Source organism: Aquarana catesbeiana, linkage group LG05 (genome assembly GCF_042186555.1).
Source record: "Aquarana catesbeiana isolate 2022-GZ linkage group LG05, ASM4218655v1, whole genome shotgun sequence".
Classification (NCBI taxonomy): Eukaryota; Metazoa; Chordata; class Amphibia; order Anura; family Ranidae; genus Aquarana; species Aquarana catesbeiana.
Window position 1 is genome coordinate 238,942,981 of NC_133328.1, and position 1,153,433 is coordinate 240,096,413.

At 42.4% G+C, this 1,153,433-nt stretch overlaps 3 protein-coding genes and 1 long non-coding RNA gene across 5 annotated transcripts in view; 2 read left to right on the forward strand and 2 right to left on the reverse strand.

The window, feature by feature from the left end:
* Window positions 1–311,135: 311,135 nt before the first annotated feature.
* On the reverse strand, window positions 311,136–396,588 carry LOC141144697 (uncharacterized). Its single transcript, XR_012244442.1, has 3 exons — window positions 395,860–396,588; window positions 320,496–320,694; window positions 311,136–311,932 (listed from the first exon to the last, which is right to left on the reverse strand). It is a non-coding gene; the product is annotated as an uncharacterized lncRNA (long non-coding RNA).
* ADCY1 (adenylate cyclase 1) lies at window positions 395,424–920,828 on the forward strand. Of its 2 annotated transcripts, XM_073630633.1 has the most exons (21): window positions 395,424–396,555; window positions 486,524–486,673; window positions 557,286–557,404; window positions 577,531–577,642; window positions 617,186–617,313; window positions 684,088–684,117; window positions 739,262–739,420; window positions 749,599–749,740; window positions 787,800–787,955; window positions 793,569–793,763; window positions 805,026–805,123; window positions 809,884–809,968; window positions 846,088–846,177; window positions 848,090–848,346; window positions 855,870–855,996; window positions 860,025–860,141; window positions 890,706–890,852; window positions 895,826–895,924; window positions 901,536–901,650; window positions 908,281–908,405; window positions 910,773–920,828. In XM_073630633.1, the coding sequence occupies exons 1-21, from the start codon at window positions 395,947–395,949 to the stop codon at window positions 911,106–911,108; spliced, it is 3,396 nt and encodes a 1,131-aa protein (XP_073486734.1). In that variant the 5' UTR covers window positions 395,424–395,946; the 3' UTR covers window positions 911,109–920,828. The 2 variants fall into 2 exon arrangements, with proteins under 2 accessions (XP_073486734.1, XP_073486735.1); XM_073630634.1 differs by lacking the exon at window positions 684,088–684,117.
* Window positions 920,829–989,216: 68,388 nt separating this feature from the next.
* Window positions 989,217–997,860, reverse strand: IGFBP1 (insulin like growth factor binding protein 1). Its single transcript, XM_073630635.1, has 4 exons — window positions 997,053–997,860; window positions 993,980–994,170; window positions 992,926–993,054; window positions 989,217–992,052 (listed from the first exon to the last, which is right to left on the reverse strand). The coding sequence occupies exons 1-4, from the start codon at window positions 997,411–997,413 to the stop codon at window positions 991,921–991,923; spliced, it is 813 nt and encodes a 270-aa protein (XP_073486736.1). The 5' UTR covers window positions 997,414–997,860; the 3' UTR covers window positions 989,217–991,920.
* Window positions 997,861–1,149,488: 151,628 nt separating this feature from the next.
* Window positions 1,149,489–1,153,433, forward strand: part of LOC141145988 (uncharacterized) — a 17,593-nt gene continuing 13,648 nt past the window's right edge. The window contains exon 1 of the mRNA XM_073632773.1: window positions 1,149,489–1,149,651. Coding sequence (XP_073488874.1) covers window positions 1,149,489–1,149,651 — 163 coding nt within the window. The remainder of the gene's footprint in view (window positions 1,149,652–1,153,433) is intronic.

Consider the following 1,153,433-nt stretch of genomic DNA (forward strand, 5'->3'; position numbering starts at 1 on the left):
CAGTGCGTCCTGCTCACAGTGTTCAGCTAGATCCGTTCCTGTTTTCTTCCTACTGACAGGCAGGCTTGTCTTGTTACAGTATATAAAGCTACCTGAAGAAAATTACTGGTGTTCTTTTGATCCTATTAGTACCACAGTCAGGCAGCTAGACTATTTACATTTAGTGCAGTGCGTCCTGCTCACAGTGTTTTGCTAAACCTACAAGTTAGTGGGGTGCGTCCTGCTCACAGTGTTCAGCTAAACCTACAAGTTAATGGGGTGCGTCCACCTCACAGTGTTCAGCTAAACCTACAAGCTAGTGGGGTGCGTCCTGCTCACAGTGTTCAGCTAGATCCGTTTCTGTTATCTTCTTACTGACAGGCAGGCTTGTCTTGTTACAGTAAATACAGCTACCTGAAGAAAATTGCTGGTGTTCTTTTGATCCTATTAGTACCACAGTCAGCAGCTAGACTATTTACAGTTAGTGCAGTGCGTCCAGCTCACAGTGTTCTGCTAAACCTACAAGTTAGTGGGGTGCGTCCTGCTCACAGTGTTCAGCTAAACCTACAAGTTAGTGGGGTGCGTCCACCTCACAGTGTTCAGCTAAACCTACAAGCTAGTGGGGTGCGTCCTGCTCACAGTGTTCAGCTAGATCCGTTTCTGTTATCTTCTTACTGACAGGCAGGCTTGTCTTGTTACAGTAAATACAGCTATCTGAAGAAAATTGCTGGTGTTCTTTTGATCCTATTAGTACCACAGTCAGGCAGCTAGACTATTTACAGTTAGTGCAGTGCGTCCTGCTCACAGTGTTCAGCTAAACCTACAAGTTAGTGGGGTGCGTCCTGCTCACAGTGTTCAGCTAAAGCTACCTGTAGAAGGTTGGTGGTGTTCTCATACTACAGGCAGGCAGTTGATTTTGCTAGCTGCAGTATCAGTACATATATATATATATATATATATATATATATATATCCCAGCTTAGTGCAGCTACAGGCCATTAGTATGTCTGGAAGGCCAAGAAGGAGAGGCAGACAGTCACAAGCCAATAAGAGAGGGCAAGCAGGCTCTGTGTCTAGTGCTGGTCGTGGAGACGGTGCATCCTCATCAGCACGTGGCCATGGGACACGATTGGCCTTTTTTTCGGCAGCTGGCCATGTTGAGCCGCAACATGCGGAAGACTTGGTCGAGTGGATGACCAAGCCGTCCTCATCCTCCTCATCCTCTCTCACCCATGCCCAGGGTACTTTGTCTGGCAAAGCAGCGGCCTCTTCCCTCGGCTCAATGTCATCAGTGACTCCTTCCCTAGCCCCACCATGTCCTCCTGAGGAGTCCCTCGAACTGTTTGACCACAGTGTTGGGTACATGCTCCAGGAGGATGCCCAGCGTTTGGAAGGCTCTGATGATGATACTGAGCTCGATGAAGGCAGTAACATGAGCACGGAGAGAGGGGGTGCCCAAGAAGGACAGCAATCTGGCAGTCATGCTCCCTCTGCTGCAGCATACTGCCAGGTTTGCTCCAGTGTTTAGGAGGGAGGGGATGATGAGGTCACTGACTCAACGTGGGTGCCTGATAGGAGAGAGGAGGAGGAGGAGGAGGAGGAGGCGGCACATCACCAACGAGGCAGGATGCCCTCCAGGGGCCAGCCTAAGGGCAGCACATTGACTGCATCACACCCCAAAGCTCCACATGTGCAGGGCACTGCAGTCTCTGCGCGTTATTCAAAAAGTTCTTTGGTGTGGGCCTTTTTTGAGACAAGTGCATCAGATCGCACCACTGCTATTTGCAACATATGTCTCAAGCGTATCTCACGTGGCCAAAACATCTCCAGCTTGGGTACCACATGCTTGACCAGACATATGTTGACCTGCCATGCAGTTCGTTGGCAAGCGTATCTAAAAGACCCACACCAAAGAACAAAGAGGACCTCTCCTTGCTCCTCATCAGCTGAGATTTCCAACCCCACTAGACCTTCAGTCCTCTCTGAGACCTGCACTGAGAGGAATGAAGGTGTAGAATTAGGTGTGTCACAGCCAAGTATTTGTGGGAAATCTGCTTTTGGTACACCGACGTCAGATTGTACCAGGCAAATTTCCCTGCCCCAGCTGCTGCACCGCCAAAAGAAGTTTGCTCCCAGCCATCCACATGCCCAGCGGTTGAATGCTAGCTTGGCAAAATTGCTAGCACTTCAACTGCTGCCTTTTCAGTTGGTAGACTCTGCCCCCTTCCGTGAGTTTGTGGAATGTGCGGTTCCTCAGTGGCAGGTACCCAAACGCCACTTTTTCTCACGGAAGGCGATTCCGGCTCTCTACCAGCATGTGGAAGGCAATGTCCATGCCTCGCTGGACAGGGCGGTCAGCGGTAAGGTGCATATTACCGCTGACTCATGGTCCAGCAGGCATGGACAGGGACGTTACCTAAGTTTCACGGCGCATTGGGTGACTCTGCTGGCAGCTGGGAAGGATGCAGGACAAGGTGCAGTAGTGTTGGAGGTTGTTCCGCCACCACGCCTCCAAAATGCTAATGATTGTGACACACCTCTCTCCTCCACCCCCTCCTCTTCTTCTTCCTCCGTGGCCTCTTCCTCGGAACCAGCGGTGCTCCGTAGTCATTCAAGGGGCTACGCAGGTACGCAGGCCAAAAGATGCCATGCGGTGCTTGAGCTGGTGTGCTTGGGGGACAGGAGCCACACTGGGGCAGAGGTTCTGTCAGCTCTGCAGGGGCAGGTTCAGAGGTGGTTGACGCCACGCCAACTTAAGGCAGGAATGGTGGTTTGCGACAATGGCACCAACCTCCTCTCTGCCCTCCGACAGGGACAAATGACCCATGTGCCCTGTTTGGCTTATGTCCTTAACTTGGTGGTGCAGCGGTTCTTGGGCAGGTACCCGGGCTTACAGGATGTCCTGAGGCAGGCCAGGAAAGTCTGTGTGCATTTCCGCCGGTCATATAATGCCAGTGCTCGGCTGACGGACCTCCAAAAGGAGTTTAACCTGCCCAAGAACCGCCTAATCTGTGACATGCCCACCAGGTGGAACTCAACGTTGGCTATGCTGCAGCGGCTGCACACGCAGCAGAGGGCCATCAATGAGTACCTGTGCGACTATGGCACCAGGACAGGGTCAGGGGAGCTTGGTTTTTTTTCCCCACGCCAGTGGGCCATGATCAGGGATGCATGCACTGTCCTGTCACCATTTGAGGAGGCCACGAGGATGGTGAGCAGTGACAGTGCATGTATCAGTGACACTGTCCCCCTTGTCCACCTGTTGGAGCACACGCTGCGTGGAAAAATGGACAGGGCACTTGAGGCAGAACAGAGGCAGGAAGAGGAGGACTTCCTTAGCTCTCAAGGCCCCCTTTATCCAGACAGTGTTCCTGCGTGCCCGCCGATCACACAGGAAGAGGACGAGGAGGAGGAGGAGGAGGAAGATTGTGTCAGTATGGAGGTGGAGCCTGGCACTCAGCATCAGCAGCAGTCTTTAAGGGATCAGTCCCAAGAAACACATGGACTTGCACGTGGCTGGGAGGAGGTGGCTGCGGACCATGTCGTCCTTAGTGACCCAGAGGACTCCGGACCGAATGCCTCAGCAAACCTACGCTGCATGGCCTCCCTGATCCTGCAAAGCCTGCGTAAGGATCCTCGTATTTGTGGTATCAAGGAGAAGGACCAATACTGGCTGGCAACCCTCCTTGATCCACGTTACAAGGGTAAGGTTGCGGACCTTATCTTGCCATCGCAGAGGGAGCAGAGGATGAAACATCTTCGGGAGGCCTTGCAGAAAGGTCTGTGCAACGCGTTCCCAGAGACTGGGAGGTTACAAACTCCTGTTTCTGGACAACGTGTTGCTGAGGCTTCGGTCAGTCAAAGAAGGAGCGGTGGAGAAGGTGGCCGTCTGACCGATGCGTTCAGACAATTTTTTGGTCCGCAGCCCCAAGGTATGATCGGTTCCAGCAACCATCGCCAGCGTCTGTTTTACATGGTGCAGGAATACCTAGGGGCAAGATCAGACTTGGACACCTTTCCCACCGAAAATCCTCTGGGTTACTGGGTCTTGAGGATGGATCACTGGCCAGAGCTTGCACAGTATGCAATTGAGCTACTGGCCTGTCCTGCATCCAGCGTTCTTTCGGAATGCACATTCAGTGCTGCTGGAGGCGTGGTAACCGATCACAGGGTGCGTCTGTCCACTGACTCGGTCGATCGACTGACCTTCATAAAAATGAATCAGTCTTGGATCACCACCAGCTACCAAGCACCTGATGCTGATGTAACCGAATAATTTTTTTTGAAATCTCAGATCCCTTCAAAGACTGCCTATGCTGATGCTGAGTGACTATCCCTGAGTAATTATCCTCTTCCTCCTCAATCATCACGCTGATAGCTTGTAAGAACATTTTTGGTTCTGGGCGCCACCACCAGTGCCTAAGGCACAATTTTTCAGCCCCTGTTTAACAGGGGCGTGTAATTACAATTTTTGATGTAATACTTTGCAGCAGGGCTCGTTCCTGCGTTCCAACTAGAGTGTCTGTGAGGGGTTGCAGTGTTGTGGCACCAGCACCAGTGCCTAAGGCCCAATTTTTCAGCCCTTGTTTAACAGGGGCGTGTAATTACAATTTTTGATGCAATACTTTGCAGCAGGGCTCGTTCCTGCGTTCCAACTAGAGTGTCTGTGAGGGGTTGCAGTGTTGTGGCACCAGCACCAGTGCCTAAGGCCTAATTTTTCAGCTCCTGTTCAACAGGGGCATGTAATTACAATTCTTGATCTAATATTTCACAGCAGGGCCCTGTGAGGGCTTACAGTGTTGTGGCCACAGCAACACCTAAGGCCCAAATTTCTGCTGAGTATATAGGGCAGGACCCTACTTTCAAACAACTAACTTACAAACGACTCCTACTTGCAAACGGAAGGAGACAACAGGAAGTGAGATGAAATCTACCCCTAGGAAGGGAAATTCTCTCCTGTAAGAGTTAATATGGGAAAAACATTTCTCCTTTCCACTGATGCTTTCCAATCCTTGTTCCACAAAAAAACCCAAATTTTCAAAAAACATTTTTCATTGGGACAAAAAGTGAGGTGAAATCTTCTGAAGAGGAGGAAAGACAGCAAAACAAATGTCACAGGGGTGATAACCCTTCCCTATGTTTTCCAAAAAGCTTAAAAAAGATTTTTTGGCTGGAGCTAAACACGTTAAAAATGTACCCGTTCAAAATTACAAAAAGATTCTACTTAACAACAAACCTACAGTCCCTGTCTTGTTTGCACCGCCTGTATACTGCTGTTCAGAGTATATAGGGCCTGGTGGCCCCACACCTTTCCTTATTTTAATTTGGGTGCGGGGTTCCCCTTAATATCCATACAAGACCCAAAGGGCCTGGTAATGGACTGGGGGCATAGGCGTGCGCACAGGGTGTGCCAGGTGTGCCTGGGCACACCCTAATCACCCTGTGCTGATTTCCTCTGCTGCTTGGCTGCAGAGAAAGGGAATTTCTCAAAAGTGAGAATTCAGGGGTCTGTTTAGACCCCTGATATTTCACCAAAGTCCCCCCAATGGGGCTAAAAACAATAATAATTATTGTAAAAAAAAATACAATTGTAAAAAGTAATAATAAAAAAAAAATAATAATAAAAATACTGACACCAATCTCTGCCCTACTGACATTGTCCATTGCTCTACCGACACTGTCCATTGCCCTACTGTTATATATATACACACGCATGTGTTTGAGCTTTGGGGTGCACACCCTAATACAGTAGGCTGCGCACACCTATGACTGGGGGGTACCCATGCCGTTTGTCTCACTGATTTTCATCCATATTGCCAGGACCCGACATTACATTAAACCCGCAAGCAGTTTTAAATGAGATTTTTCCTTTAAAAATGACATTTGGTGCAGGGACTGTTCTAAACACGGGAAACACGCGTCACTTTACAGGCATACTATAGACACCCCTCAGGTACGATATTTAAAGGAATATTTTACTTTTTTTTTTTTTTTTTTTTACTTTAAGCATCATTAAAATCACTGCTCCCGAAAAAACAGCCGTTTTTAAAAGTTTTTTTTGCATTGATACATGTCCCCTGGGGTAGGACCCGGGTCCCCAAACCCTTTTTAGGACAATACCATGCAAATTAGCCTTTAAAATGAGCACTTTTGATTTCGAACGTTCGAGTCCCATAGACGTCAATGGGGTTCTCGCGTTCGTGCGAACTTTCGGTCCGTTCGCAGGTTCTGGTGCGAACCGAACCGGGGGGTGTTCGGCTCATCCCTACTCACTGCTAATGATCTCTTATCTTTGTGTATGTAATAATGCTATTGTTACAGCTCTGGTTTGTCTTCATGTTGCACAGCACTGTAGATATTGTATCTATATAAACCAAGAATAACAATTAAAACATCTATATTTTGTTACATAGAGTTTATTTGGCCAACATAATATATTATTCTTGTTAAGCTTTATTGATTTCTTTTAAACATTGAACACAAAAAACACAACCATGACCTACAGAAATGTCAAACAGTAGAATGGCTGACTTTGGATAAAAATATGAATGTTCAAACAAATAGGGAGGCAATGTGTTTTTTAAACCTAATACAGGATTTAAACTTTCATTTCTGAGAATATAAAACATATCATCCTTTTGTATCTACATTTAATGCATTATGTCTCTGCAATGTTCCCTAAGGGACTTTTCAGCAGTGAATATAAATAAAAGTTCAGTTGAACAAATAAAGCTTGCCCATTTAAGTAATGGATTTTTTGTAGGAGTGAGAACAAATGGCTTGTTGAAAGAAGACCCACTAACAATCTTCAAATACATTTTTCTAAAAGCAGATTTTAAAAAAAAATGTGGTCGCCACAGTAGGATATTTTAGTAACCAGTAAAGAAAAAGAAAAAATGAACAAGATTAAAATGTCTTTGTAGCTTTGTATCTCACAGAAATCTATTTAAAGCCATTTTTGTGCTGCTGTACTATATTTAAAACACAAAAGTATGTGGCTGCTATATATATTTATACAGGGGTGTCTTTAAAAGAAATAAGTTTTTAATCTAAATACTTATCTAAGAATCCATGTAACAAAAGTAACTATTATCTTATTGCACAAAAACATAGAAGAATGACAGCAGAAAAAGACCAAGTGGTCAATTGAGTTTTATCTATCTATCTATCTATCTATCTATCTATCTATCTATCTATCTATCTATCTATCTATCTATCTATCTATCTATCTATCTATCTATCTATCTATCTATCTATCTATCCATACATATATTGTTTATATTTTTTTTCACTTTGTCTGAGTATAGATCTATGTTTATCCCAAGCATGTTTGAACCCTCTGAGGCCTAATTCACGCTTATGGATGTTTAAGTTTGCATATTTCATGGTGCATTTTGCGTTTTTTGATATGCATCTTTAAATTATTGACGTCTATGGAATCATACACCAGAAAAAAAACCCTGGCCCTTTCCATAAAATGCTCAGATGTGAACTACATCCATAGGAAACAATGTTAAATGGACTGTAGTGTGTTTATGCAAAACTGAAAATGCACTAAAAATGCATAGGTGTGAACCAGGCCTTACTGTTGACTGACTCACTACCTCTGCTGGATGTCTATTCCAAGTATCAACCACTCCTTTGGTAAAATAATGCTTTTGTATTTCATAATACTAGATGTAATTTAAACTTTCTTCTTACTAGTTTGAGTTCATGTCCATGTGGTCTTGATTCTAGCTTTATATGAGAATACTGCCCTCCTGAACCATGCTAATATTGATCTACCTGTATCATAGTTAGAGCCAACACAATGGGAAGGCATTAGGGAACAAGCCCCCCACTAGACCATGCAGCTATCATGTTGCTTATTATTGTCCTAAAACCATACAATCACAAGTCTCATGTATGGTATTAAGTGGGAAGGTAACTGCCTCAAGGGCACCGAGACATGCATTACAATTATAGTATGCCAGCTGCAAAGACTACAGAAAGAAAGAGCGTCTTTCCTTATCTCTTGATTATAGTAAGCCAGCAAGCTGTATCACCAATGCTCCTTTTGCATAAAGAGCACACAGTCTGTGAAATTTGAACCTACATCTGTTAGCCTCTGATTGCTAGTTAACAGTAATTTTAGCAGCACAATCCAATAGAAGCCCACATCATTACTATTTTCTAGATTCAGTCATATGGTAAAAGGGTCACTGGTATTAGAGTCTACCAAGAAAGAGCAAACAATAAAAACCTGGCTTAGATCTGGCTTAGACTCAGTTCCACTATCAAAGAGGATAAAAGGAAGGGTAAAATATGCTAAATTATCCTTGCCAAATGTTAATATCCAAAATATACATATATTGTTTTATTTAATGTCAGAAATTGCGTACAACATATGCATTTAAAAAGCACTTGGCCAAATTAAATAAAAACACTTACAAACTGGCACCCGCCTTATAACAATAAGTGCCTAATAAATATTGTGAGTTGCAAGAAAGTATAATTGCCCCCTTATATTTCATCATAATGGGTTAGAGCCCCTGCAAATCAAAAATCAAGCCAGGTTTTTATTGTTTGATTAATCTTAGTGTCACCACTCAAAGGCATGCAGCGGCTTCAAAAGAAAAAAAAATCATTTGATATTTAAAAAGGGAGATAAAACACCCAAGTCTATATACAGTATAATATAATATTGACCATGAAAAACATGGCTATTAATTTACTTTGAATAGTTTTCAGTTCAGCTTGTTTACTGTTCTTAATAAATAAATGTTCCAGATATATTCAATCCCGCTCATTTAACTCTGATCCTCTGATCAATTGATGCCTGGCCCAGTTAAAGCTGAACTTAAGGCAAGCTGCTAAATACACAGATGGAATATATAAATGGGAGGTGTTTTGCCTGCCAAACATTTTTTTATATCTGTCTATCCAGTCCTGAAATTCACATATCAGCAGCAGTTCAAGTAACAAATATAGGTCTCCTACCTACTTCCTACCCACTGTCAATGTGTGAATGTTCAGCGAAAGGAGAAAAAAAATAATTCTATAATTCTATCAGCATGCTGCTTGCACTGCAGCACTACTAATTAGCTCCATGTCCCACTTCTCTTTCCCCCAATCTGATCTCTGCTGTACAGTGGGCAATTGCAAAGCCAATACCAGCTACATATGTTCACTGCTTGCAAATACATTTAAGGATCCATCAATAAATAATTAGATGCATTAATTTGTGTCTAATATTCTGGAGTTCAGATTTCTTCAACAGCTACCAGATACCAATATGCTAATGCCCACAGAGCAACCCCTACTCCTGAATTCTGACACTCAATATATTTTTCCTGAATATGTCTACCCAATAATAGGTTTGTTGAATTTCTAGCTACTAACTAGTATCTAGCTAGCATCTAGCTACTACATTCAGGTTGGCACTTCCTGTCTCTCTCGCCTTTTCAGCTGGTAGACTGTGCTCCCTTTCGTGAATTTGTGGAATGTGCTGTACCACAGTGGCAGGTTCCAAAACAACATTTTTTTTTCATGTAAGGCCATTCAAGCTCTCTACATTCATGTGGAAGGCAATGTTTTGGCCTCGTTGGATAGGGCAGTCAGCAGCAAGGTTCATATTACCGCTGACTCCAGCAGACATGGGCAGGGATGTTACCCTTCCTTCACGGTGCACTGGGTAACTCTGCTGGCAGCTGGGAAGGATGCAGGACAGGGTTCAGTGTTGGAGCCTGTTCTGCCACCACGCCTCCAAAAAGCTGGTGGTGATTCTGCCACAACATCTGTATGCTCCCTTTCCTCCTCTTCCTCTATGGACTCTTCTGCAGAATTGTCCTCTGAACCAGCAGTGCTCCATAAGTGCTTAAGGGGCTACACAAGCAGTCAGGCTAAAAGATGCCTGTCAGGTCTCTCACTTACCAGACCGGTGAGTCTGCTTGGGCAGAGGGTAGGCTCCCTTACATATCCGACTCGTGGCCCCTGATAGAGCAGACAGGGAACCCACGAGTGCGGAGTGGTATGAGAGCCTGGTTCAGGAGTCCGGATGCCGGAAGAGAGGTGGTCCTCCAACAGCAGGTAGTAATCAGAAGCACAGGCAACAGATGCTGAGCAGGAGCTGTAGACTGGTCACACACAGGCAGAGTTTGGCAACAGGCGGGCAGCAGAAGTACAAGAGGAGTAGGCAGGAGCGAGGTCAAACAAGCCGGGGTCAGGTGCAGGCAGAAGTCAGGAAAGTCCAACAAGCAAGCCGGGTTGTCAACAGATCAGAACTCAGGAACACAATAACACGGAGAAGGTAATGGGAACTTAGGTACAGGAGTTGTTGATTAGGCAGCACTGAGCAGAGAGTGCAGCAAGCCTAAATAGGCTGATTGGCGCCAAACGCCACGCACGTGTGTGCACCATTACGCACACACGCCCGAGCGCACCCCCGGACACCGGCGTGCACACCAGCACCACCAGGCACACGCCTACCAGCGCCCATAGGCGGACATCGCGCATACCACGGCCAGCCAGATCATCCACACCAGTGCCCACAGAAGCACGCACCCCAGCACACACAGGAATGCACGCACCGACGCCCAACCAGGTAACCTCTCTGACAGTGCCCCCTCCTCAAGGGCAGACTCCGGATGCCCAGTTGGGCTAACTTGGAGGCATGCAAATTTTTGAATGCTTGCAAGAGTTCTCTGGCATGCAAGTTGCTTTCTGGCTCCCATGAGTTGTCTTCAGGGCCATACCCTTTCCACTTTATGAGGTATTGGGTTTGATTGCGCCTCTGTCTGCAATCTAGAATTGCTTCCACTTCGAACTCCTCCTCGCTGTTAACTAGGATAGGTTTGGGTGGGCCAACACTATGGCCAACAAAAGGATTGGGGGTAACCAATCTCAAGAGAGACACGTGGAAGACCGCGTGCACCTTCAGGGAATTAGGCAGGTCAAGTTCGTAGGCGACGTTGTTAATCTTTCTCTTAACCAAGAAGGGACCCAAGAACTTAGGGCCTAGTTTCTTAGATGGACAGACCAATTTCAGATTGACAGTAGATAACCATACTGGGTTGCCTGGTTCCAAAACAAGTTCTCCACGCCTTTTCCTATTGAATATCTTCTTGTAATATTCTTGGGCCTTGACCAAGGTATCCTGTAATAATTTGTTGTTTACAGAAAAGAAATCCAAGGTTTCGGATACTGCAGGGACGGAGCACTCGGGTATTGACCCAGGCAGAAAGGACGGATGGAAGCCATAGTTGGCGTAGAATGGTGTTTGATTGGTAGCTGAATGTAAGGAATTGTTGTATGAAAACTCAGCGATAGGGAGCAAGGAGGCCCAATCGTCCTGGGAAAAAGCAGAAAAACAGCGGAGATATTGCTCCAGAGTTTGATTTGTCCTTTCAGTTTGCCCATTTGACTGGGGGTGATAGGCTGAGGAAAATGCCAATTCGATTTCCAATGAGCTACAGAGGGCTTTCCAGAATCTGGAGGTGAACTGGAGACCTCGGTCAGAAACTATGTTCGTCGGGACTCCATGCAACCTAATAATTTCTTTAATGAAGATACTAGCTGTCTCCATAGCCGAAGGGGTACCTTTCATGGGAAGGAAATGGGCCATCTTGGACAGCCTATCTACCACAACAAAGATGGAGGAAAAGCCTTCTGATGGGGGGAGTTCAACGATAAAGTCCATTGAAATTATACTCCACGTTCTCCCTGGGACCGGTAAAGGTTTAAATAGGCCCCAAGCTCTTGCTCGGCTGTTCTTGCTTCTGGCTCAAGTATTACAAGAGTCAACATACTCCTTACAATCCTTAATAAGGTGAGGCCACCAAAAGGTACGTTGTACCAAGTCAATTGTTTTTCGTGCGCCAAAATGAACGGCCAACTTATGGTCATGGCAAAGTTCCAACACCTGTACCCTTAGCTCCTCAGGGACCACAATTTTGTTTTCACGCCAAAACGGGCCATCCTTGGCACACGCCTCAGCAGGTAGGGTCATCCCCATAGAGGCCCATCTAATTTTAGAGACAAGATCTTCTTGAAGAAGCAGGAAATTCCCCGAAGGGAGGATGGTGTCTGGAGGTAGGGCTTTTTCTGAGTCGTGGAACATACGAGAGAGTGCGTCAGACTTGACATTCTTGGATCCGGGTCTGTAGGTAATGTGGAACTGGAATCGGGGAAAAAAAGTGCCCATCTGGCCTGCCGAGGTTTTAGCCTCTTAGCCGTTCTCAGGTACTCTAAGTTCTTATGGTCTGTATAGACCAGAATGGGATGAGCAGCACCCTCCAGAAGATAACGCCATTCCTCTAAAGCTGCTTTAATGGCCAGAAGTTCCCGATCCCCCACATCGTAATTCCTCTCTGATGATGAAAGTTTACGTGAGAAAAACCCCACAGGGTACAGGAGGGCTTTGGCGGCTTGCACCTACCGCAATTTCAGATGTGTCAACTTCTAACACGAAAGGTAGAGCTGGATTGAGATGCTTAAGAATGGTGGCTGAGGTAAACAGAGCTTTAAGTTCTTCAAAGGCCAGCTGTTCCTTAGGAATCCAGCAGAACTGGGTTCCTTGTCTGATGAGCTCAGTGATGGGGGCGATTATCGAGGAGAACCCTTTGATGAACTTCCTATAGAAATTGGCAAAACCAATAAAACGTTGTACCCCTTTCTTATCCGCAGGAGCAGGCCAGTCCAGGATAGCAGAAACTTTTTGGAGGGTCCATCTTGATACCCTCGGGAGAGATGACCAGGCCCAGGAACTGAACACATTGGAGCTCAAACTCGCATTTTTCGAGTTGGTGTAGAGCCCATGTTGCCTGAGTCAGGCAAGGACATTTCGTACGTGCCTACGGTGGTCGGTCAGGGAAGTGGAGAATATCAGAATACCGTCCAAATAGACTATGACATACAGGTCCAGAAAGTCACGGAAGACGTCATTAACGAAGTGCTGGAAGGTCGCTGGCACGTTACACAGGCCAAAGGGCATAACGAGGTACTCGAATGAACCCCTTTTTCAAGTTTTCGTCAATATAGACCTTCAAGGTGTCCAGCTCCTGCTCAGTTAATGGAAAAATCCTCCCGAAGGGAACCTCGGTTCCGGGTAAGAGTTCTATTGGGCAATCGTAAGGCCTGTGTACCGGGAGAGTCTCCGCCCCCTTCTTGCTGAATACATCCAGGAAATCTTGGTAGGGTTCGGGAAGGGATTGGCATAGCTTGGTGTCAGAGTCCAAGCAAAGACACTGGGATGGTGTAACGGGTGTTCCATGTAAGCAGTGCTGCCTGCAGTAATCGGAGAGAAATCAAATCTTTCCCATAGACCAGTCAATGCTGGGGTTGTGTGCCTGCAGCCAGGGCATTCCTAGGATGATTGGAAAGAGGGGAGAGGAGATGACATCCAAGCGTAAGAGTTCCTGGTGCTCCGGGCCTATGGTGGCCAGTAAAGGAGCGGTCTCCTGGGTGACTGGACCGGAGCTGAGGGTGGAGCCGTCTGCTAGAAATACTGCAAGTCCCTGGGCCTTGGGCAGGAGAGGAATGCCATGGTTGTTAACGAAGGTCTGATCAATGAAGCCACTGCATGCTCCAGAATGAATAATGACCGACACTGGGATGTTCCTTCCGGGAAGCTGCAACATAACAGAGAGTGTCAGATGGTTACCAGATTTGGGCAAGACAGGTGCACATAAAGAAGAGGATGGCAGGCACTTACGTATCTTGTTGGGGCAGGCCCTCACAAAATGTCCTTGTTCTCCGCAGTACAGACATAAATTGCGGGTACGTCTGCGCATCTTTTCTTCCGGGGTAAGGGATGAATGGAGCAGACCAAGTTGCATGGGTTCTGGAACTTCCGCGACTGGAGCAGAGGAAGCAGGAGGAAGTTGGCTGGGGGAACTGGGAACCCTGGGAAGCATCCAAATAGGGCGAGGGTGACTAGTGGACCTCTCGGAATGTCAGAGAAGGTCTCGGAAGGGATCTGCTATTGGGCACTCTGGTGTGCGCTGGTTCGCGCCGGTCCCCGTTGTGCGGGCGCGTGCAGGTGCGCGTGGGCGCGCGCCTGGGCGGGCTCACGCACGGTGCTTGGCGCCAATCGCCCTATTTAACTTGCTGGATCCTGCTGCTCGGTGCTGTCCGATCTGCAGCTCCCAGTTCCTGAGTTCCTGTTTCCTGTTTGCTTCCTGTTTGCTTGTCTGATCTCCTTGTGACCCCGGCCTGTCTTTGGACTCCTCTCTGTCATCTACCTGCACCTGACCCCGGCTTCCCTTGACCACGAATCGGCCTGCTCCTTTGTACCACGTTGCCTGCCTGTTGCCAACCCTGCCTGTGACCCGGACTTTGAGCCTTTTGAGTCACCCGCCAGGCTCTCTTACCACTCTGCACTCCTGTGCCTTCTGTTTACACTACCAGGGGCCTGGGAACCAGATACCTACAGGAGGCCTTCCCCTGCTATATCGGGTTCGTCAGTCAAGTACCTGCAAGTCTGACAGTATCGGACAGCCATGTCCAAGCCCGAGCAGGGATCCTCTCCCATGGAGGAACTATGCAGACACCTGGCGGGTCTCACTCAAGCTGTAAAGAGCCTTCAGGAAGGCTACACTAGGCTGGAAGAACGAGTCCAGGTGCTGTCCTCACCTGCTAACCCTCAAGCTGCTTCTGCTGCCGGACTATCATCTCCTCCCTCCGTGGTTATGCTTCCTCCTGAGCCAAGGGTTCCTACACCCGACAGATTTTCCGGTGAGCGTAGCAAGTACCGATCCTTCCGCAATGCCCGTGGACTTTACTTTGCTCTGCTACCACGAACCTTCTCCTTGGAAGCGACTAAGGTGGGCTTCGTGATTTCTCTTCTGTCCGGTGAACCACAGACCTGGGCCCACCGTCTCCTGGAACAAAAGTCAGCATCTCTAGACAACCTGGATGCATTCTTTGCCACCATGTCCAAACTATATGAAGACCCCCAGTTGAAAGCCACCGCTGAGTCCGCCTTGCACGCCCTACAACAAGGGCATAGACCCACAGAAGATTATGTCCTGGAATTCAGGCGTTGGAGTTCGGACACGGATTGGAACGACGCGGCCCTGCGTTACCAATTTCGCATGGGTCTTTCCGATTCGCCGGGGCCGGCGTTTTCTTCGTGGAGAAGAAGGACCACTCTCTTCGGCCTTGTATCGACTATAGAAAACTGAATAAAATAACTATCAAGAATCGCTATCCCTTATCTCTTGTACCCGAACTCTTCCAAAGACTAGGTTCTGCAACGATTTTCACTAAACTCAATCTCCGTGGGGCCTATAACCTAATCCGCATCAGAGAGGGAGATGAATGGAAAACTGCCTTCTGTACCCGGTTTGAGCACTTTGAATATCTTGTCATGCCCTTTGGTCTGTGCAATGCGCCTGCAACGTTTCAACACTTCATTAACGATATTTTCTGTGACCTCCTGGACTTATACGTTATAGTATATCTAGACGACATTTTGATCTTCTCCTCCTCAGTCATTGAACATCGCAGGCATGTCCAAAATGTACTAACCCGGCTCAGGTAGTACGGACTTTATGCCAAATTAGAAAATGTGAATTTGAACGCCAATGCATCCAGTTCCTCGGCCTAATCATTGCTAGTGATGGCATTAAAATGGATCCTCAAAAAGTGGCAGCTATCCTTGACTGGCCCGCTCCCTCCGATAAAAAAGAGGTCCAACGCTTCATTAGCTTCTCCAACTTTTACCGCAAATTCATTAAGGGCTTTTCTGCAATTATTACGCCAATCACTGAACTAACCAAGCAAGGGAACCGATTTTGTTGGTCTACCGAGGTGCAATCTGCTTTTGACAAACTTAAAGAGTTATTTACCTCCGCTTCCATCCTGAAACATCCAATCCCTGCCTTGCCTTTCGTCCTTGAAGTGGACGCTTCAGAGGTTGCAGTAGGGGCAGTACTCTCTCAGCGGCAGGGTGCCAAGTCCCTACTCTATCCAGTGGCCTTTTTCTCTCTGAAACTTTCCACTGCTGAAAAGAACTATGATGTTGGAGATAGAGACCTTCTTGCCATTAAGGCCGCATTGGAAGAGTGGCGTTATCTTTTAGAGGGTGCTGCACATCCCATTTTGGTCTATACCGACCACAAAAACCTTGAGTACTTGAGAACAGCCAAGAGACTGAGACCTCGGCAGGCAAGATGGGCTCTGTTCTTCTCTAGATTCCAGTTTCACATCACGTACAGGCCTGGCTCCAAGAGTATTAAATCGGACGCATTATCTCGCATGTTCCAGGATTCCGAGGAACCTTTACCTTCAGACACCATCCTTCCTGCTGGAAATTTTCTGCTGCTACAGGGGGATATCATATCCCAAATTAAACAAGCCTCCAGGAATCTGTCCCCACCTACGGGAGTCGACATAAGTTTGAAAAATGGTTTGTTCCGGTACAAAGACAAGATCATGGTCCCAGAGAGTCTAATAGGGCGTACACACGGTCGGACTTTGTTCGGACATTCCGACAACAAAATCCTAGGATTTTTGCCGACGGATGTTGGCTCAAACTTGTTTTGCCTACACACGGTCGCACAAAGTTGTCGGAATTTCCGATCGACAACCACGCGGTCACGTACACCACGTACGACGAGACTAGAAAAGGCCGGTTCAGAACCAAGCGCGGCACCCTTTGGGCTCCTTTTGCTAATCTCGTGTTAGTAAAAGTTTGGTGAGAGACGATTCGCGCTTTTTCAGACTCGTGGCTTTCAGATCGTTTTCTGCCGTTCAGTTTGTGCTTGTGGGTTTGTATCTGCTCTTCAGTGCGTGCAGCAAGTTCCGCGTGACTTTAGGTAGTCATTGTATTCTTGTTTGTTCGTTACTGGTTTTCAGGTCGCTCTTCACAGGCCTTGCTGTTCTTCAGTGCGTTCTGTTACTTCGTTCTGAGCAGCCGACCTTTTTCTAGCCATGTTTCGTATGCGTACTCCTCATAGAGTTCGTGCTGTGCGGGGGCTTGGTGTTGGGGTCCTGACCTTGACACAAGTCCAGTCCATGAACAGGGTGGGGAGGAGTTCATGGACCAAGAATTGGTTGCTTCAGCGTGACCAGTTCTGTCATATGCCTTTGCTAAGTGAGATCCGTGAGAATAATCCTGGTGATTTCAGGAACTTTCTCAGGATGACGGACCCGTATTTCACAGTTTGTTGGCTTCGCTGACCCCCTATATCAGCAGGCAGGATACCTGCATGAGGCAAGCCATCACTCCGGAGCAGAGGTTGGTCGCTACCTTGCGGTATTTGGCCACAGGGAGAAGCCTGCAGGACCTCAAGTTCTCGACAGGCATCTCCCCCCAGGCTCTTCTTTGTGGACATTTACTGCTTGTGTTTGTTTTAGCTGACCCTGACAGAAATGCGTGGAGTCCAGAAAATGTCGTGATTGTGTAACCTTATTATACAAAGCACTGTTAGCTGTTATTTACTAAATGCAAAGACACTTTTCACTACAAGTGCACTTGCAACTGCACTGAAACTGCACTTGTTGTGCAAAGTGGATTTGCCCTTAGGAAATTACCCCCATTTTCTCATAAAACAACAATTACATCACCCCAAAAGTGTTGTAGCGTTGAGACAATAATCCACACATTCTTGATGAACAATCTTTTTAATACCTGCACAATCAGATGTGCATTTACCAAAGGTTTTTCTGACAAACCAACATGTTTGTTGTATAACAATTTTTGTGGTGTCATTATCCAAAATCAAAATGTGCATTTTATAGAAAACAGGCCTGTGTAAAACCCACAAGAAAGACACAAATCTTGATCTTACAAAGTTCACATTTGATAGAACTGGAAGGCAATATCAGACATGAGTATTTAGGAACTGTGTTTGATATTGCGTTCAGATGGGGGGAAATCACCCCAGGAAAAGCCAAATTTGGAAGATGCACACAAATTTCACAATGTCAACATGTGCTAGCTGCCATCATGGGGGATGAAGGGATGTGTTTTGGGGGAGAAAGCCCTTCCTCACCGCTACTTTATTATTGAAGAAGGGGTTGCACCCCCAAAACGCGTCCATTGATCTCCCGTGATGGCAGATAGCACATGTTGACACACTGTGTGCATCCTCCAAATTTGGCTTTGGGAAAAATCACAAAAACATTTTGCACATTGTAGCAGACAAAAGAAGAAAGTGATTTGGAGGGGTTTTAAACTCGCCCCAAAACATCAATGATGTTTTTATATTTTGGAATAACATCATTGATGTTTTGCTTGATGATTTCCAATTGTAAATTACACCCCATGATCTCCCCGATCAGGATCTGGGCACTTTCGGATGTGAAAGGATCTTCATCCACAACCTCACGATCACCTAAAAAGAGAGGAACCCCAAAATAAATTAGGTTTCCAAAAAAATGCCGCCATCCATCTCTTATCTGAGCCTGTGGTTGCAGACACTCACCTGTTGTGGTGACTAGTTCCACCACGTCTTCTTCCTCCTGCTCATCTTGTGTTGGTGGGATTTCCCCTTCTTCCAGAGGGGGGGGGGGGGCTCTGGTCTCCTCGGATGAGGGGTGTCCTCCGAGTCTTTTCTCCCCTATGTAAAACAAAAATAGTATAATTAGCACACAGATATTTAATGTCAGAACTATAGAGATGAAACATTGCTTGGAAGTGGGGTACAATTATCTATTTTAGCCGAGTTCCAAGATGTAGCTTTTTTAGTGTCCTTTGTCAAGCTGCAATACTTTACCTGTTTGGTACAAGCTTCACAGATGGAGACCCCCCTATAGTATACACTGGAGCACCTGTGTGGCCCCCCCTAATAAAAATGGTGTTCTGGTGTCCCACACTAGTGCTCCAGTGTCCAGATGTGAAAACAGCTGCTGAGTGTCCTCTCCTTACACACAATCTAGTTTGCATTTCATTCTAGTAACAAAGCCATCTACACAACCCAATTCTTTGAAGCCAAGTATAGGGCGTCAAAATGGTGGCCAAATGCATATGGCCTAAACAATGGTATTTTATAGTCCGAAATAAAAATGTGTGATCCGAACGAATAATGTGCCCATGAACATGAAAGTTGCCATTTTAAACAACAGTACAACAGTTCCTAAAAGCACATGGAGCAGCACGAACGTAATAAACACAAAAAGAATAGGAACACAGCACAAATACTTACTTTTTTGCAGCACTCTCCGGATCTTTCTGTACTGCTCATGTTCTCATAATTTCAGGTCCGACCACCGCTTCCTGAGCTGATCTTTCGATCGTTGTACCCCGAATTTCCGGTGCAGACTCCTGACCACTTTCGCCATGATCTTGGCCTTTCGGACATTGGGGTTGGGGTAAGGCCCATACTTTCCATCATAGTCGGCCTTCTTCAGGATGTCCACCATCTCCAACATCTCCCCAAAGGACATATTTGAGTCCTTTAATCTCCTTCTGGATCGGGACGTTTCAGGCTCCGGCCTTTCCTCCTCCTCCTCGTTGCTACAATTAGCACGATCCTGCTGTCTATCCGCCATGTGCTCTTCCCCCACTGCGCCGAACGAAAAGGGGCGGGGAATAGACTAGAAAGAACGTCAGGGGCGGGCGGAGTTATACGCATGCACAGTGTGTATAAATCGTAACACGCGCGCGCGTCTTTCGTACGATCTGTGAGCGGAGGAAGGAGCATCGGAGACGCCGATCGTGCTAACGAAGGTAGGATCTAAACTTTGGCCTATACTGCTTCGAAATGGAAGCCTATATTGTAACAAGATTAGGGGAGTTTGGCCTGACATTAGGGTTTGTCTTGTGTTGTGTCTTGCAGAGAAAATGGATGGGTTCAACGACCACAATTTCCTGCCCCTGTTTATTGACAAGTACAGAGAGCTGCCCTGTCTGTGGCAGGTGAGACACCCCCACTATAATCACAAACAGAAGAGGCAGGCAGCGCTGGAGAAACTGCTGGAGTTGGTGAAGCCGGTGGTCCCCACAGCAACCATCCCTTATTTAAAAGCTAAAATTGGTGGCCTGAGGAGCACGTATCTTAGGGAGCGCAAGAAGGTCACAGATTCCCAGAGGTCCGGAGCTGCAGCAGATGACGTTTATGTCCCCAGGCTGTGGTACTATGAGAGACTGCGATTTCTGTCAGACCACACTGAAGTCAGGGAATCCCTCTCCACCCTTCCTTCCACGCTTCCTTCCATACCAGCTGAGGCTTCCGATGTCCAACCTGGGCCTTCCAGCCAGGAAGAAGTGGAGGAGCCCAGCTGGAGTCAGGTATAGCATTCTTCGACAGATTTCTGGGCAATAAATAAATGATGTTTACTAGATGTTATTATTGATCATTAATTGCTGATTAAAAAAACATATCAATAGACAGTAGTGGGCACCCAAAATTGGGACAAGAATGCAAAATGCTGGGCTCAGAATGATATCTGTTATATTTGTTAACATTCAATTTGCAGCAGTCAGGAGGTGAAAATTGTGTGTGATTGATGTAAAAAATACTAAAACTATGTCCCTTTTTCATACACAGGAAGACCTCAGCCAGGAGAAGGCTGTGGAATATGGCAGCCAGGAGGAGGCGGGGATTAGTGGCAGCCAGGAGGAGGCGGGGATTAGTGTCAGACAGGAGGAGGCGGGGCTAAGTGTCAGCCAAGAGAAGCCTGGGGCAAGTCGCAGCCTTGTCATGGCTGCCACCAAATTGCAGGGCATGCAGGAGGGCCAACGCAAGCTCTCTGAGGACCTGATTTATAAAGTCCTACGTAAGGGGGAGAGTGGGGAACTGACACCCAAGACGGATGTCATTGAGATCGACGATCCTCCTCCTCCTCCTCCTCCTGCTGCCACAACTCCACCACCACAGCCAAAGCCTGTAAGGAAGCGTGGAAGGAAGACCAAAGAGTGATTGCCCTGGGTTCAGTCTGGTCTGACAAAAGCTGCAGTCTCTCGTATGACCACAGCCTGGGGACACAGATGTCATCTGCTGCTTTCCGGATCTCTGGGACTTCTGGACCACACTGCCCTCCCTTAGATATGGACTCCTCAGGCCACCAATTTTGCTTTTAAATAATTGATGTCTGCCCTGGGAGTCTAAGGCTTTGCCCACTTCTGCAGTTTCTCCAGCGTTGCCTCCCTCTTTGTTTTTTTATAGTTGTGACCCCTTAATAACATTTTTTTAGGTAAATTCTACTCTCCTGTGTGTGTTTTCATCCAAAAAGGACAGTTTGTTGGTGACGATTCAGGTACATTTCTAACATAAAATGTGAAATTAACAAGGGACAACAACACCAAACAATCTCCTACAGATTAAATAGAACAACATATCAATGGTGTTGTGGGAACTTGTCACAAAAAACACACAAACATTTTCGGGAGTACAAATCAAAATCACCAAAAAAAAAAAAAAAAGAGAAACACAAAAAAAGATTCTACATTAAAGGCAAAAAAAAAAATTAAAATATACAAAAATATGTTGTCAGATGTGAGAAATCAAAATATATTGAGGGAATCCCGATAAATAGTAACGAAAGAAGTTTGTGAGAAGTGTGTGTGAATATGAGCAGCAAAACTACTTAATTCTTGTCACATTATAAAGAAGAAGAGAGTGCGCTGTATTAAACCATTTTTAACATTGCAGCGTGACGAAAGTGCTGTATCCATTGCGAACGCTAAGTTTACCAGAACGAGCTGTCCCGTCTCGGAATTTCTTCTGAGCATGCGTGGCACTTTGTGCGTCGGAACAGGCCACACACGGTCGGAATTGACGCGATCGGATTTTGTTGTCGGAAAATTTTATCTCCTGCTCTCCAACTTTGTGTGTCGGAAAATCCAATGGAAAATGTCCGATGGCGCCCACACACGGTCGGAATTTCCGACAACACGCTCCGATCGGACATTGTCCATCGGAAAATCCGACCATGTGTACGGGGCATAAGAGTGGCAGTACTGGAACTCTGCCATGACCATAAATTGGCTGGGCATTTTGGCATACTGAAGACGACAGAGCTGGTGCAACGTACATTTTGGTGGCCTCAATTGGTAAAAGATTGCAAAAGCTATGTGGAGTCCTGCACCATCTGTGCTCGGAACAAGAATAGTCGGACAAGGGCCTGCGGTCTACTAAAACCCTTATCCGTCCCAGAAAGACCCTGGAAGATGATTGCGATGGACTTCATCGTAGAACTCCCTCTGGCAGAAGGTTTTTCCACCATCTTCGTCATTGTGGATAGGTTGTCTAAGATGGCTCATTTTCTACCCATGAAAGGCACGCCTTCTGCCGTAGAAACTGCAAAAATTTTTGTCAAAGAAATCATGAGACTACATGGAGTACCATCAAGTATAGTATCCGACAGAGGTGTGCAGTTCACTTTCAGGTTCTGGAAGGCTCTCTGTGGCTCACTTGAAATTGAATTGGCGTTCTCATCTTCCTACCACCCCCAGACAAATGGGCAGACAGAGAGAACTAATCAAACTCTGGAGCAATACCTCCGATGCTTTTCCACCTTCTCACAGGACGATTGGGTCTCTCTTCTGCCTATTGCTGAGTTTGCATATAACAACTCTGTGCACTCAGCAATCAAACAGACACCATTCTTCGCCAATTATGGCTTTCACCCGTCATTCCTGCCTGAATCCTTACCTGAGTGCTCTATTCCCGCAGCTTCTGAAACAATGGACTTCTTCTTCACCAACAATAAAAACTACTATGTGAAACCATGGCTAAAACCCAAGAATATAATAAAAGAATGTTTGATAGGAAGAAGCGTGGAGAACTCATTCTGGTGCCTGGCAACCAGGTTTGGCTGTCTACCCTTAACTTAAAGATGACCTGTCCCTCAAAGAAGTTGGGTCCCAAATTCATGGGTCCCTTTCCAATCAAGAGGAAGATTAATGATGTGACCTATGAGCTGGACTTACCCAATACATTAAAGGTTCACCCAGTCTTCCACGTATCCTTGCTGAAACCCGTTATTCCTAATTCCTTTTCGGGTCGTAATACCGGCCCACCTGAACCTGTAATCATGGACAATGAGACAGAATTTGAGGTGGAAGCAATCCTGGACTGCAGGAAGAGACACAATCAAGTCCAATACTTGATCAAATGGAGGGGGTATGGACCAGAAGATAATTCCTGGGAACCAGAAGCAATCTGCACACTAAGGAACTTTTAAGAGATTTCTGGAGTACCCACGCTGATAAACTGGCCCAGATGGGCATCCGGAGGTTGCCCTTTAGGAGGGGGCACTGTCAGAGAAGGTCTCGGAAGGGATCTGCTATTGGGCACTCTGGTCTGCGCCGGTCCGCGCTGGCGCGCGCCCGTTCGCGCCGCTCTCCGGGCGCGTCGGCGCGGGCGTGCGCACGGCGCTTGGCGCCAATCACCCTATTTAACTTGCTGGATCCTGCTGCTCGGTGCTGTCCGATCTGCATCTCCCAGTTCCTGAGTTCCTGTTTCCTGTTTGCTTCCTGTTTGCTTGTCTGATCTCCTTGTGACCCCGGCCTGTCTTTGGACTCCTCTCTGTCATCTGCCTGCACCTGACCCCAGCTTTCCTTGACCACGAATCGGCCTGCTCCTTTGTACCACGTTGCCTGCCTGTTGCCAACCCTGCCTGTGACCCGGACTTTGAGCCTGCCTGTTCCTCTGTACCTTGCTGACCGTTTGTTGCCAACTCTGCCTGTGACCAGATCTGCCCTCTCTGCTCCTGCTCTGCACCGGCTGCCTAGGCCCCTGCCTTCTAAGAACTTCCAGACCATTTGCATCAGGATCCTGGGCCTTACCTCCGCAAGTCACCCGCCAGGCTCTCTTACCACTCTGCGCTCCTGTGCCTTCTGTTTACACTACCAGGGGCCGGGAAACCAGATACGTACTGGAGGCCTTCCCCTGCTATATCGAGTTCATCAGTCAGGTAAGTGCAAGTCTGACACGGAACGTCTCTCTCTCAGGCGGCGGTCAATCTGAATTGACAAGTTGATGAGTTCATCCAGAGTCTGGGGTATCACAACACGTGCCAACTCATCTTTAAGAGGGTCTGATAACCCCATCCAAAATTGCTGACGCAGGGCAGCATCGTTCCACTCTGTATCAGAGCACCAGCATCTGAACTCCACTGCGTAATCTTCGGCTGCTCTGTGACCTTGCTGCAGGGAGTGCAAGGCGGCCTCAGCAGTAGCCGTTAGTTGAGGGTCCTCATATAACTGTGACATTGCAAGGAAGAAGGCATCCAGGGTATCCAGGGACCTGGATATCTGCTCCAGTAGACGGTGAGCCCAAGTTTGCAGCTCGCCGGTTGGTAGTGATATGACAAAACCCACTTTTGTGGCATCCAGGGAAAACATGCGGGGTTGTAAAGCAAAATAGAGCTCACAAGCATTGCGGAACGCACGGTATTTGCAACGTTCTCCCGTGAACTTTTTGGGTGTGGGTACCCTGGGCTCAGGAGGGAGCATTACTACGGAGGGTGCTGAGGAAAGCCAGGCAGATGATGCTCCCTGCGGGTGGGGAGATGCTGAGAGAGCTTGGACCTGTCCCTCTAATCTGGTGTAGCCTTCTTGTAGGCTTTTAACTGCTTGGGTACGCACAGGCGCCCACGCACCTGCCCGAGTGCGCCCCCGGACACCGGCGCGCACACCAGCACCACCAGGCACACGCCTATCAGCGCCCATAGGCGGACGCACACACCAGGGCACCACCATGCACACCACGGCCAGCCGGATCATCCACACCAGTGCCCACAGAAGCACACACCCCAGCACACACAGGAACGCGCGCACTGACGCCCAAAGAGGTAACCTCTCTGAAAATGCCATTTGGTGCTTCAGTTGGTCTGCCTAGGCGACATGAGTCGCAACTGGCGCAGAGATTCTGTCAGATCTGCAGGGGCAGGCTCAGAGGTGGTTAATGCCATGGCAGCTTGAGCCAGGAATGGTTGTTTGTGACAATGCACTAACCTTCTCTCTGCCCTCTGACACTTGACCCATGTTCCATGCTTGGCACACATCCTGAATTTGGTGGTGCAGAATGTTTTTGACCAGGTACCCAGGCTTACAAGATCTCCTGAGCCAGACCAGAAAAGTCTGTGGTCATTTCCGGTGGTCATCCAATGCCAGTGCTCGGCAGGCTGACATTCAAAGGGAATTTAACCTGCCCACCAACCGCCTCATTTGTGACATGCCCACCAGGTGGAACTCAACATTGGCAATGCTGCAGTGGCTGCACACACAGCAGAGGGCCATCAATAATTACCTGTGTGAATATGGCACCAGGACAGGGTCAGGGGAGCTTGGCTTCTTTTCGCCATGCCAGTGGCTACTGATCAAGGATGATTGCAGTGTCCTGTCACCATTTGAGGAGGCCACAAGGATGGTGAGCAGCGACAATGCATGCATTAGTGACACTGTCCCTCTAGTCTTCCTGCTGAAGCACATGCTTCGTGGAATCATGGAGAGCGCACTTGAGTCAGAACAGTGGAAGGAAGAGGAGGAATTCCTTTCCTCTCAAGGCCCCCTTTATGCAGATAGCATTCCTGCAGGGCCGCCAAACACGCAGGAAGGGGAGGACGATTGTGTCATCATGGATGTAGAGGATAACACACAGCAGCCTTCAAGGGGTGGTTTTCAGTCCCCAGAAACCCAAGGAGCTGTACGTGACTGGGAGGAGGTAGTTCCTGATAGTGTCATCCTTAGTGACCCAGAGGACTCAGAATCGAATGCCTCTGTAAACTTACGCTGCATGGCCTCCCTGATTCTGCAAAGCCTGCGAAAAGACCCTAGGATTCGTGGTATCAAGGAAAGGGATCATTACTGGCTGGCAACCCTTCTTGTTCCATGTTTCAAGGGTAAAGTTGCAGAACTCGTCCTGCCTTTGCAGAGGGAGCAGAGGATGAAACATCTCCAAGAGGCCTTGAAGAAACATTTGTGTAAGGCCTTTCCAGACCCTGGGAGGTTACCATTTCTTGGTGCTGAACAACATGTTTCTGAGGCTTTGTTAGGTCAGAGGAAGAGCGGTGGAGAAGGTGGCCGGTTGACCAATGCCTTTAAACAATTTTTCAGTCCTCACCGCCAAGGTCAGGTTCAAGCAACCATTGTCAGTGTCTGCATTATATGGTGCAGGAATATCTAGGGGCAAGAGCAGACTTGATGACCTTTCTAAAAGAGCATCCACTGCGTTAGTGGGTCATGAGGATGGACCACTGGCCAGAACTTGCTCTGTATGCAATTGAGCTAATGGCCTGTCCTGCATCCAGCGTGCTTTCTGAACGCACATTCAGTGCTGCTGGAGGGTTTGTAATGGATGAAAGAGTGCGCCTGTCCACAGACTCAATTGATAGGCTCACATTTAAAAAAATGAATCAGTCCTGGATCAGCAGCTATCAGAGGCGTGCTCCCCCCGTTTGTCCCCATGCCAATGCGGGTGCCTGGCGTTCTCGATCACCAATGGGCTCCCGCGATCACTCGGGGAACACGGAGAACAGGGATCTGTGTGTGTAAACACACAGTTTCCGGTTCTCTGAGGGGAGAACTGACAGGTCGTCTGTTCATACATAGTATGAACAGACGATCTGTTAGTTTCCCTGCACAGTCCACATCCCCCTTCAGTTAGAACACTTCCTAGGACATACATTAAACCCTTCACTGCCCCCTAGTGTTAACCCCTTCACTGTGAGTGACATTTTTACAGTAATCAGTGCATTTTTAATCGCACCGATTGCTGTATTAATGCCAATGGTCCAAAAATGTGTCAAAATTGTCTGACGTGTCCACCATAATGTCGCAGTCACAATAAAAATCGCTGATCGCCGCCATTGCCAGTAAAAAAAAATTATAAATAAAAATGCCATAAAACTATCCCCTATTTTGTAGACGCTATAACTTTTGCGCAAACCAATCAATAAACGCTTATTGCGATTTTTTTTACTAAACATATGTAGAAGAATATGTATCAGCGTAAACTGAGGAAAAAAATGTTTTTTTATATATTTTTTGGGGATATTTATTATAGCAAAAAGTAAAAATTATGCGTTTTTTTTTCAAAATTGTCGCTCTTTTTTTGTTTATAGCGCACAAAATAAAAACTGCAGAGGTGATCAAATACCACCAAAAGAAAGCTCTATTTGTGGGGAAAAAAGGAAAACAAAAAAATTTTGTTTGGGAGCCACGTCGCACGACCGTGCAATTGTCAGTTAAAGCAACGCAGTGCCGAATCGCAAAAAGTGCTGTGGTCTTTGGTTAACAGGGGCCTGTAATTACAATTTTTTAAATATTTAACAGCAGGGCCCGTTCCTGCGCCCAACAAGAGTAACTGTGAGAGGTTACAGTGTTCTGGCACCACCAACACCTAAGGCCCAATTTTTCTGCAGAGTATATAGTGCAGTCTGTATGGTATATATACTGCAGTTCAGAGTATTTAGTGAAGTCCGGATAGGATATATACTGCAGTTCAGAGTATATAGTGCACTCCGTATAGTATATATACTCCAGTTTAGAGTATATAGTGCAGTCAGTGTAGTATATATAATACAGTGCAGGGCATATAGTGAAGTGTACAGTATATAATGTAGTGTATTGCAGTGGTTAAGGGGAACCCTATGACAGAATTAAGAAAAAAAGCGGCATGGGTTCACCCCTAAAATCCATACCAGGCCCTTTGGGTCTGGCATAGATTTTAAGGGGAACTCCACACCAAAATTGAAAAAAAAAAATAGCGTGGGGTCCCCCCCAAAAAACCATACCAGGCCATTTGGTTCCAGCATAGATTTTAAGGGAAACTCCACGTCAAAATTAATTATTTTTTTAATCCATACCAGACCCTTATCCGAGCAAGCAGCCTATCAGGCCAGGATAGGGGTGGGACGAGTGAGCGCCCTCCCTGAACCATACCAGCCCGCTTGCCCTCAACATGGGGAGGGTGCTTTGGGGTCCCCCCAAAGCACCTTGTCCCCATGTTGATGGGGACAAGGGCCTCATCCCCACAACCCTGGCCCGGTGGTTGTGGCAGTCTGTGGGCGGGGGCTTATCGGAATCTGGAAGCCCCAGTTAACAAGGGGACCCCCAGATTCCGCCCCCCATATGTGAATGAGTATGAGGTACATTGTACCCCTACCCATTAATCAAAGTAAGTGTCAAATAGTAAAAACCACAATACACAGTTTTTGACAATTCCTTTATTTAAAAAAAATCCTGCGTTGTCCATCCATTTTCAATCACACCACCTGACGGACCCGAAAAATAGAAAAAAAAAACACTCCACCTCTATGGGAGGCGTCCAGCCGACTGCTGTCTCTTGGCTGTGACAGCTGTTATATAGGCAAGGGCGGGGCCACCCGGTGACGTAACTGAGTGACCCCTTCTGACATCATGTGCCATCAGAGGGTGCGGGGTCATCCGCTTACCTCAGCGAGTGGCCCGCCCTTGCCTATATAAGAGCTGTCACAGTGAAAAGAAAGCAGTCGGCAGGACGCCTCCCATGGAGGCAGAGTATTTTCTGTTTTTTTTTCTATTTTTCCGGTCTGTCGAGCGGCGTGATTGATGATGGATGTACATCGCAGGACATTGTCAAAAACTGTGTATTGTGGTTTTTACTTTTTTGACACTTTTTTTGGTGAATGGGTAGGGGTACAATGTATCCCCTACCCATTCACATAGGAGGTGCCTGGATCTGGGGGCCCCCTTGTTAAAGGGGGCTTCAAAATTCTGACAAGCCCCCCGCCTACAGACCCCCATAACCAATGGCCAGGGTTGTGGGGACAAGGCCCTTGTCCCTATAAAAATGGGGACAAGGTGCTTTGGGGGGACACAAAAGCACCCTCTCCATGTTGAGGGCAAGCGGTCTGGTATGGTTCACAAGGGGGGGGGCGCTCGCTCGCCCATTCTTTCCTGGCCTGCCAGGCTGTTTTCTCAGATAAAGGTCTGCTATGGATTTGGGGGGGGCCCCATTCTGGGTTTTTTTTGTAATTTTGGCATGGAGTTCCCCTTAATGTCCATACCAGACCCAAAGGGCCTGGTATGGACTGGGGGGGGGGGGTGACGCTGATTTTTTCATAGATTTTTATCTATATTGCCAGGAGACAGCAATACGTTACAGCCGCAAGCAATTTGAAATGACATTTTTTCCTTTAGAAATTTAATTTTTCTGTGGCACAGTAAAACACATCAGACAGATCATTTTTATTGTTTCACTTTAAGCATTTTTAAAATCACTGCTCCTGAAAAAACTGTCATTTTAAAAACTTTTTTTGGATTGATACATGACCCCTGGGGCAGTTCCCGGGGTCCTCAAACATTTTTCATGGCAATAACTTGCATATAAGCCATTAAAATAAACACTTTTGATTTTTCACATTCGTGTCCCATATATTTCAATGGTGTTGGCATGTTCGCATAATTTTTTTGCCTGTTCGCGGTGCTCTGGTACTAACCGAACCGGGGGGTGTTTGGCTCATCCCAGCAAATGAGTACTTCCAATTTAGATTTGCTCTGATGGAGATAGTAGAGTAATATTTACTGATCTGACTGCTCCTTTAAGCCACCACAACTGATCTCAGGAAATGTAAAAACAGAAGCTGTTGGCAGGGGCTTTAGCACTGCTGTGAGGGAATGTAGAAAATGTTAGTGATGGAGGTGATCACATCCATGTGATACATTCCCAGTAAGTGGCATGGGGGAGCTGTGTAAATGTTATGACTGAATGTTATCAATGGCTATCAGATTCATTTATAATTGTGATGGTCATGGACATCACCTGGCTTTAGGTTTCTCTTCCCTCAAGCAACTGTCATTTTACAGCCTCTGAATCTACCTTGGATGTAAGAGTTACTGAGCTGGCGAGCTGCAAGCAGTTCTGTTCTGAGGTATCCTTACTTACATGACAGTAAATAGGTTAAAAGAAGTTATTTCTGACCTCTCTATTTGCTTGTACTGTAAACAATTAATTTCAAATACTTTCAAAGATCACAACAAAGACTCTAAAGTTGAATTTCAGTCAGTTTCTAACAGCTTACAAACAGCTGCTGTGTGTTTACTTCAGGATAGCATCCTGGCAAGATCCTGTTACAATAGAAAGTTATAGTAAAAAAAAAATTAAGATTTCAGTGTCTCGTTTTGATCATTTTGAAGATGAACGTCTCCACAGTGCCTATAGTTACAGAGGTGAAAGTGACTTATTTTAAAGTGCTTTTACTGCTTGTTCAAAATATGTAAAACTTTAGTGTGTGTAGTCTGGGTACGGTTTATTTTTTAGGCAGAACCAATAGGCAAATGATTTCTAAGAAGATCTAATTAGCTGATGATTGTTCAAAGAAAAAAAATGTTTTTAACGCCAATTTAGAATAAGTAATAATTTGTAATTGTAAAGAAACTTTGGTTTTTAAATAATAACAATATGTTGTCAATATATTGTCATAACTGTGTCTTGTTACAGTTGCAAGATATTTGTTTTGGAAGTGAACCTTGCAAACTAAAAAAGAAAATGTAATATATTTGACAAAACAGGTCTTTCTCTTCAAAGAAATGTATGTTAGTTTTATATATATATATATATATATATATATATATATATTTATGGTCGTGGCCCTAAGACCGATACAAATGTGGATCACATAAACACGCGACAAGACTCACAACATAAATAGACCTGAGGTGTGGCTTTTGGTCGTCTGGTAGGTATGGCAAGAAAAGGGGCCAAAAATAACCAGGTAGGGAAGTATCTTTATTGCCTCTAACCTCATTGAGTGAGCTTGGAGAAAGGGCCATCTTGAGGGTTTGGAATATATATCTGGTAAAGCAGGCAGACTTTCACCTGCCTAGCTTCTTGGTCACATAGTCTGGTACTCCGTGCTGAGATGTGGCTGAGGCTGCACCGATCCAAAGGAATGTCCAGAATACCGCCTGGGGTCTAGGCCTAAGTTGACCAGTAGGACCCCAACATGTTTAATAAACTGACTGCCACTCGGGGGTTGACCGGAAAAGGCAGTAACGGGCTGGAGAATGGCTGGCTGGGTAGGTGAAAGAGCAGACAGTCAAAAGATCGTTGCTGGGCACCAGGCGTTGCTGGCTTGAAAGAAGTTGATATCCACTCTGGGTCCGGTTTGTTGCGTTTTGGAGACTGTAAGATGAAGGACATAGTGTCTTGGATACCGGCCAGGTACAGCCTGATAGTGATATGAGGGAGAGCCAGCTGATATGAGGGAGAGCCAGCTGTGTGTGGCAATAAGATATAAAGGCTAGGACATGAGTGACGTCATCTGCTGTGGTTCCAGGACAAGTGGCAAGTAGGGATGAGCTTCGAGTTCGAGTCGAACTCATGTTCGACTCGAACATTGGCTGTTCGCAAGTTCGCCAAACAGCGAACAATTTGGGTGTTCGCGGCAAATTCGAATGCCGCAGAACACCCTTTAAAAGTCTATGGGAGAAATCAAAAGTGCTAATTTTAAAGGCCAATATGCAAGTTATTGTCATAAAAAGTGTTTGGGGACCCAGGTCCTGCCCCAGGGGACATGGATCAATGCAAAAAAAAGTTTTAAAAACGGCCGTTTTTTCAGGAGCAGTGATTTTAATAATGCTTAAAGTCAAACAATAAAAGTGTAATATCCCTTTAAATTTCGTACCTGGGGGGTGTCTATAGTATGCCTGTAAAGGGGCGCATGTTTCCTGTGTTTAGAACAGTCTGACAGCAAAATGACATTTTGAAGGAAAAAACTCATTTAAAACTACCCGCGGCTATTGCATTGCCGACAATACACATAGAAGTTCATTGATAAAAACGGCATGGGAATTCCCCAAAGGGGAACCCCGAACCAAAATTTAAAAAAAAAAATGACGTGGGAGTCCCCCTAAATTCCATACCAGGCCCTTCAGGTCTGATATGGATATTAAGGGGAACCCCGGCCAAAATAAAAAAAAAAAAAATGACGTGGGGTTCCCCCTAAATTCCATACCAGACCCTTCAGGTCTGGTATGGATTTTAAGGGGAACCCCGCGCCAAAAAAAAAAAAAAAACGGCGTGGGGTCCCCCCAAAAATCCATACCAGACCCTTATCCGAGCACGCAACCTGGCAGGCCGCAGGAAAAGAGGGGGGGGACGAGAGTGCGGCCCCCCCTCCTGAACCGTACCAGGCCACATGCCCTCAACATTGGGAGGGTGCTTTGGGGTAGCCCCCCAAAACACCTTGTCCCCATGTTGATGAGGACAAGGGCCTCATCCCCACAACCCTGGCCGGTGGTTGTGGGGGTCTGCGGGCGGGGGCTTATCGGAATCTGGAAGCCCCCTTTAACAAGGGGACCCCCAGATCCCGCCCCCCCTGTGTGAAATGGTAAGGGGGTAGGAGGGAGGCTCCCGCTGTGTGACGGCGCTCCTCGTCTGACAGTTCTTAAATAACGGGGGGCGGGGCCACCCGGTGACCCCGCCCCCCTCTGACGCACGGTGACCTCCCTGTGACGTCACGGGGAATGCCACAGGGAAGTCCCGTCATGTCCCGTGCGTCAGAGGGGGGCGGGATCACCGGGTGGCCCCGCCCCCCCCGTTATTTAAGAACTGTCAGACGAGGAGCGCCGTCACACAGCGGGAGCCTACCTCCATGCCAGCATGGGTGCGGAGCGGGCCGGAGAAGAAAATGAAGAAGAGAAGAAGAGAAGAAGAGAAGAAAAGAAGAAGATGAAGAGAAGAGCGGGAGCCTCCCCCCCATGCCATGGGTGCGGAGCGGCCCGAGGAGAAGAAGATAGAAGACGCCGCGGAGGAGATGCTGGACGAGAACGCCGGAGGAAGAACCAGAAGAGCCAGAAGAACCAGAAGAACCAGAAGATGAAGGAAGATAGAAGAAAGAAGAAGTATTTAAATAAAGGAATTGTCAAAAACTGTCTCTTGTCATTTTTAACATTTTTGACAGTTTTTTAGTAAAATGGTAGGGGTACTTTTGTACCCCCTTACCATTTCACACAGGGGGGGGCCGGGATCTGGGGGTCCCCTTGTTAAAGGGGGCTTCCAGATTCCGATAAGCCCCCCGCCCGCAGACCCCCACAACCACCGGCCAGGTTTGTGGGGATGAGGCCCTTGTCCTCATCAACATGGGGACAAGGTGTTTTGGGGGGCTACCCCAAAGCACCCTCCCAATGTTGAGGGCATGTGGCCTGGTACGGTTCAGGAGGGGGGGGCGCACTCTCATCCCCCCCCTTTTCCTGCGGCCTGCCAGGTTGCGTGCTCGGATAAGGGTCTGGTATGGATTTTTGGGGGGACCCCACGCCGTTTTTTTTTTTTTTTGGCGTGGGGTTCCCCTTAATATCCATACCAGACCTGAAGGGCCTGGTATGGAATTTAGGGGGACTCCCACGTCATTTTTTTTTTTTTAATTTTGGTTCGGGGTTCCCCTTTGGGGAATTCCCATGCCGTTTTTATCAATGAACTTCTATGTGTATTGTCGGCAATGCAATAGCCGCGGGTAGTTTTAAATGAGTTTTTTCCTTCAAAATGTCATTTTGCTGTCAGACTGTTCTAAACACAGGAAACATGCGCCCCTTTACAGGCATACTATAGACACCCCCCAGGTACGAAATTTAAAGGGATATTACACTTTTATTGTTTGACTTTAAGCATTATTAAAATCACTGCTCCTGAAAAAACGGCCGTTTTTAAAACTTTTTTTTGCATTGATTCATGTCCCCTGGGGCAGGACCTGGGTCCCCAAACACTTTTTATGACAATAACTTGCATATTAGCCTTTAAAATTAGCACTTTTGATTATTCATGTTCGTGTCCCATAGACTTTAACGGTGTTCGCGTGTTCGAACAAACTTTTTTCCTGTTCGCATGTTCTGGTGCGAACAGAACAGGGGAGTGTTCGGCTCATCCCTAGTGGCAAGGAACCTACGGCAGGTATTTCAGGCCGTGCAATAAGCCTTTAGTGTGTTGCTAGAAAGTGAGTGGTTGATGAGCCGGGTTGCATTGGCAATGTGTGGCTTCAATCCATTGTTAGTTGAGACCAAGGTGGGATAGGAGTGGATGATGGGTCGGCTCTGGGTTCCTGCTGGATGAATGAGATAAAATTGAAGTGGGACAGTTCATTGGCTGCGGCATTGCACTTGCCAGGGATATGCTCACAGTAACTGTTAAATTTGGTGATGTAGTGATAATTGCAGCAGCCTGCGCAGGAAGGACATGATGGGGAGCGACTTGGGTCTACCCTTATTAATTATGTCAGCTGTTGTCTGTGGTGAAGAGCTCTGTCTGACCTGTCCACGTGTGGCCCCAGACTTGGGCTGCTGCCATGATGGGGTACAGCTCGAACAATGATGAAGATCGAGGGAAACCAGGAATCAGGCAGATTTCCGGGGGCCAAGGTCTGGCGAACCAGTGATGGCCAAAAATTGCAGCAAAGCCGGTGGAGGCTGCAGCATCTGTGACTACCTGGGGCAACTGAGCTGATACTGAGGGAAAAACATTGATATGCCGTTCCAGTTGAAGAGGAACTCGTCCCACATAGCCAAGTCTGCTATTGCTGCTGGGTCTAGTCTGAGGACTTGGTCGGGTCCTGCACTCGGACGAGAAAGACTAAGAGCCGTGAGATGAACGACCGCCCCTGAGGAATAGTTCTCATAGCGAAATTGAGCATCCCTATCAAGGACTGCAGCTGTCTTTTAGTACACTTCTGTGACCGGGTAAACTCCTGAATGACTGACCTAACAGGAGCTAATTTGTCAGAAGGCAGGCTAGGCTGCATAGCGTGCGTATCCAGGACGATGACTGAGAAACTTATGAAATGTGTTGGCCTTCCACTATGTGTTCATTGAGATTGTTGAAGACCTCTCTTAGCTTGTCTAGATCTACCGGGGGGTATCTCCAGGTGTTCGATGAGCAGAAAATCGTCCAGATAATAGATAACCCTGTGACACTGGGCCTGGTGTGACAGGTTCAAGTGAGGGACTGAGTGAAAACGTCAGTTTTGTGGGCGAAGTGGTGACAAAAAGTTCCGTGTCTGTGAGGCTCCAGTCAGCGCTGATCTGAAACTGGGCAAGTCTCGCTGCTGCTTTGGCTGAAAACGACCGATGGTAGTCGTAGAAGGCAAAACCTCCATATTTTTAAGCAAGATCTGTCACTGCATGATGGTATAAGTCCAGCTCCTCCCTCCTGCTGAGGGTGGCTGAACAAAGTATGTCTCTGAACATCCCGAAGGCCAAGGCGAACTCAGTGGTTGACAGCTTACGACTGAGGTCTCAACTTGACAACCACTGAGACATCCCCCCAGGTGTATGATTTGTTGTCAGCTAAGTCATGGACTGAGATGAGCAGGGAAGCCAATTAACATCTTTGCCCTCCAATATATCCTCCCTGACGCTGGTCGGGACAAGATGAGCGGGGAGGATGATAGGTGCAGGGCCTGGTGTACCTGCAGAAGGAGAAGCTGTCATCGGGACCATGACCAGGTCAGGGAGGGCGAACTTTCAAAGGTGTGACTCTGGTCTGGACATCCAAACTGTTGCGGCTAAGGGGGAGACCAAAGAGTGCAGCTGGGCCCCGTGGATGGATTGTAGGGATGCCTGTTGTTGCCGCTGAAGGCGGGAAGAGGAGCCTGAAAAGCTCTGCCTTCCTGGCCGTAGCAGGAAAGGGAATATCCCTACGACTCAGCTCAGGTATGAGTTTGGGGATGTTCCGTCCCCTGAAAGACTGCAGGCAGTCGCGCTCTGAGCCCGCTAGGGGGGGTAACGGAGGGGCGGGTGTGAAGTCCTCGCTGCCAGCCTGTGACCTAGCTCCGGCCAGAAGACAAAAGGGGGTGGGGTGCTCATATTTAAGAGGAGTCATAGCCATAGGATAGAGAGCGGAGTGGTAAAGAGAAAACTCAGAGAGGAGGAAAAAAGGGAGAAGTACAGAAAAAGGAATGATAGGCATAGACAGGAGCTGACAGAGTTCTGTTGTGCAGAACTTATGTTGAGTGGGAATTTAGAAAACTCAGAAGAGTGCGTGGCGACCGAGGTGGGCCAGGAGGTGACTGGCCAGATAACCGATAGCTCAGGTGTCTGTCTGTGGCGAGCACAAACCTGAAGACCAGAACCCTAGGGCGTACTGGGCCTACGTAGGAATGTTGCGGTCTGTAGGGGGTGACGTGTGCTCGGCCTGCTAACACTTGCACTGCCAGCAAGCCTACTGTTAAGCGACCTTTTCTGTGAGGTGAAGGGGTGCCCTTCGAAAACAGAGTGTCATGTATAGACATATGTGACAGAACACCTGGAGATCACGTCCAATGACGTATGTGAAGTAATGGTATAGTGAAAGGGTGCTGCGATAGAAAAGCCCATGAACTAGGCCCTGACTGACGCTCTAGTAGCGAGGTCCTGGTTAGGATCGAAACTCGGTCGACCGGGAACACCTGCAATTGGGGTGACATTAGTGCAACAAGATTTCTTTACTCTTTTTCTTTCTTTTAATTTATTTATTTATTTTTATGTGTCCCCCTTGTATGAGACTGGCCCTGGTGAAGATGCATACATACTCGACTGACCTGAGGGAGAAAAGACAGATGAAAACGATGAGTGGCTCGTATGAATGCCACTGGACACGAGTAACCGATTAAGTGCCACTAAAAAAAATGAAGTGGGCTGTATGAGCACCACTGAGTGTGCTTGCAGTGATTGCAAGTAGTATATGTTGAGATGCATGTTTGCAGCGATTGCAATTGTGTATATGCTGAGATGCGCGTTTTTGCAGCTATTGCATGGAGTATATACTGAGATGCATGTTTTGCAGTGATTGCAAACGGGTAAATGGTAAGATGCGTGTATTTGTAGCAATTGCAAGGAGTTTGTACTGAGATGCATGTTTTGCAGAGATTGGAAAATGGGTATATGCTGAGTTGCGTGTTTTTTGCAGCAAATGCAAGGAGTTATGATGAGATGCGTGTCTTGCAGAGATTGCAAGGAGTTATGGTGAGATGCGTGTCTTGCAGCGATTGCAAGGAGTTATGATGAGATGCGTGTCTTGCAGTGATTGCAAGAGGTTATGATGAGATGTGTGTCTTGCAGCGATTGCAAGGAGTTATGATGAGATGCGTGTCTTGCAGCGATTGCAAGGAATTATGATGCGATGCGTGCCTTGCAGCGATTGCAAGGAGTTATGATGCGATGCGTATCTTGCAGCGATTGCAAGGAGTTATGATGAGATGTGTATCTTGCAGCGATTGCAAGAAAAGGTCACCTACTGATAGGCGAAAAAGAAAAAGGATAGTAGAAATTGTATATGTAGGAATGAACTGCGAAGTAGCATACCTAACGAAGCTTAGATTTGTGATAGGGACTGTTATGAATTGGTGTGTGGGATACTGGTGATGCGAATCGTTGTGCCGCCGATGCGACTAGGTTTGAATTGGATTGTGATGTGTACAAATGTAAATGTGACACGAATCGGTTAGTAGAAATGACATAAGTAAGGAATCGTAGGTTTATATAGGAACTGCTATGAATTGGTGTGCGGGATACCCGTAATGTGAACCGTTGAGCCGCCGGAGCGACTAGGTTTGGAATGGACTGCGATGCATGTAGCTGCCGCTGCAATCCGATTCGCTCAGTAGAAATAATATGAATAACGAATTGTAGGGTATGGTAAGAACCACTACTAATCAATGTTTGGGACACGACCGATGCGAACTGTTGTGCCGCCGAAGCGACTAGGTTCGAATTGGAGTGATGCGCATGGCATGAAAGTGATATGAATCTGTGAGTAGCATGACATAACAACAAATCGTTTGTAGGGTACAAGAGTGAGTGGTATGAATCAGTGCGGGATGTATCTGATGCAAACCATTGTGCCGCTGACGCGACTAGGTACAAATCAGACTGTGGTAGGTAATGCAACGTATCTGATATGAATCGGTAGTAGGGTAAAAGAAATTGGTTGAAAAGTATGAAGTGTATCCGTTATGAATCGGTTGCAGAGTGTATGCCACCCCTTACTCTAAAACCAAAACCATACCAACCACCCAGCCCCCCATGCTAATCAGGTGCAGAGGAGGCACCAGGTGGGTCTAATTACCACCTCAATCAGCCACAGAACCTGTGAAAACAATACATGCTCATCTCCAAATGGATGAGATGGCAACCCCATAGACTGTGAATCTTATGAGCAATGAAGCCTGTAACGAGTGAAATCGGACAACGATTAACAGTGGCTTGGAGGCTTGGATCTACAAATGAAACGTATGTTTGTGGGAGGGATGACAAGCGAGGCTGAGGGAGCATGTGAATCTACTACACCTGTGCCGAATGATGACAGGACGTGACCGACAACAACTCAGAGGCAGCTAAGAGCGAAAAGTATGCAGGATAGGAAACATAACAAATCGCAACATTGCGTATGAACGAAAAAGTTCGAACCCTACCTGCAACAGCAAATGAGAACCGCAGATGAAGACCACGCACGGAGAAGCTGCAAGACATGTGTAATCGAACGAACTGACTCATGAACACGAGGTGAGCTGGGAAGAGTCAGCCCAGCGACGTGTAGTATCGTGCACTGGAACTGACAAAGAGGAAGGGGAAGTGGTCAGCTTAAATACCCTCCGGGCTCCTCCCATAAATTCAGGCCAGCATACTGGCCTTCTAATATATATATATATATATATATATATATATATGTATATATATATTCTCTTTTTGTTTTGCAGATTTTTTTTTTATTTTACACTTATTATGGTCTGGGAAAGGCTGTAAGTTTTGCAATTGGGGATCAAAATAGAGATTCCAAAAACAGTATACTATTAACCATCAGTAAGTCGTTATCCCTTTACGCACAGAGGAAGACTGTCTAGTGATTTTCATGCACAGGAAATCTGAGGCTGGTTTTGAAAAGTTAGCCCTTATGAGATTATCATGTTAGCCTGGTATGTTCTTTTTGCTTAACCTCCTGCAGCCCTGTCCCCATTGTGATGTCTATGTTTTCTCCCTAGTGTCTTACCTAAATTATGGCCTTTTATTATCTTTACAACTATGCCCCCTGCAAGTCTGATTCTGAAGTGGAAATTGTATCCTGCTAAGTAGCCATCCTTTCTTAACTCCTGATTAGTAAATTGGTATGCACCATCCCCAAACATTTATGGGGAAGGCACATTTGTAGGGGGGGCACATTCGCTGCTGGTGTTCTTTATATTAGTGGGGGTATTTATTTAAGTGGGAGCACTTCAGACTCTGCACTTCAGCGAATGCAGGAAGCGAAAGTACACAGGAAAATACTTTGAAATACCGCACACAGCACGCAGGTGCCTTGCTTATCCCATCAGCTCTCTTTCCACTCAACATGCACGCTCTACAACTCCTTCTGACACCAGTGTCCTTTATCCTTAAACTTTCTTTCCTTCACCCCCTCTTCTCCACCCCATAGCCTAAATATCACTCCCTCGCTTCTGTTCTCCCCATATTACTGCACTCACCAAATCTTGCTAATTCTTAATCCACACGCTAATAAAACCTCAATGACACTTGGGCATGTCCCTTCATATAAATCACACTTCCACATTACCTTCCTCACCCTTCTTCTCCTAACCTCTGGTGATATATCCTCAAACCCTGGGCCTCCATCGCTTAACTGTATCCAATGCCCCCATCACCCTGCACCCTCTGGCAGCAGCCAAAATCCACACAATTTAGTTTATATTCCTCTTCTTCCCAAGACCAGACTCCCCTTCTCTTGTGCCCTTTGGAATTCCCGCTCTGTCTGTAAGAAACTCACTTCTTTCCACGACCTTCTCTGGACTCACTCCCCCAGACCTAGTGGACAGAAGGGAGAGGGAGTGGGAATCCTTCTAGCACTACATAGCACTTTTCAGGTGTTTCACCCACCTGGCTCTGTCACTCTACTCATTTGAGGCACATTACATTTGTCTTTTCTCTCCAGTTTGTCTAAGGATCGCATTTATCTACCAGTGCCCTGGATCAGTGTCAGCCTTTCTTGATGGCTTCTCTGCCTGGCTACCCTACTTTCTCTCTTCTGAAATCCCCACAATCATTCTCAGTGACTTCAACATTTCTTTTAATACTAACACTCCTGCTACTTCTTCTAACCTCCTCCTTTGACCTGAAGCAATGGATACATGCTTCTATTCACTCTGACGGTAACACCCTTGACAATGTTTTCTCCCTCCTATGCACTCCATGTAACCTCTCCAACAATTCTTTCCCTTTGACCACTAGCTTATAAGTTTCACTCTCTCCCTCTCTTCCACCTCTTCTCCCTCCAACTGCCTAACAGTTACCCGTAGAAACCTTTGCCACCTCAGCCCTTCTCTTCTCTGCTACTGACTAGCTCTATGAAAAAATCTCATCCCTGTTCACCCCCAACTTAGCCACTTCTGTCTACAACACTTCACTGTCATCCTCCCTGGACACACTGGCCCCCCTCACTACATACAGAATTAGGCCCCGACCCCTACAACCTTGGCAAACAGATGACACCAGAAGTCTGAAAAAACATAGCCGTGCTCTTGAGTGCCTGTGGTGTAAGACTAAGTCTCAAAAAGATTTCAACCAATATAAATCTGCCCTCCAAAAGTACAATTTCTGCCTCCTTGCTGCCAAGCAGACCTATTTTATCACTCTCATTAACAACTTATGATCCCTCCCTGTCAAATCTTCTCTACCTTCAAATCTCTACTCCGTCCTCCACTGCCTCCACCCACTAACTCGCTCACTACCTAGGAGATCGCCAATCACTTCAAACATAAGATTAATAAAATTTGTGAGGAGATCTCCACTGTACAGGTACCATTTCCACACTACATGTCCACAGGTACAATCACACTTCCCTCATTCAACTCTGCTAGTGTTAATGAGGTTGCTAAACTTTCCTCGAACACCCATCTAATCACCTGCCCCCTGGATGCTGATCACCATCTGGCTCTCTCCTACAATTTCTAACTCACATCTTCAATCTCTCCCTCTTTTCTGGCATTCTCCTCAACTCTCTATAACATGCATTACTCACCCCCATACTTAAAAAGCCCTCAATAGACCCCACCAGTCTTAACAACCTATGCTCCCCTTTTTATCCAAATTCCTTGAATGTCTGGTCTACAACCAAGTGTGCAACCACCTCGCTGAGAATAACTTGCTTTATCCCTTTCAGCCTGGATTCCGCCCTCGACACTCCATGGAAACTGCTCTCCTAAAACTCACAAACTATCTGCTAACAGCTAAATCCAATGAACACTATTCTGTACTCCTACTCCTGGACCCCTCTGCTGCCTTTGACACAGTGGACCACCCCCCTCCTCAAAAAACTCCATGGCTTTGGTCTTCATGACTGTACTCTTTGCTGGTTTTCATCCTATTTAGCCAATTGCACCTTTAGTGTTACTTATAATTCTACTTCCTCCTCTCCTCCCCCTTTCTCTCTTGGGGTCCCCCAAGGTTCAGTTCTTGGACCTCTTTCTACACCTCCTTCCTGGGTCAGGTAATAGCCTCCCATGGCTTCCAATACCATCTCTACTCTGATGACATCCAAATCTATCTCTCTACCCCTCAGCTCACTCCTTCAGTCTCCTCACGCATCACTAATTTATTAACAGACATATCAGCCTGCATGTTACACTACTTCCTCAAATTCAATCTATCCAAAACTGAGCTCATGATTTTCCCTCCCCCCACGTGTCTCTTCCCCTGATTTCTCTGTCAAGATCGATAACACTACTATCAGCCCATCCCCACAAACCAAACTTTTAGGAGTAATCCTTGACTCTGAACTATCCTTTCAGCCCCACATCAAATCACTGTTCAAATCTTGAGGCCTCAACCTTCGTAACACCTCAAGAATACGCCCCTTCTTAACCAATGACACCACAAATCTCTTAGTTCACTCCCTGGTCATCTCCCGCCTCGGCTTCTGCAACTCCCTCCTTATGGAATTGCCTTTGCATAGGCTATCCCCCTTCAGTCCATCATGAATGCTGCTGCCAGGCTCATCCACCTTACCAATTGTTCAGTGTTTGCTACTCTTCTCTGTCAATCCCTCCACTGGCTTTCACTCACCCAACAAATTAGATTCAAAACAACTTGCAAAGCCATCCACAACTCAGCCCCCAGCTACATCACTAACCTAGTCTCAAAATACCAACCTACTCATTCTCTTTGTTCCTCCCAAGACCTCCTACTCTCTAGTTCCCTTGTCACCTCCTCCCATGCTCGTCTCCAAAACTTTTCCCTAGCCTCTCCTATTCTATGGAACTCCCTACCCCAATCTGTCCAACTATCTCCTACTCTGTTTGCTTTTAGATGATCCCTGAAAACCCTTCTCTTCAGAGGAGCCTATTCTGCCCCTACCTATCAACTGTACTTTTATTTTTTCCATCAGATCATCCCCCACAGTTATTACCTTGTGTATCACTTGACCCTCCCTCCTAGTTTGTAAGCTTTAACAAGCAGGGCCCTCTGATTCCTCCTTTATTGAATTGTATTGCACCTGTACTGTCTGCCCTCATGTGGTAAAGCGCTGCACAAACAGTTGGCACTATATAAAGCCTGTATAATAATAATAATAATAATAAATAATAATAATAATATTGGTAGACCTGCTTGACTTCAGCTGCTGCTAAAGGGAAAGTTACTCTTGCCACTATTTACCTGACTGAAATGTCAGCATTCATACCTTACACTACTGTCTTCCACCCTGGCTCCACTGGTGACATTCTACAGTCAGAATTTTAAGTCCTCTGCGCAACCTATTACCAATAGGCTTGCTTGCCTTAAGGGAAGAGGAGCTGCTAAAGGTAAAATTACTTTCACTACTATTTACTCTGTATGGTGTGTCATCATCCAGAACTTGCAAGCTGATCTTAAACACTAGCTTACACTTCAAACTACCTTAGTAAACGTTAATAAGCTGAGTACTGTAAATAGCTATCCTTTGTGTGAAACAGGCTATAGCGACATTGTCACCTTGTCCATCCAGAAAAAAGTAACAGTGCCTCTGAGAATGGATCCCCCTGCTTCCTTATGCTCACCTTGCTTATATTTCTTTCCCACTCTTTCGACTGTCTCAGCTGGGCCTGAGTTGTCAACCACCTGAAAGAGCAGTGATCACTCCCATGTTCATGTGACAGTGCTGGACCTAATAATTGGCAGGGGTCAGTTCATGTACTCCACTATGCACAGAAATGCTGGCTGCAATAGAGAAAGGAGTGGCGAGGGAGAAATGGTTAGTATAAGGTGGCTGGCACGCCTGCATAGGCAAGATAGTCAAGATTTAAATAGGTTGGACTTGGTGTCTTTTTTCAACCTCACCTACTATGTAACTTTGTAAGATGATAGGATTTCTTTAAAGTAAATCTGTCAACATATTATACTCCATGTACTTAATCCTCATCATAGAGATGATAGACCAATTAATGAACAATCCCCTAAGGATAGATATTATCATTTAAGACTACATTGTAGTGCTATAACAATAATATTCCTTCAGCTAAAGTTACATGTATAATGTTCACCAGAACACACAGCAGCTGTGCTTAAATTAGTATGCTTAGTCAGTTTACATTAAGTTGACTTCTGTTTAATCCACTGCAGCAACATTTTCCATCTAGCAGGGTCTGTAAGACTATAGTAGGAGTGTACAACATACTACAAGACCATCTAGTAAGGTCAGTAAGACCATAGTAGAAGTGTACACCATCAGGGCCGGTACAAGGGGTGGGCGGAAGGGGCGGATGCCCTGGGCGGATCAATTTATTGCATGAAGGGGGGCGCAGCAGTGGCGTACGAACTAGGGGGGGGGGGGGTGTCAGGCGGCTTCCTCATCCTCCCCTGTATGAAACAGTGTGACATGCTGACAGCGCTTGGAGAGCTCAGGTGGACTGACCCATTGTCACAATGCTGTGCTTCTCACTCTCTGTTAAACTCTAATAGCCCAGTGAGTACAACTCCCCCCCCTCCACAGAGATGGAAGAGGCTGCATCGGCTCTGCCCCCTCCCTCCCTCCCCTCTGTTTCTGTGTCCAGTCCATGCTCCGTGCAGCCCGTGTGCTGCCTCTGAAAGGAATGTGGGGGCGGGAACATTTAAACAAGTAGCCTCCGTCGGAACTAGTGTGAGCAACCTGGGAAGTGAGTTATCAGCACTGTCACTGTCACTGTGTCCAGAATCTGCTCTCTCTCTCTCTCTCTCCCAATCTTTCACTTCCCCTCTTTCCTCTGTTGTCCAGTAGCAGAGTCTTTCATTAACTCTATGCTAATAGTTGGCCCCATCATGTTCCTTTAGCCAGGGTTTTCACTAGTGTGATCAGAGACATTGCATGTGATTTGCACCGCATTGCTGTACAAATCACATGCGATGTCTGTGCAATGTGAATTCAGCCATACAAACTGTATGGCTGAAAGCGCATTTGCACCGAAACTGTGCAGGACCCTTTTTTTTGGTCTGCACTGGAATCGGATTGGATGGGTGTTTACACCTATGCAATCCGATTCCTGCACCATTTTACAGTTCTCACTGCAATCTGCAAACTGATCTGGGGGTGTCAATAATTTTACATTGACACCCGTAGCAGTTTGCAAAGGGCAACATGAACGGCCCGACAAGCGACATGCAGTGCAGGAATCCGCACTGGAATCGCTCCGATTTCTGCATCACATATATGTGAAACCAGGACTAAGGATGATCTCCGTCGTGTTCGCATGCCGCCAGGAAGTCGGCAATGCGCTGCGCTAATCACAGGCAGTGAGACATTTCCTGATCTCTGCAGCCGCACATCGGGAAATGTCTCACTGCTTGTGATTAGCGCTGTGCAGTGCCGACTTCTTGGCGGGCTCTGCGCGTGCAGCATGCAAACACGCCGGAGCTCATCCTTAACCAGGACTCAAGTGGGTTCACACTAATGCCCTGTGGTTCCGTTGCAGTGCTGGTGTATACACAGTTTTCCTCGCATTACCTCAATTTTTACTACAGTCCCACAGACTTCTATTAGGTTACACATTTTTGCAACATTTTCTGAAAGCGCACCAAATGTCCTCTATACTGAATCTTTGGTGTGCTTTCAGAAAACACAGTAAAATTACACAAGCTAATAGAATTCTGTGGGACTGCAGCTAAAAATGGGGGATAAAATGCTAAAAAAATGCATATACGCCAGCACTGCGACAAACTCCAGGACACCAGTGTGACCCAAAGGCTTCAGGGTACTGTGTAATGTAAAGGAGTCCAGAGGTGCAGGGTGCTGTGTAATGTAAAGGGGGTCCAGAGGTGCAGGGTGCTGTGTAATGTAAAGGGTTCTAGAGGTGCAGGGTGCTGTGTAATGTAAAGGGGTCCAGAGGTTCAGGGTGCTGTACAATGTAAAGGGGTCCAGAGGTGCAGGGTGCTGTGTAATGTAAATGGGTCCAGGGTGCTGTGTAATGTAAAGGGGTCCAGAGGTGCAGGGTGCTGTGTAATGTAAAGGGGGTCCAGAGGTGCAGGGTGCTGTGTAATGTAAAGGGGTCCAGAGGTGCAGGGTGCTGTACAATGTAAAGGGGTCCAGAGGTGCAGGGTGCTGTGTAATGTAAATGGGTCCAGGGTGCTGTGTAATGTAAAGGGGTCCAGAGGTGCAGGGTGCTGTGTAATATAAAGGGGTGCAGGGTGCTGTGTAATGTAAATGGGTCCAGAGGTGCAGGGTGCTGTGTAATGTAAAGGGGTGCAGAATTGCAGGGAGTTGTGTAATGTAAAGGGGTCCAGAGGTGCAGGGAGTTGTGTAATGTAAAGGGGTCCAGAGGTGCATGGAGTTGTGTAATGTAAAGGGGTCCAGAGGTGCAGGGAGTTGTGTAATGTAAAGGAGTCCAGAGGTGCAGGGTGCTGTGTAATGTAAAGGAGTCCAGAGGTGCAGGGTGCTGTGTAATGTAAAGGGGTCCAGAGGTGCGGTGGCAGAGGCTGCAGCTACAGTATTGTATTGTTGTATTGTTTTAAGTGTTTTCTGGTTTTGAAAGGACACTGACTCTTTCTTTATACCTTGGGGGGGGGGGGGGCGCAATTTGCCATCTTCGCCCTGGGCACCAGATGGCCTTGTACCAGCACTGTACACCATACTACAAGATCATCTATCAGGGTCAGTAAGAGGACAGTACGACTGTACATGTTTAAGCTTCAGGTCTGAATCTGATTAGTGACTGCAAGTAACATCATAGTATTTACATTTTTTGTACATCAGACTTTCTGTACGAAAGAATGTGTGTTGGTATCTCACGCAAGTCCTTTCCAGGATCATCAGATGAACAACACGGTACATTAATACCTAGATGGAAAACAAAGTCCAGAACAGGTATCTCACCTATATGTATCTTATGGCCTAATTTTTACTTTTTTTACTGCAGTGTGCTCCTAATATATATTTTATGTACAGCATATTGTATTCCTATCTTTCCATAACAGCATTTTCACAAATATTTCTTTCCTATTAGAGACATATTTTGCTTACTGTCAACTTACACTGTTAAGCTTTGAATAATATACCACCAATTCTGTAAATAAAAAATGGTGAAGACTGCAGGGAATCTTTCAGCATAAAAATATCACAGCTGCTGTTGCTGAATTCAGTTTTAAGGTTCAAGCCCTGGGACTGTTATGAGTATCCTTTATTCACTACTTAATAAGTTACTGAACCAAAAAAGCATGAAGTAATTAGGTTGCTTATTTCCACTATAGTCATGTGGTTAACACATTATGCAGACCATTACAGATTACAAATACAGAGTAAAGAGTCAATGCTTCAGGTGACTCGCATAGTAAAGAGAAACACCTATGGAGCATGCATCTTCTAAAACAAATTTAGCAAGATCAACATTATTATTTCTCTCCTAACAGTTTCCAATTAACTCGTTCCTCATAAATAAATTCCATTTTAGAAAAGTTCAATAACATTAAAAAATGATTTATTAACCACTTCAGCCCCGGAGGATTTGGCTGCTCAATAACCAGGGCACTTTTTACAATTTGGCACCGCGCTGCTTTAACTGGTAATTGCGCGGTCATGCAATGAATGCTGTACCCAAACGTAATTTGCATCCTTTTTTCCGACAAATAGAGATTTCTTTTGATAGTATTTGATTTCCTCTGTGATTTTTATTTTTTGCGATATAAACAGAAAAAGACCGAATTTTTTTTTTTTTAAATTATATTTTCTACATTTTGTTATAAAAAAAATCCAATAAACTCAATTTTAGTCATACATTTAGGCCAAAATGTATTCAGCCATGTGTCTTTGGTAAAAAAAAATGTCAATAAGCGTATATTTATTGGTTTGCGCAAAAGTTATAGCGTCTACAAATTAGGGTACATTTTCTGGAATTTACGCAGCTTTTAGTTTATGACTGCCTATCTCATTTCTTGAGGTGCTAAAATGGCAAGGCAGTACAACCCCCCCCCCCCCAAAGACCCTATTTTGTAAAGTAGAAACCCCAAGGAAATTGCTGAGAGGCATGTTGAGCCCATTGAATATTTAATTTTTTTGTCACAAATGATAAAAATGACAAAAAAAAAAAATTACACAAAGTTGTCACCAAATGATATATTGCTCACACGTGCCATGTTTATATGTGGAATTACACCCCAAAATACATTCTACTGCTTCTCCTGAGTATGGGGATACCTCATGTGTGAGACTTTTTTCGGAGCCTAGCCGTGTACAGGACCCCGAAAACCAAGCTCTGCCTTCAGGCTTTCTAAGGGCATACATTTTTGATTTCACTCCTCACTATCTATCACAGTTTTGAAGGCCATAAAATGCCAAGATAGCACAAACCCCCTCCCCAAATGACCACATTTTGGAAAGAAGACACCCCAAGCTATGTCTATGTTGAGTCCATGGAATATTTTATATTTTGCCACAAGTTGTGGGAAAATGACAAACCTTTTTTTTTTTTTTTTTGCACAAAGTTGTCATTAAATGATACAGTATCTTACATAAGTGAGTACACCCCTCTCTTCTAAAGATGATGCTTAAGAAAGCCCACAAACAGTTTGCTGAAGACAAGCAGACTAAGGACATGATTACTGGAACCATGTCCTGTGGTCTGATGAGACCAAGATAAACTTATTTGGTTCAGATGGTGTCAAGCGTGTGTGACAGCAACCAGGTGAGGAGTACAAAGACAAGTGTGTCCTGCTTACAGTCAAGCATGGTGGTGGGAATGTCATGGTCTGGGGCTGCATAAGTGCTGGGGAGCTACAGTTCATTGAAGGAACCATGAATGCCAACATGTACTGTGACATACTGAAGTAGAGCATAATCCCCTCCCTTTGGAGACAGGGCAGTATTCCAACATGATAATGGCCAAGACGACCACTGCCTTGCTAAAGAAGCTGAGGGTAAAGGTGATGGACTGGCCAAGCACGTCTCCAGACCTATACCCTATTGAACATCTGTGGTGCATCCTCAAACGGAAGGTGCAGGAGCGCAAGGCCTCTAACATCCACCAGCTCCATGATGTCGTCATGGAGGAGTGGAAGAGGACTCCAGTGGCAACCTGTGAAGCCCTGGTGAACTCCATGCCCAAGAGGGTTAAGGCAGTGCTGAAAAATAATGGTGGCCACACCAAATATTAACACTTTTGACCCAATTTGGACATTTTCACTTATGGGTATACTCACTTTTGTTGCCAGCAGTTTAGACATTAAAGGCTATGTGTTTAGGTATTTTGAGGCGACAGCAAATTTACACTGTTATACAAGCTGTATACTTACTACTTTACATTGCAGCAAAGTATAATTTCTTCAGTATTGTCACATGAAAAGATATAATAAAATATTTACAAAAATGTGAGGGGTGTACTCACTTTTGTGAGATACTGTATATTGCTCAAACATGCCATGGGCATATGTGAAATTACACCCCAAAATACATTCTGCTGTTTCTCCTGAGTACGGGGATACCACATGTGTGAGACTTTTTGGGAGCCTAGCTGTGTACAGGACCCCGAAAACCAATCACTGCCTTCAGGCTTTCTAAGGACGTAAAATAGTGATTACACTTCCTCACTACATATCACAGTTTCAGAGGCCATGAAATGTCAAAATAGCACAAAACCCCCCCAAATGACTCCATTTTGGAAAGAAGACACTTCAAGCTATTTGCTAAAAGGCATGTTGAGTCCATGGAATATTGTATATTTTGCCACAAGTTTCGAGAAAATTAAATATTTATTTATTTTTTTACACAAAAGTGTCACTAAATGATATTTTGTTCAAACGTGGCATGGTTATATGTGGAATTACACCCCACTTTTTGGCAGTCTAACCGCGTACAGGACCCCGAAAACCATTCACTGCCTTCAGGCTTTCTAAGGGCGTACATTTTTTATTTCACTCCTCACTGCCTGTCACAGTTTTGGAGGCCATGAACTGCCCACATAGCACAACCCCCCCCCCCCATGACCAATTTTGGAAAGTAGAGGCATATTGAGTTTTTTGTAGATTTCCCTTTTTTGTCACAAAGTTTTGAAAATTGAAAAAAGAAAAAAAATATATTTTCTTTATTTAAAAAAAAAACGAGAGCTGCAAAATACTCAATATGCCTCTTAGCAAATACCTTGGGGTGTCTACTTTCCAAAATTAGGTAATTTGAGGGGGGGTTTGTGCTATCTGGACATTTCATGGCCTCCATAACTGTGATAGGTAGTGAGGCGTAAAATCACAATTTTACGCCTTTAGAAAGTCCGAAGGCGGTGCTTGGTTTTTGGGGTCCTGTATGCGTCTAGGCTTCCAAAAAGTCTCACACATGTGGTATACCCATACTCAGGAGAAGCAGCAGAATGAATTTTTGGGTGTAATTCCACATATAACCATGCCATGTTTGGCATGGTTATATGTGGAATTATGAGACACGTGATACTGCAGTGCTGGATGTACGACCAGGATGTACTAGGCTGCTGGTGCTTGCCAGTTCACCAGAAGGATGAGCGGCACTACTACTGGCTCTCTGCTCTGAACGAGTGTCCTGCGGTTCTTGCACCTCAACGACAGCAGAAGAACGGGGTCGGGTATGCCTGACCTTGACAGGGACCACTACTCCGCTGTCAGCAGGGTGCCGCTGCTGTCTACGGGTTTGTATTCTGAGCCTGAATCTGACAGATGGGTGAGTTCCTCTTCACTCTCATCTTTCATGCTCAGAAACGTGTAGGCCTCTTCACTAGTGTACCTTCGACTGGACAGTTTGGCCTCTAAAATTACTGGTACACTAGTGAGACTCACAGGAAAAAAGAGCACTGACTGTCAGCAACTGCTTCCAACGCTACCAAAAAAACTGTTAGCGTTCGCAGGGATCAGGCCTGACTCTGCGAATGCTGCAGTTAAGTGTTTAGTGTTTTGTAAGTGACAGTGATCGATTGATACTGCACTTGGGTGGGCTTGGCTGGGCTGGGCGGAGGGGCTAAACACAGGTGTAAGCAGGTATCTGGGCTGATGCCGCTAACACTGCATTTTTGGCAACCCTAAACTACTGAGGACGCTAGTATAGATGTGATCAGATCAGATATTGATCTGTTTAGACACTATACTACTAAAGGGAGGTGTATGGTGCGTGTTTGGGTGTTAGCGCTACTGGCACTAATCTGACGCTGCCTGGGGCAACGCAGACCCTAACTGACACTAAAACCTAAATGATATCACCCTTGGGTGATCAGGGGGTTAAACCTCTAATTAGGTAATATATATACGGTGGGTGCCCTGACGCTATAAAAAAATAACTAACTGACCAGCGTCACTGTGACACTAATAAGGCGATCACTGGTGACAGGGGATGATCAAGGGGTTAAACCCTTATTGGGGGGTTAGGGGGGTCCCTAGACCTATATGGGGCTACTACCAAGTACCCTAACGCTGATTAGTGTCACAAATGACACCAGTGCAGTGATCAAAGAAAAATATGAACACTGCACTGGGTGACTGTCAGAAACCATTAAATCAGACTGAGACAGAAGTACAGTTAAATCACACTTGTTTAATAATAAAAGTAAAAAAAACAAACGTAGTCAAAACATAGCCAAAATTCAGTAACCGGAATGGATAGTCAGCCAAGCCAGAAATCAGGTATCAAAGTAGTGGAACAGCAAGCAGGATCCAGAGCCAGAAGGCATGTCAGCAAAGCCAGTCTTTAAACAGGAATGCAGGAGATGTTTCTTGTGATGTTGACCACGCCTGGCCGTTTGCACAGTAGGGACTGTGACAGTGACACAGTGACAGGGAGTGAAGGGGTTAACTGGGGGGGGCGATCGGGAGTGATCGGAGTGAAATATGTGCCTATGTGTTGGAAGGCAACATAGTCTAATGTCATATCATTGGAGTTTCTACATATCTGTTTCCTACTCCCAAAGATCAGCCATGCTGATACTTGCAGTTCCATGGCTTTAAAGGGTAAAGGTTTGAGTTTCTTTCTGGTTGATAGAACCAAGCATTTGCTTTCCTGGGGGTGGTCTGGAATGTCTGTTCTCAGCTCCTGGACCCAGATCGTCTGTTGCTATAACGCAAACTTGAAAGGGACCATAGCTGACAAGATGATTGATGAATGTCCTGCTACAGAAGATTAAAAGGCATTGAAGATTGACATGGACAATGCTGCCCCTAGAGGTCAAAATACAGCAGGATAGTAATATAATACTGCCCCATAAATACTGATTCATCAAAAGTCTAAATGGGATGGCAATGGGGTTGGGTTTGGATGGTGTATGATTGAAGTATAAAAGACTGAACGAGTTAGAAAGCTACATCTCTGTCTCTATCCTTATCGCTCTTGGCTTGTGCCTGGGCCGCATGGCTCTATCCACAATTTTGAGCCACATGGCTCTCTCTTTTTTGCCATCTGAGCCCAGCCCGATGATACAAAGCTTTGAGGAAAGCATTGTGATAAGTATCTTTGATATTCTTTTATTATATAAACCGAATTCACCAAAGAAAAATTATAGATGAAATAGTGGCGCTTATCCCCAGGTGGGGAGATGCCAGACACTCTTATCCAGCCAGTGAGCTGAATACAGACGTGACTAAAGAAAAAGTGAATAAACATACGTTGCTAAATATCCCAAAAAGTAAAAATTGATAATAAATAAAATAAATTATTCAATAAATTCAATATGAGCTAATATAAATTATAACACTCAGTGAAAGTGATATACAAATATATAAATCCAAGAAAAAAAATATATATATAATGAAAATCGAACACAGTAAATATCTATAAAGTCCAGCAACCAATCAATCGTGAAAAATAATCGTGAAAATATTTGAAGAAAGTCCAAAAAAAGAGTGAGGGTGACTCCAAAACAGCTCAGCTGTGTTTTCAAACATCCACCACACCTCTGTGACGTGAATCCACTCCCTGCTGAAATTCAAACTCACCAGCTGTTAAGGCCTCTCACTTTCGTGTTTGGCCTGACAGAGCCTCTAACCCACTTACATGGGGGTTAACATGCGAGCATACACCTCCACTGCTCCATAGGAACACCGCTTTTCTCAGGTTGGTAGTATGACATAAAAATAAAAGAAGCTCCAATAGTGTAATCTTGTTTAAAAGATTTAATCACATATAAAACAACTTGTAATGAACTCACATTTAAACTAAAATAACAGGCAAGTCACTTCACGGAAAATGGAGAACTCCCACAGCACAGCAAGCAATAGCAACTGAAATAACAACAGGCAGGCCACGGCGGACCCAGGAGGTGTGTGTGCTCACGTTCGTCTCACCCGTCCGCAGCACTCGTCCCTTCACTGGAGCTCCGCTCTGTCCCCCTTCACTCCCTCCTCTAGTACTCGTGTGAGATCGCTGTGTAGCTACGCCCCTTCTTTTATTATGTGTTCTATTGGTATATGTTTGTAATATCTTGCCTTAGTATTTTATGTTAGCGTTTTCCTATTTTCTTGGGAAATAAATAAGACTTTGTTTTATTAAGCCATGTGCTTGGTCTCATAGTTAACCTTGTATTATTGTGATATCAATGGTAACATGTGATCAGAGTTTTAAAAAAATAGCTAACTAGGGGAATAGAAAAGTTAATAGGTGCAATAGATATAGAGAATAATCACCCCCGAATAATATTTATTGTAACAATTACTTAATTTGGCACCCCAGAAGGCGTATGGAATTTATTTCTGCACAGAATCCAAACCCTAATGTATTTTTGTCTTGAGTCCCTATAAGCTAAGGAATCAACTACACCTAGAACTGAAAGCCTTCTCTACGGTGGACAAGATTTGCGCTGGTTCGTGAATTTTGAAGCCCTACGTGAGTGGTCCTGAAAGTTCTATGAAATATTTCATCAGTGAGCAGACGCGCAAAATCTGGTGAGATTTTATCAGATATATGTATATATTAACGTTTATAATATTGTTAGTGCAAATTGTAGCCGGTCAAGAGGACTGGTGAGTGAGGGATTGATCACCCCTGGTTATCTGATGTAGCCTTCAAATTGACAGGATAAACCACATCTTTGAGGAGAAAGTGGGAGAAATATAGATTTTTTTTTGTTTATTATTTTTTTTTTACATTTTTGTAATGTTTTTTAATTTTTTTTTTTTCCCCACGTAAGTGTGAAATAGCTCTCTGTTCCAATAGAAGTTCAATGTGGCCTGCCATCTAAGGGGGCTAAAAATCAGTGGTAATAAGGAGATAGTGTGCATGTCTCCTGGTTGTGGAACTACAAGTCAGTGTTGGCTTTAACCAGTTGCCGACCGCCACACGACGATGTACGTCGGCAGAATGGCACGGGCAGGCAAAAGGACTTACAGGTACGTCCTTGCCTGCCCGCGGGTGGGGGGTCCGACCCCCCCGGTGCCTGCGGCGGTTGGCAAATCCTCCCCGGCAATCGGTGGTGAGGGGGAGGCCATCCATTCGCGCCCCCCCCCTCGCAATCGCTCCTGGCCAATCAAATCATACCCCTGCCTCTGTATTGTACACAGAGGCAGAGGAAATGATGTCATCTCTCCTCGGCTTGGCATTTTCCGTTCCGGGGCCGAGGAGAGAAGACTGTAATGTGAGTGCACAAACACTACACACACAGTAGAACATGTCAGGCATACATTACACCCCCGATCCCCCCCCCGATTACCCCCCGATCACCCCCCCCCCCGTCACACTGACACAAAGCAGTTTTTTTTTTTCTGATTACTGCATGGTGTCAGTTTGTGACAGTTAGTGTGTTAGGGCAGTTAGGGTTAGCCCACTTTAGGTCTAGGGTACCCCCCTAACCCCCCCAATAAAGTTTTAACCCCTTGATCACCCCCCCCCGTCACCAGTGTCGCTAAGCGATCATTTTTCTGATCACTGTATTAGTGTCGCTGGTGACGCTAGTTAGGGAGCTAAATATTTAGGTTCGCCGTCAGCGTTTTAAAGCGCCAGGGACCCCCATATACTACCTAATAAAGGTTTTAACCCCTTGATTGCCCCCTAGTTAACCCTTTCACCACTGATCACCGTATAACCGTTACGGGTGACGTTGGTTAGTTCGTTTATTTTTTATAGTGTCAGGGCACCCGCCGTTTATTACCTAATAAAGGTTTAGCCCCCTGATCGCCCGGCGGTGATATGCGTCACCCCAGGCAGCGGCAGGTTAGCGCCAGTACTGCTAACACGCACGCACGCAGCATACGCCTCCCTTAGTGGTATAGTATCTGATCGGATCAATATCTGATCCGATCAGATCTGTACTAGCGTCCCCAGCAGTTTAGGGTTCCCAAAAATGCATTGTTAGCGGGATCAGCCCAGATACATGCTAGCACCTGCGTTTTGCCCCTCCGCCCGGCCCAGCCCACCCAAGTGCAGTATCGATCGATCACTGTCACTTACAAAACATTAAATGCATAACTGCAGCATTCGCAGAGTCAGGCCTGATCCCTGCGATCGCTAACAGTTTTTTTGGTAGCATGTTGGTGAACTGGTAAGCACCAGCAGCCTAGTACACCCCGGTCGTAGTCAAACCAGCATTGCAGTAACACTTGGTGACGTGGCGAGTCCCATAAGTGCAGTTCAAGCTGGTGAGGTGGCAAGCACAAGTAGTTTCCCGCTGCCACCAAGAAGAAGACAAACACAGGCCCGTCGTGCCCATAGTGCCTTTCCTGCAGCATTCGCCAATCCTAATTGGGAACCCAACACATCTGCAGCGCCCGTACTTCCCCCATTCACATCCCCAACCAAATGCAGTCGGCTGCATGAGAGGCATTTTCTTCATGTCCTCCCGAGTACCCCTACCCACCTAACCCCCCCAAAAAAGATGTTGTGTCTGCAGCAAGCGCGGATATAGGCATGACACCCGCTATTATTGTCCCTCCTGTCCTGACAATCCTGGTCTTTGCATTGGTGAATGTTTTGAACGCTACCATGCACTAGTTGAGTATTAGCGTAGGGTACAGCATTGCACAGACTAGGCACACTTTCACAGGGTCTCCCAAGATGCCATCGCATTTTGAGAGACCCGAACCTGGAACCGGTTACAGTTATAAAAGTTACAGTTACAAAAAAAAGTGTAAAAAAAAAAAATATATATATAAGATAAAAAAAATAGTTGTCGTTTTATTGTTCTCTCTCTCTCTATTCTCTCTCTATTGTTCTGCTCTTTTTTACTGTATTCTATTCTGCAATGTTTTATTGTTATTATGTTTTATCATGTTTGCTTTTCAGGTATGCAATTTTTTATACTTTACCGTTTACTGTGTTTTATTGTTAACCATTTTTATGTCTTCAGGTACGCCATTCACGACTTTGAGTGGTTATACCAGAATGATGCCTGCAGGTTTAGGTATCATCTTGGTATCATTTTTTTCAGCCAGCAGTCGGCTTTCATGTAAAAGCAATCCTAGCAGCTAATTAGCCTCTAGACTGCTTTTACAAGCAGTGGGAGGGAATGCCCCCCCCCACCGTCTTCCATGTTTTTCTCTGGCTCTCCTGTCTCAACAGGGAACCTGAGAATGCAGCCAGTGATTCAGCCAGCTGACCATAGAGCTGATCAGAGACCAGAGTGGCTCCAAACATCTCTATGGCCTAAGAAACCGGAAGTTACGAGCATTTCATGACTTAGATTTCGCCGGATGTAAACAGCACCATTGGGAAATTGGGAAAGCATTTTATCACACCGATCTTGGTGTGGTCAGATGCTTTGAGGGCAGAGGAGAGATCTAAGGTCTAATAGACCCCAATTTTTTCAAAAAAGAGTACCCGTCACTACCTATTGCTATCATAGGGGATATTTACATTCCCTGAGATAACAATAAAAATGATTAAAAAAAAATGAAAGGAACAGTTTAAAAATAAGATAAAAAAGCAAATAAATAATAAAGAAAAAAAAAAAAAAGCACCCCTGCCCCCCCCCCCGCTCTTGCGCTTAGGCGAATGCAAGTGTTGGTTTGGCGTCAAATGTAAACAGCAATTGCACCATGCATGTGAGGTATCACCACGAAGGTCAGATCGACGGCAGTCATTTTAGCAGTAGACCTCCTCTGTAAATCTAAAGTGGTAACCTGTAAAGGCTTTTAAAGACTTTTTAAAATGTATTTATTTTGTTGCCACTGCACGTTTTAAAGCATGTCATGTTTGGTATCCATGTACTCAGCCTAAGATCATCTTTTTTATTTCATCAAACATTTGGGCAATATAGTGTGTTTTAGTGCATTAAAATTTTAAAAAGTGTGTTTTTTCCCCAAAAATGTGTTTGAAAAATCGCTGCGCAAATACTGTGTGAAAAAAAAAAATGAAACACCCACCATTTTAATCTGTAGGGCATTTGCTTTAACAAAATATATAATGTTTGGGGGTTCAAAGTAATTTTCTTGCAAAAAAAAATAATTTTTTCATGTAAACAAAAAGTGTCAGAAAGGGCTTTGTCTTCAAGTGGTTAGAAGATTGGGTGATGTGTGACATAAGCTTCTAAATGTTGTGCATAAAATGCCAGGACAGTTCAAACCCCCCCAAATGACCCCATTTTGGAAAGTAGACACCCCAAGCTATTTGCTGAGAGGCATGTCGAGTCCATGGAATATTTTATATTGTGACACAAGTTGCGGGAAAGAGACAAATTTTTTTTTTTATTGCACAAAGTTGTCACTAAATGATATATTGCTCAAACATGCCATGGGAATATGTGAAATTACACCCCAAAATACATGCTGTTGCTTCTCCTGAGTACGGGGATACCACATGTGTGAGACTTCTTGGGAGCCTAGCCGCGTACGAGACCCCGAAAACCAAGAACCGCCTTCAGGCTTTCTAAGGGTGTAAATTTTTGATTTCACTCTTCACTGCCTATCACAGTTTCGGAGGCAATGGAATGCCCAGGTGGCACAAACCCCCCCAAATGACCCTATTTTGGAAAGTAGACACCCCAAGCTATTTGCTGAGAGGTATAGTGAGTATTTTGCAAACCTCACTTTTTGTCACAAAGTTTTGAAAATTGAAAAAAGGAAAAAAAAATGTTTTTTCTTGTCTTTCTTCATTTTCAAAAACAAATGAGAGCCGCAAAATACTCACCATGCCTCTCAACAAATAGCTTGGGGTGTCTACTTACCAAAATGGGGTCATTTGGGGGGGGGGGGTTGTGCCACCTGGGCATTCCATGGCCTCTGAAACTGTGATAGGCAGTGAAGAGTGAAATCAAAAATTTACACCCTTAGAAATCCTGAAGGCAGAGATTGGTTTCGGGGCCCCGTACGCGGCTAGGCTCCCAAAAAGTCCCACACATGTTGTATCCCCATACTCAGGAGAAGCAGCTAAATGTATTTTGGGGTGCAATTCCACATATGCCCATGGCCTGTGTGAGCAATATATCATTTAGTGACAACTTTGTGCAAAAAAAAAAAAATTGTCACTTTCCCGCAACTTGTGTCAAAATATAAAATATTCCATGGACTCAACATGCCTCTCAGCAAATAGCTTGGGGTGTCTACTTTCCAAAATGGGGTCATTTGGGGGGGTTGTGCCATCTGGGCATTTTATGGCCTTCAAAACTGTGATAGGTAGTGAGGAGTGAAATCAAAAATTTACGCCCTTAGAAATCCTGAAGGCGGTGATTGGTTTTCGGGGCCACGTATGCGGCTAGGCTCCCAAAAAGTCCCACACATGTGGTATCCCCGTACTCAGGAGAAGCAGCTGAATGTATTTTGGGGTGCAATTCCACATATGCCCATGGCCTGTGTGAGCAATATATCATTTAGTGACAACTTTTTGTAATTTTTTATTTTTTTGTCATTATTCAATCACTTGGGACAAAAAAATTAATATTCAATGAGCTCAACATGCCTCTCATCAATTTCCTTGGGGTGTCTACTTTCCAAAATGGGGTCATTTGGGGAGGTTTTGTACTGCCCTGCCATTTTAGCACCTCAAGAAATGACATAGGCAGTCATAAACTAAAAGCTGTGTAAATTCCAGAAAATGTACCCTAGCTTGTAGACGCTATAACTTTTGCGCAAACCAATAAATATACACTTATTGACATTTTTTTTACCAAAGACATGTGGCCGAATACATTTTGGCCTAAATGTATGACTAAAATTGAGTTTATTGGATTTTTTTTATAACAAAAAGTAGAAAATATCATTTTTTTCAAAATTTTCGGTCTTTTTCCGTTTATAGCGCAAAAAATAAAAACGGCAGAGGTGATCAAATACCATCAAAAGATAGCTCTATTTGTGGGAAGAAAAGGACTCAAATTTTGGTTGGGTACAGCATTGCATGACTGCGCAATTAGCAGTTAAAGCGACGCAGTGCAAAATTGTAAAAAGTGCTCTGGTCAGGAAGGGGGTAAATCCTTCCGGGGCTGAAGTGGTTAAACAGCTTTATCTGTGCATCTGTGTCTCTGTGTGTCTTGTGTCTGTAGCTGCTGTGTATAGACTGGTTAAACAAGATTCAGTGTAGACAAATTAGCATATCAGTGGAAGTCATTGAAGGTTTTATTAAGAAGCATGGCTGTGTTAAATTCAATACTATGCCTAAGATTGCTTTAACACATCAATTCAATGACCTTTTGAAGCAATGGACCTGAACCTGCGAACGGACCGAAAATTTGCACGAATGTTAGCACCCCATTGACGTCTATGGGACTCGAACGTTAAAAATCAAAAGTGCTCATTTTAAAGGCTAATTTGCATGGTATTGTCCTAAAAAGGGTGTGGGGACCCGGGTCCTGCCCCAGGGGACATGTATCAATGCAAACAAAAACTTTTAAAAACGGCCGTTTTTTCGGGAGCAGTGATTTTAATGATGTAAAAAAAAAAGTGAAATATTCCTTTAAATATCGTACCTGGGGGGTGTCTATAGTATGCCTGTAAAGTGGCGCGTGTTTCCCGTGCTTAGAAAAGTCCCTGCATAAAATGTCATTTTTAAAGGAAAAAAAGTCATTTAAAACTGCTTGCGGCTTTAATGTAATGTCAGGTCCTGGCAATATGGATGAAAATCAGTGAGACAAACGGCATGGGTACCCCCCAGTCCATTACCAGGCCCTTTGGGTCTTGTATGGATATTAAGGGGAACTCCGCACCCAAATTAAAAAAAGGAAACAGCAGTATACAGGCTCTGTACTCTGAACAGCAGTATACAGGCGGTGCAAACAAGACAGGGACTGTAGGTTTGTTGTTAAGTAGAATCTGTTTGTAATTTTGAACTGGTACATTTTTAATGTGTTTAGCTCCAGCCAAAAAATCTATTTTAAGCTTTTTGGAAAACATAGGGAAGGGTTATCACCCCTGTGACATTTGTTTTGCTGTCTGTGCTCCTCTTCAGAAGATTTCACCTCACTTTTTGTCCCAATGACAAATGTTTTTTGAAAATGTGGGATTTTTTGTGAAACAAGGATTGGTGATAAAGCATCAATGGAAAGGAGAAATGTTTTTCCCATATTAACTTACTTACAGGAGAGAATTTCCCTTCCTAGGGGTAGATTTCATCTCACTTCCTGTTGTCTCCTTCCGTTTGCAAGTAGGAGTAGTTTGTAAGTTGGATTTTTGAAAGTAGGGGCCTGCCCTATATACTCAGCAGAAATCTGGGCCTTAGGTGTTGTTGTGGCCACAACACTGTAAGCCCTCTCAGGGCCCTGCTGTGAAATATTAGATCAAGAATTGTAATCACATGCCCCTGTTGAACAGGGGCTGAAAAACTGGGCCTTAGGCACTGGTGCCACAACACTGCAACCCCTCACAGATACTCTAGTTGGAATGCAGGAACGAGCCCTGCTGCAAAGTATTGCATCAAAAATTGTAATTATACGCCCCTGTTAAACAGGGGCTGAAAAATTGGGCCTTAGGCACTGGTGCTGGTGCTGGTGCTACAACACTGCAACCCCTCACAGATACTCTAGTTGGAACGCAGGAACGAGCCCTGCTGCAAAGTATTGCATCAAAAATTGTAATTACATGCTCTGTTAAACAGGGGCAGAAAAATTGGGCCTTTGGTGGTGGTGCTGGTGCCACAACACTGTAAGTTCTCACTCGCTCTTGGTGGGCACAGAAATGGGCCCTGCTGTGAAATATTAGATCAAGGATTGTAATTACATGCCCCTGTTGAACAGGGGCTGAAAAATTGGGCCTTAGGCACTGGTGCTGGTGCCACAACATTGCAACCCCTCACAGATACTCTAGTTGGAACGCAGGAACGAGCCCTGCTGCAAAGTATTGCATCAAAAATCGTAATTACACGCCCCTGTTAAACAGGGGCTGAAAAATTGGGCCTTAGGCACTGGTGGCGGCGCCCAGAACCAAAAATGTTCTTACAAGCTATCAGCGAGATCATTGAGGAGGAAGAGGATAATTACTCAGGATAGTCACTCAGCATCAGCATAGGCAGTCTTTGAAGGGATCTGAGATTTCAAAAAAAATTATTCGGTTACATCAGCATCAGGTGCTTGGTAGCTGTTGGTGATCCAAGACTGATTCATTTTTATGAAGGTCAGTCGATCGACCGAGTCGGTGGACAGACGCACCCTGTGATCGGTTACAAAGCCTCCAGCAGCACTGAATGTGCGTTTCGAAAGAACGCTGGATGCAGGACAGGCCAGTAGCTCAATTGCATACTGTGCAAGCTCTGGCCAGTGATCCATCCTCAAGACCCAGTAACCCAGTGAATTTTCGGTGGGAAAGGTCTCCAAGTCTGATCTTGCCTCAAGGTATTCCTGCACCATGTAAATCAGATACTGGCGATGGTTGCTGGAACTGATCATACCTTGGGGCTGCAGACTAAAAAATTGTCTTAACGCATCGTTCAAATGGCCACCTTCTCCACCGCTCCTTCTTTGACCGACCGAAGCCTCAGCAACATGTTGTCCAAAAACAGGAGTTTGTAACCTCCCAGTCTCTGGGAACGCGTTGCACAGACCTTTCTGCAAGGCCTCCCGAAGATGTTTCATCCTCTGCTCCCTCTGCGATGGCAAGATAAGGTCCGCAACCTTACCCTTGTAACGTGGATCAAGGAGGGTTGCCAGCCCGTATTGGTCCTTCTCCTTGATACCACGAATAAGAGGATCCTTATGCAGGCTTTTGCAGGATCAGAGAGGCCATGCAGTGTAGGTTTGCTGAGGCATTCGGTCCGGCATCCTCTGGGTCACTAAGGACGACATGGTCTGCAGCCACCTCCTCCCAGCCACATACAAGTCCATGTGTTTCTTGGGACTTATCCCTTAAAAACTGCTGCTGATGCTGAGTGCCAGGCTCCATCTCCATACTGACACAATCCTCCTCTTCCTCCTCTTCCTGTGTGATCAGCGGGCACGTAGGAACACTGTCTGGATAAAGGGGGCATTGAGAGCTAAGGAAGTCCTCCTCTTTCTGCCTCTGTTCTGCCTCAAGTGCCCTGTCCATTATTCCACACAGCGTGTGCTCCAACAGGTGAACAAGGGGGACAGTGTCACTGATGCATGCACTGTCACTGCTCACCATCCTCGTGGCCTCCTCAAAAGGTGACAGGACAGTGCATGCATCCCTGATCATGGCCCACTGGCGTGGGGAAAAAAAACAAGCTCCCCTGACCCTGTCCTGGTGCCATAGTCGCACAGGTACTCATTGATGGCCCTCTGCTGCATGTGCAGCCACTGCAGCATGGCCAATGTTGAGTTCCATCTGGTGGGCATGTCACAGATTAGGCGGTTCTTGGGCAGGTTAAACTCCTTTTGGAGGTCTTCCAGCCGAGCACTGGCATTATATGACCGGCGGAAATGCACACAGACTTTCCTGGCCTGCCTCAGGACATCCTGTAAGCCCGGGTACCTGCCCAAGAACCGCTGCACCACCAAGTTAAGGACGTGAGCCAAACAGGGCACATGGGTCATTTATCTCTGTCGGAGGGCAGAGAGGAGGTTGGTGCCATTGTCACAAACCACCATTCCTGGCTTAAGTTGGCGTGGCGTCAACCACCTCTGAACCTGCCCCTGCAGAGCTGACAGAACCTCTGCCCTAGTGTGGCTCCTGTCCCCCAAGCACACCAGCTCAAGCACCGCATGGCATCTTTTGGCCTGCATACTTGTGTAGCCCCTTGAATGGCTACGGAGCACCGCTGGTTCCGAGGACCAAGCACAGAAAGAGGCCATGGAGAAAGAAGAGGAAGAAGAAGAGGAAGGGGTGGAGGAGAGAATTGTGTCACAATCATTAGTAGTGGCATTTTGGAGGCGTGGTGGTGGAACAACCTCCAACACTACTGCACCTTGTCCTGCATCCTTCCCAGCTGCCAGCAGAGTCACCCAATGCGCGGTGAAACTTAGGTAACGTCCCTGTCCATGCCTGCTGGACCATGAGTCAGCGGTAATATGCACCTTACCACTGACCGCCCTGTCCAGCGAGGCATTGACATTGCCTTCCACATGCCAGTAGAGAGCCGGAATCGCCTTCCGTGAGAAAAAGTGGCGTTTGGGTACCTGCCACTGAAGAACTGCACATTCCACAAACTCACGGAAGGGGGCAGAGTCCAACTGAAAAGGCAGCAGTTGAAGTGCTAGCAATTTTGCCAAGCTAGCATTCAACCGTTGGGCATGTGGATGGCTGGGAGCGAACTTCTTTCGGCGGTGCAGCAGCTGGGGCAGGGAAATTTGCCTGGTACAATCTGACGTCGGTGTACCGAAAGCAGATTGCCCACAAGCACTTGGCTGTGACACACCTAATTCTACACCTTCATTCCTCTCAGTGCAGGTCTCAGAGAGGACTGAAGGTATAGTGGGGTTGGAGATCTCAGCTGATGAGGAGCAAGGAGAGGTCCTCTTTGTTCTTTGGTGTGGGTCTTTTAGATACGCTTGCCAACGAACTGCATGGCAGGTCAACATATGTCTGGTCAAGCATGTGGTGCCCAAGCGGGAGATGTTTTGGCCACGCGAGATACACTTGAGACATATGTTGCAAATAGCAGCGGTGTGATCTGATGCACTCGTCTCAAAAAAGGCCCACACCAAAGAACTTTTGGAATAATGTGCAGAGACAGCAGCGCCCTGCACATGCAGAGCTTTGGGGTGTGATGCAGTCAGTGTACTGCCCTTAGGCTGGCCCCTGGAGGGCATCCTGCCTCGTTGGTGATGTGCCTCCTCCTCCTCATCCTCTATCCTATCAGGCACCCGTGTTGAGGCAGTGACCTCATCATCCCCTCCCTCCTCTTCACTGGAGCAAACCTGGCAGTATGCTGCAGCAGGGGGAGCATGACTGCCAGATTGCTGTCCTTCTTGGGCACCCCCTCTGTCCGTGCTCACGTTACTGCCTTCATCTAGCTCAGTATCATCATCAGAGTCTTCTAAACGCTGGGCATCCTCCTGGAGCATGTACCCAACACTGTGGTCAAACAGTTCGAGGGACTCCTCAGAAGGACATGGTGGAGCTAGTGAAGGAGTCACTGATGCCATTGAGCCAAGGGAAGAGGCCGTGTTGGCAGCTGCTTTGCCAGACAAAGTACCCTGAGCATGGGTGAGAGAGGATGAGGAGGATGAGGATGGCTTGGTCATCCACTCGACCAAGTCTTCCGCATGTTGCGGCTCAACACGGCCAGCTGCCGAAAAAAAGGCCAAGCGTGTCCAACAGCCACATGCTGATGAGGATGCACCGTGTCCACGACCAGCACTGTTGCCTCTAGACACAGAGCCTGCTTGCCCTCTTTTATTTGCTTGTGACTGTCTGCCTCTCCTTGTTGGCCTTCCAGACATACTAATGGCCTGTAGCTGCACTAAGCTGATATATATATATATATATATATATATATATATATATATATATATATATATACTGATACTGCAGCTAGCAAAATCAACTGCCTGCCTGTAGTATGAGAACACCACCAACCTTCTACAGGTAGCTTTAGCTGAACACTGTGCAGAGCTCGCAAAAAAATAACTTGTAGCTTATTTAGCTTCCTGTGGTAGTGATAGGATCAGGAAAATACCACCAACCTTCTACAGGTAGCTTTAGGTGAACACTGTGCAGAGCTCGCAAAAAAATAACTTGTAGCTTATTTAGCTGCCTGCAGTAGTGATAGGATCAGGAAAACACCACCAGCTTTCTACAGGTAGCTTTAGGTGAACACTGTGTAGAGCTCACAAAAAAATAACTTGTAGCTTATTTAGCTGCCTGCAGTAGTGATAGGATCAGGAAAACACCACCAACCTTCTACAGGTAGCTTTAGGTGAACACTGTGCAGAGCTCGCAAAAAAATAACTTGTAGCTTATTTAGCTGCCTGCAGTAGTGATAGGATCAGGAAAACACCATCAGCCTTCTACAGGTAGCTTTAGGTGAACACTGTATAGAGCTCACAAAAAAATAACTTGTAGCTTATTTAGCTGCCTGCGGTAGTGATAGGATCAGGAGAACACCACCAGCCTTCTACAGGTAGCTTAGCTGAACACTGTGCAGAGCTCGCAAAAAACTAACTTGTAGCTTATTTAGCTGCCTGCGGTAGTGATAGGATCAGGAAAACACCACCAACCTTCTACAGGTAGCTTTAGCTGAACACTGTGCAGAGCTCGCAAAAAACTAACTTGTAGCTTATTTAGCTGCCTGCGGTAGTGATAGGATAAGGAAAACACCAACAACCTTCTACAGGTAGCTTTAGCTGAACACTGTGCAGAGGTCACACTACACTAACTAGTAGTTTTAGCTGAGCACTGTGAGGAGGATGCACTACACTAACTTGTAGCTTTAGCTGAACACTGTTCAGAGGACGCACTACACTAACTTGTAGCTTTAGCTGAACACTGTGCAGAGGTCACACTACACTAACTTGTAGCTTTAGCTGAACACTGTGAGGAGGACGCACTACACTAACTTGTAGCTTATTTAGCTGCCTGCAGTAGTGATAGGATCAGGAAAACACCACCAACCTTCTACAGGTAGCTTTAGGTGAACACTGTGAAGAGCTCGCAAAAAAATAACTTGTAGCTTATTTAGCTGCCTGACGTAGTGATAGGATCAGGAAAACACCACCAACCTTCTACAGGTAGCTTTAGGTGAACACTGTGCAGAGCTCACAAAAACAAACTTGTAGCTTATTTAGCTGCCTGCGGTAGTGATAGGATCAGGAAAACACCACCAACCTTCTACAGGTAGCTTTAGGTGAACACTGTGCATAGCTCACAAAAACAAACTTGTAGCTTATTTAGCTGCCTGCGGTAGTGATAGGATCAGGAAAACACCACCAACCTTCTACAGGTAGCTTTAGCTGAACACTGTGCAGAGCTCGCAAAAAACTAACTTGTAGCTTATTTAGCTGCCTGCGGTAGTGATAGGATCAGGAAAACACCACCAACCTTCTACAGGTAGCTTTAGCTGAACACTGTGCAGAGCTCACAAAAAACTAACTTGTAGTTTTAGCTGAACACTGTTCAGAGGACGCACTACACTAACTTGTAGCTTTAGCTGAACACTGTGCAGAGGACGCACTACACTAGCTTGTAGTTTTAGCTGAACACTGTTCAGAGGACGCACTACACTAACTTGTAGCTTTAGCTGAACACTGTGCAGAGGTCACACTGCACTAACTTGTAGTTTTAGCTGAACACTGTGAGGAGGACGCACTACACTAACTTGTAGCTTTAGCTGAACACTGTGCAGAGGTTTCACTACACTAACTTGTAGTTTTAGCTGAACACTGTTCAGAGGACGTATTACACTAACTCGTAGCTTTAGCTGAACACTATGCAGAGGTCGCACTACACTAACTTGTAGTTTTAGCTGAACACTGTGAGGAGGACGCACTACACTAACTTGTAGCTTTAGCTGAACACTGTGAGGAGGACGCACTACCCAAACTTGTAGCTTTAGCTGAACACTGTGCACTACACTAACTTGTAGTTTTAGCTGAACACTGTGAGGAGGACGCACTACACTAACTTGTAGCTTATTTAGCTGCCTGCGGTAGTGATAGGATCAGGAAAACACCACCAACCTTCTACAGGTAGCTTTAGGTGAACACTGTGCAGAACTCGCAAAAAACTAACTTGTAGCTTATTTAGCTGCCTGCGGTAGCGATAGTATCAGGAAAACACCACCAACCTTCCACAGGTAGCTTTAGCTGAACACTTTGCAGAGGTCACACTACACTAATTTGTAGTTTTAGCTGAACACTGTGAGGAGGACGCACTACACTAACTTGTAGCTTTAGCTGAACACTGTGAGGAGGACGCACTACCCAAACTTGTAGCTTTAGCTGAACACTGTGCACTACACTAACTTGTAGTTTTAGCTGAACACTGTGAGGAGGACACACTACACTAACTTGTAGCTTATTTAGCTGCCTGCAGTAGTGATAGGATCAGGAAAACACCACCAACCTTCTACAGGTAGCTTTAGGTGAACACTATGAAGAGCTCGCAAAAAAATAACTTGTAGCTTATTTAGCTGCCTGCGGTAGTGATAGGATCAGGAAAACACCACCAACCTTCTACAGGTAGCTTTAGGTGAACACTGTGCAGAGCTCACAAAAACAAACTTGTAGCTTATTTAGCTGCCTGCGGTAGTGATAGGATCAGGAAAACACCACCAACCTTCTACAGGTAGCTTTAGGTGAACACTGTGCAGAGCTCACAAAAACAAACTTGTAGCTTATTTAGCTGCCTGCGGTAGTGATAGGATCAGGAAAACACCACCAACCTTCTACAGGTAGCTTTAGCTGAACACTGTGCAGAGCTCGCAAAAAACTAACTTGTAGCTTATTTAGCTGCCTGCGGTAGTGATAGGATCAGGAAAACACCACCAACCTTCTACAGGTAGCTTTAGCTGAACACTGTGCAGAGCTCACAAAAAACTAACTTGTAGTTTTAGCTGAACACTGTTCAGAGGACGCACTACACTAACTTGTAGCTTTAGCTGAACACTGTGCAGAGGACGCACTACACTAACTTGTAGCTTTAGCTGAACACTGTGCAGAGGTCGCACTACACTAACTTGTAGTTTTAGCTGAACACTGTTCAGAGGACGCACTACACTAACTTGTAGCTTTAGCTGAACACTGTGCAGAGGTCGCACTGCACTAACTTATAGTTTTAGCTGAGCACTGTGAGGAGGACGCACTACACTAACTTGTAGCTTTAGCTGAACACTGTGCAGAGGTTGCACTACACTAACTTGTAGTTTTAGCTGAACACTGTTCAGAGGACGCATTACACTAACTCGTAGCTTTAGCTGAACACTATGCAGAGGTCGCACTACACTAACTTGTAGTTTTAGCTGAACACTGTGAGGAGGACGCACTACACTAACTTGTAGCTTTAGCTGAACACTGTGAGGAGGACGCACTACCCAAACTTGTAGCTTTAGCTGAACACTGTGCACTACACTAACTTGTAGTTTTAGCTGAACACTGTGAGGAGGACGCACTACACTAACTTGTAGCTTATTTAGCTGCCTGCGGTAGTGATAGGATCAGGAAAACACCACCAACCTTCTACAGGTAGCTTTAGGTGAACACTGTGCAGAACTCGCAAAAAACTAACTTGTAGCTTATTTAGCTGCCTGCGGTAGCGATAGTATCAGGAAAACACCACCAACCTTCTACAGGTAGCTTTAACTGAACACTGTGCAGAGGTCACACTACACTAATTTGTAGTTTTAGCTGAACACTGTGAGGAGGATGCACTACACTAACTTGTAGCATTAGCTGAACACTGTGAGGAGGACGCACTATCCTAACTTGTAGCTTTAGCTGAACACTGTGCAGAGGTCGCACTACACTAACTTGTAGTTTTAGCTGAACACTGTGAGGAGGACGCACTACCCTAACTTGTAGCTTTAGCTGAACACTGTTCACTACACTAACTTGTAGCTTTAGCTGAACACTGTGCAGAGCTCGCAAAAAACTAACTTGTAGTTTTATCTGAACACTGTTTAGAGGACGCACTACACTAACTTGTAGCTTTAGCTGAACACTGTGCAGAGGTCGCACTACACTAACTTGTAGTTTTAGCTGAACACTGTTCAGAGGATGCACTACACTAACTCGTAGATTTAGCTGAACACTGTACAGAGGTCGCACTACACTAACTTGTAGTTTTAGCTGAACACTGTGAGGAGGACGCACTACACTAACTTGTAGCTTTAGCTGAACACTGTGAGGAGGACGCACTACCCAAACTTGTAGCTTTAGCTGAACACTGTGCACTACACTAACTTGTAGTTTTAGCTGAACACTGTGAGGAGGACGCACTACACTAACTTGTAGCTTATTTAGCTGCCTGCGGTAGTGATAGGATCAGGAAAACACCACCAACCTTCTCCAGGTAGCTTTAGGTGAACACTGTGCAGAACTCGCAAAAAACTAACTTGTAGCTTATTTAGCTGCCTGCGGTAGCGATAGTATCAGGAAAACACCACCAACCTTCTACAGGTAGCTTTAGCTGAACACTGTGCAGAGGTCACACTACACTAATTTGTAGTTTTAGCTGAACACTGTGAGGAGGATGCACTACACTAACTTGTAGCGTTAGCTGAACACTGTGAGGAGGACGCACTATCCTAACTTGTAGCTTTAGCTGAACACTGTGCAGAGGTCGCACTACACTAACTTGTAGTTTTAGCTGAACACTGTGCACTACACTAACTTGTAGCTTTAGCTGAACACTGTGCAGAGCTCGCAAAAAACTAACTTGTAGTTTTATCTGAACACTGTTCAGAGGACGCACTACACTAACTTGTAGCTTTAGCTGAACACTGTGCAGAGGTCGCACTACACTAACTTGTAGTTTTAGCTGAACACTGTTCAGAGGATGCACTACACTAACTCGTAGCTTTAGCTGAACACTGTGCAGAGGTCGCACTACACTAACCTGTAGTTTTAGCTGAACACTATGAGGAGGATGCACTACACTAACTTGTAGCTTTAGCTGAACACTGTGCAGAGGTCGCACTGCACTAACTTGTAGTTTTAGCTGAACACTATGAGGAGGACGCACTACACTAACTCGTAGCTTTAGCTGAACACTGTGCAGAGGTCGCACTACACTAACTTGTAGTTTTAGCTGAACACTATGAGGAGGACGCACTACACTAACTTGTAGCTTTAGCTGAACACTGTGCACTACACTAACTTGTAGTTTTAGCTGAACACTGTGCAGAGGACGCACTACACTAACTTGTAGCTTTAGCTGAACACTGTGCAGAGGTCGCACTACACTAACTTGTAGCTTTAGGTGTACACTGTGCAGAGCTCACAAAAACAAACTTGTAGCTTATTTAGCTGCCTGCGGTAGTGATAGGATCAGGAAAACACCACCAACCTTCTACAGGTAGCTTTAGCTGAACACTGTGCAGAGCTCGCAAAAAACTAACTTGTAGCTTATTTAGCTGCCTGCGGTAGTGATAGGATCAGGAAAACACCACCAACCTTCTACAGGTAGCTTTAGCTGAACACTGTGCAGAGCTCACAAAAAACTAACTTGTAGTTTTAGCTGAACACTGTTCAGAGGACGCACTACACTAACTTGTAGCTTTAGCTGAACACTGTGCAGAGGACGCACTACACTAACTTGTAGCTTTAGCTGAACACTGTGCAGAGGTCGCACTACACTAACTTGTAGTTTTAGCTGAACACTGTTCAGAGGACGCACTACACTAACTTGTAGCTTTAGCTGAACACTGTGCAGAGGTCGCACTGCACTAACTTGTAGTTTTAGCTGAACACTGTGAGGAGGACGCACTACACTAACTTGTAGCTTTAGCTGAACACTGTGTGTGCAGAGGTTGCACTACACTAACTTGTAGTTTTAGCTGAACACTGTTCAGAGGACGCATTACACTAACTCGTAGCTTTAGCTGAACACTATGCAGAGGTCGCACTACACTAACTTGTAGTTTTAGTTGAACACTGTGAGGAGGACGCACTACACTAACTTGTAGCTTTAGCTGAACACTGTGAGGAGGACGCACTACCCAAACTTGTAGCTTTAGCTGAACACTGTGCACTACACTAACTTGTAGTTTTAGCTGAACACTGTGAGGAGGACGCACTACACTAACTTGTAGCTTATTTAGCTGCCTGCGGTAGTGATAGGATCAGGAAAACACCACCAACCTTCTACAGGTAGCTTTAGGTGAACACTGTGCAGAACTCGCAAAAAACTAACTTGTAGCTTATTTAGCTGCCTGCGGTAGCGATAGTATCAGGAAAACACCACCAACCTTCCACAGGTAGCTTTAGCTGAACACTGTGAGGAGGATGCACTACACTAACTTGTAGCGTTAGCTGAACACTGTGAGGAGGACGCACTATCCTAACTTGTAGCTTTAGCTGAACACTGTGCAGAGGTCGCACTACACTAACTTGTAGTTTTAGCTGAACACTGTGAGGAGGACGCACTACCCTAACTTGTAGCTTTAGCTGAACACTGTTCACTACACTAACTTGTAGCTTTAGCTGAACACTGTGCAGAGCTCGCAAAAAACTAACTTGTAGTTTTATCTGAACACTGTTTAGAGGACGCACTACACTAACTTGTAGCTTTAGCTGAACACTGTGCAGAGGTCGCACTACACTAACTTGTAGTTTTAGCTGAACACTGTTCAGAGGATGCACTACACTAACTCGTAGATTTAGCTGAACACTGTACAGAGGTCGCACTACACTAACTTTTAGTTTTAGATGAACACTGTGAGGAGCACGCACTACACTAACTTGTAGCTTTAGCTGAACACTGTGCAGAGGTCGCACTACACTAACTTGTAGTTTTAGCTGAACACTGTTCAGAGGATGCACTACACTAACTCGTAGCTTTAGCTGAACACTGTGCAGAGGTCGCACTACACTAACCTGTAGTTTTAGCTGAACACTATGAGGAGGATGCACTACACTAACTTGTAGCTTTAGCTGAACACTGTGCAGAGGTCGCACTGCACTAACTTGTAGTTTTAGCTGAACACTATGAGGAGGACGCACTACACTAACTCGTAGCTTTAGCTGAACACTGTGCAGAGGTCGCACTACACTAACTTGTAGTTTTAGCTGAACACTATGAGGAGGACGCACTACACTAACTTGTAGCTTTAGCTGAACACTGTGCACTACACTAACTTGTAGTTTTAGCTGAACACTGTGAGTAGGACGCACTACACTAACTTGTAGCTTATTTAGCTGCCTGCGGTAGTGATAGGATCAGGAAAACACCACCAACCTTCTACAGGTAGCTTTAGGTGAACACTGTGCAGAGCTCACAAAAAACGAACTTGTAGCTTATTTAGCTGCCTGCGGTAGTAATAGGATCAGGAAAACACCACCAACCTTCTACAGGTAGCTTTAGCTGAACACTGTGCAGAGGTCACACTACGCTAACTTGTAGTTTTAGCTGGACACTGTGAGGAGGACGCACTACACTAACTTGTAGCGTTAGCTGAAGACTGTGAGGAGGACGCACTACCCTAACTTGTAGCTTTAGCTGAACACTGTGCAGAGGTTACACTAAACTAACTTGTAGTTTTAGCTGAACACTGTGAGGACGACGCACTACACTAACTTGTAGCTTTAGCTGAACACTGTGCAGAGGTCGCACTGCACTAACTTGTAGTTTTAGCTGAACACTGTGAGGACGACGCACTACACTAACTTGTAGCTTTAGCTGAACACTGTGCAGAGGTCACACTACACTAACTTGTAGTTTTAGCTGAACACTATGGGGAGGTCGCACTGCACTAACTTGTAGTTTTAGCTGAACACTGTGAGGATGACGCACTACACTAACTTGTAGCTTTAGCTGAACACTGTGCAGAGGTCACACTACACTAACTTGTAGCTTTAGCTGAACACTATGCAGAGGTCGCACTACACTAACTTGTAGTTTTAGCTGAACACTGTGAGGAGGACGCACTACACTAACTTGTAGCTTTAGCTGAACACTGTGAGGAGGACGCACTACCCAAACTTGTAGCTTTAGCTGAACACTGTGCACTACACTAACTTGTAGTTTTAGCTGAACACTGTGAGGAGGACACACTACACTAACTTGTAGCTTATTTAGCTGCCTGCAGTAGTGATAGGATCAGGAAAACACCACCAACCTTCTACAGGTAGCTTTAGGTGAACACTGTGAAGAGCTCGCAAAAAAATAACTTGTAGCTTATTTAGCTGCCTGCGGTAGTGATAGGATCAGGAAAACACCACCAACCTTCTACAGGTAGCTTTAGGTGAACACTGTGCAGAGCTCACAAAAACAAACTTGTAGCTTATTTAGCTGCCTGCGGTAGTGATAGGATCAGGAAAACACCACCAACCTTCTACAGGTAGCTTTAGGTGTACACTGTGCAGAGCTCACAAAAACAAACTTGTAGCTTATTTAGCTGCCTGCGGTAGTGATAGGATCAGGAAAACACCACCAACCTTCTACAGGTAGCTTTAGCTGAACACTGTGCAGAGCTCGCAAAAAACTAACTTGTAGCTTATTTAGCTGCCTGCGGTAGTGATAGGATCAGGAAAACACCACCAACCTTCTACAGGTAGCTTTAGCTGAACACTGTGCAGAGCTCACAAAAAACTAACTTGTAGTTTTAGCTGAACACTGTTCAGAGGACGCACTACACTAACTTGTAGCTTTAGCTGAACACTGTGCAGAGGACGCACTACACTAACTTGTAGCTTTAGCTGAACACTGTGCAGAGGTCGCACTACACTAACTTGTAGTTTTAGCTGAACACTGTTCAGAGGACGCACTACACTAACTTGTAGCTTTAGCTGAACACTGTGCAGAGGTCGCACTGCACTAACTTGTAGTTTTAGCTGAACACTGTGAGGAGGACGCACTACACTAACTTGTAGCTTTAGCTGAACACTGTGTGTGCAGAGGTTGCACTACACTAACTTGTAGTTTTAGCTGAACACTGTTCAGAGGACGCATTACACTAACTCGTAGCTTTAGCTGAACACTATGCAGAGGTCGCACTACACTAACTTGTAGTTTTAGCTGAACACTGTGAGGAGGACGCACTACACTAACTTGTAGCTTTAGCTGAACACTGTGAGGAGGACGCACTACCCAAACTTGTAGCTTTAGCTGAACACTGTGCACTACACTAACTTGTAGTTTTAGCTGAACACTGTGAGGAGGACGCACTACACTAACTTGTAGCTTATTTAGCTGCCTGCGGTAGTGATAGGATCAGGAAAACACCACCAACCTTCTACAGGTAGCTTTAGGTGAACACTGTGCAGAACTCGCAAAAAACTAACTTGTAGCTTATTTAGCTGCCTGCGGTAGCGATAGTATCAGGAAAACACCACCAACCTTCCACAGGTAGCTTTAGCTGAACACTTTGCAGAGGTCACACTACACTAATTTGTAGTTTTAGCTGAACACTGTGAGGAGGATGCACTACACTAACTTGTAGCGTTAGCTGAACACTGTGAGGAGGACGCACTATCCTAACTTGTAGCTTTAGCTGAACACTGTGCAGAGGTCGCACTACACTAACTTGTAGTTTTAGCTGAACACTGTGAGGAGGACGCACTACCCTAACTTGTAGCTTTAGCTGAACACTGTTCACTACACTAACTTGTAGCTTTAGCTGAACACTGTGCAGAGCTCGCAAAAAACTAACTTGTAGTTTTATCTGAACACTGTTTAGAGGACGCACTACACTAACTTGTAGCTTTAGCTGAACACTGTGCAGAGGTCGCACTACACTAACTTGTAGTTTTAGCTGAACACTGTTCAGAGGATGCACTACACTAACTCGTAGATTTAGCTGAACACTGTACAGAGGTCGCACTACACTAACTTTTAGTTTTAGATGAACACTGTGAGGAGCACGCACTACACTAACTTGTAGCTTTAGCTGAACACTGTGCAGAGGTCGCACTACACTAACTTGTAGTTTTAGCTGAACACTGTTCAGAGGATGCACTACACTAACTCGTAGCTTTAGCTGAACACTGTGCAGAGGTCGCACTACACTAACCTGTAGTTTTAGCTGAACACTATGAGGAGGATGCACTACACTAACTTGTAGCTTTAGCTGAACACTGTGCAGAGGTCGCACTGCACTAACTTGTAGTTTTAGCTGAACACTATGAGGAGGACGCACTACACTAACTCGTAGCTTTAGCTGAACACTGTGCAGAGGTCGCACTACACTAACTTGTAGTTTTAGCTGAACACTATGAGGAGGACGCACTACACTAACTTGTAGCTTTAGCTGAACACTGTGCACTACACTAACTTGTAGTTTTAGCTGAACACTGTGAGTAGGACGCACTACACTAACTTGTAGCTTATTTAGCTGCCTGCGGTAGTGATAGGATCAGGAAAACACCACCAACCTTCTACAGGTAGCTTTAGGTGAACACTGTGCAGAGCTCACAAAAAACGAACTTGTAGCTTATTTAGCTGCCTGCGGTAGTAATAGGATCAGGAAAACACCACCAACCTTCTACAGGTAGCTTTAGCTGAACACTGTGCAGAGGTCACACTACGCTAACTTGTAGTTTTAGCTGGACACTGTGAGGAGGACGCACTACACTAACTTGTAGCGTTAGCTGAACACTGTGAGGAGGACGCACTACCCTAACTTGTAGCTTTAGCTGAACACTGTGCAGAGGTTACACTAAACTAACTTGTAGTTTTAGCTGAACACTGTGAGGACGACGCACTACACTAACTTGTAGCTTTAGCTGAACACTGTGCAGAGGTCACACTACACTAACTTGTAGTTTTAGCTGAACACTATGAGGAGGACGCACTACACTAACTTGTAGCTTTAGCTGAACACTGTGAGGAGGACGCACTACACTAACTGTAAATAGTCTAGCTGCCTGACTGTGGTACTAATAGGATCAAAAGAACACCAGCAATTTTCTTCAGGTAGCTGTAAATACTGTAACAAGACAAGCCTGCCTGTCAGTAGGAAGATAACAGGAACGGATCTAGCTAAACTGAATACAGTGTGTATATATATATATATATATATATATATATATATATATATATACAACACCTGGGATGCATAGATATACACAAAACACTGTAAGTGCAGCTAACTCACTGACTGTCCTGCCTAGTCTATCTAACTTAAATCAAATGACACTGTCTCTCTGTCTATCTCTTTCAACGCCGAAACACACACTACACAGGACTGCCCTGCAGGCAGCCTTATATAGTGTGGGGCGTGTGCTAAATCCCCTGAGCCATAATTGGCCAAAGCCTCGTTGGCTTTGGCCAATTATGGCTCTCTGTTCAGACGGCGCTGTGATTGGCCAAGCATGCGGGTCATAGTGCATGCTTGGCCAATCATCAACCAGCAATGCACTGCGATGCCGCAGTGAATTATGGGCCGTGACGCGCCACATGAATTTGGCGCGAACAGCCCATATCGTTCGCAATTCAGCGAACAGACGATGTTCGAGTCGAAGATGGGTTCGTCTTGAACACGAAGCTCATCCCTATTATTTACTAAAGGCAAATCCACTTTGCACTACAAGTGCACTGCAAGTGCACTTGTAAGTGCAGTCACTGTAGATCTGAGGGGGACATGCAAGGAAAATAAAAAACAGCATTTTTGCTTGTACATGATTGGATGATAAAATCAGCAGCACTTCCCCTCATTTCAGATCTTCCCCTCAGATCGAAAGCGACTGCACTTCCAAGTGCACTTGTAGTGCAAAGTGGATTTGCCTTTTGTAAATTAACCCCAATGTAATGCTCATAATGATCAGATAAAACATAAAAAGTCTTCAAAAAAAGCCAGGAAAGCCAGTATGGCCAATGTTGTATGCATGTTATTGAAAATGAAAGACTTTTGCGTTAGCTAAAGAAGTCCAATGGTGTGCTGAGAGAAAGCAATTCTTGGAGCAGGTACAAAGTGTAACTGAGAATATAGTAGCAATCGTTTGCAAAGGTAGATGCAAATGTTGCTGATCACATTGAACAATTAGTGACTGAGAAATGTGTATTGGAACAGAGATTGGATGAGTTGGAGGAAACATGTATGTTAAAGGAATAATGTATTGCATCTATAGGACAGAGAGAGGCTGGGAATGAAACTGCAATAGAAATACTTAAGAGAGAATTACAGGTGGTGCTGTTCTGCAGGGTGCTGTTGGCTCACTCCGTTGTGATCTCAGCTGAGAGAAGCAGCAAAGCCTGGGGCCTCTAATGCAGGCTTTTCCCAGGCAAGCATGGACCATATTGGGGAAGACGAAGGTGGAGGTTCTCCAGAGTCACTGAGGCCTACTACATGTGCTCAAGCTGCAATGGATCCTGGGCCTGTCCCTATGCAAGAGGAGTCCTTACCAGTCCTCCAGGATAAAGTGGTGAACAGACTTTGCCGCATTGCTAAAGAGGAACAGAAACTTTCTGTCATGACAGAGAAGCTCAGAAAAGAGAAATCTCTGCAAAGTAAGTCTGAAAACAGTAAGAGGGAAGTATCCAAGCTGAAGTCTCTAGAGAAGGCATTAAAAAAGCAGGAGAAGTTGGTTGCTTCTCTGAAGGAGAGCACCAGTGTGTTAAGAGAAAAGTGTGAGAATGAGGAGAGATTCCAACAGATGAAGGAGAGTGCCTGTGCCAGTACCAGCCAGAGGGTGGATGCCGCAGTAATGGCGAAAGTATGGATGGGGGGTAAGGAAGTGGCTTCACATAGTGGCCCCAGTACTACCCCTGTCTCAGAATCTGTTGCAGCTGAGTCAGTATCTGCCCCCATCTCTCTCCAGCAGCCTGGGTCATCTCAGGAGGAGGTTGAGGAAAATGGCGGATTGCTGCAGACCATTATAGAAATGGAATCTCCGTTGAGTAGCACCAACCCATTAGATGAAGATCATAGGAATGCAGGCATGTATCCAGACAGAGAAGTTTCTGCTGGCTGTGAGGAGTACCACATGGACATTAACAGTGCAGAGCAGGAATGTCGCATGGACATTGAAAATGCAGAGCAGGAATGTCACATGACAAACCAGATTTCAGAGGTTCCTATGCAGCCAGTTAATGTGTCATCTGTCCCAGTTATGAACTATGCTAAGGCTGTGATTAAAAATAACAAAGGAAGTTATTTGGGACTTTATAGGAGGATAGTGGGGCGTTCCAGACCCCTCCTCCATCCCGATTCAATATTGAGGGAAAAAGGGAGAACAGAAGTCAGGACTTTAAATGGGGCACATGGGAGCAGAAATGTAAATTGGATAAAACAGCCATTTTAATGAATTCATTTTAACATTCATATATTTTTACATAATTATGCACATAGCTATAAATTTGTATTTTGTATTTCATTAAAAAAAGCATTCCAACAAGGACTTCTTTTTTAACAAACATAGGAGGATTAGGACATATGAAAAATGTATATAAAGGAATAATGTATTGATGTGTGACATATTGAAATGTCACATGGAAAAGACAAGTAAATCAACAGAGTGGAACATCTATACATGAGTACTGATTGTGTGTCCCGTTTCGGGACCTTAAAGCCGCTCATCAGGAGCAAACATTAGTGACCACCTATGAATAGGGAGAACAACAATATTTTCACTGGTCTGGAAAACAAGTGGACAAATGTAAAACATGAAACCCCACATAAGTACATTTAATCCACGGACTTACAAAAATATCTGCGCTGTGGTGGTGTAGCCATAAAAGTCTAGCCGGCCAAAAGTGCCATACCCGGAGCTGAGGGAGCGCGTCCGGGCGACGAAAGCCCGCCAAAGACAAACCTGGGTGAGTCAGGTGGGAACAAGGCACAAAGGTGAGTGAGAACACAGAGAAGTGGCCTAGAGTGAGCAAAGCACTAAGGAACAGAAAGAGATCAATAAGTGAATGAATAAGTGAAAAATTAAAAAGTAAATAAAGAGTGAAAAGGTAAAGAAGAGAAGAGCAAATGTAGAGTAAAGAACAGGGGGAAAAAAGGGAAAAACAAGAGAAAAGGGAGGAAAAGAAAAGGAGTGAGGAAAAGGAATGAATTGGAAAGAAGGAGCCTATATGAAAGGCCAAAAGTATGTGGCGCTAGTCTAAGTGTACCACTCATATAAATCAAAATCTCAAAATACCATAAACTCAATACTTCCTGAATAGACAATCTTCAATACTTCCTTAATGGGCAATACTAACTTCTCCCATTAGGGGGCAGCCAAACCAACTGAATAGTTAAATGCTGGTTATCATTCCTAATAAGATTACCATAAATCATCCAATGAATATAGTGTTCTTCAACCAAACTATGTGGAAATTGTGACCAAAGGTGATTTTAAAACTTAATGATAATAATAAGATAAAATATTTAAGAATGAACCACAATTCCTCAAAGTGTATCATACAATGTGCATAATTTTCCTCAACATAATAAGTGGATAAAGTCACGTGCTGTGACGCAACGCGTCAGGGTAGGAGGAGCCAGGTGCCGACGCTTCCCGGGGACGGCCGTACCCGGAAGCCCTATTATCTCTGCTGTACTCTTGCTGACAGTTCCGGTTTTTAATGTAAGTTACTACCTTTTAATAATAAACCTGTATTGAAATACTTCACTATGGAAGCCTCTGCTTCTTCCTTAATATCATGCTGAGGTCTGTGTGAGCGCTGGTGATCAAGAGAAAAAGTTTGACACACGCACACCCTTTGGAAGAGGGGGACAGCTATTGGATCATCATCCCTTACAGAGAAATAGTAATCATCTGCTTGATTTGGCCCATTGGGGGCAGCTGATTAAGGTGAGAGGCTGGGGGAAACACTTGTGTGCTGCACCAGTTTTTCAAGAAAAAGAATCCAGCACAAAGTCACTTCACTGGCACGTCATGATTAATTATCTGTATGGACATTATGAATCGCATTGCATGAAGCAATAGTTTTTTGGACTTGATCACATTTATGTCACAGATTTTTCAACTTTATAAGTAATATTTCTAGGTGGGAGAGACTTTTTGGGGGTCCATTTCAGAGTCGCAATTTTATATATATGCGCATGGTTTTGCACATATGTCACTGTTTTTTGCACTTGATCACGTTTGTTTACATATGTGATATAGAGTTGAATTTTTTATTGCACTACAGTTGCTTTGGCAGCAATCTAGTCACCAACATTATTTATTTTGTGTAGTATTTAAATATTTTTTATTTTGATTCCACTTATTATGTTGAGGAAAATTATGCACATTGTATGATACACTTTGAGGAATTGTGGTTCATTCTTAAATATTTTATCTTATTATTATCATTAAGTTTTAAAATCACCTTTGGTCACAATTTCCACATAGTTTGGTTGAAGAACACTATATTCATTGGATGATTTATGGTAATCTTATTAGGAATGATAACCAGCATTTAACTATTCAGTTGGTTTGGCTGCCCCCTAATGGGAGAAGTTAGTATTGCCCATTAAGGAAGTATTGAAGATTGTTTATTCAGGAAGTATTGAGTTTATGGTATTTTGAGATTTTGATTTATATGAGTGGTACACTTAGACTAGCGCCACATACTTTTGACTATCATCACGTTACTTTTTAGGGTGGGTGAGGCCACCTCATATGTTGGCAGCTTCTCTATTTTTGTCCCATTGCCTAGGATCCTCTGAAAGTGTGGCTGTGCGCATTAGTTCTCTATTATTTTATATGAAAGGCCGTGGCAGTGAAAGAAATGGCAAGGAGAGTGAAACAGTGGGAAAGAAGTGAATGTAACAAAAGTGAAAAGGGAAAATTACCTGATGGTGGGTGATGAGGGGCATAAATGCCAAAGCTGAGTGTGAAAACAGAATGATACATATGATAAAGGACTGGGGTGAAAGACCCTGCACCAGGAGAGACTCAAGCGGACAGCGCCGCCACGGAAACACCCCCAACATCATGCACCAGCAAACCAGGGGGGGGGGCAGTGGGCGCCACAACGCCACCAGTCCAACATCCAAACCGGCCAGCCCAAAGCTTCACACCGGACTCCCCAAACACTGGAGATGGTAAACTGTGCAGCCGGTATAAGTGTGCCAAAAGGACGCCGATCATCCGACGCAGAAGGCATGACGTCGATGCGCAGTGTGGGAGAACCCGCCCACCCTACGTCAGAACAGGGCGGAGGGGAAATCCCCAGTGCACATCGCAGCTCCGGGACATGACAGAAAGGCACGGTCCAGGACGAATAACGGCCACTAACCCAAATGCGCACATATAATGTGGGAAAACCAAATAACAAAGAAAAAATAAAATGACATCCTGTTAGAAATTATGCATGGGGACACACAGTACCTAATGGGAGATTAATATTGAAGAAATATATAATAAAAGAAAATGGTATTGAAAAAACAAATTATTAATGCGACCATGTGCCTCCATCCCTAATTGTTTGATTAAAAATAACAAAGGAAGTTATTTGGGACTTTATATGAGGATAGTGGGGCGTTCCAGACCCCTCCTCCATCCCGATTCAATATTGAGGGAAAAAGGGAGAACAGAAGGCGGGACTTTAAATGAGGCACATGGGAGCAGAAATGTAAATTGTAGATTGGATAAAACAGCCATTTTAATTAATTCATTTTAACATTCATATATTTTTACATATTTATGCACATAGCTATTAATTAAATATGTAAAAATATATGAATGTTAAAATGAATTCATTAAAATGGCTGTTTTATCCAATTTACATTTCTGCTCCCAGATGTAAAAACACCATGAAGTCTTCTGCTGGAGGCATGGCAGTCCACACCTGCTTTTAACCAATACTATTGTTTGGGTCCTCTGATGACATCAAGGAAACAGTTTAGAAATTGTTCTGGAGAACAGCTTAATTTCTTTAAGGTGGTTTGTAGATGGGGTCATTAGGTTGCACCTTTTAGAAGGATACTGCTTTAAAATCCTCCCAGGAAGGGAATGATTTAATTTCCTTCCTGGCAGGATCCTATATAAGCTTGGGGTGGAATTTAACTTGGGGCAGACGCTGGCTGATGGAAGGAGGAGTGCCAAGGAGGAAAGCAATGATCTACAAGAGAAAACCTCTGATCTCTGCAACCCCTGGAATGGGCACACCTGCTACTGGGCACACAAAGGTACATTACCATACCGAGATGAACTGTTGAAACAGGATGGGTGACCGTACACTGGTGCATAAGAAACTCAAAAAATTCCAAAAATATCAATATCACAGCACCTCAAGGCAGGAGAAAATGTTAATGCATTTCACGCTAAAGGCCTTCAGCATGAAACGCATAAACATTTTCTGCCTTGAGGTGCTGTAATGTTGATATTTTTGGACTTTTACAATAAACATTTTGGAGTTTCTTATGCACCAGTGTGCTATCATCCATCCTGTTTCTGAAGCTTCTACAGTGACAAGCCGGACCAGCACCTGCTGCATGGTTTGGGGACTACCTACATTTCCTTCCTGGCAAGATCTTATGTAAGCTTGGGGTGGAGTTTAACTTGGGGCAGAAGATGGCTGATGGGAATAGCAGTGCCTAGGGAAGAAAGCCAAAAGCTAGGAGCCAAAACCTCTATTCTTGGCAACCCTTGGGATTGGCCTACCTGCTACTGGGCACACAAATTTAGGTTGCCACACCAGTTGCAACTGTTGATTGGCAGAGGAAGAGATGATGATTTGATGGACCTGTGATGAGAACTGTTAAAATAAAATTGAGTTAAAGCAGGCCTATGGCTGCTTCATGTGTCTGAAGTGGATCCATAGCAACTTTGCTGCTGTGAAGTGATATTGTGCCTGTTAAGTTTAAGGTAGATTGTGCATCTCATAAGATACCCACATTGAGAAGAGGTATCCCTGTGTAGCCAACTGCAAAATAAATATTCTTTTTAGAAGACCACTGTCAAAAAAAAATCTGATAAAAGATATACATTCTGCCTTAAGGTGATAAAAACTGCACTATTTAGAAATACTCTTATGTCACCTTATGACACATGAAGCTTTATTATGCTACTGCTGCAAAAAAAAAAAAAAAATGCAAAACAAAAAAACATTAATTTAACAAATAAGTACCAAGCCAATTCAAGGGGATGTGTACCATGTAATCACTGTGATTAGTCATCAGTGGATCACAACTAAAGCTGCAGATTCATTCTGTTTCACTGACACAGGGGTCCTTTTTTTTGTTAATCATTTCATGTCCCCTCCTCTCCTACACATACTATCTCATGATTTCTCTAGTGTCCTGTAAATTTACCTTTCACCTACCTTATACTGCACATCTGAACATTAACCCTATTCATCTCCATCCTGCTACACAGTACATTAATCCCATTCACTTCCTCCTTCCTCTAAGTATGACCTGTACTTTTAGGCTGGGTTCACTATTCACACTATTGCGAACTTCTCCGCATCCAATTCGCATAGCAGGAGATTGTGACCGGCTCTCTATGGAGCCAGTTCACACATCTCCGCAGCGGCTTCAGTGCGAATTGCACAGGAGTCCTATGCGTCTTTTGGTTTATTTCAGGTCCGAATTCAGCCATAAATTGGGGCTGAAATCAGACCTGAAACAGTGAATGGAGACGCGCCGGACTCCTGCTGTGAGCCTCTGCATTCTCCAGTGTGAACCCAGCCTTAATGTATCCAGTGCACCATTCCCAAGCTCTTTGTTTAAGTGCCTCAGTACCAGCATACACTGCAATTTCTAAAAAATTGTTCCAAATATTAGATCACCCTGCGAAGTCTGCTTTCCATAAAAAGGATAATTTTGGGATTTTTTTTTTTTGTACTGGTCTGCCATTTTTATTTTAAGAGAAATTAAGGTATTTTTGCTGTTTTAAGTATATTATATTTGTTTTTATTATAAAATAAAAACATTGTTTATTAAATAATACCAAAAGAAAGCTCAATCTGTCTAAAAAAGAGATATAACATTAATTTGGGTACAGTGTTGCATGACAGAGTAATTGTCAAACTATCATATCACTGAAAACTGATGGCCTGGTAAAGAAGAGGTATTACAGGCTGGTACTCAAGTGGCTAAATTTCCCTCACTGACCACAGATTTACTCTTGTTGGGTACACAGATAACACATATTAAAAACTATACAAAAAATAATTTATGATCCAAAATATTTTGTTATTTACAGTATGACTACCATTTGCTATGGTTGTTTGTAATTGTGCCGATGCACAAGTTTAACCATGCATGCATGTATGCATCTGTGTATTTGTGTCTTAATGTTGTACTAAAATACAAAAGAAAACCCTGTATAAAGCTATTCCTAAAGAACGGTATGTAATGCAAAAACTTTGTGCTTGTGAGGTTCCTGAAAAATTTAAATACTCACCTTTTTGAAAGCTTTATCTAAATCTTTAATGAAACGTACTTAAAATTCACATTAGTAATTTAACAAAATTGCAGTATTTCCCACTGACCTCAGTCTTGTGGGAATGGGTTTCTGGAGCAAGCCAACACACAATGTCATTATGATCACTTTGTCAGTTTTAACTGAATACTCAAAATGACAGCTAGCAATAGCATAGAATGTAGTTCACATTTAAATAAATAAGTGGAAATGTAAAAATGAAAAATGCCAGTGCATTTCTTTGGAGAATCGCTCATGGATGGGCTTCCGCAAAAATTGGAATGTCCAGCTTTAAATTATTGTAAATGTGTAGGCATAATTATGATCTATAGCAGTGTTTCCCAACCTTTTTTCCGTCAAGACACCCTTTAAAATTATGGACAATCTCGTGGCACCCTCTAAAATTATGGACAGTTTCAAGGCACCCTTTAAAATCATGGACAGTCCAGACAGACAGTCCAGTGCTGATGGAATGGGGCTGGGTCAAACAAGGATGCTGTGCAGGCAACTGTCATCCTCTTTATTAACTGATGATGTTGTTGGTTGTTAGGACGCCAGCGGCTAGAAGGTCGTAATGGTGCGCAATCAAAATCTGTGGCTTTTTGTAACTTAAAGGCAGGGTTGTTCCACTCGCTGGGTTGTATACAATTTTTGGGCATTTTGCCAAGGCACACCTGAAGATACCTCAAGGTGCCCCAGGGTGCCTGGGTACCCTGGCTGTAAAAGGCCGATCTATAGTTACAGCATATACTTTAATTTTACAACATCAGCATTTTATTAGCAATAAAATAATTGTTTGTTTTTTTGACAATCCAATATAAGCTAACTTTAACCACTTGCTGCCCGCCATATAGCAAAATGATGGTGGCAAAGTGGTTGTGTTATCCTGACCGGATGTCAAATGACGTGACCAGGATAACAGGCAGCTGCACGCCCCCAGGGGTGCGAATTGCAGTGATCGTTGTTGCAGCGTGTCACTCTGACACACCATAACTCCGATCTAGAGTCTCTGACGGAGTGTCTAAGCTCTATTTGTGGAAACAAAATGAGAAAAATTTTGTTTTGGTACAGTGTAGCCTGACCGCGCAATTGTCATTTAAACAGTGACAGCGCTGAAAGCTGAAAATTGGCTTGGGCAGGAAGGGGGTTTCGCCTATCAGTGCCACCTATGAGTGCCCATCTGTGCCGCCTATGAGTGCCCATCAGTGCTGCATATCAGTGCCACCTATTAGTGTCCATCAGTGCCACCTATCAGTGTCACATATCAGGGTCACATATCAGTGTCCATCATTAGTGCCCATCAGTGCCACCTCATTGGTGCCACCTCATCTGCGCTCATCAATGCCACCTTATTAGTGCCCGTCAGTGCAGCCTAATCAGTGCCCATCAGTGAAAGAGAAAACTTACTTATTTACAAAATGTTATAACAGAAACAAAGAAAAACTATTTTTTTTCAAAATTTTTGGTCTTTTTTTATTTGTTTAGCAGAAAATAAAAACGCAGAGGTGATCAAATACCACCAAAAGAAAGCTCTATTTGTGGGAACAAAATGAGAAAAAATTTTGTTTGGGTACAGTTGAGCTGGATGGACTTGTGTCTTTTTTCAACCTGACTAACTATGTAACTATGTAACAGTGTAGCAAGACCGTACAATTGTCATTTAAACAGTGACAGCGCTGAGAGCTGAAAATTGGCTTGGGCAGGAATGTGGGAAAGTGCCCTGCATTGAAGTGGTTAAAAATTAGTTTTCATGTTGTGAGTGCTGCTTATCTGATGGCCATCTCTTTCCACAACTTCTTGGATTCCTGCATGTTTTGCAGCTTCTCTTTTGCTGCTTACTTTCAGTTCCTAAGGACTGCATATCTCATTGTATCTTGCTGCCTGCAAGCAGTGTTTCCTCCACTGACTCCTGAAACTTCTCCTCTCAGCTCCCTTGTAGTTTAGAAGGTAGGCTCTGAAAAATGTATGACACAACAGACACAGGGCAGAGTGAATATGTATCAAAGAATTCAAGAATGTAAATGTGTGAGAATCTTCACAAAGTAAGTTTAAAAACATCAGGATTATTCAGATTTTTAGGAGTTGGCTGGAAACAATTGGAACTAAATGTGTGAACCTATTTTTGGTCACTTTTTTGTATTTTCTTGCTCTATGTCTGCTTTTTGAGCGTTAGAGTCATAGGAAAGTATTTGCTCAAGGTGTGATATAGTTGCTGCCTTGTCAACTTCCTGACCTCATGCTGAAACACATGTTGCACCCTAACTCTTGAGTGTGCATACAGTATTAAATAACAAAGTGCCTTAGATAAGGTGGACCTGCTATGAAAAAACAGAATTCCAAACAGGCATGCCTGTAAAAGAAAGGAATACTTACCTTTTCAGCTTCTAGTACCACCAGAATGCTAACCCATCCAAGAGAAACTGCCAGCTGAAGTCTGCTAGAAAGCCAACACTTTATGCGAACGCGAAACATTCTGGATCTATACCCTTGACACGCTTGCCCCTAATGGACTCAACGAGGAACTTGAAATTAATACCATCCTCTAAATGCTCTGAATGATTTTTCCAGTGTTTATTCTTTGTTTATGTTGCCCGTTAAAATTGGTGAAGTAGTAATGTTTATCAATATCCCTATTTACGCACCTTTGTGATACTACTTGTGTGCATGCGATTATGGTTGCATGCATACGTCGCATTTCCTGCAGAATCCGTACATATCATATACGTCCCGTACTAACTACCAGCGATACCATTTATGTGCATGATATCTGGTATATTGTGCACATTATGTATAGCGTTTTTGACCTTTAATTACGTGCATATGCGTTTTTTTTTTTTTTTTTTTCATTTTGTCATTCGATCTTATTATTATCATTAATATCCTTAAATTCTGCTATGTTGGTCATTTACCATCCTTTTTCTATAATATACTATCATAATAGTGTATTTATGGTAACAATTATGTTTTTAGTCATTAATTTTAAATAATTTAAATTTTTGTTTTTGGTAGCCTCTTTAGGGTTTCCTTCATAGAATTATCTGAATTTTTAGTATAACACGTATTTTTAGAGAACATATATACACATACATATAGTTTTTAATACAATTTTTGTATGTCACATACATATTGCTTTTATATACTTAGAGTTTCCTGATTACACATTATGGTCTAGGTTACACCCACCGCTGGTTAATCCATCAGCTGTGAGTGTGTCTCAGTCAGCAGATGCCTGCTATAAATAGCTCCTTGCTTCTCCCCTACCTTACACTTGAAAAAGGAGCGTGCATGTGCCGTACGGACCTTGCGCAAGCTCGGAAACGCGTTGTGTTCTTCCCCACCACTATACATCACCAGCCGCTTCCTGGGTTGCTGCTCCGCTCCTCTGCGCAGACAGACTGTGTTCCGTCCTGGCTTCCCGTCAGATCGCGGCATAGGCTTGGGGCGTCCCTGGGAATCGATGATTGTCCTCTTACCTTCCCACTTTGGAATGTACCCTCTTGCCGCACATACATGTAAGTGGATACTTTTATTTGTCAATTGTTAATAAATCAACCTACTTAGCGGTGCTCCTCTCCTTTTGTTTTTTGTCTTTGATGGATCTGAGCTGACTTCACTCCAGAGAAGAGCTGCCCTTCGTGAACTTTGGATACAGTGTCCCACAAGATAAATTTCATATCCGGTGTCTTCCACATACTATTTATTCCTTATGGTTTTTTTCCCTGAACTATGGACTGCTTCCCAGCACCTGTCAATGTCGAGTAACACCTTTTATGCTACACCGGTATTGTTTCAGCATATGACTTTTTTATGACTTTTTAATTATATTTTTTTTATTTTAATTGCTTCACTGCCTCTGAGCGCCAGTTTATTTTGTTTTTAGAAAGCCAACACTTGAGTGTTGATTTTCTTGGTCCACAAACCTCATTACAGGATTCAGAATTGAAATTGGTATGATTGTGTTGCGCATAATACTGGATAGAGACACATCTCAGATCTCATATGCGGCACTGAGGCGTCTCAAGAGAAACCTACATGCTTTCCACTTGATAGACGTGTGGCGGGTCCTCCACCCTAACCATAGGGACTACACATTCTATTCACATCCCCATGATTCTTACACGAGAATCGATATGTTCATGATACCACAGTCCCTCTTATCCAGGGTCACTTCGGCCTCAATTGGCTCTATTACGTTTTCAGACCATGCACCAGTCTTCATGGAGTTGGACTTGATTCAACCTACCATGAAACAATGGACATGGAGAATCAATGACTTGCTGATACAGACCCCAGAGATAATTGCGGAAGTATCAAAAGAATTGGAACAATATTTCTCCCCCAATGTAAACCCTGAGGTACACCCAACGATTGTTTGGGAAGCCCACAAAAGCTATATAAGAGGTCTCCTGATCAAAATAGGATCCCGTGTAAAGAAAGAAAGAGCTACACAAATAGTGGACCTTCTGAGAAAAATCAGAACCCTAGAGAGTACCCATAAGCAATCGCTGGCGTCCCAAGCCCTAGCAGAACTGACAATCCTGCGAAATCAGCTTCGAGCCTTGACACTAGTTAAGGCTAAGGAGATGATCTCTAAATGGCGCCGTTCGTTCTATGAACACGGCAATAAATGTGGAAAGACTCTGGCAAGAACGCTGAGAGTCCAGAAAGCACGCACATTTATCCCTGAAATGCTGAATAAAACACAAAATAAGGTTCATACTACAGAGGAAATAGCAGCTCTTTTCCAGGAATATTATAAAGACTTATATAACCTCCCATCCCCACAATCGGATAAAGATAAAGCCACCGGAAAAAAAGCAATTCAGATATATCTTCGCAACTCAGGCCTATCGCAAATTCCAGAAGATGACTTGAGCGAACTGGAAAAGCCGATCTCCGCAGCTGAAGTGCATACGGCAATGGCACAAATGCAGCTGGGTAAGGCTCCGGGCCCAGACGGGTACTCCCTACTGTATTATAGGACTTTTGGAGGCCTGCTGACTCCGCACTTTATGTCGGCCTATAATGCAATGGGGGAAGGAAGGATCCTTCCTAGAGACACACTGAGAGCCCACATTTCAGTTATTCCTAAAGAAGGAAAAGACCCACTACATTGCCAAAACTACAGACCAATATCCCTATTGAATGTAGACTTAAAAATTTTCACTAAAATCCTCTCCATGCGCATGATTAACCTAATCCCATTATTAATCCACTCTGACCAAGTAGGATTCATCCCAACAAGAGAGGCGCGTGATAACACGACAAAGGCAATTAACTTGGTCCAAGCAGCTAGAATAAGGAAAATCCCTATGTTGCTTCTCTCAACGGACGCCGAAAAGGCGTTCGACCGAGTAAGTTGGCCTTTTCTATTCGAAACACTAATGCCCCGTACACACGGTCGGATTTTCCGATGGACAATGTCCGATCGGAGCGTGTTGTCGGAAATTCCGACCGTGTGTGGGCGCCATCGGACATTTTCCATCGGATTTTCCGACACACAAAGTTGGACAGCAGGAGATAAAATTTTCCGACAACAAAATCCGATCGCGTCAATTCCGACCGTGTGTGGCCTGTTCCGACGCACAAAGTGCCACGCATGCTCAGAAGAAATTCCGACACGGGACAGCTCGTTCTGGTAAACTTAGCGTTCGTAATGGATAAAGCACTTTCGTCACGCTGCAATGTTCAAAATGGTTTAATACAGCGCACTCTCTTCTTTATAATGTGACAAGAATTAAGTCGTTTTGATGCTCATATTCACACACACTTCTCACAAAGTTTTTTCGTTACTATTTATCGGGATTCCCTCAATATATTTTGATTTCTCACATCTGACAACATATTTTTTTTTTTTTGTTTTTTTACTTTAATGTAGAATCTTTTTTTGTGTTTCTCTTTTTATTTTTTTTTTTTTGGTGATTTTGATTTGTACTCCCGAAAATGTTTGTGTGTTTTTTGTGACAAGTTCCCACAACACCATTGATATGTTGTTCTATTTAATCTGTAGGAGGAGATTGTTTGGTGTTGTTGTCCCTTGTTAATTTCACATTGTACTTTAGAAATGTACCTGAATACTCACCAACAAACTGTCCTTTTTGGATGAAAACACACACAGGAGAGTAGAATTTACCTAAAAATATTTTATTAAGGGGTCACAACTATAAACAAAGAGGGAGGCAACGCTGGAGAAACTGCAGAAGTGGGCGAAGCCTTGGACTCCCAGGGCAGACATCAATTATTTAAAAGCAAAATTGGTGGCCTGAGGAGTCCATATCTAAGGGAGTGCAGTCTGGTCCAGAAGTCCCAGAGATCTGGAAAGCAGCAGATGACATCTGTGTCCCCAGGCTGTGGTCATACGAGAGACTGCAGCTTCTGTCAGACCAGACTGAACCCAGGGTCATCACTCTTTGGTCTTCCTTCCACGTTTCCTTCCAGCCTTTGGCTGTGGTGGTGGAGTTGTGGCAGCAGGAGGAGGAGGAGGAGGAGGAGGAGGAGGATGATGGTCCATCTCAATGACATCCGTCTTGGGTGTCAGTTCCCCACTCTCCCCCTTACGAAGGACTTTATAAATCAGGTCCTCAGAAATCTTGCGTTGGCCCTCCTGCATGCCCTGCAATTTGGTGGCAGCCATGCAGGCAAAGGCCTCTTCAGGACTGGGGAAGGCTCTGAGGGACGCCGAAGCCTCCTGGATCAGCCTGTACGCTGAATCCTGCACAGGACTGGGAGTGGCCTTCCTGGCCCTTTTATATGGCAGGCGGAGGGGAGGGACCTGAGACTCAGTCAGGCTGCGACTTGTCCCTGGCTTCTCTTGGCTGACACTTAGCCCCGCCTCCTCCTGGCTGCCACTAATCCACGCCTCCTCCTGGCTGACACTAATAATCCCCGCCTCCTCCTGACTGCCACATTCCACAGCCTCCTCCTGGCTGAGGTCTTCCTGTGTATGAAAAAGGGACATAGTTTTAGTATTGTTTTCATCAATCACACACAATTTTCACCTCCTGACTGCTGCAAATTCAATGTTAACAAATATAACAGACTATCCTTCTGAGCCCAGCATTTTGCATTCTTGTCCCAATTTTGGGTGCCCACTACTGTCTATTGATATGTAAAACACTTTCAAGCAGCAATTAGTGATCAATAATAACATCTAGTAAACATCATTTATTTATTGACCAGAAATCTGTAGAAGAATGCTATACCTGACTCAAGCTGGGCTCCTCCACTTCTTCCTGGCTGGAAGGCCCAGGTTGGACATCAGAAGCCTCAGCTGGGATGGAAGGAAGCGTGGAAGGAAGAGTAGAGAGGGATTCCCTGACTTCAGTGTGGTCTGACAGAAATCGCAGTCTCTCATAGTACCACAGCCTGGGGACATAAATGTCATCTGCTGCAGCTCCGGACCTCTGGGAATCTGTGACCTTCTTGCGCTCCCTAAGATATGTGCTCCTCAGGCCACCAATTTTAGCTTTTAAATAAGGGATGGTTGCTGTGGGGACCACCGGCTTCACCAACTCCAGCAGTTTCTCCAGCGCTGCCTGCCTCTTCTGTTTGTGATTATAGTGGGGGTGTCTGACCTGCCACAGACAGGGCAGCTCTCTGTACTTGTCAATAAACAGGGGCAGGAAATTGTGGTCATTGAACCCATCCATTTTCTCTGCAAGACACAACACAAGACAAACCCTAATGTCAGGCCAAACTCCCCTAATCTTGTTACAATATAGGCTTCAATTTCGAAGCAGTATAGGCCCAAGTTTAGATCCTACCTTCGTTAGCACGATCGGCGTCTCCGATGCTCCTTCCTCCACTCACAGATCGTACGTAAGACGCACGCGTTACGATTTATACATACTGCGCATGCGTATAACTCCGCCCGCCCCTGACGTTCTTTCTATTCTATTCCCCGCCCCTTTTTGTTCGGCGCAGTGGAGGAAGAGCACATGGCGGATAGACAGCAGGATCGTGCTAAGTACAGCAACGAGGAGGAGGGGGAGGAAAGGCCGGAGCCTGAAACGTCTTGATCCAGAAAGAGATTGAAGGACTCAAATGTGTCCTTTGGGGAGATGTTGGAAATGGTGGACATCCTGAAGAAGGCCGACTATGATGGAAAGTATGGGCCTTACCCCAACCCCAATGTCCGAAAGGCCAAGATCATGGCGAAAGTGGTCAGGAGTCTGCACCGGAAATTCGGGGTACGACGATCGAAAGATCAGCTCAAGAAGCGGTGGTCGGACCTGAAATTACGAGAACACGAGCAGTACAGAAAGATCCGGAGAGTGCTGCAAAAAAGTAAGTAGTTGTGCTGTGTTCCTATTGTTCTTGTGTTTATTACGTTCGTGCTGCTCCACGTGCTTTTAGGAACTGTTGTACAGTTTAAAATGGCAACTTTCATGTTCATGGGCACATTATTCGTTCGGATCACACATTTTTTTTCCGGACTATAAAATACCATTGTTTAGCCCATATGCATTTGGCCACCATTTTGACGCCCTATACTTGTCTTCAAAGAATTGGGTTGTGTAGATGGCTTTGTTACTAGAATGAAATGCAAACTAGATTGTGTGTAAGGAGAGGACACTCAGCAGCTGTTTTCACATCTGGACACTGGAGCACTAGTGTGGGACCCCAGAACACCATTTTTATTAGGGGGGCCACACAGGTGCTCCAGTGTATACTATAGGGGGGTCTCCATCTGTGAAGCTTGTACCAAACAGGTAAAGTATTGCTGCTTGACAAAGGACACTAAAAAAGCTACATCTTGGAACTCGGCTAAAATAGATAATTGTACCCCACTTCCAAGCAATGTTTCATCTCTATAGTTCTGACATTAAATATCTGTGTGCTAATTATACTATTTTTGTTTTACATAGGGGAGAAAAGACTCGGAGGACACCCCTCATCCGAGGAGACCAGAGCCCCCCCCCCCCCTCTGGAAGAAGGGGAAATCCCACCAACACAAGATGAGCAGGAGGAAGAAGACGTGGTGGAACTAGTCACCACAACAGGTGAGTGTCTGCAACCACAGGCTCAGATAAGAGATGGATGGCGGCATTTTTTTGGAAACCTAATTTATTTTGGGGTTCCTCTCTTTTTAGGTGATCGTGAGGTTGTGGATGAAGATCCTTTCACATCCGAAAGTGCCCAGATCGTGATCGGGGAGATCATGGGGTGTAATTTACAATTGGAAAACATCCAGCAAAACATCAATGATGTTATTCCAAAATATAAAAACATCATTGATGTTTTGGGGCGAGTTTAAAGCCCCTCCAAATCACTTTCTTCTTTTGTCTGCTACAATGTGCGAAATGTTTTTGTGATTTTTCCCAAAGCCAAATTTGGAGGATGCACACAGTGTGTCAACATGTGCTATCTGCCATCACGGGAGATCAATGGACGCGTTTTGGGGGTGCAACCCCTTCCTCAATAATAAAGTAGCGGTGAGGAAGGGCTTTCTCCCCCAAAACACGTCCCTTGATCCCCCGTGATGGCAGATAGCACATGTTGACATTGGGAAATTTGTGTGCATCTTCCAAATTTGGCTTTTCCTGGGGTGATTTCCCCCCATCTGAACGCAATATCAAACACAGTTCCTAAATACTCATGTCTGATATTGCCTTCCAGTTCTACCAAATGTGAACTTTGTAAGATCAAGATTTGTGTCTTTCTTGTGGGTTTTACACAGGCCTGTTTTCTATAAAATGCACATTTTGATTTTGGATAATGACACCACAAAAATTGTTATACAACAAACATGTTGGTTTGTCAGAAAAACCTTTGGTAAATGCACATGTGATTGTGCAGGTATTAAAAAGATTGCTCATCAAGAATGTGTGGATTATTGTCTCAACGCTACAACACTTTTGGGGTGATGTAATTGTTGTTTTATGAGAAAATATGGGTTATTTCCTAAGGGGAAATCCACTTTGCACTACAAGTGCAGTTTCAGTGCAGTTGCAAGTGCACTTGTAGTGAAAAGTGTCTTTGCATTTAGTAAATAACAGCCAACAGTGCTTTGTATAAGGTTACACAATCACGACATTTTCTGGACTCCACACATTTCTGTCAGGGTCAGCTAAAACAAACACAAGCAGTAAATGTCCACAAAGAAGAGCCTGGGGGGAGATGCCTGTCGAGAACTTGAGGTCCTGCAGACTTCTCCCTGTGGCCAAATTCCACAGGGTAGCGACCAACCTCTGCTCCGGAGTGATGGCTTGCCTCATGTAGGTAACCTGCCTGCTGATATAGGGGGTCAGCGAAGCCAACAAACGGTGAAATACGGGGTCCGTCATCCGGAGAAAGTTCCTGAAATCATCAGGATTATTCTCACGGATCTCACGGAGCAAAGGCATATGACAGAACTGGTCACGCTGAAGCAACCAATTCTTGGTCCATGAACTCCTCCTCGCCCTGTTCATGGACTGGACTTGTGTCAAGGTCAGGACCCCAACACCAAGCCCCCGCACAGCACGAACTGTACGAGGAGTACGCATACGAAACATGGCTAGAAAACGGTCGGCTGCTCAGAACGAAGTAACAGAACGCACTGAAGAACAGCAAGGCCTGTGAAGAGCGACCTGAAAAACAGCAACGAGCGGACAAGATCGCACAGAAAACTCCGATACGAACTGACTGCACGCACTGAAGAGCAAATACAAACCCACAAGCACAAACTGAACGTCAGAAAACGATCTGAAAGCCACGAGTCTGAAAAAGCGTGAATCGTCTCTCACCAAACTTTTACTAACACGAGATTAGCAAAAGGAGCCCAAAGGGTGCCGCGCTTGGTTCTGAACCGGCCTTTTCTAGTCTCGTCGTACGTGGTGTACGTGACCGCGTGGTTGTCGATCGGAAATTCCGACAACTTTGTGCGACCGTGTGTAGGCAAAACAAGTTTGAGCCAACATCCATCGGAAAAAATCCAAGGATTTTGTTGTCGGAATGTCCGAACAAAGTCCGACCGTGTGTACGGGGCATAAGATACATTGGACTGAGGGATAGAATGATGAATTGGATTCGTGCTATCTATTCATGTCCATCAGCCCAGGTTAAAGTCAATGGACACCTATCTTCCACTTTTAACATATCAAATGGGACGAGACAGGGGTGTCCTCTATCACCTCTGATTTTCGTACTCACCCTCGAACCTTTCCTGCGAACCATCCGGAACAACCCAGATATTAAAGGCATTAGCCTAGACACCACCCTATCCCCGAAAGTAGCAGCCTTCGCCGACGATCTTCTATTCTTCCTGACTAAACCTTTGCTGTCCATTCCAAACCTACTCAAGGAACTAAAGACATACGAGGGTCTAGCACATTATCGTATTAACTATCAGAAATCGGAAGCACTAGATGTGAACCTACCAACCTCCCTAACTTCCCTACTCAGATCGGATTTCCCCTTTAAATGGGTCAATTCTCATATTAAATACTTAGGAATACTATTACCTAGCAAGACGGAGGACATTTTTCGTCTCAATTTCCCCCCGCTCTTGACAGAGATTAAAAAAGATTCGCAGGAATGGCACCGTGGCCTCTTTACCTGGTTTGGACGCTGCAGCATAATCAAAATGAATATTATGCCCAGACTCTTATACTACTTACAGGCACTCCCGATACAAATTCCTATGGCCTTTTTGAAAACGGTCAATAGAGTGATAACGCAATTCGTCTGGGCCAGTAAACCTCCTCAATTGGCACAAACAATACTCCGACTCCCAAAAATGAAGGGTGGCATTGCCCTCCCAGACGCAATCTTATATCACACAGCGTGCCATTTGACCCGAATACTAGATTGGAGCAGACATGAGACCTTGAAACAGTGGGTAAAAATAGAAAACTCCTTGACGGGGGTTCAGTTAGACCAAATACCCTGGTGCCAGCAACCTCTACCAAAGCAGATTTTGTCCCACCCCACGGTGGGAGTGACGATCCGGGCTGCGTGGAGGGTTTTTAGAGACTTACTTCTCGCTCCTCTCCCATCCCCGATCACCCCTGTAATAGGCAACCCGGCTTTCACTCCGAGACTTAGAGATCCTAGATTCCGAGAACTAAAGGGAACAGAGAAATCGCAAGCCAGACATTTTCTCATAGACGGCCATTGGCAAAGTAGACAACAAATTATAGAGGATCCAGCTCTGCAGGGGCTCTCTTTCTGGAAAAGAGTTCAGCTCTCCCACTTCATTAGCTCATTACCACCACCGTCCGCATTCAGGAGGCAACTAACTCCCTTTGAAATGCTATGTTTAGACCGGACTCCACTGAAACACGTGATTTCCATAACATACCAGCTATTGGTGTCCCCGCAACCAGGAGTAAAACCTAAATACATAGACAAATGGGAGCGAGACTTAGGACTAAAATTTACGGATAAACAGATTGACCGTATAATCCTTTTCTCCTATAAGACTTCCATCTGTGCAAGACACTTAGAAGCAGGATACAAAGTGTTGTCCCGCTGGTATTGCACGCCAGATAAGATACACAAAATGTTCCTCCGGTCCTTGGACCGGTGCTGGAGGTGTGGGGAGGAAGTTGGAACATTCCTACACGTTTTTTGGTCTTGCAGGATGATACGGCCCTTTTGGACAGAGGTACACAGGATCGTCCAGAGATTCACGGATCGGGACTTGCCGACTCCCCTGAGTTCTTCCTTCTGCATCATCATAAGATCCCAACTAAGAGCTACAAGAAATCAATACTACCATTTTTGCTCACCGCAGCAAAAAGTTGCATCCCACTCTATTGGAAGCAGACCCAACCACCGACGGTAGCTGTATGGCTGAACAGAGTAGCTGACATACATGCAATGGAGGACTTGGTGGCCACGGAAAAAGGCCTAAGTGAAAAATTCTCCAAAAAATGGTACTTCTGACACGAATTTATCTATTCTGAGGAATACGGACAGCTAGTAAATCGTTCCCCATGAAGGGGAATAAGTGCAAAATGTCCCCGATGATGTGTTTGTGGCTGGCCGGAGGTGTTTGCTCCCTCCTCTCCCCCCCTAGTTGAGAAACTAAGCTCCCACCTGGTCTTCTTTCATCTTCTTCCCCTCATCCTAACCTCCCACTTTCTATTTTTCAACATTTCCCTTTTCTATTTCTTGTACTACCCGATGTTTTTAAAAATTACAAGGGTCATGCGGGATACGGAGGCCTCCTCTCTGCTAGGCATACACCCAGCCTCTATTCAGATGGGAAAACATTTTTTGTAACAAAACCTTAGGTATATACATAATGGAGCTACTGGGATGTATATCAGATATTGTCTTTGTAACATACTTTGTGGAGTGTTCTGTATTACCGCGTGATAAACCCTGATAAATAAAGAATTTACAAAAAAAAAATACTGGATAGAGGATACCAGCTGCAAATCCAGTTCTTAGTCCCCAAGACACTTTTCCTTGAAGCAGCATACAATTACATTATTTAGAATTTTGAAACATGTAGTGTTTAGCGTATTCTACTAATTCTCTGATACAGTCCCCAAGGGAAGTGTATTTTAACTAAGACTGATAGTGTCACCTTATACTTTCCACATACACATCTATCTCTAAGCTTAAAATAACTCCTTGCAAAATATTATTGAAATCCAGAAGTTGGTTACATGAGAAACATATTTAATATACCGAAAAATATACATACAGTATATATGCTGTGTATATACAGTGTCTAACAAAAGTGAGTACAACCCTCGCATTTTTTGTAAATATTTTATTATATCTTTTCATGTGACAACACTGAAGAAATGACACTTTGCTATAATATAAAGTAGTGAGTGTACAGCTTGTAAAACAGTGTAAATTTTCTATCAAAATAACTCAACACACAACCATTAATGTCTAAACCGCTGGCAACAAAACTAAGTACACCCCTAAGTGAAATGTCCAAATTGGGCCCAAAGTGTCAAATATTTTGTGTGGCCACCATTATTTTCCAGCACTGCCTTAACCCTCTTGGGCATGGGGTTCCCCGGAGCTTCACAGGTTGCCAATGGAGTCCTCTTCCACTCCTCCATGATGACATCACGGAGCTGGTGGATGTTAGAGACCTTGAGCTCCTCCACCTTCCGTTTGAGGATGCCCCAGAGATGCTCAATAGGGTTTAGGTCTGAAATGTTTGGCCAGTCTATCACCTTTACCCTTAGCTTCTTTAGTGCCCTGCGGCCCAGTCTCCGAAGGGAGGGGATCATGCTCTGCTTCTGTATAGTACAGTACATGTTGGTATTCATGGTTCCCTCAATGAACTGTAGCTCCCCAGTGTCGACAGCAATCATGCAGCCCCAGACCATGACATGCTTGACTGTAGGCAAGACACACTTGTCTTTGTACTCCTCACCTGGTTGACGCCACACACACTTGACACCATCTGAACGAAATAAGTTTATCTTGGTCTCATTAGACCACAGGACATGGTGCCAGTAATCCATGTCCTTAGTCTGCTTGTCTTAAGAAAACTGTTTGTGGGCTTTCTTGGGCATCATCAGTAGAAGAGGCTACCTTCTGGGACGACAGCCATGCACCAATTTGATGCAGTGTGCGGCATATGGTCTGAGCACTGACAGGCTGACCCCCCACTCCTTCAACCTCTGCAGCAATGCCGACAGCACTCATATGTCTATTTCCCAAAGACAACCTCTGGATATGACGCTGAGCATGTGCACTCAACTTGCTTGGTCGACCATGGCGAGACCTGTTCTGAGTGGAACCTGTCCTGTTAAGCTGGTGTATGGTCTTGGCCACCATGCTTCAGCTCAGTTTGAGGGTCCTGGCAATCTTCTTATAACCTAGGCCATCTTTATGTAGAGCAACAATTATTTTTTTCAGATCCTCAGAGTTCTTTGCCATGAGGTACCATGTTGAACTTCCGGTGACCAGTATGAGAGAGTAAGATTGATAACAACAAATTTAACACACCTGCTCCCCATTCACACCTGAGACCTTGTAACACTAACGAGGCACATGGCAGTGGGGAGGGGAAATGGCTAATTGGGCCCAATTTGGACATTTTCACTTAGGGGTGTACTCACTTTTGTTGCCAGCAGTTTAGACATTAATGGCTGTGTGTTGAGTTATTTTGAGGGGACAGCAAATTTACACTGTTATACAAGCTGTACAGTCACTACTTTACATTGTAGCAAAGTGTAATTTCTTCAGTGTTGTCACATGAAAAGATATAATAAAATATTTACAAAAAATATGAGGGGTGTACTCACTTTTGTGAGATACTGTGTTTGTGTGTGTGTGTGTGTATATATATCTATATATCTATATATATATATATATATATATATATATATATATATATATACCATGGCTACAGATTTATTATATATATATATATATATATATATCTGTAGCCATGGGTCCACAAAATTAGTATTATACAAAATATACTTTATAGGTCTTCACAGAAAATCCCTTTTAAACTAATACTTGTCAATTTCAAAAATATCTTTCAGTAACCGTAAACCCTTTTCATGGGGTCAGATTGCATATAATAGTTGCCCATTGCTAGCACACAAATAAAATGTTCAGAGTGCACCATACCAAAAGAAAACAGCAAGCACCGACTTTATTGCACATAAAAGTAATACAACACCTCTGCGATGACGTCAGAGCGTCAACCTCCCGACGTACGTTTCGTCCTGTCACTGACGTCGTCTGGGGAACCGTTCCCCAGACGACATCAGTGACAGGACAAAACATACATCGGGAGGTTGACGCTCTGAACGGTTCCCCAGACGACATCAGTGACAGGACGAAATGTACGTCGGGAGGTTGACGCTCTGACGTCATCGCACTCATTTCTGAACGGGCACTCGCTTGCCGGCTTGGCGAATGCTCTTTTTAACTGCAGCTTTGTAAGTTTTTTACCTTGTTTTAAATAAAACATCTTTTCGGATTTACACTATGGCTGCCTCTCTTCTACCCTTATGTGGCTAATTCGGGGTATGGTGTGATTGGAGCTACGCTTACGGAGGGAGATCGTATGCTGGTTATTCAGGATCCATGTTTACAGGCTCTACATCCGTAGCATCATCTAGTAAAGATTTGCACCCCTGACCTGAGTATCATTCAGAGACGTGCCTTATTGTGCCTTCCATCTGGTAAGCACATATGTTTGGTGGTGGAGGATCATCTTACAGGGTGTGTTTGTCATTCCACTCTTTTTCCTGACCCTCACGGATAACTACCAGAGGATTCTTCTCATCTTTCTTGCACTTATGGACTTTATATCACTATTATTACGATTGGATGTGGTTTAGATACACTTTGTGGGTTTATTGTGTATATTAATTCATTGCACTTAAGTAATTTTTTGTTATTTCACGTATAGCGCAGTTCTTTCTTTTTGTTTTTCTTTGTTGTGCTATATCCACAGTTGAACTGCAGCTACTCTTTGGGGTTTTTTTTGATAGCGCCGTGGTTTTTCTGTTTTACAGGTTTGTAGTTGTGCCATACTCTTTCTATTTTTGGATGATGGATTGAACAGTGCTCTGTGACATGTTCAAAGCTTGGGATATTTTTTATAACCTAACCCCGCTTTAAACTTCTCCACACCTTTATCCCTGACCTGTCTGGTGTGTTCCTTGGTCTTCTTGATGCTGTTTGTTCACTAAGGTTCTCTAGCAATCCTCGGAGGGCTTCACAGAACAGCTGTATTTATACTGAGATTAAATTACACACAGGTGGACTCTATTTACTAATTAGGTGACTTCTGAAGGCAATTGGTTCCACTAGATTTTAGTTAGTGGTATCAGAGTAAAGGGGGCTGAATACAAATGCACGCTACACTTTTCAAAGAAATTTGTAAAAATAATTGAAAAACATTTATAGTTTTCCTTCCACTTCACAATTATGTGCCGCTTTGTGTTGGTCTATCACATAAAATTCCAATAAAATACATTTTTACATTTTTTGGTTGTAACATGACAAAATGTGGAAACATTCAAGTGGTATGAATACTTTTTCAAGGCAATGTATATACTATATACTATATATATATATATATATATATATATATATATATATATATATATATATATATATAGTAATATTGGGGGTTATTTAGCTTCAGTGTAGAGCTTACCAGTGAGCTGAGTCTACGCCATATATGCAGTTTAAGGGCTTTTTTGGCCCATGTTTATTGAAGTAAAAGAAAAAACAGTCCATTCAGGAATTCCATGCAGGGGTTTCAACTTCAAAGCAATAATAAAATAGCGAATGGGAAATACCAAGTCACCTAGCTCTCTGGTCAGCACTTCTGTTCAGGCGTTGGTCCTCTTGACTCTGTAGCTGTGTCCTTGTTTGGTACCCAGTCTGTACCTCTGGTGACTCTCTTACAGCTTCCTGGCTGCTACAGCCCACCGGCTAAGGGCCTCCGTCTGCTCTGTCAGACTGTCTTATGCCAACAGGCACATTTCTCCCATGTACGCCTGAACTCCTAGGGAGGATGGAACCCAGAACCCTGGTCATGGCTCTGCTATAAACCCAGGACCCACCTGTACAATCAACAAGCCAGACTCCTGGCTCTCTATGAAATCTCCAGGCTCTAGGTCCCCAACTGGATTTTACCAACCACAGAGGAAACTGATAAAACAGTTTCCACCAAATTAAAGAATCCTCCTGGAGCCTCTGAACCTGCCTATTTGAGAATCCTGGGCGACAACCACTAGGACAGGGAACCGTACTGTCACATATCTCCCACCCTTGTTTCAAACCAGAGGGAGAAACACACAAATTTAGTTTGGCACCTCTATGCCAGCTACCATTTACAGGAGTCCAATCCTGTCTGACCATACTTTTTTCCTAAAGGGGAACTCTACCCAATGCCTCCTTTGGTGTCTCCCTCTAAGCCTCACTGTCACTCAGCTACAGGCTCTAATGAGTCCTTCCAAACCTTTTTTCCAGGTCCTTTTCCAAAAGCACTTTCTCTCCTAAAATTTTAATGGGGTCCTCTTCCAAAAGCACTTTCTCTCCTGAAATTTTACTATGCCTCCTGGCCCTTGGATCAAACATTCTATCTCCACGTTTCAGGTTCCCAGGTTTACCTGTACCTTTGGACCCCACATTATCATGTACTATTAACACATTACTCAGTTCATCATAAACAGATATGTTCACACCGACATTACACCATTCCATGTTGCAAATGTCATCAACTATTTTCCCAGGGTTTGTTAGGTCAGTGGCTGCAGAAGGCACACACACCAGAGGGCGACCATCACCTATGGGAACCTCACCAGATTCCACCTCCCAGGTGTCACCCACTCTGCAGGCAGCTGTCCTACCATCTGACCTTTTCCAACACAACCTGGGTTTCTATCCACATTTTGAACAGACAAGCCCTCGTCTGATCCACATACAACTTTTACCGCACTTCTTATCCATTCCCCTGTCTCAGGGACATTATTAGGTTTGTCACATAAACATATTATTGGACTGGGGACCCAAGTCTCTTTAACCACCTCTGTCTGAGCCCCGATCAGGATTCCTGCCATTTTCTGGTCCATGCTCGGCCCTTCCATCTCATGTGGTTTGTCCACTGGTACAGAATATGCACCCTTCTCTGACTCCGACAACTGACCAGCACCACCCTGGACCATAGCAGTAGAAATGCTTTCCACCTGGCTGTTAGGAGGTGAAACCTCAGACATTTTTGACTCACTTTCCATTTCTCTATGCCTCTCTCATATGCCACTTTTGCAGGCAGTAATCCAGCAGTATACCCAGTGGCAAATTTTAACAAAAGTAATAAATTCAGAAATAAACCATTTCTATCTTGATCTCCTTTGTTCTGTACTGCCTGCCATTCAGTGCTCCACCTAGTGGTACTCTGCAGTACCAGACCATCCGAATGTGGAGGAGACACCCCAATATAGATTGGCTATACATCCCAAAGTTCAAGCATCTTCTTTAATACTTTGTTATGAACCAGACCGTTGTTTCCAGACCCAAGTCCTTCCTGGGGACTTTCATGACACTGGGAATGCAGAGAGACTCACTTACTGAAACTTGAGAAGTTGCAGCGTTTAACGGCGTTTCTCCCAGCTGGAGACAACCACAGCCTGGTGCTCTACCAGAGCGCTGCCAGGTGCTTGACTCATAGCCAACTTCTCAGGCTCAGCATCAATAAACTGCTCCAGATCATTACCAGTGACAACGTCACTTTGACACTCCATGTCAACATCACTTGTGTGGGTCACGGACAAAGGCTGTGCACTCACCCTTAACTGGTCCTTCTTTCTCTCGAGGGTTAACCCCTGCATCAGCCAGCCAGCCTTCAGCTACAGGCTGTTATGCAGTCCCTCCTGCTGGCACAGCAGAAACAGTGTCCACCTTGTTTTTGTGCATAAAAGCCTCATCTATCATGGAGATTAGATTATATAGACTATCCCAATCCATTGTATGTGCGCTCCATTCTCTGGTACTCCTCAGCACCGATCCATCCACCCAAGGAGACACATAAGAACAGATGGGCTTAGTTGCAGACTCATTACACAAGTCATTGTGAATCATGTCAGACTTTGGTAATACATGTTCTTACACAACAGGTTGCAATACACCACATTCACCACCTTGCTCGGGTGGCGTTTCATAAACCTCACACGCCTTTGCATTTTCCACAGGTTGTATTAACCCACTATTTACTTGCACACTTTCAGCATTATCAGATTGCACTAACACATTTCCATTAAAAGGTCTAGTTCCACTCTGCCTCACCAGAGTGACATTGCCGTTGTCCAGGGCAACCTCCTCCAATACATGAAGTTCCCTGGAGATTTCTCGGGACAACTGTGCTGTCTAACCACCAGCTGCTATGGGCAATGGCCCATTTTTAACCACAGCTTTTGCTTTGCAAGAACCTGGGGTTTTCCCAACAGCAAACTTTTCATGATCAACATTTACAGCATTTTGAGCTCTTGCAGGCTGTTCTAGCCCACTACCAACTTGAGACTGGCAGACATTAGATACATCCCATTTAGTCATCAACACAGGTGCAATTTGGACTTTAACCCCTGCCTCCCCACTGTACAGGGTAAAGTCACTCTCAAAAGCACATTCAGTGGCTCCACTATCTGGGGTTACTCTCACATCATCATGGACAGTCTCATAACCAGTCCTTTTAAACATAAACTCAGCGGTTCCAGCCATCATTTCATTAAAGACAGTCTTACCCACCGCAGTAGTAGGGGTCACCATCTTCATTTGAGTATGATGTCTCATGAACCAGTCCCCAACTACACTTTTACTGGCCCACTCTCCCTGGTGGCCACAGGATGAATTTACAGCAGGCATCTCCAACTGTTTAGCACCCCCTGCAGACAAAACAGGAAACTCCTCATTGCCAGGGGTGACTGCAAACATATTTGCACAGGAACCTGGGCCTGGAGATAAAGACGTTTGCTCAGGAATACTATCTACAGCGGTATCCCATAACCTAGGGCAAAAAAACAAGTCGTGCCCCCGATGTCCACATTCCAGGCATGGTACTGGACGATTTTTTTTCCGGTAACCTCCCTCCTGGTAATTTTGAAATGCATACGCATCTTTAGGTGGATGCTGAGCCATATATCCCCTGTAGCTCCTCCTTTCCTTTGGCAATCTTTCTCCCATCGCCTTGGGAGACCGCACTCTCCCAACAAAGCTTTGCTGATTCTCCCAAACTCTTTGATGCATTGTGGCTTCCAACTTGCCATGACCCTTTGCAGGCAATACTTTTCTCACGTGGTCTGCAGACTTGACATCATTGCTACGGGCAGCCACATACCTCTCCAATGTCAATAAAAGATTCACTTGATAAGTTTCCCAGGAAATCCTGCATGAATAAATTTATAAATGTCAGGACTTAAGCTGGCTTTACACTAATAGATTCTTTTGCATATTCATATGCATATTCATACAAAAATTCTTTATACAATTGAATAAATTAATGCAGTTCAAATTAACTTCAAAATTCCATTTGCTTTTTTAGAAAAATTTGGAATGAATATAATTTCCCCAAACGAAATTTCCATCTTGCTCCTTCAAATTTTCTCTGCACTGTGGACAAAAGTGAATGTCAATGTGAGTCCCACTAACAATTAGAAAATTAAATGAACGTTCCTAAAGTGAAACATTTCAAACAAATTTCTACTAGTGTATGGCCAGCTTAACTTAAAACTTGTTCAACATAAGCATTGTTAAACAAAACATCACCAACTCAGCTGACAAATTTATTAGAATAAAAATTCCTCTTGCTCAGATATTATTAGTATTTACTACTATTTCTGCAAATGCATCAGAGTTTGGAAAATTTTAGCCATGTCTCATTACCTTGCAGAAGGGAAATTACAGTACATCCTTTTGTAGTTTTTAACTAAATGCAACTAATTTCATACTCATTGGGGGACCCCACGTCTTTTTTTTTTCTACTTTTTTCATTGCCGGCATTTTCTTTTTTACATTCAGCTGAACCCTGCTGAAAGCTGATGACTCATCGGTTGTTAAGGACACAGTGGCTGCTTGCTCCTTAACCACATGCCGACCAGTGCACGATGTCGGCACAATAGCACGGCTGGGCAAATGGGTGTACAGGTACGTCCCCTTTAAATGGTGGCATTGTGGGCGCGCATGCTGCTGGCGGGGTACGCGCGCACCCGCCGCGTACTCCATGGCCCTGCCCGCGGGTCCTGCAGACTCAATGTCCACTGGGGGCCCATGATCGTGTCACGGAGCGGCAGAAGGGAGAGATGCCTATGTAAACAAGGCATTTCCCTGTTCTGCCTTGCAACATGACAGAGATCTACTGCGTCATCGGAAGCAGTGATCTCTTTCATGTTCTAGTGAGGCAATCCCCCCCACAATTAGAATCACTCCCTAGGACACACTTAACCCCTTGATCGCCCTCTAGTGTTTAACCCCTTCCCTGCCAGTGTCATTTACACAGTAATCAGTGCATTTTTATAGTACTGATCGCTGTATAAATGATAATGGTCCCAAAATAGTGTCAGAAGTGTCCAATGTGTCCGCTATAATGTCGCAGTCACAATAAAAAAATCGCAGATTGCTGCCATTACTAATAAAAAAATTAATAATAAGATGCCATAAATCTATCCCCTATTTCAGGGATATGCAATTAGCGGACCTCCAGCTGTTTCAAAACTACAAGTCCCATCATGCCTCTGTCTCTGGGTGTCATGCTTGTGGCTGTCAGAGTCTTGCTATGCCTCATGGGACTTGTAGTTCTGCAACAGCTGGAGGTCCGCTAATTGCATATCCCTGCCCTATTTTGTAGACGTTATAACTTTTCCACAAACCAAACAATATACGCTTATTGCAGTTTTTTTTACCAAAAATATGTAGAAGAATACATATTGGCCTAAACTGAGAAATAAATTAGTTTTTTTACATATTTTTTGGGGATATTTATTATAGCAAAACATAAAAAATATTGCTTTTTTTTCAAAATCGTCGCTCTTTTTTTGCTTAAAGCGCAAAAAATAAAAACCGCAGAGGTGATGAAATACCACCAAAAGAAAGCTCCATTTGTGGGAAAAAAAGGATGTCAATTTTATTTGGGTACAATGTTGCGTATCCCAAAAAGTGCTCTGGTCAGGAAGAGGGTAAATCGTTCCGGGGCTGAAGTGGTTAACAAACAGATATTTACAGCCTATTTACCGCATGCTTTCACTATAAAATACAGCATGACTTTATAAAATATTTCATGCGGTATTTTAGTAGCTTTCTTAGTGAATGGCAAAAAACTTTTTGAAAATCGCTGTGCTCGGATGCGGTAGGATACAGCTTTGTGAATGGAGCCCATTGTTTTGTAAGTTTTTGTTATGCCTATCTTTGGTGTGATCATAAGCTTTGATTAGTTTTAATTTCCATCAGTCCACTGCTTGCTGCTGCCCTTGGCTGTCATGTTGGGGTGCCAAGAGCCCTACCTACAGTTCCTGGGCAGATGTCCTTTGATGGTTATCTAGAAGTGCTATAATAAATGTTAAACTATTTTCTAAGCTGATCTGTAAGTATTGGATCCAATTCCTAGGGGTTGGAGTATATACTCATCCTCTTTAAAGGATAAATTTTGTATAATTATTTCAAATTTTTTAAATGTTTTTTTTCTAGAATGTGAGTAGCATCTACTCCTTAGGAAGTGAATGAGTATTCACAAAACATATAAAGATTTATGACATACTTTATTCCTGTATTCAGGTACTGTATAGAGTCTCAAGACAGGTTTTTATTAAAAATAAAATAAATATGTATGGCAGCATGGTGGTTAAGTGGTTAGCACTTCTGCCTAGCAGTACTAGGGTCATCAGTTAGAATTACTACCACAGCACTACCTGCCTGGAGATTGCATGTTCTCTCTGTGCCTGCTTGGGTTTTCTCCCCCACTCCAAAGACATGCTGGTAGGTTAATTGTCTCCTGTCTAAATTGACCCTAGTATGTAGATGTACGAATGTGAGTTAGAGACCTTAGATTGTAAGCTCCTTAAGGACAGGTACTGATGTAAATGTACAATATATATGTAAAGTGCTGAGTAAATTGAAGTTGCTATATAAGAACCTGTAATAAATAAATACACCAATTTTCTACAGTAAATCAGCTTGTTGTTTTTGCATGAAAAACAATTAAATTGTTTACGAATTACTATTTAAGACATTATGTGTGAGAGAAGAGAGAGCAGCAGCAGAGAGAGCAGTGTGCTTGTACGTAGCTGTCCTATTTTTTGTGTTTTCACTATGGATCCCATCATGAGCATGTGTGAGAAAATGATCCCAATGTTGCTGTTGCTGAGGCTCTGAAGACATAGAAAATTGAGTGAGAGGACCAGAGTTCATCGCTACTGGGCTCAATCATTGATTCAAGCAACAGTAGGTGGTGAAATTTGTGTTTTTTCAACATTTTTATATGTTCAAAAATAATCAGAGTCATATCTCTATAACATGTGATATCTCTGTAACTGATCCAGTTGTGACAAGTTAGCTGTCACTTACAGTCTTAGTAGAATTAGCAGACAGTGACTCGATCCAAATGTTTTGCAAATTGCTCAATATGTTTCCCAAATTGCCTTTTCGGGAGTAGAGTACTGAAAATATGTAAATCATATGCTATAATTTGGGGTTTCCCCATCCCCACAATCCTGAGCAATATCACATGATTATGTTGTTATACATGTGTTTATATTGATGTATTTTATATTATTATTGTAAAGTTCTAATCCTTTTCATAGAAACTGATTGCTCCCTATACTCCTGAAGAAGCAGTGCCCGCATGTTCCTGTTTATTTCCCTTCTAGATAATTGTGTTATACTGCAATATGGGTCATTTATGATAACCATAGAACAGCGGTGTAGTCTGCTGGGAGCCTTTGTTTGCAATATGATTTTTTCAAGTATTTGACACTGTTATTGTTGAATTACTTTTTTTAATTATATTCTCTTGAAATAAATATTTTTATACTTTAGTATGTGATGTTCATGATGGTACCCTGAAAGTCCATATTACTCAAATACGTTTTTCCAATACCATAGTATAGGCACTTATAATTATTATCGCTATTAAATCTAGGGGTGATATTTTATGCTAATTTAACCTTTGATTGGCATGTACGAAATGTTACCGGAACATCTTTTTTCCATTTGAGAAACATTGCTCGGCTGCGTTCTATGCTACCATAAACTGTAGCTGAAAAGCTGATCTATACATGTGTGTTCTTCCGACTTGACTACTGCAATGCTCTACTCGCTGGTGTACCTAAATCCACTATTAATCAACTTCAATATGTTCAAAATTCCGCAGCCAGAATCCTAACTGGAAATTCTGGATGGACCCTCTGCACACTGCTGCACCCTGTTCCAGCAAACTATGCAATGAAAAACAGGGATATTTAATTCACATCCTGACTAGGTCTGGTACAAGTGATTATATTACCCCTATCCTTGAGTCCTTGCACTAGCTACAGTGCCCTGAAAAAGTATTCATACCCCTTGAAGTTTTCCACATTTTGTCATGTTACAATTAAAAGCGTAAATGTATTAGGATTTTATGTGATAGACCAACACAAAGTGGCACATAATTGTAAAATGGAAGGAAAATGATAAATGGTTTTTACAATTTTTTACAGATAAATATCTGAAAATTGTGGCGTTCAATTGTATTTAGCCCCCCCCCCCCCGAGTCAATACTGGAACTGCCTTTCTCTGCTGGTATGTCTCTACCAGCTTTGCACATCTAGAGAGTGACATTTTTGCCCATTCTTCTTTGCAAAATAGCTCAAGATCTGTCGATTGGATGGAGAGAGTCTGTGAACAGCAATTTCCAAGTCTTGCCACAGATTCTCAATTGGATTTAGGTCTGAACTTTGACTGGGCCATTCTAACACATGAATATGCTTTGATCTAAACTATTCCATTGTAGCTCTGGCTGTATGTTTAGAGTCGTTGTCCTGCTGGAAGGTGAACCTTCACCCCAGTCTCAAGTCTTTTGGAGACTCTAATGCCCCGTACACATGATCAGATTTTCCGACAACAAATGTTGGATGTGAGCTTGTTGGCTGAAAGTCCGACCGTGTGTATGTTACATCGAACATTTGTTGTCGGACTTTCTGCCAACAAATGTTGGCTAGCAGGTTCTCAATTTTTTTTATGCCAACAAAACTTTGTTGTCAGAATATTCGACCGTGTGTACACAAGTCCGACGCACAAAAGTTCACGCATGCTTGGAATCAAGCAGAAGGAGCCGCACTGGTTATTTAACTTCCTTTTTCTCGGCTCGTTGTACGTCTTGTATGTCACCACATTCCCACATTCGTAAGTGTTGGCCAACATATGTGTGATCCTGTGTATGCAAGACAAGTTGGAGCCAACATCCTTCCAACAAAAATCCACGGTTTTGTTGTCGGAAAGTCCGATTGTGTGTACGGGGCATAAGGGCTCATGTACACAGGGCAGTTGAAAACCTCTTCTGAAAGCTGGAAACCGACAGTGAAAAATGTCAGTTTTATGCCCCGTACACACGGTCGGATTTTCCGATGAAAAATGTCTGATCGGAGCGTGTTGTCGGAAATTCCGACCGTGTGTGGGCTCCATCGGACATTTTCCATCTGATTTTCCGACACACAAAGTTTGAGAGCAGGCTATAAAATTTTCCGACAACAAAATCCGATCGCGTCAATTCCGACCGTGTGTGGCCAGTTCCGACGCACAAAGTGCCACACATGCTCAGAAGAAATTCCGAGACGGAACCGCTCGGTCTGGTAAAATTAGCGTTCGCAAAGGATACAACACTTTCGTCACGGTGCAATGTTAAAAATGGTTTAATACAGCGCACTCTCTTCTTCTTTATAATGTGAGAAGAATGAAGTAGTTTTGCTGCTCAGATTCACACAGACTTCTCACAAACTTCTTTCTTTATTATTTATCAGGATTCCCTCAATATATTTTGATTTGTCACATCTGACAAAATTATGTTTGTGTTGTATTTTTTTTTTATATTATTTTAAGGCATAATTTGTTTTTTTTTTTTTTGGTTTGTATTTTTTTAAAGGCTGATCTTTGTTTTATTTTATTTTTACTTTTACTCCAGAATATTTTTGTTTGTGTTTTGTGTGTCAAGTTACCACAACGCCATTATTATCTTGTCTTATTTAATCTCATGGAGATTGCTTGGTGTTGGTGTCCCTTGTTAATTTCACATTGTACTTTAGAAATGTACCTGAATCCTCACAAACAAACTGTCCTTTTTGAAGTAAAACAAACAGGCGAGTATAATTGAAACAAAAGTTCAAAAATTCCTTTATTAAGGGCTCAGAACCAAACAAAGAGGGAGGCAACGCTGGAGAAACAGCAGAAATTAGCCTTGGACCCCCAGGGCAGACATCAATTCTTTACCAGCAAAATTGGTGGCCTGAGGAGTCCATATGTAAGGGAGTGCAGTCTGGTCCAGAAGTCCCCGAGATCCGGAAAGCAGCAGATGACACAGATCTGTGTCCCCAGGCTGTGGTACTACAACAGGCTGCATCTTTTGCCAGACCAGACTGAACCCAGGGCCATCACTCTCTGGTCTTCTTTCTACGCTTCCTTCCTGGCTGTGGCTCTGCTGTTGGAGATGTGGCAGGAGAAGGAGTAGGACCTGGAGGAGGAGGAGGAGGAGTAGTAGTAGGACCTGGAGGAGGAGGACTATGTGTGAGGTCACAAATGTGGGTAGCAGATGTTATTTGGCCCCTCAACCCCTTATTGAGAGCTTCCAACATTAAGGACTCACACATGAGTTGTTGGCCCTCCTCCATCCGCTGCATTTTGCAGGCAATTATGCCAGCAAAGTCCTCCTCCACAGTGTGGGGAGCTGTCAGGGCCTCTATAGTCTTCCAAAAGAGGCCTATGGCAGCCTCCTCCAGGGTACTCCTCTTCCTGTGTCAGGGAATCAACAGCAGGAGAAGGGCTCTAGGACCCAGCATCTCTACCAGCACTTATGGCAGGAGAAGGACTTTAGGACCCAGCATCTCTGACAGGAGAAGGACTTTAGGACCCAGTATCTCTACCAGCAGGTCACATGGGCCTATATAAGGAAGTCTGCTAGTGTCTGCAATTGCTGGTTTGTCTTCAGCTCCCCCTGTGTTCCTGTGCCCTGTATTATCTGCTGATCTGATCTCCTGTGTACCAACCCGGCTTGTTTTGACCTGCTCTTCCTGATCCTCTGGCTTGACCCTTTGGCTTGCACCTGGCTTCCTCCTTCCTGCTCCCAGCATCTGACCCCGGCCTGGCTTTTGGACTCTGCTTATCTTGTTCCCTGTACTAAGACGCAGCTGATCTTAGGTCATTCTGATCCTGGACTGTCTCTCTGTGAATGACCCCTGGCCTGACTCCCGGCTCTGCTATTCAGTTATTCCACTGGACTTTGTCTCCTGGACCTTTCAAGCACGCCTGTCTCCAGCAACCCGGCACCCGTGCTTCTGTGGGCACCACACCTGCTGTTCCACCTTCAGTGGTGTTCTGCGCTCGGCCGCAAGGGGAGCCCTCCCAGCATCTCAGCCTCCTACCAAGTTACTGACATCCTGCCACTTTCTCTTTGCAGGTGGCTGGGAGGGACCTGGATATCAGGCAGCCTGCTTGGCCCAGCCACCTCCTGGCTGAGACTTCCCTGTGTATGAAAAAGGGACACGGTTTTACTTTTTGCATCATCAATCACAATCATAAATTAGTACTCCAAACTAACATCTAGTTAACATCATTGATTGGACAAGCAGAAATATTTAGAGGAATGCTATACCTGGCTCAAACTGGGCTCCTCCACATGTTGCTGCCTGGAAGGCCCAGGTTGGGCGTCTGAAGCCTCAGCTGGGGGGAAAGGAAGCGTGGAAGGAAGACTGGAGAGTGATGACCTGGGTTCAGTCTGACCTGCCAGAAAATGCAGCCTGTCATAGTACCACATCCTGGGGACATAGATGTCATCTGCAGCTCCTGATCTCTGGGAATCCTGGTACGTTGATCGAAAGATCAGCTCAGGAAGCGGTGGTCAGACCTGAAATTAAGAGAGCCTGAGCAGTACAGAAAGATCCGGAGAGTGCTGCAAAAAAGTAAGTAGTTGTGCTGTGTTCCTATTCTTTTTGTCTTTCTTACGTTCGTGCTGCTCCATGTGCTTTTCTTAAGTGTTGTACAGTTTAAAATGGCAACTTTCATGTTCATGGGCACATTATTCATTCGTATCAAACATTTTTCTTTAGGCCTATAAAACACCATTGTTTTGGCCATATGCATTTGCCCACATTTTTTAGGGCCTACTTGTATGCAACAAATTTGGTTGTGTAGATGGGTTTGTTACTAGAATGAAATGAAAACTAGATTCTGTGTAAGGAGAGGACACTCAGCAGCTGGTTTCACATCTGGACGCTGGAGCACTAGTGTGGGATACAAGAACACCCTTTTTATTAGGGGGTCCCATACAGGTGCTCCAGTGGATACTATAGGGGTGTCTCCATCTGTGAAGCTTGTACCAAACAGGTAAAGTATTGAAGCTTGACAAAGGACACTCAAAATTCTACATCTTGGAACTCTGCCAAAATAGACAATTGTACTCCACTTCTAAGCATTGTTTCATATTTATAGTTCTGCCATTAAATATCTGTGTGCTAAGTATACCATTTTTGTTTTACATAGGGGAGAAAAGACTCAGAGGACACCCCTCATCCGAGGAGACCAGAGACCCCCCACCTCGGGAAGAAGGGGAAATACCCCCAACACAAGAAGAGCAGGAGGAGGAAGACGTGGTGGAAATTGGCACCACAACAGGTGAGTGTCTGCGACCACAGACTCAGGTAAGAGATGGATGCCGGCATATTTATAATATCTGGGTTTTTTTTTGGTTTCTATCTTTTTAGGTGATCGTGATGTTGTGGATCCAGGGCATTTCACCTCGGAAAGTGCACAGATCCTGATCGGGGAGATCATGGGGTGTAATTTAGCACTGGAAAACCTCAAGAAAAACATCAATGATGTTATTCAAAAAAATAATAACATCATTGATGTTTTGAGGAGAGTTTAAAACCCCTCCAAATCCCTTTGTTTTTTTGTGTGCTACAATGTTAAAAATGTATTTGCGATTTTGAGAAAAGCCAAATTTTGAGGATACACACAGTGTGTCAATATGTGCTATCTACCATCACGGGAGATCAATGGACGCGTTTTGGGGGTGCAACCCCTTCCTCAATAATAAAGTAGCTGAGAGGAAGGAGTTGCTCCCCCAAAACACGTCCCTTGTTCCCCCATGATGGCAGCTAGCACATGTTGACATTCCTAAATTGGTGTGCATCTTCAAAATTTGGCTTTTCCTGGGGTGACTTCACCCCATCTGAACTCAATATCAAACACAGTTCCTAAATACTCATGTCTGATATTGCCTTCAAGTTCTACCTAATGTGAACTTTGTAAGTTCAAGATATGTGTCTTTCTTGTTGTTTTGAAACATGCCTGTTTTATCTTAAATGGACATTTCTATTTTTGATAATGCCACCACAAAAAATGTTATACAACAAACATGTTGGTTTGTTTTAAAAACCTTTTCTAAATGCACATGTGATTGTGCAGGTATTAAAAAGATTGTTAATCAAGAATGTGTGGATTATTGTCTCAACGCTACAACACTTTTGTGGTGATGTAATTGCTGCTTTCTGTGACAATGGGTGTTATTTCCTAAGGGCAAATCCACTTTGCACTACAAGTGCAGTTTCAGTGCATTTTAAAGTGCACTTGTAATGCAAAGTGTCTTTGCCTTTAGTAAATAACACCCAACAGTGCTTTGTAAGGTTACTCAATCACGCCATTTTCAGGACTCACCACATTTCTGTCAGGGTCAGCTAAAACAAACACAAGCAGTAAATGTCACCAAAGATTTGCTTAATTTTTTGTTTTTATTTGATCAAGGTTTCACAAATTGTCTGGCATATTGATGGCCCCCCTACCCGCAAAGAACTCAAGGTATCTTAGCCGGACATCACGGACACTCAGGGAGGGCAAGCCAGGACGGCCACTTTCAAGCGCCGTCAGGGTTGGTTCATTTATAATTCCGGCCTCAGGCCCAACTGAGCCAGCATAGTTGGCAGAATGTTGCCGTAAAAAGTTATGTAGAACACAGCACGCCAGGATTATATGATTCAGTTTATACTCCGCCATATGGATGGGTGTAAGAAATAGGCTGAACCAGCTGGCCATGATTCCAAATGTGTTCTCCACCACTCTTCTGGCTCTGGCCAGCCGGTAATTAAAAACCCTCTGGTCCGGGGTGAGGGTCCTCATCGGGAATGGCTGCATAAGGTGGTCCCTACAGCGCAAAGGCTTCATCCGTAATGAACGCATTGTCTTCTGGAGGTGGCAAGTCCAAGCTGCCATTCTGGAGACGCCTGTAAAACTCCGTCTGGGCGATGACTCCACCATCGGACATCCGGCCATTCTTCCCCATGTCCACATACAGGAACTCATAATTAGCCGACACCACCGCCAACATCACAATACTATTGAACCCTTTATAATTATAATAGTATGACCGCGAGTTGGGTGGTGGGATGATGTAGGCGTGTTGCCCATCAATTGCCCCTGCGCAGTTAGGAAAGTCCCACTGCTGGGCAAAGTGGGAGGCCACAGTCTGCCATTCCTGTGGCGTGGAAGGAAATGGTGGAGGAAAAAAAAAATTAGTCTTTTTGCACATTAAAACATGGAAAGCAGATTAGACACAAACATTCTTGGCCAACATCAAGATAACATTTATTAATGGGAATTTTTAAACACCAAAGTATAAGGTACACCTATCAGATTCCCCCTCCCCCAACCCCTCTCATGGGCCATTTCTAACATTATAGGGGGGGGAGCTCTTGGACAGGTAACACTCTCCACTTCATTGAGAGATGAATGCCTAAATAATGGGTATTACTTTGAACAGCCCCTCCTTAGTTACACTATTGGCAGCCCACTGGACAGGTAAGAAGTGTCATAATACAAAGATATAAATACACACTGTACACATTTGAGCACATTTGGAAATTCTGCTATTACCTATCAAGATAATAATAGGATACAAAAACTTGAAACAGTACCATTTGATAGTATACAGGCAGGCCCTTGCACTGCATGCTTTGGGGAATTCATCCATAAATCTGACCAACAAAGAGGTGGGTATAGTGTGTATGGGTTTGGCAAAGTCAGCAGATAGATGATTGAGGATAGATAGAGAATTGGTATCAGCTGACTTAGCAGTTGGGGGGAGGGAGGGTTAAAAATGATTTGGGGACCACCCAAAAAAAAGCCTCTGGCACCCTGCCTGAATTTAAAGCATCAATCACATTTTGAAACATTTTAGGGGGTGTTTGGGGTAAAGCACTACTATGGAGCTGACAAAATACATTGTTAAGTGACTACATGAGGTGAATATAGGGCCAGGAGAGCATGCTGGGGAGGTAAGTGAAGGCAAATATGTATGAAGGAGCAAAATAATAATTACATAAAAATCCAGCATGCATGAGGACAAAGGGGACATTCACAGCATATTCCAATCATGGTAATTAGGGAATGAGGAAAGAAATACAATATATTATCAAACAATAAATACAATAAAATGTGATATTAAAGGATAAAAATCTTACCTTAATATACTCCTTCTGCAGGACCTGTATGATGGCAGAACAGGTCTCTGGGGTAATGATCCCCAGAGCCTGGGGGGAGATGCCTGTTGAGAACTTCAAGTCCTGCAGGCTTCTCCCCGTTGCCAAGTACCGCAGGGTGGCGACGAGCCTCTGCTCCGGAGTGATGGCTTGCCTCATGCAGGTATCCTGCCTGCTAATATAAGGGGTCAGCGAAGCCAACAAACGGTGAAATACGGGGTCCGTCATCCTGAGAAAGTTCCTGAAATCATCAGGATTATTCTCAGGGATCTCGCGGAGCAAAGGCATATGACAGAACTGGTCACGCTGAAGCAACCAATTCTTGGTCCATGAACTCCTCCCCACCCTGTTCATGGACTGGACTTGTGTCAAGGTCAGAACCCCAACACCAAGCCCCCACACAGCACAAACTCTACGAGGAGTACGTATATGCAACATGGCTAGAAAACGGTCGGCTGCTCAGAACGAAGTAACAGAATGCACTGAAGAACAGCAAGGCCTGTGAAGAGTGACCTGAAAAACAGTAACGAACGAACAAGAACACAATGACAAGTCACGCGCAGCTTTCTTGCACGCACTGAAGAGCAGATACAAACCCACAAGCACAAACTGAACAGCAGAAAACAATCTGAAAACCACGAGTCTGAAAAAGCGCGAAAAAAAGCGTCTCTCACCAAACTTTTACTAACACGAGATTAGCAAAAGGAGCCCAAAGGATGCCGCGCCTGGTTCTGAACTGGCCTTTTCTAGTCTCGTCGTACGTGGTTTACGCCACCGTGTTCTTGGCGATCGGAAATTCCGAAAACTTTGTGCGACCGTGTGTACGCAAAACAAGTTTGAGCCAACATCCGTCGGAAAAAATCCTAGGATTTTGTTGTCGGAATGTCCGATCAATGTCCGACCGTGTGTACGGGGCATTACAGCTTTTACATACTGAGCTTATGCTAGTCTAGCATCAGTTATGAGCATTTGAGGTTAGAAGCGTTTTACAAGATAACCTTAGGAGAGCCTCCCAAATGTCCACAATGCATGATAAACAAGTAAATTGTTTAGTATTTAAGACATTCTGTGAGAAAAGAGAGAGCAGCAGCAGAGAGAGCAGTGTGCTTGTAAGTAGCTGTTTTATTTTTTGTGTTTTCACTATGGATCCCACCATGAGCATGTGTGAGGAAATGGTCCTAATGTTGCTGTTGCTGAGGCTCTGAAGACATAGAAAATTTAGTGAGAGGACCAGAGTTCATCGCTACTGGGCTCATTCATTGATGCAAGCAACAGTAGGTGATGAAATTTGTGTTTTTTCAACATTTTTTTTTTGAATCTTTTATTTAGTCAAAGGGAAAGGTCCATGGACTCATGACACATGATAAACATAGTATCAATATGTACAGAGTTAGTACAAAAAATAAGGTAAGACAGTAAATTGTCAGGCTCCAAAGGAATTACATTGTTCAGTATGGTAAACCCATGTGACCGTCCGTTATCATTTTAACGTTATAACAAATAAACATTTTCAACTGTGAATACACAGAGCAAAAAAAAAAAAAAAAAGGGAGAAAGGAAAGATATTCTAGAAAAGCTGAGAGAACAGAAAGTAGAGTAGATATAGAAAGAGGTGGCGGCCAGGATTCAGGGGGAGGGGTGGGTATGAAGGAGAGGGTGGTGGAAGGAGGGGAAAATGTGAAATCACAAACTCTTGCGTCCAAATTCCAACTAATTGCATATATAATACTGGGGGGGGGGGGGGTCTCAGTTCCTCATAACATTAGTGTCATTCTACTGCTATTTTAGTCTGCAGCCGTGCTTCCAGAGTCCGACCTTCTTCCGAATAGACAAACATGTTCCAAAGTGACCACGCCTTGGAATAACGTTCTTGTTGGTACCGTGCTGTTAGAATTAGGTCTTTAAATTTATTGTAGTAAATAAGTGATATTGCGCTAACTGCATATAGAGTAAATTAAATTATGTAAGCGACACAGATGATACGTGACCGTCAGCAGCTCTCACAACAATATACACTTCATAACAAAAATTAAATTCAAAAACGTGTAGTGCTGTCAAACCATGACCTTAATGATCAAAGTGCAAAAAAACATCTAATATAATGCAATAAAGATGAAAAATGGAAAAAAAAATATTATTAGTAGGGATGAGCCGAACACCCCCCTGTTCGGTTCGCACCAGAACATGCGAACAGGAAAAAAGTTCGTTCGAACATGCGAACACCGTTAAAGTCTATGGGACACGAACATGAATAATCAAAAGTGCTAATTTTAAAGGCTTATATGAAAGTTATTGTCATAAAAAGTGTTTGGGGACCTGGGTCCTGCCCCAGGGGACATGGATCAATGCAAAAAAAAGTTTTAAAAACGGCCGTTTTTTCAGGAGCAGTGATTTTAATAATGCTTAAAGTCAAACAATAAAAGTGTAATATCCCTTTAAATTTCGTACCTGGGGGGTGTCTATAGTATGCCTGTAAAGGGGCGCATGTTTCCTGTGTTTAGAACAGTCTGACAGCAAAATGACATTTTGAAGGAAAAAACTCATTTAAAACTACTCGCGGCTATTGCATTGCCGACAATACACATAGAAGTTCATTGATAAAAACGGCATGGGAATTCCCCAAAGGGGAACCCCGAACCAAAATTAAAAAAAAAAAATGACGTGGGAGTCCTCCTAAATTCCATACCAGGCCCTTCAGGTCTGGTATGGATATTAAGGGGAACCCCGGCCAAAATTAAAAAAAAAAAAATGACGTGGGGTTCCCCCTAAATTCCATACCAGACCCTTCAGGTCTGGTATGGATTTTAAGGGGAACCCCGCGCCAAAAAAAAAAAAAAAAACGGCGTGGGGTCCCCCCAAAAATCCATACCAGACCCTTATCCGAGCACGCAACCTGGCAGGCCGCAGGAAAAGAGGGGGGGACGAGAGTGCGGCCCCCCCTCCCTCCTGAACCGTACCAGGCCACATGCCCTCAACATTGGGAGGGTGCTTTGGGGTAGCCCCCCAAAACACCTTGTCCCCATGTTGATGAGGACAAGGGCCTCATCCCCACAACCCTGGCCGGTGGTTGTGGGGGTCTGCGGGCGGGGGGCTTATCGGAATCTGGAAGCCCCCTTTAACAAGGTGACCCCCAGATCCCGGCCCCCCCCTGTGTGAAATGGTAAGGGGGTACATAAGTACCCCTACCATTTCACGAAGAAAGTGTCAAAAATGTTAAAAATGACAAGAGACAGTTTTTGACAATTCCTTTATTTAAATGCTTCTTCTTTCTTCTTTCTTCTATCTTCCTTCATCTTCTGGTTCTTCTGGTTCTTCTGGCTCTTCTGGTTCTTCCTCCGGCGTTCTCGTCCAGCATCTCCTCCGCGGCGTCTTCTGTCTTCTTCTCCTCGGGCCGCTCCGCACCCATGGCATGGGGGGGAGGCTCCCGCTCTTCTCTTCTTCTTTTCTTCTCTTCTTCTCTTCTTCATTTTCTTCTCCGGGCCGCTCCGCAATCCATGCTGGCATGGAGGGAGGCTCCCGCTGTGTGACGGCGCTCCTCGTCTGACAGTTCTTAAATAACGGGGGGCGGGGCCACCCGGTGACCCCGCCCCCTCTGACGCACGGTGACTTGACGGGACTTCCCTGTGGCATTCCCCGTGACGTCACAGGGAAGTCCCGTCAAGTCACCGTGCGTCAGAGGGGGGCGGGGTCACCGGGTGGCCCCGCCCCCCCCGTTATTTAAGAACTGTCAGACGAGGAGCGCCGTCACACAGCGGGAGCCTCCCTCCATGCCAGCATGGATTGCGGAGCGGCCCGGAGAAGAAAAGAAGAAAAGAAGAAGAGAAGAAGAGAAGAAAAGAAGAAGAGAAGAGCGGGAGCCTCCCCCCCATGCCATGGGTGCGGAGCGGCCCGAGGAGAAGAAGATAGAAGACGCCGCATAGGAGATGCTGGACGAGAATGCCGGAGGAAGAACCAGAAGAGCCAGAAGAACCAGAAGAACCAGAAGATGAAGGAAGATAGAAGAAAGAAGAAGCATTTAAATAAAGGAATTGTCAAAAACTGTCTCTTGTCATTTTTAACATTTTTGACACTTTTTTCGTGAAATGGTAGGGGTACTTATGTACCCCCTTACCATTTCACACGGGGGGGGGCCGGGATCTGGGGGTCACCTTGTTAAAGGGGGCTTCCAGATTCCGATAAGCCCTCCGCCCGCAGACCCCCACAACCACCGGCCAGGGTTGTGGGGATGAGGCCCTTGTCCTCATCAACATGGGGACAAGGTGTTTTGGGGGGCTACCCCAAAGCACCCTCCCAATGTTGAGGGCATGTGGCCTGGTACGGTTCAGGAGGGAGGGGGGGCCGCACTCTCGTCCCCCCCTCTTTTCCTGCGGCCTGCCAGGTTGCGTGCTCGGATAAGGGTCTGGTATGGATTTTTGGGGGGACCCCACGCCGTTTTTTTTTTTTTTTTGGCGCGGGGTTCCCCTTAAAATCCATACCAGACCTGAAGGGTCTGGTATGGAATTTAGGGGGAACCCCACATCATTTTTTTTTTTTAATTTTGGCCGGGGTTCCCCTTAATATCCATACCAGACCTGAAGGGCCTGGTATGGAATTTAGGGGGACTCCCACGTCATTTTTTTTTTTTAATTTTGGTTCGGGGTTCCCCTTTGGGGAATTCCCATGCCGTTTTTATCAATGAACTTCTATGTGTATTGTCGGCAATGCAATAGCCGCGAGTAGTTTTAAATGAGTTTTTTCCTTCAAAATGTCATTTTGCTGTCAGACTGTTCTAAACACAGGAAACATGCGCCCCTTTACAGGCACACTATAGACACCCCCCAGGTACGAAATTTAAAGGGATATTACACTTTTATTGATTGACTTTAAGCATTATTAAAATCACTGCTCCTGAAAAAACGGCCGTTTTTAAAACTTTTTTTTGCATTGATCCATGTCCCCTGGGGCAGGACCCAGGTCCCCAAACACTTTTTATGACAATAACTTTCATATTAGCCTTTAAAATTAGCACTTTTGATTTCTCCCATAGACTTTTAAAGGGTGTTCCGCGGCATTCGAATTTGCCGCGAACACCCCAAATTGTTCGCTGTTCGGTGAACTTGCGAACAGCCAATGTTCGAGTCGAACATGAGTTCGACTCGAACTCGAAGCTCATCCCTAATTATTAATAATAGTCCAAATGTCCCAATTCCACATCCATAAAGTGAACTCAAAATGTGTGTTGCTCCAATGTTCAATTGGTGAAGACACCCAGTGCTCCCCACAGGATAGACAGGGTAAGTATATCTGCTTACCAGATTTTTAGACCCTCCAGGGTCTATCTGCGTATTAGTGAACTTTCACCTCTCACTATGGGCTCAACCGCATCCACTACTCAGCCTGCTAAATTGGATTCCACAGGTGTATATTCCACAGCTATCATCAGTTAAGGAAACTCCAGAGTTCGGTCACACATTCAGCATATGAAAGAGGACAATAAACTCATTGCGCAACATTCTTTTAAAAGCACACAGGAGTTTATTAAAAGTTGTACTTTTGTACTTACTAGTTGTACTTACTGCCTCACAGAAGAAGTCCCATTGGACGAAACATATGTCAGGCTAGGCACGGAGCAGCGGTGACATCCGAACACTCGTGGAGGGTGCTGGACAAACGAATGTTTCCATTTTGAGACTAATTTTATCATTTTTATTGTAAGTACAACTTTTAATAAACTCCTGTGTGCTTTTAAAAGAATGTTGCGCAATGAGTTTATCTTCCTCTTTCATATGCTGAATGTGTGACATGACTCTGGAGTTTCCTTAACTGATGATAGCTGTGGAATATACACATGTGGAATCCAATTAAGCAGGCTGGGTAGTGGATGCGGTTGAGCCCATAGTGAGGGGTGAAAACTCACTAATGCGCAGATAGACCCTGGAGGGTCTACAAATCTGGTAAGCAGATATACTTACCCTGTCTATCCTGTGGGGAGCACTGGGTGTCTTCACCAATTGAACATTGGAGCAGCACACATTTTGAGTTCACTTTATGGATGTGGAATTGGGACATTTGGACTATTATTAATAATAATTTTTTTTTCCATTTTTCATCTTTATTGCATTATATTAGATTTTTTTTGCACTTTGATCATTAAGGTCATGGTTTGACAGCGCTACACGTTTTTTAATTTGACTTCAAATTTATTGATTTGTTCTACCCTTCTGAGCCACATCCCAATAGTCGGAGATTGTGGGGTTTTCCACTTCAGTGGGATGCATGATTTGGCAGCGTCAAGGAGGTGACGCATAATCGATTTTTTGTAGGACTTCACCGTGGCAGCCAAGACGTGGAGGAGGAAGAAGGCAGGATCATCTGGTATTTGCCGGTCTGTGAATTTCTGGGCAACATTTTTTACCTCTGGCCAGAATTGTGCTATGGTAGGGCATTTCCAAAAGATGTGGAGTAATGTACCTCATTCCTCCTGACATCTCCAGCATCTATCCGAAGTTGTGGGGAAAATTTTATTTAACATTGCAGGTGTTCTGTACCACCTGGTTAAGATTTCAAAATTGGTTTCTTGTGTTTTCGTGCAGATGGACGATTTGTATGTAAAATTAAGGATGCGTTGTTTCTGTTGTGGACTAAATGTACAGTTCAAGTCTTGTTCCCAGTCAGCAATGCAGCTTAGGGAATAGGAGTCTGGGGGAGTGATCAGTAATTTATACATGATCGAGAGCGTGTGTGGTAATGCCCCTTCTGTTGAAAATATTTCCTCTAAGGTTGTGAAAGGTTGATCGAAATTGCTCGGGGGGAGGGCCCTAAAGGAGTGAGTGGGTTGGAAAGCGTTCCAAAACTTCAGGCGGAATGACCCCAATGGGTTCATGAGATCTTGTAACGAGGGCCATTTTTTCTGTGTTAGGAAGTGTGAGGCCTGCATACAACCTGATAATAGTAGGTGTTTAAAGGGTTCATCTTGATAGCCCGGTGTAAAATGTGGGTTCCCCAAAATCGGGAAGAGTGGCAAAGTCATGTAGGAGAGAGACCCTTTTTTGAACAAAAGAAAGCACACCTTCGCAGTCTGGCCGAGTAGCGGGTGGGATTTTACCCTATTAGGTAAGGAATCGTAGCACCATGGTGCTCTATTCAAAGGGATAGAGCACTGAACCTGTTCTAGCTGAGTCCACAACTTAAGGGACCCATGCCTACACCAATCAACCAGTCTACCGAGGTGAACCGCTTGGTAATACTTGTGTACGTCTGGTACTGCCATTCCCCCCATGTTGCTTTGGCAATGTGAGCTGTGATCTCTTCAATCTGGGGTGCTTGTGAGCCCATATAAATTCAAAAACCACCTTCCGTATTTGCTGGAAATAATTGGAGGGAATGTAGACGGGTAAAGCCTGAAGGAGGTATAGGAATTTAGGAAGGATACTCATTTTGAGAATATTGCAGCGGCCAAACCACAAGTGTAAGCTGGAATTCCATTTGTTTAGAAGCGTCCGGACCCTTGTAAGCAGCGGGGGGAAATTTAGGTCAAACACCTTTGATATGTGGGATGGGATTATTGTGCCCAAATATGTCAATGCTGTGCTGTTCCACTTCAACTTAAAGTTCAACTGGAGTTGGACCTTAAGTGACAGTGAGAGATTAATGCCCATCGCTTCTGATTTTAAAAAATTTGGAGAGAGATCCGTATTTATCAAATTTCCTAAAAAGGTTTGGGAGGGATATCACAGGGATCGTAAGGGAAAACAACATGTCGTCGGCATATGCCGATACTTTATGTTGAGAGTTTTCCACCTTTATGCCGTTAATATCTGGGTTTCTATGCACTGTGCAGAGAAAGGGTTTCAGTGACAGGGCGAAGAGGAGGGGTGACAATGGGCACCCCTGACGCGTCCCATTGGAGATTTGCAAGGGATCTGATAAGACTCCGATAGCTTGTACTCGGGCTGTGAGTCTTAATTATATTGATGAGATCCAATGGGACATATTGGCGCCAAATCCGACATATTGAAGTACTGCGTGCATAAAGGTCCAGTTCCCCCTGTCAAAGGCCTTCTCTGCATCCGTGCCCAAAAACACACATGGGGTTTGGGATTTATTCGCCATGTGTAGTAGGTTAAGCACCTTGGTGGTGTTGTCCCTTGCTTCTCTAGTGGGCACAAACCCTACTTGATCTAAGTGAATTAGGTGAGGTAGATGTTGTTGAATTCTATACGCAAGTTTCTTGGTAAACAGCTTAATGTCGATGTTGAGCAGGGAGATCGGCCTATAGTTTCCGCAGGAGATTGGGTCTTTACCTTCCTTTGGAATAACCGCAATGTGAGCCTGCAATGATTCTACTGCAAAAGGTGATTCGGGGCCTACCGCGTTAAATAGTTTAACCATATATGTGCTCAGAGACGGCATAAGGGCTTTATAGTAGGGGATGGTAAGTCCATCTGGGCCAGAGGCTTTCCCAGGTTTAGTTGCCGCTATCGCTCCCTGAATGTTGTATAAGGATGTGTAAAATTTCTGAAATTCTCGGGCAATTTCGTGAGGTTTGGAAACTTTGGTTCCTTTTGGAGGTCATATGTGAGGTATGTATGTCGCTAGTCTCTGATCCCGAAGGGATCATGCTAGCATTTTGCCGCATTTGTTGCCCGATTCATTGGAAATTTTCCTACAGATCTGCAATGACGCTTTGGCCTTGAACTGTAACAAGTCATTAATTTGTGAACGTCGGGTAAGGAGGTCGGTCTCTAAGGGGGGGATGGTGACTGTTGGATGACTTACGACAGTTGGAAGCACGTCATAAACAGTGAGTTCAGCTGTTGGGTACGTTGTATTTTAAGTCTCGAGCCATGCTTAATAAGCACGCCTCTGATGACAGCTTTGTGTGCTTCCCAGACAAACCGCCGCATCATTGGTGCTGAAGTAGAACTGAAGTTCCCTACTAACCTCTGAAAGTACATCTTTGTCTTGTAGGAGACTTTCATTCAGCCTCCAACATTTAGTTCTTGAGGTAAGGGAGTCAGTAAGGGCATATGATTGGGGATGAGGAAGATTGACGTGTGGTCAGACCATGTAATGGATCCTATGGCGGAGGTTCTGACTGCATGCAATTGTGTATGTGGCACTAGGAAATAGTCGATGCGGGAGTACACCTTGTGGGGTGTTGAGTAAAAGGTATAATCCCTTACTGTAGGATGGAGGATACGCCATACGTCTACTAGTTGGGCTTTATGTAGGGCTTGGTCAATGCGCTTATGGGAGCCAGGAGGGACAGCAGAACGTCTTCAGGAGGTATCTTCCGAAGGGATCATGGGGATTGTGATTACCCCCCTCAATCAGCTGCCCTTCAGAAAAGCTCAGTAGCTTTTTGATAGTCCTTCCAAGAAAAACATCCTGATGACTGTTAGGGGCATACAGATTTGCAAAAGTCACCCTGACACCTCCAATCATGCCTTTCAGAAATAAAAAACGACCTGCTGGGTCCAACACAGTGTCCAGGCAGGTCCACGGCACCTTACTGGAGATCAATATAGATACTCCCTTTGACTTCTCAGCCACATTAGTCGAGTGATAAGCTACTGGGAAAGCTCAATTCTTAAGAATGGGCAATTTGTCATCCCTAAAGTGGGTCTCCTGTAGGAGGGCCACATCTGCCTTAAGGCGTTGAAGGTCTTGTAGCAGCATACGTCTTTTTTCTGGGACGTTAAGTCCTTTGGCGTTAAGCGAGATCACATTAAGCACCTCCATACTGCCTTAATGAAAAAAAAAATTGAGGGGAGGGAGGGGGAGGGGCTCGGAACTAGACGGGAAGAGAGTAAAGGTAAAGGAAAGGATAGAGCTGGAAACAGAAAAGATAAGACTCTAAAGATTTAGCAAATGTGCTAGGCGGCTCACCAGAAAAATTCCAGAGATTGAGCGTTGGCCTATGTGGGGGTCCGGTTAGACACAGCCGGAGAAAGGGCTCCGACCGTCCCTACCCACCTCAACCTTAGTGGATAATGAAAAAACTTTAGATATACAATTAACTTCAAGTAATAAACACAATTGAGTCAACAAGTAAGCATAACAAATACATAACATTGTGTCAGAACATACCAAAACAGTAGAATGAGTATTAGACTACTAGTGCAAGAGTCCTAACGGGGCACCAGACAACCAGTCTCCTGCACCCCTGTATAACTCCCAGAGGGGGGAAGACAGGTCTATCCTTCCCCAGGTCCCTGTTGAGACCGATCGTCCAATATCCCCTGTGGGGGGGGGTCAAGGAGGGAGGGTGGTTGAGACATGGGGGAGAGTGAAAAGCAAGGGGAGGCCTGGGGAGGAAGGATAAGGGAGGGTGGGGAGGGGGGAGGAGTGGAGGAGGGGAATGGTATTCTAGGAGAGAGGTAATCTATGAGGTTGCTGTTCTCTGTCCCAGGAACTCGTCACTTGCTTGAAACTTGGATTGCTGGGTGGAGCCCAGCAAAAGTATGCCATCCAATCTCTATGGGCAGAAAGGTCAAAATGATCACCCCTATGGGCCGATGGAGTGCCGCCAAATGCTCTAGGGACTGGTATATAGTGGTAGGCATGGGATCATGCCCTCAGGTGTAATAGAAGGGCTCAGAGGAGGCGACATAGCCTGAAAGGAAATGTTAGCACAGTAATGCACATAACAGGATAAACATTGAGGCACCAAGACCTAATCTGGAAGATTTGTAACATCAAGAAAAGATTGGCTGCTCCATATACTCCATGGAGCTTGGAAAACATTGGGGCACAAAGACCCCACCTCTTAGGATGCCATGTTAGACTTGTAGAAGCATTCAGGGGTAGCTGCTGTCCATGCTAGATAATGCACAAAAGTACCTCTGTAATCCACTCAAGACCTCTCGTGGGGAGAAGCGTAGGGAGAATGCTAGACTTACAGCAGACTTCCAACAGCGGGGACTGCTCAGAATGTCTCAGAGGCCTGGCCGGTGGAGCTCATCAGAAGCTGAATCCAGTTAGGTACCTGGATGGGCTCCACCCCAAGGAATGTGAACAGGTCCAGCAGGTCAGCGGGTATACGGAGGGTGAAGAAAGCAGATTCCTTTCTGAAAGTAACTGTTAACGGGTATCCCCATCTGTACGTACTTCCCTGATCTCTGGCCAGGTCTAAGAGCAGGCGCAGGTGGGCTCAGCGCTGCAGGGTAGCACAGGAAAGGATCTTGATGGATGTGCCTTCAATGTCCACCTCCCCGCACTCCCATGCTTTTCAGATAATCTGTTCTTTCAGGGAATACCTATGGAGGTGGCACACCACGTCCCTGGGCCTATTAGGGTGTGACGATCTTGGCCCCAGGGCCCTGTGGTCCCTGTCCAGCTCAATGGTGGTCTGCGGGGAAGCCCGGACTTGCTGGAAAATGGCAATCACCATTTCTGGGGGGTGTTCAGTGCCTGTTGCTTCCGGGAGGCCTCGGAGCCGCAGATTGTTCCTGCGGCTCCTGTCTTCCAAATCCTCCATGCTGATCTCCATTCTCACCACCTGTATGTCCCTGCGGTGAGCTTCTTCCACCCGCTGTATTGGGGTTTCAATGTCCTGCTTTGTGGTCAAGGCCTGAAGGAGCTCCCTGAGATCCCCATCCATGTGGACCGGTTCCTGTCTGATAGGGGAGACTGCCACCTCTGACATTTCTGGGCGGAGGAGTGTGGGGTTCCTGAGAGGGAGTCTGAGTCAGGGGACGAGCCGGGCGGGGATGGTGGTTTTAATGGGCCTGAGACCATGAAGTGCTGTAGCTATGGTGCCTGGGGAGGTATGGGCTGCGTTCCACTAATACCGGTGAATCGCACCCTGTGCAGTACGGGGTCGATGTCCTTGTGTCGACGATCGTGTCTGGTAACGTTTCGCTGCTAGCATGCTGCTAGATGAGGCTGTATACGGCAGGTTTTGTTGAGATAGGCAGGGGGAGGCCAGGAGCTCACAAGGAAAGCGTCTTCATCCAGCCATTCCCAGGCCACGCCCCTTTTTTCAACATTTTTATATGTTCAAAAATTATCAAATGTTTTCCCCTTTAAAAATGCTTATAAACGCGAATGTGTGTAAATGCAATTTACCATGGTTACAAGCGTTTGGCATTTAAAATGCCAGTAAACTATTGTCCTAAACAACTGAGTATACATGTACACAAAAGATAACATAGAGAAGAGTTCTGGGGCTGCTGAAAAAAACACCCAACTGCTTCTAAACTCCTAAACTAAGCCGCAGTGTACATGAGGCCTAACAGGTTTTCTTCTAAGATTGCCCTGTGTCACGTACCTGGTGGTAGAGCCTGATATGCAGAGGATGGCCTCTTTTACACCTCTGACTCAAGGCCCCTGATAGAGCAGACAGGAGGCATAGGAGTGCAGAGTCGCACGAGTGCCTGGCAGGATCGCTGACAGCAGAGCTGGACTAGAGCTCCTAGTGGGGTTGTGGAGGAACACCAACACAGCAGAAGTCCCATAACAGCAATAAGCAGGAAGCTGGAACAGACTGGTACTGGATGGATGCTCTCAAAGGGCTGGAGAGAAGGCAGGTACAGGCAGGCCGTGTCATACACAGGCGGACAAGTCAGGAACTGATGCAGAGACTGGAGCGGAGTCAGGGTACAGGCTGGATCGGCAACGGGCTGGCAGCGAAGTAGCAGGCAGGTGCAGAGTGGAGGACAAGCCAGGGTCGGAAGCAGGCAGAAGGCAGGAACGTCCGAAAACAAGCCGGGTCACAACAGAAATGGATATCAGATATTGGAAAGGCAAGGACACATGGGGAATGCTGTAGAGCAGACAGCATTGAGTCTGGTTGCTGACCCAGTTTAAATAGTCTATTTTGGCACCATGAACTGTCACAAGGTGCACGCGCCCACCTGCGACAGGAGGTGCAATTGCGTCATTCTCCTAACAGGAATTTAATTTTCCTGACGTCTTCTGTGGTTACCATCTTGGTTGCTGGCATGCCCTTCCTGACATTGCCCCTCCCCCCAATGGGCAGCCTCAGGATGCCCAATTTGGCCAATTTGGCAGGATGGAAGTTTTTGAAAACCTGAATCAACTCTGAATATTGAATATTGCCTTCCGGTTCCCAAGAGTTGTCTTCTGGCCCATACCCTTTCCATTTTATCAGGTACTGGACCCTATTTCTCCTCTTCCTGCAATCTAAGATTGTTTCAACTTCAAATTCTTCTTCTTCATTGATAATTACAGGTTCAGGTGGGCCAATATTTCGCCCCAGAAAAGGATCAGGGATAGCGGGCTTCAGCAGGGTTACATGGAACAAGGAATGAATCCTAAAGTCTGGCGGTTCTAACTCATAAGCAACATCGTTAATCCATCTTTTCACAGGGAACAGCCCCACAAACTTAGGGCCCAGTTTTATTGAAGGGCAGGCTAATTTCAGGTTTGTTATGGCTAACCACACTTGGTCATCAGGATTCAGGATCAATTCTCCCCTTCTCTTCTTGTCAAAAACCTCTTTATTATAAGCCTGTGTTTTAGCCATTGTTTCCTGTAACAGTTTGTTGTTAGAGTTAAAGAAATCCATTGTTTCAAGAACAGCTGGTACAGGGCAATCTGGTATTGTATTGGACAAAAAAGAGGGGTGGAAACCGTAATTGGCAAAGAATGGTGACTGTTTTGTGGCTGAGTGAACAGAATTGTTGTAAGAGAACTCGGCCAAAGGAAGCAGTGAGACCCAGTCATTTTGGGAAAATGAAGAGAAGCAGCATAGTTATTATTCAAGAGTTTGATTGGTTCTTTCCGTCGGTCCATTTGTTTGTGGGTGATAAGCTGATGAGAATGAAAGTTCAATTCTGAGGGATCCACATAAAGCTCTCCAGAACCTAGAGGTGAACTGCACCCCTCAGTCAGACACGATATTTGCCGGAATTCCATGAAGCCTTATGATCTCCTTGATAAAGTTTTGTGCAGTTTCTTGGGCTAATGCTGTACCCTTCATAGGTAGAAAATGTGCCATCTTAGACAGCCGGTTGACTACTACAAAGATAGTATTGTAGCCCCTGTATGGCTAATGAGTAGAGGGACAGGGGATTATAACGGTGCTATAGTACTAAGTGTGAAAATGAGAAGAAGATATCAAATTACAAAACTTTATTTCACAATATGTTTTTTTTTTAAAATGGTTAACAACCAAAAGGCATGTATATTGCGTGTGACCCAAATACGGTAAGGTGGGCCGGATGGAGAAGCCCATCAAAGTAGGGGCTCGGTTTCCTACATGTTTCGCCAAGGCATTGGCTTCCTCAGGGAACAAGAGCTCTATTTCAATATAAAAAGATCTATACATTGGGATACAAAAAAACATCATGTAATCAAGCAGAAACGCTAGAAAATGCACTGTTTTAAACATTACTGAATGTTGGAATATTAGGGCTGGACAATCTCACACAGGGAGGTAACCCTCAAATAGCCCCGGGATCCCAAACATACCTGAGCGACCGATACCCAGGGGAGGCACGGCAAAAGACCCCCAGATAGGGGAAGGGCAGGCTGCACCGTATTTGTGCTTGCAGGGGGCACACAGAAAACCTGGCAATTAAATATATTGGAGGTTAGAGATAAATGATGGGTAAGTAAGTATTGGGTGTGTGTTAAACATTTAATTAGGGGAACACAAAGGATGATGCATTATACATCAATTAAATAGGGCAAAAAAGCCTCTAGAGAACTCACACTGTTTATTAAAAGCTAGTTGATTGGTAGAGGGGAAAACGCCTGTGGATGGATTCAAGGACAGACAGGAGCAATTGGCAAAAGTATTAAATAATGACCTATGTGGGAGAGCATAAGTGAATTAGCATTGCAGATATATTTAGCAATCATCTTATAGAGGGGTAGAGGAGATCACAGAAAATAGCTTACCTAATGAGCTATGTTGTAGGGCATGTGACTAACACCGGACACCAGTGTTCACATAATATGTATGAACATGAAGGGTTGAAAAATGGCAGGGAATTAGTGAGTCCTGAAAAAGGATAAATAGAAAAGGGCTAGATTAAAAGTGAAGGAACAGTTTGTTTGGGAATGAAAGATGAGGTAGATGGCAAAAAACAGCTTACCTAGTAAGCCATTAACTAAGCATGTGACTGTTCGGAGATCAGTGTTCACAGGGCTGCCAAAGGGGTCACAAATTGAGCAATAGCAGAGAGTTAGTGAATCCTGGGAAAAGATGGATGGGAGCTGAGTTAAATATAAAAGGGCAGTTTGTTAGGAATAACGAAGAAGATTGCCATCCAAAGTTACCTGGCTGACATGTGCAAAGCAAAGACAGGCGTATCCCTCGTCCAGCATAGTATCCTAGGACAGGCCGGCTACTTATGTACCCCCCACACCTGATCAAATAATGAAGGAGGCGTCCGTGCATGCGCACTGGATAGCACCCCGGAGCCTACAAGCTCCGGCATGCATCGCGCGCGCATGCTCAGACACTGCGGCCCCCGCATGGCCAATGGGAGGACGGAACGCCACGGGGTGGGAGGTCCCAAGGTGCCGTCAACCCCCATCCGCCGATGGAATGCAGGAAGCCGGAGAGTGTGAGCAATGCGCGGACACCTGGGGCAGACAGGATATGTACTTGGATGGGGGAAGTTCTACAATAAAGTCCATTGAAATCATCCCCCAAGGTCTATTAGGGACAGGTAATGGTTTCAACAGACCCCAAGCCCTGGATTTGCTGTTCTTGTTGCAGATGCAGGTGGTGCAGGATTCCACATATATCTTACAGTCCTTCTCCACCCCAGGCCACCAGAATGTCTGTTGCACCAGTTCAGACGTCTTACTAATGCCAAAATGCCCTGCCAGTATGTGATCATGACACCGCCCCAGGATGGAAATTCTGAGATCCTCTGGTATAAAGACCTTGTCTTCGTACCAAAGCAGCCCGATCTTTGCCAGTAAAGTGACTCCAAGTGGTGGGGAGCTCCTCACTAAAGCTTGTTTAATCTGATCCATCAAGTCCCCTTGTAGTAGGAGGAAGTTCCTAGAAGACAGAATGGTATCTGGAGGTGAAACTTCTTCAGACTTACTAAACATGTGTGACAACGCTTCGGGTTTTATATTCTTGGATCCATGCCTGTATTTTATATGGAAGGCAAATCTAAAAAAAATAGCGCCCACCTGGCTTGCCGGGGTTTCAACCTCTTTGCTGTCCTTAAATATTCTAGATTCTTGTGATCTGTATAGATCAGGATTGGGTGCGCAGCCCCTTCTAGTAAGTACCTCCACTCTTCCAAGGCAGCTTTGAAGGCTAAAAGTTCATGGTCCCCGACATGATAGTTTCCCTCCGCAGTTGATAGCTTGCGGGAAAAGAAGGCAACTGGGTGCAACAGAGCCTTAGATCCCTGTCTCTGGGACATTATTGCTCCAATCGCTGTTTCTGAAGCATCTACTTCTAGGACATATGGCAGGGCTTTTTCAGGAGGCTACAGAAAAGACACGGAGGTGAACAGCTTTTTTAGAGTCTCAAAGACAACCTTAGCTTCTGGGGACCAACGGAATCTAGTGCCTTCTTTGGTTAGTTGTGTGATGGGGGAGATGATTGCTGAGAAACCTCTAATTAATTTTCGATAAAAATTTGCGAATCCCACAAAGCGTTAAATAACTTTCTTATCGCTGGGAGTTGGCCAGTCCAGGATGGCCGAGACCTTTTGGGGGATCCATCTTGATACCTTCAGTGGATATGATCAGGCCCAGAAATTGGATGCTTTGGCATTCAAACTCACACTTTTCGGGTTTGGCGTAAAGTCCATGTTGTTGAAGGCGGCCCAGTACACTCTTGACATGTCTACGGTGGCTGTCTAGAGAGGGAGAGAAGATTAGTATGGTGTACTACAACAAAAAGATCCAGGAAATCTCGGAAAACATTGTTAACAAAGTGCTGGAAGGTAGTGGGGGCATTGCAAAGTCCAAAGGGCATTACAAGATATTCAAAATGCCCGAACTGTGTGTGGAACACCATCATCCATTCATCCCCCTCTCATATACGGGCCAGATTATAGGCACCTCGGAGATCCAATTTTGTGAATATGGTGGCAGTACCAAGTCTCTGGAATAATTCAGGCACTAGTGGAAGGAGGTAGCAGTTCTTAACGGTGACTTTGTTAAGTTCACGATAGTCCACACAGGGCCATAGCGAATGGTTCTTTTTTTCCACAAAGAAAATTCCTGCTCCGGCCATAAACGTGGATGGACGAATAAACCCCTTCTTTAAGTTATCATCAATATAGTCTTTTAATGCAACAAGTTCAGATTCGGACAAGGGAAAGATTCTTACAAAAGGGACTACAACCCCGAGAAGTTTGATTGGACAGTCATAGGACCGATGGTGAGGAAGAGTTTCTTCCCCTTTCTTGCTGAACACATCCAGGAAGTCATGATATACTACTGGCACGGAGCGGCAGGCTTCAGAATCCGTGTCAAGGCACAGCAAGGAAGGATGATCACAAGTGCTTTCTTGCAGGCAGTGTTGAAGGCAGTAGGGGGAGAGAAACTTGATTTCCTCTGTGGCTGTCAGAAACCATGAAATCAGGCCGAAACAGAAGTACAGTTAAATCACACTTGTTTAATAATAAAAGTAAAAAGAACATACATAGTCAAAACATAGCCAAGGTTCAGAAATTGGAACGGATAGTCAGCCAAGCCAGAAGTCAGGGATCAATGTAGTGGAACAGCAAGCAGGATCTGGATCCAGAAGGGATGTCAGCAAAGCAAGTCTTGAACAGGATTGCAGGAGAACGTTTCTGTGGTGTTGACCAAGGCGAAGGCAGAGCTCCTCTGGACTGGACGGCTTAAGTAGGCAGGACTGACTAGCAGGATATCATCAACAGCTGAGTAACTGTGGAGAGAGATGGGATGGCAATTAGCCAACAGCTGAGCGGCCAGCTCAGAGAAGGAAGGGCTGAACCCAGCTCTGACAGTGGCCCAGTTGATATGCAGGTTGTGGGTTTTTAAACTAGGCATGCCAAGGCTGACTGGGAACAGAGGAGAAGCAATGGCATCCAGGCATAGCAGTTCTTGGTAATGGTGGCGGATAGTGGGATTGTTTCGTGGGTAACCAATCCAGATTTAATGGTGGAACCATCTGCCAGGTGTACAGAAAGTCTCTGAGCCTTAAGTTGTAATGGTATATGGTGTCTTGCAGCAAAGGATAAGTCCACAAAACAGCTGCAAGCTCCAGAATCAGTTATAGCGGGAGTCTGGATAGTCCTTCCTGGGAGCTGCAACAGAACGGAAAGAGCAAGGTGAGCAGAATAGCTGGACAAGGTTTATAGTAGAAGTGGCTGTAACTAAGAGGCACTTAGCTTTAGCTGGGCAAGACCTCACATAGTGTCCTGGTCCTCCACAGTACAGGCAGAGATTCTGCTGGCATTGAAGTTGGCGCTGTTCTGTGGAGAGTGAGGGGCGAAGTAGGCCAAGCTGCATTGATTCTGGTACGTCAGAGGCAGATGCGGTAGGAGCTGGTGGAGCAGAATTGATAGAACTAGGTACTCGTGGTAGCATCCATACTGGGCGTGACTGGCCAGTGGCTCGTTCTGACCTTCGTTCCCTCAGACGATGGTCAATCTGGATTAACAAGTTAATAAGGGCCTCCAGGGTCGGGGGAACCCCTATCAGGGCTAGTCGTCTTTAAGGCGTTCAGAAAGGCCCATACGGAACTCCAGCGTCTGAATTCTGAGATGTAATCTTCAACTGCTCTGCGACCCTGTTGAAGTGTATGAAGAGCTGCTTCTGCGGTGGCATTTTGCTGGGAGTCCTCGTATAACTGAGCCATGGCTTCAAAGAAAAAGGTTAAGTCTGTTAAAGATGCAGCCTTTTGCTCTGAGAGACGGTGAGCCCAGGATGGCGGTTATCCCTGTAGCAAGGAAATGACAAAGCCGAACTTAGTTGCTTCCAGAGAGAAAGTGCGTGGCTGTAGTGCAAAGTAAAGTTGGCATGCATTGCGAAAGGCCCTGAATTTATTGCGTTCTCCAAGGAATCTCTCCGGCGTTAGGACTCTAGGTTCAGGTGGTAGCATAACAACTGCAGGAGCAGAATAGGTTCCGGGTGAGATGGCGGGTGCTTGAGCAGATCCCTGAGCAGCAGTTGAGGAAGACAAGGTCTGTATACGTCCTTCCAGCTGGGTATAGCCTTTTTGTAAGTCTTTAACAGCCTGCGTCAGACCTGCTAGATGCTGGAAAAGTTCCTCCATAGGAGAGGGTCCTCGCACAGGCCCAGACATGGCTGTCTGCTACTGTCACGTACCTGGTGGTAGAGCCTGATATGCAGAGGACAGCCTCTCTTGCACCTCTTACTCAAGGCCCCTGATAGAAAAGACAGGAGGCGCAGGAGTGCAGTCGCACGAGTGCCTGGCAGGATCACTGACAACAGGGCTGGACTGGAGCTCCTAGTGGGGTTGTGGAGGAACACCGACACATCGGAAGTCCTGGAACAGTGGTAAGCAGGAAGCTGGAAAGACTGGTACTGGAACACCACAGGCTGAGGAGCAGATGCAGCTGCTGGAGGGATGGATGCTCTCAAAGGGCTGGAGAGAAGGCAGGTCATACACAGGTGGACAAGTCAGGAACTGATGCAGAGACTGGAGCGGAGTCAGGGTACAGGCTGGATCAGCAACGGGCTGGCAGTGAAGTAGCAGAAGGAGCAGGCAGGTGCAGAGTGGAGGACAAGCCGGGGTCAGATGCAGGCAGAAGGCAAGAATGTCAGGAAACAAGCCGGGTCACAACAGAAATGGATATCAGATACTGGTAAGGCAAGAACACACGGGGAACACTGTAGAGCAGACAGCATTGAGTCTGGGTGCTGACCCAGTTTAAATAGCCTATTTTGGTGCCATAACCTGTCACAAGGTGCGGGCTCGCACGCGCGTGTGCACATGCACGCAGGCGCACTTGCGGCATTCTCCTAACAGGAATTGAAGTTTCCAGACGTCTTCTGTGGCTACCATCTTGGTTGCTGGAATGCCCTTCCTGACACCCTGTATTTGGCTCCATCCATCTTCCCATCAACTCTGACCAGTTTCCCTGTCCCTGCTGAAGAAAAGAATTCCCACAACATGATGCTGCCACGACTATGTTTCAAGGTGTGGATGGTGTGTTCAGGGTGATGTGCAGTGTTAGTTTTCCGCCACACATAGCGTTCTGCTTTTAGGCCAAAAAGTTCAATTTTGGTCTTATCTGACCAGAGCACCTTCTTCCACATGTTTGCTGTGTCTCCCACATGGCTTCTCGCAAACTGAAAACGGGACTTATGGCTTTCATTAAAAAATGCGTCCATTGACACAGACGGAGGGACTTGGCCCCGTCCTCCACTCCTGTGTCACTGGATTTGATTGAAGGCAGCAAGAGCCAATGGCTCCTGCTGCTGTCAATCTGTCCAATGAGGAGAAAAACAGTGGCTGGAGCCACTGTGCTCGTGCACATTGCTTGTTTTGATTGGACTCGGGTAAGAAAGGGGGGGTCTGGGGGGAGCTGCAGCACAGAAGGTTTTTCACCTTAATGCATACAATGCATTAAAGTGAAAAACCTTAAGGCTTTACAACCACTTTAACAAAAAAAAAGTGACCAGGTGTGCATCTCAAACTAATCATCAGCAAAAGCATATGATATAAACTTTCGATAATATCACAATTTTCAAAAGACTCCATTAGTGTAAAAAATAAATAAATATGTCTCCAAAAATAAAATAAAACAGTCCATTTAAATGAAAAGGAATTGTCCCAGTGATTCGGAAGTGCAGAAAAACAACTGCAGCAAACAAAGGCAGGGTGCTTGTGGAAAACTGTCACTAAACTCACTTCTCTTACCAGAGACTTTGAATCTCAGATTATAGAGATCAAACCCGCTTTTTGTTTCCACACTTCCCTGTGTGTCTCAGAAGGGATAGGTTCTCATCCGTGGAGGGTTCAGCCTTATGCTCATCCTAACCAATTACGGGTATTCAGCCCAGCATATGGAGAAAGGGGCCCTCAACTTTTCTCATGCAAAAGAAACAAGGAAGCACTTCATAGTGTAGTATTTAAAAGCATTCAACTTTAATGCACATAGGATCGCACTTACAGTAATAAAGTTCAAAAACAGGGAATTGAGCAGACCTCGCTAGCTGCTACGTGCATGCAGACGTCACAGAAGTGGCTCCACCCAACACATTTGCAGTAACAGGCGTCAACCGGGAAAGGAGGCTTTTTACAACCTTTAAAGGCGGTTGCACCGTCCACATTTTCTAATTAATATATTAGGAACCCTACTGGTAATGTGTATGATTTTTGGTCGGTATTTTCTCTTCACAGATAAAATGTCATAAGAAAGGACTCAATTTTAAAAGCATGTTTTTACCCTATATATTGATAACTGCTTTAAACCTTCAGTATGTTCACCAAAGCATTTACAATGGACTGCATGTTTAAAAATGCAGTCTGTTTATTCATGAATTTCGCCCACTAAGTAAAAACTCAGAAAAGCATACATTACATCACAGGCTCGGGTGTAGCTTTCCCAGGCCTCTGTGGCCAGGAAAGACACTAATTCCCCGTACACATGAGCAGAATTTCCGTCGGAAAAATCTTGGATGGTTTTTCTGACGGAATTCTTGGCTTGCACACACACGGTCACACAAGTTCTCTGAACTTTCGACCGTCAAGAACGCGGTGACGTACAACACTACGACGAGCCGAGAAGTATTTATGTTTTGCTTTGCAGGAAACCCCGTTTGCAATTTTTTTTGGGTAATGGCAGAATGCTTTAATAATTATTTGCTCTCGCCAGACCAACTTATGAAATACAATGTATTGTATACTTTCAGGCCAACACAGTCACAGTAGATTCCTCTATAGCACTGTTGGAGGCTCACAGATCTGTAATTCATAGACACCATTTTTTTCCAAACACAAAAAAGAAAGACTTAAGGGAATTGGGCAATTAGCATCCAAGCAAGTGAACACTTAGCAGGCTTTTAAAGTGCATTCATCTAGTAATAAGCATCAAAAATTAGACAAGATTAGGGTCAACCTTAATCTCTATTTAACTGCAAGAGCAGAGAGGCAAATGTGATGGTCCACACAAAGGTTATATGCCAAAGGCAACAAAGCAAAAACAATGCTGGTACAAAAGCTTAAATGTCTACATAGGCAGCAACTGCTCGTCCATCTCATAGCGAAACAATAAAGTTCAATTCACTAAAATGGACACAATAATGTAATGTCTTTTAATATTTTATCTCATCATAATTTTTTCCTACCTTACATATAGCACCTCGCTAAATTCTTTCAATTAGACCTCAGTGAATATTGCTGTTGACTTAATAAGTAAAGTCTCTTACTTAATCTCTAAGAATTCTTTACAATCCTTTATAAACTAAAATTACAGTGCCAGGCGTCTAGCTGGCCATTAAAGAATGTTTATGCTTCTAAACTTCTGCGTTGGTTTTTAAAAATAAATAAATAATAATTCATTAATTATAGGGCACATTTTGGCCAAAATACTAAGGAAAACCATTATGATTGTACAAAGCAATCTATATGGCTTTATGCCTTAAAGGGTAATAATATTATATTAGGAAATGTTATCACACTACTTGGTTAGCAGTTCTTCCTGAGAAATTTTCTTTCCGTCTCTAGATATCCAATAGAAATACTTTTATGTGTACTCCCAACACGTGGTTTCAGAGAACACTCCCTTGTCTGTACTGAGGTCTTACATGATTGTCCCAAGGCCAGTATTACATATGATGCCTTTAAATCCACTGCTGTGGAAATCAAGTAATTGTTGTTGGGGACATTAAGAACATCAGGGACATCCATGTTCTTTCATCCTTTTCATCTGTGGGCTGGGATGCTGGCCCAATACAGTTTTCTGCTTATTAAAAATAAAATATTACAGTTCGCTGACTAAGTGTAGATATGTATTGCCTAAACCCTTATTTATTTAATATGGTTTGCTATTTTGCAGGGTCTTTTGCAGACTAGTGAATTCAAGGGCATTCTGTACTGCATTATTATAGTATTGATCTGTTAAAATGGTACCACTGGGTTGGAACAGTCTTTAACAAAACAACTAGGGACTGATCTGGAAGGGACCTTCCTTCAGTTGTCCCTTAGGGGGAGATGGATCTGGAGTTAGCAGGCTAAATGTGCAGTTTTTATGTCCCAGAGCTTTAGCCTGATCCTAGACAGTTTGGCCCTCTTGCAGGCTGTGTGCCTGGAAGTCTATGCGCCTGAATAGTGTCCTATGCTGCAGTCACAGAGGTGGAATAGAGTAGTAGTAAGCAAACCAAGCAAAGTTTGGTTAGCTGAAGATTTGCTGAATACATTTAAAAATCCGCAAACCCTGAACATTTGTTTCTAAACCTCAAGTCTATGGAATCCAAATCTTGTAATTTTTTTTTATTAGGAACGTGTATGGATAGCTGGGCACTGCCCAGGGCAAAATTAAAGATACACAATGACTTTGGAATGTCTTAAACCTGCACGTGAAAGGGAATCTGTGGGATGTACTGCACCTGATGCGATATTTAGAAAAAAAACTACTTCTGCTAAATTACTTTTCCTGGCCCACTTTGTTCTGTTTGCAAACAAAGCAGCCAGTGGTTGCCCATCAACATTTATACCAAACCACTAGGATTGGGGTCTGGTATGGAATTTAAGGGGGACCCCATGTAAAGAACAAAAACAATGTCATATGGCAAGGGTTATTTTATTAAATCAGTGGGCCTGTGTGCAAGATCAGAAGTTGGGCCCCATTGCTTGATTAAAAAAAAAAAAATGTTGTGTGCTTAATGCACCACAGTGAAGAGTGTGCATGTATTCCTGTGTGCCAGAGGTGGTAGGATTGTAAAAGACATGGGGCACATTTGGGCACACCAAGCAGAAGAATAATGCAGCACGCTACTGAACAGTGGGTGTGGCCAAATTATGTTAACTGTAGGAAGGGCTTAAATCAAACAAAGTCGGTCTGTCCCCTAGTATAATCCTTCCCCCCCAGGTCAGTCTGTCCCCCAGTACTATCCCCCCAAGTAAGTCTGTCCCCCAGTAGGGATGAGCTTCGAGTTCGACAACATGTTCGGCCGTTCGTCGAATTACGAACATTATGGGCCGTTCACGCCAAATTCGAGTGGCGCGTCATGGCCCATAATTCACTGCGGCATCGCAGTGCATTGCTGGCTGATGATTGGCCAAGCATGCACTATGACCAGCATGCTTGGCCAATCACAGCACCGTCTGTACAGAGAGCCGTAATTGGCCAAAGCAAGGGTGGCTTTGGCCAATTATGGCTCAGGGGGTTTAGTACAAGTCCCACACTATATAAGGTCGCCTGCGTGGCGGCCTTGTGTAGTGTGTTGTGGCAGCAGCGGAGGGATAGACAGAGAGACACTGTCATTTGATTTAAGTTAGATAGAGTAGACAGGCGAGTCAGTTAGCTGCACTTACAGTGTATTGTGTATATATATGCATCCTAGGTATATATATATATATATATATATATATATATATATATATATACACACACTGTATTCAGTTTAGCTAGATCCGTTCCTGTTATTCTCTTCCTACTGACAGGCAGGCAGGTGTTTTTACAGTATTTACAGCTACCTGAAGAAAATTGCTGGTGTTCTTCTGATCCTATTAGTCCTCTTAGCTACAGTATTTACAGTTAGTGTAGTGCGTCCTCTACACAGTGTGCACTATAAAGCTACCTGAAGAAAATTGCTGTTGTTCTGATCCTATTAATACCACAGGCAGGCAGCTACAGTATTTACAGTTAGTGTACTGTGTCCTCTGCATAGTGTGCACCTAAAGCTACCTGAAGAAAATTGGTTGTGTTCTTCTGATCCTATTAATACCACAGACAGGCAGCTACAGTATTTACAAAAAACAAAAAATGAGGGCAGAAACAGTCAAGGAAAGCACCACATCCCATTATATATTGTAGACAAAACAAAAAAAGGGGGGAAAAAAAGGGGGGTTTATGGAACCCCCCCGGGACTTTTAAGGTGCTAATATACTAGTGATAGATAAAGTAAGTAAACATGTATGACTTATCCATAAAAAAGATTTTATTACAATTGGTATAAATAATACAACATGGTTAAAAAATGTATCAATATCCACATCTCAAAACAAGGGCAAGTAATCACAGAGATACCACTCAACGGAATACCACTCTAGATGTTTCGCTCAGTGGGAGCTTCTTCAGGAGTTTTGGTACACATTAAGGAAGTACTAAGAATAATAGGAGAGAATGGATAAAATATCATAGAAGAGTTATTACATATCATAGACATACATTTATATGGATACTATATCATTCATGGGTTTATGACAAAAACAATCAAAAAAATCAAAAGAATCAAAAGGATTAATCAACATCACATAAATTGATCAAGTTTCATAATCTTACCAGGCTGCCAAGAGTTAAATGTGAATTGAATTAAATAAAAAATATTTCCAATGAATAACACCAGGAATATACAGGCATCGCGTAGGTCTCTCAGATAAAAGCAACCATCCACAAGTGGCCACAGAAGAATAAAGAATGAAGGTATATCCTTAAAAGAAAGGACAAAAAGGTATATATGTAAAAAAACAGGACTGATTAACACATAGAGGGGGACAAAAAGTCTGACACCCTGTTTGTATTGGGGATTACCTTCAATAGAATAAAAAAATTTTTTTGCTAAAGGTGAAATGTCCTCATTGCAAAAATGAATAAATGTGCCAAACAAAATCCATGATCAGCAGTTCGGTGCCCAAAGACGGCAAAACTGAAGTCCAAAGTTGTATATATATATATCTCTCAAGGAGTAGCTGAAGGACAAAACACAACAAAAAGTCCCCAGTTAAATAAATCATTGTAAGTAACCCATCATGGAGTCACATAAAACCATAATGGAGACACTTACCTATAGAGTACATATAGACATATAGACAGGCTTGCGGATGGGGAGGGAGAGGATCTCCCCGAGATAGACAGCCTACGACAGAGAAAATGCCGCATTCTTATAGTTCTTCCATCCCGGCGGCGTCTGACGTCACCGCCGGGATGCGGACGTGTAATATGGACACCCCGATGGACATGTAGACACACAGAAGAGGCGGAGGCCATTGCGGAGTGACGCTGACTGCGTCACACTCCGCAATGAGCATGCACCGAAGAATGGAGTCGAGCAAGGCACGTCAATATGATGGCAGAAGCCGAAATCGCCATCTTGAAAAGAGGAAAAGGCAAAATAGGCACAGGTCAAATAAGAAAAAAACTATTTTCAAGAAGGGGCCACTGGTACAGCCTAGATCAGGAAAAGGGAAATTAAAAGATGTTATTAATTATGGAAGATGGCGCTGTCACATAAATTTTATATAGAAGTATTGCTGTTGTCCAAAAAATAGCCATATCTGGGACTGACACCAAAAGGGCAACTGGAGAAAGGGCGATTGATTATTCGCCCCTTCCTCCAGGTGCCCCTGGTGTCTGTGTGAGCTAATGAAGAAGGACGGAAAAGCAAATAAATGAGGGTCCACGGAATGTCTAATTTGGTAATATCATTTGGTAAAAATTAATTAAATCTCTTTGGAATAGAGCAATTAAGCCACATTCAAAAATAACCTGTAAGAAAATAATACAAAATCCAATACAGCAGGAAGGGCAAATAACAAATAAATATACAAAGAAATTTATTATTAAAATTAACATACTCTGAAACACACCAGTTTCCAGCACTCAGGTAAGCAATTCTAACCTCACCTCCTCACAACCGGATTTTCGTCCAGCACCCATTTTCTCTCAACCGGTGCTGGACGCCCAAAAAAAAGGGAACATAGACCTGTTGAATCCCAAATCACTAAGGTCAATTCGAGGTGATCTCTTATTCCCTCTCAGCAAAACAGATGTCTGTGCTGGGTCTTGGTCTGAGCTTTTGCCCTACGCAAAAGATGGACAAATTTGAATTGATAAAAGATCTTAATTTGTTCTCCAGAAAACTTATGTTTAAAATCCTATATGAGAAAACAGACAATCTAACACAAGGTGATACCTTAGATAATCCCCTTTGGAATGGTATGACAATTGAAGACATTAAAGCCATGGAGGATCTGATGGAGCTGTGGGAGGAGGGGGGCCTTGATGAAACTGACCTTTTGGAGGCTGAGGATCTGGGGTCGGGCCTGGACCCCTCTCTTCCCCCACCTTCATCTCGTCCTCCTTCTCTGTCCCCTTTTACTCTCTCTAAACCCAAAGATTATAAACCTAAATCTCCTAATTTTCTGACATTACAAGGCAATCCAAATGTTTGGGCCTTCACAAGTCAGGTAACCCAGGCAATCATGAAAACTAAATGGAAGGATTTGTTTCAATCTAATTTGACTCCCTCCCAAAGAAAAGCCCTCAAATCATTACAGCTAAACAAAAATATTACAATGAAACCCTCGGATGAGGGTGGGAATTTGGTGGTTATGGACAATTGCCAATACAAATCCATGGTCATGGCCATTGTCCGCAATCATGAATGGTACCGAAAGATATCTTCCAATTATCTTACTTTAACAATTACCCGTTACCAACATTTGATCGGTCTGGCCTATCATCAAGGCCTTATCAACAAACAAACGTGGGAATTTCTGAATGTAACCTCTCCCCAAACACCGACTTTATATGCACTTCCCAAGATTCATAAGAACCCAGTTAAACCACCTGGTCACCCGATTGTTTCGGGCAATGGTTGCCTTACCGAAACGGCCAGTCAATTGGTCGATGATTTCCTGAGACCACATGTTGAGGGACTGGTGTCCTATCTTCAGGACATCAGTGATCTTCTTCGGATTCTAGATGGCATCTTTATCCCTGAGAGCTCCTGGTTGGTTGCCCTCGACGTGAAAGCCCTGTATAACTCCATACCCCATACGCTAGGGGTGGATGTTATAAGGGGCTTCATTTCCGAGAAACCTGAGGTACCCAAACAATATAACCAATTCATCCTAGATCTACTTATATTTATCTTATCAAACAACTTTTTTTGTTTGGTGGCTCCCACTACCTCCAGATACAGGGGGTGGCTATGGGGACCAAATGTGCCCCCTCTTATGCCAACCTGTATCGGGGGGGGTGGGAGCGCAAACTTTTCTTTAGAGATGATATGCAGACCTATTTTGAACAGATTCCTGTGTGGAGAAGGTTTATTGATGACATTTTTTTCATTTGGCTAGGTACCAGGGACTCATTACTCTTATTTCCTGACAGCCTAAAAACTAATCAATATAACCCTAAATTTACATATGAACTCAGTCAACAGAAGTTGACTTTTTTGGATGTTCAAATCTTGATAAATAAAGATGGGAGTATAGGCACAACTCTCTATTGAAAACCTTCCGCAGGTAATTCACTGCTTCACGCGACCAGCTCCCACCCTGCGCCCCTCATAGCCAATGTGCCCTATGGGCAATATTTGAGGGTTAGGCGAAACTGCAGTTCAGACTTAGACTTAGAGAGCAAAGCCAGGTTGCTATGGTCTTGTTTGCAAAAGCGAGGCTATAGCAACAAATGTTTAAAAAAGGCCTAGTTAAAGGCCAAAAACCAAAACTAAGCCCAAAAAGGCTAACCCTAAGCCCTAAGCCCAAAAAGACTGATCCGGGCATCTGACTCATCACCAAATCCTATTCCGTTTATTTAATCCGAACTTTTCGGAGACATGTCAGTCTATAGGCATTGTATATATTATGCAGTGCGAATGCCAAACTTTCTATATTGGAAAAACGAAACAACCTTTTTTTTCTCGAATAAGAGACCATATCTCTCTGATACACAAAAAAAAAAATGGAAACTCTGATTAGCCGGCACATTGGGTTACACCACAATTTTGACAGTAGTAAATTGCATTTTTTTGCCCTAGAACATATCCCTCCTGGTGACAGAGGAGGAGATTATGATAAGTTACTTTTACAAAAAGAGGCACGCTGGATACATGAATTATCAGCCTTAAAATATCCTGGCTTGAATGATGCATTTAGCTTCAAACCTTTTCTTTAATACTTATAAACTATTTCTGCACATCTCTCCCCTTCAATTATATGTGTTTCAGAGTAAATTAAATTGTTAATTTTAATAATAAATTTCTTTGTATATTTATTTGTTATTTGGCCTTGGATTTTGTATTATTTACTTACAGGCTATTTTTGAATGTGGCTTAATTGCTCTATTCCAAAAAGATTTAATTAATTTTTAGCAAATGATATTACCAAATCAGACATTCCATAGACCCTCATTTATTTGCTTTTCTGCCCTTCTTCATTGGCTCACATGGACGTCAGGGGCACCTGGAGGAAGGGGCGAATAATCAATCGCCCTTTCTCCAGTTGCCCTTTTGGTGTCAGTCCCCGATATGGCTATTTTTTGGACAACAGCAATACTTCTATATAAAATTATGTGACAGCACCATCTTCCATAATAACATCTTTTAATTTCCCTTTTCCTGATTTAGGCTGTACCAGTGGCCCCTTCTGGAAATTGTTTTTTTCTTATTTGACCTGTGCCTATTTTGCCTTTTCCCTTTTTCAAGATGGCGATTTCTGCTTCTGCTCTCATACTGACGTGCCTTACTCGACTCCATTCTTCGGCGCATGCGCATTGCGGAGTGTGACGCAGTCAGCGACGCACCGCAATGGCCTCCGCCTCTTCTGTGTGTCTACACGCCCATCGGGCGTCCATATTACACGTCCGCATCCCGGCAGTGAGGTCAGACGCCGCTGGGATGGAAGAACTATAAAACTATAAGAATGCGGCATGTCGCTGCCATTTTCTCTGTCGTAGGCTGTCTATCTCAGGGGGAGATCCTCTCCCCCCATCCACAAGCCTGTCTATATGTACTCTATAGGTAAGTGTCTCCATTATGGTTTTATGTGACTCCATGATGGGTTACTTACAATGATTTATTTAACTGGGGACTTTTTGTTGTGTTTTGTCGTTCAGCTACTCCTTGAGATACAACTTGAGATATAACTCTTGGCAGCCTGGTAAGATTATGAAACTTGATCAATTTATGTGATGGTAATTAATCGTTTTGATTCTTTTGATTTTTTTTTATTGTTTTTGTCATAAATCCATGTATGATATAGTATCCATATAAATTTATGTCTATGATATGTAATAACTCTTCTATGATAGTTTATCCATTCTCTCTTATTATTCTTAGTACTTCCTTAATGTGTACCAAAACTCCTGAAGAAGCTCCCACTAAGCGAGACATGTAGAGTGGTATTCCGTTAAATGGTCTCTGTGATTACTTGCCCTTGTTTTGAGATGTGGATATTGATACATTTTTTAACCATGTTGTGTAATTTATACCAATTGTAAAAAAATCTTTTTTATGGATAAGTCATACATGTTTACTTACGTTATCTATTACTAGTATATTAGCACCTTAAAAGTCTCGGGGGTTCCATAAACCCCCTTTTTTTCACCCTTTTTTTGTTTTGTCTACAGTATTTACAGTTAGTGTACTGCATCCTCTGCACAGTGTGCGCCTAAAGCTACCTGAAGACAATTGCTGTTGTTCTGATCCTATTAAAACCACAGGTAGGCAGCTATAGTATTTATAGTTAGTGCAGTGCGTCCTCTGCACAGTGTGCACCTAAAGCTACCTAAAAAAAATTGGTGGTGTTCTTCTGATTCTATTAGTACTGCAGGCAGCTACAGTATTTAGAGTTAGTGTAGTGCGTCCTCTGCACAGTGTGCACCTAAAGCTACCTGAAAAAAATTGGTGGTGTTCTTCTGATCCTATTAGTACCGCAGGCAGCTGCAGTATTTACAGTTAGTGTAGTGCGTCCTCTGCACAGTGTGCACCTAAAGCTACCTGAAGACAATTGCTGTTGTTCTGATCCTATTAATACCACAGGCAGGCAGCTACAGTATTTACAGTTAGTGTACTGTGTCCTCTGCACAGTGTGCACCTAAAGCTACCTGAAGAAAATTGGTGGTGTTCTTCTGATCCTATTAATACCACAGGCAGGCAGCTACAGTATTTACAGTTAGTGTACTGCATCCTCTGCACAGTGTGCACCTAAAGCTACCTGAAAACAATTGCTGTTGTTCTGATCCTATTAATACCACAGGCAGGCAGCTACAGTATTTACAGTTAGTGTACTGTGTCCTCTGTACAGTGTGCACCTAAAGCTACCTGAAGAAAATTGGTGGTGTTCTTCTGATCCTATTAGTACCGCAGGCAGCTGCAGTATTTATAGATAGTGTACTGCGTCCTTTGCACAGTGTGCACCTAAAGCTACCTGAAGACAATTGCTGTTCTTATCCTATTAATACCACAGGCAGGCAGCTGAAGTATTTACAGTTAGTGTACTGTGTCCTCTGCACAGAGTGCACCTAAAGCTACCTGAAGACAATTGCTGGTGTTCTTCTGATCCTATTAGTATTACAGGCAGGGAGCTACAGTGTCAGGGATACCGTGTGGCAGGACAGACACTCAGGCGTGCGCGCGTGCGCACACATGTTCCTATGGGAGTACCAGGCAGCGGTGCGTGAGCGCACGCAGAGTCACGAGGTGGGCGCGCGTGTGCGAGAGCACACGGCAGGCATGCGCGCTGACTCGGCTTGGCGCCAGTTCCCCTTTAAAAAGCCAGCAGCTGCTCTGGTAGAGTGCTGTCTGATCTGCGTTCTAACCTGAGTCTGATCCTGAACCTGCGGTATTACCTGACCTTGTTTCGTTGACTACTGCTGCCTTCTCCTCTCCTGACCCGGCCTGCTTGACCTTGTTACTTCTGAAACTATTGATCTCCTGTTGCCGGACCTCTGCCTGCCTGCTGACTACCCTTTGCCTGCTGATTGTACTACCTGTTGCCCGTTCTGACCCGGCTTGTCTCACTCTGCTTAGTCCGTTCCTGATCCAGCTCCGCCTAGATCCAGGGGTCACTGACCCGCACCATACCACTGCTTCCTACTGCTCCTGCTACCAGTCCGTCCGGTGGATCACCTCTACCACCTGCATCAGCTACCACGGATCATACAGGCACTCCTACCTCACTGCGCTCCTGTACCACTGTTGCAACCCCAGTGGTCCCCGACCCAGGGCTGTAAGAGAGGTCTCCATCTACAGTTGGGCTCTGATACCAGGTACGTGACATACAGTATTTACAGTTAGTGTACTGTGTCCTCTGCACAGTGTGCACCTAAAGCTACCTGAAGAAAATTGGTGGTGTTCTTCTGATCCTATTAGTACCACAGGCAGGCAGCTGAAGTATCTACAGTTAGTGTACTGCGTCCTCTGCACAGTGTGCACCTAAAGCTACCTGAAGAAAATTGGTGGTGTTCTTCTGATCCTATTAGTACCACAGGCAGGCAGCTGCAGTATTTACAGTTCGTGTACTGTGTCCTCTGCACAGTGTGCACCTAAAGCTACCTGAAGACAATTGCTGGTGTTCTCATACTAATAATACTACAGGCAGGCAGTTGATTCTGCTAGCTGCAGTATCAGTATATATATATACATTCTAGCTTTGTGCATCTACATCTCACTGCAGGCCAATAGTATGTCTGGAAGGCCAACAAGGAAAGGCAGACAGTCACAAGCCAATAAAAGAGGGCAAGCAGGCTCTGTGTCTAGAGGCAACAGTGCTGGTCATGGAGACGGTGCATCCTCAACAGCACATGGCCGTGGGACATGCGTTTTTTTCGGCAGCTGGCCGTGTTGAGCCACAACATGCCAAAGACTTGGTAGAGTGGATGACCAAGTCATCCTCATCCTCCTTATCCTTTCTCACCCAGGCTCAGGGTACTTTGTCTGGCAAAGCAGCGGCCAACGCGGCCTCTTCTCTCGGCTCAAAGGCATCAGTCACTCCTTCCCTAGCCCCACCATGTCTTCCTGAGGAGTCCCCTGAACTGTTTGACCACAGTGTTGGGTACATGCTCCAGGAGGATGCCCAGCGTTTTGAAGGCTCCGATGATGGTACCCAGCTAGAGGAAGGCAGTAACGTGAGCCCAGAGAGAGGGGGTGCCCAAGAAGGACAGCAATCTGGCAGTCATGTTCCCCCAGCTGCAGCATACTGCCAGGATTGCTCCAGTAATGAGGAGGGAGGGGTGAGGTCACTGACTCCACGTGGGTGCTTGATAGGAGAGGGAAGGAGGAGGAGGAGCAAGCACATCTCCAACGAGGCATTCTGCTCTCCAGGGGCCAGCTTTAGGGCAGCACACCGGCTGCATCACACCGCAGAGCTCCGCATGTGCAGGGCGCTGCTGTCTCTGCGCGTTATTCCAAAAGTTCTTCGGTGTGGGCCTTTATTGAGACGAGTGCATCAGATCCCACCACTGCTATTTGCAACAAATGTCTCAAGCGTATCTCGCGTGGCCAAAACATCTCCCGCTTGGGCACCACATGCTTGACCAGACATATGTCGACCTGCCATGCAGTATGTTGGCAAGCGTACCTAAAAGACCCACACCAAAGAACAAAGCGGACCTCTCCTTGCTCCTCATCAGCTGGGATTTCCAACCCCACTATACCTTCAGTCCTCTCTGAAACCTGCACTGAGAGGAATGAAGGTGTAGAATTAGATGTGTCACAGCCAAGCAATCTGCTATTGGTACAGCAACGTCAGATTGTACCAGGCCAATTTCCCTGCCCCAGCTGCTGCACCACCAAAAGAAGTTCACTCCCAGCCATCCACATGCCCAGCGGTTGAATACTAGCTCGGCTAAATTGCTAGCACTTCAACTGCTGTCTTTTCAGTTGGTAGACTCTGCCCCCTTCAGTGAGTTTGTGGAATGTGCGGTTCCTCAGTTGCAGGTTCCCAAATGCCACTTTTTCTCACGGAAGGCGATTCCGGCTCTCTAAAGGCATGTGGAAGGCAATGTCTTGACCTCACTGGACAGGGCGGTCAGCGGTAAGGTTCATATTACCGCTGACTCATGGTCCAGCAGGCATGGACAGGGATGTTACCTATCTTTCACTGCGCAGTGGGTGGCTCTTCTGGCAGCTGGGAAGGATGCAGGACAGGGTGCAGTAGTGTTGGAGGATGTTCCGCCACCACGTCTCCAAAATTCTACTAGTGGTGATTCTGCCACACCTCTCTCCTCCACCCCCTCCTCTTCTTCTTCCTCCATGGCCTCTTCCTGTGCTGATTTGTCCTTGGAACCAGCGTAGGCATTCAAGGGGCTATGCAAGCACGCAGGCAAAAAGATGCCATGTGGTGCTTGAGCTGGTGTGCTTGGGGAATAGGAGTCACACTGGGGCAGAGATTCTGTCAGCTCTGCAGGGAAAGGTTCAGAGGTGGTTGACGCCACGCCAGCTCAAGCGAGGTATGCTGGTTTGCGACAATGGCACCAACCTCCTCTCCGCCCTCCGACAGGGACAAATGACCCATGTGCCCTGTTTGGCTCACATCCTTAACTTGCCCAGGGCATCTGCCCGTTTTGCCCTGCCTTAAAGACGGCCCTGTGGCAGTTCCATTCATGTCAAATGGGATGCAGAGGCTGCATGGATACAGTTGCTGCTCCCAATCTAACATCCACATTGGTGCGGAGGCACAGCCTCAAATGCAGAGAGAGTTCAGCACCCACATGAATGGAGAGAATGTTGTGCCTTCTCCTATAGCAGATTTTATTCTGAGCAGATATACCTTTCTGTGTGTGTCACAGGAACAACTTCAGGTGGTGTTAGGCTACCATGCCCCATTCATTTTTTTGGGATGCTCATTTTTTTATTTAAAGTTTCCATTTTTTGTCTTTCAGTTAGGTTTAAAAAAAGGGTGGGTGTGGTTTAGTGTTAAGTAAAAGTGTTTAAAGATAGCGCACTAATAGAATTTTAGTTTTTTTATCAGTAAAATAAATACACTAAAATGTTGATTATATTTTGGGCGCTTAGGTAATATTTGTAAAGACTGCACATGTCATCACTCAATGTTTTGGGGGGCCGTTCGCAATGAAATAAAACACTAAAATTCAGACTTTTTTTTCCTTTAGTAAAAGCTGACTGCTTTATATTCTGTTAAATGGTGTCCCAGAACAGTGTTTAAAGACACTCAGTACAATATCTGAAATGTTTTTTTTTTCTTGGATTACATAACACTGTAATATTGGTTTTAGATTAGAAAAAAAAAAATAGTAGTTGAAGGTCCTCCTCAAATTGAAGCTTAAATTGATTGTAAAAGATCACCATCTAAAACAACCCATTCTGTTTAAAATAGAAATGAAAGGAAAAACATTTTTGTATAGGATTGTGGGGAGATTAGCTCGTGGGGATCACCTTTTGTCAGAATGAAGGTCAGCGTACAGGCAGTTTCTTTAAAATCTGGCAGATTGCCAGCTTTATTTACAGGTGGTTTGCAAAGTCATAAAAGTAAACAAAACAGTAAAACAAATCCTTGCCGTCTGGCACTAAACTATACAGTACACTGCTCTCTATACGGTGTGGGGCTTGTCCCCGACACCCACAAAACATGAGGTAAAGCAAACCTTCTTTTTCATCCAAACAGGGCTCCTCTCTCTCATATTCCCTTCTGAGTCTCAGGCCAGAGCACTGTTGTGCTCTCTTCCTGGTCATTTAAAAGTCCACCTGAGCATGGACTCAAGTGGACAACAAGACCCGGACCGGAACCAAGCCTGCCGCAGAAGATGGAAAAATCCAGGCCAGTTTCCGGTTCAGTCTCTGACAATAGAACAAATGCGAGGTGAAATATATTGATTATCGATGACATCACATGGCATATCGTCACATATCCTCCCCCTTTGCTCAAACCCCTGCGACTGAGCAATTGTCCCAAACATACAGTGCATGCGGGAGAGGGTATCTACATTGTTTTGGAGCTTGCCCGGCCTATGCTCTACTGTAAATGTAAAGGGCTGTAAAGCCAGGAACCACCTTGTCACACAGCCATTTTTCTCTCTGTTGTCACACATCCACTTCAGGGGAGCATGGTCGGTGACCAGCCTAAACGACCTCCCCAACAAGTAATATTTCAGGGAGTCTAATGCCCATTTAATAGCGAGACACTCCTTTTCCACAATAGCATTGTTTTTTTTCCTGCTTGTTCAGTTTCCGGCTCAGGTATACAACTGGGTGTTCCTCACCATCTCTGTTCTGGGATAGTACAGCCCCAAGTCCCACCTCAGAGGCGTCCGTCTGTACCACAAACTCCTTTGTGAAGTCTGAGGTCACTAGCACCGGTAATACACAATGGGCCTGCTTTCATTTCTGGAATGCCTCCTCGGCTTCAGGATTACATTTGACCATGACCGACCTTCTACCCTTCGTCAGGTCGGTCAGAGGGGCGGCAATGATGGCAAAGTTGGGTATAAACCATCTGTAATACCCAGGAAGGCCCAAACTTGTTTTTTGTTTACCGGTTGTGGCCATTTTTGAATTGCCTCAACCTTATTGGCCTGAGGCTTGACCAGTCCCCAGCCAATAACGTACCTAAGGTATTTGGCCTCCTCCAGGCCTATGGAACACTTTTTTGGGTTGGCCGTGAGATCTGTTTTCCTAAGGGAATCTACTAGACATGTGCATTCGTTTTCGTCCGAATGCATTTTCGTCCGAATTTCAGGTATTTTCGTTATCGTTTTAACAAACGATAACGAAAGTGCAGAGTCCGAAAAACGAAAGATCTGACATAAACAAATGCTTTATTTTCGTTTTCGTTGCTACAACAGTTTGGTATAGATAGGAGATTCGACATGATGATAATAACAATCTGTGTCCATCAAACCTGTGGTCGAATGTGCCTAACCTTAACTCTTTTAGTCTAAGATTATTCTACATAGAGAGAAAAGATTCGACATAGAGAGGAAAGATTCGACGTAGGGGAGGAAAGATTCGACGTAGGGGAGAAAAGATTCGACGTAGGGGAGAAAAGATAAATAAAAATAATGATGATGATGAATGTTATTGGCTGATTGTAACCAAAGAGGAGGAGCAGAAAAATAGCTAGAACTATGTACACACGTACTTTGGCTTATGGTGTCTGTTGAAAGTTCTAAGATTCGACGGTGCAGGTAAACTATACGGCGTCGTACAGTTTAGCTGCTCCGTCGAATCTTCTTTGAACATTCGACAGACACCATAAGCCTTCAATGACAGATTCGACCTTAATTTTCGGACGAATGCAATTTTTAACGAAAAACGAAATAAATAAAAACGAATTTCGGGAGTAACTAAATAAATGTATTTTTCAGACGAAAACGAAATTCCAAAACAAAATATTTCAGTGTGCACATGTCTAGAATCTACCACTGCTTGTACTCAGGACAGGTGCGATTCCCAATCTGGGCTGTGGATGACCACATTGTCCAAATAAGCAGCTGCATACGGGCGATGTGGTCTCAAAGTTTTGTCCATTATTCGCTGGAATGATGCAGGGGCTCCATGCAGACCAAAAGGGATCCGCTTGTACTGAAACAAGCCCTCAGGAGTGAAAAAGGCAGTCTTCTCCTTGGCCGATTCAGTTATCAGTATTTGCCAATAGCCTTTCGTTAGGTCTAGCGAGCCTGTCCCAACCTGTCCATGAGTTTGTCAACCTGAGGCATCGGGTATGCATCTAACTTAGACAGTTTCCTAAAGTTGTTACAAAACCTGATAGTGCCATCAGGTTTTGGGACCGGCATTATGGGGCTCGACCACTCACTGTGGGACTCTTCTATCACGTCCAACTCAAACATATTTTTGATTTCCTCTGGGATTCTATATGGCTTTACATTTACCCGAACCCCGAGTTCCGTCAGTATGTCATGATGGATCACGTTGGTCAGTCCGGGTAAGGGGGGGAAAAAAAGTCTCTATTTTTGCACACAAATGCCCTAATGTCACTTTGTTGAGCCACGGACAGGGAATCCGTTATGGGGACATCGGGTGTCACCGGTACCCGGTCTGAGGGAGGCAGGGATGCGGCCAGTAAAGTCTCTCTGTCCTTCCAGGGCTTTAAGAGATTCACATGATAAATTTGGTGTGGTTTCCTTTTCCCTGGCTGGTAGACTTTGTAGTTTACCTCCCCCACCCTTTCGACAACCTCAAAGGGACCCTGCCTCTTGGCTAGGAACTTGCTTTCCACCGTGGGCACCAGTACCAACACTCTGTCCCCAGGGCTGTAAGTACGGACCTTGGCACCCCGATCATAGACCCTCCTCCGAGCCTCCTGGGCTCGCTCCATATGTTCTCGTACCAGGTGCAGGACAGCTGCGATTCGATCCTGCATCAAGGGTTATGCTCTATGATGCTTCTATATGGGGTGGCCTCTACTTCCCACGTTTCTTTGGCGAAATCTAGTAGCCCCCTGGGATGTCTACCATACAAGAGCTCAAAGGGGTAATAGCCTGTGGATGCCTGCGGAACCTCATGTATGGCAAACATGAGATAAGGTAGCAAAAAAATCCCAGTTTCTCCCATCTTTGTCAACCACCTTTTTCAGCATACTTTTCAAAGTTTTGTTAAATCTTTCGACAAGACCATCAGTTTGGGGGTGGTAGACAGAGGTACGGAGATGGGAGATTTTGTATAGCTTACACAGTTCCTTGGTAATTCTTTACATAAATGGGGTGCCCTGATCGGTTAAGAACCCTTTTGGGATCCCCACTCGACTAAACACCTGGACTAGCTCCTTGGCAATAGACTTAGCCGAGGTGTTACGCAAGGGAATGGCCTCAGGATAGCGCGTTGCATAGTCCAGGATTACCATATGCTGGTGACCCCGGGCAGACTTCACTACCGGCCCCACCAGGTCCATGCCAATTCTCTCAAACGGGACCTTGATTATTGGTAAAGGAACAAGGGGACTGCGAAAATGTGGTGACGGTGCTGACATTTGGCACTCGGGGCACGATTCACAGTACTCCCTGACATCTACATACAATCTGGGCCAGAAAAATCTCTGGGCAATTTTCTCCTTGGTCTTTTCAATACCAAGATGTCCCCCCATTGCATGACTATGGGCCAGAACTAGCACCACCCTACGGAAGGGTTTGGGAACCAATAGCTGTTCTACCACATCCTCTCCCCGTTTTACCACCTGATAAAGTAAATGGTTTTAAAGGGCCATGTAGGGGAAAGACACCCCAGTTAGGGTCCACTGGCTCCCCATTGACCATCTTAAAGTTTTCTCTGGCTCTCATGAGGGTGGCATCTCGGAGTTGCTTGGTACAGAAATCCTCTCTGCTGACCTTTAAGTCGGGTACCACATTCTGGCTTCTCTCATTGTCAGGGCCAGAGGTGTTCTCTTGTTCATTACCCCTGGGCTGAGAGCTATCTTCCAGGTCCTCCAGCTCCCCAGGCAAGGAAAGGAAGAGGATCTCCGGCTTCCTTGATCCCACAAACAGCATCCCCTTCCTTTTGGCAAAAAGGGTCTGATGTGAGATCCCGTGCTTCCCCAGCAGGGGGAGCTCTACCTACCAGCCTCCCTTTGCTGTCCCATAAATTCCAGAAATGGGGAAAATCTCTCCCCACTAAAGCTTCATGAAGCAGCGAAGGTACCACCCCCACTGAATGTGTTACACTGCCCCAGGGGGTATCAACCTCAACCACTGCTGCCTGGTAGTCCCAAGTGTCCCCATGGATGCAAATTACCCCAATAGTGCTGGGGTGTAGTTTTGTGGGGTTTACACAATCATCCATGACTAGGGTCACCACACTACCAGAGTCTAGTAGGGCTGTGAATGGCTTCCCATCCACTGAAATAACACACATTTGTTTTTCAATGCAAGTCTGACAAGATGCAGTACATGCGACCTGTGAAAACGGAGAAATGCGTCTTTTCATATAAGCATAATCGCATTGCATAGGTTCATCATTTATAGGACAGTTTACAGCAATATGCCCTAATGCGTGGCAACAAAAACACTGTATATGCTCTACCCCCAGTCCTCTTAAGGGTCCCAAAGACCTTCCTGGCTTCTTTGGCCAGTCTCCAGGTCTAGGAGCCAGTCTCATCAGCTGTAACAACAGTCTTATCTAACTTCCCCATGCTCTTGAACCCAGTCTTACCAGTACGGCTGGGCAATCTTGTACCCCTAAACACACCGAAGTGGGGCTTAGACGGGTTCACCAAGTCCTCAGTAGCAAAGTACCTCTCCACTAGGTCCACCAACTGGGTTGCAGTTTTGGCGTGCCCCTGTCTGACCCACTTCCTCAGAGCAGCAGGGAGTGTATGCAGGTACCGGTCCATTACCACACGCTCCACGATCTGAGGGCCCGTCAAGGTCTGCGGCTGCAACCACTTCCTGGTGAGGTGGACCAGGTCGAACATTTGAGACCGGGGTGGCTGGTTGCTGGAGTAGGTACACTGATGTACGCGCTGGGCCTGGACTGCCATAGTGACACCTAAGCGTGCGAGTATCTCTGTCTTCAGAGTCTCAAAGTCCTGGGCCTTATTCAGTTCCAGATCAAAATAGGCCTTTTGAGGTTCTCCTGTCAGAAATGGGGCCAACAGACCCGCCCACTGTTCTTTTGGCCATTCTTCGCAGACAGAAAAGCTCTCAAAAGTCGCAAGATATGCCTCAACATCATCGGCCAGTGTCATTTTCTGTAGGTGGTAGGAGGCACATACCCTCTTTAGTTCCACTGGCACAGGACCCCTTTTTCAGTTCCATTAGAGCCTCTGCGAACTGCCGGTTCTTCTCCTGCTGGGCAGCCTGTTGTGCTGCAAGGACCTCCTGTTGTGCTGCAGCGTTCTCTGGGATTTGGCAGTGCATCTCTTGCTGGGCCACCTGTTGTGCTGCAGCGGCCTCTGCGACTTGGCGGTTGGTTTACCACTGAACTGCATTGGCCTGTAGCCTTTATCATTTCCTCCATCTTCAGAAATTGCCCACTGAATCCACCATGTGTGGGGAGATTAGCTCGTGGGGATCACCTTTTCTCAGAATGAAGGTCAGCGTACAGGCAGTTTCTTTAAAATCTGGCGGGTTGCCAGCTTTATTTAAAGGTGATTTGCAAAACAGAACAAAAAAATAAACAAAACAGTAAAACAAATCCTTGCCATCCGGCGCTAATCACACAAACACAGACCCCCTGCACAGTACAAGCCTCCTGGGACAGCGCTGCCAGCATACCTTTAGGGGTTGAGAAGCTCCTCCTGTGTCATGCTCATTGTCGATGGGGGCTTCTGTGTGCCTCAATTGACGCCGCTCTCTCGTGGACCCGGTGATGTGACTATCCTTTGCTGTTTCATTGATGGTCACATGACTGCTTTCCTCCAATTAAAAGCTACAATCGTGGAGGAGATCGGTCATGTGACTATCAATGAGCAGAGGAGAGTCAAATGACCGGGTATACGAGAGAGCTCAATTGAGGCATACAGAAGCCGCCTCCTCCAATCAAAATCTACAATTGAGGAGGAGGCGGAGCGGGAGGAGGAGAGCGGCCAGAACTAGCGCCGTTGCTTAGGCACAGGTACAGGCATCGGGGGTGATGCGGGGGGATACGGTGTGTGTGTGGGAGGGGGCTAGCAGTGTTATTTTCTGAACCAGGGCCAGGAAGGGCAGGGCGGCCGGCCCGACACCCTCCCAATGAGGAGGACCGCCCGATCCCTGCCCCCCCCATTGGTAAAAAAAATATATATCGGCATATAACACGCAGGCACGACTTACCCTCTGTTTTCAGGGGAAAAAAGTGCGTGTTATACGCCGATAAATACGGTACTTTTACTCCTTCACTGATGTGCGCTAATAAAGCTGCACTGATGGGCACTGATAGGCTGCACCCATGGGCACTGAGGCGGAACTGATAGGCATTGATGAGGCAGCACTGATGGGCGTCGATGAGGCGGCACTGATGAGGCGGCACTGATGAGGCTGCTCTTATAGGCGGCACTGATGGGTACTGATAGGTGGCACTGATTGGCACTGATTGACTGCACTGATGGGCAAAGATTGGCAGCACTTGTGGGCACTGTTGGGGCTGCACTGATAATCAGGACACTGATAATCGGTGCCCTGGTTATCAGTGTAAATGTCCCCTGTGTGGATTTGCCAGTTGTCAGCTCTCCTCTACTCACACACTGTCAGCGTAAGGAGAGGAATGCCGATAACAAGTGTAGTAATATGACCAAACAACAGTGACTCCATCTTGGCAGCTGTAAGTCTATATACCTTTAAGTTAGGTCTAGGATTTAGTTTTAGCTTATTCTGAGATTTTCAGGTTATAGCTGCATATTGCTACATGTTGCAAGAGCATGCACAAACCTGCTTGCATAAGCATTAATGAACATCTTATAATGTATAAATACAATGTGGTTTGGCCTGCCTTCCTCTTTAAGGATACATGAATGTGGGACAGGAAGGTAACGGGAAGATTATCTATTAGTTATCAACAGATGGCGTTTTCACTTTGCTAACTTTGTGGCAGCCATGTTTTTAGAGGATATAGGCGTGTATAACCATATAATGATGAACTGTTTAATTATTAATGATATGTCAATATATCCTCCTACTAATGACTCCCCCCTTCCCTATTGTGATTGGTAAAGTTGAACCAAATATAAGCTGTGTAACTCAGACATTTCTTTGAACTCACTCTGTGTATGTGTAAGCGCCCTGCTCCTGAAGAGCAGATGCTATTCTTTTGAAATATAAAATAGTTGAAGCTAGGCTCAACTTTTAGTTAGGCTCAACTTATTATTGCCTAAATTTAATGGTTTCTGTACCAGTTTGGCTGGACTGTGCAGATTTCCATCCAACCATGGGTGGTGCTGTCATCATTGGTGGATGCGGGAAATACAGTCTGGTCGAACATATTGACTACTCTTTGCTCAGAAGCTATTCAGTGGGAGGGGTTCACACGCTGGACATTCTGGGTAGGGGTATTTAAGGAACAGATGCCATCTTTTGGGGTTGTTTTTCTTTTTTGCGCGCCCTGACCCCCAAGCCTGGGGGAGGGTTGGCGCTCCCTATCTCATGGCCCTCCTGCCCTGGGAGACTACGGTTCCTTAAAGTTCTGCCTTGAGGTTGGCAGACTTATGGCCTAGCTACTAAAGGAAGGATCAGAGTCTTAGTGGCCTATTGGTCCATATTATGGTCTCTTTGCTGTCTGGCCTGCGGGAAGAAGCAAGGGATTGCAGTGACCAGGGGAGGACTCTTCGGGGAAGGACCGAGCATAAGGCTGGTATCTAGAGAAGAGCTTGGGAACTCAGTCGGAGACGCATCTTGGATCAAACACAGCAGTTAGTTCACTCAAGATTGTAAGGTCTGTGGCAGAGACCATGTAGATCACCACAATTGGTTCACCCAAGATTGTAAGGTCTGTGGCAGAGACTGTGTTCGAGCTCACATCAGCTGCTAGGTTGGTGAGAGAGGCCTATCCGGTGGTTGCTGAATCCAGCTGTGGAAGTGTTATTCTCTGGATACAGAAATGACCTCAAACTGCAAGATCCAAGGTACCTGAATCCCTTTTCACCCTCTAGCTTACTATTGCGTATGTTGTTACTTAATAAAACTTGGAAAAAAGGACTAAGTGTTGGAGCCAATGTTTGAATTGAGCGAGTGATGAGTACCCCTAGGATGGACACTGTGAGGATGGTAACGGTAAGGCCCAAAGAAAATTATTAGCAGTTGCTTCGGGGTTAAAAGCAAAAGAGAAAGGAAAAAGCTCTGCTACATATGTGTTTCTGTTCATTGAAATTGGGGGTTCTCCGTAGTTTGCAGTATTACCCCATGGCTGGTCTGTCATGTACCTGAAGTACCTATAAATTCTCTTCAAATGGAGGCACTGGCTGAGATAAGGTGATTGATCAACTTTGGTGAGTAGATTCTTTTTCTTATCTGACAAATTGTTTTCTTGCTTTAGCTCTGATAAAACCTTAGTCTCTTAAATTTTAATTAAGAAGGGAGACGGACCAGGCCTCATAAGTGGCTTTTGGTAAGCCTGTCCTTTGGTGGGACTGTTAAGAAGTTTTTGTAATTAGTACTACACTCCTTTTGGGAAGGAGGGGAAGGGTTAATAAGGCAATCATTACTGGGGCCCGCAAACTCTTGCTCTATCTTGTTTTCCTTGTCTATCGCATTGCATAAAGTATAAGGATTAGAGCATAAGGTGTCTGTTGTGTGAAACACGGCTGCGAGGTGAGGCAGTTCTGCTTTCACTGTTATAATGGATCGGTCACAGGGAAAGATTCCTCTACCCCCTAACCCTGGAAAAAAAATGTAAGAATTATGTAGCCAGAGTAAGTGGGACTAGTTATGATTTTGTGAATACCTGGGTGTCTAACATAGCTGGGAGATTTGGTTGAAATTTGCCCCTTATTGGTTTCAAATAAATAATAAGAAACAGAAGAAATCTGTCACTAAACCAGGTGATCAGGACACTATAAAAAAAAAAACCATAAGGCTGTAGGTAGATACAAACAGATCAGATCCAACCGCTTTTCCTTTTCCATTTAATATTAATCCACTGCTGTATGCTACACAGATCTAATAGGTTCTGCTCCACGGGCAGTGCAGGCTCTTGTGCAACAATGAGCACACGTACAGCAGGTAGAGGGAACTGATTCCCAGGTGGCTTCAGAACATGGTACCTCTATTGCACCAGACATATCTGATGCAGGGGATGGGGACTGTGAGACTGAGGCTTCGGGGGAAACACCCACGCCTGCTCGTAAAAAAAAAGCTCAACAGAAAGTAAAAACAAACCGGAAGCCCCGGAGACACAAGCAGCCCCCACCATAGATGAATCTGACACAGAGACGAGTGAACGGGGGGCCTCCACGGCGTTCCCCCTCACGCCCACAGAATATAACAGGCAGATGAAGGAGGCTAGGACATTTTACTTAAAATCTAATAAGATTGTTACTGAGCTTGGTGGAACTCAGGCCAGCGTGAGATGGATTAATATTTTCCCCGTCACAGAGAATGAGGAAGCTGTAAGTTTCCCTTTCATGATGAATATTAAACGGCCAGTCACTACGGTAAAGGTACAATGTTGTCTGAGGTCTCTCTTTTGCCATATTTGTTTATAGAATTGTAAGTATAAGTGCTTAGTTTGCTTGAAAGATGTGTGACATATTTGTGTACATGTTTAACATGGTTTGATGACTCTTTGAATAAGAAAAAGAATAGTATTTTGAAGGTTGCAAAAGAATGTATTAGATGGGCTGGGGGTTGTATAGAGAGGGGGAATGTTTAATGCAAACACCCTACTTTGTGATGAGGATAAAGTAAGTGAGTTTAAAGGTGTTTTTAATAAAAACATCCTACATTGTAGAGGGTAGAGCAAGTTAAGTGAAGGTAAAGAAGAGAGGAGTTATTTATTATTAGTAGTATTAGTATTAAGGTCTTGGGATTGCAGTGGAAAAGTTATTAGAACTTACCACTCCTGGGGCCGGGTGGAGCACACATCTAGAAACTTAGGGACACCATGTCTGCAGTTAAATCCATTATTGAAGGTGAATTAGTATGCTACCAATATGTCTGCCATACAGTTCAGAGAAAAGGGACAGCAGCGAAACTTAGTTTTAAAAATAGGAAGTAACATTACAGAGCTTCCAGGGGTTTAAAGAGACAGTGGGAATATTACTGGCAGAGCGTACCAATCCTGGCAAAGTGTCTATGTTTGCTGTAGCATCGCGGGAAAATTCATTTTCATGTATTTATTGATTATGAAAAATATTTGAACCAAGATTGAATAGATGATAGCTGGTTTAATATGAGGAAGTTAATTTTGTGCAGCCTGAAATTTCAAGGTCCGTGTGTGAATATGGGAAAGGGGGAACTTGCCATTCACATTATTGTTGTTATTTGTTTTAAATGATTGGCCAAATACAGAACGCACACACAATGTGGGACTCATTTCCTGTACCCCTTACAAAGCTACTTTGAAAGAGGGGGCACAGCCTGTTTATCATAAACAATATCTCCTGTCAAAAGAGAAAGAGGAAAGAATTGCACCAGGTGGAGCACTTTCTTGCAAAGGGGATTCTAATAAAACAGACAGTCTCCCCTTTAACACACCTATAAATCCAGTAAAAAAGCCAGATGGCAGTTATAGGTTTGTACAGGATCGTAGAGCTGTAAACAACTTGATTGTGCTCATTGCACCTATAGTGCCTGATGTGCCATCGCTATTAACTTCCATTTCATGTAATGCTGAATATTATTCTGTGATTGTGTATATTGTTTGGTCCCAGTGGACCAGGAGACGCAGCCACTACTTGCATATTGTTTTAGAAATCGCCAGATGACATGGTGTAGATTGCCCCAGGGGTATGTGTATTCCCCAGTAGTTTACTCGGTAGTCCTCCAGGCAACCTTGCGGTCCTGGACTCCCTGCCATGGTTCGGTCTTGTTACAGTATGTTGATGATTTATTGTTGTGTAGCCTGAGCCAGGTTGCGTGCAAAGAAAATGGTGTAGACCTGTTACATTGGTTAGCAGGCAATGGTCACAAGGTCTCTGAAAAAGTTACAATGGTGTCAAGAAACTGTAGAATACCTTGGATTTGTGCTCGCCAAAGGAGAGAGGAAATTCAGTCACAAAAGAGCCACAGCTAGTGGGTCTGCCCCGCCCACTTACTAAGAAAGATATGTTGTATTTTCTTGGTATGATTGGTTACTGCCGCCAATGGATATCTGATTGTTCCTACTATGATAACCTCCTGAGACAAGCCACAAATGTTGACATGCCAGACTGTATAAAATAGAATGATGAAATGTGTAATGCTTTTGTATACCTTAAAATTGCATTGGTTACAGCTCCTGGCCTTAGATTACCTGTGTACAAAAAAAATGTTCCATTTATTTGCAAGAGACAATTGTAAAACTATGAGGGGAGTCCTAGCACAAGAGCATGGGGGTAAACTTCGCCCCGTTGCATTTTCTGCAAGGGTAGTGCTGATGGCGGTATAGGGCATGCCGGCATGTCTCCAAGTTTTAGCATCCCGTGCAATGGTTGTAGAGATGGCTACTTCATTGGCTCTAGGCCATGCAAACTCATTATACACTGGCTACAATGTTTCCATTGTACTTAAAAATATTCACACTCAACATATGTCAGCTCAGAGGCTGAGCGGCTATGAGGTGATTTTGCTGTCCAACCCAAAACTTGAGATAAGATATGCATCACCTAACTCTGGTCCCGTTCCTATCCTGAATGCCTTATTAGGGCTGAAAGGTGGGGAGGATGAGGTGTTACCCCAGTATGAGTTTATGGATCTCATACACCAGGACACCTCTCCCAGATCTGACATGTCTTCAATCGCTCTCCCTAATGCACAAAATGTATTTGTGGATAGCTCTTGTTCAAGAGCAAATGATACCACATATCATGCAAGCTATGCAGTAGTTCAGCTGCCTGACGTGATCAGTTCGGCTGAGGCAGCAGAGCTGATCGCGCTCACATGAGCCTGTCAGCTCTTTGCAGAACAGGAAGTAAACATCTACACTGATTCTAAGTATGCGCAATATCATGGGGTGGGACACAGAGGCTGGTAGATGACATGTGAATTATTACACAAAGATTTTTTCATTCCAGGACTTCCTTCATTAGTGAAGTCATTTGTTGCAAGATGTATTATATGTTTTAGGAATAATCCAAAGGATCCACACAAAGTGAAACATGAACACCTTATTTACCCATCCACACTGTTCACTCATTTTCAAATTGCCCAAACTAGGCAAGATGGCCAGAAGTGTTCGTTACCGCAAAGAAAGATGTAGACAGAAGTCAGAATCCTTGCATGGGAGGTATTGTTGCCCTCTGCAGATGAAGTCAGACAATAGTCCTGCCTTCATAGCCAAAGTGTGTCAAGATTTAGTGAAAACACTGAAGATTGGCTGGAAGTTTCACATCCCATACCACCCACAGAGTTCAGGCATAGTAGAAAGAATGAATAGGGCTCTTAAGGATAAAATTAGGAAGGCTATAGGGGAAACTTTCAACGGATGGAAAAAGGTACTGTCTGCAGTCCTTGCAGAGGTAAGAATGACTCTCCAGGTTTCTCTCCATTTAAAATCTTAATGGGTAGGCCATTCCCCACTTCGTGGGCCAGACAGCTCCTAATGTTTGAAAGAGGGCATCGTGATCTTATACAGGAAAAGTATGTTAAGAAATTGATTGAAACCTAGGATAGATTTGAAAAACATGTTGCTCGCATCTCTCCTTTTTTTCCACGGGAACCAGCTTACCCGTTCCAGGTGGGAGACATCGTGGTGGTCCAGTCCTTAAACTGTACCAAGAAGCAAGAGTACCCATTTGGACCCCCAACTACAGTGACCCGAACAGCCATCCTGGTAGAAGGACAGCAGGCTTGGAGCCATGTCAGTCATGTGAAAAATGTGAACCAAACGCCTAAGAAGCAAGACAAGGTACAGAGAGGCGAAGCAGGTGCAGGTGTAACAAGTCCTCAAATAATGAGTGAAGCAGGTGGTTTAGACTCTGAAAAAGATGACCCTTTCACCACAGACTTCTGGGAAGGTCTTGGGCCTCCTGATCATTAGGGATGAGCTTCGTGTTCAAGCTGAACCCATGTTCGACTCGAACATCGCGTGTTTGGTCGTTTGCTGAATTACGAATGATATGGTCCGTTCGTGCCAAATTCGAGTGGCGCGTCATGGCCCATAATTCACTGCGGCATCGCAGTGCATTGCTGGCTGATGATTGGCCAAGTATGAACTATGACCCGCATGCTTGGCCAATTACAGCGCTGTGTGTACAGAGAGCCGTAATTGGCCGAAGCCAAGGAGGCTTTGGCCAATTATGGCTCAGGGGGTTTAGTACATGCCCCACACTATATAAGGCCGCCTGCACGTTGGCCCTATGTAGTGTGCTCTGGCATTGAGACAGAGACAGAGAGAGAGAGACAGTGTCATTTGATTTAAGTTAGATAGAGTAGGCAGGTCGAGTCAGTTAGCTGCATTTACAGTGTATTGCGTATATATATGCATCCCAGGTGTTGTGTGTATATATATATATATATATATATATATATATATATATATATATATATATACACTGTATTCAGTTTAGCTAGATCCTGTTCTTCTCTTCCTAATATACTGACAGGCAGGCAGGTGTTTTTACAGTATTTCCAGTTACTGTACTGTGTACCCTGCACAGTCTCACCTACAGTATAGCTACCTGCAGCCAGGTGCTTGTGTAGGCTCTTTAAAGTATTTCCAGTTTCTGTACTGTGTACCCCGCACAGTATCACCTACAGTATAGCTACCTGCAGCCAGGAGCTTGTGTAGGCTCTTTGAAGTATTTCCAGTTACTGTACTGTGTACCCCGCACAGTCTCACCTACAGTATAGCTACCTGCAGCCAGGTGCTTGTGTAGGCTCTTTGAAGTATTTCCAGTTACTGTACTGTGTACCCCGCACAGTCTCACCTACAGTATAGCTACCTGCAGCCAGGTGCTTGTGTAGGCTCTGTGAATTATTTCCAGTTACTGTACTGTGTACCCCGCACAGTCTCACCTACAGTATATCTACCTGCAGCCAGGTGCTTGTGTAGGCTCTTTGAAGTATTTCCAGTTACTGTACTGTGTACCCCGCTCAGTCTCACCTACAGTATAGCTACCTGCAGCCAGGTGCTTGTGTAGGTTCTTTGAAGTATTTCCAGTTACTGTACTGTGTACCCCGCAGAGTCTCACCTACAGTATAGCTACCTGCAGCCAGGTGCTTGTGTAGGCTCTTTGAAGTATTTCCAGTTACTGTACTGTGTACCCCGCTCAGTCTCAACTACAGTATAGCTACCTGAAGACAAGTGCAGGTGTTATCATATTAATAATACTACAGGCAGGCAGATGATTCTCATGTTCCCCCTGCTGCAGCATACTGCCAGGTTTGCTCCAGTGATGAGAAGGGAGGGGATGAGGTCACTGACTCAACGTGGGTGCCTGATAGGAGAGAGGAGGAAGAGGAGGAGGAGGCACATCACCAACGAGGCAGGATGCCCTCCAGGGGCCAGCCTAAGGGCAGCACACTGACTACATCACACCGCAAAGCTCCGCATGTGCAGGGTGCTGCTGTCTCTGCGCGTTATTCCAAAAGTTCTTTGGTGTGGGCCTTTTTTGAGACGAGTGCAGTAGATCGCACCGCTGCTATTTGCAACATATGTCTCAAGCGTATCTCACGTGGCCAAAACATCTCCCAAAACATCTCCCGCTTGGGCACCACATGCTTGACCAGACATATGTTGACCTGCCATGCAGTTCATTGGCAAGCGTACCTAAAAGACCCACACCAAAGAACAAAGAGGAACTCTCCTTACTCCTCATCAGCTGGGATCTCCAACCCCACTATACCTTCAGTCCTCTCTGAAACCTGCACTGAGAGGAATGAAGGTGTAGAATTAGGTGTGTCACAGCTAAGTACTTGCGGGGAATCTGCTATCGGTACACCGACGTCAGATTGTACCAGGCAAATTTCCCTGCCCCAGCTGCTGCACCGCAGAAAGAGGTTCGCTCCCAGCCATCCACATGCCCAGCAGTTGAATGCTAGCTTGGCAAAATTGCTAGCACTTCAACTGCTACCTTTTCAGTTGGTAGACTCTGCCACCTTCCATGAGTTTGTGGAATTTGCGGTTCCTCAGTGGCAGGTTCCCAAACGCCACTTTTTCTCATGGAAGGCGATTCCAGCTCTCTACCAGCATGTGGAAGGCAATGTCTTTGGCCTCACTGGACAGGGCGGTCAGTAGTAAGGTGCATATTACCGCTGACTCATGGTCCAGCAGGCAGCTGGGAAGGATGCAGGACAAGGTGCAGTAGTGATGGAGGTTGTTCCGCCACCACGACTCCAAAATGCTAGTACTGGTGATTCTGACACACCTCTCTCCTCCACCCCTCCTCTTCTTCCTCCATGGCCTCTTCCTGTGCTTTGTCCTCTGAACCAGCGGTGCTCCGTAGGCATTCAAGGGGCTACGCAAGTACGCAGGCCAAAAGATGCTATGTGGTGCTTGAGCTGGTGTGCTTGGGGGACAGGAGCCACACTGGGGCAGAGATTCTGTCAGCTCTGCAGGGGCAGGTTCAGAGGTGGTTGACGCCACGCCAACTTAAGGCAGGAATGGTGGTTTGCGACAATGGCACCAACCTCCTCTCCGCCCTCCGACAGGGACAACTGACCCATGTGCCCTGTTTGGCTCACGTCTTTAACTTGGTGGTGCAGCGGTTCTTGGGCAGGTACCCGGGCTTACAGGATGTCCTGAGGCAGGCCAGGAAAGTCTATGTGCATTTCTGCCGGTCATATAATGCCAGTGCTCGGCTGGCAGACCTCCAAAAGGAATTTAACCTGCCCAAGAACCTGTGACATGCCCACCAGGTGGAACGCAATGTTGGCCATGCTGCAGCGGCTGCACATGCAGCAGGGGACCATCAATGAGTACCTGTGCGACTATGGCACCAGGACAGGGTCAGGGGAGCTTGTTTTTTCTCCCCACGTCAGTGGGCCATGATCAGGGATGCATGCACTGTCCTGTCACCATTTGAGGAGGCCACAAGGATATTGAGCAGTGACAGTGCATGCATCAGTGACACTGTCCCCCTTGTCCACCTGTTGGAGCACACGCTGCGTGGAATAATGGACAAGGCACTTGAGGCAGAACAGAGGCAGGAAGAGGAGGACTTCCTTAGCTCTCAAGGCCCACTTTATCCAGACAGTTTTCCTGCGTGCCCGCCGATCACACAGGAAGAGGAGGAGGATTGTGTCAGAATGGAGGTGGAGCCTGGCACTCAGCATCAGCAGCAGTCTTTAAGGGATCATTTACAGTCCCAAGAAACCCATGGACTTGTACGTGGCTGGGAGGAGGTGGCTGCGGATCATGTCGTCCTTAGTGACCCAGAGGACTCTGGACCGAATGCCTCAGCAAATGCAGCCTACGCTGCATGGCCTCCCTGATCCTACAAAGCCTGTGGAAGGATCCTCGTATTCATGGTATCAAGGAGAGGGATCAATACTGGCTGGCAACCCTCCTTGAACCACGTTACAAGGGTAAGGTTGCAGACCTTATCTTGCCGTCGCAGAGGGAGCAGAGGATGAAACATCTTCGGGAGGCCTTGCAGAAAGGTCTGTGCAATGCGTTCCCAGAGACTGGGAGGTTATAAACTCCTGTTTCTGGACAACGTGTTGCTGAGGCTTTGGTCAGTCAAAGAAGGAGCGGTAGAGAAGGTGGCCGTCTGACCGATGCGTTCAGACAATTTTTTAGTCTGCAGCCCCAAGGTATGATCGGTTCCAGCAACCATCGCCAGCATCTGTTTTACATGGTGCAGGAATACCTAGGGGCAAGATCTGACTTGGACACCTTTTCCACCGAAAATCCTCTGGGTTACTGGGTCTTGAGCATGGATCACTGGCCAAAGCTTGCACAGTATGAAATTGAGTTATTGGCCTGTCCTGCATCCAGCGTCCTTTCGGAACACACATTCAGTGCTGCTGGAGGATTTGTAACCGATCACAGGGTGCGTCTGTCCACTGACTCAGTCGATCGACTGACCTTCAAAAAAATGAATCAGTCTTGGATCACCACCAGCTACCAAGCACCTGATGCTGATGTAACCGAATAATTTTTTTTGAAATGTCAGATCCCTTCAAGATGATGCTGAGTGTATATCCTGTTATGCTGAGTGATTATCCCCTTCCTCCTCAATGATCATGCTGATAGCTTGTAAGAACATTTTTGGTTCTGGGCGCCGCCACCAGTGGCTAAGGCCCAATTTTTCAGCCCCTGTTTAACAGGGGCGTGTAATTACAATTTTTGATGCAATACTTTGCAGCAGGGCTCGTTCCTGTGCTACAACTAGGGTATCTGTGAGGGGTTGCAGTGTTGTGGCACCAGCACCAGTGCCTAAGGCCCAATTTTTCAGCCCCTGTTCAACAGGGGTGTGTAATTACAATTTTTGATGCAATACTTTGCAGCAGGGCTCGTTCCTGCGCTACAACTAGAGTATCTGTGAGGGGTTACAGTGTTGTGGCACCAGTGCCTAAGACCCAATTTTTCTGCCCCTGTTTAACAGGGGCATGTAATTACAATTTTTGATGCAATACTTTGCAGCAGGGCTCATTCCTGCGCTACAACTAGAGTATCTGTGAGGGGTTGCAGTGTTGTGGCACCAGCACTAGTGTCTAAGGCCCAATTCTTCAGCCCCTGTTTGACAGGGGCGTGTAATTACAATTTTTGATGCAATAATTTGCAGCAGGGCTCGTTCTTGCGCTCCTACTAGAGTATCTGTGAGGGGTTGCAGTGTTGTGGCACCAGCACCAGTGCCTAAGGCCCAATTTTTCTGCCCCTGTTCAACAGGGACATGTAATTACAATTCTTGATCTAATATTTCAAAGCAGGGCCCGTTCCAGCGCCCACCAAGAGTAACTGTGAGGACTTACAGTGTTTTGGCACCAGCACCACCAAAGGCCCAATTTTTCCTCCCCTGTTCAACAGCTGCATGTAATTACAATTCTTGATCTAATATTTCATAGCAGGGCCCTGTGAGGGCTTACAGTGTTGTGGCAACACCAACACCTAAGGCCACAATTTCTGCAGAGTATATAGGGAAGGCCCCTACTTTCAAACATCCAACTTACAAATGACTCCTACTTGCAAACGGAAGGAGACAACAGGAAGTGAGATGAAATCTACCCCATAGGAAGGGAAATTCTCTCCTGTAAGAGTTAATATGGGAAAAACGTTTCTCTTTTCCACTGATGCTTTATCACCAATCCTTGTTTCACTAAAAACCCCAAATTTTCTAAAAACATTTGTCATTGGGACAGAAAGTGAGGTGAACTCTTCTGAAGAGGAGCACAGACAGCAAAACAAATGTCACAGGGGTGATAACCCTTCCCTATGTTTTCCAAAAAGCTTAAAATAGATTTTTTGGCTGGAGCTAAACACATTAAAAATGTACCAGTTCAAAATTACATACAGATTCTACCTTACAACAAACCTACAGTCCTTGTCTTGTTTGCACCACCTGTATACTGCTGTTCAGAGTATATAGGGCCTGGTAGCCCCACGCCTTTCCTTTATTTAATTTGGGTGCAGGGTTCCCCTTAATATCCATACAAGACCCAAAGGGCCTGGTAATGGACTGGGGGGTACTCAGTGTTTGTCTCACTGATTTTCATCCATGCCAGGTCCCGACATTACATTAAAGTCGCAAGCAGTTTTAAATGACTTTTATTTAAAAAAGTCTTTAAAAATCTCATTTTGTGCAGGGACTGTTCTAAGCACAGGAAACACGCGCCACTTTACAGGCATACTATAGACACCCCCCAGGTACGATATTTAAAGAAATATTTTACTTTTTTTTTTTTACTTTAAGCATCATTAAAATCACTGCTCCTGAAAAAACGGACGTTTTTAAAACTTTTTTTTGCATTGATACATGTCCCTTTGGGGCAGGACCCGGGTCCCCAAACCCTTTTTAGGACAATACCATGCAAATTAGCCTTTAAAATTAGTACTTTTGATTTTGAACGTCCCATTTCTAACGTTCGTGCGAATTTTCGGTCCGTTCGTAGTTCTTCAGAAGATTTCACCTCACTTTCTGTCACAATGACATATGTTTTTTGAAAATTTGGGGTTTTTAGTGAAACAAGGATTGGTTATAAAGCATCAGTGGAAAGGAGAAACGTTTTTCCCATATTAACTCTTACAGGAGAGAATTTCCCTTCCTAGGGGTAGATTTCATTTCACTTCCTGTTGTCTCCTTCCATTTGCAAGTAGGAGTCGTTTGTAAGTTGGATGTTTGAAAGTAGGGGCCTTCCCTATATACTCTGCAGAAATTGTGGCCTTAGGTGTTGGTGTTGTCACCACTGTAAGCCCTCACAGGGCCCTGCTGTGAAATATTAGATCAAGAATTGTAATTACATGCCCCTGTTGAACAGGGGCAGAAAAATTGGGCCTTTGGTGATGGTGGTGGTGCTGGTGCCACAACACTGTAAGTCCTCAAAGTTACTCTTGGTGGGAGCTGGAACGGGCCCTGCTTTGAAATATTAGATCAAGAATTGTAATTACATGCACCTGTTGAACAGGGGCAGAAAAATTGGGCCTTTGGTGGTGGTGGTGGTGGTGGTTTTGCTGGTGCCACAACACTGTAAGTTCTCACAGTTACTCTTGGTGGGCGCTGGAACGGGCCCTGCTGTGAAATATTAGATCAAGAATTGTAATTACATGTCCCTGTTGAACAGGGACAGAAAAATTGGGCCTTAGGCACTGGTGCTGGTGCCACAACACTGCAACCCCTCACAGATACTCTAGTTGGAGCGCAAGAACGAGCCCTGCTGCAAAGAATTGCATCAAAAATTGTAATTACATGCCCCTGTTAAACAGGGGCTGAAAAATTGGGCATTGGGCAATGGTGCCACAACACTGCAACCCCTCACAGATTCTCTAGTTGGAGCGCAGGAACGAGCCCTGCTGCAAAGAATTGCATCAAAAATTGTAATTACATGCCCCTGTTAAACAGGGGCTGAAAAATTGGGCCTTAGGCACTGGTGCCACAACACTGCAACCCCTCACAGATACTCTAGTTGGAGCACAGGAACGAGCCCTGCTGCAAAGAATTACATCAAAAATTGTTATTACACACCCCTGTTAAACATGGGCTAAAAAATTGGGCCTTAGGCACTGGTGCTGGTGCCACAACACTGCAACCCCTCACAGATACTCTAGTTGGAGCACAGGAATGAGCCCTGCTGTAAAGAATTGCATCAAAAATTGTAATTACATGACCCTGTTAAACAGGGGCTGAAAAATTGGGCCTTAGCCACTGGTGGCGGTGCCCAGAAACAAAAATATTCTTACAAGCTATCAGCATGATCATTGAGGAGGAAGAGGATAGTCACTCAGCATAACAGGATAGTCACTCAGCATCAGCATAGGCAGTCTTGAAGGGATCTGACATTTCAAAAAAATGTATTCATTTACATCAGCATCAGGTGCTTGGTATCTGGTGGTGATCCAAGACTGATTCATTTTTATGAAGGTCAGTCGATCGACCGAGTCGGTGGACAGACGCACCCTGTGATCGGTTACAAAGCTTCCAGCAGCACTGAATGTGCGTTCCGAAAGAACGCTGGATGCAGGACAGGCCAGTAGCTCAATTGCATACTGTGCAAGCTCTGGCCAGTGATCCATCCTCAAGACCCAGTAACCCAGGGGATTTTCGGTGGGAAAGGTGTCCAAGTCAGATCTTGCCCCTAGGTATTCCTGCCCCATGTAAAACAGATGCTGGCGATGGTTGCTAGAACCGATCATACCTTGGGGCTGCGGACTAAAAAATTGTCTGAACGCATCAGTCAGACGGCCACCTTCTCCACCGCTCCTTCTTTGACTGACCAAAGCCTCGGCAACACGTTGTCCAGGAACAGGAGTTTGTAACCTCCCAGTCTCTGGGAACGCGTTGCACAGACCTTTCTGCAAGGCCTCCCGAAGATGTTTCATCCTCTGCTCCCTCTGCGATGGCAAGATAAGGTCTGCAACCTTACTCTTGTAACGTGGATCAAGGAGGGTTGCCAGCCAGTATTAATCCCTCTCCTTGATACCACGAATACGAGGATCTTTCTGCAGGCTTTGCAGGATCAGGGAGGCCATGCAGCGTAGGTTTGCTGAGGCATTCGGTCCGGAGTCCTCTGGGTCACTAAGGACGACATGATCCGCAGCCACCTCCTCCCAACCACGTACAAGTCCATGGGTTTCTTGGGACTGTAAATGATCCCTTAAAGACTGCTGCTGATGCTGAGTGCCAGGCTCCACCTCCATGCTGACACAATCTTTCACCTCCTGTTTCAGCAACTAGTATAAAATTCTGGAGTTTGCATAAATTTCTGCTCCAAATAGAGAGGGTAAATCTCCCCAATGAGGAATCAGAAGGAATAAAAATCCTAAATATGTTCTAACTCTACTCTAAAAAAAATGTTCAGGTTATAGGCACATTGTAAATAGAAGACACTTATGTATTGGACCATGCACAAGTCAGGGGTGGCTGATTTTTTTTTTTCGATGTGTTCCTCTGCTTCTAGACATACAGTATCTGTTTCTGGTACAAGGAGATTATTGGACATGTTTAGATAATATCTGGAAAGTATGTCTTAGAATGCATTGCATATAACTCTGATGGATATACTGTAACTGTAAATTACTTTGGGGATTGCTACCTGATTGAATCTAAAAAAGCCTAACTATTATCATTCTCATTTTTTATTTTAGCAGTTTCCAAAGATATGTGAAGGAGTTAAGCTTTTTTTCCAGGGTTTGCTTTTAAGAATTATTCTTCTGTACAGCTGTGCTTACATAAATAATGCATGCAAACTTACTTTTGCAATCAATGTTTAACTATCACGGTTAGATAATGTTGAAAGCTTCAGGGATAAGATTTCTTTTTTAATCTTGATGACCTAAATTTACAAGACTGAAAGCATATTCAAAATAACAGGTTGAAAACTTGTTACTAATCATATTTAATAAACATCCAGCTGTGATAGCAATAATGTTAGGGACTTAGTTTAATTGGTATGGTAACTGTCTGTGGAAACATAGGGGCATCTTGCACTCACTCATCCTTACATCCAAAAGCTTCACTGCATAATACTTCGAGCAAAATAGAATGTACATGCAACCAACTTCCTTAAGAAAAGTATAATGAATTAGTGTCTCTATCATTAGGGAATGGAAGCTGAGAAAAAGAAGCACATAGTTTTGTAAGTAAGTCCCTTTCACCTGGGGCCGCCCGTGCATTAGCAGTAAAAAAAACGCTTTTTTTAGTGGTGCTGTTGAACTGTTTGAGCGGTGCTTTCAGTCACTAGCGGGGAGCTTTTATCACCCGCTAGTGGCCGAAGAAGGGGTTAAAAACGCCTGTGTTGCGACGCTTCCAAATCGCTTTTCAGGCACTTCAGAAGCGCTGCCCATTCATTGCAATGGGCAGGGGCATTTTGGGAGTGCTGTATACAGCACTCCCAAGCTGCCCCCAAAGATGCTGCTTGCAGGACTTTTTCTAATGTCCCGCAAGCGCACCACCCGGGTGTGAAAGCACTCAGGCTTTCACATTCGGGCGGCATGGGAGGCAGTTTTCGAGTGCTTAACAGGCGCTATTTCTAGCGCTAAAATGCCTGAAAACTGCCTCAGTGTAAAGGGTGTCTATAACAGAAATAATGAAAAAGGAAGAAATTGGCAGAAAATGTTATTGTTGTGTTGAAAAGGGCAGGCATATCCCATAATCAGCTATGAGCTCTACCTGTCTACTTTATGCCAAAAGATATTTATAGACATTGAATCAACAGGGTCCAGCGTTGACTGCCATTTTGTGTGGGTGCCTTCAGTTCTCATAAAACATCCTCATATACAGTATACAGTATGTGCTGAAAAAAATCAGTATTATTGTACTAGTTATATAAAAACACCGTATAATGCATTTAGCTGATTTTTCAGAACAAGTGCATCACATACACTCTAGATAGAATAAAGATCATTCTAAGTATAAGGTATAGGTTAGCCTTGCAAAATGGTTTTAAAAAAAGCCAGAAAATATTTGCAAGATTTGGTTCCTATTGGCTTCAAAGGGGTTCACTGCTGTGTTCAAATTAGCAGATTTTTTAAATGTTGCTTGGTTCACTTATCACTACATGAGACCATTGATTAATGGCATAATGCATGAAAAAAGACCCAGAATATTGAACATTTTTGTATTATATTACATAGTTACATAGTTGGTAAGGCTGAATAAAGACAACAGTCCATCCAGTTCAACCTGTGTTGGTGTGTGTGTGTGTAAGTTGAAATTCATTTCTCATATCCCCGTATACTGTTTTCACTAAGATACACATCCAAGAATCTTTTAAAACCATCCATGCTTCCTGCTGACACCACAGATTGTGGAAGAGAGATCCATATCCTTAAAACCCTGATATTGAAAAACCCCCTACACAGTTTAAGGTTAAACTGCTTCTCTTCCAGTCTCATTGTGTGACTCCGTGTCCATTTACACTCCCTGGGACTAAAAAGTTTCATACTTATGCCGGGATCACCATTGAGATATTTGTATATTGCTATCATATCTCCTCTCAAGTGTTTCTTCTCCAGGGAGAAAAAATTTAGCGCTTGTGACTCTTCCTTATAATTGAGGTACTCCAGTCCCCATATTAATTTAGTTGCCTTTCTGTGGACTCTCTCCAGCTCCAGCACATCCTTTCTGAAGATTGGTGACCAGAACTGGATGGAACACTCCAGATGCGGCTGAACCAGAGTTTTATAACGTTTTAATGTTTTTAAAATAGATTAACTTGCATTAGGTAAGTTACAATATTTGACATGATGCAATTAAAATGCCAAGGTGGCAAGCAATATTATAGGACTAATAATAGGTCAGTTTATAACAAGTATATACAGTACAGTAATGCCCTGTACACACGGTCGGACTTTGTTCAGACAATCCTAGGATTTTTTCCGACAGATGTTGGCTCAAACTTGTCTTGCATACACACGGTCACACAAAGTTGTCGGAAAATCCGATCGTTCTAAACGCGGTGACGTAAAACACGTACGTCGGGACTATAAACGGGGCAGTGGCCAATAACTTTCATCTCTTTATTTATTCTGAGCATGCGTGGCACTTTGTCCGTCGGATTTGTGTACACACGATCGGAATTTCCGACAACGGATTTTGTTGTCGGAAAATTTTATATCCTGCTCTCAAACTTTGTGTGTCGGAAAATCCGATGGAAAATGTGTGATGGAGCCTACACACAGTCGGAATTTCCGACAACAAGGCCCTATCACACATTTTCCGTCGGAAAATCCGACCGTGTGTACGGGGCATAAGAGAGAATAGTGCCTGAATATCATAATAAAATTATACAAGGATATAATAATTTATTTGTGCAATAGGAATTAAAAAGCTCAGTTAAAAAATTATTAAACTTAGATAGTGGCTTGATGGGGGTTGAAGGAATATTGATAACATAAGTAAGCACTAAATATGATGAATAGTAATAATGAAAATGAAAATCTAATAATATATAAATATGGATGCAAATTAATATAATATTAGTAAAAATAATAATAACTACAGATACTCCTCGTTTAATGACTTACCTGTTTAATGAGAGCTTAGACTTTCGACTAGGGATGGGCCAAATGGACCCCTGTTTGGTTTGCACCAGGGCTTTCTAACACTGCGAAATTTCGGACCCGAATATCGAACTCCATTAAAGTCAATGGGTCCCGAACACCAAAAATGGAAAGTGCCCATTTTGAAGGCTTATATGAAAGTAATTGAACATGCAATGGTTATAGTGATCCGAGTCCTGCCCTGGGGGACATTTATCAATAAAAAAAAAAGTTTGTGAAAAACTTCATTTTTAAATGAGCAGCGATTTTTTGATTTTTAAACTGAAAGCATAAAAATGCAAAATTCCTTCCAATATAATGCCTGGGGGGCCCCCTTAGTCTACCTGTAAAGTGGAAGATCTGTACCATGTCTTGAATCTGCTGCAGCAATAATTGCATTTATAAAGCCCAAAAAAATGACATTTTTCCTGCAAGCTGCCTTTATTTTGCTCAGCAACAGCTCGGGAGCCAGTGTGTATGATGAGGCCACAATGTAGTGCACTGGGAACAAGATTACAGATTTTTTGGATACATTCTGGTGTCACTTTGACTTTGGATAGAAGTAACAGTGCGTAAAAATTGGTCTTTGGGTGTCGGTGGCACCTTCCCACTGTAACCCTATAGAGGTAATCTTGATGAAAGCAAGAATTTGCCTTGGTATAAAAAATTGCAATGATATGCACATGTCAAAAAGATGCAGAAAAATTGGTCTTTGGGTGTCGGGGGCGCCTTCCCACTGTAACCCTATAGAGGTGCTCTTGATGAAGGCAAAAAAAAATTGCAATGATATGCACCTGTCAAACAGGTGCTGAAAAATTGGTCTTTGGGTGCTAATTGTGTCAATGAAACCTATACCAAAAACATTCTTCCAGATGAAATGATTGAACAGCCTCAAAGCTAGGCAGCCTTGAAATCTTGCAGAGATTCCACATCCCAAAAAGACTTAATCAGTGACATCGCCATCAGGGGATTCATAGCTGGTAATCCAGGACTGATTCATTTTTATAAAAGTCATAGGTCCACAGAGTCTGTGGACAGACGCTTTCTATGATCAGTAACGAAACCTCCTGCAGCACTCAATGTCCGTTCTGAAAGCATGCTGGATGCAGGGCAGCCCAACAATTCAATAGCATTCTGGGTAAGTTCTGGCCCGTGGTCTATTCTCATGACCCAGTAAGTCAGTGGATCGTCAACTGGAAAGCTCTCCATCTGTTTTGGCCCCGAGGTAAATCGTCCCCCATGTGATGCAGACGCTGACAATGGGATGTGGAAGCTGACAACCCTGGGCGGCGAGGACTACAAAAAATCCTAAATGCCTCAGTTAGGCGGATGCCTTCTCCAACGCTCCTCTCTTGACCAACAGAAGACTCAAAACTACGTTTTCCATGATACTGTAACCTACTGGAGTCAGGAAAAACATTCAATAAAATCATCTTTAATGTGTCCTCAAGAGATTTTATCTTCTGCACTCTCTGTGGGGATGGGATGAGTTCTGAAACCTTCGCCTTATAACGGTGGTCAAGGAGGGTTGCCAACCAGTAATCATCCTTCTCCTTTATGCCACGTATTCTTGGGTCCTTTCTCAGGCTTTGAAGCATGAGGTTGCCCATACGCCTCAAATTTGCCAAGGCTTGAGAAGCAGACTCCTCTGGGTCACTCAGGATAACAGCATCTGGAACTTCCTCTTCCCAGCCACGTACTACTCCCAAGGGTCCTGGGGTTGCAAAGCCATCGCTTACAGATTGATTCATGTCTTCCTCTTCTTCAAAGCCTATGAAAGTGCCAGAATCCTCCTCCTCATCCTCCTCCCCTCTCTCCTCCTGTGTGTTCTGTGACATAGGAATGATGGTGTCTAGATAAAGTGGGCCTTGAAGTCCTCCTCTTCCTCCTGCTGCTCTGCTCCCAGTGCCCTGTCCATAATGCCACACAGAGTCTGCTCCAGCAGGAACACAACAGTGATTGTGTCACTGATGCATACACTGTCACAGCTCACCATCCTTGTGGCCTCCCTAAATGGTGACAATATAGTGCATGCATTCTTAATGATCAGCCATTGGCAGGGGAAAAAAAGTCGAGGCGGCCTGAGCCTGTTGTTGTGCCGTACTCACACAGGTACTCGTTGATGGCCCTCTGCTGCATGTATAGCCGCTGCAGCATTGCCAAAGTCGAGTTCCACCTGGTAGGCATGTCATAAATCAGGCGGTTTACAGGCAGGTGGAATTCCCGCTGAATTTCAGCCAACCGAGCCACTGGCTGAGTATGACTACCTGAAATGGCTACAGATTCTTCTGGCCAGCTTTAGCACATCTTGAAACCCTGAGTACGTATTTAGGAAATGCTGCGCTACCAAATTGAGGATATGTGCCAGGCATGGCACATGTGTCAACTTTTCCTGTCTAAGGGCGGACAGGAGGTTTGAGCCATTATCACACACCACCATTCCTGGCTCCAGCTGGCGTGGTGTGAACCACCTCTGGGCCTGTCCCTGCAGAGCTGCAAGAATCTCTGCTCCGGTGTGGTTCCTTTCCCCTAAACACACTAGCTGAAGCACTGCATGGCACCTTTTAGACTGACTCATGGAATTGCCCTTTGAACGCTTAGGGGGTACCTGATGTTCATAGGACAATTCTGCAGAGGAGGGCATGGAGGTGGCGGAGGAGGAGGGGGTAGAGCTCACAGGTCTGGCATCATCACCACCAGCTGTATGGAGACATGGGGGCACAAGCTGCAGCACCGAGCCCTGTCCTTTTGAGTTGGAAGCAGCATTACCCAGTGTGCTGTGAGCAAAATATATCATCCCTGCCTATGCTTGCTGGACCACGTGTGAGCAGTAAGGTGGATTTTATGGCTGACTGGCTCCAGCTGGCGCGGTGTGAACCACCTCTGGGCCTGTCCCTGCAGAGCTGCAAGAATCTCTGCTCCTGTGTGGTTCCTTTCCCCTAAACACACTAGCTGAAGCACTGCATGGCACCTTTTAGACTGACTCATGGAATTGCCCTTTGAACGCTTAGGGGGTACCTGATGTTCATAGGACAATTCTGCAGAGGAGGGCATGGAGGTGGCGGAGGAGGAGGGGGTAGAGCTCACAGGTCTGGCATCATCACCACCAGCTGTATGGAGACGTGGGGGCACAAGCTGCAGCACCGAGCCCTGTCCTTTTGAGTTGGAAGCAGCATTACCCAGTGTGCTGTGAGCGAAATATATCATCCCTGCCCATGCTTGCTGGACCACGTGTGAGCAGTAAGGTGGATTTTACGGCTGACTGCCTTGCCCAACGATGCCAGAACATTCCCTTCCATGTGATGGTAGAGAGATGGAATGGCCTTACGTGAAAAGTAGTAGCGACTGGGAACCTGCCATTGTGGTACAGCACATTGTGTGAATTCACGGAAGGGGGCAGAATCCACCAGGCTGAAAGGCAGAAGGAGAGCCAACAGCTTTGACAAGCTTGAATTTAGATGCTGGGCGTGTGGGTGGCAAGGACTGTATTTTTTTTTCCGCTGCAGCAATTGGGGCAAAGAAATTTGCCGACTACAGTCTACAGCTGGTGGTGTGCTGCTGGCAAATGTGCTGCTAGGACCTGGGACACCCTGTGCTATACCATCATCTCTGTCAGTGGAGGCTGCTGAGAGGTAATGACTCGGTATAGCAGGGAAAGACTGAAGTGGATAAGAAGGAGGAGGAGGAGGGACAGATTTGTGCTTCTTTTGTGTGGCTTTTAGGTGCTCTTGCCAACAGGCTGAGTGGTTGGACATTAAATGGCTTGTTAAGCATGTGGTACCCAAATGGTTGGTGTTTTTGCCATGTTTGATGTGCCTGAGACACAGTTTGCAGATAGCAACAGTGCGATCTGCTGCAGATGTGCTGAAAATGGGCCAGACAGCTGAGCTTTGGGGAGTGGGCCAGGAGATAACAGTTGCAGAATGTGATGGAATATGGTGGCTGCTCTCTACTCTTTTTTGGTGTAGGCCTCCTTGGGGTTGTGCCGCCTCACCTTCAGTTTCCTCCTCTGCTCTGGCACCCAGGTCGCATCAGTGACCTCATCATCATCATAATCATTTCCATCTCCTCCATCTTCATCATTGCCACTGGAGACAACTTTCAATAAGCTGCGGCTAGGGGAACATCAATGCCAATTTGTCTACCATCCTCAACCTCAGAACCAACATCTGAATCCAGTAATGGTTGAGCATCACCAAGGACCAAGTGGCTGATGCTCTGGTCAAATAGCTCAGCTGACTCCTCAATGGCTTATGTTGGGGCTATGGCATGCATAGATGTGGACAAGGAGGCAGGTTTATCCACTCTGGCAACTGCAGGGGACTGCACACTTGTCTCTGCTTGCGTGACAAAGGATGAGGTAGATGAGGAAGGTTTAGTAAGCCAGTCCACCAACTCCTCTGCATGCTGTGGCTGAATAGTACGGGAAAACTCACTAAACAGAGGAAATGATGCCCTACCTGAAGAATGACAACCATGTCCATCTTTGCCTGTGGACACATTTGTTGCTGGCCCCCTTACAGTGCCAAGGGAACATCTGCCTCTTATTGTTGCCCTCCCAGACATTATTGGGAGGAAGACGGTGGTGCTTATCAACAAATGTAAAGAAGAAGTTGAAATCTGTACGTAGATGCACTTTAATCAATGTAAAGTGGTGTTTGGTGCACTTTAATTTGAGTACTCACACTACACAGACACACTCCACGGATACACTATATTATACTGCAATATAATGTGCCAAACGTACAGTGATGCTGTCAGGAAAGAGGCAAGTACCAGTCTCGCCAATATCGCTGCCTTCCTTCACACATGCGTGGTAAAGCGCATCCCTGGGCACAATACAGAGAAACGGCTAATGCGCGTGCGCAATTCAGCTAAACGGCTAATGTTTGTGTGCAATTCAGCGAAACGGCTAATGCGCGATTCAGCGTAACGGCGAACACGCGTACGCAATAGCGCGCACAACATGAGCCTCCCACTGGTCTATAAAAGCCACTATGTGCCAAATTGCTGGTTTGTCTTTCAGCTCCCCATGTGTTCCCTGCTTTGTATCCTAATTCTTGATTACCTGTTGTGACCCAGATTGACCGTGACCTGCTCTGATCTCTACCTATCAGCCTGCTGACAGACCTGCTAACAGTACTTGCACTAGACTGTTTTTGCCTATCTAGAGACTCTTACTAGTCAACGGTGTTTGACCCCCGGCCTGTTGTTGGATCAGCTGTTCATCCTCCTTCCTGAGCTTCAGCATCTTCCAGTCCTGCACAGCTCTCTCCCTGCCAGTGACCTTCACGCAAGACCTGCCCAGCCTGCTGGTGACTCGTGCCTCTTTGTGCCCTTCACCCCCTGTACCATCTCCAGGAGTGGAGTGCACTTAGTCGCAAGAGGTTACCGCTCTCTGCATCTCGGTCTCGGTGAGTACCCTTATCTGACAGACGCACACAGAACTATATGGCGTTAAAATGGCAATAACGAAAACAGAACTATATGGCGTTAAACTGGCAGTAACGCACAAAACTATATGGCGTTAAACTGGCAGTAACGCACACAGAACTATATGGCATTAAACTGGCAGCAACGCACAAAAAACTATATGGCGTTAAACTGGCAGTAACGCACACAGAACTATATGGCGTTAAACTGACAGTAACGCACACAGAACTATATGGCGTTAAACTGGCAGTAAGGCACATAGAAGTAAATGGCATTAAACTGACAGTAATGCACACAGAACTATATGGCGTTAAACTGGCAGTAACGCACACAGAACTATATGGCGTTAAACTGGCAGTAACGCACACAAAACTATATGGCGTTAAACTGGCAGTAACGCACACAGAACTATATGGCGTTAAACTGGCAGTAACACACACAGAACTATATGGCGTTAAACTGGCAGTAACGCACACAGAGCTATATGGCGTTAAACTGGCAGTAACGCACAAAACTATATGGCGTTAAACTGGCAGTAACGCATACAGAACTATATGGCATTAAACTGGCAGTAACAAACACAGAACTATATGGATTTAGACTGGCAGTAACGCACACAAAACTATATGGCGTTAAACTGGCAGTAACACACACAGAACTATATGGTGTTAAACTGGCAGTAACGCACACAGAAGTAAATGGCGTTAAACTGGCAGTAACGCAATCAAATAGACGCGTTCAACCGTCACTGCACTGATGCTAGCTGATCTGTCCCTACTCTAGCTATACACTAATGTAAAGATTACTGACACAGTCTCACTACACTACACTGAAACTATATGAGCTGTCCCTACGCTACACTAATGTATGTACGAATGACACAGTCTCACTACACTACAGTGAAACTATCTGAGCTGTCCCTACTCTAGCTGCACACTATGCAAAGCTGAATGATGGTCCCCCTCACTACACTCACACTATACCTAAACTGACACTAAACTAATATTCTAAACTGACAAAGCAAAATAGCACAGTATAGCACAGTGAAAATATAAAAAATACTAAAGCGCTGAAATGAATAATTTAAATGTGACTATACTGAGACGCCAAACTATAAAAAGTGTTCAAGTTACGAAACTTGTGATTAAAAGAAAACCAATATAAAAATATAAAAATTAAAAAGTAAATTATAAAGTATATGAGTGGAAAGAAAATATTATGGTATGGTCAAAAAATTAGCAATCATATAACCACATAATCATGATCATATGCTACACCAATAAATACTCCACAGATTCCCACCTGTAAATATAAATAGCTACTAGGTGGATAGCGTCCAAAATAGTCTATTCAAAAAGGCTTCTCTTATAATACTGTTTGAGATTTAGAAGATGTTGTGATGGTCGTTCTTAATTGCAGGGGATTGCTTGCTGTAATTATATACGCTGCTGAGAATATAAAGTCCAATAAATGCCAACAATAGGTCTGTTCAAAAAACTTCCCTTATATTGCTGTTTGAGGTTTAAAAGGCGTTTTGATGACCGTTCTTAATTACAAGAAGTTACATGCAATAAAAGAGAAAACATCATTGCGCAATGAACGAAGTAAGGAATACTTGAGATGAGAAATCTTCAATAGATACACTCACATGAGTCTGGATGGTTTGTGCATAAGTTGAAACAATCAGCCACTTGGGGCGTGGTGAGTCCTCACACCGCTGCTATCGAGTTGTTGAACAGCCTCAATGCTGTACGTCACTGACTCCTCCTACGCGTTGCGTCACCCGACACGTGACTTTTTCAAACTTAAACTTTCTTTCCACTCATATACTTTATATATTTTATAATTTACTTTTTAATTTGTATATTTTTATATTTTCACCATCACTATGAGGAATTGATTTATCAAGCATCTACACGGGATTTAATATTGATTGAAAGGTTAATTATAGCGCAACACATTTTCACTTAAACAGTATAGCACAGTAACTAACTAATAGCACTGAACAGAGCCCTGTTCTATTTCTCTCCATGCCAAAATCACACTGAAAATGGCTGCCATTGAAAGAATACTTTTATACTGTGGGGTGGGAATGAGCCATGATTGGATAAAGTCATGATGACAATGTCCAATCATGACTCTGACAGTGCTCTGTGCCCTGATTGGCTGAAAATTTCACTTCTTCAGTCAACCAGGGCTTGCAATGCACTGTTCAGCGCTGCAATGCATTGTGGTCGGTTCGGGTGGCCTAACAAACGGTCGAACAACTCGTTTGTTCGGATATTCGCCGAACGACCGAACAACAAAAGTTCGGCCTCAACTTATGCTTGGGCTGAACTTACTTCAGCCCGAGCCTTCAGCCCTGAATTTACTTCACCCGAATGACGCGCCCGAATGATGCACTGTACATCATTGTATTGTACAGTACAGTACAGAATTTTCAGTTGTGTTCTGTACTTAAGCAAATTATAACAACATTATTGAGCTAGAGTTTTGTGTTTAGACTTTTTTTTACAATACAGTACAGTACAGTAATTAGGAATGCTTAAAATATTGATTACTTGTGGCTCCTCGTTTAACAACCTGGTCGTTGGAACGGAACCTGGTCGTTAGGTGAGGAGAGCCTGTATATGATGGCATGGCAATTAAGGACATAATGTAAGTAGCTTGTGATGTTAGGATTTCTGGGTATGATATTTCAATGTAAATATATACTGTATATGTAGGTTATTAAAGACATGTAGGATTCCTTGAAACTGTTTTCCCTGCGAGGCTAGTGTCTGGGCTTGTTTCCCTATTTTGCAAGGAACTAATTTTTTTATTTTTGCATAGGAATAAGGGGGTGTTGAGGCCTAGGACTTCCTTTTTAGTAAAAGTAATGCTCAGTTTTTATTTTCACCCTTGCATTTGTTTCTTTCACCAGGGAAGGAATGGCCTGTCAGGGAAAAACAATAACAACTATAAATAGAAATAAATAAAAAAACTTTTATAAATCTGTAAATAATAATTGTGAAAAAATACCTGTCACAAACACAACACAAACAATCTCCATTCTATAACAGTCAATGTCCTTCCCCAGACTGCTTCTGTAATTTGTTTCACCGTTGAAGGAAGATTTGAGGAAGGGCAGGCCCAACTCGCCCAAATAATTTTTCCCCCCTGTGCTGCCAGGCCTTCATCCTGCATTGTGGAAGCTTGGACAGCCTGTGTTATTTTTGTATACAGGTAAGGGGGCATTTAGGTCTAGGATCACTAAACAATTGAAAATCATAATGTAAAAAAAAAATTTAATTTTTCAGTTTGTTGTAAAATTACATAATAAGCCTACTATTTCCACTGAACCCCTGCCTGTCACTTTAGGCTTGCCTGGCCTTTTTTTTCTTTAATTGATTTCCTAAATCTACTGGCAGCTGGTGCCCACTACTTTACCAAACAAACAAGTATGTAGTGATGTGCTACATACAAAGGGCAGCTTTGCCTTTGTCAGCAACAAATGTTTTTCCCTGGGCCCCGTATAAAGAAAAATCCCTAGGAAAACGTCCCCCCCAAAAAACAGAAGCCCCAAGAAGCCTATGGCTTTAACACAGCACACTTAATTTTTGCTGCTGTCTGCCCTTTTGCTTGGCCATAGTTTTTTTCTCCTAATATCTGCTGCTGCCTGCCCTTTCCCCAGCATTTAACAAGGACAGACAGCCTACATCTATAAGCTTTTCCCTGCAGCCATACATTCAGGCCAAGGGATCCTGCCACCATCAGGAAATGCACCACCTCCTCAAAGTGGGTTTCCTCTGGGATGGTGACAGTAGTCCCCCCCCCCAATTTTCCATTTGTATTGAGAAGGGATGATACCTCTCCTTTAAAGCTCCCACCAAATTTCTACCTCCAGCACCCCAACACTCCTCCTCAGGCTCGGACTGGGACAAAAAATAGGCTCGGGCATTTTAGACTGAGCAGCCAACTTTTCCAGGGACGGGGGGGAGAGATGTCGGTAGACATTTGCGGGGGTTGCTGGTGTCAGTCCTCCACACTGTAATGTGCAGAGACACTGTGATATAAAGGGGACTGCACTGTAAAGGGGCACTGTAATGATTACAGTGCCCCTTTACAGTGCAGTCCCCTTTATATTACAGTGTCCCAGTTCTATTGTGGCCATACAATGCTAGTACCGTCTGTCTCCTATTGTGCCCACACTGCCCAGTGACACTGACCTGCTCTTTCTGGTGGTGCGGTACAGCGTGGCTCTCTCTGGTGGTACGGTACAGCGTGGCTCTTGTGGCTCTCTGGTGAAGTGGGTACAGCATGGCTCTCTCTCTCTCTGGTGGTGTGGTTCAGCGTGGCTCTCTCTGGTGGTGTGGGTACAGCGTGGTGCTCTGGTGGTGCGGGAACAGCATGGCGCTCTGGTGGTGCGGGTACAGCTTGGCTCTCAGGGCTCTCTCTGGTGGTGCGGGTACAACGTGGCGCTCATGGCTCTCTCTGGTGGTGTGAGTAAAGCGTGGCACTCATGGCTCTCTGGTGGTGTGGGTACAGCGTGGCTCTCTGGTGGTGTGGGTACAGCGTGGCTCTCATGGCTCTCTGGTGGTGCGGGTACAGCGTGGCTCTCTGGTGGTGCTGGTACAGCGTGGCTCTCTGGTGGTGTGGGTACAGCGTGGCACTCTGGTGGTGCGGTTAATGCATGGCACTCTGGTGGTGTGGGTACAGCGTGGCTCTCATGGCTCTCTGGTGGTGCGGGTACAACGTGACTCTCTGGTGGTGCGGGTACTGCGTGGCACTCTGGTGGTGCAGGTACAGCGTGGCTCTCTTGGCTCTCTGGTGGTGTGGGTACAGCGTGGCTCTCTGGATGTGCGGGTACAGCGTGGCTCTCATGACTCTATGGAGGTGTGGGTACAGCATGGCTCTCATGGCTCTCTGGTAGTGCTTGTACAGCGTGGCGCTCTCTCTCTCTCTTGTGGTGTGGGTACAGCATGGCTCGATCTGGTGGTGCTGGTGCTATTAGTTCCCCTAGCACAGTCCTCTTTCTTTTTCCATGTCTCCTGTAGTACTTGCTTGTTTCCGGGTATTCTCTTTCCCCCCTAGCAGAGTGCAAGCTGGGGACAGTAGCCGTCTCCCTGCTGAGATCAATTGGGCATCCTATCTCTGTGACTACATTTCCCATGATGCCCAACTAGTTATTTCTGATTGGCCCTCTGCTGTGGCCAATTGGAAGGGAAGAAGAACAAGCAGGAAGCTTTCTTTTCTCCCGTCCCGTTCTGCTGACAAGCCTGACATGAGAAAGGGGGAGGGGGGACATCCTGACAGCGGCCCAGAGGAGGAGGAACGAGGGGCAGAGAGCGGAACTGTCAGCACGACTCTGAGACTGAGCTGTGTGTGAGAGACACACAGCTCAGCCCATGCAGCTGCTAGTTCCGCCGGAGAAGGCACAGCCATGGCCGCATAGCGGTAGGCGAGCGGCGACCGTGGCCTGTGTTAACCCTGTCCAGGCCGCGGTCACCGCTTACCTCCCGCTGTGCGGCCTGAACATCAACAGGCCGATCTGCCCTATGGCCAGTCCGGGCCTGCTCCTCCTCCTCACCGCCAGCACACCAAACCTCCTCCTCCTCATATTATGATGTTGTCAGGATTTATGTGGTTCAGGACTCGCCTGGGAGTGCTGGGGCCTGGCTGCTGGGGTGTAAAAAATGGAGAGGAGGAGGAAGAGGAAATGGACACATTAGCAGTCCTAAAAAAAACTACCACTATTTACAGTTATGGGGAAGGAGGAGGAGGAAAAGGGTACATTAGCAGCACTCCAAAAGAGAATGGCTGGCATATGCCCTTGAGGAGGAGAAAAAGGGCATATTAGCAGCACTGTAAAAGAAAGTGGCTGCTGTGAACCCTTGTGAAGGAGGAGGAAAAGAGCACATTAGCAGCATTCAAAAATAAAGCACCCAAATGGCTGATACATTGCAGACAGAGTTATGCCCCGTACACACGGTCGGATTTTCCGATGGAAAATATCCGATCGGAGTGCGTTGTCGGAAATTCCGACCATGTGTGGGCTCCATCGGACATTTTCCATCGGATTTTCCGACACACAAAGTTTGAGAGCAGGCTATAAAATTTTCCGACAACAAAATCCGATCGCGTCAATTTCGACCGTGTGTGGCCAGTTCCGACGCACAAAATGCCACGCATGCTCAGAAGAAATTCCGAGACAGAACCGCTCAGTCTGGTGAAATTAGCGTTCGCAATCGATACAACACTTTCGTCACGGTGCAATGTTAAAAATGGTTTAATACAGCGCACTCTCTACTTCTTTATAATGTGAGAAGAATGAAGTAGTTTTGCTGCTCATATTCACGCAGACTTCTCACAAACTTATTTCTTTATTATTTATCGGGATTCCCTCAATATATTTTGATTTGTCACATCTGACAAAATTATTTTTGTGTTGTTTTATTTTATTTTTTTATTTTAAGGCATAATTTTTTTAAATTTTTTTTTTAGGCTTGTATTTTTTAAAGGCTGATCTTTGTTTTATTTTATTTTTAGTTTTACTCCATATTTTTGTGTGTGTTTTGTGTGTCAAGTTACCACAACACCATTATTATCTTGTATTATTTAATCTCAAGAAGGTTGCTTGGTGTTGGTGTCCCTTGTTAATTTCACATTGTATTTTTGAAATGTACCTGAATCTTCACAAACAAACTGTCCTTTTTTAAGGAAAACACACATAGGCGAGTATAATTGAAACAAAAAATCCTTTATTGAGGGCTCAGAACCAAACAAAGAGGGAGGCAACGCTGGAGAAATATTAGAAATTGGCGAAGCCTTGGACCCCCAGGGCAGACATCAATTCTTTAACATCAAAATTGGTGGCCTGAGGAGTCCATATGTAAGGGAGTGCAGTCTGGTCCAGAAGTCCCCAAGATCCGGAAAGCAGCAAATGACATCTGTGTCCCCAGGCTGTGGTACTACAACAGGCTGCATCTTTTGCCAGACCAGACTGGACCCAGGGTCATCACTCTCTGGTCTTATTTCCACGCTTCCTTCCTGGCTGTGGCTCTGCTGTTAGAGATGTGGCAGGAGGAGGAGTAGGACCTGGAGGAGGAGGAGGACTAGTAGGTCCTGGAGGAGGAGGAGTAGGACCTGGAGGAGGAGAAGGACCATGTGTGAGGTCACAAATGTGGGTAGCAGATGTTATTTGGCCCCTCAACCCCTTATTGAGAGCTTCCAACATTAAGGACTCACACATGAGTTGTTGGCCCTCCTCCATCCACTGCATTTTACAGGCAATTATGCCAGCAAAGTCCTCTTCCACAGTGTGGGGGGCTGTCAGGGCCTCTGTAGCCTTCCAAAAGAGGCCTATGGCAGCCTCCTCCAGGGTACGCCTCTTCCTGCCACTTTCTCTTTGCAGGTGGATGGGAGGGACCTGGATATCAGGCAGCCTGCTTGGCCCGGCCACCTCCTGGCTGAGACTTCCCTGTGTATGAAAAAGGGACAAGGTTTTACTTTTTGCATCATCAATCACAATCATAAATTAGTACTCCAAACTAACATCTAGTTAACATCATTGATTGGACAAGCAGAAATATTTAGAGAAATGCTATACCTGGCTCAAGCTGGGCTCCTCCACATGTTGCTGCCTGGAAGGCCCAGGTTGGGCGTCAGAAGCCTCAGCTGGGGGGGAAGGAAGCGTGGAAGGAAGACTGGAGAGTGATGACCTGGGTTCAGTCTGACCTGCCAGAAAATGCAGCCTGTCATAGTACCACATCCTGGGGACATAGATGTCATCTGCAGCTCCTGATCTCTGGGAATCCTGGACCTTCTTGTGCTCCCTTAGATAAGTGCTCCTCAGGCCACCAATTAGGATCTTCAAATAGATCATGTCTGCCGTGGGGATCACCGTCTTCTCAAATTCCAACAATTGATCCAGTGCTGCCTTCCTCTTTGTTTGGTTCTTATAATGTGGGTGGTTTATCTCCCAAAGACAAGGCAGCTCCCTGAACATATCTATGAAGATTGCCATAAAGTCGTTATCTTTCAAGATATCCATTTTCACTGCAAGACACAACACAAGACAAACCCTAATGTCAGGCAAAACTCTCCTAATCTTGTTACAATATAGGCCTCAATCTAGAAGCAGTATAGGCCCAAGTTTGGCTCTTACCTTCGTTCTCACGATCGGCGCCTCCGATACTCCTTCCCCCGCTCACAGATCGTACGTACTACGCACGCGTGTTACTCTTTATACACACTGCGCATGCGTGTAACTCCGCCCGCGCCTGATGTTCTTTCTAGTCTATTTCCCACCCCTTTTCATTCTGCGCAGTGGGGGAGGAGCACATGGCGGAGACACAGCAGGTGCGTGCTAATTATAGCAACGAGGAGGAGGAAAGCCCGGATCTGGAAACGTCCCGATCCAGAAGGAGACGATTTAAGGCCTCAAATATGTCCTTTGGTGAGATGTTGGAGATGGTCGACATCCTGAAGAAGGCTGACTATGATGGGGAGTATGGACCTTACCCCAACCCCAATGTCCGAAAGGCCAAGATCATGGCGAAAGTGGTCAAAAGTCTGCACCGGAATTTCGGGGTACGCCAATCGAAAGATCAGCTCAGGAAGCGGTGGTCGGAACTGAAATTAAGAGAGCCCGAGCAGTACAGAAAGATCCGGAGAGTGCTGCAAAAAAGTAAGTAGTTGTGCTGTGTTCCTATTCTTTTTGTCTTTATTACTTTGGTGCTGCTCCATGTGCTTTTCTTAAGTGTTGTACAGTTTAAAATGGCAACTTTCATGTTCATGGGCACATTATTCGTTCGTATCAAACATTTTTCTTTCGGCCTATAAAACACCATTGTTTTGGCCATATGCATTTGCCCACATTTTTTAGGGCCTACTTGTATGAAAATAATTTGGTTGTGTAGATGGGTTTGTTACTAGAATGAAATGCAAACTAGATTCTGTGTAAGGCGAGGACACTCAGCAGCTGTTTTCACATCTGGATGCTGGAGCACTAGTGTGGGACACAAGAACACCCTTTTTATTAGGGGGCCCACACAGGTGCTCCAGTGTATACTATAGGGGTGTCTCCATCTGTGAAGCTTGTACCAAACAGGTAAAGTATTGAAGCTTGACAAAAGACACTAAAAATTCTACATCTTGGAACTCTGCCAAAATAGACAATTGTACACCACTTCCAAGCAATGTTTCCTATTTATAGTTCTGCCATCAAATATCTGTGTGCTAAGTATACCATTTTTGTTTTACATAGGGGAGAAAAGACTCGGAGGACACCCCTCATCCAAGGAGACCAGAGACCCCCACCTCAGGAAGAAGGGGAAAAACCCCCAACACAAGAAAAGCAGGAGGAAGAAGATGTGGTGGAACTAGTCACCACAACAGGTGAGTGTCTGTGACCACAGGCTCAGGTAAGAGATTGATGCGGGCATATTTATAATACATGTTTTTTTTTGTTTCTCTCCTTTTAGGTGATCGTGATGTTGTGGATCCAGGGCATTTCACCTCGGAAACTGGACAGATCCTGATCGGGGAGATCATGGGGTGTAATTTAGCATTGGAAAACCTCAAGAAAAACATCAATGATGTTATTCAAAAAAATAATAACATCATTGATGTTTTGGGGAGAGTTTAAAACCCCTCCAAAGCCCTTTGTTTTTTTGTGTGCTACAATGTTAAAAATGTTTTAGCGATTTTTAGAAAAGCCAAATTTTGAGGATGTACACAGTGTGTCAATATGTGCTATCTGCATCACGGGAGATCAATGGACGCGTTTTGGGGGTGCAACTCCTTCCTCAATAATAAAGTAGCTGAGAGGAAGGGGTTGCTCCCCCAAAACACGTCCCTTGATCCCCCGTGATGGCAGCTAGCACATGTTCACATTCGTAAATTGGTGTGCATCTTCAAAATTTGGCTTTTCCTGGGGTGACTTCACCCCATCTGAACGCAAGATCAAACACAGTTCCTAAATACTCATGTCTGATATTGCCTTCAAGTTCTACCTAATGTGAACTTTGTAAGTTCAAGATTTGTGTCTTTCTTGTTGTTTTGAAACATGCCTGTTTTATCTTAAATGGACGTTTCTATTTTTGATAATGCCACCCCAAAAATTGTTATACAACAAACATGTTGGTTTGTTTTAAAAACCTTTTCTAAATGCACATGTGATTGTGCAGGTATTAAAAAGATTGTTAATCAAGAATGTGTGGATTATTGTCTCAACGCTACAACACTTTTGTGGTGATGTAATTGCTGCTTTCTGTGACAATGGATGTTATTTCCTAAGGGCAAATCCACTTTGCACTACAAGTGCAGTTTCAGTGCATTTTCAAGTGCACTTGTAGTGCAAAGTGTCTTTGCCTTTAGTAAATAACACCCAACAGTGCTTTGTATAAGGTTACACAATCACGCCATTTTCAGGACTCACCACATTTCGGTCAGGGTCAGCTAAAACAAACACAAGCAGTAAATGTCACCAAAGATTTGCTTAATTTTTTGTTTTTATTTGATCAAGGTTTCACAAATTGTCTGGCATATTGATGGCCCCCCTACCCGCAAAGAACTCAAGGTATCTTAGCCAGACATCACGGGTACTCAGGGAGGGCAAGCCAGGACGGCCACTTTCAAGCGCCATCAGGGTTGGTTCATTTATAATTCCGGCCTCAGGCCCAACTGAGCCAGCATAGTTGGCAGAATGTTGCCATAAAAAGTTATGAAGAACACAGCACGCCAGGATTATATGATTCAGTTTATACTCCGCCATATGGATGGGTGTAAGAAATAGGCGGAACCGGCTGGCCGTGATTCCAAATGTGTTCTCCACCACTTTTCTGGCTCTGGCCAGCCGGTAATTAAAAACCCTCTGGTCTGGGGTGAGGGTCCTCATCGGGAATGGCCGCATAAGGTGGTCCCCCAGCGTGAAGGCTTCATCCACAACGAAGACGAATGGGAGTGCTTCCATATTGTCTTCTGAAGTTGGCAAGTCCAAGCTGCCATTCTGGAGATGCCTGTAAAACTCTGTCTGGGCAATGACTCCACCATCGGACATCCGGCCATTCTTCCCCACGTCCACATACAGGAACTCATAATTAGCCGACACCACTGCCAACATCACAATACTATTGAACCCTTTATAATTATAATAGTATGACCCGAGTTGGGTGGTGGGACGATGTGGATGTGTTTTCCATCAATTGCCCTTTCGCAGTTAGGAAAGTCCCACCGCTGGGCAAAGTGGGAGGCCACAGTCTGCCATTCCTGTGGCGTGGAAGGAAACTGTGGAGGAAAAAAAAATAAAATTAGTCTTTTTGCACATTAAAACATGGAAAGCAGATTAGACACAAACCTTCTTGGCCAACATCAAGATAACATTTATTAATGGGAATTTTTAAACACCAAAGTATAAGGTACACCTATCAGATTCCCCCTCCCCCACCCCCTCTCATGGGCCATTTCAAACATTATAGTGGGGGGGCTCTTGGACAGGTAACCCTCTCCACTTCATTGAGAGATGAATGCCTAAATAATGGGTATTACTTTGAACAACCCCTCCTTAGTTACACTATTGGCAGCCCACTGGACAGGTAAGAAGTGTCATAATACAGATTTCAGCACATTTGGACATTCTGCTATTAGCTATCAAGATAATAATAGGATACAAAAACTTGAAACAGTACCATTTGAAAGCATACAGGCAGGCCCTTGCACTACATGCTTTGGGGAATTCATCCATAAATCTGACCACAAAAGAGATGGGTATAGTGTGTATGGGTTTGGCAAAGTCAGCAGATAGATGATTGAGGATAGATAGAGAATTGGTATCAACTGACTTAGCAGCTGGGGGGAGGGAGGGTTAAAAATGAGTTGGGGACACCCCATCAAAAAAGCCTCTGGCACTCTGCCTGAATTTAAAGCACCAATCACATTTTAAAACATTTTAGGGGGTGTTTGGGGTAAAGCACTACTATGGAGCTGATAAAATACATTGTTAAGTGACTACATGAGGTGAATATAGGGCTAGGAGACCATGCTGGGGAGGTAAGTGAAGGCAAATATGTATGAAGGACAAAAAAAATTAGATAAAAATCCAGCATGAATGAGGACAAAGGGGACATTCACAGCATATTCCAATCATGATAATTAGGGAATGAGGAAAGAAATACAATATATTATCAAACATTAAATACAATAAAATGTGATATTAAAGGATAAAAATCTTACCTTAATATACTCCTTCTGCAGCCCCAGAGTTGATTAGAGCCTGTTTCTCGATGGACGACCAAGAAAGGGTAACCGAAAACCAGGGGCTTATCCTTCTGGATAACTGGGGACGAAACAACGCCACCTAAGGTCTGTCCTTAACAGGACCTCAAGGTTCGGACAATCCCTGGACGGGTAGGGCAAGACTTCAAAAAGTGACCTGCCTGGCCACAATAAAGGCACAATCTCTCCCTCCTCCTAAGGGCCCTATCATCCGCAGAGAGACGCGTGAAGCCCAAGTGCATGGGTTCACCTTCACTGACCGACTCGGTACCATGAGGCATGGGAGGTGAAGGAGGCAAGGGTGGGATTGCAAAGCTCGGACACAAATGTACAGGAGGCTTTCACAAGCGCTCCTTAAAAGAGAGTCTTTCTCTGAGTCTGGAGTCAATGAGGATGGCAAACGTGATCAATTTCTCAGTGGGTATATCTCAGGCTGCTATCTCATCCTTGAGGGTGTCCGAGAGACCATGAGAAATAGCAGCCATGAGGGCCTCATTGTTCCAAGAAACCTCTGTTGCCAGAGTATGGAATTTAATGGTGTAATCAACAACAGTTCTTGTACTCTGTTTGATGGACATGAGGCACTTGGTAGTAGAAGCGGAGCATGCGGGAACGTCAAATACCCTTTTAAAGGAAGCCACAAACTCTGGGTAACTCAGGACAATGGGTTTTTGCGTCTCCTATAGTGGCTTTGCCCAGGCCAAAGTTCTCTCAGAAAGCAAAGCTATCACAAATCCTACTTTGCTTCGGTCCACGGGAACACCTGGGGCAGCATCTCAAAGTATATCTCAACCTGGTTGGGAAACCCTCTGCATTGGACTGGATGGCCCCCAAATTGCTGGGGAAGCAGAGCGGAACCAGACATACCTCTTATAGAGGTAATAGTCGAGGTGGGTGCCTGCACAGAGACTGGAGCAGCAGCAGGGATGGCCTGCAACACAGGTTGTACTGGAGCAGCCACAGTGGGAGATTTCAGGTGAGCCGTGCGACTCAGGAGCATTTGTAACGCCATGGCAAACTGATCCATGCGGTGATCCTGCTCATCCAATCTGGAAAAAATTTTACCAACAAGTGGATTGACTGCATCTTCTGAATTCAATTCATGGCCTTTGCCTTATGTCAGAAACCATGAATCAGACCGAGACAGAAGTACAGTTAAATCACACTTGTTTAATAATAAAAGTAAATAGAACAAACGTAGTCAAAACATAGTCAAAGTTCGGTAACCGGAACGGACAGTCAGACAAGCCAGAAAGTCAAGAAGCCAGGAATCAGCATAGTGGAACAGCAAGCAGGATCTGGAGCCAGAAGGAATGTCAGCCAAACAAGTCTTGAACAGGAGCGCAGGAGAAAGTCTCTGCGATGTTGACCAGGGCGAAGGCAGAGATCATCTGGGCTGGACGGCTTAAGTAAGCATGACTGACGAGCAGGATATTATCAACAGGTGAGTCACTGTGGAGAGATAGGAGCTGGCAATTAGCCTACAGCTGAGCGGCCAGCTCAGAGAGGGAAGGGCTGAGCCCAGCCCTGACAGCCATATATGAGTGCCTAAAGTGGTTCTAAAAGCATAAGGTTTTTTAACCCTAATACATTCTCTGGATTAAAGTAAAAAAACCTTCCAATATCAACTACCATGAGCCCCCCTAACCTGCCTGCTCTTTTGATCCAGCTCTGTGTCCATCTGCAGCAGCCTTGTTCTCTCTCACTCTTCCCACAGGACTCGGAGGCGGCAGCAGCAGCTCCTGCTGCTGCCAATCAAATCCTGTGATGAGAGAGACAAAAAAATACATTTGTGCCTCTGCAAACACTTTAAACACTGTATTTATAGTAACTAAAATATTTTGGGTTTTTTTTTCAATAAAATAAGTACCTTCTAATATAGATTTTTAAAATAAAAGCTGTTTGGTGTGTGTCAAGTACAAGTTCTTAAATACTGTTCATGTAGTCACCACAGAAATTTTAGGGGCAACCAATGATATTATCAGTTGCTAGGATGCAGACAGCTGTTTTTATTGTCTTCAACTAGGATATGGGTCTGGTAAGGATGATGGGAATTGTAGTCACTTTATAACAAACAAACTTAAGCATTAAAGCAAAGAACTAGTGTCCCTATTGGAATATTTTCCTTCTATTCTTGTTCCTGTGACAATCAAAATGTGGGATTTTCTTTCAATTTCACTATCAGTAATAACGGTAAACATGAGAACTAGAGGGGGTGAACCTCTCTAACAGAGACACAGACAGCAATAAAATACCGACACATAGGGGTTGATTTACTAAAACTGGAGAGTGCAAAATCTGGTGCAGCTCTGCATAGAAACCAAACAGCTTCCAGCTTTTTGTCAAAGCTTAATTGAACAAACTGATTGACTACCATGCACAGCTGCACCAGATTTTGCACTCTCCAGTTTTAGTAAATCAGCCCAATACTGTACAATCCAATGAGAGCACCAAACAAAACTTCCAAGATTTCAGTGTAATTTAATGATAAAGGTGATTCATTGAAGAAAACAGTCAATACTCCCCCTTCTTTAAGGTTTAAGAAATAAATAGACACTGTTGAGCACTGCACTGTGATTTGATGCAAAGTTTTAGGATGGCAGGTTATGCCAGTGTTAGTGAATTTAGGAGGAGGCCATGAGGCCATATTTAGGCAATGATGATGTAAGCTGCTCCATTCCCTGCCATTTGCTTATGTGGCCGGGGACCAACATTAAGCTCAACTAAGCCTTTAACTTTTAAATTGAGGCCTAATAAAGCCGATAAAATGCTGTGCATCATGTGTTATTTGTTTTCTGTGAATATTTTTTTTGTAATTCATTACTGAATTAATGAATAAACAAATACTGAGTTACTAAATAAACACATTTTATTTTATGGTTTCAATAAGCAAAATCTCATTATTGATCTGCTTTAAAATTCTGTTGTATATATTAATTATTGTTTCCTTTTTTCTTTCACCTGGTTTAAAAAATGAGAATTACAGTTCCTTTCAATGATTGTAGCTGATATTTGGTGATTTTTCAGCCAGTGCATGTTATAGTAGTGTTTGTCTAGTTTCTTAAGTTTACCTGCTTAAATAATATATAGGTGATTTTATGTCACATTTATGTGATATTCCAGGTGCAATAGACCTTCTAGAAATCATATTTATATCCCTAATTACCACTTCAGTCCATATAAGTTGTAGCACTTTTTATTAGTGGTCTTGTTTGTACTGAAGCATCAATAATACCTGTATATGTTGGTTTATTTTTATATTTTTACATTTTTTTAAGATGGTATATGACCATTATATTGTTATTCATAATTTTGGGGGGTTATGGTGTGGGGTTGTCTTTCAGGGGTTGGGATTGGCCCCTTAGTTCCAGTGAAGGGAACTCCTAAGGCATCAGCATACCAAGACATTTTGGAAAATTTCATGCTCCCAACTTGGTGGGAACAGTTTGGGGATGGCCCCTTCCTGTTCCAACATGACTGCGAGCCAGTGCACAAAGCAAGTTCCATTAAGACATGGATGAGCGAGTTTAGGGTGGAGGAACTTGACTGGTGTGCACAGAGTCCTGACCCAATAGAACACCTTTGGGATGAATTCGAGCAGAGACTGTGAGCCAGGCCTTTTCGTCCACATCAGTGCCTGACCTCAGAAATGGGCTTCTGAAAGAATGGTAAAATATTCTCATAGACACTTGGAACAATAAAGTGTAACCTGGTGTACCCCGTGGTGCGCCTCTATCCCTATTGTACATACAAATACAAAAATGTTTGCCCTTGGAACTTTAAATGAGGTGTGACACTGGTATTGATGGAATAAAAAACAACAGATTTATTGGTTCACACAAGATCTACAGTAGCCACAAACAGATGTCAGGTATATGAACAGATTTGTAATGATGTACACATAATATTGCAGTAAAATACGATAAATCGTTCCAAGTCCCAAGGGCAAAAATTTCTGTATTTGTATTCCCATAGACACACTCCTAAACCTTGTGGATAACCTTCCCAGAAGAGTTAAAGCTGTTATAGCTGCAAAGGGTGGGCCAACTCAATATTGAACCCTACAGACTAAGACTGGGATGCCATTAAAGTTCATGTGCGTGTAAAGGCAGGTGTCCCAATACTTTTGGTAATATAGTGTATAGACAAGCAAACAGTACCTTGCACTGCATATTTGCTGGTAAATCTAACACTGGCCACACACGTTACATTTTTTTTTAACTTCATCAACAACTGTGAAGCATGAAAGCTTACCTGCTTTGATATAAATTGAATTGGCTGTTTGCACAATCAGATTGTAATCTGTGATGGGCTCTAAAATGATCATACAATCTGATTAAAACACATGCGGCCAACTGTAAAATCCACTTAGGTCTTGCAAAAAATGTTCCATCAAATCTAATAAATGTTTTTCATAGCCTTATACAGCGTTTGTGAATGCCTGTTAACCCAAGCACACAAAAAAAAAACAAAATTGCTAAGGATATACACTGAAATTCGAATTTAAATCCAATTTCAAAGTAAATTATTTTAACAATTTTAGGTATGGTCATACACATATTTACTATAGTTCAAGAGATTGGTTTACAGCAGGAATAACGTCACATACCTGGTAGGAAGAGCCTGGTATGCAGAGAAAGGCTTCTCTTACTCTTCTGACTCGGGGGCCCCTGGTAGAGCAGACAGGTGGAGCAGGAGTGCAGAGTTGCATGAGGGTTGGTAGCGTGCTAGCTGCTGGGCTTCCGGTTGAGTGGTGTGCCAGATAACAGCGGATGCAGGTATGCTGTGGATGCAGGACAGCGGATGCAGGTTAGTTGTAGATGCAGGGCAGCGGATGCAGGAATGCAGTGGATGCAGGTCAGCAGTACCAGAGCTACATAGGCTGGAAGCAGAAGACTGGAGCGGGGTCGGACAAGCTAGGTCATACACAGTGCGGTCAGATAAGGTACAGATGCAGAGACTGGAGAGTGGTTAAAGTTCAAGCTGGGGTCGATGCAGGTGGAGAGCAGGAATAGTCAAAGCAAGCTGGGTAGGTAACTGGAATCAAATGCAGATAAACAGGAAACAGGACACTCACGGGAACACTGTAGACAAGACAGCACTGGATCTGTGTACTGATCTGGTTTAAATTTGGCACCCTGATCTGTCACAGAATGCGTGCATGTGCAAAACCATTTAATGACTGTTCCCTCACCAGAATAAATGTTCAGTTTGGAACATACAGTATGTGTACAATTTCTGAAACAATTATTTACTTGTAGCTTACTGGCTACAGTGAAGCTAGGTTCATTTCAATCATCTAATTACATGCAAGCAAAAATTTTAATTTTAATTTTTTTATTTTCCTATAAATATTCATTGTAACACAGCTTTATCTTCTTTACATAGCTAAGTTCACCATACAAAGTGAATAGTCTCTATTCTTTAAGTAAATTAAAGTGTTTGTGAAGCCATATAAGTAAGTCTATGCCAGCCCCTCTATTAGAGCCTGGCATAGCACACTGTGTAAGTCTTTTATAAAAACGAAGCTTGTAAATACCTGTTTAGAGCTATCTTCAGGCCAGTCTCATGACTTGGGGGCGCTGCACAGCTCCGATGGATGGCTTCTGCAAGAGGGGCCGAGATCTTCCTCTGACGTCAGCTGGGGAGGTCACATAGCCGCTCAGCCTCTCCTGTAGTAGCCATGGAAACCGACTGAGAGTCACGTGACTGGCCTGAAGAACACTCTAAACGGATATTTCCAAGCATCGTTTTTATAAAAGAATAATACAATGTGGTATGCCAGGCTATAATAGAGGGGCTGGCAGTGACCATTTCAAAGTTTTTATTTATACTAATTGAGGCGGTGGGCAGAGACACAGAACACAGAGCTGACAGGCAGGAAAGAGGGGGTGAGGGGGAGAGAGGAGAAATGAGAGCAGGGCTGCGGATGACAAAGAGACGTATGCTGACCATGGTGGTCAGGGCTCAGCAGCCCTGATTTTTGTGGTCAGCGCAGAGAGGGGAATACAGGTTCAGCCAGGTTTTGCTTACAGTTTATAGAGGGGCAGATCATGCAGCACAAGCACTGTGCTGTTTAATCTGTTTTAAGGATCTGTTTATTTATTTTTATTTTTTTTGAGTTAACAAACACTTTAACTCCAATGAGTATAGTCCATTACTTAGTAAAAGATGAATTCTAAATAATCCCTGTGGATAGTGCCTACTTTCCTCTTACATAAAGTAAATAAGCCAATGTGAGAAATAATACTAGAAGCCCTAAAAAACATAGCCGCGCTCTTGAGCGTCTGTGGCGTAAAACTAAGTCACAGCAAGATTTCAGCCAATATAAATCTGACCTCCAAAAATACCATTCTGGCCTGCACACTGCCAAACAGACCTACTTTATCACTCTCATTAACACCCTCTCACGCAGTCCCCGTCAACTCTTTTCTACCTTTACCACTCTACTTCATCCTCCATTACCCCACCCACTAACTTACTGCCCAGGAGATTGCTAATCACTTCAAAAATAAGATTGACACAATTTGTCTTGAGATCTCCACTCTACAGATATCTCCCTCACTTTACACTCCTTGTCCTCCTGCACAATCAATACTTCCCTCTTTTAACCCAGCTACTATAGAGGAAGTCACTAAGCTTTTTTCTAATGCCCACCTAACCTCCTGCCCCCTGGACCCTGTTCCTTCTCAAATACTACTGTCACCATCTGACTCTATCCTACACTCCTTAACTCATATCTTCAACCTCTCACTCTCTACTGGCCTCTTCCCCAACCCTCTAAAACATGCGCTAGTCACTCCCATACCAAAAAAGGCTTCAGACCCCACCAATCTTAACAACCTAAAACCCATCTCTTTACTCCCTTTTGCCTCCAAACTCCTTGAATGTTTAGTTTACAACCGACTGAGCGACCACCTCATTGAGAATAACCTTCTTGATCCCCTTCAGTCTGGATTTCGCCCACAGCACTCCACAGAAACTGCCCTCCTAAAACTCACAAACGACTTACTAACAGCCAAAATCAACGGTCATTATTCCGTACTCTTACTCCTGGACCTTTCCGCGGCCTTTAATACAGTTGACCACCCTCCTCCTCAAAAAACTCAATTTTTTGTTTGGTCTCCATGGCTGCACTCTCCGTTGGTTCGCATCTTACCTATCTCATCGCACCTTCAGCGTCACTTACAACTCCACTTCCTCTTCTCCAACTCCTCTTACCGTTGGGGTCCCCCAAGGTTCTGTCCTTGGACCTCTACTATTCTCAATCTACACGTCCTCCCTGGGTCAGCTACCCCCATGGCTTTCACTACCATTTATATACTGATGACACCCAAATCTATCCCTCTGCCCCTCAGCTCACCCCATCAATCTCCTCACGCATCACTGATTTACTAACAGACATATCAGCCTGGATGTCAAACCACTTCCTCAAACTGAATCTATCTAAAACTGAGCTCTTAATATTTCCTCCCCCACGTGCCCACTCCCCTGACTTCTCTGTCAAGATCAATGGCACATCTATCAGTCCGTCCCCACATGCCAGAGTGCTAAGGGTAACCTTAGACTCTGAACTGTCCTTTCAGGCCCACATACAATCCCTGTCCAAATCATGCCGCCTTAGTCTCCGCAACATTTCAAGAATACCCCCCTTTTTAACTAATGACACCACCAAACTTCTAATTCACTCCCTGGCTATCTATCGCCTCGACTACTGCAACTCCCTCCTCATTGAATTACCTTTACATAAACTATCCCCCCTTCAGTCCATAATGAATGCCGCTGCAAGACTCATCCACCTTACCAACCATTCAGTGTCCTCCACCCCTCTCTGCCAATCCCTCCACTGGCTTCCACTCACCCAACGAATAAAATTCAAAGTACTAACAATAATTTACAAACCCATCCATAACTCTGCTCCAGCTACATCACTAACCTAGTCCCAAAATACCCAACAAGCCACTCTCTTCGGTCATCCCAAGACCTCATGCTCTCAGGCTCCCTTGTCACCTCCTCCCATGCTCGCCTCCAGGATTTCTCCAGAGATTCTCCCATCCTTTGGAACTCCCTACCCCAATCTGTCTGACTGTCCCCTAATCTATCCATCTTTAGGCGATCCCTGAAAACCCTTCTCTTCAAAGAAGCTTATCCTGCTTCTAACTAACACTGTTTTACTTCCTCCATCAGCTCATCCCCCCCACAGCTATTACCTTTTGTATCAATTGACGCTTCCTTTTTAGATCGTAAGCTCTAACAAGCAGGGCCCTCTGATTCCTCTTGTACCAAATTGTAATATAACTGTAATGTCTGCCCTCATGTTTTAAAGCGCTGCACAAACTGTTGGAGCTATATAAAACCTGTATAATAATAATAATAAAGTAAGAATTTATACAATTTCCAACATTTCAGAATGACACATTACAATGTGATTGCACAGTCTAATACAATTAATGGTATTTGCATGCCCTTCAAACCATAAATAGTCAAATGTAAAGTCAGATTGTAAAGTGAGTCGCAGGTGTTACTGCATAATCAATCTGTGTACTAAATTAGGTACTAAATAGTATAAAAAAAAAGAAACTATCTTACAAAAAAAAAGTAAGATGGTATGAATTGAAACAACTTTAATGTGTTTATCCATTTCTACAATCTGTTGAGAGCTATTTAAAATGTTTTACCTTATACATTATCGCATAAATAACAAAGACTTATGGATAGAGTACTGCCAAGTACCAAAGGTAGAAATTGTGCAAAGCTTTTTTTAACATGGACATCTAAAGAGAGATTATCAGCTCCAGCAAACAGCCAATTAACTGCAAGTCCATTCATTCATCAGTACCGGTGACTATGTGCTGTGTAATATCAGCATTATGTAAAATTAAAAACCAATATACAAAATTCAATCCATGATGGCATGAAACTAAATGACAATTGAAATACAAACACTAAGGCAGTAAAATATGCACCTAAGCACACCTGTAGCTTAATAATTCATATTATATTAAGCAATAAGTTAAAAAAATAACTTATTTAATTATTCAATCAACAAAATGCTTTCATTTTTGAATGATTCTTAGTTAATTTTGTAGCACCCGTTTTCTTAATGTTCACCTATAAAATACATTTTAAAAGATGTTTCTATTTATCTGTGCATAGACAAGCTTAGTTCCAGTTACATTTAATGCTTACATGCATGTCTTTTTAAGAGTCACAAAAAAAGAAGAGACAAGGAGAGAATTAGGTTACCTCACTAAGCCGCAGTTCTATCCAAAGTATTTATAGTAACAATGGGGTCAGAAGCTAAATAGCATTAAATGGATTTATGCAAATCATTTATGTGGGTAGGTTGTTTGGCAGGGAAGACTGCAGCACTCTAATCTCGTAAAAAAGAAATGTGGTTGACTAATATTGGAATGAAATCCTTGCTGAAAGTGGAAATCTGTATATTTTTGTTTAATTACATAGCTACATATCCTTAGGAATTACAGTGAGGAATTACAGTAAGCTCAAAATATATTTTGCAACAGCAGTGGCAATAATTCACCTGCTTAGTTGATAATGGCATCTGGAAACTGTAGAGCAAAATCAAATAAGGAGATTAAAATGGTGTTAGAATCTCTGGCAATGAAATTTAGCAAAAATGTTTGTTGAAAATAAAAAAGGACAACACTAAAAAGAGTACACAAGCACAACAAGAAATGAGTTACCTAAAAAGAAGTAAATGAACCAGACGTATCAAGTTTAACCTGGATAGAAGATCTTTTCACTCCAGGTAACAGACTACAAACCTGAATATTTGAAGAAAAAAACATGTATTTCCTATCAGAATCAGGTGACATATAGGACATGCGTGTCTATAGGAAGTTAGCTCAAGCAAAGCAGCACAGATTCTTTTTATAGTTCCTTCAGTTAAAAGCAGAAACCCTGATCAATGATTTTACATTCAACAACTGCAAACATGAATTACTGCTGAATGACTTTTATAGTTTCAGAAAATCCTTTGCAGAATGAGAGTGGGTAGATTCAAGACTGCAGATAAAAAAAAGTGGTGCATAATTGACTTACTACTTACAACTTCACTTGATTAATTATGTCTTCAAGTAACATATTTAACACTTTTGTGTTTTTCAAAAAAACATAGAACAAGCTGAAATTTTAACAAATTATGAATTTCTTATACATCTTATGCCTCGTACACACGGTCGGATTTTCAGACGGAAAATGTTCAATGGGAGCCTTGTGTCGGAAATTCCGACCGTGCGTAGGCTCCATCGGACAGTTTCCATCGGAATTTCCGTCGCACAAAATCTGAGATCTGGTTCTCAAATTTTCCGACAACAAAATCCGTTGTCGGAAATTACGATCGTGTGTTCACAATTCCAACGCACAAAGTTCCACGCATGCTCGGAATCAAGCAGAAGAGCTGCACTGGCTATTGAACTTCATTTTTCTCGGCTCCTCATACGTGTTGTACGTCACCGCGTACTTGACGTTTGGAATTTCCGACCAACTTTGTGTGACCGTGTGTATGCAAGACAAGTTTGAGCCAACATCCGTCGGAAAAAAAACATGCATTTTGTTGTTGGAATGTCCGATCCTGTGTACGAGGCATAACAGTTTGCTGCGATTATTTTTGAATAAATTAAAATAAAATAAACAGTGTGCCCAATTTCTAGCTGTGCCATGCCCGTGTACTAGGCTTTTAGGATGATATTTGTATAGCTTTACATCTAGTGAGCAATAGCTCTGCTGATTTTGAGAGCTATACCTACAGTAGCCTAGATAGGATCATCCATACCAATAAGCTCTCTAGCAATGACTGATTCACAAAGAGGTTGCCAGGTCCCCAGGGATGGGGGTGGTTAGGTGTAAGGGCTAACTGCCTCGTCTTTTTAGAAAAAGAAATTGCTAGAAAGCCTATAACAGGAGGTCAAGGAATGGCTATTGCACTATAGAAAAAGTAAGCATAATGAAGCCTACTAATCCTCCCTAGGAGTAATTTGGACGCTTTACTCATCTAATAAATGACAAGTAAAGGAGCTGTTTTATGCCACCCTGAAAAAAAGAGTTTTAATACCTACCATTCCAGGAAGGAGGGACTTCAACTTTAATGTTCTTGAAGAGCTACATTTCCTGAAGAATTGTCAACATATAAACTGCATGCCCTGGTTCCAGCAGCTGGATACTACATTACTACTGTTCTTCGGGGACACAGTATTGACATTGCAGTAGTGGAGGAAATAGACAACTGTCACAGGGGTTTTGGTGTCTTGATCGCGTCATTGCGACAGTACATTTGCCTTAGAATTCAATCCAGGGAACCGAGTCAAACTGCAACAGAGTGGTATCTAGAGGATGCCGGCCGGACTATTCCCTTTTATATACACATGCTGAACACACCTGGTGCCAAGCTACAGGCACCGGAAAATGTCAGTGCGCCTACATCCATTTATTGTATTGTTCACTAGATAAAAACGGTTTTACGCTATGGGCTCCCCTCTGTCATTTTCCCCCTGCCAGTGGAGGAGTATCTGCAGTGTGGCCGGCCATTAAATACAACATCTAGGGGTATCTTTCTTTCCCCACTAAGCGCAAGTGACCACACTAGAGATAAATGGTCAACATCCAGGGTGAGTTTACGTCCATGAGGGGCACCTGGTCTGATCACTAAGCAGTGGAGCACCGATTTGTTGCACTTTCTTTTACATTGTGTATATTTATTTCTTGAATCATTTTCTGATTATTTGGATTAATTATTTTGTTCAAGCTAGCGCGGTGTTTGTTTATATTTCTGAAGATTATTTAGCCAGTGAAGCTCCTTGGGAGAGAGAAGATTGAAGTCACCAGACTGATATGAATTATAACTCTTCTTTTGTAGGATGGCTTAGCATTGTGGCTTCCTTTTTTCCAGTGATAGAGTCGTTTTAGGGAAAAAAAAAGTTATTTGACATAATGACAAATTCCTATTTGCCACTTTAATGTGAAATTAAAAAGTAATACATCTCTTAATACTTAGAGATGAGGAGCAAAATTTACCTATATCTGGTTCCGGCAGTTTCCAACTGTTCAATTAATCAAAGGGCTCTTGTACAGGGATGTGATGAATTACTGATATTTTTTACAGGCAGGATCTTGCTGGCAGAAAGACCCAGTTTAGGAAATGGTTCATACAGTGCTTGCATTTACACATATACAGTATAGACACTTAAATAATGACACTTAAATGTCAGTACATGTATACATGTGCAATTTTTTTTTCACTAGCAGTGTTTAAACTTGCACGTGTACTGTATGTTCAAATGTGCATACACATGCACTTGCATCTACGCATGTATATACTGTACAGGTACTGTATATCTGTAAATTTCTTTTTTGCTGATCTGTACATAGCACTGAAAAACAGGTCTTTGCGCATTTGTGCATAAGCTGAAATAAAATAATGCACCTATGTTTAAAAAAAAAAAGCATTGACCGCCTAAAAAAACTGTATTTTTGTTTTCACCCAAGAGCCCTTAAAGTGATTCTCATGCACCACTACTTAACTAAAGTTCTGTTAAAGTACAGATATAGTCAAATAGTTTCCTGTGGGATGAATGTGTGTGGTTAGATTATCTCTATCCAATGTCACCATTCAGGTGATTTATCATCCTAATGCATATACTATTAGGTACTGCATTTGCTGCTCTCAAACAGTCATTCCACTAATGCTTGAGAACACTTACTCAGTGTCATTGGAAATTGGAGAAAACCAAACATAGGATGTGCAAAATGGAAATAGCTAATGAGGTTTATTACACCCCAGGGGTAGAAATTCCAGCTTTACAATCCCTTTCACAAACTGCAAAAAGATAAAACATGGATCCCCACAGGATTGTAGCTATTTATGAGCCAGAGTTCCATGGGGCAGCATTTGGAAGCCTACACTCTGAGTCACCACAAAAGCAGATTTGCAGATTCATCTCTAAAAATGGTCATATTTTGCTATTGTAAAACTCATGTACATGAGACATTTTTTGAATTTTTTACTTCTGAGTTTAACCACTTGCCGACCGCTGTACACCGATATACATCGGCACAATGGCAGCAGTGGGCAAATGGCAGGGAAAGTAGGCGCGCGCGCGCCCGCCCTGTACAGCATGACTGTGCACACGGGACCGGCAGACTCGATGTCCGCCGGTCTCCCAGCGATTGTGTCACGGAGCCGCAGAACGGGGAAGTGCCTATGTAAACAAGGCATTTCCCCATTCTGGTTTGTGTCATGACAGAGATCACTGCTCTCTGTCATCGAGAGCAGTGATCGCTGTCATGTGAGTTGAAGCCCATCCCCCCCACAGTTAGAATCACTCCCTAGGAAACACTTAACCCCTTCATCACCCCCTAGTGGTTAACCCCTTCCCTGCCAGTGTCATTTATACAGTAATCAGTGCATTTTTATAGCACTGATCGCTGTATAAATGACAATGGTCCCAAAATAGTGTCAAAAGTGTCCAATGTGTTTGCCATAATGTCGCAGTCCCAATAAAAATTGCAGATGGCCACCATTACTAATTAAAAATAATAATAAAAATGCCATAAAACTATCCCCTGTTTTGTAGACGATATAATGTTTGTGCAAACCAATCAATATACGCTTATTGCGATTTTTTTACCAAAAATATGTAGAAGAATACATATCGACCTAAACTGAGGGAAAAAATTGTTTTTTTATATATTTTTGGGGGATGTTTATTATAGCAAAAAAGTAAAAATATTGCGTTTTTTTCAAAATTGTCTCTCTTTTTTTGTTTATAGCGCAAAAAATAAAAACCACAGAGGTGATCAAATACCACCAAAAGAAAGCTCTATTTGTGGGAAGAAAGGATGTCAATTTTGTTTGGGTGCAACGTTGCACGACCGCGCAATTCAGTTCAATTCAATTCAGTCAGTTAAAGCGACACAGTGCCGAATCACAAAAAGTGCTGTGGTCAGGAAGGGGGTAAAATCTTTTGGGGCTGAAGCGGTTAATAACCACAATATCCTGCTACAGTAAAAGTTGAACTCCTGGCTGGAAAAGAAAATTTTCCCTGAAGTGAATCCCCTGCACACTGAAAGGTATAAGCCGTGGTTCACACCAGTGCAGCTGTGAAATTGCGCCATTTCAGTGCAATTTGCACTGCTGATGCCATTGCAGATTGTGACGCCATTTAACAGAAGTCTATGCAAGCCGCAATGAAATCAGTTAAAAGTAGTGCAGGAACCTGTTTCTTAATCACTGCGACATAAGTCACAGGGATATGAACGGTTCCATTGTTGGCAATGGGGTGCGACTTGTCATGTGATTTTTAACTGTCAAAACGCCAGTGTGAAAGGGAGCCAATGCTTGTTTGGTGTGGAGGGATAGGGATAAGCTAAAATGCTTACCTTATGCCTCACTCTTGCAAGCTTCCTCCTCTTTGAAAGACTGGGGCCAAAAAGCTGCTGCCCAACCAGGCACAGCTCTCTGACATCATCATATACAACGCAGAACCATTATTGCATTGCATTATACACAAGGAGGCAGAGAGCCTGCTTATAGGTGCAAGGGAAAGAGCAGGCTGCTGGAGAAGTGAAGAATATGGTAAGTAATTTATCTCCTGGGTTCCACTACAAGAGTTACTTTGTGTCTTGCCCAGAGTTCAGCTTTAAAAAATTTGTCTTTGCTAAATGTACCAGCATTAAAAGGGAAAAAATATTATTTATCTTTACGGAGGAATAAAACAATACAAACTCATTTAATGATATATTGCTTTTACAATATTATATGAGCTAAACCTACATAGTGCAGTACATTCTATACTCTGCACTGGTTTGTGCTGTGCATGTTTCTATACTTTTACATGGTTTACACTCTGCTATGTAGTCTATGTGTTTGCATTGTCTGTTGATCTCCATTCCAATTTGCTAAACATATGATTGATTTAATCATTTATCACTGTCTCTCCTTTGAACAGAATATGCACAATCTTGAAAGTTTATATTGTGCAATCTCTGGTTTCTTCTTTCACCCCTGATCGCCATGGTAATGACATTCCTAATTAAAATCTTTACAGTTTCATAACATACATTATTTGAGAACCAGTGATATTTTCGCTGATATCTGTGCTTCTCTATGAAATGCAGGATCATAATAAGTGTTTAAAGGGGCTGGCAGGGTGTTGTACATAGCTTCTAAAAAATATCAGAGCACCCTGCCTAAGTAGTCCTCTGACAAGCCCTGAGCCCTGATGCAAGTAGTGAGTTTGCTCTTTGGTGCAAATAACAAAACGTCTTGATGCGTGGATGTAAGGCAGCCATAGATGCAGTATTCTTTTGTTTACCCAGCTGGTTGGATGAAAAAAAAATGACTTGATTCCCCCATCTACACACTCGATGTGAATCCTCCCTGCTGAGGGAAGGCTAATGCCTGCAACGCTGATCGAGTGGGGAAAATCCAACCTTCCTGCCATAAATGGATTGAAATTGGGCCGGTTAAGCAGGAACTTTGCATTTCCTGCTTAAAACAGAACAAATATTGGCAGCTGCAAGAGTAAAAAAGGAACTGAATTTTCAAGGTCACAAATATCAAAATTTAGCTGATTTATCCCAACTTACTATCACCAAAGGAAGCTCCATGAAACCCCAATTAATGGAACTGCAACATCACAATATTATGTATCAATGGGGATTCCCCTTTTCTGTCAGATTTACTTACCAAGGTACAACCTACAGGAGTAGATCTGCAGATGAACTACAACAGACCCTTTTAAAATTGACTGACAACTTAAATCCTAGTATCTCTTCAACATTCTCACTTAGAGACTGTTCTCTACGAGATTTGAAAATGTAACTGAGTGTAACCTTATCTTGATATTCACATACTATGTGAGATCAAGTTACATTCAAGTTATATTTCTTATTATTACTGGTTTTAATAGCTTCAAAATCTAAAAATGTAATAAGGAACTCTTTATTCAGTTGTCCAATTTAGACAATAATAACAGATTAATTATTTTTAGTTGCAAACGTGCAAAAACTGATCCTGAAGTAATAGGAGCTTTTTCTTCTTTTCACAATATAAGTATATTATTACCTAAATACTTCCTCTACTTTTGATTTCTGTTGATCTAATCAGTATCAATACAATTTTAAACTTATGAATTATCATATTTATGCAAATACATATGATTGAAATATGTAATAGTTTATTCTAATAGGTTCAAATTCCCGAAAATTATAAAATTAATCATTATCCATACTAAAGTTATGAATGGTACTTTTTTGACTGAATTATTTAACATAAGGTGATATTAACTATATACAATTACCTTAGAACAACTAATTCTACAAATATCAAATATCTTGCACTGTAATTATTGAGGCATCCTTATGATGCCTTTTATTATAGCACTTCTCTCCTGTAAGCGGAAGATCCGTGTACCCCCATTAGCCTTTCTCATTCTCCCAACCATATTATGTGGGAGTCTGACGAAGACACCTTTTCCCCTGATAGAGATATTTATTCTCTGTCACAGGCAACTTGCGATTACTTACACATAATACTTCATACAATGTACCAACTAATCTTATATGTTTTCTGTTTATTCTTCACTCCAGACTCCACTGGATTCTTTCCTACCTTTTCATTTCTTCAGTCCACACAGGTTGATCCGCACAGTCAGCATGGCTTAATAAAAAGTAAGTCAAAACTATTTGATCTGTTACCATGGCACCATTGAATATCCTATCCCTGAATGTTCAGGGCATAAATGTTCCTCAGAAAAGGACCAAAGCATTCCGTACTTTCCATAACAAGAAGGCCCATGTTGTGTGCCTACAAGAAACACATTTCACCAATAATTCCACACCTAAATATATGTCCCCTTTTTACTCACAATTTTTCACAGCTTCAGCCAGTACCAAACAAAGGGGAACCCTAATTGCATTTCACCGGTCCACACCATTCACATTATCATCAGAAATTAAAGACCCAGAAGGTCGATACCTAATACTTATGGGTTATATAATGGATACAGCAGTCACAGTGATTTCCTACTACGCCCCTAATAAACAACCTACACCTTTCCTCTCGCACATATTACAAGTGATTAATACGCACAAAATGGGAACGGTGATTATGTGCGGTGATTCAAACCAGGTCCTCCTTCCATTTCTCGATAAATCACCTTTTACCCCATCCAGAATGACCTCTAAATTACCTTTTTCCCAACTCCTTTCCAAATACAATCTGGTCTATTCTTGGAGAGAAAGTGATCCAATAAAAAAGAAATTCACTTATTTTTCACATCCTCATCAATCCTTTACCAGAATAGATCATATTTTTCTAACAATAGGAATGATACCAGAGATTATTGCATCAGATATAATTCCGATTCCTTGGTCAGACCATAACACGGTATACACAACCATAGCCTCAACAATACCAAAAGCACATGACCCAACTTGGTACCTACCGGACATAATGCTCAAACACCCATCACATCGCATGACTATTGAACAAGCTTTAAAGGAATACATATCAATCAACAATAATCCAGACATTTCCCACAATAACATTATGGGAAGCTCACAAACCTGTTTTGCGTGGTGCTCTACAAAGAAAATGGCATTATTTAAAAGAGAACGCAAACTTCTTGCAAAGAAGCTAGAACTAAATTTTAACGCAGCCTCCATATCATTCCAAGATAATCCATCTCAGAATACAAAAGTTCATTTGGAAAAAACTAGATTGGAATACGATCTATTCCTCACAGAATCATTAGATAAGACCCTCAAACGCTCTAGCACAATTTCTACATGAATACAAACAAACCAGGCACATATTTGGCACGGGCATTAAACTCTACTTATAAATCTTTCAAACCTATACATTTCAAATTATCAAAAGACGTTTATACTAGCAATCCAGTAAAAATAGTTCACAAATTTCATTCACATCTTGCAGACTTATATAAGTCAAATAAAGAATTTAACCCTACAGAGACTGAATCTTTCTTCTCAAAAATTACCTTACGTGAGTTGTCCCAGAACCAAAAAACAGTCTAGAAGAACCTATAACTATAGAGGAAGTTGCTAATGCCATTAAAGATCTAAAACTTAACAAAAGACCTGGCCCAGACAGATATTCGGACCTATATTACAAAACATTTTCAGAAATTCTTTCCCCTATTCTAGCTGAAACTTTCAACAAACTTTTAGAAGGACATTCCTTTCGGCAGGAAACACTAATGGCAATTGTATGTATGATCCCAAAACCCCTTTCTGACGATACTTCCTGCGTAAATTATCGGCCTATTTCTCTATTAAATCTTGATATCAAATTGTTAGCAAAAATATTAGTAAAACGCCTTAATAGTATCATAGGTAAACTAATACATAGAGATCAAGTAGGCTTTATGCCAAATAGGCAGGCGATAATATATGCAGGGCAGTGCTATTAGCACATATTGCTCAAAAATGAAAAATCCTTTCATGTTTTTTATCTCTCGATATTAAGAGGGCATTCGATACAGTATCCTGGCAATATATGCACTATTCCTTACAAAAATGGGGTTTTGGCCCCCACTTTCTAAAATGGATCACAGCATTGTATAATAAACCCAAAGCCTACATAAAATATACTGGATACAAATCTGATGCTTTTAATATCGAAAGAGGTACCCGGCAAGGTTTTCCATTATCTCCCCTCTTATTTGCCCTTTTACTCGAACCCATCGCCCAATGCATTAGAATAAACCATACTATAACCGGCATTGATGTAGGAGGCATTACACACAAAATATGTATATTTGCAGATGATATACTGCTTTTCTTATCATCACCATAGGTCTCAGGTCCCAATCTAATGCCTGTCCTTGACTGATTTGCAGCCTTCTCCGGCCTTATGATAAACCCTAAGAAATGCCAAGTGCTCAACATTTCACTATCAAACCTGGAACTAATTCCGGCGAAGGTTGCACTCCCGTTTACCTGGGCAGAGAAATCAATCCCATACCTTGGAATTCAATTAACAGTATCTCATTCAGACTTATTTTCAACCAATTATCCTCCTTTACTAAGGCAGATCACAAACTTATTAAAACAATGGTCACAACTTCCTCTATCCAGGATAGGAAAGATTAATGCAATTAAAATGACTATTCTACCTAAACCACTATACCTATTCAGAGTTCTTCCTATTCCAGTTCCTTCCTATTTTTTGAGACTAGTGCAAAATAGAACAACTTCATTTATATGGGGCTCTTCCAAACAACGTATACCAATACACACATTACATCTTCCCAAAACTAAAGGAGGCCTGGGATATCCTAACTTTACTAACTATTACAGAGCAGCTCACTTGGCCAGTCTTTCCAAGTATCACGCAAAACAGGAAATCCCATTATGGATATTTATAGAGGCTTCAGAATGTGATCCTCTATCTATATCAAACTTGTTATGGCTTGAACCCAAAGACCGTTCTAAAATACATAATCCCATAACTAAACACTTTTTATCTCTCTGGGATAAACTAAAAATTAAATATCAATTACAATCTCCACACAATCCCCTCCTATCTTTTATCAGAAATCCGGCCTTCTATCCGGCATGGATGTATCCAAAATCATTTAAAGCTTGGACAACTTCAGGTATTCTGAAACTACACAATTTTGTTACATCTACATCATTTCTTCCATTTCCAACGCTTAGCGAAAACTATGATCTACCAAACTCTGAAATATTTAGATACCTCCAAATTAAAAACTTCTTCACACCATTCCTATGGATATTCCCTTGTCCCAATTATCCATTTTTGAATCAACCTGTGAAAAAGACCCATTTGCTAAAGGAATAATTTCATTTATTTATAATCATTTCTTTGGAGTCACAAACTTCAACAAACCTACTTATGTTCAGAAATGGGAGGAGGATCCGAGGCGAACTTTAGAGGACACGGAATGGTCAAGTATATGGCTCACATCTAAATCTTCCTCGCCCAATGTTTTGACATTGGAAGCAAATTATAAAGTTCTTACCCGATGGTATCTTGTACCTGCCAGAGTGGCTAAATATTCACCTAATACCTCAGCTCTTTGTTTTCAAGGGTGTCCAGACATAGCCACACATTTACATATATGGTGGACGTGCCCATTAATCCAAATTTTCTGGAAGGAAGTTTTCGTGATTGCTTCTAAAATATTCAAAAGGAAAATACAACCTGACCCATTCATAGCTTTGCTTAACTTAAAATCAGAATGGTTAACATTTTCTCAATACAAACTTACGATCCAACTATTAACAGCAGCAAAGCAATCAGTGGCCACGGCATGGAGATCCCCTACACTGGTTCTGGCAGAAACAATTCAAAGAATGAATAACACAATGTCTCATCCCAAGATGGCAGCTATCGATCATAACCAAATCCCAAAATTTGAAAAATTATGGCATCCTTGGATAAAACAACAATTTCTGTCAAATTTCAATGACTCGGTCCTTTTGCCATGGTAGCAGATTAAGTAACTTATAGAAACATCCATTTCAATGCTTCAGGAAGAAGCCAATGGACGATAAGATGAGGGGTGGGTCGACCTTGTGGACTATATCTTTATCTTTCTATACCTTTTCTTCCTTTTCTTTCCTTTCTTCCACCTCATGATCAAAGCTCTTTATCAGAATACATCTGATCTGTATTACCAACAGTTATTATAATATATATATATATATATATATATATATATATATATATATATATATATATATATATACATATATATATATATATATATATATATATATATATATATATATATATATATATATATAATATTACCAACAGTTAATATCTATAGGTGATATAGATTTCTTAAATAACTCTAAAAGAAATTGATGTATTACTTTCCACCTTTATTTTAGGTTTTGTGTACCTAATTTTATTATCTGATAATTTCAAGTTAAATACTTATACAAATTCTAATGTATAACAATGAGCTTACTTTATAGATCCTTGTAAACGAACTTCATGTATCTTTATATTATTGTATGTTCAATAAACTTTTCTGACAAGGAAAGAAATGAAATCCTATAAATTAAAGGGAGGGTAAGGGAGAGTAAAGCTGTGGAAGAAAGGGGAAGATGTCTTTCAGCAAGGAAATCAGATAGCCTCGCTTTGTGTAGCGAAGTCAGAGTAGGCAATGTCAGTACAGGAAAGGAGCCTTCACAACTATGCAAGACTGAAGGTTAGGCTAGAGTTTAGGCTACAATATATATATATATATATATATATATATATATATATATATATATATATATATATATATATGTATAACATTGTATGACACATATGCGGAGTCTGAAAGGCTGCACACCCCGAATAACAAATAGTGTAAAAAAGGAAGAATTCCCCGTGGGGTTTTTTAGTAGCAATTATGAGTCAAAAAGATTTTGTAAAAAAGTATAAGTAATTTTATTATCAAAAGACAATTGGACAATACTGATACAGAAGTTAAAACATGAGCCCTGGTATACACAATGCGAGACTAATGGATTGGAAAAGGGAAACAAAAGTTGAGAATACCATATGAGTTTGGCAAAAATGTATTTTCAAAAATATCAAACTACAATAATTAAATTATGGTTGTACTGTTCGATGTTCAGGAAAAGCCCCAAGGCATTTCGACCTAAAGGTGTACGGTCTTCCTCAGGGGGTTCTTATATTTCTATGAATACATCAAAAGACAGGTTTCAATGGTGTATAATATGATGTACAGTCACAAATGATGTGACTTGAAAATACATTTTTTCCAAATTCATATGGTATTGTCAACTTTTGTTTCCCTTTTCCAATCCATTAGTTTTGCATTGTGTATTTAAGAGCTCATGTTATAACTTCTGTATCAGTATTGTGCATTTGTCTTTTGATAAAAATACTTATACTTTTTTGCAAAATCTTTTTGACTCATAATTGCTGCTAAAAAACCCCACAGGGATTTTTTCCTTTTTTACACTATATATATATATATATATATATATATGATTTTGTCACAGGTGGGGAAGAGGAAAGAAAAAGAGAAAATGAAAATGGGAAAGTTAAAGTAGAACTTCACTTACTGCAGGAAGTTCAGCTGATTGTTGTCCTCATCCCTCCTTTGCGTGCATTGGATTTTTATTATTTTAGAGAGGAGGTACCTAGTTTTGACAGGTACCTACTCTCATTCTCAGTTTGGCTCCCTCCCTCACTACCCACAACCTCCTGGGATATGTCACAGGTTCCAGGAAGCTGCAGGGTCCATTCATAAAGCACAGTAGTGGGAAGCCAGCTGTCACAGCTGACTTCCCACAGTCAACATGGTGGCATCAAGGACTCGTAGACCCGGTGAAGAACTGGCCCAGGTGAAAACATTTCAGGATCCCTGAGTTGGTAAGGGTCTTTTTTAACATTCATCAGCTACAGTATTTGTAATTGTATCTTTATTTTTATTTTTTTAACTGAAGTTCCTCTTTAAAGTTCTTAAAAATTAACTAACATGTTATAAAACAGTTATGGAAACACCTGATCCAGACAGAGAATAAAGGCACATACACATGTTACGATACAACTAATACAACTGCTACGACTCACAAATGACAGGCTTGCAAGAGACCCACACTTCTGATATTTCCAACCAGAGACCTCTACCCCCTAGCACCTAACAGCCTGAGCTTCACAAGCATACATTCTACTTTTTCTAGCAGAGGAGCCTTTAGGGCCCATTTACACTGTGGCATTGTACTAACGTATGTTATGACTGCATCATACTGTATACTGCATCATATATTATATGTAATGTTTTTAATTTTGCCTATACTGTAGTTACACTTTAAGGGCTCTGCCCTCAATAGGCAGTGCTGGTTCATCTGTTTGAGTTAGTCTGTATTGACTATAGCACTTCAGCATGGCCCACAGTAGTTAACGCATTTACACATGTATATGCGCGTAGCGCCCTGCTCCTGATGGGCAGGTGCTATCAATGTAAATTTAAGTTGTCTGAAGCTGTAGTTTAGCTCAGACTGATTATGGTAAATTTCCTGGCATTTGTACCAGTTCAGCTGGGTTGTGTTAATTTCCACTTGGCCGTGAGTGTCGCTGTGGCCACCGGTAAGTGTTGGAAATGCAACAGGCTGGATGTATTGTGTACCCCTTTTACTCAGAAATAACCCGGTGGGAGTGGTTCACTCGCCGTGCATTCTGGGTAAGGGTACTTAAGGTACAGGCGCCATTTGGCCGGGGTTCGTTGTTCCCGACCTGGAGGCCCTCCTGGCCAAGGGTGTGCCATGGCAGCTCTGCTGTCTCGGGGCGGCTGGCCTGAGGCTTTGTTACTACAGGAGTAGGCCCAGGAGTTCTGGGGCCTACTGATCCAGAGGTTGGTCCTGTGCTGTCTTGCCTGTGGGGAGAAGCCGATCGATTGGAGGAGACCAGGGGAGGACTTCTCTAGAGGTGACCGAGCCAAGTATGCTGCTATCTCAGGAGGAGCCTGGAAACCCAGTCGGGGGATGCAACCTGGATCATCTAACTCACAGTATCGCCTGGGTCGGCTGAAAGAATCTGGTACTGTGCAGCTAAACTTAAAATCTGATCAAAGTTTGGTTACACCATCCTGTGGCAGAGGATTGTGTACGACAGTAACGATATTCTGTTTTTTCATCAAGTCTGTGGCAGAGACTATGTTCAAGCATTGCACCATGCTGCTAGGTCAGTGAGAGAGATCTATCCGGTGATTGCTATATCCAGTTGAGGAGACCGTTAGTCCTCTGGATAAGTAGAAATACCCTGACCCGCAATCTAAGGTACCTGAATCTCCCTTAATCCTCCATCCTTGTTCTTTTGGATTCAAAGAATAAAAGAATTGCAACGAAAGAAACTAAGTGTTTGGTGCAGACATCATTTAATACTCTTTTTTCCTCTTCACCATTGCGACCCCTGTGACGGACATGAGGTAACGGTAAGCCCAATCAAAACCAGCAGCTCCTTTGGGGGTAAGTGCTACATGCGCAAATACGTGCATAGACGTACGTACGTGCATACACCATACTTACAAAAACACACATTTACTATAAAGCCCTTACTGACATTTTTACACATGAACTTTCTGAAAGGAATCTGATGTTCATATTTTAGAACCCTGTGCAAGAACCCTAATGAAATTTGCCTTTCCTGATAAGTTTATTTAACATGTTATTGTTAACAGAGTTTATTCTGAAGATGGTTCCAGATTACTGTAATCTATATGGCAGTGTACAGTATACAATCTTTGTAAACAAATGTCAGTTAAATATTTTAAGAGTCAAGGGGATATTCTGGCTGCTAAACTGTATGATGTGCTAATGGTTTGTTTAGATGATTATTGCCTTATGGCATCAGTGGGGTGGACTTACCAAAGTCACATGATATGATGATGAATGTCAACAGAGCTTCCCCTCATTTACTAAGCTCTGGAGCAACTGTACTTGTAGAGTGCAACTGCACTTACAAAGTGCACAGTCTATTTACCTTTATTATATCCACCCCTTTGTCTGAAGCAGTTATAATGTGGTATCTAAGCCAGGAAAAGACTTGGGGATATCCTCTTATAGGCCCATCTCACAAAAACGTTGATGCTAAGATCCTTACCAAGGTGCTAGCCACTGAATGCTGTTATCCTGACCCTGGTACATGGTGACCAGATTGGCTTAATGCCAGAGAAGGGCACAGATATTATTCTGGATAGACTATTTACTAATTTTGTCCGTTCACAGAGGTTGGAAACTCGGGGAGTGGTAGACTTTCTTGATGCTGAGAAGGCCTTTGACTCAGTTAAATGGAAGCACCTGCACAGGTTTGAGTTTAGAATTTTTTTCCTGGGAGCAATTCCTCTATACTGTTCCCGTGGCCAGGGTTCAGACAAATGTTATTTTATCCTCCCTCTTTCCACTCCAGCATGGTACAAGGCAGGGTTGTCTCCTTTCACTGGGACTTTTGCCTTTGCCAAGAAAATACTGGCTCTGTTGCTGCATTCATCTACTACAGTTTAAAATATACTAGTAAGGCCGGAACTATCCCTATATGCAAACAACACTATGCTTTAATTGCAGGATGCCTCTACATCATTGACTGCCGAGGTTATTGATGAATTTGGTAACTACTCGGGTATTAGGATTAACTGGGGCAAATCAGTGTTTTTCTCCCTGTCTCAGTCAGTGTCCCCCTGAGCACACCTACCTCACTTAACTGAGAGTCAGGGTTGCCAACCACCCTTTTTAAGTGTAAATCAAGCAAATTACTTTGTGTTTGTGCAATTACTTAGTGTTTCCATATCATGTTTATGCTGTTCAAATATTCACTGTTAGTTTTCAATAGGACTTCTGTAATTTCTCAGGTTGCCAGTAAAAAATGTGCTCCGCCAGTAAATTTCCCATATTTTGTCAGTAAAAAATGCTGCGGGAGGTTGGCAACCCTGCTGGGTGTCCCATTTTAAGTACTCGGGAATCCATGTCTATGGTGACCTCTCCCAATGTTTTACTGACAAGCTTCAGCCTGGTCTTCATAAGCTAAGAATGTGATATCCAGAAGTCACTGACACTGGCTCGTGTAGGTAGAGCCAATCTCATTAAAATTACCTTTCTTCTAAAATTTCTGTCTGTCCTAAGGAATACTTCTGTTTCCATTCCCACTTACCTTTTTGTGAAACTTGATTACATTTTTTTTCTTTATTTGGGCGGGAACTAGCCCTAGATTACCTAGGTATACTATAGGGCGTCCACTCTCTCTGGGTGGTTTATCACATTCCTGTTTCAGAAAATACTCTATGGGTGGTTTAGAACTTCACTGTTTCAGAAAATACTATTGGATGGCGGTACTAGTTACTGTCCGCTGGTGGTTTTCTCACCTAGCTGGTAACCCAGAAATGAATCTAGAAGTGGTACTCCTAGGCTCCTATTCTTGAAGGTTAGAAAAAAGCAGTCACTTCTAACCGGACCAGGATCTATGCCACAGTCTCTTACCTGAACAGGATGCTGGACAGCTGGGGCACTCAGGAACTGGAACACTCTGCAATTGCTCAAACACTCATCCATGCTGGACACTTATCAGTTATGCAGCAGCAGTCTCTTATTGCAGCAAACATGGTGAAACCTCTCAGGAGCAGTAAAAACAGTTCAGGATAGCAACACAATGGGGTGCTAGCATTTCAGCCACATGTGTGTGCAGCCCTTTCTTCCTGCAGCTTTTCCTAGCAGCAGCAACCAAATATCTCAGGGCCATACACACACCACAGCAGATCTGCCCAGCTCCATATTCCAGCCAGGCAGCCCAATAGCCTCTACTCAGGCCTGTTGGCAGGTGGCCCTTGTATGGTTAGTTGGCACTTGGCTGGCCAGGGTATGGGATATGGGGTTAATGTTATATATTTTTTTTACAATAATGAAATGTAAAAATAAATAAATACATTAAATTAATCTCAATTCAAGAGGAATAGCACTGCAATGTAAAAGAAAAGTAACCTGTTTACTTGCTGATTGTGTATTCTTAATTCTTAGTGAGAATATAGGATTTAATTTGTTCTAAAGCTAAATGGTGGGGGTTATTTAAGTATTTTAAGCATAAATGTATAATTGGTGCCATATAGTACTATTTTTGGAGCCAACACGTAAGTGGTTTTGAAGACTCATCCGAGCATAGAGATTCTTAATTATTTAATAAGCCTGAGTATATCTGCCATTTCTGTATAAACTGTACAAAGCTTTAGTACTATGTGGGTCACATTTAAAGTAATACCATACTGTTTATTTCCAGTTACTAGAGGCATCTGTAATTTAAAATGTATATTGTGTGAAGTATTATAAACAATTAAGTCAGATGGTTTTAAAGAAATGTAAGAAAGGGACAGAAGTCCTTAAAATATTTTACTTATGGGTATATCGCACTGATAGGGATTATTAATATACAGTGCCTTGAAAAAGTATTCATACCCCTTGAAATATACCAAATTTTGTCATGTTACAACCAAAAACGTAAATGTATTTTATTGGGATATTATGTGATAAACCAACACAAAGTGGCACATAATTGTGAAGCGGCAGGAAAATGGTAAATGTTTTTCAATTTTTTTTACAAACAAATATTTGAAAAGTGTGGCATGCATTTATATTCAGCCCCCTTTACTTTGCTACCCCTAACTAAAATTTAGTGGAACCAATTGCCTTCAGAAGTTACCTAATTAGTAAATAGCGTCCACTTGTGTGTAATTTAATCTCAGTATAAATACAGCTATTCTGTGAAGCCCTTAGAGGTTTGTTAGAGAACCTTAGTGAACAAACAGCATCATGAAGGCCAAGGAACACACACAGGTCAGAGATAAAGTTGTGGATAAGTTGAAAGCAGGGTTAGGTTATAAAAAAAAATATCCCAAGCTTTGAACATCTCACAGAGCACTGTTCAATCCATCATCTGAAAATCGAAAGAGTATGGCACAACTGCAGACCTTCCAAGACATGGCCACCCACCTAAACTGACAGGCCGGGCAAGGAGAGCATTAATCAGAGAAGCAGCCAAGAGGCCCATGGTAACTTTGGAGGAACTACAGAGATCCACAGCTCAGGTGGGAGAATTTGTCCACAGGACAACTATTAGTCATGCACTCCACAAATCTGGTCTTTAGGGAAGAGTGGCAAGAAGAAAGCCATTGTTGAAGAAGAAAGCCATAAGAAGTCCCATTTGCAGTTTGGGAGGAGCCATGTGGGGGACACAGCAAACATGTTGAAGAAGGTGCTCTGGTCAGATGAGACCAAAATTGAACTTTTTGGCCTAAAAGCAAAACGCTATATGTGGTGGAAAACTAACACTGCACATCACCCTGAACACACCATCCCCACCGTGATACATAGTGGTGGCAGCATCATGTTATGGGGATGCTTTTCATCAGCATGGACAGGGAAGCTGGTCAGATTTGATGGGAAGATGGATGGAGCCAAATACAGAGCAATCTTATCAGAAAACCTATTATGCCGCGTATACACGATTGGAATTTCAGCCCGCAAAAGACCGATGAGGGTTTTTCGTCGGAAAAAGCAACTGTGTGTATGCTCCATCGGACCTTTGCTGGCCGAATTCCAGCCAGCAAAATATTGGGAGCATGTTCTTAATTTTTCAGTCAGAAAAAGTTCCTATTCGAAAATGCAATCGTCTGTGGCAATTCCGACGCGCCCAATTCCTACGCATGCTCGGAAAGAATTCAACGCATGCTCGGAAGCATTGAACTTCATTTTCTCGGCTCGTCATAGTGTTGTACGTCACCGCATTCTTGACGGTCCTAAGTTCAGCAAACTTTTGCGTGACTGTGTGTATGCAAGGCCAACTTGAGTTGAATCCCGTCGGAAAAGCCGTCATATCTTTTTTCAACGAGAAGTCCGATCGTGTGTACACAGCATTAGAGTATGCAAAAGGCTTGAGACTGGGGTGGAGGTTCACCTTCCAGCAGGACAACAACCCTGAACATACAGCCAGAGGTACAATGGAATGGTTTAGATCAAAGACTAATTGTGTGTTAGAATAGCCTAGTCGAAGTCCAGAACCTCCAATTGAGAATCTGTGGCAAGACTTGAAAATTGATGTTCACCGACACTCTCCATCCAATCTGACAGAGCTTGAGCTATTTTTGCAAAGAAGAATGGGCAAAAATGTCACTCTCTAGATGTGCAAAGCTGGTAGAGACATACCCAAGAAAGACTTACATAGTTACATAGTTACATAGTAGGTGAGGTTGAAAAAAGACACAAGTTCATAAAGTCCAACCTATTTGTGTGATTATATGTCTTGCAGCTGTAATTGCAGTGAAAGGTGGTTCTACAAAGTATTGACTCGGGGGGGCTGAATATAAATGCATGCCACACTTTTCACAGATTTATTTGTAAAAAATTTTGAAAAACATTTATCATTTTTCTCCTACTTCACAATTATGTGCCACTTTGTGTTAGTGTATCACATAAAATCTCAATAAAATACATTTACGTTTTTGGTTGTAGCATGACAAAATGTGGAAAATGTCAAGGGGTATGAATACTTTTTCAAGGCGCTGTATATATGTAAACCAAATCAATAAAATCTCATATAAGCTCCAACATGTCAATGTCATTTCAAAAGTTATTATTAATCATTATTATTATTTTAAATCTGCAGCTTTCATTAAAATAATACATAGTAATCTTGCCATGCAGCTACCCCTGTGTAGTCAGGCAAGTAGCTGCAAATGGACTGCAGGAGACGAGCGACTGACATCTCAGCGATGTCATCAGGGACACAGCGAATCATTGATCAGGGGAAAGATTTATACTCGAATAGATCAGCTGCTGCACTCCCAGCTGGGACCAATCAGCATCACAGACTCTCAGCCAGCTAAGGGGAGATATGCCTGTGCAAAGGAGACCCAATTAATGCCAGGACAGGCATCCACTCCCAAGCCGGAGGCTAATAATAGCGTGAAGGAACACGTTTCCCGATCCACAAGCCAGAACCAGTCACCCACAGAGCAGAGAACAGTTATACCATACCAGACAAAACAGATTCCCTCTACCCAGATGCTGCTCATTATGTCTACTACTCTCATTGGAGAACATATTTCATTAACAACATGGATAAATAAAATAAATGTAAAACCACAAAATAAAACTGATGTACATTAAAATGCAGTAAAACAAAACAGCAAAGGGTATATAATACATACAATATATATATAGACAAAATATGTCTGGTATGACAAGATTATAAAAGGGCAGTTCAATACCAAGCGCGCCACCTTTTGGGCTCCTTTTGCTAATCTCGTGTTAGTAAAAGTTTGGTGAGAGACGATTCGCACTTTTTCAGATTCGTGGTTTTTAGATCGTTTTTCTGCTGTTCAGTTTGTGCTTGTGGGATTGTATCTAGTCTTCAGTGCGTGTAGTGAGTTCCCTTTGGTTTAATCAGTGTGTTCTTGTCCGCTCGTTACTGATTTTCAGGTCACTCTTCCAGGCCTTGCTGTTCTTCAGTGCGTTCTGTTACTTCGTTCTGACCAGCCGACCGTTTTGAAGCCATGTTGCATGTACGTACTCATTGTAGAGTTCATGCTGTGCGGGGGCTTGGTGTTGGGGTTCTTACTTTGACACAAGCCCAGTCCATGAACAGGGCGAGGAGGAGTTCATGGACGAAGAATTGGTTGCACCAACGTGACCAATTCTGTGACATGCCTTTGCTCCGTGAGAATAATCCTGATGATTTCAGGAACTTTCTCCGGATGACGGACCCCGTATTTCACTATTTGTTGGCTTTGCTGACCCCTTATATCAGCAGGCAGCATACCTGCATGCGGCAAGCCATCACTCCGGATCAGAGGCTAGTCACCACGTTGCGGTACTTGGCGATGGGGAGAAGCCTGCAGGGCCTCAAGTTCTAGACAGGCATCTCCCCCCAGGCTCTGGGGATCATTATTGTATTTCTTTCATCATTCCGTAATTACCATGATTGCAATATGCTGTGAATGTCCCCTTTGTCCTCATGCATGCTGGAATATTTAAACCTTTTTTTTTGTCCTTCATGCATACTTGCCTTCACTTACCTCCCCAGCATGCTCTCCTGGGCCCATATCCACCTCACCTAGTCATTTAACAATATATATTGTCAGCTCCATTGTAGTGATTTACCCTAAACACCCCCTAAAATGTGTAAAAATGTTATTTGTGTCCTTAAATTCTGGCAGAGTGCCAGAGGCTTTTTTTTTGGGTCCCAAACTCATTCGGAACCCTCCCTCCCCACAACCTCTAAGTCAACCGATACCAATCCTTTATATTCTGACTTTGCCAAACCCATACACACTATACCTACCTCTTTTGTGGTCATATTTATGGATGAATTCCCCAAAGCATGTAGTGCAAGGACCTGCCTGAATACTTTCAAATGGTACTGTTTAAAGTTTTTGTATCCTATTATTATCTTGATAGGTAATTGCAGAATGTTAAAATTGTGCTCCAATTTGTACAGTGTGTATTCATATTTTTGTATTATGACACTTCTTACCTGTCCAGTGGGCTGCCAATAGTGTAAGTAAGGAGGGGCTGACCAAAGTAATACACATTATTTAGGCATTTATCTCTCAATGAAGTGGAGAGGGTTACCTATCCAAAACATCTCCCCCCCCTAAAATTTTTACAATGGGCCATCAGAGGGGGTGAGGAATCTGATAGGTGGACCTTATACTTTTGTCTTTAAATACTCCATAAAATAAATATTATACTGATGTTGGCCAAGAATGTTTGTGTCTAATCTGCTTTCAATGTCTATGTGCAAAATGACTAATTTTTTTTCTGGTTTGACTGGTTTCCTTCCACCCCACAGGAATGGCAGACTGTGGCCTCCCACTTTGCCCAGCGGTGGAACTTTCCCAACTGCGTAGGGGCAATTGATGGGAAACACGTCCACATAGTCCCACCCCCCAACTCGGGGTCATACTATTACAACTACAAGGGGTTCAATAGTATTGTGATGTTGGCAGTGGTGTCGGCTACTTACGAGTTCCTGTATGTGGACGTGGGGAAGAATGGCCGGATGTCGGATGGTGAAGTCATCGCCCAGACAGAGTTCTACAGGTGTCTCCAGAATGGCAGCTTGGGCTTGCCACCTCCAGAAGACAATGCGGAAGGACTCCCATTTGTCTTCATTGCAGATGAAGCGTTTGCGCTGGGGGACCATCTTATGTGGCCATTCCCTATGAGGACCCTCACCCTGGACCAGAGGGTTTTTAATTACCGGCTGGCCAGAGCCAGAAGAGTGGTGCAGAACACGTTTGGAATAATGGCCAGCCGGTTCTTGGCTATTTCTTACACCAATACACATGGCGGAATATAAACTCAATCACATCATCCTGTCTTGCTGTGTTCTCCACAATTTTTTTAAGGAGAAATTCTTTGAACTATGCCTCAGTTTGGCCTGAGGCCGGAATTCTGAATGCACCAACCCTGACGGCACTTGAAACTGGCCGTCCTGGCTTGCCCCCCCAGAGTGCCCGTGAGGTCCGTATAAGATACATGGAATACTTTGAGGGTAGGGGGGCCATAGATATGTCAGACAATTAAATATCTTTGAAACTGAACAAATATATGCTTTGATTTACTGCTTGGCTTTCTTGTAGCTGTCTCCTCGGTTATCTTTTAATGTTATTATTTTTTTGACCAGTGCAAACTAAATTTCTTTGAGACATGAGGTGACAATCTCTTCTTCAGCTAACTATTATTATTATGTTGTGGGTCTGCAACACACACACCTTGTTTTTGTTGTTAATGTATGTAATGCATTACAGACAAAAATATTCTGCATTTTCAGCACCATGACCGAAATTTGGGGAGTCATGAAAATGGCATGATTGTGTAAAATTATAAAGCACTGCTGGGTGTTATTTACTAAAGGAAAATCCACTTTGCACTACAAGTGCACTTGAGACTGCACTGAAACTGCACTTGTAGTGCAAAGTGGATTTGCCTTTAGTAAATAACCCCCATTGTCACATAAAAAAACAAATTTACTCCAAAAACTGCTTTTGAGCATTGAAAGAAGAAGCCACATATTGTTGATTATCATACTTTTTACTCAAAACACAATCACATGTGCGTTTCTAAAAGGGTTTTTGAACAAACCAACATGTTTGTTGTATAACATTTTTTAGGTCACATTAATGATAAATGGCTTTTTATAGGTAAAACAGGCATGTTTAAAACCATAAAAAAATACACAACTCTGGAACTTACAAAGTTCAGCTTTTATAAAGTGAAGGCAATATCAGACATAAGTATGTACAAACTGTGTTTGATATTGCGTTCAGCAGATGGGGTGAAGTCACCCCTGTAAAAGCCAAATTATGAAGATGCACACAAATTGGGATTCAAAAAGGAGATTTCCCTCCTGATCCCATGCCTAATGTCAACATGTGCTAGCTGCCATCACGGGGGATCAATGGACGTGTTTTGTGGGTGCAACCCCTTCCTCTCACCTACTTTATTATCGAGGAAGGGGTTGCACCCACAAAACGCATACATTGATCTCCCGTGATGGCAGATAGCACATGTTGACACACTGTGTGCATCTTCAAAATTTGGCTTTTAAAATAAGTAAAAAATTAGTCATAAAAAATTAAAAAAGCTGAAGAAATTTAGGGATTTCTGGGTGTTTTAGATTCTCCCTAAAACATCAATGATGTTCTTCATTTTGTTTTGAACATCATTGATGTTTTCCTTTAGGTTTTCTAAATCCCTATTACACCCCATTATCTCCCCGATGAGGATCTGGGCACTTTCACTGGTGAAATGACATTCCTCTTCCACAACATCCTGATCACCTACAAAAAAAAAAAAAAAAAAAACACCATGTATAATAACTATGCAGGCATCCATCTATTACCTGAAGCTGTGGTCGCAGACACTCACCTGTTGTGGTGACAATTTCTACAACGTCTCCCTCCTCCTCCTCTGGTTGGGTTTGGGGGATTTCCCCTTCTTCCTGAGGTGTGGGGTCCCTGGTCTCCTCTAATGAGTGGTGTCCTCCGAGTCTTTCTCCCCAATGTGAATAAAAATAGGTATACTTAGCACACAGATATTTGATGGCAGAAATAGGAATATGAAACATTGCTTGGAATTGGGGTACAATTGTCTGTATTGGCAGTACCAAGCTGAAGAATTTTTTTTGTCCTTTGTAAAGCTTGAATACTTACCTGTTTTGTGCAAGCTACACAGAGGGAGACACCCCTATAGTATACACTGGAGCACCTGTGTGGGGCACCCTAATAAAAAGGGTGTTCTTTTGTCCCACACTAGTGCTCCAGCGTCCAGATGTGTAAACAGCTGCTGAGTGTCCTCTCCTTACACAGAATCTAGTTTGCATTTCATTCTAGTTACAAACCCATCTAGACAACAAACTTTTTTTAATAGAAGTAGGCCAGAAAAACGGTATTGAACTGCACCTGGCCAAAACATCATATTTTAGTGGCCGAACGAACAATGTTTCCTACAAACAATTAATGTGCCCATGAGCATGAAAGTTGCCATTTTAAACTGTACAACAGTAAAGAAAAGCACATGGAGCAGTACGAACGTAATCAAAATAAAGAATAGGAACACAGAACAACTACTTACTTTTTTGCAGCACTCTCCTGATCCTTCTATACTGATCGTGCTCCCTTAATTTTAGGTCCAACCACTGTTTCCTCAGTTGATCCTTGGATCGACCTTCCCCCAAAATTTCTGTGCAGACTCTTCACCACTTTAGCCATGATCTTGGCCTTTCTCACATTTTGGGTTGAGGTAAGGTCCATACTTCCCATCATAGTCGGCCCTTTTCAATATGTCCACCATCTCTACAAAGGCCATATTTGATGCCTTAAATCGCCTGCGGGATCGTGAAGTTTCTGGCTCCGGGCTTTCCTCCTCGTTGCTGAAATTGTCACACACCTGTTGTCTCTCCGCCGTGTGCTCTCCTCCACTGCGCCGAAAGAGAAGTGGCGGGGAATAGACTAGAAAGAACGTCAGGGCGGGCAGAGTTTCATGCATGTGCAGTGTATATAAAGCGTAACATGCGTGCGTCGTACGTACGATCTGTGAGCAGAGGAAGGAGTATCAGAAGCGCCGATCGTGATAATGAAGGTACAATTTTAACTTGGGCCTATACTGCTTATAGATTAAGGCCTATATTGGGACAAGACTAGGAGAGTTTAGCCTGACATTAGGGTTTGTCTTGTGTTGTGTCTTGCAGAGAAAATGGATGGCTTCAATGGTCACAACTTCCTCCCCCTATTCATAGACAAGTACAGGGAGCTGCCCTGTCTGTGGCAGGTGAAACATCCACATTATAATCATAAACGAAAGAGGCAGGCAGCCCTGGAGAACCTGCTGGAGTTGGTGAAGCCGATGGTCCCCACGGAAGCCATCCCCTATTTAAAAGCCAAAATTGGTGGCCTGAGGAACACTTATCTAAAGGAAGCGCAAGAAGGTTCAGGATTCCCAGAGATCAGGAGCAGCAGCAGATGACATTTATATCCCCAGGCTGTGGTACTATGAGAGACTTTGTTTTCTGTCAGACCAGACTGAAGTCAGGGAATCACTCTCAACCCTTCCTTCCACTCTTCCTTCGACCCCAGCTGAGGCTTCCGATGTCCAACCTGGGCCTTCCAGCCAGGAAGAAGTGGAGGAGCCCAGCTGGAGTCAGGTATAGTATTGTTCAACATATTTCTTGTCAAAACTTAAATGATGTTTCCTAGATGTTATTATTGATCACTAATTGCTGATTTAATAAAGGCGTCTACATATCAATAGACAGTAGTGGGCAAAAATAATTGGGACAAGAATGAAAAATGCTGGGCTCAGAATGATAGTCTTTTCTATTTATTAACATTCAATTTGCAACAGTCATGAGATGAAAATCGTGTATGATTGATGAAGAAAAAACTAAAACTATGTCCCTTTTTCATACACAGGAAGACCTCAGCCAGGAGGAGGCTGTGGAATGTGGCACACAGGAGGAGGCTGTGGAATGTGGCAGCCAGGAGGAGGCAGGGGTTAGTGTCAGCCAGGAGGTGGCTGGGCCCAGTAGGAGCCTCACAAAATCGCAGGTTCCTCCCCTCCGCCTTCCAACCAAAAGACCCAGGAAGAGGAGTAATGTGGAGGAGTCAGCGCTCAGGCTGATTCAGGAGGCTTCTGCGGCCCTCAGAACCACCCCCACTCGTGAAGAGGCCTTTGCCTCCATGGCTGCCATCAAACTGCAGGACATGGAGGAGGGCCAACGCCTCATGTGTGAGGAAATCATTTATAAAACATTAAATAAGGGGTTGAGGGACCAAATCACACCCAATACCCACCTGTGTGAGTTGCATCATCCTCCTCCTGCCACACCTCCAACACCACAGCCACAGCCTGGAAGGAAGAGTGGAAGGAAGACAAGAAAGCGATGACCTGGGTTCAGTCTGGTCTGACAAAAGATGCAGGCTCTTGTATGACCACAGCCTGGGGACATATATGTCATCTGCTGCTGTTCATGATCTCTTGGACTTCTGGACCAGATTGTGCTCCCTTATATATGGACTCCTCAGGCCACCAATTTTGCCAGAAAATATTTGATGTGTGCCCTGGGGGCCAAAGGCTTCACCAATTTCAACAGTTTCTCCAGCGTTGCCTCCCTCTTTATTTGGTTATGACTCCTTAATAAAGTTTTTTTTTTTGAACTAATACTTGCCTATGCGTTTTCCTTCAAAAAGGATAGTTTGTTTGTGAGTATGCACGTACATTTCCAAAATACAATGTGAAATTAACAAGGGACACCAACACCAAACAACCAACCTCCTTGAGATTAAAAAAAACAAGATAATAATGGTGTTGTGGTAACCTAACACACAAAACACACACAAAACAATTCTGGAGATCACCAAAAAACCAACAAAAAAAACAAAACAGGAGATGTGGATTTAAAAAAAAAAAAAAACAAATAATACAAAAGATAAAAACATAAAAAATGTAAATGTTTTCAGTAGATGTGACAAACATTCACAGACAAAACTAGGCATGATGGGAATTGTAGTTCCTGAACAACTGAAGGGCCGTAGTTTGAAGACCGCTGGGTTAGTGGGTGGGGAAATATGCCTGTCTTCAAAATGAGCCACTGTAAAGCTGAAAATTATGGTGATACTTGACTGACAGACATGTGGTATATTTTTTTAACTGGCAAAATCAATATCAACAGATACTGTAATAAGATTAAAGAAGACTCAGTATACAAAACTGTTGTACTAATGCAAGCGACATTTCACTTGAAAACTTTGTCTTACATATGTGATATTACTAATTTCATTTTCTACAATAAAAATGTATATATAAACAATGTATTAAGGATATCAAGGAATTTAACTGAAATAATATCTTATGTTGCTGAAGTTACGGTATGTGTAATGCTCTGTACACACGGTCGGACTTTCCGACGGAAAATGTGTGAAATTATTTCATGTGATTCATGAAATCACGAGAAATAATAAAGAAAGAAATTTGTGAGAACTCTGTGTGAATATGAGCAGCAAAACAACTTCATTCTTCTAGCATTATAAGGAAGAAGAGAGTGCGCTGCATTAAACAATTTAAAACATTGCAGCGTGACGAAAGTGCTATATCCATTACGAACGCTAATTTTACCAGACCAAGCAGTTCCGTCTCGGAATTTATTCTGAGCATGCGTGGCACTTTGTGCGTCGGAATTGTCCACACACAGTCGGAATTTACGCAAACGGATTTTGTTGTCGGAAAATTTTATAGCCAGCTCTCAAACTTTGTGTGTGTCGGAAAAAGTCAGATGGAGCCCACACACCGTCGGAATTTCCGACAACAAGCTCCGATCGCACATTTTCCGTCGGTAAGTCCGACCGTGTGTACGGGGCATTACGCATACCGTAACTTCAGCCACATAAGATATTATTTCAGTTAAATTCCTTGATATCCTTGATACATTGTTTATATATACATTTTTATTGTATAAAATGAAATTAGTGACATCACATATGTAAGACAAAGTTTTCAAGTGAAACTATGGGAAAAAAAAGATTACATATGTAAGGCAGCATGTTGCTTGCATTAGTACAACAGTTTTGTATACTGAGTCTTCTTTAATCTTATTACAGTATCTGTTGATATTGATTTTGCCAGTTAAAAAAATATACCACATGTCTGTCAGTCAAGTATCACCATCATTTCCAGCTTTACAGTGGCTCGTTTTAAAGACAGGCAGATATTTCCCCACCCACTAACCCAGGGGTCTTCAAACTACGGCCCTTCAGTTGTTCAGGAACTACAATTTCCATCATGCCTAGTTATGTCTGTGAATGTCAGAGTTTTACAATGCCTCATTGGATGTGTAGTTCCGCAACAGTTGGAGAGCTGTAGTTTGAAGATTCCTGCACTAACCCATGCCACTCACTTAATAAGCAAAAGCAGTTACTTTCCCAAACATGTGCAATTGAAAAATATACTCACATTTATTTTAACATTAACATATTAAAACTTGTTTATAAGGTTATTTATAATAAACTGAACGTATTAACATGAAAATTAAATTGCTGCCACATACAGATCTCAGTGAAGAAAAGCATTCTTGCAATTCATGTCAAATTTTGAATGCATCAATCTTGAATACAATTGCCAGTAAAAGCATAGACATTAAATATTTATTTTCTTGTTGATTTTGAGGCACGAAACAACAGTTATGCTTTTGTGCACTTCTATATTTTACTACATGTATTCCCTCACAAGAACAAAAGAATGCTTTAACCATTCTTTTTTTTTTTTTGCATTGTTGTGCGTTAAAAAATACTATTTACAATCTCAAGCATATAGTCTACAGTGGCGGCCCATCCATAAGGGGTGCAGCGGCCCATCCATAAGGGGTGCAGCGGCCCCCCTAATCCATGGGCCCGGCCCCTAATCTACATGCAGGGAGCCGGATGCATGGATTTCAATGGGTTTTTTTTTTGGAAGCACGTGATTAGAGCCTGAGGCTCAAATTGGCTTCGAAAAGGGTGGGCTCGTGGCTCCAAGCACGGGGCACTGAGCCCACCCAGTTTTATGACAGTAGCAAATTAATATTTGCTATTGTCTTCTTGATTCTTGTTTGCCGCCCCCCCCCCCCCCCAAAAAAAAAATAATGGAGCACCAGCCACCACTGGTCAACTAATTTTTATTAAGTTTAACTGAAATAAATAATAAAATCAGCATTAGGGACATTATTAATAGTTAGTATGAAGCATCCCTTGTGCTCATTTTTAACTTTTCAGGAGAAATCTTCCCCTGTCCCACCAACCCCCCCACCCTGTAATATTTCAGTGTAGAGGGGGTTAATACAGCTAAGGGGCTGTCAGGAGCTCTCCAGACCTCTCCCTTTCCTGCCTGATCTGCCATTCATAAAAGCTGTACAACAGCTTTTATGAATAACACAGGATCTCTGAGTGCGAGCAGATAAGAGATTAGCAGCTCCACCCCCACCATTCACAGAAAGATATGAAACATATAAGATACATATATATATATATATATATATATATATATATATATATATATATATACAGTGGGGACGTAAATTATTCAGACCCCCTTAAATTTTTCACTCTTTGTTATATTGCAGCCATTTGCTAAAATCATTTAAGTTCATTTTTGTTCCTCATTAATGTACACACAGCACCCCATATTGACAGAAAAACACAGAATTGTTGACATTTTTGCTGATTTATTAAAAAAGAAAAACTGAAATATCACATGGTCCTAAGTATTCAGACCCTTTGCTGTGGCACTCATATATTTAACTCAGGTGCTGTACATTTCTTCTGATCATCCTTGAGATGGTTCTACACCTTCATTTGAGTCCAGCTGTGTTTGATTATACTGATTGGACTTGATTAGGAAAGCCACACACCTGTCTATATAAGACCTTACAGCTCACAGTGCATGTCAGAGCAAATGAGAATCACGAGGATAAAGGAACTGCCTGAAGAGCTCAGAGACAGAATTGTGGCAAGGCACAGATCTGGCCAAGGTTACAAAAAATTCTGCTGCACTTAAGGTTCCTAAGAGCACAGTGGCCTCCATAAGCCTTAAATAGAATATGTTTGGGACGACCAGAACCCTTCCTAGAGCTGGCCGTCCGGCCAAACTGAGCTATCGGGGGAGAAGAGCCTTCGTGAGATAGGTAAAGAAGAACCCAAAGATCACTGTGGCTGAGCTCCAGAGATGCAGTCAGGAGATGGGAGAAAGTTGTAGAACGTCAACCATCTCTGCAGCCCTCCACCAGTCGGGGATTTATGGCAGAGTGGCCCAACGGACGCCTCTCCTCAGTGCAAGACACATGAAAGCCCGCATGGAGTTTGCTAAAAAAACACCTGAAGGACTCCAAGATGGTGAGAAATAAGATTCTCTGGTCTGATGAGACCAAGATAGAACTTTTTGGCCTTAATTCTAAGCAGTATGTGTGGAGAAAACCAGGCACTGCTCATCACCTGTTCAATACAGTCCCAACAGTGAAGCATGGTGGTGGCAGAATCATGCTGTGGGGGTGTTTTTCAGCTGCAGGGACAGGACGACTGGTTGCAATTGAGGGAAGGACAAATGCGGCCAAATACAGGGATATGCGGGACGAAAACCTTCTCCAAAGTGCTCAGGACCTCAGACTGGACCGAAGGTTTACCTTCCAATAAGACAATTACCCTAAGCACACAGCTAAAATAACAAAGGAGTGGCTTCACAACAACTCTGTGACTGTTCTTGAATGGCCCAGCCAGAGCCCTGACTTAAACCCAATTGAGCATCTCTGGAGAGACCTAAAAATGGCTGTCCACCAATGTTTACCATCCAACCTGACAGAACTGGAGCGGATCTGAAAGGAGGAATGGCAAAGGATCCCCAAATCCAGGTGTGAAAAACTTGTTGCATCTTTCCCAAAAAGACTCATGGCTGTATTAGATCAAAAGGGTGCTTCTACTAAATACTGAGCAACATGTCTGAATACTTAGGACCATGTGATATTTCAGTTTTTCTTTTTTAATAAATCTGCAAAAATGTCAACATTTCTACATTTCTGTGTTTTTCTGTCAATACGGGGTGCTGTGTGTACATTAATGAGGAAAAAAAATGAACTTGAATGATTTTAGCAAATGGCTGCAATATAACAAAGAGTGAAAAATTTAAGGGGGTCTGAATACTTTCCGTCCCCACTGTATATATATATATATATATATTTGTCCCACAGTTGTCACATGGTACAGGGTGCTGTGATTGGTCTGTAAGCCAATCATATCATCACTATAGTAATCATAGCTGTTATGTATAAAATTCATAACAGCTTTGTTAACATTGTGATCATGTGAGGACGCGGGAGCGGCGCGCTGCACACCCCTAACCTGGAAGAGGCAAGATAATGTACATGTACGTGATCCGGCCTGCTTGTGCCACCTTGCTGCAGTAAATGTACGGTTAATATCTCTAAAGATGTGTTGCTCCTCCTACCAACTCATTTATAGGTTGGTGTAAAATGGCGCAAATTACATAGTTACATGTAATTAGTCAGGTTGAAAAAAGACACAAATCCATCTAGTTCAACAAAAAAAAAAAAAATACAATCCCATATACACAATTCTTCACCCACAGTTGATCCAGAGGAAGGTGAAAAACCCCAGCAAAGCATGCTCCAATTTGCTACAGCAGGGGAAAAAAATCCTTCCTGAACCCCCGAGATGCAATCGGATTTTCCCTGGATCAACTTTACCTATGAATGTCAGTACCCAGTTATATTATGAACATTTAGGAAAGAAAGAGCTTGCCAGAACCACCTCTGGAGGGAGTCTATTTGTCACGTACCTGGTGGTAGAGTCTGATATGCAGAGGTAGGCCTCTCTTACACCTCTGACTCGAGGCTCCTGATAGAGAAAAAAGTTGCTAGCAGAAGAGCTGGACAGGAACTGAAGTAGAAGCTGGAACGGAACCAGGAACAGTTGTCAAACTGGAGACTGGAGCTCAGGCAGGTGCAGGCAGACGGACTGGAAGCGTAGGTACATGAGTCCAGAGCAGATGGATACTGGAGCAGAGTCAGGTACAGGCAGGTTCGGCAACAGGCTGGCAGCAAGGTAGTGAGACAGTTTAAATAGCCTGTTAGCACCAAAAACCATCACTGGGCATGCGTGTGCATGTGAGCCCATGTGCGCCACTGGCATTCCGTGCAGCACCAGTGCGCAAGTGTGTGCGCGTGTGTATAGGTGCACGCAAATGTACCTGCGCAGCCCTTCTCAGTGGGACATGCAGAACAGGGGAACTTCCTTGGCCGCCATCTTGATTGCTGGAGTGCCCTTCCTGACATTGCCCCCTCCCAATGGGCAGCATCCGGATGCCCAATCAGGCCAACTTTAAAGGATGGGATCTCTTGAATGCTTGAACATACCCTTTCCATTTAACAAGATACTGAATTTGATTTCTTCTTTCCCTACAGTCCAGAATTGCCTCGACTTCAAATTCCTCTGCCCCGTCAACTAATACTGGTTCAGGTGGACCTGTATTCTGTCCAGGAAATGGATCAGGGGTCACAGGTTTTAATAAAGCCACGTGGAAGACAGGATGTATCCTAAAGGAGTGAACTTAGGACCTAACTTTCTAGACGAGCATGCTAGTTTTAGGTTTGCTTTGGACAGCCAAACCTGATCACCAGGTTCCAACATTATCTCTCCCCGCCTCTTCTTATCAAAGATCTTTTTTGGTATATTCTTGTGTTTTAGCCATTGTTGTTTGTAACAGTTTGTTGTTGGTATCAAAGAAATTCACAGTTTCAAGAACGGCTGGTACTGAACATTCCGGAAAGGTACTGGTCAGAAATGATGGGTTAAATCCATAGTTAGCAAAAAATGGGGACTGTTTTGTGGCAGAGTGAGTGGAGTTGTTATAAGCGAATTCGCTAAAGGGAGCAATGTGACCCAGTCATCTTGCGAAAATGAGGAGAAACAAATTAAAGTGTCTGGTTGGTTCTCTCCGTTTGCCCAGATGGTATAGAGAAGGACAACTCAATTCCCAAGGTTTCACATATGGACCTCCAGAACCTTGAGGTAAATTGTACCCCTCGGTCTGACACAATGTTTGCTGGGTTTCCTTCACAAAGATTTGAGCTGTTTCCAGGGCAGATGGAGTGCCTTTCGTTGGCAGGAAGTGGGCCATCTTGGATAATCGGTCAATAATGGGGGGAGTTCCATGATGAAATCGATTGAAATATTTATCCTGGGTCTTTCCGGAACAGATAGCGTTTTCAGCAAACCCCATGCCTTGGTTTTACTATTCTTGTTCCGTATACATGTGGTACAGGACTCCACATAACCCTTATGGTCCTTTTCAACTTGAGGCCACCAGAATGTGCGTTGCACAAGTTCAGTTATTTACTGACCCCAAAATGTCCAACTAACATGTGGTCAAAACACAATCCCAAGATAGTAACACATAGGTTTTCTGGTATGCATATTTTGTCCTTGTGCCACAGCAAACCATTCCTGGCCTGCAGCGTTATTCCTGGAGGCAAGGAGACGTAGATCTCCCTGAAGTAGCAGAAAGTTCTCTGAAGACAGGATAGTATCGGGCGATGCAGATTCCCCAGATTCAAAGAACATGCGGGAGAGTGCGTCAGGTTTGGTGTTCTTAGACCCTGGCCTGTAAATTAGATGGAAAGAGAACCTGAAAAAGAAGAGTGCCTAACTGGCGTGGTTTGAGTCTTTTCGCTGTCCTCAGGTATTCCAGGTTCCTATGATTCGTATAGATTAAGATCGGGTGCACTGCTCCTTCCAAGAGGTATCTCCACTCTTCCAGTGCATTTTTAATGGCCAGAAGTTCATGGTCCACATAATTACTTTCAGAATTTGACAATTTGCAGGAAAAGAAAGCGACTGGGTGTAACAGGGCCTTGGGCCCCTGTCTCTGGGATAATACTGCCCCGACTGCCATTTCTGATGCGTCTACTTCCAACATGTAAAGTAAGGCTGGGTCAGGGTGTGGATGTAAACAACTTCTTGAGAGTCTCAAAAGCATTTTGAGCTTCAGGGGACCATCGTAACCGGATGCCTTGCTTAGTCAGTTGCATGATAGGAGATATGATGGCTGAAAATCCCCTGATGAATTTCTGATAAAAGTTTGCAAACCCGACAAAGCATTGAATGCCTTTTTGTCCACTGGGGCTGGCCAATCCAGAATGGCAGTGACCTTTTGAGGATCCATCTTGACACCTTCAGTAGAGATAATCAGTCCCAAAAATTGGATGCTTTGTCGCCCGAACTCGCACTTCTCTGATTTAGCGTATAGCCCGTGTTGTCGTGGTCTGCCCAGTACATTTCTGACATGCCTGCGGTGATTATCAAGGGAAGAAGAAAAGATTAAGATATCATCCATATACACTACAACAAACAAGTCCAGGTAATCTTGAAAAATTTTCATTGATGAAGTGCTGGAATGTGGATGGGGTGTTGCAAAGGCCAAATGGCATCACAAGATAGAAAATAGAAGGGGTTTTATATTGCAGCAAAAAAGTCCAAGGTAGTTATAAAATGTATTTATTACAAAAAGTCAATAAAATTACAGAAGCATAACTGTCTGTTAAAACATGAGCTCTGTGATGGAGGTTAGCAAAAAAATACATAATATGCATATCATTACAGCTGTACAGTGACCATTGAAATATTGCATGATATATGTAGAAGATCATACAGAAAAAAAACCCATAAGCAGTAGAGGTCTTCTTCAGGGGGAAAAAGTACAAATTTCTAAAAAAATACAATATATAAAAAAGTACATTGAAATCCCAACAATAATATATGCTGATATGCTGCAACAGGCACCAGGGGGTCCCAATTCACTGTTGAGATTTAAATAATATATTAAATTTGGTATTTATTATTTGAAGGAAAAAATGTGATATGCAAAAGATAAAGTGCAGATGAGGAGAATGTGAAAAGGAAAGAAAGTGAAAAAAGTGAAGGAAAATGAGAAAAGCTGAATAAACAAAGTTAAAAAGAGTGCCATGCAAGACTGAAGCACAGGTAGTGAAATGTGCTGGAGAGCAGGTGTGGTGATCAAGAAAAAACAAAAAGTGAAATTAGAACAAGATAAAAAAAACAACAAAAACACTTCCCCTTTTCAGGGTAGGACCCTCACTAGTCCGGCTCCCATGTTTCATTTCTCATGGCTTTTTGGCACTCTCCCCTTCACTCCTCGCATCATTTCTTGTTTTTATTGTTTTTTTTCATCTTGTTCTAATTTCACTTTTTGTTTTTTCTTAAGCACCACACCTGCTCCCCAGCACATTTTACTATCTGTGCTTCAGTCTTGCACGGCATTGGTTCGCTAGTCTTGAAGCACCTTTAGATTGTGCACTCATTTTCACCTTTGTTTATTCAGCTTTTCTCATTTTCCTTCACTTTTTTCACTTTCTTTCCTTTTCACATTCTCCTCATCGGCACTTTATCTTTTGCATATCACATTTTTTCCTACGAATAAAAAAATAGCAAATTTAATATATTATTTAAATCTCAACAGTGAATTGGGACCCCCCTGGCACCCGGTGTTCAGCCTGTGGCCCCTTTTCTTCTCCCCTCCCCCTTTCCTTTTTCTCTGGCTTCGGCAAAAAGCGCAGCCTCTTGCAGGTCCGTCTCTTGACCTCGCGGGCATTCTCCCTTCTGTGGTGCGGGGGTTGGGTGAGTTTTCGCCACACTGTCTGGATCCTTGAACAACATCCTTACGCATATTATTTGGGAGGCTTGCCTTACAGCAACCAGTGGAAAATATCAATTTTCAAATCCTTAATGTACTCTTTCGGAATCAGCATATATTATTGTTGGGTTTTCAATGTACTTACTTATATATTGTATTTTTTAGAAATTTGTACTTTTTCCCCCTGAAGAAGACCTCTACTGCTTATGGTCAAAACGCGTTGGGGTTTTTCTGTATGATCTTCTACATATATTGTGCAATATTTTAATGGTCACTGTACAGATGTAACGATATGCATATTATGTATTTTTTTGCTAACCTCCATCACAGAGCTCATGTTTTAGTAGATAGTTATGCTTCAGTAATTTTATTGACTTTTTGTAATAAACACATTTTGGACTTTTTTGCTGCAATACAAAACCCCTTAGGGAATTTATTCTATTTTTTATACCTACATCGGGGCGTGCAGCTGACGCTTACTCACCCATTGTATCGTTTTTCCCTCTTTTATTGGCATCACTAGATATTCAAAATGTCAGAATCTTGTGCGAAAAGCCGTCTTCCACTGATCACCCTCCCGGATCCATATCAGATTGTAAGCCCCTCGGAGATCCAACTTTGTAAATATGGTTGTGACTCCCAACCTCTGGAACAGCTCAGGCACCAAGGGGAGAGGATAACGTTTTTTGACCGTAACTTTATTGAGTTCACGATAGTCTATACACGGTCGGAGGGAATGATCCTACTTTTCCACAAAGAAAATACCCGCTCCTGCCGGAGAGGTAGATGGGTGAATGAAGCCCTTCCTTAGATTGTCATCTACATAGTCCTTTAGGGCGACAAGCTCCAACTCTGACAGAGGAAAAGTCCTTCCAAAAGGAACCTCGACCCCAGGGAGAAGCTCAATCGGGCAGTCATAGGGACGATGAGGAGGAAGAGTCTCTGCTCCTTTTTTGCTGAATACATCTAAAAAGTCATGATATACAACTGGTGCAGATAAGCAGGTTTCAGCGTCAAAGTCCAAACATAGCAAGGATGGCGGGTCAGATGAGAGCTACGGCAAGCAGTGTTGGAGGCAATAAGGAGAGTGGAACTTGACTTCCCCCTTGGCCCAGTTGATAAGGGGGTGTATGTGCCTGAAGCCACAGCATGCCAAGGATCACAGGAAACAGGGGCGATGCAATGGCATCCAGGCTTAACAGTTCTTTATGATTACAGGGCATAGCAACAACTAATGGTACAGTTTCTTGTGTAACTAGTCCGGATTTAATGGCAGACCCGTCAGCCATATGCACTGAGAGTCCCTGGGCCCTAGGTTGCAAAGGAATTTGGTGTCTTGCAATGAAAGATAATTCCATAAAACAGCTTCAGGCACTTATAGCGTCAATTATAAAAACTGGGATACTTCTACCTGGAAGCTGTAACACAATGGGAAGAGCCAGGTGAGTTGAGTGAATAGGCAGAGTTGGTATGCATGCAGAAAAAATAGTTCAGCCCTTGCGGATCTTGGCTGGACATGATCCCACATAGTGTCCTGGTTTCCCACAATGTAGACAGAGGTTTTCATGTCATCGGCATTGACACACTCTTCGGGGGAAAGTGAGGGACGGAGCATGCCAAGCCTCTTTTGTTCAGAGATATCAGGTGTAGGTGCAGTAGTGGTAGGCTAGCTGGCTGTTGGAGTTGGAGACCTGGGATGACTTCAAGGCCGAACAGGATGGCTCTGTTGCTCTTTCAGATCTTCGTTCCCGTTCTCGCGATCGATTTGGATGGCCAGATTAATTAGAGTGTCCATGGAATGGGGAATACCAACTCGGGCCAACTCATCTTTCAAAGGCTCAGAAAGTCCATTGATTGTGAAGAGCAGTATTGTTCCAGCTGGTATAGGAACTCCAGTGCCTGAAATCAGAAGCATAGTCCTCGGCCGCTCTGCAACCTTGCTTGAGGGTGTGTAATGCTGCTCCCGCAGTTGCAGTCAGCTGAGGATCCTCATAGAGCTGGGCCATGGAGTCAAAAAAGTTGTTTAGGCAAGTCAGAGAATCAGCCCCTCTGGTCCAGCAGGTGGTGGGCCCATGACTGGGGCTCACCCTGTAGCAGGGAGATGACGAACCCAACTTTGGTGACTTCCAGGGAGAAAATGCGTGGCTGCAGGGTAAAGTAGAGCTCGCAAGCATTGTGGAATGTCCGAAATTGACTGCGATCACCAGTAAATCTTTCAGGTGTAGCAAAGCTGGGTTCTGGAGATAACATTACCACTGCAGGGGTAGTCCCTTGCGGAGCCATTGTAGGTGAGAAGAGAACCCCGACACATTCCTCCAGTCGGGTGTAACCCTCTTGTGCGATTTTAACAGCCTGGGTCAGGTCTGATAGATGTAGGGAAAATTCCTCCATGGGATAGGCTCTCTGCACAGACTCAGACTTGGCTGTCTGGTACTGTCACGTACCTGGTGGTAGAGTCTGATATGCAGAGGGAGACCTCTCTTAAACCTCTGACTCGAGGCCCCTGACAGAGAAAACAGGAGGTGCAGGAGTGCACAGTTGTCAGACTGGAGACTGGAGCTCAGGCAGGTGCAGGCAGATGGACTGGAAGCGTAGGTACATGAATCCAGAGCAGATAGATACTGGAGCAGAATCAGGTACAGGCAGGTTCGGTAACAGACTGGCAGCAAGGTAGCAGAAGGAACAGGCAGGGACGTAGTCAAGACAGGCCGAGGTCGGGTGCAGGCAGATAACAGGAATAGTCAGGAGCAAGCCGGGTAGGTCAACTGGAACAGGTACAGGCAAGTGGCAATCAGGAATCACAGGGAACACTGCAGACCAGACAGCACTGATCCAAGGGAGTGATACAGTTTAAATAGCCTGTTAACGCCACAAACCATGACAGGGTGTGTGCACCTGTGCGCGCCAACGTTGGCACTCTGTGCGGCACCAGTGCGCAAGCGTGTGCGCGTGTGTATAGGCGCGTGCAAATGTGCCCACGCAGCCCTTCTCAGTGGGACATGCAGAACAGGGGAACTTCTGTGGCCGCCATCTTGATTGCTGGCGTGCCCTTCCTGACACTATTCCACATGTTCACAGCTCTTACTGTGAAGAAACATTTCTGTATTTGGAGATTAAATCTTTTTTCCTCTAGACATAAAGCGTGCCTCCTTGACCTCTGTAATAACCTTAAAGTGAATAACTCAACACCAAGTTCACTATATGGATCACTTATGTATTTGCACATGTTGGTCATAGCCCCCTTAATCTTCTCTTCTCAAGAGGGAATAAATTCAGTTCTTCTAATCTTTCCTCATAGCTGAGCTCCTCCATGCATCTTATTAGTTTGGTTGCCCTTCTCTGCACTTTCTCTAGTTCCCCGATATATCTTTTGAGAACCGTTGCCCAAAACTGAACTGCATATTCCAGATGAAGTCTTACTAATGATTTGTACAGTGGCAAAATGATATCTCTCTCTCTGGAGTCCATACCTCTCTTAATACAAGAAAGGACTTTGCTTGCTTTGGAAACCGCAGCTTGCCATTGTATGCTATTATTGAGCTTATCATCTAACAAAACCCCCAGGACCTTCTCCACCATTGATTCCCTCAATTGTACTCCCCCTGGTATGTAAGATGCATGCATATTCTTAGCTCCCAAGTGCATAACTTTACATTTATCAACATTAAACATCATTTGCCACTTATGCCGCGTACACACGATCGGACTTTACGGCATACTTGGTCCGGCGTACCGTATTTCGGCGGACAATTCGATCGTGTGTGGGCTCCAGTGGACTTTTGTTTTCTCAAAAGTTTGACGGACTTAGATTTGAAACATGTTTCAAATCTGTCCGACGGACTCTGCTTTCTAGCGTACAAACCGGTTGTTTGTGTGCTAGCCCGACGTACCCAAACTGACGCATGCTCTGAAGCACGTACAAGACGGAAGCGCTCGGTCTGGTAAAACTAGCCTTCGTATTGAAGCTAGCACATTCCTCTTCTGTGATCTTTTAATACAGCGCATTTTTTTTTTCTTTCTAATGCGAGAGGAATGAAGTTGTTTTGCTGCTTATATTCACACACATTTCTCACAAACAACTTTCTTCATGATTTATCCTTATGCCATGACTAATATGATATTTTTTAAAAGCCAGATCTCCAGAACTAAGGTAGAAAATTATTTTTTGGACTCATCTTTTTTTTTGAGATTTAAACAATATCTATTTTACAATGTGTGCTAAATGATCCAAAATATTATTTTATTACATTTTTTTTTTTGGTTTCTAGTTACCACAATAACCTTAATAATTTGTATTGTTTTAATGAACCTTAATGAGGTTGGTGTCCCTTGTTAATTAGACATAGGGGGGTTATTTTCAAAAGGCAAATTAATTTTTCACTACAAGTGCAAATTGTACTTGGAATTGCACTGAAAGAGCATTTGGAAGTGCATTCGCTGTGGATCTGAGGGGCACATGCAAGGAAACCCAAAAAAAACAAAATTTCTCTTGCACATGATTGTATGATAAAATCAGCAGAGCTTCCCCTCATTTCAGATCTTCCCCTCAGATTTACAGCGACTGCACTTCCAACAAGTGCACTTGCAGCGCAATTTATAAAGTGCACTTTGCACTAGTACTTTGCACTTGAATAGCCAAATGATTTAGCCTTTTGTAAATAATCCACATAGTAACCCACATAGTCTTTTTGACCTGTACCTGCCTACTCACAAGCCAAATGTCTTTTTTGAATCAAAACACATAGTAATGTAAGGTAACGAAAAGATACATTTATTTTGGTCAAAACAGAAATGAGGAAGGCAACACTGGAGACACTTTTGGAATGTGTGAAGCCTTTTGTCCCCCAGGACCCACATCAAGTTTTAGGACAATAAAATTGGTATCTTGCGACTAGGGAGCACAGTCCGAAGTCAGACCAGACAGAAGCCAGGCAATCACCTTCGACTCCGTGCAGCCTTCCCTCCACGCTTCTCTGTAGTCTTCCTTGGAGGCTGTGCCTCTGGTGGTGTACTTGGGGCAGGAGGAGGAGGAGTAGCAGGAGGAGTGGCTTCATCTGCTATATGTGTTTTTTCAGTAAGCTCCCCTCTCAAGCCCTTCTGATACGCTTGAAAAATAAGACCCTCACAGAGGAGGCGTTGCCCCTTTTCGAGTTCCAGCAGTCTGGTGGCCATATATGTTCCATACGCCTATTCTGCATTGGGTGGTGTGCTGAGGATTTGGCTGGCTTCCCGAATGAGGGCTAGTGATTCCTCTTCAGTTCAGGTCATCTTCCTGGGCCTTTTTGTGCTAATGCAGAGGGGAGGCACCTGACATTCCATGAGCCTTCTACTGGGCCCAGCCATGGCCTCCTCCTCTCTCCCACTGGGCAAGGCCTCCTCCTGTATACCTCTGGGCTCGGCCTCCTCCTGGCTGAGCTCATCCTGGGTAAAAAAAAAGGGACATACCGGTAGTTTTATTTAGGGTTACGCAATCACACGCAATTTTCAGCTCATGACTTGCAAATATAATTCTAAACAAATAGTAAAGGCTATCTTTTTGACCCCACCATTATTCTAGCTGCTCACCAATATTTGAAGTATATTTTTGGCCACTACTGTCTAGTGATATAATACATATTAAAAATTGTGATGAAATAATTTTTGGTGAAGCAGTTCAAAATTTTTTAGGTTTACATCATTAATATTTACACAATCCCAAATTCACCAAAAAAGTATACCTGGCTGAAGCTGGGCGCATCCACTTCATCAAGGATGAAAGGGCCCAGTTCTTCATGGGACTCCTCAGCTGGGGTGGAGGGAAGGGTGGAGGTGGAGGGAAGGCTGGAGGGAAGGGTGGAGGTGGAGGGAAGGCTGAAGGGAGAGGTGGAGGGAAGGCTGGAGGGAAGGGTCGAAAGTGATTGCCTTGCTTCTGTCTGGTCATCCAGGAATCGCAGTTTTTGGTAGTACCACAGCTTGGAGACATAAACCTGGTCTGCTGCTGCTCCGGATCTGTGCGACTCCTGGATCTTATTGTGTTCCCGCCTGTACATATTGCGCAAGATACCAATTTTACTGTCCAGAAACTTAAGGTCTGCCTGGGGAGTCTTCACAAATTCCTAAAGTGTGCCCAGTGTTGCCTTCCTTGCGTCTCTATTCGAATATAATGGGTGCTTGACCTCCCACAGGTTTCTTTTTTCTTGATACAAATCAATGAAACGGGTCATAAATTCTTCATCCTTAAAGGGATTAATTTTTGCTAAAAGACAAGACACAAGATAAAAAATGTAATGTCAGTCCAAACTCCCAGTATTTTTTTTGGCTGAATCTAGGGTACACATATACACACACACACATACACACACCAAACACATTCACCAAACACACACCCACGTTTAATCTTACCTTCATTTCTGACGCTCACTACTTCTGCTCGGACATACGTAGGCCAGCGTAATAACTTTATATACACTGCGCATGTGTCATGCTACGCCTGCGTCGCCCGCCCCTGACGTTCTCTATTACGATTTGTCCCCGCTCCTTCACTCTTCGTTGCACAGTGGCAGTATATAGAGAAAGATGGCAGAGAGATTATCTGCAAGTAGCACGGAGGAAAGCCACAACCATCCAGATCCAGGAGGAGATATAAGGCCACCAACATGGCCTTTGAAGAGATGGTGGAGATGGTGTCCATATTGAGAAGGGAGGACTATGATGGCAAAAAAGGACCATACACCCGACCCAATATGCGGAAGGACAAAATAATATCCTCAGTTGTCACCACTCTTGAACAAAAATTTGGCACTAAAGGGGCTAAAGAACAATTGAGGAAGCGGTGGTCTGACCTCAAAATTAGAGAGCCTGAACAATATTGACGAATAAAGAAGCTGCTTAAAAAAAGTAAGTACTTGTTGTGTGTTCCTAATGAGATACTTAACTTGCATGCTGATCCATATGCTTTTCGTTTATACAGCATCATTCGTAAAGACCGTTCTTTTGAAAATACATATGATACGAAGAAAATGACGGGGTTTTTTTCGCCAAATACGATGGTACAGGGTTGGACATACATTTAGGTCTGGATAATTTGTCGTATTCCAAAAATGTGGTGATGTTGTGTAATGTGTTTAAAACTATAATGCTTCTTCAAAAATGATTCAGTGTAATGTAAGGACAGGACACAGCAGCTGTTTCCACATCTGGACTCACGAGCACTAGTTTACTATGTGACACCAGAGACAATTTTTGGGGGTAATACACATAGGGGCTCCAGGGGATACTTGAGGTGTCTGCATCTGTCAAACTTGCATAAAAATGTGTATTTTTTGGCATTTTTGGGCAGAGTGAATTTTAATACTGTCTCCCAAATTTTTTGGGCAACAAAATGACAATTGTCCACAACTTCTAACCAACGTTTCTTATTCGTTTTTCAAGACTGAAATATCACTGTGTTTTAATTATACCTTTTGTTTAATTCTCATAGGGGAGAAAGACTCAGACAACAATCCAAGGATCCCAGGACCCCCCCAAGTCACCAGCCTGAAGCTGAAATTACCCCAAGCCCCAGCCCAAGACCACGCCCACCCGACGAGCTGGAGGAAGGAGAGGTGGAGGAAGTGTGCGATATTTCCACCCCACCAAGTGAGTGACTGACACCCCAGCTTAAGTTAATCTATTTAGGCGTGCATATTTTACAAAATTTTTTAAATCACAAATTTTAGGTGATGTTCTGGTTGTGGAAGGTCAAGCGGCAGAGCCATTTAGCACAGACAGTGCACAAAGACTCATTGGGCAGATAATGGTGTGGAATGGCCAAATTGATAGAATGCGTGACCAAATTGACAGCATGAGAAATCGGCTGGACAGCATGCAACAGGAAATGAAAACATGATTAATGTTTTGGGCAGAATCTAATAACTTTTTGACTAAAAACATCAATCGTGTTCTTCATTTCATTGTCAAGTTTTATTTTTAAAAAATGTTTTTACTTGATAAATACTAATGAAAAAATTTAGCAGATGCACACGGTGTGTCATCATGTGCTATCTTCCTTCAGGGGATATCAATGTACTTGTTTTGTGTTTGCAACCCCTTCATCAGAATAATGTTATTTTGTGAGAGGAACAAAGGGATTGCACACACAAAACATGTCCATTGCTCCTCCATGATGGGTGATAGCACATGTTGACTTGAACCTTTTTTAATCCCAAATTGTGAGCATCTGCCAAATTTTTTTTTTACATGAGTGACATCACCAGCACCGTTATTAGCATGTTGTAAGTTCCTGTTATTTTTGGTTCTTATGTTTTTAAAAACCCTGTTGTCAAGCCAAATTTTGTAAACAATGTATATTTTATACAAATATGCCTAAACTAAAAATAAAAAAATATATATTGTTACCAAAAAAACCCCAAAAACATAAACACGTTCAAACAAAATGCACCTTTCAATGTGCACACAGTGAAATGTTTTTACTACTACAATGCGTGTGGCTTATTATTTATCAATAACAGTTTGTTATTTTTTGTGTGGTTACAGTGACAAAGGGTCTTATTAACTAAAGGGAAATGCACTTGCCACTACAAGTGCACTAGGAGACAGACAAAACTAAATGCAAGCAAGAATCAAAACAAGAGATTGTTGCCAAAAAATTTTTAATTTTTTTTAATAAAAGATTAAAGCTCTTGTTGCATTGCAATGGCCCCCCGACCATTAAAATAATTGACATATCTGTCATGCACTTGACGGGCGGTTTGGGGGGCCAAGCCAATACGGCCACTTTCCAGGCCTGTGAGTGGTTCTTCAACACCAAGTTCAGCCTCAGGCCCAACAGAAGTTATATATGTCAAAGAATGACGTCTCAAGAAATTATGCAGAATGCAGCAAGCCATGATCACATAATTAATCTTGTATTTTGCCAGATTGATTGCGGAGAGGAACAAACGGAACCGGCCTATCCAGAATCCCAAAGGCATTCTCCACAACTCTTCTTGCTCTGGCCAGCCGGTGATTAAATACCCTCCTCTCAGGGGTGAGTGTCCTTTGGGGGAACGGCTTCATCAAGTGCTCGCTGAGAGCATCAGCGCAGAAAACTGAGGGGAGTCCATCCACGTTCTGGTCATCAGGTGGCAATCCCAGGCCACCAGTCTGGAGATCCTGGCACAGCTCGGTCTGTGCAAAGACTCCTCCATCAGACATCCGGCCGTTCTTCCCCAAGTCCACGAACAGAAATTCCAATTGTGCCGAGACCACCGTCATCAAAACTACACTATGGAACCCCTTATAGTTGAAGAAATAAGACCCCGAATGGGGTGGTGGCACAATGCGGACATGCTTCCCATCGATCGCCCAGACACAGTTGGGAAAGTCCCAACGGTCAGCGAACTGGGAGGCCACAGTCTGCCATTCCTGTGTGTTCAAAGGAAACTGTGGAGTCAAACAAGAAAAAAAAAAAAAGTACTTTTATACATAACTTGGATATCAGATTACACAAAAACATCCTTGAACAACAGCAGTCGGACATTCTTAATATGTGTTATTTTTAGAAAAAATATATAAACATAAGGCCCACTTATAAGATTACTCACCCCCTCTGATGGACCATTAATCAATTTGTATGTGGGGGTAGGGGTTCTAATTGGGGCCAAGAACACACCTGACAGTTGCTAACATTTGAGGGGGTGGGGGAGGGGTTCTAATTGGGGCCAAGAACACACCTGATAGTTGCTAACATTTGAGGGGATGGGGGAGGGTAAAACAGTACAATGGAGCTGACAATATACATTGTTCAAGGGACTATAGGCTAGAGGTATAAATGGACCCAGGATTGCATGGTGGGGAGGTTATTGAAGGTAAATATGCATGTAGGGCAAAAAATGATTAATGTAAAAAAACAGGCATGCATGAAGATAAAGGGGACATTCACAGCATATTCCAAACATGGTAATTAGGTAACGAGGACATTTAGACAATACATTAGCAAACATTAAACACATATCATGTAATGTTAAAGGAAAAAACTTACCTTCATATAGTCCTTCTGCAGGACCTGAATAATAGCAGAACAGGTCTCCGGGATTATGATCCCCAGAGCCTGGGGGGAGATGCCTGTCGAACTTCAAGTCCTGAAGACTTCTCCCAGTCGCCAGTAACGTAAAGTGTCAACTAGCCTCTGCTCCGCAGTGATGGCTTGCCTCATGCAGGTATCCTGCCTGCTGACATAGGGGGTCAGCATAGCCAGCAGACGTTCAAAAACGGGGTCCATCATCCTGAAATAATTCCTGAAATCCTCAGGATTATTCTCACGGATCTCGCGGAGCAAAGGCATGTGACAGAACTGGTCACGCTGGCGCAACCAATTCTTCATCCATGAACTCCTCCTCGCCCTGTTCATGGACTGGACTCGGGTCAAAGTATTAACCCCAACACCAAGTCCCCACGCAGCACGAACTCGAGAACGAGTACGTTCACGCAACATGGCTTCAAAACGGTCGGCTGGTCAAACAAACAAACTTAGAACAAACGCACTGAAGAACAGCAAGGCCTATGAAGAGCGACCTGAAAATCAGGAACGAGCGGACCAGAATGGCCTACTAGACAGGTTACGAACTGACCAACACACACTGAAAAGCAGATACAAACCTCACAAGCACAAACTGAACCGTAGAAAACGATCGAAATAAGCTGAAGTGTGAAAAGCGTGAATCATCTCTAACCAAACTTCTACTAACACGAGATAAACACGAGATTAGCAGAAGGAGCCCAAAGGGTGGCATAGTGGGGCTTGAACTTCCTTTTTCTAGTCCCGTCGTACATGCTGTACGTCACCGCGTTCAAAACCATCGGACTTTTGGAGTTATCGTGTGTGTCCAAGTCCGTCCATTTTTAAGTACGGCGCACCTACGCTACAAAGTCCGTCGAAAAGATCGCTGGACCAAGTATGCCGTAAAGTCCGATCCTGTGTACGCAGCATAAGTTGCCCAATTAGATTGGGCAACTTATTTAGATCGGCTTGTAAATTTGAGACATCCTGTAAGCACCTTATTCCACTGCATAGCTTAGTGTCATCTGCAAAGACAGAAATGTTACTTTTAATCCAAGACCCTATATAATTTATAAAGATATTAAAAAGTAAGGGTCCCAGCAATGAAACCTTGGGGTACTCCACTGATAACCTCAGACCATTCAGAGTAAGAGTCATTAACCACTACTCTCTGAACTCTGTCTTTTAGCCAGTTTTCTATCCATTTACAAATTGATCTTTCCAAGCCTGTAGACTTTACCTTACACATGAGCCGTGTGTGGGGAACTGTGTCAAACGCTTTTGCAAAATCCAAGTATACTAGGTCCACAGCCACCCCTCTGTCCAAGGTTTTACTTACCTCCTCATAAAAAGAAATTAGGTTTGTTTGACAATTTCTCTCTTTCATGAATCCATGCTGTTGCTTAAAATATTTTTTCCAACAAGAACTCGTCTATGCGGTCTTTTATTACATGCCATGTCTCTGGAGATAACAAGCATCATCCAACAAAAAATAGTTATGCATCAAAAGAAAATAAACTGCTTCCAAAACAAACATTTTAAGATCTAAATAATATTCAGTGCCATGATGCAAAATGGTGTTTCAAAGCTTCCAATTCCAAATTGTGGGTTATACAAAAATACAAGGAGTTGACATGTAAGCCATTTACTATTGATTTCCATTACTTATTCTCCAACTTCTGAATATCATGTTTGGCATCCCATAAATATCTAGGAAAACTGACCACCAATGGATAAAGAAGATCTACCAAATCCCCCAAAAGCAAAGGGATCCAGTGCTGGTGGCAAAATAGAGGCCATGGGAAATTCAGGTATCAACTATTGGGACAAGTCTAAATCTAGATCTGTAGCAGAAATGCAGCTCTGCGTGGCTACATCTCCTTTTGAATGTGGTGAGACTTCCGTAGACCCATGACACAGTAAATAATCAATTGTAAATAATGTGCAACTTTATATAGGAGCAGCAGCACACTGGATATAAGAGAAATGGCTAATGGTTAACAGAGCAGCCAGTTAGATAATTAAAAGGGAAATCACAGTATTGGCATTAGAAAATATGTGATACAACAGTTCACTTTCTTCTACCTAGCTAAACTATAATATGAGTTCCAAACTTGGCAGTTGATGAGCACCTAGGTCTGTGTTGGGGCTCTAAACAACTGTGCAGTAACAGATTACTTTCAAAGTAAGGGCTCATTTACACTTGCTTCGGCTTCAACACACATTAACGGCTAGTTTACACTTGCTTCAAAACAAGGCTTCGGACACACCAGTCAAAGCCTCTGTCACTAAATAAAATGGTTAGCCTATAGTCATGTTTACACCTTGCTTTTGCTTTGCTTCGACTTGCTCCTATACATATATGGCGGCAATGTGGCTCCCTCCCGCGAATCGCCGTATATGTACGGCGGCTCCTTTGAGAGCCATAGGCGGTGCACACACACCCACTCCACTCCAGGGGACCCAATGTGCATGGCCGGCGTGCGAAATCGCTGCTGGTCACCCGCGATTGCGGGCACGAGAGCCAGAATGGGGATTTGTATATGTAAACACACAAATCCTCATTCTGACAGGAGAGAAGAAACAGATCTACAGTTTGTTGTAATTGCGAACAGCAATATGTCTCCTCCCCCAGTCAGTCCCATCCCCCCACAGTTAGAAACACTAAGGAGGGAACACATTTTACCCCTTGATCACCCCCTAGTGTTAACCCCTTCCCTGCCAGTGACATTTACACAGTAATCAGTGCATTTTTATAGCACTGATCACTGTATAAATGTCAATGGTCCCAAAAAGTGTCAAAAGTGTCCGATCTGTCTGCCACAATGTCGCAGTCCTGCTAAAAATCACAGATCACTGGATTATTAGTAAAAAAAAACTGCTATAAATCTATCCCCTATTTTGTATACGTTATAACCTTTGTGCAAACAAATCAATATACGCTTATTGGGATTTTTTTTACCAAAAATATGTAGAAGAATACATATTGGCCTAAACTGAGGAAGAAATTTGTTTTTTAAAATTTTTTTTGGATATTTATTATAGCAAAAAGTAAAAAATGATTTTTTTTCAGAATTGTCGCTTTTTTGTTTATAGCGCAAAAAATAAAAACTGCAGAGATGAGCAAATACCACCAAAAGAAAGCTCTATTTGTGGGATAAAAGGTCATACATTTTGTTTGGGTACAACATCGCAAGACCACGCAATTGTCGGTTAAAGCGAAGCAGTGGCGTATCGCAAAAAATGGCCTGGTCATTAAGGAGGCAAATCCTTCTGGGGCTGAAGTGGTTAAGATACTACACACTGAAGAAATAATATGCAACATTATCAACTATACAGTCTCTAATGATTCACCTTGAAAGAAGATCTCTTCTCTCTTAGTTCACTTTATCCAATGCAGTCATCTTTATTTAACCTCTGTATTAAGCTGTTTTCTTGACCGTGCAATACAATTTATTATGCTAGTTTCTGATGATATACACAGATTGCTGCAAATCAGTGCTGCCACATCTTCAGCTAAGTAATGGAGTCTTAGAAACAGTCATTGTAGCACAAGAAACTTGCTTGTGAAGACCATGTAGCATTTACAATCCACCAGTCAGATCTCCGCAATCCACCTAAGCAGACAGTCAAAATTGTGAAATTGGCTGCATTCTTACTATTATCCTTCTTCCCACAATGTCTTGCAGAGCATTTCTCTGATGTTACACCACCTATCTATATAGCTATCCCATAGATATAAATTACAGAAGCAAATTTGGGATAGTCTTAAATTCATTGCAGGCTAAGATCAAACGAGACTCTAGTGATATAAAAAACTTTGTATAAAATGATAAATAATTTTGCCATATAACAGGTGAATATGTCCTAGATGATATATGTCTGATACACAGTAGATGTTAATAGGGGACAATACAGTGTTGCACCCCCCCCCCCCCCCCCCCCCCAAGTTGTATACCAAACCAAAGTTTTTTCTCATTGAAGGATGTGTCAAAAACGAAACTTCTTTTTTTTTTTTTTTTTTTTTAATGAATAGGGGTTCAATTTACCCCTTAATCATTCACATGTGCAAGGCTGTATTTCAGTGTTGCATGTGCCCCCCCATAAAAAACATATTGAACCATGTCAGGACACAAGTTTTCAACATAGGGGGCACCTTGCCACAGGGACCCCCTTTGCCAGAGCAGATTTTCGACAACTTGTTGAGGACATGGTCATGTCCATATATGATCAATGACAGAGACCCCTCCTCTTGTTTGCATTGGATCTGCAGCAGCAAGAACATAGGTGTCTCATATAGGCATCTCAGTGGTCAGCATTTTTGATGTGGATCTACATGGTTGACAATAAATGTACATTGTAAGACTTTTTTTGTTTGTTTTACTAATTTTGACTCATTCACATGGGAGAGTGAAATCTGGTGCCCCCGCTTATTATTAACCACTTCAGCCCCGGAAGAATTTACCCCCTTCCTGACCAGGCCAGTTTTTGCGATATGGCACTGCGTTGCTTTAATTGACAATTGCGCGGTCATGCGACGTTGTACCCAAATAAAATTTATGTCCTTTTGTCCCCCACAAATAGAGCTTTCTCTTGGTGGTATTTGATCATCTCTGCTGTTTTTTTTGCGCTAAAAACAAAAAAGAGCATCAATTTTGAAAAAAACACAATATTTTGTACTTTTTACTATAATAAATATCCCCTCAAAAAATAAAAAAAAATAAAATTTCTTCATCAGTTTAGACCGATGTGTATTCTTCTACCTATTTTTGGTACAAAAAATCTCAATAAGCGTATATTGTTTGGTTTGCGCAAAAGTTATAGCGTCTACCAAATAGGGGATAGATTTATGTAATTTTTATTTTTAATTTTTTACTAGTAATGGCATCGATCTGTGATTTTTTTCTCAGGACTGTGACATTGCGGTGGACAGATCAGACACTTTTGACACTATTTTTGGACCATTGACATTTATACAGCGATATAGAGAGCTAAAAACAGCCACTGATTACTGTATAAATGTCACTGGCAGGGAAGGGGTTAACACTAGGGGGCGATCAAGGGGTTAACTGTGTTCCCTAGGTGTGTTCTAACTGTAGGGGGATGGGACTGACTGGGGGAGGAGACCGATCGGTGTTCCTACTTAGTAAGAACACACGATCTGTCTCCTTTCCCCTAAGAGAATCAGGATTTGTGTGTTTACACACATACATCCCCATTCCTTATCTTCAACATGGGGCAAGATGCTTTGTCAAGGGGGCACCCTGGCAAGGTACATCCCTTATGTTGAGAGCATGTGGCCTGGTATGGTTCAGGGGGAAGGGGGCATATGCTCATTCTCCCCCTTTAAAAGCTTTCCAGAATGCATGCTCAGTGGTCTGGTGTGAATTTTTGGAGGTGGTGCCACACACACATTTTTATTCTTCCATTGTTACATGGAGTTGGCCCTTAAAATCCATGCCAGACCCAAAGCAGCATCTGCCACTTCCTTAAAGCGGTGTTCCAGTCACCCAATTAATTTTTTTTTCTAAAAGTTACCACTTCCACTGCAACATTAGGATACTGTCAGCAATGTGGTCTTTTTTTTTTTTAAATCACTATAAACTAACCTGATCTAGGAAGCAGGCAGGGTCCATTGTTGTTGTGGGTATCTGAATCCCGCTTGTCTTCATTTCCGGGATTAGGTGCAGCTGGCTACCTAGCATGCACCTCCCAATCTCGTGCCTGTGCAGTAATGCCATTGCACGGTGATGTTTCTTCCTGACAGGTTGCCATAGCAACCTGTCCCGTTATTATGGTAACCTGTCAATCACAGGAGATCCCGGAAGGTAACTGAAATTGGGGCGCCTAACTCCTCCTGTTCGTGGAAATCACATGAGATTTCGGTATTAGGTGATTCCCATGGACTCCTGAGATAGATGACGCCATAATCCCAGGAGTCCATGGGAATCTCCTTGTGATGTAATCGCCTAGGCAGCCAGGGTCGGAGCTGGAGCTGGAAGTGCTGCATAAAAAATCTGAAAAAAAGGTAATTAGAAAAAAAAAATACTGCCATTTATATTAACACTGTGGATAGCCATGGGAATGACTGCACATTAAAAAAAATGGGTGGAACTCGCTTTAACAGCCATTGACAGGAAAAAGGAAGCAGTCTAACATAGCAGTAAGAGAAAAAACTACTACTATATATAATGTTCAGTTCCTGCTGTTTCGGAATTTAAGGGGAATTGGGTGACAACACAAGTTGCTAAAGATACAGCAACTGCAAGCACCTGCAGCCTCCTTAGCAACCCACCAGTATATATGATGTCCAGCTTCTGATAAACAGGCTGAAAGTGCAGAATTCAGAGAAACATTTGAACAAGCAAAGTTTGTCCAAAACAAAAATATGGCGTGTGTGTGAAGCTGCGCTGCTAGACTCTATTGCATACTGTATGTGAAACAATAAAATCACCAGTAGTGAAATTGCGTATTTGTACCCTTCTTCCTCTATGTATATTACAAAAAAAATATGATGAAGATGACATAAAGGGTTGACATACAAGAAAGTGCATCTATAACCAAAAATCCAATCCAAATAATGAAGTGCAGAGGCAGTGGCAGAGGCAAATATGGCAGCATGAATAAAAACAAACCTTTAGAGGTACCATACTCCTCTTAAAACCAGAGCCTTCAGAAAGTACATGTGGAGAGCCCCTAGAGGTCTGGAGGTGTAGGAAGAACTGGATACTGTCCAAGGGATTTTATGTGAAGTCTAGAGGCACAGCACTTATGATATTGGGTGGTGGATAAGCACAGAACAAGATTCTTATCACCGCTATTTTTAACTATTTTGGGCTGAGAACTTCATCATTTGTAATTGGATTGGATTTTGGGTTATAGATGCACTTTTTTGTATAAGTTTTTTGTATAAGTTGACCTTTTATGTGATCTTCATCATATTTATTTTTTTTGTAATATATGTGGAAAAAGAAAGACACACATACACAATTTCAATATAGGAGATTGTATTGTTTCACAAATACCCGTAGTTTAGGTGATATCTTCTCACCATACACTACATCACGTTTCCATTATTGTCGGTCCAAACACACTTCCATACATAATTCAAGTTTGCTTACATTATATTTCTCTTATTGTTCGTCCTTGCACTCCCCTCCAGCTCCCTATTTAGACCTACCTGCTGTGATGTCAGTTAACATAATACTTACTATACTTATATTAGAAGTTAATGTTACACATACATTAAACCTGTTTACTTCAACACAACCCCTTTTGGTTATCTCCCATTGTTAGAATTTCATATCTGATGCTCAGTCTGTCTTCATTACATCTTTTGAGACTTATGCGTCTCTACATATCCTTTTTAGACATGCTCACGGACATATCCAAACCACAGACCAGATGCCTTCTTGCAGTCCGTGACGTGCGCCCTGATTTTCTTTTGCTGCGGTCTCTGGTTGCTATGCCCCCTCAGCTCCCGAACCGGCATTGCTCTTTGCCGCCATCCTGACACCCAGTGCTTTGGTGACCCAGCCCAGTCGAGTGGTGAGTATGAGGTCTTTATGCCATCAACCTCTCCCGCTAACCATCCCCTCTACCCCGATCTATTTAGTCATCTATACATATTCACTATTTGAAAATTTTTGTTATAGATACACCCAGTTTGCATCTGCCTCTGAAGAGCGAGAAGATACTCACGAAATGCGTAGGGCACCATCAATGCAACCCACATGCCCCTTTTGCTGGGTATTCGTAGTTGGTTACATCATGTTTATACACTGCCTTTATTCATGCATGTGTACTTTTATATTTCAGAGGATGTATATGGATCTATTGGTGTTAGTTACTCATCATGGATACTACTGTTTTTTATGGATGTATAAATTTATTGCAGTGAACTTGTATTTGTTTTTTACTTATACTGTTAACTAGGCCACTATGCTGGGTAACGCACAATTATTGCTGTTCCCACTTGTTTATACAGCTTCTGTGATAAATACATTAATTCTATTGCATTTATTGTGTACGTATACCAAATCCCTCTCACCTCATTCAAAGTCCCAGGGCTATCTTTCCCCCTTTTTGCGTTTCTCATGTTTAGAACAGTCCATGAGCAAAGTGACATTTCTAAAGGAAAAAAGCCATTTAAGTCATTCTTCTTCTCTCGCTCCGACGGGCCGAAGAATAAAAAAAAAAGCCACACGCCTCCTACGATCTGCCTCCATGAACGCCGTAATGACCAGCCTCTCAGGTGACAGCTCTTTTATAACTGAGGGCGGGGCCACAAAATGACGTCGCCAGGTGACCCCTCCCCCCTCTGATGCATGGGGACATCCCTATGGCTTTCCCGTAGCATCCGAGGGGGCAGGCCACCCGATTACGTAACCGAGTGACCCCGCCCCCTCTGACACTACGGGAAAGCCATAGGGAAGTCCCCGTGCATCAGAGGGGTCGGACCGGGTGCCCCCGCCCCCCTCTGATGCTACGGGGAAGCAATAGGGATGTCCCCGTGCGTCAGAGGGGGGTGGGGTCACCAGGCAACATCATCGTGTGGCCCCGCTCTCAGCTATAAAAGAGCTGTCACCTGAGAGGCCGGTCACTACGGCGGGTGCCTCCCATAGAGGCAGATCGTAGGTGGCGTGCGGCTTTTTTTTTCTAATTTGGTCCATCGGAGCGAGAGAAGAAGAAGAAGAAGACTTTGTGGGACAGGTTTATTTTTTTATTTTTTAATAAAGGACTTGTCCCAAGGCGTGTATTGTTTTTTTTACCATTTTCACACATTTTTTGTGAAATGGTAGGGGTACATTTGTACCCCGTTACCATTTCACACAGGGGGGGCGGGATCTGTGGGTCCCCCTGTTAAAGGGGGCTTCCAGATTCCAATAAGCCCCCTGCCCATAGACCCCCACAAAAACCGGGCAAGGGTTGTGGGGATGAGGCCCTTCTCCCCACCAACATGGGGACAAGGTGCTTTGGGGGGCTACCCCAAAGCACCCTCCCCATGTTGAGGGCATGTGGCCTGGTACGGTTCGGGGGGGGCGCTCTCTCATCCCCCCTCTTTTCCTGCGGCCTGCCATGTTGCATGCTCGGATAAGGGCCTGGTATGGAATTTGGGGGGACTGCCACACATTTTTTTTTTAATTTTGGTTCGGGGTTCCCCTTAATAGTCATACCAGACCCTAAGGGTCTGGTATTGGACTGTGGGAGAATCCCATGCCGTTTTTAATCAATGAACTTTTATGTGTATTGCCAGGACCGACAATTCATTATAGCCGCGAGCACTTTTAAATTACTTTTTTTTCTTTAGAAATGTAATTTTGCTCTCAGATAGGGATGAGCCGAACACCCCCCGGTTTGGTTTGCACCAGAACCTGCGAACGGACCGAAAATTCGCACGAATGTTAGAACCCCATTGAAGTCTATGGGACTCGAACATTCAAAATCAAAAGTGCTCATTTTAAAGGCTAAATTTCATGGTATTGTCCTAAAAAGGGTTTGGGGACCCGGGTCCTGCCCCAGGGGACATTTATCAATGCAAAAAAAACTTTTAAAAACGGCCGTTTTTTCAGGAGCAGTGATTTTAATGACGCTTAAAGTAAAAAAAAAAAAAAAGTGAAATATTCCCTTAAATATCGTACCTGGGGGGTGTCTATAGTATGCCTGTAAAGTGGCGCGTGTTTCCCATGCTTAGAACAGTCCCTGCACAAAATGACATTTTTAAAGGAAAAAAGTCATTTAAAACTGCTTGCGGCTTTAATGTAATGTCGGGTCCTGGCAATATGGATGAAAATCAGTGAGACAAACGGCATGGGTACCCTCCAGTCCATTACCAGGCCCTTTGGGTCCTGTATGGATATTAAGGGGAACCCCGCACCCAAATTAAAAAAAGGAAAGGCGTGGGGCCCCCAGGCCCTATATACTCTGAACAGCAGTATACAGGCGGTGCAAACAAGACAGGGACTGTAGGTCTGTTGTTAAGTAGAATCTGTTTGTAATTTTGAACTGGTACATTTTTAAAGTGTAGCTCCAGCCAAAAAATCTGTTTTTAAGCTTTTTGGAAAACATAGGGAAGGGTTATCACCCCTGTGACATTTGTTTTTCTGTCTGTGCTCCTCTTCAGAAGATATCACCTCACTTTTTGTCCCAATGACAAATGTTTTTTGAAAATTTGGGGTTTTTAGTGAAACAAGGATTGGTGATAAAGCATCAGTGGAAAGGAGAAAAGTATTTCCCATATTAACTCTTACAGGAGAGAATTTCCCTTCCTATGGGGTAGATTTCATCTCACTTCCTGTTGTCTCCTTTCGTTTGCAAGTAGGAGTCGTTTGTAAGTTGGATGTTTGAAAGTAGGGACCTGCCCTGTATACTCAGCAGAAATTTGGGCCTTAGGTGTTGTTGTGGCCTCAACACTGTAAGCCCTCACAGGGCCCTGCTGTGAAATATTAGTATTGGATAAATATTAGAATTGTAATTACATGCCCCTGTTGAACAGGGGCTGAAAAATTGGGCCTTTGGTGGTGGTGGTGGTGCTGGTGCCAAAAAACTGTAAGTCCTCACAGTTAATTTTGGTGGGTGCAGAAACATGCCCTGCTGTGAAATATTCAATCAAGAATTGTAATTACATGCCCCTGAACAGGGCCAGAAAAATTGGGCCTTTGGTGGTGGTGGTGCTGGTGGCACAACACTGTAAGTCCTCACAGTTAATCTTGTTGGGCGCTGTGAAATATTCAATCAAGAATTGTAATTACATGCCCCTGTTGAACAGGGGCTGAAAAATTGGGCCTTTGGTGGTGGTGTTGGTGCCACAACACTGTAAGTCCTCACAGTTAATCTTGGTGGACGCAGAAACGGCCCCTGCTGTGAAATATTATATCAAGAATTCTAATTACATGTCCCTGTTGAACAGGGGCTGAAAAATTGGGCCTTAGGCACTGGTGCTGGTGCCACAACACTGCAACCCCTCACAGATACTCTAGTTGGAACGCAGGAATGAGCCCTGCTGCAAAGTATTGCATCAAAAATTGTAATTACACGCCCCTGTTAAACAGGGGCTGAAAAATTGGGCCTTTGGCACTGGTGTTGTTGCCACAATACTGCAACCCCTCACAGATACTCTAGTTGGAATGCAGGAATGAGCCCTGCTGCAAAGTATTGCATCTAAAATTGTAATTACACACCCCTGTTAAACAGGGGCTGAAAAATTGGGCCTTAGGCACTGGTGCTGGTGCCACAACACTGCAACCCTTCACAGATACTCTAGTTGGAACGCAGGAACGAGCCCTGCTGCAAAGTATTGCATCAAAAATTGTAATTACATGCCCCTGTTAAACAGGGGCTGAAAAATTGGGCCTTAGGCACTGGTGCTGGTGCCACAACACTGCAACCCCTCACAGATACTCTAGTTGGAGCGCAGGAACTAGCCCTGCTGCAAAGTATTGCATCAAAAATTGTAATTACATGCCCCTGTTAAACAGAGGCTTAAAAATTGGGCCTTAGGCACTGGTGGCGGCACCCAGAACCAAAAATGTTCTTACAAGCTATCAGCATGATCATTGAGGAGGAAGAGGATAATTACTCAGCATAACAAGATAGTCACTCAGCATCAGCATAGGCAGTCTTTGAAGGGATCTGACATTTCCAAAAAAAATATTCGGTTACACCAGCATCAGGTGCTTTGTAGCAGGTGGTGATCAAAGACTGATTCATTTTTATGAAGGTCAGTCGATCGACCGAGTCGGTGGACAGACACACCCTGTGATCGGTTACAAAGCCTCCAGCAGCACTGAATGTGCGTTCCGAAAGAACGCTGGATGCAGGACAGGCCAGTAGCTCAATTGCATACTGTGCAAGCTCTGGCCAGTGATCCATCCTCAAGATCCAATAACCCAGAGGATTTTCAGTGGGAAAGGTGTCCAAGTCAGATCTTGCCCCTAGGTATTCCTGCACCATGTAAAACAGATGCTGGCGATGGTTGCTGGAACCGATCATACCTTGGGGCTGCGGACTAGAAAATTGTATGAACGCATCGGTCAGACGGCCACCTTCTCCACTGCTCCTTCTTTGACTGACCAAAGCCTCAGCAACACGTTGTCCAGAAACAGGAGTTTGTAACCTCCCAATCTCTGGGAACGCGTTGCACAGACCTTTCTGCAAGGCCTCCCAAAGATGTTTCATCCTCTGCTCCCTCTGCGACGGCAAGATAAGGTCCGCAACCTTACCCTTGTAACATGGATCAAGGAGGGTTGCCAGCCGGTAACGATCCCCCTCCTTGATACCATGAATACGAGGATCCTTCTGCAGGCTTTGCAGGATCAGGGAGGCCATGCAGCGTAGGTTTGCTGAGGCATTCAGTCCGGAGTCCTCTGGGTCATAAAGGACGACATGGTCCGCAGCCACCTCCTCCCAGCCACGTACAAGTCCATGTGTTTCATGGGACTGATCCCTGACTGCTGCTGATGCTGAGTGCCAGGCTCCACCTCCATACTGACACAATCCTCTTCCTCCTTCTCCTCATCCTTGTCCTCTTCATGTGTGATCGGCGGGCACGCAGGAACACTGTCTGGATAAAGGGGGCCTTGAGAGCTAAGGAAGTCCTCCTCTTCCTGCCTCTGTTCTGCCTCAAGTGCCCTGTCCATTATTCCACGCAGCGTGTGCTCCAACAGGTGGACAAGGGGGACAGTGTCAATGATGCATACACTGTCACTGCTCACCATCCTCGTGGCCTCCTCACATGGGACAGTGCATGCATCCCTGATCATGGCCCACTGGCGTGGGGAAAAAAAACAAGCTCCCCTGAACCTGTCCTGGTGCCATAGTCGCACAAGTATTCATTGATGGCCCTCTGCTGCGTGTGCAGCCACTGCAGCATGGCCAACGTTGAGTTCCACCTGGTGGGCATGTCACAGATTAGGCGGTTCTTGGGCAGGTTAAACTCCTTTTGGAGGTCTGCCAGACGAGCACTGGCATTATATGACCGGCGGAAATGCACACAGACTTTCCTGGCCTGCCTCAGGACATCCTGTATGCCCGGGTACCTGCCCAAGAATCGCTGCATCACCAAGTTAAGGACGTGAGCCAAACAGGGCACATGGGTCAGTTGTCCCTGTCGGAGGGTGGAGAGGAGGTTGGTGCCATTGTCGCAAACCACCATTCCTGCCTTAATTTGGCGTGGCGTCAACCACCTCTGAACCTGCCCCTGCAGAGCTGACAGAACCTCTGCCCCAGTGTGGCTCCTGTCCCCCAAGCACACCAGCTCAAGCACCGCATGGCATCTTTTGGCCTGCGTACTTGAGTAGCCCCTTGAATGCCTACGGAGCACCGCTGGTTCTGAGGACAAAGCACAGGAAGAGGCCATGAAGGAAGAAGAAGAGGAAGGGGTGGAGGAGAGAGGTGTGTCACAATCATTAGTAGTGGCATTTTGGAGGCGTGGTGGCGGAACAACCTCCAACAATACTGCACCTTGTCCTGCATCCTTCCCAGCTTCCAGCAGAGTGACCCAATGCGCCGTGAAACTTAGGTAACATCCCTGTCCATGCCTTCTGGACCATGAGTCAGCGGTAATATGCACCTTACCGCTGACCGCCCTGTCCAGTGATGCTAAGACATTGCCTTCCACATGCCGGTAGAGAGCCGAAATCGCCTTCCGTGAGAAAAAGTGGCATTTGGGTACCTGCCACTGAGGAACCGCACATTCCACAAAGTGCTAGCAATTTTGCCAAGCTAGCATTCAACCGCTGGGCATGTGGATGGCTGGGAGCGAACTTCTTTCGGCTGTGCAGCAGCTGGGGCAGGGAAATTTGCCTGGTACAATCTGACATCGGTGTACCGAAAGCAGATTGCCCGCAAGTACTTGGCTGTGACAAACCTAATTCTACACTCAGTGCAGGTCTCAGAGAGGATTGAAGGTATAGTGGGGTTGGAGATTTCAACTGATGAGGAGCAAGGAGAGGTCCTCTTTGTTCTTTGGTGTGGGTCTTTTAGATACGCTTGCCAATGAACTACATGGCAAGTCAACATATGTCTGGTCAAGCATGTGGTGCCCAAGCTGGAGATGTTTTGGCTATGCGAGATATGCTTGAGACATATGTTGCAAATAGCAGCGGTGAGATCTCATCTCAAAAAAGGCCCACACCAAAGAACTTTTAGAATAACGCACAGAGCCAGCAGCGCCCTGCACATGCGGAGCTTTGCGGTGTGATACAGTCAGTGTGCTGCCCTTAGGCTGGCCCCTGGAGGGCATCCTTGCTCATAGGTGATGTGCCTGCTCCTCCTCTCTCCTATCAGGCACCCACGTTGAGTCAATGACCTCATCATCCCCTCCCTCCTCATCACTGGAGCAAACCTGGCAGTATGCTGCAGCAGGGGGAGCATGACTGCCAGATTGCTGTTCTTCTTGGGCACCCTCTCTATCCGTGCTCACGTTACTGCCTTCATCTAGCTCAGTATCATCATCAGAGCCTTCTAAACGCTGGGCATCCTCCTGGAGCATGTACCCAACACTGTGGTCAAACAGTTCGAGGCACTCATCTGGAGGACATTGTGGGGCTAGGGAAGGAGTCACTGATGCCATTGAGCCGAGGGAAGAGGCCACGTTGGCAGCTGCTTTGCCAGACAAAGTACCCTGAGCATTAGTGAGAGAGGATGAGGAGGATGAGGACGGCTTGGTCATCATCTCGACCAAGTCTTCCGCATGTTGCGGCTCAACACGGCCAGCTGCTGAAAAAAAGGCCAAGCGTGTCCCACGGCCACGTGCTGATGAGGATGCACCGTCTCCACGACCAGCACTGTTGCCTCTAGACACAGAGCCTGCCTGACCTCTTTTATTGGCTTGTGACTGTCTGCCTCTCCTTGTTGGCCTTCCAGACATACTAATGGCCTGTAGCTGCACTAAGCTGGGATATATATATATATATATATATATATATATATATACTGATACTGCAGCTAGCAAAATCAACTGCCTGCCTTTAGTATGAGAACACCACCAACCTTCTACAGGTAGCTTTAGCTGAACACTGTGTAGAGGTCGCACTACACTAACGTGTAAATAATTTAGCTGCCTGCGGTAGTGATAGGATCAGGAAAACACCACCAACCTTCTACAGGTAGCTTTAGCTGAACACTGTGCAGAGGTCGCACTACATTAACTTGTAGTTTTAGCTGAACACTGTGAGGAGGACACACTACACTAACTTGTAGCTTATTTAGCTGCCTGCGGTAGTGATAGGATCAGGAAAACACCACCAACCTTCTACAGGTAGCTTTAGCTGAACACTGTGCAGAGGTCGCAAAAAAACGAACTTGTAGCTTATTTAGCTGCCTGCGGTAGTGATAGGATCAGGAAAACACCACCAACCTTCTACAGGTAGCTTTAGCTGAACACTGTGCAGAGGTCACAAAAAAATAACTTGTAGCTTATTTAGCTGCCTGCGGTAGTGATAGGATCAGGAAAACATCACTACCCTTCTACAGGTAGCTTTAGCTGAACACTGTGCAGAGGTCGCACTACACTAACTTGTAGTTTTAGCTGAACACTGTGAGGAGGACGCACTACACTAACTTGTAGCTTTAGCTGAACACTGTTCAGAGGACGCACTACACTAACTTGTAGCTTTAGCTGAACACTGTGCAGTACACTAACTTGTAGCTTTAGCTGAACACTGTGGGGAGGTCGCACTACACTAACTTGTAGTTTTAGCTGAACACTGTGAGGAGGACGCACTACACTAACTTGTAGCTTTAGCTGAACACTGTGCAGAGGTCGCACTACACTAACTTGTAGTTTTAGCTGAACACTGTGAGGAGGACGTACTACACTAACTTGTAGCTTTAGCTGAATACTGTGCAGAGGTCGCACTACACTAACTTGTAGTTTTAGCTGAACACTGTGAGGAAGACGCACTACACTAACTTGTAGCTTTAGCTGAACACTGTCCAGAGGATGCACTACACTAACTTGTAGCTTTAGCTGAACACTGTGCAGTACACTAACTTGTAGCTTTGGCTGAACACTGTGCAGAGGTCGCACTACACTAACTTGTAGTTTTAGCTGAACACTGTGAGGAGGACGTACTACACTAACTTGTAGCTTTAGCTGAACACTGTGCAGAGGTCGCACTACACTAACTTGTAGTTTTAGCTGAACACTGTGAGGAGGACGCACTACACTATCTTGTAGCTTTAGCTGAACACTGTGCAGAGGTCGTACTACACTAACTTGTAGTTTTAGCTTAACACTGTGAGGAGGACACACTACACTAACTTGTAGCTTTAGCTGAACACTGTGAGAAGGATGCACTACCCTAACTTGTAGCTTTAGCTGAACACTGTGCACTACACTAACTTGTAGCTTTAGCTGAACACTGTTCAGAGGACGCACTACACTAACTTGTAGCTTTAGCTGAACACTGTGCAGAGGTCTCACTAAACTAACTTGTAGCTTTAACTGAACACTGTGAGGAGAACGCACTACTCTAACTGTAAATAGTCTAGCTGCCTGACTGTGGTACTAATAGGATCAAAAGACCACCAGCAATTTTCTTCAGGTAGCTGTAAATACTGTAACAACACAAGCCTGCCTGTCAGTAGCAAGATAACAGGAACGGATCTAGCTAAACTGAATACAGTGTATATATATATATATATATATATATATATATATATATATATATATATACAACACCTGGGATGCATATATATACACAATACACTGTAAGTGCAGCTAACTCACTGACTGTCCTGCCTAATCTATCTAACTTAAATCAAATGACACTGTCTTTCTGTCTATCTATCTCTCTCTCAATGCCGGAACACACACTACACAGGGCCGCCGTGCAGGCGGCCTTGCATAGTGTGGGGCGTGTACTAAATCCCCTGAGCCATAATTGGCCAAAGCCTCCTTGGCTTTGGCCAGTTACGGCTCTCTGTTCAGATGGCGCTGTGATTGGCCAAGCATGCGGGTCATAGTGCATGCTTGGCCAATCACATGAATTTGGCGCGAACGGCCCATATCGTTCGCAATTCGGCGAACGGGCGAAGAGATGATGTTCAAGTCGAACATGGGTTCGACCCGAGCACAAAGCTCATCCCTACTCTCAGACTGTTCTAAACACGGGAAACATGCGCCACTTTACAGGCATACTATAGATACCCCCCAGGTACGAAATCTAAAGGAATATTTCACTTTTATTGTTTCACTTTAAGCATTATTAAAATCACTGCTCCCGAAAAAACGGACGTTTTTAAAACTTTTTTTGCATTGATCCATGTCCCCTGGGGCAGGACCCAGGTCCCCAAACACTTTTTATGACAATACCATGCATATAAGCCTTTAAAATTAGCACTTTTGATTTCACCCATAGACTTTTAAAGGGTGTTCCGCGGCTTTCAAATTTGCCGCGAACACCCCAAATTGTTCGCTATTCCGTGAACAGGCGAACACCCGATGTTCGAGTCGAGCCCTACTGGGAAGTCATTCCTAGTGCTCACATGGGAAAATGACCCTGAGGTGGCTGTGAGATTCCAGATGTACGATTTGTTAAGATTACAATGAAGTGGTTGCAACAAGAGGTGCTCAGTCTGCGCAGATTGTTGTGTGAGTGGTCTGCAATCATTACATCAGTGTCTTACCTGTTAAGATACATAAACACATTAGGCATTCAGACCCCCAGGATGAGATGATGATGGAGTGATATATGCTAATGAGGACCATCTCAAGTGTCCGTAATACAAGCTGGAACCCCCTGGAAATAGAAAAACATCAGCCTCGAGTAAGACTGTTCCTTTTTATCAAAAGGGTAAACAGGTTCTTAAAGAGGAGGGTTAGCCATTCATGGGTGCCATATATGAACTGCATTCTAGCCCAACAGCAATCTCTTCCTTAAGAGAGACCCTCAATCTTAGGTGATGGCTGTGCCAAGGGCTGGGACATATGGCTGTAATTTGAACACTGTTATATACTGTAAGTCAATAGAATGTGACCTGGGGAGGCATATGTCACTACTCTCTAGTCTGCTCTTTCAACAGTGGAGGCATTATTAAACTCTAGAATTCCTGTCAGATTTGTCCATGCCAGTCTGGTGGACCCTGTCAGGCTTGAAACAGATATGGGAGTACTTTGAATGTACAGTATAGCAATGTCAAAGAGTACCCTACTGCAGTGCTCTCAGGGAAGACACCAAGTAAAAATGTAAAGCATGACATGGGTGTGGTTAAGAACTTGCTACACAGTGTAATATTGGGCTCTGATTTTCCTCTATTTAGGAAAATGTGCACGGAAAAACAGTCCCAACAGAGAAAGTATGTGCAAGCTTCTGCTGTGAAATCTCAAACAAAAAATCCAAACTTGTAGATTAAAGCCTCCACAACACACCCTTTTTGCTTCATCACAAGCCCACTTAGTGGGAATGACTCACTAGGTGTTTTTGCCTTGCATTAAAGCTCGGCAAAGTCAGCTTCATTCATAATATACTTCCTGGTATACACAGGCTCACAGGTGATCCGCTTGTTCAGGTCATGAAATCCTTCAAATGTCAAAAAGAAAAGCTCCCATAGTGCATTACTGTAAAATTATTTAAATGTATTTATAATAAAAGAGTGCTACTCACAAACATCTTAAAAACATGGGCTTCACTTATCCACACAGGTTGCAACAATCCTGCCGCTAGCATACATCCCCATGCTTCCAAGTGTAACACAGCCCCGTTCGCCTCACCCACCTATGCAGCATTCCAGACTCCAAGTCTCCACTGATGCAGTGCGTGACGTCATCAAATGTCACTGTTGCCCTGATGCAGCGTTTCGTCAAATCAACTTTCTCAAAGGGCCCTGTGATTTCCAGGTTTCATGTTTGATATCTAATTTTCTCTAATGACATCCCACGTAGGGCATCACCCGGTGACCACGCCCCCTAAAACGTCACAGTCCCAGCATGCTCAGGGACTGTGACGTCATAAGGGGGCGGGGTCTCCACCTATATAAGTCACAGCGGAGCGCTCAGAGAGCAGTCCAGCCGGAGAGAGCGTTGTGTCAACATTTGGAGAAGAGAAGAGGGAAGAAGACAAGAAGCCCAGAAGTCCGGACCTCCGCTGGCAAAAGAGCGGCATGAAGACAGCAGAGGAGCTGGCAGAAGAACTGGAACACCGGGAGAAGAGGCCAGAGAGAGCAGAGAAGAACCAACCGGACGCCGGGAGAAGAGGAACCAGAGGGACCCCCCAAGCCGGAAGAAGACCCCTGAAGCCGGAGGAAGACCCCCCCGGAGCTGTTTAATAAATTATTTTAAAAACCTGTGTAGTGTGTTTTATTATTGACACTTTTTCCCTAGGTGAATGGGTAGGGGTACCATGTACCCCATACTCATTCACATAGGGTGGGGGGCTGGGATCTGGGGGCCCTCTTATTATACTCCACCCCCCATGTTGAGGGCATGCGGCCTGGTACGGTTCAGGGGGGGGCGCTTGCTCGTCCCCACCCCCTTTCCTGACCGGCCGGGCTGTGTGCTCGGATCGGGGTCTGGTATGGATTTTAGGGGGGACCCCACACCGTTTTTTCGGCGTAGGGGCTTCCCTTCATAACCCATACCAGACCTAAGGGCCTGGTATGACCCGCGACGGGGCTCGCAAGGTGTCAATATCACCGATAAAAGCGGCAAGATTGACTTCTTTTTCTAGTCCCGTCGTACCTGAGTCACGTTCAAAATGAACGGACTTGTCCGTGTGTGGGCAAGTCCGTTCATTCTGGAAGTCCGCCGTAACTCCGGCGAAAGTTCGTCGGAAAGACGGGCGGACTTAGCCCGCCGGAAAGTCCGGTGGTGTGTGGGCAAGTCCGTCCGTTTTTAAGTCCGGCGCACCTGGCTGACAAAGTCCGTCGGAAAGTCTGCTGGACCAAGTATGCCAGAAAGTCCAATCGTGTGTACGCGGCATAAGTCCTTGGAAGCTAAAACAGTGCTGCCACTGACATGCACCAGTCTCTCATCTACTGCTCCATTACCTTTATAGCCCATGTAGTTGGTGGTACTCTACGTGGGGGCATGTTTTCCTGAATTTCAATTATTGAACAGAAAAATTGAAGCCAGTATAGAATTAATATAGGATTACATTTTTAGAAAAAAATAAGAGTGGTTCATCATTTTCTACATGGCCACATTCAAAATTAATTTATGCTATTGGAAATTGGGCTTCATTGCTATGTGGTGAATTGGTTAAAATAAATTCTCAAAGATTATCAAACTCTATATCTAATTTTGAAATCATATCAGTATGCTTCACCATCTTTTTAAAAAATGGCAAATTTATCTTTATATATGTAACATTTATGGCCATAAAAATGATCAAAGGCATGTAATTTCTTACTAAAGTGTACTGGAACAAAATGATCTCATTCAATTACTGTTTTTATGTATATCTGAAGGAGCAGAAAATATTGTATAACACTGGAAGTTATCTACATGATATTCATGGCCTAGTCTAGAATTAATAACACAGCTTTGGCTAAGCTTTACAAAATCTTTAACCATTTCCAGACAATGGCTTTTCTGGCACTTTTTATTTACATGTAACAACCAGTATTTTTTGTTAGAAAATTACTTAAAAACCCTATACATTACAGTGCCTTGAAAAAGTATTCATACCCCTGGAAAGTTTCAACATTTTGTCATGTTACAACCAAAAACGTAAATGTATTTTATTGGCATTTTATGTGATAGACCTAAAAAAAGTGGCACATAATTGTGAAGTGGAAGGAAAATTATAAATGGTTTTCAACATTTTGTACAAAAAAATATGTGAAACGTGTGGTGTGGATTCAGCCATCCCCCCCCCCCCCACACACACACACACCCTGAGTCAACACTTTGTAGAACCACCTTCCTTTTGCTGCAATTACAGCTGCAGTTCTTTTGGGTATGTCTCTATCAGCTGTGCACAGCTTGAGAGTAAAATGTTTGCCCATTCGTCTTTGCAAAATAGCTCAGGATCTTTAAGATTGGATGGAGAGTGTCTGTGAACAGCAATTTTCAAGTCTTGCCACAGATTCTCAATTGAATTTAGGTCTGGTCTTGGCCATTCTAAAACATGAATATGCTTTGATCTAAACCATTCTATTGTAGCTCTGGCTGTATGTTTAGGGTCGTTGTCTTGCTGGAAGGTGAGCCCCAGTCTCAAGTATTTTGCAGAGTCTAACAGGTTTTCTTCGAAGATTGCCCTGTATTTGGCTCCATTCATCTTCCAATCAACTCTGACCAGCTTCCCTGTCCCTACTGAAGAAAAGCATCCCCACAACATGACGCTGCCACCACCTTATATCACAGTGGGGATGGTGTGTTCAGGGTGATGTGCAGTGTTAGTTTTCCACCACCTATAGCGTTTTGCTTTTAGGCCAAAAAGTTCAATTTTGGTCTCATCTGACCAGAGCACCTTCTTCCACATGTTTGCTGTATGCCCCACATGGCTTCTTGCAAACTGCAAATGGGACCTTTTATGGCTTTTTTTCAACAATGGCTTTCTTCTTGCCACTCATCCATAAAGGCCAGATTTGTGGAGTGCACGACTAATAGTCGTCCTGTGGACAGATTCTCCCACCTGAGCTGTGAATCTCTGCAGCTCCTCCAGGGTTACCATGGGCCTCTTGGCTGCTTCTCTGATGATTGCTGTATTTGCCTGGCCTGTCAGTTTAGGTGGACGGCCATGTCTTGGTAGGTTTGCAGATTGAACAGTGCTTTGTGAGATGTTCAAAGCCTGGAATATTTTTTTATAACATAACCCTGCTTTAAACCTCTCCACAATGTTATCCCTGACCTGTCTGGTGTGTTCCTTGGCCTTCATGGTGCTGTTTGTTCACTAAGGTTCTCTAACAAACCTCTGAGGGTTTCACAGAACAGCGGTAGTTATACTGAGATTAAATTACACACAGGTGGACTCGATTTACTTATTAGGTGACTTCTGAAGGCCATTTGTTCCAATAGATTTTAGTTAGGGGGTTAGGGGTACCAGAGTACATGGGGATGAATACAAATGCACGCCACACTTTCCAGATATTTATTTGTAAAAAATTTGGAAAACCATTTATTATTTTCCTTCCACTTCACAATTATGTGCCACTTTGTGTTGGTCTATTACATAAAATCCCAGTAAAATACATTTATGTTTTTGGTTGTAACATGACAAAATGTGGAACATTTCAAGGGATATGAATACTTTTTCAAGTCACTGTTTATATATATTTTTAAAGCAGAGACCCTAGAGAATTTTAAGAAAAATTGGGGGGTTTTTCAATTTTTTATGTCACATGGTATTTGCGCAGCAGTTTTTAAAACACATTTTTTTAGGAAAAAATACACTTTTTAATTTTAATGCAAAAAAAACACAATACAATGTTTTGGTAAAGTATAAAAAAGATAATACACTGAGTAAATAGATACCAAAATTGTGCATGCCTGTTCAACGGCCACAAACTGTGTAAATTTTCTTATCCATAGGCGACGCTTTAAAAGCCCTTACAAGTTACCACTTTAGATTTAGGAGGTCTAGTGCTAGAATTACTGCCCATGATCTGACATTCACAGTGTATGGGAGGATCACTGTTTGCATGCGTGCGGGACCGACGTGCACGCTCACTTTTGCAGGCGAGCAGGGGGGGGGGTGGGGGTACTTTACTTTTTTTTTTTTAATTATCAATTTTTTTTCTTTTTACGCTGTTGCTTTAAAGAAAAACAACATTTTGATCACTTTTATTGCTGTCACAAGGAATGCAAACATTTGACAGCAATAGGCATGTAACAGGTACTTTATGGAAAGATCTCGGGTCTATAAGACCCCAAATCCCTCCTCTTCCCTTAAAAGCATTCAAAACTCCAAGATCAGTGTTTTCAAATGCTTTTGATTTTCTAAAAATGGCGCAGTTGACATCCTGGGTTAACCGGAAGAGACGTCAGGTAATTGTTTCCACATTACCATAGCCGAGAACCGATCAAAACCGTCCTGGGCTTTGTTCAGCTCCCAGATCAGCCGTCGGATGCACCGGCTGGTTGCTGGGGTCTCCCGGTGGGATGGGAGAGCCCGAGAAAACCACAGAAGGTGCCGGGACAGGGGGGATGTGCCCTCCCATTGCTTGTAAAAGCAATCCAGTGGCTAGTTAGCATGAATGTGCATGCTAGCAAGTGGTTAAGAAGCTTAGCACCCCTACTTCAGCAACACTGCACCTGTACTGTGTCAGTATCACAACACCACCACCCGCACACTGTGCCTACATTGACTATGGATTGCACTTACACTGTACACTGGACCATCTAAACTGTGGTTAAGTGCACCAACATTATTAAAGGACCCCAACTATAGCTGGCAGAAGATCTTCATAAAGGACTGCCCCTCCTATATTAGGCCTCTTCACTAGTTCCCACCCTTTATCCATCTAAAGGATATTTCTAAACCATAAGCCTAGGCCTAGCATTATGGTATTAATGCATTCTGGCAGTAAAGCCTCTTGATTGCAATTAAATTTTATTTTATTTCTGTTCACAGTAGCACTCACAGTGATCTACTACAGTTACTGTTGATTCTGGTACATAGTGTTATATATCTGCCCCTGATTACTGGTTCTACCATACAATGATCTGTACACCTATTATTATTTGCCTAGGTTTATTCTTTTACCGTTATCATTCACAAGGTATTTCAATATATTGAGATTTACCTCTATCAATCTGCTTGATATCTGTTCCCTCAGGCAGTTTTGTTATTGTGTTCCTGGTGTAGCCAGCAGTGAGGACAGTGCTATTACAAATTGTATTTATTCAAACTAGAGTGTCAAAGGGGTTGAACTACTTGAGAGGTTGTGGCAAAAATCTGAGAACCCATCCTATCCAGCGGCTCCTGCGGGGGTAGTGCTTACTAAAATATCCTGTTCTCTTTAAATCCTCAGTTTAATCAGCACACCAAATCCACCATAAAGCAACATGTGAAACACTTGGAGCACTGCACATGTAAATCCATTCAAAATGCATTAAAGAGATAAAACCTATTGGGTCAGTTTCTGACCCACCCAGCCTCTGTCAGCAAATAGTCTTAAGCTGCCCATAGATGGTTCGAATCTCGTCCGGTTCATCAGAGACTAGCCATGATTCGATCCATCTATGGGGAGGTTGATTGTACCAAAGTTGATCCATCGATCAACTTGGGTACAACCAGCATGTCAGATTGCTAGCATGCGATTATTGCCAGTGGCTTTAGCCGCTAGCAATATTTACTGTGTTGTCCCTGCAGGGACGTCTCCCCGCGCCCCCCTCAATAGCTCCTCAGGAGGGATTCCTCCATCAACACTGACTGTGTTGATGGGGAATTGAGCAATTTCTTTCCTGGAACAGATGGTCGTAGGAAAAAAAATCCCATAGAATGTGGTTTGTTTTACTCAGTTAAACATTTCAGATCAGGCTATACTCCCTGGAAAACTAAAGAGCCTCCTCACAGTTAGGTAAGAGCCCTGTAACAGAAAACAATTGCAAGGAAAGGCAGATTCTCTGATATTAAACTTGCAACCTTGCTTCCACTATTGTTTTGAATTTGGCTTTTTCTTTTGCCGTGTTATTGTTCTGCTTTATTTCATAGTTACCTCTGATTTCCTGAATGTCATCCACCCACCAAGTTCTTTTTCTCATTTTCCTTGTTTTAACCTTGCTCTTTTCTACAGTCTTAGCTCCTCCCCAGCTTGCAATATAGCCAAAAAAAATGGCATTTTCTTTTTAATATGCCTTCCAATTGACATGGTTTTGCTTCACTGATGTTTTGTAGCACCCTTTCAATCAAAATGATGTTTGTCTATCCGCTTTTCAAGATCCTCCCGCATCATTACAGTAGAGATATTGTGAGGGGAAAAGTTTCCGTGGCATGCCTGTTAAAGGACTAAGCTTGCACTTAGAGGGAAAATGTTCTTCATCAGCTAAAGAAAAAAAAATCTAAATCAGACTATATTGGCCTGAAAAGGAGCACGCAAAAACATGTGTTCGAAAATGTTTTTATTACAAAAATAGTAAAAGATCATATAATCTACATGTATGACTAAACCTTGAAATCAATGGGGCAGCGCGGCTATACCGCCGGCATAGCGTTGCTACAGTAGCGCTTTGCTGTGGTTTTAACCCTTTCTCGGTCGCTAGTGGGGGGTAAAAGCCCCCCACTAGAGGCCAAATAGCGCCACCAAATTGACGGTAAAGCACCGCTGAAAATAGCGGCGCTTTACCGCCGATGCCGCCCCAGCCCCAGTGTGAAAGGGGCCTAAGTAAAAATGTCCAAATTAGGCCCAGGTACTTCATCAGCTCTGCGTCTTCCAAATCCTTCTTTGTTCATGACAATTTCAGCTCTGACACCAACATATTTCTTCAGGTTTTAATTATCACATATTGCAAGGTTTTGGATGTTGGCTACTTACTCTATTTCTTCATTTGCAAGCATTTGTTTTCTTTATTTGTGCCTTTTGTTGATTAAAAACGTTTTCGTATTTTGAACATTTATTTGGAGACGTCCTTGCCTTTTCTTCTGTTTCCTTAAGTAATCAAAATTGTATAGTCTGCATAGCCTATGATCTTGGATCCATGAACTGGAATTTCATCACTTTTAAAAATACCTTAAAAAGCTTTGTCTGTATGGGTACTGAACAGCAGTAGAGACAGAACTCATGATCTGCTTCATGGCATGTTTGTGCTTGGTATCCATTTTAATAAAACCTAGTTGTTAGTTATAGATAGTGGATAAGACTAACATCTTTTTCACAAACGCACCTTTTCAAGAGTATCTTTATGAGAATGAGCAATGAGCCAATTTTGTCTTATGCCGCGTACACACGGTCGGACTTTCCGGCATACTTGGTCCGGCGGACCAGAGTGTGCCGGACAATCCGCCCGTGTGTGGGCGGCGGCGGACTTTTCCGGCGGACTTCTTCCCAAAAGCCCGCCGGACCTAGATTTTAAACATGTTTGAAATCTTTCCGTCGGACTCAGTTTCGGGCGGAAAGTCCGCTCGTGTGTGTGCTGGTCCGACGGAAAGCCCGCTCGTGTGTAGGCTGGTCCGACAGACCAAATACGACACGAGGGGATGGTATTGCATCTCGCGCTCGCTGCAATAGGAAAAACAAATCTTCCTATTGCGGCGAGCGCGGGGCATACCAGGCCCTTAGGTCTGGTATGGATTATAAAGGGGAACCCCGCTACGCCGAAAAAACGGCGTGGGGCCCCCCCTAAAATCCATACCAGACCCCGATCCGAGCACGCAGCCTGGCCGGTCAGGAAAGGGGGTCGACCACGCCCCCTAAAACGTCACAGTCCCAGCATGCCCAAGGACTGTGACATCATATGGGGGCGGGGTCTCCGCCTATATAAGTCACAACGCAGCCCTCAGAGACCAGTCCAGCCGGAGAGAGCGTCGTGTCAACATCTGGGGGAAGAGAAGAGAAGAGAAGCCAAGAAGCCAAGAAGCCCAGAAGTCCGGACCTCCGCTCGCAATAGAGCTACATGAAGAGAGCGGAGGGGCCGGCCGAAGACCTGCGACACCGGGAGAAGAGGCCGGAGAGCGGAGAAGAACCAACCGGACGCCGGGAGAAGATGAAGCGGAGGGACCCCCGAAGCCGGAAGAAGACCCCCGAAGCCGGAGGAAGATCCCCCCCCCCCCGGAGCTGTTTAATAAAATATTTTAAAAACCTGTGTAGTGTGTTTTATTACTTACACTTTTTTCCTAGGTAAATGGGTAGGGGTACCATGTACCCCATACTCATTTACATAGGGTGGGGGGCCGGGATCTGGGGGCCCCCTTATTAAAGGGGGCTCCCAGATTCCGATAAGCCCCCGCCCGCAGACCCCGACAACCAACGGCCAGGGTTGTCGGGAAGAGGCCCTTGTCCTCATCAACATGGGGACAAGGTGCTTTGGGGGGGGGGGCGCAGGGCGCCCCCCTCCCCCAAAGCACCCACCCCCCATGTTGAGGGCATGCGGCCTGGTACGGTTCAGGAGGGGGGGGGCGCTCGCTCGTCCCCACCCCCTTTCCTGACCGGCCAGGCTGCGTGCTCGGATCGGGGTCTGGTATGGATTTTAGGGGGGGCCCCACGCCGTTTTTTCGGCGTAGCGGGGTTCCCCTTTATAATCCATACCAGACCTAAGGGCCTGGTATGCCCCGCGACGGGGCTAGCAAGGTGTCAATCTCGCCGATAAAAGCGGCAAGATTGACATCCTTTTCTAGTCCCGTCGCACCTGAGTCACGTTCAAAATGAACGGACTTGTCCGTGTGTGGGCAAGTCCGTTCATTCTGAAAGTCCGCCCGAACTCCGGCGAAAGTCCGTCGGAAAGACGGGCGGACTTAGCCCGCCGGAAAGTCCCGGCGTGTGTGGGCAAGTCCGTCCGTTTTAAAGTCCGGCGCACCTGGCGGACAAAGTCCGTCGGAAAGTGTGCCGGACCAATTAGGATAGAAAGTCCGCTCGTGTGTACGCGGCATTAGAGTTTTAAAATTATGTGGTTGTAGATTACTTTTGATGAAACCTTCATCGCAAGCTATTGCCCAGTGCTCTTCATATTTTGTGGGTTTTATTTCTTTGGGATTGCAATAAAAATAGGATTTTTTAATACAGCTTACCTTGTAAAATCCTTTTCTTGAGAGTACATCACAGGACACAGAGGCTCTATTAATTACTTAGTGGGTTAAATAGTCACCATCAGGTAATTGGACACTGGCAAACCCTAATTACAAGGCGAGTTTCTCCCCTAAATAACCCCTCCCATATGGAGAGTACCTCAGTTTTGTAGCAAAGCAATAAGTATCCCAATATATATATATATATATATATATATATATATATATATATATATATATATATACATAAATCCCAATGAGGAGCGGGATCTCTGTGTCCCGTGATGTACTCACAAGAAAAGGATTTTACAGGTAAGCTGTATTAAAAAATCCTATTTTCTTGTTCATACATCATGGGACACAGAGGCTCTATTATTACTTAGTGGGATGTCCCATAGCAATGCCCAAATTGAGGAGAGGGAGACACAGATCAAAAAGCAGACCTCCATCGGACGTGAGGACCTGAACTGCTGCCTGCAGCACACTGCGCCCGAAGGCGGTATCCTTATGCCCTTTCACATCCACCCGAAAGAATTCGGTGAATGTATGGATGGAAGACCAAGTTGCAGCCTTGCAGATCTGAGCCGAGGAGGCCTGGTGGAGCACTACCCATGAAGCACTTACTGCTTTAATCGAGTGCGCTCTCAAATGAAAAAAAGGAATTTTCATCTTGAAACCATAAGCCTGAACAATAACCTGCCGAATCTACTTAGAGATAGTGGATTTCGACGCTGAGTGGCCCTTTCTAGGACCTTCCAGCAGCACAAACAAAGCATCAGCTTTTCGTATCAGAGCAATCGCTTTCAGACATACCTTGACTGCTCTTACTACATCAAGAGAGTGTAACAACTTTTCTTCCGCAGAATGCGGACCCGTACAAGGACAGTAGGACAACATCTTAGTTCAGATGAAATCCTGATACCACCTTAGGCAGAAAAAAGCTGCTAATTCTGATACCTCTCTAGCAGAGGATAAGACAACCAGAAACTCGATCTTCTTGTCAAAAGAACCAAAGGAAAATGGCGTATTGGTTCAAAAGGCTGTTTTTGTAAAAACAGACCATTCAATATCCCATGGGCACAAGAGAGACTTAACTGGCGGAATTAAACGTGACACCCCTTGGATAAAAAGCCCGGACTAATGAATGAGAGGCGAGTGGCCTCTAAAAAGAAAAAAAGAAATATTGATAAGGCTGAGAACTGACCCTTGATGTGCTCAAGGCCAGTTTAATTTCTACCCCTAATTGTAGAAAGGCGAGACTTCTGCCACTGGCATACCTTTGAGGATGCCAACCTCTGGATTCATGCCAGGAAACCTACACCTTCCAGGCTCTGTGATAGACAAGCCTGGAGTCCGGCCCCCTAGCATGACTAAGCCTATTTTTGAAATTTGGTGTTTACAAGTTAAAATCCGTATTTTTTGCTAGAAAATGACTTAGAACCCCCAAACATTATATATATTTTTTTAGCAGAGAATCTAGAGAATAAAATGGCGATTGTTGCAATATTTTTTATCACACGGTATTTGTGCAGCGGTGTTTTAAACGCAAATTTTTGGAAAAGTGACACTTTCATGAATTTTAAAAAATCCAAACAGTAAAGTTACCCCAATTTTTTAATATAATGTGAAAGATGATGTTACACCGAGTAAATAGATACCAAACATGTCACCCTTTATAATTGCACGCACTTGTGGAATGGCGACGAACTACGGTACCTTTGAATTTCCATAGGCGACGATTTAAACATTTTTTACGGTTACCAGGTTTGAGCTACAGAGGAGGTCTAGGGCTAGAATTATTGCTCTCGCTCTGACGATCGTGGCGATACCTCACATGTGTGGTTTGAACACCGTTTACATATGCGGGCGCGACTTCCGTATGCGTTTTCTTCGCTGCGCGAGCTCGCGGGGACAGGGGCACTTTAAAAAATTTTTTTTTTTTTATTTAATTTATTTATTTTTGTACTTTATAAATTGTGTTTAAATTTTTTTTTTTTTTTTTTTACTTTTATTGCTGTCACAAGCAATGTAAACATCCCTTGTGACAGTAATATGTGGTGACAGGTACTCTTTATGGAGGGATGGGGGGTCTAAAAGACCCCCCATCCCTCCTTTACACTTCAAAGTATTCAGATCGCCGAAAACGGCGATTCTGAATACTGTGTACTTTTTTAAATTCGGCGCCATTGGCAGCCGAGTAAATGGGAAGTGACGTCATGACGTCGCTTCCGCATTTACAAGAAGAAGGCTGGAACGAAGCCGCTCGCAGCTTCGTTCCAGTCCGCCCCCAGCCGCCGAAGGCAGCCGAATGGACACCGGGCCTCCCGATCGCACGGGAGGCCCGGTAACAGCGGCGGGAGGCGGCGGGAGGGGGGGGATGTCCCCTCCTGCTCCTCCGGTATAACAACCGAGCGGCTTTTAGCCGCATCGGTTGTTATACACGGGTAGCCGATCGCCCGCTGTAAACAACGGTACTGGGATGATGCCTGCAGCTGCGGGCATCATCCCGGTATAACCCCGGAAAGCCGAGTACGCATATATGCGTTCGGTCGGCGGGAAGAGGTTAATCAGAGTAGAGAGAACTGGACCTGAAAGCCCACGACTTTTCAGGATCTAGGTATCAACAGTCAAACCATCCAATTTAGATTCCGTAAGGAAGGATGGAATACGAGTCCCTGAGAGAGCAGGTCTGGGTGTAGTGGAAGAATCCACAGTCTTCCTATCGCCATCTTTACGATTCCTGTATATCAAGGCCTTCTGGGCCAGGTTGGAGCCACCAGAATAACCAGTTACTTCCCCGATCCTGTGAAGAAGATGCGGAAGGAGCGGAACCAGAGAAAAAACACCTAAGTCAGAGAGAACTGATCCCAAGGAATTATCAATGCATGTGTTCCGCATGCTAGTGGACCCTTTGTTCTTGACAAAAAAAGTTGGCCAGTTTCATGTTGAACCTGGAGGCTAGAAGATCTACACCCGGGGTACCCCATTTCCGGCATATAACCTGAAATATGGAGGGGTGTAGAGACCATTGTCCTGGACACAGCTGCTGGCAGCTTAAATAATCTGCCTGCCAAAAATCCATCCTTGGAATGAAGATTGCAGATAGGCAAGGAACATGCCTCTCTGTCCAAACAAAAAAATGGTTCACCTCCCTCTAGGCATTTGGACTCCTGATGCCTGCTTAATTGATATAGGTCATTGCTGTAGCATTGTCGGATTGTATCCGGACAGGGCAGCCTTATGACCTGTAAGTCCAGGCCCTGAGGGTCAAACGTACTGACTCTCCAGAATATTGATGGGCAGGAACCTTTCGGCTTGGACCACTTTCCTTGGAGCGAAAGCTCCTCTAGGATTGCACCGCAGCCTATAAGGCTGGTATCCGTAGTTACCACTTTCCTGGTTACTAGAATAAAGGATTTTCTTGTAGACTTTTGGCTAGCAACCACCAACAGAGGCTCTTACGTACTTCTAACGTCAGGCGCCTGGGAAAAACTAAGGCTTGGATCCTCTTGCTCCAAGCAGACAGTATGCTGTTCAGTAATGGCGTTGAGTGAAAACTGGGTGAAAGGAACACCCTTAAAATAGGCTACCATCTTGCCCAACAACCTCATACAAAGGCAAATGGAAGGTCTATCCCCTTCTTTGCCCACTTGGGCCAAATCTTTATGGTCTTGGCCTTTGACTCGGGTAAAAGATACCCTGCTTTTGGGCTATGTCCCAAAATACTCTAGCCTCCATAGGGGCTATAAAGACCATGCTGGACACACTTAGGTCCAGCCATGCTACCGACTGATCTATCGACAGCAGACTGCATTGGTATGCCATTACAGCTAAACCCTAAGCCCTTTACACCTGCTAGAGGCGGACCCTAGCAATTTATAAAAGACTTGAGCATGGTGGTAACCCACAAGGGCAAGCCTACCAACCAGAAGAGGTGGTTTCCCTGGGAAATATAGACAAGCTCTGAAAAACACATATGCAAAGGATTCTCCATAGGTGTAAGTGGCAAGAGTTAACGCCATATGCCTCAAAAGAAGTGTGCGTTCATGGAAGCATGAATTTTCCACAATATGTTTAAAAACATAAAAAAAGTGCATGCTTGTACACACGTATACCTATAGCACATGTGCTATGGATCGGGCACCTTGAAAGCAAGCATGCGTCTCTGAATGTGTAATGCAAGATTACACATCATGTATCCAGGCAGACATGTATTCATATGTGAACATAAGGAATCCTGTATAATTAAGGAGGCTAAAATAACATGCCTCGTTATGCAACCATGCAAATCTAGGTGATCATGCAACTTTAGGCGATCATGCATTTTTATGCAATTCAGCATCTTTTATGACCAAACATTCGATGCATTATGAGCACTACTGTGCGGACAAGTACCCTTGTGAGACCAAGGATTCTTGTGTGATCAAGCACCCTTGTGCGATCAAGCATCTTTATGCAATCAAGTATCTTTATGCGATTTAAGCCTTTCTGAAAAATTAGCTTCTCCGCATGACCAAGTATCCTTGAGTAATCAAGGACTCTTGTGAGATCAAGCACCCCTGTGCGATTCAGCATCTATATGCAGTCAAGCATCTTTATGCGTTTTTAGGCATTTCTGTAAAACAAGCCTCTCCGGGTGACCAAGTATCCTTTGGTAATCAAGGACTGTTGTGAGGTCAAGCACTCTTGTGCGATCCCGTATTTTTATGCAAAAGGGCATTTATGCACTTTTAGGCAATTATGCGATGTTAGGCATTCATGCGATTTTAGGTATTTTTGCGCAAATAAACACTTAACGACCAAGCATTCTCATGCGACTATGTAAGTCCACCACAAACAGAAAAAAACATGTATCTCTATGTTTATTACATGTTCTGCCACATGCTTCTTGTACATTCCAATACTCAGGTAATGCAGATATGTCGACTGATAAAAAAGGAAGTTTATCCTCCGCTGACGTGCGTTCCCGCACTCATGCGTTTAGCTGTTTGTGTTAGCAACAATGTGCACAGAACCATGTACAGCACCTGGTATTCCCAGGCGGTCTCCCATCCAGGTACTAACCAGGCTTGACCCTGCTTATGCCCCGTACACACGGTCGGATTTTCCGATGGACAATGTCCGATCGGAGCGTGTTGTCGGAAATTCCGACCGTGTGTGGGCACCATCGGACATTTTCCATCGGATTTTCCGACACACAAAGTTGGAGAGCAGGAGATAAAATTTTCCGACAACAAAATCCGATCGCGTCAATTCCGAACGTGTGTGGCCTGTTCCGACGCACAAAGTGCCACGCATGCTCAGAAGAAATTCCGAGACGGGACAGTTCGTTCTGGTAAACTTAGCGTTCGCAATGGATACAGCACTTTCGTCACGCTGCAATGTTCAAAATGGTTTAATACAGCGCACTCTCTTCTTCTTTATAATGTGACAAGAATTAAGTAGTTTTGCTGCTCATATTCACACACACTTCTCACAAACTTTTATTTGTGTTTTTTTAGTGGGATTCCCTGAATATATTGTTATTAGTTGTCACATCTGACTTTTTTTTTTTTTTTTGTATCTTCAGCCTTTTTCTTTCTTTAATGTTTGGATTTTTTCCAAGGCTGATCTTTGTTCAATGTTATTTTTATTTTTACTCCAGAATATTTTTGTGTGTGTTTTGTGTGTGAAGTTACCCCAACACCATTGATATCTTTTATTATTTAATCTCAAGGAGATTGTTTGGTGTTGGTGTCCCTTGTTCATTTCACATTGTATATTTGAAATGTACCTGAATCCTCACAAACAAACTGTCATTTTTGAAGTAAAACACATAGGAGAGTATAATTGAAAACAAAAATCCTTTATTAAGGGCTCAGAACCAAACAAAGAGGAAGGCAACACTGTACCAACAGGAGAAATTAGCGAAGCCTGGGACCCCCACGGCAGACATCAATTCTTGAACATCAAAATTGGTGGCCTGAGGAGTCCATATGTAAGGGAGGGCAGTCTGGTCCGGGATTCGCAGAGACTCGGATAGCAGCAGATGACATCTGTGTCCCCAGGCTGTGGTACCACAAGAGGCTGCATCTTTTGGCCGACCAGACTGGATCCAGGGTCCTCACTTTCTGGTCTTCCTTTCACGCTTCCTTCCGGGCTGTGGCTGTGCAGTTGGAGATGTGGCAGGAGGAGGAGTAGGACCTGGAGGAGGACTGGGAGGACCTGGAGGAGAGGGAGGACGAGGAGGAGGACCTGCAGGAGGAGGAGGAGGAGGAGGACCATCGCAAAGGTGTGTCTGAGGTGTAATTTGGCCCCTCATACCTTTCTCAAGAGCCTCCAATATGAGGGCCTCACACATTACTTGTTGGCCATCCTCTGCATTTTATATGCAATGACGGTAGCAATGTCCTCCTCCACGGTCTGTCGTGCTCCCAGGACTTCTGTAGCCCTCCAAAAGAGTCCTCCGGTAGCCTCCTCTAGGGCACTCCTCCTCCTGCCACTTTCTCTTTTCAGGGGGGGTGGAGGGACCTGCAGATCAGCCAGCCGGCTCGGCCCGGCCACCTCCTGGCTGAAACTTCCCTGTGTATGAAAAAGGGACATGGTTGTAATGTTTTGCATCATCAATCCCAATCCTAAATTAGTACTCCCAACTAACATCTAGTTAACATCATTGATTGGACAAGCAGAAATATTTAGAGGAATGCTATACCTGGCTCAATCTGGGCTCCTCCACATATCGCCTGGAAGGCCCAGGTTGGGCGTCAGAAGCCTCAGCCGGGGGGAAGGAAGCGTGGAAGGAAGACTGGAGAGTGATGACCTGGGTTCAGTCTGGCCTGCCAGAAAATGCAGCCTGTCATAGTACAACATCCTGGGGACATAGATGTCATCTGCTGCTCCGGATCTCTGTGAATCCAGGACTTTCTTGCGCTCCCTTAGATATGTGCTCCTCAGGCAACCAATTAATATCTTTAAATAGGTGATGTCTGCCGTGGGGGTCACCTGCTTCACAATTACCAACAATTGCACCAGTGCTGCCTTCCTCTTTGCTTGGTTCTTGAAATGGGGGTGTTTAATCTCCCACAGACTGGGCAGCTCCCTTAGCATATCTATGAATACTGACATGAAGTCATTATCTTTGAGTACCATATCCATGTTCACTGCAAGACACAACACAAGACAAAGCCTAATGTCAGACAAAACTCTCCTAATCTTTTACAATATAGGCCTCAATGTAGAAGCAGTATAGGCACAAGTTTGTCTCTTACCTTCGTTCTTACGATCGGCACCTCCAATGCTCCTTCCTCCGCTCACAGATCGTACGTAATACGCACGCGTGTTACGCTTTATATACACTGCGCATGCGTGTAACTCCGCCCGCCCCTGACGTTCTTTCTAGTCTATTCCCCGCCCCTTTTCGTTCGGCGCAGTGGGTGAAGAGCATGATGGCGGAGTCACAGCAGGTGAGTGATAATTGCAGGAACGAGGAGGAGGAGGAGGAAAGCCCGGATCCAGGCACGTCCCGATCCAGAAGGAGACGTTTTAAGGCCACAAATATGTCCTTTGGGGAGATGTTGGAGATGGTCGACATCATGAGGAAGTCCGACTATGACAGAAAATATGGGCCTTACCCCAACCCGAACATCCGAAAGGCCAAAATCATGGCGAAAGTGGTCAGGAGTCTTGAGAGGAATTTCGGGATCCGAAGATCTAAAGATCAGCTCAGGAAGCGGTGGTCGGACCTGAAATTGAGAGAGCCAGAGCAGTACCGAAAGATCCGGAGAGTGCTGCAAAAAAGTAAGTAGTTGTGCTGTGTTCCTATTCTTTCTGTCTTTATTCCGTTCGTTCTGCTCCATATGCTTTTAGTAATTGTAACGTTTAAAAGGGCAACTTTAATGTTCATGGGCCCATTATTCGTTCGTATCAAACATTTTTCTTTGGGCCTCTAAAACACCATTGTTTAGGCCATATGCATTTTCCCACATTTTTTTTGGGCCTACTTGGATGCCAAATATTTGTTTGTGTAGATGGGTTTGTTACTAGAATGAAATGCCAACTAGATTGTGTGTAAGGAGAGGACACTGAGTAGCTGTTTTCACATCTGGACACTGGAGCACTAGTGTGGGACCCCAGAACACCATTTTTATTAGGGGGCCACACAGGTGCTCCAGTGTATACTATAGGGGGGGCTACATCTGTGAAGCTTGTACTAAACAGGTAAAGTATTGCAGCTTGACAAAGGCCAATAAAAAATATACATCTTGGAACTCTGCTAAAATAGACAATTGTACCCCACTTCCAAGCAATGTTTCCTATTTCTAGTTCTGCCATCAAATATCTGTGTGCTAATTATACCATTTTTGTTTTACATAGGGGAGAAAAGACTCGGAGGACACCCCTCATCCCAGGAGACCAGAGACCCCCCACCTCTGGAAGAAGGTGAAATACCGCAAACCCAAGAAGAAGTGCAGGAGGAAGAAGAAGACGTGGTGGAAATTGGCACCACAACGGGTGAGTGTCTGCGACCACAGGCTCAGGTTACCGATATGGATTGTGGCAGATTTTTGATACCTATTTTTGTTTTCTTTATCTCTTTTTAGGTGATCATGATGTGAGGGAGAGAGAACGCTTTACTTCTAAAAGTGCCCAGATCCTGATCGGGGAGATCATGGGGTGTAATCTCGAATTGCACAACATACAGCAACAAATCAGTGATGTTATTAAAAAAAATAATAACATCATTGATGTTTTGGGGCGAATTTAAAAGGCCACAAAATCACCTTTTTGGATTGTGGTCCAAGCTTTAAAATATTTTTGCAATGTTTTGAAAAGCCAAATTTGGAGGATGCACACAGTGTGCCAACATGTGCTATCTGACATCACGGGAGATCAATGGACACGTTTTGGGGGTGCAACACCTTCCATAATTATAAAGTAGCGGTGAGGAAGGGCTTGCTCCCCCAAAACACGTCCCTTGATCCCCCCTGATGGCAGATAGCACATGTTGACATTCTGAACTTGGTGTGCATCTTCCAAATTTGGCTTTTCCAGGGGTGATTTCCCCCCATCTGAACGCTATATCAAACACAGTTCCTAAATACTCATGTCTGATATAGCCTTCAGGTTTTACCATATGTGAACTTTGTAAGTTCAATTTTTTTGGCTTTCTTGTTGGTTTTACACAGGCCTGTTTTATCAGAAAAGGACATTTCAATCTTTGATAATGCTACAGCAAAAATTGTTATACAACAAACATGTTGGTTCGTTTTAAAAACCTTTGGTAAATGCACATGTGATTGTGCAGCTATAAAAAAGTTGGTTACTCAAGAATGTGTGGATTATTGTCTCAACACTACAACACTTTTGGGGTAATGTAATTGCTGTTTTATGCAAACATGGGGGTTATTTCCTAAGGGCAAATACACTTTGCACTACAAGTGCAGTTTCAGTGCAGTTGCAAGTGCACTTGTAGTGAAATGTGTTTTTGCATTTAGGAAGTACCAGCCAACAGTGTTTTTTTATAAGGTTACCCAATCACGACATTTTCTGCACTCAACACATTTCTGTCAGGGTCAGCTAAAACAAACACAAGCAGTAAATGTCCACAAAGAATTTCTTTTGGTTGTTTTTTATTTGAAAAAGGTTTCACAGATTGTCTGGCATATTGATAGCCCCCCTACCCGCAAAGAACTCCAGGTATCGTAACCGGACATCACGGGAATTCAGGGAGGGCAAGCCAGGACGGCCACTTTCAAGCGCCGTCAGTGTTGATGGATTTGGGATTCTGGTCTCAGGCCCAACTGAGCCAGCATAGTTGGCTGAATGTTTTCTTAAAAAATTATGGAGAACACAGCAGGCAAGTATTATATGGTTCAGTTTATACTCCGCCATATGGATGGGTGTCAGAAATAATCGGAACCGGCTGGCCAGGATTCCAAATGTGTTCTCCACCACTCTTCGGGCTCTGGCCAGCCGGTAATTAAAAACCCTCTGTTCCGGGGTGAGGGTCCTCATCGGGAATGGCCGCATCAGGTGGTCCCCCAGCGCAAACTCTTCATCAGCAACAAACACAAATGGGAGACCTTCAACATTGTCCTCTGGAGGTGGCAAGTCCAAGCTGCCATTCTGGAGACGCCTGTAGAACTCCGTCTGGGCGATGACTCCACCATCGGACATCCGGCCATTCTTCCCCACGTCCACATACAGGAACTCGTAATTAGCCGACACCACCGCCAACATCACTATACTATTAAACCCCTTGTAATTATAATAGTACGACCCCGAGTTGGGTGGTGGGACGATGTGGACGTGTTTCCCATCAATTGCCCCTCCGCAGTTAGGAAAGTCCCACCGCTGGGCAAAGTGGGAGGCCACAGTCTGCCATTCCTGTGGCGTTGAAGGAAACTGTTGAGGAAAAAACAATAAACAATTCTATTTTTTCACAGAAACATGGCAAGCAGATTAGACACAAACATTATGGGGCAACCTCCAGATAGCATTTATTAAGGGGAATTTAACAACAACAAAGTATAGGGTACACCTATCATATTCCCCCTCCCCCCTCTCATGGGCCATTTCTAACATTATAGGGGGGGGACTCTTGGACAGGTAACCCTCTTCACTTCATTGAGAGATGAATGCCTAAATAATGGGTATTACTTGGAACAGCCCCTCCTTAGTTACACTATTGGCAGACCACTGGACAGGTAAGAAGTGTCTGAATACAAAGATATAAATACACACTGTACACATTTGAGCACATTTGAACATTCTGATATTACCTATCAAGATAATAATAGGATACAAAAACTTTAAACAGTACCATTGGAAAGTATACAGGCAGGCCCTTGCACTATATGCTTTGGGGAATTCATCCATAAATCTGACCAGTAAAGAGATTGGTATAGTGTGTATGGGTTTGGCAAAGTCAGCGGATAGATGATTGAGGATAGAGAATTGTGATCAGCTGACTTAGCAGTTGGGGGGAGGGAGGGTTACAAAAAATTTGGGGACACCACAAAAAAAAGCCTCTGGCACTCTGCCTGAATTTAAATCAAAAATAACATTTCCAAACATTTTAGGGTGTGTTTGGGGTAAAGCACTACTATGGAGCTGATAAAATACATTGTTAAGTGGCAGGAGAGATCATGCTGGAGAGGTTATTGAAGGGCAAATATGTATGAAGGACATAAAATAATAATTACATAAAAATCCAGCATGCATGAGAACAAAGGGGACATTCACAGCATATTACAATCATGGTAATTAGGGAATGAGGAAAGAAATACAAGATATTAGCAAACATTCAATACAATAAAATGTGATATTAAAGGATAAAAATCTTACCTTCATATACTCCTTCTGCAGGACCTGGATGATGGCAGAACAGGTCTCTGGGATAATGATCCCCAGAGCCTGGGGGGAGATGCCTGTTGAGAACTTGAGGTCCTGCATGCTTCTCCCTGTGGCCAAATACCGCAGGGTAGCGACCAACCTCTGCTCCGGAGTGATGGCTTGCCTCATGCAGGTATCCTGCCTGCTAATATAGGGGGTCAGCGAAGCCAACAAACGGTGAAACACGGGGTCCGTCATCCTGAGAAAGTTCCTGAAATCATCAGGATTATTCTCACGGATCTCACGGAGCAAAGGCATATGACAGAACTGGTCACGCTGAAGCAACCAATTCTTGGTCCATGAACTCCTCCCCACCCTGTTCATGGACTGGACTTGTGTCAGCACGAACTCTACGAGGAGTACGCATACGAAACATGGCTAGAAAACGGTCGGCTGCTCAGAACGAAGTAACAGAACGCACTGAAGAACAACAAGGCCTGTGAAGAGTGACCTGAAAAACAGCAACGAGCAGGCAAGATCACACAGAAAACTCCGATACGAACTGACTGCACGCACTGAAGAGCAGATACAAACCCACAAGCACAAACTGAACGTCAGAAAACGATCTGAAAGCCACGAGTCTGAAAAAGCGCGAATCGTCTCTCACCAAACTTTTACTAACACGAGATTAGCAAAAGGAGCCCAAAGGGTGCCGCTCTTGGTTCTGAACTGGCCTTTTCTAGTCTCGTCGTACGTGGTGTACGTGACCGCGTGGTTGTTGATCGGAAATTCCGACAACTTTGTGCGACCGTGTGTGGGCAAAACAAGTTTGAGCCAACATCCGTCGGAAAAAATCCTAGGATTTTGTTGTCGGAATGTCCGAACAAAGTCCGACCGTGTGTACGGGGCATTAGCCTCTGAGATCAGACGAGATTGGGTACTTTCAGGGTGATGTGGTTGTAGGTATCTCAGCAGTTGTGCGTTTTGGCTAGATTGTAAGCAAGCACCTGCATGAGGACCTTGTGGAGGTTCTACACCTCTTTGTAGTAATGGACGGACTTGGAAAGGTACAAGAAGCCTATGGGATTTTAAGAAAAAAACCCAAGTAGGAGACAGAGGTTAGGTTGAGGGTAAGTTATACGCAGCCTGAATCTCTGTAAAAGATTGCAGCTACAACTACCGAGCCTGTGAGGCCTCTGATACCTCCGCCTCGTCAGTTTGCACCTGTTTCCTGTCCCCTGATGGTGATTTTTTCATCATCAGATTATTGATCTTGATCTTGATTGAGGATTTAGGGCAGGGAAAGGGGAACTACCCCAATTTCTGCCCTCTTGAGAGGATGCTGCAATTAAGCAGCTAACTTCTCCTGTACACCACACACTGCAAATGCAAACAACCATCTTTAAAAGACCTATGCAGGGCTGCAATGTTGGGAGAGACTGCAAGCCTGACAGGGGAATTGGCTTATCCTGTGCAGCTGTCTCCAGTCTTTCAGGGGGGAATAGAACCCTTAGGTCTAGGCAGTAATTTCTTATCGGTTCTTTTACCTGCCCCTGAAGCCCTCTTACGGGGCGACATAGTCCTAAGCTGACAGGAGCAGAGTACTAGTATAAATGCAATCACTGTTGTGCCTAGTCTTACAATATTATTATTAGCTTAGTCTGCACAACCTAATGCTGAGTAGGTGTCTTAGATATGCCTGGATCTGAACCCACCGAGATGCTTACTGCCCACAGCCCTGTGTCCCACCGCTTACAGGGCTCTGGCGTCCTGGGCTTAAAAAATAGCCCCCTCGCGCCTGCGCACTGATGTGCCTTGCACGCCGCACGTGCACGGCGCTAGCAACCACGCCCCCTCCTACGCCGCCAAATCTGCCGTAAAAGCGCGCCCCCTGCGCGCACGCGTAGGACCAACATGGCAGTGGCCGGGGGTGAGGGGGGAGAACGGAGACAACCGGAGGACTACGTGGGACCCTCTAGACATCGTGGGATCCCCCTTTCAACTTATCTGGCAGAGCCTGCAGCAGGGGAGGTGAGCGGCTTCACAGACCGGCTTCACTGAGCGTGTATCCTGGAAGGCATGTAAGTATACACCAGGTATGCCTCTTACTCCCTCTAGTGGCGGAAACCAGGTCAGACATGCAAACTATTCAAAAGAAGATAATCCATAATGTATATACTTTAGGATTGATTTCACTTACCTTATCCCTGCCGCAGGAACTGCTGAGAAGAGACAGATCCAACCTTCACCCATCACGGCAGGTAGCATTGTGCCAACCTTCAGGGTTCTGGGTTCCTACTCACAGGATCCTCTTCCCTGGACCTGTAGAAGACTCTGCCAGGAAAACTTTTCGCACAACTTAAATTTGTGCACTAAAGCGCTGGATCCCAGAGCCCAGTCCTCAAAGAGAGACATTACAGGCAAAACTTTGTTTCTTCTTTCAGGAGGCCCGGGTACCATCCATCTTAGGTGTGTTTATTGGCCTGAGGAATAGATCCAGTTGTATAGCTCCTAGGCCCCCAAAGAGACCATCAAACAGAGCTTTCTTCTTAGCACATCTTTAACGTGACCGGCCACCTTAGACACTGGCAAATAACTGAGATACTCTCTATATGGAAGGGGTTATATAGGGGAGGAACTCGCCTTGTAATTAGGGTTTGCCAGTGTCCAATCTCCTGATGGTGACTATCTAACCCACTAAGTAATTAATAGAGCCTCTGTGTCCCGTGATGTATGAACAAGAAGATAGCCAATCTTCAGAAATGTTCTCGCCTTGGTAAATGCCTCAAAGACGATCCCGGGCTCCTCTGCAGTGGTGTCCACACCCAACCCCCTAGGGGCGACCGCAGAACCGCGAGGCCCACAAGTAGTCACAGAATCATAAGGCCCCCACAGAAAAGGAAACACATGGGTGGAAGCACCTGGAAATAATGATTATGAACTATTACTTGTCAGAAGAACATACAAAAGAAGGAGGGGGGAGTTGACTTATAGGAACGCCTTAAGGAGCAGGGAAAGGGGGGAAAACCTAAGTTAGGGAAGACCCCCTCTTAATCCTAATGCCCTGTACACACGGTCAGATTTTCCGATGCAAAATGTGTGATAGGACCTTGTTGTCGGAAATTCCGACCGTGTGTGGGCTCCATCACACATTTTCCATCGGAATTTCCGACAAACAAAGTTTGAGAGCTTGCTATAAAATTTCCCGACAACAAAATCCGTTGTCAGAAATTCCGATCGTGTGTACACAAATCCGATGCACAAAGTGCCACACATGCTCAGAATAAATTAAGAGACAAAAGCTATTGGCTACTGCCCCGTTTATAGTCCTGACATACGTGTTTTACATCGCCGCGTTTAGAACGATCGGATTTTCCGACAACTTTGTGTGACCGTGTGTATGCAAGACAAGTTTGAGCCAACATCCGTCAGAAAAAAAACATGGATTTTGTTGTCGGAATGTCCGATCAATGTCCGACCGTGTGTACAGGGCATTACAGGGATAATCAATATCTAAACTTTTTTATTTGGTATAGTCATTGTTATTTTATTTTATTAAAAGCGCCGCATTAGGGGTTAGGGTATGGGGTACCCATACCCTTGTGCTGCAGGCCCCATAGTCAGGTTCTTATTATACTTACTAAACTATTTAATAGGTCACAAGTAATTAAATGGTAACGTAAAAATTAGATCAATTATTTAAATAAAGTGACCAGCCGGGCGTATAAAACCCACCAGGTGGTCACGATATTACCTTATAGTTGAAAATACGTGAAAAAGTGTGATAGGTCTGTCGTTAAACTACTAGTGGCCAGAGATTAATGGACGTGAACGGTGACAGTGATGTGAGTGTATGTGGCATAAATGCACAACAGTGAGTGAATCTAAAACGGAAAACAAATAACAACAAAAATATAAATAAATAACAAAAACTCTAAAATGACAAAAGGTGAGTGAAAAGTGGTAATGGAAGAGGTGAATAGGGATCGTAGTGTATTACTATAACCTTTACTACTGAAAATCGGAGAGGATTTTTTTAAAAAAAGTGCAAAAAATGAATAGCAAGGAGATCATTAAAAAGTATGACCACCAGTAAATACCTGATAGTGTGACGTTGTTCGTTCGCTATAAGGACCAGAAGATGTACAATGTCTATATGGTTATTCCAAGTGGAAATGAAAACTGCATCTAAATAACAAGAGTGTGTAATAAAAATAGTCTATTATGATGACATTGATATTACAGCATATTAAAACTCTTATATAGGCGCCCGAGTACATACTTACCCGTCCTAGTATGTGGTTCAATAAGCTCACGCCAGGGATCAAGTATGGGATCCCGGCGTGAGAACTTATATACCTTACTTGTTTGTTTGAAGATTATCCACAGGTGTCAAAAAACTCTGCCCAGGGGTGTTCCAAGGAAGGGGGGCCATTGAGCCGCTTAGCGCGGCCCTTCTGTGACTACCTCGGCGTTCCGGAAGTCACAATGTGTCCCGGAAACCTCTGTCGCCTCCAACGTAATTGTGTGATGTGGAGGTAAGAGGTAACGTGCATGCGCAGCAATGACAGACCCACCAGAGTGAGGCAACCATCCCACGCATGCGCGCCACATAACCCACCCGTCTGGTGGTGATCACAGAACGCCGCTGGCATGAGAAGAGCTCCCCGCTGTGTATCATGTAAAAACTGCAGGGGCTATATAAGGGAGACATGTGGTAAGCATGTCCCCCTTTCCGTGCCGGGAAGCCTAACGGTCCGCGATAGTGCCTCCCACGGCCAAAGGGTGGACACAGCAACTGGATCCAAGGAGTCCAAGAGGAAAAAGGCTTAATGAAAAAGAAAAAAATATAAAAAGAAAAGAAACAATTAGTTTGGTATTTACTAAACAGACAATCACCTTACATATGAATGTGTCAATTTTGGCTCTTTTATTAATATACCCAACCATATCCCTAACTCAAATTGTATATACTCAGAGAAGTAATTAGTAATGAGCAAAGGAAAAAAGGGGATACATTGGGAAATGCATGGCAGACCATAGACATAATTAGTGAAGCGTAAATCCGATTTTATGGATTATAGACCAGTCGTAGATGCTTGGGCATAAGAGTGGATCTTCTGGAATAGAGGGAAAAGAAGGGCTTGAAAAGGTTTTTGTGAATTTCACACATTACAGTAAGTTATTAGTAAAATTAGTTAGTGGAAAGGAGACTTTCTCAAGAAGCTGAGAGAGAAATCCTCATAACCAAGAAAGCAAAAAATGAAATGTATTATATTAAACCTACCATAATACCAACATCCTCTCACTCCATATCACTCCTCTCATATCCCAAGCATACTAACTCGTCTTGCCCGAACTGAAACCTTCCAGAAAAGGTACAAATGAGATACGAATGAGACTCATTCAGGCCTGGGTATATTGTGGCCTGGAGTCTATATATCCATTTTTGTTCAATTTGCAATCATTTTTTGTTCCAATTGCCGCCTCGACTCGAAATATGTATCCGGTCTAAGGCGGTGAAAGAAATTTTTGGCATTTTGTGGTAATGTTGTGTAACCACATGTCTTCCCAACGGAAGATGAATGTTGCCTATCTCCATGCTATAGACACGCTTAGATGTTCTACACCAAAATATCTGCCTCGTTTTGCCTACATAAAAAGCGCCACACTCGCAGGTCATCAGATAGACTACTCCGCAAGTCTGGCAATTTACAAAGTGTTTAGGTCTAAAGACCTGACAGTTTGGGAGAGTGAATACTTTCTCTCTTCCAATTAATGGACAGTGGGCACAATGTCCACATGGGAACGTGCCATATACTGAACAATGTTTTTTATTAGTCTAATGGTATTCGCTTTTTACCAATTTGTCTTTCAAAGATGAGGCCCATTTGAAGGTGACAGAGGGAACTGGAGGTATAAAATGCTTTACCATGTCATCGTCTGTGAGGATAGACCAATGCCTCTTAATGATGTTATAAATCTGTTTATGTTGCACTGAAAACGGCATAATAATGCGTGTTAAATCATTCTTTTTACTATTTTTAGTTTGCGGTCTAAAAAGCAAGGTTTCTCAGGTTTGTCGTATCGTGCGAGTTTAAAGCTTACCAGCTTCTATTTTGAATAATGTCTCATTTGAACAATTCCTCCGCAGGAGGAGATATTGTCCGTATGTGATGGAATTCTTGAAGGGAGTGGGATGGAAACTATCCAGATGTAGAACTGTGTTCCCTGCTGTACATTTCCTATGTAGAGTGCTAGTTAGATTGCCTTGAAAATCACGCTCTATCTTTACGTCCAAAAAGGTCACAGACTTAACATCATAGCTCATCATAGGCTATTGATATTTAAAAGACCAAAGAAATGAACAAGAGCTTCCTTAGTACCTTCCCAGACGATGAAGATGTTGTCGATGTACCTGAGCCATGTAGTAACATGGCCCAGGTACTCGACAAGGTCCTCACCGTTGGAGAGGGACCGCTCAGACTCCCCTGGGTACAGATTGGCGTAGGATGGGGCATAGCATGTCCCCATCGCTACGCCCTGCACCTGGAGGTAGTGGGAGCCGTCAAAGCAAAAATAATTGTTATTCAAGATATGTGCGAGTCCATCCAGAATGAACTTATTCAGGGCCCCGTTATAACGGGAATTCCGTTTCAGTACATTCTGGATGGCGAGAAGACCTTTCCCATGTGGGATTGAGCAATAAAGGGATTCAACATCTATCGTAACCAAAATTGAATTTTTGGATGGTTTTAGTTCGTTGATTGTCTGTAGAAAGTGAATAGTGTCTTTTGTAAAAGAGGGTAATGTTACTACAAAAGGTTGTAGGTATGAGTCAATAACCCTACTTAGATTTTTGGAAATTTTGCCATTTCCGGACATGATCGGTCGCCCAGTGGGCTGACTGGGATTCTTATGAATTTTAGGGAGGCTGTAGAACATGGGCGTTCTAGGGTGCCTCGTTCTAATAAAGTCATAGAGATTTTTATTGATTGTCCCATTCTCATGGGCCCTATCAATAAGTTTATAAAAATCCTGATATGATTTCTCTATATGTCTAGTATGAATAGTTTTGTACCATTCCCTACTGTCAAGGATATTACGGCACATTTGTTTATACCCAATGTTGTCCATTAGGACAACATTGCCCCCCTTATTGGAAGGTTTGATCGTAAGTGAATCATTGAGTTGTAAGGATTCAAGTGCCCTGCTTTCTTCGACTGATAGATTTCGTGGAATATAGTGACTACGTGATATTTTAGCAATGTCTTTCAGAGTCTGTCTCAAAAATGTAGCTACATTTGAATTCATATGTAATGGCGGGAATTTAGTTGAGGGTTTTTTAAAAAGTGATGCTGGGTTTGAAGTGGACTTGTTCACTTCCTCAAACAATTGATCTAAGTCCAGTTGATCAATTAGATCATCGGAATTACTTTCATGAAATAGTAAGGTCAAGTCCCTCAGGGCTTTGAATTCTCGCATAGTGTATTTAGACCAATCTGTGGTGTCTATTTCTTTGTGCATTGGTTCATATTGGCACTTTAATAATAAATTTCTGGCGAAAAGATGCAGGTCAGTGACCAGTTCGAACATATCGATGTTTTGTTCTGGGCAGAAACTCAAGCCCTTAGACAAAAGGCCAATCTCTGCTTGTGTGATTGCATGGGAAGACAAGTTAATGTAATTGAGGGGTTGTTTTGAAAGCGGATCACATGCGGTTCCATCCCTTTCCCAAATTTGTTGGATTGTGGGGAGCTTACTCCCCATATGGAGTTTAAAGTTTTATGAGATGTTGTGCGTTCCAAAGTGCTTAATGGACGGTTTGTTGCAAAGGTAGCATTCAATAGCGATGAATCAGATTTGCCCGGTGCTGCATGAGAGGCTTGGCCTCCTCGAGATAACATAGAGAAACATTCATTTTGATTTCCCTGCTGGATGTAGTCAGGGCCAGTATCTATAGTACGTTTTTTCTGATCCTGTTCCAGGGAACTCCTATTGTTCCTGCTTCCTCTCTGGCGTCCTCGCCCTCTAATGCTTGTATTTTGATTATGTATGGGCAGAGGGGAGTCAGACTGGGAGTAAGCATAAGATTTGTACGATTGGGGGCGATCTCGTGTAGGCCTTCTCGATTAGGATTTATACGTTGACCTGGTGGGAAGCAAGAGGGATTAATGCGTAAATTTTATCAGCGTAAAAAAACACTAAAACGACGGGTAGTGACCTAAAAGAAAATAGATCATGAGAGATCGAAAGATGAGTGAAGGAGAGGTATAGTTGGAGTTGTGAAGGCGAAGTGAATGGGTGGCGAATTTAAATAGAAATAGAACCCTAGACAGGCCCCTTTGTAAGATGCCCAACCCAATCAGGCAACACTCAAAACGCAATTATTATTTCACATACTTGGTTTAGTTAGGGAGTGGAAGTACTGGGGAAAGAGGGTGGGCCCTGGAGGAAATGTCTGTTTTGATATATTGTGATTTAATCAAGAAATATTTGAATAAAGGAATAAAAAAATTAAAAAAGAAATCGTTCATAATCATTATTTCCAGGCGCTTCCACCCATGTGTTTCCTTTTCTGTGGGGGCCTCGTGATTCTGTGACTACTTGTAGGCCTCGCGGTTCTGCAGTCGCCCCTAGGGGGTTGGGTGTGGACACCATTGCAGCGGAGCCCGGGATCATCTTTGAGGAAATCTGCTGGTTTTTAAAAAAGTCTCTGGTTTAAGCGAACTTGTCTAGTGGATAGGGTAAATATTTGGTATGCTTAATGATGCATATTATAATATACCTGTATTGAATACTAATTGCAATCGTTTTTGAATATTGAAAATTATGCATTTCATGTATCAACAGAAATGTAAGAAACCCCTGAGGAAGACCATGACCCCCTAAGGTCGAAATGCATTGGGGCATTTCCATACATCCAATGGTGCTTAGTCTATTATAGGGAATTAAGAATAGATAAATATCGTTGCGCTACTAAAGAGAAGTCATATGAGCAAAATAGCAGCCAGCATCACCAGTGTAGTAACTGTGCAATGAAAATTAAGGTAAAAAAAAAAATGCAGTGCTAAATAAAATAAAAACGAAGGAGTGGACTAGCACTCCATGTGCCTATAACATATGTATGACAACAAATCCTTTAACGTGATAATAGTTAAAAAACACATTGAGTGAAGTGAAAAAACAGACTCCAATGGCTGGAGGTAGTGTCCATAATGGAATAAAAGTTCATCAACATAAACAATGTGGTATTTCTAGTGACAGAAAGGAGGAACATATGTGGATGGTGTTCTTAAATCGCATAAGTGGTCTTCATGTGCTGAGAATCCACACAAAAATGGAAGGGGTAAATACGCTTACCGGAAAGGGTGGACACATTCACCATACGGCGGAGTGTCATTCAGGCTTGTGGATCCACCGATCCAAAAGGTGCTTGCTGGGAGGCACTGGTGATGAATTCCAATGCTTCCTTCTGGGGCGACCGTGGGCAACCGTGGGTAGAAGATGGTGCTCGGATCCTCAACGGATGGATGGATTCGCCTTCACAGTAAGCAAGCAGCTGGAGGATGCAACTTTCACCACACCAAGTATGGGTTCAGGTAGAGAAAGGAAAAAAATCTCCACATAGTGCATGGATCAGTAAAGTAAGGTTTATTGAAAACCGCCAAAAAAACTGATTCTTTGCAAACAGCGGATAAAATGGATAAAAAAGGTGATCACAGATAAATATAAAAATTGCATGATAACAGGGAACAGATGGCTTTACCACGCAATTTTTATATTTATCTGTGATCACCTTTTTTATCCATTTTATCCGCTGTTTGCAAAGAATCTGTTTTTTTTCCTTGTCAAAAGAAGTTTATTGAGTATACAATGTTATAAAGATACATAAAGCAAGTTTACAAGGATCTATAAAGTAAGCTCATTGTTTTACAGTAGGGTTTATATAGGTAAATATCATGAAATTTCAAATATTAAACATTGGGTTCACGTAAACCTAAATTAAAGATATATATCATTTCCTTAGTTACTTTTGTAGGTATTTAAATGATTTATACCTACTATACATATTGTTTACAAGTAGAGTGTATATAGGTCAAATAAATTCTGATAATGAGCTTTAATCGTAAGGTGGAGAAAAGGAAAGAGAAAGAAGAAAAAGGGTTGAAAGGTAGAGGTATGGTCCACAAGGTTGTCCCGCTCGTCAGTTTATTATTCTTTTTAGTTCTCTTTGAAGCCTTAGAATGGGTGTCTCTGTAAGTCATTTAATCTGTTACCATGGCAACAGGACAGAGTCATTGAAGTTTGACAGGAACTGTTGTTTTATCCAAGGATGCCAAAGTTTTTCAAATTTTGGAATTTGATTTTGATCGATGGCTACCATCTTAGCATGGGACATTGTATTATTCATTCTGTGAATTGTTTCTGCTAGTACCAATGTAGGAGATTTCCATGCCTTGGCCACTGTTTGTTTTGCAGCCGTTATTAGTTGGATCATAAGTTTGAATTGAGAGAGTGTTAACCATTCCGGTTTTAGATTAAGTAAAGTTAAATATGGATCTGGTTGTATTATTTTTTTAAATATGTTAGATGCAATCACGAAGACTTCCTTCCAGAAGGTTTGGATTACTGGGCACGTCCACCATATGTGTAAATATGTGCCTATTTCTGGGCATCCTCGAAAACAAAGAGCTGAGGTATTAGGTGAATATTTTGCCACTCTAGCGGGTACAAGGTACCAGCGAGTTAGGACTTTATAATTTGTCTCCAGTGCTAAGATGTTGGGTGAAGATGACTTAGATGTGAGCCATATGTTAGACCAGTCCGTGTCTACTAAAGTTCGTCCCAGGTCCTCCTCCCACCTCTGAACGTAAGAGGGTCTATTAAGATTTGCTACTCCATATAATTGATTATAAAGTGATGAAATTGTACCTTTAGCAAATGGATCTTTTGTACAGATTGATTCAAAAATGGATAATTGGGATAATGGTGTATCCCCCTTTAGGAATGGTGTATAGAAATTTTTGATTTGGAGATATCTAAATATCTCAGAGTTTGGTAGATCATATTTTTCTCTAAGCGATGGGAATGAAAGGAATGATTTAGATGCTATGAAGTCATTTAGTGTCTGAATGCCTGATGTTGTCCAAGCTTTAAAAGAATTTGGGTAGATCCATGCCGGATAAAAGGCCGGATTTCTGATAAAAGAAAGGAGAGGATTGTGTGGAGATTGTAACTGATATTTGGTTTTTAGTTTATCCCAGAGAGATAAGAAGTGTTTAGTTATGGGATTATGAATTTTAAAGCGGTCTTTAGGATCAAGCCATAATAAATTTGATATTAATAGAGGGTCATTTTCTGAAGCCTCTATAAATACCCATAATGGGATTTCCTGTTTTGCATGGTATTTGGACAGACTGGCCAAATGTGCTGCTCTGTAGTAGTTAGTAAAATTAGGGTATCCCAGGCCTCCTTTATTTTTGGGAAGATGTAGTGTGTGTATAGGTATACGTGGTTTAGAAGAGCCCCATATAAACGAAGTTGCTCTTTTTTGTACTATTCTCAAAAAATAGGAAGGAATTGGAATAGGGAGGACTCTGAATAGATAAAGCAATTTGGGTAGAATAGTCATTTTGATTGCATTAATCTTCCCTATCCAGGATAAAGGAAGTTGCGACCATTGTTTTATTAGATTTGTGATCTGTCTTAATACAGGAGGATAATTGGTTGAGAATAAGTCAGAATGAGATGCTGTTAAATGAATTCCAAGATATGGGATTGATTTTTCTGCCCATGTGAATGGGAGTGCAGCCCTAGCCGGGATCAATTCCATGTTTGTGAGTGAAATATTAAGCACTAGGCATTTCTTAGGATTAATCATAAGGCCGGATAGGGCTGCAAACCCATCAAGAGCTGGTATTAAGTTAGGACCAGAGACTTGTGGTGATGATAGAAAAAGTAATATATCGTCTGCAAATATACATAATTTGTGTGTAATACCTCCTACTTCAATGCCAGTTATAGTTTGGTTTGTTCTGATGTATTGGGCCATGGGTTCGAGTATAAGGGCAAATAATAAGGGAGATAATGGGCAACCCTGTCGGGTACCTCTTTCGATATTAAAGGCTTCAGATTTGTATCCAGCATATTTTATATAGGCTTTGGGTTTATTATATAATGCTTTGATCCATGTTAAAAAGTGGGGTCCAAAACCCCATTTTTGTAATGAATATTGCATATATTGCCAGGATACTGTGTCAAATGCCCTCTTAATATCGAGAGACAGAAAACATAAAGGGATTTTCCGTTTTTTAGCAATATGTGCCAATAACACTGCCCTGCGTATATTATCGCCTGCCCGTCTATTTGGCATGAAGCCTACTTGATCTCTATGTATTAATTTTCCTATAATGCTATTGAGGCGTTTTGCTATTATTTTTGCTAATAATTTAATATCGAGGTTTAACAGAGAGATAGGCCGATAATTCACACAGGAAGTATCATCAGAAAGGGGTTTTGGGATCATACAAACAATTGCCATTAGTGTTTCTTGCCGAAAAGAATGTCCATCTAGAAGTTTGTTAAAAGTTTCAGTGAGAATGGGAGAGAGTATTTTTGAGAATGTTTTATAGTATAAAGCCGAGTAGCCGTCTGGGCCTGGTCTTTTATTAAGTTTTAGGTCTTTTATGGCGTTAGCAACTTCATCTATAGTTATAGGCTCATCCAAACTGCTTTTTTGATTTTGAGATAACTCAGGTAAGGTTATTTTTGAGAAGAAGGATTCAGCCTCTGTAGGATTAAATTCATTGTTTGTCTTGTATAAAGTTGCGAGATGTGAGTGAAATTTATGGACTATTTTAACTGGATTACAAGTGTAAACATTTTTTGATAATTTCAAACGTATTGGTTTGAAAGATTTGTTAGTTGAATTTAATGCCCGAGCCAAATATGTACCTGGTTTGTTTGTATTCATGTAGAAATTGTGTTTGGAGCGTTTGAGGGATTTATCAACTGACTCCGTGAGAAATAGATCGTATTCCAATCTAGATTTTTCCAGATGAGATTTTGTACTCTGAGATGGATTATCTTGGAATGATATGTAGGCTGCATTAAAATTGAGTTCTAGTTTTTTTGCTAGATTTTTGCGTTCCCGTTTAAATAGTGCCATTTGTCTTTGTATTGTACCACGCAAGACAGGCTTATGAGCTTCCCACAGTGTTATTGGGGAGATGTCTGTTGTATTATTAATTGATATGTATTCCTTTAAAGCTTGTTCAATGGCCATCTGATGTAGTGGGTGTTTGAGCATTATGTCCGGTAAGTACCACGTTGGGTCATGCGCTTTTGGTATGGCTGAGGCTATAGTAGTGTATACTGCATTATGGTCAGACCACGGAATCGGAATTATATCTGATGCAATAATTTCTGGTATCATTCCTATTGTTAGAAAAATATGATCTATTCTGGTGAAGGTTTGATGAGGGTGCGAGAAATAAGTGAATTTCTTTTTCATTGGGTTACTTTCTCTCCATGAATCTACCAGATTGTATTTGGAAAGAAGTTGAGAAAAAGGTAATCTAGAGGTTATTTTGGATGGTGTAAAAGGTGATTTATCTAGAAATGGGAGGAGGACCTGGTTCGAATCCCCACACATTATCACTGTTCCTATTTTGTGTGTATTAATCACTTGTAATATATGTGAGAGGAATGGTGTAGGTTGTTTGTTAGGAGCGTAGTAGGAAATCACCGTGATTGCTGTATCCATTATATAACCCATGAGTATCAAGTATCTACCTTCTGGGTCTTTAATTTCTGATGATAAGGTGAATGGTGTGGATCGGTGAAATGCAATTAGAGTTCCCCTTTGCTTGGTACAGGCAGAAGCCGTGTAAATTTGTTGATAAAAAGGAGAAATATATTTTGGAGTAGAATCTTTGGTGAAGTGTGTTTCTTGGAGGCATACTATGTGAGCCTTTTTGTTATGGAAAGTACGGAAGGCTTTGGTCCTTTTTTGAGGGACATTTATTCCCTGAACATTCAGGGAAAGTATATTCAGTGGTGCCATGGCAATAGATCAAATAGTTTTGACTTACTTTTTGTTATGCAGAGCTGACTGCGCAGATCAACCTGTGTGGACTGAAGAGATGAATAGATAGAAAAGAAACCAGTGAATTCTGGAGTAAAGAGTAAACAAAAAACATACGAGATTAGATGATACATTGTATAAATTATTTTTTGCAAGTAATCACAATTTACCCGTGAAAGAGAATAAATATCTCTCTCAGGGGAATAAGTGCCTTCGTCACACTCCCACATAATATGGTTGGGAGAATGAGGAGGGCTAATGGGGGTACACGGATCTTCCGCTTACAGGAGAGAAGTGTTATGTCAAAAGACATCAAAATGATGTTTCATTAATTGGAGTGCAGAATATAGTTTTTGTTGAAATTATTTATTCCAGGGTGGTTGTATATGGTTAGTCTTGCCCTAGGCTAAATAATTCAGTTAGAAAGGTACTGTTAATAACTTTGGTATTGATAAAGATAGTTTGAATTATTTTGGGATTTTAACCCTTTTAGAGTAAACAATTACATATTTTATTCATACGTAACTGTTTAGATATGTTAACTCATAAAATTGAGGTTGAATTGCTTCAGATTAGAATAAACAAAAACATAATTCTAGGAACTAGTTAGATAATAATATATTTGTTTTAAGAAAAGAAAGAAAAAGCTTCCATTACTTCTGGATTATTGAACATATTTGTCCTAAAAAGTAATAAATCTATTGTTATTACCTGATAATATATAACTGAACAAAAATTTCCTTATTTCACTTATATATTCTAAGGCTATATGAATCAGAAGTAATAAGAAATATAACTGGAATGTAACTTGATCCCATACAGTGTGTGACTATCAGAATGCAGTTACATTCAGTTATAAATATAGGTTTTTTATAGAGAACCATCTCTTAGTATAATAAATGAAAAGATATCAGGAATTAGGATGTCAGTCTATTGGATCTTCTTGGTCCATGGATGATGTGGCATAACGGCCTCTTTTGTGAGAATGATGATTCCCATTTTGTTCTGATATTTTCTGGGTGCTGCCTGAAGGTGAAGATGATGCCATTCTTCTGCGTGTGGGAGTGTTGCTGCTTGTGGGTTCTGTCAGATTTAATTTTAAAAGGGTTTGTTGTAGTTCATCTGCTGATCTGCTTCTGTAAATTGTACCTTGGTAGTTAAATCTGACTGAAAAGGGGAAGCCCCATTGATACATAATGTTGTGGCGTTGCAGTTCCATTAGTTGGGGTTTCATGGATCGTCTTTTAGTAATAGTAAGTTGGGATAGGTCAGCAAAAATTTGATAATTGTGTCCTTGAAAATTAAGTTCCTTTTTTTCTCTTGCAGCAATTAGTATTTGTTCTTTCGTTCTGTAATAATGAAATTTTGTGATTATATCACGTGGGGGTCCATCTTTCTTTTTGGCTGTGAGGGCTCTGTGTACTCTGTCCAGTTCTAAACGTTCAATAGGGATATCTGGCTTTAGTTCTTGTAATAGAGCAGTAATAGTAGATTGCAGGTCTGTCACAGTTTCAGGTATTCCCCTTATGCGTAAGTTTGAACGTCTGGCTCTATTTTCGTAATCTTCGAGCTTAGTTTGAAGTATTAAATTCTCTTTTTTTAATTGTTCCAATTCTGTTATATTTTCTTGGGTTGTAATTTCAATTTCATCCATTTTTATTTCTAAAGCTGCGGTGCGGTTTCCCAGCTCTCTTATTTCTTTGGTTAGGCTTTTTGTTATTTGGTCTGAGGTTTGTTTTAAAGCCTTATGAAGCATATTTTCAAATTGTAATAATATTACTGGGGATACTGAGGAGGCTTGTGGAGAAGTTTGTGAGAGGATTTGTTCTGTATCTGACTCAAATGAAGAGTCTTGCTGTGACATTTTCTGTCTGTGAGAGCGCCCTGATGCTGTATCTTGTGAGGTGACTGGAGCTGCTTCAGCTGCAGTGAGTGCCTGTGAGCTCTTTGTGAGGTGATTTTTATTTCTGCCACGGTTTCCTCCCAGTACCATATTTCCTGCCCAAACTTTCACAGTTTGTTCCCTGGGGCAAAAAGGTTCAAATGGATACCTTTTGAGCCTGCAGGCTCCGCTTTGTCCTTCTCTTCTCTCCTCAGCGGTGTGGAGCTCTAACAATGCATGTCTGCTCTGCTAGGCTCCGCCTCCTGCCCCCCCGAATCTGTTTTTTTTTTCAATAAACCTTACTTTACTGATCCATGCACCCATACATGGTGTGGTGAAAGTTGCATCCTCCAGCTGCTTGCTTACTGTGAAGACGAATCCATCCATCCGTTGAGGATCCAAGCACCATCTTCTACCCACGGTTGCCCACGGTCGCCCCAGAAGGAACCATTGGAATTCATCACCAGCGCCTCCCAGCAAGCACCTTTTGGATTGGTGGATCCACAAGCCTGAATGACACTCCGCCGTATGGTGAATGTGTCCACCCTTTCCGGTAAGCATATTTACCCCTTCCATTTTCGTGTGGATTCTCAGCACATGAAGACCACTTATGCGATTTAAGAACACCATCCACATATGTTCCTCCTTTCTGTCACTAGAAATACCACGTTATTTATTTTGATGAACTTTTATTCCATTATGGACACTACCTCCAGCCATTGGAGTCTGTTTTTTCACTTCACTTAATGTGGTTTTTAACTATTATCACGTTGAAGGATTTGTTGTCATACATATGTTATAGGCACATGGAGTGCTAGTCCACTCCTCCGTTTTTATTTTATTTAGCGCTGCATTTATATTATAGGGAATTACTGTATGATACTCTTCTCCAATTACGGACAAAGTGTTATGATAAACGTTATTCCTCAGCCCAATATGTTTCACTTTATGTACACCAGAGCTCATATTTTAATTCCTGTATTGTAATCATGTCCAATCGCCTTTTTTGATAATAAAATTTATTTTTATGACGATTTTGTCCCTTATTGCTGCTAAAAACCCCATGGGGAATCTTTTGAATCTCTTTCAATCTCATCCTATGGTCCATGCCAAAGGACCCTATTTTGTACAGTAAACGTTTATGGGGAACTGTGTCAAATGCTTTTGCAAAATCCTCATGTCTCACGGGATTCATCTTTTCAGCATATTTTCAGAAACACTAAGCAATGTTTATACCATTTAAAAGCCATTTAAAAGCTAATTGAGACAGAGTCCTGCAAGAGTCTGGTGCCCATGCCCAGATGTTCACTAGTCATCAATGATCAGGAACAATTTTTTTAGCACAACGTAAAAAGATGCTAAATGACTCCAGAGCAATTAACAACCTGGAGACAATAAAACATTCTTTAGCCTGATATCAGCTAAAACTGGTTAGGCCATGCTCCATCTCTATAATGATTCATTGTTTTCATGGCTATTTTTACTGTCTGGTTAACATCTGTCATTGTTATTTTTAAGCTGCTCCTATCACATTTGAATATTAGTCTCAACTTTAACTCGTGACACATCTTATTCTCCTTCTGCAAAAAACAAAAAAAAAAACATAACTATAATTTATAGCTCTATTTATAAAGCAGTAAATGTGATAACCATTGCAAATCTACTGATAAATAATTCACTGTATTTGTAAAGCAAATTTACTGTGAAGAATTGCCTGAGTAGTCTCCATGTCAAGCAACATTTAACAACATTCACCAATATTGGTTCTTAAGTTGGAAAAAGCATTTACAGTACTATTCAATCTATTTATAGCCCAGTATTTGCCACATTTGAACACATTCATGCATGTTAAACACACATGCTCTAAGCATTTTAAATTGTGTCTAAATGTCTGAAACCATAGGAATTGCGGAAAACTGGTCATTTGGCATACTAGAGTGATGCCACTTTTGTGTCCCTTAATTTCCACAGAATATGAAAAAAGCAGTATTAAACCCAAATGAAAAAATGTAATATATTGCAGTTTATTAATCATTAGATGTGGTGGCTGCATTTGTTTTCTTTTAGACTTTTTCCCTCTGTTTTGACCTGGTGATCAGGACAATAACACACCTCCTGTATGAATGAGAACAGGGGACACAACAGAGAACAGCATTGTCAGTCTGGGGAAGGAAGGGAAGTGTTAAAGGGTAACTCCACTTTCGTGGGTAAAAAAAAATAGGAAATAAAGGAAACTAATATAGTGCATATAATTGCGACACTAATCATATTGTGATTGAACGTTATTAAAAATTACCTATCCTTTTCAATCTGCAGTGAATGTAATTTTCTGAGAATGCATTGCAATATGGCTACCTGGAGCTGTTCTGTACACAGAGTGTGTACTGACCACTCCCCAGAAACATCATTCCTTCCTTGTGTGATTGGGTCACCAATTTTCTCAGAAGTCTGCCTAAGATACAAATCAGATTTCAGGCATCCCTTGCAACAAAAATGTCATTTTTTTGAGAGATACTTTCAATAAGAACACGTCTAAAGTAATGCAGGCCCAGCAGATTTCCTCATTAGTGCCCATTAGCTCCACACCTGACAGTTAATTATGAAACCACTCCCATTACACTCACTCAGAACAGAGGCACAGACAAGCACACATGGGTTTCTTCAGAATAACAAATAGTAGGAATCTGCAACAAAGTTTGTTATAATCCTTGCAATGTACATAGATCACCCAAAGGTGAATGTTTTTTTCTCAACAAAAGTGGAGTTACGCTTTAAATGTATTAGCATATTAAAATACAGTACACTAACAAACTGAAGCCAAACTCCAGCTAATACTTTATAATCAATTACAGCAAAGAGTTTGTTTCCTTTTGGGATAAAGGTTTTATGAAAGCACTCTTTGTTTGTCTCGTCCATGTAAACTGATACATCTGAAGGAGGCTTGTTCTTTTTAAAAACAACAGACTTATCAGCCAGATCACCAGATGAAAATAGAAGAAAGAAAGCCTAATAAAGAAAATGAATGCAACCATCACATCTAAGAATCAGCAAGCATCAAAAAAATAATTTTTTGTTTTTGGGTTTACTACTGTTTACTACTGCTTTATCACAATAGTAATAATATAGCTACTGATTTAACTGATTTAAATTTGAATCACAATTATTAATTTTATGCTACAAAATAAGAAGGTGAAGGGGGAGTTGATCACTAGATCAATTCTGAAATCAAAATCTCGAAATCTCAAGTCACTACTTGTGACTATTTGCAGTTGCCCATTCAATAGAGGCAGAAACGTATGCCTCATACACACGATCAGACTTTCTGACAACAAAACCGTGGAATTTTGTTGGAAGGGTGTTGGCTCCAACTTGTCTTGCATACACACGGTCACACAAATGTTGGCCAACAATTACGAATGTAGTGACGTACAAGACGTATGACGAGGCGATAAAAAGGAAGTTCAATAGTAGTGCACCACCCTTTGGGCTCCTTCTGCTAATCTCGTGTTTATCTCGTGTTAGTAGAAGTTTGGTGACTGAGGATTCTTGCTTTTCAGCCTCGTGCTTTTCAGTTCGTTTCTGCTTTTCAGGCTGTGCTTGTCGGTTCGTATCTGTTTTTCAGTGTGTACTTGTCAGGTCATTTCTGGGTTTCAGTGCATTCTATCTATAGTTCGCTTCTGATTTCCGGTGCATGCTTTTCCGGTCGTTTCTGATTTTTAGGTCATGCTTGTCAGGTCCTTTCTGATTTTCAGTGCGTTCTGTCAGTTTGTTCTGAGCAGCCGTTCGTTAACTAGCCATGTGGCGTTCTCATCAGAGAGATCATGCTTTTTTGGGCTTGGAGTTATTGCTATGACCCAAGCCCAGTCCAGGAACAGGGGGAGGAGGAGTTCTTGGACCAAGAATTGGTTGCTTAATCGTGACTAATTGTGTCATATGCCTGTGCTGCGGGAGCTCAAGGAGAATAAAGACCCTGTCTTTCACCGTCTATCAGCTTTGCTGTGCCCTTATATTACTAAGCAGGACACCTGCATGCGGCAAGCCATCTCTCCTGGGCAAAGGCTCGTTGCCACCTTGCGGTACTTGGCGACGGGGAGAAGTCTCCAGGATCTGAAGTTCACGACTGGGATCTACCCCAGGCTCTGGGAATCTTTATTCCATAGACCTGTTCTGCCATAATTCAAGTCCTGCAGAAGGACAATATTAGGGTAAGTTTTATCCTTTAACATCACATTCTATATATTTAATGTTTGCTAATGTATTGTATTAATTACTTCATTCCATAATTACCATGATTGTAATATGCTGTGATTGTCCTATTTGTCCTCATGCATGCTGTAAGCTTTTAGTGCTAATTTTTTGTCCTTCATGCATATTTGCCTTCTCTAATCTCCCCAGCATGCTATCCTGGGCCCATACACACCTAGCCTAGTAACTTAACAATGTATTTTGTCAGCTCCGTTGTAGTGCTTACCCTAAACACCCCCTAAAATGTGTCCAAATGTTATTGTTGTCCTTAAATTCAGGTGGATGTGTAATAATTTTTTTTTAAATTAAACTCATATTTCATTTGAATTACTGTTTGTGTTTCTTATCTGTCTCCTAGGTTCTCAAATGGCCTTTTAATTTTGGCCATTTTCTTATTTATTTATTTACTTATTTATTTACTTATTTATTCTTATTTGATACATGAGGTGACAATCTCTTCTTCAGCTAACTATTATGTTGTGCTGTGGGTCTGCTACACACACACAATGTTATTGTTGTTAATGTACAGTCAGGTCCATAAATATTGGGACATCGACACAATTCTAATTTTTTTGGATTTGAAATTAAACAAACTAGATGTGCTTTAACTGCAGACTTTTAGCTTTAATTTGAGGGTACTTACATCCAAATCAGGTGAACGGTGTAGGAATTACAACAGTTTGTATATGTGCCTCCCACTTTTTAAGAGACCAAAGGTAATGGGACAATTGGCTGCTCAGCTGTACCATGGCCAGGTGTGTGTTATTCCCTCATTTTCCCATTTACAAGGAGCAGATAAAAGGTCCAGAGTTCATTTCAAGTGTGCTATTTGCATTTGGAATCTGTTGCTGTCAACTCTCAATATGAGATCCAAAGAGCTGTCACTATTAGTAAAGCAAGCCATCATTAGGCTGAAAAAACAAAACAAACCCATCAGAGAGATAGCAAAAACATTAGGTGTGGCCAAATGAACTGTTTGGAACATCCTTAAAAAGAAAGAACGCACCGGTGAGCTCAGCAACACCAAAAGACCCAGAAGACCATGGAAAACAACTGTGGTGGATGACCGAAGAATTCTTTCCCTGGTGAAGAAATCACCCTTCACAACAGTTGGCCAGATCAGGAATGCTCTCCAGGAGGTAGGTGTATGTGTGTCAAAGTCAACAATCAAGAGAAGACTTCACCAGAGTGAATACAGAGGGTTCACCACAACATGTAAACCATTGGTGAGCCTCAAAAACAGGAAGGCCAGATTAGAGTTTGCCAAACATCATCTAAAAAGCCTTCACAGTTCTGGAATAACATCCTATGGGCAGATGAGACCAAGATCAACTTGTACCAGAGTGATGGGAAGAGAAGAGTATGGACAAGGAAAGGAACTGATCATGATCCAAATCATACCACCTCGTCAGTGAAGCATGGTGGTGGTAGTGTCATGGCGTGGGCATGTATGGTTGCCAATGGAACTGGTTCTCTTGTATTTATTGATGATGTGACTGCTGACAAAAGCAGCAGGGTGAATTCTGAAGTGTTTCAGGCAATATTATGTGCTCATATTCAGCTAAATGCTTCAGAACTCATTGGACGGCACTTCACAGTGCAGATGGACAATGACCCGAAGCATACTGTGAAAGCAACCAAAGAGTTTTTTTAAGGGAAAGAAGTGGAATGTTATACAATGGCCAAGTCAATCACCTGACCAGAATCCGATTGAGCATGCATTTCTCTTGCTGAAAACACAACTGAGGGGAAAATGCCCCAAGAACAAGCAGGAACTGAAGACAGTTGCAGTAGAGGCCTGGCAGAGCATCACCAGGGATGAAACCCAGTGTCTGGTGATGTCTATGCATTCCAGACTTCAGGCTGTAATTGACTGCAAAGGATTTGCAACCAAGTATTAAAAAGTGAAAGTTTGATGGATGATTGTTAATCTGTCCCATTATTTTTGGTCTCTTAAAAAGTGAGAGACATATTTACAAACTATTGTAATTCTTACACCGTTCACCTGATTTGGATGTAAATCCTCTTAAATTAAAGCTGAAAGTCTGCAGTTAAAGCACATCTTGTTTCATTTCAAATCCATTGTGGTGGTGTATAGAGCCAAAAAGATTAGAATTGTGTCGATGTCCCAATATTTATGGACCTGACTGTATGTAATGCATTAATGATAACTATTTGCTCGGAGTCCCTAAAATGGCCTGATTTTGGCACATTTTACAGCACATGGCCACTGTAACTACATCAACTTAACAAATACACTGATATTGAGCACTGAAATAAGAAGCCACACATTGTTGAGTATAAAACATTCAAGCACATTCACATGTGCGTTATAAACGGTTTTTGAACAAATCAACATCTTGGTGTATAACATGTATGTTTGACCTTAATTTGTCTTTTTGGGGGCTAAACAGGCATGTTTAAAAACATGACATAAACATCCCCAACTCAGGAACTTACAAAGTTCGACTTTGCTAAAGTGAAGGCCATATGAGACATTAGTATGTCAAAACTGTGTTGATCTTGCCTTCATCAGATGGGGTGAGCTCACCCCTCTAAAAGCCAAATTTTGAAGATGCACACAAATTGGGGCTCAAAATGTGGATTTCACTCATGATCCCATGTCTAAAATGTGTGTCTTTTCCCTACATCTATTTTGCTAAAGCCCCAAAACACACAGTGTGTCAACATGTGCTATCTCCCATCATGGGATATCAATGTAAGCATTTTGTGGGTGCAAGCCCTTCCTCCAAACTAAAGTAGGTGAGAGGAAGGGGTTGCACCCCCGAAACACGTCCATTGATCCCCCATGATGGGAGCTAGCACATGTTGACACACTGGGGATTATTTCAGAAAGACCAATTCACTTTGCCCTACAAGTGCACTTGCACTGAACTTGTAGGGCAAAGTGGTTTTGCCTTTTTGAAATAAGCCAACATATATATATATAAAACAACGTATTAGTGGTTGAACGAACAATGTTTAAAACGAACGAACGATTCCTGTGTCCACGAACCTCAAACTTTAATTTTTTATATGTGCAACAGTAAAGAAAAGCACATGGACCAGCACGAAAGTAATAATAATAATAGGAACACAGGACAAATAATTACTTTTTTGCAGCACTTTCCTGATCTTTCTATACTGATCTTGCTCCCTCAATTTCAGATCTGACCAACTTTTCCTCAATTGATCTTTGGATCGTCGTACCCCAAAATTCCTGTGCAGACTTCTCACAACTTTAGCCATGTTTTGCTTGCACCTATTTAGCAAGGTTACTCTGTGGTATAAGCAAGGAAGCTGAGATTTCTGCAGTGTGTAAATGTGCTTTACTATACAAAGATGCTGTACATACAAAAACTATTACAATATTAGGAATACAATACAAGACCGACAGATATCTATAACAAGCAAAATTCCTAGCAAACTGAACAGCCTATGGTCTATAATAGTACAAATATACTTAAAAGTTACTTATCTTCTGTTACTGTATGTTCGTGATCTCAATTGGCAACGATTCTCCTGGCGCATCAGGCAAGTTTCTTCTATCATGAGTGGCGTCAGATGTTACAGCATGATGGTGTGTGTGTCTCCCTACTCACCCCTTTTATGTGTCAGGCTGTTTGCCATAGTTACCAAACAACAGAAAACATGTCTGTTTACTGTAGCTGTAGAAACAATGGACTGTTGAAAACTGTATCTACGTACCCATTATCTAATTAAGCCAACACCTGACAGTAATCTAACAGTCATTCTTTCAGTTTGAGAGCTGAAAAAAACCTCAAACAACTAAATCTCTTTCTTGTGTACTGTAACTATAGAGACAATAGCCTGTTGAAAACTGTAACAATACAACAATACCCATTGTATCCAGCATTTGTTTGAGAAAGTCTGTCTCTGTGACACCAGAATGCTATGAGTCTTATAGAAAAATTATATTTTATATCAAACGCAACACATCCCCCCCTTTATATTTCTCCCAGACTACACACAGAAAATCTCTTCATTACTAAATTCATTCTAAACATTAATTTTCCTTGAATGCAACACCTCCCATTTCTGTCATTGAGAAGGTCTTTAACTAAAAAGTTCATTAGAAAGTTCATTCTAAAGTTCTTTAGAAACAAGTCCAGGCTTGTAATACATCAAAGGCCTTGCTCTCCACAACTCTTGCGATCTTCCATCATTCTTTCCATCATGTCCTATGGATCAAATCGGAGACAGCCTGTGGAGTGGAAAACAAAGCGGATTATCTGTTCCTTCTAATAATACATAAACAGTAGATCCAAGCTCTTCAGCTGCAATCTCTCCTCTAAATGGCTTCTTGCCTGGATATCTGACTAACACTTTGCCCCCTGCCTGTAACCACTTCTGACCGTCCCAAAGAACATCAATAGGGAGGTGAGGAAATATACTGATATTTCCCAGAAGATCACTGCTGTTTATCTTGGAAGGTTTTCTGTTATGTAGCCACTGTCTTGAAGCTCATCTGCCAATGCAAATATAACTTCAAACCTTCCTGCCAGATTCCCTCTCATCCCTAGATAGGCTTCAGCTTCAGATACGTCACTCTTGGTTTCTATGTCATGGGAAGCAGTAACATGGTATCTGTTAAGCCCTGTTCTTTCAGGAACCTTACACAAATACTTTGCACTCCAGCTGTGGAATCTGTGCCCCAGCCCCTACCATACTCTCATATGGTGTGCTTTTGGCTATTGGCCTAGAATTTAACAACACGACTGCCTGTGTGAGGACCCGATCCCACCCCCTTAGTGTATGAGTGGGTGTAAGTTTGCGTATCTGGTCCTTCAATAGCCCATTGTATCTTTCAATCAAACCAGCTGCCTGTGGATGGTATGGGATATGGCACAACCAGTACACTCCAGAATCTTTGGCCCACTGCTGTACTGTTGATCCAGTGAAGTGTGAGCCGTTATCACTTTGGACTTGTTTGGGACAACCATAAGCAACGACAAGTTTCTGGAGCAGTTGAAGCATTGCGGCTTGATCTGCACATTTGCAGGAATGAACAAGCATAAGTCCTGAATAGGTGTCCACTGCAGTGCAACAATATCTCAGTCCATTATTTCCCCATTATTTCATCTGCAAATCTGTTATAGTTCTCAAAGTCTGGAACTAGGGGCACATGTGCATCAACATGCCCCACTTTTATGGTGTGGGAGTGAGCTTCCTTCCAGATGTAGTCCCAGACTTCCCTGCCTCCCCACACCACCTTTCCATGAATCATCCATTCACTGGACTTCCACTTGGGCATCCAAGTTGTCAGTCCTTTAAAAACCGCCCAGCTGTCAGTGTAGATAGTGACATGGGAAGAAGGATCCTCCTGAAGAGTCATCACCACAGCTTTCAACTCTGCATACTGACTGGACCCACCAATTCTGGTCTCCTGCAGGACTGTGTCTGTACTTGGGTTGTAGGCTGTTGCTGTCCATTTACGTCCAGACGAGGTGACTATGGCTGAACCATCAGTGAACCACGCTGACTCCTTTATGTCTTCTGACAGAGACTCAAAGGGTGGAGCCTCTTGAATGGGGGATGACTGCAGCACAAGAAATTCTTCTTCTGGCCGGATGCTGGTAAAAGTGACAAGCCCAGCCAACTGTTTGGAAATGTCTCTAACATCCCCAGCTGCAATACCCCCTCTTTCTTGAAGGTACCACTTCCATTTCATCAGTTCCTGGTTTTGGGCTACAGCTGCCCTAGTGGTCAGTCCAATATCTCTCACCCATCCTGCTATTGGCAATGCAGTATGGATGGTGACTGTGTCCTTTCCTGTAATGGTCTCTACATGTTGAAGTGCTGTGTAGGCCCTAAACAGGTACTTTTCTAGGGGCGTGTATCTCTTCTGTGCCCCTGTCAGTTGTTTGGACCAAAATCCAATGGTTATTGCTCTCAGTCCTTTCTTTTCATTTGGCTGCCACAGACTCCAAGATATGGTACCATTCTGCTCCACTACATCCATCTGAAATGGTACTCCTTGTCTCACGGGTCCTAATCCCTGATGCTGCAAAATAGCTTCTTTAGCAGCCAGGAATGCAGTCTGCTGCTCTGAACCCCATGAGAACTCAGTCTTTTTTCTAGTGACATTATATATAGGCCTCAGAATCAGTCCAAGATGTGGGATGAAGGATCTCCAGAACCCCACAACTCCAATGAACTTCTGTGCCTCCTTTTTGGTAGTGGGGGGCGACAGCGCCTGGATAGTCTGCACAACTGTCTCTGGAATTTTCCCCTGCGGCCCAGTCCACATTATTCCCAGGAATTTCACTTCTGTGGCAGGTCCTTGGACTTTGTCTCTGTTGATAGCCCACCCTCTGTTCTCTAAGTGCTCTATCAGCAGGTGCAGTGCTTCAGTTACATCTTCTTTTGTCCCGGAGATCATGATGTCATCAATGTAGTGAAACACAGCGACTTTCAAATTCAGGGTACTTAAATCTTGGGCAATCAGTCCATGACAAATCGTTGGAGAATGAAGATAGCCTTGTGGAAGGACAGTGAAAGTGTACTGGTGGCTGTCCCACACCATAGCAAACTGGTCTTGACACTCTGGGTCTATTAAAATCTAAAAGAAAGCATTAGCCAGGTCTATCACAGCATGATATTCTCCTGCATTTTTAGCAATTTTCTCAACAATTGAGATCATATCTGGTACAGCTGACTTCAATGGAGGTGCCACTTTGTTTAGACCTCTGTAATTCACAGTCATTCTATATGTCCCATCAGGTTTTTTTACTGGGAACACCGGAGACGAGAAAGGACTTACAGCAGGTCTAAAGATCCCAACTCTCAACAGTTCTTGAATAGTCTCCCCAATTTCTTTGTGGCCTCCAGGAAGTCTGTACTGCTTGAGACAGACTGGCTTCTCTGGTGGAGGAATGTAGACAGGGGTCCATTTCGCATGACCTCTGACCACAGCCTTCACCGCCCTAACCAGATACGCTTTATCAGGATACCCGAATATGAATGTACCTCTTTCAGTCTGAATTGACTGACCTTAAAGTACATCCATCCCAAGAATATTTTCGGGTAACTCTGATACCAAAACATTTGTCATAAATCCTGATCCCTTGCCAATAGCCAATTTTACCCGTATCCTAACTGCTGGTGTAGTTTGCCCTCCCAAACCTTCTACATAAATCAATTCACCTTTGTGATGGGAAGGATTTCCTTGCAAAAGTGTAACTTCAGCTCCGCTATCAACTAAAGCCATTACATGTGTAGGAGAAGATGACTTCCCCCACCATACAGTGACAGGTGCATATGGGCGTCGGTCTCCTGCTGTCACTGCCCTCACGGCTATTACAGGAGACTCACCTTCCCTTCATAAAGGATAAGGAACCTCCCAATCCCCTTTTCTCATTCTCTCTAATTTCTCCCCAGGATAAAGGGATTTGGGTTCATGTTCAGTTTTGGGAATTGGTTTGTGGCTAACAGGAGGGGTCTGTTCTGTTTCCTCTAAGTCTAGGCTGATGTTATCTTCACTGGGAGTAGTGTTTATAACCTTGACAGTTTTCCCTACTAAATGTTTCCACCTCTTCAGCATTTCTGCAGTAGAAATCCCATTTTATCTCATCTTTAGGTACTCCTGCCTTTAATAGGTCCACCCACATTTCTTTCCTAGAAATAACAAGCCTGGTTTTCTCTTCACCTCCTGTCTTCTCTACCCCATTCTCTTTCTTCTTTGTTCTTTTCTGCTTGTATTCTTCCTGTCTGGCCTTGACCTTATCTACTGCCCTGACAGTTTTTGTTTTAGTCTCCTCTAGCTCCCCCAACTGGCTTAAAAGGGATGTGGCTTCATGAATCTTGCTGTTTAATCCCAGGCCTCCCAACAAGGACAATAATGGAGCCCTGAGATTAAATGGCGCAGACTTCATCAGCTTAGAGCGCAGAGCAGACATAAAGGGTTCCATATCTGGACCCATTCATTCTGGAAACATATTTAATCCGGTTATACAACCCATCTCACGTAACCTGGAAATACCCTCTCCTATTGCTCTCCATGAGTAGGTATTTTCCGGGTCAGTAGGACTAGCGTATACTCGGACTATTCCATCTCTCACGAGGTCTAACAGTGAAAAATTCACGCTAAACTCTCGGGCTTTTCGCATTGCCTGACGCAATTGTGGATCAAGGGTTAACACTCCCATAGTCACTGCTTCCTTACCTGACAAAACAACACCGTCCGTCCCTTCATCCCATAAGCGTAGGAGCCAGCCAATAGGGGCTCCCCAGACCTTTGTTTGTATTGTTTTGCCAGCTCCTGAAGTTCAGTTTGTGTAAACTCCAGTACTTCTTCAAATTCAACATCTTTGGGGTAGGGATGAGCTTCGAGTTCGAGTCGAACTCATGTTCGACTCGAACATTGGCTGTTCGCAAGTTCACCGAACAGCGAACAATTTGGGGTGTTCGCGGCAAATTCGAATGCCGCGGAACACCCTTTAAAAGTCTATGGGAGAAATCAAAAGTGCTAATTTTAAAGGCTAATATGCAAGTTATTGTCATAAAAAGTGTTTGGGGACCCAGGTCCTGCCCCAGGGGACATGGATCAATGCAAAAAAAATTTTTTAAAACGGCCATTTTTTCAGGAGCAGTGATTTTAATAATGCTTAAAGTCAAACAATAAAAGTGTAATATCCCTTTAAATTTCGTACCTGGGGGGTGTCTATAGTATGCCTATAAAGGGGCACATGTTTCCTGTGTTTAGAACAGTCTGACAGCAAAATGACATTTTGAAGGAAAAAACTCATTTAAAACTACCCGCGGCTATTGCATTGCCGACAATACACATAGAAGTTCATTGATAAAAACGGCATGGGAATTCCCCAAAGGGGAACCCCGAACCAAAATTTAAAAAAAAAAATGATGTGGGAGTCCCCCTAAATTCCATACCAGGCCCTTCAAGTCTGATATGTATATTAAGGGGAACCCCGGCCAAAATTTAAAAAGAAAAATGACGTGGGGTTCCCCCTAAATTCCATACCAGACCCTTCAGGTCTGGTATGGATTTTAAGGGGAACCCCGCCCAAAAAAAAGAAAAAAAACGGCGTGGGGTCCCCCCAAAAATCCATACCAGACCCTTATCCGAGCACGCAACCTGGCAGGCCGCAGGAAAAGAGGGGGGGACGAGAGTGCGGCCCCCCCCCTCCTGAACCGTACCAGGCCACATGCCCTCAACATTGGGAGGGTGCTTTGGGGTAGCCCCCCAAAACACCTTGTCCCCATGTTGATGAGGACAAGGGCCTCATCCCCACAACCCTGGCCGGTGGTTGTGGGGGTCTGCGGGCGGGGGGCTTATCGGAATCTGGAAGCCCCCTTTAACAAGGGGACCCCCAGATCCCGGCCCCCCCCTGTGTGAAATGGTAAGGGGGTACAAAAGTACCCCTACCATTTCACTAAAAAACTGTCAAAAATGTTAAAAATGACAAGAGACAGTTTTTGACAATTCCTTTATTTAAATACTTCTTCTTTCTTCTATCTTCCTTCATCTTCTGGTTCTTCTGGTTCTTCTGGCTCTTCGGGTTCTTCCTCCGGCGTTCTCGTCCAGCATCTCCTCTGGCGTCTTCTATCTTCTTCTCCTCGGGCCGCTCCGCACCCATGGCATGGGGGGGAGGCTCCCGCTCTTCTCTTCATCTTCTTCATCTTCTTCTCTTCTTCTTTTCTTCTCTTCTTCTCCTCTTCTCTTCTTCATTTTCTTCTCCGGGCCGCTCCGCACCCATGCTGGCATTGAGGGAGGCTCCCGCTGTGTGACGGCGCTCCTCGTCTGACAGTTCTTAAATAACGGGGGGGCGGAGCCACCCGGTGACCCCGCCCCCCTCTGACGCACGGGACATGACGGGACTTCCCTGTGACGTCACGGGGAATGCCACAGGGAAGTCCCGTTATGTCCCGTGCGTCAGAGGGGGGCGGGGTCACCGGGTGGCCCCGCCCCCCATTATTTAAGAACTGTCAGACGAGGAGCGCCGTCACACAGCGGGAGCCTCCCTCAATGCCAGCATGGGTGCGGAGCGGCCCGGAGAAGAAAATGAAGAAGAGAAGAAGAGAAGAAAAGAAGAAGAGAAGAAGATGAAGAGAAGAGCGGGAGCCTCCCCCCCATGCCATGGGTGCGGAGCGGCCCGAGGAGAAGAAGATAGAAGACGCCGGAGGAGATGCTGGACGAGAACGCCGGAGGAAGAACCCGAAGAGCCAGAAGAACCAGAAGAACCAGAAGATGAAGGAAGATAGAAGAAAGAAGAAGTATTTAAATAAAGGAATTGTCAAAAACTGTCTCTTGTCATTTTTAACATTTTTGACAGTTTTTTAGTGAAATGGTAGGGGTACTTTTGTACCCCCTTACCATTTCACACAGGGGGGGGGCCGGGATCTGGGGGTCCCCTTGTTAAAGGGGGCTTCCAGATTCCGATAAGCCCCCCGCCCGCAGACCCCCACAACCACCGGCCAGGGTTGTGGGGATGAGGCCCTTGTCCTCATCAACATGGGGACAAGGTGTTTTGGGGGGCTACCCCATAGCACCCTCCCAATGTTGAGGGCATGTGGCCTGGTACGGTTCAGGAGGGGGGGCCGCACTCTCGTCCCCCCCTCTTTTCCTGCGGCCTGCCAGGTTGCGTGCTCGGATAAGGGTCTGGTATGGATTTTTGGGGGGACCCCACGCCGTTTTTTTTTTTTTTTTTTTGGCGCGGGGTTCCCCTTAAAATCCATACCAGACCTGAAGGGTCTGGTATGGAATTTAGGGGGAACCCCACGTCATTTTTTTTTTTTAATTTTGGCCGGGGTTCCCCTTAATTTCCATACCAGACCTGAAGGGCCTGGTATGGAATTTAGGGGGACTCCCACGTCATTTTTTTTTTTTTATTTTGGTTCGGGGTTCCCCTTTGGGGAATTCCCATGCCGTTTTTATCAATGAACTTCTATGTGTATTGTCGGCAATGCAATAGCCGCGGGTAGTTTTAAATGAGTTTTTTCCTTCAAAATGTCATTTTGCTGTCAGACTGTTCTAAACACAGGAAACATGCGCCCCTTTACAGGCATACTATAGACACCCCCCAGGTATGAAATTTAAAGGGATATTACACTTTTATTGTTTGACTTTAAGCATTATTAAAATCACTGCTCCTGAAAAAACGGCCGTTTTTAAAACTTTTTTTTGCATTGATCCATGTCCCCTGGGGCAGGACCCAGGTCCCCAAACACTTTTTATGACAATAACTTGCATATTAGCCTTTAAAGTTAGCACTTTTGATTATTCATGTTCGTGTCCCATAGACTTTAACAGTGTTCGCGTGTTCGAGCGAACTTTTTTCCTGTTCGCATGTTCTGGTGCGAACCGAACAGGGGGGTGTTCGGCTCATCCCTACTCTGGGGTTGCGATAATGCACCTCCCCATCTGCCATATCCTCTCTATCATGTTGCCGTTTCCTATGCTTAGTAATGAGAGGTCTGGCATACTTTTTATTTTGCACTAGCAGATCATCATGCAAAATATCAAACTCTATCTCCTCATCCTCACTACCATTTGAGGAGAGCACATCCTCACAATCCCAATTTTGGGATGTGACAATGGCACGTACCCTGGCTTTACTAACAGGTTTACAGCCCTTCCTTTTCCTAAAGGCATTCATTGATTTGGTCATGAGGGCTGCATACCGCTCTTGCAAATCATCAGTCCGACTAACAGTTGAACGCACACACTCTGAAGCAACATTAACTTCTGCCTCTGCCTTCTCTGCGATTCAGTGTACATAGCATTAAGGAAATACCAGCCCACTATGGACACTGTCCTCTTCTCTTTTTTACTTAAATCCAACCCCTTAAGGCTAAAATCTACAAAATGATCTGAGACTTTATCACCCCAAGTCAGCTTCAAGGGAGAAGCATACTTCACAAATTCTTTAGCAAGAGGCTCCCACTCATTGTCTCTGGCCCAGATAGGTAAGCTGCACACTTCCTTCTGGCCACCAGAACCCTCTGCAGCCTTGCTTTTCCTAAACAGCTTATGCAGCATTTTACTTAGCACAAGCTACACAGCACACTACAGAAAAACAGGTCTGCTTCAGTTGAATTATAGCACATATCCCGGACGAGCCCCCAAATGTTTTGCTTGCGTCTATCTAGCAAGGTTACTCTGTGGTATAAGCAAGGAAGCTGAGATTTCTGCAGTGTGTAAATGTGCTTTACTATACAAAGATGCTGTACATACAAAAACTATTACAATATTAGGAATACAATACAAGACTGACAGATATCTATAACAAGCAAAACGTCTAGCAAACTGAACAGCCTATGGTCTATAATAGTACAAATACACTTAAAGGTTACATATCTTCTGTTACTGTATGTTCGTGATCTTCATTGGCAACGATTCTCCTGGAGCATCAGGAAAGTTTTTTCTATTATGAGTGGCGTCAGATGTTACAGCATGATGGTGTGTGTGTCTCCCTACTCACCCGTTTACTGTAGCTGTAGAAACAATGGACTGTTGAAAACTGTATCTACGTACCCATTGTCTAATCAAGCCAACACCTGACAGTAATCTAACAGTCATTCTTTCAGTTTGAGAGCTGAAAAAAACTTCAAACAACTAAATCTCTTTCTTGTGTACTGTAGCTATAGAGACAATAGCCTGTTGAAAACTGTAACAATACAACAATACCCATTGTATCCAGCATTTGTTTGAGAAAGTCTGTCTCTGTGACACCAGAATGCTATGAGTCTTATAGAAAAATTATATTTTATATCAAACGCAAAACAAGCCATGATCTTGCCTTTCTCACATTAGGGTTTTTGTACGGCCCATGATTCCCATAATAGTCTTTCCTCTTTAAGATGTCCACCATCTCCATCATCTCTTCAAAGGACATATTTGAGGCCTTATATCTCCTTCTGGATCTGGAACTGCCTTGCTCCAGGCTTTCATCGTTGCTGATAACAGCACACACCTGCTGTATCTGCACCATATGCTCTCCCATTGCCCTGAAAGAGAAGAGGCGCGGAATACACTAGAAAGAATGACAGGGGCAGAGTTTCACGCATGCGCAGTGTATATAAAGCATAATACGCGGGCGATGTAACGGATGTACGTATGTGGTGGAAGTGGAGGACGGAGGATCACTATCGCCGATCGTTCCAACGAAGGTACAATTTTAAATCGGGGGATCAGTGGTTAGTGGCCTATACTGCTTATAGATTGAGGCCTATATTGGGACAAGATTATGAGAGTTTAGCCTGACATTAGGGTTTGTCTTGTGTTGTGTCTGCAGATAAAATGGTTGATAAATTCACGGCCCCAGATTTTCTGCCTGACGGAAAATACCTGGAGCTGCCATGTCTCTGGCAAGTAAAATGAAGGGACTATTAAAACAAGATAAAGAGGAAGGCAGCGATGGAGAAACTGTTGGAATTGGTGAAAATCCAGGTACAGTGTATAAGGGCGCTCTGAGCATGAGGATCAAGCAGACAGTATCTCTAGAGAGGCAAGGGTCCAATGATATATATCCAACACTGAGGGCTGCACTCAGAAAAGAGGAGCAAACTCTGAAACAAAATAAGACAGAAGAGAGAGGTGCCTCTAAGTGCAGAATTAGTAGCTGTTTATTTCCCCAAACAAGATTAAAAACACTTCCAAAATCTGGCGAACTAAAAAGCATGTCTTCATTGATAATGCAAATGGCCCTGCAGCCGGATGGGTCCCCGGCATGTAAAGACTCCCACAATTGTGTCCTGTGCTGCACTAAAAACATAGAGCTATCGGTAAGCTGATGAATGGGTACACACATATTTTTATTTTCAGTTTTATTATTTTTTATTATTTTTATTTATCATTTATTATTATTTTTTTTCAGTATACCCATTATATATCTTTCAGAGAATGTTTCTCATTATTATTATATCAATTATCACTTCCTGTCTTCCTTGTTTGTCTTTGTTCATGTCCCCGCCTATGTTCCCGCCCAAGGTAGTATAAGTTTACCTGTGTGTACACTTGAAGTCATTAGGTTAAAAAAGGAACTTACTAATGTTCCGAAACGTGTCCCTTAATGATGACTACATCCGGTTCATGCTGGCTCCCGTCTCTCACTGCTGACATCACTTCCGGGATCTCCGTCCATCATGAACTCAGTGTGTTTACCCATACCCATCCGCCTGCAGGCTCATTTGCATTATCAATGACTACACGCTTTTTAATTCGCCAGATTTTGGAAGTGTTAATCTTGTTTGGGGAAATAAACAGCTACTAATTCTGCACTTAGAGGCACCTCTCTTCCGTCTTATGTTGGAGTTGGTGAAGCCTGTGTATCCTACCGCAGGCGTCAACTATTTGAAGTTGAAAATTGGTAGCCTGAGGAGCACATATAATAAAGAGCGCAAGAAAATCCAGGATTCCCAGAGATCCGGAGCAGCAGCAGATGACATATATGTCCCCAGGCTGTGGTAATACAACAGCCTGCGTTTTTTTGTCCGACCAGACGGAACAAAGGCCATCGCTCTCAACTTCCTTCCACATCAGCTGAGGCTCCTGCGGTCCAACCTGGCCCTGATGTTAACTAGATGTTATTGATCACTAATTTCTGATTTAACAAAGTGGTTTACATATCAATAGACAGTAGTGGACAAAAATGATTGGGGCAAGAATGAAAAATGCTGGGGTCAGAATGATAGTTTTTTCTATTTGTTAACATTCAATTTGCAACAGTCATGAGCTCAAAATTGTGTGTGATTGATGACCAAAAACCTATAACTATGTACCATTTTCATACACAGGAAAGTCTCAGCCAAGAGGAGGCCATGGCAAGCAGTCTGACCAAATCGCAGGTTCCTCCCCTCCGCCCTCTAACAAAAAGGGCCCGAAAAAACAAAAACCTGGATGATGCCACGACTTAATTTCTGTTCAAAGCTACAGCTGCGATTAGCACGGCCGCTGATGGCCAGGAGGCGTTAAAACAAATGGAGGAGGACCAGCGCACTATATGTGAGGAAATAATTCTAAAGGCCCTTAACAAGGGGACGAGGGGCGAACTCACCCAGAAAACGCACCTGTGCGAGTTGGACCATGCTCCTCCACCACCTCCACCAACACCACAGCCCCCCCACCCAGCACAGCAGCATGGAAGGAAGCATGGAAGGAAATGTTGAGAGTGATGGCCTGAGTTTGGTGTGGTCTGGCAAAAAATTCAGGCTGTGGTAAGACCACAGCCTCGGGACATATATGTCATCTGCTGCTCCTCCAGACCTCTCGGAGTCCTGAACCGTATTGTACTCCCTATTAAATGGACTCCTCAGGTTACCAATTTTGACAGTCAAATAATTGATGTCTGCCCTGGGGTACAAAGGCTTCACCAATTTCAACTGATTCTCCATCGTTGCCTTCCTCTTTATTTTGATATGACCTTGTGCTCCCTATTGAATAAAAACATTTTATTTTGACAAATACTTGGCTATGTGATTTAGTACAAAAAGGACAGTTTGTTTGTGAGTAGGCAGGTACATTTCAAAAGTACAGTGTCAAATTAACAAGGGTCACCGACATAGTTCTTATCTTTAAGGTTAAAAAATACAAGATAATAATGGTGTTGTGGTAACTTGACACACAAAATTAAAAAAACATACTATTCTGGAGATCACTAGAAAAAGAAACACAAAAAAATATTATTCTGGAGATCACTAGAAAAAAAACACAAAATATTATTCTGGAGATCACTAGAAAAAAAACATAATATTCTGGAGTTCACTAGAAAAAAAACACAAAAAAATATTATTCTGGAAATCACTAGAAAAAAATACAAAAACACATATTATTCTGGAGATCACTAGAAAAAAAACACAAAAAAAATATTATTCTGGAGATCACTAGAAACAAAACACAAAAAAACATATTATTCTGGAGATCACTAGAAAAAAACACACAAAAAAAATATTATTCTGGAGGTCATTAGAAAAAAAAAACATATTATTCTGGAGGTCACTAGAAAAAAAAAAAATACGTTTGTCAGAACTGTCAGAAGAAGAGAATGCGCTGCATTGAGAGATTTGATCATTTGCCACGTCACGCATGTGATATCTCCACTACAAGCGCTAGTTTTACAAGACCGGCTCGTCCTTGAGTCCCTATTAAATGGACTCCTCAGGTTACCAATTTTGACAGTCAAATAATTGATGTCTGCCCTGGGGTACAAAGGCTTCACCAATTTCAACTGATTCTCCATCGTTGCCTTCCTCTTTATTTTGATATGACCTTGTGCTCCCTATTGAATAAAAACATTTTATTTTGACAAATACTTGGCTATGTGATTTAGTACAAAAAGGACAGTTTGTTTGTGAGTAGGCAGGTACATTTCAAAAGTACAGTGTCAAATTAACAAGGGTCACCGACATAGTTCTTATCTTTAAGGTTAAAAAATACAAGATAACAATGGTGTTGTGGTAACTTGACACACAAAATTAAAAAAACATACTATTCTGGAGATCACTAGAAAAAGAAACACAAAAAAATATTATTCTGGAGATCACTAGAAAAAAAACACAAAATATTATTCTGGAGATCACTAGAAAAAAAACATAATATTCTGGAGTTCACTATAAAAAAAACACAAAAAAATATTATTCTGGAAATCACTAGAAAAAAATACAAAAACACATATTATTCTGGAGATCACTAGAAAAAAAACACAAAAAAAATATTATTCTGGAGATCACTAGAAACAAAACACAAAAAAACATATTATTCTGGAGATCACTAGAAAAAAACACACAAAAAAAATATTATTCTGGAGGTCATTAGAAAAAAAAAACATATTATTCTGGAGGTCACTAGAAAAAAAAGAAATACGTTTGTCAGAACTGTCAGAAGAAGAGAATGCGCTGCATTGAGAGATTTGATCATTTGCCACGTCACGCATGTGATATCTCCACTACAAGCGCTAGTTTTACAAGACCGGCTCGTCCTTGAGTCCCTATTAAATGGACTCCTCAGGTTACCAATTTTGACAGTCAAATAATTGATGTCTGCCCTGGGGTACAAAGGCTTCACCAATTTCAACTGATTCTCCATCGTTGCCTTCCTCTTTATTTTGATATGACCTTGTGCTCCCTATTGAATAAAAACATTTTATTTTGACAAATACTTGGCTATGTGATTTAGTACAAAAAGGACAGTTTGTTTGTGAGTAGGCAGGTACATTTCAAAAGTACAGTGTCAGATTAAGGGACACCGACATAGTTCTTATCTTTAAGGTTAAAAAATACAAGATAATAATGGTGTTGTGGTAACTTGACACACAAAACTAAAAAAACATACTATTCTGGAGATCACTAGAAAAAGAAACACAAAAAAATATTATTCTGGAGATCACTAGAAAAAAAACATATTATTCTGGAGTTCACTAGAAAAAAAACACAAAAAAATATTATTCTGGAAATCACTAGAAAAAAATACAAAAACACATATTATTCTGGAGATCACTAGAAAAAAAACACAAAAAAAATATTATTCTGGAGATCACTAGAAACAAAACACAAAAAAACATATTATTCTGGAGATCACTAGAAAAAAACACACAAAAAAAATATTATTCTGGAGGTCATTAGAAAAAAAACATATTATTCTGGAGGTCACTAGAAAAAAAAGAAATACGTTTGTCAGAACTGTCAGAAGAAGAGAATGCGCTGCATTGAGAGATTTGATCATTTGCCACGTCACGCATGTGATATCTGCATTACAAGCGCTAGTTTTACAAGACCGGCTCGTCCTTGATTCCAAGCATGCGTGTTTGTACTTTGGACTTTTGTGCGACGGACTTGTGTACACACGATCAGAAAGTCCGACAACAAACATTTGTTGGTGGAAAGTTTGAGAATATGCTAATCAACATTTGTTGGCGGAAAGTCCGACAACAATTGTCCGATGGAGCATACACACTGGCAGGGACTTGTCGGTGGCCATTGGGCTAACATGCGTGTGCGCAGGTGCACGAGGGGCTTTTTCAGGGCAGTTCAGCTGAATTCCGCACTGGGGGGTGCCGGTGCGCTCCCGCGCGCGCCCGTTCGCGCTAGCGCTGTTTGGCGCCAAAGACCCTTTAAAAGGTTGTCAGATCCTTCCATCAGGTGCTGTTCATCTGCAGCTCTGCACCTGAGTTCCTGTATCCTGCCTGTTGTTATTATTTGCTATTGACCCGGCTACGTCTGACCATTCTTCTGTCTCCAACCCAACCCGGCCTGCCTGACCTTGCTTATATCTTGTGACCTGTTGCCGAACACCTGCCTGCCTGACTATTCTGTGATCATTCCTTCTGCCATATACCTGCCTGATCTCCTGCCAATATGGACTGTTTGACTCTGCTTTGCTTTGTGTCCTGTGATGCTGCTTCCAGCCTGCTCTTCCAGCTCCTGGTTCTGCTGCTGCCATATCATCCACCTGTCTGCTTATGGATCCGCCTCTGCCTGTCAGCATCCGCAGCCCAGCCATCCCAGAGGGACGTCTTCTCCAGCTCCTGTGTTGACCACAGTAAGAACACGCATCAGGCACTCCTACCCACTGTGCTCAAGAGACCACTGTTCCCACTCCAGTGGCTCCTGAACCAGCGCTTAAGAGAGGTCTCCTTCCACCAGTCGGGCTCAACCACCAGGTACCTAACAGTACGAACAGCCATGACTGAGCCCGCAGGAGAGACCTCTCCCATTAAGGAGATCTGTACGCATCTAGTGGCACTCACCCAGGCCGTAAAGACTTTGCAAGACAGCTACACCAGACTGGAAGGTCAAGTCCTGAACCTCAGTGGCCCGGGAGGTGTGTCTCCTGCCTCAGCAGCTGCTCCAGTACAGGCTGCTGCACCTCCTTCTGTGGTTATGCTTCCACCCGAACCAAGGGTCCCTATCCCTGAAAGGTTTTCTGGTGACCGAACCAAGTTCCTGGCCTTCCGCAACTCCTGTCAACTTTATTTTGCCCTACAGCCACGGACTTTTTCTTTAGAGGCTACCAAAGTGGGATTTGTTATATCCCTCCTACAAGGGGAACCTCAGACCTGGGCCCACCGCCTGCTTGAAACTAACTCTGCACAGATCCAGTCCTTGCCCATTTTCTTCGAAGCCATGGCTCAGTTATATGAGGATCCTCAGCGGACTGCCACAGCTGAGTCAGCTTTGTTCGTGCTCCAGCAAGGCCGCAGGCCGACCGAGGTCTATGTCACGGACTTCCGACGCTGGAGCGCGGAAACACAGTGGAACAATGCAGCTTTACGCCATCAATTCCCCATGGGGTTATCTGAAAGTCTAAAAGATGAGCTTGCCCGGGTAGGAATGCCTGATACCCCTGAAGAACTTATTGCCTTAACAATCCAGATCGACCGACGTCTTCGTGAACGCCGGTCTGAACGTTCCTCCCAGCAAACGCGCCCTATGTGGATGACTGCAAGAGTTCCGGCTCCTGCCTCCCGATACCTACCTTCTGCCTGCTCAAACCCGGCTACCCCAACACCCGATGTTCCTGAACCAATGCAGCTGGGACTAATGCGTTCTACTCTGCCTCCAGAAGAACGGGCGCGTAGACGCCAGCTAAACCTCTGCCTCTACTGTGGTGGGGCAGGTCACTACGTGAACAACTGTCTAGCCAAGACCCATAAGTGTGTTTCTCCTACCCGGCCAGTTTATCCGCTTTAACCGCCAATGCAACTCAACTTGCTCTCCCTCTCTCGTTACAGCTCCAGGGAAGAACAATCTAAGTCAACGCCATTATTGATTCTGGGGCATGTAGCTGCTTTATTGACTCTGCCTTTGCTACCCAACAAGGCCTTCCCCTGAAAGACAAGACTCACAAACTCTCAGTTTTTCTGGCCGATGATATAAGATCGGGACAAGTCTCTCAAGAAACCCTTCCTCTGTCTGCCACCTGTTTATCTCAGCATAAAGAGATCCTAACTCTGGACGTCATCTCCTCTCCACTATTTCTGATCATTTTGGGCATGCCCTGGCTTCAGGCCCATAACCCCCACGTTAATTGGGCCACTGGTGAAGTCAAGTTCCTATCACCCTATTGTCAAAGACATTGTTTACCTGAACCTTCCAAACCTGCTGCCACATTACTTTGCATGGATGTGGACCAAGATCTGCTTCAAACCATACCAGAGGTGTACCAGGAATTTGCAGATGTATTTAACAAGAAGGGAGCGGACTCCCTGCCACCCCATCGTCCTTATGATTGCCCAATTGAGCTGCTCCCTGGGGCCGAGATTCCTTTCGGGCGTATCTTTCCGCTATCTGAAAAAGAACAAGAGGCACTTAAGCTATACATTAATGAAAACCTCGAAAAGGGTTTTATTCGACCTTCTACCTCCCCAGCTGGGGCCGGAATATTTTTTGTCTCTAAAAATATCAGACTCTTCGTCCATGTGTGGACTATCGGGAGTTAAACAAAGTCACGGTTAAAAACCGCTACCCATTGCCCCTGATACCTGAATTATTTCAGAAATTGAGGTCTGCCATCATCTTTACCAAGTTGGATCTAAGAGGGGCCTACAACCTGGTCCGCATTTGGGCCAGGGATGAATGGAAGACGGCTTTCCGGACCCGTTTCGGGCACTATGAATATCTAGTTATGCCTTTCGGCCTTTGCAATGCTCCTGCCACATTCCAGCATCTGGTCAACGATGTATTCAGAGACTTCCTGGACATCTTTGTAATTGTCTACTTGGACGACATTTTAATTTTCTCCAGTTCTCTTAATCAGCATTGGGAACATGTTGGCAGAGTCTTGGGCCGTCTTTGTTTGCATGGACTGTACGCTAAAGCGAAGAAGTGCGAATTCGAACAAAAGGACATTCAGTTTTTGGGACTAGTGATCTCCCCAACCGGCATCAAAATGGACCCTCAGAAGGTGTCCGCTGTGTTAGATTGGCCAGCTCCTCTGGACAAGAAGGGCGTGCAGCGCTTCATTGGATTCGCAAATTTCTATCGGAAATTCATTAAGGGATTTTCTGCCATCATTTCACCCATCACGCAGCTAACCAAGCAGAACTGTCGTTTTCACTGGAGCTCGGAGGCTCAGGAGGCCTTTGAAGAATTAAAAAGGCGTTTCACTTCAGCTCCGATCCTCAGTCATCCTGATCCATCTTTACCCTTTATCCTGGAGGTTGATGCTTCCGAAGTGGCCGTGGGTGCAGTCATCTCTCAACGGCAGGGCAACAAGGATCTGATGCACCCCGTGGGATTCTTCTCCAGGAAACTCTCGCCGGCTGAGCGGAATTACGACGTGGGTGATCGGGAACTACTTGCCATCAAGACAGCATTAGAAGAGTGGAGGTATCTGTTAGAGGGCGCAGTTCATCCGGTTCTAATATATACTGATCACAAGAATCTCGAATACTAAGATCTGCTGAGACTGAAACCCCGACAAGCCCAGTGGGCCCTATTCTTTACTCGTTTCTGCTTCCACATCACTTACCTGCCAGGAACTAAAAACATAAAACCAGACACGCTATCGCGCATGTTTGACAATCCTAAAGACCTTTCTGTACCCGACACCATTCTGCCGGCTAATAGCTTCTTGCTCCTTCAGACGGATCTCCTGTCCTTGATCAGAGAAGCATCGCCAGAACCTTCAAGTCTCCAGGGATTCTCCTTAACATCTCGAGATGGGTTATTGTGGAGAGAAAGTCAAATATTTGTACCGGAGAACGTCCGAGTCAAGGTGCTAACTTTATTGCATAACCATCCACTTGCAGGACATTTTGGGGTTCGTAAGACCCTTGAACTCGTGCAACGCACGTTCTGGTGGCCCAACCTGAAAGAATTTTGCAGGAAGTACGTCAATTCTTGTTCTGTTTGCATCCAAAATAAGACTTCCAGGAACCGAGCCTGGGGACTGTTGAGGCCATTGCCCATGCCAGATAGGCCATGGAGGATGATAGCAATGGACTTTATAGTTGAGCTACCATGTTCTGAAGGATGTTCGGCGATCTTTGTGGTCGTCGATCGTCTGTCCAAGATGGCCCATTTTGTGCCCTTAAGGGACGCCTTCTGCCGTAGAAACGGCCTGTGTGTTCATCAAAGAGATCGTTAGGCTGCACGGAGTCCCCGCAAATATAGTGTCTGATAGGGGGGGTGCAGTTTACTTCACGCTTCTGGAAAGCCCTGTGTGAGATCTTGAAAATTGAACTAGCCCTGTCCTCAGCATACCATCCCCAAACTAACGGGCAAACAGAAAGGACAAATCAGACGCTGGAACAATACATTAGGTGTTTTACATCTTTTGTACAAGATGATTGGGTGTCCCTGCTGCCCCTAGCGGAATTCGCTTATAATAATGCCAGCCACTCTGCCACCGGTCAGTCTCCTTTCTTTGCCAATTATGGTTTTCATGTATCTTTCTTACCAGATTTTCTTCCAGAATCCTCAGTTCCAGCGGTCCAGGACACAGTACAGTTCCTCAGTCACAATAATCAGATGTTACAGGAAGCGGTATCCAAGGCACAAGCAGACAGTAAAAGGATCTTCGATCAAAAAAGAAGAGGAGATCTGAACCTGCAGCTTAATGATAAGGTATGGCTGTCTACCAATAACATTAAGTTGACTTGTCCTTCCAAAAAGTTCGCTCCTAAGTTTATTGGGCCCTTCCCGGTGAAAAGGAAGATTAATGAGGTATCTTATGAACTGTGTTTACCTGACTCACTTAAAATCCATCCTGTATTCCATGTCTCGCTATTGAAGCCTGCTGTAGCCGACCCCTTTCCTGATAGGGGCACCAGGATCCCTGAACCTGTTTTGGTGGACGGAAACGAGGAATACTAAGTGGAGGCCATCCTCGATTGCAGGAAGAGACTGGGGCAGGTACAATTTTTGATTAAATGGAAAGGGTATGGCCCAGAGAATAATTAATGGGAACCTGACAGCAATATTCATGCTAAACGTTTGATCCATGCCTATTTCTCTGCTCATCCTGAAAAGAAGACTTATCTGGGCATCCGGAGGCTGCCCGTTGGGAGGTGGCAATGTCAGGGACATGTCGGTGGCCGTCGGGCTAACATGCATGTGCGCAGGTGCACGAGGGGCTTTTCCAGGGCAGTTCAGCTGAATTCCCCACTGGGGGGGCGCCGGCGCGCTCCCACACGCGCCTGTTCGCGCTAGCGCTGTTTGGCACCAAAGACCCTTTAAAAGGTTGTCAGTCGTCTGCAGCTCTGCACCTGAGTTCCTGTATCCTGCCTGTTGTTATTATCTGCTATTGACCCGGCTACGTCTGACTATTCTTCTGTCTCCAACCCGACCCGGCCTGCCTGACCTTGCTTATATCTTGTGACCTGTTGCCGAACACCTGCCTGCCTGACTATTCTGTGATCATTCCTTCTGCCATATACCTGCCTGATCTCCTGCCAATACGGACTGTTTGATTCTGCTTTGCCTGTGTCCTGTAACGCTTCTTCCAGCCTGCTCTTCCAGCTCCTGGTTCTGCTGCTGCCATATCATCCACCTGTCTGCTTACGGATCCGCCTCTGCCTGTCAGCATCCGCAGCCCAGCCATCCCAGAGGGACGTCTTCTCCAGCTCCTGTGTTGACTACAGCAAGAACCCGCATCAGGCACTCCTACCCACTGTGCTCAAGAGACCACTGTTCCCACTCCAGTGGCTCCTGAACCAGCGCTTAAGAGAGGTCTCCTTCCACCAGTCGGGCTCAACTACCAGGTACCTAACACACATGGTCGAACTTACCGCCAACAAACTCACATCCAACATTGCCCGTTGGAAAAACAGATCGTGTGTACGTGGCATTACTGTGTTAGGTACTTAGCAACCATAAGCGTATTAAAATCCAATGCAGCAGCCCCATGTAGCCCCATGTTGGCCACTTTGGACAGACAAAAAAAAAATTTAAATAACCACATGCTGTTGCTGTTGGATAGGCAGTTGATGACAGACGCAGGGTGAGAATGTTTGACTGATTGTGTCTGGTACCTTCAGAGCTCCTCATAGGGTGCACATAACACCTGCAGGGAATTAGGCACTCGTGAAAATTGTGGACAGGGCTAGTTAATTGGTACCCAAGATAAGGTAAAGGCACATAGAGACCAGGTAAAGTGGAACCGTTATTATGTGGTAATTAGAAGTAACAAACAACATGTGGAGGGCAGCGGCAAGGTGCTTACTTAACGGTCCCAAAACAGTATGACATTATTATTGTAACACAGTATTGATAACACAGGCAACTCAGGTACAACAGTTCTCAGCAATGTTGTCGGTACTTTACCACAATCCCAGCACTTGAGGTGTCACTTTACTAATGCTTACATTACCGGTTGCAGCATCTTGGTGAAGGGGATTGCTAAAAGGCAGAGGAGCAGTGGAGGCACACTTAACAGACCGATAGCAAGATCTTTGCCCCAGCTTTAGAGTCCCTAGATAATGGAGCCAGTAACGGTATCCCTCTTTTGTCCTCCCTCGACAGGAACCTCTCCCAAGTGCTAAATACACTGTCCCTAACCAGCGGGGTCTTTTCCTTACTCTATCCACTTCTCAAATGCACGCCAACTACAGTGGGACAGTGCTTTTTACTACTATTGCCCTAACTAAAAATGGCCGCAGGGGTCATCCAGTATTGCAACGTCCGATCTGAGAGCTGCTTTCCTGATGATACCTACAGAGGCTTCAGAGGAACAAAGCTCCTCTCATTTTCTATTCCCTCTGTATAGCGGACAGCAAAACAGCAAAAACAGCAAAACACACTGTACCGGCCTACAAACTGTGACAGCACGGTACAAACTGGAGGCTGAACAATCATTCAGTATGAGCATTGTAGCAAGGAGATAGAAAAGACAGTAGATAATTTCCTGGCTAGATCCTCATAGGCACAGATTCCAGTAATGGCTGTTCACTCCAATTAAACTGACATTGTGTAAAGAATGTTTGCTGAAAAAGCAAAAGCTTGTCGAATTGGGAGCTGTCACCTTATTTCACCTCAAGAAATCCTGCTACTCTGTTATAGTAAGAACATTTTCATAAGTGGATTGTTGCTCTTACGTCTGCTCAAACATACAAGAAAATAAAACTCTCTTATTTCATAACCCATGCCTGCTTACTTCATGGCTGATGAGCAAATGCATTAAACAGGCCAAAATAATGATAGTCTTGCTCGGCAATCACAGAAAAGCAACACAATTAATCCTAAACAACGTTCAATTGCATAGAACCTGCACACCAATTTAAAATACCATGATCCCAGCAGTCAATGCTCCATTTCTGAAGGCAGAAACGAGGAATGGTGTACTTGGGTATTTCCTCCCAAATCTTGACCAAGGAAGCACTGAGCTCCTGAACAGACTGAGGTGCAACCTGGCGTTGTTGGGCTCTGGCAGTGCTCATCCTGTTCCTCCTTGCACAACGGAGCAGATACAGGTCCTTCTAATGGGTTAAGGACCTTCTATGACCCTGTCCAGCTCTCCTAGAGTAACTGCCTGTATCTTTGGAATCTCCCCTATGCTCTTGAGACTGTGCTGGGAGACACAGCAAACCTTCTGGCAATGGCACGTATTGATGTGTCGTCCTAGAGGAGTTGGGCTGCCTGTGCAACTTCTACAGGGTCCAGGTATCACCTCATGCTACCAGTAGTGACACTGACCCAAGCTAAATGCAAAACTAGTAAAAAAACAGTCAGAAAAGATGAGTAAGGAAAAGAAATGTCAGAGGCCTCCACCTGTAAAACCATTCCTGTTTTGGAGGTTGTCTGTTGCCCATCTAGCGCATCTGTTTTTAATTTCATTAACACCAAAGCAGTTGAAACTGATTAACCAGTTGCCGACCACCTCACGACGATATACGTCGGCAGAATGGCAAGGGCAGGCAAAGTAACGTACAGGTACGTTACTTGCCTCCCCCGGTGCCCGAGGCGGTCTGTATTTCTCCCCCGACAATCGGAGGTGAGGGGGAGGCCATCCATTCGTGGCCAACCCCTCGCGATCGCTCCCAGCCAATGAAATCATTCCTCTGCCTCTGTAATGTAAACAGCGGCAGAGGAAGTGATGTCATCTCTCCTCGAGCCGGTCTTTTCGTTCCGGCGCCGAGGAGAGAAGACATCAATGTGAGTTGCACCAACACTACACTTACAGTAGAACATACTAGGCACACTTTTCACCCCCCATCACCCCCCGATCACTCCCGATCACCCCCCTGTCACAGTGACACCAATAGCAGTTTTTTTTTTTTCATTGGTGTCAGTTTGTGACAGTTATAAGTGGTAGGGCAGTTAGTATTAGCCCCCTTTAGATCTAGGATACCCCCCTAACCCCCCTAATAAAGGTTAACACCTTGATCACCCCCCGTCGCCAGTGTCACTAAGCGATCGTTTTTCTTATCGCTGTATTAGTGACACAGGTGACGCTAGTTAGGGAGGTAAGTATATAGGTTCGCCGTCAGTGTTTTATAGCGACAGGGACCCCCGTTCATTACCTTATAAAGGTTTAACCTCCTAATCGCCCGGCGGTGATATAAGTTAAGTTTTAGGATCAGATAAGGTCTGCGTCGCCCCAGGCAGCGTCAGGTTAGCGCCAGTACCGCTAATACCCACGCACACAGCATACACCTCCCTTAGTGCTATAGTATCTGAACGGATCAATATCTGATCCAATCAGATCTATACTAGCATCCCCAGCAGTTTAGGGTTCCCATAAATACAGTGTTAGTGGGATCAGCCCAGATACCTGCTAGCACCTGCGTTTTGTCCCTCGGCCCAGCCCTGCCCAGCCCACCCAAGTGCAGTATCAATCGATTACTGTCACTTACAAAACACTAAACACACATAACTGCAGCGTTCACAGAGTCAGGCCTGATCCCTGTGATCGCTAACAGTTTTTGTTGGAAGCGTTTTGATACAGTCGCTAACAGTCAGGAGTTTTTTTGCCTCTGAGTCTCACTAGTGTACCACTAAATTTAGAGCTCAAAATGGCAAATCGAAGGTACACTGGTGAAAAGGCCTACACGTTTCTGAGCATGACAGATAGTGAAGAGGAAGTCACTCATCTGTCAGATTCAGGCTCAGAATATGATCCTGTAGAGGACAGCAGCTCCATGACAAATAGCTCTGGCGACCAAGTTGTGGTCCCTGTCAAGGTCAGGCGTACCAGACCCCGAACTTCTTCTTCTGTCCTTGATGTGCAAGAACCGCAGGTCCCTCGTATGAAGCAGAGCAGTACTAGCGCCGCTATTCCTTCTGGTGAACTGGCAAGCACCAGCGGCCTAGTACACCCTGGTCGTGTCCCACTGCCACCAAGAAGACGAACACAGGCCCTTCGTGCCCATAGAGCCCTTCCTGCTGCATTCGCCAATCCGAATTGGGAACCCACCACTTCTGTAGCACCCGTACTTCCCCCATTCACTGGCCAACCCGGCATTCATGTGGAAACAGTAGATTTTACACCACTGGATTTTTATTTGCTGTTTTTCACCGAAGATCTCTATAGATCTATTGTGGACCAAAGCAATTTATACACTGGTCAACACATCGCCACTATTCCCCAGTCCTCCCTTGCCAGAGATCGGAGACCAATTACGGTCTCCGAATTTAAGATCTTTCTGGGCCTTTCCCTCAACATGGGCATAACTAAAAAGAGTGAGTTGCGGTCATATTGGTCCACTGACCCAATTCACCATATGCCCTTGTTCTCTGCCTCCATGACCAGGGCACGATACGAGCAGATTATGCGGTTCATGCACTTCAACAACAATTAACTCTGTTGTCCTCGCGGAGACCCTGAATACAATCGGCTCTACAAAATTTGGCCCCTTGTAAACCACTTCAATCAACGTTTGGCAGACTTGTTTACTCCCCATCAAGTTGTCTGCGTTGATGAGTCCCTGATTAAGTTTTCTGGCCGCTTGTCATTCAAACAGTACCTTCCCAGCAAGTGTGCCAGATACGGGGTCAAGATGTATAAGCTCTGTGACAGGGCCACAGGCTATACATGTAGTTTTATGGTTTACGAGGGCAAAGATAGTCACGTAGAGCCGACAAACTGCCCTGACTATATAGGAAGCGCTGGCAAGATTGTGTGGGACTTGGTGTCACCCTTATTCGGAAAGGGGTACCACTTGTATGTGGACAATTATTACACGAGCGTGCCACTTTTTAGTCACCTTTTTGATCAACAGATTGGAGCATGTGGCACCGTGCGACCTAATCGCCGGGGCTTTCCCCAGCGGCTTGTAGATTCCCATCTTAGGCTGGGGGAGAGAGCCTGCTTGCAGTGTAATAATTTGCTCACTATGAAGTGGAGGGATAATAAGAATGTTTTCGTTCTTACCTCCCTTCATGCAGATACGATGGTCCAAATTACTACGGCGACTGGTGTTGTGGAGAAACCCCTCTGTGTCCACGAATATAACCAAAATATGGGAGGGGTGGACCTCAACGACCAGTTGTTGGCGCCGTACCTAGTTGCCCGTAAGGCCAGACACTGGTACAAGAAAGTGTCTGTTTATTTATTTCAATTGGCTTTGCTGAACGCTCATCTGCTATACAGAGCTACAGGACGGACTGGATCCTTCCTTAAATTCCAGGAAGAGATCGTCAGAGCCCTTCTGTATCCAGACGGTGCTCCACCTCACCTTCCCCAACCAAATGCAGTAAGCCGGCTGCATGAGAGGCATTTTCCTTATGTCCTCCCGAATACCCCTACCCAACGAGCCCCCCAAAGAAGATGTCGTGTCTGCAGCAAGTGCGGATATAGGCGTGACACCCGGTATTATTGTCCCTCCTGTCCTGACAATCCTGGTCTATGCATTGGTGAATGTTTTGAACGCTACCATTCACTAGTTGAGTATTAGCGTAGGGTACAGCACTGCACAGACTAGGCACACTAACACAAGGTCTCCCAAGATGCCATCGCATTTTGAGAGACCTGAACCTGGTACCAGTTACAAAAGTTATAGTTGCAAAAAAAGTGTAAAAAAAAAGTAAAAAAAATAAAAACACAAAAAAATATAAAATAAAAAAAACAAAAATAGTTGTTGTTTTATTGTTCTCTCTCTCTCTATTCTCTTTCTATTGTTCTGCTCTTTTTTACTGTATTCTATTCTGCAATGTTTTATTGTTATTATGTTTTACCATGTTTGCTTTTCAGATATGCATTTTTTTATACTTTACTGTTTACTGTGTTTTATTGGTAACCATTTTTTCGTTTTCAGGTACGCCATTCAGCTGCAGAGCGGATTTATTTATCTTGACAGCAATAGCGTTTGCTTCCACGATACATAAAGCCGTGACTCCAGCACTGTCGGAGGTGATTTCACCACCACAGTTACATACTTCAGCATATATGCCGAAGCGTGGAGGCAGCAGTGGGTGGAGGAGCGATTTGCTCCTACCTTTTGCAGGAGGATGCCCCCATGCTTCGGCATATATATATTTTAGGCACAGGTTGCGTTAAATGTTTTATTTTTTACTATGTTTTTTTTTGTATTTGCTTTGCAGGTATGGTAAGTCTTAAGGTTATACTGTAATGTTACTTTGTTTTATTGTTAACCATCATTTGCTTAGCAGGTATGCCATTCGGTTGCAGCGCGGATTTATTTATCTTGACAGCAACAGCGTTTGCTCCCATGATACATAAAGCCGTGACTCCAGCACTGTCGGAGGTGATTTCACCACCACAGTTACATACTTCAGCATATATGCCGAAGCGTGGGGGCAGCAGTGCGTGGAGGAGCGATTTGCTCCTACCTTTTGCGGGAGGATGCCCCCATGCTTCGGCATATATATATTTTAGGCACAGGTTGCGTTAAATGTTTTATATTTTACTATGTTTTTTTTGTATTTGCTTTGCAGGTATGGTAAGTCTTACTGTTATACTGTAATGTTACTTTGTTTTATTGTTAACCATCATTTGCTTAGCAGGTACGCCATTCAGTTGCAGCGCAGATTTATTTATCTTGACAGCAACAGCGTTTGCTCCCACGATACATAAAGCCGTGACTCCAGCGATGTCAGAGGTGATTTCACCACCACAGTTACATACTTCAGCATATATGCTGAAGCGTGGGGGCAGCAGAGGGTGGTGGAGCGATTTGCTCCTAACTTTTGACCCTACCTATCACAGTTTCGAAGGCCATAAAATACCAAGATAGCACAACCCCCCCCAAATGACCCCATTTTGGAATGTAGACACCCCAAGCTATTTGCTGAGAGGCATGGTGAGTATTTTGCAGCTCTCATTTGTTTTTGAAAATGAAGAAAGACAAGAAAAAATTTTTTTTTTTTCAAATTTCAAATTTCAAAACTTTGTGACAAAAAGTGAGGTCTTCAAAATACTCACTATACTGCTCAGCAAATAGCTTGGGGTGTCTACTTTCCAAAATAGGGTCATTTGTGGGGGTTTTGTGACACCTGGGCATTCCATGGCCTCCGAAACTGTGATAGGCAGTGAAGAGTGAAATCAAAAATGTACGCCCTTAGAAATCCTGAAGGCAGTGCTTGGTTTCGGGGCCCCATACGCGGCTAGGCTCCCAAAAAGTCCCACACATGTGGTATCCCCGTACTCAGAAGAAGCAGCAGAATGTATTTTGGGGTGTAATTCCACATATGCCCATGGCATGTTTGAGCAATATACGATTTAGTGACAACTTTGTGCAAAAAAAAAAAAAAATAATTTGTCACTTTCCCGCAACTTGTGTCAAAATATTAAATATTCCATGGACTCAACATGCCTCTCAGCAAATAGCTTGGGGTGTCTACTTTCCAAAATGGGGTCATTTTGGGGGGGGGTTGTGCCATCTTGGCATTTTATGGCCTTCAAAACTGTGATAGGTAGTGAGGAGTGAAATCAAAAATTTACGCCCTTCGAAATCCTGAAGGCGGTGCTTGGTTTTCGGGGCCCCGTAAGCGGCTAGGCTCCCAAAAAGTCCCACACATGTGGTATCCCCATACTCAGGAGAAGCAGCTAAATGTATTTTGGGGTGCAATTCCACATATGCCCATGGCCTGTGTGAGCAATATATCATTTAGTAACAACTTTTTGTAAAATTTTTTTTTTGTCATTATTCAATCACTTGGGACAAAAAAAAATAATATTCAATGGGCTCAACATGCCTCTCAGCAATTTCCTTGGGGTGTCTACTTTCCAAAATGAAATGACATAGGCAGTCATAAACTAAAAGCTGTGTAAATTCCAGAAAATGTACCCTAGTTTGTAGACGCTATAACTTTTGCGCAAACCAATAAATATACACTTTTTGACATTTTTTTTACCAAAGACATGTGGCCGAATACATTTTGGCCTAAATGTATGACTAAAATTGAGCTTATTGGATTTTTTTTAATAACAAAAAGTAGAAAATATAATTTTTTTTCAAAATTTTTGGTCTTTTTCCATTTATAGCGCAAAAAATAAAAACCGCAGAGGTGATCAAATAGCATCAAAAGAAAGCTCTATTTGTGGGAAGAAAAGGACGCAAATTTAGTTTGGGTACAGCATTGCATGACTGCGCAATTAGCAGTTAAAGCGACGCAGTGCCAAATTGTAAAAAGTGCTCTGGTCAGGAAGGGGGTAAATCCTTCCGGGGCTGAAGTGGTTAACTGACCACATCAATATCCCAGGAGTTTAATAGACATGATGCTATACTCTGATTAAAAAGTTTTCCTTTAATTTTTTTGAGCAGTGCACTGTATATGCATATGCTCATACTGTACAAACAAAACAAAATTCTCACTGTGACATCTGTACACATCTAAAAGCTGAAGTAATACAGACAGTGCAAATCGGTAATTGTGCAAATAAAAATTCAAGTGTTCATGAGTGTGACAGTGGAATAAACTGTTCTTAAAGCTGATCTCCAGAGTTTAGTGAAGTTTAAATAGCTCATTTGGACCAAGCTGGTCTAAACAAATTATTCATACAATCATAATCTACCCACCTCTCTGCCTCAGTCAATCAGATGAAGCTTTACATTTATTCAAAAAATACCAAGCTTCTCCTGAATGGATGAGCTGCAGTCAGCCCAACTTGATTTTGTTTCAAGAGCAGGACTAGAAGTTTCCATCCCGTCGCTGGAACCTAGCATTGTACACTGTATGTACCCGAGGCTACATAAAGCTTATACAGTGCACACAGCAGGCACATCTAATAGTGAACGTAATAGTTCCTTTAGACCGGCTTGGTCTAAATTAACTAATTGAACTTCACCAAAAGCTGGAAATCAGCTTTAAAGCTGGCCATACACTGATCAAAACTTGGCTGGTCCAAAAAGGACTGGCCAAACTTTGATCAGTGTGTGGACTGCCAAGCTCATACATCACAAAAGCTGAAGTATGATGTAAGAGTCAGTAAGTCCATCCAAATCCTTGACTGCAGCCTCCAAAACACTCCAGTTAGTAAAACCAAAGCAGGCCTGTAGCTCCAGATTTTCCTCTTTGGTTCATCTCTTCTCAGTCTATTAATTACAGGCTTTGCAGATTTAAATTTTTGCAGGCTGGAAGGAGATAAGCCATCCAGTGATCATAGAGCCTCAAAGCTGTACAGGAAACAGAACAAGAAGCATTCTTTATTATGGTGTTACAATCATCCAATATGTTTTTCTCCTTGGTGGAACACTAAACCTGTTGTCTGTATTTTTATAGTTTATGGTTATGGTTTCCTCTGTTTTTTGCTTATAGGTTCAGCCAGATATTGTAATACCTCCGGGGTGCAGGCTTGGGGAAGGATGTAGACACCATGAGAATAAAGGAATAAAACTCCTGAGGTAACTCAAAAGGCTAGCAGTTTATATTGTTTGACTCTAGATGGGGAGTGCATATTTTCTTTAAAGTGGTTGTAAAGTCACATATATTAAATATTTAATCCTCTCTTCAGTACAGTGTGTGTGTTTTTCTAAAACTATAATGCTAAATACCTTCTTTGAAGAGCCCTGCTGTGCTGTTATGTGACCTATCTCTATGCTTTCCTTCCTGAGTAAGTGAATACAGTGGGAGGGGTTGAGATTTCACTCTGATAAATGCAAGTTGGCAGATGGAGGTCACTTGACTGCACAGCAAAGCTCTGCAAAGAAGGTATTTAGCATTATAATTTTAGGAAAGCACACATACTGTACTGAACAGGGACCTAAAACAGAGGGTATCAAAGTCATTATTACATGTTTCTTTACTTTAAAAGCACTGGAGCAGCTCTAGGGAATAGAATTACACAGGCATGAGAGGAGAGGGACGGGGAGGGGATCGGCTCACACATAGTATAGGGAACTGACAGGCAGAGAGGGAGGAGATGCAGAGACGCTGAGGAGAGAGCAGAATGACGGAGGCATGTAAACTGACCAACGTGGTCAGTTTAAACAGGGGAAGACAGGAACAGGCAAGATCAACCAGGTAATGTACAAGATAGAAAGGGACAATTGACATGACAAAAGCACTATGCTATATCTCGTGCCTTAAAGCGACAGGAGCATGTTTTTTTTTTCTTTTTCGGGTTGCAACCATATTAACACTATGACATCTGTACATCAACCATTTATTTCGAAACAGATTCTGCCTCCCTTTGCTTTTCCCAGTAGCTCTGTTACACAGTCTGCATGGTGAAGCTGGAAATAAGGTAGATATAGCATGTTGTGCAGGATGGAATAACTAAGCCAGGCTTTAATGAAGCACAATGCAGCAGATCTTAAAAAAACAGTATTTGTAGTGTTGAGGAGTAGTAGTTCATCCATTTTGTTAGACATTGCACAGTTTGTAGTCCCCATTGTCTGCAATTCAGCAGCACACCAGCATGCCTCCCCCAACAGCATCTCCTCCAAGATCCATAGAGAGCTGCAGCTTCCCCAGTTAAGGTCTCCACAAAATAACTCACTTCATGGGAGAAAACAGGCAAAAAGTTTGTGGACTGAAGTATTGTATGTTTAACAACTCTTCTGTGATTTATTTGATCCAAAAGTAACAGTTGGAAATTGAACATATATAGGTAGTCACGTAAGACTTAGGTCAGGAATGAAGCTTCTCTGAAGCCCTAAACCTTTTTAAACTTTTCCACCAACTGAACTTGGTCTGAATGGTTCACAACCCATGTAGAGTTGGAGAGAAGGTCCTGTGAGCTTGGAATAGTCCCCCACCCCCCTCACTCAGTATGTTCTTATCAGTAAGGACTGATTGTCTTTCTTTTTAATAATTATATTTTGGAATAAAATTATGTTTTTATATATGTGTATGTGTATTCTTTTCTGAGGGTTAAGGATTAGCACCATTAAAGTCCCATCTACTCATTTCTTTTGTTATTCGAAATTGACCAAGTCTGGCCATGTCCATATTTGGAATCTAGTGGAAAAGGAAATAATCTTATAAATTTAACACTGGAGTCAATCAACACCAAAAATGAAAGCGTTCTCAAATTTTATTTAATGTAGAAAATTTACAATTTATACACCACTTTGAAAATGTCAGAGTTTACAATGTATCTGCTTGCATATATCACCACAGATTCATTTTGGGGCAAAAGCAGTCCATGTAATCATATTACGGCCACTTGTCTATCAACACGTTTAGTGGAAGAGTCTTCTTCAGGACTGAACACAATATTACATATACAAACTGGCAATATTACTCTGCTTTTACATCTAAAATAAAAAATATCAATGTAATGCATACACTGTAACATTACAAAAACAATTTGTAAGTGCCCCCATCTGAAGTGTGTTATTATAACCAAATTACATCATTTTTGAAGACCAAAAATAAACGTGCCACCAGTCCGCCATCTCTAACATTATTTCAATTTTCATGGAAAATGACTAACCCTATAAAAGACCAAATCTCCATACTTTATGAACTCTTAGTGGATCCAGATGACAAACTTCCCTATATAATAGAATGGGAGTGAGATTTGGGCATTACACTACAAATAGTGGAATGGCAAGATATAGCCAATATATTTCTAAAATGTATATCAATATGACCCTGAAGCAATCTAACTATAAAATGTTACTGAGATGGTACATGGTCAAAGTTAGGGTGGCTAAAATGTGTCCCTGTGTAATTTTGTTGCTTCAGGAGTTGTGGCCATGTAGGCAAAATTCTTCACATTTAGTGGCAATTTCCTAAAGTTACAAGATTCTGGATTAGACTTTTTAATCTGATACATTCTGATCCCGAAAATGACAGAAATAGCCCTTTTCCAATAACTAGAAATAGATGCCCCCAAAAATCTGAAAAAAAGATATCTAATATAATTTTAGCATCCAGAATGACGATAGCTAGATGTTGGAACCAGTTGGTGTTATGTTTTGACTATGTCAAACAAACTAACTCTCCACAATTGTGGGATCAGTGATAACATGCAGTATAAGACACACATTTTTTTGTTTGGGAGGTTTAGCTACATTTAGAATAGACCTTCTTTGAACCTATACTCATCCTTTTTGAGAATAGCACTAGCAGTATTTTGCCATAAACCACTGCACAGAGGGATCACCAGATCACATCATCATTCTACTATGCTGCTTCAAGAATACCACATCAAGCAATTCGCAGGCCATATTCCATATTTAAATTGAGTTGACAAACAGCAAACACAGAGGACTCTAATAGGAAATGCTCTTTGGTATAACTACTTCCACAACTGCTAGCTGCTACAGAGCAATATGGATTGTAAAATACAACGAATTATACAACCTCAACTACTAAACTAATCATTTTATTACGACTCTGTAGAATAGGTGATATAAACATAGTATACAATATAATCCAATAATCCATCTTTATACATACACTTACATAGGGAATCATATTTAGACATAATGCTGCCCTAGGTACACCTAAATAATGAAACCCTTTTGTATAAGCTCTGCCTCCTATTATTTTGTTAAAAACTACTTATAGAATGTGTGTCTGCAAGACTACTTTTTAGCTATACAGAGCACCAAATAGAATAGTGAAATAGCTTTATGTTTCTTGAACAATTAAGTTTGATCTGATTCTTTTCAACATTCCTTGTACTTCATTAAAAGGTTGAATGAATCTGCCCGTGTTCAATTTGTGAGTGGTTTGCTGAATTCTACTTGAAATCTGCAAAATCCAAACTTAGCAGCAAATGCCACTGAAATCTGGATACTAATATCTGTCCATTTGAAAGGTAAGAAGGCAAGCAATTATCTAAAAAGGGAATGGGGAGCAGGGCACTGCATAATTTACCCTGCAGAAAAAGTTTGAAATTTGTCAGCCAAGATCCAGCTGCAGAAACATTGTGTAGAATCTTTATATTGCCAGAGCACTGAAAATGGTTGCAAACCTAAAGGTTTATTCAAACTGCCCATATGCTAAAAGCTCTGTTTTAGTGAGTGAGCAACTGGCAGTTTTGCCCTTCAGTGAACTGGGATGAGGGGGCAGTGCAATGCGCTTTGACATTTACAAAGTGCCAGTCTGTAGCATCAGCAGCAGGGGTTTGTAGGGTTTTGCAGTGATTGGTTTTTAAATATTGGTTTATTTTATATGAAGCAAAACATCTAAAAGTGGCACTGAGAAAGCCGTTGCCACAACTGCTGCTCCTTTTACGGGACAAGGGAGCAGAAGCAAATTGGTCATCAGAGGGGATCCTGTCACCATCAGGAAATGTAGCAAAGAGGTTTTTACACAGCATCCTTTTAAAGTACTGTATTTTGGGCTCCCTCTGGGATAGTGGCAGTAGATCAGCCATTATGCCTTTGTATTGGAGATCCAATATGGGGGCCACTCAATAGTGACCCCTCTTTGATCCCCTGAATCTTGGAGTGCTTGGTCAGGCATTTCAGCATAAAAGAACCTATTTGCCACAAATTGCCTGCAGTAGAACACTCCAAATCCTAGATGTCACCTTGAATCCTACCCCATTCCCTCCTCTTCCTCAAAGCCAGTAACCCCAACCATCCTCTTTCTTGTATACCTTCTTCTGCCTAGAGGCAAAAGATCCTGCTGAAGGGAGAAAGGAGGAACATGAGAGGGATTATATCACTAATCCCCACCTCCTTGCAACTTACCATTTTGGTAACCTCTTCAAAAGGTGTCAAAATGCTGCATGTGTCTTGAATGATGAGCCACTAACGCATTGAAAATAACCCCAGCTCCCCAGAACCTATCCTTGTACCATAATTGTACGGGTATTTATTGATGCCACGCTACTGTTGATGCAGTATGGCCAGTGCTGATATCCAGTACATGGGGTGTCACAAATGAGGAGGTTGTCAGGCGGCTTGTGTTGGTGCTGCAGTTCTTGTAGGCAAACCCTGGCCGGGTATGACCACCTAATGTGACCACAAATCCTTCTGACTTGATGAGTGATCTTCAGGAAACCAGGGTACTTAATTATGGAATGAAATGCCTGAACATTTTCTTCCGAAGAACAGGCAGCAGGCTAAAGTCATTGTTGCACACAACCTTTCTTATCAGATGTTGTAGGGTCAATCAATTCTTATCCTGGCCTTGCAGAGTTGGATAAATCTCTGGCCCAGTGTGGCTGATGTTCGTCAGGTACACAAGCTTCAAAAAAACATGAACAGTGTTTAGCCTAGGACATAGCAGATGCTCTGAGGCACTACTGGTTTCAAGGAGTCAGAGCATGAGGCCAGTCAGTGAAGAAGAGAGAGCACAGGTGATTGTGCTGTCACCACTGTTCAAGACTAGCTATAGTGGTTTGCCTTGTCCTGCATATTTAGGAAATGTAGCCTCTCTGCCCATGCTTGCTGGGCCATGTGTCCATGGTCTTGTGTACCCTGCCACTGACAGGGATGGCCCTCCAGAGCATAGAGGACAGTAGTTTGCAGGGCAGAGTATGGGGCCAGTAGTTTTCAAGGGAGTGTACAGTCAATAGTTTGCAGGGCAAAGTATAGGGATTAGTAGTTTGCAGGGCAGTGTACACTGGTCAACAGTTTACAGGGCAGAGTACACGGGTCAGCAGCTTGCAGGGCAAATTATAGGGGTTAGTAGTTTGCAGGGCAGAGTACACTGTTCATCAGTTTGTAGGACAGAGAATATAGGTCAGGAGTTTGCAGGGAAGAGGAAAGGAGTCAGTATTTTGCAGAGTACAGTAGGCAGTAGTTTGTAGAGCAGAGTATGGTAGTCAGTAGTTTGCAGGGTAAAATATAGTGGTCAATAGTTTGTAGGGCAAAGTACAGTGGACAGTAGTAGTTTGTAGGACAGAGTATAGGATATCAATATTTACAGGGCTGTGTAGAGTGGTCAGAAGTTTGCGGGGCTGTGTAGAGTGGTCAGTAGTTTGCAGGGCTGTGTACAGTGGTCAGTAGTTTGCAGGGTAGAATACAGAGGTTTGTAATTCGCAAGGCAGTGTACATTGGTCATTCATTTGCAGGGCAGAGTATGGGGGTCAGTAGTTTGCACGGCAGAGTGCTCCCATATGAACTCCTCATACTTCCTATGTGATGTCCCATGTAAGCTCTTGGGATGGATGGGGGAGGAGGATCAGCAAAGATAAGTGCAGAAGTAGTAGGTATATTTTTCCTGTTTACAGTGCATTTGGGGGATGAGGACACTTCAGGGACAGGGTTGGCATAGCAGTGACAAGATTTATCTATCAGCTGCACATGACTGATGAGTTGTTGATCCCCGCTTTTAATATAAAGTGGGTTGTCTAAATTTGGTGGCAGCTATAGCAACAGCTGTAATAAATATGTGTTGGAGCACTGTATAGCAACTAACTCTCCCTACACAAACTATCAGTTCTCCCTAAAATGCTTCATGCTGACAAATGACTGCTGGGAACCCACCCTTTTAGAGTGAGGGGCTGGCATATAACAATTCCCTCATTATTGGCCCTTCTAAGCCAGGTAACCTAACTTCAAAGATCAGTCTGTGCTTTATGGTTGCAAAGAATTAGACATCTGCACTGCCGAAAAATGTGTTCATTTTCGTTTTCATCTCAATCAGTTTGATTGCAATTCGTAAATTCGTAGATTCGTAAATTCGTAAATTCGATATTTGGTAAATTCATAAATTCGTAAATTCAAAAATCCGAAAATCTGAAAATCCATAAATTGGAAAGAAAATCCGAAAATTTGAAAGAACGAAACTCGAAAATTTGAAAGAATAATTAACTAACTATTAAATTATAGGTATTGGAATTTCTTTTCAAATTTGGCTGTTAGTGAACGTAACAAATACGAAGTTAAGAAGTTAAGAATTATCCAAAATAACGAATGCCGCATCTAAACAAATGGAACAGAATGAATTAATAATAAAAAATAATAATAACATTTTTTAATTATTATTATTTATTATTAATTTGTTCCGTTCCATTTGTTTAGATGCGGCATTCGTTATTTTGGATCATTTGGAACTTTGGACGAATTCGTATTTGTTATGTTTACTAACAGCCACATTTGAAAGGAAATTCCAATACTTATAATTTAATAATTAATTATTATTGTTAGTTATTTAAAATTTTCGGGTTTCGTTCTTTCGAATTTTCGGATTTTCTTTCTATTAGTATATATTATTATTATTTATATTTTTATTAATGCGTTACATTCCATTAATTTAGATACGGCATTCGTTATTTCCGATAATTCGTAACTTCGGATAAATTCGTATTCATTACGTTCACTAACAGCCGAATTTGAAAGGAAATTCCAAAACCTATATTTTAATAGTTAGCTATTATTTCAGATTTTCACATTTTTGGTTTTTCGTATTTCTTGAATTTCGAATTTACGAATTTATGCATTTTCAAATCTACGAATTTCCAAATTTTCGAATATTCAAATTTACGAATATTCGGAAAAATTTGTTAAACGGGATTTCATTAATTCGGATGTTTTGGAATTAATGAATTTGTCACAATTCATTAAAGAACGAATTTGGAACTAAACTAATTGCAACGTCTAAAAAGAATTCAGCATTAGTTTGCTGGGTACGCACAGAATTCGCCACAAATCCAAACCAAATTCCTACTCACTTACTCATAAAATTCAGTTACTAAATTTAGCCACTAAAATTACAAAAAAAAAACATTATCACAATTTGATCATTTTAAGCATTGGTCTTATGTACTGCCCCGCCATACATATAAAGTTTGTGTGTGTATGTATACAATATTTCTATATAAATAAAGTATTTGTAGGAAGCACATGAATAGAAAGTTGGGAAATACATTTTTTGGGGGAAGTGGAGTAAGATCTGAAGACATTAAACTTATATACCCCGATGAAAATCTGGAGACTGTTGCTTCTGTTATATCCCTATTTTGCATGTATGATTTGCTCTAAACACAGAATAGGGAAATTACTGGTGGAGTATGCAGTATATAGATAATCCAATGAGTGTATTATCAGAGCTTGAGGATTTATTGAGGATTAATGATGTGCCCATACACACCATTGAAGCTTTTCTCCATTTATCTCCTCTGCAAAAGCAGTGGTGATAAATATCCATCCACTTTATGCTGAAACAGACTATTCAGTTTAAGTAGCCACACGTGTATATCTCTTTGCATCCCTGAAAATGTGCAAGCTTCTATGCCACCCATGTTCATACTTGCTTCATTTGCAGACAGCTGCGAAAGACTGGGACATTAACATTAACCCCACGTTTGACATTAAAAGTGAGTGATTGATTGCTGGGACCGTCCTGCTGCGTAGCAACCAATCACCCGCTTCTTAGCGTAAAAAGTCTAGCTCTTTGTCCAGAGCAGCCGCGGTTCTCATCTTGTGTGAATAAGACAGGCGGCAGGTGGGGGCAGTGCAGCAATCTTACCAAAGGGACAGACTTGTGCGCAGCGCATCTGCTATGCTGTGAACATAGCAGCAGCAGGCAGGCAGGTGAGGAGAGGACACACAGGCAACTATTTGGCGAGGCTCTGGTCCAGGTAATATGACTAAAGGGGTTGGAACTGGACCGCAGCCCGCAATTTAGTGATGCCTGCTTTAAAGACTCCTAACAAAAAAAATAATTCACTAAAAGGAAAGTCACCCATTAGGTAATGATGTGTATGTCCTGGAGTAGATTATATTAATATATTAATATATAGAACCTAAAGCGGAACTTTAACCATGACAACTTGATAAAAGTTTAGCAAGGAACATACATTCCACATTAATAATTATGCTACCAAAATTAGTGTGTGCTGTAAATTGCCTCCAGCATTGCTCCAGTTTCTTCTTGCCGGAGGCTGCCATTTTGCTGAAGCTCAGAGCTCCAGCAGTAAATCATAAAGCGGAACCAAACCCATCAATTTAATGGTATCAAAAAACAGTTACATTCCTGGAATCCCGGGATTGCTAACTGTCACATTTGCTTGTGTGCAAACTGTCAAACCATCGAATGGCTGGTGTCATAATTGATCACATGTGCAGCACCATGGCAGTTGCAGATCAAACAGAAGCAGCTTCCTTGGCTGTAAAGGATAGGCATGTTTAATTCTGCTTTAAGGCTGTCAGCAGATCAGCCTGTACAAATTCAGAAGTGCCTAAAATTAGAGAGCAACTGAGCATGTGCAGAGCAGGGGAGATGGTGTATTACTGAGTTTTAAAATGTATAGGCAATTATTTTTAATGTTTTACATACAGTAGCAAAACGGGCCAGCCTGAAGTGATCTAGCAGGACCTAATTTTCTGAATAAACTTCCACTTTAAACTCATACAAATGTAATATATTAGTTTACATTTAAATACTTCTCAAGTGGAAATTGTATAATTCATCTTTTTTATTAACCCTAAGTAAACTCTCAGCATAATCTTACATTTCTTTTGGAAGTGAATCCTAAACTAACTCCTAACCTAATCTATCGTGGCTCATGTTAACAGACATGTTTTCTTATTTTTTTTTTTTATAATGTCTTACGGTCTCTCTCTGAAATCAATACAGACTTTGTGCTCCATCCAAAGAAAAAAAAACAGGTTGCATTTTCTAAAATAATAAAAGCTGAACTCCCTAGAGTTATAGGTATGAAAGGCTACATGATATAATTGATTTGGAGACATTTTTGAAAGTTTTTTGAAAAGTAGTGTGGCCATAGACAGCCAAAAAATACTTTCCTCCTGTACAAGGGCTGCCAAAAGTGTGGAGCGCACTTATTGGCCAAGTGGAGGTAGTTTATATTCCTCTCCTTCATGGTATTCTGTATCCGGTGCATCTGGACAGAGGTCTTTATCTGGTAATGTGTTTGGTGGTTTCTGTGTATGTCTTTTAGTGCTCTTGCATGTACTCTGGTCTCTGCTTATGTGCTGTGATTTCTTTCTTCAGCTAATTGGTCAGCTATTTGACTTTTCTGTTATGCTGTCACATATATCTAGGATATTTTTTGGAAATCAGTCTTTTTTTCTTTTGCTTACAGATCTGTGGGGCATAATGAGGTTGATACTATTTTAGACATTGGTTTCCTTGATCCCTGGAGATCTGTGTACTTCAACACAAAATACAAAGAAAACAAAAGAAATCTTTCATACATCAAAAATATTCATCGTGATGAAGCCCTGTATGGGGTAAAACACGTTGATGCATCATTCCCAGAGGATCTTTCCATGCCATGTGGCAGATAAAGGATTTGGAAATGCCGTGACAGCTTGATTCAATATAAAGCATGCATTTTTAGTAGCAATGAAAACTAGATAAGTATAGATTCCAAGATTATATGGCTCATGGAAGTTTGCTATTAAACATTGCAAATGTACTGTATGTGAGCTTAACGTTGGGAAGTGACAGATGTTATACTACACAGATTTAAACAGAATTTTATTGCAACAGAATAGGATTGCTTAAAATAATTGGCCTGTGATAGGGGCACATACTGTAAGCCTAGACACATACATTGAAAAAACATTTCTAAGGCAGAAATGCAGTCAATATAGCGGACGCTACAGTATGTCTGGGATGCATTATAGAGATAATATCAATGTGATAAAATCTACACGATCATAATCAAGTATGCATTGAGTTAACAGTGACTGAGTTGTAGTTTCAGTAATATATGTGCATTGACATCTATGGATCAAGAGGATTGGGGCGATTAGAAGAAAAATGGATTTGGAAAAATGCACTTGAAATTTGAGAATTAAAGTGGTTGTAAACGATCACCTTGTAAAACAACCCATTCGGTTTATAATAGAAATGAAAGGCAAAACATTTGTGTATACATTAAAAAAAACATTATAAATATCTTTTTTTCCCCTTTTTTATAAGTGATCACCTTTCCTCTGTCCTCAGCTGAATAAGAGCTTGGGGAGGAGAAGTAGGAGGACACTGAAATTACCAGTGAAAAGCTGTGCAGGGGGTATGTGTCAGGACAGGTCTGATCATTGGAGGAGAGCACCCTGAATCCCCAGTATAGCTAGAGAACTGACCACGGTGTGTTCTCCTGCTTAATGTGGTCAGTTTTAAATAGGAAAACAGAGGGACTGGCCGGAACACCAGGGATTCCACACAAAGGAAGTAATACCAAGAGAACCGGATATTTTCCATACAAGTACCCTTTTATATTGTAAAGCGCTGCGTAAACTGTTGGCGCTATATAAATCCTGAATAATAATAATAATAATAATAATAAGTACATGATACAGCAGGCACATATCCGGAATATGAAATGTTGGGGTAACACTATGGTCTACTGACCATAAGAAGGAGAGTGATCAAGGATTGGATACACCTTGCGCCAATGTCATTGGATAATTCCTGTGTGGATAATTCTTTGTTGGTAAGTTCATCTCTTATTATTTTTTGAAAACAAATGTTTTCAGCAACCTTCCCTTTTTGTAATATCCTTTACAAATCATTGCTTATTCAAGCTGAGTACAGGTTCACTCTATTTACTAGCAAACAGGAGAGCAGGCTGAGTCCCCAGCATTGCTAGAAAACTAACCATGGTGTTTTCTCTTGCTTAATGTGGTCAGTTTTTAATAGGAAAGCAGAGAGACTGGCAGGAACACCATATAAAGTATTTCACACAAAGGAAGAAATACCAAAAGAACCGGATACTTTTTCATACAAGTACATTGTGCAGCAGGCACATATCAGGAATATGAAGTGTTGGGGTAACACTATGGTCTACTGATAAGAAGGAGAGTGATCTAGGATTGGATACACCTTGTGCCAATGGCATTGGGTAATTCCTGTGTGGACAATTCTTTGTTGATAAGTTCATCTCTTATTATTGTTTTCTAAAAACAAATGTATTCAGCAACCTTCCCTTTTTGTAAAACTGACATTTAAAGAACTCATATGCTAAAGAAAATTATCTTACGTATAGTTGAGTTTGGGACTTGAAATGCATATAATGTTACATTGCATATCTTTTAGCAAGTGTTAGTGTTTTGACTGCACTGCATTTTTTGGTGCCATCTCTACTTTTAAGACAATGTATTGCCTTATTAGCTTGATGTAAAACATTTTAATTATGTTTTTTAAGACCTGTTGCGCTGTGCTGCATAATGGTTGTGCTTTACTGCTTCTCCACAAAATCCATATCTATAAGTTTGGCCTACTGTTTGCAAAGAGTGCACTCCCTGTATAGATGACAGCTAATATCATCAGTTGTGAATAGAGAGATGTTGTAACTGTGCTAAATCAACAAATCTGTATAATTATGATAAAAAAATTGAAAAAGCAAGCTTATAACAATTTGAAAGTCCTATCATAAATAAAGGTACAAATGAAACTAAAGTATACTTCCCTTTTAAGTGGAAAGTATTGTAGTTTTCTTTATTTAAATGTTTTATGGTTGGGGCTAAAAAAAAAAAAAAAAAAAAAAATTAAGTTAAAAAACATGTTTTTTAAAAAAATGAAAATTTGCTATATTGTAGGAAAAAACAAACAGCATGAGCCCTAAACTTTTATTTATTTATTTATTATTATTATAAATTATTTATTTATTTTTTTAATTTTTCCTGAAAAATAGCCCCATAACTGTGTAAAAGCTCTGCAGTGTAAAAAAAAAAAGTCATTGTTGATTTTGACTGCAAGCCTCACCTGTTTTGGGGTGAGATTTGGTGATGTCACGTCTGTGTTGCTCACTGTTCTTCTTGCTGGGAAGGTAGCTGTACCTGAGGAGCTGCAATGTGAATATCTTCCAGCTTCATTCATTTTTTGGTCTGTGCTTCCTCTACCTCTCGCTTCTGTCTTTTCATCAATACCATACGAGTCATCATACCATAAGTCACACGGGTCAGCTCTAACATGAGAAAGCAAGGCCATGTCTCTACCAAGATTGCCATTTCCACCCAGAGACACACTGGAGAACAAGGCATGATAATTCAATAATAGCGAAAAGATAAGCTTTAAAAGGCCAAAAAGAATACCGGTTGGTTAGCACAGCTTCTTTTAATATTTTTGCAGCCTTATATACAGCAGGCAGATGGAGTTTTAGTAAACTGTTCACTATTTGAGCCGTCTCTTTAGCTAACCCATAGTGCTTTGTAAATTCATTGTCATGTAGTGAAGATGATTTAACTGCAAGAGCTAAATGCCGACTCTATCTAGGGGGAAATAAATAAGCAGCAATTATAGCCTTTTTTCTTGCCTCTACGATCTTCCTCCCTGTCGTAAGACTTGTCCCACAAAGCTGCTCTTCTTCTGTGCTCTGCCGGTTGCGGCCTTGCAGTCATTATGTACAATGCAGGATCAGATATTCTTTATAGTACACAAACATATTTAGGGCTTGCCTACATACTAGGAGAAGATGATCTTGATGGTTGTGGAAGAAATGGGGAATAAGGAAAGTATATACAGTGCCTTAAAAAAAAGTATTTATACCCCTTGAAATTTTCCATATTTTGTATTGTTACAATCAAAAACGTAAATGTATTTTATTGGGATTTTATCTGATAGACCAGTGGTCTCAAACTGGCGGCCCCCCAGCTGTTGCAAAACTACAAGTTCCATCATGCCTCTGCCTGTGGGAGTCATGCTTGTAATTGTCAGCCCTGCAATGCCTCATGGAACTTGTAGTTTGGCAACAGCTGGAGGGCCGCCAGTTTGAGACCTCTGTGATAGACCAACACAAAGTGGCACAAAATTGTAGTGAAAGGAAAATGATAAATGTTTTTTTAAAATGTTTTTCAAATAAATATGAGAAAAGTGTGGCATGCATTTGTATTCAGCCGCCCGAGTCAATACTTTGTAGAACCACCTTTTGCTGCAATTACAGCTGCAAGTCTTTTGAGTATGTCTCTACCAGCTTTGCACATCTAGAGAGTGACATTTTTGCCCATTCTTCTCTGCAAAATAGCTTAAGCTCTGTCAGTTTGGATGGAGAGCATCTGTGAACAGCAATTTTCAAGTCTTGCCACAGATTCTCAATTGGATTTAGGTCTGAATACGCTTTGATCTAAACCATTCCATTGTAGCTCTGGCTGTATGTTTAGGGTCATTGTCCTGCTGAAAGGTGAACCTCCGCCCCAGTTTCAAGTCTTTTGCAGACTCTGACAGGTTTTTTTATAAGATCGCTCTGTATTTGACTCCATCCATCCTCCTATTAACTCTGACCAGCTTCCCTGTTCCTGCTGAAGAAAAGCATCCCCACCACATGATGCTGCTACCACCATGTTTCACGGTAGGGATGGTGGGTTCAGGGTGATGTGCAGTTTTATGCCGTGTACACATGGGCGGACTTTTTAGCATCAAAGGTCCGACAGTCTTTCCGACGGACTTTCGACGGACTTTTGACGGACTTCCGACAGACTTTCGAACGAACGGACTTGGCTACATGCGATCACACCAAAGTCCGGCGGATTCGTACGTGATGACGTACGACCAGACTAAAATAAGGAAGTTGATAGCCAGTAGCCAATAGCTACCCTAGCGTCGGTTTTCGTCCGTCGGACTAGCATACAGACGAACGGATTTTTCGACCGAACTCGAATCCGTCGGAAAGATTTGAAACATGTTTCAAATCTAAAGTCCGTCTGTATTTCGACTGAAAAGGTCCATCAGAAGTCCGATGAAGCCCACACACGGTCAGATTGTCCGACAGATTCGTTTCGGCAGATGAGTTTGGTCGAAAAGTCTGCCCGTGTGTACACGGCATAAGTTCTCTTCCACACATAGCGTTTTGCTTTTAGGCTAAAAAGTTCAATTTCGGTCTCATCTGACTAGAGCAACTTCTTCCACATGTTTGCTGTGTCCCCCACATGGCTTCTCGCAAACCACAAACAGGTCTTTTAATGGCTTTCTAGCAACAATGGCTTTCTTCTTGCCACTCTTGCATAAAGGCTGGATTTGTGGAGTGCACGACTAATAGTTGTCCTGTGGACAGATTCTCCCACCTGAGCTGTGGATCTCTGCAGCTCTTCCAGACTTACCATGGGCCTCTTGGCTGCTTCTCTGATGAATGCTCTCCTTGCCCGGCCTGTCAGTTTAGGTGGGTGGCCATGTCTTGGTAGGTCTGCAGTTGTGTCATACTCTTTCGATTTTCAGATGATGGATTGAACAGTGCTCTGTGAGATGTTCAAAGCTTGGGATATTTTTTTTATAACCTAACCCTGCTTTAACCACTTGCCGACCGCCGCACGCCGATGTATGTCCCTTTTTTGGGGATGGATATCGTTGTTATGGCAGCAGCTAGCTGCCATAACCCCGGTATCCTCGTTTTCGGCTGGCGGTCGGCTACAAGATAAAAGTGGTCTCTGCGGCGGACTCGCCGCAAGATCACTTTTATCGGTGGCGGGAGGGGGGCACCCCTCCCGCCGCAATCCGGTGCCCTCCGCTGCTTACCGGAGCCGTCGGCGATCGCGTCTGTTGCCTAGCTGTGCATGGAGATGAGTGAGGGGAAAATGGCGCCCACTCGTCTCCATGACACTGCAGGGAGGAAGCGACATCAAAACGTCACTTCCGCCCATACGTCTTAAAGGCACATTTTTTTCGATGTCTTTTTTTTTTTTAATTGCATTTTAGTGTAAATATGAGATCTGAGGTCTTTTTGACCCCAGATCTCATATTTAAGAGGACCTGTCATGCTTTTTTCTATTACAAGGAACTGCAGCTGGAAATATCACCTTCCCAGGGAGATGCACCCTCTTCTTCCTCCAGGCCCAGATCCTTCCAGCCTCCTCGCCGGACCCCTCAGCCCCTCCAAAGGTCTCAACCCGGAACACAGGCCTTGCGAGACCTGCAGGCCCAAAGGTTCATAGCAGGCCCTAAAGGCTGATGGCATATAACCTCTCATGTTGACGGTTCTTCACAGAAAAGTTACAAATGACCCCATGAAACCCTAAGCCTGCCTCCGGTTGCTATCGGACTTACATTATGTCTAGCACCCGCTGATACCCAGCATGTTGTTACTGAGTTGGTAATAGGCAGAACTGACCTCACAGATGCTAGTTTTTTCCGTTCAATTGAACCTGATCTGACACTCAATTTCTTGCAAGAACTTCACAGGACTGGGCTCCCCCTAAGGCGCGCTAACTGCGAGATGGTGCCTCCGGGACAAGTCGGCCTCACCCAGGCGAGACATTGAGCACTTAATAAGGCATGTCACTTTGGCCCCCCTTACAGGGGTCTTACATGGCGGCCACAGAGTGTTCAGCTGACTGCTTACTGCCGCCTCCGTAGCGGGGTGCACTCACACTCTGTTACACAGCGGGATAATAGAATTTTGACAGGTTCTACTTTGTTTTTTCCTGCTCTGTCGAGGTTTTTTTTTTTTTTTTCTGACGCAAACATGCTGGTTCCCTCAGCTCTCAGGCAGCCGTCAATATGCTGTGGACTGCTGACAGCAGTCTCCCGTCCCTGCGGGGAGGCGGGTGGGTTTCAAACTATGCTGTTATATTTTCTCACCCTGTTAGTGTTGTGAGTTACATTTTATTAGTTTTTTTTTTTTTTTTCAGATTGATTGCCTCTCCCTCTCTATATATTGGGTAGCCATGTGGGACTACCTTAATGTCATTTTGGTCGCTCGCTCGCCACGCGCCCCCTTGACAGTGGAGGGGAGCCCAGGGCGACAGAGAGACCTAAAATAAAAGGCAACCACATATTTCAGGATGTTTGTATTCCTCTTTAGTGCCTTAAGCGGTGCACCAAGTCTTGTGCTTAAAGATTTAAAGTTAATTTTACTATATAACAATGCCGAGCGGTTCCGTTGGATCACTGCTCCCCATGAGTTGGCTCTTAGTTCGGACATTAGTCCTGACCAACATTTAACCCCCCTTTAGACCCACAACCAGTTGCACTCATACTTTTTCAGTACTATATGCTACAATTTTTTACTGGCTATTATATGTACTACAGTATGCCTTTCTACCTTGTTCTTTTCTTTGTTTCACTCCCTCTCTACCTCCCTTTTCCCCTTTTCAGGTCCTCGCGGTGGGTGAGTAAAGTAGTTTTATGGCTAACTTCCCATGTACCATGACACTTAATTGGTTATCCCTGAATGTGCAGGGAATGAACTCCCCCCCCAGAAAAGGGTTAAAGTTTTTAAATATCTTAAGCAACAGAAAGTGGACATAGCATGCCTACAGGAGACCCATTTCTCATCTTCTTCTTGTCCTAAATACTTCGATGCCATGTACCCTCAAGTTTTTCTGGCTAATGGCCCGACTAAACAGAAGGGTGTTTTGATTGCCATACACAAGTCGGTCCCCTTCAGTTGCAGTAGAGAGATTGCTGACCCAGATGGTAGGTACCTTTTACTACAGGGCACTATTCAGGACAAGGAGGTCACCATCCTAACATATTATGCCCCAAATAATAACCCCAACCCCAATAAATAATATTATGCCCCAAAAAAATGAAAATTTGCTATATTGTAGGAAAAAACAAACAGCATGAGCCCTAAACTTTTATTTATTTATTTATTATTATTATAAATTATTTTTTTTTTTTTTTAATTTTTCCTGAAAAATAGCCCCATAACTATGTAAAAGCTCTGCAGTGTAAAAAAAAAAATCATTGTTGATTTTGACTGCAAGCCTCACCTGTTTTGGGGTGAGATTTGGTGATGTCACGTCTGTGTTGCTCACTGTTCTTCTTGCTGGGAAGGTAGCTGTACCTGAGGAGCTGCAATGTGAATATCTTCCAGCTTCATTCATTTTTTGGTCTGTGCTTCCTCTACCTCTCGCTTCTGTCTTTTCATCATTACCATACGAGTCATCATACCATAAGTCACACGGGTCAGCTCTAACATGAGAAAGCAAGGCCATGTCTCTACCAAGATTGCCACTTCCACCCAGAGACACACTGGAGAACAAGGCATGATAATTCAATAATAGCGAAAAGATAAGCTTTAAAAGGCCAAAAAGAATACCGGTTGGTTAGCACAGCTTCTTTTAATATTTTTGCAGCCTTATATACAGCAGGCAGATGGAGTTCTAGTAAACTGTTCACTATTTGAGCCGTCTCTTTAGCTAACCCATAGTGCTTTGTAAATTCATTGTCATGTAGTGAAGATGATTTAACTGCAAGAGCTAAATGCCGACTCTATCTAGGGGGAAATAAATAAGCAGCAATTATAGCCTTTTTTCTTGCCTCTACGATCTTCCTCCCTGTCGTAAGACTTGTCCCACAAAGCTGCTCTTCTTCTGTGCTCTGCCGGTTGCGGCCTTGCAGTCATTATGTACAATGCAGGATCAGATATTCTTTATAGTACACAAACATATTTAGGGCTTGCCTACATACTAGGAGAAGATGATCTTGATGGTTGTGGAAGAAATTGGGAATAAGGAAAGTATATACAGTGCCTTAAAAAAAAGTATTTATACCCCTTGAAATTTTCCATATTTTGTATTGTTACAATCAAAAACTTAAATGTATTTTATTGGGATTTTATCTGAGATAGACCAACACAAAGTGGCACATAATTGTAGTGAAAGGAAAATGATAAATGTTTTTTTAAAATGTTTTTCAAATAAATATGAGAAAAGTGTGGCATGCATTTGTATTCAGCCGCCCGAGTCAATACTTTGTAGAACCACCTTTTGCTGCAATTACAGCTGCAAGTCTTTTGAGTATGTCTCTACCAGCTTTGCACATCTAGAGAGTGACATTTTTGCCCATTCTTCTCTGCAAAATAGCTTAAGCTCTGTCAGTTTGGATGGAGAGCATCTGTGAACAGCAATTTTCAAGTCTTGCCACAGATTCTCAATTGGATTTAGGTCTGAATACGCTTTGATCTAAACCATTCCATTGTAGCTCTGGCTGTATGTTTAGGGTCATTGTCCTGCTGAAAGGTGAACCTCCGCCCCAGTTTCAAGTCTTTTGCAGACTCTGACAGGTTTTTTTTTAAGATCGCCCTGTATTTGACTCCATCCATCTTCCTATCAACTCTGACCAGCTTCCCTGTTCCTGCTGAAGAAAAGCATCCCCACCACATGATGCTGCTACCACCATGTTTCACGGTAGGGATGGTGTGTTCAGGGTGATGTGCAGTGTTATGCCGTGTACACATGGGCGGACTTTTCAGCATCAAAGGTCCGACAGTCTTTCCGACGGACTTTCGACTGACTTTTGACGGACTTCCGACAGACTTTCGAACGAACGGACTTGGCTACATGCGATCACACCAAAGTCCAGCGGATTCGTACGTGATGACGTACGACCAGACTAAAATAAGGAAGTTGATAGCCAGTAGCCAATAGCTACCCTAGCGTCGGTTTTCGTCCGTCGGACTAGCATACAGACGAACGGACATTTCGACTGAACTCGAATCCGTCGGAAAGATTTGAAACATGTTTCAAATCTAAAGTCCGTCTGTATTTCGACTGAAAAGGTCCATCAGAAGTCCGATGAAGCCCACACACGGTCAGATTGTCCGACAGATTCGTTTCGGCAGATGAGTTTGGTCGAAAAGTCTGCCCGTGTGTACACGGCATAAGTTCTCTTCCACACATAGCGTTTTGCTTTTAGGCTAAAAAGTTCAATTTCGGTCTCATCTGACTAGAGCAACTTCTTCCACATGTTTGCTGTGTCCCCCACATGGCTTCTCGCAAACCACAAACAGGTCTTTTAATGGCTTTCTAGCAACAATGGCTTTCTTCTTGCCACTCTTGCATAAAGGCCAGATTTGTGGAGTGCACGACTAATAGTTGTCCTGTGGACAGATTCTCCCACCTGAGCTGTGGATCTCTGCAGCTCTTCCAGACTTACCATGGGCCTCTTGGCTGCTTCTCTGATGAATGCTCTCCTTGCCCGGCCTGTCAGTTTAGGTGGGTGGCCATGTCTTGGTAGGTCTGCAGTTGTGCCATACTCTTTCGATTTTCAGATGATGGATTGAACAGTGCTCTGTGAGATGTTCAAAGCTTGGGATATTTTTTTTATAACCTAACCCTGCTTTAACCACTTGCCGACCGCCGCACGCCGATGTATGTCCCTTTTTTGGGGATGGATATCGTTGTTATGGCAGCAGCTAGCTGCCATAACCCCAGTATCCTCGTTTTCGGCTGGCGGTCGGCTACAAGATAAAAGTGGTCTCTGCAGCGGACTCGCCGCAAGATCACTTTTATCGGTGGCGGGAGGGGGGCCCCCCTCCCGCCGCAATCCGGTGCCCTCCGCTGCTTACCGGAGCCGTCGGCGATCGCGTCTGTTGCCTAGCTGTGCATGGAGATGAGTGAGGGGAAAATGGCGCCCACTCGTCTCCATGACACTGCAGGGAGGAAGCGACATCAAAACGTCACTCTTGCCCATACGTCTTAAAGGCACATTTTTTTCAATGTCTTTTTTGTTTTTAATTGCATTTTAGTGTAAATATGAGATCTGAGGTCTTTTTGACCCCAGATCTCATATTTAAGAGGACCTGTCATGCTTTTTTCTATTACAAGGAACTGCAGCTGGAAATATCACCTTCCCAGGGAGATGCACCCTCTTCTTCCTCCAGGCCCAGATCCTTCCAGCCTCCTCGCCGGACCCCTCAGCCCCTCCAAAGGTCTCAACCCGGAACACAGGCCTTGCGAGACCTGCAGGCCCAAAGGTTCATAGCAGGCCCTAAAGGCTGATGGCATATAACCTCTCATGTTGACGGTTCTTCACAGAAAAGTTACAAATGACCCCATGAAACCCTAAGCCTGCCTCCGGTTGCTATCGGACTTACATTATGTCTAGCACCCGCTGATACCCAGCATGTTGTTACTGAGTTGGTAATAGGCAGAACTGACCTCACAGATGCTAGTTTTTTCTGTTCAATTGAACCTGATCTGACACTCAATTTCTTGCAAGAACTTCACAGGACTGGGCTCCCCCTAAGGCGCCCCAACTGCGAGATGGTGCCTCCGGGACAAGTCGGCCTCACCCAGGCGAGACATTGAGCACTTAATAAGGCATGTCACTTTGGCCCCCCTTACAGGGGTCTTACATGGCGGCCACAGAGTGTTCAGCTGACTGCTTACTGCCGCCTCCGTAGCGGGGTGCACTCACACTCTGTTACACAGCGGGATAATAGAATTTTGACAGGTTCTACTTTGTTTTTTCCTGCTCTGTCGAGGTTTTTTTTTTTTTGACGCAAACATGCTGGTTCCCTCAGCTCTCAGGCAGCCGTCAATATGCTGCAGACTGCTGACAGCTTCCCGTCCCTACGGGGAGGCGGGTGGGTTTCAAACTATGCTGTTATATTTTCTCACCCTGTTAGTGTTGTGAGTTACATTTTATTTTATTTATTTATTTCATTTTATTAGTTTTTTTTTTTTTTTTCAGATTGATTGCCTCTCCCTCTCTATATATTGGGTAGCCATGTGGGACTACCTCAATGTCATTTTGGTCGCTTGCTCGCCACGCGCCCCCTCCACAGTGGAGGGGAGCCCAGGGCGACAGAGAGACCTAAAATAAAAAGCAACCACATATTTCAGGATGTTTGTGTTCCTCTTTAGTGCCTTAAGCGGTGCACCAAGTCTTGTACTTAAAGATTTAAAGTTAATTTTACTATATAACAATGCCGAGCGGTTCCGTTGGATCACTGCTCCCCATGAGTTGGCTCTTAGTTCGGACATTAGTCCTGACCAACATTCAACCCCCCCTTTAGACCCACAACCAGTTGCACTCATACTTTTTCAGTACTATATGCTACAATTTTTTACTGGCTATTATATGTACTACATTATGCCTTTTCTACCTTGTTCTTTTCTTTGTTTCACTCCCTCTCTACCTCTCTTTTCCCCTTTTCAGGTCCTCGCGGTGGGTGAGTAAAGTAGTTTTATGGCTAACTTCCCATGTACCATGACACTTAATTGGTTATCCCTGAATGTGCAGGGAATGAACTCCCCCCCAGAAAAGGGTTAAAGTTTTTAAATATCTTAAGCAACAGAAAGTGGACATAGCATGGCTACAGGAGACCCATTTCTCATCTTCTTCTTGTCCTAAATACTTCGATGCCATGTACCCTCAAGTTTTTCTGGCTAATGGCCCGACTAAACAGAAGGGTGTTTTGATTGCCATACACAAGTCGGTCCCCTTCAGTTGCAGTAGAGAGATTGCTGACCCAGATGGTAGGTACCTTTTACTACAGGGCACTATTCAGGACAAGGAGGTCACCATCCTAACATATTATGCCCCAAATAATAACCCCGGACCCTTCCTCTCCCATATCTGCTCCCTGTTGCAGTCCCACCAGAGAGGCACTCTCCTCTTAGCGGGAGATTCCAATGTTACGCTGAACCCTGCTCTGGATAAGTACCCCTCGGAACACAAAGCCCCATTACCCGATGCAAAACAATTCACGCATTCTTTACAAAGTCGTGACCTGGTAGATATCTGGAGGGAGCTACACCCCATTGGCAGGGACTACACCTATTACTCCCATCCTCATAATTCCCATTCCAGAATTGACCATATGTTTGTTCTGAGGAAACATCTCCCCCTGGTTGTGTCTGCTTCCATTTTAGCAGCTCCTTGGACAGACCACGACCCTGTTTTGGTTATATGCCACTCACTGCTCAGCAAACCCCAATATTCCCCTTGGACTATGAATGACTCTCTCTTATCTTTTAAGAAAGTCCTCACCGATATTACACAAGCCTTAGTGGAATATTTCAGGCTTAACGCTGGGTCGGTTTCCTCCAAGGTGACTCTCTGGGAAGCATACGAAGCGGTACTCAGGGGGCATATAATTCAGCTGGCAGCAAAACGCAAGCGAGAACGCATAGCAATGCGTAACCTAGAATCCCTATCCACAATTTTTAAACAGTCCCCTACTCCGGCTAATCATAAACTATTAGATGGGGCGCGTACAGAACTCGACCTATGCCTCACTGAAGAGGCAGAACGTACATTACGCTGGGCCCGCCAGAAATGGTACACCAAGGCCAACAGACCCACCTCAATGCTGGCCAATAGGCTGCGCACCCTTACCCCGAAACACAACCCTATTACTCTCCGCACTAGACAGAATGTCCTCACAGGTAACCCGTTGAAACTGGAAGAATTTAGTTACTGCCTCACCACCCTCTACAAGGCCCCCACTCAGCCTCCTATTCAAGACCTGACATCCTTCCTGACAGGACTGACATTGCCTAAGCTGTCCGACACACACGCATCATTAATGGAACGAGATATTCAGTTAACGGAAGTATTACAGGGTATAAAAGAACTGAAAGTAGGCAAACGTCCAGGACCGGATGGCTTCACGGCCCTTTACTATAGGAAGTTAGCAGACGTCTTAGCCCATTTAACGACTATGTTCAATGCAGTAAAAGATGGCCATGCACTCACCCCTAACCTTTTAACCGCCAATATTGTTAGGTTTCCAAAACCCGACCGTGACCACACGTCTTGAACCAATTTTAGGCCCATCTCACTTATTAATGTAGACATTAAAATACTGACCAAGATTCTGGCCAATCATTTAAACTCCTTCCTACCACGCCTGGTCAAAAAGGACCAGGTGAGGTTCGTTCCGGGGAGACAAGCAGGAGACACTATTAGACGTATAATACAACTTCAGCACGCAGCCCATAGCCGGTCTATAGCAACTATGTTACTGTCTCTTGACATGAACAAGGCTTTTGACACTTTGTCCTGGCCTTACCTGACGAAGGTACTCAGCCACTATGGCTTTGGATCGTCATTCTTGCAATGGGTAATGGCACTATATGATTCCCCCCAGGCTAAGATCAAATACTATGGTTTGAATCTGTTCCATTTTCCATCAGGAGGGGGACTCGGCAAGGCTGCCCACTCTCCCCACTCCTATTTATTTTGGCCATGGAACCGTTGGCAGAGGCGATCCGATCCCACCCGGACACAACTGGTGTTGAGATAGCAGGGACACCCCATAAGATATCACTGTTCACAGATGATATTCTCCTAACCCTAACAAACCCTAGAATCACCCTACCTAACCTGTTCTCTTTACTAGACTCTTTTGCCTCCCTTTCTGGCTTGTCCGTTAACCCCACCAAATCAAAAGCCATGTCAATTAATCTTCGGCCCTCGGACTTGATAACCTTAAAAAACACCTTCACGTTCCAATGGCTGCCCTCATTACCCTACCTGGGGATCCGGCTCACCCCAGCCTACACGGGACTCTATAAGGCAAACTTTCCTCCTGTACTCAAGAAGCTGACGGACATGTTGTCCTCCTGGACTCATCTCCCATTATCCTGGTTCGGCAGGATCGTGGCTATTCGTATGACATACCTCCCGAAATTACTCTACTTCTTTAGAGTCCTACCGGTCCCGATCCCGCCGCATATCCTACGAATACATCAGCGCAAAATCCTGAAATTTGTCTGGGGTTCTACCCGCCCCAGGATCAATAAGCAAATACTTCATGCCCGCAGAATCAATGGTGGACTTTCAGTCCCTAACCTACAAGCCTACTATATAGCTGCAAACATAGCCCCGTTATCCCAACTCCATGCACAACACCAAATGCCGCTATGGGTCACTATGGACCTAGTGGATTCACACCCAACACCCATCTCCTCATTGCCCTGGCTCCCTCCCACACATCGCCCTCTCGTGACGGGGCCATGTCTGGCCCATTCCCTTCGCATGTGGGACTCGGTAAAATATTCGGCCGGCCTGATTTCTCCTCATCTACCCCTACTTCAACTTCTCCAATGCCCATTGTTCCCACCAGACTGCGAAAATCCCCAGCAATTCTCCTGGTGGAAGACAAATGGATTCACGGACATTCACTCTTTTTTCACCCCCACCAGGATAGTATCATTTGAGGCTCTACGCTCCTCTCACGATATACCGTTACGCGAACACTACAGTTACCTACAGATTCGTCACCTTCTCCAGGGGCTTATAAAATCTCAACCGACCCCTTATATTTTGACCCCCTTCGAGAACTTCTGCAGAGCAAGACCCCAAACCTCGGGTTTAATATCACTGATCTATTCCTCTATTATTACCTCTAAAAAACCACCAACACGGCTCTGTCACCTTCAATGGGAAAGGGAACTAGGAAAACAGCTTGATCCGGAGGATTGGCAGGTCATGACTTTAGCAATATCCAAATGCTCAAAGAATGTCATCTTTTTAGAAAATGCCTATAAGATACTTTACAGGTGGTACTACACGCCTGCTAGACTGGCCCGGTTCATTCCAGCCTGCTCTCCCTTGTGCTTCCGAGGGTGCTCCCAGGAGGGCACAATGTCGCACATCTGGTGGACCTGTCCGTGGGTACGCAGGTTATGGATTAGAGTTTACTCCCTCCTCCGAAACATACTCCATGCTGACCTCAAAAAGAATCCGTTCGAGGCACTTCTCTGCAACCCAATTGCGGATAGCTAGGGTATGGAAGACACAGAGACTAAGTTTTGAGGCGGTTAAGAATCGCAAGGACGATATAATGGTTAATGAAAAGCTGACTGCTGTCCTTTCGGACACTCATGATAAGTTCCTGAAGGTATGGAGGCCATGGGTCGAATATACTAAACCCACCAGATTTGATACCACCCTTCTTCGGATTTAATGCACTCTTGCTCCCCACCGCGAGGACCCACCCTTCCCCCTTTCTTCCTCTTCTCTCCTTTCCCCCTATTCTTTACTCCTCCCTTCTCAACTAATCTCTGCCCCTAGCTCTTCTTTAACCTCCCTCTCAAAACTGTTTTCAGCCTCTGTTATATTCTTATTGTTTTGTTTTTCTTTGATTTACTAGCATACTTATTTTACTTATAAGATGCTAAACTTTATGTTATGTTTATTCATGATGCATTATCTACACTGTTAAACTGTGAAATTGCTATGATTATCAATAAAACCCTTTGTAAAAGAAAATTGGGCAGCGCTGGCACCACATGGTCCACAAAAATGCTGTGAATTTTTGGCCCACAACAACACATAGAGATTGAGCACATATCTGGCAGGTCAACAAAAATATTTTTGTATTTGCATAGTATTTAAAGGGTAAGTTCACCTTTACAGAAAATCTGTAAGGTGAACTTACACTGGACCCCCTCCCCATGCCCCGCTGTACCTGAGTCCTGTTGTGAGACATCAGGTTGCAGCTTCATCGGTCAGCTTAATTTTCTTGACGTACCTCATAAAGGTACGAGTAGGAGGCATTCTAAATGGTCCGCGCTGTCACATGGACAGCGCCAACCGATCAGGACCCGCCTAGCCCATCCTGTCAGTGCTGGAGAAGAGAAATCTGCGGGGATTTAAAATCCCCGGACCGGTAAAGCTGCGACCAAAAGGTTGACTCAGGTACAGCGGGATCGGGAGGGGGGGGGTCCAGTGTAAGTTCACCTTACAGGTTTTCTGTAAGGTGAACTTACACTTTAAAGGGATAAAACATGAGCAAATGTGCATGTATTCAAGAGATGTACTTCCCATGTTTTTTTGCAGGGAAATATACATTAACATATTGATAGTCCCGTAAATGTACTTTGGCTGCAGCAGCTTCGAGAACTTTGTATAAAATGATATCTCTGGAGGTATGCAGTGAGTGGGACAGGAGGGCACAGTCTGGTAAATTGGCAAGGGCTGAGAGATCAATGCCCCTAGCTGCACTTGGAGGAGAGCCAGCAGTAAATATATCAGGTTTTCCTGCTGACAGTATTTATGAGAGGAGACCCAGAGGACTGAGTAAATTAAAGCCAGAGGGTTATTAGTTCAAATTGAGGCCAGAGACATGCATAGAGGTAAATCGTACTTATTAAGCATCTTTACCTTAGTGGACTGAGGAATGCTTAATATGTGCCTTGTTCATATCCAGAAGGAACGTTAGAGGCAGAAATAGCTTTGTTATATTGTAACTGATGTGAAAATCTGTATGATTCCTGTTGTTTCTTCAACTGAAAGAAATTTTATAATGTTAAAGCGGACATTGTACTAAAAATGTAATGTCCAATTATTTATCTAGGGCCCCCTCCCCAGAGCAAAAAGCTACACAAAACTTAAACAACAATTGTGGGTAAAAAAGTTAAACAAACATACTTACCCTCTACTTCCAATTGAAGAGGTTAGGTGAGGGTAAAGTAACCAACCATCCAGTGAGATCCCAGGGAATACCAAGTAACCCAAATCCTATGAGAAAATGCTACTGCAAAGATCAGGCTACTCAGATTCCCTGGGAATTCATCACAAGGATGGTGATGTCACAACCTACAGTATTAAAGCACAAATATCTAACCACAAAATTGTTTTTTTTTAAGCTTAGTGCAGTGGTTTCTCAATGAGGGGCTCAAAGCCATTAAGCTTACCTTACTTGTACTGGCCATGCATTAGTAGAATTTTGTTTGAAAATTTTTGTTTTTGGAATGTTTGTTCGATTTTATAATGGTTAGTGGGGCCAAATTGATGATGATCATTTTAAACCTGAGTGACGAGAAAATTTGAAGAAGCAGGATGGAAAATGTTTCTAGAACGGTAACATTTCTAACTGTGCAGTTGTTGTTCAGGAAAAATCATATATACTGTAATGCACATGTTCTTGAAACAAAAGTAACCTGTTTAATCACTGTATATATGTGATTGTGCACAAGTGGTTATACCGGGGCCATGGCTACAGCAGTTAGCCATAACCCCAGTATTAACATTTTCAGCTGGCGATTCTCTAACTTGCTAAAGTGATCCAAGTGGCTGATTCGCCGCAGGATCACTTTTACAGGCAGGAGTCGTTCCCCCCCTTCCCACCGCCTGCTGGTGTCTCTCTGGGTTCTTCCATGCAATCGGACAGCCTGGCACTGAAGCTAGCATTGCGTTGGCTGATCGTAGAGCTGATTGGGAACCAGAAGGTCTCTGATCATCTCTATGGTCTATGAGACCGGAAGAGACGAGCATTTCATCACTTCTGGCTAGGGCAAAGAGAGATCTGGGATCTTCTCCATAAAGAGGGTCTGTCATGCTTTATTGATGTCACAAGGGATGCCTAAATTTTAACTGTCACAGCAAAAAAAAAAAAAGTAAAAATAAAAATGTTTTAATAAAATAAATAATAAAAGAAAAAATTTAAAGTGCCCCTGTCCCCCTGTGCTCGCACGCACAGGCAAACACATACATAGGTCATGCATGCATATGTAGCACCCTCGTCCTAAAATAGGGTTACGGGTAAATTTAGTTTATGCTAGGTGTTAGCCAGCCTGGCTAATTTGTAGTGTTTAGAGGTCAAATGGCTTCTTTCCTAATCCTGTTTAGCTGTGGCTTCTACTTTTTTTTGTCAGTAGGTGGCGCGGTTGCCTTTGACATTAATATGATGAGTTGGTGAATTCAGGTTATGAATAAACATACCTTTCTCAGCCAATCAGATTTGCTGCTATGAATGCTGGGAGGAGGTATTTATTCGGAAGGAGTCAGGTGATCGAGGTCTTTCCTGCCCAAGCTGCTCTCTGGGTGCGATGTGTGTGAAACAGCTCCTGGCTGCTAGGCCTGAAGCCTAAGGCCTATCCAGGTGCTCTCCTGGCTGCTAGGCCTATCCAAGGCCTATCCGGGTGTTCAAGATTCTGCTGAGTAAAGTCTGCTCAATATCCAGAAACAATTCTGAGAGGGATGGAGCTCTAGAGAAGTACCAGAGGTGACTCTTCAGGACCGGGGATCCATGAGGTGGCCGGAAGAGCTTCAAGAGAGAACCCATCCAAAATGATTCAGTATGATGCAGTGAGTAAAGTTCAGTTACTATAAGAAACAGCCTATCCTACAAAGTACAGATGTGCTGGTTCAGCTTAACCACTTGCCGAGCGCCTTCTGCATATACACTGCGGCAAGGTGTCTCGGCTGTGCAAAAAGATGTACCTGTACGTCGGTTTGTGCATGTGGTACTGCGGGCATGCGCACGCCACCGGTGTCCCTAAATCTTTCCCCTATTTTGTAGATGTTATAACTTTTGCGCAAACCAGTCAATATATGCTTATTGTGATTTTTTTTACCAAAAATATGTAGCAGAATACATATCGGCCTAAACTGATGAATACTTTTTTTTATAGATTTTTTTTTGGATATGTATTATAGCAGAAAGTAAAAAATATAGTTTTGTTTTTTTTTTCAAAATTGTCGCTATTTTTTTGTTTATAGAGGCCTCAAATTTCAAAATGGGGAACAGAAAAAGAGAGGAGGGGGCGAGCCACTAACGGAAGATTTACAACAGATGGAAGCTCAGGCGGGGCCCCTCAAATCAAAGAGATGTTGGCCGAGATGCTGGTAAAAATGGAGATATCACTAAAAGTAGACATCGCTGTAATACGGTCAGATATCGGGCAGGTTCTAGGCAGGGTAGAGGAGATGAAGGAAAGACTGGATACCAACAATCAAAAATTGGAGGAAATGAGTGAACAGATGAAATTCCTGCAGAAAACAAATAGAGCTCACTTATACAAAATGGAAGATCAAGAGAATCGAAGTCAACATAAAAATCTACGCATAAGAGGCCTGCCAGAAAAGTATAGTAGTGATGAATTAATAAAAGTGATGCAGGAAGTATTTAACCCCCTATTGGGGAGAAAAATGACAGAGATACTGAAAGTCGATAGAGTACATAGGATTACAAGGTATTACAATCAGGGGACTGAAAACCCAAGAGATGTAATAGTTAGGCATAGGCGTGTGCAGGGGGTGTGCCAGGTGTGCCTGGGCACACCCTAATCACCCCATGCAGCACAGTTTCCCCCAGCTGATATTTCACCAAAGCTCCAGAACGGGGCTTCTAAATTTCTTTTTAAAAAATACTAAAATTGTAAAAAATAATACAAAATAAAAGAATAAACATAAAAAACTACTGACATCATCCACTGCCCTACTGACACCGTCCACTGCTCTACTGACACCACTACCCTAGTGACACCGTCCACTGCTCTACTGACACCATACACTACCCTAGTGACACCGTCCATGTTTTAATACATTTTAAAATCTTTTTTACATTTGGGTTTGGGGTACCAGCAGATGAGCTGGAGATGTCAGGATTAACCGCTCCCTTGAAGATATGGAGAGAAGGCGTCATCTAGATGGTGGTCGCAGGTCCATATATTGAGCAAAAGGAGGGAATTTGTTCAGCCTCTCCCAGGACTATTGCTCCTGAAGGGGGGGAGGTGGGCGGGGGCTGGGGATGATTTGGGGGGTGGGGGGATATGGGTAGGGGGGTTTTGTGTGGGTTTTTTTTTCTTTCGTGTCTCTCTCCCTCTCCTTCTCTCTCTCCCTGCGTGCTCTTTCTCTCTCCCTTTTTCCGCCTCTCTCGGTCAGCCAGGTGCTCCTTGTGATAAACCATGGCTACAATAAATCTAGTTACTTAGAATGTAAGAGAACCAAACACCCCAAGTAAAAGGTATAAAGTAAATAAAGAGCTGCATATTTTTTCCAGCAAACACATATTACACATGCCTCTGGGTGTAGATTGTCCTCGCACTTGTTCCCCACGTGGTTCTATGGCGATTCAACATCTAGCCACTCGCTGGGTGTGGCCATAGGTTTTGATAAAACTATGGTATTTGTAGTAAAGGAGCGGCTGGCGGACCCTGAGGGAAGGTTTCTTTTTTATAAAAAGGAAACTGATTAATATGGAATGTACCTTTGCAAATATCTATTCCCCAAATAGGGAACCAGAATTTTTTTAACCGGTTCCCGACCGCAGCACGCCGATGTACGTTGGCAGAATGGCATGGCTGGGCAAATGGGCGTACCCGTACGTCCCTTTGAATTTGCCGCTGTGCCATTACGGGCGCGCCAGCCGGGAGCTCCGTGAGTCGGGTCGCCGGTCCCGTGGACTCGATCGCTGCGGGGATACCCGCGATCGCCTCACGGAGAGGACGAACGGGGAGATGCTAATGTAAACAAGCATTTCCCCATTCTGCCTAGTGACAGTGTCACTGATCTCTGCTCTCTGTGATCGGGACCAGAGATCAGTGATGTGTCACAAGTAGCCACGCCCCCCCACAGTTAGTAACACTCCCCAGGACATACTTAACCCCTCCCTAGCCCCCTAGTGGTTAACCCCTTCACTGCCAGTGTCATTTACACAGGAATCAGTGCATTTGTATAACACTGATTCCTGTATAAATGACAATGGTCCCAAAGATGTGTCAAAAATATCCGATGTGTCCGCCATAATGTCGCAGTCACGATAAAAATCGCTGAATGCTGACATTACTAGTAAAAAAAAAATTAATAATAAAAATGCCATAAAACTATCCCCTATTTTGTAAATGCTATAACTTTTGCGCAAACCAATCAATAAACGCTTATTGCGATTTTTTTACCAAAAATATGTAGAAGAATACGTATCGGCCTAAACTGAGGGAAAAAAAATGTTTTTTAAAATATTTTTTGGGGATATTTATTATAGCAAAAAGTAAAAAATAATGCGTTTTTTTCAAAATTGTCCCTATTTTTTTTGTTTATAGCGCAACAAATAAAAACCACAGAGGTGATCAAATACCACCAAAAGAAAGCTCTATTTGTGGGAAAAAAAGGATGTAAATTTTGTTTTGGAGCCACGTCGCACGACTGCGCAATTGTCAGTTAAAGCGATGCAGTGCCGAATCGCAAAAAACTCACTGGTCAGGAAGGGGGTAAATTCTTCCGGGGCTGAAGTGGTTAAGGAAAACCCTGAAAAAACTTTTGGTATTCAAAGAAGGTAAACTTATAATAGCAGGAGATTTAAACCTGAGCATAGATCCACGGGTTGATACTACAGGGGGCCTCTCTCACTATACAGCTCAAAGGCAGAAGGTAATAAAAAAACTGTTAGGGGATTATCAGCTGGTAGATGCATGCAATGTTTCACAGCAAGTATGAACTGAAGATGGAGATAATGTATGAAAATTCTCGTACGACAAAGGCTTATTTATTTGTTGTTTATTGTTTCTGATCATGTGCTGTCTTTCGTATCAGATTTTTCTCGTACGACAACAGTACATCGTTCGTTCTGTTCACATACAAGAAAAATGTGGGGGTTTGTCCCTTCGGAAATTTTTCATTTGGAAAGTCTGATCGGATGTTGAAAGTTGTGTACCCAGTACACAAAAATCAAACAATTGTACCCCGTACGGATTTTTTCTTCTAGTGTGTACCCAGATTAATAACTGGTACACACAATGAGATTATCAGATGTATGATCATCCGTATTTTTTTTTTTTTTTTTGCATGCTAGTCTCAAATCGAAAATGAAGAGTTTACTAAAGTTACGAAAATTCTCGTACGACAGAATACAACTTCTGAAGTGATGTAATGTGTTGTAGTGTATTTGTATTGTATTTTTGAACATCAACTATGCTGATTAAACTAAAATCGTACGATCTACTTGTGCACAAGAACATTTTTCACGCTTGTCCTATCGGATAAAATGGGGTACAAACTATAAGAAAATCAAGTAAATGATCTCCAATTTTCCTCGTTGTTTCACAGCAAGTCGCAACTGAGGAAGGAAATAATGTGCAAAAATTCTTGTACGACAAAGGCTTTTTTTTGTTGTTGTTTATTGTTTCTAATCATGTGTAGTCTTTCTTTTCTGATTTTTACTATACTAACATCGTATGAACATGATATACATTAGGTCTCCATGCACACTAGCTTTTTTTTTAGGCTCCTAGAAGCTTATTACCATTTTTTTCTGCTTCTAGAAGCTAAATAGTGTTATCCCATGTGTCCATGCACACTACTTTAGGCTATTAGCATTTTTTGAGCTTCGTATCTAGGAGCAGAAAAAAAAATTGTTTTTGTAGAGTTTCTTGGAGTGTTTTTCCAGCAGAAAAAAAATTCTGAATGTTCCTAAATGCTTCTAAGCCTAGGTTCACATTAGAGCAGGTTAGAAATTGTGTGAGTTCAGCTGAATTTGGACGGTGCCATTTCCGGCAATAGCTGCCGATTTGGCATGCAATTTGACATGTCAAATCGTATGCCAAAACGCTTTAATGTGAACCTAGGCTAAATGCTACTACTTATGCCCCGTACACACGGTCGGACATTGATCGGACATTCCGACAACAAAATCCTAGGATTTTTTCCGACGGATGTTGGCTCAAACTTGTTTTGCGTACACACGGTCGCACAAAGTTGTCGGAATTTCCGATCGCCAAGAACGCGGTGACGTAAACCACGTACGACGAGACTAGAAAAGGCCAGTTCAGAACCAAGCGCAGCACCCTTTGGGCTCCTTTTGCTAATCTCGTGTTAGTAAAAGTTTGGTGAGAGACGATTCGCGCGTTTTCAGACTTTCAGGCTTTTTCGTGGCTTTCAGATCGTTTTCTGCGGTTCAGTTTGTGCTTGTGGGTTTGTATCTGCTCTTCAGTGCGTGCAAGCAAGCTCCACGTGACTTTAGTCATTGTGTTCTTGTTCGTTCGTTACTGTTTTTCAGGTCGCCCTTCACAGGCCTTACTGTTCTTCAGTGCGTTCTGTTACTCCGTTCTAAACAGCCGACCGTTTTCTAGCCATGTTGCGTATACGTACTCCTCGTAGAGTTCGTGCTGTGCGGGGGCTTGGCGTTGGGGTCCTAACCTTGACACAAGTCCAGTCCATGAACAGGGTGGGGAGGAGTTCATGGACCAAGAATTGGTTGCTCCAGCGTGACCAGTTCTGTCATATGCCTTTGCTCCGCGAGATCCGTGAGAATAATCCTGATGATTTCAGGAACTTTCTCCGGATGACGGACCCCGTATTTCACCGTTTGTTGGCTTTGCTGACCCCCTATATTAGCAGGCAGGATACCTGCATGAGGCAAGCCATCACTCCGGAGCAGAGGCTCGTCGCTACCCTGCGGTACTTGGCGACGGGGAGAAGCCTGCAGGACTTGAAGTTCTCGACAGGCATCTCCCCCCAGGCTCTGGGAATCATTATCCCAGAGACCTGTTCTGCCATCTTCCAGGTCCTGCAGAAGGAGTATATGAAGGTAAGATTTTTATCCTTTAATATCACATTTTATTGTATTTAATGTTTGATAATATATTGTATTTCTTTTCACATTCCCTAATTACCATGATTGTAATATGCTGTGAATGTTCCCTTTGTCCTCATGCATGCTGGATTTTTCTGTAATTATTTTTGTTGTCCTTCATACATATTTGCCTTCACTGACCTCCCCAGCATGCTCTCCTGGCCCTATATTCACCTCGTGTAGTCACTTAACAATGTATTTTATCAGCTCCATAGTAGTGCTTTACCCCAAACACCCCCTAAAATGTTTATAAATCTGATTTGTGTTTTAAATTCAGGCAGAGTGCCAGAGGCTTTTTTTGGGGGGGACCCCAAATCATTTTTAACCCTCCCTCCCCCCAACTGCTAAGTCAGCTGATCCCAATTCTCTATCTATCCTCAATCATCTATCTGGTGACTTTGCCAAACCCATACACACTATACCCATCTCTTTTGTGCTGAGATGTATGGATAAATTCCCCAAAGCATGTAGTGCAAGGGCCTGCCTGTATACTTTCAAATGGTACTGTTTAAAGTTTTTGTATACTATTATTATCTTGATAGGTAATAGCAGAATGTCCAAATGTGCTCAAATGTGTACAATGTGTATTTATATCTTTGTATTATGACACTTCTTACATGTCCAGTGGGCTGCCAATAGTGTAACTAAGGAGGGGCTGTTCCAAGTAATACCCATTATTTAGGCATTCATCTCTCAATGAAGTGGAGAGGGTTACCTGTCCAAGAGTCGTCCCCCCCTATAATGTTAGAAATGGCCCATGAGAGGGGGGGGGGATATGATAGGTGTACCTTATACTTTGGTGTTGTAAAATTCCCCTTAATAAATGTTATCTGGATGTTGGCCAAGAATGTTTGTGTCTAATCTGCTTTCCATGTTTTAATGTGCAAAAAGACTAATTTTATTTTTTCATCAACAGTTTCCTTCCACGCCACAGGAATGGCAGACTGTGGCCTCCCACTTTGCCCAGCGGTGGGACTTTCCTAACTGCGGAGGGGCAATTGATGGGAAACACGTCCACATCGTCCCACCACCCAACTCGGAGTCATACTATTATAATTACAAGGGGTTCAATAGTATTGTGATGTTGGCGGTGGTGTTGGCTAATTATGAGTTCCTGTATGTGGACGTGGGGAAGAATGGCCGGATGTCCGATGGTGGAGTCATGGCCCAGACAGAGTTTTACAGGCGTCTCCAGAATGGCAGCTTGGACTTGCCACCTCCAGAAGACAATGTGGAATTACTCCCATTCGTCTTCGTTGCGGATGAAGCATTTGCGCTGGGGGACCACCTTATGCGGCCATTCCCGATGAGGACCCTCACCCTGGACCAGAGGGTTTTTAATTACCGGCTGGCCAGATCCAGAAGAGTGGTGGAGAACACATTTGGAATCATGGCCAGCCGGTTCCGCCTATTTCTTACCCCCATCCATATGGCGGAGTATAAACTGAATCATATAATCCTGGCGTGCTGTGTTCTACATAACTTTTTACGGCAACATTCTGCCAACTATGCTAGCTCAGTTGGGCCTGAGGCCGGAATTATAAATGAACCAACCCTGACGGCGGTTGAAAGTGGCCGTCCTGGCTTGCCCTCCCTGAGTGCCTGTGATGTCCGGCTAAGATACCTTGAGTTCTTTGCGGGTAGGGGGGCCATCAATATGCCAGACAATTTGTGAAATCTTGATCAAATAAAACAAAAAATTAAGCTAATCTTTGGTGACATTTACTGCTTGTGTTTGTTTTAGCTGACCCTGACAGAAATGTGGTGAGTCCTGAAAATGGCGTGATTGTGTAACCTTATACAAAGCACTGTTGGGTGTTATTTACTAAAGGCAAAGACACTTTGCACTACAAGTGCACTTGAAAATGCACTAAAATTGCACTTGTAGTGCAAAGTGGATTTTTCCTTTGGAAATAACCCCCATTGTCACAGAAAGCAGCAATTACATCACCACAAAAGTGGTGTAGCGTTGAGACAATAATCCACACATTCTTGATTAACAATCTTTTTAATCAAAGCACAATAACATGTGCATTTAGAAAAGGTTTTTAAAACAAACCAACATGTTTGTTGTATAACAATTTTTGGGGTGGCATTATTAAAAATAGAAATGTCCATTTAAGATAAAACAGGCATGTTTCCAAACAACAAGAAAGACACAAATCTTGAACTTACAAAGTTCACATTAGGTAGAACTTGAAGGCAATATCAGACATGAGTATTTAGGAACTGTGTTTGATATTGCGTTCAGATGGGCTGAAGTCACCCCAGGAAAGGCCAAATTTGGAAGATGCACACCAATTTACGAAAGTCAACATGTGCTAGCTGCCATCACGGGGGATCAAGGGACGTGTTTTGGGGGAGCAACCCCTTCCTCACAGCTACATTATTATTGAGGAAGGGGTTGCACCCCCAAAACGCGTCCATTGATCTCCCGTGATGGCAGATAGCACATGTTGATACACTGTGTGCATCCTCCAAATTTGGCTTTTCTAAAAATCGGAAAAACATTTTGAACATTGTAGCACACAAAAAAACAAAGGGATTTGGAGGGGTTTTAAACTCTCCCTAAAACATCAATGATGTTATTATTTTTTTGAATAACATCATTGATGTTTTTCTTGAGGTTTTCCAATGCTAAATTACACCCCATGATCTCCCCAATCAGGATCTGGGCACTTTCCAAGGTGAAAGGATCAGGATCCACAACATCACGATCACCTAAAAAGAGAGAAACCAAAAAAAAGCAGGTATTATAAATATGCCGGCATCCATCTCTTACCTGAGCCTGTGGTCGCACACACTCACCTGTTGTGGTGACTAGTTCCACCACGTCTTCTTCCTCCTTCTGCTCTTCTTGTGTTTGGGGTATTTCCCCTTCTTCCAGAGGGGGGGGGTCTCTGGTCTCCTCGGATGAGGAGTGTCCTCTAAGTCTTTTTTCCCCTATGTTGAACAAAAATGGTATACTTAGCACACAGATATTTGATGGCAGAACTTTAAAGATGAAACATTGGTTGGAAGTGGGGTACAATTGTCTATTTTGGCAGAGTTCCAAGATGTAGAATTTTGAGTGTCCTTTGTAAAGCTTCAGTACTTTACCTGTTTTGTACAAGCTTCACAGATGGAGACACCCCTATAGTACACACTGGAGCACCTGTGTGGCCCCCCTAATAAAAATGGTGTTCTTGTGTCCCCACACTAGTGCTCCAGTGTCCAAATGTGAAAACAGCTGCTGAGTGTCCTCTCCTTACACAGAATCTAGTTTGCATTTCACTCTAGTAACAAACCCATCTACACAACCAAATTAGTTTCATACAAGTAGGCCCTAAAAAATGTGGGCAAATGCATATGGCCAAAACAATGGTGTTTTAGAGGCCGAAAGAAAAATGTTTGATACGAACGAATAATGTGCCCATGAACATGAAAGTTGACATTTAAAACTGTACAATACTTTTAAGAAAAGCACAGCACGAACGTAATCAAGACAAAAAGAATAGGAACACAGGACAACTACTTACTTTTTTGCAGCACTCTCCGGATCTTTCTGTACTGCTCATGTTCTCTTAATTTCAGGTCCGACCACTGCTTCCTGAGCTGATCTTTCGAACGACGTACCCCGAAATTCCGGTGCAGACTCCTGACCACTTTCGCCATTATCTTGGCCTTTCTGACATTGGGGTTGGGGTAAGGTCCATACTTCCCGTCATAGTCGGCCTTCTTCAGGATGTCGACCATCTCCAACATCTCCCCAAAGGACATATTTGAGGCAATAAATCTTCTCCTTCTGGATCGGGACGTTTCCGGATCCGGGCTTTCCTCCTCCTCCTCCTCGTTGCTATAATTAGCACGCACCTGTTGTGTCTCCGCCATGTGCTCTTCCCCCACTGCGCCAAACGAAAAGGGGCGGGGAATAGACAAGAAAGAACGTCAGGGGCGGGCGGAGTTACACGCATGCGCAGTGTGTATAAAGCGTAACACGCGTGCATAGTACGTACGATCTGTGAGCGGAGGAAGGAGTATCGGAGGCGCCGATCGTGATAACGAAGGTAAGAGACAAACTTGGGCCTATACTGCTTCTAAATTGAAGCCTATATTGTAACAAGATTCGAAGAGTTTGGCCTTACATTAGGGTTTGTCTTGTGTTGTGTCTTGCAGAGAAAATGGATGGCTTCAACGACCACAATTTCCTCCCCCTTTCATAGACAAATACAGGGAGCTGCCCTGTCTGTGGCAGGTGAGACACCCCCATTACAACAATAAACAAAAGAGGCAGGCAGCGCTGGAGAAACTGCTGGAGTTGGTGACGCCAGTGGTCCCCACAGCAACCATCCCCTATTTAAAGACCAAAATTGGTGGCCTGAGGAGCACTTATCTTAGGGAGCGCAAGAAGGTCACAGATTCCCAGAGATCCGGAGCTGCAGCAGATGATGTTTATGTCCCCAGGCTGTGGTACTATGAGAGACTGCAATTTCTGTCAGACCAGACTGGAGTCAGGGAATCCCTCTCCACTCTTCCTTCCACTCTTCCTTCCACCCCAGCTGAGGCTTCCGATGTCCAACCTGGGCCTTTCAGCCAGGAAGAAGTGGAGGAGCCCAGCTTGAGCCAGGTATAGCATTCTTCTACAGATTTCTGGTCAATAAATAAATGACGTTTACTAGATGTCATTATTGATCTCTAATTGCTGATTGCAAAAAGTGTTTTACATATAAATAGACAGTAGTGGGCACCAAAAATTGGGACAAGAATGAAAAACGCTGGGCTCAGAAGGATAGTCTGTTAGATTTGTTAACATTCAATTTGCAACAATCATGAGGTGACAATTGTGTGTGATTGATGAATCAAAAACTAAAACTATGTCCCTTTTTTATACACAGGAAGACCTCAGCCAGGAGGAGGCTGTGGAATGTGGCAGCCAGGAGGAGGCAAGGCTAAGTTGCAGCCAGGAGGAGGCGGGGCTGTCAGCCAGGAGAAGCCTGGGACAAGTCAAAGCCTGACCGAATCGCAGGTTCCTCCCCTCCGCCTTCCATACAAAAGAGCAAGGAAGGCGACTCACATGCAGGATTCTGCGCTCAGGCTCATTCAGGAGGCTTCTGCGTCCCTCAGAGCCTTACCCACTCCCGAAGAGGCCTTTGCCTGCATGGCTGCCACAAAACTGCAGGGCATTATTATTATTATTATTATTATACAGTATTTATATAGCGCCAACAGTTTACGTAGCGCTTTACAACTTGAGGGTAAACAGTACAAATACAATACAATTTGATACAGTAGGAATCAGAGGGCCCTGCTCCTTAGAGCTTACAATCTAAGAGGGAAGGTCAAGAGATACAAGAGGTAATAACTATGGGTGATGTGCTGATTGAGAAGATAAATGTACAGTTGTTAGGTGGGGGGCCAGATAGGCTTCTCTGAAGAGATGAGTTTTCAGGGATCGTCTGAAAGTGGATAAAGTAGGAGAAAATCGGACGGATTGGGGTAGAGCATTCCAGAGGATGGGGGAGGCTCTGGAGAAGTCCTGAAGGCGAGCATGGGATGAGGTGACAAGGGAGTTTGAGAGCAGGAGGTCTTGGGAGGAGCGAAGAGAATGATTAGGTTGGTATTTTGTGACTAGGTTAGAGATGTAGCTGGGGGCCAGGTTGTGGATGGCTTTGTAAGTTATAGTTAGTATCTTGAATTTAATTTGGTGACTGAGTGGCAGCCAATGGAGAGATTGGCAGAGGGGTGTGGCAGACGCTGAGCGGTTTGTGTGGTGGATGAGCCTGGCAGCAGCGTTCATGATGGACTGAAGTGGGGATAACCTATTTAGAGGTAAACCAATGAGGAGGGAGTTGCAGTAATCGAGGCGGGAGATGACCAGGGAGTGGATTAGAAGCTTTGTGGTGTCATTGGTTAGGAAGGGGCATATCTTGGAGATGTTGCGAAGACTGAGGCGGCAAGCTTTGGATAGTGATAGAATGTGGGGTCGAAAGGTTAGTTCAGAGTCCAGGATTACACCTAGGACCTTGGCGTGGGGAGATGGGTTGATAGTTGAGCCGTTGATCTTGACAGGGAAATCAGGGGAAGTGGCATCTGAGGGAGGAAATATCATGAGCTCAGTTTTGGATAGGTTGAGTTTGAGAAAGCGATGTGACATCCAGGCTGATATGTCTGCTAGTAAGTTGGTAATGCGTGAGGAGACAGATGGAGAGAGCTGGGGGGTGGAGAGATAGATTTGGGTGTCATCAGCGTAGAGATGATATTAAAAAACCGTGGGAGGCAATCAACTGACCCAAGGAGGTGGTGTAGATTGAGAAAAGGAGAGGTCCAAGAACAGAACCTTGGGGGACCCCAACGGAAAAACGAAGAGGAGAGGAGGAAGTAGAGTTGTAAGTGACACTGAAGGAGCAGTGGGATAGGTAGGATGAGAACCAGTGAAGAGTACAGTCATGGAGACCGAAGGAGTGGAGTTTTTTGAGGAGGAGGGGGTGGTCCACTGTGTCAAAGGCAGCAGAGAGATCCAGGAGAAGTAGTACAGAATAGTGTCCATTGGCTTTAGCCATTAGTAGATCATTTGAGAGTTTAAGTAGAGCAGTTTCCATGGAGTGTTGAGGGCGAAAACCGGACTGAAGGGGATCAAGAAGTTTATTCATGGTCAGATGGTCGCTTAGTCGGTTGTAGACCAGTCTTTCAAGAAGTTTAGAGGAGAAGGAGAGTAAGGAGATGGGACGTAAGTTGTTGAGATTGGTGGGATCCAGTGAGGGCTTTTTTAGTATGGGGGCGACTAGCGCATGTTTTAGAGAGTTTGGGAAGATGCCACAAGAGAGGGAGAGGTTGAAAATGTGAGTTAGAGAGTGTAGAATCGAGTCAGAGGGTGAGCGTAGCATTTGCGAGGTAACAGGATCCAGGGGGCAAGTGGTTAGATGAGTGCTAGATAAAAGTTTAGCAACCTCAGTAATAGTAGCAGGGTTGAATGAGGGAAGTAATGATTGTGTCTGTGGACATGGGGTGTTGCATGGGGGAGGTTTTTGCGCATTGGTGATCTCCTCATGAATTGTATCAATCTTAGTTTTGAAGTGATTGGCAATCTCCTGGGCAGTGAGTGAGTTGGTGGGTGGAGGCAGTGGAGGACAGAGTAGAGTGTTGAAGGTAGAGAAGAGTTGACGTGGACTGGATGAGAAGGTGTTAATGAGTGTGATAAAGTAGGTATGTTTGGCAGTGTGAAGGCAGGAGTAGTATTTTAGGAGGGCAGATTTATATTGTGTGAAGTCTTCCTGGGTCTTAGTCTTATGCCACAGGCGCTCAAGAGCGCGGCTACGTTTTCTGAGGCATGCAGGAGGGTCAACGCAAACTATGTGAGGACCTTCTGTATAAAGTCCTAAGTAAGGGGGTGAGTGGGTAACTAACACCCAATACCCACCTGAGTGAGTTGGCCCCTCCTCCTCCTGCTGCCAAAACTCCACCACCAGAGCCACAGCGTGGAAGGAAGCGTGGAAGGAAGACCAGAGAGTGATGACCCTGGGTTCAGTCTGGTCTGACAAAAGATGCAGTCTCTTGTATGACCACAGCCTGGGGACACAGATGTCATCTGCTGCTTTCTGGATCTCTGGGACTTCTGGACCAGACTGCACTCCCTTATATAAGGACTCCTCAGGCCCCCAATTTTGTTTGAAAATAATTGATGTCTGCCCTGGGGGTCCAAGGCTTCACCCACTTCTGCTGTTTCTCCAGTGTTGCCTCCCTCTTTGTTTAGTTGTGAGCCCTTAAAGGGGTTGTAAAGTTAATTTTTTTTTTTTTTTTAAATAACAAACATGTTATACTTACCTTCACTGTGCAGCTCGTTCTGCACAGAGTAGCCCCGAACCTGGTCTTCTGGAGTCCCTCGGCGGCTGTTTCAGCTCCTCCCCGCAAGCATTTACCACCTTAATGCGAGCTCCCTCGCACGGTGGTGAGTGCTTGCGGGCGCGCTCCCGTGATACAGCCGGCGGCTATAGCCGCTCGCTGTATCACTCGGCCCCGCCCCCCGGCGTGCCGCGTCATCGGATGTGATTGACAGCAGCGCGAGCCAATGGCTGCGCTGCTTTCAATCCATCCACTGCAGCCAATCAGCGACCAGGCTGAGCTGCAATGAAGATGACGAGGATGAGCAGCGAAGATTCGAGGCGTCAGGTAAGTAAAACGGGGGGCCTGGGGGCGGCGGTACTGTCAAAAGTTTTTTCACCTTAATGCATAGAATGCATTAAGGTGAAAAAATTTTTACCTTTACAACCCCTTTAATAATTGATTTTTTTTTTTTTTTCTATTATACTCGCCTATGTGTGTTTTCATTCAAAAAGGACAGTTTGTTTCTGAGGATTCAGGTACATTTCAAAATACAATGTGAAATCAACAAGGGACACCAACACCAAACAATCTCCTACAGATTAAATAATAAAACATATCAATGGTGTTGTGGTAACTTGACACACAAAACACACACAAAAATATTCTGGAGTAAAACTAAAAATAAAATAAAACAAAGATCAGCCTTGAAAAAAATACAAACCTAAAAAAAAAATAAAATAATCTGCCTGAAAAAAATAAATAAATAAAACAACACAAAAATAATGTTGTCAGATGTGACAAATCAAAATATATTGAGGGAATCCCGATAAAGAATAAAGAAAGACGTTTGTGAGAAGTCTGTGTGAATATGAGCAGCAAAACTACTTCATTCTTCTCACATTATAAAGAAGAAGAGAGTGCGCTGTATTAAACCATTTTTAACATTGCACATTGTTGTATCCATTGCGAACGCTAAGTTTACCAGACCAAGCTGTTCCGTCTCAGAATTTCTTCTGAGCATGCGTGGCACTTTGTGCGTCAGAAATGGCCACACACGGTCGGAACTGACGCGATCAGATTTTGGTGTCGGAAAATTTTATAGCCTGCTCTCAAACTTTGTGTGTCGGAAAATCCGATGGAAAATGTCCGATGGAGCCCACACACGGTCGGAATCCGACCGTGTGTACGGGGCATAACAGCTTTTTTTTTTTTTTTTTTTTTTCAAAAAAAGCTAATAAAATGATAATGCTCCTAAAAGCTACTAAAATGATACTAGAAACTGGCACAAAAATGTTATTATCAGCATTTTTCATCCAACGTTTTTTTCCAGCTTTTTTTGAGCTTATGAAAAACGCTAGTGTGCATGGAGCCTAAAAGAAAATCATTTGTTCTGTTCCCATATGAGAAAAAAATTGGAGTTTGTCCCTTTGGAAATTTTCGTTTGGAAGGTCGGAATCGGCTGTCGAAAGTTGCGTACATCAGAAAATCGTACGATCGTTCCTTGGACAAAAATGTTCATCTGATTTTCTTACAGTGTGTACAAGCCTTAAAGGGGTTGTAAACCCTCAAGGTTTTTCACCTTAATGCATTCTATGCATTAAGGTGAAAACCCTTCTATAGTGCAGCCCCCCTTTTTCTTACCTGAACCCGGTCTTTCCTTTGACGGGGATGAGCACAGCAGCTCCAACCGCTGTCTCGGGTCCTCATTGGATAGATTGATAGCAGCAGGAACCATTGGTTCCCGCTGCTGTCAATCAGATCCAGTGACACGGGGGGGCGGGGGCCGAGTCCTGCTGTCTGTGTCAATGGATGCAGCAGCAGGATTTAGGAGCGCACCCGCAATGCGAGTGCCCCCATGGAATGTGAGTCTCCGTGGGGGCACTCAATTAAGAGGAGGAGCCAGGAGCGCCGCTGAGGGACCCCAGAATAGGAGGATCAGGCTGCTCTGTGCAAAACCCTTGTACAGAGGAGATAAGTATAACATGTTTGTTATTTAAAAAAAAAATAAAAACTAACCTTTGCAATCACTTTAAAGAGATGCTAAAGTCTCTTTTTTTCTATAAAAATAACAAACATGTCATACTTACCTCCTCTGTGCAGTGGCTTTGCACAGAGTTGCCCCGATCCTATTCCCTTTTCGACTCTCCTGACCCCTCCCAAATGTTGAGTGTCCCCACAGCAAACAGCTTGCTATGGGGGCACCCGAGCGGAGCCACAGCTCCGTATGTCCATTCAGACACGAAGCCCCTCTCTCTCCTAATTGGCTAACTGACTTTTATTGGCCATTGGCTCCCGCTGCTATGTCTCAGCCAATCAGGAAAGAGAGTCCCGGACGGCTGAGGCATCCGTGCACATCACTGGAGGAAGTTCAGACTCAGGTACGTATTAGGGCCAGTTCACACCATAGAAACGCAGTCTGGATGCGCTCCAGATGCTTTTTTGCATGCGCATTTTTGATGCGTTCCAGTGCGTTTTTGATGCATTTTTGCTGCAGTACAGTGAAATTTCCCCCTCCCTTTTTTTTCTTTAACCTTAAATAAGAACATGGGTGTTCCAGTGCGTTTTTGGTGCATTTAGGTGCGTTCCTGTGAGTTTTTGATGCTTTTTACAGCGTTCCAGTATAGTCCAGTGCAGGAAAAATGCAGCATGTTCTACTTTTTTTCTGGAACTGGAACGCACTGGAACTGCAAACACTGGTGTGAACTATGCCATTGAAAACAATATAACCTACTTTCTATGCGTTTTTGATGCAGAAAAAAACGCACTGGACTGCATGTGGTGTGATCTGGCCCTTAGGGGCGCTGAGGGGGGCTGCTACACACAGGTTTTTTTTTATCTTAATGCATTAAAATAAAAAACCTTCCTTTACAACCACTTTAATTTATTATTATTATTAATATACAGGATTTATATAGCACCAACAGTTTGCACAGCGCACAAACAGCACAGTTACAGTACAATTCAATACAGGAGGGATTGGAGGGCCCTACTCGTTAGAGCTTACAATCTAGAAGGAAGGGTCAAGTGGAACAAAAGGTAATAGCAGTAGGGGGTGATCAGATGGAGAAAATTAAAATACAGTTGTTAGGTGTTGGAGGGCTAGGCTTCTCTGAGGAGAAGGGTTTTCAGGGATCGTCTAAAATCTAATATAGTTGGAGATAATCGGACAGCTTGGGGTAAGGAGTTTCATAGGATTGGAGAGGCTATAGAAAAGTCCTGGGGGCAAGTATGGTAGGAGGTGATGAGGGAGCTAGAGAGCAGGAGGTCTTATGGGAATGAAGATTTAACCACCTCAATACTGGGCACTTTCACCCCCTTCCCAGACCAATTTTCAGCTTTCAGTGCTCTCTCACTTTGAATGACAATTACTCAGTCATGCTACACTGTACCCAAATGACATTTTTATCGTTTTGTTCACACAAATGGAGCTTTCTTTTGGTGGTATTTATTCACCACTTCATTTTTTATTTTTTGTGATATAAGCGAAAAAAGAGCGAATATTTTGAAAAAAAACCAAAATTTTCTACTTTCTCTTTTAAAAGAAACCAAAAAAATTTAATTTTGTCGAAAATGTAGGCAAAAATGTATTCTACCACACATCTTTAGTAAAAAAATCCTGATAATTGCATGATCATTAGTTTGTGTGAAAGTTATAGAGTCTACAAGCCATGCTAAGCATTATTGAAAATGTATCAATCCTAATGCACTGATCTCATTTCTTGAGGCCCTAAAATGTCAGGACAGTACAATAACCCCCCAAATGACCCATTTTTGGAAAGAACACAGTCTGAGGTATTTAGTAAGAGGCATAGTGAATTTTTTGAAGTTGAAATGTTTTCCCCACAATGCTTTGGAAAATTAAGAAATATATATATATATATATATATTTTTTTTTCTTCACTAAATTGTCATATTTACAAGTTATTTCTCACACACAGTGCAGGCATAATTGCAATTACACCCCAAAATACATTCTGCTATTCGTCCTGAGTATGGCGATACCCCATGTGTGAGACTTTTCCACAGCCTGGCCACATACAGAGGCCCAACATCCATGTAGCACCATCAGGTGTTCTAAAGGCATAAATTACACATTTCATTTCCTGAGTACCTATCACATTTTTGAAGACCCTGGAGCACCAGGACAATGGAATTACCCACAAAATGACCCCATTTTGGATAGAAAACACCCCAATGTATATTCTATGAGGCATAATGAGTCTTTTGAACATGTCATTACTTTCCACAAGTTTTTGGAAAATGTGGAAAGAAAATGAAAACTTATTTTTTTCTCATAAAGTTGTCAATTTAAAAGATCTTTCTAACACATAGCATGTACATAGCCAAAATGACACCAAAAAATACATTCTGTTACTCGACCTGAGTATGGTGACACCCCATTTGTGAGACTTTTCCACAGCCTGGCCACATACAGAGGCCCAACATCCATATAGCACCATCAAGCGTTCTAAAGGCATAAATTACAAATCTCATTTCCTGAGTACCTATCACATTTTTGAAGGCACTGGAGCACCAGGACAATGGAATTACCCACAAAATGACCCAATTTTGGAAAGAAAACAATCCAATGTATATTCTATGAGGCATAATGAGTCTTTTGAACATGTCATTTCTTTCCACAAGTTTTTGGAAAATGTGGAAAGAAAATGAAAACCTATTTTTTTCTCACAAAGTTGTCAATTTAGAAGATCTTTCTAACACATAGCATGTACATAGCCAAAATGACACCCCAAAATCCATTCTGCTATTCGTCCTGAGTATGGCGATACCCCATGTGTGAGACTTTTCCACAGCCTGGCCACATACAGAGGCAGAGGCGTAACTAGAACCTTCAGGGCCCCGGTGCAAGAAACAATGATGGGCCCCCTCCCTTCCATCCGAGCTCCAGGCTTCCAATTTTGGGAAGGTATCCATGGACATCCTCCCAAAACCGTGCTTCCCACATGCCTCCTGGGACGTGCATCCAGCACAATCACAGTGGCCCTTTACCATGTAATGTCAGCTGATCACATGTAAACAGACTTGCCGGTTATCCGCAGCCCTTTCCTCCCGTGCTATGTCTGTGTGAGGAAAGGACTGCCATTAACTGTCAAGAATGTCAGTAAATTGTTTACACTGATAATCAGTGCCCCAATCATCAGTGCCATGTATCAGTGCCTATCAATGCCGCCTATCAGTGCCCATCAATGCCGCCTACAAGTGTTACCTATCAGTGCTCATTAATGCTGCCTATTAGTGCCCATCAAATCTGCCTATCAGCACCACCTATCAGTGATTATTGCAGCATCCATCCATGCCACCTATCGGTACTCTTCAATACTGCCCATCAGTGCTCATCAATACTGCCTTAGTTCTGCCTATCAGTGTTCCTCAGTGCCCATCCGTGCAGCCTATAAGTTCTGCCTATCAGTGCTCATCAATTCCCATCAATGCCTCCTATCAGTGCAGCCTATCAGTGCCTCCTATCAGTGCCTTCTTAGTGCCCCCTATCAGTGCCTCCCTTTAATGCTCATCAGTAAATCCCATTGGTGCCTCCCATCGGTGCCCCCTATCAATGCTCATCAGTAAATCCTATCAGTGCCTCCCATCGGTGCCCCCTATCAGTGCCCCCTAGTGCCTTCTCAGTGCCCCCCATCAGTGCTTCCTATCATTGCCCATCAGTGCCCCCTATCAGTGCCCCCTATCAGTGCCTCCCTTCAGTGCCCGTCAGTAAATCCTATCAGTGCCTCCCATCGGTGTCCCCTATCAGTGCCTCCCATCGGTGTCCCCTATCAGTGCCTCCCATCGGTGTCCCCTATCAGTGCCTCCCATCGATGTCCCCTATCAGTGCCTCCCATCGGTGTCCCCTATCAGTGCCTCCCCTTCAGTGCTCATCAGTAAATCTTATCAGTGCCCCCTATCAGTGCCCATCAGAGTCCTCTATCAGAGTCCTCTGTCTTCTTAGGACAGCATGGCTCTGAGCGGAGAGCGTGTCTCTCCAGTGGCATCACTAGGGTTGGTGTCACCCGGTGAGGAAAAAATTGGTGTCACCCCCCTCCACCAACTATAGCCCCCCCTCAGTGCAGACCCCCCTCCACTAACTGCAGACCCCCCTCTCAGTATAGACCCCCACTAAGTACAGACCCCCTCTCGCAGTATAGATGCTCCTCACTAAGTACAGACCTTATCCATCAGTATAGCCCCCCTCATTGCAGACCCCCATCTATCAGTATAGCCCCCCTCTATCAGCATAGACTCCCATCTATCAGTATAGACCTCCCTCAGTGCAGACCCTCATCTATCAGTATAGACCCCCCTCTATCACTATAGACCCCAGTGTAGACCCCCCTCCATCAGTGCAGACCTCCCCTCCATCAGTGCAGACCTCCCCTCCCTCATTGCAGACACCCCCTCCATCAGTTCACATCCCCCCTCAATACAGACCCCCCCTCCATCAGTGCAGACCTCCCCTCCCTCATTGCAGACCCCCCCTCCATCAGTTCACACCCCCCTCAGTACAGACCCCCCTCCATCAGTGCAGACCTCCCCTCCCTCATTGCAGACCCCCCTCCATCAGTTCACACCCCCCTTCAGTACAGACCCCCCTCCATCAGTGCAGGCCCCCCACAATGCAGACCACCCCCCTCATTGCAGACCATCCCCCTCCATCAGCACACACACCCCCCCTCAGTGCAGACCCCCCATCAGTGCAGACCCCACTCAGTGCAGACCCCCCTCCCTCCATCAATGCAGACCCCCCTCAGTGCAGACCCCCACCTCATCAATGCAGACCCCCCCTCAGTGCAGACCCCCACCTCATCAATGCAGACCCCCACCTCATCAATGCAGACCCCCCCTCAGTGCAGACCCCCACCTCATCAATGCAGATCCCCCTCAGTGCAGACCCCCACCCCATCAATGCAGACCCCCATCTCATCAATGCAGACTCCCTCAGTGCAGACCCCCACCCCATCAATGCAGACCCCCACCTCATCAATGCAGACCCCCCTCAGTGCAGACCCCCACCTCATCAATGCAGACCCCCCTCAGTGCAGACCCCCACCCCATCAATGCAGACCCCCCTCAGTGCAGACCCCCCTCAGTGCAGACCCCCACCCCATCAATGCAGACCCCCCTCAGTGCAGACCCCCACCCCATAGTGTTCCCCCCAGCACACGTCTATTTGAATACAAACTTTACAGACCTCAGAACAGCGCGGGATAGGCACACCGGCATGTGTCCCTCGGACTCCTCTTCCTCCCCCTCCGTATGCAGAGAGGAGGGGGAGGCAGCTTCGGTCCGCTCCGCTGTACGCCTGTGTGTCTCTCATCTAACAGAAGCATTGTTTTTTATTTCCCTGCTCACCGTGTGTCCTCTCTCTCACGGCATGACAGAGGACACACAGCTGATCTCCCCCCTCCCCTCTCTGTGCTCCGCGAGCAGTCAAGTGTGAAGCTAAGGAGCTCACATTTCCTGCGGAGCACAGAGAAGAGGGGAGGAGGGAGATCAGCTGTGTGTCCTCTGTCATGCCGTGCAAGAGAGGACACACGGAGAGCAGGGAAATAAAACAAACGATGCCGGTGTCTCTGCTGCTGTTAGATGAGAGACACGCTCAGCCTCAGAGCGCTGTGAAGAGCAACCCTGCTGGGCCCCCCCCCCACAGTGGTGGAATGCCAGGCCCTGTCGCAAGTGCGACTGTTGCGACCCCGGTAATTACGCCACTGTACAGAGGCCCAACATCCATATAGCACCATCAAGCGTTCTAAAGGCATAAATTACAAATTTCATTTCCTGAGTACCTATCACATTTTTGAAGGCCCTGGAGCACCAGGACAATGGAATTACCCACAAAATGACCCCATTTTGGAAAGAAAACAACCCAATGTATATTCTATGAGGCATAATGAGTCTTTTGAACATGTCATTTCTTTCCACAAGTTTTTGGAAAATGTAGAAAGAAAATGAAAACCTATTTTTTTTCTCACAAAGTTGTCAATTTAGAAGATCTTGATGTACATAGCCAAAATGACACCCCAAAATACATTCTGCTACTCGTCCTAAGTATGGCGATACCCCAAGTGTGAGATTTTTCCACTACCTGGCCACATACAGAGGCCCAACATGCAAGTAGCACCTCCAGGCTTCACATAGCACATAGTACATAGCATGTACACACCAAGAATTACACCCCAAAATACATTCTGCTGAGCAAAAGGTAAGAAAAAAAAAAGCTCACATGTGGTTTTAGCAGGCAGGAATACCGTTCCAGAGCAGCCAAAGCATTTGTCCAGACAGCCAAAGGAAATACCCAGGAATTGTCCAGGCAGCAGACAGATATGGAAAAGTATGAACATGGTTCAGTACAGTCCAAGGTTTAGCAGGCAGTTCAGGTAACAGGCATAGGCATGGCCAGTCCAGGTGGTAGGCAAAGGCATGGCAAGTTCATGTGGCAGGCAAAGGCATGGCAAGGTCATGTGGCAGGCAAAGGCATGGCCACTTCAGGTGGCAGGCAGAGGCATGACTAGTTCAGGTGGCAGCAGGCAGCACTTTGTACATTGGGCCTTGGTCAGGTAAGACCTGAGGACAGGGGTAGAGGCTTCTTCCCACCCAAATCTCTACGAAACCTCCGAGTCTCCAGACCCTAATCCGAGAAAACTAAAAACCCGAAGAAAAATGTTTTCTCCACTCGGAAAACTTTTTCTGGAGCCCCTCACATATGTGAGACCCCTGTGCTGTACAGTGGCAGGGCAAATGATCAGTTCAGGAGGCAGGCAAAAAGCATGGTCATTTAACAGTCCGGGTCAATTCACATTGAAGGGCAGAAAGATGTTTGGCAGAGGCATAGTCGTTAAAAGTCTGGGTCAATTCACGTTGCAGGCAGAAACATGTTTGGCAGAGGCATAGTCGTTAACAGTCCGGGTCAATTCACGTTGAAGGCAGAAACATGTTTGGCAGAGGCATAGTCGTTAACAGTCCGGGTCATTCGCAGAAATGGCAGATAGTGGAAACTGGAAAAAAATCATCTTCACTTTACTAATAGTGAAGTATGATAGCTCCGGTAGCACGTTTCAATACAGAGGCCTGGCTGGGAGGGACATTGGGGACAGTAGTATCGGGTGTCACGGCGAATTCCTCTACTTGAACACATACAACATTTTTTTGGGTGTTTGCGACCTGTTTGGGGAAGAGGGAGGATTTCGGGAAAGTGCCTTTCATGGAGTTTGGCTAATGAATTGGAGCGAATTAGTTGAGGGGCTTGGCCTTGGGGATAGAGAAGGGCTCTGACAACGTCTTCTTGGAATTTTAGATAGGTTAGGGAACTTTGGGTGCACTTAGAAAAAATGATATATGAATTGAATAGGGCAAGTTGCATCAAATAAATGGCGACTTTCTTGTACCAAAATAGTGATCTCCTGGTGGCCAAGTAGGGCTGCATCATCTGGTCTTTAATATCCACCCCCCATGTATAGGTTGTACTAATGCACACATTTTGGCTTCTGTATGGGGCCTCTTCTTCTCTGAAGTTCCACCAAGGTGTCATTATGTATTGTGGAAAGGATGTAGACATCTCTTTTTTTATCTCTCCACTTCAGTCTGCATACTGGCCATTTCACCCTGCTTAAGTTTCTTGGCGACCAATCTCTGTGGGAAGCCTTTGTGGTTGGTCCGTGCTGTCCCACAGGCCACAGTGTTCTTTAAGTACAAATGGCGGAAAAGTGGGAGACTAGTGTAGAAATTGTCTACATATAGGTGGTAACCTTTCCCAAGTAATGGTTGGATCAGCTGCCAGACAATTTTGCCACTTGTTCCCATGTAGGTAGGGCATCCAGGGAGGTTTAGCTGTCTGTCTTTTCCCTCATAAATTATAAAGTCATATGTGTAACCCGTGGCCCTGTCACACGCCTTATAAAATTTTACCCCACGTCTGGCTCTTTTACTGGGGAGGTATTGTTTTATTCCGAGTCTTCCGGTGAAGTGTACTAGGGATTCATCAACACATATATTTCTATCAGGGGTAAACATCTCCTTGAAGCTGGCGCAAAAAAAAATTGATTAGGGGCCGAATTTTGAATAATTTATCGCAATTGGGATGATTTCGAGGGAGGCATTGGGCATTGTTATTGAAGTGTAAAAATCTCATAATCATCTCATAACGGGTTCTAGGCATCAATGACGAATAGACGGGCATGTGGTGGATAGGTTGGGTAGACCAGTAGGAATGGAGTTCATTTTTTTTGGCAGCTTCATGTTGAGGGTTAGGCCAAGGAAAATTTTTAATTCTTCCACGGTGAGGGGTTTCCAAACAAATGTACAGGCATATGACTTGAATTGTTGGCTATATGTTGGCTGGCGTATAGATTACATTGCTCCACAATGTAGGTTAGGAGATCATTGGTAAAAAATAAATAAAAATAATAAAGTGGGGTTACATTTTCCGTCTGCATCTGAGAGCCTGGCTGGGCTGTAAAAAGGGGATTTACAGGTTCTACTGACGTATCGGGCAGCCATGTTGGATACAGTAGAACATCTGGGAGGCTAGTATGGGCACTGCCTCGTTGATGGGATCCGTTGCTAGCATCTGGCCTATCTTCTAGAAGGCTGCAGAACTGCTGGTGGATGCCTGCCTATCCCAGAGTGCTGCGCTGCTGGTGGATGCCTGCTGGTGGATGCCCTGGAGTGCTGCGCTACTGGTGGATGCCTGCATATCATCCTGGAGTGCTGGGCTGCTGGTGGATGCCTGCATATCATCCTGGAGGGCTGTGCTGCTGGTGGATGCCCTGGAGTGCTGCGCTGCTGGTGAATGTCTCCTGCTCATTTCTCCTGATTCTCCTTGTTAGGATTCTATCTTCCTCTGTTTCCATCTCAGAGCCACTGCTTTCCACTGGCTCATAGTCGCTATCCGAGTCTGACAGAGAGAATTCCCCGCTACTCTTGTCCGACATACTTTGGAGTATTTGGAGAGCCTCCTCTGCACTGTAAAATCTTTTCGTCATGTTGGCGGGCAGATGTGCCAGATGGCGGGCGGCAGATGTGTCAGATGGCAGGCGGCAGATGTGTCAGATGGCGGGCGGCAGATGTGCCAGATGGTGGGCGGCTGTGCCAGATGGTGGGTGGCTAGATGTTGGCGGGCAGATGTGCCTGATGTTGGCGGGCAGATGTGCCTGATTGTGGGCAGATGGCGGGTGGCAGATGTGCCAGATGGCGGGCCTCAGATGTGCCAGATGTTGGAAGGTGGCAGATGTGCTAGATGTTGGCGGGCGGCAGATGTGTCAGATGGTGGGCGGCAAATGTATCAGATGGCGGGCGGCAGATGTGCCTGATGGCGGGCGGCAGATGTGCCTGATGGTGGGCGGCAGATGTGACTGATGGTGGGCGGCAGATATGCCTGATGTTGGCGGGCAGATGTGCCTGATGATTGGTGGGTATATGTGCCTGATGATTGGCAGGCAGATGTGCCTGATGATGGCAGGCAGATGTGCCTGATGATGGTGGGCGGCTGATGTGTCAGCTGTTGACGGGCTGATGTGTCAGCTGATGACGGGCTGATGTGTCAGCTGTTGACAGGCTGATATGCCAGCTGTTGACGGGCTGATGTGCCAGCTGTTGATGGGCTGATGTGCCTGATCGTGGGCAGATGGCGGGTGGCAGATGTGCCAGATGGCGGGCGGCAGATGTGCCAGATGGCAGGCGGCAGATGTGCCAGATGTTGGCGGGCGGCAGATGTGCCAGATGGCTGGCGGCAGATGTGCCTGATGGCGGGCGGCAGATGTGCCTGATGGTGGGCGGCAGATGTGCCTGATGATTGGCGGGCGGGTGTGCCTGATGATTGGCGGGCAGATGTGCCCGCTGTTGACAGGCAGATGTGCCAGTTGTTGACGGGCAGATGTTCACTGACAGGTATTTTCACTGTTTTGTGTTTTGAGGACACTAGCTGGGTGATCAGTGGGTAAACAGCAGACAAACAGCTATAAAACTCACTGATCTCTCAGCTGCAGCACAGATCTCTCTTCCTCTCCTCACTGACTGGCTCTGTGTGAGGAGAGGAAGAGATGAGAGCAGTTACAACCGCTCTCTATTTACATTACATGACGACTGTGATTGGACACAGTCGTCATGTGATCAGGAGGGCCAATCACAGGGCCCTCCTGTGTTGTACTACTCCACTGTCTCTGGGGGGCACCGGCAGATTGGGATTGCGCCGGTGCGCGGGCACGTGGCAGCGCGATCTCCTGTCAAATCCCACCCCTCTCCCATGTTTACTTTACGATGGCTGTGATTAGACACAGCCATCGTGCGAATCAGGAGGGCAAATCACATTGCCCTCCTGCCGTTCCGAGATGTGGCGTGTCCGGGTGACGCGCGCGCATCGGGATCGTGCGGCAGCGCGGGACCACGCCTGCGCGATCCCGCTCCTTCTGAAGGACGTTCGGGAACGTCCAGTCAGAAGGAGGGAGCTCCCACCCGGCAGTTTATGTGCAGTGGCCGGGTGGGAAGTGGTTAAAGACTAGGTTAGTGATGTAACTGGGGGCGAAATTGTGGATGGCTTTGTAGGTTGTTAGTATTTCGAATGTAATTTGTTGGGTGATCGAAAGCCAGTGGAGGGATTGACAGAGAGGAGTAGCAATATAGCATAAGTGAATTTCACATGAATTGTCATGATCGGCTCGCTTAGAAAGCGGTACTTATCGTACGATTTTCTAATCGTGTGTATAGACCAAGACTCTAGTAACCTATTCGATTTTGTAGCATGAAAAAAAAAAAAAAGATCATTTGTCCGATATTGTAGTGGTGTGTACGAGGCTTTAGAGCTCTTTCAACCTTTTAAAAATAGCGACTGAAATGTTCCTCTCATGCCTCCCCAGTGTGAAAGTCCGAGTGCTTTCACACTGGGGTGGTGCGCTTGCAGGACGGGAAAAGCAGCATCTTTGGGGCGGTGTATACACTGCTCCTACACCCCCCCTGCCCTTTGAAATGAATGGGCAGTACTTCCGAAGAGCCTGAAAAGCTTTCCAGAAGCGTCGCAACACGGGCGCTATTAACTCCTTCTTCGGTCGCTGGGGGGGTTAAAAGTACTACGCCAAAAATCGCTGCTAAAACGCCGCTACCCGCTGCTCCAGTGTGAAAGTACTCTTATGGTGACCATACACTATATGAAAAATCGGCCGAAATTCAGTCATTTATACAGTTCGCTAGCTTTGGCCAGTTAATGGGCACAAGATCGATAATCGATGGGACGTTTTTGAGCCGAAAAAACGAAGTTTGGAAATTTTCTGCCAAACGAACGATAATTTGAAAGGTTAATGTGTTTCCCCTCTGCACTAGGTATACGTAAAAAAAAACGAACAAAAAATGCATATATTTATGTCCACTGAACGATTTATCGGTCATTACATGATGGCACTATCGTTTGCGCTCACGGCCGAATGTTTGTTTTTCGAAAACGGATATAGTGTACGGCCAGCATTACTAGGGTCACTTTAGGGATACATATTTGAATGGAATTTGTATTTTTGTAAAGCAGAGTTGAATGGAATTGTTAGTGGAAATAAAGTATGCTGTAGACGAGTCGTGAGCTGTTTTCTATTCTCCTTGTGTGTTGCCCTCCCCCGCACACAGGGATGCTCGGCTCTCCTCACACACGAACTTTCTGAGGGATGAGATGCCATCTTCCACCCCCCATCCCTTCTCTCACACAGCGCTCTGGCCCCGCCCCTTCATTATGAAAAGCCTAATGTGAAGTAACGGGAGCGCCCGCCCTTCTCCTCCAGATCCCCGGCAGGGGGCGGGGCGGAGCGGAGGATGTTTGCAAAGCAGACAAACGTGGTCATGTTGTCAAATGTGTGTTTTCTGCTTGTCAATCTGCTGCGATCGTACAGACGTGTCTGGTCCCCCCCGCACGTAGTGCGCAGACTCTGAGCACACATACATGCTGTCGGATCTAGGAAGGGGGGGATTACCTTTTCATTCTATTTAGCGGCTTTTGCACCTAGCGCTGTTTTTTTTTGTTCCCTCTCCTGGCCGTCCATTCATTGGCAATCATTGCACTCGTTGATTTCCTCTCTCCCCCCCTATGATCGCCCATTGATGTGTGTCTCACGTCCAAGGTGTGGGTCTCCTTGTTCCCAGGGGGAGCCCCCCTTCCTATGTAGGTACATTGGATTAGAGAAGTGTCTTGGTACAGTCTAATCTACCTTCATCCCAAGCAGCCTGCTGTCATCGGATCACTTGTCATCTCGGATGATCGCCAGGGAAGGACTTCGCCTTGTCTCCTCCAGTTTATGAATGGCCCTGATATGGAGGAAATACCGTTTCAGAAAGTCAAAACCAGAAGGAAGAAGTGCCACTGCTCCCCCGCCCCCCCTCTGGATTCCATCGCATGTGAAGACGAGTTCGATTGTAAGGAGCTGGAATCCCTCTTCCAGAATTACAACCTGAAGCTGGAGCAGACCTCCACCTTGAAGGCTCTGGCGGTCCTCATCATCATGACGGCCACCCTAGCCCTGGTGGAGCTCATGTCTGGTCCAAGCCTCTCCATCTCCAAAGGGTCCCATCCTGTACACTGTATCATTTTCGTGTCCCTCTTTATTGTCACCAATGTCAAGTACCTGCAGGTCACCCAGCTGCAGCAGATCGTCAAGCTGACTTTGCTCTTCAGCTTCACTTTCTCCTTTCTGTGTTGTCCCTTCTCCCTGGGAGCCTATGGCTTGGAGCCCCCCTCTTCATCGGAGCAAGGAATGTGGCAGCTCATGCTGGTGATGTTCATCTCCTATGCTCTGCTGCCTGTCAGGACCCTGCTGGCCATCATTTTTGGTTTCATGGTGTCTGTATCTCACATCATTGTGACGGCCACATCCGTCAACGTTAAAAGGCACAGGCTCTGGAGAATGGTGAGTTCTTCTTCGATACGTCCGTAGGTTTGTACTTGTCTTTCGTGGTATGGTAAACGCAAGGCGCCGTGCAAACGATTGCTATCATGATATCGTTCCTGTGTATTGATAAGAATACTTTCCTGAACCTCTGAGCTGCCCGTTTGTGTGTGTGTGTGCCAACTGTATTTCTAAAGCTGGTTGGAATTCTGGACTTCTTTCTAGGTTTGCACCGATACCGATGTAGGTGGTGAGTACTCGTGGACATACTCCGATACCGGAAACCAAAGCCTTTACCGTGTGATTTGAGCCTAAAAAAAAAAATGGTCTCATATCACACTGCAAAGAATCGCATTTAATTTGAACAGGAATCACATGCGGTTTCCCCCACCGCCCCTTTGTGCCCCGAGGCTTGTCATACTGGGTTGGTTACATACTGGTTACTAAAACTGGAGAGTGCAAAATCTGGTGCAGCTCTGCATAGAAACCAGTCAGCTTCCAGTTTTTTTTTTTTCTCAAAGCTTTAGGGTCCTTTCACGCGGGCTTGTCCATTATATGGATTCCGCTTGCTCAGCGGGGGATCAGTCGGCTGATCCCCGCTAAGCAGGCGGATGACAGGTCCGTCTCCGCTCACTGTGCGAAGACGGACCTGTCAGAGCCCCGTTCTCTATGGGAGATCGGATGAAAATGGGCCGCCTGTCCGTTTTCATCCAATCCACCAGACCAGGAGTCTCCAAACTTTCTAAACAAAGGGCCGGTAATTTTCCTTCAGACAGAGGGACAGACTATGGCCAGTGGGAGTGGACTTTTTTTTTTTTTTTTTACATCAGTGGGAGTAAACGTCACCAGATATGGAATTAGGGAGAAGACTAGTGTCCCATCAGAATAGTGTCTTATATCAGTGGGAGGAATAGTGCCCCAAGGGCCGGATACAGGCAAGCAGAGGGCTGTAGTTTGGAGACCACTGCTCCAGACGGATGGAAAATAGGTTTTCTATCCATCTTGATTTCATGGACAGGATCGGATAGCGGCGGATGTCAGTGGACATGGAGGTGTATGGAACATCTGATCAGGTCCACCTGAAAAACTGACAGGTGGACCTGATCAGAGCGCCCGTGTAAAAGGGGCCTAAAGTGATTGTAAACAATTTCCTTGTAAAACAACACATTTAGTTTAAAATTGAAAATGAAAGGCAAACATTTGTGTTTAGATATAAAAAAAGAAATACTAAAAAAATACACACACACACACTTTTTTTTTTCCCCCCCGCATTTTTTATAACTGGTCACATTCCCTCTGTTCTCAGCTGCATCAAACCTGGGGGGGGAAGTTGTAACAGCACACTCATCTTCCCAGTGATGGGCTGTGCAGGGGGGGGCCTGTTAGGACAAGTCTGATCATTGGAGGAGAGCAGCCTGAGTTCCCAACATAGCTAGAGAACTGACCACAGTGAGCTCTGCTGGCCAGTGTGGTCAGTTTTTAAGAGGAAAGCAGAGGAACTGGCAGGATCACCAGGGATTTTACACAAAGGAAGCAAAAAAAAAAGAACAGGATACTTTTTTTTCGTACAAGTACATGGTGCAGCAGGCACATATCAGGAATTTGAAATGCTGGGGTAACAAACACTTTAACTGAACAAGCTGAAGTTAGAAGTTGTTTGGCTATCATGCACAGCTGCACCAGATTTTGCACTGTCCAGTTTTGGTAAATTGGCCTCACTGTATGAATGTGAGTTAAAGACCTTAGATTGTAAGCTCCTTGAATGCAGGGACATGCCCCACTTGCTTGATTGACTTCTGGCAAAGGAGCACGTTGACGTTTTTTTATCAATTAGCAGCCAATCAACTATAGCCACTGATCAGTGTAAACCTGGGTATACACTATATGAGGAAATGTGAAGAAAAATGTTGTACGAGGCATGATCGTTTGATTTTCATATAGTGCGTGCACAACTTTTCACATCTGATTCAGGCTTTTGAAAATTTCCAAAGGGACAAACTCCAAAAAATGTTCTCATAGTGAACAGAATGAACGATTTTCGTTAAATGTGTCTGGTTTTCATAAAATAAGTCTACGCTATTAAGAAAAAATAAACAACAAAAAAAAAGTGTTTGTTGTACGAGAATTTTCATACATTATTTCCATCCCCAGTTCTTACTTGCTGTGAAACATTGAGGAAAACCAGACGATCATTTGCCCGATTTTTCTTATACTTACCCAAGCCCTCATTCGATCCAGCGTTGTGCTCAATTGCAGTGCCTCTCTTCCCTCACTTCCGTGTCTCACTGGCTTTGCTGGGGCATCCGGAGCCACTGGCTCCCAGTGCCGTCAATCAAAGCCAATGACAAGGATGCAGGGGCGGGGCCGAGTCCAGCTGTTTATGTCAATGGATGCTGCAGTGGGGCTTGGGAGCGAGCAGGCATGAGTGCCTCCATGGGAACCAGCTTCCCGTGGGGGCACTGCACAGAGAGGAGCCAGCAGTGCTGGCGGGGGACCTGGGAAGATGAGGTTGGAGGCCGCCCTGTGCGATGGAATGGAAGGTAAGGATAGTGATGTTTGTTATTTTAAAAAACGCTGCTTTTTCAGGAGTTTTTTTTTTTTCTGCCTGTAGATGAATCTTAGGGTTACCCAATCTGTCCATGCACATGAGGGATTTTTGAGGCATATTTTAGGAAGAAAGTTTTCAGGCAAAAAAAAAAGACGCTAAATGCGATTAGCGCTTTCAAGGGTACATTAACTATAGTGACAACTGAACAGAGGGAAATGTTTTGGGAAAAAACGCTTATAAAAGCAAATGCCCATAAACTCTCCTAAACTGTGCAATACGAGCCACTTGAGCATTTTTCTGCTGCTTTTCCTGCCAGAAGTTCTGGCATTTTTTTTCTACTCCTAGTGTGCATGGACCCTGATCTGGCAGTGGTGGGTGCTGCTGTCAGAATACAACGTCCTGGTGGAGGGACATTTACAAAAACTGTCCCCCCCCCTTTTGGGATGAAGTTTTTATAATGAATAAAAGGTAACCATTGTAAGCACCCCTGTCAGTAATAAATGGTTTGTCTTGACTCTAACTGCCACGTTTGCAGGATAGTTCAGACTATTAAAGGAAGTTTAAAAATAACAGACTTACTGGCTGAGTAAAATAAAGGGGGGGGGGGGGGGGGGAGCTAAAAATAGGAAAACTGCTGCAGCCACCACATCTAACAACTGGTAAACTGCAATATATTCCATTCTTGTTTTTGAGTTTAGTACGGCTTTAACTATCCAGTCCTTTTGGCCAGGGTCACAACTGTCCTTAACGATTAGGAGGATGGGTAGCCACTGCTGTGCTTGCTGCCTGCTGAGGATTTCCTACTTTATCTCGTAGAAGGTTGTGCCGCCTACAAGACGAATGACACCTACAAGAAGAACGTTTTCTCCATAACGTGTTATCGGGATTTACAAGATCTCTTTCAGTAAATCTTTATCATCAACACAGGAGAACTTCCCATGTGATCCTTTCATTTCTAATACATCCATTGCCAATTAAAAAGAAGGTTATTAAAAAACAGACTTGTATGTTAAATGTGGATCAGATATGTCACCAGCCCACCAACAAACCTGTTTCAAAGTGCAAAGCTCTTTATTCTTGTATGATCAATAGAAAAGCTTTCCTATGTGATCATACTTGCATTGTCAAGTAGAAAAGCCTTCATACTGTATGTGATCATAAAGAGCTCCACGTTGGAAAGAAGCCAAGCTTGGTGTGCTGCCGACATATCTGATTCATGTTGTAGATCGAGTTGCCACCTCATCCCTTTAAACCCAAACACATATTGATTACACAGGTTCTGTGGCTGATTAAGGTGTTAATTAAACTCAGTTGGTGCCTTAACTGCACTAAATTAGTCTCAGAACCTTTGTAATTCATATGTGTTCGGGTTTAAAGGGATGAGGTGGCAACCCTAGTTGAAGACCGTGACCAAACGGGAGACCTTGCAGAACCCTTTTAACCACATGATCAATTCCAGTATAGTGTGTGTGAGGATTATCCACTTGAAGACCAGGCCTTTTCATGGCACTTTTTGTTTACATGCTTAAGTCAGTATTTTTGCTATAAAATTACTTAGCACCCCCAAACATTATATCATTTTTGTTTTAAGCAGAGGCCCTAGAGCAGTGGTCAACTCCTGTCCTCAGGGTCCACTAACAGGCCAGGTTTGCAAGATAACTGAAATACATCACAGGTGATATCATTTGCTGCTCGGTGATTGCAATTTTCTGTCTGTATCTCCCCAAGGTTTTTTTCAAACGCAATTTTTTAGAAAAAAATACACTTTAATAAATTTGAATGCAAAAAAAAAATATAAAACCCATTTTTTTTTGGTAAAATGTAAAAGATGATGTTACACTAAGTAAATAGATACCTAACATGCTTTAAAATTGAGGATGCTCATGGAATGTCGACAAACTACGATACCTAAAAATCTCCATAGGCGACGCTTTAACATTTTTTTACAGGTTACCTGTTTAGAGATACAAAGGAGGTCTAGCACTAGAATTATTGCTCTTGCTCTAACGTTCAGGGTGATACCTCACATGTGTGGTGCAAATACCATTTACATATGTGTGCTAGACTTGCATATGCGCTCGCTTCTGCGATGGGGGCGCTTTAATTTTAATTTTTTTCTTATTTATTTAATTTTTACACTGTCTCTTTAAAAAAAAAAAAAAAAATGTTGATAATTTTTATTCCTATTACAAGGAATGTAAACATTGTAATAGAAATAAGGGATGGCAGGTCCTCTTTATGGAGAGATCTGGGGTCAATAAGACCCCAAATCTCTCCTCTACTTTTAAAAGCAAAAACTACGTCATGGTCCTCAAAGACCACAGAGGTGACCAGAGATTATCTGGTCTCTGGTAACCTCTAAGGCCAGCCGTGCAATCCGTCGGATCGTTTCTCGGGTGCGTCAGTAAAAATGATAAGCCCGAGAAACTCGGGGGGGGGGGGGGGGGCGGGGGTTTATGGCTGATAGCTTCAGCCAAAACTCCAGTAAACCACTTGCAAGGCACAACGTACATATATGTATTGCAGTCAGCAAGTGGTTTAGACCCCTTTCACACTGAGGCAGTTTTCAGTTTTAGCGCCTGAAATCTACCTCCCATTCATTTGAATGAGTGCTTTCACACTGGGGCGGTGCGCTTGCGGGGTGGTAGAAGAAGTCCTGCAAGCAGCATCTTTGGGGCGTGTTTCTTGGGTGCGTCAGTAAAAACGGTAAGCCCGAGAAACACTGGGGGGGGGGGGGGATTATGGCTGATAGCCTCAGCCATAACTCCGGTAAACCACTTGCAAGCCACAACGTACATATATGTATTGCAGTCAGCAAGTGGTTATCCTTAGACCCCGTTTCCACTGGGGCGGTGCACTTGCGGGGCGGTAGAAAAAGTCCTGCAAGTAGCATCTTTGGGGTGTGTTTGGAGCACTAAAAGGCGCTCCAAAAATGCCCCTACCCATTGAAATGAATGGGCAGCACTCCCAAAGCGCCGCAAAATGGGTCTTTTTTGCATTTTTGTTAAGGTTGCGTTGTCACGTGAAAAAAAGCGACCCACTAGCGCCCGAAAACCACCACATAAGCTCTGCTGAAAATGACCGGCGCTTTACTGCTGGCAGGAAAATGTTGAAAAACGCAGCTAAAAGCCAAATATTGCACGTGCATTTATGCGCGTTTAGCATTTCAGCGTAAGTGCATTCCACTGGCCAATATATTTATTTTGGTCGTTGAAATGCATTATTGTTCCAACGATGTGTGCATATAGTGTTTATGCGTGTTTTGACGCGTTTAGATGCTTTGACATGTTTTTTTCTGCTGAAACTCTCCTCTCAAGAACGTGCAAAGGGTGGGTTTTTTCTGCCTGCGCCACTTTTTAAGCTCTGCGTGTATGAAGCCTATACTTAAACAAGATCTGTATCGATTGATTTGATCTCAGGAAAACTGAAAGATATGTATATGAAACTGAATATGAGCTAGGTTTGAAGGCTATCCAATCATATGGATGCGTTATGCATAGGGTTAAAAGGTGAATAAAGGAAAGAATCCAATGGTGAACTAAAGCCTCATACACACGATCAGATTTTCAGATGACCGAAGTGAGGTTACTCACCATACGAAAATTCTCGTACGACAGAATACAACTTCATTAGTGACGTCATGTGTTGAATAGTTTTGTATGTATTCTTTCGTTTCTGTGCATGTGTAGTGCTCTCATGATTTTTGAAAATTGGATGTTGAGTTCACGTACGACAAAAATGTTATAGTCTACACATCCAGCTTTTGTCTGACGAAAAATCGGAAGTCAAGCGCCATACTAACGATCCACAAATTGGCAGATCGTTCGTCGGACGAAATCTTACTTCCGATTTTCATATTGTGTGTACGGGCCTTTAGTCTAAATATCTTGGCCATCTTGCTGCAGGGTGTCCTGTGCTGCTGGTGTAACACTCCGCACAAAATGCACCACAATCTGTAGCCACCGTAAGGCCTCATACACACTGGACATTTTTGCAGCTGCTTTTAGGGGTGCCAGGCATTATTTTTTCCTTCCTCTAAACTCCCCTGCATGTCCATGCACACATATGGGTTGATTACTAAAAGTGGAAAGTGCAAACTCTGGTGCAGCGCTGCATAAAAAACCAACCAGCTTCCTTGTTTATTGTCAAAGCCTAAGCCTCGGTTCACACTGGGACGACTTGTCAGGCGACCTAGGTCGCCTGACAAGTAGCGTCCCGTTCAGTACAATGGAACCGTTCTAATCGGAGCGACGCAAGTCGCTCCGACTTAGAAAAAGGTTCCTGTACGACTTTGGGGGCGACTTGGGGTGACTTGCATAGACTTCTATACAGAAGTCGTTTTGCAAGTCGCCCCAGCAGTCGTGTGCAGGTCGCCTCGGTGAGGCGACCTGCAAGTCGTGCCGCCTCTGGTGTGAACCGAGGCTAATTGAACAAGCTGAAGTTAGAAGTTGATTGTCTATTATGCACAGCTGCACCAGATTTTGCACTCTCCAGTTGTAGAAAATCAACACTATGGGTTTTTAGTTGTGTTTAGTAGCAGGGGCTTTTAAAGGCGGGGAAAAAAACCCCCACTGCCAGTGCATCCAGGAGCAGCAGTTTTGGAAGGAAAAAGGCTTGATGCTGCTAAACGCTAGGCGCGTGTAGTACTTAAAATGTTTGTTAACCTAAAAAAAATTGGATCCTGTTCCCTTAAAGCATGTTATACAGCACAGTGCTTGTGCTGTGTCATTTGGCCCCCTGTAACACCTGAAATACCTGGCTGATCCTGCCTGGCTATACCCTCCCCCCTGTAAACTGACCACAGTTTATCATGGCTATTGAGCCCTGACACCGTGGTCAGTTTACGTGCCTACTTCATCTGCAGCCCTGCTCTCTGCTCTCCTCTGTGCTCTTGTGTCTTCCTCCCTCCCCTACCTGCTTGTTAGCTCGTACCAGTGCACGCGTCCCCCTTCCTGCTGGTATCATAAGTTACTGTTGTTATTACAATACCCTCTGTTAGGCCCCTTTCACACTGAGGTGCTTGTAAACTGCCAGTAAAACACTGAGCACTTTTGAAGAGTTTTTAGGTGCTTTTGAAGCGCTTTCCATTAATTTTAATGGAGAGGAGCGTTTTTTCACCACCCTGCCAGCGCACTGCCCCAGTGTGAAAGCATTCGTTGATTTTAATGAAAATAGGTTTTCGTGAGCTTTTCAGGCGCTTTCTTTTAGCGTGAAAGTGCCTGAAAAGCGCATCAGTGTGAAAGGGATCCTATAATAAATGCTGTGCCTCACTGTATGTATGTATGTATGTATGTAAATCCGCCGATAAATACCTTATTTTATAGTGCCGCTCAGTGGTCACGTGACCTGACGTCTCTCTCCTCTTCTTTCCTCCTCCTGGCTGATGTCAGTGAGGGTTTCTCGGCTCCGCCCGCTTTGCTGTCAGACCTGGAGGAGAGAGATACGGCAGGACACGTGACCGCCGATCGGCACTATAAAATAAGGTATTTATCGGCTGATTTTTTACAAAACACATACAGTGGGGCACAGCATTTATTATAACAGATGGGATGGTAGCAACAACATTAAGTGGGTTAACAACCACTTAGCGATATCGGAAGAAGGAGCCTCAGAAGTGCGAGCATTATGATGGATACTCACTCCAGGGATGTGTATTGCCATGAATGCAACACAAAACCAGCAGCACAGGGCATCCCAGCCACTATGTGCAGCAGAGTTAAGAGGGGGTGACAAGAATATTTGGAGTTACCGTATTTATCGGCATATAACATGCACTTTTTTCCCCTTAAAATCAGGGGAAAATCATGGGTGCGTGTTATACGCCGATCCCTTGCGATCCTGAGCTGACAGATCTTCAAAATCGCCGACCGCGATTTGAAAATGGCGCCGAAATACACAGAGCCGGTCCTCGGCTCTTCTCGGTCACTTTCGGCTTCACTCGAGTGCCGCCCGAACCTAGCCGAGTGTACTCGGCTAGGTTCGGATAGCTCCGCTCACAGTCACGCCCATCCCGGGCGGGACTACGAGTGGAGCTGAAAGTGAACGAGAGCCGACGAGAAGAGCCGAGGACCAGCTCTGTGTATTTTGGCGCCGGCGGCACCATTTTCAAATCGCGGTCGGCGATTTTGAAGCTCAGGATCGCAGGGGATCACAGGATTTTCAAACTGCGAGCTGCAAGGCTGCACTGGGGCAAGGCTGCACTGGGATAAGGCTGCAATGGACACTGGGAAGGCTGCACTGACAAGGCTGCACTGACATGGCTGCACTGGGGCAAGGCTGCACTGAGAAGGCTGCAATGATGGGCATTTAAATGTAAGTTTTTTTCCCTTAAACTTCCCTCCTAAAAGTTTTTTTTTCCTTTAAAATTCCCTCCTAAACTTGGGGTGCGTGTTATAAGCCAGTGCGTGTTATACGCCGATAAATACGGTAATTCACCTTTTCATTTTTCTAGAAAAACTGAACTTGCCATTTAAAGCTGAACTACAGGGAAAGAAAAAAAAATCTCCCTTGCATTGGAAATGCTCTACAAGGGTTAAATACTTGTTTAGGTCTAGGGCAGCACCCGTACACACAATACGAAAATTGGAAGTAAAATTTCGTCTGACAAACGATCTGCCGATTTTCGGATCGTTAGTATGGTGCTTGACAGACGATTCCAGTTTTTCATCAGACAAAAGCTGGATATGCAGACTATAACATTTTTGTCGTACGTGACAAAACGTCATGCAGCTTCAGGCATCATTCAGACATCATTGTTTTCTGCCGGCAGTTCCCTGCACTGTTAAAATAATCATAGCAGCCGCTTGATTATTTTTACAGGTGGCGGGGGGGAGGGACAAGCCAGAGAATGAATCTGCCAGCGGCGGAAGTTTACCATAGAGAATACCAAGGACAAGATGGACCCCGGCAGTCTCTATGACCTTTGGAGGCCCGGGTGCGACATTAAGACCTCACATCCGGCCCCGGCAGATGTATTTAAATGTTTGCTCGCAGAAGCCAATGCATACGTACGTCACGCCCACATATGTAAACAGCGTTCAAACCACACATGTGAGGTATTGCCGCGAACGTTGGAGTGAGAGCAACAATTCTAGATCAAGACCTTCTCCGTAACTCTAAACTGGTAACCTATAAAAAAATTTAAACCGTCGTCCATGAGTGTGCGCAATTTTAAAGCATGACATGTTGGGTATCTATTTACTCGGCGTAACATCATCTTTCACATTACACAAAAAAATTGGGCTAACTTTAGTGTTTTGTTTTTGTTTCATGAAATGTTTTTTTTTTTTTTTACAAAAAAAAGGCGTTTGAAAAATTTCTGTGCAAATACCGTGTGTCATATAAAGTTGCAAAAAAAACCCATATGTAATGTTTGGGATTTCTGAATAATTTTTGCGCAAAAAAAGGATGATTTTTACATTTAGGAGAGGAGTGCCAGAATAGGCCCGGTATGGAAGTAGTTAAAAAGCCAACAATCAACCTAAACCCTGCCCTACACATTACAATCCAATTGTACAATCTGCTTTAAATTTAGCAAATCTAGGTAATGGGAGGGCTCACCTAAACAATTCTATTTTTTGTACAGGCTTCAGACTTGTTGGAAATTGTACAATTAGATTGCATGGTGCAAGGTCAGTTTATATGGTAATCAAATGATCAATTTGACAATTTCATCTCAGGTTTGGCGGTGTAACGCTCAGAATATCTGCATTAATCGCTCTTCTAATCTTCTAGGCCCTAGGTGTGCTATTGACATTGCATGTTTAGGATTTATCCTCGGGATTGCTAAGTAGTAATGGCATTTCTGGAAGAGGAAGTTTATCTGTTAAATACATAGAGAACATACTAGGGCCAGCTATAGTACAGGAAAGATATTCATGTATTTTAGGATATACTGTATTTTACTGACAGCAGAGGTAGAACCAATACAAAATAGAATTTTTTTTCTTTTGTTTTGAATGTTTGTTTTTTTTTTTTGTTTGTTTTCTTTTTGTACTGAAAGATGATTATTAGGCATTGTTATGGAAATAAGATTTCTAAAATCATGATATTTTTTAGGAAGTATCATATTTTATATCAGTACATAAACATACATACTTACTATTATGGATTATCTATAAATATGTATTAGATCTACCAAACACTGGTCTAGACAGCAGAATTCCCTCACTGAATTAAGAAAAGGTTCGGTTAGAAGCTGAAGTAAGTGGTCTGATTTATGTGTGTTGAATGGACTTGATCTCTTTGATGTGAGGGCGTTATTATTTATTTATGTACTTTTTGCATATACGTGCATTTGCGGTGTGATTGCAGTGTTTTTTGTTTTTTTTTAAACTAGGTTGCATTTCTATGTGTTTGTGGTGCGTTTACAGTGGGTATATGTATATATATATATATATATATATATATATATATATATATATATATATATATATATATATACACACACACAGTGGGATTTTGTTTATTATTTAATTAATATTATTATTTATTTTTACTGAGTTGCACTTCCATGTGTTTGTGGTGCATTTGCAGGAAGTTTTTGGATTTTTTTCTTTTTACGGAGTTGCATTTATGTGTGTTTGCAGTGCAATTGTGGTGTGCTTGCAGTGTGGTTTTTTTTTTTTTTATGTTTTTATTATCGAGTTGCATTAAAATTTTTGGTGTGTTTGCCGTGCTTTTTTTTTTTTTTTTTCTTTTTTTGGCATTATTTATTAATTTTGTTTGTTTTTACTGTGTTACCTTCACTTGTGTTTACAGGGTGTTTTGACATTATTTCATTTTTGTTATTGAGTTGCATTTGCATGTTTTTGTGGTGCGTTTGCAGTGATTTTTTTTTTTTTTTTTGCATTATTAAATTTTATTTTTGTTTACTGAGTAACATTTACATGTATTTGCGTAGCGGTTGCAGTACATTTATGGAGTGCTTTTTTGGCATTATTTATTTTATTTTTTTGTTTTATTCTGGTGCAAAATAATGCAGCATGCTGTCATTTTTTAAAAATACAAGTGAAAGCACTGCAATGGGGGTAAACTAGGGTCATTAAAATTTTTCTTGCATATGCGTTCGCATTGTATTTAAAAACGTGTTTGACTGCATATGGTGTAAATGAGCTCTTAAAGGAGAAGTCCAGCCAAAGCTCGTTTGGCTGGGCTTCTGCTATGGATCACAGGAGTGCAATACATTTTTCACTCCTGTGACCCGTTTTCAGCAGAGAGCTGTCTGATGTCCGCTTTCTGCTGACGTAATGGATATCAGTCCAGGCACCGCGTCATCCCAACAATGGAAGTTGGGATCCGCCAAATGCCTGGACTGACACCCCGCTCAGCCTCTCAGCGAGCCGCTGAGAGTCTGAGCCGGCCATCCCTACCCCCTCCACAGCCCAGCGCTCCAATGAGAGAGGAGGATGCGGAGAGCTGCTGATTGACAATCTCTAGCTCTCTGCTGGGGGGGGAACTGTCAGAACCGATCGATCGGCGATGTTCAATGGCTCGGTTCTCAGTGCAGAGGCGCCAGTGGACAGGTAAGTATGAATCCGGAAAAAAACCCAAACCCATACTTCTCTTTTATTGGTTGAGCTGTTTTAATAGTGAGCATGCTGTTTAAAGCCCCGTTCACACTAGTGCGATTTCTCCTGTGTCTGCCGGCGTGCTGCAATGCACGACAAAGCAAATCGTGTTATTTCCTATGATGCCCCTTCATATAAATGCAACATGCTGAAATGCGAGTTTTGAAAAGATGCAGGTGCTTTTTTTTGGTGCAGCATAGTGTATCTTTGGCCCCTTAGACTTCAATGATAATCTCATGTAAAATGCATGTACAGGCATTTTTAGTGTGTTTTTGACAGGCTTGTGTATAATATCCAGTCTCCTCCTTCTACAAAAAAAACTCATGAAGCATTAAAACGCATCAAAAAAGCCTGTAAAAACATGCTACAAAAAAGCAATGAAAAAAGTATGGTTATGCGGTAGCACTAGTGGGAACTCAGGTAAAGGCTTGTGTACACCACAATGCCCATGTTCAATGTGCAGTTCCGCATGTACATGCATTTGCAGTGCATTTGCATGATGTTTATGGTGGATTTGCAATGCGTTTTTTAGGCCTTATTTATAATACTTTTCCCACTTATTTGCATTTACATGTGTTTGTGGTGCGTTCATACATGTTCCGATACGTTTATGTGCAAAAAAATGCAACATTCCTTCTATTTTTCTCTTTTTTTTTTTTTTTTTCTTTTCATAATACACATGCTAAAGCATCACAGTGATGCAAAGTAGACACATTGAAATACATTTGTTTTTCTTGCTTATGTGTTCATACTGGGTTTAAAAACATGTTTGACTGCATCTGGTGTAAGCGGGCACTTACAGTGCCTTGAAAAAGTATTCATACCCCTTGAAATTTTCCACATTTTGTCATGTTACAACCAAAATTTAAATGTATTTTATTGGGATTTTATGTGATAGACCAACACAAAGTGGTAAATGATTGTGAAGTGGAAAGAAAATGATAAATGATTTTCAAGATTAGGTTTAGGGTCGTTGTCCTGCTGGAAGGTGAACCTCCGCCCCAGTCTCAAGTCTTTTGCAGACTCTAATGCCGAGCACACACGACCGGACTTTTCGACTGACTGAACTCCGAAGGGCTTTTCGACGGAGTTCCAACGAATCGGACTTGCCTACACAGGATCACACCAAAGTCTGATTGTTTCAAACGTGATGACGTACAACCGGACTAGAATAAGGAAGTTCATAGCCAGTAGCCAATAGCTGCCCTTGCGTCTTTTTTGTCTGTCGGACTAGCATACAGACGAACTGATTTTTCGATCGGACTCAAGTCCATTGGAAAGATTTAAAACATGTTCTATTTCTAAAGTCCGTCAGATTTTTCGACAGAAAAGGTTTGATGAAGCCCACACACGGTCGGATTCGTTCCGTCGGACCAGTTCGGTCGAAAAGTCCGGTTGTGTGTACACGGCATAACAGGTTTTCTTCGAAGATTGCCCTGTATTTGGCTCTATCCACATTCCTATCAGCTCTGACCAGCTTCCCTGTCCCTGCTGAAGAAAAGCATCCCCACAACATGATGCTGCCACCACCATGTCTCAAGGTGGGGATGGTGTGCTCAGGGTGATGTGCAGTGTTAGTTTTCTACCACACATAGCGTTTTGCTTTTAGGCCAAAAAGTTAAATTTTGATCTCATCTGACCAGAGCAGCTTTTTCCACATGTTTGCTGTGTCCTCCACATGGCTTCTCGCAAACTGCAAATGGGACTTCTTATGGCTTTCTTTCAGCAATGGCTTTCTTCTTGCCACTCTTCCATAAAGGCCAGATCTGTGGAGTGCACTACCAATAATTGTCCTGTGGACAGATTCTCCCACCAGAGCTGTGGATCTCTGCAACTTCTCCAGAGTTACCATGGGGTTCTTGGCTGCTTCTCTGATTAATGCTCTCCTTGCCTGGCCTGTCAATTTAGGTGGACGGCCATGTCTTGGTAGGTTTGCAGTTGTGCCATACTCTTTCCATTTTCGGATGATGGATTGAACAGTGCTCTATGAGATGTCCAAAGTTTGGGATATTTTTTTATAACCTAATCCTACTTTAAACTTCTCAACTTCATCCCTGACCTGTCTGGTGTGTTCCTTGGCTTTCATGATGCTGTTTGTTCACTAAGGTTCTCTAACAAACCTCTGAGGGCTTCACAGAATAGCTGTATTTATACTGAGATTAAATTACACACAGGTGGACTCTATTTAATAATTAGATGACTTCTGAAGGCAATTGGTTTAGTTAGGTTTATCAGAGTAAAGGGGGCTGAATACAAATGCACGCCACACTTTACAGATATTTATTTGTAAAAAAATTGGGAAACCATTTATCATTTTCCTTCCACTTCACAATTATGTGCCACTTTGTGTTGGTCTATCACATAAAATCCCAATAAAATCTATTTACTTTTTTGGTTGTAACATGGCAAAATGTGAAAAATTTCAAAGGGTATGAATACTTTTTCAAGGCACTGTAGTCCTAATTTTCTGAGGTTACAAACTATTGCAATATAAAGCTAATTTTAACGTCGCACCAACACTCGCAAATTGACTTGCGAAAATGAGTTTCATTATGATTAACAATAATCAGGCTCTCGTGATTCAAAGGACACGATGATATGATGCAAGTACAAATATTTTGACTGGTGTTTTGATCCAGGACTATAATGTACTATCCGTTGTAAAGGAAGGTCAGATAAATATTTGCATATGATGTAATTTTCTTGATTGAGACTCTCATTGTGTATTTTCTATGCTGAGCAATTGAAGCTGACAGTATCTCAGCAGAGCCTTCTGCGTGATTGTCTAATGCCTCATACATGAGTGCGCGGAAGGAGAGAGAGGCACTCCAAAAAATACAACCATGGCCTGATTTCCTGTTCAGAAATTGGACTTGCATGCACATAACTGCATTTCTAGCAAGACTGATTACTCCTCATTATATCAGGGGAATTGAGGTATGGTGTATGCGAAGTTAGTAATAAACCACAGATTTTTTTATTTTTTTATTTTCTTTATGACTGAACAGTTTTGTGTTCACAAATCAAAGAACTGCAATAATAAATAGAGAAGGGAACTACGCAGACATATGCACTGCCGAAAAATTTGTTCATTTTCATTTCATTCTTATTCCATTTATTATTATTATTATTATCGTTGTTGTGTATGATTATTAATTTGTTACATTCCATTCGTTTAGAAACGGCATTTGTTATTTTGGATAATTCGTAACTTCGGATAAAATTGTATTTGTTACGTTCACTAACAGACAAATTTGAAAGGAAATTCTAATACCTATAATTTAATAGTTACTAATAGTTAAGTTTTATTAGCTATTTCAGATTTTTGAGTTTTCAGATTTCCAAATGTCCGAAAAATTTGTTAAACGGGTTTTTGTTAATTCGGATATTTCCGAATTAACAAATTTATCGAAATTCGTTAAACAAATTCGTAACAAAACGAATTGCACATCTCTAAACTACAGTGACCAACCAGGTTTCATCATTTTAAAAATAAGAGGATTGTAATTGGCCATTTAGCTTTTGTCACATTTTGTTACTTTTTTTTTTTTCTCCATTTTCTTTTATATCCAACCCTTAAAGATGCTTTACAAGCGTTTTTAGCGCTAAAAATAGCGCCTGTAAACTGCCTCCCCAGTGTGAAAGCCCGAGTGCTTTGTGCACTTGCAGGATGGAAAAAAAAGTCCTGCATACAGCGTCTTTGGGGCGGAGCTCCTGCCATTGAAATCAATGGGCAGTGTTGCGGAAGCGCCTGCAAAGCGTTTTGGCAGTGGCGCTTTTCGGACACTTTTAACCCCTTGTTAACCCCTTCTTTGGTGTTAAAAGCGTCCGCTCCCGCCTACACAGCACCAGTAAAGCGCTGCTAAAACGAGCATCATTTTACCGCCAACGTGCCCTGCTCCCCAGTGTGAAAGGGCTCTTAGTGTAACGGAAATAGAGCAATCGAGAACCAGTGGAACTGATTTGGGCTAATCAACAATTGCAGGTTTCTTGACAGCAGAAGGAAGATGTCTCCTGCACTATGAAAGTAAAAAAAATAAAATAAAAAGATGAGTATTTTATCTAACTATTCTCTTCATCACAGGTACTTTTGTGGAGGAGGGAAGGGGCATCTAGAATACGTGGATCTTCCCACTGTGATGAAAGGTCCACTTCAACCCACTAAATACGTTGAGACTCTTCGCTCAAAATTTATTTTATTCTCTTCAGTTATTCAGACTTGTGAAAAGCATCTGCACATAACTGGCAATTATTCAAAATGAACAGGAATTTGCTTTTAACATGATCATATAATCAAAGTGAATATTAACCACTTGACCTGCGGTAAGATTTTACCCCCTTTGTGACCAGGACGTTTTTTTGGCTGACAATTGCTTGGTTGTACAACACTGTACCCAAAATACATTTTTATCATTTTTTTCCCACACAAATAGTCCTTTCTCTTGGTGGTGGTATTCGATCACCACTGGGTTTTTCTTTATTTTTTGTGATATAAACAAAAAAGACAATATTTTCTACTTTCTGTTATAAAACATATGCAATAAAATAAAAAATAAAAAATCTAATTTCTTCATAAATATAGGCCAAAATGTATTCTGCTACATGCAAATGTTATAGCCATCAAACTATGGTGTATATACAGTCAGGTCCATAAATATTGGGACATCGACACAATTCTAATCTTTTTGGCTCTATACACCACCACAATGGATTTGAAATTAAATTAATAAGATGAGCTTTAACTGCAGACTTACAGCTTTAATTTGAGGGTATTTACATCCAAATCAGGTGAACGGTGTAGGAATTACAACAGTTTGTATATGTGCCTCCCACTTTTTAAGGGACCAAAAGTAATGGGACAATTGGCTGCTCAGCTGTTCCATGGCCAGGTGTGTGTTATTCCCTGTGTTGATGTCCCAATATTTATGGACCTGACTGTATACTGGAATTTATGTAGCTATAGCCTCTATAATGTAATGGTGGTGATCATCATTGACATAATGTGACTGTGATAGGGTGGCGGGTGATTTGGCACTTACAGACACTATCTGGGAGGGTCGCTAACTGACATTGACATCATTGGTGACATTAATACAGTGATCAGTGATAATACTGTACACTGACACTGTACTAATGACACTGGCTGGAAAGGGTTTAACATCTAGGGGTTAACTGTGTGCCTAACAAATGTAATGTGTTCCGCTTTTACTTAGTGTTACTAAACCCACAACAGTAAAATCAGTCTGTATATGCAGTAAAGCATGCTTGCTATACTCACTGTGGAACCGAAGGGGTTAATGGGCGGCACAGTGGTGTAGTGGCTAGCAGTAAGAAGGGTCGCTGGTTCGAATCCCGACCACGACACTACCTGCCTGGAGTTTGCATGTTCTCCCTGTGTCTGCGTGGGTTTCCTCCGGGTACTCCGGTTTCCTCCCACACTCCAAAGACATGCTGGTAGGTTAATTGGATCCTGTCTAAATTGTCCCTAGTATATGTATGAATGTGAGTTAGGGACCTTAGATTGTAAGCTCCTTGAGGGTGTAGGGACTGATGTGAATGTACAATGTATATGTAAAGCGCTGCGTAAATTGATGGCGCTATATAAGTACCTGAAATAAATAAATAATCCTCTGCATTGTGTAAAAAGGCTGTTTGACTCTGTCTTCTCTGATCCTCCCCTTCATCCACTGCCCCCAATCCAAAGAGAGCTTTTTTTCTTCTTCTTCTTGGAAGGGTAATGTGATCAGCACAGAGCCAATCAGCACTGTCCAGACAGAGGGTCAGGGTCCTGCAGCCTCATAGGACAGTCACAGTAGAATGAAAACTCCTCCAAGAAGCTTTAACCAGACACTGATAGACGTCACAAGACTGTTAGATACTGCTGATGAGGAAAGGTATTTAGCAGTTTATATTTACTAAAATAATCACATTTCCATGCTCTGTGTACTGTGGGAGACCAGATATAGTGAATGCAGGATCCTGGATTTAGTAACACTTTATCATCCCCCTGTTTTTCTCCCTGCAAAGAAACAGCCAGATTGCTGTTCACAGTACACAGGGGTCTGTGTTTTTGTAAACACAGACATCTGCGTGTGATCAGTTGACTTCAGCCAAAATTGTTGTCTGGTATCAGCTGTCAAAATCATGCTGTGTCCAATCACAGCACAGGTCAGCAGGGGGCGTGGGCATGCGTGCCCCAAATATGGAAGCGAGCCGGCGATGTACAGGTACATTGTCCAGTCTACCTGTGCCACCCACCCGCGGTAAATCTACTGTGGGCTGGTGGCAAGCAGCAAAAGTGTAACTAAAGGCAAACCTTTTTTTTATGTTTTGGATAGGCAGGAGAGGGACTAGAACACTTGTCAGTTTTCATTGCTGTCTGTGTCCCCGTTAGGGAGATTCACCCTCTCTAATTGTCCTGTTTATTGTTATCATTGGAAGTGAAAGTAAAAGAAAATCCCACATTTTTGGTTGACATCAGAACACTAATAGAGGGGAAATCTTCCAGTGGGGACATTAGTTCTGGTGACACCCTGGGATTCCTTTACTTTGGAGGGACTATCTCTCACTTCCTGTTTTGGCTATGGGACAGGAAGTGAAGGGAAATCACCCTATGAGACATAGATGGCAAAAAAAAAAAAAAAATTGACAGGGGTTAGTTTTAACAAAAACTGTTTTAATATGCTCAACCTCTTTAGTAAATCAGCCCAGTGACCCTCAATGATTGGAAGTACTGGTAGATTTAGATTTTATTTTACTATGAAATGTCTAAGCTTCTTTAGATTAGCATACAACTTTATGTGGCTGAATCTCTGCATCTTAGATCACTTAGATGTGCAGTTTTGAAGGGCTCTGCTTATGATGTTTTTATTTAAAGTAGTTGTAAACCCTTACACATACCCAGTGAAGGGACTGGCCTCAGATGATACACCGAGATAAAAACAAATCTTCCTACATAAGTTGTACCTGTTTATCTGCAGTCTTCTCTTCTCTACAGCCATTCAAATCGCAGCATGTATAAAGCATGTCTGAACTTTCAGAAAATGGGGCAAAGAGCTCAAATAACACACCGCAGAGCTCAGTGAGGAAAGCTCAGGGAACTGATTGAAGAGAAGGGACACACTCCCCTTCACACAGCACACAGGAACAGAGCTGAGGCTGTCAATCACAGGTTGTTTGCTGGCGATCCCTCCCCTGTCACCTTTTTTTCTCTTGATGTCAGGAAAACTTGTCAGAAGTGATTCATGCTGACAGCAGAAGAACAAAGCAGCAGACAGAAATGACACGTGTTGCTCCGAATTGAGTCACGCACACACTATAGAGGGATATGTTTTGTTAATATTTAATGTCTGAGATTTCAAACCACTTTAACCACTTCAGCCTCGGAAGATTTTGCTGCTGAATGACCGGGCAAATTTTTGCGATTCGACACTGCATTGTTTTAACTGACAATTGCGCGGTCATGCGACGTTGTACCCAAACAAAATTGACATCCTTTTTTTCCCACAAATAGAGCTTTCTTTTGGTGGTATTTGATCGCCTCTGCGGTTTTTATTTTTTGCGCTATAAACAAAAAAAAAGCGACTATTTTGAAAAAAAACACAATATTTTGTACTTTTTGCTATAATAAATACCCCCTTCTTTTTTTTTTTTTTTTTTAAAAAGCAATTTTTTTCTCAGTTTAGGCCGATTATGTATTCTTATTGCAATTTTTTTTACCAAAAATATGTATAAGCGTATATTGATTTGTGCAAAAGTTATAGCGTCTACAAAATAGAGGATAGATTTATAGCATTTTTATTATTATTATTTTTACTAGTAATGGTGGCGATCTGTGATTTTTATCGGGACTGCGACATTCTGGTGGACACATTGGACAATTTTGACACATTTTTTTGACCATTGACATTTATACAGCAATCAGTGCTATAAAAATGCACTGATTACTGTAAAAATGGCACTGGCAGGGAAGGGGTTAACACTAGGGGGAGATCAAGGGGTTAACTGTGTTCCCTGTGTGTGTTTCTAACTGTGGGGGGAGGCGACTGACTTAGAGGAAATGACGGATCGTGATTCCTAGCTATTAGGAACTCGCGATCTTTCACTCTTCACAGAACAGGGATTTGTGTGTTTACACACACACACGTCCCTGTTCTGCTTCTTGTGCCCGTGGCCGGCGGTCATCGCGACTGTCGACCATGAGCATCGGCACCCCCCGCAGTGCAGCGTACCTGCTATCCTGATCCCGCGAGCCAACGTATAGCTACGACGGCTCACGGGATCGTGCTGACCTGCCCGCAGTATAATCATGGCGGCTGGTCGACAAGCGGTTAAAGAGTAACTCCACTTTAGAAACAAAAACAATCCCTCCCTTCTGGGTGATCTACTGTATGTACATTACAGTGAATAGGACTGTCGGTGAGTCAACAGCGGGTCAGAGGAGGAGTCGCTGCAGGACAGAGATGACTCATGTCCGTTATCTAGAGCTCGCAGCGGCAGGATCACTGACTCAACCGATCACAGCAGACATTACTGTGTTAGCTCTGTGATTGGTCATAAACAAAACCTTTACATGGTCTTTTGCCAATTGCTTGTTACAGTGATGATCATTGGAATTAGCAATGACAGTGTAAAATAAAATAAATCTCGATCACCCCTCAGAGTAGTACAGTGTCACTAAGTTAACACTACACTGCTCTGGTGACAGTATGTTAAAAAAATTTGTAAAAAGTAAATTTTATAGATATATATCTATATATATAGTTATATATCAAAAGTATGTGCCTTTACACGCACATGAACTTTAATGGCATCTCAGTCTTATGCTGGCCATACACTATACAGAAAATCGGCCCGAACACATTTTCGAAAAACGAACGTTCGACCGTGACCGCAAACGATCGTGCCATCATGTAATGACCGATAAATTGTGCAGTGGACATGAATAAATAATTTTTTGTTTGTTTTTTTACATATACCTAGTGCAGACAGTTCGGACAGGAAACACATTAACCTTGCAATTTATCGTACGTTCGGCAGAAATTTTCCAAACTTCCCGTTCGTTTCTTTCCCACAAAAACGTCACAAACGATTATCGATTTGTGCTCATTAACTTGCCGAAAAACGAACGAAGTGTCTATACGAACGATTTTTCAGCCGATTTTTCGTATAGTGTATGGCCAGCATAAGTCCATAAGGTTCAATATTGAGTTGGTCCACCCTTTGCAGCTATTAACAGCTTCAACTCTTCTGGGAAGGCTGTTCACAAGGTTTAGGAGTGTGTCTATGGGAATGTTTGACCATTTTTCCAGAAGAGCATTTGTGAGGTCAGGCTCTGATGTTGGACGAGAAGGCCTGACTCGCAGTCTACACCCTAATTCACCCCAAAGGTGTTCTATCGGGTTGAGGTCAAGACTGTGTGCAGGCCAGTCAAGTTCCTCCACACTAAACTCGCTCATCCATGTTTTTATGGACCTTGCTTTGTGCACTGGTGCGCAGTCATGTTGGAACAGTAAGTGGCCATCCCCAAACTGTTCCCACAAAGTCAGGAGCATGAAATTGCCCAAATTGTCTTGGTATGCTGACACCTTAAGAGTTCCCTTCACTGGATCTAAGGGGCCAAGCGCAACCCCTGAAAAACAACACCAAACCATAATCCCCCCTCCACCAAATGATTTGGACCAGTGCACAAGGTATACTGTAGATTTCATAACTTTCACACAGACTAAATAATGTACACTGATCCAGGCTATTTTTACCAAATGTAGCAGAATACCTTTTGGTCTAAATTTATGCAAAAAAGATTTTATTTTTAACCAAAACGAAGAAAATGTGTTTTTTTTTTTTTCACAAAATTTTTAGACACTTTTTTTCATTTTATATAGCAAAAAATAAAAAACCAATGGGTGATTTAATACCTCAAGTAGAAAGCTCTGTCTCATAAAATGATACAAATTTTATTTAGGTACAGTGTTGCATGCCTGAGTAATTGTCATTCAGAGTAGGACAGTGCTGAAAGTTGAAAATTGGCCTGGAAGTGGAGTTACTCTTTAAGTGCCCTACTTTTATTGCCCAAATTTGTGACAGGTTTATTGTGTATCTGAGGTCAAAATGTAAAATCATGTATTCATTTCCACATTGAATTTCAATTATTTCTAATTTACTCTGATTACTCTAAGCCTTGGTTCACACTGGTGCGATTTATTATGCGATTTAACATTTCAGAATCGTATGACAAGTTGCACCCCATTGCCGGCAATGGAACCGTTCAGCTTGTTGCGACTCAAGTCTTGTATTATGTGACACATATTCACTATACATTGCTAATAGGCACTGCTGTGCCACACATTTCACAAAGCCTGCCTTCTGGACTACATAGGTGAAGAGGAGGGGTTTCAGGAGACGGAATCATTACAGAAATCACTGCTTGCAGGCAGCAAGGTATCGTGGGATATGTAGTTCTAGAAAGTAAAAGAAATGAGTAGAGGAGACACTACAAAAACCTGCAGGAAGTCCAGGAAGTTGATGAAGGAGATGGCCAGACAGGCAGAATTCACAAGGAGATTTTTCAAATAAGCTAGATTGTCAAAAGTAACTATTGTTTGTGTTGCTATTACAATGCTCATGTTTTAAATGAAAGTATATGCTGTGACTTTAGATCTCCTTTAAATCAACTTTATTAAAATTGGTTGGAGTTTTCACCTCCTATGTCTGTGAAAGTTTTTATTTATCCAGGTCATGCTATAGATAGTAATAGTTGCATTCTATTGGACTATTAGAATATGTTTAGTAATGTTAAAAATATTTCACCGCTAATCTGAGCATTTTGTATTGAAATGCAAGTTTTGACTTTATTATTAATAATATTGTTATTATAATACAAGATTTATATAAGGCTGACAGTTTACACAGTGCTCTACAACATACAGTGCCTTGTAAAGTATTCATACCCCTTGAAATTTTCCACATTTTGTCATGTTACAACCAAAATTGTTGATTTTGTGATTTTATGTGATAGACCAACACAAACTGGCACATAATTGTGAAGTAGAAGGAAAATGATAAATGGTTTTCAATTTTTTTTAAAAAATATGTGAAAAGTGTGGCGTGCATTTGTGTTCAGCCCCCTTTACTCTGGTACCCCTAACTAGAGTCTAGTGGAACCAATTGCCTTCTGAAGTCATCTAATTAGTAAATAGAGCCCACCTGTGTGTAATTTAATCTCAGTATAAATACAGCAGTTCTGTGAAGCCCTCAGAGATTTGTTAGAGAACCTTAGTGAATAAATAGCATCATGAAGGTCAAGGAACATACCAGACAGGTCAGGGATAAAGTTGTGGAGAAGTTCAAAGCAGGGTTAGGTTATAAAAACATATCCCAAGCTTTGAAAATCTCACAGACCACTGTTTAATCCATCATCTGAAAATGGAGAGAGTAGGCACAACTGCGAACCTAAGAAGACATGGCCATCCACCTAAACTGACAGGCCGGGCAAGGAGAGCATTAATCAGAGAAGCAGTCAAGAGGCCCATGGTAACTCTGGAGGAGCTGCAGAGATCCACAGCTCAGGTGGGAGAATCTGTCTACAGGATAACTATTATTCGTGCACGCCGCAAATCTGGCATTTATGGAAGAGTGGCAAAAAGGAAGCCATTGTTAAAAGAAAGGCATAAGAAGTCCTGTCTGCAGTTTGCTAGAAGCTATGTGGGAGACACAGCAAACATGTGGAAGAAGGTGCTCTGGTCAGAGGAGACCAAAATGGAAGTTTTTGGCCTAAAAGCAAAACGCTACATTTGGCAGAAAACGAACACTGCACATCACCCTGAACACAACCATCCCCACCTTGAAACATGGTGATGGCAGCATCATATTGTGGGGATGGTTTTCTTTAGCCGGGACAGGGAAGCTGGTCAGAGTTAATGGGAAGATGGATGGAGCCAAATACAGGGCAATCTTAGAATGGAATGGTTTAGATCAAAGCATATTTGTGTGTTAGAATGGCCCAGTCAAAGTCCAGACCTAAATCCAATTGAGAATCTGTGGCAAGACTTGAAAATTGCTGTTCGCAGACGGTCTCCATCCAATCTGACAGAGCTTGAGCTATTTTACAAAGAAGAATTGGCAAAATTTTCACTCTCTAGATGTGCAGAGCTGGTAGAGACATCCACAAAAAGACTTGCAGCTGTAATTGCAGTGAAAGGGGGTTCTACAAAGTACTGGCTCAGGGGGGCTGAATATAAATGCAAGCCATGCTTTTCAGATATTTATTTGTAAAAAAATTTGAAAACCATTTATCATTTTTCTTCCACTTCACAATTATGTGCCACTTTGTGTTGGTCTATCACATAAAATACATGTACGTTTTTTGTTGTAACATGACAAAATGTGGAAAATTTTCAAGGGGTAGGAATACTTTTTCAAGGCACTGTAAGGGCAGACAGTACAATTACAATGCAGTTTAATACAGTAGGATTTAGAGGGCCCTGCTCGTTAGAGCTTACAATCTAAGATGCATAACCCTTTTGTACAGGTCACTTTGGCTGACATATCCCCTTGTAAGTGGGTAGTCAGGAAACAAACGCTGATCAACCACCTTATGTATCTTTACTGCCCTTGATGCCTGCCCATGTGAAAGAGTGTAAAAGACCCAGAAGCTTGTACATCCAAAAGACTCGACACTCAAACACAAGCAAAGTAACCTGGTATATACATTCTGGTGTAGTGAAGTATGCAAAGACCTGTACATTAAGACCAAACAGCAGATCAGTATATGCACGACCCAGCATAAAAGTATGAACACTGCAGGTCAGGACTCCTTTTTACTAGAGATGCACTGAAAAAGAAGAAAATGTGCCGATAATGGCACCGAAAATGGGACGGTCCTCCCCAGGTGCCGCATATTGCAGGGGTGTCACCCTGACAGTTCAGTCAGTCCTTTCCTCCCTCCTCCCTCCCCCTCCTCCTCCGCAGTAACAGTTATGGTTACATAGTGAGGGTGAAAAAAGACCCAATTCCATCTAGTTCAACCATAAAAACAAATAAATAATATCCTACAATCCCATGTACCCAATCCTATACCCACAATTAATCCAGAGGAAGGCAAAAAAACAGCAAAGCATGATCCAATTTGCTAAAGCAGGGGAAAAAAATCCTTCCTGATCTCGGAGAGGCAATCTGATTTTCCCTGGATCAACTTTACCTATAAATGTTAGTACCCAGTTATATTTTGCCCATTTAGGAAAGAACCCATGCCTTTTCTGAAAGCAATCTGAGTTGGCCAGAACCACCTCTGGAGGGAGTCTACTCCATATTTTCACAGCTCTTACTGTGAAGAAATCTCTCCGTATTCAAAGCCAAAATTTTTTTTCCTCTAGGCGTAAAGAGTGCCCCCTTGTCCTCTGTGTTGACCGCAAAGTGAATAACTCAACACCAAGTTCACTATATGGACCCCTTATATATTTGTACATGTTGATCATATCCCCCCTTAATCTCCTCTTCTCAAGAGAGAATAAATTCAGTTCCTCTAATCTTTCCTCATAGCTGAGCTCCTCCATGCCTTATCAGTTTGGTTGCTCTTCTCTGCACTTTCTCCAGTTCCCCGATATCCTTTTTGAGAACTGGTGCCCAAAACTGAACTGCTTATTCCAGATGAGGTCTTACTAATGAATTGTACAGGGGCAAAATTATATCTCTCTCTCCTGGAGTCCATACCTCTCTTAATACAAGAAAGGACTTTGTTCGCTTTGGAAACCGCAGCTTGGCATTGCATGCTATTATTGAGCTTATGATCTATGAATGATGCATGCATATTCTTAGCCCTCAAGTGCATAACTTTACATTTATCAACATTAAAATTCATCTGCCACAGTCGCCCATTTGGACAGTGCATTGAGGTTGGTTTGTAAATCCTGTAAGGACCTTATTTCACTGCATAGTTTGGGGTCATCTGCAAAGACTGAAATGGTACTTTTAATCCCAGACCCTATGGCCCCTTTCACACGGACGGACCGTCTATCCGTTTTTCTTCCATCCATCGACGGACGACAATGCATTCCTATGGGCAAACGGATGACCATCCGTTAGCATCCGTTAACCTCCGCTTATGTTTTTATCCGTTTTTTTTTAACGTACAAGGCTACGTCCAGATCCGTCAAAACGGATATTAACTGACAATGTCCGTCAACATCCGATCAGTTAAGATCCGTTTTAAAGAAATAATTCAAAGTTCATACTTTGACAAATAAAAAAACAAAGTGAAAAACCTTTATTTTAAAAGGGTTATTCAGAATAATAAAACTAAAACGGTTTTGAACATATCATGTGCTTTTGTGTCCTTTATGCTATCAAAACACAAAGAAATAACCAAATTAATTAATTAATACATTTAAATTTGCACTGCATTATTTTATATATATTGATACTGCCATGGATCTTCTCCTGATGGAGATAGAAAGTAGTCGGCAAATTGTTCACGCATGGCAATGTAGGATGGGAGGAGGAATGCTTTCTGGGTAATTTCCTTAAAGGCACAGAAACTGCTGTAAACTGATGAAAACGGATACAAAAATGGATGAATAAACAGATGTAAACCTGTACGATGAAAACGGATATTAACAGAACGGAAGACGGATGAAAACGGAGATTAACAGAACAGAAGACAGATGAAGACGGATGAAGCAACGGATAAGAACTGATACGTTTTTAACGTGGCTAAACTGATGGTGCTTGTGTGAAAGGGGCCTATATCATTTATAAAGATATTAAAAAGTAAGGGTCTCAACACTGAACCTTGGGGTACACCACTGATGACCATAGACCACTTATGCCGCGTACACACGGTCGGACTTTTCGTCTACAAAAGTCCAACGGACGCCGACGGACTAAAGCTGGCTGGTAATCCGATCGTGTGTGGGCTTCTCCGGACTTTCAGCAGACTTTTTCAGCCTCAAATCCGACGGACTTTAGATTTGAAACATGCTTCAAATCTTTACGTCGTAACTACGACGGACCCCGAAATCCGCTCGTCTGTGTGCTAGTCCGACGGACAAAAACCCATGCTAGGGCAGCTATTGGCTACTGGCTATGAACTTCCTTATTTTAGTCCGGTGTACGTCATCACGTACGAATCCGTCGGACTTTTGTGTGGTCGTGTGTAGGCAAGTCCGTTCGTTAGAAAGTCTGCTGCAAGTCCGCCGAAAGTCCGCCGGAAGTCTGTCGGACAGGCTGTCGGACTTTTGTAGACGAAAAGTCCGACCGTGTGTACGCGGCATTAGAGTAGGAATGATTAACCACTACTCTCTGAATTCGGTCTTTTAGCCAGTTTTCTATCCATTTACAAACCGATCTTTCCAAGCCTGTAGATTTTACCTTACACATTATTTGTGTGTGGGGAACTGTATCAAACGATTTTGCAAAATCCAAGTATACCACGTCCACAGCCTCCCCTCTGTCCAAGGTTTTACTTACCTCCTCATAAAAAGAAATCAGATTTGTTTGACAACTTCTGTCTTTCATGAACCCATGCTGTCTGTTGCTTAAAATATTTTTTCCAGCAAGAACTCATCTATGTGGTCTTTTATTAATCTCTCCAGTATCTTCCCATCTATAGAAGTTAAACTAACAGGTCTATAGTTACTTGGTAAAGACTATGTTCCCTTCTTAAATATAGGCACCACATTGGCCCTATGCCAATACAGTGGTACTATTCAGGTCATTAATGAGTCCCTAAAAAATTGATACAATGGCTTTGAAATGACAGAGCTCAATTCTTTTAGGATCCGTGGGTGGATATCATCTTTATCCACCTTTATTCTGTCTAAATATTTCTGGACCATATCACTTTTGAGCCATTGTGGATCATTTGGGGCTGTGTCAATACCATCCCTATTATGGACATGAGCTCCCCCATGCTCCTTTGTATACACAGAACTGAAGAATATATTTAATTTGCCTCCTCTTTGTCCCCAGTCACCCACTATAGATTTTGTGAAGGGCCTACATGCTCAGACCTGACCTTTTTTTACTATTAATATATTGGAAGAATTTTTGGGGGTTTGTCCTATCTTTTGCAATCTGTCGTTCGTTTTGCGTCCTTGATTTCCTTTTTACATATTCGGTTATATTCTTTGTAACATTTAAACGACAATATTGTTCCTTCATTTTTATATTTTTTTAAAAGCTCTTTTTTTAAATTTTTTTTAGCTTTTTAACTTTGGCCGTGAGCAGAGTTTGCAAACAGACTTTTTGAAGGTTTCCCATTTCTGTTCTGTGTTCACCAATGCCAATATTCCCTCCCAGTCTAAGTCTTGGAGAGCAGCCCTCATCCTTGGAAAATTTGCTCTCTTATAGTTAAGTGTTTTTATCTTTCCTGTATGTGTTTTCTGCTTACAGCTAACATCATGTTATGGTCACTGATACCCAGATGTTCCTTTTTATATGAACATTAGTAATAAGCTCTGCATGGTTTGAGATTACCAGGTCCAACAGAGCATCATTCCTAGTTGGGGGCCTCAATAAACTGGACCATAAAATTGTCCTGTAATGGGTTTATAATTTTTTGCCCTTTAACTGTTCCAGCAGTGCCGTTACTCCAGTCAATTTCCAGGTAGTTAAACCCCCCCATTATTATCACCGTTCCAGCCCTTGCAGCCCTTTCCATCTGTGCAAGGAGCTGAGTCTCCACCTCCTCATTAACATTGGAAGGTCTAGAACAAACTCCAATGATTAACTTTGAACTACGCACATCTATATGCGGTTCTACCCAAAATGCTTCAGCTACATCACACTCTCTATCAATTAGGTCCTCATTCACACTCGCTTTGAGATCACTTCTCACATAGAGATAGACCCCGCCACCTTTCCTTTTTACCCTGTCTCTCCAAAAGAGTCCATAGCCAGGAATATTAATAGCCCAGTCATGTGAGGAATGAAGCCAAGTTTCAGCCATACCGATTTACATCATAGCTCTCCTTGTGCACCAGAGCTTCCAACTCGCCTATTTTGCCTGGCAGACTTCTGGCATTGGTGAACAATCACTTTAATGCATTATTACATTTTTGCTCTGGTGTTTTGCATATCTCTTTTAGTATTACACATTGCACTATCATTTCCAATGGTTGTTTGCAACAGGGGAACTTTCTTGTCAACTGCCATAACCCCCCCCCCCCCCCATCTATCCCCATTCCACCCTCCATTAATGCCTGACCCCTTATTGTTGTATCAGTGCATATTGTTCCTTTTGTTTCTCCTGGCTTTGTTTTTGAAATTGAATTGCCTACTCACTTAACCCATGGTTGGTTGTTATGGTTGTATTTTCACTGCTAGTACTACTACTGGCTCTCCTATCGGCTATCGCTTTCTCTGGTCGCCCCCCACCCCCAACAATATCCCGCCTCCTGTGATGGACGGCACACTTATCCAATGCCGGGAAATTGAATCCGTGTGATGTGTATCACAGGAGGTGGAACATTGTTACTGCAGCCGCCTGGCCTGGGAAACTCAAATTCACTTCTGTGACACAGTCACAGAAGTCACGGAGTTCGCCGCTTGATCCGGGCAGGCACTGCATCTGGCGGGCACTGGTGAGGCTGCATCTGGCGGGCACTGGTGAGGCTGCATCTGGCGGGCACTGGTGAGGCTGCATCTGGCGGGCACTGGTGAGGCTGCGTCTGACAGGCACTGGTGAGGCTGCGTCTGACAGGCACTGGTGAGGCTGCATTTTACAGGCACTGGTGAGGCTGCATATGTATAAACAGAAAAGTCAGTGCTACTATCCATACACCACATAGATAGCAGAGCTCCCAGGTGCTCGATCCACAGTCGCTGGCTGAGTAGAGTAATGTGGAAAAAATGATCTGCACTCCAGTTGTTGCTCTTTAAAATGTATTTATTTATTTTTTTATTGCATAACCACAGTGAACAAACGCAGATTAAGTCAGTTGACGCGTTTCAGCCTATAAGGCCTTAGTCATAACCACCATATGCATCTGACAGGCACTGGTGAGGCTGCATCTGACAGGCACTGGTGAGGCTGCATCTGACAGGCACTGGTGAGGCTGTATTTGACAGGCAGGCTGCATCTGTCGGGCACTGGTGAGGCTGCATTTGATGGACACTGGTGAGGCTGCATTGATCTCTTGTATCATGTCTGCAGTCTCTGACCATCTCCTGTATCATGTCTGCTAGAGGTGAACTGAATGGAAATTTTGCTAATACTATTAGCAGTGTGTTTAAGTTTAACCACTTGAGGATTTGCCCCCTTAATGACCAGGCCATTTTTTGATACGGCACTACATCACTTTAACTGACAATTGCGCGGTCGTGTGACACTGTACGCAAACAAAATTGACGTCCTTTTTTTCCCACAAATAGAGCTTTCTTTTGGTGGTATTTGATCACCTCTGCGATTTATTTTTTATTTTGTGCGCTATAAACAAACCAAGCGCAACAATTTTGAATTTTTTTTTTTTAACTTTTTGCTATAATACATATCCAAAAAAATATATTAAAAAAAAGTATTCATCAGTTTAGGTCGATATATATTCTTCAACATATTTTTGGTAAAAAGTCGCAATAGACGTATATTGATTGGTTTGCGCAAAAGTTATCGTATCTACAAACTATGGGATATTTTTTTTCTTGTTTTTACTGGTAATGGCGATCTGCGATTTTCATTTTTTTTTTTATCACTGTTCCTGATGACTGGGAACAGTAGATCTGTCATGTCATCTGTCAGAATGGAGATCCGCCTTGTTTACAAAGGCATATCCCCATTCTGCCTCTGAACAAGGCGATCGCGGGTCGCGGGTGGACATAGTGCCCTCCTGACTTGCGTGAACGCTCCCTCAGCTGGTGCGTGTCCACCCGCAACTGCTCCTGCGTGAGCTGACGTACAATGTCGGCGATTCACACAAGGGAGCCAACCTGCCGCATGTACAGCTGCGGCGGCTGGTCCTTAAGTGGTTTAGTAAGAGATTGCAGATGGGATACAAGAGATGGTTAGAGACTGAGGACATGATGCAAGAGATGGTCAGACTGCAGACTGCATTTTTCTTGAGCTTTTCTTGCACTAAAGGTGCCAATAATGGGCAACAATAAATTCATATTGATTTAAACTGATGATATCTATTATTATGTCAAATATAATACAATTATATATAAAAATATAAATATTTTTTAAAAACCTGTAATTTTCGTTTTTCAGTTTTCGGCTAAGTGCATCCTGCATTTTTGGTTTTGACACCAAAATTTCCATTCAGTGCACCTCTATCTTTTACACTTTATGGAGAAGTGACATTCTTTCAAGGACAGTGTGGTTCTCATTCTGAACAGAAAAGACAATTGGGGGGCTGCCAGGAAGCTTCAAATAGAATATGTCACATTGAAACAACTGTCCCTAAAATGAGGTGGGGCCTGCAACACCACCTGTCACACATATATGGTGTCTAAATCATATTTTAGTTTGGTATCAGAGTAAAGCATGGCTACTCAGTAGTCATTTCTCTTATTGTTTTAATATTGATGATAACGTTGTCTAGAAATATGCAATCATAGTTTTCCACAGTTGTCAAATTAAGTTTAATGCCTAGTTTTTCTACCATTTGGTTTTAAGTTGTCATTATCATCATCTCTGGATTGTCAGTTAGCTTCATCAACATCTCATTCTTCCCCTTTGACATTCATACAATGTTGTTATCATTCTGCCCTTCCTTTTCTGCAGTATCCTACCATATGGAGCAACATTGATTCTTCCTCTTGCCTAATGAACTGAAGCCTATCCACAATATGTGTTAACGAGTTTTTGAGCAGAGTAGGGATGGCTTAGAACCTCTATCAGATTTTTTTGCTGCTTGTGTACCTATTATCACCAGTACCTAAAGTGAAGGAAGCCTCAGCAGGTGTCACCTTTTACTGGTGAGCTGCTTTAGTCTGGGCCTAAAGATGCACATTTCCTTTTTCTCATCTTAAATTCCTCTGCACACTAAAATGACACAGTGGATTGTTAAATACAATGACTGCCAGTGGCTGTAACTGCTGCTTTAGCAGTAGCATGCACCAGGATAAACGAATTCCCAATTGGCATACAATGGATCTAGAGAAATAATGGCAGGTACTATATGTTTACCCTTGCCGTAAGTTTTCTAAAGACCATTAAAGCATATCTAAACCAGAACTCTAGGAGCTGAAGATTTACATAGTAGGTGAGGTTGAAAAGAGACACAAGTCCATCAAGTCCAACTTATGTGTGTGATTATATGTTAGTATTACATTGTATATCCCTGTATGTTGCGGTCGTTCAGGTTCTTATCTAATAGTTTTTTTAACCTATTGATGCTGAGACCACCGCCTGTGGAAGGGAATTCCACATCCTTGCCGGTTTTACAGTAAAGAATCCTCTACGTAGTTTAAGGTTAAATCTCTTTTCTTCTCATTTTAATGAGTGGCCACGTGTCTTGTTAATCTCCCTTGCGCGAAAAAGTTTTATCCCTATTGTGGGGTCACCAGTACGGTATTTATAGATTGAAATCATATCCCCTCTCAAGCGTCTCTTCTCCAGAGAGAATAAGTTCAGTGCTCGTAACCTTTCCTCATAACTAATATCCTCCAGACCCTTTATTAGCTTAGTTGCCCTTCTTTGTACTCGCTCCATTTCCAGTACATCCTTCCTGAGGACTGGTGCCCAGAACTGAACATCATACTCCTAGGTGCGGCCGGACCAGAGTCTTGTAGAGCAGGAGAATTATCGTTTTATCTCTGGAATTGATCCCCTTTTTAATGCATGCCAATATTCTGTTTGCTTTGTTAGCAGCAGCTTGGCATTGCATGCCATTGCTGAGCCTATCATCTACTAGGACCCCCAGGTCCTTTTCCATCCTAGATTCCCCTAGAGGTTCTCCCCCCAGTGTATAGACTGCATTCATATTTTTGCCATCCAAATGCATTATTTTACATTTTTTCTACATTAAACCTCATTTGCCATGTAGTTCCCCACCCCATTAATTTGTTCAGATCTTTTTTCAAGGTCTCCACATTCTGCAGAGAAGTTATTGCCCTGCTTAGCTTAGTATCATGTGCAAATACAGAGATATGATGTATGATGTTATTAAGTCTATCAGGATACTTTGATCGTTCATCTATATTTAGCCAAATTTTATCTTTTAAACTGTATAATGCATGCATGCTTTTTAGCCCTCAAGTGCATAACTTTCCATTTATCAATATTAAACTTCATTTGCCATGTAGTTGCTCAATCAAGCAGTTCAACTAGGTCAGCTCGTAAGTTAGAAACTTAGGGCTGATGCACACTGCAGCTCAAAAGCCACCTATTTTACAGGCATTATGTTTCATTTTTTATTTCTCAGCCTCTAAACGCCCCTCCATGTTAGCCTATGTGTCCAACAGGGATTGGCAGGGTGTCCAGACACTGGTGTCCGTGAGCGGTCCTTGCAGGGTCCGCATTTGGTCAGAAGAGCAGGATAGATGACTGCTGTCTGACAGTCACAGCATCCACTGATCCACCTTCTCCACCACTGCCCTCTGGTTGGTAGGACCGCCAGGGTCCTATCAACCAATCGGGTGCTTGCTCTGCCCCCAGGCCCTGACCTTCAGAGGAGGAGAACGTAACATCCTGCTCTAAACCTGCCCGTGCCCGGTCTCTGTGCCACGGCCCCCAGCTTCCTCGTGAGTCAAGTAGGTGTCCTATACCTATAGCTCCACTAGAAGAATCGAATCATAATGTAAGGAGGATCTATGGGGGACCCTGACTTGCTCTAAAAGGGATCTATGGGGACCCTGCTCTAAAGGGGAATCTATGGTCTATACCACAAGCAGTCTTTATATAAATGTTATTTTAACTTATTTGTACTTGTAGAACTAGGCCAGAGAGTAGACAGAGTGTTTTTTGATGGTTTCAATTTGAAATGTACCTTGGTGTCCTTCACTAAGGTCTGTACTTTGGAAAATGTCCGCCACAGCCTTGGTCTGTGCCGATCCCTGGTGTCCACACATACATAGGCATTTAGAGGCAGAAAAAAAAACACATTAAAGGGATTGTAAACCCTCGTGTGTGTGTGTGTGTGTGTGTGTTTTTTTTTTAATAACAAGCATATCATACTTGCCTCCACTGTGCAGTTAGTTTTTCACAGTATGGCCCCAATCACTGTCTCCTGGTGTCCCCCGGTGCTGCTCGTGCCGTCCCTGGGGGTTACCTTGCGGATGTGTGCCCGAGTCCAGCATTTGCGTTCATAGACACAGAATGCCGGACTCGGCCCCGCCCCCAGGTCATTGGATTTGATTGACAGCAGCGGGAGCCAATGGCTGCGCTGCTATCAATCTATCCAATCAAGAGCCGAGAACCCTGGGCAGAGAGGTACAGCATGTCTCTGCCGAGGGAACGAATGGGCTCAGGTGAGTAAAATGGGGGGCTAGAATGCATTAAGGTGAAAAAACATGAGGGTTTATAGCCCCTTTAATGCTAGGCCTGTTCTCCCATTTGTGTGTTAATACTTTCTAATGGCCAGAACAAATTTATATTCTGGCCAATAGACGGCATTAACGCTAAATACATGAACGTGCATGCAAAAACGTGTCTGTTACTGCAATTTTTCTGATGCTTTTTCCATGTAGGGTGAAAAGACTTCTGAAGAATACAGTATGAACAGCATGAATACAGCAATGACACCTTATTAAATTCTGAAAATATTCTATCTGCCATTTACAAATACAGTAGTGGTACCAACCTCTGATGAGCTGCAGATAGGTACTCGGGTACGCTAATGGGCTGGACACAGGTACTCTGATGGGCTGGAGACTGATACTCTGGTACTCTGATGGGCTGGAGACTGGTACTCGGGTACTCTGATGGGCTGGTGGTTGGTACTCGGGTACTCTGATGGGTTGGAGGTTGGTACTCGGGTACTCTGATGGGCTGGAGATTGGTACTCGGGTACTCTGATGGGCTGGTGGTTGGTACCCTGGTAATCTGGGATGGTGACAGGTACTCGGGTACTCAGATGGTCTGGTGACAGGTCCTCTTTATTTCTGAGGGAAATCAGTGTGTATTGGTGTGTACTGTAGGTGGTACTAGCTGTTACAGCAATCTCCTCCTCACACATGATCGGTGTGTGAGGAGGAGAACCCGGTAACAGATAATTACCGCTGCTTGTTTACATTCTGTGACCAGCTGTGATTGGACACAGCCAGTCACGTGGTAAAAGAGCAAATTTAATTGGCTCTTTACCCTGATCGGGGATGGGTTGTGCCAGTGACATGCCTCATCCCCAATCGCTGATTTGCGTGTGCCTGGGGGCGCTCGCAATCATCGTGCATGAGGACAGTGCATGTGACCAGCTGTAATTGGACACAGCCGGTCATGTGATAACGAGCCATTTATACTGGCTCTTTACACTGATCGGGGATGGGCTGTGTCCCGAGGGACACACCTCATCCCGAATGCCGTGCTGCATACTCCCAGGGGGCGTGCCAGAACGGGCGGACGTCATATGACGCCCAGCTGGAGGGATAGAGTGTTCCTGCCGGTGTCATTTTACTATGGCCCAGCAAGGAAGTGGTTAAAAGAGAAGCTTGGGGTTTCTTTTTTTTTTTTTTCTTTTTAGAAATCCTACTTACCTAGGTGGATGCAGCATGGGTCCAATGCTGCATTTGTACCCCACTGGCTCTAAGACTGGGAACTGAGCGATCAAACACCAAACACTCAGTTCTTAGTGCTCTAGTGACTGTCAGTCAGCGGCTCTCTGCAGGTAAGTATACCATGATTATATATATAAAAACTGGATATATATATAAAAACCTTTACAACCAATTTTAATTATATAAGCATGGCAAACAGTCCTACCTGCAACCTGTGTTTTCACTTGCATAAGATGTTCATTCATCATGTAGTTCCATGGTGTCATTTGTTGCCCTGTGCAAGCAGGCTATAGTGGAGTCAATTCTCACATTCATGTGTTTTAGTAGTTTCCATTTGTGTTGAAACATGACGCATTCAGAATGGCACTGCATAGGGCATGACCCCTGTCTGTAGTGTGAGAACTGACACTTCCTGTAAAAACGACGACATATCCCACAGTCCCTGGTTCTCTCCCACAGTCCCACAGTCTAATTCTCTTGCAAGTGAGAGCTACATAACAATTAGATCTTACACAGAGAGTTCACTCATGCAGCTAAGAGATGATGTATTTTGTCATATTAGCACGAGGCATGCATTGGACACTGTGTGACCCCGAATAGGAAGATGTCCTGTTCCTTTTGCACATAGGGACTAGCTAGGCGAAGCAATACATGGGTATAGGGCAATCAGTCAGTTATGACACTAAAAACTGCAGCCAAATCATGTAAACCCATTCTTACAAGGTAAGGGCAAACAAACAACACGGGGAATATTACACTAATGCCTTATCAAAGTGATATTTTTTTTTTCTAAATTAAAAAGTGTTTATACTTACCTGCTCTGTGCAACGATATTGCACAGAGTAGTCCCTTATCTCCTCTTTGGCAACCCCCTGCCGGCATTGTCTGCTTCATCTTCCTCCTTGTGCCCCCTTAGCAAGCCATGTGTTTTAGAGACACTTACGAGCGTGCACTCCCAAGCTGGACTGTTTGCGATCATAGATACACACAGCACCGGTAAGCCACACCCCAACCTCCCTCCGTACAGGATTTTGACTGACACCAGCCTATGGCTCCCACTGCTCTCAGTGTCTCCTGTGAGACCAGAAGTGAGTGGTGCAGTGTTGCAGCTGGGACAGTGCTGGATCGGTGACAGGACTGGAGGACAACATAATGCAGAGAATCGGGGACTGGCAACCTGTCAGTCATGGGCAGGTGACGGGCAGATTGTGCCCTCAGCTTGCCGACCTGCTGTCTGCAGAATCTCAATCACAGAAGCAGTGAGCTTATTTTTCAATTGGAATCGGTTGAGTGCCGACCGTGGAGTGAGCAGGCGGACGCATTTGTCCACACTGCTTCTCTAGTTCTGGCTGCAGTCCCTAGTGGAGTGATATCATCTGCATGTCACCTTTCTGTATCATTACTTTAATAGGACTGGAGCATTTTCTTTTGGTGCCAGTAGCAGCTGCAAGGGATGGAGTCAGAGTAGAAGAGCTCCAGTCTGCGGTGGTGCCCTGACACTCTTCACTTCTATCTGGAAGATATCAGATAGAAGTTAATTTGTGGGAACATAAATGCAATAAATTACCCAGTTTTTGATAAAGTATAAAAGATGAGGCAGCGCTAAGTAAATAGATACCCAACATGTCAAACCTTAACCACTTCAGCACCGGCCTGTTGTCAAATGACATCCACAGATGGGATCTCCCATCCTGGGTGGACATCATATGACGGCCTCGGGTTCCCGGCCGCCTAGGGGGCGCGTGCCCGTTAACCCGGGCCGGACCATGGATCTGTGTGTGTAAACACACAGATCCACGTCCTGTCAGCTCAGAGGAGACCGATCTGTGTTCCCAGAACGGAGGAACACTGATCGGTCTCCTCCCCTTGTGCATCCCCTCCCCCTACAGTTGAAAGCATTCCCTAGGAAACACATTTAACCCCTCCCCGCCCCCTAGTGGTTAACCCCTTCACTGCCTGTCACATTTACACAGTAATCAATGCAATTTTATAGCATTGATCGCTGTATAAATGTGGTCCCAAAAATGTGTCAAAAGTGTCCGATGTGTCCGCCATAATGTTGCAGTCACGAAAAAAAATCGCGATCGCCGCTATTACTAGTAAAAAAAAAAAAAAATTTTTTTTTAAAAAATGCCATAAATCTATCCCGTATTTTATAGACGCTATAACTTTTGTGCAAACCAACCAATATCCGCTTATTGTGATTTTTTTTTTTTTTTTACCAAAAATATGTAGAAGAATACGTATCGGCCGAAACTGAGGAAAAAATTTGTTTTTTTTTTTTTTTAAATTGGGATATTTATTATAGCAAAAAGTAAAAAATATTGTGTTTTTTTTCAAAATTGTCGCTCTTCTTTTGTTTATAGCGCAAAAAATAAAAACCGCAGAGGTGATCAAATACCACCAAAAGAAAGCTCTATTTGTGGGGAAAAAAGGACGTCAATTTTGTTTGGATACAACCGCGCAATTGTTGTTTAAAGTGCGACAGCGCTGAAAACTAAAAATTGGTCTGGGAAGGAAGGGGGTGAAAATGCCCGGTATTGAACCGGTTAAAATCGTGTGCTCCCGTGAAACTTCAGTACCCTATATTTTCCTTTAATGCTTTAAAAGCCCTTACAGGTCATCAATTTAGATTTAACAATGAATAATGGACCTAGAATTATTGATCTCACTCAGGTGTGTGCGACTATATGTAACATGTGTATCGTAATCAACGTTTTCAAGCGTAGGCTCCCCCAAAGAACGCATTTTCATTCATACTTGTGTGTATGTTTTGGGGTGATTTTAAGTGCTTGGGTGTAACTTTAAATTTATACACGTTTTTTTCCTTTTTTTATTTCTTTTTAATCTATGTGGTGATTTTTTTTGTTGACAGGTTCTTTTTAATGAAAGACCCCTAATGTCTCACCTGTCCTCCATTGAAGCTAATGGAAAGTTTACTTATTGCTTTGTGGTCTGCAAGGGGGAATACCCTTTACCTGCCAGCACCCTTCGTGCCTGTCCCAGGTTCACCCATGGGTGTGCAGAGCCCAGGAAACATGGTGGGGCGCACAGAAGGGTGGGGGACTGGGAGTAACGGGGGTGTGTGGAAGCGATCCAGCAGGTGTCAGTTTGTCAGATTTGCAAACCCCAAAGTCACCAACGTACTGTAGTTTCTATGTGAACAGGCAGTAGCTTCAGCTGCCCACAGTTAAAATGGTTGCAGCCAGACTCAGTGGAGGGAGATTTCTGCAGCATATTTGGCAAGTATATATAAAATAGTATGCAAAGTGGTTGGATGGAAGCTTCAGAATGGCAAAGATGTTTTTTTACAAATTATGTGAGCAAACTGTAGTTCCTCTATAAAATCCTTTCCTTGGAAGTTCATTGATGGACCCAGCCCCCCCCCCCTTTCTGTTTTTATGGTCTTGCTGTCTGAGCTACTTTTTACAAACCTGAGGCAAGCTGGGTGTGTAGGGGTTATACCAGGGGGCTGGCCACTTTTTTTGTTTGCTAATGGCCAAATCTCCTGTAAACAATAGTATATTCCAAAGGTCTATGAATCCTTTGTCCCTCGATGAGATTTCCAAAAAAAGATTTTATGCTGAATGCAAAAATCCATTTTCAGTAAGCATGTTCTTTTATGCCCTTCCCAGGTTTTACAATTTCAGAAAGTTTGTGGTGATATAAAGCTGAATTAGTAGATTAGTAGGGAAAATAAGTAAACCACATAGTGGTTTTCTATGCAGAAAATTTCAAATGGCTCTATCAATTATACAGTAAATGTTTAATTTATGATAACTTTTTACTAGTATTACTAGTAAAATATAATTGTGTCATAGTAGGGGAGAAAGAGGCAACATTTGTGCAAATATGATTCATGTATTAGTTTATTGTCTGGATTGTGAAAAATTGTAGTGTGTTACAACAGGGCTTGACAAATTTTGCTTTAAATCTAGGAGCCAGCTAAAAAAGTTAGGAGCCAGTTTTTTTTTTTTTTTTTTTTAACAAAGCTTACAAATGTAGCATGTTCCCGAAGGTAAGTAGTAAATGCATTTTTTGCACACGTTTAAAAAATCATTTTAGGCCTGAAGATTACATAAACCCCCCAAACATTATATATTTTCTGAAAGCAGACATCCTATAGAATAAAATAGTGGTAGTTCCAATTTTTTATGTCACACGATATTACCACAAAAGTACATTTTTGGGGGCACAAAAATGCAATAAATTGCCCAATTTTTTGGTAAAATATAAAAGCTGAGGTTGCACAGAGTACATAGATACCCAGCATGTCAAACCTTAAATTTGCATGCGCCCATGAAATAGCGACAAACTTCAGTACCCTATATTTTCCATAGGCCCCTATAGGTCATCAGTTTAGCGTTATGAAGCAGGTCTGGTGCTAGAAATATTGCTCTCATTTTGGCATGTGCGGTGATATGCAAGATGTATAACGCAATCTATGTTTTTAAGCGTAGGCGCCCTGCCACGTGTGTTTACATTTGTACGTGCATATATATGGGGGGGCTCAATTATTTCTTTTTTGGGGGGGGATTTTTGTGCTTGGGTGTAACTTTATTTTTGTACAATTAAAAATACATTTTTCTTTTACTTTTTTTTTCCCATCACATAGGGGACTTTTTGTCCCTTATGTGATGATTTTTTTGGTGACAGATGAGTCATTCAGGATCTAAAAGGCCCTGCATGTCTACCATGCGCTCCACTGAATATAATGCAATGCACATCACACTGCAATCCATTACATTACATTCTTTCCCTGTCTTGATGGCCGGGAAAACTGACAATGGGGACCTGGAAGTGACGTGTGGCAACACACATCCTCCCTCCCCTCTACCCGGCCGCAACCATTATGCCAGTCCCGGGCACGCAGATGGGCAAGAGGAGTCCGGGACACCTAGCGGGGGGGCGCAGTGTGTGGAGCATTTGAGAAGGCAGCCCAGGTGCCAGGAGACACTTTCTTGTCGCTGTGGAGACCTGGCACTTGAGGTTTGTCGAGCTGTGTGTTAGAAGTGTGATATTGGAGACTTGGCTATAAAGTATGGGATATACAGTAATTGTTTTTCTGTTGTAGGTGAAAAAATGTTTATTCATAAGGCCTACATTTTTTAGTAATCTCATAACTCTTGCGAATTGTTTTCCTGTGTAATGTAAGATGTACATACTGTATATTTTAGTCACTTTAAAGCGGAGCTTCACCCAAAGGGGGAAGTTCCACTTTAAGGCCTCCCCTCCTCCAACCCCCCTCCTCTTTCAAGAATAAGACTCCCTTAGCTTGTAATAGTTATTTACATTCAACCAGACTTATTCTGTAATCTTGAAAACGTCCCATGGCCTCCCCAAGCCACTTCTTCAATTCCAGTCTGTGATGGATGTTTTGAAGATGTCCCAGCATTAAAATCTACACAGTACACAGGTGGCACAGACACCTTAATCTTCCCTCCATGGAATATGTATATTATAAATGTCCAAGAACAGAATAGGAGCTGTGAAAGTTATGGAACCATCCTATTCTAGCTACATAATTCTATCCCTGGTGTCAGAAAGTCTGCATAGGTATGAATTCTTGATTTACACAGTTAAAGTTGTGAATTGTTAAGTCACAGAGGTGGAGATGGTAAAATGTCACTAAGTGTGGAAGACAATGGATGTCAAGGCCCAACATAGGTGGGCAAATTTTACAGGTCAAACTTGACAGTCTTTCTAATGGGAAGTTCTTTTGACAGTGGGGTACACATTTTGGACAGAGAAAATAACTGGTTGTCAAGAGACATGAAGGAGGCCATCTACATCAAACTGACCAGGGTGAGGGTGTGTACATGGATTGAAAACTGGCTACAAGGGCGAGTTCAGAGAGCGGTGATACATGGGGAATACTTGGAATTGTCATGGGTGGGTAGTAGGGTCCCACAGGGTTCTGTGCTGGGACCAATCCTATTTAATTTGTTCATAAACGATCTGGAGGACGGTATAAACAGTTCAATCTCTGTATTTGCGGACGATACTAAGCTAAGCAGGGAAATAACTTCTCCGCAGGATGTGGAAACTTTGCAAGAAGATCTGAACAAATTAATGAAGTGGGCAACTACATGGCAAATAAGGTTTAATGTAGAAAAATGTAAAATAATGCATTTTGGTGGCAAAAAATATTAATGCATCTATACACTAGGGGGAGAAACTCTGGGGGAATCTAGGATGGAAAAGGACCTGGGATCCTAGTAAATGATAGGCTCAGCAATGACATGCAATGCCAAGCTGCTGCTAACAAAGCAAACAGAATATTGGCATGCATTAAAAAGGGATTAACTCCAGGGATAAAGCGAAAATTCTCCCAATCTGCAAGACTCTGGTCTGGCCGCACCTGGAGTATGCTGTCCAGTCCTGGGCACCAGTCCTCAGGAAGGATGTACTGGAAATGGAGTGAGTACAAAGAAGGGCAAAAAAGCTAATAAAGGGTCTGGAGGACATTAGTTATGAAAAAAAGGTTGCGAGCACTGAACTTATTCTCTCTGGAGAAGAGACGCTTGAGAGAGGATATGATATCAATTTACAAATACCATGTTGGTGACCCCACAACAGTTTCGTGGAAGAGTGTTTAACAAGACACGTTGCCACTCATTAAAATGAGAAGAAAAGAGGTTTAACCTTAAACTACGTAGAGGGTTCTTTACTGTAAGAGTGGCAAGGATGTGGAATTCCCTTCCACAGGTGGTGGTCTCAGCGGGGGGGGGGGGTGGTGGCTTCGATAGTTTCAAAAAACTATTAGATAAGCACATAAACGATCACAACATACAGGGATATACAATGTAATACTGACATAATCACACACATAGGTTGGACTGGATGGACTTGTCTTTTTTCAACCTCACCTACTATGTAACCATCCATGATGAGGGGTGGAGGCTTTCAACACCATCTTTCTGTCACAAATGTCACGTCTACCTCAACGCAGGTGCTCAGACGCTATAACTAGCTACTGTGTGCTTCATTTATAGCAGTCCCCTTTCCCTAAAGACAAGCAGGCCTACCGGTACTTGGTTGCCCCCAGGACTTATACACAATGCTATAGTGCCTGGCCACCACACCAGGATAGCGTGGTTCTAAGACGGTCAAGGTAACAGTCTGAACAGTAACAGTCTGAATTCAGGGAATAGTCCAATATCTGTTCCAATGACAGTCTAGGTGAAAGGCAGGCTGAGTTCAGGGAATAGTCCAATATCTGATCCGGGTCATTCACAGGGAAATCCAACAGCAAAGCAAGGCAGACAAATGGGAGGCTTGATCAGGAACAATGCAGGTAACTGTCTCTATCACAAGCAAGGGATAGATTGTTCGATTTGCTTATATAAGGTGACTGATCAGATCAAACACCTTGCAGGTGAACACAGACGGGGGAAAATCAACAGCCAACACCCGGGTGCTGAAATGAGGAACAGGAGCACTAAGTGATCCTGACACTTTTTTCTCCCACATTTAATGCCATTTTAACATCTTAACCTGGTGAAATGACAATAGGTCAAACCTTTAGCCATGTAAATCAAGAATACAACTATGCCTAAATACTGGTTAAAATGTGACAGACACAAAAATGTTAACCAAATTGATTCAAGAACTTTCTACTGTCTATGGACATATAGAAATCACAAAAATATTTGAAATAACACACAATTATATAAACACCCCAAAGAAATTGTTGACATTTTCAACATATTTAAACATGCAAACGTTAAATCTTCATTCAAATTGTGCCTACAAATAAAGAAAGAGTAGAAATAACAGCAATTTAGCAGTGAACAGTCACTAAAGATGCTTAGGAAATTTCAAAATACAAGAGGAGAGTAGCTTCCAAACCTTAAAAATGTAAATACAGAAAATCTGTTTGGTGAACTTATACTGGACCCCCTCTCGGGTACACCGGTCCCGCTGTACCTGAGTTCCGTGATCACCCGCTGTGAGACAACAGGTCGCCGCTTTACCGGTCCAGGGATTTGAAATCCCGTGTCCATGTGATGGCGCCGACCAATTAGAATGCCTCCTATACGTACCTTTACCGTGTCTGCAGTGGACATGGCATTGAAAACTGAGCAAATCACTCCTAATTAACAAAAAGGCTTGTACCCCTTTTGTTGCTCCATTTTCCTGATTCAGAAGAGTGTCACAGTCTTTATACCAGTGCCACTCTTAGTTAATCCCCCCCATGTACTGATATATTTACTGTACAGACATTCTTTTTTAAACTGGAAGAGCAGCTAAATGACTAAAAATGTACTGTCAGGAAGCCCTGTTAAAAATGACTTAATCCCATTTATTAATTGTATTTATTTTTTGTGTTTTTCCTTAATATTCAATGATATATTGCTTTAATATACTCTAGCAGCCTATACTTTATTTTTCCCTGAGGCCTTTTTGCACTATAAAGTATGTGTTATCTGTGAGTCTGAAGATAAATGGAAAATGTGACATATAGAAACTATGCATTAGGCTCTTTTTATACGGTTGTTCATACAGGATAAACATCTAGCAAAAGCTGCAATGTCTTTGTATAGTTTGCTATTTATATAAATATGCAGAATGAAAATTCATCGCTTAACTCATATATAATAGTTTCCTAGTGGTGCATACTACTATGAAAAAGACTCAAACTAAGATTTTTGGCCTCACATTATTAAGGTCAGGTAGCATGCGATCTCCAGTTGCAACCACAAAGCTAAATGACCTTTTACAGTTTGACAGTTTGTCAGTTTGACAGTTTGTCGGGCAAGATTCTTATTGATATGGCATCATAAAAGAATGTGCAGTTATGTAAGTGTAAATGAAAATGGCAATGACCATTTAGGACCACACCACCAGAGCATGCTAGCCACATAGTTTTTGTTACACAAATTCACCAAAAAATTATGTTGCGCAGTTAATATCAAAAGTCTTTAGTAATAAATAATCACAAAGTTTATTACTCAGCCCCAACCTATAAAGCCAACCCCAACATCCTTAAATTCCCAACACTCACCAAACATGCATGCATATGAACTCGCTGGCGAAGGGATCAAAAAAAAGTGAACACATCGCCACCAAATACGTGGCACGCCTTTTGGAACTGTCTATTCTTATTTGCTGGTAAATTCTACCATTTATTCAATCAGCATTCTCATTCCCCTTCCACACCTTGAAGTTCTTTTTTAGCTGTTATGAGTTTGACTTAGAACATTTATTGTCCTGAAGGGTATATGTTGTTGGGAGCATGTTACTGTTATAAGATATATTTACTGCATATATTGACTGTTATCGCTTGGCGCTGGTAATTACTGTTTTGCTTTAGTGTTCTAGAACCCCAGTCTTTTTCTGACTTTAGGGGAATCGTGTTCACCATTGCATGTTTGGAGTTCATATATATTCATTATTGGTGGGTGTTTAGTATGTGAATTTAAAGACTCTGTTAATTGGTTTAATGGGTTGAGCTGTGTAACCGTTGGGCTTTGTATTTAGCTATTTAATTACAAGACGTTTAATACAGTATTAGCCGTGCAACAGGATTTGGGTGTTTTTTTTTTTTCTTGCTTATGGTGTAAATGAGAATAGATCTCTCAATAGTGTAAAGACCTAACATTTACACTCAGCAACCTATTCAAATTGGACCACAGTGCTCATATGCACTGATAAGAGGACCTGGAAGGATGTTTTTTTGGAAGAAAGGCTGTGCAATTGGAGGCTCCACAGTAAATATCACTGAATCAGGGTTTAAAGGCTAAGTCTGGAGAGCTAAGTCAATGGACTACGAGTGTAGTGATTACCACACTCGTGTTCCACTAAGAACTGCAAGTCCATCTTCCACAGTGGCAGACGAGACTTGTATTTCATCTATTCACAGCCGTGCTGATTTAAAAACTGACAGCTGCTGTGGGGGACAACAACCCCCACATGCTGTTACATGTGGGGTGGTTCTCATTTGTACCATGTTACATGTTACACCCTATATCAGGGCTTGAAAAATTTGCTTTGAATCTAGGAGCAATTTTTTTTGACTGGCAGGGCTCTGTTTTCGGCGACCAGAGATGGCCAACTGTTCGCTAAAGAGGGGTCGCTGATAAAAGGGAACTCTGATCTAATGAGGGGGAGTGCTAACATCTGATCAGCAGCAGTCAAATCCTCCTTAGAGATCCCCATTAGCTCACAGTCCTCATATCAGTGCCCCTCCCCCTTAGAGACCCCCATTAGATCAGAAGGATCCCCCCTTATATCAGTGCCCTTGCCCAAAGATTGCCTTACCGGCTGCACTCAGGAGCAGTTGCAAGCCAGTAAGTGTCTGAAGCTGGGAGGTGGAGTGGCTTCAGCTCTAGATCTATTTTCATTGGTTGCTAGCACCCCCGGTGTCCAAGCAACCAATGACTGGAATGCAAAGGAGATCACTGGTGTGGGGGGGGAGGCGCATGGTGGGGGAGAAGGCAGAAACCACAGGAAGGCAGAGGCAGCTGACAGGAGCGGAGCTCAGTGCTGAAGGTTGGTACAGCCCTCTTGGGGCCCCTTCACAATGGCTGAACTCCAGGGCCCGGTCACAGGTGTGACCATTGCAACCCTGGTAGTTCCATCATTGATTGGAGCTGAATTAGCTGCCCGGCGCATGGAGCTGCATGCCTGGGGTAGTGCACCTCGTGCCAGCAGTGGATGGGTTTGCGGGAGCGCCTGGGCCTGAGATTTGTCAAGCCCTGCCCTATATGCTGGTGTAACATGGTGCAGAAGGTGGAGTTAGCTTTTAAGGTAAAGGACAACTGTAACAAATGTGAAGCTGTTCTTTACCACTTCAGCCCCGGAAGGATTTACCCCTTCCTGACCAGAGCACTTTTTACAATTTTTGCCACTGCGTCGCTTTAACTGCTAATTGCGCGGTCATGCAATGCTGTACCCAAACGAAATTTGTGTCCTTTTCTTCCCACAAATAGAGCTTTCTTTTGATGGTATTTGATCACCTCTGCGGTTTTTATTTTTTGCGCTATAAATGGAAAAAAACTGAAAATTTTGAAAAAAAAAGATATTTTCTACTTTTTGTTATAAAAAAATCCAATAAACTCAATTTTAGTCATACATTTAGGCCAAAATGTATTCGGCCACATGTCTTTGGTAAAAAAAAATGTCAATAAGCGTATATTTATTGGTTTGCGCAAAAGTTATAGCGTCTACAAACTAGGGTACATTTTCTGGAATTTACACAGCTTTTAGTTTATGACTGCCTATGTCATTTCTTGAGGTGCTAAAATGGCAGGGCAGTACAAAACCCCCCCAAATGACCCCATTTTGGAAAGTAGACACCCCAAGGAAATTGCTGAGAGGCATGTTGAGCCCATTGAATATTATTTTTTTTTGTCCCAAGTGATTGAATAATGACAAAAAAAAAAAAAAATTACAAAAAGTTGTCACTAAATGATATATTGCTCACACAGGCCATGGGCATATGTGGAATTGCACCCCAAAATACATTTAGCTGCTTTTCCTGAGTATGGGGATACCACATGTGTGGGACTTTTTGGGAGCCTAGCCGCATAAGGGGGCCCGAAAACCAATTACCGCCTTCAGGATTTCTAAGGGTGTAAATTTTTTATTTCACTCTTCACTGCCTATCACAGTTTCGGAGGCCATGGAATGCCCAGGTGGCACAACCCCCCCCCCCCAAATGACCCCATTTTGGAAAGTAGACACCCCAAGCTATTTGCTGAGAGGCATGGTGAGTATTTTGCAGCTCTCATTTGTTTTTGAAAATGAAGAAAGACAAGAAAAAAATTTTTTTTTTCAATTTTCAAAACTTTGTGACAAAAAGCGAGGTCTGTAAAATACTCACTATACCTCTCAGCAAATAGCTTGGAGTGTCTACTTTCCAAAATAGGGTAATTTGGGGGGGGGGGGGGGTTTGTGCCACCTGGGCATTCCATGGTCTCTGAAACTGTGATAGGCAGTGAAAAGTGAAATAAAAAATTTACGCCCTTAGAAAGCCTGAAGGTGGTGCTTGGTTTTCGGGGTCCCGTACGAGGCTAGGCTCCCAAAAAGTCTCACACATGTGGTATCCCTGTACTCAGGAGAAGCAACAGAATGTATTTTGGGGTGTAATTTCACATATTCCCATGGCATGTTTGAGCAATATATCATTTAGTGACAACTTTGTGCAAAAAAAAAAAAAATTTGTCTCTTTCCCGCAACTTGTGTCACAATATAAAATATTCCATAGACTTGACATGCCTCTCAGCAAATAGCTTTGGGTGTCTGCTTTCCAAAATGGGGTCATTTGGGGGGTTTTGAACTGTCCTGGCATTTTATGCACAACATTTAGAAGCTTATGTCACACATCACCCACTCTTCTAACCACTTGAAGACAAAGCCCTTTCTGACACTTTTTGTTTACGTGAAAAAATTATTTTTTTTTTGCAAGAAAATTACTTTGAACCTCCAAACATTATATATTTTTTTAAAGCAAATGCCCTACAGATTAAAATGGTGGGTGTTTCATTTTTTTTTTTTTCACACAGTTTTTGCGCAGCGATTTTTCAAACGCATTTTTTGGGGAAAAAACACACTTTTTAAAATTTTAATGCACTAAAACACACTATATTGCCCAAATGTTTGATGAAATAAAAAAGATGATCTTAGGCCGAGTACATGGATACCAAACATGACATGCTTTAAAATTGCGCACAAACGTGCAGTGGCAACAAAATAAATACATTTTTAAAAGCCTTTACAGGTTGCCACTTTAGATTTACAGAGGAGGTCTACTGCTAAAATTACTGCCCTCGATCTGACCTTCGTGGTGATACCTCACATGCATGGTGCAATTGCTGTTTACATTTGACGCCAGACCGACGCTTGCGTTCGCCTTAGCGCGAGAGCAGGGGGGGGGGGGGGCAGGGGTGCTTTTTTTTTTTTTTTTTTTTTTTATTATTTTTTTGCTTTTTTATCTTATTTTTAAACTGTTCCTTTCATCTTTTTTTTTTTTTTTTTTTTTTATTAATCATTTTTATTGTTATCTCAGGGAATGTAAATATCCCCTATGATAGCAATAGGTAGTGACAGGTACTCTTTTTTGAAAAAATTGGGGTCTATTAGACCCTAGATCTCTCCTCTGCCCTCAAAGCATCTGACCAAACCAAGATAGGTGTGATAAAATGCTTTCCCAATTTCCCAATGGCGCTGTTTACATCCGGCGAAATCTAAGTCATAAAATGCTCATAGCTTCCGGTTTCTTAGGCCATAGAGATGTTTGGAGCCACTCTGGTCTCTGATCAGCTCTATGGTCAGCTGGCTGAATCACCGGCTGCATTCTCAGGTTCCCTGCTGAGACAGGAGAGCCAGAGAAAAACACGGAAGACGGTGGGGGGGGCATTCCCTCCCACTGCTTGTAAAAGCAGTCTAGAGGCTAATTAGCCGCTAGGATTGCTTTTACATGAAAGCCGACCGCTGGCTGAAAAGAATGATACCTAAACCTGCAGGCATCATTCTGGTATAACCACTCAAAGTCGTGAATGGCGTACCTGAAGACAAAAAAATGGTTAACAATAAAAGACAGTAAACGGTAAAGTATAAAAAATTGCATACCTGAAAAGCAAACATGATAAAACATAATAACAATAAAACATTGCAGAATAGAATACAGTAAAGAGAAGAACAATAGAGAGAGAATAGAGAGAGAGAGAACAATAAAACGACAACTATTTTTTAAAATTTTATATATATATATATATATATATATATATATATATATATATATATATATATATATATATATATATATATATATATATATATATATATATAATTTTTTTTTTTTTACACTTTTTTTGTAACTAACTTTTTTAACTGTAACTGGTTCCAGGTTCGGGTCTCTCAAAATACAATGGCATCTTGGGAGACCCTGTGAAAGTGTGCCTAGTCTGTGCAATGCTGTACCCTACGCTAATAAGCAACTAGTGAATGGTAGCGTTCAAAACATTCACCAATGCAAAGACCAGGATTGTCAGGACAGTAGGGAAAATAATAGCGGGTGTCACGCCTATATCCGCACTTGCTGCAGACACGACATCTTTTTTGGGGGGGTTCGTTGGGTAGGGGTACTCAGGAGGACATAAAGAAAATGCCTCTCATGCAGCCGACTGCATTTGGTTGGGGATGTGAATGGGGGAAGTACGGGCGCTGCAGAAGCGGTGAGTTCCCAATTAGGATTGGCGAATGCAGCAGGAAGGGCACTATGGGCACGACGGGCCTGTGTTTGTCTTCTTCTTGGTGGCAACGGGACACTACTTGTGCTTGCAACCTCACCAGCTCGAACTGCACTTATGGGACTCGCCACATCACCAAGTGTTACTGCAGTGCTGGTTTGACTACGACCGGGGTGTACTAGGCCACTGGTGCTTGCCAGTTCACCAAAACGCTACCAAAAAAACTGTTAGCGATCGCAGGGATCAGGCCTGACTCTGCGAACGCTGCAGTTATGCGTTTAGTGTTTTGTAAGTGACAGTGATCGATCGATACTGCACTTGGGTGGGCTGGGCTGGGCCGGGCGGAGGGGCAAAACGCAGGTGCTAGCAGGTATCTGGGCTGATCCCGCTAACACTGCGTTTTTGGGAATCCTAAACTGCTGGGGACACTAGTATAGATCTGATCGGATCAGATATTGATGCGTTCAGATACTATACAACTAAGGGATGTGTATGGTGCGTGCGTGGGTGTTAGCGGTACTGGCGCTAACCCGATGCTGCTTGGGGCTGGTGCTTACCAGTTCACCAAAACGCTACCAAAAAAACTGTTAGCGATCGCAGGCTGATCCCGCTAACACTGCGTTTTTGGGAACCCTAAACTGTTGGGGACGCTAGTATAGATCTGATCAGATATTGATCTGTTCAGATGCTATACCACTAAGGGAGGCGTATGCTGCGTGTGTGGGTGTTAGCGGTACTGGCGCTAACCTGACGCTGCCTGGGGTGAGGCATATCACCGCCGGGCGATCAGGGGGCTAAACCTTTATTCGGTAATAAACGGCGGGTGCCCTGACACTATAAAAAACTAACTAACCAGCGTCACCCGTAACAGTTATACGGTGATCACTAGTGAAAGGGTTAACTAGGGAGCAATCAAGGGGTTAAAACATTTATTAGATAGTATATGGGGGTCCCTGACGCTATAAAACGCTGACGGCGAACCTAAATATTTACCTCCCTAACTAGCGTCACCAGTGGCACTAATACAGCGATCAGAAAAATAATCGCTTAGTGACGCTGGCGACAGAGGGTGATCAGGGGGTTAAAACGTTATTAGGGGGGGTTAGGGGGGTACCATAGACCTAAAGGGGGCTAACACTAACTGCCCTACCACACTAACTGTCACAAACTGACACCAATGCAGCAATCAGAAAAAAAAAAAACTGCTTGGTGTCAGTGTGACGGGGGGGGGGGGGAGGGGGGTGATCGGGGGGTAAAGGGGGGTGTATTGTGTGCCTGGCATGTTCTACTGTGTGTGTGTTGTGTTGTGCACTCACATTGCAGTCTTCTCTCCTCGGCGCCGGAACGGAAAATACCGAGCTGAGGAGAGATGACATCATTTCCTCTGCTGCTGTTTAGCATACAGCAGCAGAGGAATCATCCCATTGGCTGGGAGGGATCGGGAGGGGGGGGGGCAACGAATGGATGGCCTCCCCCTCACCTCCGATCGCCCGGGGGACAAACTCCGACCGCCTCGGGCACCGAGGGGGGTCCGGTCGGACCCCCCGTCCGCGGGAGGCAGATCACGTACAGGTACGTGATTCTGCCTGCCTGTGCCATTCTGCCGACGTATATCGTCGTGAGGCGGTCGGCAAGTGGTTAAGTAGCCTTAAATACATCTTCTTTTTTTTTTTTCTCATAAAGCAGTTTAGTTTTCTTTTGCATATGATTGTTTGCAAATTTCTTCTTTTATTCAGCATTTATATAACATTTCTCAGCTTTCTTATCAAGTTTAGATTGTATCAGTCTAGTTTGTACTATTCATAGAAATGCACGCAACACTTTTCACATATTTATTTGTAAAAAATTTGGAAAACCATTAATCATTTTCCTTCCACTTCACAATTATGTGCCACTTTGTGTTGGTCTATCACATAAAAGCCCAATAAAATACATTTACATTTTTTTGGTTGTAACATGACAAAATGTGGAAAATGTTCAAGGGGTAGGAATACTTTTTCAAGGCACTGTAAGATATTACTGCACCCACGTAAATGTTGCTTTTTAATAAGCTGAAAGAATTTGCAATCAGTAAATGGTAATTTGGCACCCTAGTATTTAAGCATATAACATAAACAGTATCACTAAAAAAAAAAAAATGAAGAAAATTAGCAGGGCTAGCAGTAAGCTCACATCTGACTAGAGAGTCTAAAGATGGTAACTACTTACTGTTATTTCTACGGTCATGAAAGTTCTAAAGATGATCCATATTAACAGAAACCACCACTTATCTGCAAGGACTGCAAATAATGACGTTTCCAAGAAACCAAAATGCAAAGTGTACCTTGATATAGTCAGAAGCGGTCTGCTGTATACTAATCTTAAAAATATATTCAAAATTGACCGAAAGATGTAGCCACATGGAGATAGCACACTCTATGGTGATTGGACGCTTTCTCAGTTTATTCTATGATCGATCGCCAAAAACTTTATACTGTTAAGAGATATAGTTGGACCATGTTAAAAAAAAAACAATTAAAGCAGCAGTAAACTGCAAAATAAAAAACCCCCCAACAAATAAAATTGTGCCCCTGCAGGTGATGTCATAATGTGCTAGTATGCATCACATACTAGCACATTATGACAAACTTACCTTAAAACAAAGCCCTCCAGCGGCATGCTGTCATCCGCTGACAGGGCTTCCATCCTCGCCCAGTCTTCCTTCTGGGTTTACGGACACCAGCCATTTGAATGGCCGAGCCGTGATGAAGCCACTCCAACACATGCATGCGGGAGTCACGGCCGCAAGACAGCTCTCTCAGGATGGCATGCCATCCGTTGAGAGTGCAGTGTGTATGTACCGGTGACATCACTGGCTTCTACTAAAGTAGATCACTCCTAAACGGTGCATGTTTAGGAGATATTAGGCTTAAGTGTGGGTATAAATAAAAAGCGGAGTTTACTACCCCTTTAACGACTTCAGCCCCGGAAGATTTGGCTGCTGAATGACCGGGCCATTTTTTGCAATTCTGCACCGAGTCGCTTTAAATGACAATTGCACGGTTGTGCGACGCTGTACCCAAACAAAATTAACGTCCTTTTTTTCCCACAAATAGAGCTTTCTTTTGGTGGTATTTGATCGCCTCTACGGTTTTTATTTTTTGCGCTATAAACATAATGCGACAATTTTGAAAAAAACACAATATTTTGTACTTTTTGCTAAAATAAATATCCCCCCCCCCCTTTTTTTTTTTAAAAAAAAAGCTAATTTTTTCTTAGTTTAGGCCGATATGTATTCTTCTACATATTTTTGGTAAAAAAAATCGCAATAAGCTTATATTGATTGGTTTGCACAAAAGTTATAGCGTCTACAAAATAGGGGATAAATTTATAGCATTTTTATTTTTATTTTTTTATTTTTTTTACTAATAATGACGGTGATCTGCGATTTTTATCATGACTGCAACATTATGGTGGACACATCGGACAATTTTGACATATTTTTGGGACCATTGGCATTTATACAGCGATCGGTGATTACTGTAAAAATGTCACTGGCAGTGAAGGGGTTAACACTAGGGGGCGATCAAGGGGTTAACTGTGTTCCCTGGGAGGTGATTCTAACTGAAGGGGGAGGGGATTGACTAGAGGAAGTGACGGATCGTGGTTCCTAGCTAATAGGAACATACGATCTGTCACTCCTCTGTTCTCCTCTGTCCTCTGCACTTCCGTGTTCTGTCCCTCGTGCTCGCGATCGCTCGTGGCCGGCGGTCATCGCGACCGTCGCTCACAAGCATCGGCACCCCCACCGTGCAGCGGATGCGCCTGCTATCCCGATCACGCGAGCCGACGTATAGCTACGACGGTTCGTGGGATTGTGCCGACCTGTCGCAGTAAAATGACGGCGGCTGGTCGGCAAGCGGTTAAAGACAATGCATCTTTGTGCCTAGCAGCAAGGTCATTGCTGGCTGCATGCCCAGAAGACTCGGAAGCTGTCTTTGTGTTCCCATGAGAAAGCAGCTCCGCGTGCTGTGTGAAGGGGTAAGAGAGAACCAGTGCTACTGCAGATGGGCACAAGGCTAGATTCATACAGGACTCAGGTAAGTATTTAGGGAGGGTGGTGCGGGAACAACTAGTGGAAGGTTTTTTGCCTTAAGGCAGGTACTGTATTAAGGTAAAAAACTAGGGATGAACCAATACCAGTTTTTTAAGACCAAGTACTGATATTTTTTCCCAAGTACCAATTACCGATACCAAGTACTGATATTTTATCCCAAGTACCAATTACCGATACCTATTTTTTGTGTCATGTGACTTTTAGGGCTCATTCACATGCATGAAAACTTACAGAGACAGCAGTTTCACATCAGTCTCATGTGCGTTTTAGGTGAGTTTTTTTACAGCCTGTTCTCATACAGTATGTGCGGGCCAGCCGAAGTGTGATTTGAAAAAGTTATGTGCGATTTGAGTCTGGTTCAGGTGCGATTCCTAATCTCATACACCATAATTTGCATTGGAATCGAACCGGACTGGGCATGGAAATCAGGCGAACCAGGTGAAGGTATGGGTTTTTAATATCAGAGCATATTTTACAAGGACTTGTGCAAATGCTTCGTATCAGTGCATTGCTAAAAACCTTTTGGATTTGGACCCACTTTAAGCCAGAGGAGGAGGTAGTAGTTGAAAATGATCCCTCTCTCTGAGAAATCGAATCGGGATGACACGACAGTGGCGGAGATTAGATCCAAGTTCAAATACCACAGCTGTCCTTATTGACACTGTATGCTCCTGCTTAGCTCTGAAACAGCCTGTCCCATAAATTGCCAAAATCAGCAAAACCAATAAAACACTTTATCAATACACACACTGTTGGAGATTGTCCTATATGGGGACTGGCCTCAACGAGAGAAGATATCCTATTGGGGAAAGAGGGAGAGAGCCTAAATAGTGTTGATGTCAGCAGTCTGCATTATGCTATGAACTAGATAGAGCTGCACAATTAATCGTTAAATTGCAATCTTTATTCAACAACCCCCCCCCCCCCTCCCCGGCCGTTGCAATATTTTATGTCACACTGTAATTGCGCAGCAAAGACATAATTGCGTCTTTCAAACGCAATTTTTTAGGAACAAATACACTTCAATGAATTAAAAAACAAAAAAAACAGTAAAGTTATTCCAATTTTTTTGTATAAGGTGAAAGATGATGTTACGCCGAAAGAATCATGAGAGCATCGTGATCTTTATTCTAAGCAAAAAAAAAATGTGATTCTCATTTTATCCAGAATCGTGCAGCTCTATTGTGAACCAATGTGGCTGGTTAATTGTGCAGATCTGCTTGTTTTGATTCACCCTGTGCCACCTGGAACTCTCACATGAGGAATATGCAAAGGACCTTAATGCTTTTTATATTATGTTCTGTCTCCAAATGAAGCATAGGGTGGGAATTTTTTGTGTTCTCATACTTACTAATATACATTATACAGTACCTGGTGTTGTCACCTATGTTTGTATGCCTACAGATTCTCACTGCAGCCCTTTCTTGCCATTGGTGTCTCTGGTTAGTCCTCTTGATATATACTGGGATGTTGAATGTGGAACAGTCTGTATGGTGACAACTTTATCACATTATTTTAGCCACACAGTGGGATTTGTTAGATCAGTATTGTGTGTTTCAATAAACTATATTCTTTAACACCCATACCTTATTCCCTTCTTGTCTCTTCCTTTTTGTATATTAGGATTGGAGTATCTATGCATGCTACATGGTAATACTTTGTCACAGGATCCATAGTGGGATTTTTATTTTTATTATTTTTATTATTTTTTATCTTAATTTATTATCTTTATTATTTTAATGCCATGGCCGTGGCCTATTTCAGTCTTCAAGGATGCACCAGAGGTTGCTCTGCACAACATGAAGTGTACTTGATTCTCTCTTGATTCATCCTGCATGGAAAATTGACAGGTTGTCAAAGTTTGGATCATGGGGAATGGACTCTCTACTCAAAGGTGTTTTTTTTTTTTTTTGCCACAGGTGGTCCCGTTTGATCAGTTCAACCTGATCTATGCCTTTCCACCCCTCCAGATTCTCCCTCGTCTGCTCTGCAGGATTGAGGTGGAGGGTATTCTGATGATTCTCATTAGCCCAAGAGGATGTGATACTCCAACATTCTCAGGCTCCTGGTGGACTCTCCATGGGATTATCTGGATTGTCTATCTTCTGTCCTGAGGACCAGTGCTCTATCCTGCTTCACAGTTGCCGGCTTTAACAATATGGCCGTTGAAGCCACTGTTCTAAAACGGGGGGGGGGGGGGGGCAGCTATTAGATGGCTGTATTTGTTTTCTTTTTTTTTTTTTCATCTTTTGTTCCTTATTTTCACACAGTGGTCTGGTCAATAACATACTTCCAGTCTTAGGGTGTCTCCACTGTGGATGGAGGAGCAATGAAGACAGCTTTGGACAGCGGCATTGCTAACAATTTAAACTAGAAAAGGTACAATTTCTGGGGAAATTGTGAAAGTGTTCTTGCCTCTACAACTGGCAAAACATTCCACAAAGTAATAACACACCAATCGGGAACAATCCGCTCGTTTCGGTATATTATTTGTCTCTGTAGTGTGAAAACTGTGGGAGGAGTCTACAAGCATTATCAAGACTAGCAGATGAAGTCACATGCATTTGGAGTGTCTCAGCATCTTGTGTTTACAACCACTGTTTCCTAGCAACGCTCATGCCCTGTTTATGCTTCCCAAATACTGCTTCATCAAAACTGCCCCATCAGAATTACCCCATCAAAACTGCCCCATCATATTCCTCTATTATAAATCAGTACATGGTGTGTCTGTCCCCTCCCCCGGGCTCTGTAATCAGCTGAGATGCTCCAGCCACCTCCCCCCCTGTGTATAACAGAAGCTTTGGTAACCATGGCAACAAAACAAACACTAACAGTACACTCTGATTAATGGCTAAAATTTCCTGAAATGACCTCTAAACAAATGGCCGTATTTTAAAAACTATACATCCTACAGCGAAGATCTTTATATTGTGAGAATCACAAGACCCAGACCTAGATTTTGATGTATAGTATGTCTCTGAAATATTAAAATTGAAGGCACGGTCGCAGTTTAGAAATTGCCCTTCAAATTTGGAGGTGGCTAGAGTGTAGTTTCAATGAATGTCAATGGACGGCGTGAGTTGCAAACAAATGGTCATATTGTGAAAACTATCAGGACTATGGCTTAGCCGTGGACATGTTTAGTGGCAGCAGGGATAGCTGAACGTTTTGATATAAGATTTGTGTAGGTGGGCTTAAAAATGAGGGAGTGGCGGCAGTTTAGAAATCATGTTCTGATTTTTTAGCTTTTGTCACCTCCCACTCTAGTTTCCCCATTCATTCCTATGGGACCAATTTCGCTGCAAAAACAACGATATTTCGTGAACCATTCGGTGAAACGTTCCACAAAGTAATAGCACACCATTCGGGAACAATCCGCATGTTTCGGTATATTACTTGTCTATGTAGTGTAAAAACTGTGGGAGGAGTTAGGGTGGTAAATTTGGCTATAATAATAAGAATAATAACTAGAAAAGCTACAATTTCTGGGGAAATTGTGAAAAGTGTTCTTGCCTCTACAACAGGAGTGGGCGGAGTAACTGGGTGGAGTGGCTTGAGTAACTATTTTAAAAAGTATCAATAGTAGTAAAAAAGTTGAAGAAGTCCCATAATTAGCTGAAAGAGCTGAACATTTTTTTCAAAAATGAATTTTTTTTTTTTTTCAAAAATGATTTTTTTTTTCAAAAATGATTTTTTTTTTCCAAATTTTTTTTTTTTAAATGATTTTTTTTTCAATTTTTTTTTTTTTTTTAAATGAATTTTATTTTTTTTTTTCAAAAATGAATTTTATTTTTTCAAAAATGATTTTTTTTTTTTCAAAAATGATTTTTTTTTTTTTTTTCAAAAATGATTTTTTTTTTTTTTTTTCAAAAATATATATTTTTTTTATTAGGCGGTCATGTTTATTCTGATCATGGGGTGGTCATAATGTTTTGACTGATCATGGGGTTGTCAGCTTTTGTCACCTCCCACTCTAGTTTTGAACATTTCACCATTCATTCCTATGGGACCAATTTCGTCGCAAAAACGACGATATTTCGTGAACCATTTGGCGAAATGTTCCACAAAGTAATAGCACACCAATTAAATGACATTGAGGCCGGATTCACACTGGTATTTTTCAGCTTTTCACAAAGTTCCACAAGGTAATAGCACACCAATTAAATGACATTGAACATTTCGCCATTCATTTCTATGGGACCAATTTCGCCGCAAAAACTACAATATTTCGTGGACCATTCGGCGAAACGTTCCACAAAGTAATAGCACACCGATCGGGAACAAAACTCACCTTCGGTATATTACTGTCTATGTAGTTTAAAAGCTGTGGGAGGAGTTAGGGTGGTATGATCATGGGGTTGTCAGCTTTTGTCACCTCCCACTCTAGTTTTGAACATTTCGCCATTCATTCTTATGGGACCAATTTTGCCGCAAAAACGACGATATTCCGTGAACCATTCGGCGAATGTGTAAAAACTGTGGGAGGAGTTAGGGTGGTAAATTATCAGCATTATCAAGCATCGCAGATGAAGGTATGGCCACATGCATTTGGGGGGTTTCAGCATCTTGTGTTTACAACCACTGTTTCCTAGCAACGCTCATGTACTGTTTATGCTTCACACGCACTGCTCAATACAGAACACAATGTAATTTCTACACAATACAATTCCTATCAAAACTTCCCCATCATATTGCCACCATTAAAACTGCCCCATCAGAATTGCCCTATCAAAACTGCCCCATCATATTCCTCTATTATAAATCAGTACATGGTGTGTCTGTCCCCTCCCCCGGGCTCTGTAATCACAGCTGAGATGCTCCAGCCACCTCCCCCCTTGTGTATAACAGAAGCTTTGGTAACCATGGCAACAAAACAAACACAGTACACTCTGATTAATGGCTAAAATTTCCTGAAATGACCTCTAAACAAAAAGCTTTTTCCCAAAAACTATAAATCCTACAGCGAAGATCTTTATATTGTGAGAATCACAAGACCCAGACCTAGATTTTGATGTATAGTATGTCTCTGAAATATTAAAAATGGAGGCACAGTCGCAGTTTAGAAATTGCCCTTCAAATTTGAAGGGGCTAGAGTGTAGTTTCAATGAATGTCAATGGACGGCGTGAGTTACAAACAAATGGTCATATTGTGAAAACTATCAGGACTATGGCTTAGCCGTGGACATGTTTAGTGGCAGCAGGGATAGCTGAACGTTTTGATATAAGATTTGTGTAGGTGGGCTTGAAAATGAGGGAGTGGCAGCAGTTTAGAAATCATGTTCTGATTTTTCAGCTTTTGTCATCTCCCACTCTAGTTTCCCCATTCATTCCTATGGGACCAATTTTGCCGCAAAAACGACGATATTTCGTGAACCATTCGGCGAAACGCTCCACAAAATAATAGCACACCATTCGGGAACAATCCGCACGTTTCGGTATATTACTTGTCTATGTAGTGTAAAAACTGTGGGAGGAGTTAGGGTGGTAAATTTGGCTATAATAATAAGAATAATATATATGTGAGATAACAATAAGTGGTCTTGCTATGCAAGAACACTTAATTAGATTTCCAACAAACACTTTAAGCAGTTGCAGCAACAGTTTTTTTTTTTCTTTTGGGATAAAGGATTTACATAAATGGAGGACAAACATTGTAAGCACCCCTGTCAGTGGTAAATGGTTTGTCTCAACCTTCCAGCAGCCACTATTGCTGGATAGCTTGGAAAATAAAGGGGGAAAAAACAAAAAATAAAACAGAATGCAGCCACTACGTCAAAGAATTAGTAAGATGAAATGCAATACACCTTTTTGTTCTTGGGTTTATTACTAAATCTGTATATCAATTTGAGGTAGAATTACAAAAATAAGTCTTACAAAGATGATTGAAAACTTTTTTTTTTTCATATTTTTATGAGTTTTTCACAGTTTAATAACAAAAGAATAGAAAAAACATAAAACAAGAAAAAAGAAAAAGTAACATATTCCTGCCATCATACATAATCACTTACCATCCACAGTAAGTGCACATTGTATATAGAAGTCCAGGATCCTGTCAATCAACGCTTCTAATGACAATACATCAACTTAACTAGCTTATGGCTTAGTTTACAATTTGGTAGTATTACCTACTTTGGTCGAAACTTAGATAAACAAAATATTTCCCAAACCGAGATTCTATTTTTTTCAACTTTTTTTTCCCCCACAAATTGATGATTAAATAATATCATACTGAATATCATAGTACATGACGTGCAATAATTACATTTTATAATTTATAGAAGATTTTTATTATACATTTCTGAGTATTTCTTTTACTCTGTTCCCAGGATTTTACATGATTTTTTTGCATACCAGGTATGACATGCACCCCCTATATGCATGTCTATTTAGTTTGAATATAAAGCATGAATTCATATGTGATTGAGCAAAAATGAAAACGCACCCTTCAAAATAAAGAACACTATACCACTGCACTTTAATGTTTAAAATGAAAAGATATATTGCTCTCATAGACATGCATAAAGGGAATGCATGTCATACCAATAATTACATTGTAAAAAGTGGGATGAAGTATCACATAGCATTGGTAAAATAAGCATGAGATCAAATGCATATCAAACATACTATATAAATATACTGTATAGCACAGTAAGCAAATTACATCGATTAACAAAAGTTTAGACAACCATAAAAGTGAGTGTTTTTTAACTTTGTTATTTTTATTATTTCTCGGTTTAACTGGCTTTAACATAATTTTCAAGCATGCAAGGTTTTCGAATATCATGTTTCTGTTTGCCAATATATGTACATGCCATGCAACGTATTTAACTGCAGGCCAATTTCAGAATATGAATAATCCCTGCACACATTGCAAGCATAAAAAAGGAAGCGCACACTGCTGACACCACTCCAGTAAAAGCTTTATTCACACTCCAAGAACAAGCATGCCTGCCATCCCTGCTTCCAGATCAAATCTGAATAAAGCTTTTATGTAAGCAGTGTGTGGCTCCTTTTTTATGGTTGCACTTCGGAGAGTTTGGAGCGATGACATCTCCTTGTTTGTCAGGGAATCCCTGCACGCCTGCTATAATGGAATGGTTGGAGGAACCACATGTAATTATGAAAAACCTTATAAAAGCACTAGACCCTGTTGTAAGCAATGCGACCAAATAGAAGGTGCCAGAATCTAAAAATTCAGTATATACTGTACATATTCTGAAGAGATACAACATGCACTGGTAATAACTATCAAAATTTAAATTTAAAATCGTTTAGGCATTATTTGTTCATTAGCATTACTGTCTGAAAATCCTAAAAGTCCAGCCACAGATGTTTACTGTAAAATGTGTGCCGCAGCATGGCTTAAACCTGGAACAAACTTACGTTTTTTTGTTTTTTTGTTCAACCCATCGGGCTGAATGGAAAAAAAACTGGATGTCCGTACTAACGCAAGCAATGTTAGTGCGGCGATCTCCCCCACTGTTTCTTTGTATTCTGACAAGAGGACTGCCCCACTGGTAGAGCACATTGATCAGTTCTCGCAGCCAATGGCTGCTGATTCTCCAGCATGTTCCTTTGAAAAAAGCCGGTTGTTAGACCGGCTACTGTTGGACAGGCTGCTGTACACACTGACTGAATGTCGGCTGGTTTCTGTTGAACCAGCTTATATCAGCAGATATTTGACCTGTGTATATTGATCCTTACATTTACCCCCCCCCCCAACCTCTCTCTCCTCATATGCTTTGTCCCAGCATATTTTTTTTTTTTTACTTTGTCCTTTTAGCAAGAAATGGCTTTCATTACTCTCTTTGCCATCATCAACAGGCTTGTTTCCAGGGCTGCTGGGGGCTCATTTCCTACAACACCCCTTCATAACTACATATACCAGGATCTGTTTCCCTATATACAGTAAGGCTAATTTACTAAAGCAGGGCTTGACAAATTTGCTTGGAATCTAGGAGCCAGCTAAAAAAGTTAGGAGCCAGGTCTTTTTTAAACAACCGACAAAGCTTTATTTTCAATATAAAAAATAACTTATATTTATATATATATATATATATATATATATATATATATATATATATATATATATATATTTATATATTAAATCTTAAATTTACACAGACCGCCCTGCTAGCGGGCAAATAGCGCTGCTAAAACGACGGTAAAGCAGCGATAAAAATAGCGCCGCTTTACCGCCGACGCCCCCCGCGGCTCGGTGTGAAAGGGCTCTAAGGGTCTGATCAGGTCCGCCTGAAAAACTGATAGGCGAACCTGATCAGACAGCCCATGTGAAAGGGGCCAAACAGGGAGATAACAAATAAATTCATTTTAATTAAGAAAAAAATAAACAGTTTTTACTTTAAAAAAATAAAAATAAAAGCTATTACAAAAAAAAAAAAAAAAAAAAAGGCTATCCCCACATTCACTTCCTTCTCTTCTCCACTTTGGGAAGGAGATGGACGGGCAGTGAAAACAGGCAGGGGAAGCTCCATTAGCATTGCATTAGCATTGCATTAGCATTGCTGGTTGTGTTGTCATACCAACAGCCACCACAAGATGGCGCCAGATTCCAGAAGTACTGCAGAAGGCCGCAAAGCCGCAATTCCCGGCTGCCGCGGCCGGACGCGATTGCACGGAGGGATCGGGGTCCGCATGGAGACAGGATACCCCAGGTGTGCCGCCCCAGGTGCCAGGTCGCTAATTCTAGTCGCAAATGCGACCTGGCAACCGGGGTTTGTTGAGCCCTGTACTAAAGGATTTGAGTATGTCCAATAAATAGCATGAATATTCACTTAATTTATCTAGTTATAGGCAGAGATATATACAGTATCTCACAAAAGTGAGTACACCCCTCACATTTTTGTATCTTCTATCTTTTCATGTGATAACACTGAAGAAATGACACTTTGCTACAATGTAAAGTAGTGAGTGTACAGGTTGTATAACAGTGTAAATTTGCTGTCCTCTCAAAATAACAACACACAGCCATTAATGTCTAAACCGCTGGCAACAAAAATGAGTACACCCCCTAAGTGAAAATGTCCAAATTGGGCCCGATTAGCCATTTTCCCTCCCATGTGACTGTCATGTGACTCGTTACTGTTACAAGGTCTCAGGTGTGAATGGGGAGCAGGTGTGTTAAATTTGGTGTTATCGCTCTCACTCTCTCATACTGGTCACTGGAAGCTCAACATGGCACCTCATGGCAAAGAACTCTGAGGATCTGAAAAAAAGAATTGTTGCTCTAAATAAAGATGGCCTAGGCTATAAGAAGATTGCCAGGACCCTGAAACTGAGCTGCAGCACGGTGGCCAAGACCATACAGCGGTTTAACAGGACAGATTCCACTCAGAACAGGCCTTGCCAGGTTCGACCAAAGACGTTGAGTGCATGTGCTCAGCATCATATCCAGAGGTTGTCTTTGGGAAATAGACTATAAGTGCTGCCAGCATTGCTGCAGAGGTTGAAGGGGTGGGGGGTCAGCCTGTCAGTGCTCAGACCATATGCCGCACACTGCATCAAATTGGTCTGCATGGCTGTCATCCCAGAAGGAAGCCTCTTCTAAAGATGATGCACAAGAAAGCCTGCAAACCGTGCAGACTAAGGACATGGATTACTGGAACCATGTCCTGTGGTCTGATGAGAACAAGATAAACTTATTTGGTTCAGATGGTGTCAAGCGTGTGTGGTTGCAACCAGGTGAGGAGTACAAAGACAAGTGTGTCTTGCCTACAGTCAAGCTTGGTGGTGGGAGTGTCATGGTCTGGAGCTGAATGAGTGCTGCCGGCACTGGGGAGCTACAGTTCATTGAGGGAACAATGAATGCCAACATGTACTGTGACATACTGAAGCAGAGCATGAGCCCCTCTCTTTGGAGACTGGGCCGCAGGGCAGTATTCCAACATGATAACGACCACAAACACACCTCCAAGATGACCACTGCCTTGCTAAAGAAGCTGAGGGTAAAGGTGATGGACTGGCCAAGAATGTCTCCAGACCTAAACCCTATTGAGCATCTGTGGGGCATCCTCAAACGGAAGGTGGAGGAGCGCAAGGTCTCTAACATCCACCAGCTCCGTGATGTCATCATGGAGGAGTGGAAGAGGACTCCAGTGGCAACCTATGAAGCTCTGGTGAACTCCATGCCCAAGAGGGTTAAGGCAGTGCTGGAAAATAATGGTGGCCACACAAACTATTGACACTTTGGGCCCAATTTGGCTATTTTCACTTTAGGGGTGTACTCACTTTTGTTGCCAGTGGTTTAGACATTATTAGAGTTATTTTGAGGGGACAGCAAATTTACACTGTTATACAAGCCATACACTCACTACTTTACATTGTAGCAAAGTGTCATTTCTTCAGTGTTGTCACATGAGAAGATAGAAGAAAATATTTACAAAAATGTGAGGGGTGTACTCACTTTTGTGAGATACTGTATGTGTGTGTGTGTGTATATATGTATATATATATATATATATATATATATATATATATATATATATATATATATATATATATATATATAGTATTATTTTTTTAAATTTAACTTGTCCTTCCACTTATTAGGTTAGTTATCTCCAACTTTAAAGCGACAATAATCACTTAAAGACCACCCACCACATATATACTGCGGCAGGGCGGCTCTATTGTGCGAAAGGACGTATCTGTACTTCCTTTCATTCAATAGATACTGTGGGCGCGCCCACTGCACGGAGGGGGGAGCCAATTAGCAGGTGCGGTGGACCCAGTGTCGGCTGGCGACCCGCGATCGCTCCACAGAGAAGCAGAACACAGATCTGCCTATGTAAACGAGGCAGATCCCCATTCTCACAGGAAAGTACACAGATCTTCTGTTCCTTGTAAGCAGGAACACGGATCTCTGTGTTCTTCTTGTCAGTCCACCCCCCACACAGTTAGAAAACACTCCCAGGGAACACACCACACTTAACCCTTTGATCACCCCTGATGTTAACCCCTTCCCTGCCAGTGTCATTTATACAGTACCAATGCATTTTTGTGTCACTGGTCCTGAAAAGTGTCACTTAGTGTCAGATTTGTCCTCCGCAATATCGCAGTCCTGCTAAAAATCGCTGATCCCCGCCATTACCAGTAAAAACAATAAAAAAAATTTAAGTCCATAAATCTATCCCATAGTTTGTAGATGCTATAACTTTTGCGCAAACCAATCAATATACGCTTTTTGGGATTTTTTTTTTTACCAAAAATATGTAGAAGAAAACATATTGGCCTAAATTGATGAAGAAATTCTATTTTTTTTTTTTTTTTTTTTTTACATTTTCTTGGATATGTATTATAGCAGAAAGTAAAAAATAATGTTTTTTGTTTTCAAAATTGTCGGTCTTTTTTTGTTTAAAACGCAAAAAATGAAAAACGTACAGGTGATCAAATACCACCCAATGAAAGCTTGAAAAAAAGGACATAAATTTTATTTGGGTACAGCGTCGCAGGACCGTGCAATTGTCAGGTAAAGTAACGCAGTGCTAAATCACAAAAAAATGGCCTGGTCATTAAGGGGGTAAAACCTTCCGAGGCTGAAGTGGAGCTTCGTTTTTTTTTTTTTTTTTTTTTTTATATTAAAATAACAAACATATTATACTTGCCTGCTCTGTGCAATCATTTTGCACAGAGCAGCCCTGATCCTCTTCTAATGGGGTCCCCCGCTGGCGCTCCAGGATCCTCCTCTTCAGCCAGTGTCCACATGGAAAGCTGCTTTTTATGGGGGCACCCATGCAAACTCGCTTGTTCTGTTGACACAGACTGGGCAACTCAGCCCCGCCCCTAGCGTCATCATTTTATCTGCCCAGGGAGGTGGGAGACGGTGGCGAGAGCCACTGTTCTCGTGCATGACGCTGGATCAGGCTCAGGTAAAAATAAGGAGGGGCTGGGGGGATGCTGCAGTACAGGAGGTTTTTGGAATGCATTGAGTTGAAAAATCTTAAGGCTTTAGAACCACTTTAATCATTTTTAGGTGTATCAAACAATATAATGTTTATGATCTTAGATTTTCATCTCTTCCTCAGTTTTGATATATTGCAATCGGCTGTGGAAAGCACCGTACTAACGATCCGAAAATCAGCAGACAGCTCGTCTTACAAAATTTTCTATCCGATTTTTGTATCGTGTGTACGGGCCTCAAGAGTCCTCCTTCCACTCTGCACAAAGCTGTTTGGGCAATGACAAATTTCCCACACTTGACGTAGTTTTCTGTTCCTGGGAGTGTCACTCTTTTTTGAAATAACAAGATTCCAAATAAAATACAAAACAAGATGGCAAATCTCGTTGAATGTCTAGGGGGAAACATTTGGCCAAATATTTACTGGGTAAATTGCCCAGTGAAATGTTGATAAATACACTCCTTATGCCTAAGCTTTTCTCAATGTAGCCAGACCATGGAGTTCTTTAGTAAATCATTTGGAGATGGCTAGTAAGGCCCTTTTCACACTGCCGATTTTATCACGATTTCGCGGCCGTGGTTTTGCCACGATTTTACCGTGATTTCAGGGAATGCCTGTGTAAACTTGAGGTCTATGGACCTCAACTCGCATCAAAGTCGGACCAAAGTACTACAGGGACTACTTTGATGTCCGTGCAACTTGAAGTTGCACAGATATGAATTGTACTCACTGGAAATCATGGGGTACGACTTGTCACACGACTTTGCAGTCCCAAGTCACAGGACAAGTCGCACAAGTGTGAAAGGGGCTTTAACTAGCGTTAAAAGCAGATTTCATTATTATAATACCCACAAATGACCTTAAAGACTAGGAAAGTAGTAACAGCTTTTATTCTGTAGAAGAGTTTACATTGTAACCAATTAAGTGATTAGTTTCCAACAACAACCGAGAAAAGTAAACGTTACTGAAATTCAAAAATTCTTTATACAAGTTTATGCTTTCTAGTCAGATATTTAAATTCTCATAAATATACTAATTCACGCTTTACTTAGACTTTAATTCTAAAAAATGTAAGTAATAATACTTGGCTTCAGATTTAAGAAAAGCATGCATTCTTACTTATGTCTACATGTTTTTAATGAATTTTAGTGAATGTTTTTTCCTTTTCTCATCATGTCATCCTAATGTATTTGTGAATACCCTTTGACTCCTCAACATAAATGTTAGAATATATAATACATGTCTTTTAAAATTCATTATTCTTCATTGTTTGTTGAGGTACACTACACTTGTAGATTAATGACATGTATATACTTATGCCTACAAGAAATTTTGAACGCTACGTTGAAAAATGAAAGGTGCCTGCTTTCTCAGTGACTTTACCCCAACAACTTCAAAGCAGCTGAATTTAGTTTAGTATCCTTAGGAGGTAGCTAGCTCTGCTGTATCAATACTTTGCTAGTGGATTTTCTTCAGTTAAGCAGCTGTTGATTTTTAATTTTTTTTTGCTCGATATGTGACATTTGGGTTGTCTCTCAAGCCTATTAGGTGTGGTGGTGCCAGGCTGATGCTCCTACCTGATTCTTTGCAACCTGGGCCTGGCCTGCATTTCCATTGCAAAGCAACTAAGATGATGTCTTCTCTCTTTCTATTCATCAGAGGGAACCACGCTCTGCAACCTGTCTTGGCGTCATCTCCTCCCTCTACATTGGCTGGCAGTGCTGCACCTCTCTCTGTGGCATCCCATTTTCTATGTTCCTATCCCTCTAGCCTGATTGGCTGTGACACTCTATTTGAGTATCACAAACCCAGGGCTCTGGGCTTGTGATAGCGTCTGCTTAGTTCCTACCTGTTGTGCCCATACCTACTGTTACCTGTCATTGAATACCTCATTGCTGACCCCTGCCTTGTATTCTGGCTATTTTGGATTGCCGCCTGCCGACCTCAGAGCATTTACTGAATCACGTTGTCCTCTACCTGCCCTGATCTTGGAGCTGTTTACTCAATTACGCCTGCTCACTACCTGCCTTAACCTATTGAATTGTTAACTGGATTAGGCTTACTCACTGCTTGCCCTGACCTTGGACTGTCTCTGGATTCCACTGCCAGTTACTGTCTCTTGTCGTATCAGCCTCAATACTATAGGTGCCCTTTCTTGCTACATTGTTTAGTCCTGGTGGAATCTGGCACTATAACATTGTGTTCTAAGACCCAGAGGCAACCAAGTATCCGTAGGCCCATTTGCATTAGGGGAACTGAAGCTGCTAATGTTGGAAGAAACACTCACCAGCTATAGTTTCTGACCTAAGCACTGGGCCGAGCGTCATATTTGTCAGCTATAGTTCTTGACCTAGATATCAGACTGAGCATTACAGGTGTCTTTCCCAATACACTGGAAATTGAGCATTCCACTATGACAGCTCTGTAATTGACTCGCTGTAGTGTAATTTCTCAACATACTTACATAGTTACACAGTTAGGTTGAAAAAAGACACCAGTCCATCTAGTTTAACCAAAAAAAAAAAAAAACCCACACAAATAGAAAACCTCCATATATACTATGATATACCCACAGTGGATCCAGAGGAAGCCAAAATATATTTAAAAAATTTCTTCCTGATCAGATATTCCCTGGATCAACTACCCCTATTGTTATTATCTCTAAAAATTAATATTCAGTTATATTTTGTGCATTTAGGTATGCATCTTGGTATTGATGTTTGTGTTGTATAACACCCTATGATTTTCTAAGCTTCAAAATCTCTCAAACAAAATCTTGAGATGGGTTGCCCCAAGATTTTGCATATTAAGGCTCCAAGGTTCCATTTACACTTGTCGCAGTTTCTAACCAATCTCAAGCCCCCCCCGGCAGTAGATCGCTTTTCAGATGAAACAAGGAGGTAAAGCTGTGGGCAGGGCCGCTGATGAGGGGGGACCACCAGCCCTCCCGTACCAGGCCTGGATCTGACATCTCAGCAGGGGGGGCCCGGAGGTAGAGCAGGTGGAGACTCCCAAATCCTGTCCACCGATAAATTAAACCCCCAGCTATGCAGCTATTTGGAAAACAAATGTCTCTGGGCCCCAGGTGTTCAGTGGGGCCCGGGGAGACAGAGAGCAGACTATTTCTTCACTTTCAGGTATGGGTGGATTAATCCGTTGCAGCATGCTACACAGTTGAAGCCCGGCATCTTCAATATGAATACACCACGGCTGGCCGGGATTAATCCGCCTATACCCGAAAGTGAAGAAATAGTCCACTTACTGTCCCTCAGCCCCCACTGAACACAGGGGGCCCGGAGACGTTTTTTTTTTTCTAAATAGCTGCACAGCGGGGGATTAATTTATTGGTGGACAGGGTTTGGGAGTCTCCCCCTGCTCTACCTCCGGGCCCCCCAGTTCTCTCCAGCCCTAGTTGCCCAGCTCGGTAGTGCCCAGAAGGGAGAGGACCAGATGTACCAGCAGTGCACAGCTGGTCCCAAGCTCCCAGCTCCAGGAGCAACAACCTGCAGGACAAGCACTGTACCCAGGCCCCAGGTAGAAGAAGCTCTCCAGACCAGGTACGGGGGGGAGCGGGGACTAACAATGCTGCATTTGAACTCTTGGGAAATACAAAGCATGTTTGGAGTGACACATTTGAGGGGCATTGCTGTAGATTAGGCTACACTAGTGTTGCCCTCTAAAAAGTAAACCACAGTGGATCACTTTTCAGAGGGTGTTTGACAGGTGGTAAGGAAGCATTATATTGCCTCCTCGCCATCTGATTTAATCCCTAAAAGCCTTGCACCACCTCGTTGCAACTGTGTTTGTTGTACATGGTTGTGAGGCGTCCCCATTCAATGGAGTGGAGATGCATTTGGCAACTGAACGTGATTGGGGGGGATAGTTTTGTATACCCCATTTGCTGCCTTTGCCATTACTCCCTCCTAACTACTGCACTCTGTATATTAAGCACTTCAGCCCTGGAAGGATTTGCCCCTTTATGAACGGGCCATTTTTTGCGTTACGGCACTGCGTTGTTTTAACTGACAATTGCGCAGTTGTGGAACGTTGTACCCAAACAAAATTGACATCTTTTTTTTTCCAAAATAGAGCTTTCTTTTGGTGGTATTCGATCACCTTTGCGGTTTTTATTTTTTGCGCTAAAAACAAAAAAAGACCGACAATATTGAAAAAAAAAAAACATTTTTTTAAAACATTTCTGCTGTAATACATATCCAAAAAAATATGTATCATCAGTTTAAGCCGATATGTTCTTCTACATATTTTTGGTAAAAAAAATTGCAATAGGCGTATATTGATTATTTTGCGCAAAAGCTATTGTGTCTGCAAATTATGGGATAGATTTATGAACTTTTATTTTATTTTTTTTAAAAATTGTTTTTACTGGTAATGGCAGCGATCTGCGATTTTTAGCTGGATTGCACTTTTGGGGACCAGTGACATTATTACATTGATCGGTGCTATAAAAATGCTCAAGGGGTTAAGTGTGTTCCCTGGGTGTGTTCTAACTGTAGGGGGGATGGGCTACCAGGAACATGACAGCGATCACTGGGAACAGAAGATCTGACATGTCATCTGGCAGAACGGGGAATCATCTTGTTTACATAGGCAGTTCCCCGTTCTGCCTCTGTACACCGCGATCACCGGCACACACCCGCGGCCCACCTGCTATCTTCTGTGCAAAGACCAACGTACACCCATGGCGGTTTGCACAGGAGAGCCGACCTGCTGCAGTATAATGACGGCAGCTGGTCGGTAAGCGGTTAAACACTCCTGACCCCTGCACTATGTACGTACCACTGACTCCTGCAAACTGTACAGTACATACTCCTGAAACTACACTGTGTAAGTTACATAGTCCTGATGCCTGCACTCTGTATATTACATATTCTTGACCTCCTGCATTTTGTAAATTATATACACCTGATTCCTGCTCTCCCACTGTTAGGGCAGTTTTGCCACATCCTACTTTCTCCAAGGCACACAGTCCACGGTGCCTCCTTTTTCTCTGCTTGCTGCCTGTGGGCTATGGGAAGCGGTGGTCAGCCCCACGCACTGTCAGGTGGGGGGGGGGGGCTGTCAAGTAGGCTGTCCGGGGCCCCATGATTTCTAACAGCAGACTTGGCTGTGTGGGTTTTCTTTATTACCCAACACCAGTTTTGTATTGCATGACCACACCACAACTGCGAGCCAGGTGTTTGGCTTGTGGTTGCAGCACAGCCCCAATCACTTCAATGGTGGTGCCACCTGTCAAACACAACATGTAGTGTTGGAATTGCAGCACCACAATTCAAAGAATCACAACCGCAGCAATGTGTACCTACCCAAGCACCATGGCCACTTCTAGGTAGGGCGGCCGGGAGGGCACATAAACCACCTGGTTTTACCATCTCTTGACCACCCTTGTAAGCTGTGGCTGAGTAAAGGTTGAGGAACTCTGGTCTGTCCCATTACGTAGCAGAAATGAGAAAATGATTGTGTTCATTTTGTATAGGTTGTAACATTTTATCTATAGTAAATTTTAGCATACTGTATTACAAAACATTAGCTACACAAAGGTTTGGGCTACAATGTCAGCATGCTGTACCTAAACGGTGTCGCTTAATATCCATGATAAAAATGAATATGGGAGCAGTTTGGATTAAAAGCATGCTGTGCTCATCATTGGGTAATCAGTTTAATGTTTTTTTTTTTTTTTTTTCTTTCCAGGGTGATACTAGTATCGCGTTCAGTAAAATAACTCCGATGATTTATTTCTTTTTTGTTTGCTACAAATATGTCTTTGAATTTCCTCTCAGGGTATTTACAAAATATCTATATTTAGATTTCCTGCATGATTAGGAAGCTGAGAAAGCAGGGATTTTTGTCTTGAATAGAAAGACCGTTTCCATGGTATTTCTCTTTCCAGCCTGGAATTGTGTTATACTATTCTGTGTTGTTAAAGGGGATCATCACCAAAACAAGGAAAATGCATCATTTCATGTTAAGGTGATATACCATTTGCCCTTTAACATTTACACTGTAGTAAAGATAATCTATATTTATTCTTTTGATCCCCATCATGTGAGAGCTGTTCAGCCATCTTTTTTTCTTTTCATTAGGTGTTTGTTTTTTGGCACGGAGTGTGCATTCACCTGACCGGAGCGTATTCCTACGTGATTTTAAAGTGTTTTTTATCCAGCCTTTTTTTTAAGCTTTTTGCAAGTGTTTTTTACCATTCTTTCCAGCGTCAGGCGTTTTGTTTCCTGGGCTAGGCAAATGGAGGAGAGCAGTTTTATAGGCGAAGAGAGGTTCTTCAGGTGCAGAAGCACGTGTGTTTTGTATTAACGGGCCCACCCATTGAAGTCTGTGGGGGCAAAATGCCTGAATACGCAAAAAAAAAAAAAAAAAAGCTCATGTACTTTTTTTAATGTAGAGTGTAGGGTGACTGAGTATACAAGCGTGAACAGGAACAGTTAAGCCTTGTACACACAATTGGATTTTCCAATGGGAATTGTGTGTTGACAGACTGTTGGCCTAAAATCCAATCGTTTGTACGATCCATTGGACAATTGTTGTCGGATTTTTCCGCAGACAAATGTTGGATGGCAGGCTTATAAATTTACCGCAGACAACGGTCTGCTGTCAGATTTTCCAATCATGTGTACACAAGTCCGTCAGACAAAAGTCCAAAATACAACCAGTCGCAAGGCTTCACTTCCTGATTCCCTTACTGAACATGGCGGTGCCTCCACCGGGAGCTGAGGGTTTGGATCGGCCTCGGGGGAGGACATCGCGGGAGCCCTGGACAAGTAAGTGTCTTATTTTAAAAGTCAGCAGCTGCAGTGTTTGTAGCTGCTGACTTTTAATTTTTTTTTTTTCGGCAGAACTCCGCTTTAAAAAGGAGCTCCAGTCTCCCCCCAAAAATTAAAAGTCAGCAGCTACAAATACTGTAGTTACTGGCTTTTAAGGACACTTATCTGTCCAGGGATCCAGCAATGTCCTCACCTGAGGCGATCCTTCAATCGACTTTGGTTCCAGGCACCAGCATCTTAACTAAGGGAAACCGGCAGTGGGGAACTTCCGCTCAGATCGACTTTATGGATTGTTTATGGATTTTTTTATTATTTGCACATATGTTTTAAATCACATATTTTTTATTTTTCACTTGATTGTATGATTATTACAGTGCTCGGAATCAATGCTCATCAAACACAATATTAGCAGAAGGTGCCCAAAGGGTGGCGCTAAAGATCTGAAAAGCCACATAGTATGTCACTACGTTCGTGTTTGTTTGCCGACAATTGTGTGCCGTTTGTATGCAAGACAAGTTCATGGCCAATGCCCTTCGGACAAAAGTCTGACGCTTTTGTCTGCGGAAAATCTGATCAAGTGTACGAGGCTTTAGAATGGGATTCTGCATGTTGAGTGAAGTCAGGTATAGGGAAACAAGCTGAAAACGCTCAAGAGTGAATAGGGATTAAAACCATTACAGTAAGACCACTCTGGTGTTAATGAATTAATTATGATTGTCAGCCTTATTCAATAAAGATAAAAAATTGGAAACAAGTCACGCAAAAGTGTCACCATACAAATAACTGTGTCACAATCTAACAAGACAATATATATAATCTGTGATAACTACACTCACGGTATATCCACATATATAATATATATACCTTAAGAATAAATATTGTGTTGCGCTATTATTAGAAAGTTTATAAGATCATTGTAATAATCATACAATCAAGTGAAAAGTAAAAAATATGTAATTTAAAACATATGTGCAAATAATAAAAAAATCCATAAACAATCCATAAAGTCGATCTGAGCGGAAGTCCCCCACTGCCGGTTTCCCTTAGTTAAGATGCTGGTGCCTGGAACCAAAGTCGATTGATCGCCTCGGGTGAGGACATTGCTGGATCCCTGGACAGATAAGTGTCCTTACATTAAAAGCCAGTAACTACAGTATTTGTAGCTGCTGACTTTTAATTTTTGGGGGGGGACTAGAGCTCCTTTTTAAAGCGGAGTTCTGCTGAAAAAAAAAAAAAATTAAAAGTCAGCAGCTACAAACACTGCAGCTGCTGACTTTTAAAATAGGACACTTACTTGTCCAGGGCTCCCGCGATGTCCTCCCCCGAGGCCGATCCAAACCCTCAGCTCCCGGTGGAGGCGCCGCCATCTTCAGTAAGGGAATCAGGAAGTGAAGCCTTGCGACTTCACAGCCTGGTTCCCTATTGTGCATGCGCGAGTCACGCTGCGTGTCCTGACTGGTCCCTGTTGTCTTAGGGGATCTGTGTGTCTCCCAGAAGACAGCAGGGGGGGGGACGGAGGAGGGGCCAGACATGGCGTAGATCGCTGCAGATTCTGCGGTGATCTATTGCCGGAAGTTGGAGCAAATACCTGGATTAGACAGGTATCTGCTCCCCCCTTTAAGGTGCCAAATGTGACACCGGAGGGGGGGGGGGGAACATGATAAGCGGAAGTTCCGTTTTTGGGTGGAACTCCGCTTTAAGCATTGCTACAGTGGCAGGGAAACCAAGCAGCAAGAAAAAGTGTACCATCATGCTGAAAACATAGGCGTGCGCAGCCTATTGCATTAGGGTGTGCACCCGAAAGCTCAAGCACACAAACATATATATATATTGTCAAAAGTATTGGGACGCCGGCCTTTACACGCACATGAACTTTAATGCCGTCTTAGTCCATAGGGTTCAATATTGAGTTGGCCCACCCTTTGCAGCTATAAAAGCTTCAACTCTTCTAGGAAAGCTGTCCACAAGGTTTAGGAGTGTGTCTATGGGAATGTTTGACCATTCTTCCAGAAGGGCATTTGTGAGGTCAGGCGCTGATGTTGGACGAGAAGGCCTGGCTCGCAGTCTCCACTCGAATTCATCCCAAAGGTGTTCTATCGGGTTGAGGTCAGGACTCTTTGCAGGTCAGTCAAGTTCCTCCACCCCAAACTCGCTCATCCATGTCTTTATGGACCTTGCTTTCTGCACTGGTCCAAATCATTTGATGGAGGGGGGATTATGGTGTGGAGTTGTTTTTCAGGGGTTGGGCTTGGCCCCTTAGTTCCAGTGAAGGGAACTCTTAAGGCGTCAGCATACCAAGACATTTTGGACAATTTCATGCTCTCAACTTTGAGGGAACAGTTTGGGGATGACCCCTTCCAACATGACTGCGCACCAGTGCACAAAGCAAGGTCCATAAAGACATGGACTTAGCAGGGGTGGTGGGAAATTAACTTCAAGTGCAATAATTCACATTATAACTGTAACTAAAACATATACAATTAAGTGTAACACTCTAAAAAAGAAAAAATCCAAAGTGCTATAATGGTGTGAACCTTCCAACTAAAAAGTTGTTGCACTCGAAGGTAATTTGTATTGCAATTATCTGTAGAGGGGTTTCCACCATCCCTGCTAAGGCAGCACTGATGGGCACTGATAGGCAGCACGAATGGGCACTAATAGGCTGCACTGATTGGCAGCGTTGATGGGCACTAATTGGTAGCACTGATGTGCACTGATAGGTGGCACTGATAGGCAACACTGATTGGCACTAATGGGCACTGATTGGCACTGATAGGTGGCACTGATGGGCACAGATATGCATCACTGATGGGCTCTTATTGGTAGCACTTATGGGCACTGATAGGCTCTGATTCACAGCACTGATTGGCAGCACTGATGGACACTGATTGGCACTGATGGGCACTGATAGGCTGCACTGATAGGCAGCACTGATGGGCACTGACTGGCAGCACTGATGGGCACTGGTAGGTGGCACTGATAGGCAGCACTGATGGGCACTAATTGTCAGCACTGATTGGCACTGATAGGCAGCACTGATGGGCATTAATTGTCAGCACTGATTGGCACTGATAGGCTGCACTGATGGGCACTGATATGCAGCACTGATGGGCACTGATATGCAGCACTGATGGGCACTGATATGCAGCACTGATGTGCACTGATTGGCAGCACTGATGGACAGCACTTATGGGCACTGATTGGCACTGATAGGCAGCACCGATGGGCACTAATTGTCAGCACTGATTGGCACTGATAGGCAGCACTGATGGGCACTAATTGTCAGCACTGATGGGCACTGATAGGCTGCACTGATGGGCACTGATATGCAGCACTGATGGGCACTGATATGCAGCACTGATGGGCACTGATTGGCAGCACTGATGGGCAGCACTTATTGGCACTGATTGGCACTGATAGGCAGCACCGATGGGCACTGATATGCAGCACTGATAGGCAGCATTGGTTGGCACTGATAGGCAGCATTGGTTGGCACTGATAGGCAGCACTGTTTTGCACTGATAGGCAGCACTGGTTGGCACTGATAGGCAGAATTGGTTGGCACTGATAAGCAGCACTGGCACAGATAGGCAGTACTGGTTGGCACTGATAGGCAGCATTGGTTGGCACTGATGAGCAGCACTGGCACTGATAGGCAGCATTGGTTGGCACTGATAGGCAGCACTGGTTTGCACTGATAGGCAGCACTGGTTTGCAATGGTTGGCACTGATAGGCAGAATTGGTTGGCACTGATAAGCAGCACTGGCACGGATAGGCAGTACTGGTTGGCACTGATTGGCAGAATTAGTTGGCACTGATTGGCAGCATTGGTTGGCACTGTTTGGAAGCACTGATGGGCACTGACTGGCAGCACTGATGAGCACTGATTGGCACTGATAGGCAGCACTGATGGGCACTGATAGGCAGCACTGATGGGCACTGATATGCAGCACTGATGGGCACTGATTGGCAGCACTGATGGGCAGCACTTATGGGCACTGATAGGCAGAACTGATAGGCAGCATTGGTTGGCACTGATTGACAGCATTGGTTGGCACTGATTGACAGCATTGGTTGGCACTGATTGACAGCATTGGTTGGCACTGATAGGCAGCATTGGTTGGCACTGATAGGCAGCATTGGTTGGCACTGATAGGCAGCACTGGTTTGCACTGATAGGCAGCACTGGTTGGCACTGATAGGCAGAATTGGTTGGCACTGATAAGCAGCACTGGCACAGATAGGCAGTACTGGTTGGCATTGATAGGCAACATTGGTTGTCACTGATAAGCAGCACTGGCACTGATAGGCAGCATTGGTTGGCACTGATAAGCAGCACTGGCACTGATAGGCAGCATTGGTTGGCACTGATAGGCGGCACTGGTTTGCACTGATAGGCAGCACTGGTTTACAATGGTTGGCACTAATAGGCAGAATTGGTTGGCACTGATAAGCAGCACTGACACAGATAGGCAGTACTGGTTGGCACTGATAGGCAGCATTGGTTGGCACTGATTGGCAGCATTGGTTGGCACTGATAGACAGCATTGGTTGGCACTGATTGGCAGCATTGGTTGGCACTGATTGGCAGCATTGGTTTGCACTGATTGGCAGCATTGGTTTGCACTGATTGGCAGCATTGGTTGGCACCGATAGGCAGCATTGGTTGGCACTGATTGACATCATTGGTTGGCACTGATAGGTAGCATTGGGTGGCACAGAGAGAGGGGGAGTTTCACATTCAGGAGATCGTGAGAATTGCCAGAGCTGTTCAGTGTATAAAACTGTCAGATAATGACACTGCATGCAGGGAGAGACACCAGCTGTTAAAAGTCAGCGGTGATGCTGGTGGTGGGCAGGACTGAACAGCCTGGTTCCCTACTGTGCATGCGCGAGTCACGCTGCGTGTCCTGACTGGTCCCTGTTGTCTTAGGGGATCTGTGTGTCTCCCAGAAGACAGCAGGGGGGGGACGGAGGAGGGGCCAGATATGGCGTAGATCGCTGCAGATTCTGCGGTGATCTATTGCCGGAAGTTGGAGCAAATACCTGGATTAGACAGGTATCTGCTCCCCCCTTTAAGGTGCCAAATGTGACACCGGAGGGGGGGGGAACATGATAAGCGGAAGTTCCGTTTTTGGGTGGAACTCCGCTTTAAGCATTGCTACAGTGGCAGGGAAACCAAGCAGCAAGAAAAAGTGTACCATCATGCTGAAAACATAGGCGTGCGCAGCTTATTGCATTAGGGTGTGCACCCGAAAGCTCAAGCACACAAACATATATATATATTGTCAAAAGTATTGGGACGCCGGCCTTTACACGCACATGAACTTTAATGCCGTCTTAGTCCATAGGGTTCAATATTGAGTTGGCCCACCCTTTGCAGCTATAAAAGCTTCAACTCTTCTAGGAAAGCTGTCCACAAGGTTTAGGAGTGTGTCTATGGGAATGTTTGACCATTCTTCCAGAATCCTGATAGGCAGCATTGGTTGGCACTGATTGGCAGCATTGGTTGGCACTGATAGACAGCATTGGTTGGCACTGATTGGCAGCATTGGTTGGCACTGATTGGCAGCATTGGTTTGCACTGATTGGCAGCATTGGTTTGCACTGATTGGCAGCATTGGTTGGCACCGATAGGCAGCATTGGTTGGCACTGATTGACATCATTGGTTGGCACTGATAGGTAGCATTGGGTGGCACAGAGAGAGGGGGAGTTTCACATTCAGGAGATCGTGAGAATTGCCAGAGCTGTTCAGTGTATAAAACTGTCAGATAATGACACTGCATGCAGGGAGAGACACCAGCTGTTAAAAGTCAGCGGTGATGCTGGTGGTGGGCAGGACTGAACAGTTACCAAACACCAGCCAATAGGATGGGTCTGGGCGGGCTGCTACATTTCTCTGGCTCCGCCCCCTCTCTGAAGCAGCCCAATCATTGGCTGGTGTTGGAGCTTGATCCCGCCCAACCCCGACATCGTGGCTGAGTTGTGATGACTTACAACTCAGCCGCAAAGTCGGGAGTGGGCGGGACCAAGCGCTATAAACACCAGCCAATGTTTGAGCTGCTTCAGAGAGGGGGCGGGGCCACATAAATGTAGCGGCCCGCCCAGACCCCATCCCATTGGCTGGTATTTGATGGCCGTTCTGTCCCGCCCACCCCCGACATCACCCCGACATTTTGACAGCTGGTGTCTCTCCCTGCATGCAGTGTCATTATCTGACAGTTTCATACACTGAACAGCTCTGGCAATTCTCACAATCTGCTGCCTGTGAAACTGTTTCACAGGCAGCGCAGGCCACACACTCTCTTGGATGCAGCATTTTGGGGCAAATCTCTGGACACAGCACGGGGTGATTAGGGTGTGCCCAGGCACACCCGGCACACCCCGTGCACACGCCTATGGCTGAAAATATTTGAGATACAATCTTTGCTCTAAAAGTATTTTCTCTATGTGTGTATTGTCTAAAAAACGTTAAATGTCAGAATATAACATGCAGCCTTCTGTAGATCTGAGATTTCTTGTAAAAGAAATGTGTAAAATGTAAAATTCTCCTTTCTGTAGTGAGTTTTATATTACTTTCACACTCTCTGGAGCTGGTGACAGTCTAGTGCTTTGAATACTCCTTTGTAAGCTAGACTACATAGCAGGGAACTACATACAGTATGAATACATCTTCTAATGCTGGTCATACACAATAACAATAAGTAATTGGTTGATCCATCATATATTTTAATTGTTTCCAGTCTTTATCCAATGAATATACCGTAATTGTTGAACACCACTAAAAAGCTCAAATTGAATACATACAAGGGCTGATCATTCATTTTTGATGAAAATGGTAGTTTATTGATTGAGGTCAAGTATCCATTTATTGCAAATAAGTAATTAAAAATACTTTTTCTTTGTCAAGACAGATTTATTGTTTCTTGTTAAACTGGCATAAGAGACTTAGCTAACCTTGGTAAGTTTACATAACAAGAAAAGCACAAAAAATAATGCTTTATTGGTGTGTGACAAAAGAGGTGGGAAATTTAGGACTTCTCATGGGGACTAACACAGGAGAAATAAAAGGAAATCCTAGAAAAATCAAACTCAATTTGTTTTACACAAAAATGTAAATGTACACAGTCACCGTCACTTTGCCCATTCAGGGTAAAGTAAAAGTGTTTACGCATAGACCCTTTCCCACAGGCATGTATACTTAACTGTCCACACTTCCTTGCCACTTCTGTGCTGCAGCACTTCTTATATCTAATGGACTAATGTCGGAATTTGGACAAGGGTACTTGCTCATGTTAACATGTTAAGGTCTGATGAGTAGCTGCTAAGGCCCAAGCACTGTCACATAGGGGAGGTTGCATGCTCCTCATACCCAGAAGCCCTGCACAATTAACAAGGACTAGGTGCGGGTAGGTGGTGAGGGAAAGTAGCTTGGTTAGTTTACAGGGGGGTTGGCCTATGTGCAGACACTGCCACTTTGCTCTAAATGGAGTAAACAGGGTTCAGACTGCAGAAAGCCTAGGGATACTTTGGCTTTAACAGGTGAAGAGACACAGAGGGGGTTATTTACTAAAGGCAAGTGCACTTTCAAGTGCAGTTGCTGTAGATCCGAGGGGGACATGCAAGGAAAATAAAAAACAGCATTTCTTTATCGTACATCATGGGACACAGAGCCTAAGTAATAACTTAATGGGTACATCTCAGTTTTTCTGCCAGTGTCTAGAATCACAAGTTTTGGTATCCTTAGAAATCCAGCGCCTGTGTTTACACAGATCTGTGCTGTGATTGGCCACAGACGATCTGCGGGTATACAGCCAAAATCATTGACTGTAACCTGCTGACAAACTTGTGCTGTGTCCAATCACAGCACAGGTCAGCAGGGGGCATGCGCATGCGTGCCTCTAAACCAGGTACATTATGGTGCCTGGCTGTGTCGCCCGCTGGCAGTAAATGTACTGTTTACAGGCGACAGGTGGTTAAAGCGGACCTTCAGTCATTGTTTTCAACTTTGCATCTATTAAATCTTCTGCCCTTGTTGTTTTAACTTTGGATAGTAAAACATTTTTTTCTGCCAGTAAATATCTTATACAGCCCACTTCCTTTTTCTTGTCTGGTCATTAGCCTAGCCTTATGACATCATGCACAGCTCTCTCTTACTCTTGTAAGAGTTTGCCAGGAAGGGATGAGGGATAAGTCATAAGAGGGCCAATGAGAGCTGCAGAGCTGGAGGTGTGCCTCTGTGTGTCTGTGTGAATCCAGAAAGTGAACAGGCAGCAGCTTCAGCTGCCCACAGTTAATATGGCTGCAGACAGACTCAGTGGAGGGATATTTCTGCAGCATTTTTGGCAAGTAGAGAATCGGAGTATATATAAAATAATATGCAAAGTAGTTGGAGGGAAGCTTCAGAATGGCAAAGATTTTTTTTATTACAAATTATGTGAGCAAACTCAAACTGAATAGCTTGTTTTACAAGGTGAGGGTTCATATACACTTTAAGGTATAACATTTTTAAATGTATACTTTTATCATGTTAAATTATACTTTTATTAAGGTGTAATTTATTTTTATTTATTTTTTAACCAATAATCTGTTTTTCAGATTTGTACTGTAGTTTTACTTCTATACATAGTATAGCCATCATTATGAATGCACAGAACCCTGAATCAGCCAGTTCTAATCCTGGCATTTGACATGTTCGGTGAAAATAGATTAGAAATATATCATAATTGCATAGATTATCTCTTCTAAAGTGATTGATTCTGTTTGATCCCTTCAGCATGAAGCGGGAGCCTGTCAGAATGGGTGTTCAGTAGCTCCCTGAGCTGAGCTGCCCATGTTTTCCCCGTTTGTCATAAATTCTGCACACATAACTGAATGTGTGCTACTAACGAAAACACTTTTGTCAAATTAATTTTACTTGGTTAAATTGTCCAACCTTGTTAGATGTGTATGCATTTCACTTGTCAAAACGGTTCAGCAGCTCAAGTTGTTTGCACACTACTCATTTTATAAAGGACAGAGATATTGCTTTGTTACTTCTTTCAATAACTGCAAATTGTAAGAAATATAAACGCATAGCAAGTCCATGTATTTCTGTACAACTCTTGATCACAATAATATTGTATTGTATTGTATTTAATATTGTCTAAGGAAAAGTCATACATCTTGCAAAGTGTATATGTCTAGACACAAAACAAAGGCTAGGAGGGCTATCGTGAAATATCTAAAAATATGTGCAGACTTGTGGCAAGGCCATGCCTTTAGGTGGGAATTTTACATGATGCAATATTATAGGGAGTTTTCAAACTGACTGCATTTTTTTTTAAGACCCCTTTCACACTGAGGCAGTTTTCAAGCGTTTTAGCGCTAAAAAATACGCCTGTAAAGTACTTTCACACGCCTGTGAGTACTTTCACACTGGGGCGGGGTGCGCTTGCAGGATGGAAAAGTCCTGCAAGCCGCATCTTTGGGATGGTGTTGGAGCGCTGTATACACCACTCCCACACCGCCCCTGCCCATTGGAATGAATGGGTACCGCTTCCGAAACACCTGAAAAGCGATTCGGAAGCGCCGCATCATGGGCGCTTTGAACCCCTTCTTGGGGGTTCAAAGCGCCCCGCTACCACCCAAAAAAGCAACGGCAAAATAATAGCGGTGGAGCGCGACTAAAACAAGCGCTGCTTTACCGCTAATGCCAGAACCGCTGCAGTGTGAAAGTAACCTTAATGTTGTAAATTGTAATGCCATAAAATCACCAACATGCTGCCAGATGAGCTTAAAGGGGTTGTAAAGGTTCGTGTTTTTTCACCTTAATGCATCCTATGCATTAAGGTGAAAAAACACCTGGCAGTCACTAGCCCCCTAGCCCCCTCCTTTTACTTACCTGAACCCCTTCATTCAGTCAGCGGGGATGCGCTGTCTTTCTCTCCATGGGCTCCCAGCTCTTGATTGGATAGATTGATAGCAGCTCAGCCATTTGCTCCAGTTGCTGTCAAATCCAATGACGTGGGTGCCAGGGGGTGGGGCTGAATCCGGCATTCTGTGTCTATAGATGCAAATGCTGGACTCGGGGGTGTGCCCGCAAGGCAACCCCCCCCCTCCGGGGAAGCGATTCTACGAGATGGTTATCAGATGTGGGGAGGAGCCACGAGAGACACTGGGGGACCCCAGAAGCTGAGGTTCGGGGCCACTCTGCAAAACAAGCTGCACAGTGGAGGTAAGTATAACATGTTTGTTATTTAAAAAAAAAAGGCCTTTACAGTCACTTTAAACAGAATTATGGACCTACAATATACTGTAAATGCCATCGGACCTGGAGACACTCTAGCTCAAAATTGCGTAAACAAAATACTATTACTGTACATAATGTAATTGAACATTTTTATAAAAGTAATTTCTAGTAGCTACAAAATCACTCTCTTTAGCACTTTTGTTTCTAGAAAAATTGCAGTGCTTTTAAAGTGGGGAAAAAAGGCTTTTATACCAAAAAATGTTGCTTCCCCTCTCCTCCTACTTATCCGGCCTAACCTGTATAAAGAAGATCTGTATATGTACAGAACCTATTTTTATATTTTTTTTGATCCTGCAGCTCTGGCTTGACAACGGCTGGAAATTCCATGACCTCAGCCATAGTGGTTTATTTACTAAAGCTTGAGAGTGCAAAATCAGGCTCACTTCTGTGTACAAACCAATCGGCTTCTAACCTCAGCTTGTTCAATTAAAGCGGAGTTCCACACAAAAATGGAACTTCCGCTTTTTGGAACCCTCCCCCCCTCCGGTGTCACATTTGGCACCTTTCAGGGGGGAGGGGGGTGCAGATACCTGTCTAAGACAGGTATTTGCACCCACTTCCGGCATAGACTCCCATGGGAGTCTATGCCTCTTCCTGTCCCTCCACGCTGGCTCCTGGGAAACACACAGCTCCCAGGAGAGAGCGGGGACCAGTTACGATGTGCAGCGCGACTCGCGCATGCGCAGTAGGGAATGGGAACTGAAGCCGCAACGCTTCACTTCCTGATTCCCTCACCCAGGATGGCGACGGCAGCTGCCGAGAACCGAGCGGGTTCTCGGCGTCGCCTGCCGACATCGCTGGACCCTGGGACAGGTAAGTGGCCATGTATTAAAAGTCAGCAGCTGCAGTATTTGTAGCTGCTGGCTTTTAATATTTTTTTTTTTAGGTTGATGTAGGTGGACCCCCGCTTTAAGCTTTGGCCATAAAAATTGGAAGCTGATTGGTTTCTATGGAGAAGTGAGCCTGATTTTGCACTCTTCAGCTTTAGTAAATAAATCCCATAGGCTCCTATGGCCCAGCCGTTGTCAGCGCTCCCTCCTCTCGTTTGCAGCAGACGCTCACTGACAAAGGGAAGCCAGAGGTGCAGCATCACATGACTGGAACAGAGCGGATTAAAAATAGGTAATAAGTACACGCACAGGGACAGGGTGGGAGCAGCCAGGTGGAGGGGAGGACAGGGTAGATGCAGCCAGGTGGAGTGGAGGACAGGGTGGTAGCAGCCAGGTGGAGGGGAGGACAGGGTAGATGCAGCCAGGTGGAGGGGAGGACAGGGTGGGAGCAGCCAGGTAGAGGGGAGGACAGGGTAGATGCAGCCAGGTCGCTCCCCCCACCTGGAGGTAAGTTCTTACCTTGGAGGATAATAATAGAATCACTGGCTCCCTCCACCCGACAGCCTCATGGTCCCTCTTCTCCTCTCTTCCTCTTCCCCCTCCCGCTCGGCACGCTGGGGGCTGCAGTCCTCTCAGGGAATCATCCTGGGGCCCGCTGGTATCCGAGACTACATGTCCCATAATCCTCTAGCTGCTAGTTTCCCAGCCTTTGAGCCCTGAATGTAGCCAATAGGAGGGCATTGCCAGGTCAAGGAGGAGAATAAGGCGTGGAAATCCCCCCCACAGCTGTGGCTCTGCCTGTGTCACTCCCTTCACAGAGCCTGTCAGTTTTGGCGCCGCTGCCCTGTGTCAACAACGGTTGATGGGGGGTTGGCATCAGCACAGCCTGCTCACTATTTTCTTGGAGGGGGGAGCAATTGACCCATTGTCCCTCTCTGGATCGGCCCCTGTTTGGGGTCCACCGCTCCTTCTCTTCAACTGCCCGCATTGCAAGTCACTTCACTTCAGGCCTATGGTAGCACACAGTAAACGTGTCTCTAGTGTTTACAGTGTGTTTACAGCATGCTTGACAAGCATTTATCAATTATTGAGATGGGGAAAAAAAACACTTCTCCGCAAAATCACTTGGAGAGTGTCTAAGGTGTCTTTTAAAATGCACCTTATATGCTTAAAGGGTAACTTCACTTTCGTAGGGAAAAAAAATAGCAAAGAAAGAAAAAATAATATAGCGTTTACAATTGTGACACAAGTCATATTGTAATTGAGTGTTATTAAAAATTACCTTTCCTTTTTAATCTGCAGCCCCTGTAAATTTCTAAAAATGCAATGCAATATGGCTACCTGATGTTGTTCTGTACACATAATGTGTACTGAACAACCCCAAGAAACATCATTTCCTGCTTGTGTAATTGGCTCACTGATTTTCCCAGAAGTCTGCATTAAGATACAAGTCAGATTTCAGGCATCCCCTGGAACAAAAATATACTTCCAATAGGGAAAACACCTAAAGGATGCAGGCCCAGCAGCTTTCCTCATTGGTTCCCTGCAGGTGCAGCAGCTGACTGATAATTATGAAACCATTCCTATTAGATACATTTTCCCACATGGGCACAGAGAAACACAGAGGGATTTCTTCAGAATAACAAAAGGTAGGAATCTGCAACAAAGGTTGTTATAATTCTTGCAATGTACATATATCACACAGGGGGGAATGTTTTTTTTCTCAACAACAGTGGAGTTACGCTTTAATGGGTTTAACTAGGGTTGCACCGATACCACTTTTTTTAAGACCAAATACAAGTACCGATACTTTTTTTCTAAGTACTTGCCGATACTGAGAACAGATACTTTATTTTAATGTCATGTGACATGCAGCACTGATGGGGACTGATAAGGTGTGGACTGTGTCAGTAGTTTTTTATTTTATTATTTTTTTTTTTTTTTACAATTTTATTTTTTACAATTTTTATTTTTTCTTTTTTTTACAATTCATATTTTTTTATTTTTTTTTTACAATGCTTTTTTTTGGGTGGAGGGGGTACAGTGTCAGTGTTTTTTTTTTTTTTATTATTTTTACAATTTTATTTTAAGTATTTATTACTATTTTCCTCTTTTTTTTTTTATCAGCCTTGTTGGTGGGCTTTGGTGGGATATCAGGGGTCTAAATAGACCCCTGACATCTCCCCTTTGAGACAGAGAAAGGGACGGACTAAGGACACTGATTCCCTAGTCCCTTTCTCTGTAACCTCAGCTGCACTAAAGATGAATGGACAGGAGACAGCGGCACTGTGGGGGCCATTGCAAGCACTGATCTCCCTGTATAGATTTCAATAAAGCAGCTGAAAACCGCAGGAGGGAGAGGAGGAGAAGCTGCTGTCAGCTTCCTTGTTGAAATCTGTACAGGGAGATCGGTGCTTGTAACGGGCCCCCACTGCCGCATCGATCATCCCCTGACTGCCCAGGTATTGAATTAGGCATTGGAGCATTTGCACGAGTACAAGTACTCATGCAAATTACCGGTATCGGTGCAACCCTAGGTTTAACCCATCAAAAATTCATAGGTTCGCGCTAGTGTCAGCGTTAGATTTTTTTGCAAGTGTGAACTTAGGTTATACTCTTTTATAATTGCTTTAATTGAAACCTAAAATCTCAGCTTTGAAATGTTGAAATGTGACATAATTGCAGCAGGGATTTCTGAGGTAATTGGTTAGGAAAATGAAGATTGCTAATCTAGATGCCTCTCACTTTGCCCAAACCAGGGACAAATGCTATGCAGCTGTGCAATAGAGAAGCCCTAAATAGAACTTGAAAAGAGACTCAGTATCCCTTCCTCAGGATCGTTTTTCCACAGAATGACTTTCTACATCCACAAAGGAAAAGGAGGGCAGGCTACAAATCTTGTTTACCACTTTAGGACCGGAGCGTGTGTCCTGTGTACTGGAGCTTCTTCATTATCCTGATAGTCTAATCAAGTACTAATTGGCATAACCCATGCCACTTCAGCTCTCTTCTAACGTCTCCAACAATTAGAACACACCGCCATTATTCCTTTAGAACATGATAGACAAGCCTATCTCTGCCTTTTTAAAATGGAGGAACCCTTGAAATAACTTTCCTGTCTCAGGAAACACCTGCTAATAATTACTATATATACAGCTCTTTGTACATTAGTGTGGTGGTCAGTGGGAAGAATTCTCCTTATATTGTTGGCCAGTGGGAAGTTTGTCCCTTACATTGGTGGTCAGTGTGAATAATGTCCCTTATGTTGGTGGTCAGTGGGAAGAATGTCTCTTACATTGGTGTTTGGTGTAGGTGGATATCTGAAACATAAGTATGGTAGGACTGGGGTATGGTGTATTTTTCCCCAGAGAAAGGCATTGTTATGCCGCGTACACACGATTGGATTTTCCGACAACAAAACCGTGGATTTTTGTTTGAAGGATGTTGACTCAAACTTGTCTTGCATACACACGGTCACACAAATGTTGGCCAAAAATCACGAACGTGAGAACGCAGTGACGTACAAGAAAAAGGAAGTTCAATAGCCAGTGCGGCTCCTTCTGCTTGATTCAGAGCATGCGTGAACTTTTGTGCGACGGACTTGTATACACTTTCTGTTTTTGTTGGTGGAAAATTTGAGAACCTGCTATCAAACATTTGTTGACGGAAATTCCGACAGCAAATGTTCGATGGAGCATACACACGGTCGGACTTTCCGACAACAAGCTCACATGGAACATTTCCCGTCGGAAAATCCGACAGTGTGTACGCGGCATTAGTCTACTCAGTTGACATATTGGGGCTGCTACTTTTCTGATGCGACAACGTCATTTCAGCGGGAGCAAACTTGAGTAGGTGTAAAAGAGCTCCCAGTAACAGATGATATTCACACTTGATGTTTTGTTTCAGTGCTTTATTGATGATGGTAGAGGTAAAAGATGTAGCCAACGCATTTTGGGGGGAACATCCTCCCCTTCTTTAGGGCTAGTAAGCAAGCAAATGGAAAATATTCAATATTAGATGATTATGGAAAAAAGAAACCCTTAAAAAAATACCTCCACTCTATATCTAAATGTATCTAAAACTACATAAGACTACGCAAGACTTTTTAAATATGTATAGAAATCATGGAAAAGTGCTAAAAGTTATATATAACAAATCGTGAAAAGAGCTAAAACTCAAAGGTAATAGTAATCACGATCCTAATAGAAACGCTAACAACAACAATAATAAAAACAATCATAACAATGAAAAAATTAAGAATAAATATAAAAATAAAACAAAAAAAAATATGATCATTAATAAACAATAATAAAATTAGCATCAGTGACAATAATATCTAATAATGGCGATTTGTAACAATAATTCTAAAAATTGGGCGAACGGTTAGGTCTCAAGAAATACAATTTCCACTTGTGCTTAGTGTTACCAAAAACAAAGACCCTGCATTCATTATATCTGGTCTCCTACAGTACACGGAAATGCACTTATTTTTCTCACTAATGTGAACCTAGCCTAAAGGGTGGTTTGTTATGGAAGGTACACTCCAGTATCTGAACATACACCAGCTAAACTGTGGTGTGCCTAAAATACAATTTTTTTGAGCTACAGTCAAAGGGAAGAGTGCTTCAAATGGAAAACTTACAGGCATCAATGAAATACTGCTAATATGGCATTGCTTACCTTGCATACATCATGTTTTATAACTTCCTAAAGCACAAGGTTGTTATCAACAATGACAACAATATGTAGTGGATAGATGAGGGCTAAAGTGGCTGATGGGTTTTTCTAATGCTTTTTTTAATGTGTTTCAGAAAAAGTCTTGTATCCTTCATCAGGAGAGCATGGCAACATGTTCGAAACACAAATGGTATGTACTCTACACATTACTACGATTTCCTGATGAAACACGTTGAAATGAAAAAATCAGAAAACTCATTAGCTGTTTCAGCCCACATCTTTCCACCATACATGATTGTGTTCTTTCCACATCTTGTTTGCTGTTCTGCACATCTGCGTATCACAGCCAATTACAAGATGAGTTTTACCATACTAGCAGTATTCAACTGATACCTGTAAGTCTACGCTTAGATGTTCTTTAACCTTTGTTCATACTGTTGCCTTTATGTTAGGATTGGGTTATGCAGCTTATACAGATCTAAAAAAGACCACTTGCAAAGCTACTTCTTCCAAGACAATACTCAAGCGCTACCTTGCCAAATGTGAGGTACTTCTGCAGCATTGACTGTACTGTTTTTGCGTCTACCTAAGTGCTGTTATAATTTTTGAATGCACATGGCATGCAGAAATAAAACCACATTAATTGTGCATGTCCGTTAATGTTAGCTGTGCGCATTCTGCGGTGCACCTCAAAGGAATAGGATGCATAAAACCAACATTATGTGGATGTTTAATACCCATGCCAAACTGAGACACATTAAAGTGGTTGTATGCCCTTACAAAACTAAACAAAAACGTGTAAGGCAAAGGCATAATGAGCTAGTATGCTCAATATAGAATACTTGCCTTAGAACGAAGCGCCCGTACCACCTCCCGGTCACCGCTGTGGGAGCTTACCTGTTCCCTCGGCATTTCTTCCGGGTTCGCGGCTCCAGCGCTGGGAGTGGCCGGAGCCGCAATTACGTCACTCCCACACATGCATGGGAGTCCTGCGTTACGGCAAGGAGCTCTGAATTTCCGGCACGATCTGCCAGACCTTCAGAGTGCATGCGCAGCTGACATCAGTGGCTGCATGCAGGGCGAATATCTCCTAAACCGTGCAGGTTTAGGAGATATTCATTTTACCTACAGGTAAGCCTTATTATAGGCTTACCTGTAGGTAAAAATCACAAAGCAGAGGTTACAACCACTTTAATTATCAGTGTGAGATCAGGTTGATAGTTTCATGGATCACGATCTTGAGTGGGACTATATAAGGGGGCTGTCCAACTGCACCCTCATGGTTTATTTATCTCTTTGTCGTTTATTTTCTGTAGTGATTTTTAAAGTGTGTAGTCAGCAAAATTTCCTGGTTACAAAATATAACAGCATATCTTGTAATACCTATGACTAATAATAGCTTTTTTTTTTTCTTTTACAGCTTGTGGCCAATGCTATTCTTTTTGTCAGTGTGAATTTGTCTGGAGTCTTCGTGCGGATTTTGACAGAAAGGGCCCAGAGAAAAGCATTCCTTCAGGCCAGAAACTGCATTGAGGACAGACTAAGGCTAGAGGACGAAAATGAAAAACAGGTCAATTAAAAATTTCTTTCAGCTTGTGTAGTATTACGCATTAGTGTTGAAGTTTTTATGGTTTGTTTCACTTATACAGTAATTATATTTGTGTGTGTGTGTGTGTTTGATAGATGTATATTTATTAATATGTACTGTATTTCAAAAGATTAAGTACACAAGTGAAATTGCTATTCATATAGGATATGTTAGAAGGCTGGCCTCCGGCCAACCTGGACTTGTAGGAGGAGTCTGGAGGGGTATATATCCCTCCTCTTCTGGTAGGTCCCGCGTTGGCTCGTATTCCTGGTTCCATGGTTACAGCCGACAAGCATCTTTCATGAGTCATCGTTTCTCCCGCACATCACTGGGCTGCAGGTATCCTTGGGGGTGCAATCATCAGGTGGGGGGGGGGGGGGGGGGCACCCGCATCTGGCCAGGTGGCTGAGCTCACAGAGGTACTTGTTTCATTTTATTGCATCCCCGATTCAAACGGCTGGGGGGCCGCCAGGGGGTCAATGGGCGGGGGAGCCCTCGTTGTGCATTGCCATGTAAACAGCCGGGGGTGGGGGGAGGTGCATCTGGACATATAGGGGTTCTGTTGCAGGGGGGGGTTTATACCAGGTGGGTCAGATATCATTGGGAGGGGGTGGCTGCGGATCCAAGCATGCTAAGCATCGGCAGCAAGGGATTGGGCTATCATCTGCTGGGGAGGTGGGTTCATCATCATATCAATGGGGTTTATGCAGGGCATATACACAGTTGCCACCATAGTTGTCTGGAAGTGCAAGATTAATAGTGCTGGGGGGAACCATCTGTCTGTCTGTCATGCTGTCTGTCATATTATTTGTCATTGTCTGTCGTGTTGTCTGGTATGCTGTCTGTCATGCTGTTCATTTCTATGGGGGTTCATTTCTGTTTCTGCGGGCTAGTCTTCGGGGGTCTTGTGTCACCATCAGGGTTGAGGGGGGCGGTGGCAAGTTCAGCTTGCTAAGTATGGTAATCTCATAGGCTGCTTTTTATACAGCCGTGGTAGTGGATATAGGGGCTCGGGCTGCATGGATCCATTGCCCCGGGGGGGGTCCCCATTGTTCTGCACCTCGCCGTGTTGGCTGACGGGTTGGTTTCTCAGCCATGCTCGTCAGGCATTTCATGGTGCTCCGTCATTTGAGTATACGGTACTGTATGTCATTCGGTATTTTTCTATCTGCATTAATTTATGTTCATGGTACCTGATGTTCGGTTGCTTCACTGCATGTACATGTGATTCTATTTCAGTTGGATTTCAGTGTTTCATGCGGAGTCGGCAAGGTGCATGTGTATGCCTCTTCTTTCACGGGTTTCAGTTAGATTCAGTTACATTTCAGGATCTGTCATGTCTACAGATCCATACAGGCTGAGGTTTCGTTTTTAAGTGATTGGGCCACAATCTTCTCGCCTGTATACCACACGTCATACGATGCACTCTCATCCATTATGTTCATATCTACCCACCACGGTCTGTAGGTATCGTAGCCCTGAGTGTTCGTTTTTAATTGCCTGTCTTTGAGCTGTAGATTTCTCGGGCTCACTCATTCCATACACCTTAGGTTGGATTGGTCACTTGTCTCATTTCACGCGCTGTTGTTCTGTCACCACTACACTCACACATTTGTACTTAGTAAGGCATGTAGGGGTGTTCTTGGTGCTACGGTTTGTTTCGTTCTTATTTTCTAAGTTTGTTTTTTCTTAGATATCATTATGTCACATGTGTCGGAGAGTGACTAATTCGTGTTCATCCCACCAACCCCTCGTAGGGGTTCGGAGCACGGCAGCTCACCATCATTAAGAAGTTGGACTATACCTGGGCTTGTTGTGGAGCTTCGTCACAAGGGTATTCCTTTCCCAGCTACAGCTAGGAAAGCTGAACTCTTTAGATTATTGTTTCCAACTCCATTTCAACCACTACTATCTACCAGCACGGAACACGCTTCATTGCACAACTCATTGACGCAGATACATGTGATGTTAAATACACTCTCTACCTCCATTCTGCAGTTGCAGGATAGGATGGAGGTGATTGAAGACCGCTCAGCTAGTGCTGTGGTATCAGCCAGTGCTGGGGTGTCAGCTGCACCCCCAGCTCCTGCTCTTCCAAGTCCGGCTGCAGGTAATGTCATAGCTTTACCTTCGGCAGAGCCTTCACCATTGGCAGTATTGCCTTCCGTGTCCCCGGCCCATTTCATCCCTGCCAATATCAAGAAGGATATTTTGGAAGGGAAGGACATCAACTTGGCCTTGCTGCTAATAGCGGTCCAAGATGTTGCTGAAAACAAGTCATTTTCTTGTGGGGAGGTGTCAGTGGTGCTCAAAACCAAAGATCCCAGGCTTAGTCATAAACTCAGTGTGTCGGAATTTGTACTGGCATTAGGCATTTTCAGAGACATTGTCTGTTCGGTCAGTTCGGGTAGGAGGGAAGAATTTGACCTAGACCTTCACAAGGTGGTGGACTTGGCGCACAAGTACGGTGGTTTAATTTTTTATGATTATAATCAGTCCTTTGCCGCAAAAGTGGTGGCCACTTGGGTTCAGTTCCAGGTGGTGACATGTTGGGGTAATATTGATATGGAGCTGTTTTGCAGGCATTTTGCCAACCAGAAATCTCCTGTATGTGCCAACTGCCAGTCATCAGCACATACCACAGCCTGGTGTCCAAATTGTGAGTCCTCTAGTCAGATGGGGACCTCCAAGCAGGCGGCCGGTGGTTCTTCTGGACGTTCAGGTCAGGTGGATAAAACGGGTAGACCCATCCATTATCTGGGTAAAGTTCAGCTATGCAATAACTACAATTACACAGGTTGCAACTACAACCAATGCAGGCTGTTGCACGTTTGCTCTAATTGCTTTAGAGCTCGCCCTAAGTCCGCCTGTCTTGTCAAGTCTTTCAGTGCTTCATGACTATGCCATGTCAATATCTCCTTGCTAGGGGATTACCTGGAAAACCACCCATCCCCAGCATTCTGACAGTTTTTGCTGGAGGGTTTTTCAACAGGCTTTCACGCTGGCCTCATCACTCTTCCAACCGAATATTTTGCATGTAATACTTTGATGTCGGTGGAGAGTTCCCCTGCTATTGTCGATCAGTTACTGCAGGCAGAACTGTCCAAGGGGTTCCTGATTGGTCCTTTTCTTTCATCACCATTTTGTATGTAGAGGGTTAGCCCCATTGGGGTGGTCTGTGGAAAATTTTCCAATAAATATTGCTTGATTTGTCCATGCCTCATTCATCTCTCATTCCTAGCCTTAATTCTCTTATCCCCTTCAGTTTTCGCTGAAGTATTCATCAGTGGATTTGGCTATCCAGCATATTTTACAGTTAGGCAGGGGTGCTTGGCTTTCCAACGCTGATATTACTGATGCTTTCAAGCTGCTTCCTAATTAGTCCTGCTCTCTCGCAATGGCATGGCATCAAGTGGCGCGGTCAGTATTTCGCCACTAGGTTAACTTTTGGGTCGAAAAGCAGTCCTCACCTGTTTGACACCTTTGCCTAGACTCTTCATTGGATTTCGGGTAATTGCAGGGGTTGTCAGAGGATAATTCATTATCTTAATGGCTTCCTGCTGTTGGAACACCTCGGTGAGGCGCCCAGGGATCTGCAGGTGCTTACAGGACTGATTTCAGAGTTAAATGTCCCTTTAGCTGCACATAAGATGGAAGGTCCAACCAAAGTTATCACATTTTTATGGTGATCACTCTTGATTCCAATCTCATGGTTGCAAGAATGCCCTTGGAGAAGTTGGGCCGGATACGCCAGACCATTTATCTGTTTGTCCGATCCCCAGTTTGTTCCAAGGGGGTCTTGCAGTCTCTTTTGGGGATGCTAAATCACAGCATGAGAATCATTCCTCAGGGTAGGGCATTTGTTTCTAGATTGCTGGCCCTCCTTCCCCTAAATCAGGATTCTGACTCAACTGAAAAGTTACTAGCAGATACCCGAGCCGATTTAATCATGTGGGATAAGTTCCTGTGGGACTGGAATGGCATCTCTGTTTATCCCGCATCCAACAGATTCTCCCAGAGTGTTATTAGACGTGGCCGCTTCAGTTGGTTTTTTGGCCATTTTTGGCCACGAATGGTTGGCCAGCTGTTGACCCCCAGAGGTTTTTCTTCTGCCGAAGTTTGCTCCTATTTCGGCATTGTTCGAAATCTATCCAATTCTGGCGGCAGCAGTCACATGGGGTCCAGTTTGCTCAGGCAACTCGGTCATCTTCTTTACAGATAATTTGGCCACAGCCAAAATTGTCAATAAAGGTAGATTGGGGTCCCTTCTAATTATTTCCTTAAAGGTTGACGTGGCTGGGCTTGACGTACAAGTTTAGTTTTTGGGGTGAGTTCATCAGTGGGGATCTCAACGGTACAGCTGATGCTTTATTTCGTCTCAATATGCCTCAATTTTTCTTACAGCATCCGGTAGCAGAATGGATGGGCAAGCCAGTTCCCCCTTACTCGCTATTAGTCATGGATTAAACACATTCTGGACTTGGAGGCTCTTGATCTGGCTAATAGGTCTTTATCCAGAAATACTCTGAAAACATACACTACGGGTTGGAAGACTTTCCTCTGGTTTATGTCTTTATACCCTGGCAGTTGCCCTGAGGATATCAACTATGTTGTGACTTTCACTACGTATTGCCACAGTGAGTTGGCATTGTCTGCTAATACCATCAAGCTGTATTTGTCGCAAATTCAGCATTTCAGGTCCCTGCATACGGCTAACAGTACATCCATTTTGCTGGTTCACCCTCTGAAAGCCATGCTAAGGGGTATACAGAGAACCCAGGGGAGATCTCAGTTGTCTCATCAACCAATCACCGGCTAGATTTTTTGTGATATGTCAAACGGATCCTTGAAAAAGTCACGTGTCAGTGATGCAACGTGTGGGAGGAGCTTAGGATGTTCAGTGCTGCAATACACCTGAAGGTTAACAGCAGCTGTTTCTCTATGGGAAACCTCGTCCACAGCGGCTGACTGCAATCTGCATATTTGAATGCTTCTAATTGACCGGGAGTTTGTGAGTGTATCTCTTGTCCCTGTTTTGCTTATGTACTATCTAGTAAGTTCACTGCACAATGATCTATTTTTTCTTTGCTTGCTTTGCATAAAACCTTTATCCTGAGAGCCGAATCACCAGCAGTATTACGGCTAAAGTGGGATGCAAGAAAAACTAAATATCCTGATACAAACGATCTAACCCAGTGAGTCAATCAATCTGGATTAAGGGAAGGAACTGTTTAATTAGTTTTACTTTCCCCCACTATTTATCTCTGCCTGGACATTGTACTCAGAGTGTCATTATTATTTTATTTATATTCACCGTCACATCACCAATTTGAAGATTTATTTTGGCAATTTTAACACATGTATTAGCACCATAATTATTTATCTATTTTATTCACATGTATGCATTTTTTATTCCTGGATTTAAGCTTAGTCGCAGCAGCATATTGTGCACTATTTATTTAAAGCGCATCAGTTTTATACTTAGTACTATATGTCAAACGTACTGTCTCCTTCCCCTTTTGGTGCAGGTCCCAGTCTAGTGCTCAAGGCAGCTATTTTTCTCAGTTTCTTTGGATTCCTCCAACCCGGGGAAGTCTCCCAAGCTAGCTGTCATGCACCTTTTCTGCTCAGAGGTAGTCTCACCAGATTCTCTGAGCATTACGAATTACAGTTTCCCAATAACAAGAATAGACAGACAGGTCAGGGGTTTGTGGTAAAATACTACTGAGCCAACAGTAAATTGGTGCCCGGTTGAAGTGCTTGACTCTCTGCAATCTTTTCGTAGCAACTCCTCTGGTTAGCCCTCTTCTCCCCTTTCCCACACATCCTATCACTTCAAAACAATGTATTTCTTATGTTAGGTTCTTACTTGCCAAATTAGGTTTAAATCCAAAGCAATTTTCTGGACATTCGTTCAGGATAGGGTCAGCGTCCGCAGCTTCTAAGCAGGGGGTCCTGTCTTACATTATTAAGTACATGGGGCGCTGGAGGTCCTCATGTTACAGCAGGTACATACCCAAACCCCATACAGAAGTTAGCAGAGTGTTTGCTACTTTATTGGATTCATCGTTGTTACCTGTTTCATTAAAGCTTTTCATACATTACCTATCTTTTGTGTCCTTTGCCCACTTTTAGGCGTATTGACCAGCTAGACCAGGGCACATCTCAGGTCTTGGTAGTTAGGGTTACCGCATTTTCCAAGTGAAGAGCCTGACTACAAGTTAGAAGGCTGGATTTGTAGGAGGAGTCTGAGGGGGGTATATATCCCTCCTCTGGCAGGTCCTGCGTCGGCTCGTCTCCCGTTCCCCAAACTTTTATTCCATATACATCATACATTTTTTCATACTGTTATTCAGGGTATGCCCTCTTTTAGGCGTACTGACCAGCTAGACAAGGGCACATCTCAGGTCTTGGTAGTTAGGATTACCACATTTTCAAAGTGAAGACTCTGACTACAAACTGTATATGTAAGCAAATAAAGGTTGAGACACGTGCAGCAGAATTAAAGCAAACAGAAAATGTTTTTAATTGTGTCTGACATTTCAATGGGCTTAGCCCATCTTTATAAAGACACAATAAAATGTTTGCTGTTTGTTTTAATACCAAAGGGCCGTACACACGATCAGACTTTTTGACAACAAACATGCAAATTAGCTGTTTTGGAGCAACATCCGACCGTGTGTACGCTCCATCGGACAAACTTTTTCAGTTTCCATCGGACTTTTGTTGGCTGTACGAACGGACAAACTTTCCGGCAACAAAAGTCCGATGGAGCAAAGTCCGATCGTGTGTACACAAAGCCATCGGACTTTTGTACAAACTACAGTACGCAGCTGCGAGAATGTTTCCAGCACGATCGGATCGCACTGGTTCTCGGCGGCAGGGTACTGTACATCTCGCACTAGCTGCAATAGGAAAAACACATTTTCCTACTGCGGCGGGCGCGAGAGGGAATTCCCCTCTGGAGAATACCAAGCCCTTCGGTCTGGTATGGATTTTAAGGGTAACCCCCTACGCCGAAAAAACGGCGTGGGGGTCCCCCCAAAATCCATACCAGACCCTTATCTGAGCACGCAGCCTGGCCGGTCAGGAAAGGGGGTGGGGACGAGCGAGGGCCCCCCCTCCTGAGCCGTACTAGGCCGCATGCCCTCAACATGGGGGGTGGGTGCTTTGGGGGAGGGGGCGCCCTGTGGGCCCCCCCACCGACAAGGGCCTCTTCCGACAACCCTGGCCGTTGGTTGTCGGGGTCTGCGGGTGGGGGGCTTATCGGAATCCGGGAGCCCCCTTTAATAAGGGGGCCCCCAGATCCCAGCCCCCCACCCTATGTGAATGAGTATGGGGTACATCGTACCCCTACCCATTCACCTAGGGAAAAAAGTGTCAATAAAAAACACAGTACACAGGTCTTTAAAGTAATTTATTAGGCAGTTCCGGGGTCTTCTTCTGACTTCGGGGGTCCTCTTCCGAATTCGGGGGTCTTCTTCCGACTTCGGGGGTCCTTTTCCGACTTCGGGGGTCCTCTTCCGACTTCGGGGGTCTTCTTCCGACTTCGGGGGTCTCTCCGGCGTCTTCTCCCAGTGTCCGCATCTTCTGCCGGCTCCAACGCTATCTTCTGCCGCTCTTTTGCAAGCGGTGGCCCGGACTTCTGGATCGTCTTCTTCCCTCTTCTCTTCCAGAGATGTTGACACGATGCTCTCTCCAGCTTCGAATGCTCTCTGAGCGCTCCACAACGGACTTATATAGGCGGTGACCCTGCCCCCCTATGACATCACAGTCCCGGGGCATGCTGGGACTGTGAGGTCATAAGGGGGCGTGGTCATAGTGAGGAGGAGCCAGGAGTGCTGAAGAGGGACCCGAGAAGAAGAAGATTTGGGCTGCTTTGTGCAAAACCATTGCACTGAGCAGGTAAGTATGACATGTTTGTTATTTTGAAACAAAAAAGGAGACTTTAGTACCACTTTAAGTGGGTAATTATTTGTAAAATTTTATAACAAACAAACACGTTTTTTTTTTCAAAATTTTAGGTATTTTTTTGTTTATTTAGCAAAAAATAAAAAAACTCAGCGGTGATTAAATACCACCGAACGAAAGTTGTATTTTTGTTAAAAAAAATGATAAAAAGCTTATATGGGTACAGTGTTGCATATCCACGCAATTGTCATTCAAAGTGCAACAGCGCTAAAAGCTGAAAATTGGCCTGTGCAGGATGGGGATAAAAGTGGCCGGTATTGAAATTGTTAAAGATCTGGCAGTGCCTATTATTAATTTGCAGCAAAACGAAGGGAATATTGTGTATGTAAGGTAAAAATCCAATTTTTGTGTGGACTTTATATGCACAACTTACAACAAATAAAATAAAATACAAAACAGTAGGATAGAGAATTAAAAACAATACAATTTTGTAATTTATTTTATTTGTTGTAACTTATGCCTATAAAGTTTATGAAAAGCAGTTAAAATCTTGATTGATTTACATATAGAATCTTTTGGGACGTGGCACTGCAGTACTCAGGGTTGGTGGGTGTCTATAGTGCCTAACAGTGGTCTGTGCATGGACTACTAAGTCACTGTCACTTGAAATCGCACAGATATGAATGGTACTCATTGGGGTACGACTTGTCATGCAACTTTGCAGTCCCAAGTCGCAGGACAATTTTCACAAGTGTGAAAGGGGTGACTGATTTCATCTGCAGATATCGAAGTTTATCCTTTGGATCTGTAGATGAAGAAACAGATCCAAAATGAAACAATGTTTCTTTTTACCTTTCTGTTTCAGCGGCTAAGCAAAGTTGTTAATAAACATTGCCCGGCTGCTTTTTTTTTTTTTTACAGCTCCAAGTGCCAGGACTTCATTTACCCTTCAGCTGTCAACAGTGGAATCCCACTAACAGCTGGATGAGTCATCAGTTGTTAAGGACACAGCGGCCCCGCTCCTTGGGGCCCTTTCACATGTGCGGACCATTCAGATCCGCCTGTCAGTTTTTCTGGTGGACCTGAACGGTTGCTCCATACATCTCTGTGGAGCGACCAATGTCGGCGGTGACATGTCCCCTGACATCCGATCCGCTCTGCAAAATACAGATGGTTGGAAACCCTATTTTCCATTCGTCTGGCCAATTGGATCAGATGAAAATGGACAGGTGGTCCGTTTTCATCCGATCCCCCCATAGAGGAGAGCGGAGATCTGACAGGTCAGCTTCTGCACAGTGTGCAGAGACGGACTTGTCATCCGTCAGCTCAGCAGGGATCAACGGATGATGGCTGAATACGGATCTGCACATGTGAAAGGGTCCAAAACAACGATAATTGCTGTTTTTTTTTTTTTTTTTTACATTTCATTTGTCAGTGGGGGAATCCCGCTGACAGCTAGAAGAACCAAGCCTGAAAGTATCGTTTTCAGATATGGGAACATTTGTAGGATTACCGATACTCGTACAAATGCTTAGTACTGGCATCGGTGCAACCCTAATGATATGTATTACTCATTATCCATGAAGATTTTACCTTTAGGGAAGTATCTTTTGATCCACTGAAAACTCTGATTTATATGGATCAGATCACTTGCTGTATCCCTGATAGCCAGCCAAACTTGATTATTGTGAATACTTGATTTAAACTATCAAAAATGTATTTAGATGTTTAAAACAAAAACAACAAAAAAAAAAAAATGATTTAGGATTTATTTTCAAAATGTGAGACATGCATCCAGATATAATACTATTTAAACATAATCTAAAGCAACAATTGTGGCAGTGAGTTTAGCATCATTTTAACTTAATAATTGTAGTTTTCCTTTATAAATGATTAATTACTGCTAAAGGGACAGATATTGGTTTGAAGTAGGGCTGTCCCGATACCGATACTTTCCCCGATACCTTGAGAGTCAGCATTGATCGGCGCGTGGGGGAGTTACAAGCTTCTCCCCCCACGGCTTTCAGCTGCTTTAGTGACATACAGCTGTGATTGGTGCTTGTAACTCCCCCACACGCGATCACTGCTGACTGTCACCGCATCCTCCATGCCCCCTCCGTTCCTCCATCCCTCTCCATTCTGCTGTCCCCCTCCGTTCCGCCATTCCGCTGTCCCTCTCTCTTCCTCTGTCCCTCTCCGTTCTGCTGTCCCCCTCCATTCCGCTGTTCTGCTGTCCCTCTCCGTTCTGCTGTCCCTCTCCGTTCTGCTGTCCCTCTCCGTTCTGCTGTCCCTCTCCACTGTGCTGTCCCCCTCCATTGTGCTGTCCCCCTCCGTTGTGTTGTCCCTCTCCGCTGTCCCCCTCCGTTGTGCTGTCCCTCTCCGCTGTCCCCCTCCATTGTGCTGTCCCCCTCTGTTGTGCTGTCCCTCTCCGCTGTCCCCCTCCATTGTGCTGTCCCTCTCTGCTGTACCTCTCCGTTGTGCTGTCCCTCTCCGCTGTCCCCCTCCATTGTGCTGTCCCTCTCTGCTGTACCTCTCCGTTGTGCTGTCCCTCTCTGCTGTCCCCCTCCATTGTGCTGTCCCTCTCCGCTGTCCCTCTCCGCTATCCCCCTCCATTGTGCTGTCCCCCTCTGTTGTGCTGTCCCTCTCCGCTGTCCCCCTCCGTTGTGCTGTCCCTCTCTGCTGTACCTCTCCGTTGTGCTGTCCCTCTCTGCTGTCCCCCTCCATTGTGCTGTCCCTCTCCGCTGTCCCCCTCCGTTGTGCTGTCCCCCTCCTTTGTACTGTCCCTATCCGCTTTCCCCCTCCGTTGTGCTGTCCCTCTCTGCTGTCCCCCTCCGTTGTGCTGTCTCTCTCCATGTCCTCCTTTGTGAATCTGTCCATTCATATAACTGAAACATTGTAATCTCCTGTGATTATGATGTCTCAGTTTATGAATGGAGAGGAGCCACTGTCTTCTCTCCATTCATTCTCAGTGTAGCTGAGGCTAAAGAGAAAGGGATTGGGGAATCTCTATCCTCGGTCTGTTTCTCTGTCTCAAGGGGCAGATTTCAGGGGTCTATTAAGACCCCTAATATCTCACCAAAGCCCCCCAACAGGGCCGATTTAAAAAAAAACAAAAAAAAACACATATTGCAATAAATAATAAAAAAAAATTATTGTAAAAAATAATAAAAATGTAAATAAAAAAAACCACACAGACACCGTTCACCCACCCCCCCCTAAAAAAAAAAGAGAAAAAAAGAAAGCATTGTTAAAAAAAAACAAAAAAAACAAAAAAAACTGTCACGTGACATTTAAAAAAAAAAGTATCGGTAATCAGTATCGGCGAGTACTTGGAAAAAAAGTATCGGTACTTGTACTCAGTCCTAAAAAAGTGGTATCGGGACAATCCTAGTTTGAAGTATAAAAGGTATTAAATCACAAGGGAGATACTAATTAAATATGAAATTCGTACATTATTAGAATTGGTTGCTAGCTGTGGAATAAAAAAAACAAGTTAATCATTCATAACAAATTAAAGTCATTCCTCAGTTCCTTTTAACATTTCCTAATTCATATTATTTTAAAAGAACTTTTAAACACTAGACAAAATGATTAATAAAAGATGCATCCACACAGTGTACACATTTTTTTGTGCTTTTTGGCTTTAACCAAAATCAATTGGATCTCAGATGTCTGACATTTTTTTTTTTTTTTTAAGTGGCTATGTAAGTGTGCACTTCATATACAGTGTAACTGTATACAATGTAACTGTATTAACAAATAAATGTCTTACCTAAGCAATCTTTATAAGTTCGTTTTTTTAAGGATAGCATTAAGCCCTTTTTAAATTGAAAATATAATTGTTTTGATTCAATTTTACTTTTATCTATTGCTGTTTATATAACTTTTACAGTTTTTATGAAATACAAATACACATTTTTTAAACTAAACCGCCTCTTTCCCTCTGCCATCCATAGGCATAGGGCTATTGTGCCTACATATAGAAATTCTAAAGAGAGCACTGCCAGAGCAGTTTTCCTGTTTTTAACGCATTCTCTATCTGAAACTTTGAATTGAGCACAGCATGAGAGAGGGAGGATAAATACATTCTCTCTCTCTCTCATTCAGTTTTTTTGTATACATTTCAGTTTGAGCTTCCGAGCTTTGTAAACAACAGTTTTTTTTTATATAAGCAAAGCAGGTAAGGGTAGTCTGCAAAACTTGCGTAAAACGACTAGAGCTCCACATAATGGACTGCCAATAAAATAAGAAACATATGCATGCATATTATGCTGAGGTTTGCTAAATGGTGTTTAGGTATTTTTTGGGTGTCCTAAGTAGGGTGAATGATGGAGAGTCGTAAGTAAAACAGTGTGTGTGGCATGGTGTCCTTAGTGTATTTGTCATGTATGCTGTGGTGAGATGAATGCACCATGATGCTTTCTGGAAATTGTTGACTGTGTTGTGGTTCAAGCTGAACATATCGGTGAGACTGTCAGATTGCAAATGCTGTTTTCATCTTTCACTCTTTAAAAGTGAAAGATGAGCAGACTTCAGGGAGCAGTTCCGACAGTGAACAGAGATGTAGAGTATGGCAATAGTAGGCAAAGGATAAGAGGATTATGGCGGTGCCAGGATTTTGAATACTATGAAGTAACACATTAATTTTAAAAAATATAATATGTTATTGACAAACAGATTAAAAGAGAGGTATACAAAAAGAGTATACACAACAAGGGTGTAAACAGACAATAGGGAAAACTACAGAACCAGCATATGCAGCAATAGTACAAGAACTAGCCAATGGTATAACAGCAGGTCTTGTTCACAGGTATAATGTTCCTACATGCCGTTATACCATTGGCTAGTTCTTGTACTATTGCTGCATATGCTGGTTCTGTATATTTCCCTATTGTCTGTTTACACCCTTGTTGTGTATACTCTTTTTCTATACCTCTCTTTTAATCTGTTTGTCAATAAAATATTATATTTTTTAAAATTAATGTGTTACTTCATAGTATTCAAAATCCTGGCACCGCCATAATCCTCTTATCCTTTCCCTACTATTGCTACAGAATTTAATGGGATGAGGTGCCATATTGTATTGAGGACTCTCTAGCCAAACTCTTCTTCTTAGAATATGGCAGTTTTTTTCAGAAATTTCCATTGTCTATCCTTTTCTGTGTACAACACATGTAAGCAAAGGCTAAGCCATGACCTTCCTGACACACATTTGGGAATGTTAGCTGTCACACGGCATATGAAACATCATCACACCATCCTTTGAGAGAATAAGGCCCCTTTCACACTGGGGCGGTGGGGGCGTCGGCGGTAAAACAGCACTATTTTTAGCGCTGTTTTACCGTCGTTTTTGCAGCTGTATTCGGCCGCTAGCGGTGCAGTTTTAACCCCCGCTGGCGGCCGAAAAAGGGTTAAATCCGCTCGTACAGCGCGGCTATAGCCGCGGTATTACCGCGGTATAGCCGCGCTGTCCCATTGATTTCAATGGGCAGGAGCGGTTTAGGAGCGGTGAATACACCGCTCCTTCACTGCTCTAAAGAAGCGGTTGGCAGGACTTTTTTTACCGTCCTGCCAGCGCACCGCTTCAGTGTGAAAGCCCTCGGGCTTTCACACTGAACAAACAGCGGGGGCTGTTTAGGGGCGGTTTGCAGGCGGTATTTTTAGCGCAATACCGCCTGCAAACCGCCCCAGTGTGAAAGGGGCCTAACAGTTGCTAAAAAAAAAAAGCTAGTTCTTCCTCCATCATTATCAGTTTGGTTCCCAGTAAGAAAATCAAACTACATGAAAACAATCTTCTTTTGGTTCTGCTGCCCACAATATGCATTTGTTATTTGGCCAAGAATTCTCAACCATTCTCAGTAGGGAAGAACAGGTATACTGGTAGTACACAAAAAAGATAATGGTACATAGTGACTCATCTGTTACAGGATGCACATTTAACCTCGCCCCACACCGAAAAAAGGAGTATTTCTTCAATCCTTCTCTACAATCATGGGTGATACATGGGACAGCACAAAGGACTAAAAGAGGATATAGAATAAGGAGACACAACACAATTTCATGTTGGCAATAATGGCAACGGCATTTATTAAGGGGTTACCCAAGATGAACAATAATCATTCATAACAAAATCTTTAATCTTAAAATTCCATAACCATAAATTATTTAATTTATTAATGATATCACATAGTCCATCCAGAACTGAACTGGATGACAAACCCCACTAACAAATGCCATGACAAATGCTCAAACCCGCCTGATTCAGCCAGTCAGAAAACGGTTGCCATGCTGCTCTGCAATCTGCCATCACCTGGGGCAATCCAAACAGCAAAACGGAGGGGGAGAAACAGCGGAACATACTACAGCCCTCTGTACTGTCCCGTGGAGCCCCGCATAAGCGCTAGGGGCTCATTCATAGGACAGCACAAAGGACTAAAAGAGGATATAGAATAAGATAATCGAGATAGATAAGATAAGAAAGATAAGAAATCGTCGATCTCATTAGTAATACTCGGGACATGTTTTGCTTTTAGCCAAATGTTAAAAGTCATGCATTGCAAAACCAAAAACGGAGTAATTTTATAACTAATTCAGACTTAGATGATAAACAGTTTACCACAAAAATACTCCTTTATTATCCATATGTAATATAACTCGTATATTCTCAAAGAATTTTTTCCAAATAGTAATAACTACCACTACCGGAAACAATTCTAATAAGACTAAAATACGGCTAATATCTGGTGACCTCCAAGACTCAGACCATTCCTTAAGTGGTGTTCCGGCCAAAATTATACTTTTTAAATAAAAATACTCATATAATACACAAGCTTAATGTATTCTAGTAAAGTTAGTCTGTAAACTAAGGTTTGTTTTGTTCGTTTATAGCAGTAGTTTGTTATTTTATAAACTTACAGCAGGCCGTGGCCATCTTAAGTGTGGGCATCAGAAGCCAGACTGTATTTCTTCCTGGATCTCATCCTTGCAGATCTCGCACATGCTCAGTGCAGCACAAGCAGTGTAATAGGTTTCAGGTCAGGGTTTCCATAGCAACGGCAGTGTCAGAGGAAGTTGCCGCCCCTTCCCAGAAGGCATTGCAAACAGGAAATGATGCGATGAGCCACGGCTAGGGAGGAGGAAGTGAAAAATGAATACAGCAGATATACAGTAGGTGCTGAGAAAAAAAAATTAAAAATATCCAATTCGTTTGCAGTGCACAGTTTAGTGAGGGATGCTGGAGAGTTGTAAAAGTGGGTGGAACTCCACTTTAGCACACTAATGACCATCCAGGAAGGCACCAAAACCAACCGAACCAGATGCATCTGTAAACAGGCAAATATCACAATCTTTAATGAATTCGCTCTGCCATACTGCGCGGCCATTAAAGTTGATCAAGAATTGATCCCAAACTTTAGATCCTCCGTAATGGGCTGGGTAATGGAGACATGTGAAAAAGGATTTTTAAGACCCCTAGTGGCTAGGGCAAATCTCCAAGAAAAACTTAGCGATCATCAACCTCATTTGTATAATATTTTCCATTGGCAAACGGAATTCCATGGTGACAGAGTCAATTGTGATGCCCAGGAATTCAATAACCGTCACTGGATCCACTGTTTTTTCATTGGCTAGGGGAATGCCAAAAGACTCACAAATGTTGAAAAAGCAATTCAACATTTCAGAACAAACTTGAGCTTCGACGGGGCCTATAAATAAAAAATCCTCTAAATAATGGATAGTGCCACCTTGAGGGGAATTTTGTAACAAAACCCACTGCAAAATGTTGAAAAGGCCTCAAAATAACTGCAAGATTTGGAAAAACCCATGGTAATGCACTTATCAAAATAGAATTTATCCTCAAAATAAAAACCCAGTGAGTTAAAACCTATGGGGTTGACTGGTAAAAGTCGAAATGCAGATTTTATTTTTTCATCATTTCAAGTTTATTGAAACAAAGAAAGAAACATAGAAATGCACTGTACAATGCAAATTTCGCAGGTGCAACTGCGTACTTTTCATCATTTACATAATAAACTGTTAGTGTAAAGCTCGTACAAATGTCTTAATAATTATCAAACACCGAGGGTCTAAGGTTATTTCCACTGAGTTAGCTTTGTGTCTATATGAGTTATAAGATTTCTGTATACACTGTGTTATCCATTGTGTCAGAAACATCTTTTCAAGTATTCAGAACACTTATGCCCCGTACACACGGTCGGATTTTCCGATGGACAATGTCCGATCGGAGCGTGTTGTCGAAAATTCCGACCGTGTGTGGGCGCCATCGGACATTTTCCATCGAATTTTCCGACACACAAAGTTGGACAGCAGGAGATAAAATTTTCCGACAAGAAAATCCGATCGCGTCAATTCCGACCGTGTGTGGCCTGTTCCGACGCACAAAGTGCCACGCATGCTCAGAAGAAATTCCGACACGGGACAGCTCGTTCTGGTAAACTTAGCGTTCGCAATGGATACAGCACTTTCGTCACGCTGCAATGTTCAAAATGGTTTAATACAGCGCACTCTCTTCTTCTTTATAATGTGACAAGAATTAAGTAGTTTTGCTGCTCATATTCACACACACTTCTCACAAACTTTTATTTGTGTTTTTTTAGTGGGATTCCCTGAATATATTGTTATTAGTTGTCACATCTGACAGTTTTATATTTTTTAATTTTTTTTTATTTTGGATTTTAAGCCTTTTTTTTTCTTTAATGTTTGGATTTTTTCCAAGGCTGATCTTTGTTCAATGTTATTTTTATTTTTACTCCAGAATATTTTTGGGTGTGTTTTGTGTGTCAAGTTACCCCAACACCATTGATATCTTTTATTATTTAATCTCAAGGAGATTGTTTGGTGTTGGTGTCCCTTGTTCATTTCACATTGTATATTTGAAATGTACCTGAATCCTCACAAACAAACTGTCCTTTTTGAAGTAAAACACATAGAGTATAATTCAAAACAAAAATCCTTTATTAAGGGATCAGAACCAAACAAAGAGGAAGGCAACACTGGATCAACAGGAGAAATTAGCGAAGCCTGGGACCCCCACGGCAGACATCAATTCTTCAACATCAAAATTGGTGGCCTGAGGAGTCCATATGTAAGGGAGTGCAGTCTGGTCCGGGATTCGCAGAGATCTGGAAAGCAGCAGATGACATGTGTGTCCCCAGGCTGTGGTACCACAAGAGGCTGCATCTTTTGGCCGACCAGACTGAACCCGGGGCAATCACTGTCTGGTCTTCCTTCCACGCTTCCTTCCCGGCTGTGGCTGTGCAGTTGGAGATGTGGCAGGAGGAGGAGTAGGACCTGGAGGAGGAGGAGGACTGGGGGGACCTGGAGGAGGACTGGGGGGACCTGGAGGGGAGGGAGGAGGAGGAGGAGGACCTGCAGGAGGAGGACCATCCCAAAGATGTGTGTGAGGTGTAATTTGGCCCCTCATACCTTTCTCCAGAGCCTCCGATATGAGGGCCTCACACATGGCTTTTTGGCCCTCCTCCATCCTCTGCATTTTATAGGCTATGAAGGCAGCAATGTTCTCCTGCATGATGTGGGGTGCTCCCAGGACCTCTGTAGCCCTCCAAAAGAATGCTATAGCAGCCTCCTCTAGGGTACTCCTCCTACTGCCACTTTCTCTTTTCAGGGGGGGTGGAGGGACCCTGATATCAGCCAGCCGGCTCGGCCCGGCCACCTCCTGGCTGAGACTTCCCTGTGTATGAAAAAGGGACATGGCTTTAGTTTTTGCATCATCAATCACAATCCTAAATTAGTACTCCAAACTAACATCTAGTTAACAACATTGATTGGATAAGCAGAAATATTTAGAGGAATGCTATACCTGGCTCAATCTGGGCTCCTCCACATGTGGCCTGGAAGGCCCAGGTTGGGCGTCAGAAGCCTCAGCCGGGGGGGGAAGGAAGCGTGGAAGGAAGACTGGAGAGGGATGGCCTGGGTTCAGTCTGGCCTGCCAGAAAGTGCAGCCTGTCGTAGTACCACATCCTGGGGACATAGATGTCATCTGCTGCTCCGGATCTCTGTGAATCCAGGACTTTCTTGCGCTCCCTCAGATATGTGCTCCTCAGGCCACCAATTAATATCTTTAAATAGGTGATGTCTGCCGTGGGGGTCACCTGCTTCACAATTTCACACAATTGCTCCAGTGCTGCCTTCCTCTTTGCTTGGTTCTTGAAATGGGGGTGTTTAATCTCCCACAGACAGGGCAGCTCACTTAGCATCTCTATGAATACTGACATGAAGTCATTGTCTTTCATTAAGATATCCATGTTCACTGCAAGACACAACACAAGACAAAGCCTAATGTCAGACAAAACTCTCCTAATCTTGTTACAATATAGGCCTCAATCTAGAAGCAGTATAGGCACAAGTTTGTCTCTTACCTTCGTTCTTACGATCGGCGCGTCCAATGCTCCTTCCTCCGCTCACAGATCGTACGTAATAGGCACGCATGTTACGCTTTATACACACTGCGCATGCGTGTAACTCCGCCCGCCCCTGACGTTCTTTCTAGTGTATTCCCCGCCCCTTTTCGTTCGGCGCAGTGGGTGAAGAGCACATGGCAGCGTTACAACAGGTGCGTGCTAATTCTAGCAACGAGGAGGAGGAGGAGGAAAGCCCGGATCCAGGCACGTCCCGATCCAGAAGGAGACGTTTTAAGGCCACAAATATGTCATTTGGGGAGATGTTGGAGATGGTCGACATCATGAGTAAGTCCGACTATGACGGAAAATATGGGCCTTACCCCAACCCGAACATCCGAAAAGGCCAAGATCATGGCGAAAGTGGTCAGGAGTCTTGAGAGGAATTTCGGGGTACGAAGATCTAAAGATCAGCTCAGGAAGCGGTGGTCGGACCTGAAGTTGAGAGAGCCAGAGCAGTACCGAAAGATCCGGAGAGTGCTGCAAAAAAGTAAGTAGTTGTGCTGTGTTCCTATTCTTTCTGTCTTTATTACGTTCGTTCTGCTCCATATGCTTTTATTAATTGTAACGTTTAAAAAGGTCAACTTTAATGTTCATGGGCCCATTATTCGTTCGTATCAAACATTTTTCTTTCGGCCTCTACAACACCATTGTTTAGGCCATATGCATTTTCACACATTTTTGGGGGCCTACTTGGATGCCAAATATTTGTTTGTGTAGGTGGGTTTGTTACTAGAATGAAATGCAAACTAGATTGTGTGTAAGGAGAGGACACTCAGCAGCTGTTTTCACATCTGGACACTGGAGCACTAGTGTGGGACACAAGAACACCATTTTTATTAGGGGGGCCACACAGGTGCTCCAGTGTATACTATGGGGGGGCTACATCTGTGAAGCTTGTACTAAACAGGTAAAGTATTGCAGCTTGACAAAGGCCAATAAAAAAAATACATCTTGGAACTCTGCTAAAATAGACAATTGTACCCCACTTCCAAGCAATGTTTCCTATTTCTAGTTCTGCCATCAAATATCTGTGTGCTAATTATACCATTTTTGTTTTACATAGGGGAGAAAAGACTCGGACACCCCTCATCCCAGGAGACCAGAGACCCCCCGCCTCTGGAAGAAGGGGAAATACCAACCCAAGAAGCTGAGCAGGAGGAAGAAGAAGACGTGGTGGAGATTGGCACCACAACAGGTGAGTGTCTGCGACCACAGGCTCAGGTAAAAGAGATGGATGGTGGCAGATTTTTGAGACCTTTTTTTTGTTCTTTATCTCTTTTTAGGTGATCGTGATCCAGAACGCTTTACATCTGAAAGTGCCCATATACTGATCGGGGAGATCATGGGGTGTAATCTCCAATTGCAAAACATCCAGCAACAAATCAGTGATGTTATTAAAAAAAATAATAACATCATTGATGTTTTGGGGCGAATTTAAACCCCACAAAATCACCTGTTTTATCGTACGAAAATTTTTTCAATGTTTAGAAAAGCCAAATTTGGAGGATGCACACAGTGTGCCAACATGTGCTATCTGCCATCACGGGAGATCAATGGACGCGTTTTGGGGGTGCAACCCCTTCCTCAATTATAAAGTAGCGTTGAGGAAGGGCTTGCTCCCCCAAAACACGTCCCTTGATCCCCCCTGATGGCAGATAGCACATGTTGACATTCGTAAATTGGTGTGCATCTTCCAAATTTGGCTTTTCCAGGGGTGATTTCCCCCCATCTGAACGCTATATCAAACCCAGTTCCTAAATACTGATGTCTGATATAGCCTTCAGGTTTTACCTAATGTGAACTTTGTAAGTTCAAGTTTTTTGGCTTTCTTGTTGGTTTTACACAGGCCTGTTTTATCTGAAATGGATATTTCGATTTTTGATAATGCTACTGCAAACATTGTTATACAACAAACATGTTGGTTTGTTTTAAAAACCTTTGGGAAATGCACATGTGATTGTGCAGGTATAAAAAAGTGCCTTACTCAAGAATGTGTGGATTATTGTCTCAACACTACAACACTTTTGGGGTGATGTAATTGCTGTTTTATGCAAAAATGGGGGTTATTTCCTAAGGGCAAATACACTTTGCACTACAAGTGCAGGTTCAGTGCAGTTGCAAGTGCACTTGTAGTGAAATGTGTTTTTGCATTTAGGAAGTACCAGCCAACATTGTTTTTTATAAGGTTACCCAATCACGACATTTTCTGCACTCAACACATTTCTGTCAGGGTCAGCTAAAACAAACACAAGCAGTAAATGTCCACAAAGAATTTCTTTTGGTTGTTTTTTATTTGAAAAAGGTGTCACAGATTGTCTGGCATATTGATAGCCCCCCTACCCGCAAAGAACTCCAGGTAGCGTAACCGGACATCACGGGCATTCAGGGAGGGCAAGCCAGGACGGCCACTTTCAAGCGCCGTCAGTGTTGATGGATTAGGGATTCCGGCCTCAGGCCCAACTGAGCCAGCATAGTTGGCTGAATGTTTTCTTAAAAAATTATGGAGAACACAGCAGGCAAGTATTATATGGTTCAGTTTATACTCCGCCATATGGATGGTTGTCAGAAATAATCGGAACCGGCTGGCCAGGATTCCAAATGTGTTCCCCACCACTCTTCGGGCTCTGGCCAGCCGGTAATTAAAAACCCTCTGTTCCGGGGTGAGGGTCCTCATCGGGAATGGCCGCATCAGGTGGTCACCCAGCGCAAATGCTTCATCAGCAACGAACACAAATGGGAGACCTTCAACATTGTCCTCTGGAGGTGGCAAGTCCAAACTGCCATTCTGGAGACGCCTGTAGAACTCCGTCTGGGCGATCACTCCACCATCGGACATCCGACCATTCTTCCCCACGTCCACATACAAGAACTCGTAATTAGCCGACACCACCGCCAACATCACTATACTATTAAACCCCCTGTAATTATAATAGTACGACCCCGAGTTGGGTGGTGGGACGATGTGGACGTGTTTCCCATCAATTGCCCCTCCGCAGTTAGGAAAGTCCCACCGCTGGGCAAAGTGGGAGGTCACAGTCTGCCATTCCTGTGGCGTTGAAGGAAACTGTTGAGGAAAAAACAATAAACATTACTATTTTTTCACAGAAACATGGCAAGCAGATTAGACACGAACATTATGGGGCAACCTCCAGATAGCATTTACTAAGGGGAATTTAACAACAACAAAGAATAAGGTACACCTATCATATTCCCCCTCCCCCCCTCTCATGGGCCATTTCTAACATTATAGGGGGGGGGGGAACTGTTGGACAGGTAACCCTCTTCACTTCATTGAGAGATGAATGCCTAAATACAGGGTATTACTTGGAACAGCCCCTCCTTAGTTACACTATTGGCAGACCACTGGACAGGTAAGAAGTGTCATAATACAAAGATATAAATACACACTGTACACATTTGAGGACATTTGAACATTCTGCTATTACCTATCAAGATAACAATAGGATACAAAAACTTTAAACAGTACCATTGGAAAGTATACAGGCAGGCCCTTGCACTACATGCTTTGGGGAATTCATCCATAAATCTGACCAGTAAAGAGATTGGTATAGTGTGTATGGGTTTGGCAAAGTCAGCAGATAGATGATTGAGGATAGAGAATTGTGATCAGCTGACTTAGCAGTTGGGGGGAGGGAGGGTTACAAAAAATTTGGGGACACCACAAAAAAAAGCCTCTGGCACTCTGCCTGAATTTAAATCAAAAATAACATTTCCAAACATTTTAGGGGGTGTTTGGGGTAAAGCACTACTATGGAGCTGATAAAATACATTGTTAAGTGACTACATGAGGTGAATATAGGCCAGGAAAGACCATGCTGGGGAGGTTATTGAAGGGCAAATATGTATGAAGGACATAAAATAATAATTACCTAAAAATCCAGCATGCATGAGAACAAAGGGGACATTCACAGCATATTACAATCATGGTAATTAGGGAATGAGGGAAGAAATACAATATATTATCAAACATTCAATACAATAAAATGTGATATAAAAGGATAAAAATCTTACCTTCATATACTCCTTCTGCAGGACCTGGATGGTGGCAGAACAGGTCTCTGGGATAATGATCCCCAGAGCCTGGGGGGAGATGCCTGTCGAGAACTTGAGGTCCTGCAGGCTTCTCCCTGTGGCCAAATACCGCAAGGTAGCGACCAACCTCTGCTCCGGAGTGATGGCTTGCCTCATGCAGGTATCCTGCCTGCTAATATAGGGGGTCAGCGAAGCCAACAAACGGTGAAATACGGGGTCCGTCATCCTGAGAAAGTTCCTGAAATCATCAGGATTATTCTCACGGATCTCACGGAGCAAAGGCATATGACAGAACTGGTCACGCTGAAGCAACCAATTCTTGGTCCATGAACTCCTCCCCACCCTGTTCATGGACTGGACTTGTGTCAAGGTCAGGACCCCAACACCAAGCCCCCGCACAGCACGAACTCTACGAGGAGTACGCATACGAATCATGGCTAGAAAACGGTCGGCTGCTCAGAACGAAGTAACAGAACGCACTGAAGAACAGCAAGGCCTGTGAAGAGCGACCTGAAAAACAGCAACGAGCGGGCAAGATCGCACAGAAAACTCTGATACGAACTGACTGCACGCACTGAAGAGCAGATACAAACCCACAAGCACAAACTGAACGGCAGAAAACGATCTGAAAGCCACGAGTCTGAAAAAGCGCGAATCGTCTCTCACCAAACTTTTACTAACACGAGATTAGCAAAAGGAGCCCAAAGGGTGCCGCGCTTGGTTCTGAACCGGCCTTTTCTAGTCTCGTCGTACGTGGTGTACGTCACCGCATTCTTGGCGATCGGAAATTCCGACAACTTTGTGCGACCGTGTGTAGGCAAAACAAGTTTGAGCCAACATCCGTCGGAAAAAATCCTAGGATTTTGTTGTCGGAATGTCCGAACAAAGTCCGACCGTGTGTACGGGGCATTAGTATGGATGGCATGTATAAGTGAGGTTTCTGTATCTCTCTAAAGCAATCTTTCTCACGCATAAGGGAGAAGTACATATGAAATAGGTATATTCCAGTGAAGGGGTGAGTTAAAGGTCAGCAAGAAAGGAACAAGGTAGAAAATGTAATGAAAAAGGTAAGTAAGAGGAGAGTAGGAGGATATAGGGTAAAAGAGACATATAAGGTACAGAGGGAAGGCACAGAGGGAAGGCACCCACCCAAGGTTCCAGTGTCCTCCCCTCCCATAATTCAGGTAGGGAAATCTGCAGAGCATTTGAAAATCAGCCAAGGTTGCCACGTTTTGTGGAATCGTTCAATGTGGCCTTTGTCTTGGGCCAAAGTGTCTTCCATTTCATGAATTTCACTAACTTTCGACAGCCAATCCCTGACAGAGGGAGTAGAAGTAGACAGCCAATGTAGAGGAATTTGGGATTTAGCTGCATTGAGGAGATGAATCGTCAATGAGCGTTTGTAGCGTTTAAGAGAGGAATTGGACAGATGTAGTAGACAACATGCTGGAGTCAGCTCCACTCTAGTCTCTGTAATTTTTTAAATTAAAATCTTTACTTCATTCCAGTATGGTTCAATTTTGGAGCAGTACCACCATATGTGGGCTAGTGTGCCTTTCTCTGAGAGACATCTCCAGCATGTGTCCGGTTTTTGTATGTCCCATTTGTGTAATTTGTCAGGTGTACTATACCAATGGGTCAGGAGTTTCTAATTTGTCTCTTGCACTTTTGTGCTTATGGAACATTTGTGCGCTAGAATAGCAACGTACCTCCATTGTTTGTCTGAAATCTCCATTTCAAGTTCCTCCGACCATCTCCTCCTGTGCCTGTCTGACGTATCCACCCCCGAGCAACTCAACCACGCATATACAACAGAGGTGGCCTTGTCAATTGGAATCCCCTCTCGACATACTGACTCCAAGGCCGTCAGGGATCTGTGTAGTGTTTGAGGTTCCATAATGTTACCGAAGTAACTTCTTATCTGGAAGTATGTTCATTGCTTCAATTGGGGACGATTTATTTCTGTCTTAAAGGATAACCAGTCTCTAAATTTTGTTTTCGGTATAGCAGTCTCCTGCCAGTAGGGGATCACCCGCCGGAGTCGTCTTGAGAGTCGGGTTATGTAGACCTGGAATATAGTCAGGGTTGTCTGTCAAGGGCATTAAAGGGCCAGGTATTGTGGTCAGCTTTTTATGTTTAGCTAACAAGTTAAAAGTCTTCAACGTCGTACCAGTGATCGGGTGTGTCCGGATGGCGTGAGGTAGTCTTTTGAAGGAGGACCAAGGTAAGTATTTAAGCGGAAGCATGGCCAGCGTTGTCTCTAATGTGACCCAATCCTTCACCGAATCATGGCAATGCCAGTCTATGATTCTGGTTATGTGTGAAGCCTGATAGTACCGGCGAAAGTTCGGGAATTGAATTCCTCCTAGGTCTTTGGGTTTGACCAGGGTGGCTAGTTTGATTCTGGGTTTTTTATGTTGCCAGAGAAATCTCGAGACCAATGTATTAAGTTCTTTGAAGAATTTCTGAGGGATCTCTATCGGTAACGAGCGGGTTAGATACAGGAATTTGGGCAATATAACCATTTTTACTATAGCCGCTCTACCGAACCAAGAAAAGAACTTCTCATTCCAATTTGTTAGATCTTTCGAGCAGTTTTTAAGAAAGGTCACAAAATTTCTCTCGAAGGCAGATTTTAAAGATGGCGTAAGCCATATCCCCAAATATTTTAGTTTGGTCTTATCCCACTTAAACGTCGAGTTGGCCTGCGTCAAGTTAAGCAGGCTGTCTGGTAGGGAGAGGTTCAGAGCCTCTGACTTTGTGTAATTAATTTTCAAATTGGATACGTATCCATAGTGTGCAAATTCTTGTAGCAGGTTAGGGAGCGTTGTGGTCGGTTTCGTTAAGAAAAACAATAAATCGTCCGCGTATGCGGCTATTTTGTACTCTCTATTTTTAATCTGGAAACCCTGAATTGCAGTATTATTTTGTACTGTTTTGATAAAGGGCTCTAGTGAGAGAATAAATAATAGGAGCGATAAGGGGCAGCCCTGTCTAGTCCCATTTTTAATATATACTTTTTCTGAGAGGATACCATTTATTTTTAGTTCTGCTGTCGGGTCCTGATAAAGGGCCGAGATCCAATTCAGCATGCTTGGTCCCAGACCCACCCTTCCACAGACCGCCAGCATGAAGTCCCATGCTACGCGATCGAAGGCCTTCTCCGCATCTGTTGAGAGGAGAAAGCCCTCGATCTTCCGCTGTCTAACTGCCTGTGTTAGCAAGAGTGCCTTGGTTACATTATCTCTGGCCTCTCTGTTTGGCATAAAGCCCACCTGCTCTAAACCAATTAGTTTTGTAAGCAACGGCCCCATCCTCAGCGCTATAATCTTTGCGAACAACTTGACGTCAAGGTTCAGCAAAGAAATGGGACGGTAGCTAGCACACTCCTCAGGGTTTTTGCCATCTTTCGGTATAACCGTGATGTGTGCTGAAAGAAAACCCGGGGTAACACATCTTGGTTTGGATAAGGAGTTCAGAGCATCTTTCAAGGGTTCAGTTAGGATCTCTATAAAGGATTTGTAATAGGTGGCGGAATATCCGTCAGGACCCGGGCTCTTGCCTGATTTTTTTTTTTACAGTAAAGTCTCTTGCCTGATTTTAGTAGTTTGATGGCCTGTTTAATTTCCTCTGATGTGATTGGGGCTTCTAGTAGCTCTGTGTCCTCCTTAGACAAGGTTGGGAGTCCACTGTTTAATATGTAATCTTGTATGATTTGCGCTCTGACCCCTGACAATTGTGGGTGTTTATGTTGTGGGGGTAGGTTATAGAGCTTCGTGTAGAAAGCATGGAACTGTTTTGCTATTGCCTCTGATGCTACTTCCAGCTTTCCCTCTTTAGTTCTGATTCCAGCTATCTTATTAATCGAGCTTTGTTCTCTCAGGGCCCTCGCCAAGAACCTCCCGGCTTTGTCGCCTGACTCATAATAGAGCCGTCTCTTAAAGAAAAGCATCCGTTTGGCCTTAGCGTTGAGTATCTGCTGTAATTCTTTCCTAGCCTCTAGGAGGCTCTTGGCTGAGGCCTCCGAGAGAGATTGTTTGTGTAGCAGTTCCAGTGACTCAATTTGGGTGAATAATTTTCTAACCTGAGCGTCTCTTTCCTTTTTACGTCTAGAACCCATCTCTATCAAAACTCCTCGAATGGTACATTTATGCGTTTCCCACATTATTAGGGGGTCTACCCCATGAGTGTTATTGTGTTTGAAAAAATCAGTGATGTTTCTCATAAGTACTGGTAGGAGTGTCTGGTCTGTCAGTAAAGACGTGTTCAGTCTCCATGTCGATTGTTGTCTAAATGTGTTCTTTAGGTCTAAAGTTAATGAAATAGGTGCATGGTCCGACATTGTTTGGGCGCCAATTTTCACAGCAGAGATTTTCGATAGATCTCTCTGAGAGACAAATATGCAATCCAAACGAGCATATCTGTTGTGCGGTACTGAGAAGTGGGTGTAGTCTCTACCATCAGGATTGAGGAAGCGCCAGGAGTCCACCAACTGGAGTTGTTGCAGGAGTGATTTAATTTTTTTCAGAATTTTATAGGTGATGCAAGTCCTACCGTTGGACGTGTCCAATAGTGGATTTAAGGGGACGTTAAAATCCCCCCCTAGTATAATGCATCCATTGTCGTTTTGCTGTTTGGAATGCCCTAGGTGATGGCAGATTGCAGAGTGGCATGGCAACAGTTTCCGACTGGCTGAATCGGGCGGGTTTGAGCCGGGCTGTGGTTATGAAAGCCGGCAGCGTTCCTGCTCCGTTCACTGCCTGAGGAGACCCGCTGAAGACGGACCCCCCGCGCTGCTCCTGACAGCGTTATCTGAAGGATGGAAGAGCTGCTGCGCCGTCTTGTCCACAAAGCCGAGAGCTGTGGAGGGGCGGAGTGGTTAAGGCGGTGCTTGGAGGAGGAAGCGGTCCTGTTGGCGTCAGTTTCGGCTGATTTAGAGCATGCTCAGTCTGTGCCGACTGAAGTAATTGAAAATGACAGTCAACCAGCTCCCCCTGCTGGCCAGAAGAGAGGTCGCAAAGGTAACAAGGGAAAGAGGTTGAGAAGGGAATATTCTCCCTCTTCCCCTGTGAGAGAAAATATGAAACAGGCAAGGTCACACTCCTTAATCAGAGCCAGAATGGAATCATCTCAGATAGCTTCTGCAGGTATATCCTGTGAGGTGCAAACATCTGGGCAGCCTGTTAGTGTGGACCATAATTCTGGTGAGAGAAATGATTTACATTTAATAGAATTAGGTAAAGTAGTTGGTTCTTTAGCCAATGTACTTGCTAAATGGGTGAACCTATTAATATTGGTAATGTTGGTAATGTATGGAGTGGCGGTGGCTCAAGTGGTTTAACTGTATCAGATAATACTGTTATTTCACAGGGTAACCCTGCCACATCGGTAAGTAATTGCCTATTAATAATACCAATATTGTTCCCTCTATGCCTGTTTCTGTGTATAATCCTACATTTTTCTTACCTGTTAAAACTCTGGTTTCTGAATCCTGTTTTAAAGAGGCTCTCCCCTGTGAATTATCTCCTCTGGGATATCATTTATCCACTGCTGTTAAAGAAAAAATATGGCGTGGAGAATTCATAGATATATTTTATCATTGCTCCCGTCATCCAAGGAATTTCTGTTGAAATCTGATAAAAGAATGGATGACAGGTCTGAGGAGGATAGGAGGAGGGTAATTTCCCGGACTTTTCAGAACTGGCTTCAGGCCTTTTGTATTTTTGCTTCTGTTATGGATGAACATTTTCCTGATAAATGCTCAGGATTGTTTTAGCACTGGGATATAGTGGTGGAGGCATACCGCCACTTTGGTGCCATTTCATGGTTTAATTATGTTGAGAGCTGAAGTAGAATAGTAAAGTATCGAACCAGGCAGAACTTCAGCAATGCAGGTTTATTAACAGCTGATAACATACAGGTTTTTGTTCAAAGTATTACAAGATACAGATCTAATTTATACAGTTTCTTACCATGCAAGCACATTAGATATAGGTATTCTTATCCTCTACCCCAATTGATACAATTGTGAATTGTTCTTACCTTGAACCAGAATGGGTCTTTTACTGCCAATTCTTGGAAACCTCTCACCTGATAGGGACCAGCCAATTGGCCGGTGGTCTGGTCTCCTCACAGAGTTCTGGGTTCCAGCTCGACCAAGTTTGTGAGGGAAATTCACCTGAGACCACATTCTGGAGCAAGTTAAGAAGTCTTCTATGACTCGTACGAGGAGACAAGTTATGGACAGATACTTGCCCATTGGTTCTGACCTCTATGACCCGTGCAATAGGGCAGCATACACAGAGTTCAGCCTTATGAGCTCCTATCTGACTTGTCCGAGGGGACAAGTTAGGACAGATACTTGCCCATTGGTTCTGACCTCTATGACCCGTGCAATAGGGCAGCATACATAGAGTTCAGCCTTATGAGCTCCTATCTGACTTGTCTGTCTAACAATTGCAGAGCTTGCATTTATATACACTTTTACAAGTCTTATCTCAACTTATCTCTTACATATGATTGGTCGCTAAGATCTACATCAAAGTAACCAACCATAAATCTGACACCTGTTCTACAACCAGATAAACTTAATTATTCCCAAAATTCCTATATGTTCATTAAAGTGATTTATAACTGGTTTTGTCCAATTAAAAACACCTGTATAGAGACAGTCTGGCACCCAGCTGTGTTATCAGACTCTCCTTATCTTGATACTAGCTTCAAGGATTTGCAGATTTACAACTTTGAGACAATTAACTTTCAATAACCCCACCAGATGTTTTATATGTTTCACTATATGCATGTATTTTAACAGTTTTAATGAGGGCACAAGCAGACCTTTGTTTGACCCTGTCAAACTTAATTAATGTTCTGTACATAACTTTCCTGTATTCCACCTAATTATTTTAACCACCTGTTTTCTTATCTGTCTGAGACAATTCTTCATAACTTGAATCTATTCTAATGAACTTTCATCCAGTAGACTATCTTAATACATTTTCGAGAACACCTGTTTACAAGTACTTGTCATAAAGCAGAGGTCATTTAAAGTTCAACACTTAAAAATGAAGACTTTCTAAATCTGGAAAACACAGTATACATTATTAAAGATTAACAATTGTTGCTTTACTTATTGAATAATAATATTGATAAAACCACTACTGTATAATAATATAAATAATAATAATAATAATCAATAAAATATATTCAAATCAATATATACAATATGAAATACATTGGCTAATATGAGATTCCACAACATTTCCCCCCTGTTGAGGCATAAGCCTCACAGCAATTACAGTACAGATCACCCACCATGCTCTTCAGAGACCCCATGCACCCAACACTGATCACATAAATTGTCCAAAAAAAAATAAAAATAAATCAGTCCAAAAAATAAAAAATAAATAAATCAGTCCAATCAAAAACACACTGCATCTTCTTCTGTAGCTGCAAAGTCCTTCTCCATATGTGGCACGGAAAACATAGTTGTCAGTCTTAGTGGCATTGTGATCATTCTTGCCACAAACTTCTTGCAACAGGCAACAGTTACTCAGCAACATCACATCAAAGATAACAGTAAAGAGGAACAATCCGTTTAGTTAGTGAATGAAAGCCAAGTATGTGGTTCCAAGGAGCATTCAGCAGACTCCGTCCCATAAGGCTCTGCCTTTTCCTGCATAGGTCTTTTCAGCTTAGCCAAGTGCTTGATGTGTCTGGAGAGATCTCCTTCATCATCATTTGCTGGTCCAGTATCATAGCATAAGCTGCTTTGGATGCTGTAAGACACAAGTTCAGTGCATACCTGTTCTGCAAGGATACAAGTCTCAGATGTTCCTTTATTGCATGAAATCCTTCCTTTGTAGCAATTAACACTTGTAACAAGTTGCATCATGTCTTCTGCGATCACCCGATATTTGTCTGAATATAAAATACACTTCAAAAATATAGTTATAAAAAATAAAAATAAAAATAAAGTCAGTGTCAGGATACAATAGGTCTCTAGCAAGCACTTCAGGGCAACCTACAAAGCAATGGCTCCTACACTCTTATTTTATTTTATAACTTAATTTAGTGTGTTCCTTTTATTTCTACAACATCCGCTAAAATAATATACATGTATCTATATAGTTTTATCATAATACAATACTCTTACAATATTAATAATATTTATTATTATAAATCCCTTGAAGCGAAGATGTTTTCACTACAAAGTATTTTATATAGACTATTCTTTTACATTTCCCAACCTATACTATTTCCCATACAATAATTGTAAAATTCTTATAATTTCTTAATCTTGACTCCAACTATCAGTCACTATTACCCTGGTCATGTCATACTGTCAATATAGTCAGTCCAGAAATGTCATTAGTTTTAATTTTGTAGTCTTCCCACAAAGTTTGCTAAACCCAAAACTATTTCACTTTTTGCCCATCCCTGCACATACTATACTGCAGAATATTTTACAATAACAGTCAGCATGGGTCTCTTCTGTCAGTCACTGCTATACTGTCTAAGTCAGTAGCCTACCTCTCCTATGTCTTAAAACATGAAATATAAAACAATATCAAGACAAATATCATAACATATCCTATAAAGCATCAATAGCATACAGTCTTTAGCGATAATGTCATACTCATTACATTACACCTCCCCACTTTTTTTTTTTTTTTTTTTCAAAAAAAAATGATAAAACTATTTGTTTATAATGATTGAACATTACTCAAAGTGGAACTCTACTCACAAAAATGTGATAAAATAAGGTTAATTAGCAAGAAAAATACATTCCACATTAATTATTATGCTACCATTTTACTGAAGCCCATAACCTTTGAGCAGCAGTAGAATTTCAGGCTGTCGGCAAACTGGCCTCTAGATTTTATTCATTGCAAAAAAAAAAATAGAGCACAACTGAGCCTGTGTAGAGCAGGGTGGAACAGTGGATTTTAAACAGTATAGGCACTTATTTTTTTTACTGTGTTTCATAGCTACACCTGCAAAAGGGGTCAGCCTCAAGTGATCCAGCAGGAATTAATTTTCTGACCAAAGTTCCACCTTAAGGTGTTCACAATATTAATACTTATAACATATATAACAAACAAAACAACAGTAAGTCTCTACATACAAAGTATCACATATAATTAATTAGAATTGTCCATTACTGAAATATTTCCAATGTCTTTGTCTGCAACAGTCTCTTGTATATGTATTCCACTTGCACTTATGTGAATAACACTCTTGGTAATCTCACTCAGACTTTGACTACTATAGAAATGGAAAATGTCACTGTCACAAATGTGGATTTAAATGGACACTGGAATTGTGAATTCTTCCACTTCCTTTTATGATCTTTAATGTACTTGCAGTCATCAAGGGTTACTGACATACATTCCTTTAGTGGCTTTGATTGGAACAAGAGATCACATCTAAAACAAGGATCTGTTTAGAAACAAAACTACACCAATTTGGTTAATTATTTTAAACACATGAACATTTTATCTCCCACTGTACAACATGAAGTCTAAGCAACTATGATCTGCCTCTAGAACTCCTAAACTTAGTGACAAATCTATCCAAAGTTTCATATGGCCCAGCAAATTGTATTTAATTTTGTCTACAACAGCCCATACAACCTATCCACCAATGAATATGAGTGTGGACACAAGGTTCTATTGTCTATGCCAAGCATAGAGCAAAATGGAACTGATTTTTCATAAAAATGGGTACAATTATCTGATATCAGTGCTGTATACACTCCAAGCCTGGGAAAAATTTCCCACATCAGACACTTAGCTGTTGTCTCATACATTTGCATGACCATATGAAAAACTGTGATTTACTTTAAAAGGAGCATACATTTATTAAAGTATATCTATATCTACAGCTTTGTTCTTTCATTGCAATAAAGTCTATATACAGGCACACAAAATAGACTTTGAAGAACTACATTTTGTGAAACTACATTGTGATTGATTATAAGTAAAAGGAAATCAAAATAAAATTACATTGTGATTGTTCATAATTAAAAAGAAATCAAAATAAAATTACATGGTCACTTGCACAGTCTGTTAAATCTAAAGAGGTTAAGAAAATGTGCATTACTATGTCCCTTCCTTAAGAATAATTATATACACATTTTATTGTTAATTAGCTCATATTAATGCAGAGTGACCCTAATCCAAAAACTGACTTTGCCACCTGCAGTAGCATAACTAGGAACTTGAATAATAAAAAATCAAAAGGAGCGAAATTTTACAAAGTATAACTTTACATATGAAAACGTGCTGGTTGCTCCTGGAGTAAAGAAACAAATTATTTCTTTAGGCAAACTAATAATCAGCCTGATGATTACTAAATATTGTAATCAGGTAGGACAAAATAAGTTATAGCCAATACCAATAAGGGACCTTGCTCACCAGAGCTTATAAGCTAAGATTAAAAATTAAGACTTTAATTATCTAATTCACCCCCCTGTATGTGCTACATATAGCACATATAATAAGATGGTAGCACTGTTACCATGCATCACTCTTCACTATTCTTTTTAGAAAATAAGAAACAAATATAAATTTGGAGTTCCCTTGTACCAAATAAATAAATCCCATTACTATCTTTGTGATTACTACTAAGTAGGCAAATATATAAAGATGACAGTATACATAATACTGTACAATAAGATAGGGACATGACAAAATAAACAACAAAAGCTACAAGGGAGAATAAGCACCCTACTTACAAGAGTGATATACTAAAAATAAAATGCACCTTTCACTACTACAGATCATAATATAAAAGACAAAATACCTATTATAATCTACAGTGTATAATCTAATAAAAAATCAACAAATGTATAAGAATAAGAACGTATTCTGAGATTTTATTTTATTTATTTATTTTATGGTCAGCTCATCCAGTGTCTGTCTAAAGGCACCAGACATAACTCCCCTAAATGTGCCTCTTTCATCTTTGTGACAGGTCATCTTAATACTCTGTACTAAGATGATTTAATGTAGTTGTTGCACGTACGTGCAGACAGCTATTTCTAAAATGGTGACTATACTTTTCTGCTCTCCTACACTCATACTGAAAGAAATACATTATCTTGCTTAACATGTAAAACCTACAACTGTAAAATGTTTTTAAGCATGACATTAATTACATTAGCAACATTGAATTTATCTACAGATATTTTCCTTCCAGAAGCAGTATGCTGGATACAAAAAAATATGGGAGAACTTTGTGTCGTAAATTACTTAAAACAAACAACTTTCTTTTTTCTACAGTTTAAATAACTTCTAACTCCCTCAGCTCATTAATGGTGCTAACTAGCTGAGGTACATATTCAAAAGAATATAAAAAATAAATAAAAAAAATAAAAAATGAATCGTGCCTTCCACACACACACTCACTGCTAATAACATTTAGAAATTTGACGCTAAAGTCAATCAGTCACCATAGATTTATCAATCCCTAGCCTCTCAACGAAAGACATACAATCATTCACATAGGGATTCATTTTACACCTCATACAAAAAAAACAAAAAAATAAATAAATAAATAAATAAATAAAAAAAAAATAAAACACACACATTTAACTCATATAAATATAAATCCTCCTAACAAATACTAATAACACGTGTCACAAAATCAAAGGTATGACACAGAAAGTTCTAATTGTATTTGTATGGAAGATACATACCATTTCCATATTCGTCATATACTATGCAGAATTCAGCATCATTTACATACTTCTTACAATATAACTAACACATAGGGTCCTTTCACACCAACGTTTTTACAACCACTACAGACTTATTCTAACCTAATTTGGGAGATGATCAGTCTCCCTCACACATACAATATTCCCTAACAGTCTACAAACATTACAAATAAATTAACTTACATTTGTGAACATTCATTAACAAAATGTCATTATCTTCTGTTTTCTATATAGCAATACACAGTCACTCCACCTAGCAGAGTATGCATACATATGAACACAAATTCCTGACTATATATAAATATACAAATATTCACAAAATTATTAAAACTGACAGGATAGTTAGTAATTACTTATGGACAGCAGTGCTCAGAGTAAAGCCAATAGGCACCGTATGCGCATACATCTCCTTACCAAAACGCTTGTCTCAAGACACGAAAAACCGCCAAGCCCTGCTTGCCACGGCGATCAGGAATGTCTCAACCTGATCTTAACTCAGTTAGTACACAGATCATTACAACAGATACATATAAACACATACACTTATAGCACAAAGACAATACATACCTTTTAACTTTGTTAACAAATGGAGCTCCAAAACCTTTACCTCATTTACCTGTCAGGACTTACCTCTCCTGACATTTCTAAACTCATGAGTATTATTTTACACCACAATTATTATGTTCAATAATATACAAAACAAAAGGTACCTTTTTCTACTAGTAGCTACATATCAGTACTGTTTTTGTTTTTAACTTAGGCTTTCCAGGGGTCTGATAACCCCAAAGCCTCCTCCAGATTGATTGCCAATCCAGGATACCAACATGCATGTAAAACTTAGGCCAACCCAAGAAACTCTTTCACACTGGACTTGCCAGTCTAGGATACCAATTCAGATTCTCCAGGGGAAAAAAAAAAATAGTACCCCAAAACCTTGTCAAGGATACTACTCAAAATGAAACCTTTTCTAGACCAATTTACTCAGTCTAGGATACCAACATGCATGTTAAAGGTAGGTTCTCCAGGGGTCAAAACATTTACCCCAAAACCTCATCCAGACCTCTTGTAGGTCTAGGATACCAATCAAAATATACCTCTTCTAGACTGATTTACTCAGTCTAGGATACCAACATGCATGTTAAAGGTAGGTTCTCCAGGGGTCAAAACATTTACCCCAAAACCTCGTCCAGACCTCTTGTAGGTCTAGGATACCAATCAAAATATACCTCTTCTAGACCGATTTACTCAGTCTAGGATACCAACATGCATGTTAAAGGTAGGTTCTCCAGGGGTCAAAACATTTACCCCAAAACCTCGTCCAGACCTCTTGTAGGTCTAGGATACCAATCAAAATATACCTCTTCTAGACTGATTTACTCAGTCTAGGATACCAACATGCATGTTAAAGGTAGGTTCTCCAGGGGTCAAAACATTTACCCCAAAACCTCGTCCAGACCTCTTGTAGGTCTAGGATACCAATCAAAATATACCTCTTCTAGACTGATTTACTCAGTCTAGGATACCAACATGCATGTTAAAGGTAGGTTCTCCAGGGGTCAAAACATTTACCCCAAAACCTCGTCCAGACCTCTTATAGGTCTAGGATACCAATCAAAATATCCCTCTTCTAGACTGATTTATTCAGTCTAGGATACCAACATGCATGTTAAAGGTAGGTTCACACAGAGAGTAGCTAGCCTTCTACAGGGGTACCCTTCTGGAAAAATGTTTCCTTTTTTTTTTTTTTTTACCCAGGGTATTTCATCCTGTACAATACATTTTAAGGCATTCACAGTTGAGAAAACCCAACCTACCATCACAAAGATCTGCCTGGTGGACAGCGATACCCCAACAACAACCACCTGCCCCTCCTAGCGCTAGCAAAACACGGCACAACACAATGCAGAACTAATAATAGGTGTCTGCTAACCTGATATATTGCGCAATATTGTGTTGAGCTCAGTGCCTCACCAGCATGGAGTTAGGCAAGATCGGAGTTGAGGTTATGCTGTCCCCGTACGGGCCACCAAATGAAGTAGAATAGTAAAGTATCGAACCAGGCAGAACTTCAGCAATGCAGGTTTATTAACAGCTGATAACATACAGGTTTTTGTTCAAAGTATTACAAGATACAGATCTAATTTATACAGTTTCTTACCATGCAAGCACATTAGATATAGGTATTCTTATCCTCTACCCCAATTGATACAATTGTGAATTGTTCTTACCTTGAACCAGAATGGGTCTTTTACTGCCAATTCTTGGGAACCTCTCACCTGATAGGGACCAGCCAATTGGCCGGTGGTCTGGTCTCCTCACAGAGTTCTGGGTTCCAGCTCGACCAAGTTTGTGAGGGAAATTCACCTGAGACCACATTCTGGAGCAAGTTAAGAAGTCTTCTATGACTCGTACGAGGAGACAAGTTATGGACAGATACTTGCCCATTGGTTCTGACCTCTATGACCCCTGCAATAGGGCAGCATACACAGAGTTCAGCCTTATGAGCTCCTATCTGACTTGTCCGAGGGGACAAGTTAGGACAGATACTTGCCCATTGGTTCTGACCTCTATGACCCGTGCAATAGGGCAGCATACACAGAGTTCAGCCTTATGAGCTCCTATCTGACTTGTCCGAGGGGACAAGTTAGGACAGATACTTGCCCATTGGTTCTGACCTCTATGACCCGTGCAATAGGGCAGCATACATAGAGTTCAGCCTTATGAGCTCCTATCTGACTTGTCTGTCTAACAATTGCAGAGCTTGCATTTATATACACTTTTACAAGTCTTATCTCAACTTATCTCTTACATATGATTGGTCGCTAAGATCTACATCAAAGTAACCAACCATAAATCTGACACCTGTTCTACAACCAGATAAACTTAATTATTCCCAAAATTCCTATATGTTCATTAAAGTGATTTATAACTGGTTTTGTCCAATTAAAAACACCTGTATAGAGACAGTCTGGCACCCAGCTGTGTTATCAGACTCTCCTTATCTTGATACTAGCTTCAAGGATTTGCAGATTTACAACTTTGAGACAATTAACTTTCAATAACCCCACCAGATGTTTTATATGTTTCACTATATGCATGTATTTTAACAGTTTTAATGAGGGCACAAGCAGACCTTTGTTTGACCCTGTCAAACTTAATTAATGTTCTGTACATAACTTTCCTGTATTCCACCTAATTATTTTAACCACCTGTTTTCTTATCTGTCTGAGACAATTCTTCATAACTTGAATCTATTCTAATGAACTTTCATCCAGTAGACTATCTTAATACATTTTCGAGAACACCTGTTTACAAGTACTTGTCATAAAGCAGAGGTCATTTAAAGTTCAACACTTAAAAATGAAGACTTTCTAAATCTGGAAAACACAGTATACATTATTAAAGATTAACAATTGTTGCTTTACTTATTGAATAATAATATTGATAAAACCACTACTATATAATAATATAAATAATAATAATAATAATCAATAAAATATATTCAAATCAATATATACAATATGAAATACATTGGCTAATATGAGATTCCACAACAGAGCTTCAGGCAAAAGCTCTCAGTTCATCCATCCCTCCGCTGGGGGTTAAAAGTTGTAAGGCTGTGGCTGAACTTGATGCTGCCACAAAGACCTCAATATACACAGAGACCGCAAATGGCGAATGTTCAGCCGACTTTTCGTAAAGGAGTTTGCTTTGCATATAATGATTCCCAATCCAAATTCTTATCGAACTGCAGCGAAACATACTACCGGCCTCTGTACTGTCCCATGGAGCCCCGCATAAGCGCTAGGGGCTCATTCATTATGGAATTTATGGAAAGAAAACAGACATATATTCCCAGTTTACCACTTGTTCACTATACACAGACCTAGATAAATTGCTGGTTTGTAGTAACCACTGTTCAACTGTTCAAGTTCTCAAAAAAAAGTAAAAAAAAAAAAAAAAATTATGCAATATGCTGAATAGTGATAGCAGGAAATTGAACTGGTAAGATATCCACTAACAACCTGGTTGAGCTCTGCAACCAGACATTTTGTCCTTTTTCCAAAGTATCCTTGTATCCCTCTAACAGAAAAAGAATCATACATTCTGGGAGGAGTACCACTGGGGTGTTCAATGGTGGAGAAGTATCTAGGTGCTCTGGTAGATTATAAATAGCATGCAATGCCAAGCTTCAGTTTCTACAACAAGAAAAATACTTTCTTGTAATCAAAGAGGTATAATCTCCAGTGAGAGAGAGAGACATCATGGAATCTGGAATATGCAGTTCAGTTTTGGGCACCAGCTTACAAAAAGGATATTTAGAAACTAAAGAAAGTGTAGAGAATAGCAACCGAACTGATGAGGCATGGAGGAGCTCAGCTATGAGGAAAGATTAGCTGAACTGAATGTATTCTCTCTTGAGAAGAGAAGATTAAAGGGGAATATGATCATCCTGTATAAATACTTAAGTGGTCCATATGGTGAACCTAGTGTAGAGTTATTCACTACCAGGCCTTTTCTGTGTAACTCTTTGTGTACAAGTAAAAATTTTGTATTTTTTGCTAGAAAACTACTTAGAACCCCCAAACCCTTTTAGCAGAGACCTTAGAGAATATAATGGTGATTGTTGCAATTTTTCATGTTACGGGGTATTTGCACAGCGGTTTTGCAAATGCAATTTTTTTGAGGGAAAAAATACACTTTATTGAATTACAAACTGTATGCTCGAGCTGCATGATTCTGGCCAAAATGAGAATCACAATTTTTTTTGCTTAGAATAAAGATCATGATTCTCTCACGATTCTCATGGTGTAACATCATCTTTCACATTATACAAAAAAATTTAGTTAACTTTACTGTTTAGTTTTTAATAATTCATTAACCACTTGAGGATTTGGCCCCTAAAGACGAGGCCATTTTTTGCGATACGGCACTGTGTCGCTTTTACTGACAATTGCACGGTCGTGCAACTTTGTACCCAAACAAAAATTATGTCCTTTTTTTCCCCACAAATAGAACTTTCCTTTGATGGTATTTGATCACCTCTGCAGTTTTTATTTTTTTGCGCTATAAACAAAAAAAACCCGACAATTTTGAAAAAAAAACAATATTTTTTACTTTTTGCTATAATAAATATCCCCCAAAAATAAACTAATTTCTTCATCATTTTAGGCCAATATGTATTCTTCTACATATTTTTGGTAAAAAAAATCCCAATAAACGTATATTGATTGGTTTGCGCAAAAGTTATAGTGTCTACAAAATAGGGGATAGATTTATGGAATTTTGTTTACTAGTAATGGAGGCAATCTGCGATTTTTAGCGGGACTGCGACAGTGCGGTGGACAGATCAGACACTTTTGACACATTTTTGGGACCATTGACATTTATAAAGTGATCAGTGCTAAAAATATGCACTGATTACTGTGTAAATGTCACTGGCAGAGAAGGGGTTAACACTAGGGGGTGATCAAGGGGTTAAATGTGTTCCTTGGAAGGTGTTTCTAACTGTGGGGGGGATGGGACTGACTGTAGGCGGAGACAAATCATTGTTCCTCATCACTAGGAACAGACAATCACTCTCTACTCCCCTGTCAGAACAAGGATCTGTCTGTTTACATTGACATTGTGGAGCGATCGCGGGTGGCCGGCAGACATCGCGGCCACCCACCACGCGCATCATCTCTGGCTCTTAAAGCGGCTGACGTACAATGATGGTGATTCGCCCTGCAGAGCCAACCAGCAGAAGTACAACGGTGTATGGTTACGGTTAAAGTGTATTTTTTCTAAAAAGATTACGTTTGAAAGACTGCTGCGCAAATACAGTGTGACGTAAAGTATTGCAACAACGGTCATTTTATTCTCTAGCCACTTGCCAACCGCCGCATGTATATGTCGACAGAATGGCACGGACAGGCAAATGGGCGTACAGGTACGTCACTTTAAATATGCCGCCATGTGGTCGCATGCGCAACCCTGCCAGGAGCTCCGTGAGTGTGATCGCGGGTCCCGCAGACTCGATGTCCGCAGGGATACCCGCGATCGTCTCACAGAGAGGAAGAATGGGAAAATGCTGATGTAAACAAGACACTGACACTGGTCACCGCTCCCTGGAATCGGGAGCGGTGATCAGTGTCGTGTCACACATAGCCCACCCCCCCCCACAGTTAGAACACATCCCTAGGACACACTAAACCCCTGCAGTGCCCCCTCCTGGTTAACCCCTTCACTGCCAGTGACATTTACACAGTAATCAATGAATTTTTAATTGCACTGATTGCTGTATAAATGTGAATGGTCCCAAAATAGCGCCAAAAGTGTCCGATCTGTCCGCCATAATGTCGCAGTCACGATAAAAATCGCTGATCGCCGCCATTACTAGTAAAAAAAAATGATTAGTAAAAATGCCATAAAACTATACCCTATTTTGTAGACGCTATAACTTTTGCGCAAACCAATCAATAAATGCTTATTGCGATTTTTTTTTTTTTTTTTTAACCATAAATATGTAGAAGAATACGTATCGGCCTAAACTGAGGAAAAAAAATGTTTTTTTTATATATTTTTGGGGGATATTTATTATAGCAAAAAGTAAAAAATAATGTTTTTTTTTTTCAAAATTGTCGCTCTTTTTTTGTTTATAGAGCAAAAAAAAACGCAGAGGTGATCAAATACCACCAAAAGAAAGCTCTATTTGTGGGGAAAAAAGTCAATTCTGGTTGGGAGCCACATCGCATGTCCGCGCAATTGTCAGTTAAAGCGACGCAGTTCCAAATCGCAAAAAGTGCTCTGGTCTTTGGCCAGCCAAATGGTCCGGGACTTAAGTGGTTAAGGTCTCTGGTAAAAAAAATATATATATATATATATATAATGTTTGGGGGTTCTAAGTAAATTTCTAGCAAAAAATACTGATTTTAACTTGAAAGCAACAGGTGTCAAAAAAGGTTTAAAGGTTATCAAAGTGGTATACCGCGCTAATACTAATAACTGTGAAGAAACGTGAGAAAAAAGCAGAGACACAAACATGCGATATAACCATGTAAAGAAGCTAATAAAACAGAAATAGTCACGCTAATAAAACTAGTGAACAAAATATAAAACTGTAGAACTGAAATCTAAACACACTGTAAATCACCGAAGTGTAAAAATATCAATACAGTGCATATAATAACTAATGTAATAAAGAGTGGTTCATAAAGTAAAGTCTCTGAAAAGTGGCAAATAAAACACGTTCTATAAAGATCGAAAAAGGTTCTCAGGGTTTTCACCACCACCAAGGGAAAAAGGATGGAACGCTCCGTGTGGCAATCATCGGAAGGAATGGAGACTCTTACCGGAAGGAGTAGACCTCCTGTTGTAGCAAGGTCACACACGCCTGCAGATATAGCCCTCTGCGGGGTCTGAGATGGATCTTGGCTCTAATATGAAGTCGTCCGACTCAAGGTAGAACACCCAAAGGATTGGCACTTCATCCCAGGTAAATAGTTATGAAAATGGAGAGAAGAAACTGGATTTTTATGGTGCTATACAGATAATGAAAACTAATTGTGTAAAAATATATCAATTTTAATGAGAATATAGTTAAAATATAGAAAGAGCCACTTGGTTCACTAAAAAATCAACAATTGAGAATAGAGGTGGTCATTAAGCGAATATTCAACTTTAACAGAAGTTGCTTTTTCGTATATTAACCCGACATGTTTCGCATTAGCTTCAAGAGGGGATGTACAAATCAGAAAGGCAAAAAAACTATACAAAAATACAAACAAAAGAGTGAATTAATTACAGAGTTTACAAAACATAAGTATAAAAATAGATATGTGTATCCCCTGCCAATGCCCGCCCCCAAAAAAGGAGGGTGAACCTACCGCGCCAGACCTCCTAAAAGCAGCCACCGCCACGTGAAGGGGCTCTGTGCGGCCACAGAAGGCACACAAGGAGACCAGGTTGTAAGTGCATGAGAAAGAGAGATTGAGTGTGAAAAGTATGGAGAAAAAAAAAATCTAGATGTCAAATGTACATAGTACTTTGAGTGGAAAGAATGTTATATTGTATATTGGTAAATACTCACTTAAAATAAATAAATTCAGAGAATGGGGTGGAGGGCGTCTGAGATGTGGAAAAGGTATATATAAATCCAATGAGAATATACTGAGTAAAGCTGGCCATACACTATACAATTTTTCTGTTCAACTTTCCTTTAGATTTACCAAAACCATATAATATGAGGTCAAACCTAAACCCTTTCAATTTGTATGCAATCAGACAGGCCCTTGCACTACATAGTTGAAGGTAAATCTAAAGGAAATTGAATCAGAAAATTGTATAGTGTATGGCCAGCCTTACTCTAAAAAAAGAAAGATGGAAAATGATGTTGATGATGATGATGATGATGATCATATACGTATACATACATGTATGTATACAAAAGCGCAAAAAAAAAAAAACCAAAGGGGGAGATATGCAGAAAGAATAAATTAAATATCTCATAATCGTGTGGATTATTTTGCTTGGTTTATGAAAAGGAATGATCCAGATAATGATCCCCCTGCTTTTTTTCTTTCAAAAATGAAAGAAAAAAAGCAGGGGGAAATTTAAAAAATAAAACAATGAACTAGGAATAAATACTAATGTAGCTATCAGCAATATAATCAGGGGTGCAAGGGACAAATGTCTCAATGTAATCAAGGGGAATATTAAAATAATAAAAGTCAAAATGCATAAAGGGAAAGAAAATTATAATGTATTTTAAGAAAGGAAGAAAGAGAAAAAAGTCCCGTAGTGAACATGTAGAATAGTCATATGAAGAGGCCGTAAGTAAAGAACAATATATGACATGCATGGATGAAGATAAGATTAATAAGGTAGGGAATGATGAATGGTGCCAATGAAATAGTATACAAATTAGGCAAAGAGGAAACCACAGGGGTGAAAGAAAAACTAAATATAAAATATAAATATAGCAGGATGAGAAGTCAAAGTGCCTAGTGGAAATGCAGTGTGTAGAAGGATAGTACGTGTAGCACGAAAGTTCACTGAAACAGCCACCCTCTGTCTCTTGCGGATGTATGGCCTGAGATACTGGCGTCTGACGTCACCGACCAGATGCGGACGTGATGACGCCTGTGCGCATGCGCCAGAATCCCAACTAGGCTCCCAAACTACAATACCCACAGTGCTCAGCGCTGGGAGGCGGGGGCTTTGCCGGAGGCACAGATGCGAGAGGAGACCTAACAAGCTTCACGCACAGCGGGCAGCCCTCGCCAATCCACACACCAGAGCAGAGGGGCGGAGAAAGGGAGACAACTCCAATACCCCGATGGCATGAGAGTGGAGGGAGGTAGAATACACCTAATTGGCAAAACCCTGCTGAGTGGAACCACAAGCGCAGGGCAGAGGCGTGAAATGGGCGCTGAAGTGGGGGAAGCACCCCTTGACGCCCTAGGCGTCCTTATAGCCGCAAATATGCCCCGACTCACAAAAAGGGCAAGAGCGGACCCACCAGGTAGGGGAAAGGTCAGGCAAGCCAGAGACACCGACCATGAACCCGGAGCTGGTGACCACCTACCAACAGCCTACAGGTTAAGAGGGCAAGCATGGCAAGAGAACATACATCTGGCTGGAATAAATAAAATACAATAATATACAAAAGTAAAAGATAAAGACAATCGGAACAACATGCATTATATACTAGAAATCAAAATAAATCTAAATAACATACAGTCACATGTAATAAATAGAGAATAATAATGCAAAAATATAAGTAACATGATATAGGGAAAAGGAGGGAGGAAAAAAGGAAAAGGAGGGAGGAAAAAGGGAAGGAAGCGACTGACGGGGTGGGAAGGGGGATGGGAAAAATTTACAAAGGAAAAAAGGGAAATAGCTGGACTAGTGTCCCACAGGTGTGGGGAAGTGGAGGGGAAGTGATAATCAGATCGTCATAAAAATGACTTGAAGCTCAAATTTAATTAAAGCCAGGAAACTCAGTAGCCTTCAAGGTGTAGATCCAGCGTGCCTCAAGTTGCAGCAGTGTTTGATCTACACTGCCACCTCCTTATATGCAGTGGAATATGCTCCAGAACCATAAATTTAATCATATTAGCATTGAATTGATGGCTCTTTCCATCTTGCCTTTCCAGGTTTGATGTGGTCTCTAATACGTTTAAAAAAATGGACGTTTGGTTTTTCCGATATAGAACCCACCACAAAGACACTTAGCCAAATAAACTACCCCTGGGGTTTGGCAAGTAACTCTGTATTTAACAGAGTGAATGTGACCATTGGGGAGTATATATTCAGTGCTATTCACTATAAATGAACAAATGTCACAATGTCCACTACAAAACGTACCTAGATTTTTAGTCTCAATTGGGTTAAATGTATCAAAATGACTATGGACAAGACGGTCTTTCAATGAAGGTACTCATCTGTAGGTGATTTCTGGATAATTTTTGACATATTTCCTACAGGATCAGCAGAAAGGAGGGGCCAGAATTTTCCAAGGATTTGTCTGACTTGAAAATGTTGGTTGGAATAACGAGTAATTACGCTAACGGTTTCAGATTTTTTGGGGGGTTTGGAGGAAAAAAATTAAAGAATTTCTGTCCTTTTGTATTACTCTATTGTAGGCTTTCTTCGGCAAACATGGCTATATCCCCGATTTCTAAGTCTATTGTAAAAATCTCTGGAAGCTTTTTTAAGTCTTCTTCCTTACTACAGTTCCGTTTTATTCGTAAGTATTGACTATATGGAATACTCTTAAGTAGTGGCTCGGGGTGTGAGCTCTCAGCGTGCCAAATTGTATTGCCAGCTGATATCTTCCTGTAGAGGGAGGAGTTTATCCTTCCGTCTTCGTCCAAAGATATTTCAAGATCTAAGAAATTAATTTTCGTTTTACTACAATTCATTGTGAAATTGAGATTGAAATCATTGATGAAGATTATTTGCAGGAATCGCCCAAGTTTAGCCTCAGTACCAGACCAGAAAATGAGTTCATAAAATAAAGTCTCTGAAAAGTGGCAAATAAAACAAGTTCTATGACGCTAATGATCCAGAAAGATGGAAAAGGTTCTTCAGGGTTTTCACTACCACCAAGGGAAAAAGGATGGAACTCTCCGTGTTGCAATCACTGGAAGGAATGGAGACTCTTACCGGAAGTAGTAGACCTCCTGTTGTAGCGAGGTCACACCCTTCTGCAGATATAGGGTCTAAGATAGATCTTGGCTCTAAGGTGTGTAGGTAGACTCTGGGCGTCCTTCTCGATATATGGCCGCCGTCCGTCCCCCTTCTTCGAAAGCACAATCTCCCAACTAAGCACGGAGCATATAGAAAAACAAAGGCAATAGCGTGTTATCGTTTTTCAAAAAGGCTAATTTATTGTGTAAAATCACTGGTTAGATGTACAAACATTATAAAAACACTTGCCGGCAATAAAATTCCAAAACACCCGCACTTCTGGGATCACGTGGGGCATCATGACGTGAGCGCGTAGCCCTGCCCGACACGTTTCGTCATACGTGACCTCTTCCAGGGGCATGGGCCATGTGCTGAGCCATCACCTTATATACACATAGAAAGGCAATCAAGCCTCGTTTTCACATGGCGGCCATATCACCTAGTGGACATCTTACAGCCTAGATATATGAACTCTCTCCACACACAGGAAGCCAAGCCTCAGTGTGACTTCCGGGTATGTCTTCCTATTTTATTTATCATAGACAAAGGGTGTTCTATTTCTAAGTCATATAGAAGGAAAAAAACATAATAAATTTGGTAAAAAGCAAACTCAAAAGACTGGCATTAATTAACCTATTTACGTTAAAATATATATTAGCCTCTATCGTCACTTTGAGATGAAGACTTCTAGTGGACATAAAGTACAATACTATAAATCTAAAAAAAATACAAAAAATTCATATAAACAATGAAATACATATAAAGTTACATAGATGAAAGTAAATAAAATCATAAAAAAATATATAAATTTACAAATGCACATATTGGGAGTTATCAATAAAGGCATTGATTTCAACAGTAGCATTCAAGCCCAAAGGTCTAAGACATTTGACGCGGTATATCCAACTCATTTTGAGTTTGGAAATAGCGCGTCTCTTTGCCTCACCTCTCCAATCTGATTTGAGTTTATCGATAGTTATAAACGATGTACCCCTAGGGTTTTTATTGTGTATCTCCAAGTAATGCCTGGAAACTGGGTGACCTTTAAAACCTCTCCTTATATTTCCAATATGCTCATTTAGTCTTACTTGGAGTGGTCATACTGTGCGCTCTATGTATTGTAATCCGCAAGGACAGGTTAGAAGGTAAATGACATGGGTGGTGGAGCATGTAATGAAGGACTTTATTTGGAATTCCTGAGAGGTGCTATGAATTTAGTAGTTTTCCTGTCTCAAATGCTATTAATACTACATACAGATAATAAAATGACTGTGACAGTGCTGCAAATATAGTAAGCTCAAATAATAAATATAAAAATCAACATAAGAAAAAATAATCCAATGAAAAACATCCATGTATGAATACAGGTGCATCTAGATAAATAAAGCTTCACAGCAAATAGAATGACCTCCCAGTGAGCTGGTTCAACTTAGGCTCCTCAGTTTTTGCTGGTAGTTCCATAGCGACATATAAAAACAGAAATGCTTCCGAGGTGGAGACTGGCAGGTTTTTTTTGTTTACAAAAATTTTATTTGGAAGTTCAAAAGTAGAGTTTCAATACAATGAAGAAAGTATCATTCAACAATATAATGTGGTATATAGGTTATACAGTAAATGGTATCAACAACTTTGAGAGTGAAATGGCATAAGAAATGCAATATACATAACAAGAGAACATCGTAGTGTTTAGAAGAAGATATGAGAATTGGATATACTGTACTAGTGTGGCTGCATATAATTTAACCTCCAGGGGATGACTCATACATGTAAGTGATTATGGTGAGTTCCAATAAATCCATTTTTTTTTTAAAGATGTGTAAACTATCATGTAGGGTGTGATGAATTCTCTCAGACAATTTGAGCATTTCCATCCTAGAAAGAACCTACGACCATAATAGGTTGTTTGATCTCCAATTGAATGCAGTCATCCACTGAATAGAGCTAAATAATGAATGGAGCAGTCTTTTACAGGATATGGGTATATTTGGTATAATAGTATAAAAAATGCAAATTTGTGGAGTGAGAACAACTTTCTGTTTGGATGTGTCCTCAATTCTAGCAGCTGCAGCCTGCTAAATTGGTTAAGATGTTTACAGCTCCAGAAAGTGTGCAAAAAAGTACCAAGTTCAAGGCATCCCCTAAAGCAATTAGAGGCTGCAGGGCAGAAGGAGTGGATTTTTTGAGGGCATTATATACCATCTGGAAAATAGTTTCACCGGGTTTTCTCTGAATGAAATTGCTTGATTACTTTTACAAAGGTTATCTGTGTTGGTATTCTACATTTCTATGGTAAAGGAGCATTCTAACTCAGCTTCCCAGTGTAGCATTGGTCCAGATTTTTCAGGCATAGTCAGGTTATTTAGGTATCTGTAGAGTTGTGAGATCAAACCTCTATCTCTCGAGGAGTTTATGCATATTTGTTCAAAAAGTGTGTTTGGGGGATGGATAATAATGTTTTGCATAAAAGTTTTTAATTTGTGTGTAGCGAGAGAACTCTGAGGAAGGTAAATTGTGTTTAGATTGAAGAGAGGTAAAGGAAGGGAATTCCATCTTGATGACTAAGGCTCTTAATGTAGTCAGGTAAGCCTGTGTATATCTAGAGTCTCCTAGATAAGAGGCCAGTGGTAGAACATCTGAAGATAGCTTAGAGCTATCTTTGATTTGGAGCCATAGTTGAAGAAAATGAGCAACTATTGTATTAAATTTAAGAATTTTGCAATGAGAATTCAACCCGGACCATAAGATGCCTTGTAAATGCCGTGGGGAATATTATTATTATTATTATAATACGGGATTTATATAGTGCCAACAGTTTACGCAGCACTTTACAATATAAAAAGGAGACAATACAGTTATAATACAATAAAATACAAGAGGATTAAGATGGCCCTGCTCAGAAGAGCTTACAATCTAATAGGGTGGGGCAGGTGGTACAAAAGGTTGTAACTGTGGGGAATGAGCTGATGGAAGTGGTAAAAGATTAGTTGGAGACGTGATAGGCTTCCCTGAAGAGATGAGTTTTCCTTGTCAAAAGAAGTTTATTGAGTATACAATGTTATAAAGATACATAAAGTAAGTTTACAAGGATCTGTAAAGTAAGCTCATTGTTTTACAGTAGGGTTTATATAGGTAAATATCATGAAATTTCAAATATTAAACATTGGGTTCACGTAAACCTAAATTAAAGATATATATCATTTCCTTAGATACTTTTGTAGGTATTTAAATGATTTATACCTACTATACATATTGTTTACAAGTAGAGTGTATATAGGTCAAATAAATTCTGATAATGAGCTTTAATGGTAAGGTGGCAAAAAGGAAAGAGAAAGAAGAAAAAGGGTTGAAAGGTAGAGGTATGGTCCACAAGGTTGTCCCGCTCGTCAGTTTATTATTCTTTTTAGTTCTCTTTGAAGCCTTAGAATGGGTGTCTCTGTAAGTCATTTAATCTGTTACCATGGCAACAGGACAGAGTCATTGAAGTTTGACAGGAACTGTTGTTTTATCCAAGGATGCCAAAGTTTTTCAAATTTTGGAATTTGATTTTGATCGATGGCTACCATCTTAGCATGGGACATTGTATTATTCATTCTGTGAATTGTTTCTGCTAGTACCAATGTAGGAGATTTCCATGCCTTGGCCACTGTTTGTTTTGCAGCCGTTATTAGTTGGATCATAAGTTTGAATTGAGAGAGTGTTAACCATTCCGGTTTTAGATTAAGTAAAGTTAAATATGGATCTGGTTGTATTATTTTTTTAAATATTTTAGATGCAATCACGAAGACTTCCTTCCAGAAGGTTTGGATTACTGGGCACGTCCACCATATGTGTAAATATGTGCCTATTTCTGGGCATCCTCGAAAACAAAGAGCTGAGGTATTAGGTGAATATTTTGCCACTCTAGCGGGTACAAGGTACCAGCGAGTTAGGACTTTATAATTTGTCTCCAGTGCTAAGATGTTGGGTGAAGATGACTTAGATGTGAGCCATATGTTAGACCAGTCTGTGTCTTCTAAAGTTCGTCCCAGGTCCTCCTCCCACCTCTGAACGTAAGAGGGTCTATTAAGATTTGGTACTCCATATAATTGATTATAAAGTGATGAAATTGTACCTTTAGCAAATGGATCTTTTGTACAGATTGATTCAAAAATGGATAATTGGGATAATGGTGTATTCCCCTTTAGGAATGGTGTATAGAAATTTTTGATTTGGAGATATCTAAATATCTCAGAGTTTGGTAGATCATATTTTTCTCTAAGCGATGGGAATGAAAGGAATGATTTAGATGCTATGAAGTCATTTAGTGTCTGAATGCCTGATGTTGTCCAAGCTTTAAAAGAATTTGGGTAGATCCATGCCGGATAAAAGGCCGGATTTCTGATAAAAGAAAGGAGAGGATTGTGTGGAGATTGTAACTGATATTTGGTTTTTAGCTTATCCCAGAGAGATAAGAAGTGTTTAGTTATGGGATTATGAATTTTAAAACGGTCTTTAGGATCAAGCCATAATAAATTTGATATTAATAGAGGATCATTTTCTGAAGCCTCTATAAATACCCATAATGGGATTTCCTGTTTTGCATGGTATTTGGACAGACTGGCCAAATGTGCTGCTCTGTAGTAGTTAGTAAAATTAGGGTATCCCAGGCCTCCTTTATTTTTGGGAAGATGTAGTGTGTGTATAGGTATACGTGGTTTAGAAGAGCCCCATATAAACGAAGTTGCTCTTTTTTGTACTATTCTCAAAAAATAGGAAGGAATTGGAATAGGGAGGACTCTGAATAGATAAAGCAATTTGGGTAGAATAGTCATTTTGATTGCATTAATCTTCCCCATCCAGGATAAAGGAAGTTGCGACCATTGTTTTATTAGATTTGTGATCTGTCTTAATACAGGAGGATAATTGGTTGAGAATAAGTCAGAATGAGATGCTGTTAAATGAATTCCAAGATATGGGATTGATTTTTCTGCCCATGTGAATGGGAGTGCAGCCCTAGCCGGGATCAATTCCATGTTTGTGAGTGAAATATTAAGCACTAGGCATTTCTTAGGATTAATCATAAGGCCGGATAGGGCTGCAAATCCATCAAGAGCTGGTATTAAGTTAGGACCAGAGACCTGTGGTGATGATAGAAAAAGTAATATATCGTCTGCAAATATACATAATTTGTGTGTAATACCTCCTACTTCAATGCCAGTTATAGTTTGGTTTGTTCTGATATATTGGGCCATGGGTTCGAGTATAAGGGCAAATAATAAGGGAGATAATGGGCAACCCTGTCGGGTACCTCTTTCGATATTTAAGGCTTCAGATTTGTATCCAGCATATTTTATATAGGCTTTGGGTTTATTATATAATGCTTTGATCCATGTTAAAAAGTGGGGTCCAAAACCCCATTTTTGTAATGAATATTGCATATATTGCCAGGATACTGTGTCAAATGCCCTCTTAATATCGAGAGATAGAAAACATAAAGGGATTTTCCGTTTTTTAGCAATATGTGCCAATAACACTGCCCTGCGTATACTATCGCCTGCCTGTCTATTTGGCATGAAGCCTACTTGATCTCTATGTATTAATTTTCCTATAATGCTATTGAGGCGTTTTGCTATTATTTTTGCTAATAATTTAATATCGAGGTTTAACAGAGAGATAGGCCGATAATTCACACAGGAAGTATCATCAGAAAGGGGTTTTGGGATCATACAAACAATTGCCATTAGTGTTTCTTGCCGAAAAGAATGTCCATCTAGAAGTTTGTTAAAAGTTTCAGTGAGAATGGGAGAGAGTATTTCTGAGAATGTTTTATAGTATAAAGCCGAGTAGCCGTCTGGGCCTGGTCTTTTGTTAAGTTTTAGGTCTTTTATGGCGTTAGCAACTTCATCTATCATTTTATCATTATTAATGATTAATGATTATTATCATTATCATTTTTTGATAATTTCAAACGTATTGGTTTGAAAGATTTGTTAGTTGAATTTAATGCCCGAGCCAAATATGTACCTGGTTTGTTTGTATTCATGTAGAAATTGTGTTTGGAGCGTTTGAGGGATTTATCAACTGACTCAGTGAGAAATAGATCGTATTCCAATCTAGATTTTTCCAGATGAGATTTTGTACTCTGAGATGGATTATCTTGAAATGATATGTAGGCTGCATTAAAATTGAGTTCTAGTTTTTTTGCTAGATTTTTGCGTTCCCGTTTAAATAGTGCCATTTGTCTTTGTATTGTACCACGCAAGACAGGCTTATGAGCTTCCCACAGTGTTATTGGGGAGATGTCTGTTGTATTATTAATTGATATGTATTCCTTTAAAGCTTGTTCAATGGCCATCTGATGTAGTGGGTGTTTGAGCATTATGTCCTGTAAGTACCACGTTGGGTCATGCGCTTTTGGTATGGCTGAGGCTATAGTAGTGTATACTGCATTATGGTCAGACCACGGAATCGGAATTATATCTGATGCAATAATTTCTGGTATCATTCCTATTGTTAGAAAAATATGATCTATTCTGGTGAAGGTTTGATGAGGGTGCGAGAAATAAGTGAATTTCTTTTTCATTGGGTTACTTTCTCTCCATGAATCTACCAGATTGTATTTGGAAAGAAGTTGAGAAAAAGGTAATCTAGAGGTTATTTTGGATGGTGTAAAAGGTGATTTATCTAGAAATGGGAGGAGGACCTGGTTCGAATCCCCACACATTATCACTGTTCCTATTTTGTGTGTATTAATCACTTGTAATATATGTGAGAGGAATGGTGTAGGTTGTTTGTTAGGAGCGTAGTAGGAAATCACCGTGATTGCTGTATCCATTATATAACCCATGAGTATCAGGTATCTACCTTCTGGGTCTTTAATTTCTGATGATAAGGTGAATGGTGTGGATCGGTGAAATACAATTAGAGTTCCCCTTTGCTTGGTACAGGCAGAAGCCGTGTAAATTTGTTGATAAAAAGGAGAAATATATTTTGGAGTAGAATCTTTGGTGAAGTGTGTTTCTTGGAGGCATACTATGTGAGCCTTCTTGTTATGGAAAGTACGGAAGGCTTTGGTCCTTTTTTGAGGGACATTTATTCCCTGAACATTCAGGGAAAGCATATTCAGTGGTGCCATGGCAATAGATCAAATAGTTTTGACTTACTTTTTGTTATGCAGAGCTGACTGCGCAGATCAACCTGTGTGGACTGAAGAGATGAATAGATAGAAAAGAAACCAGTGAATTCTGGAGTAAAGAGTAAACAAAAAACATATGAGATTAGATGATACATTGTATAAATTATTTTTTGCAAGTAATCACAATTTACCCGTGAAAGAGAATAAATATCTCTTTCAGGGGAATAAGTGCCTTCGTCACACTCCCACATAATATGGTTGGGAGAATGAGGAGGGCTAATGGGGGTACACGGATCTTCCGCTTACAGGAGAGAAGTGCTATGTCAAAAGACATCAAAATGATGTTTCATTAGTTGGAGTGCAGAATATAGTTTTTGTTGAAATTATTTATTCCAGGGTGGTTGTATATGGTTAGTCTTGCCCTAGGCTAAATAATTCAGTTAGAAAGGTACTGTTAATAACTTTGGTATTGATGAAGATAGTTTGAATTATTTTGGGATTTTAACCCTTTTAGAGTAAACAATTACATATTTTATTCATATGCAACTGTTTAGATATGTTAACTCATAAAATTGAGGTTGTATTGCTTCAGATTAGAATAAACAAAAACATAATTCTAGGAACTAGTTAGGTAATAATATATTTGTTTTAAGAAAAGAAAGAAAAAAAAAAAAAGCTTCCATTACTTCTGGATTATTGAACATATTTGTCCTAAAAAGTAATAAATCTATTGTTATTACCTGATAATATATAACTGAACAAGAATTTCCTTATTTCACTTATATATTCTAAGGCTATATGAATCAGAAGTAATAAGAAATATAACTGGAATGTAACATGATCCCACACAGTGTGTGACTATCAGAATGCAGTTACATTCAGTTATAAATATAGTTTTTTATAGAGAACCATCTCCTAGTATAATAAATGAAGAGATATCAGGAATTAGGATGTCAGTCCATTGAATCTTCTTGGTCCATGGATGATGTGGCATAACGGCCTCTTTTGTGAGAATGATGATTCCCATTTTCTTCTGGAATTTTCTGGGTGCTGCCTGAAGGTGAAGATGATGCCATTCTTCTGCGTGTGGGAGTGTTGCTGCTTGTGGGTTCTGTCAGATTTAATTTTAAAAGGGTTTGTTTTAGTTCATCTGCTGATCTACTTCTGTAAATTGTACCTTGGTGGTTAAATCTGACTGAAAAGGGGAAGCCCCATTGATACATAATGTTGTGGCGTTGCAGTTCCATTAGTTGGGGTTTCATGGATCATCTTTTAGTAATAGTAAGTTGGGATAGGTCAGCAAAAATTTGATAATTGTGTCCTTGAAAATTAAGTTCCTTTTTTTCTCTTGCAGCAATTAGTATTTGTTCTTTCGTTCTGTAATAATGAAATTTTGTGATTATATCACGTGGGGGTCCATCTTTCTTTTTGGCTGTGAGGGCTCTGTGTACTCTGTCCAGTTCTAAACGTTCAATAGGGATATCTGGCTTTAGTTCTTGTAATAGAGCAGTAATAGTAGATTGCAGGTCTGTCACAATTTCAGGTATTCCCCTTATGCGCAAGTTTGAACGTCTGGCTCTATTATCGTAATCTTCGAGCTTAGTTTGAAGTATTAAATTCTCTTTTTTTAATTGTTCCAATTCTGTTATATTTTCTTGGGTTGTAATTTCAATTTCATCCATTTTTATTTCTAAGGCTGCGGTGCGGTTTCCCAGCTCTCTTATTTCTTTGGTTAGGCTGTTTGTTATTTGGTCTGAGGTTTGTTTTAAAGCCTTATGAAGCATCTTTTCAAATTGTAATAATATTACTGGGGATACTGAGGAGGCTTGTGGAGAAGTTTGTGAGAGGATTTGTTCTGTATCTGACTCCAATGGAGAGTCTTGCTGTGACATTTTCTGTCTGTGGGAGCGCCCTGATGCTGTATCTTGTGAGGTGACTGGAGCTGCTTTAGTTGCAGTGAGTGCCTGTGAGCTCTTTGTGAGGTGATTTTTATTTCTGCCACGGTTTCCTCCCAGTACCATATTTCCTGACCAAACTTTCACAGTTTGTTCCCTGGGGCAAAAAAGTTCAAATGGATACCTTTTGAGCCTGCAGGCTCCGCTTTGTCCTTCTCTTCTCTCCTCAGCGGTGTGGAGCTCTAACAATGCATGTCTGCTCCGCTAGGCTCCGCCTCCTGCCCCCTCGAAGAGATGAGTTTTCAGGGATCGCCTGAAGGTAGCAAGAGTAGGGGATAGCTGGACAGGTTGAGGTAGCGAGTTCCAGAGGATGGGAGAGGCTCTAGAGAAATCCTGGAGACGAGCATGGGAGGAGGAGACGAGAGAGCTTGAGAGTAGGAGGTCTTGAGAAGACCGGAGAGGAAGATTTGAGTGATATTTGGAGACAAGATTGGTGATGTAGCTCAGGGCAGAGTTGTGAATGGCTTTGTATGTTGTGGTTAGTATTTTGAATTTAATTCGCTGGGTGATTGGAAGCCAGTGTTGGGATTGGAGGAGAGGGTTGGCAGACATTGAGCGGTTGGTAAGGTGGATAAGTCTGGCAGCAGCATTCATGATGGACTGAAGAGGGGATAGCCTATGGAGAGGCAAGCCAATGAGAAGGGAGTTGCAATAGTCAAGGCGAGAGATAACAAGGGAGTGAATGAGGAGCTTGGTTTCATTTGTTAAAAAGGGGCAAATTTTAGAGATGTTACGGAGGTGAATTCTACAAACTTTTGACGACTGAACTTGAGGCTGAAATGACAAGTCATGTCTAGTATTACAAGGTTCAAAAATAAAAAGAAAAACTGCGCTGCAGAGCAAAAAAGGTCAAAGGTAAAAGCTGCACACAAAATACACCAATATCTGTGTATACCATGAAAAATAAAAAATAAATAAAGTGCGCTAATTATATGAAAATACACACATAGATGTGAATACATGTGTGTAGTAGTAAAAACCACAATCTACTGAGAGCAAGTAAATGACTCCATGAGTGGTAAAAATATATAAGTGCAAAACATAAAAACTCAAATAAAAAGAAGAAACAAAAAATGTGTACATGTGAAATACAATGATATTAATAGCGTGAAAATCTGAAAATCAAACAAACTCAGTCCATGGGTTCAAATATAAAAAGTTCATCAGTGAAAAAAAGCTTCCATCCACTATACAGCTCAGCAGCAACTAATCCCCCTATGAGTGGATTGACAAAGGAGAGAGATGTGCAGGATGGTGCAAATCCACTGGCGGTGACTCCAATAAGTGAGAAAGTGATAAAGGTGGACTCTTACCCTCCGTGTTGGACCCCCTCCTTGGCAGGGTCTATCAGGCATGCAGATTTTTGCCCTCTGCAGGGACCATGTAATGAGAAGATCTCCCCAGCAGCTGTTAGGAATGTTGTCTCCGATCCGGGCTGGTCCAAGTGAAACGCCTGGAGAGGGGGGGAAGGAAAGCTCTCTTGCTCCCAGTGTGGCAAAGGAAAAAACAAAAGAGCGGAGCTCCAATAGTGTAAAAAGTTTCGGAATTTATTAAATAAAAGTACAGACCGCAACGGAGAGTGCACGCTCCGTGAGGTGAAAATACAATTAAAAACAAGCCGGCATATACAAATCGTAATAACCCGTGCATAACATGGGGCAATCGTGACGGCTTACAACGTAGCCACGCCCTACATGTTTCGTCATTAGTAGACGTCTTCAAAGGGGCGCGGGCTACGTGTTAAGCCATCCCCTATATAGTATAACTGTGCACACCAAGCCTCGTTTTCACCTCCACTCTCAGGGGAGGGAAAACCCAAGCCTCTACCTGGTGCTCCTCAGTGAATGGATGTTGCCAAGGTGACACATAGGACTGAAACTAAACAAAACTTCAGCCCCTCCCAGCAGAGCCAATCTCTCGCGCCATCTGGAGGAAGAAGCCCAGTATTACTAGACAATTAATATGTCTTACAGATGCTAATTTGGAACGTAAAACTGACAGAGCAGAAAGGAGAAAATCACTGAATCTCACCAAGAGGCAAGATGTGATGGAAAAAATTGTAAGTATATATGGAAATGTATGGAAAAGAAACAACGTTCATCTCCGTAAATAAAACCACATTCAAAAAACACATGTATGAAAAAAATATATATATGTATTAAAGTCACACCGTAATAAATGGAGGCCCATCCATGAACGTGAAGAGCACTCGGTATCACAATGATGCGACTAAATCATTATAATGTATAATATCTAAACATATCACTATGCTCCCAAAAAAAAAAAATTGTGAATGGATGAAGAGATAAAAAAAGTGAATGGATGAAAAAAAAAAAAAAAAAAAAGGATGAAGAAATAAAAAAGTGAAGAAATAAAAAAAGTGAATTGTGAATGGATGAAGAGAAAAAAAAATTGTGAATGGATGAAGAGATAAAAAAGTGAATGGATGAAAAAAAAAAATTGTGAATGGATGAAGAGATAAAAAAAGTGAATGGATGAGAAAAAAAAAATTGTGAATGGATGAAGAAATAAAAAAAGTGAATTGTGAATGGATAAAGAGATAAAAAAAGTGAATGGATGAAGAAAAAAAAAAGTTGTGAATGGATGAAGAGATAAAAAAAGTGAATGGATGAGAAAAAAAAAATTGTGAATGGATGAAGAGATAAAAAAAAGTGAATGGATGAAAAAAAAAAAAAATTGTGAATGGATGAAGAGATAAAAAAGTGAATGGATGAAAAAAAAAATTGTGAATGGATGAAGAGATAAAAAAAGTGAATGGATGAGAAAAATAAAAAAAATAAAAAAATTGTGAATGGATGAAGAAATAAAAAAAGTGAATTGTGAATGGATAAAGAGATAAAAAAAAGTGAATGGATGAAGAAAAAAAAAAAAAAAAAGTTGTGAATGGATGAAGAGATAAAAAAAAGTGAATGGATGAAAAAAAAAAAATTAAAAAATGACAAAAATGAAAAACATGTATACAAAAGAAGGGAAGAAAGGAAAGGAAGCACAGGGCCCAAAGCATCACCTATGAGTTGTCAATGAACGCATTCAACTCAATATCAACATTTAGGCCTAAAGGTCTGAGGGAACGGATCTTATAAATCCACTCCATCTCGAGTTTAGAGATGGCCCGTCTTTTAGATCCCCCTCTCCATGGGAGTTTGAGTTTATCAATGCCCATGAACAAAGTACCGCTAGGGTCTTTTTTGTGTTTGTCTAAATAATGTTTGGAGACTGGGTGGCCCAAAAAACCCCTTCTAATATTTCCAATATGTTCCCCCAGTCTAACTTTTAATGATCGGACCGTGCGGCCCACATAGTGGAGCCCACAAGGGCAAGTGAGTAGGTAAACCACATGGGTGGTTGAACATGTGATAAAAGATTTAATATGGAAATTAAGCGGGGAATTATTGGTAATGAATTGACACACCTTTCTCTCCGTTAAAGCATTAATAGCACAAACCTCGCAATTTTTACATTTGAAATAGCCTGTCATATGTTGAAAGAACATAGGTTTATGAACCGGAGGGTCACATGCAGCAGATACCACCCGTGAACTGATTGAGGGGGCACCCCTAAAGACCAGCTGGGGTCTGACAGGAAGGGATGGTCCAAGCACGGGATCATTCTTAATAATGTGCCAGTGTTTGTTCAACATCCTCCTGACAGAAAAGTGCTGGCAGGAGTATCTTGTGATCAAGGGACAGACCAGCTGACAGTCCCTTTGTGCCCTGGTTTTATCAGCCAGAAGAGCGTCCCTGTCCAGTGATACAACCTGATTGAGTTTTTCAGTCAGAAACTGCGCTTCATACCCCTTCTCTATAAATCTGTCCGTCAAAACCTTAGACTGAGCAAGAAAGTCAGTATTGGTAGAACAATTCCTTTTCAGTCGGATGTACTGACTTTTAGGGACAGAGTCAAGCCAAGCTTTATGATGGCAGCTGTCCCTCGGGATAAACGAATTGCGGTCAGTGACCTTGAAATAGGTAGAGGTAAGTAGAGAGTTATTTTCACCTCGTATCTCCAGATCCAGAAAGTGTATTTTTTCCTGGCTGGCCTCATATTTAAAGGATATACCCCTCTCGTTGGAATTGAGTCCATCCATAAAGGAACAGAGAGAGTCATAGGAGCCATCCCATAGGAGGAGGAAGTCATCTATGTACCTGGCCCACAGGACCAATTCCGGTCTCCGGTGGGCATAGATGACGTCCTCCTCCCATTTCCCCATAAAAAGGTTCGCCAAGCTGGGGGCAAATTTAGCCCTCATGGCTACCCCCTTAGTCTGGAGATAAAACTGTTTATTTTTTTTTTTTATTTTTTTTTTCTCATCCATTCACTTTTTTTATCTCTTCATCCATTCACAACTTTTTTTTTTTTTTTCTTTATCCATTCACTTTTTTTTATCTCTTTATCTATTCACAATTCACTTTTTTTTATTTCTTCATCCATTCACAATTTTTTTTTTCTCATCCATTCACTTTTTTTATCTCTTCATCCATTCACAATTTTTTTTTTTTCATCCATTCACAATTCACTTTTTTTATTTCTTCACTTTTTTATTTCTTCATCCTTTTTTTTTTTTTTTTTTTCATCCATTCACTTTTTTTATCTCTTCATCCATTCACAATTTTTTTTTTTTTTTTTTTTTTTTTGGGGAGCATAGTGATATGTTTAGATATTATACATTATAATGATTTAGTCGCATCATTGTGATACCGAGTGCTCTTCACGTTCATGGATGGGCCTCCATTTATTACGGTGTGACTTTATTACATATATATATTTTTTTCATACATGTGTTTTTTGAATGTGGTTTTATTTACGGAGATGAACGTTGTTTCTTTTCCATACATTTCCATATATACTTACAATTTTTTCCATCACATCTTGCCTCTTGGTGAGATTCAGTGATTTTCTCCTTTCTGCTCTGTCAGTTTTACGTTCCAAATTAGCATCTGTAAGACATATTAATTGTCTAGTAATACTGGGCTTCTTCCTCCAGATGGCGCGAGAGATTGGCTCTGCTGGGAGGGGCTGAAGTTTTGTTTAGTTTCAGTCCTATGTGTCACCTTGGCAACATCCATTCACTGAGGAGCACCAGGTAGAGGCTTGGGTTTTCCCTCCCCTGAGAGTGGAGGTGAAAACGAAGCTTGGTGTGCACAGTTATACTATATAGGGGATGGCTTAACACGTAGCCCGTGCCCCTTTTGAAGACGTCTACTAATGACGAAACATGTAGGGCGTGGCTACGTTGTAAGCCGTCACGATTGCCCCATGTTATGCACGGGTTATTACGATTTGTATATGCCGGCTTGTTTTTAATTGTATTTTCACCTCACGGAGCGTGCACTCTCCGTTGCGGTCTGTACTTTTATTTAATAAATTCCGAAACTTTTTACACTATTGGAGCTCCGCTCTTTTGTTTTTTCCTTTGCCACACTGGGAGCAAGAGAGCTTTCCTTCCCCCCCTCTCCAGGCGTTTCACTTGGACCAGCCCGGATCGGAGACAACATTCCTAACAGCTGCTGGGGAGATCTTCTCATTACATGGTCCCTGCAGAGGGCAAAAATCTGCATGCCTGATAGACCCTGCCAAGGAGGGGGTCCAACACGGAGGGTAAGAGTCCACCTTTATCACTTTCTCACTTATTGGAGTCACCGCCAGTGGATTTGCACCATCCTGCACATCTCTCTCCTTTGTCAATCCACTCATAGGGGGATTAGTTGCTGCTGAGCTGTATAGTGGATGGAAGCTTTTTTTCACTGATGAACTTTTTATATTTGAACCCATGGACTGAGTTTGTTTGATTTTCAGATTTTCACGCTATTAATATCATTGTATTTCACATGTACACATTTTTTGTTTCTTCTTTTTATTTGAGTTTTTATGTTTTGCACTTATATATTTTTACCACTCATGGAGTCATTTACTTGCTCTCAGTAGATTGTGGTTTTTACTACTACCCACATGTATTCACATCTATGTGTGTATTTTCATATAATTAGCGCACTTTATTTATTTTTTATGTCTAGTATTACACCTAGTACCCTGGCATGAGGGGAGGGACTGATAGTTGCATTGTTGATTTTGATGGAAAAGTCAGGGAGGGGGGCACAGGCAGGGGGAATATTAATAGCTCAGTTTTAGAGAGATTTCGTTTAAGGAAGTGGTGCAACATCCATGCTGATATGTCAGTTAGTAAGTTTAGTAATGAGAGAGAAGACTGAAGGAATGAGCTGAGGAGTAGACAGATAGATTTGGGTGTCATCTGTGTATAAGTGGTATTGGAAGCCGTGGGCAGTTATCAAGTGACAAAGGGAGGAGATGTAGCTAGAGAAGAGAAGGGGTGCAAGAACAGAGCCTTGGGGGACCCCCACAGAAAGGGGCAATGGAGAGGAGGAGACAGAGTTGTAGGTGACACTGAAGGAGCGCTGTGATAAGTAGGCAGAGAACCAGGATAGAGCAGAATCTCGGAGGCCAAGGGAATGTAGTTTATTGAGGAGGAGCAGGTGGTCAACAGTATCAAAGGCCGCAGAGAGGTCAAGTAGTAGGAGTATGAAGTACTGGCTGTTGGTTTTAGCAGTTAGTAAATAGTGAGTTTTAGTAAGGCAGTTTCCGTGGAGTGCTGCAAGTGAAAGCCAGACTGTAAGGGGTTTGATGTGTCTAGTGGCCCTGGTGTTTATGTCAGCATGTGGGTACATGATCTTTGAGTGGTTTTGGAATTAGGGATAGGTTGGCCAAGAGCATTTCGTCAGTGAAGTGATTACCTTGTAGGATGTGATTGAATAATTTGGTTAGTTTGGGTGCTAAGAGGGGTGCAAATAAGATGAAGTGAAACCATCAGGGCCAGGAGCAGTGGATGTTTTAAGAGATTTAATTATATTAATTATTTCTAGATCTGTACAGGGATCATTAAGGGAAATAATTTGTTGATTATTGAGAGGAGAGAAGGAGAGAAGTTAAAGGTTGTTTAGCCAATTACCAGTAATTGAAGAAGTTTGGACTTAGATTGCGGTAAAGAGAGATTTTTATAGAAGGACGAGAATATTTCCAGGACTTCCTGTGGGTGGGTAACCAAGTTACCTCTCTGATCACGTAATTTATAAATATGGGGTGGTATATGTTCTTGATTAAGCTTCCTTGCAAACATGGCAGAAGTGGAATTTCCATGTAGCATAAATTTGGCTAAAGAGAATCCTAAGAGATTTTTCAGTGTTAGCTGATAAAATTGAGTCTAGAGCTTGGTGTTTAGATTGTATTTGTTGATTCAGTTCTTGGGAAGGTGATTGCTTTTGTTTTTTATATAGATTGTCAAGGTCCCTGGTGAGACATTTAATTTCAGTGAGTCTATCTTTGTTTTTAGCTGCTGCTAAGCTAATTAACCCCTTCCCGCCGACCGAACGCATATATGCGTACTCGGCTTTCCGGGGTTATACCGGGATGATGCCCGCAGCTGCAGGCATCATCCCGGTACCGTTGTTTTCAGCGGGCGATCGGCTACCCGAGTATAACAACCGATGCGGCTAAAAGCCGCTCGGTTGTTATACCGGAGGAGCGGGAGGGGACATGACCCCCCTCCCGCCGCCTCCCGCCGCTGTTACCGGGCCTCCCGTGCGATCGGGAGGCCCGGTGTCCGTTCCGCTGCCTTCGGCGGCTGGGGGCGGACTGGAACGTTCCAGCCTCCTTCTTGTAAATGCGGAAGCGACGTCATGACGTCACTTCCCGTTTACTCGGCTGCCAATGGCGCCGAATTTAAAAAAGTACACAGTATTCAGAATCGCCGTTTTCGGCGATCTGAATACTTTGAAGTGTAAAGGAGGGATGGGGGGTCTTTTAGACCCCCCATCCCTCCATAAAGAGTACCTGTCACCAACTATTACTGTCACAAGGGATGTTTACATTGCTTGTGACAGCAATAAAAGTAAAAAAAAAAAAAAAAAATTTTAAACACAATTTATAAAGTACAAAAATAAATAAAATAAATAAAAAAAAAAAAAAAATTTTTTAAAGTGCCCCTGTCCCCGCGAGCTCGCGCAGCGAAGAAAACGCATACGGAAGTCGCGCCCGCATATGTAAACGGTGTTCAAACCACACATGTGAGGTATTGCCGCGATCGTCAGAGCGAGAGCAATAATTCTAGCCCTAGACCTCCTCTGTAGCTCAAACCTGGTAACCGTAAAAATTTTTTAAAGCGTCGCCTATGGAAATTCAAAGGTACCGTAGTTCGTCGCCATTCCACGAGTGCGTGCAATTATAAAGGGTGACATGTTTGGTATCTATTTACTCGGCATAACATCATCTTTCACATTATACAAAAAAATTGGGGTAACTTTACTGTTTGGATTTTTTAAAATTCATGAAAGTGTCACTTTTCCAAAAATTTGCGTTTAAAACACCGCTGCACAAATACCGTGTGATAAAAAATATTGCAACAATCGTCATTTTATTCTCTAGATTCTCTGCTAAAAAAAATATATATAATGTTTGGGGGTTCTAAGTAATTTTCTAGCAAAAAATACAGATTTTAACTTGTAAACACCAAATTTCAAAAATAGGCTTAGTCATGAAAGGGTTAAATGTCCTCTCAATACAGCTTTGTGTGCTGACGAAAGTGATGTGGGGAGTATTTGGTCTGTTGAGTTGTCTATGAAGTAATTTTCTATGTGTAGATATTTTTTTAATATTCGAGGGGTCTGTTAGAAGAGAGTAATTTAAGCGCCAATTAAACGGAGTAGAAGCAAGACCAACATGAGAGGTATCAAAAGAAACTATGCTGTGGTCTGACCATGGGCAGGGGTGGATATGAGCTTTTGACGAGTTGCCTAGTAATATTGGGGTGCTAAATATATAGTCCAACTGGGCATAGCAATTGTGTGGATGAGAGTAATGGGTATATGCTTTTATACCTATGTTATGAGCTCTCCAAGAATCTATTAGTTGAAATTTGCTAAGGGAAAGATTAATTGGTTTAGAGAAGGCTTTTGATGAAGGGGTCACTCTGCTTCTGTCAAGAGCAGGATGTGCTGCCATATTGAAGAACCCTCCCAGTATTATGTGTGGGGAACTGTAACAATCTAGGGCAGTGATGGTGAACCTTGGCACCCCAGATGTTTTGGAACTACATTTCCCAAGGTGCTCAACTTCACTGCAGAGTGCATGAGCATCATGGGAAATGCAGTTCCAAAACATCTGGGGTGCCAAGGTTCGCCATCACTGATCTAGGGTATCAAAAAACTTGTTTGGGGCATATATTGATGCGATTGTCAGTGAGCGGTTATTTATGATCCCCTTCAAAATAATGAAGCGGCTGTCATCATCTTTATAGATATTTTGAATCTCAAAAATGATGGAGTTACAAATAAAGATGGCGACACCCCAGGTTTTGTTAAGAAAGGTAGTATAGTAAAATTGGCTGTAGGATTTATCAAAGTATTTTGGGTGATTTGTAGATGAAAAATGGGTTTCTTGTAGAAGAATGATATCTGCACCCAGTCTTTTATAGTGCTGGAATGGTTTCTTACGTTTGTGCAAGGAGTTGAAACCTTGAACATTGTAAAAAAAAATTTTAAGACTCATTGTTAAGTGAGAAATATAAGCTAGGGTTTATATATATATACTTATGCCCTGTACACACGATCGGACATTGATTGGACATTCCGACAACAAAATCCATGGATTTTTTCCGACGGATGTTGGCTCAAACTTGTCTTGCATATACACGGTCGCACAAAGTTGTCGGAAAATTCGATCGGTCTGAACGCGTTGACGTAAAACACGTACGTCGGAACTATAAACGGGGCAGTAGCCAATAGCTTTCGTCTCTTAATTTATTCTGAGCATGCGTGGCACTTTGTGTGTGGGATTTGTGTACACACGATCGGAATTTAACCGATCGGATTTTGTTGTCGGAAAATTTTATAGCCTGCTCTCAAACTTTGTGTAAGCTAAGCCATGAAGGCTAAAGTATAAAAAAGAAAATTAGCAACAGGAAAAAATCAACTGCTGTTAAGGCCTGAGTAAGATTCCTTAAGGAGGTACCCGTGGAATCCTTGAAAGAGAGTACGGTACCTATATGGCTGAAGTTTCTCCCTATAAGTTGCAAAATAACCAAACAGGGTGATGCAGAGATGAGTAACCTGTATAGGGGTGCATTTAAGAAAGTGAGGTCATGGTCATGTTCAGTCCTGAGCCATAATAGTTGGTAACATGACTGGATAGCGTCAGAAAGACCTCATAGTTCAAGTCAAATTAGATCTCTGTATTGGACCAAAGGTGTGGACTTTTAAGTGATCTTGATATAACGAGAGTTCTTACTTGAAAAGGAAGAGTGTTAGAATTTCCAGAAATAGAAACTCTTTTGAAACCCAACAAGGCCAATTATGATGCTTAATCCTGGAGGGATTGGCGCCATCTTCTTTGGTCCCTCTGGTTGCAGCGTGATGAAGGAGTGAACCAAATGGGTGATGATCTGGGGGTAGAAGGATGGTTGGAGAGTTCAGGTTCTAGTAGACCTAGCTTAACTAGAAGTTATTTTCCTTCAATGATATTGTATACTGTATAAGTAGAACCATTGTGCATCACTGAGAGCTTGAATGGAAAGCCCCAGCGCTATTTAATTCTTGCTGTCTGGGACAACAGCCATGCAGACCAATTTGATGTAGTGTGCGGCGTATGGTCTGAGCACTGACAGGCTGACCCCCCACCCCTTCAACCTCTGCAGAAATGCTGGCAGCACTCATACGTCTATTTCCCAAAGACAACCTCTGGATATGACACTGAGCATGTGCACTCAACTTCTTTGGTCGACCGTGGCGAGGCCTGTTCTGGGTGGAACTTGTCCTGTTAAACCGCTGTATGGTCTTGGCCACCATTCTGCAGCTCAGTTTCAGGGTCTTGGCAATCTTCTTATAGCCTAGGCCATCTTTATGTAGAGCTACAATTCTTTTTTTCAAATCCTCAGAGAGTTCTTTGCCATGAGGTGCCATGTTGAACTTCCAGCGACCAGTATGAGAGAGTGGGAGCGATGACACAGAATTTAACACACCTCCTCCCCATTCACACCTGAGACCTTGTAACACTAACGAGTCACATGACATCGGGGAGGGAAAATGGCTAATTGGGCCCTATTTGAAAATTTTCAATTAGGGGTGTACTCACTTTTGTTGCCAGCAGTTTGGACGTTAATGGCTGTCTGTTGAGTTATTTTGAGGGGACAGCAAATTTACACTGTTTTACAAGCTGTACACTCACTACTTTACATTGTAGCAAAGTATAATTTCTTCAGTGTTGTCACTTGAAAAGGTATAAAAATATTTACAAAAAATGTGAGGGGTGAACTCACAAAAGTGAGTACACCCCTCACATTTTTGTAAATGTTTTATTCTATCTTTTCATGTGACAACACTGAAGAAATGACACTTTGCTACAATGTAACGTAGTCAGTGTACAGCTTGTATAACAGTGTAAATTTGCTGTTCCCTCAAAATAACTCAACACACAGTCATTAAAGCGGGGGTCCACCTATCTGTCGTTTTTTTTTTTTTGGAGTTCATTCACAAACTTTTCTTCTCATGATTATCTACTCACATGTTCTGTGTAATAAGTCCACCTGTGTCCGATTTCGTTGTAAGGAATAACTTATAAAATTCACTGAAGGCGGTTTCCATCTTCATTGTGGGCATTTGAAGCCCACAAGCATGTATTTCCTGGATGCGGTGAATGCTGTGCTCCCAGCATTCACCGAGATGTTGTGATGACGCTGTTGCACAATGCATGCTGGGAAGCCTGAGACTAGCTCCCAGGGGACTGTGGGAGGTCTGGGAGAGGCTAGAAACACGCCTACTCCCATGGGAGGAAAACCAGGAAGTGCTAAGAAGATTAGAAAAAAATGGTAATTACGGCGATTTAAATTTTTTTACACAGCATGTCAGCATCTAGGCAAGGAAGAGAATGCATAGAGATAATGTTCAAAATTTGGGTGGAACCCCGCTTTAATGTCTAAACCGCTGGCAACAAAAGTGAGTACACCCCTAAGTGAAAATGTCCATATTGGGCCCAAAATGTCAATATTTTGTGTGGCCACCATTATTTTCCAGCACTGCCTTAACTTCTTTAGCAAGGCAGTGATCGTCTTGGAGGTGTGTTTGTGGTCGTTATCATGTTGGAATACTGCCCTGCGTTCCAGTCTCCAAAGGGAGGGGGTCATGCTCTGCTTCAGTATGTCACAGTACATGTTGGCATTCATGGTTCCCTCAATGAACTGTAGCTCCCCAGTGCCGTCAGCACTCATGCAGCCCCACACCATGACACTCCCACCACCATGCTTGACTGTAGGCAAGACACAGTTGTCTTTGTACTCCTCACCTGGTTGCCGCCACACACGCTTGACACCATCTGAACCAAATAAGTTTATCTTGGTCTCATCAGACCACAGGACATGGTTCCAGTAATCCATGTCCTTAGTCTACTTGTCTTCAGCAAACTGTTTGCTGGCTTTCTTGTGCATCATCTTTATAAGAGGCTTCCTTCTTGGATGACAGCCATGCAGACCAATTTGATTCAGTGTGCGGCGTACGGTCTGAGCACTGACAGGCTGAACCCCACCCCTTCAACCTCTGCAGCAATGCTGGGAGCACTCATATGTCTATTTCCCAAAGACAACCTCTGGATATAACGATGAGCACGTGCACTCAACTTCTTTGGTCGACCATGGCGAGGCCTGTTCTGAGTAGAACCTGTCCTGTTAAACCGCTGTATGGTCTTGGCCACCGTGCTGCAGCTCAGTTTCAGGGTCTTGGCAATCTTCTTATAGCCTAGACCATCTTTATGTAGAGCAACAATTCTTTTTTTCAGATCCTCAGAGAGTTCTTTGCCATGAGGTGCCATGATGAACTTCCAGTGACCAGTATGAGAGAGTGAGAGCGATAACACCAAATTTAACACAGCTGCTTCCCATTCAAACCTAAGATCTTGTAACACTAACGAGTCACATGAGACCGGGGAGGGAAAATGGCTAATTGGGCCCAATTTGAACATTTTCACTTAGAGGTGTACTCACTTTTGTTGCCAGTGGTTTAGACATTAATGGCTGTGTGTTGAGTTATTTTGAGGGGACAGCAAATCTACACTGTTATACAAGCTGTACACTCACTACGTTACATTGTAGCAAAGTGTCATTTCTTCAGTGTTATCACATGAAAAGATAGAATAAAACATTTACAAAATGTGAGGGGTGTACTCACTTTTGTGAGATACTGTGTGTGTGTGTGTATGTGTGTATATATATATATATATATATATATATATATATATATATATATATATATATATATATATATATCGTGGACTCAATCATGTTAGATAAAGATACTATCATGGTTTTCTTTTTTCTAGAAAAAATTGTTTATATTTATCTTTATATATTTACTGTATATAATCATTTACTGTATACAATCCCTCCACTGGCTTCCACTCACCCGACGAATTAAATTCAAAATAGTAACATCAACTTACAAAGCCATCCACAACTCGACCCTCAGCTACATTTACTAACCTAATCTCAAAATACAAATCTACTCATACTCTTCGTTCCCCTTAGACCTCCTGCTCTCTAGCTCCCTTGTCACCTTCTCCCATGCTCGCCTCCTATCCTATGGAACTCCCTACCCCAATCTGTCTATCTCCCACCCTGTTTGCTTTTAGACAATCCCTGAAAACCCACAGAGAAGCCTTTTGTGCCCCTACCAAACAATGTTACTTTTATTTTCTCCATCAGATCATCCCCCACAGTTATTACTATCACTTGACCCTCCCTCCTAGATTGTAAGCTCTAACGAGAAGAGCCCTTCGATTCCTTCTGTGTTGAATTTTATTGTAACTGTTCTGTCTGCCCTCATGTTGTAAAGCGCAGAGCAAACTGTTGGCATTATATAAATCCTGTATAATAATCAAATAATAATCACGTTCGACTGCTTGCCGCCCACCCACAGTAGTTGTACTGCAAACAGGGGGCAGCTCCAGGCTGGGCAACATACCTGTACATATGTGCACCCCTTGCTGACCCGTGCTAAGATTGGACACAGCGCGAGTTTTGCAGCCGATTTCAGCCAATGATAGAAAAACACAGAATTCTGTGTACTGTGAACAGCAATCTGGCTGTTTACTCTCCCTGATTTGCAAAACCAGATAGATGGTAAAGTAAAAACAGCATATATTGCATACATTACACATTGTTAGGCACACAGTTAACACTTTGATTGCCCCTGGATGTTAACCCCTTCCCAGCCAGTGTCATTAGTACAGTGACAGTGTACAGTATTAGCACGATCACTGTATTTGTGTCACTTAATGAAAGATGGAAACAAGAAAGACCAACATTTAAGACACCACATCCCATACAAAATTTGTAAAGAAGAAAGGGCTTTAGGCATGGAGCCTTGGGACTTTAAAGGTGTCAGTGTTCAAAGAATTTTTAAACCATGTTAGGATAAAAGAAATTTTTTTATTACAATTGATTTAAAAAAGCCTATTTTGAGGCCACACAAAATACAATATTCCAAAAGATTAATTTATAAAATGCAACAACAATTTATGATGCAGATACCACTTTCTCAGTATTCGTGTCACTATTGATGGTTTTTGTACCTCTCAGCCAGCGTCAGCTAGCACCAGATTGTCCGCCACACTATCACAGTCCCACTATATGTTGCTGATCACTGCCATTACCAGTAGAGTGTCATAGCTGTGTAAATTCCAGTATATACCATAGTTTGTAGACACTATAGCTTTCGCACAAACCAATTATTATATATATATATTTTTTTTTACCAGACATTGTAGCAGGATACATTTTGGCATAAATTCATTCGATTTTTTTTTTTTTATTCGATATGTTTTATAACCGAAAGTAAAAAAATATGAGGTTTTTTAAAAGAAAATAATTTGGTCCTTTTTCGTTTATATGGCAAAAAAAAAGTGGTGATCAAATATCACCAAAAGAAAGCTCTATTTGTGTAAAAAAATTATAAAAATGTAATTTGCGTACAGTGTTGCATGACCGCACAGTTGCCAGTTAAAGTAGCACAGTGCTGAATAGAAAAATGCTCTGGTCATGAAGGACGTAAAACCTTCCGCAGCTCAAGTGGTTAATGATCTGGAGCTCCCAATCGCAAGTATGCATCGAAAGCTGCCTATGACAAAATGTAACTGCCTACTCCCAAACTGTCATTTGAAGTAAAACACATAGCCAAGTATTATTCTCCACAATTTTTTTATTGTGCATTAAAAAAAGAAAACAAATAAAATTAGACATGCTATCTGCCAATAGAACTTAACCAAAAAGTGCATTCTATGCATCCAAAAATATACCAAATCAAATCATTATTCAACCAAAAAATGAAATAAAAGCCTCATGCATGTGTCCTGCTTCTTAATATAGAGGGTCAACAATGCCAAGAGTTGGTGAAAGCAGGGGTCTGTCATCCGGAAATAATTCTGAAAATCATCTGGATTATTCTCCTGGAGCTCCTGCAGCAAAAGCATATGACATAATTGGTCACAATTAATAAAGCAACCAATTTTTGGTCCAAGAAATCCTCCTCCTCCTGTTCCTGGACTGGACTTGGGTCAAAGCAATAACTCCAAGGCCAATAATAAATAACACGTTATCTCCTCCCATTCCACAACATGGCTGGTTGACGAACGGCCATTCAGAAACGAACTGAAAAGCACAAAATTAAAAGCGCGAATCAACACTCACCAAACTTCTACCACGAAATTAGCAGAAGAAGTCCAAAGGGTGGCGCTAAAGAGCTGAAAAACCATCTAGTACGTCACGACGTTCGTGTTTGTTGGCCGACAATTCCTTGCCGTTTGTATGAAAGACAAGTTCTTGGCCACCGTCCTTCAGACAAAAGTCCGAGGTTTTGTCTGCGGAAAATCCGATTGTGTGTATGAGGCTTTAGCCTGGAATTGTCACCAATTAAGCTTAGTGAAAACTGCCTTGCAAAAGGAAGAATTCACTTTGCTAATTGAACAGTCTATACTGCTTTAATAAGTCAATAGCATAGTGAATTGAAGTGTTATATGTAGTAATAGTATTAATGACAAAATCGTTTTTTTGTGTGAGATGTTCTTTGCATTGATAATACTTTTAATGTCTCTGTATCTCATAGTTTGTATCAAATAAAAATCAGAAACATTTACTTTTTTTTTTTTGTAGGAACGTCTTTTAATGAGCCTTTTACCCAGAAATGTTGCCATGGAAATGAAAGAAGATTTTCTGAAGCCACCTGAGAGAATTTTCCATAAAATTTACATTCAAAGACATGACAATGTTAGGTAAGATTGACATTTAAGTGTAAAACATTCTTACAAATATAGTGACATTCATTGACATTTAGATGTAAACATATACCAAAGGTGATATAGATGATTGAAGACTTCTCTTTATTGTGCATTATCATCTTTCTCTCTGTTTGGAAAGAAAAAATTGATTATGGAATTGACCTGAGAACAAGTGTCAGCATTTATTCACCTACCCCAGACACAATCATTGTTTCACTCCATATACATTTTTCATATTAGTTACTTCATATCCAGCTATTTTTACTACTCGTGTGCTCTTGATAATAAATTTGGGCTAAGTATCATCTTATTTTTTTCTTTTTGGTTTTGTCCTTGTGGGTATAATATGCAGAGACAGGTCAGTAAATGAAATGTAGGATTAAAAGGGTGGAAGGTGTGAGAGAGTAGCCAGTAAGTGAAAAAGTATTGGAAAAGTGAAATCATCTTTCTTTTCTTATGTTTGGTATTTTTACATTTAAAAGGTAGTCCTTCATATAACCCTCAGCTGCCTTCAGTAGTGGATTCTTATAGTGGGGTTAGGAAGGACGTTTGTACAAATGGGCATCATTGTTCAGGAAGGCTTAGTGCAGCATGATGCATAAATGTAGCTTGGAGCACACAGATGAAACTAAAGTCCTTGTTGTAGAAAACACTTCATGTTGTTAGATGGTAAACGTAATCCCAAAGGAAATATTCTTGACAATTCTACCTTATTTATGCAATATCTAACATGCACAGCACCTATAATACAGAGCTTCTCGAACACTGTAGAGCCATCTTGTTCATCTATGCTGGAACACATGATAGCAGTCAAAACTGTTAGAACCGGTCTTGTATGGTGACTGGCCTCAGCCTGAAATCTCTTTGCTGTTCCAAAATATCTTGTTCAGGAGTACACTATTGAGGAGAGTTCCCTGCAGAAATTGATGGTCTCTGTGGTGTATTCAGACACTTCTTGTCTTAACAAGATACCAACACTCCCTGTAAAGAATAATACTGTATTCAAGGACCCAGTGGACAAAAGGAACCTTCTCTCCATCCATATTGAAAGGATCTTTTGATTCAAATGCTTGTCATCAGAACTCTCTCACAAGAAATAGCTCAAGTGACTGCCTTTGAAAAAACCTGTTTAATCCCTCCTTGAATAAGCACATCAAGGATTGTGCTGGGGGTAAGAGTACTATCCCACAGAAAAATGCTTGTGCTTCTGCCAGTAGACCTATTCCTGGAACTAGGAAACATTTTTTACATCCCTCTCAGGTCTCCAATCTCAAATCTAAGTCTGGAACACACTTTTGTTGAAAGATGTTGATTTCCAAGCCAGCTAAGTCTGGCTCCGAGTCCTCTTCAAAACGATGCACGCCCCGTCTGAGTGGGATGATGTCTTTTGGCCTTTTTAACCTACTGATCCAAAGAATTATTTGATGTTTGGGTCTAGAATGTCATTCCCATTGACTAAAACTGGAGTTTCAGACTCTGCCTCCTCCCCACTTCATGCTTTCAAATTTGTCTTGTTCCCTGCAAAGATGGAACAATCCTTGTTGCTGGAACACTTTCAGGGCTACTACTCCATCCTGCTCACAGTTCCAAATGAAGGCATTGGGCTCATTCTGGATCTGAAAATTCTTAACTTGTTGATCAAAAGTTCCGCATGAATGGTAATTGCATCTCTACTTTTGCCTCAATGGACATCTGGGATATTATTTTATATATTTACATTTCTCCTCCTCCATCAACATGAGCATGCGTTTTTCTGGGGCATTTGGCATTACTTATTTGTTGGCCCCCCATCTAGCCTGTCCAACAAACCCCTTCCATGTTTTCACTAAAATACTAGTCCCAATCCTTGCTCTGCTCTCATAGAATGTTATGGTTTAACTGAATAATCTCCTGTTAAAGTATTAGTCCTCTCTATACCTGTCAGCCAGTGTTCAGCAGTCAATGCAGACTCTGTAGACGTTCTGTAGCATCTGCAATTTTTGGAAGTCGTTGCTGGAACTAGCTCACCAATTAAAGTACCTGGACCCAGGCCGGTGCTTAACTTTTTTGTGCCGTAGGCAAGACAAGCTAATTGCACCGCCCCCCCCCCCCCCCCCCCCCCACAAAAAATAAGAATAGAACTTAAAAATGTTTAAAAACAGAAAATATTAAAACAACAAAATTTAAAACTGCAAAATTTCATTAATTTGCAAACATAGGTGCCATAAGATATTATGTTATGATATTACAATGATGATACTGTTATATTAAAAAAGCATATGATTTGCAGTCCAAATAAGTATGGCCTAATGCTGGTGATAGGAGGCATAAAAAAGTCATCATGAGATCTCACATTATTTGGAGTTGAAGATAATAGTCCTCTGGGATGAAAAGTCTTAAGTGTAAAAATCAAGCATTATTCTCTTGATTTAAGTTTATTATACTGGTCATATTACTACTAACTAGTTACTTATGGGTGTTACCCTTATCTAAGTGTAATAGGTGTAAGTGTCATAAAAACATTTTGATGTTCCATCTATGCTAACCATTTCTGTCTTAAGTTTTTGGGTTGTCCTCCATACATAGCATAGGCCACATGGACAGTCCAATGAATAGTTGACATAGTATCACACGTAAGAAATAAAATTATATTGGGTAAGAGATCATCACATATGTTAATGTTTGCAAGCTCTTTTGTTCTATTGTTAATGAGGTTATAAAGCAGGCATCTAGGATGGTTAAATTTGTAGCTTCCATTTACAGAGTTGACAGTGTTGACAAAAAAATCTCTTTGTGTGGGTTTTCTTATGCCTCGTACACACGAGCGGACTTTGCAGCAGACTTGGTCCGACGGTCTTTGCGCTGGACTTTCCGGCGGACTACCTGAATGGACGGACTTGCCTACACACGACCAGACTTTCCGGCAGGCTAAGTCCGCCCGTCTTTCCAACGGACTTTTGCCAGAGTTACAGCGGACTTTCAGAATGAACGGACTTGCCCACACACGGACAAGTCCGTTCATTTTGAACGTGTCTCGGGTACGACGGGACTAGAAAAGGAAGTCAATCTTGCCGCTTTTATCGGCGAGATTGACACCTTGCGAGCCCCGTCGCAGGTCATACCAGGCCCTTAGGTCTGGTATGGATTATAAAGGGAACCCCCTACTCCAAAAAAACGGCGTGGGTCCCCCATAAAATCCATACCAGACCCTGATCCGAGCACGCAGCCTGGCCGGTCAGGAAAGGGGGTGGGGACGAGCGAGCGCCCCCCCCCTGAACCGTACCAGGCCGCATGCCCTCAACATGGGTGGGTGCTTTGGGGGAGGGGGGCCCTGCGGGGCCCCCCACCCCAAAGCACCTTGTCCCCATGTTGATGAGGACAAAGGCCTCTTCCCGACAACCCTGGCCGTTGGTTGTCGGGGTCTGCGGGCGGGGTGGCTTATCGGAATCCGGGAGCCCCCTATTATAAGAGGGCCCCCAGATCCCGGCCCCCCACCCTATGTGAATGAGTATGGGGTACATGGTACCCCTACCCATCTACCTAGGGAAAAAGTGTCAATAATAAAACACACTCCACAGGTTTTTAAAATAATTTATTAGACAGCTCCGGGGGGGTCTTCCTCCGGCTTCGGGGGACTTCCTCCGGCTTCGGGGGTCTTCTTCCGGCCTCGGGGGTCCCTCTGGTTCCTCTTCTCCCGGCATCCGGTTGGTTCATCTCCGCTCTTTCTAGCCTCTTCTCCCGGTGTTCCAGTTCCTCTGCTGGCTCCTACGTTGTCTTCATGCTGCTCTTTTGCCAGTGGAGGTCTGGACTTCTGTGCTTCTTGTCTTCTTCCCTCTTCTCTTCTCCAGATGTTGACACGACGGTCTCTCCGGCTGGACTGCTGGTCGTTGACCACGCCCCCTAAAATGTCACAGTCCCAGCATGCCCAGGGACTGTGACGGCATAAGGGGGCGGGGTCTCCGCCTATATAAGTCACAGCGGAGCACTCAGAGAGCAGTTCAGCAGTTCAGCTGTGAAAATAAAGGGGGGTACACAATACTATGTAACCCATCACACTGCAATTCCCAGTTAAGTAGCACAATACAGAATATTGAGCACAGGGGTGGGGGTATTACGCACTACAATTCATCACACTGTAATTCACTATAAAGTGGTTGTAAACCCTTACCTATACCCAGTGAAGTGACTGGCCTCGGGTGATGCACAGAAATGAAACAAATCCTCTTACATAAGTTGTACCTGTTTATTAGCAGCCATTTGTCCTGAACATCTTTGTAAAACTCAGTGATAAAAAGGATTTTTCTCAGACTCACATAGCAGGGGGAGGGGAGCTGCAGTTACACTGTTTACAAGAGCTCTGAGTACTGATTGGACGGAAGGGACACCCCCTCACACAGCACACAGGGACAGAGTTGAGGCTGTCAATCAGTTGGAGATCCCTCCTGTCTCCATTTTTCTCTTGGTGTCAGGAAAACTTAGTAATTTATGCTGACAGTATAGAAATGAAGCAGCAGAGAGAAATTACACTTAGTGCTTTTGAGAGAGGCAGATCTACACTACAGAAGGATATGCTTTGTTTAGATTTCATGTCTGAGGTTTACAACCACTTTAATGTAGCACAGTGCAGCACTTTTCATGGTACTTTATCTAACAATGTATAACAACTATATCTCCCTGCTAACATTCTGTCAGCTCTCCCTGTCTACTCCAGATCTCCACAACACACACTGGCAAAAGGATGGGCAACCCCCATTATGGGCACTTCTAAGTCACGTGACAGCAGTTCAAAGAAATGCATGATTGATAATAGGTTGCTAGCCATGCACAGACTGCAAAGCTGATCCCAGTGACTCAAAATGATGAATCAATTGGAACAGCATCCCAGCTATATAACTAGCATTTTTCTTTCTGTAGAGATGTCCATTAACATATGCAATATTTGTGACAGTTACTAAAGAAAGTAGAGGTGTGACGTGAATTGGAAAAAAAAATAATTTACACTAGTACATGATTGGATATTTAAACTAAATGCAGCTTGATCGTATTTACTATCATTTACTCTGCAGTGTGAACATTCACAAAAATTGCGCATGCACAAAGATTGAACCTCTTCTCTATTAGTATAGAAATCACCCAATGACTATTAAAATACATTGTTTCGCCCCACTGGGAGTGCAGGGAACCACAGAATGAGCAAGCATAAATATGCAAGGAAACATTTTTAAATTAAACCTAATGTGAAGCAACAGTTAGTAACCAGTAACATCTGAATACCAAGACAACTGCATACCTCTAGTACTGACCCACTAACCATGCTTAGAAATTCAAAGAAACAAAACCAGGAAATTACATACACAACTGAACAAGTAAATACAGTTCAATACAACAATCTAATATAATACCAAGACTTTTGATACCTGTCTTTAAATTCTCTGAGGCTGGGTTCACACCTATGCAAATTGGATGCGAGTTTCCCCGCATCCAGTTCGCATAGCAGGAGAATGTGACCGGCTCTCTATGGAGCAGGTTCACATATCTCCGGGGTGGCTGTGGAACGCACTGCACAGAAATGCTGTAAGTCTTTGGCTCCATTTCAGGGCCGAATTCAGGCAGAGATTTGGCCCTGATTCGTCCTTGAACTGAAGAACAGGGACGCACATCGTTTCTGTACGATCCACAGCCGATTCCAGTGTGAACCTGAGCCTTAATCTCTAAAAGCTAACAACTTCGTATAATTCCTCACTTACACAACTAATATGGTATACCTCATACTATGCTCTAAATTTCTCACTGAAGGGGAAGGGAGGCCATTGATGTTCAAAGGGTTGGGCAGAAGATAGACAAAAAATTAAAGGAAAACTGATGTTGCGAATTACTTTTCAACCACGGTAACAGTAACATGGATATTACATTTTAAACACTTAAATAGATGTATAATGCTTTTGGTTAAAGTGTATGCAAAGCTAGAAAATTTTCTCATAAATTTTGCATAGCATAGGAAGGATTAGTGATTTTTTAAGATTTTTATTGCTTTTAGTGTCCCTGCTGGGGAGGCTCACCCTGGTTATAGGTCCTGGTAATAATTACTTTTGGCACAGAAAGTGTTGGGAAATCCACAATGTGTGAGTTGAACAAGAGGAAAGGAGGAATCTTCCAATGGGGACACCTGTGCTGGTGACCACTGTATAAGAGGGGATGTGTACGTGTCATGAAGAGCTCAACCCACCCAAGCTGAAGCGGGGTAACCCCTCTGGAGAATCTGGCACCCTAAACAACCCTTACATCACCCGTTATCTCTTGGTAAGAGGAGCGTTGTGCCCCAATATGATTTACAACATGGCACCATCCCAGCAGCAGTCGCCAGACCCCTCTCTGTCTACCTAAACCACCGACTCTGGCATCAGCCTCACCACAGTGCCAACTCACTCACAGGGAGTGGCTCGCTCAAACTCTCTGATCTCGCCCTGGTGATACCAACCAAGTGTTCACTAACCCCATCTCCCAGGTCCTGTAGTCCTTTCAGTGCCACCTCAATGTAGAACACAGACATCCGCCAGCTGCTCCAAGCCCTCCCGACCAAGACCGATATTCAGTAAATGATTGGTGCTGCGGGAGGAATTAGAAGACATCTGCATCAAAGTATCACAGACTGGAGGCTCTGAAAGCTCAGCAGACAGAATCTGGATCTGGCATTTCCTCCACTTAGGAGCAGCTCCATACCAACATCAACGCCTGATCCTAATGCAGCCACATCTGGAGCATTCCAAGAATAGGAGCAGACGAAATAACGTCAGGATCAGAAGCATCCTGGAGGTTACCAGAGGATCAAATCCCCAAAAAACAGATATTCTTTTGGGTAATGCCCCATACACCCACACTGAAATAAACCAAATACACTGAGTTTCAGCTAACCCTATACAATTGTAACCTAGGGTAGTACTCTGATTCATGTCTTCCTGATTAAGGAGGACATTCTTCACTGGGTGGTGTAGAGGCACTCTGGATTTTGATGGGGTCATGATCCAACTTTTCTTCCCAGACCTGTGCCCAAAAATGCTATACTGGCGCTGCCTGCCAAAGCTGCTACTTAACCATATGCATACCCAAAAAGCGACATACTGATGGGGATTCCCCTTTTCCCCTCACCATCCAAATTTCACTACTACATCCTGCAGTGCTGGTGCAGTTATGTCAATTTCTGGACTGCAAGGCCATAGAGGTTTCTGACTGGCTGGCTCTGCCAGGCTTTGTCCAGGCCGAGACCTCGGAGAAGAAGGCGCTTTCACTCCAGACGTCCACCGTCCTCATCCCGACCCCGGAGCCAAAAAATATTGACCCCACAGAAGTCCTTTTTTTTCCCCAATATCTGCTTACTAGTCGCCTCCCCTCTCTCACCTGCACCAAAGTTTGTGTCTCTGTGACTGGTAACCAAATACAGTTACTTTATTTATTCCGTATTATTCTGTACATTAAGGGGGCTCCCCGCAGTAACAGACAGTTGATGTTTTAGACTGGACTGTTCTCTGCCAATGGTTATTTTGAGAGTGTCTGAGAACTTCAGATTGGGCATAGACCCCATTCTGCCCCCTGGGTTTGTTTCTCTGGGTTACTCTTTACATTGTCTAGGATAAGTTTGTGCTGCCCAGCATGAAAAATGTTTCTATATAGTGTTGCTATTTGTTTCATAGTTTTGTGATCTCTCGGGATATACAGTATACAGAAGGCACTGTACTTGGTAATACTACCATGTATTATCCTTTGCAGAGGAGACGGTGGTGCATCTCCCTCCATCCCCGATCCTGACTAGAGAACGAATGTCTGAAGGTCTATAGCCTCCACCCCCCGAGGCCTTAAAAGTCTAAGAGACAATTTTAAATTCCCTACACTTAGATAAGCATAAGGCAAAACTTGTTCAGGGTAGGAGAGCGTTTTACGAATGTGGGAATAAACCCAGTAGACTGTAGGCCAGCACCTTGAAGACTTCCATATTAAAACCAAGGAGAATAGTCTGGCCTCCTTATCTTCTGTAAACACTCAGGTCTTCTGGGACTACTACACTTGCTTGTATAACTTGACAGAGCGTACCCCAATATCCACCCAGAACAACAAGCATGAGGCCTCTCGGCAGCATATTCTGGCGTTGGTGGAGCACACCCTATCTCTAGAAGTAGTCTCAGACCTAGAAGTCCCACTGACCAGACAAGTTTCTACTGGCCCTGTCATCTATGAAACCTGGTAAAGCGCCCAGGCCTGATGGGTATACTTTTAGGCATTTACAAGACTTTCTCCGATAAATTAGTCCACAGGTTCACCGCAGCATATAATTCCCTTAGGTTCACACTTGCCCACAGTCTGCAGGCTGGTTGCGGGTGCAGGAAACCACCCTGCAGCCAAATTGCCCTGCTCTTAAGAGACGTGCAGAGGTCACCAGAGGTCACTTTGCAGGCTCACATCCCCAAAGGACTGTGAGACAAGGATCCGTCCATTTGCCCTAGTTACTGTCCCATATCATTTGATAAGAAGGGGAAAAGAGAAAAAAATGCTCCAAGGTCGAACTTTAAAGGCACTTTGGGTGAGAGTTGGAATATAAAAATATATTTTATTGATAATTCATAAGGCAATAGAACAAAAAAGAGAGAAAAAGTTAAAAATACATATCATATCATGGGCGAGAGTACAGGACGCCAAAAAAGAGAAAATCTGCACTACATGAACAGTGAGCCCCTGTGCACAACGCGTTTCCCTATTTTTCTTTGTCAGGACACATTCAGGGGTTGTTGGAAAGGATGGGTCTCACTATCTTGTCAGCAGAGTTCACTGAGGAGTCCACTACACTTTTAGGCGACACCATATATAATGTTTAAATACATGTGACCAAGGGTAAGTAGCCAAAAGTATCACTTCAAGCATATATTAGTGCTATAATATTCCTCCAAAGTAGGTAAGGAGAAAACAAAACATACCAAAACACAAAAAAGGGGGGGTATCCTAGTTGCTGTCTAGTTGTTTTATGCTGCAATTGCTGCCTATTTATAATTGATGCTGGAAAGCCTGGTTGCTTCCTATAAGGACACATGCTTATAGGGAGAGTTATAGGCAAAAAGCTTGCTTGCAGTTAGATATGGACAAATGCTGCTGTGTTTAGGTACAGTTAGATGGATTTTTTGAATTGTGTTTTGGTGAAAGTGGGCCAATCATTGTACTACAGGGAAAGCTTGGCAAATTTACTGTGCTACAGTGGGAAACAGTGTATGGCATTCCCTTAACTGCAGGAGCAAGCAGTATGGAGGACTCACTTTACTAAACAGGAAAACAGTGTTGGAATCTAACAGTATTGCTAGGCTTCTAAAACCCTTGATTCTCTGAGAAAATCATACATTGCACAAAACATTTAGACCTGCCTAAATGTAATGTATTTTAGTAAATGGGACTTAAGCCTCGTACACACGGTACGATTGTTGGACGACCGAGCGTCTGATTTTTGTCAAAAAGGTGTGTGCCAGGATCTTGTCTTGCATACTAATGGTACGCAAATTGTCGTTTTGACTTTTTTTTTTTTTTTTTATTGCATTCTAGTGTAAATATGAGATCTGAGGTCTCTTTGACCCCAGATCTCATATTTAAGAGATCCTGTCATACTTTTTTCTAGCATGGGATTTTTACATTCCTTGTAATAGGAATAAAAGTGACAACATTTTTTTTTTTTTTTAAAGAACAGTGTAAAAATGTAAAATAAAAGGTAAAATGAATAAGGAAAAAAAAATGACCTCCTCTGTAATGCCGCGTACACACGGCATTTCCGACGGAGAGATTTAGAACATGTTCTATATCTGAGTCCATCGGAAATGCCAACAGAAAAAGTCTGATGGGGCATATACCCGGTCGGAATGTCCGACCGAAAGCTCCCATCGGACTTTTTCTGTCGGGAAGTCCGGCCGTGTGTACGCGGCATAACTCAAAACATGCAACCTGTAGAATTTTTTAAACATCGCCTATGGAGATTTTTATGGGTAAAAGTTTGCTGCCATTCCACAAGCAGGCGCAAATTTGAAGCGTGACATGTTGGGTATCAATTTACTCAGCGTAACATCATCTTTCACAATCTAAAAAAAAATTGGGCTGACTTTACTTTTGTCTTATTTTTTTAATTCAAAGAAGTGAATTTTTTCCAAAAAAAGGGTGCTTGTAAGACCGCTGCATGACAAAAAGTATTGCAACAACAATTTTATTCTCTAGGTTGTTAGAAAAAAAATAATATATAATGTTTGGGGGTTCTAAGTAAGTTTTTTAGCAAAAAAAACCCCTGTTTTTAACTTGTAAACACCAAATCTCAGAAAGAGACTCGGCCCTTAAGTGGTTAAAAGAGCTTTGCAACTATTGCTTTTATTTATATATAAGGTTGTAATTTATGGGGTTCAGAAGGAGAAAACTTAATTATTTTGAAAATTCGTATAATAAAATCTTTACCAGAGAATGTCAGCTTTAAAATACAGTATACTATTTATACATATACATCTCCAGAAGACATGTAGGAGGCATAATATGTGCCATACTTACCTCAAATTGTTAATCATCATGTAATGTGTCTACATCTGGTTTACTTGGCACTTAACCTGAGGGTAAATATTCAATTACTTTTATGGTATAACTAAATAATTAACATCAGCTCTTTTATTGTAGCAGATGGTGAACAGATGGATAGCTGTGCAACCCCAGCCTTCTTACTTGACTCATGAACAGTTTGTTACAGATTACGATTGGCACTAGAAGTTGCTTTGCTTGTAATATTTTTATTTTATGTCCTGTTGAACTGTATGCCTTTATTTGCAATTCTAAATGGTTAAAGTTAACTGACACGGATGTAAAAATATATATTTGAAGCACCAGCATATGGATAGCAGCACCAGCAGCTAGCCAGCAAGTCAGCATCTACTTTTTTGGTCAAAACATTGCTTACCCTGGAATGAATGAATAGGATATGATCTTACGATGGTAGAAATGTTATTTAACAAAATTAAGGCTATTACCCTTAGTATTATATACTAGCAAAAATGTGCTGTAATACAAACAATATGCTGGAATTGTTTTAGCCAACAGTATGTGTATTGCCGCGTACAGACGATCGGACATATTCCGACAACAAAATCCTGGATTTATTTCCGACGGATGTTGGCTCAAACTTGTCTTGCATACACACGGTCGCACAAATGTCGGAAATTCCGATCGCCAAGAACACGGTGACGTACAATACGTACAACGAGCTGAGAAAATTGAAGTTCAATAGCCAGTGCGGCTCTTCTGCTTGATTCCGAGCATGCGTGGAATTTTGTGCGTCGGAATTGTGTACAAACAATCGGAATTTACGACAACAGATTTTGTTGTCAGAAAATTTGAGTTCCAGCTCTCAAATTTCAGACATAGGTTGCAAACAGCAATGGTGTGATCTTCTGCACACGTGTCCAAAAAGGCCCACACCAAGGAACTTTTCAAAATCAGCGGGGAGTCAGCAGCGCCCTGCACATCCGGAGCTCTGCGGTGTGATGCAGTAGGGTACTTAAGCTGCTCCCTAGAGGACTTCCTGCCTCGTTGGATTTGTGCCTCCTCCTCTCTTCTATCAGGCACCCAAGTAGAGTCAGTGACCTCATCATCCCCTCCCTCCTCTTCACTGGAGCAAACTTGGCACTATGCTGCAGCTGGAGGAAAATGACTGCCAGTTTTTTGTCCTTCTTGGGTACCCCCTCTCTCTAGGCTCACGTTACTCCCTTCCTTAACCAGGGAACCAAATCGGAGGCCTCAAGTCGCTGCGCATCCTCCAGCAGCATGTACCTGACACTGTGGTCGAATAGTTCGGGGGACTCCTCTGTGCATGATGGTTGGGCTATGGAAGGAGTGACTGTCGACAAGGAGCCGGTGGAATAGGCCGCTTTGGCAGCTGCATAGGAAGGAAAACTACTCTGAGCCTGGGTGACAGAGGATGAGGAGTATGAGGACGGCTTTGTTATCCGCTCCACCGACTCTTCTGCATGTTCTGGCTCAATAACACGGCCAGCAGCAGAAAAAAAGGAAAAGTGTGCCCCACTGCCACTGGCAGAGGATGCACCATGTCCATGATCAGCACTGTTGACTGTAGACACAGAGCCTGCTTGCCCTCTTTTAGTGGCCTGTAAGCGTCTGCCTCTCCTTGGTGGCCTTCTGGACATGATGTATATTTTGTTTTGCAACAGCGCACTACACTGTATTGTGTACTATGTACACCACCAGAAAAGTAGTAGCAACTGCACTATGGCTGCACTGTATTGTAATTACAATTTTTGATCTAATATTTCACAGCAGGGCCCGTTCCTGCGCTCAACAAGAGTATCTGTGAGGCTTTACAGTGTTGTGAACCACCACCACCGCCTAAGGCCCAATATTTCTGCCCCTGTTTAACAGGGGCATGTAATTACAATTCTAGATATAATATTTTGCAGCAGGGCCCGTTCCAGCACCCACCGAGAGTAACTATGAGGGCTTACAGTGTTCTGGTACCACCAACACCTAAGGCCCAATTTTCCGCAGAGTGTATAGGGCAGGCCATATAGTATATACAGGCGGTCCCCTATTTTCAAACATCCGACTTACAAAAATGACTCCTACTTACAAACGGAGGAAGACAACAGGAAGTGAGAGGAAATCTACCCCTAGGAAGGGAAATTCTCTCCTGTAAGAGTTAATATGGGAAAAAGGTGTCTTCACTGGTGCTTTATCACCAATCCTTGTTTCCCTAATAACCCAAAATATTCAAAATCCAATTGTCATTGGGACAGAAAGTGAGGTGAAATCTTCTGAACAGGGGCACAGACAGCAAAAAAAAAATGTTAAAGGGGTGATAACCTTGCCATATATTATCCAAAAAGCTTAAAAATAGATTTTTGGGCTGGAGCTACACTTAAAAAAATGTACCTGTTCCAAATTACAAACAGATTCAACTTAACAACAAACCTACAGTCCCTATCTTGTTTGTAACCCAGGGACCGCCTGTATACTGCTGTTCAGAGTATATAGGGCCTAGGGGCCCCCCTTTTTTTTTTTTTTTTTGGGTGCGCGGGGTTCCCATTAATATCCATACCAGACCCAAAGGGCCCGGTAATGGGCTGGGGGGGGGGGCAACATTACATTACATCTGCAAGCAGTTTTAAATGACTTTTTTTCCTTTAGAAATGTCATTTTGTGCAGGGACTGTTCTAAACACGGGAAAAATGCGCCACTTTACAGGCATACCATAGACAATCCCCAGGCACGATATTTAAAGGAATATTACACTTCTATTGTTTCACTTTAAGCATTATTAAAATCACTGCTCCGGAAAAAACGTCTGTTTTTAAAACTTTTTTTTGCATTAATAAATGTCCCCTGGGGCAGGACCTGGGTCCCCAAACACTTTTTATGACAATAACTTGCATATTAACCTTTAAAATTAGCACTTTTGATTTTTCACGTTCGAGTCCCATAGACTTTAATGGGGTTTGCGTGTTCGCACAAATTTTTTGGTCTGTTCGCATGTTCTGCCGCGAACCGAACCGGGGGGGTGTTCGGCTCATCCCTGCTCAAATGTATGCAGATATACAACATGTATAACTGGAGGTCACACTTCTCATGCATTATCACCAAATGAAAGATGCCAACTAACAACTGTGGTGACCTACCTTGGAATGTGAGAGGTATGGGTAATATATGTTAAGTGGTTAAAAACAAGTCAGTAAGTTTATATGGACAATATAAAATCTTATCATTTCTGAATACCTCGGAATGCAGGCCAGAAGACAACCTGTGACATGATTTGAAAAAATTGTGTTGTAGGGAGCCTGGACAGGCTGGAAACATCTCCACCATTTTTTTTTCTACACCTACTTCTCAACTACTCTACATGCTAATGTGGAATTGAAGGGAAGTTGTATATATGAATCGTTCTATGGTTACCATGTACAGTATGTTCAGATGATCCATTTATACCTTAGCAGCAAATAAAACATCAAAGCATTTTCTCATTGTTGCTTGGTTCCTGAAAGGCTAACCTCCATGAACTGCTCTTACCTTGTTTTTTCCTGTTGGCAGTGGCCTCAAATCAAATATTTCTAAATTATAATATTTTTCTTTAAAAGCACTATATCTCAAAATAATATCCCTAAATCCCCACCAGTAACTTTTGAGCAAATCCTGGACATCCCTAAAGTGGCCTCTGAGCTTGTTTATTTTGTTACAGTAGCTCTTTCATGGAAAATCTTTCATTATTATTATTGAATAGAAATATTACTAGGAAGTGATAAACCAATATTTGTGAGTAAGCGTTAATGATACATCGTCCAGAATTTTTGCTTTTTAGGCAAAAGCTTCGTAAGAAAAACTCTGTGATTATAATATATGTTTGCTTAGCAAGAACAAATGTGGGGTGGTCAAGGAGCTAAAATTGCCCTTGTTTTCATTCTTCCTTCTTTTATTTGTTCTTTTCCCTCTCATATAACTCTCTAATATATACTCACAAGCTGGAATTGATATACAGAGTGCCTCTAATGTTATAATACCTATATCAAGACAGTGATAATCTCAGATTGTATATTGATGTATAATAGAAAAAATCATGGTAAACAAAAGCAATGAATTTGTATGTAATCAACTTTATTTTTCTATTATGGCATGTTTGAGTAAATGTTTGAAAAAATTATTGACAAAGAAAAACCTCTTTTCTCCGCCACTACATAGTGACAAGTTGTTCACCGAATGATGGCATATAGTCTGTACATTTTGTATCTGCCCTGGTTTACTGCAAGTCAGCTAGAAGTTAGTAGGGTATATAGCCTAGTCATTGGGATGGAATGCCCTAATTCCTCATATGGAGAGAATAGGTGATTACCAACAATTCAGACCTGATGACAGGTGTGGAAATACGGGGCAATTTAGGAAAGAGCGATCACAGGCGAATTGGCTTAAGTATAAATCACACAAATAGGAAACATAAGGGGAATACAAAGACACTGAATTTCAAAAGAGCCAACTTCCCTAAACTACGAACCTTGTTAGAAGGCATGAATTGGGATAAAATCATAGGAACAAAGAACACGGAGTAGAGATGGGTTTGCTTTAAGAGCATATTAAATAAGGGCATTAGCCAATGCATCCCATTGGGTAATAAATTTAAAAGCGCGAACAAAAGTCCTGTATGGCTTATCTCCAATCTAAAAATGCATATAAAAGCAAAGCAGAAGGCCTTTAAAAAACATACAAGGTTGAGGGATCATCATCAGCAGACTTTATAAAGAATGCAACAAGAAATGTAAGGGTGCAATTAGGGCAGCTAAGAGAGAACACGAAAGACACATAGCAGAGGTAAGCAAAAAAATCCCAAGAAGTTATTTAAGTATGTAAACAGTAAAAAAGTGAGGACAGACCATATTGGCCCCATAAAGAATGAGGAAGGACATGTGGTTACAAAGGATGGGGAGATGGCGAAGGTATTGAATTTATTCTTCTCCTCGGTCGTCACGAAGGAATTGGGGACTTCAGTAACCAAAACTGCAGTGTTTATCCTTATGACACATCAAAGGAATGGTGACCTACCTTGGAATGTGAGAGGTATGGGTAATATATGTTAAGTGGTTAAAAACAAGTCAGTAAGTTTATATGGACAATATAAAATCTTATCATTTCTGAATACCTCGGAATGCAGGCCAGAAGACAACCTGTGACATGATTTGAAAAAATTGTGTTGTAGGGAGCCTGGACAGGCTGGAAACATCTCCACCATTTTTTTTTCTACACCTACTTCTCAACTACTCTACATGCTAATGTGGAATTGAAGGGAAGTTGTATATATGAATCGTTCTATGGTTACCATGTACAGTATGTTCAGATGATCCATTTATACCTTAGCAGCAAATAAAACATCAAAGCATTTTCTCATTGTTGCTTGGTTCCTGAAAGGCTAACCTCCATGAACTGCTCTTACCTTGTTTTTTCCTGTTGGCAGTGGCCCCAAATCAAATATTTCTAAATTATAATATTTTTCTTTAAAAGCATGGTTAACAGAGGACAGAATTAAAACTAGACTTGGGAAACTTAACATTAATAAATCATCGGGACCAGATGGCTTGCATCCGAGGGTACTTGGAGAACTCAGTCAAGTAATTGCCAGACCATTGTTCCTAATTTTTACTGACAGTCTACTGACTGGAATGGTACCTGGTGATTGGAGAAAAGCCAATGTAGCACCAATATTTAAAAAGGGCCCAAAATACATCCCTGGGAATTAGACCAGTTAGCCTAACATCAATAGTATGCAAGCTCTTGGAGGGGACGATAAGGGACTATATACAAGATTTTAGTAATGAGAACAGTATCATTAGCAGTAATCAGCATGGATTCATGAAGAATCGTTCTTGCCAAACCAATCTATTAACCTTCTATGAGGGCGTGAGTTGCCATCTAGGTAAATAAAGACCCGTAGACGTGGTGTATCTGGATTTTGCAAAAGCATTTGACACAGTTCCCCATAAACGTTTAATGTACAAAATAAGGTCCGTTGGCATGGACCATAGGGTGAGTACATGGATTGAAAACTGGCTGCAAGGGCGAGTTCAGAGGGTGGTGATAAATGGGGAGTGCTCGGAATGGTCAGAGGTGGGTAGTTGGGTCCCCTAAGGTTCTGTGCTGGGACCAATCCTATTTATTTTGTTCATAAGCGACCTGGAGGATGGGGTAAACAGTTCAATCTCTGTATTTGCTGGTGATACTAAGCTAAGCAGGGCAATAACTTCTCTGCAGGATATGGAAACCTTGCAAAAAGATCTGAACAAATTAATGGGGTGGGCAACTACATGGCAGATGAGGTTTAATGTAGAAAAATGTAAAATAATGCATTTGGGTGGCAAAAATATGAATGCAATCTATACACTGGGGGAGAACCTCTGGGGGAATCTAGGATGGAAAAGGACCTGGGGGTCCTAGTAGATGATAGGCTCAGCAATGGCATGCAATGCCAAGCTGCTGCTAACAAAGCAAACAGAATATTGGCAGGCATTAAAAAGAGGCTTAACTCCAGAGATAAAACGATAATTCTCCCGCTCTACAAGACTCTGGTCTGGCAGCACCTAGAGTATGCTGTCCAGTTCTGGGCACCAGTCCTCAGGAAGGATGTACTAGAAATGGAGCATAGTACAAAGAAGGGCAACTAAGCTAATAAAGGGTCTGGAGGATATTCGTTATGAGGAAAGGTTGCGAGCACTGAACTTATTCTCTCTGGAGAAGAGATGCTTGAGAGGGGATAAGATTTCAATTTATAAATACCGTACTGGTGACCTCACAATAGGGATAAAACTTTTTCGCAGGAGGGAGTTTAACAAGACACGTGGCCACTCATTAAAATTGGAAGAAAAGAGGTTTAACCTTAAACTACGTACAGAGTTCTTTACTGTAAGAACGGCAAGGATGTGGAATTCTCTTCCACAGGTGGTGGCCTCAGAGCATCGATAGTTTCAAAAAACGATTAGATAAGCACCTTAATGACCGCAGTATACAGGGATAAAAATGTAATACTGACATATAGGGGTTGATTTACTAAAGGCAAATCCACTTTGCGCTACAAGTGCACTGCAAGTGCACTTGGAAGTGCAGTCACTGTAGATCTGAGGGGAAGGTCTAAAATGAGGGGAAGCTATGCTGATTTTGTCATCTAATCATATACAAGCAAAAATGCTGTTTTTTTATTTTCCTTGCATGTCCCCCTCAAATCTACAGCAACTTCACTTCCAAGTGCACTTACAGTGCACTTGTAGTGCAAAGTGGATTTGCCTTTAGTAAATAACCCCCATATTCACACAGATAGGTTGGACTTGATAGACTTGTGTCTTTTTCAACCTCACCTACTATGTAACTATGAGGGTTATTTACACAAATCCAGTTTGCACTACAAGTGCAGTCGCTATAAATCCAAGGGGGGCATGCAAGAAAAATAAAAAACAGCATTTTAGCTTGCATATGATTGGATGATAAAATTGGCAGAGCTTCCCCTCATTTCAGATCTACCCCTCAGATTTACAGCGACTGCACTTCCAAGTGCACTTTTGTAAATAACCTTTTTGCCTTTTGTAAATAACCCTTATGTAACTATGGTCTGTCATTTTAGATGTGAATGAAAGTGATTTAATTTGATAATGGGGTTCAATCCCAAAAGTCAAAATTATTGTTTTACCATTTTTCAATAAAATATACTTTTAACACATTTCCTTATTTATGTTGTAGGTTTTGGCTATTTTTCTAATCTTTTTGCTATCTTTCAATTGTTGGTGTTGCCCTATAAAAGCTATTTTGCAAACAGCTTTGCTAATTTAATCAGTACATTTACTGAAAATGCTGCCAATATTTTAAGCCCCTTTACACCAGATTTAGTCTATTGTTTTTATTGAAAGAGAGCAACAAACTAACACAAGCTAGTTTTTTTTTTTTTTTTTTTTTTGCTTGTCTTAATTTTTAGTCTTTGTTTTTCTATGGTTTATTTATTTTTTTACTTCACAATGACATCCCAACGTTTAATTCTATCAATTAAAATAAAATGTAGGTATGAAGTTACCAAACTGAAACAAAAAAATATATATACTTTCAACATAGTCCATTTTGGGGTCAGCACACATTCTTTACTAAGGTTCTAAAGAAAATTGTCGTGTGCCTCCAGGGAATAGAGCTCAATGTGTTTCAATTGCTTTGACAATTTCTTTTTCTCAAGAATATGAAGAGTTCACCATACAACCACACTGTGGAAAACATCTTTCTTAGTTTAATAAACAGCACAGGATACAAGTCATATGCTTTTCATGCTTACAATAACTTTTTGAAGTCTTTTTTTTTTTCTTTCAAAAGGCTCTGGTTGTGTGGTGAAACTTTCATATTTTTGGTACTTATCTGCCAGTAAGACAAACTTGACCAGCACCCAGCCATAGTGGATTGGGTATAGATCCACTTGGGGCAGTTTGTTTGATACTTCTCTACTTTGATACCTACCTGAAGGTGGTAAACTCATGTCTTTTTCATCAACACAAATTTGATTGTTGATTATGGGAAATTTAGGAAAACTTAACCTCAAGCTGAGTACACAAGGAAAGTAACTATGTAAGTTGTTTTTTGTTTTGCAGTAGTAACACATCGGATGTTAGTGGCAGTCTTCCCCACTGAGGTATTGTGTTCTGACAGGGGGACTGCCCCTCCCTCTAGAACACAGTGATCCGCGCTTGCAGCCATTGGCTACGATGCTGATCGTATGCTGGTTTTCCAGCATGCTCGTTCGACAGAAGCCAGTTGTGGGACCAGCTTCTGCTGGACAAGGAGCTGTACACGCGGGGGGGGGAGAGTCGGCCTGTTCCTATCAAACCAACCATTTTGGCCAGATTTTCAGCCTGTGTGTACCCAGCATTAGGCTCTATGTCCACATCACAGTCTTGTGACATAAGCACCATGTGAGATCTTTCCAGTGATGTATGGAGTTTCCACCAGTTGGGAATCATCAAATAATAGTTTATCAATTAAAATCAGGTGTGGATCAGAGTTTGTTGTCTCACACAAGCTTAGAGTTCCATTTCACACAAATAATATAAACCTTTACAATCGTTTATGTTAACATTGCACCAAAATCTTAACATGTATGGGATTATCATTCTACAAAAATCTCAACATGTATATGATTCTGCTTCTAATCAAGGCAGGTTCTTTGTGGGCATAATTGCTTACTTGTTATTCAGCTGTCAAGATCTCAGGAACTCCTCATTCAGAGACCTTTAAACAAAAAAAGGAATGATATATTTAGAGAAAATATATGATTATACATTATATACATAGAACTAAAAAAAAAATATAGCAAAATCTTTTCCTATTGCTCAGTCATCAATGCTTTCACAATCTTGTTTTTCTGGTCTCGTATGTATAATTTATAAATGTAATTAAGAATTTGTTGATGACATTGCTCAAGGTTTAAATTTAAATCTGAAATATAGAAATGCTTACTTTGCACCTTATATTTATATCATATTATTATGTCCAAATAGATTTAAAGATCAAAATATGCTGTAAGCATACAATTTAGTCTTTATAAATACAATTTTTTTTTCTTTTTATTCCAGCATTTTATTTGCAGATATTGTTGGTTTCACAAGCTTGGCATCCCAGTGTACAGCACAAGAGCTGGTAAAGCTGTTAAATGAACTGTTTGGGAAGTTCGATGAATTGGCAACAGTAAGGTTCACATCTTTTTTTCTCCTTGTTTTTTATTTGCAGTCATTCTGTTAATATTAATTTATGGCCCCTTGCATGAGGGCCAAAAAAGGCGACTTTGAGATATTTTTGTCATTCTATGCGTTTCTGTATTTGGGGCCTTTGTTTTCATAGTAAATCTAAACTCCATTAGAAATAAAGGGCTTGTCTAACATTGTAGAAGAAGTATCCACTTCTGGACCTGGCATCCAGGATGTGTACCATAGCATTAAAATGTTTTTATGGCCACAGAGTTAAACAAGACAAGGCGAAAACATTATCCAGTTTATTATCCAAATTGCATGACCTTGAAAAACACCATAAATCTCACCCTGATCAGCTTGCAGAAGCAGAGCTCAATCAGCTTCGGGAACAAGTCAGAGACTTCTCGTTATTCCAGGCCAAAAATAGGCTTTTGAAGGCAAATAGAACATTCTACGAATTTGGAGATAAGTGTAGTAGGTCCCTGGCGAACGCTATATGTACCCGATGCAATTCATCCCTGGAGATGGCGGAGACATTTCGTGATTTTTACGCTTCTCTTTATAACTTACACTCATCTCCCGCTGCGGCTTGTACCATGAAGAAGTCTGCAGCGATCGAAGCTTATCTCCAGGCTGCAAAGCTACCCTCACTCACTGACGAGGAGGTTGAGCTGCTATCGGCACCCATCTCTGCATAGGAATTCTCGGATGCAATAGCTGGATTGCCAGCAGGAAAAGCACCAGGACCAGATGGTTTTACAACCCCATAGTACAAAGTCTTCAGTGTGCAATTGGCATCCCACTTTTCCAAGGCTTTTAACGCCATCTTAGAGGGCCACACCATGCCTCCAGATCTCCTCAGGGCAAGTATCTTGGTCATCCCAAAGCCAACCAAAGACCCACTTCTCTGCGCAAACTATAGGCCCATCTCCCTTCTTAACTGCGACCTAAAATTGTTCATAAAAATGTTGGCAGAGAGAATGGGTTCTATTCTCCGGCGTATCATCCCCATTGATCAGGTTGGTTTTATCTGCAACAGAGATGCACGAGACAACATGATTAGAACTATTAATGTTATAGCGAGAGCCAAGCATCTTAACACACCATTCGTTCTCCTTTCCACTGACGCTGAAAAGGCGTTTGATAGGGTGAATTGGACCTTCCTCCAGGCCATCTTACGACACATTGGGATGCCGAGCTTGGTCCTATCTTGGATTTCTGCCCTGTACTCGATGCCCACAGCCGCGATCAAAGTGAACGAAGTAGCCTCCAAATCCTTTGTGATCCTTTGTGACTTTGGAACCTGTGTTGCAGCACATTCGGAATAACCCAGACATTAGTGGTCTTGAAACTAGTACGTATCATCACAAAGTCACGGCTTACGTGGATGACTTGTTGTTCTATTTGTCAAACCCCCTTGTATCCTTAGCATTTCTCTTATCTGAAATCTGTACGTATGGAGAATTGTCGGACTTTAAAGTTAATCTACAAAAATTAGAGGCTCTCGACGTTAACCTTCTGCCGAGTCCACTTCTCATCTCAGTGGTAACTTTCCTTTTCGATGGGCCCCCCAAGCCATCCAGTGCCTGGGAACTAGAATCCCTTCCAATCTCCAATTTATTTTCCAATATACTTTCCAACATTTATTGGCTACCCTTTCTGCAGATTTAGAGAAATGGAAATCCTTGGCAGTCTCTTGGTTTGGCAGATGTAATGTCAAAAAAATGAACGTCATGCCACATCTCTTATATCTCCTGCAAGCCTTGCCGATCAAACTGCCACAAGAGTTTTTTCAAAAGATCCGAGCAGCCTTCATCCGATGTTTGGCAAGGTAAACCTTCCTGTCTCAAGTGGGCACTTTTGCAAAGATCTAAGCTCAGGGGTGGTGTCGGACTCCAAGACCCTGCCTTATATTGTATAGCGGTTCATATGACCAGAGTGGTCGATTGGTGCAGACACGCCTCTCACAAACTTTGGGTGTCTTTGGAACAAGAGTCAGTGACTGCCCCCCTAGCCGGCCTTCCCTGGTCAGGAGTCCGCCACTCTCGAGTAGCGCCTCCCCATTCCTTGATTGAATCCACCTTGATAGAACTTTCTAGATATTACTAACTGGCAGCTACTTCCAGTTTCCCCTCGCCATTGACTCCCGTCATTGGTCACCCAAACTTTGCTCTGGGCTTGGCTGATAGAGCCTTTCAACTCCAACAAGATCTGATCCTAGTCAGAGCTCCTTCCTCCCTTAGCCCATCTGGTTGGATCCACCCATCAGAACTGTATAGTTATTTCAACTCTTCAGCTCTGGGCCAGTGGAAAATGTTACAACTATCCTACTTTCTCCGATCCCTTCCCAATCATTCTGGGTTTTGAAAGGCAACCTACTTCATTTGAAGACATTTGGGAGAAGGTCCTATTAGAAAATCTCTCTCCATTTCATAAGGTATTTTACTCGCAGTTACGTCTCACCAAGATCCACCATATTTGCTCAAATGGGAAAGAGACTTAAACTTCACGTTTTCAGAAGATCAAAAGAACCGAATATTATTTTTTGCTCACAAATCTTCCCTCTGTAGCAAATATCAGGAGACCTCTTATAGAATCTTGACGCGCTGGCACAGGACCCTTGCTGTATTGGCCTCCCTTTTCCCGGGACATAGCCCATTATGTTGGAGATGTGGCACCCAGAACAGCACAATATTTCACATTTTCTGGGACTGTCCAAAGATTCGCCCCTTCTGGCAACAGGTGCTCCAAATCGTGCACAAACTTACAGACTACTCTCTCTTTGACAGCCCTGTTGCAGTGCTTCTTAATGTGACCCCTATTTCGAGTAAGAGATACCGTAATGCCCTGTACACACGGTCGGACATTGATCGGACATTCCGACAACAAAATCCATGGATTTTTTCCGACGGATGTTGGCTCAAACTTGTCTTGCATACACACGGTCACACAAAGTTGTCGGAAAATCTGATCGTTCTAAACGCGGTGAGGTAAAACACGTACGTCGGGACTATAAACGGGGCAGTAGCCAATAGCTTTTGTCTCTTAATTTATTCTGAGCGTGCGTGGAACTTTGTGCGTCGAATTTGTGTACACACGATCGGAATTTCCGACAACGGATTTTGTTGTTGGAAAATTTTATAGCAAGCTCTCAAACTTTGTGTGTCGGAAATTCTGATGGAAAATGTGCGATGGAGCCCACACACGGTCGGAATCTCCGACAACAAAGTCCTATCACACATTTTCCGTCAGAAAATCCTACCGTGTGTACAGGGCATAAGTCTTTGCTGAAGCATCTTTTGAATGCTCCTAGGGCATGTATTCCCAGTATGTGGAAACAACAAACCCCACCCCTCATAACACAGTGGTTTGCTAGGGTGAACGAAATTCAACGGATGGAACACCTCACTGCGGTCCTCAGGGATAAGACAGAGGAACACAACAAGTGCTGGCTGCATTTGGACATGTTTCATTTTTCGCATGAATATTTAGCATTTTCTTAACTATCTGAAGGTATTAAGTTCTGGAAGCTCGGTTCCTTTTACTGTCAACCCCACAGAAGCTCCCTTAAACCCCCCCTTTTTTTTATCTAATTATATATTTTTCTTCTTTCCCCTTCCCTGACTCCCCTTTTCTCGTTCTCCTTTTTCTTCTTCTTCTCTTCTTCTTTCTTTCTCCCTCTTTGGACACTAAATGTGTCCACCTTTCTCCTTTTTAACAAAGAAACACCCAAAAATGCCTTTAGGCATGCACCGACCAAACGGTACGCCGTTTTTTTTTTTTTTTTTATTTTTATTTTTAACGGAGCAGGACACTCCCTTCTTGAAGGGGGGGCACCACTTGCCTCTACTTTACAACTGATGCCTGCCTATAAGTGATCTGATCCTCTTAGTATGTACATGGGAGCCATGTTCCTACAACTACTTATCTACACGTGGTTATGTCTTACTTAGTATTGAATAAGACCCTGACTTGTTAGACATGACTTATCACCAAAGTGACAGAATGTATATACCGTATTTATCGGCGTATAACACGCACTTTTTTTCCCCTTAAAATCATGGGTGCGTGTTATACGCCAATCCCCACTGTCTGTGTGCCAAAAAAAAAGCGAGCGCCGCCGAAGAATACAGAGCGCCGCCATAAAAAATGAGCGCCGCCACCAAAGACCGATTGCCGCCGCAAAAGACTGAGCCAAGTGCTCGGCTCCGCTTGCAGTCACGCCATCCCACCTCCCTGCTGTGAGAGGATGAGGAGCGAGTGCTACCGAAGGTTCGCAGTCCCGCCCAGCTCCTATGATGGACATAACACTCCGTCCAATGGCGGGACTGGGTGGGACTGCGAGCCGAGTACAGAGTACACTCGGCTCGGTCTTTTTCGGCATCGCTCGCTCCTCATCCTCTGAGACAGCAGGGAGGCGGGGCGGCGTGACGAGCCGAGTACACAGGCTCTATCTTGGCGGCTGGGGGAGCAGGATACCGATAACAAGGAAGGAGTTACATGTAAAATATCTTTACTTTTTATTTTTATAGGAATGTGCATCTGCATTAAATTTTGTTTTATCATTTCTATCTCGATTTCAATGTTTTTTGGAATATACTGTTGGAGAGACATAGACCAGGCACACTCATTGGACTGTGATTTATTACTGTATAACTCACATCTGTGACATGATTTACTAGTAGTGAACTCTGCCTTGTCCGTATATGTGCAGTTAGAAATGTAGAAAACGCCTCGTTGGCAAACCATCAGGGTTAATTTCTGGATGTATGAGGCAACCTGGAAGACATTGATTGGGACAGTCAGCTTATGTGATAGGAAAGAGACATCTTGTCTCCAGCGTGGATGTAGAGTTGACATCGCTTGTGCAGGCAACAGTTTGCTGCCCGCATTGTGATGCCAACTAAGAGGCTTGCACTAGTAGCAGCTGCAGTGAAACACTGCAAATGGCACTGGGCAAGGCTGCACTGGGCAAGGCTCATATGACAATGGGCAACTGCAAACGGCACACAGCACTGGGCAAGGCTGCACTGGGCAAGGCTGCATATGACAATGGGCAAGGCTGCAAACGGCACTGGGCAAGGCTGCAAATGGACACTGATCATTCTGCAATGATGGGCAAGGCTGCAGATGGACACTGATAAGGCTGCATTGATGGGCATTTAAATGTAAGTTTTTTTTCCTTAAAATGCCCTCCTAAACTTGGGGTGCGTGTTATATGCCGGTGTGTGTGTTATACGCCAATAAATATAGTAGTTTGATTTATGACAAAGAACGTTGTTTCCAATTCCATCTGGTCACTGCTGACATTTTTTGTCAGGACTGTGCTGTCATGTCATACTACTGTGTTCTGTTGCATACCCTTAAATAAATAAAGAATTTAAAAAAAAATGTTTATATGTCTTTTTTGTCAGTTATTGGAGGAAATTTTATGTTTTATGTCTTTATGTTTTTAATTTTTCTACTTTTTTGCTGTGTTAAACTTTTTTCTTTATGGGGGTGTGATTAGTTTTGCTGAGCCTGCATTACATGTAACAGTGATTGCTCACTTTAATATCAAGAAAAAGAATGTTATTGCAGTGACTGTTACTGCAAACAATGGCAGGGTAGGTCTGAGTCCTCTCTGTCCTTTTACCAAGACCAGTGGGGTTGTTTAAAAAATCATGACAGTATCTGGCACTTCCATATTGGATTTAGAGATTGACAGCTGACAATTTTTGCACCACTCATTTTAAGAACCTGCTTGAACCATCAGAACAGTCAGAAAGTGTAAAACAGCTGTTGCATTGCTATACTAAAACATTGGTTTACTTCAAGTTTTTGTGAGATGTGATGTCCTCTGAGGAATGATTTATGTGCTTCAGTCATCAAATGGTAAATGAGGACTGTAAAACCCAGGAGACTGTGGCAAACTGCGTTAGTAGTGTCATGTAGGAAAACACGTATGTGAAGATGCTACTGTGCAGGGGGCTTGGGTTTTTTGGCAACTGGTGTAATAATATTTAAAAATAATTTTCTAAAAAGAAAAATGTGTGTGTTCAGTGTGGATATGTATACAAAACTCACCTTGTACTGTGACTAATATCCCTAATGGTGCCAGTGCTACAATGTAACATAAGCACAGGGAGAAAATTTGTAGTATAAATCAAAAAAGTCAGTGCTACTACCCATACACCACATAGATAGCAGAGCTCCCAGGTGCTCGATCCACAGTCGCTGGCTGAGTAGAGTAATGTAGAAAAAATGATCCGCACTCCGGTCGTTGCTCTTAAAATTTCTTAATTTCTAATCGAATGGCCACAGTGAACATAACCACATTACAGACATAAAACTTTGAGATAAATAGTAGCTCTCAAGATCACAGGCTCCACCCATTGATTGTCTTAATTGGCAAGCAATTATCCAAAAAAGAGAATCAGCTGCAATATATATAGGGTGATCCATGTGTATACCACTAATTTTCACACACGTTGTAGTGATAATATGCACATGTATGTACACACACGTGCATACATTCATACACGTGTAGACATATGCATAAGAAAGCACACCATAAAATTCAAAAAACATTACATAAAAAAGATGAGAATAATAACCCAGGTACGAAAAAAAAAACAGAAGAGAGAAAGGAAAAGAGAGAGAGGAGGCTCTGGGGAGAGGCATTCTTAATGTAAGTGCAAGTCCAGATCCCACCAGAAAATTTTTAGGTTCCATATACTGCAAACGTACAGTGCATAGGCAGATTTGAGACAGTCAAAAGCCTTCCATGTGGGTGTGGACATTTTTAGTCACTAATGAGTGACTGAAATTTAAAGATGAGGTGCAGAGGATGTTAAAGAATAAGTGGCTCAGGTCATAAGGAGCAATGACAGGAGTTTGGAGAAAGAGAGTCACGGATGACTAACAGGCTACTAAGTTTTAGAGTTGGAATGACAAAGGTTTAATGTAGAGTTGACAAAGTTTTGAAGGATGAGGGGAAAAACATGTGTATGACATGTGAAATGTACTCTAAAAGGAGACAATTACTCTGCTCTCATGTTATGTGCACTAGATTTAATTCTTGTGGTGCTAATATTAGTAGAATGCAGTAAATAAAGCATCAATATTATGCAGTACAAACAACTGGAATTAATGAACCACCATGCAAACCTTACTAGCAATCTCAAGAAACAAATTAATCGGAAGCTGTCAACATTTATATGTGTCCCCACAACCTACAAAAGTAACAGATAAAGAGAAAATGCTGCGCTACTGGTCCTAAAAGTAATATTGCAAATGTAAACAAGTGATCCTGACATGCCTAGATGTCTCCAATACTCTCCAATGGTGTACAATAAATATACAGTACATACAAAACCCCCAAAATGCAATAAAAATATATAACAATGGTACTACCCTCCAATTGTATACTGAAAATTAGCAATAATGGTGTCACCCTCTATGGGTGTAAAAATCCTAGTGACCATCCATAAATGGTGCTTCAGTGACCATCAATATTTAACACATGGAAAATAAGTGAAATAATTACTACAAATAAATATAATTATAATAGTGGTGTCACCCTCCTGTTAAGAAAATCCTTAATATATATATATACCATCCAAAGTGATTTGATAATTATACAGTGTGAAATATACACTGTATTATAGTACTGTGATATAAGAAAAAGTCCTTAATATCAACTCAGCAATGCATCTACAGTACATATATGTGTCCTATAGTAGTTCATATACATGTGTGTGTCAAGTTCTTTATTTTTTGGATACACTTTTCCTTTAAATCGTATTCAATAATAAAATATACAGTGACTGTTTGCTAACTATTCCACCACGTGAATTCTTCACTGGTATAGGTAGCAGCTCACCTCAATATATAGACCTAGAGAGCATAGCTCAGAAGCGCATTGTCCTTTTAGAGTTGGGATCGACTCCTATACTGGCTGTCTTTCATTCGGTCCTCTACTAGATTGAGGCCCAGATGACCAATTTGCTTTCTGCATCCACTCCTTGTATAGTGGGTGCAAGGTACTCAAAGGAACAAAAGAGGAACCATCATCGAGCAAAAGGTAACGTAAAAATCTTCCTAACTGTAATAAAACCCAATAAAATACAGTCACGTGTTAGTGTGCACACATTTGTAGACTCTGGCTCCTTAAGGAGTATAAAATATTGTCTTCACCTCTCTAGTTAATGGGTGACGTCACTTCCGGTGATGTGATGATGTCATTAGCTCTGCCAACGCGTTTCTTCTTGTGAATTTCTCAAGAGTCTTGAGAAAAGTCACATGACAAAACACATCTCATACAAGAGAAATCATTCTAAAACATATACTGTACTTTTTTAGATACAAAAATAAAATATTTTAGAAAACGTTTTGAAAGCATGCTACTCCCTCTCATATAAAACCAGGACTATGTAGTCCAAACATTCAAAACATGCACCAGCTGTCTGGTGCAAAGCTCCTAGCAACAGTTGTGAGAAAAACATATCCAGTTAGCAAGTGCAAAAAACAAAGCAGATTCATTTCCGTGATAATGTACATCATGTCCAAATACCTCCAAGCAAAAAAAAATATATCTGTATAAGTATTAAAAAAATGAGGCAAAATCGATGGACCACTTGGACTTTTTTTTTTTTTCTGTCATTCTTCTATGTTTCCATGTTTCTTCTATGTTTCAATGCTAGAGTAGGGACACTGCAATTTAGTATTTCTCGTGAATTTATGTGGTATTGATCCGCTATCCATTGGTTGGTAATGAAATAAACTGAGGTAGAATATCCTGCATTGTCTATATAAACTTCACCTGTATGTTTTAAACATCTGCTTTGGAATACATCATCATTAGACACCATAGCCACACAGTTCTGTGACTAGGCAATAAGAAAATAGCCTGGACACAAAGTCATATATTGCACAAGGCCCCAGTTAATTGCCACTCTTTTGTACTGCCATGCGCACTGCCAGCAGGTGCAGGTGCGTGGAGAAGATCCCCTGCCTGCTGTCACAAAGCAGAGATCGCTGGTGGAGGGAGCATGTTACATGATATACCCTAAATATGTGTGTAACATGTAACATGTTCCTAAAGGTGAACTTAGCCTTTAAACAAAATCTTCGCCAGGGCTCTGCTGTCATTTGACGCCAATAATTCAAAAAGTTTTTGTTCGGTGCCGTTTTCATATCGTGGATCGGCCTGATCATCAACCACAAGCATCCAATAAAGAGGGTGGCTCAGTTTCTGATAGCATTAATTTAGGGAGGGGCACCAGGCAGGGATGCCCCCTCTCACCGCTGCTATTTGCTTTGGCAATAGAGCCACTGGCAGCACGTATTAGGGCCCATGAAAGATAAGTGAGGTTCAGATATGGCACCATACAAGAGAAGTTTCTGCTTTATGCAGACGATGTGCTTTTCTTGTTGGGGGACACGGATATATCCTTACGAACAGTGATGTCCATTATAACGTATTTCGGTAGATTTTCCGGTCTCACAATCAATTGGTGCAAATCTGCGCTTCTGCCCCTGGATCAAGGAGTACACTCACAATTTGTCAGGGCTGGCTCAGCCTTTCCTTCTCTGAGCTGGCCGCTCAGCTGTCGGCTAATTGCCAGCTCTCATCTCTCTCCACAGTTAACCAGCTGTTGTGGATCTGCTCGTCAATCCTGCTTACTTAAAAATCTCCAGCTCACTTCATTCCTGCCTTCGTCTTGGTCACATCACAAGAAACCATCTCCTGTTCCTGTTTAAAGACTGGCTTTGCTGACATCCCTTCTGGCTCCTTATCCTGCTTGCTGTTCCTCTACTTGGATCCCTGACTTCTGGCCTGGCTGATTACCCTATCTGGTTACTGAACTCTGGCTTGGCTGACTACCCGATCTGGTTACTGGACTACGCTTACTCTATTTACCTTTTTATTAATAAACAAGTGTGATTTTACTGTACTTCTGTCTCGATCTGGTTCATGGTTTCTGACACAATTAGACACTCACTGTCCGGTCCCCATAGTTAGGTCATTTAATTACCTAGACAGAGTAATGTCTCCCCAACCACTGGACTTCTGTGGTCTCAATATCCAACCGTTACTGGTAAAGTTTACAGATGAGGTTAAAATGTGGAACAAACTGTGGCTCTCTGTTGATTAAAATGGTATTGATGCCACAATTATTATACCATCTCCATAACTCCCCAGTAGTAGTTCCCCTGAAAGTATTTCGGGTAGTCAATTGTTTTTCGGTCCCTACTCTAAAAAAGGGGGGGCAGCCAGGATAAACTGGAACAGTTAAAAAAAAACCCAAGATGTAGGGGGGTTGGCACTTCCGAATTTGGCCGCCCAGCTCCAACAAATGGCAGGGGGGCTGTCGCAGATGCCAGGTAACTCTACGCTAGCCATAATGCTGCAGTTTAGAGTGGCTCCCTCATTGGCGGAGGGATTGGAGGCACAATTATTTTCCAAACCTTACAAACAGTTCCCAACTTACAGGTTACTTCAAAAAGTATGGAAGAAAACAAAATAATTACAAGGGGTGCAGGGTTACACCAGTTATAGCCCAATTTGGGACAAGCACACGTATCCTGAACTTATAAAGTCATGCTAATAGATGGCGCTCAGTGGGTATAACACATCTAAAACACATTTTTTACAATGGTATATTGCTCTCATTTGCTCAACTACAGTCTACATTCAAAATTCTGCAGAATATGATATTTTATTATATGCAGTTGAAACATGCTATAAAAGCCTAGAGGTCTATGGATAATCTTGCACTTTCACCCACTCTGGTGTTCGCTCTTTTGCAGCAGGCCTCCTCCACCAAAGGCTTTATTTCCAGTTGCTACGCCTCCCTAATGGAAATGTACCTGGATAAATATCCAAGCTTGGCCTGTGATAGAGGGGTAAGGGATGTCGGAGAGATTCCAGGGAAACTGTGGGAGGAGGCCCTGGAAAATGTTCTGATAAGCTCATTGAATGTATTACAGTGAATGTCCCAGCTCTACATCCTATTGCGGACACACCACACCCCACTTAAAATCAACTGCATGGGACTACGTCCAACTTCTCTTTGTGGTAGATGTGAGAGGGACGTGGGTGATTTCATCCACCTCATGTGGAGATGTCCGAAGCTCCACCATTATTGGGGTCGGTAGTAGCAGCTATTACTACTGACCTGCAGGTCTCAATTACAATGGAACCTAAACAATGTGTTTTGGGTATGTTTGACAGTATCATTCCAGATAAATACTTGAAGGAGGCAGCAGCGAGGGCGCTATTTAAGGCCCGTAGGCTCATACTTATGCAGTAGATCTTTCCGGATCCCTCCACAGCTAAAATGGGGCTAGAACAGGTGGGCACTTTGTTAAGATTTGAAAAACTTATATACCAGCACAGAGGTAGTCCCTTTAAATTCGAGAAGGTATAGGGAAGCTTGTTAAATACACCAGGTCTAGCTACAACTGATTTACTTATGGAAATAGTGCTCTTGTGATAGGTTGGAGGGTATCTCCTGTATTATGCTGTTTATCTGTTTATGATTGGGAAAGTAAGGGTTTGCATAAGTGGAAGAACAATGGTTGGTGGGTACACTTCATAGTATCAGTAATGGCACGTACACACGAGCGGAATGTCCGACAGAAAAATCCGACGGAAGGTTTTTATCTCCTATTCCGATCGTGTGTGTGCCTGATCGGACTTTTTTTTTTCCAAAAATTCTGGCGGACCTAGAAATAGAACATGCTCTAAATATTTCCGACGGAACCAATCCCTATCGGGAAAACCGCTCGTCTGTATGCTGTTCCAAAGGACCAAAAACGACGCTTGCTCTGAAGCAAGTACGAGACGGAAGCTACTGGCTATTGAACTTCCTTTTTCTAGTCCTGTCGTACGTGCTGTACGTCACCTCGTTCTGGACGACGGTCGGACTTTGGATTGACCGTGTGTAGGCAAGACCGCTTGAATGGAATTCCGATGGCTAAACCGGTCGTGTGTACGCGGCATTAGATTAAGTGTTACTTTGATTGGCTCTGAGTCGATGTACTTTATTTGTATTGAATATATGTAACTGAGGATGACATCTCAATAAACTTGTTTCTTGATTTAAAAACAACTGCTGGTTTAGGATTGTGTAATAGGTATTTTTCTATCTCAATAGGCTTATCCTTTTTAACCTAAAGTATACAACTAAATTATCACCATCTTTCTGCATTTCTTTATTCCTTAACTTTGGAATGGCACAGAGAAACCGCACATAGCGTCAGCTTACTTCATACAAGTGTAAATAACACCAGGAAAAATCTGCAGACATCTAGATCCTGCAGTAATGCCAGAAGATAATAGTGATACATTTCAGTGAATTCACCTTTCTTAAGTTGTTTGTAACTTTATATGCATTAAATACTTTGAGCATTCAAACCATCACTAGAATATGTAAATATCACACTTGGGCACATTAGACGTGCATTTATTTTCTAGTTTATTAACCTCATTTTAGAATGATGAAAAGATTAAGCCCCAGGTTTTTACCTGGGCTCCCTACAGGGGTAATGCCTGCCTTATATTTTTGCCTTTTTAGAATTCAGACAATCTCACAAAGATTTCATATACTGGTTTTAGTATTTGTGCCCATTTTTAGAAACTTGGTTCTCAGCCATAGGAATAAGCTTGCATTTGAGAGCTACTTATACACCTTAGGGATATCATTGAGCTATTTTATTTACTATCCAATCAAATGCTTTCCAGTTAGATACATTATCTCACAAAAGTGAGTATACCCCTCCACATTTTTGTAAATATTTTATTATATCTTTTCATGTGACAACACTGAAGAAATGACACTTTGCTACAATGTAAAGTAGTGAGTGTACAGCTTGTATTACAGTGTAAATCTGCTGTCCCCTCAAAATAGCTCAACACAGAGCCCATTAATGTCTAAACCGCAGGCAACAAAAGTGAGTACACCCTGAAGTGAAAATGTCCAAATTGGGCCCAAAGCATCAATATTTTGTGTGGCCACCATTATTTTTCAGCACGGCCTTAACCCTCTTGGTCATGGAGTTCATTAGAGCTTCACAGGTTGCCACTGGAGTCCTCTTCCACTCCTCCATGATGACATCACGAAGCTGGTGGATGTTAGAGACCTTGCGCTCCTCCACCCTCCATTTGAGGATGCCCCACAGATGCGCAATAAGGTTTAGGTCTGGAGACATGCTTGGCCAGTCCATCACCTTTACCCTCAGCTTCTTTAGCAAGGCAGTGGTCATCTTGGAGGTGTGTTTGGGGTCATTATCCTGTTGGAATACTGCCCTGCGGCCCAATCTTCGAAGGGAGGGGATCATGCTCTGCTTCAGTATGTCACAGTACATGTTGGCATTCATGGTTCCTTCAATGAACTGTAGCTCTCCAGTGCCAGCAGCACTCATGTAGCCCCAGACCATGACACTCTGACCACCATGCTTGACTGTAGGCAAGACACACTTGTCTTTGTACTCCTCACCTGGTTGCTGCCACACACACTTGGCACCATCTGATCCAAATAAGTTTTATCTTAGTCTCATCAGACCATAGGACATGGTTCCAGTAATCCATGTCCTTAGTCTGCTTGTCTTCAGCAAACTGCGGGCTTTCTTGTGCATCATCTTTAGAAGAGGCTTCTTTATGGGACGACAGCCATGCAGACCAATTTGATGCAGTGTGTGGAGTATAGTCTGAGCACTGAGGGGCTGACCCCCCACCCCTTCAACCTCTGCAGCAATGATGGTAGTACTAATGCGTTTATTTCCAAAAGACAACCTCTGGATATGACGCTGAGCATGTGCACTCAACTTCTTTGGTCGATCATTGCGAAGCCTGTTCTGAGTGGAACCTGTTAAACCGCTGTATGGTCTTGGCTACTGTGCTGCAGCTCAGTTTAAGGATCTTGGCAATCTTCCTATAGCGTAAGCCATCTTTATGTAGAGCAACAATTTTATTTTTCAGATCCCCAGAGAGTTCTTTGCCATGAGGTGCCATGCTGAACTTCCAGTGACCAGTATGAGAGAGTGAGAGTAATAACACCAAATTTAACACACCTGCTCCCCATTTACACCTGAGACCTTGTAACACTAACGAGTCACATGACACTGGGGAGGGAAAATGGCTAATCGGGCCAAATTTGGACATTTTCACTTAGGGGTGTACTCACTTTTGTTGCCAGCGGTTTAGATATTAATGGCTGTGTGTTGAGTTATTTTGAGGGGACAGCAAATTTACATTGTTATACAAGCTGTACACTCACTACTTTACATTGTAGCAAAGTGTCATTTCTTCAGTGTTGTCACATGAACAGATATAATAAAATATTTACAAAAATGTGAGGGGTGTACTCACTTTTGTGAGATTCTGTAACTATTGAGTAGGATATATGGAATGACACCCAATGTTCTAGTTATCATCTGAGAGATATGTGTTGGTGTCTTATTACAGTGCCAGAATTTACAAAATGTGGGCTTTGCCATTTGCAAAATTGAGTAGTCATTGTAAGCACTGCCATTGACTGCCATTTGCATAATCTACTACAATTAAAAATAGCCCTTTTATGGAAATACTGTGCAGTTTATACTGTTAGGTCAATCCCAGTACAGTAAATAATGTTATGATGTGTGAACATTAAGTTTATCATGACAAATATTCCCTGTGGGGGTTGGGTAATACTCTATAGACGCCATCTGCTGTGGACTAGAAAAAAAAATCACAATATACAATATCTTTTGTGTGTAATTCTACTGTATATATTTTTTTATTTTCTAATGATTATTATGCATATTGCAAATGGAAACACAATACCTCACTATACCATGATAAAAGTCGAGCATAAATGAAAATGTAACTTCCAGCCTATACATCCTTTGTTCTATTCATAGGATTTGTTTGTTGGGCATGAATACTTGATTATTGCTGGATGGGTGGTAAATAACAGTCTTATTACATATGGTTATATTTTAACCACTTCAGCCCCGGAAGATTAGGCTGCTCAATGACCAGAGCACTTTTTACAATTTGGCACTGTGCTGCTTTAACTGGTAATTGCGTGGTCATGCAATGTTGTACCCAAACGAAATTTGCATCCTTTTTTCCCACAAATAGAGCTTTCTTTTGATGGTATTTGATTGCCTCTGCAATTTTTATTTTTTGAGATATTAACGGAAAAAGACCGAAAATTTTGAAAAAATATGATATTTTCTACTTTTTGTTATAAGAAAAATCCAATAAACTCAAGTTTAGTCATACATTTAGGCTAAAATGTATTCAGCCACATGTCTTTGGTAAAAAAAGTCAATAAGCATATATTTATTGGGTTGCAGAAAAATTATAGCGTCTACAAACTATGGTACATTTTCTGGAATTTACGCAGCTTTTAGTTTATGACTGCCTATCTAATTTTCTCATTTCTTGAGGTGCTAAAATGGCAGGGCAGTACAACCCCCCCCCAAATGGCCCCATTTTGGAAAGTAGACACCCCAAGGAAATTGCTGAGAGGCTTGTTGAGCCCATTCAATATTTTATTTTTTTGTCACAAGTGATTGAAGAATGACAAAAAAAATTAAATAAAAATTACACAGAGTTGTCACTAAAAGATATATTGCTCACACATGTCATGGTTATGTGGAATTACATCCCAAAATACATTCTGCTGCTTCTCCTGAGTATGGGGATACCACATGTGTGAGACTTTTTGGGAGCCTAGCTGTGTACAGGACCCCGAAAACCAATCACCGCCTTCAGGCTTTCTAAGGGCGTAAATTTTTTATTTCACTCCTCACTACCTATCACAGTTTCAAAGGCCATAAAATGCCAACATAGCAACCCCCCCCCCAAATGACCCCATTTTGGAAAGTAGACACCCCAAGCTATTTGCTGAGAGGCATGTTGAGTCCATGGAATATTTTATATTTTGCCACAAGTTGCAGGAAAATTACAAACTTTTTTTTTTTTTTGCACAAAGTTGTCACTAAATGATATATTGCTCAAACATGCCATGGGCATATGTGGAATCACACCCCAAAATACATTCTGCTGCTTCACCAGAGTATGGTATTTGATAAGAGGCATGGTGAGTATTTTGCAGCATTTGTTTTTGAAAATGAAGAAAGAAATAAAAATGTATTTTTTCAATTTTCAAAACTTTGCGGCATCTTTGTGTGATCTTCAAAATACTCATCATGCCTCTCAGCAAATAGCTTGGGATGTCTTATTTCCAAAATGGGGCCATTTGGGGGGGGGGGGTTGTGCTATCTTGACATTTCATTGCCTCCGAAACTGTGAAGAAGTGAAATCAACATTTTACTCCCTTAAAAAGCCTGAAGGCGGTGCTTGGTTTTTGGGGTCCTGCACACGGCTAGGCTCCTAAAAAGTCTCACACATGTGGTATCCCCGTACTCAAGAGAAGCAGCAGAATGTATTTTGGGGTGTAATTTCAAATATGCCCATGGCATGTTTGAGCAAAATATCGTTTAGTGACGACTTTGTGCAAAAAAAAAAAAAAAAAAAAATTGGAATTTTCCCGCAACTTGTGGCAAAATATAAAATATTCCATGGACTCAACATGCCTATCAGCAAATAGCTTGGGGTGTCTACTTTCCAAAAAGGGGTCATTTAAACCCCCAAACATTATATAATTTTTTAAAGCAAACGCCCTGCAGATTAAAATGGTGGGTGTTGCAATTTTTTTTTAACACAGTATTTGCACACCGATTTTTCAAACGCAATTTTTTTGGAAAAAACACACTTTTTTATTTTGTTGCACTAAAACACACTATATTGCCAAAATGTTTGATGAAATAAAAAAGATGATCTTATGCCAAGTATATGGATACCAAACACGACATGCTTTAAAATTGCGCACAAACGTGCAGCGGTGACAAACTACGTACATTTTTAAAAGCCTTTAACATGTTACCACTTTAGATTTACAGAGGAGGTCTACTGCTAAAATGACTGCCCTCGATCTGACCTTCGCAGTGATACCTCACATGCATGGTGAAATTGCTGTTTACATATGACACCTGACCGATGCTTGCATTCGCCCTTGTGTGTAAGCATGGGAGGACAGGAGTGCTTTTTTTAAAAAAAATTATTTTTTTTTTTTATTATTATACAGGTTTTATATAGCGCCAACAGTTTGCACAGCGCTTTACAACATGAGGGCAGACATTACAGTTACATTACAATTTGGTACAAGAGGAATCAGAGGGTCCTGTTCGTTAGAGCTTACAATCTAAAAAGGAAGGGTCAATTAATACAAAACGTAATAGCTGTGGGGGGATGAGTTGATGGAGAAAATAAAACAGTGCTAGTTAGAAGCAGGATAGGCTTCTTTGAAGAGAAGGGTTTTCAGGGATCGCCTAAAGATGGATAGATAAGGCAACAGTCGAACAGATTGGGTCGGGAGTTCCAAAGGATGGGAGAAGCTCTGGAGAAATCCTGGAGGCGAGCATGGGAGGAGGTGACAAGGTAGCTAGAGAGCAAGAGGTCTTGGGATGACCGAAGAGAGCAGATTGGTTGGTATTTTGGGACTAGGTTAGTGTTGTAGCTGGGGGCAGAGTTATGGATGGCTTTGTAAATTATTTTTAGTACTTTGAATTTTATTTGTTGGGTTTGTGGAAGCCAGTGGAGGGATTAGCAGAGAGGGGTGGAGGACACTAAATGGTTGGTAAGGTGGATGAGTCTTGCAGCGGCATTCATTATGGACTGAAGGGGGGATAGTCTATGTAAAGGTAATCCAATAATCGAGGGAGTTGCAGATAACCAGGGAGTGAATTAGAAGCTTGGTGGTGTCATTAGTTAAAAAGGGGCGTATTCAGGAAATGTTGCAGAGGCATTGGCGGCATGATTTCGACAGGGATTGTATGTGGGCCTGAAAGGACAGTTCAGAGTCTAAGGTTACCCCTAGCACCCTGGCATGTGGGGACGGACTCATAGTTGTGCCATCGATCTTGACTGAGAAGTCAGGGCAGGGGGCACATGGGGGAGGAAATATTAAGAGCTTGGTTTTAGATAGATTCAGTTTGAGTAAGTGGTTTGACATCCAGGCTAATATGTCTGTTAGTAGATCAGTGATGCATGAGGAGATTGATGGGGTGAGCTGAGGGGCAGAGAGATAGATTTGGGTGTCATCAGCATATAAATGGTAGTGAAACCCATGGGAGGCTATCAGCTGACCCAGGGAGGACGTGTAGATCGAGAATAGTAGAGGTCCAAGGACAGAACCTTGGGGGACCCCAACGGTAAGAGGAGTTGGAGAAGAGGAAGTGGAGTTGTAAGTGACACTGAAGGTAAGATTCGAACCAACAGAAAGTGCAGCCATGAAGACCAAGCAAATTTAGTTTTTTTTTGAGGAGGGGGTGGTCAACTTTATCAAAGGCAGCAGAAAGGTCCAAGAGTTAGAGTATGGAATAATGACCATTGGTTTTGGCTATTAGTAAGTCGTTTTTGAGTTTTAGGAGGGCAGTTTCTGTGGAGTGCTGTGGGCGAAATTCAAACTGAAGGGGATCAAGATGGTTATCCCCAATGAGGTGGTCGCTAAACGTTCAAGGAGTTTGGAGGCAAAAGAGAGTAAAGAGATGGGTCTTAGGTTATTAAGATTGGTGGGGTCTGAGGCCTTTTTTGGTATGGGAGTGACTAGTGCATGTTTTAGAGGGTTGGGGAAGATGCCAGTAGAGAGTGAGAGGTTGAAGATATGAGTTAAGGAGTGTAGGATTGAGTCATATGGTGACTGTAGTATTTGAGAAGGAACAGGGTCCAGGGGGCAGGAGGTTAGGTGGGCATTAAAAAAAAGTTTAGTGACTTCCACTATAGTAGCTGGGTTAAAAGAGGGAAGTATTGATTGTGCAGGAGGACAAGGAGTGTAAAGTGAGGGAGATGTCTGTAGAGCGGAGATCTCGAGACAAATTGTCTCAATCTTATTTTTGAAGTGATTTTGCTTTTTTATTTTATTTTTAAACTGTCCCTTTCATTTTTTTTTAATTATTTTTATTGTTATCTCAGGGAATGTAAATATCCCCTATGGTAGCAATAGTTAGTGTCAGGTACTCTTTTTTTTATAAAAGATGGGGTCTTTTAGACCCTAGATCTCTGCTCTGCCCTCAAAGCATCTGACCACACCAAGATCGGTGTGATGAAATGCTTTGCCAATTTCCCAATGGCGCTGTTAATATCCGGCGAAACCGAAGTCATGAAATGCTTATAGCTTCCGGTTTCTTAGGCCATAGAGATGATTGGAGCCATTCTGGTCTCTGATCAGCTCTATGGTCAGCTGGCGGAACCACCGGCTGCATTCTCGGGTTCCCTGTTGGGACAGAAGAGCCCGAGAAAACCATGGAAGACGGTGGGAGGGTCGGTGGGACGGTGGGAAGGCTCACTGCATTTGCGAGAAGGTGGGCCATAGCACCATCTGGAGACAGAAGGGCTGTGACAAACCCTTCCTGGAATTTGAGGAAGGATCCAGTTCGTCCTAAAGCTTTGTATAGCACAAAAGCGTTCAGCAGAGCCAATTGAAATAAGTATACAGACTTTTTTTTTGTACGCGTCTGGCCTTACGGGCAATGAGGTACAGCGCCAACAACTGGTCGTTGAGGTCCACCCCTCCCATATTAAGGTTGTATTCGTGGACACAGAGGGGTTTCTCCACAACACCAGTCCGCCGTAGGAATTTGGACTATCTTATCTGTGTGAAGGGAGGACAGAACGAAAACATGCCGTGAATCCCTCCACTTCACTGCTAACAAACTATTACACTTCAAGCAGGCTCTCACCCCCCATCCAGGTCGGGATTCTACAAGCCGTTGGGGGAAGCCCCGACGAATAGATCGCACGGTGCCATATGTGCCAATTCCATAATCAAAAAGGTGACTAAAAAGTGTCACGCTCGTGTAATAATTGTCCACGTACAAGTGGTACCCCTTTCTGAATAAGGGTGACACCAAGTCCCACACAATCTTTACCAGCACTCCCTGTGTAGTCTTGGCAGTTCTCCGACTCAACGTGACTATCTTTTCTCTCGTAAACCATAAAACTATTTGTATAGCATGTTGCCCTGTCACAGAGCTTATACATCTTGACCCCATATCTGGCACGCTTGCTGGGAAGATACTGTTTGATAAACAAGCGGCCAGAAAACGTAATTAGAGACTCATCAACGCAGACAACTTGATCGGGAGTAAACAAGGCTGCAAACTGTGGGTTGAAGTGGCTTACAAGGGGCCGAATTTTGTAGAGCTGATCAAATCCAGGGTCACCCCGAGGACGACAGAGTTCATTATCATTGAAGTGCATGAACCGAAAGATCTGCTCATATCGTGTCCTGGTCATGGAGGCAGAGAACACGGGCATATGGTGAATTGGGTCAGTGAACCAATATGACCGCAACTCACTCTTTTTAGTTATGCCCATGAGGAGGGATAGGCCCAGGAAGGTCTTAAATTTGGAGGCTTGTGTTTGTCTTCTTCTTGGTGGCTGCAGGACACTACTGAAGCTAGCCACCTCACCAGCTTGTACTGCACTTATGGGACTCACCACGTGTTACTGCACTGCTGGATGTACAACCAGGATGTACTAGGCTGCTGGTGCTTGCCATTTCACCAGAAGGATGAGCGGCACTAGTACTGGCTCTCTGCTCCATATGAGAGCCCTGCGGTTCTTGCACCTCAACGACAGCAGAAGAACGGGGTCGGGTACACCTGACCTTGCAAGGACCACTACTCCGTCGTTAGAGTTATACAGCAGGGTGCCACTGCTGTCTACCGGTTCCTATTCTGAGCCTGAATCTGACAGATGGGTGACTTCCTCTTCACTATCTGTCATGCTCAGAAACGTGTAGGCCTCTTCACTACTGTACCTTCGATTTGACATTTTGGTCTCTTAATTTACTGGTACAGTAGTAAGACTCACAGGAAAAAGAGCTCCTGACTGTCAGCGACTGCTTCAAACTGTTAGTGTTCGCAGGAATCAGGCCTGACCCTGCAAATGCTGCAGTTATGTGTGTTGTGTTTTTGTAAGTGACAGTGATCGATTGATACTACATTTGGGTGGGCTGGGCGGAGGGGATAAACGCAGGTGCTAGCAGGTATCTGGACTGATCCCGATAACACTGCATTTTTGGGAACTCTAAACTGCTGGGGACGCTAGTATAGATCTGTTCAGATCAGATATTGATCCGTTCAGACACTATACTACTAAGGTAGGTGTATGGTGCGTGCGTGGGTGTTAGCACTACTGGCACTAATCTGACGCTGCCTGGGGCAACGCAGACCCTATCTGACACTAAAACCTAACTGATATCACCCGTCGGGTGATCAGGGGGTTAAACCTTTATTTAGGTAATATACGGCGGGTGCCCCGATGCTCTAAAAAAAAAACTAGCTAACCAGTGTCACCCGTGACACTAATACAGTGATCACTGATGACAGGGGGTGATCAAGGAGTTAAACCTTTATTAGGGGGGTTAGGGGGGTCCCTAGACCTATCTGGGCCTACACTAAGTACCCCAACACTGATTTTTGTCACTAATGACACCAGTACAGTGATCAAAAAAAAATATGAACACTGCACTGTGTGACACAGTGACAGGGGGTGAAGGGATTAACTGGGGTGGTGGGGGGTGATCGGGGAGTGATCGGGGGGTGACAAGTGTACCTATGTGAACTGGTGTTAGTGTAGTGTTGGTGCACTTACTGTGAGATGTCTCCTCTCCCTGTAACGGAAAAGAGTTCCACAAGGAGAGATGACATAACTTCCCCTGTTGTGTTTACACTTACAAATGCAGGGGAAGGATTTCATTCGCCAGGACCGATCACCAGGTCCAGGCCAGATACCAAAATAGAAGAGTCTGGATGGCCGCACTTTATTGTGATAAAAGACCCAGGTCACATGAAAAATGGATGCACAGGATATCTGCTAGCTAACGCGTTTCACATCACGGAAGTGCGGCCATCCAGACTCTTCTATTTTGCTCTCTACTCATCGCGCAGAGCCAGCACCTGTGAGGCTGTGGGAGGACGTTTCTTATTACTCAAAAGTGGTTATCCTGTGAGCGGCTTGTTCATTTTCCAGGCCAGATACCATTGGCCTGGGCCTGGGGATTGATTGGTTCTGGATGGAATCCGATCGTTTGCGGCCGCCTGGGGGGCATGTGCACGATGTATAGCTATGACACTTCACGCAGCAGGGCCAACCTGCCTCAGTATAACTGTGGCGGCTGGTCCGGAACCGGTCAAATTATGGTATCAATTTTTCAAAAATTTTACATCAGTCATTGATCTATATCAGGGGTCTCCAAACCTTCCAAACAGTTTATTGTCCTTCAGACTTTAGGAGGGCCAGACAGTGGCCAGCACGAGTAGAAATTTTCCTTGCATTAGTGGGAGTAAACATTGCCACATTTGGTATAAGGTGGAGAAATAGTTCCCCATCATTGGTTTCATTAGGGAGGCCCATTGTTGGTGTCAACGAGAGAAATGCCGTTGATGTCAGTTGGCAGAATAGTGTCTCATATCACTGGGAGAATAGTGCCTCAAGGGCCAGATAATGGCAAGCAAAGGGCCGCAGTTTGGAGACCATTGATACATATTAAGCAGTAAGAAAATATGGAGACTAAAAAGTATGGAGAATTGTTCCTTGGCTGTAATGTTGATCCAAAAGCTTTGATAAGACTTCAATTAATTTTTAATTACTGATGCACAACAAGTATGATTAGGATTTGAGGGGTGCCACATTCACCTCTGTGTGCAGTTAAAATTGTGGCTATTGCACTGAAGCAAATAAGGCTAGTCTGGAAAACATTCTAAAAAAAGGAGCAGAGAGCTCTGCCTTCTAGCTGAATATGAAAATACTAAGTAACCATATGTAATACTTAATATTTTCCTTTTAAATCCTTTTCAACTTAATTGTTTGTCCTCACAATAAGTAAGAAAGGACATTTTATATATATAGTTCAGCTCAAGATTTTCTTGACTTATACTGATTTGGATGCAAAGAAATATTTTTCTTACAATGACTGAAATTAAAAGTGGAACTATTCAAATAAAAGCGTGTTCATGCTTAACAAGGTGTAAAAAGATGCTTACTAACTGAGCTGGAACAATTACAATGGGCTCCTGATACCCATTAACCAGTATCATGTTATTTTTAGTGTTTCTGTATTCAAGCACAAACGTAACGACTACGCAGTTCTTGGCACACATATCATATTTGAAAAATATCTTTTAAAAGGAATGTGGCAAAGGGGAATAAGGGATATACCCCTTGAAATGTTCCACATTTTGGCGTGTTACAACCGAAAACGTAAATGTATTTTATGGGGATTTTATGTGATAGACCAACACAAAGTGGCACAAAATTGTGAATTGTGGCAAATAAATATGTAAAAAGTGTGGCGTGCATTTGTATTTAGCCCCCCTGAGTCAATACTCCTGTAGAACCACCTTTTGCTGCAATTACAGCTGCAAGTCTTTTTGGGTATGTCTCTACCAGCTTTGCACATCTAGAGTGACATTTTTGACCATTCTTCATTGCAAAATAGCTCAAGCTCTGTCAGATTGGATGGAGAGCATCTGTGAACAGCAATTTTCAAGCCTTTCCACAGATTCTCAATTGGATTTAGGTCTGGACTTTGACTGGTCCATTCTAACACATGAATATGCTTTGATCTAAAACATTCCATTGTAGCCCTGGCTGTATGGAATGTTAGGTTAGGTTTTCTTTGGCTCCATCCATCTTTCCATCAACTCTGACCAGCTTCCCTGTCCCTGCTGAAGAAAAGCATCTCTGCAACATGATGCTGCCACCACCATGTTTCACGGTGGAGATGGTGTGTTCAGGGTGATGTGCAGTGTTAGTTTTCTGCCACACATAGCATTTTGCTTTTAGGCTAAAAAGTTACATTTTGGTCTCATCTGACCAAAGCAACTTCTTCCACATGTTTGCTGTGTCCCCTACATGGCTGTTCACAAACTGCAAATGGGACTTCTTATGGGTTTCTTTCAACAATGGCTTTCTTCTTCTTGTTACTCTGCCATAATGACCAGATTTGTGTAGTTCATGACTAATAGTTGTACTGTGGACAGATTCTCCCACTTGAGCTGTGGATCTCTGCAGCTCCTCCAGAGTTACCATGGACCTTTTGGCTGCTTCTCTAATTATTGTGTGGAGAACAGCAGCGTTCATCTGAGTGCAGTATATTAAAACCATTAATGATGAGTTTATTGGGATAAAAATTATCTTCAGGTTGTGACTCAAAGCCTAAAGAAGGAGAACACATGCTCCGAACGTGCACCTGCCGGCCCTGTGTCCCACATCCAGTGACGTTGCAACCGACGGGAAACAACTGCCAGCTTGACTTTGGAAACCTTGGAAACCCCTGCAGCTAGCGAGACAGCAGCAGCACTCCACACCACCGGCTATCTGGATCAGGACTACACAGCGAGCCTCCCCTTGTGACTAGCCTTTTTAACCCTTACCCTGTGAGTTAATTCTTATTTTAATTTTTATCTTAATAAACTGATCATTAATCATTTTAATATACTGCACTCAGATGAGCGCCGCTGTTCTCCACATTATATATCTACAGAGCTGCTTCCTCTTCCACAGCTGGCTGCACCTCTAGAGTGTTATATACTTATATATCTTTAACCCATCAAACTTGTTCCTAACCCATTCAAGCCTGAACTGAACTTTCCCAGGGTCCAAGCCATCCCTAACCACTGGATTTTATTATCATAACCACCTTTACCTATAGTTTTGTTTCCCACCCATCTGTCTGTCTCCAAGCGCCACTGTACTCCCCCGCCCCCCCCCCCCCCTTCTCTGATTAATGCTCTCCTTGCCTGGCCTGTCAGTTTAGGTGGACGGCCATGTCTTGGTAGGTTTGCAGTTGTGCCATACTATTTCCATTTACGGATGATGGATTGAACAGTGCTCTGTGAGATGTTCACAGCTTGGGACATTTTTTTAAACCTAACCCTGCTTTAAACTTCACAATTTTATCCCTGACCTGTCTGGTATGTTCCTTGGCCTTCATGATGCTGTTTGCTCACTTAGGTTTTCTAACAAACCTCTGAGGGCTTCACAGAACAGCCTTATTTATACTGGGATTAAATTACACACAGGTGGACTCTATTTACTAATTAGATGACTCCTGAAGGCAATTGGTTCCACTAGAATTTAGTTAAAGGTATCAGAGTAAAGGGGGCTGAATACAAATGCACGCCACACTTTTCAGATATTTATTTGTAAAAAAATTGGAAAACCATTTATCATTTTCCTCCCACTTCACAATTATGTGCCACTTTGTGTTGGTCTATCACATATAATCCGAATGTGAATGTGGCAGGTCGAGCCCGTGCTATTGCTTAAAATGGCGGTCTGGGCCAGATTTTGCAGGAAACATGCACACTAATGATGCAGATGTGTGCTGGGTTTATGTTAGAGCCAGTTAGAGGTCAGTGGCCCCAATCTTTGCAAGGGGTTCAGTATGTGAAGGGAGCTGTGAGGGGCACATCGCTCCTCACTTGTCCAGGTCAGGACAGACAAAGGCCCAAGCCTGTGAGGATGTAGCAAATGGGAGCTGCAGGACAAACGGTCAGAGCTGACAAAGGTACAGCATTTTGTGCACAAGCACTGGGACTGCATGTTTGACAGTCTGAAGGACCAAGGCCTAAGCAGTTAAGCTGCAAAAAGGGCCACGAGGCAGAATATGGTCTGTTCATTGCAATAATGGTGAGAACCCCCTGCATGGAAAGATATCCATGTGAACTTTTGTGTTTCTTTTTGCTTTGTTTTAACCACTTCAATACAAGGCATTTTCGCCCCTTCCTGCCCAGGACAGTTTTGAGCTTTCAGTGCTGTCGCATTTTGAATGACAATTGCGCGGTCATACAACACTGTACCCAAACTAAATTTTTATCATTTTCTTCCCACAAATAGAGCTTTCTTTTGGTGGTATTTGATCACCTCTGCAGTTTTTATTTTTTGCTAAACAAACTAAAAAAAACAACATTTAAAAAAAAAAAAAAAAAGTATTTCTTCATTTCTGTTATAAAATTTTGTTTTTCTCCTTCACTGATGGGCACTGATGAGTTGGCACCGATAGGCACTGATAAGGTGGCACTGATGAGGAGGCACTGATATGTAGAATCGATGAGCACTGATAGGTGGCACTGATATGCAGCACTGATGGGCACCGATAGGTGGCACTGATATGCAGCACTGATGGGCACTGACAGGCGGCACTGATGGGTACTGACAGGTGGCATTGATAGCCACTGACAGGCGGAACTGATGGCCACTGACATGCGGAACTGATGGCCACTGACATGCGGAACTGATGGCCACTGACAGGCGGCACTGATGGGCACTGACCGGCGGCACTGATTGGCACTGACAGGTGGCATTGATGGACACTAATAGATGGCACTGATGGGCAGCACTGATTGGGCAGGTACTGACAGGTATTAATGCTGGGCACTGATTGGCACTGTAATGGACACTGAATGGCACTATGGTGGGCACTGATTTGTTGCCTGGGGTGGCAGAGGCTTCTTATCACCATCCGAGATGCGGTGTGTCAGATTGACACGCCGCACTCGCAATCGCCGCGTTGTGCGCCCCCGTGGGAGTGCGCTGGCATGTTATTCTGCCAGGCGTCATATGACGCCCAGTCAGGATAACAGAACCACTTCCCAGCCGTCATTCTGTTATAGGCCGGGCGGGAAGTGGTTAAATAAGTGGACAGACAAAGCCCTGAAACATACTTCTGGTGTGGAGTAAACTTAGGATTTGTTGCTACCGATGAGCTACAGATTCTCCCACCAAAATATAGTGTGTGTGTGTGTATATATATATATATATATATATATATATATATATATATAATACATATATACACAGTGGAGACGGAAAGTATTCAGACCCCCTTAAATTTTTCACTCTTTGTTATATTGTAGCCATTTGCTAAAATCATTTAATTTCATTTTTGTTCCTCATTAACGTACACACAGCACCCCATGTTGACAGAAATACACAGAATTGTTGACATTTTTGCAGATTTATTAAAAAAGAAGAACTGAAATATCACATGGTCCTAAGTATTCAGACCCTTTGCTGTGACACTCATATATTTAACTCAGGTGCTGTCCATTTCCTTTGATCATCCTTGAGATGGTTCTACACCTTCATTTGAGTCCAGCTGTGTTGATTATACTGATTGGACTTGATTAGGAAACACACTTGTCTATATAAGACCATACAGCTCACAGTGCATGTCAGAGCAAATGAGAATAATGAGGCTAAAGGAACTGCCTGAAGTACTCAGAGACTGAATTGTGGCAAGGCACAGATCTGGCCAAGGTTACAAAAAAATTCTGCTGCACTTAAGGTTCCTAAGAGCACAGTGGCCTCCATAATCCTTAAATGGAAGACGTTTGGGATGCCCAGAACCCTTCCTAGAGCTGGCCGTCTGACCAAACTGAGCTGTCGGGGGAGAAGAGCCTTGGTGAGAGAGGTAAAGAAGAACCCAAAGATCACTGTGGCTGAGCTCCAGAGATGCAGTCGGGAGATGGGAGAAAGTTGTAGAAAGTCAACCATCACTGCAGCCCTCCACCAGTCGGGGCCTTATGGTAGAGTGGCCCGACGGAAGCCTCTCCTCAGTGCAAGACACATGAAAGCCCGCATGGAGTTTGCTAAAAAAACACCTGAAGGACTTCAAGATGGTGAGAAATAAGATTCTCTGGTCTGATGAGACCAAGATAGAACTTTTTGGCCTTAGTTCTAAGCGGTATGTGTGGAGAAAACCAGGCACTGCTCATCACCTGTACAATACAGTCCCAACAGTGAAGCATGGTGGTGGCAGCATCATGCTGTGGGGGTGTTTTTCAGCTGCAGGGACAGGACAACTGGTTGCAATCGAGGGAAAGATGAATGCGGCCAAGTACAGGGATATCCTGGAGGAAAACCTTCTCCAGAGTGCTCAGGACCTCAGACTGGGCCGAAGGTTTACCTTCCAACAAGACAATGACCCTAAGCACACAGCTAAAATAACAAAGGAGTGGCTTCACAACAACTCTGTGACTGTTCTTGAATGGCCCAGCCAGAGCCCTGACTTAGGCTCGATTCACACCTATGCATGTTGCTTTTGAGCGTTTTTGGAGGTTTTTTTTTCATGCTTGGCACGTTTTTGAGCCGCGTTTTTGCCGCGTTTTTGCCGCGATTTGCGTTTTGCGTTTTTTTTTTTTTTTTTTTTTTTTTCATTTTTTTTTACAGTCTTAAAAAAAAATTACCAAAAAAAATAAATTAAAAAAAACGGCAAAAACGCACCAAAAACGCACCAAAAACGCATCAAAAACGCTGCAAAAACGGTGCACTTGCGTTTTTGATGCTTGTCCATTGAAAACCATTACATGCAAAACGCTGCTTTTTGCATGAAAAAAAGTCCCCGACCCTTTCCAAAAACGCAGAGATACAAAAAAGCATTGATGTGAACATGTTCCATAGGAACCCATGTTAAAAAATTCCCGTGCATTTCTGCAAAATGCAAAATGCATCAAAAAACGCGCTAGTGTGAATGGGGCCTTAAACCCAATTGAGCATCTCTGGAGAGACCTAAAAATGGCTGTCCACCAACGTTTACCACCCAACTTGACAGAACTGGAGAGGATCTGCAAGGAGGAATGGCAGAGAATCCCCAAATCCAAGTGTGAAAAACTTGTTGCATCTTTCCCAAAAAGACTCATGGCTGTATTAGATCAAAAGGGCGCTTCTACTAAATACTCTAAATACTGAGCAAAGGGTCTGAATACTTAGGACCATGTGATATTTCAGTTTTTCTTTTTTAATAAATCTGCAGAAATGTCAACAATTCTGTGTTTTTCTGTCAATATGGGGTGCTGTGTGTATATTAATGAGGAAAAAAATGAACTTAAATGATTTTAGCAAATGGCTGCAATATAACAAAGAGTGAAAAATTTAAGGGGGTCTGAATACTTTCCGTCCCCACTGTGTATGTGTGTGTGTATATATATATATATATATATATATATATATATATATATATACATATAGATAGAAGATTGCCGCTGCCAGTGTGCATCATTGAGCCTTGGCCACCCATGATTCGGTCGTTGATTTTTCTTCCCTGGACTGATGCTGCGTCCACCTAATTGAGTACAATTGTTTGTTTTTTTTAATTTACCTTCACTTAACTTTTAATGTCAAGAAGCGTTTTAAATGCTTCGCTTTCCAGGAGAGGTAAACTTTAAGCAGAACATCCACTGAAAATATTTTACATTTGCCAATAACGTTTGCTCTGAGCACTTCCAGATTCAGAGCTGTCAGTTTCCGACTGGCTATGGTGATATAAAGAGTGGACTCTTTGCCCCCAGGTCTGCTTCATCTCACTGCAGAGAAGGCGTCAGGGCTCTAATAGAGCCCTGATGTCTACCCTAGGGGTACCTGATATTACTGTCGCATAAGAGGGGTGTAAGCCCTCATAAAGTAAAAAGGTAATTAAAAAAATAAACAAAAGAAATAAAAAACATTTTAAAGGACCCCTGCTGCTCATGCATGTAAAAACATGCACCTAAAATATGCAAGTTTGTACATAAACACTAATTGCATAACACACAAATTATGGTTAACTCTAAATTGGTGAGCTGTACATATTTTTAAAGTGGCACCTATAGATAATTTTGGGTATCATAATTTTTCAGTGCTTAACAGGTGCAATTTTGAAGCTTGATATATATATTCCCTTGGCAGTCTTGTCTTTGTATTAAAAATATTGAGAATTATATTGTGTTGATAAAGACTAAAATTTGTTTTTGTGTATACCAACAAAAAAATAATTACCAATTGTGTGCCAAATTAATTTGCAACTACTGCCATCTTTTTCTTCTATTTTCAGAAAATACATAATGTTTTAAGAGTTTTAAATAATCTTCAAGCCAAAAGCATATGTGTAAAAAATAAAGAAAAATTGATCCAACAGCGAAAGGATTGGGAAAACAACAGTTTTTTTTTTAAATGCCCCTCTTTCCAGCAGCATATACTTATCTTTACTTCATTTGCCCACCGCTCTGTTCAGCTGTTGAGAATGGATGTTGTGCTTTCAGGTATCGAGGATCATTTGACTCATTCAGTCTGGCAGCACTGGTGTTTGGCTTTTGACCCAGCACTGTCACATAGGGTTGAAAAGTTTTCAACCCTCTGTAAGCTTAAAGTAAAAAGGCTGCCTTTCTTCGATTCAGACTGATTGGAGCAGTGAAGGAGGGAAGGAAAGGTAAGCATGTTGGGCTGCGAAGGAGCACAATAAAGTGAACCTTTTCCTTTGCCTTACTGACCCTTAATACTGACCCTTCTTGTTAATAAAAAGTCGCAAAAAGTCGCAACTGGGCTAAATTTGGGGGGGCAGCACAGCCTCATGTATATACTGAGGTACTTTGAGCAAGCCAATGACTAATTCTATTTAGAATGAGGACACAAATAATAACTAGTGTACTATTTGGACTTAAATAACATTAAAGATGCCCATAGTTCATATTTATTAGTTTAGCACACAGCTGTAACTAATAACCCACACTCATGGTGGCAGTACATTGCACATAAACCCCGTTACCTTAACACAGCATTTCCTTAGACACTAAGGGTGGCTTCACACTACCCCACTGCGCTTTTGCCAAAGCGCAGTTAAACCATATTTTTTGTGCAAATTAGCTACGCTTCCCATAAACTTCTATGAGGTCCTGTGGTTTTGGAGCCGTTTCAGTAACCAAACAAAAAGCACAGGACATCGTAGAAATCTATGGGAAAGCACAGCTAACCCTCATGAAAACCATGGGTGAGCTGCGCTTTTGCAAAAACGCAGCAGGGCAGTGTGAAGCCACTCTAAATGTGCAGTACAGTATACTCATAAATGAATACTTACAACTTTGAAAGTAGGGTCCCATTATTTATGGTCCTACATTTTAAAGACTCCTTTGAGCCAAGGATAGTTTCGGGGGGGCTGCATTTTTAAAGAAACCAGCCCATATGTCTAGTGTGAGGAGCAATTTCTATAGGGTGTTTCAGTTGCATAAATAATTAAGTTGCTGGGACAGCTACTTAATTATGGTACTTAATTATAGCCACCCATGGTGCAAGCATCATTTCCTGCTTACCTGGAGATCCTGAAAAAATACAGATCTAAAATTTCAAGTTTCTTTTATGATCTGTGAGCTATCATGATTTTTATTCTATTTCTAAGATGTGGTATGTTACTTCTGCCTTTTAGACCTGAGGCGCATTGGTTTTCCACTTTCACAGTGTGATTGCGCTCCTTGTCCTACAAAAAGGTTTAGTTACACTGTTGTGGATTGCGTGTCCAAGGCCATGCACCTTATTCGTTGTGGAACGAGATGTCTACCCTGTGATGTGGTCACTTCCGGGTTGTTGTCTCGTGCTGGTTTCATTACCACAACATTGTATTGGTGGTCACGTGACTTGGTGGTGGCGAGATTTCATTTTTGATGTCAGCGTGCTGATTGGCCCCCACTAGTCACCTGAGCAGCGTCTCCTGTGTTCGCAGGCTTTCCAAACGGGACGTGTGTCTCGTGGTGGCCGCGTCACTTCCGGGTTGACCTTGAGGGCATAGTTGTGCTCCCGTGACTTTATTTTTGGACGCCGTGGGATCCGACCCACTCATTGTGATCGGCTTTACTCCAATCATTGTTTTTAGGACTTTGGGCGTGAAATTCATGTCGGCAACACCCCTTCCGGGTCGACGCTGCATACCAGGTCCCTTTTAATCGGTCTTTGCATTTCATGTGTAGCTTATAAATATGTGCAATGTGGGGGAGCTGAATTATGCCCCAGTTGAAGTCCATTGGGATGAAACGCATCGGGCTTGGCTTTCTGCTCCCCACATTGCTTTTATCCTGTGACCACAATTTTTAATCTTATTGATGTATGTTGGTTTTTTCAATAAAACACACTTTTTTTGACCTATACCATATGGAGGCATTTTTTCATTTTATATCACTTCGGATGAGAGTTTTTGGCTTTCCAGTCTGGCTGCCTAGCATCTGAGTTCCAACCTCACCATCACTGATACGATTCCCTGGATCCATTCTTGGAGTTCTCCAAATTCCCTGGATTGTTTTGGCCATCTGTTGATCCGGCTATCCTCGCCTTGTTGACTCGTTGTCGCTGACAATCGAGTCCACTTGTTCCGGTAAGAATATATATCCCTTATCCTGGGTGGAGGACAAACTATCCCTGAAGCTCTACATGCCTGCTGAGGCCTCTGTACCCCACTTGTGAACAACCATTTTCTGTGGTGGACTTTTTATATGTTTGCCACAAGATTTTCTCACTTGTGTTTCCACTCATTTTTTCATATGCTCTGTTGTACCTATTTTATTTTTATTTTTTATTTCCATACACTCAGGGTCCCCACTGCTCCGATCCTCTGGTTGACATCACTGATTCCCCACCGGTGACTCTCCACAGCACACTCACTTTAGGCGCTTGGACCCAAGCCAAGAGGGGTCTATCATTTCCAGTACATATCATATAATTTTATAATATAGTTTTATAATATTTGCGCTGCACTTAATTTAGTTTTTTAATATGATTTATGGGCTTGGTGTTAACCCTTAGTGTTCAGCTTGCATTTTTCTCTAAATCTTTCTTGTGTGTTTGCGCTGATTGTTCCCAATTTTGGTAATCGTCCATTAGCAAAGCCTGGGAGTGGGCACAGGGGCACCAGAACCAGCCACCACCTGGTGGGATACCGCCATAGGCAGCACAGGGGTACAGATATCTAAAAGGTAGGATAAGGCCACTAAGTGTGTAAAGATGGATGTACTTTTATTGGCTAGGTATGTAAAAAAAGACAGCCTACTTACTGAAATTATAAGGCAAAAACAAAAAAAGCTGTAGCCACTAATGGATGGCAAAAAAGTTAGATGGTATCAAAGTCCCCAGAAAATCTAAAACCAGGAGAAAGTAGTGGCTGTACCAGCTTTTTTGGGAGAATGGTTTCAAGGTTTCTATTCAATCCAGAGGTAGGGATAGTCAGCGCCAAACAAATTCCAGAGGGTAGTATTGGGGGCATTAGTGGTAGGTTGACTAAAGCACCTAAACCCGAGGTAAGTGCAGTAACAAGTCCTATTTGCAACCTCAAAACACCCAATAAGGAGATAGTATGCTTCTGGTCTAAACTACGTAGCATGTTCACCAATGCCAGGAGTCTGGCGAACAAGATGGAAGAACTAGAGCTACTGTTGTACGAGGAGGATTTAGATTTTGTAGGAATTTCACAGACTTGGTTTAACAGCTCTCATGATTGGCTGGCAACCATTCAAAGGTATTCCCTATATCACAGGGATAGAGAGTGTCAAAAAGAGGAGGGGTATGCCTGTATATCAGAAATTATGTACAAGTGAATATGAGAGATGACATCACTAATGGAGCAAGGGAGGAGGTGGAATCCTTATGGGCAGAGCTACAAAGGGAGGAAACTAAGGGGAAAGTAATGCTGGGCGTAAGCTATAGGCTCCCTAACCAGAGGGTGGAGGGGGAGGTGGACCTCCTATCACAATTTGGATTAGTGGCAAGGATGGGAAGTGTCATTTAAAATGGGAGATTTTAATTATCCAGACATGGGCCGAAGGTACTGCACATTCATCTAAAGCTCGCCATTTCCTAAATTTCTTGCAGGCCAATTTCATGGGTCAGATGGTAAATGTACCAACAAGAAACAAAGTGTTACTAGACCTTCTGATTACCAACAATACAGACCTGATCACGGATGTGGAAATACGGGGCAATCTCGGAATCAGCAATCACAGGTCAATTAGTTTCAGTATAAATTACACAAATAGGAAACATAAGGGGAATACAAAGACGCTGAATTTCAAAAGAGCCAACTTCCCTAATCTATGATCCTTGCTATAAGATACTAAATGGGAACAAAGAAAACAGAGGAAAAATGAATATGCTTTAAGAGCATATTAAATAAGGGTATTAGCCAGTGCATCCCAATGGGAAATACATTTAAAAGACCTTATAGAAGTCCTGGGTGGCTTAACTCCAACGTAAAAATGCATATAAAAACAAAGGAGAAGGCCTTTAAAAAATACAAGGCTGAGGGATCATCACCAGCATTCCAACTTTACAATGAATGCAACAAGAAATGTAAGGGTGCAATCAGGGCGGCTAAGATAGAACACGAAAGGCACAAAGTGGGGGAGAGTAAAAAATAATCACAAGAAAATATTTAAGTATATAAATAGGAAGAAAGGGAGATCAGATCATATTGGTCCCATAAAGAATAATGAAGGGAATCTGGTTACTTAGTATGGAGAGATAGCGAAGGTATTGAATTTATTCTTCTCCTCAGTCTTCACGAGGGAAGCGGGGGGCTTCAGTAACTAAAACTGCAATGTTTATTCTCATGGCTAACAGAGGATAGAATTAGAAATGGACTTGAAAAACGTAACATTTATAAGTCACGGGGACCAGATGGCTTGCACCCAAGGGTCCTTAAGAAACTCAGTCAAGTAATTGCCAGACCATTGTTATCTAATTTTTGCGAACAGTCTACTGACTGGAATGGTACCAGCAAATTGGAGAAAAGCCAATATAGCTCCAATATTTAAAAAAGGGCCAAGATATATCCATGGGAATTACAGACCAGTTAGCCTAACATCAATAGTATGCAAGCTCTTGGAGGGGATGATAAGGGACTATATACAAGATTTTAGTAATGAAAACTGTATCATTAATTTAGCTGTAATTAGCATGGTTTCATGAAGAATCGTTCTTGCCAAACCAACCTATTAACCTTCTACGAGGAGATGAGGTGCCATCTAGATAAAGGAAGGCCCATAGACGTGGTATATCTGGATTTTGCAAAGGCATTTGATATAGTTCCCCATAAACATTTACTGTACAAACTAAGGTCTGTCGGCATGGACCATAGGGTGAGTACATGGATTGAAAACTGGCTACAGGGGTGAGTTCCGAGGGTAGTGATAAATGGGAGTAGTCGGAATGGTCCGGTGTGGAAAGCGGGGTCCCCCAGGGTTCTGTCCTGGGACCAATCCTATTTAATTTATTCATAAACGACCTGGAGGATGAGATAAACCACTCAATCTCAGTATTTGCGGATGGTACTAAGCTAAGCAGGGCAATAATTTCTCCGCAGGATGTGGAAACCTTGCAAGAAGATCTGAACAAATTAATGCGGTGGGCAACTACATGGCAAATGAGGTTTAATGTGGAAAATTGTAAAACAATGCATTTGGGCGACAAAAATATGAATGCAATCTACTCACTAGGGGGAAAACCTCTGGGGGAATCTAGAATGGAAAAGGACCTGGGGCTCCTAGCAGATGACAGGCTCAGCAATGACATGAAATGCCAAGCTGCTGCAAGCAAAGCAAACAGAATATTGGCATGCTGATCAATATTCTCCTGGTCCGGCCGCACCAGGAGTATGCCGTCCAGTTCTGGGCACCAGTCCTCAGGAAGGATGTGATGGAACTGGAGAGAGTCCAGAGAAGGGCAACAAAGCTAATAAAGTGACTGGAGGACCTTAGTTATGAGGAAAGGTTACGAGCACTGAACTTATTCTCTCTGGATAAGAGGCTCTTGAGAGGGAATATAATTTCAATGTACAAATGCCGTACTGTTGACCCCACAATAGGGATAAAACTATAAAAGGGAATTAAAAAAACAAGCGGCCATTCACTAAAATTAAATGAGAAGCTGTTTAACCTTAAACTGCGCAGAGGGTTCTTTACTGTAAGAGCGGTAAGGATGTGAAATTCTCTTGCAGTGGTTTCAGCGGGGAGCATCGATAATTTCAAAAAACTATTAGATAGGCACCTGAACTACCACAACATACAGGAACATACAATGTAATACTGACATAAAAGCACACACACAGGTTGGACTTGATGGTCTTTTCAGCCTCATGTAACTATGTAGCCTTCTTTCCTATCTAAGAGGGTCTCTTCTTTCCACTGCAATGTGTACGTTGTTCTCCCATTTATTTGTCCTTCCCCCAACACATGAAAAAGAAAGCACCTTACAGTGCCTAAAAGTGATTAGGATTATCAAGATCTACCTGAGTCCCTATTTGTCCTGCCAATGGACCCTCTTAGTGGACATCCTGCTTTCCGCTCCACTATCACTAGGTGGATCAGGCAACTAATTTCCAGGGGACATGCCTTAGGGTCCAAGTTCTAGAAATTGTGTTAGGGATGGGGTGTATGGGGCTGCCAACATCCTAATTAAACATGGAAAAGTATGCAACAAGTGCAAATATACTATAACCCCCTTGGACTTTTAAGGCAGTGAGTAATGTAAGGGTAGATTTTACTTTAAAAGGTAGTGACGCCACTTTTATTAAATACAAAACATGATAAAAAGGGCGAGTTTAGCCCTATAGATAATAACAATACATAAAAACAATACAGTCAGGTTTATAAATATTGGGACATCGACACAATTCTAATCTTTTTGGCACTATACACCACCACCACAATGGATTTGAAATGAAACGAGCAAGATGTGCTTTAACTGCAGACTTTCAGCTTTAATTTGAGGGTATTTACATCCAAATCAGGTGAACGGTGTAGGAATTACAACAGTTTGTATATGTACCTCCCACTTTTTAAGGGACCAAAAGTAATATGACAGATTAACAATTATCCATCAAGCTTTCACTTTTAATACTTGGTTGCAAATCCTTTGCAGTCAATTACAGCCTGAAGTCTGGAACGCATAGACATCACCAGACGCTGGGTTTCATCCCTGGTGATGCTCTGCCAGGCCTCTATTGCAACTGTCTTCAGTTCCTGCTTGTTCTTGGGGCATTTTCCCTTCATTTTTGTCTTCAGCAAGTGAAATGCATGTTCAATCAGACTCAGGTCAGGTGATTGACTTGGCCATTGCATAACATTTCAATTCTTTCCCTTAAAAAAACTCTTTGGTTGCTTTCACAGTATGCCTTGGGTCATTGTCCATCTGCACTGTGAAGCACCGTCCAATGAGTTCTGAAGCATTTTGCTGAATATGAGCAGATAATATTTCCCGAAACACTTCAGAGTTCATCCTGCTGCTTTTGTTAGCAGTCACATCATCATTAAATACATTGGCAGCCATACATGCCCACGCCATGACACTACCACCACCATGCTTCACTGATGAGGTGGTATGCTTTGGATCATGAGCAGTTCCTTTCCTTCTCCATACTCTTCTCTTCCCATTACTCTGGTACAAGTTGATCTTGGTCTCATCTGTCCATAGGATGTTGTTCCAGAACTGTGAAGGCTTTTTTAGATGTTGTTTGGCAAACTCTAATCTGGCCTTCCTGTTTTTGAGGCTCACCAATGGTTTACATCTTGTGGTGAACCCGCTGTATTCACTCTGGTGAAGTCTTCTCTTGATTGTTGACTTTGACACACATACACCTACCTCCTGGAGAGTGTTCTTGATCTGGCCAACTGTTGTGAAGGGTATTTTCTTCACCAGGGAAGGAATTCTTCGGTCATCCACCACAGTTGTTTTCCATGGTCTTCCGGGTCTTTTGGTGTTGCTGAGCTCACCGATGCGTTCTTTCTTTTTAAGGATGTTCCAAACAGTTGATTTGGCCACACCTAATGTTTTTGGTATCTCTCTGATGGGTTTGTTTGTTTTTTCAGCCTAATGATGGCTTGCTTCACTGATAGTGACAGCTCTTTGGATCTCATTTTGAGAGTTGATAGCAACAGATTCCAAATGCAAATAGCACATTTGAAATTAACTCTGGACCTTTTATCTGCTCATTGTAAATGGGATAATGAGGGAATAACACACACCTGGCCATGGAACAGCTGAGCAGCCAATTGTCCCATTACTTTTGGTCCCTTAAAAAGTGGGAGGCACATATACAAACTGTTGTAATTCCTACACCGTTCACCTGATTTGGATGTAAATACCCTGAAATTAAAGCTGAACGTCTGCAGTTAAAGCACATCTTGTTTGTTTCATTTCAAATCCATTGTGGTGGTGTATAGAGCCAAAAAGATTAGAATTGTTTTGATGTCCCAATATTTATGGACCTGACTGTATATAGAAAAAGAAAAAGTGTGTACTCTGTTCAGAAATACATAGTATAATCAAACCCAATATTGTCAAGTATACCCATGCACTGCCAAAATTGGACTGTGGTCAGTTTCTTGAATACATCCCAACATGTTTTGGAATTATTAGTATATCTTCCTTCTTCAGGGAAAATTATATTCTGGGTTGATTTTTCGCTTTCTGAAATACAAATATAATCATTCGTAATCACAATGCAATGCATAATGTAAAAGAAACCGTTAGTTTCACATAGTATATCAAAGTATACTCATAGCTGTTTGAATACTTACAATGAACAGTATGCAACATAGGGACAATAGAACAAGCATGTGGTCCCAAAAAATGAGCTAAAGTGCAAAGACCACCCACCAGACGGGCAAGTGAACAGCCCGGATGAGTCAAACAAACATCCACAAGAAACACCCTATAGGCTGCACCAGCAATCAAAATAGTTGTATCCAAAACCAAAAAATATATGAGTTAAGTAGAAAAGTTGAATTGCATGAAATCATACAAATCACCACAATAGTGGAGGGGGGGAGGGAAAACAGAAACCAAGCAGTGTCCCCTGTCAAAAATCACTATACCTTGAAATAAACTGGTGCATGAACGTCTCCATATCAGCAGTGCTTGAACCGAGACTGCACTGCTGTGTGGTGAGAGTTTTATTGAGGGGGGATCTCCGATGTGGTGACGTGCGGCATAGCCCCGCCCTTTTTATCATGTTTTGTATGCAATAAAAGTGGCGTCACTGCCTTTTAAAGAAATTTACCCTTACATTACTCTCTGCCCTAAAAGTCCAAGGGGGTTATAGTATATTTGTACTTGAAGCATACTTTTCCATGTTAGGGTCCATGTTCCTCTTTTTTCCATTGGAGCCAATTCCACCAGGGCTGTTGGCATTCTGGGATTTTAACATCAAGCATCTGCTTCCCAGGTGTGCAAGACTGCCACCTGGTACTCTGTTGACATGTTCTTCAAGTTCTACCAGGTGGATGTTTAGGCCTCAGCTAATGTGAGGTACTTCAAGCTGTCATCTTGTTTCTTATTTTCTCTTTCTTCTTCTTTCTTTTTTTCTCCTTTCATCTTCTTTCTTTTTTTTTTTTTTTTTTTAATTTCTTCTTTTTCTCATTCTTTTTTCTTCTTCTTTTTTTAACAATAATAATATTAGGAAAAGTAATAATAAGATTTTTAATGATTTTATATGAGTAATAAAACACAATTAGTGCAGTTACATAAGATATTTCTAAACACAAATACATACAGTTGAAAATCAATGTACAGCTAAAACAAGATGTGATAGGAAAAGGAAAATATATCATCAATAATATTATATCATTACTTATGTAACATTACATTTGAACACCATCTATAAACATATTAATAAATGTTAATTACCAGTGTCATTTGTTACAGGAAAATCACTGTCGAAGAATTAAGATTCTTGGAGACTGTTACTACTGTGTATCTGGGTTAACACAGCCTAAAACAGATCACGCACATTGCTGTGTTGAAATGGGATTGGATATGATTGACACCATTACGTAAGTAATACCATATACAATGATTCTGTTAGATTTGTACATTGAAGTAGGGTATTATTTTGTAGACAGAAGAAGCACTTTAGTGTAGAAACTGTAAATTGTGTCATTGTTTTGCATACAGAGATGATGCTTGATGCAAAATAGGGCTCACAATTTGTATATATGAGGCAAAATACATTTTAAATGTATCAATAAGTCTTTTTAAAGGACCACTATAGCATTGTATTTTGATAGTTGTATGTGTTAGTGTGTGTAGTAATATTATTCAGTATGAGTTCCTTTTTTCACATTCATTCACTTATATTTTTTTCCAAATTGATTTGCAGAACAAGCTGTTCATTAGAAGTGAAAGGGAAAGGGACAACCTATAACACAGTCAGGGTCCCTTGAGGATTTTAGGGAAAAAATATGACTGTTTTAGGTGACCCTTACATTTTTGCATAAGTTAACCACATATGGTAATCCAAATATCATAGTTTTTGCAAATGTGATCTTAAACTGGTAATTTTAAAATTGCTCATACTCTAGATATATACTAAAGATAAGTAAGTACATTGCAGTTAACTCAAGACCCAGGCAATAGAAAGCATCTTGCAGTTAGTGAAGAATCATGCCTACAGTATATCCTGTTAAAAAAAACACCTGTAGCACAGAGCTAGAATCATAAGGCTAACTATTAAAACAGTTTTTTTCTGGGCTCTATTATAATTATCCTAGATACTGTACATATTTCATGCATTATAATTGATTGGACTGGAGGCTTCTTTGTCATGTTTCTTGCACAGACCCAGCCAGATTGCTTCTTTCATTTGTTTTTACAACTGGAGAAATAGATGTTGTAACATTTAAACTTATTCTGTCAGCAGTTTGTCTGACAAAATTCCAAAATTATGTCACTGGGTTCCTAAAAGACTGATTTGTGGGAATTTGCAAGTGTGTAAAAAGTCATATAGCAAAGGAATATGTTAAGCTTTTTGAGAGCACACCGTTTTGCACATGAACACATAGCTACAAAGGCTAACGGCAGTGTTCTTTAAACAGTTTAACAGCAACATACAGACTCCCAAATAATGTACGGAGATGACTGAAATGTTAGTCATCCATAGGCTTTGCATTGGCTTTGGTTTCCTTGAAACACGGGTTTCCAGGATTCAGTAGATGCTAGGGATTTATGTTCTTCCTATGTTTGAATTGGCTTCCTCTGGTTAATCTGGTTTCCTTCCTTAGTCCAAGAACACACTGGCAGTTTTACTGGTTTTCATACTAAATTGGTTTTAGCATAACTGTTGAAGGCACATTAAAGACAAAATCTCATGTGAATAATTACATGTTTTATATACATACAGTATGTATATTTTATCGTGCTACAGCCCCCTCTATCTCATCTCCTCTTTTCCTTTTTCTTTTTCTTCTATCTCTCTCTCTCTCTCTCTCTCTCTCTCTCTCTCTCTCTCTCTCTCTCTCGATCTCTATATATATATATATATATATATATATATATATATATATATATATATATATATATATATATAATAGTACAAATACAAGTATATTTCCAGATGCCTTACTATGTCCCATGATAGTGTTGCCTCTGCTACCCATAGGACAGTCTCTATGAGTAGCTATAACATTTTCCCCAGCCTGTGTTTTTTTTTCAAGTCCTGAAACCACAAATTAGCCTCCTGAATTCTTGGATCTTGTGAGGAACTCCCACAGTGCCCACTCGGGTTCAGCCTCTCCCAGTGCTATAGCCTAGACATTATTCCTAAATGAGTGATATCCTGGGCACCTGGCCTAAATTGCTGCTCTAGATTGTTGCCATTACAGTAGTTTCTGACTTTCTATTTTGACTCTTTTGCTTTTTCCGTAGGCTGGGTATAGCTCTGTTTGCATTTCAGCATGGGGCAGCTGTTTGTTCACCCTGGCATTTTTTTGTTTCATGTCCGCTGTTACCTTTTGTGTCTGCTTTGAGGTTCCAGCTGAAATCTTTTCGTGGTCATCTCTGATCATGGGCAAATCAGCTTCTGACAAATTGTTCACCCTGGCATTTTTTTCACTCAGGACAGCTTTTTGCAGAGGACTAGAACTGCATTGTTCTCACTTCTGATCATACACGTCCTTTTTTTTGTTTCATGTCCGCCGTTACCTTTTGTGTCTGCTTTGAGGTTCCAGCTGAAATCCTTTTGTGGTCATCTCTAATCATGGGCAAATTAGCTTTTGACAAATTGTTCAAATACCTAGGTATTTAATGGAGGACACAATTTTTATTTGCTGGGTACACTGTGGTAAGAACAGGTGCAAGTTATCTAGAAGGAGGACTGATTTCTCCCAATTTATAACGAATCCAGAGCGCCATGGTCTGTATTAGTGACATAAGCAAAGATAATGATTTATAAGTATCTCCTAAAACTAACAAAGCATCATTCGCATAGAGGGATACCTTATCAATCCTGTCTCCTCTCTGAAAGCCTGTGATGGAATCAGGCTGTCTATTGGCTGCTGCAATGGCTCAAGGGGGAGAGTGAACACCACTAACATATCCCTCAATGAAGAAAGAAGAATTCAGAGGCTCAATCGTTAATTTGCATACAGGCTCTAGGAGCAGAGTATAGCAATTTATTCCATCTAAGGAAGCATTCTCCCATTCCAAATAATTTCACACCTCCCATTGATAGGGTCATTCGTTGTTGTCAAACACCTTAACGGCATCCAGCGATAGAATGACCCTACCTAAAGAGAGTGGTAAATTGAGAAAAAGTCTCTTCAGGTTAATCGCCTAGTAGGGATGGAATCATACTGGTCTGGATACACTAACCACTGCATTACTGTACTCAGTCTGGCTGCTAGGACTCTAGCATGGATTTTAACCACTTCAACCCCGGAGGATTTTGGCTGCTGTACCTAGTAATTGTATGGTCATGCAATGCTGTACCCAAACAAAATTTTCATCCTTTTTTTCCCACAAATAGAATTTTCTTTTTGTGGTATTTGATTGCCTCTGCGTTTTTTATTCTTTGCGATATTAACGGAAAAAGACTGAAAATTTTGAAAAAAAAATGATATTTTCTACTTTTTATTATAAAAAAAAAATTAATAAACTCAATTTTAGTCATACATTTAGGCCAAAATGTATTCAGCCACATGTCTTTGGTAAAAAAAATGTCAATAAGCGTATATTTATTTATTTGCGCAAAAGTTATAGCGTCTACAAACTAGGGTACATTTTCTGGAATTTACGCAGCTTTTAGTTTTTGGGAGCCTAGCCGCGTACAGGACCCGAAAACCAATCACCGCCTTCAGGATTTCTAAGGGTGTAAATTTTTGATTTCACTCCTCACTACCTATCACAGTTTTGAAGGCCATAAAATGCCAAGATAGCACAAAACCCCACCAAATGACCCCATTTTGTAAAGTAGACACCCCAAGCTATTTGCTGATAGGCATGTTGAGTTCATGGAATATTTTATATTTTACCACAAGTTGCTGGAAAATGACAATTTTTTTTTTTTTGCACAAAGTTGTCACTAAATCATATATTGTTCAAACATGGCATGGTTATATGTGGAATTACATCCCAAAATACATTCTGCTGCTTCTCCTGAGTACGGAGATACCACATGTGTGGAACTTTTTGGCAGTCTAACCATGTACAGGACCCCGAAAACCAATCACCTCCTTCAGGCTTTCTAAGGGTGTACATTTTTGATTTCACTCCTCACTGCCTATCAGTTTCGGAGGCCATGAAATGTCCAGATAGTACAAACACCCCCAAATGACCCCGTTTTGGAAAATAGACACTCCAAGCTATCTGCTGAGAGGCATGTTGAGTATTTTGCAGATCTCGCTTTTTGTCACACAGTTTTGAAAATTGAAAAAAGAAAAAAAAATACATTTTTCTTTTCTTTCTTCATTTTCAAAAATAAATGAGATCTGCATAATACTCACCATGCCTCTTAGCAAATACCTTGGGGTGTCTACTTTCCAAAATGGGGTTATTTGGGGGGGTTTTGTGCTATTTGAACATTTCAGGGCCTCTGTAACTGTGATAGGTAGTGAGGAGTGAAGGCGCTGATTATTTTTTGGGGTCCTGTACACAGCTAGGCTCCAAAAAAGTCTCACATATAAGGTATCCCCGTACTCAGGAGAAGCAACAGAATGTATTCTGGGGTGTAATTTCACATATGCCCATGGCATGTGTGAGCAATAGATCATTTAGTGACAACTTTGTGCAAAAAAAAAAAAAAAGTGTAATTTTCCTGCAACTTGTGGCAAAATATAAAATATTCCATGGAATAGTCCATGGGCTCAACATGCCTCTCATCAAATAGCTTGGGGTGTCTACTTTCCAAAATGGGGTCTTTTGGGGGGTTTTGTGCTATCTTGGCATTTTATGGCCTTCAAAACTGTGATAGGTGGTGACGAGTGAAATCAAAAATTTACACCCTTAGAAATCCTGAAGGTGGTGCTTGGTTTTTGGGGTCCTGTACACAATTAGGCTCCCAAAAAGTCTCACACATGGGGTATCCCCATACTCAGGAGAAGCAGCAGAATGTATTTTGGGGTGTAATTCCACATATAACCATGCCATGTTTGAACAATATATTATTTAGTGACAACTTTGTGCAAAAAAAAAGTGTACTTTTCCCGCAACTTTTGGCAAAATAAAAAAAATATTCAATGGACTCAACATGCCTATCAGCAAATAGCTTGGGGTGTCTACATTCCAAAAAGGGGTCATTTGGGGGTTTTGAACTGTCCTGGCATTTTATGCACAACATTAAGTAGCTTATGTCACACATCACCCACTCTTCTAACCACTTGAAGACAAAGCCCTTTCTGACGCTTTTTGTTTACATGAAAATATATTATTTTTTTGCAAGAAAATTACTTTGAACCTCCAAACATTATATATTTTTTAAAGCAAAGGCCCTACAGGTTAAGATAGTACCAAACATGACATGCTTTAAAATTGCGCACAAACGTGCAGCAGCGACAAACTACATACATTTTTAAAAGCCTTTACAGGTTACCATTTTAGATTTACAGAGGAGATCTACTGCTAAAATTACTGTCCTCGATCTGACCTTCGCGGTGATACCTCACATGCATGGTGCAATTGCTGTTTACATATGACACCAGACTGATGCTTGCGTTCACCTTTGTGCGTGAGCACGGGGGGGATCAGGGGTGCTTGTTTTTTTTTTAAATTATTTATTTTGCTTTTTTTTATTACATTTTAAACTGTTCCTTTAATTTTTTTTTAATCATTTTTATTGTTATCTCAGGGAATGTAAATATCCCCTATGATAGCAATAGGTAGTGACAGATACTCTTTTTTTGAAAAAAATGGGGTCTATTAGACCCTAGATCTCTCCTCTGCCCTCAAAGCATCTGACCACACTAAGATCGCTTTGCCAATTTCCCAATGGCGCTGTTTATATCCGGTGAAACCTAAATCCTAAAATGCTCATAGCTTCCAGTTTCTTAGGCCATAGAGATGATTGGAGCCATTCTGGTCTCTGGTCAGCTCTTTGGTCAGCTGGCAGAACCTCCGGCTGCATTCTCGGGTTCCCTGTTGGGACAGGAGAGCCCAAGAAAACCATGAAAGAAGGAGGGGTGGCGTTCCCTCCCACTGCTTATAAATGCAGTCTAGAGGCTAATTTGCCACTAGGATTGCTTTTACATGAAAGCCGACCGCTGGCTGAAAAGAATGATACCAAGATGATACCTAAACCTGCAGGCATCATTCTGGTCTAACCACTCAGAGTCAAGCAACGTACCAGTACGTTGCTGGTCCTTGTTGGGCACACATTTTAATGTTCTTTTTTTCATGAAGCCAGATATTGATCCGTTCAGACACTATACTACTAGGGGAGGTGTATGGTGCGTGCATGGGTGTTAGCACTACTGGCTCTAATCTGACGCTGCCTGGGATGATGCAGACCCCGACTGACACTAAAACCTAACTTATATCACCCACTGGGCGATCAGGGTTACACCTTTATTGGGTAATATGCGGCAGGTGCCCTGATGCTATAAAAAGCAAACTAACTAACCAGTGTCACCCGTAACACTAATACAGTGATCACTGGTGACAGGGAGTGAAAGGGTTAACTGGGGGCAATCGGGGGTTAAAACCTTTATTAGGTAATATATGGGGGTACCTGAGGCTATAAAAACCTGACGGTGAAACTGGCTAGCGTCACCAGTGACACAAATATGGCGATCGATTAGTGACACTGGTGACAGGGGGTGAACGTGTTAACTGGGGGGCGCGCAAGGGGTCAAACCTTTATTGGGGGGTTTAAAGGGGTAACCTAGACCTAATGGGGGCTACTACTAACTGCCCTAACACTTATTTCAGTCACAAATGACACCAAGCAGTGATCAGTGAAAAGTCTGAAAACTGAAATTGGTGACAGGGAGTGAAAGGGTTAACTAGGGGGACGATCGGGGGGTGATCAGGGAGTGGAAAGTGTACCTATGTGTGCTGATGTCAGTGTACTGTTGGTGCAACTCATGGTTAGATGTCCTCTCTCTCTCACTGGAATCGAAAAGACCCAACGAGGAGAGAGGACATCACTTCCTCCTGTCTGTGTTTACACTTACAAAGGCTGGGGAAACTTTTCATTCCTTAGGAGCGATCACCAGGTCCAGACCATTGGTCTGGCCCTGGGGACTGATCGCTCCCCTAACGAATCCGACTGCCACGGGGGGGGGGTTTGGGGGTGCTGGGCGCGAACGCGCCCATGGGGAGGGCGGGATGTACAGGTACACCCATTTGCCCACCCGTGCCATTCTGCCAACGTACATCGGCATGCAGCGGTCGGGAAGTGGTTAACATTGGAGCTCAAAAGTGAAATTTAGGTGGTATGACTATATATCATTGCCTAGTTTTGGGAGAATTATTATGCTGCTATCATTCATAGAAGCCTGAAGCATATTTGATTCAGATGTCTCATTTAGAACTTCCAACAGCTTGGGAACTAAGATATCCCCATAAGTTTTGTAGATTTCAGATAGTAGTCCTTTAGTTTCTGGGGCATTACGGTTGGGAGGCTCTGCTACTGCTATGTTAATTGTTTCCAAGGTTAAAGGGGCATTTAAATGCTTCCTGTCCTCAGAGGATAGATGGGCTAGTCAGAAAGAGTGTAAAAAATCTGGGAAGGTAAGTAACCTTGCTGTGGTATAAGTCCCTGTAGAAATGGTAAAACTAATTTATAATCTCCATTAGATCATGTTAAACATTCCCCTTGGGTGTTAAAATGGAGTCTATATGATTAGACGGGGTTTGAAAACTGGCTATCACAGCTAATAGGTGACCTGTGTTTTCTCCTTCCTCTTAATAACAGCAGGTAAAGAATTGCTTGTGCTCAGCCTTTGCATGTGCCAATTGCTTGTATAGTAACTGTGCATCTTTCCAGATTGTAAGATTGTGGGGGGAGGGATCAGCAAAATACTGTTACTCCTTTTTTTGAACCTACACAGAAAATAAATCCTCCCATGCCCTAGTAGGGATACCAGTATGAAGTTGCCTCATGGGAGCACTTTTAACATGAAAGGGTTAACTCACCAAAGAGATGTTCTGGATAATCTAGTCAGGAACAGTGTAATTGCCATGGGAGAATGGTCAAACAAACCTCTGGTATGTAATTTTGGAGATATGGGTAAGTATGAGTCAGTGCCCAGCAACAGATCAATTTGTGAAAGAGACTGGTAGATGAACAGCAAGAATAAAGGCGTGCCACTGGTTTACGTAATCTCCAGATATCTCTTAACTCCAACTCCTTAATCTGATGAAAGAAGGGAGTTTTTTTACACACCGTATTAAAGTCCCTGGCAGCCAGGAAGGGAGCTCTGGGGTAGTCTGCCAACAGAGCAGCCAATACCCAATATACATTAAAAGTAGGTCAAAGTGCACGCTAAAAGGATATACCACCTGCAGGAAAATTGTACTTTAGAAGAGATTAGAATACTGGTGCTCCACAGGGAAAAAGGCATAAGATTTATTTTATTTATTTTATTTCTCAACTGTGTTAAGAAGCCATTGTTCTATGTATGCAGTGGGGTTTTTCTCATTGATTAGTTTGGATAACCCCAGGATCCGGATGTTATGCCTCCTGAGCCTGTTTTCCATACAGTTACAGCTTTGTACTGCATTGAAAACATCCCTTAGAGTAGAATCTGAGGGTGGATCACTCTGTTGGCACTGAACTGTTATTGCCCAGTCTCCCTCTACTTCGGCTGGTAGCTCTCCCTCTCTGCACTCCATTCCCTCCTGTGCCTCAGGTATGGTGTCTTCAGGCTCAGGCTGTTCCTTGTTGGCTCTCCTGGCAGCATCCAGTGTGGAGCTGTGCTGTGCAGAGGTGTCTCTGGACAATGTCCAGGTAAACACTCGAGTTTAGCTGCTGTTACTTTGCTCATTTCTTTTAGGCATCGGTGAGGAAGCAAACCAATGCTATCTTGGGAGGCTCAGAGGACTGCTGTCACTGCCAGCTTCTGGCAGTCTTTCTTGTGGTCCCGTACATGGCACCAATATGTTGTCAGCAGCCTATGTATAAAATAATATAATGATCAGATGCTCAATGAGTTCCATTAGAATACTAAGTTCTTCTGTTTTAGCAAGAATATAAACACTCCACACATTTACCATACATTTCCAATCTATATAGGCGCATATGTGTCTTTCATGCATGTGCATGCATCCATGTGTATTCTTCACTGTAGGTCATTCCTCTTATCCCCCTTTTTTTCTTAGTAGTTTAATCTTTCACCTAATATACCAATTTTTTCCTCATTCACTAAGATGTAGAGGAAGCTGATACCTAAGACCCTTTCTGCAGTTATTCATAATAACAATTAAGGCCAGCTGTATTATTTAGAGCCCTTAATTTCCCATGACAGCAAACATTTACATATTTGACCTATTAACATAAGTCTTGGCTGTTGTGAGTTGTGAGACTACCATTTGCTCTTGCTTTTTGACTAGAATTGACTAGAATGATCAGATAGCTGTCAATTCTATCCTATCTTTCCTAAGGAACTTCCTTTAAATGTGTAAATAAACCTAAAGCTTTTTACTACTCCAGCCAACAAATTAGCAAATTAAAAATAAATAAATATATATATATATATATATATATATATATATATATATATATATATATATATATATATATATATATATTATATATACACAGTAAAACCTTGGATTTGCAAGCATAATTCGTTCTGGAAGCATACTTGTAATCCAAAGCATTTGTATATCAAAGTGACTTTCCCCATAAGAAATAATGGAAACTGAAATGATTTGTTCCACAACCATTTATTCATAAGTGCTTCAGTTTATAGTCCATATAAAAAGATTATAGCAATGTGATAGGTTGTGTAACCATAAAATGTCCATCCCAAATGGAAGCCTCCACAAGGGGAATGAAGGAAAATACAACAGGAGCTACAGAGTATAAAAGAGAAGAGCCAAAACAGGCCGCCGTCAGCAATTCATCTAGTATTAATGGGGCATCTAGCTGTTGCTTAGCCGTACAAGATAGAGAAGGCAAGGAGGTATCTGAAAGATATTTGTCTATGTAATCATCGGGATAGCCATCTCATGACCCATAGAGATTTGTATAAAAGGATGCTAGTTCAGAAATAATTAGTAATGGGTTGTTGACTACCTGTTAACTGGATGTGCGAATGGCCCCGATAGCAGGCGATTGTTGAGGGATCAAGCAATTTTGGCCAGCAGGCGAGCTGTCCTTTCCCCTTCCTCAAAAAATGCTAGTTTCGTAAAAACCTTTTATGCTCTGCAGCTAGGGATCTCAGGCGATCCAGTGAATCCTGTGCCGACATCCATGCCTCCCTTGGAGAGCCTGATGGGTCAATAACATAAGATAACTCCAGTGTCATACCTGGTCACCCACCGATTCAAGTAGAGCAGAAGAGTTCCGATTTTGCATTTCCGTTATGAAAACACCACTAAGGTAGGCCTTAAAGGCCTCCCATCTTTGTATTGTATTGTCATAGTGACAGACTGGAAAAAGTTATTAATCTGGGTGACTGGGTGACTAAGTAATTTAAGCCAAAAGGCATTACGTTAACAAGGGGCCCTGGGTAGGGAAGTGAGGGGCTGGGCAATCAGCCATAAGGGTAGGGGGAGTGATCAGATACTCCTCGCGTGAGACATTCTACATTAGTGGTGTAACTGACCATATAGGGGGTACCCACATATAGATCTATATGTGATCTATAAGAATCATTTTGTATCAGGATTGCAAAGGTGCCATATATCAGTCCAGCCCACCTCAACTAGCAAATGACTGAGAGCAGTGCCCCTGCCTCCCTTTGGGGGGAACACAGGGAGGTGTCTATCCAATCTGGGGTCAAATAGCAATTAAAGTCACCCATAATTAACACCGGAATGTCAGGCTTATTCACCAGGTACGACACATCCCGTGAGAACCGATGCCTTATGTATCACTGCACTCACCCCACGAGAATAAACAGAGTGAGTGGAATGATACACTTTACCAACCCAGGAATACTGTAGGAACCAGATAGTGTCCCTCGTGAGAGGAGTCTCCTGAAGGCCGATAATAACCGTGTGAAATTTGCGCAAACATGAAGAAATCATAGTTTGTTTCAATGGGTCATTAACTCCTCGACCATTCCAGGACACTATAGGTGTGGTAGACATAGCAAACATTCATAGTTATATTGACACGAGAGCCCACTATATAAAGGTGAGTCTCTAGGAGAAAAGCAATACTTATCACAGCAACATTGAACAGGAGGCAGTTATTATTGCACAACTGTGCAGCAAGTAAAACTGAAAGTAACATTTCTGTATGGAGGTCATCTGGGAACCCAACTGCTGTCAACTTGTCAGGGCTGAGACCTCCCCAAAGTTGTAAAGCTTTATGTCTAACAGATCTTCTTCTGCCAACAGGACACTGAAACATTAGCCATGCAATCCAATGCAACAGGTAATAGAAAAGCATCTTACACGTTAGCATCTCACATGCAAGCTTGTAAATAGGTATCAGCCAAAAAGGACGAAAGGTGTATATACACTCGCTGAGGGTAAATATCAGGAACAGTCCCTCTAATAAAAAACAGGCTTTAGAGGTAACTTGACACCCATCATTCTCATTCGGTATCCCAAACTAGATGTAAACCTTTACTGTCCTCATGTCTGCGGCGGCGTAGATCTTGTTCATTTTGATCCAGCCAAACGGCTGCGTCCTGTGCGTTTTCGAAGAACTGATTCTGGCCTCTGGCCATCACTTTCAACTAGGCTGGGAGCAGCATAGTGTATGATAACTGTAGCCGTTGCAGTCTGTTTTTAACATCCGCAAACTTTGATCGTCTGCGTTTCACCTCCGCAGAGAAATCAGGGAAGAATGAGATTTTGATGCCATTATATTGTATTGTACCCTTCTCTCAGGCCAGTTACAGCACAATTTCTTGATCTTTGTAGTTCAGGAGCCTGGCTAAGATCAATCTAGGAGATTGTCTGGCAGGAGAGGACAAGGAGGTACCCTGTGGGCTCATTTCACTGCGTATCAGTGTAAGAAGGCCTCCTTGTCAAACACCTCTTGCAGCCAGCCTTCAATGAATGCAGTGGGGTCTCGACCCACCACCTTTTGTGGGAGCCCCACTATATGGATATTGTTGCGTCTGAGGCGGTTCTATATATCATCCATCTTGCTTTTAGCTTGGAATGCCTGTTGCGCAGCAATTCTCACATCTCTGTTCAGAGGGAGCATCTGATCTTCCATGTCACTTACTCGGCCCTCTACAGCAGTGGTCCTCTCCCTGATCTTCTGGAGGTCCTGACAGAGGAGAGATTCTGTCTCCTTCAGCCCTCCGAACTTTTCCTTCAAATCATCCACCGAAGCAGTGCATTTGTGTAGAGCATGCAGGATCTGCCTGAGTGTGGGCTGAGGGCTGTCCTCTGGGGGCACATGAAACAGATCAGGAATGGGATCATGCAGAGACTCCAGGGGCACAGTGTCATCTAACATACCTATATCTTCCCGGTCAGCAAGCTCAGGAGAGTTAGCAGTGTGTTGCACTGCGATCATAGGGGGATCAGTGGAGCCAGACAGCTTTTGAGTGTAGTAAAGCATGTCCCTGGGCTGCTCCTTAGGCTTGGTGGGTTTGTTTGACTTACCCCCCTGCTCCTTCTGTCTGTGCCTCGTGGTGTCCTCTGTGGCTGAGACAGCCAGGCGCCATCTTGGAATTCCTGGGCCGCCACCGCTGCGGCTTTTCCTCAGTTCATGCAGGTCAGCATCTGCACAGGACTTCTCGCAAACAGATCTGGGTATGTCAGGGGATCAGCGGGTGATGATTGCGACGAAATTCAGGCAAAGAATGGTGGCGGGGGAAGGATAGTATGCAGGATCAGCAGCGGGAGCTCCTTGAGACAGGTCTGTTCACATGCCGCATCAGGTCACGCTCCAGATTGACTTCTTTGATTAGACCTACTATAATAGTTTTACCTGTATTAGCCCATCTTATCTCCACACCATGAGTAACTGTACTTTTGTATTTGAGATCATTAACTCTGCTGCCTCCAGTTTGCGATTGCTACTGCACCAAGGACATTTTCAAACCTTTTTCTAGCTTTAGTAGTGAACAATCTGCAAGATGAGTATACAGGTATATCATAACCAAGACCATCTTATGGTAGTGGGCCGCTCAGGAGACGAGGCTTTGGAGAATTGCAATCAAACACTTCCTGTCCAGGTCTGAATGACAAATCACAAAATAGTCAACTGAGGCCAACTCAATATCTTGTATATCTGGTCATGCGATCATTTTTCAGTTATAGGTAAATAAAGTGTATGCGGAAGATGGTTGGACTATACTAAGGACATCTCAGACAATTTTTCCAATCCCTAGTTTAAATATATCATGAAAGGAGAGAAGAGAAGAGAAGGGGGGGGAAGGGAAATAAAGGGGCCCCCCTCCCTCCTCAGTTGGAATGGGACTTTAAAGGAAAAAGCTGAGTTTGGTAGGTGAACATCAAACGAATTTGATAAAAAAATTTTTAACAATATTTATTGAGATAAAGTTAAAATAACATTAATGAAATACATGTACAGACATATGACCATCCGGTGGTAAATATCAGAATTCATACGTGACTAATGCCAACATGTTTCGCAAAAGGATTTTCGCTTCATCAGGGCTAGGCACGATATCATTGATTCATTTAAACTACTATTAAAATATCAAAGGAATAAAGCTATTCCCATTATTCACCAGACATCAACCGCTGAACCACCGGCACGGATTGTCCCTGGGTGCCAGTTCCCGGAGGGACAATACCAGAAGGAGGACTGGACCGCACACTAAGGGCAATATAGGCTGGTGACCCGTACCCTAATTCTGTAGATGGAAGAAGAGGGGCTGTGATGCTCCTAGTTGAATAGTTGTGCGTCTGCCCGTCAGGTGGATGGTCGCAGGATGCGTCTTACATGAAACATGTTGGCATTAGTCACGTATGAATTCTGATATTTACCACCGGATGGTCATATGTCTGTACATGTATTTCATTAATGTTATTTTAACTTTATCTCAATAAATATTGTTAAAAATTTTTTTATCAAATTCGTTTGATGTTCACCTACCAAACTCAGCTTTTTCCTTTAAAGTCCCATTCCAACTGAGGAGGGAGGGGGGCCCCTTTATTTCCCTTCCCCCCCTTCTCTTCTCTTCTCTCCTTTCATGATATCAGTTATAGGTAAAATCATAAAACAGGAGAAATTCAGATTTTTGAGTCAACACATCGACAATATATGAAATGTAAAAAAAAACAAACATTTTATGTGAACATTTGTTAAATCAGCTAATCATAGATAAAATACATTTATAAAACCATGGGATATCTTTGTGTTTAGGTTAAATATTAAAACAGCAAGAAACCTCCATTCATTAAGTTTTCCCCTGTAGCACTTTCATAGCATATTCACATTAAAACTATTATTATATGTGTGCTTCAAAATTTGTCCTGATGTCCTGATGCTGCTACTACAGTGAGAAAGGGATGTATAAATTCAGATAAACACAGTCATGGTCTTTTACATGTCTTTCTAACCCTATTGATCCCTCTGTCACAGGCCTATGGTGGCTGGACACTTGAACTTCAATTGTAGCTCCTTGATGACTGAGGTTGTACTAGTATTTTAGTCATAGAATTCAAGGTAAGGCAGTTTGGGAAGGTTCCTATGTTGCTTTCTTACTCAGTCAATCTACCTCCATTGTGGGGGGACAACTGCAGTCAGCTTCCTCAATGTCCAAAAAAGCACTTAATGAGAGCCATTATCTTTAAGGGCTCCTCCCAGGATAGGAGATCTTTGCAGCACTCAAGTTTTGTAGGTCCTAAGGCCTAGAATAAGATGTGTTAGGCCCCTTTCACACAGACAGACCGATCGGGTACACATGTCAGTTTTTTAGGCGGACCCGTTTAGACCACCCATTGTCCTCCAAGGAATGGCAAATTTCAATGGATATGCATCCATTGACACCCGCCGACATCCAATTTGATCCTGTCCACTAAAAATAGACGGATGTGGAATCAGTTGCTCATCCTTTAACATTCTTACAGAGCAAAAGCCCAGGAGGAAAGACCATGTACCAAGAAGTGCCTCAGATATTTTCTTTTTTTTTATAATTAACAATTTGTATTAATATTTTCTCAAGAATTAACAAGCATAAAACATTTCACAGGGCATTCATCAAATATAAAGGAAAAAAGGCTTGAGAGTAGCGATGAATCAATATTATATGGCATACATTCAATCAGAGCAAACGTATAATAAGACACGGGTGTTCTCAACTATAGAAACAGCAACAAATATATCTGTGTACAGATAACCCTCAGTACAGGTGACAGAAGGGCATCAATTGTTCAAGAGATGAAGCTGTCTGGCTCTAGAATGCCCTACAAAACATTAATGAACAGAAAAAGGAAAGAAGGGAAAATAAAGTGAAAAAAAAGAGAAAATAAGGGAGAAAGAAAAAAAGAGATGTAGTCAGAGAAGGAAAATCCAAAATCCAGTCCAAAATCCCCCACTCTCATGGACAGTCACTGCTGGTCGAAAGACAATGACAGGGGAGACATCACAGGGGGTCCTCCTGTAGATGCCTAAGCTCCCAAACCACTTTATGGTTTTCCACCGTGTCAGGCGTGCTGTAAGAGATTCCATAAGATTCACATCCTTAACCCATATAGCATAGCATATCATTTCACAAAAGTGAGTGCCACCAGACACCTAGCCGCCGTGAGAATATGGCATGCCAGATTCTTAGCAGTTTTGGATAGTTTAGGTGGAAGTAATCCTCATAAAAAGACTTTGGGAAGGAAAGGAATATCTAAGGCCTCCGATTCTTATAACACTCCCAGAACTCATCATTAGGACCCCGATCCTGCTGATTGGCTTGATGCTTAGAAAACACTAACAAACACACAGCTAACCTGACTAAAGCTCTCTCAAGTTTGTAAAAACACCAAAATTCTACACCCCTACATATATAGTATATGTATATGTGCGTGTGTGTGTGTGTATATGTATATATATATATATATATATATATATATATATATATATATATATATATATAGTGGGGACGGTAAGTATCCGGACCCCCTTAAATTTTTTACTCTTTGTTATATTTCAAGCATTTGCTAAAATCATTTAAGTTTATTTTTTTTCCTCATTAATGTACACACAGCACCCCATATTGTCAGAAAAACACAGAATTGTTGACATTTTTGCAGATTTATTAAAAAAAAAAAAAAACTGAAATATCACATGGTCCTAAGTGCTGATCAGGTGCTATCCATTTCTTCCAATCATCCTTGAGATGGTTCTACACCTTCATTTGAGTCCAGCTGTGTTTGATTATACTGATTGGACTCAATTAGGAAAGCCACACACCTGTCTATATAAGACCTTACAGCTCACAGTGCATGTCAAAGCAAATGAGAATCATGATGTCAAAGGAACTGCCTGAAGAGCTCAGAGACAGAATTGTGGCAAGGCACAGATCTGGCCAAGGTTACAAAAAAATTTCTGCTGCACCTAAGATTCCTAAGAGCACAGTGGCCTCCATAATCCTTAAATGGAAGACGTTTGGGATGCCCAGAACCCTTCCTAGAGCTGGCCGTCCAGCCAAACTGAGCTATCGGGGGAGAAGAGCCTTGGTGAGAGAGGTAAAGAAGAACCCAAAGATCACTGTGGCTGAGCTCCAGAGATGCAGTCGGGAGATGGGAGAAAGTTGTAGAAAGTCAACCATCACTGCAACCCTCCACCAGTCGGGGCTCTATGGCAGAGTGGCCCGACGGAAGCCTCTCCTCAGTGCAAGACACATGAAAGCCCGCATGGAATTTGCTAAAAAAAAACACCTGAAGGACTCCAAGATGGTGAGAAATAAGATTCTTTGGTCTGATGAGACCAAAATAGAACTTTTTGGCCTTAATTCTACGTGGTATGTGTGGAGAAAAACAGGCACTGCTCATCACCTGTCCAATACAGTCCCAACAGTGAAGCATGGTGGTGGAAGCATCATGCTGTGGGGGTGTTTTTTAGCTGCAGGGACAGGACGACTGGTTGCAATCGAGGGAAAGATGAATGCGGCCAAGTACAGGGATATCCTCGACGAAAACCTTCTCCAGAGTGCTCAGGACCTCAGACTGGGCCGAAGGTTTACCTTCCAACAAGACAATGACCCTAAGCACACAGCTAAAATAACGAAGGAGTGGCTTCACAACAACTCCATGACTGTTCTTGAATGGCCCAGCCAGAGCCCTGACTTAAACACAATTGAGCATCTCTGGAGAGACCTAAAAATGGCTGTCCAACAACGTTTACCATTCAACCTGACAGAACTGGAGAGGATCTGCAAGGAGGAAAAACCAGGTGTGAAAAACTTGTTGCATCTTTCCCAAAAAGACTCATGGCTGTATTAGATCAAAAGGGTGCTTCTACTAAATACTGAGCAAAGGGTCTGAATACTTAGGACCATGTGATATTTCAGTTTTTCTTTTTTAATAAATCTGCGAAAATGTCAACAATTCTTTGTTTTTCTGTCAATATGGGGTGCTGTGTGTGCATTAATGAGGAAAAAAATGAACTTAAATGATTTTAGCAAATGGCTGAAATATAACAAAGAGTGAAACATTTGAGGGGGTCTGAATACTTTCTGTCCCCACTGTATATAGATATATCTATATATAGATATATCTATATATATATATATAATTATATATAAACAAAATAAATACATAAACACAAAAAAAGTAATAAAAATGTAATCTTTCTGCATTTGCAGCACATAGCGTTGTGCCTATGGAGTAGACAATTTCACTAACACCACTGAAGATGCACTAATATAGGAAATGAATGAAAGGCAAAACATTACATTTCAGATTTGTACATCAGTGCCCCAGCTTGCACTCTAAGCAACTCCCTTAAGAGTTGTGTCCTTCATTGCAAGAAACATTTTATAGGAGTTTCCTTTTTGTTCTACATACTGATTCTGTTTCTTTTATTTTGTACATTTAGGGTCCTGTCTGGTGGATGAAAGAATAGTTCACCATTTGCATTATGCTACAGTGGTTGTCAGTAATATTCTACTGTTTCACTTTTGTTGGCAGGATAACTTGTCTTTTTGTCTTTCTAGACCAGCCTTACTCAACCTTTGTAATGTGGAACAACACTTGAAATAAGTTTTAGATCTCAGGGAACCCCTGAAAAAAGTGACTATATGTACAGCTCAGTAGGTTGCTGCTGTATTAATAAATAAAAGAATAAGGAATGTGACATAACTAGCGTTGTTAACGCCCAGGGTGAATCCTTACATGTAATAAATGAAACAAATGATAAAGCACAAAAAAGAAACACAAAGTGAAAGTGAAAATTATACTGTCTCTTTACATTTGTATTCTGTGGAGAAAATGCGATCTTATTAGTTGGGGCGGGAAGCCTCACTGAAAGCAATGGGAGGCTGAAAGCTCCTAAAGCTATTCTTGGGTAATTACATGTATTCACTCATACAGCCATTACCTGCAGATGATCAGTCCTGAGTCTGTGTCCAGGGCTGTTCACCCACAGATAATCGCTGTATGAGGGATTACATACAATCAGCCATGGATAGCTTCAGGAGCCATCATTGCTTTCATTGGGGATTCCCACCCACAGATAATTACACAGAACCCCACTGGGTCTCCTGCAGCCAGTCACAAACAGCCCTATAAACAAGTATGAATGGGGCCTAAAACTTCTCTTTTATTTTGTACATAAAAATAAAAAAAAAAAAAGATGTAATTCATCATAAATGTCCATATCCATTTTAGGAGGTGCTAGCATATTATGCTTTCTTTCAATTGAGCAACACTTAACCTAGTGTGTAACCCTCAGTTCGCGGTCTTGATTTGTCTAATTATAGGACATTTCCATCTAAGCTGAAAAAATGTAAAGTGCCTTGTGTTAATCAAAGTGCAAGCATTTTGAGATTTTTTCATATTTTTTTCAGAGATTTGCAGGAGATAATCTATGGCTCAGCTCACATGGAAATGTCCATTCCTTGGGGAGTGAGGGACATCAGCCCAGCTGTCAGTAGATGGACTGCAGTACTGATCACTGTTTCCCCCTAGCAGTTTCCACAGCTTGCACCAGGTCACCATAAAGAGTTTAGAGGGTGAATGGAAGACTGTGTCTGCTCATTCCCTACCTACTCCTCCTCCCAACCCCTGTAAAATCTGCTCTTAACTGATGGGCATTTAACTTAAAGAGAAAGTTAGGCAGTTACAATAAATGTGTGTTTTTTGAAGAGGCTGTATGTATGTGTATATGTGGATGTTTGTGGGTGTGTGTATATATGTGGGGATGTGTCTATGTATGTATGTGTACTGTATGTGTTTTGTAAAACTTCCTTTTGAGGAGTACTGCTGTGCTATAAGGTAGTGGAATAAAGTATAGGTGGTGCTGTGCATTAGGATGCTCTTGACCTATTCACTCTGTATGTTACGTGCACCTGACCCCTACAGTCTGTCTACTGGGCTGTACATAACTGGTATCCCTGACTCCTACATTGTGTACATTACTTTTACTTCTGACTCCTGCACCCTCTACATTATACACTATTGACCTCTGCACACACCTGACCCCTACATTCTGAATATTACACACCCCTGACCCCTGCATTTTGTACATTACATTACACACATGTGACATCTGCATTCTATATATTCTACACTCCTGACAACTGCACCCTGTAGGTTACAAACTCCTGAACCCTCTACTTTGTGCATTACACACTCCTGATCCCTCCACTCTGTATGTTACACACTCCTTACCCCTGCACTCTGTACCTTACACACTCCTCACCCCTGCACTCTGTACATGGATATGACAATTAGGCATGCACATTGAGCATAGGTAAGACAATTAGGCATGCAAAACACAGAGGAGGGGGGGCACAGTTTGTAATCCTCACCCTGAGTACTGGATGGCCTTGTTCTAGTGCTAGGGGTACGTGTTAAAAAAGATAATAGTATGAGCAGAGAGACCGAGAATTTAAAAAGTTGGCCACGTCTAATTTAGCTCTGCACAGGTGACATCCCTTTTTTTTAGTGGACATGCATAATGTTAATGTTAAAGCACCGTACCAGCAAGGATGGGGCATAACTGGCCTTATACCTGAGTTACTTTTCAGTTCTCTATGATGCCACTGTGATTATATCTTTGAACTTACATAAATGTCCCAGTTTAGTAGATATTGCAGACTAGTCTGCAATATCTACTAAACTGGGACATTTATGTTTCTCTGGGTTGGCTTATTTGTTTCCCTATATAATTTTTTACAAAATGAGTAGTCTCTCTGGGAAGGTGTATGATTTTTTTTTTGCCCAGTGAACATATAGGGATACCAATGGGAAGCTGCAAAGATGGAAACAAAATGTCGTACCATGGGGAAAGGGTTTCCGCGCTCACGGACCTGAAGGCTTGCAGCCTCCCCTTACACTTACCCCCGAAGGAGTGAGTTAAATGATATAAGGAATATTAATTAGGGGTAGAGGGCGCTACCTTACCAGGGTAACTTGATTTTGTGATATAATAAACCTCAAAGGAAAAGGGGACAAGAAAAGATGAAAGTGAAAATAAAATTAAAACCAACCCCTTATTCACTCATTTAGGTAGTGAATCTAATTGTCCAGTGTTACCTAAATGGACTGTGCTACCAGGTGAGTTTTATACCTAATATGCAGGTATACACCGTGTGGCTAATCAACATAGTTTAATAAAGTGACATTTTGTAAGAATTATGACATTCCAAAAAATAAAATAAAAATAATTATAAAACACCACGGATTGAAACCTATATTAATCTCCAATAATGTCCAAATGTGCTTTTATAAGAGGTGAGTTAGATGATCCCACCATTAGGCATATAGTGCAGGGCTGCACATTAGATTAAATAACCAGGTGTGAAATAAAATAAGTGAAAAGTATATTAAATAAATTTAAATTAATGTATCAAAGTCCAGTATCAAAAAGTAAAGACGTCTGTGGTAAGTGACTTTCGTGATAACCAGCTGATCAAATCCGGTGACTTGCAGTGCTCCCCCTCAAAGATCCCCACTCACCAGCTCCCTGCACCCCTGCAGGGGTAGTAGGCGTGTAGTAGCAACCAGCAGTGTGATGTGTATGGGTCCTCAGGGTCCACCGTTCCAGCTGAGAAGTATCCTTTAATGTGTCCTCATATAGAAGAAACAGGGCTCTATAGTGTGATACGTTTTAAATAGTTTATTGGCTTTATTATCACTTTAAGAAGAAATCTTCCAATAGGGTCAAAGTGTCAATGCAGCGGCAACCGGCTAAAAGGGGAATTCCCTTGACTTTGTAAAGGCTTCCTCCTATTTCCTGATGAATGCAAAGCATATGGGGCCTCAAGGGCATTATAATAAATGGTGCAGGGATTTAACTGTACCCAGATCCAAAGCAGAGGGCTAAGTTCAAAGAAAAAAAATGGTTGCAAAAGTTGAACGTGTTCATTAAAACTGTGCTATATTTTGTTTATAGGAAACACGTTGTGCCAGAATTAGTAAAATATCTACCAAGGTTTAATTACACTCAGGATATGCGTTTTAGTTATTCTTTGTATTCACAAGGTGTTAGTGTACTTATACATAGGTAAATACATTTTTTCCAGAAGGAAGTGGGTTCTAAAGGCAAGTATATATTTGATATGGTTTACTGTATTGCAGTAAGTATATAACTGCCAACATCTATATTTCACCATTATATTCCAGTGAAGTGATAAAGTTTCTGTCCAAAGTTATCCAATTTATTGGAATGTTTATTGGAATGTTGTGATGCTAGAAATGGATAGACATTCGTATCATTGGGCACAATCCTTTGGTTGTCCCTCTGCTTTTGGTAAACTTGGCAGGGTTTTTAGACATATGGCTTATGATTCATTCTAGAAAAAAAATAGTCTTATTTTTAAAAATGCACAAAACTCTGGCTAAGATAGATAGTTAGAAATGAGTTCTTGCAATATTATACCATTCATTTAGAAGATTAATTATAAAGCTAGGGGAATCTCATCATTATTCCTCTCTGGTAATACAATTTAAAAGTAATCAAAGGGATGCCCCATCTTTTTGGAATTTAAATCCCTATTGGTTAAGATTGTTTCCAGCTCTGATTTATTTTTAAAGGTGGAGTAATCCCATGAGTTTTCAATTGGCAGTTTAGGATGTATTGAAAATGTACCTTTAGGGACTTCTTGTGTAACAAATTTGGCAGATAAAGTCAATGAAAGATTGGGTGAAGATTTTGATGGCACAAGTGAATAGAGAAGAGGAGTAATCTACTATTAATCCTTTTACTGTTTTTTTTTTTTTTTTTTTTTAAACTGGAAAGCATCAAATGAATTAGATAAAAGAAAAATAGCTTTGAAGAAAGCTGAGCATTATTTTGAAAAGAGAAGTAAAGTTGGCTACACACGACTATGGCTTTGGCTTAGCAGGAATCTGTATATATAGGGGCAATAGAAAATGAAATGGGTATAATAGTTTCCACTACTTCTGAAATTGTTGATGCATTGTGATTGATTTACTAAAACTGGTGAGTGCAATATCTGGTACAGATCTGCATAGAAACCAATTGGCAAAGCTTAACTGAATAAGCTGAAGTTAGAAGCTGATTGGCTACCGTGCACCGCTACACCAGATTTTTCACTCTCCAGTTTAAGAAAATCAACCCCACTGTGTTTATTTTTTAGTAATCAATATGACTCTACGTGGTCATATTCAGATGAACAACTAGATAAGTATCTAAATCTAATAACTTTGTAGGAACTGAAAACAGCACTGGAGGCAATTCCTAATATTAAGGCCCCTGGAGGGGATGGTCTGCCGATCATGTTATATAAAACGAATAAGGCAATCCTTTTTCCATCTTTTTTAGATGCTATTAATGCATCTTCAAAGCTCATTCTACTACCAGCCTCTTTCAATGAAACAATTTTGGTGACTATATTGAAACCAGGTAAATATGTGTTTTACCCATCTAACTTGAAGGATCTAGAGCAGTTTTACCTTGAATGATGGGCAATTATCACAGTAAAATAGGCATGTTATGTACATCACCTGGTACAAAGCCCCAGATCCATAATTCTGGGTTGTAATGTAGCAAAACAGGAAAAATCGTGAAACAAATATTTTGTGCACACCAAATAGGGAGCTACAAGCATAAAGCGATAAACACTGAAAACAATAAATGCTGTGCTATTGTAAATACTGGAATATAAAATTCATTTTGTCCAATTATATAAGCATAATAGTGTAACAAAAACATAAAAAAAGTATACTAGTGAACAAAAATGTTCAGTGTTTAAGCTCAAGAAAGTAATACAAAATTATATAGCAACAATCATCACAAACTGTCCATAAATGCATCTGTAATCTTCCACCATCATAACACTCTTGTGATCAATCCCAGTGAAACCTCCACTAAACTCTTATGGGCGCTCCCTCACCTTATTGCTATGACCATTAAGGGTGAATTCACAGTGACAGGCATCTTACTGCACCAACAGGCCATGTTTGCAGGTTTTCCTTTATCTTGCACAGGTGCTTTAAATCAGAATCAATGGCTTGGTATTTTGGAAAGCTATTTTATCTAAGAGAAATTCCCAAAACCTGTTGGGGTTACTTGAGGACAGGGTTGAGAATCACTGTCATACTGCATTGTAAAGCCCCTGTCACCCTAAGGACACACAGAAAACAATTATTTTCTGTGTGTCCCATTCACACTGCAACTCAGCCTGGAGCCGCAGCGTGCTGTGATAAAATACAGACATGCTGCATTATATTGCAGCACACTGTACAGAACCAAATGGCACTGTACAGCAGCACAGTGCATTGCACTGCTGTACAGCGACATGAATAAATTGTACTTTTGTACACTTCAATTAAAGTTTGTACAAAAACAAAAAAAAAGGGATCTGGGTGTAATGCGCTAAATCGCGCACCACACTGCCCCCCACTGCAGTCGGGAACGGATAGCTTTCGGAGAGGTAAAGTGCTCCGACAGCAAAAGGAAGGTTTCCCCAGATTGGGGTTTTTTGGCAGCACAATAACAGATATAGACACAGTTGTATGAAAAAAGTATAACAATTTTATTGGATAATGATAGACCATCAAAGTTAAAAACTGTGAGCTTCAGTGGGAATTATTTAAAAGAATAAGCTGAACATACATAAGCAGACATTTGTTCATAATCATACTTTAAATCATGAACATTAAATCTGACGCGTTTCAACCCCTACAATTGGGGTCTTCTTCAGAGGATCAGTCTGCTGGGGAGAACACGAAAATAGAGTTGATATACATATACATGTTCCATTCGTATGAGTATAGCATAAACTACATTAGCTACGCAATACTTTAATGCAGTATAGTTACCAAGTGGAGGTATGTTCAACAAAAAACACAGATTCCCACATGAAGATCCCTTTAAAAGATAAGTTGCTTTGTCTTCTTCTCCAATGGGGGGTTCCAACCTCCTCTATCGCCGCCACAACCCAGACCAGGATGGTGAGACGCAACGTGCCTTACGAGAGGTCACACTTTTGAGCACCGCCCGTCAGAGCGGACGACCGGCCGGAAAGCACCAAATCACCTGTGATAAAGGTTTGCAGGGAATAATGAATAAAGGCCCATATAGGAATAGTCAAATTTGATCTGTGGGCTAAAAAAGCCACTGCAGGATCAAGGGTATTATAAATATGGTATATGTGGCCCAAAACAAAAAAGGTTCTGAACCATAAACATCTGGTGTATGTTCAAAAAGAAAAGAACATGCACAGAGCAAAACTGCAAAGAGATTGAGAAGTATTGAGTCTGTGCTGGAAAAGAAGTGGTAATAACGGAGTAAGAGAAAAGTGAGAGAGAAAGAGTAAGGGGGTGAAAAGAAGTGAAAAGAAACATGCAGTCTATATGTGATAGAATAAACAACAAATTGCAGGTGAGTGCCAGTGGGGGGGGGGGGGAGGGAGAAGGGGGGAAAGAAAAAAAGGGAAGAGAAAAGAAAAAAGAAAAAAGAAGAAGGAAAAGGAACGGAAAGAAAGAGAAAGGGAAGGAAATGGAAAAGTGAGAAAAAGAAAAGAAAAAGAAAAAGAAAAAGGAAAAGAAAAAGGGGAAGAGAAAGGGAGAAAAGGAACCGTTAGGGGGTGGAGGTGTGGACATACAAAATATGATTGTTACCTCAAAGGATGCTAAATAGCTCATGTGGATGCATCAGGTTGTCCCATATAACTAGACTGTTGCTTGTTGGCCAACCCGGGATTGGTCATAAGCTGTATAGGACTCAGGTAGTGGTATCCAGACCTGAGTCTACCAGTCTAAGAATAAACAAAGTATATAATTGTAAGGTATATGACCACATATATTATCAGTGGTCAAAAATATATTTAACAATCATAAGGGTCGGTAAATCTCGACTATTCGGGGCAAAACGATGCTATAACGACACATGGCTTAGAGAGTGTACTTACTGTGTGGTAGCTGAGTGTGACAGCAAGTGTGATAGCAGGCAGCAGGATGTGTTTGCAGTTCGCCAGATGGGAGAAGATTGAGAAAATACATCAAGTGTAGGCTTTTATACCAATAATTAGGGGGTGTGTATACCTTGTATCTATCCCTTCAGGTGTGCGCAATCCGCCGATAATCTAAGGACGGGCGGCAAGGCGGCCAACATGGCAGCCCAGTGTGATCTCCCCGGCGTTCCGGAAGAGCGAAGCTCCGAAATCTCGTCATCCTCGCCGAAATCTCGCGATGTCTATGACGTCACGTCGCTCGCGCGGGGCCCCGCGCATGCGCAGTGACGAAAGGCATCCGAGGATGTTCCGGAATGCCGCCGGCAAGGAAGAAAAATCCCCAATGCGGCGCTCGGTGGCCAACCGAGTGCCCAAGGGGAAACATGGGGGGGGAGGAGCCGCCAAAACGAGGGCAGGCTTGTCCCCTCCCCCTGCCTTGCCGGGAAGGCACGTCACAGGTCACTCCCGCCTCGGGGAAAACAGCGGAAAGAGTGCCAGAGCTCCCCCGGTGGAGGAAGAAAGCAAATTCAAAAAAAGGGGGAAAAAAAAAAAAAATAAATATGAACCGTGAGGATGTCAATTCCTCACGGTTCAAGGTTAACATTATTGATACATATCTTAAATATATCTACTCATGTAGGGAGCCTCAGTGAAATATAAGAAAGGATCAGTCACATGCATATATATCTTCACACCATCAATTTAAGAATAGAGAAAAACAGCAATATCAAAATTATAATAAAATAAAAGGTGCAATTGGATCAGCACAGGGAGAGAGGGGAGGGGTTGAAAAAGGGGGGGGAAGGGGTTGAAAAAAAAGGGGGGGGGAGGGGAAAACGGGACATAGTCAATAGTGCCAGTTGTTTTTATTCTTTTGGACTATGTTGAATTGTAGCCCATCCAAAGAAGGGACAGGACTATTGTGTTTTGCCAGAAACAAAGCCTTTTAAGAATGGAGCAAACGAAATGGCCTCGTTCAATCCTGGGAACAAGGTGGAATTTAATTTAAAAATCCACCTCTGCTCGTGCTGCAATAAAATTTTATTCCAGTCGCCGCCTCGCACTGGTATATGAATTCGATCGAGCGCGACGAAGGATATTATGGGCATTCTATAGTTGTGAATTTCCATCACATGTCGCCCAAGTGGCACATATGGGTTGCCAATTTGCATATGGTAGATGTGTTTAGATATGCGCTGGTGAAACTCTTGTTTGGTCTTTCCGACGTAGTGTGCTCCACATTCGCAAGACATGAGGTACACTACGCCACGTGTTTGACAGTTGGTGAAATGTGATGGTTTAAAAGTTGTCCCATTTGGGAGGGTAAAAATCTTTTCACGTCTTATATATGGGCAACAGGAGCAGTGTCCACAGGGGAAAGATCCCCGGATAGAACAGTGCCTACGTCGTTTTTGTGCAGTTTTGAACTCACTTTGAACCAATTTATCCTTTAGTGAGGTTGCTCGTCTAAAGGTGATTGAGGGAATATCTGCAATGAACCTACTAACTTTTGGGTCGTCTCGAAGTATGGGCCAATGCTTACGAATAATGTTTCTGATCTCGTTATGTTGTCTGGAGAAGCGCAGGATCACTCTAGTGGGATCCATATCGGTGTTGCACTTAGTCCTTTCCCCAAACAATAAAGTATGTCTGGATTGTGCAACCGCGCGATTGTACGCTTTACGCAGAGTTGAGCGACTATAACCCCGTGCTAGTAATCTGGTTTGTAATTTCTGTGCTTCCTGTTTGAAGAGAACCTCATCAGAGCAGTTCCTGCGTAAACGCAGGTACTGTCCATATGGGATAGATCTCTTCAAAAATGTGGGATGAAAACTATCCGCATGGAGGATGGTATTTCCTGCGGTGCTTTTCCGAAATAAGGTGCTAGAGATGAAATTCTCAGGGGTACGTCTCAACTGTACATCTAGGAAGTTTATTTGATCACGGTCATATGTCATAGTGAACTTCAGATTGCGTTCGTTATGATTAATGTGGTCAAAGAACTTCAGTAGTGATTCTTCAGGTCCCTCCCAGACCAGGAGGATATCGTCGATGTAGCGTCGCCACATACGTATGCAACTTACGTATGTGGCTAGGTCCTCATCCTCTCCGAGCGCCCTTTCCCACTCCCCCAGGTACAGATTGGCGTAGGCCGGGGCACAGCAAGTGCCCATAGCCACGCCCTGTACCTGGAGGTAGTGGGAATTGTCAAAGAGGAAAAAGTTGTGATTCAAGATGTACTCAAGGCCATCGATGATGAACTCACCCAGAGCTCCATCATATCTGCTGGTTCTCTGGAGGAGTGCCCGCACAGCCTCGATCCCCTTGTTGTGGGGGATCGAGCTGTACAGGGCTTCAACATCAATGGCCACAAAAAATGAGTTGGGTGGAAGGGATACCTCCTGAATTAATTGGAGTAAATGTAATGTGTCCTTAAGGAACGAGGGCATGCTTGTGACGAATGGTTGTAAAAAGGAGTCAATCACTTTACTCAAGTTTTCCGAGATTCCTCCATTCCCGGAGACAATTGGTCGTCCGGGAGGTTTGATTTGGTTCTTATGGATTTTGGGCAAACTGTAAAAAGTAGCCATACGTGGGTGCTTGGTTCGAATAAACTAATACTGGTCTCTAGTGATAACCTCTTTGTCCAGAGCGGACTGTATTAGATCATAAAATTTGGTGTAGGACCTTTGTATGAATTTGCTCGGAATGGTTTTATACCATTCATCATTATCCAAGATGTCTTGGCACATCCGTACGTAGTCCTGATTATCCATCAGGACTACGTTACCTCCTTTGTCAGAAGGTTTTATTGTAATTTCTACATTGTTGCATAGGGAATCAATAGCTGCCGATTCCTCAACCGTCAGATTTTGTGGGCTTGCTTTCTTATGTGTAAGTTTAGATATGTCTCTAATTGTTTGTTTTACAAAAATCTCTATGTTTGAGTTCAAACTAAGAGGTGGAAATTTTCCAGAGGGTTTTTTGAGGTTCATTGTAGGGTTCTGAGTGGGTTCATTAGCACTTTCAAGTAAAGATTCTAGGTCAATTTGGTCTATAAGATCTAGAGTGTTATTTTCTTGAAACAACAGCATTAAGTCACGTAGGGCTTTAGATTCCTTCATGCTGAAGGTGGCCCACTCCGTCATGTCCAAGTTAGTATCAGTTTTTGCATGGAGGCTCTTTAGGAGTAGCCGACGTGCAAATAATTGTAGATCTGTGACCACTTCGAAAAGATCGAAGTTTTCTTGTGGACAAAAGGTTAAACCGCGTGACAATACGTCGATTTCTGCTGCGGATGGCAAGTATGAAGATAAATTAATCACGCTGAAGGATTCATTGGAATCCGCGTGACAAATGCGTCCAGATTCCCTGCTCCCCTGTTTGTTTGGGATGGAGAGAATCCCTGTGCTTGGTTTAAAGGGTTCTGTGAGCTAGATTTTTGACATCCCAGGGATGGGTTTGGGTATATTTTGGTTACTGTAATATTTGATGGGGAATCTATTTCATTTACGGCTATGTTCGTTATGTCAGATTTTGGTCCCACATATTCCACTTCACCAGTATGGACCCCCAGGTTAGGCTCCAAGGTGGCCTCCATAGTTCGTTTTTTTCTTTCTTGTTCCGGGGAGCCCTTGTTGTTGCGGCTTCTTTTAAATTTACCGCGTTCCTTTGGTGTTTTTGAGTTCTGATTAGAAGCAAGATCTTTTTTGGGCTTCAATACGTTAGTATTTTGTTTAGATTGTTGTTGTGTCACATATTGTTTGTTTTTTTGAAAATTTGTTTGGGACTTGTTATTCCATTTGTATGCCCGTCCTTCAGAGAAGGCGGCATGATCCCTCCAAAACTTCGACTCCTTTTTCTGCAGCACATTCCTGTTATAGGTTGACAGGCAACTCCGGAGATTTGCCTGTAGATCCGAATACAGGGTGTGCTGCATAAAGGGTCTCAGAGAGGTATCTATGTTGTCAATTTCCTTATCCAATGATACCATTTGTTTATTATATTCCCTGGTGAGGATGGCCATCATCTCCTGGGAACAGGCATTTAGGTTAGCCTCCCATTCACTTTTGCATTCAGCACTAATCTGGTCCAAATTGGGAAATATTTGAATCCGTAGACCTAAAGGATTAATTTTATCTTCTTTATATCTATTTAAGGTTTTAATGTGCCAAAACAGTGCTGATTTTTTCTCTAGTGTTTTATTTAATTTGTGGAAGAGGGATGAGATCTGGGTTTTTGCTCGATCCCCCTGTTCAAAATCTGTTTCATAGCCAGACATTAGATTCACCCATTCTGTACCCTGAAAATGACTCATTTTGACATCAAAAAATAATCACTTTTGCAAAGATTATCACAACATATAAACGATCAATCCCATATACTGAAGCTCATGTTTCAACTCTCATGTGTCATTGGGGAAGGGGTGTTTAACCACCCAAATATATTGCGAAAAAATGGAGGGGACACTAGGGAGAAGAAAAGAAGATTGCTGCTCACCCCTTAAAAATTGGAACAGAAAAAGGAAGGTTTCCCCACATTGGGGTTTTTTGGCAGCACAATAACAGATATAGACACAGTTGTATGAAAAAAGTATAACAATTTTATTGGATAATGATAGACCATCAAAGTTAAAAACTGTGAGCTTCAGTGGGAATTATTTAAAAGAATAAGCTGAACATACATAAGCAGACATTTGTTCATAATCATACTTTAAATCATGAACATTAAACCTGATGCGTTTCAACCCCTACAATTGGGGTCTTCTTCAGAGGATCAGTCTGCTGGGGAGAACACGAAAATAGAGTTGATATACATATACATGTTCCATTCGTATGAGTATAGCATAAACTACATTAGCTACGCAATACTTTAATGCAGTATAGTTACCAAGTGGAGGTATGTTCAACAAAAAACACAGATTCCCACATGAAGATCCCTTTAAAAGATAAGTTGCTTTGTCTTCTTCTCCAATGGGGGGTTCCAACCTCCTCTATCGCCGCCACAACCCAGACCAGGATGGTGAGACGCAACGTGGCTTACGAGAGGTCACACTTTTGAGCAACGCCCGTCAGAGCGGACGACCGGCCGGAAAGCACCAAATCACCTGTGATAAAAGTTTGCAGGGAATAATGAATAAAGGCCCATATAGGAATAGTCAAATTTGATCTGTGGGCTAAAAAAGCCACTGCAGGATCAAGGGCATTATAAATATGGTATATGTGGCCCAAAACAAAAAAGGTTCTGAACCATAAACATCTGGTGTATGTTCAAAAAGAAAAGAACATGCACAGAGCAAAACTGCAAAGAGATTGAGAAGTATTGAGTCTGTGCTGGAAAAGAAGTGGTAATAACGGAGTAAGGGAAAAGTGAGAGAGAAAGAGTAAGGGTTGAAAAGAAGTGAAAAGAAACATGCAGTCTATATGTGATAGAATAAACAGCAAATTGCAGGTGAGTGCCAGTGAGGGGGGGGGGGAGGGAGAAGGGGGGAAAGAAAAAGAGAAAAAAAAAAAAAAAAAGGGAAGAGAAAAGAAAAAAGAAGAAGGAAAAGGAACGGAAAGAAAGAGAAAGGGAAGGAAATGGAAAAGTGAGAAAAAGAAAAGAAAAAGAAAACGGAAAAGAAAAAGAAAAAGGGGAAGAGAAAGGGAGAAAAGGAACCGTTAGGGGGTGGAGGTATGGACATACAAAATATGATTGTTACCTCAAAGGATGCTAAATAGCTCATGTGGATGCATCAGGTTGTCCCATATAACTAGACTGTTGCTTGTTGGCCAACCCGGGATTGGTCATAAGCTGTAAAGGACTCAGGTAGTGGTATCCAGACCTGAGTCTACCAGTCTAAGAATAAACAAAGTATATAATTGTAAGGTATATGACCACATATATTATCAGTGGTCAAAAATATATTTAACAATCATAAGGGTCGGTAAATCCCGACTATTCGGGGCAAAACGATGCTATAACGACACATGGCTTAGAGAGTGTACTTACTGTGTGGTAGCTGAGTGTGACAGCAAGTGTGATAGCAGGCAGCAGGATGTGTTTGCAGTTCGCCAGATGGGAGAAGATTGAGAAAATACATCAAGTGTAGGCTTTTATACCAATAATTAGGGGGTTTGTATACCTTGTATCTATCCCTTCAGGTGTGCGCAATCCGCCGATAATCTAAGGACGGGCGGCAAGGCGGCCAACATGGCAGCCCAGTGTGATCTCCCCGGCGTTCCGGAAGAGCGAAGCTCTGAAATCTCGTCATCCTCGCCGAAATCTCGCGATGTCTATGACGTCACGTCGCTCCGACAGCTGTCCATTCTAGTGTGAATTTGCCCTAAAGAAAAAAGGTCTATCGTATTTTTCCTTTTTATAGCCAGGATAAGGCTGTCTCCTCTCCAGTGGAAGAAAGCTGTTTGTGCTTCTGGAACTCAGCTCCACTCAAAAATAAATTAAAAGGTAAAATAGTGCTCTCTGTAGCATAAAGTTTTTATTACGGTATTTATCGGCGTATAACACACACTTTTTCCCCCTGAAAACAGGGGGCAAACAGTGCCTGCATGTTATACGCCAATACTATGTTTTACCCACAGGGGGCGGGTATCGGGCGGTCCGTCCCGGGAGCAGCCCATTGGGGGGTGTCAGGCCTGCCGCCCCGCCTCTCCTGGCCCTGGGACAGCACTGCCTGCATAGTCTAAAGTTGATTAAAAAAAATCACTTGCCAGCCCCTTTTCCTACACCGCTCCTCCTGTGTTAGTGTCATTATAAAACAAAGCTTGTAAATATCTCAATAGCTCAGTTTTTTTTCTGGCTGCTCTCCTCCTAGCTTTAGCTTTAGATTGGAGGAGGAGAGTGGTCACATGACCATCTATGTAAAGTCAGAGAGAGTAGTCATGTGACCAGGTCAGTGGAAAAAACTGAGCTATTGAGGTATATGGAAGCTTAATTTTACAAAAAGAGTGACACAGGAGGAGCAGTGGAAGGGGCTGGCAGTGATTTTTTTGTTAACTGTAGAGAATGCTGGTAGCGCTGTCCCAAGAGACTGGGGGTCTCCTGGGAGTGCAGGGGGAGGGGGGCTGTATACTAGATGAGGGATTGTGTACTGGATGGGGGGCTGTGTACTGGATGGGGGGCTGTGTACTGGATGAGGGCTGTGTACTGGATGGGGGTCTGTTTACTGGGGAGGGGGGCTGTATACTGGATGGGGGTTGTGTACTGGGGAGGGGGGGGCTGTATACTGGATGGGGGGGCTGTGTACTGGGGAGGGGGGCTGTATACGGGAGGGGGGCTGTATACTGGATGGGGAGCTGTGTACTGGGGATGGGGAATGTGTACTGTAAAGGGGGCTGTGAAAACATTTTTTCCTTAAACTTCCCTCTTAAAATTAGGGTGCGTATTATACGCTTGTGCGTATTATACACCAATAAATACGGTAATAAAATGGATGCTCACTTTTTGTAAGTAGTTGAAACAAACCTTCATGTATACAGCATGACTACAAAAGGAGTGTTGCTCCAGCCAATACATGAGCTCTGCTACACTACAATCTTCTCCAGCAGATAAGCCACAACTCAATTTCTCTCAGTTGCAGAATGATCTCTTGACTCTACTCAACATGTTTCGTAAGCGATCCATAACACACAGTTAAAGATTGTAAATAGCACTTTTTGAATATTAGTATTTTTAGAGATGTGGTGGGAAAAGATCTAATATAAAAAAAATATTACAATGTACAGATGAGAAAAGTATAGCTACCCCCAATCCATGGATATAAAGTATTGTGTGTGATGGGGAAAGGGGACTCAACCTAAGTAACAGTGATTAGTATATATGTGGGAAAGTGGATCTAACAGGGGTCTTAGAAAAATAATTTTTATTTTCAGGAAGGTCCCTCTAATCTTCAGTTGATAGATAAGGGGTTGATTTGCTAAAACTGGAAAGTGCAAAAATCTGGTGCAGCTGTGCATGGTAGGCAATCAGCTTTTGTTAATTAAGCTTTAACAACAAACAAAAAAACAACTGGAAGCTGATATTTGGCAATTTTCACAACTGTATGGAACAATTTTTTAACCACTTCAGACCCGGAGGATTTGGCTGCTCAATGACCAGAGCACTTTTTACAATTTGACACTGTGCTGCTTTAACTGGTAATTGCGCGGTCATTCAATGCTGTACCCAAACGAAATTTGGGTCTTTTTTTTCCCACAAATAAAGCTTTCTTTTGATGGTATTTGATTGTGATTTTTATTTTTTACAATATAAACGGAAAAAGACCAAAAATTCTGAAAAAAAAAATTATATTTTCTACTTTTTGTTATTAAAAAAATGTCAACTTTAGTCATACATTTAGGCCAAAATGTATTCAGCCACATGTCTTAGTTATAGCATCTACAAACTAGGGTATATTTTCTGGAATTTACGCTTTTAGTTTATGACTACCTATCTCATTTCTTGAGGTGCTAAAATTGCAGGGCAGTACAACCCCCCTCCCCCCGAATGACCCCATTTTGGAAAGTAGACACCCCAAGGAAATTGCTTAGAGGCATGTTGAGCCCATTGAATATTTTATTTTTTTGTCACAATTGATTTGAAAAAAAAAAAAAAAAATTGTCACTAAATTATATATTGCTCACACATGACATGGTTATATGTGTAATTACACCCAAAAATACATTCTGCTGCTCCTCCTGAGTATGGGGATACCTCATGAGTGAGACTTATGGCATGTTTGAGCAATAGATCATTTACTGACAACTTTGTGCAAAAAAAAAAAAAAAAAAATTGTAATATTCCCGCAACTTGTGGCAAAATATAAAATATTCCATGGACTCAACATGCCTCTCATCAAATAGCTTGGGGTGTCTACTTTCCAAAATAGGGTCATTTGGGGGGGTTTGTGCTATCTTGGCATTTTAAGGCCTTCAAAACTGTGATAGGTAGTGAGGAGTGAAATCAATAATTTACACCCTTAGAAACCTGAAGGCGGTGCTTGGTTTTCGGGGTCCCGTACGCGGCTAGGCTCCCAAAAAGTCCCACACATGAGGTATCCCCATACTCAGGAGAAGCAGCAGATTGTATTTTGGGGTGTCATTTCACATATAACCATGCTGTGTTTAAAACAATATATCATTTAGTGACAACTTTGTGCAAAAAAAAATAGTGTAATTTTCCCGAAACTTGTGGCAAAATATAAAATATTCCATGGACTCAACATGCCTATCAGCAAATAGCTTGGGGTATCTACTTTCCAAAAAGGGGTCATTTGGGGGGTTTTGAACTGTCCTGGCATTTTATGCACAACATTTAGAAGCTTATGTCACACATCACCCACTCTTCTAACCACTTGAAGACAAAGCCCTTTCTGACACTTTTTGTTTACATGAAAAAATATTTTTTTTTTGCAAGAAAATTACTTTGAACCCCCAAACATTATATATATATTTTTTAAAGCAAATGTCAGATTAAAATGGTGGGTGTTGCAATTTTTTTTCACACAGTATTTGCACAGCTATTTTTCTTTGGAAAAACACACTTTTTTTTATTTTAATGCACTAAAACACACTATATTGGGCAAAAGTTTGATAAACTAAAAAATATGATCTCATGACGAGCACATGGATACCAAACACGACATGCTTTAAAATTGTGCACAAACGTGCAGCGGCGACAAACAACATACATTTTTAAAAGCCTTTAAAAGCCTTTACAGGTTATACAGGTTACCATTTTAGATTTACAGAAGAGGTCTACTGCTAAAATTGCTGCCCCTGATCTGACCTTCATGTTGATACCTCACATGCATGGTACAATTGCTGTTTACATATGGCACCAGACCGACACTTGCCGTTCACCTTTGCGCATGAGCACGGGGGGACAGGGGTGTTTTTTTTTTTTTGCTTTTTTATTATATTTTTAAACTGTTCCTTTCATTTTTTTAATCATTTTTTATTGTTATCTCAGGGAATGTAAATATCCCCTATGATAGAAATTGGTAGTGACAGGTACTCTTTCTTGAAAAAATTGAGGTCTATTAGACCCTAGATCTCTCCTCTGCCCTCTAAGCATCTGACCACACCAAGATCGGTGTGATAAAATGTTTTGCCAATTTCCCAATGGCGCTGTTTATATCCGATGAAACCTAAGACATAAAATGCTCGTAGCTTCCGGTTTCTTATGACATAGAGATGATTGGAGCCGTTCTGGTCCCTGATCAGCTCTATGGTTAGCTGGCGGAACCACTGGCTGCATTCTCGGTACCTTGTTGGGACAGGAGAGCCTGAGAAAACCATGGAAGATGGTGGGGGGGCGTTCCCTCCCACTGCTTGTAAAAGCAGCCTAGAGGCTAATTAGACACTAGGATTGCTTTTAAATGAAAGCCAACCGTTGGCTGAAAAGAATGATACCAAGATGATACCTAAACCTGCAGGCATCATTCTGGTATAACCACTCAAAGTCCAGTAACATACCAGTATGTTGCTGGTCCTTGTTGGGCATACATTGTAATGTTCTTTTTTTCATGCAGGCTGTGGGCTGAATGAAAAAAGATTGATCGGTGGGTATGCCCACCATTAGAATACCGCCCTTCATCCACCCACTTCTAATGATGGGCATACATGCACCATTTTTTTCTTTAACTGTGGTGGTGAAATTACCTCCGACAGTGCTGGAGCCACGGCTTCACATATCGTGGGAGCAAACGCTGTTGCTGTCAAGATAAATAAACCCATGCTGCAGCTGAATGGCGTACCTGCTAAGCAAATGATGGTTAACAATAAAACAAAGTAACATTACAGTATAACAGTAAGACTTACCATACCTGAAAAGCAAATACAATAAAACATAGTAAAAATAAAACATTTTTAACTCAATCTGTGCCTAAAAAATATATGTTGTGTTTTTGCAAGTGACAGTGATGGCAATCAATTAGTGACACTGGCGACAGGGGGTGAAAAGGTTAACTGGGGGGACGATCAAGGGGTTAAACCTTTATTGGGGGGGTTTAGGGGGGTAACCTAGACCTAACGGGGCCTACTACTAACTGCCTAACACTTATTTCAGTCACAAATGACACCAATGCAGTGATCAGTGAGAAATCTGAAAACTGCAATTGGTGACACAGTGACAGGGAGTGAAGGGGTTAATTAGGGGGCGATCGGGGGGTGATCGGGAGGTGGCAAGTGTACCTGTGTGTACTGGTGATAGTGTAGTGTTGGTGCAACTTGCAGTTTGATGTTATCTCTCCTCTCACTGGAATCGAAAAAACTCCATGAGGAGAGATGACATCACTTCCTCCTGTCTGTGTTTACACTAGACAGGAGAAGGTTTCCATTCATTAGGAGCGATCACCAGGTCCAGACCATAAATCATTGGTCTGACCCTGGGGACTGATCGGTCCTCTAACGAATCTGACCACACGGGCATAGGGGGGGGGGGCTTGATTGTGCCCCCTAGCCACGGGGAGGGAGGGACGTACAGGTATGCCCATTTGCCCACCCATGCCATTCTGCTGACATACATCGGCGTGCGGCGGTCAGGAACTGGTTAAAGTCATTTTAGCAGTTCCAGGAAGAATTCTCTTTGCCTATGCAAAGATTTAACCAGTATTTACTATTGCACCATGCAATAGGTTCTCAAGGGAAGCTAACACCTATGATAAACTTTAAGATGAGTAACAGAGGATGTGGTAATATTCATTAGTACAAAGGGCATTCTCTCATTTGTATATAATGTTTTAATTCATAAATATTTGATCAATTCCCCCCCTAAAATGTAGAGAGGAATGGTCCTTAGACATGGGGAGCATAGAAGATGATTAATTAGAGACATTGGGGGTGATTCTCAATGTCAGCCTCCTAAAGAGTGAATCCCAGAGAGCTGCTTGTTGTCCATACGTTATATAGCACTCCCTATTTGCTTAAAAAAAAAACAGATATTCATAATAGGTCTAATTGTACTAGATGTGGTCAGTCCCCAGGAGATTTTGTTCATCCTATTTGGAGATGTCCTAAGTTGATAAGATATTATAAAGATGTTATCCAATATGTTTATACTAATCTTTATTTTTAAAACAAGCATTTTATGTAATCCATACACGTTTTTTGGGGGGCAGCTAGATATTTTTGAAAATCAAGTTAACTTGAAATTGGGGCTTAGCAGAACATTGTTCTTGGGTAAGAAATTAAACATATCCAAATGGATTTTGCTGCATTCAGTGGCAGTAGGAATATAAATATTGACACTTAATTTGAATTTGAAATAGAACAGTTACATTTTCATCATAGAGGAGCTGTAAATACATTCTAGCCTCCCTGGCGGTTTTCCCGAGTGTGGCTCGGGGTTAAAATTCAGTACCATTAGCGGTAACCCCGAGCCACACTCGGGATCGCATTGCAGGATCCTGGGGCAGTGTTACTTACCTTGTCCCCGGGATCCTGCGATGTCACCCGCAGTGTCCGAGGGCTCCGTCCTCCTCCGAAGCCTCTCCGTGCCAGGCTCCGTTCCCTGCGAGCGGCGCGACGCACGGGGGCGGAGCCTGGCGGCAAATTCAAAAAACTGTCAAAATCATAACACATACAGTACTGTAATCTTACAGATTACAGTACTGTATGAAATGATTTCACATCCCTTTTGTCCCCAGTGCTCTGGCCCATGCCCTGCATGCAGTTTTACATGATATACACTGTTCTTTCTGCCTGGAAACTGGAGATTGTCCATAGCAACCAAAAAGTGTCCCTTTACGTCAAAAGTGGCTTTAGACCAGCTAGAAAACAGCGATAGTAAATTAGAACACTTGCAGAATTGAGCGATAGTGAATTGTGGGGAAATTTATTTTATTACTATTTTTAAAAAATTTTTTTAATTATTTATTTTTATTTATTATATTATAATTTATGTTTTTGTGTTTCAAACTTTATCATACCCGGGATATCTACTAGACTCTGGTTTGGACAGATTTAAGTGTGTTATTGTTAAGATTTACAGACCTACAATATAAAACGCCAAATTTCCATGCAAAATAATGGTACCGCTTTCAGCACCTAAAATCCGAAATAATCATACCGCCAGGGAGGTTAAAAGATCTGGGTAGAATGGCTCAAGACCACCGGTTTAGTAATAAATTAGTATGACCATGATAGAAGTTGCAAACTCAGGAATATGGGAATTTATTGTATGGGATCCCCACCCCTTTTTTTCTGACCAGAGGAAAAGGTTAGTGTTTTAAAACTGAGATTATGCGCTAGGGGTTTCTTAAAGCATGCTGCATTCTGAGCATACGTCTATATGTGTGCAGGTGCTTTAAGCAACCCCCCAAGCATAACTGCATTAAGCACAGCTTCTAATTTATCTCAATGGTTGGCTGTACATGGCAGCTGCAGGTTCCGAGAGAGACAGTATGCAGATTTCGCTCACTGTATGTCTCCTATGCATGAAGCCTTAGATGCTTTTTTCGTTTTTCTGCATAGTTCTATAATTGTGGTTTATTTTTCTTTGGATTTTTTTTTCATTATATTTGTTGAAAAAAAATGTAAACACATAAAATATGTTTTAAAAAATATACATGAAATACATCACTGCATGAACACCAATGGACAGATTATATATTTCTTGTAGGAACATCATGGCGCAGACTATAATGCTTTGTTTATAAACACTGATCTAAAGGCCAATTTTTAATCCAAGTTAAGATGAAGTATAGTGGGGAGAAACATACCATTTGTGCAGACTGTGCAACTGCACAAGGGCCCTCCAGGACTTAAGTTGGCTATACACCAAATGAAAAAAGTAATAACTGATTCTTTCATCCATGCTATACAGTGTGGATGAGCGAATCTCCCACTGTGGCTATCCTATTTTGAAAGCCAGCCACATCAACTGTCAAAATTTCCGAAGGGCAGGTGCATTTGATTGTTTCAGCTAACATTTTTTTGTCTAGCTCCTAGCAGGAGGTTGCTAAAAGGACAATCCACATAGTGCATTTTGGGCAGTTTATCACAAACCTGCCAAAGTTTGCTTAGTGTATAGTTTGCTTTAGTGGTTAATTTTTACTAGATGGGGGTCAAATTGGAACCCTTGCCACTGTCTTCTATATAGTTTTCAATCCCGTAGTTGAATTGGCAGGGAGGAGAAATTTGGTCTTTTAAAGGTGCCTCTTGGTGACTCCGTGTGCCACTGCATTGAGGGGATGAAGAAAATAATAAGTTTCAAATAGTTAAAGAAAATGTCTAGTAATGGTAGCTGTAAATAAGAGATAAGCCAAACATACCTGGGTTTGATTTGAGGCAGGTTCAGCGAACATTTCTAATGTTCGGGTACCGAATCTGAGTCAATAGGAATCAAATGTTAAAAAACAGTAATGGCTATTTTCTAGACCAATAGGCAAAAATTGTGAAACAAATGTCATGGGGGGCTGTGCACTGCCCTGTTGAACCGGTACCAAACCAGAAATAAATGTTTGAAAACTACATTTGTCAAGGAGCAGAGCCTTTAATAATGCTTTATCCGCTTCCCCACCGGCACACGCCGATGTACGTGGGCAAATGGGCGTACCTGTACGTCCCTTTAAATTTGCCACTGTGCCATCGCGTGCGCCCCGGCCGGGACCTCCATGAGTCGGGTCGCGGGTCCCGCGGACTCGATTGCCCTGTGGATACCCACGATCGCCTCACAGAGAGGACAAATGGGGAGATGCTAATGTAAACAAGCATCCCCCCGTTCTGCCTAGTGACAGTGTCACTGATCTCTGCTCCCTGTGATCGGGAGCAGAGATCAGTGACATGCCACACACAGCCCCTCCCCCCCACAGTTAGAATCACTCCCCAGGACATATTTAACCCTTACACTGCCCCCTAGTGGTCAACCCCTTCACTGCCAGTGTCAATTACACAGGAATCAGTGCATTTGTATAGCACTGATTGCTGTATAAATGCCAATGGTCCCAAAAATGTGTCAAAAATGTCCGATGTGTCTGCCATAATGTCGCAGTCACGATAAAAATCGCTGATCGCCACCATTACTAGTAAAAAAAAAATTATTAATGAAAATGCCATAAAACTATCCCCTATTTTGTAAACACTATAACTTTTGCGCAAACCAATCAATAAATGCTTAATGCAATTTTTTTTTTTTTTTTACCAAAGATATGTAGAAGAATACGTATCGGCCTAAACTAAAGAAAAAAAATGTTTTATTTATATTTTTGAGGGATATTTATTATAGCAAAATGTAAAAATAATGCTTTTTTTCAAAATTGACGCTTTTTTGTTTATAGCGCAAAAAATAAAAACCACAGGGGTGATCAAATACCACCAAAAGAAAGCTCTATTTGTGGGAAAAAAAGACGTCAATTTTGTTTGGGATCACGTCGCACGACCACACAATTGTCAGTTAAACTGACGCAGTGCCGAATCGCAAAAAGTGCTCTGGTCTTTGGCCAGCAAAATGGTCCAGGGCTTAAGTGGTTAAAGCGGGAGTCCGGCGACCAATCTTTTTTTTTTTTTTTTTTTTTTTTTTAGGTCATTGCAACACTTTGCTAATCCCAAAATAATACTCAGTTTGGGTGTAATATTTCCGCCTCTGTCTGTTTTCGTACTGAAGAATAACTTAAAAAATGTGATGCTGGCTGTTTCCATCTTGCTTGTGGGCATGTGAAGCCCACAAGCATTGATTTCCGGGATGCGGTGAATGCTGTTCATTCACAGCTTGTTCACGCGCATGATCATTGTTTCCGCACTGAATCTTGGGAAGCCTGATACTAAGCTCCCAGGAGACAGTGCGGCGCCGGGGAAAGGCAATAAACATGCCTACTCCCATGGGAGGAGAGACAGGAAGTGCCACAATAAAGTACAATATAAAGGTAATTACAGCGATAAAAAAATTTTTCGTGCAGCATTGAGTGGAACCCCGCTTTAAGGACAACATAAAAAATGCAATATTCCTTTAAATAACATGCCTGGAGGATGCCCTTAACCTGCCTGTGAAGAGGCACAACTGAAAGATGTATAGTATCCACTACGGAAAAACTGACATTTACAAACAAAAAAAATGCTGTTTAAATTGCCAGCTAATGACAGCTTAAGCTGCTTTACTTCTGTTTGTATAAAAACGTCAGCGAACTTCCTTCCCTGCAGCGGACCCTTATCCTACATGAGATTTTGGAATACATAAAACAACATATAAGCACATACACCAACAAATCCAATATTCCCAGCTACCAATACATCTGTTAAACAAATCCTCCTCATTCAACCTTCTGTGATGCTATTTATCAAGTCTTTAAAACAGTGTTATATTTGTATCAGTTTACAAGTATTAAAATCTTCCTAAATGTAACATTCTATCCTTTTTTTATTCACTTGCATAAATAACCAAATGCAAATATCTAGTGCTTTTCCCACACCAGGTGTCAGATTGAATTCACCAGAACACATAGACCTTAGATTTCAGGTCAAATAGCACTTTTTTGCAAACAGATACAGGTGTCCCCTATATTTACTGCTGCCTTAGTATTTTATGTCTCAAGTTATGCATAAATAAAATAAAGCAGATATCCACCTGGAGTAAAACTGCTGAACATACTATGTTTATTAAAACAATAAATATTCCACTCGCATTAGCCAGTGCTATAATCTGCACCAGATGAAATTGCATGTATGTAGAAAAAACTCAATCCTGCTGTGGATCAGAGAGGCTGCAGCTGCCTGTGTATCTCACCAAGCTTTGTTAATGAAATCCAAACTGATGCACAATGCTCCTCAAGGTTTGGGTCTCCCAGTGATGTCACCAAATAAGTACCTGTAATAAATATGGCAATGGCCATGACCATATTTGGTCACTCTCATTGCCAAATATGGCCACATGACCAAGATTAACAATGATATCAAAGCTATCCCTCTCCTTTTGATTCTGCGGCTTGGAATCCCCCTCTGGTAAATGACTGGAGCTGCTTAACCTCACTGGTTGCCAAGGACACAGCAGGTGCCTGCACCCGCTGCTTCCTTCGCCACCATTGACAGGAAGCTGTCATAGTTAGTATCGTAGAAATGCCACTACTATATATGGTGTTTAGCTCCTGACGAATGCCCCAAACAGCCAAAGTTCAGTCCAAACCCATGTTTGAATAGACCTTTGAGATCATCCCTATTCTAAACTTTCCTGATTAGGTTTGTATTGCTCTGGCAATGTATTAGCTGAAGTCTAGAATCTTAGAAAATGCTTTATATCTGTTGTGAAAGCGCAAGACCCTGCTACTGTGAAAATGGAGGAAAATTTGAAACAGGATTCACAATAAAGGTTAATGTGAAGTTCAAGACTATTGTTTCTGAGCAGGGAAAGCTGTGTTTTTGGTTTTCACCAGATTCTGTAGTTCTGGATCAGGGGCTGGAGCTTGAAGGTTCCAAAGTGTATTGGGTGGGACAGAGGGGTTTAGTTTGCACACATTTGCAAATACATGTGTACGCTGCAGAGAATGCAACAAGGCACCCCAGTATTATCTGCAGTCTGTACATTTTGAGAGTCTCCATAGTGGGAGCACATGTATTGTAATGGATAGATTGAGGGCAGGTATACCTCCTTATGTACTTAAACTGGATGTAAACCTGATTCATGAAATTTGAGCTGGGCACATATATCTGCAATGTTTTCTTATCTCTCTTCAAAGCACTGTGTCCCATGTGTTTCTTCTGTCTTGTAGTTCTGTTAGCAGCCCGATAACTTCCGTCTGTGAGAACTTGTCAGAAGATAAAAGCAGCCTGAAGTTTGTGTCGTAGGAGGTTGCTATAAATAGATTAGCACAAAGCTGAACTATTCACAAAACAGCTCTGAGAGGCTCTGCCTATGTGGAGAGGGGGTGTGTGCCTTTCCTCCAATCAGCTATCTTGGCTGTATGCCCAGACTTCACACTCCGTGCTAAACAGGAAGAGAAAATCTCTATCACATTGTGAACTCTCTAAAGAATATATAAAATGGAAGACAGTAGATATACATGTAAAATGTATATAGGGGGATTTGTTTAATCTCTGTGTATCATCTGAGGCTATTCACTTCACTTGGTATATGTGAGGATTTACATCCACTTTAAGCCTGAGGATTGCTCAGAGCTCGCAGTTTGGAGACAGATCCCATATTGGACACAGGAGGTCTCATCTAGGAGTCAGAGGAGCCCCAGCCAGGAGTCCAGTGACAGAGGGTCTCATTGAGGGGTCAGAGAAGCCCCAGCCAGGAATCAAGAGACAGATGGTCTCACCAAGGGGACAGAGGAGCCCCAGCCAGTAGCCTGGAAGTCTAGGTCCTGGAGTCAGGTGGTCTCCTATTGGGTTGGATAGGGCTGTGCAGCAAAGTGTTGCGCCTAAAGGCTAAGAGAGCTTACGTATAATGTTAAGAACTTGCTTGTCAAGTTTGAGAGAGTCACTGCATGTCAGGCCTGGCCCAGGGTCCCCTGGTCAGAGCTGTTGCAACCGGTGCTGTTGATTCAGTTCCAGGTGACTTACAGTTTGATGGGCCAGGGCTGGGATGACTATGGCAAGTACAAGGCACAGATTCTGCATGGAGAAGAGATCAAGCATGAATGAAAATGGTGGCAAGTCTCAGGTGAAGGGAAGTGCCATGTGGGGAGCTCTGATAAGGAATGGTGGCAAGTGCGATGCCGTGAATGGGTTATGTGAATGGTTTATTGCCGTGTGTCCCTGGTCTTGGGCGGCTGCACCTTGTAATCAAGAAGAGCAGAATTTCCGCCATAATGTTTGTGCAAAAGTGTCTGTTGTTGCAATTGGCAACAGTAGCGGAATTTTTTTTCAGCCTGCAGGGGGTTGCAGAGAGCACAATAAACCAATAGTTTCATGTTATGGCTACTGTCTGTGTGAAGTGGCCGGCCCAGAGAAGACAACACAGTATCCAGCATCCTGCAAGGGGTATGACCATGTGTTTGGGTCTGCTGTTACCCCTAGCAACAAGAAACTTGGAAACAGAAAGGAAGTCTGCAATGGTGCCCAATGGCCATGTGGGGGCATTGGCCTGTGAGACTGCAGCAGAGAAAGGACAACACTCTCAGCTGAAGATTGCAACACCAGCCAAGTGGAATAGTAAGACTGTTGCTGTTACAAATGTGAGAGTGACTGGGTATGGGACTAATCCCTGGGAAGCGGGCGTAAGCCTGGTGAGGAAATCTGCTGCTAGTGTATATAGACTTGTTGCAAGTAGGGAAGCCCAGGTTAAAGCTGAACTTGCAGCAAGATTGAGGACTGTTAAGGACTTGTCTCCATGCAGTGCCTGATGTGGCAGGGAGGCAAGTGTTAAAACGAAATGCGATGTGGTGTTGATTACTAATAAGTTTGAAAATGCTGATATGTGTTCCTGTGTTGGTGTCTAAGAGTGAAATGTGTTCTGTGCATGAAATGGAACTGATTCAGGAGAGTGCTGAGGCAGATATGTCAGGAGTGACCACTGAGGTATGTGTGACATTGCCCCTAGTAACCATGACAGGTGCAACAGAGGTCCCCTTGGAGATCTCCCAGGAGCTCATGGTATCTGAGCTTAAGGTTTCCCAGGACAACCGGGTAAGCACCCTGACAGGCGAAAGTGTTTCTCATAAGTTGAAAAGTGATGTACTAAATGTCCCACAGGCTCAAGCTGGTAATGGGCTAAGACAGCCTGTAAAGGTCAGGAATGCTGATGATGATGTTGAAAAATGTATTACTGTTATTGTTGATGAAGGTGTGATCTCTTCCATGGCAACCAGAGGCAGTGCTGCAGAGTTGTCCCTGGAAATCTCCCAAGAGATCTGTGTATTGGAGCTGGGAGTTTGCGGGAACAGAGGGGGGCATCGTCTCAAATGGTTGAACATGCATTATCACAGTCTTATGTGGTTAAAAGTAACTTGCGCAAGGTGACTTGCACCTTTACATTTGTTCGCCTGTGTCTCCTTGGGCAGATGGAGCAGTGCCACTGTGATTCCACCGAACATTCAGCAGACCAAATGTGACATCAAGGGTCTTGACGTCACACTTGGTCTGCTGAATAATTAGTTGAATCATGGTGGAACACATGCCAGCTATTGGGACAGCAGAGTGGAGCGGCTGCGATCACTGTAGAGGATTTTTGTCTGTGGCGATACCTATGTAGGCACCAATAAATGTGAGTCAATTGTGATTTTAAATATTTTAAATAAAGATGATTTTATGGTATTATGCGATGAGTGTCCTTCTGTTTTTTCCTACCTTTCTGTTAGTGAAGCCATTCAGGTCTAGGTGAGAGAAGGAAAGATGCCTACTATTAATCTAAACACGTTTGCCTTTGTTTTGCAATAAAGGTTCAACCCTTCTGGTGAGTTTGAGCTGTCCAGAGGGCGTGCACAGGAATGTTACCGTTTCATTTTGGATGGAGCACCAGTGAATTTTTCGGTGTTGGGTGGAGCACTTTATGGAATTTGAAGCTTTTCACATATTTGGAATTTTACATCATTGGACTTTTTATTTGTGGGTGCAGCACAGTTGATTTGTGCATGGTGCAGTGGACACTGTTTATATAGCATTCTTCTCATTTTATTTCATTGTATTATGCACTTGAAACTGTGAAATCTTTTGTATTTTTTTATTATTGGTTTTGTAGTGTGAGCTTTTCCACAACCAGTTAGAATGGACTGTTGCATACCACACATCAATTTTAAACATAGCAGGATCATATGTTTATCAGGTTCTGGGTTCTCATAACTAAGCAGTTCTACAGCACTATGACAGGTGTCATAATAGAAATCCCAACTGTACTACTTTTCTGGCCATTGACCATTTTGTACCCCATTGTAGAGGCTGCTCCTCTAAAAGGAAAATATCACACCTTGAGACCCAGTGTATTTACTCTTTAAAATCTTATGTCCCATTCGGCTTGAACGTTGAGTGGGACATAAACTGCTTTATTAATAATGGGTAAATATTAATTATGTTATCTTGCTCCACTTCTCAAGGGGTTAGATACTCCTTAAACTGGTACATTTTTGTTCCATGTTTTCCATTTTTTATGTTCATTTGTTTTTTGATTTTCTCTTCCTCCAATTTTCCTCTGTTTTTAAGGATTTTCGTGTTTTTATGGTGTATTTTATTGAATCTGTATGTCAGGTATACTCAGAATATTTTTTTGTATTCATACTATATGATGAACTGTTTGTACTATATGGTATTTTTCTAGATATAGCAGGTTGCTGGCTTTATATGAGTAGTCCCATTTTTATTTGTAAATATTGGAATCACTCCTATTGCCACATCTGTAGTATTTGACGATAGAAGGGAAAAGGAAAAACCTTTATAGTTCGGACTTTAGAGGCAATTTAGACCACATGAGATATATAAAAGTATAAATTTTATTGATAAAATACAATAAACAGAGTTTGCAAAAAGCAAACACATGGAGCTTAAAAACATGTATGTACATATGTGTAAAATGTAGACAATATGGACACAATACTAAAAAAGTAAGTTGTTACACCATGTATGATGAGTGAGCCCCTGTGCGTCAACGTGTTTCGCTACTTTGCTTCATCAGGATACATGCAGGGGTAGTCTGAGAGAAACAGGTCTCACTATAACTAAACAAAAACAGACATCATATTTCCATACATTATGTTATCACATATATAAAATAAGACCCATTAGACTCATGGGCAATATAATTAGCTGGATATATTCACCTTGTCTGAAACAAGCACACATGCATATAGAAAAGGATCTCCCTAGACGGACACCGGGGCAAAAGGACAAACTGGATGGTCTGGTTCCAACATATATTAATGTCAGCAAGAGGCTACAATAATCAAAATAAGTAACAATAGTTACTAAATTTTTCTGTGTAGTAACTATTGTTAGTTATTTTGATTATTGTAGCCTCTTGCTTACATTAACCGGTTCCAGACAAGCCGCCGCAGTTATACAGCGGCAGGTTGGCTCTTCTGAGTGAGGCGTCGTAGCTGTATGGCGGGTGAGCGGCCACCATGGGGACACTTGCGCACCTGCGGTGATCAGATTCGCTTCAGAACCGATCAGTCCCCATGCCCAGGCCAAATGATTTCTGGCCTTGACCTGGTGATCGGTTGTGGCGAATGGGAGACTGTCTCCTGTCTGTAAGTGTAAACATAGGCAGGGGAAGTGATGTCATCTCCCTCTCTGGAATTATTTTCTGTTCCAGAGAGAGGAGAGAGGACATCTAAACGTGAGTTGCACCAACACTACACTGACACAGTATACATAGGCACACTTTTCACCCCCCCCCCCCCCAGTTATCCCCTTCACTCCCTGTCACAGTGTCACCAAGTGCAGTTTTCATATTTTTGTTTGATTACTGTATAGGTGTCATTTGTGACACTAATCAGCATTAGGGTACTTAGTAGTAGGCCCAGATAGGTCTAGGGACCCCCCTAATAATGGTTTAACCCCTTGATCACCCCCCAGTTAACCCTTTCACCCTCTGTCAGTGTGCAGTTAGCTATTTACTGTCACCATCAGGTTTTTATAGCGTCAGGGTACCCGCCATATATTGCTGAATAAAGGTTTAACCCCCTGGTCACCCAGCAGGTGACATCAGTTAGGAGCAGAGAGCCAATACTAGTGCTGCTCATCCTTCTGGTGAACTGGCAAGCACCAGAGCCTAGTACATCTTGGTTGTACATCCAACACTGCAGTAACACTTGGTGATGTGTCCCATAAGTGCAGTTCAAGCTGGTGTGGTGGCTAGCACAAGTAGTCTCCCGCAGCCACCAAGAAGACAAACACAGGTCCGTCGAGCCCATAGTGCCCTTCCTGTTGCATTTGCCAATCCGAATTGGGAGCCCACCACTTCTGCAATGCTCGTACTTCCCCCATTCACTGGCCAGATTTCTGGTGGAAACAGTTGATTGATGGTGGAAATCCGGAATTCAGGTGGAAACAGTTGATTTTACGTCACTTTATTTTTATTCGCTGTTTTTCATGGAAGATCTCTATAGATCTATTGTGGACCAAAGCAATTTGTATGCTGGTCAATTCATCATCGCTAATCCCCAGTTGGCCCTTGCCAGAGATTGGAGACCTATTATGGTTTCTGAATTTAATACTATTCCTCCTCTTGGGCATAACTAAAAAAGGTGAGTTGCGGTCATATTGGTCCACTGACCCAATTCATCATATGCCCGTGTTCTCTGCTTGCATGACCAGGAGGAGATACGAGCAGATCTTGCGGTTCATGCATTTTAATGACAATGAACTCTGTTGTCCTCGGGGTGGCCCTGGATTTGATTGGCTCTACAAAATTCAGCCCCTCGTAAACCACTTCAACAGTTTGCAGCCTTGTTTACTCCCGCTCAAGTTGTCTGCGTTGATGAGTCCGCGATTACATTTTCTGGCCGCTTGTCTATCAAACAGTATCTTCCCAGCAAGCGTGCCAGATATGGGGTCAAGATGTATAAGCTCTGTGACAGGGGAAAAGGCTATACATATAGTTTTATGGTTTACGAGGGAAGAGATAGTCATGTGGAGCTGGAGAACTGCCCAGACTACATAGGGAGAGCTGGTAAGATTGTGTGGGACATGATGTCACCCTTATTCTGAAAGGGGTACCACTTGTACGTGGACAATTATTACACAAGCAAGCCCCTTTTTAGTCACCTTTTTGATTGTGGAATTGGTTCATGTGGCACTGTGCGATCTAATCGCCGGGGCCTCCCCCAACAGCTTGTAGAGTCCCGACTTAGACGGGGGAGAGAGCCTGCTTGAGAAGTAATAATTTGCTCGCAATGAAGTGGAGGGATTCATGGAATGTTTTCGTTCTGTCCTCCCTTCACGCAGATACGACAGTCCAAATTCCAACGGCGACTGTTGTGGAGTAACCCCTCTGTGTCCACGACTACAACCTTAATATGGGAGGGGTGGACCTCAACGACCAGATGTTGGCACCATACTTAATTGCCCGTAAGGCCAGACGCTGGTACAAAAAAGTGTCTGTAAATTTATTCCAGTTGGCTCTGCTGAACGCTTATGTGCTATACAAAGCTGCAGGACAAACTGGGTCCTTCCTAAAATTCCAGGAAGAGATCATCACAGCCCTTCTGTTTCCAGACGGTGCTGTGGCCCAATTTCCCAATCCAAATGCAGTGAGCCGGTTGCATGAGAGACATTTTTCGTATGTCCTCCCTGGTATGTACTGTATGTACTGTATGTATGGCGTACATATCGGTAGCATACTAATTCATCTTCGATAATGGATTTAACTGAATGGCTTTAACTGCAGACGCAGTGTACCTAAGTTTCTAGATGTGAGCTCTACCTGGCCCCAGGAGTGATAAGTTCTATTAAGTTTTCCACTGCAATCCCAAGACCTTAATACTTTCATTAATAAATAACTCCTCTCTCACTCTACCCCTTCAAAACTTAACTTGCTTTACCCTCTACAATGTACAGTACCTGACTGCGAGATTGTGTTTCCAGCGCGATCCCATCATGCTGGTTCTCGGCGACAGGGTACTGTGCATCTCGCGCTGGCTCGCTGATCGGGAAAGGAAAACTATTTTTTCCTTTCGCAATGAGCGACAGGCAGTGCTGACAGCTGTCTGGTATGAATAATGAGGGGGAACGCCGCGCCAAATTTTAAATAAAAAACCAGCATGGGTTCCCACGCCTCTTATGATGTTACAGTCCTGGGGCATGATGGGACTGTGACATCATAAGGGGCGGGGTCACCGGGTAACAGCACCCAGCGACCATACCCCATACCTATATAAGTCATCGCGCACAGCTCACACAGCATTACAGCGGGAGACAGCGTCGTTTCAACATCAGAAGAAGAGAAGAAGGAACACGACGGCGAAGACCTGGCCACCGCTAGCAAAAGAGTGGCAGAAGATAGCAGAGGAGCCCGGCAGAAGAACCGGAGACCGGGAGAAGAGGCCGGAGAGCGGGAGAAGAAGCAGAGAGCGGGAGAAGAGGCCGGAGAGAGCGGAGAAGTCGGAAGAAGACCCCCGAAGTTGGAAGAAGACCCCCAGAGCTGCCTAATAAATTACTTTTAAAACCTGTGTAGTGTATTTTTTTCTTGACATTTTTCCCCCAGGTGAATGGGTAGGGGTACCATGTACCCCATACTCATTCACATAGGGTGGGGGGCCGGGATCTGGGGGCCCCCTTGGTTGTCGGGAAGAGGCCCTTGTCCTCATCAACATGGGGACAAGGTGCTTTGGGATGGGGAGGCCCACAGGGCGCCCCCCTGCCCCAAAGCGCCCACCCCCCCATGTTGAGGGCATGCGGCCTGGTACGGTTCAGGAGGGGGGGGGGCGCTCGCTCGTCCCCACCCCCTTTCCTGACCAGCCGGGCTGCGTGCTCGGATAAGGGTGTGGTATGGATTTTGGGGGGGACCGGCGTAGGGGGTTTCCTTAAAATCCATACCAGACCTAAGGGCCTGGTATGCCCCTGGGGGGGAACCCACGCCGTTTTTTTATTTAAAATTTGGCGCGGCGTTCCCCCTCTTGATTCATACCAGACAGCTGTCAGCACTGCCTGTCGCTCATCACAAAAGGAAAAAACTGTTTTCCTTTCCCGATCAGCAAGCCAGCTTGGGGCTCGCAGGTGTCAAATCTCGCCGATAACAGCGGCGAGATTGACACAATAAGGCTGTCACCTACTGTAGGATGTTTCCATTAACAACACCTTTAAACTCACTTACTTAATCCTTACCTGTAGGGTGTTTGCATCAAAACATTCCCTCTCTTTACACAACCCCCCAGCCCATCTAACACATTCTTTTGCAACCTTCAAAATACTATTCTTTTTACCTTCAAAGTGTCATCAAACATGTTAAACATGTATTTAAACATGTACTTCAAACAATTACACATCTTGCAAACAAATTAAGCACTTATAATTACAATTCTATAAACAAATATTAGTAAAAAGGAGACCTCATATACTATTGTACTCTTACTGTACTGACTGTCCGTTTAATATTTATTCTCTTTATACACTGTATGTCTATTTTATTCTCTTAAGATATTTGTTGACACTCAGCAAAAATATAAATATCCGTTCCAAATTTAAATCGCATAGCCAAAACCCCTTTCTCCTGTATGCACCACAGCAACAACATTTCTTAATTTCTTTTTAACACCTTAAGTAATGACATACACACATTAGAATTTTCCCCATACCTTCTTTCATTCTTTAAAGACAATGTAGCAGATTATATGAACATACATACAAAAGTACTCACCACTCTCACGATATTTGGATATAAGCAAGGGAAATTTCTAATTTACTTTGTCCCTATTTCTAACTAAAATTCCTACCTACCTGTTCGATCACCTTGATTCCCACGAGTGCCAAGCTTCCAATGGGCATGTACACTTTTCCACAGCGTTCTCAAAACGCTTCAACAGCGTTCCCAAAATGCTTAAAGCCAACCTGGGCATAATATTATAGAAACCCCAAGCTGCTAGAACAAGTAATCCACCAATACCAATTAGCAATCTCAAGTTATGTTATTACTTCTATGCAACAGAAAGAGAAGCAAAGATTTAGCAGGCGCTGTTGGTTACCTAAATACCCTTCCCAAAAGGATAATGAACTGAGTCTTAAATAAAGACTCGGGTCTCCCAAAGACCCTACAATGTTACACTGCGTCTATTAAGGCATGGTCCGTCCTTCCTTTCTCTTTAAATGCAAAATTTGAATTTGTCAAAATAGACAAAGGTCCATCCCACCGCAGATGGTTGTCTTACCCGGACACGAGCTCTCATTTGAAAGGAAATTGTTAGGTACCTGGTAGTTGAGCCCGACTGGTAGGAGAAGACCCCTCTTACAATGCTGGTTCAGGAGCCACTGGAGTGGGAACAGTGGTCTCGTGAGCACAGTGGGTAGGAGTGCCTGGTGAAGGTTTTGCAGAGGCCGGCACAGAAGGCTGAGTAGAGATCCTTCAGGGATGGCTGAGCTGTAGATGCTGGCAGGCAGAAGAGGATCAGCAGGCTGACAGGTAGGAGGTATAGAAGCAGCAACACCTGGATGAGAATGCCGGAATGCAGCAATACAAGGCACAGGCAAAAGGCAGAGTCAGACAGTCCGGATTGGCAGGAGATCAGGCAGATGATGCAAATGGATAATCACAGAGTAGTCAGGCAAGCAGGAGTTCGGCAACAGGTCACAAGAAGATAGCAGAGTCAGGCAGGCTGGGTCGGATTGGAGATAGCAGAAGAGTCAGACGTAGCCGGGTCGATAACAGTAATAACAATCAGCAGGCAGATACAGGAACACAGGTACGGAGCTGCAGTTGAACAGTACCACATGAGTGCAGCTGTCACACTTTTAAAGGCACCTTGGTGCCAAACAGCGCTAACGCGCACGGGAGCGCGCTGGTGCACACCAGTGGGAGAATTCTGCTGTGTTACTCTGGACAGACCCGCATATGCGCACGCATATTCCCCTGAAAGGCACTGGCACGTCCCTGACAGAAATAGTAGGTATTCTGGAGGACCACCAGTCTATTAGGTACACCAACAGTGCCCTCAGATATCTGGAAACACCATGAAAACGAGAAGCAAGTTATGCATTTGTAAAATGTCTGCCTTTATTAGGTGTGTTACAGCTTATATATGGTTCAACATACCAATAGAAAGAGGGGAGGGGGGGGTGGTTATTAAATGATGTATTTGTATAGAATATATAGTTATATGATTATACAAGTCAGTGACCCTCCAAGATACCTCATCATGAGTTAACACGGGTCAACATGCTGTCTGGTTATGAGTCATAAGTCATACATCCTGTCTCATGGCCTACCAACCCACAATGATGTATATATGGAGTACAGTGCTTGTGCACGCATCTTCCTAAGCATTCTGTTATAGTTGCAAATTTAAGCTATGCTTGTATACTGAAATAGCAGAGCATATCAAAGCATATCAGTCACAATGGTTTGGGCATATTACTACAATGACATGGCCTAGCCATGTACAGGACCCCAAAAACCAATCACCGCCTTCAGGCTTTCTAAGAATTTACTCCTCACTACCTATCACAGTTACGGAAGCCCTGAAATGTCAAGATAGCACAACCCCCCCCCCCCCCAAATGAACCCATTTTGGAAAGTAGACACCCCAAGGTATTTGCTAAAAGGCATGGTGAGTATTTTGCAGCTCTCATTTGTTTTTGAAAATGAAGAAAGAAAAGGAAATTTTTATTTTTACTTTTTTAAATGTTCAAAACTGTGACAAAAAGCGATATCTGCAAAATAGTCAACATGCCTCTCAGCAAATAGCTTGGGGTGTCTACTTTCCAAAATGGGGTCATTTGGGGGGATTTTGTGCTATCTTGGCATTTCATGGCCTCCGAAACTATGATAGGCAGTGAGGAGTGAAATAAAAAATTTACGCCCTTAGAAAGCCTAAAGGCGGTGATAGGTTTTCGGGGTCCTGTATGCGGTTAGACTGCCAAAACGTCCCACACATGTGATATCCCCGTACTCAGGAGAAGCAGCAGAATGTATTTTGGGGTGTAATTCCACATATAACCATGCCATGTTTGAACAATATATTATTTAGTGACAACTGTGTAAAAAAAAAAAAAATAATAAATTTTTACGAAACTTGTGGCAAAATATAAAATATTCCATGGACTCAACATGCCTCTCAGCAAATAGCTTGAAGTGTCTTCTTTCCAAAATTGGGTCATTTGGGGGGGGGGGGGGTTGTGCTATCTTGACATTTCAGGGCCTCCGAAACTGTGACAGGTAGTGAGGAAGTAAAATCACAATTTTACGCCCTTAGAAAGCCTAAAGGCGGTGCTTGGTGTTCGGGGTCCTGTACACGGCTAGTCTCCCAAAAAGTCTCACACATGTGGTATCCTCGTACTCAGGAGAAGCAGCAGAATGTATTTTGGGGTGTAATTTTACATATGCCTATGGCATGTTGTAGCAATATTTCATTTAGTGACAACTTTGTGCAAAAAAGAAAAGTTGTGGCAAAATATAAACTATTCCGTGGACTCCACATGCCTCTCAGCAAAAAGCTTGGGGTGTCTACTTTCCAAAATTTGGTCATTTGGGGGAGTTTTTTACCAAAGGCATGTGGCTGAATACATTTTGGCCTAAACGTATGACTAAAATTGAGTTTCTTAGATTTTTTTTTTATAACAAAATAGAAAATATATTATTTTTTCAAAATTTTCTGTCTTTTTCCGTTTATATCGCAAAAAATAAAAATTGCAGAGGCAATCAAATACCATCAAAAGAAAGCTCTATTTGTGGGAAAAAAGCATGCAAATTTTGTTTGGGTACAGCATTGCGTGACCGTGCAATAAACAGTTAAAACAGCGCAGTGCCAAATTGTAAAAAGTGCTCTGGTCATTAAGGAGCCAATTCTTCTGGGGCTGAAGTGGTTAATATATGTTGGAACCAGACCATCCGGTTTGTCCTTTTGCCCAGATGTCTGCCTAGGGAAATTCTTTTCTATATGCATGTGTATCTTGGTGCAGACAAGGTGAATATATATCCAGTTGAATATACTGCCTATGAGTCTAATGGGTCTTATTTTATATATGTGATAACATATTGTATGGAAATATGATTTGTTTTTGTTTCAATACAGTGAGCCCTGTTCCTCTCAGACTACCCCTGCATGTGTCCTGATGAAGCGAACTAGCGAAACACGTTGACGCACAAGGGCTCACTCATACATGGTGTAACAATTTACTTTTTTAGTATTGTGCCCATGTTGTCTACATTTTACACATATGTAAATACATGTTTTTAAGCTTCGTGTGTTTGCTTTTTGCAAACTCATTTTATTGTATTGCACCAATAAAGTTTATACTTTTATATATCTCATGTGGTTTAAATTGCCTCTAAAGTCCAAACCATAAAGGTTTTTCCCTTCTATCTAGTCCCATTTTTACTCCACAAGATGCCGCTACTGTCAGTGTGTCATTTTGTGTTTTTTTTTTTTTCTGTTTTGTAAGTGCTTTCATTAGCCTTTCAGTGGGGCATATCCTATTTGTTTCAGGTGCACTCACTTGTAATTAATCATTTTTCAGAGCAGGCATGGGCACTATATATATTCCTCAATGCGTGATGGTCGTCACTCGGCCCATTCTCCAAAGATGTCTTGTAAATGACGAACTGCATCAGGGAGTGGCCAGTGACGACATCACGCACGCCCGATCGCTTACCAGCGGTAGTGTTTGAAGCCTACAGTCTGCTGCTCTTCTGTTTTACAAACAAATACCTTTTATGTTTTGTATGAAGGTAATTATAGCCATCTTTTAAAATCTGTTGTATATATTATGATGGGCTTCACTATGGGAGTTTTTCTTTTTTTATCATTGTGAGTCTCCCCATACGATCTGTAATCCATATGACGGTTACCCTCCTGGATAAACTTTCCGCTGCCTGTTTGACTATTACAGTATAATTTTATGGTCCTGGACAACTGGTAAGGGGGGGTGAGGGTGCTGCTGGTGACGGATCCCTTTACTTTTACTCTGCATGGATCATTCCTTCATTGGATTGTTTTGCACTTATGGACTGTTTTTGATCGTTTGTGTTGCATTATTAAGATTCAGTTCTATTTTGCACATGGACACTTTTTCACTTTTTATGTACAACTGAATGTTGCATATTGTTGCACTATTTGGAGCGCTGCTTTTTTTCCTTTATAATTTACTAACTGGTATCACGGTTTGCTAAGTGGCTGCTATTTTTCCTTATTTACACTGAGAGTGGATTTTACATTCTTTTACAGTTCTACAGTGTTACCCGGGTTTTTTTCAATTAGTCAGGATTCTCACTTACCACCTTCAATAGAGTATCATAAGTTAGGCTACAGCAGCTACAATTGTTTATTAGATCATTTTAGATTTTGTAGCACAATTGCAAATAACAATTTCAGAGTAAGATAATTAAGAAATTTTGACATTCTTGCCATTTGGATGGTTAAACAAACTTATGCCGCGTACACACGGTCGGACTTTCCGGCATACTTGGTCCGGCGGACCAGAGTGTGCCGGACAATCCGCCCGTGTGTGGGCGGCGGCGGACTTTTCCGGCGGACTTCTTCCCAAAAGCCCGCCGGACCTAGATTTGAAGAAAGTTTCAAATCTTTCCGTCGGACTCAGTTTCGGGCGGAAAGTCCGCTCGTGTGTGTGCTGGTCCGACAGAAAGCCCGCTCGTGTGTAGGCTGGTCCGACGGACCAAATACGACACGAGGGAATGGTATTGCATCTCGCGCTCGCTGCAATAGGAAAAACAAATCTTCCTATTGCGGCGAGCGCGGGGCATACCAGGCCCTTAGGTCTGGTATGGATTATAAAGGGGAACCCCGCTACGCCGAAAAAACGGCGTGGGGCCCCCCCTAAAATCCATACCAGACCCCGATCCGAGCACGCAGCCTGGCCGGTCAGGAAAGGGGGTGGGGACGAGCGAGCGCCCCCCCCCCCCTCCTGAACCGTACCAGGCCGCATGCCCTCAACATGGGGGGTGGGTGCTTTGGGGGAGGGGGGCGCCCTGCGCCCCCCCCCCCCAAAGCACCTTGTCCCCATGTTGATGAGGACAAGGGCCTCTTCCCGACAACCCTGGCCGTTGGTTGTCGGGGTCTGCGGGCGGGGGCTTATCGGAATCTGGGAGCCCCCTTTAATAAGGGGGCCCCCAGATCCCGGCCCCCCACCCTATGTAAATGAGTATGGGGTACATGGTACCCCTACCCATTTACCTAGGAAAAAATTGTAAGTAATAAAACACACTAGACAGGTTTTTAAAATATTTTATTAAACAGCTCCGGGGGGGGGATCTTCCTCCGGCTTCGGGGGTCTTCTTCCGGCTTCGGGGGTCCCTCCGCTTCATCTTCTCCCGGCGTCCGGTTGGTTCTTCTCCGCTCTCCGGCCTCTTCTCCCGGTGTCGCAGGTCTTCGGCCGGCCCCTCCGCTCTCTTCATGTAGCTCTATTGCGAGCGGAGGTCCGGACTTCTGGGCTTCTTGGCTTCTTGGCTTCTTGGCTTCTCTTCTCTTCCCCCAGATGTTGACACGACGCTCTCTCCGGCTGGACTGGTTTCTGAGGGCTGCGTTGTGACTTATATAGGCGGAGACCCCGCCCCCATATGATGTCACAGTCCCTGGGCATGCTGGGACTGTGACGTTTTAGGGGGCGTGGTCGACCACGCCCCCTAAAACGTCACAGTCCCAGCATGCCCAGGGACTGTGACATCATATGGGGGCGGGGTCTCCGCCTATATAAGTCACAACGCAGCCCTCAGAAACCAGTCCAGCCGGAGAGAGCGTCGTGTCAACATCTGGGGGAAGAGAAGAGAAGCCAAGAAGCCAAGAAGCCAAGAAGCCCAGAAGTCCGGACCTCCGCTCGCAATAGAGCTACATGAAGAGAGCGGAGGGGCCGGCCGAAGACCTGCGACACCGGGAGAAGAGGCCGGAGAGCGGAGAAGAACCAACCGGACGCCGGGAGAAGATGAAGCGGAGGGACCCCCGAAGCCGGAAGAAGACCCCCGAAGCCGGAGGAAGATCCCCCCCCCGGAGCTGTTTAATAAAATATTTTAAAAACCTGTCTAGTGTGTTTTATTACTTACAATTTTTTCCTAGGTAAATGGGTAGGGGTACCATGTACCCCATACTCATTTACATAGGGTGGGGGGCCGGGATCTGGGGGCCCCCTTATTAAAGGGGGCTCCCAGATTCCGATAAGCCCCCGCCCGCAGACCCCGACAACCAACGGCCAGGGTTGTCGGGAAGAGGCCCTTGTCCTCATCAACATGGGGACAAGGTGCTTTGGGGGGGGGGGGGCGCAGGGCGCCCCCCTCCCCCAAAGCACCCACCCCCCATGTTGAGGGCATGCGGCCTGGTACGGTTCAGGAGGGGGGGGGGCGCTCGCTCGTCCCCACCCCCTTTCCTGACCGGCCAGGCTGCGTGCTCGGATCGGGGTCTGGTATGGATTTTAGGGGGGGGCCCACGCCGTTTTTTCGGCGTAGCGGGGTTCCCCTTTATAATCCATACCAGACCTAAGGGCCTGGTATGCCCCGCGACGGGGCTCGCAAGGTGTCAATCTAGCCGATAAAAGCGGCAAGATTGACATCCTTTTCTAGTCCCGTCGCACCTGAGTCACGTTCAAAATGAACGGACTTGTCCGTGTGTGGGCAAGTCCGTTCATTCTGAAAGTCCGCCGGAACTCCGGCGAAAGTCCGTCGGAAAGACGGGCGGACTTAGCCCGCCGGAAAATCCCGGCGTGTGTGGGCAAGTCCGTTCGTTTTAAAGTCCGGCGCACCTGGCGGACAAAGTCCGTCGGAAAGTGTGCCGGACCAAGTAGGATAGAAAGTCCGCTCGTGTGTACGCGGCATTAAACCCTAAATTAACCCCAAACATTTTTTATTGAAAAGTAATAATAAATTAATCTGTGTTTTAACCATTTTTTTAAATTCTCTTGAATATATGTGTGCTTTGTTTTCCCAATAAAAAAGGATAATTAAATTCTTGAATTATTAAAGAAAAATGAAAATACTCCTCAGTGTGCACACAATAATATCTCCAATAAAGCAGCTACCTCTCAATCTGATTTGCAAATCATAAAACAGTGTGCAAAGGCAATGCAAACATATAATAGAATAAATCAGACAGGGATTCTACCTCTTCCCCACTCTATTAAAAAAGGTTTTGATATGACACATTTATTTCTGTCACATTTGGTATACAGTTATTTTAAAAATGGTCCGTTTTCAAAAAGAAGTGTCACAGTGACTGCTGTATTATGAAATCACAATCCAATGACATCTCTTAACGCAATGAAAATGTTTGAGGCAGTGGTAGCGATGACAGTACATATATGACAAACCTAAGGGTGAAAATAGTGAGGGTAAGCAAGAAACATTTGAGCTTCATCTATTCTTTGTAGTAATGTTTATTGTGTTGTGTCTGACTGTCAGTCATGTGGTTATGATGACTTAGTGGTGGACACAATGGGGTAATGTACCAAAGGCATTACTGTTCATCTATGAAAATGAATATTGATTTGTACAGTGTATGTGCAAAGTGCGTATTTACTAAGCTTAGTACAAGTGTGATATGTTTCCTTCACTCAGCCTATCATGTGCAAGCAAAAAGAAATTAATTTTCCTCTTGCATGATAGGTTATTCAATGTTGACACCATCATCTTTTTCACTATGTTAAGTTAATCAGTACTATGCTAAATGAAAAAAATATATTCCCTGAAGGCCTGTTGCTGTGCATTTGAATGGATTATAGGGCTGCCTATTACCACATGATACCAAAAATTGTGCATGCTACACTTATTGGCAGAACAAAGAATGTCGTTTAGGAAGGTGTCTGGAAGTGACATTCAAAATAAACAACACAACACTGTCCCAAAATGCATATATTTACCACAGTGCACAAGGGTAAATGGGGCAAGAAAAGAGCAAAGGTGTGAACACCCAGAATAATCATAGTGCACCAATCCTTTGGTGTTAAACCGCCCCCAATGGTCTAATGCAAAGAATGACCAGAATATATATTATGAACTAGATGTAAGTTCACAGTGTGGAGGATGTAAAACAATATAAACCTGTATGATATAATGTGAAACAATGTAAAAGATGTATGGGTTTTTTTTTGTTTTTTTTTAAATCATACTTACCTAGGTGGATGCAGCAGCAATCTGATCAAGCGATCAAACACTGAAAACTGCCCCCCCATGCTCACTGGAACACTGGGCTGTGAAGGCGGTGGGAGTGGCCAGTTCAGGGGCTCGCTAAGATGCTGAGCTGGGTGCTGGTCCAGGCATGTGGGAGGATCCCAACTCCGTTGTCGCGATCTTGCCCAGGCCTGGTCTGACACTGTGATGTCAACCTACATCGGGATTCAGCTCGCTGTTTGCTGAAAAATGGTCACAGGAGTGCAGAACGAACTACACTCCTGTGATCCACAGGAGAAGTACAGCCAAACAAAACCCTGCTTCTTCAGCTTGTCTACAAATGGGCTGCCCAGCAGCATTTATATGATCAGGAAGAGGCAGGTACCAGGGAGCTGGTACACACCCTCTCAAACACTGATTACCACTGCTGTCAACAGGGAGAGCAGCAAAGTACCCAGAGCTGCTGGAAATGAAAACAAATAACATAAACTAAAATACAATATTGTAAATAATAAATTGTGCAATATATAAAAAATATGTCTGTCATAGACAGAGCCAGAACAGAGGCTGTTGGAGAGGACTGTATGCAAGCCTGTTGCCCACCGATTATGGGCCCTAGCATTTGGAGGAATGGTGCTCTCTGTGAGCTGTATACCTGGGGACCCTGGGGTTGATGTTACTATGGATTCAGCTCCATGTCCCCCCAAAACACACAGACTCTGGAACCCTTTATATGCCATATTAGAATGGTGACTCGTACTGTTAAATGCTAATGTCATCAATTCTGCTATAATGTGTTTAGTGTGGCTCTAAGAGTCTTTTCACCCATTGTTGTTTATGTTAATTGAGAGAGCTCGGTGCCTACAAGTCTGTCATCTGGTCTGGGTACCTCTTGTAGTAAATTAGCTCATGTTAATTAGGTTAGCTTTGAGACATCCCTGCTGTATAAAGGTCTGTGAAATCTCAAAATAAAAGGCAGTTCTGATGTACTCCAAGACTGGTGTTGTCTAGTTCTTGGGGTTCCTATAGCCAGATCCATTGGACTCGTGTTCCAGAACTTAGGAAGCGGTATATGACGGAAGCACTCAAGCGGAGTGTGGGGCGTTCCGTGACATTGGTGGCAAGCAGCGGGAAAGCTTCCTGAAGTCTGAAGTCTGGGACATCCAAACCTCCAACTGGATCCAAGATCAGCATAGCAGACTTCAGTCACCCCAGCGGAGATATGGACCTGGCATCAGAATTCCCGGGGCTGCTGCGGATCATCCTTTCAACGTATACCAGGACTGTGTCTGAGGATGAATACCTGGAGCTCAGGCAGCTGATTCGGGTGGAGCTCTGGAATGCAGCCCTCCGTCTCGCTGGTATAAAACAGGGCAAGTGCTTTCCAACCCAAGAGCAACGGGCCAGTGACCAACGGGCATTGCGGATGGCATTCCTGGGAGAGCAGCCCCAGGAGCAATGGGTGACTGAGTTGGACAGGTTGGTCCAGCAGGAGATAGAGCTGGACAATCGTTATCGGGCTCTGCAATGGCACGCAGAGGAGGGATATTTAGGGGAGACAACAGAATGCTCTCCGGAGGGATATGACTTTGGCGGCCCTGGATTGCTGTGGGAGAACCTTACAGATCTTTTTATGTTTGGCGATGAGGGGGAACCTGACCTTGAGGACATGAGAGACTATAGAGAGTCTATGCTCGGTCTTGCAGGGGTCTCAGAGCTCAAACCTGATCTGGACCATTTGCTAAGGAAGGAACAGCATCTGGAAAGGGCATACAGGAAACTGCTAGAACAAGTTCAGCAGCATGCCAGAGAATCGGCAGTGGAAAATCCAGAGATTGCCGTCCCCAAACCTGAAGTGCTGACAACAGGGCAGAGCTCTGCTAACCTCTGTCCAGAAATGATAACATCTTCTGGGTTCCATGGACAGGAGATGGTGAACCTCTATTCCCAGACATCGGTTGCAGAGACATGGGATTTGATAGACTTTTCTGCTGAGGAAGAACAACCTGATGAGCCTCCAGCAGAAGAGCTGCTATCAGGGCCAAAGTTCACTGTGTTCTGCCCAGCACCAACAGTGGCTTCGGCCTTCCTGAGAGAAGAGGTAGTCGGCCTTTCTCCCACAACACTGACAGGGACATGTGATTTTCTGCCAGCAGCATCTATGGAGTTAAAACAAACTTCTCCAGCTGAAGATCTGGTAACTGAACAGAGGGTCCAAGACCTCTGTCCCACACTTTTACCACTTCCAGAGACTGGGGATTTAATAGACATTTCTGTAGAGGAGGAACCACCTAGCAAACCCCCAGCAGAAGTGCTGGCAACCGGACAGAGGGTCCAACACCTCTGCCCCACACCTGCAGCAATTGTGGAGGCTCAGGGTGAGAAGATGGCAATCACTTCCCAGCAGCAGATACAGGGGGAGAAGGGAGAGGAGGTGTGTGTTGTCCCTCCCCAACAGTTGGCCAGGGTGGAGGAAGTGGGCTTTCCTCCCCAGCAAAGATCCGTGTACCTGGGAGACAGTACCATCGACATGTCGTCCCAGCAGCCAGATGAGGGAATGGAAAAGGAAGCAGCCGGCTCACCTCCCCAATGGCAGCTATACAGTTTGGGAGGGGAGGAAGCCAGCTGCCTGCCCCAACAGTTAGCTGGAGCAGAGGATGCGGAGTCCCCCGCAGAAGTGCTGGCAACAGGGCAGAGTGCTACCAACCTCTGCCCAGCACCAGCAACAACTACAGAGTTCCAGGGAGGCGGGGCAGTCGGCCTCCCTCTCCAACAGTTAGCCGGAACAGATGGTGTGGAGTTTCCAGCAGAAGGGCTGGCAACAGGGCCGAGGACTGGTGGACTCTGCCCTCAACTAACAGAGGATGGATTTCCTGTGAAGGTGGATGGGACTTCAGTCTCCACCTGTATACCCCAGGGATGCTGGGCAGTGGGCCCCGATCCCCAACAGCATGACAGAGAGGTTGGCTGGGTGAGTGATACTCTGTTTGGAATCATTTATTTGGGGTACGGTGTGGGTACAGGCAGTAGAGGACTGGAACTATGGACTAACTTCGGAGTCAACCCGTCTGGGGTCTCCTCCTGTGTTAGTCTCCTGCCGAAAGGGGAGAAATGTCATAGACAGAGCCAGAACAGAGGCTGTTGGAGAGGACTGTATGCAAGCCTGTTGCCCACCGATTATGGGCCCTAGCATTTGGAGGAATGGTGCTCTCTGTGAGCTGTATACCTGGGGACCCTGGGGTTGATGTTACTATGGATTCAGCTCCATGTCCCCCCAAAACACACAGACTCTGGAACCCTTTATATGCCATATTAGAATGGTGACTCGTACTGTTAAATGCTAATGTCATCAATTCTGCTATAATGTGTTTAGTGTGGCTCTAAGAGTCTTTTCACCCATTGTTGTTTATGTTAATTGAGAGAGCTCGGTGCCTACAAGTCTGTCATCTGGTCTGGGTACCTCTTGTAGTAAATTAGCTCATGTTAATTAGGTTAGCTTTGAGACATCCCTGCTGTATAAAGGTCTGTGAAATCTCAAAATAAAAGGCAGTTCTGATGTACTCCAAGACTGGTGTTGTCTAGTTCTTGGGGTTCCTATAGCCAGATCCATTGGACTCGTGTTCCAGAACTTAGGAAGCGGTATATGACGGAAGCACTCAAGCGGAGTGTGGGGCGTTCCGTGACAATGTCTAACCACAACTAGGTTGTACGGGGGGGGTGGGGGGGTGGAGTTATGTGTAAGCACAGAAGTTACCTGGGACTGCCAAAAGCAAATACATTAAAAAAAAAAAATCAATGAGTGACATCAAATCAAGAACTAGACTGGGTTTTAACACTGGTCTGTGTGACCCGAAGCCCATGTAGCCGGCTGCTCAGGACTACCTGCAGAAGTGACCAGTAAGAAATCTGAAGCGGCCACCGCTATTGAAACAATGCATCTCCTATTGAAGCAGGGCCAGCTTTAATAAATTGCTTCTTCTATAAATCTGTTGAATTGTAACAAGATTAACCGGTATCTACTGAACGTTCAGAAAATGTACTTAGCCTAAACAAATATCAGAATTTAGGACATATCAGACAATAATGTATTCCAAGGACAGGCAAAGGTCAGGTCAGGTGGGAGAAAACCGTGTAATCCAGGGAAAAGCAGACATCAAAGTATGCAGCATATCTCCTCTATAAACAGGAGATATCATAGCAATATACAAGTATCTAAATGGTGATTGTAGTGTAGTGTAGGGAATAGGGAATAAACTATTCAATCTTAGGCCTGTTAAGAAGACACATGGTCACTCAGTGAAGTTGAACATGAACCGTTTCACCCAAAAGGGGAAGCTCCGCTTGTCATCCATCTCCCCTCCCTCCACTGCCACATTTGACACTGTTTGGGGGGGAGGAGAGGGTACTTGGTTTGAAAAACCGCTCCCTCTTCCAGCTCAGTTTGCCGGAAGTTTGGCCTCCTCCTCCTTCCCCCACAGCCGGCCCATTCACAAAACGCAGGGTGCTTCACAGATGCGCAGCAGGAAACTGGCTGTAAAGCCGCAAGTCTAGATGACAGTGCCAGCATCCGATAGCCAATTGAAAAATCGGCTCGGGTGAGGACGTTGGATTCCTGGACAGGTAAGTGCTCTAATATTAAAAATCAGCATCTACAGTATTTTTTCCGAAGGAGAATGGAGCTCCTCTTTAACTTTAAACTGCATAAGTGGTTCTTTATTTTTACAGCAGTAGGATTGAGCAACTCCCTTCCACAGTTGGTAGTATCAAGGGGGAGTGTTGATAATTTCAAAAAAGGCAGAGACAGGCGGTAACACTGCTTTACAGAATTACAGCTGTCCTCCGGGCAATATAAAAAGCACCAATTAATGCAGTTATTCATTTTAAAAAAAGATATTTTTAAATGCAACAAGTGTAAATGAATGAATCTGACTTTGTATCAAGCTATAATAATTATCTCTAAAGTAGAGAGGCAGCACTAGGTGCCAATTGGGTGTGTAGGATGCACATGATGTAACAGTAAACATTCTGGCAGGAAAAGAGTGCAGAGTAACCAGAGGGATGAGCTCATCGATGTGCTGTTTCTCCTTCATATTTACTCACAGGCAAGGCACAGAATGTGACCTAGCTGTATTTCCTAAAGTAGAACCCCAGTATAACTTTTTGTTTTCCATCTGCATTTACCTCTGGTGCTTGGTGACAAACTGTGCTGCTCTTTACCTTTCCCCTTGTCCCCTACCCACTGTGTGCCTCTGAATGTAAATAAAAGGGCATTGCAGTAGGCACACTTCTTATCTGTGGACGCCCAGCCTCCTGCAAGTAACAAGACCTTCAATACAAGTGTCAATCATGACCGCTGCATGAAATGCATGCAACTAGTAGTAATATAAACATCTTTTTCCCACCATTATAATGTACATGAAAATACAGACAACCAAAAAAATAAATAACGGAACTTATAATGATCCTATATCCCATTTTTGGAACTAGAACATTAAGATAAAGGTTCAGAAAAAAAAGTAAGCAGATACCTGTAACTAGAACAAACTGCACACAATTCAAGGAGAAACAAGTGAAAAGTTTCACATTTATACAGATTATTTTTTAAGGTTGAATATATATATAGATCTCTCTCTCTCTCTCTCTCTCTCTCTCTCTCTCTCTCTCTTTCTCTCTCGATAGATAGATAGATAGATAGATAGATAGATAGATAGATAGATAGATAGATAGATAGATAGATAGATAGATAGATAGAGATATCGAGAGAGAGAGAGTTTTTTTAACAAAATTAGAAAATGACAGTCACTCATTATGAGTACAATGGTACAAAAAAACATAAGTTGAGGGAAACTCTGTACCATGTGTAAAGATAGACATATAAAATGTGGAGAAAGATATTTCCCTAAAACTAATATAGATGTATACCAAAAAAACAATGTTTGGTAACCATTAATTGTGTGAATCATATTATTCATGGCATGAATCAGCAGTCAAAAAAGAAAAAGGCGGAAAGTATAGCGAACAGAATGAGGGAGAAAGAAAAATCATAGAAGAGGAAAACAAAAAAGTATCGGACACGAGTTCACTTTGGGAGTAAAATGAAAAAATAAAGTACAAGAGGGAGAGAAGAAGATCTATTGACTGACTCTATTCCTCAGTTTATCCGAGGAGGCTTAATGCATCCATATATACCAAGTATTTTTAAATTTCTCCCACTTATCGAGCTCCTTGGCTCGCATCTCTTCCATAAACATAATATTTTGTTCACCCAGGAAGATAGGGCTGGGGTAGCAGTACTCTTCCAATACTTGGAAATCAATTGTCTAGCTGCAGAAAGGAAGAATTTTAATAAGCTGGACTTTTGGGATTTAATCATGCCGGGGAGATTAGACAATAAAGTTATGGAGGGGGAAGAGGTGAGAGGCTTATCATAAACCTCTGCGTAGATTTGGAAAATCTGCGACCAGAAGGGGCAGATAATGTCACAATCCCACCATATATGGAGCTACGTTCCTTTTTCCGTATGACATCACCAACATGTGTACAGATTATATTTTAAACACAAAAGCACAAACACCCAACACCCACCTCCTGGCCAGCACTTCCTCCTATGCTTGTTCCCCCATCTCTCATAGGTCAAAGAGCAGAGAGTTCTACTGAAAAGATGTGGTGATACTTCTAGTGCTGGTTTTGGGAACTAACCATGTTTGGTAGTCCTGATATGTAGCAATGTAAGATGGAGGTTCCAGACTTAGGGCACCCAACAGTAATGGTCTTGCACCTTGGATGCCAGGGGCTAGCTAGCAACACCCTTGCATAGAACCACATTCAGTTTATACAGTAATAAGGTTATTGAATTGTTGTTTGGAAATTTTGTTGTCTCTTGTGTGCTTTGGCTGGTCCAGTCTACTGATGTTTCTGTAATATTGTGTGTCATTGTGTTTTTACTTTTGTTACGAGGAACTTGTTGACCATCTGTTCTCTCGTTATTTTTTACTGTAGCTCATATATGTGCATACTAATTTTCTTTTTTTTATGTCTACTTGTGTCCTGATCCAGATTCAAGCCTCGCGTTCTGGACCTGAATGTGTCAGTACCTAAATCCATTGTTTCATTAAATTCCATGTTTTGTAATAGTGTGTGCTAGTCCTGCTTATAATTCATTTGTGATGTAGTATATTTCTTCTAGTTGTTTAATGTTCTGCAGTTCTTTTAGTTCTTAGTTATAGGCTATGCATGTTCATATATTTAAAAGATATTTTTTTCATACACTGACTAACGTATGCTCGTTATACTGTAACAAGCCATTTACATACATACACACCAATTCAATGATATACTATTGACAAATTCAACTAGTAATACCAGTGTATGGAAAAATACTGTGCTGGCTTTGGATATTCATTAGTTAAATTAGTGCTTTGCTATGCACTCTCCTTTATAAATGTATATGATGGAGATGCAGCTTAGCAATACAGTGAGTATGGTATCAACCTGAGATGTAAGATGCAAAGTGGTTTTCCATTTCCTAACAAAGGGCAGTTATTCCTTTGCCACCCCCCCTTGGCCCTAGCAGTTCATCAGCAGTGGTCCAAATTGTCAGATATTGAGACAATACCTTTGTTCAGTGTTTTCTGTATTTTTTCATTACAGAATTACTTTAAAATTAAACTCCAGGCCTATAATAAATGATTACCATTTAGGGTTTATGCACATGGCCATAAAGGGGCCATACAGCATCCAAAGCTTACATAAGCGCTTTCCCAGGGCTCACATCAGCTGTCCATATACATCAATTAGAAGATGTAACAGTTATGCACCTGAGGTTGCATAAAGCACGTGCATACGCACCAATATATGCTCTGAGCGCAGACTATCAGCTTCATTTTAAATATAGCTAGTTGGAGTCCCTCAGTCTTCATTTATATTAGGTTTTCTTTAATGCCCTGTACAGTAAAAAGTCAGACAGGAATCAATGTGAGCAATGAAGCCTTACATTACCAATGATCTAACACTATGCAATTGCTGTCAGGAAGAGGAGGCATAGAGATGACCTCATTAGTGTGATAATACCCATTCTTTGTTTAACGAGGAGGCTGGGGAAGGTTGTTGACCAAGCTGCATTACTTAGAGAAAAAACAAGGGCACTGTGCTATCTGGAAGAAGTGACTAGATTACAAGACTGGTCTAACAGAATTAACAAAATCTTTTGGCACAAAATAGCTTGCATATGTCTTTTTGAGTTTTTATTTAGGTGTTTGCCTGGAGTTCAGCAACGTTGAAATGAACTGCTGTTTCTAATCACAAGATGTATTTATTACAATTGTTATATTAATTTAAAGCATCTGCCTTGAAAATTTGTGAAATAAAAGACCAGAAATAACCATTAAAACAAGGATAGTCCTGTCAAGTCTTAGCACCTGTGGTTAAGCTATAGGGAGCAAGAAGGAGGTTCCGCTGCCTATACATATAATTACTGGACATGGAAAAACTCAAGTGACTCCTGCTGACCCACTGAGAACAGGGGTCACCAAAAGCTTCTCAGTCCCTTTAAGCATGAATGACAGCATTGCCATTGTACGCATAATTATGTAATCATACAAATAATAATATTGCCATTAAAACAACAGGTCTTCTACAGTCAAGGTTACAGCTTTAATTTAAGGCCCTCGATTCCTCTACAATTTAAGTATTTCTAAAGGAGCAGGCAATCATGAATTAAGTAATTTATAATTATAAAATTGTTTTTTTATGCAAGAGAGGACATTAATCATCCCTTAATAACGTGCATTGGATCAATGCACGTAAATATATATTTCTTGCATCTCAGGTATAAACCATATTTTAGTATTTATTGTTGTATGTATGTGTTTCACAAGTGCCACCATCAACAGTTACTATGCTGTCTGTGTCTATCATATGGCTATTATTTTTATTTCTGTAAAATATTACTTTACTATTTTACTATTGTGTTATAGTAATTTTGTAACCTTTTAGAAATATTTTGTACACACAGGTTATTACCAAATCATCTGCTGGAAAAATGTGTCTTTACACAATAACTTAAACAGTAATACTGTTTTAATTGAACAGACAGTATAAAGTGTTTCCCATAGCAAATGGATTTTAGTTTACTATGGACAGACCAGCAGAATATTTGAATGTATAGACTGGGCTTTGGCATCCTAAACAGAGACTTTATAATAAAGTCTTCCCTCCTAAAGACAAATAAGGCCACACATGTTTGTTGTTAGTGCTATATTTTCCAAGGCATTTCCAGGGCATTTGCAATTCTGGCAAAGCTTTAACAAGTGGAAGAATTACATTTGCTTTTTAGTGTCATTAAAAGGCTTCAAAATTATTTTTAAACTTTCCTTTTTTTTTACTAGTTTTCCCCTGTCTTCTTAGCTACCTGGCCCTTGTTGCCCTCCTCAAGTAACCCCCCCCAGGAAAGTAATTGTTTGCCACAGTGCATACAGTGTACAACACATTCTCTAACAAACCAAAAACAATGTATATAGATTTATATAGCGAACAAATAAGTCCAACAAAAAAATTGTGATAAATATTTAAAAGTGATCCATTTTATGGTCATTCATTCTCCAATAAAGTGCTCGGTGCTCAAAAGTTCACGATAAAAGTGCTGAAGTGCTCCATGTAGACATAACGTGCAGTGTGGCACATACCCCTCTTGTTCCCCTACTCACCAGAAGAAATGGACCCTCAGCTTTTCAGTCTGGTGGTCAAACTTCAATTATATCTGGCGGTGGGGGTACCAAAGATCTTCTCTTTGCTTTCTATACTCTGAACTGGTTCTATATAAACCTCATATTTCCACCAGGCTCAATAAAAGGAGATAATTCCCATAGTGTAGTATTTGATATTTAAAAAACCCAACATATAAAAATTACACTTAAATAGTCTTAGACAAATTTGCGCTTTGCGTAGTAATAGGGTGGCGGAAGTAACTGAGCAGCAGCTAGCAGTACAAACATGCTGGACCCTTCATGTGCTGGAAGGGTCCAGCACCTTTGTACTGCTGGCGGCTGCTCAAGGTTACTTCCGCCACCTGTGGAACGCAAGCTGAGTCGCGGCAAACCCGTAAGAGCCATATTACTATGCAAAGTGCAATTTTGTCAGACTCTGTAAGTGTAATTTTTATACTGCATGTTGCGTTTATTAAATCTTAAATACCAGATTATGAGAACTCTCTCCCTTTATTGAGTCTGGTGGAAATACGAGTGTTGTATAGAAACCACAAGTTGGGAGTATAGAAAGCAAAGAGAAGATCTGTGGTACCCCCACCGCCAGATATAAGCAAAGTTAAGCAAAGCCCCAGACTGAAAAGCCGAGGGTCCATTTCTTCTGGTGAGTAGGGGAACAAGAGGGGTGTGTGCCACTCTGCAGGTTAGGTCTACTTGAAGCACTTCATTTTATCATGAACTTTAGAGCACCAAGTACTTTATTCGAGGATGGATGTTCATAAAATGAATCACTTTTGAATATTTATCACAATTTTTTTGTTGGACTTATTTGTTCACTATATACATCTACATACATTGTTTTTTGTTTGTTAGAGAATGTGTTGTACACTGTATGCGCTGTGGCAAAATTTGTGATTTTGTTAGAAGTGATATAGCACTTAGTCAGCAGCAGCTACAAGGCAATGGATACACAAAACATAGCACATGGCGGAGTATTTGTATATTTTTAAATTGTTTGCAATGGGTTGTGTCATACTTGACATATTTTCAGTTGCTTCTTTAAATAACCCTTATTCAATTAACACATTTTAGGGTGTTATTTTATAGTATCAGATGGCATACAAGCTTTGTAATAGTGGCAATAGACACAATATGTATAAAAGGTGGAAAAAACAAAAAATATTTATGTTTTCTATAGCAATCAGGTTCCAACTGCCATTCCTAATAAAATTTGGGAAAAAAGTATTGGTTGTTATGGAAAACCTTTTGCCTGCCATACTCCATTTTGTTATACATAAGCCATAACCTTTCCTTAAGCCCATAATTAGCTTCCACTTGCTAGTATCCAATTCTCATGTTCCTCATACATTTAATACAGGACAATATACAACCCTAACCTTAAGGAGGAACTCCAGGAAAGCTGTAAAGAAAACACAATACTGTAGATAGGTACAAATGCAATTAATTAAATCTATTGTTTAAATCAAGCTACTATTTAAACAATAGTGTCTGTTCTGGCTTCTTTGTAGTTCAGTAAATGTTGTGGGATGAGACGGACCAATTGGCAGGCCAATAGCACTGCCTTAAAACATAGAGAGGTGTACTCCACCACAAGTCAATATAAGTCTTTGTAGCTTACTTTGCCACCAAGGCCATATTTTTTAAAGAGGTGGCCAGTAGGGGGAATCAGGGGGCAAGCTGGATGGATCCTAAATCCTAATGGATATTTCAATGCCCCGATGGAAGATGCATCATATCACCATTGAAGTCAGACCATATTATAGGGCATGGCAAATGAGTGACACTGGTGGATATGAAAGACCATGGTGAAGTCCTTTATAAATGGTTGCTTGTTTTGTAAAATGTACTGACATTTTAAAGTTCAAGTTTAAAGAGTAACTCCACTTTTGTTGAGAAATAACCTTCCCCTCCGGGTGATCTATGTACATTGCAAGGATTTTAACTACTTGCGGACCGCCTGCCGTCATTATACGTGGTTGTTTGACGTTGAATACCAGGGTTATGGCAGCAGATAGCTGCCATAACCCCGGTATCTTTTTAAACAGCGGGCGATCTGCTTTCAGATAAAGTAGTCTCCACAGTGGATTCCACTTTTTATGTTACACGGTATTTATGCAGCAATTTTTCAAACGCATTTTTTTTTTAAGAAACAGTTCCATGAATAGAAAAAAAACACTAACGTTAGCCCGATTTTTTTTGTATACTATGAAAGTTGATGTTACGCCGAGTAAATAGATACCTAACATGTCATGCTTTAAAATTGCGCACACTTGTGGAATGGCGCCAAACTTCAGTACTTCAGTACTAAAATCTCCATAGGTGATGCTTTAAAATGTTTTCCAGGCTACATGTTTAGAGTTGTAGAGGAGGTCTAGTGCTAGAATTATTGCTCTAACGTTCGTGGCATATGTAACCTGTGTGTATCTGGCTCTGATACTAGCCAGTACCTCACTAGCCAACTGACCTCACCGCACATCCCTGGTTGCAATATACTCCCAGGCAGCAGCAAATTTTTAATTTTCAGTATTTCCCAGTGCCACTGAAAGTTTCCTACCTCTTGTAGGATCTGAATATTGTTCTTTGGTTTGAGTTTTAATGGTTAACCTTTTCTGTTAGATGGAATTCTGTACATGTAGAGAAAAATTATGTATTAATGTGGCATTTGCTTTGCGACACAAGAAGACCTGCAGAAAAGCAGCACTTTCTCCTCGTTTTATAAGGAACATGCAGTACATAGCAGGCCAGGGGAGTCGCTAGGATTCCAAAATTTCTGAGGCATCTCTGATAAAGATGTGACACACCAAGGTGCACAGTGAACATGGCAAAAATGTCAATGAGGTTAACAGAGCCTAAATTAAACTTTAAAACTGCATCCACAACACAGATCTAATTCCTTAATTTTATCAACAAGTAATGTCACCCTGCTGGCTTTACAGTTCGGTAAAGATACTGTCCCAATACCATGCCTTGCGGTCATGCCAGTGTGATGGAAGGTACTTTAAACCTTCAAATCTTACTTTAATTCTTTGGCTGAATGTTTGAAATGAGTACCAGAGTTGCATTAGCCACTTGAATGGGTGTTACCAGAGTGTGCTTACATTTGGGATTTTTAGTCTAGTGCACACACTAGAGCCAATTTAGGCAGGAGCAAATTAACGTGTAACGAGGAAATCTGAGTAACCAAAATCCTCCATTTGTACTTGCAACAGATATCAATCTTTAGAGAGAGATATACAAGAAAAGGAATTATGTGATATTTCAGATGGGGTGAATAATATGCAAATTGGAATCATTTTCCTAGAAAACAACTCTTCTTTTGTAAACCAGGTTATGCAGAGAATGCAGTTTGGAAATGCAAAATGGTGGAGAGAGGGGGCAGGAGGAAAAACAAAAGGAGAAAACATTGGGGATGGTGTGTAAAGTACCTCTAAGTGATATGGTTAGTTCAGTCTTACCAGAAGGGTTTGAATGTGCCCCTAAAAGAATGCTTAATGAATTTGAAATGTTTCTTATGCTACATATGTACAGTATGTTAACAAAAATAATTGAAAGAAGTATTTTGGTGGTTTTGTACGTGCACAGTTATCTAATGCCTTGGTCATGAATCCAATGAATGACAGTATTAAATTGATCACCACTTTTAAAAAATTGTGATTGAGGAAGTGAAGAAGTTGAGTATTAAGCACAAAAATAATAATAATTGTCTTGCAGGACAACTTCTTTTTTCGGATGGTAGACGCATCAACTAGAAATAAAGTGTTACTGGATCTACTGATTACCAACAAAACAGACCTGATCACGGATGTGGAAATATGGGGCAATTTAGGAAACAGCGATCACAGGTCAATTGGCTTCAGTATAAATCACACAAATAAGAAACATAAGGGAAATACAAAGACACTGAATTTCAAAAGAGCCAACTTCCCTAAACTATGAACCTTGCTAGAAGTCATGAATTGGGATAAAATCTTAGGAACAAAGAAAATAGAGGAGAGATGGGTTTGCTTTAAGAGCATATTAACTAAGGGCATTAGCCAATGCATCCCATTGGGTAATACATTTAAAAGAGCAAACAAAAGTCCTGGATTAATGTAAAAAGTCCTGGATTAATGTAAAAATGCATATAAAAGCAAAGGAGAAGGCCTTCAAAAAATACAAAGTTGAGGGCTCATCATCAGCATTCAGACTTTATAAAGAATGCAACAAGAAATGTAAGGGTGCAATTAGGGCGGCTAAGATAGAACACGAAAGACACATAGCGGAGGAGAGCAAAAAAAAATCCAAAGAAATTCTTTAAGTAGCTGATATGGAGAAAAGCCAATGTAGCACCAATATTTAACATCCCTGGGAATTAAAGACCAGTTAGCCTAACATCAATAGTATGCAAGCTCTTGGAGGAACTGATAAGGGACTATATGCAAGATTTTCGTAATGAGAACGGTATCATTAGCAGTAATCAGCATGGATACATGAAGAATCGTTCTTGCCAAACCAATCTATTAACCTTCTATGAGGAGGTGAGTTGCCATCTAAATAAAGGGCCGTAGTCGTGGTGTATCTGGAATTTGCAAAAGCATTTGACACAGTTCCCCATAAATGTTTACTGTACAAAATAAGGTCAGTTGGCATGGACCATAGGGTGAGTACGTGGATTGAAAACTGGCTACAAGGGCAAGTTCAGAAGGTGGTGATAAATGGGGAGTACTCGGTCAGGTGTGGGTAGTGGGGTCCCCCAGGGTTTAGTGCTGGGACCAATCCAATTTATTTTGTTCATAAACGACCTGGAAGATGGAGTAAACAGTTCAATCTCTGTATTTGCGGACAATACTAAGCTAAGCAGGGCAATAACTTCTCCGCAGGATGTGGAAACCTTGCAAAAAGATGGGGTGGGCAACAAATTAATGGGGTGGGCAACTACATGGCAAATAAGGTTTAATTTAGAAAAATGTAAAATAATGCATTTGGGTAACAAAAATATGAATGCAATCTTTACACTGAGGGGAGAACCTCTGAGGGGATCTAGGATGGAAAAGGACCTGGGGTTCCTAGTAGATGATAGGCTCTGTAATGGCATGCAATGCCAAGCTGCTGCTAACAAAGCAAACAGAATAATGGCAGGCATTAAAAAGAGGCTTAACTCCAGAGATAAAACGATAATTCTCCCGCTCTACAAGACTCTGGTCTGGCAGCACCTAGAGTATGCTGTCCAGTTCTGGGCACCAGTTGTCAGGAAGAATGTACTGGAAATGGAGCGAGTACAAAGAAGGGCAACAAAGCTAATAAAGGGTCTGGAGGATATTAGTTATGAGGAAAGGTTGCAAGCACTGAACTTATTCTCTCTGGAGAAGAGAGGCTTGAGAGGGGATATGATTGCAATTTATAAATACCGTACTGGTGACCCCACAATAGGGATAAAACTTTTTTGCCGAAGGGAGTTTAACAAGACACATGGCCACTCATTAAAATGAGAAGAAAAGAGGTTTAACCTTAAACTATGTAGAGGGTTATTTACTGTAAGAGCGGCAAGGGAGCATTGATAGTTTAAAAAAACTATTAGATAAGCAGCTGAACGACCACAACATACAGGGATATACAATGTAATACTGACATATAATCACACACATAGGTTGGACTTGTGTCTTTTTTCAACCTCAACTACTATGTAATTAACATCATAAACTTGAGCAGGGGAATACATGTCTCACTAAAAATAATGATCTGGTTATAAAACTGGCTGATAGGGGCAGGAGATTGGTGGGTTTAAATAAAGATTAGGTGAATGAGATAAGCATACTCCCTGCTGGCAAAGAGACGTACAGTATAATGTATACCAACCCTACCATGAGATTTATTTAGGAATTTAAAAAATTAGTAAATGGAGGGTAGAAAAGGGGGGGGGGTGAAGGGGGTTTGAATAATATGGGGAGAGATTTTGTTATACTCTCTGCTCCTCGTATGCCTTGGTAAATTATCTACCTAAAATTCACAAGGACCCAGTGCATGCACTGGGTAGACCCATTATAAGTGGCATTGATTGGTTACCTTATGATTGGAGCAATATCTGGATTTGCAATCTATGGTAATAACTATGAGAGTACATCAGGGATATGAAATATATTATTATTGTCCTGTAGGAGGTTAAATAAGAAAAAACATGATGTCTCTTTGTAGATAAACATACTTTGTCTTAATGGGAGGCTTTTAAAAAACGTGCTGAGTTAAAAAACGTGATTTCTCACCACCCGTAATTACGTTTATATTAGAAAAACCTGAATTCTACTATGCCTAGAATTTTTGTTTTTGGTTTAATATTGATGTTTTATGCAAAATAGTGGTGTTGCGTGGGAGCAAAACTTGTTCCTAGAGTAGCAAATCTCTTTATGTTCAGGTGGAAAGAGATGAATATATACTCACAATATATACTAGAATGAATACTCTAGGGAAGATTTATAGATATTTATTTCAGCAGGGGATAGGTGTAGACTAGAATAATTTAACAGGAACATAAACAATAATGAGCATGATATTAATTTGTTTTTGACATCAGTCAGGAAAGTGTTCATTTTTCTCATTTGCAATTAGGAGCAGTGAGGGCCAGCTATATATATGATTCAAATTTTTTGAAATCTATGGATCAAAATAGTTATATATCTACGAAAAGTTGCCGTCACCCCTTATAGGCAGGAAAAATAACAAGGGGGCAGTTCTTAAGGCGCAACTGCACTGAATGATTAATTATATTATTATGTTATTATTAATATTATTATACAGGATTTATATGGCACCAACAGTTTGCACAGTGCTTTACAACATTAGGGCAGATAATACAGTTACAATACAATTTAATACAGGAAAAATCAGAGGGCCCTGCTCGTTGGAACTTACAATCTAAGAGAAGGTCAAGTGATACCTAAAAGTGGATAGAGTTGGAGATAGACAGATTGGGGTAGGGAATTCCAAAGGATGGAAGAGGCTTGGGAGAAGTCCTGGAGGCAAGTATGGGAAGAGGTGACAAGGGAGCTGGAGAGCAGGAGGTCTTGGGAGGAATGAAGAGGACGATTTGGTTGGTAGTTTGAGACTATGTTAGTGATGTAGCTGGGGCAGAGTTGTGGATGGCTTTGTAAGTTATTGTTAGTATTTTGAATTTAATTTGTTGGTTGAGTGGCAGCCATTGGAGGGATTGGCAGAGAGGGGTAGCAGACGCTGAGCGGTTTGTAAGGTGGATGAGTCTGGCAGCTGCATTCATATATTATATTTTTATATTATTATATTTTATATTATGATATTGATTATATAATGCAATCTACAATCCTGAAAAATTAATTTTTAGAAAATAATTTATAATGGGGAAGCTTTAGAGAGGGAAATAAATTATGTAGCTGGATTTTATAGAACTAATTTACTAATGGATAAAGTGGCTAGGGCAGACTCAAAATTTGGATTGGATTTGCTTTTATAACTAGCTTCTCACTAAAACATAAAGAAGTTAAAAGGATAATAAATAAACAGTGGCCAATACTAAGAAGGATTTGGCATTAAATAATGGTCTACCAGATAAACCAGTGATTTTTAGGAAGCTATCAGTTTATTTGCCCTGAATATAATTAATAAGCCCTCTCCTGTAACCCTGTTTATAGGAAAATAGTTTTTCTCCTGTAAGAAGTGTAATGGTTGTAAGCTGATTAAAGACGATCAGCTAGAAAATAATACATTTGTTTCACATAGTTTAGGCCCTGAGGTTAATGCTGAATCCTTGGTCTCATGTGTGACCATGGACATGGTTTACCAACTGGATTGCCATGACCCCATTAACATTACACGTTAGGGTGGAAAAGAATTTTGAAGATATTTTAAATGACTTGATACCCAATAATGTTTTCTATACACTTTTTTCTTGTACAAAGGGTTTTATTGATCAGATAAATCAACATATCAGTACAGATAGACAATGAAGGACACATTATGTGTACATGCTCAAGTAGATTATAAAATTACAAATATAATGATCTAAGACACTAGGATCTGCATCAGATCACCAAATTACAGTTGGAATCTTATAAAATCAGCAAGCACTAGTACCCTGTTTCCCTGAAAATAAGACCTAGCGTGATTGTCGGTGATGGCTGCAATATAAGCCCTACCCCCCAAATAAGCCCTAGTTAAAGTCCTTGTAGGTCTTATTTCCAGGGTAGGGCTTATTTTCGGGGTAACAGGGTAGGGCTTATTTGGGGGGTAGGGCTTATATTGCAGCCATCGCAGACAGACACACTAGGTCTTATTTTCGGGGAAACAGGGTAACATGGTGAAACGCTGAGTTCCACCAATTTACAGATATAGTTGCAGAACTTTGTATAACATTTGTGGTAAGAACACAGAACAAAAAGATAAATGTAAAATATGCCTCATTAATGCGGAAATAAAGAAAGGCGACAGATAATCGCAGTTTGGTTCACAATTTGTGTCTAAGCCCAACAGGGCATATCCTGTGGGCTATAAAGCCTTAGAAAAGAGAAGGTAAAAAGAAGGAATAATAGGGGAGAGGACCAGAAAGAGGATGAAATAAGAATGTAGGATATAAAAGAGGGAAAAGAAACAGGGAAAGGAAAATGAAGAGAGAGGGGAGTCCACGGGGTGGGGAGGATGGAGATATACTAGAGAGAAAGTAATGTGGAATCAAACCGGGAGGGGTGGGAATACGCTACCCACGGTTGCCAAGTCCGAAGAAATTTATTGTGCGTATCTGATGCCACGGCCGTCAGCTTCTCATTAACCATAATATCATTTACGTGATTTTTAATGCCTCGAAGCTGAGAGCCGGGGTCTTCCAAGCCTTCGCTATGGTTAATTTAGTTGCAGTAAAAATGTGACATGCCAAATGGCGTTCTGGTATTAATAATTCTATGACCGGTTTCCCCAAGATAGCTTCAAAAGGATCTCTTTTTATATTAGTATTGAAGCGGTTACGAAGCAATGCATAGACTCTGACCCATAGTCTACATACCTTGGGGCACTGCTACCAGATGTGTGCCATCGTACCCTCTCAAGAACACCCACAAAAGCACAAAGGAGAATATGTTGGGATAAAACTGGCTAATCTGGTCGGGGTGTAATACCATCTATAAAGCACTTTATAGACGTTTTCCAAAAAAAGTACATTTTTGGAGCATTTGGACAGCGTGATAGTCATGACCTGCCAATCCTCCGGGTCCAATCTCCTCCCCAATTCCGCCTCCCACTGAAGACGGTATGGTCTCAGGGGTGGTCTTTTGGAGCCTATTATAGCTGTATATATTAAAGAAATCAAACCAGAGGACTGGGGTCGTGATCTACAAAGCCTTTCGAAGGGAGTTAACGTATAGGGGGTTGGTTGAGATTTTGTGAGGGTTTGGAGGAAGTGTCGGATTTGTATATAGCTGTAGTGCTCCCTAAGGGGGATGTTATGGGAGGAACGTAAGACTGCAAATGGGATGATCTTGGTAGGGGTAAACATAGAGTGGACATCAAAAAAGCCATTTTCGGTCCACCACGTAAATTGCAATGGGTTATCGCGTCCAGGTGAAAATAGTGGACACTGGAGAAGGTGCAGTAGAGGGAGGTGGGGAGAAATTAAGCCCGCAGAATATATGACTGAGTCCCATAAGCGAAGAGAGTGGGCCAAGCATGGACCAATAATGGTTGGGCGATGGGCTTGAGGGAGCCAAGGGAGGGAGGCTAATGGTATCTGATGCGAGTCCATCATATCAATAGTGGCCCATAGTGGCATTTGCTGTTTCTCATGAAGATGAGATAGTGGGGCAATGGCTGCTGCCGTATAGTAAGCGTGAAGGTTGGGAACTGAGAGGCGACCATTGATCCTATGGGCATACAGCACCTGCCTTTTAATCCTGGGTTTTATAGAGCCCCAGATAAATTGCATAATTTTGCGTTGATGTATGCGGAGAACATAGGAAGGGACCTGGACCTGTAAGACCCGAAAATAATATAGCAACTTTGGGAGATAAGTCATACGGATGGTTGCAATCCTTCTGAACCAGGACAATGGAAGGGTGGACCAGGAGGAGAGCATAGCCGTCAGTTTTCGAAACAGTAAAGGAAAGTTGGCTTGGTATAGGCCTGAGTATTTTGGAGTGAGCCGAATCCCAAGGTAGGGTAATGCTTCCAACCATTGGAAGGGGAATGTGGATTGTAGGGCTCCCAATTCTGAGGGGGGGGTTGATTGACATTGCTCTGGATTTGGTGGGGTTGACTGATAGGCCCGAGAAGGTGGCAAAAGTAGCCAAAAGCGAAAGCAGATTCGGGAGGGAGATTCTTGGTTTAGTGATGGTCAGCAGGATGTCATCTGCGAATAATGATAACTTATGCGGAGTGCCCGCCACCTCTACTCCCGCTATATCTGGATGGGATCGGATGGCCTCCGCCAAGGGTTCCAGTGCCAGAATAAATAAAAGTGGGGAAAGTGGGCAGCCTTGACGGGTACCCCTTTTATTGGGAAGATAGTTGACTCAAACCCGCAGTATTTCACTTTGGCTTGAGGGGAGTCATAGATAGCAGAAACCCACTGCGTAAAGGAGACACCGAATCCATAGCATTTAAGTACCTGTATCAAGTAGGGCCACAACAACGTGTCAAAAGCTTTGTTGATATCTAATGACAAAAACATTGTTTCTAGGGACCTGTTATGGACAATGTGCTGTATTTTTTGGAGGAGGCGTCGTTTAGCATCACCAGCCTGTCTTCTTGGGACAAAGCCCACTTGATCCTTTTTTATCAGACGTGGTTAGAAGGAATTGAGGTGGTTGGCCAGGATTTTGGTTAAAATTTTCATGTCAATGTTAATTAGTGAGATTGGCCTGAAGTTAGCCCACAATGAATGATCCCTGTCAGGTTTAGGGATCATAACAACGTTGGCAGTCAGCAAATTGGGTGTAAAAAAGTGACCTTCCTTAATTGAATCATACATATTTGTTAAGTGAGGAGCAATAACATCTGCTATTTTCCGGTAGTAAAGTGCTGTAAAGCCATCTGGGCCGGGTCTTTTACCCACCTTCAATTCCTTAATACACTGGAGGACTTCCGAGACTTGTATGTCTCGGTCCATCAGGGATGTGTGGGATTCAGACAAGGAAGGTAGAGATAGACTTGTCAGGAAGGCGTTGAGGCCCTGGGTGGAAGAATAATCGGGTTCAGAATACAATTTAGTAAGACGATACCGGAATTCTTCCAGAACTCGCTGGGGATTGCCGGTAAGAGTATTGTGGCGGGTACGTAGTGTAACGGGAGCGAATTTTGGGGCAAAGGTTCGCAATCGATTGGCCAACATTGCATTTGGTTTGTTGGCTTTGACGTACCATTTTTGTCGGACCCAACGTAAAGTGTGTTCAGCCTCGTCCGTCAAACATAAATCAAACTCTGTGCTGGCCTTATCTAAAAGTTTGCGATTAGCAGGGGTGGGAAATTGTTTGAAGGTCATTGCTAATGCCTCCAGTTTTGACTCCAAATCATGGCGTGCCTGTGCCCTCTCCCTTTTGCGTTTGGACGCTTGGCGGATAATGTGGCCCCTTAGAACTGCCTTGTATGCTTCCCACAATGTGACAGGAGACGAAACTGAGCCTGAGTTAAAGTTAAAGTATTCTACAGAGGCCTTATGGATGTCTTTAAGAATCTCTTTGTAGGACAAAAGAGATTTGTTCATCACCCAGGGGGAGAATTGTGGTTTACTGAGTAGAGAATTACAAACCGTGAGGATGGGGTCATGGTCCGACCATGGAGCTGTCAATATATGTTTCTATACACTTTTTTAAAGCTCATATTAAGGGCCCATCAGGACTGAAACTTTTGGGGATTGATAGAATAGGATATAATTGAAGGGGTTGTAACATGACTAGAAAGATGCATAAACTAGTAACTAGATGGATTTATGAACTAGGGACCCTGGTACCTGAAGGGTTAAATGTAGTCCTGGATTTAAACTGTTTTATAGCAAATAGGTTATTTTATTTTTTTGCATATACTTTGTATTACTTTGCAATGATTTTAATAACGTTTATGTGATTGATATATATATATATATATATATATATATATATATATATATATATATATATATATATGTATGTATGTATGTGTGTGTGCAGTATCTCACAAGTGAGTACACCCCTCACATTTTTGTAAATATTTTATTATCTTTTCATGTAACAACACTGAAGAAATTACACTTTACTACAATGTAGTGAGTGTAGAGCTTGTATAACAGTGTACATTTGCTGTCCCCTCAAAATAACTCAACACAAAGCCATTATTGCTGGCAATAAGTGAGTACACCCCTAAGTGAAAATGTCCAAATCGGGCCCAAAGTGTCAATATTTTGTGTGACTGCCATTATTTTCCAGCACTGCCTTAACCCTCTTGGGCACGGAGTTCGCCAGAGTTTCACACGTTGCCACTGGAGTCCTCTTCCACTCCTTCATGATGACATCACGGGGCTTTTGGATGTTAGAGACCTTGTGCTCCTCCATCTTCCGTTTGAGGATGCCCCATAGATGCTCAATAGGGTTTAGGTCTGGAGACATGTTTGACCAGTCCATCACCTTTACCCTCAGCTGTTTTAGCGAGGCAGTGGTCGATTTGGAGGTGTGTTAGGGGTCATTATCATGTTGGAATACTGCCCCTGCGGTCCAGTCTCCGAAGAGAGGGGGATCATGCTCTGCTTCAGTATGTCACAGTACATTTTGGCATTCATGGTTCCCTTAATGAACTCTAGCTCCCCAGTGCCGGCAGCACTCATGCAGCCCCAGACCATGACACTCCCACCCCAATGCTTGACTGTAGGCAAGACAAACTTGTACCAAATCTTGGCCACCCTGCTGCAGCTCAGTTTCAGGGTCTTGGCAATCTTCCTATAGCCTAATCTTTCTGTAAAGCAACAATTCTTTTTTTCAGATCCTCAGAGTTCATTGCCAAGAGGTTCCATGTTGAACTTCCAGTGACCATTATGAGAGAGTGAGAGCGATCACATCAAATTTAACACATCTGCTCCCCATTCACACCTGAGACCTTGTAACACTAACGAGTCACATGACACCAGGGAGGGAAATGGCTAATTGGGCCCAATTTGGACATTTTCACTTAGGGGTGTACTCACTTTTGTTGCCAGCAGTTTAGACATTAATGACTGTGTGTTTAGTTTTTTTGAGGGGCCAGCAAATTTACACTGTTATACAAGCTGTACACTTACTACTTTACATTGTAGCAAAGTGTCACTTCTTCAGTGTTGTCCTTTGAAAAGCTATAATAAAATATTTACAAAAATATGAGGAGTGTACTCACTTTTCTTTTGTGAGATACTGTGTGTTTATATTTGAATATTATCAAAAAGTAAATTTATTTCAGTAATTCAATTCAAAAATAAATACATTACACACAGAGTGATATATTTCAAGCATTTCTGTCTTTTAATTTTGATAAGTATGGTCTACAGCTAGTGAAAACACAAAATTCTGTATCTCAGAAAATGCCAATAAAAAAAGCATTTTTAATACAGAAATGTTGGATTACTGAAAAGTATTTAAATCAGGAAGGCTGACAACTTGGATTCTCATGAATAAAAGTACTTTATTAGTTACATGGGTACAGGCTATACACTGACATGTTTTGGCTAAGAAGCCTTCATCAAAGCATACATGTTTGATTTAAAAACTGATATTTATAACAAAGTAAGTACTCCAAATGGGGCGGGTGCATCCTGATCAGAAACAATCAAATCAATTAAAACACATGGAGAAAAAAGAAAGAGACACAGCAGGCATATGAAGGACATATCATGAACAAATAAAACATGTTCTGCCAGTATTCCAATGAATATATCAAAACAATGTAGTTATGTTAAGAAAAGATTTATGTCCATCCTATCATTCAAGCCATATGGTTTTCTAGTAATGATGGTATGGATCCACCTCCTCTTGGGAATGTTTTAACCTGTTCAGCGCCCAAAAAAAGAAAAGGTGTCAAGATTGCCATGGTGTACTTCTCAAAATTGTTTTGACACATTTGAAATATTTTTAGCATTAGTATTTGTAGTGTCATTCATATGTTCTGAGATTCTAACTCTCAACGGGCGTATAGTACACCCAACATATTGCAGGTTGCAGGCACTACATTGAATTACATAAACCACCAATTTAGCATTACAATTAATATACTGTTTGATGGTATATGTTTTCTTAGTAGAAAAGGAAAAAACTGAGGTACTTTTTTTATGTCTATTGCACTGCATGCAGGTATTATGGCCCCACATGTAGGATCCTATAGTGGAAAGCCAAGTCTGTGGTTTGTTTGGCTTCTGAGAGCAAAACAAACTAGGTGACAGCATACTACCTAGACTGGGGGCTTTTCTACTAGAGAAATTACAACCCCCCTAATGGCACTATACAGATCCTTGTCAGCTCAGCATACAGGATAGGAAGAGCTTTAAGAATTGCAACAATTTTTTTGTACTCTAAAGAAAATGTAGTAACAAAATTAACTTTATTTTTATTAAAATCACTACACTGTTTGTGTTTGTTTGTACTACTATTCTGAATCATCTCCACCCTATCTTTGTACAGAGCTATATTTTTACTTCTAGCTATTGTTCGTGTGGTATAGCCCCTTTATTTAACTCGCCTTTGAATTACTGTACATTCTTACAGAAAATCCTCCTCTGTATAACAGTTCCTCCTTGCCCTGATGAATTCACCAGTGGGCGAAGATTTAATGGTGTGACTAGGGTGACAGCTATTATCCAATAAAAGGGAATTCCCTGCACAGGGCTTTCTAAAAGTTCTAGAAGTCACCGTGTTGCTATCTGAAAGCTCCATCAGAGTCAAATCCAAATTTGGGTTGAGTGGTGCACACAGGTGAACTCCAAATTTAGAGAATTAGTATTAAGATATTTCATAAATTCACCAATGGCATTACCCGATCCATGCCATACTACAATCAGATCATCAATGAAGCGTCCATACCAGACGATATTGGTTTTAAATGGATTACTGTGAGCAAATAAAATGAATTCTTCCCACCAGCCCATATAGAGATTCGCCAGAGAGGGAGAAAATTTTGCCCCCATGGATGCACTTTGACTCTGAATATAGTATCGTTCATCAAACATAAAAAAATTATGTGTCGAGGAATTCTAATGCTTTAAATAAACTCCTGTACATTGGAACTGTAAACACTGTAACATGAAAGATGGTGTTTGATGGCTAACAGTGCTAGAGAGTGGGGAATGCAAGAATACAAAGATCTGACATCTATAGTGATCCAGGTGCATTATGTGGACCAAAAAAAATCCTGCATGTGGGCTAACAAATGTCCAGTATCTTATATAAACCCAGGTAAACGAACAAGTGGTTGAAGAAATTGATCAACCCATTCTCCCAGTTTCTCCAGTAGCGATCCTATCCCTATCCTACCCCTTATCTGCCTGACGAATCACTAAGTCAGATCTCATTTTCAAAGCGTTTAGGGCTATGGTTTCTTTCTTGGTCAAATTGATTTTGTTTCTAATGTTATGTTGCTGACATGATTCCTGCAATTTAACCAGTTCCACAATGTCACTTCTGGTTTGAACAGTGTAAAAATATTTATCCCTCTTATTAATGCTAGATTTCTGTATCCCAAAAGAATACTGAAAAGTATGTCCTTGTGTACAGTATAGCATGCACTCAATACTTGGTCAGGGCTTCTTGTGCATAAATTACTGCATCAATGCGGCGTACCATGATGGTGATAAGCCTGTGGCACTGCTGAGGTGTTATGGAAGCCCAGGTTGCTTTGATAGCGGCCTACGGGTTGTCTGTATTGTTGGGTCTGGTGTATCTCATCTTCCTCTTGACAATACATCACAGATTCTTTATGGGGTTTAGGTCAGGCGAGTTTGCTGACCATTTAAGCACAGTGATACCATGGTCATTAAACCAGGTATTGGTACTTTGGCGTGTGTATGTACGTACGTGTGGGCAGTTGCCAAGTCCTGCTGGAAAATGAAATCAGCATTTCCATAAACCTGCTCAGCAGAGGGAAGCATGAAGTGCTCTAGAATTTCCTGGTAGAGGGCTGTGCTGACTTTGGACTTGATAAAACACAGTGCACTCACATAAGAAATGCACTCACGTTTATTAGAGACAAAACAAGCATAAATCCAAAGCAGCATAGCATCAAACACGAGCAGTATTTCACATTATCCTTCTGGTAACACATGCCGCCTGTCTCCACCTCTTTTGAGCACCAGGTTGTGCTGACTATTTTTTGGACTGTTTTTTCCAGCTCCTAATAACTTATACTCATCTAAATTTACTTAATATAATTTTTTCACTTGGTTAGTTTTATGCTTTGTATGATGATCTATTGAAGATTATTGTTTGTTCGATGTGATATTATCTACACAACTGTTTTGATAAGTCCATTCACAAAATCTACTAGTTATTGAGCAGCCCTATCACATCACCATATCTTTTCTTTGCATGTTATGTGGGAACAAATATAGTGATAGCAGCAGCCATCCACTATTGTCAGGATTAGGTGGCAGCACACAACACATACATTATTTTTAGTTTGATTATCCTTATATGGTCATGTATCCTTATATGGTTAGTATTTTGTGGGGTTACCAGTTCATTCCTTTAACTGTATTACACATACTGGTTGATTAGATTTAGCAAATGTAATTCACATGCATCATTATTAAAATGTTGAGTTGCCAGTGTTTCTAATGTGACATCATTGCTGAATTTCTGTTTTAGTCTTATAACTGATCACTTTGCCCCTGTGGAGCCAGTTTGGATCATAGACCCTTACTGTACAGTGAATTTTATTCTCACCCCTTTTAGGCTAAGGTTCAAGTATAGCCAAAATTACTTTTAGTTTTGAATAGAGCAGGGAATGTTTAGGCCCCCTTTATTAGTATTATTATTTTATCATACAGGATTTACATTGTGTCAACAGTTTGCACAGCATTTTACGATATAAAGGGAGACCGTACAGTTACAATACAATTTAAGACAAGTGGGGTAGGTGGATCCTGCTCATGAAAGCTTACACTCCAAAATGGGCAAGTGGTAGAAAAGGATAAAAACTGTGTCTGGATGAGTTGATGAAGAAACTAAAAATGCAGTTGTTAGGTTGAGGCAGGATAGGCTTTCCTGAAGAGATTAGCATTTAACGATTTTAAAATTACATAGGCGATGTAGCTCAGGACGGAGTTGTAGATGGCTTGTATGTAGCCAGAGAAGGAGTTGGCAGAGAGTGGTGGAAGACCCTGAGAGGTCAATAAGGTGGATGAGTCTGGCAGTAACATTTTTCATAGATTGGGGGTATAGCCCGTGTAGAGGTAGACCAGGAAAAATGGTTGCAAAAGGAGAGAGATAAAGGAACAAAATAGTAGTTTAGTGGTGTCATTGGTTCAAAAGGTACATATTTTGAAAATGTTATGGAGGTAAAAATAGAACGAGATTTGGACAGTGATTGGATGTTGAACCGAAAGGAGGAGTCAGAGTCCAGCATTACAGTAAGCACTCTGGCATGGGAGTAGGGACTGATAGTTGTGAAATTTATATCAATAAAAAAGTCAGGGTAGGGGGATAATATCAGCACTATTTTGAAAAGATTGAGTTTTTAGAAAGTGGTGTAACATTAATACAGATTTGCCAGATAGTAAATTAGTGCTGCACAAGGAAACTGAAGGGTTAGAGAGATAGATTTGGGTGTTGTCAGCATAGAGCTGGTATTGGAATCAACTGTCTAAGGAAAGAGGTGTAGATAAAAAAAAAGGATCTAAGAACAGACCCTTACAGAAAGGGGAGAGTTGGGGAGGAAAGAGGTGTATCTTACTGTAATGCCAGTATAAATATATCACCTTACAGTTACTGTGGTCAGTAAATGTAAATGCAGATCTGCATGTACAGTGAGTTAGCAGTTCCCCAATTATAGCACAGCAGCTAATGACAGGAGCAGAGGTGGTATTACTGATGCAGGGTCAGATGTGGAATAGTGCACACAGCAGCCACAGCAAGCAGCATGAAGGAGAGAATGCAGTAGACAGACACAGAGAGATCAGTATACATTACAGAGACAAGCAGAGTGTCATACCACATTGGTCATACAGAAAACAATAGTAATCTGAGTCTGAATCTCTACACACAGAGCAGGGTAAGGAGCTAGCTGGGTCTTACACAGAGAGGTAATAATCCAAGTCAGGAAACAGAGAGTGGTAAAACAGGCCACACTCAATACACAAGCGGATAAATAGAAGCCAGGTCAGAACCAAAAGAATACAGGAAAGCACACTATCACAGACACAGGCTCTTTAATAAGCATAGAAGTAACGTTGAGACAGCAGCAGGTGGGCCATTCAGAGGGACATTCTGCGTGTTAGCTAGTGAGAAGTGTTATCTTGCCATGGGAAAGCTCATTTGACATATACTTTTCAGTGCAGGTGTTTAGAGCAAGTAGAATGTGTATTTTTACTGACAGTCTTGGAGGCCAAGGGAGTGGAGGATCGAGTGGTCAACTATATTAAAGTAGCAGAAAGGTCTACTAATGAGTATAGAGTAGCAGTCATTGGCTTTAACAGTTAGGAAGTCCTAAGTGTGTTTTAGTAGGGCAGTCTCTGTGGAGTGTTGCAGAGGAAAGCCAGAATGTAGGTGCTCTAGAAAATTGTTATCAGTGAGATAGCAGCTCAGACAGTTGTGGACTAGGTGTTCTAGAAGTTTGGTGGTAAACAGGGCTAAGGAGATGGATCTAAAGTTGTTAAGAATGGTGGGGTCCAGCACAGGGTTTTTAAGTATGGGGTAACCAGTGCATGTTTTAAAGGGGAAGGGAAGATACCAATAAAGAGGGAGATATTAAAAACGTGAGTTAGATACCGTAGAATAAAGTAAGAAGGTGGCTGGAGTTATTGAAAGGGAATGGTGTCCAGAGGTAGGTGGTTAGCTGGGTGTCAGAGAAATGTTTTACAACTTTCTCTGTTGTAACAGGGTTGAAAGTGTATTAAATGTGGTTGTAGACATGGAATGTTAAGTAGAGGGAGATGTCTGTACAATGGGAAACTCATCACAAATTGCATTTATCTTGTTTTTAAAATGATTACTAATGTCAATGAGTTAGTGGGTGGACACAGTGGAGAATGAAGTAGGAAGAGCTAAGAATAGAAAAGTCACATGTACCACACAGCCAGTATTTGTCAGATATTCCTGCAGCTCCTTTAATGTTGCTGTAGGCCTCTTGGCAGCCTCCCTGACCAGTTTTCTTCTCGTCTTTTTATCAATTTTGAAGGGACGTCCAGTTCCTGGTAATGTCACTGTTGTGCCATATTTTTTTCCACTTGAGGATGACTGTCTTTACTGTGTTCCATATCTAATGCCTTCAAAATTCTTTTGTACCCTTCTCCTTACTGATACCTTTTAACAATGAGATCCCTCTGATGCTTTGGAAGCTCTCTGTGGACTATGGCTTTTACTGTGGGATGCGACTAAGAAAATGTCAGGAAAGACCCACTAGAACAGCTGAACTTTATTTGGGGTTAATTAAAGGCACTCTAAATGATGGCAGGTGTGTACTGACTCCGCTTTAACAGGTGTTTGAATGTGATTGCTTAATTCTGAAATTCTGAACACAGCTACATCCCCAGTTATAAGAGCATGTGCACACTTCTTCAACCACATTATTTTATTTTTTTTATTTTTACTTCCCCCCTAAAAGATTTCAGTTTGTTTTTCAATTGAGTTGTACAGTTTATAGGTCACATTAACCACTTCAGCCCGGAAGAATTTACCCCCTTCCTGACCAGAGCACTTTTTGCGATTCGGGACTGCGTCACTTTAACTGACAATTGTGCGTTGTGCAATGTGGCTCCCAAACAAAATTGACGTCCTTTTTTCCCACAAATAGAGCTTTCTTTTGGTGGTATTTGAGCAGTATTTTTTCCCACAAATAGAGCTTTCTTTTGGTGGTATTTGAGCAGTTTTTATTTTTTGCGCTATAAACAAAAAAAGTTAGTTTAGGCCGATATGTATTCTTCTACATATTTTTGGTAAAAAAAAAAATGCAATAAGTGTTTATTGATTGGTTTGCGCAAACATTATAGCGTCTACAAAATATAGTTTTAGGGATAGTTTTATTGCATTTTTATTACTAATTTTTTTACTAGTAATGGCGGCGATCTACGATTTTTATCGTGACTGCGACATTATGACGGACAGATCGGACACTTTTGGCGCTATTTTGGGGCCATTCACATTTAAGCATCGATCAGTGCGATTAAAAATGCACTGATTGCTGTGTAAATGTGACTGGCAGTGAAGGGGTTAACCAGGAGGGGGCGCTGCAGGGGTTAAGTGTGTCCTAGGGATTCTAACTGTAGGGGGGATGGGCTAGCAGTGACACATCACTGATCACCTCTCCCGATTACAGGGAGCTGTGATCAGTGACAGTGTCACTAGGCAGAACGGGGAAATGCTTGTTTATATTAGCATCTCCCTGTTCTTCCTCTCCGAGAGATGATTGCAGGTATCCCCTTGGATATCGAGTCCGCGGGACCCACGGTCAGGCTCGCGGAGCTTGCGGAGGGCACGCGCATGCGCCTGCTATGCAAGCTTCGCGAGATCATGTACATTAATGTGATTTTGCGCAGCGGAGCCAACCTGCCACAGTAAAACTGCGGCGGTTGGTCCGCAAGCAGTTAAAGGTGGAAAAAGTTCTGAAATTATTTATCTTTGTTTCATTTTTTGACAGAATGACAGAAACCTGACATTTTAACAGGGGTGTGTGGACTTTTTATATCCACTGTAAGTATATATAGATTTGTAGGTTAACTCAAAATACCTTAATATAGAGGATTGAAGGAAGACAGTTTTAGACAGATAGGCGGCAAGGGGGTGGTTAAAATCAATGTACCATAATGCACAGGATTTCAGGATGACAGTTTCAAGTAGACAGACAGAAAGGCAGTGGTTAAAATTAATGTACCTGTGAAGGAGCAGAGAACGGATGATGGATGCTATGATGAATACATGATCTGGTGTCATGTTAAACTGCTATATCAGAAATTATCACTTTGGTAAAAAATTATTATGGCAGATTCCTTAGCCCTCTTGTCCAGGTTTTTTTTTATCCTGTCTGTGTCCCCATTAGGTAGATTAGCTCTCTTATTTTTTTTTTTACTCTCAAAGAGTTTATTAAAGATTTTACAAATAATAAAACAAGTGACAATACAAAAGTACAGCCGACAGCGGAATTAATAAGGAAAACAGGTGCAATGCGCAAAATATTAATATCCACATTACCAATCTCAGAATAATAAAGGTAACAGCAGGTTATACAGAGGTCACTGTTCAATTGTTTGAAGTTCCAGGAAGATGAAACCATACCATTCATAGAAAGAAGATAGGACAGAAAAAGAACAGGAAAAGAAAAATAATAAAGCAGAGGGAAGAGGTCCGAACCAGAGTCAGAGGGAATAAAGTATTCCGAAAAAAACCAAAAAGAGAAAATATACTAACGCACCAGAGAGACATGCATAGCCCACGGCTCCCAGATCTGTTAAACTTTTTGGACAGTGGCATTCAAGATGCCTTCAGGATATTTTCAGGTAACATGATCCTAGTGACTTTTTTCCTAGTCTGCGGTAGGGATACAGTAGGGATACAATAGGTTTTCCTAATCTGCGGTAGGGATACAATAGGTTGTTTCCAGGATTACGCTCTTTATTTTTTATTTGTCCTTGTTGCTGGTACAGTGATGGGAAGTCCAATATTTAAGCGTTGTCAGCAGAAGAAAAGATAAGGGTAAACCTGTTCCTGTGAAAGCTGTCTAGGAGTAAGATTCTCTTGACTTTGTAGATATTTCTTCTTACTTTCTCTTGTGTCTTTAGAACAGGAAACAAAGGGAAAGCTCTTTAATATGATATATGCAGCAAAAAGTAAACTTACATGGTTTTAACCCTCACCTACACTATTCAAAATTAAACACACCTTCACACAACACACTCCATACCTGCCACTCAGTTGTCAAATGCCAGATCCTTGGCTGGGCAGTAAAGGCGCTGTCATTTGACAGCTGAATATCAGGGAAAGAAATTTAAGGAGTGTCAATCCTTTGGTTTCTCATGCTGACCTACATATCACCACAGGACACAGTATGGCAGTGGAAAAGGTAAGTATTTCTTTTCTTTTCTTTGCAGAGACAATTTTTTTCAGGAATTTATTAATAACTACTGCAAATGGGTATTCTATAAAACTTATGTAAGGAAAATTGGCCTAATTTTAAATAAATGTTATTCCTGGCCTATCCCTTTAGATAATCCAATTCTCTGCGCTCTAGGAGCAGCTAACACCCCTGTGAATCACTAAACAAAAACAAAAATTTTTATACTATAGTTCAGCGCTCTTCAGAATTTTTATATATCCATACAGTCTGTGTATTAAAAATGATCATCACCAATATATTACTTAAATTATAATTCTTCCATATCAGGTGCATAAACAAGTGAAAATAATAAAGATAATCAATATTTACCAACCACAGTTGCCTATATGGACATAAATCATAAATCCACAGTTCAAAAAAGTCCCAATGTCTTAATTACAAAATGTGAAAAAAGTGCAATCTTCCAAATCCTTTAGGGTCTCTTACTGCATTAATCACCTTCCACCCAGGAGTGCAATCAAATGTACCCTCACCTCCTTAGGTGGCCCTTAATATTAAGAAGGTAATAAACAGCATAATATCACAATGTCCTTCACTCTACTTTGCAGTCACAGTTCCCTTCTGCAGGATACTCCAGGTCCCATATGCTCAATAAAAAAACAGAGAGACTCCATAGTGCTTTACTGACAATTTATTAAAAATAAAACCAAACCCAATGCATTCACATGTATGTATAGAATTCACATATGTAAGCAGAGCACTCCAGGTCACAACAGTTACCAAACAGAAAACTTGACCCGTCCCACAACAGGAGTGATGTGATGGTGTTACAAGGCTCCACCCACCTAGGTTTCCTCATCACATGGTGGTAGGGAGGTAAAATGTTCCAAAGGTGAACTTAGCCCTCAAATTTCAAAAAGGAAAAGAAAAAAAAACCTTTAAAGCAAACTAAAGTTTTTTCTTAGTTTTTCTAGTTTTTTAAAGTCTTTTTTGCCAAATTAACACTTAACCATTTTTGGACTTTAGGTGTACCATACATGCCTTGAAAACTTCATCCAAATATTTTAGGGGTGTGTGTGGTAAATGCAGTGCTCTGACCACACTGGATAACATAATAAACCCTTGTAACTTGCTTCTGTATCATAAGTAATAATGTTATTGGCAAATCAAAAGACCAATTGCTAAAATGTGGAAATGGCTCTAGAGCGTAACTAGTTAATCCTTGTGCATTTATGCAAAGTCTGGTAGGTAGAAACCCACACATTTAATGGCATTATTACACTCCCTCCAAATGAGTGCACTATGGCTGAAGTAGGCTAATTGGGGTTTTGTAACCAGACTGTCTAGACCAGACTGTTTAACCCCCTTCTGTTTTTTAGTAGTATTTAATTGCCACTGGGTTTCTTATATTTTGCTACATAAAGGGAAAAATTATTTTTTTTGTGTGTCTTTTTTCATTTAAATTTGCATTTAAATATTCATTCTTCATAAATTTAGGACAAAATGTATTCTGCTGCATTTGTTTGGTGAAAAAAAAGCAAATAAGTGTATATTATTTAGTCTGTGTGAAAGTTATAGAGTCTGCAAACTATGGTATATATATTTGAAAATTGATCATTCCTGATGTACTGATGGCCTATCTTATTTTTTGAGGCCCTAAAATGCCAGGACAGTACAATTACCCCAAACATGTACCCTTTGGAAAGTAGACAGGCAAAAGTATTTAGTGAGACATGGTGAATATGTAATTTTTTACACAAAGTTGTCAAATAATAAATATGCTAGCAAAAACAAAAATAAAAGCTGCGCTTAAGGTGAACCAAAAATACAATGTGATGAAAACTAAGCAGCCTGCATCGAGATCTAGTCTCCAAATCCCACCATAAATAATAATACAAAAAAGATGCGGCGCTAAGGACAAATATAGTGAATATGATACAATAATCAAAATATTAGTGCAAATTGAAAATTACATAATACAATGTCCCAAAACTAATGGGATAGATAGATAGAATCCAAGGCAAACAAAGAGTCCGTGATAAATCAAGAAAGAGTGCAAAAAGGGGCCATAGCAGAGATGAGGGTGCAGTGGAGAGAATCTTCCGTAGTTCCTCACACCCGAGGTGAAATATCAAATATGCTCACCAGATCCCGTTGACCGCCGTTACAGCGGTCAAAGACAGCACAGGGAATTTCGGGGCTCCCCACAACCTCAGCTCAATATTCCCGAAGAGCGACAGATGGTATAGTTAGTCGATTCAAGGGTGTGAAGCGTAGGTGCCTCCTCTACGGGGGAGAGAAAATTCCTGTTGTGCGTTGTCGCAGAGCAGAAGTTCTGGAGTTGAGGCTGTAGGAGAGAGCTCTAAATGCCTGTTGCTAGGTGGTCCCTCGTAGTCTGCCTCTTCCTTTGCCTGGGCTGGTGACATCACTTCTCCCTCAGCACAGGAAGGGCTCGGCTCTGCAGAGCCGAGCCCTTCCTGTGCTGAGGGAGAAGTGATGTCACCAGCCCAGGCAAAGGAAGAGGCAGACTACGAGGGACCACCTAGCAACAGGCATTTAGAGCTCTCTCCTACAGCCTCAACTCCAGAACTTCTGCTCTGCGACAACGCACAACAGGAATTTTCTCTCCCCCGTAGAGGAGGCACCTACGCTTCACACCCTTGAATCGACTAACTATACCATCTGTCGCTCTTCGGGAATATTGAGCTGAGGTTGTGGGGAGCCCCGAAATTCCCTGTGCTGTCTTTGACCGCTGTAACGGCGGTCAACGGGATCTGGTGAGCATATTTGATATTTCACCTCGGGTGTGAGGAACTACGGAAGATTCTCTCCACTGCACCCTCATCTCTGCTATGGCCCCTTTTTGCACTCTTTCTTGATTTATCACGGACTCTTTGTTTGCCTTGGATTCTATCTATCTATCCCATTAGTTTTGGGACATTGTATTATGTAATTTTCAATTTGCACTAATATTTTGATTATTGTATCATATTCACTATATTTGTCCTTAGCGCCGCATCTTTTTTGTATTATCAAATAATAAATATATTTCTAATACACAGCATTGGCATAGTTGGAAAACACCCCAAAACAAATTCTGCTACTCCTCCAGAATATAGGGATACCACATGTGTGAGACTTTTTCACAGCTTCGCCACAAAGTGGAGCTCAAATTCAAGGAGCACCTTCAGGTAGTCTAGGGACATTAATTACACTGACTGCATATCACATATATAGACACTGACAGTAAAACCTCACCACTGTTGTGGCGGTGCCAATGTCTCTGATCAAGCAGAACAGCATATACTTTAGGAAATAAAACCTATCCACCAGAAAGCCTGTGTAACCATGCAGGCGAGCAACTGGAAGACAGAGAATGCCCCCCCCCCCCATAAGTTTAAGCATCCAAACAAAGAGCTTTATGGCAGTATCACCACTTATGTTGAGAGCTGCAGATTTTAAAATGTTGGAAGTTACTTTCACAATCGTATTACCATGTTAAAGCTTATATGAGATGTTAGTAACTGCATTTAGATCACTTAATTCTACAGTGGGGAAAATAATTATTTGATCCCCTGCAGATTTTGTAAGTTTTCCCAATTATTATTATTATTATTATCATTATTAATATTATTATTATTATTATCATAGGTGTATTTTAAATGATTAAAGTGAAAATGGTGCAGCACTAAGAATCAAATGTTGGGTATTGACATATCAACATACTGTGATATACAAAATAAATTGTGAGTAACATATACAAAAAACTCTAACACCGTCATCTGATTGATAGTGTCTGTGCAAATTTTAAATCAACATTGGTAGTATAGTCCCATTGGTGATTAAAACATTAATCCATTAGTATATATTGAAGGGAGGGAATCCAGGAGTGTAGGACTAAAGGAGTCACCGCCGTGTGTGCATTCACCAGGGGAGAAGATTAAATGCGCTTACCAGAAGGTAGCATCAATCAGGCATGTGATATCAAAGCTCTGGAAAACAAGTGGTGCAATTCATCCTCCTCAGTTGAGCCACCTCAGGCAATCTCGACCCGGCATGTGAGAATATGGATCAGGATGGCAATGTCCCAGATGGTAAAAAACCTCATCCACCACAGAACCATTTCGATAGGTTTATAGTTAACAGCATCCATAAAAAAACAGAAAGCCCCATAGTGAAAAAAACATATGGTTACGAGTTTATTTGGAAAAAAAAGGCTTTTACATAGATTCCACGATGTATTGCATCAAGTAAAAAATCTCCTTTGTGATCACAAAACCATAAAATTCAAAAAGGCGCAATGGCATGGAAAGAACTCATCTAAGCCAACGCGTTTCTTCTACAAAGACTTCAACTGAAGAAGTCAATGCTTCGATGATATGTGTCTAGGGGATGGAGCCTGCGTATTGGCGTTACATTGCTGCCATCTTGAGACCTATTGTATCTGAAATGTGTTTTCAGCTTGCACGGCTTACAGTGCCATCTTTGTGAGTTTTCTACCTTACCTTTTTTATATATAATTAAACATTTTAAATGGAGAGCACTACATTCTACCTTCCTTCTTTTGCATATCCATCATATCTGGTGAGATGATCGGGGTTTTTATCCCATGGCAATAAGCAATTTGAAGTGGAAAGTAATTACCAGCACCACGCTAGCCTTCTCTTCTATCCCCAGAGGGGAACACTGCTGATTTTATTCAGGTGTGAGGTGAACAGCCTGTGAGACTGGTGGAGGAAAGCACAAGCACTTTGGATTTTTGCTCCGTTGATGTATTGATTTTTTTAATTCACTTCAATCAGTCACAGATTCTATATATGAACGTTCAGCAATATATGTTTATTGATTACCATTTTTAGTTACACTTTTATCATTATTGATGTTTTTATAGCGCAGCACTGTTTGTTGATTATTTGCACCTTTTAAGTGAAGTGAGAACACTTGTTAGTGATAGCAGCTATTATTAATTATTTTAAAAAAAATTACACCACTTTATTTCATGAGATTGCGCAGATTGACATTCACTTTATACATTTAAGATTGTAGTGCTGGCTGCTATTGTTTATTTATGTGTATAGCACAGTATTTTTATATTAATTCCTTCCATTTTAAATGATAGAGACAGAATATCAGCCAAAAATCCAGAAAAAAAACATTTTTACAAATGTTATATATTGAGTTGCAGTTCAGTGAGTAAAATAAGTATTTGATCCCCAAGCAAAACATGACTTAGGACTTGGTGTAGAAACAATTGTTGGCAAGCACAAAGGTAAGACATTGCTTGTAGTTGGTTACCAGGTTTGCACAAATCTCAGGAGGGATTTTGGTCCGCTCTTCTTTACAGATCTTCTCTAAATCCTTAAGGTTTCTTGGTTATCGCTTGGCAACTGAAAGTTTCAACTCCCTCCAGAAATGTTCTATAGGATTAAGGTCTGGAGACTGGCTAGGCCACTCCATGACCTTAAAACAAGTGGGGGTTGGTGCTGTGCTGTTCAAAAGAAAACCGGATAAAGAAGCAATGTGCTGCTAAAGGTAGCAGTACACATGCAAATAAGTGAATAAATAAACAGAAACAAATCAATAATAAAAACACTATCCACGGTAGATAATAAAATGACTGTTTTCAAAGTGCAAAGTTCATAGATGATAATGTATGTTAAAACACTGCAATAATACTTCTATATATATAGGATATGTGCAAAAATTGAACTGTGCAAACATGCAATATAGACTGTGCAAAACCAGCAAAAGTCTTCCTGTGCAAAGTGCACGTAAACTGTGCAAAACAGCAATAAAGTCCTGTCTTCTTTGTGCAAGGAACATCAAGGTGCCGAGGAAAATAATAATAATATCCTCTTCATGCAAAGACACACACTAGTGAGAATGGCCTCTTACCTTGCTGTAATAAGGTAACCGCATGTGTATATATAAATCTGTAATAATTGCTTTTTCCTTGTAATATAATCCTGGACCAGTATGGATCTAGACGTGTCTTTGTCTCTCAGACGATGCAAGGAGAATATTTAGAAAAGAAAGGGGGTTCCGGATTGTGTAGTATTTTAAAACCAAGTTGCTTTTATTAATAGTAAACAGTGAGGATACTCACATTAAATAAAAAACAATGGACCGTACTCCACGAGTGGCGAGCTTGTTTGCCTTTCCGGCCCTACACGTGACGTCACGGTCACATGACTTCATCAAGGGAAAAATACTACACAATCCGGAATCCCCTTTCTTTTATAAATCTTCTCCTTGCATCCACTGAGAGACAAAGACATGTCTAGATCCATACTGGTCCAGGATTATATTACAAGGAAGAAGCAATTATTACAGATTTATATACACATGCGGTTACCTCATTACCGCAAGGTAAGAGGCCATTCTCACTAGTGTGTGTCTTTGCACGAAGAGGAGATTATTATTATTTTCCTTGGCACCTTTTGTTTGCACCTTGATGTTCCTTGCACAAAGAAGAAAGGACTTTATTGCTGTTTTGCACAGTTTACGTGCACTTTGCACAGAAAGACTTTCGCTGGTTTTGCACAGTTTATTTTACATCTTTGCACAGTTCACTTTTTTGCACATATCCTATATATAGAAGTATTATTGCACTGTTTTAGCTGTAGTGCTGGTAGATTTTTAATCTACCGCTTATATTTAAATTTAGTGGGTCATCTGTTCTGTACATAGTTCAGATTTAATCTATAGCTAAATTAGCTTCTGTTCCAACCTTGGTTGTGTTGCGTGCAGTTCCACTCCGTTGCCTGTAGATGTCGGTGTCACTACAGACCGGAGCTGGAAAGCAGCAGACTGAGGTGTATTGAGTGCTCTTCTTTCTCAGAAGTAACTCGGCAGAGGTTGTCCCCTGTGGTGCATTCTGGGAGGGGGTATTTAAGAGACAGATGCCATATTTCTGGGTCTTTTTGTTCCAACTGCTGGCCCTCCTGGACGATAGGTATGTACTAGGAGTCCTACCTCGTGGTCCTCTGGCCCAGAGGACTGCGATGCTGCAGCGTGTGGGTGGGCCCAGAAGTTTGTCTGGGGCCTACTACAACTGCTGCTGAGATGGTCCTGTGCTGTCTGTCCTGCGGGAAGAAGCTGGACAATTGAGAAGAATCCTGGGGAGGACCCGTCATGGAAGGATCATGCGGAGCGCTGGTCTGGAGAGGGGCCTGGTGACTCAATTGGAGGACGCATGTTATGTTAACCTATCACATAGTACTGCCAGGTCGGCTTAAAGGTTCTGGTACTGTGTTGCTGTTCCTCGAAAACTACTACATCCTGTGGCAGAGGATCATACAGTTTTGTTTCACTCAAGTCTGTGGCAGAGACTTTCTGTTCGTGCTGCGTACCGGCTGCTAGGTTAGTGAGAGAGACCTATCCGGGCGAGCAAAGATTTAATCCTGAACCGAGATATATTCATCTCTGAGATTTCAATTCCTTAGTGCTACACCAAGAAAAGGTATTTGAACTTCCCTGCAACTCTTCTTCTACCTCTATCCTGCTACTCCTTCCAGTTATCTCCCATTAAAGCATTGGAAAAGTACTAAAGTGACTGATGCCTACATTGTTTGATGATAAGTTCAACGTGGTAAATCTGGTATTGGTGAAACTACAGGTAAAAAGGTGACGGAAACAGCCCGCTTTAAATCAGCAGCTCCACCGTGAGTTATTGCTACATAACATACATTATCATCTATGCACTTTGAAAAAGTCACTTTATTATCTACCGTGGATAGTGTTTGTATTATTGATTTGTTTCTGTTTATTTATTCACTTATTTGCATGTGTACTGCTACCTTTAGCGGCACATTGCTCCTTTATCCTGTTTTCTTTTGAACAGCGCAGCACCAACCTCCACTTGTTTCTTTATGGGTATGGATTGACCCCTATCCGGTGCTTGCAGGAGTTCCATATTTATCTTCCACCTTCACATGATAGCGCAGGAATAAATACATATCTTATTACTACATGACCTTAATGTGCTGCTTCTTGAGCCACTCCTTTGGTGCCTTGGCGGTATGTTTTGGGTCATTGTCATGCTGGATGACCCATCCACGACCCATCTGCTGTGTTCTGGCTGAGGGAAGAAGGTTCTCAGCCAAGATTTTACAATACATGTTCCTGTCCACTGGCCCCTCAATGCGGCAAAGTCGGCCCTTTTACCTTTAGCAGCCCCAATGCATGTTTCCACTTCCATGCTTGACTGTAGGGATGGTGTATTTAGGGTCATAGTTAGCATTTTTCTTCTTTCAAACACAGTGAGTCAAGTTAATGCCAAGTAGCTCAATTTTGGTCTCATCTGTCCACAGCACTTTCTCACATCTTTGTGGCTCAGTTTTCTTACTTTTAATGATAGTATTTACTATGTTGGAACATCCTTATTGTTAGTAACACAATTTCACTATCACACATTTGAGTCTTCTTGCCTCTAAACAATAGCGTTTACTATGTTGGAGCATTCACATTGCTTCCAACACGGCTTCACTGTCACACATTTCTTTTTCTTTCCTTTCTTTTCTTTTCTTCTTCTTTCTTTTCTCTTTTCTTTTCTCCTTGTTTCTCCCTTTTCTTGTCCTCCCCCCCCCTTTTTTTGTGTCTCTTTTGCTTTTTCTTTTTTTCTCTCTCTCCTCTTTTCCTCTCATCTTTTGATGTTAGTGTTCACAACGTTGGAGCATCCCCATTGTTTCCAACACAGTCTCACTATCACAGATTCCTGTCACATTGTTACCACACATTTTTTTCATTTTCACTGATCATCGTCTTCACTGTTTCAACACAGTGTTTACCACTTCTTTAACACCAACATCTTTTTGTTTTGTTTTTGTTTGGTTTTGCTTTTGTTTGTTTTTTTCACAACACCCTCAGATGGTACAAGAGTCTTGGCACACGTGTTACCATCGACTTTATGGTGATGATTATTCACTTAGTGGACTTCATGTCTCTCGCTTTCCTGCTTTGCCGCATGTTATGCCGCCTCAGCTCCCGTGCCAGATCATGTCCCCGGATGCCCACGCAACCACTGCCACGCCCTTTCCATCACCTCACCTGTGAGTATGGGTGGTTGATTCAAGCATATTCCATTTATTTCTATTTTTACTCTTTATATACAAGACTTACTCATTGTTTGATATAATACTCTCATTTTATAGACATCCATTTTACATCAGCTCCTGATGAGTGGCAAGATAGCCACGAAACGCGTCAAGCTTCAGATGCCACAATTATGCAATTTTGTAATATATTTTGTTTATACCTTTCACTCAATTTACTTGAATATTATCGTCTATGTGCAATATGCTAATATATGAACCAATTAATCATGCTGGAAGATGCAGTATGTACCACTGCTTTTGATGCATTTTACTGTGTAATATTTAATAAATTCAACATTATCAGACTTGTATAGCTAATTTTTGCCTCCAAATCCGCATGCTTCATGCAAAGTCCCAACTTCTCCTCTTGCTTCGTTTTGACAGGGATGGAGGCAATTATGACGTAACTGTCCTATGCCTCACACAAAGTACCAACCCTTTTTCTTTTTTTTCAGCACTTTCTCCCAATCCTTCTCATTTGGATGTTCATTGGCAACTTCAGATGGGCTTGCACATGTGCCTTCTTGAGGAGGGGGACCTTGCGGGCACTGCAGGATTTTAATCCATGGCGGCTTGTGTTACCAATGGTTTGTTTGGTGGCTGTGGTACCAACTGCCTTGTGCTCATTCACAAGCTCCTCTCATGTAATTCTGGGCTGATCCCTCACTTTTCTCATAATCATCCTTACTTCATGATGAAAAATCTTGCATGGAGCTTCAGACAGAGGGCGATTGGTTATTTAGCATTTCTTCCACAAAGCTTCTTGCTGATGGTCTTGTAGCCCATTCCAGCCTTGTGTAGGTCTACAATCTGTCCCTGACATCCTTTGACAGCTTTGTTCTTGCCCATGATGGTAACATTTGAATGGAAGAAAGATTATGTGGAGCGGTGTCTTTTATACATGTAATGAGTTGTCGTTAGGAGCACATACTGTAGGCAGGAGTGCCGAACCATGTTCCCTCTGATGTGACCTGCCACATCCTCCTCTTGGATGGCGGGCCAGCAAACCCAGATCGCAGGTTCCTGACCAGCCATCCCCGAGCATTAGTGTGAAGAATGGAGCCAGCACTTGAGGAAGCAGAGCCGATGCTTCCTGTATAGCGTTGGCTCCTCTCACAGGCGGAGTGATACCAAATGTACTCCACCTATGAAGTTGTCGGTGCAATACAAGCATCGGCTCTGCTCTCTACTGCAGCTGCATGCTCCTGTCACACTGATGCTCGGAGATGGCAGGTCGGGAACCCACGATCTTGAACAGCAGTCACCAGAGATACCCCCAGTAGTACTTGCAGGCAGTATCAACCAGTATACCTGCAGCAGTACCAGCCAGGAGTATCCACCAGCAGTACCAGCCAGCAGTACCCATCGGCAGTACCAGACAGCAGTACCCATCGGCAGTACCAGCCAGCGGTACCCATCAGTGGTACCAGCCAGCAGTACCTGCCAGCGGTACCAACCAGTGATACCAGCCAGCATACCCACCTGGGGAACAGCAGCAGCTAGCGATACCTGCAGAACTCCTTAGAAAGAAGTGAAGATTGAGGTCAGTTTAGGTGCAGGTAAACTACAGTGCATCAGTGTGAAAGCAGCCTTCACATGATCGGTTCGATCAGGTCCGCCTGTCTGTTTTTCATGCGGACCCAAACAGGCCCTCCATTCAGCGGCAGATGTAAACGGACTTGTGTCCATTTACACCCGCCTATCTCCAATTTGCTTAAAAAAACAGAAGGTGATCCTTCCCCTTCTGTCTGGGCGGATCTGATCAGAGGGTCCATAGAGTAGAGCGGGCTGTGTCCGTGTCTGCTCTACATAAGCGGAGTGGATACAGACCTATCATCTGCCCGCTACGCTCATTGCGGCCTGCTACCAGTTACCAAGTTGCTAAAGTGACCCTCGCTCTTTAAAAGGTTGGGCACCCCTGCTGTAGGCAGTCTGTGGGAGCCAGAATTATTGTTCGTTGGTAGGTGATCAAATACTTTATTTATTCACTGAACTGCATCTCAATTTATAACATTTGTATCATGTTTTTTGGGGATTTTTGGTTGATATTCTTTCTCTATCATTTAAATTACACCTATGATAAAAATTATAGACCCTTCATTTTTTTGTAAGTGGGCAAACTTACAAAATCTTCAGGGGATCAAATAATTATTTTCCCCACTGTAGTAAAGAAAGCTTACAGTTTCTTGCACTATACTTTGATAAGCATTTTAGGCAATCTACTTTTGCAAATTTAGTAATTGCTTGGGTAATCCATATTTTAGGGTCTCACGATGCACAGTATAGACCTTCTCCTTACAAAACACATGTTTTATCAGCTTCGGGTCTTATTAGATGTATAAAACACTAATGTCCTGACACACAGAGGAAACTCCTGAATGTGTTTTGGAATGTTCAACACCAATTTTCATAAATATAGACAATCAAAAACAGGAATGGTTGTACATATAGCTTGTTTTTTGCTGTAAACTTTGATTCCAATTAATGTAATAAAAAGGATAGTGCTTACTTTTGTGACAGTTCTAGGCCCTGCCACTGTGTGAGTACAGGACCTACAGTTTGAGGGGCTCCAGAATGTCAGTTATGAGTAGAGAATACTGGCTTTTTAGTTTTTTACGGGTTTTGTAATTCCCAGATCAGGGCCTGGAGCTCAGAGACTTCGAAGAGCTTTTTGGAGAGAAGAAGTCTCCAACCCCTGTGTCCAGATCTTACCTGCAGGCTGTGTGTGTGTGTGCAGGTGCACACAGCCATTATAAGCAAGGACATGTCAGTAACTCAGTGCTCCAGGCTGCAGACAGGTGTGCTCCACCCAGGAGACAGGTGATCTCAGCATATAAGTCAGGTGGGCTCCTGTTGAGAGGTCAGGGTATAGGCTTTTGCAGCATGCAGCTGTAAGAGAACCAAGAAGCTGTGAGAGAGGTGCAGAGCCTGGGTTCAGTGGAATGGGGTGTCCCAAAGCAGAAACCTGTACAGCCAAGTGGGCATTTTTGGTGGTTTGCAAGGTGCACTCCAAAGACATGCTGGTAGGTTAATTGGCTTCTGTCCAAAATTGGCCCTAGTATATGAATGTGAGTTGGGGACCTTGGATTGTGGGCGCCTTGAGGGTAGCCTTGAGCATCTTAATGAGACACAATGTACACTTGTACAGGAATAGGGAGAAATGTAGACACACACCCAAACTCCCTCAGGTTGAACTGGATGGACTGGTGCCTTTATTCAACCTTACTAACTATGTAACTACTATGTGACTATGTAAAGGAGACTGCATGATGAGTCTGTGCAGAGACCGACTCAGAAACTAAAATGTTTTGTTAGCCAGGAGGCTGAATAATTTTTGTTGAACTGATGCAAAACTGACAACCCCCTGCAAGGGCAACAATTTTTGTTTGAATTGTCTTTTGTTTTGAATGAAATTGGGCTTACAAGCCCTCAAATATAGACCCCATTTGGCCTAAACTCAGTGTAACATCTACGCCTAGAACGTCAATGTCATTCAGAAAACTGTATGGAGCCAGATCTCTAAAGTATTTAGACAGAATGCCAGATTGAAGCAAAAGTGGCTTATGTTTTAGAGTGTGTTTGTACAGCTGAGCAATGCTAAAAAAAAAAAAAAAAAAAAAAAAAAAACACTTAAACACAGACATAAACAAAATATATACTAGTATATTTAATAAAGAAAAAAGCAGGTGCACAAATTGAAATAATTATTTTAGCAGGAGCTATGGTGTATTAGCAACCTAAAGCCTTTTCATGTATCCAAAGGAGCTGGAAACATAGATTACATTTTAAAATATGCATGCCTATTTTAGAACCAACACATTTTGTGAAGAACAGATAAGTGTAATCAGAGCAAACAGGAGGTAATGTTTAAATATGTATCTGGGCAATACAGCTGTCTACACGATTTTGTAGGGTGAAAATTAAAGAAGTTGTATTAAATATATTATTTCATTTTTTTACATGTTATTTTTTTCCAGTGTAATAAGCACAAATTACACAAATAAGCACAAATTTCGTTTTTTAAATACCTCAAAGCATACTGTCAGGGCTGGGCTCAGCCCTTCCTTCTCAAAGCTGGCCGCTCAGCTGTCGGCTAATTGCCAGCTCCTATCGCTCCACAGTGACTCACCTGTTGATGATATCCTGCTTGTCAGTCCTGCCTACTTAAGCCACCCAGTCCAGATGATCTCTGCCTTTGCCTTGGTCACATCTCTTGAGACGCTCTCCTGTGTTCCTGTTAAAGACTTGCTTAGCTGACATTCTTTCTGTCTCCAGATCCTGCTTGCTGTTCTACTACGATCATCTCTGGCTCCCTGACATTTTGGTTTGTCTGACTATCCGTTCCGGTTCCTGAACTATGGCTATGTTTTCACTACGTTTACTCTGTTTACCTTTTTTTTATTATTATTATTAAACAAGTGTGATTTAACTGTACTACTGTCTATGTCTGATTTTGACAGCAGACGAAGGCCATGAATTCAGAAGATGCAGTCAATCCACTTGTTGGTAATACTTTTTCCAGTTTGGATGAGCAGGATCACCGCATGGATCAGTTTGCCATGGCGATACAAATGCTCCTGAGTCGCACGGCCCACCTGGAATCTCCCACTGTGGCTGCTCTGGTACAACCTGTGTTGCAGGCCGTCCCTGCTGCTGCTCTATAAGAGGTATGGCTGGTTCCGCTGAGCTTCCCCAGCAATTTGGGAGCAATCCAGTCCAATGCAGAGAGTTTCTCAACCAGGTTGAGCTATACTTTGAGATGCTGCCCCAGGCGTTCCCACGGACAGAAGCAAAGTAGATTTCCTGATATCTTTGCTTTCTGAGAGAGCCTTGGCCTGGGCAAACCCTCTATGGGAGATACAAAAACCTGTTGTCTTGAGTTGCCCTGAGTTTGTGACTCCTTTTAAAAGGGTATTTGACATTCCTGCATGCTCCACTTCTTCTGCCAAATGCCTCATGTCCATCAGAGTACGAGAACTGTTGCCGATTACGCCATTGAATTCCATACTCTGGCAGCAGAGGTTGCTTAGAACAATGAAGTCCTCGTGGCTGCTTTTTCTCATGGTCTCTCGGATACCATCAAGGATGAGATAGCAGTCCAATATATACCCACTGAGCTGGAGAGGTTGATCACGTTTGCCATCCCCATTGACTCCAGACTCAGAGAAAGACTCCCTTTTAAGGAGCGCTTGTGGAAGCCTCCTGTACATTTGTCTCCAAACTTTGCAGTCCTACCCTTGACTCCCTCACCTCCCATGCCTCCTGGCACCGAGTCAGTCTGTGAAGATGAACCCATGCACTTGGGCTTCACATGTCTCTCTGCGGATGAGAGAACCCTTAGGAGGAGGGAGAGATTGTGCCTTTATTGTTGCCAGGCAGGTCACTTTTTGAAGTCTTGTCCTACCCGTCCAGGGAACGCCCGAACCTTGAGGTCCTGTCATGGACAGACCTTAAGTGGCGTTGTTTTGTCCCCAGTTATCCAGAAGCATAAGCCCCTGGTTTCGGTCACCCTTTCATGGGCTGAGTTGTCCATCGAGATACAGGCTCTAATTGACTCTGGGGCTGCAGGCCTGTTCATTGATGCTGCCTTTGTATTGAACCACTCGATTCCGCTGCAGCTGCGTGACACTCCACTTGCCATTGAGGCTCTTGACGGAAGACCTTCACAGCCTGCCCATGTGACTCATGAGACTGTTCCATTGTCCATGGCCGTAGGGGCTCTTCACTATGAGATAATCCAATTCCAAGTTATTTCCTCACCTAAGTTTCTGCTGGTTATTGGTTATCCTTGGTTACAAAGGCACAACCCCTCTTTTGATCGGCTCTGTGCTGAGGTTCTCTCCTGGTCGCCACAATGCAGTAAGACATGCTTCCAGAAGGTAGCCAAGGTCCTGTGCATCTCTTCACTCTCCTCTCTGCTGGAGGAGTACCGTGATTTTAGCGATGCCTTTGACCAAGGTCAAGCCAGTAGTTTGCCTCAACACCGGTCGTATGATTGCGCAATTGACCTTCAACCTGGTGCCATACCCCCTTGTGGCTTGGTTTACCCTTCGTCGGTCTTGGAGGATAAGGCCATGGAGGAGTATGTTGCAGACACACTTTCTTGAGGTTTCATCTGCAAATCCTCATCTCCTGCTGGTGCTGGTTTCTTCTTTGTGAACTGAGACCTTGTATTTATTTTAGGGGTCTCAATCGTTTCACGATTAAGAATGCCTATCCGATTCTGTTTATTACGGAGTTATTTGACCGCCTCAAGAGAGCAACTGTTTTCACGAAGCTTGATTTGAAAGGGGCATACAATCTCATGAGGATTAAAGCGGATGTAAACCCGAAATGTTTTTTTTTTTTTTTTTTTTGATATCATAATGTAGAGTATAAGATTTCCTATCATTTGAGCCCAGTCTTGCCACACAGAGTTAATTCAGCTCTTAGAAATCCTCTTTTATTGTTCAGTGAGATAAATCTTGACAAACAGAGAAAAACTTTGTCAAATCCTCCCCCTTGCTGTGAGTGACAGGTGATTTACATATCTCGTGCCATAGCTTGACATGCATTATTTTTTAATTCCCACCCCCACTTCTTTATTCGGCAGCTCTGCAAGGATTGGCTGTTCCACACCGCATGATTTGGCATGCTGAAGTCATGTGGTTACTTTCCTGTCTTTTCACTGGATGTTAGAGATCATAGCAGAAGTTCAGTGTAAGAAATACACAGGAGAAAATGCATATTGACAAGGGGAGTGTAGAGGTGGGCGGGGAATCTACTGACATCACGACTCCACCCACCGAGCTCCAAACAACAGACCCACCCACAGAATCTGCAGTTTTTCGTCTCCCATAACAGAGGGGAGACATTTGACAGGTAAAGATACATGCAGGAGGCATGTATATCCTTATAGATAACCCCTATGGCAGTAGTTTAGAAAGGATGGCATTGGGTTTACATCCACTTTAAGAAGGGCAACGAGTGGAAAACTGTGTTTAATACCAGAACAGGCCATTATGAGTACCTTGTAATGCCGTTTGGCCTTTGTAACGCCCCGGCAGTTTTCCAGGAATTTATTAACGATGTCCTCCGAGATTTGTTGCAGTTATGTGTGGTTTATCTCGACGATATCCTCATATTTTCCAAGTCCCCGGAGAGCCACCACACAGATGTCTGTCATGTGCTTCAGAAACTGAGGGAATAATCTCTATTGTAAATTGGAGAAGTGCGAATTTCATCGTGAACAGGTTAAATTCCTGGGTTATGTAATTTCCACTGCAGGTTTTTCGATGGACCCAGAGAAACTTTCAGCAGTCCTACAGTGGCCCCGACCCGTGGGTTTACATCCTCTGCAGCGTTTCCTTGGCTTTGCCAACTATTATCGGAAGTTTATTCGTAACTTCTCGTCTCTGGTCAAGCCCCTGACTGATATGACCAGAAAGGACGGTAACCCACAGAGTTGGTCTCCAGAGTCCATTAGGCCTTTGAAAGTCTCAAGGCTGCCTTTGTTTCTGCTCCTGTGTTGGCACAACCTGATCCTACGTTACCTTTTATCCTTGAGGTTGATGCTTCTAAAACTGGAGTTGGCGCCCTTCTGTCTCAACGTCCTACCTCTGAGAGCGCTATGCATCCTTGTGGCTACTTTTCCAAGAAATTGTCACCTGCAGAGTGCAATTACGAGATTGGTGACAGAGAGCTGTTAGCGATCATTTTAGCCCTGAAAGAATGGAGACATCTCCTTGAAGGTACCACTGTGCTGGTTCTCATTCTTACCGACCATAAGAATATCACATTCTTGTCTGAGGCTAAACGCCTCTCTCTCAGAAGGGCTAGTCTAGTTTCATTTACATTGTCTCATTCTTACCCGGTACTAAGGTACTAAGGTTTCTTCACTTCCAAGATGAAGTCGGTTCCGGTTCCTGTGATTCCTCCTGATCGTATTCTGGCTACGGTTCGCACCAGTCTCACTTCTCCTTTGGGTGACAAAATTATTGCTGCTCAGGTCCATGCTCCTCCTGAGAAACCTTGTGACCGCTGCTGTGTCCCAGAGAGTCTCCATACTCCTGTGATCCAGACTTGCCATTCTCCCAAGGCTGCTGGCCGAGCCTTTTTGTGCACAGTTGGGAATTCAGCTTGCTTTCTCCTCTGCGTATCACCCGCAGTCTAATGGGGCCGCAGAACAAGCCAGTCAGTCCTTGAAACAATTCCTACGTTGCTATATTTCTGACCATCATAACAACTGGTCAGATCTCTTACTGTGGGTGGAGTTTGCTCACAATAGTGCCTTGAATTCTGCTTCCTGATTGTCCCCATTTATGGCGAACTATGGTTTCCAACCTTCCATGTTGCCTGACTCATTTGTTCCGCAGAGTATTCCTGTATTAGAGGAGCATCTCCGTGGTCTTGGTTCCACTTGGGCACAAGTCCAGGAGGCTTTGCGACATGCTAATGATGGGTACAGACTCCATGATGACCGCAGAGGCCTGCCTGGGCCTTCCTACCAGGTTGGGGACATGGTCTGGCTGTCATCTCGCAACCTCTGACTTTGTGTTCCCTCTCTGAAGTTCGCACCTCGGTTTATTGGGCCTTTCCATATTCTTTGCAGGATTAACCCACTGGCTTATTTGTGTATTTCAAATGTATTTCATGTCTCCTTATTAAAACCTTTGGTCTTCAACCACTTTACCACCTCGGTGCCTCGTCCTCACACTGTACAGGTTGAGAACCACGAGGCGTATGAAGTACAGTCCATTGTTGACTCTCGTAGGTTCCGTGGGCGCATACAGTACCTGGTGCATTGGAAAGGGTACGGTCCGGAGGAACGCTCTTGGGTCTCCTCCTCAGACGTACATGCCCCTGTCCTCCTCCGTGATTACCATAGGCGGTTATATAAAATCTCAAATACACTGACACTAACTAACCAGCCTGCCTAATCTAGCTCAATCTATTTATCTCCACTATAACACACTATACTGGCGCTGTGTAAGCAGCCTTATATAGTGTGGGGCGTGGATTTAGTCCCTCTAAGCCATGATTGGCCAAAGACAACCTGCCTTTGGCCAATTATGGCACTCGCTGAGGAGCGTGCTGTGATTGGCCAAAGCATGCAGGTCATATGTATGCTTTGGCCAATCATCATACAGCAATACACTGCGGTCTTGCAGTGCATTATGGGGCGCTCGAATTTGACGCGATCGCCCCATAAAATTTGTTGCTCGGCAAACACCCCATGTTTGAGTTGAACTTACAGCTCATCCCTAAACCTTTGTATCAAACTCTTTTATTCATTTGTCCTATAAATATTTTTTTATTCACTTACCCCAAAACATACAGAAAAAAATATCATGTGCTATTAGCAGTTACTATTTAATACTCTATCAATGTATTACATGCCTAAGCTGAGAGATGAAGAGTTTTTAGTTGATTTTTTTTTTTTGGGGGGGGGGGAATAAATTACAGAGTTTAATACAGTTGTAGGCTTTATAGAAAAGTGTTTCACCCCTAGGAATATCTCTAAATATTATAAGAGGGAGTGGTAAGTGTGTATAACTAGGAGTTAAGCAGGCATATATCATACAATTTTCTTATTCAATTTATTTTAGATTTACCTTTAACTATGTAGTCCAAGGACCTGCCTGATTGCATACACATTGAAAGTGTTTAGGTTTGACCTCACATTATATGGTTTTGTTAAATCTAAAGGAAATTTGTACAAAATAATTGTATAATATATGGCTAACCATAAAGCTCCCCTGCTGCTTTTTGAAGTTACATTTATCTTTGCTCTTTGAAGTTTGTTCTGTGGATTTTGGATTATATGGTACATTCTGGACAATGCTCCTGGTTACCTTTTTAAGTTTGTTTTTTTTTACTATGTGCTTGAAAATAAAAAAAGGCATATTGCCCTCTTCTGCTCCCTCCTCCACTAAAAAATGCAGTGCAATTTTGTTTAACTACGTACCAGTTAACAATTGTTAGCTTTTAATTTAAATACTTTTACATGGCAGCATTTACTGTGGTTACCATGGTATGAAAAAGATCTGGTTACGATACAGTTAATACTTTGAAGAAGATTAGTTGCTATGTAGTGCACAAAATCTTAAATGCAAATGTTATTTATGGTATCAATTACAGTGCAGGGAAAAGCAGTAATTGAACCATGAAAATAAATGTATGCCTGTAAAGCATGTGCAGGATAATATTATTTCATTTTGACTGTGCCATATATGTAATTCTTTCTGTCTTAATGATTTAGGTGAAAAATACTAGTTCCACAGCGACAAAAAATTCACAGCAACAGCAATCAATTTCAAGAAAAGCAGGCTATGATTCATATTTCAATTAATTTTCTGTTATTGCTTTTAAATTGAGTCGTTCATGGTAATTATGTGTCTGTCCTGTCATATTCATTATCTAGTGGGATTAGGTTGCTTTTTGGTTTTGATGAGAAAGTATAAAAGAGCCATAATGTTTCCTAGTACTTCGGTATACTTAAAGATGAGGATATAAAGTTTTTACTGGTTTTAGATACAACATAAGATTTGTAGCCTTACTCCAGCCAAAACTTTTAGAGATTGTAAAGATAAAAGTGTTTTTTTGTTTAAAATAACAAACATCTATACTTATTTGCTCTGTGGAATGGAATTGCACAAAGTGCCATGAACCTCCTCTTCTCGGGCCCCCTGCCGGCTATCCTAGCCCCTCCTCTCTGACCAGTGCCTCCATGGGAAGCAGCTTCCCATAGGGGCACTCTTGTGTGCTCACTCCCGAGCCCCGCTGCTGCATCCATTGATACAGACAGCGGGACACAGCCACACCCACTGCTCCCTCCTCACTGGCTTTGATTGACAACAGCGGGAGCCAGTGGTTCCCAGTGCCCCAGCAAAGCCATTTAAACCCGGAGGTGAGAGGAGAGAAGAGCTTCAGACGTGCACATCGCTGGTTTGGATGAGGGCTCAGGTAGGAGGGGTGGAGGGGTGCTGATGATTGCATTAAGGTACAAAATGATTAGGCTTTAGAATCACTTTAATGATGAAGGATTAGACCCTCCTGTAAACTTTTTATTTATATTTGTGTCCCCATATGGGAAATTACTGTTCTCTCGGTCAGAACAATAGGTAGGAATTTAACCACTCCCTATTTGACAGTTGTGAACACAACCGTAAGTAAGGGGAAATACCCTTAATATAGGTGCAAACATCAAAAAAGCAAATTTTAAAGTAGAATGAGGGGATTTACAAACTGTATCATGATTTTCTCTCCCTGTGCTCCCTTAGGGGAGATATACCCCCACTTCTTGTTTATGCGACAAGTGTCGGACGACATAGGAATTGAATAGAAACCTCCTTAACAGGGACACAGATAACACTTAAAACCTGGTAAAGGTTCTAACCCTTCCTTTTATTAAAACAAAACAAAAAATGTTTTCGGTAGAGCTTGTGACATATACATTGGGACCTGGGTGTTAATGAGAACAGAATATCTATGTTATGTATTAAATACTTACAATATGTTTATTTTACTTGTTTATATTGAAACATGTTTTTATACATTTACATACATTTTAGCACACTAGCATTAATGGCTCTAGTATTAGCAGAATTCTCAATGTAGTTGTGAATGATAAAATCATCTTTAGTACAATTTTTTATTTTTATTATGTTAGATAAAATATCTATTCAACTGAGGTAGTCACAAAAACACAGTGGGTGGTATAAGCAATAAAAACAACCACAATGGTCCATGCACACTAGATGCACGAACACCAGATCTTCTTGGCAGAACATTCCTGCGCAAAAAGCATGGTCCATATAGTACATGCATGTATACACATGTGAAATTCTTCTGCTGTAATATAACCTACTGTTGTGATTTATGCTCATGCACGAGTTTTTGTACATAAGATGCTGACCACCAACGCAGATTTTTTCTTTTTTACTGATCTAAACACAGTACTAGCTTACTGATATTTACACACCTGTGTGTACAGACCTGTCAAAAAGGCACTATGGGCTGCATTCAGATCTGTAAAAAACAAAACCCTGAATGCCTAAAAACATAGCAGCTGTGTGCAAGAGCTCTAAAAGAACAAATTTAATATAGTGGGGGAAATATATAAGCACAGTTCATATTTTCCCTTTTGCAGCTGAACGTTTTTCCTATACCACTTCTTGTCTCTTTAACATAAGTGTAATAAACTAGATTGTGTCACAATTACCACAGTAATCTGTCAGAAAATTAGGTAATGAGCAGGACCACAAGTTAAACAGGTGGAGTTAAGTGAAAGTGCCTTCCTAAATGCTTTTTTGAAAACAATTTTTTAGAAGAATTGTAGCTAATTGGCAAATTTGCCACACTTCTGTATAGTTTAACAAAACAATGGGCACAAAGTGATGCAGCACATTTATTATATGAAAGCAAGTTGCTTTTGTATGACAGATTAGCAAACTTCAGCACATTTGCGGATGGAAGAGATACAACTTTATCGATCAATGTCCCCCAATGATTGTCTATGGTAAATTCAATCCAGTTAAACCAGGTTAGACAAAATGTATCACGTTGGTTCTGCATGGACATGGTTAGATGTTCAATTAATATTATTTTATTAACTTTACCAAACCAGAGATATATGGAAGACAGATTGATGTGTTTCCAGAGATAAGGCTCTTGTCATATTCACTAGGTAGATTATCAGTTATTTTATATGTTTCTTTGTGGGACAGTGGTTGAGATGTAGTTGGAACACAGGATGGGTATTGCCTAAATGCATGCTTGTAAGTTTAGTTCTAATGTTGCCCACCATACTCCTTGCACCTGTGCTGAAGATGCTTCTTGCATCTTCAGCACGGGAGAGAAGTCAGGGAAGGACTTGTCAACAATGATTGGCACCCTGTACAATCTAGAGAGAAGTCCTTATCCAGTTTCCTGATGCCCATTGGAGATAGTGGAACAATGTGTGAGGAAAGGTTATGGTCTTGCTGTCTCCCAAGTCACACTGGCACTTTCAGATGAAGAAATGGATGAAATGTTAAAGGAGTTCCTTCAGCATCTGTAAAACCAGGAAAATCACATGACATTCTGATTAGACATAAGAGGTGAGGTTAGGGTTACCTAAGATTGTGAGTATTTGGGAAGGATAGAAAATGTCTTGGTCGAGGGTTTTAGGTTAAAACATATTAGATTGATCCAATATTAAAGGGGTAGTAGGCTGGGTGACATCCAGGAAATCTATAATAAGTGCTAATTACAGGAATCCTGTTCAGTCTGATATATATGATGTATGTGAATGAATTATGGCAATTAACACTTCTGTTTAATATCACTTTAATTGAATAGAACTCTTGAGGGATGATCTGGTATTTTCATGTAGAATAGACTCTACAGCACCAAGCGACCACAGTTTATGGAAATTCTCACTAAAAGCAGCCCTCTGGTAAACTATAAAGCTTATGTCCAGCCAGTAACTGAAATTGGTAGCACCATTTGTTCCAGACATATGAATGAGGGATAATTTTAACAACAGATTGATACAGGTTTCACATTAAAATATACAGTAAAAGACAGCTTTTAATAGATGTTAATGCTCTTTGAGTGCATGACAAAGGTCTGGACAGTAGGCATTGTGCTCTTAAATTTATATTGGCTTCTTATTTTTGGGCCTGATCACCTACACCCTTGGCGGATAAAGAATCCAGAATAGTTTGGACCTATTCTGAACCTCCCAAGAATAAAGATAATTGAAATGTTTTTGAGGTAGCTGTTTTTCCTTGGATTTGGCAGTTCTATGGATGTATAACTTTGCACTTATGTTTATAAGTCAGATTCATGTTTTTTTCTTTGACTGGAAGCTCTTCAAGCTGGCTTGTTTGTAAAAGCGTTTTATTCATGTTTAACACGATAAAAAAGAAAACATTGAAACAGAAAATATACAGCGAGAAAGATCAGGTAGGACCTTAATTCTCACATTATCATAATTAAACAATCCAAACTCCCAGGCCTTTTGCATGATCTCCTTTTCAACTAAACTCTTTCTGCATTCTGCATAACAAATCTGCTGTTATATTATCTTCTTTCGGTTCTCGGGTCCCATGTACCTGGTCTATCTGTAGTGTTTCAGTTCAAGGTTTGTCTAACAGAGTGTTAGGAATGCCAGTAACTGTAGATTTCACTTTGGGATCAGTGATGGGTTTTGGAATGCAATGTAGTAGTTTGACTTTATTAGTCAAAGCTTCCGTTTCCCCAATTTAAAAGTTTCCAGGGCTTCAGCAATGTCTGGGTCAAAGTTGGCCCTGTAGTTTTAAATCATTATACCCAATTGTTTACTTGTCACATGTGACCCTGTCACATATTTATCAGCTTTTTCCGCATAGTGTTTTCAGTTCTTATGTTGCCAAATTCCACATTCCATTTTCATACCTCAACTACTATCATATTTGAAACAGATCAGTTTGTTGACATGTTGATGTTTCTCACCAAAAATCATAGCATCCCATCTAACGCAAGAAACAGTTTGCACTTCTTCTGCATGGAAAATACCCACAGATAAAAACAATCTAATTGAACTTCCTGTTATTGTTTGAGAATTTGCCAAGATGCCATCATTTTTGTAACAAAAGCTATGAAAAACTATTTTCATATGCAGGTTGTTAAAGCTGTTTAGCATTGTTTTGTGACCTTATTTTGCCAAAATGTATTTATTATTTATTTTCTATATATTATTTATTTTCTAACCGTTCTTACCAGGGGTTTTTTTTTCCAAGTCACATCTTGTCTGTGCCCCTGTCCACCTTAAACAACAGTCCCTTGGTTCCACTTGCAACCCACCTCCCTTTTAGAGAATACAGAACCAAGTATCATTCTATAGTGTTAAGAAAAGAAGTAAAATAGATCCTCTGCAGCCAGAAACAATGAACCTCCCCAGGAATAATATAATCTCCTGTAACAAAATACTCCCCCAGCAACAATAGACTCATCTCAGCAACATAAAATCCACCCCAGCAACAGTAGACCCCCTCTGGTAAAAATACATCTCCCATCAGCCAGCATTAATAGACTCTCCAGAATCCAGCAACGTTGGATCCCTTTTTAACAGTAGACCACCCCCAGCAACAATAGATCCCCAGCAACCAGCAACAGTAGACACTCCAGCACACCCCAGCACCCCTTGTCATTGCATGCATGCAGTGTTGGAGGTGCCGGAACTATGTTCCCCCATGTTCCCGCTGGAAAAAAGGCTTGATTCTTCCACTGCTAAATGTGTATTTTGCCTTTGTTCTCATTAAGAAATTTCCCATCACTTTTTGTCCCCCAAAAGGGAAAAGAGGGCAAAAAAATAGAATAACAAGCTCTAGCCCTTTCCTTGTTCATCCAGATTAAACAGTTTTGGCTGGAGAAGAGCATTGAGGCCCACAGAGAAAAAAAATAGAAGTTTGTGTTTACAGAATACAGGCGGTCCCCTAGTTACAAACATACAATAACCTACCCCTAGGAAGGGAAATTCACTCCTGTAAGAGTTATGGGAAAAAGGTACCTCCACTGATGCTTTATCACCAAGGCTTGTTTCCTCAACAACCCAAAGTTTTCAAAATCCAATTGTCATTGGGACAGAAAGTGGGGTGAAATCTTCTGAATTGGGGCACAGACAGCAAAACAAATATTACAGGGGCGTTAACCCTTCCCTATGCTATCCAAAAAGCTTAAAAATTGTTTTTTTAGCTGGAGCTACACTTAAAAATGTACCTGTTCTGACTTACAAACAGATTCAACTTAAGAACAGACCTATAGACCGTATCTTGTTTGTAACCCGGGGACCGCCTGTATATGCTGCTGCCGGTTCGGACAAAATATTTTTCTGTTTTAGTACCAGAGGTTGACAACTTATTCAAAAATAACGAGCCTCCTTTTCACAAACAATCACTGCACTCCTTTACGTAAAAAGATTTGCTTTGACATCATATGTTGATATTTTAGGCTGAAGAGCTGAGTTTTTCTCCAAAGTGAATTAAGCTGCACTTAAAGAAATATTTGTTTCGCAGAATACAGCTATTTTTAAACCTAGGAGCTGAGTTTATTTTCAAACTCTTTGTACTAAAAGCTGCACTTATTTAGGAAAAACAGAAATTTGTTTTGACAACCACATTGTTTTCTGAACTAAGGCGTTAATAGTATTTATTCCAAACACAGTCAAATAAGTGGTGCGCTTTTAGTAAAAAAACTGCTTTGACAATATTCCTTCATGTTTTAGTCCTAGGAACTGGCGATATTCAAACTAAATATAATAAAATCTACAGTGTTTGGGGTTGTTTAACACTGTTTTGCACTAAGGAGATGCATTTTTTTTCTAACACATTGAACTAAATCTTGAACTTTTAGGAAAAAAGACCTACTTTGACAAATTGTGTTAATTGACTAGCGGTATGAACTGACAACGTCTAAACTCAGTGTGCTAAAATGCATGACCCAAGCATGTTATTTAAAGGAATTACTGTATGTATTTTCAATAATTACCTTTAAGTCTTATTAAATGAGCTGCTCCCCATTGAGCATTATTTATTTATTTGTTTGCATTGATACATGTCCCCTAGGTCGGTGACCAGCTCCCCATACCCTTTGTTTGTCCTATGCCGATTAGCCCTATAAATGCCTTTGTTTACAAACAGAATGGAACTACAGGAGCACCACTTCAAAGGCAGATTTAAGGCATGCCCCAAGCATACTATTTAAAGTGGAGTTCCAAATACATATATCTTTTTTTTTTTTTTTAAATCAATCTGTTACAATCATAGTGTCCTAATGTTGCACTCATTAGCCTGGTAATTATCGCCGCTATTGTTCCTCTTTTATCAAAATAGCAATCTTATAATCATCCTGCTTGGGCATTCCCATCTTGCTTGTGGGCAGGTGTAGCCCACAAGGATTTACTTCCGGGATACTGCGCTGCTGTATAACCAGCATGCACCACCTGTTCTCGCGCATGCACAGTACTCACACATCGCAGCGCAGGAAACTTTCATGTTGCCATCACAACGGGCTTCCAAAAAAAGCGTTGTTGAGAGCCCTTGGCGCTGCCCACTGACTCCTGGGAAATAATGACTCACATCTCCAAGGAGCACTAGCGAGCACAGGCGCCGAGGAAAATTATTTCAATCGCCGCGGAGAGGAAGTGGCAGACTACAAGGGACCCCATAGCAACAGTGCAGAAGGGGTGAGTAAAAAAAAAAATCCTAAATGTTGTTGCTTTAGAATTATGCTGTTTATTTCTGTAAAGTAAATCTTATGGGTGGAACTCTGCTTTAAAGCAATTGTGCATTTTTAATGTATCACTTACAGCCTTATTAAAAGAGCTGCTTCCTGTTGAACAGTATTTTTACATTTCTTTTTTGCATTGGTACATGTATTCACTGACAAGCCACAGTTCCCCATAACCTTTGCTTGGCACCAAATATAATCCAAAGACATGAAATATATACAAAGACATTTTAATTCATTTTTATTTCAACATATAAAACCAAAGATAAAATATCAAATGTAGGCTTAGACCATGGGGAAACCATCAAAACCCCAGATACTCTAAGTTAAGGTTCAACAATTGTAGTCATATGGTATGTTGATCCTGTCTGATGTGTTTCGAGTATTTCTCTTCATCAGGGACATAAGCTGAGCCTAAAAATTCATAGAGAGATTTATAGTTAAACGCCTACAAACGATAGTTAAAAATAGTAGCCATGATGGTGCAGTCCAATGATGGTCGGGTAACGACTATAAATACAGAGATCCCAAGGACAGTTTAAAAATCTTAGACAAGGCCCATAGTAGATACATCCAAAGGCATGGCTGGATGCAGTGATCCAGCACCAGAAAGCGCACAGACCCTCTTTATGTATTCTATGTATCAAAATTGCACAGTTATGAATGTTGTTAGTAGCTCACCCACACAAAATATTTTACTTGTGGAAGCTTTTGTTATTCTGTATAGTTTACACTTATGAGTGTAAAGCCTATTTTTTTTTTTTTAGCTGTGATGTGCTAGTGCTGAGAGTATGAGTGGGGAAACTAAGCCCCTGGTCTTAATTACTCTGTTATTTTTAAGGTAGGTATACCATATTGAGAAATGCTGAGTCAAAAAGTTAAACAATAACAGTGTAATAATACTACAGACTGGAACACTGAAGCATTGATCTTGACCACATTGCACTGAACAGTGAGCATGGACTAAAGAGGCATGGTAATAGAACATAAGCCCTATATAATCTATAAGCTGCCCAAGAAATCCTTCTACCCACAAATTATGCAGAGTATACAGAGTGCATCGTTTTAGACATATGTAATGAACGCCTTCTGTCCTTAAAGGGGTTGTAAATGTAGAGGGTTTTTTTATCTTAATGCATTCTATGCATTAAGATAAAAAGTCTTCTGTGTGCAGCAGCCCCCCTCAACCCCCCTAATACTTACCTGAGCCCCATCTCTGTCCAGCAATGCCCGTGAGTCCTTCGGCCATCTGGGACTCTCCCTTCTGATTGGCTGAGACACAGCAGCGGCGTCATTGGCTTAACTTAATTTAAAAGAGCGAACAAAAGTCCTGGATGGCTTAACTCCAGTGCAAAAATGCATATAAAAGCAAAGGAGAAGGCCTTCAAAAAATACAAGGTTGAGGGATCATCATCAGCATTTAGACTTTATAAAGAATTCAACAAGAAATGTAAGGGTGCAATAAGGACAGCTAAGATAGAACATGAAAGACACATAGCGGAGGAGAGCAAAAAAAATCCCAAGAAATTCTTTAAGTATATACACAGTAATAAAGGGAGGACAGACCATATTGGACCCATAAAGAATGAGGAAGGACATCTGGTTACAAAGGATGGGGAGATGGCGAAGGTATTTAATTTACTCTTTTTCTCAGTCTTCACGAGGGAATCCGGGGGCTTCAGTAACCGAAACTGCAGTGTTTATCCTAATGACACATCACAGGAAGCACCTTCATGGTTAACAGAGGACAGAATTAAAATTAGACTTGGGAAACTTAACATAAATCACCAGGACCAGATGACTTGCACCCGAGGGTACTTGGGGAACTCAGTCAAGTATTTGCCAGACCATTGTTCCTAATTTTTACTGACAGTCTACTGACTTGAATGGTACCAGCTGATTGGAGAAAAGTCAATGTAGCACCAATATTTAAAAAAGGCCCAAAATACATCCCTGGGAATTACAGACCAGTTAGCCTAACATCAATAGTATGTAAATTCTTGGAGGGGATGATAAGGGATTATGTACAAGATTTTAGTAATGAGAACGGTATCATTAGCAGTAATCAGCATGGATTTGTGAAGAATCGTTCTTGCCAAACCAATCTATTAACCTTCTATGAGGAGGTGAGTTGCCATCTAGATAAAGGAAGGCTGGATTTTGCAAAAGCATTTGACACAGTTCCCCATAAACGTTTTCTGTACAAAATAAGGTCCGTTGGCATGGACCGTAAGGTAAGTACATGGATTAAAAATTGGCTACAAGGGCGAGTTCAGAGGGTGGTGACAAATGGAGAGTACTCGAAATGGTCAGGGGTGGGTAGTGGGGTCCCCCAGGGTTCTGTGCTGGGCCCAATCCTGTTTAATTTGCTAATAAATGACCTGGAGGATGGGATAAACAGTTCAATCTCTGTATTTGCGGAAGATACTAAGCTAAGCAGGGCAATAACTTCTCCGCAGGATGTGGAAACCTTGCAAATAGATCTGAACAAATTAATGGGGTGGGCAACTACATGGCAAATGAGGTTCAATGTAGAAAAATGTAAAATAATGCATTTGGGTGGCAAAAATATAAATGCAATCGATACACTGAGGGGAGAACCTCTGGGGGAATCTAGGATGGGAAAGGACCTGGGGGTTCTAGTAGATGATAGGCTCAGCAATGGCATGCAATGCCAAGCTGCTGCTAACAAAGCAAACAGAATATTGGCATGCATTAAAAAGAGGATCAACTCCAGAGATAAAACAATCATTCTCCCACTCTACAAGACTCTGGTCCGACCACACCTAGAGTATGCTGTCCAGTTCTGGGCACCAGTCCTCAGGAAGGATGTACTGGAAATGGAGCAAGTACAAAGAAGGGCAACAAAGCTAATAAAGGGTCTGGAGGATATTATTTATGAGGAAAGGTTGCGAGCACTGAACTTATTCTCTCTGGAGAAGAGACGCTTGAAAGGGGATATGATTTCAATATACAAATACCATACTGGTGACCCCACAATAGGGATAAAACTTTTTTGCAGAAGGGAGTTTAACAAGACTTGTGGCCACTCATTAAAATTAGAAGAAAAGAGGTTTAACCTTAAACTACATAGAGGGTTCTTTACTGTAAGAGCAGCAAGGATGTGGAATTCCCTTCCACAGGCGGTGGTCTCGATAGTTTCAAGAAACTATTAGATAAGCACCTGAACGACCACAATATACAGGGATATACAATGTACTACTGACATATAATCACACACATGGGTTGGACTTGATGGACTTGTGTCTTTTTTCAACCTCACCTACTATGTAACTATGTTTGGCTCCCGCTGCTGTCAATCAAAGTCATTAAGCCTATCTTGGGAGAACTGCAGCTCCGTGTCTGAAAGGATACATGGAGCTGCAGCTTGGCTCAGGTGCCCCCATAGCAAGCTGCATGCCTTGTGGGCACTCAACAGGAGGGAGGGGCCAGGAGCTCAGAAGAGAAACCCGAGAAGAAGAGGATCCAGGCTGTCCTGTGCAAATCCACTGCACAGAGCAGGTAAGTATAACATGTTTGTTATTAAAAAGAAAAAAAAAAAGAGACTTTACAATCACTTTAAGTCTTCCTAAGCTTTCTGTAGGATTTGTCTGATAAGAGATATCGGAGCTAAGAAGGACCCTAGGAGAGCTTCCCTCTGCTCTATGCTGCTCTGTATCTGCAGTCAGACCTAATGAAATCACTGCTATATGGATGTTCCTGCAGAGCTGCAAGAAACACAGCTAACAGTATTGCAAGCACACCTACATAGCAGTAATGTCTGGGGCATGCTTTTCTGCAATTTAGAAATGTAGCTTTTATGCTTTGATATATTGTCCTTGGTCTATTTATAATATCTGTTCAGGTTTTCACACAGCAAGTCCTAAAACTACAATCTAGTAGTGGCTAAGTTTATAAACAGTCTTTTGAATTTATATTTGTTATGTTTTAGTTTATGCTGTGTAGACTATAGCTAAATTGTCATATCCTTGCTTTTAGATCTGTGGCAGAGGCAACTGAAGTAGATCTCAACATGAGAGTTGGACTGCATACTGGCCGTGTTCTTTGTGGTGTCTTGGGGCTTCGCAAATGGCAATATGATGTGTGGTCCAATGATGTTACACTGGCCAATGTAATGGAAGCTGGAGGATTGCCTGGGTATGTTTTTGTATTTCTGTTTCTTTTTCATTTATACATATTTTTTACAGTAAGACAAGTGCAATGAACACTGATGATGGGCATTAACGTATGGAACTAATAGATTGGCATAATAATAGTCGGCATAAGATGATGCAATTCGTTGTGAAACCAGAAGGTGTGGGCAGCAAACATGTTTTCCACTATTTACCATCTGTACAGAATAAAGCAACAGTTTATGTTCATTCACAGCCCCAGAACTATTCTGGTTACTGCTTCTTTACCAAATCGAAAAAGAAAAAAAATGGGTTTGTTCACGCTCACATTTTGGGTCTCGTGGCTTTTAAGTATGGAATTTTATGCAGTTTCCATTTACTGTAGTAAGATCAGTTAAATGTAGACTTGGGGTTTCTGAAACACACTTCCTTTAGAACTTGACAGACAACAAAAATACATTTATAAAACTATGCCTTGAGTATAAAAAACTTTAGCAGTAACATTATATGATTTAATTGTACAAATACCGTACTGGTGACCCCACAATAGGGATAAAACTCTTCCGGGCAAGGGAATTTAAAAAGACACGCGGCCATTTACTAAAATGAGAAGAGAAGCGGTTTAAGCCTAAACTGCGTAGAGGGTTCTTTACTGTTAGAGCAGTAAGGATGTGGAATTCTCTTTCACAAGCGGTGGTTATAGCGGGGATTATAGATAATTTCAAAAAACATAAAAATACACACACAGGTTGATGGACATGTGTCTTTTTTCAACCTCACCAACTATGTATCTATGTAACCTTCAACTTCTGAAAATTCAATGAGGACACAATAAAAAGTAAGGATTAGTGAGTTTCCTTTAGTCTTTAGAAGCATATAAAGAGGGTCAGACATCACTCAAGCCATGTACAGGCTCAGGCCAGTACACTTGTATTAAATATAAATATATTTCCCACTTAAGATTAAAGAATTCAAACCTTAGAAATATCAGTCTTAGGCCAACATAAATACAATGTCCACATTTCTATTGCTAATCTAAGTGTCACAAGCTAGAGTCTTTACTAAGCTGGGTGTCGCTGACCTGTTTGGGACCCTTTTGTGTAATAGGTCTATTAAAGCTACATTCTCACTTACATTCTGCCATGGTACGAATGGCAGCAACAGGAACCTGGTAAGGATTCACGTATTAAAGAAAAAGGAACAAAATATGTCCTCAAGACAGAGTGGGTGGGAATTTGTTTTGGTCATCAAAGGATGAACTTTGATTAAGTTCTATTATAAGGGAACTGTCAGGGCATTCATATATGAAAAGGGGAATAAAAACCAGACTGGGCTCAACCTAAATGTGAAAAAATGTGCAGTGTATCCCTAGATAAATATATTATGAGAGGTCCTAGCAAAGTAGTCTGACACAAGTAACAAAATAGAAAATGACTTTATTAAACATTAATAATCTAGAAAATACAAAATACACTATCCAACTAATAAAATCTAATCATAATTGGCCAATTATTAGAAACACAACCATGGCAGCTGCAGGGTAAGTGTGTAAGCACCCCCCTCCCAAAAAAAGGGGTGAAAAAAAGAGAAAAAATATCTGATGTCACGTGTTCATAAATGTGTTTGCCCCAGTGGGATCGTTTAGGAGCTGCTGCAGTTAGAGGAGATTCAACCTCCCACAAGCTCTCTCTCCTGAACAGTTACATAGTTAGTCAGGTTGAAAAAGACAAAACTAGTTCAACCAAAAAAAAATACAATCCCATATACACAATCCTTCACCCACAGTTGATCCAGAGGAAGGCGAAAAAAAAAATCCTTCCTGATCCCCCGAGACGCAATCAGATTTTCCCTGGATCAACTTTACCTATAAATGTTAGTACCCAGTTATGTTATGTACATTTAGGAAAGAATCCAGACCTTTTTTTATAGCAATCTACTGAGCTTGCCAGAACCACCTCTGGAGGGAATCTATTGCACATTTTCACATCTCTTACTGTGAAGAAACCTTTCTGTATTTGGAGATTAAATCTTTTTTCCTCTAGACATAAAGAGTACCCCTTCTCCTCTGTGATGACCTTAAAGTGAATAATTCAACATCAATTTCACTATATGGACCACTTTTGTATTTGTACATGTTGATCAAATCCCCCCTTAATCTCCTCTTCTCAAAAGGAATAGATTCAGTTCCTCTAAGCTCCTCCATGCCTCTTAGTTTGGTTGCCTTTCTCTGCACTTTCTCCAGTTCCCCAATATCCTTTTTGAGAACTGGTGCCCAAAACTGAACTGCATATTCCAGATGAGGTCTTACTAATGATTTGTACAGGGGCAAAATGATATCTCTCTCTCTGGAGTCCATACCTCACCTTATACAAGAAAGGACTTGGCTTTCTTTGGAAATTGCAGCTTGGCATTGCATGCTATTATTGATCTTATGATCTACCAAAGCCCCAGATCCTTCTCCACCATTGATTCCCCCTGTTGTCCCCCCCCCCTAGTTTGTATGATGCATGCATATTCTTAGCCCCCAAGTGCATAACTTTACATTTATCAACATTAAACCTCATTTGCCACTTAGTTGCCCAATTAGACAGTGCATCGAGGTTGGCTTGTAAATTGGAGACATCCTGCCTATTAAAAAGTAAGGGTCCCAGCACTGAACCTTGGGGTACACCACTGACAACCTTAGACCATTCAGAGTAAGAGTCATTAACCACTACTCTCTGAATTCTGTCTTTTAGTCAGTTTTCTATCCATTTACAAATTGAGCTTTCGAAGCCTGTAGACTTTACTTTACACATGAGCCGTGTGTGGGGAACTGTATCAAACACTTTTGCAAAATCCAGGTATACCATGTTCACAGCCACCCTCTGTCCAAGGTTTTACTTACCTTCTCATAAAAAGAAATCATGTTTGTTTAACTTCTGTCTTTCATGAATCCATACTGTCTGTTGCTTAAAATATTTTTTTACAGCAAGAACTCATCTATGTGGTCTGTTATTAAACTCTCCAGTATCTTCCTGACTATAGAAGTTAAACTAACAGGTCTATAGTTACTTGGTAAAGATTTTGATCCCTTTTTAAATATGGGCACCACATTGGCCTTGCGCCAGTCTAGTGGTACCAATCCAGTCATTAACCAGTCCCTAAATATTAGAAACAATGGCCTTAAAATGGCAGAGCTCAATTCTTTTAGAATCCGTGGGTGAATGCCATCTGATCCAGGTACTTTATCCACCTTTATTCTGTCTAAATATTTCTGGACCATATCACTTTTGAGCCATTGTGGATCATTTGGGGCTGTGTCACTACCACCCCCATTTTGAACATGGGCTCCCCCATGCTCCTTTGTATAAACAGAGCTGAAGAAAGTATTTAATAAATTTGCCTTCTCTTTGTCCCCAGTCACCCAATTTAGATTATTTTGTAAAGGGCCTACATGCTCAGACATGACCTTTTTACTATTAATATATTTGAAGATATTTTGGGGGTTTGTCCTACTATCTTTTGCAATGTCGTTCGTTTTGAATTTTTGCGGAAGAATTGCGTTCAGGATAGGAAAGTTTTGACCGCCAGCCAAAAAACATGGCAAAATCGTGGTAAAATTGCAGGATGATTTTGCTGCGTTTTCCCTCAGCCAGCGGTCAAAGTAGGCTATATGTACATAAAACTTAATTCCTGATGCTGTTTTTGGCAAGTGTGAACTTGTACACTTCAATGACAGGTTGTAAACAGCTGTTTGCACACACTTCATGTGTCCAGCAATGATCACTGCAGGTATTTGCTGGTTGTACAAAGATAAGAAATTACAAATTGAATCACTGTTGGTGTTAATACACAGAAGGGCCTCATTCAAATTAATTTCATTTTTCTTGGAAATCTCTAAATCTCTCTAGTGAGTCTGATCTGAAGCTGGACACTTTGGCCTTAAAAGGAAATAAAGCTAGATAAAATCCATTGCAACTCTTTAATTACCCATGTTCAAAAGATTGACAAGCCAACTTTTTTGGAGTGACCTGGATGTGAGCATGCATGCTTTCATTGCAAAAGTATGCATGGTAATACACCATGTAGATACTTTTGCAGCAATCTAAATTTCTAGGAAAAGTAGAGACAAATGCTTTGGTCAGCCAGGCAGTAGGCTGTAGAGTTCCCTCAAGTGAGGGAAATTCAGCAGCATTTGACTCAGCATGGGAGTGATTCCTTAGAGGTGAATGGTAACCTCTCCAGCATATTATTCTGCCACCTGCCAAGTATAACATTAGCCTTAAGTTAACCACACATACAGTATCTCACAAAAGTGAATACACCCCTCACATTTTTGTAATATTTTATTATAGCTTTTCATGTGACAGCACTGAATAAATGACACTTTGCTATAATGTAAAGTAGTATGTGCACAGCTTGTATAACAGTGTAAATGTGCTGTCCCCTCAAAATAACTCAGCACACAGCCATTAATGTCTAAACTGCTGGCAACAAAAGTGAGTACACCCCTAAGTGAAAATGTCCAAATTGGGCCCAATTAGCCATTTTCCCTCCCCGGTGTCATGTGACTCGTTGGTGTTACAAGTTCTCAGGAGTGAATGGGGAGCAGGTATGTTAAATTTGATGTTATTGCTCTCACTCTCTCATACAGACCCTGAAACTAAGCTGCAGCACGGTGGCCAAGACCATACAGCGGTTTAACAGGACAGGTTCCAGTCAGAGCAGGCCTCACCATGGTCGACCAAAGAAGTTGAGTGCACATGCTCAGTGTCATATCCAGAGGTTGCCTTTGGGAAATAGATGTATGAGTGCTGCCTGCATTGCTACAGAGGTTGAGGGGTTGGGGAGTCAGCCTGTCAGTGCTCAGACCATACGCCGCACACCGCATCAAATTGGTCTGTATGGCTGTCATCCCAGAAGAAAGCCTCTTCTAAAGATGATGCACAAGAAAGCCCGCAAGCGGTTTGCTGAAGACAAGCAGACTAAGGACATGGATTACTGGAACCAATTCCTGTGGTCTGATGAGACCAAGATAAACTTATTCGGTTCAGATGGTGTCGAGCATGTGTTGCGGCAAACAGGTGAGGAGTACAAAGACAAGTGTGTCTTGCCTACAGTCAAGCATGGTGGTGGGAGTGTCATGGTCTGGGGCTGCATGAGTGCTGCCGGCACTGAGGAGCTACAGTTCATTGAGGGAACCATGAATGCCAACATGTACTGTGACATACTGAAGCAGAGCATGATCCCCTCCCTTCATAGACTGCGCCACAAGGCAGTATTCCAACATGATGGCGACCCCAAATACACCTCCAAGATGACCACTGCGTTGCTAAAGAAGCTGAGGGTAAAGGTGATCGACTGGCCAAGCAAGTCTCCAGACTTAAACCCTATTGAGCATCTATGGGGCATCCTCAAACGGAAGGTGGAGGAGTGCAAGGTCTAACATCCACCAGCTCCATGATGTCATCATGGAGGAGTGAAAGAGGACTCCAGTGGCAACCTGTGAAGCTCTGGTGAACTCCATGCCCAAGAGGGTTAAGGCAGTGCTGGAAAATAATGGTGGCCACACAAAATATTGACACCTTGGGTCCAATTTGGACATTTTCACATAGGGGTGTACTCACTTTTGTTGCCAGTGGTTTAGACATTAATGGCTGTGTTTATTTATTTTGAGGGGCCAGCAAATTTACACTGTTATACAAGCTGTACACTCACTACTTTACATTGCAGCAAACTGCCATTTCTTCATTGTTGTCACATGAATAGATATAATAAAATATTTAAAAAATGTGAGGGGTGTACTCACTTTTGTAAGATACTGTACATTACAGTCTGACTGTGCAGAGTATATCTACCAACAACAATGACCTAAGAAAAAAGAAGTTGCGCTGTGTAATTTTAGTGATCAAAAAAATAAAGTGACTTGAAAAAAAGGAACATTTTTTTTTTTTTTCCCCTTCTAAATGAATGGAGATATGAGAACTCCATACAACACACTGTGACATAAATATTTAAATGCAATCACAAAGTAAAATGTGCCAAAAATTGAATAGATATATATATATAATAGAGCTGGCCGGCTCTAGATAGCTGCCCGTTGCTTCTGGGACTAGCGCGGTATGTGGTGATGTCAGCACGCTGCTCCTCCCTACACTGTTTCGTCACAGATGATGTCTTCCGGTTGGAAGATTTTTTTTCCTCTACCAACACCAATGATAGGGGTATTAGGTTTGTCCATGAGGCGAGCCAAGAGAAGATCAATTTTCTTGATCTCACCATTTCAAAAAGTGAAGATACATTTAAAACAGTCTCGTTCCTCAAGAAGACCGATCGTAATGCCTTCATACCTCTGGGGAGTTGTCATCATGACTCCTGGCTCAAGTCCATTCCGAAGAGTCAGTTCATAAGAATGAGACTGATTGCACTGATATGAGCGATTATAGAACTCAAGCTGGTATTTTAAAAGGCAGATTGGAAGAGAAGGGTTATGACACAGATTCCTTGGAAAGAACGATGGAACAGGTAGCAGCAATAGATAGAGCCACATTGCTGAGTGATGGCCCTGGGAAGACTAAAGAGGGACCAGCCATACCATTTATCCCAACCTTCTCTACACAACATAATTTAATTAAAAACATTCTTCGCAAGCACTGGCACTTGCTGGGCAACAATAGGATTATCAAGACTTTTTTACCTGCTAATCCACAAATAATTTCCAGGGGGGTTGCGTCTCTTCGTAATAGGATTGCCCCTAATGTTGTTGATCCACCCACTAAAAAAGTATCCTTTTTCCAGAACCTTTCTGGATATCATCAGTGTCGCAGATGTCAGATTTGCATATTTAATAAAAGTAAACAGAGGAAAACTGAGTCTTTTGTAGTACATCCAGGGAACACCAAATTGAGCCATTTATCACATGTAGCTCGACGGGCGTTGTATATTTATTACAATGCCCTGCGGGCTTCAATATATAGGCAGGACGAAGCGATCTATGCAGGTTCATTTGGGGGAAAACTTTACTAATATTAAGAATGGTTTCAGATTCCATTCCGTTTCGAAGAATTACGCCATTCACCTTAATCGCAATCCTGCCAATACACACTTTTTTTGGATAGACAGATTTAGTGCTCATTGGAGGGGGAGTTCCCTAGTTAGGGAATTATCCAGACTTGAGATGGCATGGATCCATAGGGTACGCTGCTATACCCCATATGGCCTTAATGTCGATGCAGATGTAATTTTAATGCATTTATTGATAATGGCTAGAATATCATGGTATCAACTTGTTCTCAGTTCCTGGTTGACCCCATTGGTATCAATATGGTATATGTAAGTTCTACAGATATGAATTTTTAATTCTTCCCTATGAAGGTTCCTGACTTCATTTAGTACATGATGTTGGTTTGGTTTTTTCCTTCCTCTTTCTGAATAATACACAGAGGAGATGGGAGTTTACCACATCATTATGATGTTATAATTCAGACAATACAAATAAAATTTAGTTAAAGATGATATTTGATGATAGTAGCGAATAAAAAGTATGAGATGGAGAAATATTAAAAATTCTCTATTTTATATTTTTTCTTTCTTCTCTCTTTTTTTTCTCTTTGAGGGAATTGAGTTTTTCTCTTTCCCTTTTTTTCTTTTTTTTGGTAATTACCATTATCATCATTTTTTAGATACTTCATTTTTTATATATTTTTATAATAGTTGTCGAGATTCAATTAATGCATTGGTAAATAATTGGAGTGCTCCCGGGAGCTTGGAAGACCAGTTGTTTACTGGGACTCTTTATGAATCTACTATCCCCCGATCACGATTAAATATTCTTTATGGGCAATATGAGCACTGGTTGCCTATAGGTATCTATTTACAGCTGGCACTAACACACATATAGTGCCAGTTGTGTAGATCAATTCTATAACCCTTAATTGATATTGGACACGGAGGTTAACTTGATCTTTGGGGATACTCTTAGAATCAACCATAAATTTTTTGATCAGTCATCTTATTCTTCTGTTCAAGCAGAATGAGATGAGGGTGATTATGAATGGAATATTTTATTTATAATACTTTGTTTGCTTTTTAGTATTGGCAGCCAGAAGTGGCACTAGTAAGCTTCAGAGTTTAACAATTCCTGGGTTATACCATTGAAGGGCGTTTGCCCTATTCTAAAATGGTGGATTCAATCGGTGGACACCAGGAGCTCAGAACTGGGCATTTTACTTCTTGTGCATGGTATATATGGCGGTGAGTCAGCATGCCGCCCGTGCCCCTGGAAGATGTCATCTGTGACGAAACAGCGTAGGGAGGAGCGGCGTGCTGACGTCACCACATACCGCGCTAGTCCCGGAAGCAACGGGCAGCTATCGAGAGCCGGACGACTCATGTGTTATACGAAATGCTGTATAATTTCAGCATAACTGTAAGTGCATTACTGTTTTCTTTTAATAAATATTTTTTAAATGTGTTACGCTATGGAAGTCTTTATATCCTTTCATGGGGAATGAGTGCACATCTGCCGTACAGAGGAAATCCTGAGCAGAGAGTCTGAGGACATCTAGCCATCTAAGCCTAAAAGACCCAGGGCTGGGGTTAAGAGCCACAGGCACGCACGATCTCCTTAAACAAGAGATCTAACGAGCTGGTAAGCGGCAGTGTTATTACAGGTGGAGGTACCTTTTCTGTTGCACCCCATCACATTTCCCTTGGTGTTGCGGTCGTATGTCACTACTACTTAGAGGGTTGCATAATCACCACTTGGAAGAACACTATGAACTGATTATTCAGTAGGGCTTCTATTTAATAGCCCATTGGAGTGGACTTGACCTTGTTGGAAATGTCATTTTGCTTTTTATTCTTATATCTATTCAATTTTTGGCACATTTTACTTTGTGATTGCATTTAAATATTGATGTCACAGTGTGTTGTATGGAGTTCTCATATCTCCATTCATTTAGAAGGGGAGAAAAAAAAATTTTTTTTCCTTTTTTTTCAAGTCACTTTATTTTTTGATCACTAAAATTACACAGCACAGCTTCTTTTTTCTTATGTTTTATCTAGTGTGTGTGTCTCACATTATAGTTGTGGCTTTTTTCATTATATATGGTTCTTTCATCATATATAGGTGTCCGTTTATGAAGCAGTGAAATCTATTCACTGCTTCGTTCTCCGGCATTCACAGTGAAGATTTTTCTCCTCTGTGTGCCAGTTTATGAAGCTTTGTAGATCGCTTCACCTTCGGAGGAGTGAAGAGATCTACAAATGCTTCAAACAGTGGAGAACGGCCCCTGATACTGGAATCTCGTGAGACTTTACGAGATTACAGCACCAGAAATACAGAGATGTCAGTTTATTAAGCGGTGATAAATTATCACCGCTCAATACACGGACGATTAATGTTAATAAAATAATGAGTCCCCCTACATTATATACATATGTATACACACACACACATTATATATACATGTATATACACACACATTATATATATATATACATATACACATTATATGTATATATGTATATATATGTATACACATAAATATGACAGGGGGACATGCTTACAGTGTTGGGGGGTCTGAACGAGGCATAAGGAAGTTAAAAATCTTCCTCCTTCCCCCTCAGATCCCCCCAGATTTCCTCTTCACTCCCCGATTCACCACCTCTGAGCTGGTGAACCTGGGAGTGTGAATTCTGATACAGATCGCCAGTGAAGCGGTGAGATCACCACTTCATAAACTGGCCCTTACTGTGTCATTCATGAGAATTCTCCGCGTGTAGAGATAATCGGCGGGAGAACAAGTTCAAACATGTTCTCCCCCGATTATCACTGTTTCATAAACTGTTTATGGACTGTGATCAGCGGTGATCCTTGGGATCACCGCTGATCACTGCTTCATAAACGGACACCATAGTTTTGTTTCTATTATATATGATTTATTGGGATAGCGCAGTAAAAATTACTTTTTTCAGTTTGAACAACAATGACCTGCCTAATTGAATACAAATTGAGTGGATAGTTTTGGTAGGTCTTCACATTGCATAGTTTTGGTGAATCTAAAGTTAATTCACAACGATTGAATGATGAGATTGTAATGTGTATGGTGAGCATTTCAGTAGTTTTTGATCTCTAAGTTCAGTACAGAATAATAATGAATTTGCATTAGATATAGAGCTAGTTATTTGACATGCCTTGTTGTCTAATTGTTTTTCTAGGAAGGTTCACATAACAAAGACCACCCTAGAGTGCCTAAATGGAGATTATGAAGTTGAACCAGGTTATGGTCATGAAAGAAACAGTTTCTTGAAAAAGCATAACATAGAAACATTTTTCATTGTGCCATCTCATAGAAGGAAGGTATGTTTTACAATAACAGTTAACTAAATCTAAAGAGCTATTAAAAAAAAAACATTATGAGCACTTTCAATGTTTACCGGTTGCCTTAAATATATAATGTGTATTGATTTTATAATTATTATTTAGTACTATACACTTTTTTTTTGATCAAGTATGTATGAAATGTCGCATATGAATATTTGATATTTGCCACTTAGAGCCAACAAGAAGTAAGCTCCAAGCAGCAAGGCTCTTTTAACAGGATCAAAAAGCTGCTATGTTGGGAAACAAGGCTAAATAGCAGGAGATAGTTGTTTAAACAACTAATAAATTACTCATTAGCTGGTGTAGTCAGAAGAGGGACTCAAACCTCCTTCTTTCTCTTATGTCTTTAATTACCCAGTTTATACAGGCTGCCAACCAAAATAAATAAGCATTTATCCATGACACTTAGATTGCAGAGGACACTGCAAGAAAGCCCACCATCTTCTGTAAACTGCAAGTGTCATGGATTTTCCTTTTTTAAATGTTTATTTGTAAAATTAAGAATTTATACACATAAGTAAAACATGACATACGACATCAACTGTTAAGCATCTCTGTTAACAAAAAAAATATTTTTTGTAAAACTGGTCTCCCTGTGAAGAAAACAAATACAACAGCTTAGATGTCTGAGGAGTCAAGATTTATTCAAAACCTCTCACAAAGGCAGAGTAAAAAATCTTTTTTTTTTTAAACAAACATCAATACATTTTTCTTTACCAACAAAAGACATCAAATAGATACATACTTACCTCTACATCTGCTAGAGAGAATTTAAAACTTTTCATGAATCTCTATATGCCCCCTAGATACCCATCAGAGCCCGATGTGCAAACAACCTTTTTTAACAGCTTTTCCTCATCCCCCATGGGTAGATTGAAATTCACAATGCATAGCCAGGAACTTCTTCCTGACCTTCAGGACTCCATGTCCTTAATGAAGTAGTGGAGGTGGATCCCATTCATAAAGCCTTATTTCTCTTCTTACCACCGACATTAAGATTATTGCAAACATCATGCTGGCTGATTTCTGCAGTTTGATATCCTAAATAAATCTCCTCTGCTATGAAAGCCATTTCAGAACTTTTTAAATTTAGTCAGAGACACACAACAGTGTTGTCCTGCTGTTTTTTTTTTGCAGTTGCACTAGAGCCTTTATCTGCGGTGATGAAATCATCTACTGAAATGAATGGTTTGCACTGATGGGAGTGAGAAAACAAGGTAGCATTTTATACCAATGACACATTGCTATTTTTGGGGACACAGGAGAATCTTTACCATCTTCTGATACATTTGACAGAGTGTTTCGGTAGATTCTCACGTTTGACCATTAACTGGGATAAATCAGTTCTTTTCCCACTGAACCCCATGTTAACGTCATTCCCAAACTGTGCCCAGTTTATTAAAATTACTTACACCTTTAAATATCTAGGTATCATGTTTTTCACAAATTTGAAATACTTTATTCCTTTAATTCAAAGCCCCTACTGTCAAAAAATGTGTAATATCAAATCTGGTGCTGCTTACCATTATCAGTGGTGGGTAGGGCAAATTTGATTAAGATGATCTGAATGCCCCAAATTATCTACGTCTTTCACAATTCCCCAATCTGAATTGCAAAGTGATAATGTGTCTGTCTCCCATAGCAACGGGAGAGGATTTGCACCACAGAGGTTCCCCACCTTGTACAGAGGTACGAAAGTTCAATCCGCTACTGGGGATTCGTAGTGGAAAACGCTGGACAGATGATTGTGGACATTGGCTCAGCATGTCCCTCATAAATACAGACTACAGAGAAGGTGTTTATTGTTACGGGGAATCGAGAGTTAACTGGGGAACAGTTGTAGTTCAATGTACATAGTGTACGTTCATTTGTAAAAGTAGAGGCCCACCTTAAGGTCAAGTATTCCCCCCATGGCAGCCTTTGCCTTGTCCCAGGGCATTGATGAAGAGGGCACAAAGCAAAGGTACCTCACATGTGTAGTAAAGTGACCCTGTACAAAGTGCCTAGCTTAGCCCAGAGGAACCCACCCTGGGGTAGGCACCTCATTTGACCCTTGCTTCCAACAAGAAGGGAAATATGGAGGACGATACAAACAACCCCCGCCCCCATCCCACCTTACAAGTGTAAAGAGTGAAATGGTCAGCATGGACTGTAAGACAGAAAGATCTAGAGGTAAGATCACCTTTCTTGGTCATAAGGACCAAGGTTGAGCAGTCTGAGATACTCTGTACATATTTCATTTCTCTGTGATTGATTTTAGATTACATGTTAAAGTTGAAGAAAAGCATCATTCTTAAAAATGTGTACTGCCCCTCCCCCTATCTATTCTGCATACCCTGTATAAAAAAGGTGTGTGTATGTATCTATTTTTAATCTGAGCCAGTCACCTGATCATGTAGCTTCCTCTCTTATGTGCCAGTGAGCTGCTGCCGCAAAGCAGAGGAGTGCCAACAACGGCTGGGCCTGGGGAACCTATGGGTTTGATGTCACAGCTCCCAAAATTCACAGCCATTGTTGGCATTCCCTTACACAAGGCAGTCAGAGTTGCAGGATTACGAATCAGACCAGATTAAGAAATAGGAATTACACAGATCTTTTGTATGCAGGGAGGGAACATTTTTGCGAACAGTTAGTATTAGGGTTTTCTACAACTTTAAGTCAAATTATCCAAAGACATCATCCCTTCCCTTCAATTAAATGAATATTGATATACATGCAAATGTGCACAAGAGTGCACAAACCAGAGGCATAACTAGAACCTTCAGGGCCCCGGTGCAAGAAACCACAATGGGCCCCTCTGACCCACCCTTTCATCCGAGCCCTGGGCTTCCAATTTTGGGAGGGCATCCAGGGACATCCTCTTAGAACCGTGCTTCCCATTTGCCCCCTGGGACGTGCATCCAGCGCAATCACAGCGGCCCTTTACCATGTGATCAGCTGATCACATGTAAACAGACATGCTGGTTATCAGCAGCCCTTTCCTCCCACGCTTTGTCTGTGTGAGGAAAGGAGAGCTATTAACCGGCAAGAGTGTTAGTAAATGGTTTACATTGATCATCAATGCCACCTATCAGTACTGGGCCGCTGTGATTGCGCTGGATGCACGTCCCAGGGGGCAAACAGGAAGCAGGGTTCTGAGAGGATGTCCATGGATGCCCTCCCAAAATTGGAAGCCCAGGGCTCGGATATCAGTGTCCATCAATGCCGCCTATCAGTGTCCATCAATGCCGGCTATCAGTGCCTATCAATGCTGCCTATCAGTGCCCATCCATGCTGCCTAGCAGTGCCCATCCATGCTGCCTATCAGTGCCCATCCATGCTGCCTATCAGTGCCCATCAATGCTGCCTATCAGTGCTCATCCATGCTGCCTATCAGTGCCCATCAATCCCACCTATCAGTGCCCATTAGTGTCTCCTATCAGTGCTCATTGATCAATGCTGCCTGCTTCCCCAGCAGATCTCTGAGCTGAGAGCGTGTCTATCTCATACAGTTCAGGGCCATCATTGATAGTTCTCCCTCTTTTCTCTCGCGCATGGGATGAGAGTGGGGAAAGCTGATCTGCTCCGTCTCCAACCCCCCCCCCTCCCCCCGCGAGAAGTGAAGTGTGAAGCTAACAAGCTCACGCTTCCCTCACAGCACACACAAGAGAAAGAGGGGGATGGGTTGGAGAAGGAGCAGTTCAGCTGTCTCATCCCGTGTGAGAGAGGAGAAAGGGAGAACTGTCAATGACGGCTCTGAGCTGTATGAGAGAGACACGCTCTCCGCTCAGAGACCAGCAATTAGCAACCCCGCTGGGGCCCCCTGACAGTGGCTGAATGCCAGGGCCCGGGTGCAGTGCGACTGCTGCGACCCTGGTAGTTCTGCCACTGGCACAAACGCTTACATGCACACAGTTTTTACCTTCTGTGTCTTTATTAAACATTTAATGTTTTTCTTTGAAATTTTTTTCACTTACATTATGCATTTCTGCACAATTTGTTAATGTTACACAGTATGCATGCATGTTACACAGGATTCATTGTGTCTACCTACAGAGATTGTTCCTGCTTGCAAAAATGTTTTTTTTTTTTTTGGTCAAGATTTTAAGTTAAGTGACACATTTACAGTTTTTAGATTCTGGTCAGAACTGTTCACGTATATCACATAACTACCACTGTTTATTTATCAAGAGGAGTAATTGTGGATAGGATGTGTGAAGATGTTGCAGACAGTATTTACCGGTAAAGTAAGATTAGCAGGATAAAACATCATTCTTAAGCCCAACTGTAGTTTGCAAAAAAAAAAAATGTATACACATTTAAATACATTTAAATACAAATATTAAATAAATACACATAATACACAAATAAATACTTATACAGTAAAATGTATATAATAAATGTCCTTCTAGTCTGATTATGTTTAATTATGGTCAGAGCCCTGTGACCGGGAGAGATGTGAACCACATAAACACGTCACAAGACTAACAACATAAATTAGACCTGAAATGGGCCTTGGTCTGCTGGACAGTATGCCAAGAGAAGGGAGCATACCCAAGATAAGTGAGCGGATGGTTTGTAGAGAAACTGTCCTTTAGAGAAGTGCCCTTAGAAGGGGAATGGGTGGGTGGGTACAGCGCACTGGAACCGACAAAGACCACTGTGGGTGGTCTGCTTAAATAGCCCCCAGGCTCCTCCTATAATTTCAGGCTACCACACTGGCCTTTTCTATTTATGATCAGAGCCCTATGACCGGGAGAGATGTGAACCACATAAACACATCACAAGACTAACAACATAAAGTAGACCTGAAATGTGCCCTGGTCTGCTGGACGGTATGCCAAGAGAAGGGAGCAAAACACTTGGTTAGAGAGGTCATTATTTATTTGAGGACTGGGCAAGTTTGCGGAAGGCTTGTAACATTTCTGCTTGCGGATTAAGAATGTATCGAGCAAAGCAAGCTGATTTCCACCCGCCCATCTTCTTGATGACGTGGTCCGTTACCCCGTTTCGTGATGCTGCTGACGCTGCTCCGATCCGGAAGGAATGTCCAGAATGTCGGTCGGGGTCAAGGCCTAAGTTAAGCAAGAGGATCCTAATGTGTCTGGTGAACTGGCTACCACTTAGAGTTTTAGTAGGGAAAGGTAGCAATGGGCTAGACTCCGACAGGTCGGACAGATGAGCTAGCAACTGATCTAGAATGGCCACTGGGCACCAGGCATTGTAAGTCTGGAAAAGTTTAATATCTACCCCGGGACATGGACTGTTGCATTTTGGACACTACAAGGTGCAGGATGAAGTGATTCTGATGGTGTGTCAGATGGCGTCTGCTAGTACCTGACAGTCAGGGCCAGTGACGGTGAACTCGCTCGGACATAAGAAGCTATAGAAGGACAGGTAGATGGCTGCTTGAATGACCATGATGGGCAGTAACCCAAAGGGGGAACGTGACAGAATGGGAGACATGTCTCTGAAGGTGGTAGGTGCTTGCTACTGGTTTGGGGCTGTTGCCTGTGGATACCACGTAGGATTGTTTTGATTGCGTGGGCAGCGAGCATGGATGGTTTGGTAGGGTCCTGTAAGGAGATGAAATGCTGGATGCCAGCTAAGTAGAGTCGGATGGTATTGTGTGACAATGCCAGCTGTGTGTGGCAATATGATATGAAAGCCAGGATGTGCTTGAGATCTCCTGATACTGCCCCAGGGTTTGAGGCTAGGAACCTGTCATAGGAATTCCAGGCAGTATGGTAGGCCTTCAGGTTGTTGTAAGATAATGACTGGTTAATAAGGTGGGTCGCATCGTGTAGGTGTTGCTTTAATCCAACGTTAGCTGTGACCAAGGTGGGATAAGAGATGTTGCCGGGTCGGCTCCAGGTTCCTGTGACAAGAATGACGCAAAGTTAAAGTGGGATAGTGCGTCAGCCGAGATATTGTACTTGCCCGGGATATAGATGCAGTGCACATTGAATTGGTGCTGCAGGGATAGCTGCACCAGCCTGCACAGGAAGGACATGATGGCTAGTGATTTGGACCTGCCTTTATTTATGATATTGGCTGTGGCCTGATTTCTGTGGCAAACGTCACTGTTTGCCCTGCCCAGGTGCTGCCCCAGACTTGAGCTGCTGCCACAATGGGGTAGAGTTCGAATAATGAGGAGGACCGACTGAACCCGGGAATCAGGAGGATTTGTAGTGGCCATGGCCCTGCAAACCAATGATGGCCAAAAATTGCTGTGAAGCCTGTAGAGGCTGCGGCGTCCGTGACTACCCGAGGTGAAGAAGAGAATGCTGAAGGAATGAACTTTTATGTGCCATTACAGTTCGTGAGAAATTTGTCCCACATTGACAAATCCACTATTGCTGCAGTGTCTAGCTTAGGAATTTGGTTGGATCTTGCGCTTGCGAGAGGAAAACTAAGAGGCGCGAGATGAAGGAACGCCCCTGAGGGATGATCCTCATGGCGAAGTTAAGCATGCCAAGCAAGATTGTAGCTGTCTCTTGGTGCACCCTCGAGTAAAGGTAAAGGTGTGAACGACCGTCCTGATGCGGGTCAGTTTGTCGGGAGGCAGGCTGGCCTGCAAGGAGTGTGTGCCGAGCGTGACACCCAAGAAGGTGATGGAATGTGCCGGGCCTTCCACTTTCTTTTCTGCTATGGGCACATTAAGATTATTAAATACCCCTCTTAAACTGCCCAAATCTACTTGGGGCTCACCGTGTTTTTCGATGAGCAGGAAGTCATTGAGATAGTGAATCCCTTTCTGACAACGTGCGCGATGCCACAAGATCCAGGAAAGGGACTAGGCAAACGTATAGAACGGCCACGGGCTGCTTTTAGAGCCAAATGTCAACTTTGTTGTGAAATAGTACAAGCATTTCCCCTTGATTCCATGCCACCGCAAGAAGGATGGCTCGATGGACAGTAGCTTGAAGGCGTCCGAGATGTCCACTTTAGACAGCCAAGCGCCTACTCCTATGCTAATGATGGCTTGAATAGCTAGGTCGACTGACGAGTATTTAAGGGGAAACTCCTCTGAGGGTATTAGGGAGTTCAAACTTGGCATGTGAGAACAATGAGGCGCGGACAAATCCTACACTAAACGAAGTTTATTAGAAAACTTGCCCTTGATAAGTCCAATAGGGCTGGCTCTCCAGACAGTGAAAGGTGACTTGGTAAAGGGGCCGATCATGTACCCCCGGTCCAGTTCTGTTTGCAACAAAATGCTGATAGCTGACTCGTCGGTGGTGGCTGAGAGTAGGTTCTTGCATTCGTGGGTTGTGTGGGGGAGCGTGATGAGGCCGGTGTGGAATCCCGAGGTGAATCCCTGCACTTGGAAGTCGGTCAGGGAGTGAGTCGGGTGTAAGGATAGGTAGAACCTGAGCAGATAGTCGCGCCCCTCCCCCACTGACCGGATTGGTCATCCTAACTTGTCCACCTGGGATGGCTGTGTGAAAGCCGGCAAGTTCTGAGCGGCACCAGAGGTGGAGGGATAGTTGGGGAGGCATCTGCCACCTGTCTTGGAGCACCAGTTTGCCGCATGGGGGGAAGACTGGCAGTTAGCACAGAGTGGGAAGCGTGGACCCGCAAACTGGTGGCAGAATAGCTCTCTGTCGATGGTGCTCCAGTTGGTGGTAAGCTGGAACTGGGAGAGTCTAGTTGCTGTCTTAGCTGAGAATGACCAGTGGTAGTCATAGAATGAACCACCCCCCCATACTTGTGACCCAAATCCACCACTGCATGTAGATACAGGTCCAGAGAAGACAGTCGTACAGATGTGGGGCATACCTGTAGGTGAAGGCATTGGGACAGCGATTTTGACCGGGTCTGGTAGAGCCGCAGCTGGGCATACCTCCAGGGCTCCCACTCTGGCCTGGATGTCGGTGACTGCTGTGGACAGCATGGTCACCATGGAGTGGAGCTGAGTAATAGCTGAGGATATAGACTCCAGTGATGCTTGGGTGCCTGGTTGGGCTGCTGTTGGTGGTGGGAATAGCAGCCTAAAAAGCTTGGCTTTCCTTGCTGTGGCAGGGTAGGAAATACCCTTGCGCTGCAGCTCTGCTGTGAGCTTGGGGAAGGTCCAAGCTCTGGGAGACTGAGTGCTGCCGCTTTCTGAACCCGCGGAGGGTGACAGCGGGGCAGAGGCGAAGTCTTCACTGTCGACCTGCGACATGGTTTCAGCTAAAAGACAAGGAGAGGGGAAATGCATATGTTAAGATAAGTTGTAAAGGCAGGAGGGGTGAAATATGTTGGTGACTGCTGTGGATAGCATGGTCACCATGGAGTGGAGCTGAGCAATAGCTGAGGATATAGACTCCAGTGATGCTTGGGTGCCTGGTTGGGCTGTCATTGGTGGTGGGAATAGCAGCCTAAAAAGCTTGGCTTTCCTTGCAGTGGCAGGGTAGGAAATACCCCTGCGCTGCAGCTCTGCTGTGAGCTTTGGGATGGTCCAAGCTCTGGGAGACTGAGTGCTGCCCCTTTCTGAACCCGCGGAGGGTGACGGCGGGGCAGAGGTGAAGTCTTCACTGTCGACCTGCGACATGGCTTCAGCCAAAAGACAAGGAGAGGGGAAATGCATATGTTAAGATAAGTTGTAAAGGCAGGAGGGGACAGATACATTGGGTAGGTAAGATGTAAAAAGAAGGAGAAAAACAAGGACAAGAAAAGGAACGACGGGCGTAGTGAAGAAGCCAATTTGCGTACGAATGCTGTTGAGTGGAAATTTAGAAAACTCAAAAGAGTGCGTGGCAACCGAGGTGAGCCAGGAGGTGACTGGCCAAGTACCTGATAGCGCGGGTGCCTGTCTGTGCTCGACACAAACCTGTGAAGCAGAGCCACCAGGGCATACTGGGGCGGGGAGCTGCAGTCTGGTATTCTAAGTAGGAATGTTGCAATCTGTAGTTTATTGACGTATGTTCGGCCTGCTAACGCTTGCACTGCCAGCAAGCTTGACGTTGAGCGACCTTGTCTGCGTAGGTGAAAACAGAGTGTTGTGCACACGGCCAGACTTCCCGACAGAAAAAGTCAGATGGGAGCTTTCGGTCAGACATTCTGACCGTGGTATGCCCCATCAGACTTCTTCTGTCGGCATTTCTAACGGACTCAGATATAGAACATGTTCTAAATCTCTCCGTCAGAAATGTCGACGGAGTTTAGATCGTTCGCAAGTCCGTCCGTTTGTACACGGCATAAGGAGCAATTCGAATCATGTATGTGAAGTAAAACATCTTGTGAAAGAGTGCTTAAGGAAAATGCAAGGGAAGATCCCTTGTACAACCTACGAACTGGGTCGACTGGGAACCTATAGTAAGGTGACATAGGAGATTGATTTAAAAGGGGTTGCAAAGAGCTGTTTGGGGCATGGCTGGCCCCCTGGTGAAGGTGCAAGCCCTGTCATCAGTGTGTGTTTTTTTTTTACCTGAGAAAATACCATCCAAACCTGGTACAGGATGGACCGCTGATGCAACTAGATTCGGATCGGTTTGAAGAGTCAGTGAATGGTGTGGTATGTAGGCCCAAGGATTTGAGACGTATGCTGCCGGTGCGACTCGATTCGAAAGTGGCTGTAGTGTGAGTGAGTGGCGTGAATTTGAATCGTTCGCGCTGCCGAGTCGGCCTGAGCAGTGGGCTGACACAAGTCGTTGCATCGCCGATGCGACTGGACTCGAATGAGGTATAGAATCTTTATGAATGGGTGGTAGTGACTTTGAAAAACCTATTAGGTATAAATGCAAATTATATGGTAAGTTTTACAAAGCAGTGGCAATAAGGCAAGGAACTTATGGCATGTGGTGACGACAGTTTATGAACGGGGAACATGACAACCAACGGTTCGTTGGGGTGTAGAAAAAAAGGAATCCTACCTGCGACAGAAACCTACGAAAACCTACGAACGGGGAACTACAACACCCTGGAATTCGAATACACAGACTCACGAACACGCAGTGAGCTGACAGAGTCGGCCTGGTGATGTAATACCGCGCACTGAAACCAACTAAGACCACTGTGGGTGGTCTGCTTAAATAGCCTCTGGGCTCCTCCCATAATTTCAAGCCACCATACTGGCCTTCCTATTTGTTTCCCAAGTCCATTAAAATGTGGGTGTCCTAGCATAACTTTAGGAAAATTACTGCTGCTATATGTGTAGAAGCAAATGTATTTCTTTAACATTTGGATGCCTCCATCATTGAGTTAGAGCTAGAGCTCCCCAGCCAGCAAACCTCATGCTCCCTACTGATTGCAACTCTGTAACTATGATTCAGCAGTGCGCAGATTGGACCACTGCTGAGAGACCACTACTTTCACACAAATAGCAGCAGTCCTCTGCAGCAAATGCCGTGATGTTAACATTTCTACTGTTCTAGCAGTTAAAAACTGAAAATCAATAAACTGGTAAGACATTTATGCTACGTACACACGGTCGGACTTTCCGGCGGACTTGGTCCGGCACACTTTCTGACGGACTTTGTCCGCCAGGTGCGCCGGACTTTAAAACGGACGGACTTGCCCACACACGACCGGACTTTTCCGGCGGGCTAAGTCCGCCCGTCTTTCCGACGGACTTTCGCCGGAGGTACGGCGGACTTTCAGAATGAACGGACTTGCCCACACACGGACAAGTCCGTTCATTTTGAACGTGACTCATGTGCGACGGGACTAGAAAAGGAAATCAATCTTGCCGCTTTTATCGGCAAGATTGACACCTTGCGAGGCCCGTCGCGGGGCATGCCAGGCCCTTAGGTCTGGTATAGATTATAAAGGGGAACCCCCTACGCCGAAAAAAATGGCGTGGGGTTCCCCCAAAGATCCATACCAGACCCCGATCCGAGCACGCAGCCCGGCCGGTCAGGAAGGGGGGTGGGGACGAGCGAGCGCCCCCCCTCCTAAACCGTACCAGGCCGCATGCCCTCAACATGGGGGGGTGCTTTGAGGGAGGGGGCGCCCTGCGAGGCCCCCCCACCCCAAAGCACCCTGTCCCCATGTTGATGAGGACAAGGGCCTCTTCCCGACAACCCTGGCCGTTGGTTGTCGGGGTCTGCGGGCGGGGGGCTTATCGGAATTCGGGAGCCCCCTTTAGTAAGAGGGCCCCCAGATCCCGCCCCCCCACCCTATGTGAATGAGTATGGGGTACATGGTACCCCTACCCATTCACCTAGGGAAAAAGTGTCAATAATAAAACACACTACACAGGTTTTTAAAATAATTTATTAAACAGCTCCGGGGGGGGGTCTTCCTCCGGCTTCGGGGGTTCCTCCGGTTCCTCTTCTCCCGGCGTCCGGTTGGTTCTTCTCCGCTCTCTTCTCCCGGTGTTCCAGTTCTTCGGCCGGCTCCTCTGCTGTCTTCAGGTAGCTCTCTTGCCAGCAGAGGTCTGGGCTTCTGGGCTTCTGGGCTTCTTGGCTTCTTCCCTCTTCTCTTCTCCAGATGTTGACACGACGCTCTCTCCGGCTGGACTGCTCTCTGAGGGCTCCGTTGTGACTTATATAGGCGGAGACCCCGCCCCCTAATGATGTCACAGTCCCTGGGCATGCTGGGACTGTGACGGTTTAGGGGGCGTGGTCAATATCGCCCGGTGACCACGCCCCCTAAAACGTCACAGTCCCAGCATGCCCAGGGACTGTGACATCATTAGGGGGCGGGGTCTCCGCCTATATAAGTCACAACGGAGCCCTCAGAGAGCAGTCCAGCCGGAGAGAGCGTCGTGTCAACATCTGGAGAAGAGAAGAGGGAAGAAGCCAAGAAGCCCAGAAGCCCAGAAGCCTGGACCTCTGCTGGCAAGAGAGCTACCTGAAGACAGCAGAGGAGCCGGCCGAAGAACTGGAACACCGGGAGAAGAGAGCGGAGAAGAACCAACCGGACGCCGGGAGAAGAGGAACCGGAGGAACCCCCGAAGCCGGAGGAAGACCCCCCCGGAGCTGTTTAATAAATTATTTTAAAAACCTGTGTAGTGTGTTTTATTATTGACACTTTTTCCCTAGGTGAATGGGTAGGGGTACCATGTACCCCATACTCATTCACATAGGGTGGGGGGGCGGGATCTGGGGGCCCTCTTATTAAAGGGGGCTCCCGAATTCCGATAAGCCCCCCGCCCGCAGACCCCGACAACCAACGGCCAGGGTTGTCGGGAAGAGGCCCTTGTCCTCATCAACATGGGGACAAGGTGCTTTGGGGTGGGGGGCCCCGCAGGGCGCCCCCCTCCCCCAAAGCATCCCCCCATGTTGAGGGCATGCGGCCTGGTACGGTTTAGGAGGGGGGGGGCGCTCGCTCGTCCCCACCCCCTTTCCTGACCGGCCGGGCTGCGTGCTCGGATTGGGGTCTGGTATGGATTTTAGGGGGGACCCCACGCCGTTTTTTCGGCGTAGGGGGTTCCCCTTTATAATCCATACCAGACCTAAGGGCCTGGTATGCCCCGCGCTCACCGCAATAGGAAAATCTGTTTTTCCTATTGCAGCGAGCGCGAGATGCAATACCCTGTCCTCGCGTCGTATCTGGTCCGTCGGACCAGCATACACACGAGCGGACTTTCCGTCGGACCAGCACACAGACGAGCGGACTTTCCGCCCGAAACTGAGTCCGGCGGATAAATTTAAAACAGGTTTCAAATCTTGGTCCGGCGGACTTTGGGGAAAAAGTCCGCCGGAAAAGTCCGCTGGCGCCTACACACGGGCGGATTGTCCGGCACACTCTGGTCCGCCGGACCAAGTCCGCCGGAAAGTCCGACCGTGTGTACGCGGCATTAGCCTATACTTTTCTCCTGTACCCACAATGTATCTGTATAGTTTTTTAGTAGACTACAATTGCATTTTAATGCTTCACATTTTATAATTATGCTTTATAAAGTAATATGTAATAACACAAGTTTATTACTTAATGGGGGGGGGATTTACTAAAACTGGAGCATGCAAAATCTAGTGCAGCTTTGCATATCAACCAATCATTTTACAACTTTTAGGCCGGGTTCACACTGGTGCGACACGACAGCCGTCCTACTTTGGATCTGACTTTGCCCGGCGACTTAAAGCCAACATACGCCCGACTTTCAATGAACGGGGATCCGACTTGGATCCAATACCAGGCACTGTGTTTGGTATGAATCTTGAGGGGGAACTCCACGCCAAATTTTAAATAAAAAACCAGCATGGGTTCCCCCTCCAAGAGCATACCAGGCCCTTAGGTCTGGTATGGATCTTAAGGGGAACCCCCTACGCCAAAAAACAGCGTGGGGGCCCCCCGAATCCATACCAGACCCTTATCCGAGCACCCAGCCCGGCCGGTCAGGAATGAGGGTGGGGACGAGCGAGCGCCCCCCCTCCTGAACCGTACCAGGCCACATGCCCTCAACATGGGGGGTGGCTGCTTTGGGGCAGGGGGGAGTTCTGGGGCCCCCCCACCCCAAAGCACCTTGTCCCCATGTTGATGAGGACAAAGGCCTCTTCCCGACAACCCTGGCCATTGGTTGTTGGGGTCTGTGGGCGAGGGGCTTATCGGAATCCGGGAGCCCCCTTTAATTCACCTAGGAAAAAAAGTGTCAATAAAAAAAACACACTAGACAGGTTTTTAAAGTCATTTATTAGGCAGCTCTGGGGGTCTTCTTCCGACTCCACGGGTCTTTTTCCGACTCCTGGGGTCTTCTTCTGACTTCGGGGGGCTCTTCCTTCTTCTCCGCGCTCTCCGGTTCTTCTCCCGCTCTCCGGTATCTTCTGCCGGGCTCCTCCGCTATCTTCTGCTCTTTTGCTGGCTCTTTTGCTAGCGGTGGCCCGGTCTTCGCCGTATTCTTCCCTCTTCTCTTCTTCCTAATTTGACGCGACGCTCTCTCCCACTGTAATGCCGTATGCGTGGTCTGCAATGACTTGTATAGGGATGGGGGGTGGTCACTGGGTGATGTCACCCAGTGACCCTGCCCCTTATTAGGTGTCAGTCCCGGGGCATGCTGGGACTGTGACGTAATAATGGGCGGGGTCACCGGGTGACATCACCCAGTGACCACGTCCCATCCCTATATATGTCATTGCGGACCGCGCATGCAGCATTACAGTGGGAGAGAGCATTGTGTCAACATCTGAAGAAGAGAAGAGGGAAGAAGACGGCGGAAAAGACCGGGCCACCATTAGCAAAAGAGCTGGCAAAAGAGCAGAAGATAGCGGAGGAGCCCAGCAGAAGATACCGGAGAACGGGAGAAGAACTGGAGAGCGCGGAGCAGAGGCCGGAGATCGTGGAGAAGAAGGAAGAGACAACGGAGAAGAAGGAAGAGACCCCCAATGTTGGAAGAAGACCCCCGGAGCTGCTTAATAAATTACTTTAAAAACCTGTTGTGTGTTTTTTTTATTGACACTTTTCTTGCCTAGGTGAATGGGTAGGGGTAAGATGTACTCCATACTCATTCACATAGGGTGGGGGGCCGGGATCTGGGGGCCCCCTTACTAAAGGGGGCTCCTGGATTCCGATAAGCCCCCTGCCCGCAGACCCCGACAACCAATGGCCAGGGTTGTCGGGAAGAGGCCCTTGTCCTCATCAACATGGGGACAAGGTGCTATGGGGTGGGGGTGCACCCCAAAGCACCCACCCCCCATATTGAGGGCATGCGACCTGGTACAGTTCAGGAGGGGGGGGGGGCGCTCGCTCGTCCCCACTCCCTTTCCTGACCGGCCAGGCTGCGCGCTCGGATAAGGGTCTGGTATGGATTTAGGGGGGACCCCCACGGCGTGGGGGATCCCCTTAAAATCCATACCAGACCGAAGGGCCTGGTATGCTCTTGGAGGGGGAACCCATGCCGATTTTTTATTTAAAATTTGGCGAGGAGTTCCCCCTCAAGATCATCTGAGCACATGTCGCATGCCAAAGTTGGATCATGCGAGACGGCAATCCGACTTCAATGATAGTCAATGGGCTGAAGTAGGATCAAAGTCGGACCAAATTAGTACAGGGAGCATTTCTAAAATTGGAACGACTTGTGTCGGACCAGTTAGGACGGCTTCCATAGAGAAACATTGAATTTCACACGTCAAGCGACATGAGCTCCCAATGTCGGAGCATTTGTCGGACCAGTCTGCACCCAGCCTTAGACCCCATTCACACAGGGGCAACACGACTTGCAGGTCGCCTCAGCGAGGCGACCTGCAAACGAATGCCCGGGCGACTTGCAAAACGACTTCTGCATAGAAGTCTATGCAAGTCACCCCCGAAGTCGTACAGGAACCTTTTTCTAAGTCGGAGCGACTTGCGTCGCTCCCCTTAGAACGGCTCCATAGTACAGAATGGGAGGCGACTTGTCAGGCGACTAGGTCGCCTGACAAGTCGTCCCTGTGTGAATGGGGTCTTATTGTCAAAGTTTAATTGAACAAGCTGAAATTAGAAGCTGATTGACTACCATGCACAGCTGGACCAGATTCTGAATGCTCCCAGTTTTAGTAAATTCCCTCCAAAATGTAGTATTGTGAATCTCGGATATTGGCATACTTATTGTCGGATAGGAGAATGGAGTTGAGTGATTAGCATGAGGACTTGCTACCTATAATCTGCAGGGTTTGTTATCAGATACGGACTTGCTAAAATATGCCAAATAAGACCAGGCAAAAAATCCAAAACTTTTTATTGGCCAATTACTGGATTACATGAAGACATGATGTGTGTAGAGTTACATATAGTTACATAGTAGGTGAGGTTGAAAAAAGACACAAGTCCATCAAGTCCAACCTATGTGTGTGTTCCTGTCCAAACAACTCCAAAACAGCATTGACTGTGTTAGGGATATTAAATTGTGAACTGCTTCATGGACTGATGCCTTCCAGATAGGTGAAACCAGAATAGGGTACATGTGCTGTAATTGGGCAGGTTGAAATTTATGTCACAGTTATTCCTCTGTCAGTGAGATTTGTATACTTCACATTACTGTGAGAAGAGAATTGGCTGAATACAAGAAATCTGAGAATGAGTTATAGCCAGGTGTTGGACTTCTATATTACTATGGTACTTAAAGTTGTGTTTCTATGTGGGAAAGCAGCACTCTAGCCCATATGTTCACGTTCTTCCCAGTAAGTTCAGTTCACCTTAGAAAGGTTGCTTCAGGGCTTGCTGACCCACTTTTATTAAAAAGTATGGAAAGTTTAACACAGAAATCAGTTGTCCAGGCAGGTCTTTTGTCTTGGTCCTCCAGACCATCTAACACAGCTCCTTAGAATCACTCTCTTGCAGCTCCCTGCTGCTCTGTCACTGACTGCACCTTCTCTGTACAGACATACATGCTCTGGCTGCCCCCATGCAGCTTCATTGACCTCTGGTGAAGGTTGGAGTCCTCCTGACTCCTACGCAGAGACCTTCTGTCTTTTGAGCAGAGCCCCGAACCATTGTTAGGTCCTAACTCATAACGGCTGTGAACACCTGCCCACACACCCTGTTGGTCTTCAGCAAGACCTGGACGTTGGGTTAAAGGCTTCTTCCCACCCAAAGTACCTCAAAGCTCGAGACCATGAGCCAGGAATTACAGAACCCAGAGAAAGATGAAAAACCACCTTTCTCCGCTCAGAACTGACATTCTGGAGGCCCTTAAAATGTATCCTTGAGAACCCTGTGTCGCTTTTTCCTATGTTTTTACAGTGGTAAAGTCTTGCATTGTCATTGCCCCCCCCCCCACACACACACACACACACTTGTTTTGCACCAGAGGGCAGAACACACCATCCCCTTACTTTGGCATCTCTGTGCCAACCTAATTCAGTCCCTTTCTGCCTCTCACCATTTACCTTTAAAGGGGAACTCTGATTGATCAATGGGTTTTACTTTTAGTTTCCCAAGTCTTTTTATGGTGTGCTTCCATGAGCACTTTTTCTTCAGTCTTAACGGGGCTCTACTGGTCCTTCTACCAACCCTTCAAGTTTTGGCCTTGGGGTCCTGGGCATACTTTCACTTTCTTGATATATTCTCTTTTTTCTGATTTTTCTGACCCCACAACTACTGTCATGAATCTGAGGAGGGTCTCCTTCTCCTGTATCTGTAAATAGACCACCCCTTTTATTTCTGGTACCAACCTCAGCCACGGCAATCTGTCTTTTAGGGTTAGCAACCCCTTCCCATTTGCCCTTGGCAACAAAAGCATCTGAGATTAGCAACATATTATTCTGTTTATCTTCAACAGTAATGGACTACACACCTTATTATTGTCAATGTCACCAACTCCTCTTTTCCCAGTTTTGTTAGGACAGTGTCTGAGGAGGGACCACACACAGACAAGAGGTTATTCCCCACAGGACCATCACAAAGTTTCACGTTGCCTAACACTCCAAAAGCAACTGACATTTTTCAATGTAACATATTTTAAGATTGATGACCCCAATCTCTTTAACCATTCCCATTCCTTTAGTACTTTAACCAATAACTCTGACCTGTCCTTCACAATGCCACCCATACACAGCGCTACTAGGAAGCAACCTGGCAATGCACTGTGAGACAATTTTCAACATTACAAACATTGTATAACAGAATTCCCATAGTGGGCATCTTTGTCCAGTACAGCCTGTATAACCCTGCTGCAAGTAGCAGTATTCCACAGTTTCAGCTTGTCCAACTGAGGAGGAGATAGCAAGGTACAGTTGTACTCATAAGTTTACATACCCTGGCAGGATTTATGATTTCTTGGCCATTTTTCAGAGAATATGAATGATAACACAAAAACATTTCTTTCACTCATGGTTAGTGTTTGGCTGAAGCCATTTATTATCACTCAACTGTGTTTACTCTTTTTAAATCATAATGGCAACAGAAACTACCCAAATGACCCTGATCAAAAGTTTACATATCCTGGTGATTTTGGCCTGATAACATGCACACAAGTTGACACAAAGGGGTTTGAATGGCTATCAACCACTTGCGGCCTGCCCACCATTGTTTTACGCCACTACTTTGAATAGGAGAATAGTTGTTATGGCAGCAGCTAGCTGCCATAACCCCGGTATCCTCTTCTTCATTGGGCAGTCCGCTTTCAGATAAAAGTGGTCTCTGTGGCGGATTCACCACAAGATCACTTTTATCGGCAGCGGGAGAGGGCCCCCCTCCCGCCGCACTCCGGTGCCCTCTGCCGCTTACCGGAGCCGTCGGTAGCAGCGGAGGCGATCAGGTTCTTCTCCCTGTTAGGCATGGAGACAAGTGAGGGGAAGATGGCCCCCACCCATCTCCATATCATTGGCGGAAGTGACCTCGAAACGTCATTTCTGCCCATAGCTCTTAAAGGGACATTTTTTTTTTTTTTCAAATGACATTTAATAATATTTTTTTTTATTGCATTTTAGTGTAAATATGAGATCTGAGGTATTTTTGACCCCAGATCTCATATTTAAGAGATCCTGTCATGCTTTTTTTTATTACTTATTAAGGCATGTTTACATTCCCTGTAATATGAATAAAAGTGACAATTTTTTTTGAAAAAAGAACAGTGTAAAAATAAAAGGTAAAATGAATAAGAAAAAAAACGTTTTTTAAACGTGCCCTGTCCCACCGAGCTCGCGTGCAGAAGGGAACGCATACGTGAGTAGCACCCGCATATGAAATTGGTGTTCAAACCACACATGTGAGGTATTGCCGCGATCGTTAGAGTGAGAGCATTAATTCTAGCACTAGACCTCAAAACATGCAACCTGTAGAATTTTTTAAACGTCGCCTATGGAGATTTTTATGGATAAAAGTTTGTCGCCATTCCACGAGCGGGCGCAATTTTGAATCGTGACTTGTTGGGTATCAATTTACCCGGCGTATCATTATCTTTCACAATATTAAAAAAAATTGGGCTAACTTTACTGTTGTCTTATTTTTACATATATATATATATATATATATATATATATATATATATATATATATATAATGTTTGGGGGGTTCTAAGTAATTTTCTAGCAAAAAAAACTGTTTTTAACTTGTAAACACCAAATCTCAGAAAGAGGCTCGGTCCTTAAAGGGTTAAAGGTAACCATCCTCACCTGTAATCTGTTTGCTTGTAATTATTGTGCGTGTATAAAATGTCAATGCGTTTCTGGACTCCTGACAGACCCTTGCATCTTTCATCCAGTGCTGCACTTACGTTTCTGGATTCTGTGTCATGGGGAAAGCAAAAGAATTGTCAAAGGATCTGCGGGAAAAGGTAGTTGAACTGTATAAAACAACAGGAAAGGGATATAAAAAGATATGCAAGGAATTGAGAATGCCAATCAGCAGTGTTCAAACTCTAATCAAGAAGTGGAAAATGAGGGGTTCTGTTGAAACCAAACCAAGGTCAGGTAGACCAACTAAAATTTCAGCCACAACTGCCAGGAAAATTGTTCAGGATGCAAAAAAAAACCCCACAAATAACTTCAGGTGAAATACAAGACTCTCTGAAAACATGTGGTATGGCTGTTACAAGATGCACAATAAGGAGGCACTTGAAGAAAGATGGGCTGCATGGTCGAGTTGCCAGAAGAAAGCCATTACTATGCAAATGCCGCAAAGTATCCTGCTTACAATACACCAAACATCCCAGAGACAAGCCTCAAACCTTTTGCCACAAAGTCATTTGGAGTGATGAGACCAAAATTGAGCTTTTTGGCCACAACCATAAACGCTACATTTGGAGAGGAGTCAACAAGGCCTATAATGAAGGGTATAGATGTGGATCGCTGATGTTTTGGGGATGTGTGAGCTACAAAGGCACATGTTATCAAAAAATACTGGAGGAACATCTGCATTCATCAGCCAGTAAGCTGCGCATGGGACCTACTAGGACATTCCAACATGACAATGATCCAAAACACAAGGCCAAGTCGACCTGTCATTGGCTACAGCAGAATAAAGTGAAGGTTCTGGAGTGGAGTCTCCTGACCTCAATATCATTGAGCCATCTGGGGAGATCTCAAACGTGCAGTTCATGCAAGAGAGCCCAAGAATATACAGGAACTGGAGGCTTTTTGCCAAGAGGAATGGGTAGCTTTACCATCTAAGAAGATAAAGAGCCTCATCCACAAATACTACAAAAGACTTCAAGCTGTCATTAATGTTAAAGGGGGCAATACATTGTATTAAGAACTGGGGTATGTAAACTTTTGATCAGGGTAATTTGGGTCGTTTCTGTTTCCATTATGATTTAAAAAGAGTAAACACAGTTAATTGATAATAAATGGCTTCAGCCAAACACTAACCATGAGTGAAAGATTTGTTTTGTGTTTATCATTCATATTCTCTGAAAAATGGCCAAGAAATCATAAATTCTGCCAGGGTATGTAAACTTTTGAGCACAACTGTTTATACTGGCTGTACATTTCAGAGTTGAATATTTCTCCCAGTATGTCCCTCTTAAAAAGGCACCCCTGATTCCACATCTAAGACCTTCCTGGGGTCCTTGTTGTTAATATGGAGAGACAAATTTACTGATGTTATAGATGTTGTTTCTAAAAGGGGCCTCCACCCTGCTGGAAATACCCCATATAATAACCAGATGTTCTCCCACAGTGCTGCCAGATTCAGGATTCACCATAAGCCTCTGGGTCAGTGAGCTGTTCCAGGTCCTTAATGAGTCATAGGTAAAACCCCTGCCGTGCGCTCGCTCCCACTTGGTCCTTCTGTTTCGAGAGGATTAACCTCTGCAGCAGCCCACATGCATTTAACTACAGGCTACTCTGCAGCCCCTCCCCCCCCCCACTTCTGGCACAGCTGAAGTGGTGTCCACCCCATGGTTACTCACAGAAGCCGTGTTTAGTATAGCTAATAGGTGCCCAACTTTCCCAGTTTTTTTTCTCTTTGCTCCCACCAGAGGTGATATGCAGTACCGCTTCATCTGCCCAAGGAGATACAGAAGGACAGAGTGGCTCCACATCAGACATACTACAGCTGTCACCTTTAGCCATATTACAGTGATGCCACATTTTTTGACACAGCAGGTTGCAACATCACACTCTCACTACTGGGAACTGGTGGCACTTCATTACCCACATAACCTTTGGAATCCATTTTATTTTCAGCTTTAGCAGGCTGAATTAACCTATTATCACCTTGACCTTTCTTAGGGTTAGCATACTGCACCAACACACTCCTATTATAAGGTGCAGGTCCCCTCTTTCCCACTAGAGCAGCATCACAGCTGTCTCCAACACCTAGAGCTCCCTGGAGGTTTCTAGGTACATCTACTGCCTTAGCTGATATTTCTAGGGGAGACAACACATCCAGCTTAGTGCTCACCCCTATCACATTTAACTCAGTGTTTTGTATAACTACAGCATGTTTTCATCATTAAACTACACACAATTTCACGGCAACCATTTCCTCCCCACTGTACAGAGCAATGCACAGAGAAAAGTCTCTCTCAAATGACTAAAAAAATTCTAGTCACACCCACGCTTGGACCCTTAAAGTCAATAGCAGCTTACACTATTTGTTAAATACAGATTAAAACAACATAAAATAAAGCGCAGCGCTCAAAGTACAGATACATAGATAAACAATTTTAGTAAATTTCCAATAGTCCCAATAGAAAGTCCAAAATAAGTGAACATCTCTATTGTGCTTGAAAAACAAACTTCAATGTTGGTATTCCAGGCCTTCCACCACCAGTGACTATACAAAGCCTCTTACCAGAATTTATTAACCCTCTGCTGAGCACTCAAATAGTGCTTGCTTATCAAAGGTTTTCAGGACACATGTATTACCAGGGCTCTACATCTTTCACCAGACCTCCTCCACTCACATAGGTTCAGGTGGGCCACTTTAACATATACCAGGTTCTCCCTCCTCAATAGCGTTCTAGAGGCATCCAACTACCCTACATGTTTTAGGTTATAAAATGCAAAGATAACAGCCTTGTGGTGTAGTATTAAAGATCCAGCATTTATTTAAAAAAGGGTTGAGACACTCAGAAAGGGATTAGTGAAACAACATCCTCCTCCACATGTTTCTCGTGCACTTCAGGTAAAATTTAGAATAAGAGCGTTCGGGGGAAAAATCAGAGGAATGTAACAAAAGGGAAACCTACTAATCCTCTTAAGAGGGGATAGGTCCAAGAATTTGTGAAAAATGATAATCACCAAAGGCATTTCACTGCCCTCTACAGAAATGAATTCCCTGTTTATATTAGGTACGCACCCCTTGCAAGAGAGGAGGAACTATTAGAAGGGGATAAACATTATATCATACGCCATCCCATGAACACACCCTCCCAACCCCATAGAGAGGATCTGTGGGAATCTGGGAGAAATTATTCTCCCCATAATTATAGAGAAGATTACAGGCCCACTTTCTTTTTCTCAAGAAGGGCAAAGTGTAAAAAGAAGTATCGAAATAAAATAAAAGAGGCACCGGGGGGGGTATCAAATCTAAAAGGAACACAGGTGTATTTGCCTAAAGTACATAAGGATTCTATTAATCCCTCAGGTCAACCAATAATTAGTGACACTGACTCTGTTACCTCTAGTATGGGAAGATATATAAATGAGTTCCTTCGACCATTTGTAATTTAAACTCCATCATATTTAAAGAGTACAACTCAAGTTCTCATCATATTAAGATGTATGGCAGAAGTATAGCTACATTTTGGCCAGAGCTGATGCGGCATCCCTTTACACCATTATATCCCATCAACATAAGTTTGAAGCGGTTGATTTTTTTTCTACGGAAAGATGAAGCACTTCCTTCTATTTAGAGGGAATTTGTGCTTCAATTGCTGGATTTTGCAATGAGACACAACTACTTTTGATTTTATTATCTCCAAACCTGAGGCGTCGCAATGGGCACAAAATTTGCACCTAGCATGGGCAATTTATTCATGGCCAAATGGAAGGAGGACGTCAACTTTAACCACTTGAGCCCCGGACCATTATGCTGCCTAAGGACCAGAGGTCTTTTTCCAATTTGGCACTGCGTCGCTTTAACTGCTAATTGCGCGGTCATGCAATGCTGTACCCAAACGAAATTTGCGTCCTTTTCTTCCCACAAATAGAGCTTTCTTTTGATGGTATTTGATCACCTCTGCAGTTTTTATTTTTTGCGCTATAAACGGAAAAAGACCGAAAATTTTGAAAAAAAATGATATTTTCTACTTTTTGTTATAAAAAAAATCCAATAAACTAAATTTTAGTCATACATTTAGGCCAAAATGTATTCGGCCACATGTCTTTGGTAAAAAAAATGTCAATAAGCATATATTTATTGGTTTGCGCAAAAGTTATAGTGTCTACAAACTAGGGTACATTTTCTGTAATTTACACAGCTTTTAGTTTATGACTGCCTATGTCATTTCTTGAGGTGCTAAAATGGCAGGGCAGTACAAAACCCCCCCAAATGACCCCATTTTGGAAAGTAGACACCCCAAGGAAATTGCTGAGAGGCATGTTGAACCCATTGAATATTTATTTTTTTTGTCCCAAGTGATTGAATAATGACAAAAAAAAAAATATATATATTTACAAAAAGTTGTCACTAAATGATATATTGCTCACACAGGCCATGGGCCTATGTGGAATTGCACCCCAAAATACATTCAGCTGCTTCTCCTGAGTATGGGGATACCACATGTGTGGGACTTTTTGGGAGCTTAGCCGCGTACGGGGCCCCGAAAACCAAGCACCGCCTTCAGGATTTCTAAGGGTGTAAATTTTTGATTTCACTCTTCACTGCCTATCACAGTTTCGGAGGCCATGGAATGCCCAGGTGGCACAAAACCCCCCCCCCAAATTACCCCATTTTGGAAAGTAGACACCCCAAGCTATTTGCTGAGAGGCATATTGAGTCCATGGAATATTTTATATTTTGACACAAGTTGCGGGAAAGTGACACTTTTTTTTTTTTTTTTTTTGCACAAAGTTGTCACTAAATGATATATTGCTCACACAGGCCATGGGCATATGTGGAATTGCACCCCAAAATACATTTAGCTGCTTCTCCTGAGTATGGGGATACCACATGTGTGGGACTTTTTGGGAGCCTAGCCGCGTACGGGGCCCCGAAAACCAAGCACCGCCTTCAGGATTTCTAAGGGTGAAAATTTTTGATTTCACTCTTCACTGCCTATCACAGTTTCGGAGGCCATGGAATGCCCAGGTGGCACAAAACCCCCCAAAATGACCCCATTTTGGAAAGTAGACACCCCAAGCTATTTGCTGAGAGGCATGGTGAGTATTTTGCAGCTCTCATTTGTTTTTGAAAATGAAGAAAGACAAGAAAAAACTTTTTTTTTTTCTTTTTTCAATTTTCAAAACTTTGTGACAAAAAGTGAGGTCTGCAAAATACTCACTATACCTCTCAGCAAATAGCTTGGGGTGTCTACTTTCCAAAATGGGGTCATTTGGGGGGGTTTTGTGCCACCTGGGCTTTCCATGGCCTCCGAAACTGTGATAGGCAGTGAAGAGTGAAATCAAAAATTCACGCCCTTAGAAAGCCTGAAGGCGGTGCTTGGTTTTCGGGGTCCCGTACGTGGCTAGGCTCCCAAAAAGTCTCACACATGTGGTATCCCCGTACTCAGGAGAAGCAGCAGAATGTATTTTGGGGTGTAATTTCACATATTCCCATGGCATGTTTGAGCAATATATCATTTAGTGACAACTTTGTGCAAAAAAAAAAAAAATTTGTCTCTTTCCCGCAACTTGTGTCGCAATATAAAATATTCCATTGACTCGACATGCCTCTCAGCAAATAGCTTGGAGTGTCTACTTTCCAAAATGGGGTCATTTGGGGGGGTTTTGAACTGTCCTGGCATTTTATGCACAACATTTAGAAGCTTATGTCACACATCACTCACTCTTCTAACCACTTGAAGACAAAGCCCTTTCTGACACTTTTTGTTTACATGAAAAAGTTATTTTTTTTTGCAAAAAAATTACTTTGAACCCCCAAACATTATATATTTTTTTAAAGCAAATGCCCTACAGATTAAAATGGTGGGTGTTTCATTTTTTTTTTCACACAGTATTTGTGCAGCGATTTTTCAAACGCATTTTTTGGGGAAAAAACACACTTTTTTAAATTTTAATGCACTAAAACACACTATATTGCCTAAATGTTTGATGAAATAAAAAAGATGATCTTAGGCCGAGTACATGGATACCAAACATGACATGCTTTAAAATTGCGCACAAACGTGCAGTGGCAACAAAATAAATACATTTTTAAAAGCCTTTACAGGTTACCACTTTAGATTTACAGAGGAGGTCTACTGCAAAAATTACTGCCCTCGATCTGACCTTCACGTCGATACCTCACATGCATGGTGCAATTGCTGTTTACGTTTGACGACAGACCGCCGCTTGCGTTCGCCTTAGCGCGAGAGCAGGGGGCGACAGGGGTGCTTTTTTTTTTTTTTTTTTTTCTTTATTATTTTTTTGCTTTTTTATCTTATTTTTAAACTGTTCCTTTCATTTTTTTTTAATCATTTTTATTGTTATCTCGGGGAATGTAAATATCCCCTATGATAGCAATAGGTAGTGACAGGTACTCTTTTTTGAAAAAATTGGGGTCTATTAGACCCTAGATCTCTCCTCTGCCCTCAAAGCATCTGATGACACCAAGATCGGTGTGATAAAATGCTTCCCCAATTTCCAAATGGCGCTATTTACATCTGGCGAAATCTAAGTCATAAAATGCTCGTAGCTTCCGGTTTCTTAGGCCATAGAGATGTTTGGAGCCACTCTGGTCTCTGATCAGCTCTATGGTCAGCTGGCTGAATCACCGGCTGCATTCTCAGGTTCCCTGTTGAGACAGGAGAGCCAGAGAAAAACACGGAAGACGGTGGGGGGGGGGCATTCCCTCCCACGGCTTGTAAAAGCAGTCTAGAGGCTAATTAGCCGCTAGGATTGCTTTTACATGAAAGCCGACCGCTGGCTGAAAAGAATGATACCAAGATGATACCTAAACCTGCAGGCATCATTCTGGTATAACCATTCAAAGTCGTGAATGGCGTACCTGAAGACAAAAAAATGGTTAACAATAAAGCACAGTAAACGGTAAAGTATAAAAAATTGCATACCTGAAAAGCAAACATGATAAAACATAATAACAATAAAACATTGCAGAATAGAATACAGTAAAAAAGAGCAGAACAAGAGAGAGAGAATAGAGAGAGAGAGAACAATAAAACGACAACTATTTTTTTATATTTTATATATATATATTTTTTTTTTTATACTTTTTTTGTAACTAACTTTTATAACGGTAACCGGTTCCAGGTTCGGGTCTCTCAAAATGCGATGGCATCTTGGGAGACCCTGTGAAAGTGTGCCTAGTCTGTGCAGTGCTGTACCCTACGCTAATACTCAACTAGTGAATGGTAGCGTTCAAAATATTCACCAATGCAAAGACCAGGATTGTCAGGACAGGAGGGACAATAATAGCGGGTGTCATGCCTATATCCGCGCTTGCTGCAGACACGACATCTTTTTTGGGGTGGTTCGTTGGGTAGGGGTACTCGGGAGGACATAAAGAAAATGCCTCTCATGCAGCCGACTGCATTTGGTTGGGGATGTGAATGGGGGAAGTACGGGTGCTGCAGAAGTGGTGGGTTCCCAATTAGGATTGGCGAATGCAGCAGGAAGGGCACTATGGGCACGACGGGCCTGTGTTTGTCTTCTTGGTGGCAGCGGGACACTACTTGTGCTTGCCACCTCACCAGCTTGAACTGCACTTATGGGACTCGCCACGTCACCAAGTGTTACTGCAGTGCTGGTTTGACTATGACCGGGGTGTACTAGGCCGCTGGCGCTTGCCAGTTCAATAAAAAGCTACCAAAAAAACTGTTAGCGATCGCAAGGATCAGGCCTGACTCTGCGAACACTGCAGTTATGCGTTTAGTGTTTTGTAAGTGACAGTGATCGATCGATACTGCACTTGGGTGGGCTGGGCTGGGCCGGGCGGAGGGGCAAAATGCAGGTGCTAGCAGGTATCTGGGCTGATCCCGCTAACACTGCGTTTTTGGGAACCCTAAACTGCTGGGGACGCTAGTATAGATCTGATCGGATCAGATATTGATCCGTTCAGATACTATACCACTAAGGGAGGTGTACGGTGCGTGCGTGGGTGTTCGCGGTACTGGCGCTAATCTGACGCTGCTTGGGGCTGGTGCTTGCCAGTTCACCAAAATACTACCAAAAAAACTGTTAACGATCGCAGGGATCAGGCCTGACTCTGCGAACGCTGCAGTTATGCATTTAGTGTTTTGTAAGTGTCAGTGATCGATCGATACTGCACTTGGGTGGGCTGGGCTGGGCCGGGCGGAGGGGCAAAACGCAGGTGCTAGCAGGTATCTGGGCTGATCCCGCTAACACTGCGTTTTTGGGAACTCTAAACTGCTGGGGACGCTAGTATAGATCTGATCGGATCAGATATTGATCCGTTCAGATACTATACCACTAAGGGAGGTGCACGGTGCGTGCGTGGGTGTTAGCGCTACTGGCGCTAACCTGACGCTGCCTGGGGATGGTGCTTGCCAGTTCACCAAAATGCTACCAAAAAAATGTTAGCGATCGCAGAGATCAGGCCTGACTCTGCGAACGCTGCAGTTATGCGTTTAGTGTTTTGTAAGTGACAGTGATCGATCGATACTGCACTTGGGTGGGCCGGGCGGAGGGGCAAAATGCAGGTGCTAGCAGGTATCTGGGCTGATCCCGCTAACACTGTGTTTTTGGGAACCCTAAACTGCTGGGGACGCTAGTATAGATCTGATCGGATCAGATATTGATCCGATCAGATACTATACCACTAAGGGAGGCGTATGCTGCGTGCGTGGGTGTTAGCGGTACTGGCGCTAATCTGACGCTGCCTGGGGCGACGCATATCACCGCCGGGCGATCAGGGGGCTAAACCTTTATTCGGTAATAAACGGCGGGTGCCCTGACACTAAAAAAAATAAACAAACTAACCAGCGTCACCCGTGACACTTATACGGTGATCAGTGGTGAAAGGGTTAACTAGGGGGCCATCAAGGGCTTAAAACATTTATTAGGTAGTATATGGGGGTCCCTGTCGCTATAAAACGCTGACGGCGAACCTAAATATTTAGGTCCCTAACTAGCGTCACCAGCGACACTAATACAGCAATCAGAAAAATGATCGCTTAGCGACACTGGCGACGGGGGGTGATCAAGGGGTTAAAACTTTATTAGGGGGGGTTAGGGGGGTATCCTAGACCTAAAGGGGGCTAATATTCACTGTCCCAACACTGTAACTGTCACAAACTGACACCAATGCAGTAATCAGAAAAAAAAAAAAAAAAAAACTGCTGGTGTCAGTTTGTGACAGGGGGGGGTGATTGGGGGGGGATCGGGGGGCGATCGGGGGGGGACTGTGTTGTGTAGTGTTGGTGCACTCACAGTGAAGTCTTCTCTCCTCGGCGCTGCAACGGAATACCGAGCCGAGGAGAGATGACATCATTTCCTTTGCTGCTGTTTAGCATACAGCAGCAAAGGAAGTGATCTGATTGGCCGGCGGCGATCGCGAGGGGGGGGCCACGAACGGATGGTCTCCCCCTCACCTCTGATCGCCGCTGGACGAAAGACGACCGCCTCGGGCACCGGGGGGGGGGGTCCGATCGGACCCCCCACCCGCGGAAGGCAAATCACGTATATATACGTGATTTTGCCTGTCCGTGCCACCTTGCCGACGTAAATCGGCGTGAGGCGGTCGTCAAGTGGTTAAAACCACTTAAGGACCAGCCTCGTTTTGGATTTTAGGTGTTTACATGTTTAAAACAGGTTTTTTTGCTAGAAAATTACTTAGAACCCCCAAACATTATATATGGTTTTTTTTCTAACACCCTAGAGAATAAAATGGCGGTCATTGCAATACTTTTTTTTGCACCATATTTGCGCAGCGGTCTTATAAGCGCACTTTTTTTGGAAAAAATTCACTTTTTTGAATAAAAAAATAAACAGTAAAGTTTTTTTTTAATATTGTGAAATATAATGTTACGCCAAGTAAATTGATACCCAACATGTCACGCTTCAAAATTGCGCCCGCTCGTGGAATAGCGTAAACTTTTACCCTTAAAAATCTCCATAGGCGACGTTTAAAAAATTCTACAGGTTGCATGTTTTGCGTTACAGAGGAGGTCTAGGGCTAGAATTATTGCTCTCACTCTACCGGTCGCGGCGATACCTCACATGTGTGGTTTGACCACCGTTTTAATATGCGGGCGCCACTCACGTATGCGTTCGCTTCTGCGCGCGAGCTCGTCGGGACAGGGCGCTTTAAAAAATTTTTTTTTTTTTTTTTATTATTTATTTTACTTTATTTTATTTATTTTTTCACTGTTTAAAAAAAAAAAAAAAAATGGATTACTTTTATTCCTATTACAAGGAATGTAAACATCCCTTGTAATAGAAAAAAGCATGACAGGTCCTCTTAAATATGAGATCTGGGGTCAAAAAGTCCTCAGATCTCATATTTACACTAAAATGCAAAAAAAAAAAAAAAAAAGTCGTTTAAAAAAATGACACAAAAAAAATTGTGCCTTTAAGAGAAGTGGACGGAGCCGTCGTAATGACGTCGCTCCGGCCGTCACATGGTATAGAGACGGGTGGGGGCCATCTTGGCCTCACTCGTCTCAGTACCTCAGCGGTGACAGGTCCCGATCTCCTCCGCCGCTACCGACGGCTCCGGTAAGCGGCGGAGGGCGCGGGAGAGCGGCGGGAGGGGGGGTGGCACCTCTCCCGCCGCCGATAACGGTGATCTCGTGGCGAACCCGCCGCAGAGACCACCATTATCGTGTACAGAAACGCTCGCTGTAAAGATGGATACCTCGGTTGTGGCAGCAGCTGCTGCCGTTACCGAGATATCCATCTTCAAATAAATGACGTATATATACAGTGAGCGGTCGTCAAGTGGTTAAAGAACGGCGATCTGAGCTTATCCTCTGGGGAAGGTATTGATGTCCTCCTCCTGTGGGATGGTGATCTAGAATCGCTTAATAGCTTAATTCAAGATCTGAATGATAATGATAGAGGAATCGTCCTACAACGTAAAGCCAATAAACAAGAGGTACACTTTCAAGATTCAAGGTTTATTAGGAATGGGTATTGTTGCTACTTTTTTTTTTTTTAGGAGACTGACTATAACGGGTTTATTAGTCTAGACAGTTGTCATCATCCAACATGGTTAAGATCAATACACACAGTGTCTCACAAAAGTGAGTACACCCCTCAGAAATATGATTCTGTAAATTTCCATATTGTTTTAAACCCATTAGAGATTATTGTACATTCGATAAAATGTTATCAATTCTACAGTTTTAAATAATTGAATCTTGTATTATATTTATTGCCCTCGAGATGGTGATATTTAACTTGTGGCGCTTATTTTATTAGCCGGGGTGTTTTTCTGTTTTGATTAGCTCTGATAACGTGGGACTGTGGCACATTTGCAGCCAAACTAGAAGTTTTTCTTTTTAATGTGCATATCCTGTCTTTGGAACGCATATGGTTTGTAGCCACTTCCGGTTCCACCAAGTTATGTTTGTTTTGATCTTTGGAGTGCATATGGTGGAGCAGGGAGCCACCCTTCCAGAATTATGCTATTTAAAGCATAATAATATTCACTACCCCCTGACAATGTCACCATATGATCAAACATATCATTAGCAGTAATCAGCATGAATTGATTAAGAATCGTTCTGGATTATGCAAAAACATTTGACACAGTTCTCCCTAAATGTTTAATGTACAAAATAAGGTCCGTTGGCATGGACCATAGGGTGAGTACATGGATTGAAAACTGGCTACAAGGACCAGTTCAGAGGATGGTGATAAATGTGGAATACTCGGAATGGTCAGGGGTTGGGTAGTGGGGTCCCACAGTGTTCTGTGCTGGGACCAATCCTATTTAATTTGTTCATAAACGACCTGGAGGATGGGGTAAACAGTTCAATCTCTGTATTTGTGGACGATACTAAGCTAAGCAGGGCAATAACTTCTCCGCAGGATGTATGCTGTCCAGTTCTGGGCACCAGTCCTCAGGAAGGATGTACTAGAAATGGAGCGAATACAAAGAAGGGCAACAAAGCTAATAAAGGGTCTGGAGGACATTAGTTATGAAGAAAGGTTGCAAGCACTGAACTTCTCTCTGGAGAAGAGATGCTTGAGAGGGGATATGATTTCAATTTACAAATACCATACTGGTGACCCCACAATAGGGATAAAACTTTTTCGCTGTAGGGAGTTTAACAAGACACGTGGCCACTCATTAAAATTAGAAGAAAAGAGATTTAACCTTAAACTACGTAGAGGGTTCTTTACTGTAAGAGCGGCAAGGATGTGGAATTCCCTTCATTAGATAAGCACCTGAACGACTGCAACATACAGGGATATACAGTATCTCACAGAAGTGAGTACACCCCTCATATTTTTGTAAATATTTTATTCTATCCTTTCATGTGACAACACTGAAGAAATTACACTTTGCTACAATGTAAAGTAGTGAGTGTACAGCTTGAATAACAGTGTAAATTTGCTGCCCCCTCAAAATAACTCAACACGCAGCCATTAATGTCTAAACCGCTGGCAACAAAAAGTGAGTAAACCCCTAAGTGAAAAAATACAAATTGGGGCCAAAGTGTCAATATTTTGTGTGGCTACCATTATTTTCTAGCATTACCTTAATCCTTTTGGGCATGGAGTTCACCAGAGCTTCACAGGCTGCCACTGGAGTCCTCTTCCACTCCTCCATGACGACATCATGGAGCTGGTGGATGTTAGAGACCTTGCGATACTTAACCACTTAACAACCGGCCCATAGCTGAATGACGGCTGCAGGGCGGTTGCTTAACTCTGGGAGGGCGTACTATGATGTCCTCCCAGAATTCCCTTCTCGCGCGCCCCCTGAGGCGCGCACCCGAACACATCTGCTGATCGCGGCCGTTTACCATGTGATCGCTCCGTCAAATGACGGAGCGATCACATGTAAACAAACCAGCGTCATCTGATGACGCCGGTTCCTCTCCTCCCCTCTGTGTACTGATCAGTACACTGTGAGCGGAGAGGGGGATGGATGGATGGCAGTAGCGCTGTGGGCTGGATGTGTAGTGCGCTGCACAGTGACATCCATCCATCCATCCATGCTCAGCCATCCCTAATGCTCTGCAATGCCCTGCACTACTCTGCAATGCCCTGCAATACTCTGCAATGCCCCAGAATACTGTTCAATACTCTGCAATATCCCCCCAAAACACTGTGCAATACTCTGCAATACCCCCGCAACACTGTGCAATACCCCCACAATACTGTGCAATACCCCACAACACTGTGCAATACTCTGCAATGCCCCTACAATACTGTGCAATACCCCACAACACTGTGCAATACTCTGCAATGCCCCACAATACTCTGCAATACCCTGAAATACTCTGCAATACCCCGCAATACTGTGCAATACTCTGCAATACCCCACAATACTGTGCAATATTTTGCAATACCCTGCAATACTCTGCAATACCCCACAATACTCTGCAATACCCCGCAATACTCTGCAATACCCCACAATACACCACAATACTCTGCAATACCCCACAATACTGTGCAATACCCAGCAATACCCTGCAATACTCTGCAATACCCCGCAGTACTCTGCAATACCCCGCAATACCCTGCAATAACCCGCAATACTCTGCCATACCCAGCCATACTCTGCAGTGCTCGGTGATACCCAGCCATACCGAGTCATACTCGCGATACCCTGCAATACCCTGCCATAATCAGCCATACCCAGCCATGCTCAGCCATACTCTACAATACCCCGCCAAACTCTGCAATACCCCGCAATACTCTGCAATAACGCGCAATACTCTGCCATACCCTGCCATACTCTGCAATACTCGGTGATACCCAGCCATACTCTGCCATACCCAGCCATGCTCGGCCATACCCTGTCATACTCGGCTGTACTCGGGCTCTGTATGTGGCCAGGCTGTGGAAGTCTCACACATGTGATATCGCCGTAATCAGGAGGAGTAGGAGAATCTATTTTGGGGTGTCATTTTTGGTATGTACATGCTATATGTTAGAAATATTGTATAAATGGACAACTTTGTGTTAAAAAAAATGCGTTTTAACCACTTCCCGCCCGCCGGTCCTTGACTTTGTGCGGGGATATCTGAATGATGCCTGCAGCTACAGGCATCATTCAGAAATCAACTTTTTTAGCCGGCGATTCCCTACACCATGAGAAAGATCATAGCGGCTGTTCCACTGCTTGATCGTTCTTACGGGACGTCCCCCCTCCCGCCGCCTCCGGTGCTTCTACCGACTCACTGCTACGATCGAAGCCAGGATCTTTTTTTTTTTTTTTTTTTTTATTTCAGGCTTCCCAGCTTAGAGGTGAGATGTGGGGTCTTATTGACCCCATATCTCACTGTAAAGAGGACCTGTCATGCCATATTCCTATTACAAGGGATGTTTACATTCCTTGTAATAGGAATAAAAGTGGTCAAAAAAATTTTTTTTGGGAAAAAAGCGTCAAACTAAAATAAATAAAGTAAAATGAACAATAAAAAAAAAATTTTAAAGCGCCCCTGTCCCTGTGAGCTTGCATGCAGAAGCGAACGCATACGTAAGTCCCGCCCACATATGAAAACAGTGTTCAAACCACACATGTGAGGTATTGCTGCGAACGTTAGAGCGAGAGCAATAATTTTGGCCCTAGACCTCCTCTGTAACTCAAAACATGTAACCAGTAAAAAATTTTAAAACGTCGCCTATGGGGATTTTTGAGTAGCGAAGTTTGGCACCATTCCACAAGCACGTGCAATTTTGAAAGGTGACATGTTGGGTATCTATTTACTCGGCATAACTTCATCTTTCACATTATGCAAAAACATTGGGCTAACTTTACTGTTTTGTTTTTCTTTTAGCACAAAACAGTTTTTTTTCCAAAATACCGTGCGAGATAAAAAGTTGCAATGACCACCATTGTATTCTCTAGGGTCTTTGCTAAAAAAAATATATAATGTTTTGGGGTTCTATGTAATTTTCTAGCAAATAAATGATGATTTTTACATGTAGGAGAGAAATGTCAGAATTGGCCTGGGCACTCCAGAACGCCTGAAGGTGCTCCGTGCATGTTGGGCCTCTGTATGTGGTAACCTGTGTAAAAGTCTCACATATGTGGTATCGCCTTACTCGGGAGTAATAGCAGAATGCGTTTTGGGGTGTAATTTGTGGTATGCATATGCGGTGTGTGAGAAATAACCTGCTAATATGACAATTTTGTGAAAAAAAAAAAAACTTGATTTTGCAAAAAATTGTGGGAAAAAATGACAACTTCAAAAAACTCACCATGCATCTTTCTAAATACCTTGGAATGTCTTCTTTCCAAAAAGGGGTCATTTGGGGGGTATTTGTACTTTTCTGGCATGTTAGGGTCTCAAGAATTTAGCTAGGCCGTCAGTACTTCAGGTGTGATCAATTTTCAGATATTGGCACCATAGCTTTATAACTTTCACAAAGACCAAATAATATTCACCGATTTGGGTTATTTTTACCAAAGATATGTAGCGGTATAAATTTTGGCCAAAATATATGAAGAAAAATTACTAATTTGCTAAATTTTATAACAGAAATGAATAAAAATGCATTTTTTTACAGATTTTTTGATGTTTTTTCTTTTATAGCGCAAAAAATAAAAAACCCAGCGGTGATTAAATACCACCAAAAGAAAGCTCTATTTGTGTGAAAAAAAGGACAAAAATTTCATATAGATACAGTGTTGCATGACTGAGTAATTGTCATTCAAAATGTGAGATCACCAAAAGCTGAAAATTGGTCTAGTTATTAAGGGGCTTTAAGTGCCCAGTGGTCAAGTGGTTAATAGGGTTTAGGTCTGGAGACATGCTTGGCCAGTCCATCACCTTTACCCTGAGCTTCTTTAGCAAGGCAATGGTCCTCCTGGAGGTGTGTGTTGGGGTCATTATCATGTTGAAATACTGCCCTGAGGCTCAGTCTTCGAAGGGAGGGGATCATGCTCTGCTTCAGTATGACACAGTACATGTTGGCATTCATGGTTCCCTCAATGAACTGTAGCTCCCCAGTGCCGTCAGCACTCATGCAGCCCCAGACCATAACACTGCCACCACCATGCTTGACTGTAGGCAAGATACACTTGTCTTTGTACTCCTCACCTGGTTGCCGCAACACATGCTTGACACCATCTGAACCGAATAAGTTTATCTTGGTCTCATTAGACCACAGGAATTGGTTCCAGTAATCCATGTCCTTAGTCTGCTTGTCTTCAGCAAACCGTTTAAGGGCTTACTTGTGCATCATCTTTAGAAGAAGCTTCCTTCTGGGACGACAGCCATGCAGACCAATTTGATGAAGTGTGCGGCGTATGGTCTGAGCACTGACAGGCTGACCCCCCCCCCCACCCCCACCCCTTCAACCTCTGCCGCAATGCTGGCAGCACTCATATGTCTATTTCCCAAAGACAACCTTTGGATATGACGCTGAGCACGTGCACTCAACTTCTTTGGCTGACCATGGCGAGGCCTGTTCTAAATGGAACCTGTCCTGTTAAACTGATGTATGGTCTTGGCCACCGTGCTGCAGCTCAGTTTTGGGGTCTTGGCAATCTTCTTTTAGCCTAGGCCATCTTTTTTTCAGATCCTCAGAGAGTTCTTTGCCATGAGGTGCCATGTTGAACTCCAGTGACCAGTATGAGAGAGTGAGAGCGATAACACCAAATGTAACACACCTGCTGTCCATTCACACCTGAGACCTTGTAACACTAACGAGTCACATGACACCGGGAAGGGAATATAGCTAATTGGGCCCAATTTGGACATTTTCACTTAGGCGTGTACTCACTTTTGTTGCCAGCTTTTTAGACATTAATGGCTGTGTGTTGAATTATTTTGAGGGGACAGCAAATTTACACTGTTATACAAGCTGTCATTTCTTCAGTGTTGTCACATGAAAAGATATAATAAAATATTTACAAAAATGTGAGGGGTATACTCACTTTTGTGAGATACTGTACAAGGTAATACTGACATATAATCACACACATAGGTTGGACTTGATGGACTTGTGTCTTTTTTCAACCTCACCTACTATCTATGTGACTATACATCTCTCTCAGGAGTGAGCCTACCAACGGGGTCACTCCCATATCACAATTAACAGTCTAAAAACCTGTTATTTTCATTATATTAGTAGCAGCCCCAACATTCACCCCAGCAAAGATAGTGTTACCCACCACTGCTGTAGGTGTCACCATCTACCTTGGCTTACAAGGGGTCAAATCTGGCTGCTCCTCTTCATTGCGACCGATCACTTCACCCAAGCGACCACACATTGATACAACAGGCTTCCTGTGCTGTCTGGCACCTCTACAGGCACAACAGATTTTTCCTTTTCATTGCCAAGAGCGACAGCAAACACATTTGCACAAACATCAAGGCAGGTAATCCTAGACCTTGGCCCCTTCCGGTTACCTGGTAGAGCATCCACAGTCATATAACATATAGGAACAGGCTTCCACTCACAGACACAACTTCACAGCCATGTTCTACCTACTCTCTCCAAGCAAAATCTCCATTTTGCATTATGCCGCGTACACACGGTCGGACTTTTCATCTACAAAAGTCCGACAGCCTGTCCGACAGACTTTCGGCGGACTTTCGGCGGACTTGCAGGGGACTTGCGGCAGACTTTCTAACGAACAGACTTGCCTACACACGACCACACAAAAGTCCGACGGATTCGTACGTGATGACGTACACCGGACTAAAATAAGGAAGTTGATAGCCAGTAGCCAATAGCTGCCCTAGCGTGGGTTTTTGTCCGTAGGACTAGCATACAGACGAGCGGACTTCGGGGTCCGTCGTAGTTACGACGTAAAGATTTGAAGCATGTTTCAAATCTAAAGTACGTCGGATTTGAGGCTAAAAAAGTACGTTGAAAGTCCGGAGAAGCCCACACACGATCAGATTACCAGCCAGCTTTAGTCCGTCAGCGTCCGTTGGACTTTTGTAGCTGAAAAGTCCGACCGTGTGTACGCGGCATTAGTCATGATCATCCCAGCCTCAGTTCATCAAATGGTAAGTCATACAGAACTTCATCAGCAGAACAGAATATTATCCGTAGGCCGCATAGGTTGTCACTTGAAACTCTGCCAGAAGTTCAGCTTTTATAATATCCTGGATAATTTTATTGGTGCCCTCTGCCCTCGACCCCTGGAATATCAATCAGATGTTGATCTCCTCAGCTGTCTTCTTTTTCTATGCTTATTTAGATGTGCATTGACAACTCTCTGACATCTTAGACTCCCTCGTGTATTAGATGGCTTGTGTTAACAAATGGATATATGGATATATATATATATATATATATATATATATATATATATATATATATATATATATATATATATTATATTGCCATTAAAATATGATGATGTGCATCACCATAATTTGCCAAAACATTAGATAGATGTGTAGATGATACAAAATCTGAGGTAACGTTTGGCCTGGCCTGTTTTATGAAAATAGACAAAGAGAGAGGCGCCTCTGGGTGTAGAAGTATAACAAGTTTAATGGCAGATAAAGTAGGCAACTCACATTTGGAACATGGTTTCTGTTCCCATATGACTGCGGCCCTGAGTGGTGGATCCTACACCTTCCTTGTGGTCTGTGGACTTTTCTTCCATACCTGTTGGACATATATAATTTTGCATTTCCCTTGACATATATGCCTTATAACTTATGGGAACATTTGTGTTCAGTTTCTTGCGCCTATACTTGTCTTATTCTGTTTGATGAAAAGCCAAAGAAAGGAAAGTTGAACCAACCATGAGATATTTTCATTTTTAAAAGTGCTTGTCTATCCCCTTAATGCATCATTTTAGGTCTGACGTTAAATTTAAGCTGAACTGTTTTATAATTGTAACCTATATTGAACTTGTTGTACTTTTATTTTCAGTTGCACAAATTAATCATGAACATTTTTAAACGACAAATTCACAAAAAATAATAGCAAAAATGTATCTAAGCAATAAAATGTACCCTTTTACTTAATTGTACCTAACTGCACAGTTCTGATTAAATTGTATATTTATAATATTTTTTTTTGTCTTATTTTACTAGATATTTCCAGGGCTGATTCTGTCTGACATAAAGCCTGCCAAAAGGATGAAATTCAAGACTGTCTGCTATCTTTTAGTTCAACTCATGCATTGTCGTAAAATGTTTAAAGCAGAAATTCCATTTTCAAATGTAATGACTTGTGAGGATGATGATAAGGTAATTAACTTTACTATTTGTATTTCCATATAAATGTATGTACATATGAGGTGAATAGAATAAGACTGCTGGTTTCCTTTCAGTAATAGTATATGAGAGCTCACCCCAATTGCTTGAAATATCTGCAGGCTCAATGTGCAAAACCTTAACTATATGAATGTAAGTCTTTACATATATGGCAGCCCTTTCTGATCCAGCTTTTTTGGAGCCAATGAGTGCATGCATAATCATATGCACATACACAGGTAGGTATGAATATATGCAAAAATTCATATATAAAAGTATTTATATGTATATATATTTACTGTATATACATGCACACATGCACACACACACCAAACTCCTACCATATAGCATTGCATAGTACAGTGTTTGTAATTTCTGTGTACCCATCACAGGGCTGTTACAATGTATCATATCAACTCTAAAAAAGCTGGCTAGACGCAGAAGGAGAACATACAGGCAAGAATTTTGTTAGAGTCTCTTAGTAAGAGAAGTAAGTGTGAGCAAAACCTGAATTGAATCAATTAGGAGATTCAGGGAAAGCATTCTTTTGGGCATCTTGTGCTCCACAATGGCTGTGTAAATAAATTATTAATACCTTTTTCATGATTTTTTTTTTCTGACAGAATAATGTGCAAACGCTGAATTTACCAAATCAATTACATTCAGGGAAAGTAATCTGCTTGAGCACCATGTGCTCCACAACCACTGTGTAGTCAAATTTCATTCAGTGACTCAGGGCTAACACATGCAGGAAAAAGATTTAGTCTTCCTCTAGGCATAATGATAGTGTTTGTCTTTTTCCACAATTAAGTCTTCTGTATTTTTTGCTGTCGTGCTTTCTAAATATTTTAGTAACTACTGCTAAATATAGACAAATGCTAAGTATTTCAATACAAGCTTGCTATTTTTCTATGATGCTCTAGGTGGCGTTACAGTATCGCAAATAACTTAGGGTCAAACTGCAATTGTTATATGATATATCTGCCCTTACTGTTTTTGTAGCTCTTTGGTCATAACTTAATTTCTAGTTTCAATATTTTACAAGATAGGGAATCTGAATTATAGGAACAAATGCAAATGTATCCTCCAAGCTAATGTGTGGTCATTTATTTATAGTGGAAAGAAAGAGAGTTAAAATAAGGGCACAGATGCTCTAGGCAAACAGCCTAACAATAGTCAGTGTAGCCCCCACTTTTGTGTTCTCAAGGGTACGTTATATGGCACAAAGCCTTTTTAACATAAAAGTCAAGGAAATTACCATTTCTGTTAAATGTCTAAAAACACAACTGTAAATAACTATATATTTAGTGGTACTGTATATATACATAGTCACACCCACCCCTTCCCCTTTAACCCCTTAGACGGCAAACTGTTATTAAATATTCTCTTTGGCATTCTGCTGTTGATATTACAAATTTAATTCCACCAAATAAACTACTGCCTTGAAAAACACAACTTTTTTTTTTTTTAAGTGGAATAAAATCATTTGTTTTTTTGTTCATTGTTTTGGCATAAGTAATAACATAGAAAAAAAATGATGTGTACATTTAAAAAACAAAAAGGGGGCATTATATATTATATAATTATGAAACAGTTGGTCAGCATTAAAATTATGGACATTACAAGGCCAAATATGTACAACTTTGTACAGTCTGGGACTTTTTCTAGAAATGTGCAAATTTTACAGCCTGGGACTGTTCCTTAAAATCAGAGTCAGTTTGTAAGTGTTGTCAAAGCATAGGCCCCGCCCCTCTGTTACTGCAACACCTCTGTTAAATAGTTAAAATTTGGATTCAGCAACACTAGCTGCTGAGTTAGTTGTTGCAAAATATTATACAAATATCTATGTGGACTGTGAAAAACAACAGTATATACCCCAGTATTCTGCAAAGCACTGCAGTTGTACTTTGGCTCTTTAAGGTCCAGCACACACAAGCATATTTTGATCCTAGCTTGCAAATGGCAGTCTATGTAGAGGAACTTTGTCTGCAGAATTAAATGAGCAAAACAAAGTTCATCACTCGTTTATAATGCTTCTGAAACCTGCTAATTTCAAGTTTAGATCTATAGCATATAGAGCTACTAGCTAAGGTAAAACATGCTCAAGGGAATTTAGCCTTAAGGGGTGTAAAAAAATATAAGTATAAGTATAATTTTACCTTACCCCCCTCCCCATGGTCTCTGCTGTACAGTGCCCTTGCAGCTGGTGTTGTGGTCTGGGAGTTTGAAATCCTGCTCTTCTTCTTTCTGCAGGGTTGCAGGGACGGATCAGAGCAATTCTAATTGGTCAGCACTGGTACAGAGAAATGCTCTAATCTGTCCTGGAAGTACTGTAGAAAGAAGGGAAAGAAGAAAGGAGCACTGACAGCATACCCACGGAGATAAGTACAGTAGGGGTCAAGGGTGTGGGGTGGCTGTAGAGTATTAGTTCAGCTTTTCATTTCTTTTCTGAAGGGGTAAACTAACCCTTTAAATTAAATTAATCCTAGGGCCTCACTCCCAAAAACATAAAAAAATAAATAAAGACAGACTAGAAGAAAAATCATAATTTCTTGTCTTTTTAATCTAATATTCTAAAACACTTAGCTTCTGAGCTCACAAATATGTTACCAATTAAAGAAGACATGCAGTATGTTTCATTGCAAATCTCAATCTAAGTTTGCTAGCTGCTTTGCTGTCTGGCTCAGTCGCTAACCTGGAGCAAGCATTAAAAGGTCAGAGTGAAATTAGAACACCTGAGTTTAGCAATGGAAGCTTGCATGTTCAAGTATGAATGAAAGCTAGTTGCATCTTTCATATCATGCGCTCTTATTTGGGTTGTAACATGGAACATGATGCCATTCCAACCCCCCACCCGCACCCCCCTATCCCACCCACCTATCCCACCCACCTACCTTTCCTGAATTCCCACAGCATTTTATACACTTTTATATATGGCAGCTGTGCCTGACTGCGCCCACATAACCGCATCATCCATTCTTATCTTCATCATCCTGAGGCTGGAGAAAATAATGTGTAATATACTGTTCATTGCACCCAGTTTTGGATTTTTTTTTAGTTTTGGATATAGTGGGAGGAATAAAACACCCGAAAAAGGAAATTCGCAGTCACCAGAACATTCATCCCCATTGAATAATTTACCTTTACCTGGTGCGGTGGTTGTAATATTGAAATTGTGGATTTCCCCTTACTTGGTGTCTTGTAAACAGTGGTCACCAGGACATTGAATAGAAGTGAATCCTTCCAGTGGGGACACAGACTGACAGAGTCTAACACCTTCACAACCTATGCACAGCAACCAATAAATATTTACAAAAAAAAAAGCTTTGATTTTATATACACTTTATTAACCCATATATTCCTTGATATTTTCACAGCACATTCCGTTTTTTCTTCTTACACCAAGCTTTCTCTCTTTGTTCATAAGTAGATCACAAAAATAATATTTTATAAAACAAAAGCAATTCAAAATATAAATATTCAAACTATTGTACTCTCTGTCAGAGTGTGCCTGTGTCACCAGTAGATGGCAGAAGGCTCTCACCAAGGCAGAGGCGAGGGCCTGGCCTTCACACGATACAGTAAAGCCTTGGATTGGGAGTCTAATTCGTTCCGGAAACATGCTTGTAACCCAAAGTACTTGTATATCAAAGTGAATTTCCCTTATAAGAAATAATGGAAACTCAAATGATTCGTTCCACAACCATTTATTCCTTAGTCCTTCAGTTTATAGTCCATATAAAAAGATTATAGCAGTGTGATGTATAGCCATAAAATGTCCATTTACAAATGGCAGCCTCCACAAGGGGATTAGAAGCAAAATCCAGCAGGAGCTACAGAGTATAAAAGAGAAGAGAGGCACCCAGTGTAGCAATATGGTTACATTTAATGAAGGTACAACATTTAGCAACTCACATGGTTGATGATTAAAAGAGGCACATCTGAGTATGTAAGCATCTGGGGTAAAGCTGTCCTCATAGACTATCCTCCTTCCCGCCGGCTCTCACCGCTGTCAGTCAGCAATCATGACCAGGAAGACTACCCTGCAGTAGAGAGATCTGAAAGCGAGGCTTGAAGCGCTCATGGAGTGCAGCGTGGAAGGGATGACGTCGATGGTGGTGTGAAGGATGGTCTATGTGGGCAGCTTTACCCCGGATGCCTGCATACTTAGATGTGCCTGTTTTAATCATCACCCATATGACTTACTAAATGTTGTACCTTCATTAAATGTAACCATATTGCTACGCATAGTGGCGCCTCTGTTCTGTTTTATACTCAGTTGTGACATGACACTACTTGTATATCAAGACATCGCTTGTATATCAAGTCAAAATGTATTTAAAAATGTTGCTTGTCTTGCAAAACACTCTCAAACCAAGGTACTCTGAAACCAAGGTTTGACTATACTTTGATAGTGGGGTTGGAATTGTGTTGCTGGACGACTTACAGACTGCAACCCTTTACATTGCCTCAATGGCAACAGCTGATTGTTCAGACTGAACTCGGCAGAATACCTAAGTGTATTGCAGACCAGAAACCAAAATTTAAACCAAATGGTTGCAAGGGTAACTGATGAGAGGTAGAGATATGATCAAAAGTAGTCATCAAAACTCAAACTCATTACAAGTTCACAAACCTGAATACCTGTTCCATTCAGAATCATGGGATGAGGAGCAGGATGGAGGAGACTAGCTAAGTATTAACCAAAATTATGGGTAATTACATAATAGCAATATTTTTAAATATGTATTTTCTCTTGCAGTTTTTATGGTTTTTGCTTTACTAATATATGAGCGGATCATAGATGATCAAACAGGAGGCTTCCTAACATCCCTACTGAAACTTTGCTTGTGTTGCCTAGGTTATGTGTAAATGTGCATACACCTCAATCATTGTAGTAGTATTTACATATACATCCAGATCTGTGAGATCTTACACAAAAAAAGGTAGTTCCATCTGCAATACACATTTAATGATAGAGTTACATAGTATATAAAAATTACACACTAGACAGTATTTACAACACAGTGTACAGTATAAGTCCCCTGATATTTACAAATTATGCACAACAACCATATTTACAATACAGTGTACAAGTATGGAATTAGTTTACCTGTTCACTTCAGGTCAGGGCATGGTAACTGTTGTGTGTCCCCACACAAAAGAGAATCATAGCTCGGTGACAAAGCATTATATCCCCCCTCCTTTCTGTACTGCGGCTAATATAATTCTCCCTAATTGGTTACTGTACCTAGCAAAAGTATATTGGGCACAGCCTTATTGGATGAGTCAAAGAAGGTTGCTGTTTACAGCACATGTGAGATGTGATCATGGAAAACAAAAGGCCAACCTTTGAAGTGGAACTAATTACAATAACCCCAACACAACACAACACTCAATACTTTAAATATATATCCTTCTAACTGAAATATATTTCTAATTACAATATTATTTACAGCTGTTAGTGGAGATATTACATAAATCCATTATGTAACACTTGCATAAGCTTTTCACAATTACAAACTTGATAATTATATGGTATAATTGATGTATTATTTCCATCACTTTTTACAAATTAATATGTCCTTTTGTTTACATGTGACTTAGAGGAGAGCTTTACGAACAGCCTCCGAGAAAGTCAGGAACAGAACCTCTTTTTCTACAAATGTCATACACAACACCCCAGGAACCCGTGTGAATCGTTACATTAGCCGCTTGATTGAAGCTCGGCAGACTGATTCAGAGTTGACAGATTTGAATTTTATAAGTTTGAAATATAAGCAATCGGAACGTGAGCAGAAAGTAAGTCATTATATGTAAAGAATTATTTTTTTGTTGTTTCCTACTGTTGACCTTATAATGTGTTCATCACGTGCATCAATTTTGATATTGCTGTTATGCGAGAACTCTATTCAACATTTCATAGGAGAGGGGTATGTTAAGGCAAATGTGTGTTGTCACAATATAAAGTATACTGTATATAATAAAAATGGGAAAAGGATGTGTGTAGAATGCGACCTTCAGGCAACCATGGTTCTTTTCCAGACAAAGTAGTGTTCATTGGATCCCAGAAACAGATAACAAATCCAACATAGTATATACAAGAACATTTAATATTAAAAGCCTCTCAGTTCTAGCTTTCATGAATTTGTCAGGGATACAGACACTCCACAGACTCAGCATATACTGTACTGTATGTCCAATCTATAATCGAACCTTCATGTCTTCCCTGCACGTTCATGCATCTATGTTTACTCTATACCCTAGGTCAGGGATATGCAATTAGCTGATCTCCAGCTGTCCAGCATGTCCCATCATGCCTCTGCCTCCGGGTGTCATGCTTGTGGCTGTCAGAGTCTTGCTATGCCTCATGGGACTTGTAGTTCTGCAACAGCTGGAGGTCCGCTAATTGCATATCCCTGCCCTAGGTCATTCCTCTCATTCTTTTAAACAGTTTAATCAACCCTGACATAACCATTCTCTTCATTAAGCGCTAGCTGACCAGCCACCGCAGTTATACTGTGGCAGGTTGGCACGGCTGCGCAAATCACCGTAGGTATATGTCGCTCCTTTAACCACTTCCATACCAGGCACTTATACCCCCTTCCTGCCCAAGCCAATTTTCACCTTTCAGAGCTGTCCCTGTTTAAATGAAAATTGCACGGTGATGCTACACTGTACCCAAACAGAATTTTTATCATGCTGTTTTGGTGGTATTTGATCACCTCTGCGTTTTTTTTATTATTTGCTAAACAAATAAAAAAATACCTAATATTTTGAAAAAAAAAAAAGTTTTTCTTTTGCTTCTGTTATAAAATTTTGTAAATAAGTTTTCTCCTTCACTGATGGGCACTGATAAGGCGGCACTGGTGGGCACTGATAAGGCGGCACTGACGAGCACTGATAAGGTGGCACCGATGAGGTGGCACTGGTAGGCGGCACTGATGGGTGGCACTAATATGCAGCACTGATGGGCATTGATAGGCAGTACTGATGGGCACTTATAGGTGGCACTGGTGGACACTGCTGGGCACTGATAGATGGCACTGATGGCATCACTGATGGCACTGGCAGGCATTGGGAATGGGCACTGATTGGCAGCTGCCTGGGCACTGATTGGCATTTCCCTGGTGGTCTAGGGTGGCATACCTGGTGATCCAGTGGCAATCCCTGTAGTCCTGGTGGCATCCTGGTGGTCCTGGACGGGCATCCGACGGGGGGCTGCGCTGATAAACAATCAGCACAGACCCCCCTTGTCAGGAGAGCAGCCGATCGACTCTCCTCTACTCGCGTCTGTCAGATCAACAGCTATTCCTGTTTACATCGTGATCAGCCGTGATTGGACACAGCTGATCACGTGGTAAAGGGCCTTCGTCAGAGGCTCTTTACCGAGATTGGTGTAGTGGTGTGTCAGACTGACACACCGCACCACTGATTGACGCAATGCGCGCGGCGGGTGTTATCCTGCTGGACGTCATATGATGCCCAGTCAGGATAACTGAACCACTTCCCGCCTGGCCTATAGCAGAATGACGGCCGGACGGGAAGTGGTTAAAACGATCTAGCAGCCATGTGTCCCCAGAGCTGATGCGCATGTCCGACGGGCACCCAAGATCACTCGTGACAGAGCAGGAACGTGAATCTGTGTGTGTAAACACACAGATCGACGTCCTGTCAGGGGAGTAGAGAGATAGTGTGTTCCTAGTATATAGGAACACCGATCAGTCTCCTCCCCTAGTCAGTCCCATCCCCCCACAGTTAGAACACACCTAGGGAACACAGTTAACCCCTTGATCGCCCCCTAGTGTTAACCCCTTCCCTGCCAGTGACATTTATACAGTAATTAGTGGCTATTAGTGGCTATTTTTCGCTCTGATCGCTGTATAAATGTCAATGGTCCCAAAAAAGTGTCCGATCTGTCCGCTACAATGTCGCAGTCCTAATAAAAATCGCAGATTGCCGCCATTACTAGTAAAAAAAAAAAAATAATAATAAAAATGCCATAAATCTATCCCCTATTTTGTAGATGCTATAACGTTTGCGCAAACCAATCAATATACACTTATTGCGATTTTTTTTACCAAAAATATGTAGAGGAATACATATCAGCCTAAACTAATGAAGAAATTTGTTTTTTTTTTGGATTTGTTATAGCAAAATTACAAAATATTGTGGTTTTTTTTCAAAATTGTTGCTCTTTTTATGTTTATAGTGCAAAAAATAAAAAACGCAGAGGTGATCAAATTATCTCCAAAAGAAAGCTCTATTTGTGGGAAAAAAAGGACTTAAATTTTGTTTGGGTACAACGTCGCAATTCAGTTAAAGTGACGCAGTGGCGTATCGCAAAAAATGGCCTGGTCAGGAAGGGGGCAAATCCTTCCGGGGCTGAAGTGGTTAACTAAGATATAGAGAAAGCTGATTGGTTGATCAGACAAACACTGTGTGATCTTGTTTTTAAACAATACATACAAAAATGGAAGGCGAGCACACCTAGTGCATTACCAATGACATTTAATAAATGATAAAATTCATAAAAGGTGGGTACTCACAAATAGCAACTCTTATAAGCCATAAAATCACACAGTGTAGAATCATGTGTTATATACCATCACAGGGTATAAACATGTTTCGGGGGCACACACCCTTCCTTAGAGCTAGGCTAGCTAGTTTGTAGTTTAAAATACAAATGCATAGTAGTCAAATTAAAATCAGTTAACAAATTAAGATCTTAATGCTGATGCAAAATAGCGCAGGAAAGTCACAAAGCATACTGGTACAGATATCGATGAGAGCATATAATTCCTTATCAAATACCAAACGATATGTATGCTCTCACTGTGTAAGTCATATTTCAAAGTAGCAGCTGAACACCCAGCAAAATGGTCCCATAAACATGGCCATACTAAATAAATTACTGAATAAATTACTTCATAGGTACCTTTTAAAGTGTTACTAAATCCAGGACCCTTAGTCACTTTATCTGGTCTCCCACAGTACACAGAACATGGAAATGCAATAATTTTAGTAAATATAAACTGCTAAATACCTTTTCTCCTCAGCAGTTCTAGCAGTCTTGTGACTTCTATTGGTGTCTGGTTAAAGCTTGTAGGAGGAGATTCTATTTTCTTTTCTCCTCTGACTGCCCTATGAGGCTGTAGGACCCCTGACTGTCTGGACAGTGCTGATTGGCCCTGTGCTGATCACATGCAAACTCTCTAGCAATACACACAGCATGTGCAGAGTGACCCAAAGCTCTGTACTATCAGCAGATGGATTGGGGACAGTGGAAGAAGGGGAGGATCAGAGAAGATAGGATCAAACAGCCTTTTTACACAATGTAGAGGATGAACCCCTTAGGTTCCAACGTAAAGCGTGTAACAAGCATGCTTTACTGGATATACAGACTGATTCTACTGTTGTGGGTTTCGTAACACTTTAAGTAAAAGCCTGTCTGCCTCACATTTCAAAAATCACCCTTGGTGCTGTCATGATGGTAATGATAATATAGTAGTGACAGTAAAAGCATCTGTTAATAGTCATCATGCTTAGCTTAGCCATGTCTGGTTTCATGTAGGTGAAGAGGATGACAACATAGCTTTAACAGTACATTTGCATCAGGACAGCCACCTGAGCCTTTAGAACACATGCTGGAAACACAGGGAGCAAGTGAAAGCTCTTCAGAGTAAAGCAGCCCCTCCCACTATCACATGGTTCTGGATGAAGGGGTGGACTTGTTAGCACCAGTACTCAGAAGGAGGGAGAGGTATCACAATAGCTCAGCCTGAATGCTAGTTTAGTACAACAGACAAGCAACACTGACATCTCAGGATCGATCCCTGGATCTGGCAGAGACCAGCATTGAAAATGTGTATATAAAAATATCATATCATATCACAGTTTGCTGTGAATGAATATCTACAAGTACCATTATCCATTGCGTCAACCATTGTTCTCAATGAACAGCAAGGGTTAGTGCCATTGTAGGCCATTGATTTTTTCCTGCAATTCAGTAACTGTCTGCCTGAACGAGGTAGGGAGTGTCTGCAGGATCCAGGAATCTGCTGATCGTGGGTTCAATGTCTTACAGACTGCAGTGAAAAAAAAATAAATGCAAATATGGCCTCTACCCTATACAGTCTAAGCCCTGAGGGAGCCTCATGGTGTTTTTATACTGGACCTTATATTTGAGATAAGCCTCCCTCTACAACGGAATTCTCATAACCCTTTTCTAAGAATTTTTTCATTAGCACTTGACTCTGCTCGTCGTAATCTTCAAATTTTGTGCATGTGCATATAAGTGTACAACATTACCCAAAAGGGACATTACAGATCGATCTAGGGTGGTGGCCTCTCTGTTCATGCAGGTAAGAATTACCTGCCGTTGGTTTAAAATGGGTGTTTGATATAATATTCAGGTCACTGTACCCTAATTCCAAATCTAAAAATACTAAATGAGAGTTGCCCACCTCATGTGTGAGCCCAACGCATTAGAGATTAATATGGCAGTGTGCAATAAACAGTATAGAGTCAGAACCATCCCAGATTATGAGGATGTCATCAAAGCATCTAGCATATAGAACCAGGTTTGCCCCATAAGGGTTATTGGTCCAAATATGGAATTCCTCCTAATAACCCACAGAGATGTTAGCACAACTAGAAGCAAACCTAACTCCCATTGATTTACCATTTATCTGTCTGTAAAAGTCACCCAGGGAGGTGAAATAGTAAAATTGTTATATTTCGAGGTGAACTTGATACAATCATGTATAAAACCTAGCTGTGTGTGGTAGTATTGGACTGCCTGCAGACCAAATTCATGCATTTAGAGTTACCCATCTACAGTATATCCCAATTGCCACTTATAATTAGTCATAATATTAAGCATATGACCAGGATCTTTCACATAAGAGAGGAGCTGTGTCAAAAATTCATGCAAAAAATAGTCAATACAACAGCCCATTTCTTTCTCGAACATCACGGGACACAGAGCCACAGTAATTACTGATGGGTTATATAGGTATCACTGGTGATTGGACACTGGCACACCCTATCAGGAAGTTCAACCCCCTATATAATCCCTCCCCCTTGCAGGGATACCTCAGTTTTTACGCCAGTGTCTTAGGTGATGGACGTGTAAAGATGTCCTGTGCTGAGCTCCAAAGGGAATATTCTGATATCCTATACTGGGGCAAGCCAGGAGAACCGGATCCATTCAAAGTGTCCTTTTTAGGCCGAATTGGATGGTACCCGGGCCTCGTGTCCAAAGAAACGAGGTTTTACCCGTAATGCTTCTCTTTTTAGAGAGCTGGACCCCGCAGATCAGAAAATGGCTTTAAACTTCCTAATTTCTGGCGAGGTGCTTTACGGTCCCAGAACTGTTGGATCCCCCTATTCGTAGGGGGCCCCAGTCTCCGACGGTTTTTTCAAACGGAGCCCAACGTGAAAGGTGAAGATTGGGTCTGTGTAAACAGCACCCTGTGGCTGGATAAGGTAAGAGGAGATTCCACAGAATTTTTGAGTTCTAGTGGCTTTTCTCCTTTAAGGTAAATGCATGCTATGCCTATTGTGACCACCGGGGGCTGCCAAGAGCACAAACTTTCACATGCTGACTGTCTGTCTCAGTGTTTGTTTTCGCTGCACATGTATCCCAGCATCTCAGGCTGCAAGGTAAGATGGAAGGGGGGATTTCTCATGTTTGAATGTTCCCCCCAGGCTAGAGAGGGGCCACAGGGGTCTAGAAAGTGGTTATACCACCCGGGCTCTGTGGCCTAATGGCCACCATCTCTGAAGATAGCCGTTCAGGCAGATCTTGTTACCAGCCTCCCTCCCTCCCCCCCCCCCCCCCATCCCCAGCCTTTTCTCCAGAAGCATGACAGGAGAGTCGGCCAGCGCGGGAAGCACTCGTTTTTTTCAAAACTCGAGGGGGGGGGGGGGCGGTAGAGGAGGGGGCGGGACGTCAGCACAGGTGCTTAGACTCCCACTCAGGCCAGCTGCAGGCTATTAAAGGCACTCTGTACAGGTGCACACAGCCTTCTGAGAGACACAGAGCTGACGGTCGCATGTAAGGTGGGACACAGGCATTCTCCTAGGCAGCATTTACTGAAGTAACACCAGACTGAGCATTGGGTAGCAAGGCTTTTAGCCAGACTACATCGCTCAGCGGGCAGTGTTCATTTGTATACCTCACACCTTGTTGCTTTGCACTATGGGTAGAAGAGGTTCAAGCACCCCAGGAACCAGAGACACTAGGGGATCACGTTCAGGTTCTGAGGGCCCCCTGTCGGCAGCATCCCCCCCTCTAAAGATGGGCCAAGGACGGCTAGCCAGGGAGAGCCATCGGGGTCAGGGGCTACACCTGCTTCTGGCACTTCAGCCCCTGTATACATTACACAAGAGGTTTTTTCCTCAACCATTAATGGTCTAGAGGAAAGATTAATGGCCGTGATTACGTCTTCACTCAGTGGAAGAAAACGCACTAGGCTTTCCTCTGTTCCCCAAGACCCTCAGACAGAGGAGCTCTGGGATAAAGGAGATGAATCCCTTTCAGAGGATCGGGATGGGACGGATGATTCCTCTTCGGAGGAATCAGGTGGAGAGGGACTCTCTGCGACTTCCCAAGAGGAGAAAGTCTTAGTGCAGATCCTTACTGGATTGGTCCGCTCCACATTTAAGTTGCCCATACCTGAAACTGCTAAATAATCCTCTTCTGCTTTGGGGTCACTGAAACCTTTCCAAGCAGCACATGCTTTTCCTGTTCATACTTTACTTGAAAAGCTCATTTATTCTGAGTGGGATCACCCAGACAAACAATTTTTTCCGCCGAGAAAGTTTTCAACACTTTATCCGATGGAAGAAAAGTTTATTAAAATGTGGGGAATACCGGCTATTGATGCCGCCATTTCCTCTGTAAATAATAGCCTGACTTGTCCTGTAGACAATGCTCAGATGCTCAGGGATCCTGTAGATAAAAGGATGGAATCCCTATTGAAGGATGTTTTCTCCTTAGCAGGATCAGTGGCCCAACCTGCAGTAGCAGCGATTGGAGTCTGTCAATACTTAAGAGACCATGTTAAGCAGGTCATCAAAGTATTATCTGAACAGCAGGCCCAGGGGTTTGCTAACCTTCCAGCGGCCTTATGCTTTGTGGTTGATGCCATTAGAGATTCTATCGTGCAAACCTCCCGTCTTTCACTGGGGTTGGTGCATATACGTAGAATCCTATGGTTGAAAAATTGGTCAGCCGAAGCACCATGTAAGAAGCTACTGGCTGGGTTTCCATTTCGTGGTGCAAGGTTGTTTGGAGAGGACTTGGATAACTATATCAAGAGAATCTCTTGTGGGAAAAGCACTCTCTTACCTGTCAAGAAGAAGAGTAAGCGTCCCTCTTTCAAACGGACTCTTTCCCCAGCGCCGGGGGCTTCAGCCTCCAGGCAGTCTCGACGGCCGCCTCCATCGGGGTCCAGAGACAAGAGTCAACCCCAGGGACAAAAGAAGTCCTGGGGAAAGAAGCCTACTAGGCAAAACACTAAGACCTCTGCATGAGGGGGTGCCCCCGCTCACTCGAGTGGGGGGAAGACTGCGACAGTTCTCAGAGCTCTGGCAGGAGGATTTCCAGGACAGATGGGTAATCTCCACGGTAACCTTAGGGTACAAGCTGGAGTTTCAGGAATTCCCCTCTCCTCGGTTCCTCGGATCAAGGGTCCCCAGAGACCCAGAGAAGAAGCAGTCGCTCCTTCTAGCGTTAGAGCGACTTTTGTCGCAGGAGGTCATTATGATAGCTCCCGCAAAGGACCAGGGATTGGGCTTCTATTCCAACCTTTTTACAGTCCAAAAGCCAAATGGGGATGTCAGGCCCATTCTGGACTTAAGGGATCTGAACCGATTCCTAAGGATTCAATCCTTCCGCATGAAATCAATTCGAACAGTAGTTCCCACCCTGCAGGGAGGAGAATTTCTGGAATCAATAGACATCAGAGATGCATATCTGCATGTGCCCATTTTTCCTGCTCATCAGAAGTTTCTGCGCTTCGAGGTAGGAGGGCGCCATTTCCAGTTTGTGGCTCTGCCTTTCGGGATAGCCACTGCATCTCGAGTGTTCACAAAGATCTTGGCTCCTCCTCTGGCCAGATTAAGGGCTCAGGGTATAGCTGTTATAGCATACCTAGACGACCTGCTCTTGATAGACCGGTCGGTAGCCTCTTTGAATGGAAACTTGAGGACCACAGTCAGGTATCTAGAACACCTGGGTTGGATCCTCAACTTAGAAAAGTCTTTCCTAAAACCAGTAAGAAGACTGGAGTATTTAGGTCTGATTATAGATACAAGCCAGGAGAAAATATTTCTACCCCAGGCAAAGATCGCTGCTTTGAGAGAGCTGATTCTGGCAGTAAGGACCAAGAAGGGTCCCTCAGTCCGCCTTTGTATGAGGCTACTAGGGAAGATGGTGTCTTCTTTCAAAGCAGTTCCCTATGCTCAGTTTCACTCAAGAATGCTGCAACACAGTATTCAGGCATTAGACTTTCCGATGCACCTGTCGCATGCGGTGCGTCAGAGCCTCAATTGGTGGCTCATACCCGAAGACCTGCAGAAGGGGAAATCCTTTCTGCCGGTTACCTGGACGGTGGTAATAACAGATGCCAGTCTGTCAGGTTGGGGAGCAGTTCTGGAACAGGCTGCGGTCCAAGGGGTATGGTCCAAAACAGAGAGGACCTTACCCATCAACATTCTGGAGATCCGGGCGATACATCTAGCTCTAAAAGCCTGGACTATCAGGCTACAGGGTTGTCCGGTCAGGATCCAGTCCGACAATGCCACAGCAGTGGCTTATGTCAATCATCAGGGAGGCACCCGGAGCCGAGCTGCTCAAAAGGAGGTGAACCAGATCTTAGTCTGGGCAGAGATGCATGTGCCATGCATATCGGCAGTTTTCTTCCCGGGAATAGAGAATTGGCAGGCGGACTATCTAAGTCGCCAGCAGTTACTTCCAGGGGAATGGTCTCTGCATCCCGACGTCCTTTGGGCCATATGCCAAAGATGGGGGGTTCCAGATGTAGATCTCTTTGCATCCCGATTCAACAAAAAGATAGACAGATTTGTGCAAGGACAAAAGATCCTCTTGCATGCGGGACGGATGCGTTGGTGATTCCGTGGCATCGGTTCTCACTGATTTACGCATTCCCGCCTATTCTGCTATTACCACGACTCCTTCGCAGGATCAGGCAGGAAAGGAAGTCGGTACTTCTGGTGGCCCCCGCTTGGCCCAGAAGGACTTGGTATGCAGAAATAGTAAGGATGACGGTAGGTTCCCCGTGGACCCTACCGGTACGCCCAGACCTGTTATCTCAGGGTCCAGCGTTCCATCCTGCCTTACAAACGCTAAAATTGACGGTTTGGCTATTGAGACCCACGTTCTGAAGAGTCGTGGGCTCTCAGGTCCTGTCATATCTACCTTGATTAATGCAAGGAAGCCAGCTTCCAGGATGATTTATCATAGAGTCTGGAAAGCTTATATAACCTGGTGTGAATCCAGAGGTTGGCATCCCAGGAAATATGTCATAGGTAGAATCCTTGATTTTCTACAGATGGGATTAGAGATGAAGCTGGCCTTGAGTACCATCAAGGGCCAGGTCTCTGCTTTATCAGTATTATTTCAGCGGCCACTTGCTTCGCATTCTTTGGTCCGAAACTTTATGCAGGGGGTGATGCGTCTTAACCCCCCGGTTAAAGCGCCCCTAAACCCATGGGACTTGAACTTGGTCCTGGCTGTGTTACAGAAACAGCCTTTTGAACCAATAAGTCAGATTCCTTTGGTCTTGTTAACAAGGAAATTAATTTTTCTGGTGGCCATCTCTTCTGCTAGAAGAGTATCAGAATTAGCAGCTCTTTCTTGTAAGGAGCCTTATTTGATTATACACAGGGATAGAGTGGTACTACGCCCTCATCCTAGTTTTTTACCGAAGGTGGTTTCTGATTTTCATTTAAACCAAGACATTGTTCTACCTTCCTTTTTTCCAGATCCCTATTCTCCGGAAGAGAGATCTGTACATTCATTGGATGTAGTAAAAGCAGTTAAGGCCTATCTAGGGGCAACTGCTCAGATCCGCAAGACGGATGTTTTGTTTGTGCTGCCAGAGGGTCCCAATAGAGGACAGACAGCGTCAAAAGCTACCATTTCTAAATGGATTCGACAGTTGATCATTCAAGCTTACGGTTTGAAACAGAAGATTCCTCCGTTTCAGATCAGGGCACATTCCACAAGGGCTGTTGGTGCTTCTTGGGCAGTGCATCACTGGGCCTCTATGACTCAAATCTGCAAGGCCGCAACCTGGTCTTCAGTTCATACATTCACCAGATTCTATCAGGTGGATGTGAGAAGGCATGAGGATATCGCCTTTGGGCGTAGCGTGCTGCAGGCAGCGGTACAGGGTCCTCAGGTCTGATTGCACCCTACTTGGTCGTGGTTCCCCCCCCCTCTGGTAGCATTGCTCTGGGACATCCCATCAGTAATTACTGTGGCTCTGTGTCCCGTGATGTTCGAGAAAGAAAATAGGATTTTTTAAAACAGCTTACCTGTAAAATCCTTTTCTTTCGAAGGACATCATGGGACACAGAGGTCCCGCCCCTCTTCTAATACACTATATTGCTTGGCTAAAAAAACTGAGGTATCCCTGCAAGGGGGAGGGATTATATAGGGGGTTGAACTTCCTGATAGGGTGTGCCAGTGTCCAATCACCAGTGATACCTATATAACCCATCAGTAATTACTGTGGCGCTGTGTCCCGTGATGTCCTTCGAAAGAAAAGGATTTTACAAGTAAGCTGTTTTAAAAAATCATATTATTACTGGTAAGATTATCAAACCAAGAAAAAATGTATTTTAAATTTAAAGATTATAACTGTTTTTCCAAAGGACCAAGAATTACAGCAACAATCTTTGCTGCAATCCTAAAGTGGCAAGATAAGGATATTTGTTTTTAATTGTTTTCAGTACCTTTTTCCTTATTCTGTAATGGATTTTGTGAGTTTCATGGTTAATAAATTGTTTTTCTTTTCTATCTTCCTACAGTATCACCAGCTTCATGATGAATATTTTACCAGCGCAGTGGTACTTTCATTAATTTTAGCTGCCTTATTTGGCCTTGTCTACCTTTTAATAATCCCACAGTAAGTACTCGCTGCTATTTAAAATATTACCATTTCTCACACCTTTGCAAAAAACAATTTTAATGATTACCCATGACTAAGTTTGGAGGTTAGCTCCAAACTTAGACTGATGTGAGTGGGAATACATGCTAAGCATACATTCATTTTAATTGTAATATTTTTTTTTTCTAAATGTTCAGTTTTTTTGTTTATTTAGCAAAAAGTTAAAAACCCAGCAGTGATTAAATACCACCAAAAGAAAGCTCTAGTCGAGTGAACAAAATTATAGTTTGGGTATAGTGTTGCATGACTGCGCAATTGTCATTTAAAATGCTACAGCGCTACAAGGTGAAAATTGGCTTTGGGCCTGGTATTGAAGCGGTTAAAGAATAGATCCAATTATAAATTCTAATTCAGAATCTCAGAATTTGGTATGATACACGGTACCCATTTGACTATAGCCTCTATAACAATGAATCTTGGTATATACAGTATCTCACAAAAGTGAGTATACTCCTCACATTTTTGTAAATATTTTATTATATCTTTTCATGTGACAACACTGAAGAAATTACACTTTGCTACAATGTAAAGTAGTGAGTGTACAGCTTGTATAACAGTGTAAATTTGCTGTCCCCTCAAAATAACTCAACACACAGCCATTAATGTCTAAACTGCTAGCAACAAAAATGAGTACACCCCTAAGTGAAAATGTCCAAATTGGGCCCAATTAGCCATTTTCCCTCCTCGGTCTCATGTGACTCGTTAGTGTTACAAGGTCTCAGGTGTGAATGGGGAGCAGGTGTGTTAAATTTGGTGTTATCGCTCTTACTCTCTCATACTGGTCACTGGAAGTTCCACAGGGCACCTCATGGCAAAGAACTCTCTGAGGATCTGAAAAAAAGAGTTGTTGCTCTACATAAAGATGGCCTAGGCTATAAGAAGATTGCCAAGACCCTGAAACTGAGCTGCAGCACAGTGGTCAAGATCATACAGCAGTTTAACAGGACAGGTTCCACTCAGAACAGGCCTCGCCATGGTCGACCAAAGAAGTTGAGTGCAGGTGCTCAGCGTCATATACAGAGGTTGTCTTTGGGAAATAGACGTATGAGTGTTGCCAGCATTGCTGCAGAGCTTGAAGAGGTGGGGGTCAACCTGTCAGTGCTGAGACCATATGCTGCACACTGCATCAAATTGGTCTGCATGGCTGTCGTCCCAGAAGGAAGCTTCTTCTAAAGATGATGCACAAGTAAGCCCTTAAACGGTTTGCTGAAGACAAGCAGACTAAGGACATGGATTACTGGAACCAATTCCTGTGGTCTAATGAGACCAAGATAAACTTATTCGGTTCAGATGGTGTCAAGCATGTGTTGCGGCAACCAGGTGAGGAGTACAAAGACAAGTGTATCTTGCCTACGGTCAAGCATGGTGGTGGGAGTGTCATGGTCTGGGGCTGCATGAGTGCTGCCAGCACTGAGGAGCTACAGTTCATTGAGGGAACCATGAATGCCAACATGTACTGTGACATACTGAAGCAGAGCATGATCCCCTCCCTTCGGAGATTGGGCCGCAGGGCAGTATTCCAACATGATAACGACCCCAAACACACCTCCAAGACGACCATTGCCTTGTTAAAGAAGCTGAGGGTAAAGGTAATAGACTGGCCAATCATGTCTCCAGACCTAAACCCTATTGAGCATCTGTTGGGCATCCTCAAACGGAATGTGGAGGAGCACAAGGTCTCTAACATTCACCAGCTCCGTGATGTCGTCATGGAGGAGTGGAAGAGGACTCCAGTGGTAACCTGTGAAGCTCTTGTGAACTCCAACCCCAAGAGGGTTAAGGCAGTTGTGGAAAATAATGGTGGCCACACAAAATATTGACACTTTGGGCCCAATTTTTTCACTTAGGGTGTACTGACTTTTGTTGCCGGCGGTTTAGACATTAATGGCTTTGTGTTGAGTTATTTTGAGGGGACAGAAAATGTACACTTTTATACAAGCTGTACACTCACTACATTACATTGTAGCAAAGTGTCATTTCTTCAGTGTTGTCACATGAAAAGATAGAATAAAGAATAAAATATTTACAAAAATGTGAGGGGTGTACTCACTTCTGTGAGATACTGTATATCCCTGTATGTTGCGGTCGTTCAGGTGCTTATCTAATAGTTTTTGGAAATTACCGATGCCCCCCTGCTGAGACCACCACCTGTGGAAGGGAACTCCACATCCTTGCTGCTCTTACAGTTAAGAACCCTCTACGTAGTTTAAGGTTAAATCTCTTTACTTCTAATTTTAATGAGTGGCCACGTGTCTTGTTAAACTCCCTTCAGCGAAAATGTTTTATCCCTATTGTGTCACATGAAAAGATATAATAAACATTTACAAAAATGTGAGGGGGTGTGCTCACTTTTGTGAGATACTGTACATGTTTAAAACAATGTTTCATATCTCTATACAGTTTATTTACAGTGTGTGTGTGTGTGTGTGTAAAAAATCACAATATATAAATGCACAAAACCTTTCATCCTGGTCATAATAATGAAACAAAATATTTACTAGTACCACAACACTATACAGTTCCTTTAAAATACTTATTCATATTATAACAGCAATATTAAAATACATAAATCCTTTAAATAACATAGTTTAGGGGATGCCTTAAACCTGCACGTGAAGTTAGGGAGTAGTGCAATGTATTCCTTTAAAAGTTATATTTTTTGTATGCAAACAGCAGCCAGAGATCTGTCATTTAGTGGTGATTTGTAAACAAACTGCCAGGGGATCCTGGATGATGTCATTGACTAAGTTTTAAACAGAAATGGCTACTGTCCCTTTAAAAAAACTGACATGAGGTCCCCCTAAAAATTATTAAGATCCTTATTCAGGCATACAGCCTAGGTGACAAGGAAAGAGGGGGTCAGTGAGAATGAGCCCCCTCTTAAACCATTCAAGGCCGTAAGCCTTCAATATTGGGAGGGTACCTTATAAAGGGGAGACAGCAAAGCCCCCCACCCCTTGCAAGGTGCCTTTTCCCCAATGTTGAGAAGACAAGGGCCACATCCCCACATCTTGTCCCCCAAAAGGGATGGGGGGAGGCTTAGTCCCCCTTGTACTACGCCTTTACCTTTTTTGTTAATGTAAAGAATAAAAAAAAATTATGAGCATTTACATCACTGAAAGATGTGATTGATGTTGAGTTTGTATTGGGGGCATGGTTTAGTTTGTTTAATAAAGGACTTTTTTCACAGTGTGGGTGTTTTTTATTATTATTTACATTAACAAAAAAAGGTAAAGGCATAGTACAAGGGGGACTAAGCCCCCCCCCCCCCATCCCTTTTGGGTGCAAATATGGCCATCTGGTCAAGGACATCCACCAGGATCCCTGACTGGTTTGTTTAGCACAGTAGCTTACTGGTTAGCACTTTTATCTCACAGCCCTAGGGTAATTGGTTTAAATCGCAAGCAGGAAACTACCCTATTGCCCTTCCGCCCAATGTTGTTTTCACACCACCATGATTATCCCCTACCCAACAATGTCAACCCTTTGCATTCCTGCTGCAAAATGACATCCCTGGCTGCTTGCTATTTGTAAAAAAAAAAATGTATTTATTACAGGTAATTATATAGCATCAACAATTTAGGCAGCACATTACGTATTGTACATACAGGTTAGTTCTTGTTCTCGAGGAGCATATAATCTAAGTCTCCTACCCCGCATGCATGCTTACACACACAACTTTTAGATAGAAGCCAATAACCTGCCAGCATGATTTTTACATGTGGGTGGGAACAGAAGTAACCAGGGAAAACAGGGAACACATGAAAACTCCATGCTGGTAGTTTCCTGCTTGCGATTTAAACCAATTACCCTAGGGCTGTGAGATAGAAGTGCTAACCAGTAAGCCACTGTGCTAAACAAACCAATCAGGGATCCTGGCGGATGTCCTTGACCAGATGGCCATATTTGATCACTTATATCACGCAGGATTTCCTGCTGGTTTATTTACAACAGATGTCAGTCATTTTGCAGCTGTAGTGCTACCACAACAAATGACAGATTCACAGCCATCTTCTGTTTGCAAACAAACCAGCAAGGAGTCCTAGGTTCGTATATGTCATATCTGGGGGCCCCATTATTTATTTATTTATTTATTTATTTATTTCAGGTACTTATATAGCGCAGTCAATTTACGCAGCGCTTTACATATACATTGTACATTCACATCAGTCCCTACCCTCAAGGAGCTTACAATCTAAGGTCCCTAACTCACATTTATACATACTAGGGACAATTTAGACAGGATCCAATTAACCTACCAGCATGTCTTTGGAGTGTGGGAGGAAACCGGAGTACCCGGAGGAAACCCACGCAGGCACAGGGAGAACATGCAAACTCCAGGCAGGTAGTGTTGTGGTTGGGATTCGAACCAGCAACCCTTCTTACTGCTAGGCGAGAGTATTATTTTAAAGTGGGCTTTTCTTGTGATAGCAATTATGCTGAATCAAAAATAAAGAAACAGTGTAAAAATACACTTAAATTAAATAAGTATTAAAAGTGCCCCCTATGCTCACACGCAAATGCTATGTAGTATATATACATAGGGCCACACGCATATGTAAACAGTGTTCGCACTACACATGTGAGTCATCACACAAATGTCAGAGCGAGAGCAATCATTTTAGCGCCAGACCTCCTGTTTAACTCTAAACTTGTAACCTGTAAAGTCTTTTAAAGCATTGCCTGTGGATAATTTAATATACGGTTTCTTTTTTCAGAAGCACTATTGTCCTTGTCCTCCTGGTGTTCTGCATATGCTTCCTAGTGGCGTGTATTATGTACTTACATGTCACACGAGTGCAGGTAAAAAAAAATATTTCTTTATGACTAAACTTAAAGACTGTAATTGAAATGTAAAATCATTTTATGTGTATTGTAAGTACTATGACTGCTTTTGTTTTCCTTATATGGAGATATATATGACAACAGACTGACCCCCCCTCAAGTGTTACTAAACACAGGACCCTACATTCACTATATCTGGTCTCCTACAGTACACAGAACATGGAAATGCAATTACTTTAGTAAATATGAACTGCTAAATACCTTTTCTCATCAGCAGTATATAGCAGTCTTGTGACTTCTATCAGTGTCCATTCAAGCACTGGTTAAAACTTGTAGAAGTTTTCTGAATGTCCTATGAGACAGCAAGACACATGCGCACTCCCAAGAAAAAAGAAAACCTCTCTAGCAATACACACCAAACTGAGCATGTGCAAAGTGACTCCATAGACTCTGTGTCATCAGGAAATTATTAGGGGACAGTGGAAGGAGGGGAGGATCAGAGATCAAAGCCAGGATCAAACAGCCTTTTTCCACAATGCAAAGGATTACCCCTTAATTTCCACCGTGAGTATAACAAGCATGGTTGGCTGCTTATACAGACTGATTTTACTGTAGTGGGTTTAGTAACACTTTAACCAAACTTTTGGCAGACTTTTTTTTTATAGGCCATACACATATGCCATACTGTATATGCCCTGGGAACACTTAATTATGTTTAGCCACTGTGCTGGAATGGAGCACAAGTTTCTAGTGAGGAGTTTTTATATTAAAAGTCATTTTGCTTTTACAAAATTGATTATTGATGGTCAAATCAGAATTCATACTTTATTCATCATTATTTGTTTGTCATATGTTTGTTTAATGTTGTAGACCACCCATACAAATATTTTTGTTCATTTAAACAATTCTAAGACCCAAGTTCAGCCAAGAAAAGAAACACAAAAATCAGCACAAGGAACATAACCTATAGTCAGTAAGATTTCTCACATGCGCCTGATATTGCAAAAAGGAGTGGGAGATCATGGAGGCCAGGCATGGCAAGCTGCATACTTGAGGGTTTGTAGAGGGATGGGTGCACTGTTAACAATAAACAGAGAGGTGTCTCCTGGATAAGCCATACATTTAAACTGTTGCTTCAAAAGCCTAATTAGGGAAGTTTTGGAACTTTATGAAAGTCAACCACACCACTCCAAATTCCAGAATTCTCTTCAGCTGTGAACCAAGCTGCCAGCCGTAGGATCTCATTCCCCACTCAGTGTGTCAATGCAAAAGATTGAAGCACCACACACCGATGATGTCACTCAAAGTTAAAATCTTTATTGAACCAAATAGGTACGCTGTGAGTCCCCACCTGAGAACCACTTCAGGTGGGTACTCACGGCGTAGCTATTTGCTTAAATAAAGTTTTCTGTCATGGGTGACCTGATTGGTGAGTGGCTCTTTGTTTCTTACACCTACCACCTCTAGTTGCAAGTAGAACTGCCCCTGTCCCTTCCTGGAAACATTGCTGCTCCTTCAGCACCATAAAAACATTAACATTAATTTATGAGTAATTTCTTCATGCTGTGGTCACAGGTGCTGGTCTAGAGCCATAGATAGTGGATGTACAAGATGGTAATGGCTTATCTTGTATGCTCCACGGTCCCTAAAACATAACTGAGCACTCTTTGAAGTGTTGGGTTCACATACTGATCAATGGAATGAAATGTTCCAGCTTGCTCTCCTTCCCCCTTTTTGAAAATGTCGCTAGCATAACTTGTGACAAAAATGTACCTAGAGTTTGATGTTCATCAAAATGAACATGGATTGGAAAAGCAATACCCACCTTCTTTCTAACATTCAAAGTCCGGGAGGTGTCCCTTGCCACTGACAGCATCTTCCCCCAGAGTGTCAGTCTTCAGTCATCTTCATTGGCCGGCGCAAGATGACTGCAGAATACTGCAAGCAGGCAGACAGGTGTATTTATTTACACAAGAGACATGCATGTCTCTTATGTGATAAATAGCCTACATACTTGCAAGTTATAGGAAAATGCCTTCAGTTCTGCTACACAATCTACCAAACAGTTACATTCAAGGCATGCCTTGAATAATAACCGTCACATTTACTAGTGTGCTTATGTTAACTCTCAACCGAACTATCAAGCCATTTTGCTGGTGTCATAGCTTATCACATATGCAGCACCATGGCAACTGTAGATCATATAGAGGCTAAGATGGCTGCAAAGGACAGAATGGTTTCATTCCGCTTTAGGTAGCTGCTAAGTAAAGATACATTTAAGCCACTTTTCTGTGAAATTTTTTACATTTTATATATATATATATATATATATATATATATATATATATATATTGATATATTATGGAGAGGCAACCCTGTGTCAAGCTGTGGATTAGCAGTACACCTGATTGTGGCTGAAGCAGGCATGCCAATTACACACCTGTGGGCTGGATTTATATTCATCCCAGGGATAGAGCTCAGGGCTCAGACTTGGAGACAGCTCAGCCTGGCAGACAGGAAGCCTAGTCTAGGAGGTTGGGAGGGTCCCAGTAGGAGACAGCTCCAGAAGAAAGAGACAGGAGGTCTTGGAGTCTAAGGCTGCAGGTGGCAGCCTGTGTGTGCACCTCTGTAGCATGCAGTTGTGGCCTGTGACCGAACAGCACGAAGCTGACAGTGAGTAAGCCAGGAGGCTGAAGTTTGTGTTTATACAGTGATGGTGGAACCCCCTGCGAGGAAAGATTACTGTTTGTTTGAACTTTTTTGTTTTCTTTAAATAAAAGTGGGCTGCCATGCCCTTAAAAAACGCAGTCTGGAGTGGCACGTTTCTGGAAACTGCATGCACCACTTGAGTTAAATCACTCCAATATCTTACAATTGGTGGAGGATGCGGGCACTTGTGATGATGCTGGTCCAGATCCTCGCATGCCGGAAACCGTGAGTGTCAAGAGACGGTGTGTGTGTTGCTTTTGCTGTGTGAAGCAAAGTGACGCGCTATGTCTCGGCCTTAAGGAGACAGTACGGCAAAAAAAAATTCTGAAGGAACTGTGTTTCTTTTACTACAAAAATGGATGTTGTTGCCCATAGCAACAAAGCCAAGGTCATCCGTGAGATCTATGGTGGATAGTGGAATGATTCTGATGAGAGTCCTTGCTGGTGGGCTCAAAAGGAACCGTTACACCCAGTTGGAGAGGGCTGGAGAAGTTATGCAGGGAGAGTGTGGTCTCCCATAGCAACCAATGAAGTGTTGTCTGGATGGTGGGGCTGCTATGAAGAGGTGGCTCACTATTCCCACAAAGAGGACTGGGATGCCCAAGAGTCTGTCATTACACCCTGTGACCGCATGGGGAAATACAGCAGGAGAGAGCAACAGGCTGACCGGAAGTTCAAGAGGAGAGCGGTTGCCCGCAACAACGGCTGTGATTTCAAGACTGCAGACTGGGTGAGAAAGACTGACTATGTGACTGTGCACACAGTAGTAGAAGTGACCCCAAATGGGAGATCCCCTGTTTGTGCTAAAAAGGACTTGCCTTGCTGCAGTGCCCTGTTCAGTGGGGAGGCAAGTGTTAAATCTAAAGCTGATAATATGTTGCCCAATGATGAGAGTAAAAATGCTGTGTTAAATAAGGGGTTAATGCGACCGGCTGAAACAGCAGGGTCATATAAAGCTAATGAAGCATTGTCAGTGCACAGTGGTGTAAGTGTGGTATTGTAGTCAGCTAGGACAGGGGTGAACACTAAGGGAAGTGTGCCATTTACCCTAGCAACTGTGGAAGTCAGGAATGATAATGAGAAATTGTCAGAAACCATGAATCAGGGGGGCATGGCCTGGGACGGCATGGTGTGAGGAGCACTGAACGGGAGCTCCGCTTGCTAAAAATCCGTCATTACATATCCTGGGGCAATTACTATGGGTTACACCCCACAACTGTGTCCACTGACATCCAGGGACAATAGACAGCATGTCACCACCGAAAAAAGCGACAGGAAAAAGGGGCCTCTGAAGAAAATGGCGCTGACTCACCCTCTCCTGTGGACTCAGCCGCAGATGAAACTGCCCGTGTGCTGGAAGCAATTTCGGACTGCAAGAGCACGTTAACAGGCAGGATTGAGGAGGTGAAGGTGGATGTGTCTCTAATCCGTCAAGATTTACAAAAGCTTAGAGACCGGGTTACAGAGGCAGAGACCCGCATCAGCCGCGTGGAAAATCTCCTCACAACTACATTTGGGAGGGCCGAAATTCTCCACATCATTCGTTGTGGAACAGGCTCACAGGCTAGCTGCCAAACCCCTTCCTCCAGGTGCGCCTCCCCGGACCTTTATTGCTAAAATGCTGAACTTTCGCGACCGTGATGCTGTCCTCCGCCTCACCAGACTAAAGGGCAACATTCCTTTCAAGAACGGCGAGATTAGAGTTTTTCCAGACTTCTCGGCAGAAGTTCAGAAAAAGAGGGCGCTGTTCACCGAAGCCAATTGGCAGTTGAGGATCCGCCACTACTCATATGCAATGCTCTTTCCCGCCAGACTCCGTGTCATTGGGGAAGATGGGGCACACTTCTTCGATGCGCCGGAAGCTGTGTTTGCTTAGTTGGAGAAAAGAGCAATGCTCCACCGCGCACCCACCTAAAGACACAGCCGACCGATACCAATTGGTGACTGATCCCTGATGTGGTGAAGATTGTAAGGGACTTCCAATTTCATCAACCGGCCTGCTCTATTTCATATAAAGGTACTGTGTGCCCCACTCTGCCTGATCTGATTGGTGATTTTTGTGTTGCCCCTGCCCCTCACTTGCCTTCTTTCTCTGTTTTTGGTTATACCCCATCTTGCCAAGCTTTCCCACCTTGGTTTTTTCCCCTTGTTCATATTTTGTTTCCCTGTTTAATTTTTTTACTCCTTGGTGATGGACAATGATAATCGCTCCAAACACTCCGCTCTATTGGCAAGCTACTGCCCGCAATGACTCTCGGGATGCTGACTCAAATCCATATATCTTCTTGTTTCCCGCATGCTTGTGATCCTGGAGATATCAGACGGGGAGTCTTACTCCTCATGCTGCTGCCTGTTTTGCAGAGTATAACTGACCACCTAGTTTCGGGAGCCCTTGTGGGCCCTGCTCTTTTCTATACCAATTGTAACGTTAGGTATTTTGCACAAGTTTTGTTTCCCTGGTCTGTCCAGTCTCAGCGGAACACCCGGGAAGGCTACCCGGGGCGCTGTTTGCCTGCACGGTTCAGTGTGTTAGTTTTTAACATGTTAATGTTCTATGGTTGGTTTAAAACTTTGCAGTTCATTTATGTTGAGAGGTGCTTTATTTGCAGGTATTTGATTGGCAACATTGAAAATGTTACCGGGTGCCCTGCGGGTTGTGGGCCCTGGCGTGTCACACACTATTATCCTGTCCCTGCTGTCCTGGGCCTTTCGGACGGCGTTGCGGGTCCTCCCTTATATGGGGCGCTTCGTGGCGGCCAGCGGTGGGCCTGGGATACCGGAAACACTGATAGACATCCAGCCGCACTATGCCTACGGTAAAATGTATTACATGGAATGTAAGGGGTATTAGAGCTAAGCCTTAAAGAAATTAAGTCCTAGCGTACCTCAAGGCTCAGTGTGCAGACCTTATGGTCCTGGTGGAGACACATCTTACAGGCCAATTAATGGTGACCCTGAAGAAGCCCTGGGTGGGATGGCTTTACCAGGCCCCCCATACTGCTAACTCTAGAGGAGTTGCTATATTGGTGGCCAAAACAGTACAATTCACCTTATTGACACTTAAATCTGACCCTCAGGGGAGATTTTTATTTTTGCACGCTAAAGTACATGGCCTGGAACTTCTTATAATGGCAATCTACATACCTCCCCCTTTTCAATTCGCAGTATTAATGCAAGCTCTATACTTTACTTTATGTCCCAATTTCCCACTGTCCCGGCAATCTGGTTGGGGGATTTTAATAATGTAGCTAATAGGGAACTGGACAAACTGACGCTGACACCCCCTGACTATCCCTCCCATCCACATACTAGATTTGGCAAATTTTTTACTGAACTTTCCCTAATTGACACGTGGAGACATCGCCACCCTAACGATAAGGCGTTTTCCTTTTTCTCGGCATCACATAATTCTATGTCACGAATAGACCTAATTTTGATATCTCGCTCTCTTCTCCCAATACTTGGAGAGGTAGGTTTCAACCCCTGCATACTCTCTGATCACGTTCCCTGTTGGGCTGAACTTCCAGCTGAGTTGGATCCCCCCCCCACAACTTACTCCTGGAAACTCAACCCCTTCTGGTTGTCAGTGGTTCCTGACATATTGGAAATGGGTAATGAATGGAATTTCTTTTTTCAAACCAACAGGGGCTCAGCACCATTCGTTGTTGTCTGGGATTCCTTCAAATCCCACGCTCGCATGATGCTAGCCCAGCACATAGCCAGGTATAGGAAGTCCTCCTCCCAAGCGATTAGAGTAGCGGAACAATCTCTAATGGATATTGAGAAAAAGTTCACTGACAACCCTTCACCATCCACGGCTGATCAACTAAAACTACAAACCAGAGTGGTAAATAGTCTCCACTTTGAAAAAGCAGAGAGAAAAATATTCTACTGTAAGCAGAGAATGTATGAGTGTGGGGAACGGGCGGGACGTCTCCTTACCTACCTGGCTCATATGGATCACAGACCACCTATGGTGGTGTCTCTTCGCGACACTAAGGATATACTGATTTCTGATCCTGATATGGTGGCTGGGGAGTTCCGCTCTTTTTCGCATCCCTGTATTCTTCCTCTACTAACAACCCCAGAGAGGAAGTGGAGACACTCCTAGCTGGCATAGATCTTCCCACGCTTACTGAATCACAAGTTCAGTTACTGGAAGCCCCTGTCACTGAAGATGACATAGTAGAGGCAATGTCTCACCTTAACCCCTCCAACGCACCCGGGTCAGATGGCCTTCCTCTAGAATTCTACACAACATATAACGATGCCCTGGTCCCCAGATTACACTAGTTATTTTCACATATATTCAAATCTGGCTCCCTGCCTAAGTCCATGTGCGAGGCCTATATAGTACTTATACCTATACCAGGCAAAAACGTAGAACTTCCCGAATCCTATCGTCCCATATCCCTACTTCAGTTGGACATTAAAATCTTGGCCAAGATCTTGGCATTGCGCCTAAATAAAGTCATTCTTACCCTGATCCATCTGGACCAGACGGGGTTCATGCCCGCAAAGAACACCACATATAATCTCCGTAGATTATACATGAACCTACAAGCCAAGCATGACCAGATGGGATCCAGAGTCGTGGTGTCTCTTGACGCCGCAAAGGCGTTCGACTCAGTTGAGTGGGATTACCTCTGGGCATGCTTGGCGCGGTTTGGATTTGCACCCAACTTTGTCAGGTGGATCCGACTCCTATATCAAAACCCCAGCGCCAGGGTGTTGGTCAACGGGAGGGTCTCTGGTGCCTTCCCCCTTTCAAGGGGTACGCACCAGGGATGTTCCCTATCCCCTCTTCTATATGCCCTGGCAGTGGAGCCCCTTGCATCCTCATTGCACTCCCACACGGGAATTAAAGGGTTGCGATTCGGGAATTTGGTGGAAACGTTGCGCTTATACGCTGACTATATGTTGTATCTGACAGACGCTGGCCCCTCGCTTGAGACTGCTCTTAATGTAATATAAACATTTGGTAATTATTCGGGACTAAAAATAAATTGGGACAAGTCTCAGGTCCTTCCCATAGATATAGGTCCCCCCACAGAATCCCAAGCATCCTCTCCTCTTCTTCGGGTTAGCTCTATGAAATACTTAGGTATAGTCATTACCCGTTCCCCAAAAGAGTATGTCAGATTAAACATAGAACCTCTGATTGCTACCCTGAAAACTAAAACTCAGACATGGGCCAAGTTACCCCTAGGAGTAATGGGCCGAGTAAATTTAATAAAAATGATACTACTCCCTAAATTCCTTTATGTATTATGGCATGGCCCGGGATATCTTCTACTTAGAATTTTTAAATCCATTGAAGCTATCCTTAATTCTTTTGTGTGGGGCACAAACCGACACAAATTGTCTTGGCAGGTGCTGAATAACCCCACAGATTTGGGGGGCACAGCACTTCCAGACTTTAACTTATACTATCTGGCAGCACAATTATCCCACTTATACTATATAGACAAATATGATAAAGATCGCTATTTGGCCCTAGTATGCTCCCCTTACACTCAATTATACACCCACCCCTTCCAAATCCTTTTCAGAGAACCGACAGATCCCTGGACATTAGGCAGCCGCGGGGGGCTGCTATACCACCACTGTAAAATCTGGCAGTAGTGAGACATCGACTGCAAACGCCAGTGACGCACTCACATACACCACTTTGGCATAATCCAGGCCTGAGAGAACTGCTACTCTTACCAGACCACAGCCTATGGATTGCACAGGGAGTGGTATATCTGTTGAATGTTTACTGTGGTAATATCCTACAATCATTTCAGCAGTTAAAGTAAGAATTTAATCTCAGTAATTCCATGCACTTCCGTTACCTCCAGCTCCGCCACGCTCTCCAGGCTCAATTTCACAATGATTCTCCTAACTTAGACCATTTAGACATCTTGGGCATAATAATAGGACAAGACCCCTCAATATTATTATTTCAGTATTCTATAATACTCTCCTTCGCCCTACAGTGACAAAACTTGCCTGCAGATTGAAGGATCGTTGGGCTGGCGATGTGGGGGGCTGGAGGATGATGAATGGGAGGGTGCATTAGACACTTGTAGAAAGGTCTCCACTAGGCTCTCAGACCGGCTCATGCAACTTTACATACTACACAGATCTTATTTGACTCCCCTTCGACTGACCAAATATAGACCTGACCACAATCCACTGTGTCCCAGATGTGATAGCCCTTCTGGTTCCTTCTTTCACCTTATTTGGTCCTGCCCTGCAATGCAAGGTTACTGGTCACATATAGTAAAGTTTATACACAATGAGATGGGGTCTCCCTTGACACTATGCCCTAAACAATGTATACTGGGAATATTCCCAGATCCCGACTCAGGTAAATTTCATATTCTATTTTTACAAGAGTCCCTGTTCATAGCTAGGCTACTTATAGCAAGAAAGAGGATGAAGGCCAATCCACCTACATTACAGGAGTGGATCTCCGCTATTAACAGCGTATTACCCTACAAAAAAGAACTTTATATTCATAGAGGCTGCCTGGCCAAATATGGGAAAATTTGGGACTCCTGGCTGGCGAATGCAGCCACATGCAATGAAATAATTGAAGATTCACCTGAACAATGAACACTAATTCTGATGAGTATTATCCTTTTATACTACACTAAATAGTCTGGATGTGCGGGTATCTGTTTTTCAATGCCCCTTCTATGTGGTGCACGAAGTACTGTATAGGATGCTTAAATATGTTACCATTTCGTTATTTATCCCACATTTACGTATGTAATATTAATGTTCATAATCTGTAAATGTGCATTCTTCTCAATAAAATAACCGTGTTAATTGTAAAAAAAAAAAAAAAAAAAAAGAAACCATGAATCAGACTGAGACAGAAGTACAGTTAAATCACACTTCTTTAATAATAATGAAAAAAAGGTAAACGGATTAAACATAGTCAAAACATAGCCAGAGTTCAGGAACCGGAACGGATAGTCAGACAAGCCAAAACATCAGGGAGCCAGAAGGAAAGTCAGCCAAGTAAGTCTTTAACAGGAACACAGGAGAGCGTCTCTAGAGATGTGACCAAGGCGAAGGCAGAGATCATCTGGACTGGACGGCTTAAGTAGGCAGGACCGATGAGCAGGATCATCAACAGCTGAGTCACCGTGGAGAGATAGGAGCTGGCAATTAGCCGACAGCTGAGCGGCCAGCTCAGAAAAGGAAGGGCTGGGCGCAGCCCTGACAGTACCCCCTCCTCGACGACCCCTCCTCCTCGGACCACCAGGCTTGAGGGGAAAACATCTATAGAAATCACGGAGGAGGACAGGGGCATGTACGTTCGGGGATGGGACCCAAGAGCGTTCCTCTGGACCATACCCTTTCCAATGCACCAGGTACTGTATGCGCGCACGAAACCTACGGGAGTCAACAGTGGACTGTACTTCATACTCCTCATGGTTCTCAACCTGAACAGGGTGAGGATGTGGCACCGAGGTGGTAAAGCGGTTGCAGACCAAAGGCTTTAATAAGGAAACATGAAATACATTTGAGATACGCATATTAGAAGGAAGGTCTAATGCATAAGCCACTGGGTTAATCCTGCGAAGAATACGGAAAGGCCCAATAAACCGAGGTGCGAACTTCAGAGCAGGAACACGAAGTCAGAGGTTGCAAGATGACAGCCAGACCCTGTCCTCAACCTGGTAGGAAGGCACAGACAAGCGTCTGCAGTCAGCATGGAATCTGTACCTATCATGTGCATGTCACAAAGCCTCCTGGACTTGTGCCCAAGTGGATCGAAGACCACGGAGATGCTCCTCTAACACAGGAATAAATTCCTCTGCGGTACAAAAGAGTCAGGCAACATGGAAGGTTGAAAACCATAGTTCGCCATAAATGAGGACAATCGGGAAGCAGAATTCAAGGCGCTATTGTGAGCAATCTCTGCCCACGGTAAGAGGTCTGACCAGTTGTTGTGATGATCAGAAATATAGCAACGCAGGAATTGCTCCAAGGACTGATTGGCTTGTTCTGTGGCCCCATTAGACTGCAGGTGATACACAGAGGAGAAAGCAAGCTGAAATTCCAACTGTGCACAAAAGGCTCACCAGAAACGGGACACGAACTGACTACCCCTGTCCGAAGCAATCACCTTCGGTAGCCCATGTATGCGAAAGATCTCCCAAGCAAAAATGGAAGACAGTTCCTTAGAAGTGGGCAACTTTTTAAGAGGAATAAAATGAGACATTTTCGAGAACCGTTCAACCACCATAAGATTAACTGTGTTGCCCTGGGAGTTGGGTAACTCCACAATGAAATCCATAGACAGGTGGGTCCAGGACCTCTCTCCATATGGGTTGTAGGAGACCCACTGGAAGGTGTCGTGAAGTCTTAATCTGAGCACACACAGAACAGGCAGCTACGAAGGCAATTACATCAGTGCATAGACTAGGTCACCAGAATTGTTAGGAAATGGCCCAAAAGAGTTGATTCTTCCCAGGGTGGCCAGCTGCCTTGGGAGAATTGTAAGTCTGGAGTACGGCAGTACAGAGACTCTCTGGGACAAAGCAGCGGTCACAAGGTTTCTCAGGAGGAGCATGGACCTGAGCAGCAAAAATTTTGTCACCCAAAGGAGAAGTGAGACTGGTGCGAACCGTAGCCAGAATATGATCAGGAGGAATCACAGGAACCGGAACAGACACCATCTTGGAAGTGGAGGAAAATTGTTGTGACAAAGCGTCAGCCCTTACATTCTTAGTACCGGGTAAGAATGAGACAATGTAATTGAAACTTGACAAGAAAAGAACCCATCGTGCCCTTCCGGGAGAGAGGCGTTTAGGCTCGGACAAGAGTGTGAGATTATTATGGTCAGTAAGAATGAGAACCGGCACAGTGGTACCTTCGAGGGGATGTCTCCAATCTTTCAGGGCTAAAATGATCACTAACAGCTCTCTATCACCAATCTCGTAATTGCACTCTGCAGGTGACAATTTCTTGGAAAAGTAGCCACAAGGATGCATAGCGCTCTCAGAGGTAGGACGTTGAGACAGAAGGATGCCAACTCCTGTCTCAGAAGCATTAACCTCAAGGATAAAAGGTAACGTAGGATCAGGATTTGCCAACACAGGAGCAGAAACAAAAGGCAGCCTTGAGACTCTCAAAGGCCTTAATGGACTCCAGGAGACCAACTCTGTGGGTTACTGTCTTTTCTGGTCCTATCAGTCAGGGGCTTGACCAGAGACAAGAAGTTTTGAATAAACTTCCGATAATAGTTGGCAAAGCCAAGAAAACGCTGCAGAGGATGTAAACCATGGGTCAGGGACACTGTGGGACTGTTACATAGTTACATAGTAGGTGAGGCTGAAGTCCATCAAGTCCAACCTATGTGTGTGATTATATGTCATGTTATATGAGGTGAGGGAGGCAAGGGTGGTACTGCAAAGTTCGGAGACAAATGTACAGGAGGCTTCCGCAAGCGCTCCTTAAAGGGAAGTCTTTCTCTGAGTCTGGAATCAATGAGGATGGTAAATGTGATCAACTTCTCCAGCTCAGTGGTTATATCTCTGGCTGCTATCTGATCTTTAATGGTATCTGAGAGACCATGAGAAAAAGCAGCCATGAGGGCCTCATTTTTCTAAGCAACCTCTGCTGCCAGAGTACGGAATTCAATGCAACAGTTCTCGTACTCTGTTTGATGGACATGAGGCACTTGGCAGCAGACGCAGAGAGTGCGGGAATGTCAAATACCCTTTTAAAAGAAGCCACAAACTCTGGGTAACTCAAGACAAAGGTTTTTGCTTCTCCCGTAGAGGGTTTGCTCAGGCCAAGGCTCTCTCAGAAAGAAAAGATTTTAACGAAACCAACTTTACTTCTGTCCGTGGGATACGCCTGGGGCAGCATTTCAAAATAAATCTCAACCTTGTTGAGAAACCCTCTGCATTGGACTGTATCACCCCCAAATCGCTGGGGAAGCGGAGCGGAACCAGACATACCTCTTATAGAGGTAATACACGAGGCGGGTGCCTGCACAGAGACTGGAGCAGCAGCAGGTGCAACACAGGTTTTACCGGAGTACCCACAGTGGGAGATTCCAGGTGAGCCATGCGACTCAGGAGTGTTTGTAACGCCATGACAAGCTGATCCATGCGGTGATCCTGCTCATCCAATCTGGAAAAAATATTACCAACAAGTGGATTGACTGCATCTTCTGAATTCATGGCCTTCGTCTACTGTCAGAAACCATGAATTAGACTGAGACAGAAGTACAGTTAAGTCACACTTGTTTAATAATAATAAAAAAGGTAAACCGAGTAAACGTAGTCAAAACTTAGCCATAGTTCAGGAACCGGAACGGATAGTCAGACAAGCCAAAACGTCAGGGAGCCAGAAGGAATGTCAGCCAAGCAAGTCTTTAACAGGAACACAGGAGAGCGTCTCTAGAGATCATCTGGGCTGGATGGCTTAAGTAGACAGGACTGACTAGCAGGATATCATCAACAGGTGAGTCACTATCAAAAGATGAGAGCTGGCAATTAGACGACAGCTGAGAGGCCAGCTCAGAGAAGAAAGGGCTGGGTCCCAGCCCTGACAGAAATGTACTTCTGATAACGCTCATAATGTTTATGATAATGGTGCTGAGAAGTGTAGTACTGACCAGAGCAGTGTTTCAGATGCTGTTGAGCCTCTTGGTCTGTCTATGTCTCATTGGGTGGAGGTAGTGCTAAAGAGCAAAACTTATTGGGATGATTTGGCCAAGAGACTAATTGCCATGCTGGAAGAAATTTCTGTAGGTAAAGGTGTAGTGGACACTATGGCTGCTGTGCCAGGAGAGGCGTCTGCTGAACAGCCTGCGCTTGCTGTTGCAGAGATTAACCCTCTCAGGTCTGAAGGTCCGAGCGAGTGTAAACACACAGCATAAAATTGTGTCCAAAATGCATAAAGGGAAAAATGTGTATTTTGTGACAGACCTGCTTAAAGAAATGCTAGCATTGTGGAGTGTCCAGCCGGTGTATATCTTGCCGTCTTCTCCTACGTTTGGAGAACTAGTACCGTGGGGTACGGCTGATTGGAGTTGGATATTGTAGGCTTTACCGTGCAGAAATCGCAAATGGTGAAATCAGTTAATGCAATGGTTTGTGCTAATGTAGAGCACTGTCTGACAGTGTGCTTCATACAAAGCACTGTTATACAAGACAGAGGTATCGAAAATACCAGCGGTAACAGAAATGGTAAAAGAAACTGGTGTGCAAAAAATGTGTTAAAAAATGCTTGTTGTAAGAACAGTCGCTGATAGAGTGTTGGACAACAGGGGGCAATGTGAAACTGTGGGAATGTCCCATAGGGAGTAACTGCTGGCCTGTGTGTGGTCCTTCCTCAGACACGGTCCTAGCAAGTGATGGGATAGGAGTTCCTGGTGGTATTGACAATTCTGAATTGTGCGATTTTGAGAAGTTGGCTGCCAAGGGTAACCGCACAGGTTTTAGCGAACCTGAAAAACAGATTGTGCTGGATGGAGGTCAGTCCCTGACAGTGGGTGAAAAACAAGGCCCCCTACAGTCCTGGCAGAGTAGGTCTGGGGGAGGTGAAAAAAATTGAGGACCCCAAAGATCAGGAAGAAGCGTTTGTGGAAGCACACCCGGAAAAAGTGGTGGGTGGAGTGCCCCTTTAGGAAGAAGGGTGTTGTATTTTTCCGTCCGGTGGGAAACTGGGGGGAGGACATGTGTAGAGACGACCCTGTGTCAAGCTGTGGATTAGCAATATACACCCGATTGTGGCCAAAGCAGGCATGCTAATTGCACACCTGAGCCCTGAGCTCTATCCCTGGATTTATATTCATCCCAGGGATGGAGCTCAGGGCTCAGACTTGGAGACAGCTCTGCCCGCAGACAGGAAGTCTGGCCTAGGAGGTCGGGAGGGTCCCAGTAGGAGATGGCTCCAGGAGAAAGAGATAGGAGGTCTCGGAGTCTAATGCCCCGTACACACGGTCGGATTTTCCGATGGAAAATGTGTGATAGGACCTTGTTGTCAGAAATTCCGACCGTGTGTAGGCTCCATCACACATTTTCCATCGGATTTTCCGACCCACAAAGTTTGAGAGCAGGATATAAAATTTTCCGACAACAAAATCCATTGTCGGAAATTCCGATCGTGTGTACACAAATCCGACGGACAAAGTGCCACGCATGCGCAGAATAAATAAAGGGATGAAAGCTATTGGCCACTGCCCCGTTTATAGTCCCGACGTACGTGTTTTACGTCACCGCATTTAGAATGATCGGATTTTCCGACAACTTTGTGTGACCGTGTGTACGCAAAACAAGTTTGAGCCAACATCCGTCGGAAAAAATCCTAGGATTTTGTTGTCGGAATGTCCGAACAAAGTCCGACCGTGTGTACGGGGCATACGGCTGCAGGTGGCAGCTTGTGTGTGCACGTCTGTAGCAGGCAGATGTGGCCCGCGACCAAAACAGCACAAAGCTGACAGTGAGTAAGCCAGGAGGCTGAAGTTTGTGTCTATACAGTGATGGTGGAACCCCGTGCAAGGGAAGATTACTGTTTGTTTGAACTTTTTTGTTTCCTTTAAATAAAAGTGGGCTGCTATGCCCTTAAAAATGCAGTCTGAAGTGGCACATAAGGAAAGTATTTTATAATGTGCTAGTATGCAATGCATACTAGCACATTATGCAATTGCCTTACAGGTGTGTTTTTTGTTTTTTTTAAACTGCCGCGGTTTACTACCGCTTTAAATAATTTGTTCGGGCCAAGCCTCAGCTACATACATTATACAGCTGTAAGTTCCGGGTGTCAGACGAGACCTTCCTGTCTCTCGCCTGAACTAAATAGTGTCTGTCTGAGCAGCGCTCAGCCATTCATAGGCAGCTTTGTATTTCATGAATGAATACAAAACATCCTCTGATTGGCTGAGCCAGTGATCATGACATCCTTGGCCTGCCTCTCTGACTGCCAACCAAGGGAGGCTTTATATTCATTGATAGAATACAAACCTGCCTATGAATAGCTGAGCTCTGCTCAGCCTGACACTATTTTGCTCTGGGTGTGAGGCAGGAAGGTCTCGTCTCACATCCGGAATTTACTGCTGTAGGCTACATGCAGTTTATATTGCGTGCCCAGCAGGCGCACATGTTAGTCTAGGGAATAGTTTGTTTGACCAGCTTGGCCCAAGCAAACTATTTAAAGTAAAGGTAAAGCTGGAGATCAGCTTTAACTGCTGCTACTGCTTGTACTGTCTAATGCCGCGTACACACGAGCAGATCTCTCGTCCGACTGAACTCAGAAGGACTTTTCGACGGAGTTTGGACGGAGTTCCGACGAAACGGACTTACCTACACACAATCCCACCAAAGTCTGATCATTTTGAACATGATGACGTACGACCGGACTAGAAAAGGAAGTTCAATAGCCAGTAGCCAACAGCTGCCCTTGCATCGTTTTCGGTCCATCGGACTAGCATACAGACGAACGTTTTTTTCGATGGGAATCGAGTCCATCGGAAAGATTTGCAACATGTTCTATTTCTAAGGTCCATCAGATTTTTCGACAGAAAAGGTCCGATGAAGCCCACACACGATCGGAATGTCCGACGTGTGTGGGCGGCATTACACTGCAAAAAGTAAACATGCTATTAATAGCTTCATTCTCCTGCCTGAACGGTGGAGTTTCATTACAATTTTCAATTTATTAACCACTGTCCAATGACAGCTGATTACGATTTAAACACAAGCCGGTTATCAGCTTTCCTTTCCTTATGATGACAGTGTGAAAAGAAGAGAAGAGAGACAATAACCAGCTTGTGTTACTGGGACATCTACACTGATAAGCAGGGCACTGCTTATCAGTGTCCTGATTATCAGTGCAGTCCCAACAGTACCCACCATTCCTGCCAATCGGTGCCCATCAATGCCGCTAACCAGTGCCCATCAGTGCCTCCTCATCAGTGTTACCTATCAGTGCCCTTCACTGCCGCCTATCAGAGCCCATGAGTGCCACCTATCAGTGACCATCAGTGTGCTTAACAGTGCAGCCTCATCAGTGCTTCCTCATCAGTGCACACTAGTGTCGCCTCATCAGTGCCACCTATCAGTGCCCATCAGTGCCACCTCATCAGTGGCCACCAGAGCAGCCATTGAGTGCCCAGCAGTGCAGCCTCATCAGCCCACATCAGTGAAGGAGAAAAATTACCGGTTCACAAAATTTTATAAAAAACAAAAGGAAATTAATTTTTTTCTTTTTCAAAATGTTTTTGTTTGTTTAGCAAAAAATAAAACACTGTTGATTAAATATCACCAAAAGAAAGCTCTATTTGTGTGAAAAAAAAAAATCATAAAAATGTCATATGGGTGCAGTGTTGCATTTGCAGTCTTTCACTTCAAATTGTTGTTCAAAGTGTGACAGCACTGAAAGATAAAAACTGGCCTTGGAATGAAGGGGTTTAAAGTGCCCAGTAGGCAAGTGGTTAAAAGAGCACTGGCTAATATTACAAAACAGAAATACAATCTGTTAGGAATTCTCCATTGAGTAATATACATTTTCTTTATCCCCTGCCTATTGTTAGCATCTTCAACCATTTCTAAGCACATTTCAAAGTACAGTATAAAGATTATTGGAAACAAAGCTCTATTTAGCAGCACTCAACCAGCTCACCACCACCACCATGCACACAAAATCCTTTAAAAGCAAAAAACATTAATTTTGCCGCTTTACAGGTTAGAGGAAAATTTTATACTTACCTGACGGTAATTTTCCTTTCCTGAGGCAAAGTATGACAGCATATATGTATGGGTAGGCTCCGCCCCCTGCCCTATTCCAGGATCGGTTATACTATATAAGTCGGTCTCCCCCCTGCAGGCAGCATTCTCATAACTTAGTATCATTGCAAAGCCTTTTAGGGAGGGACCTATATGCTGTCATGCTTTGCATCAGGAAAGGAAAATTACCGTCAGGTAAGTATAAAATTTTCCTCTTTCCTGACACAAGCATGACAGCATATACGTATGGGATGTAACAAACACCAGACGACAAGTGTGGGTAATGCTGAAGTGTCAAGGATTAGATCTATCTTCCCACTAACGACTGTAATGTAATGTAGCCAGGGCCGATCCTAGGGTCACAGACGCCTGGGTTCAGAAATATTTCTGGCGCCCCCACATGGGCGTGGTCATCTTACCAACTCCTCCCTTTTACAAATGTTTCTATGGCAATGACTCAAACACAGAGATGCTCCCCTAAGAAGTCTTAATTACCCTGGGATCCTCCAATGATCTTTTAACAATAAAGAAAATACAGGAAGAGCGTACACTAATGAGACATGGAGGGGAGTCTCTCTGATGCACACAGAGAGGGCTTCTGTTAGAGAGTCTGTTAGAAAGAGCCCCCAGACATAGTACAGGATACGGTCAGAGACTGCAGACATAGTACAGGAGATAGTCAGAGACTGCAATCATAGTACAGGAGATGGTCAGAGACTGCAATCATAGTACAGGAGATGGTCAGAGACTGCAGACATAATACACGAGATGGTCAGAGACTGCAGACATAATACACGAGATGGTCAGAGACTGCAGACATAATACAAGAGATGGTCAGAGACTGTAGTTATGATACAAGAGACCAGGGCCGTCTTTAAGGCAGGGCAAAAGGAGCAGCTGCCCTGGGCCCTGTCATTGTTGTGGGGCCCAAAGCACCTGCCTCATACTTGCCAACTATCCCAGTTTAAATTCCCTTGTCCCTTGAAGTTTTAGTCCCGTGCTGTGTCCTGATATCTCAGTGTGAAGTGCTGCTACTAATGCTGCCCAGCTCTGCCCTATTGTTGTGTACAGATGACTCACCTGCAGATCCTGTATTTACAGGTAAATAGTGGCGGCATTCATATGTAAATACTGTAGATGCATTCGGCGGCATAGATATGTAAATAAAGGCAGCATTCATATGTATATCATGCCCCCTGCAGTAAGGAGATGATGTGCTGTAACCTCTAGCAACCAATCAGTGAGCAGTATTACTGTACAGTAATCTCTATCAACCAATCAACAAGCAGAAATGATGTGCTGTAACATCTAGCAACTAATCAATGAGCCGTAATGTGTGCTGTAACCTCTAGCTACCAGTCAGGAAGCGGTAATGATACACTGTAACCTCTGGCAACCAATCGCAATTGCTGCCTGATCTGATACAGTAAACTGATTTTAAGGGGAGGGCCCCGAGAAAACGTTTGCCCAGGGTCCAATCAGTATTAAAGACAGCCCTGCAAGAGACGGCCAGAGACTGCAATCACGGTGCAGGAGATGGTCAGAGACTGCAGATATAATACAGGAGATGGTCAGAGACTGCAGACATATGACAGGAGATGGTCAGAAACTGCAGACATACTACAGGAGATGATCAGAGACTGCAGACATAGTACAGGAGATGGTCAGAGACTGCAGACATAGTACAGGAGATGGTCAGAGACTGCAGACATAGTACAGGAGATGGTCAGAGACTGCAGACATAGTACATGAGATGGTCAGAGACTGCAGACATAGTACAGGAGATGCAGTCAGAGACTGCAGTTCCTATGGACGTTAGTAGATAATGGCCGATCGGCCCTCTCACATGACCCAGCGATACAGCAACGGTTCCTCTGATCAGGAGTCAGCTCACGCTGAATTGTCCATGGCAGCTGCAGACATGTTACAAGAGACGGTCAGAGACTGCAATCATAGTACAGGAGATGGTCAGAGACTGCAGACATAATACAGGAGATGGTCAGAGACTGCAGACATGATACAAGAGATGGTCAGACAATAGACAAGATACAAGAGATGGTCAGAGACTGTAGTTATGATACAAGAGACGGTCAGAGACTGCAATTATGGTACAGGAGATGGTCAGAAACTGCAGACATACTACAGGAGACAGTCAGAGACTGCAAGAACATATTTGGGGGCCACACCATACAATGCATTTAAATTCAAGATGGTGCTGCTATAAGACCTACAAACAGTACAAAATATTTTACAGCGCACACATACAAGAATGAAATTTCCTGCAGGGCTAGTTAAAAACACCTGAACATATTCAAAAAATACGGGGGTTTGGTCACACCATATGGTCATATAGTGCTAAGCCCACTTACTGCGACAAAGTACCCCGAATTAGTGGGTCCTACTCTAGTAATAGAATGGAAGATCCTTTGTCTCAACCATGGGAGCTGAACTCATCTATGTGGGAGAACTAAAGGGGATACATCCTAACACTGGTGGCCACTAATTAAGAGGTAATGAGGAGGGGGGAGGGGTGCTCCAGCCCAAAAGACCTGGTCAGGGCCTATTACCATATACAAGAGTCAGAGACTGCAGACATACTACAGGAGACAGCCAAAGACTGCAGACATACTACCGGAGACAGTCAGAGACTGCAGACATAGTACAGGAAACGGTCAGAGACTGCAGACGTAGTACAGGAGATGGTCAGAGACTGCAGACATAATACAAGAGATGGTCAGAGACTGTAGTTATGATTCAAGAGATGGTCAGAGACTGCAATCATAGTACAGGAGATGGTCAGAGACTGCAGACATACTACAGGAGATGGTCAGAGACTGCAGACATATGACAGGAGATGGTCAGAGACTGCAGACATAATACAGGAGATGGTCAGAGACTGCAGGCATATGACAGGAGATGGCCAGAGACTGCAGACATGATACAAGAGATGGTCAGACGGTAGACATGATACAAGAGATGGTGAGAGACTGTAGTTATGATACAAGAGATGGTCAGAGACTGCAATCATAGTACAGGAGATGGTCAGAGACTGCAGACATACTACTGGAGACAGTCAGAGACTGCAGACATACTACAGGAGACAGTAGAGACTGCAGACATACTACAGGAGACAGTCAGAGACTTCAGACATACTACAGGAGACAGTCAGAGACTGTAGACATAGTACAGGAGATGGTCAGAGACTGCAGACATAGTACAGGAGATGGTCAGAGACTGCAGACATGGTACAGGAGATGATCAGAGACTGCAGACATAGTACAGGAGACGGTCAGAGACTGCAGACATAGTACAGGAGACGGTCAGAGAATGCAGACATAGTACAGGAGATGATCAGAGACTGCAGACATAGTACAGGAGATGGTCAGAGACTGCAGACATAGTACAGGAGATGGTCAGAGACTGCAGACATAATACAAGAGATGGTCAGAGACTGTAGTTATGATACAAGAGACGGTCAGAGATCGCAATCATGGTACAGGAGATGGTCAGAGACTGCAGACATAGTACAGGAGATGATCAGAGACTGCAGACATAATACAAGAGATGGTCAGAGACTATAGTTATGATACAAGAGACGGTCAGAGACTGCAGACATGGTACAGGAGATGGTCAGAGACTGCAGACATAGTACAGGAGATGATCAAAGACTGCAGACATAGTACAGGAGACGGTCAGAGACTGCAGACATAGTACAGGAGATGGTCAGAGACTGCAGACATAGTACAGGAGATGGTCAGAGACTGCAGACATAGTACAGGAGATGGTCAGAGACTGCAGACATAGTACAGGAGATGGTCAGAGACTGCAGACATAGTACAGGAGATGGTCAGAGACTGCAGACATAGTACAGGAGATAGTCAGAGACTGCAGACATAGTACAGGAGATGGTCAGAGGCTGCAGACATAATACAAGAGATGGTCAGAGACTATAGTTATGATACAAGAGACGGTCAGAGACTGCAGACATGGTACAGGAGATGGTCAGAGACTGCAGACATAGTACAGGAGATGGTCAGAGACTGCAGACATAGTACAGGAGATGGTCAGAGACTGCAGACACAGTACAGGAGATGGTCAGAGACTGCAGACATAGTACAGGAGATAGTCAGAGACTGCAGACATAGTACAGGAGATGGTCAGAGACTGCAGACATAATACAAGAGATGGTCAGAGAATATAGTTATGATACAGGAGACGGTCAGAGACTGCAGACATGGTACAGGAGATGGTCAGAGACTGCAGACATAGTACAGGAGATGATCAAAGACTGCAGACATAGTACAGGAGATGGTCAGAGACTGCAGACATAGTACAGGAGATGGTCAGAGACTGCAGACATAGTACAGGAGATGGTCAGAGACTGCAGACATAGTACAGGAGATGGTCAGAGACTGCAGACATAGTACAGGAGATGGTCAGAGACTGCAGACATAATACAAGAGATGGTCAGAGACTGTAGTTATGATACAAGAGACGGTCAGAGACCGCAATCATGGTACAGGAGATGGTCAGAGACTGCAGACATAGTACAGGAGATGGTCAGAGACTGCAGACATAGTACAGGAGATGGTCAGAGACTGCAGACATAATACAAGAGATGGTCAGAGACTGTAGTTATGATACAAGAGATGGTCAGAGCTCGCCACCACCACCATGCACACAAAATCCTTTAAAAGCAAAAAACATTAATTTTACCGCTTTACAGGTTAGAGGGAAATTTTATACTTACCTGACGGTAATTTTCCTTTCCTGATGAAAAGTATGACAGCATATATGTATGGGTAGGCTCAGCCCCCTGCCCTATTCCAGGATCGGTTATACTATATAAGTCTGTCTCCCCCCTGCAGGCAGCATTCTCATAACTTAGTATCATTGCGAAGCCCTTTTAGGGAGGGACCTATATGCTGTCATGCTTTGCATCAGGAAAGGAAAATTACCGTCAGGTAAGTATAAAATTTTCCTCTTTCCTGACACAAGCATGACAGCATATACGTATGGGATGTAACAAGCACCAGACGACAAGGGTGGGTAATGCTGAAGTGTCGAGGATTAGATCTATCTTCCCACTAACGACTGTAATGTAATGTAGCCAGGGCCGATCCTAGGGTCACAGACGCCTGGGTTCAGAAATATTTCTGGCGCCCCCACATGGGCGTGGCCATCTTAACAACTCCTCCCTTTTACAAATGTTTCTATGGCAACGACTCAAACACAGAGATGGTCCCCTAAGAAGTATTCATTACCCTGGGATCCTCCAATGATCTTTTAACAATAAAGAAAATACAGGAAGAGCGTACACTAATGAGACATGGAGGGGAGTCTCTCTGATGCACACAGAGAGGGCTTCTGTTAGAGAGTCTGTTAGAAAGAGCCCCCAGACATAGTACAGGATGCGGTCAGAGACTGCAGACATAGTACAGGAGATAGTCAGAGACTGCAATCATAGTACAGGAGATGGTCAGAGACTGCAATCATAGTACAGGAGATGGTCAGAGACTGCAATCATAGTACAGGAGATGGTCAGAGACTGCAGACATAATACACGAGATGGTCAGAGACTGCAGACATAATACAAGAGATGGTCAGAGACTGTAGTTATGATAAAAGAGATCAGGGCCGTCTTTAAGGCAGGGCAAAAGGGGCAGCTGCCCTGGGCCCTGTCATTGTTGTGGGGCCCAAAGCACCTGCCTCATACTTGCCAACTATCCCAGTTTAAATTCCCTTGTCCCTTGAAGTTTTAGTCCCGTGCTGTGTGCTGATATCTCAGTGTGAAGTGCTGCTACTAATGCTGCCCAGCTCTGCCCTATTGTTGTGTACAGATGACTCACCTGCAGATCCAGTATTTACAGGTAAATAGTGGCGGCATTCATATGTAAATACTGTAGATGCATTCGGCGGCATAGATATGTAAATAAAGGCAGCATTCATATGTATATCGTGCCCCCTGCAGTAAGGAGATGATGTGCTGTAACCTCTAGCAACCAATCAGTGAGCAGTATTACTGTACAGTAATCTCTAGCAACCAATCAACAAGCAGAAATGATGTGCTGTAACATCTAGCAACTAATCAGTGAGCTGTAATGTGTGCTGTAACCTCTAGCTACCAGTCAGGAAGCGGTAACGATACACTGTAACCTCTGGCAACCAATCGCAATCGCTGCCTGATCTGATACAGTAAACTGATTTCAAGGGGAGGGCCCCAAGAAAACGTTTGCCCAGGGTCCAATCAGTATTAAAGACGGCCCTGCAAGAGACGGCCAGAGACTGCAATCACGGTACAGGAGATGGTAAGAGACTGCAGGTATAATACAGAAGATGATCAGAGACTGCAGACATATGACAGCAGATGGTCAGAGACTGAAAACATACTACAGGAGACAGTCAAAGACTGCAGACATAGTACAGGAGATGGTCAGAGACTGCAGATGTAATACAGGAGATGGTCAGAGACTGCAGACATACTACAGGAGACAGTCAGAGACTGCAGACATACTACAGGAGACGGTCAGAGACTGCAGACATATGACAGGAGATGGTCAGAGACTGCAGACATAGTACAGGAGATGGTGAGAGACTGCAGACATAGTACAGGAGATGGTGAGAGACTGTAGACATAGTACAGGAGATGGTCAGAGACCGCAGACATACTACAGGAGATGATCAGAGACTGCAGACATAGTAAAGGAGATGGTCAGAGACTGCAGACATAGTACAGGGATGATCAGAGACTGCAGACATAGTACAGGAGATGGTCAGAGACTGCAGACATAGTACAGGAGATGGTCAGAGACTGCAGTTCCTATGGACGTTAGCAGAGATGCTAGGCCTGAAGAGCCCTATTCCAGGACCGGTTATACTATATAAGTAAGTCTCCTCCCTGCAGGCAGCATTCTCATAACGTAGTATCATTGCGAAGCCCTTTTAGGGAGGGACCTATATGCTGTCATGCTTTGCATCAGGAAAGGAAAATTACCATCAGGTAAGTATAAAGTTTTCCTCTTTCCTGACACAAGCATGACAGACAGCATATACGTATGGGATGTAGAGTTGTATGCAAAGAGCTGCGCTTAGGACAGTAGTTTAGGTGTGCTGCCTCCCTTAAAAGAGCTTCCCTAGGGATTCTCTACTAACTAGAATTATATTACCAGGGGTTGTGGCGCTTCCTGTAGGGTAATAAATGGGAGGGGTGGTTACCCAGATGGTTTCCTTCAGTAGATCCCAATGGAGGTAACTAGTACCTACCAGGGAGAAAAAACCTTAGTTACCGTGAGGGTATGTGTGTCTGTACCTACACACACATATCCCCATGCACCCGTGTGTATCAGCAGAGATAAAAATGAATAAAAAGATGAGCAATGTCTTCAAAGGGTCTGGCCTGAGGCCCCTAATAATGTGGTAAATTTACACCATATGCCACCACTAAGTGAAAATATCAATCCCATATATACATACTACTGGTCTAAAATAAACCATCAAAATAAACCTTTGCTCATCGTGCAGAGAAAACACATGTAAGTATGAGTAAAAGACATTACATAATATCAAAATAGTGCCAATAAACGTAATGAAATCAATTAAGTCCAAAGAAACAATTTAAATCCTTAAAGTGAAAAGACTTGTGAAAAAACTTTTTAGTGAAACAGTTTTTTGTTCAAATTCAACGTTTCAACAATTCCGTGACTTGAGTGCTCTCGAAAAATTCCTGTGACTTTTGTGCACCCCCTTTCGGGTCCCCACTCACCAGATCCAACAGCCCCAAAAGGGGCGACCAGCATAAGATGTCTCAATCACGATCTCCTTTCCACGATAGTTATACGGGCTCCCCAAGGTGGTTTCCGTGCCTCTGATTTTCCCAATGGATTCCTCCAATCTCAGATGGAACAGGCTGCAAGGGGAGTTGCGGTCCAAATATTCTCTCCCCCACCTTCCTACCGAGCATCCAAATAGTTTCCCACTATTGGTTTCAATGTTCGCAGTGGCTCCCTTATCACCCCGTTCAAGCCACAAGGCATCTAGCAGCCGCCATTTTGGACCCAGGAAACAGGTGATACACTCCCCTCCCCCTCTCATTCAGGATTTTGGGGAGCCGTCCTTGCCGTGCGAGAGAAGAGCACACCGACCAGGAATTCAGCTGGGAGGACTCGCACGGCAAGGACGGCTCCCCAAAATCCTGAATGAGAGGGGGAGGGGAGTGTATCACCTGTTTCCTGGGTCCAAAATGGCGGCTGCTAGATGCCTTGTGGCTTGAACGGGGTGATAAGGGAGCCACTGCGAACATTGAAACCAATAGTGGGAAACTATTTGGATGCTCGGTAGGAAGGTGGGGGAGAGAATATTTGGACCGCAACTCCCCTTGCAGCCTGTTCCATCTGAGATTGGAGGAATCCATTGGGAAAATCAGAGGCACGGAAACCACCTTGGGGAGCCCGTATAACTATCGTGGAAAGGAGATCGTGATTGAGACATCTTATGCTGGTCGCCCCTTTTGGGGCTGTTGGATCTGGTGAGTGGGGACCCGAAAGGGGGTGCACAAAAGTCACAGGAATTTTTCGAGAGCACTCAAGTCACGGAATTGTTGAAACGTTGGATTTGAACAAAAAACTGTTTCACTAAAAAGTTTTTTCACAAGTCTTTTCACTTTAAGGATTTAAATTGTTTCTTTGGACTTAATTGATTTCATTACGTTTATTGGCACTATTTTGATATTATGTAATGTCTTTTACTCATACTTACATGTGTTTTCTCTGCACGATGAGCAAAGGTTTATTTTGATGGTTTATTTTAGACCAGTAGTATGTATATATGGGATTGATATTTTCACTTAGTGGTGGCATATGGTGTAAATTTACCACATTATTAGGGGCCTCAGGCCAGACCCTTTGAAGACATTGCTCATCTATTTATTCATTTTTATCTCTGCTGATACACACGGGTGCATGGGGATATGTGTGTGTAGGTACAGACACACATACCCTCACGGTAACTAAGGTTTTTTCTCCCTGGTAGGTACTAGTTACCTCCATTGGGATCTACTGAAGGAAACCATCTGGGTAACCACCCCTCCCATTTATTACCCTACAGGAAGCGCCACAACGTATGGGATGTAACAAGCACCAGACGACAAGGGTGGGTAATGCTGAAGTGTCGAGGATTAGATCTATCTTCCCACTAACGAGTGTAATTAATTCTAGCTAAGGCTGCTGGGTCCACTTTAAAATGGGCCCAACACATGTTGAATGTAGACCAGGTTGCAGTTTACATATTAGTACTGGAGGGACTCCCTTGAGTTCTGTCTATGGATGCGCAACCCGTCTGGTAAAGCGGTCTCTGCCCTCAATTGATGGATTTGTCCTAGTCATCTAAGCCCCTTGACTAACTTGATCTGCACAACTGCGATTGTCTTTAATGGACAGTGATTTTCCTTTTCTGATGCCCATTGTTTGTCCTCTTCTGATGCCGCTAGGCCTGAAGAGCCCATTGTTTGCCCTTTTGAAGAAGGGCCACTTTCATGTCCTTCTTCCACCTCAAATCTATTTCCAATGCTTGATGTACTTTAGACACTTTCATTTGGATATGCCGGAAGGATGATGTTCTAACCCAGATGCAAAGATGCAGACCTCTGTATAGTGCTGAGGAAGAGTCTAGAAACATTTTTCTGATAATGGCAGCAACAAGGTAGTTTGGGGCTTGACGCTTGGATATCTGAGATCCTTCTTGTAGACATATTAGCCATACAAAATACTTCTTTAGTGTTACTGGCCAAATTGAGGATGTCTTATCCCTCTGAATGGAGAGTAAGACAACGTGTCCTACACTTTTTGGAATACCCAAGGGGAAAGAACAGTCTGCCCAGGTTTTTTGGAATTGGTTTACCATGATATGCAACAGTTAATGGATCCCAGAGAGTGAGGACATGACCGAGCCTCATCAACCCTTTTATCCCATCTCTAGGCTCACTTGTATACAAGTCAATCCTTACAGCAGCAGAGGATTCCATCATTTACATTTTGCAGGGTTTCCTATGATCTAATATTCTTGAAGTTTGTAGGTGCCCTGGCCTCCATAGGGTTTCAAACACTAAAGGTGAGATCTCCAGGTGAGCCTTCACTTCTTGGGTCTCCAGCATCTAGATATAACTTGTCTGAATTTGGATGATAACATTGGTCACACTGTATTAGGTATTGGATCTCAGGAAGGAGAATAGGAGGTTCCCGGACCAGAGACTGTACCTGCGGATATCATGGCCTGCAGGCCACCAGACAATTATTGTCCCCATCACCACTGAACGACTACGGATCCTGATAAGGAGCCTGGAGACCATTAGGTTTGTTCGATATACATATAGGCTAACCTGCAGACACAGCTGGATGTTAGTAGTTACACTGCTTCTACCTCTTGGGAAGCCACCAAGATTACTGTCTGGTCAGTATCCTGATAGCCTTATTTGTTGTAGATCCCTTGAACGGCTTGTTGGTTTAGAGACCATCCCTTGACATCCAACGGTTTTGTACCTTACGGTGTCTGACGGGAAGTTCTAGGAAACCCGAACCCAAAGGGCTGGCAAACCTGACTGGGAGATACCTCTGAGAGAAGTTGAGTAGTCTTGCATTCCTTCTTAACAGCAAAGATAGGACCTCCCTATTTTGCTGAATCTTTGCAGCATAGCTGAGGCTCTCCTTGTGTTTACAGAAGGACTTCAGCCTGAGACCATCACAAACTCTTGACTTTGGACACTTTGTCCTCCATTGGCATGAAAACCTGACAAAGTAATAGCTTGTGATGATTGGTATACCCAGTAGCCAATAAAACTGAAAGACTAGCCAGCTTAGCTACCTCCCAAAGGGACTAAATGGTCTCTCGATGCTGGCTCCTTCCAATTCAAAGTCTGAACTAGAACTTTTTTCCAAGACCTGGAAGATGTTACGTGAGCAGGCTTTTGCCCAAACAGGGATCACCTGTAGCCCACGCAAGATGGTCACTACTGGACCTAATGTCCTGGGAAATGTCCTGATTTGTGGAAAGACCAAAGTCTGCCAGATGAACCTCTCGAACGGCCAAGCGAAAGTACTTGCAGAAGCATGGGTGTATCGAAGTGTGTATACAGTATACACACACCTGCTAGGTCTAGCGACAACCTCCAATCTTTTTTTTTTTTTTTAATGCAGCATGATACCCAGTTGCTGACCTCCCCCAACGAAAAAGGTCTTGTTCCGGATCTGAGTCCAGATGTTTGGCCTCCACTGTCCCTTTATATGCTGGGTACGTTTGTAGCGGAGACACTGAAGGACCTAAACTTTATTGTCTTCGGAAAGGATAATAGCGAACCATCCTCTGAAGCCCGAGCAGTATCCTCTGTTGGTCTTCATTGGCCAGTCGGTGGCGTTAACTGGCCTGATAGTCTGCAAACTCGTCGGTGTCATGACAGGAAGAATAAATCCTGATTGCTTGAGTAAATGATTGAAATCATGCCATATGAAGCTTTGGATCCTAATCCTCCTTCTTCATGTCCAAGTCTACCTTTTGAATAAGGACAATGCAGACATAATCCTTGACATCTTCTTTGGCTGGATGAGTAACTGTTCAACAAGATGTGGTAACACTTGTTTTCCAACGTTAATTGCTCTGAGTCATGAAGGGAATGAAATGAGTTTGAAGAGAGGAACAAAAAACTCCAATTGTTTTCTTAATGCTCAGGACCCATGGATCCTAATGATCCAATTTACATATAATTCAGCCAGGCGATGTGGGTGAAGAAAACTTTGTTTCTCCCTGAAAGGAATAACAAAGTAGATTTAGGTAGACAAATAAAGATGATTATGGATTCTTTATTCTCTTCTATAGTTTTCCCAGGTTTAACCTGTCATTCAATCTTTGTTAATTTGCCTTTTGGCTATCCTCTGGTCATTGGTGATTAACATAAGGGATTGATCCCTTTTCTGGAAATCACTGGATCCAACTTGAACAGTCACCACTCTGACAAGCTGTATTTGTCACTTGTGGGATGAGCCATAAGGGTTAACTGACCACAACGGACTACTAGAGAAACGGCATACCGTCTTGCATCCACCATGGCTGAACTGCATCAATGGCCACTTCATTTTCACTCTAGGATCAGCCATCCTAGGGTGTTTATCACTGGCGAGATCTTTGCTTTCATCTTGTCTGCGATCCAGACAGTCTGGCTACAGAAGTGAGCTCAACCACAGGCCACAAAACACTACTTAACAGTAATATAAACTTTCCTCATTTCCAAATCCATTCACTGTTCCAGGGCCTCTGCCAAGGATATTGTTTCTTCTCCTGGCAGATTGGCACCCCTGGTTAATCTGATGAAGACTGTCTGGCCGGCTGCCTTTGAGGCAGAGGTACCCTTTACACAACTTAGTTGTTTGATTAGTTTATCATGAGCATTATTGAATAGAGATCCACAGTCAGTTTGGACAGAGTTAAAACATCCACTTTTTGCTTCTGATATGCCACCTTGCCATAGCAACCTCCCAGAAGCAAGCTACTACCAGCTAAGGCTAATCCATCTGGCCAGTCTGATAAAGACTCCCTGGCCAACTTCTTCTGGCCAACTGCTTCTGAGGTAGAAGTTGCCTACAAATAAACACAGCTGTTAGATTTGGCTTTGTGACTATAGGTATTCTCAGTCCCTACCCATTTGCCGCTGCCTCTGGCCTGCAACTCGGCATGCATTTTGGCCGACATATCAGCTACCACCACTCCACTATTGTCCCAGATGATTATTGTAGTGCGACTTTCTTAGTCTGCCTTTTCTGGCAGTTAAATCCATAGTGGTTCCTTCAGGGTTAAAGAGGACCTGCAGAAGTAGGTTTACTCTCCTCCCGCTGAGAAGTGGTGCTGGTGTGTAAGGTACCTGTGATAGGTAGTGTCCGAAGTGGAGCTTGTGTGCTGAGGATTCAGGTGAAAATTTAGGCAGATCAGGACGGCAATAGATCAGGCAAAGCGGTACACGATCGAAATCCAGAGATTGGTCAGGCAGGTAAAGGTCATACATGAGCTGGCGGTGAAGTACAAAATCAGCAGGCTAGAGAGTAGTCAGGAATTCAGGCAGAAGTTCAAATACGGTATTCAGAGTCAAAAAGCAATCAAAACACCCAGGAATCTAGTCCAAACAAACGGGCACTGAGAGATAGGAAGTGCTGCTATTTATGGGCTGCTTTGATTGTAGATTGTCCACAGCTGGCAGCAGGTGGGGCTAGTGAGTCCAAGGTAATGCATCAAACTAAGAGAACATAGTTATAACTCCTCTGTGGCACAACAAGAAAGACTGCAGCTGTGGGACCAGGAATATCCCGGTTCAAATACACCCAGGTACATGACATGGTGTAGAGGGCTCGGAGAGATTTACAATCAATCATACCCATAATTTGCACTCTTTTAGGATAGCATATGCCTACTTGCCCTCACCTTAGTGAACGTTGCTGGTCTCTAGGAGAGCTGATTGCTACTGGCTCATGGATGAGCTGAAAGACTGGAGACACCCTGGGAGTATCTGTTAAGAAACATCAGTAGAAAACCACTACAAGCGTTATCCCCTTCCTGACCAGGCCATTTTTTGCGATATGGCACTGCGTTACTTTAACTGACAATAGCGTGGTCGTGCGACGTTGTACCCAAACAAAATTTATGTCATTTTTTTCCCACAAATAGAGCTTTGTTTTGGTGGTATTTGATCACCTCTGCGTTTTTTATTTTTGCACTATAAACAAAAGAAGAGTGACAATTTTGAAAAAAACACAATATTTTTTACTTTTTGCTATAATAAATAACCCAAATAAACAAAAACAAATTTCTTTATCAGTTTAGGCCAATATGTATTCTTCTACATGTTTTTGGTAAAAAAAAAATTGAAATAAACATATATTGAGTGGCTTGCGCAAAAGTTATAGCGTCTACAAAGTAGGGGATAGATTTATGGCATTCTTTTTTTTTTTTTTTACTAATAATAGCGGTGATCAGCGATTTTTATCGGGATTGCGTCATTGCGGCTGACACTTTTTTGGGATCATTGACATTTATACAGCGATCAGAGCTAAAAATAGCCACCGATTACTGTATAAATGTCTCAAGGGGTTAAATGTGTGTTCCCTAGGTGTGTTCTTACTTGAGGGGATTGGACTGACTGGGGAGGAGATATATCGTTGTTCCTACTTAGTAGGAACATACAATCTGTTTCTCCTTCCCTGACAGGACAGGGATTTGTGTGTGTACACACACAAATCCCTGTTCCTGCTCTTGTGCCTGCAATCGGGAGCGTGCACCTGCTATGGATCTTAACCCCCCTAGCGGTATAGTCTGGCTCGGGGTGGATTTTCAATACCAAAAGCGGTATCCCCGAGCCAGACTCGGGATTGCATCGCAGGATCCTTGTAGAGGTTACTTACCTTGTCCCCTAGATCCTGCGATGTCTCCCCGCTGTGATCTGTGAGCCACCGTGTCTCGCTCGATTCACAGTGCCGAGCTCCGTTCCCTGCGAGCATTGTGACGCACAGATAGGGAGTTCGGCGCCAAATTCAAAAAGTAAAACACACAGTACAGATACAGTATACTGTAATCTTACAGATTACAGTACTGTATCAAATAATTACACATCCCCTTTGTCCCTATTGGTCTGTCCAGTGTCCTGCATGCAGTTTTTTTTTTATAAAAACTGTTCTTTTTGCCTGGAAACTGAAGATTGTCCATAGCAACCAAAACTGTGCCTTTACCTCAAAAGTGGTTTTAGACCTGCTTGAAAACAGTGATAATAAATTAGAATCACTTGCAGAATTGCGCGATAGTGATTTGTGGGGAAATCCGTCATCAAACACTAAAAGTAACGAAAGCAACTATTCTGCAACTGAGCAAATTTCAGTGTTTTTGATTTGATTACATTATTGAATAATTTTTATTATTATTATATTATTATTTATTATAATTATTTATAGTTATTTATTATATTATAATTTTTTATTTCGTTTTTCAAACTTTATCATACCCGGGATGTCTACTAGACTCTTGTTTGGACAGATTTAAGTGAATTATTCCTAAGAATTACAGGCCTATAATATAAAATGCCAAATTTTTGTGCAAAATAATTGTACCGCTTTCAGCATCAAAAATCTGAAATAATCATACCGCCAGGGAGGTTAAAGGACCTGCAGTATATATACGGCGATTCACGCAGCAGAGCCATTCTGCCGCCGTATATATACAAGAGCCAGTTGGGAAGCGGTTAAAGCGCCCTACAACTTACAAATCATGCCAATATATAATGAGCTTGGAAATGATTTCAGGTTTTCATCTAGGGTGAAAAAAGATGAGGAAGGTAAAGTTAGAGCTTCTGTCAGGACAGGAAGTCACATTTTTAATTGAGTGAGAAGGGGTTAGAATTTCTGACAATGGGGGTTATTTACTAAAGGCAAATCCACTTTGCACTTGTAGTGCAAAGGGCACTTGAAATTGCACTAGAAGTGCACTTGGAAGTGCAGTCGCTGTAGATCCGAGGGGGACATGCAAGGAAAATAAAAAACAGCATTTTAGCTTGCACATGATTGGATAATAAAATCAGCAGAGCTTCCCCTCATTTCAGATCTACCGTACTATGACATCCTCCCAGAATCGCACCCCCTCATGTGCGCATCACGGATCATGGTCAACGGCCGCTGATAGCGGCCGTTGACCATGCGATCGCTCTGTCAGATGACGAAGCGATCACTTGTAAACAAACCGGTGTCACGTCCCGGTTCCTCTCTCCCCTCTGTATCGATCGGTACAGAGAGGAGACAGATCAGAGGCAGCAGCACTATGGGCTGGATGTGCAGTACCCACAGCGCTGATATGTGATAACTCCAGCACTCATCAAGCCATTCATCCATCCATGCTCAGCCATCCATCCTCATTAATACTCAGCCATCCATCCTCATCAATACTCAGCCATCCATCCTCATCAATACTCAGCCATCCATCCTCATCAATACTCAGCCATCCATCCTCATCAATACTCATCCATCCATCCTCAGCAATACTCATCCATCCATCCTCAGCAATTTTCATCCATCTATCCATACTCATCAATACTCATCCATCCTCAGCAATACTCATCCATCCATCCTCAGCAATACTCATCCATCCATCCTCAGGAATTTTCATCCATCCATCCATACTCATCAATACTCATCCATGCTCAGCAATACTCATCCATCCATGTTTAACCATCCCATCCATACCCAGCCGTACTCAGCCGTACCCAGTCGCACTCAGCCATACTCAGCCGCACTCAGCTGTACTCAGCTGCACCCAGCCGTACCCAGCCGTACTCAGCTGTACCCAGCCGTACCCATCCATACCCAGCCGTACTCAGGCATACTCATTCATGCTCAGCCATCCCCATCCACGGCTCATCCATGACACATCAGTTCTCATCCATGCCACTAGAGTTCCTCACAAAAGTGTAATAGGTAGTTAAATTAGATTTGACATGCCCCTAGAACACCTGATGGTGCTCCCTGCATGTTGGACCTCTCTATGTGGCCAGGCTGTGTAAAAGTCCCACACATGTGGTATCACCGTACTCAGGAAGAGTAAGAGCATCTATTTTGGGTTGTAATTTTTGGCATGTACATGCTATTTGTTAGAAATATTGTATAAATGGACAACTTTGTGTAAAAAAAAAAGTGTTTTCATTTTCTTTACACATTTTCCAAAAACTTGTAGAAAAAAATGACATGTCTAAAAGACTTATTATGCCTCATAGATTATACGTTGGGTTGTTTTCTTTCCAAAATGGGGTCATTTTTGGGGTGTTTCCATTGTCCTGGTGCTCCAGGGCCTAGAAATTATATGAATAATTTATGCTCCAAGAACGCCTGATAGTGCTCCCTGCATTTTGGGCCTCTGTATGTGGCCACGCTGTGTAAAAGTCTCACACACGTGGTATTGCCATACTCAGGAGGAGTAGCAGAATGTGTTTTGGGGTGTAATTTGTGGTATGCATATGCTGTGTGTGAGAAATAACCTGTTAATATAACAATTTTGTGAAAAAAATTTTTTTGATTTGCAAAGAATTGTGGGAAAAAATTACAACTTCATAAAATTCACCATGCCTTTTACTAAATACCTTGGAATGTCTACTTTCCAAAAAGGGGTCATTTGTGGGGTATTTGTACTTTCCTTGCTTGTTAGGGTCTCAAGAAATGAGAGGTCGTCAGTACTTCAAGTGTGATCAATTTTCAGAGATTGGCACCATAGCTTTTGGACTCTATAACTTTCACAAAGACCAAATAATATCCACTAATTTGGGTTATTTTTACCAAAGATATGTAGCAGTATAAATTTTGGCCAAAATTTATGAAGAAAAATTACAAATTTTCTAAATTTTATAACAGAAACCAAGAAAAATTCATTTTTTTACAGAATTTTTGGTCTTTTTTCTTTTATAGCGCAAAAAAAAAAAAACCCAGCGGTGATTAAATACCACCAAAAGAAAGCTCTATTTGTGTGAAAAAAGGACAAAAATTTCATATAGGTACAGTGTTGCATGACTGAGTAATTGTTATTGAAAAGGAGAGAGCACCGAAAGCTGAAAATTGGTTTGGTTAGGAAGGGAGTTTAAGTGCCCAGTGGGTAAGAGGTTAATTTACATTAGCCCTTCTCTTTCTGTATGTGTATGATGGCACTGTACATATTTTAATTTAAAAAAATCTATGTACCTTTTTTTTCTAATCAATATACAGCTGTCACGTAACCCAGCTCTTTCCCAGCCTGTCTGCAGAAAAACAGTCACATGTTCAAAAAACAGCATTTGGGATACAGAGTAAAGAAAAATAAATAATTTCAATACATTGTTTTAAATGACCATACAAATATATATCTAAAATTAAATTTGTAATATTTTTTTAGCAATACAATGGTGTGGGTGTGTTTCTGCCAATCTCAAGCTGTGTCACATCCCTCCAGCCTGTGTCTTAGAATAACAGAGAGGTGAAGCCTCCATCAATCAAGTTGTAATATCCCATCCCCTATTTGTGTTTAGCTGGTTAGTGGGCATGTTATTTACCAGTGCGTATACACCCACATGTGTAAATCTATAGTCACATGGCCTGCTCAGATGTGATAGGAAGGAAATTCTCAGGGTACAAAATACACTGAAAACTAAGCATGTGCACTAGCTGCCAACACTGCTCTGCAAAATCCCCAAAAGCAGTGGGCACAAGAGGGGGATGTAGAAAATGACAGGATCAACCAGTTTTTTTGCAGAATACGAAAAATGAATCTCATAGTGACTGAGGATGAACAGTATGATGACACTTGATTGGCTACCATGCACAGCTGCACCAAATTCTGAGTGCACCTGTTTTAGTAAATCTACCCCTTTAATCTTTAGGGAAGATACTGCCATGATGTAATTTAAAAATTGCATCTCAAATGGTACCTTGATTGGGGCACTAATAGTTTCTCAAATCTGGCCCTAAAATTTCCTCTTGCATTAGAGAGGTCAGTTAGTGACTGCCAAATGTGTAGACAGTTGTGCAGATAAATCTGATGTTCACAATAGGGAAAGTAAGGGCAGATGATGTTAATTTAATGTGTAGTTTATCATTTGGGCCCTTCGCTGTTTTCAAGCATAACTCTTTTTTTTTTTTTTTTTTTTTTTTTTAGTGTTTTCCAGGGTGCCTAACAATACAGATTCGAACCATTTTATGTATTTTTATAGTAATATTAATTTATTCTGTGGCACAAGGATATGTGGTAAGTAAGCCATGATTCTTACATGATTAAAAATATAATTGTTCAAATAATGATTTACTATGCAGTTTAATATCTACAGTATATATGTAGCATCTATTTTTAATTAAACTGTAAAATATCCCTATATATGAACACTGCAGTTTTTTGGTACTATCTAGCTATTGTATTGTACAAACCACTTTTATATTAAACTCTTTTAAATTTTGTTTGTGACAAACACATCTTATTCAGAATTATTGGATTATTACAGAGAATGAGAATCACTACACTACATTCTTTATTACATTCCAGTGGTAGTATATAACTGGAGTAGGGGAGTAATACATGAGGCATACTCTTAAAAAAACAAAACAAAGATAGAATCTCAAACATGACAATTTCTAACCGAATCTGAGGTCTACGGCCATTTGAAAATTCTCATCTTCTGCAATATAAGTGCATGGTCAGGTTGGCAGCCGGCGGTAAGATGGTATGCACCAACTCAGAGTCATTAGGAATTGTCTAGGAGCTTAATGAAATTGTATAAATAAAAAAGGGGTATGCGCGAACTCAGAGAGTCTGTAAAATATAGTTTAGGAGCTTGATACAATTCTATAAAACTTAAAATTTGAACTAAATTAATTTAAAATTCTGTGCTTGTCTAAATGTGTTACTGGAACTGACGAGCCAAGAAATACATGCTGATATATCACTACAACAGTTGATTGCAATGCTCAATGTTTGTGTGTATATACTATTCCCTGTTCCCTCTTATGTCAAAATTTTGCTCTGAGCACTAAACATTTTCTCTCAGACACATGTGCATATCTATTATTAGTGTTACTGTCTTTTAAAAACACACAGACTTGCTAAAATGTTACACAGTAGGTTAGTGGTGATTGCGCATTAAACTGGCTCAGTAAAGAATCTGCTCATCAAGTAAATCAGACACCTGCTTGTAGTCAGGGGCAGTGTTGAAGTATAGTAATTTTGCCAGTCTCTGGTCACCAGTGTTATCTTGCCACTTCCTTAACCTCATATATACATTTGAGCACTCTACTTCCTTTAAAAATACTAAGACCCCTATCACACTGGAGACAATTTTCAGGCGTTTAGCGCTAAAAATAGCACATGTAAAGCACCTGGAAAAAGCCTCATCTGTAATCCCAGTGTGAAAGCCAGAGTGCTTTCACACCAGGGCGCTGCGCTGGCAGGACATCAAAAAAAGTCCTGCAAGCAGCTTCTTTGAGGCGCTTTAAGAGCCCCTTGAAATCAATGAGCAGCGCCGCTGAAGCGCCTACAAATTGCCTCGGCAGCAGCGCTTTGAGCGCGCTTTTAACCCTTTATTCGGCCGTTAGCAGGGGTTAAAAGTGCCGCAAAAATGATGGTAAAGCGCCGCTTTTTAGCGGTGCTTAACCACTGACACCCCCGTGCTGGCAGTGTGAAAGGCTCTAAGAGTATTGCACAAGAGATTGTATCTTTTTGACACCACTTTAATCTCCTGTACTCTCACTAACTATGTACATGCTTACATAAGGGGAGAGCACAGTGATGAATGTGATTATGCTCCTTCATTGCCCAATTACAGGTGACATTTTCCTATTGTCACCTTTCAGGTGGCTAAGTACTACTACCTTGATTGCAAAAATGCACCCATGGATCATATATTTGTGTTCCTGATATTTGAAGGTTCCAATGTCAAGGGTCGGTTGTGTAATGTCAGACATAAAAGTGGATTGAATTTTGATATTACTTCAGTAATTATTTTAAATGTATTGGGACATATTGAATCATGTAATCAGAAAATTCTTGCAGATGGGAGTAGTTAAGGAAAGATGGTAGCATGATGCAAAACCTTGGCTATTCTTATAAGCTAGTAGAAATCCCAGCTTCTAAATTCTGTTTTTTTTTTTTTGTTTTTTTTTTTTTATAGGTTGGCTGCATGCCTTGGTCATGGAGTACAAATTCCAGCAGCTCTATTGTGATTATTTCTCCAAATGGAGAAAATAAAACCATGGAGGAACGTCCATGTGACACAGCTCACTATGCTTTCTTATCCTGTGTGGTGGGCACCTTAACAATGGCAATTTTTTTACGCATTTCTTCATTGCCAAAAATTATTTTACTTCTTTTTGTTACTGTTTTATACATATTAGTTTTGGAACTCAGTGGATACAGAAAAGCATCAGGGTAAGGATTCTGTGAAATGTTTTGAACTAAAATAAGCATTCTTCTGACTGCCTTATAATGTCACATTATGAAGCTTATCGTAGATATCTTTATAAAAAAAAAAATCATAATTTGGATTACACTGCTTTTATAGCCTCATGCAGGGGAGGACCAGGATGGGGTGTATGGGGCACTTGTCCCTTCAGCCAGTACTAATAAAATGTTGGGTTGGGAGTGCCTGAGTGAAAATACTTCACTCTTTAGACACTGAGCAGTGTGGGACCCTCAGTAAGCTGTATTGTATAGTGCACTTGCGAAAGAAACAATTGAGTACTGTCAGTGATACTTTTTTCTTTGCACTAACATGCAATTTTTCAGGACAAGCTTTCGGGGTATGTTCCCTTCTTCAGAGTACTGCTCAGACCTTGAAGAATGGGACATACCCTGAAAGCTTGTCCTGAAAAATTGCATGTTAGTGCAAAGAAAAAAGTATCACAGATAGTACTCAATTGTTCCTATAAGTCACTAATGAATTCACATTTTCTGAAGCATTTGACACATCTGCAGGGGACATCAAGCTAATTGCTAATTAGATCCTTGATAGAATATATTCAGTACACCGGAGGTTTTTTTATTCCCTTATATGCTACAGATTGTGAAATCTGACTATATAAAAAATATGTATAATAGTCTGTAATTCTGCAGATCCTATGCATTTATGTCAGCCATGAGTTGGTGCAAAAAATGTAAAAGAAATCTCTCCTATGAAATCGGGCCAGTTTTTTTTTCATTCAACCCTTTAATTGAATGAAAAAATTGACTTATCTATGGGTTGCCTTACTGTGTGCATTTGCTTTCAGTGTTTACATGTGCTGTCACTGCATAGCTCCCAACTGTCCCTCATTTGAAGTCACTGTCCCTGATTTGAGACAAAATCCCTAGATTACTGCATCTTTTTTAAACTTTACCAGTGTCCCAATTAAATTCTTAAAACAGATTAAACACGAGTTTATACAGTTTTTATGGGTGGGCTGTCCACCTAGGATCAAGACAGATATACTTTCCATGCCTAAATGTTCTGGGGGCATGGGATTTCCAGACCCGGTCCGTTATTACTATGCAGCACATCTGTCTTGAATACTGGACTAATGTAATCATAGCAAGGCAAAGAACTGGATATCAGTTGAACAATCTATCTCACCCATAGCACTCAAGGCTCTTCCTTCGCTCCGTAACCTGGGCTTTGCTCATTGGGAACCAATTAAAATAGTTAATATGATTAAACCTAGGGTGGTAAGCTCTGCAATAACATCACCTATGATACCGATGATTGGTAACCCTGATTTTACGCCTGGGCTATTCAACCCTAGATAGCGCCATATTATAGAAGCAGATAAATTCAGAATAAAAGATTTTATAGATCTAAATTACTGAAAATCTATAGCAGATATACAATCTATGCTTACACCCCCTCTTCTGAGATGGCAAGCAATTCAATTATGACATTATCTTGTGTCACTACCTGTTGGCATGAATACACCTACTACATTTGAGTGACTATGCATAGCTTGTCAATCTATACAAGGAGGTCTCTCAAGGGCATATACGGTATTAATTGTCCCTCCAGATCCCTATACTCCCTCCTTCATTGCTGCGTGGGAAAAAGATCTGAATATTACATTATCCGCAGATCAAAGAGGCTTTATATATAATTTTAAACATAAATCTTCTATATCATCGAGAGTGCAGGAATCAGGATATAAACTGTTGACTAGATGGTACAGGACTCCGGAGAAATTACATTGCATGTTCCCAAATGTTGATGCTACTTGTTGGCGCTGTGGGGAGGATAAGGGAACTCTTTTCCATATTTTTTTTCATTGCCCACGAATTTGCCACAAATTTCGATCCATGTGTGGCCACTGTGTTTGAACAGAAGTCGATTTGACTTCTGTTCAACCACCCTGTTGGTATTTTTTCACTCCATCAGAGCTGCAGTCTGACTGCAGTCACTGAATGATCTGTGTATTCTGATGGTGGGGAAGTATGCCCCCTGTCAAAATACAAGGGCACAGCAGTGAGAATTCCCTCATCCACCCCAAATAGATGGGGGAATCAGGTCAGTTTTTTTGTTTAACCCACTGGTTGAACAAAAAAAACTGACCCGTCTATTAACAGCTTAAGAGGTAGAGAAATAGGCACTCAGAAGGAGAATCTAACACTCATAATGATAGTATTGTAGGAGTCACACAATGAGAAAGAAAGCAAAAAAAGAGGTGATTCTGAACAATGAGGACATAAAGTTGACTGTGTGCAGGGTCCCTGAAATACTATTAACAAAAACTGTATGAGTGTGTGCTCTTTTCTAAAAGAAATTTGGCCTGAACTTACTGCCTCATAAAAAGTAATCATGTTACACACAACATGTCTTTCATAAACCTATACAGGTTCTGTGTTTTTAGATTACTTTCTGCATATATTTTTATACCATCCCTTACCATAACTTCAGATAATTTCTACACAGCAAAAGTTGAGTTAACTGGGATATAGTTTTTCATTGTTAAAATTTTACTTTTCTTAAATATGGGTATAATTTGAACTGTTCACGTATCTTGTGGAACTGTCTCAGTTTAAAATGATTTCAAGAAAGTGGCTAACAAGTACTAAGCATCATTTCATAAGCATTCAGGGATGGATTTAGCCTGGACCAGATGGTTTATTGATCTTAATTTTGTGTTATGAAGTTAGTTGTTATCAATCTCCACTATAAAATCTAAGAATTGACATTCCTATGTGAAGGCAAACATGTTTAATAGACATGTGCAGAACGGAAAAATTTGTTTAGCTTTGGATAGATTTGTTATGTTACTAATTTCGTTTCGTAGATTTGTTTAGGAATTCATTTTGTTTTGTTTCGTTCAGTTTAATTTTGTTTCAGTTATTATTTTTCTAACTAATTCTACATTTCTGGAACGATTCAAGTTCGGATCGGTCGAAAAATGATTGACTGATTTGAATTCTGTGTGAAACATCTGGTTAAGGAGGGGGCCAGGAAGCCAGTCGCTGCATCCTTAACAACTGATGTAAACAAAAGAATGCCAGCAATAGAAAAGTCAGAAAAAACGCATGTGGCCCCCCCAAAATCCATACCAGACCCTGCATGCAGCCCGGCAGGTCAAGAAAAGGGGGACGAGCGCTCCCCCTCCTCAACCATACCAGGCAACATGCCCTTAACATGGGGGGGTGCTTTGGGGCAGGGGGGCATGGTGATGAGAACAAGGGCCTCTTCCCCACAACTCTGGGCGGTGGTTGTCAGGGGTCTACAGGCGGGGGGCTTATCAGAATCTGGAAGTCCCCTTCAACAAGGTGACCCCCAGATCCCGGCCCTCCATGTGAATTTGTATGGGGTATATAGTACCACTACCCACTCACTAAAAAAGTGAATAAAGACATAACATGAGTTTTTGACAATTTCTTTATTTAAAAAAAAAAAAATGTCCCCCGCCGTAGATCCATCGTCAATCACGGTGCCCGGCACACCTCCGGACCTGGAAAAAAACCTCCGGCCTTGTCCAACCCTCCTGCAGACTGCCTGCTCTGTGACTGCCGTCTGATATTTCCTAAATCGCTAAGGGGCAAAGTCACCCAATGATGTCAGCGGGTGACCCCCGCACCCTTGTGACATCATTGACCCCTCTGGGTCATGCTTCAATCACCTGCTGAATGCATTTTGGGAGACGGAACACTACACTGTTTTTTTTTACTGTATTTTATATTGCCGGCATTCTTTTGTTTACATTTCAGCTCTCAGCGGGGAAGCCCGCTCACAGCTAATGAGTCATTGGTTGTTAAGGACGGGGCGGCTGGCTTCCCGGCCCGCTCCTTGACAACCAGCTATTCTTCACACAGAATTTTGATCATTTTTTGACTGATCTGAATTCGAATTATTCCGAAGATTTGGAGTTCGTTAGAAAACAAATAAACAAAATGAATTTCAACTAATTTCAGCAAAATTTGTTACCATTTCATTCAGAGATTAGGATATAGCCAGATCTCCGAATAACCAAAAATTTATCCGAATTTATATTCGGACCAAAACTAATTGCACATGTCTAATGTTTAAAGTGGAGCTCCAGGCTCCGTCATAAAAAATTTAAAGTCAGCAGCTACAAATAATGTAATTGCTGACTTTGAAAAATTAGGACACTTATCTGCCCAGGGATCCCACGGTGTCCTCACCCCAATTGATTTTTCAGTCGTCTCTCGGATGCTGCCCTTGCCATTTGTTGTAAGGGAAGCCGGCAGTGAAGCCTTGCGGCTTCACAGGCGGTACCATACTGCTCATGTGTGGAGTGCACTGCATTTTGTGAATGGCCCGGTGGTGGGGGAAGGAGGAGGGGCGGGTACCTGTCAGAACCTGGTACCCACTCCCGCCCTCCCGAAAGGTGCCAAATGTGGCAGCGGAAGGGCGGAGGAAGCAAACAAACAGAGCTTTCCCTTTTGGGTGGAGCTCCGCTTTAAGATACGCTATATTGTCAAAAGTATTGGGATGCCTGCCTTTACGTGCACATGAACTTTACCTCTTCCTGCCCTAAAATTCCGGGAGGGTGCCCTGCGCTGCTCGATCTGTGATCAGCGAGTCAATGAGACTTGGCTGATCACAGATCAGAGTAAGGCCCCTTGCCATGTGATCAGCTGTCAGCCAATGACAGCTGATCACCTGATGTAAACAGAGCCGGTAATCCTGACAACGTGAGGAGAAAAAAAAGCATATTACTGTCTGGAGTAAATGGGACATCGGTCCCGCACACTCCAGACACACTGCTGCTAAGCATTGCCCACCAGTGCCACCTACCAGTGCATATCAGGACTGCTAAGCAGTGCCCACCAGTGCCACCTATCAATGCCTATCAGTGCTGCCGATCAGTGCCTCATCATCAGTGCCACCTATCAGTGCTCCCCAACAGTGTCACCTACCAGTGCCACCTATCAGTGCCCTTCAGTGCCGCCTATCATTGCCCATCAGTGCCACCTATCAGTGCAGCCTCATCAGTGCCAGTGCTGCCTTATCAGTGCCTATCAGTGCTGCCTATCAGTGCAGTCCATCAATGCAGCCTCATCAGCGCACATCAATGAAGGAGAAAAATTACCTGTTTGCAAAATTTTTTAACAAACTATGAAAACTGTTTTTTTTTTTCAAAATTTTCAGTCTTTTTTGTTTGGTTAACAAAAAATAAAAACCCCAATGGTGATTAAATACCACCAAAAGAAAGCTCTATTTGTGTGCAAAAAATGTTAAAAATGTAATATGAGTACAGTGTAGCATGACCGCCCAATTGTCATTCAAAGAGTGACAGCGCTGAAAGCTGAAAATTGGCCTGGGCAGGGAGGCGGTGTAAATGCCCAGTAAGCAAGTGGTTAATGGCATTCCAGTCTTAGTCCGTAAGGTTTAATATTGAGTTGGCCCACCATTTGCAGCTATAACAGCTTCAACCCTTCTAGAAAGGCTGTCCACAAGGTTTAAGAATGTGTCTATGGGAATGTTTGACCATTCTTCTTGGACTAGAAGGCCTGGTACACAGACTCCACTCTAATTTATCCCAAAGGTATTCTATTGGGTTGAGGTCAGGACTCTGTACAGACAAGTTCCTCTACCCCAAACTCGCTCATCCATGTTTTTATGGACCTTGCTTTGTGCACTGGTGCAAATCATTTGGTGGAGGGGGGATTATGGTGTGGGGTTGTTTTTTTTTAATCTGACTGGTGGTACATTAAATGAGGGAGATGAAATTACGCAGAACTTATTTCAAAAGCAAAACCTCCCCACATCTGGCTGGAATGGATTGTAGAATATAAGATCAACTTTTATCTTTCAAAGAATTGCATTTTTTTTTTTGTTTTGTTTTGTTTTTTAATAGCAGCAGTAATTGACTGATTAATTTTAGCAGTTGCCTGGATTTTGTGAGCACAAATTGGCACAGATTGGGCATAATTTGCACATGTGGATGGCCATGGGGTACATACCTGGCCATCCACATGTTGCCCCCTTCCGTGGTGGTGCTGACGGTTTTCCTGGTGGTCTAGTGTAGGATCCAAGGGGGGCTGCGCTGATAAATAATCAGCGCAGACCCCCCTGTCAGGAGAGCCGCCGATCGGCTCTCCTCTACTCCTACTCCAGTCCTACTCCTCTCTTCCAGACGCGAGTGAGGAAAAGCCGATCAACGGCTTTTCCTATTGACATCGTGATCAGCCGTGATTGGACACGGCTGATCACGTGGTAAAGAGCCTCCGCTGGAGGCTCTTTTTCAAGATCGGTGGAGCGGTGTGTCAGACTGATCGCGCGCATGGCGGTGGCTGTTATCCTGCTGGAAGTCATATGACGCCCAGTCAAGATAACTGAACCACCGCCCATCCGTCAATCTGCTATATGCCGGGTGGTTAAAGTGGAACTTCACTCTTTTTATCAACATTGGCTATTTGTAATCTATATGCTGCTAGCATTAGTAAATAGATAACAAAGTATATCATGTTTACTTGTTTTAAACTTTTTTTTTACATTTCTTCAGTTACTTCCCGTTTTCCAGGCCTAGGCAAACAATGTCATACATCCCAGTTTGAAAGACGAGAACAGAAGAACCAAGGGCAGTTTAAGGTACCCAGACATTATATTATATAAAAACATCAGATTTTATTAATGTACAAATGCTTAAAACATATTAAAAATACAGCACCATGCTACTTCATATTCATATATATACTTTATAATTGAAATATATATATATAAATATAGTTATTTCATATCAATGCTACAAACCTAATAGTAAAAGTACACAATGTAGACCCTGTTATAATATCACACTGGGAGTGGGATCCCACTCTCGGTGTGATATTACAACAGTGTCTACATTGTGTACTATTTTAATCATATGTAAATTAATAAAATCAGATGTTTTTTTTTAATATATTGTCTGGATACCATAAAAGTCCAGTATGTACTTTTGTTCTCTTCTTATAGTTTGTAGATTATTAGGGTGTGGTACCTTTTTTTTTTTTTACCTATTCACCCCTTTTCCTTTTATAGCAATATTGTCATACATCCTAGGAGTCTTCAGGAGGGGTTTTCTCAGCTAAGCACCCTGCTGCCTGCGTGCCTGAGCTGAGGGCAGATAGATTCCAGGAAGTAAATGCTACATGAATCATCTGCCCTTACTCAAGATGGACACAGCCAGAAATGCTAGGGGGTGTTTTTCAAAGTGATTTCTCAGCAAAACAAAGCATTGAGATATTGGAGAATAGGTGAGTTTGCTTTGAATCTTAAACATTAATCAAATAGTTTGTGGTTCCCAGATGCAGTGTATTTCCGCTTTAACTGGATTGTCAGATTAGAGATAATTATTATAAGCAGCACTTTCTGATAACACATGCTTTTCCATGATTGCATGATTTGCATATCCATGTTTTCCATTTTTGTTAAAGGTTTTTAAGTGCAACAAATTCTTGTCGAACTGAATTCAATTAAATTTTTCTTTCTTTTCTTTTCACAGAAGGGGATCTTTTTATATGCGAGGTTATGAACCCATTCTAGCCATTTTGCTGTTTTCCTGTGCTTTGGCACTCCATTCTAGACAGGTGGACTTGAAATTACGCCTGGACTACCTCTGGGCTGTGCAGGTAACAGTAACTTCAACGGCTGACAATTGTAACTTTAAATTGATCAATACTGGTGCATGTTGAGTATTCTATCAGCTCCATTTATTCAGAAAAGCAGCTACTTTCCAATGTGTGCAAAGTCACCATAAATGAATAAGTACCTTCAAGTGGTTCTAAAGCTTAAACTCTTTTTTAAAGTGTTAGTTTACTTTTACAGAAATCTGTAAAGGTGACCCAACACAGGACACCCTCCCCACCCCCAGTCACCACTGTACTTGCCTTCCCCGATCCTGAGCTGTCAAGGTTCCTGCAAGCCGCTACAACTGTCCAGGGATTGAAATCCAAGCTGCTTTCTTTCCTCTCTGTCCAGCCCTGTCAGTATGAACTAGACTGATTCTAATTGGTCCCCACCATCACATGAACGGTGCTTCCTATGGTGGCACCCTGAGAAGGGTGCAGGCGGGGCACCCAAGAAGAGGAAATTCAGGTCCGCTCTATGCAATTCCATTGCACAGAGCAGGTTAGTATAAATCTTTTTCTTCACCTGCAGTGGAGAAATTAGACTGTATCTGCCTACATGTTTGTTATGTTTTTTTTTTGTTTTTTGTTTTTTAAAGTTTGAGTTTGCGACTTACTATGTGATTTACTTCTATATACTTTCTACATTTTTACCTTGAAAGCTTGAACACTTACCAAAAGGTGCTGACTACATATAACAATAGGCTGGTCAAAAAGGGGCTCACAAACTTCTGGCACATTTGTTTCTGGCATTACTGTCCCAGTGGTCAAAATCGACATACGCTTTGTAATGTAACTTCTATTGGCACATACAGCAGTGCAAAGTGTGGCATGCACTTAAAGATGCCTCCAGATGTGCAGTATTCTATCTATGTCTGTTTTATTTAATTATTTTGTTGAAGTTGAAAGATCACTCGCAAAAAGCAATGACAGACAGACAATAAGAAGCAGAGGTACTGTGCATTGAGATAGCTGGGCGTGAGCAGGTTTTGCGGCGCAAAGCAGAGGTAAGGCCACATACAAAAATGTCCTACCACTTCAGCCACAGCATGTATAGGGAGCAGTCTTTATAACACATTTTTTATTTCTACCTTTAGGCCTGTTTCTGTTCATATAAAACTTTGTTGCTGCTGGTCAGTTTTTCTATCTAACCAAACCTTTTTTTTTTTTTCTTTTTTTTTTAACAGTGCAGTGCTGTGTTACTAAGCTATGTCTGCCTTTCAAAGGAGGTGTAGTATCACTTGATGAAAACACATTTGTCACTGCTAAAACCACCTGAGAAAAAGCCCTTTTAACTGTTATGATTCAAATTATAGTGGATTGGAATGCTGATGAAAAAATGTAATTTGTAATTTCACAGCTAAAAGTATTCTGCTAAAGTAAGCTGGGCTTCATTCACAGAACCAGATCGCATGCAGGATTTAGTTGTCCCAAATAGCGCATCCGATCCTGAAAATGTCAATTCACTATTGCTTTATGCTGTATTTCCTGCATAAAGCAAAAACATATAAAACAGGAGTGAAAGTCAATTCACAAAAGAAAAAAAGAACAAAAAGCATGCGCTAAATAAGTAATGGTCCCGGCATGTGATATTTAAGGGACCGGCGGCCACCGGCAACCTTAACCAGTAAACAACATGGTTGATAGGGAGCGTGTGGCCGCCAACACTGATGAGTTCCCCACTGACAGCTGAATTAAAAAAAAAATGCAGGCAGTGAAAAATGAAGGAAAATAAAAACAGCATGGGATCACACCCCCCCCCCCCTTCATACCAGGCCCAGATTCCGATAGGTTACCCCTCCCTCAACCCCCAGGCTAGGATTGTGGAGAAGAGGTTTTTGTCCCCATGTTGTCAAGGTGCTTTGCCAGAAGCAGACCCATGTTGAAGGTGTGAGATCCCCCCCCCAAATCCATACCAGACCCTAAGGACTTTGGTATTGATGGGGGGGGGGGTGCTCCATCTTTTTTTTTTTTTTTTTTTACCTGTTGGCTCTTTTGTTTACATTCTGCTGTCAGCAAGGAATCCCCTGTTAACAGCAGGGATGAGTTATGTTTGTTAGGAGGCTGGCTCCTTAACAACCAGCATCTTTGAGCTGAACTGTCACATTTAGCAGTGGTAGGAATGGCACAGCCAAATTTTTCACCTCCCGCTGCATCCCAAGGTCTGGTCTGCATTAAAATAAGGTGCAAAAATAACCCAAAATAAAAAAATTAACGAATGCAGTATTTAACGTGCATTTTTTGAGAAAAAAAAAGTTTTGCTTTTAGTGCCACTTTAATTAAACTTAAGACTGAATAATTAGAGCTTAGTGTAACCTAACAATTTAAGTCGTACAACTGCATTTTCCAGATCTGTCGCTCTGGAGCTCCTACCATGGAAGGTATTTCAATTTACCTTTTAGAATTATCAGATGTATTTAAACATTTAAGTAATTATGTGAAGGATCATGCAATTAATTTTTCTTTTCAATATGTTTTATTGATTTTATCATAGAAAAGCAGCAACCAGTATGTATTGATAGCTGTCCCCAAATTAAGCATATTAAAAGTTAACAAGTGGCTAGTTGAATAGAGAACAATATACATAGTAATGTCCTAATTTATGTGCATCTAGTACATAAGAGTATGAAAAAATAACAATAATACAGTGTAAATAAGAAGTTGATAATACCAGCTAATGTGGCATCTATACATCTTCTGGCAAGTTAGATTAAAAAAGAGAAATTGGAAAAAAGAGAGGAAGGGTAGGAGGAAGGGGGAAAAAGAGAAGGAGGGGGCATGAGGCAGGAAATAGCCATCCATCATGCAGCTAGGCTCTGCATGTGGGATGGCGATATGTGAGCCATGAGTTCCAGATTTTGAGGAACTTATTATTGGTGTTGGTAAGGATGATGGTTAGTTTATCATTGACAAAAAAGCCATCCATGCGAGTTTCAACTTCAGAGAAGTAAGTGAATTAATTCTTCCATGCTTTGGCAATTGTTAATTTAGAGGCCAATAGAACAAAATGGGCCAATTTAAACTAGTTTTTAGTGATGTTCGAGGGTTTGAAATGCAAATGGGCCAGCCAGGGGTCCTTGGGAATTGGAACTCTGACTGATGTGCGCAGGAGCTTAAAAACCCTGGACCAGAAGAGGCCTAGCATTGGAGAGGTCCACTATTTATAGAGAACATCACCAGTGGTTTGGTATCCTCTAAAACATAGGCCTGCATGTCCAAGGAATATATAGTCTAGTCTGGAGGGGACTAATACCAATTGATCATGACCTTGTACGTTGATAGGTCATGTGAAGTTAATTGAATACCTAAGTAATCCAATTGTTTAGATTTGAGAGTATGAATTCCAAAGGAATAATACATTTGGTAGAGATATGATGGGTTGGGTCAAAGTCAATAAAAGGTTGTCAACGAAGAGGCTGACTTTATAAGTGTGGCGGCCCGATTGTAAACCACAAATGTTTGGGTTCTTTCTAAAAAGGTACATTAGAAGTTCCAGGGCAGGCACAAACAGAACTGGGGAGAGAGGACATCCCTGACCAGTTCCCCTTTCAATAGAGAGTGGAGAGAAATGATAATTAAGTATTTGACTGTAGCTATGGGGTTAGAATAAAGGGACTTCGGCCAGGATAAAAAAAAAACCCTATTGATTTTTTAATTCATTCTGTTCTCAACCACTTGACTTCAGTTCACAAGGAACTTGTCATATTATTCTGAGATAATTTTTTGGCACGTTATTGGAAACCATAATTAAGCATGATGATGCATGAATAGCTTTGACAATTTGAGCACCAAAGTTTGGGGTATAGAGGATTTTGTGCCTAGCTTCTGCATAGCCAAAGTACCATGCTTAATATTCCCCCAAAAACAAACCTACTGAGCAGTGTTGGTTGTTTGAACAGTGGCACAATAGTATGCTATAATTGTCTGTTACAGTGTATAAAAAAAGTGTGTTAGTTTATTAAAAACTTTTTCTTTAAGAAAATACTTTAGGTTTAAATACATTAGATTTATAATGATAATTATTTTTTTAGGCAGAAGAGGAGAGAGATGACATGGAGAGAGTCAAGCTGGATAATAAGAGAATTCTCTTTAATCTTCTGCCAGCACATGTTGCACAGCACTTTCTTATGTCAAATCCAAGAAACATGGTAAATAAATCTTATATATTCTTGTGTTATTTCATTATTTCCACACCAATTAAATCCCTTAAAGTCTTGCTTTTTATACTTAATATGATTCAGTTAGGCAAAATAACAAAAAAATGAAACTTTATTTTTATTTTTTTTTTATCTTCATGATTAAAACGTAAGAAACTGACCTATCCTGGCAGCACACTGGAGAGCTGGACTGATGCTTTCATACTGAGCACAGCAATGCAAGTCTCCTGCATTCCAACATGCCTCCTGCACAGTACCCTGATCAAAATGCTCATGCCACCTATGCAGTGCTAAGTTATTAGCACTGCTAAAAATATTACTGTATATGTAAGTCAGCTCTGTCATCTAGACTAGAGCACTGATGTCCCTAAAAAATATTTATTGTCTAGATCTAAGAGAACAGGTTCATCTTGAATTACAATTTAAAATAGATACCTAACATGTCATGCTTTGAAATTGCACACGGAATGGCGTCAGCTTACAGTACTTAAAAATCTCCAATCTTCAAAATTTCTACAGATTACCAGTTTGGAGTTATAGAGGAGATCTAGTGCTATAATTATTGATTTTGCTCAGACAGACATTTGCGGGGATACCTCACATGTGTGGTGCAACCCCAAATCTCTCCTCTACCCTTAAAAGCAAAAGATCAAAAAAAAAAGTTTATCTTTTGCTTTAAGAAAAAAAAAGCCATGTTTACATGGCCATGACGTGGCTTCGGTCCTCCAAGGGCATAGTAATGAGTGGTGGCATTCTTGCCATCTCTTATCACTATGGCAAGCCACTGTAAAGCCTGAAGGTTATTTTCTCATTTAAATGTTTTATTGAAGAGATCATCAGCTAACATTACAGGTAATATAAAGCAAAAATACCATTGTGTTGAGATAAGTATAGTACAGGTAAGGACAATACTAGGTGTACATGGCCTATCCGATGCTAACCGGTGTAACTAAAATCAAATCAAAGCAGTAAGACGATAACTTATCAAGCTGTTTAAGGGTCAAACTTATGTACATAAACTCAGTCTAGGCAAAATATACAATCAATAGTCCCTGAATAGTAAGACACCATGTTCATCCTACTGCTGAGTTACGGCCTCGTTACATCATTAGTAGTAGGTAATGCTGTACAAACACAATGGAGGTTACCTGAGAGAAAGGGTAACATGAGTAAGGGGAAGAAAGAAGCATAGAAAAGAGCAAGAAAAGACAGGAAAGAGAGGGGGAGAGAAGTAGGGCCCCCCCGAAGGCAGAGCTACTCCCAGTAGGATATTGATAAGAACGTACGGTTGAGTTCCTTCTACCATGGTAAAAGTACCTATTCTTCGAAGCCTGGCGGCAGACAGTCTGTTATCCATTGTCTCCATAAATTGTCGAATTTGCTAAGGTTGTCCTCATCCAAGGCTTCCATCTTTACATGTAGCACAGTACATTTCATTCTGTGTTTGGTCTCTGCTATATTCAATGTAGGTGATTTCCATGCCTTAGCTATGGTCTGTTTCATGGCTGTTAAGAGCTGAATGAGTAATTTGAACTGTTTACGTGTTAAAGATTCCGGTCTCAGGTTTAAAAGGACCATTGCTGGGTCTGGTGTGAGAGATCGTTCAAACATCTCCAAAGCAAGCATGAAAACAGCTTTCCAAAATCCTTGCGACACTGGACAACTCCACCAGATGTGTATGTGTGTACCCAGTTCAGAACAACCGCAAAAACAGAGAGCCGAGTGATCAAGTGAAAACTTGGCGATTCTGGCGGGGACTAAGTACCAGCATGTAAGCACCTTGTATGTAGCTTCAACCGCTATTACATTTGGTGAGGAAGACTTTGTTGCAGACCATATTTCAGACCATTCTGCTGTTTCAAAAGTGTGACCTAGATCATTTTTCCACGTGGCAACATACGAGGGTGGATCTGCATCCAATTTAGTGAGTACCTTGGAGTAGAGTGTTGAAATTAACCCTATAATGTGTGGATCTTTTATACAAATTTGTTCAAACTGGGAAGGTTGGTTCAGGATAGCATTTGTATTCATGTAAGGGATAAAAAAAATTCCTTATTTGTAAATAGCGGAATGTTTCCGATTGGGGGAGCCCAAAGGACTCACATAGGTCTGGAAAGGGTAGAAGTGATGTCGCCGAGACCATGTTGTATAGGCGGATGAGGCCGGCTGTGGACCAGGCCTGAAAAGCCACAGGAGATTCCCAGGCTGGGTAGAAGGCGGGATTCCTGAGGAATGAAAGGAATGGGTTTTGTGAAGACTGTAGTCTGTATGTGGATTAATGCCTGTTCCATACTGATAGAGAATGTTTAGTGATTGGGTTGAATAAAGCCTTACGAGCTGCTGACCTTAGCCATAGAAGATTGGATACTGAGAAGGGGGTCACAGTCAACCACTTCTATCGCAACCCATAGAGGGATATTTTTGTAGCGTGATATTTAGACAAAATGTGCCAATTGAGCAGCCTTGTAGTATGTTGCAAAATTAGGAAAGCCCAAGCCTCCATGCAATTTGGGGAGATATGGGGTGTGTTTAGGCAGTCTCGGTTTAACCTTAACCCAGGTAAACTGTGTTGTTCTGTTATATGATTTAAACTGAAGGTTATTTTATGCATTAAGGTAAAAAACCTTCTGCATGCAGCTCTCTCCCTCTTCATTGGATTAGAGACAGTAGCAAGGTCCATTGGCTCTTGCTGCTGTCCATCACAGCCAGTGAGGTGGGAGTCGGGGGGGCGGGGCACAAAGCTGGCTCGGAAGTGAGCTTGCACAAGTGCCTCCATAGCAAGTGGCTTGTTATGGTGGGCACTCGGCAGGGGGGAGGAACCAGGAATGGCACAGGGGACCACAGAAGAGGAGGGTTGCTGTCATGAACAGGTGTGACCAGATTGTGTGGACTGCAAAGAGGAAACCAAAACGCATGTAAAGTAAAGAAGATTAATGTTTATCTAAGATAAGTGATATAAATAAGGAAACACCCCAAATACAAATAGTGCTCAACCAACCAACAGAAACCCACAGACAACAGATAATATATACAGCCAAAGGGAAGTACCGAAATCTAACACGTTAGCCAGGCCAGGGTCATACACAGGGGATCAGCAACTGAACAAGGGCAGGATAGGAGAGGGAGATAATGGATGGAATCAGGCTTACAAGGGAACTGGAACACAGGAGGGACAGGATCAGGATAGGATCGGGTGCAGGCTCAGGTGCAGGCACAGGTTACAGGGTCCAGGTCGCAGATACAGGTCAGGGCGCAAGGAAGAAAGATACCAAGGCAAGCATATGAGAGCTTGCCAGGTATTTATGGGACTGCCAGTGATTGTCCTCATGTAACACCTGAGCGCAGGGAGTGTTGTCTGATCCATACTGCCAGAATCCATCCACTGGTGGACGTCAGTACTGCGGCCCAATGATGACATAACACCAGCAGGGAAAGACTCTCCTGACAGAATAAGAGGATTGTCCTCCATGAGGGGTTTTCTAGGCAGCGAAAAGAGATTAAAAAAATACTATGGGAAGTGGCATTAATGAAATTTTTTATTTTAACAAAGTAAACACCATGGTGTTTGAGCACTGTATAATATTATTGTGTACTGTCACGTTAGTGACTTTGTTTTTATCTTTCGTATCACGGCTCATGTTTTGACTACTAATGTCTATAGCATTTTTGATACTTTGTTAAAATAAAAAATTTCATTAACGCCACTTCCCATAGTATTTTTTAATCTATTTTTGCTGCCTAGAAAACCCCTCATGGGGGAAAATCCGGCTGCAAGCTGTCACAGCCAGATGCTCACAGTAGTATTGCCAGCGCCGTGGACAGGCAGGGGAGAGAATGGAGGGTTTGGGTGGCCACGCCGCTGGATTGTGGGACAGGTGAGTGTCCTTTTATTAAAAGTCAGAAAATACACTTTTTTTGTAGCTGCTGACTTTTAATAAACAAAAAATTTACTAGGCGGCCCCTCCCTGCCAGCGATCTTCTGGGTCCCAGAAGATTGGCTGGCCAATGGCAGAGCGCAATGCGGCTCATGCAGTCTGCGCCCAGCTGTGAAGCCATAAGCTGTCACGGGCGGTTGTCACTGCCCACAGTAGATATGACGGCGCCGAGGAGAGGAGGGGGAGAGGAGCGAGGCTCCGTGCGGCAGCATTGATGGACCATAGGATAGGTGAATGTCTGATTATTAAAAGTCAGCAGCTACACTTTTTGTAGCTGCTGACTTTTAATAAACTAAAAAAGTGTGGAACTCCACTTTAAGCAGTGTACTAATCCGGTGCACTACAGGGTACAGGAATTCACACACACAGCTGCTGGGAGGTCAGGAGGGATTACAATCGACAACTGACAAACAGCCCTGTGAAGTCTCTGTGATGGCATTTCTCTGGGCTCCCCTGTTTGCACCTTCCAGCACACTAGGAGTTAACAAACTGGGTGGGGGCAAGAAATAATGTCAGCACAGAGCACGTGTAGGAGACAGTGTAAGTAGAGTACAAACACATTTGTACTCTACATACTGCTGTTAAAATACCTGTGTGGTAAAAAATGCAGTTATAATCCACTAAGTGCCCACCGCTGTATGTGCATTTTAAAATATATGCAGCTTCATATCTCATTTCTTAGTCTGTGTATATAACTGTATAAGCCGCTCATGTGACTGCTCAGTCCGGCCCACCTCTCTCCTCTCAGTTTCATGTCTCTCTGTCTCTCCTGACGTCAGTGGGAGTTCTCAGCCCACCAACTGTAAGTATCAGATCAGAAGAGCGGCAGGCGGGGCTGACGTCAGGAGATACGTGAGAGGAGAGAGGCGGGCTGGACCGAGAACTCACATGAGCTGCTTATACTGTTATATACACAGACTACAAAACAAGGTATGAAGCTGCATATATTTAAAAAAAAACACATACAGCGGTCACCACTTAATGGATTACAATTGCATTTAATAGCAAAAGCCATTTTGACAAAAACGCTCGGAGCACACTTCCAGGAGGGGCGGGGCAAGTTGGGATGACGTCACACCCGACATCGGTTTTTCGAGTCGCTTGCATCGATGCTGCATCGGGGACCCCCGAATCGCGATGCATAGATGCAGTGATTAAATTCCACACCCCTATTATTTGGGGTGTGCAGCTATTTTGTCTTTCCGCATATGAATGTCTTTCTATTAGACTCTCCTGACAGTTCCAAACTGCCAGGAGACACCTGCTGGTGGACCTCAGTACTGCACACCAAATGATAGATCTTACCAACGGACGGATCCTTTCCTGACAGTACCCCCCCTTAAAGGAGCGGCCTCCAGATGCTCCAACTAGTTTTAATTGTCCATAGTCTATGGCATCGAGCAGAACGGTGGAAGAGAGTACTTCAGGCTGGTCATCAGGCACATCCGGGCAGACAGCGGGCACATCAGGACAGACAATGGGCTCCGGGTCATTGAGCTGGGCAGCGGGCTCCCTACTGACAAGCAGAGTAACAGGCATCGGTTTGACAGACTGGGGCACCAATATCAAGACAACAGGCTGGAAGGCTGGCAACGAGACATCAGGTTGGAAGGCAGGCACCAAGACATCAGGTTGGAAGGTAAGCACCAAGACATCAGGCTGGAAGGCGGGCAATGAGACATCAGGCTGGGAGGCGGGCGACGAGACATCAGGCTGGGAGGCAGGCACCGAGACATCAGACTGGAAAGCGGGCACATCAGACTGGAAAGCGGGCACATCAGACTGGAAAGCGGAGACATCAGGCTGGAAAGCGGAGACATCAGGCTGGAAAGCGGAGACATCAGGCTGGAAGGCAGGCACCAAGACATCAGGCTGGAAGGCAGGCCCCGAGACATCAGGCTGAAAGGTAAGCTTTGAGACATCAGGCTGGAAGGCAGGCACTGAGACAACAGGCTGGAAGGCAGGCACTGAGACATCAGGCTGGAAAGCGGGAACATCAGGCTGGAAAGCGGGCACATCAGACTGGAACGCGGGCACATCAGACTGGAAAGCGGACACATCAGGCTGGAAGGCAGGCACATCGGACTGGAAGGCAGGCACATCGGACTGGAAGGCAGGCACATTGGACTGGACAGCGGGCACTGAGACATCAGACTGGGCAGCAGGTACTGGAACTTCAAACCGGGCAGCAACAGGCAGAACAGCATGTACTGGCACGACAGGCTGAACAATAGGTACATCGTACTGGACAGTAGTCACTGGAGCGTCAGACTGGAACATGGACACTGGGATGTCAGGCTGAGCAGTAGGCACTGGGACCGCAAACTAGACAGCGGGCACAGGCATTGGCACAACAGGCTGAGTAGCAGACACTGGCACATCAGGCTGGGCAGCAGACAGGAACACAGGCTGGGCAGCGGACAGGAACACATCAGGCTAGGCAGCGGACAGGAACACATCAGGCTGGAGGGCGGACAGGAACACATCAGGCTGGGCAGCGGACAGGAGCACATCAGGATGGAGGGCGGACAGGAACACATCAGGCTGGGCAGCGGACAGGAGCACATCAGGCTGGGCAGCAGACAGGAACACATCAGGTTGAGCAGCAGACAGGAACACATCAGGTTGAGTAGCAGACAGGAACACATCAGGCTGGGCAGCAGACAGGAACACATCAGGTTGGGCAGCAGACAGGAACACATCAGGTTGGGCAGCAGACAGGAACACATCAGGCTGGGCAGCAGATAGGAACACATCAGGCTGGGCAGCAGACAGGAACACATCAGGCTGGGCAGTAGACAGGAACACATCAGGCTGGGCAGCAGACAGGAACACATCAGGCTGGGCAGCAGACAGGAACACATCAGGCTGGGCAGCAGACAGGAACACATCAGGCTGGGCAGCAGACAGGAACACATCAGGCTGGGCAGCAGACAGGAACACATCAGGCTGGGCAGCAGACAGTGGCACATGAGGCTGGGCAGCAGACAAGAATATATCAGGCTGGGCAGCAGACAGGAATACATCCGGATGGACAGCGGACATTGGCACAACAGGTTGAACGGTAGGCACATCAGACTGGTCAGCAGGAAACATCGGAGTGGAACATGGACACAGGAACATCAGATTGGGGTACAGGAACTTCAGGCGGAGACACTGGCTGGATAGCAGGCAGAGGTTTGGCAGAATCAGGTGGGTTATCAGGTTCAGCTGGCATGAAAGCAGACTGGAGCAGGTTGGTTGGTGTGGAATAGTGATATAAAAAGGAAACTGCGCTGGCCCAAAAATAAAAATGTATAAACAATATAACGGGTAGCAGCTAACACACAGACAAACCAAGTCACAACAGATATATATAAAATAAGTGCAGCGCTAAACCATAACCGAAAAACATGTAAATACCTAAAAAATAACACACGTGAACTGTGCGTAACTGGCGCAGGTGGATCAGTACATATAATATAGTAACTGATAATGAAGTGAATCAACACAGAAACCACTGAAGTAAGTATAAATGTCTATAATGTCATATACTAAACTCTGTAACCAGAGTCCATGAATAAAGATGAAAGCTGTCTTCTCAGACAGTGGGAGTGCTTAAACACAGGATGTTGGCTTGAAACTGAACTGCACGGCAACCACAGGTAATGCGTCATAAACATCTAAGGTTGGACACTCTTACCGGATGTTGTGGGACATATCTGCCATATAGCAGTACGTCTGTCAGAGCCTGTGGAGGTAGCCTCCCGTGAAATCCAACAAGTTATCCCTTCGGTCCCGATCTCGGATAGGCAGGGTTTGTCCCTTGGGTCACGGTCACCAATAGCCAGGATCGTCACAGATGGCGACTGTCCCCTCACACACACTCTCCAGCTCCAGGCGGGTTCAAGAGGTCAGAGGCAATCGAATAATAGATGAAATCATGGAGAAAAAAGAAAAAAGGGGCTCCATATGGTGTAGGTCAAAAAGTAAAAGGATTTTATTGGATAAAAAACCTTACAAGATAAAAAAGTGATCACTGGATAAAATAAAGGCAACGTGGGAAGCAAACGCCCTACGTGTTTCGACTAAGAAGCCTTCAACTGGGGTGAGGATTTGCTGCGTGAAAATCTAACAAATTTAGCTCAGATAAAAAAATAATACAACTATGTTTTTGTGTGAATTAGAGTAATAAAATTGGCCATAAACACAGCAATTTTCAGTTGTTTTAAACACTTTCTGCCCGTATCAAGCCAGTGATTCTTTTTTGTTCTAGAAGTGATTTGAACAGCTATACAGCTGCACGATTACTTTTACAAGTGACAGAAGGGGGTCCTCCCCCTCCCGCCACTGCTTTTACTGGGTTCTCCCATCCTATTGGGGAGCCCAGGACCTCTCCGACGTTCGATGCACTGAACATAGAGGCTGACATTGGTCCTCCCTCTCTTGGAGGCCAGAGGAGAATTATGGGATCTAATTGACCCCAGATGTCTCCATAAAGAGGACCTCTCATGGCCTTTGCTATCACACAGGATGGTGTTCAAATGTAAAGCTCCCCTGTCCTCCAGTGCTCACGCACACGTAGGTCCTGCATTGAATCACACATGTGAGGTATTGCCACAAACGTCAGAGCGACAGCAATAATGTTAGCACCAGACCTCATGTGTAATTCTAAACTGGTAACCTGTAGAGGTAGTGACCCTTCTCGAATTTTCACAAACGGGAGCCAGACAAGGAGATTATCATTTAGTAATTTATTCATAAATTTTCTATATACCAGTAACATAAAAAACAGCAATAAAAATCGATCCAAGACAGAAGGAAAGAAAGAGCTGTTGGCACCCACAAATACGGGCGCTGCATGAGCTCGATGCGATGGCGTGACTCCAGAAAGAGTTGTCGACACCCACAAATACGGGAGCTGCATGAGCTCAATGCGATGGCGTGACGTCAGGCCACAAAACTTTGCCCAATGCGTTTCATGCAACGGTACATCCTCTTTCTGTCTTGGATTGATTTTTATTGCTGGCTTTATGTTATATGGAGAATTTATGTATAAAATGACTAAACAATGATCTCCTTGTCTGTCTCCAGTTTTTGAGCATTCTTTATACAGCCACAAGACAGGTCACTGCTTTTAATGGTCTAGTGGTGGAGCTGCATGCAGCTGGCTGCTGCCTTAAAGAGATTGGATGAGAATGAGTTTGTGAATATATTGAATCATAAAGTGTTTATGCTGCTCTGCTTTGTGTAGACATACTCTCTGGTGAGTGCTGAGTGCGGATGATGGTTTGGGGGTGTTCACAATTTTAAGTTTATTCACTTGGAAGTTCACAGATAAATTGGCAGAGATGGAAGTTACTTGCACATATATTTATGAACTTTTTGGCGCTGCACTATATATAGTATACTTACCATAGAGGGTTTTGCACATTGACCTTTTATACTAGCTGCAGTATCCACTTGAGCGTTGGCTTTTTTCTTTCTTTTTGAAATATGAGTCAAAGGCTGAGTGCTGCAGCTCCCTCCCTCATCACCGTTTTAACTCTTGGTGTTGGGAAAAGCTGCCAAAAGTGACTCATGCTGATCACAGAAGGCAGCAGAGCGAAATTATGCTTAGAGCTTTGGAGAGAGACACATACACAGTTTAGAAAGATGTACTTTTTTGGTATTTCGTGTCTGATTTTTACAACCACTTTAAATCACGTTCCACCCAATCACGTTCCAATTAATATGAAGTTTAAGGGGGGAGTAAAAGGTTACAACAAAGATAAGCAGTCGTTGCTATTATGTCATTTTTGCTATTTCATTTTTAGGAGTTTGTTTTGTAAATCAAATTCCATAAGGCCAAATCCCATAAGAACAGGGTATATAAATCTAGTAAATGTCATTAGAGCATTGTAAGTATTTTATCTAGTTTTTAAAATTAAGTAGGAATAAGTAAAAAAAAAAACTTCTGCTTTTAAGTAATAAAATTTGGTTTGTGGTTTAGAAATTCAAATACATTATTGGCAGTACAAGTAAATAACAAATCATTAACAGTAAACTGCTGTTTACAAAGGCTAATTCTATGTTTATGCCTTGGCATCTCACACAGCATTTATTTCTAATAGCTATTTACAAAGTAGCTGAAATACAGTATAATTATCTTCAGAAGCAAGAAAATGTTACTACGAACATCAGATGTCTAACACACTTGAACCGCTCAAATCATAATCGGACTTAGGTGCAACCGTTATCTAATACTATGGGAAACGATGACTTATACCATAAATAAATTATTCCTTTACTGTCCATACAATAAATAGTATTTAAAAATAGCAAGTTCACTTAGAGAATGATCAGGCCATTTGCACGATTGAAACTGAGAGATTTTTACATGTATACAGTGCCTTGAAAAAGTATTCATACCCCATCGAAATTTACCACATTTAGTCACGTTACAACCAAAAAGAAATTTTTATTTTATTGGGATTTTATGTGATAGACTAACACAAAATGGTACATAATTGTGAAGTGCAAGGAAAATAGTAAATGGTTTTCAATTTTTTTTTAAATAAATATCTGAAAAGTGTGGCGTGCATTTGTATTAAGCCCCCTTTACTCTGATACCCCTAACTAAAATCTAGTAGAACCTATTGCCTTCAGAAGTCACCTAATTAGTCACCTATGTGTAATAAAGCTGTGGAGAAGTTTAAAGGAGGGTTAGGTTATAAAAAAAACATCCCAAGGTTTGAGAATCTCACGGAGCACTGTTAAATCCATCATCCAAAAATGGAAAAAGTATGGCACAACTGCAAATCTACCAAGCCACTGTTGAAAGAAAGCCAAAATAAGTCCTGTTTGCAGTTTTTGAGAAGCCATGTAAGGGTCATAGAAAACATGTGGAAGATGGTGCTCTTGTCAGATGAGACCAAAATTTAACTTTTTGGCCTAAAAGCAAAACGCTATTTGTGGCAGAAAACTAACACTGCACATCACCATGAACACACCATCCCCACCGTGAAACATGGTGGTGGCAGCATCATGTTGTGCAGATGCTTTTCTTCAGCAGGGACATTCAGCACATCCCATTGGCTGGTGTTTGATAGCTGCTCGGTCCCACCCATCCCTGACATCACCACTGAGTTGTGACAGCTGGTCTCTCTCTCTGCAAGCAGTGACATTCCCTGCCAGTTTCACACACTCATACTCTTTCAAGCCTCACTATCTGCTGCTGAATGTGAAACTCCCCCTCTTCCCTGTCAGTGCCCATCAGTGCTGCCTATCAGTGCCCATCAGTGCTGCCTATCAGTGCCACCTACTAGTGCCCATCAGTGCTGCATATCAGTGCTGCCTATCAGTGCTTCCTATCAGTGCCACCAATTAGTGATTCCTATCAGTGCTTCCTATCAGTGCCACCAATTAGTGATTCCTATCAGTGCCACCTATCAGTGCCAATCATTGCTGCCTATCAGTGCCACTTATCAGTGCCTATCAGTGCCCATCAATGCTGCCAATCAGGGGTGCAATCAGTGCTGCCTATTAGTGCCAATCAGTGCTGCCAATCAGTTCTACCTACCAGTGCCAAACAGTGCTCATAGGTGCTGCCAATCAGTGCCCATCAGTGTTGCCAATCAGCACTGCCAATCAGTGCTGCCAATCAGTGCCCATTTGTGCACTGAGTTCAGGGATGGGAAGGTGAACTCAGCAGCCAGGCACACTATCCATGGGGGGGGATGGGGGGGCAGCCTGGTGGGGCACAACTGAAATCTGTCAATGCTTATTAATGCTACATGCTGATCTTTAGTATAATAGGTAATCACCACACTACTATTTACAATAAACTACTGGAGGTAAAATAAAAAAGTGTCAGTAAAAGGCCTGCTGCTAAGCACTATTATGTGTTCCCACACCACAAAAAAAAACAAAAAAAAAAAAAACACAGCACTAACTTACTAATTAACAACTTAACAAATATGGTGGAACTCTCCAATGTATGGTAATCTCAATAAACTTCAATATTACCACAGTACCGGTCTCTGTGATATGTAACATCACATATAATACACCTTAAACTGAAAATAAAACAAAAATGACCGGGGACTAGTTCTCCCTTGTTGTTTCTTTTATACGATGTACACTCTGTATATTTCTTTTTTTTTTAATTCTCAGTAAAAATTAATGTGAAAGAAAAATGAAAGGGATGGTGGAAACCCCTCTACAGATATTTGCAATACAAATTAACTTTAAGTGCAACAACTTTTTATTTGGGAGATTCACACCATTATAGCACATTTTTTTACACTTCATTTTATATGTTTTAGTTACTATTATAATGTGAAATATTGCACTTGAAGTTAATTTTCCACCACCCCTGCTAAGTCCATGTCTTTATGGACCTTGTTTTGTGCACTGTGCGCAGTCATGTTAGTACATGTTAGTACAGGAAGGGGCCATCCCCAAACTGTTCCTACAAAGTTGGGAGCATGAAATTGTCCAAAGTGTCTTGGTATGCTGACGCCTTAAGAGTGCCCTTCACTGGAACTAAGGGGCCAAGCCCAACCTCTGAAAAACAACCCCAAACCATAATCCCCCCTCCACCAAATGATTTGTAGCAGTGCACAAACCAAGTTCCATAAAAACATGAATAAGCTAGTTTGGGGTGGAGGAACTTGACTGGCCTGCACAGAGTCCTGACCTCAACCCGATAGAACACCTTTGGGATAAATTCGAGCGGAGATTGCGAGCCAGGCTTTCTCATCCAACAGTCAGTGCCTGACCTCACAAATGCACTTCTGGAAGAATGGTCAAACATTCCCATAGACACACTTCTAAACCTTGTGGACAGCCTTCCCAGAAGAGTTGAAGCTGTTATAGCTGCAAAGGGTGGACCAACTCAATATTGAACCCTACAGACTAAGACTGGGATGCCATTAAAGTTCATGTGCGTGTAAAGGCGGCCCAATACTTTAGGTAATGTAGTGTATATATATATATATATGTGTGTGTGTTTCTTTTTGTTTTCTCATTCACTCTGGTGTCATTTATCTTGCCCATATCATTGCTATACACATAAATCTTTTTTCCATTCTTCCTAGATTAGTTACACAGTATAAACCAGTACACCGTAATATCAGATGAATAAATAAATTGTGATCATAATCATAAATTAATAAAGTCTATCAATTCATCCAGTTATGTGTAAAATAAATAAACGTTACACCAGTTCATAAATATATGTGCAAGTGACTTTTACTTCCTAATTTAGTTACACAGTATAAACCAGTACACTGTAATAATGATTTATTATTTCATCTTCAGCTGTAGCAAGGAGCACTTTTATAATTATTGTCAATTTTTTGAATTGTAACTGTAAACTTTAGAATGCAATGTACTGAGCGTATGTGCTTTATTATTATTATTGTACAGGATTTATATAGCTCCAACTGTTTAACCGTTTCACTGCTAGGTCCGTACACCGTACGGACTTACAGAAGTGCTTGCAGGTAGCCAAGTCCGTACAGATCTCATTTCTCCCTCTGCTATAAGCTCATGGTCACTTCAATGACCATAAACTTATAGCAGAATTGTTTAGCAGACTCTGCTAAACAATTCTATAACCCTGATCAGTGAATTACAATCCACTGATCAGAGTTATTAACCTCTAATGTGACTGCCCCCCCCCATGCCACCGCTTCCCTGTCCCCTGCCTCTCCACTTCCTGCCACTAAAACTGCTCCTCCCACTCTCCTTTCCTATTCCCTTCATCTCCTTCTTCCCCTGAAGCACTGATTACCCCCCCACACCCAATCCGACCCCCTCAGCAAACCCCATCCTCTGCAGCTACCATTATTAGCGGGCATCCCTATTCTTCCACTCCCGCCAGCTTCAGGTGCTGCATGGGGCTTGGGGGGAATCCAGATGTGTGTCCCCATCACTCAGCCCCCCCAACTGCCACTGCATCTCCGATCCATGGTTGCTCCAAGCGGCATCCCTCCTCCCCTCCTGCCACCTGCAGCTTATCCCTGCACTGATCTCCGTGATCTGTCAGGCTGGGGAGTGCGGTGGGGAAAGGGGGGAGCGGTGGCGGTGAAGTTGGGACTTGGGGGGTGCTTGATGAACATGTGTTTACCAAGTTCCACCCTGTAGTAGAGAGGGTGCAGGCAGCAATCATTACAGATCGTTCCTAGACCTCCCACTGACACTGATAGCTGATATATAGTAACCGGGATTGTTACTATGTATCAGATTGTCATTTTATGAATGAATGAGGAATCTCTATACAGATTCCTTATTCATTCAAGTAAAGTGCTGCAGAGAATTTCTCTGTTTCAAAAAAAGAGATATGGGGGTCTGTTTAGACCTTTGATATCTCACCAAAGAAACAAATATCAACAAAATATTACTTTAAAAAATTGTAAAAAGGAAAAAGAAAAAAAAACACAGTAAGACCCAGTGACCCCCAGGTCCGCCTGCATGGTGATGCCCCACCCCCCCTGCACTCACCCCTCCACGGTGAGGGTCTCCCCCCATACTCACTCCTCCTTGGCTTCCTCGGGAGAAGCCAGAAGACAATAGCGAATATTAATTTGCTATTGTCATAAGTGGGTGGGCTCGGGGTGCTATGCTCTGCGCCTCGAGCCCAACCTTTTTCAAGCCAGTTAGAGCCTCAGGCTCTAATCATGTGGCTTGGAAAAAACCTCATACAAACATATAAGTCTGGCACCCCACGGGGGGGGCGGCACTCCTGCGACCCTATTGGACCAGCTGCTCCTGGTAAGACCCCTTTCACATGGAGCGGACTCTGTCAAGCAGATCTGTCTGCTCAGCTATTCTTTATGGGGTGGTCAGATGGAAATGGACCGCCTGTCCAGTTCCATTGGATACTATCCGATCCGATCTGCTAGATGGATGGGGAATGAGATCCCCATCCCTCTGTTTTTAGGACTGCAGTTGATTGGATGCAGGTGGGTGTAAATGGACACATGTTCATTTGCATAAGCCTCTCCATAGAGAACAATGGGTGGTCCGTTTAGGCCCGCCTAAAAAACAGACAGGCAGATCCAATTGGTGTGCTTGTGTGAAAGGGGTCTAAGGCCTTGTTCACACAGGGCACAGCGTACGTTTATGGGGATGCACAGATGTTCCGTGCATCCCTATGCAGGCAGTCCCATTGATGTCATTTAGGTGTAGCACCTGCATGAACAGAGCCGTTTCTCCCAATTTTACATCCATGTAGGTCCGCATGCATGTCCCTGAGCTCGCACTTTCTGTGTTCGGGGTCATGTACCCACACCCACACAGATGTCAGATTGGAAACAGCAGCTATGCCTGTGCAGCCGTTGCATCCCAATTGACATAAATGGGACTAGACATGTGCACACTGAAATATTTTGTTTCGGCATTTCGTTTTCGTCCGAAAAATACATTTATTTAGTTACTCCCGAAATTCGTTTTTATCTATTTAGTTTTTCGTTAAAAATTGCATTCGTCCGAAAATCCAAATTGAGGTCGAATCTGTCATTGAAGGCTTATGGTGTCTGTCGAATGTTCAAAGAAGATTCGACGGAGCAGCTAAACTGTACGACGCCGTATAGTTTACCTGCTCCGTCGAATCTTCTTAGAACTTTCAACAGACACCATAAGCCAAAGTACGTGTGTACTTAGTTCTAGCTATTTTACTGCTCCTCCTCTTTGGTTACAATCAGCCAATAACATTCATCATCATCATCATTATTTTTATTTATCTTTTCTCCCCTACGTTGAATCCTTTCTCCCCTACGTCAAATTTTTTCTCTCTATGTCGAATCTTTTCTCTCTATGTAGAATAATCTTGGACCAATAGAGTTAAGGTTAGGCACATTTGACCACAGGTTTGATGGACACAGATTGTTATTGTCATCATCATGTCGAATCTCCTATCTATATCGAACTGTTGTAGCAACGAAAACGAAAATAAAGCATTTGTTTGTGTCAGATCTTTCGTTTTTCGGATCCTGCACTTTCGTTATCGTTTGTTAAAACGATAACGAAAATACCTGAAATTCGGACGAAAATGCATTCGGACGAAATCGAATGCACATGTCTAAATAGGACTGCCTGTACGGGGTTGCATGGAACACCTGTGCATCCCTGTGTGCGTAAACATGGCCCCCCCATGGGCATACACTTTAGTTTGCCACAGTAGTAGTAGCAATTTAGCAGTTATTTTGTAAATTGAGTTTATGTGCACTATTAATGATTTTTGTGTATTTTCTTGTGAAAATATTGTTTTGATAAACATTTGCGCAAATATCGTACTGCCTTAAAAATCAGTAGCACCTTCTTTTTATTCTACTGGCATGTGCTTTCTGAAAATTTATGGTTTGGGGGGTCTTTTACAAATTCTGAAAGCTGTAAGTGAAAAAGGAAAACCTCCAGATTTTCTAAAACTTTTGCGTACCTTCGATTTTCACTATTTCTCAAAAAGGCGCAATGTAAAAATTACAAATATGTGTTATGTATTAACTCCATACAGATAAAGCTTTTATAATTAGATGGAATTTAGCAGGAATTTTGTCAAATGAGCTGTGTTTTTATCTGCTTATAATGGTTTTGGTGTATTTTTAGCAAAAATATTTTTTTGATAAACATTTGCGCAAATACTGTGGGGCCTAAAAAATAAGTAGCACCTTCTTTTTATTCCAGAGGTCATATGCTTTCAGAAAATATATGGTTTGGTGGGTATTTTACAAACTCTGAAAACTGTAAGTGAAAAATTAAAACCTCCAGATTTTTAGAGATATTTTTGGGTACATTTCGATTTTCACCATTTTGCAAAATTGTGCAATTTAAAATTTACAAATATTTGTTATTTATTAACTCCATACAGGTTAAGCTTTTATATTTAGTAGGAATTCAGCAGGAATTTTGTAAAATTAGCTGTGTTATTATCTGCTAATAATGGTTTTAGTGTATTTTTTGCGAATATATTGGTTTGATAAACTTTTGCGCAAATACCTCAGGGTCTATAAAATCAGTAGCACCTTCCTTCTATTCCAGAGGTCATATGCTTTCAGAAAATATATGGTTTTGGGGATCTTTCACAAATTCTGAAAGCTGTAAGGGAAAAATGAAAATCTTTAGATTTTTTGAGAAATTTTGATATTTACATTTTCGCGTACGTTCGATTTTCACCATTTTGCAAAAAGGCGCAATGTAAAAATTAAAATTTTTTGTTATTTATTAACTTCATACAGGTTAAGCTTTTATATTTAGTAGGGATTTAGCAGGAATTTTGTAAACTTAGCTGTGTTTTTATCTGCTAATAATGGTTTTAGTGTATTTTTTGCAAATAATATACTGGTTTGATAAAAATTTGCGCAAATACCATGGAGTCTAAAAAATCTGTAGCACCTTCTTTTTATTCTACTGATCATGTGCTTTCAGAAAATATATGGTTTGGGGGGTCTTTTACAAACTCGCAAAAATAACAAAACAAAGGAAAAATTGCAAAAATGGTCTGGCCATCTGGCCTGGCAGCGAGAGGGTTAAGCAGCGCTTTACAGCATGAGGACAGGAAGTATGGTTGCAATACAATTCAATACAGGAGGAATCAGAGGGCTTACAATCTAAAAGGGAGGGTCAAGTGGTACAGAAGATAATAACTGTAGGGGATGGGCTGATGGAGAAAATAAAAGTATAGTTGTTAGGTGGAAGCAGGATAGGCATCTCTGAAGAGAAAAGTTTTCAGCGATCGCCTAAAAGTGGATAGTGTTGGAGATAGTCAAACAGTTTGGAGTAGGGAATTCCAAAGGGTGGTCGAGGCTCAAAAGAAGTCCTGGAGACAAGCATAGGAGGGGGTGACAAGGGAACTAGAGAGCAAAAGGTCTTGAGAGGAATAAAGTGAACAATTTGGTTGGTATTTTGAGATTAGGTTAGTGATGTAGCTGGCGGTCAAGTTGTGAATGGCATTGTAAGTTATTGTTAGTAATTTGAATTTAATTTGTTGGGTGAGTGGCAGTCAATGGAGGGATTGGCAGAGAGGAGTAGTGGATACAGAGTCTTGAAGCAGCATTTATGTCAGAGTGAATAGGGTCAAGCCTATTTAAATGTAATCCAATGAGGAGGGAGTTACAGTAGTCGAGGCGAGAGATAACTAGGGAGTGGACTAGGAGCTTTGTGGTGTCATTGGTTAGGAAGGGGCGTATTTGGAGATGTTGCAGGGGTTGAGGTGGCAAGCTTTGGAAGGTGATTGAAAGTGGGGCCAAAAGGAGAGATCAGAGTCCAGGATAACGCCTAGCACCCTGGCATGCGGGGATGGGTTGATGATTGTGCCACTGATTTTGACAGAGAAGTCAAGGGTAGCAGTGTGTGGAGACTGATGTTGTGAGCTGAGGGGTAGAGTGATAGATTTGGGTGTCGACAGCGTATAAATGTTACTGAAAACCGTGCAAGGATATCAGCTGAGCCAGGGAGAAGATGTAGATCGAGACTAGGAGAGGTCCAAGAGCAGAACCTTGGGGGGGACCTTAACAGAGAAAGGAAGAGGAGAGGTGGAAATAGAATTGAAAGTGACACTGAAGATGCGGTGGGATAGGTAGAATGAGAGCCAACAAAGAGCACAGCCACGAAGACCAAAGAAGTAAAGTTTTTTGGGGTGAAGGGGGTGGTCAGCCATATCAAAGGCAGCCGAAAGGTCCAGAAGTAGGTGTACAGAGTAGTGTCCATTGGTTTTTGCTGTTAGTAAATCATTTACAAGTTTTAGGAGAGCAGTATTTGTGGAGTAAGCATCTATTATTTTTATAAACCTCAGTAAAGCAGCAGGGTGTACATTATTTGTACCTACATACTCTGGTCTTCTGCATGGTTCGTGTGCATCACTATTCTTAGCATCAGCATTAGGCAGATGCCAGTGTAGACAGTTTGATGTTATGAGGTCAGGTCCCTTCTCTGGCTTTTTTACCTGAGATGCCTGGGTCCCATACATGAAACCTTCTGCAGTACTTATTATTCCCTAGGAGGCTAAGGCATTGCTCCTTCCACCAGGATGCACACATCTGCTTGTAGGCTGTGTGCAAAATATTGCTGCATTTGTATGTACTGGGCGTATGAATCTGTACAGGTAATTAGTCTGACAGCACATGCTTAGTGGAGTATAGTTAACTTAAATGGTGTGTTAAGTCATTGTTAAAATTTAACCCCAACCTCCCTCTTCCCATATAGAGCAGGTTGAAGCATTTTTCCCTTTACCTTGTTCCTGTAGTGAGAAACAGCTTTCACTACTCCCTCTAACATCATCATCAAGGTTGTAAAATTTTTGTTCAGTTCCTATTTATGTGGGTATATCCCCAGAACACCATCCTTTAGGATCCCTTTTCTTACAGACAGCATGTGGGCAGTCTCTTGGCAGTCAGGGTAGCAGCATGGTTTTGTGTATGTACAGTATATGGAGTGTGACAGAGAGAGGTGGGGGATGGGTAAAGCTTTAATCCAGCAGGCATGGTTGACAACAGTGGTAGAGACTTCAGTGCACAAAACACACTCTGTTTTCAGCCCAAACAAGAATTTAGGAATATCAACAAATATTTTTCAGCATTTTATAGAAACAAAACATTAGGATTGGTAAATATGTTTCAGAGAAGATGTAATAAATGATTTTTTTATTTTTATTTTGCCCAGACATATACGGGCTTCTAGCAACAGTTCTATTGGGGGTTGGTAACTCCTTCAACCCAGAACACATACACTACACTTTATTAGACAGAACTAATAAATGCATATATAGATTTTTGCATTACAAGCAGAATATTATAAGGCATTAAAGTTTATTATGCTTTATTGTAGACATTGGCCTTCCCTAAAATGGGATAGAAAGATAAAGCTCACTACTAGAAATTTTGGTAATTTGTGGTGATAGTTTTAATTGTGAAAGAGCTTGGTGCATTAGGGTTTTAACATGTAGACCTGTTCTGAGAGGAGCATGGAGGCTGCCATTGCTGCTCTTGTAAATATCTAGAATGCTACTAGTCTGCTTGCTTTTCTGACTCTCTGACTTCAAAAGTTTTTATAAGGAGCTGGAACAATCATGCAGAAAAGGACCTTTGCCTTGTTTTTCAATTTTCTAACTACGTGCTTGTTTCAGGTCAGTCACTCAGAAAGAATTGAAGGTAGTCAGGATGGCAAGTGTTTTCAGAAGCTGTTCCCTATATTTTTAGATAATGAATGCTTAACCCTTTCACTGCCAGGTCCGTTTGGCATACGGACCTACAGCACTGCTTCCAGCTGGCCAGGTCCGTACGTGGTACTGACCTCATTCCTCCTGCTATAAGCTCATGGTCGCTTAAATGATCATAAACTTATAGTAGAATTGTTTAGCAGACTCTGCTGAACAACCCTATAATGCTGATCAGCAAATTACAATCCGCCGATCAGATTTATTACCTCAAATGCCCCCCCCCCATGCCGCCGCTTCCCTGTCCCCAGCCTCTCCAACTCCTGCCGCTCATGTCCCGTTGTCACATGAAAAGATATAATAAAATATTTACAAAAATGTGAGGAGTGTACTCACTTTTGTGAGATACTGTATATATATTAAAAATCTTAATTGTATAAACTATCATGGACGCCTCTCGGCAATTTTGAACAATAAAATTGCTTTGTTCGACAAAATATGGGACCCCTGCATTAGCTATCTTTCAGTTGGATTATGAGATGGGATTGGATCTGGAGTGCTCTTCTCTGAGGGTAGAGTGCACCCCCTTTCACTACCCTCTATTTCTTCTTTCTGTCATCTCTTTTCCCTTTCTCTCTTCCTTCAATCTGAATTTGCCTATTGATGGGCCCTAGGACCAATTACGGTCCCTGGCATTACACAGGAGTTAAGTTAGTAGGTTACATCAAGTAGATGTAGCAGAGGGGGAAAGGGATTTACCCCTCACTGTTTTCCAGCGAGAAAAGGTATTCCAGAATTAAGACTATATTATATATGCATTTCCCTCCCAAGCTTTGCATATCTCTAGTGAGATGATTGGGGAAGGCACGGATTATTATGAAACCTCATCACTTGATGCTATTTCTACATTTCATAAATTATACCGTGTTTCTTTATGGTTTAATTTTTTTTTTCTTTTTTCTGTTTGATTTTCTCACATAAACCTAATATGTGGATGATGATACATGATGTTACATCAAATTTAATATCAAATAATGCTCTTCTGTGCTGTAACCTAATCATCTCCGGTTTGATAATGAGAAATTACTTTCTGTTATAACGGCAAATGCTGATTTTGTACTTGTACAAAATTTTCTGAATAAAAATATTGAAAAGAAAAAACTGAATTGTAAAAAAAAACATAGTAAGACCCCTTTCACATGGAGCGGACTCTGTCTGTTGATCCCTGCTGAGCAGGTCCATGTCCGCTCCACTGATGCAGAGCAGACACAAACATAACACCCGCTGTTCTCTATAGAGAAGTTGGAAGGAAATGGGCCGCCTGTCCATTTCCATCCGATGCCACCTGATCTGATCTGCTAGATAGATGGGGAATAGGATCCCCATCTGTCTGCTTTTAGCGGACTGGATCGGATGCAGGCCGGTGTAAATGGACACATGTCCATTTACATCAGCCTCTCTATAGAGAACAATGGGTGGTCCGATCGGGCCCGCCTGAAAAACGGACAGGCGGACCCTATCGGTCACACAGGGCATACACAGCATACACCCCTGCAAGGCCATGTTTACCAGCGCAGGGATGCACAGGTGTTCTGTGCAGGCAGCCCTATTGATGTCATTTGGGATGTAGCAACTGCGCGAACAGAGCCGTTGCTCCCAATTTGACATCCATTTAGGTCCAGTTGCATATCCTGAGCTCACACTGTCTGCGTTCGGGGTCGTGCACCCACACAGATGTCAGATTGGGAGCAGCAGCTATTCCTGTGCAGCCATTGCATCCCAATTGACATAAATGGGACTGCCTGTATGGGGATGCACAGAACACCTGTATATCCTTGTGCAGTTAAACATGGCCCTCCATGGGTGTACATTTTAGTATGCCACATGTGAATAATGCTTTAGTAGCAATTTAGCAGGAATTTTGTAAGTTATGTTATGTTTATGTGCACTAATGATGATTTTAGTGTATTTTTAGTAAAAATGGCGATATGATGAACATTTGCACAATTATTACGGGGTCCAAAAAATCAGTAGCACTTTTTTTTATTCTACAGGTCATGTGCTTTCAGAAAATGTATGGTTTGGGGGGTCTTTTCAAATTCTTTAAGTGAAAAATGGTAACCTCCAGATTTTTTTAGTAAATTGTTTTTATTTACAGTTTTGCGTACCTTAAGTTTTCACCATTTCACAAAAAGGTGCATTTTAAAATGTACAAATATGTGTTATCTAATAACTCAATACAGTTTTTTTTTTTATAGTTAGTAAGAATTTAGCAGGCATTTTATAAATTCTGCCATGTATGAATCCACTATTAGTGATTTTAGTGCATTTTTAGCAAAAATATTGTTTTGGTAAACATTTGCGCAAATATCGCAGGGCCTTAAAAATCAGTAGCACCTTCCTTTTATTCTCTGAAAGCTGTAAGTGAAAAATGAAAACCTCCCGATTTTTTTGAGAAATGTATTTATTTTATAGTTTTGTGTATGTTAACCACTTCAGCCCCGAAAGATTTGGCTGCTCAATGACCAGGCCATTTCTTGAGATACTGCACTGCTTTGCTTTAACTGACAATTGCGCAGTTGTGCGACGCTGTAACCAAACAAAATTGACGTCCTTTTTTTCCCACAAATAGAGCTTTCTTTTGGTGGTATTTGATCATCTCTGCGGTTTTTATTTTCTGCACTATAAACAAAAAAAAGCGACAATTTTGAAAAAAACACTATTTTGTACGTTTTGCTATAATAAATATCCCTAATTTTTTTTTTTTTTTTTTTTGAAAAAAGCTACTTTTTTTTCTCAGTTTAGGCCGATATGTATTCTTCTACATATTTTTGGTAATAAAAATCGCAATAAGGGTATATTGATTGGTTTGCGCAAAAGTTATAGTGTCTACAAAATAGGGGATAGATTTATGGCATTTTTATTATTTTTTTTTTTTTTACTAGTAATGGCGGCGATCTGCAATTTTTATCATGACTGTGACATTATGGTGGACACATCAGACACTTTTGACACATTTTTGGGACGATTGACAATTATACAGCGATCAGAGCTATATAAATGCACTGATTACTGTATAAATGTCACTGGCAGGGAAGGGGTTAACACTAGGGGGTGCTCAAGAGGTAAACTGTGTTCCCTGACTGTGTGTTCTAACTGTAGGGTGAGGGGACTGACTATAGGAGATGACGGATCGTGGTTCCTAGCTATTAGGAACTCATGATCTGCATATCCTCACAGAACAGGGATGTGAGTGTTTACTCACGCCCATGCCCGCAATCGCTCATGGCCGGCAGTCATCACGACCGCCGGTCACGAGCATCAGCACCCCCGCAGTGCAATGGGCGCGTGCGCGCCTGCTATCCCACTCAAAGGAGCCGACGTACAGCTATGACGGTTCGCGGGATCGTGCCGACCTGCCACAGTATAATGACGCCGGCTGGTCGGCAAGTGGTTACATTTTCACCATTTTCACAAAAAAAAGGTGCAATTTAAAATGTACAAATATTTGTTATTTATTAACTCAGTACAGGTTACGCTTTTATATTTAGTAGGAATTTACTGTAGCAGGAATTTGGTAACATTTGCCGTGTTTGTATCTGCTAATAATAATAATTTTAGTGTATTTTTGCTTTGGTAAACATTTGCGCAAATATCATGGGGCCCTAAAAATCAGTAGCACCTTTCTTTTATTGTGCTGGTGGTCCTATGCTTTCAGAAAATATACGGTTTTAGGTTTTTTTTTTACAAACTCTGAAAGCTGTAAGGGAAAAATGAAAACCTTCAGATTTTTAGAGAAATTTGGTTATTTATATTTTTGCGTACGTTCAATTTTCACCATTTTGAAAAAAGGCGTAATTTAAAAATTACAAATATTTGTTCTTTATGAACTCAATACAGGTTAAGCTCTTATATTTAATAGGAATTTTGTAAAATGTGCTGTGTTATCTGCTAATAATGATTTTATTGTATTGTTTTGATAAACATTTGCACAAATATTATTGTGCCCTAAAAAATCAGCAGCACATTATTAAGTGTTCTTGCATAGCAAGACCACTTATTGTTATCTCACATATATATTTAAGTGTTCTTGCATAGCAAGACCACTTACTGTTATCTCACATATATATTATTCTTATTATTATAGCCAAATTTACCACCCTAACTCCTCCCACAGTTTTTACACTACATAGACAAGTAATATACCGAAACGTGCGGATTGTTCCCGAATGGTGTGCTATTACTTTGTGGAACGTTTCGCCGAATGGTTCACGAAATATCGTCGTTTTTGTCCCATAGGAATGAATGGGGAAACTAGAGTGGGAGATGACAAAAGCTGGAAAATCAGAACATGATTTCTAAACTGCCGCCACTCCCTCATTTTCAAGCCCACCTACACAAATCTTATATCAAAACGTTCAGCTATCCCTGCTGCCACTAAACATGTCCACGGCTAAGCCATAGTCCTGATAGTTTTCACAATATGACCATTTGTTTGCAACTCACGCCGTCCATTGACATTCATTGAAACTACACTCTAGCCCCCTCCAAATTTGAAGGGCAATTTCTAAACTGCGACTGTGCCTTCATTTTTAATATTTCAGAGACATACTATACATCAAAATCTAGGTCTGGGTCTTGTGATTCTCACAATATAAAGATCTTCGCTGTAGGATGTATAGTTTTTAAAATACGGCCATTTGTTTAGAGGTCATTTCAGGAAATTTTTGCCATTAATCAGAGTGTACTGTTAGTGTTTGTTTTGTTGCCATGGTTACCAAAGCTTCTGTTATACACAGGGGGGAGGTGGCTGGAGCATCTCAGCTGATTACAGAGCCCGGGGGAGGGGACAGACACACCATGTACTGATTTATAATAGAGGAATATGATGGGGCAGTTTTGATGGGGTAATTCTGATGGGGCAGTTTTGATGAAGCAGTATTTGGGAAGCATAAACAGGGCATGAGCGTTGCTAGGAAACAGTGGTTGTAAACACAAGATGCTGAGACACTCCAAATGCATGTGACTTCATCTGCTAGACTTGATAATGCTAGTAGACTCCTCCCACAGTTTTCACACTACAGAGACAAATAATATACCGAAACGAGCGGATTGTTCCCGATTGGTGTGTTATTACTTTGTGGAATGTTTTGCCGAATGGTCCACGAAATGACGTTTTTGCGGCGAAATTGGTCCCATAGGAATGAATGGCGAAATGTTCAAAACTAGAGTGGGAGGTGACAAAAGCTGACAACCCCATGATCAGCCAAAACATTATGACCACCCCATGATCAGCCAAAACATTATGACTGCCCCATGTAAAAAAAAAAAATATTTTTGAAAAAAAAAAAAATTTTTGAAAAAAAGTAAAAAAATAATTTTTGAAAAAAAAAAAAATCATTTTTGAAAAAAAAAAAAAATATTTTTGAAAAAAAAAATATTTTTGAAAAAAAAAATTATTTTTGAAAAAAAAATTTCTTTTAAAAAAAAAAATATTTTTGAAAAAAAAATATATTTGAAAAAAAAAATATTTTAGAAAAAAAAAAATTATTTTTGAAAAAAAAATTACTTTAAAAAAAATAATAATTTCGAAAAAAAAATTATTTTTGAAATAAAAAAATTCATTTTTGAAAAAAAAAATTACCTTTGAAAAAAAAAATTACTTTTGAAAAAAAAAATCATTTTTGAAGAAAAAAAATCATTTTTGATTAAAAATAATTCATTTTTGAAAAAAAAAATTACTTTTGAAAAAAATGTTCAGCTCTTTCAGCGAATGATGGAACTTTTTACTACTATTTATACTTTTTAAAATATTAAGCTTTTTAACACTTTTCACAGTTACTCAAGCCACTCCACCCCACCCAGTTACTCCGCCCACTCCAGTTGTAGAGGCAAGAACACTTTCACAATTTCCCCAGAAATTGTAGCTTTTCTAGTTAAGTGTTCTTGCATAGCAAGACCACTTACTGTTATCTCACATATATATTATTCTTATTATTATAGCCAAATTTACCACCCTAACTCCTCCCACAGTTTTTACACTACATAGACAAGTAATATACCGAAACGTGCGGATTGTTCCCGAATGGTGTGCTATTACTTTGTGGAACGTTTCGCCGAATGGTTCACGAAATATCGTCATTTTTGCGGCGAAATTGGTCCCATAGGAATGAATGGGGAAACTAGAGTGGGAGATGACAAAAGCTGAAAAATCAGAACATGATTTCTAAACTGCCGCCACTCCCTCATTTTCAAGCCCACCTACACAAATCTTATATCAAAACGTTCAGCTATCCCTGCTGCCACTAAACATGTCCACGGCTAAGCCATAGTCCTGATAGTTTTCACAATATGACCATTTGTTTGTAACTCACGCCGTCCATTGACATTCATTGAAACTACACTCTAGCCCCCTCCAAATTTGAAGGGCAATTTCTAAACTGCGACCGTGCCTTCATTTTTAATATTTCACAGACATACTATACATCAAAATCTAGGTCTGGGTCTTGTGATTCTCACAATATAAAGATCTTCGCTGTAGGATGTATAGTTTTTAAAATACGGCCATTTGTTTAGAGGTCATTTCAGGAAATTTTAGCCATTAATCAGAGTGTACTGTTAGTGTTTGTTTTGTTGCCATGGTTACCAAAGCTTCTGTTATACACAGGGGGGGAAGGTGGCTGGAGCATCTCAGCTGATTACAGAGCCCGGGGGAGGGGACAGACACACCATGTACTGATTTATAATAGAGGAATATGATGGGGCAGTTTTGATGGGGTAATTCTGATGGGGCAGTTTTGATGAAGTAGTATTTGGGAAGCATAAACAGGGCATGAGCGTTGCTAGGAAACAGTGGTTGTAAACACAAGATGCTGAGACACCCTAAATGCATGTGACTTCATCTGCTAGACTTGATAATGCTTGTAGACTCCTCCCACAGTTTTTACACTACAGAGACAAGTAATATACCGAAACGAGCGGATTGTTCCCGATTGGTGTGTTATTACTTTGTGGAATGTTTCGCCGAATGGTCCACGAAATTACGTTTTTGCGGCGAAATTGGTCCCATAGGAATGAATGGCGAAATGTTCAAAACTAGAGTGGGAGGTGACAAAAGCTGACAACCCCATGATCAGCCAAAACATTATGACCACCCCATGATCAGCCAAAACATTATGACTGCCCCATGTAAAAAAAAAAAATATTTTTGAAAAAAAAAAAAAAAAATTTTTGAAAAAAAAAAAAAATAATTTTTGAAAAAATAAAAATAAAATCATTTTTGAAAAAAAAAAATATTTTTGAAAAAAAAAAAAATTTGAAAAAAAAATATTGAGAACAAAAAAATTTATTTTTGAAAAAAAAATATTTTTGAAAAAATAAAAAAAATATTTTTGAAATAAAATCATTTAAAAAAAAATTCATTTTTGAAAAAAAAAATCTTTTTTGAAAAAAATGTTCAGCTCTTTCAGCTAATGATGGGACTTCAACTGTTTTACTACTATTTATACTTTTTAAAATATTAAGCTTTTTAACACTTTTCACAGTTACTCCGCCCACTCCACCCAGTTACTCCGCCCACTCCAGTTGTAGAGGCAAGAACACTTTCACAATTTCCCCAGAAATTGTACCTTTTCTAGTTCTTATTATTATTATAGCCAAATTTACCACCCTAACACCTCCCACAGTTTTTACACTACATAGACAAGTAATATACCGAAACGTGCGGATTGTTCCCGAATGGTGTGCTATTACTTTGTGGAACGTTTCGCCAAATGGTTCACGAAATATCGTCATTTTTGCGGCGAAATTGGTCCCATAGGAATGAATGGGGAAACTAGAGTGGGAGATGACAAAAGCTGGAAAATCAGAACATGATTTCTAAACTGCCGCCACTCCCTCATTTTCAAGCCCACCTACACAAATCTTATATCAAAACGTTCAGCTATCCCTGCTGCCACTAAACATGTCCACGGCTAAGCCATAGTCCTGATAGTTTTCACAATATGACCATTTGTTTGCAACTCACGCCGTCCATTGACATTCATTGAAACTACACTCTAGCCCCTTCAAATTTGAAGGGCAATTTCTAAACTGCGACCGTGCCTTCAATTTTAATATTTCAGAGACATACTATGTATCAAAATCTAGGTCTGGGTCTTGTGATTCTCACAATATAAAGATCTTTGCTGTAGGATGTATAGTTTTTAAAATACAGCCATTTGTTTAGAGGTCATTTCAGGAAATTTTAGCCATTAATCAGCGTGTACTGTGTTTGTTTTGTTGCCATGGTTACCAAAGCTTCTGTTATACACAGGGGGGAAGGTGGCTGGAGCATCTCAGCTGATTACAGAGCCCGGGGGAGGGGACAGACACACCATGTACTGATTTATAATAGAGGAATATGATGGGGCAGTTTTGATGGGGTAATTCTGATGGGGCAGTTTTGATGAAGTAGTATTTGGGAAGCATAAACAGGGCATGAGCGTTGCTAGGAAACAGTGGTTGTAAACACAAGATGCTGAGACACCCCAAATGCATGTGACTTCATCTACTAGACTTGATAATGCTTGTAGACTCCTCCCACAGTTTTTACACTACAGAGACAAGTAATATACCGAAACGAGCGGATTGTTCCCGATTGGTGTGTTATTACTTTGTGGTTCACGAAATATCGTCGTTTTTGCAGCAATATTGGTCCCATAGGAATGAATGGTGAAATGTTCAATGTCATTTAATTGGTGTCCTATTACCTTGTGGAACATTGTGAAAAGCTGAAAAATACCAGTGTGAATCTGGCCTCAATGTCATTTAATTGGTGTGATATCACTTTGTGGAACGTTTCGCCGAATGGTTCACGAAATATCGTTGTTTTTGCGTTGAAATTGGTCCCATAGGAATGAATGGCGAAATGTTCAAAACTAGAGTGGGAGGTGACAAAAGCTGACAACCCCATGATCAGCTGAAACATTATGACCGCCCCATGAAAAAAAAAATTATTTTTGAAAAAAAAAAAAAATTCATTTTTGAAAAAAAAAAAAATTCATTTTTGAAAAAAAAAAATATTTTTGAAACAATAAAAAAAATATTTTTTGAAAAAAAAATCATTTAAAAAAAAAATATTTTTGAAACAATAAAAAAAATATTTTTTGAAAAAAAAATATATTTTTTTGAAAAAATCAAAAAAATCATTTTTGAAAAAAAAAATCATTTATGAAAAAAAAATTTAAAAAAAAAAATTCATAATTTTTGAAAAAAAAAAATAATTTTTGAAAAAAAAAAATTATTTTGAAAAAAAAAATATTTTGAACAAAAAAGATTTTTGAAAAAAAAATTATTTTTGGAAAAAAAAATATGTTTTTGAAAAAAAAAATTATTTTTGAAAAAAAAAAAATTATTGAGAAAAAATTTATTTTTGAAAAAAAAAAATATTTTTGAAAAAATAAAAAAAATCATTTTTGAAAAAAAAATCATTTAAAAAAAAAAAATCATTTTTGAAAAAAAAAATAATTTTTGAAAAAAATGTTCAGCTCTTTCAGCTAATGATGGGACTTCAACTGTTTTACTACTATTTATACTTTTTAAAATATTAAGCTTTTTAACACTTTTCACAGTTACTCCAGCCACTCCAACCACACAACAGTTACTCAAGCCACTCCACCCAGTTACTCCGCCCACTCCAGTTGTAGAGGCAAGAACACTTTCACAATTTCCCCAGAAATTGTAGCTTTTCTAGTTTGTATTGTACTGGTCATGTGCTTTCAGAAAATATATGGTTTGGGGGCGGGTCTTTTACAAACTCTGAAAGCTGTAAAGGAAAAAATAACAAAGCAATGGAAAGTTGCAAAATGGTCTGGCCAGCTAAGTTTAAAAGTAGAGCACAGGACCTGGCAGCGAAAAGGTTAAAGTGACCTCATTGTTAAAGAAAATGTTTAAATGCAAAAGAAACCTATAAAAGAAGATATGATATACTCACTTTTTTCTGCTCTGCTCAGAAGCTGAGAAATCTTCTGCTTGAGATCCAACGGATAACCAACACTTCCAGGAGTCTTGATCTCCTGGGTTCTGTAAGAGGTCAGCATTGGTTTGTGAGAGCTGCAGGGGGCCCAGGAGATGTCAGAACTATCTTTTATTAGTGCTAATTTCAACAGATTTCTCAGAGCAGAATTTGTCAGCTCAGACAACAGGAAAGTTGAGTATGTCCCATCTTTTTTTACAAGTATGGGTTGCTTTAAACCTTTTCTATGGCCTTTAGCAGTAAAGGGGAAACTATTTTTGTAGTGTATGCTTACACTACTGGGAGCATTTGCTTTCCTGTGTCATGTTATCGGTCCTTTTATATATATTGTTTATAGAGCTTGTAATATATTGTTATACACATACAGTTTTCCTAAGGACACAAAGTTTAAACATAACCATTAAATCTAACAAAGAGGGTTATGAATGCGTAGTGTTCACAGTTGCGCAAGTACAATTTTGTTAAAGAGTATTTACTTTTTTCCCTTACAGGATCTTTATTATCAGTCTTACTCACAAGTTGGTGTGATGTTTGCCTCCATTCCTAATTTTAATGATTTTTACATTGAACTTGATGGCAATAATATGGGAGTGGAATGTTTACGACTTTTAAATGAAATTATTGCAGATTTTGATGAGGTAAGATTTTGTCTATGAAATATTTTGACTCCATATATTCAGTGCTTTAAAAATTAATTTTTTGTGTTCAGGGACAGATTTATTTGGGCATCAGGGCTGACAGGTGCAAATAATGTGTCTTTTTAAGGATCTTCAAGTTGATGATGAGTAAGGCTAGGGCTTGATGATTTTTAATCTTGGAGACAAGAGTCTAAAAAAATCTACTATTACAGAACTCACTCTAATGCTACTGTAGGGATGTGTTGGGTGATTGTGAGGATATTATGAGATCATGCTCACGGGGTGTGTTTGAAAGGAAAAAGTCACCCATGAATTTCCTAAATGAGCAATTTTTGAGCATGTGATATCTTCCTCCCATTAAATTGAAGCTTATGGAGTAGAAGAATGGATTGAAATTCAGACGGTTGAGCAAAGACCAGCCTGACTTTTTTTTCCACTTGATCAGTGCTGCTGGTTATATCCGGCAAAACTGATCCCCGCTGTCAGAATACAATAGGTCCATGGGAGGGTTTCCCCCTTAAACTCTGAGTGTGTTGATTGGGGAACCAAATAATTTTTTTTACTTCATTCAAACCACTTGTTAAGCAAAAAAAATCCATCATCTACATCCTACCTTAGCCTAGTTCCTTGCCCATTGCGGGTCTGCTACTGAGAGATTTAACTGCTCGTTGACCATTATCTCAATAGCATTACATTGGTTTTATTGTGCTGCTAATGAGGTGATGGGCCTACCTGTGTTACTGTTCAGCCTACCTTGCTAAAAGACATCTAGCTGACTTTGTTAATTGTTATTATTTGGTGTATGCCTGCAACAGTATCTTTCAGAAAATGTTCGTGTGTGCTGTTAGATTATTTTAGTTTATATACTGTATACTGTATACCTATATGTATGTTTATATTTTATGTCTATATATTTTTATAGCAATATGTTAATGCATAGTTCCGATGTATTTTGAATTATAAAAAATAATGCAATTATTTCACAGCATATAACAGTTTATAACATTGGCCTAGAGTTCTGTGGTTTTCATAAAGTAATATTATTTCTGTTTTTACATGATTACTGTATGTACTCTAAGCTCTTTATGTTTTACAGTTTTTGTGTATTATATCAAATATAATACCTATATATAAATACATAGTGGCACATAATTGTCAAGTGGAAGGAAAATGATAAATGGGTTTTCAATTTTTTTTTACAAATATCTGAAAAGTGTGCGGTGCATTTGTATGCAGCCCCTTTTACTCTGATACTCCTAACTAAAATCTAGTGGAACCAATTGCCTTCAGAAGTCACCTAATTATTAAATAGAGTCCATCTGTGTGTAATTTAATCTCAGTATAAATACAGCTGTTCTGTGAAGCCCTCAGAGGTTTGTTAGAGGACCTTAGTGAACAAACAGCATTTTGAAGGCCAAGGAACATAGCAGACAGGTCAGGGATAAAATTGTGGAGAAGTTTAAAGCAGGGTTAGGTTATAAAAAAAAATATCCCAAGCTTTGAACATCTCACGGAGCACCTTTCAATCCATCATCTGAAAATGGAAAGCGTACAACTGCAAACCTACCAAGACATGGCTGTCCACCTAAACAGGCCAGGCAAGGAGAGCATTAATCAGAGAAGCAGCCAAGAGGCCCATGGTACAGTGCCTTGCAAAAGTATTCACCCCCTTGGCATTTTTCGTGTTTTGTTGCCTCACAACCTGGAATTAACATGGATTGTTTGAGGATTTGCATCAATTTACAGAACATGGCCACAACTTTAAAGATTTTTTTTGTGAAGCAAACATAAAATAGGACAAAATAACAGAAAAAGTCAATGTGCATAACTATTCACCCCCCTAAAGTCAATACTTTGTAGAGCCACCTTTTATGGCTATCACAGCTCCAAGTCGCTTTGGATAAGTTTCTATGAGCTTGCCACATCTTACCACTGTGATTTTTGCCCATTCCTCCTTGCAAAACTGCTCCAGCTCCTTCAAGTTGGATGGTTTGCGCTTGTGAACAGCAATCTTTAAAGCGGAGCGCCGCCGAAATTTTTTTTTTTTAAAGTCAGCAGCTACAAATACTGCAGCTGCTGACTTTTAAAACATGGACACTTACCTGTCCAGGGCGCCCGCGATGTCAGCACCCGAGGCGGAACCGTCTCTCTGTCCTCCGGTGCTGCTGCCTCCATCTTCTGTAAGGGAATCAGGAAGTGAAGCCGTGCGGCTTCACTTCCCGGTTCCCTACTGCGCATGCGCGAGTCGCGCAGCGCAATACGGATGGTCCCTGCTGCCTCTGGGACCCGTGTGTTTCCCAGCAGGCAGCGGGGAGGGAGCAGGAAGTGGCGTAAATAACCGCAGATTCTGCGGCTATCTATGCCGGAAGTGAGTACAGATACCTGTAATATACAGGTATCTGTACTCCCCTCCCCCTGAAAGGTGCCAACTGTGACACCGGAGGGGGGGAGGAATCTGATGAGTGGAAGTTCCACTTTTGGGTGGAACTCCACTTTAAGTCTGACCACAGATTTTCTATTGGATTGAAGTCTGGGCTTTGACTAGGCCATTCCAACACATTTACATGTTTCCCCTTAAACCACTCAAGTGTTCTGCTGGAAGGCGAACCTCCATCCTAGCCTAAAAACACACAGAATGGTACAGGTTTTTCTCAAAAATATCCCTGTATTTAGCACCATCCATCTTTCCCTCAACTCTGACCAGTTTTCCAGTCCTGACTGCTGAAAAACATCCCCACAGCATGACGCTGCCACCACCATGTTTCACTGTGGGGATGGTGTTCTTTGGGTGATGTGATGTGTTGGGTTTTCTTTGATGACCAAAAAGTTTAATTTTAGTCTCATCAGACCAGAGCACCTTCCTCCATACATTTTGGGAGTCTCCCACGTGCCTTTTCGCAAACTCAAAACGTGCCATTTTGTTTTTTGCTGAAAGTAATGGCTTTCTTCTGGCCACTCTGCCATAAAGCCCAACTCTATGGAGCGTACGGCTTATTGTCATCCTATGTACAGATACGCCAGTCTCTGCTGTGGAACTCTGCAGCTCCTTCAGGGCTACCTTAGGTCTCTGTGCTGCCTCTCTGATTAATGCCCTCCTTGCCCGGTCCATGAGTTTTGGTGTGCGGCCGTCTCTTGGCAGGTTTGCTGTTGTGCCATGATCTTTCCATTTGGTTATGATAGATTTGATGGTGCTCCTAGGGATCATCAAAGATATGGATATTAACCTAACCCTGACTTGTACTTCTCAACAACATTGTCCCTTACTTGTTTGGAGAGTTCATTGGTTTTCATGGCAGTGTTTGGTTAGTGGTACCTCTTGCTTAGGTGTTGCAGCCTCTGGGGCCTTTTAAAAAGGTGTGTATATGTAATGACAGATCATATGGCACTTAGATTGCACACAGGTGGACATCATTTCACTAATTATGTGACTTCTGAATGTAATTGGTTGCACCAGAGCTTTTTATGGGCTTCATAACAAAGGGTGAATACATACACACATGCCAATTATCAGTTTTTTATTTCTGAAAAATAGTTTTATGTATATAGTTTTCTAATTTTACTTCACTAACTTAGGCTATTGTGTTCTGATCCATAGCATATAATTCAGATTAAAAAACATTGAACTAAAGGCTGTAATGTAACAAAATAGGTAAAAAGCCAAGGGGGGTGAATACTTTTGCAAGGCACTGTAACTTTGAAGGAGCTGCAGAGATCCACAGCTCAGGTGGGAGAATCTGCCCACAGGACAACTATTAGTCTTGCACTGCACAAATCTGTTCCTTATGGAAGAGTGGCAAGAAGAAAGCCATTGTTGAAAGAAAGCCATAAGACGTCCCATTTGCAGTTTTCGAGAAGCCATGTGGGGGACACAGCAAACATGTGGAAGAAGATTCTCTGGTTAGATGAGACCAAAATTGAACTTTTTGGCCTAAATGCAAAACGCTATGTGTGGCTGAAAAGTAATACTGCACATCACCCTGAACACACCATCCCCACCATGAAACATGGTGGTGGCAGCATCATGTTGTGGGGATGCTTTTCTTAGAAATCTTAGAAGAAAACCTGCTAGAGTCTGCAAAAGACTTTAGACTGGGACGGAGGTTCCCCTTCCAGCATGACAAGGACCCTAAACATACAGCCAGAGCTACAATGCAATGGTTTAGATCACAGCATATTCATGTGTTAGAATGGCCCAGTCAAAGTCCAGACCTAAATCCAATTAAGAATCTGTGACAAGACTTGAAAATTGCTGTTCAGACACTCCCCATTCAATCTGACAAAGCTCGAGCTATTTTGCAAAGAAGAATGGGCAAAAGAGTCACTCTCTAGATGTGCAAAGCTGGTAGAGACATACCCAAAAAGACGTGCAGCTGTAATTGCAGTGAAACTATTGACTTTGGGGGCTGAATACAAATGCACACCACACTTTTCAGTTATTTATTTGTAAAAAATTTTGAAAAACATTTATCATTTTCCTTCCACTTTACAATTATGTGCCACTTTGTGTTGGTCTATCACATACAATCCCAATAAAATACATTTAAGTTTTTGGTTGTAACATGACAAACTGTGGAAATTTTCAAGGGGTATGAATACTTTTTCAAGGTACTGTATATAGCACAAAACAATTCTCTTTTTGATCATTTTGTAAGTATTAGATTTTAGGAAAAACACAGTTCTGGACCCTATTTAGAGATTAGTCTGAGGTTTGAGGTAAAAAAAAATTGTTACATAACAGCAGATGTACAGTTTGTATGTTGCCCAGGTAGTAAAAATTGCTTATCTTACAGACATACTGCATATAAACAAAACTATGTCTTGACATTTGCCAAAAATTGTACTTTTTTAATATGTAAAAAAGAGAATAGTATATGTTATGACTGTCCCCATAATTTTACTTTTACTGTAATTCGTCACATTTATATTAAAAATATGATGGCAGTATACGATTTATTAGGTTTACTTTGTTACAGCTCATGGAAAAAGAATGCTACAGAGACATTGAAAAAATCAAGACAATTGGAAGTACATACATGGGAGCTGTAGGACTGGTTCCAACAACAGGAACAAAGGTAAAATAATATTTACAAAATGTATAGGTTAGTGTACTTTTTATACTTTTTTCTATAAATTCTAAAATCTGTTTAATTAAATTAATTAAAATTACATAAGTAAATGAATGTTTTGGGTGATGTAATTCAGAAGGAACATTGGCATATCAGTGGCTTTCCACATCTATACTGCCACCTGCCAGGATACCAGCAGCTGAAGTTCTGACAGGTTTCAAACCCTCCTCCCCAGACACTTCAAACCCTGGTTTATCATTACATAATCGGAAACATAGAAGCAGGACGTAACATGTAGACAGATTTACTCAAAGGATATACCACAATCTTCTATATATGTGGCATAACAGCTCTATCTGCTTACAGGAGTGAATATGATATACTTGTCACCCAGTCATTGGCTGTGAGCACTGATCAAATGCTGGTTGTTCAGCGTGTCCGTTCAACAGAAGCTGGTCGTTAGACCAACTTCTGTTGAACAGAAAGTGGTACACACATACCAAAATGTGCCCGGTTCCTGCTGAGCTGTGTGTACCAGGCTTTGGAAAGAGCTCTGACCTGAGGACAGTTGGATTGTGTCAGCATAATCACCTGCCTCTGAAGTCTGTTGGTAGCTTTAGAGACAAATCTTAGTGATAAGCAATGATTACAATACAATAGTTTCTTATAGGACCCCATACAACAAGAACAAAAAAAAAAACTAAGTATGAGGTCCCCCCCCCCAAAATCCATATATGAGCATGCAGCCTGGCAGGCCAGGAAGGTGGGGGAAAAAATGTGTGCTCCCCTCCTCAATTATATCAGGATGAGGGTACCCAATTCTAATCCGGATAGGGGCCTCTTCCCCACAACCTTGGAATGGGGCTTGTTGGGGTCTGTAAGCAGGGGGCTTATCAGAATCTCAAAGCCACTTTTAACAATAAGGAGGTCCCTAGATACCTCCCCCGATGTTGGTGTGTAAGAGGGGCATTGTCATGATCAGGGGTCAGGCTCAAAGACCAGTTGGTATAGCAGTTACATGACTACCACCAGCCAACAGGATAGGTACACAGGCAGTCACCCTGGCAGATTATGTGGGCTCACCTGAGGTGCGGAGTACTAACCAGTGTTCACCAGAGCTCCTGATGGTGGAGATTAATTTCGCTGCATGTTAGTACTAGGTCGCAGTCTGCAGGATCGCCCCACCAGGGGGTGAGCAAGCCGGGGTCCAGTAGAGGATAAGCAGGTAAGTATCAAACAGAAGCGTAGTCTGTAAACAAACCAAAGGTCACTATCGAGTAGTGGCAAGTTGGGATCAGGCAGAATCAAAGTCGAGGAACAAGCCAAGGGTCAATAAGAAGTGGCAATAAAATATGGATGGCAGCAGGGCAGACAAGAGTGAGATATTGGCTGAAGAGAGCACAATAATCTGGCAAACAGCAAGTGCAGAGACATTGCTTAAATCAGGAAGTTAATGGGAGGAGCAAAGAGTTTAAGGTTCAGCAGAAGCTAAGGCACAAAGCAGGGTTGTCCAATGGATCAGACATGGTGCTTTCCAGCATCTCAAGTAACTCAGCTAGAAGAGCTATTGCCAGAAACAGCAGATATTCAAGTCCAGGCCCTGACAGGCATATTACAAGAAAAAGCAAATAGTAAATAAGCACACTTGGCTGATCCTGCCTGGTTCTGCCCTCCCCTCTGTAAACTGACCACGGTTTATTATGGCTGCTGATCCCTGACACCGTGGTCAGTTCACGTGCCTCCATCATCCGATGTCTCTACTGTGTCCTCTCCCCTGTCCTCTCCCCCCTCCCCTCCCTGCCTGTCAGCTCCCCAGCCCTCCCCTCCTCCTGCAAAAAAAATGCTGTTTTCTAGCTGTAATTCAATGTGTTACATTACATTATATGCCACCCTGTGTGTTATTTATAAAAAATATGCTGCCTAATACCTTATCCCTGAGTGCCTCTCGGTGTTCACATGCCTGCTGGTCTCCCGGTTGATGTCAGCAGGGGATTCTTAGCCCCCCATCCCCTGTAGCTATCGGATCGTGAAGGAGACTGGCGGGCACTCATGTGAGCACTGAGTGCCGCTCTGAGATAAGGTATCAGGTAGCATATTTTTTATAAATAACACACAGGGTGGCACATAATGTAATTTAACACATTGGATTATAGTGAGAAAAAGCATTGCTTTACAACCACTTTAAGTCTGTTTTGATCTGGCATTCTTTTGACATTGTTGCAACAAGATCTGACATAAACAGATATAAACAGAATATAGGAATTGGAAATATCAGATGTTTTCATTAGGAGGGGTAAGGCAAATAAATTGTAGGCATCATTTTTTGGGGTTGATTTGCACAACTCCAATACAGTGAACTCGCTTTCGAAAGAATATGTATACTATGCAAAAGGAATGTTCATTTAGCTTAGTCAAAAAAGTTGAAGCTGCAGTCACATTGATTCATAAAAGAAAACTGCCAAAACAGGAGTTTTGATGGCATGTAATTGGGTAATTGAAGGGAACACAGCTTTGCCTTATTCACTAAGCCAAGTGAACTTTTACTTGCAACTTGAACATACACTTTTCAAAGTGTACTGTGTCTGTTACCTTAGTAAATGAACCCCAATGAGTCCTTGAAACAAGGGTCTTATTTCAGCATAGGTCAGTGAGATGCAATGATTCATATTTTAAAAGTTGACCAGACATCTACCTGCTGGCAGAATGGAAGACTGTGTAAAATTATTAGGCAATAAATATTGGGCATTACAATTATTAAGTTATTGTTTTAGTCCTAACCATAATAAATAATGAAATACAGTTTGTACAAAACAATATTTCCCCTCAAATGTTTACCTGTTCAACAGCAAGCTGATTTACAGCACTTTAAAACAGCATAACTACTTTGTATTAAATCCAAAACCAAAACTGCATTATTTTGCAGCTTACCAATCTTTAGATATGTTGGCTGCATCCGTTTTCTTTTCTTTGGCTTATTCACCTTGTGATCCGCCCAGTAACACATCTCCTATATTAGTGAGGCACAACACTAGAGCAATGTTTTTCAACCTTTTTCCAGTCAAGGCACCCTTTTAAAATTATGCACAATCTTGAGGCACCTTATTCTAAAATGTAAAAAACTAAAGTAATAGTTTGACATAATGCAGCAGCATTCACACACACATAGGACCAGGGCAGGGGCAAGGGGTTGGCAGGAAGGGAGGCTGCCCTGGGCACTTTGGTATCATGTGAGGAGGGGGGCACCACAAGGATGTTGGGGGAGGGGATTAGTGTTGGAAGGGGGAATTTGGGGGGCGGCAGGGGATAAAAATTGTTCACGGAGGGGAAATTTTGGGAGAAGTAGTGATTTTGAGAGGATTTGTGTTGAGAGGGGGGTGAGGGAAGAATGTTTTTGCTAGGATGAGGGATTTGGGGGGTTGCCCTAGAAGAGGTAATATTGTAGGGGGGAGCAGATTTGTGCTAGAAGGGGAATTTTTTGGGGGGGGGATTGTGCTAGCTGGGATAATTGGGGATATTTTTTGTGTGAGGAGGGGAAATTGTGGGGGGCTTGTGCTAGGATGGGGGATTGGGGAAAAAGGGTGATTTGGGAGTGGAGCATTTGTGCTTGGGGGGATTTGAGTTAGGAAGGGTGATTTGAGGGTGAGGATTTATGCTAGGAGGGGGGATTAGGGGGTAGCAGGGGTAAGATTTGTTGTAGGAGGGGAAATGTGTGGGGGGGGATTTTTGCTGGGGTTGATTTGGGGTGTGTGCTAGGAAGGGTGATTTAGGGAGATTTGTAGAAGGAGGGATTTGGGAGGATGAATTTGTGTTAGAAAGGGGGAATTGGAGCGGGGGGAAGGATTTATACTAGTAGGGATGACTCAGGAGGATTTGTGCTAGGAGGGGAAATTTGTGTGGGAGGGGTGCTGGAAGTGATTGGGGAGGGGGATTTGTGTTCAGAGGGGAAGTTTGAGGGGTATAGGATTTGTACTAAGAGGGGGGAATTTTTTTGGGGGGGGGTGGATTTATGCTGGGGGCATATGGGGAATGAGAGGATTTGAGCTGGGAAGGTGGGAGGAAAGAAGACTCATACTGGGAATGGGATTCCAGCAGGGGCGCAGATTTTATTGGGAGGAGGGAGAATTTATGCTTAGGGGGTAAGCATGCAGATTAGTGCTTAGTTGTTTTTTTTTTCTGGTGGGGGGGGATTTTTGATGACACATAATGCTCATACATCTTGGATGGGGAACAATTTGGCTTTAGATAACCTTGTCCCGGCACTGCATAAGACACAAAGCATTGGAGGTGATTTATTCTTTTGAAGCAAGCAGCACACCTTTGCACACTGGTACTGACTAGTATTCCAATGATTCCCTCTGTTTCCCTCCCTCACTTTGCTAATATGACTGTAGTCCCATGGTGCGTATGTGAGCCGCCCAGGCTGCAAGGAAGTGTACCGTAGTCTTTTGCCTGCTGCTGTGAATGCTGGCCTGGAAGGAACCCGCACACACTCCAGACAATGATAGACAAGAGCCAAAGGTCTCGAGGGTGTGGGCCCTGGGACCATTAGCTCTTGTCTAATATGACTATGGTGCTAATGGAGAGGGGCAGGGGAGGGGCAAACAAGGATGCTGTGCAGGCACCTGACATTCTCCTTATCAACCAATGACTTCATTCATTAGAATGCCAGTGGCTAGAAGGTTTTAATGGTGCACAATGAAAACCTGTGGCTCTGTGTAACTGAAAGGAAGGCTTGATCCACCTTCTGGCTTGTATACAATTTTTAGGCATTTTGCCAAGGCACCCTTGAAGAAATGTGAAGGCACCCCAGGGTGCCTGGGTACACTGGTTGAAAAAGGCTGCTCTAGTGGAATGAGCATAGGAAGTGCAGCAGACAGCAGCATTGTCAGTCTGGGGTAGGGGCGGGGGGAGTGTTAAATGTATTAGATAACTAACAAAAGGTGATTTATTTTTATTATTATAGTAATATTAATATATATATATCACAGTAAAGCCTGGTACACACTATAGGTTTGGGTAGAAAGAAAATTGTGAAATGCATGTGTCACCTCCTGGGTTTGGACACTCTGTCTTGGCTATCATTTGCTATATTTGGAATAAAATCATTGGAACGTTCCTGTGGTGTGCAGCCATTCTTTTCTTCCTATTGATCATCGGTGGTGAGCCATGGCTTGCACCCAGCGCATCCGGACTCTAGTTATTGCTCACCTGGAGCGGCTTCTTCCTTGTTTGAGGCTCCCGTCTGAGCCGCTGTACTCACTATGCAAAGTAAGTACAGCGATCTCCCCTCGCTGAGCTATTGTGGATCGGGAGTCGGTCGGCTGCTGGTTTTCCCAGCATGCTCGTCCGACAGAAGTTTGCTGAATGGCCGACTTCTGTTGGACATACTGACATACACAGGGGCTGAATGTCGGTCGTTTTTTTTTTAACCAGCAAATGTCTCCCGACATTCGGCACCTTTGTACCTGGCTGAAGACTCAGAGACCTGGAGGTTACATAGGCTGCACAATTATTTAAAGATATGTTTAAATATGCATGTAAAATAAAAAAAAAATTGTAGCATCCACAATATGAGTGTTAAGTTGAACCAATATGTGTTTTGTTCTCTTGTTCACAGGCAAAAAAATCTATTTACTCTCACCTAAGCACATTAGCAGATTTTTCAATTGAAATGTTTGATGTTCTTGATGAAATCAACTATCAGTCTTACAATGATTTTGTTCTCAGAGTGGGTAAGTAAGCTGCTTTAAACATATAAAAACATCAGTGACAGATTACAGTGCAATTATTTCAGCAACTACCTGGCACAAATTACTATGAGGTAGCCTCAAAGTAAACCTGGGTGTTCACTAAACAAAGTAAAATTGGAGTTTTGAAATTAACTCCTTAACTACTTTTTGCTTTTAGAAATCTTAATCATTATATACACTGAAATAATCATTTGGATATGTCTAGACACTCCTTGTTTCTAAAGACAATAGCCGTGGGATGGAAAAAAAAATTCACGAGACAGTACATTGTTCAAGTGTATTTTGGTGTATTTTACTGTTTTATATTAATATAACAAAAGCCTACAGTATACAGTCTTTATTTTTCCTGGGTGATATTTGCTTACCCTTTTCATACCTATTGTCTAAAACACCTCCACTAACAACAAATTAAACCCAAAAGGGTTATTCAAAGTCTTAAAAACAGGCTAACTACCTAAAACCCCTAACTTGTGAATTTAGCTGACAATGGGACAATTTCACTTATGCCTGGTCAGCACATACCTTTCTCATTAAACTTTCTCCTCTTATATTTTGTGTTTGAAAAACATTGGATTTCCCCACACACAATCTACAGTTTAATCTTAGTAGACCATTGCAGAGGGAAGCCAAATCAGTGATCAGGCTGACATGGCAGTGCTCCATGCCTGAAATTGTCAAACGCCAAAGTTAAACAGTTTGGAGATTGCACAGAAGATGATGACAGGGGATGGAAGAACAACCTGCAGATACTGAGCCTCCCTGAAGATGATAAAGGTGGTTACACAATGGCCTTTACTAAGAAATACAGATATTTGATATTTTTCTTTCACATCGTTTTCCAGATATTTGTTCGTGTAAAGAGCTAATTGCATTTCCACATGCCTGATTTCTCTAGGCATGCCAAAGGCCAAGTATTGGATAGGGGGAGATAGGGACTAGATTAGTAAATTAAAGAAACAAACAATATGTGAGTGTTTTTCCTGTTATTGCATAGGTTTCCTCTTGGTGCTCTGGCTTCTTTCCGCACTCCAAAAAGTTATGGTAGTTTAATCGGCTTCCATTTAAACTGATCCTAATTTGTGTGTCTATGACTATGGTATTAGACTGTAATGACTGCATGCAAAACAGGGATCTGTAAGTAACTTTTGTAAAAGCAAAACATGATCACTACAGGCTATTTTACTCTGATTTTCTAAGAACCACATTATGTTAATGGAATGGGTCTCCCAATCACACAGCAAAGTTACATTGCCCTTCAAGTAAAATATAAAACAACAAAAATCCTGTTTTTAACTGTGATTTTTTTTTTTTTTTTGGCATTCTGATTAGCACATTGCTGAGAATGCAAAAGAGCAAACGGCCCCAGAACCCCTATATCGCAAAAGTACTGTGGTACCTCCGTCAACTACACAGAGCTCAAATTAGTCAGAGTGAAGTTCAAAACTAACCTTAGAAGTATTACTTTACCAAAAGAGTAGTTGTGCCAGCAACTGACTTCAAGTAAGTCAGCAAGCAAGCAAGTAGTTAGTCAAGTGACAGTAAGTGTATTGCTTAAACTTGCTTGAGATAAACAGGTCTATTTAGCCAGAATGGTTACTGTTTAGTAAAATTACTTGGCCCTGGAATGAAGTCCTTGGTCTTGGAATGAAATCAGCAGTATCGTTCTGCAATGTAGGAGGCTTTCCATATACAGTAGTCATAACAAGTTTTCCTTGCCATGCATGTTTTCATTTATTAGTTTATTAGAACAATTCACCAAAATAACTAAATTTAGTTTTTTGGGGTTTTTGTATGTTGATATACTTTATGTTGATGTACTTTAATGTCAAAGTTCAAACACATCTTCAAATTGGTGTTTTGTACATGCTACAGCTGCAGATGGCATTAGTTAACAATTACAGGGGAGGGGTGGTAGAAGCAGGTGGTTGATCCACGCTTTTACTGCCCCTACCCAACCATCTCCAAATGTACATATCAGTCACATGGTCGTAATGCTTTGTTTCACAGTGTGGCAACCTGAACTCGTGTGTCGAATCTCACTCTCTTAATGCATTGTGTGGGGTGATTGGTCTTGTATTTGCCTCACCTGTAGTTTTCTGAAGGCAGCATGTAGAAAGTGGACTTGCACAGTGGAGTTCCTTCCACAGTTCTGCTTTGTGTACATAGTGTATGCAGCCCAACTACTTGTACAAGGTAATATTTGGAATGGCAAAGGTATAAGATGCACACAAATTGGGTTTATATCCATTTAACAAATATATTTAAATGAAAACTTTTCTGCCTATAGTTTACCTGGAAATAGGAGACATTGCCTTTGCTGTTCAGAATTTCCTGCCTTTCTTGGGGTTTTACTGAAAAAAAATGATTTAACAGTTTGTGAGTAGTCCCAGAATTGGCCTGTTGACTGAAATTTTAATATTGACATTCATTGTGAATTCATGGTAGGGCAAATCTTAAATGTTTTAACTCCCATAGAGTTGTCATAAGCCTCTCGATGGCCTCCCTCTTGCATGATTATTCATTTTTGGAGGATGGCCTGTCTTTGGTCGATTTACAGCTGTGCCATACTCTTCTCTTTCTTAATAATTTAACTGTGCACCAGTTGATATGCAGTGACTTGGAAATGCTCTTGTATCCATCCACTAACTTGTGCTTTTTAGTGTGCTTTTTAAATTACCTTTAGTAGAGTTAAGGGGCGTACACATGGGCTGAATAGCGGATGGGGCATGTCGAAAGGGGCATGTCGAAAGGGGCATGACCCAAAAAGGTTTGCTGATCGTCATCCGATCAGTGTTCTCAGCCAATGACTGAGAGCACTGTCCGCTGTGTACTGGTGGGGTGGCCGCCCCCCTGTCAGAACACCATAGCTTGGTGGGGGAGATTGTTGTACTAACATTGTATAGTTAGTAGAGCGGCTCCTCCCAAGCTCTTCATTTTTTATTTTATTTTTTAAATAATAGTGTGTACTAGTCTTTACTTGGATTACTTTTTTGTCTTAATGGTGGAAGTTATGCAACATATGTGTTGCATGTATATGCAAATCTTGGCTTCAGACAAAAAGATGGGCAACATACACAGTAGAGCTGCACGATTAATTGTTAAAAAATCACGATCTCGAATTAACCCCCCTCGCGAACTCAATACAGCATTTCCCCGATTCAGTGCAGAGCTGTTTTCTGCTTACAGCTGACAGCTGTCAAAAGAAACAAGGCAGCCTGCCAAGTTTATCACAACATTCCTCAGCGCTGAGATAACTATAAATAATGTAACGTTTGGTTCTTTTAAATCAAAGGAATGAACTTTGGTTTGTAAATGAGGTCAGTTTAACCACTTAAAGACTAAACCTTTTTTTGACACTTGTTCCTTACATGTTAAAATCTGTATTTTTGCTAGAAAATTACTTAGAACCCCCAAACATTATATATATATTTTTAGTAGAGACCCTTGAGAATAAAATGGCAGTTGTTGCAATATTTTATGTCACACTGTATTTGCACAGCAGTCTTTCAAACGTAACTTTTTTTTTTCAAAAATACACTTTAATGAATTTTAAAAAACTAAACAGTAAAGTTAGCCCAATTTTTTGGTATAATGTGAAAGATGATGTTAGGCCAAAAAAATTGTGATTCCCATTTTAGCCAGAATTGTGCAGCTCTAATACACAGCCACTACCAACTTCATTGGAATTATCAGTTTCCCCTTCAGAAACCATACAGCAAACATAGAAGATAACAATAATTCAAGCTCATAGCTAAGAGGCTAACATACTTTATTTTAATAAAGGGTTTTCAATAAGTCGACAAACCCGAAAAATTCAGCAAATAGTAAAAAGGTTAGATCTGAGTATGTAGGCCCTTTACAAGAGAATTTAGAGTTGGTGACTGAAGACAAATGATTAAAAATACTTTTTTCAGTTGTGTATACAAAGGAAAATGTGGGAGCTCTATATAATGGGGATAATATTGACATAGCCCCAAAAGAACCCCAATAACTCAAAATGGATATGGTCCAGAAACGTTTAGATTAAAAAAAGGTGAATAAAGCACCTAGATCACATAGCTTTACACTCATGGGTTCCAAATAGTGGAGCTCACTGTATTTTATTGTTTTTAACTTTTAGAAACTCTTTAACCACTTCAGCCCCGGAAGGATTTACCCCCTTAATGACCAGTCCATTTTTTGCGATACGGCTCTTTGTCTTTTTAACTGACACTTGCGTGGTCATGTCTTTTTTTTTTTTTAACCACAAATAGAGCTTTTGGTGGTATTTGATCACCTCTGCAAGGTTTTTTTTTTTTTTTTTTTTTGAGCTGTAAACAAAAAGAGATTGCCTATTTTGAAAAAAATATATATATTTTTTACTTTCTGCTCTAATACATATCCTAAAAAAACAAACAAATTTCTTCAAAAATTTAGGCCAATATGTATTCTTCATATTTTTTATACAAAAAATCCCAATAAGTGTATATTGATTGGTTTGCACAAACGTTATAGCGTCTACAAAATAGGGGATAGATTTAAGGACTTTTCTTTTTTTTTAAATTGTTTTTACTGGTAATGGCAGTGATCTGTGATTTTTAGCGGGACTGCGGCGTTGCGGCAGACAAATCTAACCCTAAGTGACACTTTTTGGGGACCAGTGACACCAATACAGCAATCAGTGCTAAAAAAAGTACTGATCAATGTATAAATGACAATGGCAGGGAAGGTGTTACCACTACGGGTGATCAAAGGGTTAACTGTGTTCCCTGGGTGTGTTCTAACTGTGTGGGGGATGGGCTCACTGGGACAACACAGAGATCACTGTTTCTGATCACTAGGAACAGCAGATCTCCATATTGTCCCCTGTCAGAATGGGGATCCACCTTGTTTACATAGACAGATCCCCATTCTGCCTCTCTGTACCACAATTGTGGATGACCGGCGGACATCGAGTCCGCTGGACCCGCGCACGCAGTCCCCCTGCCTGCAACGGGCACACCCACAGTATCTCATGCACAAAACGACGTACAGGTACGTTGTTTCACGCAGCCAGGCCACCCTGGCGCGGTAGATATGTAGTGGGCGGTCATGAAGTGGTTAATTACTAGTTTAGTACCACTAGATTGGTGCAAGGCCAATGTGGTGTCTTAAAAGGTATCCAAGTCTATACCAAGTAACTACAGACCAGTTCATTTCATTTTCTATAGTAGGGAAAATACTATACTAAAAGAGTTTTTGCAAGAAAACAATTATTTAAGAAATAGATAGATTGCATTCACAAAACAAACCTGATTTCTTTTTTATAGTGAAGTAAGCAAAAACTTAGACAAAAAAAGTGGCTGTGACTAAGGTATACTTAGACTTGCAAAAAACGATTGACACAGTTCCCCACACACGTGGGAATGTTTGTCTATTCAGTTTGTAAATGGATATAAAACTGGCTAAAAGACCATATTTATATCTAAGGTTATCAATGGTGTACCCCGTGGTTCAGTGTTGGCACCCTTATATTTTAACCTGTTTATAAAGAATATAAGGTTTGGGATTAAAAGCATAGTTTCAGTGTTTACAGATGACACCAAGCTATGTAATGGAATAATGTTCTTACAGGATGTCCCTAACTTACAAGCAGACCTTAATGTGCTGTTTAATTGGGCAACTATGTGGTAAAGAGATTCATTGTTGATAAATGTAAAGTTGTGTACCCGGGGGCTAAAAACATGCATGCATCCTACCATCTAGAAGGAGTATTGTTGATCCAGGAAATATCCAATTGCCTCTGGCAGATCAAGAAGGAATTTTTTTTGCCCCACTGGAGAAAATTGGACCATGCTTTATAAGGTTTACAGTAATACCTTGGATTACAAGCCTAATCCAAAGCACTCGTATATCAAAGCGACAGACAAAATCCGTTCCACAGGAACAGCTGGTCTATGCAGTAACGCATGTGGCCAAAGGTGCGGGGGCACCGGAGATGCTAGAAGACCACTCGGAGGCCACTCGGAGACGCATGGGATCCAAACGTCTCCGAGCATCTCTAAGCATCATCGGCGACCCTGCACCACTGGTCAAATGCAGTACTGCTCCCCCCAGTGGCTTGAATCCTGCTTGTCTTGTGAGACAACGCTGGCAAAACGAGTCAGGATTTTTTTTAGCTAGTCTGTCAGCTGTTCGCGGGCTGCAATCAATCAAGCAGTACCATCAGGCTTTTTTCTACGGGCTTTTGGATTCACTTATAATCTAGTGGTCCTCATTTACACCAGCCTTCAAGCCAGTCTGTGTTATCATCTCTGGCCAGCGAGCCCCCTCTTCCAGTGGCTCCCATCCTGCATAGCATGAATATCGGCACCTCCGTGCATTGCAGTTCCCCGGATGATGTTAACTCCCCATTACCCAGGACACCTTTTGTGGTATTGTAAGCTCCTGCTGACAGGTATAATACTTCTGGTGTGTGAGCTGGAGGCCTAGGCACAGTCAGGAGGAGTAGCACACTGGTTCAGTACACTGCAGCTTGATAGTATTAATTCTTTGTCCTCTAGGAATGGGCAGAGGGATTCTCTTTGAAGTTTTGAAGGTTATATGGAAAGACAATTGCCCAAAGAGTAACTCTTGTTCTTTAATTTTTTTCAGGAATAAATGTTGGACCTGTTGTTGCAGGAGTTATTGGTGCCCGACGCCCTCAGTATGACATCTGGGGCAACACAGTTAATGTTGCCAGTAGAATGGATAGTACTGGGGTGCAGGGAAAAATCCAGGTACGTTTCTTTATTTATTGTTTTTTTCGCTGACTATTTGTCTGTTACATTCTACTACATGTTATGCCAATATACCAAAGTTAAATTAGCAATGATTTCCACAAAAATAACTAAAATGTATTATCTGGTTTAATTATGAATTACCACATTTATTCCTTGAATTGTAGACTATATGTAATGCTTGTTAAAACAAGTGTTTCATGCTTGTGGTTTTCAAATGTTTGACCTGTTATGCACAATAACAAAGAACTCCTTTCAGTGTCATCTTGAATTATGATTGATTTAGCTATTCTACTTCATCATACAGCAAAGATAAGAAAAATAAAGTAAATATGTTACAAATTTGAGCATTTCAAACAGACCAAGTTATTAAAAAATACATGGTTTGTGTGAGGAAAAGGGGATTGGATGCCCTTTATTGGTGTAGAGTATAGGCTAAGCTTCCCATCCTTTCTATAGATCAATATAGGTTTTTGCTTACACATTTTTAAAATACATAGTAAAGAGAAATTCAGCCCATATTACAAAATAGAGTGTCAACCAGGGGCCCCAGAATGTTTGCATGTTTGTGTGTTGTATATATAGATATATCTATATATATGTAAAGTATTGAGTGTAAATTTGCTGTCCCCTCAAAATAACTCATCGCACACCCATTAATGTCTAAACCGCTGGCAACAAAAGTGAGTACACCCATAAGTGAAATTGTCCAAATTGTCAATATTTTATGTGGACTCCATTATTTTCCAGTACTGTCTTAACCCTCTTGGGCATGGAGTTCACCAGAACTTCACAGGTTGCTACACAGGTTGTTACCTGCTTCACAGGTTGCTCAAATGGAAGGTGGAGGAGTGTCTCTAACATCCACCAGCTCCGTGATTTTATCATGGAGGAGTGGAACAGGACTCCAGTAGCAACCTGTGAAGTTCTGTTGAACTCCATGCCCAAGAGGGTTAAGACATTACTGGAAAATAATGGTGTCCACATAAAATATTGACAATTTGGACATTTTCCCTTAGGGGTGTACTCACTTTTGTTGCCAGCGGTTTAGACATTAATGACTGTGTGTTGAGTTATTTTGAGGGGACAGCACATGTACACTGTTATACAAGCTGTACACTCACTAATTTTCATTGTAGCAAAGTGTTGTCACGTAAAAGATAGAATAAAATATTTACAAAAATGTGGGGGTGTACTGAATTTTGTGAGATACTGTATATATTAAAAAAAAAAAAAAAAAATATATATATATATATATATATATATATATATATATATATATATATATATATACACAGTATCTGTATGAATGCCAACATATACTGTGACATACTGAAGCAGAGCATTATCTCATCCCTTCAGAGACTGGGCCGCAGGGCAGTATTCCAACATAACAACCCCAAGCAAACCTCCAAGATGACCACTGCCTTGCTAAAGAAGCTGAGGGTAAAGGTGATGGACTGGCCAAGCATGTCTCTAGACCTAAACCCTATTGAGCATCTGTGGGGCATCCTCAAACAGAAGGTGGGGGAGCGCAAGGTCTCTAACATCCACCAGCTCCGTTATGTCATCATGGAGGAGTGGAAGAGGACTCCAGTGACAGCCTGTGAAGCTCTGGTGAACGCCATGCTCAAGAGGGTTAAGGCAGTGCTGAAAAATAATTGTAACAACACAAAATATTGATACTTTGGGCCCAATTTGGAAATTTTCACTTAGGGGTTTACTCACTTTTGTTGCTATCGGTTTAGACATTAATGGCTATGTGTTGAGTTATTTTGAGGAGACAGCAAATTTACACTGTTATACAAGCTGTACACTTTTTACTTTACATTGTAGCAAAGTGTCATTTCTTCAGTGTTGTTACATGAAAAATATAGAGTAAAATATTTATAAAAATGTGAGGGGTGTACTCACTTTTGTGAGATACTGTGTATATATATATATATATATACATATATATATGTATATATATATATACACACTATGGGGTCTCTTAATGGTTTCCTCCAAGATTCACACATTTTTAAAACCAAGATTCGTACAATATCATCTTAGATTCAATTAGAAAAATGTGTAAATATTGGGTGAAAGTTTTGTGAAACTTGGGTGAAAACATTGATAAACATTGCACACACACACACAAACATACTTGGGCTCCTGCTTGACCATTTATTGTTGTAAAATGAGCTGCACTTCTTTTCTAGTGTACTTTAAAGGAAATACAAAGAAAATTAACAAAATTAAAAAATATCTTAAACTAAGGTTATGAAACAAAAGTAACAATCACTAAGCTTTAATAAGTATGCATCTATCTAATTTGTCTATTTATTTTATATTTGGAAACTGAAAAGTACATTTTCTTTCCAGGTAACTGAAGATGTCCATCGAATATTAAAAAGATGCAATTATGAATTTGTTTGCAGAGGTAAAGTCAGTGTTAAAGGCAAAGGAGAGATGTTAACGTATTTCCTTGAGGGAAAAGTTGATGGAACAAATGCACAAACTCGATCTCTAAACTTAGAACGCAAAATGTACCCTTATGGTAGATCAAACATTCAAACAAAGTTGGGCTTAAGTTGTCCATCTGTGACATCTGCAACAAGTCTTTCTAGCCCAACTGTGGGTACACTTCAAGCTACAACATCTCATGCAAATCAGACTCTTCATTACCTTCCTTCTGTGCCTGCAGTTGAAGAGGCATGAAACAAAAAAATCTTCTTTGCATCATCCACAGTGAGCTGAATGCCTGTTCTTGTAATAAGAAAATAAGGGATAAAGAGAAGTCACAAAACCAAGGATAATTTATCCAACCAAAGAGAACTATGGGAACTGTAAGAATGGAAAAACCAAGGGCTAACAATTGTGTTAGGTGTTCAGGGAACAAGCCGTCATGTTCCAAATTCTAATGGGATTTGAGAAACCAAATTCAAAGATTGCATAATAGGATTGAGTTTGTCTGTTGAAAATAACAATTTGAGGTATATATTGGGATGCATTCATTTAAGGTACTTATTTATTTTAAATATTTTCAAAAGAATACAACAAACGTGAGTTTTCGTGGTAGATACATTCAGTCTTATGGGATAAGTAATCCCTTCTTGAATGTACTCTTTATGTTTAAACATCCACAGCTTTTGTAGCTAAATTTTGGTACAACTCTCCTAGGACTTCCATATTTTGATTTGATAGGAGTTAAAAATTTTGAAGGTGCTAATATATGAAAGTTAGATCACTTTAAATGTTTAATACTGGATATTTTTGCACACATTGGATGAAGTTTTGAGGTATTGTTTAGATACAGACCAATTTCAGAGATATATCAATTCATGCTTTTTGCATGTAATCTGTATCTTTGCATAAAGTATATTATTGTATATCTACAGCAGCAAATGAGGAAAACAAAGACTGGACTCAGGGGTTATACAGATAACTGAAAAAAACTTACACTATGTATTGTTATAATTTAGGTGATTTATATATTACAAGCACTGGTACCTGCACAATTTTGGGAATGTTTTTGAAGGCTATTCAGTGTAACCCATGTTTAAGTGTGACTCATAGTACAAAAAATACAGAAATTGTGATTAACATGTTTTACTTTGCACATAGTTCCATGTTTATAGTATATAAATCATGATGGCCCTAGGATTTGCAGCATGATTTTGCTTGCAAAGAAATTCCAGTTAGGTCATCCTTGTCTTACTAAACCAGAAGAAGCAGTTATTAATTACTGTTTGTTTTGCATAATGTTAAGTGTGTTTTTTGCAACTCAACTATGATGATCAGAGTACCTCTTACGAAAAAACAATAGTATTTTTGTAGGCTGATTATATTTATAACAATTGACACCCCCAAGTGACTATTTGCATGGGACCGACTGATTAGCAAACCTCAGAAGGGGTGTGGCTTACTGTAAATGGGTGTGGTTTTAAAGAAAAATGTATGTAACCTGGTGAATATGAGCATGGTTTTTCAAAATCAAGGGAGGGGAAAGTAAGTGCATGCAGCCAATCACTAGGAGGCAGGTCACTCTAGGACAGTTCATGTCTAGCAGTAATCAGAGATCGCACATAAATAGTTCCTGATGAATTGCTATGCTAGATATTGTTAGTCCAGAAAATGTTTACTTCCTGGAGATGACAAGTGCAACTTAATTTGTAGGAATGGTTATTTGTAGAAAGCTGGTATTTCTGTCAATGCTGTACTTACTGAAGCACATCTATTGTGAAAGTATTTGTCAAAATTTGAATTCAAGAACAGGCACATCTAAACATAAACATGCAAAAACAACCATTTTCGTTTTGGAAGGTGCCAACCAGCAATAAATTGGCAAAAAGATGCTAACTACAATATGTTTTCTCTGCATCTGCCTCATTCTCATTTTCTCTAAATATATATTTTGTGAGTGTTTTTTATTTTACATGTTTTTATATTGAAAATATATTGCTTTACAGAGGCTCTTATAGTCTCTTGTCCAAACCACAGTCATACATACACACTAGGGCTAATATGGGTGTGTATTTCTTTTTTAATGTCTTTCAACTGCTGAGCTTCCAAAGACATAAAACAATGTTGCTATGATGTCCAGTGTAATATTGCTGGCGATGAAATCCATATTTGTGAAATTCCATGGCAGCCTTTATATAAATAAGTATTTAAGTATTTTTGATTGATAATAGCACAAAGTGTGGAGTATGATAATATGAGAGTTTATAAAGTATATTGTTATAATTTGGTGACAATCATATGATGGTTTTTATCTTAAATGTTTATCTTATAAAACACATAGTTCTAACATGTAATTTATGGAACTTGATAATTTGTTAATACATTCTATAGGACTGGGAGGTACCTGGCAGATGTATCAGTATTTAAACTACTAATAGACAAAGGCCTCATCCACACATTCAATACCCCAAGTGGATGTGAGGGTCTGAATCAGGGGTAATATCAAAGTCTGCAATCTCCCTTAGAATAAGCAGGTCCTCAGATATCTACCCCCCTTGTTACTTATTGACAAAAAATTTAACTAGTGAATAAAAACAGGCACCATGCCAAAAATCTTTTATCAAATTATTCATCCCCCCAAAAAAATCCCACAATATAAATCAAACGTGAACATGTCATCCAGCAATGTACATGATCCATTTCTCACAATGCTGTCCTGATGCTTTTCCCATCACAAATGACAGTTCCCTAATGCTGCTGGGATGTATACAACAGTGCCAGGGAATCTGGATAATATAATTGATAATATAATTAACCAAATATGCTCATGACCTTATTCGATCAATGACATCACCCAGCTTTGTGGGCTTGTTTATAATTTAAAACCAGCTGGCAGAAATCTCCTATTTAGCATCAGTAGTAATCCCATGGCTAAAGGACAGACTTCTTGCTGCATCAGCAGAAAGATCAGGTGGGTAAACTGGCAAACTCTGTTCACCAAATAGTGAACAAGCTTTGTCTGGTCCCTAGTTGCCACATGGATACAAGAAATTTATCCAGTACAAAATAATGGATTTATTATTATGACATGTTATTAATTTTCATAAATGTTTTATAGAAAAGTACGTTAACGTTCATTCTAATAGTCTATAAAACAAGCAGAAGGTACCAGGACCCAGTGTCTTTTCAGAAGAGCAGTCAGAAGAAAATAGCTGCTTTAGTGGGTCAAGCATCAAAGGGCCTGATATGCTGAACATAAGTCAGAGTTTATCTGCCAACACATCTTTGTACATATTGTATGCTAAATTAACATTTGTTTTACGAATGTACCATGCTTAGACTGAATGGTGATAAGTAGTGCCATGAAAGTATCAGAAAATGTTTCCCTTCCTGGAGATGCCAGAGCATCAGACATGTAGGAACCCTAAAATTTTGATATCCTACAATATGCTTTTTAGAATGTGGGGTTTAAAGGCCGAGTCCATATTTGGCATCATGCTGCATGCCATACCTTTCATTTACAAAGATCTGAATGAACTAGAAGTCCTGTATGCCACTGTGGTTTCAATGGAACACAAGTGTGGTGATCACCACACTCAGAGTCCATTGACACTTTCTCCAGCTCAGTAACTGAAAGCCTGTACCTCTGTATGGGCAGGGAGCTGGAGGAAGAGTCTGCAGGAGCCTGACATTGTACCTGTAACCCACTGATCACAGGTGCCATGCTTTGCTGGCTCCGGTAAAAAAAAAAAAACTTTTCCCTGCAAAAATATGTGCACTTATGGTTTTTTTAAGGTGGAAGGGCCATGTTTATTGATTGTCACTGATGGACACTGTCCTAAAATAGATTGCTAAACCCCTCAAAAATTACATTTTAAGCTATTGGGTCAGCTAGGGATTAAGGGTTCTGAACATGCTTGTTTTATGGTTGATCTAAAATTATCTGTCTTTTTTAACCTAACTAATTAACTTTAACCAGATATGATAGCATTAATAGATGCCATCATATGTGATAATAATGCTTGATGTGGAATGTTAATCAATGCTGGATAAATCAAGTCTAATGTAATTTATTTCTTAATATCATTCTTCCTCTTGGGAATTCAGTTGGATTTAAATTAATTCTATAGCAGGCCATCAGAATAAATCATAATAAACATAATATTTTACACTCAAAGTAGCTGTATGAAGAGTTTATTGTTATGCCATGAAAACTGAACACAGATATTTGTGGAAACAGACACGCTGGTTAATTTAGAAAATTCTGAATGTCTTATGGTGCTCACATGTTCTCTAAAGACTGAGAATCAATGTTCTACACAGTATCCTGCAGAGTTGTAATTTGTATTTGTACACCTGGGAGTCAAATGAATTGTTGTATAGGTAAACAATAAAAAATGTGTGATTTCTATTAAAAAGGATATAAAAGATAGTACAAAAGTGAATAACATGATAAAAAAATTGCCAGTGAAAACATTTTTTTAGTTCAGTTGCACTAAAATCCCAGGAGAGACAACATTCCAGATACTTAAAACAAAATAAGGACAGACCTAATTACTGGATTAGTGATTCTTGATCTCTGAATGCAGAAAAAGTGCCTTTACAGAATAGGCAAAAATGTAAGGATGCTAACTTGGCTGTACCTAAAAGCATTGGACAAGAAAAGGCCTCAAAACAAAACACGTATTGTCCAGGTATAAATGTAAGATGAAGGACAACATGGGGTGGAGAAACCAAAATAAAATGTCATAGGTAAGATTTTTTTAAATATTTACAGACTATAAATTTATTTGATCAGTCCTTGTAATCATTTAAAGATTTTGAGCAGATGATTCCAAGACTTCCACCTGCTGTACCTGCTTTCCCTGTTGGAAACAGGTGGGATATGGCTGCCCCACATTGTGTTTCAAGGGTGCAGACAGCAGCCCCTTTGTGAATAAAGCCTGTACAAAGACATTCATTATTACACTAGAACTAAATGATTACAATGCATTTTGTTGCAGTGCTTTTGTGCAGATAAGACTTGTCCTTTGATCTGCACATAATTTGAACGTCAAAAAGTTTTTAAAAAAAGTACATCTTTTCATCATAGCCAGACCTAATTATATATAATTAATTCCTTTACCCGTTTTGTTGGTTTTGTTTTTATTATTTATTTGTAAACTATTTATTTTTTTATTTTTTTCATTTGTTCATTTTTCAGTGTTGCTTTAAAAAAATATGTAAAGTTTTTTTATATAACTGTCTTTATTTTAGCTGTAAATAACTTTGCCATGCTTTGTAACATAAACATAATTTTGTTGTAGGTATATATGGGACACAGAATAAAATATACACTTTTTAGCTACAATATGACTGGTTGTTTTAAAACTACCACTGGTCAATCTGTTTTAATTTTTTTGTTCTGGGGACCCTTGTTCCCATGTTGGGAACAAGGGTCCCCAACCTGTCTACAGGGATTGATCTAGAGCTAGAGGAATTGCTGCTGATCACAGCAGTAGGCATACCGTTCCAGCCTGTATATATTGTGTTTTATGTGGGGGGAACTAACAGGGATGTGATGCCTCCATCAATTATCATGTTAGTTCCACCTCACAAATTACTAGAAACACATGGAGGAGGAGAGAGGGAGGAGCTTGGCACTGAACACCCCCAAAAATATGACTCAGTAGTTATGTGGGCAGCCGAGACTTAGAGAAAAGAGGAAGTGAACGACTTACCTGTTCACTAAAATCGGGAGCATGTACAGTAGAGGTTGCAACAGGAGATCAAAAGGATTTTATGATGCAACGGGGACACAGAGTGTAAGGTACAACAGGGAATGGCAGGATCAACCAGATTATTAAAATTTTACACACAACAAATTTAATTATGATTAAGGGATTATGCTTGGCATTCAATATTGCATGCAAAAGCATTTATAACACTTATTACACTTAAAATATAGATCCAGGGTTTACCATCTATGGCCATAGCAGGCCAGATGGCTTTATGGTAGCTATTCTGGATGGCTCAGATCTGCCTGACTTTATTCCAAAGTGATACATTTCCTGCCTTAGATACAGTTGTTATAAGTGATCTTCCAGTGTCAAAACTGAGCTGCACCTGTAAGAGAGCTTCACTTCTTTTATTGAGCTGTTGATTCCCTAGCAGATGAGCAAAAAAATCAAAATATCTCCAGATCCTCAAGCAGCTTTTGTTCTGCTCAGCCACTGGAAAAAAAAAACAAAACAAAACATTGAGATCAGAGGGTATCACGTTTACTGTATGTATTTTAATAATTGCAATTCCATTTTTTTATTATTTATAGTTCTAGGGTATACTTGTTGATATGCCTTTAAGTTGTTTTATTCCCTCTCTGCAGGAGACACAATCTCTAGTAGAACATATCTAAGGGAGGTAGCAGAAATAGAATAATATAGCAATTAACACTGCACAAATACCTAATTATCAATGATATTGTTCCTACTGCATTTGTTAGCTGCAACTTCCTCTTTGTGGCTGGTACTTTTAGCTTGTGGCTGGTGTGAAAGGCATGATCTGTCTTTAGGCTGCTTAAGCCCACATCATTAGCTAGTATACAAAACATCACATCTCTGCTTCAGCTTTTGTTCTAACAGTGAATGAGTTAGAACTCGTTGTCTTGCTCCTTTGTTTTATCTGTTTCCAAAAACACAAATACAGAACATTGCTGCAAACCAGACTTCTGTAAAATCTGTAAAAACATTTTAGTTCAGGGAAAAACATTTTTGAGAAATTCTGGCTGTTCACAAAAAAAGCGTGCTGGTTTATCTTTTTTCTTAAATCATTTTTAAAGCTGTTTTTTGCGGATAGGGATCACTGCTTTCAGTGCTTAAATGGAATTGAGTTGAATACATCTTTCTAAGATGGTAAAAATATGGAGTTTAAAGGCAAAAACATAGATATCTCAGGAGCGCCTTAAACGTTTGTGACTGCCCAAAACTAGACTTTTGTTTAAACATCCACAAGGTCAAACAAAAACATGGGACCATTGAACAGAACTGAAAAGCAGAACCCATGGATTAATATAGTCATCCCATATGTAAGTTAGCTGATAATGAATTGTCTAACTGCTAGTTGATTATTCAGCTACTATTTTTAATAGTTGTCAGTAAACTTGATGTCATTATGAGCATCTGTACCACTATACACCCCCTCCCCCACTACCACCACCTCAGATAAAAGGTGCATTTGGAGTCTTATTCCAGAGGAATTTTGGTGTCATCTACATTTTCTGAAGTACTAGAGTTATGTTCTAATTTAGGCAAGCACCCTACTGCTTAGTCCTTTCAGTGACATTAGGTGTATGCAAGGAGCGGAATTGAATGAAAAAATAAGGCCCAGAATATTTAGAGATTTTAATATATGGTGCTACAGTAACATGTTACATGTTATACCCTAAATATGGGTGTAACATATATCATGTTACGATAGGTGAACTTCTCCTTTTAATAAACAAGATTTGAAAAACTATCCTGTACATACCCTATCTTGATTAGGAAGAATGAATACAATAACAATTCCAAGAGTACATCCAAAAACGTATGCATCCAACAGACCCAACTCCCAAATTCGTGCGAAATAACTGGGTACATGCAGTGCAGTGTAATGAGGAACACATGTAAGTGCAAGTGGCACAAGTAAGAGCAAGTGGCACATATAAAGCACTGCCTCATGAGATGTGGGCTAACTATGGTGGGATGGGAAAGCCATAATGAAGAGATGCCCGGAGAAACCTATATTTTTTCATTGATCGTTGTTTAATTTTAATTTAAAGAATCCAAAGGATTCTCATTTAGAATTCAGAGCCAAGTTAGTACAATGTGAAGTGGATTAGTGATTACAATATAACAACATAGGAAAATCGAAAACATCAAACATTTCTAGATAGCTTTGCCATGAAGATAAAAGCATGAATATTGGATTGTAAACCACTCACTAGGTAAGCCATATGGACTCTAAAATTCAGCTTATGGAGGTAACTTTGTCTACTTCATCTATTGCGAAGAAGGGGACATAAAACCTGAAAACAATGGTTTTGCAGACTGTAAATCAGTTGCATGCTGCTCTCAAAGGTGAAACATGTAACTCTCATGTGGAACATGTCCTAATAACCAAAATACTTTAGAAGGCATATGAGTGAATGTTGTGAAGACTTCTAGACCAGGCAACCACATCTTCAACAGAAAGGACATCAGGAAGCCAGAGTCAGCCATTCACTTCTGGATTAGATGTCAGCTCAATATTTGTAGTCTGTGGTATCAATCCTGTAAACAGAAGAAAGAATCTAGTACCTGGCACAAGAAGGCCAAGCTGGCTAGAGATACTTGAAAATTCTGAGACTTGGTTTGGATCTTATGGTCCATGTACTCTCCAATTCTTAGCCTCATAACTGTAGAGACCTGGGCTGTGATGTATGCCTGAATAGTGCCAGTTAGGTGATAAGAATAAAAGAAGCCCACAGGACTTTGCTTTTTGTAAGTTTAAAAGTTATATGGAAGCAGTAAAATCTATAAAATAATTAAACAGACAAAGTATGCAGACATAGCATTACAGTGGGAATTCGTGGTAATGACAAATGCAACTTATTTTCCGAAAGCCTTAGGTTAAGAGACAACTTCCAGGATTTCAATTAGAGGGGGATCATCTGTAGAGAATTTAGAAAAAGTCTGGATATTACTCTTTTTAAGGTGCAGTTTAATAAACAGGTACAAAGATATAAGCAATAATGCAAAACAGGTTTAGGAAAGCATAGCATGCATTTACTGCAGAAACACATTATGAAAGCTGCACAAACATGGACTCAACACAGCAATGTCTCATTGGCTTAATCATGGTAGTGTTGATGCATAGCGAAGCCTTTACAAGACTCTATAACAACAGAGAGCCTAGCTGAGAATGACTGCTTCAGAAAAACAGAACAAAAACGGCTACTTTTGCTAAACGGCATCCCTTTCAGTGAATACCAGGGTAGCTCTAGTATCACAGGCAAGCAGCTGGAGGAATTCAAGCCTTGAGAACACAGGGATACCCTACTCTGGTAGCAACTGGGCTGGTGCTTCCTACAGTAGCTCAGTCTTCTGAAGAAGCTAAAAGCTATTAGGCTCCCACCAGTTATGACAGTGAAGGGATACTCACCTGGCTGCAACTCACTTGGCCAGCTACCTCTGTCCCTTCTGGATTCACTTTTCAAATGGAGGGAAGATGAGGAACTTACCTTTTCTGGGTGTTCAGGAACTCTGGGAGTTTTGGGAAGTGCAGCTAAGGGGCCTGAACATGTTAAGTAAATGGGTACTCTGCTATAATACCTTTCTTTTTTTTAGTTTGACCCATGATGTGAGACAATGCTGATTGGATAAATGTGATTAGGTTACTCAAGTGGCTATACTTTATATGGAAGTGTATGTTCAAGACACTAATTAGAACTGAAGAAGCCAATTGGATAAATATCAAAGTATCTTCAACTTAACAGAACAAGTCAATTTAAATATAACTACTGCTTGCTGCCAGAGTAACTAAGAAACCCCTGAGAAGTAACAACGTCCTTGTTTAGTGGCAGAAATATAGGGTTTGCAGGAATAAAAAAAAACATCCAGTTTACAAGACTAAACAGAGTATGATCTGAAATAAATATCTGCTCCCCTTTATACCTGTACAAGCGATACTATACTATGGTCATGGCAAGATAAGTTTCAGTAGGCGCGCTAAATAAATTATTATTATTAAATTAAACCTGGAAGCTTATTGGTTTCTGTGCAGAGCTGCACCAGATCTTGCTCTCTCCAGTTTTAGTAAATCAACCCCACTGTCTTTCCATTGATTAGAATCACAAACATAAAAGCATCGGCACATTTTAAAACATTTACTCATCCATTAGTGAGAATTAACAGCATACACCCACAACTTCACAACGCAATGCTGAATGTTTGTGAGAGGTTCAGAGTGTTTACTACATGTGGTTCCTACTTATATTTTGGTGCTGGAATATGTAAGTCAATTCATATAATAGATATTATGAAACCTTACCAATTCTTATATATATCTTCTGTGATTCTGAGAGAACTAAAGTGCAAAAGTCTGATCACCACAATCCACGTTGCACTTAAAATGTAGTATTTTTAAAAAGAGAGCTACTCAACTATATCAGTGTTAATTACGTCCATGTTTCTACTACATCCTCAGGCTCACTTGTCTGCAGGTGACAAGCAATAAAAAAGGCAATAGCTTAGATTGTTCTGCTGGCGTTTCAAACCTACTTTGTGGGCAACTTCCTATCAGATCTCTATATTTGCAATTTTTACTTACTAATATTAGTATTATTATATGACAAACAAGGCATTATCATGCTTCATTTCATAAAAATGATAGTATGATAATCTGAAGAAATATTGTAAAATGTATTTACACTAGATAAACAACCTGTAAATTTATGTAATTGTGTTTTACAATTTCTTAGGAGGGTAATGAATAATGAAACAAAACCCCAATGGGTCATGCACTTAAATGCTCAATGGTGTTTTACTGCCACTATGCACACTTCCAAACTAAGATGTTTTAATCTTTTGTACACATTTCTCTATATTCATTCATATTGAAATAAAAGCAGAACAACTCTATCCTCTATGTAAATATAAAGAACCCTGTTGCAGATTATTTATGATGTGAACTAAACCAGTTATTGCAATGATTGTCAATGTTCTTTGTTACCAAGCACAATGTTTGATACAAATTTGCACATTCAGCTATAATAAAAGTATATGTGATATAAGTATGATACCTATAAATTTCTTTTAAAATCAGGTTCAAATGCATAATAGAAAAAAAACATGTATTTTAACTGTGGCATATACAGTAAGCTTGTCATTTATTTTTCTAAAACAATACCAGCTTTAGCAAATTTATATTGTACTTTTGTCAGTTACATATACTATAATCTTCTGGCACCATTGACACTTGCATGGACCAATATATTTTCCTTGAGTAAAAACACCGGCAAAATATTCAAAACATATACATTTCACAGTGTTCTAACATGTGACTACTGTACTTTGTAAAGTAATGCACATTATCTTATACTGTCAGATTATTTTAAATGTATATTTATTTGTTTATTTCACTCTACTTTAAAAATTGCATCCATGACAAAAAAGGAGACCTTTAGCCATATTATTTGATATTTTTATATCAGTTTGCTAAAATGTCCCTAGTTTTTAAGATGTGATGAAATTGCCTTATTTATTTTTGAATTTATACAATGCTAACAATATTGGCCTTTGATGTAATATTCACTTAAAAACATTCATAATGGATTTTTTTTGTAAATAAACCTAGCTTTGACAAGCTGTTGCATGTACACTTGTACAGATATGAATACTAATAATTCTAATGCAAAACACTTTGTAGGACATAATTTTGTAACAAAGGTTTACACATGCATGGGTATCTACATTCTTTATAAATGGTTGTATTTTACTTCTGTTTGGATAATCTGCATGCCACTCATGCCTGTTGTCACCAGGGACACAGAAAAATATCTTCCATTGGCAAGTTGACACTTATTTCCTGTATGCATATGCATGTACAACTACTAAGGCAAAAAAAAAGGATATTATTAATCACTAAGCTTTTCTTAACCTCAGTGTTGTTAGTTTATTATATGATTCAACATTTAAAGTGGCTTGTTTAAAATGGTGTTTTGTCTTAAAAGCAATAATTTAATCATAATAAAGTGACACAGACATGAGTGGAAACATTTATATGCTTAACTCATTTGAGATAAAACTTCAAAAGGAATTAATTTTGTAGTTAATTCAGTGACATCCTTTGGATGCAGAGTAGAGCTATTTTGAAAAAAAAAAAAAAGTTGCTTGTTTTTATGTTGCTTAAACTTTTCACTTTTTAAATGCAATATGAAACTACAGAAAAATACACAGTAAACACTTTTTAACAAGGATTGTAATCAGTTTTATTAAATCAATTTACTGTTCGTTCATGAATTAAAGTTATCAATGCCTGATTCAAAGTTTGGGTGTGGTAAAATAATGTAATTAGTTGTCTTTTTTTGCTTGAAAGAAAATGAAAATAAAAAGAAACACTGAAATATATTCTAGTTAATTACTGATTTAGTGGTCTGTGTGAATTAAAGATAATGAAATTATTCCTGCAATGATGCATCTGAAAACAAGGGACATCTTAATGAAGAGCCTTATCTCTTATCTCTGTTTTCATACATCCAGATGGAGGTTTGCCTTTATTTTCCAGCATGAAATCTAAAAATAGATTACTGACTCTAACTGATTGTCCTGAGTGGTATAGAAAAATATTTTTGAATAAATTATGTTTGTTTAACCTGTCTTTTGGAGGCATCCACTTCATATTTCAGGTTGTTTGCTGGTGAATTTAAAAAATACAAATAAACCTCTTAATTTCTATTAGATATTTACTAAAACAGACACATTACTAAATAAAGTGCGTCAAAAAAATCAAACAAATGACAAAATCCAAATTAGGTTAAATCATTATTGTGATGACAAAGCATGTCTATATCAAAGTCCCATTCATAAAATTCACAGTAGTGTGAATATAGTGACAGTCACTAGTTGTATCCAACGTGTTTGGTGCCCACCACCTTCAGGCAAAATTCCTGCTCATCTTCAATATCTGACCCCACCACAGAGTCAAATCAGCTTCCTCCACTTAAGATGATACTGGGTGGTACTGGAACACTCCCTCTGGTAGCACCCCTGAATCTTGTTCGTCCACCTTTCACTCTCAATAATCATGTAGTATATCACGAAAACAGAAATGGAGAAACCAAAGTGCTCTCTGCTACATATGTATTTATTAAAATGAATTGGGGAAAAACTTTTACAAAAATATAGGTGAAAAATGCATATCATCAGCTCACCAGACTGATACAAATTGGTGAAATTATGTCAAATGGCATTGGCTCCTCCCTCCTGTACGCGTTACGCACACTTCATGAGCTTCTTCAGCACATTACTAAATAGGGTTTGTTGTGTCTCACATTTAAAGTTAAACTGCAGGCACATTTAGAAAAATAATAATAATACAGTTAAGTATTAATTAGAAAATCATAAAATGTATTTTTAAATGCAGCCAGCGCATTTATGCGAGTAGTAACAGTATTCATGAGTAGTAATGTTACTGTTTTAATTAATTTCACAGCAGAATTAGGTGCTAATCATGTGCACTAAATGCCACCAACATGGAGCTTACGTATAAAAGAAATGAGTTAATAATCACTGTCTAATTACAGGCTGTGGGCAGAGGGGGTGACTAAGCGCTGTGCAGGAATAAACAGCACTGTCTGTGTTGATGGGGGAATCGTGCAAATTACTTTCCTGCAACCCATGGTTTGCCAGAAAGACATTTTCACTGTATATGGCTGGCCTCAGTCAGTCTTTCCTGCATACACACTCTAATTTCTACTTACTGAATCCAAGTGAAGTTGATGTTTTTTGACAACGTTTCAAGTTAAAAGTACTGGAGCTCTAACCATGTGCCATCAGCTTACCTTCCATAAAAATTTGAAAGTTATTTGGTAATAGGGCTGACTTAACAAAACAGAGAAAAGTACATTTGAAATGGGGGCCTACATGCAACATTTATTGCATTGTCACTGTGAAAGGTTATTGTTGCTTAACTATGATGGAAAATAAAATAATTCCAATTTTAAATATCAGTTATAGGTGATTTTAATGTCATGTAAACCTGTAAGCCATCTTTGGTCCTGCCAAAAAAAATCAATTTTTTTGCAGTTTTAAGTTAGAAAAAGTGCCTGTTGCTAAATATACTGGCCTGACATATCAACCATAAAGGTCCTGATTTCTTTATTACAAGGCAACTGTTTCCCTTTTGCATTGTATACAGTACGGTTCTGTGGGTTGAGCAGCCCTCTTTGAGGCAGAAAGCGGTACTGACGTGTTGACATAACTGCAGATCTATGCACCAGTGTGTGATCTGTGTAATGCCCTATCAAGGGACACCTCTAGATTGAAGATGAGTATTGCAGGCTGGGATTTTTATTTTAAAGGTATTTTACATTTTTAATATAAAAAATAGCCAGAAGTTGGGCTTGCAGTGGTTTCAATTTGTTTTTTGAAGGAGGAATGTGGATGTTGGGCTTAGTATATAAGTGAAACAAAATTGGCGTAAAAAGAAAAACCTCTGGCAGTCATTCTTAATTATTACCTATAGGTCACTGTAAGTTATCATTGGAGTATTTTCTGCTTTGATCAATAAACCAAATAGCGTTCTTTGTATAAATATGTACATTCTAATGAGAAGGTTGTGTATTTTTATGTCACTGGTATTCCATACACATATGCAAATTTCCACTAGTGAGAAAAATCACAAAAGACAATAATTTGTGATACATATGTGCATTTCTAAAATGTACAATGTTGCACTGTATAAGTGCATCTGTTTAACCTTTTTAAAGTGTATGTAATGCCATTTTAAGTTTTGCATAAATAGAGAAGGTATAGAACCTCTGTCACTAAGGATTTATCTTCTCAGTTTGTGCTAGTGACTTGTCACAGGACAAAGACAATTTAAAAATTATTTTTTAATTATTCCATGTTTTATCTAACACAAAAAAGGTTTTGGCTTTGAATATATTTTAGATATAATTCCAAAAGTGACCATTTTAAGAACTGCTTATCCTTAACACTGCAACACAACTGGGAGCACATTTTAATGCAAAAAGATAAAATTAAAACAATTTCTTTATCCATATTTTGATCTCCTAAAGATAAGGTTTAATTGTCTGAGATGAGCTAGCAGATTTGTGAAAATGGCAAATCTGATAAATGTAAGTTTGGATTTCTTGCACATGTTGTTGCATTTTGGAATTTCATGCAAACTATAAAACATACTAGCTTGGATAAAAAAAAACATATAATTCAATGCAGTCAGAACACATTTGCTGAAATAAAATGGCATTTTAAATATAAACATGATTAAATGATCTTTGTTACTAGTTTTTGTATTTCCTAATTATTCAGTTTATGCAAATGCATTATAGACTTTTAAGAAACATCAGTTTTATATACTGTATATCAGGTAACTATTCACCGACTATGTAGCTGCTGGTATTTTGCTGTTTAACGTAATTTTAACATTCTTTTGAAATTAGGCCAGCTCCGCCACCTTGCCTTTCATGCTTGCTTTCCCCTTACCATATTCATTTACATAGAGTTGTGTTATGATGATACAAAGGGCTGGCATATATGGGTACCAAACTAGACATTTGCTCAAAGCCCCCAAGTTGCTGTTAATGAAGTAGTTTGTAATGCTTCAAAAGAAATGTTTGAAAGGCAGGAGAGAGTGGGCAAGCTTTAATACTACCAGCAAGTGTCAGAGGTGTGCCCAATTAAATGGATACTGCAGGTATTTGAACTTCTAGCTGCCTGCACTCTGTATTTCATAGCACTTAATAAACAAAAGGGTTAATTGCAGAAGAAGCTAAAGTTCTGTTTGTGACTATTCACTGTTTGCTGTCAGGACAACAGACTTACAAAGAACAAAAAACTCAATTAGCAAAACATGTTTTATATATTTGTTTCTTTTATTTTGTTTTTATTGATAATCATGCACAACAATTACAAAACTTTTTTAAAAATAAAGTATACAATAGGACAGAAAATTTTATATAAAATACATATTGGCCTAAATTTATGAAAAAATTTGATTTTTGTTTAATTTTTATTGGATATGTTTTTTTAGCAAAGATAAAGTATTTATATAGTTTTATTTCAAAATATTAGTTTTTTTGTTTATGGCGTAGAAAAAAAAACCCTGTGGCAATAAAATACCAGCAAAAGAAAGCTCTATTTGTGGGAAAAATGTATATAAATTTAATTTGTGTACAGCGTTGCATGACCGCGCAATTGTCAGTTAAAGTAACTTATGTTAGTTAAAGTAAAAATGACCAAGTTGATTACAAAAGATCCACAGACTATACAAATACATTACATACACAAAATACTGTATCAATGTTACTGCATAAATACAGATAAAATATTGAAACCCCATGTGTCCATAATATATATTAAAAAAAAATTGTAGTATGCCTGTCATGGCTTACATTTTTGTAGAGACATCAGGACATAAATGCATTTCTGAAAAACACATTTAGGGGATTAAGCAGGGGTATGCCGTGTCTAGGAATGAATCACATTATTAAGTATATCAATCACATTATCCAAATGGTACCAATATAGTATCAACACACTGTCATATTACATAGTCCATGCTATACTTACATAATAGATTAAAAAACATTTAACCACTTCAGCCCCGAAAGATTTGGCTGCTCAATGACAAGGCCATTTTTTACGATACAGCACTGCGTCGCTTTAGCTGACAATTGCACGGTCGTGCGATGCTGTACTCAAACAAAATTGATGTCCTTTTTTTCCCCCAAATGAGAGAAAAGGGGGGTTAGCCTTACATGGCCCCCCTTTGCACTATGGGGCTGTGGCGATGGCAATTTAATCAATTTAGGGGGGGGTTTAGTAATATGGTGGCCCCATTTGCAGATTAAGGCTGGCAAGGATTGAATATTATTTAAGGGTTAGGATTGGTCAATTTAGTCAGATGATAATAGAATTTTCTAGAAGCAGGAGGTCAGAGGCTATAAAAGGAATCAGCTGACAGGATTCCTGGGCAGTTGCCAGAGAAGAGGATTCCGCAAGGAGCTCTGAGCGGGAGGTTTGAATAACACCAGTTAGCTCTGACATAATGAAGAATCTTCTCCGTCAATTATTAGAAAGAGCGGAAACAGCTGGTGGGGAGGAATGGATTCGTTTGTGTTTATCATTACCTGAAAGCCAAATAGCGGCGGGTGTCAGAGGTGTTCACAGCGGAGCTCCGGACTTGGCAGAAGAGAACGGAGGTGAGAATTTAGCTCAGACAAGGCAACAAATGGCAGCGCATTTTCATGCGAATGCCGCTAGTTCAGTCTCGCAGCAGGAGATGAAGTAAGCCAGAGAAGGAGCAAGAGAAACCGCCAGCAGAGGAGGAGTGTAAGCCCAGTCCCGCCCGCTAGTTATAGAAGCCGTAGAGGGAGGTCGGTATCTTCATTAAGCAGACACCAGTATGTCAGTGAAGCTGCAGGTCAGAGTCAGATGAGGAGTGCTCGGGCGTCTTCAGCGGAGGAATCACCTCATGAACAGCAAGTAATGTCAGCCATGCCAGTGCCTCAGAACGAGCATGGGCTTAATGAAGCTATTTCTAGTCAGCAAGCTGGGTTTTCTCAGCAAGTCGGGGTTGAGCAAGCCGGCAGTGCTCTCCCTATGCGATGTGCTCCCCCTTTGTTGGCTACTGTTAGTGGCAAGAATTCTGATATTGATAAGTGTAACACTATGGATACATTGTCTGTTATTTCTTCTTCTTTATTGTAGCTTTACAAATATGGGGTAAGGATTTTGGTGTGCACTGATAATCAGGGAGTAGCTTTTGCAGTAAACTGCCTATCTGCCAAATCTCCTCAAGTTGTGGTTTTCTTGCGTCATTTGGTTTTTCTTTGCTTAAAATGGGACGTCTGGATCAAGGCAAAGTATATTAGAGGAAAGTTTAATATAGTTGCTCATTCTCTCTCTCGGCAACAGATGGACCGGTTTTGCTTGTTAATGCCAGAAGCGGATGTAGTCGGGGAGCGTTGCCCATCCCATTTATGGGATTTAATTTAATTTATAAGAACAATCAAAGCTCAGTGGCTAATTCCACTTGGAAAAATTATACAGCTTCATGGTTATTATGGTCCACTTTTTTGTTCTCTTTACACACTGATATGTCTGCATACTTAGAGAGTTTGGTATTGCTTTTCCTTCATTCGTTATTAGAAAAAGGTCATTCCTGGTCGCATGTTAACAAAGTGGTATCAGGTTTTTCCTTTTTCTTGAAGCTTTATGGGTTTCCGTCATGTCAAAGTTTCTTTTCAGTCAGACAGGTTTTAAAAGGGTACAAAAGAAGTGGAGTTTATAAGGATGATAGATGTCCTGTTCCCCGGAATTATTATCTAAATTGTGTAAGGTTACTCCTTGGGTGTGTTATTCTATGTTTGAATCTGTTCTATTTAACTCAGTTTATACATTGGCGTTCTTTGCGGCTTTTAGAATCTCAGAATTATTGCCGCCTTCAAAAAAGAAACAGTCTGGTACTTTATTTTCCAAAGTTTATATATTAGGAAATAGTTTACAAATTTTTCTTCCATTCAGTAAGTCAGACCCTTTAGGTTTGGGGTCTTGGATAACTTTGCAAGAATGTGCGGAAGCTGAGATATGCCCGGTTAGGGCTTTGAAGGCTTATTTGAAGATTAGGCCAAATTTGCAAAGTTTGTTATTTATACATAATAATGGTTCACCGTTAGGGATGAGCCGAACACCCCCCCGGTTTGGTTCGCACCAGAACCTGCAAACGGACCGAAAATTTGCACGAACTTTAGAACCCCATTGAAGTCTATGGGACTCGAACGTTCTAAATCAAAAGTGCTGATTTTAAAGGCTAATTTGCATGGTATTGTCCTAAAAAGGGTTTGGGGACCCGGGTCCTGCCCCAGGGGACATGTATCAATGCAAAAAAAAGTTTTAAAAACGTCCGTTTTTTCGGGAGCAGTGATTTTAATGATGCTTAAAGTGAAAAAAAGTGAAATATTCGTTTAAATATCGTACCTGGGGGGTGTCTATAGTATGCCTGTAAAGTGGCGCGTGTTTCCTGTGCATAGAACAGTCCCTGCACAAAATGACATTTTTAAAGGAATAAAAGTCATTTAAAACTGCTTACAGCTTTAATGTAATGTCCGGTCCAACATTTGTTTTGCTGTCTGTGCACCTCTTCAGAAGATTTTACCTCACTTTCTGTCCCAATGACAAATGTTTTTTGACAATTTGGGGTTTTAAGTGAAACAAGGATTGGTGATAAAGCATCAGTGGAGAGGAGACACGTTTTTCCCATATTAACTCTTACAGGAGAGAATTTCCCTTCCTAGGGGTAGCTTTCATCTCACTTCCTGTTATCTCCTTCCGTTTGCAAGTAGGAGTCGTTTGTAAGTTGGATGTTTGAAAGTAGGGGCCTGCCCTATATACTCTGCAGAAATTGGGGCCTTAGGTATTGGTGTTGCCACAACACTGTAAGCCCTCACAGTTACTCTTGGTGGGCGCAGGAGCGGGCCCTGCTGTGAAATATTAGATCAAGAATTGTAATTACATGCCCCTGTTGAACAGGGTCAGAAAAATTGGGCCTTTGGTGGTGATGGTGGTGGTGCTGGTGCCACAACACTGTAAGCCCTCACAGTTACTCTTGGTGGGTGCAGAAACGGGCCCTGCTGTGAAATATTAGATCAAGAATTGTAATTACATGTCCCTGTTGAACAGAGGCAGAAAAATTGGGCCTTAGGCACTGGTGCCACAACATTGCAACCCCTCACAGATACTGTAGTTGGAGCGCAGGAATGAGCCCTCCTGTAAAATATTGCATCAAAAATTGTAATTACACGCCCCTGCTAAACAGGGGCTGAAAAAGTGGGCCTTAGGCACTGGTGCTGGTGCCACAACACTGCAACCCCTCACAGATACTCTAGTTGGAGCGCAGAAACAAGCCCTGCTGCAAAGTATTGCATCAAAAATTGTAATTACACGCCCCTGTTGAACAGGGGCTGAAAAATTGGGCCTTAGCCACTGGTGGCGGCGCCCAGAACCAAAAATATTCTTACAAGCTATCAGCATGATCATTGAGGAGGAAGAGGATAGTCACTCAGCATAACGGGATAGTCACTCAGCATAGGCAGTCTTGAAGGGATCTGACATTTCAAAAAAATTATTCGGTTACATCAGCATCAGGTGCTTGGTAGCTGGTGGTGATCCAAGACTGATTAATTTTTATGAAGGTCAGTCGATCGACCGAGTCGGTGGACAGGCGCACCCTGTGATCAGTTACAAAGCCTCCAGCAGCACTGAATGTGCGTTCCGAAAGAACGCTGGATGCAGGACAGGCCAGTAGCTCAATTGCATACTGTGCAAGCTCTGGCCAGTGATCCATCCTCAAGACCCAGTAACCCAGAGGATTTTCGGTGGGAAAGGTGTCCAAGTCAGATCTTGCTCCTAGGTATTCCTGCAACCTTACCCTTGTAATGTGGATCAAGGAGGGTTGCCAGACAGTATTTATCCCTCTCCTTGATACCATAAATACGAGGATCCTTCCGCAGGCTTGGCAGGATCAGGGAGGCCATGCGGCGTAGGTTTACTGGGGCATTCGGTCTGGAGTCCTCTGGGTCACTAAGGACAACATGATCCGCAGCCACCTCCTTCCAGCCACGTACAAGTCCATGGGTTTCTTGGGACTGTAAATGATCCCTTAAAGACTGCTGCTGATGCTGAGTGCCAGGCTCCACCTCCATGCTGACACAATCCTCCTCTTCCTCCTCCTCCTCCTCCTCTTCCTGTGTGATTGGCGGGCACGCAGGAACACTGTCTGGATAAAGGGGGCCTTGAGAGCTAAGGAAGTCCTCCTCTTCCTGCCTCTGTTCTGCCTCAAGTGCCCTGTCCATTATTCCACACAGCGTGTGCTCCAACAGGTGGAAAGGGGGACAGTGTCACTGATGCATGCACTGTCACTGCTCACCATCCTCGTGGCCTCCTCAAATGGTGACAGGACAGTGCATGCATCCCTGATCATGGCCCACTGGCATGGGGAAAAAAAACAAGCTCTCCTGACCCTGTCCTGGTGCCATAGTCGCACAGGTACTCATTGATGGCTCTCTGCTGCGTGTGCAGCCACTGCAGCATGGCCAACGTTGAGTTCCAACTGGTGGGCATGTCACAGATTAGGCGGTTCTTGGGCAGGTTAAATTCCTTTTGGAGGTCAGCCAGCCGAGCACTGGCATTATATGACTGGAGGAAATGTACACAGACCTTCCTGGCCTGCCTCAGGACATCCTGTAAGCCCGGGTACCTGCCCAAGAACCGCTGCACCACCAAGTTAAGGACGTGAGCCAAACAGGGCACATGGGTCATTTGTCCCTGTCGGAGGGCGGAGAGGAGGTTGGTGCCATTGTCGCAAACCACCATTCCTGCCTTAAGTTGGCGTGGCGACAACCACCTCTGAACCTGCCCCTGCAGAGCTGACAGAACCTCTGCCTCAGTGTGGCTCCTGTCCCCCAAGCACACCAGCTCAAGCACCGCATGACATCTTTTGGCCTGCGTAGTTGCGTAGCCCCTTGAACGCTTACAGAGCACTGCTGGTTCAAAGCACAGGAAGAGGCCATGGAGGAAGAAGAAGAGGAGGGGGTGGAGGAGAGAGGTGTGTCAGAATCACCAGTAGTAGCATTTTGGAGGCGTGGTGGCGGAACAACCTCCAACACTACTGCACCTTGTCCTGCATTCTTCCCAGCTGCCAGCAGGGTCACCCAATGCGCCGTGAAACTTAGGTAACATCCCTGTCCATGCCTGCTTTACCATGAGTCAGCGGTTATATGCACCTTACCACTGACCACCCTGTCCAGCGAGGCATGGACATTGCCTTCCACATGCCGGTAGAGAGCCGGAATCGCCTTCCGTGAGAAAAAGTGGCGTTTGGGTACCTGCCACTGAGGAACCGCACATTCCACAAACTCACGGAAGGGGGCAGAGTCTACCAACTGAAAAGGTAGCAGTTGAAGTGCTAGCAATTTTGCCAAGCTAGCATTCAACCGCTGGGCATGTGGATGGCTGGGAGTGAACTTCTTTCGGAAGGGCAGCAGCTGGGTCAGGGAAATTTGCCTGGTACAATCTGATGTCGGTGTACCGATAGCAGATTGCCCACAAGTACTTGGCTGTGACACACCTAATTCTACACCTTCATTCCTCTCAGTGCAGGTCTCAGAGAGAACTGAAGGTATAATGGGGTTGGAGATCTCAGCTGATGAGGAGCAAGGAGAGGACCTCTTAGTTCTTTGGTGTGGGTCTTTTAGGTACGCTTGCCAACGAACTGCATGGCAGGTCAACATATGTCTGGTCAAGCATGTGGTGCCCAAGCGGGAGATGTTTTGGCCACGCGAGATACGCTTGAGACATATGCTGCAAATAGCAGCGGTGTGATCTGATGCACTCATCTCAAAAAAAGCCCACACCAAAGAACTTTTGGAATAACGCGCAGAGACAGCAGCGCCCTGCACATGCGGAGCTTTGCGGTGTGATGCAGTCAGTGTGCTGCCCTTAAGTTGGCCCCTGGAGGGCATCCTGCCTCGTTGGTGATGTGCCTCCTCCTCCTCCTCTCTCCTATCAGGCACCCACGTGGAGTCAGTGACCTCATCATCCCCTCCCTCCTCATCACTGGAGCAAACCTGGTAGTATGCTGCAGCAGGGGCAACATGACTGCCAGATTGCTGTCCTTCTTGGGCACCCCCTCTGTCTGGGCTTACGTTACTGCCTTCCTCTAGCTGAGTACCATCATGGGAGCCTTCAAAACGCTGGGCATCCTCCTGGAGCATGTACCCAACATTGTGGTCAAACAGTTCGGGGGACTCCTCAGGAGGACATGGTGGGGCTAGGGAAGGAGTGACTGATTCCATTGAGCCGAGGGAAGAGGCCGGGTTGGCAGCTGCTTTGCCAGACAAAGTACCCTGAGAATGGGTGAGAGAGGATGAGGACGGCTTGGTCATCCACTCGACCAAGTCTTCCGCATGATGCGGCTCAACACGGCCAGCTGCTGAAAAAAAGGCCAAGTGTGTCCCACGGCCACGTGCTGATGAGGATGCACCGTGTCCACGACCAGCACTGTTGCCTCTAGACACAGAGCCTGCTTGCCCTCTTTTATTGGCTTGTGACTGTCTGCCTCTCCTTGTTGTCCTTCCAGACATACTAATGGCCTGCAGTGAGATGTAGCTGCACTAAGCTGGGATATCTATCTATCTATCTATCTATCTATCTATCTATCTATCTATCTATCTATCTATCTATCTATCTATCTATCTATCTATCTATCTATATATATATATATATATAGATATATAGATATATAGATATATAGATAGATATATAGATATATATACTGATACTGCAGCTAGCAAAATCAACTGCCTGCCTGCAGTATTATTAGTATGAGAACACCACCAATCTTCTACAGGTAGCTTTAGCTGAACACTGTGCAGAGGTCATGCAATAAAGGGAAAATTGGGATTTTAAAGGTGCAAACAGGGTGACACAATATTTTTTATATAAAATTTTCACATTTTATTTTGAAAAATTAATATAAACACGGTTGTAAAAAACTTTACATGCAATGTACTGGAACAATCTTTAAATAGTGCAACCGAAGGACAATAAGTTACAAAATACACAAAGAAGACAAAGACAAAACACTATCAATACAAGACAAAAAAATATAGTACCACACATCCAAACTGCCAATACGACAATTAAGCCAAATATGGGATCTGTTTACCTGTATGCTTGTAAAAAATTGGGATAGCAAATTGAATGGAAACTCAAGTAGTTAAGCTATTTAGATCAAGAAGCAACCCCAGCCGGAGGATCAATTGATGCCCACAGAGGGGCACCACCAGAGCATTTAAATACCCTCTTCCTCTCCAAATTTGGTGCTAAAACCTGGAGGAGGGGCAGACGCTGCATGGGCATCTACCAATAGGCAGCCAGACCGGAAGTAACACCCTCAGTCGAGTCAGGAAGAGAAGTTCCTCAATTAAATCAATCTAATCAAAGGTGCTGGGCACACCGGAAGTGACACTAGAGGGCGCACAGGAAGTGACCTGACAATACCTCTAGGACTGTCAGCAATGATGTAAATGCCCAAAAGGCACAACAATAATAAGTGTAACTTTGACGGACACCCAGGGCGCTATTTCCAGTGGTAAATCTGTTTCCACTGGAGGGCGCCAATTGCATCTTTCTATAAAATTTGTGGGAATTATCTTCACACAAATGGTTGCAGCCACTTTTTCCATCTTTTCTGGTTGTATTTTCTTTTTTTCAAAGTTACACTTATTATTGTTGTGCCTTTTGAGCATTTACATCATTGCTGACAGTCCTAGAGGTGTTGTCAGGTCACTTCCTGTGCGCCCTCTAGTGTCACTTCCGGTGTGCCCAGCACCTTTTATTAGATTGATTTAATTGAGGAACTTCTCTTCCTGACTCGACTGAGGGTGTTACTTCCGGTCTGGCTGCCTATTGGTAGATGCCCATGCAGCGTCTGCCCCTCCTCCAGGTTTTGGCGCCAAATTTGGAGAGGAGGAGGGTATTTAAACACTCTGGTGGTGGTTCAATAGAGATCCAGCCTGAGAGGAGGAGGATGTCATTTTTCCCATTTATCAGTTGATCCAGGTATTTCTTACTACTTTGAGGATATTATAGACTAACTTCTGAGGAAACCCCTGCTTTTATTTTGGGCCCCCTGACTGAATTATTGCTGTTGTTTCTAGGCTTTGTCGTTTGTCCCCCCCTCTTTTTTGGGGTTCTGCCTTGGAAGGTACACGAACTTAGGCAGCTTGTTTAACCTGGAATCCTTGGTTCCAAGTCAGTCTTTTATTACAGGTACAGATTTTATATTTTTATATATATATATTTATTTTTTTAAATCAGAAAAAGAAAAAATAATAAAGAGATAAAAGATAAATATAGCAACAATAAAGAATTAAAAGATGCAAATTAAAGACCACTGCATTCCTTTCTCCACTCACATTTCAGGACCTCTTCCATCAGTTAAAAACACAATTTTATCTACCCTCTGTGGTCATCAATTGATCCTCCGGCTGGGGTTGCTTCTTGATCTAAATAGCTTAACTACTTGAGTTTGCATTCAAACTGCATACAGGTAAACAGGTCCCATATTTGGCTTAATTGTCGTATTGGCAGTTTGGATGTGTGGTGCTGTATTTTTTTGCCTTGTATTGATAGTGTTTTGTCTTTGTCTTCTTTGTGTATTTTGTAACTTATTGTATTGTTCTCTTAGTGCCTGATAGATACTACTCTCCTGAAGAAGCCACGATGTGTGGTGAAACATGTTGAGAAATCAATCCTTCGGTTGCACTATTTAAAGATTGTTCCAGTACATTGCATGTAAACTCTTTTTACAACCATGTTTTTATTAATTTTTGTGAAAATTTTATATAAAAAATATTGTGTCGCCCTGTTTGCACCTTTAAAATCCCAATTTTCCCTTTATTGCATGTTGTATATTGTAGGGATGTGGTGCCTATACTCATTTTGAATGTGAGGCAAGTATTTACCTTTTTCCACTGTGCAGAGGTCGCACTACACTAACTTGTAGCTTTAGCTGAACACTGTGCAGAGGTCGCACTACACGAACTCATAGCTTTAGCTGAACACTGTGCAGAGGATGCACTACACTAACATTTAAATAATGTAGCTGCCTGTGGTAGTGATAGGATCAGGAAAACACCACCAACCTTCTACAGGTAGCTTTAGCTGAACACTGTGCAGAGGTCGCACTACACTAACTTGTAGCTTTAGCTGAACTCTATGCAGAGGTCGCACTACACTAACTTGAAGCTCTAGCTGAACACTGTGCAGAGGACGCACTACACTAACTTGTAGCTTTAGCTGAACACTGTGCAGAGATCGCACTACACTAACTTGTAGCTTTAGCTGAACACTGTACAGAGGACGCACTACACTAACATTTAAATATTGTAGCTGCCTGCGGTAGTAATAGGATCAGGAAAACACCTCCAACCTTCTACAGGTAGCTTTAGCTGAACACTGTGCAGAGAACGCACTACACCAACGTTTAAATAATGTAGCTGCCTGCGGTAGTGATAGGATCAGGAAAACACCACCAACCTTCTACAGGTAGCTTTAGCTGAACACTGTGCAGAGGTCGCACTACACTAACTTGTAGCTTTAGCTGAACTCTATGCAGAGGTCGCACTACACTAACTTGAAGCTTTAGCTGAACACTGTGCAGAGGACGCACTACACTAACTTGTAGCTTTAGCTGAACACTGTGCAGAGGTCGCACTACACTAACTTGTAGCTTTAGCTGAACACTGTGCAGAGGACGCACTACACTAACATTTAAACAATGTAGCTGCCTGCGGTAGTAATAGGATCAGGAAAACACCTCCAACCTTCTACAGGTAGCTTTAGCTGAACACTGTGCAGAGGACGCCCTACACCAACGTTTAAATAATGTAGCTGCCTGCGGTAGTGATAGGATCAGGAAAACACCACCAACCTTCTACAGGTAGCTTTAGCTGAACACTGTGCAGAGGTCGCACTACACTAACGTGTAAATAATGTAGCTGCCTGCGGTAGTGATAGGTTTAGAAAAACACCACCAATCTTCTACAGGTAGCTTTAGCTGAACACTGTGCAGAGGTCGCACTACACTAACTTGTAGCTTTAGCTGAACTCTGTGCAGAGGTCGCACTACACTTAACTTGAAGCTTTAGCTGAACACTGTGCAGAGGACGCACTACACTAACATTTAAATAATGTAGCTGCCTGCGGTAGTGATGGGATCAGGAAAACACCACCAACCTTCTACAGGTAGCTTTAACTGAACACTGTGCAGAGGACGCACTACACTAACGTGTAAATAATGTAGCTGCCTGCGGTAGTGATAGGATCAGAAAAACACCACCAATCTTCTACAGGTAGCTTTAGCTGAACACTGTGCAGAGGTCGCACTACACTAACTTGTAGCTTTAGCAGAACACTGTGCAGAGGTCACACTACACTAACTTGTAGCTTTAGCTGAACACTGTGCAGAGGTCGCACTACACTAACTTGTAGCTTTAGCTGAACACTGCAGAGGTCGCACTACACTAACTTGTAGCTTTAGCTGAACACTGTGCAGAGGACACACTACACTAATTTGTAAATAACGTAGCTGCCTGCGGTAGTGATAGGATCAGAAAAACACCACCAATCTTCTACAGGTAGCTTTAGCTGAACACTGTGCAGAGGTCGCACTACACTAACTTGTAGCTTTAGCTGAACACTATGCAGAGGTCGCACTACACTAACTTGTAGCTTTAGCTGAACACTGTGCAGAGGTCGCACTACACTAACTTGTAGCTTTAGCTAAATACTGTGCAGAGGTCGCACTATACTAACTCTTAGCTTTAGCTGAACACTGTGCAGAGGACGCACTACACTAACGTGTAAATAATGTAGCTGCCTGCGGTAGTGATAGGTTTAGAAAAACACCACCAATCTTCTACAGGTAGCTTTAGCTGAACACTGTGCAGAGGTCGCACTACACTAACTTGTAGCTTTAGCTGAACTCTGTGCAGAGGTCGCACTACACTAACTTGAAGCTTTAGCTGAACACTGTGCAGAGGACGCACTACACTAACATTTAAATAATGTAGCTGCCTGCGGTAGTGATGGGATCAGGAAAACACCACCAACCTTCTACAGGTAGCTTTAACTGAACACTGTGCAGAGGACGCACTACACTAACGTGTAAAATAATGTAGCTGCCTGCGGTAGTGATAGGATCAGAAAAACACCACCAATCTTCTACAGGTAGCTTTAGCTGAACACTGTGCAGAGGTCGCACTACACTAACTTGTAGCTTTAGCAGAACACTGTGCAGAGGTCGCACTACACTAACTTGTAGCTTTAGCTGAACACTGTGCAGAGGTCACACTACACTAACTTGTAGCTTTAGCTGAACACTGCAGAGGTCGCACTACACTAACTTGTAGCTTTAGCTGAACACTGTGCAGAGGACACACTACACTAATTTGTAAATAACGTAGCTGCCTGCGGTAGTGATAGGATCAGAAAAACACCACCAATCTTCTACAGGTAGCTTTAGCTGAACACTGTGCAGAGGTCGCACTACACTAACTTGTAGCTTTAGCTGAACACTATGCAGAGGTCGCACTACACTAACTTGTAGCTTTAGCTGAACACTGTGCAGAGGTCGCACTACACTAACTTGTAGCTTTAGCTAAATACTGTGCAGAGGTCGCACTTTACTAACTCTTAGCTTTAGCTGAACACTGTGCAGAGGACGCACTACACTAACGTTTAAATAATGCAGCTCTCTGCGGTAGTGATAGGATCAGGAAAACACCACCAACCTTCTACAGGTAGCTTTAGCTGAACACTGTGCAGAGGACGCACTACACTAATGTTTAAATAATGCAGCTCTCTGCGGTAGTGATAGGATCAGGAAAACACCACCAACCTTCTACAGGTAGCTTTAGCTGAACACTGTGCAGAGGACGCACTACACTAATGTTTAAATAATGTAGCTGCCTGCGGTACTGATAGGATCAGAAAAACACCACCAATCTTCTACAGGTAGCTTTAGCTGAACACTGTGCAGAGGTCGCACTACACTAACTTGTAGCTTTAGCTGAACACTGTGCAGAGGTCGCACTACACTAACTTGTAGCTTTAGCTGAACACTGTGCAGAGGTCGCACTACACTAACTTGTAGCTTTAGCTGAACACTGTGCAGAAGTTGCACTACACTAACTTGTAGCTTTAGCTGAACACTGTGCAGAGGTCGCACTACACTAACTTGTAAATAATGTAGCTGCCTGCGGTAGTGATAGGATCAGAAAAACACCACCAATCTTCTACAGGTAGCTTTAGCTGAACACTGTGCAGGGGACGCACTACACTAACTGTAAATACTGTAGCTGCCTGACTGTGGTACTAATAGGATTAGAAGAACACCAGCAATTTTCTTCTACTGTAACAACACCTGCCTGCCTGTCAGTAGGAAGAGAATAACAAGAACAGATCTAGCTAAACTGAATACAGTGTGTATATATATATATATATATATATATATATATATATATATATATATATATATACACAATACCTGGGATGCATATATATACACAATACACTGTAAGTGCAGCTAACTGACTGACTGTCCTGCCTAATCTATCTAACTTAAATCAAATGACACTGTCTCTCTGTCTCTCAACGCCGGAACACACTACACAGGGCCGATGTGCAGGCGGCCTTATATAGTGTGGGGCGAAATCCCCTGAGGCATAATTGGCCAAAGTCACCCTAGCTTTGGCCAATTACAGCTCTCTGTACAGACGGCGCTGTGATTGGCCAAGCATGCGGGTCATAGTGCATGCTTGGCCAATCATCAGCCAGCATTGCACTGCGATGCTGCAATGAATTATGGGCCGTGACGCGCCACTCGAATTTGGCGCGAATGGCCCATATCGTTCGCAATTCGGCGAACAACCGAACAGACGATGTTCGAGTCGAACATGGGTTCGACTCGAACATGAAGCTCATCCCTATTCACCGTTAACGAGTTATCAATTCTCAATGGTTTTAAAAAGATGTATGTGTTACTTAAAATGAGGTCATTTAAGGATAACTACACATTCTTTTCGCATCAGAGCGGCTACGGATGCTGCTCGAATGGGTTTAGAAGGGAGTGAAATTAAGAGAATAGGTTGATGGCGATCAGATTTATATAGACTATATATTCGTCCTTATTAACATAAATTTTGTTTCAGGTACCCGGCTTATGGTATGGATTGTGGGCCACTCATATATTTTCTGGACACAGAAAAGAGCAGCAGATAGGATATACTTGGAGAATCTGGGCATGGATCCATCTTTATTCTGCATTAATTGGCATGAACGTAGGGGTATGGTTTGGTGTGATTTAAGTTTTGAATTAGGTAGGCTTTATGCTAGCTCCCCCCCTCCTAATATCCCAATAGTTCATCTAGGAGGAAATGACACAGGGAAATGAAAAACATTTGATTTAATTTCAAGCATGAAGGATACTTTTCGTTTTCTTCACTTACATTCTTCTAATACAGTATTAATATTTTCCAAAATTGTCCCAAGGTTATGTTGGTTACAATTGGTTACTTTTAAGCCACTTGAGAAGGTTCGTATGAGAATCAATAAAGCTTTGGAAAAATTTTTATTTCTTGAATTGGGGTTTTCTTTTCGCCATTTGGAGTTGGAAGGAGGTATTACAGGTATTTATAGGCATGATGGAGTGCATCTATCAGACGTGGGTTTAGATATTTTCAATTGTGACCTTCAAACATGCATTGAGATGGCCGCGGGTTGGGTTGGTGTGAAAAGGAGGTCTGTTAGTGTCACCTCTCCTGTCGTTTGAGATTTGTAAGGAAATGTTAAATTATTGCTCGGGGTGCACATTGCAATGGCTTCTTTCTCTAAGTGATTCTTTCTACAAGTGATATGCACTTCAATCTCTGCATTAAGTTCTGCCTCACCTGATCATTCCTTCTCTGTCTCTTTACAGGTATGTGTCAGCTAAACCACATCTTTCACCGTTAACTGAAATTGGGATCTGCTTGCTGTCTCTGTGTGTATGTGTTGGTATGTGTCAGCTAAACCACATCTTCCACCGTTAACTGAAATTGGGATCTGCTTGCTGTCTCTGTGTGTATGTGTTGGTATGTGTCAGCTAAACCACATCTTCCACCGTTAACTGAAATTGGGATCTGCTTGCTGTCTCTGTGTGTATGTGTTGGTATGTGTCAGCTAAACCACATCTTCCACCGTTAACTGAAATTGGGATCTGCTTGTTGTCTCTGTGTGTATGTGTTGGTTTGTGTCAGCTAAACCACATCTTCCACCGTTAACTGAAATTGGGATCTGCTTGCTGTCTCTGTGTGTATGTGTTGGTATGTGTCAGCTAAACCACATCTTCCACCGTTAACTGAAATTGGGATCTGCATGCTGTCTCTGTGTGTATGTGTTGGTATGTGGCCTTCTCTATCTATTGCCCTGTGTGCACTGGACTGTCTTACCTAAGTTTTATGTGTTGATCTTATCTTGGCCTCTGGCCTTTTGCTTTCCTGACTTTAGAAGCAAAAAGTCCACTTTTGATTGTTAGGCATTCTTATAGTCACTCATGATTAATTAACGAACTTCAACCCCACCCTTATAACAGTATATATTTGAGCATCCTTAAGGGGTGAGCACATTGCTCGGGGTGCACATTGCAATGGCTTCTTTCTCTAAGTGATTCTTTCTACAAGTGATATGCACTTCAATCTCTGCACTTCAGCGATTGCACGAAGCAAACAAATACAGCAATTTGCACTGGAAAGCACCTAACAGACTGCAGGTGACCCGTCTCTCTAATAAGCTCTCCTTCCACTCTGTAACATGCACTCTCTACCGCTGCTTCTGACACTCCTGTCCTCTCTCCCCAAACTCTCTTACCTTCACCCCCCCTCTCCACCCGCCTGCTTACATTTCACCCTGCCTTCTGTCTTCTCCCTACTACTGCTCCTACCAACTCTTGCTCATTCTACATCCATACACTGATAAAACCTCCAGTACTCTGAGACATGCCCCTTCACATAAATCACATTCCCACATTACCTCCCTCACCCTCCTGCTTCTCCTAATCTCTGGTGACATATCCCCAAACCCTGGGCCACCATCATCTGTCTTTGCCCATCGCTCCCATCCCCCTACACCCTCTGGCAGGAGCCGTAACCCACAGAACTTGGTCTCTATTCCTCTTTCCAAAACCAGCCCCCCTTTTCCTGTGCCCTGTGGAATGCACGTTCTGTCTGCAACAAACTCACCGCCCTTCACGACCTCTTTATCACAAATTCCTTTAACCTACTTGCCATTACTGAAACCTGGCTTCATGAATCGGACACTATTTCTCCTGCTTCCCTCTCCCATGGGGGCCTTCTCTGGACTCACTCCCCCAGACCAAGTGGACGGAAGGGAGGTGGAGTGGGAATCCTTCTAGCCCCATGCAGCACCTATCAGGTACTTCACCCACCTCCCTCTCTGACACTCTCCTCTTTTGAGGCACATTGCATTCGTCTATTCTCTCCCATTTCTCTAAGAATTGCTGTCATCTACCGGCCCCCTGGACCAGTATCTGCCTTTCTTGATGACTTCTCTGCCTGGCTACCCTACTTTCTCTCTGCTGAAATCCCCACAATCTTTCTTGGGGACTTCAACATCCCTGTTAACACTAACACTACTATTACTTCTAAACTTCTCAGTCTCACCTCATCGCTTGACCTGAAGCAATGGATACAGGCTCCTACCCACTCCAACGGCAACACCCTTGACCTTGCCTTCTCCTATCTGTGCACTCCGTGCAACCTTCCAACAATCCACTCCCACTCTCTGATCACCACCTTATTAGTTTTGCTCTCTCCTTGTCTTCCACCTCTTCTCCCTCCAACCGCCTAACGGTTACCCGTAGAAACCTTCGCCACCTCAACCCTTCTCTTCTCTACTCTGCTACTGATCACCTCTATGACAAAATCTCACCTCTGTCCTGCCCCAACCAAGCTACTTTCATCTACAACAGCTCACTGTCTTCCTCCCTAGACAAGCTTGCCCCCCTCACTACACGCAGAATTAGGCCCCGACTGCTACAACCCTGGCAAACAGATGACACCAGAAGTCTCAGAAAACGTAGCCGCGCTCTTGAGTGCCTGTGGCATAAGACTAAGACCCAGGAAGCCTTCACACAATATAAATCTGCCCTCCTAAAATACTACTCCTGCCTTCACACTGCCAAACAGACCTACTTTATCACACTCATTAACACCTTCTCATCCAGTCCACGTCAACTCTTCTCTACCTTCAATACTCTACTCTGTCCTCCACTGCCTCCACCCACCAACTCACTCACTGCCCAGGAGATTGCCAATCACTTCAAAACTAAGATTGATACAATTCATGAGGAGATCGCCAAAAAACCTCCCCCATGCAACACCCCATGTCCACAGATACAATCATTACTTCCCTCATTCAACCCTGTTACTATTACTGAGGTTGCTAAACTTTTATCTAGCACCCATCTAACCACTTGCCCCCTGGATCCTGTTCCCTCGCAAATGCTACGCTCACGCTCTGACTCGATTCTACACTCTCTAACTCACATTTCAACCTCTCCCTCTCCTGTGGCATCTTCCCAAACTCTCTAAAACATGCGCTAGTCATCCCCATTCTAAAAAAGCCCTCACTGGATCCCACCAATCTCAACAACTTAGTCCAATCTCCTTACTCTCCTTCTCCTCCAAACTTCTTGAAAGACTGGTCTACAACCGACTAAGCGACCATCTGACCATGAATAAACTTCTAGATCCCCTCCAGTCCGGTTTTCGCCCTCAACACTCCACGGAAACTGCTCTCCTTAAACTCTCAAATGACCTACTAATGGCTAAAGCCAATGGACACTATTCTGTACTACTTCTCCTGGATCTCTCTGCTGCCTTTGACACAGTGGACCACCCCCTCCTCCTCAAAAAACTCCACTCCTTTGGTCTCCGTGACTGTACTCTTCGCTGGTTCTCATCCTACCTATCACACCGCTCCTTCAGTGTCACTTACAACTCTACTTCCTCCTCTCCTCTTCCTTTTTCCGTTGGGGTCCCCCAAGGTTCTGTTCTTGGACCTCTCCTTTTCTCAACCTACACCACCTCCTTGGGTCAGTTGATTGCCTCCCATGGCTTTCAATATCATCTCTACGCTGATGACACCCAAATCTATCTCTCCACCCCCCAGCTCTCTCCATCTGTCTCCTCACGCATTACCAACTTACTAGCAGACATATCAGCCTGGATGTCACATCACTTCCTCAAACTCAACCTATCCAAAACCGAGCTCATGATATTTCCTCCCTCAGGTGCCATTTCCCCTGCTTTCCCTGTCAATATCAACGGCTCAACTATCAACCCATCTCCCCACGCCAGGGTCCTAGGTGTAATCCTGGACTCTGAACTAACCTTTCGACCCCACATTCTATCACTATCCAAAGCTTGCCGCCTCAATCTCCGCAACATCTCCAAGATACGCCCCTTCCTAACCAATGTCACCACAAAGCTTCTAATCCACTCCCTGGTCATCTCCCGCCTCGACTACTGCAACTCCCTCCTCATTGGTTTACCTCTAAATAGGCTATCCCCACTTCAGTCCATCATGAACGCTGCTGCCAGGCTCATCCACCACACAAACTGCTCAGCGTCTGCTACACCCCTCTGCCAATCCCTCCATTGGCTGCCACTCAGTCACCGAATTAAATTCAAGATACTAACTATAACTTACAAAGCCATCCACAACCTGGCCCCCAGCTACATCTCTAACCTAGTCAAAAAATACCAACCTAATGGTTCTCTTCGCTCCTCCCAAGACCTCCTGCTCTCAAACTCCCTTGTCACCTCATCCCATGCTTGCCTTCAGGACTTCTCCAGAGCCTCCCCCATCCTCTGGAATGCTCTACCCCAATCCGTCCGATTTTCTCCTACTTTATCCACTTTCAGACGATCCCTGAAAACTCATCTCTTCAGAGAAGCCTATCTGGCCCCCACCTAACAACTGTACATTTATCTTCTCAATCAGCACATCACCCACAGTTATTACCTCTTGTATCTTTTGACCTTCCCTCTTAGATTGTAAGCTCTAAGGAGCAGGGCCCTCTGATTCCTACTGTATCAAAGTGTATTGTATTTGTACTGTCTACCCTCAAGTTGTAAAGCGCTACGTAAACTGTTGGCGCTATATAAATCCTGTATAATAATAATAATAATAATCTATCAGACGTGGGTTTAGATATTTTCAATTGTGACCTTCAAACATGCATTGAGATGGCCGCGGGTTGGGTTGTTGTGAACAGGAGGTCTGTTAGTGTTACCTCTCCTGTCGTTTGAGATTTGTAAGGAAATGTTAAATTAAAGGTTGAGTCAGCTTGAGTCTCAGTGGCTGAACTGAGAGTGGTTTAATTTATCAGTATTTGGTTGATGGTTGATGAAGTTAATTGATGAAGTTAATTGATGAAATAAGTTTTATTTATTTAAAATATTTATTTATGTATTTATTAAAACCAATAAACCGGTCCATGGCCAAAATGTAATCCAATAAAAATTTAAAAAAATTAAAAATGGTGTGGTGTTTTTATTTCTCATATGCATGTTTGATTGGTTGTTTTTGCATATCGCCTACGGTCCCATGAGGGAAAAGGGGGGTTAGCCTTATATGGCCCCCCTTTGCATTATGGCGCTGTGGCAATGGCAATGTAATCAATTTAGGGGGGTGGGGTTTAGCATTATGGTGGCCCCATTTGCATATTAAGGCTGGCAAGGATTGAATATTATTTAAGGGTTAGGATTGGTCAGTTTAGTCAGGTGATAATAGAATTTTCTAGAAGCAGGAGGTCAGAGGCTATAAAAGGAATCAGCTGACAGGATTCCTGGCCAGTCACCAGAGAAGAGGATTCTGCAAGGAGCTCCCTCCCTAAACCCCCCCCCCCCCTCGTCGCGGCCAGTTTATGTGGTGCATCCCTTTAATTAGACCAGCTAAAGGGGATTTGTAAGGAAATGTTAAATTGAAGGTTGAGTCAGCTTGAGTCTCAGTGGCTGAACTTAGAGTAGTTTAATTTATCAGTATTTGGTTGATAAAGTTAATTGATGAAATAAGTTTTATTTATTTAAAATATTTATTTATGTATTTATTAAAACCAATAAACCGGTCCGTGGCCAAAATTTAATCCAATAAAAATAAAAAATAAAAATATGGTGTGGTGTTTTTATTTCTCATATGCATGTTTGATTGATTGTTTTTGCATATTGCCTACGGTCCCATAGAGCTTTCTTTTTGTGGTCTTTGATCGTCTCTGTGTTTTGTTTTTTTTTTTGTACTTTTTGCTATAATCAATATCTCCAATTTTTTTTTTAAAAAAAGCTAATTTTTTCCTCAGTTTAGGCCGATATGTATTCTTCTACATATTTTTGGTAATAAAAGTCACAATAAGCGTATATTGATTGGTTTGTGCAAATGTTATAGCATCTACAAAATAGGGGAAATAATTATGGCATTTTTATTATTATTTTATTTTTTACTAGTAATGGCAGTGATCAGCAATTTTTATCAGGACTGCGACATTATGGTGGACAGATCGGACACTTTTGACACATTTTTGGGGCCATTGGCATTTATACAGTGATCAGTGCTATAAAAATGCACTGATTACTGTGTAAATGTCACTGGCAGGGAAGGGTTTAACAGTAGGGGGCAATCAAGGGGTTAACTGTTACCTAGAGAGTGATTCTAACTGTGGAGGGATGGGACTGCCTCGGTGAGGGGAGCGATCATTGTTCATACTTAGTATGAACAACAGATCGCTCTCCTCACCTCTGACAGCACGGAGATCTGTCTGTTTACATTGACAGATCTCCGTTCTGTCTCTGTGTGGAGCGATCGCGGGTGCCTGGTGGTCATCCCGACCACCAGGCATGCGCATCGGCTCCGATGTGGCATCGCGGGCGCGCAAATGCGCCTCTGTGGGTGTGCGCGCCCCCTAGTGGCCAAAAGCTGACCCGACGTATAGCTAAGATGGCTCACCCAGGGGAGCCAACCTGTTGCAGTATAACTGTGGCGGCTGGTCAGGAAGGGGTTAAACAATAGTTGAATACAGATGGCTACAAGAGTAGGGCTACCAACACACTGACCTGGATGAGGATACATCCCAGGTATACTCTGTGGATCTTTTGTAATAAACCTGGCATACTAGCCTTTTATTGAACTGAAAAATCTGGAGGCATCTGTTATTGCTTAAATTAGAGAACAATTTAAGTTTATTAAATAACCCTGGAGGGAGAGGGGATCCAGGATATCACTATCCAACCACGTATTACCCTGCAAATATTCAAGTTCATCAATCTTGCTAAGATCCACTTAGGAGGTACTAGCCTCACCTTCCTCTTTGCTACTGTCCCACTACATCAACTTAAAATTGACCCTCCTCAAAAATAAACAAATGTCCTTATAAATTTTAAATTGATCCACCACGCAATTAGGGGAGAAGCCTAGGCCCTTCTGAAAAAGAGATACATGGACAGCACGTTGTCAGTGAGGTTATTTACATTAGGGAACTCTCGTCCAATATCTATCTGGCTTGCCTGCGTACCGATTTCCTGGGGCCCTGCAAGTTCGATCTGCCCCTGCCCGTTTTGGTCACTGCCTGCTCCCATTTTTCTTTGTATTCTCCTCTTATTTCTACCTTGCTTTCTATGCCTTCTTCGCACTCTGTCATCTACCACTTGTGGAGTCTCTAAAAAAGCCCCTGATTTCTTTCCGTCTGAATTCTGATCCCCGCTATACTCTTTTGCCTACTTTTACTTCTTGATCTACTGCTGGCTCTACGACCTTCCAGGTCCAATATTGAGCCTGATTAAAAATCGCCAGATCCCTTTGAATTTTCTTTTGCTACTCCATTTTCTGTTCTTTTTAAAACTCCTCGAACCCCTTTTTTAGACGTTATACAGCTTACTAAATTCATTCAGGTCTTGATACTCCTCAAGTATACTCAAGTATACTTTCCTGCAATTGCTCTTCTATCTCCTGCAACTGCAGTTTCTCTTTATTCAAAATTAACCAGTCCATCCAGTTCAACTAACATAGAAAAAAAAACACTCAAGATCCAATTTGATCCAGCAGGGGGAAAAAAATCCTTCTTGATCCCCCAACAGGCAATCTAATATTTCCTGGATTAAAGGGGTTGTAAAGGTAAAAATTTTTTCACCTTAATGCATTCTATGCATTAAGGTGAAAAAACTTCTGACAATACCGCCGCCCCCAGCCCCCCCGTTTTACTTACCTGACGCCTCGAAAGTCAGCTTCGCGTTCCCAACATCTATTCCTCCACTCACCCTGGCCGCTGATTGGCTACAGTGGATGGATTGGAGGCAGCGCAGCCATTGGCTCGCGCTGCTGTCAATCACATCCAATGACGCGGCGCGCTGGGGGGCGGGGCCGAGTGATACAGTGAGCGGCTATAGCCGCCGGCTGTATCACGGGAGCGCGCCCGCAAGCACTAACCACCATGCGAGGGAGCTCGCATTAAGGTGGTTAATGCTTGCGGGGAGGAGCTGAAACAGCCGCCGAGGGACCCCAGAAGACCAGGTTTGGGGCCACTCTGTGCAGAACGAGCTGCACAGTGAAGGTAAGTATAACATGTTTGTTATTTTTTTTTTTTTTTAAATTTACCTTTACAACCCCTTTAACTTTATTAGTGTCCAGTTATATTATATGCATTTATAAAAAAAATCCAGAAATGTTCTGCAGGGATAATTCTCTCCCTTAGTCAACGTGGTATTCATTTTGATTTCACATGTGATGAAACTATATTCCTTTTACGTTTTAAATGCTTAATAGTTGTTACTATGTATTCTAAATAGTTTTCTGAATTCTTTGTTCCTATTTGTAACTTGTTGTTCCTCTCTCAAGAAAACCGCTTTTGTTTCCTGGACTATATCCTGGTCTATACAATATGCCATATCAATATAACTATGGCACTGGCTGGCACCACTCAAAAATTAAAGGAATTTAAGGTAGGTGGGATGGAAACTAAGAAAGGCTATGGCGGTGGCCCAGGACTGGAGGGAAAGAGAAAGGGAGGGGAGGCATTGAAGATAGAGAAGAAGGGGGGGGGGAGAGGTATCCTTTCACCAGCTGTAAACACAAATCTGTGCAACCACCTGTGGCAACCACCAATGGCACTGGAACACTTGAATTCTGTTTTTCCCACAGCAGTGGCTTCTTATCTGTGAAGCCCCCCCTCCCCCAATGAGGAGCAGTAATGAGCCAAACTGCCCTTGGCTTTCTGGGTTTGGCTCAATAAGGGTTTGACCAACTTAAAAATTCCACTGAAATCAATGGAAACTAAGGCCCCATAACACTATTAGATTTTCTGCAGATTTTTGTCTTCAGATTTACCAAAACCATATAATATGAGGTCAAACCCTAATGCCATGTACACACGATCGGAATTTCCAACCACAAATGTTCGATGTGACCTTGTTGTTGGAAGTTCCAACCATGTATAGGCTCCATCGGACATTTAGTGTCGGAATTTCGGACAACAGACATTTGAGAGCTGGATATCAAATTTTCCGACAACAAAATCCGTTGTCGTAACTTCCGCGCGTGTGTAGACAATTCCGATGCACAAAATTCCATGCATGCTCTGAATCAAGTATGAGACGGAATTGCTCGGTCTGGTAAAACTATCGTTCGTAATCGAGATGGCACATTCGTCACGCTGCAAATTTTTTAATCTTTTAATGCAGCGCATTCTCTTCTTCTTTAAAATGCTAGAATAATGAAGTTGTTTTTCTGCTGATATTCACACACTGCTGACAAACTTATTTCTTTATTATTTCTCGTGATCTCCTGAATAATCTTTTTTTTGTTTTTCGCCAGATCTCCAGAATATTGTTTCTATTTTTTTTTAATAGTGATCTCCTTTTTTTTATCAAGATCTCCTGATTTATTTTTTTAATGTTTTTTTTTCTAGTGATCTCCATAATATTTTTTATTGTTTTGTGTGTCAAGTTACCACAACACCATTATTATCTTATATTTTTTAACCTCAAGGAGATTGGTTGGTGTCCCTTGTTAATTTGACATTGTATTTTTGAAATGTACCTGCCTACTCACAAACTTTGTCCTTTTTGAACTAAAACACATAGCCAAGTATTTGTGAAAATGAATTAGACATTTATTAGGGGTCATAACAAAATAAAGAGGAAGGCAATGCTGGATAAACTGTTGAAATTGGCGAAGCCTTTGTACCCCAGGGCAGACATCAATTATTTGACAGGCAAAATTGGTAGCCTGAGGAGTCCATTTAATAGGGAGCACAATACAGTCCAGGACTCCGAGAGATCGGGAGCAGCAGCAGATGACATTTATGTCCCCAGGCTGTGGTCTTACCACAGCCTGCTTCTTTTGCCAGACCAGACCGAACCCAGGCCATTACTCTCAAGACTTCCTTGCATGCTTCCTTTTAGGCTGTGGATGTGGTGTAAGAGTTGTGGCAGGAGGTGGAGGAGGAATATGGTCCAACTCACATATGTGACTTTTTTGTGAGTTCTCCCATCACCCCCTTATTTAGGGCCTGATAGATGACTTCCTCACAAATGAGGCATTGGCCCACCTCCATTTCCTGCATTTTGCTGGCTGCCATGCAGGCATAGGCCTCTTATAGATTGGGGGTGGTTCTGAGGGCCGCAGTAGCCTGCCGAATCAAAGAAAGCGCTGACTCCTCCACGTTACTCCCCTTCCTGGGCCTTTTTGTTGGAAGGCGGAGGGGAGGAACCTGCGATTTGGTCAGGCTACTGGGCACGACCATCTCCTGGCTGCCACTTTCCACGGCCACCTCCTGGCTGAGACGTTCCACGCCCTTCTCCTGGCTGAGACTTTCTTGTGTATGAAAATGGGACATAGTTTTTTGGTCATCATTTACACACAACTTAGAGCTCATGACTGTTGCAAATTGAATATTAAAAAATAGAAAAGACTATCATTTTGACCTCAGCATTTGTCATTCTTGTTCCAATAATTTTTGGCTACTACTGTCTATTGATATGTAAACCACTTTGTTAAATCAGAAATTAGTGATCAATAATAACATCTAGTTAACATCATTAATTTTTGGTCAAGAAATATGTTGAACAATGCTATACCTGGCTCAAGCTGGGCTCCCCCAATTCTTCCTGGGTGGAAGGCCCAGGTTGGACTTCTGAAGCCTCATCTGAGGTGGAAGGAAGTGTGGAAGGAAGGGTTGAGAGTGATGGCCTGATTTCAGTCTGGTCTGACAAAAAATGCAGTCTGTCGTAGTACCACAGCCTGGGAACATAAATGTCATCTGCTGCTGCTCCTGCTCTCATGGAATCCTGGACCTTTTTGTGCTCCCTATTATATATGCTCCACAGGCCACCAATTTTGCACTTCAAATAGGGGATGGTTGCCATGGGAATCACCAGCTTCGCCAATTCTAACAGTTGATCCAGCGCTGCCTTCATCTTTAATTTATTATTATAAAAAGGGTGTTTCACCGGCCACAGACAGGACAGCTCTCTGTATTTATCAATGAAGCTAGGGAGGAAGTCATGATCATTGAATCTATCCACTTCATCTGCAGGACCCAACACAAGACAAACCCTAATGTCAGGCTAAACTCTCCTAATCTTGTACCAATATAGGCCTCAATCTATAAGCAGTATAGGCTACTGATGCCCCAAGTTAAAATTGTTTTCAATCTTTCTTTATTGGATTTTCACTTTATATATACATTCATAAATACCATTACATCCCAATTCATCGTTTACATCATGTATTCCATACTTCAGGTACAAAAATAATTTTTCCTTTGCTAAAACCATCATTATATACTCAAAGTGCATCTATTTCAAACCTGCTCATCCATCGCTAACCCATAGACTTTACCTCTCTCTCCCCTTTCCCACCCTCCCTTACCTATATTTACATCCATACCTCTTTCTTACAAAAAAAAAGAATTCGTACCTTCTGTATATTCTATAGAAATTCTAGTATTTCCTTCGATGCCCGATATTCTTCCCATTTTTGCCATATTGCTGGTAATTGATTTGTTATATACCCCTCGTCTCTTATCTGTTTTTCCATATACTGAATTTCGTTCATCTTACATATCCATTCTGCTATTGTTGGGCACTTTGTTTTTTTCCAGTTTCTTGCTACTACTGTTCTGGCAGCGGATGTCATATGGTGGATGATATCTGTTTTAATTGTCTTTATTGATTTAGGTATCAGGGACAGTAATGCGATTTCCACCTTTGGGATCTCCTCTATTCCCGATACTTTATAATAAATCTCAAATATCTTGTTCCAGAATCCTCTCACCAGCCGGCATCCGTACCATATATGTTCCATCGTTCCTTTTTCTATTTTACATCTCCAACAGAGATCTGTATTTCCTTTATTAATTAAATTTAGAGATACTGGGCTCCTATAAAATCTCATTACAATTTTATAATTTATCTCTTGATATCTATTTGCAGTGGTGGTTCTGTGTATGATTTCGAATTTTTTTTCCCATTCTTCCTCTGATAAAGATTTACCCATTTCTGCTTCCCATTTCTTTATACTTTTTATCTCTTTAAGGGGACTATTCGGAATTAGTTCATCGTATATCTTTGATAATTTCTTTATTGGGACCTGTTCTCCCAGCAATATTTTTTTCAAATTTAGTTCATGGTCTACATACTGTATCTTAGCTAATTTAGGCTCTATAAACATCCGTAATTGTTGGTACTGCAGCCAATTATTCTTGTTTTCCAATCCCAATTCCTGCAACCCGGGCATTTTCCCTTTATCAAGGATTTGTATCAATCTTATATGTTCCGTTCTATTCCATTTCAGGAAATTTGTAATCCCCATGATTGGAGGAAATTTGGGGTTGAAAAATAATGCAGTCATTGGTCCGATTTCTGTGGAGAGTTTCCCCCCTTTCACTATATCGTCCCATATCTTCAATGTAGCGTTTACAAAAAAGTGTTAATTCATTTCTTTTTGGTCTTAAATGGGGCTTTAACCATGGGAGAACTTTTAATTGGGGTCCTATTATTTCCTCCACTATACTAACCCATTGTTTTACTTCTTTATTGTGAAACCAATCTATTATCCTGGTCAGTGATGCCGCTTGCAGATATTTTGCGCAGTCCGGTAACGCTAGCCCTCCGTTCCTTTTGTTCCTAATTAAATTTTCTCTTTTTATCCGGGGAGTTTTATGAGCCCATATAAAGTCAATTATACCTTTTCTTAACTCCTTCATCAATTTTTTTGGGGGTTCTAATGGTATTGTTTGAAAGGTATATAATAGTTTTTGGTGGTATATCCATTTTTACTATATTTAATCTCCCCATCCATGAATACTTTAACTTACTGTATCATATTTTTGTAACAGTTTAATAGCTTTTCGGATTGTTTCCTCATAGTTCATCCCTTGTAATTGCTTCAAGTCTTTGGTTATAAAGACTCTCAGATATTTAATTACATTTTGTTTCCATTTAAATGGATAATCTTCTTGCAGTAGTGAGTATATTTTTGCGTTTACTGATATGTTCAATATTTCTGATTTATCATAATTTACTTTGAAATAACTTATTTCCCCAAATCTTCTGAATTCCTTCTTTAAATTTGGGATAGTTATAATGGAGTTAGTTATGTATATTAACAGATCATCTGCATATGCAGCTATCTTGTATTCTTCATCTCCAACTTTTATCCCCTTAATGTCCCTATTGCTTCTGATTGCTGTTATCAGATGTTCCATTATTAATATGAACAGTAAATAGGAAAGTGGACATCCCTGATGGGTTCCATTTGATATTTTTATATCTTTTGATAATATTCCTTTTACTCTCACTTTTGCTTTTGAGTTTGTATACAGAGCGGAGATCCTACTACGCATTTTTGGGCCCATACCTAACTTTATTAATGTTTCTTCCAGAAAACCCCATCCTATCCTATCAAATGCTTTTTCTGCATCTACGGCCATCATACATGTTTGGGTGGCTGTTCTTTGGGCATATTCCACCAGTGTACAAGTCTTTATGATGTTATCCTTAGTTTCTCTCCCTTTTGTAAATCCGGCTTGATCTAATGTAATCGGGTAGGATTGGTGTTATTCTGTTCGCGATGATTTTAGAATATAGCCTTATATCTATATTTGTTAAAGAAATGGGCCGGTAGTTTTTACATAGTGTATGATCCTTCTCTGGTTTTGGAATCAAAGTAATGTGAGCTTCTGTGCTTTGTGGTACAAAGCCTTGTATATTAGATATGTTGTATTTTTTTTTAATATGGGGATAATAATATCTTGAAACTTCTTTTAAATTCTGGTAGTTTACCCGTCAGGTCCTGGACTTTTCCCTGGCACTAATTCTGCAATAACTTGCTGGATCTCTTCTGTTGTGATATCTCTTTCCAGGGCCTCTAGCACTTCTTTAGGGAACCGCGGGAGGGCTGTTTCTTCAATGTATTTTTTAATTTTCTGCCTATTCGTTTCCTCCTCCTTAGCCCCCTGAAATGTTTTAATATTATACAGATTGAAGTAATATACATAAAATTCCTCTAATATTTCTTTTGGGTCGTATGTATATTCCCCATCTGTTTTTAATATTTTTATTATAAATGTTGTAGGTTTTTGATCTTTTAATGTTTTAGCCAGTACTTTCCCTGTCTTATTTCCCTGCTGATACCATTGTGCTCTATTTCGATCCCTGATCTTTAATGATTCCTCGTCGAGCATTGCTTGTAATTCCATTCTTTTCCCTTTTAGTTTTATTTTATCCGACGAGTTGAGGTTCTGTTTGTTTTTTATCCAGTTCCTCTATTTCTATTATTAATTGGGATTTCTTTTGTTCCTTTCTTTTTTTTAATCTTGAACCATGCTTGATGAACGTCCCTCTTACTACGCATTTTAATGTTTCCCATTGCATGGGAATTGATGTTTCATCTTTCTCGTGAATTTCTACAAACTCCCTTATTGTTTTGCGTATGTCCTCTACACACTCTTTATCTTTTAACAAGTTATCGTTTAATCCCCAATTTCCCTTTATTTTTGCTTGTTCTATTGCTTTGATATCCAAATATAACGGGGCGTGGTCTGACCATAAGAACCCACCTATGTCTAATGATGGGGTCATCATCATTCCAGAATGGTTAATAAAAAAATAGTCTATCCTATGATAAGAGTCATGGACATTAGAATAATATGAATAATTCTTGTCCAGTTGATGTTGGGCCCTCCAAATATCCACCAGATGGTGCTTCGCTAATAGCCCTTTAAATTCCTCTATTTGAATGTTGTTTCTATGGATGTGGGTATTAGTTGTATCCATTTTTGTATCCATAACAAAATTAAAATCCCCGCCCATAATCACTGTACCTTCCACTTTCTCCATTATATTGGTTAGGGCTCTCATCCCCGTCCTTATTTGATCATAATTCGGTAAATAAATATTAATGATTGTAAAAATTTTCCCATATATCGCTACCTTTCTAACCAAAGATCTGCCATCCTTGCCCATAAGTTTTTGTATTATTTGATAGGGTACGTTCCTATGGAAAGCAATGGATACCCCTCTTGATTTAGAATAAGAAAATGTGTCGTGTACCCAGTTATTATAGTTTCGATCGCTTAGTTTCAGAATGTGATTTGAACGAAAGTGTGTCTCTTGAAACAGTATAATATCAATTTTTTGTTTGTTAAATAAATGTAAAATTTGGTTTCTTTTATTAGGAGAGTTAAGGCCTCTTGCATTGAAGGAACAGAACTTGATCTCGCCCATGAGAAGAAAAAAAAAACCCGCACTCACACTCCCCACACACACAATCTACCCTATATCTATTTGACTTAAAAAGAAAGTCTTTCTTACTATCTAAAGTAAGTTCCCTACTATGGGGGGTTTTGAGTCTGATGACCAAAGATCGCCGCTCAATCGTCAACCTCCTGCCGCATTTTAAATGCTAGTCATTTGCTATTACAAGCAGTTTTCTTTCTTCTTTTGGACCTCTTTCATCCCTATTTTCTTTATCTCTCTATTTCCCTTTTTTCTCTCTCTATCCTCTCCCTCTCCTTTTCTTTCCCATCTCCATATAACTGGTTCAAAGAAAAAGGGGGGGGGATGGGGTGGGGTAGTAGGGGGAATCCCTGTAGTACTTCCAAAGTGCAGTATTCATTTTTCTATACTTATTGTTTCATAATATAAACATTTGTCCGAGGGGAAAAAAAAGTTAAAATTGTACCTTCGTTTGCACGATCGGCGCTTACGCTACTCCGTCCTCGGCTCACAGATCGTATGTACGAGGCATGGGTGTTACGCTTTATATACACTGCGCATGAGTGAAACTCTGCCCGCCCCTTTCTAGTATATTTCCCACCCCTTCTCTTTCGGCGCAGTGGGAGAGCACATGGTGGAGACAGAGCAGGTGCATGCAGAGGAGAGCAACAACGATGAGGAAAGCCCGATGCCACAAACGTCCCTATCCAGGAGATTTAAGGCGTCAAATATGTCCTTTGTTGAGATGGTGGAGATGGTGGATATCTTGAAGAGGGCCAACTATGATGGGAAATATGGACCATACAGAAACCCAAATGTGAGAAAGGCCAAAATCATAACTAAAGTTGTGAAAAGTCTGCAGAAGAATTTTGGGGTACGGCGATCCAAGGATCAACTGTGTTCATATTATTACTTGCATGCTGCTCCATGTCCTTTTCTTTACTGTTGTACAGTTTAAAATGGCATTTAAAATGGCAAGTTTCAGGTTCGTGGGCACAATAATCGTTCATAGTAAACATTGTCCGTTCGATCACTAATACAATGTTTTTGGCAGATGCAGGTTAACTACATGTCTTCAACTTGGAACTCTGCCAAAACAGACAATTGTATGACACTCTCAATCAATGTTTCATATTACTATCTCTTGCCTCAAATATCTGTGTGCTAAGTATACCTTTTTTTAAAATTCACATAGGGGAGAAAAGACTCGGGACATTAGAGGACACCAGGGACGCCCAACCTCCTAAAGAAGGGGAAGTCACCACACCACAACCTAAGGATGTGGAGGGAGGAGAAGTTCATGACGAAATAGTGACCACAACAGGTGAGTGTCTGAGACCACTGCTTCAGGTAATAGATGTATGCCTGTATATTTATAATAAATGGTGTGTTTTATTCTTTTTAGGTGATGTGGAGGTTGTGGAAGAAGATACTCATTTCACCAGTGCAAGTGCACAGATCCTCAGGGAGATCATGGTGTGCAATCGTGATTTTGAAAAGATAAAGGAAAACATTGATGATGTTCAACAAAAAATGAAGAACATCATTGATGTTTTAGGCAGAATCTAAAACACACAAAAATTGTACCGTTTTGTTGAGGACTTTTTTATTTTAATTCAAGTTTTAAAGTATTTTAAAAGCCAAATTTTGAAGATGCACACAGTGTGTCAACATGTGCTATCTGCCATAACGGGATATCAAGGTACGTGTTTTGGGGGTGCAACCCCTTCCTAGCAACTCAAGTAGGTGAGAGGAAGGGGTTGCACCCCCAAAACACGTCCGTTAATCCCCCATGATGGGAGCTAGCACATGTTGACATTAGGCATGGGATCAGGAGAGAAATCCACATTTTCACTCCCAATTTGTGTGCATCTTCAAAATTTGGCTTTTACAGGGATGACATCACCCCATCTGATGAAGGCAAGATCAACACAGTTTTAACATACTAATGTCTGATATTGCCTTCACTTTTTCAAAGTTAAACTTTGTAAGTTCCTGAGTTGTGTATGTTATGGTTTTAAACATGCCTGTTTAATCAAAAAAATTATATTTATAATGTCAAACATAAAAATGTTATACACCAAAGACGTTGGTTTGTTCAAAAACCCTTTTCTAATGCAAATGTGAATGTGCACAGAGTAAAATGATTTTATACTCAACAATGTGTGGCTTCTTCTTTCAATGCTCAATACCAGTTTTTGGAGTAAGTTTGTGTTTACAGTGACAATGTAAACACAAAGCGGATTTGCCTTTAGTAAATAACCCACACAGTGCTCTAAAATTGGCCCCAATCAGGCCATTTTAGGGATTCCAAACAATTAATTCATGGTGCTGAAAAGGATGATTATTTTTATCATTAATGCATTACATACATCAACAACAAAAACAATGCGTGTGTGTAGCAGACCCACAACATAATATACACCTCATGTATCAAATAAATTACATTTACACTATTGAAGAAAATGTCTAAAAAGAAAAGCCCATTGGAGAACCTAGGAGACAGATAAAAGAAACACAAGCAGTAAATCAAATGAAATATTAGTTCATTTTAAAATAAAGATTTATTTAAAAAATGTTTTATACATTTGCTGGCATATCAATGGCCCCCCTACCCGCAAAGTACTCCAGATATTTTTGTCTGACTTCACGGGCACTTTGGGGGGGCAAGCCAGGACGGCCAGCTTCAAGTGCCATCAGGGTTGCTTGATCTGGAAATCCAGCCTCAGGCCCAACTGAGGCCACATAGTTCGTAGCATTTTTATGTAGGAAATTGTGCAAAATGCAGCAGGCAAGCACTATATGGCTGAGTTTATATTCCACCATGTGTATGGGTGTTACAAATAGGAGGAACCGGCTGGCCATTATGCCAAAGCATTCTCCACCACTCTTCTGTCTCTGGCCAGCCAGTAGTTAAAAACCCTCTGCTCTGGGGTGAGGGTCCTCATCGGGAATGGCCTCATCAGATGGTCTCCCAGCCGAAACGCTTCATCAGTGACAAACACAAACGGAAGACCAGCCACATTGTCTTCCGCAGTTGGCAAGCCCAAGCCACCATTCTGGAGCCGTCTGTAGAACTCTGTCTGGGCGATGACTCCACCATCCGACATCCGCCCATTCTTCCCCATGTCCACATACAAAGCCTCGTATGTCGCCGACACCACCACCAACATCACTATACTATTAAACCCCTTGTAATTATTAAAGTATGACCCCGAGTTGGGGGGTGGGACGATATGGACGTGTTTCCCATCGATTGCCCCTCTGCAGTTGGGAAAGTCCCACCGCTGGGCAAAATGGGATGCCACAGTCTGCCATTCATGTGGGGTTGAAGGAAACTGGAGTCAAACAAGAGAAAAAAAAAATTAGTACTTTTGCACATAAACATTGCAAACAGATTAGACACAAACATTCTTGGCCAACATCAGTATAACATTTATTTTAAGGAGTATTTAAAGACAAAAGTATAAGGTCACATCCTCTGATGGCCCATTGTAAACATTTTATGGTGGGGGGAGATGTTTTGGACAAGTAACCCTCTCCACTTCAGTGAGAGCTGAATGCATAAATAATGTGGATTACTTTGGCCAGCCCCTCCTTACTTACACTATTGGCAGCCCACTGGACAGGTAAGATGTGTCATAATCCAAAAATATGAATACACACTGTTTAAACTGAAGCACAATTTTACATTCTGCAATTACTTATCAAGATAATAGGAGAACAAAACTTTAAACAGTACCATTTGAAAGTATTCAGGCAAGCCCTTGCACTACATGCTTTGGTGAATTCATCCATAAATCTGACCACAAAAGAGGTAGGTATAGTGTGTATGGGTTTGGCAAAGTCAGCATATTGAGGATTGGTATTGGTTGACTTAGCAGTTGGGGGGAGGGAGGGTTCCAAATGAGTCTGGGCCCCCCAAAAAAAGCCTCTTGCACTATGCCTGAATTTAAGGACAAAAATAACATTTGGACACATTTTAGGGGGTGTTTAGGGTAAAGCACTACAATGGAGCTGACTAAATACATTGTTAAGTGACTAGGCTAGGTGTGTATGGGCCCAGGATAGCATGCTGGGGAGGTTAGTGAAAGTAAATATGCATGAAGGACAAAAAAGGAACTTTAAAAGCTTTCCAGCATGCATGATGACAAAGAGGACATTCACAGCATATTACAATCATGGTAATTAGGGAATGATGAAATAAGTACAATACATTAGCAAACATTACATACATACATAGAATGTGATGTTAAAGGATAAAAATTACCTTAATATAGTCCTTCTGCAGGACCTGAATGATGGCAGAACAGGTCTCTGGAATAATGATCCCCAAAGAGGGGAGATGCCTGTCGAGAACTTGATGTCCTGCCGACTTCTCCCCATCGCCAAGTACCTCAAGGTGGCGACTAGCCTTTGTTCCGGAGTGATGGCCCGCCACATGCAGGTGTCATGCTTCGTAAAATAGGGGGATAGCAAAGCCAACAGACGGTGAAAAACGGGGTCCGTCATCCAGAGATAATTCCTGAAATCATCAGGATTATTCTCCTATATCTCCCGCAACAAAGGCATGTGCGAGAATTGGTCACGCTGGAGCAACCAATTCTTCGTCCTCCTCCTCGCCCTGTTCATGGACTGGGCTTGGGTCAAAGTAAGAACCCCAACACCAAGCCCCTGTATAGCACAAACTCTATGACGAGTACGTAACCGCAACATGGCTTCAAAACAGTCGGCTGGTCAGAACAGAACGCACTGAAAATCAGAAAGGCCTGAAAAGAGCGAGCTGAAAATCAGAAATGAGCAGACAAGATCGCACTGAAAAACAGATATGAACGGACTACACGCACTGAAAAACAGATACGAACCCACAAGCACAAACTGAAGAGCATTAACGATCTGAAAAGCACGAGGCTGAAAAGCGCAAATAGTCTCTCACCAAACTTCTACTAACATGAGATTAGCAGAAGGAGCCCAAAGGGTGGCGCATTGAACTTCCTTTTTATAGTACCGTCGTATGTGTTATACATCAGCACGCTCTTGCTGATCGGAATTTCCGACAACATTTGTGCGACCGTGTGTATGCAAGAGAGGTTTGAGCCAACATCCGTCTGAAAAAAATCCACAGTTTGGTTGTTGGAAATTCCGATTGTCTGTACGCGGCATAAGAGTTTCAATTTGTATACAATCAGGCAGGCCCTTGCACTACATGGTTTTGGTAAATTTGTAGACAAAAATCTGCAGAAAATCATGTGTGTGGGGTCTAAATCTGTCAAACTAAAAATGCCAATTTTTCTAATAGACATGGTGGTGCCAATTACTGCTCTGGGGAACATGTGCCGATGCTAAAAAAAAAAAAAAAATACTAAAACATTGTATGCAGCCAGGAGCAGTGAAATTTTTTTTTTAAAGCACTGACATTTACAAAGGAAAGAAAGGTTTAAATTGCCAGCAAATTACATATTCCTCCTGGCTTCTTTTTTTAAACTAAAAATGACACACGGTCTTCAAAGATCTCCCACAATACATATTAGGTCTGTTATGTATTATGGGAGATTTTTAGAGGGGCCTGTGTTCAGGTTTTTTTTTTTTTTTTTTTTGTAAAAAGCTGTTAATGAAATTGTAATTGCTGCTACAACAAAAAATGTAATTTTTGTTGTAGCACATCCTACAGCAAGAATAAAAAAAAAAAAAGAATTGTGTAGATTCCCCCCAAAAGACATACCAGACCCTTTAAGCCTGGTATGGATTTTAAAGGGGGTTGCCCATATAAAAAATTGTGTTAGGCCCCCAGATACATGTGTATGGGGTACTCCTGAACAGCGAAAATTCATGATGAGTCGGTTACAGAATTGGTGAGCTGTGAGCATGAGGGGCTACATGACACCATCCCCTATGTGCTGGAAGACACAATACCTAGCCTTATATAAATCTAAATAAGATATATATATATATATATATATATATATATATATATATATATATATATATATAAAACCAGAAAAACATTATTCATCTAAAAATGTCTCACACCATGGGGCAGAAGGGAAGGAGTAAGGGTTGGAGGAAAGGAAAGGTAAAGGGGATGTTTATGTATAGTAAATGGTACACATGGTTCTATGTATTTCTCTTTAAGCTGCCAATGGTTTTAATGAGCTGGTGCATATAAACACTGCTTCTGAAGCTAAAGGGGTTAGTGGTTGAGGAGCAGTAAAACCACCACCCAACCTCATGTGTGAACCACATGTCACAGTGTCTCCATTCTCCACCTCACCAGTCACAGTGACACCAGACCAGTTAAGTCAGCAATATTGTTCCTGATTGCTGCCACACTTGTCCCCAGTGTCACTAGACTAGTGTAAGCCAACAGTGTTTCTGATTGCCACTACATAAGTCCTAGTGTCACCAGACCACTGCAGCCAGCAGCAGTGTTCCTGATCACATCCATACCAATGCAGTGTTGTCTCTGCCTGCTGCCTGTACTGACCCATCTGCAAGTCCACCTATCTATGTTCCTGTGAGACACCAATCTCAGCCATCCCGTGGACAACTACACTACTTGAACCACAGGAATGTTTTTGTTATTCCTTTCTTCAGCCTCCAGTATCTTCTGGCCAGTGAATATGGCATTCCTGCAGGCAGCCACGTACCAGTAGGCTAGGCTTGCTTGGCTTAGAGTAATGGAGACTGCTATAGGAGAAGCTATACTAAGCTATATTCCCTAAACACGTGTATAGAGGCGACTATTACACTACAACTATTGATAACTATTGATACAACCTTGCTCTGATTCTGCCAACCCAACTCCACCAGATGTAGCACTGAACAGACAAGTTTCGCTGCCCTAGATGCCAGAGCACAAAAAGAATGTACACCCCAAGCATCCCTATGCCCAGCGCCTAAATGCCAACTCCTGCCTTTCCAGCTGGTAGATTCTGCTCCCTTTCAGGAATTTGCACCATCACATGAAAGGCATAATTTCCACATCACTAGACGATACAGTTAGCAGCAAGGTCCACATCACCACAGACACGTAGTCCAGCAAATATGGGCAGGGGCGCTATATATTAGTCACAGCTCAAATGACTCTGCTAGCAACTGGGAAGGATGAAAGACAGGGAATACCACTGGAGCTTATTCAGTCACCCCATGTCCTTACAGCTGCTGGTGACTTTGCCAGAGCTGTCCACTCCACCTCCTCCTCCTACTTTTCTTCTTCAATGCCCTATTCTGCTGAGTTTTTCTCTGATCCACCTGTCCCCCTTAAGCATTCAAGAGGCTGCACTATGACTAAGGATTAATGATGATATGCAGTACTGCAACTGGTATGCCTAGAGGACAGTAGCCACCCTGGGCCAGAGATTCTTTCAGCTCTGCAAGAGCAGGTTCAAGAATGGTGGTGTGTGACAATGGCACCAATGCACTGCCTGCACAAATGCCTTACCTGGCACGTGTACCCAGGGTTACAAGATCTTCTGAGGCAGGTCTTGAAAAGCCTGTAGCCACTTCAGGCATTCCCACCCAGCCAATGTTCAACTGGGTGAAATTCAGCAGGAATTCCTTATACGCAAACCTCCTTCACTGTGACTTACCCATCAGGTAGAACTCAACTTTGGCCATGCTGTAGCAGCTGCCTGTGCAGCAGAAGACCGTCGATGAGTACCTGTGTGCGTATGAAATGACAATAGGCTATGGTGAGTTGGGATTTTTTTCCACATAACAGAAGCTGCCAATGCAGGACACATGCATTGTATTGTCACTATTTAAGGTGGTAACACAAATGGTAAGCTGAAGCACAAGGGACACTGTACTCATTGTGTTTCTGTTAGAAAACACAATGCATGGCCTCATGGATGGAGCAAACAAAGCAGAGAAGCAGGAGGAAGAGGGGGACTTCCTTGCGTCTCAGGGCCCACTCTATCCTCACACTGTTCCTGAGAAGCCACAGCACTTGCTGAAGGAGGAGGAGGAGGAGGAGGAGTATGATTGCTGTGATCATTAATAAGAATCAGTGCAAAAAAAGCCTGTCAGTGGGCACCGAAGTGGTGTTTCTAAGAATTGGCTGGAGTTGTCTGCTTTATTGAAACCTCAGAATTCTTTATTCACCAAAATGTGTTAAAATGTGTTTTGTGGCTTAAATTGTCACTTCCTCAGTTCAGAGTGATAAAAATTATGTCTAAGGGGAGAAATCAGATAAAATGGAATCAAAAATTAAATCCAATTCTGATTTTGATATGGTTTAATTTTTTTGTGAAATACCCATTGTACCGTTTGGCAGCCTTTTCCCACAGACATAAGTTCTATCACCCTGAACTGAGGAAGTGGCAATTTAGGCCACAAAACATGTTTTAACTAGTGAAATAAAGAAGAATAAAGCAGACTATTCCTGCCAATTCTTAGAAACAGCACCTTGGGCACCTCTGTGTATTGGATTAAGGGCATTTTTTCACTGATTCCTCTTAATGATTCCTAAAGCCACCTGAGAACCCTACAGAGAACCCGGGATGAAACCCTGGGGCATACAGAGCAACCACTTTGGCCCTGCACAGAGACAGATTTTCTCCACCTGCGCACTTGGAAGGTTGCGTGTTCCCCACTCCTTTGTGCGACCACGGCCTCAACAGCCTATCTTTAACTTTTCTCATCCTTCTGTGGAACAACGCTTCATGGTCTTTACCCTTTTTGAAGCAATTTGCCCTGTTTTTGAATGAATTTACTAGACTATACGGGCTCTCCCACCTCCCTCTCCTTTCTTTTTTTGGTAGGCACCCTGAGCTATACAAGAAACCCCAACCAGCTCTGCAGGATCCTTCTGACCACCACACCTTTGACCCTATGATTGCCATGGGGACATTAAGGCTGGAGGTAACATGAGGCAGCCTTCCAGGGGTGGCCTTCATGCCTCCCAAACCCCGAGAATAATACATGGCTGGGGGGAGGTAACTTAGGAAAATGTCATCCTTAGGGAACATGAAGACTCTGCCTCTAGTAATTTGCTGCTCCTGGGCTCCCTCATGCTCAAGAGCCTGTGAAGGGACCCTAGGATTCATGGCATTATTGGTAGGCAACCTTCCTTAATTCACAGTACAAGGGGATAGTTGCAGAGCTCATCCTGCACTCCCAGAGGAAGCAAAGAATGAAACATCTGGAAATACACTAATTTCTAGAGGCTGGCAGGAAAAGTCTGATAGACAAGGTGTCTCGAAGCCTCATGTTGGTAAAAGGAGAAGCAGTGGAGGGAGATGCAAATTTCAGTCCTCAGCACTCATAGCTGTCTGCTGCCAGCACCTATTATCAGTGTCTGCATCACATTGTGGCCAATAATCTGGGGGAAAGAGCAGAGGCAGAGACCCTCCAAATGGATAAACCCCTTGACTACTGGGTCACAAGGGCCAGAGCTTGCCCAGTATGCAATTGAACTACACCTAGTGTGCTCCCTTGGTGCTGTGGGGGGCTTTGGGACAGGCAAAAGAGTGCATCTTTTCACAGACACTATTGACCCGTTGACATTTGTGAAAATGTACCAGTGTTCTTTGATCAGCAGCTACCAAGCTCCTGCTGCTGATTAAATATTTGGGGGATCCTGCCACACCCCATTTCTTTTGGTTTGCTTTATCCAAAGCTGCTTCTTTCACTGTTGCAGGTCACATAAAATATCTGACATGCTGCCAATATTTCCATGTCTGGGTTTCTATGAGCACGCCCAGCCACCATTAATACATCCCAGTACTTGCCACTGTTAACATTTCTTGCCACTTTTGTAGGCCTGCTACCACTTCAGTCTAAAAATGGGCAATAGCTGTTTAAATTTTAATGTGGCACCCACTTTTTTATGCAGCTGTTTGACAGTTGCTAAATGCTGTGAATTTTGTTTAAAATGGTACATCCAGAATTTTATCTGTGCGGTTATGGTGTTTGGAAGGGAAGGACCTCCAAGGTGATGTTCTCTGAAATATTACCTGTGCCATGCGCAACACAGGAAAGGCAGGGGGATATTAGAGAGCTGAATGCATGGCTAAAGACCTGGTGTAATGAGGAGGGATTTGGATTTTTAGAGCACTGGGGTGACTTTTCATTGGGGTGCAACCTATATGCTAAAGATGGTTTGCACCAAAATGGAAGGGGGTTTGCTGTGCTGGGGGAGAGGTTTATGGGAAGGCTGGAGGAGTATTTAAATTAGGATTGTGGGGGGAGTGTGAATTAAATTATAATGGGTCAGACAGGGGTCAGCCCCTATTAGTGGGTGGAATGGGGAAAGATGGGGGAGGGCTATGGCAGATGATATGAAGGTTGCTATTTTACAAACAACCAGTTAAAGGGCAAAAATGTATAAACCTATTACCAGATAATTTTATGGTCCAGTTTATTGAGGCTATGAATGACACTCTGCTGGACCTGGTAATCTCAAACCATTCAGAGCTTATTACCAATATTCATATAAAAGAACATCTGGGTAGCAGTGACCATAACATGATTTCATTTAATGTTAGCTGTAAGCAGGGCTTTTTTTCTCTGAGAATAGGTGCAGGAACTCCCCCCTTTTTAAGCCACCTTGTCTCCACCCCATACCCACCTCCAAATACCTTCCCTTGGTTCCACCCCCTGCCTACCTCCCAGTACCGCCCCTTTTAGAGAATACAGAACCAAGTATTATTTTGTGGTGCTAAGTAATTTGTATGCAATTTGTTAACGATAACAATAGACCCCACCCCAGCAACAATAGCTCCCTCCCAGCAACAATAGACCCCCATTCCAGGCACATTAGATCCCCCAGTGATAACAGATCCACCCAGCAACAATAGATCTCCCCCAGCGACAATAGACTCCACCCCAGAACACAATAGATCCCCCTAGCTACAAAAGACCCCACCCCAGCAATATTATATCCCACCAGCAACAATAGATCCCTCACACAACATTATACCCCCCCGCAACAATAAATCCACCCCAGCAACAATATACCCCCAGCAGCAACAACAGATCTTACAGCAGCCAGCAACAATAGACCTCTCCCTCAACAATAGATCCCTCCCAGCAACAATTGACCCCCCTGCAACATAAGACACCCCCTAGCAACAATAGACCCTCATGCAAAAATAGATCCCTACCAGTTACAATAGATCCCCCAGCAGTCAGCATCAAAGACCCTCCAGCACCCCTTGCCATTACATACATTCAGTGCTCAAGGTGCCAGAACTGCATTCCCCCATGTTCCTCCTGAAAAAAAACCCTGGCTGTAAGCAACAAACCCATACGGGAAAGATAAACACACTGGATAGCAAATTTTCCAAGGATAAGGGCTGCTCTCCAGGACTTAGGCTGGGAGGGAATATTGGCATCAATGGACACAGAACAGAAATGGGAATTCTTCAAAACGACTGTATGTGAACTAACTGCAAAGTATATTCCCATGGCAATAAGTTTATAAATAATAATGTGACAGACCTAGCCTGGAAAGAGACTTTTGGAGGGGACTGTATGCTAGCCTCTTGCCGATCAATTGGGGGCCCTTGCATTAGGGGGAACGGTGCTCTGTGTGAGCTGTATGCCTGGGGACCCTTGAGGTGGTATTACTGTGGATTCGGGTCCTGGTCCCCCAGGACACACAGACTCTGGGGACCCTGGATTTGCCATATTGGAATAGTGGCTGATTCATAATGCTGGGACAGATACTGTTAGGAGATGCTGATGTAAATTCCAACACCTGTCTGTCTATTGTCTGCTAAAATGTGTATTGTAAAAGTCTACTATGGGATCTAAGAGTCATTAGATCCCCATTGTTATTTGTGTTAATTAACTCTGCTATTGTGTGAAGAAGAGTCTATGTTGATTGTGCTAATGTTGATTGGATTTTCTGAACTACAAGACGGCCAGTCTGGCCTAACGGTCATGTCTGAGTCATCTAGGCTGTCTAAAGGGATTAGTTAATTAGCTCATGTTAATTAGGTTAATTAGGTTAATTAGGTTACAGGTGTATTGTTAGAGTAATATGAGCCGGAGGTATCCACCTCCACTTTTAGTGTATAAAAGCGTGTATTTTCCAATAAAAGAGATTCCTGTTTGAACTTACATACAGCCTGCCTGGTGTTTGTTCTGAGGTATAACAACTGGGTTAGAACAGCACATAGCTGAAGTTCTAATCCCGGAGCATTGGATGACCGAACCATCAGACGTTGCAATCTGATTCAATAGCTGCAGAGGAGTGTCGGGAGAGTGGAACCGAGCGAGCAAGGGGCTCGTTACAAATAAGAAAAGAACTTAAAAATATTAAAAAGGAACACTATCATCGTTTGAATGCTACAAAAAATATAACAGAATATGTAAAAAGGAAATCAAGGATGCAAACATTCAAAACGACAGATTGCAAAAGATAGTAGGACAAACCCCCAAAAATTCTTATATATTAATAGTAAAAAGGTCAGGTCTGACCATGTAGGCCCTTTACAAAATAATCAACAGTGGGTGACTGGGGACGAAGAGAAGGCTGATTTATTACATTTTTTATTTAGCTCTATGTATACAAAGCAGCATAGGAGAGTTAATGTCCATAATGGGGGTGGTATTGGCACAGCCCTAAATGTTCCACAGTGGCTCAAAAGTGATATGGTCCAGAAATATTTAGACAGAATAAAGGTCCAGATGGCATCCAAATTTTTGGGACTCATAATGATATTATAATATTGGAATAGTACCACTGGATTGGTGTAGGGCCAATGTGTTGCCCATATTTACAAAAGGATCAAAGTCTTTACCAAGTAACTATAGACCTGTTAGTTCTTGCTTGAAAAAAATATTTTAAGCAACAGACAGCATGGATTCATGAAAGACAGAAGTTGTCAAACAAACCTGATTTATTTTTATGAGGAGGTAAGTAATATCTTGGCTGTGGATGTGGTATACTTGGATTTTGCAAAAGCGTTTGACACACGGCTAATATGTAAGGTAAAAATATGGATAGAAAACTGGCTACAAAACCAAATTCAGAGAGTAGTGGTTAACGATTTTTACTCTGAATGGTCTAAGGTTATCAATGGTGTACCCCATGGTTTAGTGTTGGGACCGTTACTTTTTAATGTCTTTATAAATTATATAAGGTCTGGTATTAAAAGTACCATTTCTGTATTTGCAGATGACACTAAGCTATGCAGTGGAATAATGTCCTTACAGGATATCTCCAATTTACAAGCCAACCTCACTGCACTGTCTAATTGGAAAACTAAGTGGCAAATAAGGTTTAATGTTGATAAATGTAAAGTTAAGCACTTGGGGGCTAAGAATATGCATGCATCATACATACTAGGGGGAGTACAACTGAGGGAATCCATAGTGGAGAAGGATCTGGGGGTTTTGGTAGATCATAAGCTCAATAATAGCATGCATTGCCAAGCTGCGGTTTCCAAAGTGAGCAAAGTCCTTTCTTGTATTAAGAGAGGTATGGACTCCAGAGAGAGAAATATTATTATGCCCCTGTACAAATCATTAGTAAGACCTCATCTGGAATATGCAGTTCAGTTTTGGGCACCAGTTCTCAAAAAGTATATTGGGGAACTGGAGAAAGTGCAGAGAAGGGCAACCAAACTGATAAGAGGCATGGAGGAGTTCAGCTATGAGGAATTGTTAGAGGAACTGAATTTATTCTCTCTTGAGAAGAGGAGATTAAAGGGGTTGTAAACCCTTTTGTTTTTTCATTAAGGTGAAAAAACACCTGGCAGTGACTGCCCCCCCCCAGCCCCCTCGTTTTACTTACCTGAGCCCTGGAACTTCATCCGACTGGGACACGCTCTTCCTCTGCCCGGGTTCTCTGCTCTTGATTGGATAGATTGATAGCAGTGCAGCCATTGGCTCCCGCTCCTGTCAATCAAATCCAATGACATGGGCGCTGGGGGGCGGGCGAAGTCATACATTCGGCGGCTATGGACGCCGAATGATGGACTCAGGAGCGCGCCCGCAAGGTAACCCCCCGGGAGAGCACTTCTCCTAGGGGGTTATCTGATGTGGGGAGGAGCTTAGAGAGGGACCTCAAAAGACAGTGTTTGGGGCCACTCTGTGCAAAACGAGCTGCACAGTGAAGGTAAGTATGACATATTTGTTATTTTTTTTTTTTAAATAAACAAAGCTTTAGAATAACTTTAAGAGGGTATAAGATCAACATTTACAAATACATAAGTGGTCCATATAGTGAACTTGGTGTTGAGTTAGTCACTTTAAGGTCATCACAGAGGACAAGGGGGCACTCTTTACGTCTAGCGGAAAAAAGATTTAATCTCCAAATACGGAAAGGTTTCTTCACAGTAAGAGCTGTGAAAATGTGGAATAGATTCCCTCCAGAGGTGGTTCTGGCAAGCTCAGTAGATTTCTTTAAAAAAAGGCCTGGATTCTTTCCTAAATGTACATAATAGAACTGGGTACTAACATTTATAGGTAAAGTTGATCCAGGGAAAATCCGATTGCCTCTCGGGGGATCAGGAAGGAATTTTTTCCTCCTGCTGTAGCAAATTGGAGCATGCTTTGCTGGGGTTTTTCGCCTTCCTCTGGATCAACTGTGGGTGAAGGATTGTGTATATGGGATTGTATGATTTTTTTTCTTTGGTTGAACTAGATGGACTTGTGTCTTTTTGCAACCTGACTAACTATGTAACTATGACAACTAAACTCCAATTTTTTCCCAGCTTTATAACAGTTACACGTATAGTACATGAAGATTTATTAAAGCAGGACCCATCCTGTGCTGTGCAGGATTTTTTAAATGGTGTTTGGGCACCATTAACACCTAATTCACAGGTTTTTTTAATTTATTTTTTTGCTATGTGATTGTCAATCGGTGCCCATCCTGTAGCACCAACCAAACTCATTTTTTTCACAGCTGTGTAGCAGTTGCAGATAAGGTAAATATTTGTGCCTTGCAAGAATTCAGCTGTGGTATTTTGGCTCCACAGCCACCACCCAAAAATTTTTTTCCACAGTTGTATAACTGTTGCACATACAGTATCTCACAAAAGTGAGTACACCCCTCACATTTTTGTAAATATTTTATTATATCTTTTCATGTGACAACACTGAAGAAATTACACTTTGCTACAGTGTAAAGTAGTGAGTGTACAGCATGCTGCAGTTCAGTTTCAGGGTCTTGGCAATCTTTATGTAGAGCAACAATTTTTTTTTTTCAGATCCTCAGAGAGTTCTTTGCCATGAGGTGCCATATTTAGCACACCTGCTCCCCATTCACACCTGAGACCTTGTAACACTAATGAGTCACATGACACTGGGGAGGGAAAATGGCTAATTGGGCCCAGTTTGGGGGGACAGCACATATACACTGTTATACAAGCTGTACACTCACTACTTTACATTGTAGCAAAGTGTCATTTCTTAAGTGTTGTCACATGAAAAGATATAATAAAATATTTACAAAAATTTTGTGGAGGTGGCCATCCTCGATTTCCAGGAACGGCTATGCACCCTGCACCTGACGCAAGGACCCGGAATACCGCTTAGCGGTGCAGCGATTCAGCGGGGGAGACATCAGCTCCTGCAAATAGGATGGCACCGGTCTGAGACGGTAAGACTGTTCGGTTTTCTACCGCCTTGTTTACACAGTCTGATGCTGTTTATACAGCCTGATGCATTACCACCTCTATAGTCTTGGTGATCCCTTCCAGCCCAGGGTACTCTGCTTCCCCAGCTATCTGCTGTAACCGCGATGTACTTCCACACAGCATGACATCTATCACTTGCCTTTTCCCCTGACCGTAGATCATCTGGACACACCATCCTGTGGACATCAGCAAGACAACTTCTGATATAATCATCAGCTCTCAGCCACCCCATGGACTTTCCATGAACATTTCCCTCTCCCATAGTTCCCTGCCTCTTTTCCTCCCCAAGTGCCCCTCCACCTCTGGGATTGATGTCAGCCCTGTACCCCCACTGAGAAATTGCTCTACCCACCGTCCATTGGACCAGCAGGACTGACATCAATTAACTGTGCGTCCGGACGCTGTTTTTGTTTTTTGTCTTTTGTTATATGTTTTTGTTCTATGTTCCCCCTGTTTGTGGATGCGACTGACTCACCTTCATAGGTGGTCGGCGCTATTTTTTATAGTTACAGTACTGCACTGGGTCATTACCCTGCTACCTGCTATTTATGTTCATGCCAATAAAGTGATACTTTTTCTATTCTAATTTGGTCGTTGCCCTTCCATTCAACCCCGCTTTTCTTTTCCCCACCTGTTTGGGACACTTTTTTATAATTTTGTGAGAATGATGCCTTAAGCTAATTTTTTCCTTTATAGAGATAGAAATTGTTGGGCTGGGTAAGCACTGTGTTGGCCATTAAACCTTTGGTTAAATTGCAGTGCGTTATCATTAAAAATGGACAACACATTTTGTTTCCTCGTGCTGCTTCTCAGCTGTGAAATTTGATCTCCTGAAATTCTGGCCTATAAAACATACTTTGAAGTATGTACAGATAATTTCTCAAAACATTTTTCTCCTTTGTCTCAGAGAGAAATTACATTTTGGGTTGATGGAGCCTGTCTGCTTTCTCCCTCTGGAATTGCCTGTAATGAGAACTATTTACAGTCAGGTCCATAAATATTGGGACATCGACACAATTCTAATCTTTTTGGCTCTATACACCACAACAATGGATTTGAAATGAAACGAACAAGATGTGCTTTAACTGCAGACTTTCAGCTTTAATTTAAGGGTATTCACATCCAAAGCAGGTGAACGGTGTAGGAATTACAACAGCTTGTATATGTGCCTCCCACTTTTTAAGGGACCAAAAGTAATGGGACGATTGGCTGCTCAGCTGTTCCATGGCCAGGTGTGTGTTATTCCCTCATTATCCCATTTACAAGGAGCAGATAAAAGGTACAGAGTTCTTTTCAAATATGCTATTTGCATTTGAAATCTGTTGCTGTCAACTCTCAATATGAGATCCAAAGAGCTGTCACTATCAGTGAAGCAAGCCATCATTAGGCTGAAAAAACAGAACAAACCCATCAGAGAGATAGCAAAAACATAGGTGTGGCCAAATCAACTGTTTGGAACATCCTTAAAAAGAAAGAATGCACCAGTGAGCTCAGAAACACCAAAAAGACCAGGAAGACCACGGAAAACAACTGTGGTGGATGACCGAAGAATTCTTTCCCTGTTGAAGAAAACACCCTTCACAACAGTTGGCCAGATCAAGAACACTCTCCAGGAGGTAGGTTTATGTGTGTCAAAGTCAACAATCAAGAGAAGACTTCACCAGAGTGAATACAGAGGGTTCACCACAAGATGAAAACCATTAGTGAGCCTCAAAAACAGGAAGGCCAGATTAGAGTTTGCCAAACAACATCTAAAAAAGCCTTCACAGTTCTGGAACAACATCCTATGGACAGATGAGACCAAGATCAACTTGTACCAGAGTGATAGGAAGAGAAGAGTATGGAGAAGGAAAGGAACTGCTCATGATCCAAAGCATACCACCTCATCAGTGAAGCATGGTGGTGGTAGTGTCATGGCGTGGGCATGTATGGCTGCCAATGGAATTGGTTCTATTGTATTTATTGATGATGTAACTGCTGACAAAAGCAGCAGGATGAATTTTGAAGTGTTTCGGGCAATATTATCTGCTCATATTCAGCAAAATGCTTCAGAACTCATTGGACGGCACTTCACAGTGCAGATGGACAATGACCCGAAGCATACCGCGAAAGCAACCACAGAGTTTTTTAAGGGAAAGAAGTGGAATGTTATGCAATGGCCAAGTCAATCACCTGACCTGAATCCGACTGAGCATGCATTTTACTTGCTGAAGACAAAACTGAAGGGAAAATGCCCCAAGAACAAGCAGGAACTGAAGACAGTTGCAGTAGAGGCCTGGCAGAGCAGCACCAGGGATGAGACCCAGCGTCTGGTGATGTCTATGCATTCCAGACTTCAGGCTGTAATTGACTGCAAAGGATTTGCAACCAAGTATTAAAAAGTGAAAGTATGATGGATGATTGTTAATCTGTCTCATTACTTTTGGTCCCTTAAAAAGTGTGAGGCACATATACAAACTAATTTCTACACCGTTCACCTGATTTGGATGTAAAGCACATCTTGTTCGTTTCATTTCAAATCCATTGAGGTTTTGTATAGAGCCAAAAAGATTAGAATTGTGTCGATGTCCCAATATTTATGGACCTGACTGTAAATTCTGTGTGAAAAAATCTGTAAGATTTCTAGATTATGTGCTTGAAAAATAAAAGTCTGTCTCCCATTAATAAGGATGAGATACTCTGTCTGACATCTGTACAAGGTTTTTATCATATCTCCATAAATATGCATGCTAATTTAATTATTCAAAGTTAAATCTGAGCTTTATTCCTCAGAGATTGTGGTCGTTCCAAAAAGGGTATAACAGCTGTTCTGGCTAGTACTTTAATTTCTTGTTCATACATCACGGGACACAGAAGCTTGGTAATTACCTAATGGGTTAGATAGTACCTTCAGGTGATTGGACACTGGTAACCCTAATTGCAAAGTGAGTTCCTCCCCTATATAACCCCTCCCATATGGAGAGTACCTCAGTTTTTTCGCCAGTGTCTAAGGTGATTGGTCACGTTAAAGATGTGCTAAGAAGAAAGCTCTGTTTGATGGTCCCTGCGGGGGCCTAAGAGCTAACAACTGGATCTATACCTCGGGCCAATACTAAAACGTCTAAGATGGATGGTACACGGGCCTCGTGAACGGAAGAAACTAGGTTTTGCCTGTAATGTCTCTCCTTGGAAGGCTGAGCTCTGGGATCCAGGCTTTGGTGTACTAATATAACAGTGGCACGAAAAGTTTCTGGCAGTCTTCTACAGGTCCAGGGAAGAGGATCCTGTGAGTAGGAACCCAGAACCCTAAAGGTTGGCACAACGCTACCCGCCGTGATGGGTGAAGGCTGGAATCTGTCTGTTCTCAACAGTTCCTGCGGCGGGGATAAGGTAAGTGAGGACAATCCTAAAGTTTACACATTCTGGATTATCTGTGAGTAGTTGCATGTCTTACCTGGTTTCCGTCACTAGAGGGAGTAAGAGATATACCTGGTGTATACTTACATGCCTTCCAGGATACATGCTCAGTGAAGTTGGTCTGAGAAGCTGCTCACCTCCTCTGCTGCAGGCTCTGCCACATAAACTGAAAGGGGGGATCCCACACAGTCCGGGGGTCCCACGCAGTCCTCAGGTGGTCCCCTTTCTTGACGCTGCCATGACAGTCCTATGCGCACGACCCTGCAGGGGGTGCGCTTTTATGGTGGATTCAGCGGGGAAGGAGGGGGAGCGTGGTTGCTAGCGGTGTGCACATCGCATTAGTTTGCAGGCGTGAGGCAGCTGTCTTTGAAAGCCCAGGACGCCAGAGCCCTGTAAGCGGTGGGACACAGAGCTGTGGGCAGTAAGCATCTTGGTGGGTTCGGATCCAGGCATATCTAAGACACCTACTCGACATCAGGTTGTGCAGACTAAGCTAATAATAATATTGTAAGACTAGGCACAACAGTGACTGCATTTATACTAGTACCTCTGCTTATGTCAGCTTAGGACTATGTCTCCCCATAAGAGGGCTTCAGGGGCAGGTAAAGAGCCTTGATCTAAGGGTTCTATCCCCCCTGAAAACTAGAGGCAGCTGCACAGGATAAGCCATTTCCCCTGGGAGGCTTGCAGCCTCTCCCAACATTGCAGCCCTGCATAGGCCTTTCAAAGATGGTTGTTTGCATTTGCAGTGTGTGGTGTACTTGAGAAATTAACTGCTTAATCACAGCATTCTCTCAAGAGGGCAAAAGATTGGGATAGTTCCCCATTCCCTGCCCTAAATCCTCAATTAAGAGGATCTACAATTTGATGATGAAAGATCACCATTAGGAAACAGGGAACAGGTGCAATCTGACGAAGCAGAGGTATCAGAGGCCTCGCAGGCTTGGAAGTTGTAGCTGTAATCTTTTACAGAGGTTTAGGCTGCGTATAACTTTTCCTCAGCCTAGACGGCCGAAGCCTCTGCCTCCTGCTTGGGTTTTTTTCTTAAAATTCCCAAAAGCTTCTTGTACCTTTCCAAGTCCGTCATCACTACAAAGAGGTGTAGAACCTCCACAAAGTCCTCATGCAGGTGCTTGCTTATAAACTAGCCAAACGCACAACTGCTGAGATGCCTACGGCCACATCACCCTGACAGAGCTCAATCTCATCTGATCTCAGAGGCTAAGCTGGGTCAGGCCTGGTTAGTACCTGTATGGGAGACCACCTGGGAATACCAGGTGCTGTGAACATTGTTGCTAACACAAACAGCTAAACACATGAATGCGGGAACGCACGTCAAGCGGAGGATAAACTTCCTTTTTATCAGTCCACATATTTGCATGATTTACCTGAGTATTGGAATGTATAAAATGCATGTGACTGAACATGTAATATGTAACACATAGAGATACATTTTTTGTGCTGTTTGTGGTGGACTTACCTAGTCGCATACGCAGAAATGCCTAAAAATCGCATGAATGCCTAAAATCACATAATTGCCTAAAAACACATAAATGCCCGTTAGCATAAAGATATGGGATCGCACAAGAGTGCTTGACCTCACAAGAGTCCTTGTTTACCTGGGGATACCTGCTCACGCAGAAAGGCTTGTTTTTCACAGAAATGCCTAAATCGCATAAGAATGCTTGGATGCATAATGTTGTGGGATCACACAAGGGTGTTTGACCTCACAGGAGTCCTTGATTACCCAAGGGTACTTGGTCACCCGGAGAGGCTTGTTTTACAGAAATGCCTAAAAGATGCATAGAGATGCTTGATTGCATAAAGATGCTGGATCGCACAAGGGTGCTTGATCACACAAGGATCCTTGGTCTCACAAGGGTACTTGTCCGCACAGTAGTGCTTATAATGCGTAGAATGCTTGGTCACATAAAAGATGCTGAATCGCATAAGAATGCATGATTGCCTAAGGTTGCATGATCACCTAGATTTTTCATGGTTGCATAATAAGATATGTTAATTTAGCCTCCTTAATTATACAGGATTCCACCCTTCAGGGGGGGAGAATTCTTGGCATCAATAGACATCAAACATGCATATTTACATGTGCCAATATTTCCCATTCACCAAAGATTTCTAAGGTTTGCGGTGGATCAGCGCCACTTTCAATTTGTGGCCCTAGCCTTTCGGTCTTGCTACCGCTCCTCGAGTGTTCACAAAAATTCTAGCTCCACCCCTGGCAAATCTAAGGGCTCAGGGCATAACAGTGACAGCTTATCTGGACGATTTGCTACTCAAAGAGCAGTCTGTAGCACTCCTAAGCTGCAGTGTGCTCAGCACGGTAAGATACTTAGAGTACTTAGGTTGGGTCCTCAACCTAGAAAAATCTTCCTTGCAGCCTCTAAAAAGGCTGGAGTATTTGGACATGGTCACAGACACAGTCCAAAGCAGGGTGTTCTTACCCAAGTCAAAAACCAGGGCTATAAAAGCATTTTCTCCGGGTAGTCTCAGCAAAGAGAAATCCCTCTATCTGACTATGTATGAGACTATAGGAGAAGATGGTCGCCTCATTCGAGGCTGTCCCTTACGCCCAGTTTCACTCGAGATCCTTACAAAGCAGCATCCTCTCTGCCTGGAACAAGAGGGTTCAAGCCTTGGATCTTCCAATGTGCCTATCCCCAGGGGTACGCCAAAGCCTCAATTGGTGGTTGCTGACCAAGAATCTTCTAAAGGAAAAGCCTTTTTTTTCCAGTTACTTGGAAGATCTTAACCACAGATGCCAGCTTAATAGGCTGGGGAGCAGTTCTGGAAGAAGCTTCCACCCAGGGAAGATGGTCCAGAGCCGAAGGGCTCTTGCCCATCAACATTCTGGAAATTTGGGCAATTCATCTAGCCCTCAAGGTCTGGACTTTCAGACTACAGGGTCATCCTGTCCGGATACAGTCTGACAATGCCACGGCAGTGGCTTATATCTATCACCAAGGGGGCACCAGAAGTCTGGATGCCCAAAAAGAGGTGAATCACATTTTTTTCTGGGCAGAAAGGCATAATCCTTGCCTGTCCACAGTCTTTATTCAAGGGGTGGAAAATTGGCAGGCGTTTTTTTCTAAGCCACCAGCAGTTGTGTCCAGGAGAATGGTCTCTACACCCTGACATACAGTGGGGCCGGAAATTATTCAGACCCCCTTAAATTTTTCACTCTTTGTTATATTGCAGCCATTTGCTAAAATCATTTAAGTTCATTTTTTCCTCATTAATGTACACACAGCACCCCATATTGACAGAAAAACACAGAATTGTTGAAATTTTTGGAGATTTATTAAAAAAGAAAAATTGAAATATCACATGGTCCTAAGTATTCAGACCCTTTGCTGTGACACCCATATATTTAACTCAGGTACTGTCCATTTCTTCTGATCATCCTTGAGATGGTTCTGCACCTTCATTTGACTCCAGCTGTGTTTGATTATATTGATTGGACTTGATTATGAAAGCCACACACCTGTCTATATAAGACCTTACAGCTCACAGTGCATGTCAGAGCAAATGAGAATCATGAGGTCAAAGGAACTGCCTGAAGAGCTCAGAGACAGAATTGTGGCAAGGCACAGATCTGGCCAAGGTTGCAAAAAAATTCTGCTGCACTTAAGGTTCCTAAGAGCACAGTGGCCCCCATAATCCTTAAATGGAAGACATTTGGGACGACCAGAACCCTTCCTAGAGCTGGCCGTCCGGCCAAACTGAACTATCGGGGGAGAAGAGCCTTGGTGAGAGAGGTAAAGAAGAACCCAAAGATCACTGTTGCTGAGCTCCAGAGATGCAGTCGGGAGATGGGAGAAAGTTGTAGAAAGTCATCACTGCAGCCCTCCACCAGTCTGGGTTTTATGGCAGAGTGGATCAACGGAAGCCTCTCCTCAGTGCAAGACACATGAAAGCCTGCATGGAGTTTGCTAAAAAACACCTGAAGGACTCCAAGATGGTGAGAAATAAGATTCTCTGGTCTGATGAGACCAAGATAGAACTTTTTGGCCTTAATTCTAAGCAGTATATGTGGAGAAAACCAGGCACTGGTCATCACCTGTCCAATACAGTCCCAACACTGAAGCATCGTGGTAGCAGCATCATGCTTTGGGCGTGTTTTTCAGCTGCAGGGACAGGACGACTGGTTGCAATCGAGGGAAATATGAATGCGGCCAAGTACAGGGATATCCTGGATGAAAACCTTCTCCAGAGTGCTCAGGACCTCAGACTGGGCCGAAGGTATACCTTCCAACAAGAAAATGACCCTAAGCACACAGATAAAATAACAAAGGAGTGGCTTCACAACAACTCTGTGACTGTTCTTGAATGGCCCAGCCAGATCGGATCCCTGACTTAAACCCTATTGAGCATCTCTGGAGAGACCTAAAAATGGCTGCCCACCAACGTTTACCATCCAACCTGACAGAACTGGAGAGGATCTGCAAGGAGGAAGGGCAGAGGATCCCCAAATCCAGGTGTGAAAAACTTGTTGCATTTTTCCCCAAAAGACCCATGGCTGTATTAGATCAAAAGGGTGCTTCTACTAAATAATGAGCAAAGGGTCTGAATACTTAAGACCATGTGATATTTCAGTTTTTCTTTTTTAATAAATCTGCAAAAATGTCAACAATTCTGTGTTTTTTTGTCAATATGGGGTGCTGTGTGTACATTAATGAGGAAAAAAAATGAACTTAAATGATTTTAGCAAATGGCTGCAATACAACAGAGTGAAAAATTTAAGGGGGTCTGAATACTTTCCGTCCCCACTGTATTTCAGGCCATATGTCAAAATTGGGGTACCCCGGATGTAGACCTGTTCGTGTCCAGGTTCAACAAGAAACTGGACAGCTTTGTGACAAGAACAAGTGGTCTGCTAGCACAAGATTCAGATGCCTTAACGATTCAATGGGATTGGTACTCTCTGATCTATGCTTTTCCTCCAATTCCGCTTCTTCCGCCGTTCCTTCGGAGGGTCAAAAGGGAAGCAAAGTCAGTCATTCTGGTGGCCCCGACTTGGCCCAGAAGACCTTGGTATGCGGAGATCATAAAGATGGCAATAGGAAGACCTTGGGTTCTTCCGCTGCGTCCAGATGTACTCTCACAAGGTCCAATATTCCATCCTGCCTTACGAAGTCTGAGTTTGATGGTTTGGCTGCTGAGACCCACATTCTGAAGGGTTGTGGGCTCTCGGGGTCAGTCCTTTCCACTCTGGTTAATACTAGGAAGCCGGCCTCCAGGCTCATCTACTACAGAATCTGGAAGGCATATGTTTCCTGGTGTGAACCCAGGGGGTGGCATCCTAGAAAGTATGCCATCAGCAGGATTCTTGCCTTTCTTCAATTAGGCATAGAAATGAGACTGGCTTTGTGCACTATCAAGGTCCAAATCTCGGCCTTGTCATTATTCTTTCAGAGGCCACTTGCCTCACATTCCCTGGTCCGGCCTTTGTTCAGGGGGCTCTACGCTTGGATCCACCAGTCAAACCTCCTGTGTGCCCATGGGATCTGAATTTGGTTTTGTCCACTTTTCAGGAACAACCTTTTGAACCATTGCACTATGCTTCTTTAGTTCTTCTGACAAAGAAACTGGTCTTTTTGGTAGCCATTTCCTCGGCTAGAAGAGTATCAAAATTAGCAGCTCTTTCTTGTAAAGAGCCATATTTGATTATTCAAAAAGATAGGGTGGTGTTGTGTCCTCACCCGACTTTTTTACCTAAGGTGGTTTCAGGAATCCATCTGAATCAGGATGTGGTCCTACCGTCCTTTTTTCCGGATCCGCAGTCCGCGAAAGAAGAGTTGTTACACTCTTTAGATGTTGTAAGAGCAGTCAGTATCTATCTGCAGGCAACCGCTCAGATTCGAAAGACTGATTGTCTATGTATTCTGCCGGAAGGCCCCAAAAAAGGCCAGGCAGCGTTGTAATCCATTAATTCCATATGAATTCGGCAAGTTATTATTCAGGCCTATGGTATAAAGAAGAAGATTCCTCCTTTTAAGGTAAAGGCACACTCAACTAGCGGTTAGTGCTACATGGGCAGTGCATCACCAGGCCTCCATGGCTCAGATCTTCAAGGCTGCAACTTGGTCTTCAGTCCATATATTCATTAGATTCTATCAGGTGGATGTAAGAGGGCATGAGGATGCCACCTTCGGGGGCAATGTGCTGCAGGCAGCAGTTTAGATCCTCTTGTCCATTAGCGGTCTATGTATTTTCTGGTCTATGTCTCCCTCCCCTCAATTTGGGCATTGCTTTAGGACATCCCACTAAGTAATTACCTAGCCTCTGTGTCCCGTGATGTATGAACAAGAAAATAGGATTTTTAAATACAGCTTACCTGTAAATCCTTTTTGATGGGAATACATCACGGGACACAGAGCACCCTCCCCTCTTCGGGACCTGAAGGTACTATCTAACCCACTAAGTAATTACCAAGCCTCTGTGTCCCGTGATGTATTCCCAAGAAAAGGATTTTAAAGGTAAGCTGTATGTAAAAATCCTATTTTTCTCATCTTCAGGATGAAAAAAATTAAGCGAAACGTGCAATTCACTTGTTCTTTTGCTCCCATAAATTGTGAACAGTATGACAAGGTTTAAACAGGCATTAAACAAATCTGTAAAAGTTGTCTTTCCTCACTCTATGAAAACTTAGGCGATTGGAGAGGAGCCAAAAAAGTCTCACTTAATGATTTTTATAGTTTATTGAAGGTAAACGTATACAAGTAAAGCCAATGCATTTTGGGTAAATTGACTCCCCCTTCTCCAGAGCTATTATATAGAGAGAAAGATACATGGTAAAAATCCATAGCAAGTCCATAGGATTTGTACAAATTGCTCTCACTCTAAAGGCATTTTCACAATGGGGGGGGCGGGCATCGACAGTAAAGCGCAGCTATTTTTAGCAGTGTTTTACCGTAGTTTTTGCAGCGCTTTTCAGCCGCTAGCGGGGCGCTTTTACCCCCTGCTAACAGCCGAAAAAGGGTTAAAAGTGCCTGCAAAGCACCGCTGCAGTGGCGCTTTGCCAGTGCTTCGGCAGCGCTGCCCATTGATTTCAATGGGCAGGGGCACTTTAGGAGCAGTGTAAAGCAGCTCAGTGTGAAAGTAGCCTTACTCTGTGGCAGTAGCACGACCATTGTTTGGATACTCTTCAGTGTGGTGTCTTCGTCATTCATAGAGATCCTTCTGTATCGATGGTCTATCTGTCATCCTCTGCCTGCTGGTACTAACCTGTCAGAAACTATGTCCTCATCTGTGTATATATATATATTTATGTGTGTATGTATATATATATATATATATATATATATATATATATATATATATATATATGTTTATATATATGTGTGTGTATGTATATATATATATAAATATATGTATATATATATATATATATATATATATATATATATATATATATATATATATATTTGTGCGTGTGTGTGTATGTGTACCAAAAGACACACACAGTGCAGCGCTACTACAGTGATAATTCAATGCTAATTTTAGTGCTATGTATACATGCAATAAAATTCAAATTCCTAAAAAATTCATAATAAATGTCCCAAAATCAATAGCAATCTTGATAGTAGTGCTCCAGTGTTATTATCATATCACTGTGCTTCTCAATAATTCTTATTGCTTGTGCACACCACCACCAGCTATTTAATCTGCTCACCTCAAGGATGAGTCAGGAAGACTCATTAACTCTTTATTTTAACTCCCCAAACGTCTTTTCTTTCTCTCAGACCCCATTCACACAGGGGCAACATGACTTGCAGGTCGCCTCAGCGAGGCGACCTGCAAACGACTTCCGCGGCGACTTGCAAAACGACTTCTGTATAGAAGTCTATGCAAGTCGCTCCAAGTCGCCCCCAAAGTCGTACAGGAACCTTTTTCTAAGTCGGAGCGACTTGCGTCGCTCCGATTAGAACGGTTCCATTGTACAGAACGGGAGGCGACTTGTCAGGCGACTAGGTCACCTGACAAGTCGTCCCTGTGTGAATGGGCTCTCAGGACTCAGCTGTTAAATTTCTCCCTTTCACAATCTCCACTCCACCCAATGTGTCCCTCACAGATAGGGGGTTGATCTCCGAGATTATTCAGCTGTTCCTCCACTTCAAGGGACTCGTGTATCATGTGATCAAAAACACAGCCGACATAGTGCTCTCTGCTATAAAACTTTAATTTAAAACCCCGCTAAAAGAGGAAACTTACTAGATATAAAAACAAAATTTGCTTGTTACATGTGCTGAGAGCGTCCTCTCGCTCACCACCGTGGCTGTGCAACGTCAAAGGCTTGGATCCTCTCCTCTGCACTTGCGTTGACCTCTGAATGGTCTTCCTCAGCAGATAGGGGAGGATACCTCACCCGAGCCTTTTAATATCCTGTCATTGCTATGGTAACCTCCCAAGCTTCTCCACGGCAGATCCGAGTAACTACAAGTCCGTCCACTTCCTTCTGGCCTTGGAGCACACTTTCACCACAGCCAAATAGCCGGCATGCCCTCACCTGGCTCATCCTACTATTCCCTTAAATTGTGGTGACTGTTCTATTCATACTCAGGAATTAGTTCATGGACATTTTACATTGGAATCTCCCCCCTCCTGATCTGTATATGATGTTGATAGAGGCCAATTACATTGCAACTGGTGCTGAAGGGTTTGCCAAATGCTTCCAATTTGGTGGTTTTTCTTTCAATATTTTCTCCTTTTATTGTTGACACCAATATTTTTGGCTATACTGCTATAGTGAGTGAACAATCAGTTGGATCCTGAAGAAGCTCTCCTTGGGCGAAATACATCAATTCATCTGTTCTCTCTCATTGTTTGTCGCTTTGTACATTTTGTATGTTGAAATTGCGGCTGATGATACAAGCATTTACAATATGGCTATTATAATATGGAAATAAAAATGTGTTTTTTTCAGTTGGATATTTGTGGCACATTAAAATCTCTATGTTCCCTCAGCCCCTTACAGGACATGGTGGGAACTCTTTATACTTTTTCACTTTGACATTATAGGGGTTAGTGCCATTTATATAGTTGACAAGGCCCCCCATCTACCAAATAGTTGTTGTATTATATGTGTTTATTTATAGGGTTACATATAGGGTGTCACACACTGGTTTGAATCCGTATATCCCTTAAAAGGACAGGTGCACTTTTATTTGCATATCATCTTAACCACTTCAATACTGGGCACTTTCCCCCCTTGCTGCCCAAGCCAGTTTTCAGCTTTCAGCGCTGCCGCTGTTTAAATGACAATTGCGTGGTCATGCTACGCTGTACCCAAACAAAATTTTGATGGGCACTCAGGCGGCACATATGGGCACTGATAGGTGGCACTGATGGACACTGATGAGTGGCACTGCTTGACACTGTTGGTGGGTACTGATTGGCATCATGTGTGGGCACACATTGGCATCGTGTGGGCACATATTGCCACCCATGGCCACCAGGGATGCCATACCTGGTGGTCATCAGTGGTGGCCATCCCTGGTGGTCATGGTGACATCCCTGGTGGTCCTGGGTAGGCATCCGAGACCCCCCTGTCAGAGGAGCAGCCGATCGGCTCCTCATTACTTGCGTCTTTCAGACGCGAGTGAGGAAAAGCCAATAAATGGCTCTTCTTGTTAACATCGTGATCAGCCATGAGGTGTGTCAGACTGACACGCCGTAACAGCGATTGCCGCGATGCGCCCCCCTGACCACGTCATATGACGTCTGGTCAGGATATCGCAACTACTTTGCCGATGTGATTTTGCTATATGGTGGGAGGCAAGTGGTTAAAGGAACATATGCACTTTTACTTATTATTTGGGAGTGTTATTGGGATATTATCATCTAGATTATGTCAATGTATATTAATGAGGTTTAAGGGGCATGTGTACTTTTATGTTTAAATATTTTTAAGTCCAGTATTCAGGCTTGTTTGGTGCAGCAGTCGGCAATTTATTTCAAACTAAGCGCAGGGTTTTTCAGTTTTAAAGATAAAAACAAAGCCAAAAATATCTTGCACTACTTCTTTAAATACAATTATAATATGGTGTCCTCAAAACCTGTAACAAGTGTTATATCAATAAAGCAATAAGACACTCACACTTTACATGTCACATAGTCTGCTGATGTCATCCTGCCTGCTGGATGTGGCAGAACGGTTTCTTTGTGATTGTCTCTATTGTATGCTTGTTAGTACCCTTTTGCACTTCAACGAATGTGGTATTTTTAAACTGTATCATACCTATGTAGTGCAATTTGTTTCTCCTCCATGATCTATGGTATACATACCTATGGTTGAGGCTGATGTGTGATTCTAGAGACTGATTCTAAGACAGCTGGCTGCAGATGCATTTCTTAATTCTTTTTACTTTCAATATATTTCTATTTTCAAAGCAGTTCAAAAGATAGGCATAACAATTTGACGGCCTGACATAAGGCCCGAAATACAATAATATAAACAGATTTGAACAAAAATTAGAAGGAATCGGCATTGAGGATCTTACTAGTGATACAAAACCATACAGTGGGTAGAAGTAGGAAGTATTCAGACTTTACCCCTGGCTAGTGGGCAATATGGTGGTAGGCATGCTGGCTAAGAGGGCTAGTGGGCTAGGGGGACACCCCCGTCCCGGGCACCCCAAATGGGATCATCCTGTGCCCCTGCCAGGCCCCCACCACAGCCCCCCGCCCTTAGTTGGTCCAGTAAGGCCATATGTCATGTCATGTCATTGCGCAAACAGGCTTTCAGTGTTGCCGATTTAGCTCTATAACAGTCAACAAGTGTAAGAACCCTTAAATAGAACCGTACTAAAAAGGAAGATAGAAGAAGAGGGGGAAGACTAGGTGAGAAAGGGGGAATGGGGAGAGGGAAAGTATAGGGATCACATGCCTGTCTTTAGCTGGATATTAAAGGGATAGCCGGGGAAACCCCAGTAACGAGGGGAATTCCACAATAAGCTGACCAAGGTATCCACACTGATTCAAATCTGTGGGTTGTGTCTGATAGGATACTGGCTAATTTTTCTTGGGTCATTATCCATGAGATCTTGCACTGTATCGCTACAAAGGATATCTTTGGCCGTTTCCTTGCACTGGCGATGGTGAGCTTCGCCCTCAGGAGCATAAAGTGAATCAACTTTTGATTAGGTTTGGAGATTTGCGGGATTTGGGCGTTGAGGAGGGCTACAGATGCTGACCTGGGGATCATGCACTCAGTGACCTTGTAAATGAGGTTAAAGATTCTCTTCCAGACTGGTCTGATTCTGGGGCATTTCCACCAGACGTGCACCATCGAGCCCAAAAGTTGGCAGCCCCTGAAGCAACTGGGATTTGCTGTTGAATAAATGGCTGCAAGCCTGGTGGGAGTCATATACCATCACATTAGTACTTTTAAATTGGCTTCCATCAGCGATGTGTTTAGGACACCCCAGAAGGCTCTAGAGCAAGCCGCCTGCCAGGCCTCCAGGTCCCACTCGTGTAGGAGGTCGGCCTCCCAAGTCGTCATATACATAGATTTCCCTGTCGGTCGGGTGAGTGACGAGTAGATGACTGAGATACCACCCCTCTGCCCCATGGCCTGCCCACACCAGAGCTTATAGTCCGTGAATTTGAGGGGGAGTAGTTTTTTCACCCAGATTTTGCATAAAAAGTGTGAGATCTGTCCGAATCTGAATTTTTCAGAATATGGAAGATTCAGGTTGTTTATACAGTGGCTCAGGGTGAACGGGCCTCTAGCTGTGAAGTAATGTCCTATGCGGTACAGGCCCTTGTCAAGCCACCATTTGAAGGCTTTAATGTCCATTCCAGGAGGGAAGTTTGGGTTGTGGAATATGTGGGCTAGGAGTTGTCCCTTGGAAACCAAGGCTGGAAGAGTGCGGATACTATCCCAAAGGGTGTAAGAATGAGAGAGGGAAGGTGACATAATTGGTGGTCTTTGTTTTTGGGGGCACCAGAGTAGGTAATCCAGGGTGTATTGGGGGGTAGCCTACCTTTCTATATGGACCCAGTCTGGTTTTTCCAGGCATTTCTTAATTCTTTTATGTACTAATGGCTTAGGGCTCATTATTTTCTGGTAAGGCATTCATCTGCACAGTGGTGATGGAACACATAAGTTAACACCAGTTTGGAGTAATGTTTATTCATATATCTTCACTGGATATATAGTTTATTGAAGTTGGACTCTGTGTTTTTGCACTTTTTGCAGTTTTTTCCAGATGTTAAACCCAAGCACTAAGAAATTGTGGCCTGTCTAAAAATGCTTTTAAGTTTTGGTGTAAACCTGTATGTTAGTTCGATCCTTAGTATCCAAAAAAGACACGAATATTACCTTTTTATGAATGCTGAAAGCCTGCTCAGTCTATTGGAAATTGCAGCCTGCTCAAAAAGGCTTTCTAGCTGTATAGCAAACCTGTATGCTATTTCCATTTTTGGTGTCCAAAAAAGAGACTTTTTTTACTGATGCTAAATGCCTGTTCGTAATTTACAGCCTGTTGATACAGGCTTAAAGTATTTGTTAACCATTTATGTCACTGCCAGCCCTTCTATTAGCACACTATGTTGGTTGTTTTAAAAAAACGAGCATTGTAAATACCAAGTTTGAGCTGTCTTCAGGCCGGTCACATGACTTGCAGCCGCTTTACAGCTCCGATGGATTGCTTCTACGAGAGGGGCTGTGATCTCCCTTTGACATCAGCTGGGGAGATCATGTGGCCGCTGGTCTCTTCACACAGAAGCTCTGTCTCATAGCTGTAAATCAGGCACGAGTCACGTGAGCGGTCTGAAGACAGCTCAAAAATCGGTGATTAGAACGCTTGTTTTTTAAAACCACTTAAATAGTGTGCTATGCCAGACTCCAATACAGGGGCAATTTTACGGTTTGTTTTTTCAAGAACAGCAGTGGGGGGCAGGGCAGAGACAGACACAGAGAGGAAGCTGACAGGCAGGAAGTATGGGGTGAGGGGGAGAGAGGAGAGCAGAGGGGACAGCAGCGAATGATGCAGGGACGTACTTTGACCACAGTGGTCAGGGTTTAGCAGCCCTGATTTTCGTGGTCGACGCAGAGAGGGCATACAGGAAGTGGCAGATTCAGGGAGGTTTTTTTTACAATTTAGAGAAGGGCAGATTACACAGCACAAGCACTGTGCTGTGTAATCTGCTTTAAGGGACCAGGATCTGTATTTCTTTTTTGGGGGTTAACAACACTTTAATAGCTGTGCTGTAAAGGTGTACAATTTTTCCATATTTAGTCCTCCACAGAAGAATCTGGTTTCACTCTTCTTTATAAAATTGTAGCCTATATGATAAAGGCTTAAAATATGTCCTTTAAAACAGTTCTATTTTTCAGTCTTCAAACTTAGGAAATAGCTCAACATTTTCTTTTTTTACATGTAATCTGTCTGCTCACTCCCACTGGAAAAGTGGAACAACAAGGCTTCAAGAAGTCTGCATCAAATGTTTACAATTGTTTAGCTATACGGTCTGAGAAATATAGACATTGTGATTTGTGTATCCCAGATCAAGTCTGATGGCTCTTCCTCTGACATGGAATCTTTTCATGGCATTTACTTTTCATGTACAATGTTACGCATTTTGACACTTATGCCAATAAATCTTTACTTCTATATTGTGTTTCAGCCTGCCTCACTCAAAGTCACATACTTTTTTATTATTTTTTGTATACTGTCCAATTGCTAATCAGTTCAGTTTTCTTGCTTACTGCTTTAAAAAAGCACACTCTAATTTATATTTTAGGAGGATAAAACTTGCTTGGTCTCTCTGTTTTCACTAGGGTAAAAACATTTTCATGGCGCGCTACATGTCTGTAAAATATTTCTGGCTGTTGACTGTGACATAATAAGCCCAAACTTTTTTTTTTAATCTACACAAAATATGCTTCATCTCTTTCTCTGACACAGTGGCCAAGGAAATAAGCTTGCTTAATGGACAGTCTCTAAAATAATTAGAGCTGCCATGTTTGTAATATTATATCTTGATTATTTTTCTGGGGAAAAAATGACCTCTCTCTCTCTCTCTCTCTCTCTCTCGTTGCTGTCTTGGGCCCTAATCACACTGCTTCTATGCTCCCCAACCATTGTGCGTTTGTCTCTGAAACCTTGCATTGTGATTATTTTTATTTTTCAGCATAACTGCCTTACATCTACAATGTGGGTATGTGGACGTGGCACATACACTGGAGATAAATTAACAAGAGTAAAGAATGGCACAGTATTTTCCTTAATGTTAAATATATTTATTATCACTTAAGCATTCTACAAAATGAACATCAATTGATCAAACTGGTAACAATAACTTATTAAAAGAAGAACAAGAGATTTTTAGCAGCATGTGTCAATATTAAATACATCTCTATTGATAAAATATATAAAAGTAGCAGCAATAAGTGTTACTTGACTGAATGTCAGATAACCAACCAAGTTTCTACATGTAGAAATATTATTCATTTTAGTATATTTTGTCCTAAACCATGGTCAACATAAAAAATATATACACAAAAATATGTATTTTAAAATTGTGGTTAATATGCAGAGAAATGATATTATACACTTAAACCACAACAGTATATGCAGCAACTAAACTCAAGGTTTGTAATGTGAGTAGATAAGTGACATTTTTATGGCAGCTCAGAGAACTTCATTTAGTTAAACCATGGTTCTCTGGAGTGGCATAAAAATGATTACAAATATTTACAAACCATTTCCAAAATGTAGCATGACATTGAAGAGGTATTATAATAAAACAATAGATAAAATATATAAAATATTTTTAAAAAATTATAACAATTAATTGTTACATAGGCTGTTCATGGCATTTGCTTTCCTTACATTTTCCAAGTAAATTACATTTAAAAAATCTCTATACAAGTTTTATCTTGCCGATGTTCAAAGACAAAATATTATCATTTCAGTAGAAAGTGTGGTTATGTATGGGAGTGTCTATGCTAATGAATCCTTTGTCTGGAGCAGTATCTGTATCTAGAAAAAGAAGGTTACAACCTGAGATAACGATTTATTAGAACTACCCTGTTTCCCCGAAAATAAGACCTAGCGTGATTGTCGGTGATGGCTGCAATATAAGCCCTACCCCCCAAATAAGCCCTAGTTAAAGTCCTTGTATGTCTTATTTTCATGGTAGGGCTTATTTTTGGGGAAACAGGGTAGGGCTTATTTGGGGGGTAGGGCTTATATTGCAGCCATCACCGACAATCACGCTAGGTCTTATTTTCGGGGAAACAGGGTACATAGGAGAAGATGCACTAAATATTTTAGCACAAATAATGGCATGTAAAGGGTTAGCAAAGGGTTGGCAAACCAATTCATATGCATATATCAAAGTTGATTTAGAGTTTATTACTTGTATATGCAAACAGGAAAAAGAAAATATATTTTGTGTATGTGTATGACAATCTGTAAGCTGTTCATACCACTGGCGAACCTGCCTAGTGTGCACGTTACTGTGATGTTGATTCACCCTGGGGCAAAATCTATAAAAATAAATAGTTCCTGAACATTTTTAAACCAGCCTCTGCTGAATACCTTGAGGTTTCAAGCATCTTCTGGCTCAGAGTCATTTTTGATTGTTTATATATATAGTTATATGACTCCTCTGAAAGATACATGTAAAATACAGCAACCACTCATATATTTAATAATAGTTAAAATGTTGCTGCAAGGAACATTTACTAGTATTTCTTATACTTGATAATTGGGAAATGATAAAAAAAGTGAAAAAATGTGAGGATGGCGAAGTATTGTGACATCCCTGGAGCACTAATGAGCAAGTTTGCACCTGTACAAAGCATTAATAATACCTCATCTGGAATATGCAGTTCAGTTTTGGCCACCAGCTCACAAAAAGGATATTGGGGAGCTGGAAAAAGTGCAGAGAAGGGCAACCAAACTGATAAGAGGCATGGAGGAGCTCAGCTATGAGGAAATATTAGCTGCACTGAATGTATTCTCTCCTGAGAAGAGGCGATTAAGAGGGAGAATGATCAACATGTATGACCACATATGGTCAATATAGTGAACTTGGTGTAGAGTTTTCACATGTAACTACTTTGTAGATAAGGTATGAGGTATTAGCCAAAGCTGACATAATATCTAAATTTAGCTTCTCATGGTTCTGTAAACTATCATTTTAAAAACGAAATCCAATAGAAACAATACATTGGGGTTGATTTACTAAAGGCAAATCCACTTTGCACTACAAGTGCACTTGGAAATGTACTTAGAAGTGCAGTCGCTTTAGATCTGAGGGGAACATCTTAAATGAGGGGAAGCTCTGCTGATTTTATCATCCAATCATGTACAAGTAAAAATGCTGCTTTTTATTCTTTTTGCATGCCCCCCTCAGATCTACAGCGACTGCACTTCCAAGTGCACCTGCAGTGAACTTATATTGCAAAGTGGATTTGCCTTTAGTAAATAACCACCATTGTTCATGTTTTTAACAGCTGACTTCCAGAACTACTAATATTTTAAAAAAAATGGCTTTGTTACCACAGAGTCCATAAAAAGTAATTATTCCATACCACAGTCTGAAAATGTACAGCAGCTACCATGATGGGATTAAAAAGCACATTTTAGTACAGGAATTATTAAATGAAAATATAACAAGATGATGCTGAGAAAAAGGCCATGCTTGTGCGTATAAAAAAAATAAATTTTTAATTTATTTCATTTTGATTATTAAAAAAATCATCAATAGACCATAGTAAAAATATAATTTATGCATTAAATAAGTGGCTTGATTTACATTTTTAATTTATTTTAAAAAATAGTGTAAATCTTTAGACCATAATATTTGCTCATAAATAGGTATTAAAAATACATAATATAAAAGGGACAGGAAAATATAAGTCTGAATAAATAGTTCAGTAGTTGTTCATAAAATATATACATCATCAGAGCACCTATTCTTGTGCATTAAGATACTGTTGGCAGTTAATCTCTCCTCTGTTTTCAGGAGAACCTGGAATCTTCTTTCCGGTCAATGGATAAACACACCAGCATTTTCCTCGTTCTCCATCTAAAGCAGTCTCACACTAGATAAAATAAACAGTTACAGATAATCAATACAATATGCGGTACCTAGTAAAAGTTAAAATAATCACTGTATTAATAATATATACAGTTGTAAATGTATATAGTAATTTGCAATCATGGGCCCCCTAGCAACCTCCTTACTATCATCAATCTTAACATAAAGCATGTCTCTATCAGGGAGAGGTAGCAGGATAGCTGTCACCATAGTCAGTACATTACTAGGAAGCAGTACTGTGGACAGAAGTTGTAGGAGACAATGAGAGAAGGGGGGTGGCAGTTTATGGAATTTCATTTAACCCGTATTTTCCAGTTAAGTACTCTGTTCTCAGTAGCTCACCAATCTTTTTCAGCATCTCAGAGCTCAGGGCTTTAGTGGAAATTTTAAGTCCACCCCCCCAATCCATTCCAATGCCATAGCAAGAAAGTGCTAAAAAACGTGGTCTAGTGTTAAGTTAAAATAAACACGAGAATTGTAGTAGCAATATTAATGACATCACAATTTTTTAATATAATGATATAATTGTTAGTACTTTAGCACACAGTTAGGCATACAGGGTTAATGTCTGTGCTGACTGGGCCTCTGGATGCAATACATCTACACTGGTAAGACAGCTAAACAGATTCTCTCTACTGCCTGCCTGAGGGGACCTGTGACTAGCACCAACAATTCTAATGTGTTCTATCTGTCTGACATCTGCTTTTCTCGATTGCAAACATTACAAAGGGTACAGGGTCAGTGTCAACAGCAGTGTCATTAGATTTTTAGATCTTATTTTGTCTCAAGCTGAGTTGGCTGCTATAGCTATTGTTATGTTACTAGTGGTTACAGCAGAATATGTTAGTTTTTATTCAGAACAATATTAGAATTTTACCTGTTTGCTGTGGTAAAACCCATTCCTGTTACAGTTGGGAATATGAAACCTATACAAGTCTTCCCCAGTTCTTTGTTGAACTTTTGCCAGTCTGTCCATTGCTTTGTAAAGTTCTTTCTGGCATGGCCCCTGAAAACAAGCAGAAAAATATGGATGTTAACTGCAGCTTACATTAGGCAAAGTTGGCCAAAAAAAAAAGTGGAAATGGTTTGTGCTTCTTTACACCTGTGTGAATGGGAGTGGAACCCTATACAGCACGTTATTCTGTAATTGGTTTGAGAATTCCTCATGTTTTTGTTTAAGGCCTTTGGTGTACTGATCTTTAAAAGCTTAAAATAAGTTGCGCTAAAAATGAGCAATCACACTTAAAGTGACACAAATTAAAAGTGACAAGTAATTCAATGGTGATCATTCAATCAAATGTCCATATGCACTATGCATAAATAGTGAGAAAACGAGTGTACAATATTGGTGGATGTATGGAGAGATGAATATAGATGAGTAGCAAAGTCCAGATATTCTCCAATATCTGTCATCATTCACTGAAGGTAAGGTTAGTGGAAAGGGAAAGATAGGTCTCAACCTAAAGACAAAGCTCTATAAGTGGGAACCCTTACCAGAGCAGGTGGACCCCCTGAAGAGCGGAGTCATAAATGCAGGCAGATTGAGCCCTCTGCGGGGACAGGTGAATCTTCCCGTGCCTCTGATCCCTCAGTGTCCTCCAATAGTGAATGGAGATTGCTTCAGCAAGGTACGGAAAAAAAGCCAGACAGATGGATACTATAATCTGAAAAGAGATGCACTCGGGCTCAAAGCTTATTGGCCGCCATTGGAGATGAAGGTAGGTCACCACTTATCTCCCAACATGTAAATCTTTGTTGCTGTGTTGGGTAATGTCAGTCACTGTGTGATCGCTCATTTTTAGCGCAACTTATTTTAATATTGTTTATTTGCACCATAGGGATATTTGATGGTTTTTGTTGCAGCTTTGATTTATATTATGTGGTTTTCTAGCGCGGTATTTATTTTATATTTTTTATCTTTAAAAGCTTACCTGTGGTTGATCCTTTGATTTTCTTCTCTCAAAGAGCTTTTTTGCCTTCATGCGTTCATACATAATTGCATTCCAGGCATCAAATTTATCCAAACCATCAGGAAACAATCGGAGGAATGGTGAGAGCTGATCCTGTGTAGAATCACTTCCTTCTGGAGCAGTATTTTCATGTTCCGAGTAGTCTTTTATTTCTATAAGTGGATGCAACAAACAGGAATTACATACCATAGTATGACTTTATAGTAGCCTGTTATTCCATTAAATGTACATACTGTATATAAATCTATTCATAGAAACATAGACAAGTGATGGCAGAAAAAGACAAAGTGGTCCATAGAATCTAATCCCTTTTTAAACCTCTTTTTTTTCTAACTTCTTGTCTTAATACAGATCTAAAATCATCTCAAGTATGTTCAAATCAACTTACTCTTGACTGACTCACTATCTCTGCTGGAAGTCTGTTCTAAGCATCAACTACTTTTTCAATAAAAATACTTAAGGTCAGTTTTGAATGTTTCTTCTACTAGTTTGAACACGTCCCCATGTTCTTGAACTTAGCTTCATGTTAAAACACAGCCCTTCTGAACACTATTCACACCCTTAATGCATTTAAAGGTTTCAATCATATCCCCTGTTCCCTTTCTCTCCTCCAGACTGTACATATTAAGTTCCTGCAGGGCCTCTTATCATCTTCCACCTCTCAGATCTTTCATCATTTTTGTTGCTTATGAAGTCTCCAGAACTGGAAACAGTATTCTAAATGAGGTCTAACTAAAGATCTATATAGGTAAATCAGGATGTCCTTCCTTCTGCTGGTGATCCACCTCAAAATTCTATTCATTTTCCCAGCCAGTTGCCAGGCTACACGGTTTGCTCATTTTGTTGCAATAATCTGAAATAAGGACTATCCAAATAATTTTCCTCTGTAGTTTTGCCCCCCCCCCCATATTGTATTCTATTATAGGATAATATTTTTCTCATTATTTTGCATTTAGAAACATTAAAATGCAGTTTCCATTGCTTTTACCACTTTTCCAAATGTCCATAGTTTAGTTTTCTTATTTTAAGCAATATCATATGCTAATGCTTTGCAGTTCAGTAATTCATACTTATGCCCCATACACACGATCGGACATTCCGACAACAAAATCAATGGATTTTTTCTGACGGATGTTGGCTCAAACTTGTCTTGCATACACACAGTCACACAAAATCTTGTATGAAATTCTGAATGTCAAGAACGCAGTGACGTACAATACGTACGACGAGCCGAGAAAAATTAAGTTCAATAGCCAGTGCGGCTCTTCTGCTTGATTCCAAGCATGCGTGGAACTTTGTGCATCGGAATTGTGTACACACAATCGGAATTTACGACAACGGATTTTGTTGTCGGAAAATTTGAGATCCAGATCTGAAATTTTGTGTGACGGAAATTCCGATGGAAAATATCCAATGGAGCCTACACACAGTCGGAATTTCCATCAACAAGCTCCCATCAAACATTTTCGGTCGAAAAATCTGACCGTGTGTACGGGGCATTTGAAAGCATCTTCTATTGTAATGAGAAATCATAATTACTTATTAGTGATACTTAACTAACACAATTGTGAAACATTTTTCTGTCATAAACATTTAAAATGAAACAGACAAAACATTTCCTACACATTACAGTTATCCTACTAGGTCTAAAAATAAGCAAGCTCATTTGTATGTAGAGGGAAATGTCTGTAATATTTCCTGGCTTCCTTCCACACAAGCATGATCTATACAATAGTTTTATTAACTAAAATATTAAAAAACAATACGTTATAAGAGATTATTCTGAATCTGACTGTGTTCAGGTAGTCTGTACACTCACGCAGACAGGATATTTGTGTTTCTGTATTTTTTTTTTTTAAGCAGAGGGCTTAAATACTAGCAATGATGTAAAGACTTGTATTTTCTCTAAGTATGTAGAAAGGGACTTGTTTATCATAGCTTGATCTTTGACCTTACTGATGCAACAAAGTAGGACATGGGTCAAAAAACAAGCATCCATGTTGAGAAATCTGAAGTATATAATGATCAGGCAATAGTACAGACATCTGTTAAAAAAACACACTTGAAATATTATCTGTTAACAAAATTACTACTTTGATGCATTGGACCAATTTTGGTGCATTTACTATAAACTATTACCTGGTTTTAAACAGATTTTTAAAACTCTGACATGGCAATTTTTCAAAACAAAATGAAGTGCAAGAAAAATTTCATAATTAAAGATTGAAGAACATTTTCTTTTTTATTTGGCATAATGCAATGAAATAAAAATGAACCCCAGCTAGGGATAGAAAAAAAGAAGGACATTATAATTTGCCAAAATATATCTACAAAATAGATTTTACATAATTATTTTCACCTTCGCAAATTCACACTAACTTCAGTTATTTTTCAAGTGTTTTGATATATATTTAAAGAATTTCCAGATGTCCCTCTACCGGCCTTATGTTGTATGTACATAAAATGTATTTCTCCTTTGTTTTTTCTATTTAACAATGATGTGAAAAATTACACATATAGTTTGCTGCATTTCCTAAAAATTAGCAATACATGCCAATTTTCTTTACTAAAAGGTCTACATGCTGTATATATTTCTGTGTAGTTTGTTTACTACTAAATAGTGTTATTCTTCTCATCTGACAGTCCTTTTATCCAATAAATTGTTATTAAATTAATAAGCAGTATTTATAAAAAAGATATTGCATTCAAAAAGCACTAGTGATAGTAGGGAAAATATTAATAACATATCCAATATATGTCACATTTACAATTTGCACATGCAATGTAACATTGCATATCATGTAACACTGTAACCTGCAAAAAAAAAAAGTATGTGTGTGTGTGTATACATATATATATATATATATATGTGTGTGTATGTGTATATATAAATAAATGTAAAGTTATACATAAAAAGACAAGTAAACAAGATTAACAGACAATTATTTTCTGATGCTATTTTTTACTAAAACCTATCTGTTATGCTTATCTTTAAGACATCAATTACAAGTATTTGTACCTTGTGCAAACTCACCTGTAGCATCACTAGTTCTCAGCTTCTGTAAGTCGTCTGCATCCATGCAGATTCCTTGTCCTCTTGTAAGTGCTTGAATGGGTCTGGGCTCTCCAGGCTTTACATGGCAACTAAGTGCTTTTCCACACCTAGCTGTGTACACCCCACAAGGTTCCCCGCGTTTTAGTGCGCAAGTCAAACAGCATCCACAGCCTGGTTCTCGTGCCAGTTCTGGGCACTCAGCAGGTACTTGTGGGCAAAGAGCTAATTTCTCTTCAGTGCACTGGGCACAATGCAGTGGTTCGGTCACTGAAATTACTACTGCCATAAAAAGCAGAGAGGCTTTTAACAGCCAAGTACAAGGACTGACTTCTCTAGCCATTAGCTACTTAAAAATATTTCTTTCAGAACACTATGCTCTGTAAGCTGGTCTGGTGTGTAAGATCAGTAGTGTAGCTAAGTGATGATAAGTCTCTGAAAGTCTGTCAAGAAGGCTTCCTAAATACTTGTGTGTCAGCTCCGCTCTTCATATATACAATGCATTGCCGGGGGCCTGGGATATTAATGTTTTACCTCAGATTAATCATTAGCCCTGAGGAATTATTTGTAAAACACACCGTGATTGTTACTGCAATGTCTTTGCTTTGGGTGGTCACTACACCCCCTGTAACCTTCCCTTTATACTCTATTGCTTAACAGTGACGTCTAACTGCTTATATCTGCACACAGCAAGTTCAGTTGTCAAAACAAAGCCTGAGAAAAAAAATGTTACAAACTTAGTTTGATTTACAACTTCCTGAATAACAAGGAAATCGCATTCCATCAACCTTAGCCCCTTAGAAATGTTCCAAAGTCACCTTTTCAGGCAATGACAGGCTCGATCTGCTTAAGATAACAAGGGGCACTGATTTCAAACTTTTTTTTCAAAGAGGATGTGTTTGAAGTGGCATGAGTAGATAATAAACATGTGACGTCTATTGGCTATACTGACTTGTTTTGGCCAACTGCAAATTCTTTCCTAATCTTTCTACGTAACCAAAGTGTTAATGTATAATAGTCATGATCTAGTTTCAGAGCAGGTGTACAAGCAAAAGAAAAAAAAACTAAATGACTATGCAACATATGCATACATTTAAAAAACATAAATTAAAATACATACTATGAATATAAAAATATGTAAACTGTATTCCATATTTAAACTTTATTTCATATATTTAATGTATTTTTAGAAGTGTGTTTACTGATCATGCATGTGGAAGTTCTGTGCTGCATGTCTGTGTGGCATGGCCATGGGCAAGTGCTATGTAGAAAAGGAATGTTGCACCATGTAGTTGTGCAACCTAGAACAGTATTACTGTAAGTAACCACAAACAACAAATAATGTAGTAAATAACATATGGTCATTGCATTAACATTCACCCAAAAACAAAAAAAGGTCCGCAATTTAATCATACAGTTCCTTGAAAAAGTATTCATACCCCTTGAAATCTTCCACATTTTGTCATGTTACAACCAAAAACATACATTTATTTTATTGGGATTGTATGTTATAGACCAACACAAAGTGGCACATAATTGTGAAAATGATAAATGGTTTTCAACATTTTTTACAAAAATTATCCTAAAAATATGGGGCATGCATTTTCATGTAGCCCCCTTTACTCTGATACTCCTAACTAAAATCTAGTGAAACCAATTGCCTTCAGCAGTAGAAATTTTGATGATCTTTTCTAAAGATGTCTAAGTGCTTAGTGCAGTATAAGAAGAAATCATCTAAATTAAATTGATTATGTAAACATGGAAATAGGAGAATTAAGCAGTAACAATAATATAGGTCACCTTAAGATGACAAATTACAAAAAAATGATGATCAATCAATGCAATCAAAGGTTAACTGATTGGCCCTATTTTGTACAAATGAGAGATTGGTGAATGGGCTGTCTGCTGGATTGTATCCGAAAACTAGTCTACAGTAGACAGCACCTAGAAACCATCAAAAATGCCACCAACTGACCAAATCACTTGTTTTCACAATGAACTTGAAACATGCTTAACCATTAAGAGGTTTTCTTTTTCTGTAAAATGCTTCCCTGTTAAAGCAATTCTTAACCATGAATGTAACCAATTCTTTACCATGAATGTCATAGAAAGCTTGGAATGGAATGCAACTCAAAATTCTGTGAAGTAGTATCCAATGCCAAATAGAGAAATAGTTATCCATGTGTTCTCTAGGTGGGCCCTGAAATCAACAATTGAGAAGAAAGAAAAGAGGATGAAGGGTCCAGTGAACAAACTAAGCCAGCCTGATTATCCCAAAACACAGCTAGAGTACTGAGCAAGTCTGCCCTTTCACAGCAAACCATCCAGAAATTCACCACACATAAGTCTCACTCTAACACTTTATTATTGTTCTAACGTTAACTCTTAGGGTTAAAAAGAGATCAAGGTACTGATTACAACTCTAATGCCGACTTACACACGATCGGACTTTCCGACGGGAAAAGTTCAATGTGAGCTTGTTGTTGGAAAGTCCGACCATGTGTATGCTCCATCGAACATTTGCTGTCAGAAAAATGTTTGAGAGCAGGTTCTCAAATTTTCCGACAACAAAGGAAAGTCAGATCGTGTGTACACAAGTCTGACGCACAAAAGTCCACGCATGCTCAGAATCAAGTACGAAACGGAAGCGCTCGGTCTTGTAAAACTAGCGTTTGTAATGGAGATAGCACATTCGTTACGCAGCAAATTTTTTAATCTTTCAATGCAGCACATTATCTTCTTTATAATGCTAGAATAATGAAGTTGCTATGCTGCTGATATTCACACAGAGTTTTGACAAACAGATTTTTTAGTATTTCTCGTGATCTCATGAATAATCTTTGTTTTTGTTGTTTTTTTAAATCAAGATCTCCAGAATAATCTTTTTTTATTTTTTATAGTGATCTCCTTTTTTTTGTAAAAATTTCTCCAGATCTCCAGAATAAATAACCTGAGGAGTCAATTTAACAGGGAGCACAATACGGTCCAGGACTCCAAGAGATCAGGGGCAGCAACAGATGACATATATGTCCCGAGGCTGTGGTCTTACAACAGCCTGTGTCTTTTGGCAGACCACACCAAACCCAGGCCATCACTCTCAACACTTCCTTCCACTCTTCCTTCCAGGCTGCTGTCGTGGGTTGGGTGGCTGTGTTGTTGGAGGTGTTGCTGGAGGTGGTGATGGTGTTGCTGGAGGTGGTGGAGGAGTAATATGGTCCAACTCACACACGTGTCTTTTAGTTGTGAGTTGGCCCCTCATCCCCTTGTTTATTGCCTGAAGTATTACCTTCTCTCAGATGAAACATTGACCCTCCTCCATTTGTTCCAGTTTACTGGTTGTCAGACAGGCATACAACTCGGGGTCACCAGGGGTTGTTGTGAGGACCGCAGTAGCCTGCCAAATCAAAACAGTTGTTGACTCCTCCAGGTTCTTCGCCTTCCTGGTCCTTTTTGTTGGAAGGCGGAGGGGAGGAACCTGGGATTCGGTCAGGCTGCTGGGCACGGCCACCTCCTGGCTGCCACTTTCCACAGCCACCTCCTGGCTGCCACTTTCCACGGCCTCCTCCTGGCTGAGACTTTCCTGTGTATGAAAATGGGACATAGTTTTAGTTTTTTGGTCATCAATCACACACAATTTTGAGCTCATGACTGTTGCAAATTGAATGTTAACAAATTAGAAAAGACTATCCGTGTGACCCATTCATTTTTCATTCATGTCGCAATCATTTTTGGCTACTATTGTCTATTGATATGTAAACCACTTTGTTAAATCAGAAATTAGTGATCAATAACATCTAGTTAACATCATTCAATTTTTGACAAGAAATATGTTGAACAATGCTATGCCTGGCTCAAGCTGGGCTCCTCCACATCTTCTTCCTGGGTGGAAAGCCCAGGTTGGACTTCTAAAGCCTCATCTGATGTGGAAGGAAGAGTGGAAGGAAGTGTGGAAGGAAGTGTTGATAGCGATGGACTGGGTTCACTCTGGTCTGACACAAACCGCAGTCTGTCGTAGTACCACAGCCTGGGAACATAAACCTCAGCTGCTGCTGCTCATGATCTCATGGAATTCTGGACCTTTTTGCGCTTCCTATTATATGTGCTCCTCAGGCCACCAATTTTGGCCTTCAAATAGGGGATGTCTGCCATGGGAGTCACCGGCTTCACCAATTCCAACAGTTTCTCCAGCACTGCCTTCCTCTTTAGCTTGTTGGAGTATTGTCGGTGTTTGACTTGCCAGAGACATGGCAGCTCCCTGTACATGTCTATGAAGTTTGGCAGGAAGTCTAGATCAGTAAATTTATCCATTTTTCTCTGCAAGACACAACACAAGACAAACCCTAATGTCAGGCTAAACTCTTCGAATCTTGTCCCAATATAGGCCTCAATCTATAAGCAGTATAGGCCACTAACCAATGATGCCCCAAGTTAAAATTGTACCTTCGTTTGCACGATTGGCACTTATGCTACTCCGTCCTCCGCTCACAGATCGTACGTACGACGCATGCGTGTTATGCTTTATATACACTGAGAATGCATGAAACTCTGCCCCTGACCTTCTTTCTAGTGTATTTCCCACCTCTTCTCTTTCGGCACAGTGTGGAGAGACAGCAGGTGCATGCAGAGAGCAGCAACGAGGAGGACGAGGAAAGCCCAGAGCAAGGCAGTTCCTGATCCAGGAGGAGATATAAGGCCTCAAATATGTCCTTTGTAGAAATGGTGGAGATGGTGGACATCTTGAAGAGGGCCGAATATGATGGGAAGTATGGACTGTACCCAAACCCAAATGTGAGAAAGGCCAAGGTCATGACTAAAGTTGTGAGAAGTCTGCACAGGAATTTTGGGATAGGACGATCCAAGGAACAATTGAGGAAACGCTGGTCAGACCTGAAATTGAAGGAGCAAGATCAGTACAGAAGGATCAAGAAAGTGCTGCAAAAAAATAAGGCTTTGTCATGTGTTCCTATTATTATTATTATTACTTTAGTGCTGCTCTGTGTGCTTTTCTTTACTGTTGTAAATTTAAAATGGCAAGTTTCAGGTTCATGGGCACAGTAATTGTTCCTAGTAAACATTGTTTGTTCGGCCACTGATACAATCTTTTTGGCAGATGCAGGTTAACTACATTTGTTCATGCCTATTTGTATTAAAAGAAGTTTAGTACATTGTTGTCCAGCTGGGTTTGTAACTAGAATGAAACTTGATTCAGTGTAAGGGGAGGACACTCAGCAGCATCTGGACGATGGAGCACTAGTGTGGGACACCAGAACACCCTTTTTAGGGTATCCCACACAGGTGCTCCAGTGGATACTAGAGGTCTTTCCATGTGTGAAACTTTAACAAAAAAGGTAAGTATTCCAGCTTTAGAAAGGGAAAAAAACATGTTTTCAGCTTGGAACTCTGCCAAAACAGACAATTGTACGACACTTCCGAGCAATGTTTCATATTCCTATTTCTTGCCTCAAATATCTGTGTGCTAAGTATACCTTTTTTTTATTCACATAGAGGAGAAAAGAATTGGGACATCTGAAGACACCACAAACCCCACTACTCATGAAGAAGGGGAAATCCCCACATACCATGAAGAAAGATGTGGAGGGAGAGGTTCATAAAGTGGGCGAAATAGTGACCACAAGGGGTCAGTTGTGGTCACTATTAGATGTATGCCTGCATATTTATAATACATGGTGTTTTTTTTTATTTTAGGTGATGTGGATGTTGTGGAAGAAGAAACTCATTTTAACAGTGCAAGTCCACAGATCCTCATCGGTGAGATCATGGTGTGCAATCGGGATTTAGAGATGGTCAAGAAAAATATCACTGATGTCCAAAAAAAAAAATTACCAACATCATTGATGTTTTAGGCAGAATCTAAAAACAAAAATGTAAAAGTTTTTTTTGTAAAGTTTTAAAGTAATTTGAAAGCCAAATTTTGAAGATGCACACAGTGCCTCAACATGTGCTATTTGCCATCACGGGATATCAATGTACGTGTTTTGTGGGTGCAACTCCTTCTTCACAACTAAAGTAGATGAGAGGAAGGGGTTGCACCCCCGAAACACGTCCATTGATCCCCCATGATGGGAGCTAGCATAGGTTGACGTTAGGCATGGGATCAGGAGCGAAATCCACATTTTGACTCCCAATTTGTGTGCATCTTCAAAATTTTGCTTTTACAGGGGTGACATCACCCCATCTGATGGCAAGATCAACACAGTTTGGACATACTAATGTCTCCTATGGCCTTCACTTTATCAAAGTTAAACTTTGTAAGTTCCTGAGTTGTGTATGTTATGGTTTTAAACATGCCTGTTTAGCCAAAAAAGGCTATATTTACTGTCAAACATAAATGTTATACACCAAAGATGTTGGTTTGTTAAAAAAAACCTTTTATAACGTACATGTGAATGTGCTTGGAGTAAAATGATTTATACTCAACAATGTGTGGCTTCTTCTTTCAATGCTCAATACCAGTTTTTGGAGTAAGTTGGTGTAGTTACAGTGACAATGGGGGTATTTACTAAAGGCAAATCCACTTTGCACTACAAGTGCACTTTTAGTGCACTTTCAAGTGCACTTGCAGTGCAAAGTGGATTTGCCTTTAGTAAATAACCGCCACAGTGCTCTAAAATTTGACCCAATTAGGCCATTTTAGGGACTCAAAGCAATTAATTCAGAGAGCTGAAATGTAGGATTTTTATAACAGCTTACCTGTAGAATCCTTTTCCTGGAGTACATCACGGGACACAGAGCACCATAGTAATCACTATGTGGGTATATAGGCATCTTAAGGTGATGGACACTGGTATACTCAATACAGGAAGTTCACTCCCTATATATGTGTAAATAAAAGTGTAGCGCTAAAAATAAGTGAACATGGCACACCTTATGTAAGGGGCTAAATAATCTGAAAATATATATAATGATCTGTTTCTCATAGTAGAGAACACAGGATAAATATAAGAGACCTCATGTGATGGTAAGTCCCACAGAAGTCGCAACACTTATAGTAAGAATTGCTATCTGCAAGGGTAATGTGATATAGTGACTGAATATAACCTCAGTATTCAATAAAAATGCTCAAAAATAAACTTATATGTGATTTGAAATATAAATGTGATAACATGAAATTAGCAGTAATAGTGACCTGCTGAGTGAAAAACACACTATCATATATAGATAAAAAACAAACCCGTTTAAAACCATAGGTATGTAGTAAAAGACAAACACAGTGCTGATCTCAAATGTGGGTGAAAGCAAACATATGATAGTCCATGAAACATCCAAAGTAGGCAGTGACAACTGAGAACACACTGTTGCTATAGATATCAGACAGTCTCTTAAGTAGATATATGGACAATGGATAAATGCACCCGGGAGTGCCTTCACCTTCCAGGAAATTGTTTCTGGTAAGAGTACCCCTTTCTTTCCTCAATATCCTGGAAGGTGAAAGCACTCCCCGGTGCATTTATCCATTGTCCATCTATCTACTTAAGAGACTGTCTGACATCTATAGCAACAGTGTGTTCTAAGTTGTCGCTGCCTACTTTGGATGTTTCATGGATTATCATATGTCTGCTTTCACCCACATTTGAGATCAGTACTGTGTTTATCTTTTACTACATGCCTATGGTTTTACACGGGTTTGTTTTTTTGTCTATATATGATAGTGTGTTTTTCACTCAGCAGGTCACTATTACTGCTAATTTCATGTTATCACATTTATGCTTCAAATCACATATAAGTTTATTGTTGAGCATTTGTATTGAATACAGAGGTTATATTCAGTCACTATATCACATTATCCTTGCAGATAGCAATTCTTACTATAAGTGTTGCGACTTCTGTGCGACTTACCATCGCATGAGGTCTTTTATATTTATCCTGTGTTCTCTACTCTGAGAAACGGATCATTATATATATTTTCAGATTATATAGCCCCTTACATAAGGTGTGCCATGTTCACTTATTTTTAGCGCTAGACTTTTATTTACACATTTTGTTCACAATTAGTCTTATTGTTGTGTTGGCTGCTCACATTTAGGGTTGGCGCAGTATTTCATTACATTCTATTCCACTCCCTATATAATCCCTCCTCCTACCAGGAGTACCTCAGTTTTTGTAGCAAAGCAATATACCTAAACCCCAAAAAGAGTGGAGGGACCTCTGTGTCCCATGATGTACTCCAAGAAAAGGATTTTACAGGTAAGCTGTTATATAAATCCTATTTTCTTTATCGTACATCACGGGACACAGAGCTCCATAGTAATCACTATGTGGGATGTCACATAGCAATGCTATTTGAGGGGAGGGCGACACAACCCGTAGGGCACCCCCAGACTTGAAGACCTATACTGCTGTCTGTAGCACACTGCACCCAAAGGCGATATCCTCATGCCTTCTTACATCCACCTGATAAAACTTGGTGAATGTATGTACTGAAGACCAAGTTACGGCCTTACAGATCTGAGCCATGAAGGCCTGGTAACGCACTGCCCAAGAAGCACTAACCGCCTTGGTAGAGTGTGCTTTGACTTGAAAAGGTGGAATCTTACCCCTTAAATCATAAGCCTGAATTATAAATTGCTGAATCCACATAGCGACAGTGGATTTTGACGCTGCCTGTCCTTTTTTAGGACCTTCTGGCAATATAAATAAGACATCGGTCTTCCGGATCTGAGCAGTCATCTTTAAATAGACTTTGACCGCTCTCACCACATCAAGACAATGTAGTGACTTCTCTTCCCTGGAACATGGTTTTGGAAAAAATGATGACAGGACAATATCTTGGTTCAGGTGAAAACCTGAGCCCACTTTTGGCAGAAAACCTATACGAGGGCGCAACACCACTCTGTCCTCGTGAATAATCAAGTATGGCTCTTTACAAGAAAGAGCAGCCAATTCCAAAACCCTCCTTGCTGAGGATATAGCAACCAAGAACACTAACTCTTTTGTCAGAAGTACTAAGGGAATATGCTGTATCAGTTCAAATGGCTGTTTTTGTAACACTGACAAAACTAAGTTCAAGTCCCAAGGGTTCAAAGGTGATCTAACTGGCGGATCATCACCCCTTGCCATAGGTGTGCGCAGCCCATTGCATTAGGGTGTGCACCCCAAAGCTCAAACACACATGCCTCTCTTGTTTTGCTTGCTTATGCCTTTCTCGTGGGACAGTGAATGAATGGGAAGTGCTCTGTGATGAGAGGTTTCCTGTTCATTTACAAACTGAAGCATAGGAAACATAGTTTCCTATGCTTCAGTTATGAATGAACACAGTGAGCGAGTGTGTTCACTGTGTTCATTTAGAAAAGGAAGGGGCCAGTAAATTACATATTTACTAGCCCCTTTCCCTGCTTTCCATCCTGAAACATCCCCCACAGCAGCTGGGGGGGAGAGGAGAGGAGGGAAGCCAGCAGCACTGTGGGGCCAAAAAGGGGGGGACAAAGGCAGTTGGGGGAATCGGCACTACACATAGTGATTAGGGTGTGCCCAGGCACACCTGGCACACCCCCTGCGCACGCCTATGCCCCTTGCATAAAACCCCAGACCAAAGAATGTAAAGCAAGCAGTCTTTAAAATAAGACCGATAAAGCTGAGACTTGGCCCTCAATAATACTCAAGGCCAACTTCATCTCTACCCCTAATTGTAGAAAGGCAAGAATTCTGCCTATGATATACTTCCGAGGGTGCCAACCCTTGGATTCACACCAGGAAACATAAGCCCTTCAGACTCTATAATAAATGGAAAAAGAAAAACAAAGAGAATAAAGTTCAGAGGTTAAGAGGGCAAAAACAGAACACTATAGTTACTTCAAAACTAGCTTTATTTATATAAAGAATACCACTGCAAATAATTAAACAAAGACAAAAAATAGAATCACGAGTAAATGGCTGACAAAGACTATTAAAAAATTGGACAAAGTTGTCAAATTGTTAAAAACATAGGAAGCCGCGGCTGCATATCCCACACATAAACATCTGACATCACCATAACCACTTGCATACACTAGTACGAAGGTAGGGCTAATTAGGATATAGGAATAATCATGGAGATTCATTATAAAGGCCACATAGGGTTTCATAGGTGTGCGCAGCCTATTGCATTAGGGTGTGCACCCCCAAAACTCAAACACATTTGCATGTGTATATATACTGACGGTGTCAGCAGGGAAGAGATTGCTTGCAGTAGTTTTTATTTTTTACAATTTTTTACTTTGTCTTAAAACATTTTTGGAGCCTTTAGGGGTCTTAACGGGGAAATCTGCACCACACGGGGTGATTAGGGTGTGCCCAGGCACACCTGGCACACCCTGTGCGCACGCCTATGTAGGGTTTCCTTTATTAAAGGGATACCCACAGGACAATTCCTGAGGATAAGATGAAACTGCTCTGAAGAAGAACAGTTTCAGAAGGAAGCACGTGATATGCATCAGTGATTCAGACAGAGAGGCTACTCTTGTAACTCTCTTAAAAAAGCTAAAAATAAGGCATTAATGAAAAACGTGAGGATCTCCTTACCACACAGAAAAAGTCCTCACAGATGTTGAAATCTGAGCAGGACTTCCCTAGGATTATAACCAGATTTGGTTCTCAATGGAAAGAAGTCTATCAGATCCTTAATAGACATTGGCATATTCTGAGATCTGCTCCATTGACTGCCAATATTGTGAGTCCAAAACCCCTACTAACAGCAAGAAGAGCACGCAACCTGGGAGATGTTCTAGTTCATTCTGATCATAAGCGAACTTTAAATGAGAATTGGCTTTCTAGATTTAAACCCCCTCAGGGGATGCATGCTTGTGGACACTGTAATATTTGTAAATATATACACCAAATCGATGTGTTCGCCAATCCATGCGGAGGTAAAGCTTATAAAATCAAACATTTTATTAACTGTTCAACTACACGAGTTATCTATATGCTTACCTATCCCTGCAATAAAATCTACATAGGTAAAACTAAACGCCAACTCTGCATCAGGATTCGCAAACATATTGGAAGTATTAAGAAAAAGGACGATGATCGTCCGATTCCCATTCATTTTACCAAATTCCACAATGGTGATCCAAAAGGTTTACTAGTTAAGGGTATTTACGTCCTAAACCTGCCCCCTAGAAGGGGAGATTTTGACACCATCCTTCTCCAGAAAGAGAAGATGTGGACATACTACTTGGATTCTTTAGTACCTAAAGGGTTAAATACTAAATTCAGTCTACAGCCTTTTCTGCAAAAGTGATTAATGGGCTTTCTATTCTTCTACTTTTCATTTTCATTTTTATTATTATTTTCATTTTATTTTTATTATTATTATTTTTGTCTAATTAATTATCTAATTATTTCATTTGTTGTTTTGCTAGTAGCAATATCCCTAATGGAACTGGCCGATCTTTCTCCACCTATGCCATCACTGACAATCTTTTTTATGATTTTATTAAGCCTGTGCATTTTCTAAGTACCTTTGCAGAATGTTAGAAGGGAGTAGCGTTCTGGGTGACATCTAGTGATACTTGTTAGGTATTACATTTGCAATTGCCTATTTAAGCTTACTTTCCCAGCTTCTCCTTGCTCTGAAGAAACCAGCGTCTATTGGCTAGTGAAACGCGTCAGCTGTGTGACGTCAGCACGTCACTGGAAGCCAGGCGCGTTCCTTGACTTGAGTGATAGCACGAAACTAACAGCTGATGGCTTGTTTTCCTTCTTCCGGATCCCTTTCTGGTCGCATATCTCGGTCGAATATCCCGGTCGAACACCTCTATTTATCAACACAGAACGGAGCTTGTAGCCATTATCCATCCACTCATCTAGGGGTAGAGTCACGCTGCAGGAGGATGTTGGATCCCACACAGTTGATGAGAGTATCCACAATTCAATTTCAAGTTATAGTTTGGATGCCTGCTTTACTCTTTATAGCACTCCCCCTATGACATCTACCTTGAATGATTCAATGCTATGCTTACCTCTGCTCCTTTCCTCCGTTGCTTATGAATATCCACAGTCAAGCTGCCTGTTACACCTGCTTCACTGCCTGATTACATATCTATGCTGATGGTCTGTGTTCTGACCCCTAATGGACCCAACTATATGGCTATCTTCATGTAAACAGGACTAATACACTCAAGTCGCCCACCTACCTACCAGCACCTAACCTATGTGGCCTTTATAATGGACTTTAACGCTTTTATAAGGAATCTCCATGATTATTCCTATATCCTAATTAGCCCTACCTTCGTACTAGTGTACGCAAGTGGTTATGGTAATGTCTGATGTGTATGTGTGGGATATGCAGCCGCGGCTTCCTATGTTTTTAACAATTTGACAATGTTGTCCAATTTTTTAATAGTCAGCCATTTACCCGTGATTCTTTTTTTTTGTTTTTGTTTAATTATTTGCAGTGGTATTCTTTGTATAAATAAAGCTAGTTTTGAAGTAACTATAGTGTTCTGTTTTTGCCCTCTTAAGAGAACTTTATTCTTTTTGTTTTTCTTGTATGCCCTAGGGCTATCAGAACTGCATCCTATGAGGATATCATATGGGTGAATGTTACATACAAACTCGCCATCCTTTTTCTAAATTTACTTAGTCTAGGTTGATCCAGGCAGTTTTCCGTTTATTCTCTATAATAAATGGTTATGGAAGCTGGCTTCCTTACATTAATCAAGGTAGAGAGAACTGCCCCAAAAAGCCCACGTTTCTTCAGAATGTGTTTCAATAGCCAAGCCATTCAATTTAGCGTTCGTAAGGTAGGATGGAGTATCGGCCCCTGTGAGAGTAGGTCTGGCCGTAGTGGAAGGGACCATGGATCCTCCACCGCCATCTTTACGATTTCTGCATACCAGGACCTTCTGGGCCATGCTGGGGTTACCAGAATTACCGGCTTTCTTTCCAGCTTGATCCTGCAAAAAAGTCATGGCAGCAACTGAATAGGGGGAAATGCATAAATCAGTGAGAGCTGATCCCACGGGGTCACCAATGCATCTGTTCCGCATGCGCATGGATCCCTCATCCTGGACACAAAGTTGACCAACTTCGTGTTGAACCTGGACGCCAGAAGATCTACGTCCGGAGTCCCCCATTTCTGGAAAACAGGCCGAAAAATTTCGGGGTGAAGAGACCATTCCCCCGGGAGCAACTGCTGGCGACTCAAGAAGTCCGCCTGCCAATTCTCTACTCCTGGAATGAAAACTGCTGATAGGCACGGAACATTCCTTTCTGCCCAAGTTAGGATATGGTTCACCTCCCTCTGTGCTGCAAGACTCCTGGTGCCCCCTTGGTGATTGATGTAAGCCACAGCTGTGGCATTGTCAGATTGGATCCTGGCAAGACAACCCCGTAACCTGAATGTCCAGCCCTTTAGAGCCAGACCCGCTGCCCGGATCTCTAGGATGTTGATGGGCAAGGTCCTTTCAGTTCTTGACCACTGTCCTTGGACAGTTGTCTTTTCTAGCACTGCTCCCCAGCCTGAAAGGCTGGCATCTGTCGTTACCACCTTCCAGATAACTGGACTGAAGGATTTTCCTTTCAGCAGATTCTGGGTTAGCAACCACCAACTGAGGCTTTGGGACACCCTTAGGGACAGCCGGATTGGCAAGTCTAAAGCTTGAATCGTTTTGTTCCAAGCAGACAGGACACTGTTTTGCAACAGTCTTGAATGGAACTGGGCATAGAGAACCGCATAGAGAATGAAGCCACCATCTTTTCTAACAACCTCATGCAAAGGCGAATGGAGGGATCTCCTTTCGACCTGACCATCTACACCAGCTCTCTTATGGAGTTGATCTTTGCCTGAGGCAAGAACACCTTTTTCTGAGCTGTGTCTATGATCAGACCCAAGTACTCCAGCCTTTTTAGCGTTTTTAAGGAAGACTTCTCTAGGTTGCGAATCCAACCTAGACTTTCCAGGTAACTGGTTGTAATGTGCACGCTTTGCTCCAAACGAGCCACCGACTGGTCTATTAGCAATAGATTGTCTAGGTACGCCAAGACTGTTATGCCCTGTGCCCTTAACCTGGCTAGAGGTGGGGCCAGAACTTTTGTAAACACCTGGGGTGCTGTAGCTAGCCAGAAGGGCAAGGCTACAAACTGAAAATTATGCTGTTCTATCTCGAACCTCAGAAACCTTTGGTGAGCGGGAAATATAGGGACATGCAGCTATGCATCCCTGATGTCGATAGACGCCAGAAGTTCGCCTCCTTGTAGGATAGAAACCACTGACCTGATTGACTCCATGCGAAAGGAGTGGATCTTCAGGAACTGATTAATATTCTTTAGATCTAGAATGGGTCTGACATCTCCATTCGGTTTTGGTACTGTAAAGAGGTTTGAATAAAACCCCAAACCTTGCTCTTCTGTGGGGATTTGAATGATCACCCCTTGAGCCAGTAATCGGTCTAGTGCCCGAAACAGAGATTGCCTTTTCCCTGGATCTTTGGGAACATTTGACTTCAGAAAACAAGATAATGTAAAGTTCCGAAATTCTAGTTTGTACCCTAGAGACACCGTGGAGATGACCCATCTGTCCTGCATTTCCTCTTGCCAGACTTCTGAGTATTGCAGAAGTCTTCTCCCCCCTCTGGCGAGGAGGGCGCCCCTTCATAATGAGGCTTTAGAATTCTGTTTTGCAGGTTTCCGCCCCGAGGAATTTTTTCGTGTCTGGGCCTGACCCTGAGGCTTTCCTCTAGAGTCTGACGGCGGAGGCCGTCCCCACTGCCTAGAGGCGGATTCCCCTGGCGCAGGGGAAAGAGTCAGCTTATATGAAGGGCATTTATTCCTTCTCTTACCTGGCAAAAGAGTGCTTTTCCCACTTGAAATCGTTTGGATGTATTTTTTCAAATTGATTAAAGAGATCCACCGAAAACAGGGGGGGCTGGAGGCTGCCAATCCCAAATACAATATATAAAGGAGCAAATGTCCCCCAGATAAATAATAGGACTTTTCAGGCAACAAGAAAAAAAGGGGTGTCTAAGTAAACATTAAAAAGTTACATTTTATTGATATATAGGAAACAATATATAAAATTATTCAGATGCAGACACCACTGAAAATATAATAAGTTAAAAAACAACAACAAGTATACAAAAACTGTATCATTCATGCGCGGTAAACATTCAACCCGACGCGTTTCAGAACACTTGGGGTCCCTTCATCAGGGACGTTCAAGATGAGGCAGCGTTACCATAGCATATTCGATTAGATGAACTTGCTGCTGCCGTACGGTCGTTGGATAATAGATTAAAAGGCTGTAGAATGATATGGAGATCACTGCTTGGCTATGTAGAACCAAGGAGTCTGCGTGGTTAACTGCAGGTTGGTTTGAAGCAGACAATGACACTATTATAAACTGTCTTGCAGTTAACCAAGTGCAGAGCGATCTGCATCATCAACAGCACGTCCGTATGGATGTAACATGTACGTGCATGTTGATGGACCATTCTAAATGAATGTCAGTGCAATGCACTGAAAATAATGTACAATGTATTATCATGCGTTTCAGAAGCGTAGGGCAGAATGTGGTGCCAGCCTTAGGGTTAGAGTTTGGATTGTGAGTTCAGAACTGCAGTCAGGGTTGATAATTATTAGGTATAGGGGTTAAGTTGGAGTGTAGTTCTGGGTAAAATATGTAGTTTTCAAGTATGAATATTGGCAACATATCATAGGCATTATAGGCATTAAAAGAATCCAGGCCAAAAGTGTACATGAACTGTGCCATATGTGGAAACCAAAAAATAAATCAAAATTCTGCATGTTGCATGTGCTTAGAGGTGAAAGGGCCAAACAAGTTGCACTAAGACAAGTACAGGGGGAGTAAATAAACTAAATGTATGCGTACAGAATATCATAATGTGATATTGCCATTTGTTAAGGCCGACTATAAAATATTATAATGGTTAACTGTTTTCTGGCAGCCAACACTTTAATTTGGAAACCATAAATTATGAACCTCTTTTAAACTGTCATGACATATATGGCCTGGGGTACACAAACCCTGTCTTGACTACATGAAACATGTTTTTTGGTAACCTGGCAACAGACATCAAGCCACTTAGTATCTAGAACACATAGTATTCTATATGATCTCTTTCTTGAAATAAAGAAAAAAGATAATGAACACAGTTCTAATGTAGTAAGTCCAAATATGTAAATATAATAATATAACAGAGGAATTGTACTAACAAAATTAACCAGAAAGACATGCCTTTTACGATAAGAAACATAATTTATCTTATACTGCATTCAGGGTGAGTTCAGTATGGTAAAAGTCACCTGGTTTCCATGAGAAACCACATACAGTTTACTCACTATTAAGAACACTCTTGAAGTTGCCCTAATTCAGGACATACAGTCAGGTCCATAAATATTGGGACATCAACACAATTCTAATCTTTTTGGCTCTATACACCACCACAATGGATTTGAAATGAAACGAACAAAATGTGCTTTAACTGCAGACTTTCAGCTTTAATTTGAGGGTATTTACATCCAAATCAGGTGTAGGAATTACAACAGTTTGTATATGTGCCTCCCACTTTTTAAGGGACCAAAAGTAATGGGACAATTGGCTGCTCAGCTGTTCCATGGCCAGGTGTGTGTTATTCCCTCATTATCCCATTTACAAGTATCAGATAAAAGGTCCAGAGTTCATTTCAAGTGTGCTATTTGCATTTGGAATCTGTTGCTGTCATCTCTCAATATGAGATCCAAAGAGCTGTCACTATCAGTGAAGCAAGCCATCATTAGGCTGAAAAAACAAAACAAACCCATCAAAGAGATAGCAAAAACATTAGGTGTGGCCAAATCAACTGTTTGGAACATCCTTAAAAAGAAAGAATGCACCAGTGAGCTCAGCAACACCAAAAGACCCGGAAGACCATGGAAAACAACTGTGGTGGATGACCGAAGAATTCTTTCCCTGGTGAAGAAAACACCCTTCACAACAGTTGGCCAGATCAAGAACACTCTCCAGGAGGTAGGTGTATGTGTGTCAAAGTCAACAATCAAGAGAAGACTTCACCAGAGTGAATACAGAGGGTTCACACAAGAAGTAAATCATTGGTGAGCCTCAAAAACAGGAAGGCCAGATTAGAGATTGCCAAACAACATCTAAAAAAGCCTTCACAGTTCTGCAACATCATCCTATGGACAGATGAAACCAAGATCAATTTGTACCAGAGTGATAGGAAGAGAAGAGTATGGAGAAGGAAAGGAACTACTCGTGATCCAAAGCATACCACCTCATCAGTGAAGCATGGTAGTGGTAGTGTCATGGTGTGGGCATGTATGGCTGCCAATGGAACTGGTTCTCTTGTATTTATTGATGATGTGACTGCTGACAAAAGCAGCAGAATGAATTCTGAAGTGTTTCGGGCAATATTATCTGCTCATATTCAGCAAAATGCTTCAGAACTCATTGGACGGCGCTTTACAGTGCAGATGGACAATGACCCGAAGCATACTGCGAAAGCAACCAAAGAGATTTTTAAGGGAAAGAAGTGGAATGTTATGCAATGGCCAAGTCAATCACCTGTCCTGAATCCGACTGAGCATGCATTTTACTTGCTGAAGACAAAACTGAAGGAAAAATGCCCCAAGAACAAGCAGGAACTGAAGACAGTTGCAGTAGAGGCCTGGCAGAGCATCCCCAGGGATGAAACCCAGCGTCTGGTGATGTCTATGCATTCCAGACTTCAGGCTGTAATTGACTGCAAAGGATTTGCAACCAAGTATTAAAAAGTGAAAGTTTGATGGAGGATTGTTAATCTGCCCCATTACTTTTGGTCCCTTAAAAAGTGGGAGGCACATATACAAACTGTTGTAATTCCTACACTGTTCACCTGATTTGGATGTAAATACCCTCGAATTAAAGATGAAAGTTTGCAGTTAAAACACATCTTGCTCATTTCATTTCAAACCATTGTGGTTGTGTATAGAGCCAAAAAGATTAGAATTGTGTCGATGTCCCAATATTTATGGACCTGACTGTATATAAACTATTATAATCATGGGCATAGCATAAGGGGTTGCAGGGGTCACAATCGCAACCCCGCCCCTAGCTCCAGGGGGCCCTTGCAGCCTCCCTGTCATATCATATCCTCCACAAAATCCAACTCCGATCTGCCCTAGGGCCCCACAGCCATGCTCCAGTACTGGGCTTCTACTTTGCCTTCCACAGTCCACACCCCTCTGTTCTCATTGGCTGGGGAGAAGCTGTGAGCCATTTCCTGAATGGAAAGGAACACAGGGTGAGAACAGCCCAGGATGGGGAAGTGTCTGTGCTGTGTGCTGGCAACATAGAATGGTAACCAAGCTCAATGAGGCAAGAGGAGGAAAGTGCCGTCCTGTAGCCACGATGGGACCAGTGTCACTGGTAAGGTAAGACACTGCTCAGTGTCTCCTAGTCACCAGCTGGGATTCTCTGTACCCCCCCACCCAGGGATGTCTACTTACCCCCCATCCCTGACAACTGGGGAAAAGACACGCACCTCTGGGAGGTGACCTTCTCCCAACACCTACCAACACTGACAGAGAAACCTTCAGAAATTGCTAAAACAAATCCCTTAACACCTCCTGAGGGGCCCCTAAGGGGCTGCAAGCTTCAGATTTTGTGTCACATAGCTTTGCCCTCCCAGATCTAAGGGGCCCCCCAAAAAATTCCCTGACCACGCCCTCCACCCTGCATGCTATGCCTGACTGCTGAGCTCCTTTCCAATTACAGCACTCTAGTGTTCCTCCTCCGTAGGGCTGAAATCACATTCCTTTACAACACAGCCAGCTGGGATGGGAAAGGAGCTCTGCCAAGTGACCTGAATATAAGGAAAGTATTTATATTGCACTTGCACTTTCCTTATATTCTTTGAACTATTATCAGAAGATCTCATCTTGCCGTTATTGTGAGTCGCAGTACACGGTCCATTGGATTGCACTTATCACTTTTTTATGATCATCTGCTTGCGTTTTTTGGATATTTATTACACACATTGGTGTGTCACGTCATTTTATATATTACATATTTATGTATGCACATTGTTTGATTTCACTTTTTAGCACATCATTTATATAGTGCACTTATCCAGGGTTATTGCTCCACTTCATATTGCACTTTATTATTTTGCACTATTGCACTTTTTTATTGCATTATATGAACTGTATGTTATGCATTATTTTATTATTGCACTTGTATGTACTGTTTTTTTCACCATACATTTCACCTGGGTTAGTTAGCGCCACATACCTTGTTTTACATCTAATACAGTGTGTACAGTTTCTACTAAACTTCTGGTGGTGTACACAGTACACAATACAGTGCAGCCGTAGTACAGTTGCTAATACAGTGCAGGCGTTGTACACAGTATCTAATACAGTGTGTACAGTTTCTACTACACTTCTTGTGGTGTACACAGTACACAATTCAGTGCAGCCATAGTACATTCGCTAATACAGTGCAGGCAGTGTACACAGTATCTAATACAGTGTGTACAGTTTCTACTACACTTCTGGTGGTGTACACAGTACACAATACAGTGCAGCTGTAGTACAGTTGCTAATACAGTGCAGGCAGTGTACACAGTGTCTACTACACTTCTGGTGATGTATACAGTATAAAATACAGTGCAGCCATAGTACAGTTGCTAATACAGTGCAGGCGGTGTACACAGTATCTAATACAGTGTGTACAGTTTCTACTACACTTCTGGAGGTGTACACAGTACACAATACAGTGCAGCCGTAGTACAGTTTCTACTACTTTTCTGGTGGTGTACACAGTATCTAATACAGTGTAGTGTGGTGTTGCAAAATAAAATATACATCATGTCCGGAAGGCCACTAAGGAGAGGCAAACGCTCACAGTCCACTAAAAGAGGGCAAGCAGCCTCTGTGTCTTCAGTCAACAGTGCTGGTCGTGGACATGGTGCATCTTCTGCAGGTGGTCGTGGGGCACGCTTGTCCCTTTTTTCTGCTGCTGGGCATGTTATTGAGCCAGAACATGCAGGAGAGATGGTGGAGTGGATAACAAAGCCGTCCTCATCCTCCTCATCCTCTGTCACCCAGGCTCAGAGTAGTTTGTCTTCCAATGCAGCTGCTACATCGGCTTATTCCACCCGTTCCTTGTCCACAGTCACTCCTTCCATAGCCCCACCATCATGCACGGAGGAGTCCCCAGAATTATTTGACCACAGTGTCGGGTACATGCTGTTGGAGGATGCTCAGCGATTTGAAGGCTCCGATGTTGGTTCCCAGGTTGAGGAAGGGAGTAACATGAGCCTAGAGAGAGGGGGTGCCCAAGAAGGACAAGAAACTGGCAGTCATGTTCCCCCAGCTGCAGCATACTGCCAAGTTTGCTCTAGTGACGAGGAGGGAGGGGATGATGAGGTCACTGACTGTACTTGGGTGCCTGAGAGGAGGAGGAGGAGGCACAACTCCAATGAGGCAGGATGTCCTCTAGGGGGTAGCTTAAGGGCAGCCACCCTATTGCATCACACCGCAGTGCTCCGCAGGTGCAGGGCGCTGCTGACTCCCCGCTGACTTTTAAAAGTTCCTTGGTGTGGGCCTTTTTCAACATGTGTGCAGCAGATTGCACCGTCGCTGTTTGCAACGTATGTCTGAAGTAGATCAAGCATGGCCAGAACAGCAGCCGCTTGGGCACCACATGCTTGACCAGATATATGATGACCTGCCATGCAGTCCGTTGGCAACAGCACTTGAAAGACCCACATCAAAGTAAAGGCGGACTTCTCCCTCATCTGGGATCTCCAACCCCACTATACCTCCAGTCCAGTAGCAATAGGTGTCCCAAGTAGTGCAGCCAATCTGCTAGCAGTATGCCACCATCTGATTTTAGCAGGCAAATTTCCTTAACCCAGTTGCTGAACTGGAAAAAGAAATTTGGTCCCAGCCATCCACATGCTCAGCGTCTAAATGCTAGCTTGGCCAAATTGCTAGCACTGCAACTGCTGCCTTTTCAGCTGGTAGACTCTGCCCCCTTTCGTGAATTTGTGGAATGTGCTGTACCTCAGTGGCAGGTTCCAAAACACCATTTCTTTTCACAGACGGCCATTCCAGCTCTCTACCGGCATGTGGAAGGCAATGTTTTGGCCTCGTTGGACAGGGTGGTCAGCAGTAAGGTGCATATTACCGTTGACTCATGGTCCAGCAGGCATGGGCAGGGACGTTACCTTTCCTTCATGGCGCACTGTGTAACTCTGCTGGCAGCTGGGAAGGATTCAGGACAGTGTTCAGTATTGATGGAGCTTGTTCCGCCACCACGCCTCCAAAATGCTAGTGGTGATTCTGCCACAGCTCTCTCCTCCAACCCCTCCTCTTCTTCTTCCTCTATGGCCTCTTCTGCAGATTTGTCCTCTGAACCAGTGGTGCTCCGTAAGCGGTCAAGGGGCTACGCAAGCAGTCAGGCAAAAAGATGCTATGCGGTGCTTGAGTTAGTCTCCTTAGGGGACAGGAGTCACACTGGGGTGGAGATTCTGTCAGCTCTGCAGGGGCAGGCTCAGAGGTGGTTGACGCCATGCCAGCTTCAGCCAGGAATGGTTGTATGCGACAAAGGCACCAACCTTCTCTCGACCCTCCGACAGGGACACTTGACCCATGTTCCATGTTTGGCACATGTCTTGAATATGGTGGTGCAGCGGTTCTTGAGCAGGTACCCAGGCTTACAGGATCTCCTGAGGCAGGCCAGAAAAGTCTGTGGTCATTTCCGTCGGTCATACAATGCCAGTGCTCAGCTGGCTGACATTCAAAGGGAATGCAACCTGCCCACCAACCGCCTCATTTGTGACATACCCACCAAATGGAACTCAACGTTGGCAATGCTGCAGTGGCTGCACAAGCAGCAGAGGGCCATCCATGAGTTCCTGTGCGAGTATGGCACCAGGACAGGGTCAGGGGAGCTTGGCTTCTTTTCGCCACGCCAGTGGCTACTGATCAAGGATGCATGCACTGTCCTGTCACCATTTGAAGAGGCCACAAGGATGGTGAGCAGCGACAATGCATACATCAGTGACACTGTCCCTTTAGTCTTCCTGTTGGAGCACACGCTTCGTGGAATAATGGACAGGGAACTTGAGGCAGAACAGCGGGAGGAAGAGCAGGACTTCCTTACCTCTCAAGGCCCCCTTTATCCAGATAGCATTCCTGGGGGCCCGCCAAACACACAGGAAGAATAGAAGGAGGAGGAGGAGGATTGTGTCAGCATGGACGTGGAGGATAACACTCAGTAGCAGTCTTTAAGGGATGTTTTTCAGTCCCCAGAAACCCAAGGAGTTGTACGTGGCTGGGACGAGGTTGTTACGGATCATGTGATCCTTAGTGACCCAGAGGACTTGCACTGCATGGCCTCCCTGATTCTGCAAAGCCTGCGAAAGGACCCTTGGATTTGTGGTATCAAGGAGAGGGATCATTACTGGCTAGCAACCCTTCTTGATCCACATTACAAGGATAAGGTTGCAGAACTCATCCTGCCTTCGCAGAGGGAGCAGAGGATGAAACATCTTCAGGGGGCCTTGAAGAAAGGTTTGTGCAATGCATTTCCAGACCCTGGGAGGTTAAATTTTCCTGGTGCTGGACAACGTGTTGCTGAGGCTTCATTCAGTCAGAGGAAGAGCGGTGGAGAAGGTGACCAGCTGACCGATGCCTTTAAACAATTTTTCAGTCCTCAGCGCCAAGATCTGATCGGTTCAAGCAACCATCACCAGCGTCTGCATTACATGGTGCAGGAATATCTAGGGGCAAGAGCAGACATGGAGACCTTTCCAACAGAGCATCCACTGGGTTACTGGGTCTTGAGGATGGACCACTATCCAGAACTTGCTCAATATGCAATTGAACTACTGGCCTGTCCTGCATCCAGTGTTCTTTCTGAACGCATATTCAGTGCTGCTGGAGGGTTTGTAACGGATCATAGAATGCGCCTGTCCACAGACTCCATTGATAGGCACACATTCTTAAAAATGAGTCTTGCATCAGCAGTAGGGATGAGCTTCGAGTTCGAGTTGAACTCATGTTCGATTCGAACATCGGCTGTTCGCCAGTTTGCCGAACAGCGAACAATTTGGGGTGTTTGCGGCAAATTCGAAAGCCGCAGAACACCCTTTAAAAGTCTATGGGAGAAAACAAAAGTTCTAATTTTAAAGGCTTATATGCATGGTATTGTTATAAAAAGTGTTTGGGGACCTGGGTCCTGCCCCAGGGGACATGTATTAATGCAAAAAGAAGTTTTAAAAAAGTCAGCGGCTATTAATGAATTGTCAGTCCGACAATACACATAAAAGTTCATTGATAAAAATGGCATGGGATATCCCCACAGAGGAACCCTGAACCAAGATTTTTAAAAAAATGGCGTGGGGGTCCCCCTAAATTCCATACCAGGCCCTTCAGATCCCGTGCCAAGATTTAAAAAAAAAATGGCATGGGGGTCCCCCTCAAAATCCATACCAGACCCTTCAGGTCTGGTATGGACTTTAAGGGGAACCCCGCGCCAAAATTAAAAAAAAATGGCATGGGGTCCCCCCAAAAATCCATACCAGACCCTTATCCGAGCACGCAACCTGGCAGGCTGCAGAAAAAGAGGGTGGGACGAGAGAGCGCCCCCCTGAACCGTACCAGGCCACATGCCCTCAACATTTGGAGGGTGCTTTGAGGTACAGCCAGGTCCATAAATATTGGGACATCGACACAATTCTAATCTTTTTGTCTCTATACACCACCACAATGGATTTGAAATGAAACGAACAAGATGTGCTTTAACTGCAGACTTTCAGCTTTAATTTGAGGGTATTTACAAATCAGGTGAACGGTGTAGGAATTACAAAAGTATTTTTATGTACCTCCCACTTTTAAAGGGACCAAAAGTAATGGGACAGATTAACAATCATCCATCAAACTTTCACTTTTTAATACTTGGTTGCAAATCCTTTGCAGTCAATTACAGCCTGAAGTCTGGAATGCATAGACATCACCAGACACTGGGTTTCATCCCTGGTAATGCTCTGTCAGGCCTCTACTGCAACTGTCTTCAGTTCCTGCTTGTTCTTGGGGCATTTTCCCTTCAGTTTTGTCTTCAGCAAGTAAAATGCATGCTCAGTCGGATTCAGGTCAGGTGATTGACTTGGCCATTGCATAACATTCCACTTCTTTCCCTTAAAAAACTCTTTGGTTGCTTTCGCAGTATGCTTCGGGTCATTGTCCATCTGCACTGTGAAGTGCTGTCCAATGAGTTCTGAAGCATTTTGCTGAATATGAGCAGATAATATTGCCCGAAACACTTCAGAATTCATCCTGCTGCTTTTGTCAGCAGTCACATCATCAATAAATACAAGAGAACCAGTTCCATTGGGAGCCATACATGCCCACGCCATGACACTACCACCACCATGCTTCACTGATGGGGTGGTATGCTTTGGATCATGAGCAGTTCCTTTCCTTCTCCATACTAATCTTTTCCCATCACTCTGGTACAAGTTGATCTTGGTCTCATCTGTCCATGAGGATGTTGTTCCAGAACTGTGAAGGCTTTTTTAGATGTTGTTTGGCAAACTCTAATCTGGCCTTCCTGTTTTTGAGGCTCACCAGTGGTTTACATCTTGTGGTGAACCCTCTGTATTCACTCTGGTAAAGTCTTCTCTTGATTGTTGACTTTGACACACATACACCTACCTCCTGGAGAGTGTTCTTGTTCTGGCCAACTGTTGTGAAGGGTGTTTTGTTCACCAGGGACAGAATTCTTCGGTCATCCACCACAGTTGTTTTCCGTGGTCTTCCGGGTCTTTTGGTGTTGCTGAGCTCACTGGTGAGTTCTTTCTTTTTAAGGATGTTCCAAACAGTTGATTTGGCCACACCTAATGTTTTTGCTATCTCTCTGATGGGTTTGTTTTGTTTTTTCAGCCTAATGATGGCTTGCTTCACTGATAGTGACAGCTCTTTGGATCTCATATTGAGAGTTGACCGCAACAGATTCCAAATACAAATAGCACACTTGAAATTAACTCTGGACCTTTTATCTGCTCCTTGTAAATGGGATAATGAGGGAATAACACACACCTGGCCATGAAACAGCTGAGCAGCCAATTGTCCCATTACTTTTGGTCCCTTAAAAAGTGGGAGGCACATGTACAAACTGTTGTAATTCCTACACCGTTCACCTGATTTGGATGTAAATACCCTCAAATTAAAGCTGAAAGTCTGCAGTTAAATCACATCTTGTTCATTTAATTTCAAATCCATTGTGGTGGTGTATAGAGCCAAAAAATAGGGCCTCATCCCCACAACCCTTGGCTGGTGGTTGTGAGGGTCTGCGGGGTCTTCAACAAGGGGACCCCCAGATCCCGCCCCCCTGTGTGAAATGGTAATGGTGTACAAAAGTACCCCTACGATTTCACAAAAAAAGTGTCAAAAATGTTAAAAATGACAAGAGACAGTTTTTGACAATTCCTTTATTTAAAGTCTTCTTCTTTCCATGTTCTTCGGGTCTTCTTCCTTCCTTCTTCCTTCGGTTTCTTCCTCCATCTTTTTCCTCCTCTGACACACGGGACTTTACGGGGACTTCCCTATGGCTTTCCCTGTGCGTCACCGGGAAGACGCCATGGAGGAAGATGCCGGACAAGAACACCAGAGCAAGAAGCAGAGGATCGGAGGAAGAAGGCTTTTATATATATATATATATATATATATATATATATATATATATATATATACCATTTCACACAGGGGGGCGGGATCTGGGAGTCCCCTTGTTAAAGGGGGCTTCCAGATTCCTATAAGCCCCCTGCTCGCAGACCCCCACAACCACCTGCCAAGGGTTGTGGGGATGAGGCCCTTGTCCTCATCAACATGGGGACAAGGTGCTTTGGGGCTACCTCAAAGCACCCTCCCAATATTGAGGGCATGTGGCCTAGTACGGTTCAGGAGGGGGGCGCTCTCTCGTCCTCCCTCTTTTCCTGCGGCCTGCCATCTAGCGTGCTCGGAAAAGGGTCTGGTATGGATTTTTGGGGGGACACCATGGCATTTTTTTAAAAATGTTGGTGCGGGGTTCCCCTTAAAATCCATACCAGACCTGAAGGGTCTGGTATGGATTTTGAGGGGGACCCCCATGCCATTTTTAAAAAAATGTTGGCACGGGGTTCCCCTTAATATCCATACCAGACCTGAAGGGCATGGTATGAAATTTAGGGGGACCCCCACGCCATTTTTTTTTACATTTTGGTTCGGGGTTCCCCTGTGGGGAAATCCCATGCCATTTTTATCAATGAACTTTTATGTGTATTGTCGGACCGACAATTCATTAATAACTGCGAGTAGTTTTAAATTACTTTTTTTCCTTTGAAATGTCATTTTGCTGTCAGACAGTTCTAAACACGGGAAACATGCGCCCCTTTACAGGCATACTATAGACACCCCCCAGGTATGAAATTTAAAGGAACATTACACTTTTATTGTTTCACTTCAAGCATTATTAAAATCACTGCTCCCGAAAAAAACGGCCGTTTTTAAAACTTTTTTTGCATTGATATATGTCCCCTGGGGCAGGACCCAGGTCCCCAAACACTTTTTATGACAATAACTTGCATATAAGCCTTTAAAATTAGCACTTTTGATTATTCATGTTCGAGTCCCATAGACTTTAACGGTGTTCGTGTGTTCGAACAAATTTTCTGCCTGTTCGCATGTTCTGGTGCGAACCGAACAGGGGGGTGTTCAGCTCATCCCTAATCAGCAGCTATCAAGCACCTGATTGAATTTTCTATGGATGTGGGATCCCTTGAAGGCTGCCTATGCTGACTATCCTATTCCTCCTCAATCTTGAAGATGCTAGCTTCCAACAATATTTTTAGTTTAGGGCACCACCACCACCGAAGGCCCAGTTTTTCTGCCCCTGTTTAACAGGGGCATGTAATTACAATTTTTGATATAATATTTCAACACCGGGCCTGTTCCTGTGCCCAACAAGAGTATCTGTGAGGGGTTACAGTGTTGTAGCACCACCACCACCCAAGGCCCAATTTTTCTGCCCCTATTTAACAGGGGCATGTAATTACAATTTTTGATATAATATTTCAACGCCGGGCCTGTTCCTGCGCCCAACAAGAGTAACTGGGAGGGCTTACAGTGTTGTAGCACCACCACCACCACCCAAGGCCCAATTTTTCTGCCCCTGTTTAACAGGGGAATGTAATTATAATTTTTGATATAATATTTCAACGCCGCACCCGTTCCTGCGTCCAACAAGAGTATCTGTGAGGGGTTACAGTGTTGTGGCACCACCACCCAAGGCCCAACTTTTCTGCTACTGTTTAACAGGGGCATGTAATTACAATTCTTGATACAGTATTTCATAACAGGGCCCATTCCTGCGCCCAACAAGCGTAACTGTGAGGGCTTACAGTGTTCTGGTACCACCACCACCAAAGGCCCATTTTTTCTGCCCCTGTTTAACAGGGGCATGTAATCATAATTCTTGATATAATATTTCACAGCAGGGCCCTTTCCTGCACCCAACAAGATTAACTTTGAGGGCTTACAGTGTTCTGGTACCACCACCACCACCACCAAAGGTTCAGTTTTTCTGCCCCTATTTAACAGGGGCACGTAATTACAATTTTTGATATAGTATTTCACAGCAGGGCCTGTTCTGCGCTCACCAAGAGTAACTGTGAGGGCTTACAGTGTTCTGGTACTACCAACACCTAAGGCCCAATTTTCTGCTGAGTATATAAGGCAAGCCGTATAGTAAGACCCAAAGGGCCTGGTAATGGACTGGGGGGGACCCATGCCATTTTTTTCATTGTATTACATCTATATTGCCGGGACCCAACAATACATTACAGCCGCGAGTAGTTTTAAATGACATTTTTTCCAATAGAAATTTTGCAGTGGTATTGTACTAAACATGGGAAAAATGTGCTATTTTACAAGCATACTAAGGACACCCCCCCAGGCACGATATTTAAAGGGATATTTCATTTTTATTGTTTCACTTTAAGTATTAATAAAATCACTGCTCCCATAAAAACGTTAGTTTTTAAAACTTCTTTTTCCATTGATACATGTCCCCTGGGAAAGGACCCGGGTCCCCAAACACTTTTAATGGCAATAACTTGCATATAAGCCTTTAAAATTAGCACTTTTGATTTTTCATGTTCGTGTCCCATAGACTTTAATGGTGTTCAAGTGTTCGAACAAATTTTTTGCCTGTTCGCATGTTCTGATGCAAACCGAACCGGGGGGGTGTTCGGCTCATCCCTAGTCACTACTGACCCCACACAATATTTCTAGTTGTAAGTTTTTTTGTTCACAAAATAGACAATAGACAATAAAGGCAATCGACTGTGACCCCCAGTCTATTACCAATGCCTTTGGGGAATACTATACAAAGTTATATAATAACTGCCTTTTCCCCTGAATCCCACCCACCCCCCTTTAAACAAGCTAATTTTGACAAATGTATGTCCTCTCTGAGGCTGCCCAAGTTGAAATTCCTAAACCTAAAGGCCATAAATGCAGCTATCACTCTAGAGGAACTTACTGGAGTAATTAAACAGTACCACTTCACAAATCCCCAAGGCTAGATGGTCTCCCATACTTGTACTTTAAACATTATCTTCTTCCTTCTTCTCCCTTTCGTTACCCTCTTCTTTTCCTCTCCACTTCCTCCCTTCCTTTACCCTTTCCCCCTTCCCCTTATTCCCTTACCCCTTTTATTTCCTTTTTTTTCTCCCTTATCTTCTTTACCTTTATATACAGTATCTCACAAAAATGAGTACACCCCTCACATTTTTGGGGTTCCTAGCACCAAGTGGCCCTGAGATACGGGGCCCCAAATTCGGTTCGGAAAATGTCATTCTCTGCTGCAGAAAAGTGCTTGACATTTTCTGAACCAACTTTGGGGCCCCATATCTCAGGGCCACTTGGTGCTAGGAACCCCAAATTTGGTGTACAAACCCAGTGGAGCTGGTACCATAACATATTCAAAGCTGGGGTTCCTAGCACCAGGTGGCCCTGAGATACGGGGCCCCAAATCCGGTTTGGAAAATGTCATTCTCTGCTGCAGAAAAGTGCTTGACATTTTCTGAACTGATTTTTGGGGCCCTGTATCTCAGGGCCACTTGGTGCTAGAAACGCCAGCTTTGGAAATTTTATGGTGCTAGTTCCACTGGGTTTGCACACCAAATTTAGGGTTCTTAGCACTAAGTAGCCCCGAGATATGGGGCCCTAAATTCGGTCAACTGTGTCCATCTGAAGCAATGTCATTTCGGGACCCTTTGGGTTCAGAGACCCCAAATTTTGGCTGCAGCTAGGGGGCATCTAGGAACCCTTAACTACCAAGTTTGAAGTTTAGGGGACCTATGGCTGCAAATGGGCACAGTGAGGCATGCAAATGGGCACAGTGATGCTTCAAATGGGCATTGATGACCCTCTTTTCCACTTACAGTAGCTGTGCATTTCTCACCCTCGTCTTATACTCGGGTCAATAGGTTTTTCCCATTTTTTTTGTGGTAAATTAGGGCCTCGACTTATACTCGGAACGACTTATACTCGAGTATATACGGTATATATTTTCATGTGACAACACTGAAGAAATGACACTTTGCTACAATGTAAAATAGTGGGTGTACAGCTTATATAACAGTGTAAATTTGTAAACTCACAGCCATTAATGTCTAAACTGCTGGCACCAAAAGTGAATACCCCCCTAAGTGAAACTGTCTGAATTGGGCCCAATTAGCCATTTTCCTCCCCGGTGTCATATGACTCGTTAGTGTTACAAGGTCTCAGGTGTGCATAGGGAGCAGGTGTGTTATGTTTGGTGTTATCACTCTCACTCTTTCATACTGGTCACTAGAAGTTCAACATGGCACCTCATGGCAAAGAACTCTCTGAGGATCTAAAAAAAAGAATTGATGCTCTACATAAAGATGGCCTAGGCTATAAGAATATTGCCAAGACCCTGAAACTGAGCTGCAGCACGGTGGCCTAGACCATACAGCGGTTTACCAGGACAGATTCCACTCAGAACAGGCCTCGCCATGGTCGACCAAAGAAGTTGATTGCACATGCTCACAATTAAATCCTGAGGTTGTCTTTGGGAAATAGACATAAGAGTGTTGCCAGCATTGACAGCATTGAGGTTGAAGGGGTGGGAGGTCAGCCTGTCAGTGCTCAGACCATACGTCGCACACTGCATCAAATTTGTCTGCATGTCGTCCCAGAAGGAAGCCTCTTCTAAAGATGATGCACAAGAAAGCCTGCAAACAGTTTGCTGAAGCCAAGCAGACTAAGGACATGGATTACTGGAACTTATGAATTATGTCCTGTGGTCTGATGAGACCAAGATAAACTTATTTGGTTCAGATGGTGTCAAGCATGTGTGGCGGCAACCAGGTGAGGGGTACAAAGACAAGTGAGTCTTGCCTACAGTCAAGCATGGTGGTGAGAGTGTCATGGTCTGGGGCTGCATGAGTGCTGCCGGCACTAGGGAGCTACAGTTCATTGAGGAAACCATGAATGCCAACATGTACTGTGACATACTGAAGCAGAGCATGATCCCCTCCCTTCGGAGACTAAGCTGCAGGGCAGTATTCCAACATGATAATGACCCCAAACACACCTCCAAGAGGACCACTGCCTTGCTAAAGAAGCTAAGGGTAAAGGTGATGGACTGGCCAAGCATGTCTCCAGAACCTAAACCCTATTGAGTATCTGTGGGGCATCCTCAAACGGAAGGTGGAGGAGCACAAGGTCATCCGCTAGCTCCATGATGTCGTCATGGAGGAGTGGAAGAGGACTCCAGTAGCAACCTGTAAAGCTCTGGTGAACTCCATGCCCAAAAGGGTTAAGGCAGTGCTAGAAAATAATGATAGCCACACAAAATATTGACACTTTGGCCCCAATTTGGACATTTTCACTTAGGGGTTTACTCACTTTTGTTGCCAACGGTTTGTACATTAAATGCTGTGTGTTGAATTATTTTGAAGGGACAGCAAATTGACACTGTTATACAAGCTGTACACTCACTACTTTACATTGTAGCAAAGTGTAATTTCCTCAGTGGTGTCACATGAAAAGATATAATAAAATATTTACAAAAATGTGAGGGGTGTATTCACTTTTGTGATATACTGTATATGAACAATATTCTTAAATATTGGACTTTGTTACACAGGCATATACTGCATATAATTTTCTTTCTTGGTGTGGAGCGTTCATGGAATTGGTTCCCTCCACAGGCCCGGCAGACTTTTACCACCATCTCTTATGAGTTTACTTAAAGGTGAAGGTATTTTGTTCTTTTAATATTATTAAGGTTGTCTTAACCAAACATATTATTTTGCATTATCTTTTCCATCCATTTTCTCCCAATCCATTTGACATGTGACATATGATATGCATTTTTGATATTTTGTATAAAACTACCTAATAATACCTTATTCATGTGTATTGTTACAGCACTTTTATATTGATGATGAAGCAGGGTTTACCGCAAAACGCATTAAAGTTTACAAGCTGATCTTCGGATGGTTAACTCACATACATGGTTTTAAGTCTTTTTAATTAATATACATACGATATACTGAATAAAGTGTTAATACTTTATATTTCTATTGTCCCTTGGAGATAAACACAAAGTCCCAATAATTTGCACTCTCTCTCTCTATATATATATATTAAGTAAGGGATGATACCTCCAAAGGATTGAAATTACCTTACCATCCCACCCCCACACATAATATATAAACATAATCAACCCACTCTGGCCCCCACTTGCTTAAGTTTTATGGCTCATTGTTAAAGGAAGAAATGCCCCACCCCCAAATTCTTACAGTCTTACATCTCAGTTATCCCAAAATCAGGAAAAAATACCACTTATCCTGCTAATTATAGGCAAATGGCGTTACTTAATTCTGACTACAAGATATTTATGAAGCTTTTAGCTAACAGGCTCTCTCTCAAATTCTGGCCGGGTTAATCAAAAAGTACCAAATTGGCTTTGTTCTGGCATGACAAGCAGGAGATAATACTAGACAGACCATAGATCTAATTGATGTGGTGGACAGGCAGATCACCTGGACTGATCCTTAGTCTATATGCCCAGAAGGTCAAACAAGCTGGGATAGACATACATGTTTGCCACTCTGCAACATTTTAAAGGTTTTAAAGGTCCATTATTTAAAGCAATTTAAGCCCTTTACTCTTCTCCTTCCTCACAAGTTAAACTCGCCCACACCATGTTTTCCCTATGAATAATGGCACAAAACAGGGATACGGGTTGTCCCTCTTTATTATTCATACTCTCTCTGGAGCCATTGACAGAAGCTACTCGACTTAATGAAAATATCAATGGGATCGTTTTTAGACACAAATGATAAAAGCTCTCTTTATTTGCAGATGACAATCTGCTCACCCTTATTAGTCCCCATACTACCCTCCTTACACTGCACTGCATCCTTGACAAGTTTAGCTGCTTATCAGGATATAAGATTAACTCCACTAAGACTGAAGCTATGTCTTTACACATGTCCAACTTACAGTCTTAAAAACTACTTACCCCTACTATTGGTGTCAATAAATATCTTCGTACTTTGATCACTCATACTTATGCAGACCTTTTTAAGGCAAATGTCATCCCACTTTTCCAGGATATTCATAAATGACTGAAACAATGGCACAGATATGATTTTTCCCTATTGGGCCATATCACAGCATTTAAGATGTCTATACTTCCTAAACTGCTGTACCTTTTTGAAACTTTTCCAGTGCCAATTCCTATAGCTCAACTCCAAATCCCACAGAGGGCCTTTACAAAAAAATTTTTGGGATTATAAAACTCATAGAATTGCTAGCTCTGTTCTGTACTCCCCAAGTGCTAAAGGTGATCTAAGTGCTCCTGACCTACTTCAATACTAGTACGCTGCTAATGAACGCCATATTACATTTTGGACAGCCCAACATTCCCGTAATGTTTGGATGAGGATTTTTCCAGAAGCTACAGTGCATCCAGAAAGTATTCACAGTGCTTCACTTTTTCCACATTACAGCCTTAATAAAACATGGATTAAATTAATTATTTTCCTCTAAATTCTACAAACAATACCCCATAATGACAACATGAAAGAAGTTTGTTTGAAATCTTTGCAAATTTATTAAAAATAAAAAAGGAAAAAAAATCATATCTAGACAAGTATTCGCACTCAGAGCACAAACCAAGCCATCGAGTCCAAAGAATTCTCTGTAGACCTCCAAGACAGGATTGTATTGAGGCACAGATCAGGGGAAGGGTACAGAAAAATGTCTGCAGCATTGAAGATCCCAATGAGCAGAATCGCCACCATCATCCATAAATGGAAGAAGTTTGGAACCACCAGGGCTCTTCCTAGAGCTGGCCGCCCGGCCAAACAATGATCGGGGAGAAGGGTCTTAGTCAGGGATGTGACCAAGAACCTGATGGTCACTCTAACAGAGCTCCAGCGTTTCTCTGTGGAAACCTTCCAGAAGAACAACTTGACAGCCCACTCAGAGTTTGCCAAAGGGCACCTGAAGGACTCTCAGACCATGAGAAACAAAATTCTCTACTCTAATGAAACAAAGATTAAACTCTTTGGCCGGAATGGCAAGCATCATGTCTGGAGGAAACCAAGCACCACTCATCACCTGGCCAATACCATCCCTACAGTGAAGCATGGTGGTGGCAGCATCATGCTGTGGGGATGTTTTTCAGCGGCAGGGACTGGGAAACTAGTCAGGATCGAGGGAAAGATGAATGCAGTAATGTGCAGAGACATCCTTGATGAAAACCTGCTCCAGAGTGCTCTGGACCTCAGACTGAGGCGAAGGTTCGTATTTCAACAGGACAATCAACCTAAGCACACGGCCAAGATAACAAAGGAATAGCTACGGGACAACTGTGAATGCCCTTAGGTGGCCCAGCCAGAGCCCAGACTTGAACCCGATTGAACATCTCTGGAGAGATCTGAAGAGATCTGAAAATGGCTGTGCACAGACACTCCTCAGTAGAATGGGAGAAATTGCCCAAAATTAGGTGTGCCATGCTTGTAGCATGATACTCAAAAAGACTTGAGGCTGTAATTGGTGCCAAAGGTGCTTCAACAAAGTATTGAGTATTGAGCAAAGGCTGTGAATACTTATGTACATGGGATATTTTTGATTCTTTATTTTTAACAAATTTGCAAAGATTTCAAACAAACTTCTTTCACGTTGTCATTATGGGGTATTGTTTTTAGAATTTTGAGGAAAATAATGAATTTTATCATTTTGGAATAAGGCTGTAACATAACAAAATGTGGAAAGTGCGAAGCGCTGTGAATACTTTCCGGATGCACTGTATTGTCCCCATCTTAACTCTTGGATTTGGCCCAATAAAGATAATTATAAATCCATGTTGGTTATTTCCAGAAAATGGGAAAAGTGCAGATTGCAATATGCCCTTATATCTCCCCCCTGCTTGACTAATATGCTATACAGAGTTTCCATAATGCGAATGCTACCATGGGCTCAAGCTGGACTGTTCCACATTTTATCCATTCAATGACTCGTAAGCTCTATTCCTTTGAGGACCTGACTTCTATTAAGACGATCCCCACTAGTCTGTTTTACTTGCAGCTTAGGCATTATTTTCTCAATAAGCAACCTTCTGGAACAGCACCCATCTCAATTACATGTTATCTCCTCTATCTTTAACCACTTCAGCCCCGGAAGGATTTACCCCCTTATTGACCAGAGCACTTTTTACAATTTGGTACTGCGTTGCTTTAACTGCTAATTGTGCGGTTATGCAATGCTGTACCCAAACAAAATTTGCGTCCTTTTCTTCCCACAAATAGAGCTTTCCTTTGATGGTATTTGATCACCTCTGTGGTTTTTATTTTTTGCGCTATAAGCGGAAAAAGACGGAAAATTTTGAAAAAAAATTATGTTTTCTACTTTTTGTTATAAAAAAAAAATCCAATAAACTCAATTTTAGTCATACATTTAGGCCAAAATGTATTTGGCTACATGTCTTTGTTAAAAAAAATGTCAATAAGCGTATATTTATTGGTTTGCGTCTGCAAACTAGGGTACATTTTTCTGGAATTTACACAGCTTTTAGTTTATGACTGCCTATCTCATTTCTTGGGGTGCTAAAATGGCAGGGCAGTACAACCGCCCCCAAATGACCCCATTTTGGAAAGTAGACACCCCAAGGAAATTGCTGAGAGGCATGGTAAGCCCACTGAATATTCATTTTTTTGTCCCAAGTGATTGAATAATTATAAAAAAAAAAATTACAAAAAGTTGTCACTAAATGATATATTGCTCACACATGCCATGTGGAATTGCGCCCCAAAATACATTTAGCTGCTTCTCCTGAGTATGGGGATACCACATGTGTGGGACTTTTTGGGAGCCTAGCCATGTCTGGGGCCCCGAAAACCAAGCACCGCCTTCAGGATTTCTAAGGGCGTAAATTTTTGATTTCACTCCTCACTACCTATCACAGTTTTGAAGGCCATAAAATGCCAAGATGGCACAAAACCCCCCCAAATGACCCCATTTTGGAAAGTAGACACCCCAAGTTATTTGCCGAGAGGCATGTTGAGTCCATGGAATATTTTATATTTTGACATAAGTTGCAGGAAAATGACAAACTTTTTTTTTTTTTTTGCACAAAGTTTTCACTAAATGATATATTGCTCAAACATGCCATGGGCATATGTGGAATTACACCCCAAAATACATTCTGTTGCTTCTCCTGAGTACGGGGATACCACATGTGTGGGACTTTTTGTGAGCCTAGCCGCGTACAGGGCCCCGAAAACCAAGTACCGCCTTCAGAATTTCTAAGGGTGTAAATTTTTTATTTCACTCCTCACTACCTATCACAGTTTTGAAGGCCATAAAATGCCAAAATGGCACCCCCCCCCCAAATAACCCCATTTTGGAAAGTAGACACCCCAAGCTATTTGCTGAGAGACATGTTGAGTCCATGGAATATTTTATATTTTGCCACAAGTTGCAGGAAAATGACAAACTTTTTTTTTTGCACAAAATTGTCACTAAATGATATATTGCTCACACAGGCCATGGGCATATGTGGAATTGCACCCCAAAATACATTCTGCTGATTCTCCTGAGTACGGGGATACCACATGTGTGGGACTTTTTGGGAGCCTAGCCGCATACGGGGCCCCGAAAACCAATCACCGCCTTCAGGATTTCTAAGGGCATAAATTTTTGATTTCACTCCTCACTACCTATCACAGTTTCATAGGCCATAAAATGCCAAGATAGCACAACCCCCCCCCCCCCAAATGACCACATTTTGGAAAGTAGACACCCCAAGCTATTTGCTGAGAGGCATGGTGAGTAGTTTGCAGCTCTCATTTGTGTTTGAAAATGAAGAAAGACAAGAAAAATTTCTTTTTTTTTCTTTTTTCAATTTTCAAAACTTTGTGACAAAAAGTGAGGTCTGAAAAATACTCACCATACCTCTCAGCAAATAGCTTGGGGTGTCTACTTTCCAAAATGGGGTCATTTGGGGGGGTTTTGTGCCATCTGGGGATTTCATGGCCTCCGAAACTGTCATAGGCAGTGAAGAGTGAAATCAAAAATTTACACCCTTAGAAAGCTTGAAGGCGGTGCTTGGTTTTCGGGGTCCCGTACGCTGCTAGGCTCCCAAAAAGTCTCACACATGTGGTATCTCCGAACTCAGGAGAAGCAACAGAATGTATTTTGGGGTGTAATTTAACATATTCCCATGGCATGTTTGAGCAATATATCATTTAGTGACAACTTTGTGCAAAAAAAAAAAAAAAAAGTGTCTTTTTCCAGCAACTTGTGTCAAAATAACAAATATTCCATGGACTAGACATGCCTCTCAGCAAATAGCTTGGGGTGTCCACTTTCCAATATGGGGTCATTTGGGGGGGTTTTGAACTGTCCTCACATTTTATGCACAACATTTAGAAGCTTATGTCACACATCACCTACTCTTCCAACCACTTGAAGACAAAGCCCTTTCTGACACTTTTTGTTTATATGAAATTTTTTTTTTTTTGCAAGAAAATTACTTTGAACTCCCAAACATTATATATTTTTTTAAAGCAAAGGCCCTACAGATTAAAATAGTGGGTGTTTAATTTTTTTTTTCCAAACAATATTTGCGCAGCAATTTTTCAAACGCATATTTTTGGGAAAAAACACACTTTTTTAAATTTTAATGCACTAAAACACACTATATTTCCCAAATGTTTGATGGAATAAAAAAGATGATCTTAGGCCGAGTACATGGATACCAAACACGACATGCTTTAAAATTGCACACAAACGTGCAGTGGCGACAAACTAAATACATTTTTAAAAGCCTTTAAAAGCCTTTACAGGTTACCACTTTAGATTTACGGAGGAGGTCTACTGCTAAAATTACTATAATGTGTGTATTGCGGCGTTAAATTCAATAACTAAAAAAAACAGTCCAAGGAAGGTCTGAAGAATGGGAGAAGTCCAATCACCAGATATGGTGCAGACATGAAGGGGCACTCGTCACCACGTGATAATGTAGTCTGCTTACCAGACGGCTGTAAATAATGGGCATGTATAGATATTCCTCAACAACATCCAGCAAATCCAGCTCTCTGGAACCCCTCGTCAACACAGACAGCAACCTCCGGATGGCTTCCTTCACAGATCAACATCTCCCAGAAATCACATCAGAAGTGGGACTTTCAAATATGCAGTCATCAAATACCCAGGAAGAGAAATAAGGGACCCATAGTGAAGCCCGTAATGGTAATAAAACAATTTATTGTAGTAACTTACAGTTTGAGTTCAAAATTGCATGCATCAAAAACGACAATCGGCTGATTGATGCATTGATGCATGCAATTTTGATATCACGTATATCACGTGGTGATGAGTGCCCCTTCACATCTGCACTATATCTGGTGATTGGACTTCTCCCATTCTTCAGACCTTCCTTGGACTGTTTTTTAGTTATTGAATTTAGCGCCGCAATACACACATTATTGGATTTTATGTTTGATATCAACAAACTTTGCTGGCTGCTTGCTTATACATATTGATTAGCGCAAATTTTTCCTATGTGCTAAAATTACTACCGTCGATCTGACCTTCGCGGTGATACCTCATATGCATGGTGCAATTGCTGTTTACATTTGACGCCAGACAGATGCTTGCGTTCACCTTTGCGCGAGAGCGGGGGGGGACAGGGGTGCTTTTTTTTTTTTTTTTTTTTTTAACTATTTTTTTTGCTTTTTTATCTTATTTTTAAACTGTTCCTTTCATTTTTTTTTTTTAGCATTCTTATTATTATCTCAGGGAATGTAAATATCCCCTATGATAGCAATAGGTAGTGACAGGTACTCTTCTTTGAAAAAATTGGGGTCTATTAGACCCTATATCTCTCCTCTGCCCTCAAAGCATCTGACCACACCAAGATCGGTGTGATAAAATACTTTCCCAATTTTCCAATGGCGCTGTTTACATGTGGCAAAATCTAAGTCATAAAATGCTCGTAGCTTCAGGTTTCTTAGGCCATAGAGATGATTGGAGCCATTCTGGTCTCTGATCAGCTCTATGGTCAGCTGGCCGAATCAACGGCTGTATTCCCAGGTTCCCTGTTGGTACAGGAGAGCCAGAGAAAAACATGGAAGACGGTGGGGGGGCATTCCCTCCCACTGCTTGTAAAAGCAGTCTAGAGGCTAATTAGCTGCTAGGATTGCTTTTACATGAAAGCCAACCGCTGGCTGAAAAGATGATACCTAAACCTGCAGGCATCATTCTGGTATAACCACTCAAAGTCCAGCAACATACCAGCACATTGCTGGTCTTTGTTGGGCATATATTGGAATTTTTTTTTTCATGCAGCCTGTGGGCTGAACGAAAAAAAGAGATTGATCGGTGGGTATGCCCACCATTAGAATACCTCCCTTCACCCACCCACTTCTAATGATGGGCATACATGCACCGTTTATATATGCCGAAGCATGGGGGCATCCACCTCAAAAGGTAGGAGCAAATCGCTCCTCCACCCCTGCTGCCCCCATGCTTCTTTTTTTTAACTGTGGTGGTGAAATCACCTCCTACAGCGCTGGAGTCACGGCTTTATGTATCGTGGGAGCAAACGCTGTTGCTGTCAATATAAATAAATCCGCGCTGCAACTGAATGGCGTACCTGCTAAGCAAATGATGGTTAACAATAAAACAAAATAACATTACAGTATAACAGTAAAACTTACCATACCTGCAAAGCAAATACAAAAAAAACCTAGTAAAAAATAAAACATTTTTTAACGCAAACTGTGCCTAAAAATATATATATATATATGCCGAAGCATGGGGGCATCTTCCCGCAAAAGGTAGGAGCAAATCGCTCCTCCACCCCAGGCTGCCCCCATGCTTCGGCATATACAGTGGGGATGGAAAGTATTCAGACCCCCTTAAATTTTTCACTCTTTCTTATATTGCAGCCATTTGCTAAAATCATTTAAGTTCGTTTTTTTTTCCTCATTAATGTACAAACAGCACCCCATATTGACAGAAAAACACAGAATTGTTGACATTTTTGCAGATTTATTAAAAAAGAAAAACTGAAATATCACATGGTCCTAAGTATTCAGACCCTTTGCTCAGTATTTAGTAGAAGCACCCTTTTGATCTAATATAGCCATGAGTCTTTTTCTTTTCTGATGATCAAACAGGTGACTAAAAAGTGGCATGCTCGTGTAATAATTGTCCACGTACAAGTGGTACCCCTTTCCGAATAAGGGTGACACCAAGTCCCACACAATCTTGCCAGAGCTTCCTATGTAGTCAGGGCAGTTTGTCTGCTCTACGTTACTATCTTTGCCCTCGTAAACCATAAAACTACATGTATAGCCTGTGGCCCTGTCACGGAGCTTATACATCTTGACCCCGTATCTGGCACGCTTGCTGGGAAGGTACTGTTTGAATGACAAGCAGCCAGAAAACTTAATCAGGGACTCATCAGTGCAGACAACTTGATGGGGTGTAAACAAGTCTGCAAAACGTTGGTTGAAGTGGTTTACGAGGGGCCGAATTTTGTAGAGCCGATCATATCCAGGGTGTCCATGAGGACGATAGAGTTCATTATTGTTGAAGTGCATGAACCGCAAAATCTGCTCGTATGGTGCCCTGGTCATGGAGGCAGAGAACAAAGGCATATGGTGAATTGGGTCAGTGGACCAATATGACCGCAACTCACTCTTTTTAGTTATGCCCATGTTGAGGGAAAGGCCCAGAAAGATCTTAAATTTGGAAACCGTAATTGGTTTCCAATCTCTGGCAAGGGAGGACTGGGGAATAGTGGTGATGTGTTGACCAGCGTACAAATTACTTTGGTCCACAATAGATCTATAGAGATCTTCGGTGAAAAACAGTGAATAAAAATCAAGTGACGTAAAATCAACTGTTTCCACCTGAATGCCGGGTTGGCCAGTGAATGGGGGAAGTACGGGTGCTGCAGAAGTGGTGGGCTCCCAATTAGGATTGGCGAATGCAGCAGGAAGGGCACTATGGGCATGACGGGCCTGTGTTCGTCTTCTTCTTGGTGGCAGCGGGACACTACTTGTGCTTGCCACCTCACCAGCTTGAACTGCACTTATGGGACTCGCCGCGTCAAGTGTTACTGCAGTGCTGGATTGACTACGACCAGGGTGTACTAGGCCGCTGGTGCTTGCCAGTTCACCAGAAGGAATAGCGGCGCTAGTACTGCTCTGCTCTATACGAGGGACCTGCGATTCTTGCACCTCGACAACAGCAGAAGAAGATCGGGGTCTGGTACGCCTGACCTTGGCAGGGACCACAACTCCATCGTCAGAGCTATCTGTCATGGAGCCGCTGTCCTCTACAGGATCGTATTCTGAGCCTGAATCTGACAGATGAGTGACTTCCTCTTCACCATCTGTCATGCTCAGAAACGTGTAGGCCTCTTCACTAGTGTACCTTCGATTTGCCATTTTGGACTCTAAATTTAGTGGTACACTAGTGAGACTCACAGGTAAAAAAGCTCCTGACTGTTGGCAACTGTATCAAAACTCTACCAAAAAAACTGTTAGCGATCGCAGGGATCAGGCCTGACTCTGTAAACGCTGCAGTTATGTGTGCTTAGTGTTTTGTGACAGTGATCGATCGATACTGCACTTGGGTGGACTGAGCTGGGCTGGGCCGAGGGGCAAAACGCAGGTGCTAGCAAGTATCTGGGCTGATCCCGCTAACACTGCTTTTTTGGGAACCCTAAACTGCTGGGGACTCTAGTATAGATCGGATCAGATCAGATATCGATCCGTTCAGATACTATACCACTAAGGGAGGTGAATGCTGCGTGCATGGGTGTTAGCTGTACTGGCACTAACCTGATGCTGCCTGGGGCGACGCAGACCCTATCTGACCCTAAAACTTAACTTATATCACCCGCCGGGCGATCAGGGGGTTAAAACTTTATTCGGTAATAAACGGCGGGTGCCCTGACACTATAAGAAATAAACGAACTAACAGTTATACGGTGATCACTGGTGAAAGGGTTAACTAGGGGGCAATCAGGGGGTTAAAACCTTTATTAGGTAGTATATGGGGGTCCCTGATGCTATAAAACGCTGATGGCGAACCTAAATACTTACCTCTGTAACTAGCGTCACCAGTGACACTAATACAGCGATCAGAAAAACGATCGCTTAGTGACACTGGCGACGGGGGGTGATCAAGGGGTTAACTTTTATTAGGGGGGGTTAGGGGGGTATCCTAGACCTAAAGAGGGCTAACACTAACTGCCCTAACACTTATAACTGTCACAAACTGACACCAATGCAATAATCAGAAGAAAAAAAAACTGCTATTGGTGTCACTGTGACAGGGGGTACAAGGGGTGATCGGGGGGTGATGGGGGATGAAAAGTGTGCCTAGAGTGTTCTACTGTACATGTAGTGTTGGTGCACTTACTTGAATGTCTTCTCTCCTCGGCGCCGGAACGAAAAAGACCGACACGAGGAGAGATGACATTACTTCCCCTGCCGCTGTTTACATTACAGAGGCAGAGGAAGATTGCCATTGGCTGGGAGCGAACGCGAGGGGGTGGCCATGAATGGATGGCCTCCCCCTCAGCACGGATCGCTCAGGGAATGATGCCGACCGCCTCGGGCACCAGGGGGGTCCGATCGGACCCCCTACCCGCGGGAGGCAAGTAACGTACCCATACGTTACTTTGCCTTTCCGTGCCATTCTGCTGACGTATATCGTCGTGAGGCGGTTGGCAAGTGGTTAAGCTACTACAGTACATGAAGTCCTCCCATTAACTAGAGACCATCATTCTTAGGTCTCGTGCACACTGAACGTTTTTACAGTTGCTCCAGGGGTTATCTGGTGTTTTTTTCCTTTTTCCTGCCTCTAAACTCCCCTGCATGTTAGCCTATGTGTCCATGCACACATAGGATTTTAGCAGTGTTTAGTGGCAGGAGAGTTTAGAGGCAGAAAAAAACCCCACTGCCACTGCATCCAGGAGCAGCAGAATTTTGACAGAAAAAATGCTTGACGCTGCTAAACACTGCTAAATGCATCTAAATGTGCCTAAACGCTGGACGCGTTTAGCACTTTGGTGTTTATTCATTTCAATAGCCAGAATAAATTGAAATTCTGGCCAATTAAATAAACACTCAAACACCAAACGTTGCTAAACTGGTTTGAAAAACGGCAGCTTAGGTGAGTTACTGCTGATTTTTTTCTGTCCAGCATTTTAAAATAAACCAGTGTACATGAGGCCTTATATGACAAAATGGGAAATTGCTCTTCAGCGAAACATAATTTTAGAAACAAGGGGCAACATATGGTCAGTAGCTGCAAAATCATCTCTTTCTGTTACAAGGAAGAGATTTATAAAACCTTGATACACTGATATAGAACACCAGATGTACTTCATGCTTACAACCCTGCGGTCTCCAAAACTTGCTGGAGGTGTGGACAAACCACAGGCACATTGTTTCGCATCTTTTGCCAATGTACCCTTATACACCCATTCTGGGATAAAGTGATTTGAATTTTGAGAAGGGTCCTGGACTCCACTCTCCAATCATTAGATCCCATTCACTGCCTACTGGGTCTACCCTTTTCAGGTATTTCAAAATCTTCTAAAAGATTGACTACTCATATTCTAACTGCGGCTAGGCGACTTACAGTACACCATGCATTTTAGATCTAATGTGCCACCAATATCAATTACTCAATGTGGCTGCTGAAGTTAGGAGAATGGAGAATCTTACAGCAAGTGTGAGTTTTAAAATAGTCCTTGTGGGACTCTTCGCTCTATGGCCCTCTTAAATTACATCTTGCCTTATCTTCTGCAAATAAACCAACCTAAAAATTGCAGGCTGTATTAGATTTTGTATCCTGGTGTGACCTTGTTACAATCGTTTTATCTTTTCTTAACCATATGACATGAACCAGTGACACTAATACAGTGATCAGTGCTAAAAATATGCACTGTCACTGTACTAATGACACTGGCTGGGAAGGGGTTAAACATCTAGGGTGATCAAAGGGTTAACTGTGTGCCTAGCCATTGTCTTTGTGTTCTGTGTTAGGTGCTTTTACTAGAGGAAGAAATGGACTTTCTCTCCCTTCCCCCCTGTCAGATTTGCCTTGTTTACATAGGAAGATCTACATTTAGTGTGTTTTACCGATGGTCGGCGGGTGCCGGCAGACATGCAGTGCCCGCCACCCACAGATCAGTGCATGTGTGCTCCCTGCAGGCGAAAGTGCAGAATCACGTACACAATATTGTCAAAAGTATTGGGACACCTGCCTTTACACACATAAACTTTAATGGCATCCCAGTCTTCCGTAGGTCCATAGGGTTCGATATTGAGTTGACCCACCCTTTGCAGCTATAACAGCTTCAATTCTTCTGGGAAGGCTGTCCACAAGGCTTAGGAGTGTGTCTATGGGAATGTTTGACCATTCTTCCAAAAGCACATTTGTGAGGTCAGGCACTGATATTGGACAAGAAGGCCTGGCTCTCAGTCTCGGCTCTACTATCCCAAAGGTGCTTTATCGGGTTGAGATCAGTCAATTTCCTCCACCCCAAACTCGCTCATCCATGTCTTTATGGACCTTGCTTTGTGGACTGGTGTGCAGTCATGTTTGAACAGGAAGGGGCCATCCCCAAACTGTTCCCACAAAGCTGGAAGCATGAAATTGTCCAAATTTTCTTGGTATGCTGACACCCTAAGAGTTCCCTTCACTGCAACTAAAAGGGCCAAGCCGAACCCTTGAATACTACAGGTACCTCGAGCCACACCAGAATGGCAGAGGGAGATTAGGGAAGTAACAAGTGGCTAAGGAGCTGGTGTAGTAAGGAGGGGTTTGGGTTCCTGGAGGACTGTGCCAACTTCTCAGTCAGTCACCAGTACTATAGAAAGGATGGACTGCACCTAAATGAGGAGGGTGCAGATCTACTGCGAGCAAAGATGGCCAAAAAGTTAGAGGGGTTTTTAAACTAGGTGATGAGGGGGAGGGTCCAGAGGTCGAGATAGTCAGCGCGGAACATATTCCAGAGGGTAGTATAGTTTCAAGTCCCAGTTGTAATCTCGGAACACCCAATAAGAAGATAGTATGCGACTGGTCTAAACTACGTGGCATGTTCACCAATGCCAGGAGCCTGGCGGACAAGATGGGTGAACTAGAGATACTGTTGTACAAGGAGGATTTGGATTTTGTTGGAATTTCAGAGACCTGGTTCAACAGCTCTCATGATTGGCTGGCAACCATTGAAGGGTATTCCCTTTATCATAGGAATAGAGAGGGTAAAAAAGGGGGAGGGGTGTGTCTATATATCAAGAATAATGTACAAGTGAATGTGAGAGATGACATCACTAAGGGAGCTAGGGAGGAGGTGGAATCCTTATAGGTAGAACTCCAAAGGGATGAAGCTAAGGGAAAAATAATACTGGGAGTATGCTATAGGCCCCCTAACCTGAGGGAGGAGGCAGAGGTGGACCTCCTATCACAATTTGGATTAACAGCAAAGATGGGAAGTGTTATCATAATGGGGGATTTTAATTATCCAGACATAGATTGGGCGGAGGGAACCATGCATTCGTCTAAGGCTCGCCAATTCCTAAATGTTTTGCAGGACAATTTCATGGGTCAGATAGTAGACGCACCAACAATACAGACCTGATCACGGATGTGGAAATATGGGGCAATTTAGGAAACAGCCATCACAGGTCAATTGGCTTCAGTATAAATCACACAAATAGGAAACATAAGGGGAATACAAAGACACTGAATTTCAAAAGAGCCAACTTCTCTAAACTACGAACCTTGCTAGAAGACATAAATTGGGATAAAATCTTAGGAACAAAGAACACGGAGGAGAGATGGGTTCGCTTTAAGAGCATAATAAATAAGGGCATTAGCCAGTGCATCCCATTGGGTAATAAATTTAAAAGAGCTAACAAAAGTCCTGGATGGCTTAACTCCAATGTAAAGGTGCATATAAAAGCAAAGGAGAAGGCCTTCAAAAAATATAAGGTTGAGGGATCATCGTCAGCATTCAGACTTTATAAAGAATGCAACAAGAAATGTAAGGGTGCAATTAGAGTGGCTAAGATAGAACACGAAAGACACATAGCAGAGGAGAGCAAAAAAATCCCAAGAAATTCTTTAAGTATGTAAACAGTAAAAAAGGCAGGACAGACCATATTGGTCCCATAAACAGTGAGGAAGGACATCTGGTTACAAAGGATGGAGAGATGGCAAAGGTATTGAATTTATTCTTCTTCTCATTCTTCATGAGGAAATCGGGGGGCTTTAGTAACCAAAACTGCAGTGCTTATCATGACACGTCACAGGAAGCACCCTCATGACTAACAGAGGACAGAATTAGAATTAGACTTGGGAAACTTAACATTAATAAATCACCGGGCCAGATGGCTTGTACCCGAGGGTACTTAGGGAACTCAGTCAAGTAATTGCCAGACCATTGTTCCTAGATTTTACTGAACTCTACTGATTGGAATGGTACCAGCGGATTGGAGAAAAGCCAATGTAGCACCGATATTTTAAAAGGGTCCAAAATACATCCATGGGAATTACAGACCAGTTAGCCTAACATCAACAGTATGCAATCTCTTTGAGGGGATGATAAGGGACTATATACAAGATTATAGTAATGAAAACGGTATCATTAGCAGTAATCAGCATGCATTCATGAAGAATCATTCTTGCCAAACCAATCTATTAACCTTCTATGAGGAAGTGAGTTGCCATCTAGATAAAGGAAGGCCTGTAGACTGGATTTTGCAAAAGCGTTTGACACAGTTCCCCATAAACGTTTACTGTACAAAATAAGGTCCATTGGCATGGACCATAGGGTGAGTACATGGATTGAAACCTGGCTACAAGGGCAAGTTCAGAGTGTGGTGATAAATAGGGAATACTCGTAATGGTCAGGGTGGGTAGTGGGGTGCCACAGGATTCTGTGCTGGGACCACTCCTATTTAATTTATTCATAAACGACCTGGAGGATGGGGTAAACAGTTCAATCTCTGTATTTGCGGGTGATACTAAGCTAAGCCGGACAATAACTTCTCCGCAGAATGTGGAAACCTTCCAAGAAGATCTGGACAAAATAATGGGGTGGGAAACTACATGGCAAATGAGGTTTAATGTAGAAAAATGTAAAATAGTGCATTTGGGTGGCAAAAATATGAATGCAATCTATTCACTAGGGGGAGAACTTCTGGGGGAATCTAGGATGGAAAAGGACCTGGGGGTCCTAGTAGATGATAGGCTCAGCAATGGCATGCTGCTAACAAAGAAAACAGAATATTGGCATGTACTAAAAAAAGGGATTAACTCCAGGGATAAAGTGATAATTCTCGCACTCTACAAGACTCTGGTCCGGCCGCACCTAGAGTATGCTGTCCAGTTCTGGGCACCAGTCTTCAGGAAGGGTCTACTGGAAATGGAGCGAGTACAAAGAAGGGCAACAAAGCTAATAAAGGGTCTGGAGGATATTAGTTATAAAAAAAGGTTGCGAGCACTGAACTTATTCTTTCTGGAGAAGAGACACTTGAGAGGGCATATGATTTCAATTACAAATACCGTACTGGTGACCCCACAATAGGAATAAAACTTTTTCGCGGAAGGGAGTTTAACAAGACATGTAGCCACTCATTAAAATTAGAAGAAAAGAGGTTTAACCATAAACTACGTAGAGGGTTCTTTACTGTAAGAGCGGCAAGGATGTGGAATTCCCTTCCACAGGCGGTGGTCTCAGCGGGAGGAGGGGGGCATCGATAGTTTCAAAAAATGATTAGATAAGCACCTGAACAACCACAACATACAGGGATATACAAGGTAATACTGACTTATAATCACACACATAGGTTGGACGTAAGTCTTTTTTCAGCCTCACCTACTATGTAACTATGTGCGTGTAAAGGCAAGTGTACCAATACTTTTGACAATATAGTGTATATATACACGTGATCCTGCACAGGAGAGCCGGCCTGTAGCAGTAAATCCGCTATGGGGCGGTCCTGAAGCTGTTAATATGATTATTTATCTGTTTATGATAATTACCTTAATATTCCTCAGCCTTCTTTTCTTTTGCTCCTGTTTGGATTTCTTCATATCCTCTAATATGTGCTAATTATGCTTTAATTAGGTTGCGTAACCTAGATGGTGGGATGGAAAGACAGAATTTTAGCCACATGGGCCACTTTAGGCGTTCACATACATGTTTGTTGCATATCTGACTTTGTTTAATGTACATATCTGCTGTATAATATCTTGTAATTCTCCATTAATTATGATATATGTACTCATTAGCCTAATTATGTTAAAATATATTAAATTCTATGTGAAAATCTTTAATAAAAAAAAAATTCTATATATAAAAAATATACAATCATTTAGTGATTAAGGGATCAACCACAATAGTTTCAAGAGCCCTTTTTTGCATTCTTTATCTATAAATGTTACAATATACAGAAGAGTATTGAAATGCAGAAAAACATTTTCAGCTTTAAGAGCACAATGCACATAAATCAGCAATAATAAGTAGCTTCCCTCAGAAAAACAATGTACTGAGTAAATATGTAACAAAAAATACCATCAGAAAACCGCTCAGATTGAACTGCAGTTCATTTCCCAGAGACAACAGAGTAGCAAACTTGTTAAACCTTGAACTATGATATTTGCAAGGTCATAATGACAATACTCCGTGGCCTGGTCAGTCATTGAAATATGACGCCCACCGTAATTGAATAAACGTATCCGTGCATATGACACCAAGAATTAATAATAGTAGGAATTAGGGGAAAAAACAGAACATAAAAAATAGAGTACATGGAAGAGAGAGGTGGACTAGATGGGGGACATCAAAAACATCCCAACAAAAAATGGGAGGGACTGGAAGAACAGAGGGAAGAGAGCCAAAAGGAGGGTTTATTTGCATCGTTCTTCCCTGCCCTTCAGTGAACATGTTAATTCCTCCATGTTTCTGATGTCCTCCACTCTATGAAACCATTGTTGGTTTGTCAGGGGAGAGGTAGATACGAGAGCTTTTAGTAAACTTTGCCCGGTCAGCAAAGCAAATTTTTTTAAAGTGGAAAAATCTAATTGTTTGACTGTTACAGTGACAATTATTGGACACTAAGCACTTTTCCTCTGCATTTTTCTGCACATTTTTTGCACTTTCCATATGTTTATGTCCATATGAATTAAGCACTTTATATGAGGAGTTTGTATATGTATTGATGCACTTTATTCGTGTTACACTTTTAGTATATTCATTGGGAGTGTTGAAGTGAGCACAGTAAGCACACTTATATAAATAATTTAAAATTACAGCTTTAGAGCTGTCTTTATATATTAAATATTCATGATCAGAATTTTTTTTTCAAATCTAATACAACAGCTGTAAAGAATATTGGTTTATTACATGGGTTTATAGCATACACTTGGCAGTTTAAGCAAAGTAAAGCTGAGGGTATGAGGTAAGGCCTCAGGTACTCACAAAACACAAACAACTAGTAGCAGATCAGGGTCAGATGGCTGGAGGTGACCAAACTCACAGTAGGTGAGCAGTAAGTAAAGACCGAAGATTGAGTTTCACGTAGCTCCTTGCAATGCAAGAGCAACAGCAGGGAGATGTTCCTCAACACTGAATGTTGGGAAAGATGGAGCATGGAGCAGGATCACCACATTTCCCAGCAAATTACATAATCGCTTAGTCCCTCAGCATTAAATCCTTCTATGATGGAAACCAGCAGAGAGCAAAAACTGTTCAGGGTACCTAGCAACCAAAATAAATGTGGTAGCTCCCTGAGCTTAGCCTGGGCAGTTTATTTACAGTGTGAGTGTACACAGACGAGGAATGCTCTGAGGCAATGCCAATAGTTCTGGACTGTGAAAGTGCTCCACACTTAACTTTTACCAAAACAGGGTTTGGAAAGTACCTTACCCAGTGTCTGAAGGTCATTTCCAGGCTAGTCACGCAGCATCTGGTCCAGCAGGGTCTGGATACAGGATTCCAAAGTCTAGGCTGAGGAAGGCTGCTATTCAAGACACTAGCTCTAACATTAACATAATCTTAAATTTAAAAAAAGTAAAAGAAAAACTAGTGCTAGTGCTAGCAAAAATATATTGGTCTTTCACAGGAGAGCCGAATAAAAGATATCCATCCACCTCAGATACTAGCAAAACCTGAGGCATGCTGCTAGTGAGAAGAGCTATTCATGGCTAGCCCACAGTTTTTTGTTTGCTAGTGTCTAATTCTACTGTAGGCAGCAGTATAACCTAATGCTAATTGACAACTTGTGCCCCTCAATAGGAAAGAAAAAAACATATTTGAAATATCCATTCCTATATAAGGTTTTGCTCCTCCAGATTGGAATAGAGCTCTCATCATTTGCTGTACCTTTTTTTTATAAATTAAGAGGTGGAATCACTACTCAACCAGTTTTGTACAGGCTGTCCCCGGGTTATGAACAAGATAGGGACTGTAGGTTTGTTCTTAAGTCAAATTTGTTTGTAAGTCGGAACAGTACCTTTTTTAAGTGTAACTCCAGTCTCAGAGACGTGAGATTAAATCCATCTAATGAGGATACAGACAGCAGTAAAAACTTCAGTGGCTTTAACCCCACACCACACAGTACTGTAGGTACTAGCCAAAACTAATAAATAAATACAACGTAGACAGGTGTTTGCTTTAACATATTATTTATGTTTATTTATGTTTACCTATGCATGTAGATGCAGATACATGTAAATGCTTAAACATTTTCAAACACTGCACAGAACATAGATTTCTTGGTCAGAAATACATGTATTACTCTAAAGACAGTTTTGCTGGTGGCTGTAGCCACAGATAGGAGAGTGAATGAAATTCAAGCTCTGTCTACTTGGTCCCTTCTTTCTTAGTTTTTTTAGATAGAATTGTTCTGAGAGTTGACCCATGTTTATACCTAAAATAGCCACACCTTTCTACAGACCTAAGGAAATAGTGATTCCATCATTTTGCAATAATGAGTCTAATGACAAAGAAAACATTTATTCAATGTTTAGATGTCAGGAGAGCAGGGTTGACTTGTCTGGAAGCAACAAAGAATTAGAGGAAGTCAAATAATTTATCTTGTATGCAGGCTCTAAAAGAAGACAGAGGGCATCCAAATACTCCATTGCTAGATGGATTAAAGACATTCCCGATAAACGTATGCATGAATGTGCCCTCACAGAAGTGGGTCTTTATCCGTGTTTGTGCTGCACAGATCGGGCTCTCCCTGAGATTCCTGGGTCTTGTGCTAATGATCAGGCCCCAGTAGAGCTGCACAATTAATCGTCAAAAAATCATGATCTCGATTCACCCCCCCTGACGATCTCTCCTGCAGATTTTGTCAATTCTTTCATATAAGCAAGTGGAGAAACTGCTCACTCAGCTGTCAAAAGAAAGCATCCGGGCAGGCTGCCAAGTCTTTAACTTGAAACATTGTAACTAAGCTTCCTTCTTAGATCAAAGGGATAGAACTTCTGTGTAAATAAATAATCCAGGCAGTCTGCCAAGTTTTCAACAAGGTGTAAATGCAGGAAGTTTAACCACTTAAAGTCTAAATCTTTTTCTGACACTTCTTTCTTAAGTTAAAATCAATATTTTTTGCTAGAAAATTACTTGGAACCCCCAAACATTATATATATTTTAGCAGAGACCCTAGGGAATAAAATGGCAATTGCTGCAATATTTTATATCACACTATTTGCCCAGCGGTCTTTCAAATGCAATTTTTTGGGAAAAAATACACTTCAATGGATAAAAAAAAAAAAACGAAACAGTAAAGTTAGCCCAATTTTTTTTGTTTTAATGTGAAAGATGATGTTACGCCGTGAGAATCGTGAGAGAATCGTGATCTATCTTCTAAGCAAAATAATCGTGATTCTCATTTTAGCCAGCTCTAGGCCCCAGGAGACCCAGTTATCAATTATCTGATTGCTCTGATAGCCTCTGATTGGCTATTAAAGTGATAAGTCTCTGCTCAGCCTGCTTCTGTGTTTTTGTTTTTTTCTCCTCCTGAATGGAGAAAAAGAAACATTGCTTTGTTTTCATATTTCAAAATATACAATGTGTGCAAAAAGAATAAAAAGGTTAGTGTCAGAATTGGGATTAAGGTAAATGTTAGGGTCAAAGGTCATGGTCAGAGTCAATAGTCAGTGTCAGTGTGTTTTAGGTAGGATTAAAAAAAACATTTTTTAAATTTAGTACCAGTGTCAGTTGGTGTCAGTGTGTTTTAGGTAGGATTACAAAAAAAGCAAAATATGCACTGAAGTTTCCTTTACTGTTACATTTGCATGGTGTAAATGCCTATGTAGAGCTGCCTACACATGGTGAGAGATTATCACATGATAAAATCAGTTCTGGTTACAAAACTCCTAGGCTTTAGGTCATTCAATGTAGTTTGGGATTAGCTGAGCAGCAAGACTTATTTTTTCCCAAAAATTATATTTGCAATTTTTATTTGTGCCCTACCTAATTATGTCAAGTCTGAAATCTAGCAATTTCCTCCATGTCAAGTGCCTGACCTCATGCATTGTAAGCCATCTTGTGAGTGTGCATAGCAGTTTTTATGAAATGTTAGTATTAGAGAGGAATAAAATTGAGAGTTTCATGTAATATGTTGGAGCAAAAAATTGGATGTTGTGGCAGCATTAGATTTTATTGTAGGCTTTCTTTCTTCTGTTTTCACCTGGTGATTTGGCTAGTAACATACCTCCTGTATTAGGAAGCCGATGCTCTGGATGAAAGAGCACAGAGACACCTTTGAACAGCTTTCTTAGTCTGGATGGAGGGGAGTGTTGGATGTACTAACACTTCAGCTAATACTTTATAAGCAGTTATAGAGCAAACTTGTTTTTTTATTTTAGGATAAAAAAAGGTTTTACATAAATAAATAAAATATGATTATTATAAGCACCCCTATCAGTGTTAAATGGTTTGTCTTAATCCTCTAAATGCTACATCTGTAGGATAGCTTGTTCTGTTGAAAAAGGAAAACATATTACTGGCTGTATCACTAGATAAAAAATCCCAAAAAGGAAAGAAATTCAGCCATCACATCTAAGAATTGATAAACTGCAACATAAAACATGTTTTCTTTTGGTTTTATTACTGCTTTTGCTGGTGATTTTAGTGCCCAGTGAGTGTTAAATGTCTTTTGGGGGGGTACGGAAGCTCTTTTAATCTTTAGTTTTTTTGCAATAACTTTAAAAATCATAATTCTTGCGCACCTAGGAAAAAATGGTGGCAGCTGTCAGCTTACATGGTGATCACATAGCTTGGTTACAAAACAAACAGTTAGATTTAGCATTAGAGTAATGCCCCGTACACATGTCGGATTTTCCGACGGAAAATGTTCGATGGGACCTTGTTGTCGGAAATTCCGACCGTGTGCTCCATCGGTCATTTTCCATCGGAATTTCCGACACACAAAATTTGCGATCTGGATCTCAAATTTTCATACAACAAAATCTGTTGTCGTAAATTCTGATCGTGTGTACACAGTTCTGACGCACAAAGTTCCACGCATGCTTGGAATCAAGCAGAAGAGCCGCACTGGCTATTGAACTTCCTTTTTCTTGGCTGGTCATACGTGTTGTACGTCATTGCGTTCTTGACGTTCGGAATTTCCAACAAGATTTGTGTGACCGTGTGTATGCAAGACAAGTTTGAGCCAACATCCGTTGGAAAAAAAACATGGATTTTGTTGTCGGAATGATCGATCGTGTGTACGGGGCATTAGGGTTGGCTTTGATTGCCATGTCAGTGCCATGTCAAAGCCATAAATTTTTTTTTTTTTTTCACGAAAATTTTACCCAAGCTGTCCACATAGACAAAAACATATTTTTGTGGTGAAGTCATTCTGCTCATCTCTAGTAATTTTATATGTGTCTTAACTACAGGGCTCTAAATGTATTTTCAGTCACTCGTGTAGGCAATGCACTTGCTCTATGTATATTCACTTAAAAAAAAAACTGATGTCATATCTCTTTGACAGCTCTGGGAAAAATGTAGCATGTAGCAGAGCAAAAAACGGAGAGCTTGCTGGTCTACTTATCTCAGTGCTGACCACTCATAGCATACAGTGTGAACTGTGAGTGGAAGCTGGCTATTGCACTGAGAAGAAATGAATCCCTTCATTTAAATTAACTGAAGTAATATTTGAAAAAATGAATGTATATTTTGATTTTGACAGAGCAGAAATTTAAAATCCCTGTTAAGTTTTTATTGCTGTCTTTGTTCCCACTGGGGACATTTACCTTCACTTCCTGTCTGGGTGGCAAGCAGGGGCAGCCCGTTCATTAAGGCTGCACGGGCGACGCCCCCTCTGTCACGCTACCCCCTCTGTGCATTATCGATAGATTGCATTGCATGAATCTATCCATAGCCACCGCTGCCACCCCCTATTCAGGCGTCTGGCCCCTTTTCAGGCAACGGGCCCCTGAATTCCAGAAGTGGGGGTGTTTTTTTGAAGCACCTGATTAGAGCCATGGGCTCTAATAGACTTCAAAAAAGGTAGACTTGGAGCGCAAAGCATTATGCTCGCAGTCCACCCAGATGTGTTAGAAAAGCAAATGAACATTTGCTTTTCTAACACTGAACCACCTCTCCACCAATCAGGAAGCGCGGGTTTAATACCCATCACCTGATTGGCTGAAGGCACAGGCACTCTGATTGGATGCCTAGCAGAATGGAAAAACAGAGGAGGGGGAAGCATGGAGGACACAGGAGCTGTCTCACAGCTCGCCACCATCACCCGTTGCCTGATCAGCCACTAAGATGGGGTAAGTGCTGGGCCGACGGCAGGTTGGGGGGTAACAGTGGCGGCATTTGATGGGCACAAGTGGCAGCATTTGATGGGCACAGTGGCAGCATATTATGGGCACAGGTGGCGGCATTTGATGGGCACAAGTGGTGACATTTAATGGGCACAAGTGGCGGCATATGATGGGCACAAGTGGCTGCATTTAATAGGCACAGGTTGCTGCATATTATGGGGCACAAGTAGCGGCATATTATGATGCACAAGTGGTTGCATATGATGGGCAGAAGTGGCTGCAAATGACGGGCACAAGTGGCTGCATTTGATGGGCACAAGTGGCTGCATATGATGGGGCACAAGTGGCTGCATATGATGGGGCACAAGTGATGGCATATGATGGGCACAAGTGGCTGCATATGATGGGAACAAGTGACAGTATAGAAACACTTTTTTTTTTTAATATGGCAGGGAAGTAGAACATTTATCAGGTTTTTAGTATGCCTTCTTGTCCCGACAATACTTATTCCATTCCACTAATTTCTTGTCTTGTCACAGGGATAGATAGTGAGGAAAGATCTCTCCACCAAATAAAAAAACAGTAATAACTACCTAAAAAGAAATTCTAATACTTTTACATCATGCTGCCCTGATGATGCAGTCTGTATTAGATCCACTCCTTGTAAAGTGTAGGTTTTAGTAAAAAAAATGCTAGAAATCACTGTGGGAGACAGAATGTTTTATAGGTAGTGTTTTCAACTGAACAGATAGTTTCATGTTACTTTATTATTGCTATTATTATTTTACAGGATTTATATAGCGCTGACAGTCAATACAGGAGGAATCAGAGATCCCTGCTTGTTAGAGCTTACAATCTAGGAGGGAGGGTCAAGTTATACAAAAGGGTAATAGCTGTGGGGGATGAGCCAATGGAGAAAATAGCGCAGTTGTTAGATGGAGGCAGGATAGGCTTATCTGAAGAGGAAAGTTTTTCAGGGATTGCCTAAAAGTGGATACATTTGGAGACAGTCTGACAGATTGGGGTAGGAAATTCCAGAGGATGGGCGAGGCTCAGGAGAAGTCCTGGAGGCGGATATGGGAGGAGGTGATGAGGGAGCTAGAGAGCAGGAGGTCTTGGGAGGAACGATGAGGGCGATTAGGTTGGTATTTTGAGACTAGGCTAGTGATGTAGCTGGGGGCAGAGTTGTGGATGGCTTTGTAAGTTATTGTTAGTATTTTGAATTTAATTTGGTGGGCGAGTGGTAGCCAATAGAGGGATTGGCGGAGAGGGGTAGCAGACACTGAGCGGTTTGTAAGGTGGATGAGTTACTTAGGCAATAAATAGCATTCTAACCCTTGCATTCCCTTCCCACTACAAGTTTCTTGCTGAATTTAGCCACATATTTTCATAGGTGCACAGAAGGGGAAAATAAAATAATGAAAACATTATCACAATTTGTACATTGTGAGTATTGGTGTTGCCTTTGTCAATCTTTCTAAAGTAACATATTGCTGCTGGCATTCTTCCAAAAACAGCAATAGAAAGATCTTATCAATATACTATTAACAGGAACAGGAATTATTTAAGACTTAAATTATTATACTTTGAGTGGCTCACTGCTGCCAGTCCTGCTTTGCAGACCATAGGCTGAGAGTCTGGTTTAAATGTTCATTCGTTACCTGAAGACTTAGCAACCATACAACCCTTTGCCATGTTGGGTAAAAAAAAAAAAAGCCACATTAAAGTCTACCATTTTAAAACTATTGCAAAAACAAGGTCAAAATGAATACTCTCTTATCTCTGAACAGGTTTAGGTAGGGTTACTGACAGGAAAGATAATGTAATTCATACAATTCTGTTAATGTGGTTCAGTGTTTGCATTGATAAGATATCTCTATTGCTATAGTTGGAAGAGTGCCAGTAGCTATACAGTATTTGACCAAATATGAACCCATGACTATCTTATGAATTCAGCGATGAGCTGTATGCGGATGTCACTAAGGTGTATATGAAATGAATACTGAATTACATATTCAATTTATTGTTTGCCTTTAGCACTTTAAAATGAGTATGAGAAAGGAGTTTCGTAGGAAAGCAGATATGCATGTCTGGGCTAGTCCTTAATTTTGACAAGGAGGATGTCACATGAAAAAGTACAGTGGTAAATTTAGCTCAAAGACAAGTCTCATTTTGCATTGCATGTTTAAGGTTATACATTGTACATAATATCCAGAAATGTAATTAATTTTACACTAGTGACAACCTGCAGAAAGCAATGATACAGATCATTATTTTCTCATGAGTCATGCCATACTTTAAACAATTCTATATGTTTTAAATCTCAACTCAATCTAAACCACTTGCATACCGATATCAAAATATATGTTAACTTCTATAGTGAATTGCAGTTTTGATACAAGTCAATTAGGTCAATGTTTTAGTATATGTTTATTAACTATGAACAAGATAAATGGTTGGAGTAACATTCAAATGTAGTGTTAGCTATATAATGAACCCAAGGTAAACTCTACAAAAGAACTGCAAAGAGCTGGAAGAACATAGGTGACAAGACATGTAACTGAAATAAATGTGAAGCTCTCATGTCTTACCTTGTTTAATCTAAGGATATCAGTACTTATAACGAGAATGTAAAATAGCTGATCAAAACAAACACAGCCCTGCTTTCAGTTGAAGTAGATGAGGACTGCAGACTAAGGAAAGACAAACCAGCACCTGAAACAGATGTCTGTGAGTATCAATACATACCAATGCACAAAACAGCAACTTTCAAAATACAGGCAGTCGCCGAGTTAAGAACATCCGAGTTGCGAGCGACTCCTACTTACGAACGGAGGCGGCATGACATCACTGCTGGCCGCTTGTGTTCCACGCTGGCCCCAGAAACTGCCGAGTAGCCATCTTGCAGAACGGGACGCATCTCACACTGCAGTACTACATGTACTGCGCGCCCCACATACAGGACTGCATGCCCAGAAGCGCCCGGAGAAACACCCCCTGTGGAGCTGGTGAAATTAAATACTGTTCTCTGTGCCCACTACTATATGCCCTGTACTTGTACCTGTAACTTATGTGATAGCTGGACTGTGTTACTATACATTCTATCCCTGTGTCCCAGCATGAGCTCATGTCATTTGCCTATGATGGAACTCCCATTCAATCGTGTGTGTGTTTTATACCATCTTTTATTGTTTATACTTTACAGAAGATGCTTGGTCCTGAATGTAACTATCCTTCTGGGTCTCTTTTAGCCCTGTTTTTTGTACTGGATCCCACGGTGCTGGACGGCTCTGAGGACCACTGCTGCTGCGGGCTGAGGACGCACAACAAGCGGGCATATCCAACTAATGATCTTTATATCTTGCCGCCACAATGAGTGTTTTTAAACAGTACCTGTCTTATTAAAATAAATTGGTAATAAATTGGCTGGCTGCTACACTTTTTTTCTTCTTGTTCTTCTTTTCTAGAGTGCACTTCATTCCACATTTTTTGTCTTTAACATGCGGAAAAACAAATCTGATGCAAGTGCTGGTGATACAGCAAAGAAAAGAAAAACCACCACTATGGAAAATAGAGTAGAAATAATAAAAAAATAGAAAAAGGTGAAACTCTATCCTCTATTGGCAGAGCATTAGGCTACAATCGGTCAACAATCACAACAATTTTAAAAGATAAATGTAGAATAATGGAGCATGTGAAAGGCCATAACCCAATGCAGTCTACGGTTATTACCAAGAAATGCAGTGGTTTAATTGTTGAGATGGAAAGGCTGCTGACAATTTGGATAGAAGACCAAAATCAGCGTAATATGCCTATCAGTCTTTCTTTAATCCAAGAGCTCAAAGCCTTTTTAAAGATTTAAAAGCTGCCCATCCAACAAGAGAAGATGATTGCAATGAAGAATTTGGTGCAAGTAGAGGTTTGTTCAATCGCTTTAAAGAAAGAGCTAATTTGCATAACATTAAAGTTCAATGTGAAGCAGCAAGTGCCGATGTAAGTGCTGCAAATGATTTTCCCAAGTTATTGAAAGATATTATTGACAACTGAGGTTATATGCCAGAACAAATTTTTAATGTGGATGAAACTAGCTTGTTTTAGAAAAGAATGCCAGAGGACCTACATTTCAAAAGAGGAAAAATGTGCACCAGGACATAAAGCATCAAAGGACAGGCTGACTATATTACTTGGGGGTAATGCATCTGGGGATTTAAAGCTCAAGCCTTTGCTAGTCCATCACTTCTTAAATCCCAGGGCACTACGTAATGTCACTAAGGCATCGCTTCCTTATTCGTTATTTGGAGGGCAAATGCAAAGGCTTGGGTTACAGCTATAGTCTTTGAAGATTGGTTTTCGAACCATTTTGTCCCTGCTGTTGAACGTTATTGCTTGTGGGCATTCCCTTCAAAATTCCTCTTATCCTTGACAATGCCCCTGGACATCCAAACACGTCAGCTGACATGCACCCCAATGTAAAGGTGGTATTTCTGCCCCCCCCAACCCCACATCACTACTTCGGCCAATAGATCAAGGAGCCATAGCCTCTTTAAGGCCTATTATTTACAGAGGACATTCTCACAAGCTATCATGGCTACCCTAAAAGATCAGATGACCTTAAGAGAGTTCTGGAAGAATTATTACATTTATGATGCCATCAAAAATATTGCTGATGCTTGGGCTGAAGTAAAAGAAACAAATATGAGAGGAGTTTGAAACAAATTGTGCACCCAATTCACACAAGAATTTCTGGGGTTTACAGATAAAAATATTGCCACAACCAGGTAAGCTGTGGTTGCTATTGGTAATTAACTGCAGTTGGACATCAGCGAAAATGATATAATCGAGTTACTCGACTCCCATGGCAAAGAACTAACCAATGAAGACCTTATGGAACTAGAGCAGCAGATGACAGCATTTAGGGAAGAAAACCAGGACCTAGAAACTCCAAAATTGAAAAAGTTTTCTACAAAACAGTTAGCTGATGCTTTTCATATCATTAAAGGAGGATTGGCAAAGTTAGAGGAGCAAGATTCTGATACATACTGGGGTATGGCGCTCCCTTTAGGATAATGGGATAGTGTGGTAGGGGGGATGGATGTATAGTTCCTACCACCTAGAACCAGTTTGTAACTCCAATTGTACCCCTATTGGTGGTACAGGGTACCATCAACCCTATGACGTGCAGAAAACCTAATGTGCAGTAGTGCAATCTTCAGTGAGACATTTCATACCTCATACATGTGGTCACATTAAAAATATATAAAGCCAAACTAAACATTCATAAGTCACACATGTGACCACCCTTGGGTGAAAAAAGGGGTTAAAGTGCTAAACCCCTAATTATATATTAGATCTTCACCACCAAGCCAGCGTAAATAGTGGCTTGTTCGCAAAAACCATACATACACCTTAAAGTATGCCAGTGAACATAATCCTAGATGTGCAAATCAATAATTTTCCATATGTCCCATAGACTCAGTCCAGATGTGTGCAAATCAATTAATAATAAGTAATAAATAATTATAGTCCATGTAGTAATCAAAAAATCTTCAACTCCAATGTTCAGGATTTCCAAAAGCTGTGACTGAAGTGCTCTCAGATGATATTAGTGACTTATTGTGCTCCCCCTCATGGGTCCCCACTCACCGAATCCCGCAACCCCAAAAGGGGCAAACAGCATAGGGTATCACGGCCACAAACTCCTCTCCACCACGGTCATCTGGGGTATCCGGATTGATCTCCGCTCACTGTGTTGTATTTACGGTATTCTCTCAATGGTTCCCTCATGGAAAAAGGAATAAAATGCTCCCATAGTGTAGTAAAGTAAAAGATGTTTTATTCCACAAATCTCCAAATGATTACACCGTATGGATAATTAAAATGACTGAACGAACAACAGTCAGAAAGAATTAAAAGTTAAAAACTAAAGACTAAATAATAAAATAAAAGTAATCCAGTACTAGTAGTCAAAAAACCCACCCCGGGTGCATAGCTAATACTAAGTGGAACGTGCCTTAAACCAGGCTGATGTGGATACAGCAGCGTGGGCTGGTAGCGAGGTGTTTGCGCTCCACCTGCGTTCCAAACAGAGTCCGCACCCGGAAGTGACGTAGCGTGCATGGCGTCGTCGTACGCGTTTCGTCATTGACGTCCTCAGCGACGATGCCAGCACGCCACTCGCTACGTCCCTTTGTACAGGCCGGCATCTGGAACACACCCCTTTCGAATAGGATGTCCAATCACGCAACAATAGGGCAGAGTGGGCATCCTCATCTAAAATATAGTGTCAGCAGAGGTGGAACAGTGACGGTCTTCTCCCATAAACACCATAAGGCTGTATTACATTCCTAACGCAAAGAATAATAATTGGTTGACCTGGGATTCCTCCACATATTTTTATTTACAGAATATTTTACGTCCCAGTTTGAGAACTGGAAGTTAGCAGGATACAGCCCTCATAGAGTATCATATACGTTCCCATGTCATGTTCCCAATTGTGCTACATCTAGCATATGCGATGCTTTACCATCTTTAATGCTTGTCATGCCTATTGTATCAAATCATATAGACGGCTTAGAATATGCAGCATGAAGAGTTTCAGGCACCAATGTGATAAGGCTAGGGTGCTTATATTGGGGTAGCTATTACCCATTGGCTATGGGGAATTGTATACTAATAGTCAAAGTTTAAATATTCCTACACATAAGTAAAATTAAAACTAAAAATAAAAGTAGAAAAATTCTAGATGTATGAAGAGAAAAGCGGAAGGAACAAAGGGGAGGGCAAAGGGCCCCTATATCAAAGCATCCACAGGGCCACAAGTGGAGGGATGGTGTCACCCATAAATAATAGGGGCCATGTTAATCCCATCCATACCCCTTTTGTGGCCCATATGGGTCTCCGATCAGAGATAAATTGTATTGGGAATATGAAACTATTATACAATATTAAAAAATTCCCTAAATACACATAAATAGAAGGTATATGCCAGGAGGGCAAGAAGAGAAAAAAAAAAGAGAAAAAAACGGAAGAAAGGGAAGAACAAAAAGCCCCTGTATCAAAGCTTCCACAGGTGAAGGGATGGTGTCACCCATGTATAGTAGGGTCCATGTTGATCCCATCCAAACCCCTCTGGCGGCCCGTATTGATTTCCGATTAGAAACAGGTAAGGGTCCATGTCCTAAAAGTGTGTATTATCATACATAAGTGATCTAAGGGGAAGGTATATAAAGGCCATTTATAGACATGCATCCAGGACCTAACATCACAAGGGGCAATACCCCTATGCTCAAGCCCCAATACGTGTATTACTAATATGCCTCAGGGATTGGCTAGGAAACAGTTCAGATCGATATCCAGGTTGAGGCCCCTTGGAGCAAGGGACCCCAACCTGTATATCCATGCAGTTTCGTTCTGTGAGATAAGTGTGGTTTTATTACCCCCTCGCCAGTGGTCCCTAACGCAGTCGATCCCATAAAAGATCAGCCCCGAAGGGTCCCGATTATGTACTGCGTCAAAGTGGCGGGAAAGATGATGTTTTGGGAACCCTTTTCTGATGTTTTTTATATGTTCACGTATTCTCACATATAAAGGCCGGGTAGTTCTACCCACGTACTGCAATTGGCATGGGCACTCGATAACATAGGTCACATGTGTGCTCTGACAGGTGATGAGTTCCCTAATGCGGTATTGTTTATGATCTGTTCTTGATTTAAAAGTTTCCCTTTTGTGGGGCTGCTTTTTGCTGACCCTACATGGTAAGCATTTTTGGCATTTATAGAACCCTTTCATGTCCGGGAAAATCCTAGTTGTCTTAGGGGGATTTATGACATTGTGCACCAGCAAATGTCGTAAGGTGGGCGCTTTCCGGTATACAATCTTAGGTTTCTTGGGTAATACACTTGCTAATGTTCTATCCTCCTTTAAGATAGGCCAATATTTTTTCAGTATCTGCTCGAACTCTTTATATTGGGAGTTGAACCCTGTGATGAACACCAATTCTTCATTCTTCTTCTTTCTTTTTGATTTTTTTAGCAGATTGTTCCGATCCAAGCTTGCTATGTCCCTCTTCAATTTATTCAGCATATCTAGGTTGTATCCTTTTTCATGGAACCTCTCTATTAGGATGTCCGCTTGTTCTGAGTAGTCTTCGATGGTAACGCAGTTCCTTCGCAATCTCGTAAGCTGGCCTTTGGGGATATTCCCCTTCCACTGAGGGTGATGACAACTGGTAATAGGGATATACCCGTTTCTATCTGTTGCCTTGAAAAAAGTTTTCGTATACAAGCCATCGTTCTTCTTAAAAATTTCTAAATCAAGGTATTCAATTTTTTGGGGGTCCCATTTCCCCGTAAAGGTTAGCCCATATCTGTTGTTATTTAATTCTTGTAGAAAACTTTCAAAGGTCTCGGGTGTCCCTTCCCAGAATACAATTAGATCATCTATGTACCTACGGTACATTTTCAATTGTGGTATATTTCTAGCGTAAATGTATTCTTCCTCCCACATATTCATCAGTAGGTTGGCCACGCTTGGTGCGTACCGTGCGCCCATGGTGACTCCTTTAGTCTGGACATAGTAATTATGATCGTGCCAAAAATAATTACATGACATCGCTAGCTCTAATCCTTCAAGTATGAAGTCGATCTGTTCTTGTCTCATGCTAGTGAGTTCGTGAAGGGCTTTTTCCACACCCAGCACCCCGTCTTGTTGCACAATGCTGGTGTATAACGAGTTTACATCGATAGTGGCTAATAGATAGTCTTGTACTCCACTTACTTGCTGTAGTTCATCTAGAAGTTGGGCGCTGTCTTGTAAGTATGATTTTCCCATCTTGACTAGTGGTTTTAGAAATATATCAAGGTATTCTCCCAACCTAGAGAACACGGAATTTATGCCACTAATTATAGGTCTCCCGGGTGGCTTGTGTAATCTTTTGTGAATTTTAGGTGTGTAATAAATCACCGGGGTTTTGGTAGAACAGGAGACCAGGTATTCCGCTTCTTTAGTGTTTAGAATCCCCATCTCTTTTCCCTTTTTCACATAGGCTTTTAGTTTTTTCTCATATGTACGCTTGGGGTTCTTATTCAGCTTGTTATAGGTGTTCTCTACCTGAAGTAGGTTCCCCATTTCCTCTTCGTAATCTTTTTTATTCAGTATTACCAATCCTCCCCCTTTATCTGCGGGTCTTATGACCACCTCCTTTCTTTTGCTCAGAGATTTTATTGTTTTCCAGACATTTTTTGTTTTGTGGTTACTCCGTTTATCTAGCTTTCTTAGATCATCTTCCACCATTTTTTGGAAGGCTCCCATGCATTGGTTCCCGGATGTTTTAGGGTTAAAAGTAGAGTTGTTTTTTAACCTTGTCTGCTCATATATTGTTTCTCTCTTTGTTCTTATATCTGTATTATTTAAAAAGTGTTTTTTGAGGTTGAGTTTCCTCATAAACTTTTTTAAATCAATGTATGTTTCGAATTTATCCAAATGTTTTTCAGGGGCAAACTTGAGTCCCAAATCCAGAATTTTCATCTCGTCTTCAGAAAATTGGGCGTCACTAAGATTGAAAATACCCTTCCCTAATATTCTCGCCTTCGCTTTCTTCTTCCCTCCTCTGTTTCCTCTGGTCGTCTTCTTCTTTCTTCGGGTCCCTGTGTGTATCTTGTGTCTACTCCATACCTCCGTGGGTTTTCCTGTTCCCTGTGTAGCTGGTTCTCTTCCATTATTCTGTATTGTTCTCCTCGAGGATCTTCTCTGTCTGTGTATGGTCCTCTCCATTGGGGATTCCTGTAAGGGGGCCTGGCTCTCCATCTCCCTGGTGGTCTGTCCCTGGCCCAGCCCCTGGGAAAATCCCTCGGGGGTCTTCGGTCTCCTCTGTGTCTGGGGCCCGGGTTGTCTTCATAGTTATTTCTATATTGGGCCCTTGCGTTTTCCCTTAATGGGGAGTATCTATTTCTCGTAGGTACATTATATCTTGGTGTTTGGGGAGTTCTGTATTCCTGTCTGTCTTGATAATTGGCACTTCGATTTCTGGATCTTATTGTGTGTCCATATGGTGTATCTTGTTGTGGTCTATATGGGAGCCTCACATTCACTCTTCCTGTCTGTTGCGGTGTGTTATTAATTGGTCCCTCCATCTCCATCTCAATGGAGGTGTCAGGACTATGCTCCTCTCCCAATTCCTCCTCCAGTGGGTAAGGATCCCCATTGGTGGTTTGCCATTTATAGACATTCATGCCCTGATAATCACTCAGGTCCCTTTTGTATTCCTTCTGCTTTTTGGCTTGAATTTGGATATCGTATTTTTTGATTATTTCTTGAAGCTCCTTTTCCTTATTTTTATAATCGGTCTGGTTGATGAAGGGTAATAGCTGATCTTTAATTTCACTGATATTAGCTTCAATCCCTTTGAGTTTAAAACGTCTTCTTTTTAGGATTTTATGTAGTAGGTCATTTTCACACCCATTAAAGAAGGTGTACCATTCATTCATCAGCTCTGGGTCATTGAGGCCATCATTAGGGTCTAAATCCCACCTTAATCTCCTTGGAGTCATTTTTGCTGTAATGTAAGTTTCTATGGTGGCTATATCCCACCAGACTCTAAGCTGCTTCTCCATGGTGTGTCTTAATTTCCTCATCAAGCTATTCATGTCTTGTGCATTGGTCACTATTTCCTGGCTAAAAATGCCACCTAGATCTATATTCCTATTTCCCATATATCCAAATATATCCATAGCTGCAAGCGAAAAAAATCCCACCTTAGTGGGACCTAGTGTATTGAATATATATAAAAAAAACCGCTGCGCTTAGGACAAGATATAAGGTATGCAGCCCCCCTAAAGAAGCCTCCCTAAGGAAACTCCACAAAATGTTTAAAATATATACTGGGGTATGGCGCTCCCTTTAGGATAATGGGATAGTGTGGTAGGGGGGGATGGATGTATAGTTCCTACCACCTAGAACCAGTTTGTAACTCCAATTGTACCCCTATTGGTGGTACAGGGTACCATCAACCCTATGAAGTGCAGAAAACCTAATGTGCAGTAGTGCAATCTTCAGTGAGACATTTCATACCTCATACATGTGGTCACATTAAAAATATATAAAGCCAAACTAAACATTCATAAGTCACACATGTGACCACCCTTGGGTGAAAAAAGGGGTTAAAGTGCTAAACCCCTAATTATATATTAGATCTTCACCACCAAGCCAGCGTAAATAGTGGCTTGTTCACAAAAACCATACATACACCTTAAAGTATGCCAGTGAACATAATCCTAGATGTGCAAATCAATAATTTTCCATATGTCCCATAGACTCAGTCCAGATGTGTGCAAATCAATTAATAATAAGTAATAAATAATTATAGTCCATGTAGTAATCAAAAAATCTTCAACTCCAATGTTCAGGATTTCCAAAAGCTGTGACTGAAGTGCTCTCAGATGATATTAGTGACTTATTGTGCTCCCCCTCATGGGTCCCCACTCACCGAATCCCGCAACCCCAAAAGGGGCAAACAGCATAGGGTATCACGGCCACAAACTCCTCTCCACCACGGTCATCTGGGGTATCATAGTTACATAGTTACATAGTAGGTGAGGTTGAAAAAAGACACAAGTCCATCAAGTCCAACCTATGTGTGTGATTATGTGTCAGTATTGCATTGTATATCCCTGTATGTTGTGGTCATTCAGGTGCTTATCTAATAGTTTCTTGAAGCTATCAATGCTCCCCCCTGAGACCACCGCCTGTGGAAGGGAATTCCACATCCTTGCCGCTCTTACAGTAAAGAACCCTCTACGTAGTTTAAGATTAAACCTCTTTTCTTCTAATTTTAATGAGTGGCCACGAGTCTTGGTAAACTCTCTTCTGCGAAAAAGTTTTATCCCTATTGAGGGGTCACCAGTCCGGTATTTGTAAATTGAAATCATATCCCCTCTCAAGCGTCTCCTCTCCAGAGAGAATAAGTTCAGTGCTCGCAACCTTTCCTCATAACTAAGATCCTCCAGACCCTTTATTAGCTTTGTATCCGGATTGATCTCCGCTCACTGTGTTGTATTTACGGTATGCTCTTAATGGTTCCCTCATGGAAAAAGGAATAAAATGCTCCCATAGTGTAGTAAAGTAAAAGATGTTTTATTCCACAAATCTCCAAATGATTACACCGTATGGATAATTAAAATGACTGAACGAACAACAGCCACAAAGAATTAAAAGTTAAAAACTAAAGACTAAATAATAAAGTAAAAGTAATCCAGTACTAGTAGTCAAAAAACCCACCCCGGGTGCATAGCTAACCGAAGACCCCTGAGGGATTTTCCCAGGGGCTGGGCCAGGGACAGACCACCAGGGAGATGGAGAGCCAGGCCCCCTTACAGGAATCCCCAATGGAGAGGACCATACACAGACAGAGAAGATCCTCGAGGAGAACAATACAGAATAATGGAAGAGAACCAGCTACACAGGGAACAGGAAAACCCACGGAGGTATGGAGTAGACACAAGATACACACAGGGACCCGAAGAAAGAAGAAGACGACCAGAGGAAACAGAGGAGGGAAGAAGAAAGCGAAGGCGAGAATATTAGGGAAGGGTATTTTCAATCTTAGTGACGCCCAATTTTCTGAAGACGAGATGAAAATTCTGGATTTGGGACTCAAGTTTGCCCCTGAAAAACATTTGGATAAATTCGAAACATACATTGATTTAAAAAAGTTTATGAGGAAACTCAACCTCAAAAAACACTTTTTAAATAATACAGATATAAGAACAAAGAGAGAAACAATATATGAGCAGACAAGGTTAAAAAACAACTCTACTTTTAACCCTAAAACATCCGGGAACCAATGCATGGGAGCCTTCCAAAAAATGGTGGAAGATGATCTAAGAAAGCTAGATAAACGGAGTAACCACAAAACAAAAAATGTCTGGAAAACAATAAAATCTCTGAGCAAAAGAAAGGAGGTGGTCATAAGACCCACAGATAAAGGGGGAGGATTGGTAATACTGAATAAAAAAGATTACGAAGAGGAAATGGGGAACCTACTTCAGGTAGAGAACACCTATAACAAGCTGAATAAGAACCAAGAACAAGCGTACATATGAGAAAAAACTAAAAGCCTATGTGAAAAAGGGAAAAGAGATGGGGATTCTAAACACTAAAGAAGCGGAATACCTGGTCTCCTGTTCTACCAAAACCCCGGTGATTTATTACACACCTAAAATTCACAAAAGATTACACAAGCCACCCGGGAGACCTATAATTAGTGGCATAAATTCCGTGTTCTCTAGGTTGGGAGAATACCTTGATATATTTCTAAAACCACTAGTCAAGATGGGAAAATCATACTTACAAGACAGCGCCCAACTTCTAGATGAACTACAGCAAGTAAGTGGAGTACAAGACTATCTATTAGCCACTATCGATGTAAACTCGTTATACACCAGCATTGTGCAACAAGACGGGGTGCTGGGTGTGGAAAAAGCCCTTCACGAACTCACTAGCATGAGACAAGAACAGATCGACTTCATACTTGAAGGATTAGAGCTAGCGATGTCATGTAATTATTTTTGGCACGATCATAATTACTATGTCCAGACTAAAGGAGTCACCATGGGCGCACGGTACGCACCAAGCGTGGCCAACCTACTGATGAATATGTGGGAGGAAGAATACATTTACGCTAGAAATATACCACAATTGAAAATGTACCGTAGGTACATAGATGATCTAATTGTATTCTGGGAAGGGACACCCGAGACCTTTGAAAGTTTTCTACAAGAATTAAATAACAACAGATATGGGCTAACCTTTACGGGGAAATGGGACCCCAAAAAAATTGAATACCTTAATTTAGAAATTTTTAAGAAGAAAGATGGCTTGTATACGAAAACTTTTTTCAAGGCAACAGATAGAAACGGGTATATCCCTATTACCAGTTGTCATCACCCTCAGTGGAAGGGGAATATCCCCAAAGGCCAGCTTACGAGATTGCGGAGGAACTGCGTTACCATCGAAGACTACTCAGAACAAGCGGACATCCTAATAGAGAGGTTCCATGAAAAAGGATACAACCTAGATATGCTGAATAAATTGAAGAGGGACATAGCAAGCTTGGATCGGAACAATCTGCTAAAAAAATCAAAAAGAAAGAAGAAGAATGAAAAATTGGTGTTCATCACAGGGTTCAACTCCCAATATAAAGAGTTCGAGCAGATACTGAAAAAATATTGGCCTATCTTAAAGGAGGATAGAACATTAGCAAGTGTATTACCCAAGAAACCTAAGATTGTATACCGGAAAGCGCCCACCTTACGACATTTGCTGGTGCACAATGTCATAAATCCCCCTAAGACAACTAGGATTTTCCCGGACATGAAAGGGTTCTATAAATGCCAAAAATGCTTACCATGTAGGGTCAGCAAAAAGCAGCCCAACAAAAGGGAAACTTTTAAATCTAGAACAGATCATAAACAATACCGCATTAGGGAACTCATCACCTGTCAGAGCACACATGTGACCTATGTTATCGAGTGTCCATGCCAATTGCAGTACGTGGGTAGAACTACCCGGCCTTTATATGTGAGAATACGTGAACATATAAAAAATATCAGAAAAGGGTTCCCAAAACATCATCTTTCCCGCCACTTTGACGCAGTACATAATCGGGACCCTTCGGGGCTGATCTTTTATGGCATCGACTGCGTTAGGGACCACTGGCGAGGGGGTAATAAAACCACACTTATCTCACAGAACGAAACTGCATGGATATACAGGTTGGGGTCCCTTGCCCCAAGGGGCCTCAACCTGGATATCGATCTGAACTGTTTCCTAGCCAGTCCCTGAGGCATATTAGTAATACACGTATTGGGGCTTAAGCATAGGGGTATTGCCCCTTGTGATGTTAGGTCCTGGATGCATGTCTATAAATGGCCTTTATATACCTTCCCCTAGATCACTTATGTATGATAATACACACTTTTAGGACATGGACCCTTACCTGTTTCTAATCGGAAATCCATACGGGCCGCCAGAGGGGTTTGGATGGGATCAACATGGACCCTACTATACATGGGTGACACCATACCTTCACCTGTGGAAGCTTTGATACGGGGGCTTTTTGTTCTTCCCTTTCTTCCGTTTTTTTTTCTCTTTTTTTTTTTTTCTCTTCTTGCCCTCCTGGCATATACCTTCTATTTATGTGTATTTAGGGAATTTTTTAATATTGTATAATAGTTTCATATTCCCAATACAATTTATCTCTGATCGGAGACCCATATAGGCCACAAAAGGGGTATGGATGGGATTAACACGGCCCCTATTATATATGGGTGACACCATCCCTCCACTGGTGGCCCTGTGGATGCTTTGATATAGGGGCCCTTTGCCCTCCCCTTTGTTCCTTCCGCTTTTCTCTTCATACATCTAGAATTTTTCTACTTTTATTTTTAGTTTTAATTTTACTTATGTGTAGGAATATTTAAACTTTGACTATTAGTATACAATTCCCCATAGCCAATGGGTAATAGCTACCCCAATATAAGCACCCTAACCTTATCACATTGGTGCCTGAAACTCTTCATGCCGCATATTCTAAGCCGTCTATATGATTTGATACAATAGGCATGACAAGCATTAAAGATGGTAAAGCATCGCATATGCTAGATGTAGCACAATTGGGAGCATGACATGGGAACGTATATGATACTCTATGAGGGCTGTATCCTGCTAACTTCCAGTTCTCAAACTGGGACGTAAAATATTCTGTAAATAAAAATATGTGGAGGAATCCCAGGTCAACCAATTATTATTCTTTGCGTTAGGAATGTAATACAACCTTATGGTGTTTATGGGAGAAGACCGTCACTGTTCCACCTCTGCTGACACTATATTTTAGATGAGGATGCCAACTCTGCCCTATTGTTGCGTGATTGGACATCCTATTCGAAAGGGGTGTGTTCCAGATGCCGGCCTGTACAAAGGGACGTAGCGTGTGGCGTGCTGGCATCGTCGCTGAGGACGTCAATGACGAAACGCTTACGACGACGCCACGCACGCTACGTCACTTCCGGGTGCGGACTCTGTTTGGAACGCAGGTGGAGCGCAAACACCTCGCTACCAGCCCACGCTGCTGTATCCACATCAGCCTGGTTTAAGGCACGTTCCACTTAGTATTAGCTATGCACCCGGGGTGGGTTTTTTGACTACTAGTACTGGATTACTTTTACTTTATTATTTAGTCTTTAGTTTTTAACTTTTAATTCTTTCTGGCTGTTGTTCGTTCAGTCATTTTAATTATCCATACGGTGTAATCATTTGGAGATTTGTGGAATAAAACATCTTTTACTTTACTACACTATGGGAGCATTTTATTCCTTTTTCCATGAGGAAACCATTGAGAGCATACCGTAAATACAACACAGTGAGCGGAGATCAATCCGGATACCCCAGATGACCGTGGTGGAGAGGAGTTTGTGGCCGTGATACCCTATGCTGTTTGCCCCTTTTGGGGTTGCGGGATTCGGTGAGTGGGGACCCATAGGGGGAGCACAATAAGTCACTAATATCATCTGAGAGCACTTCAGTCACAGCTTTTGGAAATCCTGAACATTGGAGTTGAAGATTTTTTGATTACTACATGGACTATAATTATTTATTACTTATTATTAATTGATTTGCACACATCTGGACTGAGTCTATGGGACATATGGAAAATTATTGATTTGCACATCTAGGATTATGTTCACTGGCATACTTTAAGGTGTATGTATGGTTTTTGCGAACAAGCCACTATTTACGCTGGCTTGGTGGTGAAGATCTAATATATAATTAGGGGTTTAGCACCTTTTTTCACCCAAGGGTGGTCACATGTGTGACTTATGAATGTTTAGTTTGGATTTATATATTTTTAATGTGACCACATGTATGAGGTATGAAATGTCTCACTGAAGATTGCACTACTGCACATTAGGTTTTCTGCACTTCATAGGGTTGATGGTACCCTGTACCACCAATAGGGGTACAATTGGAGTTACAAACTGGTTCTAGGTGGTAGGAACTATACATCCATCCCCCCCTACCACACTATCCCATTATCCTAAAGGGAGCGCCATACCCCAGTATATATTTTAAACATTTTGTGGAGTTTCCTTAGGGAGGCTTCTTTAGGGGGGCTGCATACCTTATATCTTGTCCTAAGCGCAGCGGTTTTTTTTATATATATTCAATACACTAGGTCCCACTAAGGTGGGATTTTTTTCGCTTGCAGCTATGGATATATTTGGATATATGGGAAATAGGAATATAGATCTAGGTGGCATTTTTAGCCAGGAAATAGTGACCAATGCACAAGACATGAATAGCTTGATGAGGAAATTAAGACACACCATGGAGAAGCAGCTTAGAGTCTGGTGGGATATAGCCACCATAGAAACTTACATTACAGCAAAAATGACTCCAAGGAGATTAAGGTGGGATTTAGACCCTAATGATGGCCTCAATGACCCAGAGCTGATGAATGAATGGTACACCTTCTTTAATGGGTGTGAAAATTATCCTAAAGGGAGCGCCATACCCCAGTATATATTTTAAACATTTTGTGGAGTTTCCTTAGGGAGGCTTCTTTAGGGGGGCTGCATACCTTATATCTTGTCCTAAGCGCAGCGGTTTTTTTTATATATATTCAAGATTCTGATACAGAGAGGTTTACGAAAGCTTATCGTACAGTTACTGAAGGCCTGAGATGCTACAGGGCTATTTATGATGAGATAAAGAAAAGCGCTGTGCAAACATCCCTTGATATCTTCTTCAAGAGTCCAGCAGCTGAATCAGATTCTATAATAGCAGTCCCATCCTCTTCAACAAGCCCATCATCCTCTGCCATGATTGTTTAAGGTTGTACTGTGTTCAAATGGAAAATGCTGTGACACCCCAGGAACCACTGCTAAATTCCACAGGAAATGTGTTGCTCCTGAGTGGCTGGGTTCAGGCTAAAGATTTCCTTGTCAAAAGATTTTTATTGAGTATATAAAGAAGTAGATAACAAATACATGAGTAAACATATTGTGGTAAAGATAAGATGCTAAAATTATTAGTTAATAATAGATTATTACATAACATATAAATAGGGGTAATTGGGTATAACCTGGATAAGGTGTTGCATACTTAAGTAGGAGCTGTTAAAGAGTAAGTAAATTCTTAAATGGTACTTGTGCCCACAACTTAGGCTATGTCAGAAATGTCTGAAGGAGAATACACTCTACTAGGAAAAGAGCTTCAGGATCGGAAAGTGGATAGGGAAGAAGAGAAAGGAGAGAAGGAGTAGAACATAGAAAAGAGGGGGTCCACAGGGTTGGATTGAGATCCATCATGAAAGTCTGTGCGTTTTTTATAAATCAGCTTAAATCATTGCAACTCAGCTACCATGGCAGTAGAACATTCTCGTCAAAGTTAGATGGTAAATGATGTGTTATCCATGGGTGTCATTGTTTTTCAAATTTGGGAAGCAGAGCGTTGTCAATGGCCACCATTTTGGCATGAATCATGGCGTTAGTCATCCTATTCTTCGTCTCAGCCACTACTAATGTCGGGGACCGCCATCATGCCTTTGCCAAAGTTTGCTTAGCTACCGTTAGAAGTTGAACAAATAGTTTAAATTGAATCGAAGTTAGCAATCCTGGTTTCAGATTAGGTAATGCCGTAGCAGGATCAGGCTGTACTTGCAAACCAAACATCTTGGAGACCTCTTTCCAAAAGGTTTGTGCTATTGGGCATGTCCACCAAATGTGTAGTTGTGTGCCTGGCTCTGAGCCAGGGGCATAACTACCACCATAGCGACCCATGCAGGCGCTATGGGGCCCGCAGCCGCGTGGGGCCCAGTGAGGATAAGAGTACCGCCGACACAGTCTCCCAGCCAGGGGAAGAGAGAGGAAAGGAAGAGGCGAGCTGACCGTATCAGGAGAGAGCTGAATTGCCCGATGTAAGAGCTTTCATTAGAACTTCCAGTGTTCCCAGGGCTCACGTCACATAGCTTCACCTTTTGGCCGGTGCCTTTGATAGACAGAACGCCGATCCAATGCGGGACATGTGACGTCATCAAAGGCGTCGGGCCAAGAGGTGGGGCTATGTGACGATGAGCCCCGGGAAGACAGGAAATTCAAATGGAAGCTATTACAGCGGGCAATCCCGCTCTCTGCTGATCCAGGTGGCTTGCCTCTTCCTCTGCATAGGTGGGGCTGTATGGGGCACAGGCAGACTAGGCTGTATTGGGCACAGTTTACGCTTTATGGGGCACAGGTCACACTGTATTGGGCACAGGTCACGCTGTATTGGGCACAGGTCATGCTGTATTGGGCACAGGTCACGCTGTATGTGGCACAGGTCACGCTGCATTGACACTAGGGCAGCTGTGGCGGGGGGGGGCTGTTTGCAGGGGGGCCCCATACAACATTTTGCTATGGGGCCCTGCTATTTCTAGTTACGCCCCTGCTCTGAGCAACCACGATAACACTGCGCGGAACAGGTTGGTACATATTTTGCAACCCTAGCTGGTACAAGGTACCATCATGTCAATACTTTATAATTAGCCTCTACCTCAACAATATTTGGGGAGGCCGATTTGGTAGATGACCAGATTTGATCCCATTCTGTAGTGTCGAGCGTTCGACCCAGGTCCTCCTCCCATTTCTGGACATAAGAGGGTTTATCCAGTTCGGGTTGAAATATCAAATGTGAATAAAGTAAGGAAATCATGCCTTTTGTGTGGGGATCTTTCCTGCAAATAGATTCAAATGCAGTAAAGTGTGTTAGAGGAGTGTCAGAGCTTATAAAAGGAGTGAAAAGGTTTTTAATTTGCAGGTATCGGAATAGTTCTGATTGAGGTATGCCGTAGGTTTCGCAAAGGGTTGGAAAAGGGATGAAAGATGTATTAGTGACAAATTTATGTATATTCAAGATTTCCCTGGATGACCATTCTCGAAAGGATTTGGGAGCAGTCCAAGCAGGATAAAACGTGGGATTTTTTAGGAATGAGAGAAGGGGTTTATGTGGAGATTGTAACTTGTGTTTGGATTTAAGACTGTCCCATAGAAAAATTAAATGTTTAGTGATGGGGTTTCGTAAACCTTTACGATCTTTAGGATGAAGCCAAAGCAGGTTCGAGATCAATAAAGGATCACATTCAGTAGCTTCAATTGAAACCCATAATGGGATTTCCTGTCTTGCGTGATATTTAGTTAGGCTAGCAATATGAGCTGCCTTGTAGTATGTTACAAAGTTTGGTACGCCTAAGCCTCCGTTTACTTTGGGAAGATAAAGTGTGTGCAAAGGTATGCGTGGTTTGGATGCCCCCCATATGTATGAAATTGCTTTTTTCTGTATTATTCATAGATAATAAGCGGAAATTGAAATTGGTAAAACCCTAAACAGATATAGTAACTTAGGCAGGATTGTCATCTTTATTGCGTTAATTCTACCTAACCATGATAATGGAAGTAGGGACCAAGATTTCAGCAGGTTTGTTACATTTTTGAGAATCAGTGGATAATTTGCTGAGAAAAGATCTGATAAAGAAGCCGTAAGATGAATTCCTAGATATGGTATTGATTTTTCCGCCCAGGTAAACGGAAGTCCTACCTTTGTGGAATTTAATTCCAGGTTAGATAGGGATATATTTAATGCTAAGCATTTTTTAGGGTTAATTGATAAGCCTGAAAAAGCAGCAAACCTATTGAGGATGGGAAGGAGATTAGGTCCTGAGACCTGTGGGGATGATAGAAATAGGAGGATATCGTCTGCAAACAGACAAAGTTTATGTTGATATCCTCCTAGTTCTATTCCAGTTATTTTGGGATCTGATCTAATCGAAAGGGCAATCGGTTCTATTAAGAGGGCAAATAAAAGGGGGGAGAGTGGACATCCTTGCCTTGTGCCTTTTTCTATATTAAAGCGGTCAGATTTGTAACCTGCATACTTAATGTATGCTTTTGGTTTATTATACAATGCAGTGATCCAAGTTATAAAGTTGGGGCCAAAACCCCATTTCTGAAGTGAGTAATGTAAATAGGGCCAGGAGATGGAATCAAAGGCTTTTTTAACCACTTGACGACCGCCGCATGACGATGTACGTCGGCAGAGCGGCACAGGCAGGCAAAAGGACTTACAGGTACGTCCTTGCCTGCCCGTGGGTGGGGGGTCCGATCGGACCCCCCCCCCCGGTGCCTGCGGCAGTCGTCAAATCCTCCCCAGCGATCGGTGGTGAGGCCATCCATTCGTGGCCCCCCCCCTCGCGATCGCTCCCAGCCAATGGGATCATTTCCCTGCCTCTGTATTGTACACAGAGGCAGAGGAAATGATGTCATCTCTCCTCGGCTCTGGAATGTGAGTGCACAACACACACACATACAGTAGAACACGCCAGGCATACAATACACCCCCGATCCCCCCCCGATTACCCCCCAATCACCCCCCAATCACCCCTCCCCCCCCTGTCACACTGACACCAAGCAGGTTTTTTTTTTTTTTTCTGATTACTGCATGGTGTCAGTTTGTGACAGTTACTGTGGTGGGACAGTTACTGTTAGCCCCCTTTAGGTCTAGGGTACCCCCCTAACCCCCCCAATAAAGTTTTAACCCCTTGATCACCCCCCGTCACCAGTGTCGCTAAGCGATCATTTTTCTGATCGCTGTATTAGTGTCGCTGGTGACGCTAGTTAGGGACGTAAATATTTAGGTTCGCCGTCAGCGTTTTATAGCGACAGGGACCCCCATATACTATCTAATAAATGTTTTAACCCCTTGATTGCCCCCTAGTTAACTCTTTCACCACTGATCACCATATAACTGTTACGGGTGACGCTGGTTAGTTCGTTTATTTTTTATAGTGTCAGGGCACCCGCCATTTATTACCGAATAAAGGTTTAGCCCCCTGATCGCCCGGCGGTGATATGCGTCACCCCAGGCAGCGTCAGATTAGTGCCAGTACCGCTAACACCCATGCACGCAGCATACGCCTCCCTTAGTGGTATAGTATCTGAACGGATCAATATCTGATCCGATCAGATCTGTACTAGCGTCCCCAGCAGTTTAGGGTTCCCAAAAACGCAGTGTTAGCGGGATCAGCCCAGATACCTGCTAGCACCTGCGTTTTGCCCCTCCGCCCGGCCCAGCCCAGCCCACCCAAGTGCAGTATCGATTGATCACTGTCACTTACAAAACACTAAACGCATAACTGCAGCATTAGCGGAGTCAGGCCTGATCCTTGCGATCGCTAACAGTTTTTTTGGTAGCGTTTTGGTGAACTGACAAGCACCAGCCCCAGGCAGTGTCAGGTTAGCGCCAGTACCGCTAACACCCACGCACGCACCATACAACTCCCTTAGTGGTGTAGTATCTGAACGGATCAATATCTGATCCGATCAGATCTATACTAGCATCCCCAGCAGTTTAGGGTTCCCAAAAACGCAGTGTTAGCGGGATCAGCCCAGATACCTGCTAGCACCTGCGTTTTGCCCCTCCGCCCGGCCCAGCCCAGCCCACCCAAGTGCAGTATCGATCAATCACTGTCACTTATAAAACTCTAAACGCATAACTGCAGCGTTCGCAGAGTCAGGCCTGATCCCTGTGATCGCTAACAGTTTTTTTGGTAGCGTTTTGGTGAACTGGCAAGCACTAGCGGCCTAGTACACCCCGGTCATAGTCAAACCAGCACTGCAGTAACACTTGGTGACGTGGCGAGTCCCATAAGTGCAGTTCAAGCTGGTGAGGTGGCAAGCACAAGTAGTGTCCCGCTGCCACCAAGAAGAAGACAAACAGGCCCATCGTGCCCATAATGCCCTTCCTGCTGCATTCGCCAATCCTAATTGGGAACCCACCACTTCTGCAGCGCCCGTACTTCCCCCATTCACATCCCCAACCAAATGCAGTCGGCTGCATGAGAGGCATTTTCTTTATGTCCTCCCGAGTACCCCTACCCAACGAACCCCCCAAAAAAGATGTTGTGTCTGCAGCAAGCGCGGATATAGGCGTGACACCCGCTATTATTGTCCCTCCTGTCCTGACAATCCTGGTCTTTGCATTGGTGAATGTTTTGAACGCTACCATGCACTAGTTGAGTATTAGCATAGGGTACAGCATTGCACAGACTAGGCACACTTTCACAGGGTCTCCCAAGATGCCATGGCATTTTGAGAGACCCGAACCTGGAACCGGTTACAGTTATAAAAGTTACAGTTACAAAAAAAAGTGTAAAAAAAACAAAAAACAAAAAAATATATAAAATAAAAAAAAAAAAATTGTCGTTTTATTGTTCTCTCTCTCTCTATTCTCTCTCTATTGTTCTGCTCTTTTTTACTGTATTCTATTCTGCAATGTTTTATTGTTATTATGTTTTATCATGTTTGCTTTTCAGGTACGCAATTTTTTATACTTTACTGTTTACTGTGTTTTATTGTTAACCATTTTTATGTCTTGAGGTATGCCATTCACGACTTTGAGTGGTTGTACCAGAATGATGCCTGCAGGTTTAGGTATCATCTTGGTATCATTCTTTTCAGCCAGCAGTTGGCTTTCATGTAAAAGCAATCCTAGCGGCTAATTAGCCTCTAGACTGCTTTTACAAGCAGTGGGAGGGAATGCCCCCCCCCACCGTCTTCCGTGTTTTTCTCTGGCTCTCCTGTCTCAACAGGGAACCTGAGAATGCAGCCGGTGATTCAGCCAGCTGACCATAGAGCTGATCTGAGACCAGAGTGGCTCCAAACATCTCTATGGCCTAAGAAACCAGAAGCTACGAGCATTTCATGACTTAGATTTCGCCGGATGTAAACAGCGCCATTGGGAAATTGGGAAAGCATTTTATCACACCAATCTTGGTGTGGTCAGATGCTTTGAGGGCAGAGGAGAGATCTAGGGTCTAATAGACCCCAATTTTTTCCAAAAAGAGTACCATGTCTCTACCTATTGCTATCATAGGGGATATTTACATTCACTGAGATAACAATAAAAATGATTAAAAAAAATGAAAAGGAACAGTTTAATAATAAGATAAAAAAGAAAAAAAATAATAAAGAAAAAAAAAAAAAGCACCCCTGTCGCCCCCTGCTCTCGCGCTAAGGCGAACGCAAGCGGCGGTCTGTCGTCAAACGTAAACAGCAATTGCACCATGCATGTGAGGTATCACCGCGAAGGTCAGATCGAGGGCAGTAATTTTAGCAGTAGACCTCCTCTGTAAATCTAAAGTGGTAACCTGTAAAGGCTTTTAAAGGCTTTTAAAAATGTATTCATTTTGTTGCCACTGCACATTTGTGCGCAATTGTAAAGCATGTCATGTTTGGTATCCATGTACTCGGCCTAAGATCATCTTTTTTATTTCATCAAACATTTGGGCAATATAGTGTGTTTTAGTGCATTAACATTTAAAAAAGTGTGTTTTTTCCCCAAAAAATGCGTTTGAAAAATCGCTGCGCAAATACTGTGTGAAAAAAAAAAAAATGAAACACCCACCATTTTAATCTGTAGGGCATTTGCTTTAAAAAAATATATAATGTTTGGGGGTTCAAAGTAATTTTCTTGCAAAAAAAAAATAATTTTTTCATGTAAACAAAAGTGTCAGAAAGGGCTTTGTCTTCAAGAGGTTAGAAGAGTGGGTGATGTGTGACATAAGCTTCTAAATCTTGTGCATAAAATGCCAGGACAGTTCAAAACCCCCCCAAATTACCCCATTTTGGAAAGTAGACACCCCAAGCTATTTGCTGAGAGTCATGTTGAGTTCATGGAATATTTTATATTGTGACACAAGTTGCGGGAAAGAGACAAATTTTTTTTTTTTTTGCACAAAGTTGTCACTAAATGATATATTGCTCAAACATGCCATGGGAATATGTGAAATTACACCCCAAAATACATTCTGCTGCTTCTCCTGAGTACGGGGATACCACATGTGTGAGACTTTTTGGGAGCCTAGCCGCGTACGGGACCCCGAAAACCAAGCACTGCCTTCAGGCTTTCTAAGGGCGTACATTTTTGATTTCTCTCTTCACTGCCTATCACAGTTTCGGAGGCCATGGAATGCCCAGGTGGCACAAAACCCCCCCAAATGACCCCATTTTGGAAAGTAGACACCCCAAGCTATTTGCTGAGAGGTATAGTGAGTATTTTGCAGACCTCACTTTTTGTCACAAAGTTTTGAAAATTGAAAAAAGAAAAAAAAAATGTTTTTTCTTGTATTTCTTCATTTTCAAAAACAAATGAGAGCTGCAAAATACTCACCAAAAAGTAGAAAATATAATTGTTTTTCAAAATTTTCGGTCTTTTTCCGTTTATAGCGCAAAAAATAAAAACCGCAGAGGTGATCAAATACCATCAAAAGAAAGCTCTATTTGTGGGAAGAAAAGGACGTAAATTTCGTTTGGGTACAGCATTGCATGACCGCGCAATTAGCAGTTAAAGCGACGCAGTGCCAAATTGGAAAAAGTCCTCTGGTCCTTAGGCAGCATAATGGTCCGGGGCTAAAGTAGTTAAGATCCAGAGATATAAAGCATGAAGGAATGCGGCGTGTTTTAGCAATGTGTGCCAAAAGAACCACTCTACGTATATTATCGCCTGTTTGACGTGTAGGCATGAAGCCTACTTGATCACGATGTATAAGATTACCTCTGATTCCATTGAGGCGGGCCGCTAAAATCTTTGCTAATAGTTTGATATCTAAGTTTAATAAGGAAATGGGACGGTAGTTATTACAGGATGTGTCGTCAGAATGAGGCTTAGGGATCATACAAATAGTTGCCGTCAATGATTCCTGTCTGAAGGATTTACCTTCTAGTAAGACATTAAAAGCATTGGCCAAAATAGGGGAGAGGATGTCTGAAAAGTACGGTAGTATAATGCAGATTAACCATCAGGACCTGATCTTTTGTTTAGTTTTAATTCTTTGATTGCTTTGGTTACATCATTCACAGTGATGGGTGCTTCGAGTATAGTCTTTTGAGTGTTAGACATCTTGGGTATGGAGATATCTGAGAAGAAGGCATCGGCTTCAATGGTATTAAATTTATTTGTTTCCGAGTATAGGGAGGTTAGGTGGGAGTGAAATTTGTGAACAATTTTGGTGGGATTACTAGTATATGTATCATTAAACAATTTAAGTCTAATTGGCGTAAAAGATTTATTTAATGACTTAAGTGCGCGTGCCAGAAAAGTACCACACTTATTGGATTTCATGTAGAAGACATGTCGAGAGTGCTTTAGGTATTCTGTGAGGAATAAGTCATATTCCAGACGTGCTTTTTCTAGACGACTTTTGGTAAGCGGCGTTGGATTACCTTGGAAAGCTATACATGAAGCGTTAAATTCAGTTTCTAATTTTCTTGCAAGATTCCTGCGTTCCCGTTTGAATAATGCGAATTGCCTTTGTAAGTTGCCACGCAGCACAGGTTTATGTGCTTCCCACAATGTTATTGGGGAAATGTCAGGACTTTTGTTGTGTGTTAAATATTCTTTTAGTGCTTGTTCAATTATTAAACTATGCGACAGGTGTTTGAGTAATATATCTGGGAGGTACCAAGTAGGGCCATGATTTTTGGGTATAGTGGAAGTGATGGTAGTAAGGACTGCGTTATGATCAGACCATGGGATGGGGATTATATGTGATGTAAGTAACTCTGGGATCATACCTATTGTTAGAAATATATGGTCAATGCGAGTGAATGTTTGATGTGGTTATGAATAATACGTGTATTTCCTTTTAGTCGGCTTACGTTCTCTCCAAGAATCTACCAATTTATGTTTAGAAAGAAGTTGGGAGAGAGACATCTTAGTTGGACTTCGAGGAGGAGTATATGATGATTTGTCCAGAAACGGGAGGAGGACCTGATTAGAATCTCTGCATACGACAAGTCTTCCCATCTTGTGTGTAGCTACTACTTGTAAAAGATTGGTGAGAAAAGGTATAGGGTGTTTATTGGGTGCGTAATATGACACTACAGTTATTTCTGTATCCATTATATGTCCCAGAAGAATTAAATATCTCCCTTCAGGGTCTTTTATTTCAGAATGGAGTGTAAATGGAGTGGTGCGGTGGAAGGCTATGTTCCACGTTGTTTAGTAGTGGCTGAAGCTGAGAATACTTGCGGATAAAAGGAGCTTACAAATTTAGGCGTAGAAGTTGTCGTAAAGTGTGTTTCTTGTAGGCACACTATGTGCGCTTTGTTTGCATGAAACGAACGGAAAGCTTTCGTTCTTTTCTGTGGTATATTGAGACCCTAAACATTCAGGGTTAATATGTTTAAAGGTCCCATGGCAGCTGAGCTAGGAAATGATACTCACAGACTCTTGATGTTCTTTGGCTGTATGGAACGACCTGTGTGGACCTGAAGGAAAGCAAGGAGGAAGGAAATCCAGTTTCTTTTGCCTTGATTTACCAATAAATATTTTTTAATTTACTACACCATTGGAGCCCTTTTTTTGCTTCTCTTTTCACCTACAACCTTCGGGTCGAGTGGGTGTCCCCCTCCAGGCAGACGGGTTGGATCAGCCTCTTATTGGAACGCTCCGTTCATCAGCTGAGTCGGACGCCACCATTCAGCTGTCCCTGCAGAGGGTTGAATCTGCACGCGCACAAGACCTCGCTAACAGGGAGGTCCACCACTCCTGGTAAGGGTCCATCCTTAGTGTCCTCCGGATTCACTGTCTGCTGGGATACATCTTTTTTTTCTTCTTCTTCCACCTATATTTTCTGTCTTTGGTGAATTGTGGATTTGTGACTCTGCCTTCACGGGACTGATGCACTTCTATTGAATTTTTTCTTGAATGGACTTCACTCATTATTATAATATGTTTTGATTTTTGATCATAATTTTTATTCACATGTTTGATTATATATTGAGCACTCTCACTATTGATTTACTCAGTATTTTTTATTTTCATTTTAAGATAGTTTATTTGATTTATTAATTATTCAATATTTATATTCACTTATAGGTAACATATGAATTTCTGATTGCAAGCGCACTTAATTTATTTATTACAGTTTACTACACAGTTATTGGTGTTTTTTTGTTGCATCTGTAGTCTAGCATTCTTTTTGCTCTGTAGCGCAGGTTTTCTTTTTCCTTCATTTTAACTGCCGCTCGGGACCGTGTGCCGCCGTTAGGGAAGGTTTTTACCTTTGTGCGGGTCACTCCCAGCACCATTATCATTCCAAAACTTCCTCCAGGTATTCAGGAGCTTGTGTGAGAAGCCGTGTATCTTAAATGCCAGCTGGCTGACAGAGAACGGCGGCTTTCTCCCCTCACGGAGCGGAGCTCTAACAGGGCATTACTTTCCTGTCAGACTCCGCGCATGCGCCCAGGCTAAAGATTCCAATAACCTCCTGATGAGAGGATTCTCTGCTAATTTGATTTCTTGACATGTATGTACAAAAGAGCTGCTTCCTGACCTTTCAGAGTGTTAACTTACTAATGTTTCCCTGACCTTTCTAGAAGGAAATCTAGAACAGAAGCAATAACACTTTGGGGTTCTTTTAATTTTTTTTTTAGATAACCATAAGGTAAATGATTTGCAAGATGTTTCAATCGCATGTGTAACCTTTTTTCTGCTTCAAATTCCAGGCTGCTATTTTAGTATCTTTACTCTGGAGTGCAGGACTGGACCTTAATGAATCAAATCTAGTAGTTCTGCCAGAATCCAAGGCATGTAAACACTCAACTTCTGGAGACTGCCAAACCACAGTCTTCATTGTGGGAAGAGGGAGATCAGTATCAACCTAGCTTTCTCTGTCAATGTTTTCTGGACTACCTTGAGGAGGATAGGTCGAGGGGGACATGCATAAGCTGACTGGAATTCCATTAATGAGAAAACACATGCAGACTCATCCTGCTCTTCTAGGGAACAAACCTTTTTCTAGTTGAGCATTTGTCCTGAAAGTCTATGTTGTATTTTCCTATTTCTGTACAATTTTCAGAAAAACATGTTGATTTAGTTGCCATTGGGATTGCTTCACCTCTTTCCCACTTAGATAATCTGTGCCAAGGAAGTTTAGTGTTCCTTTGTCATGGTTATGCAATAGAGTTTGTTTGTCAGCTTACCTGTCTCCATGTGTTCATCTCTAGAGACTAGCTGACCCTCACCTGACTGCTTTTGTAAACTCTCCTCAAGCATGGCTCCACCCCAGCTCCTATCAGGGAACCCTTTATTAACCGGTGCACTGCAAGCCAGCAGTGCTGATCAACCATTGTGTGTTAGCTTTCGTGTGTACTTGCTGTGTTTCCTACGTCTGATTCAAGTTACCGACTTTGGCATGTTCTTAACTACTCCTGTCTGCTCGTGACCCTGACCTTTGGCGTGTCCCGACCATCCCTGTTTGCTTGTGACCCTGAACCCTGGCGTGAACTCTGTTGTCCTTGTCTGCTTGTGGCCCCGACCTTGGCTTGTCCCTTACTTTCCTTGTTCCAGCCTGCTGCCTCCTTTCTCTTCTCCTGTAGTCTACCGTGAGTGTGAGCTGTGAGACCCTGGGGGCCGCGACCTGGAGCCAGACTGCAGCGCAGTCTATCCTCACCACTAGAGGCTCTGGTGAACATCTGCTGGCTCTTAGACTCCGCGCCCTGGGGAATCTATGCTCTAGCTCCCAGTGGGATCTGTGTCAGTGATCCAGTAGACCTTCTTCCTGAACCTCCCAGGGTTCAATCCGCAGCAGTCAGTCCTAGGGTCCACTAGCGGTGCACTTCTGACTCCTACAGAGTGCATCTGTCACCTAGCCTCAAGGTGACCTGACAGTTTGTTTAGCCATGGATCCGGCTGATGTGCTGTGCCTGCAGATGATCCGTTGCAGGGCTTAGTTCACAGACTTGAGACCCAGGAATCGCATCAGACCCAGGTGATGCGAATCCTTCAGGATTTGGCATCCTGTTTTGAACAGGTTCAGGCCTCATTAGGACCCCCGGTTCAACAACCTCAACCGGTATCTGTTGCTGCACCTATCGCACCAGTCGCAGCCACACATTCATTACATCTGCCAGCTCCGGCCCATTTCTCTGGGGACTCCAAGGCCTGCAGGGGGTTCCTTAGCCAGTGCACAATTCATTTTGAGCTTCTGCCCCAAAACTTCCTGTCCGATCGGGCAAAGGTAGCCTATATTATATCCCTCCTGTCTGGTGAGGCGTTAGCCTGGGCTGCCCCTCTGTGGGAACTAAATGATCCAGTGGTTTCTAGCCTGTCTGATTTCTTGAAACTTTTTTGGAATATCTTCGAGGAACCGGGTCGTGTCTCCTCAGCGGCCAGCGCCCTTTTACGTCTCCGTCAAGAGTCCGCTTATGTGGGACAGTACGCTCTTCATTTTCGTACCTTGACTGCTGAGCTGAGTTGGAATAATGAGGCCCTAGTTGCAACCTTTTTACATGGCCTCTCTGACAGAGTGAAGGATGAATTAGCAGGAAGATCTCTCCCTGCTGATCTGGATGGTGTCATCACCTTGTGTAACCAGATCGATATTCGCTTTCAGGAGAGGGCCCTGGAAAAAAGACGCCAGCACTCCCCGTTCTTTAGGCAGCCTGAGCTCCATGTCCCTTCTCTTCATTCCGAGGAGCACCTACTGCCTACTGAGGAACCTATGCAGATGGACCGGACCAAGCTATCTCCCGAAGAACGCACTAGGCGCAGAACTCTGGGCCTGTGCCTCTATTGTGGCATCAAAGGTCATTTTTGTGATACTTGCTCTCTTCGTCCGGAAAAACGCTCAGGGCTAATACATCTGGAAGGTGGAGTATTGGACCCTGAAATATCACCTTCACCTTCTCGTCTTCTCCTTTCTGTGTTCCTTCATGTTGGCGCTTCTTCTCATTCTGGATAGATGCAGCGCAGTCCATCCTCACCACTAGAGGCTCTGGTGAACACCTGCTGGCTCTTAGACTCTGCGCCCTGGGGAATCTATGCTCTAGCTCCCAGTGGGATCTGTGTCAGTGATCCAGTAGACCTTCTTCCTGAACCTCCCAGGGTTCAATCCGCAGCAGTCATTCCTAGGGTCCACTACCTAGCGGTGCACTTCTGACTCCTACAGAGTGCATCTGTCACCTAGCCTCAAGGTGACATGACATCCTTTGAAACAAAATACAGGTTGGGATAAGAGATGTTCTTCTGCAAACAGAATGAGCTCCATGTTTGTTTATTTATGTAGGTCACTGCTGTGGCATTGTTTGAGAAAACTCTGATGGGATTCTGGGCAATTTGGAGACAAGATGAAGTAAGGGCATTCACCTACTAACAGTGATCTAGATCAAACCTTGATTTAGCTTTTTTTTTTCTTTTCTATTTTTTCTTTTACACATTTTGCTTTGTTTACATTTTTTCTTCTAGCAAGGATAAAACGATAAAAGTAGGGGCAGGTAGCAGCTCCCTCACATTTGAGGGTTTTCTGCCCATCGCCTGTTTTCCTAGCCCACAGTAACTATTTGTACTAGATGGGACCCTCAGCTCCCAAGTGCTTTCCTCTATTGTAATATACAGTATAAGATCAGTCGGAGGCCAGACTTTCCCTCTGTAAAGCTTAATGTGGTTTAACCAGCAAGGATTCTGTTTTCTTATTTATGGAGTCTTTAAGAAGTTCCATATCTTTGAAATAGGGGTCCAACTTAAAACCTTTGTCCTAAAACTTAGAATCATCTTCCAAAATGGGGAATTTCCTTCTAAGGCCTGAGGGGAAAAAATACACTTTCAGTGTTTCATTCCCAGGAATTGTACAGATCTTCTTTTCTTGCAGACCCTCATTAATCTGATCATGTATAGATAATTGATTAGCTTGTTCTTGAATTCCTAGTGTAGTCAACACTGACTTCATCAGTCTTTCAGGACAATTTTTTTTTTTGTTTCCTCCTGGAAATTCCTCTGCAAAAGATTCATCTCACACTGGAGAATACGCAAACGGTAGTGATGGTGTAGAAGGGTGAACAGCCAAAGCTGCAAAGGAAGTAGTAGACTAAATGCAGAAAACCTGCTAAACTACTCTGGATGACTGAATAGTAGAGGACATCTCTTCTCTTGTGGTATCCATTTACCTTTTAAAGAGATGAGATGCAGCCATCATACCAAGTCATAAGGAATGGAGGGAGAATTCCTAGCACTTAAGGATGGGAGTATGTCACTGGACATGGTAAAAAAAAAGCATCTTTTGCAGTTCTAAAGCGCTAAAACTGTCAGTCATTAGAAACTTTTGTCATGTCATAACAATTATGCAAGGTATAGCTGGACGCCAGTGCAGCTGCAAACTTCTGGAAGAAAAGTAGACAACAAAAATAAACAAAAATGCAGCGCTCAATGGGACCAGTAGTAAAGAACTATTGCTGATGGTATAATCAATAAAGTTCATTTATTGGATGCATGCTGAAATTTGAAATTAAAAACAACTGTCAATGAAAAATGAGATGATAAAATTATTAGACTTCATAAGCACAACTCATTATCATGGTTGAAGTAAAATTAGTATATACGATACCACCATGTCTTCCAGATGACAAGGGGTTAATGTTAGTGTGTGGGTCTGACGATTAGGATTGGAGCTTGGAGCACACTTGCTGACATTAACCCCTTGTCATCTGGAAGCCATGGTGGTATCGTATATACTAATTTTCGGATGAGTTCCAGTGCATGGGAGTGTCACAGATGGGCAGTTGGCAGGCAGTTTGTTTTGGTGCTGCATTCATTCCAGGCAAACCGGGTATGAGTGGACACAAACTCTAGCCTGAAGAAGAACCCTCTAAAAGCCAGGATACTGTCATTGTGGGCCTTTTGTTGTCTTGTTGTATTAAGGTGCTGTTCCCACTAAGCTTTGTGGTGCAGAGTCATGTGTTTCCCTGTGGCTAGCACTTTTTCCATGGCAGATACGCTGCAGTAAGAGGCTGCAGAAGACAGTGCTGTTGGCAGCAGATATGATAAAAAAAAGGCCCACACTGCAGAGCTTTGTGGACCATCCCTGGTGAAATTTCAATTTAGTTTTAGTCATAGTCTTTTGACTAAAATGCCATTTTAGTTTTAATTGTATTTTAGTCATCTGAATGGTTGTAGTTTTAGTCGACTAAAATCTCCTACATTTAAGTAAACTAAAATCTCCCGTACATTTTAGTATTTAAAATTAAAAAAAAAAATGTTAAATTATTTTAGTCAACTAAAATCGAATGGGTTTAGTTAAATTGTAATGCATTATTTAAGTATTTCTTTTGAAATTCCAAACTCATTATATACTCCTGAAGTAAAAATATAATAACATGTTATTATTTATAGTATAAAGGTTTGAACAAACTACAGACACAAATTTAGCCACTATATAATGCAGAATGGGTAAATGTCTCTCCCTCACATTTTCGTTCCGTTTTCATTTGTTGACAAAAATTGGAATTGATTTTCGTCATAGTTTTCGTTACTGGAAACATGCCTCCGACGAAAATGATGTTGAAAATATTTTCGTCAATTAAATTAACACTGCTGAATTCTCAATGTCAGATCGTGGGGCTAGGTAGTAATTAACAGAAGAGCAAAAATTGCAGACAACTGGCTGCATTGTGTCTGGGAGGAGGAAGAGGAAAGCTTTGTCAACTGTTCAATTACTTCCTGTGTGTTTTGTCACTGTATAGCATGGCCACGAGTCACGGCCATCTTCCCTGCTCTGACACATTCATATTGAGAAGAGCAAGATTATTATTATGAATTTACATAGCGCCAACAGTTTCTGCAGCGCTTTACAGTGTAGAGAGGGACAGCACAATTACAGTAGAGTTCAATACAGAAGGGACAGGAGAGTCTTAGGAGAACCTGTCCACTCAGATAGGAGTTTCTGCCCCCTGACTATCATGAGGGTAGGCTCACTTGATTGAGAATCATGGAAAAACCGTTCATATAAATTCTACAACTTTATCATGCCCTCAGATGATCTTTTCCTGGATGCACAATGCTGTTTTCTGGCCCCTAGATTAGTCATTTAAATTGGGGGTTGGGATTGTTTCAAACAAGTATGAAAGAGGAGCTATAGTTTTTTTTTCTTTTTAGATGTACACGTGAAAGAGGTCAGCTTAATGTAAAAGACCGTATGTAATATATATTTAAAATCCTTTTTTTTTGTACATACATTTCATAATTTTACTGTATATATAAACAAAAAAAAAGACGTTCAGAACAGATTAACCTGATTTACATTGAACCCTATGGGAAAATTTGCCTTGGTTCACAACCAATTCAGTTTAGGAATTACGAATTACGAATTAGGTTGGTGAACCAAGGTACCAAGGTACCGCTGTAATTTGTGGTGAACCCTGTGTTGATTCTCATCCCTAACAACAACTAACTTTACCTACAAACAAACTGTCTACTATCCCTAAACTACACTGAAAAATGGTGGATGGGAACCCACCCATTTAAAGTGAGGTGGCCAGCATCAAACACAGCCCCCATATTTGGTCCTTCCAAGCCAGTTGACCTAAGTGCAAATGCTAAGCAGTTAAATATAGTTACAAAGCATGTGGCCTGGCAAATTCCTGCATTAGATCGGTGGGGGACTGTGAACTGCAAATCCACAGTATTGACCTCAACCCTGGATAAGCCTAGTTTTGTCATTTCTGCTCAGTGAGTATTATATTATATACACATCGGACATACAGTATGTAGCAAGTACAATGTTAAATGCATACAACTAGTTTAATAGTTTTTCTTTGTTTTACTTATGTTGCTATTGAGATGTAGAAAATAAAGATAACATAAATTCAATGTAAAGCAGTCAATGCATAGAATGATAAAAATGGAAAAATCTTTACTGAGTGTGATATACTGTAAATGGTATAAAAGTCCAGTGGTGTTATCAGTTTGTGTCCATTTAAAGCAGGGGTCTCAAACTGGCAGCCCTCCAGCTGTTACAAATCTACAAGTCCCATGAGGCATTGCAAGGCTGACAGTTACAAGCATGACTCAAAAAGGCAGCAACTGGAGGACCACCAGTTTGAGACCCCTGATTTAAAGTGTCAGTCTTAAAGTGGATGTAAACCCAATGTCATCCTTTCTAAACTACTGCCATAGGGGTTATCTATAAGGATATACATGCCTCCTGCATGTATCTTTACCTGTCAAATGTCTCCCCTCTGTCTGTTATTAGACCCGAAAAACTGCATATTCTGTGGGCGGGTCTGTTGTCTGAAGCTTGGTGAGTGGAGTCGTGATGTCAGTAAACTCCCCGCCCACCTCTACACTCCTTGTCAATATGCATTTTGTCCTGTGTATTTCTAACACTGAACTTCTGTTGAACTTCTGCTATGATCTCTAACATCCAGTGAAAAGACAGAAAAGTAACCACATGACTTCAGCATGCCAAATCATGCTGAGGTGTGGAACAGCCAATCCTTGCAGAGCTGCTGAAGAAATGAGTGGTGGAGGGAATTAAAGAATAATGCCTGTGTCTTAGGCTGTCACTCACAGCAAGGGGGAGGATTTGACAAAGTTTAAAAAAGTGGATTGCTCAGAGATGGATTAACTCTGTGTGGCAAGACTGGGCTCAAATGATAGGAAATCGTATACTCTACAGTACGATATAAAAAAAAAAAAAATTGGGTTTACATTCACTTTAATTTCTGGCCCCAAGAAATTTATAGACATGGTTTCCAAAGCAACAACTTATCTGTTTACCTGGAAAGGAGAACACATAGTACATTTAATAAATTGAATACTCCCTGTATTAGCATTTACAAATAACCAGTAAATGAACAAGGAAAATGTACTTTCTTTGAACACTGTGATCCAAACTTTTTTTTAACAAAAAACATCCGTAATATCTTCGTCACATCCTCAAAATGTTACAAATCTTTTTTATAGTAAATCCTTTAGTAGTAAAAAAAAGTCTATTGTATAAACAAGAAATTAACGCATTTCCTTCATGACTTCCTTCTAAAACATGCTGGGAAATTTCTTTTCAGAGAAGCATAAAGATTCTTTTCTAGGAAGTCTCCTTCTTTATTTGTATAACTCAACAAATGTCCTGTTAAGGTTACAGAAAAGTCCACTTACAACTCTTGCTTGCTCTTCTTTTTATTTATTTTTGTAATTAACGTGCTGGTTTTTGGCAGCTGTCATTTTTTAAATAAAATTATGCAAAAGAAAAAATTTTTTGGAGACTTAAAAGGATAAATTCACCTTTGTTCACTTTTTTTCTTTTCTAAATTCCAGAAACCAGTACCAATATAGCATTCATGTACTTTTTATGCAAAAATATCAACGCTTTCCATTAATTCTACATAAATTTACTTTACTTGTCCTCATCCATGTTTCCAGACGTATGAATTTGTATTGTCTTACTTCCTGGTCAGACTATAGGTTATGACACAGGAAGGAGTTGACCAGCTGACCTCATTAGCACACACCCTGCATCAGCTACCCACCCGCTACCAGCTGCACATTTTTAAAATGAAATGCAATCAATCAGTGATTACCCTTCTTATTAAATGCACAATACACAATCAGACTGCATAGTGTATGACCATCTTTATACAAGTACATAGAAGGGAGTGGAAAGAAACACTCAGCTATCAAACTCTGTTCACATCTCTGCATGGCGGGAACTCACATTCCCACATGCATCTTTTTTTTATTAGCGAGGTGGGGAGCATTTTCACTCATCACACATAGGGCAGCCCATCCACCTGAATGGACTGCCCTACACACAGCAATCGAGCCAAAAAAGCTTCAGAACTCTTTTTTAGAGTGAAGCTTGGTGCATTTTTTACTGTGTGTTTTGGTGCAGCACATTTCGGGAATGTAAGGAAATGCACAGATGTGATTGGAGCCTCGTTGTTCTTGTGTTATTGCACCAATTTCACTTTCAGGTTCCATTCACATTTAGCATAGTGGGAGCGCACTTTTTATGGCTCGTTTTTCCTGTGACACGCATAGGCTTACATGTGGTTAATGGGACATTTTGGCATTTTGTGGGTTGCATGTTTTTTACTGTGCGTTTTGCAGCATTTGCCACTCGTTTTTTCACATGGCAAAATGTGTGTTTCCTGTTCAGCCCAGAGGAGAAGCAACGCCTGGAGCGAGGAGCAGCCTCCTAAGCAAACTCGAGTCTTCTTGGAAGAGGTGGAGGTATTACACTATTGGGATTTTTTTGCTTTGCCATCTATATACTACCCTACCCTACTCCCGAGGGAGTCCTACCCTGGACTTAGGACCATGAGGGATATGCTGAAGCCCCTGGGTGGACACCATTAAAGGCTTATTTGTCAAACGCTGTTGCCCTATTACCTCAAGGTAAGGGGCCACTACCCACCTGTGTGTGTATACACGAAGATGCACCTGTGTTGATTCACTTTGAGCACCTTATTGCAACGATCGTATGCTAGGACGTTGCTGTCACATTTTTTTGAAATAATAGAAGGACTTTTTTGAGCACTTTAGTATGTGATTCTAGACTATTTTTGTTTAATTTGTCTGATCTTAATTTTTTTGCATAGTGTCACCTATGTGATGCATATTGGCTTACCCGTTTGGGATCTATGTTGTACCCATTCGGATACAATACTGCACATTGTCACTTTATGAGCTGTTTCTGCACATATTGTTAATCACATGCTTTACCTTTATCTGCACCTTATGTAGAGGTTTTCACTTACTGTTAGTGAGCTATAGTGTTATGGTGATATGCTTATTTTTGCATGTACACATTCCACATTTATGATATATATTTTTTTGGGGCTATTGCCATTTATCATCATTATTGAATTGATTATTGTCAGTGAGCTATAGTGTTATAGTGTTATGCTTATTTTATAGTTCTATCTACACATTCCACACTTATGATACTAATTCAAATCTCATTTAGGCCATTGCCATTTACCATCATTATTATGGTGTTATTAGATGTATTTTTAGTTAATTGATTTCATTTATATACCTGAGGGCTTTTAGCATATACACTTAGGATTAGCGCAGCACCACCTATCTATATCTAAAATGTGTGTTTGCTTCTGTGTTTTGTGTGCCGTTAACAATTAATGGCACTGAAAGCACAACTAGTAATTTTAGGTTTATAAAGGTGGCCATACCCTATACAATCTCCTTTATATTTACCAAATTTATATAATTGGAGGAAACACCTATCTAGTCAATACTCTATAGCCAATCAGGCAGGCCCTTACACTACATAGTTGATGGTAGGATCTAAAGTAGATTGTACAATTAGATTGTATCGTGTATGGTGAACTTTACAGAACCCAGCAAACCTTTCTCCTGTTTTCAGTACTACAGCTCTATCCACATCTGTTATCTCATCTCTCATCTCCTGCACACTTCAAAATGCCAAATAAAAGAGCTATGCAAGATTAATAAGAAACGATGGTTCCGCGCTTAGGAAAAAAGAGGAGAAAAAGAACTGCAGCCCCCCCCCGACACAAAATATCACCTAGGTGAAATTCAAATCAACAAAAATTCTAAAATGAGGGAATTGGCGCTGTTTGACTATATGTGCACTGGATATTGCTTGTGTATAAATATGTGTAAAAAGTATATATTATTAAGTGCAACAAATATGTGTGTAAGAAATTGTAGTGAAATAGGGAGCTAAATATAAGTGAAATGCTCCTACAATCATATACTATACAATAAAGTGCAACGTGCTAGGACAGATATACTCGAATGTGTCAATAAAAATGAAAATCTGCAAACATTCCAAATTTGTGATGAAAAAAGTGGTACAAAATTATTAAAAACAATCTGAACCATTACAGTAAAGTCCCCAGCGTTGATGTGTGAAAAGTCCAATTCATAAACCAAGTAATAAAAAATATATAAAAGTAATAAAAATGTGCTGTAAACTAATGAAAAAATATATAATAAAAACAATGTCCCAAAAATTAATATTCAGAAAAAATTCTTTTGATGTGTCCCTCCAATAGAAAGGCGATACTCTCAGTGTGGCAAGTGCTCCCCGTCTTCCACTGCACCCCCACTTGTGCCCTCACTCACCAGAGTGCCCAACCCCTGCAGGGGTAAAAGGCATGTAGACAAAATCCAGCGATGGTGAACCTTGGTGATGGTCCTCAGCCCAGTGGTTGTCCTTCCCTGCTCTGATGTTACAGTTTCCCCAGCATTAAACATCCATATGTAGCAAAAAAGAAATTAATCTCATAGCGTGAATCCGAAAAAATATATATGGTTTATTATTAAAAACTTTAAAAAAAGGAGCTGACAGTGCTCCGCTAGCCGGCTCAAAGCCTAGTAGCCAACGTGGTGTGGCGGGCGTTCCACCGCCCGCCTGCCTGAAACCGGAAGAATCAAAGCACAAGAGGTTGACGTATGTGTATCACGTGGCCACGCCTTACGCGTTTCGTCATCAAGACGTCATCTGAGGCGCGGCCATCTTGGTACTCCATACGTCTATTTGTAGTCAATGGAGGTGCCGTGATCGCCAATCAAAACGTACAATCCCACCCTCCTGACAAATGAGAGAGCCTAAATATCATACAAAGATATATCCCAAGCACCATCTAGTGGACTTATTGTTGAATCACATACTTGGCACCTCCATAAATCATACAATACAAAACATCAATGAACAAAAGCTTATTCAGAATTAACGATGCATTATCTCCAGTCAGTCAACAGGAGGAAACCAGAGGGGGAAGTACTGGAGGAATAAATATAAATAAATACATATAAAAACATATATCTAAAAAATATATATATAAAAAATTATTAAAAAATAGGCAAAATAGTACATGAAAAATAATAATAAACATAAAAAGAGAAGGGAAGGACAACCACTGGGCTGAGGACCGTCACCAAGGTTCACCATCGCTGGATTTTATCTACATGCCTTTTACCCCTGCAGGGGTTGGGCACTCTGGTGAGTGAGGGCACGAGTGGGGGTGCAGTGGAAGACGGGGAGCACTTGCCACACTGAGAGTATCGCCTTTCTATTGGAGGGACACATCAAAATAATTTTTTCTGAATATAAATTTTTGGGACATTGTTTTTATTATATATTTTTTCATTAGTTTTCAGAACATTTTTATTACTTTTATATATTTTTTATTACTTGGTTTATGAATTGGACTTTTCACACATCAACGCTGGGGACTTTACTGTAATGGTTCAGATTGTTTTTAATAATTTTGTACCACTTTTTTTCATCACAAATTTGGAATGTTTGCAGATTTTCATTTTTATTGACACATTCGAGTATATCTGTCCTAGCACGTTGCACTTTATTGTATAGTATATGGTTGTAGGAGCATTTCACTTATATTTAGCTCCCTATTTCACTACAATTTCTTACACACATATTTGTTGCACTTAATAATATATACTTTTTACACGTATTTATACACAAGCAATATCCAGTGCACATATAGTCGAACAGCGCCAATTCCCTCATTTTAGAATTTTTCTATGCAAGATTAAACTTAAAGGCAAAGTTTCCCTTTGTTCACCTTTTTATTTCTACTTCCAGCTCCCCTATGTACCAAAATAGCATTAATGTACTTTTTTTGCAAAAAATATCAACACTTTCCATTAAATCTACAGGCAGTTACTTCACTGTTCTCATGGATGATTGTACAATCAGATTGTATAGTAAATGGCCATCTTTATACACCTAAAATTACTAGTTGTGCTTTCAGTGCCATTCATTGTTAATGGTACACCAAACACAGAAGTAAACACACATTTTGCCATGTGAAAAATTGAGGGGCAGGGGGCGTGGCTAGCTGCCGAGCTGAATGGAAGCCTGATGTCACAGCTCCTGCACTGAACGGAGAACCGGACCTCAAATCACTGCCTCAGACCCCACAAAATGCAATCCTTAGACCCCCACAACCTGGGGAACCAGACCGGAACCTCTAGAAAGAGGAAAGAATACAGGATTCCCACAAAAATCACAGATTTCCTTATCTTCCCTCAGGGAGATAAAATCCAAGATGGCCACAGCGGCACTGCACAGCACACAGAGGATCCCTACACTGACAAGATAAGAGGAATCCCTGAAAATATCCTACCAGAAGATCTCAACTCCTACGCTAGGAAGTTGATCTCAACACTTCTCCCAGATCTCCCACCGATCGAGACGATCATCGATCGCATCCATCCTCTCCCGAAACCTCCTCACCTACCTGCAGAAGTACCTCGGGATACTCTGATGCGCATCCATTTCTACCACACCATGGACATGCTCCTTACACAATCCAGACGCCTGGGACAGCTCCCACATCAATACGCAAAGCTGCAACTTTTTGCTGACATCTCTCAATACACTCGTCAACAGAGACGTCAACTGCAAACAATCACAAAACCCCTCAATAATCATAAGATCCCATATCAATGGGGGTTCCCAACCAAGCTGATGGTTACCAGAAATGGAACACGCCACAATATCCATACCGTTGAAGAGGGCATACAATTGCTCAAAACATGGGGTATCATTCCTGACGGTGACCCTCCAACCCCAGTGACCCACAAACCAAACGCGCAACCCTTCAACTCCGGTCATTCTCACCACTACAACAAATGACTTCCAAATCAGTGATGCTGTGAATCCAATCTCAGATAAGCACTCCGATTCAGTGCCTGCTCGTTGCAGTTAGTTTACGAACTTTACCCTCAGCCACATTCAGCAGTCCCTAACACACTGCTAACACCTGTTTTCCCCTACCCTCTTGTTTATCACTAACTACCTTGCTGTTTTTCTCTCTTCCTTCCTTATCCACGAGATCTCAAGTCCATTGGATCCAGGACTTCTAACAACAAGCAATTTACCCATCTGAGTAACTGTAAGTAGTACCTTACTCCACTACCTATACACACCACTTTCAAAATGCCCAAATTTCTGTCACTGAATGTAAAAGGACTCAATCACCCTGCCAAAAGGACATCTCTGTGGCGAACTGCACAGGATTCTCACTGCGATGTCCTGTGCGTCCAAGAAACGCACTTTAAAACCAACGCCGAACCTCAGTGCTCCAATAAGAATTTTTCAAACATCTTTAAAGCCTCGGGTCCTGACAAAAAAAACGGAGTCATGATAGCCATTAAATCTACATGCTCATTCACCCTACATGACAGCCTTCAGGGTGTTGATGGTAGATATCTAGCATTGAAATGTACATTAAACAACGATAATTACACCATCGTATCAGTATATGCCCCCAACAAGAAACAGATTCACTTTCTGTCCAAAAAAAATCAATCGCTTTAAACAAGGACACCTTGTCATGTGTGGGGACTTTAACATAGTACCTGACAACTCCATAGACTCTTCTTCCCACTCAACCAGAGTTACATCCCCTATGGGACCGTTCATTCGATCTCATGACCTATTTGATGTGTGGAGATGCCATCACACCACCGAAAGGGACTACTCCAATTTCTCCCCTAGACACAACTCTTACACTCGGATTGACTACTTCCTAGTGGATAAATGGACTTTTCCCAAAATCTCCTCCACGGAGATATTGACCATTACGTGGTCTGACCACGCTCCGGTTACAATGACCATAGAAGGCTCGCCGAAGATTTCCCGTACACGGATATGGAGAGCGAATGCTGCGATTCTCCACTCACCGATCCATTCTACTTATATTAGAGAGCGTTTAACAGAATACTTTAATACTAATGCAGGATCTGTTAGCAATGATACCATTCTTTGGAATGCCCATAAGGCATTCATAAGGGGGATCCTTATTCAACTCACTGCTAGAGAGAGGAGGAGGAGATCACAGCGTCTAAACACACTTACTGCCGATATTAAAACACTAGAACACCAAAACCAAACTAATTCAGATCCATTAACCAAGACTAAATTAGACTCCCTTAGACAGGAATTAAAATCTCTCCTTCTAGAATCCTTTGAAAGAGCACATAAGCATTTTAGAGCTCAACACTACTCTACTGGTAACAAAGCCGGAAAGGCAATGGCCAATAGAATCAAAGGTTACTATTCCAAAATCAAAATTACCCATCTATTTCACCCAGCTACTAAACAGAAACTGATAGATCCACAAGCTATTGCAGACGCAATTAGTTACTACTACAATACACTTTATAATTTAAAAGATGACACATCTGTTACACAGCCGTCTCTACCTGACATAGAGGCATTTCTCAATGAGATCAACCTCCCTAAACTGACCACAGAACAACTAGACTCCCTGAACACCCCATTTACAGATCTAGAAATCAAAAATATAATTTCATCACTTCCCTCTAACAAATCTCCTGGCCCAGATGATCTTACAGGAGAGTATTACAAACAATTTGGAACTGTGCTAACACCATATCTGACCAAAGTGTACAATGACGCTGCCTCCTCCTCCTCTCTCCCCCCAGAAATGCTAAGTGCCTTAATTGTTACACTACCGAAGCTGGGGAAAGAGCCTACCTCTGCACAAAACTTCCGACCCATATCTCTTCTCAATGTGGATACAAAAATCTATGCCAAACTAATAGCCCACAGATTACTCAACCTAATGCCCCTTCTAATACATAAGGACCAATCAGGCTTCACAAAAGGGAGGCAGACAACTGATGCCACTCGCAGAATTATCAACATAATCCATCACGCTGAGATATCTAGAACGCCTTCTCTGCTCCTATCGTTGGATGCAGAGAAGGCGTTCAATAGGGTCCATTGGAAATATCTTGAAGCAACCCTTGGCAAATTTGGTTTTCAGGGCCCCATTCTGGCAGCCATAATGGCTCTGTATTCCTCCCCATCAGCACAGGTCTATACGTCGGAGATGCTGTCTAAACCATTCTCCGTCACTAATGGCACCCGACAAAGTTGTCCGCTCTCACCAATCATTTTTAACCTAATTACGGAACCCTTAGCAGAACATGTCAGATCCCACTCTACAATATCAGGCTTCACCATTGGTACCACAGAACACAAAATAAATTTATTTGCAGACGACGTGATAATGATGATCACAAACCCTCACTCTTACCTGGCTTCGGTCCAATCGCTACTGAAAAGGTTTAGTACTCTATCTTACTACAAAGTTAATGAACATAAATCCTACATTCTAGACCTGGGCATTAATGCAACCACTAGTAATCTACTCCAGACCCAATATCCTGACCCATGGGCGGAGGATAGTATTCCCTACCTCGGCATTAATCTCACCAAATCCACTAGAGGTCTTTTTGCACACAACTACACAGAAGCCAAACAGATGATGCTTACTGAAACCACAAAACTCTCCAAACATGAATTCTCATGGTCAGGCTGCCTGGCAGCCTTTAAAATGATGGTATTGCCACGGTTGCTCTACATATTTTGCACGCTTCCTATACCACTTTCATCTACCTACCTGAAATCTCTCCAATCCATCCTAAGCCAATTTGTTTGGCAAGGGAAAAAATCTAGATGTAGTCACACGAAACATATTAAACACAGATCCACGGGGGGGAATGGGATACATAGACATCAAAGACTACTACAATGCCACCATTCTATCACAAATGAAAGAATAGATGAATACCTCACCCAAAACTCTCTGGAGCGATATAGAAAATCACAAGACACCGGGCACAAACCTCGCCAACTGGTTATTTAGTACCTCTACACATAATCCTCACATTTGCCACTACTCACCCACTGTCCAAGCCTCAGTTAAAGTGTGGCGTACACTACACAATACCAAATGGTCACATGTACTGATGAAACCAATACACATTCCTTTAAACACCTTAAAGTTTCTTACTCCTGACTTAACACTCCCATCCTGAATTACTGACCGGGTAACATACACACAAGAACTTTGCGATCTAACAACCTGCAAATCCTTCTCACAAATAGGCAAAGACCTCAATGCACCCTCCAAAGACTTCCTCAGCTACTTCAGATTACAAAACTGCTTGAAGGCACACACATCTCTAGAAGGAAAACTACCCTTGAAACTATGGAACTACTTCTTTACAGAACACTCTAACACTAAAGGGACTTCCCTCATATACTCATTCCTACAGGAAAAAAACATGTTCAGCAAAACCAAACCTCTCCTTGACTGGGAAACTGACCTACAGACACAATTCACAGATGCCTAATGGCAACAGGCAATCACATCTATTTACAAAGCAACAACTTGCACCTCCCTTTGGGAAATCACCCAAAAAATTCTAATGAGATGGTACCTAACTCCGTCCAGACTGGCCAAATTCCACAAACACGCCTCACACGACTGCTGGAGAAACTGTGGCCATACTAGCACCCTCCTCCACATTCTTTGGTCTTGCCCAAATGTAACCCAGCTTTGGAAAAATGTGGAATCCATACTCCAAGACATACTCCATAGCTCAGTTACAATTACTCCACACTTAGCCATTCTTAATCTGACAATAGAAGATTTTCCCATACACCAAAGAACAGTGATTACACACGTCCTCCTAGCTACCAAACTCTTGATCACTAGAAACTGGAAATCTGACAACATTCCCTCCCTTACGGAAGTTACTAACTTAGTACAAACCAATTTCACTTATGAAACCCTTTTGTCACGCAGCAAACAATCCCATACAAAGACATTAACTTGCTGGAACCCATGGGTCCTTTGGTACTCAAAAAAGAATTAACGATTGAAGTAAGGTTTAACAATTGAATGCCCTGTCTATCTACTCGCCTTCCACTTGAAGCTCTCCTTCCCCCCCTTCCCTTATCCCTCCTTGCCCCTCCTTCCTCTTGCACCCCTCCTTACCCCACCCCTCCTTCTATCATTCCAGGTCAACTGTTCTACCCTATGTTTATAATCACTTTGTTAACAATTTTTTCTTTCTCGTAGAACGTTATTCATAAAATCGCTATTCAGACTATACTTACAATATCTAGTCTGTAAACTTACGTTTACATGTTCATGTTCCTGCTCCTTACTATGACTTCATAACCTGTAATATGTAAAACTCAATAAAAATTTATTGGAATAAAAAAAAAATTGAGGGGCAAATTTTGCAAAAACATACAGTAACAAAACACGCAACTCACAAAACGCTAAAATGTCCCATTAACCACATGTAGTGCAGCCAATTGAAATCTACAGGCTGCCCTATGCGTGTCACAGGAAAAACGAGCCACAAAATGTGCGCTCCCACTATGCTAGATGTGAGTGGGGCCTGAAAGTGAAATGGATGCGATAACAAAAGAACAATGAGGTTCCATTCCCATCTGTGCATTTCCTTGTATTTCAGAAATGCGTTTCACCAAAAATCACAGTAAAAAACGCACCAAGCTCTGCTCAATAAAAAGAGTTCTGAAGCTTCTTTGGGGCGATTGCTGTGTGTAGGGCAGCCCATTCAGGTGGATGGGCTGCCCTATGTGTGATGAGTAAAAATGCTCCAAAATGCCTCTCCACTAAAAAAAACCCCCAAAAAACACATGTGGGAATGCGAGTTCCCGCTATGCAGAGATGAGAACGGGGTTTGATAGCTGAGTGTTTCTGTCCACTTCCTTCTATGTACTTGTATAATGATGGCCATACACTATACAATCTGATTTTATATTGTGTATTTAGTGAGAAGGGTGATCACTGATTGATTGCATTTCATTTTAAAAATGTGCAGCTGGGAGTGGGTGGGTGGATGATGCAGGGTGGTGATGCTAGTCAACTTCTTTCTGTGTCATAACCTATAGTCTGACCAGGAAGTAAGGCATTACAAATGGATACATCTGGAAACATGGATGAGGACAAGTAAAGTAAGTTTATGTAGAATTAATGGAAAGCGTTGATATTTTTGCAAAAAAAAAGTACATGAATGCTATATTGGTACATAGGGGAGCTGGAATTTAGAAAGAAAAAAAAAGTGAACAAAGGTGTACTTATCTTTTATAAATAATAATAAAAATATATGTATGACAGGTTATTAAAGCTACAGGTGAGCCTATAATAAGGCTTACCTGTCCCCTGCATGTGCCGATGACATCAGCAAATGCGCATTGAGGCAAACTGAAGCAACGGCACATATGTGCTGTTGCTTCAGTCTGTGTGCCATTACTGGCGGCTCCCGCGCGCATGCACGGGAGTGACGTCATCGCAGCTCCAGCCAATCACAGCACCAGAGCCACGATACCCGGAAGTAGCCCACGGGATTGTTACTGCTCTTCAGTTTGTGCTTGTGGGTTCGTATCTGGTTTTCAGTGCGTGTAGTCAGTTCGCATCTGGTTTTCAGTGCGTATTTTTATATTATGTATTTGATTTTCAGTGCCTTCTTGTCCGCTTGTTCCTGATTTTCAGCTCGCTCTTCACAGGCCTTTCTGATTTTCAGTGCGTTCTGTTAGTTCGTTCTGATCACCCGACCGTTTTGAAGCCATGTTGCGGGTACATACTCATCGTAGAGTTCGCGCTGTGCAGGGGCTTGGTGTTGGGGTTCTGACTTTGACCCAAGTCCAGTCCAAGAACAGGGCGGGGAGGAGTTCATGGACGAAGAATTGGTTGCTCCAGGTTGACCAATTCTCTCATATGCCTTTGTTGCGGGAGATCCATGAGAATAATCCTGATGATTTCAGGAATTATCTCCAGATGACGGACCCCGTTTTTCACTGTTTGTTGGCTTTGCTGTCCCCTTATATTACAAGGCAGGACACCTGCATGCAGCAAGCCATCACCCCCGAACAGAGGCTAGTCACCACGTTGCGGTACTTGGCAACTGGGAGAAGTCTGCAGGACATTAAGTTCTCGAAAGGCATCTCCCCCCAGGCTCTGGGGATCATTATTCCAGAGACCTGTTCTGCCATCATTCAGGTCCTGCAGAAGGACTATATTAAGGTAAGATTTCTCCTTTAACATCACATTCTATGTATTTAATGTTTGCTAATGTATTGTATTTCTTTCATCATTCCATAAATACCATGATTGTAATATGCTGTGAATGTCCTCTTTATCCTCATGCATGCTGGAAGTTTTTAAAGTTCCTTTTTTTTCTTTCATGCATATTTGCCTTCACTAACCTCCCCAGCATGCTATCCTGGGCCCATACACACCTAGCCTAGTCACTCAACAATGTATTTTTTCAGCTCCATTGTAGTACTTTACCCTAAACACCCCCTAAAATGTGTCCAAATGTTATTTGTGTGCTTAAATTCAGGCAGAGTGTAAGAGGCTTTTTTTGGGGTCCCAGAATCATTTGGAACCCTCCCTACCCCCAACCTGCTAAGTCAAACGATACCAATCCTCTGCTGACTTTGCCAAACCCATACACACTATACCTACCTCTTTTGTGGTCAGATTTCTGTATGAATTTACCAAAGCATGTAATGAAAGGGCCTGCCTGAATACTTTCAAATGGTACTGTTTAAAGTTTTGTTCTCCTATTATCTTGATAGGTAATTGCAGAATGTAAAAATGTGCTTAAATGTGGACAGTGTGTATGTATATTTTTATATTATGACACTTCTTACCTGTCCAGTGGACTGCCAATAGTGTAAAGTAAGGAGGGGCTGGCCAAAGTAACACACATTATTCATGCATTCAGCTCTCAATGAAGTGGAGAGGGTTACCTGTCCAAAACATACCCCCCCCCCCCAAATTTTTACAATGGGCCATCAGAGGGGGTGAGGAATCTGATAAATGGACCTTAGATTTTTTTTTAAATACTCCTTCAAATAAATGTTATACTGATGTTGGCCAAGAATGTTTTTGTCTAATCTGCTTGCAATGTTATGTGCAAAAGTACTATTTTTTTTTCTTGTTTCACTCCAGTTTCCTTCAACGCCACAGGAATGGCAGACTGTGGCTTCCCAATTTGCGGAGATGCAATTGATGGGAAACACGTCCACATAGTCCCACCCCCCAACTCGGGGTCATAGTATTATAATTATAAGGGGTTTAATATTATTGTGTTTATATTATATTATATATATATTATATGTTTAATAAACATTTTTTAAATAAATTTGTATTTTAAACTGAAAAATATTTCCTTTGATTTACTGCTTGTGTTTCTTTTAGCTGTCTCCTAGGTTATCCAATGGGCTTATTTTTTTGGCCATTTTCTTCAATAGTGCAAACATAATTTCTTTGATACATGAGGTGACAATCTCTTCTTCAGCTAACTATTATGTTGTGGGTCTGCTACACACACACCTTGTTTTTGTTGTTAATGTATGTAATGCATTAATGCTAAAAATATTCATCATTTTCAGCACCATGAATTAATTTTTTGGAGTGACGAAAATGACCTGATTGTTGCAAATTATAAAGCACTGTGGGTGTTATTTACTAAAGGAAAATCCACTTTGCACTACAATTGCACTGCAAAGGTGCACTTGAAAGTGCACTTGTAGTGCAAAGTGGATTTTCCTTTAGTAAATAACCCCCATTGTCAATGTAAACACCAACTTACTCCAAAAACTGCTATTGAGCATTGAAAGAAGAATCCACACATTGTTGAGTAGAAACATTTTTACTCTGTGCACATTCACATGTGCATTTAGAAAAAGGGTTTTGAACAAACCAACATATTTTTAGAAGAATTTTTTTTTTAGACATTAGAAATATCCTTTTTTGTGGTAAACAGGCATGTTTTTAAAACCATAAAACAATACACAATTCAGGAACTTACAAAGTTCAACTTTGATAAATTGAAGGCAATATCAGAAATTAGTATGTCCAAACTGTGTTGATATTGCCTTCATCAGATGGGGTGATGTCACCCCTGTGAAAGCCACATTTTGAAGATGCACACAAATTGAGAGTCAAAATGGGGATTTCCCTCCTGATCTCATGTCTAAGGTCAACATGTGCTAGCTCCCATCATAGGGGATCAATGGACGTGTTTCGGGGGTACAATCCCTTCCTCTCAGCTGCTTGAGTTGCGAGGAAGGGGTTGCACCCACAAAACGCGTACATTGATATCCCGTGATGGCAGATAGCACATGTTGACACACTGTGTGCATCTTCAAAATTTGGCTTTCAAATTGTTTAAAAAAATTAAGAAAAATAAAAACAATTAGTAAAATTTTGGTTTGTTTTATATTCTGCCTAAAACATCAATGATGTTTTTGAGTCTTTTTTCCACATCAATGATGTCTTTCTTGATCTTCTGTAAATCCCTATTGCACACCATGATCTCCCAGATGAGAATGTGTGCACTTGCACTTGTGAAATGTGTTTCTTCTTCCACAACATCCACATCACCTAAAAAAAAAAAAAACACACCATGTATTATAAATCTGCAGGCATACATCTATTACCTGAAGCTGTGGTCTCAGACACTCACCTGTTGTGGTCACTATTTCGCCCACTTCATAAACCTCTCCTTCCTCCACATCCTCAGGTTATGGTGTGGGGATTTCCCTTTCTTTAGGAGGTGGGGGGTCCCTGGTGTCCTCTGATGTCCCGAGTCTTTTCTCCCCTATGTGAATAAAAAAAGGTATACTTAGCACACAGATATTTGAGGGCAGAAATAGGAATATGAAACATTGCTTGGAAGTGTCGTACAATTGTCTGTTTTGGCAGAGTTCCAAGCTGAAGACATCATTTTTTTTCCCTTTCTTAAAGCTGGAATACTTAACTTTTTTGGTAAAGTATCACACATGTAGGGACCGCTAGTATCCACTGGAGCACCTATGTGGGACACCCTAAAAAGTTTGTTCTGGTGTCCCACACCAGTGCTCCTGCATCCAGATGTGTAAACAGCTGCCGAGTGTCCTCTCCTTTCACTGAATCAAGTTTGCATTTCATTCTAGTTACAAACACATCTAGACAACAATGTCATAAACTTCTTTGAATGTAAATAGGCCTGTAGTTAACCTGTATCTGCCAAAAACATTGTATTAGTGGGCGAACAAACGATTTATGCTACAAACTATTACTGTGTCTACCAACAAACTATGTTTCCTACAACCGATTACTGTGCCCATGAACATGAAAGTTGCCATTTTAAACTGTACAACAATAAAGAAAAGCACATGGAGCAGCATGCAAGTAATAATAATTATAGGAACACACAACAATTACTTACTTTTTTGCAGAACTCTCTTGATCCTTCTGTACTGATCCAGCTCCCTCAATTTTAGGTCTAACCAGCGTTTCCTCAATTGATCCTTGGATCATCGTATCACAAAAATCCTGTGCAGACTTCTCACAACTTTAGTCATGATCTTGGCCTTTCTCACATTTGGGTTTGGGGTAAGGTCCATGTTTCCCATCATAGTCGGCCCTCTTCAAGATGTCCACCATCTCTACAAAGGCCATATTTGAGGCGTTAAATCTCCTCCGGGATCAGGACGTTTGTGGCCTCGGGCTTTCATTGTTGCTGCTGCTGGCTGCGTGCACTTGTTCTTTCTCCTCCGTGTGCTCTCCCACTGCGCCGAAAGAGAAGGGCGGGGAATATACTAGATAGAAGGTCAGGGGTGGGCAGAGTTTCACGCATGCGCAGTGTATATAAAGCGTAACACGCGTGCGTCATGCGTACGATCTGTGAGCGGAGAAAGAAGTAGCACAAGCACCGATCGTGATAACGAAGGTACAATTTTAACTTGAGCCTATACTGCTTATAGATTGTGGCCTATATCGGGACAAGATTAGTAGAGTTTAGCCTGACATTAGGGTTTTTGTCTTGTGTTGTGTCTTGCAGAGAAAATGTATCTATTGAATGATCAGAACTTTATCCCCATATTCATTGATATGTACAGGGAGTTGCCCTGTCTGTGGTAGGTAAACCGCCCCTTATATACCAATAAAAGAAAGAGGCAGCAGCGCTGGATCAATTGCTGGAATTTGTGAAGCCGCAGATCCCCACGGCAACCATCAACTATTTGAAGGCCACAATTGGTGGCATGAGGAGCACATATAATAGGGAGAGCAAGAAGGTCCAGGATTCCCAGAGATCAGGAGCTGCAGCATATGACATTTATGTACCCAAGCTGTGGTACTATGACAGACTGCATTTTCTGGCAGACCAGAGGGAACCTAGGCCAGCACTCTCCAGCCTTCCTTCAACACTTCCTTCCACCCCACCTGAGGCTTTCGATGTCCAACCTGGGCCTTCCACCCAGGAAGATGTGGAGGAGCCCAGCTTGAGCCAGGTATAGCATTGTTCAACATATTTATTGTCAAAAAATGAATGATGTTAACTAGATGTTATTATTGATCACTAATTTCCGATTTAACAAAGTGTTTTACATATCACTAGACAGTAGTGGCCACAAATGATTGGGACAAGAATGAAAAATGCTGGGGTCGGAATTATAGTCTTTTATATTTGTTAACATTCAATTACAGTCATTTATTAACAATCAATTCAGTCATGAGATGAAAGTTGTGTGTGCTTGATGAACCAAAAACTAAATCTATGTTCCTTTTTCATACACGGGAAAGCCTCAGCCAGGAGGAGGCTGTGGAAAGTGGCAGCCAGGAGGTGGCGGGGGTAAGTGGCAGCCAGGAGGTGGCCGGGCCCAGTAGCCTGCCCGAATCTCAGGTCCCTCCCCTCCGCCTTAAAAAAAAAAGACCCAGGAAGGGGAGTAACCTGTAGGAGGCAGCACTTGGGCTATTATGGCAGGCTACAGCCCCCCTCAGAACCTCCCCAGTCTTCACGAGGTCTAGGGCTGCATGGCAGCCTGCAAAATGCAGGAAATGGAGGAGGGCCAATGCCTCTTCTGTGAAGTTATCTTACAAGCCCTAAATAAGGGGTTCAAAAAGGGAAGAAAACACTGTGTGGTGTTGGTGATTGCAATTTTTTCATCACTGGGTGTTTTTATGCAGTTTTCTTTGTTTCACAATGTGAGTGCCACTCTTATTTTTATTTTCATCTATATATTTTTGTGTCAGTATTACGCTATGTTATTTATATATTTTTGGGGATGATTTTTTAACGTGGAATCAACGCTAACCCTCGGTTCAAGTGAAATATCGATATATCCTATTGTGACTGGTTTGCATCAAGGCCTGGGCTGGGTTAAGCCACCTGTTTAATTGGCTTACGTTCTGGTAAGCATGCCATTCATCAGTTGGGGATACACTTCGTTATGTCAAGTCACTGAGTGTTATTATTTTAAATATTGGAACATTTATTACTTTGGACTTTAATTAGCAGATCACGAAATTTTGTTTTTTTTTTTTTGGGTTATTCATTCACCTTAAATTTTTAAAAAATTTTTTAAAGAAAATTTTTCTTCACAGATTTATTCAATTTTATGCACTAGAGAAAACTCATACTGAAATTAATCACTTTTTTAGGTTAACATTTTTAGCGCAGCTTCTCTGTTTCCTAAATAAGGGGTTGAGGGGAAAACTCACAAGCCAAAGCCAGGTTTGTGAGTTCCACCATCGTCCTCCTCCTCCACCTTCTGCCACAACTCCAACACCAGAGCCACAGCCTGGAAGCAAGCGTGGAAGGAAGCATGGAAGGAAGACAAAAAAGTGATGGCCTTGGTTCGGTCTGGTCTGACAAAAGACGCAGGCTGTGGTAAGACCACAGCCTGGGGACATATATGTCATCTGCTGCTGTTCCTGATCTCTCGGAGTCCTGGATCGGATTGTGCCCACTATTATATGGCCTCCTCATGCTACCAATTTTGGATATAAAATAGTTGATGAGTGCCCTGGGGTACAAAGGCTTCGCCAATTTCACCAGTTTAGCCAGTGTTGCCTTCCTCTTTATTTGGTTATGACCCAAAATAAATGGCAATTTTTTTTTTTTTTTTTAAATACTTGCCTATGTGTTTTACTTCAAAAAGGACAGTTTTATTTGTAAGTAGGCAGGTACATTTCAAAAATACAATGTCAAATTAACAAGGGACACCAAAAGCAAACAACCTCCTTGAGGTTAAAAAATACAAGTTAATAATAGTGTTGTGGTAACTTGACACACAAAACGACAAAAAATATTATGGAGATCAGTAGAAAAGAAAATATAAAAAACAGGAGATCTTGATAAAAAAAAAAAGTAGATCACATTAAAAAAAAAGAAAAAAAAGGAGATCTTCATAAAAAAAAATGGAGATCTTCATAAAAAAAATAAAGAAAGAAGGATCATTATAAAAATAAATTCTAAACCTTATTATGGAGATCTACCGAAAAAAATAATAAATATTATTCAGGAGATCACGAGAAATAATAAAGAAATCAGTTTGTGACAACTTTGTGTGAATATCAGCAGCAAAACAACATCATTATTCTAGCATTATAAAGAGGAAGAGAATGCGCTACATTGAAAGATTAAAAAATTTGCAGCGTGACCAGTGTTAATTTAAAACATTTTAGTCAACTAAATGAATACTATTTTAGTCAAATAAAATACGACTAAAACTAAAACAATTAAGATGACTAAAATACGACTAAAACTAAAATGACATTTTAGTCAAAAGACTAATGCCCCGTACACACGGTCGGATTTTCCGATGGAAAATGTCCGATCGGAGCGTGTTGTCGGAAATTCCGACCGTGTGTGGGCTCCTTCGGACATTTTCCATCGGATTTTCCGACACACAAAGTTGGAGAGCAGGAGATAAAATTTTCCGACAACAAAATCCGTTGTCGGAAATTCCGATCGTGTGTACACAAATCCGACGGACAAAGTGCCACGCATGCTCAGAATAAATAAAGAGATGAAAGCTATTGGCCACTGCCCCGTTTATAGTCCCGACGTACGTGTTTTACGTCACCGCGTTTAGAACGATCGGATTTTCTGACAACTTTGTGTGACCGTGTGTATGCAAGACAAGTTTGAGCCAACATCCGTCGGAAAAAATCCTAGGATTTTGTTGTCGGAATGTCCGAACAAAGTCCGACCGTGTGTACGGGGCATAAGACTAAAACTAAATTGAAATTTGACTTCAAAATTAACACTGGTTTGTAGTGCATGTTCATACCTCAATACCATAAATAATAACATATGATATTTTTCACTCCAGCAGTATATAATGAGTTTGGAAATTGTAGAGAAATGTTAACTAATGCATTACAATTTAATTACACCCATTAGATTTTAGACTACTAAAATGTACTGGAGATTTTAGTCAACTAAAACGTAGGACATTTTAGTCAACTAAAATGTACTGGAGATTTAGTCGACTAAATACGACTAAAACTAAAACAATTGCAGAAGACTAAAATGGGACTAAAACTAAAATGCCATTTTAGTCCTAAGACTAAAACTAAATCGAACTTTGCTGCCAAAATTAACGCTGAGCGTGATGATGTGCTATCTCGAATGCTAGTTTTATCAGACCGAGCGCTTCCGTCTCGTACTTGATTCAGAGCATGCGTGGAATTTTGTGCGTTGAAATTGTCTACACACGCTCGGAATTTATGAGAACGGATTTTGTTGTCGGAAAATTTGAGAACCAAGTCTCAAATTTTTGCTGTCGGGAATTCCGAGAAAAAATGTCCGAAGGAGCCTACACACAGTCGGAATTTCCGAGAACAAGCTCCTATCGAACATTTGTTGTCAGAATGTCTGATCGTGTGTACACGGCATAAGCGTGTAGAGTTTTTTCTTTGCCACATTTTCTGGGGCTCAGTCAAATCTCCCTTAATCTGTGGAAAACATCAACCAGCCTAAGTATAAATGAACTGCAACAACTTAGTGGAGGCTTTGAAAACTAAAAAAAAAAAAAAAGGTACTCATAGAATGGAAATGCAAAATGTGTATTTAAAATGTAATCAGTCAAAAAGTCTATTTAAAGCATTTTTTGCCAACTGCCAGCTTTGAGAAGTAAAGCCGAAATAAAATGTCATGCATAATCTTACTTATATTGGAAGGTATTTGCGTCCTGTGAGAAAAAGGCTTATGCATGGGCTGATGATTATTACAAAATAGGACATTATAAAAAATAATCTGCCAGTAATTGCCAAATAAATTTTGGATGCACAACCATGCATTCACTAATAGCGATGAGCTTAATGTTTTCTCTAAATTTATGTTCAGACTGAACACTGGCTGTTTGGACAAACACAATACATTTAGAGCATTCGACATGGATGAATGTGACATCCTATGGCTGGTTGTTAAGGAATCTGTGATTCAAATAAGCCTCCCACCTGCAGCAGGGGCAGATCCAGAGTCTAGTCTCGGGAGGGGCACTACCAGAAAATAAGTTTTTTTGGGGGCAGTTTATCGGGGAAATGTCTGGTGTTATCGCTTCAATCATCCCAGCACCATGGTTAATATGGTGCCAGGATGATTAAAGTGCATTATTTCTGTTAGTACATTGTAATATAAAATGAAATAGTTCAACTCACCATAATGCAGAATCAGTGGGAGCCCTGAGCGTGTCACCTGCCACCGTCACCTGCCACCAGATGCAGCTTGTCACTTGCCACGTCGCCTGTCACCAGATATGGATTGTCACTTGCCACGTCACCTGCCACACATTGCGGATTGTCACTTGTCATGTCACCTGTCACCAGATGCAGATTGTCACTTGCCACGTCGCCTGTCACCAGATGCAGATTGTCACTTGCCACGTCACCTGCCACACGTTGCGGATTGTCACTTGCTACGTCACCTGCCATACGTTGCGGATTGTCACTTGCCACGTCACCTGCCACACGTTGCAGATTGTCACTTGCCATGTCACCTGCCACATGTTGTGGATTGTCACTTGCCACGTCGCCTGTCACCAGATGCAGATTGTCACTTGCTACATCGCCTGTCACCAGATGCAGATTGTCACCTGCCACGTCGCCTGTCACCAGATGCAGATGGTCACTTGCCATGTCACCTGCCACACGTTGCAGATTGTCACTTACCACGTCACCTGTTACACGTTGCGGATTGTCACTTGCCACACGTTGCAGATTGTCATTTGCCACACGTTATGGATTGTCACTTGCCACATCACCTGCCACACATTGCGGATTGTCTCTTGCTGTGTCACTTTCCTGCTAAGGTGGTCTCTTGCTGTGTCCCAGAGTCAGGCAGCAGATTACCAATCAAGCAGCAGAGAGATGATGTCATCTCTCTGCTTCCCACGGCTGCCTGCACAGTGAGGGTGGAACTGCACTGCAGGGATGCAGGGCGGGCGCCGTGCGGTGAGAGATGATGTCATCTCTCTGCTTCCTCGCCCACCGGCTCCCTGATTGGCCAGCTGTCCGCTCACCCACCGAGCCACCCAGCTGCTCGCCCACACTTTCACCCGCCCGCCGAGCCTCACGCCTCGCTCTCTCCCCTGCGGAGCAGCCAGCCCGCCCACTCACTCACTCAAGTATCTGCTCTTCAGTGCTTGCAAGCAAGCTCCGCGTGACTTTGTCATTGTGTTCTTGTTCGTTCGTTACTGTTTTTCAGGTCGCTCTTCACAGGCCTTGCTGTTCTTCAGTGCATTCTGTTACTTCGTTCTGAGCAGCCGACGGTTTTCTAGCCATGTTGCGTATACGTACTCCTCGTAGAGTTCGTGCTGTGCGGGGGCTTGGTGTTGAGGTATCTGACCTTGACACAAGTCCAGTCCATGAACAGGGTGGGGGGAAGTTCATGGACCAAGAATTGGTTGCTTCAGCGTGACCAGTTCTGTCATATGCCTTTGCTCCGTGAGATCCGTGAGAATAATCCTGATGATTTCAGGAACTTTCTCCGGATGACGGACCCCGTATTTCACCGTTTGTTGGCTTTGCTGACCCCCTATATTAGCAAGCAGGATACCTGCATGAGGCAAGACATCACTCCGGAGCAGAGGCTCGTCGCCACCCTGTGGTACTTGGCGACAGGGAGAAGCCTGCAGGACCTCAAGTTCTCGACAGGCATCTCCCCCCAGGCTCTGGGGATCATTATCCCAGAGACCTGTTCTGCCATCATCCAGGTCCTGCAGAAGGAGTGTATTAAGGTAAGATTTTTATCCTTTAACCTCACATTTTATTGTATTTAATGTTTGCTAATATATTGTATTTCTTTCCTCATTCCCTAATTACCATGATTGTAATATGCTGTGAATGTCCCCTTTGTCCTCATTCATGCTGAATTTTTTTATTTTTTTTCTCCTTCATACATATTTGCCTTCACTTACCTCCCCAGCATGCTCTCCTGGCCCTATATTCACCTCATGTAGTCAGTTAACAATGTATTTTATCAGCTCCATAGTAGTGCTTTACCCCAAACACCCCCTAAAATGTTTTTAAATGTGATTTGTGCCTTAAATTCAGGCAGAGTGCCAGAGGCTTTTTTTGGGGGGTCCCCAAATCATTTTGAACCCCCCCCCCCAACTGCTAAGTCAGCTGATACCAATTCTCTATCTATCCTCAATCATCTATCTGCTGACTTTGCCAAACCCATACACACTATACCCATCTCTTTTGTGCTGAGATTTATGGATGAATTCCCCAAAGCATGTAGTGCAAGGGCCTGCCTGTATACTTTAAAATGGTACTGTTTAAAGTTTTTGTATACTATTATTATCTTGATAGGTAATAGCAGAATGTCCAAATGTGCTAAAATGTGTACAATGTGTATTTATATCTTTGTATTATGACACTTCTAACCTGTCCAGTGGGCTGCCAATCGTGTAACTAAGGAGGGGCTGTTCAAAGTAATACCCATTATTTAGGCATTCATCTCTCAATGAAGTGGAGAGTGTTACCTGTCCAAGAGCTCCCCCCCCCTATAATGTTAGAAATGGCCCAGGAGGGGGGGGAGGGGGAATATGATAGGTGTACCTTATACTTTGGTGTTTAAAAATTCCCATAAATAAATGTTATCTTGATGTTGGCCAAGAATGTTTGTGTCTAATCTGCTTTCCATGTTTTTATGTGCAAAAAGACTAATTTTTTTTTGTTTTCCTCAACAGTTTCCTTCCACGCCACAGGAATGGCAGACTGTGGCCTCCCACTTTGCCCAGCGTTGGGACTTTCCTAACTGCGGAGGGGCAATTGATAGGAAACACGTCCACATCGTCCCACCACCCAACTCAGGGTCGTACTATTATAATTTTAAGGGGTTCAATAGTATTGTGATGTTGGCGGTGGTGTCGGCTACTTATGAGTTCCTGTATGTGGACGTGGGGAAGAATGGCCGGATGTCCGATGGTGGAGTCATCGCCCAGACCGAGTTCTACAGGCATCTCCAGAATGGCAGCTTGGACTTGCCACCTCCAGAAGACAATGTGGAAGGACTCCCATTCGTCTTCATTGCGGATTACGCTTTTGCACTGGGGGACCATCTTATGCAGCCATTCCCGATGAGGACTCTCACCCCGGACCAGAGGGTTTTTAATTATCAGCTGGCCAGAGCCAGAAGAGTGGTGGAAAACACGTTTGGAATCATAGCCAGCTGGTTCCGCCTATTTCTTACACCCATACATATGGCGGAGTACAAACTGAATCACATTATCCTGGCGTGCTGTGTTCTACACAACGTTTTACGGCAACATTCTGCCAACTATGCTGGCTCAGTTGGGCCTGAATCCGGAATTCAAAATGAACCAACCCTAACGGTGCTTGAAAGTGGCCGTCCTGGCTTGCCTTCCCTGAGTGCCCGTGATGTCCGGCTAAGATACCTTGAATTCTTTGCGGGTGGGGGGGCTATCAATATGCCAGACAATGTGTGAAACCTTTATCAAATAAAAAACAAAAACATTAAGCAAATCTTTGGTGACATTTACTGCTTGTGTTTGTTTTTAACTGACCCTGACAGAAATGTATAGAGTCCTGAAAATGGTGTGATTGTGTAACCTTACAAAGCACTGTTGGGTGTTATTTACTAAAGGCAAAGACACTTTGCACTACAAGCGCACTTGAAACTGCACTTGTAGTGCAAAGTGGATTTGCCCTTTTAGGAAATAACCCCCATTGTCACAGAAAGCAGCAATTAGAGCACCACAAAAGTGTTGGAGCGTTGAGACAATTATCCACACATTCTTGATTAACAATCTTTTTAATACCTGCACAATCACATGTGCACTTAGAAAAGGTTTTTAAAACAAACCAACATGTTTGTTGTATAACAATTTTTGGGGTGGCATTAGAAAAAGTAGAAATGTCCATTTAAGATAAAACAGGCATGTTTCAAAACCACAAGAAAGACACAAATCTTGAACTTACAAAGTTCACTTTTGGTAGAACTTGAAGGCAATATGAGTGTTTAGGAATTGTGTTTGATATTGCGTTCAGATGGGGTGAAGTCACCCCAGGAAAAGCCAAATTTTGAAGATGCACACAAATTTACGAATGTCAACATGTGCTACCTGCCATCACGGGAGATCAAGGGACGTGTTTTGGGGGAGCAACCCCTTACTCTCAGCTACTTTATTATTGAGGAAGGGGTTGCACCCCCAAAACGCATTCATTGATCTCCCGTGATGGCAGATAGCACATGTTGACACACTGTGTGCCTCTTCAAAATTTGGCTTTTCTACAATTCGACAAAAAATGTAAAAATTGTAGCACACCATAAAAGAAAGGGATTTGGAGGGGTTTTAAACTCTCCCCAAAACATCAATGATGTTCTTATTTTTTTGAATAACATCATTGATGTTTTTCTTGATGTTTTCCAATGCAACATTACACCCCATGATCTCCCCAATCAGGAACTGTGCACTTTCCGAGGTGAAATGCCCTGGATCCACAACGTGACGATCACCTAAAAAGATAGAAACAAAAAAAAAACATGTATTATAAATATGCCGGCATCTTACCTGAGCCTGTGGTCGTAGACACTCACCTGTTGTGGTGACTAGTTCCACCACGTCTTCTTCCTCCTCCTGCTCTTCTTGTCTTTGGGGGATTTCCCCTTCTTCCAGAGGTGGGGGATCTCTGGTCTCCTCGGATGAGGGGTATCCTCCGAGTCTTTTCTCCCCTATGTAAAAGAAAAAATGGTATACTTAGCACACAGATATTTCATGGCAGAACTATAAATATGAAACATTGCTTGGAAGTGGGGTACAATTGTCTATTTTGGCAGAGTTCCAAGATGTAGAATTTTTAGTGTCCTTTGTCAAGCTTCAATACTTTACCTGTTTTGTCCAAGCGTCACAGATGGAGACACCCCTATAGTATACACTGGAGCACCTGTGTGGGACCCATAATAAAAAGGGTGTTCTTGTGTCCCACACTAGTGCTCCAGTGTCCAGATGTGAAAACTGCTGCTGAGTATCCTCTCCTTACACAGAATCGAGTTTGCATTTCATTCTAGTAACAAACCCATCTACACAACCAAATTATTTTCATACAAGTAGGCCCTAAAAAATGTGGTCAAATGCATATGGCCAAAGCAATGGTGTTTTATAGGCCGAAAGAAAAATGTTTGATATGAATGAATAATGTGCCCATGAACATGAAAGTTGCCATTTTAAACTGTACAACAGTTAAGAAAAGCACATGGAGCAGCACGAACGTAATAAACACAAAAAGAATAGGAACACAGCACAACTACTTACTTTTTTGCAGCACTCTCCGCATCTTTCTGTACTGCTCGTGTTCTATTAATTTGAGGTCCGACCACCGCTTCCTGAGCTGATCTTTCGATTGTCGTACCCCGAAATTCCGGTGCAGGCTCTTGACCACTTTCGTCATGATCTTGGCCTTTCGGACATTGGGGTTGGGGTAAGGTCCATACTTTCCATCATAGTCGGCCCTCTTCAGGATGACCACCATCTCCAACATCTCCCCAAAGGACATATTTGAGGCCTTAAATCTTCTCCTTCTGGATCCAGACGTTTCTGGCTCTGGGCTTTCCTCCCCCTCTTCCTCGTTGCTATAATTAGCATGCACCTGCTGTGTCTCCGCCATGTGCTCTTCCCCCAGTGCGCCGAATGAAAAGGGGTGGGGAATAGACTAGAAAGAACATCAGGGGCGGGCGGAGTTACACGCATGCACAGCGTGTATAAAGCGTAACGCGCATGCGTAGTACGTACGATCTGTGAGCGGAGGGAGGAGTATCAGAGGCGCCGATCGTGATAACGAAGGTAAGATCTAAACTTGGGCCTATACTGCTTCTAGATTGAGGCCTATATTGTAACAAGATTAGGAGAGTTTTGCCTGACATTAGGGTTTGTCTTGTGTTGTGTCTTGCAGATAAAATGGATGGCTTCAATGACCACAACTTCCTCCCCCTGTTCAGTACGGGGAGCTGCCCTGTCTGTGGCAGGTGAAACATCCACATTATAATAATAAACAAAAGAGGCAGGCAGCGCTGGAGAAACTGCTGGAGTTGGTGAAGCCGGTGGTCCCCACGGCAACCATCCCCTATTTAAAAAACAAAATTGGTGGTCTGAGGAGCACTTATCTAAGGGAGCGCAAGAAGGTCATGGATTCCCAGAGATCAGGAGCTGCAGCAGATGACGTTTATGTCCCCAGGCTGTGGTACTATGAGAGACTGCGATTTATGTCAGACCACACTGGAGTCAGGGAATCCCTCTCCACTCTTCCTTCCACTCTTCCTTCCACCCCAGCTGAGACTTCCGATGTCCAACCCGGGACTTCCAGCCAGGGAGAAGTGGAGGAGCCCAGCTTGAGTCAGGTATAGCATTGTTCTACAGATAACTGATCAAGAAATAAATGATATTTACTAGATGTTATTATTGATCACTAATTGCTGATTTATTAAAGTGTTTTACATATTAATAGACAGTAGTGGGCAAAAATATTTGGAACAAAAATGAAAAATGCTGCGCTCAGAATGATCATCAGTTATATTTCTTAACATTCAATTTGCAACAGTCATGAGGTGATAATTGTGTGTGATTGATGAATCAAAAACTCAAACTATGTCCCTTTTTCATACACAGGAAGACCTCAGCCAGGACGAGGCTCTGGAATGTGGCACACAGGAGGAGGCTGTGGAATGTGGCAGGGGGGTTAGTGGCAGCCAGGAGGAGGCGGGGCTAAGTTGCAGCCAGGAGAAGCCTGGGACCAGTCGCAGCCTGACCGAATCGCAGGTTCCTCCCCTCCGCCTTCCATACAAAAGACCCAGGAAGGGGAGTCACGTGCAGGATTCCACGCTCAGGCTCATTCAGGAGGCTTCTTCGTCCCTCAGAGCCTTACCCACTCCTGAAGAGGCCTTTTCCTGCATGGCTGCCACCAAACTGAAGGGCATGCAGGAGGGCCAACGCCTCATGTGTGAGAAACTTATTTATAAAGTCCTAACTAAGGGGGTGAGTGGCGAAATCACACCCAAGACCGACGTGATTGAGTTGGACCATCCTCCTCCTCCTCCTCCTCCTGCTGCCACAACTCCACCACCACAGCCACAGCATGGAAGGAAGCGTGGAAGGAAAACCAGAGAGTGATGACCCTGGGTTCAGTCTGGTCTGGCAAAAGATGCAGGCTCTTGTATGACCACAGCCTGGGGACACAGATGTTATCTGCTGCTTTCAGGATCTCTGGGACTTCTGGACCAGACTGCACTCCCTTAGATAGGGACTCCTCAGGCCACCAATTTTGCAGTAAAATAATTGATGTGTGCCCTGGGGGCCAAAGGCTTCGCCAATTTCTGCTGTTTCTCCAGTGTTGCCTCCCTCTTTGTTTGGTTGTGAGCATTTTTGGTTCAATTATACTCACCTATGTGTGTTTTCCTTAAAAAAAAACTGTTTGTGAGGAGGCAGGTACATTTCAAAATACAATGTGAAATTAACAAGAGACACCAATGTCACGGAACGTCCCACACTCCGCTTGAGTGCTTCCGTCAGTATACTGCTTCCTAAGTTCTGGAACACGAGTCCAGTGGATCTGGCTATAGGAACCCCCAAGAACTAGACAACACCAGTCTTGGAGTACATCAGAACTACTCTTTATTTGAGATCTCCCACATATTTATACACCAGGATGACTCAAAGCTAACCTAATTAACATGAGCTCCAATAGGAGTCGTCCCGTCTCCTACATTGTATAGAGGACAATGTGATCAGCTCATTCAATTTACACACATTACCATAAACATCAACACAGGGTTAATTAGAACAAACAACAATGAGTTGAATACCCTTAGAACCTAGACTAAACTTATTTACATTAAACATATTAAAGCTGACATCAGACAGGTGAGTGGAGTTGATGACATTAGCATCTCCTCACAGGATGTGTCCCAACAGTATAATTCAGTCTTATCATTCTAATATGGCATATAACGGGTTCCAGAGTCTGTGTGTTTTGGGGGGACATGAAGCTGAATCCAAAGTAACACCAACCCCAGGGTCCCCAGGCATACAGCTCACAGAGAGCACCATTCCCCCAAATGCTAGGTCCCATAATCGGTGGGCAAGAGGCTTGCGTTCAGTCCCCTCCAATAGCCTCTGTCCCGGGTGAGTTTGTCACATTTCTCCCCTTTCGGCAGGAGACTAACAAAGGATGACCTTTGTTAGGTCCCAGACGGGTTGACTCTGAAGTTAGCAAGTAGCTCCAGTCCTCTAATGCCTGTACCCACACAGTACCCCAAATAAATTGTTCCAAACAAAGCATTACTCACCCAGCCAACCTCTGCCTCTCTCAGAGAACATATCTGCCGCTGGGGAGAGGCCTGGACTGACCCTTCTCCCTGGAGTCCTTTCTGCCGCTGGAGAGAAGACAGGGTGACTGGGCTCACTCTGTCATGCTGTTAGGGATCTGGGCCCACTGCCCAGCATCCCTGGGGTATACAGGTGGAGACTGAAGTCCCATCCACCTTCACAGGAAATCCATCCTCTGTTAGTTGAGGGCAGAGTCCAGCAGTCCTCGGCCCTGTTGCCAGCCCTTCTGCTGGAAACCCCACACCATCTGTTCCAGCTAACTGTTGGGGAGGGAGGCCGACTGCCCCACCTCCCTGGAACTCTGTAGTTGTTGCCGATGCTGGGCAGAGGTTGGTAGCACTCTGCCCTGTTGCCAGCACTTCTGCTGGGGACTCCGCATCCTCCGCTCCGGCTAACCGTTGGGGCAGGAGGCTGGCTTCCTCCACTCCCAAACTGTGTAGCTGCCATTGGGGAGGTGAGCCGGCTGCTTCCTTTTCCATTCCCTCATCTGGCTGCTGGGACGACATGTCGATGGTACTGTCTCCCAGGTGCACTGATCTTTGCTGGGGAGGGAAGGCCGCTTCCTCCACCCTGGCCAACTGTTGGGGAGGGACAACACACACCTCCTTTCCCTTCTCACCCTGTATCTGCTGCTGGGAAGTGATTGCCACCTTCTCACCCTGAGCCTCCGAAACTGCCACAGGTGTGGGGCAGAGGTCTTGGACCCTCTGTCCGGTTGCCAGCACTTCTGCTGGGGGTTTGCTAGGTGGTTCCTCCTCTACAGAAATGTCTATTAAATCCCCAGTCTCTGGAAGTGGTAAAAGTGTGGGGCAGAGGTCTTGGACCCTCTGTTCAGTTACCAGATCTTCAGCTAGAGAAGTTTGTTTTAACTCCATAGATGCTGCTGGCAGAAAATCACATGTCCCTGTCAGTGTTGTGGGAGAAAGGCCGACTACCTCTTCTTTCAAGAAGGCCGAAGCCACTGTGGGTGCTGGGCAGAACACAGTGAACTTTGGCCCTAATACCAGCTCTTCTGTTGGAGGCTCATCAGGTTGTTTTTCCTCAGCAGAAAAGTCTATCAAATCCCATGTCTCTGCAACTGATGTCTGGGGATAGAGGTTCACTATCTCCTGTCCATGGAACCCAGAAGATGCTATCATTTCTGGGCAGAGGTTAGCAGAGCTCTGCCCTGTTGTCAGCACTTCAGGTTTGGGGACGGCAATCTCCGGATTTTCCACTGCCGATTCCCTGGCATGCTGCTGAACTTGTTCTAGCAGTTTCCTGTATGCCCTTTCCAGATTCTGTTCCTTCCTTAGCAAATGGTCCAGATCAGGTTTGAGCTCTGAGACCCCTGCAAGACCGAGCATAGACACTCTATATTCTCTCAGGTCCTCAAGGTCAGGTTCCCCTTCATCGCCAAACATAAAAAGATCTGTAAGGTTCTCCCACAGCAATCCAGGGCCGCCAAAGTCATATCCCTCCGGAGAGCATTCTGTCGTCTCCCCTAAATATCCCTCCTCTGCGTGCCATTGCAGAGCCCGATAACGATTGTCCAGCTCTATCTCCTGCTGGACCAGCCTGTCCAACTCAGTCACCCATTGCTTCTGGGGCTGCTCTCCCAGGAATGCCATCCGCAATGCCCGTTGGTCACTGGCCCGTTGCTCTTGGGTTGGAAAGCACTTGCCCTGTTTTATACCAGCGAGACGGAGGGCTGCAATACAGAGCTCCACCCGAATTTGCTGCGTAAGCTCCAGGTATTCATCCTCAGACACAGTCCTGGTGTATGTTGAAAGGATGATTCGCAGCAGCCCTGGGAATTCTGATGCCAGGTCCATATGGTTCCAGAGTCTGTGTGTTTTGGGGGGACATGGAGCTGAATCCAAAGTAACACCAACCCCAGGGTCCCCAGGCATACAGCTCACAGAGAGCACCATTCCCCCAAATGCTAGGGCCCATAATCGGTGGGCAAGAGGCTTGCGTTCAGTCCCCTTCAATAGCCTCTGTCCCGGGTGAGTTTGTCACAACCAACACCAAACAATCTCATTGAGATTAAATAATACAAGATAATAATGGTGTTGTGGTAACTTGACACACAAAACACACCCAAAAATATTCTTGATTAAAAAGCAAACAAAATTACAAAAAAAAAACAGCCTTGAAAAAAAATTTTTTACAATTAAAAACAAACAAAAAAAAATTGGTCAGATGAGACAAATCAAAATATATTGAGGGAATCACAATAAATAATAAAGAAAGAATTTTATGAGAAGTCTGTGTGAATTTAAGCAGCAAAACTACTTCATTCTTCTCACATTATAAAGAAGAAGAGAGGGCGCTGTATTGAACCATTTTTTTACATTGCAGCGTGACGAAAGTGCTCTATCCATTCCGAATGCTAATTTTACCAGACCGAGCTGTTCCGTCTCGGAATTTCTTCTGAGCATACGTGGCACTTTGTGCGTCGGAACTGGCCACACACGGTCGGAATTGACGCGATCGGATTTTGTTGTCTGAAAATTTTATAGCCTGCTCTCAAACTTTGTGTGTTGGAAAATCCGATGGAAAATGTCCGATGAAGCCCACACACGGTCGGAATGTCCGACAACACGCTCCGATCGGACATTTTCCATCGGAAAATCGGACCGTGTGTACGGGGCATAAGACTGGAATGCCATTAAAGTTCATGTGCATGTAAAAGCAGGCGTACAATACTTTTGACAATATAGTGTAGTTTATCCTGACTTAAAGGGTGGGCAAAATGGTTTAAAAAATATATTCAAAAATAGGTGCCCAGATATTAATCAAGATTAGAAGGAATGGAAAAACCTGAGGACTTACACTGTGATAAAAACATCCTAGTATGATGTAGGTTTCAATGGCAGCCAACAAGTATGTCCTCCAACCAGTCCTTTGTCTCTAGAATTCAACTTTTTTTAACCGCAGGTGTTGCATGGATAAATCCCACTACATGGCCGTTAAATAGGGGGGTAAGTTCTGTATCCACCCATCTGGGGAGGGAGGTGACATCTTTCCTCATTATCCGCACCAACGGGAAGTAAAACGGCGCCCATTCAGATGATCCCTGGCAATCCGGGAACTGTGCATGCATGCCACATGACACCATGCATAATGACATTACTTCCCACCCCAGTCGACGTCACTTCCAGAAACCTGCACAGCTTACAAATCCACCCACGCTTAAATGGATTACGAGGGGAGAACCTTAAAGAGACAGGCACGAAAACAGTAAGTCAGAATAAACTATAAGCATGTGGGCGTATATATAAAGGGATTTTTCCCCTCTTTTTCAGTAAATAACCCCTGTTTGGTACCCAGTTTTTGCCCATGGGGTGTAGAAATAATAGGTCTATTTTATTGGATATTTAAATATATATGTCCTATATTTTATCTTATTATTTTTTTCTTTTTTGCAGTGGTAAATCTTCCTCCTGGTGTGTGATCCTTGCATGCTCATGGCCCAATTTCTGGGAAAGGGGGGGTTTGATTCTGGCACCCAGGTATGGAAGGACAATGGGCTCAGTATTATAATAAGTGTTGTGTTTATCGAGCTTGAATTGTCTGTATTACAATGTTTATTTCTGTTTTTTGAAAAAAATTTCTTCAAAAATAAAAATTAAGTACAGCGCTACATTTAGAAAGAAAGTGAAAAGCAGCCAACACACCTATAAAATTAAAGGCAGAAAAAAACAAAAGTAACAAAAGTGTGGCGCTATATATCACATCCACAGCCGTGTGTATTACAATAAAGACATATAAAAATGGTGAATACTACCAAAAAATGTATGACCATAAAATGGATAGTGTCAAATAATTAATCAGTGTTGATCACATATAAAGTAAATACACAATAATACTTAATCATCAGATGTGCCAGTGAATAGTAGAAACCAGTGCTGGTTCCATGAGTCGGACACCAAACATAAAAAACATAAAACTTTAAAAGTCCATAAAAAATGGGTAGAAAAAATAGTGAAGAAAAACATCAACAGAGTTCAAAGGGGGTGATGCATGGCCAGATGGTATTCACAGAATTTTAATCGCACCAAATCTGGCGAGTGGGCAGACGGGAGACCACAAGTGTGCATAGATTGTGACCCCTCACGATCGCCGCTATTTGATATTTGAGCTCTGTTTTGTTCTTCCAAAATGTGAGTCTGTTTTTTATTATTTTAATAAACTAGTGTTTTAAAACGTTATTACGCTATGTGAGTTTTGTTTGCTCCTTGCATGGCATATGAAACTACATGTTTGGCTTATGCTGGATTACCTATGGGAGAGGAAGCCGTGCGGACCCCCCCCCCTTTTCTTTCCACCATCTGCTGATGACATCTGACAAGACACATTTCCCAGAACCAGTGGTTATTATGCTTTTTTGACTTGTCTGGCGTACGCCATTTCAGGTCAATTTTTTCCGGTAAGCCTCCTCTACTCCTGGTGTTGGCCCCGGCACTGATGTACAATCTATGCACACTTGTGGTCTCCCTTCTGCCCACTCGCCAGATTTGGTGCGATTAAAATTCTGTGAATACCATCTGGCCATGCATCACCCCCTTTGAACTCTGTTGATGTTTTTCTTCACTATGTTTTCTACACATTTTTTATGGACTTTTAAAGTTTTATGTTTTTTTTATGTTTGGTGTCCGGCTCATGGAACCAGTACGGGTTTCTACTATTCACTGGCACATCTGATGATTAAGTATTATTGTGTATTTACTTTATATGTGATCAACACTGATTAATTATTTGACACTATCCATTTTATGGTCATACATTTTTTGGTAGTATTCACCATTTTTATATGTCTTTATTGTAATACACACGGCTGTGGATGTGATATATAGCGCCACACTTTTGTTACTTTTGAAAAAAATTTCTTCAACTGCAAAATCTAACTTTGCAGAGTGGTACTTTATCCCTGATGAAGATAAAAGTTAAAGACTCAAAACATGTTGTCCGCTCAAAACAATGTCCCAGTTCATTGGAGGAAAGGTTACAATCTAAGGACGTTTTTCTGGTTGTTCAGTGTCATTTGGTTTTGGGTGTGCCACGCATCACTTCTGTAGCATCAATATCTATTTTTTTACTTTGTGGTTGCTCTTAAAATCCCAGTAGAGGATTCTAACTATAAGCCTATAATCACTAAATCATTCACCAAATCTGCGCTCTTGTTGCATTTTCAATAAAGACTGTGCAAACTTCCTGCTACCATTAAAAGCTAAACTTTGGGCTTCTGTAAAAAATCATTTAGCAGTGACCTCCATCCCAAACACACATACTGTAGTTTTAATTGCTTATTTGGTCTAGGGAGATTGAGATAAGTAGAAATACTTACCTCTCTCAGGTAAGTATTGCTCTCAGTCTTCCTCTTTGCTTCCTCTATGCTGTATGACTGGTCTCTCAAGGCCCCTCCTCTTTGCTGCACCTAAAGTTGCAATCTCTCCTACATCATCATGTATCATTGTCAGAGAGTGGAGAAAATGACCAGCTGCCAATGGAGAGAGGAATAATTTAAGTATTTTTTATAGTACTTGTTCTAATCCCTCTATGGGACTGGGAAGGGGGGCAATGCAAGGGGATTTTATTTACATATGATCAGAGTACAGTTTTAACAAATAACCACAATAAGTTGTTCTTTTAGGGGGCAAAAACTTGAGAGGATTACAACTCCCCCAGTCCTACCCTTACCTTCCTTCACCATTCACATGCCCATCTCCATTATCCCTCTTTCATAATAACCCATTCAGGCCCAATATGGGCATTCTCTTTCTGTGTACCCATTCACTATTCCAAAATTATTGTGAAAGAAAGAAGAAGAAAAAAAAACTGAAAAGGGGTACGGGCTCAGGGTTTCAAGTGCCCATACAGGGCTCATTCCATTTCCCATCTACTATCTGTTTTACATATTATGGAGTTTCTTCCACCTCCCCTCCTCCAATGCAATCTCATAACCCACATATCCTTTGTAAATCAAAGACTATAGAATTGTTTTGTAACTGTATCAACTCTTCCATAAATCTTGGTCTATCTACCTCTCTAAACCATTCCAACATTGTTGGTATTTTCTTTAATTTCCAATATTTCGGGATCAATACCTTCGCCGCTGCATTCAGCAAAAATTGAATTATAGACTTTTTGTATTTTTTCCTTGTCTTGTTTGTACCATGAAATAAACATTGTCAGTGATCTTGCTCAATTTCGGACTTACGAATCATCTTAAGTATATTTAAAACTTTCTTCGAGTATAACTGAATCTTTGGGCAATGCCACCAAATATGGGCATGTGTTCCCTTGCCCCCACACTCTCCCCAACCCTCAGATGAGAGTGTTGAATTGAGCTTATGTAATTTGGCTGCGACATAATACCACCTGGAAAAATGTTTAATTCATTTCTTTTATCCTCATATCTATTGAGGTAAAATGTACATAATCTACAGTGGGGGGGAAGTAATTATTTAATCCCCTGAAGATCTTGTAAGTTTGCCCACTTACAAAGAAATGAAGGGTCTATATTTTTTTATCATAGGTGTATTTTATATGATAGAGACAGACAATCAACCAAAAATCCAGAAAAAAAGACACATGATACAAATGTTATAAATTGAGTTGCAGTTCAGTGAGTAAAATAAGTATTTGATCCCCAAGCAAAACATGACTTAGTACTTGGTGGAGAAACCCTTGTTGGTAAGCACAGAGGTAAGACGTTTCTTGTAGTCAGGTGCAAGGTTTTCACACATCCCAGGAGGGATTTTGGTCCACTCTTCTTTACAGATCTTCTTTAAATCCTTAAGGTTTCTTGGCTGTCACTTGTCAAAGTTTCAGCTCCCTCCATAAATTTTCGATAGGATTAAGATCTGGAGACTGGCTAGGCCACTCCATGACCTTAATGTGCTTCTTCTTGAGCCACTCCTTTGTTTCCTTGGCAGTATGTTTTGGGTCATTTTCATGCTGGAAGACCCATACAAGACCCATCTTCAGTGTTCTGTCTGAGGGAAGAAGGTTCTCATCCAAGATTTTACAATAAATGGCTCCGTTCATTGGCTCCTTAATGCGGCAAAGTCGGCCTGTATCTTTAGCAGAGAAACTGCCCCAAAGCACAATGGTTCCCACCTCCATGCTTGACTGTAGGGATGGTGTTCTTAGGGTCATAGTCAGCATTTTTCTTCCTCCAAACACAGTGAGTCAAGTTACTGCCAAAGAGCTCAATTTTGGTCTCATCTGACCACAACACTTTTTCCCACTCTTTCACTGAATCATTTAGATGTTCATTGGCAAATTTCAGATGGTCCTGTATATGTTCCTTCTTGTGACGTGTTTAAATAAATATCGTCCCTCTGAATCTGACTCTATAGCCTTCAATATAAATGGTGTATTCCTGTCAAATCCTATTGCTATTCCCCTTGATCTCTTATTAGGGGAGTGATCATAATAATAATAATAATACCGACAAAATATAAATGCTAGGATCCTTCGCGCTAAAGTGAGAAACAAGTGAATCTGGTGACAATCACAAAGTGTACAAATAAGAGCTTGAAGTGAAAGATTCATATGATGATATCTAAAAAGATTGCAGCGAAATAGGCAAGTGTACACATGGCACTCGAAAAAATGAATAGGGATAGAAGGATCTCGCGCATAAAATCTATCATATAAATAAATAAAATTCACATATAACACAAATGGTAAGTGGGTGTGAAAAAAAAAAAAGCAAATCTTAGATAAAATGTATCAAGTGAAGTGACCGTGCTGAAAAATAATAATAATAAATCACAATAAATAGTCACATTCAAAAAAATAAAAATAAATAAATGTGCAAAAATGCAAAACATATGCCACAAAAGGTGCAAAAATGCAAACGATGTAGTGTAAAAAAACTACAATAATAGGATATATCAGGAAAAAACAGTTCTTAGAGATGACCGTATAAAGTTCGTGAAACGTGGTGGTCATAGAAGAAATAAGTAAATATGAGTAGTGGTGATAATGATAATCTTCATAAAACAAATGACGGATCAACCAGGCTCTCTAAACTCTCACCTCAGAGATGGAAATCAAAGGCATCAATATATGTCTTTCTCTGTTGTAATAGAAGAAGCAATCCCCTCTGTTTACTATCAGGCACCTCAAGGATGGAAACAACTGGCAACAATGTATGTCTTTCTCTGTCTTTCTCTGTTGTATTACAGGCAGCGTTCCCCTCTGTTTATTGTCAGGCACCTATAAAAATAAACTGGGAATATTTCCACCTAGGCTCATAAGCTGTCACTACCAGCAGTTTCCTGGAAACTGCTGGTAGTGACAGCTTATGAGCCTAGGTGGAAATATTCCCAGTTTATTTTTATAGGTGCCTGACAATAAACAGAGGGGAACGCTGCCTGTAATACAACAGAGAAAGACATACATTGTTGCCAGTTGTTTCCATCCTTGAGGTGCCTGATAGTAAACAGAGGGGATTGCTTCTTCTATTACAACAGAGAAAGACATATATTGATGCCTTTGATTTCCATCTCTGAGGTGAGAGTTTAGAGAGCCTGGTTGATCCGTCATTTGTTTTATGAAGATTATCATTATCACCACTACTCATATTTACTTATTTCTTCTATGACCACCACGTTTCACGAACTTTATACGGTCATCTCTAAGAACTGTTTTTTCCTGATATATCCTATTATTGTAGTTTTTTTACACTACATCGTTTGCATTTTTGCACCTTTTGTGGCATATGTTTTGCATTTTTGCACATTTATTTATTTTTATTTTTTTGAATGTGACTATTTATTGTGATTTATTATTATTATTTTTCAGCACGGTCACTTCACTTGATACATTTTATCTAAGATTTGCTTTTTTTTTTTTTCACACCCACTTACCATTTGTGTTATATGTGAATTTTATTTATTTATATGATAGATTTTATGCGCGAGATCCTTCTATCCCTAATAATAATACCGTGTTGTGAAGAATTTGGAATTTAAATAAATTATATCTGATGTCTCCCGGTGAGAATTTTTAGACCTCTTACATTATAGGTAATTATTTTCAAGGGGGCCATACCCTAAAAATATGGTCTTGGAATCAGATAGGGGTTTGAGAATACACCATTTTAGTAACAAACATAAATACACATAAACAAACCATAACCCCATAAAGCCCCCCTCCCCCAAAAACAGTCCCCTCCTGGGGAAACACTGTTACCCAATGTAGTTTTTGTCCCTGCAATTGCCCATATGGCATACAACGAGGACGAGTTCCCAAGGGAGGACCCCATATGCTCATCCACCAAAAATAGGGGATGATTCTGGAAAACTGATTGAGCTTAACCATCCCACCTAGGTTCCCCCAATGTCTTCATTTTCCAACCCAAATCCCATCATTACTGATTAGACCATGGGCAAGAAAATGTTTGCCCATGGTCCAATCAATTTTAAAGATGGCCTTGGTACTACAGATGTAGATAAAACAATCTGACAGGGGTTCGAACTGTCTGTGTTGCTGTTGAAGAGTTCTCCTTCCTGTCTGGTAAAATGTTGCTATCAAGACAGGAAGTGAAGGTAAATGTCTCAAATGAAGCCGTGGATTGCAGTAAAAACCTGACAGGGGGCTCTAACATTTCCATAGCCAAAAAAATTTGGCTGGACATAATATGAAAGCCATTTGCAAATATAATTATTAGATCAATAATTCTATATTGGTTAATATTTGCTACATTCAATTCAGCAGACAGCCAATGCAGTATTATATTTTTTCAGTGGTTTCTGATATTCAGTGTTTTTTTTTTATTTTAAATGTAAGGAAAGTTCAAGTTGTTTGTCCTTTTTTTTTTTTTTCATTAACTTTTATTACATTTAAATCTGTCCAACAAACAAAAAAGGAAACAACATACAGTGGGGACGGAAAGTATTCAGACCCCCTTAAAATTTTCACTCTTTGTTATATTGCAGCCATTTGCTAAAATCATTTAAGTTCATTTTTTTTTCCTCATTAATGTACAAACAGCACCCCATATTGACAGAAAACACAGAATTGTTGACATTTATGCAGATTTATTAAAAAAGAAAAACTTAAATATCACATGGTCCTAAGTATTCAGACCCTTTGCCCAGTATTTAGTAGAAGCACCCTTTTGCTCTAATACAGCCATGAGTCTTTTTGGGAGAGATGCAACAAGTTTTTCACACCTGGATTTGGGGATCCTCTGCCATTCCTCCTTGCAGATCCTCTCCAGTTCTGTCAGGTTGGATGGTAAACGTTGGTGAACAGCCATTTTTAGGTCTCTCCAGAGATGCTCAATTGGGTTTAAGTCAGAGCTCTGGCTGGGCCATTCAAGAACAGTCACGGAGTTGTTGTGAAGCCACTCCTTCATTATTTTAGCTGTGTGCTTAGGGTCATTGCCTTGTTGGAAGGTAAAACTTCGTCCCAGTCTGAGGTCCTGAGCACTCTGGAGAAGGTTTTCGTCCAGGATATCCCTGTACTTGGCCACATTCATCTTTCCCTCGATTGCAACCAGTCGTCCTGTCCCTGCAGCTGAAAAACACCTTTACAGCATGATGCTGCCACCACCATGCTTCACTGTTGGGACTGTATTGGACAGGTGATGAGCAGTGCCTGGTTTTCTCCACACATACCAATTAGAATTAAGGCCAAAAAGTTCTATCTTGGTCTCATCGACCAAAGAATCTTATTTCTCACCATCTTGGAGTCCTTCAGGTGTTTTTTTTTAGCAAACTCCATGCGGGCTTTCATGTGTCTTGCACTGAGGAGAGGCTTCCGTCGGGCCACTCTGCCATAAAGCCCTGACTGGTGGAGGGCTGCAGTGATGGTTGACTTTCTACAACTTTCTCCCGACTGCATCTCTGGAGCTCAGCCACAGTGATCTTTGGGTTCTTCTTTACCTCTCTCACCAAGGCTCTTCTCCCTTGATAGCTCAGTTTGGCCGGACGGCCAGCTCAAGGAAGGGTTCTGGTTGTCCCAAATGTCTTCCATTTAAAGATTATGGAGGCCACTGTGCTCTTAGGAATCTTAAGTGCAGCAGAAATTTTTTTGTAACCTTGGCCAGATCTGTGCCGTGCCACAATTCTGTCTCTGAGCTCTTCAGGCAGTTCCTTTGACCTCATGATTCTCATTTGCTCTGACATGCACTGTGAGCTGTAAGGTCTTATATAGACAGGTGTGTGGCTTTCCTAATCAAGTCCAATCAGTATAATGAAACACAGCTGGACTCAAATGAAGGTGTAGAACCATCTCAAGGATGATCAGAAGAAATAGACAGCACTTGAGTTAAATATATGAGTGTCACAGCAAAGGGTCTGAATACTTAGGACCATGTGATATTTCAGTTTTTCTTTTTTAATAAATCTGCAAAAATGTCGGTAATTCTGTGTTTTTCTGTCAATATGGGGTGCTGTGTATACATTAATGAGGAAAAAAAATGAACTTAAATGATTTTAGCAAATGGCTGCAATATAACAAAGAGTGAAAAATTTAAGGTGGTCTGGATACTTTCCGTCCCCACTGTATATGAATTCTCTACAAAGGTCCAAGATTGTCCAAATATAATAAGCATTCCGTTTATAGCCTTTCCTTTTATTTTTGTCATATAATTCTATGAAAAATATTTGTTCTCTACTATTCCTTATGTTTCTATCTTTTGGTAAGTAAACTTATCAGATTTTTTTGTCACGTTTAACAGTATATCAGTATGTCAGGAACAGTATATCATTAACTCTTCAGAAAATAATTTAAAGTGCAATGAGTGTGAAACATAGTTGCTCCCTCCAATTCATTAGAAGGAATATATAGCTTTTTTTCAAACACAGTTTATGCTTTGATCTCAGCAGTCACTCGGTAAGGTTTCTAACTGCAAAGTCTAGCATACAGAGATAGAATCTACACATTTAAATATGGAAGTAGCAAAGTGTAAGTCACATCTAAAATTATTTTTATGTAAACTTTAAAACAATAATCCAAAATATAAGCAATCCTATGCATTAACCTGTATATAGTTACTATCACAAGAGTGTTTATTACATCAACATAAGAAAACCAAATGACGATGCACTCTGTACCTGTACTATACAAAGGTGTTTTAAGGTCCTGCATGTAAGGTTTTCAATGATGTTTCTGGATTTTATATAGAAGACTAGCAAATGTGTTATTTTATTTATTTTTTTTATGGATAGTGTAGTACGTTGATTTCTCAGCGCAGTTTCCTGGTACCTTAAAGCCTAGTACACATGATCGGATTTTCCGCAGACAAAGCCTCTGACATTTGTCCGAAGGGCATTGACCCAATACTTGGCTATGTGTTTCACTTCAAATGACAGTTTGGGAGTAGGCAGTTACATTAAAAAAAAAACAATGTAAAATTAACAAGGGACACCAACATAGTTGTATCTTTGATCTTAAAAACTATGGGATAATGGTGTTGTGATAACTTGCCCAAAAAAAAAAACAAGCATAATATTATTATTATTGATATCACTAGAAAATAAAAGCCTTTTAAAAAACGTTTGGCAGAACTCCATCAGTATCACCAGTGATATGACTGATTTCTGATTGGGACTCTAAAACAAAGTTAATACTGCAGCTGCAGGAACAGATTCACAGGACTCAATCACTGTGTTTAAAATGTCCGTTCAGAGAAAAATTTATTATTACATGTTATTTTATACATAGATAAGAAAGGGGTGGTGTGAGATGTTATTAAAAAGTAACAAATAGCAATATGTTATTAAAAGCTAACAAATAGAAATATATTATTAAAAACTAGCGAATAGAACAATTGCAAAAGTTAAACCTTGAAAAGGGAGGGGGGAGTAGAGAGCGTTTAGTAGGAGAAGTGTCTGTGTGTTAGGTGAAGGTTACAGAACACATTTCAACAGTGAGAACAAAATGGATTCTCTTGTGCTTAAATGAACAGTACAATGAATGTCCATGTCATTTCCCCCCTTTTGTTTATTTGACACCATTCTTCTCCGCGTTACGTTCAGCCGATTGCTGGTAACTCCTGTTACATTGGCGCAGAGAGACGGCGTCCTGTTCAGCTCTCTCCTAGCTTTCTCACAATAATGGGTTCATCAGGGCTGGTGGTACATTTGTTGGTACAGCGGGTAGTCACACAGAGGCATAGCCTGATGAGGAAGTAAATAACAAACATGAGAAATAGGAACATCACAATGTAAGCGCTTAGTTTCTGTAACCATGTTGCTATGCCATATAAAAAATCACCAAAACCTCCTAAACCCTTAAAGGGGTTCCATCCATCTTTAGCAACATCTCTGGCCTTATTCTGTAGTTCTCTTATCTTAGCAAGATGCCCTTTAATAATGTCCTCATTATCAGAAATGTATATACAACAGTCAGTGTGAAATATCTTACACATCCCACCTTGAGCTGCAGTGAGATAATTTAGCGTTAATCTGTGCTCTAATACTACTTTTTTAAGCTGAGCCATTTCTTCATTTAATAAACCTATATCAGTGGTAGTAAGGTTAATAATCTCATCTACAATTCTAGTGTAATTATTTAGTCTTTTCATTGCTTCAATTCCCCATCCTGTCCAGGAAGGGAACCATGACCATGTCATGTCACCTTCAGTGAACAGCTCTCTTTTGAACACTAAAGGGTATTCTGGACTTTGATCTGGTCGCACTGTATCTTTGCGAACAGCCAAAGCAGGTACTAACTTCCCAATATAACATGTACCTGTGACATTAGTAGGAAGCCAGGCGTAAGCTTTATTTCCACATATATAATATAACCCTCTACGTATGGACGGTATGCCTGCTCCTAAAAAACTGGAAGCAATAACATGGAATCTCAGGAAACCGATATTTTCACATATTGGAAACTGTGAGCAATTTGTACTATAAAGGGTTCTATTTAGTTCTGGATCTGGGATATAATAATATTGACCATAGTTTCCTCCATAAACTGTAATTTTTGCTCCGCTGCAATCTGAATTGCCCAACCGTGTACATTTAGTGTTAAACGGGCATGTAATGTTTAAACAAATCTGTGGAGTGTTTATCTGTTTCAAAACCATCAAAGTTACTGATCTGTGCTCATTAGCTGTGGAGACTATGTATGAGCCATTTATTCTGGTCCTGTTTAGATCAGTGAAATTGAGAGGCATTGCTATCATGGGTATTGTTCCTGTTTGGGGATGTAAGTGAGAACACACCCAGCAGTTACTAGCGTTGCTATGGGTTGCATACAATTTTAACATTTGGATGAAAGGGTTATTTTTCCATGTCTCAGTTCTCACAAACAACAAAAAGAAAAGAAACATTATCATCTTTTTTTCAAAGGATATCATCACAGGATTTTCTTGCAGTGACTGGCATGAATCCAGGTGGGCTTTCCTTCCAACTTGACAGCAGAACCGGTTGTCAAAAGCACCAAATGTGGTCCGTCAAATTTTGGTTCTAGTGGCTTTCTGACGTGTCGCTTGACCACCACCCAGTCACCTGGTTGGATTCTGTGAATACCTGAAACAGAATCTGGGTCGGGGATAGATTTATAAACACCTTCATGTATTTTATTCAATGTTCTTTGCAAAATCTGAACATATTCTAACAGATTAGAGTGAGAAGCCTGCAACTGTTGGGGAAAATATAGCCCTGTTTTGGGTGGCCCTCCAAATAAAATCTCATAGGGGGACAGCCCATGTGGTTGTTTAGGGGTAGTTCTTACAGAATATAGGGCTAATGGCAAAGCTTCCACCCATCCTTTTCCTGTATCTGCTTTAATTTTTGCACATCTGTTTTTCAAAATTCCATTAAGTCTCTCAACTTTACCACTACTTTGTGGATGATAAGGTGTATGGAAAGCTTGCTGTATGTGAAGTGCTTCCATTACCTCTTTCATTACTTCCCCAGTAAAATGGGTTCCTCTGTCACTCTCAATAGTTTCAGGAACTCCATATCTACAAGCTATTTCATTCAAAATTTTCTTTGCTGTTGTTTTTGCATTTGCTTTGGCTACTGGCCAGCTCTCGGGCCAACCTGAAAACATGTCAACACACACTAAAGCAAACTCATAGGTGCCTATTCTGGGCATCTGAATGTAGTCTATTTGAATTCTTTGGAAAGGGAAATCTGGCTTTGGAGAATGCCTTTGGGGAACATGAACAGGCCTCCCTGCATTGTACAGAGCACAAGTGAGACATGAAGCACAAAACCTGGCTGCAAATGCACTAAATCCAGGTGCTATCCAATAGCAGTCAGTAAGTGCCACCATCGCGCCCTTAGCAAGATGACTGACGCCATGTGCCAGCTGTGCTAAAACTGGGTACAAACTCCTGGGTAGACACCACCTGTTATCAGCGCTCCACAGGCCCTGCTGATTTTGGGTAGCATTACATTTGATCCACTTATCCTTCTCTTCATCAGGGGCCTGGTTCTGCAACTGAATTAGAGTTTCTACATCCCACTGCTCTTGATGAGGGGAATCTGTCCCCGCTACCTGGGCGACCCCTACAGTGGATGTGACTCCAAATGCCATAAGGGCAGCATCCTTTGCCGCTTGGTCCGCTAAGGCATTTCCTCTGGCTGTCATGTCACTTCCCCTTGCATGCCCTTTTGCCTTCAAGATGGCAACTTCTGCTGGTTTCTGAAAGGCCTCAAATAGCCGCTCTATGAGTTTTGCATGTCTCACTGGCTTCCCTGCACTAGTCAGAAAGTGCCGTGCTTTCCAGATAGGCCCAAAATCGTGGGCTATTCCAAATGCATATCTGCTGTCAGTGTAAACATTTCCCCTTTGATTCTCTAGGAGATGACATGCTTTGACTACAGCATACAACTCCGCTTCCTGTGCTGACATCTGGGGTTTCAATGCTTCCTGATGTAAAATGGTGTCTGTAGTGGTTACAGCAAACCCTGTGTGTGGCTGACCATCGTCAGTGTAAAATCTGGAACCATCTACGAATAAGTGTGTGTCACAATCTGATAAGGGCTCATCTTTTGCTGGTGTGACAGAGGCCCTTTCTACCTCCATAAGAGCCATACAATCATGAGAAAAACTCTCAGGTTCTACATCAGTACCATTTGTTGCATCTTCCTCATCAATTATAGGAAGAAGAGTAGCCGGATTTAAAGTAACACATCGTTTGATTGTTAAATTCGATGGAGCAAAAAGAGCAGACTGGTACTTGTCAAATCTACTGGCAGACACATGTCTGGTATTTACTTGATTCATGATTTCCTGTACTGCATGTGGTACATACAGGATCAGAGCAGAATCTAGTACAAGCTCCGTTACTTTGTCTAGCAGCAAAATGCAGGCTGCTATGGCTCGCATACAACTGGGGGAGCCTTTGATGACAGGGTCTAATGAGGCTGATACATACATCACAGGCCTCTGTTTGTCTCCATGTAGCTGGGTGAGTACACCTGCAGCAAATCCATTGACTTCATGACAGAACAACGAGAAAGTCTTAGTATAGTCAGGAAGTCCAATGGCGGGAGCTTCAGACAAAATTTTAATAAGCTCCTTCATCTGCAATTCATTGTCCCATGTGAGTTTGAAAGGGTTTCTAGTGGTAGCCTCATATAGAGGAGCCATAAGTTCTGATGCATTTGGAATCCAGTCCCTACAATATCCCACTAACCCCAGGAAGGCACGTAGTTGCCGGACATTTCTTGGCTTTTCAAAGTTTTGTAGAGTTTTAACTCGATCTGGGGTTAGGTGACGGATTCCATGTGAAATACAGTGACCCAGGAAGATCACTTTCTCTTGGCAGTATTGTAGCTTATCTTTGCTAACTTTGTTGTTACTGTTATAGAGAAACAGGAGAAGGCTTACTGTTTCTCTGCTACAAATGTCCTCTGTATCAGAACAAATAAGCAAATCGTCTATGTACTGAAGCAAAACTGTGTTTGGGTGTGAGGGGGACCATTGGTCCAATACTTGCTTTAACGCAGTATTATATTCAGAGGGGCTACTCACACAGCCTTGGGGCAATCTTGTCCATGCTAACTTTTGGGCATCATGGGTAAATGAAAAAAGGTGCCAGCAATCTGGGTGCAGGGGCACCGAAAAGAAAGCATTTGCAAGATCAATCACTGTAAAGCAGGTGCTGGAGGCAGGTATTCCACTTAGTAAAGTGCGGGGGTTGGGCACGATCGGGGTATCTGCCTCTATTATATTGTTAATGGCTCTCAAATCATACACCATGCGATATGTCACCTGCCCACCCTTCTTGTCTGGCTTCTTTGCAATTGGGAACAGGGGTGTATTGACCTGGGACTTAATTGGTACAACAACCCCTGCTGCTTTCAGTTGAGTGATTTGATCCTTTATCCCCTCAGTCTGAGCAATACTCAGTGGGTACTGTTTAATCTGTGGGAGATGGGCTCCTGGTTTAATTTTTATTATGACTGGGGTGCAATCCAGCAGACCTACATCATATTTGCTGGTGGCCCATAATTCAATGGGAATCACTTTCAATTCTGGTGGAAATGACAGAGTGGAGTCTTGGATTAAAAATACTCCACAGGCAGAATTTAAAACTTCTCCTGATAGACTACTGACCACTTGGACTCCTGTAGGAGTGTAGTCTATGTTTGCTAGAATTTGGTTCAAAATGTCAGCTCCCAAAAGATTGGTAGGAACTGTGTCTGAAACTAACACTTTAGTGACAATTTCTGTTTGCTGTCCTAGCCTAAGTTTAAGTGGCTTGGACTCAACCAAATCAGTAGAGGTCCCGGTTAGGCCAACACCAGAGATAACATTTGTAGATAATAATCCTGGAGGTAAGTCCTCTATATTAAAAACACTTCGGCTTGCACCAGTATCAATTAAACAGGTTAATTCTGTTTCTCCTCCAGGATAGGGGAGTTCTTGTAAAAATACTTTTACTCTGGCCTCGGGACCATTGTCTCCCCTATTTAACATGATTGATACTGGCATGCCATTTTCCTATGCCTGATCCACTGCTTTTGGCAGAGAACTGGGATCAGCATGAGGGGCCTCTAAGCTCTTTTCTAGTCTACGGTCAGGAAGATGGCAGAATTTGGCTATGTGTCCTTCCCCATCACAATTGTAGCATATAATTGGTCCCCGATTGCCATGATTTCTGAAATTGCCTTTGCCTCTTCCTCTTCCTTTTCCTCTCTGCTTCCCCATGTACATTACCTTGGGTTTGCTGTCTTTTTGGTTAATCCTGTTTTCTATGGATAACAGGATAGGCAGGACGTCTCGAATAGACATATTGCCTGCCTCAGGCCTTGCTGTGAACAACTTTTCTTTCAACTGGGGTATTAAACCATCAAGAAACCTTTGTTTCACCAGTTGTGTAGATGGACTTGCAGTTTCTCCCGCCTTCTCTTCCTCTATTTTAATGCCTGCTTCCTCAGCCATATCACTTAACCGCCTCCAATAAGCCCCTGCTGCTTCCTCTTTCCCTTGCTTAGCATTCATAAATTCAGCATGTCTGGTTTGTCCATATATTTGGGGCAATTTTTCCTTCAATTTCTCACAAACCTCCCGTCCACTAACCATCTTACCTAGATTTTTGACGTCTACACCACATTCTTTAAGTATATAGCCAGACATGTTGCTTCCCACTGCTTTAATAAGAAGCTGATGAATGTCAGTAGCAGAAGCCTCATATGCTTCCTGTGCAGCACTAAGTTTGTTTGCAAACCCAATTGGATTCTTTCTAGGATCTCCCAATCCTTCTAATATGGCTCTCATATCTTGGGGACTAAAAGGTACATGCCATTTAATTTGAGACTTACTGTCAACAGCATCACCTTCAAAAACTAATTGGGTTCTGACAGGATAAACTGCAACAGATTTCTCTATGCCAGGGGCAGAAGGGCTGGCATCTCCCTTCCTTCTCTCTTCATCTTGCTGCCACAATTTGGAAATTATGGTTTGCTCCGGAAGTTCAGACTCTATCTCTCTTTCTCTGGCCAAAGCCTTAAGTTCAGAGAGATCTAGGTTTGCATATGTGCCTTTTGATTTATGCCAATCATCTGTTTCTAGGATACGAGCCAAATCCCTCTTTGTAGGTTGATATGGGGCTGTTAAACCTCTGCTCTCTACTATATTGCATAGCTCATCTTTTGTGTGTTCCATGTAATCTAATTCTTTTGCTTTTGTGCGTGGACCCCTTAAAGCCAAACTGGCAGCCACATAAGGTGGGGGGTCCTCCTCTACAGAGTCTTCTGGCTAAACGTAGTAAATTTGGGCAGTACTTTTATTAAATATCTCCGTCAAGCCAGTTTGATTTGCTACTTTAGCTTCTGTCTCCCATGTGCAAGCTATTCTCCACGTTCCTTCACTGCACAGTAGTGGGCCATAATCGTGCAGAAAAGTTTGCCATACTTTTAAATCAAAAGTCCCTTCAGATTTTAAAGGTTTAGCTGTTCCCTTTGTCCATTCTACCCATTTATCTATGGGCTCAGTATAGGCAGAACCGTACCTTCGGTTCATATATTCTCTAGCGCTCATCTTGCGCTGGGCATTTTCTGAAGGCCTCTCTCCCTTCATTCCCTTAATTAATTTAATGCCCATAATGACTGGCCAGTCTTCTCTCTTCTCTACTTGTGCCTATACCCTCTTGCCTCTAAAACAAATAGTACAGCAAATCTGCAGATTTACAAGAATAGTCTCCACTTATCTACGTGGATAGAAGGGGTTTATGACAATAGACAAAACACTCATTAAGAGACCCTCCTCGTCTCTTCTCTTCTCTGTGAGTTTTATCTGACCCTACCATGCGCCTCTGACCCAGGTCGCCCACAAGGAGTCAACGCAGGGAACTGCAGAGGATTTTCCCTATCCACACACAGTCCAACCCGTGAAGGGGGACACAAACACATTCACACACACACACACGTTACCCAACCAGAAAGGTCCGAGAGTGGTCTGGTTTCCTTGAGAACCGACAGATAGGATACATAGGAAAAGGCAGAAATATAGCAAGCTTAAGGGCAGCTTACCTAGCCGGCATTTGAGGTCTGCGTTTCCCGATGATCCCGATCGAAGCGCGGTTCCTTCTGGAGACTCTGCCAAACTCCTGTTATGGCTCGCCAAGACTGATATGACTGATTTCTGATTGGGACTCTAAAACAAAGTTAATACTGCAGCTGCAGGAACAGATTCACAGGACTCAATCACTGTGTTTAAAATGTCCGTTCAGAGAAAAATTTATTATTACATGTTATTTTATACATAGATAAGAAAGGGGTGGTGTGAGATGTTATTAAAAAGTAACAAATAGCAATATGTTATTAAAAGCTAACAAATAGAAATATATTATTAAAAACTAGCGAATAGAACAATTGCAAAAGTTAAACCTTGAAAAGGGAGGGGGGAGTAGAGAGCGTTTAGTAGGAGAAGTGTCTGTGTGTTAGGTGAAGGTTACAGAACACATTTCAACAGTGAGAACAAAATGGATTCTCTTGTGCTTAAATGAACAGTACAATGAATGTCCATGTCACCAGGAAAGCAGCTTTATTATTATCCCATTAAAGAAGAAGAGAATGTGCGCTGCATTTCGACATTTCATAATTTGCCACGTCGCAAATGTTAATTCTCAATTATGAACGCTAGTTTACAAGACCCACCACTTCTGGCTCATCCTTGCTTCTGAGCATGCGTGTTTGTACTTTGGACTTTTGTCCAATGGACTTGTGTACACACACTCGTAAAATCCAGCAACAGACCGTTGTCCGCAGAAAATTTATAAACCTGCCATCCAACATTTGTCCATGGAAAGTTGGCCAACAATTGTCTGATGGAGCGTACAAATGGTCGGATTTTCCGCCAACAGCCTGTCTTCACATAATTCCCGTCGGAAAATCCGATCGGGCTTAAGGGTCTATCAGGTCATTGGTATGTAAGAGACTTTTTGATGTGAAGACTCATCAGGATGGAGCCAAATTGCTGCAGGTATAAAGTGTAGGCACCTGGAAGTGCCTAAATATAGTTGCACCAATTTCCCAAACCATTCTGTCATTGCTGAATGCCATTCTGACAGGCAAAGTTTTAATAATAGATGCTGTGCCCCACTCCCATATTTTTATTGGTTTATCATTATCATGGGCAGCTTCTCCAACCAACAAAAATGCACAGTAGGCAAAAAAGAGAAAGCTTTTGCAAACTTCAGGAAATATGAGTAAGAGTCACTATTACAGTATGCCTTTTTCTACTTTCAGAGTAAAATATTATTATTATTATTATACAGGATTTATATAGCACCAACAGTTTACGCAGCGCTTTATAATATAAAAAGGAGACAATACAGTTATAATACAATAAAATACAAGAGAATTAAGCGGGCCCTGTTCAGAAGAGCTTACAGGGTGGGGCAGGTGGTACAAAAAGGTTGTAACTGTGGGGAATGAGCTGATGGAAGTGGTAAAAGATTAGTTGGAGATGTGATAGGCTTCCCTGAAGAGATGAGTTTTCAGGGATGGGCTGAAGGTAGCAAGAGTAGGGTATAGCCAGACAGGTTGAGGTAGCGAGTTCCAGAGGATGGGAGAGGCTCTGGAGAAATCCTAGAGACGAGCATGGGAGGAGGAGACGAGAGAGCTTGAGAGTAGGAGGTCTTGAGAAGAGCTGAGAGGGCGATTTGGGTGATGTAGCTCGGGGCAGAGTTGTGAATGGCTTTGTATGTTGTGGTTAGTATTTTGAATTTAATTTGCTGGGTGATTGGGAGCCAGTGTAGGGATATTAAAATATATTAATAGTTTAACAAGTGTCAGCTTTGCTGTTAAGTGCATACAAACAGACAGTCTGGCATTTTCCTCTGTTAACAAGCACACTGGAAACATGACCTAGCATTGCACAATTGTAGGTTTTGCAGCAAAAATGCAGATGCTTTGCTAGCAAGGTGGAAATGCACTAGCATTGTGGTGGCATGTGTGAATGCCAGCTGCAGAATGTCACTATAAACTTTAACCAAAGTTTTTAGATGAAACTGCAGAATTCTCTCACTCCCCTAATCCACTGATACTCACCTTTTAAATGATCCATTCCTTCCTCCATCACAGCCAGCATCAAAATAACTTGTGTCGGTAGGTGTTAGACCCTAGAAGGAGCTGTAATGTCACACCTTGTCATGAGGTTGCAACAATGCCCAGGCCTATTGATTGAATGCTAGACTCAAGCATGGTCAGATTGGAGGAGGTTACATGCTCCCCCATGCCAAGCAGCACTGGGTATTTTTGATGTAAGAACAGAAGAAGATCACCGGGGGTGAACCAGACACCCCCACTGTTTTTACATGGATCGCATTGTATTGCCTGACAGCAGTTTTTATTCTGCAGTTTTTGTAGACACATTTTTCCACTTAAACAAATAGTTTAACCCTTCCTATATATCAATAACTAAACAAAGGGCTTTGGCTGGAATTGTGCTTCAACATCATGGATGAAGTTTAGAACTAATAGCAGTTTACCATTTCTGATAAAGTGTGGCGTGTCCATTTACTGGCAGAGGTTTTTATATCTTTTGTAACAAAGCTGTTGAGTTCAAAGACCTAGTGGTGGTTTCACTTAAGTTAATCCTTGACATCAACATCCAACAGAAAGCCATGGACTGTACAACAGCAAAACACAGGTGACCATATGTTGTTACCCAGTTGGATTGTATTTTACTACTGCACTGTCAAGACTCAAAAACATTTATAAAGATGAAGTATTTGTCCATTTTTATCACATTCAAATCATTTGTTTATTGTTTTAAAAAATACGCTGGTGTACATTAACATTGCAATATCTATCTATCTATAGGTATCTATCTATTTTTATACACATGTGTATATAAACAAGGTAGAGGTTTGTCACAGGGAAATAATTCAAGGCCAGAAATTTAGTCAGAGGAAAATAGATAGGGTTTAGAACGTCAATGATCTATCCTTTGAACTCTCAAAGGCTTTAATTTCAAGGAAAAATTCTCTAATCCCCAAGTGACGAAGCAACACTTTTTGTTCCTGTTTAATGCTGCAAGGAAGGAACTGCGACACTGAATTTCTCTTAAACCTTATCAGGAAATGAGTAAATGTGAGCATAAAGAGTACATCCTGCAGCACTTTTAATTGTGTTATGTGTTTATACCAGCTCCATAGCAAAATGGCTATTCCATACAGTAGTTTTATCTAAGATGATAAAAATAGCTTTTGTGTTGAAATTATACAGTATCTATAAAAAAATAAATCATACAGGTTTTAATACATTGCACTTTGGCACAGGCTCTGTGTTCAGAGCCTTTCCTTTGAAACATTACTGAAACAAACCAAATAATTATGAGAAGAATGCTGTTAACATCCCAAAAATCTAGAATTTAAAAAATCATGTTTATCTATATGCATATTTATTAAATACTTTACTTTCCAAGTGTTTAGAATAAGTATTCACCAGTTATACAACTCTTTCCCTCCTAAAGGGTTAATCCATACAAAAATATTGATTTAGACTCAATCACACATTAGCTCTTGGCTAGTGAGATTTTTGCATTTTGTGCACTTTTTTAATATGGCAATATAGAAAAAATATATGTGTATGGTGAATTTGCTTGCTGCACATTTCCACTGTTGTTATAATCAAAGCAGCCATTTTTCTACTGTACCTTTGTATATTTGCTTTTTATTTTTTCTCTTTTGTATTATTTGTGACCATTAGAGAACAAATTATATACCATATACCATTACCTTACTTTTTTTATATCTTATATTAAACGACTTACTTTCTACTGATACTGATAATAAATGTTTCGATGTTAGTTAAAACATATACTGTATATACGTTCTCTCTGCAGCATTATAGCTGATCTTGTTATGTAACAGCAGCTTTCTCTTCCTCAGTGGCAACGGGGATTAGGCATTCTTCCTGGACTGTAGCATTTATATAAAACTTTTAAATGCATAGTTTTAGAGTGCAAAGTAAAGAGGAAAACTACAAGGCATTGTCCAATTTACTTTAATAATCAAAATATTCTTTCCTGATAACTAGGCGAGCACCCAGATAGGAGAGCACCCAGATACAACACTATAATTTTACCTATAAATATTAGCTAAATCATAGTACAAAGTAAAGCTACTTTAAATATAGCACCAAAGAAAAACAAATCTATACAAACACATTTAATACAAAGTGTTTACATTTTATTACATAAGCCAAAATGTTATATTCAAATTCGAAGGTCAAAGAGTTTCACAAACTGTATCTGCTTCCTCAGAACTGGTACGGAAGATTAGGGATGAGCTAGGTGTTGGGTATGTTTTGAACCCAACACTTGCTGTTCGAATGGTTTAGGGTGTTCAGCATAGATGAATATGACAGTTTCCGCCTGTCAGTGGTTGTTAAAGCGGAGTTCCACCCAAAAATGGAACTTCAGCTTTAAGTGCTGGTCACCCCCTGACATGCCACATTTGGCATGTCATTTTTTTTGGGGGGGGTGCAAGTACCCTGTTTTTAGAGGCACCCAGCTCACACTTCCTCCCCTGACACCGGAAGGAAGATCACCCCCCCTCCCTCCCTGCCAACTTCTGGGACACGTCACAGGTCCCAGAAGATTGCCCGGACATTCACAGCACGCAATGGGCCTTGCGCATGCGCAGTGCGCGCCCGGCTGTGAAGCTACAGCCGGGCGACCACAGTTAGAATGCCAGCACCGTAGAGAGGAGGGGGAGAAGAACGAGGCTTCCTGCACCTGCATAACTGGACCGTGGGACAGGTGAGTACAGTACATAAACTGTAGCTGCTGACTTTTAAATGGGTAGAACTCCGCTTTAAGAAAGGAGTGAGTGCCATTAAGGTTGTTAATAGGGCTAAACGAGTAAAAAGTGATACTCTGCAGACTATAGTGGATGAAAAAACAGCCCAATATGCTGCAGATCCATCAGAGGCAAACTTTAATGCTTTAAAGTTAAACGGGCCCTGCATTTGCATATCGCTGGGACTATGTGGCTGGGTCTATATAAAGATAAACTGAGAACCTTCGAGCAGGGAGATCTTAATGGTCGGTTTTTGGCCATGATGGCCAAACATGAACAACCTAGTATTCCGATTTCGGAAATACGTACCCCCTCGGGAGATATGGCTTCTACACAGTCAACAATTTTGGAGATGTTTCGGCACTTTTACCAGACATTATATTCATCCCAGCTGTCACCCGATTTCAAGCCAATATAATTGGCGGGTTGGCCGGATTTAGTTGCGCTGGCTTGGTTGACAGATAACGAGAGAGAGATGTTACTACATCCTAAAAACAACAGAGGTCCTTTCCGTTATTGGTTCATTTCCCTTGGGGAAATCACCGGGACCAGACGGCCTTCCCAATAAATTCTATAAGGTTCATGGAAAACTCCTTGCTCCTGTATTAGCTTCCCTTTTTTTTAATTGTTTAAAAGAGGGAGCTCTGCCAAACTTAATAAGTCATGCCCATATAGTTTTAATTTATAAGTTCCCAAAAGATTCGTCATCCTGCTCCTCATATAAGCCCATTGCTCTTTTGAATTTGGACTTTAACATTTTTACAACAATTATCTCCGAACGATTACAACCAGTGATGCCTAATATTAATGATCCAGATCAAACAGGGTTTATAGCAGTTAGGGCCACTGATGTGAATTTGCGGAGACTGCTTTCTAATATTCTTGCGTCACATCTTAATGTAGGATCTAGGGTTGTTGCCTCTCTAGATATAGAGAAGGCTTTCGATACTCTTGAATGGTCCTTTTTATGGGAGGTACTCTGTAGAATGGGCTTTCCAACGGTATTCATAAAATGGTTGCAGGTACTATATAGACACCCCACAGCTGCAGTAAAAATGGGGGGAGGGTTTTCCACCCCTTTCTTGTTATTTAGGGGAACTCAACAGGGTTGCCCTCTGTCTCCGACCCTCTTTGCTATTGCAATGGAACCTGTGATGGAGGCCCTCCGTACCTCCCCTAATATTAAGGGGCTGCAGATTGATTGGTTGGAGGAGCGGGTAGCCTTGTATGCAGATGATCTTTTATTACTTTTGAATGATGCTGGACCTTCTCTCTAAGGGCTTTACAGATATTACATTCATTTTCAACGGTTACTGGACTGAAGGCAAATTGGACAAAATCCCTGTTGTCCCCAATAGATATTGAGGCTCGTAGTATGGCTTTGAGTGATATTCCATTGAAGTGGGTAGAGAATTTCAAGTATTTAGGAGTTGTAATCTCTCGCCAAGCTTCTGAATTCATTTCCTTGAATATGACTCCGATCCTAGGGCATATTGGGTTAAAGTTGAAAATGTGGAAATCTCTACCGTTATCCTTATTGGGATGTATTAATCTCCTTAAAATGAAAATTATATCAAAATGTATTTACCTTTTTAGACATTCTCCTCAGTGGCTCCCTGTTTCCTTTTTACAGAACTAAATCAACGTTTCTTATCCTTTTTATCGGTGTCAAAGAATCCTAGATATAAATGGACGACCTTGATGCACCCCTGTAATCAAGGTGGTCTAGCTTTTCCAGATTTATATAAATATTTTTTAGCCACTCAGTTGGTTACGGTGGCTAAGCCCAGATTTATCTAATCCCTCTACTCAGTTGGAAGCAGCAGTGGTTGGTTACGTAGAAGCTCTTAGGTTACTTGTGTTTAGGGGCCGTAGGGCACACTACCAGTTGACCGCATCAATGCTTAACACTATTCGAGTTTCAGAGGCGGGCCTTAGATGTGAAAATTGTGAAAATTATCTTAAGGACGCGATTTCACCAAATGCCCAGTTATGGTTTAATCCAGCCCTTCCTCAATTTTATAAATTATCAGAGCCTATTGCATGGACTAAATATAATATCAAATTAGTTTCTAAGGTAGTTACTGATCAGAAATTGTCTATTTTTTCTACACTTGCTTCATTTTTTAATTTGTCTAGTTCTCATTTATTTAGAGATTTTCAGCTTTCTCATACCTTTTATGCCCAGTTTTTACAAGATAGTTTAACAATTATACAATCTACACTAGAATCAGTACTTAGGTCTGAATATTTGGAGAGGCGTACCTCCAAATTATATTCTCATTTTATTTCAATTTCCCTTCTGCCATTGGAGGGTCTTAGAGCTAGGTGGATGCAAGACATACCAGACTTAGACTTAGAAGACAGCTTTACTGTGTATGATGTTTTGTCTTATTTTGTTTGTTGTGTATTAAGGAAATAAAAAAAGAAGAAAAAAAAAAGAGAAAGGAGTGAGTGCTTGCACCCACCACGTCCTTATCAATCACTAACATTACCCAGCCCTTTCCCTTACATGGCTGGGAATTGCCAGCTAGTTTAGCAGTGGGGCTGAGATAGGGAGTGACATATTTGCTTAAATATGACCACTATATAACCACTTTCCTGCCCCTTTTCATATATTGACAATGACAGCGCAGGGAGCTGTTATTCAGTGAATGGCATTGTCATGTTAGGATCATTGAACTTGTGTATCATGATAGACGTGGATTTACATTTTGGGACTTTTTTTTAAATAAAGGACTTGATAAAAACTGTCTCTGTTTTTTTATTAATACTTTTAATTTTTTGTGAATGAGTAGGGCCATTTACAGCACTTGTTCACATTGGGGAGTGAAATCTGGGCACCCCCTTATTGTTAAAGCGCACTTCCAGATCCCAAGAAGTCAATTGCCCACAAACCCCCACAACAACAATGTCAGGGTTATAGGGAAGGGTCCCTTCTCCTCATCAACATGGGGACAAGGTGCTTTGTCAGGGGATAACATACAAATCATTAAACTGGTGGTTTCAGGGTTAAAGATGGATCATACCACCTCACCATACAGTGGAAAAATGAAAGGCCAAGTTAACTTCTTTTTTTTTTATTCCAGCTCCCCTATGTACAATCTCACTAGGGCTGCAGAAATAAATCGCTGCATCAATGCATCGCGATTCGGGTGTGCCCGATGCATACAACCGGAAAAATTGATTGTCAGGTGATGTCATCCCGACTTGCCCCGCCCCTCCCGGGAGAGCGCTCCAGGCGTATTGTTAAAATAACTGTGTTTTAATAAATCCCGTGTTACAATCAATTAAGTGCCCCGCTGTATGTGCTTTTTAAAAAATATGGAGCCTCATGTGACTGCCCAGCCCACCTCTTTCCTCTCACGTCTCTCCTGATGTCAGCGGGTAATTCTCTGCCTAGGCGACCCAAGCGGAAGTGGGAGCTCGTCGGTAATCGTGATGCATCGTGATGCATCACGGAATCGAAACGAATCGTTGACCAGATAATCGCAATCGAATCGTGAGGCCAGTCAGGATGCTCAGCTCTACAGTTCACCTATGTACCACTATAGCATTAATGTAAAGCTTTCTATTTATCCTACACACTCCAGCTTGTTGTATAATAAACTTCTCCATTACTTCCGGGACAGACCTTAGGACATGAAAACTGTTTAGATACAGGAAGGAGTTCTCCAGCTGACCTCAATAACATACATCCTGAAGCTGTCTTCCCCTTCCAGGAGATCCCCCACCCCCTCAGGTACATGGTTTTACAATGCAATCAATCAGTGATCACTGTTCTCAACCAACAGAAAGAAGATAAAAAACACAAAGACTACTACACACCCTAAAGAGTTAAACTACAAAAAGGATTTATTGCTTAAAAAAGCGAAATTAGCAAATACTTAGCACAAATATCCAAGACCCCCCCAGATAGTCTAACCCTCCCCAAAAATATTCCTCTAAAACCAAACACACTGTGTAGGGCAACAATACCCCTCGTATGACCGAGGGGCAAAAAGGTGCAAAAACCCCACAAATGGCAAGCCCACACTCCCCAATGCAAAGCACCCCCCTAAAGTCCTAAATAATTGTTCAAAGCCAGCTATAGTGGGATCCCTGCAATTTGTTCCTAAAACGGAGCAGTGTATCTCTGTGTAGCACACAAATTACATATATTGCACTATCCCGTAGTGGAAAGATACACAGAAATATTACCACACTCTACATTATCCACAAGAATACTCTGGTCAATGGGGCTGGAAAGAAAAACGAGATTGAGCATGAACATATGAAAAATACAGTCAAAGTTTTTTCATCCGTTTTTCCAGGTGAATTGCCAAGAATATAATCAGTCCCGATTGCTTAGTCCAGATAAGTGGTTATTAAGGGCAAGGAGATATGACACCACTGAAAGAAACGGCATAAAATGCACTATACTGATCCGATCTTCTCAAATGTTCATTCATTATACATGGAAAAATGCCACAGTTTCACATGAAGTAAAGTATGACGGCATGAGGGGATTCCCGCAATGTGCAGGTAATTCCTTTCACTCACAGTTATAGATAACACTTCTCAAAACTTCTTCATGCTTAAATTACTCACATATCACGCTGGTCGCCATACAGAGGTCTCCACATACATTCAAGGGGATCGACCTGTCGGTGTGTTCCCCAGCAGGCAGTTTCCTTAGCTATGATATTCTGATTGTACCGATCAGTATTGGTGTTTCAGTGTGTTTGTCAAAAATAGTAATACTCCAAAGTCCTTTAGAGGGGGTTAAGTAGATTTTCTCCGGTCAGATGGACTTCTCCAGTTTGTACATCAGATGCTTGGGTTTAGTATCCCTGAAGGTAGGTGGCTGAGCCAGATAGGGAACGGGGTGCATGTCCCAGCAGTTAGATGTTAACATGTTTCGTTCCTATGCACCTGGAACTTTGTCAGAACACCATCACTGTTCTCACTAAATATACAGCCACTGATTTTTCTTTTTTTTTTCCTTACTTTAATTTTGCATAGATCGTTCATTGGCAGAGTGTGCAGGAGCTGAGTAGTCAAATAACAGCCTATGTGAATCAGATCTGTAATATTAAAAACGGCAGAAAATCCACAGCAAAAGGCATAGAACTTAAGTTTCAGATAAAGAAGACTGACGTTTGCCAAGTGAGCTTATGTGGGATAACCACTGCAACCACACTAATGATTACGCTGCAAATGTAGAAGGAGCGATAGATTTATTAAAGCGGAGGTCCACCCTAAAAATAAATTTCACATTAGTAGGTTCCTTTTAATGTAAAATAAATCAGGGGAGGAGCCGGATGTGGGCGTCTAGTTGGTGCCGTCGCTAGTCCTGGGATGCCTGGCGTCTCTCCCCCCGTGAGCCTGGCTCTGGCTGCAGGCTAGACGTGGACCGTCCACCCCCTGGGCTTCCTGCCGGCTCCCCCGACCAGGTGCCTTCGCCCCCCACCCCTCGATTACCCCTAACTAAAGCACGGTGTCTCTGGGGCAGGCTCGGAGTGAGCGAGGAGAGCGTCTTCTCCAAGAACTCCCTGCAGACATGAGGAAGCAAGCCCTGGATAGGCGCACGGCATTCTCGAGGCGGATGTTCAGATCTGCGATTACCCAGTGCAGGATGCCGATACGGGGCTCATGATCCCGCCACCACGTCACCCGCTAGTCATTCACATCAGAGAGGCGTCAGAGATACTATTGGGGAGGCAGTGGAGGATCGCAAAGTTGAAATTATACCCCCAGACGAGTGAGAGGCTGGTAAGAACGAATCCGGCAGAGGGGGTAAGTGTGTTACACTAACTGCATATGCGGGGACCCCTCTCACATTGGTCTCGAGAAGAGACAGGAAGATGAACAGGTAGCCCTGCCCTTCCTATCTCATCCTTATCCCATTCAAATCAAATTAAAAGAACTCTGTTTTTTTTTCTTTTTTACGCGCATCTTGAAGTGTGCCCATATGAGCCAAGATAATCTAGGACAGCTTATAGGCTGATGCGCCTATTGAGAGATTACTAGACTACGTGACTTGAACTCATTGTATACCGTATGTCTGTACCTGTGTATATCTGCTCCCAGACTACTTTGATACTATACGAATAGAGACTTTGTGTTCCCTCCCCCCACTAGATACCTCCACAAATAAGTACACCTTATGGGGGTTAAAATACACCTATATAATAAGTGAAAACTGAAACCTGAGGTGCTTTCCCTATACAGGTACAGGAACTGAGCTCAAGAGGCCCCCCCGGTATAGAGCAGCAGCCTCAAAATTAATCGTGTAGGCGAAATGGACAGTGGGATCACAGCTTTTGACGCGTGAAAAGATCTAGATGGCTCTTTGAGTAATTTGTGTGTAAACTTTATATATAAGATCGGCATCCAAGAGCTCAAATGGCATATTGAAGAAGGACCTTATTGGGACTTTCTGGATATTTTTCACAGAGTCTTTTAATGGTGTTCAATATTATACAACCTACACAGCCAATGACACTTGCATAGCCTTTACAGAGGCTAATAAGCGTGACCCCCTACTCTGACGGGTGATCCCTCTGGCGGTTTGGTTACACGGTATATCTGTCCTACACGCAATACACTCAGTAAGCTCTTTCTGAACAGGGTTTAATAAGAGAGATTATACACCTGATGGTATTGTAATGATAAGAAGTGGAAGGGAGTATATAGTGGGGGTGTACAACCGTGGGCAACCTTGAACAACCCTGTGAATCTAGGTCCCTACCCGAAGTCTAGTAGGGAAGAGGGAAGGGAAGAGGAAGGAGAGGGGGAAGGAGAAGGAGGAGAGGAAGAAAAAAGGAAAGGGTAAGGGAAAGCAAGGAGAAAATGAGGGGAAAGTCAGGGAAGGGGGCCACAGCTAACACTTCCAGAACAAGTGTCAGCCCGGGCGCCATTAGGAAATATATGGTTCATGAAAATACTAAAGAAAGCCCGGGAAAGGTAACTGGGTCTAAAAGCAAAACTCCTGAGTGCCCACCCAAAATTAGTACGAGAAGACAGCTAGCGGAGATGGATACCCACATTGCAAGCACCGAGATAATAGAAGAAGCACCAATGGATCCCCAGCAAAACAAACAACTACCAACAAAGAGTGAGATGGCAGAAATGTTCGCAAGGCTGGAAACTTCGATCAAAGGAGAAATTGAAACAGTACGTGAAGATATGAGCTACATCTTAAAAAGAGTAGAAGAGGTTGAAACAATGATAGATAGGCAAGGAATAGAGATAAAAAATCTCAAATTTCAGATGGAAGAGATCCAGCGAGAACAGAGAAACCTACGGTACAGATTGGAAAACCAGGAGAACCACAATAGGAGGAAAAATCTACGGATTAGAGGCCTCCCAGAGACACAGGGTGAAAAGGAGAACCTACAAGAAAAAATTGACCAAATTTTTGGAGGCTTGTTAGATCCACTTGATAACAGCTCTAAAATTAAACTGGACAGAGCTCATAGGATAAGAAAACCTTCTGAGATTAGTGAGGATGCTCCACGGGATGTAATCGTAAGATTCTATAACTATCAGGATAAGGAGAAGATTAAGTCCAGTTTGAAAAAGAATCTACCAGTGAAGTTTGGAGAGACAAACCTGCAGATCTTTCCAGACTTAGCAGCAGAGACGCTATCCAGGAGAAGAGTCCTTAAACCACTACTGGCTCAGCTTAAAACCTATGATGGATGTTCAATATTCTTGGGGTTTCCTAGCCTGCCTAATTGGGCGTAAAGGAGGTCGCTCAGCAACATTGAGATTTCCTGAAGAGACTCAGAAATTCTGCCATCGCCTAGATGTGCCACTACTGGAAATTCCAGGATGGTGGGAAAGAATAGTAAATCAAGACACTGCAGAGGAACCACATGCCTGGAAACCAGACTTTAAAATGAGAGGCTCATAAACAAAGGAAAACTAGTCAAAATGTGACTTATATTAAATATAGATGCTGGGCTATGTAATGTAAAGAGCATAGGGGTAGGGGGGGGGATACGGGTGCTGGGCGGGGGGGGGGGCGGGCATGGCTAAATTCCAATCCCAGGGGAAGTGATAGGATCCAAGGATTGCTCCACTGAGCTCAACCTCCTAGGGGGCCAACCGAAGGGCCGGGTGGTGTTAGTGGGGCCACGGTTAACTGGGCCATGGGGTGGCCTGTTACCCCCAAGTGGGTGGGAGGGGGGTGGGGAGTATGGGGAAGGGGGAGGGTAAGGGGGAGGGAGAGATGTAGGTGGGAGGGGGGGTAAGGGGAAGGCGAGACCTGTATATATCACAATGTTTCCTACTACTCAGTTCCGTAAGGTTAAGCCCCACCCATGGTACAAATAACAAGATGTCCGGGATAAACTTAATCACATATAATGTAAGGGGCCTCAACTTCCCCATAAAATGTGCGAACATAATGGGTGAATTGAAATTCCTTAAAGCAGAGGTGGTCTTCTTACAGGAGACGCACCTTTATCTTGGTAGGAGCCAGAGAATAATTTCTAGAGACTACACAATGTGGGTTTATGGAGACTCCCCGACTAGGGGAGCAAAAGGAGTTGCGATCGGTTTCACAAAGGATGTTAGGTTTACGATGGAAGAGAGAATGACGGACCCAGAGGGTCGTTTTTTGTTGCTAAAAGGTAAACTTAATGGGGTCGAATGCTCATTAGCTAACGTTTATGGCCCAAACATCAACCCAGGAAGGTACTTACTGGAAATCCTCTCAAAGTTCGAGGGCTTTAAGAAAGGGAGGTCCATTATAGCAGGAGATTTTAATATATGCCTTGAGCCAGGTAAAGACAACATGTCGCATGCCCGGGGGACTGGAGGGATATGGATGAACAAACTTAAAAAATGCCAACTGGTGGATGCATGGAGGATGCAACATCTTAGTGTAAGAGACTATTCCTTCTACTCCCCCGTACACGTGACATTTTCTAGACTGGATTTCTTTCTTGTAGAGCATTGGTACATTGAGGAGGTGGAGAGTACAAATATAGGATAAATGACGTTCTCCGACCACGCACTCGTGAGCCTACAAATGAAACTAGGTAAACGCAAACTGTTTCGTAACAACTGGAGATTAAATGAGGATCTTCTCCATGATAGAGAAATCGATAAGCGCATCAAAGAAGAATTAGAATTTTACTTCAAAACTAACACCTCGGGTGAGACATCAGAAGCGGTAGTCTGGGAGGCACACAAAGAGTATATTAGAGGAATTATAATAAGGCAGGATCGGAGAAAAAAAGAAGGCAGGTCAGGGATAAGCGTGCTCTACAGGAGGAAATCATTGACCTAGAACAACAGCATAAGCTAACAGGGGATGGAGAGATACTGGCGGGCCTATATAGGAGTAGAGAGGCTATGCGGCAGCTACAGTAATTGAAAAAGAAAACCAAAAGGTATACAACCTCGTAAAAAAAGAAAGATACATAGGCAATAACAGACCCGGTAGACGCCTGGCAAAAGTTCTAAGCAAAAAGAAAAATAACAAATATATTGATAAAATAAAGACCAAAACAGGTGAGATCAGCTATAAAGATATAGATATCGCGAAAACTTTCCAAGAATTTTACGGGGAGTTATATGCTATAAATAAAAATGATACCACTAACGAGAGGGAACAAAAATGAGTGAAAATTAAAAACTATTTAAAAGATATTGGAATGGCCAAAATAACCGGAAGGGAACGAACCTCCTTGGAGGCCCCCATCACGGAAGTTAAAGTGAGAAAGGCGCTTAAGGAGACACAAGTGGGTAAGAGCCCAGGCCCTGATGGGCTGACGGTGCTGTACTATAAAAAATATCAGGACTACCTAATACCAAAACTGTGCTCCTACATGAATGATATAGGGGATAAAGGGGAAATGAGAAGAGAAGCACTGGCAGCCAATATAGCTATCATTCTTAAAGAAGACAAAGATGGTACATCATGCTCTAACTACAGGCCTATCTCCCTCTTAAATGTGGATACGAAATTATTCGCAAAAGTGATCGCGGAAAGAATGAAACAGATAATAAACAGGATCATTCACCCGGACCAGGTCGGGTTTGTATCGGGTAGACAGGGACGTGATAACAGTATCAAAACCCTCCTAGTAGTACAGGAAATCAAAAAGAGTGGAGTCCCATGCCTACTTCTATCAATAGACGCCGAAAAAGCGTTTGATAGAGTAGACTGGGATTTCATGATGGGTACACTGGAGGAGATTGGCTTTGGGGAGAGGATTCGCAAATGGATAGGGGCACTATACTCTAGGCCCTCAGCGAGAGTGAGGATAAATGGGGTCCTGTCTGAGCCTTTCGACATGTATAATGGCACGAGACAGGGGTGTCCAATTTCCCCTATGCTTTTCGTATTATCCTTTGAACCCCTTCTTTCTAAGATTAGGCAGAATCCGGATATCAGCAGGGTAATGATAGATAAAGTTGAATACAAACCAGCTGCTTTTGCAGACAACATTTTGCTTTATATAACACACCCAAGGATTTCCCTTCTGAATATTATGGCCACCCTATCAGAATATGGGAAGCTATCCAACTTTAAAGTCAGCCCAACTAAATCAGAAACATTACATATCAACTTTAGTAAAGCGAGGGAATACTCATACCAAAAACACTTCCCCTTTGTGTGGGGGAAAAAAGAATTGAATTACCTAGGAGTTAAAATCACCACATCAACAGATACGCTTTATCAAGCGAATTATATACCGCTCCTGAATGAGGTAAAGCTAGAACTAAATAGAATCTCTCATGGACAGTTATCCTGGGCGGGGAGAATAAATATTTATAAAATGGTTTTATTGCCAAAAATTACATATAAAATGCAAATGCTTCCAATAACGCTGCCGCAAACATTCTTTAGAAGGAATGTTTTTAAGATTTATTTGGAGAGGGAAAACACCTCGATTAAAATTTACTCAACTGACAAAAGCAAAAAGTAAAGGGGAATAGGGAGCACCAGATGTCCGTAAATATTATGAAGCCATTGCCCTTGCTAGGGTTATAGATTGGGTTAAAAAAAAAGAAAAACACTGGTTAGAAATGGAAAATCAAATTAGTGACATTAAATTGAATAAAATAATATGGATCTCACCTCAGATAATAAAATGTAGCACTAAAACAGACGATATCACCAGACATGCACTTAAGATATGGGATGCTTTTCACAAAAGGGAGCACTGGGAGTTTAACTCACCTTTAATGCCACTTAAAGACTCAGATTATTTTGCACCAGGGAAAGAGGAGTGGTTTGGCAAGTGGTTACTGGAAGAAAATATACAACTAAAAGATGTAATGTGCCAGGATAGAATATGTTCATTCCAAGAGCTCAAAGATAAAAAAAATATGTTAGTCATCAATATTTGGTGGTACCACCAACTAAGGCATTTTATAGATTCCTTACCGCGACCAATTAGATCATCGGATAATCTACTCCCATTAGAGAAAATATGCACTGACAAAGATGGGAGGGGGGGTTTCTCTCGGATTTACGAAGTTTTAATAGAGCTGGGAAGTACAGATACCCCGGCCTTTATTGGGAAATGGGAAAAGGAACTAGAAAGAACGCTTACAGTCCCCGAAATCTCACTGATACTGAGGAGAGCCTTGGCCACCTCGGTTAACTGTAAAATGGTAGAGCTAAACTTTAAGTGTCTGGCTAGAATGTATCTGACCCCGGATCGGGTACATAAATTTCAAAATGAAACCTCACAATATTGTTGGAGGGATTGTAAAGAACTAGGGTCAATGGCCCATATTTGGTGGTTCTGCCCGGAAATAAAAATATTTTGGAAAGAAGTAAGAGAATATATCAAAGATATCACAAGTTTTGACATACCCCTGGGTCTGCCTATTTCATATGAGTGAAATGCCCACTAAAACTTACTTTAGAACGCTTTTGCCACACCTTATCCATGCGGCTAAAAGCCTAATACCTAAGTACTGGCAAAAGAAAGAAAGACCCACGATGAGGGACTGGATTAATAACATTAACGAGATATATAGTTTAGAATATTTAAGGTTTAGTGAAGGGATGAAAATGGGGGCCTTTGAAACAAAGTAGAGAGTATGGGTAGAATTCAAGGAATCCCCAAAAGCCGTCGATATATGGACTACTTAGATTAGGGGTCTGGGCGTCGCACCATAGAAAGGTACATAGGGAAGCCGAATTGGGGGCAGATAAGAGGAGTCTGGAGGAGGAGAGGGGGGGAAATAAGTGGGGTACGGTCTCAGGGGGGATGGGTGAGGGGGGGTTTGGGAGGGATGTAATTCTAACTTGTTTAATAAATACTGTGTGTACTGTTCCGGTTTTGCCATTCAAACAGATTTATATTTCCACTATGATGTGATGACAAGTTGGGAAGGTTTTGAATTTTAAATAATTGAAAAATTTATTCCCGGGGAAAATTTTCTCGCTGATGTGGCAAAAAAAAAAAAAAAAAAAAAAAGATAAAGAAGACTGACGTTTGCCAAGTGAGCTTATGTGGGATAACCACTGCAACCACACTAATGATTACGCTGCAAATGTAGAGGGAGCGATAGATTTCTTAAAGCGGAGGTCCACCCTAAAAATAAATTTCACATTAGTAGGTTCCTTTTAATGTAAAATAAATCATTTTGTTAAAAAAAATTTTACTTGCCTGAAAGTGCCTGTTACTAGGCAGACTAGTAACAGGCACTACTTCCTATTCCTCGGTGGACCTGCGTTTCTTCCTGACTCGCCAGGCCTCCTGGGAAATGAGTGTCATCATTTCCCAGGAGTCTGTGGGCATTACTGTGTATCGGTGCTACGAGCGCCGTTTAACAGCACATGTGCGAGATCGAGAGGCGCATGCTGGTTACCCAGCATGCACCTCTCTCAGGAAAACAAGGAAGAGAAATCAACTGGGCTTCACATGCCCATAACTAAAATGGAAACGGCCACAAGATCGGTAACAACATATAC

What these genes read in the sequence shown, in the direction of transcription:
- ADCY1 (XM_073630633.1), top strand. Translation starts at nt 395,947, where the DNA reads ATGAATGGCCCTGATATGGAGGAAATACCGTTTCAGAAAGTCAAAACC. An exon ending in GATATGATTGACACCATTAC is followed by an intron (nt 617,314 to 684,087) that starts GTAAGTAATACC and finishes GTCCTGATCCAG; the next exon opens with ATTCAAGCCTCGCGTTCTGG. An exon ending in TTCCAACAACAGGAACAAAG is followed by an intron (nt 895,925 to 901,535) that starts GTAAAATAATAT and finishes TCTTGTTCACAG; the next exon opens with GCAAAAAAATCTATTTACTC.
- IGFBP1 (XM_073630635.1), bottom strand. Translation starts at nt 997,413, where the DNA reads ATGGCTAGAGAAGTCAGTCCTTGTACTTGGCTGTTAAAAGCCTCTCTG. An exon ending in GAGAACTAGTGATGCTACAG is followed by an intron (nt 994,171 to 997,052) that starts GTGAGTTTGCAC and finishes ATCCACTTATAG; the next exon opens with AAATAAAAGACTACTCGGAA. An exon ending in AATCAAAGGATCAACCACAG is followed by an intron (nt 993,055 to 993,979) that starts GTAAGCTTTTAA and finishes GCTTGTTTTCAG; the next exon opens with GGGCCATGCCAGAAAGAACT.